The sequence below is a fragment of the Budorcas taxicolor genome, chromosome 25 (genome assembly GCF_023091745.1).
Source record: "Budorcas taxicolor isolate Tak-1 chromosome 25, Takin1.1, whole genome shotgun sequence".
Lineage (NCBI taxonomy): Eukaryota > Metazoa > Chordata > Mammalia > Artiodactyla > Bovidae > Budorcas > Budorcas taxicolor.
Genome location: NC_068934.1, coordinates 6923985 through 8077417, shown reverse-complemented (window position 1 = coordinate 8077417; position 1153433 = coordinate 6923985). Strand labels below are relative to the sequence as shown.

General features: G+C 40.3%; 3 protein-coding genes and 1 non-coding gene across 4 annotated transcripts; 1 reads left to right on the top strand and 3 right to left on the bottom strand.

Moving 5' to 3' along the window:
• Positions 1-43478: 43478 nt before the first annotated feature.
• Positions 43479-43552, bottom strand: TRNAE-UUC (transfer RNA glutamic acid (anticodon UUC)). Its single transcript has one exon. It is a non-coding gene; the product is annotated as a tRNA-Glu (tRNA).
• Positions 43553-72031: 28479 nt separating this feature from the next.
• CTSC (cathepsin C) lies at positions 72032-114026 on the bottom strand. The gene is made up of 7 exons (XM_052661941.1): positions 113798-114026; positions 111583-111728; positions 92264-92430; positions 86978-87133; positions 81487-81602; positions 75119-75250; positions 72032-73121 (listed from the first exon to the last, which is right to left on the bottom strand). Exons 1-7 carry the CDS (start codon positions 113967-113969, stop codon positions 72619-72621), a joined length of 1392 nt encoding a protein of 463 aa, XP_052517901.1. The 5' UTR covers positions 113970-114026; the 3' UTR covers positions 72032-72618.
• Positions 114027-287000: 172974 nt separating this feature from the next.
• GRM5 (glutamate metabotropic receptor 5) lies at positions 287001-903792 on the bottom strand. Its single transcript, XM_052662217.1, has 9 exons — positions 903132-903792; positions 671122-671371; positions 467191-467426; positions 398038-398284; positions 393538-393706; positions 386205-386331; positions 357668-358607; positions 304976-305071; positions 287001-287835 (listed from the first exon to the last, which is right to left on the bottom strand). The coding sequence occupies exons 1-9, from the start codon at positions 903790-903792 to the stop codon at positions 287001-287003; spliced, it is 3561 nt and encodes a 1186-aa protein (XP_052518177.1).
• A 138693-nt stretch (positions 903793-1042485) lies between these two features.
• On the top strand, positions 1042486-1150631 carry TYR (tyrosinase). Its single transcript, XM_052662388.1, has 5 exons — positions 1042486-1043304; positions 1052875-1053091; positions 1086484-1086631; positions 1136193-1136374; positions 1150405-1150631. The coding sequence occupies exons 1-5, from the start codon at positions 1042486-1042488 to the stop codon at positions 1150629-1150631; spliced, it is 1593 nt and encodes a 530-aa protein (XP_052518348.1).
• The last annotated feature ends 2802 nt before the right edge of the window (positions 1150632-1153433 follow it).

The window sequence follows — 1153433 nt, the reverse complement described above, 5'->3', positions numbered from 1 at the left end:
GTCAGAATAAAAAAAAAAAACAACTACGCAGTATCTAGGAAGGAAAGAAAGCACATATCTCATAAGTGATAGATACTTAAAGGGCATATAATCTGTGCTGTTTGTGCTGATGACTATTTGTTGGAATTTCAGTTTAACCTTAGAGGATGGAAATTTAGCCATTAGCGTGTTTAACTGGAAAAGACAGGTAGAAAATTAGGATGTTGGAAAAGAAGGAAAGAAAACAGAAAATGAGAAAGAGAAGAAGGGAAGGTGAAAGAAAGTAGAGGGAAGGTGAGAGAGAAGAAAGAAAGAGGAAAGAGAAAAAATTTACTATGCCCCACTCTGTGCCAAGCGCTCTAACACTGTATCATTTAGCTATTAATCTAACCTTGAAATAATGGTATTATCCACACGTTTACAGCAAAGAAATTAAAGCACAGATAGGATAGCTTAATTTCACAATTAACACAATTTGTAAGTAATTAAGTTGGAGGTTAAACTCAACAGTATCTAATTTCAACACCTTATTTTCCCCCTATAATATCACAGCACCATTCTAGAAGCTGCCTAAATGCTCTATGAGCTTTTCTCCTTTCTGATCTGTGGAAGTTGCTCAGTCTAGCTTTTTTTCCTAGCACAGTGCAGAGTCTGATACACAGTGGACATTCAGTAAATGTTTGTTGACTGAATTGATGAATGAATGAATGATTCCCCAAAGCAGAAAAAGGAGATGGGAAAATGAGTTTCTCTACTTAATAAGGAAGCAAAGGGAGGCAGACATCAGTGAACTTCTCTGCTGACAAAGGAGACAAAAGGAAGCAGAAACCACGAAGTGAGAACTGTGCTCAGTTTTATTTTGGCCTTGAGAAGTAAGATTGTTTGAATTTAGTTTAAGACCTGAGTTCAGATTGGGTATTACCAAGAAGTGTGGCTAAGACTCAACTGATCTCTCAGCCGGGAAAAGCAAACAAACAAAAACCTGGAGTCGAGTTTGAACCAGTGACTAAGCTGTGGGTTTTCTTCTGCTCTTGAGAAATTCAAAGATGTGGTCGTAGATTCTGAGAACTTGAGACGCCGTATGGACTTCCAGGTGGCTCAGGGGTAAAGAATCCACCTGGCAAGCAGGAGATGCAGGTTCAATTCCTGAGTTGGGAATTGAGGTCGGGGTTGCTATTTCCTTCTCCTGGAAATGGCAGCTCACTCAAGTATTCTTGCCTGGGGAATTCCATGGACAGGGGAGCCTGATGGGCTATAGTCCCTGGGGTCACAAACGGGTCAGACATGACTTAGCAAGTAAACCACCACCAGTGGAGCATCACACATCGCATTTCTACTATGAGATTAACACTCAGATAAACATGAATTCCAAGTGTTCTTCAAACCTGGAATTAGCCAGCCTCCAAACTCTTGTGTTATGTATTTTGAAGCCTCATCCCATGGACCAAGATGAATCTCCCAGGATGAAAGCCTGATACATTAGGTGCTTCAATGGGAACCCAAACATTAGACATTCTGACTGCTTTACACAAATAGATAACAGGGAGGCATCACAGGGTGTTTGGTTTGTTAGTTGATGTTAATGGAAAATTCTTCTGGCAACTCAACTGTATTAATTACAATACGTGGCATAGCAAGTCGTAGAAAACCCCACTAAAACTCTTCAGCAATAAAAAGAATGTTAGCTAACATCATTGAAAAATCCAGTGCTATTAATACAATGAACTTGATTGAGTAGCTCAACGATGTCAAGAAGGATTTCACTTTTCTGATCCTACTCTACCTTCCACCGTTTTGGTTTACGTGCAGAAACTGGTTAGCTGCTCACCAAAGTTTTTAGCTTTTTCTCCTGATGAGGAGGCAAGTGGACTGTATGATTTCCTAGCCTTCCTTACAATTACGTTTGGTCATGTGACTGTGTTGCAGCCAAGAAGAAGTGGCATAAATCTAACAGCTTGTGGAAGGAGAAAGCGTGCAGAAGCGTGCGCGCGCTGCACATGCCCGTGAGCCGATATTAAAGATATCTTCTCCTAAGCAACCTAAATGTCCACTGACAGAGGAGCCGATTAAGAAGATATGATACATATATACAATGGAACACCACTCAGCCGTTAAAAGAGAATGGAATAAGGCCATTTGCAGCAACATGGATGGACCGAGAGAGTGTCATACCGAGTAAAGTGAGTCAGAGGAGGAGAAATATCACAGGACATCCCTTATACGGGGCATCTAAAAAGAAATGATACAGATAAACTCACAAAACAGAGACTCACAGACTCAAAGAATGATTTCATGGTTTCCAGAGGGAAAATGGGGGGAAGGAATAGTTAGGGAGTTTGGGACAGACATGTATACACTGCTGTATTTAAAACAGATAACCAACAAGGACCTATTGTACAGCCCATGGAACTCTGATCAATGTTATGTGCCAGCCTGGATGGGAGGGGAGTTTGGGAGAGACTAGATACGTGTGTATGTATAGCTGCGTTTCCCTTCGATGTTCATCTCAAACTACCACAACATTGCTAATCAGCTCTACCCCAATACAAAATAAAGTTTAAAGTTTGAAAAAAAAAATAAAATAAATAAAGATATCTTGACCACACATGCCTCAGACACAGGCTCCAAAATTTCATGATCAGAAAAGAAGTATGAAATCTATGTACCCCCTGAGAAAGGACTGCTCCTCAGGACAGAATTTCAGCTGTCACCATACCATAAAAGAGAATAGCATTGAAACATGTATATTAACATATGTGAACTGGATCGCCAGTCCAGGTTCGATGCATGAGACAGGGCACTCAGGGCTGGTTCACTGGGATGACCCTGAGGGATAGGATGGGGAGGGAGGTGGGAGGGGGGTTCGGGTTGGGGAACACATGTACATCCACGGCTGATTCATGTCAATGCATGGCAAAAACCACTACAATATTGTAAAGTAATTAGCCTCCAATTAAAATAAAAAAAAAAAAGATCAGGGAGGATAATTAACAAGGAAGCACCTCCCAGAGGGAGGAGCCAGGGCCTGCAGAAAGTAAAAGATGAACATGTTCTTTTCAGAAACTAGAATAAAAGTCTAATCAAAGGACCTGCCCTATTTGTTAGGGGAGAGGGGCCTCCCCGTGCCTGCTGGCAGAGCATTTATCAATGCTATGGGCTACAGTAGAATCCAACTCTTTTCCTTTGTCTGAACAGATCTGCTCCAATACTTTATGCTGGGTGGGCATGGGAGGCAAATAATTTATTTTTTGTTTGTTTGTTTCATATGCTGCAAGATAATTAGACGTGCTATTCAGACTCAGTGGAGAAGAGCAAGCATCACTTGAAGATCGTAATACCTGGATGACTGTCTTCTTTGACACAGAATAAGTGTCTTCTATTGCATGGAAGGAAGGATAAAATAGGCATTTGGTGTCCATAAAAATGCAACGTGGCAGAAACTGGCTAGACATTCACCAAAACCCATTTCCTTTTTTCTGTTTGACTATAAAGTCCCATTAGCCTTTCTGTTAGATGTGGCCACGTGATCCATGTCTGGCCAGGGAGACGTCACAGATGTGAGCAACCCCCCTTCAGACCTGACTCATAAAAATTACCCACATGTGACCCTTTGTGCATTTTCTCTTTCTGCGGCTTGACGGAAAAGAGCACAGAGATCCTGCAAGCTTTGTGTTGAGATCCGGGGAGCCAGGAGCTGTAAGGAGCTGGGGCACTCCCACTTCTAACTGAGATAGAGTTAAGAGACTGGGTTTACCCTCCTTCCCGAAGCAGTCAATGAACAGGACGAGATATTTGAAACAGTGGTTTTCAAGGCATTGGTCATAGACTTTAGGCAGTGAAGAACAATGGTCATTGAGAAGCTAAGCAAGATCAGCCCCATCCTTCCAACCCTGCAGAGAGAGGTGCTGGGGCACGGCTCAGGGAGTGAGACCTCAGGCAGGGCCCAGCACACTGTCTGGAGGAGGAGTCAGAGACGGGACTCTGGGGGTACCTAGGCAGCTAGAGTTCACAGGATAAAGCATCATAAAGGATAGAGGGGCACAGAGCGAGAGCCCTAGGGAAGTATGCAGAGGGTACCCCTTGAATGTTCAGCACAGTACTGATCAGCAACTGTGAGGAAACTACTTGAGACTGGAAAAAGAATGTTCTAGAAGGAACACTACCTGGAACTCACACAGGGCTGAAATTAGTGTCTCTTCTCGCCAGCTAAGGCTTCCCTGGTGCCTCAGAGGTTAAAGAATCTGCCCGCAATGTGGGAGACCTGGACTCAATCCCTGGGCAGGGAAGATCTCCTGGAGAGGAAAACAGCAACCCACTCCAGTACTCCTGCCTGGAAAACTCCATTGGAGGGCTCAGTCCACGGGGCTGCAAAGAGTCAGACACAGCTGAGTGACTAACACACACTCACCAGCTAGGCTGAAAACCCTCATAATTCATAGGAGTATTAAGTAGTTTTCAAAAGAGTCTTGTCTCAGCAGTTGGTCTAAATTAGCCTGAAACTAAAGGCTCTCTCATTGTTCCTAACAAATATTAAAAGTAAAACCTTAAAGAATAAAACTGTTTCTACCTAACATAAGACCACCCCAGAACAAAGCTCAACAATGTTTATGTGCGTGCATGCTCAGTCATGTCTGACTCTTTGCGACCCCATGGACTTTAGCTCATCAGGCACCTCTGTCCTTGGAATTTTCCAGGCAAGAATACTGTGTGGGTTGCCATGCCCTCCTCCAGGGGATCTTTGTGACCCAGGGATTGAACCCGCCTCTCTTGCGTCTCCTGCATTGACAGGTGGATTCTTTACCACCTGGGAAGCCTCAACAATGTTTATAGGGACACAAAAATCTTGGGTGCTGGCAATTTTTGATTGGATGTCAGCAATAAAAAACTTAAACGATGTAAGTTAGGAACAAACCTGTACTGTATTTGAGCCATTTCTGTGTCTTTGTATGTTATACCTCATATAGCTTCCTATTGGGCCTGGTTACAAGATCTCATGATCCTACGACAGCAACCTGCATTAACTAAGGCTATCGCTTTCTTATTCATGTCCAATGAGACCGAGTGTCTTTTTCAGTAGCTTCCACAGAGAATTTTATTTCCCAAATCCTCTATTAACGTATCACATTAGTCTAAGTTGATTCATGGTACAATATCTAAGTGAATGATGGTTGATGCCACCATAGACAACTGTGCATGTTACACCTTGAACAGGGGCACTCAACCAACAAAAAAAATGCGGGTGGAAACCAGCTTGTGCTCTGTTCACTAGACCATGCAATCTGGTGCTGGCCTGCATTCATCTAGAGAAGGGGGCACCTTTCTCTCATTCGCACAAAGCTACCACATAGCCTTGTGTAGACCCTGATCTTGGCAATCAAGCAGAGAGACTCTAGTAGGAAAAGGGAAGAAAGCTGCATGCTAGCTAGGGATCGGGGGAACCAGAACATGAGACACGGTTTTTCGTATTTGCTGTATTTGCTATCATTTGCTATATTTCATTATACCTTTTCAAATATCCTAAATGAAAGGAATCTCACTTCTCTGAAATCTTATACAGTTTAATCTTGTAAAACTCTCTTGGAATGTTCAAGACTTTTTACCTTTAACTATAGCTAACTGCACACATGTGGGGCTTCCCAGGTGACTCAGTGGGTAAAGAACCCACCTGCAATGCAGGAGATGTGAGTTTGATCCCTGGGTTTGAAAGATCCCCTGGAGGAGGGCATGGCAACCCACACAGTATTCTTGCCTGGAGAATCCCTGGACAAAGGAAAGCCCATAGGGTCACAGAGTTGGACACAGCTGAAGCGACTGAGCACGCACGCATGCACACATATACCAAGCCATGGATAGAATATAGAGAGAGCCAAGGATGGAGGACTCTGTGTCACACCTCTTGTAGGACCAAAGGACACAAGGAATTCTTTTGGCCAACACAGGAAAAGCTGGTATAAGGAAAAACAGTGTGAGCAAGTGTTATATTTTGAGTGGAAAATACTTTGGTGGCTAATGCTACTATGCCATCTTTCCTTTTCTCGAGACAAGAAATGAAAGTGATTTCTTCAGCATACAGTGTGTTGTACCCAACAATGACCAAGACTGAGAAAGTGCCTTGACGGATGCAGTACCCAAGCAGGTTTCATAGACACAGCAGTGACGTTTCATTAAATCTGGGAGACCAAACACAGAATAAAATAGACCATCTAGCAGCTGTCCCAACATTTTTTGGCACGAAGGACTGTGCTACCGTGGAAGACAATTTTTCCATGGATGCAGTGAGGGTGGAGGATGTTTTCGGCATGATTCAAGTGCATTACATTTATGATGCACTTTATTTCTGTTGTTACTATATCAGCTCCACCTCAGATCATCAGACCTTAGATCCTGGGGGTTGGGGACCCCTGAAGAGAACCAAATTAAAAATTAATTCTGTTCCCTGGTTTGTTTTTGGATGTATAATCAGTTTGGTGCTGTGACAGCTGAAAGTTGTCATAGCCTCATGTTAACAGGTCATGTTGAACTCACACTGTTCTGTGCCTGAACAGTCAGTTCAAGTTGCAAGCAAATGCATTGGGCAGATCATTTGTGTCAGCTTACCAACTTATACAAGTTCACTGGCAGTATGTATAGTCGTAAATAAAAAATGAAGAAATGTTTAAAGTGGTCCTTAAAATGTTCCAGTGTTGTACTCCATAATGCAACATTACTTTAATTGGGCCACTAAAATCATGTTTTGGTGGTTACAAAAATGTTCTATTAAAAATTAAATTAAAATGATAGGAATAACAATCAAAAAATAATCTGAGAAGTTCAAAAGAACAAAATCAAGTGCACAGAAAGTAAAACAGACAGACAACCAACAAGGACCTACTGTATAGAGCAGCACACTATACTCACTATTCTATAATAACCTATAATATGAAAATGAATAGACATATAAAACGGAATCATGCGCTGTACATGTGAAACTAACATGACATTGTAAACCAACTATACTTCAAGAAAAAGTAAATAGAAAAAAACACAGAAAGTAAAACAGCAAATGAGCAAGTGCATATGTGTACGATTAAATTCAATCTTGGCCTTTAAATTTAAAAGATGACATCACCTATCCCATTCAGTCAATATCTTAATTTTAATAAAATGTTATATTTATATATGCTCTGTTGTTCAACCTTGCACCATTCTTTGCAATCCTATGGACTGTAGTTTGACAAGCGCCTCTGTCCATGGGATTCTCCCGGCAAGAGTACTAGAGCAGCCTGCCATTTCCTCCTCCAGGGGATCTTCCCGACCCAGGGATCGAACCTACATCTCTTGTGTCTCTTGCATTGCAGGTGGATTCTTTACCACTGAGCCACCTGGGAAGCCCACATGCATATAACTAATCTATAAATGTGTTTTGCTACTTTAGTTCTAAAAGAGCTAGTGAATTTAAACCTGTTCTTAAGCATATTTTATTAATGCTATAATAAAAATAAGTTAAGACAATGCTAGAAATCCATGAAAATATTTTCCTATTAAGGGAGGTTTATACTTTACTCAACCCACTCCAGTATTCTTGCCTGGAGAATTGCATGGACAGAGGAGCCTGGTGGGCTACAGTCCATGGGGTCACAAAGAATCGGACAGGACTGAAGCAACTTAGCATGTACAACACATTTCTCACTCAAGTTTGAAAAGTAATCTTACATAGAATTTTTCCTTAAGTAAACATGTAGCTAGGGGGCTTGCTTTACATTTCTGAAATTCTCAAGCCTGCTGGGAAAAGTACCAGAAGAAATGGAATCCAGGAGAAAGAGGTAGAAGAGAATTATGAAATGGAAATATGCCACCCAGAAATTCCTTACCCCTCAGACAATAAGAAACCCTCTGTAAATGGAGACATGAGACGGCAACCCACTCCAGTGTTCTTGCCTGGAGAATCCCAGGGACGGGGGAGCCTGGTGGGCTGCCGTCTATGGGGTCGCACACGGACACGACTGACGCGACTTAGCAGCAGCAGCAGCAGCAGAGGCGTCATTATGACTTTCATTCTATCCTAGACTTTAGGTGCTTTAAGGAAATTTTCTATGTGATTCTTCACTACCTTGTATTCTATTCTATTTCAAACGTGTGTTAATTTAAGTAAATTCCAAAATTAGTCAAAATTAAGGAAGTGGCAGATTAGTCCATAAACCAAACATATTTCAACTTAACAAAGTTTCTTAATTGTGTTCCAAGAGCAGTTACAATGCTAGGTGTCATGAAAATGAAATAATAAATCCTACCGAATAATCACTAATGGAAATAGACATAAATAAATGGTAAAATAGCATGAAAATTTTAAATACACATGTATACATATATATGGATTCCCTGGTGGCTCCGATAGTAAAGGATCACCTGCAATGCAGGAGACCTGGAGAAAGGCACAGCCAAGCAGTCCACCCTAAAGGAGATCAGCCCTGGTGTTCACGGGAAGGACTGATGCTGAAGCTGAAACTCCAGTACTTTGGCCACCTCATGTGAAGAGTTGACTCATTGGAGAAGACCCTGATGCTGGGAGGGATTGGGGGCAGGAGGAGAAGGGGACGACCGAGGATGAGACGGCTGGATGGCATCGCCGATTCCATGGACATGAGTTTGGGTAAACTCCGGGAGTTGGTGATGGACAGGGAGGCCTGGCGTGCTGTGATTCATGCGGTCGCAGAGAGTCGGACACGACTGAGCGGCTGAACTGAACTGGACTGAACCACTCCAGTATTCTTGCCTGGAGAATCCCATGGACACAGGAGCCTGGTGAGCTACAGTCCATAGGGTAACAGAGTCAGACCTGACTGACTAACACTTTCACATACATGTATTTGTTTGAGATACACACACACACACACACACACATATACATATATATCAGGGGACAGACAGCTCAGCTTCAGAATGGTAGCAAGAGCGTGTGAGAACAACAGGAACTAGGTTAGAATTTCAGGGAAAGGAGTGCCCTGGGAAAGTAAGCTGATGATCTCCATTCATTTTCCTGTTAAGGACCTCTGCGCGTTGTGACAGCAAGCTGAGGCCTGGGGTTAGCCCAAACCTATGGCCTCTGCCGAGGAAAGAGACATCAGGAAGCTTGCAGCAATCATGCAGGGCTGGTGTAAAACAAACTGGGAACTTGAGGGACTTCCGAGCCTACAGGGATCTTGCCCTCCGTTTCCAGTGTGCTGAAGAACTGCCCACAGCACCAATTCTCTGACACCAGCTGGGTGCCCTACTGCTTGCTTGCGAAGTCACTTCAGTCGTGTCTGACTCTTTGCGACGCTATGGACTGCAGCCTGCCAAGCCCCTCTGTCCATGGGATTCTCCAGGCAAGAATGCTGGAGTGGGTTGCCGCGCTCTTCTCCACGGAGTCCTACAGTTCAGCTCAGTCCTGACACTATCTACTGGGAGATAGCACCAGATTCCACAGGTTAAGGACTCAGTCCCCAACCACCTTAATATCAAACAAATGACCTGATGAAAAAAAAGAGTCGGAGGGCCTGGACAGACATTTCCAAAGAAGACATGCAGATAGTCATCAGGCAGATGGAAAAATGCTAAACACTGTTAATCATCAGGGACATGCAAATCAAAGCCACAGTTCGTTATCATCGGACCCCTATCAGAATGGCTATTATCAAAAAGACAAGAAACAACAAGCGCTGATGAGGATGTAGAGAAAAGGGAACACTCATACACTGTTGTTTGGGATGTAAACTGGTACAGTCGCTGTGGAAAACAGTATGGCATTTCCTCAAAAGAGCTAAAAACAGAACTACCTTATGATCCAGGAGTTCCACTTCTGGGTATTTACCTGAAGAAAATGAAACGTTAATTTAAAAAGACGCATATAGCCCTATTCACCGCAGCACTATTTACAATAACCAAGGTGGAACAACCTAAGTGTCTCTCCATAGATGCATGGGTAAAGAAGATGTGGTGTATACACATAGAATAGAACATTACTCAACCATCAAAAAGAATGGCACCTTGCCATTTGCAGCAACATGAGCGGACCTGGAGGGTACTGTGCTAGGTGAACTAAGTCAGAAAGGGGGAAACTAATAGAGTGCGATCGCACGTACACGTGGAATCTAAAACCAATACAAACACACAAAACAAAATAGGAACAGACTCCTAGAGAACAAACTAACGGTTTCCAGAGGGAGCGGGGCTGGGGAGTTGGAGGAAATAGGTGAAGGGGCTTAAGAGGTACAAACTTATACCTGTAAAATAAGTAAGCCACAGGGATACATATACACACACACATATATATATAATTGACTACGTAGGGAATACAGTCAATAATATTGTCAGAATTTTGTATGGTGACAGATGGCAACTGGTTTTACCGAGGTGATCATTTCATAAGGTTTAAAAATATTGAAACACTATTCTATACACTGGAAACTAATATAATATGGTATGTTAATTATAAACCAATTAAAAATGGGAAACAGGTTTATTAATAAATAGGGTTGGAAAAAATCTGAAGATGATGCCCAATGCACTAAGGTCTAATTCTTCCTCTTTCTTTCCCAGTCAGAATGCAAATGAGTGAGCCATGGCTTTTAGACAATCCACTCTGATTTATTTCTTAAAAGCAAATCATTCTTTGGATATTTTGCTTATTGTTAAGCCAATAATATGTTAAACCGATAATTTTCTCAGTATTGTCTCAGGTTAGAGAAACAACGCAGTATATGTCAACACTCACTCCCCTAAAATTTCAAAGGAATTCAAACTACCTATGCAGGTCTTGCAATCAATGTGACTGAAAAGCCACAACCTCCTGAGATGAGGTTGAAGGATGAGAGAAATATCGAAGGAAAACAGTTGAGAATGTTATAATATTTTTTCCTCACCACTTGCTCTTATATAAGGGAAAAGATGTTCTCTTTATTTCAGGCAGGTTGTGAAAGGTTTCAGGAAACCACTTATAGGGATTTCCCTGGTCGTCCAGTGGTTAGGAATCCTCCTTGCAATTCAGGGGATGCAGGTTCCATCCCTGGCTGAGGAACTAAAATCTCACACGCCACAGAGCCATGACTGCTGAGCCCGCAGCCCACAAACAGAGAGTCCAGGTACCGTGGTTATCCCACGTGATGCAGGGAATCGCCGTGATTAAGACCTGAGGCAGTCAAAGAAATAATTTAAAAGACAAAACACCACTTATACAGTTTGGTCTGCGTCCCTTTTGGCTTGCCCTGTGGCTCAGCTGGTAAAGAGCCCACCTGCAACGCGGGAGACCTGGGTTCGATCCCTGGATAAGGAAGATCCTCTGGAGAAGGGAAAGGCTACCCACTCCGGTATTCTTGGGCTTCCCTGGCGGCTCAGCTGGTAAAGAATCCACCTGCAGTGCAGGAGACCTGGGTTCGATCCTGAGTTGGGAAGATCCCCTGGAGGAGGGAAAGGTTACCCACTCCAGTATTCTGGCCTGGAGAACTCCATGGACTGTATAGTCCACGGGGTTGCAAAGAGTCAGACAGGACTGAGCGACTTTCACTTTCACTCTCATGCATCCCTTTGAATAGCAGCAAGACCCTACGCTCCCTGTCCTTCTTGTTCTCTGCCTGCCTTTCGTCTGTGGGAAAACATTAATCAAAGAATAAGTTGAATCAGAGAAGTGAGAACCTTCAGAAAAGAAAACAGTCAAAGGAGACCAAATAATACTAGTTTAGTCATTAAGTCAAGTCAAGAACCTCTAGGTCCTTCTCAAAGGCTATAGATGCTATTCTGAACCATATCCTGTGAGCTTTCTTGTAGATACTGGAACCTCCATTAGGCCAAAAAGCTAACTACAGGATGATCAGGCTGTAGCCATGACATACGCTGTCACAATGCTGAGAAATGGCCTCAAGAAAAGGAAACAAACTGATCTTGAGCCTGAAGATTAACTGTATCTAACCAAGATAATGCTGATCAGACAACTGCATGACCAGTTTCAGGATGACGGCCAGAGCTGACTGGGCTGTTTCTGCACGGAGCCCCCTCCCTCAGACTGTAAAAGCTCTTGCCCACTGACTGTCAGGGAAGGGGGTCAGCTTTTGGACAGGAGTCCACCCTTCCCCAGGATGCCAGCATCCAAAGTAAAGCCAACTTTCCTTTCCACCAGTTTCGCCTCATTCTTGAGCAGCAAGCAGCCAGACCCCACTTTCTGTTACACCTTGGAGTTTGCAAAGAAATGCCTGAGAAATCTAAAATGAATAGGCTGGGACTATTGTCCTAGTCTCAGAATGAAATGTGCTATCTACAGTGGGAAGAAGCTTAGTGTCCACTGATGTCAGAAGATTTGTCAAGAAGCCAAGAAAGATTGTATAATAGGGAGCCAGTCTGAAGGATTCTTTTAAAAAAAATAAACTGTCCAAGAGTCAGTCTCGTTATGAACATGTTTATTAGATGCATAAACATAAGGGTAAGGATGAGACTTCACTGCTGGTCCAGAGTTTAAGAATCTGCCCGCCAGTGCAGGGCACACAGGTTCTATCCCCGGTCCAGGAAGATTCCATATGCCAGGGAGCAACCAAGTCTGTGCACCACAGCTACTAAGCCCAAGCATCCTAGTACCCGTGCTCTGCAACGAGAGCAGCCACCACAGTGGGAACCCCGCACACCGGCTGATGCAACTAGAGAAGACCCATGTGCAGCCACGAAGGCCCAGTGCAGCCAAAAGTCAATAAATAAAGGTAAAAGCAAAACAAAGAAGAGAGAGGGATCATTGAGACAGCCAAGATGAAGATGTTGCCAACATCAAGGGTGAGGAAATCAAACGTCCTCAACTGGGAAATCTCCAAGGAGCTCATGAATGTACTACATGAAGGGGAAAAAGATTATTATCATCTACCATACCCAGAGAGCACTAGCTCCAGACTATGAGCATACAGGTAAAACCTGATATGCCCTGAGTGTATCCTCTGGGTTCCCTCCCGGTGCCGATCCTCATCTCAGGAATCACCGCTAGTGAAGAGAAGCCCATCGTGTTTCCTGCCCCATACCTGGCTTCTCACCATGATAGAGATGCAGGATTGAAAGAGGAATACTTTAGTTTCAAATGGATTTCAGAGTCAGTCTGGACATTTCAATTACTAGACTGAGATTGTTCTTAGAACTCAAGTGATGCTTTATTATCTGGTAGTGACTGGAATAGTCAAGACATGATCTAGTTTTCAGGTGGAGCAGGTAAGAGATAGCTTCATATAAGTCTTGTGGATCAATACCAGTCAAGGGGAGACTGTTGATGGGTCACAGACAAGCTAGAGGCTGATCAGTTCCATTTCCTCTTCCAGGGAACACAAGGAAAGTAACCCCCAGCTTCTGGTGTGGAGTTGAGGTCATGTGACTGGGATCTGGCCAATAAAAATGTGAATGGAGATATACTATTAAGTCACTGTTGCTATTTACTCCCTAAGTGTATTTGTCGCTCTGTTGTGCCCGCTTCTTTTGTGACCCCGTGCACTGTAGCCCACCAGGCTCCTCTGTCCATGGGATTTCCCAGGCAAGAATACTGGAGTGGGTAGCCATTCCCTTCTCCAGGGGATCTTCCTGACCCAGGGATCAAACCTGGGTCTCCTGCATTGCAGGCAGACTCCTTACCATCTGAACCACCTGGTTTAGTTGCTAAGTGGTGTCCAGCTCTTTGCAACCCCATGGACTGCAGGGTGCTAGCTTCCTTGTCCTTCACTACCTCATGGAGTTTGCTCAAAGGCAGGTCCATTGAGTCAGTGACACTATCTACTCATCATCCTTTGTCAGCCCCTCTCCTCTTGCCCTCAATCTTTCCCAGCATCAGGGTCTTTTCTAATGAGTCAGCTCTTCGCATCAGGTGGCCAAAGTATTGGAGCTTCAGCTTCAGTCCTTCCAGCGAATATTCAGTGTTGATTTCCTTTAGGACTGATTAGTTTGATCACCGTGCAGTCCAAGGGACTCTCAAGAGTCTTCTCCAGCACCACAGTTGAAAAGCACTGATTTTTCAGTGCTCATTCAGCCTTCTTATGGTCCAGCTCTCACATCCGTACGTGACTATATAGCTTTGACTATAGGGATCTTTGTCTGCAACGTGCTGTCTCTGCTTTCTACTACACTGTCTAGGTTGGTCGTAGCTTTCCTTCCAAGGAGCAGGCGTCTTTGTACTTCATGGCTGCCATTACTTTGCATATGTGCTCAGTTCTTCAGTTGTGTCTGATTCTTTGCGACCCCATGGACTGTAGCCTGCCAGTGTCCTCTGTCCATGGGATTCTCCAGGCAAGAATACTGGAGTGGGTGGTCACGCCCTCCTGTAGAAGATCTTCCCCACCCAGAGGGTGAGCCCATGTCTCCTGCATCTACTGCATTGCAGGTGGGTTCTTTACCCACCGAGCCACCTGGGAGGCCCCTGCAGTCACCGTCCACAGTGACTATTATGTAACCCCAGCTGCAAACCACTCCAGTGACTGATTCCCAGTCTAACACACTCATGACTGTGTGCCATGCGGGGAAGCATGCTGCGTGATGGGAAACCAGTTTCCCTGAGTCACTGCTTGGAAGCCAGCACTTCCTCAAGATCTCCAGCAGGTCACCTGACCCTAGGCAGATGGCAACATGAGTAAAAAATAAACCTTTTTTTTTTCAAATCCACTGTGATTTGAGTTTGCTTTCCCCAGCAGCTAGAATTAATTACCCTGATGAATACACAGCACAACTATCTTTCCACAAAATTTTGATAATGTCAACAATTACATGCAATGTATTCACAACAGATCGTGATTAATCAGTGAACGGTAACAGTAAGGAGAGCATGATATTTCCTTGGAGAACCAAGTATCCAATAGTCTCTTCCGCTAAAGCCAGATGCGACTCACAAAATCTGCCCTTTGGTGGACAAGGCTAGGACTATGGCATCAGGCTGTCGTGTGGAGAGAGGAGTGTGTGCGTGCTGAGTCTGTTCAGTTGAGTCTGACTCTGCAACCCCCTGAACTGTAGCCTGCCAGGGCCCTCTGTCCGTGCGATTCTCCAGGCAAGAATACTGGAGCTGGTAATCACGCCCCCCTCCAGGGGGTCTGCCCGACCCAGGGATTGAGCCCAGGTCTCTTCTGTCTCCTGCACTGCCAGGTGGGTTCTTCACCACCAGCCAACCGGGAAGCCCCAGAGACAGGAGTAGTGTGTACCAATTCCTGAGGTCCGCAGGAATAGGTAAGACCACCTGAGAATGTTAAACTCTAATGCCAAAGCTTAGTTATGCTTCGAAAGAACTTACAGAGCAGCTGGGTGAGGATATTGATTCCAAAGTGAGGGGAACGGTCCTTCTCAAAGGAGAGCAGGGTGCTTGCCTGGATAGCCCTACTGCAGCAGGAACAGAAGTGCAGGGAAAGGGGCACGGCTCACGGCGCTGGCAGCTTTTGGTGGCCACGGAGCAACCAGAGCCGGAAGGACCACGGGAAGGATGTCGCAGCTTCCAAGGGCAGCGGGAGGGAAACCGAGGCTTCGGGGACACAGGAAAGAAGGGGGAGCTTCCAAGGACAGCGATCAAGAGGCGGCAACGAAAGTAACAGATTCCAAAACAAAGGCCAGAGGCGGCGTTTTAATTAAGCATTTGCACAGTTATTTGAAGTAGAGGATTTATTTGGCAAAAACAGAACTATGTTCCGCAACATGTAACTGAACATCATTTTTCATCCAAAGTTAAAAGCACACTGTATTTCCTTCCTGACCACTTGCCCAGTCCCCATCTCTTGGAGACAGATAAGCTTCATCTAAATTATTTCATTGGATTGATGACTGTCATTTATAACTTTGTTGCTACTTCTGTCTTGGGTATTCCTTTGGAAAAGCTGTATGGATTCATGACATATTCTAATGTATTGTCTATAGATTATAAGATAAAGTCAAGCATGTATCTGCTGATACTTTTTAAGTTGACCTGTTTTTATACTTAGAAATGTCTCTTAATAGGAGGCTTCCCTGGTGGCTGAGATGGTAAAGAATCTGCCTGCAATGAAGGAGATCCCTATTCGATCCCTGGGTAGGGAAGACCCTCTGGAGAAAGAAATGGCAACCCACTCTGGTATTCTTGCCTGGGAAATTGCATGGACAGAGGAGCCTGGCAGGTTACAGTCCATGGGGTCCCAGAGTCAGATATAACTGAGGGTCTATCACTCATGCTCAATCATAAAACAAGATTAACTCCTGGTTTCTCAGTGGGAAGAAGAAAGTACTAATTGAGAAGAATTTGGTTAAGCACAAATTTGAGCTGGGCCTGGAGAGGTGAGTAAGATCTGATGACACAAAGAAGATTGGTGTATTCTTGGAAAGAAGTGCCCAAAAATGACTGCAGACACAGGAGCAGTGTGTTGCTAGGATGGAAAATGGACTAGTCATTTAACCAGATAGATTCTTCTTTTGGACCATGGATATTCAGAGTAAAAAAGATGAAAAGGTATATAGGAGAATTTTTAATAATGGATTAATAAGATAGCATAACTATTAGATGATTCCCAGGAAAGTGTATTGAGAACTTGCTATGTGTCAGTTACTGTATTAGGTTGCTCATATTTCATCTAATTCTTATAATCCAGTGAGATATGAACTTTTATTAGTTCCATTTTATCGATGAGAAAACAGAGGCAGAGGAAAACAATGTAATTTGAACTCAAGTCATAAGCATAGTAAATATAACATCCAGTATTCAGACAGAAGTAGGCTGACTCATAAATATTCTTAACCACTATACTGTATTTTAAAAATGAGAGAAAATATTAGAGGCAGCGAGTAGTGAAAGAAATAACTTTGAAATCATAAAAACTGTGGCCCGAATCTTTTCTCTGTTATATGAAATCTTGGGCACCTATGCAGAGTTCCAAAGAACAGCAAGCAGAGATAAGAAAGCCTTCCTCAGCAATCAATGCAAAGAAATAGAGGAAAACAATAGAATGGGAAAGACTAGAGATCTCTTCAAGAAAATTAGATACCAAAGGAATATTTCATGCAAAGATGGGCACAATAAAGGACAGAAATGATATGGGCCTAACAAAAGCAGAAGATATTAAGAAGAGGTGGCAAGAATACACAGAAGTACTATACAAAAAAGATTTTCATGACCCAGATGATCACAATGGTGTGATCACTCACCTAGAGCCAGACATCCTGGAATGTGAAGTCAAGTGGCCATTAGGAAGCATCACTATGAACAAAGCTAGTGGAGGCGATCGAATTCCAGTTGATCTATTTCAAATCCTAAGAGATAATGCTGTGAAAGTACTGCATTCAATATGCCAGCAAATTTGGAAAACTCAGCAGTGGCCACAGGACTGGAAAAGGTCAGTTTTCATCCAATTCCAAAGAAAGGCAATGCCAAAGAATGCTCAAACTACTGCACAATTGCACTCATCTCACACGCCAGTAAAGTAATGCTCAAAATTCTCCAAGCCAGGCTTCAGCAATACATGAACTGTGAACTTCCAGATGTTCAAGCTGGATTTAGAAAAGGCAGAGGAACCAGAGATCAAATTGCCAACATCAGCTGGATCATCGAAAAAGCAAGAGAGTTCCAGAAAAATATCTACTTCCGTTTTATTGACTATACCAAAGCCTTTGACTGTGTGGACCACAAGAAACTGTGGAAAATTCTGAAAGAGATGGAAATACCACACCACCTGACCTGCCTCTTAAGAAACCTATGTGCAGGTCAGGAAGCAATAGTTAGAACTGGACATGGAACAACAGACTGGTTCCAAATAGGAAAAGGAGTACATCAAGGCTGTATATTGTCACCATGCTTATTTAACTTATATGCAGAGTACATCATGAGAAATGCTGGGCTGGATGAAGCACAAGATGGAATCAAGAATGCTGGGAGAAATATCAATAACCTCAGATATGCATATGACACCACCCTTATGGCAGAAAGTGAAGAGGAACTAAAGAGCCTCTTGATGAAAGTGAAAGAGGAGAGTGAAAAAGTTGGCTTATAGCTCAACATTCAGAAAACGAAGATCATGGTGTCTGGTCCTATCACTTCATGGCAAATAGATGGGGAAACAGCAGCAGACTTTGTTTTTTGGGGCTCCAAAATCACTGCAGAAGGTGATTGCAGCCATGAAATTAAAAGACGCTTACTCCTTGGAAGGAAAGTTATGCCATACCTGTTGCTGCTAAGTCGCTTCAGTCGTGTCCGACTCAGTGAGACCCCATAGACAGCAGCCTACCAGGCTCCCCCGTCCCTGGGATTCTCCAGGCAAGAACACTGGAGTGGGTTGCCATTTCCTTCTCCAGTGCATGAAAGTGAAAAGTGAAAGTGAAGTCGCTCAGTCATGTCCAACTGCAGAGCACCAGGCTCCTCCATCCATGGGATTTTCCAGGCAAGAGTACTGCAGTGGGGTGCCAGTGCCTTCTTCGATGACATACCTAGACAGCATATCAAAAAGCAGAGACATTACTTTGCCAACAAAGGTCCATCTAGTCAAGGCTATCGTTTTTCCAGTAGTCATGTATGGATGTGAGAGATGGACTATAAAGAAAGCTGAGTGCCAAAGAATCGATGCATTTGAACTGTGGTGTTGGAGAAAACTCTTGAGAGTCCCTTGGACAGCAAGGAGATCCAACCAGTCCATCCTAAAGGAAATCAGTCCCGGGTGTTCATTGGAAGGACTGATGTTGAAGCTGAACTCCAATACTTTGGCCACCTGATGTGAAGAACTGACTCATTTGAAAAGATCCTGATGCTGGGAAAGATTGAAGGCAGGAGGAGAAGGGGATGACAGAGGATGAGATGGCTGGATGGTATCACCAACTCAATGAACATGAGTTTGAGTAAACTCCGGGAGTTGGTGATGGACAGGAAGGCCTGGTGTGCTGCAGTCCATGGGGTCGCAAAGAGTCAGACACAACTGAGCGACTGGACTGAACTGAACTGGGCACATAAAACGTTCTGAATCTAAGTATTTTTTAATCAAGATAATATCATCTACCTTTATTTTTTAATTAAAGAGATCTCCTGTATACAGGGTAACATGCACAGTACACAGAGCACAGTTAGGTGGTTCAGTACACAGTAGCTCTTATAATAATGCAACGTCGTATGGGGTAGAAAGAAGACCATGTAATTTAAATTCCAGATACTTCTTAGTTTGCACTTGGAGAACAGAGATAGGCATGCCTAGAAATCGCCCAACAGATATTTGGTATTTAAAGTCAGTTTAATAAATAACAAGGCCCTAGCACACAGCGCAGGGAACTATATTCAATATCCTGCGATAAACCATAATGGGAAAGAGTATGAGAAATAATATATTTGTGTGTGAGGGAATCACTGCTGTAAAGCAGAAATTAACACAATATTTAAACCAACTACACTTCAGTAGAGCTTTAAAAAATTAAAAAAAAAATGTCAATACAATCTGAATCTGATTTTGGGGTACTAGTAGGGCATTCAAAGGGCACTGCCTGATTACATTTACAGAAAAAACGATTGGAGCTCGGGATAAAGGTGAGTGTTGAAACAACAGCCACCTATATAATGTGCTAACTGAGTTTTTAACAGCAGATGAGCTTTGTGAGAAAGAGGTGTAAAGTGAGAACACTAGAAGCTGTTAGGTTGTGAGAGATGAAATGAATCTAGGAAAGAACGATTAGAGAAACAGTAATGTGTTTTGTTACACTTAAGTAAAAAAAGTGTTTGAACTTCCTAAAGAGAAATGGGACAATCTAACGAGGATTGTCTCTTATTTGGAATACCAAGTGTCAATATAAAAAGATTGCTGAAAATGAAATATTTGTCACATACAATCCACAATGTGAGTTCACAGGTGGGTAATGCTTTTTAATGGTATTTTTAAATAAAAAGTTGCCTTTCTCTTTCCTTGAAAATAACTGGTAAATTAGAAATGTGGTTATTCATTTCTACTTGTTGTCATGCAAATGCTTTAAATAGCTTCTTGTGTCTCTATTGGACTTTTTTTCAGAATAGCAAAATGAAAAATAATTCTTTTCATGAAGAATTTAGCTTCCCAGGTGGCACAGTGGTAAAGAATCCACTTGCCAATTCAGGAGACACAGGTTCGAACCCTGGATCACAAAGATCCCCTGGAGAAGGCAACCCGCTGCAGAATTCTTGCCTGGGAAATCCCATAAACAGAGCAGGCTGGCAGGTGTCATTCCCCGGGGTCACAGAGTCAAACATGGTTTAGTGACTAAACAACAACCTACTCAAAAGGCAGGAAGAGATTCCTTTACTGCAAACTCAGTGGCCACAAGAACCTAACTCATTCAAGATGGAAGAACTAATTCAGCTCCTAGCTATTTATTTATAAGACTTTCCAAATTGTTATTTATGAAATAAGTTAAGGTTTTATCCAATGATTAATACACCACAGGGATAAACTGATCCTTGGCGTTTGGAGCAAATCTTCCTTCTCTTTGAAGACTATCACAGATTTTTAAGAGTTTGTTACCAAGGGAAAACAGTAGAGGGAAAGGATATGCATGCATATTAAGTTGCTTTAGTTGTGTCCGACTCTTTGCAGCCCTGTGGACTGCAGCTTGCCAGGCTCCTCTGTTCATGGGACTCTCCAGGCAAGCCTACTGGAGTGTGTTGTCAAGCCCTCCTCCAGGGGATCTTCCTGACCCAGGAACTGAACTCATATCTCATTACGTTTCCTGCAGTGGCAGGTAGGTTCTTTACCACTAGCACCACCTGGGAAGCCCAGCCCACAGTACAGGTTTTCTTAAATCCTAGCTGTCTTCAGTTCAGTTCAATTCGGTTCAGTTGCTCAGTCATGTCCAACTCTTTGCGACCCCATGAATCATAGCACGCCACCCCCCACCCGTCCATCACCAACTCCCAGAGGTCACTCAAACTCATGTCCATCGAGTCAGTGATGGCATCCAGCCATCTCATCCTCTGTCGTCCCCTTCTCCTCCTGCCCCCAATCCCTCCCAGCATCAGAATCTTTTCCAATGAGTCAACGCTTCGCATGAGGTGGACAACGTATTGGGGTTTCAGCTTCCACATCAGTCCTTCCAATGAACACCCAGGACTGATCTCCTTTAGGATGGACTGGTTGGATCTCCTTGCAGTCCAAGGGACTCTCAAGAGTCTTCTCTGACACCACAATTCAAAAGCATCAATTCTTCGGCGCTCAGCTGTCTTCACTTACTGTTAATTCTTGGGAGAAAAGCTTAGAGAAATCTCTCTCTGTCATGTTTTGTATTATCATTCATATAGTTTTTCACAATGTATACCACCAAGAAGCTATCAATCATTGGATGAGAGATTCAGACTCTAGTTCATTAAAAAAAATAAATAAATAAAAGACTCCTTAGGAGACTCAGCCATGTTTTAATAACAATGAAATAAGAATAGAACTTACTGAATTCTAATGATGTATCGGTTACTGAACTAAATGGTTTATCACACACCTCAAGTTTGTAGGCATCATGGTGTAAAGAAAAGAGCTCAGGTTTTAGGGTTCGGGTCAGGTAAGTCTGAGTTCAAAACTGACTTTTGACTCAAGTATCTGCATGCGTCGAGCAAGTTGCATAAACTCTATGAGTCTCAGTCCCTTATCTCTAAGAAAAGTACCAAGAATATCTGACAGGTGTTATATGTGTAAAATCTCTTCTAGAGCACTTGACACACAGTATGTGTTCAATAAATTTGCAAGCCTAACCACAGACACACAAAATTTATCCCCGCTTTGAATAACACTGTCCTAATATTCCTCACCACGAGGGCTTAGTTTCACAGAGGACAGACTATAAATGACTTTTAGTACACTGAAACTTAGATTTGGGTGCACGGCAGTGTTGACTCCAAAGACGGAAACTGCTGTTAATACTGTGCCTTGGTCACAGTTGGAAACCTGAGTCGGGAGACCTGCTGCTCGCCTTTGGGCCCTCAGGGCAGCTACACAGGCATGAATTCATCTGTTCTCCCCGCCCTCGCCGTCTTCGTCACCCCCCAGCAGCTGCACTTTGAAGATCACTATCTACATTCTCTTCCTTAGCTCCTCTGATGCTCGAGACACTCATAAGACATATCACAACCCTTCCTGCCAGAGATGAACAAAGCCTTGAAATCAACGAGTTTTTTCACAAAACTTTTTGGAAAACCATCCTCTGATAAGCAGTTAATAGGTTGTCTCCTGCCTGGGGCTTCCATGAAATTAGGAATAACATTTCATGGGCATTTTCTAATGTTTTTGTCTTTGATCTAGATCTGAGTATGTTTAGAACCTCTCAATAGTGTTTCAAAGTGTTCTGTGTATAGGCAGGCCTTGTACATCATTCATGAGCTATGTAGTTTCAATTGTTTTTCTAATCACTTTTTTGCTTTATATACCTAAAGGGCAAATTGATATTTGTAGGCCAAATTTACTAAATTCACTTGCTAATTCTTATACATGGTCTGGAGATCCTTTTGGATTTTCCACATCTATGATCACGTTATCCACAAATAATGACAGTATTTCTTCCTTTGCAGTTCTCACACCATTTGTCCTGACTGGATCTCCAGGACATCGTTAAACAGAAGAGATGAGAGTGGGCATCTTGACCTTGTTCCTGAGCTCATGGTGCAAACTTCAAAGATTTTACCTTTAATTGTGAAGTATACAGTAAAGGTTTGATAGGCGTTCTTTAGCATATTAAAGAAGTTTCTTTCAGTTCTAACATGCTAAGAGTTTATAACATGAATGAGTGAGGAGAGGTATCAATGCTTTTCTCTGAAACTATTGAGATTATCATACGATTTTCTCCTTTATGTTCTAACTATAGTGAGTATTTCTTGAATATTGAAACAATCTAAAACAAATGTACCTTAATCTCACTTGATTCAGTTACCAGCTAATACAGTTTAGGGTTTTTGAATCTACGTTCATGAGAGATATTAACCTGACATATTTCTTTCTTATAATGTTTGCATCAGATTTTGTTAACAAGATATACTGGCAATGTAAAATTGAAAGTATTCCTTCTTTTTTTATTCTCATAAAGTTTAGCAGAAGTTGGTGTTATTTTTTTGTTGAATGTTGGGAATAATTTACCACTGCAGGTAAGGAAAAAACAGTTAGAGCTGGACATGGAACAACAGACTGGTTCCAAATAGGAAAAGGAGTCCATCAAGGCTGTATATTGTCACCCTGCTTATTTAACTTCTATGCAGAGTACATCATGAGAAACACTGGGTTGGAAGAAGAATAAGCTGGAATCAAGATTGCTGGGAGAAATATCAATAACCTCAGATATGCAGATGACACCACCCTTATGGTAGAAAGTGAAGAGGAACTAAAGAGCCTCTTCATGAAAGTGAAAGAGGAGAATGGAAAAGTTGGCTTAAAGCTCAACATTCAGAAAACGAAGATCATGACATCTGGTCCCATCACTTCATGGGAAATAGATGGGGAAACAGTGGAAAGTGTCAGACTTTATTTTGGGGGGCTCCAAAATCACTGCAGATGGTGACTGCAGCCATGAAATTAAAGGACACTTACTCCTTGGAAGGAAAGTTATGACCAATCTAGATAGTATATTCAAAAGCAGAGACATTACTTTGCTGACTAAGGTCCGTCTAGTCAAGGCTATGGTTTTTCCAGTGGTCACGTATGGATGTGAGAGTTGGACTGTGAAGAAAGCTGAGTGCAGAAGAATTGATGCTTTTGAACTGTGGTGTTGGAGAAGACTCCTGAGAGTCCCTTGGACTGCAAGGAGATCCAACCAGTCCATTCTAAAGGAGATCAGTCCTGGGTGTTCATTGGAAGGACTGATGCTAAAGCTGAAACTCCGATACTTTGGCCACCTCCTGTGAAGAGTTGACTCATTGGAAAAGACTCTGATGCTGGGAGGGATTGGGGGCAGGAGGAGAAGGGGACGACAGAGGATGAGATAGCTGGATGCCATCACTGATTTGATGGACATGAGTTTGGGTGAACTCCGGGAGTTGGTGATGGACAGGGAGGCCTGGCGTGCTGCGATTCATGGGATCACAAAGAGTCGGACACGACTGAGTGACTGAACTGAACTGAGCTGAACTGAAACATTATCTGTGCCTGGAGTTTCCTTTGTGGGAACGTTTTTATTTTTACACACGTTTCTTTACTAGTATAGGACTATTCAATTTTTATAATATATCTTGTGTATGTTACAATAAATTGAATTTTAAAGTAACTTACTCATTTCATCAAAATTTCACTATTTTTTAGCAAACAACTTCCATTATTTTTATCATCTTGATTTCTCTCATAGCGATTAAAGATATCAGCAATCTTGTTCCTGATGTTTGTGCTCACATTTAATCTTCATAACAGTGCTACGTAATGAGTATTATTATTTCTCACCTTTACAAGAGAGTAGGAGTAAAGGGATCCTGAAGACCTAAGATGCTGTCAGTGTTTAATTAGCTGGAAAGCACGGAGCTAGGACTCAAAGCAAGATCTGTAGCCTCAAAAGCCCATACCCTTTACAAACACATCATACTCCCTTCAAACGTACACAGGAGTCATGGTTATACCGATTTCAGTCCTTGTAGAAAAAGAAAAGGCACATAAGGGCAGGGCTTTTGGTGAAGCAAATGAGACAGGAACAAGATAAATTTACTTTCCTCCGTCTTCGAACACTCATACGTTTGACATCAGTGCTGTGAATCACTTTCCACCTAACATGTGCAGTTACATGCTCTTCCATTTCTCTGAAGAGCTCCTCCCATCCTGTTAGAAAACGCTGAATTATCCTTTAAGCACCAGCCTCTATTCTGTGAAGGATTTTTTCCTACTCTATTCTCCTACTATATTCTGTGTTTGCTTCAGTGAAGGATTCCTTAAGTCTCCCAATAAAGTACATGACTCTGTTATAGTACAAGTGTAGTTACTGGGAAAAAAAAACCCTTTATTATAGATCTTATATTTATATATAATATCATGAATATGTTTATAAACATCTGCCTCTCCTCCTGACTTACCAGTCTCTTGAGGGTAATAGCAACCGTATCTCCTGGATCTTTCTATGTCCCTTGGTCAACAAAGGAGGTGCATGGTGGAAACATTTGCATCATTTTATAGGACTAAGTATTTTGACATGCTTTTCTTACCTCCCCTATGAACTTTTCTCTCAAGGATTCTACCACAGTAGAACTTTGCTTGGAATGCACTAACTGTGGTCTCTATGCATGAAATCTCTCCAAAGTAAGAATACGTTACTCCCATCATTTGAAGCTGCAGTTCTGATACTGATGTGCGTGCTGTGTAGTAAGTCACTTCAGTCGTGCCTGACTTTGCGATCCTGTAGGGCGTAGCCCGCCAGGCTCCTCTGTCCATGGGGTTCTCCAGGCAAGAATACGGGAGTGGGTCGTCACACCCTCTTCCAGGGGATCTTCCTGACCCGGGGATCGAACCCTCATCTCTTATGTCTCCTGTATTGGCAGGTGGGTTCCTTATCACTAGTGCCACCCGGGAAGCATGGGTACAGAAACTGGATCACATTTTATGTAAACACATTTTAGGTCTTTACATTTAATTAATTAATGTGTAAACACAGACATTCACAGACTCAATAGATGCCTGAGCTGTGCTGTGCTTAGCCGTGTCCGACTCTTTGCCACCCCATGGACTGTTGCCCACCAGGCTCCTCTGTCCTGGAGTTCTCCAGGCAAGAACACTGGAGGGGGTTGCTAAGGCCTCGTCCAGGGGATCTTCACAACCCAGGGATAGAACCCAGGTCGCCTGCATTGAGGGCAGAGTCTTTCTCAAAGTAAGTATTTTCCTTCTCCCCTTCTTCCTACCACTCCTCCCCATTCTCCCCTGTTTTACTAATTACGAACCTACTGAGTGATGGGCAACCCAGAGCTATCTGAAGCACCTCACCAAAGGCCCAAGAAAATCGGATAGAACTTAGAACTGCAATATGGGGCAATGCCACTAGGTGGAGCCCTATAAAACACACGGTCATCTCGGTTCAGTTCAGTCGCTCAGTCATGTCCGGCTCTTTGTGACCCCGTGGACTGCAGCACGCCAGGCCTCCCTGTCCATCACCAACTCCCGGAGTGGGTCTCTCAGGCCCTTATTAATCACTTTATCGCGTGCTCATGCAGGAAAAGACCAAAGAAAGTGACAAGCCAACCCGTTCATTTTCACAGAGGAGGCATCTGGGGGCCAATCAGGAAAAGAACTAAACTAGGTCACACATTCACATTAGTGAAACCAGGCAGAGCCCTGTGAGGCCCTGCCAGATACAGAGCCCATTCCACGTACCCTGGCTCGTCTGTAGAAAAGCCGGAGCCTCCAGACCTCCCCTGAATCACAAAAGAGGAGGTTCAAGCAGTTAATAATCAGGACAACACAGTCACAGAATCTTCAGTTCCTAGCTGAGGGACATAGATAACAGTGTCTGAGGCACATCCCTGAGTTGCTTTGCAGATACTACAGCCACCACCAAAGGGAGAAAGCTAACTGCATGGTGACCAGACTGTAACCATGACATCAGTGTCTCCATCTTGAGCAGTACTGAGTCGACGGCTTGTACAATCCCAGGAACTGGCCTGAAGGAAAAGGGAACAAACAGACCCTCGAGTTGAAGGCTGTGTGTGCGAACTAAGTAGCTTCAGTTGTGTCCGACTCTTTGTGACCCCATGGACTGCCGCCCACCAAGCTCCTCTGTCCAGGGGATTCTCCAGGCAACAATACTGGAGTGGGTTGCCATGCACTCCTCCAGGGGATCTTCCTTACCCAGGGATCAAACCAGCACCTCCCGAGTCTCCTGCATTGGCGGGCAGGTTCTTTACCACTAGCACCACGTAGGGACACACAGAGTTTCCAGATGACTATTGGAGCTGACTGCTGTTCTGCCCATGGCCCCTGCCTGCACAGCCCTGAGACTTCCTGGCTTTTGCCTATGAAACCCTTTTCCCTCGAACTGGTAAGAGGGAGCTACTCTGGAGGACAGTAGTCTACCATTATCCCAGGTTGCCAGCTCGTGCATAATGCATCTTACTTTTTCCATCAACCCTTGTCTCTCAAATGCTGACTTCTGAGCGATGAGCTGGGTTCTGACTCTGGCTGGTAACAGTAGTAGAAACCCCAAGTCAGCACCCAAAGTCTGCATTGTTGTGGGTCTTTGAGTTTGCCACAGTGATCGTCTTGTCACGAGAGTTATAAATGGAAAAGATGTTGCCGTTGTCCAGTCGCTAAGTCGGGTCTGGCTCTTTGTGACCCTGTGGACTGCATCACGCCAGGCTTCCCTGTTCTTCACCACCTCCTGGAGTTTGATCAAACTCATGTCCGTAGAATCAGTGATGCCACCCTACTATCTTATCCTCTCAATCTTTCCCAGCATCAAAGTATTTTCCAATGGGTCAGCTGTTCCCATCAGGTGGCCAAAGTATTGGAGCTTCAGCTTCAGCATCAGTCCTTCCAATGAGTATTCAGGGGTGATTTCCTTTAGGATTGACTCAAGGCTTGACTCAAGTCTTCTCCAGCACCACAGTTCAAAAGCATCAATTTTTCAGTGATCAGCCTTCTTCACGGTCCAACTCTCACATCCGTACATGCCTACTGGAAAAACCAAAGCTTTGACTAGATGGATCTTTGTTGGCAAAGTGATGTCTCTGCATTTTACAGCTTAAATAAAAACATGATACACACAATCAATCTCCTCAGTGGCAAAGCAGAACAGTATTGGCATAACATTAATTAGCTTGTGTTCTGCAGTCATATTCTTTTAGCCAGAGGACGTGGGCTTCACGGTCAGTGCCTGCAACAGTGTGCATTAGAGTGAAGGTATCTAGGCTTCTCTCCACTGGATAATCAAAGGGACCTTATTTCAGCTTTCTGCTTCAGCTATGGAAAGGGATTTGGGCTGTGTGTGAAAAAGACTGTAGCTCTTCCACTGACAAACTGTGTGATCTCAGAGAAAAGTTTCCTGCTTTCTGCTTCCATGGGGGAAGATGGCACAGACTGCTTTGCCTAATGGGCACAATCAGAAGAAGAAGGTATGGGGATTTGGGATAAGAAGATTACAGGACAAAACTGATCATCATGGGTTGTCACCAGTAGCTTCTCTGCCCTTCCAATCCTGTCAGCTCCCTTTGCCCATGGCTGTCCTCATTCTATCACGCCTCTGTCCGAGAAAAGAACGTAACAGATAAGCCACAATTAGGCACCGCGATCTGAGGAATGGGAATAACACGGCAGACAGGGTTGATTGTGACATTAGGGGAAAATGTGATTCAAGCCTCTAGCAAAATCTATGGCATACACAGAAGTGTTTAAAAAAAAAACACACAAAAAACAGTTGCTCTTTCTACATTGCCTCATTCCTCTCAGACGTGCTACATTTAAAGAAAACCTAAAGCGAGACTATCTTTTTATGTCTATAACAGAAGAGATCCGTCTTCTGACAGAGAGCTTTTGTGTAAGTTAAATATTTGTGCATAGCGTGTAATAGCTACTCTAATTAGAGATGCTCCATACCTCCACACATAAGGATTAATTAGACACTAGCATCTTCATTTTTAAAATTTGTAAATTGCAAGTAAAAAGTAAATTAGAAACTTCCTATAACATTCACAGAGGATAATATGCAAAGCAGGTTGGTGCTCTCACACTTTGTGTCATTCCATATTACAAAGAACATTTAGGAAACATTTTTATAATCTAGTAAAATTAAAATGTAAATCTAGTAGTCTAGTAAAACTGAAATAACAAAGCACTTAACTTATTCCAGGCCCTGTTTCAATTGTGATATATAAGGATTATTTTACCCATCCATTCCAAGTAAAATTGTTAGTTAGGCAGAATTACCCCAATATTTCAAAAGAAAATGCCAAGACAACAACAAAAATAAATTGTGTCGCCGGTAAATGTCAGAGTTGGAATTTGATATTTCGTCTGTTTGGCTCCCGGACCTGTGCTCCTAACTACTATTTACTTAGGCTCATTATTTGTTTCCTTGGACTCAAAGCTGAGAAAATTAACTATGGAAGAAGCTACTTGCATATAAAGGTTTATTTATAACAGCGATCAGTTAAAAGCAAGTGCATTAACTAGACTGGAGAATGGTTAATGTAGAAGGAGCTAAAAATCTTGAAGAAGCCAACTACTTCTCTTTCTACTCTAGATAAGTCTGAGGCCCCTTTGTCTTCTCTCCATTTCCATTCTCAGAGTCTAGGGCTCTGACACCACACACACGCACACACGCACACACGCACATATACACACAGAGAGAAATATTCCCACACTTCCTACGTTGTAAAATCAGCTCTCCTCCTCTTGGATCCCCTCTTGCTATGATATCTATCCTGGCAGTGAACCATCTCTCCCCGACCCCTCCCCTCCTTGACTTCTATACTTCTTTCCTCATACATTATACTCCAGTACTTTGAAAGCACATGCATTTCCCCAAACACACCAGAACGTTCAGTAATTCAGTGCCTCCCCGCAAGCCTCACCTCTAAAATCCCTTTCTTCTTCCTCATCCCAAACTACATATTCTTCAGGTGACCTCTCCCCATTAAGGCCCTCTCTACATCACACTCCCCCTCCCTACTAGTGAGAACCGGCCCCATAGGGCTAAAAAAAAAAGGAAAAAACCCAACCTAGTACTGAACACAAATTCTTGGGCTAGTCTTCTAGGAGAGCAGGTAAAGAACCAACTTGCCGAAATACGCTCTGCTTCTAACACAGTAAAACTGGCTGGAAACAGACGGAGGAAAACGTGCTGCGCTGTGCTTAGGCACTCTGTCGTGTCCGACTCTTTGCAAGCCCATGGACTGTAGCCCAGCAGGCTCCTATGTCCATGGAATTCTCTGGGCAAGAACACTGGAGTGGGTTGCCATGCTCTCCTCCAGGTGGAGCCAATATAGCTGGTGAAAATTTGGGCAGAATAAACCTGCTTGTCCAGTGGGTGACCTGCTGAAACTGAGACAGGATGGGACCTGGAGCCCGGGATGCTTTGCTGCACTGCCCACACCTGGACAAAGGTCTCCTCAAGTAACAAATACAAACTATAAGGGACTAAAGATAACTATCTGTATGGGCAGCTGGGGCAAATTACAGACAAGATACAAAAAAGACCAAAAAGCCCAACTCCCACTCCTGAACATCTGGGAGCAAAAGCAGGGTACCGACTGAGCCCCTGTACCACCACCACCTAGTTCAGTTCAGTTCAGTCGCTCAGTCGTGTCCAACTCTTTGCGACCCCATGAACTGCAGCAGGCCAGGCCTCCCCGTCCATCACCAACTCCTGGACTTCACCCAAACTCATGTCCATGGAGTCCGTGATGCCATCCAGCCATCTCATCCTCTGTCGTCCCCTTCTCCTCCTGACCCCAATCCCTCCCAGCATCAGAGTCTTTTCCAATGAGTCAACTCTTCACATCAGGTGGCCAAAGTATTGGAGTTTCAGCTTCAGCATCAGTCCTTCCAATGAACACCCAGGACTGATCTCCTTTAGGATGGGCTGGTTGGATCTCCTTGCAGTCCAAGGGACTCTCAAGAGTCTTCTCCAACACCACAGTTCAAAAGCATCAATTCTTCGGTGCTCAGCTTTCTTCACAGTCCAACTCTCACCTCCATACATGACCACCACCACCTAAGACGAGGGCAAGTCACCTTGGACATCCTTCCGGCCCACCCCCTGGACACACCCCTCCCCTAACCCCACGTAAGTCTTGGGGTCCATACAGGATGGAAAATAATTTCCAGACACAGAGTATTTCAGAACAGAGGGAGTTCATCAAGAGAAAGAGCAGAGATAATGCGGGCCCTGCAAACATAGTGGGCTGACCTCCCGACAGGCCAGGGAAAGCTGACCCCTTTGGTGGGTTGGTAGCCCAGAGTCAGACACGACTGAGCGACTTCACTTCCACTTCTCACTTTCATGCATTGCAGAAGGAAATGGCAGCCCGCTCCCGTGTTCTTGCCTGGAGAACCCCAGGGACAGGGGAGCCTGGTGGGCTGCCGTCTATGGGGTCACACAGAGTCGGACACGACTGAAGCGACTTAGCAGCAGCAGCAGCAGCAGCCACTTTTTATAGCCTCAAGACAAGGAAAATTCCTTCTAGCAAGGCAGCATCAGGTGATTGATTAGGATGCTATACAGTGGCTATTTCACCCAGTATGGAGTCGGGCAGTGGCCAGTTTAGGTCAGGGCAGGGCTCGTGGCAACAGTTGCTCTGCGGCTCTGTCAGTTCTGGAGGTTTTTGTCCGGAACCTGGGTACAGGGCTCCAACCCATCTGTGACCTTGGTACAAGACTCCACACTTGTGACCTTGATAGAGGGGTCCACAAAGGAACCAGCTATCTGTCCACCCCTTAAAGAGTGAGCGGGCAAGCAAGGGAACATGTTTGTTCTTGCTCCACCACTGAAGCAGAGGCCTCAACAAAGCCTTGCCTGAATTTCTTATCTGGCCTCTGATCAATTTCTATTGATTATGGAGGGAGGCCAAGAATCCTGGTTGGTAACAATAACACAGCCCAACTTTCTGCCTCATGCTTCATACCAACACACTTGGAATTTGCACAGGAAGACACAGGAAGTCTGGTTGGACCTGTGCATGAGATCTTAGCACTTGTGGAAAACAGTATGGAGGTTCCTTAAAAAGCTAAAAATAGAGCTGCCATAGGGTCCCACAACCCCACTCCTGGGCATGTACCCAGAGAAAAACATGGTCTGAAAGGATACAGGCATCCCAATATTCATTGCAGCACTATTTACAACAGCAAAACAGGGAAGCAAGTTAAATGTGCATGGACAGACGAATGAGTGAAAAACAACGTGGTACACAAATACAATGGAATACTACTCAGCCATTAAAAAAGAATGAAATAATGCCATTTTCAGCAACATGGATGGACCTAGGGATCACCATATTGAGTGCAGTAAGTCAGAGAAAGAAAAATATTCTATGATATCACTTACATGTAGAATCTTTTTAAAAATAATACAAATGAACTTATGTACAAAATAGAAACAGACTCACAGACTTAGAGAACAGAGATAAGGGGGGAAGGGACAGTTATGGAGCCTAGGATGGATATGTGCACGCTTTTATGTTTAAAATGGATAACCAACAAGGACTTACTGTATAGCTCAGCAAACTCTACTCAGTATTGTGTAACAACCTAAATGAGAAAATAATTTGAAAAACGATAGATACATGTGTATTTATAACTGAATCGCTTTACTGTTTACTGAAACTAATGCAACACTGTTAATGAACACTACTTCAATATAAAACAAAAAGTTACACAACAATAACAACAAGAAAAACTTCTCACTTCCTTAACCTTTATGACCACCACGCCCTCCCTTTTTCTTCACAGCCCTAGAACCCAATCCTTAAATACTCACCTTATCTTGCCATCTGGGAGACAGATTTGGGAGTTCTTGCTTCCTGTCTCCTTGCTTGACCCCCATGTAATAAAACCTTTTTCTCCCTACAAAAGACAGATGTCTCCAGTTGTGGGGTGCGGTGGGGTGGGGGCGGGGGAAGCAACCAAACTCTGCTCAGTTGGGTAACACTAGTTGCATGTTCCATTTATAAGATACTCTCAGAATCCCAGAGTAAAACCCATTTTATAGCAGTTATTTGTTTACATACCCATCTCTTCCTCTGGACTGTGAGCTTCTTAAAAGCAGAGACGCTTGTTTGACTTTATGACTTTCTATCCCAGCAGACAAAACAGATGTTCAATATTAGTAGCCATGATGTTAATGACAGCGATGACGATGGATGGATGAACGGATGGAGAACTGAAAGGGCATGCAGCGACAATAGGTAAGACGTTTGAAATGTCAGCAACCGGAAATCTACTCTGGAGCCCGGCATGGCACGTGTGCAAACCCTCGGTCCTGTTCTCCCTGGCCGTGGATCCATCTGTATCCGGCTGCTCCGATGGGGTCTGCGGCCGGCCACACTGAGGGACCGGAAGACCAGAGGCTGCTCAGGGCACAAGAAAGCCACCCAGTGTCCGAAACCAGCAATCTTTGATTCTGCTTCTCCGAAGAACCCTGCCTTAAATTCTTAAGCAAGATTTTGTCTTAAATTAGCCTGTGATCTTGGGCAAGTCTGTAATTTTCCCGAGAAAATTCTGTGTCGTTATCTACAAGGCTGGCCTGTATTTATTTCCAAGTGATGTGGTTAAGAAGCTGCTGGAGCCCGACGCCGGGCCGGTCCTGCCTTAACTGGAAACACAGGAGGCGGGAGCCGGCGAGGAGGGCGGCCGCGGAGGGACGCAGAGCCCGGCCCGGGATGCGGCGATGGGGGCTCCTCAGCGACAGGCCCTGCCCTCTCCTGCACCCCTCCTGCAGGCCCTGTGGCCCTGGGCTGCCCCACGCGAGCTGACAGTGGGTCCCGCTGCCACCATCACCTAGGCGTCTATCGAGAAAGAAGGCTGCTTCCAGGAGCACGGGGAATCCACCAAGACCCGTAGGCGCCGGACATCCTAAGAGTGAGGGCTCCTCGCTGGATGGAAGGAGCGCCTGGGGCCCCGCCAGACCCCGTCTGCTCTCAACAACTTCTCCATCGAAGAACGTCCCTAATGAGGACCGGGAGACTGCGCCCAACTTCTGTGCCATAGCCGCCTGCCACGCACCGCAGGCACCGCGTGGACCTGCCACGCGGACACTGCGTGGGAAGGTGAGTCTGGGCCTCCGCGGGGCCGCCCTCTGAGGGTTGCCAGGCGCGGAGCGAGAAGGGGCGCAGACGGACACATTCTTCTGGTCTTAGCCCTTCTCCAAGCCGAGAAGGGCAGGACTCCAGGGCCCCTGGATCCAGCTCTGTGTGAGCAGACCCGAGGAGGCAGGACGCGTGGGAACCCTGGGCGGAGCCTGTCCACAGCGTGGAGGGGCGGGGCCTCTGCTGGACTGGAACTCTGCAGAGGGTCCGCGCGCTCCTTCCTTGATGGGCATCGTCATTGATCTGGTGGCCCAGTCACCAAAGCAGAATCAGGTTCTTTTTAAAAGATCAATTTAGTAATCATAAGAGATGATACAGATTCGCCCAGTTCCAAAAATTAAACAGTCCAAGTTGGTGTCTGGCGAAAGCTTCGCTCTTCTGCTCCGGCACCAAGTTAAGTGAGGTTGTTAAGCGCTTTCTTCACGCATGGACAAGCTCATTCAGAACCTTTTGGGCTCTACTCTCCTTGTTTTTCCTTTTTTACAGAAAAGGTGGCATTGTATGCAAACTGTTCTGAATTTGCTATTTTCACTTATCTAGGGGAATCTTTCTGCTTCAATATATAGAGAACTGTGCAGCATATTATTAAATAGCTATACATACATGTCACCAACTTAGAGTTAGCAGTTCTTTATTAATGGTGACGGGTAGGGAGTTGTTTCTGAACAATGCCGCAATGTGCCTCTCTCATTTCACATATGTGCAGTAAGATGAATTCTTAGAGGTAATTTCTGAGTCACACAGAATATGCACTCGTCATTTTGAGAAACGTTTCTATTAGGCCATGTCCAAGAGCATTCTCGGGCTTCCCAGGTAGCTCAGTGGTAAAGAATCCACCTACCTATGCAGGACATGGAGGAAATGCAGCTTTGATCCCTGGGTTGGGAAAATACCCTGGAGGAGGCCATGGCAACCCTCTCCTGTATTCTTGCCTGGAAAATTCCATGGGGTCTGTCTGGCAAGCTACAGTCCATGAGGTCGCAAAGAACTGGACACAACTGAATGGCTGAGCACGCGTGCACAAGAGCATTCTTACAGCCTTGTTTTCAAATGTTGGATTTTTTTTTTGATCTGTGGAAAGTGGCACCGCAGGGAAGTTTCAGCTGACTTTCTCTTTCTTTGGGTGAATTTGAATGTCCTTTCACGTATTTACAGGCCGTGTCAGTTTCTGTACTGTCTGTTCATATCCTTTGTCTATGTTTCTATTGGATAGTTGGTCTTTTCCTTTTTAATTGCATGCTGCATGCTAAGTCACTTTCGTCATCTCCGACTCTTTGCGACCCTATGGACTGTAGCCCTCTGTCCATGGGGTTCTCTAGGCAAGAATACTGGAGTGGGTTACCACTTCCTCCTCCAGGGACAGAACCTGCGTCTCTTACATCTCCTGCGCTGGCAGGCAGGTTCTTTACCACTAGCGCCACCTGGAAAGACTTTATTTTTGAATGCTCTTTATGTATTAGGGAGCTTAACCCTTAGTAATAAGTGGTGAATATTTTTTCCCCACTTTGTCCTTTTGGACCTGACTTTGAGATATACTCCTTTAGCTTGTCTATGAGATGAGGATTCAGTTCACCCTCTGGAGAACCAGAATACAGTGTCATCCAGGAGAACTTTCTGTCATGATAGTAATGTTTAATACATGTAATGTCCAAGAAGGTTGCCACTAGTCACATGTGGCTGTGGAGCATTTGAAATATGACTAGAACAACTGAGACATGGAATTTTTATTTAATTAATTTATATTTAAATAGCCACTTACGGCTAATGGCCGCCCTTTTGAACAGTGCATTTCTAGAATGTATACAAAACAATATCACAAAATGTGTTGCCACAGTCTGTACTGTAATTTTTGTTACATACCTTCCCAGAGTTAAAAATACATTTGCCCACCCAAAGAGAACAGAATTACCATCTCAAGTCACCTAGGTGTGACTCAGCTGAAAACTGGGGTCAAAACACAGACTGCCAGTGAAAGCAAATTGAGATCGTAGGCTGGCTCAGTGGTCAAAATCCCCATGCCGATGCAGGAGACATGGGTTCAATCCCTGGGTCGGGAAGATATCCATGGAGGAGGACATGGCAACCCTCTCCTGTATTCTTGCCTAGAAAATTCCTTGGACAGGGGAGCCTGGCGGGGTTCAGTCCATGGAGCTGTGAAGAGCTGGACATGACTGAGGGACTGAGCATGCACCCCAGGTACACAGGGCCTGAGTTTAGGCTGAGTTTTGAAGGATGGGTAGGAATTGAGCACAGAGATAGGAAGGAGAGAAGAGGCCCCTATATGAGACAGCTTATTTTCCAGGGACCACAGAGGATTCTGCATCACCAGAAAATCAAAGGGCCAGGAGTCTTAGAAGTGCAAGCCTTGAAGCTGGAGAGCTCAGCCAAGGCCTGGACTCCAGATGGAGACCTCCACAGGGTCTGGCAGGCCAGAGTCAACCCGTGTTTGTCACAGGATTGCTAAAAGCTTCAAGGGGGTGATAAACAGGAAATCCTTAATGCAGCGATACTTGGCACACAGTTTGCAAGCCTGAAAAAGGAGCAGCGGGGAGCAGGCCAAGCTTTTTAATAGGCCAGAGACTTGCTCAGGTTTCCATTATAGTAAGATACCATGCCCTTCAGCCTGGAGAAGAGTTCCTTTCCTGAGACCTGGGAGGCTGGGGGAAGGGCTGAAGTCCCTACTGTCTTTTTTCCTTAGCAACTCTTGCTGCCACTGGAGAGAAATCTGCTGGGTCTGATCTGAGATCAAGCCTCAGATTTCTGACCTTAACTCAAGGGGAGATGTGAATAGCAAGCCAGCAAGAGGCAGGGGAACACCGCTGTCTAGAGCTCGGTCCTCCCGCTGTCCTCTCGGCCTTGCTCCTGAGGCACCAGGCTGCTCTTGGGGTGCTGGACAGTGGGGATGGGGCAGAGGACAGACAGGGGTCACACTGGCGATGAGTCCTGGCCTGAAGACTGCAGTGGCCTCCCACTGGGCTCCCAGTGGCCACTTGTGTCTCCCCCAGAGGGTATTATTGTTGATCCCCAAGGGATACGTAAGAGTCCCTTGGCTAGCAAGATGAAACTAGTCCATCCTAAAAGAAATCAACCCTGAAGATTCATTGGAAGGATTGATGCTGAAGCTGAAGCTCCAATACTTTGACCACCTAATGCGAAGAGCTGACCCACTGGAAGACTCTGATGCTGGGAAAGACTGAGGTCAGGAGGAGAAAGGGGTGACAGAGGATGAGATGGTTGGATGGCATCACCGACTCAAGGAACATGAGTTTGAGCAAACTCCAGGAGTTGGTGATGGGCAGGGAAGCCTGGCGTGCTGCAGTCCATGTGGTTGCAAAGAGTCAGACATGACTTGGCAACGGAACAACAAGAGCAAAGAGATGTGACCCCTCAGTGGGTCCTTTGTTGGAAGTCGTAAATCAAACAAAACCGGGCTTCGTATGGCAGAGCAGAAATGTCATCATTGAACTAGGATTGGAGAAGCGAGAGCTGTGCTCTAAAAACACCTTATTCCCAAAGGGAGGGGAGAAAGGGAATTTTAAAGGTGTAGGAGGCAGGGCTCAAGCAAAAGGGCAGAGATTTTCAGGGGCAGCCTGGGGCAGCTGGGGCATGCACAATCTTCCAGGCTTCTTTGCACACAGCACGGATTGTGCCTAACAGAATACAAAAACCACCTTGAGGGGAGATCCTAGCATGGTAGTCACCAAAAGTAACTTGCAGACACCTCCAGGCCTTACTTGTGCAGGCAGTTCTGTGATCACTGCATGTCTCTTTAAGAACAGCTGCAAAACATATCTGTCAAATCCCAGGTGGTTTCGAAACAAGCACAGAGGTACATCAAGGCAAAGATCCTTTAGGGGAAAAAGGTTGATGCAGATGACAACATCTTCACTGATATTCTTCTTAAGAAAAAAAAAAAACCAACTTCTATTTTGTAGGGTAACCAACAATGTTGTGATAGTTTCAGGTGAATAGCAAAAGGACTCAGCTATACATATACATGTATCCATTCTCCCCCAAACCCCCCTCCCATCCAGGCTGCCACATAACAATGAGCAGAGTTCCCTGTGCTACACAGTAGGTCCTTGTTGGTTATCCATTTTAAACATAGCATACACTGATATTCTTTAAAACAAACAAGCCAAAAATATATTACATAGGAACACACACAGAGCCAAAAGGGACAGAAACATTACATGGTTAACTGTAGTCATTTCTAAATAGTAAAAATGGATATTTTTTACTTTCCATATTTCTATCACTTCAAAAATGTTCTTTGATGATAGTCTGTTTAATTTCACAATAGGAAAATAAATGTTTTTTTTAAAATAAGGAAAAATGGGGGAGAGAGAGGAAGCAAGTAAGTAGAAAAAGACAGATATAGCAGCATTGCCCACATTTCAGAATGCTAAGTAAATTATCCATCAGTTTACTGAGCTTGCCTTTTTTCTTGTGTAATAAAAGTCACCCATATGTCTCCCATGTATAGCCGAACTCAGTTAATTACGGCATTGTTTGTGGTTGCTTCTGGGCAGGGTCAATATGGGTAATTAGATCTTTTACAGTCTTTAGAAAGTTACTCTCATTCCTCGTGAAAACATCAATGTCAGATGCAAAAGTGCATTAAGAAGGAAACACGGTGAGTAACGTGGATGAATAACGTGATCCCAAGGTCAGTGGAGTGAATAACTGAGGCACTTAGAAAGATAGCTCAGTCACAGTGTATCATCCCTGAATAACCAGGAGCAATAACTTTTCCAGAATTATTTAGAAAAAAGTCTCAATTCTGAGGTCTAACAAAGCCAGGTGCAGTAAAGAATCACACACTCTTGGAGCTAGATGGACCCTTGTTATTGTTGTTGTTGTTTAATTGCTAAGTCATGTCCGAGGCTCTTGCAATCCCATGGACTGAGCCCATCAGACTCCTCTATCCAAGGGATTTCCCAGGCAAGAATACTGGGTTGGCATTTCCTTCTCCAGGGCATCTTCCCAACCCAGAGATCAAACCCTCATCTTCTGCATTGCAGGCAGATTGTTTATCATTGAGCCACCACAGAAACCCAGATGGACCTTTAGGAGTTGTCAGACTTTGCTCTAGCACTGAAAGCTTTCGTTAAGTCAACTCTTAAATAAAAGCTCAATACCTTTGGGTAGTATGCAGAAAAAGCAGGAGTTAGAAAACAAACCTGGGCTTGAATTCCAGTTCCATCATTGGGCCAAGTAACTTGACCTGAACATCTGCTTGCTTGTGAATAAAATAAGGATGATTAATACTGACTTCAAAGGTTGGTTGTGAGAACAAATGAAATCACAGCCTCGATATGGCAGGTGGTATTAGCAAGGGGGGAGGGGGTGTAGTTTGTTAGTCCTCTTAAAACCAAATACTATGGAAAGGAATTTGCCCCTTGGAAATTAAAATTGGGGCTGACATATGCAAAATCACTGAACAAGTCTGAATAATTTACAGTCCAGCAGAACTGTTCCTGTCTGATTGAATTTATTAACATTTAAAGGAAGAATGTGAAGCTCAGAAGGAGGTGTTGAGTATGTTAGAGGCATTCCACTTGTAAACATTTTTCAGAGAAGTTTTGCATTTAGCCAATAATTCCCTGTTTGGAAAAGACCATGATGCTGGGAAAGATTAAGGGCAAGAGGAAAAGAGGGTGGAAGAGGATGAAGATGGTTGGATGGCATCATGGACTCAATGGACATGAGCTTGAGCAAACTCTGGGAGATAGTGAAGGACAGGGAAGCCTGGCGGGCTGCAGTTCATCAGACTGCGAAGAGTCAGACACGAGTTAGCCACTGAACAACGCCCAGCAACTCTGTGTCCTACACATAAGGAGATCCCCAGTGTGGAAAGGTTGGAGGGGTTTTCTGCCAAGGAGTGTGAGATTCTTGTTTCCGCAGGCACTGTCCCCCTTACTTGCAGACATGGTGTCAGGGTGTCTGAGACTAATGCCTTTAGACCTGGGGTGCCTCGGGCTCCCTTTATCCTGATTCCATGCCTTTCATGCAACCTCTGCTGCTTATTTGGAATCTCATGTGGGTCAGCCTCTGGCAACAGTATGCAGTGGTCACTTGGAGGTTGAGTATTCCAGTCCCTGTGGCCATTATTTCTAACGGTAAATTCATGAGTTGGTATTTAAGTTTTATCTATCCATTCTATGAACGTACTAGATATGACCCTGCCCAAGAGATGAATCTGCTCTTTTTGCTGATAAGATCACCAAGGTCTTAGATTGGGGGAAATTCACCAAGGCAGTAAGTGTCCTCTAATGAGGGAGACCTTAGAGCCTCCGTGACAGCCTCCTTTGATGGGACAACCCAACATCACTGTGTGGCCACATTAAATATTCTTTAGTTTTATTAATAGTTTCCGTATTAGTCACTCCTGAAGTGTTCATTACCTCCCTTTTCTATCCCAAGGAGTTGTCTGTGGTTGGATACTCCCTGAAGTAGTCTCTGAGACAAATACTTGTGTGCAAATAATGTATTTGGGAGGTGGTCCTGGGAAACCCCAATAGCAAAGTAGAGGCAGGAGACAGGAAATGGAAGAAAGCCAGTAAGGTTTATGATAATAAGCAGATCAATGTTGAGGCCAGCTGGGACTCACCCAATCCCAGTGGGAACTCAGGGAGACAGTGGAGGGCGTGGCACAAGGTTACTCACCTCCTGGTTCCCGGGGGCACTGGAGAGGTGACTTTATCCTGGAGCGCAGGAGAGGTGACTTTATCCTCCCATTCCCCTCTCTCTTTGCTTGATGTTGTTTCCTGGTGCATCAGCCCATGGCATGGTTGTTAGGGGCTGGAACCTAGAGAGTGCTTTCAAGAGGGAATCACAAAGGTTTCCAGTAGAACTGTGTAGGCATGTGCTAGCAAAGGGGAGTGCCCAGCAGAGTAGGGGGATGGATGGGGCAACCAGTGGCATCTGCTACCGGAGGTAGGCCATGGAAGAGTAAAGCACAACTGGTAACTCCCACCTGCTCATACTGACTAGTAGTAGCAGCGTGCGTGCTCAGGCATGTCTCAGACTTTGGGACTATAGCCCACCAGGCCTGTCTGTCCCTGGGATTTTTCCAGGCAATAATACTGGAGTGGATTGCCTTTTCCTTCTCCAGGGGATCTTCCCGACCCAGGAACAGAACCCACATCTCCTGCATTAGCAGGCATTACCACTAAGCCCCCAGGGAAGCACAATAATGACTAGACATCATTCTAAGTGATAATCCAGTTCACTCGGAGCGGTAAAAGCCACGCAAGACTCTTCTCTGTTGATTAGGATCTGGCTCCCCAAAGGACACCGGGAGGAAGGAAGGGAGAGCAAATCTGCTACTGATTTCCATTTCTCTGCATTCCCTGTGATTTGCTTCTTTGCACCTAATGATGAAAAGCTATTCTATCTGCATCAAGGTCTCCAGAAGCTGCATTTGGGGCACATTATACATGAGGAATGATCCTTATGCAGCGAGTACAAAAATTAGCTGCAGAATTATCCCTAAGTCCTTACCAGGTACTCTATTAGCAGTACCTAATTGAAAGGAAAACATGCTTTGCTGCACTCAAAGGCTAAAAGTGAAATACGGCAGAATTTAAACCAGCAAATATAAGTGCAGCACCTAACTGTAACAAACAAACAAAACAAAACAAAGGCTGGAAAAATCAAAGACTGAGGAAGGGCTGCCTCAAGCACGTCTCACCTAAAGTGATGAGTGAAATGACGACTGTAGCAAGTTACTCCCGCAAGCGATGCTAAATCACCACGCTACAGCCTCGCCTTCCATTAACATTCCGTTTCCGTGTCGGCAGAAATCAAAGCACGGGGGTCGGCCAGCTGACCCCAGTGTCATTCAGGCAAGTTGATGGGTTTAGCACACATGTCAAACTTTTCAGTATTCAAAGGGCAAGTAACATCGCGTTTGTTTAATTGTGTCTGTTTTATTTAAGATCCGCTAAAGACTTCCCCACCTACCCCAAGTCATAAGAAACTCAATACCAGTTATTTGGAGGACTGTAGGTGTGGGTCCCTTTCTCTCTTCTCGTGCGTGATACAGAACACCTGCAGAGCAGGAGGGAGGGAGGCAGGGCTCACGGAGATCTGAAATCTGACTGATTTATACACAGTTGAGCTCATTTTGATTTATCTACAGTGCAGTGAGTGATACTTCTGTTGGTTCTAAGATCATTTGAAGATTCTCATTGGAGGCTTGTCTGATTCTCTGAGATAATATATATGTATATATATATCAGCAATATTTAACATTTGTCTAGTACAATGTCTACCAGACGTCACAGTCTTGAGCCGGGAAAAGTGAGATCGTTGAAGACCTGTCTCTGCTGTGCTTGTCCCAGATGGTAGCAGAGTGTCCTTGTCCAGCTCTGGGCCCCGGAGGGCAGCTCTCTGGGGACTCCAGGACCTCAAAGCTAAACCGAGCTCTGATGCTTCTTCACACGGTGGTCTCAGGTCACGATGCCCAGCCCTGCTTTCCCTCTAGCCCTTTCTCCCAGATCCCACTGGCTATGGGTTTCCCACCCAGCCCCACTCTCAGACTCAAAGCCAAAAGTGCTCTTCACTCACCTGTTTTGGACAAGATAACCCAAAGGCATCATTAAGACTCCTTAGCCTCTTCCTTGGTTATTTCTACCTTCTCTCTCTCTTTTTTTTTTGGCCTGTAAATATGCATATGTATAAACGTAGACTCAGGACGAGAGGAGAAGTAGAGAAAGTGACTTGGTGATTAGGCGGTTGGAAGGGTCACACATTTCCAAAGTTACTCACCACAACTAAAAAGCACAGCAGGTTTCAAAGGCATCTGAATTATTAAAAAGCAACAGAAATAAAATTTCCAGCTTAGGATTCCACCAGAAAATTTCACAAGTTATTTCTGTGTATGCATAGGGGCTTCTGAGAAAATTGTCCTTGCCTTGATCTCCTTGGCTGCCACACTCATTTCACAGGCGTCTGATTTCCGTCAGTCTTGAAGTCCCAGACTGCCCCTCCAACCCTGATTCTCATCAGCAAAGATTACTTTAGTCAGACTCTACCATTCATGTGATACTTAAAGACATAAAGAATTCACAGGGATTTTTCTTTTAGATGTCACAGCTTTGAAGTGTATATTGTATTCCCCCAAATCCTCTCATTTTGATTTATATACAGTTGAGCTCATTTTGATTTATCTACAGTGCAGTGAGTGATACTTCTGTTGGTTCTAAGATCATTTGAAGATTCTCATTGGAGGCTTTTCTGGTTCTCTGAGATAATATATATGTATATATATGTCAGCAATATTTAACATTTGTCTAGTACAATTATTTTCAAATCTCAGGGAAGAATTGCTAGAGGAGTTTGTTAAAAGTATAGATCACAACCTAAGATTCTAATTCAGCAGGTCTGGTATGGGGCTCAGGAATCTATATTTGTAAAAATGACTTTCAGATGCAGAGAGTTATAAAAAGATATACTTCCTGTAAAACACTTATTTGATACCATCTATGTGTCAGACAATTTGCTAAAAGCTTTACCAGCCTTATTTTATCAAACCATTACATCAATGCTGTGACAAAATATATTACTAGCCTCATTTTATAGATGAGTAAACAGGGGCTGAAAAAGAGAAATTGAAACTCAAGATTATTAAACAAGTGTGGGTTAGATCAGAGATTCAAATTAAATCCTACATCTACATGGTTGCAAAACCCAAACTCTTTCAATTATATTATATTATAAAGTAAATTCTAGTGTTAAAAGGATATTTCAATTATAGCAAAAATGGCAGCTCCCTACTAATCTAATACGTTTTTTTTTTTTTTGGAGGGGGGAGCATGCTCTACAGTTTGGGACCTTTTAGTTCCCCAACCAGGGATCGAACCTAGGCCCATGGCAGTGAAAGTACCAAGTCCTAACCACTAGACCACCAGGGGATTCCTCCTACTAATACTTCTTAAGTTAAAAATTAATCTGTTCTTTAGCCATAATTTATGAATTAATCAAGTAAGGTTGCATGCATGCATGCTAAGTCACTCCAGTTGCGTCTGACTCTTTTTGACCCCATGGACTGTAGCCTGCCAGGCTCCTCTGTCCATGGGATTCTCCAGGCAAGAATACTGGAGTGGCTTGCTATTCCCTCCCTCAGAGGATCTTCCCAACCCAGAGACTGAACCTGCATCTCTTATGTCTCCTACATTGGCAGGCAGATTCTTTACCACTAGCGCCGCCTGGAAAGCCCCACATAAGGTTAGGCCGTGGTAACAAACAACCCCTGGAGAGCAGTGACTTAATGCCGATTCCTTTTCACTTACAATCCACGCTCATCTTGAGTTGTGCTGGCGGCTCTTTTCCATGTTGCCTTTACACAGGGGCACAAGGTGGCAGAGCCAGGAACATCTGGAATGTCACTGCTCCCTGTGGCAGGAGGGGGCAGTAAGGCAGAAAGGAGCCGTCTCTTCTGCTTCCATTCCATGAGCCCAAGCAAGCGGCATGGCCATGCTCAACATTCGGTGGATAGGAAAGTCTGTTCTGCTTTGTGTTCAGAAGGCAGAGAGCTGGAAACACGTGTAAACAGCACAAAGCATCACAGATGGACTGGAAACTGCCAGCCTTGGAGAAAGAAGATTTGAGTTCAAACTGTGACTTCTTGATTTCCTCACACTATGACTTTAACCAAGTGAGTAGATTTCAGTTCTTCATTTCCTAAACAGGTAGAATAATACTTACACCCTAGGGTGATTGTGAGAATCAAAACTAAATATGTACATTCAAACAATTTCGTGCCTGAACCGTAATAAACAATGCTGTCACTAAAACAACTGAGCTATCGGGGCTTCCCTTGTGGCTAAGCTGGTAAGAATCCACCTGTAATGCAGGAGACCTGGGTTTGATCCCTGGATTGGGAAGATCCCCTGGAGAAGGGAAAAGCTACCCACTCCAGTATTCTGGCCTGGAGAATTCCATGGACTGTATAGTCCTTGAGGTCGCAAAGAGTCGGACACGACTGAGCAACTTTCACTCACTCACTCACTAAAACTAGTTGAATTAGAAACGATCACTTTTCTGCCTACAGTTACATATCCACATACCAATGATGTTTCTGATTCACAGAGTTGTTACTATATTTGCACGTTTAAATTCAGAGATGGTGTCTAATGAAACTTGGGAAATCATTGCACAGGGCGAATTGAAGCCAGTTACCTTGGGGTAGGAGAAGTTGGACTGGGTAAGAAGAAGGCTGACTTGTGAGGCAGGAATTATGGAGTGTCTTCCCAGCAGCTGGGGAGTTGAGACGGTCCTTCAAGGGCATTCTGGATCTTGGCAAGGGAGCCAGGCCTGACTTTGGCCCAGGTGGTGCCCTTACAGGGAAGTTTCTGGAGAGGGACTCAAGTAAAAGCCCTCACCAGGGGATGCTCACGGCAGCTGGGGAAACTAGAGAACTCAGGGCTTCAGAGCTGAATCGAGGGCCCTGCCAGGGGATCAACCTTTAAACGTTAGCCTAGAAATGGAACAGGCTATAAAACCAAAGACCCCCAACTATGACTTATTATTTCTCATTAAATTGTGCTTTCAATGGAATAGTGAGTTAGGTGAGGTTTTTAATGTTTAATATTCTAATATATAAACAATGAACTTTGTAGAAAAATATGTCATCAGTATAGAACCTGAATCACTTTTCTCTTGCCTTTCTGTTGTCCTCATCCAGGAATCATTGGCCTCCCAGGGACCATCCCGCCTAACATCAGAATGTCAGAAAGGAGCTTATTCTCATGACAGTCACCTCAAAAACAGTTCATAGAAGCCAAACATTCTTATTTGGTCTATTTCTACTTTGGCTGAAGTATTTTCCAAATTTGTACTTCTAGACTGAATATCAGATTTCCCCCCAAGCTTCTTAGAGATGAAGCATAGACATAAGATAAGTATGATAAACCTTTCGGAGCATGGACATGGCTGGATGACTTGAAAAGGTGACAGGTCGGGGAGTAGACGTAATAATTCTTTCTCAAATAAAACAGCATGTATACTAAGGGTTACAAAACTGCACGTCTTAAAAATTAAATAATATTCTTTAAATAAGATGTAAAGGAGTGTTTAAATCTATGCTAGAGCATTCAAACCACATAGATATAAAAGTTCATCCTGCCACGCCTTTAAGGGGACATCACTGGAAAAGCTTGAGAAGCCGACTCTAAACCTTTACTCTTTTCCCGTTATTGGCTGATCATGTTTTCAAATTTCACAGTATTTATCCTGAAGAGACATGTCGCCAGCAATTCTTCCTTGTAAATAGAACAAATAAAGGAGGCTTGTTATTTCTGTAGAGCGCTAAAGGTAAATGACAACATACCATATCCTTCAAAGGGGCTTTGTGTTAGCAAACTCAGCGATACTCCAGAGAGACAGGACAAACTCTCCATCTCAAAGTGTCCTCCAAAATAGGATCACTGTGGAATGTAACTGAGAATAAGATATGAAATAGTATTTGTCAAGCATTTTCCACAAGCTAAAAATCTTTTCACAGAAGTTATCCCCTGTCATCTAATTTTCAAGAACTATTTCTTACCCTGATCTGATGAATGAAGAAACTAAGGCTTAGAGAAGTTAAGAAAATGGGAAAGAGGTTAAACTCAACTTTTCTTGTCTTCAAAGCAACTTTGCTTGTCTTCAGCTCATGAGTCCCTGTAAGCAAGCTGTTGGCAAAATGTTAAATTCTTTTGACTAACACAGGAGAGGTAGGGAAAGTTGTCTGGGCTCTGGGACTAGACAGATGTTTAGATCCTGGTTCTACTGTGTACTAAGTCTAATACATTTGGAAAGGGCTTAATATTTTTGAACGTCAGATTTTTTATCTAGAAAATGCAAAATAGCAGTGTTGAGTTGTTAGGATTAGAGTGATATATAAGGGCACAGCAGAAAGCAAATCAGTAATAGTAATTTTGTTATATATTGTATTTGAGATACATAAAACCATCTTCTAGGAGATTCCGCATGTAGTTTTATATAATTCCTTGGGTGATGAATTCAGTGAGTGTGTCTAAATGAATGTGCTACTCCTCCTTAGAAAGAAATCTACTGGAGCCTTGGCAGTCACTCGGGGACCCTGGGCAGGGAGGGAGACATTCCGACTGAGAGACCCCACGTCTGTGTAATTCAGCCTGGCCTGAAATGCCTGTGCTTCTCTCAAGCAGCTGGTGAAAAACAGTTCATCACGTATCCTCCTTTATTTTTCCTGAAGAAGACTCGGTAATAATAGTCCCAGTATGATGTTGCTGTTTCTCTCTCTCTTTTTTCAAATCTTCCTTTCTCACCTGACCCATTTTTGCGTAGGATATTTTCCCGGCCAACTGAGCCAGTTCTAATTAAAGCTGATAATTCTGGGGTGCCTCCCACATGCTCCCTGATGAGCATGATATAAATGGACACAAGAAACAGACCACCTAATACTGATAGAGTCTACAGCTGCATCTGCCAATTAGGGCCAGTAAAGGCTCCGGGGGCAAGAGTTCCCACGGGACACTGTTTAATTAAAGCCTTTGTATGCCCTACTCAGAAGGGTGAAAAATACTCCACTTAAAATGTACTGAAAACAAACATAGCCTTAGAATGCTGAACATTCCATAACAGTCTCTCCTGGGCTCCAAGAAGGAAACTTTTAAGTCAAAGTAATATTTTATCTTGATAATGCATATCATGCTGTTGTTTTAGTTAAACTAGCTAATTTATTCCATTTCCCAATGTACATGTTTACATAGAAGTAGGTCCAGCCAATAAGCTCTAAGAGGGGAATGGGTTCAGAGACAAGCCAGGAGGGATTGGGGCAGGGGTCAATGGGCCTGTGGGCACACTGAACATCTTGTACATCACCCTGTGGATGATAAGCCGACCTTGACCAACAGTATACATGTTTCCTCTCCATAGCAGGCTGAGCTGTTTACTGTGGAGTTTTAGTCATCTATTGTAGGTCAAGGAATAAGATGCATTGTGCTAGGAGGACACAGGAAGTGTGAAATTGGAGATTAGGAAAGACAGGAAATGTGGCTTTCAGTCCTGACTTTGGCTTGAATGTAGAAAATTATTTTTGAAATCTTAGTTGCTTTATCTTGAGAATTGGAAGTATGGCTATTTGGGGAGGACTTTAACTTACTTGATTTTAAGACTTCCTTGTTTCAATTTCTCAATTTTTAAGTAATCAAAATACAAAACCTTATATTAACAATAAATTGGTAAATTGTGCTGCCACAATATATTCTAAGGTTTTTATCAAGCTGCTTTCAATTCACTATGAAGAATTTAGATTATCAATGAAATGTAGATATAGGGAATGAATAAATAGAAAGTGTTGCCTATCAGAACCCTATACTAGGGGAAAAATGTTTTTTGCAGCATAGGTAGAAATTTCCCACCTATACAGCTGTCCCTACCTCATGATTCCATTCTATATTTGGCTAAAAACAACACATACCACAGTGTCTTGATGCTAAGACCTTATTCCTTCTCCACATTTTAATGTTTCTGAAATCAAGACATATGTCAAAATCTAATCCAAAAGGGCTAAGCCTAAATTGTAAACTAGCTGTCATTATCTACAGGCCTTCCTAGGTGGCGCTAGTGGTAAAGAATCCACCTGCCAAGGCAGGAGAGAAGAGACGCAGGTTTGATCCCTGGGTCTGGAAAATCTCCAGGAGCAGGAAATGGCAACTCACTCCAGTATTCTTGCCTGGAAAATCCCACAGACAGAAGAGCCTGGCGGGTCATATTCCAAGGAGTGGCAAAGAGTCAGACACGAGCGAGTGACTGAGCACATTATTTTTAGGTGCACAAAGTGACGGGAGAAAACTTCTCATCTGACGCTCATTTACGTTTAGGTACTTGCACTATACCGTGGACTACATTTCAGCTTTTAAATTTGGAACCCAGTTGCGTGTGTGTAGTCAGTCGTGTCCATCTCTTTGCAGCCCCATGAACTGGAGCCCACCAGACTCCGCTGTCCATGGAATCTTCCAGGCAAGAAGGCTAGAATGGGTTGCCATTTCCTCCCCCGGGGATCTTCCTGACCCAAGAGTTGAACCCACGTCTCTTGCATCCCCTGCGCTGGCAGGAGGATTGTTTATCACTGGTGCCACCTGGGAAGCTCTGCCAGTTAGATAAGGGGACAAACAAATCTCCTCTGCAGAAAAATTCTAAATAATTTATCTACATACTTCACCCCGAAAAAGTGAAACGTGACTCCCAACTCTTACGTGTGGGTCTGGTGTGTTTACTTCTCTCTGAAGAGTGAAGTGTGAGAAGTGATGAACAGAAGACCAGAGAGCTGTCAACCACAACCTCGGCAGGGAGGCTGCAGTTAACAGCGATCAGGCATGTTGACTGTGGGTCCTCTGTATAATGTCATGAAAATTGCAATTTACCCTTGGGATCTTCCTCCCCCCAAACCCATAACCCCAGTTTAGCCAGGAAAATATATCAAATAAATCCCAGCTGAGGGACGTTCTATGAAATACCTACCTATATTCATCAAAATGGTCAAGGTCATCAAAACTAGGGGAGGCTGAGAAACTGTGAGAGCCAGTGAGGGCCGAAGGAGACGCGATCACTTCATGTAATGATATCCTAGATGGGACCCTGGGGTAGGAAAAGACATTGGATAAAAATGAAGGGACTTTGACTAAGGAATTAAAGTACGAACTTTAGTTAATAGTAATGATCAATATTGATAAATGTACCATACCAACAAAAGATGATAATAACAGGGGAGACTGGCTGTGGGGGTAGATGAAAATTCTCTGTATTATCTTCATGAGTTTTCTATAAATCTGTAACTATTCTAAAGGGAAAAAAGGTCCATTTTAAAAGCAAAGTGCATCAAGGGAATTATTGTATTTTTGAAGTCTTTTGTTATCCCAAGAGATATTTCCTAAAATGTATTTCTACTTATTACATGTACACTTAATGTTGAAATGTTAGAGTCATGTTTTTTAAAGTATTCTTTTCAACTTCAGGATCTCTATTAACTGCCATCTGTAACAGGTGAAAAATTAGTACAATTATATATTATTCCTTCTTCCTTTCTTCCAACACAGTTTTTAATGTTTATATTATTACACAAAATATATTGGGAATTCCCTGGTGGTCCACTGGTTCAGACTACAACTTTCACTGCCAAGGGCCCAGGTTTACTCCCTGGTTGGGGAGCCAAGATCCACAAGCTGCTCGGGACAGCCAAACAAATAAATAAATTATATACTAAAGTGAAATATTTTATGTTTATAATATATAAATTCTGTCCATAACAACAGCCTCTACAGATGTTTAACTATACTTCTGTATTTAAATAATTCAATGCGAGCACTTTTATACTATTTTTTTCGTTGCTGATATTTTTATTTTAAATAATCTGTACATATTCTAGATCTCATCTTCAAGTTGTTTTTTTGTTTGTTTTACAATAATAACTGATAGGTTTCATATTTTCTGAGATCTGGGATGCTTGAAAATATCTCTGGGTAGTGTTATGTGTCAAGAAATTATAGCTAGGGATGAAATTGTTGTGTTGCACTTTTTATCAATGCTTTTATCTATATATTTTTAATGCAAACCATATATATATGTGTTGCATTAAAAAACAAGCTTACATTATTTTCTTAACTGTCTCTGTTAGCCTATTTGTATCTACGTAGCTAAATAACCTCACCTTTTGCAGTATCATAGAGTTTAAGGCTAAGATTTTTTACATTTAGAATTCAAAAATCCTATTGAATCAATTTATTTGGAGTTTTATATATATATGCAAAGAAAAGAAAGCTAGAATAAGGGAAGAGATAAAATAAAATAGGTGATATGAGGGGAAATGGAAAACTCAAAAGAGTATGACTTTGCTTTAAGCCACCAACAATTATCCAAGTGACTAGTATTCAGTTTAGAATATGACTGTCCATATGGAAGTCTAGAAATTAACTCTTTTCCTGACATAAAATTTGAGAACACTTCACATGGGGCCAAGCAGAACAAATGTTTCAAATGGAAACTGGTGGATGAATACCGAGAGCACATTTACAGTTACAATGCCCGTTATCCCTGCCAACCTGGAGAACAGTCTCAGTGCCCTGGGACCCTGGCTTGTTCTAGCATTATTGTGATTCTTCCTGAGACCTTATCAATTCTGCCTATTCATCCCAGCATTTATCTCATCACTAGTATGTGGCCCACCTATTAGGCATATGAATTAGTCATGGAGCACAATATTCCAGGGACATAGATATTAAAACTCACGTCTAGAGTTGGAGGCTGCAAGTCCACTTCGAGTAAGTTTTTAGTATTATCGACAGAAATTTTTTCAGTAGCAGCTGCTGTGTGTGTAAATATCAAGTGACCAGGCCTCTATCATCCATTGAATTAAGTGGTGAAAGATGAATAGGATCTCGTGAGGTTCAGAGTAGGCTGTCCCTTTAAGTGTCCTTTGGTATACAGAGCTGACATCTGTCTCTGTTACAAAGCGAATTCCTTGTTCAAAGACCATCCATCACACCAACTCTGAGACTTTAATCCTCTGAATTCTCCCATACAGTAAGTTAGGACTTCGTCCTTTACACAAAAAACATCACTTTAGACAAAGTTGGAATGTGCTGTGAGGACACAGAGTAAATTAAGAGAAACTTTAGTGCTGCTGTGTCTCGAGGAGATATTGGAGCCAGGATTAACAAACTGGATGGCCTGTAATCTCAGCTCCTGTTAACAGATATTCTCATTCTTGTTTTCACTCTCTCTCTCTCTCTAGCTTAACGTCCTGTGTTTACATCATCAAGTTCATATGAAGGAATTACTTGCTGTATAGAATTGGATTAATATATGATGGAGAAGGATGATAATGAATATGAATCTGCTTTTTAGTCTGAAAATCAGGATAATATCTCTCCATAGGATTGTTATGAATACTGGACAAAATTACATGTGGAGAAATCCAGAAAAGTCCCTGAGACATACTAAATTGTAAATAAAAGTCAGATAAGGATCCAAGCATCTTTGGCAGCCATGTTTTTGCAGCCAAAGATTCTTCACAGCCAAAGATAGAGAAGCTGTATACAGTCAGCAAAAATAAGACTGGGCTCAGACTGGGGCTCAGATCATGAAATCCTTATTTCCAAATTCAGACTTAACTTGAAGAAAGTAGGGAAAATCACTAGACCATTCAGGTGTGACCGAAATCAAATCCCTTACAATTATACAGTAGAAGTGACAAACAGATTCAAGGGATTAGATCTGATAGAGTTCCTGAAGAACTATGTTTGTGACATTGTAAAGGAGGCAGTGATCAAGACCATCCCCAAGAAAAAAACATGCAAAAAGACAAAATGGTTGTCTGAGGAGACATTAAAAATAGCTAAGAAAAAGAAGAGAACTTAAAGGCAAAGGAGAAAAGGAAAGATGTACTTACTTGAATACAGAGTTCCAAAGACTAGCAAGAACAGATAAGAAAGCATTCCTCAGCTATTAATGCAAAGAAATAGAGGAAAACAACAGAATGGGAAAGACTAGAGATCTCTTCAAGAAAATTAGAGATACCAAGGGAACATTTCATGCAAAGATGGGCACAATAAAGGACAGAAATGGTATGGACCTAACAGTCAGTTCAGTTCAGTTGCTCAGTCATGTCCGACTCTTTGCGACCCCATGAATCGCCGCACGCCAGGCCTCCCTGTTCATCACCAACTCCCAGAGTTCACTCAGATTCACATCCATCAAGTCCGTGATGCCATCCAGCCATCTCATCCTCGGTCACCCCCTTCTCCTCCTGCCCCCAGTCCCTCCCAGCATCAGAGTCTTTTCCAATGAGTCAACTCTTCTCATGAGGTGTGCAAAGTACTGGAGTTTCAGCTTTAGCATCATTCCTTCCAAAGAAATCTCAGGGTTGATCTCCTTCAGAATGGACTGATTGGATCTCCTTGCAGTCCATGGGACTCTCAAGAGTCTTCTCCAACACCAATCAATTCTTTGGTGCTCAGCCTTCTTCACAGTCCAACTCTCACATCTACACATGACCACTGGAAAAACCATAGCCTTGACTAGACGGACCTTAATCGGCAAAGTAATATCTCTGCTTTTGAATATGCTATCTAGGTTGGTCATAACTTTTCTTCCAAGGAGTAAGCGTCTTTTAATTTCATGGCTGCAGTCACCATCTACAGTGATTTTGGAGCCCCCCAAAATAAAGTCTGACACTGTTTCTACTGTTTCCCCATCTATTTCCCATGAAGTGATGGGACCAGATGCCATGATCTTCGTTTTCTGAATCTTGAGCTTTAAGCCAACTTTTTCTCTCTCCTCTTTCACTTTCATCAAGAGGCTCTTTAGCTCCTCTTTACTTTCTGCCATAAGGGTGCTGTCATCTACATATCTGAGGTTATTGATATTTCTCCCGGCAATCTTGATTCCAGCTTGTGTTTCTTCCAGTCCAGCGTTTCTCATGATGTACTCTGCATAGAAGTTAAATAAGTAAGGTGACAATATACAGCCTTGACGTACTCCTTTTCCTATTTGTAACCAGTCTGTTGTTCTATGTCCAGTTCTAACTGTTGCTTCCTGACCTGCGTGCAGATTTCTCAAGAGGCAGGTTAGGTGGTCTGGTATTCCCATCTCTTTCAGAATTTTCCACAGTTTCTTGTGATCCACACAGTCAAAGGCTTTGGCATAGTCAATAAAGCAGAAATAGATATTTTTCTGGAACTCTCTTGCTTTTTCCATGATCCAGTGGATGTTGGCAATTTGATCTCTGGTTCCTCTGCCTTTTCTAAAACCAGCTTGAACATCAGGAAGTTCATGATTCATGTATTGCTGAAGCCTGGCTTGGAGAATTTTGAGCATTACTTTACTAGCATGTGAGATGAGTGCAATTGTGCGGTAGTTTGAGCATTCTTTGGCATTGCCTTTCTTTGGAATTGGAATGAAAACTGACCTTTTCCAGTCCTGTGGCCACTGCTGAGTTTTCCAAATTTGCTGGCGTATTGAGTGCAGCACTTTGACAGCATCATCTTTCAGGATTTGAAATAGCTCAACTGGAATTCCATCACCTCCAGTAGCTTTGTTTGTAGTGATGCTTTCTAAGGCCCACTTGACTTCACATTCCAAGATATCTGGCTCTAGATTAGTGATCCAGAAGATATTAAGAAGTGGCAAGAATACACAGAAGAACTGTACAAAAAAGATCCTCACGACCCAGATAATCACAATGGTGTGATCGCTCACCTAGAACCAGACATCCTGGAATGAGAAGTCAAGTGGGCCTTAGGAAGCATCACTATGAACAAAGCTAGGGGAGGTGATGGAATTCCAGTTGAGCTATTTCAAATCCTTACAAATGATACTGTTAAAGTGCTGCACTCAATATGCCAGTAAATTTGGGAAACTCAGCAGTAGCCACAGGACTGGAAAAGGTCAGTTTTCATTCCCATCCCAGAAAAGGGCAATGCCAAAGAAAGTTCAAACTACTGCACAATTGCACTTATCTCACAAGCTAGCAAAGTAGTGCTCAAAATTCTTCAAGACATGCTTCAACAGTATGTGAACTGTGAATTTCCAGATGTTCAAGCTGGACTTAGAAAAGACAGAGGAACCAGGGATCAAATTGCCAACATCTGCTGGATCATTGAAAAAGCAAGAGAGTTCCAGAAAAATATCTATTTCTGTTTTATTGACTATGCCAAAGCCTTTGACTCTGTGGGCCACAACAAACTCTGGAAAAGTCTGAAAGAGCTGGGAATACCAGACCACCTGACCTGCCTCTTGAGAAACCTATATGCAGGTCAGGAGCAACAGTTAGAACTGGACATGGAACAACAGATTGGTTCTAAATAGGAAAAGGAGTACATCAAGGCTGTATATTGTCACCCTGCTTATTTAACTCATATGCAGAGTACATCATGCAAAATGCCAGGCTGGATGAGCCACAAGCTGGAATCAAGATTGCTTACTAAATATCAATAACCTCAGATATGCAGATGACACCACCCTTATGGCAGAAATCGAAGAGGAACTAAAGAGCCTCTTCATGAAAGTGAAAGAGGAGAGCGAAAAAGCTGGCTTAAAGCTCAACATTCAGAAAACTAAGATCTTGGCATCCGGTCCCATCACTTCATGGCAAATACATGGGGAAACAATGGAAACAATGACAGACTTTATTTTCTTGGGCTCCAAAATCACTGCAGATGGTGATTGCAGCCATGAAATTAAAAGAGGCTTGCTCCTTGGAAGAAAAACTATGACCAACATAGACAGCATACTAAAAAGCAGAGACATTACTTTGCTGACAAAGTCTGTTCAGTCAAAGCTGTGGTTTTTCCAGTAGTCATATATGGATGTGAGAGTTGGACTATAAAGAAAGCTGAGTGCCAAAGAATCGATGCATTTGAACTGTGGTGTTGGACAAGACTCTTGAGAGTCCCTTGGACAGCAAGGAGATCCAACCAGTCCATCCTAAAGGAAATCAGACCTGAATATTCACTGGAAGCTGAAACTCCAATACTTTGGCCAACTGATGTGAAGAACTGATTCATTGTAAAAGATTCTGATGTTGGGAAAGATTGAAAGCAGGAGGAGAAAGGGATGACAGAGGATGAGATGGTTGGATGGCATCACAGACTCGATGGACATGATTTGAGTAGACTCCCGGAGTTAGTGTTGTATAGGGAAGCCTGGCGTGCTGCAGTCCATGGGGTCACAAAGCGTCAGACATGACTGAGCGACTGAACTGAACTGAAGGATCCAACCACCAACTACCCTGTATCCAGGGTCAATGTTAAAGTCAGATACCATTCATTAAACATTTATTGTGTGCCAGGCACTTTTTGAACAGATTTAGGTAAATCAGCTTCTTTAATACTCTTGACATATGTATGAGATGGATGCTATGTTTACACTCATTTTCCAGATGAGGAAACTGAAATACAAACAGATGAGCAAGCATGTAGAATCTAGAATTGAAGCTAGCCAGTCTGACTTGAGGGTTTGTGGTTTTAACCTCGGTTGCACTGACTCTTGCTTGAATTTTAACCCAAGGAGAGTGGTAATCTTGTGAAGGTTTTAACCAATGCAGGTTTGGAAACAACTCAAGACATATTTGGTTTTTATAAGAATCATTCAGATGATAAAATAGAAAAATAGTTCATGACACAAAGGTTAGCTTAGTATTGCTAGTAAAGAATAAACTTTACTGTGAAAAAAAAAAAAAAAAAGGAAATAGATGTGGCTCAAAATAACCCAGGTGAATATATAACAGACCTGAAATCATTTGATGATTTTAGAGTTTAGACCAATGTCAACCTACATGCTGATTTTTCAAAAAGCCTAGTTCTCTCTCTTTTTTCTCTTGTGAGGCAAAATCTAGCTTAATGGTAAGGCTGAGAACTTCTGAGTTGCAGATGGCATGCCAAGCCTTGGGATAAAACAGCTTCAGATGCATGAAGAGATCATTCAGGTATCCAGCATTTCCAGGATCAGATTGCGAGAGAGCGCTAGCAGGAAGCATCAGGACTGATTTAAATATCTCCAAACCACAGGCGTGTAAAGGAAATATCCACATGCTGCAAATTCTACACCCGAACAATTATAACTGGAGGAATGCCTCATCGACTCAAAATGTTTCATCCTCCTCTCAGGCACAGCCCCAGTTTCCGTTTGTAAGTTGATGATAAAAACTTCCAATTTCTCTCGGCAATTGGCCTTTACTTCTCAATTTCTCTTCTCTCTGTCTGTCACACACACGTGTGCACCCCCACATATACATTAAAGTATGTATACATTGTTGTTTAGTTGGTAAGTCATGTCCAACTCTTTGCAACTCCATGAACTGTAGCCCACCTGGCTCCTCTGTCCACGGATTTCCCAAGCAAGAATACTGGAGTGGGCTGCCATTTCCTTCTCCAGGGGATCTTCCTGACCCGGGGATCGGATGTGCAGTTCCTGCATTGGCAGGTGGAGTCTTTACCACTGAGCCCCCTGGGAACTTGTACATGTACACATGTATATATATCTAAATACACATACATGCATAGTTTAGTGATTAATTTTCCTTTGATACCCCACGTAAGTCTGCTCAGAATCTACCTCAATAAGTGGTAGATTCAGAACAACAAGAAATCATATCCTTTTTGTTTCTAGTAACCCAGGTATGTTTCATAATATTTAGGCTGCTTTTATAGGACATGAAGGCATTGTTGTTCTGGTCACAAGAAAAAGAAGTGCGTCTTCTCCCTCCTTGGCAATAAGCCTATATTTTAGAGGGGGCTGTGATCATATCGCTTCCCCTGACTACTTCCAGATGTTATTATGTAGAACATTAACATAATCTCTAGATGTCCTCCAAATATATCGCAAACCTTCACACTTCAGAATGTCTGTGTAGTTATCAGAGCTCAACATGAGGTTACATGGCAATTATTCCCCACAGAGCCACTGCCAAGACCCAGAAATAAAGCATGACTAAGGCACTTTAGTGAGGCAAGGTGGAAAGGTTTATTAGCTACGGCAAAAGAAATATGGAGATACTAGTGTATTTGCTCTTTGTTAGATTTTTAGTCATGTTTGGAACAAGTCATCCCAGAGTATCTTTGATTATCATAAAGACATAAAGAATCAATATTGCCGGGAGAAATATCAATAACGTCAGATATGCAGATGACACCACCCTTATGGCAGAAATTGAAAAGGAGCTAAAAAGCCTCTTGATGAAAGTGAAAGAGGAGAGTGAAAAAGTTGGCTTAAAGCTCAACATTCAGAAAATGAAGATCATGGCGTTCGGTCCCATCACTTCATGGGAAATAGATGGAGAAACAGTGGAAACAGTGTCAGACTTTATTTTGGGGGGCTCCAAAATCACTGCAGATGGTGATTGCAGCCATGAAATTAAAAGACACTTACTCCTTGGAAAAAAAGTTATGACCAACCTAGATAGTATATTCAAAAGCAGAGACATTACTTTGCCGACTAAGGTCCGTCTAGTCAAGGCTATGGTTTTCCAGTAGTCATGTATGGATGTGAGAGTTGGACTGTGAAGAAAGCTGAGTGCCGAAGAATTGACGCTTTTGAACTGTGGTGTTGGAGAAGACTCTTGAGAGTCCCATGGACTGCAAGGAGATCCAACCAGTCCATTCTGAAGGAGATCAGCCCTGGGAATTCTTTGGAAGGAATGACGCTAAAGCTGAAGCTCCAGTACTTTGCACACCTCATGAGAAGAGTTGACTCATTGGAAAAGACTCTGATGCTGGGAGGGATTGAGGGCAGGAGGAGAAGGGGACGACTGAGGATGAGATGGCTGGATGGCATCACTGACTGGATGGATGTGAGTCTGAGTGAACTCCGGGAGACGGTGATGAACAGGGAGGCCTGGCGTGCTGCGATTCATGGGGTTGCAAAGAGTCGGACACGACTGAGCAACTGAACTGAACTGACTGTAGAAGGTCTTCTTCTTTGCTCTTATTTACTGATGTCCAGTGAGTAGCTCAGCTGGTAAAGAATCCACCTGCAATTCAGGGGACCCCAGTTAGACTGCTGGGTCAGGAAGGTCCCCTGGAGAAGGGATAGGTTACCCACTCCAGTATTTTGGGGCTGCCCTGGTGGGTTGACTGGTAAAGAATCCACCTGCAATGCGGGAGACCTGGGTCCAATGTCTGGGTAGGGAAGATTCCCCTGGAGAAGGGAAAGGCTACCCACTCCAGTATTCCACCCTGGAGAATTCCATGAATTCCAGAATATATAGTCCATGGGGTCACAAAGAGTTGGACACGACTGAGTGACTTTCACTTTCAGCAAAACAAAAGAATTCTGTTTTCCCTTCATATTCAAGGACATGATATAACAGCATGATTTTTTAAAGTTTAGTTCACTTTTTTCTCTCCAAAACCATATTTGGATTTAAGCACAGATGAACTTAAACAATAATTTGAAGATTTATAATTAGCAGGTAGGACTATTCATATTATAAAACTAGCAAATATTCTTTGAACATCAATTTTGCACCAACAATTGTGTTAAATATAGAAAATGTATCATCTGAGTCCGACGTTTTCTTAGAATGTAGAAGGTTGGGGAGAATGTGTGTGAAGCAAGGTGGAGAGGTTTATTACCCACAACAAAGAAACTTGTGAGCTCTCAGTAAATCCATGAGAGAAACAGCAGGGGTGTGAGGGGGTGGATATGGAGATCTTTGTGCACAGCATTTAAAGATTAATCAAAATTCCATCTACTTCCTTCCTTAAAATGAAAGAAAACAATTTTGACTGCACTGTATGTTCATTGAGGTGCCCAGGCTCCCTGATGCGGTGCGTGGGCTTAGTTGCCAAAATTTAGACCATGTTTCAACTCGCCCTGGGGCTTCCCTGATGACTCAGTGGTAAAGAATCCGTCTGCCAATGCAGGAGACATGGGTTTGATCCCTGGGTTGGGAAGTTCCCCTGGAGAAGGAAGTGGCAACACACTGTGATATTCCTGCCTGGGAAATCCCCTGGACAGAGGAGCTGGGCCAACGATAGTCCCTGATGTCGCAAAGAACTGGACACTACTCAGCAACCAACGAACTATAACAACCCCTAGGGAAAATGGAGTTGACATGAAAATCAAGGAATACTACCCCCAGACTACTCCTCCCCCAGTGAATATTCCGCCCCTTCATTTCTGTGCCCCTCATAAGTGCTTGCCAAAGCAACCCAGGGCGGTAGATGGTCGCTTGTCTCCCTGCGCTCGCTCTCCAAGAGCATTGCTGCTGCTGCTGCTGCTAAGTCACTTCAGTCGCGTCGGACTCTGTGCGACCCCATAGACGGCAGCCCACCAGGCTCCACCGTCCCTGGGATTCTCCAGGCAAGAACACTGGAGTGGGTTGCCATGTCCTTCTCCAATGCATGAAAGTGAAAAGTGAAAGTGAAGTCGCTCAGTCGTGTCTGACCCTCAGCGACCCCATGGACTGCAGCCTACCAGGCTCCTCCGTCCATGGGATTTTCCAGGCAAGAGTACTGGAGTGGGGTGCCATTGCCTTCTCCGCTCCAAGAGCATTATCCTTGTTTAAATAAACTTTCACTTTACTTTCTTAACCTTTCTGCTTCCCTCTGAATTCTTTCACAGCGAAGAAAGAACCTTAGATTTACTGGCAACAGCTAGATCATATCGTCATGTTTCATTGAAATTTATATATTGGACTGTTGTTTCCTTTTATTCCACACCAAGCCACCTCAGAGGCCCTTGATTATTGGACAAGCATTGGTTTATAAGGCTGCCCTTTTGACTCCTCCCTCATCAACTCCTGCTCTCCCTTCTTTACAAAAAATGATATACAGTGATAGGGAACAATATGCACAAGACTGAAACAACACAGAATTTAAATTATCTGATTAATTGAAAGACAGTGAATTAGAGCTATTGGTTTTTGATATAGAAGAGACAGGCTATGTTCCTGTCTCATAACAAAGACCCCATTTGGAAGTCCCAAAGATTAAATGATATGTGGATATGGGTTAGAGGATGGTGAATTACAGGGAATCCTGGCAAAATGAATTTTCTAGGAAAAAAGAACATAGCTGATCCTAATTTATGGGCCAGGACACACTCATTTATGGGCATGTTTGTAGACAACTAAGCCTATACCTGTTTTATAGTACTAGATCCATCATGGGTAGGATAATTACCTTCACAAATAGTGTAAAAGTACCAATGGTAAGGAAAGCATAAATAATTCTCCAAGTCATTATTTGGCTAAGAGGGGTGTATAATTTTAGTCAGGTACCATTAAAGGAAGAATTAGTATCTTAGTGCCTGAAACATTGCATTTCAGAAAATATACATTGACAAGAATGGGGCAAAATAGAGAACAGGCTCATGTCTAAAGTGGGCTCAAGTATTGGTTCTTACAAGTACTGTGAGCCAGCTTTTGGTGTCACAGAACCTGTTATTATGCCTATAAAATAGATTGCTAAAACCTGTCTTTTTTTTAACTTTTTATTTTTACTTTATTTTACTTTATAATACTGTATTGGTTTTGCCATACATTGACATGAATCCACCACGGGTGTACATGCGATCCCAAACATGAACCCCCCTCCCACCTGCCTCCCCACAACATCCCTCCGGGTCATCCCCATGCACCAGCCCCAAGCACGCTGTATCCTGTCTTCTCTCTCTGGGAGGTTATTTTGCTTTGCCTGGTGGCTCTGGTGGTAAAGAATTTGCCTGCATTGCAGGAGACCTGGGGTCGATCCCTGGGTTGGGAAGATCCCCTGGGGGAGGAAGAGGCTGCCTATTCCAGTATTCTGGCCTGGAGAACCCCATGAACAGAAGAGCCTAGCGTACAGTGCACAGGGTCACAAAGAGCTGGACACAACTAAACCGACTTAGCACACACGCATATGAACAGTGCACTTCCATTCAAAAAGCAGTTATTCTACTATTATAACTCCTTGGACAGGCACAGTGACTCATATCAGGTTAACATAATGATTCATTTTTGACATGTAAATGGTCATTAAGCGTTTTAAATCCTTTTTTAACACAGGAGATTTGAAGATCAGCTTTTGAGGCCAGAGTTTTGGGCAGAGACCAAGATAATTCAGCTGCCAGCTGCAAAGTACTACAGCCAAGTGCCAGAAACACTATTCATTTTTGCATGGGAAAATATTTCTGCCAAACCAAGTCTTCAGGGTTTTTATAGTTCTTTCTCATATGTCCCAATGAAAATGTTATTTTTCCTATCTCGTTTTTGAATGGGGCTGTCAGGATAACAAGTGTCAACTGTTTTCCAGGCCTGGCAAATTGATCCAGCTAAACTGAATTTAAGGAGGATGAGTATTTTAGGGAATCTCGTGAGTTATGTCTCAAGGATAATGATGACACATTAAAATAAGCACAGGTGTTTGGCCTCCAGTTTATAGTTGGCTTATCAGGTCTGCTTCTGATAGACAACTTCATAGACAGCTCTCAGACAAACATTCCAGAACTGGTATCAGCACCTTCTGGGGACAACAATTAGGAAAATATTTATCAACCAATCATGTTATAACTCCTGGAGAAGGAAATGGCAACCCGCTCTAGTGTTATTTCCTGGAGAATCCCAGGGACAGAGGAGCCTGGTGGGCTGCCATCTATGGGGCTGCACAGAGTTGGACACGACTGAGGCAACTTAGCAGCAGCAGCAGCATGTTATCAGGAAGTGCCATTTTCACTTTCAGCCCATGGGGCCAGAGTAGAACAAGAGGGAGATTAAAAAGCAGACAACAACATTGCTGAATTCCAAGCAACTATAATAGAATACGGTCTGGGGAGGAATTAGAGTTTGACCTGTTATGTGCAGGTCCTTGCCTTTGACCACACAGGAACATTTTCGTGTCCTCATACTATCATCCTGTGGGCTGGCAGAGACTCTGAGAGATGAATCATTCGGAGAGTTAGGGCTGAGTTTCTGAGAACTGTCATGAAAGTTTTAATAGACAAAAATGCCTGAAAGTTATATGACTGGACTTTGTCATCTGATAGAAAATACCTTCAAGGAATTCAGGCTTTTAAAAAAGTTATGTTTTAAAGAAAAATTGATGGCAGTTACCACGGGTAGACACAACTGTTTTTACTTTACATCTGTGGTATTTGAGACACCACACCAAACCACTAGAATTCTATTTAGGAGTTTCAAATAGAAAGCTATTTCCCTCATAATATCTGTCCCTCAAATACTGTGTATCCCTGCCAGCCAAGAAGATTTTGCTGAGTTTAAATTTCTGTAGCCTGCATTATGAAAACCACAGGTTTACTGAATGTGCATTTTTATACTATGAGGCTGTCTACCTTGAAATATGCCTGAACTGGGAAGCCATTAAAGATTTTAAACAGAGGTGTGACATTGTCAACATTGCTGTGGGGAGGGCAAGGCTGGAAGTAGAAAGGTAAACTAGGAGGACACAGCAGTGACCCAAGTTACAGATCACGAAGGTTTAAGGCAGGTGTGCAGAGAGACAGATTTAACAGGCATTTAGAAATCAGAATTGGTAGGAGGTCACACCCAGAGCCTGGTGGGCTACAGTCCACAGGGTTGCAAAGAGTCAGACACAACTGAGCCTGTACAACTAGCTGAACGTCGTGGGTGAGGAAGAGGAATGAACCAATGAAATTCCTAGGTTTCTGACTTTGGAAACTGGGTGGATGAAGGAGCCAACCAGTAACCAGAAGAGTGAAAGTGAGCTTGCTTTGGGGATGGGAAAAGATGATATATTCAGATTTTTGCATTTTTCACTGGCTAATGGGGTTTGTACATCTAGGTACAAGTTGGAAAGGAGATATCTGGTTTAAAGCTATCGTAGGCATCATTACGAGAGAGCCAGTGATCTCTATCTCCTGGTAGTCAGGCTTTCTGAAATACCCTCTCCTTGAGGAATTTGCTTCTGACCAATAGAATATGGAACCACTGAGAAGGTTACTTCTTCCATGATTAGATTACGAAGATGGTGAATCCTACCTTGCTGGTACACTCCCTCTCTTGCTATCATAACTTGCACACTTAGATACGCTCACATTAGTGAAGCCCATATGGCAAGGCACTAAAGATGGCCACTGGTCAAAAGATGGCAAGGATCTAACGCCTTTCATCCAAGAACCTGCAAGGAACTGAATACTGCCTACAGTCTCTGATCTTTCAGATGAGACGGCAGACCATACGCTGACACCTTGATTGCAGCCTTGTGAGAGACCATGAGGCACAGAATCCAGTGAGACTGCACCCACATTCCAGACCCACCGCAAATGTAAGGTAATAAACCTGTGTTGGTTTAAACCACTAAGTCTTTGGGTAGTGTGTTATGCCACAGTAGATAACTAATACATGAGCTCTGGAGATGGAGGCTAAATTGGGGTTCTGCCAGCACATAAATAATATATACTGACTGTAAAAAAGCTCAACTTGAGATAAGACATAGTGATGGGGAGAAGAGGACTGTACCGAAGCTGGAGGGATAGTAAAATTAAGGACTGGGTAGAAGACTGCTGCTGCTGCTGCTGCTAAGTTGCTTTAGTTGTGTCTGACTCTTGCGACCCCATAGATGGCAGCCCACCAGGCTCCCCCGTCCCTGGGATTCTCTAGGCAAGAACACTGGAGTGGGTTGCCATTTCCTTCTCCAATGCACGAAAGTGAAAAGTCAAAGTGAAGTCGCTCAGTCGTGTCCGACTCTTCGCGACCCCATGGACTGCAGCCTACCAGTCTCCTCCGTCCATGGGATTTTCCAGGCAAGAGTACTAGAGTGGGGTGCCATTGCCTTCTCCGGGGTAGAAGACTAGGAGCCTGAAAAGAAAACTGCAAAGAAATAGTTAGAGATCTGAAAGTTGAAAGGTGCAAAGTTAGGGAAGTGAAGTGAAGTCGCTCAGTCGTGTCCGACTCTTTGCAACCCCGTGAACTGTAGCCCACCAGGCTCCTCCATCCATGGGATTCTCCAGGCAAGAATACTGGAGTAGGGTGCCATTGCCTTTTCCAGGGGATCTTCCTGGCCCAGGGATCAAACCCAGGTCTCCCGCATTGCAGGCAGATGCTTTAAATGCTGAGATAAATACTGAAAACTGCTTTTAGTAACACAAGGTGTTTTTTTGCTTACCTTAATAAGAAAAATTTCAAAGAAGTGACCTGGTAGAAGGCAGATGTCATTAGATTAAGGAGAAAACACATAACAAGAAGGTAAAAAAAGTTTCTTTGAAGAAGCTTAGGTGTTGAGAGAAGGAAAAAATAATGTGATATATTTTGTAGGGTGAAAAATTGTTGGCTTTTTTATGAGGCAAAAAAGACTTGAGCATATTTATGTGATGAGGGCTTCTGGGCCACCATGCAAATTTTGATTACATTTTCTGTTATTTATAACATAGCTGTTATAATAAAACCAATAAAGGAAACAACTTTAGCCACTCATAATCCTTCTGCCCTTTTGAAGGTGCTTATATGCCCACTTGCATTTTATGTAACAAAACACAGTATCATTTTTTCTACATATTATAACGTAGACATTTCTTACGGTTGTTACATTGGTGGCATAGTTATTTTTAATACTGTATAATATACTGTTAAGCCTGTGTACTATAAGTGATCTATTTCCTAACTCCTGGAGCTCTAGGTTGTTTCCAAATTCTTACAACTATAAATAATGCTGTGATTAATTCTGCAAAGCTGCTCCAAAACAAAAACAGAGAGGCTTCCCCTAAGAGATGTTTTTTTGGACGCTTGCCAAAGCCAGCACTCTTCATGCAAAAGGGCTCTGAGCTGAATTCAATAAAAATTTATGCAAAAATCGCAGGAACCATTTTTTCTTCTCTTTTTATTATCTCCAACTTCAAAAGCCCAACAGCTAGGCAGCTCAAACATATAGAAAGAGTCCTGGACTGGCTTTAAACTTGCACAGGGCACACAAATGTGTTCTGTGAACCCATCCTGCGGTGATAATCTTTTCTACCAACATTCCAAGGTACACGGAATACAGCAGAGAAGACCTCACTCATGTTTCATCTTTAATTAATCGATTTTACATTGGAAAGACGTTGCTACTCTTAATTCCTTCCTTGCCATATGACTCCAAGTAATAGAATCCACTCTCCCTTGGAGGGCTAGATGCACTGCCAGAAAATGTCTTTCATTTGAGCCTAGAGCTATTGTTGCAAATCTGCTAAACATTAGGTTTGCCAAATCCTTCCGGAGACTAGCTATCACCTTTCTGCTGAGACACGTGTTGAAAGGAGAAGCTTTCCCTGCTTGTGCAGTGGTCAGCTGAAATGCAACGTGTCTAAGACAGAGCGTGTCATCCCTTTCCCACCGTTCCTCTCCTGACTTAATGTCTCTCTCTGAGATCACCCTTCTTTTTTTCATCCTGCTTTAAGTCGCTGAAGGCATATATTTTTAATCTCTCGGGATTTAAGCAAGTATAAAAGTTATCTCCAGACCAGGACCTGAAAAATCAACACACCACAAGGAAAAACACAGGAAAGACATCTTGAGGGAGGAAGTATAGAGTAGTTAAGCTCTGTGGTTCTATCACGTAGAGACCTGGGTTCAAACAGCAACTAAATGCTCTTTGTAAGCAAAAATACTACAACCTTTCTTGTCCTTATCTTGCTCAAAGGTCTGGTGGGTTGAAATGGTGTGTTCATCTTCTATGGCAGAATTTTCTTGCACACAGTTCAGTTCAGTCACTCAGTTGTGTCTGACTGTTTGTGACCCCATGAACTGCAGCACACCAGGCCTCCCTGTCCATCATCAACTCCCAGAGTTTACCCAAACTCATGTCCACTGAATCAGTGATGCCATCCAACCATCTTATCCTCTACTATCCCCTTCTCTTCCTGCCCTCAGTCTTTCCCAGCATCAGGGTCTTGCACACAAAGACCTCCAATTAGCATTCAATGTTCTCACTTGCTCCCCTCTTCCTTTTTTAGAATAAGGATTCATCCAATCTCTTCTCCATCAGTCAAGTTCCCATTGGAACTTATGGTTTCAGTGGGTTCCTATCAGGTGGGAGGTCCTGCAGAACGGGCTCAGCCTGTTGTCCCAGAACTGAGGGGAAAAGCCCTTCTCTTGTCTCATGACGTCAGTTAGCCTTCACTCCCTGGGCCTCGTCTTTTACTACTCCTCTTGATTCTTCGAAGTTTAGCTCAAGTTCTGAAAGCTTCTGGGATAACATTAGCACTCAGAGTTCTCTCCATCCTCCAGAGTCAGTAACATTCATTTGGTGGCAGGGAAGAAAGCGTAAAGGAGTTGGCATGTTGTAGCTCGGACTTTCTCAGCCTGGGCGCTGCTGACATCTGGGGCTGGATCTTTCTTCACTGGAGACTGTCCGCTAGTGTGACAACCCAAGTGTCTACAAATGTTGCCAGATGTCCCTTGAGGAACAAAAATCACTTCTGGTTGAGATCCAGTGTTGGAGTGGGGAGATCCCCATGTATCAGGTATGGACTTACATTCACAACCTAGAAGTTGAGAGCTTTCTTTTATTCAGTGGGAATTTTTAGGACTTCGAGCCCAAGAGGCTGCATCATGAACAACTGTGAGAGAACTGCTCCAGTGAGGCAAGGGGAGGGACCGGCTTCTATAGCAGCTTTGCAACAAAGGGCAGTAGTCAGTACATCAAAAGATTATTGTTAGAGAAAAGCCAAACCACCCACGTTAAGGAATTTAGCACTTTTCTGTTTATGGGAGGGTTCAATTTCTGGGCCCACTGAAATTATCCCTTTGATATGTACCTCAGCTATCTGCTGCTGCTAAGTCGCTTCAGTTGTGTCTGACTGTGCGACCCCATAGATGGCAGCCCACCAGGCTCCCCTGTCCCTGGGATTCTCCGGGCAAGAACACTGGAGTGGGTTGCCATTTCCTTCTCCAATGCATGAAAGTGAAAAGTGAAAGTGAAGTCGCTCAGTAGTGTCCGACCCTCAGCGACCCCATGGACTGCAGCCTTCCAGGCTCCTCCATCCATGGGATTTTCCAGGCAAGAGTACTGAAGAGGGGTGCCATTGCCTTCACCTCAGCTATCTAGGGCCAGTAATTTTGTGTCCTGAGTTTCCTTGGGGCTCACCCTAGAGAGTGGCTGCTGTATGATGGCTAATAGAGGGCAGGTGTTCTTTCCTTCCTGCGTTCCCTCTGGGCTCACCAGCTCATCGCCGCTGGTGGCTGCAATTGCTGATGACTGTGATGTCCTTTGTTTACTGACATGGCAGGAAATATTCCATTTCTCATAGCTAATGTGCTGGACTCTGTACAGACTTTATTCACAGCCACATCCTATTGTTCCACCTTAAACTTCTTTGGGCTTCAGTTTGCTCACTTATTCTTATTTTGTACCGCATCTTTTCCTTTGTAAAGCACCTGAAACCTTAAAACTTTTTTTTTTTTACACACACAGGTAGTGTGTAAATACTCACAGCTTCTTTGAAACCTCACCACAACCCTTAAATGTAGATATTGGCATCACCTTTTGTTTATTTTTATTTATTTCTTTATTTAGGCCATACCCCATGGCTTATGAGATCTTAGTTCCCCAAGCAGGGATGGAACCTAGGCCACGGCAGTGAAAGTTCCAAGTCCTAACTACTGGACCGCCAGGAAATTTCCCGGCATCACCTTTTAACAAGTGAACGCTAAAGACTATAGATCTCTGTTCAGTCATTGGACTAAGGTCTAAATAACAATCACTGGAGGAGCACAGGCTGTCTGATTCCAGAGTACATGGTATTTTCAGGGCACAGTGCTATTTTGCTTTCTCTTCTTAGACCTGTTCTTACTGCTCTGCTGAATTTCAGTCTGCAGAACAGGGATTGTGTCTACTATCTCTCGGGAATACTGTGCATATGGGGGCATAAGAATAGTTATCTAGAGGGAAAACAGCTTTTCTCTTAACTGTCCAGGAACCCCTTAAACGAGAGAATGGGGGGTAGAAAAATCTGATACTAAAAGCATTCATTTTCTATCATTTACCTTATACTTCACTTGAAACTATTCAATACTTTTGAAGTTGCAAGAAATACCTTACAGGAAAAAAAAATCATCTCAATGATTACTTTAATGCACAGCCTTAGCTTCCTGGCATTTCCTTCATTTCCTCAGGGGAAGGTTATTTCTCCAACTTCTTTCTTTCCAACTGATTGCTAGGATTTCAATCTCTTTAGACCTTTTGCGTTAGAGGAAGAAACACATCTGCTTTTTTCCCCCTCAACTTGGGGAGTTCGGAGTTCATCACAGTCTTTCTTTGTTTAACTACCTATAGAATTTGAATTTCAAAAAGCAAATTGCCTTTTAGGCTAGAAAGTTCAAAATCAAAACATATCAGCTTCACATCATCAAAACTGGAAAACGAGAAGTTTAATTCCTTACTTCTGCTTTCTCTTCATGTAGGAAAAAGGATCTTGATAAATGATCTTCTGAAAGGAAAACGAAGACACCAACGAAGACGTGACTTGCACCTTCTGTCGGAGGGCTGTTTTACCTCCTGCAACTTTGGTTTGCTGTCATCAAGAGGACATTGTGCAGAGCAACCATAACGCAGGCTGAGGATTCAATTATTTCACAGTCTAGGCGATTTCAGGCAAATCCACTTTTAATCAGAACTAATTTCAATGAGGTCAGTATTTTACAGCTGATGAAACTAAGGCCCAATTGCTAGCTAACCCATGACCAACGTACAAATTCAAGTCCATGCACTTGCCATCGAGCTGAGGAATTTACGTCATAAGCTCGCCTGTTTTGGTCAGGAAGTTTCTACTTAACTGTAGTCCAAAAATAAATCTTTATTACAGTTAATAAATATAAATATTAACATCAGTGTATTTAGAGGAAAACTGTTAAGATTAAACCTCCCAAGCCACCACGCATGGATTAGAGCTTAGAGAACTTGCTACCAAGGGTTCAGAATAGGATTTCTGAGAACTGGAAAGGATCTTAGAAATGATTTTACAGAACAAGGTCAGCTTGTCTCATAACATTTATATCTCTTTCTCCATTTTTCTTAATTGGGAGGCAGCAGGTAGAGTAGGAAGTTTGTCACACATTGGGGTCTAAATTTATCTCTATTAGCTAGGCATGTCCAGCTCACTAAATCCATTTTTATGTTAATGACAGAGGTGGAATAGATGACCTACCAGCTCTATTTTTATGTGAATCTGTTGCTTATTCTAATAGGAAAATCCTGATTAGAAAAATCGAATTGTTACAACCTAAGCTTAACCTTTAGACTTTCTTGCTTCAAAGTTGCTTGCTCTCAGCTGGGGCCTGATTTTCATCTCTGCTGTAGCCATCTAAACCTGATCACCTGTCACACTTTTTTCCACAAAGGCAGCAGGCAAGGCAATGACGTGGTGGGGAATGTAAAACCTCTGTTCCAGAAAACCAAAATCGTCTCCCTAATTCACAAAGTTTTTGAAGATTCTTCTCTGTGGGTTACTCTGTGCCACGTTCCTGTTTGTTCTTTACTCCCTTTAAAAAAACATCTCCAAAACCCTTCCTCTACCCTCTCAGTAGAGTGGAGCTTGTTTAACAGAAATACATCTCTGTTGCTTCCCCAAAGCAAAAGATTATTTTACAATCTGAGTTTGGGGAAAAGATGACTTGAATGGTAACTAATAATTACATATCCTTACTGCGTTCCAAGCACTTTCCATTCATGAAGGCATTTAACCCCCGAAGCTCTGAAAAGCAGATACAAATATCCTTTACTATCCAAATCTAGTCAGTTCCTGAGACCAGGTTAGAAATCAGAGTTCAGTAAGTCTGAAAGGTCAGGGAAGCTTCATTATCTGAATTGATCTTCATTTACCTGCTTGGGATGGGGTAAGGCCTGACCTTAGATAAAGCAAATAATGTCATTCAAAAGTGCAAACCCATTTGGTTCCTTTATTGTAACAGCAAGGGTTTAGGAAGCATTCACACAGGGATAGATATTTATCCCATTATCCCCGTTTTACAGATGAGGGAACGGACGCACAGGCAGGCTGAGTAAGCTGCCCTAGGTTTCCCAGCTCGTGTGGCAGAGCCAGCAATCCCTTCTAGGCACTAAAGCACCAGGGTCAGGATCCAGTTTGTGCTAGACTGCCCAGCTAAAGCTATTGTTTTCTTTGTGGCCAGTGGTATCATCAATGCACATTACCACTGGAGCTTTTCTGGGAGTGTTTTGAGGGAGGCTTACCAGAATTCCCAAACTCATTTTTTTTTTCCCTTAGAGCTCACTTTCTCAACAGACTTTGATGATATGTTCTGTTAGCACCAATATAAAAAAGTTTTAGATAATGCAACTAGCTACTTTTTGTAGTTTAATAGTTTAATGACATGGCTTGAGAAACCATGATGTTCCCTTCAGTCAAAATCTTGAATTAATTCCACCACTGCACGTGAAATGGTGATCTTTCTCTTGTAGAGTCACAGGAAAAGCAGATGTCTCACAGCAGAAAAATGCAAGTTGGAGGGCAGAGTAATTGGAGCTGTCTGGGAGATCTGCTTGCAATCTTGAAAACTTAGGGCCTCTTCAAACCATTGTTCGTCCTCAACTAACCATGCTTGTGAGACCAGAACATGGCTGTATTTAGTCCTTTAATATTCCCTCAAGTATTTAATGAATGACACGGGCAACAATTTTCCTTCAGAGCTCAGCCAGGGCCCTCACGAGATTATGCAAAAGTTTGGACGTGCTCTCCCTTGGGTCAGCTGACTGACGTCCAAATAAAAACCAAAGGATGGGCTCATGTTTACAAGGTTAAAGAAAATCTTAGGTATTAAGCTGATAGATGTGAATTTTAGTGGAAAATGAATTCCTGCTTCATTGTGAAGTCTATTTACACATTCATGTAGCAACAAGGCTAGGCATAAAGTAGAATTATAACTATATTAAATCAGTAACAAAGAAAATATACCTCCTTGGAGGTCTTCCAGATACTAAGGGCTCTGGTTACACCTGCCACTCAGAGTGTCTACCTCTTTGTCATCATGTGGTAAAAAGGTCAAAGGTATGTGGCCATGTGCCAGGAGCCACCCTTTAAACACAAGGCAAACTCCTGGAATATGCTTCAGTTTAACAACAAAAATGTCACTGTAGTGAATTGCAATGCAAGAAGGACATGAGGTTTAAGACAAAGCTCTGAGACTTAACATGTCAATGTGAAATCTCCAAGTATGCACCTTGTATCTTGGTGATTTGGACCCTCTGGTAGAAAGCGCAGAGATTCAGTGTCTAAGGCACTCAAGGAGAGCCAGACATAGAAAATCTAGGTTCTAATCAAGACTCATCATTTGACCTTGGATGAGTCACTTGCCCACTGAGTGAGCCTTAGTTTCTTTTTCTGATTAAGAGTGAAATGGCATGATCTCTAGGATTCCTGTCAGTTCTAGAAGGCTTGTGGTTCTTATTTATGGTTTAGAGCTTTGACTAATTTGCTTAATTTTGCCTAATCTATCATTTCTACTGAATCATATCTGTTTACTCAGTGTAGAGGTTTCACATCTCTGAAATATCCCTTGGAGATCCCAAAGACCTGAGCAAATTTAAACTGGTCATATTCCACTTATTAGGCTATTACTGCTCAGCCAATGAAGGCTAACCAATACCTTCAAGGGCAAGATACACTGTAAAACGTTTTAACCAATATCCAGACTCACCAAAACTTGAGTTTCTTTTCTCTATAATCCCTGGCTCCTCAAATACCCAGGAGATAACTTTTCAGGGTTCATGCATGCATGCTCATTCACTAAGTCACGTCTGACTCTTTGCAACCCCATGGACTGTAGCCCGCCAGGCTCCTCTGTCCATAGCATTCTCCAGGCAGTGATACTGGAATGAGTCGCCATTTCCTCCTCCAGGGGAATCTTCCTGATCCAGGCCTAGAAATTGCATCTCCTAAGTCTCCTGCGTTGCATGTAGATTTTTTACCACTGAGCCGCCAGGAAACAGTTCACTAGACTTTAATTGCATATACCCTCTATTGTAAATATTCATAATTTTGTTGTTTTTAGTTGAAATGCCCTGAAATCAGTTTTCTTTTTCAAGTATTTACATACATGAAACAAATATAACAGGAGTCAAGAGTAAATATTCTCTTAAGCACATACATAACCATAGTACATATTACTTGAGTATTTATAATTTTTTAAAATTTAATAACCATTGTCATATTGTCTCATGATTTATACAATTTAAAAATAAGCCTATGTGGTCACATCGATTTTTTAAAAATACAGCATGTGCTTGAATCACAAAATGATTAGCAAAATCCATTACTTCATCATTCACCATCCTCCATAAAAACCACATTGAACAGAGTACTGAGGAAAAAGCAGACTGCTTTTCAGTGGGAAAGCATATTAAAATTAAAATCAAGGGCACTTTTAATTGGAAAGGCACAAATCTTCACAGGAAGCTATCTATAATCTTTTGAAACTGCAGCAGGAATACTGTACACGTCTCCAGTCCGCGAATAAGGCATCTTCCCTTCCTGGCTGACGGTGGTCAGCATGAAACCCTGCGAGTTACACCCTACAATTTAGGAATCGGGGTGGCCGCCAGCGCTATGCTTTCAATCGCACACTCGTCGGTGCCTCTGCGGATGCGGAAGTAACCGTCCTCACCCCAGTTCGTGCCCCAGCTGTTTTTAACAATCCAGTAATCCAGTCCCGAGGCCGCGTCCGAGCCGTAGCCCACCAGCAGCACAGCGTGATTGGTCAGCTCGAAGGGGTTGAAAGGGTCTCGCAGCCCCGTGTGGTGGTAGACGCCCTGGCGGTAGTGCAGGAAGTCGTCGTAGACTTCAAACGCAACGGCCATGGGCCCCTGGTGGACCAGCTCGAGCTTCATCAGGGCTTCATTGCAGCCCCCGTAGAAACCGCCCACGTAGTGGTACTCGGAAGAATAGTACCGGAAGCAGCCCTCCTTCAGTCTGCACGGCGAATCCATGCCTGTGTAGGGGAAGCAGTCCTCTTCCACCAGCCCGAAGTCCTGGGCATACTTCCCTGCGATGAGGTAAGGGAAGCCACCTTCACAGCCTGCGGGTGAAGAGCACACAGGGTTACCACCGTCTGTTAGAAAGGGCTACAGGAGAAACTGTCCCATTTCACGTTTTCTTTTCTACTCCATTAATGTGTTTTTAAAGATTTATTGGGTATTTGGCTGTGACGGGTCTTGGTTACTGTGTGCAGGCTTTCTGCAGTTGTGGCAGCGGGGGCTCCTCTCCAGCTGTGGCGTGGGGGCTTATCGCAGTGGCCTCTCTGCGTGTGGACCTCCGCAGCTGTGGATCCTGGTCTCAGCTGTCCTGTGGCACGTGGGATCTTCCCGGACCAGGGATAGAACTCGTGTCCCCTGCATTGGCAGGTGGATTCTTTGTCACCGAGCCACCAAGGAGGCCCACTAACTATTCTTATGTCACCCCTGAAGGTTGCTCTTGGCTTAAATACTGCTTCATTCACCCTTCCATCAGCCATCTAGCTAACTATCCTCTCATCCCCATCTATCATACATTTATTTGGCCCCTGAAGTGGAAGGTAGCTTCATGGTTAAGTGGGAGGCTCTGAAGCCTATATAGATTCAAATCCAAAACTATGTTAAGAATTTAATTTCTCTGTACCTCTGTTTACTTATCTGTAAAATACAGATAGGAATAGCACCTTCCTTGTAGGATTAAGTCACATAAAAGTAATAAAAGCTTGCAATTATTGTCACTACTAAACAGGCAGACACTTCCTCAAGGAAGTCTTCTCTGACCATCTCCTGCAGAAAAGTCTGAATCAGGTCCCCATATCCTTCCTTCCCTCCAGTCCTGGCCCCAGTATATCTCAGAGACACTGCAGGTTCAGTTCCAGACCACCACAATAAAGCAAATATCACAATGAAGAAAGTCACACAAATGCTTTGTTTTCCCAGGGAATATAAAAGTTAGGTTGACAGTTTACTGTAGTCTATTAAGTGTTCATGTTTTCCAGAAGAAGCAGTACACACACCATAATTTTAAAATGCTCTATTGCAAAAAAACAAAACCCACTAACCATCACCAAAGCATTCAGTGAGTCATAATCATTTTGCTGGGGGGACGGTTGGAAGTATTTTAAGAATTACCAAAATGTGACAAAGAGACATGAAGTGAGCAAACACTGCTGGGGAAACGGCGCCGACAGCCTGGCTCAACGCAGGTCACCACAAACCTTCAATTTGTAAAAACACACCGTGTCTGAGAAGAGCAAGACAACAAGCTATGCCGGTATACACATCCATAACCCTGTACTTTTCCTTCATTGTTCTCATGCTTATTGAATTTCTATTTTCCTTGCTTCACTGTAAGCTTCATGAGGTTACTCTCGTGATATTTTAGAGTCTTCAGGGCCCAGAAGTCACAATGTGGGTGTTTAATATTAAAGTATCTCAGGAAGAATAAAAGGCTCACTGACAAATAACTATACACCAGCAGTTGCACTGGTGAACTGAGAAACTTCCAAGTAGCCAAATCTGGGGACGGCAGCAGCAAACTTCAAAATGAGCCGATTTCTCCCTGAATCCACTGGCTTTCTACACACCTTATATATGCCCTGTTCTGAAAGCCTACGTACAAAACTTTGACATCCTTCTAGAGAGAAACTAGTGTTCATACGCTTTCAATAAGAATTAGGTTTCAGAGTGAGACCTTATTTGAAACTGAAACTCATAGTTAGAAGCTGGGAGGTCTTCAAAATCCTATAGAACAGCTTCATGTCTGTCCCTTGTCTATATGTAGCATAAGAGCTGTGCCCTCAGGGTTCTGACCACTGTTGCGTAATGTATGTAAGAGGCTCCAGAGAGCCCGTCCTTACGCAGAGTATAGTGACTACAGACACTGTGCTGGATGCCACAGCGAGTTCCATGGGAAACCACTAAGTAGCGAGTGACGGGGCCAGAACTTGCACCCAGGTTTTCTGAGAGCAGACACTGTGCTCTTTCTACCCCCCATCCTGATGGTTTTGCCAACAATGGCAAACTACACACAGCTCAACAGTGCCTGAAACACAACACTTACCTTGAGCATACTGACTGCAAGACACAACCTCCTGAGGACTCAAGATTGGGGTCTGAGTATTGTTGGTTAGTATGCGGATTCTTGCTTCCATCATCCCCATAGAAGCAAATGAGTAGCAGCTTCCGCAAGACCCTGGTGATGGAAAAGGAAGACATATAACCTCAGAGAGTCTGACGCCCTCAAGAAAAGCCAAAGAAAACCTGAGTGGATGACATACATTAATATAGCTATATTGAGTGTTGCTGCTTTTGTTCCTAAGAATTAACACAATAAAGGAGACTCAATCAACGAACGCTATTGACCTTACAGGCAAATATTAAGATTTCAGCTTTTTCACCAAAAGGCAAACATTACTAAATGGGACTTTCCTTGAGAATGCTTTGGGAGGGAAAAAACCTCCTAACTTCTGCAAAGCACTTGACAGTATTCTTAATAATGAAGAAATGATGTATTGATACATCTGCAACATTCTGAGTCAAGCTGAAAGAAAATTAGGGAGGAATACATATGAACTGAGCTTCTAAATATCTCCAGAGAGGTATTTTCTAAAGCAACTTGTTGGGTGGAATTAACTCAAAGAATGGCTCAAGTATAGGTGTATTATTATAGAGAGTTGGATTCAACCAGGGAAAATATAACAAAAAGAGTAATTATTATATAATGACCAATATGGTATTTAAGGTATTCAATAAGGAAGTAAAGATATTAAAGCAGATGGAGGTAGTGAAATTGAAAATAAATTGAAAAGTAGTTGGATGGAAGTAGGGGAGAAGGGAAAAGAAAACAGCTTAATTTAATACCTGAATGCTCCGGCAAAGACAAAATAAATTTACTTATGAAGCATATGCTAGGAATATAGTTGCTACTTCAAAAGAAGAAAAAAAATACTGTATTATGAGGTAATTTATATAAAGATATTTTTTAATCTGGTTCTTCAATATGAGTAGAAGAAATTTATACACAGAATAAAATATGGCATGTAATAAAACTAGATTTCCACTTATTACAATTCCAGAGGGAAATGAACATAATTTTAATATCTTTATTATAACATAGCCTCTTTTACCTCTGCCACTGATGTAAATTCTACCTGGAGATATACTTGTATCAAACCCCCCAAAAGTGAAAGCTAGTCACTCAGTAGACCCAGGGATTGAACCCAGGTATCCTGCATCCAAGATCTGCTGCAGCCAAGACACTGGAAATTAAATGAAGTTGATATATTATTCAATTTACTAATAACTTAAAAAACCCCCAAAAACTAACAAAACTCATTCTACATAAAGAGAACGCTGCCTTTGTTCTCTTTAATAAATGTGAATTTAGTAATTTAGTGACTGCCTTCCTCAGAAAAATATTCATAACATTATATTTTAAAAGTATGAGGGGCATCATTTTTCTCTTCTCCAAGTAAATGTTCATTCATGTCTTTCCCTGAGAACAAAGGAATACCAGGATATTCTAAGCTCAGTCTCCGGCGTGCTATGAAAGAAAGTCAAAGTCTTAGTCGCTCAGTTGTGTCTGACTCTTTGTGGCCCCGTGGACGGTAACCCGCCAGGCTCCTCTGTCCATGGAATTCTCCAGGCAAGAATACTGGAGGGGGTAACCATACCTTCTCCAGGGGAGCTTCCCAACCCAGGGATTGAACCCAGGTCTCCCGCACTGCAGGCAGATTCTTTACCATCTGAGCCACCAGGGAACATTCTAAACTCTACTTGAATTACTTAATACTATTTTCCTTAAACTAAACTGAATTTCCTGGAGTGTTTACAGAAATCTGTCTTCTTCACCTTGATGCAGTGAAGGAACTCAGTGCATCTCTGTAGAAAGAAGTCAGATTATGAACAAGCAGACACATATTTATAGCCAGGAAAAAGTTGTTTCAATGGAAACAGTCAGTCTTTACTTTTAGTCTATTAGTGCCCCGTCACCCTTTAACTGCTACCATTTCTGACGGCTCCCAAAATTCTCCCCATAAACATCTCAGATTTATCCATACTGCTTTTGCTAAATTGTGACAATTAGAAGAGAGACATTTGGAAGGGGGCCTTGGAATTCATCCAGTGTACAATCTACTCACTTGATGATGCATACACTGAGACTCAGAAAGAGGCAATGGCCTGGCCAGTCACCAAACTAAAGGACGGCAGATGCCAGCGCCCAGCTGCCTCCTAACAGGAGAAGGCAATGGCACCCCACTCCAGTGCTCTTGCCTGGAAAATCCCATGGACGGAGGAGCCTGGTAGGCTGCAGTCCACGGGGTCGCACAGAGTTGGGCACGACTGAAGCGACTTAGCAGCTGCCTCCTAAGGAATACCGTTTTCTTCCATTTACAGATCCATATCGACTTTAAAGAATTCTCAGATTTCCTTTCCCCATCTTCCAGTCACTCGGCAGACCAAAACTAACTTGTCCATTTTGTTTTGGAAGTCATCTAAATAATACTGCCCTTAGGACTCCTCTTTCACATGATAGAAAGTCAGAGAACTAGACGAGTGCCAATAAATGGCAAAGCCAATGTTCCTGTCATGAGACATCAGTAATATCACAAGAGAGTCTAGAAACAATCCCAATTTGGCCATTTAGCAGTCTTGGCCCATGGCAGTCACAGAAATAACTCTGTTGGCTTTAAGTATTAAACCTTCATTATCAGGCCATCCAGCACTGTGTGAGGGACAGGCTACAAGTCCATTCCAGGACTCAGAATGTGCTATTACCAGAGAAATTACAACGAGGAGGGAAGGAAATAATCTTCCTCAAGCCTGTGATGTTCCCAAGGTCAGCTGCTGAAGTAATTAACATCTCTTCAAAAGTCAAGGCCAGAGTCTAGATTCCAAAAGGACCATTTTCTTTTAAGAAGATAACAGGGCAACAAAGAATAGGAGGACTTTCCTGGTGGATCCCTGGTTAAGAATCAGCTCCCCAATGCAGGAGGTAAGAGTTCAATTCTTGGGCTAGGACGATACCCTGGAGGAGGAAATGGCAATGCACTCCAGTATTCTTGCCTGGGAAATCCCATGGACAGAGGAGCCAGGTGGGCTACAGTCCATGGGGTCGCAAAAGAGTCAGACAAGACTTAGCAACTAAACAACAACAATAAAAAGAAAAGAATAAGAGGGGGAGTTGGCCCAGACAGAGTTCTGCGGTAATCAAGTTTCCATAATCTCAAATAGATAATGTGACTGCCACATGGCTTAACTGCATGTTAACGCTCAGCCTTCACCTTCTAACAGCGGTGAACACACTGAACGGGTAGTAAGGAGCCAGGATTCTTTTTTGCCCTTCCCACTCACCCCATCAGTCAGCTATGTGACTGGGCAATTCACTTGACCTTTCTGACATTTCTTGTCATCTTGGATGTAAAAGGAATAGGGTGGAACAGTTTAACATCCCTGCCTTCCAGCTTTAGTATAAACAATAGTTGGAAGAAGACTAAAATGAACTAGATTTTTAAAGTTAGGAAACCACTCTGCATTTCCTAATTAATGTGACCTGAAAGATACTCCCCTTCTCTCTTGAAGACACAATAATAAAGACAGCACAACTGGGAGATGAACAAGGAAAGTCCTTCTCTTCCAATTTCCTAGCTCTCTTCCCTCTCACATGCAAAGTAAACCTTAGTTATAAGGCTGGTGCTTACAGGGTAAAAGTTTATCCCCCTACCCAGGACTTTTTTTTTTTTTTTTCATTACTCTTAATTTGCTCTCTGAATAGAGAAAAGTTGTAAATTCCCTGAACTGTGGGTAATTTTGAATTCTATAGGACACTGGTGTATTTAAGTTAGTGGAAACTTCCAAGTAGCCCAGTTAGTAGGAAGAGAAAATAATTTTTTTCATAACCTAAAGTACAGAACACCACGAAGAAGTCAGAAGAGGAACCACTGAGTACACTATTTTCTCAGATATCTGAGAAGATACCACAGATAAGGGATCAATTTAAAAGCAATGAATCACTCAAAGCCCTCTGTTTTTAAACTGCCCATGTCTATACAAACCATATTTATAATACGCAAAGAATATGGAATATTACAGACAACAATAGCTTTAACTGAGCTACAAGAGAGACACTGTCAAAAAATCTGTGGTTAGAAAGTCTGATTTCCTTCGAATTATTATCTCAGCACTAGTCAATCAAACCTTTTTGGGAAGTGAGCTGAATGAAATTTTTCCTCCAACTTTCTCGTTTTTTTTTTTTTTGGGCGGGCACACGTTTATTGCGGCCGAGCCGGGTCCAACTTTCTCTTAATGAATTTTTTAAACGCCCTACTTACAGAAGTTATATTGTATCTTAATGTTTTGTTTTTAAGTCTTGCTAAGCTGTAGTCTCTACAAAGGACTGTATCATATTAGTCTTCATATCCTCAGCCTTTAAACAAAAATTCCTGACACATTAGATACCCTATAAATACAAAACAGTGGGAAAAACCATGTGCTAAGCCCTCAACAGTCAATGCGTAGTATCTACTTAATCCTCTCCAGTAAGGACAGGAAACCTATTTGATGACAGAATAAATCTTAATCATCAAATCTTTTTAACTGACTTTCCATTCATTTCTCAATTACCTTTAACTTTCTCTCATTTCCAATCCCTCATTTTCAAAGAAGCTGTCCCCTTTCCAAGAAGGACCCACACTTTCTCTGGAGCCAAAGAGCCCAAGAATAACTGGCACAAAGACAAAGAGATGAGACCTCCAGTGCCAGATAAAGGACAGGAACCCTGCTGCTGCAGGACTTGCCCAAAGCCCCATACATTCAGAACACTCTCCAAGGATGCAGTGGGGATGAACTGAAGGGGTGGTGGTGAATACTAAGAACCGGGAGAGGCTGATCACTGAATTTTTAGGAAAGGGGAAGGGAAGTTTATCTTTGGGTGTTATTAATGTATAATCCTTTCAGGAGACACCAATCAGAATGTTTCCAGACAGCAAATACTACACCCACTTTATAGTAACAAATCAGTCTTGCATACAGCTGTCTTCAAAATGAGCTTAGAAGTAATAAACCTGAGCATTGTATAAATGATTCTCCAATCACTGTTGGCTAAAATTTAGGCTAAGATAATTTGCTCTCAAGTGCTATTAGAGGCGTTATTAAATCTACTCATACTGTATCTAATTTTCAGAAACAACTGAAAAAATGCAATTATAGTGATAATGCTGGTAAACACTCCACCGGGAAGCTGAGTTAATACTTCCCACTGTATGTCATATCCTGATGTAAAGTTAATTGAAAGATCCTTACACAATTCAAAAAATCTACTTCATCAGCAAAAAAAAATTAAGGATTCATTTTCTGGGCTCCTATAATTAGACTAATGATGGGGGAGGGGTGGGGGGAGAGTGGGTAGACACTTAAAGGATTCCAGAATAAAGAAGATACGGTGTGTGCATACACACACACACACACACACACACACACACACACACACACACACGCAGTGGAGTATTGCTCAGCCATAAGAAAATGAAATAATGCAATGTGTAGCAACATGGATGAACCTAGAGATTATCTTACTAAGTAAGTCAGCCCTCCAGGCTCCTCTTTCATCGGGACTCTCCAGGCATGCACACTGAAGTGGGCTGCCATGCCCTCCTCCAGGGGATCTTCCCAAACCAGGGACTGAACCCAGGTCTCCCGCACTGCAGGCGTTCTTTACAGACTGAGCCACCAGGGAGGCTCAGGAATACTGAGGAGGTAGCCTATACCTTCTCCAGGGATCTTCCCAACCCAAGAATCAAACCAGGGTCTCCTATACTGCAGGTGGATTCTTTACCAGCTGAGCTACAGGGGAAGCCCAAGGGAATCACAGAGAAAGACAAATAACATATGATATCACTTATTCGTATCACATATTCACATTAAACTATAATGGAAAAGAATCTGAAACAGTATATAAAAGCTGAATCACTTTGTTGTACACCTGAAACTAATACAACATTCTAAGTCAACTATATTTCAGTTAAAAAAATGAAAGATTCCAACAAACCACCTGCAGAAGGAAGACAAGAAAGACTAATTTTAGCTGCAATTCTTTGTTGCAATACAAGTCTCCGTAACTTGGAGCGCAAATGAGTTTGGCTTATATACTACTCTAATGAATTTCACTAGCTATCTGGAACACACACTGAGGAGGACACTGAAGAAATGCTGAGCTCAGCTGGAGAGATCACGTATTACCAGTGTCTGTCAAGGATACAAAAAGAAGAAGTGCGTATTCATTAGCTATAGATTTTCTATTTCTTTACTAAAGTAGATCATACCAGTTTCATCTCTGTATCCCCAGAATGTGAGAGCCTGGTACATAGTAAATGTTCAATAAATATTTCAGAATGATTTAATACAAAAGAAAAAAATCAGACATTTTTTTACCTTGGTTTCGAACAGGAGTAACAAAATTGATACCGTGAACATTTCTCCAATCCCAGGATTTTGGCAAATGCAAAATCTTTTTCTGTATTTCAGCAGTTATAGGTGCAGGTTTGGGCCTAGGATGGAAATAGACACTTGACATCAATACATAGTCTTTCCTTTGAGGATGATTTCCTAACCTTTAATCCCATAATTTCAACTACCTGGCTGGCTAGGATATAGATTCAGATCCAAAGAACCCTTGTCCATCAGTGTTTTAATGTGTCTATAATACAAAATATGTCTATTATACAATGTGTCATTATACAACTAAGTTAGGTAGATTGCCCTTTTTTTTTTTCAATTTATTTATTTGGCTATGACTGGTCTTAGCTGTGGCATGTGGGATCTTTAGTTGCAACATGTAGGGTCTAGTTCCTTGACTAGGGATTGAACCCAGGCCTCCTGCATTGAGATCACAGTGTCTCAGCCACTGGCTACTGGAGAAGTCTTAAAATTACCCATCTATTTTTCAGGATCTAGTAATTTTCCCCTATGAAATAATATTGGTTTTATATATTCCCATTGCTAGTTTTAGTATGCCTAAATAACAGCATTCTCTTTTCATATATTTTGACCCAAAAACGTAGATATGGGAAATTGAAGATGACCTACAAAGGTTTTAGAGAAAACAGAGGAATTACTGATGTTTGACTCTATGGAGGGTGGTGATGGTAGTCACAAAAGAAGTGAAAGGCAGAGAAATAGAGGATGTAAGTAGAAGAAGGCAAACTAGGTCAATAAACAGATAAGAGTAAGACATAAAGACACCTACAGTGGCTTCACACTTCCTAGCTGTATGACACTCGTCAAAGAACTTAACATCATAAAACTATGTCACCTCCTGTTATGATGCGCATAGTCATAGCTACCTCTAAGCACTGTTATGATAATTCAATGCAATAATGACTAATGTGCTTAAAACATTACCTAGTCTTGGATGTCTTTAATAACCTATTAAGCTATTATGGTGATTACCAAGACCATCAACATCCATGTCTTTAAGACTATATATGCTGCTGATACATTTAAGTAACTATCTTACATGTGAACAAAACACTCAATTGAAGTGTTAACTTCCTTCTTCCTACATCCTATAGGCAAGAGTGTTTATCCGTCAGTGCACACACAGACAGAATAAAAGCAACGTGATAAATGAAGCTCAATGGTATGAAAATGAAGTGAGTGAAAGAGGAAGCTGGGTGGCAGAGAAGTGAGAATTACAAACATCATAGGCACCTTATACATTATTGGCTCTTCATCATTTGGGTCCAGATTCTTAAGAATTTGGAGAAAGCTCTGGGCTCACTCAGAGAGATGTCCATAAATGGTACATTTTCCTACAATTTGAGCAGGTTCAGTTTCAGAGATTCAGGTTAAGAATCTCTGAGTTTCTATTATGTCACTTTCAGCAGATCTAACGTATATACAAAAATGCTGCTGAAAACCAGGCAGCTAGACCACAATGTCTGGCTTCAACATCTCCCACTTCTATCTCATCTTAAACCTTCTAAGGAGACTTATTAGCCTTAAAAACAGGGCTTCATAAATCTATCTCTTCTCTAAAACCAAGGTGGTTGGGTGGAAAGAGAAAAATTCAAGTACAGGAGTTCTTCAGAAACATGGCATCAGATACATGGCAATGCAGTTGTGTCTCAGGCTCAAATCTTTCAGACAGGAGCCCTGGTCTCCCTAAGGTTCCAACACTGATCGCATCTCCACTGGGGGCTCCTGTGGATTGCTACTGGACAGCTCTCAACTTTCCGTCTCACACAGACACAGGATGGCTCTTTCACTTTAGCAAATCTGAGAAGGGATACAATACGCTGCCTTTCTGAATTTGGACTAAACAGAACATCTCGTAGACTAGTCACTCCTTAGAATATACTATGAGAAACATTATACAAAAAAAATTTTTTTGAGACAGGGGTATAATTATGAGAGAATGCTATCAGTCAGACAGGAAGAAAACTCCATACAGTCTCAGAGTAGAAAAATGCCAGATTATGATCATTAGTCTGCAGAAGAAAACCTTAGCAATGAATCTTATTGTTGTTCATTTGCCAAGTTGTGTCCTACTCTTTATGACGCCATGGACTGCAGTACGTCAGGCTCCTCTGTCCTCCACTATCTCCTGGAGTTTGCTCAAATTCATATCCACTGAGCTCAGTTCAGTTCAGTCGCTCAGTTGTGTCCGACTCTTTGCGACCCCATGAATTACAGCACGTCAGGCCTCCCTGTCCATCACCAACTCCTGGAGTTCACCCAAACTCATGTCCATAGAGTTGGTGATGCCATCCAGCCATTTCATCCTCTGTCGTCCCCTTCTCCTCCTGCCTCCAATCCCTCCCAGCATCAGAGTCTTTTCCAATGAGTCAACTCTTCGCATGAGGTGGCCAAAGTTTTGGAGTTTCAGCTTCAGTATCAGTCCTTCCAATGAACACCCAGGACTGATCTCCTTTAGAATGGACTGGGTGGATCTCCCTGCAGTCCAAGGGACTCTCAAGAGTCTTCTCCAACACCACAGTTCAAAAGCATCAATTCTTCGGCACTCAGCTTTCTTCACAGTCCAACTCTCACATCCACACATGACCAATGGAAAAACCATAGCCTTGACTAGACAGACCTTTGTTGGCAAAGTAATGTCTCTGCTTTTCAATATGCTATCTAGGTTGGTCATAACTTTCCTTCCAAGGAGTAAGCGTCTTTTAATTTCATAGCTGCAATCACCATCTGCAGTGATTTTGGGGCCCAGAAAAATAAAGTCTGACACTGTTTCCACTGTTTCCCTATCTATTTCTCATGAAGTGATGGGACCAGGTGCCATGATCTTAGTTTCCTGAATGTTGAGCTTTAAGCCAACTTTTTCACTCTCCTCTTTCACTTTCATCAAGAGGCTTTTTAGTTCCTCTTCACTTTCTGCTGTAAGGGTGGTGTCATCTGCATATCTGAGGTCCACTGAGTAGGTGATGGTATATAACCATCTCATCCTCTGACACCTCCTTCTCCTCCTGCCCTCAATCTTTCCCAGCATCAGGGTCTTTTCCAGTGAGCTGGCTCTTTGCATCAGGTGGCCAAAGTATTGGAGCTTTAGTTTCACCGACAGTCTTTCCAATGAATATTTAGGGTTGATTTCTTTTAGGACTGACTGGCTTGATCTCCTTACAGTCCAAGGGACTCTCAAGAGTCTTCCCTAGCACCATGATTCAAAAGCACCAATTCTTTGGCATTTGGCCTTCTTTATCATCCAACTCTCACATCTGTATATGATTACTGGAAAAACCATAGCTTTGACTAGACGGACCTCTGTTGGCCAAGTGATATCTCTGCTTTTCAATTCACTGTCTAGATTTGTCATAACTTTCCTTCCAAGGAGCAAGCATCTTTTAATTTCATGGCTGCAGTCACCATCCTCAGTGATTCTGGAGCCCAAGAAAATTAACTCCGTCACTGCTTCCACTTGTTTCCCTTCTATTTGTCATGAAATGGTAGGACCATATGACATGATCTTAGTTTTTTAAATGTTGAGTTTTAAGCCAGCTTTTTCACTCTCCTCTTTCAAGTTCATCAAGAGGCTCTCTAGTTCCTCTTCACTTTCCGCCATTAGAATGGTATCATCTGTGCATCTGAATTGTCGATATTTCTCCCCGCGATCTTGATTCCAGCTTGTGATTCATCCAGTCCGGCATTCGGCCAGCAATGTATTTTAGTTAACCATTAACCTATCAGTGGTCTGTTTAAACAATAAAACTTGACCAAAGGACTCTATAGCTATTAAGAAAATAATCATTATATTCTCTGAATATTAGACAATGCTTCGATATACTAAAAGAAAATAACCTATCTACACAATGTACTGAGTCCCATTAGCTTTTCCAATTGGTTTCCTACCCTTCAGTTACATCAATTTCTCCTGCAGCAAGGTACGGCATTACAAGAGTGTCATTGGTCCTTTAATAAATGTTAAGGGATTACATATGCTAAACTCAGCTATAGTTTTCAGGGAGTAAAAGAAATCTACCAAACTCCTGACTATATAAATTCAAAGAATGATATAATTTCCCATCAGATGCATATCATGGGGTATGTAAACTAACATGGGAAATGCCACTTCTGGCTGACGGCAGGAGAAGTATATTGATAAATATGTAACTTTTTTTTTTTTGCTGGACATCAAAACTGAAAGAATTTTGAGATTTTTACAGGTGGCAAATTTGATGGTTTTTATAGGCAGGTTCAGGGGTATGTGAGGCAAAGAGAATTTCATGAATGGTGGTAGAAGAAAGTTTTCAGTAATTGTTTGTCATACTGTTTGAAAGCAGGTCAGTTCAGTTTAGTTCAGTTCAGTCGCTCAGTCGTGTCTGACTCTTTGTGACCCCATGAATCGCAGCACGCCAGGCCTCCCTGTCCATCACCATCTCCCGGAGTTCACTCAGACTCACATCCATTGAGTCAGTGATGCCATCCAGCCATCTCATCCTCGGTCATCCCCTTCTCCTCCTGCTCCCAATCCCTCCCAGCATCAGAGTCTTTTCCAATGAGTCAACTCTTCTCATGAGGTGGCCAACGTACTGGAGCTTCAGCTTCAGCATCATTCCTTCCAAAGAAATCCCAGGGCTGATCTCCTTCAGAATGGACTGGTTGGATCTCCTTGCAGTCCAAGGGACTCTCAAGAGTCTTCTCCAACACCACAGTTCAAAACCATCAATTCTTCAGCGCTCAGCCTTCTTCACAGTCCAACTCTCGCATCCATACATGACCACTGGGAAAACCATAGCCTTGACTAGACAGACCTTTGTTGGCAAAGTAATGTCTCTGCTTTTCAATATGCTATCTAGGTTGGTCATAACTTTTCTTCCAAGGAGTAAGCATCTTTTTATAGGCAGGTTCAGGGGTATGTGAGGCAAAGAGAGTTTCATGAATGGTGGTAGATGAAAATTTTCAGTAATTTTTTGTCATACTGTTTGAAAGCAGGTCAAGGTGATAAACAGAGTTATGGTCAAATTTAGATGGTTTTGATTACCAGGCTAAATTTATTCCTTAGACAACTGGTAGTAACCTGATCACAGCTGAATATAGGAAGATGTAACTGGCAGTATTTTATAGAATGGCTAAGAATGGGGACAGGGAGGGAAAGAGATCAAAAGGACAGAAGACAGGAAGCTGATTCATCATACAGGTGAGAGACGATAAAGCCCTCAAGCCAAAGTGGAGAAATGGAAAGAGAGCAAAGGAAGGAGCAGATGCTGAGAAAGCAAAGCCCATTAAACAGGACCTGGAGAACATCAGAATATGTATGAATAAGAGAGGGGCACGGTCAGAGAAAAGATAATATAAACATCTAAGCTGGGATAACCAATAAAATAGTGAGCAACCCAGGCAGGGCTGGTTAGAAGGGAAGATATCAACCAACACATATCTTTATCCGTGATAAAGAGATGTGCTTTATTACCTTGGAATTCTCCGGCTGTGGCCACCACCTCTCCTGATCATCTCTTTTAGGGTAAGAGTCTCATATTCCACATATGGGGCTGCAGTCCAAGACTTCTGAATGGCATTGATAGCTTTCACAAAGTCGTGGTTATATCTGTAGAGCCTATTAGAATACCTGCCAACAAAAGTTAAGATGGCTTCAGATACACTCTTTACTGATGCAAACAGATCTCATTAAAATAGGCACTCAGACCCTGGGCCTGAGTGTAAAGCGATATTATCCTTCAGGAAGGCAACTGGGTATATCCATCTCTCTCTCTCTCTATCTCTACATTTATATCCACAGCCTAGAACTGGAATGCCTCCTGTGAAAATAAAATTTAAGTGAACTAAGATAACTGTATAAGGATGTTCAGTGAAACACTTTTATACTAGTAATAGATTATAAACATAAATTCTAAAACAAAGAATGGATTAAATAAATAATGGCACTTCATTTGCTATACAGTTTATTCAGTAAACATGTCTGGAAGATTATTTAGTGATATGGGAGAATGTTCACACTATATTAGACAAGAAAGCAGACTATCAAAGAAGTTGACACAGCACGAATCAATTTTTTGTGAAAGTGTACATTTATATTGATACTATAAAGTACATACAACCAAGGTTCTCTCTGAGCAGTAACATCGAATCACACCTCTATTAATACAATTTCTACAATGTACCTTTTAAACTTGACAATGGTAAAAAAAAAAAGGTGGCGGAGACAGAGAAACTGTCTTCAATGTGTATATGTGACACAGTGGGAAAGAACCTGCCTGCTAATGCGGGAGGCAAAAGAAACTCAGGTCTGGTCCCCGGGTCGGGAAAAGCCCCTGGAGGAGGAAATGGCAACCCACTCTAGTATTCTTGCCTGGAAAATTCCATGGACAGAAGAGCCTGGTGGGACACAGTTCATGGGGCTGCCAAGAGTTGGACACAGCTGAGCACACAAACTTGACCTTTTAAACTTTGCCATAATAAAAAAGGGGGTGGGTGAAGTGCAGCGAAACTGTTGTCAGTGGACATATGGCAAGGCAAGTATCACAACCACATGATGAAAGTTGTTCCGTATGGACAAGGTTTATATCCTTGTCACTCAGATTTGGTTCTTGAGCCAGCATCAGCAGAAGCACCTGGAAGCTTGCTAGAAAGGCAGACTCTAAATGTCATTCCAGGCCACCTGAATCAGAATCGACATTTTAACAGGATTCCCAGATGATTCACAGCAACATTAAATACTGAGAGGCACTGGTTTAACTGATGCTAAATGCTTGGACAGAGATGCAAACAAATCTAATATACAAAGAGCATGTTTACAAAGACAAAAGACTGAGGGAGTTGATGATTCATTTAACTCAGACACATATTACACCTATGTGCCAGGTGCCAGGAATTACAGAATTCACCATGTTATTTCTACTAAAAAAAGGTTCTATGACTTAAGTATGACTTGCTATCCATATAGTATATGGATAACTTCATATACTATACATACATGTAAGTTATACATATAGTAAATAAGTTATACTATATGTTATATTATGTAAGTTATTACATATTATATAACTTATTAGATAAGTTATATTTACTCTAAGTTATTCATATAGTGAGTGTATAACTTCCATTAACATTCAGTTATACTAAGCAAGATATACCTAACCTGAGTAACTTTAGGCATACTGTGAACTTTTCTTTCTCTTTTAATTCAGATGTTCAGAGAGAGAGTATTGAGATATAGCCAAACAACCTGGAAGCACTGGCAATAATAACAGAAATGTGCAACCACATTGATAATGTTTTAATGTTTTTATCAAAGTACTTTCCCACTTTTTTCAAAGTGTGAAACCAGAGAGGTACATTTATTAAACATAAAACTCTCTGTATTCTATTTCTGACAAACTAGCAAACAACAAAAACAGTTACAGTTGTTTCTTCTTAAGACACAGGTTCAGTTCAGTTCAGTTCAGTTGCTCAGTCATGTCCAACTCTTTGCAACCCCATGGACTGCAGCACACCAGGCCTCCCTGTCCATCACCAACTCCCAGAGCTTACTCAAACTCAATGCCATCGAGTCAGTGATGCCATCCAACCATCTCATCCTCTGCCATCCCCTTCTCCTCCTGCCTTCAATCCTTCCCAGCATCAGGGTCTTTACCAATGAGTCAGCTCTTCGCATTAGTTGTCCAAAGTGTTGGAGTTTCAGCTTCAGCATCAATCCTTCCAATGAATATTCAGGACTAATTTCCTTTAGGATGGAGTGGCTGGATCTCCTTGCAGCCCAAGGGACTCTCAAGAATCTTCTCCAACACCAAAGCAAACACGTTTTTAAATTGTAAATATCTATCTTGAGATCTGATCATTAAGAGCTGAAAGAGACCTTGACGGTAACTTAGTCCTAAATGTTTATTTTCCAAGTGAGGCAACATAGATTCTGAGCACTCTGCTTATAGCTTCTTTACTAAATGAGGCAATGCTTGAAATATCAGAAAAGTACATAATACACAGTGAGCAGCTTCACAGGAAATGTGTCACTCAAGGGTCAAACCAAGCAAAGCAACTTAAAATCTATGTTCAAAATAGAGGGGATGAATTGGTCTAAATCTCGGGGGGGTGCCTTCCCAGATAAGAGCAATCTGTCCTCTTTGAACTCACGTCCCCCTTTTCTGCTACAGAGCCCTTCACTGCCTGTGTGGCCTGGCTTTGGGTGATCTGCTCATACACACTTCCAGGGGATTTCACAGTCAAATAAAATAGAAAATCTGCTACCAATAATATTTATCTTTTCCTTCCCAACTAATAAAGTCTGAAATCTCTTGTGTGGTTCACAGTGACTTACACTGGACCTGACTTAAGAAAAATATTAACTGTCTGTTACAAGCTAAATTCATGTGTTCATGTCCTAACCTTCAGTATATCAGAATGTGACTATATTGAGAGACATGGCCTTTAAAGGGGACATCAAGGTCAAATGTGGTCACACGGATGGGCTCTACTCCAGTATGACTGGTATGTGTGTGTGTGTTTGCTCAGTCATGTCAGACTCTTTGTGACCCTATGGACTAAAGGCTGCCAGGCTCCTCCGTCCCTGGGATTTCCCAGGCAAGAATACTGGAGCAGGTTGCCATTTCCTTCTCCAAGGGATTTTCCCGACCCAGCATCAAACCCAAGTCTCTTTCATCTCCTGCATTAGCACGTGGATTCTTTACCACTGAGCCACCTGGGAAGCTCACATGACTGGCATACTTATAAGAAATGGAGATTAGAACACAGACAGGCTGACTGTGTAGGGACAACTGTTGGCAGCCATCTGCAAGCCAGGGACAGAGTCCTCAGAAGAAATCAAACCTGCTGACGTGATGACCTTGGACTTACCGCCTCCAGAACTAGGAGAAAACAAATCTCTGTTGCTTAACCCAGTCTGTGTAATCTGTTATGTTAGCCTCAGCAAAAACATCACATAAATACTAAGAACTTGAAACTCGGTTATTTATTGCCGTAAGATTTATGTTAGATTAGTATCACCTATATTTGATGCAAAATAAACATGTATCTGCAAGGATTCTGCAACATCTTATTGTGCTGTGCTAAGTCATTTCAGTCTTGTCCAAATCTTTGTGATCCCAAGGACTGTAGTCCGCCAGGCTCCTCTGTCCACGGGATTTTCCAGGAAAGAATACTGGAGTGGGTTGCCATTCCATGCTCCAAGGGATCTTCCTGACCCAGGTATCAAACCCATGTCCCTTATGTCTCCCACATTGACAGGTGGGTTCTTTACCACTAGGGCCATCTGAGAAGCCTGCAACATCTTATTACATGGCAATAATAAAATGATTTTTCTGTATTAGGATTAGTTCAGTCACTCAGTCATGTCCGACTCTTTGTGACTCCACGGACTGCAGCATGCCAGGCTTCCCTGTCCATCACCAACTCCCGGAGTTTACTCAAACTCATCTCCATCAAGTCAGTGATGCCATCCAACCATCTCATCTTGTTGTCCCCTTCTCCTACTGCCCTCAATCTTTCCCAGCATCAGGATCTTTTCCAATGAGCCAGTTCTTTGCATCAGGTGGCCAAAGTATTGGGGTTTCAGCTTCAACATCAGTCCCTCCAATGAATACCCAGGACTGATCTCCTTTAGGATGGACTGGTTGGATCTCCTTGCAGTCCAAGGGACTCTCAAGAGTCTTCTCCAACACCACAGTTCAAAAGCATCAATTCTTCAGCACTCAGCTTTCTTTACAGTTCAACTCTCACATCCATACATGACCACTGGAAAAACCACAGCCTTGACCAGACAGACCTTTGTTGGCAAAGTAATGTCTCTGCTTTTGAATATGCTGTCTAGGTTGGTCATAACTTTCCTTCCAAGCAGTAAGCGTCTCTTAATTTCATGGCTGCAGTCACCATCTGCATTGATTTTGAAGCCCCAAAAATAAAGTCTGTCACTGTTGCCATTGTTTCTCATCTATTTGCCATGAAGTGATAGGACCGGATGCCATGATCTTAGTTTTCTGAATGTTAAGTTTTAAGCCAACTTTTTCACTCTCCTCTTTCACTTTCATCAAGAGACTCTTTAGTTCTTCACTTTCTGCCGTAAGGGTGGTGTCATCTGCATATCTGAGGTTATTGATATTTCTCCTGGCAATCTTGATTTTAGGTTGTGCTTCATCCAGCCCAGCATTTTGCATGATATACTCTGCTGCTGCTGCTGCTGCTAAGTCACTTCAGTCGTGTCCGACTCTGTGCGACCCCATAGATGGCAGCCCACCAGGCTCCACCGTGCCTGGGATTCTCCAGGCAAGAACACTGGAGTGGGCTGCCATTTCCTTCTCCAATGCATGAAAGGGAAAAGTGAAAGTAAAGTCGCTCGGTCGTGTCCGACTCTTAGCAACCCCATGGACGGCACATAAGTTAAATAAGCAGGGTGACAATATACAACCTTGACATACTCCTTTCCTGATTTGGAATCTGTCTGTTGTTCCATTTGCCTGTATAAGTCACTCAATTCTGTGGTCCTTTATATAAATATTCTTTAAAGCCCTCATTGGTCCATTACTTTAGAAGTATTTTGTAAAAATACTTTCTTCTCTCAGTTAAATCACTCAATGTATTTTTCCAGTAAAGTCGTACATAACATGGCTTATGTTTCTAAGTCAAATAAAGTTAATATAATCAAATTAAATTTTCCAAGGATTAATATAGACACATCCTTATAAACACCATACAGAACTAAATGGATCTTTGATTGATGACAACTCACGTTTCCTCGAGACCCGCAAGGTGTGCTGTGTTCACATTCACGTTCTCCGAGGTATTTCCTGTCTTCCTTCCAGTGAAACAGGCCCAGTTCCGGCCCAGCACGTCATGGACCCAGCCAGTCATGGTCTCATGGCAGTAACTGGTTACCTTGCCACCCTCTTCTTTATACTGCAACCAAGCAAGAGAAGGAAAAGCCTCATGAACCTGTTCTCTCTCAGGTCTGTTTCCTGGTCTCTCATTCACAGTAACGATGCCTCTTTTTCGTTTCACCTGAGGGACCAGCCTCAGTCAGGCAAAACAAAATCTGAGAGGTTTCAGTCTGAGAACTATTCTAAAAGAGGAAGAGAAAGAAACATTTTTAGGATTAGCATCACTGACCACCGAGCAAAATTTACACAACCAACACTGCAACAGAATGAAAGGCAGGTGAAGAAAACAATATTTTTAAAGCAGCTGCTTTCTAAGGCACTTTACCAAAGTCACCTCATTTAATCATCACGGCAAGCCTCTGAGGAGACTGACCAGTGAGTAAGTGAGGCTCACCTCAGACAGCAAGCAGTGCCTACGGTAACAGAGCTGCGAAGGGGCAGAAACAACACAATCCTGCTCACTTCCTCAGACTGGTCCACTCAGAGAAGAGGTACTCCAGCAAAATACAAAAACCTTCCAAAGAATTCAAATTTTTTCTTCTGTCAACCTTCCAACTTAGCAAATTCTAATCATGAATGGGGAGTTAAAATATCCTAATTATTAAATATTCTCTCCACTTTATTTCACTAGCACAGCCTGTTGTTTTATATCAGTATTGACAATGAAAAATAACTACAGCTGGTCCTTGAACAGAGCAGGGGCACTGATACACCACGGGCAAAAATCCACATATAATTTTTCAATCATCCATCTGTATCCTGGGTGCTGCATTCAAGGAACCAACCAACCCTGGCTCACGTAGTACTGTAGTATGTATTTATTTTTTAAAAACTTGAATACAGTGGACTTGTGCAGTTCAAACCTATGCCATTCCAGGGTCAACTATATGAAGTGATAGATCAATAACTCACATACTTTGGCTCCAGAGCCCTAAAAAAACCCTCATATTTTAATATATCCTTATGGAGGAAGGATATATAATCCTGAATGAAAGTAGAGAGCATAGGAGGAGGAAAGAAAAAAAAATGCATGGTAAACTTTTTTAAGAAGGGACTTGAATACAGACAGTTTCAGGCACTGACTTCATAGAACAGAAGCACAAAAGCAGTGAAGGGCAACATAAAGATATGAGCACAGGCAGCTGTGTTTCACCGCTTTTCTTTACAAAGGCACACAGTAGGGTGGTTTCAGCCCACGGGATGTAGTCTGTGGACTCTTAAATCTAGCATAATGGATACTACTTCACCTGTGCTAGGTGGCCTGAGTAAGGGGCAAACAGTAAATACATTAACGTTTGCAGGTTATAAGGCTTCTGTCATTATCACTCTGCCCTGCCTTTGCAGTGTGAGAGGTACACCAGAAATACATAAAGGAATGAACCACAGTCTGTTCCAGTTAAACTTCATTTACAAAAACAGACCCATGGTTTGCAAACCCCAAGTTTAAAGTAATGTATAAGCTGAACTACACCTAAAGGTAAAACTACCTTACTGCATCCGAGTCTCTGAATTTTAGGCTTAGAGTTAAAAGGGCTTCCTTGGTGGCTCAGTAGTAAGGAATCTGTCTGCCAATGCAGGAGACATGGGTTTGATCCCTGGTATGGGAAGAAGAAAATGGCAACCCACTCCAGTATTCTTGCCTGGAAAATCCCATGGACAGAGAGACCTGGTGGGCTACAGTCTATGGGATTGTAAAGTCAGACACGACTTAGTGATTGTGTAACAACATGGAGTTAAAAATGCATGGTCTTAGAATCCAAATGAGCTCGGTCTGGATCCTGGGATTCACCACCCAGTAGGCTGCACTGGGTGAGTGACTGCAGGCTACTCACGTGTACATTTTGCTCTGTCTTGGTGCTTCATGATACTGTGAAGCTTGCATCCCTACCCCGAGCTGAGAATATCTCCACAAGCATAGGTTTGACTCACCATTCCTCATGTCCCTGCTAAAGCCCCAACTTAGGACAAAGGAACACTGAAATAAAGGTCTAGGATATGACTGGGCTGCAACACTGGAGGGTATGTCACATGAAAAAGTTAATAAAAGTTCATATTTATTATGCTGAACTACCTGAAGCTATTTTCACTGATCAAAACCATCTAACGTTGGTAACCTCATATGATGTGGACAGGCCAGGCAGGGTTAGGCCACTGCTCCCCCCCACCAATGCTGTAGAATTCAAAAAGACATGTACCCCAATGTTCATTGCAACACCATTCAGAACATCCAGGACATGGAAGCAACCGAGATGTCCATCAACAGATGAATAAAGACGTGGTACATATATACAAAGGAGTATTACTCAGCCATAAAAAGGAACATACCTGAGTCAGTTCTAGTGAGGTGGATGAACTTAGAGCTTGTTATACGAAGTGAAGTTAGAAAAAGAACAAATACCATACATCAATGCATATGTATGGAAACTAGAAAAATAATACCAGTGAACCTATTTGCAGGGAAGGAAATGGAGACACAGACATAGAGAACAGACTTGCGGATCCATCGGGGAGGGAGAGGGTGGAATGAATTGAGAAAGTAGCACTGACATATATATATCCCTCATATCTAAAACAGTTGATGGGAAGTTGCTATGTAACACAGGGAGCCCAGCCTGGCACTCTGTGAGGACCCACAGGGGTTGGATGGGTGAGAGGAAGGAGCCTCATGTGGGAGAGCTTGTGTGCTAAGTCGCTTCGGTCGTGTCTGACTCTGTGCTATCACATGGACTCTAGCCCACCCGGCTCCTCTGTTCATGGGATTCTCCAGGCAAGAACACTGCAATGGGTTGCCATGCCCTCCTCCAGGGGATCTTCCACACAGGGACTGAACCCATGTCTCTTACAGGTCCTGCATTGGCAGGCAGGTTCTTTAGCACTAGCGCCAGCTAGGAAGCCCCATGTGGGGAGGGGTTTTATATATAAAATTATGATGATTTGCATTATTGTAGAGTCCTGTACAGCAGACTTCCCTGGTGGCTCAGACGGAAAAGCTTCTGGCTACAATGTGGGAGACCTGGGTTCAATCCCTGGGTCAGGAAGATCTCCTGGAGAAGGAAATGGCAACCCACTCCAGTACTCTTGCCTGGAAAATCCCATGGACGGAGGAGCCGGGTGGGCTGCAGTCCATGGGGTCGCGAAGAGTCGTTCACAACTGAGCTCACTCACTCACTCACTCACAGTAGAAACCAATAACATTGTAAAGCAATTTTCCTCCAATTAAACAAAAAAGTAATCTAACAAGGCTTTAAGAGTTTTTCAGAGCTACCTTGTCGAAAGTGTCAGATACACATAAATGAAAAAAAAAAAGCTAAACACAGGAGGATGTTCATCACAGAGGAAGAAGCTGGAGAAGGCTGCCTGCTTTTATAAACAGTGTTGCTGGAACTCAGCCAGGGCCACTGGTTTATAGTATCTTGACTCTGACTGCTTTGGTGCAACAGCAGCAGGAATGAGGTGCTGCAACAGAGACTATAAGACTCATAAAGCCTAAAACATTTACTATCTACCCTGCAAGAAAATGTGCTGACCTCTCTGTTTAGAACAATTTAAAAAAAAAGAGAGAGAGAACCTGGGAATTCCCTGGCGGTTCAGTGGGTAGGACTCCACACGCTCACCACCGGGGGCCCACGTTTGAGTCCTGCTGCAGTCCATGGGGTTGCAAAGAGTCGGACACGACTGAGTGACTGAACAAGAACAGGGAAATAAAATCCTACAACCTCGCAGGGTGTCCAAGGAAAAAACAAACAAAACAACCCAAGAGCTATTAACAGGAAAAAAATTACAAGATGGTACTTAAGTGGAATGTAAATATGTAAAATTTTTTATTAATATGAAACATGGTTTTCAAAAAGTAAAAGGTGAAAACAGCCTTTGGATGGACTTTTCTTGGTTGTTTATAAAAAAAAATAGTTATATAAAAAGTTATATAAAACCTTTTTAACTTTATAAAGTTATATATTTATAAAAAGATAGATTTTGTAAAGCTCATCACTTTAAAAAAATGCTATTTCCTAAGAATGAGAAACATGCCAACAAAGTCTTAAAAAAGAACATCTATGAGGGATGGTCCAAATGTTGCTAGAATAACTTTGTTCTGTCTGGGACTATGGTTAAGTTTCTTGAAAAAAAAAGAAAAAAAAACATTATTTATATATCCTATTGGACTGTAAGGAGATCAAAGCAATCAATCATAAAGGAAATCAACCCTGAATATTCATTGCAAGGACTGATGCTGAAGCTCCAATATTTTGGCCACCTAATGCGAAGAGTCGACTCACTGGAAAAGACCCTGATGCAGGGAAAGACTGAAGGCAAAAGGAGGAGAGGGATCTCCAACTCAACGGACATGAATCTGAACAAAATCCAGGAGATAGTGGAGGACAGGAAAGCCTGGCGTGCCATAGTCCATGCGATCACAAAGAGACAAAAATGACTCAGCGACTGAACAATAAGCCCTTTCACTTATATATCAAATACTTATCGGTCACATAATCCAGGCATTATGCTAAGTGCGAGCCATGCACACACTGTGTATTGATGTAGCACCCGACCTTAAGACAACGGGAACTCCGTGAACTATGCAAACATGTAATTCATGGGATTATTTATCTGAACCAAAACCATGTGGTTCAGCAAGTTAACCATGCTTGGAAAAGCCTGGGAAATTTCCCCAGAAATTTAGATCACAGATGAAATGACTTTCCCAACATACCAAAAGTTCAAGGCTTGCACGTTAGAAGAAATGGGCCCCATGTATTTCGTCAGTGTGGCTTTGTTTGCCTAGCAGGCACAGCTAGTCATAGTTATAAACATGATCGCTAATACGAAATGAATTTCCGTTTGAGGGAAAGGCTGACTTGTTACTTTGACTGGAGAAGAAGAAAAAAATCCTTAAAACATGACCAGCTGTGCTAAAGATCCTTACCGTTCATATTGATCAATGACTCTATACCCTTCATCATCAATATTACGGAACTACAGGATCCTAACATCTACCGATCACATCATACTTTATATACATTTTACAGATTACTCATAAATCTTAGAGGTTCAACAGAACATAAAGGTATAGACTTGGGGGACAGAAAGGAGACCTAAAAGAGGTGGCTGAACTAGAACTGAGAACCAAGGACTCTAAAACCAAGTGCTCTTCTCAAATACCACGCACCATTTCTTTATACACTCTGTCTTCTCACGGAGTGCCAGAGAAATAAACATACAAGTCACTGGCCAAAAACCCTGAGAGGAGATACCTAGAAACCACATAGGAAAGGCTTAAGCAATCTGCAAAAGGTTTTCATCTATATTATGTGAGTTTCAAAATGATTCTTTGGGATACTGTTCTCATGGGGAGAAAAAAAAAGGAGACTTTGCAAAGTTAAATAGAGAAGATATAATTCAAGTATGAGTTCAAATATTGTAAGAATCATTGCTTTATTCATTATTTCCTTTAAAAAAAAAAGGTGGAAATTAACTGGCCTTCATGAGTCAGATTCAAATTGTTGCCCTACACATCTTAAGGGTCACCTAAACTCTCCATCCAAGGAGAGACCCACATGGCTAAAGGTCATCTAATTTCACCTAATTTTAAAATTTTTGTTTCACTTAAACATTTGTTTCATCTGATTTCATCTAAGATCCACACATCTAAAGGTCATCTAATTTCACTTAAATTTTTGTCTAAGATTTTTGATTCGGGGCAGAGGTAGAGGACATGGCCTGCAGGCGTGACTCCTGGATGGCATCCAGTTCTGCCTCTTATAGGCTGTGTGATCCTGAGCAAGTTACTTACCCTCTTTGTACTCTCAGTGTCTTCATCTGCAAAATCAGGATGCTATAACAGACTCAGCCTCACAAGCTGTATTTTATAAATACTAACCCGTTTAATTTCACAGTAGCCTGTAGGGTTATTCTTTTCACATAAGCATTGTTCTCACAGTGAACAGGATTTTTTGCTTATTTGGTAACTAGGACACTAGCAGTAGAAAGCAATTATTTACTGGATGAGTAGTAAATAAATGAATAACAGAAAGAACAACAAATGCCAAATTCTACTTAAACAGTAACATGAGAAACTCGGAAAAGTTTATAATTAAAGCGTGATACTTTTATAATTAAAAAGGGTTCCCAGAGACCCAAGTTCTGACTCCTAGTATGACTTCAAGAATGTCAATTTTTCCTCTCCAAACCTGTTTCCTTACCTGTAAACTTAGGCTGACCTGAAAGTTCCAAAATATCCCCGCAAGTTTCCTAACTGCACAGTCTTTCCATCTATGGTTTTCTTATTATTCACAAAGTAGGTAAATAATTCAGACTCCCTACTTATACAGAGCGTCTATACATTCTCTGAACGTGCTTGTTAGTTGCTCAGTTGTGTCTGACTCTCTGCAACCCCATGAACTGCAGCCCACCAGGCTCCTCTGTCCATGGGATTCTCCAGGCAGGAATACTGGAGTGGGCAGCCACTCCCTTCTCCAGGGCATATCCCTGACCCAGGGATCAAACCCAGGTCACCTGCATCGCAGGCAGATTCTTTACCATCTGAGCCACCAAGGAAACCCCATCCAAACATTCTAAGTGATCCAAAATAATCCTAAAAACTATAACTGTTTTCACTCAAGCAAATTACTAAGAGAGGCTATATCCATTTATGTACCATTTTTTATACATTAATTTGATGGAATTATTTTCCATTAAAATTTTAATTTTATATTATTCTGTAGTTTTCCCAATCTAAAATAATACAGTCTTCTTTTAGAACCTGAAATTACGTTATGAAGGGGAGGAGAGGACTATAATACCACTATGCAGGACAGCTGTAATGTAGTAGAAAAGAAAGATTTAACCCACCCCAGAAGCCAAGTGCTTAGTACCTTGAGAGGACCATGCACTGTACCCCCATTATTTTCTTGATTTGAATAGTTTCAGTATTGCTGTCATTTTTTCTGCTACTGTAAAATACATCTTATGTGATTTCTGAAAATATTACCAAGTAGGAAATTGAAGTTTTGGCCACACTATCCAGCTTGAAATGTAGTCAAAATTTTTTCTAACCATTTTCATTTATTTTATTTATATAAACAGTCTCTGAATACTGACTTGCACAAATGAGATAATTTAAGTTTCTATTCATTGATGCCAATTCCTATTGCAACAAATAGATAATCACACAAAATTTGAAGAAATTACAAATCCTAGCACTTAAGTTTAGAAAACTACTAGCATTCAGTAACTATTCATTTGCTTCTTCAAAATTATCATTGAGTTGCCATTCTGAAAGCTGCCCTGCTTCACTTTCCTATTCATTTTATCAACTATTCAATTCCATCCAATTACCTAGCAATATTAACCAATTGAAAAAGAAAAGGTTGGGATATTTTAGAACTTATTTATCCTGGCTCTCATTCTCAACTGCTTTTTGACACTAAGTGTGAGAAAATCACTTACACCTTTTGTTCCACTGTTTTCCTGATTACATTGGCAAATATTTGAATACTTCCTTTCTGTAATGCACTGGCTATGAGAAAAAATGCTCTTTAGTAAAAAGGACTTTGCCCTTTAAATTCCCGTTCTTCCACTTATCATTTATGTAACATTGGACAAATCACAACTAAGGAGCCTCAATTTTGCCAGCTGGTAACAGGTATGATATCTACTTCATTGGATTCCTATCAAGGATAAAGATGACACTGACGTTAAGAGTTTAAAAACTTCTAAAATACTAAACAAGTAACAATATAAACACTACCATCTGTTACCATGGGGGATACGAAGCTGTTAAGACTTTATTCATGTCATCAAAGAACCTATACTCTCAAACCCAACTCTCAGCTGAGCAGCGGATAAAAGTTTTATTTTGTCAACCAGTGGTTTCCCAAAATGAGAAGATAATCACTAAAATATTAGAAAGAACATTTTATAATTTATATTTGTTTGTAATACAGAAATAAAACTGAAAACCAACTTCCACTATTAGTTCATATACAAAGTAACACTGATATGCCCACGCACTTCCAGTGTCAGAGGCTCACCTGTTAATAGCAGCGTGCTGCCTGTAAGATGGCTGGAACACGGCATATTCCTGCTCATGTGTGCATGCTTAGATTCACGCACATCTGATGTAATTTAACTCAAGTGGCTTACATCTGATGTAATTTAACTCAATGAACAAGTGGCTTCAAATTACAAAATGAACAAGTGGCTTCAAATAACACTTACAACGAAAACAGGATTTGCAAATACTAATGATGTAACTGGGCTTCCCTCAAAGCTCAGTTGGTAAAGAATCTACCTGCAATGCAGGAGACCTGGGTTCGATCCCTGAGTCGGGAAGATCCCCTGGAGAAGGAAATGGCAACCCACCACAGTATTCTTGCCTGGAAAATTCCATGGACAGAGGTGCCTGGCAGGCTCTAGTCCATGGGGTCACAAAAAAAGTCAGACACATCTTAGTGACTAAACAACAACACATACTGTGGAATACATAAGAAAAAAACTCTGGACATGTAGGTCTAATCCATCAAGCACCATTTTGGTAAAGAATACTTTGTGTGACATTAAATGATTTGATGATACACCGCACAAGTAGATTTCCTTCCAGCAATACGTAAGAACAGTGTTTACGCCATGCTCTGCCCTTTGTGTTCCGTGTCTGTCTCCACAAGTGCAGACTGTTTGCACACGCTGTCAGTCTGCGGTGTGAATAAAGCCTTTAGAACAAGGCACATCTTCCTAAACAGGTATTTCGCCAACCGTCCAGGACGGTCACATCTTTCATCAACAAACCTATGTCATTCCAAGGATTCCTTCTAGTTTTCTGCCCACTATTTCAGCTTGACCATTTGTTTTAAAAGTTGAGTTTTAATCAGTTGTGAAACTGATAAGAAATTGTGGCAGTGGTTGCAACCAAATAATTTCTAGCATTTTACTTAAGGAATTGGCAGTTGTGAAAACGGAGGGTCACAGATTTCCAGAGCTGAGACGATGTCCCCTTTAAAGCAAAATGCAGGTTCCAGAACTAGTTAAGAAAACAGCAAATTGATCCTCAGCAAGATAACCAAAGTCCCTTGGCTCATTCCTCACTTACTTGCTTGTAAACTCTTAAGATGTAGGGTTGAAAGAAATTTCAGAATTCATTGACTCTAGTACTGATGCTGAAGCTGAAGTTCCAATACTCTGGCCACCTGATGCTAAGAGGCAACCCACTGGAAAAGACCCTGATGCTGGGAAAGACTGAGAGCAGGAGGAGAATGGGGCAGCAGAAGATGAGATGGTTGGATTCTATCACCGACTCGATGGACCTGAGTTTGAGCAAACTCCGGGAAATAGTGAATGATGAGGAAGCCTGGTGTGCTGCCGTTCATGAAGTCGTGAGTAGTCGGAAACAACTGAGTGACTGGACATCAATAACAACATTCAGCTAGTGCTTCTCAAGGGGTGGGGCACAGATAACCCACGGCATCCCAAGCAAATATGGGTCTTTGGTTATCTAGGCTTTGGGGAACCACTGTAGACACCAATAAAGCTCAGTGTCTCCTGACAGCTGATTTGCGTGCATGCTCAGTCACTCAGCTGTGTCCGACTCTCTGCGATCCCATGTACTAGAGCCCACCAGGCTCCCCCGTCCCTGGGATTCTCCGGGCAAGAACACTGGAGTGGGTTGCCATTTCCTTCTCCAACGCATGAAAGTGAAAAGTGAAAGGGAAGTCGCTCAGTCATGTCTGACTCTTAGCAACCCCATGGACTGCAGCCCACCAGGTTCCTCCATCCATGGGATTTCCAGGCAAGAGTACTGGAGTGGGGTGCCAGTGCCTTCTCCGTTAGCCTCTATAGTCTCACACAAAAATTTAAAAATGACAGATAAGCAGAATAAAATTTTAAAAGTCTCATCCCTTTTCTACAAAGTCATTCAACAAATACGGCTTGAAGGTCCACCACAGCCTCTAAAGGACACAAAGGCAAAAATACTGTCAGAAACACAATGAAACAGGAAAACAACACAATGGTGTATTATTCAATCTTCTTTCTTTTACAAATATTTATTGAAGGTCTGTTATTTATCACATAGTGTGCTATACATAGGAAATAAAAAGGTCGGGAATACAGAGTTGATCACTGCCCTCAAGGAGTTTAAAAATCAGAGGGAAGGACACACAGGCAATTACAACAGAGAATGCTAAGCAGTAATCTCTTATGGGTGCTTCTAACACAGATACCTGCAATTTTGTACCCAAGTCTTCTATAATCAAAACAAACATTAAATGCAAAGTTACTCAAAGAAACCACTTTGGGAAAAAACTACTTTGGTAGGGGTGATTTTAAGTGCCTCGCTAAATATATACACACTTGTTGCTTTGTCAGTATTTACATCCAGTTTGAAAATACACAACTCTTACAGAACACTGGAGGCATGGAACATGATAAATTTTTTAGAACAGAACACCAAAAATATAAGCATAGCACCATTCCTGATTTGTGCTTCTAGGACCCTACAGAATTAAGTTTTTGAAAGCTGGTGTTACTTCTGAAGTCTCTGAAAAGATTAGAGACATGTGGATAATCTTCCGAAGTTCCCAGAGAAAGTTCTACATGCATTAAAATCTGAAGATAAGACAGGCTTTCAGTCTGGAGGAAGAAGACAGGCTCAAGTCATTCCTTTTACAGCAGAGTACTACCAGGTCAGAAATCCCTGCCAGGTACACCTGGAACCAACAGAATGGCGTCCTTCCCAGTGATGGAGAGAGCTGGGGAACCGCACAGATGCGGCACCGAGAACCTGAGTGACACAGAATCAGCAGGATGGAAGGAAGTATCCAGGCAGCAGCTGGATGTACTGTTCCTTAGTGTTTATAAGAGGCCACCTTTCCAGAACAGCAGACCAGTGCCTCTCAAACGACATAAGTATCTGAACCAATAAAGTAATGATGACAGCCTACCAGCAGAGAAAGATTTCTCCACTCAAGGACTAATTCAAGGGATGCAGAAAAGTCCTCCTAGGAAATATGAATTGGGTGGAGCCCCACGTTTCTGGTTTGCCAAAGCTGATGTTTAATCAGCTCTAAACAACTGAGGAGGAAACTAGTCCATTGTGTAGCAGGAAACAACTAAAAGGCAGCAATGGCTTTGAACAATAACTTAATTAAGAGAAGTAAGCTTGACAAGGGTACTTAATTCGAAGCTTATAAAACTCTCCTTCAATTTGGAGAACTATAAAAGGAAGGAGAAAGTAAATTTTTGTCTTGAATAAAGGGACCCAGGCTTAGGAAAGAAAATGAGTAGCCTCATTTGGTAAGGAAATCTCAGCTTCAGGCCAGTTCTTCTCCTAAAATTTTAACAAGAGCAATTCAGTGCATTGAACTAACATTTGGGATTCACCAGAAAATCTACCCAAATGTGACCTGAAGTACCAATATTTTTTTCTGAAACAAACTTGGCAAATAGCCCGTATCATTTTACAATTAGAAGCTGTGTGGGACTTCCCTGGTGGTCTGGTGATGAAGACTCCACACTTCAGTACAGGGAATGTGGGTTTGATTCCCAGTTGAGAAACTAAGATGCCACATGCATGGCCAAAGAAATTTTAAAAAAGAACAAAATTAAAAAAAACAAACAAACAGAAGCTGTGTGAGCTTAAGCACTATATGAGAGTAATTCTCCCTATCTGAAAACTGAAGCTAGTAATATCTACTTCACAGGACATTTATTTGTAAGGTAAAGCATGTTAAGCTCTTAGCACAAGACTGGCATCTAAGGAAAAAAATATAGGGCCCCCCCTCCTCTCCACCCCAAATGTATCTCTAGACAGGGGCACTGCAGATCTATGATCTGCAAAAAGAGACCCTTCAGCAGTTCAGCTTATCTCAGAAAGCTCCCTCCCCCAAGCATGTCTTCCCTGGGACCATCTTCCCTCCCATAATGCATCTGTGCATCTCAAGATATTCTGAAGCTTGATTTTCTTCTTATAACACGTGTTGGGGTTCCTCAAGGTCATTAGAGAAAGAGAAGGCCCAGGGGAAGACCATTTTAACTGTGAGTAAAATCTGCACAAAATACAACAAATAATTCAAGTCCTAAGCAGTTTGAAAAAAAAAAAAAAAACCACTTCAACAGAAGAACATTCAAAAGAGAAAAAAATACAACAACAAAAAACCCTGGTGTTGCATATGATTCTTCTCATTCAAAGGCTGAAGGATAAAGCCACCTAAGAATTGCAGAACTTTTTCCTTTTTCCTGCTTGGTCTTTGGTTGCTCACATTCCAAAAGGGCGGTGGCTGCTTTCCAAGGAAACGTTCGGAGGGCAGCTGCCTCGGAGGTAGGTACCAGGACTGCTCTGCGTGTTACGTGCCCTCAGAGACTCCAGAGGGACTGTGGCTGCTAGAGGCCTCTGCGAGCTGTTAGAGGGAGGCAGGTCCACTGGCGGGCGCTGTTCTGCCTCTTAGCCCCAAAGTCTGTTTTTGGCTGTGGTTTTAAAAGAGCCGCTCAACAGACGCTCTATTTAATAACTAAAAGACAATGAAAACTAGAGTTACAAGCCAACAAGGATCACACTGTCTCTTAAAAAATGCTTAAACATATTCATTTATTTACATGGAAAAAAAAAATACCAGTACTGAGTATTTTAAATGCTGGTGTTTTTTTTTTAATGTTATTTAAGACATTCACAAAAAAGCCACTGTTCTCAAAAGCTGAATGCTTAAGCAACATGTACTGTGCGTGCAGCCAACATGCTCAAGAAGCACATGCAGATGCATTTCAAATTAAATGCTACCAAATAAGCCTGACACAGCTTTTAAACATAGATAAGAAGCCTAATCTAGCAACCTAGACATAATAGCATGTATATCTTACAAATTCCAGACGTAAGCTTAATGCAAGCGAGTGAAGTAGCTCAGTCGTGTCCGACCCTTTGCGACCCCATGGACTGTAGCCTACCAGGCTCCTCCGTCCATGGGATCTTCCAGGCAAGAGTACTGAAGTGGGTTGCCACTGCCTTCTCCAGGGGATCTTCCCACCCCAGGGATCGAACCCTGGTCTCCCGCATTGTAGGCAGACGCTTTACCGTCTGAGCCACCAGGGAAGTCAGGCTTAATGCTACTTTGATCAATATTCCCAGGTACAAGGCTACTTATCCCATTTACAAAGGACCTATCTTTTCTACTGGTAAAAGCATCTCCCCAGTTAGGAAAAGAACGAGAGCTTTAAGACAGAATTTTATAAACTGCATTCTGAGAATACCTTATTTTTTCTGAGGAAAACGTGGTAAACTTTGAAAAGTTTTTCTATTGTAGCTCCCTCCTCAGCTACAGCATAATAAAGATTCTGAGCAGTTCTGAAAGGAAGCTAATTTCACACAGTCTGCACGTACTCAACTACCAGAAATAAATTCGGAAGAGCGAGCCTATGGGTTCCAGCTCTAATTTTCACTTTGATCTCTTATTAGTGGCTGCCTGGAACCTTCAGAGCTTTACAAAATGAAGTGACACAACTTAGGAACAATTTTTTCCTGGCAGATGTGTGGCCCACTGCTGGCCCATTAACCAGCTTGAAAAACGATGACACAGGATAAGGCTATGGTACTTTCAACACTTGCCCCAGTTCCCTTTTTCATATCTCATTTCCTTACTTAGGAGCTACGTAAAAGAGGAAGGGAAAGGGGAAAGACTGCTGTATAAAACGCAAGGGAGGGCAAGTCCCCATCAGCTCTTCTCTCTCACCGCCTACTTTTCCATCAAAATTTTACCTACCGAAATTTATGGATCCAGGGAGAGCAGTGATTTAAACATCTATTCTGAAAGTATGAGGAGAACGTACACAGTAAAAAAAAAAGATCCTTTTCTCCGTAGCCAATAGTCTGTTCTGAGAAGGAACCAGTTTAAAAAGACACAGGTGGTGTCTCATAGGGATGAGTGACAGGTATGTTAATTTGTCATTAGGAAGAGCCACCTTTTCTACTGGGAAGACACATCTAAAATGCCATGGTCTCACACAGGTCCCTCTTGAGTCATTTTCGGAAAAGAATGAGGAATCTCAGGCAGCACAGCTACTTCAAGGACGTGAACTGAATTTGGGCCATCCTCTCCTTCACTGAGTCTTTACCTTTTCGGTTTCATGTCCACTTACGAGCATCACGCTTGAGAAAGCTTGCGTGTAAACAGAGCATACTAAAGGGAAAAAACTGCAGGCAGGTAAGAAGCGGCAAATAAGCAGGCTCAAGCAAGAAATCTGTAAGAAAACCATGATCTATCTATTCTCCAACTCCCCCTCCCTGATGAAGAAATGAACATTAACTTACATAACCCACCACGGAGGAGGGAAGCTTGCATTTAATAAGAAAGTTAGAAGTATTTCAATGGAGCTCACCCAGTTTGTTCCTCAGATGTGGAATATCATACATCCCCACAGTTCCCAGTTGCATGAAAAACTGACTGATAAGATCAGTGACATCCTATGAAAGGTTTACAATGGAAAACTCAGTCATTAAGTTGAGATAAAGCATCATCATGAAAGAAAACAAATGGCTAGGCGTCTTCTGATTCTTTTCCTCAATCGAAACACTTTTAAAAGTAAACATCAAGTTATGTAATAGAAAGACAAACACCTCATTTTGGTGTATTCAATCTATATTAAAGCAGGTAACTCTATCCCAATAATACTCTGAAAGTTGAATTGTTACATCTTAAAAATAAACCCAGAAGTCAGAATGGAAAAGACCACAATGAGACTCCCAAATCCTTTGCTGTAGAAAACACATGATTTCTGGCTGTTGTGACAAGCCTGAAACTTACAAGTCACTAGCACACAAAATGGGCAAATAAATCCTCTGGTATGGATTTCTTTGTTTTGAGTACCAAGCTGCTTTAGAAATACTCACGGTAGAGTTTTTAGCTTACAGTTCTACTAAGACTAGTAGGTCCCAAACAAAAATTCAATTAAAAATCAGTGAACTTTGTTAAACCATCACCAAATAAGTTTTTCAGCCATTATGAATCTAGCTTCTCTTCCATGTACTTTCTTCAGCCCTTGAGTAGTTTAATCTTCAAAATATAAACTGAGTTCATTCTCTACTACTTCCTTTTACAGTCTCAGAAAGTAAAAGGGGAAACAGCAAAAGGTGAGAAAGCCTATTCAACTGAAGGGTATCCTTTGGAGCAGAGTCTGTTTCATACCACTTCCTTCCTTGGCAATCAGGTAGAGGCCAGTGGAAAGCAGCATTACACATGCTCATGGTAAAAAAATGAACAAGGTACACAAAAGCATAAAGAAGAAAAAATAACCACTCACCTACCCATCACAAAGTCAGTCATAATTAAACACCCTCTATATTGTTGTTACATTGTGTGTTTTCATAAAAGAAGGTGGTTGTTTTTCATCTGTAAGTACTTTTCATTTGCAGGTGTGTTGGACTTACAACCAAATGGCAATGCTATTAAAAGCGGATAGTCTTAGAAACTGGTCTGTGGCCAGCACATTATTTTAAGGGAAAACTGAATTCAAATGTCTGTAGGAAAGTTTTCATTTCATAGGCCATAAATCAAATTACTCCCTACTGCTTTACATAAAGTTGTTTCAGATGCTTAGGTATCTGCCTGGGTGAGCCCTAAATTCATTTGAGTTTATAACCCCCAACCCCGAGTGTTCTGATAACTGAATCTATGGTGAAAGTTAAGTGGGAAAAAGTGTCTTTCAAAAATATAAACCTAGTGCTTCCTTCTTGACTCACACAGTGAGTAAACTTTCAGCGTCAAGATTTCCGTCTTGAGAAGGAAATCTGTCTAGTTTGAGATCATCCTACTCCACTGCCAATTTCTTAAGCAGTTAAAACCAAGGGAAAAAGGCCTAAAAAGAACAAATCATGAAAAATTCTGCTTATTCTCCCGATGAGGCCTGAATAAGGGTAACTTAATACAGCACGTTCCTGGCAATAAAAGCGGTACCACATGGCTCCAAAGTTGGAATGTAGGGAGAATGGTGTGGAAGCTGTCTGTTCTGAACTGCAGGCTGAGCTTGGGGATGAGGAGTAGACACCTAACAGGATACCTTGCCCGCATCGGCTGCTCAACAAACTCGAGCAGGAACAACCCTAAGAAACAATTTCATGAAAGCCTATCTGAAACAGAGCAAGAGCAAACAAGTGGCAGAGTCTGTTATCAGTCAGAGGAGAGACCTGAAATCCAGCTGATTCGCAGACTGACAACGGAGGCTATGAATGACAAACGTTCGTCAAATGTTTCTGCAATAGCAGTTAGCTTATACATGATAGCTGAATAATAAAATACTGCTTATATTTTGATAATTATTTTTAAAAAAAATAATTTTCATTTAAAAGTTACTTCTAAAATCGGTAGGAAAAAAAAAAAAATCTCACATGCCTCTGCGTAAATAGGTGCACTTTGTTGGGTCACACACCCAGCATGATTTCCCCAGCACCACTGCACAAAATTCCGTAAGGCTTCGGATAAAGCCTTCCAGCAAGACTTCTATGTTAAAAAGTGTTCCCCCAAAAGTATTTGTCCTATTATGTAAAGTCAACTCCATTTTATCATTTTTCCTAAATTTGTTAAGCTTTGCTGCTCTCCATTACTTTTCTAGTTGGAGTTGCTAAGAGAACATGCCATTTTATCACTCTGGAAAGCATGTTTCTCTGAACTACCCGATTATGTTGAGAGAAATTTTAAAACCATATATCTTGTTCTGCTCTGCTTACTGAAATTATGACACTTATCACATGACCTAACCACAGACTAGAGTGTCTGATTTTTCAGCAGGAAAAGGAAACACAGTCCTGATAATGGTTCTGGTCAAATGGACACTTTAAAAAACATACGGAAATCAGTAGCAGGAGATCACTCTTGTTATTTTTATTCCTAATGAGAGAATGCCATTCAGAAGCACATGATCAGGTAGGGTTCTACCCTACAACAGACTATACAACCATTTATGGTTGAGAACACTTATAACCTTATTTGGCTTTAAAAAGCCTGTATTTACCTGAAAATAATGTTCTGAGGCTACAGAAAAGTGTGAAATCTGCTTATACCTTTGATTTAAAGAGAAATAGAGTTGACCCTTGAACAAACGAACAACACAGGGTTTGGGGCACCAATCCTGCAAGTAGCTGAAAATCCACCAATAATTAACAGTCAGCCCTCCACAATCAGGGTTCCACATCTAAGGTATCAGCCAACCTTGGATTCTCATCTGCAGATTCAACTCACCTCTGATCGTGCAGTGCTGCAGTATTTACTATAAAAAAAAAATATCTCAGTGTAAGTGGACCCATGAAGCTCAAACCTGTTATTGTTCAAGGGTCAGTATGGCTGGTAGACATCCCCTCTGTCCCCACCACCTCCAGACTGCTACTCAAGCTGAGAGCAGACAAACCGACAGGAAAATATTAATGGAGGGAAATGGCCCTTGCCTATTTCTGATTACATCTCAGGTCATTGACAGTGTTATCAGAGGCTCCACCGCCCGTTTCTCCAAGTCTACCAAAGTGAAGAATGAAAAGTCTTCCAAGCTAAATGGGTAAAACTATTTATTCATCTATTTATATACTACACCCTATCTTGTACTTAAATAATTCAGGCAACCTATTTCTCAATTGAATTCTACTTCACTTGCATGTTTTAAACAAGTATCAATTACCTGTTTTGTATCCACAGAAGAAAAAGGGAGAAAAGGGGAAAGGAGGGGCAAGAGGGTACATGGTAAGAATTGATTCGAATCTCTCTTTCATTGAGCATCAAGTCCACAGGCACTGACTCCCAACCTAAAAGCAAAGAACTTTCAAAGGACTGTAACAGAGTACCTGTAAGAGGTCTACAGAGCCCTAGGCCTAAGATCAAGAATTATATTCAGATGGAATCACATTACACACTACCACTTTAAAAGCTCATACAGATACTCTTCACAATTTTTAAAAATACATAGTATCTATAGGGTGATAGTATCTAGGGGTGATAATAAAAAATATTTAATAAATGGTCAAGCATGGGCTTCAACTAATAAAGCAGACCGCTGGCCTGCCAGTGGCCAGCACAGATGGACTGGTTCCCACCAGCTGAAAAGCAGACAGCCAATCCAGGTGAGAGGAGACAATTTTTCCTGTCTCTCTTTTCTTTTTTCATATTAAGAAGGGGTCCTCATAGTTAAAAACAAAAAAAAAAACTATTGGGCATTATGATTCTAAGAAATCTGACTCAGATTACATCACAACCCACATGAGGAATCACAATAAATTCAGAAACTCGTCTTTTGCTGGTTCTTAGTCTTTCCTCATCTTTAACAGACTCATTCCCTCATGTTCCCACAAAATCCTGTAATTGGTTAACTCTTATCATTTAATTGGTTAACTCTTACCATATGTTTTAAAGGCTACTGATACTATCCCTTGAAAGATTCTCTATTTTATAACCTTTATTTATAATAAGAAATAGCTAGTCTCCGGCTTGTGGGTTCAACTTAAACCATTTAATATTCTGCAAACAGGAAGGATATCTGGGATGGATTGCAGTTTGTGCCCAACTGTTTTTACCCTAGAGTGTGTCTGCAATTAGCAGCAGTGTGTAAGACCACTGGAATGGACATCAGTTCTTCCCCGGTGAGAGAAGAAAACCAGCTGGGCTGGTGGGGCTACCTTTTACTTTAGCCCAAGGGGTAACCCCAAGGCTCTCCATCTCTTTGTCTGAGCTTAGTCAAATAAGTTATTCACATTAATATATTTAGTACATGACATTATTTCAATGAGTCATTCAGGTCAGTTTCTCAGAGCTAACAAACAATGATGAGAGACAGTATAATAACCTCAAGAAAAGTTTATAAAATTCCTGTCTTTCCTATGGATTCACTATGAAGCCAACTAAAGCAACAATTAGAAATAAAGGTGTATTAATAAAGAAAATAGATTATTTAGTCATACTTACCAAAATGTAAATTTAAATACAGATGGTTTGCACACATGCAAATATAGATTCGGTGTGTTTTTTTTTTTAAACCAAAGTCATAATCTTAAATAAAGTGGCAAAATTACATCATCTAATTTCTCTTGGAAAAACTGGTACAATTCTGGTTATCTTCCTAATCTAAAGTTAAAATACTGAGGGTCTCCTCATTAGAAGACTCTTCAGATATCAAATCATTAGAAATAATGAATGCATATTCCAACAAAACGTACCTTAAAAAAGGCGAACCACTTGTAGTCATTCAACACAATCTCAAAGCCTTGATTGTAAATGATGGTGAAATGGCCGGAATTGCCTAAGTCATCATATGCTGTATCCAACTTCTTGAGGTGCACTACTACTTTTTTTTCTGGTGGTCCTAAAGAAAAGAAAATACACAACAAAGGAAAGTTATTTGGACTTCGATGGGAGGTAGTCTCATCTATAAGTTCCGTTATTTTTAAGCAGTTTTCCTTTCCTGCTGCTGAATACCAGAGGATCTGGCTTATGAAGATATCAGAGTGTGTTGTGGCCTCTTTCTGAATAATCCCAGAGGGGTCTCAGGCAAGCCTGTAAAGTGAGGGTTCAAAAGATATATTAAGTAACCCATCAGGTAGAGACCCCCACTACCTTCCCAGATGATCCAAACACTGAAAAAATTTTTCCCTGAAGAAAAGGAGAAATAGGGAATGTTGAAAATGACAGACAGAAATGGGGAGAAGACAAAATGGTAGTCAAAAAGTGGAAATATAAAAACATAAAAAACATCTGCTATCAGTCAAAGAAGAAATGGGGTATCTTTCTCCTAAATGGCTACAAAGCTCAGAATCTCAGAATCTCAATCCTTCCAGTCTTCAGCACACTCAAGGTTTTTATCCTACAAAGCTAATTTATACTGATAGGAACTAAACTTTTAACCTTCAGAAAATAGGGACTCAGATTTGTTTTTAAAGATTAGATTAAGGTCAAAGTATGGTATATGGGCAGAGGCTGCCTGAAAAGGATTCTGCGTGTCTACTCTGGAAGTTTCCACACTGTGCACAAATTTTCCATGTTTCCTATTAACGCTCTGAAATAGGAGATTCCAAGGGCTTCTCAGGTGGCACCAGTGGTAAAAGCCGAGGCAGGAGACACAAGAGAACCGGGTTTGATCCCTGGTGGGGAAGATCCCCTGGAATACGAATGGCAACCCAATCCAGTATTCTTGCCTGGAAAATTCCAAGGACAGAGGAGTCTGACGGGCCACAGTCCATGGGGGCTGCAAAGAGCTGGACAGGACTGAGTGACTGGGCGCACACAGGAGATTCCACGCGACAGAACAATGCAAACCCTGATCTCCCTTCTGCTTTGGACCTCCAAGTTCAACTTTTAAAAGAGAAAAAGATTATAATGCCCCATATTATGAAGTGCCACATCGTCACTTGGAGTTGGACAGCTGAGTAAGTCTGCTCAGTGACAAATGAACTAGCAATCTTTGTTCTGTTAACAAGGAAATTGTGGCCAGGAGCTCTGCTCATTCTGCAGAAGCCAGTGTGGTAAGGGCCTGTACTGAACTAGAGGGCCTCTCCTGACCCAAGACTGTGTTTTTCCTCTCCTTGACTAAATTGTGTCCTCAGGATAGCAGTGTTATCTGAGAGCATAGGAAATGTTCTAGTGTGCTCAAATGTTGTCCAGAGGCTCAGTCGTGTCTGACTCTTTGTGACCCCATGGACTGCAGCAAGCCAGGCTTCCCTGTCCTTCACCAACTCCCTGAGTTTGCTCAGATACTAGATACTGAGAGCCTTCCGTGACCTACACATTGTGCTTGGCTCCCTGCATTTCAAATTACTGGCTAAAGAGCTATTAAAAAAAACAGTTATACACTACCTGCCCTGCAGTACATGAACCCATCCTCCAATACATGAAACTGTGGAGGGGAACCATACCAGAAGCTTTCTCAGACTAACAGCATCAACACAAGTCCAAATCAAAACCGCTGGGCATAAAGGCTCTTTCACAATCAAACAAAAGGAGAAAAAGTTAGCAGCTATATTCTCAAGAGTCTTTAAGCTCATTTTTCACTGGCACAACGAAATACCGAGCATTGGATCGGGAGATAAGATTTGCTCGGTCTCAACTCTCTTCCAAACAAACAAACAAACAAACAAAAAACAAGAAGAAACAAAACTCAAGGGAGAAAAAAAAGTTATTGCAGAAAGTGTTGAGGGCCCAGGAAACAATCAAGACCACGTGAAGTTAGAAGCGCTCAGCCTCTCCACTCTGACATCGCCGCCCTGGAGCGGGAGGGGGCGCCCGGAGGGACCCCAAGTCCAGCCACGACATCCCGGCCACCCGCCAACGGGAGCAGGGGCGGGGGGTTCGCTGCGGGGACAAGGGCACAGGGGTCGAAGGGCAGGAGCCCCGGGCAGACCCGGGGAGGAAGCGCGTGCCCGGGCGCCAGCGGCTTACCCATCACCGAGCAGTTGACATCGCGCTGGGAGCCGCTGGGGCCCACCTGGAAGACCCAGGTGCCCAGCAGGTCGGGGTAGGTGCAGTTGGCAGGCGTGTCCCCGCGCACGGAGCCAGCGCCACAGACGAGCAGCAGGAGCGCGGCGAGCCACGAGCCGAGCCGGGGACCCATGCCGGCAGAGCCGGGAGGAAGCGCGGGCGGGCGAGAGCCGCGGCGCGCCGGGCGGGACTGCAGCCTCCGCGGCCGCGCGCGCCCTAAAGTCGGCGGAGGGGCCGGAAACGCGGCCCGGCGGGGGTGCGGGCTCGGGCGGGGCTCGGGGTCGCGCAGGGAGTCGCTCCGCCCCTCGGGGGGGGGGGGGCTCGGGGCGCGCAGGGAGTCGCTCCGCCCCTCGGGGGGGGGGGGCTCGGGGCGCGCAGGGAGTCGCTCCGCCCCTCGGGGGGGGGGGGCTCGGGGCGCGCAGGGAGTCGCTCCGCCCCTCGGGGGGGGGCGGGGCTCGGGGTCGCGCAGGGAGTCGCTCCGCCCCTCGGGGGGGGGGGGCTCGGGGCGCGCGGGTCACCCGGGGGCGCCGGCTCTGGCTTCGGTCGCCCGAGGACAGCTCTCCACGGGCGGGAGAGCCACCGCCCCTCGAGGGGCGCCCCGGACGCGCTCCTTCGCTCCTGGAGGGGTAACGGAGGGAGGGAGACTGAGAATAAAAAAGAAAAAAAAGGGGGGCGGCGTACAGAGTCAGGCTGGCGGGCGAGGGGAGACCGAAGGTCGGAGAGAAGCGGGAGCCGGGTGCGGAGGCGGCGGTGAGGGGCTGGCGGCATGCAGGCTGGAAAAAGGTCCGCAGCGCGCGGTCTGACTAGGGCAGCTTTCCTTACTTGCTCGTCGTCCCCACTTAGTCCTCACTCAGTGAACTTTTTCCCCTCAGAACTACTTTACAGGCGACCACCAGCACACTCCCACCCACCCCCCAGCTGTTTGAAAACTGCTCTTCCTTCCTTTTCCGAAAACTTTCTCTGCCTTTTTTTTTTTTTTTGCTTGATTTTGTCGGTTTCCTGTTCATGTTCTTGGCCTGTTGTCTACAGGAGAATTCAGTTGTAGTGCAAACTTGCAGTTTTTGTGTATTAGTGTTTTGTTTTTTGCCCTCCTGCTAATTTTATAGGATTTAGTTGCGCGCCCGCGCGCCCGCAAACGCGTACAGGCACTGAGGCTCTTGTTTTACAACTGAAAAGCTGCAGGCCCAGAGAGAGGAAGTAACTTGCCCTGGATGAGGAAGGTAGCTGGTGGGAGATAGTCGATCTGGTGATCAGGTTTCAGAGTGCCAGTCTGATCGCTGGTAATTATTAAGTAGTACGATTTCCAGATGCTTCCTTGTGCAGTTTAATTATCACCCTTTTCTGTGAGAGCCGCTGTCTTTCCTGTCTGTTGGAAGTTGGGGCTCCTTTCCTGCACAGAGTGTTCTAGGCGTCAGGCTTCGAGCATCATCAAGAACATGTGATGAAGACAGACTTTCCTGTGTTCCTGCTAGGGCACGTTCATTTTGCCCTCATTACACTGGTTTCAAATAAATATTTGTATGCCCACCTTTTCCACCTGATTGAAGGAAGCAAGTCCAGATTATTCACCTTTGTCTCCCTAGATAATGGCTTGAAAAAACTAAGGAAGTGCCCTGAGGTGTTAAAATAAATTCACTTAATAACCTTATCTTGATTTCTAGGCCTGAAAGCCTATTTCAATTAGGCAGAAGGCGTTGCCCCCGAAAGCTCAGAAATGAAAATGCTCTCTAATATAGTCACAAACTGCACAGGCATGGGTGGAGCTAACACCCTTCTAGGTTTTATTGCCCTTTACTGAGGATGAAGAGCTGATGGCATGAATTAAACTAGCCCATTTACTGTTCAGAGATAACATGCTGACAGAGAAATGTAGCATTCCTAATCTCTGAGAAAATGTGCCATTGTTTGTTGAAATACTAAAACTTATGTTAGATCATCAATTATGAATTGAATAATCAAGTTGAAAATTTCTTTGATCATGTAATCAAAGTAGCATAAACAATTGTGAAAAAAGTTGAAAACACATCTCTAGTCAATGAATAAATAGGAAAGAATCTCGAAGACTTCTTAACCTAATGGATTTGTTTTGCTATTTGGAAATGGAGATCCAGAGATAATAATAACAGTCGCATTGCCAGTTACTAAGATTTAAGAATAAACCTCAGGTACTTTGACTTTCAATTTAGTTTATTTCCACTAATCTAATAATTCTCAAACTAGTCCTCTCTCCGTTAGCAGGGAGAAAAACTAGTGATTCTCAAATTGATCAGATGCAAAGTTTTATTTTTATAACATATTTTATAGAGAAAATATTTTCTATTTTATATTTTGGTAATTTGAAATGAAATTCATATATAAGCTTACTTGAAAAGTAACGATAATACAAAAGACAAAAAGATATTTTAAAAAATTAAAATGAAAACAGGAAAAAAATCTCTGATATGACCGCAGAAAGTAAGGGGAAAAGGTGTAAATATTGAGGAAAAGATTTTAGATAACATTTAATAGAAACACCTGTATTTCATTACCTAAAATACTCATGTATTAATGTACTGGAGAATAGAATGAGATATTCAGATACTTGCATTTTATGTCTCTATGTAGAACTGTAAAATTGACGGGTACCTTTTTTCTAAGAATAGAAATTATTTCAATGAGTTGATAACTCAAATACCCCTTAGTCTAGTGGATGTATTTTACTATTGAGAAATGATCCAAAGATGACAGTATCTTGAATGAATGGCACAGTTGCCTTATCAGATGTCATGCTGGAAAACTCTTGGTCAAATTCCCAGCAAAGTCCTATTGACTTATCTAAAAGTTGCATTCCTGAAAATTTAGTATATTTCAAATGATATGAAGTAAAAGTCAATTTATGTGCAAACCACAGTTTGGTACTAGGCTCAGATCATTTTAACTAAGTTTATAAAGAAGTGGCATTGCTTATTAGACCTCCCTGGTGACTCAGATGGTAAAGAATCCACCTGTAATGCAGGAAACGGGTTGGATCCCTGGGTTGGGACGATCCCCTGGAGGAAGGCATGACAATCTGCTCCGGTATTCTGGCCTGGAGAATCCCATGGACAGAGGAGCTTGGCAGGCTACAGTCCATGGGGTTGCAGAGAGCGGGACGTGGCTGAGCGACTAGGCACAGCACAGCATTACTTGGCAGTAATTCTCTAACAGCTGGATGAAAATGACCAGGTGCATATGCATCTCTTTGGAATTTGCTAGAAATGTAGATTCTTGACTCCCAGCCTTAGCTACTGAATCAGTTCCCCACTATCTTATGTTTTAACCCTTTCAAAGGATCCTCGGATAGCTGCAGCTTGAGAATCACGTAGATTCTCAGAGATGGCTTAGAGGTGAACAAGAACTTGTATCACACTGCCTAAGTTTGAAGCATGGTTCTGCTGTTCACCAACTTTTAATATTTTGATCTTGAGGAAGTTATCTGACTTCTTTTTGTGCCTTAGTTTTCTCATCTATAACTTGTGCGTAATTAGTGTAGACCTATGACTACGTCATCTAGCTTTGAGAAGACTGAATGAGTTAATACAGATCCTGCAGATAACTGACTACATCGATTACTGTGTATATTACTACTAGAAAACCATCTTTATTAGACAGTAGACTCCAAATCCTGTTTCTCTGCTATAATCCTAGCACCCTCAATAATTCTGGCACACAGTACTCACATATTTTTTGAATGAATGAATAGTATCATGGACATAAATATAGCTATATTTCATGTATTTGGCAAAGAGCATCTTGATTCCTGTATTCCTTGAGAATAAGTTTGAAAGTCACTGTTCAGGAATGCATATTGAAACAAGGAAGGATCAAAAAAATAGAGAAAAAATTTGACATTCAATGTAGAATACCATTTGGCATCCTACATATCTGGCATTGGTAGTCAGAGTAGCAACCATAATAAATTCATTTATTCACCACTTTAGTGTGTTTCTCACTGAGTCATGTCTGATTCATTGAGACCCCATGGACTGTAGCCTGCCAGGCTCCTCTGTATCCATGGGATTTTCCAGGCAAGAATACTGGAGTGGGTTGCCATTTCCTTCTCCAGGGGATCTTCCCAGTCCAGGAATCGAACCGGGTCTCCGCCATTGCAGGCAGGTTGTTTACTCTCTGAGTCACCAGGGAAGCCCATTTAGGACTTTACATTTTATCAAGGTAATTCACATATCTCATCTCATTTAATTATTACACAATTGTGTGAGCAAGATATTATATGATTTCAGTTTCACTAGAGACAGAACTGAGGTTCAGATAATTTACTAGGGTGTAAAGCCTGGGAACTTCCAGATGTTCAAGCTGGTTTTAGAAAAGGCAGAGGAACCAGAGATCAAATTGCCAACATCCACTGGATCATTGAAAAAGCAATGGAGTTCCAGAAAACATCTATTTCTGCTTTATTGACTATGCCAAAGCCTTTGACTGTGTGGATCACAAGAAACTGTGGAAAATACTGAAAGAGATGGAAATACCACACCACCTGACCTGCCTCTTGAGAAACCTGTATGCAGGTCAGGAAGCAGCAGTTAGAACTGGACATGGAACAACAGACTGGTTCCAAATAGGAAAAGGAGTACATCAAGGCTGTATATTGTCACCCTGCTTTTTTAACTTACATGCAGAGTACATCATGAGAAATGCTGGACTGGAAGAAGCACAAGCTGGAATCAAGATTGCCAAGAGAAATATCAATCACCTCAGATATGCAGATGACATCACTCTTATGGCAGAAAGTGAAGAGGAACTCCAAAGCCTCTTGATGAAAGTGAAAGAGGAGAGCGGAAAAGTTGGCTTAAAGCTCAACATTCAGAAAACGAAGATCATGGCATCTGGTCCCATCGCTTCATGGCAATCAGATGGGGAAACAGTAGAAACAGTGTCAGACTTTTTGGCAGGGGACTCCAAAATCACTGTAGATGGTGGTTGCAGCCATGAAATTAAAAGACGCTTACTCCTTGGAAGGAAAGTTATGACCAACCTAGATAGCATATTCAAAAGCAGAGACATTGCCAACAAAGGTCCCTCTAGTCAAGGCTATGGTTTTTCCAGGGGTCATGTATGGATGTGAGAGTTGGACTGTGAAGAAAGTTGAGCGCTGAAGAATTGATGCTTTTGAACTGTGGTGTTGGAGAAGACTCTTGAGAGTCCCTTGGACTGCAAGGAGATCCAACCAGTCCATTCTAAAAAGATCAGCCCTGGGTGTTCTTTGGAAGGACTGATGCTGAAGCTGAAACTCCAATACTTTGGCCACCTGATGTGAAGAGTTGACTTATTGGAAAAGACCCTGATGCTGGGAGGGATTGGGGGCAGGAGGACAAAGGGATGACAGAGGATGAGATGGCTGGTGCATCACCGACTCAATGGATGTGAGTCTGAGTGAACTCTGGGAGTTGGTGATGGACAGGGAGGCCTGGTATGCTGCAGTTTATGGGGTTGCAAAGCGTCAGACACGACTGAGTGACTGAACTGAACTGAACTGAATGCCTGCGAAAGAGAACTTAGAAAGGGAAGAGGAATAGGAAGGGAAAGTCTCAGACTCCAGTGTAGTTCTGACCTCTGTAAGAATGAAGGAGGATCCATCTGAGAGAAAGAGACTCGGGAATACCACTCTGGATGGTTACAGCCAGTCCAACAGGGAACTCTTGTGCGATGACACCCATGCAGGAGCTTGTCTCGGGAAAAATGCCCAGGCCAATGATCAATTCATGGTGCACTTAGCCATTGTCCTGGACTGGAAAACTGAGGTGGCTCCTGAAGTCACTGCAACCGGAGTCTGTCAGCAAACTGCACGCCTGTGACACATTCTCTCCTGAAGAGAAGGAGGAGTAAAGTACCACCTTGGTGGCTACAGTGGGCCACTTCTATTTAAAATAAGAGGCTGAGCCACAAGAGCAAAAAGGGAGCTGAATTATTTGTTCAGGTCTTGTGATGCTCCAAGTGCCATCCTCTGCTCTTCTCCTTCTGATCTCCTAGGCAGATGTCAAAACTCTCTCTTCTGTGAGCTTATGTTCTGTGCTCACAGTTCACGATCATCATTTGATTGAATGCCTTTTTCACTAGAGTCCATGCTCTGTATGGACTCTGTGGACTATTATTTTGTATCTCAAGATTTTTGTCAGTTAGCCCACTCATTCATCCTCTCCATAAAATTAATGAAAGAAAGGAAGGGAGGAAAGTAAGCAAGAAGAAAGGCAGAAGATTTTACACCTTTACAGAAGGCAGGAGTAGCTTTCTGTGCATGAAAACTCAATTGATGAGAGCTTATCTGGGAAAGATCACAGGGTTGCTTAATAATGCTGCCTAGGCTGGTTGATTGCACTCTGCCAATATTTCACAGATTTTTTGTTCTTGGCATCCTTTTACATTCTTAAAGATTATGAGGACTCCAAAGAGCTTTATATGGATTATATCTGGCAGTGTTTACTCCATTAGGATAAAAGTAAAAAAAAAAAAAAAAATAACAATTGACTTACTCATTTAATAATAATAAAACGAAAGTGGCACTTTAAAATATAGCATAAAAAAAATTAGAACATTGTTTTACAGTTTTGCAAACTCTAATGCCTGGCTTAATTGATGAATGCTATATTTTCCATTCCTGTACTCCATTCATTATGATACGTTGTTTCGGTTGCAGTATGTGAAGATATACAGACTTAATACTTGAAAAAGGAATAACCTGTCAGCCCATGAAGGAGTCTCATGAATCCCCTGGCTCCTTGGACCACGTTCTGAGAACTTCTTCACCAGAATAATTTTACATTCTGAGATTCTCTCACTGTCAACTATTGAAAGTGTGTGCCCTTGCTCATGAGGTGAATAGGGATAAGGAGAGATGTGGTTATGTGACCACGGACACAATTCCAACCATGGAAAAAATCCACTCGAGCACATTCCAGTGTCATTTTCCAGGAGTAGGAATATTGTAGGTTTACTTAGTTAAGATATAGAAATAGAAGGAAGTTATCTTGAATTTGATGTCATGTGAGCTGGTGAGGATAGAAAAATAACAATTATGTTTTCTATTTGAATAGCTCATCATTATTTGCACAGTACATTCACATATTGTGTCAATATGATAGTAATCTCCCAGATAGTATTACTCCCATTTTACAGATAAGAAAAATGGGGCTTAGAAAGGATAAGTGACTTTTCTGTGGTCAAACTGCCAGTGAGTATAGATCTGATAACCAACAAAAAGCCTCCATTTATAAGTTAGAATGTTAGAATGAAAATAAGCACGTGAGGCTTTGTCTGCTTTGATGAGAGTCAGATACAAAATAAAGAGAAGGAAAAGTTCTACTGTAGATGCATGCTGATGCAGCTGTGAAACTAAGAATTGCTGAGCTGGTCTCTACTGTTGATCCTGTTCTCAGTTCACTATTTCCTTATGTTAAATAAGCCATGTTTTTGAAATGAGAATTTTGAGAAGCTTTACTCGTTACTGATACACCAGGATTATCCTATAGGTCAGGGATCCACAGTCCGCAGGCCACAGACCAGTACACACAGCAGGAAGTGAATGGCAGATGAACAAGCTGCACTTCCTCTGTGTTTACAACCGCTCCCCATAGCTCACATAAGCACCTGAGCTCAAGAAAACCAGCTCAGGGCTCCCACTGGTTCTGTGCTGTGGTGAGCTGTATAATTATTTCATCATCCATCACAATGTAATAATAATAGAAATAAAGTGCACAATAAGTGTAATGTGCTTGAATCATCCTGAAACCACCCCCAACACCAGCACATACATCACACCACCACCCCCACCCCCAAATGGAAAGATTGTCTTCCACGAAACCCACCCCTGGGGATGGCTGCTATAGGTCACACAGAGGGAGAGCAACCCAATAAACAGGGAATGTCTCCACTTTCCTCCTATTCCACCAACACCACTCTGGGCCAATAGGCTATCATTTCTTCCTGGTCGATCAAATTTACCTTCTAGTTTCATCCACTATTTCTTGAACTTATGAAAGCCAGGAACTTAAGTGTCATCCTTGACTCATTTTTCCCCCCAGGTCCCCCACCCAAGCTGATCTCCCAATTTATCATACTAAGTTTGTTTTACTTGCACCATTATTTTTTATTGACATGTAAACCATATCAAGGTACTCCCAATGTTGACAAGAGGAATATTTCACAATAGGTTACTTTTGTCATCTTCGAATAAAATTCTATAAGATCCTGTACAGTATGCCCACTTATTCCTTCATCCCCCTAATTGTGTCAGAAAACTCTGCCTTCTGTTAATCCTCAAACCTTCTAAACTTTCTGTCTCCATTACCCTTGTGCTTTATCGTCCTCTCTGCCTGAAATAATTTACTCAGCTTTTCCCACGACCTGTCATTCTCACTGAATGAAATTCTCACTGATAAATATTTTATCTCCGCAGGAAGGTATCCTCTAATCATGCTATCTGAAGTGGCCTCCTCTAGCTCTTCGTTTTATTGCTGTTTCTACCTAACAATGATAAATGCCTACACTTATTGCACTTTCTTGTTTATTGTGTATCTGCCCCAGTGGAACAGAAGCTCCATGAGGTTTGGGCCTTGTCTGTCTTGTTCACCATCGTGTCACCAGGACATAATAAATGCTTAATAAATATTTACTAAATGTTGATTGAAACCACTTACTCTACAACTTATCAGGTTTATGATGTCAGCTTATTTTCAGCTTATTATGGTGAAAGTCGCTCAGTTGTGTCTGACTCTCTGTATAGTCCATGGAATTCTCCAGGCCAGAATACTGGAGTGGGTAGCCGTTCCCTTCTCCAGGGGATCTTCCCAACCCAGGGATTGAACCCAGGTCTCCCACATTACAGGGGATTCTTTACCAGTTGAGCTATCAGGGAAGCCCTTTCAACGTATTGAAATGAAGTATTTTAAACAACCCCATATCATTACCAGAGTTAGTAATGTGATTCTTGGGAAATGAACGCAGTTTCTCAACTTGGAGTAGACTTGACCTTTAGATCAGTCTCAAATTTTCATGGGGCAAATGTCATGTCACTCGATAAATGTTTATATTTCGCACCTCATGCTGTTCACTTTCAGAGATAGACAGCTTGTAAGGGCCCAACTTTGCAGCCCCAGCAATATCTGAAATTTTAAGTTTATATACCTGCGTGGATTAGCTTCGAAGTTGTAGACGCTGACCTAGAACTATTTCATATGCTATCAGCAAGTCAGGGTGTAAGCACACGTAGGACAAGAGGGCCATGCCTTGCTGTTCAGTTGCTCAGGCGCGTCCAACCTCTGCGACCCCATGGACTGCAGCACGCCAGGCCTCCCTGTCCATCACTATCTCCCTAAGTTTGTTCAAACTCACGTTTGTTGAGTCAGTGATGCCATCCAGCCATCTCATCCTCTGTCGCCCTCCTTCTCCTCTTGGCACTTTATTTCCAAAGTTTTGCAGTTCAGTTTGACTCCCCTTCTTTCTCTAGGTTATTGCTGAAAGGGAAACATGAAGTCAAGGTAAATTCTAAAATAGCAAGCTGTAGAGAGTCTTGGCATGAACACAGCCAAACCAGCACAGGGTGGCTGACTTAAAGGTCAAGACTATCAGTTTATTCACGTTGAGAAAGTGCTACCAAGAATTACATTACTTACCCAGGTAATGATTCGGGAATGTTTAAAATATTTCATTTTGATAAATTGAAAATAGGCTAACATTATTATTACTTTTTATTTATTTAATTGACAAGATCAAACTGATTTATGCATTTCTCTCATTTTTTAAACTAATAGTACTTCTTAGAATTTAAAAATAGTTAAATATTTAAATAAATAACTTTAGTTCAGATTCAGTTAATGTAACAACTTGAGCCAAAAAGCTCTCAAATTTATCATCATTTTCATTTGTTCCTATTCCTTCTTTTTTTTTAAATCCCTTCTTCTTAATCATATTTGTGTTTCTATTACATGAAATAGTAAAACTCAATAAATTACATTAAATATATTTTGCCATTTGCTACAGATTTTTCCCCTTTCCATCTATACTCTGCCAAGAAAGGCAACTTTTGTTCCCTCCCTGGTGTGAACACTTTCAAACTGTCTACTAAAATTACCCAGTCACTTACAAATATGCATAAGAAGCAGGGCACATATGTTCAACGGTACAGATTCTAGATACAGAATGCCATGATTTGAATCTTAATATCACTTCTTACTATGTTCAGAAAAGGTGTTTATATTCTCTGACTTGGTTTCCTTGTTAGCAAAACTTAATAATAGGCCCTACGTCATAGGGATGCAGTAAGCTCTGACTGAGTTAATATGTGAAATGCTTAGAACAATGCTGTCAAATAGTTTTCATTCTTTCTTTCATTCTCATCAACCTCATTCCATTCCTAATGAAATCCTTTCATTCTTAAATATACATTAGAGAGATATCTTCACAACAAGAAATTGAATTCATTTTAAGGAAAATAGCTGCATGGTACTTTCCAGGTGGCACAATGCTAAAGAATCTGCCAACCAGTATAGGAAACGCAAAAGATGTGATTTGATCCCTGGGTCAGTAAGATCCCCTAGAGAAGAAAATGGCAACCCCCTGCAGTGTTCTTGCCTGGAAAATTTCATGTACATAGGAGGTTGGCAGGCTACAGTTCATGGGATTGTTAAGAGTCTGACATGACCCACTGCGTGCATGAGTGCACGCGCGCACACACACACAAACACACACACACTGCTAAACATGGTCCACAGATTCAAAATGGCCTCACATGTGCTAAAAACCCATGGTACCAAACCTAGATTTCATACCTAACTTAACTGCAGTTTTGACCTTCAGTTCAGTTCAGTTCAGTCACTCAGTCGTGTCCGACTTTTTGTGACCCCATGAATCGCAGCACGCCAGGCCTCCCTGTCCATCACCAACTCCCGGAGTTCACCAAACTCATGTCCATCGAGTCGGTGATGCCATCCAGCCATCTCATCCTCTGTCGTCCCTTTCTCCTCCTGCCCCCAATCCCTCCCAGCATCAGGGTCTTTTCCAGTGAGTCAACACTTTGCATGAGGTGGCCAAAATACTGGAGCTTCAGTTTTAGCATCAGTCCTTCCAAGGAACATTCAGGACTGATTTCCTTTAGGATGGACTGGTAGATCTCCTTGCAGTCCATGGGACTCTCAAGAGCCTGCTCCAACACCACAGTTCAAAAGCATCAATTCTTCGGCACTCAGCTTTCTTCACAGTCCAACTCTCACATCCATACATGACCACTGGAAAAACCATAGCCTTGACTAGACGGACCTTTGTTGGCAAAGTAATGTCTCTGCTTTTGAATATGCTATCTAGGTTGGTCATAACTTTCCTTCCAAGGAGTAATCGTCTTTTAATTTCATAGCTGTAATCACCATCTGCAGTGATTTTGGAGCCCAAAAAAATGAAGTCTGACACTGTTTCCCCATCTAATTGCCATGAAGTAATGGGACCAGATGCCATGATCTTCATTTTCTGAATGTTGAGCTTTAAGCCAACTTTTTCACTCTCCTCTTTCACTTTCATCAAGAGGCTTTTTAGTTCCTCTTCACTTTGTTCCATAAGAGTGGTGTCATCTGCATGTCTGAGGTTATTGATATTTCTCCCGGCAATCTTGATTCCAGCTTGTGCTTCTTCCAGCCCAGCGTTTCTCATGATGTACCCTGCATGTAAGTTAAAAAAGCAGGGTGACAATATACAGCCTTGATGTACTCCTTTTCCTATTTGGAACCAGTCTGTTGTTCCATGTCCAGTTCTAACTGTTGCTTCCTGACCTGCATACAGGTTTCTCAAGAGGCAGGTCAGGTGGTCTGGTATTCCCATCTCTTTCAGAATTTTCCACAGTTTATTGTGATCCCCATAGTCAAAGGCTTTGGCATAGTCAATAAAGCAGAAATAGATGTTTTTCTGAAACTCTCTTACTTTTTCCATGATCCAGCAGATGTTGACCTTACTCCCAAATGAAACCTTAATCAACCAGTTTGGAACTTTCTGGTTAGAACCAACGAGGTATTCTGGGCCTTCTCCAGTCTACTACTCAGAGGAAGAAGAGGCAACCTTTTATATATTTATATATTATTTATTGCTGATGACTTATTTTTGGGGGGATGCAAGAAGATCCAACCAGTCCATTCTGAAGGAGATCAACCCTGGGATTTCTTTGGAAGGAATGATGCTAAAGCTGAAACTCCAGTACTTGGGCCACCTCATGCGAAGAGCTGACTCATTGGAAAAGACTTTGATGCTGGGAGGGATTGGGGGCAGGAGAAGAAGGGGACGACAGAGGATGAGATGGCTGAATGGCATCACTGACTCGATGGATGCGAGTCTGAGTGAACTCTGGGAGATAGTGATGGACAGGGAGGCCTGGCGTGCTGCGATTCATAGGGTCGCAAAGAGTCAGACACGACTGAGAGACTGAACTGAACTGAACTGAAAATCACTGCAGATAGTGACTGCAGCCATGAAATTAAAAGATACTTGTTCCTCGGAAGAAAAGCTATGACCAACCTAGACAGCATATTAAAAAGAAGAGACATTACTTTGACAAGAAAGGTCCATCTAGTCAAAGCTATGGTTTTTCAAGTAGTCTTGTATGGATGTGAGAGTTGGACTATAAAGAAGGCTGAGTGCCAAATAATTGATGCTTTTGAACTGTGGTGTTGGAGAAGATTCTTGAGAGTCCCTTGGACTGCAAGGAGATCCAACCAGTCCATCCTAAAGGAAATCAGTGGTGAATGTTCCTTGGCAGGACTGATGTTGAAACTGAAGCTCAAATACTTTGGCCACCTGATGCGAAGAATTGACTCACTGGAAAACACCCTGATGCTGGGAAAGTTTGAAGGCAGGAGGAGAAGGGGACAACAGAGGTTGAGATGGTTGAATGACATCACAGACTTGATGAACATGAGTTTGAGCAAGCTCTGGGAGTTGGTGATGGACAGGGAAGCCTGGTGTACTGAAGTCCATGAGGTTGCAAAGAGTCAGACACAATGGAGTGGCTGAACCGAACTGAACTGAACTCCTTGCCCCACACCCCCTCTTTTCTATAAAAGCCTTCCATTTTGTGGCACTAATCAGAGCTCTCTTCTGTTTATTAGATTCATGGGCTTCCCTGGTGGCTCAGAGGGGAGAGAATCTGCTTGCATTGTGGAAGACTTGGGTTCAGTCCCTGGGTTGGGAAGATCCCCTCGAGGAGGGCACAGCAACCCACTCCAATATTCTTGCCTGGAGAATCCCATTGACAGAGGAGCCTGGCGGGCTACAGTCCATGGGGTCACAAAGAGTTAGACATGACCGAGTGACTAAGCACACACACACACATCCTTGAATAACACCGATCGTGTCTTCAAATTTAATCAATTGAATTTTGTTTTTAACCAATACTTCAGTTCAGTTCAGTGGCTCAGTCATGTCAAACTCTTCATGACCCCATGGACTGCAGCGCAGCAAACTTCCCTGCCCATCATCAATTTCTGAAGCTTGCTCAAACTCATGTCTGTCTAGTTGGTGATGCTAGTGGAAGTGATGTAATTTCAGTTGAGCTATTTCAAATCATAAAAGATGATACTGTTAAAGTGCTACACTCAATATGCCAGCAAATTTGGAAAACTCAGCAGTGGCCACAGGACTGGAAAATGTGTTTTTATTCCAGTCCCAAAGAAAGGCAATGCCAAAGAATGTTCAATACTTAAGGCATTGAATACTAAGGTATGTAGCAAATCTATTTAACTATTGTTAAATGGTCATTTGTGTTGTTTCTAGGTATTTAGCATTATTTTTTGCGAGTGCAAACAATATCACAATAAGAAATTTTGAATATACATCCTTTCTGTAGCTCCTTTTATTTCCATAGGAAAGTGACAACCATATCCTTTCCTTAGAAATTATCTTTCCTGAGTTGTTTTAAATACTTTAAGTTGTTGTAAATTTCAATATTTTAAGTTTTCCAAATTGAAATATTTTAAATTATTGCCATTTAATTTTAAATTTGTATTTTGGAAGCACCTAAGGTCTGCTTTTGTATATGGTATCATATTTTTATTTAAGGCAATGATGATAGTGCTGTTTATAAAATAAACCTTATTTTCCCTCCAAATTAAACACCAAATATGAATATATTCAGTTCACTAAATACTAGAATATTTTGTTTTGTTTCACTGATTGATTTGAAAGCAAGGTTGCTTCTTAGTCTTCTTTTTCATGTTTTTCTCAGCTCCCACTCTGTATAAATATTATGATTGCTTTATTTGTTTTAAAATGTTTTATCACTTTCAAAATTGTATGCTTTTGCTACCCTCTCTACTATTTTTTTGATTCAATGGAGCATTCAGTGAAATTAAATTTGGGATATTACTTTCAAGTAACCAATTTTGGTGTTTTTTTTTTTTAATTTTTTAACCAATTTCATCTTTTATTTGGAATAATTTTTTGTTTCTACTTTATTGGGTTTGTTTTGCTTTTCTTTTCTTAATTTGTTAATATGAGAACTTAGCACCTTACTCTTAGTTTTTTCCTTTAATAATAAAGATGTATTAGGCTCAGGTTTTTTTTTAAGTAAGTTTTAACTGTATTCCACAAGTTATCACATGACATACGTGTTTTTCTTTGTAATTTAAAAAGTTTATAACTAAGGTTTAATATCTAGTTGATTCCATTTCTTATTTCAACTAGTTATATTTAATTTCTTTTCTTTTTTTAAAAATTAGATTATATTCTAAGAATGTAGCATATATAATATTAGCATTTAAAATTTAAGCAATCATTTTTCTGGTTAAATTTATGGCTTAATTTTATGAGATAAACATTAAAAATGTGTTTTCTCTACTCGAACTTTGCTATACACTCAAAGTGATTCCATCTCTTAGGATCATGCTTAATTTTCTATTACATCTTTCAATTAGAAAAGATTGAAGTATCTCAAGGTAACTTCATTCTAATACATTTCTTAGTTATCTCATCATTTGTTCTTAATATTTTAATTTCTTCCTTCTTTAGTACATTTCCACGTAACCATGTTATGCATACTTTGGAAAACATAGGCTTTTTGCCTATTCATAGATCTCCCACAATAACCCTCTCCTCCAGAAATTCTACCTGAACCTACAATTTCAAAAGTAGTTCTAAGACTTGCCTCTCCTGGGTGTTGACTTGTTCCAAGACCTAGCTAAGGTTGGGTTTAGAGGGAAAGAATGATTGAATTGCAAATTCACACTGCTATTAGGTGCTTTAGGTTTTTCATTTCTAATACTTTTTTTTCTTCCTGATTTTTGTGAGTTTAACAGGTCTTCTCAACAATGTAGAATACAGAATGCTGACAAGAGTATTAGTAGTAAACTGAGAAGAACAGAGAAATTGAATTAAAAGTGAGAAAATGGAGAGAGGCACGGTGCACAGGTAAATAATTGCTTTTTACGGTAACAGTGACCAGTCACTCAGTGTCTTCCGTGTGTAGACACTGCATACACGTGCTCACTGTCTAGTCCCTGCGGCTGCACTGGAAGGTCAGAATTACTCACCTTAGTTTAGAAGTGAACAAGTGTTTAGATCAGAGAGATTAAGGACCATGCCAAGTGTCATACAACTTGAGTGACTGAGCTAGAGAATTTGGCTGATTCCCAAAGTGTGTCTGAGTTCCAGTGCTCCCTTCTTTCCCTTGTACCACACTCCCTTACTTGTAGGCAGACTTAAGGAGATATTCTGCATAAATAGTTGTCCATAAATAAAAAGCACAATACTTCTTTAGCCACAAAACTGTATTTATTTAGTACATATTTATTCAACATGGTATAGTGTTGTAACCACTAAGAGGAAGTGATGGTAGAGTAGGTGTTTCTGGAAGAAAGTAAAGACAACTGGAGGCTTCCCTGGCCACTCAGCAGTAAAGAATCTACCTCCTTGCAGGAGATGAGGGCTCAGTCCTGGGTCAAGAAGATCCCCTGGAGAAGGAAAAGGCAACCCACTCCAGTATTCTTGCCTGGGAAATTCCAAGGAGAGAGGAGCCCAGTGCATGGAGTCCATGGGGTCAAAAAATAGTCAGACACAACCTTGCAACTAAACAACAACAGCAAAAACGGAGACATTTATTTCAAGTACCTGTGGGATATCAGAATGAAGGTATCTAATGATAAGCTGGCTATATTGCTGTAGGACTCAAGGAAGGGGCCATTCAGTCATTCAGGTCATACAGATACTTATCGGGCATCTCCTCTACTCAGGTATAGACAGGCAGTGAGAATACCTGCAGGGTATTCAGACTACTTTAGGTGTTAACTGAATGCAGTTTTTATTAATTCTCACCAAATAAGTAAGAGTTGACATAGCAGTAGAGATCACCCAAAGCAAGCCCATAGAACACAGAGGAAGTAGAGGGAAAAGGCTGAAGACAGCCTGACAATTACCAAAGTGTAAGGGCTAAGCTAAAGAACAGGAGTTCACGAAGGGAAAATTAAGAGAATCAGAAGGAGGACCAGGAAAGTTAATGATATGTTGAAAACTAGGAAGAGGAAATATTGAGCCTAAAATCTAATGAACAAGTCTTTGCTTCAACCATCACTAAGTCAGGACCAATTCTAGCTTCTGCTTCTAGAACCACGTACCAAATTGGTGTTCTAGTTCTTTGGTTCAGGGCAAAGATCCCTGTTCTTTTTGAAACTGATTCAGAAAGCTGGAGCTGATAGTCCTGAAATCCTCTAGACAACTGACAGCTGCCTGAAACTGCAGCAGAGCCATTCCTGATGGGCAGGACTACAAGCCCTGACTCATATTCTGTGTCACAAGATGGATGGATGGTGTCAGTGACTCGATGGACATGGGTTTGAGCAAGCTCTAGGAGATGGTAAAGGACATGGAAGCCTGGCGTGCTGCAATCCATGGGGTTGCAAAGAGTTGGACATGAATGAGCGACTGAATAACAACAAGATAGAGACTGAATAGTATCTCGAACCTGTCCTGTTTCATTATACCTTTTTACTACAATGTGGCCATGCTTACAGTTGCTTTAAAAAATAAAATTTTCATATCAAGCCATCATTTGTGTATCTTTATAAAAGTATGCAGACACATTACCATAATTTGAACTTTCATAATTCTAGTCACTTAGAACCTGAATAAATAGGAATAAACAGGAATTACTGTGCCTTGTTGAATTTCTTTATTAATTTTTCTTTGGAAAACTTCACCTGTAGGCAACAGACTTGTTGCAGAGTTGCAAGAGCTAATGAAGAAAGATCATCTGCACATGATTCACATGACATGTCTCAAAGTCAAAAGGAAAGTGTATTTTCATTTCCCGTACAATGCTAAGTTCAACATTCTGGCTCCCTAGAAGACCGGGAAAACAGTTCTTCACTCTACAGTTATAATTCCTGATTTGGTTCAACTGAATCCATTTATTGGGAAATGATTAAATCAGAGACATTATGATATATCTCTACAGAGACAGTAATGTATTTAAAGAATCTCTATGATATCTCTAATTGAGATCTCAATTTCCCTGAGATATGTTATTTTTAATGATAAAAATATTCAAATATTTCTTGAAGCATTGATTGAACTTTTTCTAAAATCTCTGCCAGAAGCCAGGAAAGCTGGGTTGTGATAATGTCTTTGCCACTAACTCACATGGTGATGTTGAGGAGATCAATTCAAACTATGCCTGTGATTTTTCCTTGAACCTTCACTGGATTGTTATAAAATTTGAAAAAGATTAATTAATTCAAGAAATATGTATAAAGTAATTACTGTATGTCAAGATCTGTTTTAGCACCAAGGATTCAGTGAAGAACATGCCCAATGAGATTGCTGCTTTCCTGGGCTTAAATTCAAGCCAAGAATAAAATTATTTAACAGTTACATGTGCATAAATAACACAAAGGAAAGTATTAGAGGTAAGGGTATTGTGTGTTAGTTTGGGAGTCGGAAAAGAATTCTTTGAGAAGATAACATGTAAGCCGAGATCTGCAGGGTGAGAATTGTACATGTCAGCACCATTCTATGTAGATGGAAAAACATATAGAAAGGCTGGAAGTATCTGAGGATGTATGAAAAGTTCAGAAGACCTATCATGATGAGTAATGGGGAAGAAGTGAAAGGTAGTTATGAAAACACATTGTGATGTGGCTAGTGGGAACATAAATTGGTTTCAACATTTTGGAAAGTATTTTGGTAACGTGAAATAAAAATCTCAAAAAGTAGTTCTAGTCTTTGATTCAACAATTTGATATCTGGATGTCTATTCTGCTAAAAATCATATGAAATACAGAAAAAAAATTTTAAGAACAAAGATTTTACAGTGCATGTGTAACAGGAAAATAAATGACTACACAGAGATGAGCAAAAATATAGCATGTGAAAATCAAGAAATACTTACAGCTAATGAAAGTCTGTTTATGAAGAGTTTGTAATAATATTAAACATTATATTATAAACTATTTTATATACTTAGAGAAAGAAACAGGCGCCGTGCAGGCATGGGTCCATGTGAACAATGCTCACACCATGGTCTGGATCACAAGTGAGGAATTCGCAGATGAGGATATCCTGATCTCTGCAGGAGTTACTAGCAAATTAGTCTCGCCTCTCATCTGCAGAGAGATACTATCTTTGCTGTTTGGATTGTCTCCAGGAAGAAGAGGGAACATCTTGTGTTTACTATCCTGGTCACCAAACAAATCGGTTCTTCGACTGGCATGGTGTGTGCACGCTCAGTCATGTCCGGCTGTTTGCAATCCCACGGACGGTAGCCCACCAGGCTCTTCTGTCCATGGAATTTTCCAGGCAAGAATATTGGAATGGGTTGCCAGTTACCATTTTTTCCTCCAGCGGATCTTTCCAACCCAGGGTTCTAACCCATGTCTCTTGCATCTCCTGTACTGGCAGGCAGATTCTTTACCACTTTTGCCACCTGGGAAGCCCCCTTTCAACCTCTAGAGAGACACCATTTCTAGCTTCCAAGGCCTTCTGCTAAGAGAACAATCTTGGAAAGATAATCTCTCACAAGATGTGTAGAAATGCCATGGAGAATTGGCTCCTTAAATCCCTTATTAACATTTTTATCATTTTAACTGATGATAATTCTTAATGTTATTTTAGCCAGAATTATTATAACAAGCATATAATATTCATAGCTATGTGAAAAAGAGAAAGTTGGCTACATATGACCCAGGTTTCCCTCCCCAGAAGTGTTAGCCAATCTAGGAAAGTTTTTGCCACTAATTAGCTGTAACTCTTCTCTGGGCTCCAGTTTCTATTAAATGACAGTTCAAGACTTGTTGGCTGTCTAATCTCTATTCTACTTTAAATTCTGTCTTTTTGTTATTCCATATGCGGAGGAGGGGGACACGTATAACTTAGTGAGTACAAACAGACTTAAATCACTTTATTTGAAGGAATTTGTCCAGTTGTAATCTCAAAAGTATACAGTTAAGTTAATCCAATCAAAGATCTAGTACATCTTCTGTGTGCAGAAACATAAATATAAAGAATTATATAGATGTAAGATCAAATTCAAGTAGTTTTCAATGCACATATTAATTCCACAGGCTATTTCTATAGCAAAAACACAGCTGTGATTTTAGAGATAGATAATAACAAGATGTGACAAAGACTACTGTAAACTTAAACATACAAGGAGAAGCAAGGAAACTAGAAAGTTGAAAAATATGCTGCTTATTAGTTTCTCCATTCACACCCAAGTATGACTTTCTCAATTTGTAAGGTGTTATATAAAGAATTTTGTCTCCCTGTTCTGTTGTGGAAAGAACACTAGCATCAGAAGACAGTTTTGGCATCCACTTGTATTATCTTGGGAAATTTCTCTGAGGTTTAGATATTCTTAATATAAAACAAAAACAGGCTTTACCATAAAGAGCTGCTATTAGGATCACATGTGTTGATATAGGTGAAAGTGCTCTGTAAACTGTAACATCTACAATAGGAATGTAAAGGCTCATTTCTATTTAATTGGGTGGTGATGGTGATAATACACAGAATTATCTGATAAGGGATCTGTGGTGGGGAGAGAGGGTGACTGACTGAAGGAGTGCACCTTGTGCAGAGGGGAAAAAATAGGCAAAGAGGTATGAAAGTTTCTATTTTGTTTGTAAAAAGTTTCAATGTGACAAGAAAACAGAGCTTAGCTTCTTGGTGGCAGTTTCACTACTAGTTTATCACTGATGTCTGAAAGTTCACTTTTATTTCACTTGTATGATTGATTCCAAGACATTCCTGTTATACCAACTATGCTTAACCATTCCTTTTTCTGTAAAACTGCTTTGTAACGTACCTGCTTCCACCAACAGTTTCATTGTGTGCATGCTTGCTCAGTCATGTCCGACTTTTTGGGACCCTGTCAACTGTAGCCCACCAGGCTCCTCTGTACATGGGATTTTCCGGGCAGGAATACTGGAGTGGGTTGCTATTTCCTTCTCCAACTCAGAGACTGGATCTTCCCAACTCAGAGACTGAACTCATGCCCCCTTCATTGGCAGGAGGATTCTTACCACTGAGTCACCTGGAAAGCCCCACAGTATTCATTTAATTCATCTATTTGTCTGTGTTTTTGAGCATGCTCCTAGCGGTGGGCCTCGGGTGGAGCAGGGGCTGTAGCTAGAACTATACAGGCTTGGATTCGCTTTAATGAAGGGTTGTTGGACTGAATTGTCCCCAGTTAACATGCAAGCCCTTTGGAGCATTACGACAAAATGTGCCTAAATCATGATCTCTCCACTAATAAAACTGAAAAACCACTTCTAATTTCACTGTTGACTAAGATCCTGTTTCCTACACAACCCCTTCGTGATACTAGAAAAAGGGGTGGATTCAGAGTTGAGTAAAGCTCAGAGAGAGCATCACAGCAGGGGAGCCCTCAAGTGCCAGAGGTCTCCTGGGAGCTAGACTGAGGAAAGGGGAAATGGAGCAATAGAGACAACACTGAACTTCCTCATATTTCTTCCAAGAATTGGCCCTCCCTGCCTTCAGCAAACTCATGTTCGCAAAAAAGAACTGTACTTCCACAATTTTCAGACATGGATCATATGAAGTTATTTTGTAGGATGTAAGGAACAAAACCATCAACATGCGTGTAAAAGGGTAATATGTCTCATATTTGTGCGCATGGCTCTTTTTCATAGATACGTATTAAAGTAGATCCTGTTGGATTAAGAAGATACAATTTTATGTAAGGCAATCCATCGTTAAAATGTGTGTTCTTTAGGAACTACCTTTAAAGGTAGAGCCATTAAGAAAGTAGTGAAATGGAGATAGTGACATTTTAAAAATTATTTAAAGTGAAGATTTTATATTTGAAAACATGGAAGGGACTACCGAATACCATCTTTGAGAAGCAGCTTTTGGTATTCTCTGCCCAAGTGTCAGGAAAACGAGATTTCAGACCAAACTTAATCATTGAATACTATCCAGCTGGTGATCTTGGACAAGTCACTCAGCCTCAATGGGTCTGCCTTGACTGATCTGTTTTGTGTTAGTCAGATATGTCTTAAGGATAATCGGGAGATTGGACAAGGAAATGGAGACCCACGCCAGTATTCTTGTCTGGAGAATCCTATGGATAGAGGAGCCTGGGGGCTATACAATCTATGGGGTCGCAGAGAGTCGGACATGACTGAGCAACTAAATGATAACAATAGCAATCAGGAGAGTATTTTGTAATCATGAAAGCTCCTGAATTAGATTTAGGAATGATAGTTCCCTGTGTAAAGACTTATCAAAATTCTAGTCATTTGGAATTTGGTTACTCGAATGTCAGCACAAATAGGATAGTACCTGCTAATTCTGATATTTTGCTTTAATTTTTAACAGATGCAACCCTCATAAAAACATGAAATAAGAATAGCAATGTACAGGTGACCACCTTGCAGACAGCCCCCAGCTTATAAATCATGGTAAACATTCAACCCAGGTCAATGTCTAATCCCCATACTCTCTCGTTGTATCACATGCCTTATGGACCCAAACTTTTATGGTATAAAAATAAAAGTAAACTTTCCTATCCTCCAAAACCCCCAAAATCAAACATTGTCTAACATTATTGTGAGCTTCTGTTTCCCTCTGTGTATTATCCCTTGAGAAATTGTAACAGTTTAAGAAACATTTCTATTATTTAAAAAGTATCTCTCTCATAGAGAAAACTTCAAAATCAGTCTGACAGAGCTCCCCAGACTACAAGATCTCTCACTTTAGGGTGCGTTAGAGTCATTTTTAACTACCTTTGTTTCGAAATGAGAGCAACTACCACCCTAATGGGGGTTTTCCAGGTGGCTTACTGATAAATAATCCGCCTGCCAGTGCAGGAGATGAAGGAGACATGAGTTTGTCAGGAAGGTCCCCTGGAGGAGGAAATAGCAACCTACTCTAGTATTCTTGCCTGGGAAATTCCATGGACAGAGGAACCTGGCAGGCTACAGTCCATGAGGCTGCAAAGAGTTGGACATGACTTAGCAGCTGAAGCAAGCGCCACCACCCTAGTAGACGCTGTGGCCTGCAGGGCTGCACTGTGGCCCTGAGAGGTGCTGAGCAGCCTTGGAAGGGTTGTAATTATCCACAGGAAGAGTAAGCTGACCCTGCGGTGGCTTTAAGAAACGAGGAAATGGTTTCTATAGATGCTGACGAAGCTCTCACATGTCCACTTGGAATACATATGCCACCCAAACCCAGGATGAATTTCCCTTTATTTTTCTCTTTTGCTTCATCTTTTCTTGTACAAACAAAGGGTTTGAAAGAAAGAAGTAGGACATTTTTATATGGGAGAAGATTTTAAATTTTTTGTCTCACTTTCTTATTTCTAAAAGTAGAAGATTGGACTAGGTTTATTCTTTTAGTTTTGGTATGCCGAAATCAGAGTTTTACATTTAGAAACTTATTTTAGTTAGCAGCTTATAAAACATTAATAATTTTTAGGAATAGGCAGAAATAGGCTTATTTCTTCCAAATATAGAAAGGACCAAGCATTTATTGTGTATTTATGACAAATTAATACACCCACATACATCAATACTGTTTTAATAGTAGTCAACTTCTTGAATGCAAACCAGCATCTCTGGAATGAAGTGAGGGAAACAGGAAGGTTTAACCCAAAGAAAACGTAACCAAAAAAGAGAAAAGCAATGCATGAAGTGTTTTCTATTAACTTCGCTGCTGCTGCTAAGTCGCTTCAGTCATGTCCGACTCTGTGCGACCCCAGAGACGGCAGCCCACCAGGCTCCCCCATCCCTGAGATTCTCCAGGTAAGAACACTGGAGTGGGTTGCCATTTCCTTCTCCAATGCATGAAAGGGAAAAGGGAAAGTGAAGTTGCTCAGTCATATCGGACTCCTAGTGACCCCATGGATTGTAGCCTACCAGGCTCCTCCGTCCATGGGCATTTCCAGGCAAGAGTACTGGAGTGGGGTGCCATTGCCTTCTCCGGATTAACTTTGCTAGATATTGTTGGGACCTAACAAACGCCATGATAGGCTTCAGGGACTAAGGTAGGACTCATGGGAAAAGCTGAGTCATTGCCCAATGAGGTCATCCCTGCGGATGCCAGGCCTTGTCTAATCAGCATACTCCCCATAACCTGGTTTGAGTTTATCAGGATGGAAAAGACATCCCCCTGCAGCCAATAGCCAATTAGTAAATACCAGGAAACCCCTGAAACCAATAAAGATTAGACAATTAGTAAATACTAGGAAACTCCTGCAGCCAATCAGCCCTTGCCAACTCTCTGTTCTAAAACCTATAAATACTGCTGTAAATCTGGGCTCGGGGCTCCTTGCTCCACTCCACTGCGTTGGATGTGGCGGGAGCCCTAGCTCGAGCTAGAAATAAAACCCCTTCATGCATTTGCATTGCTGTGGACGTCTTATTCTCTCAGTTTTGGGGACTCAGACTCTGGGCATAACAGATATCAATAAAAAATAACTAGATAAAATAATTATAGTTTAGGAACTATTTTTACCATCATTATGTTTGTTAATAACCCAGGCATGCTCACCAGCTTTGCACCTTGTCTCCTCATTCTGCCAAGGTTTTCAAAATTTATCAGTCTATATATTTAGCTCTGCCATTCACCCACCTGCCTGATGCCCCTACCTCTACTGAGGAAAAGGAAAAGGGGGAAAGAAGAATTCTAGTTGTCCCTCTCCCCAGCTTTTGGGAATTAAGTCACAACTGTTTTTTCTTACAGTGTCCCTATTAACTAGCAATCACCTATGAGTAGATGAACTAACACCTCTTCAACCTGAAGAGGGGAAGAAGTATCTGAAACATTGATAGGAGCTTCCCTCCCCAGTCGAAAACTGAGGGCTCAGTCAAACTCTTAACCTTCTGCTTTGGGGGCTTAGATACTTGTTTTCAAGCACAAAGGATTTTCTTTGCTTCTAGGGAGGGAATAAGAGCAAAGCTAGCTCTTGCTGAAATTGCCAAATTGAATCTTTTCTGCTTCCCTTCGGACTTTTCTTTACTCCCCAGCTGTAAATGATTTATTTCTCCTGGGAAAAAGACTTACATTTAGCACGACTCTTTAGTGATTTCATTTCAATCTTCCTTTTGAACAGATACACATTCTTCATTAATAATGAAAGAAAATTCAATAGAGAAATGAATCAGAAATATGAGTTAGCAGTTTAAGTGAAATAAAAATATTTAATTTTTTTCCAATTAATTCAAAATGTATATTAAAGAGTGATATTAATTTTTGCCTGTTACAGTGATAAAAATGTAATAAATAGACTAGTAATATCCACTTTAGCCGAGGATGTGGGAAAATAGGTACCTTGCCACATTACTGATGAGCACAATAATGGAAATAGCCTTTCTGAAGAGCAATTGATGATATTGATAAAGAGTTTAAGCACATGTAGTCCTTTGACTCTGCAGTTCCATGGGCTATGGGTTCATTAGAGCATTGCTTACAATAGTGAAGTGATGAGCAATGAAAGAGAGGTAAAGCAAATTAAGGAAAATGCATACTGTGACATTTTTGAAGGTGTTCAAACAGAATAAGGTAGAGGCTTACATTATAGACATGGAAAGGTGGACAGAATGCATGATATGGAAACAAATTACCAGGTAAAGGAATATGAGTAATTTCATGTTTGTATATACAAGAAAGAAACTGAGATAATCAGAACACTCTTCTGATTGCCTTGTGGTGCAGGGGTAGGGGAAGCAGCGGGGCACGTGCACTGCAGTCTTCCAAATGAGCACTTACCCTAATACTCTGCGAGGCAGTGGTGTATATCACCCCAATTTTCATGTTGTAAACTCAAAGAAAATGCTTAAAGCAAAATTTCAACCTTAATACATGTAAGGTAATGTGAACATTTTCTCTATTTATTCCCCGCACATATATTATTTGAATACTTTATCTATGCCATGAATTTTGCCAAACAACTATAATATACATGCAAATACACATTGCACACAGACACACATCTCTGCTCTCATAGAGCTAACAGGCTGTGTGCATGCATGCTTTTCTTTACTTTCTTAGAACGCATACCTGCTATTATTCTTCCTATTTTATTACCTAATTTAGTAATTATTATTTTGAATATTCCATCAAAGAGAAGTTCCAAAATGGACATAATTATTGCCCTATAGATGCGCATTTAGCATTAAGTGGCCTAACACAGGGGTCCCTAGAAGGAAAACAGTTACATTAACACCTTCCCTTCCTCTACCTCTAGTAACCAACTACCTTATATACCACTTTCATTCTGACAATAGCAATATAGTGTTAGTGTCCTGATTTTACCAATGAGAAGTTCAGAGAAATTTTGTAAGGAGAATATGATTCACTGCCACGTTAAAGGAAAAAAAAAGCTCCTTCCAAATTGCCTATTTCAGTTCAGGAGCTTGATTAATGGTTTCACAATCATTATGTTTAATCCATGAAAAGCTCCAACTGGATACATATCTCAGATTTGTATCTAAGGGAATTCGAAGAAAATAAAGTCTTAGTTCACATCAGGGACTAACTTACCAGGCTGTTAGCAAGAGTATCAAGCAACACTAGTGAGTAATCCCTCTCACCGTGAGAACAGACTCATCCCCACCCAAGCACAGGTGTCAGGTGAGGAGGAATTCTCCGTTTCAAGTCTGCCTTCCTTGTTGTTACCAGAACGGACACCCTCAGCTAGTGCTCCTTAGGTGGAATTAACTTATTCTTCCTCCTTCATATGTCCTCAAATTCTCCTTGACATTTTGGTGGAAACCAGAAGAATGAAAAGAACACAGGACCGGACTCCCCTGGTGGTACAGTGAATGAGAATCTGCCCGCCAAAGCAGGTAAACGGGATGGATCCCTGGTCTGGGAAGATTCCACCTGCAGGGGAGCAACTACGCCTGCAAGCCACAAGGGCTGAGCCTGAACACTGCAACTGCTGCAGCCCACGTGCCTAGAGTCTGTGCTCCTCAGAGAGAGAAGCACCGCAAGGAGAAGCCGTGCACTGCGATGAGGAGGCCCCACTCGCCGCAACTACAGAGCCACGAGCAACAAGAAGGCTCAGCGCAACCGTGAATAAATCAGTGGATTTTTTTTTTTTCTTCAAGTGCAGGACCGGGCACTGCCGATGTACTTGATGTGAGGGGAGCAAAGGCATGGAGAGGCTGAGAATAAACTTAGCTTTAACACTTCAGGCTGGGAAGATCACCCCTAAACAGAAGCTTCCTTTTCTTACAGAAAGCACCACACCTTCTGCCTCTGAAGGACTCCTAACTGAAGGAGGTTTCCCCCTCTCCAGAGGTCATAGCCTGGAATGCATGGTCTTTCCCCTTCTCTTCTGCAGAACCCACGGGGTTTTTTTTCAGTCTACCGAAGAGGGTTCAAAGCTGCTTCCCCACACCTTCTGGAATCTTGGAGTCGAAACTCTGCATATTCACTTATTAAAGGACAGACTTGTCATGCATTTCAGTTGTGCCTAAGGATATTAGTATTAAGTTATGCCAACCTACATTACTCCTCCAGAGGCAGGAGAGTAGTGGTTATGGGCATAGAACTTCAAGTTAAAAGGTTTTCCTTACAATCACCAGTCTGCTCCTGATTAGATTTTGGCAATTAAATTTTGGCTAGCTCTGAGCCACCTTTATATATATACAGTTCATGGGGTTCTCAGCAAGAATACTGGAGTGGTTTGCCATTCCCTCCTCCAGTTGGCTGGTTGGATGGCATCACCAATCAATAGGCATGAACTTCAGCAAATTCCCAGAGACGGTGAGGGACAGAGAGGCCTGGCATCCATGGGGTTGCAAAAAGTCGAACACAACTTGGCAACTGAACAACAGCAACAACAACAAGCTAGCTTTTATATAATGATAAAACTATTCTATTATTCATAAAATTGTGAATATTAAGTGTGGCTGGCCAGCATAGGAAGCTCTCATCGTCATCATCATCACCATCATTATTAAAACTGAAGGAACTTTTTGGCCAACCCATAGAAGGTTCTGTTGCTCCTTGACATCCTGGATGACAGTGCCCCTGTTGAGTACCAGTCAGGACCCATCAGCACAGGCCTCTGTTTCTTGCACACTGACTAAGATAAGATTTCAAGAAAGGCTTTTCTATTTTCTGTGACTCAAAGTTTCAACCTTCTCACTCTGTACTTTCAAGCTTTCCCAAAACTTTAATTGTTGTCCTTAGTCTAATCTGGCTCAAGAGTGATTTATGTGAAATTCTTTGAAAATTATAAAGTGCTGTAGAAATGTTGACATTGTTATTGCTTCTGTCTTCTGCTTAGCTGTTAGTAACTCTTATCACAAAATTCTGATTATTATACCTAAAACACTGGGACTTCCCTGGATGTCCAGTGGTTAAGACTCTATGCTTCCAACTTAGTGGGTGTGGGTTCAATACCTGGTTGGGGAAGTAAGATTCCCACATGCTGTGCGACCAAAAGGAAAACTACAAAAATCCCCCAAAGTAAAACTAATGCATCAAAAATCTTACTCACATTTTGATCTTTTCTGTACTTCTACATCTACAGAAAAGTTACACATTTACTTATATTCTGAAGGAGAAGATTTTACAACATCATTTTTTTTTGTAGGATACTTTTCCAGATATTTGAGGACTTATATAATTTCTTGGTCTTTCAAGTCAATAAAACCTCTGTAGTTATAGAAAACTGGGAATAAAGTTAAGTTATTTAAGATGTATTTAATTCTTTAAGAAAAACAGTTTAGTTAGTTTCTATTCATAATCATAAGTCTATTAATCAATTCTTGATTTAAGATCTTATAGAAAATTACTTTGATGAATATATATATATATTTTACAAATTGTGAAGCAAAACGCTTTTATGGGATAAATGTCAAAATAATATTATTTGAATCACTCTTGCTCTGATATACTGTCATTCAATAACTATCTTGTATATTAATGATAAAAGACAAACAATCCTATAGAAAAATGGAGAATGACTGTGAACAACCATTTACTAAAAGAAATATAATCAATAACAATTTTTAAATGGTTACAACTTGAATTAAAGCATAAAACTTAAGATGAGGCCTTATTAAATTTATTTTATTGCCCAAAATATAAAAGATTTATAATGTCCAGTGTTAGCTGTTTTGAGCAGCACTATCCGGTAGAACTTTGATGAGGAACAGATATCTTAGTTATTTTTCTGAATATGGGAAGATGCAGGAAATTAGGCTCATAAAAATTTCCCCTGAAAACATCCAGCTGTCAGAGAGCCAAATCTTTCAGTTTTTCAGAGCACAGAGGTCTCATCTCGATTTGCTCTGTATCTCCTTCAGGTTGTAGTGTCAGTGACGGCAGTGGCTGGTGGCTTGGTCCTTATAGAACTGACGGTGTCAGCCTCGTTATAATTCTCTCCCTTTCAGTCTTCATTTTGACCCCGAGTTGGCAGGCGTTTCATGGTCAGTTTGTCCCTAGGAATGCTCATTCCTAGATCAAGAGACAATTTCATTAATACGTTACTCAGTTTACTTCTATTGGATGAGGCCCTGTTACAGGAACTAAAAGCCTCTGGATCACCAGTCTCACTGGTCCAGAAAGTGACTCCATCTTATTCTTTTTTCCATTATCTTAGAGTTGCCACTGCTGCTAAGTCGCTTCAGTCGTGTCCAACTCTGTGCAACCCCATAGACGGCAGCCCACCGCTCCCCCGTCCCTGGGATTCTCCAGGCAAGAACACTGGAGTGGGTTGCCATTTCCTTCTCCAGTGCATGAAAGTGAAAAGTGAATGAAGTCGCTCAGTTGTGTCCGACCCTTAGCGACCCTCTTAGAGTTACACTATTACAATTATTGATCTTATAGAACTGTATTTGTTCAGTCATTTAAAGTATCCAACCATCATTAATTTTTTCTGAGGCTCAGGCACACATTTGGCAATGTGGGCAACAATAATCTTATAAAATAGGCAGAATAGCATTGAAACATACACAGGACCATATGTAAGGTAGACGACCAGGGCAAGTTTGATGTGTGAAGCAGGGCACCCAAAGCCGGTGCTCTGGGACAACCTAGAGGGGTAGGATGTGGAGGGCTCAGGGTGGGGGGGGTGGGGGGCGGGGTTTCAGGATGGGAGGGGACATATGTATGTCTATAGCCGATTCAGGCTGATGTATGGCAAAAACCATCACAACACTGTAAAGTAATTGTTTTCCAATTAAAATAAATTAGTTAATTTAAAAAGTAAAATAAAAGAATACAAGTAATATACCTAGCAACAAGAGACCACATGTGAGTATTTAAACTAAGAACTTTCATTAGACACAGCCTGGATCTTCTCGAGTTGTCTGACCAGTCTGTTCGACCCCGACTGCTGTCTTCAAGAGAAATGATCTGTTGGCATCGTACATAAAGTTTACCAAGGATATCTGCACGTACCAGATGAGTGAAGGGTCACTGTGACTACTTATAGGATTGAGAAAGAAGTGTTACCTTTTAAGGAGTTACGTGGATGGTGTCAGAAGAGGAAAAACTGATCTTTATGCTTGAGCAAGTACATCTGCCATTGAGGAGGCCTGATTAATGCTTTATGCAGATGGACAACGCACACTAGTGGGGAGGGAGGAGTTTCAGACAGGCAGAGAAAATTTCATGTTTAATTTTTTCTTATCTTACCTTAAAATATGAATTTTTATTTCATCAAGAAGAAACTCAAAGAAGTATATCCTGTTTTAGAGTCAAACTGTTCTAGCAGGAGCATAACTCCTGTTCTCATTGGTGGTGAAATTCCTGGCCTTTCCTCAGTATTCTTGGACCCCAATCCTCCTTTCCAAACATACTGATAAATATTTTCTTTCAAATATGCCTCAGCCTCTGAGCCATGCTATTACTCATATTCTTCCCTATGTTCAGAATGTCCTGCTCTCTCTCTTCAGGTTCAAACCCTACCCATCCTTCACAAGCCAGTTCACTTTCTGAGGTTCTTCCTTACCCAGCTCCACTGGCAGCAATGACCAGATTTCTTCTTCTCCATCGTTTCTGCGAATTTCTTCCTCGCCATCACTTCCTTTATCTGTACCTGCTATATATAAATATATTTAATTTCTACATCTCTCTCAAATAAAGTCTAATATAAAACCTTGTACAAGGTCAAGATTTTGTATATTTTTCTTGACTAAAATAACTTTTAATGTGACTTTTACTGAGTCATGCTTGAGACTGATGAAATAATTAGGATGGGGCCTCAGAGGTCCATAGAGTCCCAAAGCGAAACTCTTTAGTAAAACTTTAGCTTAGTCAGAGGTTGGATGTACTTTTATTATGTATATCATGTTTGTTTGCAATCTCTCCTAGCAAGGAATTGTGAAGAAATAAATAGACTTCCTATAACCACTCTTGGAGATTAAGAGAATAAACCTTATAGCCTAGTACGTCAGTACTTCCCCACCACTGTATGTACATACATACATCATAACAAAGACCATTATTTTTAAATTAAAATTTTAAAGACCATTATTTTTTAAATTAAAATCCTAAAATTAACTTTTTAGTTTTTCCCCACTTGGTGTGTTCAGAAGTCTGTTTTGTTGAAGCTGTAACTCTGTTCTCTCCATGTACCAGCTTTACATAATTTTAAGGGATAAATTAAATTTGGCTCTGAGGTCCATGGAGGCATGGGTTATGAAACCTGCCTATTTTTTTCTGTATCTGCCTGAAAAGTCTTGAGTTGATTCAATCATGGTCTTCTCCTTAAAGCGTCAGTACCTTCCCTCTGACGCAAAACTTTATTTTTTAAAAACTTAATTTTTCTTTTGACAAATTGAAGTGCTTACATAATTTCTGATTTCAAAGCTGTGGAGATAAATTATGTAATTCAGGGGCCTGGATAGTTAATTATGATCCTGTCCAGTAAATACATGATGCTTTCTAAGTCTGGTGTCTGCAGAAGTCCTGTTGCTATGCATAGCAAGGAAAACTAATCTGTGGTCACAGAATGAACTGCTAAATTTGGCTGGCCACCTTGTGAATGTATTTAATCACCAGACTGCCAAATAGGAAAACCATTGATCTTAGATCAGTAGTTTCACTTTCATGAGTGAGGAATGAAGAATATTTGAAGTTAGGAAGAGCCTTCCTCCCCAACTTTATTTCTCACTGATAGCAAAGTGCCAAGATATTTCCACCTCTCTTTGAGTAAAGAATGAAAAGAGTATGCTTGAGTCAAGCACGAGTGAAGTGTTAATAGTTCCATTGAATTTGTGAAACAGCCACTACTTAAGAAGTCCAGCTGATGAATGTGATTCCTTAGGGATTCAGTCAGCAGAGTCGTGGGAGTGCCTCAGAAAACAAAACAAAGCAATCGTTTCATCTACAACAGGGAGGATACTTCATATAATCATGAGAACAGGAAATGTGTTGGCCTGAGGTCCACATTATATCAATTGGTTTAGAGTGCCATCTAAACTGATTCTGCACCAGTCAGCTTTTCGCTCTCCTGCCTCCAAGTTCTGTCTCTTTCTCTGCAGGATTAGTCACGTTGACTTTTCCGGTTCTGCAGTTTTTTCTTGAACCAGAACCAGGAATTTCTTACTGACAGATAAGAGAGAGATAATTTCACTGTGATGTTGTCCTTTTTTTTTTTTCTTAATTTCTAAGAATTTCATACATGTTGTCAAATGTGACTGAAATGTGGGGTTTGCTCATGTTTTACTGGTGGTGTTTGTTCAGAGGTGGGAGCATGGAGGAAGAAGGGCCTGGAATCCATAGCACACTGAAAGATCTATTCATTTACTCGTTGTTTAGTTGCTAAGTCACGTCCAACTCTTGTGATCCCATGGACTGTAGCCAAGGTTCCTCTGTCCATGGGATTTTCCAGGACAGAAGACTGGAGTGGGTTGCCGCTTCTTTCTCCAGGGAATCATCCCAACCCAGGAATCAAACCCAAGTCTCCTGAGCAAGAGGCAGCTCCTGCATTGCAGGCAGAGTCTTTACCACTGAGCCACAGGGGAAGGCCAGTTCATTTGTCTGACTTCTCCCTAATCTGTACTCTTCCCCCAGAGCGGGATATATATTCCCACTTGCCGCTGTATTCCCCGTGTCTTTCTTAGTGTCTGGTGTACCAGTGAATGTTACTAGAAGAAATAAACTGTACAGAAGAGGAAGACAAGTGATAGACTTTGAGATGTTTTGCAGAACATAAAATACCTAAAAGGGTCATGAATCCCCCCTATTGTTTTCTTAAGAGTGGACATTTGGAGTGAACCTGGGAGTGATCTTCTCAGTGTTAACCATAGCAGCAGAGTCCAGAGTCAGGACCAACAAGAATTTGTTCATGAATAAAGATTTGTTTCAAGGGTCTAATGCTTTTTAAAACTATCATCAAGGCTTATATAGCAGCTACATCTGCGAATGTGAATGAAGAGGAAGCCAGCGTGAGAATGTGATTTTTATCCCTCGTTTCAAGTAGACAGATTAGATGGTGCTTTTCTAGTACAGCAGGCTCATTTGTTCTGTGTAGCTTTCTCCAACCTTCTCCCCAGTTGGGAAGAAATAACTCCTCGGTGTTAGGATGGCAACCTCACACACCTCTTAGCATCGCTACTCTTAAAACATATTTCACTTGCAATAAATCAAGATCCTTGCTGGAAAGGGAAATGGAAAGGAAACTAAGGGTTGATTGACTCATTGTTCCATCAGATACAATACTCAATTTTTAAAATATTCTGTGCCTCATTTTTTAATAGCTTTATTTTATTTATGTATTTGTTTTCGGCCGTGCTGGGTCATCGCCGCCGCACAGGCTCTTCTCTAGTTGTGGAGGTGGGGGGGGAGGGGTCCTCTCTAGTTGCAGTGCGTGGGCCTCTCGTTGCGGGGGCTGCTCTTGTTATGGAGCGTGGGCTCTGGGGTGCGCAGACTTCAGTGGTGGCAGCCTGTGGGCTCAGTAGTTGTGACTCTCAAGCTCTAGAGCACAGGCTCACTAGTTCTGGCACATGGCCATACGTTGCTCTGCGGCATGTGGGATCATTCTAGACGAGGGGATCAAACCTGTGTCTCCTGCATTGGCAGGCAGATTCTTTACCACTGAGCCACCAGGGAAGCCCTGTACTATGTTTTAATCACTTAATTGTATAGGTACTATTTGCCTATTTTTCAGATGAAAAGCTAAACAGAGATGAACAGAACCCAACCAGGAGTCAATGGTGTTTCCAAGATCCCTAAACTTTATTGACAGCAGTACCTATTTTTTCTTCATAGTTCATGTATCTCAGGAAACTTAACGTGGGGTGCCCTTCTTGTTACTCACTGACACTCAACAACCCTTTCCCACCTGTTTTTTCCCCCAAACACAAGCTCTCAAATGTCAATTAATAAATGTGAAAGGGATGATGAATTTAGAAAAATTTACAATAGGAGTGACAATTTCAGATAAGTCATCAAATGATGTGAAAACTAGTGGACAAGCATTTCCATTTCTCCTTAGGATGTAGGAAGTGGCAAGCAAATGTCAGTGCTGCCTTAACAATAAGAAAAAGTTAGGTGATTTACAAAATCATAAATTATTTTGAAACTGTTAGGTAGTTAGAATAGGAAAAAGGAGTCCAAAATGGCCGTGGCTAAAACACAAAGAAGGGGAAAACCCACAAAAATAGAACAAAGGAAGGTCCAAGGACTGAAGTGAGGACCTCAGGTAAAAGAAACAGCCCTCCTGGCTAGCCCAGTTTACATAGGGCAGGCTCGGGGGGAGGAGAAAAAACATAAAAAGAGGAGCCAAAATTGAGCTGGAAGCTTCTCTTTTCTTTGCATCTTTTGGGTTGACCTTCCCTCATGCCTCGAGGATATATTTTTCTTTGTTTTCTAAATAAAACTGAGCTGTAACGCGGAGCTGTAACACTGGCCTATCCAGGGAAATTACACAGGGCCGTAACAATGGTCTGGCCATTGCTTCAAATTTTTGTTGTAACAAGACAGAACTGAGGAAATTACAAACTCCCCCGAGAGTTAAGACTTCAAGGCAAAGCAACTGAATTTCAATGAATGGCATACACCTCTGAGAAGAGATGAGACTAAGGAATTATTTTATCTTTGACAGAACAGTAGAGGACAGTTTTGCTCTCATCAAAGCAGTTGAAGAGGAAATCAGCTACCAAATGCTGAAAATCAGTGTGCAGGATAGCTTATCAGTTTAAAATGACTGTAAGAACCTGGCCTGTGGAACGGAACTTGTGTGTTAGCATGAACTCCCCTTGTGTCCAGACCAGAAGTGTTCCTGTGTAAGACCGGGTGCAGGGCTGAAGATAGCACAGAGACTCCCCCTCAGTGAAACTAGCGTGCAGGTGATTGGTTAGTGTCACTGGGACAAAGTTGCAAATTACCTCTCACTTGGCTGGACTGTTAAGCCAACTGGAAGAGGGGTAGTGCCCTCTCTGACATGTAGGGCCCAGAGAAAGGTCCTCTATTTATGTGAAACTGATGATGTGAAAACTATTCCCAAGGAAAAATAGGGAACTCTCCCAGTCCTGGGACCTGGCGGGGGCAGGGGGCGGGGGGGGGGGGGTGGAGTGCGGGGAGGGAAATCCTCCTCTCCTGGGCTAAGCGTAACATTAAAAGACTTCTGTCTTTGGGAAAGGTGAAAGAAAAGCTCCTGGACCCTGGCTGCTGGACTGACACAGCAGAGTTCAGTTACTACTGGGAGATGGTTAGGAAACTCTTTCCCGCCCAAGACCTGACCCTGAGAGGAAAAACAAAACAAAACATCTTGGAAAGGAGCAGGAATGCAGAAAAATTATGACTCCAAGGCCAGACATATAGGGCCTGCCTAAGACGGAGGCATGAATTTTATTTATGATAATTAACTGTAGTAATGACATTCCATGTTATGATTCTTTTCTAATCACTTAATTCACATGATGTCCATATTGCCAAGTTGAAAGCCTTGATTGTGATTTTCAGAATCCATTAGACATGCAGAAGTTACATTCAGCCTCTGTAATCACACTGACCCACCCTCAATCATCTTATTTACATTCCACTCTACCCTACATGTGGAGAAGGAAATGACAACCCACTCCAGTATTCTTGCCTGGAGAATCCTATGGACAGAGGAGCCTGGAGAGCTACAGTCCATGGGGTCACAAGAGTCGGACATCACTGAGTGACTAAATCACCACCTACACTATATGGACTTCCTCCTGGTGGCTCAGTGGTAAAGAATCCTCCTGCAATGCAGGAGACGATCCCTAGGTTGGGAAGATCCCCTGGAAGAGGGCATGGCAACCCACTCCAGTATTCTTGCCTTGAGAATCCCATGGACAGAGGAGCCTGGTGGGCTACAGCTCGTAGAGTTGCAAAGAATTAGACATGACTGAAGTGACTTAGCACGCATGCTTGCCCTACACTATGTAACACAAGTTCTAATAAGCCTTCTAGACATCAAACATCACATCTTCCGCGAAGAAGTCTTTCCTAGCACTCTAGGCTGAATTAATTTTTCCATCTATTCTAGAAAATGAGACTGTTTATCACAGTTCATGAAAATGTCATTAATTTTGCAAAGCTAAGGCTAATCCCAAGCCTGTACATTTATAAGCTTTAGTATTCAAATACTACCCCACCACGAATACACTTACCTGACTCTTGTAAAATTCTCATCCCCGTTGAACTCATTTGAAACCACACATAAGCTAAGAAATAAAGACGAGATATATTTATCTTAGTGTTTTCACTTTGATTTCTTTGGGATCATACAGTAAGCTGGGCATCCTTTTGTGTCTGGTTTTTGCTCTTCTAGACAAACTGAAATTACTTTGTCCAAATAAATAATGCTGTCAACTTATAAAATAAGAGTATATATATTTTTATACTGGTTGGACATTGATAGCCCTGGCCAGAAAACTGCCTACTGCAGCATGACAACAAGACATATGGAAACAAAAAGTCTAATAACAGACCGCTTGGAACAAATAGACTTGGAACAAAAGCAAAGGTTTTTGGCTCAGAGTTCTGGGTATTTTACTTAGACCAATGTTTCACAAACTCTGTCTGTGTTTCTCAAGCTGATAATAAGTTTCCCCTGAAATGAATAATTTCCTCGTGAAATACATTGGGGAAATGATGCACAGTGTGATTTACAACGCAAATGGAGTACTTAAAGTTTTTGAGAAGTCCTACGGAAAAGAAGTCTATTATACTTAAACACCTATTTAGATATCTCTCAGAACACTAACATTTTCAGATCAGTCTGGGAGATTTTTACTTTGACTATTATCACAACTCTTTCAAGGCACGTTTTCCTTTTGTTACTCAATATTGTGTCTGTTTGATTGCATAGTACTGAATCCACTGTAGCTAATGCAAAGAGAAAGAAATTTACTAATCTGTGTTAAATGACCTAGAAAAATCTGGGGATAAATAACGCAACAGAGTTCAGGCTGAACCTTTATCAATGACCCCCAAAGCTTCAGCATAGAACTGTATTTCAAGACTTCCCTGGTTGTCCAGTGATTAGGGCTCTGTGCTTCCACTGAAGAGGGTGAGGGTTCAGTCCCTGGTTAGGGAACTAAAACCCCACACACCACCAAGGTGCCTCCAAAACATTAAGAAAAAAAAAAAAAAGAACCATAAATCTACAGGTGCTGCTCTTTCCATTGTAGTCAGGAATCTTCCTGTTAAATCAAGATGATACTGCTGGAGTCAGATCTATAAACTCTCCATTCTGCTGTAAGTCACGTCAGCAGAACATATCCATCACACCTGGCCCTTCTCTCTATGTTATTGCGTGTGTGTGTGTGTTCAATTGCTCAGTCAGGTCCGACTCTTTGTGACCCTATGGACTGTAGCCTACCAGGCTCCTCTGTTCATGGGGTTTTCCAGGCAAGAATACTGGAGTGGATTGCCACTTCCTGCTCCAGGGGATCTTCCAGACTCGGAGATTGAACCTGTGTCTCTTGCATCTCCTGCACTGGCAGGCAGATTCTTTTCCACTGAACCATCAGGGAAGCCCCTTCATTATATTAACCCAGTTTAAATTCAGGTTTCAAGCTTGTGCATCTGGTTTGTAAAACATGCGCATATGCAGAATCTTAGTGTCAAGGGAATATGGAAAAAGTGATTTTTCAGTTTTCCAGCCTCAACAATACTAGAAAGTGATTGAAGTAGATATGGAGATCGTCAATCCACAGTATCCTACACACCATTGCTATTTCCTCCCAGCACACGTGACATTGCAAAGTAATGAGATTTCTGATGATGCTATGAGATGAAATAATAATTTTAAAAATTTAAGAGTTAATTTTATAAAGGAAGGAACTACTATTATTACCAGTCTCTAGTTCCTTGGTTGTCTGCCACATTTCTCTGCTGAAAATTATACCCTTGTCCTTTGTACGTAATTTACCATGCAGGAGAACTGTGTGTCTATGTAAATATTATATTTTTCCTCAAACTGTACCTGCTAGCTTTAGGATCTAGTGATACACTTTGCCCAAATCAATTATTATTATGATGCTTGACAAGTTGTACTTTTTAATTCCATCATTCCTTATATATTTGTTTGGTGGCTTTCTACTGTAAGGAAGAACTTTCATTGTCCCTTTATATATTTACCTATTTTATTTATATCAGGGAAGACTCATAGATTCTTTATTCAAGTGTTATAATCCTTTGCTATCATTGTTTCGATGTTTCAGTTTTTCCTGATTTGGCCAGGAGGAACCACTTAAAGCTGACCCCTGTGCCCTTGTGACGTGACCGATCATTATTTGGTGGCTCAGTGGTAAAGCATCCATAGTCACTGCATGAGACACAGGAGATGTGGGTTCGATCCCTGGGTTAGGAAAATCCTTTGGAGGAGAAAATAGCAACCCCCTCCAATATTCTTGCCTGGGAAATCCCATGGGCAGAGAAGCCTGGTGGACTAGTCCATGGGGTTGCAAAGAGTTGACCTGACTTCATGACAGAGCGTGTGCGTGCGCGCACGCACACACACACACACACACACACATGATTTTTTAGCAACCTTACTTTCTGTTACCACTAGATGTTTTAGGAACATCTTTTCTCTTCGTTTGTCTGATTCTACAGCTAGTTATTTCTCCCTTGAGCACTTGTTCCTCCATTTAGTGAAGTATGGTGTTTGGAGACCAAGATGTAGGCTATTGTTTTTAATCTTAAAAATAATACCTACAAACTAGCAGATGACATGAAAACAAATTGATATTACATTATTCCTGGAGCATAACAGGTCCTCAATAGAAATCTATTGAATGAATAGAAAACAATTTTTAAAGTAGATTTTAATAAGTAATTTGAGTTTGACAATTTCATCCATTATTCCTGCTCTCCTTAAGTCATTTTGCAGCTGTTGATGGGACGTTTAATTCTCCTGAATTTTATACCTAGATCTATCACTCATCTATTCAAATACACTATATTCTGTATTTAATCTAAACCTCTTGTTCTGATGATGAGGCCTGAGACTCTAGGTCATATGTAAGCATCCATGCATCTATTTCCTCTGATAATCATGTTCCAGTGAAAATTTGCCAACAACCAAGGATGTGTTTCTCTCTCTCTCTCTCATATACTGTACCAATGCTTGAAAACTTACCTACCCTACCAAACAAATGTTACTCATTCATGAAGCGTTCCCTGATTTCCCCTCGCTTCAAGTGATTTATACTTTTTTCACATTCATCGAATCCTGATTGATTTATCTGAATTGTCTCATCTTTCACAATCATTTTATCGCAGAAGCATACTAAGTAGATTTGTCTGGGGCAGCATGTGGCAACCCACTCCAGTATTCTTGCCTGGAGAATCCCATGGACACAGGAGCCTTTGGGCTATGGTCCATAGTGTCACAGAGAGTCGGACAATTCATTAAATTAGTGTCCTTGTGATGTAAAAAGATACACACACACACACACACACACACAAATATACACACATTTATATAAATACACATCAGTATGAAAACATCACTGTACTTCACCTGCTTAGTGATATAAAAATAGCCATAACTATAATGTTTGCCATGATTTAGGTAGCACATAGTTTTCTAAGCATCATTGTACCCAAAATACTAGATTTGCTTTAGAAAGAATGCATTTGTAAAAAAGGATGAAGGATGAAGCCTGTTAAACTATGTACAAAATATTATGAAAAGTTATGTATTACTAGATACAATATTAAATGAGATTGGCCAATTCAAGTAATTTTTGTTAGAAGAATGATTGTGTCTCTAAAAGAACCCTTGACTGTTTCCAGAATTTGTCTTGATTATAGTAAAGGTGAAATATAATGATTAAAATAAGGCAAATACTGTAATACAATGCTTTATCATCATTTTAAAGCCAAAAAAAGCCTTTTAAAGGAACACTGACTAGAGGCCAAATACAGAGAATATATTTATAGCTCCATTCTTCCCAGGTTGAACTGGAAGTGCAGAAAATTTCCTTAGGAGGATCCCCTTCCACTTCCTTTGTATTTATACACAGACACATGCACACACATTCCCCTGAAGCTCAAGCAAACTGCAGTGCCCCGTCTGAGACAGATTGAAAACATCTGTGCACTAGAAGGACTCATCAACAGGGCATCGGGGACCTGGATAAATAACAGTCTTTTTACCAGGACATTCATGATCTTAATTTTTAAAAGTTCTCCAAGTGATTCTAATATTTAGCTAGACTTAGGATCACTGGCCTCTTGTTGAAAGTGAAAGAGGAGTGTGAAAAAATTGGCTTAAAGCTCAACATGCAGAAAACAAAGATCATGACATCTGGCCCTATCACTTCATGGCAAATAGATGGCGAAACAGTGGAAACAGTGGCAGATATTTTGGGCTCCAAAATCACTGCAGATGGTGACTGCAGCCATGAAATAAAAAGACGCTTACTCCTTGGAAGAAAAGTTATGACCAACCTAGACAGCATATTAAAAAGCAGAGACATTACTTTGCCAACAAAGGTCCATCTAGTCAAGGCTGTGGTTTTTCCAGTGGTCATATATGGATGTGAGAGTTGGACTGTGAAGAAAGCTGAGTGCTGAAGAATTGATGCTTTTGAACTGTGGTGTTGGAGAAGACTCTTGAGAGTCCCTTGGACTGCAAGAAGATCCAACTAGTCCATCCTAAAGGAAATCACTCCTGATTGGAAGGACTGAGTGATGTTGAAGCTGAAGCTCCAATACTTTGGCCAACTGACGCGAAGAGCTGACTCATTTGAAAAGACCCTGATTCTGGGAAAGATTGAGGGCAGGAGGAGAAGGGGACGACAGAGGATGAGATGGTTGGATGGTATCATCGACTCAATGGACATGAGTTTGAGCAAACTCCAGGAGTTGGTGATGGACAGGGAGGCCTGGTGTGCTGCAATTCATGGGGTCGCAAAGAGTTGGACTTGACTGAGCGACTGAACTGAACTGAACTGAGGATCACTGGATACATAACCTTAAGGTCTCCTTAAATTGTATGGCTCTATTATTTTTTTCCCCAAATCTTTCATTTTTCTTTTTTCTTCCTCTTTAGCTTCTTTCTTACTCTTCTCCCCACTTTACTTCTTTTCTCTGTTCTTCTCTTTCCTTTTTGTTCCTTTGACTTCCTGAATAATTGAGGCCAGAAATCATGAAGTGGAGCCAGTATTAGGAAGACGGCCACTATGGCACAAAGTGGGGAGGCAGAACTTGGGGTCGGGGTGGGGGCAAGGAGGGCATCTTTATGGGGGCATGCTACAGTGATGATACCAGAACCGAAGAGTTGGGGGACATGGCCCCGCACAGGGTGCTGAAGCCAGAGCAGGGTGAAGAGGGCATCTGCATGCTGGGGACTGGAACCAACAGTTCTCAGGTCAACCTGGGAACCCAGCCTCCTGCACACCCTTCCTTGACAAGTAGGTGCCTAACTGCTGTCACTGTGCAACACAGCACAAGGTGTGTGGTCCACATGGAATGAGGGCTCCTTGGAGAAATAGCTGTTTCCAGGTCTGAGGACAGGAAAGTACAAATGATGCTGGGATGAATACCCTGTTCTGATAGAAAGAAGGAAGCAGTCAAGGAGTGATGGAGACACGCCAAAATGATGCAGAAGCCAGCTAAAATGCACTCCCACCGGCCAAATGTGGGGCAGTGTGGGCGCCAGAATAAAAAAGAACAGTCATGGATGAAATCCCATTGAATGAAATAGGAAACTATGAGTATAGTGTGACCCTGATAGTTATGGGGTTTTTTTCCTCTTTTTTGTGGTCCACATGCCTGACTAAAGCTTTTATTTATGAGATATCTTTTCCAAGAGGTGTTCCCTTCAATGGGTACAATAAATGTTAATTGAATGTGAAAGATTTCCTTTTAGTGCATATTGTTTTATTTTACTGTTTTGTAAAATATAGGATTGCTAATGCTTTGCCAGTGGTCATGTATGGATGTGAAAGTTGGACTGTGAAGAAAGCTGAGCGCTGAAGAATTGATGCTTTTGAACTGTGGTGTTGGAGAAGACTCTTGAGAGTCTCTTGGACTGCAAGGAGATCCAACCAGTCCATTCTGAAGGAGATCAGCCCTGGGATTTCTTTGGAGGGAATTATGCTAAAGCTGAAGCTCCAGTACTTTGGCTACCTCATGTGAAGAGTTGACTCATTGGAAAAGACCCTGATGCTGGGAGGGATTGGGGGCAGGAGGAGAAGGGGACGGCAGAAGATGAGATGGCTGGATGGCATCATGGACTCAATGGACATGAGTCTGAGTGAATTCCGGGAGCTGGTGATGGACAGGGAGGCCTGGCGTGCTGTGATTGATGGGGTCACAAAGAGTCGGACACGACTGAGCAACTGAACTGAACTGTATGCTTTGCCGAGTTCTTTCCATGTGTTTTATTTCTTCTTAAAAGCTTCTACTGTATTTAGATATTTCATGATATGAACATTCGTTCCTTCAGTTTTGGTCAGTTTAATGCTGATTTTCTGATCCACAATTATTTTCTTCCTATGTAAAATCGGAATCATCAGTATGCCTTATCTGTAAACCATTTGTCTTGGGAAACAGGTATTGTTGAGTTGGAGGGCATTAAGTCAAGTGCGGTCAAAGCAGAGGCATATATGCATCAACACAGCCCTCTTTTCTCAGGTCATCCCCTTCACTGAGGACCTGTGGCTTGGATTACCATCTAGGAACTTGACAAATGACCTAAACCCATAAACAAAGTTTGTGTGTCTCTATTTCACTGGTATTCCTGCCATTACTTTGATATCTCATGAGGTGCTACTCAAGGACAACTATCACTGTGTTCTTTCTCAAAACTGAGTGAATCATACTGGGCTAGCAGAGAAGATTGAAGATTCCTAACAAATAACACTGAGGCTTCCCAGGTGATGCCAATAGTAAAGAATCCACCTGCCAATGCAGGAGAGGCTGGTCCCATCCCTGGGTTGCAACTATCCCCTGGAAAAGGAAATGGCAACCCATTCCAGTATTCTTACCTTGAAAATCCCATGGACAGAGGAGCCTGGTGAGCTACAGTCCATGATGTCGCAAAGAGTTGTATATGACTGAGCGACCAAGCACACAGCACAACAAATGACGTTTCCCACGTCAGACTTGTTACTTAACTATTCTCAAAGATGTCTACTCTTCAGGGTGGGCTGTAACTCCCATCGCACTTTCTGGCTTTCTCTGTATCCTTAGTGGAACCTGGTTTTCTAGGACCACCCACTCAGAGCTCAACTGGTGGGAATAGTAATGGCATTTAATAGAATACTGGTGGTAATGCAATTCAATCCTGATAAATTAGTCAAAGAAATTTCTGGAATGTCTATTATAAATAAGGCACTCTGGTGGATTATAAAGATGAAAAAGACATGATCACTTTTTCTAAACACAACTGAATGCCTTATCACTTTTTGCATCCCCTATCCTTAACCCAGTAACTAGCAAGGTGCTCAATAAATGTCTTTTTTTTAATTAATTAAACGAAAAGCACACTGAAAAATAGCAAGAAGCAGAGCTCTTTTATAAATGTGCTCCTCAAGAAATGAGGCAAAATTTTTTATAATTCTTTTAAATAAAAGGCAACAAAAATGTCAAAATATAAAAACAAGTCAAATAATTTTTTTCATTTAAATGCCTCATTGAGAACATACTTATCAGTATTTAAATATCATGTACATTGCTTACAGTTCTCTGCTGAAGGTAGGTTTATTTTGCACCCTTGAGCCATCTAGACACTTGAATGGGCATATCTCCTTTGGAAATGGAAGCAGAAATTAAATTTGCCCCAAAGTCAAAGTCCACAGGAAAGACTATAGGATGCTCAAAATTAAGTACACTTGATTTTCTGCAGCCACGAGTCCCACCTCTACCCGTTCAACCAACAGAACCAACAGATGTGGTTGGTTAAATCCAGGTGGTCGAACCAACAGATAATGAGGGCCGAGTGTACTAAGGACTTGAGAATCCAGATTTTGATATCCACAGGGAGGATGTGAGAATGTCCTGAAACTAATTCCCCACGGATACCAATGGACAACCATAATTGGATCACTTTTAATCCCTTCTCCTGAAGGCTGAGTTATGAATTATGGACAGAGGTTGATGACATTGTACAGGAGACCGGGATCAAGACCATCCCCATGGAAAAGAAATGCAAAAAAAAAAGCAAAGTGGCTGTCTGAGGAGGCCTTACAAATAGCTGTGAAAGGAAGAGAAATGAAAAGCAAAGGAGAAAAGGAAAGATACAAGCATCTGAATGCAGAGTTCCAAAGAATAGCAAGGAGAGATAAGAAAGCCTTCTTCAGTGATCAATGCAAAGAAATAGAGGCAAACAACAGAATGGGAAAGACTAGAGATCTCTTCAAGAAAATCAGATATACCAAGGGAACATTTCATGCAAGGATGGGCTCGATAAAGGACAGAAATGGTATGGATCTAACAGAAGCAGAAGATATTAAGAAGAGGTGGCAAGAATACACAGAAGAACTGTACAAAAAAGATCTTCATGACCAAGATAATCACGATGGTGAGATCACTCACCTAGAGCCAGACATCCTGGAACGTGAAGTCAAGAGGGCCTTAGAAAGCATCACTAGGAACAAAGCTAGTGGAGGTGATGGAATTCCAGTTGAGCTGTTTCAAATCCTGAAAGATAATGCTGTGAGACTGCTGCACTCAATGTGTCAGCAAATTTGGAAAACTCAGCAGTGGCCACAGGACTGGAAAAGGTCAGTTTTCATTCCAATCCCAAAGAAAGGCAATCCCAAAGAATGCTCAAACTACCACACAATTGCACTCATTTCACACGCTAGTAAAGTAATGCTCAAAATTCTCCAAGCCAGGCTTCAGCAATACGTGAACCGTGAACTTCCAGATGTTCAAGCTGGTTTTAGAAAAGGCAGAGGAACCAGAGATTAAATTGCCAACATCCGCTGGATCATGGAAAAAGCAAGAGTGTTCCATAAAAACATCTATTTCTGCTTTATTGACTATGCCAAAGACTCTGACTGTGTGGATCACAATAAACTGGAAAATTCTGAAAGAGATGGGAATACCAGACCACCTGACCTGCCTCTTGAGAAATCTATATGCAGGTCAGGAAGCAGCAGTTAGAACTGGACATGGAACAACAGACTGGTTCCAAATAGGAAAAGGAGTACATCAAGGCTGTATTGTCACCCTGCTTATTTAACTTATATGGAGAGTACATCATGAGAAATGCTGGGCTGGAAGAAGCACAAGCTGGAATCAAGATTGCTGGGAGAAATATCAATAACCTCAGATGTGTAGATGACACCACCCTTATGGCAGAAAGTGAAGAGGAACTCAAAAGCCTCTTGATGAAAGTGAAAGAGGAGAGTGAAAAAGTTGGCTTAAAGCTCAACATTCAGAAAACAAAGATCATGGCATCTGGCCCCATCACTTCATGGGAAATAGATGGGGAAACAGTGGAAACAGTGTCAGACTTTATTTTGGGGGGCTCCAAAATCACTGCAGATGTCGACTGCAGCCACGAAGTTAAAAGACACTTACTCCTTGGAAGGAAAGTTATGACAAACCTAGATAGCATATTCTAAAGCAGAGACATTACTTTGCCGATTAAGGTCCGTCTAGTCAAGGCTATGGTTTTTCCAGTGGTCATGTATGGATGTGAGAGTTGGACTGTGAAGAAAGCTGAGCGCTGAAGAATTGATGCTTTTGAACTGTGGTGTTGGAGAAGACTCTTGAGAGTCCCTTGGACTGCAAGGAGAACCAACCAGTCCATTCTGGAGATCAGCCCTGGGACTTCTTTGGAAGGAATGATGCTCAAGCTGAAACTCCAGTACTTTGTCCAACTCATGCGAAGAGTTGACTCATTGGAAAAGACTCTGATGCTGGCAGGGATTGGGGCAGGAGGAGAAGGGGATGACAGAGGATCAGATGGCAGGATGGCATCACTGACTCAACAGACGTGAGTCTGAGTGAACTCCAGGAGTTGGTGATGGACAGGGAGGCCTGGTATGCTGAGATTCATGGGGTCACAAAGAGTCGGACATGACTGAGCGACTGAACTGAAATGAACTGAAAGTCTCAGTGCCAAATAATTGATGCTGTTGAATTGCGGTGCTAGAGAAAACTCTTGAGAATCCCTTGACAGGAAACCAGTCAATCCTAAAGGAGATCAACCCTGAATATTCATAGGAAAGACTGATGCTGAAGCTGAAGTTCTAGTACTTTGGCCACCTGATGCAATGAGCCGACTCATTGAAAAAGACCCTGATTCTGGGCAAGATTGAAGGCAGGAGAAGGGGACAACAGAGGATGAGATGGTTGGATGGCATCACTGACTCAACAGACATGAGTTTGAGCAAACTCTAGGAGATGGTGATGGACAGGAAGGCCTGGCTGCTGCAGTCCATGGGGTGGCTGAGTAGGACACAACTGAGTGACTGAACAAGAGAGGCAGAAAGATAGATGTTCAAACTCTGTTCATTTGGAATGGTGTCTATATTCTCTGAAGGAATCATTCAAAAGCAACTAAGGACGGTTTTTAGACAAGAAGAATTTCCCTCAGAATTTGTGAAATGTCTCTATCCCTGTCTCTCTCTCTATCTTGTTTCCTGTAGAGTGTCTAAGATGGGGAGTCTTCAAGCCCATAAACTGGAAGGTGTTCATCATGTTCTCTCTGTCGTAGACCTTTGGTTGCTTCCTTTGGCCATTTCCTGAGAAAGGCACAGCTCTCTCAACTATTTTCCAGGACAAGAGAATAATTTAATTCCCTGATTCTCCCTGAATTCCTCTAAACAGATGTTCAAACTTGTAGTACTAGAATAACAAGTTTACAACAATCATATGTATCTTCACAAGACTGTTCAGTTTCCTATAAAGCATGAATCAACTTTTACAGTGGTGGGTACAGTATTCATGGTTTCTCAAGGAATTGCAGTCACCTGACCAGATGCTTACTCCTTGGAAGAAAAGTTATGGCCAACCTAGATAGCATATTCTAAAGCAGAGACATTACTTTGCCGACTGAGGTCCGTCTAGTCAAGGCTATGATTTTTCCTGTGGTCATGTATGGATGTGAGAGTTGGACTGTGAAGAAGGCTGAGCGCCGAAGAATTGATGCTTTTGAACTGTGGTGCTGGAGAAGACTCTTGAGAGTCCCTTGGACTGCAAGGAGATCCAACCAGCCATTCTGAAGGAGATCAGCCCTGGGATTTGTTTGGAAGGAATGATGCTAAAGCTGAAACTCCAGTACTTTGGCCACCTCACGCGAAGAGTTGACTCATTGGAAAAGACTCTGATGCTGGGAGGGATTGGGGGCAGGAGGAGAAGGGGATGACAGAGGATGAGATGGCTGGATGGCATCACTGACTCGATGGACGTGAGTCTGAGTGAACTCCGGGAGATAGTGATAGACAGGGAGGCCTGGCGTGCTGCGATTCATGGGGTCGCAAAGAGTCGGACATGACTGAGAGACTGAACTGAACTGAACTGACATTAATCAAATGCACTGGGAAGAGAGATACAGCGAAACAGTTAGCAAGATACATACATATACACACTTGTGTGCATGTGTGCTAAGTTGCTTCAGTCGTGTCCGACTCTTTGCGACCCCATGAACTATAGCCCACCAGGCTCCTCTGTCCATGGGATTCTCCAGGCAAGAATACTGGAGTGAATTGCCGTGCCCTCCTCCAGGGGATCTTCCTGACCCAGAGATCGAACCTGCCTCTCTTACGTCTCCTGCATTGCAGGCAGGTTCTTTACCGCTAGCGCCCCTGGGAAGCCCTGTACACATGTACCTAAATGTAAATATATATATAAATATATATATATATATATATATACAGAAATGGAGTGGGATCAAGAGTGAGAGAAGGAGAAACTCAAGAATCCATGTGTTCTACTCTATGAGAGAGCAAGGGGAATGTTGGCTCCTTCATATAGTCTCTTTCCACTTGCCCAGGATGATCATCTTATTGAACCGGAATGATTTCAAGATTTAAGAATTTTCTTGCTTAGATACGGCATGGTCACTAATGTAAGCCAATTATTAGGCTGAATATATAAACTTTTCATTTTTGCAGGTCAAAACTGTCAAATTTTAGCAATTTTCTATTGTTCCACTGTTTAGATCACGTCCTACTCATTCTGCTGGTGAAGGAGGGATTTCCCTACCCTATGTAATACGAGATAACCAAACACAGGACACCCAAGTCTGGACAAATAAGATTGACAGCTGTTTATTAGTCACATGCTCTCACGGCAGAGGGAGAAGGACATTACTGGCCCTGTAGGGCCACAAGGATCGCACTTGGGAGGAGAGTGAATAAGAAGGGGTGGTGGGAGGCAGGCTTTAGAGGATGAAGACAGGTACCCTCGGTTCCTGTAGGAGAGTGTAACTGACTAGGTTGAAAAATTTCCCAGATTGCAGGAAGCAGAGCAGCAAGGTCGAGGTAGCGTGCAGCTGGTCCAGCTGCCAGGGGAACCAGCTGGGTGAGGAGAGTTTCCTGATCGGCAGGAGGCATATCGGGTAAGCGAGGAACTGCTAGACCCTGGGGACCCCCCGAGCCACGTCAAGGCAGCGAATGAAATTGTCAGTATTATAATACTCAACCGCACTTCAACAGGCGTTCAACTGACAGATAAAAGGGTGCTCTATTCCACTGGTGTAGAACATTTTGTTCTGTTGTATTCATACCTCTGACAAAGAATGTTCTCAGTGATAATTTTTCAATCTGATTTTCTGATTATGTGCTGAGACAGTTGCTGCTTGTTGTGGGCCCAGTATTGGTCCTTCCCTTCTTCAGTACCAGCACAGCCTCAGTTTTATTCAGGATGACCATGTCCTCAGAAAATTTGGTGTCACAATCTCCATTTCATTGCTGGTAGCCTGGCCAAGAAGATATTGTTAGGGGCTACTGGGAGGATCTTTCCAGAAAGCAGTATTTCCTTAATATAATGTAGCATGCTTACCTAGCCTATCTCTTTGGTTCTTGGCATCTTCCTTTGTTTCTTTCCTTGCACCTAGGCATGAAGGTGCAATACCTGGAAATGAAGAATCATGACTGTGAGAAAGATGTAACGCATACGTACCTGTGAAAATTTTCAGGAGTCAGCATAATTTGAATCTTGATGTCCACTCACAGCTAGGTGAAAACATTATGTAAACTTTACGAGTCTGTTTCCTCTCCAGGTGCTTTTCAAGGTCCCTGTGAAAATTTTATCAATACCGTAAAACACTGGTACATTTATTTAAAAATATTTATTGTTTCAACCCCTTAGATTGTAAAAGTATGAAAAGCAAATTGAACGTGGGAATGCCCCCTAAAGAGTTTCTAGGGAGGGGAGTCAGTACCTTAGAAGAAGAGCATTGTCCTGGGTTATAAATTATTATGAAATAGAAGGTATGACAGGCAGTATATTATTCTTGGAGACAGAAGAGGCAGTTAATAAAGTTTTGTTACTTTTCTTCATCATTAAGTTTTTCAAAATAGTGATTTATACTTCACTTCACTCTTTGCCCCTCCCCTAGTCTCTTTCCAGTCTATTCGAATCTGTCTTTCCATTTTCTACCCTGTCACTGCAATGAAAACAGCACTATTATACTCGCCAGTAACTTCATGTCTCTTTAATGAATGTGCATTTTTTGGCACCTGGTTTTAATTATCTTTTTGACATCATCTGACCCTATTAAATTCCCCCTCTTTCTTGAAGGACCCCCTTCTCTTCTGTGACACCCCCCGCCCCCTCCTCTATTTTTCCTCCTGACCTCCCTGTCAGCCTGCCAGCTCATCCTTGTTTACTTTCTATCATATGTTGAAATTCCTCAGAGCCAGACCTGAAATCTCTTTCTCTTATCTTTCTATATTCTTGATGATATGATTCATCCCTCGGGGTCAATAATAGTTATGTGTCAGTAATTCCAAATTTTTATCTAAAGCCAAGATTTCTTCTTCAAGTTGCAGACTCCTGACAAATCCCTACTACCACATGACAAATTATAGCTAAAACCTGACTTGCTTTTAACTTCCCAGTATGGGAACCCTCTTTTCTTACTTGAGAAAATTAAGAGAGATAGCCCTTGTCCTGCAATAAAAGTTTGAAGTTCCAAATCCTTGTTTTTCCATATTTCCTGGTGATGAGCAAATGGGGACATGTCATAGGATCCATCAATCTGATGTATCCGTCACAGACTTTGAATGGAGAGCTGGTGACGTAAGGAATGAAAATTTGTGAGACATTTTCTCTGGCCGCGGTGTCAAGGGGAAAAATTATCTAGAAGCTATGGTGGAGCTGGTGACAGGGCTCAGTGCTCAGATTTCATAAGGTCAGGGGCGCACTCTACGGTGGCTATGGCTGGGTTCTCATGGACCAGTTCTGTGGCATAGTTTTGGCCATTGTTCCTGAATCTGTATTCACGGGCCTGGCTCGGTACCAGAGCGGTGATTCTGTGAGCTACTAGATAACATTTTTTTGCTTGTAAACTGTTTACTGAAACATAACACTCATACAGACAAGTGACCAAATTCTAAGTGTGTAGGCTTAAATGAAATGACTACAAACTAAAAAATAATGAGTATGTAATCGACACCCCCGGAAGCATCCTTTATGCCTACTTCCTTTCACAGCCTCTCTGACAAATAACCATGACTTGTGAAACCACAGATTTGAACTCTATATAATAGTTTCATATAATGTATGTCCTTGGCATCTGACTTCTTTCATGTAACATTATATACTTGGGATTCGCCCACATTTTTGCAGGTGGTTGTCGATTCATTCAGTCTTACTGGTTTATATTTACCATCAGGTGAGAATACACAGTTTATTAATCCATTTTCCTGTATACATCCGAGTAGTTACCAGAGAGGGACTATGTCCACCATTATTTACAACAGTATTGTATTGAACGTGCCCGTTTTTATCTTTCGGTGAAAATAGGTATGCAATTCAATTGGATACATATTTATGAGTGGAATTTCTGAGTCATAGGGTTTTTGAATGTTCAGTTAGACATTTCCAAACAGTTTTTTAAAGTGATTATTACAATTCACTCTTTTGTTAAAGTGTATAAGCACCCCAGTTCCTGTGTACTGTTATCAACATTTTAAATCAACATTTACGTTTTAGCCACTTTGGTGACTAGGTAGTTTTGTTGAGTGAACTTATTTCAGATTTCCTTTATAAGCAATTGTCTTTGTTCCGACTGCTATAACAAAAACACCATATACCGGGTGGGTGGCTTAAATGAAAATCATTTATGTCTCATAGTTCTGGAGGTTAAGTCTAAGATTATGGTTTTTGCAGATCTAGTGTTTGGAGAGGGCTCACTTCCTGGCTTATAGACAGCTACTTTCTCCCTCTGTCCTCACATGGTTGAGAGAGAGGGAGCAAGGTCTCTGTGTCTTTATGAGAATGCTAATGTCATAATAAAGGCTCCACCCTAATGACCCAGTCGCCTCCCAAAGGCCACATCTCCAAATACCAGCATGTTGAGGATTGGAGTTTCAATAAACGAATTTGGAGGGGAGATATAAACATTCAGTTTTTAGCAACAATGAAATTGAGCGTCTCTTCAAGTGTATATTTTCCATTTGGATAACCTATGATTGTTTCTCTCTTGAGAGCTCTGCCCTTCCCATTAATTCGTAGGTTTTCTTGTATATTCTGCATATATTGCTTTGGTAACATATGTATGTAACTATTTGTAGGTTTTTTTATGCTTTCTGGATAAGATTCCTTTGAGATATATAATATCTTGTCTCAATATGTGGGTTGCTTTTATCTTTTCATTCTCTTACTGATGTCTTTTTATTAAAAAATTTTTTAAAGAATTTTCAAGTTATTCTGTATGTTCAGTGCTTTTTTGTCCTAATTAAGAAACAATTGAGTTCATGTAGATGTTTTTCCATATTTTCTTCCAAAGATTTTTTTCACCAGCAAGTTATTTTCTATATAAACGAGACAAAGTTTGCTTACTTTGCTTGCAACTAAGAATCCTGATATTTATAATTACTAGATGTCCCAAGGTACCCCAGATCCATAAAAAATAAAGCAAAATTTGTTCTACCTTCAAAAATAGGTCATTCCCTCTGTTATCTGTAAAAACATGTCAAACCAGCTGTGCAAGCCAGAAATCTAGAAATTATCCTTGATAGCTCTATCTTTCTCAGTTACAATATTTAATCTGTCACCCTATTAACTATCTATTGCAGTGTAACAAGTTAGTAGTTTAAAACAACAATAACCTATGTTATCTCACAATTTCTGTCATTCAGTAATTCAGATGTAGCTTGGCTGGGCAATTCTGGCTTGGGAATTCTCTTAAGGACATAGTCAGATGTCAGCTGAGACTGCACTGATCTGAAAGCTTGACTGGGGCAGAAAAATCTACTTTGAAATGGGTTCATTCACATGGTTTGCAAGTTGGTCCTAGCAGTTGATGTGAAGCCCCATCCTTCTCCATGTAGACTTCAAAGGGCTGCTCGAGTGTACTCATTACATGGTTGCTAGCTTTCCCCAGAAAGAGTGATCTAAGACACCAAGGCAGAAGTCACAATGCCTTTCACGATCAAACCTCAGTAGTCATACATCGTCACTTTTGTAACATTCTATTGGTCATGCTGGCCAATCTGACTCAATATGGAAGTAACTTATAGAAGAGCGTGACTATCAGGAGGTGAGGTTCATTGGGAATCATTTCGGAGGTGACTCCAAAATCATTAAATCTTCTCTAGCTTCATTTGTTGTTATTAAAATGAAAATACAGAAAGCCTTATTGAATATTCTGATTATAAATGTTACATATTCTGAGGGTAAAGCATTCAAACAATACAAAAACATTTAAAGAAGTAATTACAAGTCATTGGAAATTTCATCTTCTATAGGTTATGGCCAATTTTTTAGATATCTCTTTATGCAAACCCTCTCAGTTTGACCTTCATAATATACCCAGGTTCATAGTACACACCTGTCTTGTTTGCACTCAACATGTTATAGGCATATGTCCAGTTAATAAATATAAATTTCTTTATAGTAACATAGATTTATAGTACTATTTTTAATCACTTCCTAGTAATCTACTGTAAGAATCACCAAATTTAACACTATAGGTAGTCCTTTAAGTAGTTTCCGGATTACTTTCTGTTTCATACAGTACTGTAGTAGGCAATATTATGCATAGGTCAAGTCTTCTCTATTTTTGGTGAGAAATATCTCTCAGCTCTGCCACCACTGTGGTCCAAGAGATGGTCATTTTTCTCTTGTTTAATATACAGAGCCTCTCTGGACCCCCTCATCTACCGTCATCTCACCAGCAACCAGAGTGATTTTTTTTCAAAAAATAAATCTGAACTTTTTAGTCTTCAGTAGTTTTAGGAAGATGTCTAAAACCTCTCTGAAGGATGTATGGAGTCTTTCATGATCCGGCTCTTCCTCTATTTGCTGCGCCATTTCCTCACTGGTCCCTTTCACTTTCTCAGTGCCCAGACACAGTCAGCTTGAGAGCTTCCTCCCTGAATACTGTAATTTCTACTCCCATTTCCTATTTGACTAACTCTTAATCATTCCTAAATACCCAATTTAAGTGCTATTTTCTGAAAGCTCTTCTTTCCACCTAAGTTCCCAAACTAAATTAAGCCTTACTCTTAGTCTCTCTTATAGGATATGATACCTTTCTACCATATTTTTTATTTTGGTCAACCACTCTTTGGGTATTTAGGCAACTATTTACTTACTATCTCTTCTACCGAAGTACTATAAGAATAGGAATCATATTTCTTTGACCTCCCTTAAAGAAATGCCTAACTTAGTAGAGTAAGTCAATGCATACTTTTGAATAGTTTTGAACGAGTGGATGCAATGGATGAGAGTGACTTAGTATCTAAAAGGCCAAATGAGCAGGTTGGGAGATTTAGCTGGCCATATCATTTCCCAAAATGACTGGTTCCTGAATGTCTTCTATGAAATTGTCTGTGTCTGGTGAGTGGTGGAGGGGCTGGAGGATTGCACTCTGGTCAACAGGCACAATTTGTAAAGCAGCTCTCAGCAGGTTTCACTCAGTGTGAGCTTAATATGTCACCGTTGTTATTGAAGGAACATGCATATAGAAGAGTGGGCACTCTGCAGACACATTTTGCCCTAAATGTGTTACTGCTTATTATCATACTCTACTTTAGCTCGATTATATAAACATTTCTGATACTCTTGCACTTTGTTTAACTACAAAAGTCCCTAGCATTGGCAGGAGATCTCTCAGTCTGAAAAGTCTGTTTCCTCCAATCTTTATTTAATCAGAAGCAACCTAGATTCCATGTTAGTTGAATGCTCTATGGAATAAAATGGCAATGAAAGAAGTATTTTCAACTAGGGCCATAACTTGAACTCTTTAAAATAAAATGCTTCAAGGCTTCAAAAAATGAGGGCATGAAATATTTTTAGTTGTCATTATTCTTTATTTGAGGCTCAGTTTTTAATTCCATGGGCTAAACTTGATAACTTTTAGTTTCTTAGAAATACAAAAGGAACAGCAATTTCACAGCTATACATCAACTTCCTGAAAAGCAAATTTGGAAACAAGATCTATACAAAGATGAACATTACATACAATGCAAGGGTTTGCTATATTTATTTTTTTCAGTTTGAAAAAAAAAAAACATCTATGTAGTTGAAATATACAACCTGTGTTACAGACCACTTGTTTTGCTGTGGACCCTCAATTTCTGAACCTTTTGTCAAGCTTCTCTCCTGTTTACAGGCATGATTTGTCTCATGCTGAAGATTCTCTCTATTTGCTGAAACCAGATGTGCATGGAGCTTTCATGCAGTATTTAGGAAACAGGAGTAGTTGCAGAATTTTATTTGCCTCCATCAAGCAATTTTTTGGTGGAAAACAACAAACAAGTTTAATTCCTCCCAAGAGGGAATCATTCTGCCTCACTTCCTGGGATGGAAAGCAATAAAATAGCAGTTATAAGCCGGGCTCTTAATGGCAACTGGAAAATACAAAATTTTAACTTCAATTTTATTCTACTTTCTAAGAATAACCCTTTGTGATTTGTGTAACATTATAGGGTTTTTATAATATTTCCATGTTTACTGAAATATACTTTGTGCTTGCTTATACTTTCTTGTTTAAGAATTTTTGTGTGTTTCTTATACTTAACACGTTAGCTTAAGTCTTTTCATCATTTCCTTCTGGGATGAAGTTCCCAGAACTTTTTTGATGAAAACACATTTATTGGATCTGTGCCATGAATACTTGTGCTCAGTACATTTAAGAATTCACACACACACGTGCGCACACACACACACATACACACAAGAAAAACATGTGCTCATGATCCAGAATCCAGTACAAAGCAAGGACAAGTACCTAGACACCAATAACGCAAGAGAAATGTGGTACCATGTGAAAGGATTGATAATCTAAAAATGCCAAAAAAAAGTCCTGGGCAGAAAAACTATCTATCATTTAGGATATTTGAGTATTTATTATACACTATATACTTTGAACTTTTATATACTAGGTTTGAATAGTTGACCATTTTTTATGTAAAACAACTCATTTTGTATTTTTATTCATTTGCCAATGAATGAAAAAAGATCCTTAAAGTTCTTGAGTTCACAAACCCAGAATAAAATAAAGGGACGATTTAGAATCAAAAAGTGTGTCTCCAGCCCAGGTATTTGTTTATGGAAAAGCTTCCTAGAGGGTGTCCTTTGAACTAAACTGAGCCTTGAAGGAAGAGTGAATAGACTTTTGAAAAGGCAAAGAAAACAGCCGAGGAAGCCAACTACCAGGGCACAGGTGTGGACTGGATCTCTGCAGAGGGAGTGAACTCAAGCCCAAAAGTGAGCTCTTGGCACAGAGCTGAGAGCTGATGGAGGACATGAACGCTAATGTACAACTGAGAATGAGGCCAGGAATAAGATAAACGGGGAGACTGGGCATTAAGTGAGAAGGAAGTTAAGAAGGTGGAGGCATGAATCAGCTTTTAGGAGAAATGAGAGATTAAGATGTAAAAATACATCATGTCACTATATGGACTGAGCTTAAAAAATTCCCATGTCTATTTTTATCTTATACTGAAAAGCGTTCTGGTACCTCACTTCTGCCTTGTGTGTCAGAGACTTAAAATGGTCACCAGTAGCTTTATTATCCTCATCTCCAGGACATACAATTTCTTTGTTCATTTCCCCTGGCAGTTAGGTAAGACCAGTGATAAAGTTCTGGCCAGTGAAGTTCGAGTGGAAGGGATAAGCGGTAAGTACATCCAAGCCTAGCTCATCAAAGCCCCCCATGTCTAATCCTAGCATTTTCACTGCATCACTGGATGACTAAAGAGAACTGAAAGACCTGCATGAGAGGCAAGGTGAAGGATCTGGGTGCCCAAGAGACTTTATGGAGCAGAGACCATCCACGGACCTATACTTCCACATCAAGCGAGAAACAAGTTCTGTTTTGAGGTAAGTCACTGGAATTTGGGGACTATTTCTTTCAGCAGTTATTCTACCCATACCCCTTGCTGAATAATCTGCAGTAATCATTATCACTGACTTGGACTCTGTCCACTGCTATTCCCAAGAGACTGAACAGTGTGGGAAATATTGTTTCAATCCCATTGAATACTGCCTCAGCAGGACTCACAGTATTGCCATGGAACTCTGCATTCTACTGGCTACAAACTGTTCTCATCCCTTTCATGGCCTAATTTAAAGACTCATCTTTCTCCTTAGGATCTTCCTGCTCCTACTTCCAGCAAGGGAATTGGCTGTTTGGTTTTTAGTTAAGTGCTTATTCAAGAATCATGACCATCTTTGGTTTTTTTCTTATTAAATAATTCTTTAGGTGCTAGAGATATAAGATCATTATAGATATAATATATAAAATGGCTACAATTTTAAAAGACTGACTATACCAAAAGTTGAACAAGATGTGGAGAAACCAAATCTCTTGTGTACTCTAGATGGGAATGCAAAATGGTACAATCACTTTATAAAATTGTTTGGTAATTTTAAAAAAATTTCATCTATCATATAATCCAGTCAATCTACTCCTGGGTAGTTATTCAAAGATCAGAGAGGAAGTCCCCAATAGTACATGGCCAAGAAGAGGTCTTCCACTGAGGATTTTCTGTGGTTTGTGGTTGGAGCGACATGTAAACACTTTTCTCTGTTTTTCCCTCGAAACCTTCAGTAAGGTCTGTGTACTTCACTGGGTATTGTGTGTCAGTTGCTTTTTTTATGAAAAGACTGCTGATGATTTGGTTACAATAGCAACATCTGTTGACCCTTTAACTTTGTTCAGGTATTCTACTGTGCGCAGTCACATATATTATCAATATCAAATCACAGTCATTTTGAACAGTAATTATTATTACCCTTTTATAGATTAAAAAACATATGCCCCATACTAAACCCCAAATGAAACAGATAGCAACAGAAAACTCGCTAAGAATAACATACTGGAAGGTCCCAATGTTTGCCCTCCACATTCTGATTAAAGATAGAGCTGGGACTTCCCTGGTGCTCCAGTGGCTAAGACTGCTCTCTGTCCACGCATGGGGCCTGAATTCAATCTCTGGTCAGGGAGCTGGATTCCACATGTCACAACTGAAGGTTCACTTGCCTCAACTAAAGGTCGTGCAGGCTGCAAGTGGGACCTGGTGCAGCGGGTAAATGAATAAAATAAGTAAGAGGTAAAACAAATACATAAAATAAATGTAAAGATAAAGCTGCTTATGGCCTTTCTTGGCAGTCCAGTGGTTAAGACTCCACGCTGTCGATACAGGGGGCATGGATTCAGCGTGTGTCTGGGGAACTAAAATCTCATGTGGAACTAAAATCTCGAGTCGTGTGGCAACAAACAAACAAACCAACGGAGCAACAACAGTAACAAAGCGGTAAGCTTGCTTATCTTACCTCTACTTGGAATTTTGATCATATTTTTATTTCTATTTTTGACCAGTCTCCAGTTAAGTATTAGTGAGAACCCATTGTGTGCTGGGCTTGAGATTAAAAAGAAAAAAAAAAGGGAGGGGGGCAGAATAAGAAGTGGTCCCTACATTCAGTGTTTGAAAGAAGATGGAGACTTACAAGATATTTCCTAGTTGTCTACAGTGAAAGCCAAGACAGAGTCCAAAGAAACCCAGAGGCAGGGTCTTGATGGTGTGAGAGATGCGAGTCTTTTCAGAGTAAGTGACCCTTAGCTGAGTCTTAAAGAGAGGCAGATGCGGAAGAAAGGTAGGGTAAAGGGGCACCAGGCCAATTCTGGGGGAGGGACTAGATGATACTAAGGCATTACAATGAGGAATCCCAGAATCATCAGACAACAGCAGACAGTCCTGAATGGCTACAGCCTGCTGCAGGTCAATGCCTGGGGCCCTGGGATGAGCCTGGGGAGCAACAACGGGCGGGGCAATCTGCAGCGCAAGCTCCTGAGAAACTACTCTCATGCCTGGCAACCAACTGAAACCCAAATTGGACTCAATCTCCTGGACTCTAGCCACAGGGGTTTTCCAACCATTCTTTTTTCTCCCTCTTAGATATATAGCATGGAATTCAGGACTCTGATTTTCATGTCTTTTCTAATATGCTGATACTCATTTTAAATGAGAGAACAAATGATTTAATGGGGCAGGACTTCTTATGTGGACAAAGATTGGTAAAATAACCTGATTTCATCCACAATTTTGCAGGTTCTTTAATGTGACCTGGTCACCTTCTCCAGGGATGAGCAGGCCTTAGAGGCCCTCGAGGACCATCTCATACTAAAAATACTTAACTACTGAACTGACAAATTAAATGGCAACTTATTCATTTGTAACACAGGGATGACTCTCCATTATCCAGAATACCAGATCTGGACGTGCTGAGTAAGGAGAATACCATTTAGTGAAGAACTATTCCATGTGATAGTGGGCACTTCCTTGTATTATTTCAATCACTTGTCAGCATAACTCTGTGATACAGTTCTTATTTTGTTCCAGTTTTATATATGAGAAACTTGAGTGAGAAACATTAAAAGATCTACGTTGATCCCACAGCCTATAAGTTTTGGAGCTAAGATTCAAGTGCTTTGATTTCTACCCCATGCAATGAGCTGAATGCACCCACACTGGCTAAAAAAAAAAACAGATAATTATTTAATTAACATAATTATAATTTATTGGATATTTTCTGCTTGCATGCGTGCTTGCTAAGTCTCTTCAGTTGTGTCCAACTCTTTGTGACCCTTTGGACTGTAGCCCACCCGTCTCCTCTGTCCATGGGATTCTCCACGCAGGAATACTGGAGAAGGTTGCTATTACCTTGAATACTTTGACATGCATTATCTTATGTAACCTTAACAACTCTATTAAAAGAGTTTTTGAGAAACTCTCTTCAGTGGAAATGAGAAACTATTTCCACTGAACAATGAGGAAACAGTTTGCTCAAAAAGTTTAATAAACTTTTTTAACCTGGTTAATTGATGGGGCAGATATTCAAACCAGGTCTCTCTGCCCACAAAGTACTTTTTACTGCCAGGCAATGTTAAGACTATTTGATGAATAAGAGTCAGAATGGAAAGAATCTGTTAGTTGACAGACTATTTCATCACGGGTGTGTTAGAGGATAGAAAATCACTGAAGTTCTCCTAGGAGGGACTGATCATGTACCTTCATGCCGTGATGCAACATACATTGACTATCTAATACTATTATTTTTCATTCTTGCTAATCATTCTTATTAGTCACAAAAACACGTCACTGTCTTTTTTCAGGACAGAGAGTATGCATTATAATTTTCAGTCTATACCGTCTCACCTTTATCTGAGGATAAATTTTAGGAATTGAAAAAGAAATGAAATGCCTCAAACCTGAGGAAAAGCATGATTACTTTATGATGACATACTTGAGCAATCTTTCTTTACTAAATTGGCGGTATATCTGATTAACTTCCTGGTCAGTGAAATTAGAATTTCGCCTGCAAAATGGATGTACATATGCTAGTTTTACAGACTTAAACCCTTTAAGAAATCTTGGGACTAGATCACTAAATTTTAACAGATAATTCCTTCTAGCATCTCAACTTACACACTTATTGAGACTGTTTTTGTGTTGGTTTGTTTCTCTTTGTGGAAGTAAGATTTGAATGGGCTTTCCCTGAAGTTGTACCCTTGTGGCAAGTTTGAAGTAAACCTTGACCTTTGCTCAAAACCAAGCATCTGAGAACTTTCCTTTAACATACCTTTGTTTCTTGAACCTGGACTCCTTGGGAAAGGGTTTGTTTCTTTCCACTGCAGCCCAGTCCCTTGGTAGGAGGTTGGGTATAAAAGAACATGCTTTCTAAATGTCAGTTGAATAAATGAATATTTGAATAAATTCACCAACTATGAACTTTGTTTCATTTTTACATTGCTTACTTTTTTTAAAAAAATAGTCAGTTGAGTTTTCTCATCCATTCATTTTTATTCCTTTGGGTCATCTTTGCCAGATCTTTCTGGTGTGCCCTAGCCTGTCTGGCTTGGTATCTCCTGGACCATCTGGGAGGACCCTGTGCTTCCCCCTGAGCCACCCCTCCCCCAAATCAGTTCACATCGTCTTTGAGGATGGAGTTTCCAAACCACCTTCTACTATGCATGGTTCCCCCTCCTAAACTTGAACAGGATGTTGAAAATTTAGGCAACGTAGAGAATATTTAAAACAAAAGAGAAGTAACGGAAGATTGAGGAAAGGTCACTACAGTTAGCAAGAAAAGTGTGACTCACTAAAAAAAGGAAAAAAAGCCACATTTAAGTGACAAAAAGCAAACCAGAAAAATCAGGAGATTTTTGATTTTTCAAAATCAAACAATACCAGAGCTACAAGTGATGAGAGTGGGAAAGTTAATCAGAAAAGACTGTGAGATGAAGAAATTTGCACGACTCTTGGAGGGAGGTCTATGCCTGGCTTTCCCCGGGCTAACTGACTTCTCTATGCATATGACCCTCATTTTCAAAATAAAGATATTAGACCAAATGATATATAAGATCCTTTCCAATTTTAACATTTTATAGAGGGCTGGAATTTTCTAGCAGATTAAATGGAATTCTTCTTTTTTGGTTGAGCTGGGTCTTTCGTTGCTATACACAGGTTTTCTCTCGCCGTGGAGAGCAGGAGCTCCTGTCTAGCTGTGCTGCGTGGCCTTACTGTGGTGGCTTCTCTTGCCGCAGAGCGCAGGCTCTAGGCACGTCGGCTCCAGCAGCTGCAGCATGTCACCTCAGTAGCTGTGAAACACGGGCTCAGTTGCTCCGCCCTTCCCGCACCACACCCGCCATGTGGAACCTTCCCTGGCCAGGGACTGAACTTGTGTCCCCCGCATTGGCAGGCAGATTCTTATCCACTGAGCCACCAGGGAAGTCCTACATGGATCCTTGTTTCAAGTCCCATATGTATATTTCGTCTCACATAATTTGATTGCTATTTGTATTTTCTTCCTTATTTTATCCACATTTGTTGAGTGGCTGCTGGTATTTGACCAGTGTTTTAGGCAGTGGGCAAACAAGATGGGGAAGACATTATCACTGCCATCTACCACCTCACAGGCTGGGTGGTCACAGATTTGTAAACAGCAACAAGGCAGTAGGAGCAGAAGCGAGGGCTGGGGAAGGGAGGCAGGGATGGAGATGAAATGGAAAGCACAAGGCCGAGAGAGAGCATTTCATAATTTCCTGAGACACAAATGAGGCCACCACTTTCACAAAATACAGTAAAAGACGGTTTTGATTTTTACTTTTGCTCCTTCATTTTATGAGGATGGATAGTGCCTGCTGTATGACCGTGGCTACTTAGAAGGTTAGTGAGGGATTCGCTAGACTTTCCACACTGCCTGTGAAGGAGATGGTTGATTTTTGTTTTATTGATGTGGCCACTACCAAGCCTATATGTTTGTGTTAACTGCACAGCTGGCTGCTTGGAGATATCAAAGGTTGCTCAGTGATTCCTCATGGAGCTTGATGGCGACATTCAAATTCAAATTGCAGGTGGCAGTCTTAAGAATAGAAGAGCCTAGCACTGACTGGGGCCCTGCAAGTGGGCATCAGTGTGTGAAGCAGATGGGCACATGGCAATAGCTAGTGGTGTGGTTAGCAATTAACCAGAAAGCACAAGCTTCACCCCAACACTGTGACTTCTGATCTCCAGTGCCTGGCACACTGTTGTATTTAACTAAGGAAGCTATTTTTGTTGTTATTTGTTCTTATCCCCCCTTGTCATGGCATTTGGTCCCATCACTTCATGGCAAATAGATGGGGAAACAGTGGAAACAATGGCTGACTTTATTTTTCTGGGCTCCAAAATCACTGGAGATGATGATTGCAGCCGTTAAATTAAAAGACGTTTACTCGTTGGAAGGAAAGTTATGACCCACCTAGACAGCATATTGAAAAGCAGAGACATTACTTTGCCAACAAAGGTCCATCTAGTCAAGGCTATGGTTTTTCCAGTGGTCATGTATGGATGTGAGAGTTGGACTGTGAAGAAAGCTGAGCGCCGAAGAATTGATGCTTTTGAACTGTGGTGTTGGAGAAGACTCTTGAGAGTCCCTTGGACTGCAAGGAGATCCAACCAGTTCATCCCAAAGGAGACCAGTCCTGGGTACTCATTGGAAGGACCGATGTTGAAGCTGAAACTCCAATACTTTGGCTACCTGATGAGAAGAGCTGACTCATTTGAAAAGACGCTGATGCTGGGAAAGATTAAAGGTGGGAGCAGAAGGGGACGACAGAGGATGAGATGGCTGGATGGCATCACTGACTCAATGGACAAGAGTTTGAGTGAACTCCAGGAGTTGGTGATGGACAGGGAGGCCTGGCGTGCTGCGATTCATGAGGTCGCAAAGAGTCGGACACGACTGAGCGACTGAACTGAAGTGAACTGTTGGACAAAAGTATTTAAGTTGGTCAAATGTTAAATATTATTAGGATGATTATTAGAAACAATACTGGATTTAGAGCTGAATATAGTATGAAATGTGGAAGGACATGGCAACCCACTCCAGTACTCTTGACTGGAAAATCCTATGGATGGAGGAGCCTGGTGGGCTACAGTCCATGGGGTCTCGAAGAGTCAGACATAACTGAGCTACTTCACTTTCGCTTTTCACTCTCATGCATTGGAGACAGAAATGGCAACCCACTCCAGTGCCTGGAGAATCCCAGGGACGGAGGAGCCTGGTGGGATGCCGTCTATGAGGTCGCACAGAGTCGGACACGACTGAAGCGACTTAGCAGCAGCAGCAGCAGCAGCATAGTATGAAATGATTGGATGCCATCACTAATTCAATGGACATGAACTTGAGCACGCTCCAGGAGATAGTGAAAGACAGGAAAGCCTGGCGTGCGCAGTCCATGGGGTCACCAAGAGTCAGACCCAACTTAATGACTGAACAACAGTAACAACAATATGTAATTAGCTGAAGGGGATTTTCAACATTTTTTAATTAAAATAGTACATATAGAATACAGAAATACATTAAAAATTAATATAGAAAAATACACATAAAAGCACCAACCTTAAGAAACACATCATCAGCATCGAAGAGTGAGGAGCTAAGAGCTCCTCTCTAAAGATTATTTGTAGTACCAGTTGGTAGCATCTGCCCTCTAAAGTCATCTAAATTGTAGATATGAATTATCTTACTCACCTTCTCCATCAGACTGTGACAAACATTAGCCAGGGAGTGGTCTTTTTCGCCTTGCATTCGTGTTCCGATGGCTCCTCGTAGGTTTCTGTAGGAGTTTGTTGAGCTGTGAGTCAACCGAAAGACCCCAGAGCCCCAAACATCTGTCTAATGGGGAGTCCCAGAAAAATCCCGTTTCCAGGTCACGTCTGAGTTTCTGAGTTTATTTCTCAAGTTGAGCTCTTTAGGTGTACTTAGAGCTCTCAGGAAAGAGGCCTTTTCTAAATTTAGTCTCTCTGGTTGAACATTAAAATATTGGAGAGAAGAGTGACGGTAGCAAAAGGGGTTAATTAGCATTTTGTGTACATTAGATAACACAGCTGCTTCCAATTCAATGGCCAACATCAGAGGTTCTCTAGAAATATGTTCCATGGAAATTCCCATTTATGCTTGCTTAAGTGGGTGTAGAGAGTTAGGTAAGCAAATTGCATCACTGGAGATAAAATAGAGACAAGCACCAACAAAGAATTTAACTCAAGTGCTTTCTCGTTGGCCAAATAGTTGTGGGAAAAATCAGGGCAGATGAGTTTTCTGGCAAGTAGCCCCTTTATTCAGTTCCCTGTCTTTCTTTCACTGGATTATAGCACAGATCTTGGCACATGGCCATTTCTTTTGCAGACCATCGTGTTTGGCATAGATATACCTCTGATCATTTCAAACTACCCTTCTGCCAGTGCCGTGTTGAAATGCTACTGAGCACCCACTGGAAGAGATCAGACTGTTTTATAAGATGGGGGTCCAGCAAGCCATGAAGAAAGGGTGCACTATTCAGTCTAGAAACATCTGTAGGACTTACCAGATGTTTTAATTAGAAGAGACTCACAGGCTGAGTGAACAACAGAAAGAGGTAAAGGATTGGATGACTCATCTCTGAGGAGATGAGAACATGAATGCTCATGGATTTTCCCTTTTTAAAAACACTGTGGTTCGATTAGGTGTTTGAAATCAACTCCTTCATGCCCTGTATATTTTTAAACCCTGCCCGCCACCCCCCACACCCCCCGCCTTGCCGACACACACACACACACACACACACACACACACACACACTCTTTTTTTCTTTTGTAGGGGGAGGAGATTCGTGAGTCCTACTCAAGGATCACTGTCTTTGCCTAGCAGGTTTCTGGTACCTGGATTGGAAGAATGAGAGCAAGGCCATACCTCTATGTAGGCTGATGCCATGGTGGTATAATTTCAAGGCCACCAGGAAAGCCTTCACTGACATTTCTTTCTCCATGAAGTTCGTAATCTCCCCATGAAGGATTCCATCTTTCTTCAAAATCAATCAGCATCTCAAACTTGGTTTTAAAATGCACATCCTGGTAAAAGGATTTTTATTAAAAGATAAAATTCTGTCTGAATCTCTCAGGGCCTGAGAAAAAGCTGTAGTGACATGTATCATTGATTCCTGAGCATGCAGCCCATCAGAGTCACCCCTGATCCCAGATTTTGAAATTCTAGCAGCAAGCAGAAAAAGAAAGGCTTTGGAGGTAGATGTGTGCATGTGTGCTAAGTCGCTTCAGTCGTGTCTGACTCTTTGCAGCCCTATGGATTGTAACCCAGCAGATTTCTCTGTCGATGGGATTCTCCAGGCAAGAATACTGGAGTGGGTTGCCACTTACTTCTCCAGGGGATCTTCCCGACCCAGGGATCGAACTGGCGTCTCTTATGTATTGTGCATTGGCAGGCAGGTTCTTTACTACTAGGGCCACTACTGGGGAGCCCAGTATTGGGGATAGTCACATGATTTACTCTTCCCAATGAAATCTGAACGAAAGTGGCATGTGCGGACTTCTGAGCAGAAATTTTAAGAGCCATGCTCTATTTGCCCCATCTTTTCTCCTGTCAAAGTAATTGAAGATTAAACCCCTATCAGCCTGGGTCCCTGAGGGAATAGTATGAGCAGTGGTGACCTGAACGGAAATGTACAAAGAAGAGTAGAATAAGTCAGCAGTTAAGACATAGAGATTCAGAAGTCAGTTGTTACTGCAGCGTAATCTACACTACTGCAATAGAATGCAACCACATTATAGATTCTCAATCTTATCTTCTCAGACTGAAAAGCTAGTTTCTAAAGATAGTCTTCAAGTCAATGCAAACACATGCCATAAGTTCATTAGAAAATCTTATACTCTTGGCTAGTGGAATCCTGGCTTGAATCATTTACTTTTAAAATCAGAATCAGTATTACCAATCATGTACTGAACAGTAAATTAGAGACTCTTAAAGGATAAAATATGCTATCTAACAGTCTTATTTCAGAAAGGAGAAACTTCAGATTTTCCCAAAGATAAGAAATTTATCTGGGAACATCCAGGTGGTTTTCTCTTAAATTTTAACCTGTAATATTTTTCTAGGTCTTTGTACTTTGTAACCTACTCCATTCATTTATTCATTCAATTTTTTAGGTTAAAATTTAACAAGTGAATATTTGCTGGTTAGTCTTAATGATTTTTATTAACAATGGGTGCTGCTTCGAAGTGTGTTAGTTTGCTAGGGCTGCCGTAACAAAATACCACAGGCTGCATGACTTAAACAGAAACCCACTCTCTCGTAGTTTTGGGGGCTGAAAGTCCTCACGCTGTCAGCAGCGCTGGCCTCTTCTGCAGCCCCGCTCCCTGGTGTGCAGATGGCCGTGTTCGTGTGTGTTCTCACATGGTCTTTCCCCTGTGCACACACTTCCCTGGTGTCTCTTTGTGTCTCCACGTTTTCTTATGAGGACGTCAGTCAGATTGGATTATGACTCACCCTCAGAGCCTCTTTTTACCGTGTTGTTGTTGGTTGCTAAGTCGTGTCTGGATTATGGGTTACATGTTTGCACGCACACGTAAAGGTGAATGCAATGCTGAGCTATAGTTTGAGGATTATTTTCATCAACAACTCCGTAAATATAAGTGCTGTGTGTGTGTGCGTGTATGCACGTGCACAGTTGTCTGATTCTTTGTGACCCCATGGACTGTAGCCACCTGGCCCCTCTGTCCATCGGATTCTCCAGGCAAGAATACTGGAGTGGGCTGCCATGCCCTCCTCCAGGGGATTTTCCCAGACTGGGGATCAAACCCACATCTCCTGCACTGTAGGCAAATTCTTTACCACTGAGCCACCTACCTTAATCAATTCTTTAAAAGTCCTGTCCCCAAATATAGTCACACTTTGAGGTGCTTGGGGTAACAGCTTGAACAGATCATTTGGGAGGCGGGACATAGTTCAGCTGATAATACAAAGATATGACAAATTGAAAGCATTTTACATTAAAACAAAATAAAAGAAACCATGATTAGAATCCCATCATGGTCTTCAGCAGCAGTGGTGCTCACAGAGTATGAGGTTGGTAGAGTTTGGCATAAAATATCTACTGCTGCTAAGTCACTTCAGTCGTGTCTGACTCTGTGTGACCCCATAGACGGCAGCCCACCAGGCTCCCCCGCCCCTGGGATTCTCAAGGCAAGAACACTGGAGTGGGTTGCCATTTCCTTCTCCAGTGCATGAAAGTGAAAAGTGAAAGTGAAGTCGCTCAGTCGTGTCCGACTCTAGCTACCCCATGGACTGCAGCCTACCAGGCTCCTCCATCCATGGGACTTTCCAGGCAAGAGTACTGAAGTGGGGTGCCATAGACTTTCTTATTATTTGTCCATCTTACCGAAGAGCTTTAATCCCAGTGCCTAGGCTATATGCAGCTGGGTACAGCTGAGAGCTGAGATCCTTGGGCTAGTTCAGTTCAGTGCAGTCACTCAGTCCTGTCTGACTCTTTGCGACCCCACGGACTGCAGCACGCCAGGCCTCCACGTCCATCACCGATTCCTGGAGCTTGCTCAAACTGATGTCCATCGCGTCAGTGATGCCATCCAACCATCTCATCCTCTGTTGTCCCCTTCTGCTCCTGCCCTGTGCTAAGCCATGCACAAGCTATTCATCTGACCACACCTCTGAAGGGAGCTTCTCCCAGTTGCTAAATCAAAGCCATTGTGTAGAATAATCTCACTCCCACGAATGACAGTCATAATAGGTTCTTTGCTCCCTCTTCTTCCTGCTCCTCCCTTTCGTTTTCTTCCATAAAACTCCTGTGAGTACACTGCCAGGGTCCGTTTCCTATGCCGGGAACTGAATTTTGGTAAACCAAAACCCTGCCCTCGTCATGTCTAGGAGAGCAGACAGACAAGTAATTGCATGATTGTATCAGCCCTGGGATTTCTTTGGAAGGAATGATGCCAAAGCTGAAACTCCGGTGCCTTGGCCACCTCACGCGAAGAGTTGACTCATTGGAAAAGACTCTGATGCTGGGAGGGACTGGGGACAGGAGGGGAAGGGGACGACAGAGGATGAGATGGCTGGATGGCATCACAGACTTGATGGACATGAGTTTGAGTGAACTCCGGGAGTTGGTGATGGAGAGGGAGGCCTGGCGTGCTTTGATTCATGGGGTCGCAGAGAGTTGGACACGACTGAGCGACTGAAATGAACTGAACTGAACTGAATATAACATAGTATGTATGATGCTGTCGACTCTGTAAAAGCATGGGAGAGGATTTTCTAAGTCACATTTGGGGTGGGGGAAGAATCTTATCTACAACTTTTGCTTTTCCAAGGGTATTCCACCATTCTATCCCAGGGGGGAGATGGAGCATGTAGTATGAGGCACAACTGCAAAGCCTGGAACTAATGTTCTAACTAATGAACTGGGAAATATGCTGCAAAACAAGATTGCCTCTTTAAAGTCACCCCCCTGAGAGGCTTTGCACTAATTCCAAAAATGCTGCCTTTCATTAAAGCATCTTGGAGTTTATATTCAGTCAGACTGTGAACTCGCCTAGAGCAGAACAAGGAACATATGATGCGTGATTAAGGTTTATAGAACAAGTAAATTAATCCAGAGACATGGGCACATTTGAAACACCTTGACTGGTGGAGAACACTTGTTCCTGGGTGTTTTGGGTGTCTAGAGATTTAAGACCAGAGAAGGCAATGGCAACCCACTCCAATACTCTTGCCTGGAAAATCCCATGGATGGAGGAGCCTGGTAGGCTGCAGTCCATGGGGTCGTGAAGAGTCGGACACGACTGAGCGATTTCACTTTCACTTCTCACTTTCATGCATTGGAGAAGGAACTGGCAACCCACTCCAGTGTTCTTGCCCAGAGAATCCCAAGTCTGGGGGAGTCTGGTGGGCTGCTGTCCATGGGTTCGCACAGAATCGGACACGACTGAAGTGACTTAGCAGCAGCAGCAGCAGCAGCAGCAGCAGCAGCAGCAGCAGCAGAGATTTAAGACAACCACGTGCAACAAAATCATGATCTATGTTTGGAGTTCCTGGTGAAGCATGGATGAGCAGTAACAGAACTGGATTTATTGCAGACCAGCTCCAAAGAAAACCAGAACGAAAGTAAGAAGAAAAAAGCTTTGATGGATAGTAATGTCATCCTCAGATGTGAAGAGTGCTGGGTGTAATGTAGGGGGAGAGTGCTATATAAAACCGTGAGGACTGTCTCAGAAAAGCTGATTGTATTAGAAGCGCAATTTATCTTGGGAACAAAAGCACCATCCCTGGGTTACTCAGACCCTGTAGGCTCTTGAATAAGCAAAAGTAATCTAGAGCTGAATTTGGGGAGTGGGACTTGATTTTACTACACTATTCTCCAAAGGATGTGGAGTTCTTAGGAGCAAGCCAGGAGGCTGGCCTGGAAGGAGAAGTGAGCGGGAAAGGGGAGGGGATGCCACCAAGACAAAGAGCAGATGACACCCCTGTGTCCTGTGGCCAAAGGACAAAGGTGTCCTTGTTCAAATGGGTCATGGTTTCACACAGGGCTTGTGTTCCTTGCGCCTTACACTGTTGTTACATGTATGAGAATGATACCAGCGTGATTTTGTTGGTGATGTTTATTAGTTCAGTTGCTCAGCCATGTCCGACTCTTTGTAACCCCATGGACTGCAGCACTCTAGGCTTCCCCCTGTCCATCATCAACTCCCGGAGCCTACTCAAATTCACGTCCATCGAGTTGGTGATGCCATCCAACCATCTCATCCTCTGTCATCCCCTTCTCCTTGTGCCTTCAATCTTTCCCAGCATCAGGGTCTTTTCCAATGAATCAGTTCTTCGCATCAGGTGGCCAAAGTATTAGAATCTCAGCTTTCAGCATCAGTCCTTCCAGTGAATATTTAGGACTGATTTCCTTTAGGATGAACTGGTTGTATCTCCTTGCAGTCCAAGGGGCTCTCAAGAGTCTTCTCCAACACCACAGTTCAAAAGCATCAGTTCTTCAGTGCTCAGGTTTCTTTACAGTCCAACTCTCACATCCGTACATGACTACTGAGAAAACCATAGTTTTGACTAGATGGAGCTTTGTCTGCAAAATAGTAATGTCTCTGCTTTTTAATATGCTCTCTAGGTTGGTCATAGCTTTTCTTCCAAGAAGCAAATGTCTTTTAATTTCATGGCTACGGTCACCATCTGCAGTGATTTGGGGGCCCAAAAGGTCAAGGAAAAGATTTTATTAAGTTCAAGGAAAAGATTTTATTAAGGTCAAGGAAAAGATTTGAAGTCCTTTACCTGAGTCAAAGTGTAAATTGGAGGCATTATGCGAGGAAAATGAAATAATCCTTCAACAGAGCTGATTTGTGGGAGCAGGAGCTCAGAGCTAGACATGACATCGAACACCCCAGTCTGCCAGGGATTCACGGAACTCTTAGAAACAACTCTGATTGCAGCAGTGGAGTTCTGAATAATCTTAGTTCAAGGCATAGCATTACCCCGGTTGACTTATGGATATTACGTAAACTATAACACTAGATGGGCTTTTTTTTTTTTTTTAAGAATACTTGATTTGAACAAACAGAAATACTTTTTTCTCTTTTTAATCCTGTTTATTTCGTACAATTTGTTTCTGAGGATGTGTGGTATAATTCGATCCTGGTAGAGGATGTGATGTCACTTGCAGAAAACATGGGACAAGCTCGACATGAAATCTGAGCACCCTGGTTTTGATCATAGAAAGGTGATCTCAAAGTGCTTTTCCCCCAGAAACTTCCTCTTCTTCTTTCTTCCTTTTGCTTTATTAAGAAAATTTCCCACCCAGCTACTACCATCATTGCAAAGTTGATCACAGCGTCTGCTGATTGTTCTGATCCCATTGTGTTCTCTAGAAATGTCCATTTTAGCACATATAAAATTTTAGACAGTTTACATCATTACATGCCCATTTCTATCCCTTTAGATAATGAGCTACTTGAGAGCAAAGCATATGTCTTATTTATACCTGTTTACTCTGAATCTATTGTTCATATCAAACATTCAGTAAATGTCTGTTGTATAAAAGGATGAATTAGTGATTAAACATATATAGTCATAATAAGTAAATAAATGATATGAGTATCTATGCTCATAGAATTTATAATCTAGACACAGGAAATTTTACCTAACAAAGTCAAGTGAGGGATCAAATCAAACTGAAATCTTTCAATTGTCAAAAGGAGTTTTGGTGGAGCTCTTTTCTAGAGATTGCTTCAGGTTGCTTATTTTAACTATAATTAATTTCCATGTCTTGTTCTTAACATTTCTGTAAGCCATCACCATCACTATTAACTCCCACCCCTCCACACACACACAAAAAACCAAAAGACAAAAAAACTTTTCTCTGAGAAACAAAAGAGGAAATAAGTAAAGTCAGTATGCATGTCTTGAATTTTTAGGGTGAAAGAGTAACTTGGAAGCACTTTCTCTTGCATTCAGCTGAACCATTTTTCCATCTATATGTGAAAGTTGCTCAGTCGTGTCTGACTGTTTGTGACCCCATGTACTCTACAGTCCATGGAATTCTCCAGGCCAGAATACTGGAGTGGGTAGCCTTTCCCTTCTCCAGGGGATCTTCCCAACCCAGGGATCAAATCCAGGTCTTCCGACATTGCAGGTGGGTTCTTTACCAGCTGAGCCACAAGGGAAGCCCAAGAATACTGGAGTGGGTAGCCTATCCCTTCTCCAGCAGATCTTCCCCACTCAGGAGTCGAACCAGGGTCTCCTGCATTGCAGGCGGATTCTTTACCAATTGAGCTATAAGGGAATGACCCACTACCTAATTACAACCTTGAAATGTGGTTAGGAACGGAACAAAATCCAAAGAATCAATTACATTCCCAATCAGAGTTACTGGCAACTTGTTTAGCAGTTTGTGAGAATAAAAAGGAAGTTGCTAAAACAGAAAATGCAGTCAGTCTGTTGATCATGTGAGGGGACCATAAACTTTCTTATTGCTAGTCTCACAGAGGCTCTGTATCACTCAGAGACAAGGGACCTCCATAAAGAGGTCGAAGGTGATAACAGGAGTCCACGTGTAAATCTGAACCCTGGAGATGGATCGTTGGGAGAAAACTAGAAGCAACAACTTGCCCTGTTCCCGGCTTCTTCTGAGACCTGTTTTGAAAGCTGGCCAGCAGGAGTCAGCTATTGTTGCTTTGCGGTCGACCAGAACACAGTCAATTACTGGAGCAAAAATGGTACCTATGGGAGGGAGATTAGCTCTCTTTTGTGGGCCCTGGATTGTTGCTACACACAGAGGACCCTGACAAAAGGAAACTAGCTAGATTCAGCTGCTTTAAAAAAAAAAAAAAGGAGAATGCTTGATTTGAACAAGCAGCTCTGTAGCCCCCCCTTAAATCCTTGTGCTTATTTTGTACAGTTGGTTTCCAAGGATCTGTGGTAAAAATTTGATCCCGGTGAGGGAAGTGATGTCATGTGAGCTGAAAAAGACTTATATTAAGACATCATTTTAAGACTGAAAAAGAAATGGAGGCAGGAAGAAGGAGAGGACGTGGCTTAGTGGTGAGGAGAGAAGAGGATGTGTTAGGGGAGGGGCATGTGACATGTGAGATCCCAGGAGACAGGAGATCTGCTTGGGGAGGGAAGGGAAGGCTGTTTGTGTAGCGAGCAGGGCCGGGAAACCACTGTGGGGAAGGGGGCAATTACCACTCTGGGCAGAGGACTGCTGCAGCCAGGAAACCTGAGCTGAGAGCCACAGAGGCGCTGGTTTCATTGTTGGTTTTAATAGCTGGTGCACGGCTGTGCCCATCTAAGGATGCTGTGAGTAACATCCTGTTTCTGACAAGTTCGGAATTATTATTATTAATTTTTATTTTTAGTTGGAGGATACTTGCTTTACAATGTTGCGTTGGTTTCTGCCATACAACAATGTGATACATGTATGTGAGCATACATATGTCTTCTTCCTCTTGAGCTTCCCTCCCACCTCCCCCCACCCTCCAACCCCTCTAGGCTGTCACTGAGCAGCGGGCCAGGTTCCCTGTGTAGCAGCTTCCCACTAGCTGTTTTACACATGCCACTGCCTGTATTTCAGGGCTACTCGGTCAGTTCGTCCCACCCTCTCCTTCCCCAGTTGTGTCCACAAGCCCTTTCTCTGGGTCTGCAGGCACCTCTATTCCTGCCCTGCAGACTGATTCATCTGCAGCGCTTGTGTAGAGCCCATGCCTGTGCGTAACTCAGGGCCAAGGCCTTGACAGTGTTGAAGTCCTCTGGGCGATTTTACTGAGCTGCGCGATAGCGGAAGCACCGACTCCGCCTTGTAAACCCCCCGACAGTGTTTCTCTGCCTCTTCAGCTCTAGTGACAGTTTGCGGGGTAGTCACCTGCTGCTGCATCTGCCTTCCCAGACAGTGGCTTTCTATTTTAAGGTGCTTAGGAATTTCAAGGATATCTTGCAAAAGAATTTTTAAAAGACAGATTTTGACTTTGTGAATCTGGAGTGGGACCCCCAATGTCAACATTCTAGGAGGGTCCCCTTCTGAACACACAGAGGAGCAAGGGCTTACCCTCCACCTACCCTTGGCCTTGTTCTTGGTTCAATTTTGGTGTCGTTTTTCAGAGTCCAGGCTGTAAGCTCAGACCACATCGGCTTCTATTTTGTATTTGCTATTGAGTGTGGACACATTTATTAACCTTATTACCTAGTTTCTTCACTTCTGGCAAGAGAAATCAACACTAGGGCAGTGGTCCCCAACACTTTAGGGACCAGGGACCAGTTTTGTGCAGAACAGTTTTTCCACAGACTTAAGGAGGGGATGGTTTTGGAATGATTCAAACTCGTCATATTTGCTGTGCACTCTATTTCTGTTATTCTTACATCAGCTCCACCTCAGCTCTCCAGCATTAGATCCCAGAGGCTGGGGAGCCGTGCACTAGGGAATGCCTTAGCGATCCAGGGGTTAGGACTCTGCCCTCTTAACTGCCGAGGCAGTTAAGGTTCAATCCTTGGTCTGGGAACTAAGATGCCACAAGCCGTGTTATATGGCTAGAAAGGAAAAAAGAGAGAGAGAGAGAAATAAACAATAAAGCAAGCCAGCAGCTAGCTTTCGTTCTGATTTCTGTGGTATAAATATATCCACTATGGCCAATTTCAAGCTAGCAATATGGCATCACTGAACAAGGAGCTGGGAATAAATGTGCCCCTCCATAAACAATGCTTCCACCACAGAGATACAATCAATGAAAGTAACCTCAAGAGGAAAGGTAAGAGAGAACAGGTAAACGATAAATAGGAATGATGAGTCTCATTATTTATTACCTCTAAAAATAAAATTTATTTGATTATATACTTTCATTTTTTTTATAATATGTATGGTTAGCCTCCAGATTACAAAATGCCTGAACATTTAATGACAGGCCCTTGTTAGCTGATACAGGCTGGCTCCAGCACGTGACTGCCTTGGGAAACAGATGCAGTCGCTGCTCTCGTGAAGCGTATAGTCCAGAAGTGAACGGGCGTGCTTCCTATGAGGACACGAAGGCAAAGGCGTGGCCACTGGGGTAGGCAGAAATTTGACCCCCATAACCTTCACTGTCTGGTTGTTATGACAATGAACATGTTATGACACATGGTAATGGGACTTTGTAGATCTCACTGGTTTTATAAAGTAGATGATCAGGAATTCCCTGGTGGTCAAGTGGTTAGGACTTTACACTTTTCCTGTCAGGGGCTCAGGTTCAATCCCTGGTTGGGGGGCTAAGATCGTGCAAGTCATGGTGAGGCCAGACAAAATTAAAAAAAATTTTTTTAATTAGATGACCTTTAGACAGAGAGGCTATCCTTGGTTATCCAAATGTGTGTAATGCAATCACATGAACCCTTAAAACTGAAGAGGGAGGCAGAAGCAGAAACCACAGAGGTTCAAAGCACGGGAAAGATCTGGCGCACTGTTGTTTGCTCGAGGAGGGAGGGAATCATGTCACAGGGAAATGGCAACCACTGTCTTCTAACCACCAGAAACCGAATTCTGTCAATAACCAGTAAGTCTGAAAGAGGAACCTCCCTCAGCTGCCAGTGAGAACCCAGTCCTGGCCAATACTTTGATTTTAACCCAGTGAGACCTTAAGAAGAGAACCAAGCCAGCCATTCCAGACATCTGACCTAGAGAAAGAGTGAGGCTTGTGTAAGACTGCTACATGTGTGATAATTTGTTACACATCAGTACAAAAGTAATAGTCAGTAAAGAAAGGCTCAAAGTAATAGTTACTAAAGAAGAGCAGGGCAGGAAGAATATGCCAGCGCTTTCAGGGATTGAGAGGTGTTTGGAATGTACAAGGGAGCTGCCCTGGCGGTTCAGTCTGTAAAGAATTCGCCTGCAGTGCAGGAGACGGGTTCCCGGCCTGGGTCTGGAAGATCCCCTGGAGAAGGAAATAGAATGTATGAGGAGAAGAGAGAAGAGAGGGAAAGATGAGATGAGGTGAGTCTGATCGTGAAGAGCCTTTTAAGCCGGGGGAATATTGTCCAAGAGCAAAGGGAACCGGTGAACTGTTTAACAGAGCTTGTGTTTATGGAGCATGAGGAACGTGGCACAGACTGGGAGCAGGCATTCAGGACCCGGCTTCGGCGGTCAGGGAAGCCGTCGAGGAGGAAGGAGAGTAGCTTGAGCGCGCCGAACCCGAGACGCTGACCAACATCTGCTGGTTCTTTCTTTCTGCTCCCCGCTCCTCAGTCACTCACAGCGCCAGCTACGTGCAGGGCCCCACGCCAGGGGGCAGGGACACCCACTGCTCCGAGCTCCCAGACCTCAGCAGGCCCTTGGTTATTGCTCTTGCTTTTCCAGAAGTCATGTGGAGTAAGATAAATATAGTTAATGGATTCCCACAACTGGTTCTGCCACTTATTAAGCACACAAGCCGGGGCAAATCACTTAACCTTTCTGAGTTTCCCTTTCCTGATTTGTAAATAACTATTATAGCTACTTCAGAAGGCTATTGCAAGAATCAAAGACAAAGTATATAAAAACTTTAAACCTCATGAAAGCCCTGTTCAGATGATCCACTTTCCTCTGTCTCTCTACCCTCCATGTGCTCTAGTTCTTCTATTCTTTTCTTTTTCTCTCTCTCCTTTCATTGTTTTCTCTATTAAATTAGTTCAGCAAATATTTCTCGTGAGCCTGCGCTATTCATCTAAATGTCTGCCCATGCTTGCTTTACACACACACATTCCCATCATGGAGCTTACTCTATGAACACTTAAGGACATAGAACAAAGCTCATAACGTAGTTTTAAGTGGAAAATAAAAGTGATTACAAAATATGTTTGATTGACAAGCAGGCATTTTGGTGAATATGTGTGTGCTGTGTGAAAGGGAGCAAGAGAGAAAAAGTACAAATATATTTGTCGAGCCAAAGATTGGAACCTCAAAACATTAGCAGAGTACCTCTAGGTGCTTTCATTTGGCTTCGTTTTCCCATTTTCTTGTATTTTCCTGTATTTTTCAAATTTTCTGCCAGAAATACATTTTATAAATAGTAAAGCAGCCCAACATGTTTTAAGAGAAATATACGCTGTCAAATGTTATGAATAAGTTATACATAGGATGTTATGGGAATGGATGTTTCTGAATTAAATGTGACTGGGTAGAATCTCTGTGCTTAGCTTTGAAGGATAAAAAGCTCTTTAGGAAAGACCTTAGTGAATGGCATTTGGGAGAAGGACCCATGGTGTGCAGACCCTGGAGTGGTCAGGAAACAATGTTCTGTGGGCAGCCCCTGTCACCTGAAGTGTGTCCTGGGCTGCACTAGGAGATGGGAATTAGAAGCCACGCTATGAATCTTAGCTTTTATCCTCTAAGTACAGAGGCATTTAAGCAGAGGATGCGTATAGTCAGGCCTTCATTCCTATAGGTTACAGTGGTGGCAGTGTGAAATGCATAATAAAGAGGTTAGAAGCAGACAGGAAGCACGGAAATTTGCCAGGACGCTAGTGTCCAAGTAAAAGACAGTGAAGGTCTGGACCAGAACCATGTGGTGAGAATGGAGAGAAATATTTTAGGGATGATTGAGAATTGTTTAAGGCTTATGTCCCATTCTGCCTATGTTATACTATATTGTTAAGTTAGCAACATTATAACTTATTTAAGAAGGTACACTTAGGTGCCTATATAATATGCCTGCATAATTTTCCAGCTGGAACAAAAGTATCAAAGGGCATGGGAAGGCTAAGACCCAAAGACCTTGGAAGATTTCATAATTTGGCGTGGGTCTCACTTCTGCAAGCCCAGAGCAGTCAGTCAGAGTTAGAAAATGCTTCCCTCTGGTCCGAAACTAAGTTACGGGGAGATGGGAAACAGCAGACGGCCTGAGAGACTCTGGAGGAGGACCCACCAACGTTAACAGCAGACAAGACCTGATGAGCAACTGTGGTCTTGTGGGCAGTCAGAGAGCAGGCTGTGCAGTGATGTGACCTGGAAAGAGAGAGGAGGGTTTTGTGTGTGTGTGTGTGTGTGTGTGTGTGTGTGTGTGTGTGTTTGGCTTTTTCTGAGTCATGTTTAGTCTTTATAACAGAGACTTTCCAACTGGCATAAAGACAGTCAAGAGTTAAGAGAGACAGCAAAGCGCCTAAGTACATCATGACAGCAGGGTGCCAACACAAGTTTGCTGGCAGTGAGCAGCAGCTTGGCTGTCCATGCTAAGGAGAGACATGGGCACAGGGAGGAATAAATTCCCGAGCTCTTCTTTGGCCCATGTTTTTACTTTGTTGACTTAAAAAATAATCACCACCTAAAAACTGAGAGTTATGTTTTATTTGGTAGGAATTTTTAGGACTTCGAGGCCAACAGACAGCATCTCAAGTAATCCTGAGAGAATTGCTCCGAGGAAGGGCAGGCGGGAAGTAAGGGGTCAGGTCATATAGAAGAAGTGAAGTGAAGTCGCTCAGTCGTGTCTGACTCTTTGTGCCCCCATGGACTGTAGCCTAACAGGATCCTCGGTCCATGCGATTTTCCAGGCAAGAGTACTGGAGTGGGTTGCCATTTCCTTCTCCAGGGGATCTTCCCAACCCAGGGATCGAACCCGGGTCTCCCGTATTGTAGGCAAATGCTTTACCGTCTGAGCCAGAAGTTTGTAACAAAGGGCTGGTGGCCTGAACACCAAGAGATTGTTGTGAATTAAAGAAACCTAGATATCTCAAGTTAAGGAGTTTAGCACTTTTTTATGTGTGAGAAGATGCAGGAGTCTGCTCCCTGAAACCATTGCTTTCATCATCTCAGCTGGGTTGAGTATCCAGTGATTTTTCACATCCTGAGTTCTTCAGGACGCCCCACAGGGAGTGGCTGCAGCCTTACAGCTGCCAAATCTATGCAGGTATTCTTCTCCTTCCTGAGCGCCCTGGAGGGCGGGAAGCCCTGATGACTGTGACCTCCTTGCTTATTGATCTGATAAGAAAGACTTCATTTCTCAGTCTCATCCAAGTTCTGCTTTATGTTTGTACCAAGTGAGTAAATGCTTTCCTAATGAAATTTTGAGGCTTTTTCTTAAACCCCTCTTTCTAATCATATTCATGGGAAGTGTCTAAAATCCTCCAAGTAAGGCACAAATCTTCGTTCATGAACAAAGTGAATATTGATATTGAAATCCAAGATAAGTTTTAGGTGCTCTCAGCCTTCTGGCTGGATGTAGGCAGGCACAAGAGAAGCCTTAATAAAAGGACTCAGGAACACAAGGAGGCTTTATGATAGAGGGCAAAGAGTTGGGTTTGGAGGTCTGGAGCCCTGACGTCAGCCCACAGAGGGTCACAGCATCTTTCTCTGAAGGGCTCTCTGAGCTCAGCTGCTTGGGGAAGTCAAGCCTCTGGTCAGATCAGAGGGGTTGAACAAACTCAGGTAGTCTCTAAGGGTCTTTTCATTTGTATATTTAGATTCCATGGACCAGGAGGACTTAAAATAACAATTATTTGCAGCTTTGCAGAAAATTAGAGAAACCTGTAAGAGTGAGCTTTCTATAACAGGATAACAGAGGATTTAAACTGAACCAGCACAGAAAGCCAGAGGTAGAACTCAGAGGAATACTTTTTTCCAGTGAGGTTTGTTCTGATTTTCAAAGGGCTGTGTCCTCCTCTAGCCCTATATTAAAGTATACTTGGTGTTTGGGAGGGCGCTGTCTTTGTGTGTTGATTTCTTTTAATGATGGTGAAAATTCTTTCATGGGCAAAAAAGGCCCAGAGCAGAGGAAATATAGTGAGGTGGCAGTGGGTGGTGGGGGTGGGGTGGCAGCTGTCCTCAGATTGGATACCAGGAAACAACCTGTCACATGACCTCCAAGAACCTGAAGGCTTGAGGAATCACTTTTCTGAGAAGGCTTGCCTAGCAAACACCTCAGCCACAGCTTCCTCTAGCCAGTAAGTCCTAAAGCTCAGGGTTAGCAGGGCAAGAGCACCTACCTTGATCTCTCCAGCCCTGGAGTCCCGCCCTCCAAAATGGCTCAGAGAAGCCAGCAATTTCCTTTTCTGGCTTTCTTTTCCTTTTTCTTATTGCATTCTACTTCACAGGCAAAAGAATTATCTCCTATGAAATAGAATGAAGCTTACTTTATAGTTTTAATTCTGGTTAGGCCCACAAGGACATACAATAACATTTCTCTTGCCTTTTCTTTTTTTAAAGTATTTGTTTGGGCTGCACTTCTATGAGCCAGGTCTTGTTCTGGGAGGGGCTGAAATTGCCTGAGGGAGGCTGTGTGGGTGGAGTAAGAAAATCTGAGTGGGATTTCAGCGTTGATGAGCAGGTAAAAATTCTGTGTGTGTGTGTCTGTCTGTCGGTCTGTCTAACCCTTAGAAAAAGTTAATTATCATATTTCCAAGTACTCAGAGCAGAATGGATGATACACTGAACAATTTTGACGTTGCGTTTTGATCCTCTGTTTGAAATTCCCCCAGAACAACGGCTCTAGGTCTGGTTTCTACATTGCCCCTGAGGGTCCCCTTTTGGGAAATGCTAAGGGCTGGACAGACTTGAGATCCTCAGATTACTTCTACTCCCCCACCTCCCTACATTATCATTTCCCTACCATATTATACAGTGAAAGAATGCCATCTAACTTTTTGAGAAAGACAGCTAGCTGGCAAAATATACCTCTTTCCTTCTCTGCATTAGAGGCAGATTCTGAGACCCTTCTCTATGTCAAAATGATACCTATATTTCAAAGCACAGACAGCATACATTGTGAAGCCTCTAATTCTTCCAAACCCAAAACTAAATGAAACAAACTATATGTATATATACGGCTTCCATCGTGGCTCAGTGGAAAAGAATCTGCCTGTCAATTCAGGAGACAGGGTTTGATCCCTGGGTTGGGTTGGGAAAATCCCCTGGAGAAGGAAATGGCAACCCACTCCAGTATTCTTACCTGGGAAATCCCATGGACAGAAGAGCCTGGCAGGCTACAGTCCAAAGGGCGTAAAAGAATTGGACATGACTTAGCAACTAAATAAAAACAACAACAACTATATATATATATATAAGGTTTCCCTCTCTTAAACTTCCAAGTGCATTTAAGGGTACATAGTTGTGTTTTGTTAATCTATGATGAGAATTTAGTTTATGTCAGGTGCTAGGTTAAGCGTTTTACATGTATTAACATTGTAGGTAAATGCAACTTTTGACTCCATCTCATATCTGAGCAAAGAGATCATGTAACTTGCCCATGACCACTGGGAAACAGTAGAGTCATTTATTTCCTGTGTTGATAGAGATAGTACTCCATCTTTTGTTAAGATTTTATTATGTTTTACCTACCTTTTGCTTACAAGAATAATTGACATTTGTAAGGGGCTTAACATTTTACCATTCATCAGTTCATTAATGTCAAAAATACTTTTGTGATGTTGTTATTACTATTTTCCCCACATTTCACAGGAAGTATGTGGAAGAAATAGTATTCGACCAGCTGATATTTCACCCTACCTCCGGCCACTGAACTCCCTTGCCTGGCCTCCTGCAAGGTCAGCTTGGTGTTTTCATTGCCTTTGTAGGGCTAGAACTTTTACTTCACCACAGCTACCAAAAGATCTAAATTATGGTACCAGGGCAGGGGCACGGCCCATACTGGCCCAGGGTTAATCTGAGAGCTACACAAAGGAGAGAGGGCTCAGATCTTTCTCATGTTGTCCAGGTGGTCATCTGTATCTGCAAGTTTCCCATCCACAGATTTGGAGAGCTGTCTTCACGGTACTATGCTATTTTATATAAGGGCCTTAAGAGTCCATGGATTTTGGTATCAGTAGAGGTCCTGGAACCAGTCCCTCCCAGGGATAATGAAGGGTGAGCTCCAATAGAATGTAGAGTTTCCCTTTATATTGGAGAATTATAGGATATAAGGGGCCAGGTCAATATGACCAGTGGCTTTGTATGACCAGATCAATATACCCAGTGGCTTTTATCAGCTGAAGTCTTCATATTGGTTTATAGAATGGGTCCTGCTCTTCTCTGAGAATAGAATGAAGATTCAGGTCCATTTGGCCAGCACATACTAAGAAAAACTAAATTGGGTTAAAGAGTCCCTTAACTGAATCCCTGCATAAAGGGCATGCTACAGTTCATTAATGAGAAAATGATGAGAACTTACTATACACCAAAATACATGTGCATATTAGAGCTTTAGAAGTACAACTGACCAAGAATTTTTCCACACCTTTGGGATTTTGTCAGTCTAAATAAAGAAGTAAACTGGAACAAGCTCCAATGACCAGAAATTGAGTTTATTTGGAAATAGCAGATGAATTGCAATTCAGAAAACATGTGCTAATTATGATTGGACTTTTCTGCAGAATATCTAGCCAGGAGACCTGAATCTGCTTGCAATAAAGAAGAGAACGTTAAAAAAAACACCAAAACAGAGGACATGTGCTGTAGCAAGTTACAGGTAAGTCCATGGGGATCTGCGAAGGCTGAATTTATGGGGGAGAGTGGGAAGAGGGAGAAGTCCAGCGAGAGTCCATGCAGGAAGTTCACAAGTTTGAGGATGGGAGAGATTCCTAGCAAATATTCATTGGTCCGGAGGTAAGTCTTTGTTTTTAGTATAGCAGGCATGTACAGAAATCAGTCTCACTTCTTAAATTCCATTCTTCTGAGGGCACACGTATAAGATTTTCCGTTTCGTATCATCTGGTTTTGTTTTGAATTGCAGTTCCCTCATGATTTCATAATCATAGGAGAGAAACATGCAAAAAGGCAGCTACTGTGCAATGTGATGCTCACTCACGTTGCAGAAGCAGGGGTCTGTGCAGTCAGAAGAGGCTCGTTTATACTGTAGGGAGCTGGATAAGGAAGAAGGTGGTGATGGAGGGGAGAAATATGATGGAAGGAGTGAGATTCAGGGGAGATACTCCTGGTGAAAGGAAGAATGTGCACGAAAGAAAGAAAGAAAGTAGGACACAGCCAGGCTGGAGAGGCAGTGGGTGGCAGTTTGGCGTTCTTGAAATGCACTGGTATACAGCAGGTCTGTGCAGCCCACCAGGCTCCTCCTTCCATGGGATTCTCCAGGCAAGAATACTGGAGTGGGTTGCCATGCCTTCCTCCAGGGGATCTTCTCAACCCAGGGATGGAACCTGCGTCTCTTACATCTCCTGCACTGGCAGGCGGGTTCTTTACCACTAGTGACACCTCTGAGATTCATTCTCCTTCCTGAAAATAGAGCAACTGCTGGTCTTTGAGGGTTATACTGTTTCTCAATGTACTCACCTAACAACATGTTAAAAATTATTTATGTTCAAAGGGCCTACCTAGTGCCTCGCTTAAGGAATAAATCAGTGGAGAAGAGTGTTCTGGTTACTATGCTGTGTAAGAAACTGTTCTAAAGGTAGTGGCTTAAAAGGACAATTGTTTTGTTTCTGTGGGTCAGGAGCTCATACTAGAGTGTTGAGGAAGCCTCTCACACATCCATGTCCAAAGGCTATCTCCTGTTGCGTACAGAATCTGTCTTTGGTGGACCACTTGGTCTGTAGTGTGCAGGGGGCAAGCCAGGGCACTTAAGACTCTTCTGGGAGGCAGGCTCCTCCTCCAGTCTCCTTGGTCCAGCTGATTCAGCTGGGCCTCCAGTGACCTTCCAGTTGCAGAACTCCTGCTTGGCACCAGGAGGCATGCCTGGGTCTCTACTCTCCCTCCAAACAAGGCCTTATAAATGGACTTCTGTGAGTGGACTGACCTCCTGAGGCCACAGTGGCCCCTCTTGACCACCTTTCTATCCTGTTTGTTCTCACCTCTTTCCTTCAGCTCAGAACTAAGCATGAGTTGAGATGCCATGGTGCTTTCACAGAAACTGTAGTCGAGGTCCTTGTTAGATTCCTGATAGTTCTCAAACATCTCAGGTTTTTTTTTTTTTTTCCCTTTCTTCTATCTCAGCATAATTTGAAGAAGCTTATCAAGCTTGTCAAGTCAAAGCTATGGTTTTTCCAGTAGTCATGTACAGATGTCAGAATTGGACCATAAAGAAGCCTGAGTGCTAAAGAATCGATGCTTTTGAACTGTGATGTTAGAAAAGACTCTTGAGAGTCCCTCGGACAGCAAGGAGATCAAACCAGTCCATCCTAAAGGAAATCAACCCTGAATATTCATTGGAAGGACTGATGCTGAAGCTGAAGCTCCAGCACTTTGGCCACCTGATGCAAAAAGCTGACTTATTGGAAAAGACCCTGATGCTGGGAAAGATTGAGGGCACGGGGAGAAGTGGATGAGATGGTTGGATGGGATCATCAACTCAATGGATATGAGTTTGAGGAAACTGCAGGAGATAGTGAAGGACAGGGAAGCCTGGCTTGCTGCAGTCCATGATTTAATTGGTCATGACTGAGCAACTGAACAACAACAAAAATCAAAGGTAAGACTAGAACTATTTCTTATGGGTTTCTTTTATAGTTTTCACTTTAAAATGATTTACTTTTTTTTTTTTTTTGAATATGCAATTCATTCACAAAGATCAGAATTCTAAGATGAAAGTAGCTAAGTACCAAGAATCCCTCCCACGTTGTCACATTCCTCATAAATCTCAAAATCATCACTGAGTTTTAACTGTCAAGTTCCTAGCCGAGTACAGTTAGCACAGGAGATGGATTTACTGTGCTACGTGTCAGGAACCCTCCCTTGCTCGGGCCCTGTCTTAGCCTGTTCAGGCTGCTGTGACAAACTACCGTCGACGGGGTGCCTTATAAACAGTAGAAATTCCTGCTAGCTCTGGATGCTAAACAGCCTGAACCAAGGTGCCAGCAGGTCTGATGTCTGCTAAAGCCCGCTTCCTGGTTCACAGTTATCTTTTCACTGTGTTCCTACCTGCGGCAGGGGGAAGGAAACTCTCTGGGGTCTCCTTTATAATGTTACAGATCCCATTCATGCAGGCTCCCCCCTGACGACCCAATGATCTTCCAAAGGCGCCACATCCTAACACCATTATACTGGAAGCTAGAATTTAACATGTGAACTTGGGGAGACATAAACATTCAGTCTAGAGCAGGCCACTTCCAAGTCATCTTCTAGGAACATTATTTTTTTTTCTTCGGTAATGAATTTTATTTTTAAATTTTAATTTATTTTTTATTATTTATTTGACTGCCTCAGTTCCTCGTTGCATCATGCAGGATCTTTCATTGTGGTGTGTGGACTCTCTAGTCGTGGCACGTGGACTCAGTGGTTGCGACACACAGGCTTAGTTCCTCTGAGGTATGTGGGACCTTACTTCCCCTACCTGGGATTGAACCCAAGTCTCCTGCATTGCAAGGCAGATTCCTAACCACTGAACCACTAGGGAAGTTCTCTAGGTACACTATTAACATGTTGCTATGCCTTGCTAAACTCACAGTCCTAATACATTTTAACCACATGAGTTGCTTATTGCCTTTTTAAGCTCCAGAACCTACAGGACCAGAGTTATTTGCTATATAAAAGTGCTCCATATAAGGCACCAGTAATAGGACATACGTATGGAGGAAAACAAGCAGACAGAGACAGTCTATTAATAGGAATATTATGCTATTTTTCTAGGTTTTGTGACAGCTGTAGTATCTGTCATTATTTCTGCGTTTGTCATTTTCCCCATTTCTGTTGCCATTTTCTAAACATTTGGTTACACAATTTTAACTTGTTAATGTATGCCCTGTTTTCTTAGGAACCCCACAGTAGGGGAACTTTTGGTCCCACGCAACTTTGAGCCTCTCCGGGTAAACAGCCCAGCAGGTGTCTCAGTACTCTGATTTACTTGCAGTTTGCCCGTCTGTCCAGCGTAAGTGACCCAAACAGCAGAAGGACGGGCCTTGTTTCTCAGTGTATGGGCTTGGCAATTTCTTGGCCCTTGTCCAAGTCACCAGATACAATCTCCATCATTACCATTAACAGCAACCGGTTAAAATGCAACTATTACAAATCAGAATCTACGCCAGCGCCTGAGTTGATGAGTTGAGAGGAGAGGAGGACAGAAAGGAGAAATCTAAAGGCAAGGTGCGGTGGGGGTGGGAGACAGCTTCTCCTTTTCTGCCCTTTCTCCAAAAACTTCCCTAGTTTTATTTACCATATGCTCAGCCGTGTGTTCTCACACTCTCCTTTACCTTCAGAGCTGACTGTTAGACACGCACAAGAGAAGAACATGAAGGCCTCCAGATAAAGTAGACGCTGACGCAACAGAGTCCCAGTCCCTTGGTTTCTTTGACAGGGCTTTACCAGGCTGGATGGAAGAAGGAAAGACCTCCAGGAAAGCGCGTGGCTCAAGTGGAGTTATAAACCAGCTCTGCACTCTTCCGAGGATTTATATTCAACTGAAGATGCGTCCAATGCAGGACGTTATGGCTTTCTGCTTTCTTTTTGCTTACATGGAGAAATAACAGTTAATATAGTCAACTATCCCAAGGCAGAAGAGAATTATTAAAAAAGAATACTTTGCAACATTATTGATTTCTCAAGTCACTGTCAGATATTTTAAGATTTGGATTTAATAAAACATAATATGATTTCTTTTATGGGATTTTTATGTTTTCCCAGTCTTTATCACCCTTGTGTGTTTCTTAGTTGAAAATGAGAGTATCTACCAAGTATCAGCTGAACAAATCCTGATCTAAGTTATAAAAACTTTTATGGCCACACTGTCATTTTCCTCCACTTACCTCTTTCTGTAAGCAGATTTGTGGGGCAGGGGTCGTCCCTGGAGAAAGAGCACCAGGCACGGCTTTCTTAACATAAGAGAAGCCATTTTTGGCCCAAGCCCTTTATGATCTCAGCCTGGCCATAATGCTCGATCTTGAACAGGTCTCAGTGATAAACAGTCTTAAGGGAACAAAAAAAAAAAGCATAAATAACAGACTGTTAACAGGCTAGAGAAATAACAAGAGCAAAAATATTAGATCTGTCGCAAAGATCTCAGTTCTCTTTTGATGGTAAAGACCAGCCTAAAGCACAGTCTTGAGCCATTTTGCAGAAGCTAAATGCCAACAACTAGATAAACTGGAATCCGAAGCAGAGCGGCATTGACCTTTTCTGACCCTCTTGACTTCAATCAACTGAAGCTTGGACTCTGCCTCTCATCCAGGCCCCTTCATGAATATGCATGTACCAATAGCTTAAACTTCCCCACTTTGCTGTTCAGAGAAAACACTGCTTTGGGAAAGATCCCTAGTGTTCGCCTCACTTGCAGTGAGTAACACGACCTTCTGTAATTTGGCTTTTCTGTCTTTTGGCAATACCACCAAAAGGCAAACCCAATGTTCAGGTGACAATTTTACATCATTGAGCCTTCTTTATATTTATTCATATTTTTCTATATACACAGCATTTAATATATATACCCAGTATAATGTGATACAGGGTGTAAGAGGAAAGACTGGAGTAGCGAGGATTCCTAAGTTGGTTTGGGGAGTGGGTAAAGAAAATTTGGTCTTCCCTGATAGCACAGATGGTGAAGAATCCGCCTGAATTCAGGAGACCTGGGTTCAGTCCCTGGGATGGGAAGATCCCCTGGAGAAGGGAATGGTAACCCACTCCAGCATTCTTGCCTGGAGAATTCCACGGACAGAGGAGCCTGGTGGGCTACAGTCCACGGGGTTGCAAAGAGATGGCTACAACTAAGCGATTAACACATACACACAAAGAAAACTTGGAGAGTCGTCTGAGCTGGACAGTAATGCTCTTTAAAGAAGAACCATGTCTGTTCCCCGCTCGCTACCTAGCACATGGGAGCTCCTCTGCTATCACAAAAGGATGCGGAAATGGAAAAAGAAATTGTTCTGGGTAGAAATAACAGACGTTGTTGTTATTATGTCTCTAAGTCATGTCTGATTCTTTTGCAACCCTGTGGACTTATAGACTGAGAAGCTCCCCTGTCCATGGGGTTCTCCAGGCAAGAATACTGGAGTGGGTATCCATTTACTTCTTCAGGACATCTTTTTGACTCAGGGATGGAGCCTGCCTTTCCTACATTGGCAGGAGGTTCCTTTACCACTGAAAGAAACCTCAGGGGAGCCCTGAAATTATTAACAGACATCCTCAAAGGAGGAGGAATGACAGAGATTAACATTTACTTTTTATGAAGGCCCTAAAATGTGCTAAAAATGCCCAGATTAAAGATAAATCTGAGGAGGGGTGATTAGTTGTATGTCCACACCTGGCAGCTCCACAGTTTTCAGTTATACTCAAAAAGAGGTCATTTACTTGGAAAGAAGCAGATATTTGGCAACATAATTGGGCTACAGCTGAAGCCCTCAAACCTCTAAACTCAATCTGTATGAGGAAATAAATTCCCTTTGTTACTTAAGCCAGTTTCTGTTATTTGCAACTGAAGGCAGCTGAGCTTTATGTCAGGTAAGATAAAGGTTAAAAGCGCAAAAAAGTGACAGGGTCTCCCTGTTCAGCTCTAATGTGGTCTAAAGAATAGTAGCATCACCTTGGAACTTGTTAGAAAAGCAAATTCTTGGGCCCCATCCCAGACCTGCTAAATCCGAACCACTGCAGCCCTGATTGGCGCCTGACTTGCGTTCCCAACAAGCCGCAGGTGTTGCTGATGCCCTTGGAAGGCAGACCGCCTTTGAGCAGCTCCTCTGAAATACTCCCCTGAGTGGACGATGAGGCGAAGACTTCAGAGCTTTGAGAGATGAATACTAAGTTTTTCTCCTTACCAGAGGTAAGCTCTAACTGAACGAATTCAAGCCGATTTCTTTCCAAAAGAGGAGGTGAAGCAGCTGGGAGAGTATTTCTTCTTTGTATCAGCACATCAGTGATAAAGAAAAGTGTATCCTGCTGTTGCTGACAGCAGGCTCTGGCTGCTCCCAGCTCTAAAATCAATAAAGGGGCAGATGCCTGTCCAAAGGCAGTGTTCCTCCTCCCAACAAGCAGCGGGCAGGAGCTTTTAAATGGGATTTTAGGGTGTATATGTGGAGGGAGGGGGCTACATGCAGAAAAAGCACATTCAGCTCTGAGAGTGACTTGAAATTGCTCAAGCGGTGGTCTGACCAGCATCATCTTGGTTGTTTTTAGTACAGTTAATCTTCAAGTCCAGGGCGGGTTTGTTTCCATTTCTTTGAGGCCTATTCTCAGAATTGCTGCAGCTTACATTATGGTCTGGTCATCGTGTAGTTAATTTCTTCCACTGGGTGAGGGTTTCAATATCTACAAAACAGCTCAGAAATATGGCTCAGAATATTATCTATGATCCTGGAAGGGGTATTGAAAGCCCTTGACTTCTCTTAATGACCAAACTGTTATTATTTTTTTCTTGATTGCTTTCCTTGGCTTCTGCATGTTCTCACTTCTTGGAGTAAACTTATTCTTTGGCTCATGTTTTTCTACAGACAAAAGGCAGACTGATGACATGGTGGGGGAAGAACCACAGGGTCTGGCTCCATTTCACTGTAGGTTCCTTGGCTATTTGCAGATAAATAGGTCTCTAAAGATTTTAAATTAGGAGAACAGTTGCTGCTGCTGCTAAGTCGCTTCAGTCGTGTCCGACTCTGTGTGACCCCAAAGACAGCAGCCAACCAGGCTCCACCATCCCTGAGATTCTCCAGGCAAGAACACTGGAGTGGGTTGCCATTTCCTTCTCCAATGCATGAAAGTGAAAAGTGAAAGTGAAGTTGCTCAGTCGTGTCCGACTCTTAGCGACCCCACGGACTGTAGCCTACCAGGCTCCTCCGGCCCATGGGATTTCTCAGGCAAGAGTAGTGCTTGGGGTGCCATTGCCTTCTCCCAGGAGAACAGTTAGTGGACAGATTCTGCAGAGTTCACAGAGAGAGGAATCAGGGCAGCTTGTAGCATCAGCAGCGTGTGACTGCTGAGTGCTGCCGCTGGATGAAGCCCTTACAACTGTCTTGTGCTCTTGTGTGCCTTCACAAAAGCGCATAAGTGTCATTCCAATAGAGGAGACAGATTGGCCTAGTTTTGGGCCCCCTGGTCACTGTGTGTCCAGGAGAGAAGGGAACTCATGAATTGCAGATTCACTAAAAATCACATAAACGGAGCAGGTGAGATACTGTTCTTCCAGAGGAAGACTTGCCAAACTACAGAAACACAAATGTCCATGATAATGTTTCTAATACAGAAAAGTAAAGAAAAAGAAGTACGTGTGGAATTAAAGATTCTATCAGAAAGCCAAAAGCTGAGTTAGAGCGTAGTTAAAAAAATGCCGCCTGCCACATCAATAAACAAAGGATGTGCAGGCCATCAAGACATCAGTCACTGCGGCCAGCCCCCCACTGTGCAGCCCAGGGGATTCGGGAGGAAGGAGCCAGGATACTGGCCCCAGAAAGCTAGGGTGCAAATCAAAGAAATGATTTCAAGGAGCCCAGACTCTTGCATCTTCCCGTATACAGAAAAGTACTAAGTTCATTAATTTGAGATGTCTGGTTTTCTTTAATTAGCAGCCATCTTTGATGTTCAACTACTGGACATTTTTGTTTGTTTGAACTCCTGTGTATCCTAGCTGCTCCCTTACCTCAAAGCCATCTGAGAGGCTGTCTTCTGGGCTTCCATCCTCGGTGAGTCCCTTGAGTAAAACATAATTAGGTTGTGAATTTTTTTTCAGTTGATGTAAGAACAAAAGTTGAGAAGCTATAATACTGATCTAATGGGATATATATACTTAATCACAAACATTTTTAAAGAGCATATGATAGTTATTGTGTGTTCATGGCAGGTGTGAGGCTTGTTTTATGCAGCAGAGTTTCTCAGTATCAGTACAACTTATATTTATTCTCTGTGCATTGTCAAGTATTTAGCAGCTTCCTGGCCTCCACATATCAGGTGCTGGTAGCACTCCCAGCTCCATTCGTAACAATTACAAGTGTCTCCAGACATGGCCAATGTACCCTGGGTCCAAATTGCACTTGGTTTGGTACCACTGACTTAGAGATTTCAGATCTTTTGGAAAAGACATGATCCAGTAAGTATGATTTTCAAGCACTGTTGGGAAAAGAAAAGCTTGACATTGATCACAGGAGGCACGGAAAAGTTGGCATGGCTGTTAGTGACTTTCTACTGATTCATTTAGATGCAGGTGAATGTAAATATCCTCATAATTTAGGAGATGTGTTGTTTTTCCAAATCATGTATCCTATAGGGAGGAATAACTTTAGCAAGATGGCTAACCATTTCTCACTCTTGCTGACTCATCTCAGGATTAAAGACATTTGAAAACAGGATTCTTTCTGAAATGTTGGGTAGGAAGTCAAAGGAAGGAAAGGGGCTATGGATGCTACGTGGTATTTTCAACATATTTTTCTATCCATAAGATTTTAGAAGACAAAAACTGTCTTAAAGTCAAACATTTGGCTTCACAGATGGTATTGGCAATCATTGGAATTTCTGGACAATAGCTTAAGATGTTGGAATAATGGGCTCTTGGATAATGCAGCCTGTCTCAGGAAAGGAGGAACATTTTTTTTTTTTTTTTTTGATCTGGAATAGTACTTCTCAAAGGGTAAAATTCAGTCCAGTTCAGTTCAGTCGCTCAGTCGTGTCCGACTCTTTGCGACCCCATAAACTGCAGCATGCCAGGCCTCCCTGTCCATCACCAACTCCTAGAGTTCACTCAAACTCTTGTCCATCGAGTCGGTGATGCCATCCAGCCATCTCATCCTCTGTCGTCCCCTTCTCCTCCTGCCCCCAATCCCTCCCAGCATCAGGGTCTTTTCCAATGAGTCAACTCTTCGCATGAGGTGGCCAAAGTACTGGAGTTTCAGCTTTCAGCATCAGTCCTTCCAAAGAAATCCCAGGGCTGATCTCCTTCAGAATGGACTGGTTGGATCTCCTTGCAGTCCAAGGGACTCTCAAGAGTCTTCTCCAACACCACAGTTCAAAAGCATCAATTCTTCGGCGCTCAGCCTTCTTCACAGTCCAACTTTCACATCTATACATGATCACTGAAAAAACCATAGCCTTGACTAGACGGACCTCTCAAAGGGTAGTCTGCATCAAAATTATTGCCTAGAATACCAATTCATGGGCCCTACTGTAAATCTGTGGATTCCATTGTGAAAGGGGGATTGGATATCATTGAATCTGCAACTCTAAATTCATCCTGCAGGTGCTGGTTATGTACTGTGGGCTTTGAGAATTCATGGCCTATTAGATAGTTTATCTGTCAATTAAATAGCGCCAAACCAGGGAGTCAGTGAGTGAAAACACATTGAGATAAAGTGAAGAAAGGAAAAAATATCAAGTATCTCTCAATTCTTAAAAAAAAAAAAGGTAAACAAAATAAGACCATGTATATGTGTATATTAAATTATGAAATTAAGATTATTACCTCAGCTAGTAAATACTAACCTTATAAGGATTATTGAGACTTGCTGAGTTAAAGCTCAAGATTGGAATATGGTGATTTAAGTGCGAGTCTAATTTTTTTTAAATGCTTCTTTTAACCTGGGATTTGGAGTTCTGTATATCAAGAGTGTCTACAATGTGGAAATCTGCACATTAGACTTTAGAGTGTGTTTGCATGATGATGGAAGGAGAGAGACAAAGGTGGCGTCACAGTGGGTGCCCACTATGAGGAACCAGCTACAGAAAAGAACACCGCAGCCCAACCAGGAAACACACGGAGCCACACGCAACATTTGTCAACACGCTCCTTGGGCTCAGAGAAGAGTTTCTGACAAATTCTTTACTGTCTTTTAGATAATTTCATCTGGAGAAGAAGGTAAAGTGTCTCAGGGAACTGATATTTGGGTCCTCACCATGAAGGGAAAGGAAAGAGATTGGCCTCGGGGTAGAAGCTGTCGTGTTTGCTAGCTGATCTCATAGCCAGAGAAAGACAGACTGAGCGCAGTCTGAAGTTTGCTTCAAGAAGCAAATTTCAAGAAGTTCAGGGAGAAAAACTGTCATGACACAGCAACTGAAACATCTGGAAGGGAAGTCTGTTAGAAAGATTGCAAAGTTTTGAAAAAGAAAAGCAGTTCGCTTGTACACTTGCAAGTAGCCCCAGTGAAGAACAACAGGACATGATTGAAAAAATCAGGGGCATTGTATACAGTGCTGAAGTGACCAGATTTTTTTTTTTTTAAGGAGCACGTGTGTGGCAGAAGAATTTATCAAACTATTAATTTGTTCACTTATTTTTCCACTTCCCATTTCATAAAAAAGATCAGGATAATTCATTTCCTCATGAATAATTTTTCTAAATTGGTCTCATGTTCCATGGTCTCGTGTCCAACTAATTACAACCCTCTAGGAAGTTCCCCTGACCACAGAGAGAATAGTAAAGAATATCTATATATTTAAATATGAGATAGGTTTCATGTCTTTAAGTTATCCAAAAATCCCTAACATTTTTTCATGTAATACTTTGTTTGTTTTTAATTAATTTATGTTTTTATTGAAGCATAATTGCTTTACAGAATTTTGTTGCTTTCTGTCAAACTGCAACATGATTCAGCCGCAGGTATACATATATTCCCTCCCTTTTGAACCTCCCTGCCATCTCCCTCCCTACCCCACCCCTCTAGGTTGATACAGAGCCCCTGTTTGAGTTTCCTGAGCCGTACAGCAAATTCCCCTTGGCTGTCCATTTTACATACGGTAATGCAGATTTCCATGTTACTCTTTCCATGTATCTCACCCACTCCTCCCCTCTCCCAAATGCAGTACTTTTTTTTTTTTTTTGGCCTCAAGAAGATTTGGGATACAATCATAAATTTTAAAAAATGAAATGAAAGGAAAAAAGCAATGTCTTTTCTTTTATCCTGCCCATCTATCTTGGGCAAAATAATCCAGGCTTTTTTCATGTTTTAGGCCTTTGTTAATATGTGCTGATAATAATTCCTCATTTATATCTAAATTATAATCATGAAGTAATTCACATAGACTGCTCTAAAGAGAACACTATGGGCTTCTTATTTCTAATCATTTTCTAATGAAAATGATTTCATTTCTCAGTAGAATATTAATGACAAAGATAATAGTAACAATGATAATAACAAATTCTTATGGAATGGTCTAGTCAAAGCTATGGTTTTTCCAGTAGTATGTATGGATGTGAGAATTGGACTATAAGGAAAGCTGAGTGCTGAAGAATTGATGTTTTTGAGCTGTGGTGTTGGAGAAGAATCTTGAGAGTCCCTTGGACTGCAAGGATATCCAACATGTCCGTCCTAAAGGAAATCAGTCCTGAATATTCATTGGAAGGACCGATGTTGAAGCTGAAACTCCAGTACTTTGGCCACCTGATGCAAAGAACTGACTCATTTGAAAAGGCCCTGATCCTGGGAAAGATTGAAGGTGAGAGGAGAAGGGGAAGACAGAGGATGAGATGGCTGGATGGTATCACCGACTAGATGGCCAAGAGTTTGGGTGAACTCTGGGAGTTGGTGATGGACAGGGAGGCCTGGCGTGCTGCAGTCCATGGGTCACAAAGGATTGGACCCGACTGAGCGACTGAACTGAACTGAATGGAATGGTCACTGTGTGTCAGACACTATTTTAAGCAATTTGTGTATATAAATTTATTTAATACTCACAAAAATCCTCTGCATTAGGCACTACTCAACTCCCAAATGAACAAACTATGGTTGCCAGGTCAAATTTTAATCTTGCACGGAAGTCGATGCTAAATGCATTTAGAAGAAATAAATTTGTATTTAAAAAGAACCATACTTCTAAGACACGTTCAGAAACTCAAGTGACCAAATGACCAAAGCCACAGAGGGACTTTTAACAGGAACTCCAATACAATTTCATATGTCCCAATGTTTTTATATTGCAAAATACAAGTCTAAATTGATCAGTTCTTGCCACTTTTCATAGGCTATTGCCACATGACAACATCAATTACTGTAAAGCTATGTCAAAAAGCACTGACTTTGGTTACCTTGAAATATGGCACTTAGCCCTGATGATATTTCCTTGGGGCTGTTCCAGTGCAAAAGTAAACGCAGTTTTTGGATTTTTGTTTGTTTTCGATTGTGCCATGCAGCATGTGAGATCTTTCCCAGAACAAGGATGAACGTGTGCCTCCTGCAGTGAAAGTATGGAGTCTTAACCACTGGCTCACCAGGTAATTCCCTGGATTTTTTTTTTTTTTCTTTTTTCAGTTTGATTCACTGGTGCTTAAATTATGTAGATTTAAAAAAAAATTCTTTGATGATGCTAATTTCAAAGACAGTACCCATGCCTGATGACTGAAACAGTCTTTTCTAATGTGGACTAATCATTTCTTGTTTGGTCACTGAGTCGTGTCTTGACTCTTTGTGACCCCACGGACTGTAACCCACCAGGCTCCTCCCACAGGATTTCCCAGGCAAGACTACTGGAGTGGGTTGCTATTTCTTTCTCCAAGGGGTCTTCCCGACCCAGGGATCAAACCCACGTCTTCTGCATTGGCAGGTGGATTATTTACTACTGAGTTCCCTGGGAAGCCAGACTAATAATAAGAGCTAATTATTGAGTGACTACTCGGCAACACACAACTGTGCCAGATATCTTATATACGTTGTCTCATTTCTTCCCTAAACTGCCTCACAAATTAGTCTTTATACTACTCCTTTCACAGATGAGGAAAATTAGTTGTGAAGAAGTTTTGTAACTGATCCAAATTGATATGTTTTCTGAGTGACTAAGCCGGGATTCAAAGACTCTGAAATTAGGGAGTTTCCCATACTACCAAACCTCTCTGATAAGAAAACAATTTGCATTTGGTTTTTAAATATTTCATTTTTGAATTTTGCTGAAAATGTTTTCCTCTGAGGAATATGGACTTTTATATATGTAAGAAAGGAATTTACAGAACTGTATCAGAGGCTGTTTGTGAGAATCTCCAAGGAAATTTGCTTCATTTGATGAAAATTTCAACTTTGTCATAAAGCTTCCAAAGAGAAACTAGTTAGTGAGGGACATATTTTTCTATCTCACAGGATAGATATTTAAATGTTTTATCAATTGATTTTTCCAGTCAGATTGCCTAAGTTCATTTACTAGTTGTGTGACACTGGAGAACTTCCTTACGTTCTCTGTCTCAGATTTCTCATCTGTTAAATGGGAACATTAACTGTACTGACTTTGTAGGTATTTGTTAAAATAAAGTTAGGAAATACGTGCAAAATCCACCATAATGCCCTGGCACACAGTAGATAACTATACTGACTTAAGTGTTTGTTAAAATAAAGTTAGGGAATACATGCAAAATCCATCGCAATGCCCTGGCACACAATAGATGGCCAAATAGACCTTTGCTAGCTGTTGTGTCTTTTGGCATGTAGCATCTTAGTTCCCAGACCAGGGATCAATCCCATGTCCCCTGCATTGGAAGGTGATTCTTAACCACTGGACCACTAGGGAAGTCCTGCTCACTGTTACTTTATCGTAAAATTTCATAATGGAGTCTACATAAACACAGAAAGCGTGAAAATCGAATAAAGTTGGGACTTTGATAGTTGTCGTCACCCATCTGATTCTTCTGTCCTATGGCGGACGGCATTGGCTGCCCATGCCCATCTAGCAACTGTTTTCCTCTCCTTTTTGCTGCCCATACCCATCTAGCAACTGTTTTCCTCTCCTTTTTGCTTTGAAAGCAGTGTCTGCCTCTCATGATAGATACTTGACATTGTGGATGTCATGTTCAGCCACTCATGCATGTAGAGTGTGGGCATATCACCATTCCTGATGAATGGGACCTGAAAATAAGTCTTCTTGGAGACCTAAAGCCAAGTTTTCCTCCTGGGAAAGAAAACATTTTTTTTCTTTTTCCTGAAAAAAAAAAAAAAATTAGCACTCTAGGAGAAATTGTCCTTTTTTGGATGTGGCAGAATGTAGTGCCTGGAACTGTAGCGGTTGTTTTGTGATTACGTGGAGGGATTGGCAAAAAGAATAAGGTTGAGGATGGCAGAGCTTCAACAACATGTATTAGTTTCCTAGTTATGAGCTGCTACAACTAAGTACTGTAAACTGTGGGACTTAAAACAACAGAAACTCAAAGCATAAAAGAATGAATTTGAGTTTCTGTTGTTTTAAGTCCCACAGTTTATGGTACTTAGTTGTGGCAGCTCACAACTAGGAAATTAGTGCACGTCGTTGCAGCTCTGCCATCTTCAACCTTATTCTTTTCTCGAATCCCCGCATGACGGTGTGTAAGCTGGTGGGAAGTGGCTGGTAGCACAGGGACCCATCTGGCACTCCGTGATGATCTAGAGGTGTGGAGTGAGGGGATATGTGTGTAATTATGGCCGATTCGTGTTGTATGGCAGAAACCAACACAACGTTCTAAAAGTAAAACCATAGACAGAAACTGATTGCCCCACAATTCTAGAGGTTAGTAGTCTAAAATCAGGTATCAGCAGGGCCATGCTGTCTCTGAAAACTGTACAGGGATCTTTCCTTGCCTGCTCCTAACTTCTGGTGATTTCTTGGCAACCTTTGGCTTTCCTTGCCTTTTAAATACATTAGGCCTCTGTCTTGATGGGTGTTTGTCTACAACATGTGTTTTCTCTATGTTTGTTTATAAAATTTTCCCTCCGTGAATGTCCGTTTCTATATCCTAATTTCCTTTTTTTTTTAATAAGGACTCTAGTCATCTTGTGTTGGAGCCCACTTACTTAATCTTGACTCCCTCTGTTAAGACCCTATTTCCAAATGAAGTCACATTCTTAGGCACTGGGGGTTACGTCTTCAGCATATCATTTTGCGAGGATCCAGTTTAACCCACAACAGAGTGGACAGACATGGTCCCTGTTAATGTCAGCGGGTCACAGCACTAACCCTAGTACCGCCTCCTCTCGTGACTTTCTCTCTTGGGTGAGACATTTTGTTACCATATGGTTTAAGCCACTTTTAGATAGGCAATCTGCTACTTTCAGCTGGAATTACCTTCCCCAATCCATGTACCTTAGTTTTAAAATTTTTATTACAGCACGAAAACGTATTATACAGAATAATGGAAGATTTATGTTGTGAGCCCAGATCTATCTGGCTCCAAAGCTAAAACATTTAATCATTCTTCTATAGTGCCTAATTCATTCATTCAAACATGACTGCATCCATCCTTTATTATTCCAACTTAGTACAGTAACTTTTATCTCAGTAGAAACCTAATGGAAATGCAGAACTGAATTTATTTAAAATGAATCCTTCCTAGTGAAATGTTCTCCTCATCCCAGAAAGATAATAGAGCAATGAAACAACTCTCAACCTAAGATTGATATTCACGTCTTTCAAGGTGCTTTCTCTTCCCAAATCCATCTTTCTAGATATGTGGCCTCACATCCCAAGGGAAATATTATTGTCATATAAGCAGTACTAGATCCAACTCCAGCTCCCTTTACCATTTAATCAGCCTCACCCAAAGCAGGCTAAGTCACCGTTCTCTGGAGGCAGCTTAAAACCTTTTCTTCATGTCAATATGGTGCCAGAGACAAGTTGGAATCTACCCATATCTGTAGAATTTTGATCTGAAGTCTTTTAGCTTCCTCTTCTTTTCCTCTACGTGGGTCTCCCTCTTATGGGTAGAGGAAAGAACATTTTTGGCATAGCTTTTAAATCAGAAGAAGACATTCCCTGAGGTTCTGAATTCAGAGAAATAAAAACATTTAATATAGAATTCTATTTTAGTTCTCTGGGTTCAATCAGTGAGAAAGAAGAGTGCCTTTCATGAGTCCTGGTCTCTCTCTCTTACATTTTGCATATTGAATAAGACATATCCTCACTAGAAACTTACACTCTAGTGTGGACACAACCACTCTAACGAGTCATTATAGTACGTGATAAGTGATATCTTAGGTAATATGCAAGGTCCTAACAAGACACAGAGAAGGAACAATTAGTCAGAGCCTGTAGGAAGGTACACTCAGCTTTTGAAATCTCTGCCATGTCTTAAAGGTTGAGAAATAGTTTGTTAGACAGAAGAAAGAAAAGGAAAAAAGGAAAAGCCAAGTCTGCTCCAGAGCGGGGCGAGTGTGAACAGAGCCGTGTGAGAGACAGTGTTCATTCTTCAGCACCCTCTTCCCCTGAGGGAGGAGAGCATGGTTGAAGGTCAGCAGGAGTTTGAGGCTGGACAGGGCCGTGGGGGGCATCCCCTGCCTCACTCTCCTCTGTGCCAGGGCAGACAGACGGCGCTGTGAATGGAGAGCCCTGCCCTCGCCTCGCCCAGTGTCTTTGCCCCACTGCCGTCTCTTCTGCTGCAGAGCTTTTGAACTGGGGCTCAGGCTGTTCCCCCTCAACCCTTCAAATTCGACTCAAGGCATTTTTTCTGGTTTCTGTACACCTCCCTTTGTACGTGACTCCTGTTCTCTCTCCCAGGAACATTCCTGAGCATCCTTCAGGTAAGCACAATTCACAGTCCTTGCAGGCTTCCTCCTCAGCCCTGCTGGTGGCCCTTCCTGGAGGCCATATCACAGACGCTTTGTGCAACAAGCTAAGGAGTCTGGATTTTACTTTGAGGCCAAGGGTGAACATTTTATAATCTGTGAACAAAGGAGTGACATGAGCAGATTTGTGTTTTGGGAACTCTCTCTCTGGTTATGTAATAGGGAAGAACAAGCCTGATGCCATACTGGATCTATCCTTTTAGCGCTAACCCCTGTGCTCTGTTGCTTGTGCTAAGAATGACTAAAAGAATGTTGCCTATAGCCTGAAATGTGTATGCTAGTCCGTTCTCCGGCTCTGACTTTTAAAGGTATAACACTTCTCCATTCATACAGAGATGAACAGTTGCAGGACAGAAACAAGAGAGAAAAAGAAAGAGAAGTTGCTTCAGTCGTGTCTGACTCTTCTCTGTCCATGGGATCCTCCAGGCAAGAATACTGGACTGGGCTGCCGACTTTTGTCTTGTTGGAGGTTTTCAGTAGCGTTGTGACCACAGCCCTGGTGGATAGGTATGAGAAGAAAGGATTCCTGCACGAAGACATTTACAACAAGCGGCCACTCTCTCCTCCCCTTTAATTACTTACAAAAGGAGCCTGAATTCTAACTCAGGTAGGGCGGTTCTTCGGAACGCTAGTCCCCCATCTTCTTGGTCTGCTGGCTTTCCCAATAAAGTCACTTGCCCCAGCAACCTCATCTCTCAGTGTCTTGGCCTGTCACGCTGGGAGTAGTCTGAACTTGTACTCATAAGATAGCAGCTGCAGTGGAGAAGCAAATTGGAAGATAGTAAGAATGGAAGCAGGAAAGTTCATGGGCAAGTCTGAGATGGTTGAGACCACGAATGGTGACGGGGAGCTGATCCAAGGAGACAGGGAGGTGATTCTAGAGTCAATCAGTAGGCTCAGTGTCTTGTTACCACCAGCCACAGTAATGGACTTAGGCCAGGTTTCTCTTTTATTTCTTAAAAGGAACTCCCAATTCCTACACAGCTAGCCTTTGTTTTATCCCTTAAATTCCTCTCCCCAATTAAAATAAGCAAGCAATTATTAATCCACAGAAATAAACTTTTAGGGCTGACTTTGCCATCATGTAAGGCAGCTCTCGCATCGATGACCGAACAGAGGTCACATTTTGTGAGGCCACATGAAGAGCTGTTCCGCTGCCCTCTGTCCGCTCTTCACGCCGTTACACAAGGGCTGTGGTTGTTCTTTCCACTCCTTATTTTCACTTAAATAAATTCTCAAACAGAAGCACACGCTGCTTCCACAATCCGCACTCTTTCTCCATGGGGTGGGTAGGGTTGCGGAGATGTGGAGAGGGGGACAGGAGATCCATCCACGAGCAGCGATGGGCCTGCGTGCCCACTGAGCCCCATCCTAAGTCACCGGGCTGCACAACCCTCTCCTGAGTTGTTCGGTTCTGCACTATAATCCTGCTTCCATTCCAGTGGTTATGCCTCCCCTTGGAAAGCTCACACTTCTGTCTGTTTGGGGATGGCATTAAAAGGAATGTCACCCCAGTGCTGCCTTTGCGGCTCTCCATCAGCATCTCCCATTAAGTACAGCCAAGTGGGCACCTGATGGCCTGTGCGAAAGAGGCAGTTTCCCAATTATAAGGAATTCTAATGGTTTAACAGCCCCAAACCCTGTCAAACACGTCTACTGAAGGAAGATGCTGCTTTTCAGCTTGTTACAGAACATGATTCCCTTGGTATAATAGCTCTCTGTACTTCAGTGTTAATCTTTAAAAGCCTGCCTGCTCTTCTCATATCACTAGCAGCTGTTGTTAAATTAAATTTCTAAGGAAAATAAACAATTCATCTTTGGGGGATTCAGGCCTAAAGAGTTTTGCAAATGTCAAATTACCTTTTCTGGGTTCACTCCAGGAAGGCTTCACTTCTTTTTATTCATTCTCTATAACTAATTCCAGGGTATGAAGATGTTTCAAAGTTTTAGGATGAATCTATGTTGTCTACATTCCATTGTCCTTGATGTACTTTAGCATTTCTGTAATCTCTCCCATAGAGAAAAAAAATCCCCAGCCTTATTTTTTTTTCTTCCTGTGGGCTTTCTCCTTTGTACAAAATGAAATGGACCTTCAAAAGGGTCTCAGTAAATAGTATTTCTCTTTCACAGCTGAATACATTTGCAGCCTTTTTAAAAAAGCAAACATTGTCAGCTATAGCGCATTCTTGGGCTTTATGATCTGGAAGGGACTTTCAAGTTTCCATTGTCTGACATTTTGCAAACCAAATCATCCTGCAGACTCAGTGGTCACCATCCACCAGATACAGTAAAGAATGTGTGTCAGGAAGAAGGGAATCTGAACCTTATACGCCCACAGCAATGAATGGTGAGAAAATAGTCACTCGGGTAAACAGCCTGCTGTATTGGTCAGTGAATCAGCAGAATGGAAAACAGACCTAATTTGCAGAGAGTAAAATGGGATAAAGAGAGAGGAAAGACTTGCTCAAGGTCACACAGCTGTCATTGGCTGCCTGAAGATGCAACCTTGAGACTATTGGTTATGCTCTTTGTATTTTACATCATAGCTGCTACTTGGTCCATTATTTAGATCAAATGAGACTTTGTCAGTTAAAAAAGACTGAAGTGCCTTTCTTTTCTTAAACACTAAACAAACATCTATGAGTGTCTGAGAGGTCTAAGTTTGAATCCTTACTTCTCCACTATGTAACTCAGGGTAATATGCTATAATAGCTTTCTAAGCTTCAACGGTAATATACTAACAGTACATACGTACCATACTAGGTTTACATAAATATTAAATGATACGTGCACGCACACGTTTTTGTTGAAGCCTGACACTGTTGCAGGAAGAGGGACCCCTTGCAGGGCTCTTGAGTGAGTTTTTGCCTAACACTCAGAAATGAATTATTTGAGGAGACACACGCGATGGCAAAGCAAGAGGCTTTACTGGGAAGGGGCGCCCGGGTGGAGAGCAGCAGGGTGCGAGAACCCAGGAGGACTGCTCTGCCGCGTGACTGCCTGGTTCATGCTCCCAGACTGTCTCTGGCCAATCATTCTGTCTCAGGGTCCTTCCAGGTGGCTCAGATGTCACTCGGCCAAGATGGATTGCAGGGAGGGTTCTGGGAGGTGGCAGGGTGCCTGGTGCCCCCTTTTGACTTTTCTTGAACTCTTCCGGTTGGTGGTGGCTTGTTAGTCCCATGTTCCTTACCAGGCCATCCTGCCGGAAAGTGACTCAGGCAAACAGTGACTGTGGCGCCTGCGTCGTGGGCTGTCTCAGTCAGTGTTTCCTCTAACAACTCCGTGCTCGACAAAAGTTGTCACTATTATTACAATGTGTAATTTGCCTGTGAACGTGCACAGCACATAGACACCAAAAGCCTGTGAGTCTTTTCCTCATTTTATCTGTCTTATAAGTTGGAAGACTTCCATTGCTTCCTTTTCATTCTTAGGATCGTCAACAAATACTCCCCTTTCTACTCTTGCCTTGGGACTGCCAAAAAAGCAATTTTATTCCCTTGAGAGTCCTCTGGTAATGAGAAGTCCCCACCGTTTCCTACCCATTGACCGTGACATTTTCCTAGAATGTAATCAGACATCACCACTCTGACAAAACAATGCCAGATGCCCACACCATCTTCTAATAATACGATCAATTGTCTTTATAATCACATTTCTGGCTTAAATAGGAACAGAATATTTACAGGGCTTGGCAGGCAAACTTTTTCCAGTTTATCATCTTGAGCTCATCTGTCACCAAGTCTTGTTGATCAAGCCTTGAGCTCCGTCCCTTCAGAGCCCTTGCTAGAGTGTTGTTTCAGCCCCTGTTCCCTTTATCTCCAGTGGTTCCCCCTGGAAGTCAGGCCTTCTTCACCCTGGTTCCAGAGTGGCCTTCATGAAGCACAGTGGTGATCTCATGATTTCCTACTTCAAACTCTTCAGAATGCATAGGATGGATCGTCTTATTGTCTACACTGCATGATTCACTGAAGGGTAAATCAGTACCTTGTATGAAGACAAACCCCTTACATCTATAAGCCAGCCCACGGCCACCTCTGCAAACAGCCTCGACTCCTTTCCCCTTTTCTGACCACTCCCTTCCTGTCTATTCCCCCGTGCCTCTGCTCTGTTACCGATTGCATGTTCTCTGTTTGAAATGCTCTTTCACAGCTCTGTTTACACCTGCTCCCCTCTCCGCCACTGTTGTCTTCTTTCACTCTTCACATTTTAAAATCATCACTGTCGTAGGCAGAGTATTGGCCCTTCAAAGTTGTTCATCTATTAATCCTCGAAACCTACTGTCATGGGCATACCCTGGAAATATGGTAGAATTTTGCTCCAGACCACTGCAATAAAGTGAATGTCTCAATAACCTGAGTCATACAAATTTTTGGTTTCCCCATGCATCTAAAAGTTATGCTCACACTATACAGCAGTCTGTTAAATGTGTTACAGCGTTATGTCTAATAAAAACATACCTGATTTAAAGATCCTTTATTGTGGAACTTCCCTGGTGGCTCAGTGGTAAAGAATCCTTCTGCCAGTGCAGGAGACACAGTTTCAGTCCTTGGTCCAAGAAGATCCCACGTGCCAAGGAGCAACTAAGCCTGATATGATAACTATTGAGCCTGTGCTCTGGAGTCAGGACCCACAAGTACAGAAGCCCGTGTGCCCCAGAAACCGTGCTCTGCAACAAGAGAAACCCCTGCAGTGAGAAGCCTGCACACCGCGACGAGAGAGCTGCCCCTGCCCGCCACAACCAGGGACAAGTCTGCACAGCAGCGAAGACTCAGCATAACCAAAAATAAATAAACAAAATTCAAAAGCATGACTTATTGCTAGAAAACGCTAACCATCATCTGAGAAATGCAGGGTTACCACAGGTGCTTTTTCATTTTGTAAAAACACAGTATCTGTGGAGCACAATAATCTAAAGTGCAATAATATGAAGTTTGCCTGTATGTGTGATGGTTAATTTTCTGTGTCAACTGGGCCGGGTACTTGGTCAAGTGTTATTTTATATATTGTAAAGTAATTTTTACAAGAGATTGACATTTGAATCAGTAGGTTTTGATTATCCTCTATAATGTGAGTAGACTTTAATAAAAAAAAAAACTAACCTCCACTAATGAATAAAGAAAAATATTTGTAAATATGTGTATATATGTATGTACATATATATCACAGATAATACACAGATTTGCATATTTATTTACATGTATATATGTGTGTCTGTGTATGTATATTTGTATATAGATAGATAGATAACTTCCCAAATGGTGCTAATGGTAAAGGGCTCATCTGACATTGCAGAAGACATAAGAGACACAAGTTCGATTCCTGGGTTGGGAAGATCCCCTGGAGGAGGGCATGGCAACCCATTCCAATATTCTGACTTGTTGAATCCCAGAGAGGAGCCTGGTGGGCTACGGGCCATAGGGTTGCAAACAGTTGAACACGGCTGAAGCAACTTAGCACAACGTACATATAATTGGTTCTTTCTGCCTCTTTGGAGAACCCTGAATGATATACTATGTGACATGAGCTGACAAAGCGAAAGGAGCTTGGTGATTAAGTTAGGAATCTTGTGATGGAAAGATTACCCTGGATCATCCAGAATATCCAGCATAGTCAAGGGGGAGGCGGGAGCAGCGGGGGTAAAGAGAAGGTGGAGGTGCCACCTGACTGACTTTAGACATGGAGGAAGGGGTAACAACCCACGGGACTCACGAGGCTCCTAGAAGCCGTGAAAGAAAAAGAGACAGATTCTCCCCGAGAGCCTCCAGGGGAATTCAGCCCTGCCGACACCATGGTTTTAAGAAAATTAAATCTATTTTAGATTTATGACATTCAAAACGATAAGATAAATTTGTGTTAAGCCACTGTTTGTGGCATTTTGTTATAGAAGCAATAAGACGCTAATACATATTTTGGTACCTGGAAGTGGGGCGCTGCTGGGTAAACGCCTAGAATATGGAACTAGTTTTAGAACTGGGCAGTAGGCAGAGGATGAAAGAATTCTTAGGCACACGATAGAAGAAGACTAGATTGCCTTGAACAGACTGTTAGCTTAAAAGTGGGCATTAACCACTCTTCTCGTGAGGATTCACGAGAAAGTGAAAATCATGATAAAGAAAGCCTGTATTGTCTTAGTGGACATATAAATCATTACAAACAGACTGCTGGTGGAAATAAGAGCATTAAAGATATTGCTGATAAAGGATCAAAACAAAATGAGAATCATGTTATTGGAAACTGGAGGAAAGGAGAGCCTTGCTATACAGTGGCAGAAACTGAGCTGCGTTGTACCTACAGCTCTGTGGAAAGCAGAACGTGTGAGCAGTGAAGCTGAATATTTACCCAGATACCTTTCTAAGCAGACGATTGATGGCGTAACTTGGTCCCTTCCTGCTGCTTAGCAAAATAAAAAAATAGATTGAGGGAAGAACTTTGAAGCAAAAAGGAACTGTGACTTCATGATTTTGGAACGTTCTCAACCTATCCAGATGGCAAAGGATGCAATAATTGGAAGATTCGCTGTTAGGAATCTGTGCCCTGGACAGAAAGCTAAGAATATAGTTCAAGAGCTTTTTGTGAGTGGCTTATAAATATTTTTTTTTTAGAAAGTCAGTGTGCTTAGTCATACAGAAGGCTCTTCGAAGACATTGGTCACGTGATTCCCTTCAGCAATCTAAATAGAAGCCAGAAATAGAGACGAGGTTACACGAGAAAGACCTGTGGAAGCACTTCTTGTTTAACGGAGTGAACTCTTGAAACATACATGGTCTCCCCCCAAATTCTTGACAATGTTATATCATCAGAAACACAGCATGGAATGAAAAAAAGTATAAAGACAAAATGAAGGAAGACTTTTAGATTCACAAAATTCTATAAGAGAAAACAGGTAAATAAATTGGAATTTGCTGAGAGTAAAAATTTAAAGGTTTGCACCAAAAATATACAGCTAATTGTGTGAGGTGAAAAAATATACATAATTTTCAAATTTTAAAATGTGTCCAAGGAGGAATTAAAAAAGAGAATGTAGACACCTTTGAAACAGTTATTAGTGTTTTGGAAGAAAAAGGAGAAATGACCAAACATAAAATATAAGGAAATGGTGGCAATGGGAAAAAGGACTTAGAAGAAAAACCCAGAGGCTTTAACTTGCCCACAATGGGACTTTTAGAAGGTAAAGTGAAAGTCACTCCGTCGTGTCCAACTCTGCGACCCCATGGACTGCCTGCCAGTCCTCTCCGTCCACGGAATTTTCAGGCGAGAATACTGGAATGGGTAGCCTTTCCTTTCTCCAGGGGATCTTCCCAACCCAGGGACTGAACCCAGGTCTCCCACATTGCAAGTGACTTCTTTACCAGCTGAGCCACCAGGGAAGCCCAAGAATACTGGAGTGGGTAGCCTGTTCCTTCTCCAGGGGATCTTCCTGACCCAGGGATCCAACTGGGGTCTCCTGTACTGCAGGTGGATTCTTTACCAGCTGAGCTACCAGGGAAGCCCTTTAGAAGGTAAAGGAGCTGAAATAAGAGAGGAAATGGTAAAATGATAGAAGAAAACCTCATTGAATTTAAGAACATTTAAATCATCTTATTTAAAGTCCTCCTCATATTCCAGGCAAGATTGGTAGGACAAAGGTATGCACACACAAATATCCTGGTAAAACACCTACATTCTGAAGGTAAAGATTTTTTTTTAATATTAAAAGAAAGATTAAAGTTAATTTTTTGAGGGGCCTGGGGAAGATTTTTTTAATTTTTTAAAAAATTATTTTAATTGGAAGCTAATTACTCTACAATATTGTGGTGGTTTTTGCAATACATTGACGTGAATCAGCCATGGACGTACGTGTGTCCCCCATCCTGAAGCCCCCTCCCACCTCCCTCCTTATCCTATCCCTCTGGGTTGTCCCAGTGTACCAGCTTTGAATGCCCTGTCTCATGCATCGAACCTGGACTGGTGATCTATTTCATATACGGTAATATACATGTTTCAGTGCTATTCTCTCAAATCATCCCCCCTTGCCTTCTCCCACAGAGTCCAAAAGTCTGTCCTTTACTTCTGTGTCTCTTTTGCTGTCTTGCATATAGGGTCATTGTTACCATCTTTCTAAATTCCATATATATGCATCAATATACTGTATTGGTGGGTTTTTTTTTTCTGACTTACTTCACTCTGTATAATAGGCTCTAGTTTCATCCACCTCATTAGAACTGGCTCAAATGCATTCTTTTTAATATTCCATTGTGTACATGTACCACAGCTTTCTTATCCATTCGTCTGCCAATGCACATCTAACTTGTTCCATGTCCTAGCTATTATAAACAGTGCTGCGACGAACCTTGGGGTACACGTGTCTCTTTCATTTCTGGCTTTCTCGGTGTGTATACCCAGCAGTGGGATTGCTGGGTCATAAGGCAGTTCTAGTTCCAGTTTTTTAAGGAATCTCCACACTGTTCTCCATAGTGGCTGTACTAGTTTGCGTTCCCACCAACAGTGTAAGAGGGTTCCTTTTTCTGCACACCCCCTCCAGCATTTATTGCTTGTAGACTTTTTGATAGCAGCCATTCTGACTGGCGTGAAATGGTACCTCATTGTGGTTTTGATTTGCATTTCTCTGATAATGAGTGATGTTGAGCATCTTTTCATGTGTTTGTTAGCCATCTGTATGTCTTCTTTGGAGAAATGTCTTTGGCCCATTTTTTGACTTGGTCATTTATTTTTCTGGTATTGGCCGCATGAGCTGCTTGTATATTTTGGAGATTAATTCTTTGTCAGTTGTTTCATTTGCTATTATTTCCTCCCATTCTGAAGGCTGCCTTTTCACCTTGTTTATCGTTTCCTTTGTTGTGCAGAATCTTCTAAGTTAATTAGGTCCCACTTGTTTATTTTTGCTTTTTTTCCCATTACTCTGGGAAGTGGGTCATAGAGGATCTTTGTGTAATTTATGTCAGAGAGTGTTTTGCCTGTATTTTCCTCTAGGAAACCATAGTTTCCTATAGTTTCTGATCTTACACAAAATGTTAAATTTTTCTGCAGAAGAACAAGTTACTTATAAAAAAATTAGAGTGTTATCAGATATTACATATGAAACAGAACTAGAAGATGAGGAATATCATCTACAGATGATAGAGGAAAGAACTACTACACTAGACTGTTATAACCAATCAGTAGATCATTTATCTGTCAGGAAAAATGAAATTAATTTTATAGATATTGAAATATTTAGAGAATATATCTATTTGATAAAAAATACTCCTGCAAGGATTCTAACAAGCCAAGAAATAAAACAAGCCAGAGAATCAATCTTTATTTTATTTTAGGTTTGTTTTTTCTTTTTTGGCCACACTCTGTGACATGTGGGATCTTAGTTCCTCCACTAGGGATTGAACCCACGCCTTCTGCACCGGGAGCACTGAGCCTTACCTACTGGACCTCCAGGGAACTCCCAAACCAGAAAATCAAGATGGGAGAAAGTGAAGTGGTTAGAAACGACTCAATCTCTCTCTTATTCTTAACCTCTATGCATGGGTCTGTAAATGGATAGTGATAGTCCATAAATGTAGAATCAAAATTCTAAACAGGGACTCTTTATTATAGTTATACTGCAAGCAAGGGAAAATTTGATAACTGTCTTTGTTTAAAATCTCTAATTTATCTAAAGGTGTTCAGGAAGTAGGTGACAGGAGAGAAATCTTGAAACTTTCTAAATTTCTTATCCTGGAGTAAGCCATTAGCTAGGGAAGCAAAATACACTAAAATATTTATCTTAACACAGTGTGAAATAAAGCAAGTAAAACAGGGAATTATAGATATGGAAAAGAGTTGATATCATATAATATTAAGTGTATAGACTTATAGATAGATATATAGATTTGAGGTTGAGGAAACGGAAAGTACACACAGTGGTTTGGAAAAACACAAATCTTTCATAATAAAAGGGAGAAATATTGAGTAAATATTTAACAAAACCAAAATAAACTTTTTAATGAATAAAAAGGAAAACTTACGTAGTCGATGCAAAGTAAAATGTGGAGAATAAAACCAGGCATATCGTTTGCTACAGCAAATGTGAGATGCCTCTTCCCTCTTTGAAATGCAGAGCAATGGGGAAAAGACATCTTTTTCAATAAATGCTTTAGACAATTGAATATTTGTAGGTAAATAAATAAAAGTGGATGCTTCCCACACATGAAACAAAAGCATTTACCTCAGAGAGTTTGTAGACCTAAATAAAAATGGAAAAAACTATAATGCTTTAGAAGATTACATGAGAAGATATCACCACCTAGTATTATGGAAAACTTGCTTAAGTAAAACAAAAAGGAAAAAAAGCTATATGATGAAAGATTGTTTTTGTAAGGAAAGTGAAATGAGACAAAAGATATGTGCAATATATATACCTGGCAAAAGGCTTGTCTGAGAATACTTTAGAATATCTGTAAAAACGATAAGACAGGAAACTCAACAGAATATTAAGCATAAGACTTGAGCTGTTATTTCCTTCTATAAGTAGGAAATGTGAATGGTCACTAAACATTAAAAAAAAAACCCACGATGGTATCAGTACTCAGAAAGAAAAATTTAACAATACCACTACAGCAGAATGGTAACCAAAAATAGAAGAGTTTAAGAATACTAAATGTTATCAAGGATATCAACCAAAAGTTACTCTTAGTCACCACTGGCGGTTTTGCAAATTGACTCAGTTACTCAAGAAAATGGGCATGTGTGCCCCAGCCTGTTCACAATGGCCAAAACTAGAAAAAAACAAAGGCCATCAACAGGAGAATGGATAAGTTGCAATATATTCATAAAAGAGAATTCTACACAGTTATGAAAATAGATGACCGACGTTCAAGAAAATGAATGAATCTTACAAATATGCTGCTGGGGAAGAAAAGGAGCAACGTGTGAAATAATGCACATAGCATAAGTCAAAACTAGGTTTGCTGTTTCCAGCTTAAGAGTGGTAACAGTGCCCTGCCTGGGATACTACATTATCCCTTGCAATTTTAGTATACCTTAATTCCACATTTGCAAATAGTCTCCTGTAAATACTTCTCAAAATGTATAATTTATGTATACCATCTCTGCTATATTCCTCTCTGATTCAACTCTTGAAATTATGGTGTATTTAGTTTTGAAATACTATTGTTGCTGACTGTATTTTCCAAAATCAGCCACAAAAATCTTCCCATCGTACATCCTCTTCCTACAATGATGTTCCTTCCATAGGCAGGTGAGGTTTGTGGTCTCTCCTTTTAAACTGCCTGGGCTTGAGACAGCTGAGTGATGCTATGCAATCTCTGAAGTTAGGTCAGAAAAGGTGACATATGAGTGCATGTTAAGTCGCTTTAGTCATGTCCAATTCTTTGCAATCCTATGGACTGTAGCATGCCAGGCTCTTCTGTCCAGGGGATTCTCCAGGCAAGAATACTGGAGTGGGTTGCTATGCCTTCCTCCAGGGGATCTTCCCCACCCAGGGATCGAACCTGCATCTCTTACCTCTGCTGCACTAGCAGGCAGGTTCTCTACCACTAGCGCCACCTGCAAAGGTGATGCAACTTCCTCCTTATTCTCTTGGGACTTTCCCTCCTGGAACCCAGTCACTCTGCATGCTAAAGCCTAATCAGCCATACACAGTGGTCATTTTAGGTGTTTGTATGTAAGTATAGGTAAGGCCGTGGTCTTCCCAGTGGTCATGTATGGCTGTGAGAGCTGGACCGTAAAGAAGGCAGAGCACCGAAGAATCGATGCCTTCGAACTGTGGTGCTGGAGAAGATTCCTGGAAGTCCCTTGGACAGCAAGGAGATCAAACCAGTCAATCTTAAGGTAAATCAACCCTGAATACTCATTGGAGGGACTGATGCCGGAGCTCAAACTCCAGTATTTTGGTCATCTGATGCAAACGTGTGACTCATTGGAAAAGACCCTGATGCTGGGAAAAATTAAGGGCAGAAGGAGAAGAGGACAACAGAGGATGAGATGACTGGATGGCATCACCGATGCAATGGACATGAACTTGGGCAAACTTCGGGAGATGGTGAGGGACAGGGAGGCCTAGTGTGCTGCAGTCCAGGGGGTCGCAAAGAGTCAGACACGACTGGGTGATGGAACAACAACTACAAGGTAGGCATGAGGTCCCAGCTGATAAGCAGCAAAATCCACCGCCCACGTGTAAACAGTCATTCAGGTGACTCCAGATGTCACTTGTGGAGTCAATCCTAGTCACTGAGCCTTACTATCCTATGCCGCAGACATGTAGAGTAGAAACAACCTATTCCGACAGTAACATTTCTGAACCCTGACTCACAGCATTAAGGACTATAATGAGATGATAGTTGTTTTACATCACTAGGGTTGGGGTTGTTACACAGCAAAAGAGTAACTAGAAGATATTTGGGTACCGGAAGTTGTATACTGCTATCACAAAAGCCTAAACTAATGATCATTAACTTTGGAATTATGCAGTGAGTGAGGGTCAGTTCAGTTCAGTGGCTCAGTCGTGTCCAACTCTTTGTGACCCCATGAATCGCAGCACACCAGGCCTCCCTGTCCATCACCAACTCCTGCAGTTCACTCAGACTCACGTCCATCAAGTCATTGATGCCATCCAGCCATCTCATCCTCTGTCGTCCCCTTCTTCTCCTGCCCCTAATCCCTCCCAGCATCAGAGTCTTTTCCAATGAGTCAGCTCTTTGCATGAGGTGGCCAAAGTACTGGAATTTTAGTTTTAGCATCATTCCTTCCAAAGAAATCCCAGGGCTGATCTCCTTCAGAATGGACTGGTTGGATCTCCTTGCAGTCCAAGGGACTCTCAAGAGTCTTCTCCAACACCACAGTTCAAAAGCATCAATTCTTCGGCACCCAGCTTTCTTCACAGGTCCACCTCGGTCCACCTCGCTCAGTCGTGTCTGACTCTTTGCGACCCCATGGGCTGTAGCCCACCAGGCTCCTCTGTCCATGGGATTTTCCAGGCAGTAGTCCTGGAGTGGATTGCCATTTCCTTCTCCAGGGGATCTTCCCAACCCAGGGATCGAACCTGGGTCCCCCGCATTGTAAACAGATGCTTTACCGTCTGAGCCACCAGGAATATTCTTCACAGAGGGCCTCAAAAAAGAGTAATCAGTGAAGTCAACAGTTTTGAGAAGAGCCATCAGTGAAGGCTTGAAGGAAAGTGAGTAACATTTGTTGATCGTGGGAGGAAAGGGGACCCTTGCTACTTAGCATAGAGAGTTTGGCAACACTGTCACATGCAGCAATGTGGAAAATAAGACACATATCTGATAAACTCTGTGATGTAGTCATGGGGCTTTCCAGAAAGACGAAAGTGTCACCTGACTTTCTCTCACTGCCATAATAAATGTGGAAGGAGACTGATGAGCTAAAGGGGTGGAAAAAAGTTACATGTGAAGGATCCAGGGCTTGCTGGATTCAGAAATGTGACTGCATCTCATTCCCACCTTCTCCAGATGTTGAAAAATTCTGAATTTATGAAATGAGCGCCAGTTAAAGATCAAAATTAGGATATGGCTGTGAGATCCTTTGTTAAGACACCAGAAACAGGCAAGGGAAAGTTTCATAGGAGCTTTCAGACCGACAGAAGTGTCTGAAAGAAGGTGCTTTGGAGATCATCTGTAAGAGGGCTAGTAGGCTCACTGTGGTTAAGAATTTTCCCCAAGTGCTTGCTTTTTTCACTGCTTTATTATGTGAAACTGATTTATATTCCTTAAAAGAAATTTTCCTCATTGATGACTGTATGTATTCTTTATCTGAAACTGTAAATTTTAAACAGAACATGTGTGCCACCCTGAGAGAAACAGTAAACGCTTAGCACTTTCAGTCATTTTTTAACTTTAAAAATTGGTTTTAAATTAATTTTCATTGAGTATGATTGTTTTTACAAAGAGGTGCTGATTTCTTGCTGTACAACAAAGTGAATCAGCTGTATGTATACATATATCCACTCTGTTTTGGATTTCCTTCCCATTCAGGTCACTGCAGAGCAGTGAGCAGAGGTCCTTTTGCTGCACATGAGGTTCTCCTTAGTTATCTATTTATAGATAGTAATGCGTGTATTGGAGAAGGAAATGGCAACCCACTCCAGTACTCTTGCCTGGAAAATCCCATGGATGGAGGAGCCTGGTGGGCTGCTGTCCATGGGGTCACACAGAGTCAGACAAGACTGACGCAACTTACCAGCAGCAGCAGCAGTGTATGCATTGCAGAAGGGAATGGCACCCCGCTCCAGTGTTCTTGCCTGGAGAATCCCAGGGACGGGGGAGCCTGGTGGGCTGCCGTCTATGGGGTCGCACAGAGTCGGACATGACTGAAGCGACTTAGCGGCAGCAGCAGTGTATGTATGCCAGTCCCAAGCCCCCAGTTCATCCCACCCTCCTTTCCCCTTTGGTGACTGTAAGGACCTAGAGATTGTCACACAGAGGGAAGCAAGTCAGGAAGAGAAGGGCAAGCATCATATAGCATTTCTTATAGACACAGGTTCACTTTTCACGAAACCAAAAATTATGCTAAGTGAAAAAGGTGAAACTCAAAAGAATAAATACTGTCTGATTGCATTTATATGAAATCTTATAATTGGAAAAACTAGTGATAGAAAACAAATCAGTAACTGCCTGCACTGGAAGTTGCCTAACACTTTCAATTATTAATGATAAAGTTTTTGAGTGGGCATGTGCATCCAGCCTTTATATTACTAGCATCAAGAAGTCGCTGATACTCTTGGTTAAAATAATAATTTAGTTTTTCTTACCCAACATACCAATTAATTTGTTTTTACTTTTTTTTAAAACTAACTTTCACAAAAATATTCCAGGCTTTTCTAAATTTTGCACAATATCAGAAAAATGTCTAGACCACAGTTCATTGTTAATGTCATTTTTTTCTCCTATACCTTTGGAGGATTCATCTAAACTCAGAAGTATTAGTCATAGCATAACTCAAGGATAGTGATGAATTGGTACTTCACTTAAAGCACAAAGCGTTTCATAAACGATCTTTGGAGGAGCCTTGCAACTAATCATGATTTCGGCTGACTGGAAGGCAGTGAGAGTATTTCACACACACCACCATGATAGGAGTTCAATCCTCAAGCATCCTAAGACAATCAGCATAAACCAATGAAATCAGTGTTTATCATTAATTAAGCTTGCTGTGTACCATAAATATTATTACATTAGTTACCAAGTGGTATGAAGAAATTTCCATTAAAAAAACAAGAATGGCCATTTCAATACTGAAATGGTAAAATAAAGTTTTGAGAACTTAAAAACCAAGATCATATAAAGGTGGAGGCAAGTAGACTTAGGTGGCTGTTTTAAGAGTCCAAGCAAATAAGACAGGAAATTTATTCTGTGAGATGATAAGAAGTGTTACAGTGAAAAACAGGAAGTGGGACTGATGGGAGACATTGAGTTTGGAGTTTCCGTCTCATATGGGAAGGGATAGTCAGCAGCAGTCTTTCTTTTGTAATAATTCATGTGTGTGTATGTGTGCATGCATGTGCCCACACTTGGTCATGTCCGACTCTTTGTGACACCATGGGCTGTAGCCCACCAGGCTCCTCTGTCCATGGAATTGTGATAATTTAGAGAGCTGTAAACTCACAATGTACACACTTTCCTACTTCTGTTCATTATACTTCAAAAGTTTCATCTGTTTGTTTTAGAAATGTACTTAAAACATAGAATTCATAACTTTGAAGTTTTTTTATGGTTTATGTTGATCGTGTGAACTGGAAAGGACATCTGAAATGATCTATCTAGCTTTATTATTTGTGACAGAAGAATGGGGTTATTAAAAACTTTGAAAACCTTTCTGCAGATGGTACAGTATAACACTAGAGAGAGATGGGAGTTTCAGCCAAGATTCTGAAAGTTTCCAGATGTTTTAGTTGGCTCTGTCTCCAGACAAAAGTATCTCTTGATCTTGCAATAATTAAGAAAATCATTTCAATCATCTTTTTCAATAAATGTTATACTTACTCCTACTCAACATACAAACATCAAGGAGGACTTAATAATATGAGGAGCTAGAAACTGGAAATTGGAAGAATATAAGCCAAATTGGCCAGTTCTCCGGTTCTAGCTGGTGAAGTGGTTTGGAAATGTTAGCCCTCGGATATTCAATTTGCTGAAAATTGTGAAATGGAAGTCATTAAAAATTTGAAGAATAAATTTTAGGCTAAATTTGGCTTTTCTAAATGGTACTTTAACAAATATGCTATTTTTTCTTTTCACCAAGATCATTTGACAAAAAGAGACATATCAGTAATAAGCCTCATAGATTAATTCAATAAACAGTTAAAGTGACTGAATGTATAAATCAAAGCAAAGAATCCATGAAAGAGAAGTGAAACTCTAGAAATGAAGGAAGATAACATAGCACTTGAAACAAAACAAAGTAACAATTCCTAGGGGATTAGATTGCATAACAAGTTATAGGAAAATATGCTTAGAATATGACAAATAAGAAGTTTTGTATTTCTTATAATTTATTGAGTTCTGAAAGTTGGCCCAATGATATCTGTAAACCTCTGAGTAGTAAACCATAATTTAATTAAATTAGAGCAGCAAATTAAATATGATATTCTAATAAATAATCTTCATCACTTAACATAATCTAACAAGTGATTTTATTGACTTAGTCAAAAGTAGAGAGATTGAACACATTAAAATCTAAAGTAGTATTAAAGGTAGTAAGAAAATTTTTGAAAAAGAGGAAACCATATATAAAAATAATATGTGGAACTCTTTGGCCAAAAACTCCCAAACTTTCAAATCTAGAAGAAATAGATAATTAATCTACAAAATATGTTACAAAAATGACCACGCCCTCCATATGTCATTTAAATCAGCTTCCAAGAAGAGATGTAACAAAGATATATCATTTTAATAGACAGTAGGACTAGATGGTTTTATAGCTAAGATCTAATTTTAAAATATACATAATGCTAATGGTCAATAGTTGTGGATCATTGAAAAAGAAGGGTAATACCCCAATTCATTTTAAGGCAGGCATATTGGTTCAGTTCAATTCAGTCACTCAGTCGTGTCTGACTCTTTGTGAGCCCATGGACTGCAGCACTCCAGGCTTCTCTGTCCATCGCCAACTCCTGGAGCTTGCTCAAACTCATATCCATTGAGTTGATGATGCCATCCAATCATCTCATCCTCTGTCATCCCTTTCTCCTCCTACCTTCAATCTTTCCCAGCATCAGGGTCTTTTCCAATGAATTAGTTCTTTGCATCCGTTGGCCAAAGTATTGGAGTTTCAGCTTCAGCATTAATCCTTCCAGTGAATATTCAGGACTACTTTCCTTTAGGATGGACTGGTTGGATCTCCTTGCAGTCCAAGGGACTCTCAAGAGTCTTCTCCAGCACCACAGTTCAAAAGCATCAATTCTTAGGTACTCAGCTTTCTTTATAGTCCAACTCTCACATCCATACATGACTACTGGAAAAACCATAGCTCTGACTAGATGGATCTTTGTTGGCAAAGTAATGTCTCTGCTTTTGAATATGCTGTCTAGGTTGGCCATATCACTTAGGGATCCTTTTAACTGCACATATTAGAAAACTCTACTACAGTGGATAAAAACAAATGCAATGTCAGCCTTGAAACAAGCATATCCATGGCAGGAGGGTTGCTGACCTTGGTTCCATAGGTTAGAAAGTTCAAACCAACAATTCTCCCGTTCCACAGCTTTTCCCTCAAGATGGCTCCTGCACTTCCAGCCCCCAAGGGTTAGAGTGTGATGATGATGTAAAGGGGCAGGAATGCGTCTCAGCTAGACTTCTGCGTGTGTCTCCTGGACCAGTGTGATGCCACTGCTCCTCCACAAGGAGTGGGGAATTGAGGTAGGCAGTTTTATAGCTTCCAGAGTAGAAATACGTGGTAAATTAAAATTAGATGAGTCGGTCTCTTGTCATTGTTATTTCAAGCATAAATAGAGAAATCGCTTGAGACTTTAGGGCGAAGTAGCTTTTGACAGAAGAGAATTCTGTTGGGGAAAATTGCACATTTTTCAAGGAAACAAAGCCAAATTATGTAGAATAATCTAATGTCAAATTGAGAGATCTTTGGAAAAATTTGGTTCCTGACTGTAGTATGTTCATAAAAATCTGCCACAGAGTTCAGTTCAGTTTAGTCGCTCAGTCGTGTCCGACTCATTGCGGGCCTATGGACTGTAGCACACCAGGCCTCCCTGTCTATCACCAACTCTCAGGGTTTACCTAAACTTATGTCCATTGAGTCGGTGATGCCATCCAACCATCTCAGCCTCTGTCGTCCCCTTTTCCTCCTGCCCGCAATCTTTCCCAGCAACAGGGTCTTTTCAAATGACTCAGCTCTTTGCATCAGGTGGCCAAAGCATTGGAGTTTCAGCTTCAGCACCAGTCCTTCCAATGAATATTCAGGACTGATTTCCTTTAGGATGTTCAGATATCTTAATTAAAACTGAGAATTGGGCTGGGAGTTACTGTGGGCTGAAGTGCACAGATGTGTGGAGGCTACCAAGCCTGACACCCCTCCAGAGCTTGCTGTGCCCTGCCGCCAGCTCTCTCTCAATTCATATGTGGTTTTTGCCAAGTCTCTGCTCTAGAATACATCCAGTCTCTTCATTTTGATGATGGTTTCAAACCAGACAGGATGTGAGCAGTTGAAGCCCCCAAGCATTGCTTCTTCTATAGCTCTAATTTAGATCCCAATGGAAGAAGAGCTGATGATGAAACTGAAGTAGAGTTTACTGATTATGTACATCGATGCCAGATTCAAATGGATATGGATTGGAACCCCTCCCCAGTGAACTGTTAACAGTGTGGTCTTGGTAAAACATTTAACCTCCCTTAATCTTAGATACCACCCCTGCAAAATATCTCCTACACAGAGCAATACAAGTATTCAATATATTGGTTGGCACATAGTAACTGGTTAATACATTTTAGCTATAAATATTATGGCTAGATGATGCTTATGAACAAGCAAGTATCTTGTTAGGGATTTTCTCACAGCATAGTTTAAAACCATTCAGTCATTTATTCAGGATCTTCTGTTGTTCTAGAAACTCTGGGACTCACCAAATGTGGACCTAACAGTTTATCACAAGTATTGATTTAAATAATACACACAGTGACCCTAAGACAATTTTCTTTCTACGTAAAAAGAAGCTGAAAATCAGATTGGCTAAGTTCCTCACCCCAAACTAAAAGATCAAAGGTAGGATTACGCTTCTCTATTCTATGTACACTACTTTTTCTCGAGAAGTTTCCAAAGGTGTTTGTACATCAGAATTCCCTGGGAAACTTTTTCTTTAAACATATATATATATATATAAATCAGGTTGTTTATTTTTGGCTGTACTGGGTCATCGTTGCTGTGCTTAGGCTTTCTCTCGTTGTGTTTGGGGGGCGCTCCTTGCAGGGGCTCCTCTCGTTGCAGAGTACAAGTGCTCGGTGCAGGGCCCAGGCTCAGTAATTGTGGTGTCCAGGCTTAGTTGCCCCATGGCATATGGGATCTTCCAGGACCAGGGATCTAACCCATGTCCCCTGTATTGTCTGTTCCAGGTATCTGACCCCAGGCTGATTCTTAACCAGTAAACCACCAGGAAAGTTCCAGGAAGCCTTCAGAACACAAAGTAGAGATGCCTGAGGCCCACTTACAAAGTTCTCTGGTTCAGTGACTTTAGCAGCTACCGCAATACCTTGACTGTCCAGGAGCCTGCTCACTAGTCACATGCAGCACATACTTACATTTGAATTAAAATCAAATAAACTTTAAATTCAGTTCCTCGGTCACACTGGCTCCATTTGAAGCGCTCAACAGCTACAGACAACCAGTAGTTGCTGTGTTGTGCCACCCAGATTGTAGAATATTCCCGTCACCACCAAAGGTTCTACTGGGCGCAGCGCTGCTTTTCTGTCTCATCCTTCTCTCAGGAATAGTTTGCCTAACTACGTACAGAGGAAGAATTTTTGCTACCAAAAATTTAAGCAGGGTGTGCAGAAGCACTATGAGTTAGTCCTCGAGAACCTGGAGGTAAGATGTTCCTCTGAGAAGAAACCTGTAGAAACAAAGTCATTTCACAGAAATGAAAGGTCTCGTGGCAGCAGCTCCCTAGCCATTGGACGTAAAATAAGATGCTTGATTATAATAACATACTAATAATGGGCTTTTAGAATGGCATTAGATCACTCACTCAAGATTGCTGCTGCTGCTGCAAAGTTGCTTCAGTTGTGTCGACTCTGTGCAACCCCATAGACAGCAGCCCACCAGGCTCCCCCGTCCCTGGGATTCTCCAGGCAAGAACACTGGAGTGGGTTGCCATTTCCTTTCCCAATGCATGAAAGTGAAAAGCGAAAGTGAAGTCACTCAGTCATGTCCGACTCTTAGCAACCCCATGGACTGCAGCCTACCAGGCTCCTCCGTCCATGGGATTTTCCAGGCAAGAGTACTGGAGTGGGGTGCCATTGCCTTTTCCACACTCAAGATTAGGAAAGGAGAATCACAGAGGTACGCTTTGGACCATGACCATCTAAGTACCACCCAAGGTACTTTACCAAGACCTTCTTTATTGTGATACTCCTACAGTAGCTTAGAGTATAATGTCATACAGTTATAGATTTATACTTCACATTCTATGTAATTTCTCATATTTTAATTCCATATGTTAAAATGATCAATATCTGACATCATTAATATCAGTCTTCTTGTGAAAGTCTGCCAAAAGAGAAAATATGATGGAAGTTCTACTTCAAGTATTTAATTCTCGTTGATCATCATGTCTTGTTATAAATTAGAACATTGGAACTCTGTTCTTTTTCCCGTTTTATTCGCTTCTGCACATGAGTCTGCCCCTGGGAAATGGATCCATTTCCCCTCTGCTGAGCTTGCAATGCTGAGGTCAGACCTTGAGGCACAGCAAGTGAAACACACCAAAGTGATGGTGAGACTCTAAGGGGGTTTCCTGGCACCCAGGCCCACCCTCTTTGCCGAGAAACCAATGGCCTGCCCAACCTGGCCTCTTGTGTGTTAGCAAAACTGATCGGCCGACTGTGAAATAATTTCTTCTGCAATAGCTCACTGATTTCCATCACAGAATCACAAAGATATTTTAGTGCAATTTGATATAAGGAAATTTGAAGTTTGGAGAAATATAAAGATTTGACCCAAGTCATGAAATTATTTGGATAATTTCGTAAGCATAAGCAAGCACCCAGTTTTTCTAATCCTAGCTAAGTTCTTTTTCCATTATTTCCTTCTCATTCTGTCAGGACTGAACAACAACCTACAGCCCTGTCAAACCAGACTTCTGTAGCCTTCGAAATCTGTTCTGAAAATTAACTTTTAATTGATTTATCAAGCTCATTCAATCATCACAGGGCAGTGTGGTTTATTATTTCTCTGACGTCAGTGCAGTAGAATTCTCTGATGTGTCTGTGGTTTGAGTGTGTTGGAGCTCATTAAGCAGAGAATTTGTCATTGTCTTATGGCATCCAGTCAGAAAAACCATCATTCGGAAATTACACTACAGGCTAGTCAAACGTCATAAACACAGGATCATTCATGTTTTCTTAGAGTAACAGATCATTTTAAGTCGTGGGTTAAATGGATCCTTGTTATCCAGGACCAGTGTTAAAATTACATTTCTGCCACACACATATTAGATATCTCTAATATATATTTACTGATGGATGCATGCACTCTATCTCCTTATACATAGAATTTTCTACCGATCACATCCCAAGCTGAAAATCACGCCCAATGATATATGAGACTCATGACTCCAAAATCTACACCTCTCCTTGGATTCCTGAGTCCCATATTCTGTTTCAAGTTTCCAGCTGCATATTTCATGCGAATATCCTTTCTATATCTTAAAATCCAGGTAGCATGAATCAGACATGTTTCATGGTGTTCCTCTATAAACCTGCTTTCCTTGCTCCTAGCTCTCATTGTAGCATCTTTTCTGTAACCCGAGTAGAAATGTCAGAGTTGTCTTTACTTTCCTGTTATAATGACATCAAAGCTGTCCCCTAAATGCCCCACCAACTTTATCTCCGAAATGTCTCTTTCATTCGTCACACCTTTATACTGCTTTTCCAAACACATATAGTGCTTGCTATACACAAATATTAACACATTTAACCCTCAAGAGACCCCAAGGAAGATAGTTGATAGTCTTATCCTTAATTTGCAAATGAAGAAATTGAAGCTGGGCTTAAGTAACTCCCTGGGGTCACACAGCTATCAGACACAGGACTGTGTGTGTGTGTATACTCAGTCATTTCTGACTCTTTGAGGCCCAGGAGAAGATTCAAATCCCCTATACCTGATTTATGTTGATGTATTTCAGAAAGCAACACAATATTGTGAGGCAATTATCCTTCCATTGAAAATAAATAATTTAAAAAAAAAATCCAAATCCAGGCCGCCTGGTCCTAGAAGCCTTGCTGCTAAGGACTGGCTGCCCTGTGGGGCAGCTCTGTTGCCTGCTCATCCCAGTGCTGCTCATCCCCCCAGGTCTGCAGTCTCCAAACTGGTCTTCCTGCATCTAGCAACTCCCCTGTTCTGAACCACTCAGGAAAGGTGAGAGGATGAGGACAAGGGAAATTCTTCTGACATTATTTTATCTTCCTCTCACTTAAAATCTTTAAACACTTTTGTCATCTATGCCAATTTCCTTCATAGGATGAGCCCAGCCTCCTTCTTGCCACTTTCTCCTAGGTAGCTTGCCAGTTTTGCCAGTGTGCTCCGTCCTGCCTCTGTGCCCACATTAGCGCTGGTGCCTGCTTTTTGGATGCCTTGATCCACATCCTGCCAGCTTGCTTGGTCCTATGAGGTCTCCAAAGTCATGGTATCTTTGAAAGCTTTCCTTGGGAATCTCTTGATTCCCAAATGAAGTTACCTCCCCACCTTCTCTCTTTGTCTCTCTGTCTCTGTGTGTCTACCTCATTCTGGGAGGTGAACAAAGATAGGGAACATAAATCTGGAAAGAAACATTTGAGGTGTGATGTCCAGAAGTTTGGAATATCAGCCTTAGGGATGTCACCTACTTCAAATTCCTTATTTTATGGGTACAAACTTTTAAAAGATATTCGAGAAAGGGACTTATTCTGAGTTGATAGAAACTACTGACTCTGATTCTAGCATATTTAGTCACTACTGTTAATAAGCCTCATCCGACTGAACTGAACTGAACTGATACATATAATGAAATGCTAAGCAGACATTTCATTATTGCAAAATTCAGACTTAAAGAAAGTAGGGAAAAGTACTAGACCATTCAGGTGTGACCTAAATCAAATCCCTTACAATCATACAGTGGAAGTGACAAATAGATTCAAGGGATTGTATCTGATAGACAGGGTGCCTGAAGAACTATGGATGGAGGTTCCTGACATTGTGCAGGAGGCAGGGATCAAGACCACCCCCCAGAAAAAGAAATGCAAAAAGGCAAAATGGCTGTCTGCGGAGGCCTTACAAATAGCTGAGAAAAGAAGAGAAGTGAAAGGCAAAGGAGAAAAGGAAAGATATACACATTTGAATGCAGAGTTCCAAAGAATAGCAAGAAGAGATAAGAAAGCCTTCCTCAGTGATCAGCACAAACAAATAGAGGACAACAATAGAATGGGAAAGACTAGAGATCTCATCAAGAAAATTAGAGGTATTAAGGGAACATTTCATGCAATGATGAACACAATAAAGGGCAGAAATGGTATGGACCTAGGAGAAGCAGAAGATATTAAGAGGTGGCAAGAATACACAGAACTGTACAAAAAAGGCCTGCACAAGCCAGATAACCACGATGGTGTGATCACTCACCTGGAGCCAGACATCCTGGAATGCAAAGTCAAGTGGGCCTTAGGAAGCATCACCACGAACAAAGCTAGTGGAGATGATGGAATTCAAGTTGAGTTATTTCAAATCTTGAAAGATGATGCTGTTAAAGTGCTACATTCAATATGAAAGCAAACTTAAAAAAACTCAGCAGTGACCGTAGGACTGGAAAAGTTTAGTTTTCATTCTAATCCCCAAAAAAGGCAATGCTAAAGAATGTTCAGACTATCACATAATTGCACTCATCTCACACGTTAGCAAAGTAATGCCCCAAATTCTCCAAGCCAGGCTTCAACAGTATGTGAATTATGAACTTCCAGATGTTCAAGCTGGATTTAGAAAAGGCAGAGGAACCAGAGGTCAAATTGCCAACATCCACTGGATCATCAAAAAAGCAAGAGACTTCCTGAAAAACATCTACTTCTGCTTTATTGATTACACCAAAGCCTTTGATGGTATAGATCACAACAAACTGGAAAATTCTTCAGGATATGGGAATACCAGACCACCTGACCTACCTCCTGAGAAATCCGTATGCAGGTCAAGAAGGAACAATTGGAACTGGACATGGAACAACAGACTGGTTCCAAATCAGGAAAAGGCTGTATATTGTCACCCTGCTTATTTAACTTATATGCAGATTACATCATGTGAAATACTGGGTTGGATGAAGCAGAAGCTGGAATCAGGATTGCTGGGAGAAATATCAATAACTACAGATATGCAGATGACGCCACCCTTACGGCAGAAAGCGAAGAGGAACTAAAGAGCCTCTTGATGAAAGTGAAAGAGGACAGTGAAAATGTTGGCTTAAAGCTCAACATTCAGAAAACCAAGGTCATGTTATCTGGTCCTATCACTTCATGGCAAAAAATGGGGAAACAATGGAAACAGTGAGAGACTTTATTTTTTGGGGACTCCCAAATCACTGCAGATGGTGACTGCAGCCATGAAATTAAAAGATGATTGCTCCTTGGAAGAAAAATTATGACCAAATTAGGCATCATATTAAAAAGCAGAGACATTACTTTGCCAACGAAGGTCCATCTAGTCAAAGCTATGATTTTTCAAGTAGTCATGTATGGATGTGAGAGTTGGACTATAAAGAAAGTTGAGCACCTAAGCATTGATGCTTTTGAACAGTGGTGTTGGAGAAGACTCTTGAGAGTCCCCTGGACGGCAAGGAGATCCAACCAGTCAATTGTAAAAGAAATCAGTCCTGAATATTCATTGGAAGGACTCATGCTGAAGTTGAAGCTCCAATAATTTGGCCACCTGATGCAAAGACCTGACTCACTGGAAAAGACCCTGATGCTGGGAAAGACTGAAGGCAGGAGGTGAAAGGGATGACAGAGGATGAGATGGTTGGATGGCATCACCAACTTGATGGACATGAGTTTGAGCAAACTCTGGGAGTTGGTGATGGACAGGGAGGCCTGTCGTGCTGTAGTCCATGGGCTCACAAAGATTCAGACACGACTGAGTGACTGAACTGTACTACACTGGAGCAGACCTTTAGCATGATAATAAAAACTTGAAAAGATATCCATGGAAACTTGCAAAGAAGATGAATAAAATGTACATTACATGTGTATGATTCCATTTATATAGGATCATGAAATTAAAAGACACTTACTCCTAGGAAGAAAAGTTATAACCAATCTAGAAAGTATATTCAAAAGCAGAGACATTACTTTGCCGACTAAGGTCCATCTAGTCAAGGCTATGGTTTTTCCTGTGGTCATGTATGGATGTGAGAGTTGGACTGTGAAGAAGGCTGAGTGCCGAAGAATTGATGCTTTTGAACTGTGGTGTTGGAGAAGACTCTTGAGAGTCCCTTGGACTGCAAGGAGATCCAACCAGTCCATTCTGAAGGAGATCAGCCCTGGGATTTCTTTGGAAGGAATGATGCTAAAGCTGAAGCTCCAGTACTTTGGCCACCTCATGTGAAGAGTTGACTCATTGGGAAAAACTCTGATGCTGGGAGGGACTGGGGGCAGGAGGAGAAGGGGACGACAGAGGATGAGATGGCTGGATGGCATCACAGACTCGATGGACATGAGTCTGAGTGAACTGTGGGAGTTGGTGGTGGACAGGGAGGCCTGGCGTGCTGCGATTCATGGGGTCGCAGAGTCGGACATGACTGAGCGACTGAACTGAACTGATGTATATACATGTACGTGTGTGTGTGTTCATGTGTGTGAGTACATGCATAAAAGGGCAGAGAAGGTACATGTGTACAGAGGACTCGTCATCAAAATTGCTAATGATGTTTTATGTTTAGGTTATTTTTTGTATATAATCTTGATATCCCTTAAAATAATTGTGTCAAGAATGCATTATTGCTTGTGATCAGTAAAACCACAAAAAGGCTGAATTGATATTTACAATGTAAAAGGAAATTGCTTCCTGTAAAGTTTGCTTAGAGATACAACAAAGATTTTACCAGAGAATCCCTATCGTTTTATTTCCTTCTTAACGTTTCCACTTTATGGTATTTTTAAGAGAAACTGTATAGCCAGGTAGTATAGGTGGAACTGAGTAGTTTCTCTGCTCTTTTAAATTTAACCTAAGATAATGAAGTTGCTTTAGTGGCTTTTTTGTTGTTATTGTTCTGTCACTAAACTGTGCGTGAGAGTCTTTTGCAACTTATGGACTGTAGCCCTCCAGGCTCCTCTGTCCATGGAATTTCCCAGGCAAGGATACAGGAGTGAATTGCCATTCCCTTCTCCAGGGGATCTTCCCAATCCAGAGACTGAACCCACTTCTCTTTCATTGGTAGGCGGGCTCTTTACTAAGAGAATCTGGTTAGTAGCTTTATTCACAGTGGAAAAAGAGTGCTGTTTCTAATAAAACATCTTTTATTAGCAAAGCTATGGTTTTTCCAGTGGTCATGTATGATGTGAGAGTTGAACTATAGAGAAAGCTGAGCACTGAAGAACTGATGCTTTTGAACTGTGGTGCTGGAGAAGACTGTGAGAGTTCCTTGGACTGCAAGGAGATCCAATCAGTCCATCCTAAAGGAAATCAGTCCTGGGTGTTCATTGGAAGGACTGATGCTAAAGCTGAAACTCCAATACTTTGACCACCTCATGCGAACAGCTGACTCATTTGAAAAGACCCTGATGCTGGGAGGGATTGGGGGCAGGAGGAGAAGGGGATGACAGAGGATGAGATGGTTGGATGGCATTACCGACTCAGTGGACATGAGTTTGGGTGAACTCTGGGAGTTGGTGATGGACAGGGGGAAGCCTGGTGTGCTGCAGTCCATGGGGTTGCAAAGAGTCAGACACGACTGAGTGACTGAATTGAACTGAACTGAACTGATTCTAGGACCATATCAGCCAAGAGGGTTGAAAATCTCCTCCATGTTTCATTTAAATAGCTGTGTGATGTTTTTACAAGTAATTTTAAAATGCTCACAAAATAGGTACTAATGGACTGAAGGGTCACATTTAAATTAGGCCCTTTTAAAGGCTACTCTCTACTAAGGGCGATCTTCCTGAAACCTTGCAGAGCACACTGTAACTTTGAACAGCATTCTCAGTTGCCTCACTAACCATATTTCACTGCTTATCATTACAGGGAAATGAAGATTCTACTCAAACAAAATGTTTTAACATTTTAAGAGCAACAGATATTTTTTTTTCCCGTAAGCCCATCCTTTGACGGTTTGTCCTGGTTTCTCCAGGGAGTACACACTTCTGCCTAGCCCCAACATCTCTCCCACCCACTGTGCACAGCTCACACCAGTCACAACTCCATGCAATTTTAATTTGGGCAACATCTGTTATTTCACATTGCTGTAGCAGTGCCAGGCAGTGCAGAGAGCATGGGCCTTGGAGCCGAAGAGACCTGGAACTGGGCTTTGGTCCTACCCACTGCCAAGTAGCCTTGGCTAAGATGTTTAACTTCTTCTGAGCCTCAATGTCTTCATGTGAAAGTGGGAGGAATGCTAAACCCTGCTTGTTGTGAGAATTTGGTGAATCAGTGAATGTGTCTATAAAGTTCTTAGCAGTGACTGGCATACTGTAGATACTCTATAATGTATATCTATAAAAAATTGAATTAAGATCACTCTGGAATTTCCCTTGATGGTTCAATGGTTGAGAATCTGCCTGCCAATTCTGGGGAATGGGTTTGATCTGTGGTCCAGGAGGATTCTGCATGCTGCAGGACAACTGATAGCTTACGGTGAACAGTGTGGGATTCATGGTCTCCAAAGAAGATGATTTAGCTTCAGGACCAGGGACTGGGCTTGATCACTCAACAGCTTTTGTGTACCAGACTTTTGTTAAAGTAAGAAAGGAACTGAGAAAGCTTCTGACATAGACATCAGAGGGGGACGGAGAGCATCCCCCTCGCTGGTGTTAGCAAGGGAGTTATACACTTTCTTAATTAGTCATTCAGTTCAGTTCAGTTTAGTTCAGCCACTCAGTCATGTCCGACTCTGCGACCCCATGAATCACAGCACACCAGGCCTCCCTGTCCATCACCAGCTCCTGGAGTTCACTCAGATTCATGTCCATCGAGTCCGTGATGCCATCCAACCATCTCATCCTCAGTCGTCCCCTTCTCCTCCTGCCCCCAATCCCTCCCAGCATCAGAGTCTTTTCCAATGAGTCAACACTTCGCATGAGGTGGCCAAAGTACTGGAGTTTCAGCTTCCGCATCATTTCTTCCAAGGAAATCCCAGGGCTGATCTCCTTCAGAATGGACTGGTTGGATCTCCTTGCAGTCCAAGGGACTCTCAAGAGTCTTCTCCAACACCACAGTTCAAAAGCATCAATTCTTTGGTGCTCAGCCTTCTTCACAGTCCAACTCTCACATCCATTCATGACCACTGGAAAAACCATAGCCTTGACTAGAAGGACCTTAGTCAGCAAAGTAATGTCTCTGCTTTTCAGTATGCTATCTAGGTTGGTCATAACTTTCCTTCCAAGGAGCAAAAGTGTTTGAATGAAAAGTACTCATACTTTTGAAAAGTATGAGTTTGAATACATGGACATGTGTTTGAGTAAGCTCCGGGAGTTGGTGAAGGACAGGGAGGCCTGGCGGGCTGCAGTCTGTGGGGTCGCAAAGTCGGACACGACTGAGTGACTGAACTGAACCAAACTGAATCCTTAGAGCAGAGTTTAAACTGAGTAGTTCGTTGTGTAATCATCAGTTCCATGCTTAAAGAAAAATAAAATGTTTTAGGTGACTAAGACTAAGGAATATAGAGAAACAAAAGGCGTTTGTCCCCCTCCTCCTTGAGAATTCCAGACCCCTGTCTCCTCTTCGTTAGCCCCAGACCCCCGCTCTCCTCCTCGCGGACCCCGGACTTCCTATCAACCTGCCTAGGAATTGCCTCTCTCACAGCTAAGCCCGTGACTACTGAGCCTGCGCTGCAGAGCCCGAGCTTTGTGACAGGAGAAGGCGCCACCGGAGAAGCCTGTGCACCGCACCTAGACAGCAGCCCCACTCACCGTAACTGGAGAAAGTCCCTGCACAGCAACGAAGACCTATATAGCCAAAAATAAATAGTAAAAGAAGAAAAATATTAAAAAAAAAAAAACCCCTCTGGCTTCTCCCCTAGTGATGCCATAGTGTTTCTCTGTAGTCTTTTCTATAGTAAAATGAATCATTCGGGTTTTTAAAGCATTTTATTTTACAAAGAACTTCTGCATGCATAATGTTACTACCAAAAGTCTATGTGGTATATATGTAAAATACCCCCATTTAACAGATAATAGTATTGAGGCTGGAAATGTTAAGCCTTAGGTAGGAAGTTTTGTTGTTTTTCCGTTGCTCAGTCGTGTCTGACTCTCTGCGACCTCATGGACTGCAGCACGCCAGGCTTCCCTGTCCTTCACTGTCTCCTGGAGCTTTGCTCAAACTCCTGTCCACAGAGTCAATGATGCTGTCCAACCAACTCATTCTCTGTTGCCCCCTTCTCCTCCTACCCTCAGTCTTTCCCAGTATCAAGATAGGAAGAGGGGAGGTTAGTAATAAACCTCAAGTGTTCAGAAATGAAGACACATTTTCTTCATAGCACATTCATACTGCTTCCCTGCTCTAACTGGTAATTTACAGTAATGGTCACAAGTCTGGAGTGAGGTTGGCCATACAAACACAACTACCTACTTATATATTTGAAATATATATAAACTTGAGTCTCTACTGTATGTCAAGCATACTACTTGGAATTTGCACAAATATCATAACTTGTAATCTGGGTTGCAACTCTGTGAAATAGGAATCATCTCCACTTTACAGATAAGGTCAATTGACTTGCCCATGGGCACACCATCACTAAATGTTAGTTGGATGCAAAAGTATTTGAAAAATATTGGGCCAAATGGTCCAGAAGTCCTAAGAAGCTCTGAACTTTAAGCTTCTTTTCCCTTAAGACAATATTCATGTGAGATTCTTGTAAACTTTTTCCAACTTCAATGTTTTATTCACATGAAAAAATTAGAAATATAGTAATGTACTATAGAAAACTGATCAAGAAATTAATTTGGGTTAATTAAATTAATTAGTTAAAAACTGGCTCAAAACAATATTACAAAAACCAAGATCATGGTATCTGGTCCGAAAAGTGGAAGCAGTGGCAGATTTAAATTTCTTGGTCTCCAAAATCACTGTGGATGGTGACTGCAACCATGGGATTAAAACATGCTTGCTCCTTGGAAAGAAAGCTTTGACAAACCTAGATAGCATATTAAATGTGGAGACATCACTTTGCTGACAAAGGTCCCTATTGTCAAAGTTAAGATTTTTCCAACAATCACGGAGAGATGTGAGAGTTGGACTGTAAAGAAGGCTGAGCACCAAAAAACTGATGCTTTCAAATTGTGGTGCTCTAGACTCCTGAGAGTCCCTTGGGCTGCAAGGAGCTCAAACCAGTCAATTCTAAAGGAAGTCAACCCTGAACATTTTCTGGAAGAACTGATGCTGAAGCTGAAGCTCCAATACTTGGCTCATCTACTGCAAAAAGCCAACTCATCGGAAAAGACCTTGATGCTGGGGAAGACGGAAGGCAAAAGGAGAAGAGGGCAGCAGAGGATGAAATGATTAAATGGCGTCGCTTACTCAATGGACCTCAGTTTGAGCAAACTCCAGGAGGCAGTGAAGGACAGGGAAGCCTGGTGCGCTGCAGTCCATGGCGTTGCAGTCAGACATGACTCAGCGACTGAACAACACCAAATGGAATTATTAAGGTAATTTCTTATCAAGGATTTCCTGGTACTTGCATAATTCTCATTTAAATGTTTGTTCTCATTAATGCAGAACCAAAGTGCTCTAGAAGTGAAAGTCACTCACTCGTTGTGTGACTCTTTGTGACCCCATGTGTCCATGGGATTCTCCAGGCCAGAATACTGGCGTGGATAGCCTTTCCCTTCTCCAGGGGATCTTCCCAACCCAGGTCTTCCACATTGTAGGCAATTCTTTACCAGCTGAGCCACAAGAGAAGCCCAGGAACACTGGAGTGGGTAGCCTATCCCTTCCCCAGGGGGTCTTCCCGACCCAGGAATCAAATGGGGGCCTCCTGTCTTGCAGGCGGATTCTTTACCAACTGAGATATGAGGGAAGCAAAGTGCTCTGAGTATCATAACAATGAGGGCAAAAGAGAAAGATCATAATAGTGGGATGAAACAGGTGCTATTTCTCCAGTACAGAGGAAGCTTCTGATTAATGGTCTTTGAGCAAGTAAATGAATGTTTAAAAGTATGATTTCATTAATCAATTTCTAACTACTGTATAATCCACTAATTGAAAATATGTGTTTGTGTATACAGTGAAATAGTATTCAGCCTTAAGGGGCAACATGGATAAACCTGGAGGACATTATGCTAAGTGAAATAAGTCAGACACAGAAAAATAAATATGGCATGATCTCATCTATATGTGGAATCTAAAAGAGTTGAACTCTTAAAAGCAGAAAGTAGAATGGTGGCTGGCAGGGCTTGAGGTGGGGGGTGGAGAGAAGTCAGGAGATATTGATCAAAGGGCACAGAGGTTCTGTTTGAATATACATTGTGGAGATCTGATGTCCAGCATGATGCTATAGCTAATACTGTATCGTATACCTGAAATTTGTTGAGAGATTTGATCTTAAGTGTTTTCACCACACACACACACACACACACACACACACAGAAAAATGTCCCCCACACACAAAATCATCTTTGTGAGGTGGTGGACATGTTAATTAGCTTGACTGTGGTAATCATTTCACAATGTTTTATATACATCAAAACACCACATTTTATACCTTAAATATATGAAATTCTTCTGTGTCGAGTATACCTTAATAAAGCTGGGCCAGGAAAAAGTGTAATTTAAAAATTAGAAAATCTAATTATATGTTAAATATTGCACATTTGATATATGGGATTCTTCTGACCTTTGTAAGTAAAGTATTTTCATCATTTCTGAGAGCATAAAACTAAGTGAGAGTGCTAAACAACAATAAGAATAACCTGCGTATGTTCCAACCGCATGAATGAATGTCACAGACACAGTGTTAACTGATAGAAGGCAGACACAAATAGTGTTCACTGTTATCATCCAGCTTACACAAGTCACGGAAAGAGAGATCTAAAACCTGAGAAGCTGAGTGTTCCTCTTTCGGGAAGGCAGAGACTAAAAGGAAGCATGAGGGGGGCTTTGAGGTTGTTGGTTACATGTCTGTGTGTTCAGCCTGCACTTCTGATATGTACTTTTTCATGTATTTACTGTAAATACATAAACATATAAATACGTAAAATAAAAAATAGAACTTCTAGAGACCCATGTTCTTGAAACCACAGAGCTGACACTCATTGGCTATTAATTTTTTCAAATATGCTCAGATGAGTTTTAGTCTAGGCCCTCCCTTGGGTAAGCCTTTGAAACAGCACAACCCTGGGAATCGAGTAAGGATGGACTCATCTGAGTGTCTGGGGATACTGATTAAAAAAAAGAGAGAGAGGAATCTGAGCATAAAGCTGCCTTCTGCAGAAGCTCTGTGTTCAAGGAGATGGTAATGGGGAAGGGAATTCAGTGATGAGGAGGAAAGCAAGGATGCAATCAATGACTTCCAGCAGAGCCAGGTTAGGAAGCAGATTCAGCTGATTCCAGGCACAGGCCAGTAAATGTCAGGAAATAGCATCAAGGAGATTGAAGGTTCAAGCTTTGGACAAATTGGTTTTGATTCTTAGCTGCTACATGAGGAAAAACTACCCTAGCTCGATAAGCTTCATCCACCTCTTTTCTAAAACGGGAATATTAGCACAGTGGTGTTGGTGATATTACATGAGATAATTATGTTGCTGGTGAGTTTAAGGTTCTTGCTTCATTGTGAAAGGATTCTGACATGAAGTGATAGGTTAAAAGCAGATTTATTTAGAGAGAAACGCACTCCATAGACGAGAGTGTGGGCCATCTCAGAAGGTGAGAGAGAGACCCCTGAAGTATGGCGTGGTTAGTTTTTATGGGCTGGGTAATTTCATAGGTTAATAAGTGGGAGCATTATTCTAATTATTTGAGGGGATGGGGCGGGAATTTCCAGGAATTGGGCCACCACTCACTTTTTGACTATTTACGGTTAGCCTCAGAACTGTCAATGGCAACCCATTCCAGTACTCTTGCCTGGAAAATCCCTTGGACAGAGGAGCCTGGTAGGTTATGGTCCATGGGGTTGCAAAGAGTCAGACACGACTGAGGGACTTCACTTTCCTTTTAGAACTGTCATGGCCCTAGTGGTGTGTCATTTAGCATGCTAATGTATTACAATGAGCATATAATAAGGCCCAAGGTCTACTGGAAGTCAAATCTCCCACCGTTTTGGACCTAGTTGGTTCTAACCAGTTTTTATGTCCTATGGTTATATTGGGCTTCTCAGGTGGTGCAAGTGGTAAAGAACCCACCTGCCAATGCAGGAGACTTAAGAGGTACTGGGTAGACCCCTGGATCAGGAAGATCCCCTGGAGGAGGGCATGGAAACCCACTCCAGTAGTTTTGCCTGGAGAATCCCCTGGACAGAGGAGCCCAGCTGGCTACAGCCCATAGGGTCGCACAGAGTTGGACACGACTGAAATGACTTAGCATGTATACCCGCAGGGCTGTACCATTCTTGAAAGGTTGTGCCCTGCCCTCTCCTGTTTTAATTATACAAAATATACAGCATTGTGTCTGGCAGGTGATAAATGGCAATTCTCCCCCTTTCCTGTTCACACTTCCAATTTTAAAATAAAGATTGCATGTTTATATTTGGAATCAAGAGACAAGTGTTTTCCAGGCAGCAGGAAGAACATGAACAAATACAGAAAGATGGTAAGACACAGACAGCCTGTGGACAGAATACAGATGAGGAATAAAGATTGTGGGGTTGGGCTGTGGAGAGTCTCAAGTAGTAAAGTTCATACTTTGCGTTTCAGTGAGCTTTGTAAGGTGTTAGCAAAGTTGCAGCTAATGGATACGCTCAAAATGGAATAACGTTGGAAAACCCCTGATGATGGAGAGACCACTGTGACTAGAATTACTTACTTCATTCTAAGAATGAGGTGGAATAAGAGGGAGGACTTACTGTAAAGTGAAACATAATCACTCCCTAAACTCCATAAAGGTCTTTACAGACTCAAGATCCCACTTGAGATATGTCTTCCAAAAATTTGACATCAACAGGATTGAATTTCTGCTCTTTCAACAAGATTTATTTGGTGCCAGTCACAGCCTGTCATGTTTCCTGGTTCTGTTAAAATTATTCTGTTCAAAAAGTAAAATTCTACTGACAGTGAACTCCGGGGGAATGCCTACACTCAGCCCTGGTTGTCCCCAGACCCTGCCTCTGGGATAGGCTCTCTGGGAAGACACTCAACTTGCTTTCTGGTGGAAAGCAGGGTTTTTACAATAGAGATTGGAAGGAACATGGCGTTGCAATCTTCTCTTTTGGCCAAAGAAAGAGGCTTAAAAATCGGAAACATTTGGGAGCAAGAAAGGTAGTATTTTGGCAGTGAGACTTCACTTTCATTTTTCACTTTCATGCATTGGAGAAGGAAATGGCAACCCACTCTAGTGTGTCTTGCCTGGAGAATCCCAGGGACAGGGGAGCCTGGTGGGCTGCTGTCTATGGGGTCGCACAGAGTTGGACACGACTGAAGCGACTTAGCAAGCTCAGATGGTAAAGAATCTGCCTGGAATGCAGGAGACTTGGGGTTGATCCCTGGGTGGAGACGATCCCCTGGAGGAGGGCATGGCAACCCCACTCCAGTATTCTTGCCTAGAGAATGCCTGCAGACAGAAGAGCCTGGCGGGCTACAGTCCACGGGGTCACAATGAATCTGACATGACTGAGCAACTAAGCACACACACACAATACACTTTTAATTTTTATTTTTTCTAGTAAGTAAGACACTTTTGATTTAATCTTTTCTAGTTAGCAGAAAAGAACTTTTCTGCTCTAGTCTGGATATATGTCCTTGATGCTGTACTCTTGAAGCATATGTATTCTTGAAGCACGCCTTGCCCTGTGGGTGAGCAGCAAACAAACGTTCCCTTTGGGGTGGAGTAAAATGAGGCTGGCACACATCCTAGGTAACTGGGCATTGTTCCCCACCCCCTCACCTGCTCTGCCAGAGCCTTTAGCTCAGTGTGACGGCCTCTGCTGAGAGGAGCCTGGAATCCTTCTGCCAGTGAAAGGACCGTGTGTCCCAGAGGAAACAGTCAGCTGTTACACGCCTCGCAGAGACACTTCAACTCGGGGCAGCCTTCCTCTTAACAAGGACTTCTAAGTGCCGTCTTGTCATTTCCCAAACACATGAAGAAGCCTGACATTGGGCCTGTTTCTTTTCTCTGCATCCACTGGAAATCCTGTACCAAATATGAGACAGGAAAAAAATAGAAAGGACCAAGAAAAGGAATGCCCTGACCCATGCCATTAGTGGAGGTGTAACTGGGGCTTTAAGGGCTTACTACTTTCTGTTAGCAACACATCACATTTAGAAGGACGCCCAAACACACTCTTCCGTCCAATTCCTCAGTCTCTGACCAGTCACCACCTCCAGTCACGGCAGGAAGCGCTCAGAAGCATCACGGGTTACCCTCTCCTGTCTTCCTTTAGAACATTATCCGTGTTGGTCTTTTCCTTTCTGCCTGTGCCAGCAGCCTGGACCAGGTCTCAGTAATTCATGCCTAGTCTGTGGCCATATTCTTCTGGCTGACTTCTCCTGGCCATACGTCTCAGCTCAATTCATAGTCTTTAATTGCCAATTTCATCATTGACATTTCTTGATTTAAGTGCCTCTGATAATTTTCTCTTTCCTACAAGTCTGTGGCTTAGCTTTTAAGTTCTCTGTGACACCAACCCTTGTCTCAATTTTGCATCTTCTTTTTTCTAGCACCTCTCTCCTATGCGGGCAGATTCTCCACCCATCCACTGATACAGAATAGATAGCACACCCCTTTATATCTGCATTTCCCAGCACAGGATTTGCCACATAAGAGACGTCCAGTTAATAATAACCGATTGCATAAATGAATCTGTGAGTCACAGCAACCTCCCCTTTCCCACCGTTTCCTTCATGGAATGGCCTTGTCGTATCCCATTCCAAACACAGCAATCCTTCCCGGTCTAGAGCAGGTCAGACTCCCGTGGGGAAACCTCTCCTTCCACTCTGGTCATTTGACTTCATTTTCTCCGAGTTTTTATGCTATCTGCTGTCTTCACTGTATCATGATGTGTTTTATTAGTCAACCAGTTTCTCCTTTAATTCTGTTTTATGATACTCCGATCATTCAAAACAAAGCTCAAATTTTGTGCAGAAAAATAATTTGCCTGGGGCTACTTTGCCACCTTCACATAAATGCACAATTATTCATGGTTAGGGAATGCTATTGAATAGTGTATTGTATCTACCCAGCCACAACCTTTTCTACTAGAATATGTTTGCCCACAGTTTTGGCTGAGCAAACACTTAAATATCCTCTTGGCAAACAGCTGTCTAGGTCAGGGTTTACACCTGTATCAAAGTTTGACCCTTCAATCTGCTGCAAAAAGATAAGCTGTAGTTGAAATTTGGTTTATCCTGGACCTAGAGATTGTCATACTGAAGTAAGTAAGTCACACAGAGAAGGAGAAATATCATATGACATCCCTTATATGTGGAACTTAAAAAGAAATGATACAAATGACCGTACAAAACAGAAAGAGACTCACAGACTTAGAGAACGAACTTATGGTTGCCAGGCAGAAGGAATAGTTAGGGAGTCTGGGATGGACATGTACATACTGCTATGTTTAAAATGGATGAAAAACAAGATCTTACTGTATAGCACAGGGAACTCTGCTCAAAATTATGTGGCAGCCTAGATGAGAGGGGAGTTTGGGAAGAATGGATACATGCATATGTATGGCTGGGTCCCTTTTGCTGTTCACCTGAAATTATCACAATGTTATTAGTTGGCTATGTTGTTGTTAAGTCGCCCAGTCATGTCGGACTCTTTGCGACCCCCTGGACTGCAGCATGCCAGGCCTCCCTGTCCCTCACCATCTCCTAAAGTCTACCCAAGTTCATGTCCATTGCATTGGTGATGCCATCCAGCCATCTCGTCCTCTGATGCCCTCTTCTCCTTCTGTCCTCAATCTTTCCAGCATCAGGGACTTTTCCAATGAGTCGTCTGTTTGCGTCAGGTGACCAAAATACCGGAGCTTGAGCTTTGTGGGCTTTGGCGAGCTCTGGAGCTTGAGCTCAGCATCAGTCCTTTCAAGAGTATTCACGGTTGATTTCCCTGAAGATTGACTGGTTTGATCTTCTTGTTGTCCAGGGACTTTCAGGAGAAAGTCCTGATTGACCTGATGACTGCATACAATTTACCTTGATTTATGGACATTCCAGGTTCCTATGCAATACTGTTTTTTGCAGCATCAGATTTTACTTTCATCACCAGACATGTCCACAACTGATCATCACTTCCGCTTTGGGCCAGCCACTTCATTCTTTCTGGGGCTGTTAGGAGTTCTCCTCTGTTCTTCCCCAGTAGCATATCGGACGCCTTCTGACAACTCTGGGGGATGCATCTTTCGGTATATGTTTTTGTCCTTTTATACAGTGCATGAGGTTCTCATGGCAAGTATACTGGGGTGATTTGCCATTCCCGCCTCCAGTGGATCATGTTTTGTCAGAACTCTGCACTATGTCCCGTCCATCTTGGGTGGCCCTGCACAGCATGGCTCAGAGCTTTATTGAGTTACACGAGCCTCTTCACCATGACAAGGCAGTGATTGTCAAGGGAACTGGCTATACCCCAACGAGTTCAGTTGCTCAGTCATGTCCAACTCTTTGCAGCCCCACGGACTGCAGCACACCAGGCCATCACCAACTCCCAGAGTTTACCCAAACCCACGTCCATTGATGCCATCCAGCCGCCTCATCCTCTGTCGTCCCCTTCTCCTCCCACCTTCAATCTTTCCCAGCATCAGGGTCTTTTCAAATGAGTCAGCTCTTTGCATCACGTGACAAAGTATTGGCGTTCCAGCATCAACATCAGTCCTTCCAATGCATATGCAGGACTGATTTCTGTTAGGATGGATGGGTTGGATCGTCTTGCAGTCCAAGGGACTCTCAGTACAAAATAAAAAATTAAAGATTTTGTTTTTAAAAATTCAGCTCATCCTTATTGATGACGTTTATTGCTTGACTTTCAGGCCTCTCCTTATCTCCTGGCCTCATCTCAGTTCTGCGCCTTCTTCCTTGCCCAGCACCTCCCTCCTGTGTGCGCAGCTTCTCCATCCCTCCTTTCCCGGAGGATGTATGGAGCACCTTCCCAGGTCTGCACACCCGAGCACAAGATCTGCCACATAAAGAGAGGCTCAGTTAATACCTGTTGCATAAATGAATCTATGGATCAAAGACACCCCCCATGTCCCACCCTTTCCTACATGGAATTAGTTAAATGCAGAAAAGAAAGAGGCAGATTCTGCCTATGATCACATCAGTGGCAGGCCTTCTGGTCGACACTTGCCTTTTTCTCAGAGCTCCAGCCCAGCGTCCAGGTGCCCAGCAGTGCCAGGGGGCCTCTCTGCCAGTCTTTGAGCCCCACTGTATCCTAACAATACCCTCGCCTTTTTCTCTTCATTTGGTAGCTCTCCTGTAAATAAAAGCACTTGCTAACTCTTTCTTGAGAAAGCATGTTCCTTTGGGAAATGATGGAGATCCCCTCCCCTCCCCTCCCTGGCTCCCTGCCATGGTCTTTTGGCTCTCTGCTCCTTGACTCAGTCAGTCTTGCCATTTTTCTCACGCTCTCCTTTCCTTCGGTCATGGGACTTTACCCTGGAACGAGAACTGAGTGAGACTGAGGTCCCAAAGCAGCAATAAATCACGTAAATTTTATGAGCCATGACACTGAGTGAAACCAAAATTTCTGAGAGAGGCATCAAAATATTTATCACAAATGCCAAACACAGTGCTTCCCAAAAGACTCCCATGAAATAATTTGAGCCAAAATTGAAATCTTTTTTTTTCCTGAAACTACCAAAATAGGACACCAGAGTACGAAAAACTTGTATAAACAAAGATCCAAATGCTCAGTTATATTTCATTGTTTGATCCTCTGACCATAACACTGTTTTCTTGTACTCAGATTCAGTGGTTGAGAGTAATGACAGTCTCTTACGTCTGAGTCATGCTTTATTGATTTCTAAGTGTTTTCATATCCATGTTAGGACTTGTTGAGAACGTGGCCTCAAAAGCTGTATTCCATTGTTTACAGCTGTATACTTGATCAAGTTTTTCTTCTCTGCTTCTCAATTTCTCCATTTTTGGGATGGAAATAAATCATCCCCCATCTCATAGGGTTAATAAGGAGTGACGTCAATAATACGTAAAAGGCTTAAAATAGTGCTTACGTGTGATAAGAACTTAACTCGCCTTACCCTAGGAGGAGGAGAAGTTGTTCTGTTTGGTCCATTACAATCAACCTGTGCATTGGGCTGGGCAAGGATATTTATGGAGACTTTAATTTTGAGGAAATCAAGACCCAGAGAGAACAAACCACTTGTTTAATGACATTTGTATAAAGCAGATCTAAAATCAGGTCTTTTAAATTTCAAGTCCAGGGATATTTGATGATAGAAAATTTTGGAACTCTCTTTACAATTTACAGTGATTGTTAAGGGATAAAATGCCTCTTACATACAGAGATGGTCCCTCAAGCCCTCCCAGACCCCAGTGACTAAACCACAATTGGTTGTCTACTCATAGTTCAATTAGAATTCTCTTTTTTTTTAATTTATTTTTTAAGATTTTTTTTTTTTTGATGTGGACTATTTTTGAAAGTCTGTATTGAATTTGTTGTTTCTGCTCTGTTTTGCTTTTTTGGCCACAAGGCATGTGGGATCTTTGCTCTCCTAATCACAGATCAAACTCATACCCCTGCATTGGAAGGCAATGTCTTAACCACTGGACCAACAGGGAAGTCCCCAGTCAGAATTCTTTTGCCAGGCATTTGGTGTCTAGAAAGAGAGTAAGAGTGAAAATGAGAATAAAATTAAGAGAGAAAGAGCCAGAGACCCTAGAACTCGGTCATATAAACTTGAGAATCAAGGATAGACAGGTTCCTGCAGTATCCCCATACTTCACCAGGTGGCTATAGAAGATGTTGATGGCGAAAGTTGCTCAGTCGTGTCCGACTCTGCAACCCCATGGACTATACAGTCCATGGAATTCTCCAGGCCAGAATATTGGAGTGGGTGGCCTTTCCTTTCTCCAGGGGATCTTCCCCACCCAGGGATCAAACCCAGGTCTCCCACATTGCAGACGGATTCTTTACCAGCTGAGCCCCCAGGGAAGCCCATAAAAGATGAAGACCACTTTTTTTTTTTTTTTTTTGCCATTCGTTTCCCTTCCCAATTTTCAGCCCTTCCTGAGAGCTGGCTGTATTCCTTCTGCAAAGGTGAGGATTCTGTGAGACAAGAGTTAGCTGTGGCAAAGAAATGCTGATTAGAGCATTGGTCTAATCAACTTTGGTCTAGGTTGCTTGAATTCAAATCTTACCTCTACCACTTACTGGCCATGTGACTTTGGTTAAAAGCTTTGGTGTCACTTTCCTCTTCTGTAAAATGGGGATGAAAATAGTCCCCAGCTCATCAATACTATTACGGATAGGAAATGAGATAACTAGTGCCTGGCCCTATTCTGTTCAGTCCAGTTCAGTCACTCTGTCATGTCCAACTCTTTGCGACCCCATGAACCACAGCACGCCAGGCCTCCCTGTCCATCTCAACTCCCGGAGTCCACCCAAACCCATGTGCATCGAGTCGGTGATGCCATCCAACCATCTCATCCTCTGTCGTCCTCTTCTCCTCCCACCGTCAATCTTTCCCAGCATCAGGGTCTTTTCCAATGAGTTAGCTCTTCGCATGAGGTGGCCAAAGTACTGGAGCTTCAGCTTCAACATCAGTCCTTCCAATGAACACCCAGGACTGATCTCCTTTAGGATAGACTGATTGGATCTCCTTGCAGTCCAAGGGACTCTCAAGAGTCTTCTCCAACACCACAGTTCAAAAGCATCAATTCTTTGGCACTCAGCTTTCTTCACAGTCCAACTCTCACATTCATACATGACCACTGGAAAAACCATAGTCTTGACTAGATGGACCTTTGTTGGCAAAGTAATGTCTCTGCTTTTTAATATGCTGTCTAGGTTGGTCATAACTTTTCTTCCAAGGAGTAAGCATCTTTTAATTTCATGGCTGCAATTGCCATTTGCAGTGATTTTGGAGCCCAGAAAAATAAAGTCAGCCACTGTTTCCACTGTTTCGCATCTATTTGCCATGAAGTGATGGGACTGGATGCCATGATCTTAGTTTTCTGAATGGAACCAGAAATCAAATTGCCAACATCTGCTGGATCATCAGAAAAGCAAGAGAGTTCCAGAAAAACATCTATTTCTGCTTTATTGACTATGCCAAAGCCTTTGACTGTGTGGATCACAATAAACTGTGGAAAATTCTGAGAGAGATGGGAATACCAGACCACCTGACCTGCCTCTTGAGAAACCTGTATTCAGGTCAGGAAACAACAGTTATAACTGGAGATGGAACAACAGACTGGTTGCAAATAGGAAAAGGAGTACGTCAAGGCTGTATATTGTCACCCTGCTTATTTTTTTAACTTATATGCCTGGCACTATAGATGCTCAATAACTGTTAGCTGTTACTCTGCTTATAATAAACTCCCCTTGGGAGCTTCTGCTAGGTCAAAATGGCCAGCAACTAAAGTGGTTTAGGACATCACCATTTCTCCAAACAATCTACCTTGAATATTAGAGTCATCTGCCTTCCCTTTTTCTTTCATTTTCCAAATCCAATCAGTTCCTCAGTCCTACTGATTCTAGCATTGTTTAAGTGGTTTAGGACATCATCATCTTCCAAACAATCCAATTTGAATATCAGAGCCCTCTCCCTTCTCTTCTTCTTTGACCTTCCGAATCTAATCAGTTACTGAGTCCTACTGTTTCTAGCACTGTGATGCTTGGCTACTGCCCTCCATACTCCCGCATTTCATCACAAGGCTTGTTAGATCGCAGACATATCTGTCTTTCACGCTGCTTCTGGGGCCGGTAACTAGGCACAGAGCAGCACTGTAGAATGGGGCTGACCTTCCGAGTAATAAGTGATAGTTGTAAGTAGGGAATATGCTGTCCTGTTCCCCACAGTCTCTACATAGAGAATAGTATCCAAGCCTACTAATCTAGAACCTGAAACCCTTCATGGTCTGCCCCCTACACAGCATTCAGTTCTCATTTTCCAGTGTGTGCTTGACATCACGTATACTCTACCTTCTGGAGACTGATTTATTCACTTTCCTTAAAGTCATGTAGCTCTTCCATATCTTGATAACTTGTTCCCTCTGGAATCTTTTCTGTCTGGGATAATCCTATTTATTCCTTAAGTCAGAATCACAAACTTTATGTTCCAAGAAGCCTTTCAGTATGTCCCAGGCTGACTGATGATGCTTCTGCTGTGCACCCACCTCTCATGCACCCTCACCATGTCCGTTCCTAATTCTCTTGGTACAAGGGTTACTTCCATATATCTCTCCCACTGCTAAGCTATACCGTAAGCTTAATGAGGCAACTAAACCATCTCCTAGAAGCCTTTCCTGAGCACCCCCCCTTCTAGTTTTTCTACCCTCATCCACTGTCCCACAGTACCCTGTGCATACTTATAGCACAGACTTTTTGTGTGTGCCGGACAACATCTGTTCACATGTTCACTTCTCTAAACTGTAAGCTCCCTGAGGGCAAGGAATATTTTTTTCACCTTTGTAAACCTATGCATGGCACATACTTACTTCTGTTTGCTGATTTAACTAAACTTGAGGGGAGAGATTGATGCTTTTGAACTATGGTGTTGAAGAGGACTCTTGAGAGGCCCTTGGACTACAAGGAGATCCAACCAGTCCATCCTAAAAGAAATCAGTCCTGAATACTCATTGGAAGGACTGACGCTGAAGGTGAAGCTCCAATACTTTGGCCACCTGATGCGAAGAGCTGACTCATTTGAAAAGACCCTGATGCTGGGAACGATTGAAGGCTGGAGGAAAAGGGGACGACAGAGGATGAGATGGCTGAATGGCATCACCGACTTGATGCACATGGGTTTGGGTGGACTCCGGGAGTTGGTGATGGACAGGGAGGCCTAGCATGCTGTAGTCCATGGGGCTGCAAAGAGTCTGACATGACTGAGTGATTGAATTGAACTGAGGGGAGAGAGCCTCTCTAGACCAACTTGGCTGCTCCTTATTCAGCTACAATGACCATTTGTAGAGTCCTTAGAGCAGCAGGTCCCAAAGTCTCCCAGTAAGCAGGATCAGTGTCCCCTGATAAAGGACTCAGAAGAGGTGTAAATTCTCAAGCCTCCCTCCAGACTGATTGAAACAGAAGTTCTGGTGATGAGGCTCAGCAATTAAAGTTTTAACAAGTCCTCTGGGTGATTCTGATGCCCGCTGAAGTGTGAGAGCTGCTGCTATCATCTTTACAACAACTGCTACAAACATTAATTCCAGACCTGAGTTTGCCTGAGTCTAGCCCCCATATCAGTTTAAACTAACTTACCCGGGAGGGCAGGGTACAGAAAGCAAGTGTCAGGGGATGTTTTGATCCAAGTAGTGTTTTCCAGAAGGTAACTTATATCATCCTCAATCCTAAGAGGGGGCAGTCAAAGTAGAATCCCCAAGGACACTTTTGGTCAAAGGCTAGAAAAATCAAATATTGAATTAAAAAGAATTAGATGGATGCAAAATCAGAAGACTCAGAAGCAAGCATAGGGGGAAAAGGTGGGAGTGAGTAAAGCCAATTATCTAGAACCTACATAACTCACAGGAAAAATGCCTCTTAACATGACCCTGGTTAATCGCAATTGGCTGCGGATAGATCCAGCATTAGGTATGCAATCTTTGTAAACTTATGATGATTTTCCCTTATCCTTTATAGACAAGCAAACTGAGGTTCAGAGTGAACACTAGAGTAAGTACCAAAATGACTGAGACAGGTGCTCAGCAGACCTGCAGGCCAAGCCTCACTATGAGACCTAGGCTATTTCCATTCTGCCCTGTAGCTTCATTTGCCAATAAACAAATACAGACGCAAACGGAATGACCTGCAGAAAAAGCAGCATCCTGATCATTAGAGAGAGCTGCTGCCTCAGAAGACTCCTCTGTGGGCAGTCTGCATTACGTCCTTCGGCATCGGGTCGCTTACCTATCATCCCACTGTTTTCTTTTTCTTTCTTTCTTTTTTTTTTTTAATGCATTTGTGGCCTCATTTTCTTGACTTGCTACAAGCTAAGAGTAATGCTACCCATCTGAATGTCAGATGTCGTAAAAATTCTTTCAGTTAGGAAGTGGCCTTTATTGCAGATAACATTAACATAATCACTCAACAAATATTTATTGTGTGGTAACTCTGCAGCTTCCCAGGTGGTGCTAGTGGTAAAGAACTCCCCGCCAGTGCAGAGATGCAAGAGACATGGGTTCGATCCCTGGGTCAGGAAGATCCCCTGGAGGAGGGAATGGCAACCCACTCCTATATTCTTGCCTGGAGAATCCCTTGGACAGAGCAGCCTGAAGCGCCTTAGCACAAATGAATTAACGCACAGCTATGTGGTAGAGTCTAAAATTACAGTGATAAGTTGATAGGCACACACAACAAACAAATTTCGATGGTGTTGAAGAATGAAAGTTAAGAGGATGGTAGCGGTCATGTAGTTACTTTTTTACTCCATTCTACCCTAAACGCTTTGTCTTGAGGCAATAATGGAAATAAGTATAATCCCATCTCCATACCACTTAAGGTTTGAGGAGCCCAATATGAGAACAATTCAAACCCACCAGCTCTAAGGGAAGTCATCTACGGGCTCTGGGGAAGGGCTGTCTGCTATAAAGAGGGCACTCCAGGAAGACACATTCCCTTTCTTCTTCCGGGCACTGGTGTATCTAGATGGCACACGTGGCACTGCTGAAGTCATCTTACTATTAATACTTACCCAGGAAGAAAATTCTCAGGGAGGAAGACGGCACCTCAGAGAAGCTCACAGTCCTCTGGATGTCTTGTTGGGTCAGATCGTGCATTTCCTTCTGGTGTAAGCCATGTGGAACTGACACTTGCCAGTATTTGCCTTTGGCAGTATCCTAATGGACCAAGGGATAGAGAGCTATGGCAGGGGTGGTGGTGATGGTTTATGCTTGGTCATGTCTGACTGTTGTGACCCCATGGACTATAGTCTGCCAGGTTCCTCTGTTCTTGGGATTCTCCAGGCAAGAGTACTAGAGTGGGTTGCCATTTCCTTAGTGAGGCTATTATATGCAAAGATGTTTAAGGATATCATTGGCCTGATTTGCATTATACAGCTAGTCCTCAAGCCTTGACTGGTCTGGGAATGGGATTATAGTCATTGCGACTGTTGCCTTGAAACCAAGCACGTAGGGTAAAATGAGGTTGAGCTCATATCAACAAAAAGCCAGTCATGAGAGGTAAAAAGTGAGGAAGGCTGAGACCTACGTTGATATTTCTCATATGCTAAATTTGGTAATACCTAAACTGTGGTGTTGGAGAAGACTCTTGAGAGTCCCTTGGGCTGCAAGGAAATCTAACCAGTCCATCCGAAAGGAGATCAGTCCTGGGTGTTCATTGGAAGGACTGATGTTGAAGCTGAAACTCCAGTACTTTGGCCACCTGATGCGAAGAGCTGACTCATTGGAAAAGACCCTGATGCTGGAAAAGATGGAAGGCATGAGGAGAAGGGGATGACAAAGGATGAGATGGTTGGATGGCATCACTGACTCAATGGACATGAGTTTGGGTAGACTCTGGGAGTTGGTGATGGACAGAGAGGCCTGGCATGCTGTGGTTCATGGGGTTGCAAAGAGTCGGACATGACTGAGCAACTGAACTCAACTGAAACTGACCATCAGTGCTCGTTTAGGCAACACATATACTAAACTGACAATCATTTGGAGAGAATAAAACAGTGCCTAATGCTTGCGTTTCTTTCGCTGGCTTCTATTTGCTCAATGGTAGGCTGTAAAACTTTCAGACGTTAGAAGGGTAGACTTCATCTCTCAGATAATATGCCTTTTATTATTTGTTTAGTCAATTGGAATAAAATTGTTCTACAGTGTTGTGTTCATTTCTGCAGTACAGCGAAGTGAACCAGCCATATATGTATACATATATCCCTTCTCTTGGAGCCCCCTTCTAGGTGCTCATAGAGCACCAAGTTGAGCTCCCTGTGCTCTGCTGCACCTTCCAACTCTGTCTGTTTCACACATGGTAGTGTGTATATGTCAGTCCCAACCTCCAATTCGTCTCCCTACCCGTGTCCATGACATGTTGCTGAAAGGCTCCAAACTGAGATTTGATATTTTTTAAACCCTGAACCAAATTACAAAAAGAAGCTGCAAAGAGATGAGCACTGGACAGTTGAAACCATGTTATTTTCTACTGGATAAAAAGACAAGGCTTTGTGTGTATTATCATCTTCAGGTCAAATGTTAGTTCTCTAGAAAGAAACCATAACTCAGACATGTTGAACAAAGCAGTGATTTGAAGTGAAAATGCTTCCCACAAGGCATTAAATATGTCATGTTTGAATGATTGTCCCTGTCCATTCTCAAAAGTATGGGTTTCATTCCATTACTTAAGGTCAGCTGACAGTTGGCAAACTGTCCTTGTTACATCTTAGAGAGAAACTGTTTTCTTTATCTACCCTTTATATTGTGTCATGTAAATATTGTTCCTGAAATTTCCACTTTCACCCAGTCCTAGGAGGAAGGTGGCATTATTATTTCCATTTTGTAGTTGATGAAACTGAGTATTAGGGAGATAAAGTAACTGACCCAAGAGTCCAGTTTCAGTAACCAACACACGATACTATTGAGTTGGCCAAAACATTCTGTGGGTTTTTCTGTCTGTAAAATATTATGGAAAAACCCAAACAAACTTTTTGGCCAAGCCTGAACTAAGTGAAGGGCTTGCCTGGTGGCTCAGTGGTAAAGAATCTGCCTGCCAATGCCGGAGACGTGGGTTCAGTCCGGATTGGGAAGAATCCCTGGAGAAGGAAATGACAACCTGCTCAAATATTCTTGCCGGGAAATCCCACAGACAGAGGAGCCTGGTAGGCTACAGGCCATGGTGTCACAAAAGAGTCTGGCATGACTTAGCAACTAAACAACATCAACAATACTAAGTGGAAGAGCAGGGATTAGAATGTAGATGTGTGTGACTCCAAAGTATGTCTCACAGAGGTCCATCTTTGATATCTATAGTCTACTTACATCTACTATTCCGGTTCCATACTTAGAGGCCACATAATTAATACCTAAATTGGGATGCTTTTGAGGGTGAAAGTGGATGCAGTCAAAGATTATGCTGAGTCAACAGGCATAAATTGGGACTGTCCTGAGGAAAATCAGGCTATGTCATCCTAGTTATGTGTCTACTGGAGGCAGGAGCGTAGACTCAGGAATGAAACAATCTCAGGATTCAATTCATTTTTAAAACCTTGATTTCCTCATGTCTAAACTGATTATAATCAAATCCTTAAATGAGATGTTTGTAGATCACCCAGCATCATGAAAGGGCTTCCCTGGTGGCTCAGTGGTAAAGAATGCCCCTGCCAGTGCAGAAGGTGCATTTTCCATCCTTGGGTCGGGAAGATCCCCTGGAGAAGGAAATGGCAGCCCACTGCAGTATTCGAGCCTGGGAAATCCCATGGACAGAGGAGCCTGGCGGGCTACACTCTATGGGGTCACAGGGAGTCAGACCTGAGTTGTTGATTAAACAACAACAGCAGCAGCATAAAAACCCAGCATTACAACTAGTGCTCAAGGAAGCTAAGACCTTTTCTACTTTCCTCCTTTCCCATCATGTATTTTTTCCCTCACTCATACATTTGCATAGGTATCCATATCACTATTTACATACCCTGAGGATGTGAGGTACAAAATCAGATTTGCCACTCACAGCACAGGCAGGAAACTTGATTGGCACGCAGTATATATTTTATGATTTGATTACTGGGGAAATAGATGGCATGTAAAGTTTGACAATAACTATTTTTGAAAAATGATTTATTTCTAGCCTTTCTTGTATACAAATAGGTTCCTTTCTATTTCTTTTTCTATACATTTCTAGTCATTCATATGGGTCACGCCTCTACTTTGTTACCTCAGTAGTGTCAATGGTGTTCCATCAATTTCATCACAGTGCCATGTCAGTAAAATAATAAAATAAAAGTGAAAGTGAAAGTGAAAGTGAAGTCGCTCAGTCGTGTCCGACCCTTTGCGACCCATGGACTGTAGCCCACCAAGCTCCTCCATCCATGGGATTCTCCAGGCAAGAATATTGGAGTGGGTTGCCATTTCCTGCTCCAGGGAATCTTCCCAACCCAGGGATCGAACCTAGGTCTCCCACATTGTAGGCAGACGCTTTAACCTCTGCACCACCAGGGAAGCCCCCAATAAAATAAAAGGAGAATAATAAAGGAGAATAATATTCAGCGATCCTTGCTGCTGCTGCTGCTTAGCTGCTTCAGTCATGTCTGACTCTTTGTAACCCTATGGGCTGTAGCCCACCAGGCTCCTCTGTCCACGAATTCTCCAGGCAAGAATACGGTACTAGGTAGCCATTCCCTTCCCCTCCGGACCTTCCCAATGCAGGAATCGAACCCAGGTCTCCTGCATTGCAGGCAGATTTTTTACCATTGTGCCACCAGGGAAGCCTCCAGCGATCCTTTAACCACCTCAAATGTTCCTTCACATTGACTTCCAATAGACTGCATCAAAATCACCTGGATTTGATAACAAATATGGGTTTTTTGAGTTCCATCCCTAGAGATTCTGGTTCCATATTTTTTTGAGTTAATACATGTAGACTTGTCTTCTTTTTTCTTTCTCTTTCTTTATTTCTCTTTTTCTTAAGCCCACCAGCTAATTCTGACAGATGCAAGTTGCTTTTTCAGAACCTTCTTATAGCTCGTCTAAATCAGCGATCCCAGTAACTCATCAACAAAGAATTACACTTCATGCATATGGTGGGCACAAGGTACAGAGAGAGGATAAAGCTGAGAATAAGACAAATGCTGATTTCACAGCAATTAAGGACAGGGGTTTCTTTAAACACCTTAATTTCTAGAGAGCACTAATGCTAGGGATAGAAATGCTAGTTGTAGGATAGACTGTTGCGATTCATAAGGGATGAATTCAGAGGTTTTCACAAATTTCCAAAGCCTTGAAGAGAGAACTGCAAAGCCACAAGGAGGAAGGCTCATTCATTAGCTAAACAACAGAGACCTTCAAGTGTGTCAGGGAATAGTTGACATCAAGAGTCAAATCTGTGGATAAAGTTTCCATTACACTCACAACAAAACAAAAGGGTTTGTCATTGGCTCATTTCTCTAGTATCTGCGCTCTGTGTCCCATGCAACCTCGTTTGAGGCCTGAGTATCTCTACAGTTGCAATGTCCCCATTAGTTGGTGTAATGAATTGATTACCATTTGTATCACTGTACTAGATGATCCTTGAGGGTGACAGCTGACAAGCCTGCTGTTCACCATCAGATACCCAGGGTCCACCTTCATACCTCACACATAGTAGACCCCCAAAACCATTTGCTGAATGATGAGTGAATGAATCCGTGAGACTCTTGCCCTAGCCATCATCCTAAAACATTTACTTTATCGAGGATTTCAGAGCACTTCCATTAGCTCCCTTGGGAAACTTCATGCTTCTTACGATAAATCTAGCATTACCAAATCATTTCTGGAAATCTACAGAGCCTGCTGTGCATTTCATTAGATAAATACCTTCAGTGAAAGCAAATATTTATAATTTAAGAGGGGTTTTTATTTAAAGGAAGAGTCAAAGGTCATGGCTGATAAAATATTTGAAAAAATAAAAATATTTACATAGACAGTTTGGTCTCAATTCTTGGGTAAATAGTCAGTCATTGCCAAAATTCTTGCTTAGAGATGCTGTGCATTTTATTTCCCCATCCTCAGTGGGACTTGTTTAATTATCTTTTGCCTAACATTAAGATTTATCATTTAAATACGTTTGCTTAATGTGTTAGAAATGATTATTTATCATTGTAATGTATAATTCTTTCATTTCTCATAAAACTCAGATTTTTCATATTTGTCATTTGTATTTCTTTTAATTTTTTAAAATAATCAAATATGTTGATTTTTTCCCTCTTTGTGATCTTTTCCTTGCTTCTAAGCTAAGAAAATCCTGTTTTTAATCTCAAGCTTAAATAACCATTTTTTTCTTTTTTAAAACTTCAACTACTTAATTAATTACATTTACATTTAAGACTTCAATTGTACTTAAATATAACATGGTGTTTGGTGTTTCATAATTCTCTAGTTTCAGTTTTCACTTGCTGTATTTTTTTTAAACTTTATTTTAATTTACAATACTGTATTGGTTCTGCCATACATCAACATGAATCCGCCACGGATGTACACGTGTTCCCCATCCTGAAGCCCCTTCCCACCTCCCTCCCCATACCATCTCTCTGGGTCATCCCAGTGCACCAGCCCCAAGCATCCTGTATCCTGCATCAGGTATATGTTTGTGTTGTGTGGGCATTTCTTCTTTATTTAACCTTGTAATATGAAGCTGCTGCTTGGGAAAAAGAGCCTTTCTGTTTCATTTTTCATGTCTATTCTGTGGCAGGAGAGCTATTTATTTCTATTATCCTTTATCCTGTTTGCAATGGGTCTGAAGATTCTAATACTGCTTCCACAGCGGGAGAGTGACTTTGAAAGGAAAGCCAAGGACAAGAACACGTTTGGCTTGTTTGAATCTCATGTCTGAATGTTCATCAGAAATGAAGAGATCACTTTCTCCCGTGGAGCTGCCTGACTTGGAGAAAAGATTGGCTGAGGACTGGCAAGTGCTCCCTGCCAAACTGTAGGAAATATTTTGGTTTTGGTTTACAGAGATGACAAAAAAAAAAAGATAATTTAATCACCTAATTTTTAGATTCAGAGAAACCCAAGCTTAAAGAACAAACATGATACTATATCTGGTAATACTTAACACACTGCCTGGCATATAAAAAGCATCAGTGGATAGCTAGTTTGCTTTTCCTATACCAAATGTAAAAGCAAAATTTTCTTTTTTGGAGAGCCTATAGCATATATTCAAGAACATTGGTCTTAGAATCATATTGCCAGGTGAATAATTTCTGCTTAATACTCCCTAGCTGTGTAATATCAGATAAATTATATAACCTCTCTGTACTTGGGTTCCTAAATCTAAAATGAGAATCCAGTTCTGTACCACTTAGGATTATATTTGACAACATAAAAATAAAATCCAAAATTATGTTGGTTTATTTCTTTCCTTTGTAAAAGAATTACAGAGGGAGACCATCCAGAGAATGTATAGTGTCTTCTAGAATCCCAGGGACGGGGGAGCCTGGCGGGCTGCCGTCTATGGGGTCACACAGAGTCGGACACGACTGAAGTGACTTAGCAGCAGCAGCGGCAGCATCAGGAACTCAGGTTATTTCTGCGTTGCCTCCTTGGCAAGTGGCTTCCATCCTTAAAGTCCTTTTAGAGTCCAAGACAGGGGCTAGAGTTCCAGTCATTTTATATACACTCTAAGTATCAAGAACCTAACATCAAAGTGGGGCTCTTTTTCTAGGTACAAAGGAGAGAACAGTTAAGGTGTGGAAATCTGGCAGTATCTGCCAAGTAATAACTCTTTTGCAGGGTTAGTGGGATAATTGAACAGGATAATGTATGTAAGTTGCCAAGCACAATACCTGGGACTAGGAGTTGAGCATACAAGTGGTCCTTGTGAGTGACCAAGTATTACAGAGCAAACTGGCCAAATTCAAGACCTGTATCTAAGTTTCCAGATCTTCCCTATTGATCATTTCTCATGCATTAATTATATACTATGGGTAAAAGGTGTTAGGGTACCTAGGGGTTTCCACCAGCTACTAATATATGGGTTTTGAATGAGGTGAAGCCCTCCCAGGTCCTCTCAGAGCCTGGAGATTTTCAGGTGCAGAAGCCTGATTTTGTTAACATAATGATAACAGATGTGTCTCTTAAAACAGACTCATAGCAAACAAGCCCTCATAAGCTAATGTATAGTCACTGTGTGCTCAGTTGCTCAGTCATGTCCGACTCTTTGCTGCCCCATGGACTGTAGCCTGCTAGGCTTCTCTGTCCATTGGATTTTGCAGGCAGGAATACTGGAGTAGATTGCCACTTTCTACTCCAGAGGATTTTCCCAACCCAGGGATTGAACCTGCGTCTCTTGCATCTCCTGCCTTGGCAGGTGGATTCTTTACCATTAGCACCCCCTGGGAAGCCTATAGTTACTAGGATGTCAATTTATTACTGTGTCCTGAGAAATATAACTTTCAAAGGAAAGAATATTGTAATATTTGGCCCACATATTCATTCCCTGTGGTGACCTAAGCCCAAACCAAAACTTTTCCCCACCTCTAAGACATATCTAAATAAATTAATTAATTTAAAAAATGAGATGAGCTTCAGTTGGAAAATTACATCATCTTCCTAGATCACTTCTCTCTTGGGCCATGCTGGCATTTATAGTCCTCTCTTTTCCTCCTTAAAAAATCTAGTAAAATTCACCCCTAAATTAGTTACTGCCAAACTTTGCTGATCATTTGATGCTGAATTTTATACCTAGGTCCTGGCTCAGGCCCTTAATCTTAATCTTAATTTTTACTTAATCTGAATTTCTAGGGGCCTCTAGAGAGGTAGCTCAGGCGTCCAGGTATTCAAAATGTACCCCAGGTGATCCTGCGGGATGACTCTCCCTGACCTGCTTTGAGGAACTGCTGGCCTGGTCTACAGAGTCAGTGCACTGAGATGAGACTGGAGAAGGCAGGGCTGGGGTGAGGGCTTGGTGGGGAGGGAGGGACAACAAATCCCTCTCGGAAAAGGTATTTCACCCTGCAGGCAAGTGTGGTCTTCTCTCATCACACTTTGGAGGGGGGGGAGATAGGTAAGAAGTAGATTTATTGAGAGAGAAACACACTTCACACTCTGTGGGCCATTTTAGAAGTCTCATCACCCTTGAATCACCACTATGAAATTCTGAAGGAGCTTTTCCCTACTTGCCTTGAGAACTAATGTTACAATGAGCCAATGTTACTAATTTTGTCTTCGAGGAAGAAACAATCTATCAGTATTTAGCAGACTTAGTAGTTTTAGAAGAGGAAATCTGAGAAGCAGAAATTAGGGGGGAGGGGGCAAGGGAAGGAATAACCACTCTTGACTGGATAGGTTAGGCAAGGAGCCAGGAAGGCAGTGTTATACAAGGTCAGCCATGGCTGGGGGCGGGCGGGATTTTGATGGGTGACAAATGAAAAACAGAGGTACTTAGACACAGAGGCCTGACACTCTAGCGTGGTCTCCTTGGAGCTTAGACCAGAGGTCAGCTCTGCTCTCTCCCTTGACTGGATTGTAAGGTGATTTCCCTGAGCTTCGGAGGCATTCCATGTGGGTGCACGATGTCGCCTGTGTTGAAAGGTTGGTTTCTAGAACTTTGAGAGCCTGGTCTAAAGCCACATCTTGTGATCTAACACAGAAATAATAACAGATAGGTCCCCTGGTCTGTAGCCTGCCAAGCTCCTCTGTCCATGGAATTCTCCAGGCAAGAATACGGGAGTGGGTGGCCATTCTCTTCTCCAGGGGATCTTTCCTAACCTAGGGATTGAACCTGGGTCTCCTGCATTACAGACAGATTCTTTACCGTGTGAGCCACCAGGGAGGCCCAACAGATAGGAAAGTGGCTTGAAGTCTGTCCAAACTCCGTGGGAGGTTAAAGTTGGAAGTGAACGGTTTCATTGCCTCTTAGTTGGTCTTCAGAGACTGCAAATTGTTTTGACATATATGTTGTGATTTATTAAAAGGACAGCCTTAAAGGAATAAAAAGACTATGAAGGCTATTGTATGTATTTTAGCTTCTATTTTCAGTAAAATCAGAAGTCCCAGAAGGTTTTGAGTAGAAGAGTGTCATACTTATTTTGAAAGAAATTGTTTTGGCTATCGTGCTGAAAAAATTGGGGAGGAGCTGGGTGGGAAAGAAGGTGGGAGAGAGGCAAAGGTGAAAGCAGAGATGCATTGAAGGCTCTTCCTAAAACTCTGACAAGAGACGGCGAGCTTTGGAGCAGGCGGAAGTAGGTTGGTTTCCCTGGTGGCTCAGATGGTGAAGAATCCGCCTGCAGTGCTGGAGACCTGGGTTCCATCCCTGGGTCAGGAAGATCCCCTGGAGAAGGGAATGGCAACCCACTCCTGTACTCTTGCCTGGAGAATATCATGGACAGAGGAGCCTGGTGGGCCACAGTGTACAGGGTCACCAAGAGTCAGGCACGACTGAGTGACTGACCCATACACGTACAGAATGGTGTGGAGTGTTTTGATTCTGTATGTATTTTAAATGTAGATCAAATGACTGCTATGAATGCATGAAAAAGGGAGGAAGGAAAAAAGAGAAGAGTCAAGGGTGCAGTTTCTTCTGAACAGTTGGAAGAATGGAGTAGATAGCAGATTGAGCCGAAACATTTTAGCATTTTAATGCCTGCTGTAACAGCTAGGAGAGCGAAAAAGTTGGCTTAAAGCTCAACATTCAGAAAACGAAGATCATGGCATCCCGTCCCATCACTTCATGGGAAATAGATGGGGAAACAGTAGAAACAGTGTCAGACTTTATTTTGGGGGACTCCAAAATCACTGCAGATGGTGACTGCAGCCAAGAAATCAAAAGACGCTTACTCCTTGGAAGAAAAGTTTTGACCAACCTAAATAGTATATTCAAAAGCAGAGACATTACTTTGCCGACTAAGGTCCGTCCAGTCAAGGCTATGGTTTTTCCAGTGGTCATGTATGGATGTGAGAGTTGGACTGTGAAGAAGGCTGAGCGCCGAAGAATTGATGCTTTTGAACTGTGGTGTTGGAGAAGACTCTTGAGTCCCTTGGACTGCAAGGAGATCCAACCAGTCCATTCTGAAGGAGATCAACCCTGGGATTTCTCTGGAAGGAATGATGCTAAAGCTGAAGCTCCAGTACTTTGGCTACCTCATGCGATGAGTTGACTCATTGGAAAAGACTCTGATGCTGGGAGCGATTGGGGGCAGGAGGAGAAGGGGACGACAGAGGATGAGATGGCTGGATTGCATCACGGACTCAATGGACGTGAGTCTGAGTGAACTCCGGGAGTTGGTGATGGACAGGGAGGCCTGGTGTGCTGCGATTCATGGGGTCGCAAGGAGTCGGACACGACTGAGTGACTGAACTGAACTGAACTGATAACAGCTAATGGCTAATCATTTTATAATTCTTTATAATGACAAGGGCATTTGTATATATTATTACATTATTTTCTCATCCAAGCAACCTTGAGATAGGCTTGGCATCATTATTATCCCCATTTTACAGAAAATGAAACCATAGTTCAGGGAAATTAAATTACTTGGCCTAAGATCTCACAGCTAGTTGGTGATGAGACTCGAATTTTTGTCCAGATCTGTTGGACCCAAATCCAGGTCACAGTCTGTCTGTTTGCCTTTCAATTTGCTGTTTATTCAGTGTTTACTCAAACTAAAAGTACTTCTGTTTCCATATTGTTTTCTCTTACTCCAACTTATGGAACCAGGGCACTGACAGCTAATGCCATTCTGGGGAGATGCAGACACAAGGGGAAAGGTGAGGGGGAGGAATGCTTAACTGCATGACCTTGCTTCTCGAAGAAATTGATGCGCTTAGCCATGCACACTTGTGACCTGGAGGTGCAACTTCTTTTGCAGATTGCCAAGATACAGCAAGAGATCAGTTAAAGGAGGAGGCATTGGGATGTCACGGAGGTAGCCCTGACATCCAGAACTGAAGTTAGAAGACCTAGTTCAAGTTTGAGCATTTTAGCTGTCTGATCATGTTGCTTTCAAAAAGCTGATACAGAACTAATTTAGAATGGGATTTTATTTTATTAAAATTAATAACAGTAACTAACAACTCATGACTGACATTGATCACAAATGTTATTTTGCTTTCGCCTCCACTAATCCTGCAAAGGAGGATGTCTTACTGATGAGAATTCTGAGACTGTTAGTAAATAGTAAACAGAACTGAGGACACGTTAAGTCCATTGCTCTTTGCAGAAAACTTGCCATACTTAGTCTTCTGAAAACCTTGGGCCAACTTTCCACTTTATTGCTTTCATCCTCAAGAATTTTGGCTACAATTCATGAACTCTTGATCTATTGAACATTCTCAAATCAAAATGTTAGCGAAAAACTTGCTAAGCCTTATCTTTTCCCTCTTCTTCGTCTCTTGCCGTCCTGCATCCAGACGCAGTTTTTTGCTTCAGCCGGGACCCGACAGCGGGCAAGGTGTGCTGGTGCTGAGCTGTTTGCCTGGCTCAAACAGGTGCACGCTTCTCAGCACTCTGAATGTCTCTCTGGATGCTCGGCGTGTCCTCCCTGAACAGCAGTGTTGGCAAAACTGACTTAAAAAATTAATCACAGTGGTCCTGGGAGCCCAACATGGGGTATAATGCATAATCTTGAAAGAGGACCATTTCCCCCACTCCCAGATGCCATTCCATGCAGCTTGTCTGTCTGTTGGAAGAACAAATTTTTAGCATATTGTCTACAGACGGATGATGTTAGCAGTGGCTACAATCCCTTGGCCAGGAGTTCTGAGCTAGAAGTGTGTCGGCCTCATCTCTGGAGAACGCTAAAGGAAACACTGCTGTATACCATCTCTCACCCCTTTGATGCTAGTTAGTGACCTCATGAGCATATCATATTCTCTAGTTAAGAAAAGTGAGAGAAGTGAGAAGTCATCTGGGACCATCCTAAATTACTCTCTCTAGGAAAGAACTGGATGGAAGAAAGATTTTCAAGTCTGATCCCAATATCCTAAAATCGTTTGAATCAGAGTGCCTTTATGACCTTGGCCCACCAGCTGCTCTGTTCAGCTTCTCCAGGATCCCATCCATTTGTGACTTTCAAGCCACCTGTCACCATGGTAAACAGGAGAGAGGCTGCAGCGAGGGGGCAAATTAGATGTGAATGTCTCTGTCATTGGAAGCTGATGCAATTACATGTTGAGTAAGTGGAAGATCCGAACCAAAAAGAATCAGCATGCTGGAGCAGGAAGCCTCTGGAAAGGGAGCTAGGAAACAGGTTCCAGTTTATTTCACCAGGGCTTTTGTGTGGATTAAACGCCACTGCATATGTTCCATGTCCAGTTACAGTCACCGAGCAGATGCTCAATCTTTCCCTTTCCTGGTCCTTGTTCATGAATTACTTGTGGCATTGAGCATATCAGCAACACTGTGCAACGACATCTCCAGGGGAAGAATTGCTAACAACGGAAAAAGCACACATTCGGACCCTATGTTGGGTGTTGAACACAGATGCTCTCATTTCATCCTCAGAATGCTTATGTTTAGGCATTAGCAACACGAGGGACAAAGGAGATATCCAAGGTTCTGAGAATTTTAAAAATTTGTCCAAGGTCATGCAAAATTTGAATTGACAAGAGTTGGACTCCAATTGATATTGTGGGCTCCAATATCAAGGTCAACGAGAGAAGTGGAAATAACGCTTCTCAAATTTTTCCTCGTGGAAGAAGAACATGAACACATGAAGTCGCTTTACATTTTCTGGTTTTTCTTTAAAATCTGTATGGACTTATTTGCATTCTACCCCACCATGTGTGTGCGATTGTTTTATTGTAAAATGAATATGTTATAGTTGTGTTTAATTTCTGCCTCTGTGTATCCCCTTTTTGTGTGAGTTCCTAGACAATGTGCACACCCAGAGATGGGTTAATAATAAACTTTACAGGTGGTCTCTATGGTCCCCGTCTGATTTTAATGATTTAGAGCTTTAGCTAATTTCACCGGTTACCAGGCAGTTAGCATTGTAGAGGTGAACAGTTGTCAGTGGTACTTGGAAATGTAATGCCATCTTAATGCAAGGACAGTTGTTTCAAGAGCTGTTCATGGGGCAGTCTACCTCAGCTTTTCTAAGGGGCCAGCTCTTAGGACTGATGACTACCTTCTCCTGAGTCTGTGTGTCTCCTGTAGTCAACCATCAGACAGTTCTAGGCAGCCCAGATGAGATGTGCGGACAGCTCTGATTAGGGGGAACGTGGCATCGCCCAGCTCCGAAAGACCACAGTGCCTTTCGGGTGACCCTTTCGCATAGCTGCAGGTCTTACCATTCAGGAAACCCTTTTCCCTCTTACCCTTCAGTCCTAGGAGTTATGGCCACTTCCCACTGTTACTTCTCCCTATGAATTCCCAGTTAGTTCCCTAGCCCTGCTCGTACCTTGATAAATATTTCCTTTGGTAACATCTTTTCAATTCCCTTTTGCATCACTCACCTGTTACTTGCTGTAATCCTCACTTATTTGCTTTCCTGAGCTTTACCCCTGTGGTCCAGTACCATCTGAATGTATTGACGGTCACTTCACAGTAGTCTCAACTCCCAAACAGAACTCATCAGAAACCTGCCCCTCTTGATGCATTGCCTGAATCAACAGAGATGCTAGTTTATATTAGGTACCACCCCAGACACCAAGATATCACCCATTTCTCTCCATCTCACATCACCCTGACCATCACTAATTTATATCAACTGTCCCTCCTAAGGTTTCCCAAATTTACCACTACTTTACCATCTTTACAGTTCTGTTCTCATTATTTGTCAACATTGCCTTCTAACGGATCCATCTGCCTCCAACTCTCCTTCCCTATTTATTTTCCATTGTTTTCATCTTCTCAGAGTCATACATTACAAAGACAAAAACTGTCTCTACCAAGTACTCTATAAAACCTTTAATGGCTTATTATCACCTAAAGATAAAGTCTAAACTTCTTAACAAAGCATGTAAGTTTGTTTTTCTTCCTTCCTTTAAAAAGAAAAATATTTCTTTGGCTGTATTGTGTCAGTTGTGGTGGGAGGGACCTTGGTTTCATCACTCAGGCTCCTGTGTTGCAGCGGGTGGTTTCTCTGCTTGTGGCTCGTGAACTCAGGAGCTGCGGCCCTCAGGCCTAGTTGCCCTGTGCCATGTGGGGTCCTAGTTCCCTGACCAGGGATCGCACCCACATCCCTTGCATTGCAAGGTGGATACTTAACCACAGGACCACCAAGGAGATCCCCTTCCTTCCTTCCTTTTTCTTCCTTTTCTTTTCTCTTTTTTTAAACTTCTTAACATTTTTCCTGGTACTTCCTCATAAGCACTCTGTATTGAGTGCTACAAAGTCTTCCCATGTTTATCATAGATGGTTGAACTTCACCCTCATGCATTTGTACATCTGTTGCCTTTGCCAAGGGGAATCTCTGCACGGTAGTCCTTCAAGTCCTGCCTCCAGCATAACCCTCTCTAGGCAACCTGCCCAGATAACCACAACCCCCATAACTTGTTTGGGAGCATCTCAAGGGTTCCATTGGCCTCTGTTCCTCAGGTGATGTCATGTGCCAGGGCAAGGTGCTCTGTTCTGCTGGAGGAAATACCATCACTTTCATAGTGATACGTAATCTCGCAACACCCCTTAGAATTAAAAAAAGTCATAAGTTTTAGGTGTGTGCGTGCCAAGTGGCTTCAGTCATGTCCGACTCTTTGTGACTCTGTGCACTTTAGCCCGCCAGGCCCTTCTGTCCGTGGGATTCTCCAGGCAAGAATGCTGTAGTGGATTGTCAACCCAGGGATCGAACTCACATCTCTGACCGAATTGTTTCTCAACTCAGTTAAGGGCCGCTCCATCCTGGCCCCAAACCCTGGAGCTATTCTGTACTCTTCTTTCTTTAAGGTCCAGCAGCCATCCATCAGCAAAGCTTGATGAGTCCACTTTATAAATACACACAAAGTATGACCGCTTCTCATGACCCCCATTGCCATGGTCTCAAAGTCATTATTATTTTGTCTGTTTATTGCAATAGTTTCTTACTAGCCTCCCTGTTTCTAACTTTACTTCCTAACAATTTATTCCAGGGCTTCCAGATTGCTTCTCTTAAAATAAACCAGATGTTTCTCTTTTACTCAAAATCTCCAGTATAAAAGCCAACTTCCTTATACCGACTTCCAGAACTTTAATGAGTTGACACTGGGCTTACTGAGATCAGCTCTGACTGCCCTACTTAGGGCTCAGTACCTTTCAGCCACACTAGACTTGTTGCAGTTCCTAACTTTTCCAAACTTAGTCCTTCCTCATGCTCTTTGCTTTAATTATTTTCTCTGCTTGCCATATTCTGTCCCCAGATATATTCATGGTTTGCTTCTCTATTTTGTTCAAATCTTTGCTCAGACATCATCTAAAAGTAAAATCTTTCCTGAAAAACATATTTTAAATTACTCCCCTTTCCAGAATTTATGTCTCCTTTACCTACTTTATATTTCTCCACAGCACTTATCATTGCATAATGTATACTAAACTTTCCTTTTTCATTTTTGTTTTTTTGTCTTTTCTACCAACACTCATATTCACACGTATAATAAAAAGTAAAGTCCATATAAACATAATTTTAGTTTTGTTCATTGCTGGACTCCCTCAAATCTAGAAAATTGCCCTGGCACGTACATAGCAGACACCCAGGAAGTATTTGTTATTTGAATAAATAATATACAAAGGTAAATTTCAATTTTTTTCTATTTATCAGAAAGCTTCTTGAAAATTACTCTAAATTACATTCAGAAGCAAAAATCATATTTTGGTGACAAAAGAAGGCTTGGGATCATTTCTTATGTAGTTTAGATATTGAATATAATTTAAAGGTAGGCTGAAATGACACTGGAGCTTCCCAGGTGGCTCAGTGGTAAAGAATCTGCCTGCAATGTAGGAGATGTGGGTTAGATCCCTGGGTTGAGAAGATCTCCTGGAGAAGAAAGTGGCAACCCTTTCTAGTATTCTTGCCTGGAGAATCCCATAGATAGAGGAGCCTGGTGGTCTATGGTCCATGGGGTCGCAAAGCGTTGACACTACACAGTATGGCAAAAACACCTTGCTTTCATGAGCTAATGTTACAAAATATATCTGGAGTTTAAAAAAGCCAAATTGCATAAGTGAAAGAGGAGAGTGGAAAATTTGGCTTACAGCTCGACATTCAGAAAACAAAGATCATGGCATTCGGTCCCATCAGTTCATGGAAAATAGATGGAGAAACAGTGGAAACAGTGGCAGACTTTGTTTTTTTGGGCTCCAAAATCACTGCAGCCATGAAATTAAAAGACACTTACTCCTTGGAAGGAAAGTTATGACCAACCTAGACAGCATATTAAAAAGCAGAGACATTACTTTGCCGACAAAGGTCTGTCTAGTTAAGGCTATGGTTTTTCCAGTAGTCATGTATGGACGTAAGAGTTGGATTATAAAGAAAGCTGAGCGCCGAAGAATTGATGCTTTTGTACTGTGGTGTTGGAGAAGACTCTTGAGAGTCCCCTGGACTGCAAGGAGATCCAGCCAGTCCATTCTAAAGGAAATCAGGCCTGAATGTTCATTGGAGGGACTGATGCTGAAGCTGAAACTTCAATACTTTGGCCACATGATGTGAAGAGCTGACTCATTTGAAAAGACCCTGATGCTGGGAAAGATTGACAGCAGGAGGAGAAGGGGATGACAGAGGATGAGATGGCTGGATGGCATCACTGACTCAAAGGACATGAGTTTGGGTAAACTCTGGGAGTTGGTGATGGACAGGGAGCCCTGGCGTGCTGCAGCCCATGGGGTCGCCAAGAGTCGGACACAACTGAGCGACTGAACTGAACTGAACTGATAATGTTCATGATTGGTTTCTAAATTAAGCCAGATATGTTTAAACCAATGTTAAGTTGAAAAATAATCAAAAGCAACTCAGTGCCTAATAGTGTTTAGTAGCCTATATGAAGGTATACTGAAGCCACACGAGTCTCATCCTTAGCTGTGAGCCCTCCCTAGCCTTTCTCAGTGTTCATGCCATTCTTGTGAGCTGCCAACACTAGAGTAAGGTTTTCTCCCAAAATGAGTATGGCTCTTCGCACCCTCTGGACTCGCCCTACATCCCAACATGGGAGAATTGTGAAACTCTTCACCAGAAGGTCGCCTCCCTGGTCCTTCCTGCCTTTGTAGGTGTCCCTCTTGATGTCTGTTACTCTGGCTTTGATTCCGGTTCATGAGATGTTCTGTAAGGCCCCAGGAGACCTACTCTGTTTCCTGCCCAGCCCGTTTTAGTTAGACTGTGTCATGGTGGGGCTGCCAGTGCCTGAATTCTGTGGCTCTCTGCCTGGCCTACCTTTGGGTGAAATCCAGGTAGTAGTGCCCTCTGCGTTGGTTGTTTCCTGTGAAAAAGCTTCAGTTATGCATGATGAATAAATTCTAGAGATCTGCTATACACAAATGTTGCCTACAGTTAACAATACTGTGATGAACACTTAAAACACTTTTAAGAGCGTAGGTTTCATGGTAAGTGTTATCACCACAATAAAAAAAAAAAGAGAGAGACAGAGGAATTAAAATGGATGTTTATACTGGCATAAAGGCTGTAGAGTAACTGAAAATCTTGGCTGTTGACCTAACACAGCTATTGCAGCTTATAGAAAAAAGAAGAGCTATAAAACGAGGCTTAAGTGATTGGAGGAGGCTTCAGAACTGAAGCAGGTGCTTGCCAAAGTTATACACAATGTATTTTGTATATTTCTAAATCCTTTCTTTTTCTTTTTTTCTCCCCAGTTTTAAATATGTCATGCCTTTGTTATATTCTCTGCATTTTTATTATCGAGTATTATTAATTTATTTTTTCTTAATTACTAACCATAGGCGGTTTACTAATTTACTCTTCCATTTCATCAAATTTGATTGTAAATATCAATATCAATTTCTTTCTTGAATTTATTATAGTTCTGGTATTTGCTACAGCAAACAGTTGTGTACACACGTGATCACAGGTGATTAGGATCCTTCTGAGTTCTGAATGGTTGAATTTAGTTGTGTTAGAAAAAGATGCATATATGTTCAGGAATAAAAGTAGAATAACCAGTTTTACAAAGATGAATGATTACTCAGTAGACTCAATGGACATGAGTTTGAGTAGACTCTGGGAGTTGGTGATGGGCAGGGAGGCCTGGTGTGCTGCAGTCCATGGGGTCGCAAGAGCCGGACATGACTAAGCAACTGAACTGAACTGAATAATTAGATGTATGTTAGGTTTTATATAGTATTCTGTGAGATCTAAAATCTAGCACTGCCATTACCACGATGACTAGTACTACTACTGGAGCATTGAAGGAACATACTCTGAATGCCCAACACTGCATACTTCATGTACCTTATCTCATTGAATCCTCCCGAGGAGCTCTAGCTATTAAACTAATGCTATTTCCCTGAACACTCTGTGCACTTAATTGTGTCTGTGGGTAGGCTGTTTCTTGTGCCTGACTGTCTTCCTTGCTTGTATCTGTCTGGTCAGAACCTAGGGACCCTTTAAAATTCTATTTGGAAATCTCTTAGGGAAGTCTTCCGAGATACTGCTTTCACCTACATTCTTCCCCTTTGCTTCCTTTTCATCAAACACACTTTACTGTATTTTTGACAATTAAAAAATCATTATTTATATCTTTAAGTTTTCCTACTACTTTAGAATATCTTATGCTCATGAATAACCCATGACAAGAAAATGCTTGCTCGAAGTCATATAGCTCATCTAGTTATTTTTCCTTTTGCCCTTTCATATCATTACGTTGACTATTTTATTTTTATTCTATTTTGTATGATTTCATTTATTCACCTAATTTCGGTTGTGCTGGGTCTTCATTGCTGCACGCTCTTCTCTAGCTGCAGCGAACAGGAGGAACTCTCCAGTGGCGGTGCACAGGTTGCTCCTGGTGAGGGCGCCTCTTGCTGCAGAGCATGCGCTCTGGGGCGCTCAGGCTTCAGTATGAAGTTGCTGCACGTGGGCTCCGTCGGAGAAGGCAGTGGCACGCCACTCCAGTACTCTTGCCTGGAAAATCCCCTGGACGGTGGAGCCTGGTAGGCTGCAGTCCATGAGGTCGCTAAGAGTCGGGCACGACTGAGCGACTTCACTTTCACTTTTCACTTTCATGCATTGGAGAAGGAAATGGCAGCCAACTCCAGTGTTCTTGCCTGGAGAATCCCAGGAATGGGGAGCCTGGTAAGAGGCCGTCTATGGGGTCGCACAGAGTCAGACACGACTGAAGTGACTTAGCAGCAGCAGCAGCAGCAGCAGCAGCAGCAGCACACTGGCTCCGTAGCTGGGGCTCCCTGGCTCTAGGGCACAGGCTCAGTAGCTGTGGCGCACAAGCACGTGGGAACTTCCCAATCAAGGACTGAACCCATGTGTCCTGCATTGGCAAGCAGATTCTTTACCACTGTGCCACCAGGAAAGCTTTAATAATTTTCTTAATGTTAATACTTTATCTTTTGATTATTTTAGGTTCTATAGGTTAATGACTCTGCTGATAGTAGATTTCTTTCTTTCTTCTAAGTATTAATATCTGCTTCTGCTGCTTCATTGCTTCAGGTGTGTCCGACTCTGTGTGACCCCACGGACTGCAGCCCGTCAGGCTCCACTGTCCACAGGCTTCTCCAGGCAAGAGTACTAGAGGGGTTGCCATTTCCTCCTCCAGGGGATCTTAACCCAGGGATCGAACCCAGGTCTCCTGCATTGCAGGCAGATTCTTAACTGCTGAGCCACCAGGGGAGCCCAGTAATATCTACTTTCTTTTTCTTGACTTAGAGTTTTATCTAGAACATCGAATACCATATTAAATAGTAGTGATGTAGAATGGGTCTGTGTTCTAGTTTGCCAGAACAGTGCAGGTATAAATGGTTGTCCCAAGAAAGGCCACTGTCTCAGTACAACGAATGCTTGCACTTTATTTAATTTTCAGAAAATGTGCTGAGAAAAACTGAAAAATTTCATGCTCAGTTTAGAATTGTGGATATATGGAATATATCTTTCATTCCTGATTTAATAGCAGTTCTTCTGATATTTTCCTGTTTATGTTTGCCATAGGTTTTTTTTTTTTTTTTTTGCAGAGTAGTAATTACTGGGGGTAAAGGATATGTCTTGAATTTCTTTTTTTTATTTTTTTATTTTTTATTTTTTTAATTTTAAAATCTTTAATTCTTACATGCATTCCCAAACAATAGAAATTTTTCATCTTACAAAAATTTCCTTTTATTTTTTGTTGTTGTTTTATTGTAATCAGAAATTGTTTACTTGATCAAATGTTTCTATCTTATCTACTAGATAATTACATTTTAATGTAGCAAGCTATGGTAATTGATTTCCTAATATTGAGCAACATTTAAAATCGTAGTGTAAACTGTGCTTAGTCATGAAGTATTATTAGTTTATTAAATTTCAAAATTTGATGTATGAATAGTTTATATGGGATTCTAAAGCTGATGTTTATGGGAATAGTTTATAACTTTCTTTATGTCCTTGCTTGTCTGATTTGTGTGCCAAAGTTATAAAAGCCTCATAAAATGAGCTATAGATATTTCCATGTATATCCATTTTCTATATCATGATAAAACTAAAATATTTAAAGTGTATTACACTTAGAGATAAATATTTTTAAATTCCTTTTCATGATATTCTATCATTATTGGTTTATCTGCATTTTCTACTTGTTTTTGTTTCAGTTTGATAATTTATATTTTCCTAAAATATTATTTCATCTACATTTTCAAATTTATTCATTGAAAACAAAGTTTTACCTAGTGTTTTCTTTTGCATATCTTCTCTTTGTTTAGCTATGTCTCTTTTCTCACAATAGTAATTGTGGTTTCTTTTTTACTTGATTGATTAAGCTTGACAGATGTTTGTCACTGTGTTGGTCTTTACAAGTTAAAAGACTTTGGTTTTAATGATCACTTAAAATTTTTTGTTAGATGTTTGTTTTCTTGTATTAATTTCAATTTATTCAATGTTTTTTATATTTTATTTTTTATCGATTATTGTTCAACTTCTTCAACTGAATGTCTAGTTAATTTATTTTTAGTTAATTTTTTTAATGAATACATTTAGAGTAAAATATTTTCTTTACAGTACTGTGTGCAGGGTTTTCAATAACTTCATTTCTATGTAAGATATACTTTTAGTTAAGTTTTCCTCTTTAACCAAAACTGCTCTTGGAAGAGAGACCCCAAGTTTTTTTTGGGGGGGTATCATTTTTTAAAAAAAAATCAAAATTTTATGACTTTTAGTCAGTAAATGTAGTCTATATGATTTTTGCTTTTTGGAATGTATTAAGATCTTTTTTGTGGTCAAATTCAAGCTTAATGTTTATGAATGTTTCATGAAACATTCATGAAAACAATGTCTATTCTCTGTTTAATAGGTATAAAGCTCTAAATAAATTTGATTATTCATTGTTTTGTTACTTGATTCCTTTAAATTTTATTTTTTTGACTTCTTGATGTATTTGTGTTTTAGGTATACTAAAGAGGTTCTTTGTGACTGTGGAATTTGTATGTGTGTGTGTATGTTTCTATTAATCTTTACTTTGTATGTTTTTAAGGCATATTTTAAAGCACATATTGGTTCATGCTTATTCTATACTCTGAGTATATGTTGTTTACCAATTTAAAATTGGCCATTTTAATAAATTCTAACTTGTGTTACTTCTTGCCAGACATCAATATCCCTATACCTACTTTCGTTTATTTTGCACTCACCTTTCTCAGTGTTTTGCATCTACCAGAGCCAGGTTAACTGATGGTGTTGCTTTAGCAAATAGCATCACTGAGTAACACAGCTGTATTATTCTTTCTTAGGGCCTCTCAGTTTCCTTTAATTTATTCAGACTTTAAATCTATATATTAGCCTAGTCATTCTTGCATTTTTCTCATATTCCTGACCACCACTTTATCAGTTAGAAATGGTTGTATCTCAGCCTTCTCTTATTTCTTAAAATTAAATTTGGGGGGTTTTGTTACTATGCAAAGTATAAGAAAGTATTCTTGCTCTCATCCTGACTGAATAGAACGAGTCAGGATAGTCCCCTGATTTTTTCGCTGATTGTCGTGGATTACTTGAGTGGGTATTTGCAACCCCAGAATAAGCCCTTTTCTCTCTGTATGCATGTAGAGGGTTTCATGCCTCCTTGAAGAGCGGGGTGATTGTAGTAGGACTAGTGATATGACTTGAGCTCTTTGGAGAGGAAAAGTGCATGACAGACAGTACCCCAGCATACAGGGAAGTGAGAGGTGGAAATCATGGCTTTGAACATGCTGGAGTAGGATCACATCAGTGTGGTACGTGTGTTAGATGTGGCCATGTAATTTTGATTACTTAGGTAAATTGGAAAGCATGTGATAAGAGTTTCCAAAATAAATTCTGGATAATACTCCCATAGCCTTTTACTGCTCTTGGAATATGGTTCACGGGCTAGTTAACACCTACTACTGCTACTATTTCATGTATAGCTTCATCTGAGGCTGGCAGAGTTAAGGAAACCATCCAATATGTTGATTGAAAAAGAAAAAGAAAATCTTCTGTTTGACTGCTGGGAGTAAGTTAAAGTGCTGGTAGAGCTCTGAGAAATCAGAAGACAGGAGGAAAGTGGATAATAAAATGAAGAAAGGCATTTCATGATTCAGTAGAATGGCTCTGAAAGTAATGACAGACTCTATGTTTTCTGCTCTGAAATCCTTAAGAGAGCATCATGGAAATTGCAATTAATTTTTAAGATTGAAAGAAAAAGTTGTTTACAAATTGTAAATTTTATATCATAGCATTTTTGAAATTCATTCTATGAAGTTCTACTCTGAGGAGATTACTCATAAAAAAATAAAAGTAAAAATACTTCCAAGGTTAAATGCGTATTAGCATATTTAAAGAAGAGTGGCAAATTCGGAGGTAAAAGCAGCCATTAAACTTGGAATTATTATGATTTACAAACATTTAAAACTCTAAAACCTAGTACCACTTAGCAAGTCAGAAAAGCCAATTTATATATTAAATTATAATTTTCATGGACATATAATTCATAAATTTATTATATAACATCTATCCTGTTACAGAAGCATGCTAGTTACGTAAGGCTTCGCTTTATGTCAATGAGACAAAATACAAGTTATATATAAATAAACCAAATGTGTCTGGTCTATATACCATATATTTGTATAAATATTCATACAAAAAGACTGACATGTCATGACGAAAATAAGTGTGTTTGGTCTGGAGTTAAAGCTAATTTAAAATATTTATTCTTGTGGAGGTTCAGCTAAATTTTCCTGTAATACTTTTTGTTTAGGTGTCTAAACATGGCCAGGAAACCTAAGTCTAAAGTTCTCTTCTTAAAACTTATCTATTGAAATTATTCTTAAAAAATAATGTAGTAACTGATTTCATATTTCAAAATACTTTGAGAAAAAAATGAAGTTACTGTAGTTTTAAGGGGACAATTTCATTAATATAATCTTATTTGCCTACCTATCTGGGGCTTCCCTAGTGGCTCAGCAGTAAAGAATCCGCCTGCAGCGGAGGAGCAGTGGGAGACACCAGTTCGAACCCTCGATCAGGAAAATTCCCTGGAGGAGGGCATGGCAACTCACTTTAGTATTCTTGCCTGGAGAATCCCATGGACAGAAGAGCCTGGCAGGCTGAGGTCCATAGAATCACAATGAGCTGGGCATGAATGAAGTGACTTAGCATGCACCTACCTATCTAGCTAGCTACCATAAAAAAGTAAATGTTTGAGAACTGTTAATTTTTACAAACTGATCATTTACATTCTATACCCCAAAACTGGCTAGCATTCAGCATAGACTATAACAGAAGAAAAATGTTCTTTCTGTGGTCCTTAAGATCAATTTACTAAGTCATCCTAGATGGACAGTTCCAACCTCCATAGGCTTTCCCCCACAATGATATATGCCTTATGTTGGACAAGAATTTGTTGCCACTCCACAAGTAATATTGGACTTAATATATCTAAGTTGCCTGCTGGATATTGACTGTATAAAAAACACTATATTTCCATTGATAGCTATCACCTATTAAGCATTTACCACATACCAGGAATGCTAGAAATGAAATAAATCTCACAGGTTATTTTTACTCATGTCTGCATTTAAATAAAAATGAACTGAGTTATAGAGATGTCAAGGGTATTCATCTAAGATCGTATGGGACAGGGCAATAGAGAGTGACTTTTAATCCTATTTAATGCTGTTTCTACTGCGTCATCTGGTTTTATCTGACCTCCTGTGATTCTAGGGAGTCTTACAAAACTCTCTTGATCTTTAGGAGATAATTTTCTGTATGTAGTCCAAGTATTTCATATTAACCTTAAGTTCACATAAACATATGCCCATTTGGATTACTTAGAAGAGACTGAATTAGAGAGTCTGACCGAAAAAGGTTTTCTTTTGTAAGTTCAGACATAGTTTGTATCAATTTATACATGTATAAGAATAAGTGTGTATATACATATTAAATGTGTACAAATAATACAGGGGAGTAGAAAGCAGATATATTTTAAAAATTTACATTGTCTTTCTTTTCCATACATCATTCGTCTAGTCTGCATTATGCTTTTAGGTTTTAGCTAATTTGTGTTCAGGGAGTGTAAATTTGCTTAAGAATCTATCAAAGTAAAAAGTGGTTTAATAAGTAATTTTTTCCAGAAAAATTATATAGATATGCCCATACATACACACATAAGCATACACATACAAAACTATATAGATAGATTCAAAAGTAAAATATCTATGATGATGTGTGTAAGTCTGCATACATACGCAGACACATATATGTATGTATACACACACATAATCTACATTATTTTTGTGATGTTACTTCTATCAACACAGATAACTGTGGAACTACACCTATAATTTGTATTGGTATTTTCAGAGACACACAAGACTTTTATTCCCTACATGCTTCTTTGTTTTAATATAAGTATTTATTTATGTCTTGAAAGGTATTTGCAGGTGCCTTTGGGGACAGCATCTCTGGTTGTTTTGTGCTTAGTTTACATTTACGTTTTAATCTATTGTCCACAGGCTGCTTTGTAAATCCCATAACTCAAATGTGCAGATTGTTCAGAATTTAAGGTGAATTAATAGTATGGCTCTTTGGGTCACAGAAAACACTATTAAGACAACAATCTAAACATTTAAGGGGAAGAATCTTAAAGTCATATCATAGTTTCTTTTTTAATATTTTTCAAAAAGTAACTGACTTCACAAATACCAGCTCTAACATGATTTAGACAACTGAGAAACAGGCAAGTATATTTTAAAGTACTAAAATAAAACACATTTATACAAGTACAAAGCAAAACAATGCTGATAGAAATGTTAAACTTTATGAAAAAATCATTTGCAATTCACATCAAAATAATTTAACATTCTCTATCATTTTAATAGCACAAGCTGCAACAACAGAAAAAAATAAAAGAAAAACATACACACACACCATCTTAAAACCAAATCAGTTAAAGTGCAGAAAAAAGTAAGTACAAGCACTTGTAGCCCACACAAATCTTTTAGGATTGGCACCATCTCTCTAAAACATCTATATTCTATATAGATTTCTAATTACAACACCACCAGCAGCTGCCATTGAATTCTAGAAATACACACAATATACATAGTATATTTGTTCACATTGGGAAGATCAGTGAAATTCAGCCAACTAGTTTATACATGCCTCATTCTTCAACAGATAGTAGAGCATCTCTCAGGCTTCAGGCCCTCTTTAAAGTGAATTCCAAATTATCTTTATGGTTTTCACTGATCTGTATATTTTTCACAGTATAAAATTGTAAATGGTAACTATAGAGATTCTGACAGCTTGAGGGTTATTAATAAGCTGTGGCTAAATGTGAACTCAGGTAATAACCTTTGAAGTCTCCGAAACACGTACATTTTGCTGGGAGACTGGAACAGGAATTTTTTTTTTTTTTTAAGAGTTTTATTCCTGGTTTGGAAGTCACAGAATTGCACAGAATTATACAATTCATTGACAGTCAGAAATAGTTCCTAGTCTTTCTGATCACATGCTGGTAACAGCAGAAACTTGGGAAAGACTGTTACTAACAAGGATTAGCACATTCAGGGGTCTGCTTTTTTCTCTTTGCTTCAGTCAAATCTCACATGGTTCTCCTTTCCACACTCCCTTTCTGTTCCCCAACCCCTAACCCAGAGAGGTGGTTCTGTTCTTCGCGGTGCAGACACAGTCTTCTCAGGCGGTCCCCACCGCTTCCCACAATAGAGAATGGGTGGACTGCTCAGATAGTCTGTACAACTTGACCGAACCAGGTCTTCTCTTTTTAATCCTGGGACCAAACTGTCCTTTAGGGTCGGTTTTCTGAAATTCAGCATTTCATTGTACTTTCCCCTTCCCTTGAGTCATGCTGGTCCCACCTTAATTATCACTGGGCACCAGGAACAGATTGTTTTCTAGGAAATTCAGTGAAAATAGGTATTCAAATGAATTGCGAAGTTCATATCCTAGCCCTAGAATGAATATTCAGTTCTCTTTTGTACTGTAGATTTAACTTGGAACCTGGTATTAGAATTGGCAAAGAGACAGAGTTAGTATCATTCCAAAAGAAAAGATCCCAAGAATGCATTACCAATAATATTATATATTATACAATGTACTGAATGAAGTGGCAAAGGGTTATATAAATACACAGAAAAATACCTCTTGTTCTCCTCTAATTAGATAAATTATTTTTCTTATGTTGACTATTAATTCACATAGAATTATATGATGGCAATTTATTCACATTAAATTTTAATTTCTAATGAATTTTCTCATGTGGTAGTATACTTTTAAAGGAAATATGTTACTAAAAAAATAGAAAAGGAATTTAATCATGGAGAAAGTTTTAAAAATGTTTTCCTGTTGTCAACACAGTGAAACTTGTATTTGAGAATACAGTGGAAACCAACATAACGGTTCTTTGAAACAAATTTAAAAACTTAGAGCATACTTAGGAAGGTTTCCATGCCTAAGAAATCAAGACAGGAACCCCCAGGTGAATGCCACCCTTTTGATGAGAATCCAGGGATATTAGTATTTACTTCAGAATATTTGTATTTGTTTTTCAAGTAGAGGCAGACATTTGCTTTCAATGAAACCACAAAACTTAGCTAGATTGACTGTTTCAAGAGCCTCATAATATTTGGGATCAAGGGGCTCCAACGATGCTATTTTCAAATTTGTACGGGAGGTTTGATTTTTAAAAAATTACTATTTTAGTAAAATAATGTTAGCTTTTAATGTTTTATATTGGGAGATTTAATATAATTTAATATGAGAATAATTATCAGGAAAGGTAAAACAGTGTATTATGTTTCAAAGTAGAGAATGATAAATTATGGTAATAGATATATTTTCATTTCTCAATCCCGTCTTTTAAGTAGATGTGAAATAAAAAATACCAAATAAGGATATTGAGCAAAAGGAAAAAGGTTTTTATTTATTTTTCTCTCTGCTAAAAATATACTTCTGCCTTACAGCAAATCCTTCTCATAAGGCTACCTTTAGTATAAGGCTGGGTCAACTGGACGTTAAATTTATAGGATACCTCCTCCTTTTATTACTATCCTTATTTAAAAATCAAAAACATTTGGCACCTGAGGATAGCTGTAATGGGAGGAAGAAAGAGATGACAGTGGATGCAGGTCTTGAGCTGAATTCTATCTATAGGAGCCTATCAAAGCACAGATATGTCTATTATAACTTTAAATCTCTTTTCTGCAGTTTTTAAAAAGTGACAGTATGAAGTGCACAAAATTATATTCATAATTATTTTAAAAAGGAAAATATTAGTAATTGCTTTGCCTCTTTTTGGAATGGCTAAGAAAGATTGTGTGGTTTGTATCTGTTAAGGTTCCTCTGTTTTAGTTTTCTGTATTGCTTTGAAAAATCTACATGTGTCATAGTTCATAGCTGCCCTGTTTAAGCAGCCAAGAAAAGTTAAAATCACTGCTCACTGGCATAGCTAAATCTATGCTAAGCCAACTTGACAGTTTAAAGTCTCCAGTGTATTAAGATAGTGTTAATTTTTTGAACAGTCCCTCCAATCACGACAGTGTCTTCATTGGGTCTACAGACCATTCTTCCAGTGGTGGGACTTGAAAAGAACAGAGGAGCTCTTTGTGCATCAGGTTCTCAAAAGAAAGGAATGAAGAAGCCCAAATGCATATTTTAAATATTTTAGCTGGCAATGCATTCATAATGAGTGGCCACATTTCATGAAAGAGATAGCCAAGCTGGAGCTCAAGAATTATTATTATTAGAAAGAGAATTTCCAGCTACACAACGGCACCCCAGTGAGGGAATTACAAAACAGTATTCCAGAAAATATTTTTTGCTACTCCAGTATTGATTGGCAACATGGTGAAATAGTCAAGAAATCTTCCACTGGTTTTCTTGGTTAATGGAGGTGAACTGAAATAACTAGGTGGAATCCAGGATGCAGGCTTTTGGAAGAGGAGGTCACAACCAAATTGGAAAGTGTCTGGTAAAAGCCCTACATACATCAGCAAGGCCCTCATCACACAGTTGCCTGTTGCCCATGGGACACACTCATATCAACGCCTCAGCAAATACTGGGCCCATGTCTGCTTTCCAACGTCTTTAAAGGAAAAAAGGAAAAAAAAAAAAAAGAGGAAAAGAAAGGTTGATGTTTTGGTCCCAGACTTTGAGTTTGTTAGAAAATGTACATTCATGTTTGGTGAATCAAAGAATCTTCTGGGAAAAGAATTAAAGTAAACAAACAAAAAACATTTTTTTTTACAGTTGCTTATTAAGTATGCCTTTCAACCCTCCGTTTTGCTGTTTCACACTCCTTGCTTCCCTAGAGCAAAGCACTTGGGATGTAACTGGTTCAACAAACTCCTCGTGAGCCCTCAAAAGTAGAAGCGGTGTTTCTTAAAGCCCATGTTTTCTAAGGCCACTAGAAGAAAATCTGCCGAAAGATGTGTGGTTGGTGTCTTCGTCGGTGGATGGTAGATAGCACTGTTGATCTCGTTTCCACTGCGGGTGTACGCGATGTCTTCCACCTCGGGGTCTTAAGCAGGCGCCCAGGCCTGTCCTTGCTGTCTGTGGGGACACCGGAGGGTCTCGGCTTCTTGGGGCGGGGGGGGGGGACCCCGGCGTGGTTTCCAAGGACATTCACAAGGACGAGGAGCTCTGGGTGTAATCTCTGATGATAAGCGCGTCGTACTTGGGAGACGATGGGATACACAGGGCTGACTCGGACACCGGCGAGTTGGGGGTGGTGCTCCCCGAGTCCACCGAGTCCCTGAAGGGGGACGGCGGCGTGAGCGCCACCAGCTCCTCCAGGTCCGCCTTGCCGCCCGCAGCCTCGGGCCCGGCCGCCGCCGCCGAGGGGGAAGGCTCCCGGGCGGCGCCCTCCGCCGGCGAGGCCGCGCCGCCGGGGCCCTCGGCGGCGGGCGGCGGGGGGATCTCGGCGAACGTGGTCATCACGGCGGCGGGCAGCTGCATCTCCGTGGGGATCAGGTAGGCCGAGCAGAGCGCCGCGCCCGCGCCGGGCGTCCCCGGGGAGGCCAGCATCATGGAGTTGAGCTCGCTGATGTTGGCCGTAAAGCGGGTCACCACGCTGCTGATCTGCTCCAGCAGCGAGCCCTGCGACGAGCTGCTGCGCGCGGCGGGCTCCGAGCGCAGCGAGCGCGCGTCCTCGTCGTCGGGGAGGCCGCCCGCTTGTCGGCTCAGCGTGCTGATGGGCGACGGCGCGCGCGGCACTGCGCGGCGCTCCTCGGCCTCGGCCGCGGCGGGGCGCGCCTTGGGGCCGGCGTCCGGCGGCTCGGGCCCGCCGCCGCCCGCGCCCCCCGCGCCGCGGCCCTCCGTGCTCTTGGGGAAGGGCTTGATGACGGCCGTCTGGTTGGGGTTCTCCTTCTTGTTGATGTGCACCGACAGCCTCTGCCACAGGTGCTGCCCGCGGCTGCTCTTCTCGTTCTGCGCCCAAGTCACCGACTTGCCGTTGGAGCTGCGGAGAGAAGGTAGACGAGAGGTGACTGCGCGCTCCTCCGTGCTGGTGGGGGGGGGGCTGGGGGGCTGGAGGGCTCGGACTGGGGACAGCAGGCATCCAAGGACACCAGGGGAGGAGATCTGGGAGCGGGCTTTTTGCTGCCTTTGAGTTCAAGGCAGCTCTCTTGTCTCTGGCCTTCCGTTCATCATAACCGCGAAAGGATGTCTAAGGGGATACTAGGAAGCTTAAAGGGGTTGTTCATGGGAGCCCTGGAGGAGGAAAAGGCAACCCACTCCAGTGTTCCTGCCCCGGAAATCCCATGGACCGAGGAGCCTGGCGGGCTGCAGACCACCGGCTCGGAAAAACCATCCAAGAAGACTTAGCGACTAAACAATAATGTCAGTTCCCCCACCCAGGAGTGCGGCAGTTGGTGAAGTTGCAAACCTAGAAGCAAGGGCTTGCGGTATTGTGGTTGTATGTAGATATGCTCAGTACACAGCACGCACGAGCTTCCTAACGTTGGGAGCCTCTGACAGGAAACGTTAGAACTAGGAGCACCCCTTAACCTGATCATCAGAGGGGACCGTAGTGGTAGGAGTCGGGGGTCACCAGGAAGGAGATAGTGGTTCCAATTCAGTTTTTATTCTGCAGGCCAGTGGTTGGTGCATTTAACTAGGGTTTACTGTAAGAACTCCTGACTTGGAATACGATTTTACTTAGTCTGACTTGTGGGGTGGAAAATACAAATTCAGTGAACACATACACTGATTTATAATTAGAACTTTTTTACCTCCTAGAAACTTTCCTCACACATTTATTTTTAGGCCTAAAAGTGAATAACAATTCTGCCAGGGAGCATTGCAGTATTATTGCCCTTGGCACCTGGCATACTACGTTCAAGTTAGGGTCTTGATGAGTAGTGCCTGATTGACATGGTTTCTTAGAGCCTTTCTCCTGCCTTTCTTTCCCAAGTAGTCCTTTCTGGTCTCCCCTTTGGAAACTGAAATCTGCTCTGGTGAAGAAAGCCTCTAATGAGTTGATGCTTCAGACTTATAGACAGCGGCCTGTACCCTTCTTCCCTCTAAAAAAATGAGACAGCTGCCTCTCAGAACACAGACTATCAAGACGTTCACCTATGTTCAGTGGATGTGGCCTGACCTTCAGGGAGGTGATATGGAGAGATCCTGGCGTGATTTACCCCCAGGAAGGAATGTGAGAGCTCTGTAACTAGGGCTCTGTTATGTCCAGACAGTTCTGTTCTAGGTGCTGTGGACCAAGAGAAAGCCCTCGGTAGTCTCTAGACAAAGCCTTTAGCCACCCAATTTGATTATCTCAGCTGGTAGCTATTAAACTTAATAGCATATAGGACTCACCTGTGGCACTTGTCATATACCCGGGACCCCAGAGACTCTGATTGTCTGGATTGGGTCCCATGGGTCCATGTATTTGACAAGCACTCTGCTTCCCTAAAGTGATTGTGCAGTCGGTGTTTCGCAGACTAAGAAACTCTAACAAGAAGGTATCCTTTTTCTCTGGGTTCCCGTTGTTCCCTTGACCTCCTGGCTGGCAGACTGGCCGGCCTTTGCCAGGCAAGGGACCGAATTCTATTTGGAGCCCACCTGCTTTGGGACTGCCTACTGCAACTTTGATAGCCTGTTTTGCTTGAGACATCCACTCCCTTGATAACAGACCACTGTTTTTACAGCCCCTATGACAAGCATACTTCTTGCCTCTTTGCCACACTGCTTCCCATGTCTTCATCTGTCCCTTTCCACTGTGTGGCCTTCCTATTTTTGCTCTTTCCACTGAAATCCCAGTCCATTTAATCTACCCTGTATTTTGCCACTTGGTGTCCTTCAAAATTCTGGAATATGAGATATCCCCGCCCCAACCCTTCCTCAATGGACATTATTTCCAGCTATTGAGGTTTTATGCATCCCCAGTAACAGAAGGGACCCTGCTAACCTATAAACTTTCTAGGGAGTTTCAGGTTTGTTGGTTTTTTTTTTTTTTTTTTTTTTTTTACATTTTTGCATTAACCTGACCTGCTACCCTTTATGTCTTCAGTGCATCACTTTTCCCAAGTGTCCACTAACTTCTGGAACATGGCACAGGAGAAACAGGCCAAATGACGTATGGGATTTGATTGGGAACACGGTTGCCAGCAACCCCGTCTCACCCCCGTTTCTCTCCTGCTGGCAGGATAAGAAAGAGATGAGTCTTTCGGGTAGCTGAGGCCACTTTTGCTACAGGCTAGAAGCTAGAAGTGTAACTGGATTCACTCTACCAAGCTTTACCCTAGGGAAGCTCTCGCCCCCAGCACACAGAGGTTTTGATGGAACATAACCCTAACAGTGACAGTCATCAGAATCCCAGGTAGCCGGGCTCCAAGCCAGGAGAGCGGGTTGAAAAACCTTTGGGTGAATGTGTGAGAAGGAAACGGTCCCAACGAGTGTCGGGAAAGAGCAAATTAGCCAAGATGGGATGGTCAAGCTCTCTCGCCCCACCCTCTCACTACATTTTGTAAATAATGGTTATATAACAGCTGAGCTCACTTAGGGCACTGTGCATGCGCCTCCGGAGGCACTCGCTTGCCCACAGGCTGCTTTTGTTGTGTAGGAATATAGAAAGTGAAAGTGAAGTCATGTCTGACTCTTTGTGACCCCATGGACTGTAGCCCACCAGGCTCCTCTGTCCATGGGATTTTCCAGGCAAGAATTCTCGAGTGGGTTGCCATTTCCTTCTCCAGGGGATCTTCCTGACCCAGGGATCGAACCCAGGTCTCCCGCATTGTAGGCAGACTCTTTACCGTCTGAGCCACCAGGGAAGCCCCAAGGTATATATAAGCTCCACCTTAAAAAGCCCTTGGGGTGGTGTTAGGGCTGTGCTATGGCTACGTTAGGCTGGTGAGGCTGCGGGAAGGGCTGTGTCCACTGGGTCAACCAGGAGAGAATAGAGCATGCCTGTCGCTGCTACAGCCGCGGTGCCGGGCCCCAGAGAATAAACATATATGCAGTTCCTAGGGCTCCTCGCGTTTTCTTCCAGCCTCATAGCTTGCGCCTTGCTCACCACAGGTTCAGTGAACAGTGCAAACAGTGTGATCAGCGAGATGGTTGGCATGGCCGGCAGGATCGGCCAGACACCAGGCCACCTGCACAAGGGACTGCCGCCTTTCCTGGCCACATCTTTGCTCACAGTGAAGGAGCCTGTGGTCACACAGGAGAGAGCACACCAGGCGATCTAAATAACTGGAAATGGACACAGGAGACACCGGAGACATGGAGTCCCTACCTGAACACTTCATTGCCTTTCTTGGGTCATGGGGTATTTTTTTTTTCTCCAAAGCACATGGGAATTAAGAGAAAACTGACCTTAAGACATTAGTCAGGTTACTAGTAGAATGTGAAGATAGGGACCTATTCTGTCTTGTTCATTGGCACACAGCAAGATCTTAATAAAGGTTTGATGGAAGATTAGGATTTTTAAGCCAGCAGGGCCATTGTGTGGTGTCCTGGAAAGTACAGTGGACAAAGGATTCTAAAATCAGGGTTCTGATTCTGGATCTGCCATTCTGAATGCTTACAAAATAATAATCTCCTTTAAGTCTCAATAAAAAAGCAGGTGGTATAGACTTCATTTGGTGAAGACGGTTCTGAGGATTAAAGGAAACAACGAAAGTAAGAAGGTATCTAAGGAGTTATTTTTTGCATTCTATGTGAATGCTAAGTTTCAAGAAACAAAAATAATTTCTACAGTTGGCCCTCTGTATCTGCAGTTTCCCGTCCGTGGCTTCAACCCAGAGAGTCAGGTCTGCTGTTGGTTGAATCTGTGGATGCGAGACCTGAGGCTGAGTGCCGACTGCTTTCGTTTTACTGTGCCGTTTATGTCAGGAGTCTGAGTAGCTGAGCCCTTGGTATCCATTGGGACTCCTAGAATCAGTGACCGGGGATGTGGGGGGCCAATATTCCTGTGCTGTCTTGAACTCTGCTTGAGGAAGGGAGAATTCAGTGCAGAGTGTTTATGGTAATGCCGTAACATATTTCTGGTTGTTCCTCCTTAACCTGACCGACTTTTCTCACCCTAGCTGTCTCCTTGGGTGATTACCTCTACTCCACTAGATTCTACGTTATTCTGCTTCTTCCTGCTCTTTCATTTGCACTCCCTCCTCTGCCTTTTTCTTCCTTTGTGCCTAAATAGTTCCTTTTTTTTTTTTTTTTTGAACTTTACCTTAATTGCTTCTTCTTGAAGGAAGTTTTCCTGATGCCATCCCTGACCGGGTTAGATTCCTAGAGTCCCTGTCTTAGGCACTGAGTAACTCTGTGGTATATCCATCTCATCTGAGGGATGGAGTATTTTGAAGACAGAGACAGAGGGTTCCTTGTTTCCTGTTCTATGCATATTACCCAGTGCATTGTTGTTCTGTTGCTAAGTTGTTTCAACTCTTTGCAACCCCATGGACTGTAGCCCACCAGACTCCTCTGTCCATGAAATTCTCCAGGCAAGAATACTACAGTGGGTTACCATTTTCTTCTCCAGCGTATCTTCCTGACCCAGGGATTAAACCCATGTCTCCTGCTTAGCAGGCAGATTCTTTACCATGGAGCCTCTGGGCACACTCCATTGCCTGCTCAGTAATATTTTTTGGCTCATAATTGCGTGGATAAATCCTTTCTATTCTTAAAAAGTCATACATTCATAATTATTTCTGTTAGAATTAAGTTTTAAAAATTTAATATTAATGAGATTTTATTTCTTTTGTCATATGGATTCATCTTTTTATATAACTCACTGTAATTAGTACTCAGTATGTACAGAGAAAAGATTATTTCATAAATGAAGTAAAAAACACAGATCTGGATACTATCATGAAATACACAAAGGAAGTGTTGATTTCTTTTTTGTCATTCTTGTATCTGAGAGAAACTTCTCAGCTGTCCCTGGGATTCTTCAGGCAAGAACACTGGAATGGGTTGCCATTTCCTTCTCCAATGCATGAAAGTGAAAAGTGAAAGTGGACTATATCCTTTGAAAATCCAAAAATTCTTGTTATGAAAAAACTATCATTACTAACCTCTCTTGTTTGTGATTTTGAATTCAGGGGTAGCCAAGAGAGAGGTATAGTAAGGTTAAACTTACTTTATATAAAAAAGAACTTCTTAATATAAAAATGTATTTAAAAACTACAAAAACCTTATATCATCATTAGCAAATATGTCTGTAGAGTTACATTAGACAATTTTAGATCAATAAAATAATTTCATTAATTAATATTATAAGCAGAAAGTTTGCAATTGCAGTTCCATTTTTTGAGCATTTTCTTAAACTTTAAAAAATCAGTATTTTGCTTTCAATAGTTTTGAATTACAAAGTATGGAAATACAGTTTTTTTTTAAAAATAATGAGGAATCTGATATTGTTTATATTCAGACATTCTAAATTAGATGGAATAATTTCTTTCTGAGCTTTGCCTAAAACCTGACATCTTGATTTTGACAGTTATACTGAGAAACGCACCATAATATATAAGAAAATGGCAGAATCATCTATATAAATTTACCCAGTTACGGTGTAAATGGATGTAAATAGCTGGCTTGCTGTCAAGAACAATTTAAATGGCCAGGATGATGTATGCATTAGAGATGCACGTATAGGGAAAAACACTTCAGTAAATGGAAATGAAGTCAAGGACTAAATTACCTGATAGAGACATAATAATCAAAGCAATAACATCTATTTTCATAGTGCTTTATAAAGCACTTTTAGAAACACTGACTGTCAGAAGTTGATAGGATCAGTCTTTATCTTTCTTCCAAAAATAAGAAAATCAAGGCTCAGTGAGATTAGGTGATTTACTCAAGGTTACACAGAAAGTGGTAAAGTGTGGACTAATATGTCATGATTTTTCAATTCCATTTTCCATGACAGTACATTGCCAGATTTGCTTTCTGAAGTGAACTTTCCTTATTCCATGGAAGAGCGGCCTCAGATGTTATCTGGTGATGATATATGTTTTTAAGGAGATAAACTATTGATTTATATTCTCTTTTATTTACCCCATATCTCTTTACTTTTCACATATTTTGCAATTTCAAGAAAACACCCTGCATATCTCTTTGGTTGCTGACTCAAATAGCACAGGTTGATTGAGCCCCTGTATTGGTCAAGGATAATGATGAAGGAGTTTGAAGCTTGCAATCATATAAGTTAATATTATCAGCCTTTTTTTTTCATGCTGTGATTCAACAAAAGACAGTTGTCCTCTGTATGCATACATACATGCTAAGTCACTTCAGTCGTGTCCGACTCTGTGCGACCCTATGGCCTATAGCCCGCCAGGCTCCTCTGTCCACGAGATTCTCCAGGCAAGAATACTGGAGTGGGTAGCCATGCCCTCCTCCAGGTGTCCTCTCTATAGTATGCTTATTTTCTCTCTGACTTATTTTGAAATACCAGTAAATGAGAGGGGTGTAATGTCAGGGATAGTCTTAAATCTGTGCTGTTTTGAAATTTTTGGTATTTCAATTAATATTGGTAATAAGATCTTTGTGATGCATTTGCCAATGATTTTGATTCACCTGAGCTTTTTATATTGTGGCTGAGAGTTCTTGATATGAGACTTCGCTAAAAGAGGATATAACTGAATTCAAGAGAGGGCACACTTATGGAAGAAGGCTAGCACTGTGAGTTACAGGATTCTGATGGAGGCTGTTTTCCTTTTCCTAGGACCTGGAAATGAGGAAGCAGACGGACAGAAGGAAGGATGCTTAGCATGAGCTGAGCGAGGGATGGGGGAGCATGGGGACAAGCGGTCAGTTTACTGAGCTACTAGAAGGTACAAATCACAAGGGGTTCAAAACCTCACAAAGGAAGGAACCATTTCCCGTGGGAGGGGATTGGCCAGGGAATGCTGCCTGCATACATGAGGCAGACTGCATCGAGGTTTTGAATAATTAGTAGCTTATGGCAAGATTCAAAGAGAGAATGCCAGGAACTGCTCTCCAGGAAGGTTAGCAGTGACGGAAATCCAGGAATCCACAAAGACCTTTCCAGGAGATAGCCAGTAGTCCAGTTTGACTGTGTGAGGATAGAGTTAAGAAGTTAAGGAATCAGAAGGCAGTGTTTAGACCTTTTTGTCTGCTGTAAAAAGTCTTCTTGGCCATCCCAGACCTACAAGAATCTTCTTTCTTCTACTTTCTTTTGCTCTTTTAATAACTCAGTAGTAATCAGCCTTGGGCTTATTATTAATAGCATCTGGGATAGATGGGTGATCTGATACATTAGACCAGAGAGGTGCTCTCTTTGTTAGTGTGTGCATGCCCAGTCTCTTCAGCTGTGTCCAATCTCTGAGAAAATGATATGCTGGGAAAGGAGGAAAGTACAAAAGGTCTTAGCTTCTTTGGGCGCTAGTTATAACGCTGGGTTTTTATGCTGCTGCTGCTGCTGCTGCTTTGTCAACAACTCATGTCTGGCTCTCTGTGACCCCGTGAACTGTAGCCCGCCAGGCTCCTCTGTCCATGGGGTTCTCCTGGCAAGAACATTGGAGTGGGTTGCTATTTCCTCCTTCAGGGGGTCTTCCAGACCCAGGGGTTGATTCTGACTCTCCTGCATTACCAGTGAGCCACCTGGGAAGCCCCTCATTATTAGATGCCCATGTAATCTATAGGATTGATCAATCAGTAAATGATTATATAAAGAAATGCACATGGCTTTTCTGTGTTAAACTTCAAGTGTAAGCATTCCCTTCTGTTCTTTAATATTTTATGCATTTGATCTTCTTTTTTGAGCTCAACTAAAACAGTTGAACACAGGAAGCCTGCATGCTGTAATCTTCTTTAACCTTCACCAAAGCTTCATTGATTGACCGTACTCTGGTCCCTAGTCCTGGTCCTACTTCAGGAAAGTATTCAAGCCTATTTAGTATTTAACTTAGTTAGTCCTTCAGGCAATGAGAAGAAGATTGACATAAACAATAGTGGTACCCAGGGTAGATTTAAGAGCTTGTTTTAAGAGGGTAGGATACAGTTTGAAGATGCTAACAGGTATGGCCAAAATGAGGATGGGAAGGAATATGGATGTGAAAACTACTGTGAAAAAAAAAAAAAGACATTTGTCCTTGTACGTTGAGTTTTTGTTGTGGTGTTAGAGGAATTCAGAGAAAAGGTTGCTCACAGGGGAAGAAGCTCAAAGAAGGATTTGCAAATAAAGTGGAGCTTACCGAGGCCTGAAAGCCTAGGGACTGTTGAAATAACATGCATAAACAAAATCCAATTAATACCTATGCGTCATGCATATATGGCGAAGAAAATAATTCCATGTACTTAATCCTGAGCAGCCCTTCCAAGAACCCCATGGTGGGCTTTTGCCTCTCTTTTAAAGTAGCTGGTACAAGAGCAGTGGCGGCATGCTTCTAACACGGTTCTCTCGGAGGACATCTCTTAGTAAGCATTTAGTCCCTAATAAAACCCTGGTGGGAGGAGAAGCTTTCAGCCCTATTTTAACTGTCTTTGGTCGAATAGCAGCAGGAGGCCTTTTCAGTACATCCCAGGTCCACTCAGGTAGGTTATTGAAGCGCCTGAAGGTCTAGTATTGTTGCTGCTTTAAAAAAAGACTTTTTAAAAATTACTTTTTATTGAAGTATTAATAGTGATTTGCAATATTTTATGAGTGTCAGGTGAATACCAAAGTGATTCAAAATTTTTATAGATTATATTTCATTTAAAGTCACCATAAAATAACGGCTATTTTTTCCTGTACAATATAGCCTTATAGCTTATTTATTTTATACATAGTAATTTATAGTATTGTTGTGACTTAACTGAAAAATTTTATAAAGAGGAAGCATCCAATGAAGGACAGGCAGGAGTGTGTGCCAAGTAGAGGCAGTTTGTTGAATCATCACAGAGTTTTCTTTCTCAAGTTAAGCTGTTTCTTTCGATCCACAATTCAGTAACCTGGACTCGAAACTCTTCTTCATACAGATATGGGTTCTAGGCTTAGCTGCGGTGCTTTGGCTCAGATGAGAAGTTTTTTCCAAAATAGGAAGTGATTTTTTTCTCCTAGCAATCACTATAATGCCCAGATTGCAACTGAGGAGAGACCAAAAGACGACACAGCTGTTTTGTGCCTCTGCTGCCCAGTGTAGCCAGGAAGACTTTGCGGAAGAATCCAGCTTGATTTAAGCCTTGAATAAAACATGGGATTGGGATTGGTGGCAAAGGAGAGTCCTGGAATGATAATAGCTCCCGTTTGAATAGAACTTTCTACTTCACAAGGCATTTATCCCTATATTGTTATATTTGACCTTCTCAATAGCAGTTTGACATGCACTTAGCAACATAGCATTTTTCGTGATAGGTCTGTTCCTGCACTAAACGTGGAACCCTCCTGGGCAGCAACTGCACGCATCTCCTGTGCTTAGTGTGGTACCTGGTACAGAGTAGGGGGCTGGGAGTGTCAAGAAAAAGTGAAAGTGAAGTTGTTCAATCGTGTCCGACTCTTTGCGACCCCATGGACTGTAACCTACCAGGCTCCTTCTTCCATGGGATTCTTGAAGCAAGAATACTGGAGTGGGTTGCCATTTCCTTCTCCCTTTCACTTCAAGATGAAGTCAATTCTTTCACTGTGAATGCTTGGTATAGACAGGTATTACTAACTTGTGTTATAGATGGAAAAACTGAGGTTTATGGAACTTAACTATATTGTCTAACTCAAAAGGGAGACCAGGGCCTCAAATAGGACCCTAAATGAAGATCACAGCCACCACGCAATATTGGCTCTGCGAAGGGCCAAGATGCACGCTGCACTGAGGGGCTGACAAGAATACCTTTGTGGAACAGAAAGGGCAAGAGCAGTGCCAAAGTCTGTGTCTGTAAGATGGCCTGCTGATAAATTCCAAAGCTCTGTGTCGACATTCACCTGAACATGGCGGAGATGACTCCTGAGGGACCGCAGGATAAGAGGACTTCCTTGGAATTTTACAGCAGTTGCTGAAAACTAATTTCTTCCTCTCTTTTTTTTTTTTTTTTTTGGCCACTCATTGTGGCATGTAAGATCTTAATTCCCTGACCAGGGATCAAACCCATACTGCTTGTAGTGGAAGCACAGAGCTCTTTACTAGTGGACTGCCAGGAAAGTCCCCAGAATGGTTTCCATTTAGACAAAAGATTCCTTTTGACCTTAGTTGAAGCACTTCAACTAATGCATGTAGCTTAAATCTGATGTTTGAAGAGTACTTGTAGTTTGTGGCTTGAATCCCACTTGGACGTCTACCACTGACCTGCTTATTGTTAACACCTATAAAAGAGCTCCTCATTTAAGAAGGCAATTTTTTGGATTATTTTTTCTTATTGCATAAAATGGACACATGCGACAGATGGGAGGCACTCAGTTCCAGTTCCGTTCCCCTTGGGATGCTTCACACGCTTCATGATATATCTCTGCAATCTTTCCTTCTTCTCTCCCTTCCTTCCTTCCTTGTATTATCATAAGGACACTTAAAATGAGACCTACCCTCTTAAATTTTTTAGTGGACAACATAGTAGTATCACATCATACCTGTTAGGATAACTATTAAACAACAACAACAACAAAACATTTACAAAGGATAATAAATGTTGGTAAGGATGTGGAGAAATTGGAATCCTTGCACAGTGTTGGTGGGAATGCAAAACAGTATGAAAGTTCCTTAGAGAATTGAAAACACACTGCCACCTGATCCAGCAATCCTACTTCTGGGTTCAGTTCAGTTCAGTTCAGTCACTCAGTCGTGTCCGACTCTTTGAAACCCCATGAACCACAGCACGCCAGGCCTCCCTGTCCATCACCAACTCCCGGAGTTTACCCAAACTCATGTCCATCGCGTTGGTGATGCCATCCAGCCATCTCATCCTCTCTCGTCCCCTTCTCCTCCTGCCTTCAATGCCTCCCAGCATCAGGGTCTTTTCCAATGAGTCAACTCTTCGCATGAGGTGGCCAAAATATTGTAGTTTCAGCTTTAGCATCAGTCCTTCCAATGAACACCCAGGACTGATCACCTTCAGAATGGACTGGTTGGATCTCCTTGTAGTCCAAGGGACTCTCAAGAGTCTTCTCCAACACCACAGTTCAAAAGCATCAATTCTTCAGTGCTCAGCTTTCTTCACAGTCCAACTCTCACATCCCTACATGACCACTGGAAAAACCATAGCCTTGACTAGATGGACCTTTGTTGGCAAAGTAATGTCTCTGCTTTTGAATATGCTATCTAGGTTGGTCATAAGTTTTCTTCCAAGGAGTAAGCGTCTTTTAATTTCATGGCTGCAGTCACCATCTGCAGTGATTTTGGAGCCCCCCCAAATAAAGTCTGACACTGTTTCCACTGTTTCCCCATCTATTTCCCATGAAGTGATGGAACCAGATGCCATGATCTTCGTTTTCTGAATGTTGAGCTTTAAGCCAACTTTTTCACTCTCCTCTTTCACTTTCATCAAGAGGCTTTTTAGTTCCTCTTCACTTTCTGCCATAAGGGAGGTGCCATCTGCATATCTGAGGTTATTGATATTTCTCTTGGCAATCTTTTATTAAAAAAAATTGGAATTAGGATCTCAAAGAGGTATTAGTACCTCCACGTTCACGGAAGCATTATTCACAGTAGCCTAACAACCTGAATGTCCATTGATAGATAAATGGATAAAGAGAATGTGTCCTTTGTAAAGAGTCGTTTTTCCAAAGAAGACATACAAATAGGCAGCAGGTACATGAACAGGTGCTTATGCCTTATGAATCATCAGGGAAATGCAAATCAAAACCACAATCACATCATGACTGTTGGAATGGACGCTATCAAGAAAGAGAAGAAATGACAAGTCTCGCCAAGGATGGGGAAAAAAGGGAACCCTTGTACACTTCGGTGGGAATATGAATGGATGCAGCCCCTGTGGAAAACAGTTTGGAGGTTCCTCAAAAAATTTAAAAAATCACGCTACCATGTGAATCCAGCAATTCCACTACTGGATATTAATCCCAAAGAAATGAAATCAATGTCTTGGAAAGATTTCTGTACCCCTATGTTCGTTGCAGTAGTATTTACAATGGCCCAAACATGGGAGCAATGTAAGAGTCCATGGGCTTCCCAGGTGGTGGTAGAGGTAGAGAACCCACCTGCGAAAGCAGGAGGTGTAAGAGATGTGGGTTCAGTCCCTGGTTTAGGAAGATGCCCTGGAGGAGGAAATGGCAACCACCCCAGTATTCTTGCCTGGAGAATCCCAAGGACAGAGGAGGCTGGTGGGCTACAGTCCATGGAGTTGCAGAGTCAGACACGACTGAAGTGACTTAGCACTAGCATTGAGAGTCCGTTGGTGGACAAATGGGTAAAGAAAATGTGGTTAAAAAATATTATTCAGCTTATTCTATTTAGAAATAGAAGGAAATCCTGCCATTTGTGACAACGTGGATGAAACTCGAGGGCATTGGATTCAGTGAAATAAGCTAGAGAAAGACAAAAAAGTGTTATGATCTCATATGTCCCACAGAAAGGAAAAAATATCTTGCTTCTAATATTCTTGTGAGAACCTGATGTAGCACATTTGTGAAGGGACTACCAGTGTCTGATGCATGGCAATTATTATTAGTTTTGTTTTAGAACATCTCTGAGTATGTTAGAAGGTTAACTGAAGTTGATTTTGGGGAGGAATGGAGACAAGATACTGCAGCCATCCTCACCTGCTGCTCAGCGACCAGCTGCCCGGTGCTCTGCTGAAAAGCTGGACTCTCTCTCTCCTGTGGACTCCAGAGTTTTGTCGTTGTATAGTGTCCTTCTTGTCTTTCTTTATGGCCTTTGTTGTAAGCTCTGTTTTGTCTGATATGAGTCCTGGGACCCCTGCTTCTTTGTCATTTCCGTTTGTGTGAAATGTTTTCTCTAACCCCTCCTTTAGTCTGTTTGTGTGCTTGGCCCTAAAATGGGTCTCCTGTAGGCTTTTCTTTTTTAAACAATCTGCCACTGTATGTCTTTTGATTGGAGCATTTTATGGACTCTGAATTTTGTATAGCTGTGTGTCTAGCCATTTCTGAACATTTATTGTTATTTAGTTTCTGTTGCTTTTAATTCTGTTTGCACTGGCATAGATTACTGTATATGATATTAAACGAGGAGTTAATCTGATAAATAATTATCCTATGGAGAAAGAGTTCCACATTGCTTTGCAGTGATCTGTTTTTCTCTTTTCCTCAATGGACAGTGGGTTTTCAGAGGCATTAGTCTCGGTCATCCTTTCACCTTGGGTCTTGTCAGTGCTTGGCTCATAGTAGATGCTTAATAATGAGCATTACATGGAGGAAGAAGTCATTGAATCAGTGAAAGGCAAAAGAATCCTAGTACAGATATCATGTTTGGGGGTTACTTTCAAATCTGAGTTCCTTATTCACTTAATAATGACTCTTACGACATCACTGTTACTGGATTCTCCAAGGAATTATTAAATATTTATACCCACTAAAATCAGATGCTGCATCTACTAGGTGAAAATCCCTAATCAACTGATTGGGGATTGATCTTTCTTTCACATAATTGGTGTCATGACATAGCAACAGTAAAAATCACCCCTTACCACCCTCCTTCCCTCAAGCACTGAATGGGGGTTTAGATCTATTTCATTTGTTGAAGGAGGGCCGTTTCTCAGAGACTGGGAGACTCAGAGTGGCTGTGCCTCTCCATCACGGAGTCTAACGTGAGCACATCAGAATGCAGGCTTAAGAAGCACAGAGGTGGAATCCCGCTGCTGAGACGGGCAGTGACGACATTGATCGCTGAGGTTCTAGCCATTCCTGGGGGTGAATCATTTCTGTATGAACTCCCACGTTCCAGGGTTCAGAGAGTTCCCGTTTCTTAGAGCATCTCCCTGCTCAGGACTCTCTCTCACTCCTCCTGCAATCAGGAAGACTACTCTGAAACAGACTGTCCCCCGTGAAAGTGTGAACAAATGGGAAATTACGGTACAGTCAGACGGAGAAAGAAAGTTCACCCAAAGGGAAAACAGTGACATAGTGTTTCGGGAAGTTAGACTGTTATGGATGCCTGCAGTGTTCCGAGTCCTTTCCGAGTGTGGGAGTGGGTAGGAGGAGGAGGGAGGGGGAGGCGGTGTCCCCAGGCCCTGCCAGCGCTGCTGATGAGGTCACGCTGTTCTGCTGGGCCATGACTGCATGCCTTGTACAGCTGCTCCTCCTCTCCTGCTAAGCAGTGTGGCTCACAAGGCCCTCCCCAGGCGTAAATTCATAGGATCAAGTCCACTCTGTAGTTTCATCATAGAAACCGTAGGCAGTGAGATGCAGGCTGACATTCCTGGTTTTCTGTGCTGGTTTGATCTTCCCTCAGCCCCTCCCTGGGACTGGTTGGACTTGATGATGGCCACAGAACCACCCCCGATGTTTGCAGAGTAAATATGATGCATGCCTGTGACTCTGGGAAGCAACTGAGGGACGGAGTGGGCGTGGATAAGAAAGAGGGCCTTATCAGCGGATACGAAAAGTACCTACAAAGTCTCATGTAGGTATTGGGTTTCCAGCCCTTCCGTTCCATTTCTGAGCAAGCAACTTGAGATTAACTACTCTAACCCCTTATTTAGAAATAGTTTACACTGCAGTGGTCTCCCCTCTGATATCTTAATATCTTTCTCTTAATATTCACGTTAAGCTTATTTCTTCTGGATAAGTATATTTGTGTGTGTATTGATATGAACAACTATAAGGACTCCTCCCATATACTTTCTCTCTTTGTCAGTTTTTACTTGATGCTAAAGAAATGAGAAGAAAAAGTAGGAAGGGAAGGTCATTTGTTTCTTCTTAAGTGTTCTTATCTGTGGGCTAAGGTGTTTGCACCAACAGAACTTCTTTGGGGCAGCGTACACTGTTCCCCTCTGCTTGCCAGGACATATCAGTGTAATAAGCCTCGCCATTACCTTGGCTGTATACAAACAAATGCTAAATGATGTCTTCCTATTGTAGGGAAACAGACCATTCCAGTGTAGACACACTGCGTGGCTACCTTTGTAGATCTGGACTTGAACCAAGGAAGCTGGCATCCCCTTACTCACGCTCTGTCTTCACCTCACCTGTTTTCAATCAAGGCAGCCTTGAACAAATCTACTCGCTAGGCTGATCAGACTTGAGAGTTCGAGGCGCTGACCAAACACTCACGAGAATACGGCATGCCAGAATTGAAATCTGTTTGCCATGAATAGCTCCACGTCATCTCCTTCACAAATGGATTATTTCAAAACACAGGTTTATGGACTGACTAAATCCGAATGACCTTGGAAACTTGTTACACTACAGATTCCTAGGTTTTGCCTCAGTATATATATGTGTGTGTGTGTGTATATATATATACACATATACATGTATATGTATGGACTCAGCCATACATATACATGTATCCACTCGCCCCCAAACTCCCCTCCCATCCAGGCTGCCACATGACATGGAGCAGAGTTCCATGTGCTATAAACACTGGATCTGTGTTATCCATTTTTGCCTTAGTATATTTGATAGGCAATCAGGTTTGCTAGGTTTGGGAAATCCAGTCTGAGAGAGTGCTTCAAATCAGAAGTCACTTTGGACAGAGCCCCTGTTCTCATCTGGTGCAGTCTTTTCACCTTGTCCTGCCAGCCTTGACACTGTTTGAATGGTTTTCAAGTACAGGAACTATGCCACTCTTTCACATCTGAATGGAAGGACCCTAGGAACCCCAGTAGCAGTCTATTGAGTGACCCCCAGAAAATGATCCATTGGTGGTTGTCTTCCAGATACACTGGGACCTAAAGATGGCTGTATAAAGGGGCATAAGGCCATCAGATATACCCGTGTGCACACGTACGTGCCTACACGTACTCATGCTCTCGCTGTCTTGAGTCTGGGAGCAGTGGATGAAGTCAGTCAAGCTCTTGACCAGGCTGCGAGGAACAATGGCTCAGGCTATACACCACACAGGTCAGGACACCATTTTCACAGACTGCAATGTGACTGGCCTTCCAAAAGTTGTACAGTGTCCTTGTAGAAACTTAGGCATTATTTTGGAAACCAAAAGAAACCCACTGCTGTGGAATCGAACAGTGTTGGGGTGTGAAAGTTCGGCGGGACTGGCTTCTCTCCTTGCCCTGCAGCAGGATCGCAGCCCCTGCTCTCAGCACATGCACACACGTGTGTGCACACTACACTCTACATGCCCCCTTTCCTTTAACCCAGGCTGATTTGCAAGAGCTTCCCTTCCACACCTGTGTATGACAGATGGACTGGGAAATGCCACAGCAAATTAGAGGTGGGGAGTTTGTTCATGGTGATCGGTTTCCCAACTCGGCCCCTCAAGCCCCCTGGAGCCATTTAATGCCAGCCTCGACAGTCTTTTATCTCCAGAGCCCTCTTCTTTGAAACCCAGTCCCATGCAATAAAGCACGATTATTTCATGCAACACAGCTCAGTCGATGCTCATAGTTCCAAGTATCCCCGTTTCCTGGACACAGCTCAACTGGGAAGGCCTGGTGGGAAGGAACATGCACAGCACAGCGACATGGGGTGTCCACCACCAAACACAGAGGAGGAAGGGGGCTGCAAAGCTACAGTAGCTAGAGGAGGGCTAGCTTTCCTGGTGTCAGTTCACAAAAAGCCTCCGGCCTCTGTGGTTCACTTGTTTGACCTGGCATTTGCCCTTGGCTGTGAGATGACTTTTCATTCAATGTAAGTCAGATTAATTCCCAAGCTTGTGAAATCAAGGCTTAATCTTTCCCTCCACGGCAGTCCTTGCCTCAAAACCAGTCCTAGGCTTTTGCCGTTTAATTTTTGTCAAGTGACTGGATAGTTCTGAGTTTCCTCCCACTTTGCAAACTCCACAGAAGCGTTTGACCAGTAAGTTAAGATCCACAGGGACACTGACTGTGAGCTAAGCCTTCAGACATGCAAAGCGCACAGCCCTGGAAAACAGCAGCATCTGGGACAGGAGGCTCCCATCACTTCTCTTGAGGATGGTGTGGGTTTTACAAATCAAACACACAAAGAAATCCAGCGGTGGCCCAGGTTGGACACACTGCCTGGGAGGCAGGGTTGAGTGAGGACCTGGACCAGGGAGCCACCTGTGCCTACAGCTTGCAGACACTTAGTTCACACCAGCTCAGGCCACTCACGTTTTGCTTACCTGCTCATGGTTGCTCTCCCACCATTCCCCATACTCCCTTTGGGGGTGAAACACTCTATTTCCGACTTGTGCTGGGCCAGTCTCCTGTCTTTGTACCTGGTGAGCATGAACAAGGGCAGGAGCAAACAGAAAGATGTGATTGTGGGATTCACTGGCCAGGCTGAGGGAGAGCAGGGCTCTCGAGGGCGGCCCCGCGGCTGAACGGGGCCCCTGCTTTCATTGCGGTGGCTGACTGGTGACGCTGGAGATAGTTGTGATGGTATGTGGATCATACTGCGTGACAATTTTGTTACTTCTTTGTGGTTCTTTGAACCACATGTGGTCTACCCTTTTAAATTGCCTGTTGATCATATTTAATAATCTATGGTAAAAGGAGCATAATTCATAGCATCTAAGGAAAAGATGAATGTTGGTAAACTAGAATTTATTTAATGTTTACCATGTGTTAGCCGTGATGCTGGCATTTGACCTAAATGCAGTCCTGGCAGCAACTCGTGGCAGAGCCTCTGTTATTATTATATCCATTTTACCAAAGCAGAAACCTGAGATTATAAGGATTGAGCAGACTGATCCAGGATTTGAACACAGGAAGCTAAATTCAGAACCTGCACTTTTAGCTGTTATAATGTGTTGCCTCCTAGTTTAAAAAGTCATCCGTATCATTAATGAACCTTCACTGAGTAGTGCTATGTCTGTCTGTTATATTGGAAACTGGTGGTGCTAAAAGAGAAAAGAGATGTTCCTTTGATGTAGGAGGTTTATATAACCGTTAAACTGACGTGTAACACTCAGCACTGAGCTGCCTGCATTGTGGAGGGTGCCTCAAACAGCTTTTACCTCAGAGCTGGCAATTCAGCACTCCTGGAAGATATTAGAAGTTTCAACTAAAATATGTGATTTCCAACATGTGCCAGCTACGTGGTGCATCAAGATGAGCCCTTGTATTTGTATGCCAGTTTTCAGAGCCTACATGCTTTCACGGAAATCATCTCCTTTTTATTCATCAGTTTAAGCCTGTGGGGGTATTTAAAGAGCCACTGTGATCCCCATTAAAACAGACTTACTTGACTAACTTGACCGGAATCGCAAGTCTACCTAGTAGAGCGGACTCGTCCGTAGAGCTTGTAAGGGTCCAAGACTCTTAAGATTTATTGTGATTATTATGCTTTCCCTCCTAAATCAGGAGCCTGATCTGGCGCCATGTCATCCATGTTCCTGACATTCAGCAGGTAGTGATAGACTGTCTTTCAGAAGACTTGTTTGCCCTCGATATAGTCACTTTTTAGGAAAGTTTCTTTTCCTTCTGTTTCAATATTAATATTAAATAAAACAAAAAGCAATAAAATTATAATCGCTATTTGTCCTAGGATAAAGGCCTCCTTCATGACTTTGTTTTCTTCTAAGATGTTAAAAGTCTTTAGCATCTGAGTGAAAGTGAAATGGCTTTTTAAGTGAAGCAAAATGGACTACTGTCTTCGGCAGATGTTAGCTGAGCATCTGTTAAATTCTAGACATTGGGCTTTGTCCTGGGGATAGAGAGATAATATCCCACAGGCGTTGCCTCATAGAGCTCGCCGTCTCTTGGGAGAAGGAAGGCGAGAAGGCAGTATGCACTCAGTAACTTTAGGTCTAGGCCATAAAGAAGAGAGGAAAAGAGCTTAAAGACCAGATTGAGCAGCCTTTACTGCACCAAAGAAAACACCTCTGAAGAGGATCCCTTGTGAAGTACCAGTCATCACATTGCAGTAGAAAACATGTTGTATTTATTTGTGAATTGAGTTATACTGCCAGGACATGGCTTTAGAGATTAAGAGAATGTTAATAGAATAATAGAATTATTCATGGTTCCTTACAAAGTGGTCCTTGAAGTATTTTTTAATATCTTCTGTTAGGCTAATTTCCAGTTAATTTAAATGTTTTAATAGATAATTCAGGACATCTGCACTTCCTGTTCAGAAACTTCTGTCTCTGTTTGTCTGTCTCGCTTATGTACACACACACAGACACACGCACGCACGCTGCCAAGTGCCCCTGCTTATGAAACAGATCCTAAACATTCTATTCTCTCATAACCCATTCTCTTTTGGTAAAAAATTTTATAAATAATATAAAAATACAAGTCCCAAATTAATTCTAGTAAAGCAAGAGATACATTAGACTTATTTGGAACTTCCAAATAGTTCTTGTTTTCAGAGTGAGGTGCATTTACAGACTGTCACTTACAGACTGGGAAGCTCATCTTTGCTATCAGATGGGACCCTCCCTCTTCCTGTCTATAACTGTAATTACAGCTGAAGTATGTTTACCAGATGCCTAAATAGACCACATTTTCATTCATTCACTTATGCATTATTCCATTCAACAATAATGTACAGTTTAAAGTAGCTAATAATGCTTTTATAGTCTCTGCTGCAGCTGCATAATTCTGTTTGGGCTTATTTAAAAAATAAAAAACATCAACTAAAAATAGTTGAAGCTCTTCAGAATGTATAATTAATGAAATGTCAGTGAAATTTATTTCTCTTATGTAATGAGTTCGTATATATTTTAGGTACCTACTAAAAGCTAGGTACACACACATATCCACATGTATCCACACACGTGCACATACTTGTGAGGACTGTTTTAAGTGCTTTACAAATATTGACTCACTTTTCAAATAAAGTGCTTTGTAATTATTTTCAAGGTCACAATAAAAATAATAACTATATATATCTGTAAATACCTTAATCACTTTGTTATACACAAGAGACTGACACGTTGTAAATCAACTATACTTCCATTTTAGAAAGTCCTAATGTGCTGCAATTCATTGGGTCGCAAAGAGTCGGACACGACTGAGCGACTGAACTGAACTGAACTGAGAAAAGAAATAACGATAACAGAATACTGAGTGTGCCAAGTTCTTTTTCCTGTATTATCCTCAGTTCTTAAAACTACCCTGAAGCGTGGGTGCTATTATCATCCTAAAGAGGCAGGCACTGAGGGTGGACATAAGTAAACCCAGGCTCACATGGTTTATGTGTGGGGAACTCAGGTTGAGAATTTGTGCCTCTGATCCTAAGTTCATCTTATTTCCATTCAACTTCCATGTAAGTAACAATGTCAATAATTTTAGAAACAAGACTATGACTTATTATGGACTGTGAAGAAAGCTGAGCGCTGAAGAACTGATGCTTTCGAACTGTGGTGTTGCAGAAGACTCTTAAGAGTCCCTTGGGCTGCAAGGAGATCCAACCAGTCCATCCTAAAGGAGATCAGTCCTGGGTGTTCATTGGAAGGACTGATGCTGAAGCTGAAACTCCAATACTTTGGCCACCTCATGCGAAGAGTTGACTCACTGGAAAAGACTCTGATGCTGGGAGGGATTGGGGACAGGAGGAGAAGGGGATGACAGAGGATGAGATGGCTGGATGGCATCACGGACTCGATGGACTTGAGTCTGAGTGAGCTCCGGGAGTTGGTGATGGACAGGGAGGCCTGGCGTTCTGCGATTCATGGGGTCGCAAAGAGTCAAACACGACTGAGCGACTGAACTGAACTGAACTGATGACTTACTAACTTTAAATCGTGTTCCCTTGTTTGGGTTTAATTTACAGCATTCCTATTTACTGAATACTCTATGTGCAAGGTACTGTGATAAGGAGCATGTGGGTAACTCATTGGTATGTCCACAATCTGGAGTGGGATGATGAACTGTAAACAGATAATTTTTAAAGAAAGTAAGAAGTTTTATTGTAGAAACATTCAAGAAGGACTCTTAACCCATACTAGGAGGGCTGGGAAAACTTCAGCAAGATATCCTATGGTACATCGTCAAAGATGAGAAGGAATACAGTATGAAGAGACAGGTAAGCAGGCAGAAAATAAAAATCAAGCACAAACACATGAGAGTCTTAGCAGCATGGTGTGGCTGGGGAAACAGTGCTCCCCCCCATCCCCCGCCAACTGCGATGGTGGTTTAACTGCCAAGACCTGTCCAGTTCTTTGTGACCCTCTGGACTGAAGCCCGCCAGGCTCCTCTGTCCATGGGATTTCCCAAGCAAGAATCCTGGAGTGGATTGCCATCTCCTTCTCTGGGGATGTTCCCAACCCAGGGATCGAACCTGCGCTGGCAGGCAGATTCTTTACCACTGAGCCAGTCAAGTGTAAAATAAGGCAAAGTAAAATGCAAGGTGTGGATGGAGCAGGATATAAAATGTAGCTTATGGATGAATTTGTACTGTAATGTTGTGAGATTCCTCTGTGAGATCTTAAGGCTAAGGAAAAAAAACATGGAGTTGACATTTAGATAAAATACTGTGGACTTGAGATAGACTTGAGATAGACTCATTCTACCGCAATAGTCATGTGAGAGATGATGAGATAATTCCTTGGGGTAGTGATGGTATGGAGAAAGAGTAGATAACAGCTTCAAGAACATATGGGAAGTAAAATTAGTAGGGTTATTGATGAATTTGGGCTTCCCTTGTGGCTCAGCTGGTAAAGAAATCACCTGCAATGCGGGAGACCTGTGTTCAATCCCTGGGTTGGGAATTTCCCTTAGAGAAGGGACAGGCTACCCACTCCAGTATTCTGGCCTGGAGAATTCCATGGACTGTATGGTCCAAGGGGGCACAAAGAGTTGGACACGACTGAGTGACTTTCACTTTCACTTTTCATTGATAAAGAGAGAAGTGTAGAATGCTACCTCAGTTACTGCCTTGCGTGGTGCACTTAACTAAGTTAAGAAAATATAGGAGAGGGTATATATTTGGAGGAAGAAATAAAAAGCTTCATTGTGGAATATGGGGCTGGTGGAACATATGATTAGATACATTTAGTAGGCACGTGGATTTAAGAATCCAGAAGTTAGGGGATTCTTACATAGTTGGGAGCCATCAGCATACAGATGATTGTAAATACCATGAGGATGGTTGAAAGTACCCACAGAAAGCAGATAAACTATGGGATGGTCGAGGGAAGGGAATTACATACTCAGTCTACCTGTTCAAAAACTTCTGTTAACACTGTTTATGTAAGCATTCCTGATAAACACTTTTTGAGTACCTGCTATATGTTAGATGCTGAATTCAGGTTTCTTCAATCTGCTATTTTTTTTTTTCTTAATACTCTTTAGACTTGTAGATCTGTGCTCAGTATAGCTTTGACACTGGTTTCTATGCCATCTCTGGTATGAATAACTGTCATAGTTTTTAAATATTTAAGAATGAATTGTTCTGAAATTAGCTTTAGTTACCTTCTGTAAAGATTTTTTATTTTTGTTCCTTTTGTTTCTCCTTTGTTCAGAAAGCTCTAGTTCCTCTTAGTTCTACAAGAGACCATGTTTATCTGGTGATAAAATTAAAAAATAAAATAATAAAATTTAAAAATACAGGGGCAGTCACTCAGGAATGGATAATAAATGTAATTTGCCCAAAATGATTTGAATAAAAATTCCTTTTCTTTATTTCCTTTTCCCTATTTCTATCAGTGTCTACTAGACATTGGAAATTTTTAGAAATCTACTAGACATATTGAAATTTCTGTACAAGGCTATGTGGTTCAAAATGGGTAAATGAATGCAGAATGAGATCAAAGATTAGAATAAAATGAATATATTCAAGCAAAAGTGTGTATATTTGGTGAAATAGCAGATATTGTGGAGATGATACCTAAAGCTAGGAGGAAAAGAGAGTTTGATATTAGAAATAACTATTACCTATGTGAGGGAGATTCAGGTAATACATTTATCAAAAGTAGAGTGACTAAAATGATGATTCTAATTCACTAGAAGTTAATCATTACAACTGAGAAATGAGCCTATGATGATAGTTTGCCCTTTGTTGTTGTTTTGTTGCTCAAAAGTCATGCCTGACTCTTTGTGACCCTCCAGGCTCCCCTGTCCTTGGAATTCTCCAGGCAGGAATACTGGAGTGGGTTGCCACTTCCTTCTCCAGGGGATCTTCCTGACCCAGGGATTGAACCTGTGTCTCCTGCATTGGCAGACGGATTCTTTACCACTGAGTCACATGGGAAGCCCTAGTTTGCCCTTTATATAGCCATTAAAGTAACTCAAAATGGTAGCAGAGCTTGGAGTAGACAGAAATTCTTTACCCAGAAGTTGGCAGTAGATGGTACTTTTAAACAAAGTTGAAGGATAGACGGATAACTAGATGTCAGAAGCCTCAAAGAAGGCGGTTTTTCACTTTTGCATTTCTACACGACGTGTGGAATGTGTCTGGAGGCAGTATGGAGTTGCTAACTCCCAGCTGTGTGCGTTGAGGAACGTGTGATGCTGAAGGATAAGTAACCTTCTGTGAAAGGCCTATAGGGGGAGGCATGTCAGATCCACCTTCATCTTCAGTTTCTTCACCAAACACACCATTTATTGTATTTTCTTTAACTCTCAAACCACACTAGGTATCATTCAGTTTAGTGAAATCCACAGGGACATAGTTTATCTGATGTGTAGAAACCACGGTACACGTATTTTACTTTATTCTATCATCCTTTAAAATATCTAAAGGAATCCAATGTAGTCTATCTTAGAAGTCAGTGAAAGGATCCAAGCTATTAATAATTCATTTATTTGATGTATATTTTCCACCCACCCACTGGAACTCTTTTCCTGATGATATTGTGTAGTGGAAATGTTTTTTGAGTCCTCTTCATTAACACTTAGCGGTTCTCCTGGGTTTCCTTACCCTACTGCTCTCCACCCAGGTGCCCTTTCCCAATAAAATCTCTTGCTTTGTCAGCACATGTGTCTCCTCGGACAGTTCATTTCCGAGTGTTAGACAAGAGCCCAGTTTCGGGCCCTGGAAGGGGTCTGCCTTCCTGCAGCAAATGGCGATTCTGGCGGGGACTCTTCTTTGCTGAGACTGACATCCTGACCACTTGGGGTACTCAGGGGCCAGCTTGCCTGCCACTGGACCAGACCCAGTGGCCGCAACTGGGACCCTTTTGTCCCTGGTCTCCTCCTGACGCGGACAACTGGCCGGAGTGCCCCGACCGGTAAGGAACAAGAGACTTTATTGACCTCTCTCCTCTTCTCTCTCTCTTTCCTCTCCTTAACCCTTCCTATCCTTCCCTGTTTTTCTAGTCCCCCGGTCCTGGACACAGGAATCTGGTCGAAGGGCCCTCAGCCTGAGCTGAGGATTGGAGACTGATCACCTCCTCTTGGCAGAGAACTCGAATTCTGGTTCTGGTCTGGTCTGATTTCTGGTAGGGCCGAGTTCCAGTCCTCCCTTCTCTGGAGGCCCAGGGAAAAGTCCCATAACGCCTGGGTATCTGTAGGTGGCAGGAAACGTCTGTAAGGCCACCCCTTTCGCCCCCCTCTCCCGCCTCCTCCCCCTTCTTCTTTCAACCTGGCTTCCTTTCCTCCCTTGAAATCTTTGATGTTAGTACTTGGATCTGAAGTTCTGTGTCTCTATAGGAGGTTTTCTGAGAGACTGTATTCTTGTATTTAAGGGCTTCCCTGGTGGCGCAGAGGTTAAAGCGTCTGCCTGCAATGTGGGAGACCTGGGTTCTATCCCTGGGTTGGGAAGATCCCCTGGAGAAGGAAGTGGCTACCCACTCCAGTATTGTTGCCTGGAGAATCCCATAGACGGAGGAGCTTGGTGGGCTATCGTCCACGGGTCGCAAAGAGTTGGAGACGACTGAGTGACTTCACTTTCACTTTCATTGACACTAACACCTTTTAATTACATTAGCATTTTCTACTGGAAAGTATTTGTTCCATGAAAACATCTGGCATCCCTTAATTAAGTTGTTGTTCACTTGCTCAGTGGTATCTGACTCTTGGTGACCACACGGACAGCAGCACACCAGGCTTCCCTGTGCTTCACCATCTCCCAGAGATTGCTCAAACTCATGTCCATTGAGTCAGTGATGCCATCCAACCACCTCATCCCCTGTCGCCCCCTTCTCCTCCTGCCCTCAGTCTTCCTCAGCATCAGGGTCTTTTCCAATGAGTCGGCTCTTTGCATCAGGTGGCCAAAGTATTGGGGTTCAGCATCAGTCCTTCCAGTGACTATTCAGGACTGATTTCCTTTAGGATGGACTGGTTTGATCTCCTTGCAGTCCAAGGGACTTTCAAGAACCTTCTCCAGCACCACAATTCGAAAGCATCCATTTTTTAGTGCTCAGGCTTCCTTATGGTCAACTCTCACATCCATACAAGACTACCGGAAAAACCATAACTTTGACTATATGGACATTTGTCGGAGAAGTGATGGCTCTGCTTTTCAATACACTGTCTAGGATTTCTATAGCTTTGCTTCCAAGGAGCGTCTTTTAATTTCATGGCTGCAGTCACTCTCTGCAGTGATTTTGGAGCCCAGGAAAGTGAAGTCTCACACTGTTTCCGTTGTTTCCCCCATCTATTTGCCATGAAACGATGGGACCAGATGCCATGATATTAGTTTTCTGAATGTTGAGTTTTAAGCCAGCTTTGTCACTGTCCTCTTTCACTTTCATCAAGAGGCTCTTTAATTCCTTTTTTCACCTTCTGCCATTAGGATGGTTTCATTTGTATATCTGAGGTTATTGATAGTCCTTCCAGCAGTCTTGATTCCAGCTTGTGCTTCATCCAGCCTGGCATTTCTCATGATGTACTCTGCATAGAAGTTACATAAGCAGGGTGACAATATACAGCCTTAATGTACTCCTTTCCCAATTTTGATCCAGCCCATTGTTTCATGTTATGTTCTAATTGTTGCTTCTTGACCTTCATACAGGTTTCTTGGGAGACAGATAAGGTGTTCAGGTATTCCTATCTCTTGAAGAATTTTCTGCAGTTTGTTGTGATCCACACAGTCAAAGGCTTTAGCGTAGTCAATGAAGCAGAAGTAGATGTTTTTCTGGAATTCTCTTGCTTTTTTGATGATCCAGTGGATGTTGGCAATTGGATCTCTGGTTCCTCTGCCTTTTCTAAATTCAGTTTGTACATCTGGAATTTTCCAGTTCACACACTGTTGATGCCTAGCTTGGAGGATTTTGAGCATGACCTTGCTAGCATGTGAAATGAACCAATTGTATGGTAGTCTGAACATTCTTTGGCCTTATCTTTCTTTGGGAGTGGAATGAAAACTGACCTTTTCTAGTCCTGTGGCCAACTGCTGAGTTTTCCAAATTTGCTGGCATATTGAGTATAGCACTTTAATAGCATCATCTTTTAGAATTTGAAATAACTCAGCTGGGGAATTCCATCTCATCCACTAGCTTTGTTAATAATAATGCTTCCTAAGGCCCTGACTTCATATTCCAGGATATCTGGCTCTAGATGAGTGATTACACCATCATGATTATCTGGGTTGTGAAGATCTTTTTTTGTATAGTTCTTCTGTGTATTGTTGCCACCTCTTCTTAACATCTTCTGCTTCTGTCAGGTCCAGACCATTTCTGTCCTTTATTGTGCCCATCTTGCATGAAATGTTCCCTTGGTGTCTCTGATTTTCTTGAAGAGATCTCTAGTCTTTTCCTACTGTTTTTCTCTATTTCTTTGCGTTGATCACTTAGGAAGGCTTTCTTATCTCTCCCTGCTATTCTCTGGAACTCTGCATTCAGTTGGGTATATCTGTTCCTTTTTCCTTTGCCTTTAGCTTCTCTTCTTTCTCAGCTCTTTGTAAGGCCTCCTCAGACAGCCATTTTGCCTTGTTGCATTTCTTTATTCGGGGGATGCTTTTGATCACTGCCTCCTGTACAATGTTATGAACGTCCATCCATAGTTCTTTAGGCACTCTTATCTATCAGATCTAATCCCTTGAATCTATTTGTCACTTCCTCTGGATAAGCAGATGATATTTGATTTAGGTCATACCTGAATTGCCTGAAACTCCAATACTTTGGCCACCTCATGGGAAGAATTGACTCATTGGAAAAGACTCTGATGCTGGGAGGGATTGGGGGCAGGAGGAAAAGGGGACGACAGAGGATGAGATGGCTGGATGGCATCACTGACTCGATGGACGTGAGTCTGAGTGAACTCCGGGAGTCGGTGATGGACAGGGAGGCCTGGCGTGCTGCAATTCATGGGGTCGCAAAGAGTCAGACACGACTGAATGACTGAACCGAGCTGAACTGAATTGCCTAGTGGTTTACTCTACTTTCTTCAACTTAAATCTGAATTTTGCAATAAATAGATGATTATTTGAGCCACAGTCAGCTCAGCTCTAGGCCTTAATGTTGAGTGGTTTGCTTTGGAAACGAACCAAGATCATTCTGTTGTTTTTGTGATTGCACCCAAGTACTGCATTTCAGACTCTTGTTGACTGTGAGGCTATTCTGTTTCTTCTAAGGGCTTGCCCACAGTATTAGATATAATGGCCATCTGAATTAAATTTCCCCATTCCCATCCATTTTATTTCACTGATTTCTAAAATGTCCATGTTCACTCTTGCTATCTCCTATTCGACCAGTTGCATTTAACCACTTCCTTAATAATAGTTTCCAAATGTCTTTAATCCAAAGAAAAGACTTAAAGCTTATTTTCCTGTCTTATACACACACACCTGAAAAACAGGATGTGCATGTTTTAGGGATAAACTGTTTAACCATCTGTTGGTCTGTTTATGTATAAGATTGCTTTTTGAAGCACATACCTTATTTTAAATGATGCACAAACTGAAGACATTAATAAAGTTAAAAAGTCAGTGAAAGGATCATGGAAAATATTGGAAATTTCATGTACGTTTTCTGTGTAAATTCAATATGAAATGGACATCAGTGGAGCAGGAGAGGAGCACTGTACAGTTAGTGTGTAGGAGGGTGTTCTTTAAGGAAATCTCTCATTTAAATGATCATAAATGCATCCCATTTATAACGTAAATTTAAATCTTATTTTTATTCATCTATTTTCTCTTATTCAGGATAGACATATATATGAGCTGTGCAAAATGATATGAGAGAAAAGAGTCTTTTTGGCCAATAAAGTACAGAAAAGATAAGAATTATTGAAGTAGTTATAGAACAAATCACTTCGAATGTCAGAAAACCCAAGAAATGATTTTCACGCCAAAATTGCTGTCAAGAAGGCATAGTTTTGAGGCTAAGATTAAGTATAAACCTGGAAAACTGGAGAATTAAAAAAAAATGATCAGAGCGAGTAAACCTTGTGAATGGGTATGCGGATGAATGAATGAATAAAATGGAAAGGCAACTTGAGGGGCTGTCAGATCTCCAAGGGCTGTGCTGATGCTGTTCGTTTTGCTTGGTTTTTTTTTTTTTTTTTTTTTTTCCAGTAAATGGAAACTGCAGCAATTTTGTAGACTTATGTTAAGAGACCAAGGAAGAGAGGACAAATGAAAGATGTTTGGGAAAAGAGAATAACTAATATAGTGTTTTGAGATAATTACAGAAAAAAAGGAGGAAAGAACACACTGTTTTCACTTATAATTCATCATTAACCAGTTTGCGTATACCACAGGCTTCGTTTTCAAAACATACCCAGAATCTGGCCATTTTTAACCACCTCCTCTATTTACTACTCTAGTCCAAGCCACCATCACTTTTATTACGAAAATTACAATAGCTTCCCAAACTGGCCCCGCTTCTGTCCTTACTAACCCCTCCTCTTACTCAACCCAAGCCCAACCCAATCTCTACACAGCAACCAGCATAATCCTTTCAAAACAAAATTATTTTTATATTACTTCTCTGTTGAAAGCTCTCAACTTGTTACCCATCTCCCCGAGTAAAATCTAAATTTATTACAATGGTTTACAAAGTTCTATACAGTCTTCTCCATCCCCTGTTATTTCTCTGCTCCCATAACTTACTTTTTCCTCCCTTCTTGCTCACTTTCTTCTCCTTGAAGACCCTGGGCATCCTCCCACCGAAGGGCCTTTGCTATGGCCATTTCCTCAGCTTTCAGGGCTTTTCTCGCAAATATCCTGAGAGAGGATCTCTCTTAAATCTTTTCTCAAATGTTACTGTTTCAATATAGCCTGCCATGACTACTCAGTTTAAAAATGCAACTGTGACCTTGCTCTTCCCGCTCTTCCTACCATTTCCTGCTTTTCTCTTATCCAGCATAATTTATATTTTTACTTATTTGTTTTATTTACTGTCTGTTTTTCCCAGCAGACTCTTCAAAAGCATGTGAACTCTGTGAAGTCATGAATCTTAGACTGTTTTCTTCACTGCCATCCTCCAAGCACTGGGACATTGCTGAGCTTATTCCAGGTGATTATGTTTGTTCAATGAATGCATGCGTACATGAATGAATGAATGAATGAAGGGAGAATCATGTTAAGGGAAAATGTTCAGCTGGGGAGGAGGGAAAAGTAGCAAGTTCATAAGAAATGACATTAGGTCTCTCAGAGTTGGAGTGATAATAGGAGTAGAGTGGTTGAAATTGGAGGTTTGTGAAAGTATGGGTGGAAAAGTGAAAGAGAACCTTGGGCAGGAAGCTTATGGAGTAAGCAAGGATGTAGGGAGAATGATTGTCAGGTGAAACACAGAAGATTGTGTAACAGATCCTCATTTTAAAAAATATTTTCGTCTCTCTTTCACATAATCCCATTCTTCACACCAAGCTGTTCCATTCTTGCATTCGGGTTAGACTGAGATGATAATGGTAACCGACGTTACTTGTCATTGTCAGCCAGTGATCATGAGAAGGGGATATTCTGGAGATTTCTAATGATTTTTTTAGTCTTATCAATAAGACACTGGAAAACATGGCCCCTTTTGCTGGGGACGGTTGTTTGGATGTTATATCTGACAATGTTACAATATGCTGTAAGGTGAGAGAAGTGAAGCCAACTTTCCAAAAAATGGCAGCATGGAAGATTAAATGAATGTAGGTCCTAGACAGTGTCTCTGAGCCACTGAATTAGCCTCTTGAACCTCAGAGCTTTCTTTAGGTGAGGTTAGTTTCCTTATGATGTAAGTGTGAATTATATTTTAGATACTCTGATGCCAGCACCCTCCTGCCGCTTACCTTGTTTCCTTACTTTTTCTACCAAGGCTCAGTTCAAAATTTCTAAGGTTGTTTACGACATTTGTTTATGTTAAGGTATTTATTAAGGAGTCTGTTTATATGTATTTATGAAAATCCTAAAGAAGCAAGTTACTACCAAATACTTTAGTCTTACCTAATCATTTGTTCAGTTCCGTTCAGTCACTCAATCATGTCCAGCTCTTTGCGACTCCATGAATTGCAGTACGCCAGGCTTCCCTGTCCATCACCAACTCCCAAAGTTTACTCAAACTCATGTTCATCGAGTCAGTGATGCCACCCAGCCATCTCATCCTCTGTCGTCCCCTTCTCCTCCTACCCCCAGTCCCTCCCAGCATCAGGGTCTTTTCCAATGAGTCAACTCTTCGCATGAGGTGGCCAAAGTACTGGAGTTTTAGCATTAGCATCCGTCCTTCCAGTGAACACCCAGGACTGATCTCCTTTAGGATGGACTGGTTGGACCTCCTTGCAGTCCAAGGGACTCTCAAGAGTCTTCTCCAACACCACAGTTCAAAAGCATCAATTCTTTGGTGCTCAGCTTTCTTCACAGTCCAACTCTCACATCCGTACATGACCACTGGAAAAACCATAGCCTTGACTAGACGGATCTTTGTTGGCAAAGTAATGTCTCTGCTTTGTAATAGTCTTTTAAATATTGTTCCTTTTTATACATATTATTGTATATAAAAAGTATGAAAGTCTTCATAGAGTTATATTTGTATAGAAAATGAAAGCGGGAGATAGACTGAGTAAAAAGATGTATTGTGATCTCAATAATCCAGATTCGGAAAATGCCTAAACAGTTGGCCCTTGTAACCATGGTACAAACACCACTGTTCACTTATCAGAAGCTATGCTAATTACAGTTATGACCAGTACAATATCGTGATTTATAAGATTTCAGATCACCAAAATGTGTGTTTCATATATATTTGGTCTTCCTCCACTATTCCTGGCTCACAGCTCTAAAACCTCTTGGAATTTCCTAAGTACTGAGAGGGATAATTGTGTCTTCTGTGATGTTAATGAGGTGACTTTTGAAACTCAGCTAAGGATGGGGCTTGGTTGCCAGTGGATCCAACCATGTGATTAGAGGGTTAGAACTTCCAATCCCACCCTTTTGACCTCCAGGGAGGGAAAAGGGCCAGAGATTGATTTTGATTGCCAGTGGTTAGTGATTTAATCCATCAGGCCTATGTGATGAAGCCTCCATAAAAATCCAAAGGATGGGTGTGCAAACTTTGGTGTCTCGTAGAGATGATGGGAGAACACAGAGCCTGGAGAGGGAATGGAATCTCTGTGTCTCTGACCGCATACCTTGCTCTTTGCATCTCTTCTGTCTGGCTGTTCTGAGTTCTGTCCTTGTACAGTAAATTAGTGATCTAGTAAGTACAGTGTTTCTCTGAGTCCTGTGAGGCACTCGAGCAAATTTATCCAGGCGAGGAGGAGGTCATGTGGACCTCTGGTTTACAGCCAGTCAGAGAGAAACACAGATAACAGCTTGGACTTGGGACTGGCCCTTACATCCATGACTGGAGGTCATGGGCACCTCCAGTCTGTCATTGGTTGGTGATAGCTGTGAGGGGGAGGGCAGACTTGTGGGACTGAACCCTTAGCCTGTGGGACCTGATGTTATCTTCAGGTAGGTAGGGTTAGAATTGAGTTGAACTGTCAGACATCCAGTTGGTGTTCAAAGAATTGCTTGTTTGTGTGGGGGACCACCCCATAATTGGAACTGAGTCCAGAAACCCAAAATAACCAGTCACTAACTATGTATTCTGCAAGGAGATCCAACCAGTCCATTCTGAAGGAGATCAACCCTGGGATTTCTTCGGAGGGAATGATGCTAAAGCTGAAACTCCAGTAGTTTGGCAACCTCACGCGAAGAGTTGACTCATTGGAAAAGACTCTGATGTTGGGAGGGATTGGGGCTAGGAGAAGAAGGGGACAACAGAGGATGAGATGGCTGGATGGCATCACGGACTCGATGGATGTGAGTCTGAGTGAACTCCGGGAGTTGGTGATGGACAGGGAGGCCTGGCGTGCTGTGATTCATGGGGTCACAAAGAGTCGGACATGACTGAGCGACTGAACTGAACTATGTATTCATTGTTGAGTTCTCAAACTGTTCTAACTAGTGGAACTACACAAGTCCAAGAACTTACAAATACTTAGATAAAGTTTTTGGTCACATATGTTTGCAGAATTGGCATTGGCTGGCAGGTATTTTTCAAATATTTCCCCCAGTGACCTTTCAAGTCACTAGACTAGGAAAGTATCAGCAAACCCAAAATGAAGAAAACGAAGCTTCGTGTTTCTGTGTGCTTATCCCTTACTTGGGCAGTTACACATTTATGTAAAAGAGGGCTTGGCTTTACTCAGTGATGATTTTGGAATTCTTTTCCAAGTGTGAAAGTTGCTCAGTCATGTCCAGCTCTTCACGACCCCATGGAATAGTCCATGAGTTCTCCAGGCCAGAATACTGGAGCAGGTAGCCGTTCCCTTCTCTAGGAGATCTTCCCAACCCAGGGATCGAACCCAGGTTTCCGGAATTACAGGTGTATTCTTTACCAGCTGAGCCACCAGAGAAGCCCTTTTCCAGGTGCCGTCTTATTTGAGCCTGATTATACTAAGTTTAGGAGCCAGTTTTATTTCTCAGTTCTTTCACTTTGCCCCCCTGGCTTTGGACAGGATGTTTCTGCCTTCAGTTTTCAGTTTTAACTTTGGTCCAGTCGTGTTCCCCACTCCTCCTGTCTACAACCTTTATAACAACTCTGGGCACGTTCAACCCTCTTCCTATGTGGTCTCCTCAACCACCAGGCCAGACCTCAGCTTTTAGACTCCAGGCAAAGTTTGGATCAATCCTACAGATATACGCTAGGAGAGCTCTGTAGTGAACACCCGGAAACACAGTTTCTACTTCTATTTTATTTTGTAAGAATTTATTTATTTTAAAATTTTTATTGGAGTGTAGTTGCTTTATAATGTCATGTTACATTCTGCCGTACAGCATAGTGAATCAGCTATACATATCCATATATCCCCTCTTTTTTAGACTTTCTCACAGTTTTTAATTTTAAAATGAATGAGGCAGAGTGTAAAACTGCATTTTATTTTTCAAATTTATTGCCGTGTTACCTTTAGGATCATCCTGATTTTGGATCCTGACAGTGATAAAGTAAGGAGAGAAACTATGATATACATTTGAGTAGCATTTAAAATATTGCAGAAAGCTTCTCCTCTATCATCTAATTCTCTCAATAAACTAAAGTCATTATTATCCTCCTCCTTCAGATAAGGAATCTATGGCTCAGAAAGCTTCTCCAGTCTGGCCATGGCCCCATAAGTGGTAAGTCACAGAAATGGGGCTAGAAACCAGATGTCTCACCTCCAAATCTCATGCTCCTTATTAACACCTCACTTTCTTCATTTTATGCTGGGAAAAATGCCCTTATCTAAATAATTTGATAACCCATGTGAGGGACTGAAAAGGTCACACATGAGAGCAACAGTGTGTATTCAGTAGAGGGAGGTTTTGAGCACAATATAAACTTATTTTTCCAAAGGTCAGATTTGACTCCATAGTGGCCAGGCAGCATAAATCACCCTCCAGGGCCCCCGCCATCCCTCTGACAGGAGTTTGCAGACCCAGGACCTCGCAGAAGTCTTAAACCTGTGACAGAGGTTTCTCTGAGAAGAGTATCAGTGTCGCTGCAGGGGACGTTGTGTGACTGCAGAGACAGACAGGGGTGAGTGGGGAATACTGGAGAGAGCTGAAGCAAAAGCCTGAGCCATCCTTTCAGATTGCATTGATCAAAGGAGAATTTTAGACGTGAGTGGATGAGAGTTCTTATGAGTGAATCCCCTTTCACTCATAAGAGTGGCTTATGAGCCAAACCTGGCTCATTATCACCAAGTAGTACTGCAGAGTAATTCGCTACTTCACTCTCATCCCTCTGCCCTCTGTGAGCCGCTACAGAAGTAAATACTTTGGAGTACTTTACTACGTGTTCCGGCAGGTCTTGTGGTCTCCATCTGCAGAAAAGCAGCGTTTGCCCAGACTTGAAATGTCAGCTTGATCCATTCAGAGATTTCAGATCAAAAACAAAAATTGAGCATGATTAATAGACCCAGAGAAGAATGTCAGAATTGAATATGCGTTGCGAAAGTGCTTGAGAAGCTGCCAGGGGGCATATGGCTCAATCCTCTATTAAATAAAAGGAAGTAGAAGTTGACAGGTGGGGAAGCAATGCAGATAAGCACTTAAAATGAAAAGAATCGGCCATCTTGACCCAGTAATTCTATTTAGGGGAATTCATTCTAAAGAAATAACTCAACAGAAGCTCGAAGGCTTCTTTCAAAGACTTCTCTCTTCAGTGATATAGAAAATGGCAAAAACAATATGAAAGAAGAAGAAATAAACCACCGGAGAACAGTTTAATAAATTACAGCAATATTATGGAAATGTGTTAAATTTTGTATTGGGTAAAGCCTTTCATTGAACTTCCAGAGAGCTCCCAAAGGATGTATTTTAATCCCGCTTATGATGAGAACTTGTTTTCAGATATGAATCATCTTAAGTCACTGCCTTTCCATTGTGTACTTTCCTTCAAAGTTGCTACTTGTTTCGCAATCGGTAGAAACTCAGGAACACACAGATTTTAAAACTAATTCTAACGTGCTTTACAGGCTTACGCAACATCCTCAAGAGGGAGGACTTTGCAAGGAGGAGCAAAATGTTGACCAGAGGGAGGATCTCCTTAGGAGAACAGGGTCAGCCAGAAGAAACTCGCAGGAGCGTTAATTTAATATTGCTGGCTGCGATCTTCAGGGTGGGCTTCCCAGGTGGTGTTACTGGTAAAGAACCCACCTGCCAATGCAGGAGACATAAGAGACACAGGTTTAATCCCTGGGCCAGGAAGATCCCCTGCAGTAGGAAATGGCATCCCATGCCAGTACTCTTGCCTGGAAAATTCCATGGACAGAGGAGCCTAGTGGGCTACAGTTCACGGGGTCACAGAGAGCTGGACATGACTGAGTGACTGAGCACATCTTCGGGTTGAGGAATTTTTAGACTAAATTATTTATTCTTTCTAAAGACAGATGAGTAACTTTCAAGGAGGAATTTTTTTCTAACACTTTTGTGCATGGAAATTGGAAAAGCTTTGGAGTCAGACCAAGCTGGGTCATAATGACAGTGAGAGCCAATATTTACTGAGCGCTTGGAATAGGTCAGACGCAGTCTATACCCAGATTTTTACTGATTTAACCATTGCAGCAGCCCTTTGAGTTAGATACGCCTGTTACCCTTATTTTGCAAATGAGGAAGAACTAGAACACAGGGAGATTAAGGAGCTTGCCCAGGGTTACTAGACTGGTTAACCACGATGCATATTATCACTTAAATGCTGGTTATAGACACCAACTGGGTCATTTGTTGAGCTAGTCTGTCTTTTCACTTTAAGTGGCTTAAGGTGCTCAGGTAACTGTGCTGTGCTTCAAACCCTTTCACATTTTTCCTGATCTCCTGGCCTGAGCCACTGCCTTGTACTTTTTTGACCATTACTACCCTAAAAGAGGGGCTTCCCAGGTAGCACTAGTGGTAAAGAACCTGCCTGCCAATGCAGGAGATATAAGAGTCTCAGGTTCAATCCCTGGGTTGGAAAGATACCCTGGAGGAGGGTATGGCAACCCACTCCAGTATTCTGCTTGGAAAATCCCATGGACAGAGGACCCTGGTGAGCTACTGTCCATAGGATGGCAAAGAGTTGGGCATGACTGAAGCAACTTAGCATACACACGTGAACCCTAGAAGGTTGGAAGCCTGATCCCTTTTCAGCACTGATCTCAGTTGCAGTTTACCCTTAGCAACTTGGTTTTCTCCATCTGGGGTCTGTAGGAGCCCACACCTCAGGGTATCTCTGTGGAAGCAGATTGCTCTAAAGCTGATGAAGGATCAAGGCCCCTCACATACAGCATTCCCTTGCAAGGCCCTGTTCCTACTCGTGTATTCACATTTTTCAAACTTTTCCTTAAATAGAGTTCTGCCTCCCCCCAACCCCTACCCTCTGCCCCCAGAACTGCATGAACTAAGTCTCACAAATGCAGTGGAAGTAAAAAATAGATTCAAGGGATTAGATCTGACAGAGTCCATCATGTGAAATGCCAGGCTGGATGAAGCACAAGCTGGAATCAAGACTGCTGGGAGAAATATCAATAACCTCAGATATGCAGATGACACCACCCTTATGGCCCAAAGTAAAGAGGAACTAAAGCGTTTCTTGATGAAAGTGAAAGAGGAGAGTGAAAAAGTTGGCTTAAAACGCAACATTCAGAAAAGTAAGATCATGGCATCTGGTCCCATCACTTCATGGCAAATAGGTGGGGAAACAATGGAAACAGTGAGAGACTTTATTTTGGGGGGGGGCGCTCCAAAATCAATGCAGATGGTGACTGCAGCCATGAAATTAAAAGACGCTTTCTCCTTGGAAGAAAAGTTATGACCATTCTAGACAGCATATTAAAAAGCAGAGACATTACTGACAAAGGTCTGTCTAGTCAGAACTATGGGTTTTCCAGTAGTCATATATGGATGTGAGAGTTGTACTGTAAAGAAAGCTGAGTGCCATAGAATTGATGCTTTTGAACTGTGGTGTTGGAAAAGACTCTTGAGAGTCCCTTGGACTGCAGGGAGATCCAGCCAGTCAGTCCCAAAGGAAATCAGTCCTGAATGTTCATTGGAAGGATTTGATGCTGAAGCGAAAATTCCAATACTTTGGCCACCTGATGCGAAGATCTGACTCATTTGAAAAGGCCCTGATGCTGGGAAAGATTGAAAGCAGGAGGAGAAGGAGACAATAGAGGATGAGCTGGTTGGACGGCATCATCAACTTGATGGACATGAGTTTGAACAAGTTCCAGGAGTTGGTCATGGACAAGGAGGCCTGGCGTGCTGCAGTCCATGGGGGCACAAAGAGTCGGACACGACTGAGCAACTGAACTGATATGTATTCCTGTAGCTGATTTACTTTGCTATACAGTACAAATGAATACATTTTAACTAAAAAACAAACTCCTCCCTCTCACCCCTAAAAGACTTGCTGATGCTTTCTGAGTTATAATTTCTGTATTTGTAAAATGGAAATGTTGGAGATCAGGTGAAATTCTTGTAAAATTCTTGATCTTAGTAGATGCATATTAATGTTACTCTATCTGTCATTCTAGTAACTTCTGTGTCCAGGCAGGTTTTCCCCAGACAAGTCTGATATAGAATACTTTGTCTTGTTTTCTCCACATGTTCTCCCAATACTTATGAAACCATTGACCCTTCTGCTGGGTATGACGTGTATCATCTCCACTAAATCTTATGGTTTAACAAATCTTTGATTTGGTCCTGGTCCATGTGCTCCTGCACGCTCTAAGTTAGGCAGCTATGATTTAGGCTTGATTTGAAAATGATCTTGAGATGGATGAAGGTCTCTTTATTGTATCTCAGCCTATCACCCCTGTTAATCTTTGTTAGAACCTATTCTCCTCCTTCACACCCTCACTTCAAGTTATAGGTATTAGTTTGCTTATTAGTCTATGATCAGTGTTTCTCATTAGTCTGTAAACTTCATGGAACCAAAGGCACATCTGTTCTTTTCACAGACACCTGGCATAAAGCCAGGCATATAGGAGCAACTCCACAAATGCTTTTTTGCATGCAGGTAGCCGTGAAGATGGAAAAGGCAAGAACATGTGTCAGAGGTGAGGCCCTGCGATTTATCCAAGCGTGGCTCCATCTGCACGGGCTCTCGCCTTCTGTTGTGCACAGACGTTCACTGGTTCTTCGTATCTCAGCAGAGTTCTTCTGTTTATCACCCCCTTTCTTCCTTCACCTTGGTTGTTCCCCCCACATCCGCACATAAAATATCCTTTCTTCTCTTCCTCTGGCTTCTATGGAGGAACACATACAGTGTTTCCAAATATTGCAAAAAAAAAAAAAAAAATCTTAGGTCTCGTTTCACTCAGGTTTAAAGATTAGTTGGTTTTTGACAAGACCAAGATGAAGTAGTGGTGGTCAGGGGAGGCTGGGGAGTTCCCAGCCGCTGTAGGAATGTGGGCATGAGGATGGAAGAGGCACGCTTACCGTACAGTTACGGCGGCAGAGTGCGGACAGCGCCTGCAGAAAGGGAGGCGGTCTCTCTGCAAGTCCTCGGCCGGCTGAGGGCGCTCTTTCGTGAGCTTCCAGAGAACCATCTCTGCTCCGTGTCACCGCGCAAGATGCTAATCACAGGCCTATGGCCAGGGACTGCATGCCCACTTCCATTCTTCCCCCCGTTGTTTAATAGTATCATTTTAATAAAGCGAATTATGTTTCTTCTGGGTTTAGGATAATGTCTTATGGTTTATTACAATCACATGTAATTACAACAGAAGTATTTACTAATTTTGCCCTTTCTAAGCAGGTTCCTCATTGTCCATTGCCTAATATCACAAAAACTCTGATTGAGGTTGTTCTAATTTCATAATGGTAGATAAAGAAACATTACATAAAAACAGCACGATAAGGCCTTATCTGTAGAGTTTAGTCTCTTGTGTTTCTTAAGGACTTATGTACCAGATACTGAACTAGGAGTTGCATGGTGATCTAGAAATTCAGACAGAATGTAATAAAATAATTTATGCTATTATACAGCATCATTATACTACATTTATAACATACACATACTGCACATATATGCATACAAATACACATATCTCTATATAATCATATACAAATACACACGGATAGACAGATGTACAATATTTCTCCAAATTTTTCTAAATGCACTGGGCTTGTTTGCTTGAGATAGGCTATGAATGTATGTATGTACATGTGAGCGTCTGTGCTCAGTCATGTCCGATGCTTTGTGACCCCAAGGACTGGCAATTGAATGTACTGGCTTTGGGGTGAATCAGCATGGGTTGAGTTCCTAGCAATACCACTTACTTGCTATATGATTTTGCTTGACTTATATAGCTTTTCTTAAATTTCATCTTTGAATAATGAGCGCAGTGTTTCTTAACTCACAACATTGATGTTTTACATTGGATTTTAGCATTTATTTTCACAAAGACACTATAAAGTTGGTACTGTTGTCATCTGCAGTTTATAGATAAAGAAACTGAGTCACAAAGTAGTTAAATGACTTGCTCAGAGGTCAGAGGGGGCAAAGTCAGACACATATCTGGGCTGTTGAACTGTAATGCTTGTACTCTAGGGCATTAGATTAAAGAAAAATAACTGAAATTGCCAAAGGGATGACTACAAGAGAAAATAAACTCAATTAAAAGAATCAAGAAGAAGCCAAAGAATAAGAGGAAACATATGTGCCAGGCACTGTTAGGAGTTTTTAGACATTGTCTCAAACATCCTTACAACCCTGGGGTGGGTTGGTGATGACCTTTTAAAAAAGAGAACTACAGTTCACAACTACAGCTGATGAAAGCTGATACTGGAATTCAATCTAGGTCCTTCTGATTATAAATGATATACTGAGACATGTCTTGTGCATCTAGGTACATAGCATGGCTCTGTAGCTGGCATTAGGAAAATACGCTTCACAGGCTCTGAGCTCAAGGAGCTTAGCGTCTAATGGGGATGACAGACACGGGTGCTACAAGCAAGGAAACAACATTCACGGTGAAGGTAACAACACCCATCGTGTGGGTGGCTAGGATGGGAAAGATCCTAGAACTCAAATGGAAAGTGTCACGGCGGACCTTGAACTTCACCTGGACCGAGAGGCTGAAGCTTGGCACATCATGCACAATCACTGTGTGTTGACTGCCTAAGTGATCAGGAGAGCTAAGAGAAAAGACATAGCTCTTTTCCAGTTACCTTCCCCTCACACAGGACCTATTAGCTTTCCCCTTCCTCTCTAGAGAGAGGGCAGGAGGGGGTGGTCCTGCAGGGGCATGCTCGCTGCCTTGCCAGTTAATGCCAGGTCAGGGGCCACGTCTGTATCAGTGCCCTCAACAGTGGCTGGAGCCTGGCAGGGCTGCATGAAGAAATGTGCTGGATGAATGAATAAATGAAACACACACACACACACACACACACACACACACACACACACACACACACACACACACACACACACACACACACACACACACACACAGAGATGGATTCTTTCAGGGAAGACCTACAGAGATCAGAGAGGGGAAAAAGATCACAACCAGGATCCATACCATCATGTTATCCTTTCTTTGAGGTCTCTTCCTTGCCCTCTCTTCTCGAATTATTTCCTGTTCTGTGCCCCTGCAGTCCTCCTGCAAAGACTTAAACCTCCTCCAACCTCTGCTGACATTGTTGGCTTACATCCGTGGCTCTACTGAGAGGAGAGGCATTATCTAGAGGGAGGAAGCTGTCGTGTTCACCTTTATATCTCTAGTGCCTAAAATACCATCTAGCTCAGCAGACAACATGATGAATAATACATCCTCAGCAAATAGTGCCTATTTATTATTGCTGTTTGGGTGATAAACAGCACTGAGTGGAGAACGTTACATTCCTGTGATTGACTTCTGCCCAAGTCTCCTCCTGCTAACTTGTTTTTGTTGCCTGATATACAACTTACATTTTTCCACCTCTTGTATTACCGACTCCCTTTAATTCACTTCATTTTAATTTTGATTCCATGCTCCATAAAAGTGTGTATTGCTCCCTTGTGTCTCCTTCAGTGGAAGTGCCCACAAGCATCCCCTTTTAGGCCTTTCTGCCCCCTTCTGCAGGACTCTGCTGCCCTCTAGGGGGCCTTGCTCACCACATACGTCTCCAGACCCCATTTGCTCTGCGATTGACCATCCAGTCCTTGGTTGGGATTGCTGCCCTCATGGCAGGGCTGCCAGACCCCGAGGCTCCTTTACCTGCTTCTGCAGTCCCCAGTTTATAAACCTGTGGCTGTACAGTGTAATGGGCTTAGGAATATGAGCCTGGGGCATAAGCAAGCAAGGAAGCTGTCAAAAATTGAATCCCATCCCAAGAGGAGCTTTTGAGGTGGCAGCCACTGGGTCCCCTTGCTCTTGGTACCAACAGGATCCTCAGCGATGAGTATCCCACCTGTATCTTGAAGAAGTGAAGTGAAGTCACTTATTCGTGTCCCACTCTTTGTGACACCATGAACTGTAGTCTGTAGGCTCTTCTGTCCATGGCATTTTCCAGGCAAGAATACTGGAGTAGGTTGCCATTTCCTTCTCCAGGGGATCTTCCCAACCCATGCATCGAACCCAGGTCTCCTGCATCGCAGGCAGACTCCTTACTGGCTGAGCCACGAGGAAAGTATCTTGATAGTCTGCATATTATGTCAAAGTTTATTCTCTGGAATCCAGTATCTAGCTAATGAGAGTGTTCTACCTGGTAAGTGAATAATGATTTCCATCTTTGCTTGGGCCTCTGTGATATAAAGAACTTCCTCAAAGAATTGGGGCCTCAGTAGTTTTTCTGGTTAAACCAAACCAACATCTGGTTGCCATATCCAATGGTAATGACTCGTAACTCCATCTAATTTGACTTCTCTGTATCACTGGAACGATTGATCACTCTCGGATCATTCTTCCTACTTTTGTGTTATCAATTGTGTCTAGGTCCCAGATGTACGTAATACTAATATTCAGGAATTTTTTGTCTACTTATCAGACTTTCCTTTACCTAGTCTGGGCTCTTTATCTACAGGACCCTGCCCTTTGCTTTTCCAAACTGTACTTCAGACACCACACTGTCTAGTTTTGCAGGCCAGTTTTTCCAGCAGCTTCTTGGATGTGTTCACTTAGATGTCTCTTAGGATTCTCAAATTTAACAGTTCCAAAATGAAGCTCATTTTCCTTCCACCTTTCTCTCCTTGATCTTACCATTCTTGCTTCCAAATTTATGCTCATTTAGTCTGATTATCATCCAATGCAAATGATTCCCCAACCCTTTTATTTAAGTATCCATCCTGGACTTTTCTGACATAGTATTAATATTGACAAAACTTCAAGCTTCATTTTATCCTTTAAGATTTTCCTCTCCAAGTCCGAATTATATAGGTCCCAATCCCCCGATTTTGATACAAGTAAAAAGCCTAGGACTCATCTTTTTCTCTTTCCTTCACATACGCATAACGATGATTAAGTCCTATTGTTATACTTTCTATTTGAAACCATCATAATCTCTAAGCCTAGCCCATCACAATGGACATCTAGCTGAGTTCTCACTTCTCTTCTTTCCACTCTGCATTCTGTTCTATCTATAGAAACTAGAAGGATCACTTTAACATATCAATCTCATCATGTAACTTCTCAAACCTGCCAAAGCATCCCATTATACACAGGACAAAGTACAAAATCTGTATCTCATGCCGTCTGATCTCCACGTGCCGGTCCACCTGCTCCTCTGACCATCATCGGCCCTTCTTAAGCTACTCCACCCACAGTGGATCTTGCTTGTCCCCCCAAATGATAATCTCGCTCCTGCCTCAAAATCTTCTCACTTGCGGTTCCCTCCACCTCCCCAATCTTTATGTGTCCTGTTTTCCTACTTCATTTTGCTCTCTATTCAACTTAGTCAGAGACGCTATTCATGATTCCATAATGAAAAATGTCTAAAATCATTCTCTATCCAGCACGCTTTAGTTCTTCACTTTTCTTCATTATTTTTAGTAGCAGTTATACGATGGTGATTGCAGCCATGAAATTAAAAGACGCTTACTCCTTGGAAGGAAAGTTATGACCAATCTAGATAGCATATTCAAAAGCAGAGATATTACTTTGCCAACAAAGATCTGTCTGGTCAAGGCTATGGTTTTTCCTGTGGTCATGTATGGATGTGAGAGTTGGACTGTGAAGAGAGCTGAGTGCTGAAGAATTGATGCTTTTGAATTGTGGTGCTGGAGGGTGCTGAAGAAGACTCTTGCGAGTGCCTTGGACTGCAAGGAGATCCAACCAGTCCATCCTAAAGGAGATCAGTCCTGGGTGTTCATTGGAAGGACTGATGCTGAGGCTGAAACTCCAATACTTTGGCCACCTCATGCGAAGAGTTGACTCATTGGAAAAGACCCTGATAATGGGAGGGATTTGGGGCAGGAGGAAAAGGTGATGACAGAGGATGAGATGGCTGGATGGCATCACTGACTCGATGGAAATGAGTTTGGGTGAACTCCAGGAGTTGGTGATGGACAGGGAGGCCTGGTGTGCTGCGATTCATGGGGTTGCAAAGAGTCAGACACGACTGAGCGACTGAACTGATACCTATATAGAATTGTTTTATTTGTTTATTTTTTATTGTTGTTCTCTCTGACTGCAATTGAAGTTCTGTGAGGGTGGAGATTTTGTTTTACCACTTTATCCTCAAAGAGAAGACAGTTCCTGGTACACAGCACCTTCTCAGTGAATCATTGCTGGATGTAGTGGTGAGCAAGTCAGGGTATTGAAATGTATGCCAAGTTCTCTGTCACATAACTTTTGGTTTATCTTCAATGGGGACTATATATATATATATATATGCAATATATATCTGATGTATTATGTATTAGTATAATACTTTTATTGCAGTAGTTGAATGCTATAGTTTTTATACAAACATCTTTCTAAAAGGAAGAAAATTTTACTTAAACAAACTATAACCAAACTGCATTTTATTCCTTTTAGAAAAATGTTTGTTAAAAGCTATAGCATTCAAAACTAATAATTTTTTCTATGTATTATGAAGAATTCATAAAAATTGAAGGTATGGAAGAAATTTAAAATTTTTACTACATAGATAAGATATCATACACATTATAATAGCTTAAATGATCTCTACCGTGTATATCCATCTAAATGAATGGTGAAGTCATTAATAACGGGGTATATGTGTTTAGAACTTTTATAGACTAGATGGTGAATAATGGCTTTATAAATGGCATAAGCTGGATCAGTAAATATGTGTGAGGGTGAATTAATTCCATGGTCAGTAAATAATGTATAGAAGCAGCGATGTAAAAAAAGTGTTTGGGGTCCATAGGTGAGGCAACTTGATTTATGCAGAAGATTAAAGCTCAGGAGGAGCATGAAGGAAGGTTGGAAAGGTAAGAAGATAACCTGAAGATGTTCTGAAGAGCCTTGAATTGTCCCTGGTATATTTTTCAACGTATAGGAACTGAGGAAACATTGACAGTTTTTGAGAAGGTCAAATGTATTGGATTTATCACCACTGCAGTAATTCAGATGTACAGAGATAAAGTAATGGATTTGTGTAGCAGTTATGGAAATACAAATGAAGATACAAAATGTTTGAAAAAACATTTTAAATAACATGTAATATCTTACCAGCATCTAATCTCTAATTAAATGTTTCACTTGAGGACAAAGACAAGTTAAGATTGAAAGGCTAAGATTTTGATGATGGGAAGTAGCACTTGTTACATTTAACAGAAACACAGAAAAAAGAAATCATTAAAGAACTTATTTGATATAAAAGAGTGAATTTCAGTATGTGTTGAGAGGAAGTGAGTTGAAGTGAGATGAAGTGAGTTTCGGTATATGTTGGGTATGAAGATGGAATTATCCAGCTGCCATCTGGCTACTCACTACTTGACCTCAAGAAAGAACCCTTGAGATCTGAAGGTAGGGTGATAGCTGAATTCTCTGAAGAAAACACAGGGACAAAGGAGCCAGGGGCCATGGATTAACCTTAGTGACACAGAGAGCTGGGATACAGGAAGTGGCCCCAAACAGCCCTGACCTCTGAACCTTGGTGTCTGCTGTTATCTCTTGTTGGAACTTCTTTCCCCACCTAAGCATCTCAGACACTCCTACTTATCTTTCTTCTCAGTGTTACCTGCTTCCTGAGTCTCTTTAGCATGTTACTGAGGGTTGAAAGTCTATAACTGATTCTCCCTTTGCAGACCCACAGGAATGTTTTCCAGCTTTGAGTAATGGAGGATATAATAAGGCATTATATATATATATATGTATAAAATAATATATATAATGGGAGGAATGCCAGACAAATTGTGGAGGGAAGGGGGAACCAAACGACTCAGGAAAGGTAGAGAACTTATTTTCGCCAAGAAGTTAGAGAAAAGGCCATTCCATCTTTACCAAGGGAATAGATTTAAGGGACGAGAAGGAATTGTTAACTCACAGGTGTATGCCTGAGACATACTCTTTTTCTGGTATGTTCTACAAGAGCGATGACTTGCATGCCCAGATATATATGATGTAGTTAAGCCACACAGGGCTAATGCAAATAAAAGGAACATTTCTGGATACAGAATTTTGACAAAAATGCTATTTATCCCACCACCCAATAATTTATATCAGTTAATCAAAAACAGTTTAATCAAATTCAAGTAGTAACAAATGAGACTACTAACATCAGATGCAAATTAAAATCCACTGTAATCACAGCATTCAAAAATATCAATTCATTATACAAAGGGAGTGTTTCAGATGCGATTCATCAAAATCATCCAGACATAGTCTTTTGTAGCTCCACAGATATACTTCAATTATTGCAGAGCCAAGCCATTTAATTAATCATTTCAAAGCATTTCTCTTCCCCCGAATTAAACACCTGAAACATGTTGTTCATAACACTATAACCCACCAGATCTAAATCTTCTTAGCATTTGCTTTCTACATGCCCAGTGAAAGACAGAAGTACATTTAACTAGTATATTAGACAATGGTAGAGCGAGACTTAAAAACTTGACTTATTCTTTTGGAAAATGAACTACCATTGAGTGTTTATTCACTATTAGGGAAGGAACTAGGTCTTCACCAGAGACTACGGAAGTGAATTTTTGCTGCCTATTCCTCACATTTTTACTGGTGAATCTGTTTAAAAAGGCATTGTGTTAGTTACTGGTGATAGAGACACAGAAGTCAGTGCCTACAAGAAACTTAGTCTAGCAGGGAGAAGGACACACAAACGACACTATAATACAACGAGAAGAGTTCCGTATGAGGCGATCCAGAAAGTCCAGGGGAAATACAGCTTTTAAGGAGGTGTGACATTTGGGTGAGAATCTGGAGGGTGAGAAAGTGTTTTCTAGGTAAAAGGAAGAGAGGTGACTGCAGAACTTAGTAGAGGCAGAAAGAATAGAATATACACAGCAGGAGTATGCCAAACAAAGGAATGACTGAAGTGTGGAGTATTGGGGAATTATGTGCAGTCTGGCCTTGCTAGGATATGCAGTATGTGTTGGGAGGAGCAATGTTGGGGTGGGGGAAATTTTGGGGGAATTGGTGGAACAGATTGGAGACTGGGCCTCAGGTTGAGAAGGTCAAGTCTTCAAGGGCCAGGTCTTAAAGGGTTTTGTGAGCCATGGGCAAGAGTTTTTGATGTTTATATTTTAAGACATGCATACCTGCCAATTTAAAGGCTGAGTGATGTGATCAAATGTGTACTTTAGGACAACACACTGTTGAGACAGTGTGTTGCATGCATGCTCAGTCACTAATTGTCTGACTCTCTGCAACCGCATGGACTGTAGCCTGCCAGGCTCCTCTGTTTGTGGGATTCTCCAGGCAAGAATACCAGAGTGGGTTGCCATTTCTTCCTCCAGAGAGTCTTCCCAACCCAGGCATCGAACCTGTGTCTCCTGCATTGGCAGGCTGATTCTTTACCACTGAGCCACCCGGGAAGATTGTTGGGACGGGTGTACATCGATCATAGAGATTTAGGACATTTTGTCAGCGGTTCAGACAGTAGTTGATGGAGTCCGGATCTACAGCAGTATCATTAAGCATGCAAAAGATGAAGTAAAACAAGTAGAAAAAAATGGTTGAGGGATGAGTCAAGAATGACACTGGGCTGGGCAACTAGGTTGAAGGTATAGGTTTTATGTAGAGTGGAGGTATAAGAGGAAGAAGAACCTTCGATAATAACTCCTTTTCTTTTCTGAGAAGTCTTCATTTTTTTCAATGTCAAGTTTTTTTTTTTTTAATATACAAAATAATCCCAAACTTCCCAATGGGGCAATAAGAATTAAGTATTAAACCTAGTAGCTAGAAGCTCCAGTACTGGCCACCTAATGTGAAGAGCTGATTCACTGAAAAAGCCCCTGATGCTGGGAGAGATTGAGGGCAGGGGGAGAAGGGGGCGACAGAGGATGAGATGGTTGGATGGCATCACCGACTCAGTGGACATGAGTTTGAGTAAACTCCAGGAAGTAGTGAAGGACAGGAAAGCTTGGTGTGCTAGAGTCCATGGGGTTGCAAAGAGTTGGACATTACTTAATGACTGAACAACAAGTTGAACCTAGCACCTTGTCTCAAGTTGCAGAAACAATAGTGAAAAGAGCCATTTTTAAGGCAGTGATAATTGCACCTAGTTTCTGACAAGTTCTTTCATTTAGCACTTTCACAAGTAATGATGAAATCATTATTTAATTTCTTGGTCAAAATAATACTTTCCTCTGATTACCTGTCTTACGTGTTGTAATTATTCAGGATGTCGAATACATTTAACTCTAAAAATTTGACTGAAATATTTGCATCAAGTAGGTGCTAGAGAAATCTCTGGTGAATTTCAACTATTTCTAGCCATTTGTAAAAGAAACCTTCACCATCTCAAACGTTTTTAAGTGGACAACTTTAGGAATAGTCTTCATTTGAAGAGTGGGAAAACAAAGAAATCATAAAAGTAAATCATTTATTTTTATATTTATAAATATATTATTTATAATATATAATTTTATATATTATAAATATGTTTTTATATTTACAAATGAATCGTAACTAAGAAAAATGAAACCACGTACTTAATCTGAATCTGCCTTTAGAAGATATATCCCTTTCCTTGTAGCAATGTCGTTCAAGTCAGCCCTGTCTGCCTTATGCAGACATTTCCGCCAAGACTCTGAAATGTCCTTCTCTTGGGTGTTTGCTTTAATGACCAAACCAGATTGGCTCTGGGCCTTAACTGGATTAACTAGAGTGCTCTGGACCAGGGGTCCCCAGCCCCGGGGCCACAGGCTGGGACCTGTGGGTGGTCTGTTAGGAGCCAGGCCACACAGCAGGAGGTGAGCCAGGGAACCTTGCTGGTGTTTGCGGCCACCCCGACCTGTGTTTATGGCATCACCTCCTGAGCGCCACCTGCTGTCAGAGCGGCGGCAGCTTTGGATTCTCATAGCAGCTCAGACCCTCCTGTAAACCAGGCATGTGAGGGGGCTAGGTTGAGTGCTCCTTGTGAGAACCATCCTGAAACCATTTCCCTACCCCCGTCTGTGGGAAAATTGCCTTCCTCAGAACTGGTCACTGGTGCCAGAAAGGTTGAGGACTGGTGCTCTTGTCAGGGGCTTTAAGACTTCCAGAAAGAGGGTGGGTGGGAGAGAGGCTCAACAGGGAGAGAATACGTATATATATATTATACATATAATATATATATGGGACTGATTTGCATTGTTGTACAGCAGAAACTAACACACTGTAAAGCAATTATCCTCCAGCTAAAAAATAAATTAAAAAAAATCAAATTACGGTGATGGTGACACATTCTCAAATGTCTTTCTCGATCCTGACCTTTCATCTGCTCCTACTAACTCTTGACTGCCCTTTCAAATACAGTCTTCACATTTATAATTGCCACTGGCGAAGGCCATGGACTGCGTGCATTAGAATTCAAGGTTCCGATCCCTTCCAGATACCTGTCCCTGGGCGGTGGGCTTTCCGGCTCTGTCTCTCAGTTCACTCATTGATAAAATGAGGCTGCTCACGTTTGCCTCCTCCACGGGGCTGTCTCAAGGAGTCGATGAATGTTTGCGAGGAACTGATAATAGTGCCTGCCATGTGCTAAGTGTTCATAAAAGTAGGCTGTTGTCATCAGCGTCATCACGGTGATTAGCCCTTTTTCACATCCTACACAGCACCTTCTGTTCTCTAGGTTCTGCCTGTTTAAGCCTGGGGCTGGAGTGCCTCCGGGCTTGATTTAACGTCGCGCAGCAGTGACTGCCAGGCCCCGCCCTCAGCGTCCTTTCTCACCCCCTCCCAGCCCATCCGCATCCCCATCTCACTTGCCCTGGGCCCCAGACATGAAGTGCGGCATACAGAATCTGACTCATCGATTTTCACTCAAGTTGAAGGCTGCGACCTGTCTCTTCACTGTTCTTTGTTCCTCTCCAGAAACAGTGGGACTAAGCATGTGACACAGCAGACTGGCTTCTCAGGCTTTAGAGAAAGCCTTGCATTTTGGGGTGTGTTAGGGCTGGAGTTCTTAAGTGCAGCAACTGCGTTCAAACCCTGAGGTAGCCAAGTGGGCAAGTGTCTTCCTCTCTCTAAGCCTCATCATCATAGTGGGCATACTGACTCTCCTGAACAGGGTTGCTGTAAGGAACATACTGGATGAAATAAATTGCACTCATGGGCAGTTGGTGCATCCTCAGTAAACGGAAGCTCTTGATGGTAGTCAGTTTGATTCCTGAAGACTCAACACGGGTAACATGACCTATTGGATTTGAAAGCCATCTCTGGTGGAAAAGTGAGCGGCAGGAGAATATTTAGGCAAGGCTCCTCTGTGATGTGTGAGAATAATAGGCATGTTATAAAAATCTGGCATTCATGTGCTAGGAAATAATGTTGATTTTCCCCCAGCTTTTATATGTTATATTATTTTTGTGGGTATAGAAATATGATAGCAGCGATGACGAGGAAACGAGCACGTTAGTATGAGGAATCTCCTTCAGTTGGTACAGCCAGTGGTCAGAACATCTGCTGTTAGCAGTGCTTCCACAAGAGTTAGTGTCTGGCTCTGCGCATCAGGCTCTTTGTACGAGCCTATGGTGGCGGTTCCTTTTCCCTGGTATACAAGGTGAGAACTCCTACAGCAGAAACACGCTGTCCCTTCTTAGATGCCCAGATGCCCTCCTGGCACCCAGTGCAGGCGAAGGACCTGGTCCGCTGACTGCGGGGGGTAGGGATGAAGGTTGCAGGGCGAGAAAGAAGGAGAGAAGGTGGCTCTCTGTAAGCAGCTGACACCCAGAGTCTGGTCCTTCACCAGCATCTCTCAGGACGGTTAGAGACGCCCTGGAGTTTAGAGGCTGTCTGCTAGCTCGCGCTCTGTCTGGCACGGTTCTCCCCGGAGAAGCAGTCACAAAGCAGTGTCTGCACAGTGAATACAATTAAACGGAAGCCTCTGGAAATGTCCAAGGGGAAATTAGATAACCTGTGCCTTGATGCAGGGATCTGGAGTTTGAAGGTGAAAGAGACAGGCCAGACGCCCGAAGTCCGTGTCCGCTCGGCTCCCGTTTGGCACATTAGCATTCTGCCCAGGTGTCTTTGCAAGCTCTCCACTGAAGTCAGTGTGCTCAGTTTTTCTCAAGTATCACCAGATATTACAAACATCCTTTAGATTAAAACAAATCCTGGAGTTAGACTCCAGTTGTGAGTGGAGGTTGGAATTGATTTTTCCTTAGATTTTTATTAGTGAACTATCGAAAGGGAAAAGCGCTTGCTGATCCGCTTGCAGGCTGAAACGCTTGGTTCTCCATGTGCTGCCCTGGCAGCCGCCAGCTGTGTGCCCAGAGGAGCAGAGCCTGCTTCGCCTGGGCCCAGCCTTCCAGTGAGGGGCTGCACACTTGGCTGTGTCCGGTGGCGGGAGAGTCCCTGCGAGATGTGTCCGCGGTCACTCTGGACTCAGGTCCCCCCTCATTTCCCTCAGATGCCCCCGCAATGTCACCATGTGCCTGTCTGGGTCGGAGTACACTGTCCGTGGTGCCAGGCTCACCCCAGTGAGTCAAGTGGGCCCTGCTCCCCTTAGCTGCTGACCAGGACTCCACTGGGATCTGGAGTACCGTGGATAGGACATAACCTCGGGAGAGGCTGAGATGGAAGGGTAGCACAGTGGGCCCCGTGGATACTCGGAGGAGCAAAGTCAGGGCTCAGTAGGGCTTGATTTCCATTTATTTCCTCTGAGACCACAATAACAATTTACCGAGTTTCTGCTAGGGATGATGAGAAACCTGGGGATTGAATAATTCAACCTAGGGATGAATAAGAAAATGGTCTTGTCTCGGTGATCTCTAGTTGTGTGTGTGTGTGTGTGTGTGTGTGTGCGCGTGTGTGTGTGCGTGTGTGTGTGTGCGTGTGTGTGTGTGTGCGTGCGTGTGTGTGTGTCTCATACTGAACCCGAATAAAACCTTGGAGAATGTCATGGAGGGAACCACACAGGAGTTCTGTGTAAAGATGAAAACCTCTTCTCGTCTGGTTGAATCCGGGTATCTTTTTGGGGGTGTTTGTGCCCCCGATCTTACAGAAGCTGTGTGTTTTCTCTTGCTTCTATAATGAATGACCACAAACTTAATGACGTACATTTATTATCTTACAGTTCTATAGATCAGGAGTCCAAAATGGCTTCCATTAAGTTAAAATCATGAGGACCTCATTCCTCCTGAGGATGATCCTCTCGAGGACAATCCATTTCCTTGCCTTTCCAGCTTCTGGAGGCTGCCTTGCCCTCTAGGCCCTTCCTCCATCCTCTAAGTCAGCATCTTCGGCTCTCTCTGACTCTGATATCCCTGCCTTCCTCTTGTAAGCCTGTGTACTCAGTCATGTCCGACCCTTCACAGCCCTGTGGACTGTAGCCCGCCAGGCTCCTCTGACCATGGGATTCTCCAGGCAAGAGTACTGGAGTGGGTTGCCATACCCTCCTCCAGGGGATCTTCCTGACCCAGAGATCAAACCAGCATCTCTTGTGCCTCCTGCATTGGTAGGGAGGTGCTTTACCACCAGTTCCAATAAGGACCCTTGTGATTGCACTGGGCCCACTTGGATAATCCAGGATAATCTCGTCTCAAGATCCTGAACATAGCTGCATCCTCAAAGTCCATTTGCCATGGGAGACAGCATACTGACAGGTTCCAGGAAACGGGGCGTTACCATGTTTGGGAATCATCATTCTGCTCGTCACAGCGGGCATCCACGCTGATACTGTAGCACTCCGTGTCTCCCTTGTTCTACCTGTGCCATCTGAGCCTGAAGAAAGTGTCTTTGCTTGTCGGCTTTCACTCCTGTTGCTCTGGCAGTGTTATGTGGTGACTACACCCTGGGATTCTGGCCAGTGTGTGCCCCGAGGTCTGTTCACACTCCCGCTAGCTAACCACAGCCCCCAGCTGGCACTGAGGCACTCGCGTATCTAGACCTGCGTGCAGAGGAGCAGCTCCTGATGCTGGACACTGGCACTGGGGGGCACGTGGGGAGGCCCCACCGTCAGAAGCGGGCAGACGGAGGAGGAGCACATTAGGGTCGTTTCTGAGACTGCTGTGGCCTTCACCACGTATGTGGAGAGCAGAGCGTATGCTGAAGACTCCAGCCAACAGCCAGCCTCTTAGAGTTTCATGAGTCCACAGAGCAAAAGTCCTAACGGGGGGCAGACAGGAAAGGGGGGCAGTTACCCACTTGATATATCCTCTTCAGGACTTACCACTGATGCTGTTGTAGAAAAAACATGGTCTTTAGATTCAGAGGACCCTGGGTTTGAATACCATCCGTTTCCCTCCACAGCTGTGCCGTCTTGGACAAAACAACCTCTTTGCCTTTGAGTTCTCTCACTTTTAAAGCACAGAATAATAATATAATACTATCTACTTCATGTGGTCGCTGTGAGCTTAGCACATGGAAGTCAGTGGTTCTCAGGGCATGAGGCCTGGGTCGGCAGCATGTTAATTGATATTGACCACTATTATCTCTCAACAGTGGTTGAGACTTGCTTAACAGACGTCTTGCTTAACAGACGTGGATTGTACCTTCCCTTATCTTCCGCGGGAGCTTCGTTGGGTTTACCATGCTTTGTTTTCAGTCATTGTCTGTTTTTTGGAAGAGGAAGGTCAGTGCCCCATCTGTTTGTTTCCCAACTCAAGGTCTCTCTTTTTCTCTCCAGTTTAAACAGCCACGTGAATAACAGATCGGAGGAAACAGAGTGATTAGTTTGCATTTTGGGCTCTGCCATTTTAACTCAGCAGAGAGCCCTCTGGCAGCTCCCACCACCTGGGGTATCTGTTGTGTGCCCCAGAGCCAGCCAGGCGGCTCCCTTGTGCCCATCAGGGAGGTGGCAACTCTTCCTTCCACTACTTTTTCTTTTCTGGTTAAACATAAGTGAACATGTGAGCATGCGCTTGCCTCACCAAACAGAGCTTCGTATTATGTTATGTATAAAGTTCACCACAGGGGTTTGTCATCTCGTTTCTATACATTGGGTGAAGTGGAACTGCATGTTCTAGGCCAAGTTAAAAGTCAGTTTTGTTTTTTTCATGAAGAAGTATAAATGCCTTACCAAAACCACAAGGAGAAAGACAAAAACGGCTAACTCCTACAAGTCACCTTGAAACTCTGAGGAAGACCTGACTTCTAAAAAAGTAGTTTAATGGAAATTTATTAATGCACCACTTCAGAATATGATGGAAATTTGGGGGGGCAGGAGCCCCCAGGATATAGCAGTGATTGACCAGTAACTCAGGGCAGATTTGGGCCTCCTAGGTGGTGCTAGTGGTAAAGAACTGGCCTGCCAGTGCAGGGGACCTAAGAGACCTAGGTTCAGTCTGCGGGTTGGGATGATTCCCTGGAGAAGGAAATGGCAACCCACTTCAGTATCTCGCCTGGAGAATCCCATGGACAGAGGAGCCTGGTGGGCTACAGTCCATGGGGTCGCAAAGAGCTGGACACGACTGAAGCGACGGAGCATACACATACAAGCCAGATTTACATGGTCAAGCATTTCTATTTCAGTAACTTTCCCAAAGAGTGATGTTATGGAGCCTCCTCATATGTGTTCCCAGAGCTGTGTATGGGGTCGACAGGAGCTGAGAGGGCCCCATGATGAGGCTTCTCATCTCATGAACCTGGACACGCTCCATATCATGCTCTCAATGGCCTGTGAGCCTAACGCAGAGAGTGGTGTGTGTTATTGTCCTCACCAGCCAGAGGCTCCGGCTAAGACCCCAGCTCAGACAAGGCAGAGCCGCCAGGACTGGAATCCATGTCCTTGCTGACCAAGCTCACTTCCCTACGCCACACTGCTTCTGCCAAGTTGGAATGTAAGTGGCACCAAAGGCTACCTCGTTGCATGACATTACCTCAACTGATCTGTCTCTGTATCAAAAAAGGTCACCTTTGGGGTCATTTCCCTGGGTGTAAAATCAGAATCAAAATATGAATATTGTATGTGACAAATATGTTCACAGTGCCCTTATTTATGAACAACAACAATAACATGGGATACATGGTTGAGAAAATGAATGTTTAATTCATATTAGAATGAAAAAGAAATGAAAATCTATAGACTTGGGTTTGAATCCAAAACTTACTACTTATTAAATATGCACTAAATTAAAGTAGCGCCATCTGTACACATCTCAGTTTACTGTGTTTTCTTACCCGTGGATGGGGATAATGCTTTCTATTATATAATATTGTATGGATGTGAGAGTTGGACTGTGAAGAAGGCTGAGCACCGAAGAATTGATACTTTTGAACTGTGGTGTTGGAGAAGACTCTTGAGAGTCCCTTGGACTGCAAGGAGATCCAACCAGTCCATTCTGAAGGAGATCAGCCCTGGGATTTCTTTGGAAGGAATGATGCTAAAGCTGAAACTCCAGTAGTTTGGCAACCTCATGTGAAGCGTTGACTCATTGGAAAAGACTCTGATGCTGGGAGGGATTGGGGGCAGGAGGAGAAGGGGACGACAGAGGATGAGATGGCTGGATGGCATCACTGACTCGATGGACATGAGTCTGAGTGAACTTTGGGAGTTGGTGGTGGACAGGGAGGCCTGGCGTGCTGCACTCCATGGGGTCGCAAAGAGTCAGACATGACTGAGTAACTGAACTGAAGTGAAGACCCAATGAGAAAATGTATGTCAAAGTGCCTGGCACAGTGTCTGTAGCAAAGTAGTTGCACAAGAAGTGTTTGCTACATAAAGGATGAAGCAGGAAATCAGTCCTGAATATTCATTGGAAGGACTGATACTGAAGCTGAAACTCCAATACTTTGGCCACCTGATGCCAAGAACTGACTCATTGGAAAAGACCCCAATGCTAGGAAAGACTGAAGGCAGGGGGCGAAGGGGACGACAGAGGATGAGATGATTGGATGGCATCACTGGCTCAATGGACATGAGTTTGAGTAAGCTCTGGGAGTTGGTGATGAACGGGAAAGCCTGGCGTGCTGCAGTCCTTGGAGTCACAGAGTCAGCCACGACTGAGCGACTGAACTGAACTGAGATCACTAGTAATCAGTATTGTAGAAGCACAGATGAATCTGTCTATTATCTAGCAGGGAGAAAGGGTGGGGAGGCGTCAAGCTGATGTTGGAAGGTGGCTGCGAGTGTGAGGAAATGAGACATCTAAGGTGGGTGTTAGGTACTTCCCTGGTGGCACAGTGGTTAAGAATCCACCTACCAGTGCAGGGGACACGGGTTCAATCCCTGGTCCGGAAAGATCCCACATGCTGTGGGGTAACTAAGCCTGGCACCCCAACTACTGAGCCTGCACCCTAAAGCCCATGGTCCACAAGAAGAGAACTCGCCAGAGTGAAAAGACTGCACCGCAGCTAGAGCGTGGCCCCCAATTGTGGCAACAAAGACCCAGTGCAACCAAAAATAAAACAGGTCAATAAATAAAATTATAAAAAGAAATGAAGTGGGTGTTAAACAAAGAGGTTGTTGGAAGGAAATTGAGAGAGCAGGGAGGTGGTTGGCAGAGAATTCCTCCGGCTACACTTCTTCCCCGTCAGCCTCTCCAGCCCACTTCCTGTAAAGCGTTGGCCCACGTTTCACACCCTCCGAGTCCCTGCACGCACCGCTCGGCTCAAACCTCTGGGCTCTCATTCACACTCTTGCCCAGAACAGTGTGCCCGTTGGTTTTCACCTGACTTGTCTCATCTTCCATCTGTTGGGATTCAACCCAGGTATCACCCTTCTAGGAAGCCTTCCTGAGACCTTCAGATTGGCCAGAGTGCTCTTAGTGACCTCTGCTTCTGTGTGTATTCTTTCCTTTATTACTTCATGAAAGTGAAAGTGAAGTCATGCTCGACTCTTTGTGACCCCATGGACTGTAGCCCACCAGGCTCCTCTGGTCCATGGGATTTTCCAGGGAAGAATACTGGAGTGGGTAGCCATTTCCTTCTCCAGGGGATCTTTCCAACCCAGAGATCGAACCCCCGGTCTCCCGCTTCGCAGACAGATGCTGTTCCATCTGAGTCACCAGGGAGGCCTCTTATTCATATACTATAAAAATTAATGATTTGTGTGTGGGTTGGTCTTCCTCACTACTCTGTGAGCTGCTCCTAAGGTCAGAGTTTACGTCTTATTTATCTTTATACTCCTAGCTAGAACTCAGCAATGTGCCTGGTATTAAGGGATTACTTTAAAAACACTGGTTGGAATTAAACTGAACTGGACCAAGGTGGGAAACATCAGGATTCCTTGCCTGTTTCATGAATCTTATATGAGATTGTGTGCATGCCTGCTCAGTCGTGGCTGACTCTTTGTGACCCCAGGGCCTGTAGCCCTCCAGGCTCCTCTGTCCGTGGGATTTCCCAGGCAAGAATTCTGGAGTGGGTTTCTATCCCCTTCTCCAGGGGATCTTCCTAACCCAGGGACTGAACCCACATCTCCTGTGTCTCCTGAATTGGCAGGTGGATGCTTTACACTGAGCCACCTGGGAAGCTGTTCTATGCGATTAGACAGAGCGAAAGGAGGAGGAGGGGGAGAAAGGAGGAGAGGAAGAAGAATTATTATTATACATGAAAGTAGTATAAATCCTCATAATTCCTAGTTATAATAAAATGATATTACTAATAAGCATAATAAGTAGTAAAAATGGGTCAGCCAGATTTTTTCCCCTCACAAGCAGAATCTATACAGAAATTTTAACATCACCACTCATCGAGAAGATTTCAGGCAGCCCTTAAAGTTCAGATTTTATCTCACAGGCCTCTGTGTACATTATTCATATGCAGCATAAAAGTAAGTCATGTCAGGCTCAGCTGAAGGTATGACCACATCCAGAAAATACAGTACAGAAAAGAACCAGGGAGCAGTTCTCAGGGAAGCTCCTTGGAGGAGAGTCCTTTTCCACGCCCATGTGGTCTTGTTTTTCCTAAGTTCAGGCCACAGTGTATAAGAGCTGGAATGAGGAATATCTGTTTAGTAGTTAACACGCATGGGCTCTGGAACTAGCCTGCCTTTCTCCTACTTAGTCTGTATGGATGCGAGCAGATAAATTCACCGCTGCTTGCCTCAGTTTCCTCATCTGTACAATAAAGGTTAGAAGAGTTAATACTTGTAAGGGGTTCAGAGCAGTACCTGGTCCATAGCAAGTGCTCAGTAAATGCAGTTATCCACTATCTTTAGTCCTTTTTTCATTGTCAAATGCCAGTGTAGCTCAGACATCATTTTTTGTTATCTGTCCATCCATCCAGCCATTCGTCCATTCATTTAACAAGTATATTTGAGCACTGACTATGTGTCTGGTACTGTGCTGGGCATCAACTACACGGAAAAAGAGTAAAACATGGCTCCTGGCATTGTGTGTATGTGTTTGTGGCTCCTGTGCTTAGTAAATTCATGGTGTTGTGTATATGTGTGTACATGTGCACACGTGCATGTGGGGAGGGGGGTCACAGTTAAGCAGGTAATAACAACAAAGATGATAAATTCTGTGTAGGGAGAAGCTCGTGGACTGTGAAGAGAGAGGCCTAATGCCCCTGTAATGTCCCAGATGGTCAGGACAGAATTTCCAGTAGAAATGATGTTAAAAATGGGTCTGAGTTGGCCAAGTGAGAGCTGAAGGTGAGTGGGCCAGGTATATTTAATACCAATGGAGCCACCTTGATAGAGGCCTGAAAGCTGGAAACTTGTGAGCAGGTTGGTATGGAAAGTCAAGCAGGGAGGGACGAGATGCAAGGCTGGTCAGGGCAGGAGTTGTCATATTACCAGGGGCCTTCCCTGGTAGGACGGGAGAGCTCTTCTCTGTCCTGTCTTAGCCAGTAAAGAAGTCCTGAGGATATCTAAGTAGACATTGAAATATTTAAATAATTTTTATCATTTGAATTGGTTCCTTTGAAAAGTTTTGCTAATTCTTAACATGTACAGTTTACTGCTTCTACATTTGGGCCCCTCTATTCCCCTGCAGACTCTTAATAAGTATCCTGGATCCCTTTACTAAACTTCAGTCTATTCAGTTCAGTTGCTCAGCCATGTCTGACTCTTTGCGACCCTATGGACTGCAGCACGCCAGGCCTCCCTGTCCATCACCAGCTACGGGAGTTTGCTCAAACTCACGTCCACTGAGTTGGTGATTCCATCTAACCATCTCATCCTGTTTTCCCTTTCTCTGAGCCTTTAATATTCTCCTGCATCAGGGTCTTTTGCAATGAGTTGGCTGTTCGTGTGAGGTGGCCAAAGTTTTACAGTTTCAGCTTCAGCATCAGTTCTTCCAATGAATATTCAGGAAATATTGATTTCCTTTAGGATTTGACTGGTTTGATCTCCTTGAAGTCACAGGGATTTCCAGAAGTCTTGTCCAGCACTGCAGTTAGAAAGCATCAATTCTTTGGCACTCAGCTTTCTTTATAGTCCACTCTCACATCCATACTTGACTACTGGAAAAACCATAGTTTTGACTAGACAGATCTTTGTCGGGAAAGTGATATATGCTTTCTAATATGCTATCTAGGTTTGTCATAGCTTTTCTTTTAATTTCATGGCTGCAGTCATCATCCACAGTGATTCTGAAGCCAAAGAAAATAAAGTCTGCCATTGTTACCCTTTTTTCCCCTTCTATTTTCATCAAGTGATGGGACAGGATGTCATGGTCTTAGTTTTTTGAATGTTGAATTTTAAGCCAGCTTTTTCACTCTCCTCACCCTCATCAAGAATCTCTTTTGTTCCTCTTTGCTTTCTGCCATTAGGGTAGTATCATCTGCATTTCTGAGGTTATTGCTATTTCTCCTGGCAATCTTGATTCCAGCTTGGGATTCATCTAGCCTGGCATTTCACATGATGTACCTGCATAGAAGTTAAATAGGCAGGGTGACAATATATAGCCTTGAAGTCCTCCTTTCCCAATTTTGAACCTGTCCATTGTTCCATGTCTGGTTCTAACTGTTGTTTCTTGACCTATATACAGGTTTCTCAGGAGGCAGATAAGGTGGTCTGGTATTCCCATCTCTTGAAGAATTTTCCACAGTTTGTTGTGATCCACACAGTCAAAGGCTTTAATGTAGTCAATGAAGCAGAAGTAGATATTATTCTGGAATTCCCTTGCTTTTTATATGATCCAGCGGATGTTGGCAATTTGATCTCTTGTTCCTCTGCCTTTTCTAAAATCCAGCTCATACATCAGAAAGTTCTTGGTTCACATACAATTGAAGCCTAGCTTGAAGGATTTTGAGTATTACCTTTCTAGCATGTGATATGAGTGCAATTGTGCAGTAGTCTTAACATTCTTTGGCATTGCCCTTCTTTGGAATTGGAATGAAAACTGCCCTTTTCCAGTCCTGTGGCCACTGCTGAGTTTTCCATATTTGCTGACATATTGAGTGCAACACTTTAACAGCATCATTTTTTAGGATTTAAAATAGCTCAGCTGGAATTCCATCACTTCGACTAGCTTTGTTTTTAGTAATGCTTCCTAAGGCTCACTTGGCTTCACACTCCAGGATATTGACTCTAGGTGAGTGACCACACCATTGTGGTTATCCATGTCATTAAGACCTTTCTTTTTTTTCTTAAAAAGAATACGTTTTTCTGTTTATTCTTTCCACCTCTTCTTAATCTCTTCTGCTTCTGTTAGGTTCTTGGTCTTTCTGTCCTTTATTATCCCCATCTTTGCATGAAATAGTTCCTTGGCATCTCCAATTTTCTTGAAGAAATCTCTGGTCTTTCCCATTTTATTGTTTTCCTCTTATTTATTTGTATTGTTCCCCTAAGAAGGCTTTCTTAACTCTCCTTGCTATTCTTTGGAACTCTGCATTCAGTTGGATATATTTTCCCCTTTCTTCTTTGCCTTTTGCATCTCTTTTTTTTTTTTTTCAGCTGTTTGTAAGGTCTCCTCTGACAACCATTTTGCCTTCTCGCATTTCTTTTTCTTTTAAATGATTCTGGTAACCACCTCCTGTACAATGTTATAGATCTCCATCCTTAGTTCTTCAGGCACTTTGTCTATCAGATCTAATCCCTTGCAACTATTTGTTACTTCCACTATATAATCATAGCAGATTTGATTTATATCATACATGAATGCCTTTCCCTATTTTCTTCAATTTAAGTCTGAATTTTGCAGTACAGAGTTCATGATCTGAGCAACAGTCAACTCCAGGTCTTGTTTTTGCTGACTCTATAGAGCTTCTCAGTCTTCGGCTGCAGAGAATATAATCAATCTGATTTTGGTGTTGTCTGTCTCATGATGTCCATGTGTAGAGTCTTCTCTTGTGTTGTTGAAAGAGGCTGTTTTCTAGGACCAGTGCATTCTCTTGGCAAAATTCTGTTAGTCTTTACCTGCTTCATTTTGTACTCCAAGGCAAAACTTGCCAGCTACTCCACATATCTATTGACTTCCTACTTTCGCATTCCAGTCCCCTAAGATGGAAAGGACATCTCTTTTGGTGTTAGTTCTAGAAGGCCTTGTAGGTCTTCATAGAACTGTTCAATTTAGCTTCTTCAGCATTAGTGGTTGGGGCATAGACTTGGATTACTGTGATGTTGAATAATTTGCCTTGGAAATGCACCAATTTCATCTGTCATTTTTGAGATCGCTCCCAATTACTGCATTTCAGGCTCTTCTGTTGACTATGAGAGCTACACCATTTCTTCTAAGGGATTCTTGCCCACAGTAGTAGATATAATAGTCACCTGAATTACATTTGCCCAGGGCTCCCAGGTGACACTAGTGGTAAAGAATCTCCCTACCAGTGCAGGAGACATAAGAGAGGTGGGTTTGACCCCTGAGTTGGGAAGATCCCCGGGAGGAGGAAATAGCAACTCATTCAAATATCTTTGCCTGGGAAATACCATGAACAGAAAATCCTGGTGGTCTACAGTCCATGGGGTCACAAAGAGTCCACCTGAGCAACTTAGTACACACACATGTACCTCTTAAAAATATATATGTGTGTGTTCCTTTTCAGATTCTTTTCTGTTGTTGGTTATTACAAAATATTGAGTAGAGTTCCCTGTGCTATACAGGAGCTACTTGTTGGTTATCTGTCTTATATAGTGAAAGTGAAAGTGAAAGTGAAAGTGAAGGCGCTCAGTCATGTCCGACTCTTTGTGACCCCATGGACTGTAGCCCACTAGGCTCCTCCATCCATGGGATTCTCCAGGCAAGAGTACTGGAGTGGGCTGCTGTTTCATATAATGTATATATGTTAATCCAGATACTTTTAATATCTCATTAGCTATGTTGTGAAACTATTGTGTACATACACAAAATAACCCTCAGATCCCCAGGACCTAGCACAGTGCCTGGCAATCCTCAGTTCTCAGTAATTGCTTGTGAATAAATAATAAATGAAGAAGGCATGAGGAATGCATGCTAAATGTTCTGAGTCCAGATGAGGGAAAGTCTAAGAGGTAGTTTAATCTCATAGAGTTTCATTGAGGAACCTGGGCCTTGGAAGATAAAAAAGATCTGGAGAGAGAGAAGGAAGAGGCAGACAATTCTAGAGAGGGACAATTAGCATGCAAATCACTTTATCAAGACAAATCACTACTTAATGAAATCTAAGCAATTGGAAATCTTCAAAGCTCTAATAGTTGGATATATTGGAATTCACACAAGAGAGCCAATTTTCCGGGCAGATTGTAATTCGGGCGATGAATGTGAAAGGGCTTAGACAGTTGCTTTAGAAACTAGCCTAAAGTGGGCCTTCACGACAATGTTAATTAGACCAAAGTTAATTAGTTAATTAAAACAAAAGTGGCAAATGATAGTTTCTAAAATTAAGGTGGAGACAATGCTAAATGTCTCTGCCACCTGACTAGAATCCCTGGGGGAGGGTTTTACCTTCTGAGAAAATTTATCATCCAGGGCTCTAGGCCTCTGTCATTCATTTAGCCACAAAAGGCCCGCTGCTTCTCACAACCTCAGCCCCATGACCCTGGCATTTCTGACTGTTGAAGGGCTAGAACTTTAGACTCATCAAATTCAACGCTTTATTTAGGTCAGAACTGGCTTTGTGTTCATTTGTCAATTTGCAGCTGAAGTGAAGGCCCTAAACAGAAGCATGGCGTTATCTTCCTGACAGTGATTTGACACTCACCATGTCATGCTGGAAAATTAGGGTCTAGAACCAAAATGTTAATCACAGGGACCTCTATACATTGACAGCACAAATAATACATTTCTATATATATATATAAAATCTGTAGTGACTCATTCTCTTTTAAATAAAAATCTCCCCTTGCTATTTCAGTGAACTGAATGACTGACTCCAGGCACTTTCGTTTTTTGTGCTCTAGGATGAGCCTATTTAACTTCTCAGGAAACTTTTCGATCTGTTAGAATTAGGCTCTGTGCTTCCCTTTGGTGCTCAGAGAACAAAAGTGAGTCTCTCCATGATCAGAGGTGGAATTGGCTCTTTCTAGCCTCCTTCTCACTGAAGACAGGAACTATTCTTCAGGCCCCCTGAACTGTTTCTTCTTTTTTGGCTATGGTGATGGTTTCCAAAGAGAACTCTGCCTGTAGTATCAACTCTCCAGAATGTTAGGAGAGTTACTTGAAAAAATAGTGTTATGTTCAGCGAGCTTGGGAAGAGTTGGAAAAGAATTCACAAATGAATGATTGGTGTACACACTGCAAGGCTTCTCAGTGTTTATCGCCAGTAATAGAGTTTTTTCAAGCTTATTTGACCAAATAACTTTTTTTTTTCCCAAGGAACGGTTTGTGACACTAGCTTACCAAAGAATACATTGTGGGAAATGCTCTGCTCCAAAGCCAAAGAGCTAAGGCCTGAGTAAAAAGCTGCTCCATAACTTACTAGTCATGAGACTATGGGCAAGTGTTCTACCCACTCTGGACCTCAAACCCTTCATTTGAAAAATGGGAATAATTATTGCCATAATTAATTAAACATTTTGTGTTGTTGTTGCTCAATCACTCAGTTGTGTCTGACTCTTTGCTACCCCATAGATTGCAGCACGCCAGACTTCCCCGTCTTTCACCGTCTCCTGGAGTTTGCTCACACTCATGTCCATTGAGTCAATGATTCAACCATCTCATCCTCTTTTGCCCCCTTTTCTTCCTGCCTTCAAATCTTTCCCAGCATCAGGGTCTTTTCCAGTGAGTCAGCTCTTTGCATCAGGTGGCCAAAGTATTCTGTGACCGCTAGACAATTCTATTAGTATTACTCTCTTTCTGTGTGTGTGTGTGTGTGTGTGTGTGTGCATGCTAAGTCACTTCTGACTTTTGTGACCCCATGGATATAGCTTGCCAGGCTCCTCTGTCAATGGGATTTCCCAGGCAAAAATACTGGAGTGCATTGCCATTTTCTTCTGCAAGGGGTCTTCCTGACCCAGGGATTGAACCCACATCTCCTGCATTGGCAGGAGGACTCTTTACTACTGAGCCACCTGGGAAGCCCATGAGTATTACTACTGCTAAACTGGTTAAGTGCTGCTGCTCTCCATGGCAAGGAACGGTTTGTGACACTAGCTTACCAGAGAATACATTGTGGGAAACGCTCTGCTCCAAAGCCAAAGAGCTAAGGCTCTTTGCGTATCCAACAAGCACCTGACACCTCCTCCCTCCCTTTCAGTTTCCATAATAGAAGATGTGAAAACTAAACGAAACACATGCTTTCTTACACTGTCTTGCATCTAGGGGTACCTATTATATGAGACAGTCTGGGCCAGTAACACCTAAAGGCAATTCTTAGTGGACTCTTACAAGAATACTGCTTTCCCTCGTAAGGGGGTGCCATGCATGGAGCTCTTGCACATACATCAGTAAGAGGCCTGAGGAAGTTGGCTCTGGCATAGGTGAGCGCTGGAGGAATGCTAGGAACAGTCTATGCATACTTTTAGTAACACGTAGAAATGAAAAGCAAACAAGTCATATAAGTCTCTGAAAAGCAAGTTTACTTGCAGCTGAACACTCTTCTAAAAGATTTATCTACCATCTATTGAGTGCTTTCCTTGTGTTCCTAGGAAGCATTTAATATGTATGAATTCGGCCACTCCTCACAGCACTGTAATACCATTTCACAGGAGAGGAAGCAGACTCAAGTACCTTGTTCAAATTCACACAGAGGATGGACTAACCTTTGGAAATGTAGTCACTATAACCTCAGAAGTTATTAATGTTTCTCATTTTAAATTAGGCAGCCAGTGTCCTCTTTTAAAACAGAGCCCTCACCCTCTGCCATGAGATGTGGAAGAGACATATATAAGCCTTTTCAGAGAGAGGGCCCGCACCCAGTGCAGCTTTACAGCAGCCAGTGTGGGTTTATGGCAGCCAGTGCAGATTTACGGCAGCCAGTGTGGGTTTACGGCAGCTTGCCTCTTCACACATTGCATGGAGGGGAGCAGAGCCAGGCAGGCATGGTAGCTTCTCCCCAGAGACTGACATCCACAGACTTAGGTTACACCGTTAAGCTCACTTTAGATCCCAGTAGTGGGCCCATTGGCATATTACAGGATGCAAACCTGAGAAGCGCAACTAATGAAGGTAATTCAGACTAAAATGTGAAAATATTTGGAGCACCCAAGTCCACTTGTTTGCCTTTAAATAAGCCCCAGTGTGACAGGTAAAGTGATATACAGTGGTCTCTAGAAAACTATAAAAGGAGACAGAAATCCATACACAAGCAGTTATGTCTACAGTGTTCTGAACTTCTTGATTTTGGACCACAGAGAAGGAATACTTCGTTCGAGGGCTCATGGGAGGTATAGAGGAATTTTTGTTGTTTTGTTGCTAAGTCGTGTCCAACTCTTTATGACGCCATGGACTGCAGCCCACCAGTCTCCTCTGTCCATGGGATTTCCCAGGCAAGAATACTGGAGTGGGTAGCCATTCCCTTCTCCAGGGGATTTTCCCGACCCAGGGATGGTACCCATGTCCCTGCATTAGCAGGTGGATGCTTTACCACTGAGCCACTAGGGAAGTGCTATAAGAAGAATTTTAATTTGGATCTAATTTATTTTTTAGAATTATAGCTTCAAAACGGGGAGCTGCTGTGGAATATATGTGATGCAAAGGTATGCTAGCTTTCTCTGGCCTTTCGTCTTCTTTATGTCAAAAGCAGGTTCCAGCCCGAATATCTTGGTTAATAGCAGAAAGAAGTTTCTATATAATCAGAGTGTAGCCTATCTCCGCTATAATCACATAGACCAGAATTTGCCAAGACTGCATACAGAAAGGCCAACAGTAGCCAAAGTTCCCTCTGTAACTTCTTTGATTTTCTAATACCCAGATGTACTAACTGCAAAATCTAATCATTAATAACTACATGACCCCATAGGGGAAAAAAGTTAAAATACTGCCCCAAATCTTGAGAATTCCTATTTTGTATGGACTTCCTAGGTGGCGCCATGGTAAAGAACCTGTCTGCCAATGCAGGAGAAGAAAGAGATGTAGGTTTGATCCTTGGGTGGGGCAGATCCCCTAGAGGAGGGCAAGGCAACCCACTCCAGTATTCTTGCGTGCAAAATCCCACAGACAGAGGAGCCTGGCAGGCTACAATCCATGGGGCCGCAAGAGTCAGATACGACTGAAGCAATTTAGCATGCATGCATGCATTAGCATTATCAGTGGATTTTGTTGCTTATGTTGCCATTAGAAATGAGATAGTTGAAAACAGTAATTTAATGTTACTAGAGGAATGTTAGAATTATAGCAAAACATGAGATCTGTGGATGGGATTAATGATCCCAGTCTTGAGCAGAAACTGATGACCCCAGGAGTGAGTGCAGACAGTATCTTTAATACAGATCACTGCAAGCTTGAGCTTATGAAAGAACCACTAGGGGGCAGTAGTGTGCACACTTGAAGACAAGCCAAAAAAAACTACCACATTACTACCTTCTCCAATCCATTCATTCACCAGACATACCAACGAATGATTCCTGAGTGTCATCTATGTGTCAGGCACCCTTCTCTGTACTTCTAGGCACTAGAGGCACAGTGATGGACAAGGCAGACAAGGCCTCCAGCCCCACGCTTACCCTGCAAAGGCTGTGCTCTTTAGTCAGGCATACAGCTGGACAAGGTGAAAACACAGATCCTCGAGCCGGCCCAGGCTATATAATCAATATATCTATAGGTCTGTCCTGCCTTTTATGATGCTCTCTTTGTTATTAAGATCGTCCTTCTTGCATACCCGACATAGACACTTTCAGGTGTGGAAAAAGATGGACAGTTGTTAAGTTAGTACACACCAGTAAAGTAGTGCTCAAAATTCTCCAAGCCAGGCTTCAACAGTATGTGAACCAAGAACTTCCAAAAGCTGGATTTAGAAAAGGCAGAGTAACCAGAGATCAAATTGCCAACATCCGTTGGATCATAGAAAAAGCAAGAGAATTCCAGAAAAACATCTATTTCTGCTCTATTGATTATGCCAAAGCCTTTGACTGTGTAGATCACAACAAACTGGAAAATTCTTCAAGGGATGGAAAAACCAGACCACCTTACCTGCCTCCTGAGAAATCTTTATGCAGGTCAAGAAGCAACAGTTATAACCAGACATGGATCAACAGACTGGTTCCAAATTGGGAAAGGAGTACGTCAGGGCTGTATATTGTCATGCTGCTTATTTAACTTATATGCAAAATACATCATGTGAAACGCTGGGCTGGATGAAGCACAAGCTGGAATAAAGATTGCTGGGAGAAATATCAATAACCTCAGATACGCAGATGACACCACCCTTATGGCAGAAAGCAAAGAAGTCAAGAGCCTCTGGATGAAAGTGAAAGAGGAGAGTGAAGAGCTGGCTTAAAACTCAACATTCAAGAAACTAAGATCATGGCATCCGGTCCCATCATTTCATGGCAAATAGATGGGGAAACAATGGAAACAGTGAGGGACTTTATTCTGGGGGGCTCCAAAATCGCTGCAGATGGTGATTGCAGCCATGAAATTAAAAAACTCTTGCTCCTTGGAAGAAAAGCTGTAACCAACCTAGACAGTATATTAAAAAGCAAAGACATTACTTTGCCAACAAAGGTCCGTCTAGTCAAAGCTATGGTTTTTCCAGTAGTCATGTATGGATGTGAGAGTTGGGCTATAAAGAAAGCTGAGCACTGAAGAATTGAATGCTTTTGAACTGTGGTGTTGGAGAAGACTCTTGAGAGGCCCTTGGACTGCAAGGAGATCCAACCAGTCCATCCTAAAAGAAATCAGTCCCGAATATTCATTGGAAGGATTGATGCTGAATCTGAAACTCTAATACTTTGGCCACCTGATGGGAAGACTGACTCATTGGAAAAGACTCTGATGCTGGAAAAGGTTGAAGGTGGGAGGAGAAGGGGATGACAGAGGATGAGATGGTTGGATGACATCACCAACTTGATGGACATGCGTTTGAGTAAGCTCTGGGAGTTGGTGAGGGACAGGGAAGCCTGGCGTGCTGCAGTCCATGGGGTTGCAAAGAGTCAGACAGGACTGAGCAGCGACTGAATTGAATAATAGAAAACTCTTCAGTAGTACTTGCTGTTGTCGTTTAGTCACCAAGTCGTGTCCGACTCTTCGTGACCCCATGGACTGTAGCCCACCAGGCTCCTCTGTCCCTGGTACATACTGTGTGGCAAGCACTTATGTATATTTACTCCTTTAGTCTTATAACCACTATATGTAATATGTGTTTCATTCATCAGAGGAGGAATCGAGGTATAGAGAGGTCACGTGACTTGCCTATGGTTGGTCATACAGCTGGTGAGTGATGCTGCTGCTGTTCAATTCCATGCTGCCCAGCTCTGCACTCCGCTACCTCCACTAACATGTCTACTGTTTGCCTGGCCTTTGCACACACTATTTCTTTCACTTTTGACGATCCTGTGAGGTAGGCGATTGGATCTCAATATGGCAGAGGAAGAAACTAAGGCTCAGAGAGAAGAAATGGCAGTGCTAGTGTTCAAACTCAGGACAAGCTGGCTTCAGGGTTGGTGCTCTTCACCATTGCTGCATCCTCTCCCTAAGCAGCCTACCCTGGTGAGTTTTGGGATACTTAGGTACAGACTCACAACATTCCCTCTAGCAACCCATTTCTTTTATCTGTCAGGATGCCCTGGAAGATTATATTTAAAGAGAGAGTTTAAAGAAAGGCTGATAAAATGAAAGGTTGGAAAAATAAATTTTCTTAGACAAAATAAAAGGCTGATCATGCAGAGTTGCAGAAAAAGAATGTTTGAGAGTGGAGTCAGGAAGGTAGACAGAAAGTATGCCTGCAGTTAGATATATGGAAGGTCTTCTGTATAGACCATGGCATTTCCAGGATTTATTGAAGAAGTAGAAGAGGTTATTTTTTACCAAGGCTTACAAGTTAGTTGAATACCTTTCACAGTATACATGGAAAGAGATGAGAGGCATACAGGAATCAGAAGGAATTGAAAGAGGCAGGGAGGCAAGGTAACAATGCAAATGAGTTGGGCCGTGTGGATAAACGCTAAGCATTTTGTGAAATCTGTTTTAGTCCTCAGCAGACACAGTACCTTTACCATCACCCGTCATTCAGGCTTTGATGAATTAGGGCTGACTGGAAAGTGGGACTTTTCATGCTGGCTGAATGATGGGGTAAGAGAATTGTTCAAGGATTCGTGTTTAGCTATTTATCTTCCGTTTGAAAAGTATTTCTCTCCCACTTGTCTATCCAGATTTTCGGAAAATTCTCAAATCTCTGTAAGAGTTAGCGGATGGTATTCTGACTGGTTCTTTTGAGATGCATTCTTAAATGTTATTCCCAGTAACAGTCTATGTAGCCTTTTTGACACCTCCAAAATGGTTCTCAGGCCACTAAGATGATCTCATTGCCTTTTGAAGCGCTTTAGCCCCTCATATGGGGGGGAAGGGTCGGGGGGCGGCCTTGGGTGTTGGCTTCAGATTCTTTTCTGATGGCGGTTGCCTAAAAACTGTTCGCTGGGACACTGACCTTGGTGGGTGGGGTGGGATAGCAGGGAGCGTGGGGAACTGGCTGCTTGTTAAGGCTGATTATAGGCAAAACCACTCTGTTGTTCTGCCCCTTTCAGCTCCTTAGACATGTCCCAGGAGTTCATGTTGCCCCTTAAGAATGAAAAGACCAATTCTACATTCTTGCATTTCTGTGGCACAGGGTTTGTCTGGGCTCGAGAAAGAGTCAGAGCCGTGTGAGTGCAGACGGGTAAGGCTGTTGGTGCTCTGCTCTCTGCGCTCCTTTCTGCTCCATTCTACTGAGTCAGAGTTTGGTCCACAGTGGGTCTCTGTCCCCCTCAGGACCCAGACACCTTGCCTTGCCTTAGTGACTTAGCTGTGCCCTCCCAGTCCTTCTGACCTCACTTCTCTTTGCCCCAAGTCTTTTTTTTTTTTTTTTTTCCTTTATCTCAACTTCTAAGTTTCTAGGCTTAGGCTGAGTCACTAGGTCCCATATCCACTTATAGGTATATATCCAATTCTTTCCACGAAAACCATTCAAGGCCGATGTCCAAAACCCTTAGCCAGCACCCCGCCTCCCCTAGTTTTAGTTCCTCAGCTGTTTTCCACGTAAAAGCCCCGGGAAACAAAGGCCACTGCTTCGGCCACAGGGGTCAGGCACGCCCGCGCCCCCGCTACATCCCCCACACGCCCAACAAGCTTTACCTTAGGGTTTCCCCAGAGGAGCCCCTCCTCTTCCACAGGTTGACCAGGCTGCTGGACCTGCTGGCGGCCGAGGAGGACTTGCCGTCGCCCACGTGCATGCGCACCACGGTGGATGTGGTGAAGGCGCTGCGCACGTTCCTCTCGGGTTTGGCCAGGATGATGTACACCTTGGGCACGAACATGCAGCCGAGCGCCACCGTGGCGCTGAGGCTGACGGAGAAGCACATGGTGATGATCTTGTAGTTGCTGCCGAAGTAGATGGGCACAAAGGCCAGCCAAATGATGCAGGTGGTGTACATCGTGAAGGCGATGTACTTGGCCTCGTTAAAGTTCGCCGGAACGTTTCTGGTCTTGAAGGCGTAGAAGGTGCAGCTCAGGATCAGCAGTCCGTTGTACCCCAGAGGGGTGACGACCCCCAGGTTGGTCGTGTTGCAGATCAGGTAGACCTCTCGAATGCTCGGGTAGTCATGCATTATATCCGGAGGCTCCATGATAAACAGGGCGACGATGATGCCCAGCTGAATGCATATGAGGATGAACGCGATCACCAGCTGGGCACAGGCACTCATGAATCGGGGCTTTTTGGTACAGATCTTCTTCTTGCTCCCAGCCAGGATCCGGGCAATGCGATTGGTCTTGGTGACCAGAGCCGAGTAGCTCATGGCTGGGGAGAGACCAATGCCTATTCTTTGCAGGTAGCAGTAAATCTGTCTGGGCTTCGCAATGAGGCAGAAGGTGCACAAGTAGCCCAGGCAGATGCCAGCAAGGATAATGTAGCAGAGCTCCCTGCTGGAGGACTTGACTACTGGCGTATCTCGGTAGATGATGAAGATCGCGGTGACAAACAGGGTGGCCAGCAGGCCAAGGCAGGCAAACACCACGGCTGCGATGGGCTCGGGGTCACCCCAGCGGAGATACTGCACTGGGATCAAGTCACAACCTGCAGAGACACAGACACACACTGAAGAAGAGGGAAGAAATGTGGATGTGGGTCACCTGTGCTAAGGTACAGGCAGATGCTTGTGACTCTCTCAGTTGGTCTCCAGTCGACCCTTTGAACTTCAGTATCCCATACTAGTCCTTTCCGCAGATATTCAGTCATCAAATATTTATCTTTAGATTATGAAATGTATACTCTGTGATAGGAGCTGTTCTGGGTTCTGAAAACAAAATGATAAAGAATGTATTCCTTGCCCTTAAACAAACAAACGTGGTGGGGAAGGGGGGGCACTTTTAAAGACTCACAGGTGGGATAAGGGCCATGTTGACACACAGCAAGGATCTTGACTCCATCTGCGGGTAATGAAGCCTCCTTCCACAGGAATGAGCAAATGCAAGCACTGAGGTTTAGCTTCGTTTGTGGGTTTGGTTGGTTTGGCAAATAAATCAATTGTACAGAAAGAGCTTTGGGGCATGGGAGGAGATCACATACAGTAATGTGGCCCAAGATAAGCCTGGGATGTAGGCAGGAGGGGATCTTGCCAGGCAAAGAGTCTTAGATTGATGGGAAGTCATTGGAGGGATCTATGCAGAGTAGAGGAATGAGGTGGTCAGATTTGTGTGTGTGTGTTTTAAACATTCTTTGGATTTCTCTGTGGATTTTGGATGAGATAAAGGTGTAGAGAGATTTGAGAACTATTTGAAATGATACAGACTGTTTACATGGATGAGATGGTATGTGAAAGGTAAAGGCATCCAGGATGACCAACATTGGATCCATCTATGCTGTCTTTGACTCTACCACAAAACACACAGCGATGTGGCAACATTTGGGTTATGTGCCTTCTTTTAAAATGTCTTTAGGACAGTGATTCTCAAGCTTGACTACACACTGTAATCACTTAGGTATTTTTTAAGAATACCGTGGCTTAGGTTTTACGCCAGAGTTTCTGATTTCACTGGCCTGGGCATCAGGATTTTTAAAAGGCACTCCAAGGGCTTCTAAGTATGCAGCCAGAGTTGAGAACCATTGCTCTAGAAGGCTCATTCCTGTCAATTAGATTTTTAAAACAGAATTGAGATATCTTTATTGAGTGAGCAGGAGAGGAGTTGGTTTTCCCTGATGGCTCAGTGGTGAAGAATCTGCCTGCAGTTCAGGAGACCGGGGTTTGATCCCTGGTTTGGGAAGATCCCCTGGAGGAGAGCATGGCAACCCACTCCAATATTCTTGCCTGGAGAATCCCATGGACAGAGGAGCCTGCTGGGCTATAGTCCATGGGGTTGCAGAAAGTCGGAGATGACTGAAGTGGCTAAGCAGCAGCAAGAGAGGAGTTAAGTCATCTGGAGCATTAGACAATTCAGCAATGTAGCAGAGATTACTAATGGCCTGCAGATATCCATGCTCCCCTTCTCCCTCAGCAACGTATCTCCAGTTTCATTTGAGGGGATAAAGGATACAACTAAAATGCCGCATTTGCCAGCAGCCTTTGCAGTCAGATGTGCCATATGACTAGGTTTTAGCCAGAAAGATGTAAGTAGAGAACTCCTTAAAGGAAAGTGGCTCATATTGGAAAGTACCTTTTGTGCCTTTCCCTGCTTTCTCCTTCTGTTGACTGGACTATACACGTGATGGCTGGAGCTCCAGTGGTTATCTTAGACTCTGAGGTAACATTAAAGTCGGAAAACATGTTTTGGGATTTGGAAGAGAAAAATACAGGGAGTCCGAGTCCCTGTTAACCATGGAACCACTGACTAGCTGTGGATGACGTATGTCATATTTATCTTGTGTAAACTACTTTTATTTCCCTGATATATGCAGCCAATGGAGAAGGACATGGCAACCCAGTCCAGTAATCTTGCCTGGGAAATCCCAAGGCCAGAGGAGCCTGGTGGGCTACAGTCCATGCGGTCATAAAAGAGTCAGACACGACTAAGTGACTGAACAACAGCAGTGCAGCCAGACCAGATCCTAACTGATACAGGTGTGACTTCCTACATCTCATGGTCAAGGTGTTGTGGTAAGTGACTGAATGTCAATGGTTAATTGGAGCTAAGGGAAGCAGCAAAAACAGTATGTGATGATGGTATAGGGGAGCAGAATTTGCTACCCCAAAATATGTCTCTTTGACATATTAAGTATTTTAAACTGGTTATTTTCTAAGGAACAGCAGACAAAGGAAAAAACTCTGAAAACCAAATAGGAGGAGTTGCCTTTTTGTCAGAAATGTTTGCATTTATCAGGGAAATCTCTCTTTGTAAGGGGAACTCCCTCACTGTATAGAAGAGGAGGATGACCAGTATCACTAGAAATTCTGATTGGTGGAGAAGGCAAAGACTTAAACCTGCATAATGACCTTTGTTCCCCTTACTGCTGTGCTTTTTCTCGCCTTGCTGACTGTCACCACCCTTAACATCTTTTGTCTTTAACTGACGATGGTATTTAAGGTAAGGACTTTGGCATGTTGGTGAGTTCCTCATTTTTCCTGAGTCTCTCCCCTGTTGACAGGTTATTAAGCTCTTCGATTTCTCTTCTTGTTGTCTTGTGTCAATTTAATTCTTAGACTAGCCAGAAGAACCTAGAAGGGCAGAGGGAAATTTCTTTCTCCCTGATAGTGACAAAGAAGTGTGTGGTTCTTTCAAGATATGTTTAAGGGCAGCTCTGTTGTAAAAAGGAATGGAAACATTCTTTTTCCTTTCCCTTATTTCTGACTTGCCAGTCTCTTTCTTCAAGATCTTAGGTTTCAAATAGTGCTATTAGTTTATAATAAGATTGATTATGGGCTTAATAGGATTTGTGAGTTAGCTTAGGATCCCCAGCACACTTTACAAAATTGTTTCTGTGGGAAAATATATGCTTATTTAAAACACCTGTGCTTTTAACTTTAAAAAGTGTGTATGTGGATAGCCCAGAGCAAATACGACAGTTTATATAGTGTATAGAATTATAAATAAATGCATATCTCATTGCTGATGAATGTGTGTTAGTCGCTCAGTTGTGTCTGACTCTTTGTTACCCCATGGACTGTAGCCTGTCAGGCTCTTCTGTCTGTGGAATTCTCCAGGCAAGAATATTGGAATGGGCCATTCCCTTCTCCAGGGGATCTTCCGACCCAGAGATTGAACCTGGGTCTCCTGAATTGAAAGCAGATTCTTTACCACCTGAGCCACCAGGGATGCCTGCTAATGACTATACCTGTGTCCATAGTTTAGGCAACCATGTTCACATATGCTGTTTGTATGTAGGAATTCAGCTTCTGAGACTTTAGTATACCATAGGGTTAAGGTTCATATTTCCAAATTTGTTCCTCATAGAGACTATTTTACAACAAAAAAATAGCGACCAATCATTTCTATCATTATTCTTCCATAGCAGTTTATAATAGTGATATGACAGTGAAAGTTATTATGTTCTGTAGTTAATTCTCTAGGAGTCTATTTACCCTACTAGGTTCTGAGCTATTAAACGACTATAGTAATGTACTTATAGAGGAAAGATATTATGTGGTGCATGAAGCAGGAAGCCCTTCATTAGCTAAAGAGAATCACTATATCTATATTTATATAGATATTTACATATATATATATATATATTTCCCTGATGGCTCAGTGGTAGACTCCACCTGCCAAGGAGGGAGATGCAGGTTCAGTCCCTGGTTTGGGAAGATCTCCAGCAGTGCACTCCAATATTCTTGCCTCAGAAACCCCGTGGACCCAGGACCTAGTGGGCTATAGTCCATGGACTTGCAAAGAGCTGGATGTGACTTAGCGATAAAACAACAAGGAGGGCTTTCCCTAGACACTTCTTTTTGTTAGCCCATACTGTTTTGCTGAATCTTAACTGTTTTTGTATAAATGTAATTAGCACACTAATTACTAAGTGCTTTCTATATGATAAGACTCACCACTATTTTTGTGTCAAATATATTCTTGAACTTTTCATGTGCAACCTATTAACATCATGTGTGAACCTAAAGAAAGCTCCACTAGATATGTGTTGGAAGAAATGTGTATAAGGGATGCCTCTTATATGGTGACTATTTTTGCAAACTTGTCAGAATTTATACACTCAAATGAGTGTTTTTTTTTTTCATTTGACATGAACCACTCCAAAGACTTTATGTTGAGTTTAATGATGCTGCCATTGCACAAAATACTTTTGAAGCTATTCTTTTGGAATAGCAAATTGGATTCTGATTAGAGTGTTATAATCACTGAATCTTATAATTGGATAAGATCTTAGAGTTTCCAAAAATGAATGTGCATCACAGTCACTGGGAGAGTCTAGAAAAATACAACTCAAGAGTCTAAACTCAAGAGATTTTGAATCAGTACATAAGGGGTGGGACAAAGGATTTTTTGTTTAATAAGAGGGCTCAATAATGGATGTGAGAGTTGGATCATAAAGAAGGCTGAGCACTGAAGAATTGATGCTTTCGGATTGTGGTGTTGGAGAAGACTCTTGAGAGTCCCTTGGACTGCAAGGAGATCCAACCAGTCAGTCCTAAAGGAGATCAACCCTGAATATTCACTGGAAGGAGTGATGCTGAACCTGAAGCTCCAATACTTTGGCCATCTGATGTGAAGAGCTGACTCATTGGGAAAGATCCTCATGCTAGGAAAGATTGAGGGCAGAAGAAGGGGGCAACAGAGAATGAGATGGTTGGATCGCAACACCAACTCAATGGACATGAAACTGAGCAAACTCTGGGAGAGAGTGAAGGACAGGGAAGCCTGGCGTGCTGCAGCCCATGGCGTCACAAAGAATGAGGCACAACTGAGCGACTGAACAACAACAACAAAGTTCAATGACTGTACAACCGGCCCTGGGTTGGCAGCCCAGCCGTAGAGGTCATCAAGCTGACTTCTCACCCGGTATGTGAATGTCTTATATGACAAATCCGTAACCCTACCTAAGGCTTCCCATGAACTGTAGTGTCTCAAGGACAGGACTAGTAGGAGCGGGAAGATAGATTGGAAATTCAGGAGGTCTGGATGGCAGGTGGAGACTAGAGGAGAAGTAAATGGTTAGAAAGCTATCACAATAGGACTGTCAAGGGGTGATAGGGCGAGAACTAAAAGCCACTGTCCTGAGAACATTCAGCTGGTAAAGATATTTCAGGGCTAGTACTGAAATAAATGATGAGGTAGATAGAGAGCAGAGTCAGGATAGAGGCTTCCAACCAAGCCAATGGCAGTGCTATTAACTGAGAAGAGGGCTGTTGGAAGAAAAGGACCACCGTTTATAGGAATGACATCTAGTCCCAGTTTGGACATGTTGTATTTGAAATGTTTATGACCAGTGGAGCAGACAGAAGCAGAAGCTTAGGAGAGATCTCAGGGTGGAAGGTATAGCTTTAGGCATCACCTGTGAGTAGAAATTAGAGACATGGAAATGAATGAAATCAACAAGGAAACTCATGGATATAGATTTAGAATTCTGAGGAGCCTACACGTCTGCTGTGACACTGACCTCAAGGAATGGCAGCGGAAGATGACACGCCAGGGAAGACATAAGCTAGATCAGCGAGAAGGAAGGAAGGATGTCAGAGGCCAAAGGAAAGTGGTTCCCTGGATGACCCACCACACCCCTCCTCTAAAAACAGTTTAATTTTTTTTTTCTTTTTCCTTCTTAAATCCTTACCCAAAGAGCTTGCACAGCTGTTTGAGCTTCAGTTTCCCAGGTCTCTTTCCCAGTGGCACGCTGCTCTCATATGTACCTGTTTGTTGAAGCTTGGGCTCAGTTGCTTCAGTTGTGCCCAACTCTGCACCCCATGGACTGCAGCCCGCCAGGCTCCTCTGTCCATGGGATTCTCCAGGCAAGAAAACTGGAGTGGGTTGCCATTTCCTCCTCCAGGGGATCCTCCCGACCCAGGGATTGAAACTTCGTCTCTTAGGTCTCCTGCATTGGCAGGTGGGTTCTTTATCTCTAGCGCCACTTGGGAAGCCCCCTGCTTTCCCTACGATTACAGCTAATTCCTTTGAGCAAGGGGTGGTATCCTTCCATTGCTGTATTCCTGTCATGGGACATGTTCTATCCAATCTCAGAATCTTGAGATACTGTTAACATTATTATGTTTAGATTTTCATTGATTACTGTCCCCACTTTGCATTGGTTTACAAACATCTGAACGCCCTGTTATTCTTCCTAAATCTCTTCCTTATATGCTTCTGTGAATTACTGGGCCTTTTCTCCATTAATGGTTTTCTTTCTTTTTTATTTTAATCCCTGTTTCATTCTTAGTATAATGGTAAATTACTGGCAGTACTCAGTGTACTGGTAAGTCACGACTAGAAGGGTATGTAGAAGTTAACAAAGAATGTATGGAATGTGTACTTTATATTTTATTATAAATTTAATCAGTTTAGCATATGCTTTCATATTTTAGATTAAAGAATCTTGATCATATCAGTGAAGTTCCCTCCTAACAAGCATATTAGAGTTTCTCAGGAGATGCACAAGTATTTCCTTTCTGAAAACCACAGGAGGCATAAATTACAAAATCAAGGCCTGTTTTCTGATGACATTTATTTAGAAAGGTCTCCATTTCTCACTTTCCCCCCTGCCCCCACTTTCATGCCTGATCTGTATTCTGTGATTCTCTAGTTTAATCCATCCTTTCGTAGCATACAGTGACATATATTGGAGATAACAAGAGTTTTTTCTTGACCATTACAGTTTATTACAAGATACTGAATATAGTTCCTTGTGCTGTACACAGCACCTTGTGTATCTGTTTCATGTATAGTAGTTTGTATCTGCTAACCCCTAAATCCTAGTTTATCCCTCCCCACCCCCTTTCCCCTTCGGTAACTATAAGTTTGTTTTCTATGTCAATGGGTCTGTTTGTGTTTTGAAAATAAGTGCATTTGTATCATTATTTTTAAGATTCCAAATATAAGTGATATCATATGATGTTTGCTTTTCTCTGACATACTTCACTTAGCATGATAATCTCTGGGTCCATCCCTGTTGCAGCAAGTGGCATTATTTTATTTTTATGGCTGAATAATATTCCACGATACATATGTACGTATATATGCCCATATATATGTGTGCATCTGTGTCATGTCTGCTTTTATCCACGCACCTGTCAGTGGACGTTTAGGTCACTCCCGTGTCTTGGCTGTTGTGTATAGTGCTGCTGTGAACATGGCTTCATGCATCTTTTTGAATTAGTGTTTTCCCCAGATAGATACTGAGGCATGGGATTATAGGGATCATTTGGTAACTCTATTTTTGGTTTTATAAGGAACCTCCATACTGTTCTCCATAGTGGCTGTACCAGTTTACATTCCCACCAACAATGTAGGAGAGTTCCCTTTTCTCTTTACCTTCTCCAGCAGAAAATACAAGTTTTTTTTTTTTTTTTTTAAAGGGATAGTGAGGTGCCAACACTGTGTTATGCACATTATCCTGTGATTCCCCTTGTGTGCTGCCCATACATCTGATGAGAGATGGATGGCTCACTGATTTCCTGGACACCTAAAAACAATATGACTGCTTAGCAGTAATTGCTACTCACGCTTGCTGTTTGGGTATCAGTCTTACAGGGTTAACATTCCTGTAGTTCATAGTTCCTAGACTGTTGGGGTTTCAAACCCTCTTCCAAGTCTGTTCAGGCAGAATGAACGAGGAGTCAAAGACCCTAGAACACGTGCCTGATGGTCTGTACGTTGACTTGGCAGGGACTCCTTACTGAGCTCCACACTTCCTGTATGATTTTGGGGGAAAGGAAGATGCTACTGAGAATATCTGAGAGTCAGATTGTGTGTCCTTTGCTGTCAGGGCATTTCAGGTATACAAAGCTCATGTGGGGCTCTTATGGGACTCTCCTTTGGCACATGAACAACAGACGTGCCCAGAGTGGGAGGGGCTGCCTGGAACCAACACCGTCACGCATGCTCTCAGTTGGTTCCACCAACAGACCACGGGTCTGCCTTTGCTTCCTTCTTTACGTGTCTGGATTTGGGTCTCTCGGGTGCTGGCTTGAGATCACAGCATGATGCAGACTCAGAATTCTTTCTGCCTTGTTCATAACCCTGATCATTTAATATCTTCTCATCACTTGGCCTAAGCTGAAGTTTTTCTGCTTACATATTTGAGAAGAATTGGAAGTGGTGTGTGTGACTGTGTTATATTTATTGTTGTTTAGTTGCTAAGTTGTGTCCAGGTCTTTGCAACCCCATGGACTGGAGCCTGCCAGGCTCCTCTGTCCATGGGTGTGTCCAGGCCAGAATACTGGAGAAGGTTGTCATTTCCTTCTCCAGGGGATCTTCTTGACCCAAGGATCAAACCCATGTCTCCTGCATTGGCAGACAGAGTCTTTACCACTGAGCCACCTGGGAAGCCCATGTTCTATTTAGATATCATATTTTTCTTTGTATTACTGTAAATACAGTTTGTTTTGTGTGCATATATATGCATGTGTGAGGGGGCGTGAGAGAGAGGCCATATTGTTTAGGTCTATCTGCAGGGACGGGGGAGCCTGGTGGGCTGCCATCTATGGGGTCGCACAGAGTCGCACACGACTGAAGTGACTTAGCAGCAGCAGCAGCTCCTCTACTTTACTCTAAGCACCCTGATGTCAGAGATGACTTTGCCTCTTGTGCTCACAAATGGAACCCTGTACTGAGCACAGTGCTTCACTCATATGGTTAGCATAGAATTTACAAATTAATATACAGTGCCTACTCCAGTGGTCATGTATGGATGTGAGAGCTGGACGGTGAAGAAAGCTGAGCGCCGAAGAATTGATGCTTTTGAACTGTGGTGTTGGAGAAGACTCTTGAGAGTCCCTTGGACTGCAAGGAGGTCCAACCAGTCCATTCTGAAGGAGATCAGCCCTGGGTGTTCTTTGGAGGGAATGATGCTGAAGCTGAAACTTCAATACTTTGGCCACCTCATGCGAAGAGTTGACTCACTGGAAAAGACTGTGATGCTGGGAGGGATCGGGGGCAGGAGGAAGAGGGGACGACAGAGGATGAGATGGCTGGATGGCATCACGGACTCGATGGATGTGAGTCTGAGTGAACTCCGGGAGCTGGTGGTGGACAGGGAGGCCTGGCGTGCTGCGGTTCATGGGGTCGCAGAGAGTCGGACACGACTGAGCGACTGAACTGACTGACTGAACTGACACACTGACTATATAATCAAAGTATGTAATTATCATCGTAGTATGTAGATAAGTCATTTTCAGCTAACCTTTTTGTTGCCTTTAGGACGTTCCAAGTTACAGAACTGTTATGTATTGTTGTAGAAAGAAATTTAAATTTGCTGTTTTACACTTGAATCTTAGAGTCAGGATTCTAAACCAGAGAAATTCTAAACTAAGGATTCTAAACTAAGGATTCTAAACTAAGTAAACACCTAAGAGGCTTCCTTCTGCCTAGTGGTGTGACGTGTCTCACATTAGAAATGTTCCTGATACTGACTTGGCAGTGATCAATATTTGTGCTTGGCTGATTAATTCTGAGTAATTCATTGGATCTGGGAATTATGAGTAGAAGAAAGAGGGTGGCAGTCACAGAAGTCATTCTTTAACAAGTATCATTTACTGTAAAGTTCAGATACACTGTTCCCCAAAAGGCTGTTGTTAATTGCAACATTTTTTACTCTAGGCCAGAGCAAAAGCCCCCAGGTCCTCTTCAGGAAAAGCATATTCGAGAGTTGGTTGATTTCCCCTTTCCCTTAGCATGAAACAAAGCATACCATGAACACTCCTTCAAATAAAAATTTAGTCTCTATTCAAAATGTTAGGTTTTATGGGCAGTCATTCAATGGGAAGCCACTTTATTCTTGTTTATGCCAGCATTAAAAAAAGGAGAAACCAACATTTATTGAATGCCTACTAAATGTTAGGTGTTATCCTAGATATTTTAGGTAATTTTCATAATAAACAAGTCAGGTAAGCATCATTAACTCTATTTTACAGAGAGACAAAATGAGGTTTAATCTGGCTTGGTGCTGAGATTAAAACCCTGTGAAAGTTTTTATTGCTTGATTAACTGATTGACTTAGCTATTCCCTTCTCCAGGGGAATCTTCCAACCCAGGGATCAAACCCAAGTCTCCTGCACTGCAGGCAGATTCTTTACCATCTGAGCCACCAGAGAAGCTTATGTTACATCAGGGGAGCCAGACTGATCAAAGTGTTCCTTTCAAAGGGCCCCTGAGGTTAATTAGTAGGAAGGAGAATCATGAATTGTCAGCAGTGTCTGCCATGGGTTAATGGTGACATAGATATTTGATGTTTGTTAGTAGTAGAGTTAGTCACTCAGTCATGTTTAACTCTTTGCAACCCCATGGTCTGCAGCCCCTCAGGCTCCTCTGTCCATGGGATTCTTCAGGCAAGAATACTGGAGTGGGTTGCCATTCCCTTCTCCAAGGGGTCTTCCAGACCCAGGGATGGAGCCCAGGTCTCCTGCATTGCAGGTAATTTCTTTACCATCTGAGACATTGATATTTGTTATCCTGATATAAATGCATGCTCCCATCTGAGAAATCTCATTGGTTCAGAGTCTCCAGCAAGGTTCTCATCCTGGCTTATATGTTGTCCCGAGCGTTGCTAGCTAGACACAGATTAGTAAATTAGTCCTTTTGTGTCCCTAAAGTTTTCTAGCGTGGACGTTTTTTTCTGAATGTGCGCCCAGTACCCATAGCACATGGGGACGAGAACTGTTGTTAGGACATGGCTAACACAGGGGACTCCCAGCTACCCATTTGTCACTGGATCCAGCCTATTTCATGCCCTTCAAGGTTTAGGACGTATTTTTTGTTTTAGATTCCCTTAAATAAAATTCCCTCAGAGAAATGGCAACTCAGGGCTATAGTTTTTATTATTTTTTGCTGGTTTATTTTATAGGGGAATTTGAAATTGTATGCAAAGATTTATTTCACAGTTAATAAAGAATGATGTGATAGTTCTGCAGAGTGCTGAGACGGGGGGATTATCACAGATGCACGTTGGTAGGGAACAGCTTTGCAAATATGACTTCTGATCATACTGCAGATGTATAAGAGAGGGAACACACAGCATATGAACTTAAGTAATAATAAAATGTGCTGGCTGGGATGCTTGGCTCCAACTTTGCCTTTCCTGTCTCCCTCACTAGCTGACTCATTACTCTTTCATTTTCCAGCTCTTCTTTGAGCATGGCTTTTCTGATTCCTGGAGCGACAGGTTCCTCCGTGTGGTCAAACAGCTCCTCCTGCCTGTCATGTCTCTTGCACACTTTCTTCGCACGTGATAGCACAACTATGATGCTCATAGTGCGCTTGTCAGTCCGTTCCATGCAGTAGGTGGAGAGACTGAGCAGCAGGAGACTGCGTTTTGCTCTGCTGTGCCAGGCACGGTAGCCAGCGCACAGCAGGCCGTTAAACAGGTTGAACAAATGAATGATTCTGCCAAAGGCAGGGAGACCAGCTGAGGACTCCCGACACACACACTTCACTTCCGGCTCGCGCTGCACATACTTCCTGTGGTTATGGGGGTCTTCCTCCGCTCATCTGCGTCTCCGTTTTTTTATACAACAAATGGAAATAACACAAACCTCCCTTTCCTAATGAAGATTTTAATATAGGAAACCCTTGTAGAAAAGTCTGCATATGAGAAATTTAAGACTGATTGCCTGAAAAGCCCAGTGAAGCAATTACTCAGGACTGAGAAAATAAAACACTTGAGACTGTTTTTGTATTTTACTGGAATAAAACATTGAAGTCATCAATGTTAAACCAAGAGATAATGAATGGAATTTTACAGACATGATTTGAGCTATAATGAGTGTTTTACAATTAATTTCTATTTATTTCTGTTAATTTTCTGGCCTGCCAGACTCTCTTTTCAGGCTCCCTTTCCTCTGCTTTCAGTCAGTCTTTTTTTTTTTTTTTTTTTAACTTTTTACAAATAATCTGCATAGATAGTAAAAAGCCTTTTCCTCCTGTGATTTTTCTTCTATCCAAATGTTCAAAGGGTTTCAGATTTTGTGACTCAGAATTCTTGCTGCCACTCTCTAGGTTTGACTGTATTTCCACTGTATTTCCACCATTCTCTAGGTACTCCTATATTTCCATGTCTTGATTTTTTTAATTTTTTTTTTCCTTTGAGATATACCAGACTGTTCTAGGGCTTGGGTTTACATTACCTTTCCTAAGATTGGCTGCAAAAATTCAGTGCATACCCTGCCATGGATTTTTACTTCATGATTCTCCTCCTCAGAATGCCAGTTTCTGAATTTTAAGTATTATCATATTATAAGGATTCCTCAGGTGTATATTATAAGGATTCCTCAGGTAAGCTACTGGTATATATTTAAGTAACAACAATGCTCATGTTTATTATAAAATGAAAATATGAGAAACAAAGCCCCCATGTGAAAGTGCACTGAATATTGTTCACTGAGCAAATCTAGTGTGTTACACTCCCCTCTTGGTTCAGTTCACATTATTGAATGCCTGTTCTGCCCAAGGTCCTGACTCTCCACTGTGTTTATACAAAGGCAATTGTTTATTCCTTTAAAATAGTGTGCTGGTCCGGTGCTCAGGCTCTGTGCTCTGCTGGGCACCACCCTGAGCACTGTACACTAATTTCTTCTTTACGATCCACAACCTTCTGTGAAGTGGGCCCCGTTGTTTCAAGCATTTTCAATCAAGGAAACCGAGGTAGTAGGATTATAATTGAGGAGCATTTGAAAAGGAACCAGAGGAGGAGAAGAGAAAAGAGGGGAGAGAAAAAGAGGAAATGTAGAGGAAACAGCCAAAATTACAAGTCACATATACAGAGGAAGCCCTCTACGGCACAGTGATAGAATGTCATGAGAGAATTATAATATTTCTGGGAATTACTACTGAGAGTTCAGGTGGGAAATCAGTAAAAGCTTTAGGAGGGAAGATAATAATGCCTTCCTGCCTACATCTCAAGGATTAAAGTGAGGACCATATAAAATAACACGTGACTTGAACAGTGGTGTAATAATTATCAAGTGTGAAAAAGGGAGGAAAGAGATGTATATACATAAAACAATACTGAGTCAACATCTGCTAAATTGCCTGTGTGTTTTATTGGATTGTGCTAAGTTTTTCTGGGGAAAAGCCAGGCCTGTTTTATCTTTCTAGCCGGTTTATAAATACAGAACCCAAGTAAATGGTATTGTATTGTCTTAAGTTGCTTGTAAGTACAAGGCAGCACATACGATCTCTGAATTTTTCACTCAAAGTGATTTTCTAAGAGGTGGCAAGATAGGAGACATTTATCTACTTCATATTACTCATGTAACACACCAGTGCTTTATGAAGCATTTTCCAAGTGGGTTAGATAATGTAGCGGTAGGCACTGTGTTATAATGTTTTATGTTCCCGGGGGTGGGGGAGGGAACATGAGAATTTATTTCGGGTAAGCTATATTTATCAAAAGCTGAAATCAATGAAACCACAGTATTTCCTTCAGTCTGGTTATATCAGAGTGGTTTTTGACCATGATGACATTGTTTTTAGCCAGACCACAAATTTATCATTGTGAAGAGCAATTCTTCATTGCTCAGTTTCTGGCAAGATGCAAAGTGGTTTATGTTCTCTTTGAGGACCTGTTTTGAGAAGGTCCATTGAGAGAGGGCATTTTAGCATTTATTTGTCCTGATGAAGGAAATGGTATTTACATTTATAAGGATACCATCTTTTTGACTGATCTGGTGGGATACATAAATTTATAAGTTACTGAGAAATGAGAATAGTAAGGAGCCATTTTATAATTTATCAATATACGAGCCCTGGCACCTCACTGAAAAAATGTTCTTTTCAGTAGTGACTGAAACAACTTCATCAAATTCATTTATTTGAAAAAGACCACTGCACAAAATTTTTCACAGCATTTTAGAGATTCCTTTAGAGAAAATCCAGCAACTAATGGCCATTTGTGTTGTTGCCTGTAGCTTCTGATTATGAAGGATAAAAACATGAGTTTTCAAGGAAGACTTTCACACTAAGGCTTTAGCCTTACTCCTGCTACTTACTGTGTGATCACAAGTATGGATATTTTACATTTTCAACTCAGTTTTCTGTAAAATGGAGACAGTGATTCCAACTTTTCTGGATAAGACCTTTCAGTATAAGGAGGATTGGGGACAGAACATGAAGTTCCTATTATAGTGGATGACAGGCACGCAATACATGGGGATTTGTTGCCTTTCTTCTATTCTGTAATTCATTTCTTAGCAAACATTTATTGAGTGTCTGCTGTGTTCTAGAAGGACTTTCCTGGTGGCTCAGACGGTAAAGCATCTGTCTACAGTGTGGGAGACTTGGGTTCGATCCCTGGGTTGGGAAGATCCCCTGGAGAAGGAAATGGCAATCCACTCCAGTACTATTGCCTGGAAAATACCATGGACAGAGGAGCCTGGTGTAGGCTACAGTCCATGGGGTCGCCAAGAGTCGGATACGACTGAGTGACTTCACTTTCTTCTTTCTTTCTTTCTTTGTGTTCTAGAAGCCTGTTTTTCCCAAGGGGACAAAACATGCAACCCCCACCCCCACTCTTTAGCTTGTATTCTAATTGGGGAGACTGACAATATGTGATCAGCAAAAATAAATGAACACATTAGCAACAGAATAGAATAAAAGGTTATGTGTGAAGTGGGGAAAATAAGAGGTGGAAGAGGCTAAAGAGGGACAACTGGTAGTCCTAAGCAAGTTGGTCAAGGTAGACATGTGAGCAAGGACTTGTAACAGCAGTATGGGTGTCTAGGGTGGAGCATTCTAGGTAGAGACCCTGGGATAAGAGCTTCCAGATATTTAACAGAAGAACAAAAGGACCAGTGTATCGGGGGACAGAGAGAGATTAAGTGAAAGGGAAAGTAGTCCAGATTCATAACAAAGGGCCAGGTCTTATAGAACATAAGTGTGACTTTGAATGAGGGAGAACTAGTGTGTATTCTTGGACCATGGACTAACATGATCTGGCTTACTTTTTAAAAAGGTATCTTTGCCTAGGTTATTGAGAAAGCGGCTTTAGGTCAGGGCAAGGGTAGAATCAGGATGATTAGTTAGGAGGTTATTTCACTAATAAAGGTGATTAATCATGATTACTGGGGCCTGGATCTATTTCTCTCAGGGGAGGTAGTGAGACGTGGTGGACTTCTATATTTGAAGGAAGAGCCAATGGAACTTCCTGACCAGTTGACCAAAGGATAAGAGAAAATTCAAAAGAAGATTCCAAAGTTACTGGCCTGAGCTATTGGAAGAATGAATTTGCCATCCCATGAAATACAGAATGCTAAGGATAGAGCAGCCTTGGGGAATCAGAAGGTAAAGACCTGGATTTCAGTTTTGGAAACGTAAAATGAAATATCTATGGCACATTCACATAAATATGTCAAGTAGGCAGTTGAATATTCAACTCTGGAGGTTTATGAGAAGTCTGGGCTATATATTTAAATTCAGAAATTTGCAGTGTTTAACCGAGAATGAGACTGAGTCAGGTCACCAGTGAAGCAAATGTAGATAGAAGAGGATGAAGACTGAACCCTGGGACACCCTAAAAGTCTATCCTTAGTTCTATTTCCACCACACAGTTAGATGTACATGTAAAACTACTGAAACCAGTAGCCACCAGATCTCCCCGAGAAGGCTCTTTTTTTTTGTCATCGAGGAAAACAGAAAAAGCGAATGATTCCAGTATTATCTACTGAAACCAGAAAAACTTTTGTTCAGAGAGAGTGATTAAAAAAATAGATAGCAGGGGAAAAAATAATCTAGTTTCAAGCATAAGAGGAATCAAAGCATCCGCCTTGGGAATAGACTTCAGTCTAGAATGGAAGACAAAAATAGGCACATGTATGAAAATATGTTAATTTTAGTGTTCACATCATATGTTTTTAACATGCTTTGGCAAACTGGAAACAACCAACATTAACACAAAATAATAAATGTGGTCTATGTGTCCAGTTGTTCATGTACAGGCAGCGATCAATGAAATAGCAGCAAAATATATTAATTAAAGAAAAACCAGTAGAGACTGGGTACAGTAGCTGAGTCTATCAGCACTCCAGAACCTAAAAGAGATGAATAGGAAACAAGAAGAAATGAGAAATAGAAAGATGGCATACGCTGTTCAGATTTGTTATAGCTCATGACTATGATATCTTTTTGGAGCTTCCAAATTACATTAACCTTTTGTGATCCATTCATTTGGAATCAGAATTCATTTGGAATCTTATTACATTATCTAAGAAGACAATCTAAGTATGGTTAAGAGAGAAGTTTGTAATAGTTCAACAAATTCAAATTCATTGATTATCCTGTGCTATTTGCTGGGCCAGACAATCATTGACTTAGAGGATATTACTTTAAAATGTGAAAGACATTCGATAGAGGTTGGAACTTTTCCCAGATTTTCTCATTTATTTTTAAATCAGTCTATCTCTATATTCATTTTTCGTCACTATGTTTTTAAATTTAATTCTGTTCAGTTCAGTCGCTCAGTCGTGACCGACTCTTTGTGACCCCATGAATCGCAGCATGCCAGGCCTCCCTGTCCATCACCAACTCCCGGAGTTCACTCAGACTCACGTCCATCGAGTTGGTGATGCAATTAAGTGATGTACTCTTGCCTGGAAAATCCCATGGACAGGGGAGCCTGGTGGGCTGCAGTCCATGGGGTCGCAAAGAGTCGGACACGACTGAGCGACTTCACTTTCACTTTTCACTTTCATGCATTGGAGAGGGAAATGGCAACCCACTCCAGTATTCTTTCCTGGAGAAACCCAGGGACGGCGGAGCCTGGTGAGCTGCCATCTATGGTATTGCACAGAGTCGGACACAACTGACGGGACTTAGCAGCAGCAGTGGTAAATAATCCATCTGCCAGTGCAGGAGAGGCAAGAGAGGCAGGTTCAGTCCCTGGGTTGGGAAGATCCCCTGGAGGAGGAAAGGGCAACCCACTCCAGCATTCTTGCCTGTAAAATTCCATGGACAGAGAAGCATGGCAGGCTACAGACCACATGGGCACAAAGAGTTGGACCCAACGTAGTGACTAAACAACAATCATTCACATAATTGAACTGTTAATAGGTACCAAACTATTTGTGTGCTATTTAATCTCTCCAGTAATTCTGTGAACTAATTACTACTGTTTCCTACATTTTTTTAGGTAAGAGGAAGCTGAAGCTCAGGGAAAGGAAATTTACATTTTCTTTAAGTCACACAGTGAGTCATTGATGGTGTGTGGATTTCAACAGGGATGTGTCTGACTCTAAGCCTTTTGATTTAAACCACTGTTATTGGAAGATAATAAAGATAAATTGTTCAAGACATGTTTCACACGCAGTTAGAAATCTCAGCTATATTTTTTTACACTATGTGTGTCATAAATTTTGCCTTTCTTAGATAGCACTGGTGAGTCTATAACAAATGTAAGGGAAATCTATTAATAGAAAGTGCTTAGGGATCCAGGAACTCTATTGTTAAAGCATTGTTTTTTTTTTTACAACTGGTCACCATTATGCTGTCTGATATTTAGAAAAGGATATTTTCCATAAGTAGGCTTTGATAGGAAACTAAATGTGAAATAATGATTCACTTGCTTCGAAATAGCTTGGTTATATTCGAAAAAAATATCTATGAATACACATTCCTTAGAAATATTCCTTAGAGTTTTGCTTTCTCCTTAAAAATTCTTCTCCCTTTTACCTGGTTAACTTCTCATTTAGACATGAACTTTGATTTGGACATGAAATTTGATTCCATTCCATGACCTGGTTAATTTTTCTTCTCCCCAATGTAATCAGCACTTACTCTCATGAAAGCAGTTTTTTTTTCTTCCATCTTCCTTCCTTCCCTTAGTTGTTCTGTTCATTCATTCATTCTTTCCTTTACCCCTTCTCTCTCTCATTATTAGACAAACATTAGATTAGTTTCCATATATGCATGGCATACTTAATGTATTCAAATTGCTCTTTATTTGTGTGTGTGTCTGCCCAGACCCTGGAATACTCAAGGGTAGGAATTGTGACTCCATGATCACTGTGTGTCCAGTGTCCAGTGCTTTGTTTGAGCCACACTGGAGCTATTTGCTAATGAGTGTTTCTGTCCTTTGTGCTACCAATGCAAATTTCATTATTGTATGTATTATATGTTGTACTCTTAGTGCAGTTATTTAAGTCAACCTTCTTCTACTGTGGACATCTGATGCATAGAAATGGAAGGTCAGATATTTTACATATTTATTTTAATCAAAAGAACCTGGCACAATGTTGAAAATAGTGTAGAAAGTTGATTAACAGAAAGAACTTTTGCTGAATGAATGAGTGATAGGATAGGCAGCTTGTATTACCTAACTTAGAAGCCAAGAAATTAGAGGTCGCGTTATGAAAAACTATTCCATTTAAAATACTAACAGGAACTATTTATTACCACTGTAATTATAAAAAATAAACATATTTCTTATCTAAACTTGTAACAAATTTCCTCTAAAGAACCGGAAACACATAATAAATGGAAAGAGTTTTTTTTTTTTTTTTTAACCCTTTTCTCATCCAAACTGAATTGTAATAATCAAATAGGCAGCACTTTTTACAAACATTTCAAATGAAAAGTATCAGAGCAACCTGGAGATAATTAACATGTAACCAGTTTGAAAGCTGAATTTCTTTCTCTTTCCATAATTTCCTGAAAATACGGGGCTCCCAAATGTAATTGTGAAGAGAGATATGTGGTGTAGCATAAAATGGTGGAATCATAGTGCCTGGGCTTGATTTTCCACTAGCTTTGTGACCTTGAGCAATTTATAGAATCTTCCTGGGTCTTAATTAATTCGGTTGTAAAATAATAATATGTACCTCATAGGATTCAAAAGGATAATGCTTAAGATAGTGCTTAAGCATTAAGCACATATTAAAATAATATATGTACCACATAGGATTAAAAAGGATGATGCTTTAAAAATATTGGTGATGAAAAACAATTCTTCCCACGTTTTTATTTACTCATTAAAAGGTTAAAAAAAAAGTTCCAAGAAAAGTAGGGCAAACCGAGCAACAGAGATGAAGGCCACGTCTGTAAGAAAAGAGTAACTCAGACGCCAGAGCTCTAGGACCTGTCGGTAGTTCTGCCTCTTGGAGCTCATCCCCCTCCACCCCGCCAGGGTTCCCACTAACTCCCTTTTGTTTGACTCTGTTCTCTTTTTTCCCCCTGAAGTGAAGATACAAAGGTTCCAAAGCAATTAGGTAACTTAGGGAACCACAGGACTTCCTAAAGAATGTTCCTACTGACATTAAAATGTAGATGGGCACTGCCCTCCTTCCATTTTACAACTTTGCACTCTAAGTTATATTTCTTTCTGAGTGAAAAGCAGGAAGTCATTCTTTCTGTCATAAAGCTTCCCACCAACTTACTTCTTGAAAGTCATGTTGTTGTTGTTGCTTTATGCTTTTTTCTTTTACTTGGGTTTGTTGGAAGGCTGCCAGAGTTGGCATACCCACCTGAAAGTGTTTCTCTGGCTTTGGCTTTGGCCTGGGCAGCTCATGATCTGCTACTTATAACCTATCCTAAATTCTTTGAAAGAAAACAAAGATGCTTTCTAGTACAATATTTGCATGTATTGGTGGGGAGTTGTGTTCAGTGAAAAAGTTGTCTTGGCAGAAAACTGAAGGGAATTTTCTGAGTGCCTAGCTCAATTGTTGCCTTCCACTATTTCTTCCTCCTTCCTCTTTCAAACCAGACCTCACTGAAGTTACATTCTTGTCTCAGGGCAACAGTGACCTCCTCCTATTGACTGTAATTTCTGATATCTTCATTGCCCTTTATTCCCACTGCATTGTCACAGTCCAAACCACCAACAGATCCACGCTGTGACTTACAACATTTCATTCCCATGGTTTTCTCTCCCCCTCCTTTCAAAGTCCCCAAATGGAGTCTTTATTTTAAAATTTTATCTTTTAATATTCAATTATTTAAATAGCTCAAATAGTATAAAGTATTTTAAACAAATTTTAAACACACAGGGAAGTGTAGAACAAACATAAACATCTGGATTCAACAGATATTGATATTTTGTAATTTGTTTCAAATTACATACACATACAACTTACAGATATAATTTAAAACTCTCTTATAAATCCTACCAGACTCCCTCCCATCTGTTTCCAGATGAAACCACTATTCCAAAATCAATATCCTTTCTACTCATGTTTTAAACAATACTAGCACTTTACATTGACTAGATGAATGATATTTATAAAGTAGTCCACCATGATTGCAGGTTTCTCTGGTGGTTCAGTGGTAAAGAGTCTGCCTACCAACGCAGGAGACTTGGGTTCGACCCCTGGGTCAGAAGATCCCCTGGAGAAGGAAATGGCAACCCACTCCGGTATTCTTATGTGGGAAATCCCATGGACTGAGGAGCCTGGTGGGCTACAATCCACAGGGTTGCAAAAGAGTCAGACAAGGCTTAGCGACTAAACAACAACAGTAACAACTATCCTGATTGCACTTCCCTTTCTTATTCAATTTTTGGATACTCCTGGAAATAATACTTGCTCTGTTTAAAACTATTCTCTCTGCTCAAATGTAGACATAAGGTCAGAGAGTTTTATGTTTTGGTCAGAGAAATGTTGACATTTTCAGTACTTAGAACATTGCCTGGGATAAAGGAATTGCTAGTTATATAACTGTTGAATGAATGACTACATGACTGAATGAATATATATGTAATGAGTCTTAATTTCCTGTAGAATAAACTGTAAAATAGTTGCCATGCCTTATGAAGTCCTGCAAGAGCTGGCCCTTGCTTGGCTTACCTGTCTCATTCCCCCAGACTCTCAGTTCCTCCTCCATTTTTTGTATTCTAGGCCCCAGACACTCTTCTCTTTCATTTGAATTTGGCCAACTTCCATCTTTAATTCTTACATGGATAAGCAGTTCATTGAGGAGGCAACTCTAAACCTCATCCAGGTAGCTTCCAATGATACAGGTCCTACACCATTCTAGTCTTACCTGTTGGCACGCAGCATCTTATCACTTGTCAGTGTTTAGGATGATAATCACTATGAGGGCAGCGATCCTGTTTATCCTCTTCACTGCCAACATGGATACCCGAAGATTGTTACACAAACTACTTGCTGTCCTTAATGAAAGTGACTTGAATTAGGAATATTGTCTATGTTCTGCCCTCATTCTCCACTTAAAATCTTCTTTCTTTTCTTTCTCGTTTTCTTGCCAGGTTTCTGTTCTTTCTCTAATTCTTGGTTCCTGGTTACTTTCAGTTTATGATGGCTATTAAAAATGTTGCTGGCCTGATATTGGGGCTTCCTCAGTGGCACTAGTGGTAAAGAATCCGCCTGGACCGAGAGATGTGGGTTCGATCCCTGGGTCAGGAAGATCCTGTAGAGTAGTGAATGGCAACCCACTCAAGCATTTTTACCTGAAAAATTCCGTGGACAGAAAGGCCTGGCTGGGGCTACAGTCCATGGGCTTGCAAAGAGTCAGACATGACTGATGGTGCATGCACACACACACATTTATTTTGATGGAGTTATTATGGCACCCCACTCCAGTACTCTTGCCTGGAAAATCCCATGGATGGAGGAGCCTGGTAGGCTTCAGTCCATGGGATCGCGAAGAGTCGGACACGACTGAGTGACTTCACTTTCACGCATTGGAGAAGGAAATGGCAACACACTCCAGTGTTCTTGCCTGGAGAATCCCAGGGACGGGGGAGCCTGGTGGGCTGCCGTTTGTGGGGTCGCACAGAGTCGGACATGACTGAAGTGACTTAGGAGGAGGAGGAGGATTGATAAAATACATTCTCATAATACAATATTATATGCATCTGTATGTGTGTGTGCAGACAAGTAACCCACAATCTTACCTCTAATAACCATTTTTTCTTAACAATAGGTAACGTTCATTTCAAACATCTTTCTGTGAATATATACAAGGAAATGGCTAAACATAATGTAGACGTTAATGTCAGTTGACTGCCTCTCCTAGTTGTTTTTGCAGTTATTTAATTTTAAGATCTCTAACTGTGCTAACAATCTTACAGAGTTGTATCGGAATTAAACAAGTTTCCTGGCACTCAGGAAACATGTGTGTGTTTGTTAGTTGCCATTATCACAATGAGGGCACTGACCCAGAGTGACCTATAGGCTGAAATGGGGCAACTGTGAGCCAAGTAGGTAGAAGATAGACCCAAGCATCTCTGTAACAAGCTTTGGAATAGCTGAAGCCATCGGAGCAGTCTTCTGGCTTAGCTAGCAGAGCCAGGTGCCAAGTGACTTTAAATCAGAGTCAACGAGATAGCTGCAAACAGCTGTAAGCTCTTTGGAAAAGTGCTTTAGATCTTAACTAAAAGTTAAACTTCATGTACTGTCAGTGTGGAGACCTTTTCAGGTTTAGCACTTATTCTCGTTTCTCCCCTCCCACTTTCTCCCCCCATCCCTGCATATACACACATGCTCACACATATGCATGGAGCAAGAGGAAGGTCATTTCATTCTTCTGCTTGAAAAACTTCCCTGGCCCCACACAGTCTATAGGATAAGGTCCACACTCCTTAGTTAAAGCTGTCTTCAGAGGATGGCCCTAATACTTCCATCTTCTTTTTTTTTTTTAACATTCCCCATCATTTATTGCAGATTGACACACACTGAGGGCCTCCTCTGTGTCAGGCATGGTGTTAGGTGCTAGGGATGCAAAGATGAGTGAGATACAGTTATGTCCTTGAGAAACTAAATGATTCAGCAGTGGGGTGGGGTGGGGCGGGGGAGATAAGGATATAGGACCTTAAAATCCAGTTTGAAAATGTAAAGAGGGAAGCAGAATTTGCTTTAGAAATACAGAATAGGGGACTTATCAGTTTCTAAGTATAGCGAAAGTATCAGAGAGAAGGTGACATCTAGGCAGAGGTGAGCAGGAATTATTCAATAAGGCAGGGAAGGTAACACACTTATGGACATGGAGGAATAAAATAGTGTTGTGTGTAGATGAGAGTTATAAGCAGCCCTTGATACTAGAATGTAAAATTAGAATCATAGAGTGGTGGTGAATGGAATTAGAAAGATCATAGGAGGGTGAGGGAACTCTGTATGCCAGGTTGAAAAACTTGGATATAGCCCATAGAGTTTTGAAAACACTGGTAAGTGTTGAGCAATTAAATAAAATGGACAGATCTGTATTTTGGATACATTATCTACTAGCGAGATGAAAAAAACAGAGGCACGCAGCACAAATTTGGGAGTAGAGAAATAAACTGGGAGATTACTGCAATAGTCAAATGTGAGATGATAACTTAGCCAAGGGAAAAGTTTTACAGATAAATGGAGAGGAGGGATGAAAACATTTAGCAGTGCCAATAGGAGAACTTGCTGAGTGACTGGATATGGGCGGCCAGGGAGAGGGGGGGTTTGTACGGCTCACTGTTTCTTTGGAGAAATGAGCAGAACGGTGCCGTTCAGAGCCTCAGTGCTGCATGCTCTTTCCAATGTGACCTTCTTCACTTCATGAGTTTTCAAGTTTATTTATTTGTTTTCTTTTGTGGCCACACCATGCAGCATGTAGGATCTTAGTTCCCTGAATTAAGGGGGAATTGGACAGGAATTGAACCTGTGCCCCCGGCAGTTGAAGCCTGATCTCAGCCACCGGAGTACCAGGGAGGTCCTCTTCTTCACTGTTTTAAAAGTCAACTTAAAGACTATGCCTCAAGACTAAACCTTTTAAAATTTCTCCAGGGTTAGGTGTGCCCTTCTCCATTTTTCCGTAATACTTTGCTCATTCCTTCCATATAGCACTTGGTCGTGAACATGCAAATGTAATTTTTTTGTCCTATGTTTTGTAAAACTATCACAATGGACATGGTCTACTTTTTCATTCAACAGAAAAGAATTTTATTATTACTATTTGGACTATAAACTGGACATGGAACAACAGACTGGTTCCAAATAGGAAAAGGAGTACGTCAAGGCTGTATATTGTCACCCTGCTTATTTAACTTCTATGCAGAGTACATCATGAGAAATGCTGGGCTGGAAGAAACACAAGCTGGAGTCAAGATTGCCGGGAGAAATAGCAATAACCTCATATGCAGATGACACCACCCTTATGGCAGAAAGTCAAGAGGAGCTAAAAAGCCTCTTGATGAAAGTGAAAGAGGAGAGTGAAAAAGTTGGCTTAAAGCTCAACATTCAGAAAACGAAGATCATGGCATCCGATCCCATCACTTCATGGGAAATAGATGGGGAAACAGTGGAAACAGTGTCAGACTTTATTTTTTGAGGCTCCAAAATCACTGCAGATGGTGACTGCAGCCATGAAATTAAAAGACACTCCTTGGAAGCAAAGTTATGACCAACCTAGATAGCATATTCAAAAGCAGAGAGATTACTTTGCCGACTAAGGTCCGTCTAGTCAAGGCTATGGATTTTCCTGTGGTCATGTATGGATGTGAGAGTTGGACTGTGAAGAAGGCTGAGCACCGAAGAATTGATGCTTTTGAACTGTGGTGTTGGAGAAGACTCTTGAGAGTCCCTTGGACTGCAAGGAGATCCAACCAGTCCATTCTGAAGGAGATCAGCCCTGGGATTTCTTTGAAAGGAATGATGCTAAAGCTGAAACTTCCGTACTTTGGCCACCTCAAGCGAAGAGTTGACTCATTGGAAAAGACTTTGATGTTGGGAGGGACTGGGGACACGAGGAGAAGGGGACGGCAGAAGATGAGATGGCTGGATGGCATCACTGACTTGATGGACGTGAGTCTGAGTGAACTCCGTGTGTTGGTGATGGACAGGGAGGCCTGGTGTGCTGCGATTCATGGGGTCGCAAAGAGTCGGACACGACTGAGCGACTGAACTGAACTGAATGTGCTGGGGAAACTGGGGTTAAAAATCACATAATTCTTATATAATTTACCATCTTGTTGGGAGAGAGATAAGACTCTTTCCCTCTCCCAGGAGAAGTGGTTATTGTTTAGATGTTTTTCTCCCACTAGATTATTAAGTTTCTTGGAAGCTTAGACTAATTTTATATTTCCAGTTTTTCTATTTTCTATTACATTTTCTGGCACACACTAAGGCCCTAATTTGTTAAATTAATTCATACTTGATAATCTCAAAGACATCTCCAGCTGATCTTGTCTAAAACCAAACTACTGATCTTTATCAAAAAAAAGCATTTATTTCTCCAGTCATCATGGCAGAAAATTGGGCAGCCTTGCTTAATATCCATTGCAACCAATCATCTGTATGTCCTGTTGATTCTACTTCGAAGTGCATCTGAAATCTTCCAATGCACTGTTCAGCCCAAGACACCAAGAACTTTTGGTGCCTGCAGTGGCAACCAGCGGTAACCACCCCATCTATCTCCCTGGTTCCACTTTCCATTCATCTCCAAATTATTCTCTCCCACAGAAAACAGAATAATATTTTAGAAATATGCATCCAATCATATTTTCTTCTTCTGCTATACTCCCTGCAAAGGTTTCTCATTGCACTTAGTATTAAACACGCAAATCCTGAACCTGTTCTATAAGGCTGTATGTGAACTAGCCCCTGCTATCTTTATGATCTCTTATAAAATCATTTTCTCATTGGCATATCCACAGATAGACCTTTTCTCTTAGCCAGGAATGCCCTTCTCATCATTTTTTGATAGCTATGTCTGTATTTATCACTTAGGTCTCTACTAATTTTCGCTTCTTTAGAGAGATCTTTTATGATCACAAATTTAAATTATGTCTCCCCTACTATATTCATTTTCTAAAAACGCTTATTCTTTTGCTTCATAGTTCTGAACACAATTTGTATGTGGGACAGGGGGAGGGAGGAAGAGGGAGAGAGTCCTATCTCTCTCTCAACAAGATGGTAAATTACATAGAACCATGTCTATTTTTTAACCCTAGTTTTATCCAGCACATTATTCTAGTGCAAATAGTAATAATAAAATACTTTTCTATTGAATGAATGAAAAAGAAGACCGTGTTTCATTGTGATAGTTTTACAAACATAGGACAAAAGTTTACACCAGTATATTCATATTCAAGGTGCTTAGCCATGTAGATAGTTGAATCTGGGAAATAGTTGTTCAATTTGATGATAATCCATATTGAAATTAGAAGTTATGAATAGAAAAAGTAAAGAAATAGTATAAAGGAAAAGATCACCAATACCAATTTTTATTTCCCTCACAAGAGAACCAATTATATTTTGTTTCTTTCTTACATTTTTACTGTGTGTGTGTGTGTGCGCGCCATTTCATCTGTTTAGCTAAATTTAATAAAAACTTTGTGTTCAGCCCTGACTTGGCTCTGGGGACCCTGGGATTTATGAGTATCAGAAAGCTCATCATCTGTGGTGAAAATAGGACTCAAATGCTGTCACAAGGTACTTAGGTGTTTTATTAAATCAGAATTTAAAATTTTTTTTTAGAAAAGAAAAATTTTTTGCATAAATACCACTCACTGAAAACAAAGTCTTAACATGAGCTGGTCTCAGAGGGCCCAAAATCGCAGGATTTCTGGAACCAGGCTTTTGCAATAAGCTAACACAGCTACCATGGATAATCTCTTGTCCTGTGAGGGATCGAGTCTAACACCAATGCTGTTATAATCTAGCCTCTAGGAGTTTGTGTTAAATCCATCTTAATTGTAAAATGACTAGATGGCCTGACCTACCAGGTGGGCCCTCTGCCTGGAATGTCTTTTTCTCTTATTTTCCTGGAAAACTTATTTTCACAGGTCCCCTCTAATACTTTCTGTTCACAGATCTGTACCCTTTACTTTATGGTAATCACACTTTTACTTTTGGCCTCTCTCATTAACTTCTTGACAAGAGAGTGGCATATCTTTATTTTTATATATTTCAGTGGTAGGCAAATAGGTGCATAAAATGCATTTACTAAAGGTTTGTTGAATAAATTGGAAGGGAAGATGGAAGGTATCATTCTGTTTTCATATTGTAAAGATTAGAAACAGCTATATAATACCATTTTGAGAAGACAATGATAATCATTTCCTAACATTTTTGGAGGAAAAAACTCCTAAACCAAAACATCACGAAAACAGCAACAAAAAAACAACCCTCCCAAAGTACCCCCCAGACCAGGGAGAGATGAGTCTTACCCTGTGTTGACATTATTTGAAAACTTATTAGTTAGGGGTGTCTGGTTTAGGTTAAGGATAAGCACTAAGAGAAACAAAGAGTTTTAGACCAAATTCTATCTAATTCTGTGCTATCCTTTTGTCCTTAGACGTGTCATGACATATTTTAGTCTCTTCCTGGCCAATGTTTCTCTCTCTATGCCTCGAATCACAGTTAACTGGGGTCCTTCCTAGCAACTTCTGGCAGTATCCTGAAGATGGGCTGAAAATGCCCAGTAGACAGCATAAGGATTCTGGTCCAGTTTAGCGGTGAAGGCAGGAATGTAGGCTGATTTCTCTCTGAGATAGAAGATTTTCATGATGAGCCCAGGTGTTGGGAAGCCTTCTGTTCCTAAGGGAACTCTTTGTTGCATAAACAGTTCCACTAAGATGAGGACTGCTTGGAGATGTAACCCCCTCCCACATCTGTGTCCTTTCGGAGTTTTGAGGGAGGTGCCTATGCTGACATTGTGATGCACGTACCTGTGAGGTCATCAGTGGGCCAGGACCCCAGCTGGCACGCCTTGCAGGTGTACTCATCAAAGACGTACTCGTTCTCCTTACAAGGTGTGCAGGTCCAACAGCAGCTCACCTCTCCCTTCCGGATCACCTATGGCAAACATCGACATTTTTGATTATTTTTTTTCTCACATAGATAAACATACAGCAATCTTGTATTCAAATACGCTGCTTTACAAGGCAGAAAGGGGCTTTCACATAAATTATTTCAAATGTTTATGGTTAGGCAGTATGAATATGGACATTCTCCTTTTATAATTAAAGAAACAGGCTGAGTTTAAGCAACCAGTCCAACATCATAAAACTGGTTGGAGACAGGGTCAAGAATGAAATTAAGTGTAAATCTCTGGATAATTAGCTTTAGCTACCTGTATTAATGAAGTGACTTATTTGTGCTCACAAGTAAATATGTTTACATTTCCACATGTGTATATGTAACTGAATTTCCCCCAGAGTTTGTGCCTTTCTTTGCTTCAAATTACAAATTTTTGCTTTCTGGATTCCCCTTGGCTTCCCGCCACTAGTTGAATTGTTAGGAAAAAAAAGCCCCTCATGGTATGTCTATGAAAGTTTTAAAACATCTATCTATATTGATAAAGCAATTAAGAATTTGTTTTGAATTCAGAGGCAGAAGATGCTTTTTCTGGAGATCACTTCTTAGACTGTTTCTACTAAAAATCTGGCTCAACAATTCATCCCATTCCTTCCTATTTTAGTAGTTTTGATTTGCTTGGGATGAAGAAGGATAAGGTCACTGAGACTATTATATTCCTCTTCATCTGTTTGATTTTTTTTAAGGCAATGGAAAATAATTGAAATAATTTAACAGCTGAAAGAGTCCCAGATGTTATTCTTTAGAAATGGGTCTCTCTCTCTCTTTTTTTTTTCCCCACCAACTGGTACATGAATAACCTCTGTGGAATAGAGACAGCATTCATTAAACATTCCTATAAATAATTAAATCTGTGATTAAAAACTAGACACAGAAGTGATTACACTTCAGATTCCTTGTCTGAAATGCTGACTCTGTTAACGACCTTTGATAATAATGTCTGGATTTCTGTAGCCAAACACAGTTGTAAGCTGGCATGCCTTTCTCCTATTCTGTACTGTCCCTCGTGCTGACTTTTGGCACTCCAACAATACAAGTAGGAAATTATGACAAAAGGACTTGAAATATCCCTTCCCTAAAATAACCAGATAAATGAGGCAAAATTGCTAATCAGACCTGCTTCATCTATCTAAAGCTTCCTTCATAAGAATATTGACTGTTTACAGGTAACTTAGTGCATGCCATATGGTGTCATCTCATTGAAACTTTAGAATAGCTCTGTATAAGGTAGCTAGTTTTATTTTATTCATTTTTTGGGGGGTGGGGAAGAAGGCTAAAGCTCAGAGAGTTTGCACGACACATGGGTAAATGAGAGATCAAATAATGCCTGTTGGACTTTGAGGTCATGCTCATAAACATTGAACCTTATTGGTTTATATCAAGATAGGGTTCATGATATTTTGAAGTAGGTGGAGGAAAGAGAATCAAGGAGTACCAAAGTTCCAGTCTTACTTATGGTGTTGTTCAGTCGCTCATTTGTGTCCAACTCTTTGTGACCCCACAGAGCATTAGCTCACCAGGCTCCTCTGTCCATGCGATTCTCCAGACAAGAATACAGGGCTGTCATTGCCTCCTGCAGGGGATTTTTCCAACCCAGATTTTGAACCCAGGTCTCTTGCATTGGCAGGCACCTTCTTTACCACTGAGCCACCAGGGAAGCCATCTTACTTAGAGCCACTAAATAATTGTGTAGCCTGGAGCAGTCTTCCAGCCGATTCTCTTTCTTCCAACCAAGACTAATGCTTTTGAAATAAAACCTGCGTTTAGAGTCCCCTGAGGATTAAATCTGTGGAGAAGGGAATGGCAACCCACTCCGGTATTCTTGCCTAGAAAATTCAGTGACAGAGAAGCTTGATGGTCTGTAGTCCACAAGGAGTCAAACACAGCTGAGTGAATCGAGAATCATGAAGATTTGTAAACTGCGTGTGTGTTAGTTGCTCAGTTGCATCTGACTCTTGCGACCCCATGGACTGTAACCTGCTAGGCTCCTCTATCCATGGACTTCTCCAGGCCAGAATTCTGGAGTAGGGAGCCATTCCCTTCCCCAGGGGATCTTCCTGACTCAGGAATGAAACCCAGGTCTCCTGCATTGCAGGCAGATTCTTTACCATCTGAGACACCAAGGAAGCCCGTGTATACTGTACAATACTTTAAAATATTAACTACTTTATTAGTGATATACATATGAATACCCACATAGAGAAATGGATTTCATTTTCAGGGTGTTTTCAACTACACTTGGTAAAAAACTGTCATTGGGACAGTTGCTAGATTTTGTAATGCAAGGAGGCACATTTCAAATGCTGAAGGATTCTTTCTTAGCAGCCTGGCAAACAAAAGCACTTGCATTTTTCCTCTTAGAAATATGTTGACTTTCTGTGATTCAACTTGATTGGCTTTATAAATTTCAGTTTTTTACCAGAAAAGCTCATGACTTTTCCAAGATTAATTCCAACTCTTATGATCTTTTTTGAATTGATAGGGACAACATAATGTCTTCTGATCATTAAAACCTGATTTGTTTTCCTTTTTTCACTTGTTATATATGTTCTGTTTTACATTCATTTTGAATACAAGAGGTGCTGACAATTCTTCTTTGGACTAATTTCCAATCTTTTTGAACAACCTGCAAGTAGTATGCTTGTCCTTATGAATAAAAATTTGCTGACATATTGACCCTTTGCCAGACTAAGTGTCCTTTCATGGACCCTAAATTAACAAATCTGATCAATGCTTTGAGGTGTTGATATCATTAGGGAAGCTGTTCAGTGACCATTTTAAGCCATATCAAGAAAGTTGAGTCAGTTATATATTTCAGTTGAGTCACTCAGCGATGTCTGACTCTTTGTGATCCCGTGAACCACAGCATGCCAGGCCTCCCTGTCCATCACCAACTCCCAGAATCCACCCAAACCCATGTCCATTGAGTTGGTGATGCCATCCAACCATCTCATCCTCAGTTGTCCCCTTCTCCTCCTGCCCTCAATATTTCCCAGCATCAGGGTCTCTTCAAATGAGTCAGCTATTCGCATCAGGTGGCCAAAGTATTGGAGTTTCAGCTGCAACATCAGTCCTTCCAATGAACATCCAGGACTGATCTCCTTTAAGATGGACTGGTTGGATCTCCTTGCAGTTCAAGGGACTCTCAAGAGTCTTCCCTAACATCACAGTTCAAAAGCATCAATTCTTCGGCACTCAGCTTTCTTTATAGTCCAACTCTCACATCCATACACGACCACTGTAAAAACCATAGCCTTGACTAGACGGACCTTTGTTGACAAAGTAATGTCTCTGCTTTTGAATGTGCTATCTAGGTTGGTCATAACTTTCCTTCCAAAGGGTAAACATCTTTTAATTTCATGGCTGCAATCACCATCTGCAGTGATTTTAGAGCCTCAAAAAATAAAGTCTGACACTGTTTCCACTGTTTCCCCATCTATTTGCCATGAAGTGATGGGACCAGATGCCATGATCTTCGTTTTCTGAATGTTGAGCTTTAAGCCAACTTTTTCACTCTCCTCTTTCACTTTCATCAAGAGGCTTTTTAGTTCCTCTTCACTTTCTGCCATAAGGGTGGTGTCATCTGCATATCTGAGGTTATTGATATTTCTCCCAGCAATCTTGATTCCAGCTTGTGCTTCTTCCAGCCCAGCGGTTCTCATAATGTACTCTGCATAGGAGTTAAATAAGCAGGGTGACAATATACAGCCTTGACGTACTCCTTTTCCTATTTGGAACCAGTCTGTTGTTCCATGTCTAGTTCTTACTGTTGCTTCCTGACCTGCATATAGCTTTCTCAAGAGGCAGGTCAGGTGGTCTGGTATTCCCATCTCTTTCAGAAGTTTCCACAGTTTATTGTGATCCATACAGTCAAAGGCTTTGGCATGGTCAATAAAGCATAAATAGATGTTTTTCTGGAATTCTCTTGCTTCTTTGATGATCCAGCAGATGTTGGCAATTTGATCTCTGGTTCCTCTGCCTTTTCTAAATCCATCTTGAACATCTGGAAGTTCACGGTTCATGTATTGCTAAAGCCTGGCTTGGAGAATTTTGAGCATTACTTTACTAGTGTGTCGCAGAAGGTGATGGCATCCCACTCCAGTACTCTTGCCTGGAAAATCCCATGGACGGAAAAGCCTGGTAGGCTACAGTCCATGGGGTTGCAAAGAGTTGGACACGACTGAGCGACCTCACTTTCCTTTTCATTTTCATGTATTGGAGAAGGAAATGGCAACCCACTCCAGTGTTCTTGCCTGGAGAATCCCAGGGACGGCGGAGCCTGGTGGGCTGTCATCTATGGGGTCGCACAGAGTCGGACACGACTGAAGCAACTTAGCAGCAGTAGCAGTAGCAGTTACTAGCGTGTGAAGTCACTCAGTCGTGTCTGACTCTTTGCGACCCCATGGACTGTAGCCCACCAGGCTCCCCCGTCCATGGGATTCTCCAGGCAAGAATACTGGAGTGGGTTGCCATTTCCTTCTCGAGAGGATCTTCCTGACCCAGGGATTGAACTCAAGTCTCTCACATTGCAGGCAGACACGTTAACCTCTGAGCCACCAGTGAGATGAGTGCAATTGTGTGGTAGTCTAAACATTCTTTGGCATTGCCTTTCTTTGGGATTGGAAGGAAAACTGACTTTTTCCAGTCCTGTGGCCACTGCTGAGTTTTCCAAACTTGCTGGCATATTGAGTGCAGCACTTTCACAGCATCATCTTTCAGGATTTGAAATAGCTCAACTGGAATCCCATCACCTCCCCTAGCTTTGTTCGCACTGATGCTTTCTAAGGCCCACTTGACTTCCTGTTCCAGGATGTCTATCTCTAGGTGAGTGATCACACCATCATGATTATCTGGGTCATGGAGATTTTTTTTGTACAGTTCTTCTGTGTATTGTTGCCACCTCTTCTTAATATCTTCTGCTTCTGTTAGGTCCATACCATTTCTGTCCTTTATTGAGCCCATCTTTGCATGAAATGTTCCCTTGGTATCTCTAATTTTCTTGAAGAGATCTCTAGTCTTTCCCATTCTATTTTTTCCCTCTATTTCCTTGAACTGATCACTGAGGAAGGCTTTCTTATCTCTCCTTGCTATTCTCTGTAACTCTGCATTCAAATGGGTATACCTTTCCTTTTCTCCTTTGCTTTTCACTTCCAGTCTTTTCACAGCTATTTCTAAGGGCTCCTCAGATAGCCATTTTACTTCTTTGCAGTTCTTTTTCTTGGGGATGGTGTTGATTCCTGCCTCCTCTACAATGTCACAGACCTCGATTATATATTTAATGGAGTGAAAATGAGATCTCATTAGGAAAATAGAATTTGGGATTAAAAAAGACTATATAAACATTACAAAAAATTAACTAGTATTGAAAATATGGTAACAGGGAGTTAAGTTCTTCCACTGGGTAAGTTATTCCCAGGAGAAAGGGGTAGAAAAGCATATATAAAGAAATCTCTTGAAACAGTCATTCAACATTTTGAAGTTACAGGTTCAAACTGTATTGCTGTGAAGGATCAAAACAGACCACTTCCATGTGGTAATTTATACAAGCTAATCTTTATATGGGAAGGGCTGGAAATTATGGACAGTTGATATTTTAAGTGAGTCTAAAAAGAGTTTCACATGAAGAGTTTAATTGCAAGATGATTGGCCAAGATGCAGATGGTCACTGAATATTAGGAGCTGACCACCTTTTTCTACAGAAGACCAGATAGTAAATATTTTTGCCTTATGGTTGATATCCAGGGCTGATCAAGGCTACCTCCATAATGTTTCTTTCAAATACCTCCCCACCCACTTTCCACTCTCACTGTTTCTTCCATAATTCAGGGCCCTTGTCATCACTGTTGCAGTGTCCTTTTAACTTGTCTCTTCTTTCTTTATTCATTTCTCATAACTCTTCTCATGAATCTTCACTACTCAGACAGTAAAGAATCTGCCTGCAATTCAGCAGATCCCTGGGTCCAGAAGATCCCCTGGATCTCCATAATTCTTGCCTGGAGAATCCCATGGACAGAGGAGCCTGGTGGGCCACAGTCCACAGGTTCACAAACAGTTGGACATGACTGAGTGACTAACATTTTCACCTTCATATGTCAGCATCTTGAACAAAATTTTTTCAGACTCCTGGTTAAAAATAAGTTCAACCTGTTTAGTATGGTATCCAAAACTCTCCACAAATGTGGCTTCAATCTATCATTGCAGCTTTCTCTTTCACAGTAACCATTTAGAGCACTGCACCCTAGCTTAATTCACTGTTATTCCAGAACAATCTGACCACTTCTGTACTTTTCCGGTTGTTCTTCCCTCTATACAATGATGACTTCCCTGCATCCCTCTCCGATATCATATCCACTTTTCATGGTTCAATGTCTGGCATTTTATTGAGAAGACATTTGTTCCTTTCTTCTGTAGGAACTTATTTGCTGCTGCTGCTGAGTTGCTTCAGTCATGTCCGACTCTGTGCGACCCCATAGATGACAGCCCATCAGGCTCCCCCGTCCCTGGGATTCTCCAGGCAAGAACACTGGAGCGGGTTGCCATTTCCTTCTCCAATGCATGAAAGTGAAAAGCGAAAGTGAAGTCACTCAGTCATGTCCCACTCTTAGCGACCCCATGGACTGCAGCCCACCAGGCTCCTCCGTCCATGGGATTCTCCAGCCAAGAGAACTGGAGTGGGGTGAGGAACTTATTTAACCTCCCTTTTATTTTCTTTCTTTTAATGAAGTCATCACATTTTATATAACATTACTTCTCTGTGCCCACATGGTTGTTCCTCATCGAGACTATTAATCTTGTTAGAGTAAATGTGTCTTACTTATTTTTGCCCCACTAATGTAAACTATTACATTAGAGGAGCTTGATAAATATTTGTTGTTAATTAGAAATTGATGTGAATTCCAGCTGTGAACTCTTTATTCCCTGGAAGCATGTCTTCTAAAGGCTTACATGAGTAGACAGGGTGTAAGCGTGACTCACCAGTTGGTTCAGTCAGTCCAACCACTAAGACTGTTCTGGGTTTTACTAAGTATTGAAAGGACTTAATAAGAAAAGAATTAAATGTTTTTGACATTAGAAGCTTACTGTGGAAAAGGCAAAACAAATGTCTCAACTTGTTAAAAACATTCAGTGATAGTGAATACATCAGAACTTACAACAAAAATGAAAGAGACACAGGCTCTGTTTTACCTTTATCTGGCCTTTTTCACATGGTTCACTGCACACAGATCTGATGATGTGGCTTTTCTTGGCCCATACTTCATCATCATCCATTTTTAATTCTCCATTGTCCCAGCTTCCAACATTGATATAATCAAAATAATCTTTTCCCATTTCTTTGAAGTTCATTATTTCATACCTTAGAAACAAGAATATAATAATTATTCAGCTAAAATATAAATATTCAGCTATGGAAAAGCAACAGATTTCTGTCCTCCAAAATGTACCTATTGTCATATTAGTGACAGTGGAATTTTCAGTGACAGTACACTTAGAATAACAAAAAGCTTGTCTGTTTCACTTTCTCTTCAGAGACCTTTTTTTTTAAACTTTGAAGCTTACACCTGAAATAGAAAATAATCCCATGTGAGAAGGTGACTTGACCTCAGCATGACGAAAGACTGTTTTGGAATAACTTCAAGAAGTTTAAGGAAGTACTTCTTTAGGCTTCTTAAAAAGACAGCAAGGTTTTCATCTCCTCTGAAATAAAATGACAATTTCCTTTGTTAACTAAGTGAGGTAAATCTTTAATCTTAGCTTCAGCTTTAGAGAATGTGGAGGTAATTTGGATAGGACCTGATCCTTTCTTATTTTATCCTTTATCAATGGCTAAACTCATTGTATAAAGACACTTTAAGAAATGATGTTTAAAATAGTTCTGAAAACTGAAAGCTTCTAAAGTACCCTATGCAATGTAGAAATGCTGGAAGGTACTAGTACCTTGTGAATTCTCAGCCTTTATCATCTATTGTTCTTAGGCCATGTTGTCTGTTTTATATACTCTGACTTACAAATACCCACAATATAATGTTTATATTTTTGCTTTAAATAGTGAGTTGTACTTAATCTGACGTTGATTCTCCATGTCTCCTCTGCTCAGGCATCAACGTGTGTGTGTGTGTGTGTGTGTGTGTGTGCGCGTGCGTGCGTGCGTGTGTGTGCGCGTGTGTGCATGTGTGCATGCGTGTGTCTGACTCTTTTCGACACCATGGATTGTAGCCCACCAGGCTCCTCTGTCCATGGGATTCTTCAGGCAAGAATACTGGAGCGGGTTGCCATTTCCTCCTCCAGGGGGTCTTCCCGACTGAAGGACTGAACCCGAGTCTCCTGCCTGCGTCTCTTGCACTGGCAGGCAGATTCCTTACCTCTTGAGCCACCTGGGAAGCCCTGGGCAGTCACAGGGCCTCTTAAACCTTATTTGTCAGTGGACTCCCTATTTATCAGTTGAGGTCAGAAAACTTTTGCTATAAAGGGACAGATAGTAAATATTTCAGGCTTTGTGAGATGGCTTCAGCTAAAACTACACAACACTGTTAGAGCAGTGTGAAAGAGCCACAGACAGTATCTAAACAAATGAGTCTTTTTGTTGTTATTTAGTTGCTAAGTTGTGTCCGATTGTTTGTGACCCCATTAGGCTCCTGTCTCCATGGAATTTTCCAGGCAGGAATACTGGTGTGGGTTGCCCTTTCCTACTCTGGGGGATCTTCCCAACCCCGGGATCAAACCTGCATCCTCTGCACCAGCAGGCAGGTTCTTTACCACTGAGTCACCAGGAAAGTCCGAAATAAATTAAACTGTGTTCCAGTAAAACCTTGTTTACAAGAACAGCAGACCTGATTTGGCCTGTGGAGCACAGTTTGCCAACCTGTAATCTATCCCGTTGGTGGTAAATAGTAAAGGTCCATATTTCTTGTCTGTAATTCTAAAATCCTTAGAGCTCTTAAAAACCATAAGTTTTTCCATAATGCACTTGACAGCAAATCATGAGCCATTCTGAACTTATCTAGTGACGGAACTTGACCCACAGTGTCACGAGACTATACGTCATTTATCACACTTAACTGTGAATATGCATATGTTTTGCGGTAGAAATATTAATGCATTGTTTAAAGAGTGCTGCTCCACAGTATGCTGGAGGCATTATATGACTGTATACTTTTGTAAACCAAAAATTCAGAATTCTGTAACACACTTGCCCAAGGGTTTCACTGAAGAACTATGTACCGATAATAGTCTAGTTCTGTGAGACTTAAAAACAGTGATTGAATTTGAGTCTCTAACAATCTGTAGTTATGTGTGCCAGACTAAGTTGTCACCTCTCCTAGCTTCCCCTGTTTAGGATCTTCCTCTTGTGACCCCAGCATTTTAGGAGAACCCCGAATCACCCTAGTCTCCTCTGGTTTATGGCCCAGGTTGAAATGCCTTTGATTCAGCTGCAGTTTTTACTCCAGAGAAATAACAGTGCAGTACCTACAAATACATTTCCAGGAGAATAGGGGCTTTTTGATTTTGATGCTGTAATTGGCAGGCTACTGTATCAGGTTAGGAGTTAAAGTCCAGAAGACTGACTTAGAATCTTGACTATCGTGTATTAGGCTGTATCTTTGGGCAAGTCATTTTTTTGTAAGTCTCAGTTTGAGCCTTCAGCTAGAAAAGAGTATGATAATATTACTTACCTCATAGGATTAAAATGTAGAGGATTTAGTGTGTGTTTGCCTCAGAACACACACTCAGTAATTATAAGTTGTAATTATCTTGTAACTTTCACTGGATTCATTGGAAAAAACAGAAAATTTGCAAACCACTTTTTGTGAGTTTGGCTTGTATGCTCAGGGGCCGATTCTGATCATTTATTAGTAGATTACTGTAATATCCAACCTTAGTAATGACTGAGAAGTCTTTAAACAACTGTGAATTCCCAGAAATTGTTTGCAAAATTTTATGGAAATCGTCCATGAGAGAATACTTATAAATCTCATCTGAGTCTTAAAGAGATTCCTGTTCTGCAAATGGTTAAGGGTCAGTGTCCTAAACATCCCCCATTCCAGCATATTTGGGAGATTGTGAATGAGACAGTGATGTTCAGATCTGTTAAACTTTCCCACTAGAATAGAGCTGAGCCATCTGAGCTATTTCTTCATTGTCTGGTTTCTGGAACTGACTTAGGTACATGTCATGAAAACTATTTGAATGGATGGAGCTGCAGTCAACAAAGGCTATGAACGAATCCCAAGCTGACCTCAGTGCTCCGGGGATGCACACAGGCATAATAAATCCATGGGACGATGTCAGAGCCTAGCCTTGACCTGAGCCTGAAGCTTGAGCTCATTCATTGACCTGCCCTAAGAAGTTCTGGAGAAGGAGATGGCAACCCATTCCAGTATTCTCGCCTGGGAAGTCCCATGGACAGAAGAGCCTGGCAGGCTACAGTCCGTGGGGTCACAAATGACATGACTTAACAACTAAACAGCAAACACCAAGATGCCTTACAATGAATGTGAAGTTCTCTTTGGCCCTGAGAAAATGCTTACATTTCTGCCAAGTAGAAAGCAATATATAAAAGTCTTATCTTGGCCAACAGCTTGCATGGAGCAGTACTCATCAACTCGCTAGAACAGAGAAAGTATCCAGCTTTCTTCTTGGCTGCCTGACTTGGAACTGCTGTCACGTAGAAGTTCAGCTTGTGAGATAGTAACAGCTGCATCAGGGAGAAACTCCAGCTCGCATCAGGCATATGAAACAAGCTAGACCAAGACGGCTGGTACCATGTGTGGGCACATGGCGTGTGAGTCATGGAGGGACTCACGGGACCTTCTCTTGGCAGGATCAGCTGCAAACAGTGTAAACACAGCCTCTCCAGGCATACCTGTCAAGCAAAAGCTGTGGCTGGAAAAATAGCAGGGGTTTTACTGTGGCCAACCCAAGGACCCTGACTGTCCTAATGCAGGGCAGATTGAAGACTCAGCCCTGCTATAAGTCAGAATGTCACTTCAGTGACATTATCCCTCATGGATTAAAAGTCTCCTGTGAAGAGTCACTTAAGAATTTAGAATCTTAGATAGATGTGAAAGATGGTAAGTTCTAGGTACTTAATGACTTCCCTGGAGGCTGGCCTATAATTATGACTGAATTCGTATTTCTCAGGCTCCTCTCTAAGTGAAAGGTAAAATTTTAGAGAAAAAGGCCATTTAGTCCTCAAGATGGGAGAAAGTGTTCCAGTGGAGGATTCTAAAATAAAATATGACTTGTAACTTGCTGTACCTACAACAAACAATAGAATAACACCTCAGTCCTGTTTCTGGATTACCAGAAATGGAATTCTTCCTGTTTCAGAATAATTCTGTGACCCAAGAAGAGATCAGAATACATGGAATAAGAGGGCAGGTATGTACAGAGAAACCATGAACTGGCTTTTCATTATCCAACTATACTGTGAGGCTCCTGCCTCTAAGTGTGGGTCTCAAAAGTGTGGTGATGGTTCCAAGAGCATGTTTTAGACATCGGCATTCATGCTTTTTCCTGGCCACAGGAACTGGGGCTTCCTCTCTCTGTCTTTACTCACTTTATGATATCAGAACTAAGCAAACATGTCCAGAAGCATAGATAACCACAAAGGAGAGAAACAGGCTCCACAGGATCAAGAGACAGAGTGATCAGGCTCTGATGTCTAGAGAAGAATTGTAACAATACCTTCCTGGAGAGTCTCCGTTCTCATCAAATAGGATCATGTCTCCAGAAACCCCAGTAAAATTGGTTTTCATCAGAGAGTCCAAAAGTTTCCGTCCATCAATTGGCTTCATGGCGTCACAGAGGCCCGCATAGCCTGGACAGAGGGACATCTGCATGTTGTGGAGGCCATAGGCCATGGAATAGATTGCGTTGATCACAAATCCCATTTTGGAGTCTTGCACATGATGTGTTCTCAGAGTCAGAGAACCTGTGGGAAAACAAATTAGGGATTAAATTTGAGATTTAATCCTACTATAGCTCTTTATGGATTCTGAATAATTTGACAATGCATTAGAACAATTTATAACAATTACAACCAGAGGAAATACCAAGAACAGGTGCCAAAATAGTATTCCTAATAATATTAGTATTCCTAATTGTCTTCTATGTTCATGTTTTTCCCCATAAAGACCTGAGTCCCCTCCAGTACTGAGATTCACTTCCTCTATTACCAAATTCTGGGGATGGATGGAGTATAGCACTCCATCAAATTCCACAAAATTTATCTTAAATCTACCAAGTACTTAGCTGTGATAATATACTTCCTTGGTTTAGATATCGTCAACAAATTTCCAGTTTCTCCAATTAATCTTCAACAAATCTCTAATTAAGTCTTAGCTGAGCAAAGTAGATACCCTATTGCCTTGCCTCAACTTACCTAGTTGGATTAATCACCTACTACTTCCAACCTCAGAGTATATGTGCTCCATAAATTGACCTATTTGGAAATTCTGAAATACAATATTTAAGCCCCATTAATTCATCCATTAATTAAATATTTACTAGAGTCTGAGTATACATAAAGCTCTGTGTATGGTGATCTAAGGAAAATATAAAAATGAATTGGAGATGGATTCTGCACTGAAGAGGAGACTTGTTCAGTAATAGAGATAAATTATGTAACACTGAAAGGCAGAAGGTGATAAATCTATAACAGATGTGGAGTTAAAATCTACTGAGGTCCAAAGAGGGGGAAATCCCTTTCAGTGAAGGGCCCTTGGGAACATTTCATTAAAGAACTAACATTTGGGATGAATTACTGGTTAAACAAATATGAAATGAATGCCTGTTAGTTCTGACTGCTCAGAACTTGCTGAAAGTGGGGAATATAATATAGAATAAAATAGACATGATTATTGTTTTTGTTTACTTAGAGTCTAGAGGGCAGATAAGCATCTTAGCAGGACTGAATAGGGAGGAGCGCTAGACCAAAAAACTCACTGATGCTGAGCATTGTGGCTGAGTATCTGATGGATGAAGAGTGGAGGACACCGTGTTTGAAGGTTCACAGATGAGATCAAACACACTATGTTTGGGAACCTTTAAAAAGGTTGGAATGTTTGGAATGTAGGGTAGGAGGTAGGAGAATGAGGAGAAATGAAATAGTAGATGAAAGCAGGATTGCTTAAGGCAGGTTAAGAGCCCTAGGATCTTTTGTTGTGTTTAAAATAGGAAGAAACATGATCAGATTTCTAATTTAGAAAGATCAATCTGACTACATTGGAGAAACATTTTAAGGGGTACAGGCGTGGAGTCATACCCATTAAGTGGTAATGCAGTGTTTCCAGCGACAGGTGAAAATGCCTCTGCTGAGGGTAGAGGTCATGATTATGGACAGAAGTATCTAGGAGATGGAGTCTACTACCAGGCCGGGTGATTGAGGAATGGAGAGGAGTGAAACATGTGGGAAGAACATGGGTATAACATAAAAGTAACGGATGAGGTAAAGATAGAACATTCCATATGGGGAGAAGTTTTTATTTAAGAGACATATATAGGAACTCTCCAAAGATGACATGGCTTTTTATGACTTTCAAACGGTACTGGCATAGAGGCTCCTAGGGAAGCCAGCATGGTTCATCCTGACATAAGTGTAAGATGGTTAATCTTGTTTCCATCTCAGGACAAGACACTGGCCCTAGGCTACTTTCCAACCAAATCTTACAATTTCCTTTTCTACACAGACTCTATTCACACTTTGACATTTGGCCTCATACCACTGGAAATGCCATTGTTCTAGGTGCTAAGTCAATACTTGGAAGTCACTTTTGACTTTTTTTCTTTCCTTCATTCACTGTCTACTTTTATTTGGTCTATCTTCAAAATATATCCAGAATTAGATTATTTGATGCAAATCTACTTTTGTCAGGTTCAAGATATATATCCTGTCTGGATTACAGCAATAGTCTTTTAATTAGATTCTTTCTACTTTAAACTATTCTATACCCACTCCAGCAAATTTTTAATGCAATAACTATAAAAATATTCTTAAAATAAGAGTCAGATTATGATACTCCTCTGATCAGACTTTCTAGTGGCTCCATTATTACTGAAAGAAAAAGCCAATGTCCAAGCCATGACTTTCAAAGACAAACAGGATTTTGGCTCATGGTGTTCCACACCTTATCCTTCTGACTCCTAATACTCTTTATTTAAATTATTCCTCCCTGAATATTCAGCAAGGAAAGGCAACTAATTATATACAATTAAGATGTTAAAAGACAAATGTTAAAATAATCTGTACCTGTTAATACAATATGGAGTTGAGGGATACACAAAATTTAAAAATGTAAAATATGACATCAAAACCCTAAAATGGTGGGAGCTGGTGGTGGTAAAAGTATAAGCTTATTAGAATGCATTTGAACTTATGAGATCACTAACTTAAAATAGTCATCTATAAATATAGATTGTTATATAGGAACCTCATGGTACACAAACCAAAAACCTATCTAATAGATACACACCAAAAAGAGAAAGGATTCTGAACATAACACGGCAGTTATAAAATCAGAAGAAAGGAAAAAGGAACAAAAAGAACTATAGAACAACCCGCAAACAATTAACCAAGAGGCAGTGAGCTAATTGCTGTTGTGGTTTAGTTGCTAAGTTGTATCCGACTCTTTTGTGACCCTATGGACTGTAGCCCACCTGGCTCATCTGTCTGTGGGATTTACCAGGCAGGAATACTGGAAGGGGTTGCCATTTCCTTCTCCGGGGTATCTTCCTGACCCAGGGATCAAACCCATGTCTCTGCGTTGGCAGGCGGATTCTTTACCACTGAGCCACCAAGGAGACCCAATAAGTGAATACTTATCAATAATTCTTTAAATGTAAAGGGACTTTAGTCCATATATGTTCCAATCAAAATACATAGAATGAGTAGATAGGAATACAAGACCCATGTATACATTGTCTATAAGATACTCACTTCAGATCTACAGACACATAGAGTGAAAGTGAGGGGATGGAAAAAGATAATCCATGCAAATGGAAATGAAAAGAAACTGAGGTAGCAATACTTGAATCAGACAAAATGGACTTTAAAACATAGACTGTAACAATAGACAAAGAAGGACATTACTTAATGGTAAAGGGATCAATCCAAGATGAAGATATAACTGCTGTAAATATATATGTACTCAAAATAGAAGCATCACAATATATAAAGCAAATAACTGAGAAACATAAAAGGAGAAATTGACAGTAATTCAATAGTAGGAGAATGCTTTAAGACTTCACTTAAATCAATGGACAGATTATCTGGACACACAGTCAGTAATTATTGCCCTTAGATGATATATTAGACCAGATGGATTTAATAGCTACACTTGGAACATTCCATCCAAAAGCAACATTCTTTTCAAGTGCACAGGGAACATTACTTAGGATAGAACACATACTAGGTCAGAAAGCAAGCCTTAATAAATTTAATAGTTATTAGATAAATAAAATTCTGACCATAACAGTATGAGACCAGAAATTGACTACAAGAAAAAACTACAAAAAATACAAACAGCTGGAGTCTAAAGAACATGAAAATAAACAACCATCAATGAATAAGTCAAAGAGGAAATTACACTTAGAAATAAGTGAAAAATGGAAAAACAATGATTCAACTCTAAGGAACACAGCAAAAGCAGTTCTAAGAGGAAAGTTGATGGTAACAGAGGCCTGCAGCAGGAAACAAGAAAAGGCCAAGTTAACAACCTAAATTTACACCTAAAGTAACTAGAGGAAAAGGTCAAACAAAACCCAGAATTAGTAGAAGATCTATAAGATCAGAATGAAAATAAATTAGAGACTAAGAAAAATAGGAAAGGTTAATGAAATTAAGAGGTTTTTAAAAAATAAAATTGATAAAACTGTATCCAGATTAATTAAGGGAAAAAAAGAGAAGTGGCCTAAATAAATAAAATATGAATGAGTATAAGTTACAATTAACACCACAGAAATAGAAATGATCACAGGAGATTACTACAAATAATTATATGGCAATAAAATGGATAAACTAGAAGAAATGGATAAATTTCTAGAAATGAACAATCTCCTACAGCTCAATAAAGATGAAAGAGAAAATATGAACAGACCAATCACTGGTAATGAAACTGAATCAGTCACTAAATAAAAATCTCTTAAGCAACAAAAGTCTAGGACAAAATGGCTTCACATGTGAATTCTATAAATCATTTAAAAGAAGAGTTAAAACCTAGCCTTCTCAAACTATTTCAAAAAATTTAAGAGACAGGAACACTTCTGAACTAATTCTTTGAGGCTAGTTTCATCCTGATACCAAAGCTAAAGACACAACATACACAGAAAAGAACATTACAGACCAATATCACTAGTAAACATAGATGCAAAAATCCTCAATAAAATACTAGAATGTAGAATTCAAAAGTACATTAAATCAATTGTATATCAAGATCAAGTGGGATTTATCCTAGGGATGCAAGGATGTTTCAGTATTCACAAAACAATCAATGTGACAACACCACATTAACAAATTGAAGCAATATGATTTTCTCTATAGATGCAAAAAAAAAACTTTCGACAAAATTCAACATCCATTAAAAGTGGTGTAGAGGAAATGTACCTCAACATAAGGGTCCTATTGGATAAACCCATAGTCAACCTCCACTGACCATTTTATCTACTACCGTGGGCAAGAATCCCTTAGAAGAAATGGAGTAGCCCTCATAGTCAACAAAAGAGCCCAAAACGCAGTACTTGGATGCAATCTCAAATATGACAGAAGGATCTCTGTTCATTTCCAAGGAAAACCATTCAATATCACAGTAATCCAAGTCTTTCCCTCAACCAGCAGTGCTGAAGAAGCTGAAGTTGAATGCTTCTATGAAGACCGACAAGACCTTCTAGAATTAACACCCCAAAAGATGTCTTTTTCATTATAGGGGACTGGAATGCAAAAGTAGGAAGTCAAGAGATACCTGAAATAAAAGGCAAATTTGGCCTTGGGAGTACAAAATGAGGCAGGACAAAGGCTAACAAGAGTTTTGCCAAGAGAATGCACTGGTCATAGCAAACACCCTCTTCCAACAACACAAGAGAAGACTCTACACGTGGACATCACCAGATGGTCAACACTGAAATCAGACTGATTATATCCTTTGCAGCCCAAGATGGAGAAGGTCTATACAGTTGGCAAAAAACAAGACTGGGAGCTGACTGTGGCTCAGATCACGAACTCCTTATTGCCAAATTCAGGCTTAAACTGAAGAAAGTAGGGGAAAACACTAGACCATTCAGGTATGATCTAAATCAAATCCCTTACAGTTATACAGTGGAAGTGACAAATAGATTCAAGGGATTAGATCTGATAGACAAAGTGCCTGAAGAACTATGGACGAAGGTTCGTGACATTGTAGAGGAGGCAGTGATAGAGACCATCCCCAAGAAAAAGGAATGCAGAAAGGCGATGTCTGAGGAGGCCTTAAAAATAGCTGAGAAAAAAAGAGAAGTGAAAGGCAAAGGAGAAAAGGAAAGATATACCCATTTGAATTCAGAATTCCAAAGAATAGCATGGAGAGACAAGAAAGCCTTACTCAGACATCAGTGTAAAGAAATAGAGGAAAACAAGAGAATGGGAAAGACTAGAGATCTCTTCAAGAAAACTAGAGATACCAAGGGAACATTTCATGCAAAGATGGGCTCGATAAAGGACAGAAATGGTCTGGACCTAACAGAAGCAGAAGATATAAAGAAGAGGTGGCAAGAATACACAGAAGAACTGTACAAAAAAGATCTTCATGACCCAGATAATCATGATGGTGTGATCACTCACCTAGAGCCAGGCATCCTGGAATGTGTTTTGGGCCTTAGAAAGCATCACTAAGAACAAATCTAGTGGAGGTGATGGAATTCCAGTCAAGCTATTTCAAATCCTAAAAGATGATGCTGTGAAAGTGCTGCACTCAATATGCCAGCAAATTTGAAAAACTCAGCAGAGGCCACAGGACTGGAAAAGGTCAGTTTTCCTTCCAATCCCAAAGAAAGGCAATGCCAAAGAATCCTCAAACTATTGCACAATTGCACTCCTCTCACACGCTGGTAAAGTAATGCTCAAAATTCTCCAAGCCAGGATTCAGCAGTACATGAACCGTGAACTTCCAGATGTTCAAGCTGGTTTTAGGAAAGGCAGAGGAACCAGAGATCAAATTGCCAACATCAGTTAGATCATCGAAAAACCAAGAGAGTTCCAAAAAAAAATCTACTTCTGCTTTATCGACTATGCCAAAGCCTTTGAGTGTGTGCATCACAACAAACTGTAGAAAATTCTTCAAGAGATGGGAATACCAGACCTATCACCTTACCTGCCTCCTGAGAAATCTGTATGCATGTCAAAAAGCAACAGTTAGAACTGGACATGGAACAACAGACTGCTTCCAAATCAGGAAAGGAGTACGTAAAGGCTGTATATTGTCACCCTGCTTATTTAACTTAAATACAAAATACATCAGGCGAAATGCTGGGCTGGATGAAGCACAAGCTGGAATCAAGATTGCTTGGAGAAATATCAATAACCTCAGATATGCAGATGACACCACCCTTATGGCAGAAAGCAAAGAAGAGCTCAAAAGCCTCTTGATGAAAGTGAAAGAGGAGAGTGAAAAAGTTGGCTTAAAGCTCAACATTCAAAAAACTAAGATCATGGCATCTGGTCCTATCACTTCTTGGTAAATAGATGGGGAAACAATGGAGACAATCACAGACTTTTGGCAGGGGTGGAGGGGGGCTCCAAAATCACTGCAGATGGTCACTGCAGCCACAAAATTAAAAGACATTTGCTCCTTAGAAGAAAAGCTATGGTCAACCTAGACAGCATATTAAAAAGCAGAGAGATTACTTTGCCAGCAAAGGTACATCTAGTCAAAGCTATGGTTTTTCCAGTAGTCATATGGATGTGACAGTTGGACTATAAAGAAAGCTGAGTGGCGAAGACTTAATGCTTTTGACCTGTGGTGTTGAAGACTCTTGAGAGTCCCTTGGACTGCAAGGAGATCAAACCAGTCCATCCTAAAGGAAATCAGTCCTGGATATTCATTGGAAAGACTGATGCTGAAGCTGAAACTCCAATACTTTGGCCACCTGATTCGAAGAACTGACTCATTGGAAAAGACCCTGATGCTAGTAAAGATTGAAGGAGGGAGGAGAAGGGGACGAGAGAGGATGAGATGGTTGGATGGCATCACTGACTCGATGGACATGAGTTTGTGTAAGCTCTGGGAGTTGGTGATGGACTTAGAAGCCTGGTGTGCTGCAGTCCATGGGGTTGCAAAGAGTTGGGCACGACTGAGCAACTGAACTGATAGTCAACCTCATACTCATCAGTGAAAGACAGAGAGTATTTTGTCTAAGATCCGGAAAAAACAAGGATGCCCACTCTTTCTACCTTTATTCAACATCATATTGGAAATCATAGCTGTTAACAGTCAGATAAGAAAAAGAAAAGTAAAGCCAAAGAGGAAAGTGAATGTGAAAGTCACTCAGTCGTGTCCTACTCTTTGCGACCCCATGGACTATATGGTCTGTGGCATTCTCCAAGTCAGAATACTGGATTGGGTAGCCTTTCCCTTCTCCAGGGGATCTTCCCAACCCAGGGACTGAACCGTCTCCCTCACTGCAGGTGGATTCTTTACCAGCTGAGTCACAAAGTGGGAAAGAAGAAGTAAAACTGTCACTGTTTGCAGATGACATGATACTATATATAGAAAGCCCTAAAGACTCCATCAAAGAAACTATTAGAAGTATTAAAAGTATTCATTAAATTTGAAGGATACAAGTTTTCTGAAATCTGTTGTGTTTCTATATACTAGCAACAAATGACTAGAAATAGAAATTAAGAAAACAATCCCATTTATAATCACATTGGAAAGAATAAAACAGGAGGAGTAAATCTAACCAGAATAGTAAATATTTGTACTCAGATAACTGTAAGGTATTGATGAAACAAATTGAAGATGAAACAGAGAAATGGAAAGATCCACCTTCCTCATGAATTGGAAGAGTTATCATTGTTAAAATGACCATACTCCTGAAGGCAATGTACAGCTTCAATGTAATCTCTATCAAAGTTCCAAGGGTATTTTTTACAACTGGAAAAAATAATCCTGAAGTTTCTATGGAACCATAGAAGATCCCAAATAGCTAAGGCAATCTCAAGAAAGAACAAAGCTGGAAGAACTCCCTGAGTTCAAATAATAATACAAAGCTACAGCAATCAAAACAGTATGGTACTGGCACAAAAACAGACACATGGATCAATGGTACAGAATAGAGAGCTCAGAAATAAACCTACTCTTATATCGGCAATTAATAATCTACAAAAGCAGAGTCAAGGATATAAAAAAAATATTTTCTTCAATAAATGGTGTTGGGAAAACTGGACAGCTACTTTCAAAAATTTTAACTGGATCACTTTTGTACCCCACATGCAAACATAAACTAAAAATGGATGAAAGACTTAAATATTAGACCTAAAATATAAAACCCCTAGAAAACACAAGCAGTATACTCTTTGATAGCCTTAGCAACACTTTTTGTATCTGTTGCCTCAGACAAGAGAAGCAAAAGCAAAACTAAAGAAATGGTACTATATCAAACTAAAAAGCTCTTGTGTAGAAAAGAAAAACAGTAACAAAATGAAAAGGCAGTCCATTGAATGGGGGAAGATATTCGTGAGCAATGTATCTGATGAGAAGCTAATATCCAAAATATATAAAGAATTGGTGTAACTCAAAATCAGGGAAACAATCAAATTGGAAAGTGGTCTGAGAACCTCAATGGACATTCTTCCAAAGAATACATGTGGAGTTCCAACAGACGCCTGAAAAAATAATCAACGTCACTAATCATCAGGGAAATGCAAATACAAACCACAATGAGTTTCTACCTCATGCCTGTCAGAATGACTGGCATCAAGGAGTATGAACTGGTGGCAAGGCTATGGAGAAAGGGAGCTCTTGAGAATTGGTGGGGTCATAAACTGGTGCAGTCACTATGGAAAAACAGTGTGGAGGGCCCTCAAAAAAATAAGTCATGCTTTCAGCAGGTTCATGTCTGGGTGTTCAGTCAAAGAAAACAAAACACTAACATGAAAAGATATATGCACCCCACTGTTCATTACAGCATTGCTTACAATAACCAAGATGTGGAAGCAAGCCAAATTCCATAAGTAGATAAATGGGTAGAGAAGATGTGGCGCGCGCGCGCGCACACACACACACACACACACACACACGCACACCCACAGAATGGAATATTATGCAGCCATGAAAAAGAAAGTTTGCCATTTGTGACAACATAGTTGGATGTAGAGGGCATCACGCTAAGTGAAATAAGTTAGAAAGACAAATGCCAAATGATCTCACTTACATGTGGTATCTAAAACACAAATAAGCAAAACAGAACAAAAATAGGCTCATACGGGTGGATGCCCAAGGGCAGGGTGGAGGTGGGGTGTTGGGTGGAATAGGTGGAGGAGATTAAGAGGTATAAACCTCTAGTTCTAAAACAGATCATGAGGATATAATATACAGTATGAGGGATGTGGTCAAAAATATTGTATTAACTTTGTATGAGAGTAGATGGTCACTGGACTTATTGTGGTGACCATTTTGCAATAAATGATTTACATAAATGTTGAATCACTATGTGGTACACCTGAAACTAGCATCGTATTGTGTATCAACTCTATTTTAATAGAAATAATTAAATCACTCAATCAGTCAATCCTCTGCAGTTGCACCATCCTCCTCCCTGATCCTCAAGCATTCCAGGCATGCTCATGCCTCTGGGCCCTTGAATTGGGTTGGCCAAAAAGTTCATTTGGATTATTAGTGTTTTGGGAAAACCTGGACAAACGTTTTGGTCAACCCAATACTGGCTGTTCCTTCTACGTGGGGAATATCTGCCTCAGAGATGTGCAGAGCTATTCCCTCCCCAATTCAGGTCTTTCCTCATATCATCTCCTCTGTGAGATTTCTCTGATACCCTGTCTAAATCTCATCTCTGTTCCACTAAATCTCATCTCTGTTCCACTCCCCTCTGCCCCCGCCCCCCACACACTCACTCACTCCCTCCCTCCCTCCCTCCCTATCTCCTTTCTCAACATTATTTTTCTCCTCACCACTTCTTAGAACAGTTCCCAGAACAATTCCTGGCACATAGTAGGCCCTTGATAAATATTTGTTTAATGAATTAACCAACTTGGACTATCCCTTCTGTTTTCTTTTCCTCAACCCTACTAACACTAATCAATGTTTCAAGACTCCAAGAGCACTTTTTCCTAAAGCCACCACGGTTTCAGGTACTAAAATTAATCTTGCTCTTCTGATCTCCCTATCATTTTCTCTATACAAGCATGCTTTGTTTTATTCCTCTTTGTGGATATCATGTTTTTCATAAGTTGAAAGATTGTCACAACCCTGTGTTGAGCAAGTCTATGGACACTATTTTTCCCAACAGTATTTGCTCACTTCATGTCTCTGTGTCACATTTGGTAATTCTAATTTCACACTTTTTCATTATTATCATACTTGTTATGGTGATCACTGAAGATGTTGATTGCAGCCATGAAATTAAAAGATGCTTACTCCTTGGAAGGAAAGTTATGACCAACCTAGACAGCATATTAAAAAGCAGAGACATTACTTTGTCAACAAAGGTCTGTCTAGTCAAGGCTATGGTTTTTCCAGTAGTCATGTATGGATGTGAGAGTTGGACTGTGAAGAAAGCTGAGCACTGAAGAATTGATGCTTTTGAACTATGGTATTGGAGAAGACTCTTGAGAGTCCCTTAGACTGCAAGGAGATCTAACCAGTCCATCCTGAAGGAAATCAGTCCTGAATATTCATTGGAAGGACTGATGTTGAAGCTGAAACTCCAATATTTTGGCCACCTGTTGCGAAGAGCTGACTCATTTGAAAAGATCCTGATTGGGACAGATTGAAGGCGGGAGGAGGAGGGGAGGACAGAGAATAAGATGTTTGGATGGCATCACCGATGCAATGGACATGAGTTTGGGTAAACTCCGGGAGTTGGTGATGGACAGGGAGGCCTGGCATGCTGTGGTTCATGGGATCACAAAGAGTCAGACACGACTGAGCGACTGAACTGAACTGAACTGATGGTGATCTGTGATCAGTGTTCTTTGCTGCTACTGCTATGACTTACTGAAAGAACAGATGATGGTTACTATGTTTTAGCAGCACAGGATTTTTGAATGAAGGTATGTACACCTTTTTTTCAGACATAATGCTATTGTACCATGTATGTATGGACTGTAGGCAACAGTACAGTATCTAAACATAATTGTTATATACACTTGGAAACCTACAAGCTTGTGAGACTTGCTTTACTGTAGCATTCACTTTATTGTGATAGTCTGGAACTGAATTTGCAGCGTCTGCTTGGCCACCCTATACCTTTGTCAGGTACCCTTCCCACTATGTATTAGAAATGTGGGCATACTTAGGGGGAGGAGGATTTGAAACATCCAGTTCCCAAGTTAGTCCAGCTCCCTTCCTCCATGTAACTCCCTAAATGGAGGTAGTTCCTCACCTGACTGATTCTCTTTCCAGGTAGTCTTTGAGGCCATGCTTAAGTGTTTCATATTGAGCCTAAGCCAGGTACTACAACTCAGCCTCCTAACCCACTATCAGGGTTTAGCAGTAGGTGCTTTTGTGGCTAGTGAAAGATGGTAGGTAGGTACTTTGATTCTCATTCTTTTGTTTTGAGCAGAAGAAAGGGATCTAGGTTTAAATTCCTGCTTGATGTCTTCGTAGCTCTGTGACTTGGAGAAGTTACTTGGATTCTCTTAAAATTCAGCTTAACCATCTGTTAAATATGCTGACCTTTATCTTGAAAAGGGGACGTGAGAATGAAATGTTACGTTGCACACAGCCTGGCACAAGGTCGATGCTTCATCAAGATTAACTGTGCCAAGATGTAAATCACAATAATGTGTAGCCACTGTGTTTTGTGGTTAAGACTCTGGAGAATAAAAGCAAGCCAAAGGTCTCTCCTGATGTGATGCCCAGGAGAGCTCTCCAGCAGTCATCTTTCAGGTTCCCTTCCTGATTTTTCTTTGTGCCTCCTGGACAACAGACAGCAATTGGCACAAAGGCCAGTTGGAGCCTTATTCATTTGTAAATCAAAAGTGCTCGGGGCCCGGTTACTGTACTGTTTGTTGAATTGAATGGAGGCAAGTATGAAAATTTGCATTTGTATGATACTTTAAAAAATAATTTTGGCATTCAATAGCCAGGTGCATCAATACTGTTTCTATCCTTTAGAGATAAAGAAGCAAAGGTGCAGACAGGTCAAGTAGGTTTCCCAGGGTCACAAAGATAATAATAATTGGAAGTTGACAAGGATTTCTAATGCCAAGATCAGTGTCCTTTTTGATATACTCAATTGCTTTGCATTGGAAATATGCGCTCCCTGAACAGTATTATTGTATCACCTTTTAAAAATATTCTGATTAAGATATAAAGTTAGGGAAGACAAACTGATAACAAGACCAGGTCTTTCCTGGAAAGGGCTGTGTTTCTGTTCCCTCAAATAATGCCCACTAGTGCTGCCCAAGACCTGGGCCCGGAATCTGCAGAAGAAGCTGACCGAGAGCAAGAAGTTGAAACCCAAGGGACAGTGTTCATGCGCAGCCTGCCAAGTCCTTTGGTTTTGTTAGGCATCTGGGGACATCTGACTTCTTTGGGCAACATTAGGGTCTTGTAGATGTCCTGGTGACTATCTTCCCATGCCACCCAAACATTCCAAATGATGACAAATTCAAAAAAAGAAAAAAAAGGAAAAAATATGCCAGAAGAAAACCAGTGGAAGTGTAACCTTTGTAATTTCTCCTTCAGTCCTTTTGATGCATGTGGTTTCCCACCTCCCTTCCCTGATTTTGTCTCTAGTTATCTATTTTTATGAAGTATAGTTAATTTACAATATTATATTAGTTTCAGATGTGAAGACTCAGTATTTGTGTGTGTGTGTTTTAAAGAAAGATATCTTAATCTGTTTCACCATTCAGGATGCAACAGGGGGTCAATTCAGTGCAATTCAAGTTTGAATTATCCTTACACCATTTCATCTTCTTTCTAGTCTTATCCCTCCATTATAAGAAGCAGCCATAGGTGGGCTATGAACTTCAGGTTGCTAAGAAAGCTCTGTTGAAATGTGAGCTAACAAATAAGTGCTTTAAAAACATTTAAATATCATAAGACTCAGGGAGCTAGGAGCTATTTCCACTATACATGAAGAAACTAAGGAAATCAAGATGACTGACAGTAGCTGACAATCTTGCCTTTCTTTCGATGTAGGGGGGCGTCTGGTACCCATATTTAAAAGCAGTTTATGCAGTAGACTCAATATTTGTAGCTGCTAAGTCACTTCAGTCGTGTCCGACTCTGTGCGACCCCATAGACAGCAGGCCACCAGGCTCCGCCGTCCCTGGGATTCTCCAGGCAAGAACACTGGAGTGGGTTGCCATTTCCTTCTCCAATGCATGAAAGTGAAAAGTGGAAGTGAAGTCGCTCAGTCACGTCTGACTGTTCGCGACCCCATGGACTGCAGCCCACCAGGCTCCTCCATCCATGGGATTTTCCAGGCAAGAGTACTGGAGTGGGGTGGCATTGCCTTCTCCGATATTTGTAGCTATTGGGGAGATATTGGCTTCTGAGGGGATTCTTATGCCTCTTATCGCTTTAGGCTTAGATCTCTGTCTATCTCCACCCCTCCCTAATGCCACATATCTGAAGGGGGTGAATCTGCGTGATGTTGTCTTACTTCGTGTTAGAGGGTGCCGGCCAGCTACTGAGAGCGGCAGAGTAAACGGACGAGAGTACAGCTTCCGGGACAAGGCAGCAGGTTAGTGTTACGGCTCTGCTACTTGCTACTCATGGCTGTGTGACTATGGCCAAAGTCATTCGCCTCTCTGTGCCTGAAAAAAATGAGCTTAATAATAGTTTCTAAGTAATAGATTTATATAAGGAATAAATGAACTTATAAAGCATTTGATAAATTGATCAATATTACTTGGTTCTTGATTGATGTTACCCAAGTTCTGTTACTAATGATTGTTTCTTTCTTTCTATTCAAAATATAAACATCTGGAAGAAGTATGTTGCTACGAGGAGACAGTAGCTATTGAGTAAAGAATAGAACAAAGGCTGAAACAGTGAGGAAGGGGAAGAGAAGCAGGATTTGAGGTATGGCAGCTAAGCAGGGCTGTAGGGTATAGGTTTGGGGATTTTTTTGTTTTAATCAGAGAAAGATCATAATCTCATTTTCATGTAAAAATTTTTTTCATTGAGGATGGACGATAGAACGAGAGTGGAAAAAACTAGGAGATAATGAAATAGGATGCTAAGAGGTGATGGTGGCTTAATCCAGGGTAGGATTCTATGGAGAAGGCAATGGCACCCCACTCCAGTACTCTTGCCTGGAAAATCCTATGGACGGAGGAGCCTGGTGGGCTCCAGTCCATGGGGTCGCTAAGAGTAGGATACGACCGAGTGACTTCACTTTCACGCATTGGAGAAGGACATGGCAACCCACTCCACTGTTCTTGCCTGGAGAATCCCAGGGATGGGGGAGCCTGGTGGGCTGCCATCTATGGGGTCGCACAGAGTCGGACACGACTGAAGTGACTTAGCACTTAGGAGGATTCTAATTATATACTGAAAGTAGGGAGAATAGGATATATCAGTGGACTGGATGTGAGTTGCAAAGGAAAAAGAAGAATCAGGAGTTAGTCCAGGTTTTCCTTTTCAAGCAATGGATTAGAATGACATTGAATGTGAGAAATAGGTTGGTGGGGATGTAGGATCAAAAGTGCTGTTTAACCTGTTAAACCGGAGAAGGCAACGGCACCCCACTCCAGCACTCTTGCCTGGAAAATCCCATGGACAGAGGAGCCTGGTAGGCTGCAGTCCACGGGGTCGCTAGGAGTCGGACACGACTGAAGCGACTTAGCAGCAGCAGCAGCAGCAACCTGTTAAACAGCGAGGTCAATGTCCAAAGGGACTGAGCGGACAAGGGGTATTGGTGGCTTAGATTAGAGTGATAGTGGTTGAGATGATAAGAAGTGTTCAGATTCAGGACATATTTGGAAAATAGAACTGACATGAGTAATTGGATCTATCTCAGACACCAGACTTCTTTTTTTTAAAAAATTTTTTCTTTTTAAATTGAATTTATTTTATTATTATTATTTATTACTTTACAGTATTGTATTGGTTTTGCCATACATCAACATGAATCCGCCATGGATGTACACGTGTTCCCCATCCTGAACCTCCCTCCCACCTCCCTGCCCGTACCATCCCTCTGGGTCATCCCAGTGCACCAGCCCCAAGCATCCTGTATCCTGCATTGAACCTGGACTGGCGATTCTTTTCGGACAGGAAACATAGAAAGGGTGTATAAACTCAAACCCAAAACAATAAAGTAAATGGCAACAGGATCATACTTATCAATAATTACCTTAAACGTAAATAGGTTGAATGCCCCAACCAAAAGACAAAGGCTGGCTGAATGGATACAAAAACAAGAGAATGGCAGACTTCTTTTTGAGTTCCTGATCACTCCTTTAAAACAAGCAGAAATGCTAGATTAATTTTACTGGCTGTATAGTGTTCTCTTGTATGGATATATTTTTATTAGTTTCAGAATGTCTTAAAAATTCCTTGCTTGGGTTACTACAACAGCCTCCTAACTAACATCACTGCCTCTAATCTTGCCCTGCTCATATCTGTGTATTTCTAATGTAGATTTATAGTGAGTGGTCTTTCTTAAGCACAAAAGTGATTTTGTTAGTCTTCTCTTGGAACCGTTCAGTTGATAAACAAATTATACCCTAAATACTTTGTCCTGACCTTCAAGACCTTTCCTCTCCTGCCCTTTATTCGCCTCTCTGCTCTGATCCATCATACACTGTGCATCAGCTATTTGGAACTTCTTACATCTGGATAACAGACTCTTCTCTTCTGTATCTGGGCCTCTGCGAGTCTCACTCCATACATCTGGAACATACTTTCTGGTAGATTTTCTACTTATTAATTTGTGTGTGTCTAGGAGTCACCTCCACTTAGAAGTTGTTTAGGGCCCTCCTCCAGTTCAGAATTAAGGTTTTCCTCTGTTCCCCTCTAGCCCTGGTGCTCACTAAATATCTGATAAACATCAGTTCATCATACACTAAACGTCTTATGCATTGGAGAAGGAAATGGCAACCCAGTCCAGTGTTCTTGCCTGGAGAATCCAGGGGCGGGGGAGCCTGGTGGGCTGCCGTCTGTGGGGTTGCACAGAGTCGGACACGACTGAAGAAACTTAGCAGCAAACATCCTATATCAAAATTTCCTGCTTACATATCTGCCTCTAATATAGACTTAAGGTCCTGCTTCGTCCTCTTGTAGCACTGGTGATGACCTGTGGCTGGCTTCTAGTACGCTGCGGGCTCCCTGAGGACAAGGGTCCTATGCCTTTCACAGAGGTAGCCCTTGTGCTTAACGTAGCATCTGACACATTGTCACTATTAAAATACGTTAGGAATATGAATGAGGTCTGATGCTTGACCAGATGTCTCAATGGAAGTCAAATACCAGGTCTGGTTTTCAGATTGGCAAGTCAGTTTATTAGAGTAATCATTGCTTTGCAGAATGGCACCAAACAAAACTAAATATCAATGTCAACTTACAACAAAATCTGCCAGGTAAGCCATACAATCCCAGTAAGCAATCTGTGCTTTCACCATCTAATAACATTTCATGGGGAAAATTCTGGTCTAATCAAGGTGGAGTAAGCACTGTCCACCATGTTTTTCCCGTGGAGTGCAGTTGAAAATCCTGAATGGAATGACTGGAGCAGCTTTTTGAGCATTCTGAAAAGTAAACGGTAACGAGTGGATTGGGGAAAAAAACAATTGAGAATGCTACTGAGTCATGCATGAGATTTTTTGATCTTTTCCTTCAGAGTCTCCAGAGCTAGAGTCAAGTAAATAAAGTGAAAGTGTTAGTTGCTCACTCATGTCCGACTGTTTGTGACCCCGTGGACTGTAGCCAGCCAGTCTTCTTTGTCCATGGAATTCTCCAGGCAAGAATCCTGGAGCAGGTTGCCAGTTCCTTCTCCAGAGTATCTTCCTGACCCAGGGACTGAACCCAGGTCTCCTGCATTGCAGGCAGATTCTTTACTGTCTGAGCCAGCAGACAGCCCCAAACGGGTACCAGACAAAAAGAGCTCTACGAGAGGTCCTCCTTTGTGGTCTGTGGAAAGGGGTACCCTACAAGTCAAGGAGAGTGGGAGAAATTCCATTTTCGTTTTTTGTTTGTTTTCCTGTGTAAGTCCTGGAGCAGCCCTGCAGAGATGGTGATAGCGAAGGCTACGGTGGCAGGGCAGGCACCTATGATTCAGGAAGGAAACCCTTCCCCATGACCTGAGGAATTGTCCCCAAAAGGATGGGGAAACTCCCTGTTGCTTTTTTCCATTCTTGGGCCTCTCCCCACTTGGCTCCCATGGCAGTCTAGCTGGGGAACAGGATGTGTGAGGCAGAAGTAGAAACTAAAGCCTTTGACTTTTGCCCAGAGGTCCAAGAATGGGATGGAAGAGGTTGGGAGCTGGGAAGTTTCAGGGAGACCGGGAACAGGGCAGATCTCAAGAAAACGATCGCATGAAATTGAATATGAACTCCTGGGCTCCCTGCTGAGTTGCGCAGGGATGGATTTGACCCTGGTCAGCACACCAGAGTTCAGAGGAGGGAACAACAGGATAGAATTCTGCCTGAATCCCAGACTCGCCCAATGAAGCACACCTTCAGTAAACTCTGATCGAACTACAGAGGCTCTGAAAACTGTGCTGACAGTGGGACCACAGCCACAGAAGGCAGGTATGAACTTACAGCCTAAAGCAAACCAGGCTGATTTCTGATTTTTTAAAAAAATCAGTTTTCTCTGTAAGATAACATTATATCTGAAATATCCTGAACCATGAAATGACACTTGGCGTAAAGGTACCATCTGTGATCACTGGGGGTGCTGTAAAAGTCTGTATTCCGAAACGCTCTACTTTGGTCGGCATAGCCTTTCTTTAGCTGTCTTAATAGAAACTTAGAATTATATTCCACTGTTTTTTATCTTGCTGCTTAGGCCCTAAAGAGAAATTGTGGCTTCTTAAGTAATTTATTTGTTGACTCACTCAGAGATTAAGTTATTGATTAAACAGATATTTATTAAGCCCTTACTATAGGTCAGATATTATGCTGCAGGGGTTCCAAACCCCTGGGTCAGGGACCAGTACTGGCCAGTGGCCTGTTAGGAACCAGGCCACACAGCAGAAGGTGAGTGACAGGCAGGCGAGCAAAATTTCACCTGTGTTTACAGCTGCTTCCCATTGTTCTCTGTTCACCCGAAGATGAAGCCATCTAGTTGTAGGAAGCTCAGGGCTCCCACTGATCCTGCGTTATGATGAGTTGTATAATTATTTCATCATATATTGCAATGTAATAATAATAAAATAAAGTACACAATAAATGTAATGCACTTGAACCATCTCGAAACCACCCCCACCACCTGTCTGTGAAAAAATTGTCTCCCATGAAACTGGTCCCTGGATCCAAAAAGGTTGGGGACCACTGTTTTTCTGGATGCTACCGATTCCAGCATGAGTGACATAGTATCTCCTCAGAAACACTCAGCCTGTGAGAGACTGGCTCAGGGATAGAAGTGTGTGGTGGGCCCAAGGAGTTTCACCTTATCAGGCAAGGTTTAAAGTCAATTCTAAAGAAATCAACCCTGAATATTCATTGGAAGGACTAATGCTAAAGCTCCAATACTTTGGCCACCTGATGCAAAGAGCCGACTCTGTGATGCTGGGAAAAACTGAGGGCCGGAGGAGAAGGGGACAACAGAGGATGAGATGGTTGGATGGCATCACCGACTCAATGGACATGAGTTTGAGCAAACTCTGGGAGATAGTGGAGAATGGGGAAGCCTGGCGTGCTGCAGTCCATGGGGTCACAGAGTGGGACACGACTGGGTGACTGAACAACAACACAAAGCCCTGAGTGCTCATTTTATCCAGGCTTCTTTTCTTATCCGCTAAGTGGTAGTGAAGAGAGGGCATGTTAATTAGTTGGCATGTTAACACACAAAACAACCGGACTTCATTCAGCCATATTTGCTTTGCTCAAGGATGAGTTTGTAGAGTCTCCTGAAGGGCAGGCCCAAGGTCAGCATGAGGATCTGTGCAACCCCGAGCTTGCCAGCTGCTCCTCCAGGCTGGGTCTGTCATCAGCGTCTGGAGAGAGGAAGTGGAAGCGGGGTAGCATGGCTGTTCCCTCTTTGTTTCTTTCTTCAGAGCTGGGTTCTCTGATTTAGAACACTTCACATTCCATCCTAATTTTACTATTGTTTAATCAAATCAGAAGGCTCCAAAGGGATAAGCAGCAACTGAAATCCTTTAATCTGTGATCACAGTTTAATTTTACAGCACTCAAAGCCTGTTCTTTAATTCATCTGGGGAACCGGAACTTTGAAGTTGCTGTTAAACAAAGGGAAATCAGACTCTTAATGCAGAATCAGAGAAGGTCTGAGATCCAAGGGACATTGACTAGAGAGCCTCTAGTTCCAAAGCTGCAGGAAGCAAGCCCTTGGGCTGAATCTGGCCTTTAGTTATGTTTCCTTGGGCCTACGTGCTATTGTGTGGAAATTTCGCATAAAAATCAGGCTTTGTACACTCTCTGGGAAAATCAGAAGTTATCACAATACTGGTATCAGATTCTGACATGGCAAATGCTGACCTGTTTCTATCTCTTACATTGTCTCTTTGACCCTATACTCACTGGAGATGGGCACCTCATAATCTGGTCCAGCAAACTCACTGGAGGAAAATAAGGCCAAGAGAGGGAAAAGTACATCCCTAAAGTCATACCTGTGGTTAGTGACAGCTGGCCCCAGACCTTTTGTGTCCAACCTCTTGGACTGAAGCTGTTTTCATATGGGAGGCTAAGGAGATCATGATTTGACACTCTTTTCAGCAAATTAATTATGACCAGAGAGTAACAAAACCAGCAACAATTTATTTTTAAAAAATCCCAAAGTTGTTCTTTGTGTTAGCCCTTATACTAGATACTGAAATACTTTGGGATCATCTTCATTATTTCCTTTCTACTCACCAGTAGGGGAAAGATAGTAAAGGGAAGGAGGATATAAGGAAAGGGATTCAAGGGGGAAAAAAGTGAAAGTGTTAGTTGCTCAGTCGGGTCCAGACTCTTTGTGACCCCATGGACTGTAGCCTGCCAGGCTCCTCTGTTCATGGAATTCTCCAGGCAAGAATGCTGGAGTGGTTGCCATTTCCTTCTCCAGGGGATCTTCCTGACCCAGGGATCAAATTTGGGTCTCCAGCATTGCAGGCAGATTATCATCTGAGCCACCAGGGATTCAAGGGAAGGAGACCATAAATCTACAAGAGTCCATTGGATAACATATTGTAACATTGCAGTGAAACAAATTCTCCCCGCTCTCATTTATTTTCTACTCATTCCTTACGCATCTGGCAAATGGATTCCATTTATACTCAGTGGATGAGACAATAATTTGTTTCCTGCCGTGACAGAAGGGCAGAGCATCCCCCTAGCCAGAATTAATCTTTTGCCATTACACGCTCCCACAGAAATGTGTTCATACCTCTATTACGACACAAAATGCTTTCTGCCATGCATTAGGATTATCTATGTGCTTGTCTGTGCCCACCACAGAGTATGAGCATCCTGAAGACTTAAAACGGTCTTGTTTAGGCTGTATCCTCCACAGTTCCTAACACAGTGGCATCGCATGAACAATCCATTTTTTCACTTAACATTTACTAAGCACTTCTTTGGCGCAAAAGCCTCTATAAACATACCACGGGATTCAGGGATTGATTCAGAATAGACTTAGATTCGTTCAGAGCTTCAAGCAGATTGGGCCCACACTGATTCTGGATATATTGCGTTGCTTGTACCTAGAACAATGGGCATAACAATGGCTGGTTATGTGAATGATGAGCTTCCATCATTCACTGGTGGCGCAGTAGTAAAGAAACTGCCTGCTAGTGCAGCAGACATAAGAGGCATTGGTTCAGTCCCTGGGCCAGGGAGATCCCCTGGAGGACGACATGGGAACCCATTCCAGTAGTCTTGCCTGGAGGATCCCATGGACAGAGGAGCCTAGCAAGCTATAGTCCATGGGGTTGCAAAGAGTGGGACACAACTCAAGTGACTTAGCACGCGTATAAATGATGAATGAATATGAACAGACTTACTGTATAGTGATTCAGACAGAGAAATGAATGTTATAATGAAGATGCAGGTAGGTTCTTGGGAGTGTAGGTTCAGTCAGTTCAGTTCAGTTGCTCAGCTGTGTCTGACTCTTTGCGACCCCATGAATCTTAACACGCCAGGCTTCCCTGTCATCACCAACTCGTGGAGTCTACCCAGACTCATGTGCATCGAGTGTGATGCCATCCAGCCATCTCATCCTCTGTCGTCCCCTTCTCCTCCTGCCCCCAATCCCTCCCAGCATCAGGGTCTTTTCCAATGAGTCAACTCTTCTCATGAGGTGGCCAAAGTACTGGAGTTTCAGCTTCAGCATCAGTCCTTCCAGTGAATACCCAGGACTAAAGGATGGACTTGGTTGGATCTCCTTGCAGTCCAGGGGACTCTCAGGAGTCTTCTCCAACACCACAGTTCAAAAGCATCAATTCTTCGGCGCTCAGCCTTCTTCACAGTCCAACTCTCACATCCATACATGACCACTGGAAAAAACATAGCCTTGACTAGACAGACCTTTGTTGGCAAAGTAATGTCTCTGCTTTTTAATATGCTATCTAGGTTAAGATTAGTAAAATAAAGAACTGGTTAGGACCAGTTAGGTAATGTAGGGCTTGAACAGGGACTAGTGATGTCAAGCTGGGAGGCACAACCTACAAAAGGGTTGAAAGAAATTGATGACATCATATAAATCATTCAGACTTTATTCTTAACACTTTATGTGCCTCTTCTGGGTCAGGAAGCATGGCAACACTGGAAACCCAGAGCTGTAGCCACAAATCTAGAGAGACACTGGTTTGTAATATCTGTAGCTACTTGAATTTAAACTGTGCCTGAAATACAGGCAGTTGACCCCTAAATGCTCATATTGAAATGCAAATGAAGGCAGCATCTGCAGAGAGAAGACCTGTCTCCAGGGAGCTACAGAAACTCAACAGAGATTGTATACTTCTATGTGCAAAACACCAAATTTTAAATTTAAATGATTCACCATGAAATTCAGGTTGGCAGCCCTTTGATCATGGATATGTTATTTCAGATAGTGTATCCCTTTTATTCACATTACAGATTTTTGAGGAACTTCCATATGGTGTGTAAATGAAGGAAGAATTTCACAGGGATATGAAAGCTGGCGGTTATAATATTATTTAAAAGACTATGTTGCAAAAAGCCCTAGCATTCCATTCTCCTTACTATACTAAGACCAAATTTCTAGGCCAATCCTTTCCTACTTGGCTGTATATCCTACTTGGTCCATCTTCATTACCACTATTCTTTTTCATTTTAATTGTGTTTCATAATATTTCCTGAAGACTTGACTTTCCCATTTCTATTTGATGAGCTTCCTATCATATTTTAAAACATGGTTTAACAATCACTTTAGTGTGCAGCTTTGCTAGAGTTATTCAGGTAGAATTCTTTTTCCAGGGCTTGCTCATTTGGAAAATAAAGAAAATAATACCTTCTTGTAGAGTTGTGACAATTAAAGACAATATATGTACAAGTCAAGACCCCGTAAGGGTACTTGCTGTTGTATATCTGCTGCTGATAAGTCACTTCAGTCGTGTCTGACTCTGTGTGACCCCATAGACGGCAGCCCACCAGGCTCCGCTGTCCCTGGGATTCTCCAGGCAAGAACACTGGAGTGGGTTGTTGTATATCTAGTACAATTTAATACAAGACGTCACTGGATTAGTGTAAGGTATTTGTAAAATCAGCATTCCCACCTTTGAAAATTTCAGAATTACTATATTTTTTATTCACAAAATGTTCCAGAGTTTATGCTTCTGAAAATAAGTGATGCTAACAATTTAAGTTCCATTAAGACTTTTACTTCTAATTAAAAATAACAAGCATGCTAAATGAAAATCCCATCTCATATAATAAGCACTAGAAGTGAAGTAGAAAATAAAAAAAAAAAACTACACTGCAGTGTAGAAACCTGTAAATGCAGAGTTCACAAATTGTACACATGGAAGATTAATCATCATGTCTAATACAAGAGACTTGATTAGGGTAGAAGGATTTGTATAAAATGATAGACATTGGATCATTTTTATAAAAATGTTTTTATGAAGCACCTTCTTTTGACTGTGCTACTTATAAGTGGCTACGACGCCAACTTGTACCAGCTCCTTTATTATAGAGGTTACTTTAAAATGACAATAATGTCACTTTCAACAGTGACAATGATTATTTTCTATAGATGACTTAATTTTGAAAAGTTCAAAGGCAGTCATTAAAGGAGAAGAGATGGGAGAAGAAAGTATCCCCCACATGCTAGATGCTGTGTGCTTGACATTCATTACCTTATTCAGCCCTTACAGCAAACATAAAAGCTCGATAAGCATTGTCCTCTGCCTTGGTTTAGGTGAGAAAATTTGGACTCAGAGAGTTAAAGTAAAATGCCCAGTAACATAAAACTAAAACTTAAAGTAGGATTTCAAACTCAGTATCTTCCCTTTTTATAAATGTAACAAGCTTAATTTTGTGACTGTCATTTTCCTTCACTGGAAAACAAGAATAAGCATCCCTACTAACTTCTGAGGACAGCACTTGAGCAAATAAATGAGAGGTTATATGTAAAAGATTCTGATTAATAGTAATGGGTATATTTATTGAGAAATGACTATTATTCTAATTTAGCCATTTCAAAAGCCCTCTAAGTAGTTACTACCATTAGTCTCACTTAATTTTTTTAACAAGGAAACTGAGTTTTGCAGACATTCCACTTTTTCTAAGAACTCACAGATCAAAAGGGCTTCCCTGGTGGCTCAGATGGTAAAGAATCCGCCTGCAATGCAGGAGACCAGGTTCGATCCCCTGGGTTGGGAAGATCCCCTGGAGAAAGGAATGGCTAATCACTCCAGTATTCTTGCCTGGAGAATTCCGTGGACAGAGGAGACTGGTAGGCTACAGTCCACGGAGTCACAAAGAGTCAGACACGACTGAGCAAATAACACTACTACAGGCTGCTGCTACTGCCGCTGCTAAGTCGCTTCAGTCGTGTCCGACTCTGTGCGACCCCATAGACGGCAGCCCACCAAGCTCCTCTGTCCCTGAGATTCTGCAGGCAAGAATACTGGAGTGGGTTGCCATTTCCTTCTCCACAGGTTGAAAACACATCAAATTACTTGTATCTTGACTGAGCATTTTTCAAACACTGCAGCACTGTATTAACATAGAGAATCACTGAGGGGTTATAAGAAATCATTCTTTGAAATACTAACTTTTTTATCTCCTGGACTTAGTCCCAACTTAACTCTATGCCATCATGTCACCAGACATGCCATCAGAATGCTAGACAGACACCACACAGCCCAGGTCCTTTCCCATGGATTGGTATCTAATACAACGTATTGAAGTCAAAGCCTAATAACATGGGAAGCACTAGACTAAATCTCCTTGAGACTGCTCAATGAGAGACTGATTTTTCTTGCTTTCCATCATTCTGCAACTCCATGTTGGATTCAGTGGTGTCCCAATATTAACAACTGGACAACCACTTGCTAATTACTGTATTTGAGTTCCAATTCAACTATTCATTTTTATAATAATTACAATTTTGTTTCTATCCAGTGTCCCATGGGTTTGTTTTGCATTTACTGAAGGAAACACAATATAATTAAAAGAATGTAATTAAAATAACATAGATTCAGATTTTAGCTCTTTATTTGTCAGTTATATGCCCTTTTCTGGGCAAGCCAGGAAACCTCTTTGAGTTTGCTCTTCTGTAAAATAACAACAATACTATATGAGGATCAAGAGAGGGCCAGCGAATCAAAGAGGAAGCAATGAACCATTTTGCAATTCTAATAAATTAGTGTTATTATTTTCTAATCTATAGATCTGAGAATAAGATCTCCAAAGAAATATTTGGCCTGTCTCATTCTGGTCTGATTACTATCTACAATGAAGCAGTTCAGAGCTGAGACATTGTACTTTGAAAAGAATTTCTGACTTTTTAAGTCTAATTTTTGCTCAAGTCTTAAGCAAAATTTAAGTTTCTTCAGTCTAATTATTGCTGGAGGTTAAGGTGGAACCTGTCTTTGGGTATGTTAACTGTGGCTCATCCATAGATGTCTGTCCAGTGTCTAAAATATTCTTTATTTCTTAGTCTCCAGGATTGATCCATTTTTTAAAAGGTGGAGTGGAAAACCATGGAGTTAAAGCATTAAATATTTACAAAGATATTCCAACTATATACAATCTTTTATCCAAAGAAGCCATTAAAAATATTATCATATATAAGAAGTAATAAAGATAAGAAACTGCTTAAATACACAGTTTATGGTATCACTATGAAAATGCATTCATTTCATTACAGCTTAGACTTCAATCCTTCTGTTCCATGGGATCATCAGCTCAGCGCTGGGTTCAGACCACATGCTAGGGGAGAACTATGAAGGGGAGGGGACACCTGTCTCTTGACAGGTGTTTTATTAAATATGTAATATTGTTGTTGTTCAGTAGCTAAATTGTGTCTGACTCTTTGTGACCCCATGGACTACAGCATGCCAGGCTTCCCTGTCCTTCACCATCTCCTAGAGTTTGCTCAAACTCAGGTCCATCGAGTTGGTAATGCCATCCAGCCATCTCATCCTCTATTGTCCCCTTCTCCTCCTGACCTCAGTATTTACCTGCATCAAGGTCTTTTCCAATGAGTCAGCTCTTCGCATCAGGTGGCCAAAGTATTGGAGCTTCAGCATCAGTCCTTCCAATGAATATTCAGGATTTATTCCCTTTAGAATTGACTGGTTTGATCTCCCTGCAGTCCAAAGGACTCTTAAGAGTCTTCTCCAGCACAATTCAAAACCATCCATTCTTCGACATTCAGCCTTCTTTATGGTCCAAATTTCATATCCATACACGACTACTGGAAAAACCATATCTTTGACTAGACAGACCTTTGTCAGTAAAATGATGTCTCTGCTTTTTAATATGCTGTCTAGGGCTCCAAACTCACTGCAGATGGTGACTGCAGCCATGAAATTAAAATTAAAGCTTTTCTTCTCTTTAGAAGAAAAGCTGTCACCAACCTAGACAGCATATTAAAAACCAGAGACATTATTTTGCTGACAAAGGTCTGTCTAGTCAGAGCTATGGTTTCTTAGTAGTCATGTATGGATATGAGAGTTGGACCATAAAGAAAGCTGAACACCAAAGAATTGATGCTTTTGAACTGTGGTGCTGGAGAAGACTCTTGAGAGTCCTTTGGACTGCAAGGAGATCAAACCAGTCAATCCTAAAGGAAATCAGTCCTGAATATTCATTGGAAGGACTGATGCTGAAGCTGAAACTCTGATACTTTGACCACCTGATGCGAAGAATTGACTCATTGGAAAAGACTGTGATTCTGGGAAAGACTGAAGGCAGGAGGAGAAGGGGATGACAGGATGAGATGGTTGGATGGCATCACCGACTCAATGGACATGAGCTTGAACAAACTCCAGGAGTTGGTGATGGACAGGGAGGCCTGGCGTGCTGCAGCCCATGGGGTCTCAAAGAGTCAGACATAACTGTACAACTAAACTGAACAGAAGTTTGTCATAGCTTTTATTTCAAGGAGCAAGTGTCTTTAATTTCATGGCTGCAGTAGTCACTGTCCACAGTGATTTTGGAGCCCAAGAAAATAAAATCTGTCACTGTTTCCACTTCCTTCCCTTCTATTTGCCAAGTAGGGATGAGACTGGATGTCATGATCTTAGTTTTGTGAATGTTGAGTTTAGGCCAGCTTTTTCACTCTCCTCTTTCACCCTCATCAAGAGGTTCTTTCAGTCCTCTTTGCTTTCTGCCATTGGAGTGATATATTCTGCATTCCTGAAGTGGTTGATATTTCTCCTGGCAGTCTTAATCCCAGCTTGTGATTCATTCAGCCTGGCATTTTGCATGATATAATAGACATTTCTTTATTCATTCAACAAGTATTGAGCACCAACTATATACTCCAGCTGTTCAAGCTGAGTTTTCAGTAGGTACTTGTTAAGCACCTGGTGTATTTAATAATTTATAAAATTGCCTCGTGGCAGCCAAGAAGTCAGCTCCATGTGTGTGCACATGCTTTAGCTTATTTGGAGTTACACAGCCGGAAGTTTGAGGTTGCTTTGCTACTTACTAGCTGTGTAATCTTAGGCAAGTCAGTTAACATTACTAAGTATTTTTTCTTCCATTTTTTTCCATAAAAGAATGCTAAAGGTAGTTATAAGATTGTTGAGAGCTTAAAATAAGACAGAGCCTAGGAAGCAAATAACTGCTTATTAAATGTTAATTATGATAATGATGATGGTAATGAAGCCACTTATATCATTTCCAATTACAGAATTAAGCGATAGTAAACTTCACTATTTGGTTGCCTAGAATCCAAATCCCTTCCTAATACTGATGAATTCCTCATTGTACTTAGATTCTAGAAGGCTATATATTCCTTTCATTAGGGAAGCTGAAGTAGCTGTTTCCTCCTGCATTCTCCATGCCCTGGTTGCCAGGTAACAGGAATGTAACCCAGGCTCAAGGAATTGGAAGCTTTTTCCCAGGAATCTGGAGAAAGTGAAGTAAATCAAAGCATGGCCGCTATTTATTCAAAATAAAGTGAGTGGATGGGGTCCAAGTGCAGATATACTCTGGCCAAACTGCTGAAAGCTGAGCTTCCTGTTTCATGGCCTTTGGGAACTGGTCCAAGTTTACCAACTTAGTCCTCCAGCTACCAGTAGATCCTGGGAGGCCACAATATTCTTCCAAATAATAGTATTTATTTATATTTATATGTATTTATTTTACTTAAGAGAGCCAAGCTAAAATTGGTTTCCAGTGATTATAACCCAAATCCCGACATGAGTCAGATTCTTGTTTGGAAAAGCAACCTGTCAGCTGGACAACTAATGGACTAATTATTTGAATTCTAATTCTACTGTTAATTTTTTGTAATAATTACTGGTTTTACTCTATCTAGTATTTCATGGGTATTTATATGGGTGTCTACAGTCCAAGAGAGGCAAATTATTTAATTTTATATTGAAGTAGAACCATGGACCAAAAGATTTCTGGAACTGAATTATTTGACAAAGAGAATGCAGGTATCAAATTTAACTCACAATTCCTCATCTGGGATAGCAGATGCCTTGTACCCTGGAAGCTGACTTCATGATCGAGAACATTCTCCATTTACCTGTGACTATTTGAACCAACTAATTCAGTTTAGAAAGAATCAGCAGATGACTTTTCTTCTCTCTCATCACTAATTGAGGTTTAATTAAACATTGCCTGAGAACATAAAAGGAAACCCTGGTCCATGCCTACTTCTTCACCTCCTCCAAGGAAACTAAGAGACATGGAAGGAAGAAAAAATAACATCAGATAAAGTGGGATCAGAGGCTTAAAATTTCAGGCATCAAGGGAACTCCCACAAAACAAAATTTGCCGTGTGCTTTTGAGGCAGTCAGTTCAAATACCAATTTTGTTGTCCCAAATCTCCCACATGATATCCGATTACCCTTAGTTATCCAGAATTTTAAAGAAACATCCACTTTGAAGGAGTTTACTAAATGCCAAATAAAGTGTTTTAGAACCATTAAATACCCTTGAATAAGGTTTTTATATTTTGCTAGAATTTCCCAGATGCAACATACACCAATTCAAGCAGAATCTGGAAAACATTTTGACCTGGAACATTTGTGGAAGCAAGGGTTTGCACATGGTTCATAAATGCACAAACCTCTTGTGTTTCTACTGTACCCAGTAGAGATTTGTGACTTACACTTGTTTGAGTTGCATTTTTCAAACATTGTAAATTTTGGCGGAATTCTTAGAATCACATTCTTTTTTCTATTGTTCTTGGAATCACATTCTTGTATTTATTCTGAAATGCTGGGATTCGTAAGAAGCTCTGTGAAATTTCTAGAGAAAAATACTGTGCAGAAGAAAAATGCTACTAGTGATATGATTTTTTGAATTTTACTAAATGCTGGAGACTGTGTGCTATGGACTGACTTGTGTCCCCTCAAAATTCACACATTGCGGTCCTAACTGCCAGAGTGTTGACAGGACCTTGGAGGGGGCTATTTGGGATGGGGCCTGTGAGATCCGAGGGTGGGGCCCTCATCATGGGATTAGAGTCCTTATGAGTGAGCAGAGACACCAGAGAGGAGGTGGCTGTCTGCAAGCCAGGAAGAGGTCCCTCACCACAGCCCAACCTACTGGCACCATGATCTTGGTTGGGCTTAAATATTCCAGGCAACAGTATTTTGTTTTGGTAGTCTGAACTGAGACACTGTTAAATGCTTCATGGGTACCAGTCTATGTTCTTCTCATAAGACCACTATCAAGTAGGCATTTAATATCATCTGAAACTTACAAGAGAAGAAAGTGTGGAAAGAGCATTTCAGTAACTTGTCCAGTGTTGTTGTTTCATCATGAAGTCATGTCCGACTCTATTGCAACCCCATGGACTGTAGACCCACCAGACTCCTCGGTCCATGGGATTTTCCAGGCAGGAGTACTGGAGCAGGTTGCCAGTATTTCAGGACTTTCAGTCTTCAGGGGATCTTCTTGATCCAGGGATCAAACCCAAGTCTCTTGCATCTCCTGCACAGGCAGGTGGATTCTTTCCCAGCGCTCTTCCGGGAAGCCCTTTGTCCAGGGTAATAAAGCTACTAAGCAGAGAAGTCGGGATATAAATGACTTTGGCATTTGACAGGCTAGTCCAATGCCAACAATTGCCTCTCTATAACGATGTCTTAACTTTCCATTTGTGCAAATTCACCACTCAAGAATCAGTCACATTTGTCATATACAATTTATTTGTCACAATCTGTAAATTTACCTCATAGTTCTTTGTGAAACATTTTTAGGTCTCTAGTGGTCCCTGATCTTCCTGCAGATACTGTCTGAAACACAGATGTTAAGGACAGTTTTCATTTGCCTCGAAGTTCTTCATGCCTCCAGGTTTCTAGTCTTCTACTGACTGCCAGTCATTTTGCTCCAGGGCTCTCCATTAGCACGGCATGTCACTGCGGTACCGGTCCCACTTCTCTCATTCGTCTGCAGACGTCTACCTGCGTAACTTCAAACTTGAAATATTTTGTGCGAAACTCATCTTCTTTACCCACCCTGTCCCCCTTTTCTCTTTTCCCTACTAACAAAATTTTCTCGAGAACCTACGGTTGAAATCTTGAAGTCACCTTTGACACTCCCTCTCCCCTCAGCCCTGCGGAAGATCACCAAGGTCACACCACTCCTGTGTCATTCGACAGCACATGCCGTTACACCCTCAGATTCCCAGTAGCTTCGTGCAATAAAAGTTCATTTCTTGCTCACATCCAGTACTGACCTCTGTTTCATCCAATGAACTTCAAATGATACTGTCAGATTAACGTTTTTAAGTGTGATTTTTGTCATATAATTTTCTTGCTCAAATGTTTTTGTCAATTACTTAAGATGTAGAAGAAAACTCCCCCTGTCATGGCCTAGCATACTTGATCCTTAAGACATCTTTTCCCACTTTCACGGCCCAGCCTTATCTGTTGTTCCATATGACACTTCCACTCTGGTTGAAACAAGTTTACCTTCCATTATCTGAACCGGCCTTGTATTTTTTTTCAGCTCCATTCTTCCAATTTTTTAGTCTTCCAAGCTTGGAACACCCTGCCTCAAACTCTCCCTCTTGCAGCCCAACCAAACTTCAGGACTCACGTGCTAACCATATCGTGAAGTCCTAACGTTCCCAGATGCAAGTGCTTTCTACCTTTGCTAATGCCTAGAGCGCTTCGGGACCACTTCACTTAGTTTCTACTTAACCTGTGTAGCTTTATCGTTTTTTAGTGAATTAATTGTTGGCCGTGCTGGGCTTTCTCTGGTTGCTGTGAACGGGGTCGCCCTCCCGTTGCGGTGTGCGGGCTTCTCACTGCGGTGACTTCTCTTATTGCGGAGCACCGGCTCTAGAGTGCCAGCTTCAGTGGTCGCGCTGCTTGCACTTAGCTGCCCTGCGGCGTGTGCAGTCTTCCTGCATCAGGGATTGAACCCATGTCCCCTGCACGGGAAGGTAGACTCTCCACCAGGACCACCAGGGAAGTCCTGTATAACCTTATTTTAAAGGTATCTCCAGATAAATTATAAGATCCCTGGAAAGAAGAAAGAGATCAATTGCTAGCTAATCTTTGCATCCTCTCTTAACAACTCTTGAATGAACTCATGAGCATGCTAAAGGATGTTCAAAATATGGTAACTGGGTAAAGAAGCTATAGCAGACGTTTAATCAATGCCCTGAACTTGGATTAATACTTTGTTTCTTGGAAAAGAATATGTGGAAAAATCACGTGGCACTTCAGTCATATTTAATATCTGCTCTGACAGTTATGAAGCTTTGAATTAATCAGTAAATATTTTGGAAGCAACAGCTTGGTGGGAGTCACCATGGAAACGGATGCATCCTCTAATTTCTGTAGTCACTTCGGAATGGCGGAGCGTTTGCACATCTTGATGAAAGCCTGGAAGCTGCTGCCCCTCAGGAGTTGTGGGAAGGTATTAATGTGTTAAGTCAGAGTAGTAAATTTACCTTCTGTGACAACCCTCAGATTTCTGCCAGCTTCATACAAGTTTATTTCTTTCTTGCTCACATAACAGTCTGCTGTAGACGGTGAAGCATTCTATCACAGGACTTGTGGGTTGGAATCCTGTCATGATTGTCCCTAAGCCAGTAGAAGCCCCCCTTGGTAATGGACTCTTCTACTCCAGCACGGTTTCTCTTTGCTTGGGCTACTGTGGCCTGATGCCTCCTCTCCACTCTCCCATATCACATCCAAGCTGTCCCTTCCAAGTCTCCTTGGATACCCTGATCCGTGCTGATTTCTCCTACCCATAGACTTCCATGAGTCTTGCGGACGGAGTCACACATCCCTGTAGTGCTTTAAACCTGAGAGGCCTTGAGGCAGAGTGTGGACTCTGGAGTCAGACTGAGTTCAATATGTGTGGTGCAACTTATCTTAGAAAAACTAGTGAACCTGCCCAAGCTTTAGTTTCCTATTGAACAAAATAGTTATACTACTACTACTATTCTCCAGGCAAGTATACTGGAGTGGTTTGCTAGGCCTTCCTCCAGGGCATTTTCCCTGGTTTTCCAGGGAAGGAGGGTTGCCAGGAGGGCCTGGCAAACCGCTCTGCTATTCTTGCCTGGAGAATCCCATGGACAGGGTCTGATGGGCTGCAGTCCACGGGGTTGCAAAGAGTCAGACATGACTGAAGCGACTTAGCACGCACTGTCCAGTAGAGCTACATGAAGAACCAACGATACAGCTGTACTTGAACCTCCTTTCCCAGTGCCTGGCCTAGAGAAGAACTCAGCAAATGGAGGTTCCCTGTATCTGACTTGCGCTAATTACAAATACGCCTTGCTTCCACTGCTATTGTGTGGATCCAAGGCATCATATCTCATCCTGATAGCTCAGTAGTCTTCTAATTATCTCTGTGCTTTATGCCCATGCCTACTATCTATTCATTTTTTGTTTAAACTTTTTATTGTGTATTGGGGTATTGCCAGTTAACAATGTTGTGACAGTTTCAGATGAACAACAAAGGAGCTTAGCCATACATAGACATATACTCGTTCTCCCCTAAACTCCCCTCCTGAAGCTCCAGGACTTTGGCCACCTCATGCGAAGAGTTGACTCACTGGAAAAGACTCTGATGCTGGGAGGGATTCGGGGCAGGAGGAGAAGGGGAGGACAGAGGATGAGATGGATGGATGGCATCACTGACTCGATGGACATGAGTTTGAGTGGACTCTGGGAGTTGGTGATGGACAGGGAGGCCTGGCGTGCTGCAGTTCATGGGGTCGCAAAGAGTCGGACATGACCGAGCGACTGAACTGAACTGAAATAAACTCCCCTCCCATCCAGGCTGCCACGTGACATTGAGCGGAGTTCCATGTGCTGTACGTGTACCATCAATTCTTCCACTAAAATGATCTTTAAAAAAAAAAAGTCAGTGCAAGTACTTCCTTTGCCCAACCTCTAAAGGTTTCACGTTTCATTTGAATAAAAGCCAAGGTCAGTGCAGTACCAGTCGATCCTGCAGGATCTCCCCTCTGTGACCTCTTTGCCATCATCTGCTAGGTTCCCTGAACTTTGCACCAGCTACACCGGCCTTCCAACTGCTTCCTCAAATGTGGCAGCCTGTGCCCTCCTCCGGACTTTGCACCTGTGGTTTCCCCTTCCTGGGATCGTCTTCTTCCGTGTCCACCTGTTTCCCCCATGTTCCTCCCTCATCTCCTCCTGGGATTTACCAAGTCGCGTCCTCAGTAAGATGGCCCCTGACCACCCGATTTAGTTGTGCTCTCTCTCACGTTCTAAATCCTGATTCCCTAGTTTATCTTCCTCTTAGCAGTCATCATCATCTAACAGAGTATAACTTACTTAACTATTTTTTCCTGCCTTCCCCTAACAGGGACGTTAAGCTCCATTCAGGAAGATGTTAATATTTTTGTCTGTTTTGTTTCCTGCTATAGCTCCAGAACCTAAAAATAAATGAGGGGCACATACTAGGCAGTCAGTAAGTATTTGCTAAAGAGATAAACAAGTTGCTAGTTTTAATAGTACATCTTTTTATTCATTTATATGGATACCCTGAAGTCAAGTACCAGAGCATGTGTTTCCCCTGGATTCTACCCCAGCATGTTGTCAGGATGCAACCACAATTTCCTAATTCACATCATCTTTTAATGGTCAAGTTCTTTCACATCATTTTCTCAGTGACCATATCTTTGATAGAAGCTCGCTTGTCACCTCCACGCCCATCACAGCTGTAGGGGACAGTAGCTTCTTTATTTAGTAGCCATATGGCCTGGGTGCCAGTTCTTGACAATTTTTAAAGGTTGCGACACTGGCAGTTACTGAAATGTCAAAACTCCAGGCCAGGCATGTGGGCTGTGGCAACAGTTATCCCACACAGTTGCTATGGTGATGTGGATAAACTCATATATAGCATCTGACACTGAGCCATAAGATTACAATAGAGATTTGCTTTCTGTAGTGTCTCCAGGGAATGGCACTTATTATAAGGCAGGTATACCAGACTAAAACACCTACATTAATATGAAGACTAGGGCCACCACCAGGCAGAGGAACCCATCTGTTTTTTTATATTGTATTCTAATAATATGCAGGCTTCCCAGGTGGCAATAATGGGAAAGAGGCCACCTTCCAATGCAGGAGATAGAAGAGGTGCGGGTTGAATCCCTGGGTTGGAAGGATCCCGTGGAGGCGGGCACAGCAACCCACTGCAGTATTCTTGCCTGGAGAATCCCCATGGACAGAGGAGCCTGGCGGGCTACAGTCCACAGGATCACAAAGAGTCAGACATGCTGAAGCAACTGAGCACGCACACAATCATCACCTGTAGCCATGAGATTATTAGAAAATATATTTAACCATACCACCTGGTATATTTCTTCTTCACAATAATGTAAGCATAAGAACTTTTCGAAGCACAATCTGTTGTGATAATTTATAAGCATAAGTACAATAGAACATTTCTAGAGTTCCTTTTATTAGATCTTGTTTTATCTTTATAATGACTCTGAAATATAAGCATTATTTACATTGTATCATTAAAGAAGGCAAGGCTAAGTGACTGGTCCAAGGTTACAGAGCAGGTGATGGTGGACCTGAATTTAACACAGCTCCTCACTCAGTAGACTTCTGTCCATCACTCAGCACAGCCTCCTGAGTCAACTCCATGAGGGAATGCTCCACTGGGCAGCCCCAAAGGGATGAGCTTAGCAAAGAAAAGCAAGAGGGAAAAAATCCTTCTATAAAATCAATTTCTATTTGGCTCTGGGCATCAAAATCACAAGAGATACAAGAGATAGACAGCTTGGTTATTTGCAAAACTTCTCTGAAGCCTGAGACAAAGTCTGGGAAAAAATGATACATTTTTATATAAATATATTTTATACCTATCCTAATGTGATATATTAATATAATTTGTATAAGATAGATTGTTATATAATTTTTATGTAGCACTTCCCAGGTGGCTCAGTGGTATCCTTTATTGAAAAGAATAGTGTTGCATGATGGGGAAGGAAAATAAACATCTAATTTATGCTGGTGCATGCATAATGGCACATCCTCTATTCTTCCATCACCTAGAAATCATAATTCCAGTATCCTCCTCTCTGAATAGGGGCTTCCCAGGTGGTCATTGATAAAGAATCTGCCTGCCAATGCAGGAGACCACAGGTTCAATCCCTGGGTTGGGAAGATCCCCTGGAGAAGGAAATGGCAAGCTACTCCAGTATTCTTGCCTGGGAAATCCCATGGACAGAGGAGCCTGGTGGGCTATAGTCCATGGGGTTGTAAAAGAGTCAGATACAACTTAGTGACTAAACAACAATATCAGTATGTACTTAAACACCTCTAAAGAGCTTTATTAAGATAAAATTGAAAAAAAAGATAAAACTGACATACAGTGTACTGCACATATTGAAATTGAGCAATTTGGTAAACATAAATTTTCATTTATGTTTTCTTTTGTGAAATCATTTCAACAAACAAGATAGTGAATATATTCATCACCTCCAAGTGTTTCCTCATGGACTTTCTTAATGCCTCCCATCCCCTGATGGGATCTGATGTAACTACTAATCTGTGTTCTGTCCCTGGAGATTACTTTGTATTTTTCTAAAGTTTCATAGAAATTGAATCATGCAGTGTTTATCCTCCTTTTCCTGGTTTCTTTCATTCAGCATAATTATTTTGAGATTTGCTACACAGGTTGATCAATCGTGTATTGCTTTCTGTTGATGAGTTTCCAATGAACAAATGGCTATCCAGATTTTCCAGTGCCATTTGTTGAAAAGCCTATCTTTGCATATGGCGGGTGTGTGCTCAATCATGTCCAACTCTTTTCAACCCCATGGACTGTAGTTCACCAGGCCCCTCTGTCCATGGAATTTTCCAGAAATAGAAAAAGAAATACTGGAGTGTGTTGGCACTTTCTTTTCCAGGGGATCTTCCTGACCCAGGGATTGAACCATCATTCCTTGCATGTCCTCCATTGCCAGGCGGATTCTTTACCACTTGCACCACCTGGGAAGCCTAATATTTGAATATTGAGTTCTTTTGACTATTCTAGATCCTTTGAATTTCCATAAAATATATTTAATCAGTTTTTCAATTTATGTTTCAAAAAGATTGCTAGGATTTTGATTAGAATTCTTCACATCCATAGGTCAATTTTGGGAGAATTGACATCTTAACGTTATGAAGTCTCATGATATGTGCACACAGTGTATCTTAAACAACAAAAAATTTGTTTAAGTCATCTTTAATTTTCTGAGCAATGATTTGTAGCTTTTATCATAAAGAGTTGCATATCTATTGCTAGATATACCCTATAGTATTTCAAAGTTTTAATATTATTTTAAGCGGTACTAATTTTTAATTTTACTTTCTGTTCACTATTACTGTAGAGAAATAGAGTAGATTTTTGTATGTTAATCTTGCAGACTTAATACACTCCCTAGAACTTTTTGTAGATACCACTGGATTTTTTTAGGCAAGAATTCATGTAATTTGTTAATAAAAACAGTTTTATTGTCTCAAATCTGGGTGCATTTAATTTCCTTTTTTGATGTATATTTCACTGACTAGACCCTCTTGTAGTAAGAGCTTATCTTTTTGCCTAATCATAGGGGGATATATTATTAGCTTGAGAGATTTATATCTAATTCTAATTTGCTGAGAATTTTATCAGAAATAAATATTAGGTTTCAACACATTTAACAGTTTTGTAGGTTTTGTGGCTCAGCTGGTAAAGAGTCTGCCTGCAATGTAGGAGACCTGGATTCGATCCCTGGGTTGGGACGATCCCCTGGAGAAGGGAAAGGCTACCCTCTCCGGTATTCTGGCCTGGAGAACTCCATGGACTGTAGCGCCCATGGGGTCGCAAAGAGTCGGACACAACTGAACGACTTTCACTCATAAAATTACTTTGATGAATCTTTGACTATTTAATCAGTCTTACATGTGGGGCTAAATCATACCTGTTCATGACATAATATACTTTTTACCTTTGTTGGATATGATTTGCTAAAATTTTGTTTGGAATATTTATACCAATGCTTATGAAGTATATTGGTTTGTAGTTTTCTTGTGATCATCTTGGTCTGATTTTTGTACAAGGCAATGCCACCTTCATTGATTGAACTGGGAAGTATTCTTGCCTCTTTAACTTTCTGGTAGAGTTTATATAGAATTTATATCAGTTCTTCCTTAAATATTTGGTGGCATTTCACCAGTTAAACCATAAAGCTTAGAGGGATTTGTGTGTGTGTGTGTGTGTGTGTGTGTGTGTGTGTGTGTGTGTGTGTGAGAGAGAGAGAGAGAGAGATAAAGTTTTTAACTACTACTACTTTATCATACTACTACTATGATAAAGTTTTAACTAAATTAAATTTAAACAATTTCTTTAAGAGCTAAAGACTATAAATTTAAACAATTTCTTTAAGAGCTAAAGATACAGGACTATTTAGGCTGTGTGTTCTTCTTTGAAGTCCTGTAGTTTTTGAATTTCAAGGAACTTCTCCATTTTATTTAAATTAACATTTATTAATGTTTTAGAACATATTTCCTTATTTTCCTTTTCACATCTGTAGACGCTGTAGTGATGTTACCACTCATTCCTGACAGTGGTAATTTGTGTTTTCTGTCTCTTCACGATCAGTCTATGTCTTCAGTTTTATTGATCTTTTCAAAGAACCAAGCTTTTGGTTCATTGATTTGCTCTATTGTGTTTCTGTTTTATATTTCATCGACTTTTCACTTTTCATTTCATCTGTTACTTCATTTCTTCCATTTAATTTGGGTTTAATTTTCTCTTCTTTTCCAAATTTCTTTTTTTTTTTCTTAAGCTGGACCTGTGGTCACTGAGTTGAGGTATTTTTCTTCTCTAATATATCCTGTTCATGCTATATGTGCTGTGTATACTTAATCACTCAGTCGTGTCCGACTCTTATGCAACCCCATGGACTGTAGCCCACCAGGCTCCTCTGTCCATGGGATTTTCCAGGCAAGAATATTGGAGTGGTTGCCATTTCTTTCTCCAGGGGATCCCCCCAACCCAGGACTTGAACTGTCATCCCTTGCATCTCCTGCATTGGCAGGTGGATTCTTTACCTCTCGGACCACCTGGGAAGCCATTAATGCTATATATTTTCTCTTAAGTATTGTTTCTGTCCCATGAATTATAAATTTTTCCATTCTGACTGCTGGGGACAGACACTGTTCTTGTCCCATATGGGTGCCAGGAGCCCTGATCTCTCTGTTCCTTCAGGGTGGTTCTTTCTTGGGTCTCAAGTGTTATCCTCACATGCACATAATGATCAGTACTCAGCTGAATACTCAAAAGGGAGCCTACACAGATTCTGAGTTCTCTTTACATGGCCCTCTTGCCTCTTTGTTCTGTGCTCTATGAACTCTAGCCTTCATGGTCTCTCTCAACTCACAATTCCATCTTCTCAACTCAGAGGGCTCACCTCATTTATTTCCCATCTCTTAAGAATAAACTGTCCTCCACCTCTTGATGTCCAATATCTTGAAAACTCTTATTTTTAGTGGTTTGTCTTATTTGTTGTTATTATTTCAAGCACGAAAATAAATCCAGTGTCAATTATTTTGTTTTTGTTGGAAGCAGGCATTTTCTTCCCACACACCATCCTCTTCAATCCTCTCTCGAGTCCTGTGAGTTAGGTGTGGTTTTTAATAATCATCTCCCCACGTGAGAAACTGAGACTCGGGGAGATATAGTATCAGCTACTGGTTAAGTTTTCTTTATAGATCTTTGGAATCTAAATCCAGTGCCTCAAATGACTGATTGAGCAAACTGGTTGGTCCACGCCCAAGGTAAGAGAAACCCAAGTAAGATGGTAGGTGTTGCAAGAGGGTGTCAGAGGGCAGACACACTGAAACCATACTCACAGAAAACTAGTCAATCTAATCACACTAGGACCACAGCCTTGAATAACTCAATGAAACTAAGCCATGACCATGGGGCAACCCAAGACAGGTGGGTCATGGTGGAGAGTCTGACAGAATGTGGTCCACTGGAGAAGGGAATGGCAAACCACTTCAGTATTCCTACCTTGAGAACCCCATGAACAGTAGAAAAGGCAAAATGATAGGATACTGAAAGAAGAACTCCCCAGGTCAGTAGGTGCCCTGCATGCTACTGGAGATCAGTGGAGAAATAACTCCAGAAAGAATGAAGGGATGGAGCCAAAGCAAAACCATTACCCAGCTGAGGATGTGACTGGTGATAGAAGCAAAGTCCAATGCTGTAAAGAGCAATATTGCATAGGAACCTGGAATGTCAGGTCCATGAATCAAGGCAAATTGGAAGTGGTCAAACAGGAGATGGCAAGAGTGAACGTCAACATTCTAGGAATCAGCAAACTAAAATGGACTAGAATGGGTGAATTTACCTCAGATGGCCATTATATCTACTACTGTGGGCAGGAATCCCTCAGAAGAAATGGAGTAGCCATCATGGTCAACAAGAGAGTCTGAAATGCAGTACTTGGATGCAATCTCAAAAATGACAGAATGATCTCTGTTCGTCTCCAAGGCAAACCATTCAATATCATGGTAATCCAAGTCCATACCCCAACCAGTAATGCTGAAGAAGTTGAAGTTGAACAGTTCTATGAAGGCCTACAAGACCTTTTAGAACTAACACCTAAAAAAGATGTCCTTTTCATTATAGGGGACTGGAATGCAAAAGTAGGAAGTCAAGAAACATCTGGAGTAACAGGCAAATTTAGCCTTGGAATGCAGAATGAAGCAGGGCAAAGACTAATAGAGTTTTGCCAAGAGAATGCACTGGTCATAGCAAACACCCTCTTCCTACAACACAAGAGAAGACTCTACACATGGACATCACCAGATGGTCAACACTGAAATCAGATTGATTATATTCTTTGCAGCCAAAGATGGAGAAGCTCTATACAGTCAACAAAAACAAGATCAGGAGCTGACTGTGGCTCAGATCATGAACTCCTTATTGCCAAATTCAGACTTAAATTGAAGAAAGTGGGGAAAACCACTAGATCATTCAGGTATGACCTAAATCAAATCCCTTATGATTATACAGTGGAAGTGAAAAATAGATTTAAGGGCCTAGATCTGATAGATAGAGTGCCTGATGAACTATGGAATGAGGTTCGTGACATTGTACAGGAGACTGGGATCAAGACCATTCCCATGGAAAAGAAATGCAAAAAAGCAAAATGGCTGTCTGGGGAGGCCTTACAAATAGCTGTGAAAAGAAGAGAAGTGAAAAGCAAAGGGGGAAAGGAAAAATATAAGCATCTGAAGGCAGAATTCCAAAGAATAGCAGGAAGAGATAAGAAAGCCATCTTCAGCGATCAATGTAAAGAAATAGAGGAAAAGAACAGAATGGGAAAGACTAGAGATCTCTTCAAGAAAACTAGAGATACCAAGGGAACATTTCATGCAAAGATGGGCTCGATAAAGGACAGAAATGGTCTGGACCTAACAGAAGCAGAAGATATAAAGAAGAGGTGGCAAGAATACACAGAAGAACTGTACCAAAAAGATCTTCAGATAATCACAATGGTGTGATCACTCATCTAGAGCCAGACATCCTGGAACGTGAAGTCAAGTGGGCCTTAGAAAGCATCACTATGAACAAAGCTAGTGGAGGTGATGGCATTCCAGTGGAGCTATTTCCAATCCAGAAGGATGATGCTGTGACAATGCTGCACTCAATATGCCAGCAAATTTGGAAAACTCAGCAGTGGCCACAGGGCTGGAAAAGGTCAGTTTTCCTTCCAATCCCAAAGAAAGGCAATGCCAAAGAATGCTCAAACTACCGCACAATTGCACTCATCCCACATGCTAGTAAAGTAATGCTCAAAATTCTCCAAGCCAGGCTTTAGCAATACGTGAACCGTGAACTTCCTGATGTTCAAGCTGGTTTTAGAAAAGGCAGAGGAACCAGAGATCAAATTGCCAACATCCACTGGATCATGGAAAAAGCAAGAGAGTTCCAGAAAAACATCCATTTCTGCTTTATTGACTATGCCAAAGCCTTTGACTGTGTGGATCACAAGAAACTGTGGAAAATTCTTCAAGAGATGGGAATACCAGGCCACTTGACCTGCCTCTTGAGAAATCTGTATGCAGGTCAGGAAGCAACAGTTAGAACTGGACATGGAACAACAGACTGGTTCCAAATAGGAAAAGGAGTATGTCAAGGCTGTATATTGTCACCTTGCCTATTTAACCTCTATGCAGAGTACATCATGAGAAATGCTGGACTGGAGGAAACACAAGCTGGAATCAAGACTGCTGGGAGAAATATAAAGAACCTCAGATAGGCAGATGACACCACCCTTATGGCAGAAAGTGAAGAGGAGCTAAAAAGCCTCTTGATGAAAGTGAAAGAGTAGAGTGAAAAAGTTGGCTTAAAGCTCAACAGTCAGAAAACGAAGATCATGGCATCTGGTCCCATCACTTCATGGCAAATAGATGGGGAAACAGTGGAAACAGTGTCAGACTTTATTTTTTTGGGCTCCAAAATCACTGCAGATGGTGACTGCAGCCATGAAATTAAAAGACGCTTACTCCTTGGAAGAAAAGTTATGACCAACCTAGATAGCATATTCAAAAGCAGAGACATTACTTTGCTGACTAAGGTCCATCTAGTCAAGGCTGTGTTTTTTCCAGTAGTCATGTATGGATGTGAGAGTTGGACTGTGAAGAAGGCTGTGCGCCAAAGAATTGATGCTTTTGAAGTGTGGTGTTGGAGAAGACTTGAGAGTCCCTTGGACTGCAAGGAGATCCAACCAGTCCATTCTGAAGGAGATCAACCCTGGGATATCTTTGGAAGGAATGATGCTAAAGCTGAAACTCCAGTACTGTGGCCACCTCATGCGAAGAGTTGACTCATTGAAAAAGACTCTGATACTGGGAGGGATTGGGGGCCAGAGGAGAAGGGGATGACAGAGGATGAGATGGCTGGATGGCATTACTGACTCGATGGACATGAATCTGAGTGAACTCTGGAAGTTGGTGATGGACAGGGAGGCCTGGCGTGCTGTGATTCATGGGGTTGCAAAGAGTCAGACACAACTGAGTGACTGAACTGAACTGAATACATCCAGGATGTCAGTCCCAGAGTATTAAGAAATTTTAAGATTTTGCAGTTTTCTAATGCAAGGCCTTTCTTCAAAGGATCTCTTGGAGTACTTTTGATGGTGGGTACTCATCATGGAAAATTACATGCACTAACACTTGGATGGATAATTACTCTCATTTCTTAAACTCTGGAATTGAAATTAAAAAAAAAATGTGACAGCTAATGTGTCTTAAAACTTTGATGTGTTAGTATCTGAGGTCTTGATCTGGCTCTATGTTCCATTTCCTTAAAGTAGACTCCAAGACAGAAATTTTTATTTACCCTGGCAATAAGAAGCAGTGTAAAAGTGTAAAAAATCCAAGAAGTATATTCAGCCAAAACTGTCATGTCAAATTTTAATTAACTTAAATCTTTGGCTAACAGAAAGACAAACATGGACTTCTGTTCAGCACTGACCCTGATTCTGGGAAAGACTGAGTACAGGAGGAAGAGGTGGTGACAGATGATGAGATGGTTAGATAGCATTACTGAATCAATGGACGGAGTTTGAGCAAAGTCCAGGAGACGGTGAAAGTCAGGCAAGCCTGGCGTATGCAGTCCATGGGATCACAAAGAGTTGGACACAACTTAGCAATGGAACAACAGCAACAACAACAATAACAACACTAGCATAACGTGATGACATTTCTTCATCAATGTATGGTTATTAATACTGTTCTTGTGTAGTCTTTCCTGAAGTGAGTTCATACATAATAAAACAAAAAGGAAGTGCTGAATTAAAGAAAGATAATTTTCTTTTTGTTTCTACAAAATGTGACCTTTTTCAATGTGTTGGTGTACTTTATGATGAGAAATCCCTAATTCAGGGGTAGCTGTGACACTTAGTTTATTTTGTTTGGCCCTCGTGATAGTGTTCCTTCAGTCCAGCTACGCTTACCAGACAGGTCTTTCCTCTCAACACACTGTTTTGGCTTTTCCAGTCACGCTTTCAGACTGAGCTGCTGAAGTGTTTTGAGCAATGGCTAAACCATTAATAAGCTTTTTTTTAAAGCAAACAAAGTGGTAGGAAAAAAATCTGAGGCATAAGGAAGTGTCCTGTAACTAACCACCTCAAATCCTCATGAGATATTTTTATCACATAAAATGTGGACAGCTCCAGCTGGAAATGTACTGTAACAGAAAGGGAAAAGAAATTCTGCCACATTAGTGGAACCAGCCTTTTTAAATAAAGAAAATTGTTAATGCCAAAAAATTCCATGTACTTCATACATTTTATTTGTACTTTTAGTATTTTTTCTTACAGATAACACATAGTAACCAGAAATTACTGACTTCAGTCACTTAACAGTTAATTTATAATTTGTTAACTGCAGCAGCTTGTGCATTAAAAATAAGGCACATGTATATATAAACACATACATGTTTGTCCAAGGAGATTATAATTCAGTATACTGACAGTGCTCAACCATATAAGAATTCTAGACCCAGCCAACAAGTCAGCGGTGACCTCTGGGACCTGCAGCCCACAGACTGGGAAGCACTGTTTTAGGTCCTCTGGCCATTATAACCCCACCTAGGTCTGAGGGAAATAAAGTCATGTTTATTTGGCAGTATTTTTCATATATTTTGCCTTGTATGTGGCAAGTATACTAGGAATATCTGTGCTAGGAATTTGGAAAGCAGAGATAAATAAGACACTGTTTTCTCCAGAAATCTATAGTTTAATGGAGAAAAAGGAACATGTTTATATGCTGGTGTAACAATATGAGATTTCCATTTGTATGTTGGTATAATTCAGTGGAAAAAATTACATTGCTGCAGTTGCATTATCCCCTGTGGGGAGGGCATCATTTTTTTCCTCTGGAGTAAATGGCCTTCTGTGTGACAGAGTAACTTATTTATTTTGGTGTGTAGAAATACTGAGAAGAAAGGAAGTGAGGATTACAGAGAAAGCAAGGGAGAAGAATCAATCATCATGGTGGCAGAAATCTGGTTGGAGGCACAGAAGTGTGCAGGGGAAAGTGATGTGAAAAAAAAAAAAAACGTGGACTGGAAGAAATGTTAGACTGGATAGAGTGGTCATAGGACTTTTATCTGGATAGAGGTTAAGGTGAACTCTTACGACAACATTAACACAGAAAAGTGTAAAAATCATAACCATGCATTAGTTTTTCTCAAAACACACACATCCTGGCTCAAGAAATAGAGCATTATTAGAACCCCAGAAATGCCCTAAGGGCCAAAGTACATTTTTTTATTGTTCTCAACCTATTTATCTCATCCTCCTTTTGTTGCTAGTAGTTTGGCACACACACAGATGCCTGTGTGAGTGGTTGTGCTGTGCTAAGTCGCTTCAGTCCTGTCCGACTCTTTGGGACTCCATGGACTGTAGCCCGCCAGGCCCCTCTGTCCATGGGATTCTCCAGCAAGAATGCTGGAGTGGGCTGCCAGGGATTAAACTCATGTCTCCTGCATTGGCAGGGGGTTCTTTACCACTTGAACCATCTGGGAAGCCCGTGTGAGTGGTTACTTGGTGGCATAAAGCTAAGGAAGTGGAGAATCCATGTTCAGTATCTGGATTGTACATGACAAGAAGAAGACAAACACGCACAGGAAGTGAAATGTGAGGGAAATAGTTTGAGAATGGACAACTAGAGTTATTAGAAACCAGGAGAATGTGAGCTCAGTGGAACTGACCCATAACTCAAGGTAGGCTTGTCACTGAGCGAGACAGCATGTGCAGAAGCACGAGGACTTAAGTGGGTGTGCCGCTTTAAAATGCAAGAGCACTATCAGTGAAGAGGCTGGGGCATAGATTTCATGCGTTTAAGGAATTAAAGAGGAGGCATGAAAAATGTAAATGATGAATCTGAAGAGTTTTGACTGGAGCAGAGGAGTTGGGATTCCTTTTTGTAGCCACTGCAGAACCAAAGATCTTTAAAAATGGAAGTAACGTGATAAAACCTGTTCTTTACATGGACAGCTTAAGGACTAGTTTTCAGCATAAAAGGCAGGAGGAAAAAGCTAGTATCAATCTAGAGGAGTGGAATGGGGTGGGAGGTGGGAGGGAGGTTCAAAATGGAGGGGATATATTTATACCTGTGGCTGATTCATGTTGCTGTATGGCAGAAACCAACACAACATTGTAAAGCAATTATTCTCCAATTAAAAAGAAATAAATTTAGTTTTTTAAAAAAAGACAGAAGATTCAATAGGAAGATTATTCTAATTCCTGAGGTGAGAGATGATGAAAATCTAAACCACAGCAACAGTATAAAGATTTGAGTTCAGGCAGCAATGTAAAGGAGGGAACAGATATGGAAGGTGTTCAGACAGAAGAATTCGTAGTATTCGGTCACCATTTGGTGGTGAAGGTGACAGAGGGAAATACAGGAGGATCCCTTAGTCCCACATCTTGGGAGACAGAGTGGATGAGTGCATCATCTACTTAAATTGGAGAGGCGGCGAGAAGGAACTCAAACTGTGGGGCTGTGGTTGGCAAAGTTATAATGAGATTAGTTTTGGACACATAAGTTTGAGGTGCTCTCTGGATATGGAGGTGAGAATGCTTGTGTGTTAATGTCATAAAGAACACCACTGGAAGTTACCGGAGGTGACAGGGAGAAATCATAGCAAGGAGACAGTAAATGAATGTGAGTGGCTGACAGAGAATAACTGTAAAGGAAATAGTCCTTAAATTGGTCCCAAAATAGAACAGCGTACTGAAAAAAAAAAAAAAAAAAGAACAGCATACCGTTACCAGAAAACAGTTTTAATTCTCTATAGCTTTTCTAACTGGTTACTTAAGTGAACAATTAGGAGAATTAAATTATATTCTTAATGCTTTTAACGTATTAGTATTCATTTAATTTATAATTTAACTCACATAATTATGCATTTCAAGTAAAGTTTACTGAAATCAGGCGCACTGTTATCAGTAGATAAAGCTGCAGTCTAACAATACCACATAGTTTAAGTTTCTGAATGCTTAAAAATAAAACAAAGTTGACAAAAGTATAAGCATTATAGACATTATTAAGTTACAGGTTTTAATTAGACATCAAAATTGGGATGGGGTGGTAGCAATTAATAAAAAGTAGAGGAGGAACTTGTGGTATTAGGTAGAAGGGAGAAGAAAGCAAATGAACATTCTTTTACTGTTATGCAGTACAATACAGCTACTGTGCAGTAATTTAAAAGGTCAAAAAATGCAAAAACCAAAAAAAATTAGAGGCAATGAAGATGTATAGATGCAACAAAGTTAAGATGAACTAACAGAGAGGAAACCTGTACAAGTGGAGAGGAGTCACCAGTTGCTTTACTGTCTGAGTGTACTAAGTCGCTTCAGTTGTGTCCTACTTTTTGCCCCACAAGGCTTCTCTGTGGGATTTTTCCAGGCAAGAATACTGGAGTGGGTTGCCATTTCCTCCTCCAGGGGCTCTTCCCAACCCAGGGATCCAACACACGTCTCCTAAGTCTCCTGCATTGGCAGGTGGGTTCTGTACCACTAGCTCCACCCCGGAAGCCTCTTTACTGTTGGAGGGTATCTGCAGATTCTGAACTCAGGCTGATGATCCAGCTTGGTTTAAATGAAGCGTCATTAGTTTCCTAAGTTTTCCATACAAAGTGCCACAAAATAGGTAGCTTAAAGCAACAGAAATTTATTCTCTCCCAGTTCTAGATGCTAGAAGTTTGAAATCACAGTGGGAGCAGGGCCTTACTCCTCTGAGACTCTGTGTGACTCTTCCTTGCCTCTCCTGGCTTCTGGTTGCTGCTGCTACTGCTGCTAAGTTGCTTCAGTCGTGTCCGACGCTGTGCGACCCCATAGTCGGCAGCCCACCAGGCTTCCCTGTCCCTGGGATTCTCCAGGCAAGAACACTAGAGTGGGTTGCCATTTCCTTCTCCAATGCATGAAAGTGAAAAGTGAAAGTGAAGTCGCTCAGTCATGTCCGACTCTTGGCGACCCCATGGACTGCAGCTCACCAGGCTTCCCCTGTCCCTGGGATTCTCCAGGCAAGAGCACTGGAGTGGGTACCATCACCTTCTCCAATGCATGAAAGTGCAAAGTGAAAGGGAAGCTGCTCAGTCGTGCCCGACTCTTGGCGACCCCATGGACTCAGCCCACCAGGCCCCTCCGCCCATGGATTCTCCAGGCAAGAGCACTGGAGTGGGCGCCATCGCCTTCTGTTAATCCTTGGCATTGCTGGCCTTTCGGCTGCATCACTCAAGCTCCTGCTGTGTCTTCCCATCCTGCTTTCCCTCTGTATCTCTCATTTCTGTGTCCCTTCTCTCTCTCTCCCTCAATAAATAAGGATTTATTTATTGGCTGCATGTGGGCTTTCTTTGGCTGTGGCGAGTGGGGGCTACTCTCAAGTTTCCGTGTAGGACTTCTCATTGCAGTGGCTTCTCTCGTTGGGAGCATGGGCTCTAGGAGGAGCAAGCTTCAGTAGTTGCGGTGTGCTGGCTCAGCAGTTTGTCTCCCAGGCTCTAGGGCGCATGCTCAGAAGTTGTGGCACATGAGTTTAGTTTCCCCATGGCATGTAAGATCTTAGTTCCCAGACCAGGGATTGAACCACTAACCCCTGCACTGGCAGGCAGATTCCTAACCACTGGACTACCAGGGAAGGCCCTGTCCCTTCTCTTCTTTTTGTCATATTGAATTACAAGCCCATCCTCCTTCAGTCTGACCTCATTTTAACTAATTACACCTACAGTAACGCTATTTCTAGTGAAGTCACATTCTGAGGTTCTGTAAAGGATATGAATTGGGGTTGGGAGAGGGGGTGGTGTAATTGCACCTAGTATATAACACTGCTGGAAGAAAGAAACTCAAAAAATGTTTGGAAATTGAAATGATCTGATGTGTGAATTTGTAAACTCCAGGAGACCTAAATGCATGATAGTCATTTGACCTCATGCTTCACTTGCTGATTCTGGAAGCTGCATGAGAGGCTCATGACTTTGAAAGCAAAGACTGAAATCTTACACTGTTTTGTGATATTTGGAAGAAAAGCACCACTTGAGGAATGAAAACTGCTCAAACTTCCGTTAGGTTTTTACTCATGCTCTATTTAGAAACATTATGGTATAGGAGGTTAGAGGACAAAACTCAAAAATATAAAAATCTAAGGCATCCAGGTTAGGGGAAATGTTAGCTAGTTGTTGTTGCTTAGTTGCCAAGTTGTGTCTGACTCTTCTGACCCCTTGGACTGTAGCCCACCAGGCTCCTCTGTCCAAGGGATTCTTCAGGCAAGAATACTGGAGTGGGTTGCCATGCCCTCCTCCAGGGGGTCTTCCTGACCCAAGGACTGAACCTGTCTCCTGCATTGGCAGGCAGACTCTTTACCACTGAGCCACCAGGGAGGCCCTCATGCTAGCCAGACTCTCAATTAAAATTCCATGCCAACTGTCCTGTAAAGACGTTCTTACTCAGAAGCTGATTGCTTCTGTCTTCTGCTGCAACCTAGTCTGTCTCAGTTACTTTGAATCTGGAAAAGGCAAACCAACCCTGGGGGGAAAGTAAGATCCAGTCCATATGGCTACCTTATGTTCAATATCTGGCGTTAAAAAAAAATGCTGTGATGTGTCAAGAAGCATAAAAGGTGACCAGTAACTGAGAAAAATAAGTCAATAGAAGTAGACTGACAGCAGATCTTGGATGTTACAGTTGGAAGAAAAGGACCTTAAAGTATCTATAATCAATATGTTGAAGCAAATTGAGTAAAGGATTGAAAAATGAATGAGGAGAACTTCAACAGAAAATTTGAAATTATAGAAAGAATTAAGTAGGCATTCTTGGATTGTAAAATGCCATATCTGAAGTTAAGAAATTTTATGATGGTTAACAGCAGACTGGACACAGGAGAAGACATGATCAGTGAAATCAAAGAAAGAAAAGCAGAAAAAAGTCAAACTGAAACACAGAGAGAAAGAAAGAGAGCTCAAAGAAAATGTCACATGTGAGACATGGTCAAATGATCTAATGCAGGTGTAACTGGGTACTGTAAGGAGCAGAGAGAGAAATGTGGCAGAAGCAATGTTTCAGGGAATAATATCTGGTGAATTTTCAAACCAGATGCAAGTCTTTAATCCACAGGTTTAAGAAGTTCTAGAAACCCTAAAAATGAAATACATAATGGAAATCACAACTACTTTCATTACAGTCAACCAAAACATTTTCAAAAAGCCGTCTTAAAACCCTAGAGAAAAAGACAGATTTGCATTAGTGGAACAAGACAAAGAATGACAGCTAATTTCTCAATGAAATCATGAACTTAAGGGAAAAAAGGAAAGCTGTTTTTAAAGGAAAAAGAAAATTGAGAAAAATGTAAATGAGAAAACCTCCCAATATAGAGTGCTATACTCAGTAAATATATCCTTCAAAAATAATAAATTTTGAAATGTATAGAAATATCAAATAACAAACATAAAATCAAATAGATCATATCTGTGGCTACCAAAGGGAAGGGGGAAGGAGAGTGGGGAGGAGAGGGGGGAGGAGAGGGGTATGGATGATGGCAGTCAAAAGGAAGAGGGGAAGAGGGTGGGATGATTTGGGAGAATGGCATTGAAACATGTATACTATCACGTAAGAAACAAATCACCAGTCTATGTTCGATACAGGATACAGGATGCTTGGGGCTGGTGCACGGGGATGATCCAGAGAGATGATATGGAGTGGGAGGTGGGAGGGGGGTTCAGGATTGGGAACTCATGTACACCTGCGGTGGATTCATGTCAATGTATGGCAAAACCAATACAGTATTGTAAAGCAAAAGAAAGTAAAAAAAATAAATAAAGTATTTCCTCTATTAGAAAAAAAAAAAGGTACAAACTTACAGTTACAGGATCAATAAATACTAGGGATGTAATGTACAATATGATAAAAATAATTATTAATAACACTGCTGTACATTGTAAAGGAAACCTGTTGAGAGAGTAAATCCTAAGAATTCTCATCACAAAGAGAAAAACATTTTTTTTTTCTATAAAGTGTCTACATGAGATGACAGATGTTCACCAAACTATTGTGGTAACCATTTCATAGGGCTTCCCTGGTGGCTCAGATGGTAAATAATCTGCCTTCAATGCAGGAAACTAGGGTTCAGTCGCTGGGTTGGGATGATCCCCTGGAGAAGAAATGGCTACCCACTCCAGTATTCTTGCCTGGAGAATCCCATGGACAGAGCAGTTCATGGGGTTGCAGTGTCAAGACACAACTGAGTGACTAACACTTCCACTTTTCATGATGTATATAAGTCAAATCATTATGTCATACACCTTAAATTTATGCAGCACTGTATGTGAATTATATCTCTATAAAACTTGAAAAAATAAAGGGAAAATAAAGATATTCTGAGGAAGAAATACGATAAATTTGTTGACAGTAGCCTACATTATAAAAAACACTAAAGGAAAATCTTCAGCCTGAAAGAATCAGAAATGAAAGCAAAGACATACCAGAAGGAATGAGGAAAAAGCATGAGTAAATCTGACTGTTGACCGTTCAGAGCAACAATCATGACAAAGCAAACAAATCATAACAAAGTAGTATATATAATACAGATAAAATAAATTATATGGCACGAACCAAAAAAACAGTGAAAGCAGATAAACAGGTATAAATATTTGTTAAGATTCTCAAATGTAAACAAGAGCCAACTTAACATAGTTTGTATTAAGGATTCATTTATATTTATTGAAAACTCAAAGTGAAATGTACTGAGATTAAATAAAAACGCTCATAGAGGTGACAAAGTAGGATAATAAAAAGTACTGATTAATCCAAAAGAAAGTGGCAAATAGGAAAAAAAGAATTAAAAAATTAAAGAAAAATTGCACAAATAGAAAAAAATAGCAAAATAAGTAGCAAATGAGAGAAATAGGAAATAGTAATAAGCTACACTCCAACTGGGTGATTTTCATGGTATGTATATCTAACCAAAGACTTGTATCCATAGGATAGAAGAACTTTTAAAATATATATTAAGAAGTAATCAATTCAAAGAAATATGCAAAAGACTAGAGAAGATACTTTACAAAAGAGGATACCTATATTTCCAATAAGCATTTGAAATGGAACTTAGCTTCCTAATGCATAATGGAAATGCCAATCAAAATCACAATATAATAATCCAACACTAACAATGTTTAAAGTGAAAAAAGATAATACCAACTATTGTGAAGGGTGCACAGAAACTTGATTTCTTACACATTTCAGTGGAAGTTTAGTTCAGTTAGTCTAGAAAACTGCTTGGTAATATCTAAGAAAGCTAAACATGTGCTTAGCTTATGACCTAGCAATTTACAGGTATACAGTACATTTAACAGGAATTAGGATATGTGTTTGCCAGATGGTATGTATAGAAGTGTTCATAAAAGCTTTATTTATAATACTTAAAACTGTGAATAATCCAAGTTTCCATCTATAGAGGAACTGATAGATAAATTCTGCTCTATCCATACAAAGGATCACTACACAATAATAACAAAGAATAAACTACTGATACAGGTAACAACAGGGATGAACCCTACAACATTATTTTAAGGGGGAAAGGCCAGACACAAAAAGTAAAAAACATTTGATTCCATTTATATGATGTATGCCGGGAGCCAGCGTGAGAAATCCCACCCATGACAAGGTCATGCGGAGAGGCCTGATGGGCAAGGCGAGTCAGGCCTCAGGTTTTCCCCCTGGTATTTCCTGAGCATATACCCCAAAAATAAGAATCTGCCTGCCCTATTGTATTGTACTTTTCCACTCTTCTGACACACTCTGGAAAAAGTTAATTCAGGGCTTCAGTCTCCTGCAAAAGAAGGTCTCGGCTTAAAACTCCCTCTGATAACTCTCTAGCTTGCCTAATAGGTTCCCCTGGACTTTTTACAGCTTGTGAATTGCTTACAGCCCCCAACCGCAAGATGCACAAAGCTTAAAACATCTTAAAAATACAGAGCCTTTTCTAAACAGCTAAAAATCATATTGGTGACAGGATTTCACTGTTGACTTAATGATTGCTGCCAGGCCTCCATATTCTTTATCTTTTAGGTACCTGGGAGGATATTAATCAATGTAATCGGGATATGGAAAAAGGTATATAGTAGTTTTGACGTTATGTAACACTAGACTTTTGAGTTAATTACTTTTCTTTTGCTATAAATCACTGTACTCCTTTTAGTTTTTATAAATTGCTATATCTTTGCTATATAAGAATGTAACTTTATTTAGTGTTTTCTGAGAGTGGCACCAGACTTTGAGAAGATCAACACAAATAAGTCTTCTGGTTAACAAACCCTTATCAGAAAAAAGGGTGTAAAATGTTAATTGGCCTTTTTGGCCTGAAGATGATGTAAATCACCTAAGACTTGTGTATACAACTAGGTATGCAGAGAGAAAAACCCGGTTTTGATAAGAGTCTGGGCTGCTAACGCTGCATAATTTTGTATTACCCATTGATCTCCATGTACAATCAAAAAGGTATAAAAGGCCTTTCTAGACAGTAGAGGCTTGGCCAGTCACTGGAAGGACTGGTTTCCCCCGTGTCTCCTCTTTACTCTGTTTTCTGGCTGAATTCCCATCTGGAACGTGGAGGCTTGCCATGTCTACTTACTTGCCCCGGCTTCTAAGATCCACGAGAGAGGGAGCCCAAGGTGGGGCACCCCCCGCTATTCAAGAGGACACTGGTGGCCTAACGTAGATGGTGCAAGCTCCTTGTCTGGAACTTTATTGGCTTTCCACGTAAACCAAGTTATTCAGCCTCTTTCTCCACTAAAATTTCCTACTATACTGTTTCTTCTTAATCTCTTTATATCTCTAATTAAATAAATAAGTTTTTTCCTTGCCTACTCCATCCCCCCTTCGAATCACCCTGGATCCACTGGGGCTGGACCCTGGCAGATGTACAAGGGTAGGTGAAACTGATGGGCATTAAAAAATGTTATATTGGAGGAGAACAAGAAGGCAGAGGAGTAGGTGGGCGTGGAGTACATCTCTCCACGGATACATCAGGAACACACCTTCAGACACAGAAGTGCGTGCAGAACACCCGCTGAGAGTGGACAGGAGGACCTGACCAGTGGAAAAGAATATATAGAACATGCAAAACTCAGTAGGACGAAAGAACTAGGGGGAGAAACAGGAGTGTTAGTAAGATTGGACCTGCTGTTGGTGGGTGGGGGAACTGAAGCAGGCATCCGATCCCCACATCGGGGCAATTGTCTGAGTCAGAGGAGAAACCTTTAAGGCTGAGAGTGAAACAGCTGAGCTGTGGCGGCCTAAATGGAAAGAGAATCAATCAGACTGGCTTGCTGCAGCCATACATACCCTGAACAGGGATGCAGATCCCCCAGAGGGCGCAGCAGCTGGGAGCTGGAGTTCAGGGATTGCCAGAGAAACCCCAGGGTGAGAGCTGTTGTTGACTGCAGAGAGAAGGACTGAGAGGATGTGAAGGAGGAGATTGTGGTGCGAAATGCCTGTGGAGGAAAGCCAGGCAGCCATGGAAGCAAGGCGATACTGCTGAGTCATGCGTAGGGGGTAGAGCCATCACCATAGCCTCTCTCTTCCCACATGCCAGCATTGGCAGCTTAACAATAGACAGGCTGGCCCATCAAGCGCCTGACCTGCCAATGTACAGAATAGGACCCAAGCCAGGGATGCCCTCTATGTGCCTGATGCACCAAACAAGAGAAGGACCCCAGGCAAGGGAGCCCTCTAAGTGCCTGAATGGGCACAGCTACAGGGAAAGACTGGCCAAAGAGGCCTTCTGATCACCAGCTACAAGAGGTTGAAAAAAGACTCTGATTGGGCCATCACTCCTGCAGTGGAGGAAGTCCGTGTCCCTGCACACTTGGTGCCACAAGGGTTTCCGTGACCCAAGCAGCCGCGCCACCTTCATGCTCAACCCTCACTGGGGCAGACCTGCCACAGGCAAAAAAAAAAGCATCTATGCACGCAGGGTCACTTCAGTCATGTCCAACTCTTGGCAACCCTTTGGCCTGCCAGGCTTCTCTGACAGGGGCTTTCTCCAGTCAATAATACTGGAGCGTAACTGGCCAATACTGGTTGCCATTCCATTCTAGAGCACTATATTTCCTACTACCCTAGCCGCCAACCCCCCTGAGTACCTGGTGCTGCCAGAACCCCTCCAACCCAAGCAGCTGCAGAACCTCCACACCTGGTGCTCACTGGGGCAGACCCAAGTCCTCCAGGACAGCCTCAGGAGGAAACCCCAGTGGATGACCCACATGCAGAGGTGGAAGTAAAACCACAATTGAAACCCAGGGTCAGTGTGGCTAAAGAAGAAGACTCAAAACCTTCCCCAAGCTGTACAAGCTGCAGATTAAATCCACGTGATCAACTAAGCAGACTCTGTGCCTATGGAATATATAAAAGGACATTGAAAACTCCCACAAAAGAAAACACACTACTTCTGATAGCTATGGACACTGGAGGCAAGAACACACAGGAGTAGGACCAGATTAGAATCTGAGCCGCCCCCACAGCAGGTCCAGAGACCAGCACAGTGTTGTAGGGCATCACAGGGAGGTGAGGTAGACTGTGACTCCCAGTGAGGGAAAGGACTCTGACAGCAGTCACTCAAGAGAAACATCTGTTATTCTTATGTTTTGACTTGTTCTGTAGATTCTTTTGGATGTTTTTTACTTCTTTATTTTTCCTCTTTTTCCCTCCCACCTCCGTTGTAGTTGTCAATTTTATTGGCACAGCAAACTCTAATTGAGCTCTTGAATTATTTTTTTTTCACTCAGTCACATTTTTTATTGTTGTTATAAACCTCTGTCTCTACTTTGGCCTTTCTCAGTTCAGTGGAGTTTTCCCTTTTTCTTTCTTCTTCCTCTCATTTTTTTAAATTTTAATTTTTAAGCCTATTATTATTTTTCCACGTTTGTTCCTTTGTTTACTTTTCCTACTGTTCTTTTCCCCTCGTGCTTAACCTTTAATGCACGTAAATCTTCCCCTACCTCTCTTTTCTTTGCGTATCTATTCTGTCTTTCCTTTCCTCTCCACATATTTGTTAGTTTTGTGTTCATTGCTTTATTCCCCACTTGGAATCTTGCTTTAGTTTTGTTTTCTAGTTTGTGCATTAGTTAGTTTTGTCCTTAACTGGTAGATATAATTTTTGGTTTCCTTTGTTCACTGGGTAAATCTATTGTACTTTATTTTTGTTGAACTATTTTGATTTTATTTATGAGTGTATATGTATATATTCCATTATTTTAATTACTATTTGCCTGATTTGTAACTGCCATTTGTCTGGGGTTCATCTTTGGTTTCTCATTTTTGGATATCTGACTTAATCTCACTTAAAGCCATAACAAACCACTTGTGGAATCTTCATTTATGACCAGAGAGCAAGCCAGGAGCCTTTGGAGTGGGAACACTGACTCCAAGACCCCAGATTATCAGAGAACTAACCCTAGGGAGTATCAGATAGTGAGAACTCACACAAAGGAAACCACTTGAATACAAGACCCAGCATCACCCAACCACCATTAACACCATGCAGGATGCCTCGTCTAAACAAGAAACAAAACAAAAATACAAACCCAGTCATCAGCAGACAGGACCACCTCACTCAGCCTTGCCCATCAACAAAAATGCAGCACAAATTTTTACCCTATATGAAGCTTATACAAACCAATGGACCAAACATAGGAGGGAAGAAACCAAGGGGAAGAAAGAACTCAACCTTGAAGCCTGGGAAAAGGAGACCTCAAACACAATAATTAAAAAAAAAAAAGAAAAGGCAGAGAAATAATACACAAATGAATAAACAAACTAGAAACACAGAAGTCCAAATAAATGAAGAAGAAATTACCTGAAAAAGAATTCAGAAAAGTCATAGTAAAGATGATCAAAAACCTTGAAAACAGAATGGAGAAAATACAAGAATCAATTAACAAAGACTTAGAAGAATTAAATAATAAACACACAGAGACAAACAACACAATTACTGAAATAATTAAAAATACTCTAGAAGGAATCAGTAGCAGAATATTTGAAGCAGAAGAATGAATCAGTGAGCTGGAAGATAAAATTGTGGAAATAACTTCTGAAGAGCAGAATAAAGTAAAAAGAATGAAAAGAACTGAGGATAGTCTCAGAGACCTCTGGGATAATATCAAACACACCAACATTAGAATTATAGAGGTCCCAGAAGAAGAAGAGAAAAAGGGTATGAAAAAATTTTTGAAGAGATTATAGCTGAAAATTTCCCCAACATGGAAAAGGAAACAGTCAATCAAGTTCAAGAGGCACAAAGAGTTCCATGTAGGATAAATCCTAGGAGAAACATGGCAAGACACATACTTATCAAACTAATGGAGACTAAACACAAAGAAAAAGACATTAAACGCAGAAAGGGAAAGGCAACAAGTAATATACAAGGGAAACCCCACATGTTTAACAGCTGATCTTTCAGCAGAGGCTGCAGGTCAAAAGGGAATGGTAGGATATAAAGTACTGAAAGGGAAAAACCTACAACCAAGATTACTGTACCCAGCAAGGATCTCATTCAAAATTGATGGAGAAATCAAAAGCTTTTCAGACAAGCAAATGTTAAGATAATTCAGTACCAAGAGAAGATAAGGATCTACAGAATCAAATCCCAAACAATTAAGAAAATGGCAATAGGAACATATATATCAATAATAACTTTAAATGTAAATGGATCAAATGCTCCAACCAAATTACACAGACTGGCTGAATGGACAGAAAAACAAGACCCATATATATGCTGTCTACAACAAACCCACTTCAGACCTAAAGACACATATAGACTGAAAGTGAGAAGATGGAAAAGTATATTCCATGCAAATGGGAAGCAAAAGAAAGTTGGAGTAGCAATCCTCATATCAGACAAAACAGACCTTATAAGAAAGAATATTACAAGGAAGGACACTCCATAATGATCAGGGGATCAATCCAACAGGAAGACAGCACAACTGTGAATATCCCTGCACTCAACATAGGAGCACCTCAATACATAAGACCAACACTGCTGCTGCTGCTGCTGCTGCTAAGTCGCTTCAGTCGTGTCTGACTCTGTGCGACCCCACAGACAGCAGCCCGCCAGGCTCCCCCGTCCCTGGGATTCTGCAGGCAAGAACACTGGAGTGGTTGCCATTTCCTTCTCCAATGCATGAAAGTGAAAAGTGAAAGTGAAGTCACTCAGTCGTGTCCAACTCTTGGCGACCCCATGGACTGCAGCCTACCAGGCTCCTCCGTCCATGGATTTTCCAGGCAAGAGTACTGGAGTGGGGTGCCATTGCCTTAACAGACATAAAAGGAGAAATTGACAGTAACACAGTCATAATAGGAGACTCTAACACCCCACTCACACCAATGGACAGGTCATCAAAACAGAAAATTAATACAGAAACACAAGTCTTAAATGATACGTTAGATGAGGTGGATCTCATTGATATCTTCAGGACATTCATCTAAATGCAAAAGAATACGCCTTTCTCTCAAGTGCACATGGAACATTCTCCAGGATAGACCACATCTTGGGTCACAAATCAAACCTCAGTAAATTTAAGAAAATTGAAATCGTATCAAGTGTCTTTTCTGATCACACCACTATGAGACTAGATATCAATTACAAGAAAAGAACTGTAAAAAACACAGAACACATGGAGATGAAACAATATATTTCTATGTAACACACACACAAAACAAACAATATGTTTCTAAATAACAGGTTACTGAAGAAATCAAAAGGGAAATAAAAAAAATTTTCTAGAAACAAATGACAGTGAAAACGCGACAACTCAAAACCTATGGGATGTAGCAAAAGCAGTTCTAAGAGGGAAGTTATAGCAATACAATCCTACCTCAAGGAACAAGAAAAACATCAAATAGACAACCTAACTTTACACCTAAAACAACTGGAGAAAGAACAAAAGACTCCACAATATTATCAGAAGGAAAGAAATCATAAATATCAGAGCAGAAATAAATGAAAAAGAAATGAAAGAAACAATAGTAAAGATAAATAATACTAAAAGCTGGTTCTTTGAGAAGATAAACAAATTTGAGAAACCTTTAGCCAGACTCATCAAGAAAAGAGAGAGAAGAATCAAATCAACAAAATTAGAAATGAAAAAGGAGAGGTTACAACAGACAATGCCAAAATACAAAGGATTTAAGAGACTATTTTGAACAAACTTATAGCAATAAAATGGATAACCTGGAAGAAATGGAAAGATCCTTAGAAAAGTTCCATCTTCCAAGACTAAACCAGGGAGAAAAAGAAAGTGTGAACAACCCAGTTACAAGCACTGAAATTGAAGCACTGATCAAAAATCTCCCAAAAAACAAAAGCCCAGGACCAGATGGCTTCACAGTAGAATACTATTGATAACTAAAGAAGAGCTAATGCCTATCCTTCTAAAACTCTTTCAAAAAATTGCAGAGGAAGGAACACTTCCAAACTCATTCTATAAGGCCACCATCACCCTGATACCAAAATCAGACAAAGACAACACAAAAAAAGAAAACCACAGGCCTATACCACTGATCAACATAGATGCAAAACTCAACAAAATTTTAGCAAAAATAATTCAGCAACACATCAAAAAGCTCATATACCATGATCAAATTTGGTTTATTCCAGGGATGCAAGGATTCTTCAGTATATACAAATCAATCAATGTGATACACCATATTAACAAATTGAAACATAAAAACCAAATATTAATCTCAATAGATGCAGAAAAAGCCCTTGACAAAATTCAGCACCCATTTATGATTAAAACTCTTCACAAATGTGCATATAAAGAACCTACCTCAACATAGTAAAGGCCATATATGATAAGTCTACAGAAAACATTATTCTCAGTGGTGAAAGACTGACAGCATTCCCCCCAACATCAGGAACAAAACAAGGGTGTCCATTTTCACGACTACTATTCAACATAGTTTGGAATTCCTGCCTACTGCAATCAGAGCAGAAAAAGAAATAAAAGGAGCCCATATCAGAAAAGAAGAAATAAAGCTCTCACTATTTTCAGATAATATGATACTGTACATAGAAAACCCTAAAGATGCTATCAGAAAATTACTAGAACTAATCAATGAATTTAGCAAAGTTGCAGGATACAAAATCAATACACAGAAATCTCTTGCATTTCTATATACTAACAATGAAAAATCAGAAAGAGAAATTAAGGAATCAGTCCCATTCACCATTGCAACAAAACTAATTAATATAGGAATAAACTTAGGAATAAACTTACCTAAGGAGACAAAAGAACTGTACACAGAAAATTATGACACTGATGAAAGAAATCAAAGATAACATAAACAGATGGAGAGATATGCCATGTTCCTGGGTAGGAAGAATCAATATTGTGAAAGTGACTATACTAACAAATGTAATCTATAGATTCAATGCAATCCCTATCAAATTACCAATGGCATTTTTCACAGAAGTAGAACAAAAAATTTCACAATTCATATGGAAACCCCAAAGTACCTGAGTAGCCAAAGCAATTTTGAGAAAGAAGAATGGAGCTGGAGGAATCAACCTTCCTGACTTCACGTTATACTACAAAGCTACAGTCATCAAGACAGTGTGATTCTGGCACAAACCCAGAAATATAGACCAATGGAACAAGATAGAGAGCCCAGAAATAAACCCATGCACCTATGCATACCTTATTTTTGACAAAGGAGGCAAGAACATACAATGAGGTAAAGACAGCCTCTTCAATAAATGGTGCTGGGAAAACTGAACAGCTATATGTAAAAGAATGAAATTAGAACACTTCCTAATACTGTACACAAAGATAAACTCAAAATGGATTAAAGACCTAAATGTAAGACCAGAAACTATAAACCTCTTAAAGGAAAACATAGGCAGAATACTCGATGACATAAAGCAAACCAAGACCCACTTTCTAGAGTAACAGAAATAAAAACAAAAGTAAACAAGTGAGACCTGATTAAACTTAAAGGCTTTTGCACAGCAACAGAAACTATAAGCAAGGTGTAAAGACAACCCTCAGAATGGGAGAAAATAATAGCAAATGAAACAACTGACAACGGATTAATTTTCAACATATACAAGCAGCTCATACAACTCAATGCCAGAAAAATAAACAACCCAATAAAAAAGTGGAAAAAAGACCTAAACAGACATTTCTCCAAAAAAGACATACAGATGGCTAACAAACACATGAAAAGATGCTGAACACCACTCATTATTAGAGAAATGCAAATCAAAACTACAATGAGGTATCACCTTGCACCAGTAAGAATGGCCATCATCAAAAAGTCTACAAACAATAAATGCTGGAGATGGTGAGGAGAAAAGGGAATGCTCTTGCACTGTTGGTGGGAATGTAAATGGATACAGCCACTATGGATGACGGTATGGAGATTCCTTAAAAAACTAGGAATAAAACCACCATATGACCCAGCAATCCCACTCCTAGGCATATACCCTGAGGAAACCAAAATTGAAAAAGACACGTGCATCCCATTGTTCATTACAGCACTGTTTACAGTAGCTAGAGCATGGAAGCAACCTAGATGTTCATCAACAGTTGAATGGATAAAGAAGTTGTGGTACATATACACAACGGAATGTTATTCAGCCATAAAATGGAATACATTTGAGTCAGTTCTAGTGATGTGGATGAACCTACAGCCTATTTTACAGAGTGAATTAAGTCAGGAAGAGAAAGATAAATATCATTTACGAATGCATATATACGGAATCTAGAAAAATGGTACAGAAGAATTTATTTGCAGGGCAGCAATGGGAAATAGACATAGAGAATAGACTTATGGACATGGGGAAAGGGGAGGAGAGGGTGAGATATATGGAAAGAGTAACATGGAAACTTACATTACCATGAGTAAAGTAGATAGCCAACGGGAATTTGCTGCATGTCTCAGGAAATCAAACAAGGGCTCTGAATCAACCTAGGGGAGTGGGATCGGGAGGGAGATGGGAGGGGATATATGTATACCTACGGCTGATTCATGTTGAGGTTTGACAGGAAACAAAATTCTGTAAAGCAATTATCCTTCAATTAAACAATTTTAAAATTTTATATTAATGGAGCGTGTTATTGATTGGGATTGGGTATGAGAGAACTTTCTGATATTATTTCTTTACAGAGAAATATGGTAAAACATAAAACATAAATTCACTTGAGTTGTGTATTTTATGGAATTACTATTAACTAATCTATGACATGCACCACACATATATAAATGAAAATGCCTCAATAATGTGTGTGTGTGGGGGTGTGGTGTCCTTAAATAATAATTTGAAAATGTTATTTCTTTTTTTTTTTTTGGATAAAAAATAACATCCTCATTCTGGAATGTTTGGAAAATACAGAAAGATAAAAGGAAGAACATTTGTATTTTTACAGTTAATAATGAGAGTAAACTTTTCTCAATAATGAGTGAATTTTTCTTATGTTTATTAATAATTTCTAATTGTTCTGTGAAGCATTTGCTAATATATCCATTGTACATTTGTTCTGTTTTTTATTTTTATGTTTTAAAGTTGGATGGGTTTTTCTTGTAAGAAGTAAACATTTAGACTGACATATTGGCCTTTTTCCCCTTTTTATTATGTTTTTAACACATGGAATTTAAATTTTTTTATTTAATTAAAACCACCAGTGGTTTTACAAATATTGATATGAATTTAATGTATAGTATGTGAATTACTGATGATATTCCAAGTGATTTGAGGCTATACATTAAAACGTTTTGTATTTATTTTGACACGCTTTCAAATATATAAATATATGTGCATGTGTATAATTATAATACATTTTAATTTCATAGAGATTATTGCCTAGGATGAGGTTAAAGAAGAAATGTTTTTAAAAGCTGCTAAGAAAAAATTAAAAAATGAAAGCTGGTAAATTAAAAAAAAAAAAAAACCCCACCATGCAGAAGGAAAGGGCAACCCACTCCAGTATTCTTGCCTGGGAAATTCTATGGACAGAGGAGCCTGGTGGGTTACAGACCATGGGGTCACAAAAGGGTTGAACACTAACTTAGTGACTAAATAATAGTAATATGAAAAAAAAAAAACCATGAAATATTCTCAGTCTCATATGCTGTATCATTATTTTTCTGAGTAAAACCTTCCTAATCTGTATGCAGGTCAAGAAGCAACAAACAGTTAGATCTGGACATGGAACAACAGACTGGTTCCAAATCAGGAAAGGAGTACGTCAAGGCTATATATTGTCACCCTGCTTATTTAACTTATATGCAGAGTACATCATGTGAAATGCAGGGCTGGATGAAGCACAAGCTGGAATCAAGAGTGCCGGGAGAAATACCAATAACCTCAGACATGCAGATGATGCCATCCTTATGGCAGAAAGCAAAGAAGAGCTCAAGAGCCTCTTGATGAAAGTGAAAGAGGAGAGTGAAAAAGTTGGCTTAAAGCTCAACATTTAGAAAACGAAGATCATGGCATCTGGTCCCATCACTTCATGGCAAATAGAAGGGGAAACAGTGGAAACAGTAACAAACTTTATTTTCTTGGGCTCCCAAATCACTGCAGATGGTGATTGCAGCCATGAAATTAAAAGACGCTTGCTCCTTGGAAGAAAAGCTATGACCAACCTAGACAGCATATTAAAAAGTAGAGACTACTTTGCCGACAAAGGTCCATCTAGTCAAAGCTGTGGTTTTTCCAGTAGTCATTTATGGATGTGAAAGTCAAACTATTAAGAAAGCTGAGCACTGAAGAATTGAATGCTTTTGAAATGTGGTGTTGGAGAAGACTCTTGAGAGTCCCTTGGACTGCAAGGAGATCCAACCAGTCCATCCAGAAGGAAATCAGTCCTGAATATTCATTGGAAAGATGATGCTGAAGCTGAAACTCCAATACTTTGGCCCCCTGATGTGAAGAACCAACTCACTGGAAAAGACCCTGATGCTGGGAAAGACTGAAGGCAGGAGGAGAAGGGGACGACAGAGGATGAGATGGTTGGATGGCATCACCGACGCAATGGGCATGAGTTTGAGTCAGCTCTGAGAGTTGTTGATGGACAGGGAAGCCTGGCATGCTGCAGTCCATGGGGTCGTGGGGAGTCGGACACGACTGAGCGACTGATCTGAATTGCATCCCTCTACAGTGATTTCTTTTTTCTCCATAGTTTTCTTTTTCACACTTAAGTATTTTGCTCATCTGGGTGTGTATGTATATACGTATACAAGTGTGTGTGTATATACATTGTGGTATGAGGCTACCCCAACATTTTTTCTCTATAGTTAGCCAGTTGTACCAATATCTGATTTCATAGGCGTTATTGATGCTTTTGAACTGTGGTGTTGGAGAAGACTCTTGAGAGTCCCTTGGACTGCAAGGAGATCCAACCAGTCCATTCTGAAGGAGATCAGCCCTGGGATTTCTTTGGAAGGAATGATGCTGAAGCTGAAGCTCCAGTACTTTGGCCACCTCATGCGAAGAGTTGACTCATTGGAAAAGACTCTGATCCTGGGAGGGATTGGGGGCAGGAGGAGAAGGGGACGACAGAGGATGAGATGGCTGGATGGCATCACGGACTCGATGGACATGAGTCTGAGTGATCTCTGGGAGATGGTGATGGACAGGGAGGCCTGGCGTGCTGCGGTTCATGGGGTCGCAGAGTCGGATACAACTGAGCGACTGAACTGAACTGACTGATGGCTATTTAGTGGAAGTCTTCCAGGCACTGGCATTCTGATGGCTGCCTTTCTCAAATATTGTTGTTACATGAGTTTTCTATTGTTTTACTTTTGTTATTGATACAGTCATCAATACTTTAGTGGGAAACCAGAAGAGGCTATACAAAAGACTGCTATCCAGGTGTTACTATAAATCGTTAAAGAAAAATAAACTGCACTTAGAAAATTGTACTAAGGTAATGTTAGTGGTTTTGCCAAGAACATTGTGCTGTTAATATTAGTCACATTGGTTTTGCATCCAGATTAAAAACAAATCACTTAGCTGTAATCTATTGGGAATTAATTCTTAGGAGTTGATCTCTAAGATGGCTCTGCTACTTATTCAGTGTTAAGTGTTTTCTGCTAAGTGTTAAACTTTTTGGTTACTCAGAGCTTTTCCTTTAGCTCATTCTATATAAGGCTACTGCTAATTTTAGACTCAGATTCATATACTTCTCCTAGCTCTTATACTTTGCCTTTCAAGAAGTTTCTAAAAACAAACAAACAAACAAACAAAAATGGCAGTTATTCAGCTATGAGTATTTCCACTCTTTGTATCAAGTCATTTTGCTTATTGACGTATCTATTAGATTTGGGTACTACAGAGAGTGAATAAGGTGAAGATTTCTTGCCTGTCATGAATTGTAAACTCCAACTTACCTCTCCAACTCAAAAATGGTTGTCTTATACACACTGCTTGATGAAAGTATATTTAGGAAAACACTACTCACATTCAGTAGTGTTACATAATAAACTACCTGGGGTCTTTTTCAAAATGTAGATTGGGATACTGAAAGGACATTTGAGTAAATAAGGAAATATGGTCAAAAGTAGAGATTACTGAATATTGAGGTATCTATTACTGTATTCCATAGTTATATACAAATAATATTTATTTTTTTATTTTTTGTATTTTCTACCTATATGTTAACTATTATAGAAGGCAAATTTGATTGTGATTTCTAAAACGAAAATAGTCTCTCTCTTTAGTGTAGTATGAACTTCCCTTGTGGCTCAGCTGGTAAAGAATCCACCTGCAATGTGGGAGACCTGGGTTCGATCCCTGAGTTGAGAAGATCTCCTGACCAAGGGAAAGACTACCCACTCCAGCATTCTACTATACAGTATTCTGTATAGTCCATGGGATCACAAAGAGTCAGACATGACTGAGCGACTTTCACTTAGTGTAGCACATAAGCTAAACTTCAGACAAACCTGAGTGTGAGTGTCAGTTCTGGTGTTTTCCTGAGCAAGTTGTTTTGTCTCTCTAATTCTTGGTTTTGCTATCTTTAATGATAATGACAGTTCTTCTCTCATTGAGAAGAATAACGGAGGTATTACATATCCGTGTTCATCTTTATGTACACGGATGACACCTGTTGACAGATAAGATTCCAGGGGGGTGGGACTAAAAGAATGCTTTTCCATAGAGTGAGGGACAGCCCCAGAGCAGAGAAATCACATCAGAGTGTTCATGGGAAAGGCAGAGCAGCAGCAACAATTTCAAATGGAGAATTTTATAGAATAATTTCCATAGAAATAATGTTTCCATGGAAATCAAAGAGTTTTTCAAGACTGTATGTCAAAAAGCCTCCAATCGAAAAAAAAAAAAAAAAGTAAGAGAAACAAAGAATTATTTCCAGGAGAGGACATTTCAGACAAAAAGGAGTTGGAGAGGAAGAACCCTAGTACAAAAGAGGGCAAAGACCAACTGGAAAAGTTTACTTAGGCACACTGGTTAGGGGCTGTCACTAAGTCCTAACTGAAGAGGAACCAGAAATGAGATTGGATCTGCAGCTGACCCTCCAAAATGCCTCCAATGTAGCTACATAGAGTTATCTGTACACAATCATAGGATCAGTGCATAGAGGCTATATGCTCCCCAAATCTCAAGGGAAGAAAGAAGTCTGTGTCCTTCAGAAACTGGATGGACTTTTTGATGATGGCCATTCTGACTGTTGCGAGATGATGCCTTGTTGTGGTTTTGATTTGCATTTCTCTGATAATGAGTGATGTTGAGCATCTTTTCATGTGCTTATTAGCCACCCCGATGTCTTCTTTGGAGAAATGTCTGTTTAGGTCTGCTGCCTAGTCTTTGACTGGATTATTTTTCTGGTATTGAGCTTCATGCACTGCTTGTATATTTTGGAAACGAGTTCTTTGTCGGTTGTTTCATTTGCTATTATTTTCTCCCATTCTGAGGGTTTTCTTTTTACCTTGTTTTTAGTTTCCTTCATAAGCTTTCCTTGCAAAAGCTTTTAAGTTTAATTAGGTCACAGTTGTTTATTTTTGTTTTTATTTCCATTACTCTAGGGTCATAGAGAATCTTGCTGTGGTTTATGTCAAAGAGTGTTCTGCCTATGTTTTCCTCTAAGAGTTTTATAGTTTCTAGTCTTACATTTAGTTGTTTCTTTAATCCACTTTGAATTTATTTTTGTGTATGGTGTTAGGAAGTGTTCTAATTTTATTATTTTACAGGTAGCTGCCCTCTTTTCGCAGCACCACTTTTTGCATTTAGGTTGGTTCTAATGTGGTGGGCAAACCTAGAGCCTATTATACAAAGTGAAGTCAGAAAGAAAAAGACACATATTGTATTTTAACACATTTATGTGGAGTCTAGAAAGATGGTAGTGATGAACCTATCTACAGGGCAGCAGTGGAGATGCAGACATGGAGAACACACTTTTGGACCCAGTTGGGGGAAAGAAGGTGGGATGATTTCCGAGAGCATCATTGACACATATCTATGGCCATATGTCAAGTAGCCAGCCGGTGGGCCTTTGGGCTTCCCTGGTGGCTCAGATGGTAAAGAGTCTGCCTGCAATATGGCAGACCTGGGTTTGATCCCTGGGTGGGGAAGAGTCCCCAGAGAAGGGAATGGCAACCCACTCCAGTATTCTTGCCTGGAGAACTCCATGGAAAGAGAAGCCTGGTGGACTACAGTCCATGGAGTCACAAAGAGTCAGACATGACTGAGCTACTCATGCACGCAGTGAGAATTTGCTGTATGACACAGACCCCAAAGCCAGTGCTCTGTGACAGCCTAGAGGGAGGGGTGGGATGAGGTGGGAGACAGGAGGGAGCTTAGGAGGGAGCTTAGGACGAAGGCAATGTATGTATACCCATGGTGGATTCATGTTGATGTATGGTGGAAATCATCACAATATTGTAAAGTAATTATCCTCCAATTAAAAGTAAAATAAAATTTAAAAAAATTAAATTGAAAAAAGAAACTGGATAGAACTGTGAAAAATAAAAACTTGGATATAAAATTGTGAAACAGAAGTCACAACTTTATATTCACACACTTTTTTTTTCATGAAAATAAAACATAAAAACAAAGGAAATGAATAAGCATTTGAAGACTCTGGACAAGAGTTAGCAGTATTTAAAGTAGGAGAGAAGCAAATGTAGTTTCACAGCAGGCTTCTGTGGTTTCTGGATTTCAATGGGCAGTACATCCCACCCCAGCATTCCTCTCCACCACTGCTAGATTAGGAACTTACATGAGGCTGCCACGTTCTCGTTTTCCCAAATACTGACATTTAAGTCATCACAGACCAGCACTTACTACTTCATTCATTTCACAAAAGAAGGGACTGATAGAAAAAACGTAGTATGGATGTGAACTCGGGAGAGGCATTACAAAGAAGTCCCTACATTGTTCCTGTTTTCCTCATTTCGGTGCTGGTGACAGCTTCTCTGTAGACTAGAATTAGTTCCTGCACTAGGATTTCCACCTCAACCTCCTTGTTCCAGTGCACTCTTCTGTTCCAGCATCATGATAAAGGCATTACACCACCAACTAAAACATTTCACTCCTTTGCAAACACATATGAGGTGCTTGTTACACAATGCGGGATAAATCAGTCTTAGCAAACCCTTTATTGGTTTTAACAAATCTTAACCTTTGCATTTTGACTTACAGATCAATATTGACCCTATCTGGTTATTACGAGTCCAGATTCCCTTTGGATTTGCTACAAATAAAACTGACCAAACCTTTTGTTTAAAATTCCTATTACGTCACGCACAACACTGAAGTGCAGCTTTTATTGGCATTATGACCTCCCTAACTAGACAATAAATCCCTTGAGGGCAGGATCTAGTTTTCCTCATCTTGTTACCCTTACAACTAAAGGATTAGTTGTGAATCTTTATAAATAGTTTGAATGGCTCTGCTTAGTTTATGTCTCCTGGAACATCATAATTATACATAGCAAATCCTTGCTACTGTTTTATAGTTTATTGATGAAAGTGGGAATTGGCTCCGTCCTTCAACATTCACTCATTCATTTTTCAGACGTACATGAAATCCTTGCTATGTGCCTTCTACTGTGCTAATTGCCAAAGATAATCAAAATAACCAGAATGTATTTCTTGCCTTCAAAGATGTCAAGAAGAGTTCCTTTCTGGAGCTCACATTAGCTTTGTAGCACACTGCCAATATCCTGAATGATAGAAACAGTTTGAAATCTTAATAGAGTGAACATTTACTCTCTTATGTGTTCTTATCCCTCTAAGCAGCAGTACCCACTCTATATAAGAGCCCTCCTTTCTAACAGATGACAGCCGCTATCCTCATAACACAGTTTACTTAAGATGGAGCCTGAGCCTTACCCACTTTAAATGAAAGAATAAATCTGCTTACTATTGCAAGTCTTGTTGTATTTGCTGTTCTCCTGTGCAAACCCTTCCAGCCGGCACTGAAAGCGATGCTGCCAGAATTCTTGAAACCAAGGGTTTCGGAGGTTTGTTTCTGGCCGGAGCTTCAGATAATAATCATCAAACCACTTGACGTCGGGAGACTGGAGCTTGATTGTGATTCCACCAACAGCTTCTCGCTGATAGCCATCTGTCACATCATACCTGTCCGCCCAGCCATCACTGTGGGGAAACAAAAACCCCTCAGCTCAGAACAGGTCTCGTCTGAGAAAACGACGCCGTTTGCTATTGTTTTGAAAACATTCATCAGTAAATGGCACTCAGGCCACACTACGGTCTTACATTATACTACGTGATTATTGAGATAGCAGCTTGGTAGAATAAAAAATGCAAAATACAATGGAAACTTTGTGTCTAAGAATGCTAGAAGGTACTGGTCTCACTTACCTTGAGAATAACCTTATGCTTTTGGCAGAATTTCACTGGTTGTAAAATAGAGTATAAGCATGAAAGCTGTATATCACCATTCACACTATTTACTGAATGTTTAATAGCTAGGTTAAATTAATTTTAAGTATATTTCTTTTCCTTTACTTAATAATAAATCATGATAAGGATCATAAAGTAAAACTGAAAAATATTTCTAAAATATACCTAATGTTAATTTAACCATCATATGATATTCATTTTTTCCCTACATTTTACATGTAATGATGTGTGAGTGTGTGTATGTGATCACTTGTGTCTGACTCTGCGACCCCATGGACTGTAGCCCACTAGGCTCCTCTATCCATGGGATTTTCCAGGCAAGAATACTGGGGAGGGTTGCCATTTCCTACTTGAGGGGATTTTCCTGAGTGGTTAAACAAGAGAAACTTTCTGATTATGGTCATTCTATTAAACATTGATTCATCAGAGCCCAAACTGAAGTCCTTATAGTCCATATCCTCTTTCCTATCCCATGGTACTTCTCTAATAAGGATACATGTAAAATACACATATGAAATCATGTTTTACATTATCAGTATCAGTTGAGTCACTCAGTCATGTCTGACTCTTTGTGACCCTATGGACTGAAGCAAGCCAGGCTTCCCTGTCCATCACCAACTCCTGGAATCTACTCAAACTCATGTCCATCACGTTGGTGGTGCCATCCAACCATCTCATCCTCTGTCATCCCCTTCTCCCACCTTCAATCTTTCCCAGCATCAGGGTCTTTTCCAATGAGTCAGTTCTTCACATCAGGTTGCCAATGTATTGGAGTTTCAGCTTCAGCATCAGTCCTTCCAATGAACACCCAGGACTGATTTCCTTATCATGGACTGGTTGGATCTCCTTGCAGTCCAAGGGACTCTCAGGAGTCTTCTCCAACACCACAGTTCAAAAGCATCGATTCTTTGGCACTCAACTTTCTTTATAGTCCAACTCTCACATCCATACATGACTACTGGAAAAACCACAGCATTGACTAGATGGATCTTTGTTGGTAAAGTAATGTCTCTGCGTTTTAATATGCTGTCTAGGTTGCTCATAGCTTTTCTTCCAAGGAGCAAGCATCTCTTTACGCTAGAGTCATTGAAAGAACTTCTTAACAATAGGCCATCAACGATGGTGACAGGAATCATACTCCTGAACATCAATATCATTCTATGTACTGATCACTCAAAGTAACCTAGGAATTTCAAAACAAGAGTTTGAAATTGGAGTTTCTAGTATAATAGTGTAACAGAATAAGGAAGAGTATTCTAAGCTTATTTGGAAAATACATGAGATAAAACTTTGAAAATAAAAGACATGAAAATGTGTTTCTGTGAAATCTGGACACACCTTGGGGCATTCAGGAAAAAAGTGTCTGACTTCTCCCATCCTTCCTGTCATTTGAGATATGCACAGCTTATGATGTGTATCTGCTTGGACCCAGCGGTACTAACCGTCCTTTAAAGAGGCACACGTGCCCTTTCAAGAGAAGTAAATAAAGTCAAGGGAAATTTAGCAATGAAAAAAGGATAACAACAGAGAAGGAAGAGATGACATGGAGAGAGTTGAGGGGAAGAGGGGAATGGAGCTTCCTGAACGCAAGGCAGGAAAGGGTCTGGAGATAAGCTGGGTGAGGGGGAGTAGGTACTGCGAAAAGTTGAGTGAAAGGGTTTACATTAACAATCATTATTTATTTCACCAATATTCAGGTATTTCTATTTATTGGAATGTTCATTCCTTTTTATCTTCCTCCTAATGCATTTTTGTTTTTTATACTTTTTATTTTGGTAAGCAGAGGGCAGGCTCCAATATTTTGGATATAAAATCTGTGTATTATGTAAGGTTTTATGTAAGTAATATATAGTAATAAGTTGGAATAAGTAAAAAAAAAAAAAAAAAAGCTTTTTTCAGTGTGTTCTGCTATACTAACTCTGACTTAAAAATTGATAATAAGAGTTGTTCCAAAGGTCATAGATTACTCATTAAGATATCATAGGGGCTTAGGATAACTTAAGATTTTTCCGAAGGCATCAGTGGGTGAATGAGAAGTAAGAAAAATAAACAAACAGAAAAAAATAAGCAATTTCTTCCTCTGAAGTCTTCCTTGACAAGAAAAGATTTTATTAAAAATGATCTGTGTTGAAATTTCAAAAACTTCCGTGGCAGATCAGGGAAAAAAATGTAATGGAATATGTTTTGTCCCCATGTTGAATGTGGTTACTTCACACATTGTCTTCCCTCAAGTTTCTCATTTTCAGCTGCAGAGATTTTATTTAAAGCTGACAAGTTGAAATGAAGTGGGCTTGTTTGCTTCATTTTCTCGCTCTGTTTTGGAGGGTTTATTATATCACTGATAGGAGAGTGTGGGTCTCACTGGCACTCGAGGAGATGCATGGGCGTGTTGCAAATGGGACAGGAAGCCCTGTTTGTCAGGCGGCGGGCGTTCTCCAAGAAGGGGAAATTTAAATTGCTCCTTTTGTTAGTGTTAGCTTGCTTTTATGTAATGCTGTGATTATGAGTATTACATAAGAAATGTTAAGATTATAATGGGTCCAATTTACCCTTCACAATTCATTCACTGAATTTAATGGGGATTGTAAAAAGCCTGTCTTGATAAACTTTTCTGGAGGTAATGTTTTCATTAAAAAGTCAGGACCAGTTTGTTAATTTACTCCTCTCTCATCATGTTCTTCAGCTTTTTTCTTTTTTTTCAGGAATTAATTTCTACATTTAATTTAGCAAAAGATGATCTTTTTTTCAGTAGTATATAAGTAAGGTGATTTTTAAAACAGGTTTGTTCTAGGGATTTCCATTCAACAGCAAAATAAAAACTGTAACATAATTTGTGTGTAAACAGAAAATTCCAGTACCTGTGGACAGAAAAGGGTTATTGTGTTTAAGCTTAGCGGGGAATATTTGCCATGTAAGTCTCAAGAAAGTTCAATCCATATTGGCTAAGTTAGATGGTGCTCTATTGACTTTAGCTTATTAAATATTAACATTTTCATAAAAATGTGCTTTTAAGGTTTGCTTTAAGATGATATGGTTTCTCTTAGTAAGGAATAATAAATCTGAAAACGAATAGCCAAGAGAAACTTGAGCTTACCTTTCTACTATCTAATGCTTTCCATTGCATTGTTAGAGTGGACTCTTAGGATTCTGGCACTACTGTAATGCTTTTGGGTGACGTGTGTGTGTGTGTGTGTGTGTGTGTGTGTGTGTGCTGTCAGTCATGACTGCCTCTTTGTGACCCCATGGACTGTAGCCTACCAGGCTACTCTGTTTATGGGATTGTCAAGAATACTGGAGTGGGTTGCCATTTCCTCTTCCAGAGGCTCTTCCTAACCCAGGGATGGAACCTGTGTCTCTTGCATCTCCTGCACTGGCAGGCAAATTTTTTTTACCACTGCGCAACTTGGGTGACATAAATTTTACCAAGTTAGATAAAAAAGTAGGGGGAGATAAGGAGAAAAACTGAAAATGTACCACATTTAAAGCAGTTTTATAGATTTAGTATCTATTCTTTCTTCCTTTCTTTCTTTCTGTCTGTCTGTCCATCCATCCATCTGTCCAGTTTCTCTCTCTTCTAATTGGTGGGCATTTTAACCATCTCCTTATAATCCATTTCATTACTTTCTTTCCAATTCTTTGATATATAGTCATTCTTCATTATTTGCAGATTCTGAATTTACAAATGCATGGGTTTCCTAAAATTTATTTGCAGCCCCCATTTCAATACTCAGACCACTTTTATGGTCACTCTCAGACATGCTCAGGGCGGCAAAAAATTCGAGTCTCCTGATGTGCATGTTCACAGCGGAAGCTGGACCAGGTGAACCTCTGCTTTCTTGCTTCAGTTTTGCTACTATAAAGACATTTTCTTCATTGTCTATTAAGGGCCAGGTCTTTGTATTTTGTGTTTTTAGCATTAAAACATGCACATTACCATATATAAAACAGATAGCCAGTGGGAGTTTGATGTATGATGCAGGGCACCCAAAGCCAGTGTTCTGGGACAACCTGGAGAGATGGAGTGGGGCGGGGGCTGAGAGGGGTGTTCAGGAAATAGCGGACACACGTGTGCTAGAGCTGATGCATGCTGATGTCTGGCAAAACCCGCCACAGTACTGTAATTATCCTCCAATTAAACTGAATTTTAAAAATGGTTTTGCTGTTTAAAATACCCCCAAGTATATAATATATAATACCGATGTGTTATCGAGAGTTCCTAATGGCAAGAAATCTGTGAAATGCTTTACGTACAAAGTCAGATGCATTCAGGCATGAGTACAGGGCTGTTTTTCTATGAATTGAATATGAATTCATCAACTATATATGGATGGCATCACTGACTCGATGATAGACGTGAGTTTGAGTGAACTCTGGAAGATGGTGATGGACAGGGAGGCCTGGCGTGCTGCGATACATGGGGTCGCAAAGAGTCGGACATGACTGAGCGACTGAACTGAACTGAATTGACATATATATATATATATATATATATGCATATATAAAGCGTTTTAGATTGGATTATCTATAAAACAAGGTTATATATTGACTCAGTTCACTTCAGTCACTCAATCGTGTCTGAGTCTTTGCAACCCCATGGACTGCAGCATGCCAGGCTTCCCTGTCCATGACAAACTCCCAGAGTTTACTCAAACTCATGTCCATCAAATTGGTGATGCCAGCCAACCATCTCATCCTCTGTCATCCCCTTTTCCTCCTGCCTTCAATCTTTCCCAGCATCAGGGTCTTTTCCAATGAGTTGGTTCTTCGCATCAGGTGGCAAAAGTATTATGGAGCTTCAGCTTCAGCATCAGTCCTTCTAATGAATATTTAGGACTGGTTTCCTTTAGGATTGACTGGTTGGATCTCTTTGCCGTCCAAGGGACTCTCAAGAGTCTTCTTCAACCCCACAGTTCAAAAGCATCAATTCTTCAGTGCTCAGCTTTCTTTACAGTCCAACTCTCACATCCATAAATGACTACTAGCAAAGCCATAGCTTTGACTAGAAGGACCTTTGTCGACAAAGTAATGTCTCTGCTTTTTAATATGCTGTCTAGAATGGTCAGAGCTTTTCTTCCAGGGAGCAAGCGTCTTTTAATTTCATGGCTGCAGTCACCATCTGCAGTGATTTTGGAGTCCAAGAAAGTAAAGTCTGTCATTATTTCCATTGTTTCCCCATCTATTTGCCACGAAGTGATGGGGCTGGATGCCATGATCTTCATTTTTTGTGTTGAGTTTTATTTTATTTTTTTTGTCATTAAAAACCTTTTCATTGAAGTATAGTTGATTTACAATATTGCATTAATTTCTGCTGTATAGCAAAGTGATTCAGTTTTACTTAAATATATATATATATACTTTTTTTTTCATAAGAGGGTTTTCCTTATTTATTTCTATCTTCTATAAGCATATTAAACCTGGAGGCCTTGAACTTGGATTTTCCACAGAGAAGATAATCTTTCCAATGTAGAGACACAGTAAGCTCTCCTAAACATCATACTTTTTAAGGCCCACAGGAGTCAAATAACCATTATTTTTTTCATTGTGCTATAGAATAGCAATATTCTCACCATGACATTTGAATCTTTAAAAGAAGCTTGAATTCATCTCAATATAAATTGAGTGATTACATTCCTTTCCTGAGGTCTGTGCACTGAGGAATGTGGGAATCAACCCCAATGCCACTGGATTTTTTTTTTTTTTTTTTACTTTATTTTACTTTACAACACTGTAATGGTTTTGCCATACATCAACATGAATCCGCCACGGGTGTACACGTGTTCCCAATCCTGAATCCCCCTCAAATCAGCTTTTTCACTCTCCCCTTTCACTTTCGGTCTTTAGTCCTCTTTGCTTTCTGCCAAGAAGGTGGCGTCATTTGCATTTCTGAAGTTACTGATATTTCTCCCACAATCTTGATTCCAGCTTGCGCTTCATCTAGTGCAGCATTTCTCATGATGTACTCTGCATATAAGTTAAATAAGCAGGGTGACAATATGCAGCCTGATGTACTCCTTTCCCAGTTTGGAACCAGTCCATTGTTTCATGTCTGGTTCTAACTGTTGCTTCTTGACCTGCATACAGATTTCTCAAGAGGCAGGTCAGGTGGTCTGGTATTCCCATCTCTGTAACAATTTTCCACAGTTTGTTGTGATCCACAGAGTCAAAGGTTTTAGCATAGCCAATGAAGTGGAAGCAGACATTTTTCTGGAATTCTCTTGGCTTTTCTATGATCCAACAAATGTTGCCAATTTAATCTCTGGTTTCTCTGCCTTTTCTAAATCCAACTTGAACATCTGGAAGTTCTCGGTTCATGTACTGTTGAAGCCTAGCTTAGAGAATTTAGAGCATTACTTTGCTAGTGTGTGAGATGAGTGCAATTGTGCAGTACTTTGAACATTCTTTGGCATTGCCTTTCTTGGGGATTGGAATGAAAACTGACATTTTCCAGTCATGTGGCCACTTCTGAGTTTTCCAAATTTACTAGCATATTGAGTGCATCACTTTCACAGCATCGTTCTTTAGGATCTGAAATAGCTCAACTGGAATTCCATCACCACCCCTAGCTTTGTTCATAGTGATGCTTCCTAAGGCCCACTTCGCATTCCAGGATGTCTGGCTCTAGGTTAGTGTTCACACCATTGTGGTTATCTGAGTCATCATGATCTTTTTTTTTTTTTTTTTTAGTTCTTCTATGTATTCTTGCCACCTCTTCTTAATATCTTCTGCTTCTGCTAGTTCCATACGTTTTTGTCCTTTTTTGTGCCCATCTTTGCATGAAATGTTCCCCTGGCATCTCTAATTTTCTTAAAGGGATCTCTAGTCTTTCCCATTCCATTGTTTTTCTCTATTTCTGTGCATTAATCATTAGGAAGGCATTCCTGTCTGTCCTTGCTATTCTTTGGAACTCAGCATTCAGATGGTATATCTTTCCTTTTCTCTTCCATAAGCTCCTTATCCTTCATAGGGCAGACAAAATGAAAAGCACAATCACAGAAAACTAATCAAACTGATCACATGTACCACAGCCTTGTCTAACTCAATGAAACTGTGAGCCATGTCATATAGGGCCATCCAAGATGGACCGGTTATGGTGGAGAGTTCTGACAAAACATGGTCCACTGGAGAAGAGAATGGCAAATCACTTCATTATTCTTGCCTTGAGAACCCCATGAACAGTATGAAAAGATAGGACACTGAAAGATGAACTCCCCAGGTCAGTAGGGGCCCAATATGTTACTGGAGAAGAGTGGAGAGTAACTCCAGAAAAAATGAAGAGACAAAGCCAAAGCAAAAACCACACCCAGCTGCGGATGTAACTGGTGATGGAAGTAAAGTCTGATGCTGTAAAGAATAATATTGCATAGGAAACTGGAATGTTAGGTCCGTGAATCAAGGTAAATTGGAAGTGGTCAAACAGGAGATGGAAAGAGTGAACATTGACATTTTAGGAATCAGTGAACCAAAATGGACTGGAATGGGTGAATTTAATTTAGATGATCATTATATCTACTACTGTGTGCAGGAATCCCTCAGAAGAAATGGAGTAGCCATCATAGTCAACAAAAGAGTCCAAAATGGAGTACTTGGGTGCAGTCTCAAAAACAACAGAATGATCCCTTTTGGTTTCCAAGGCAAACCATTCAATATCACAGTAATCCAAGTTTATGCCCCCGCCAGTAAAGCTGAAGAAGCTGAACAGTTCTATGCAGGCCTCCAAGACCTTCTAGAACTAACACCGCCAAAAGATGTCCTTTTCATCATAGGGGACTGGAATGCAAAAGTAGGAAGTCAAGAAACACCTGGAGTAGCAGGAAAATTTGGCCTTGGAGTACAAAATGAAGCAGGGCATAAGGTTAACAGAGTTTTGCTAAGAGAATGCAATGGTCATAGCAAACACTCTCTTCCAACAATACAAGAGACGATTCTACACATGGACATCACCAGATGGCCAACACCGAAATCAGATTGATTATATTCTTTGCAGCCACAGATGGAGAAGCTTTATACAGTCAGCAAAAACAAGACCAGGAGCTGACTATGGCTCAGATCATGAACTCCTTATTGCCAAATTCAGACTTAAATTGAAGAAAGTAGGGAAAACCACTAGACTATTCGGGTATGACCTAAATCAAATCCCTTATGATTATACAGTGGGAGTGATGAATAGATTCAAGGGATTAGATCTGATAGAGTGCCTGAAGAACTGTGGATGGAGGTTCATGACATTGTACAGGAGGCAGTGTTCAAGACCATCCCCAAGAAAAAGAAATGCAAAAAGGCAAAATGGCTGTCTGAGGAGGCCTTACAAATAGCTGTGAAAAGGAGAAGTGAGAGGCAAAGGAGAAAAGCAAAGATACACCCATCTGAATGCAGAGTTCTGAAGAATAGCAAGGAGAGATAGAAAAGCCTCTCCTGGTAGAAGAGCTTGTAGATGAGTGTTAGAGAATCAAGTTAGGAAATAATGCGTCAGTGGTTAAGGAAACTAATGGAGTTGTATTAGCAGTGGGAAGGAAGAGGTTATTTGTAAGGAATTCTCAGAAATCCAAGGACTAGTTATGTGGAGAATAGTGGGTAGAGGAAGATGTTTATGGCTTATGGGAAACATTAATGATACTATAAGTGACACTGTCACTCCATATCCTAGGTTAAAATATAGAAAAATAGGTTTGAGTTTGAAAAATGAATACAAGCAGGGGGTCTGCAATGATCCAATTCCCTTTTATATGCTTTCCAGCACTTTGTTTCTCCTGGATTTCTGTTCTCTGCATATAAAATTAATGAGTGTAAAAAAAGCACAGGTTAAAAATCTTCTTTGCTGTGGTACAGTGCCATTTTAATCCACCTTCTACCATTGTATTTAGCATTTTGTATGCTGAGAAATAGCTGTTTGCTCAAAAAATGATAAAACTAATGAAAATCATAGGACTCTAAAGAACTGATGCTCTATACAATTATATCCTTATAAACATTTTAACTTTAGAATTATTTTAATTATTTTTATATTAACTAATAGATATTTAAAGCAGGCCAATGATCATGGCTATAATATAATTACTGCAGGGTTTACAATCAGTAGATTTAATTGCAAAATATAATTCTGGAATGTGGAATCCCTTAAGGATCCATGGTAATAAAATATTGGAAAATTATGAAAGGTTTACTAATTATTGAATGTTAAACAGAGTTGCTCAATAATTTAAAAATTTGTCTCTCGTATCAAAATATAAATCTGTTAAATGCAGACAATATGTTCTTTCTTTTCTTTCCTCATTTCGTATTAATATATCTTTTTTTAAAAACTACTGGACCACAAGGGAAGTCCCCTGGTTTCTCTTTGTTTAATCGGTTAGTTACTTTATTTCTGTTTTTGCCTGTCTGGGTATTTGTTGCTGCGCACAGCTTTCTCTAGATGCGCCGAACGGGGCCTACCTTCTAGTTGCGGCTTGCAGGCTCTAGACTGTGTGCTGGGGAGCTATGGCCGACAGGCTTAGCTACCCCACGGCATGTGGAATATTCCCAGACCAGGGATCAGACCCACTGCCCTGCACTGGCAGCTGGATTCTTAACTGCTGGACCACCAGAGAGGATCCTCAATATATATTTTAAGTTATTGCTATGGGAAACAAAAAATTGTGTAACACAGAAGGTTGAGTTAAGTGATCCTCCAGTAACAGTCTCCATGTACTTTTCATTCCAATTAATCTAATAAGCATTTGAATGCATATTATGCATATTCTGTACATTCAAATTGCACAGATACTGTGGTAGCTTCCAGTACATGCCCTCAAGGAGCCGGTAGTCCATTAGACACAGCCTGCTTGAATGGGCAATGCTGACTTCTAGCCCGCTGGAAGCTTCCTCATTTATCCTTCAGACTGAACATCCTCTTCTCTTTTTACTCAATCTTCCTATTAACAGTACAGTTCATTAGGTTCCCAGTCACTGAATCGTCACTTACTGAAAATCGCGTTCCAGTCCTGCCCTCCTGAGATTTTCTCTCCCATCACCTCAGTTAGTATTCTGGGTGTTCCCAAAGTCTTAGTTCTTACATCTATTGTCTCTTGATGTATTTACATGGAAGGCTAATCGCATACTATGGGTAAGGATTGCATTAGCTGAACTCTCCAATGGCAACATGATTATTTAGTATAACTCTGCAGAGTTCTTGGGGAGACATCTGCAGTGGGCAAACAACATAAAGAAATCATCTCAAAGTGTCAGAAGGAGCAATACCAGACCAAACATGTAGGCATCAGAATGACTATTCCGAGAAGCTGTGCTGTGCCTAGTCGCTCAGTCGTGTCCGACTCTTTGCGACCCCATGGACGTTAGCCCGCCAGACTCCTCTGTCCTTGGGATTCTCCAGGCAAGAATACTGGAGTGGATTGCCATGCCCTCCTCCAGGGGATCCCTCCAACCCAGGGATCGAACCCTGGTCTTCTGCATTGCAGGCGGATTCTTTAACATCTAAGCCCAAGAATACTGGTGTGGGTAGCCTATCCCTTCTCCAGGGGATCTTCCTGACCCAGGAGTCGAACCGGGGTCTCCTACATTGCAGGTGGGTTCTTTATCAGCCGAGCTATCGGGGAAGCCCATTCTGAGAAGTTAGTAGTCATTAAATTTGTGTCAGGTGTGCATGTATGTATTAGGGAGCTGGGGGTAGTGTTGTGGGTATGCCAGGCACATACAGTTATTCTTGACCACTGAACTCTTTAGTCCCACTTAGCATGATGATTGGAGAAGGCAGTGGCACCCCACTCCAATACTCCTGCCTGGAAAATCCCATGGACGGAGGAGCCTGGTAGGCTGCAGTCCATGGCGTCTCTAAGACTTGGCCACGACTGAGCAACTTCAGTTTCACTTTTCACTTTCATGCATTGGAGATGGAAATGGAAACCCACTCCAGTGTTCCTGCCTGGAGAATCCCAGGGACGGGGGAGCCTGGTGGGCTGCCGTCTATGGGGTCACACAGAGTTGGACACGACTGAAGCGACTTAGCAGCAGCAGCGTGATAATATTGGTACTGCGGAGGCTGTCACACACATACTGTGTACTGGAGACACTGCACTTGGTTCTTATTCCTCCAGTACATCAGACTTTCCCACCTCCAAGCCTGTGAGTATGCCGGTCCCTCTGCATGGAGAGTCAACCCTTCAACCCCTCCCATTTTTCCTGATTTGATTAAGTCCAATTCATCTATCAAGCAGACAGACTGAACTTGAATGCAGCTTATTCAAACCTTTCTCAAGCTCCCGTTGGTTTAATAGTTCCTCTCTGCTTACAAAATCCTGTGACGTTTATTTCTTATTCATTGAACAAGTATTGGGTAACTAATAACTTAGATATGTGGGAATGGAGAGGTCAACCAGAAGACAAGATTTCTGCTCTCGTAGAGGTAACATGTTGATGCTTTTCGTTTTGCTTCTGTCATCATATTAAAATTTGGTACCTTTATTTATATTTTCTCTAAATTGACTATAAATTTCATGTTTTGGACATCTTATCCTTATGTTTATTATAATGCCTTGAACATGCTAAATACTTAACGTATGTTTAACATAACATCAGAAAATTACACTTTAAAAAGCAAATTTCATACAGAGTGAAGTAAGTCAGAAAGAAAAACACCAATACAGTATACTAACGCATATATATGGAATTTAGAAAGATGGTAACGATAACCCTGTATGAGAGACAGCAAAAGAGACACAGATGTATAGAACAGTCTTTTGGACTCGGTGGGAGAGGAAGAGGGTGGGACGATTTGGGGGAAAGGCACTGAAACATGTATAATATTGTATAAGAAACAAATCACCAGTCCAGGTTCGATACAGGATGCTTGGGGCTGGTGCACTGGAATGACCTGGAGGGATGGTATGGGGAGGGAGGAGGGATGGGGGTTCAGGATGGGGAACACATGTACACCCGTGGCGGATTCATGTTGATGTGTGGCAAAACCAATACAATATTGTAAAGTAATTAGCCTCCAATTTAAATAAATAAATTTAAATTAAAAAAATAAAAAGCAAATTTCAGTGTATAGAGCATTCTTTGCAGATAACTGCCTGTATTCATTTGTAACTGAGAAAACAACACTGTTGGATGTGCCTTATAAAATGACTCTGAAGGGCTGAATTCATGCCCCCTCCAAACTGGTCTTCTCCTCTACCTGATGCTATTAAGGTTAATGAGTACATTCATTAGGCTGCATCTCAGCATTTTTTTTTTTTCAAAATCTTTTCACAGCCCACATAATTATTATGGAAACTGCTGTTCTACTCACGTGTAATCATCATATTGCCAAATCTCTTACCAACAGCATTTTAACAGATATTTGGGGACTTTTTTTTTTTTCTAATACTATGAGTCTACTGAGTGGTTGTCTGTCTTTACATAATATTCTTTGCTTTCCTCCCCTGGGGGAGTAAGAGATTAGGATCCCTAAAAAATAATAAAAACAAAGAAAGATACGGAGCTTTTAAATGAAAGTTCTTATGAATGTACACCAGTTAACACTAATGAACTAATTCCAAAATGAACTGCAATGTAGACTTCTTGAGAAAATGGTTAGGTTATTGACTGAAAATCACCTTATCTCCAGGGCTTGTCAATCTTAGTTTTGTCCCATTTCCAAAGATAAGTAGATGGAAATTGGAGGAGCTATATCGGAACATTCAAAAGAACGAAGAAATGTCAGGACTTGTGGACTTGTGTAAGTCAAGTGATTTCCATTATATTTGTGTTAGTCCCTCAGATGTGTCCCACTCTTTGCAACCCCGTGGACTGTAGCCCACCAGGCTCCTCTGTCCATGGGATTTTCCAGGCAAGAATACTAGAGTGGGTAGCCATTGCTTTCTCCAAAGGATCTTCCTGACCCAGGGATCAAACCTGGGTCTCCTGCACTGCCAGCAGAGTTTTTACCAGCTGAGCCACCAGGGAAGCCCAAATTTCATTATACTACTTTCCTAATTCTCTGCAGGCCTTAGAGGTAATAATTAGCTCTAGTTTTTTCCACTGAGGACATTGAAAGTGAAAGCGAAGTCACTCGGTTGGTGTCCGACTCTTTGCGACCCCGTGGACTGTAGCCCACCAGGCTCCTCTGTCCATGGGATTTTCCAGGCAAGAGTACTGGAGTGGGGTGCCATTTCCTTCTCCAGGGGATCGTCCTGACCCAAGGATCAAACCCAGGTCTCCTGCATTGCAGGCAGATGCTTTACCCTCTGAGCCAGACTGAGGCTCTGAGGAATTAAATAACCCACTAAAAATCCTACAAATCTTTTTTACTCCAACACTCTAGCATTTTCCATACTACCTAGAGCCTCCAAAGTGATGACACACAGTGACAGTAGCTCTGAGAAATGTTAAGGGGATCATATTTAAGAGGCACATGACGGAGGACAGGAAGCAGAGTGCAGAGCCAGGGATACATGAGTAAGATTCTCACGCCGGTGCAGTCACACCTTCTACTTCTTCAGTCAAAGCTAATCTAGATTGGTGCTGCTGGGACGAGATACTTAAAATATAATTAAGATCCCAAGGGGGTCTCCCAGGCAGTGCTCCTGGTAAAGATCCCACTTGCCAGTGCAGGATATGGGTTCAATCCCTGGGTTAGGAAGATCCCCTGGAGAAGGAAATGGCAACCCACTCCAGTATTCTTGCCTGGAGAATCCCATGGACAGAGGAGCCTGGTAGGCTACATGCCATAGGGTCACAAAGAGTCAGGCACGACTAAGGTGACTTAGCATGCAGACAAGATCCCAAGAAAAGTAGCCTTGAAAAAGGGAGGTAAGTCTTAGTAGGTCTCACATAATCAGGAAAGTCCCTGAAAAGTGAATGTCTTTTCCGACAAAAGAGATTGAAACATGAGTAGGATCTGGCAGGAGAAAGAGTTCGAGAGGGACTTCCCTCGTAGCTCAGCTGGTAAAGAATCTGCCTGCAGTGCAGGAGACCCCAGTTGGAGTCCTGGGTTGGGAAGATGCCCTGGAGAGGGGACAGGCTACTCACTCCACTATACTGGCTTGGAGAATTCTCATGAACAGAGGAGATTGATGGGCTACAGTCCATGGGGTTGCAAAGAGTCAGACAGGACTGACTGACTAAGCACAGCACCCAGCTGCAGGAGACACTCCAGTCCTGGTTCTGGAGATGGAGGGAGCTGCCCAGTAAGGAGCGCAGGTGGCCGTGAGGACCTCCGTGTGCCCCTGGGTCATGCCAGCAAAGAGTAAGCTCAAGCTGCATCTCAAAGGAACTGAATTCCACCAAAATTTGAATGAGCTTGGTAGCACATTCTTCCGCAAAGCCTCCAGAAAGGAATGCACCTCGGTTTCAGCCTGTTTTCCCCTGATTGGAGAACCCAATTATGCTCTACATAGACTCCTGATCTCCAGAAAGTTCAATAGAATATTGAAAAATTGTTTTACGTAGCTGAACATGCGGTAATTTGTCACCCAGCAATAGACAGTTATTACTCACTCTCCGCCTCTTTTCCATGTTTCCTCACTTGCAAGGCTTTGCTGTTGTTGTTCAGTCAGTAAGTCCTGCCCAACTCTCTGTGACCCCATGGGCTGCAGCATGCCAGGTTCCTCTGTCCTTCATCATCTCCTGAAGCTTGCTCAAATTCATGCCCACTGAGTGCGTGATGCCATCCAACCATCTCATCCTCTGCCGCCCTTCTCCTCCTGCCTTCAGTCTTTCCCAGCATCAGGGTCTTTACCAATGAGTTGGCTCTTTGAATCAGGTGGCCACAGTATTGGAGCTTCAAATGAGTCCTTCCAAAGAACATTCAGGGTTTATCTCCTTTAGGATTGACTGGGTTGATCTCCTTGGAAGGCTAAGGCATGTTAACATCATAAGTGATATAATGTGACCTAATTCTGGGTTTGATCAGAGCAGACCAACTTCCAGAGACTTAGGGATCACAGAAAATGATGGAAGGTATTACATACAGAATCCTTGGAACATCCATCCTGCCTCCATTTAGGATTTAAATTGAGGTAGGTATTTCCCCCTCTGGTTAAAAATTTTATCCCTCCATGGATGCTTCTTTACCGTACACATCCTTCACAGAGAAGCTGAGAAAAATCATTGTAAATAGATTGAGAATTACATAATCTATTGTTTCTCTTGTCATATTACAGCCATTTGGAGAATTGCAGAAATTGCAGCAACTGTGTAAAATGTGCAATATAGTGAGCGAAATGATTCAGTTAAATAGAGAAAGCATGTTATGAATAAGCTATTGTATCCATCACTTTACATAACCGTTTTTTCCTGAAAGCTTCCTTGCTTAGGGTAACTTCCAGTTTTCAGTCTTCAAACCCCTTCCCACTGAATTGAGCTAATTTCTTCTGTTACTCTGTTAACTGAGCACGGTGTTCAGCTGGATAGTCAATTATTGGACATCTATTCAATTCCAAGCAGTAAGGCAGACTTTATGATGATGTTGGTGATTATAATTCCCAGTGTCCAATTTGATTTCTTCCCCTTACCCCTTATAACAGGTCACAAAGGAGTTCATAATTTCAGATCTAACATGTTTTTCTCTTCCTTTCTTCAACTTCCTCCAGTATTTGATACTGTTTTTTCATTTAGCTGAATCTTGTGACCAACACCGTACATGCCAATTTTCTTGCAGAGTACTGCATAGGAGGGATAAAGAAAAGAAAAACTGGCATTCCCTACCCACCCTTGAACACTAGATTTGGGCCAACAAATACTTAGAGTGATAACAACTGTGACCTTGTGAGGTAAATATTTTTACATCTTCACATTTCACTTCAGGCAACTTCAGCTTGAAAAGTAGGCGGTAACCCTGAGTTAAAGAGGACTCAGTAAGTTCAGCCTACCTAAATCTAGAAAACATAATACGGAACCAGTACAACCCATCATTGTGGTCTTTGATCCTAATCTGCATCCAGACTTTTCTGATTTTGTCCATGAAAATGTACAGGGGGAAGTATTTTAATTTGTTACACACGCTCACGTGCACCTTGGAATTCATTTCTTTTTTCCTTTCTGAGACTTTAAATAAAGAATTACCTAAATCACCGCACTCAACTTCTGATAAATTGCCCATCTTTGTAGTGTTAAAATACACTGGCAGAGTTATTAAGAAAGGGCTATTAGCAGGTGCTCAGGAGACTGATATCTGTACATAAACAGAATGAACTCTCTTCGGTTCCCATTTTACCTGGAGCCAACATGTTCTTCACTGACCAATTATCTCCATGACAAGCACTGAAACCAAGTCCACTATTAACTTCTCACACCCATCAGATCTGGTTTACAAGTGAACATAAGCTGTAGAAGACCAGTAAATGATCCAAGATTGTTCAGGGTGAAGGTTTAGAAGTAGTCATTATGTAAGAATCCAGGTGAAAGTCACAGCCTGAAAGTCTGGAAAATTTAGATGCCACACGCCCAATAATTAATCCAAATAGACTGAAATGGTAAATCACATATTAGAAACTGGACTACTTCCATTTCTAGATGTGATAGATTAGACAAACCTTTGTCTGAAGACAACTACAAAGGCTGGGTAAACTTAAATGTATATAAACTATCAGAAAGCTACTTAGACAGCTAGAACTCAAGTGACCAAAATCCTGGGGAGAAAAAAAAGAAAATGATGTACTGAGGTAAGACATTCCCTTGAGGTATGTGACACGTTTACTGAAAGACAAGGATGGCAGGTGAAGAAGCTGATCAAAAGCAGTAGGCGAGGCTCCAGAAATTGTTCTCTCATAACTGAAACTTGGTGCCCATGGAGTAGTAACTGCCCATTTTTTCCTTTCCACCGCACCTGGCCAGTACCATCTTACTTTCTACTTCTATGAACTTGACTGTTTAAGATACTTCATATTAATGAAATGGGGCTTCCCAGCTGGCGCTAGTGGTTAAGAACCCACCTGCCAGTGCAGGAGACATTAGAGATACAGGTTCAGTCCCTCCATTGGGAAGATCCCCTGGAGGAGGGCATGGCAACCCACTCCAGCATTCTCGCCTGGAGAATCCCATGGACAGTGGAGCTTGGTGGGCTACAGTCCAGAGTGTCCCAAAGATCTGGACATGACTGAAGCAACTTAGCACGTACGTAAATGAAGTCATGTGACATTTATCTCTGTGATTGGTTTATTTCACTCAGGATAATGTTTTCAAAGTTCATGTTGTCACATATGGCAATAAGGTGCAACTATCATTGAACAGAGTTTGGCATTTCCTGAAACAATTAAAATATATTAACATATGATTCAGCAATCCCATTTGTGGGTATTTATCCAAAATAATTAAAATCAGGATCTCAGTGAGATATATGCACTGGTGTGTTTTAAGCCACAATATGAAAATAACATCCATTAATGTTTATCAGTAGATGAATGGATAAAGAAAATGGAGAAAGGAAATTTGAAGTTTAATATTTTAAAATCAACCAGTTTAATTTACCATGTTAACAAAATAATGGAGGAAAATGTCTGACAAATTCAACATCATTCTGATAAAAAGTCCTCAGTAAGCTAGCTAAAAAAGACAACTCCCTAAATCTGTGCATGAGTTTTTACAGTAAATATAATACAAAAAATTGTTTAAAGATTTCTTCCTGATATGTAGAACAAATAAAGGATATCTTCTCCTACTTTTCTTTAATATTTTATTGAATCTTGTAGGCAATTAAGTAAGGAAATAAAAGGAATAAATTGTTATTATTCAAGGTGATTGTTTACATAGAAAATCTGAAATTGTATGGATATGCTATTACAGTTCAGTTTGGTTCAGTCGCTCAGTCGTGTCCGACTCTTTGCAACCCCATGAATCGCAGCACGCCAGGCCTCCCTGTCCATCAGCAACTCCCGGAGTTCACTCAGCATATCGGGCACCTACTGACCTGGGGAGTTCCTCTTTTAGTCACCTATCACTTTGCCTTTTCATACTGTTCATGGGGTTCTCAAGGCAAGAATACTGAAGTGGTTTGCCATCCCCTTCTCCAGTGGACCACATTGTGTCAGACCTCTCCACCATGCCCACCTGTCTTGGGTGGCCCCACAGGGCATGGCTTAGTTTCATTGAGTTAGACAAGGCTGTGGTCCTCATGTGATTAGATTGGCTAGTTTTCTGTGATTATGGTTTCAGTATTTCAATAAGTAGTAAATGAATTTAGAAAGTTTGGTGAACATTAGTATAGCCTACATAAATCAGCTAATTTCTATATATCTGGAACATACAATAGAAAACTATTTTAAAAATACTACTTAAAAGCCACCACATAGTTAGAAAAAAAATCTAAGGAAGATAAATAATATTTCTCCATGCATGTAAGAGCAATTATGGAAGACTTAAATTAATAAAGGAAATGCTACATTCATAAATTAGAGGAGTCAATAAAGTAAAGTTCATTTTCCTGAAATTGATCTATAGATTCAACATTATCTTAATCAAAATTCCAGCAGATTTTTTTTTGGGGGGTGGTGAGAGGAAGCATTGGAGGAGACATGTGGAGGATATTATAAACAAATTCTAAAATTTTTGTGGAATTTTAAAGGACCAAAGTATAGTCAAGATAATACTGATAAAGAACAAAGTTGGGGAAATAAACTATTAGGTAGTAAGACATGATAAATATACACAATTTGTATATTTTCAATGATATACAATTTGTAGGGATAAATAGACTAATGGAACAGAATTCACAGGTACTTAGAGAATTGATTTTTGACAAAGGCAACACTGCAAAGAAGTAGGAAAAACATTCTATTAAATAAATGATTCTGGGTAAATTTATATTTGGGCTTCCCTGGTGGCTCAGTTCAGTTCAGTCGCTCAGTCGTGCCCGACTCTTTGCGACCCCATGAATCGCAGCATGCCAGGCCTCCCTGTCCATCACCAACTCCTGGAGTTTACCCAAACTCATGTCCATCAAGTCGGTGATGCCATCCATCATCTCATCCTGTCTTCCCCTTCTCCTCCTGCCCCCAATCGCTCCCAGCATCAGGGTCTTTTCCAATGAAAAGCCCTTTGCATCAGGTTGCCAAGTATTGGAGTTTCAGCTTCAGCATCAGTCCTTTCAATGAACACCCAGGACTGATCTCCTTTAGAATGGACTGGTTGGATCCCCTTGCAGTCCAAGGGACTCTCAAGAGTCTTCTCCAACACCACACTTAAAAAGCATCAATTCTTTGGCGCTCAGCTTTCTTCACAGTCCAACTCTTACATCCATACATGACCACGGGAAAAACCATAGCCTTGACTAGATGAACCTTTGTTGGCAAAGTAATGTCTCTGCTTTTGAATATGCTATCTAGGTTGGTCATAACTTTCCTTCCAAGGAGTAAGCGTTTTTTAATTTCATGGCTGCAATCACCATCTGCAGTGATTTTGGAGCCCCCAAAATTAAAGTCTGACACTGTTTTCACTGTTTCTCCATCTATTTTCCATGAAGTGATGGGACCAGATGCCATGATCTTCGTTTTCTAAATGTTGAGCTTTAAGCCAACTTTTTCACTCTCCTCTTTCACTTTCATCAAGAGGCTTTTTAGTTCTTCTTCACTTTCTGCCATAAGGGTGGTGTCACTGCATATCTGAGGTTATTGATATTTCTCCCAGCAATCTGTGGAAAATTCTAAAAGAGATGGGAATACCAGACCATCTGACCTGCCTCTGGAGAAACCTATATGCAGGTCAGGAAGCAACAGTTAGAACTGGACATGGAACAACAGACTGGTTCCAAATAGGAAAAGGAGTACGTCAAGGCTGTATATTGTCACCCTGCTTATTTAACTTACATGCAGAGTACATCATGAGAAATGCTGGGCTGGAAGCGCGAGCTGGAATCAAGATTGTCGGGAGAAATATCAGTAACCCTGTTGGCTCAGGAGGTAACAAATCTGCCTGCAACGTGGGAGACTAGGGTTCAATACCTGGGTTTTGAAGGTCTCCTGGAGAAGTAAATGGCAACCCACTCCAGTATTCTTGCCTGGAGAATTCCATGGACAGAGGAGCCTGGAAGTCTACAGTCCATGGGGTCACAAAGAGTTGGACGTGACTGAGCGACTAACACTTTCGCTTTCAAATTTATATTTGGGGGAAATACATTGATAAGAAAGGTGTCTCTAGCACATCACATAAAAGATTAATCATAAAGTCAAGACTGTTAAATGTATTTACAATCAGATTGATAACTTATTTTCATCAAGTAAGTTACAGTGTTAACAGTTAAAATATGTGTTCCTTTTGATGAGTATGTTCTAGGTTTCCCACTTTTATGGATTTCTTGTTTCATTCCATTGCTGCATGTCTATTGTCTTGAATTCATTAAGACTTTTTATGGCCTAACATATGACCTATCCTAGAGAATATTCCGTGTACACGAGGAAAATGTATAATATGCTGGTGCTAGAAGGAATGTTGTAGATGTGGCTGTTAGGACCCTTTGATCTATAGTGTTGTTCAGATCTTTTCCTTATTGATTTCTCTATCTAGATGATCTATCCATTGTTAAGAGTCAGGTATTAATGTCCCCAACTACTAATGTTTTGATGTTTACTTTTCCTTTGAGTTCTGTTAGTATTTGTTTTATGTATTTAGGTGCATAATACATGACAGGTTCATAAATATTTAAAATTGTTATTTCTTCTGAGATTGAGCCTTTAATTATTTTATATGGAAATTGTTTGTCCTTTTTGATCATTTTTAAGTTAGAATCTATTTTGTCTGATTTAAGTACAGCTACCCCTGCTCTCTTTTGGTTACCATTGCTTAAAATAGCTTTTCTATTCCTTCACCCTCAGTTTATACATGCCTTTAAAGCAAAAGTGAGTCCTTTATAGGCAGCATATATCCTTGGATTTTGTATTTTCTATTCATTCAACCATTCTATGTCTTTTTATTGGATGATAAGCCTCTTCAGTCGTATCCGACTCTTTGTGACCCTAATGGGCTGTAGCCTGCCAGGCTCCTGTGTGTCCATGGGATTCTCTCGGCAAGAATACTGGAGTGGGTTGCCATGCCCTCCTCTAGGGAATCTTCCCAACCCAGAGAGAAAACCACCATCTCTTATGTCTCCTGCATTGGCAGGCAGGTTCTTAAGACTAGCACCACCTAGGAAGTCCTTTTTGTTGGATAATTTAAGCCATTTTTAAAAAATAGTAACTGATCCGTAAGGATTTAATACTGTGGTTTTGTTGTTTCCTGACTGTTTTGTTTACTTTGTTCCTTGCTTCCTCTCTTGCTATCTTCCAGTGTGGTTTGGTCAACTGTTGTAGTCATATTCTTTGACCCTTTTACCAGACTTTTTTGTGTATCCACTACTGATTTTTCCTTTGTGGTTACCATGAGGGCTTCCTAGGTGGCTCAGTGGTAAGGAATCTGCCTGCCAGTGCAGAAGACACAGGTTCGATCCTTGGGAAGGGAAGATTCCCTGGAGAAGGGCATGGAAACCCACTCCAGTATTCTTGCCTGGAAAACCCCGTGGACAGAGGAGCCTGGTGGGCTACAGTTCATGGGGTCGCAAAGAGAGTCGGACGTGACGGAGCACGAACGCACAATACTATGAGACTTACATAAAATATGTTACATTTATCACATCCTATTTTAAGCTGATAACTTTACCTTCAATAGCAAACAGAAATTTTAGACCTTTAATTCTCCCCTCGTACATTTTAGGTTCAGTTCAGTTCAGTCTCTCAGTCGTGTCCGATTCTTTGCGATTTTAGGTTACCGATGTTATCATTTCCATATTTTTATATTATGCATCCAACTTCAGATCACTGTAGTTATGGTTATTTTAATGTTGGTTTAAAGCTTTTAACCTAGAGTTGTAAGTGAACTACGCACCATCATTACAGTATTAGAGAATCTGACTTTGACCATGCACCTACCATTACCAGGGAATTTTTCACATTCATATGTTTTTACAATGTTAATTAACATCCTTTTACTTAAAGAACACCGATTAGCATTTCTTATAAGGCAAGCCTAGTGGTGATGAACTTCTTTAGATTTTATTTGTTTTGGAAAGTCTTTCTCTCTCCATTTCTGAAAGACAGCTTTGCTTCGTATTGTACTCTTGGTGGGCGGTTTCCACCTCTGGTCCGAGGTCTCTAGCTGTGCTCCCTGGCAGGGCAGGGCCACTGCTTGGATTTCTAGACTGCACGGGGCTGTGGGCTTGACTCGGTAATTTCCCCCGGTCATGTAGAATCTCAGGCTGTGATTCCCAACCATACGGTACCACTGACTCAACTCTGTAGGCAGGGCTTCATATTTGTTTCCCTGCATGAGTGTGGCTTTAAGGCCAGCATAACTCACTGTGACTCAAGCCAGGCTGAACTGCCCACTGGGCTCCCTGAGCAAACAGGGCGCCCGGCTCAGCTCTGCAGATGGATAGAGTCTCTGGGTGGACTCTCCACAGGGGCCCAAGGGCAAGGAGCAATGTGTCCTGCAGAGATCTGAGCCCTAGTCGCTTCCCTACCATCTTTCTCGGTTTCTGTTTGATCCTTGGTGTCAAGTTGCACAGATTTCCTGGTGAGCTCTGTGAGGCAGGACCCAAGTGTCCCTGCTGGGAAGTGTCCTGCCACACTAAGGGAGAAGGACACCCACCCTGGCTCCTTCTTTCCCACTGGAGAAGCTGTAGGCTCCAAGAGGCCCTCTCACCGTGGTTCTTCCCCTGCTTGTCTGGGGAGGAGGTGACGCAGTCAGAGTGTGACTGCTCCTCTTAACCTTCCGTTGGGGTCCTTCACAGTCTCTGTACTTGGAAGACGGGGAAGGCTTTAGCCTCATTCCTAGGCTCTAAGAATTTCACACTGCTGCCTTACCTATGGACAGTTGCTAACTGGGCTTCTTGGAGCACAACAGAAATAGAGAACTGCCTGAGTCTCCATCCTGAGCTGACACTCCGGCCAGCAGTTTCGTTTCTATAGAAATTTTACATGAACATGATACAATTCAGTTTACAGTTTTGATAGATGGTTCTTCTCTACAAATAAATTTAAAGAAAGGCAGGTAAACTTATTAGGAAGTCTCTGCAATAACTTAAGTGAGGACTGATGAGGGTTTGAAAAAAAGAAGTGATTACAGGCTGAAAAGTAACGACTATGATTTTGTCCAGTTAGATGCCCAGGAGTGGGCTTGCTGGGTCATATTGTAGTTCTATTTTTAGTTTATTAATGAACCTCCATACTGTTCTCCATAGTGTTTCTATCAATTTACATTCTCACCTACATTGCAAGAGGGTTTGCTTTTCTTCATACTCTCTGCAGCATTTACTGTTTGTAGATTCTTTGATGATGGCCATGCTGTCTGGTGTGAGGTGATACTCATGATAGTTTTGACTTGTATTTCTCTAATAATTCATGATGTTGAGCATTTTTTCATGTTCTTGTTGCCCATCTGTGTGTCTTCTCTGGAGAAATGTCTATTTAGGTCTTCTGCCCATTTTTTGATTGGGTTCTTTTTTGTTATTGAACTGCATGAAGTATTTGTATATTTTTGAGATTAATCCCTTGTCAGTTGCTTCATTTGCAAATATTTTCCCCCATTCTAAGGGTTATCTTTTCATCTTGTTTATGGATTCCTTTGCTGTGCAAAAGCTTTCAAGTTAAATTAGGTCCCAGATTTTGTCTGTTTGTTTTTTTCCACTACTCTGGGAGGTAGGTCACAAAGGATCTTGCTGTGATTTATGTCCAAGAGGGTTCTGCCTATGTTTTCCTCTAAGAGTTTTATAATATCTTTCTTACATTTAGGTCTCTAGTCCATTTTAAGTTTATTTTTGTGCATGATATTATGGAGTATTGTAATTTCATTCTTTTTCATGTAGCTGTCCAGTTTTACCAGCACTGTTTATTGAAGAGACTATCTTTTCTCCATTGTATATTCTTACCCCCTTTGTCATAGATTAGGTGACCTTAGGTCCATGGGTTTATCTCTGGGCTTTCAATCCTTTTCCATTGACCTGTATTTCTGTTTTTTATGCAAGTCTCATACAGTGTTGAGCATTTCAATTCACCCCCATAGTTCATTGCAGCACTATTTACAACTGCCAGGCATGGGAGCAATCTAAGTATCCATCAACAGAAGAATGGATAAAGAAGACGTGGTATGTATTAATATATACAATGATATTACTCAGCCACAGAAGGGAATGAAATGGCAATTTGCAGAGATGTGGATGGACCTATCATACAGAGTGAAGTGAGTCAGAAAGAGAAAAACAAATATTGTATAATATCACTTATATGTGAAATCTAGAAAAATGATACAGATGAACTTATTTGCAAAGCAGGCATAGAAACACAGAAGTATAGAATGGATGTTAGGATACTGGAGTGGGTGAGAGGGGTGGGATGAGATGGAAGAATGAGACCGACATATGTACATGGCTGTGTATAAAATACATGATGAATAAGAACATACAGGACAGCACCAGGAACTCTCCTCAGCACTTGGTGGTGACCTAAATGGGAAGGAAATCCAGAAAAGAGTGGACATATGCATGCATATAGCTGATTCACTTTGCTGTGCAGCAGAAACTAATACAACATTGTAAAGTAACTCTACTTCAATAATTCTTTTTTTTAAAGCCGGACATTGAGGTCCTGATGCTCCCTCTCCAGTCATGAGAACAAGGGAATGAGACTGAGACAGGAAGAGACCAAGCAGGTTTATGTATAACCACAGAGAGAGAACGTCACATAAGTCTTAAGATCAGTTGAAGTAAATCTGATAGACGTTGAAGACTACGTACTTTTGAATACATTTAGTTCAGTGCTTCAGAAATTCTAAGTAAGAACACAACAACACAAGAGAAGACTCTACACATGGACATCACCAAATGGTCAACACCGAAATCAGACTGATTATATTCTTTGCAGCCAAAGATGGAGAAGCTGTATACAGTCAACAAAAACAAGACCGGGAGCTGACTGTGGCTCAGATCATGAACTCCTTATTGCCAAATTCAGACTTATATTGAAGAAAGTAGGGAAAACCACTAGACGACTCAGGTATGACCTAAATCAAATCCCTTATGATTATACAGTGGAAGTGAGAAACAGATTTAAGGGACTAGATCTGATAGATAGAGTGCCTGATGCACTATGGACGGAGGTTCATGACATTGTACAGGAGACAGGGATCAAGACCATCCCCGTGGAAAAGAAATTCAAAAAAGCAAAATGGCTGTCTCGGGAGGCCTTACAAATAGCTGTGAAAGAAGAGAAGTGAAAAGCAAAGGAGAAAAGGAAAGATACAAGCATTCTGAATGCAGAATTCCAAAAATAGGAAGAAGAGATAAGAAAGCCTTCCTCAGCGATCAATGCAAAGAAATAGAGGAAAACAATAGAATGGGAAAGACTAGAGATCTCTTCAAGAAAATTAGAGATACCAAGGGAACATTTCATGCAAAGATGGGCTTGATAACAGAAATGGTATGGACCTAACAGAAAAAAAAAGATATTAAGTACACGTGGCAAGAATACACAGAAGAACTGTACAAAAAATGTCTTCACAATCAAGATAATCAGGATTGTGTGATCACTCACCTAGAGCCAGACATTCTGGAATGTGGAGTCAAGTGGGCCTTAGAAAGCATCACTACGAAAAAAGCTAGGGGAGGTGATGGAATTCCAGTTGAGCTATTTCAAATCCTGGACGATGATGGTGTGAAAGTGCTACCCTCAATATGCCAGCAAATTTGGAAAACTCAGCAGTGGCCACAGGACTGGAAAATCTCAGGTTTCATTCCAATTCCAAAGAAAGGCAATGCCAAAGAATGCTCAAACTACCACACAATTGCACTCATCTCACATGCTAGTAAAGTAATGCTCAAAATTCTCCAAGCCAGGCTTCAGCAATACATGAATCGAGAACTTTCTGATGTTCAAGCTGGTTGTAGAAAAGGCAGAGGAACCAGAGATCAAATTGCCAACATCTGCTGGATCATGGAAAAAACAAAAGAGTTCCAGAAAAATATCTATTTCTGCTTTATTGACTATGCCAAAGCCTTTGACTATATGGATCATAATGAACTGTGGAAAATTCTGAAAGAGATGGGAATACCAGACCACCTGACCTGTCTCTTGAGAAACCTATATGCAGGTCAGGAAGCAACAGTTAGAACTGGACATGGAACAACAGACTGGTTCCAAATAGGAAAAGGAGTACGTCAAGGCTGTATATTGTCACCCTGCTTATTTAATTTATATTCAGAATACATCATGAGAAACACTGGGCTGGAAGAAGCACAACCTGGAATCAAGATTGCTGGGAGAAATATCAGTAACCTCAGATATTCAGATGACACCACCCTTATGGCAAAAAGTGAAGAGGAACTAAAAAGGCTCTTGATGAAAGTGAAAGAGGAAAAAGTTGGCTTAAAGCTCAACATTCAGAAAACTAAGATCATGGCATCTGGTCCCATCACTTCATGGGAAATAGATGGAGAAACAGTGGAAACAATGTCAGACTTTATTTTGGGGCCTCCAAAATCACTGCAGATGGTGATTGCAGCCATGAAATTAAAAGACACTTACTTACTCCTTGAAAGGAAAGTTATGACTAACCTAGATAGCATATTCAAAAGCAGAGACATTACTTTGCCAACAAAGGTCCATCTAGTCAAGGCTATGGTTTTTCCAGTAGTCATGTATGGATGTGAGAGTTGGACTGTGAAGAAGGCTGAGTGCCGAAGAATTGATGCTTTTGAACTGTGGTGTTGGAGAAGACTCTTGAGAGTCCCTTGGACTGCAAGGAGATCCAACCAGTCCATTCTAAAGGGGATCAGTCCTGGGTGTTCTTTAGAGGGAGTGATGCTGAAGCTGTGTACTTTGGCCACCTCATGCGAAGAGTTGACTCATTGGAAAAGACTCTGATGCTGGGAGGGATTGGGGGCAGGAGGAAAGGGGGACAACAGAGGATGAGATGGCTGAATAGCATCACCGACTGGATGGATGTAAGTTTGAGTGAACTCCGGGAGTTGGTGATGGACAGGGAGGCCTGCAATTCATGGACAGGTGCTGCAATTCATGGGGCTGCAAAGAGTCGGACATGACTGAGCGACTGAACTGAACTGAAGTAAGAACAAAATAATTAAAAAAATCAAACATATTTCTAGCTCCCCATGCACAACAGAGCCAGCAAGAGCCAGGAACTGGTGTTGTAAATGCTAAAAGGTCAGAACAAGTTCAATACATTTTTAAAAACTTTGGTAAGATATAACATATAAACAAATAAATGTTGGAATGGAATAAATGTTGGTAAAAATATATTTTAAAAAGGGAAAGTAATGGACTAAAGTAAGAATTACTATTTTAGAGGTTCAAAGAGACAGTGTTGTTGTTTAATATTCTTTGGAGTATAAGGCAGGAAAAGGAGTCTAGAATGACCAGATCTTCTTACTTGAGTGATCAGTACCATTTACTAGTGAGAAATGTGTGTTAGGGTAGTTCAGTTTAGATATGTTGAAGTTGAATAATTTGTGAGACATTCAAGTGGATTATGTCAAGATTACAGTTACACATATAATCTGAAACTTAAAGAGAAATCTGGTCTGAGATATTTCATTTACATGTCAACAAATTGATGCTTGGTAGAACTAATAGAAGAAATGTGATCACCCAGTGAGAGTGTTCTGCATGATACGAGTAAAGTCATAAGTGTAGAAGTCCAGATAATACAAATATTTAAGGAATATGTGGAAAAGAAGTCACTGTTTTAGGAACTTGATAAAGGAAAGGTGCAGAGGGAAGAGAATGCTTATGGAGAGTAGTGAGGGGGAGTGCAGTGCTACCACAAAGCCAAGGAAGGCAAGAGCCTTACAAGGAGCAAGGCAGCTGGCGATGTCAGGTCTAGCAGAGGACACAGAATTTAAAATTGTTTTTATTTTTTATTTTTATTTTTTGTTGTAAAGAGTTTGACTATATTTTTTATTTAACTGTAACAGTATCTAAGCCCCACCCCATTTTTTCCCCTTTTGCCCCACACCTGAAAAAACCAATAAGAAAGCCAAAGAATCTGGCAACACGATTGGGGAGTTTTGGTGGAGAGGTAAAGACAGAAGCCAGATTTTACTGGAGGAGGCATTGGAAGAAGTGAGAAAGAAGACAGAGCTGATGCGGATAATGACAGAATAGAGCTCTATGTTTTTATCTAGTAAGGCTACACAGTTTAGAAACAGGGGTGCAGAGGTGAATTACAGGACAGATTTTGCTATATGATCAGGTTTGTGAGAGATCTGATGATCTGGCTGAGAAATTGATCTGGCTCAGAATCTGGTTTGAATAATTACCTGTGGCGTCAGATCCTTAAGGTCTGACTTGCCTGGAAAGAGCTGAGCTATTGGGGGAAAATGGAGAAATTGTGAAACAAGGGCATTCTCTGAGAGCAAGGGCATATGAATAGGCAGTGAAAATAAGGGACAGTAAAAGCAGAATCAAGAGTCAATAAAAGGGTGCTTATTCAGAGAGTTGTTTAATCGCTAAGTTGTGTTTGACTCTTTTTGTGACCCCATGGATTGTAGCCTGCCAGGCTCCTCTGTCCGTGGGGTTTTCCAGGCAAGAATACTGGAGAGGAATTTTCTCTGGTAATTTCCTTCTCCAGGGGATCTTCCTGAGCCAGGGATCAAACCCCTGTCTCCTACATGGGCAGATGGATTCTTTATCACTGAGCCACCTGGAAGCTCCTATTCAGAGAGTAGGATACTGGAATTATGATTTTTAGGTGATGGGAGAATTGAAGACGTGCCATCATGCAGGTGGCAGCATGAATTGGACCCTTATTTCCTTACCCATCATGCAAGACTATTCTTTTCAATAAAATTTCACTTCAACAAATTCTCTTAAGCACCTATACATTATGTTAGATTAACAGAAATTTTACTTGAACAGGCATCAGTAGGCAAGATTTTAATAATAAGGAAATAATTTTGTTTGTTATTATTCTTACTTGTTCACTTGCTGAGTTGTTTTAACCCAACCTGATCCTCATTTGACGGACAGAATATTTTTATCTAATCTCGTACATGACCTGCTGGTCTTCTCTGCTAACCAGAAAAGTATTGATGGTATCTGTCTAGCAGAGCACTTGGGATTTTGCAAAACAATCACATACAAGCACACACATCAATACACACACTAACACATGCAGACACACTTACGTGCTTGCACACACACACCTGGATGTCACATACACCTTCACAAGGAAACAAAACCTGATATTTTCACCTCATTTGAGCTATTATTCCTCATAGGATACTTTTGAAAGGGGGAAACAGAAAATTGTTTGTTCCAAAGAGCTGGGACAACATGATGAGCTGCAGTTGTGAAATTACTGGCAATGAGGAGTACAAGATTTTAGTCACAATTCAATACAGAAGGGTCAACAACAACAACCATGTAATCAACATTGTGAATTGAGGCAGTTTACCCATTTTGCTCTGGACCTGTGGCTCTTATTAAAGTCGCCCTAGAGAAGCCTGGCAACTTAAAAGTAATTTATTTCTGAGAAATAGACTCATTTCTTCCTCATCTTACCAAATTCATTTATTACAGATGTCTTTTAGGTTAATGAAATCATTTTTCTAGTTTGCTATTGCCCCTAAATGGTTTAAATGTACTGGCTGTGCATGCCTGAATATCCAGTTAGAGCAGAAGTCATGTTTCAGAGGTAGAAAGGAAGGGAAAAAAGCATTCAGGGAAATGTATTTTATGTTTAGTAGAAAATACGAATCAGACAATAAGAACAGAGAAGAGGTGGACAGGGCCAAACGGTTGATAGTTTAATATCTGTAATTTCAGGCCAGGAAATACCACACTATTAAGACAAGGAGTATAATTGTCGAGCATCTATGTGGGACTGTGTCGCAGCATTTGTAAAAAGCCGATGTGAGGTCAGAACCGTGTAGAGAGAAGCCCTGGGAAGACTCAGAGAAGTATGGAGGAAGCGTGTCATTCATATGGTGCATCTGAGAAATATCAGAGTGTAATGGGGACTCATTCTGCACTACGTTGGGATGGGGAAGGGGTGCTGAGGGTCACTGACCTCTGCTGCACTTTAGACAGCTGACCGCTGTCTCCTTGAATACCTCTTTTCCCGTGCTAACATACTCTTCGTGACCCGCTTCTCACTCCCCCCTGCCTTCTTCATCCTCTGCGTAAGCCTCTCTGCTTACACCTACACCTTACGTATTAGTGCTCACTGGGGTTTTATCTTTTTAAAATTGAGATATAATTGACATTAGTTTCAGGTGTGCAACATAATGGCTCGATATTTGTATACACTGTGAAATGATCACAATAAGTCTGGTTATGTCCATCACCACACACAGTTACAGAATTTAGTGTGTGTGATGGAAACTTTCGAGATCTATTCTCTTAGCAACTTTCAAATATGCAAAACAGTACTATAACTATTGTCAAAATGCTATACATTATGCATTATACCCCCATGACTGTACCATTTGACTCCCTTCACCCATTTCACCCACCCAACCCACCCCCACCTCTGGTGACCACCAGTCTGTTCTTTGTATCTGTGATTTTCTTTTTAGATTCCACATTTAAGTGAGATCATATAGTATATATCTTTCTCTGTTTGAACTATTTCACTTAGCCTAATGCCTTCACGGTTCATCCATGTTGATGAAAACAGCAAATCTCATTCTTTTTTATAGTTTAATAATATTCCATTGTGTGTGTGTGTGTATATGCATATATGTCTATGCCACAATTTCTTTTGTCTTTGCTATTTTTTGCCTGTGCTTTTTTGTCATAACTATTTATTTTTGGTTCTGTTGGGTCTTTGTGGCCACATGGACTTTTCTCTAGTTGTGGCAAGCGGGGCCTTCTGTCAGGGGCTTCTCATTGCAGCGGCTTCTCTCGCAGAACACAGGCTCCGGGTTGTGCCGGCTTCAGTAGCTGCAGCACACGGGCCCAGCAGTGGCGGCTCCTGGGTTTTAGAGCACTGGCTCAATACTTGTGGTCCAGGAGCTTAGTGGCTCGGCTGCATGTAGGAATCTTCCCGGATCAGGGCTTGAACCTGTGTCTCCTGCATTGGTGGGTAGATTATTTACCACTGAGCCACCAGGGGAAGCATTTTCTCTACTTTTATATAGTCTCTCACTTACATTTCATGCTGTAACTTCAACTTCTATTTTTTTCTAATTACTTCTAAATCTCTTGAGTCCAACTTTGTTATTCTTCCCACTCTAAATCAGAGGATTTCACACCTATGAGATAGCTGACCCCAAGCTTCCCCCATTACAGCTTGACCCAAACTACAATCCTCATCATTTCCCCCTACAGAAAGTGGTTGCCTTTTCCGCGGTGTGTCTCTAGATGGGTTCTACCATTATTCCTTCAGTTGTTTAAACCAGAGCCTTAGGGTGTGGGTAGTGTCACTCTTCCTTACCAAGGATCTTCTCCTTCCAGAGACAGTCATGGTGACTCCATGCCCTCCCTATCTTGAGAATCTATTCCTTTCCTATGGTCATCCCAGAGATGAGTTTATTTAGGAATCCATCCTCTCTCACGTGGAATAGGTGCTGCATATCTTCCTTTGCTGTTATCAGTGAGATTTCTAAAACACAAACTTAGTAATACTACACCTCCATATAAACATTCTCTTTGGCTGCCTCTGCCGTTAAATAAAGTGCAGCCTCCTTGACAATCACCAACCACATAAGATCTTTCATTATATTGTCCTTCCTTAGTCTCTCATCGTTCTCCTGTTCTGTTTATATCCCTTGATTAAGTTCTCAGAGAGCATCATGGTTTCTTACTAATTCTCCCAACAGCTAGTTTTAATAATCATTCCTGGTTGCTTAGTAACATTCTTCTTTCTTCATTTTATTAACTTCTACCTGTTTTTCTAACCTTGTTTCAGAGCTTTCTCTTCTAAGCATTTTGTGACTCATCCAGGTCTTCCCTGATGGCTCAGACGGGAAAGCATCTGTCTACAATGCAGGAGACCCAGCTTCGATCCCTGGGTCGGGAAGATCCCCTGGAGAAGGAAATGGCAATCCTCTCCAGTACGATCGCCTGGAGAATCCCATGGACAGAGGAGCCTGGCAGGCTACAGTCCACGGGGTCGCAAAGAGTCGAACACGACTGAGAGACTTCACTTTCACTTTCACCTGTTTTTCTAACCTCGTTTCAGAGCCTTCTCTTCTAAGCATTTTTTGACTCATCCAGTCTGAAAGAAATATGCATTTTGTACCTTAAACTCTCAGTGTTTAATTCCGATTTAGCATGCCTTGCATTGCGTTGCTTTTCTTCAAGAAATGGTGAAATTCTGAAGATGGTGTTTTAGTTCCGTAAGTCTAGCACATAACCCATTGCTTGTCACTAAAACGGGGACTCCACAGTATTGGATAACAGGAAGGAGTATGGCAGTTGTTAGAGAAGAAGGACATTGTTGTGAGACAGAAAAGAGAGAATGCTAGCAATTTAAATGGATAATGATTTTGGAAAATAGATTGAGGTTTAAGACCTCTGGGGGATTAAGAGAGGAAATAATATTTTCTGTCTTCAAGAAAATGAGTCTTCTTGGTTGATACACTTTTGGTTCACAAACTAATTTAGAACAACCTAAGACTATCTGTTGTGCTTCCCTGGTGACTCAGATGGTAAAGAATCTGCCTACAGCGCAGGAGCCTCAGGGCTGATCCCTGGGTCATGAAGATCCCCTGGAGAAGGGAATGGCAACCACTCCAGTATTCTTGCCAGGAGAATTCCATGGACAGAGGAACCTGATGGGCTACAGTCCATGAGACTGCCAAGAATTGGACATGACTGAGCAATTAACACATACAAGGCTGTCTGTAAGCAAATGACAACTGTTATGATACACATTAAAAGAGAAGTTGTAGCAATAGGGAATATTTACAGGAATAAGGATAGGTGAGGCAGGCTCTAAAGAAAAGAAAGGACTTGAACTGAGTCTTGACATATCCATAGGTTTTGTATAGGCTGAGAAAAATTTTTTTTCAGACAAAGGGCCCATCAGGTACAAGGAAGGAGAATTTTATGGCATGTGTGAGTAATGATAAGAATTCCATTTAAACTATTGCATTTATGAGGATCCAGATTCTGTCCAAAGATTCTGTCCCACAATTATAACTATTTTCCTGATGGTTCTATCTAGTTGTGTCCCATCCTCATCTGAAACTCTAGCCTGAAACTCATCTTCTTTCTTCCCTAGTCAGTTTCTCTGTCTTGACTTTTGAGTCACCCAGACATCAGAGCGGGGACCCATTCTCACACATCCCTGACAAAGTCAAGTAATAGTTTGGGTGCATAACAGGCATTCTATAAATGCTTGTTGAATCAACAAAAGAATTGGGAGTCTAGTGTGACCATGTGAAGGTTAAACACAGGGATGACGGATTGAGTTTGGAAATGCAGAAGAACAGCTGGTCATAACTGAGGGTCTGGACATCCGCATATGCAAGAGAATCAAACAGTGTTTGGAGAGAGAAACATCAGGTTCTGGGAACTGCTGCTCTGTGTTCAAGAACTCTTGGATAAAAGCCCTGAGGTTAATTATAATGAAGAACTTGGCAACTGGGCTCATTAGGAAAGTTAAAGTATTTTATCCTTTAGGGAATTTACCAGCATTCCATAAAACTTAATTTAATGTCTTGAATTTTATCATAACAGTCTCATAAAATTCAGTCTATCTACTTCAGTGTTTTATTTCCCTAATTGATTGGTTTTATAACCATGATTGACTGAAGTTCCACTTTAATCCCCTCCAGAAGAATTGAGTGAGCTGTAAAATTCTCCAAAGGACATTATTAATTCATTCTTCAATGATTATATGTAAACTTAACAAATCTTTATTAGGCACTTACTACATATCGACGCTATCATTTGAGTTACAATGACAAATAACACATTCTTTATCCTGCTTCATTCCCACGCCACCCACACTTAAGTTCCTTGGGGACAGGTATTATATATTTTTTATATTTATATCCTAGTATTTGACAAATAGTAAACAATGAATCAATATATATTGAATTAACAGATGACAAATTAAGCATTATAAATGCCATGATTTATATATGCACAGGATGTGATAAGAAGTATAAGAATAATGACTTTTTTATTACTTATTTTTACTTATTACCTAGAATAGTATATTTCAGACAGCAGATTTTCAATTTAATTGGTTTTTTTTAGAGGAGTAAGTGAATGAGACACAGTAAAATCCTCAACTCAAATACTCCATTACTGTCAAGCTGCTAGATAATAAATGTGATTAAAGTGGAAATTCATTAATTTAGTCAACACCTATCTTTTTTTTTTTTTTCTTAGAACCTACTGTGAGCTAGGCAAAGCACTTAATGTGTGTGGTCAAATGGTGACCAAGACATGGTCATTTTTGTTGAAAGAACTCAGTGGTTATTCATCTGAAATTATATAAAAGCAATGTGTATTTGAGAAATGAAAATAATCTCTTCTCATTACCAAATTGCTTTAAAACATATTTGAAATCTGTGGAAATGCAGTTAGAATAATTGAGATAACAAGTTGCTATATAAATTAATAATTTAAAACAATTTTTTTGGTGGACGACCCATAGTTACATTTTTATTTATATTAATGTCCAATAAAGTTAATTTTACTATATGCATTTATGTGACTAGAGGCATGTGTGCATACACACACACACATACACACACACACTGTCCTCTCTTTTTAGTTGTATGCTTGCAGCATTATCCAAAAGCCCTAACTTATAATGGGCAGTGTTTTCCTGTCAATATCACTCCTGTACTCCCCTGTGGTAAACACAACTCCAAGACTATGTGCCTATTGGTTTCCCTTGTTGCCACAGTTATTGACTGAGGTAACCTAAGTTAATATTCCAGTGGTCATGTATGGATGTGAGAGTTGGACTGTGAAGAAGGCTGAGCACCGAAGAACTGATGCTTTTAAACTGTGGTGTTGGAGAAGATTCTTGAGAGTCCCTTGGATTGCAAGGAGATCCAACCAGTCCATTCTGAAGATCAGCCCTGGGATTTCTTTGGAAGGAATGATGCTGAAGCTGAAACTCCAGTACTTTGGCCACCTCATGTGAAGAGTTGACTCATTGGAAAAGACTCTGATGCTGGGAGGGATTGGAGGCAGGAGGAGAAAGGGATGACAGAGGATGAGATGGCTGGATGGCATCACTGACTCAATGGACATGAGTCTGAGTGAACTCCGGGAGTTGGTGATGGACAGGGAGGCCTGGCGTGCTGCGATTCATGGGGTCGCAAAGAGTCGGACACGACTGAACGACTGAACTGAACTGAACTGGTTAATATAATTAGACTTTATATCTCTCCTTTGCTGGGAGCTGTGGGATGCACACATTCTCTTTGTCCATATGGACAGTGTCACATGAGATTGTACAGCTGCTCAATGTTATTCTTCCACCGTGACAGAGAAATGAGCCGGAGCGTAGAACTAAAATATGAAGGGTCCCTAAGAAAGAGAGTCAGAGTCCTACTCACACCATACCAAATCCTGACCACCTTGGACTTCTCAGTTACACAAAATAGTCAGTTCTCTTTAATGCTGAAGTCAGTCTATGTTGAATTATGTGCCATTTGTATCAAAAACAAAAATAGTAAATGCTACAAGTAGGCGTAAAATTGAAACATGGCTGTTAATTCTTCACTGATCATAAGACTGTGTCTTTGTGCTTGATTTGCTATGTTAAATGTTTAATTGGAAGAAAGAGAATTTAATTTTACTGAACAGTAAAAATTGGCAAGTTTTTAGATTAGTGGTGCATATTATCACGTTAGATGAATGTTATTACTGCTTCCGGATAATCAGCTACTGACAATTATGCTGTATATGTTTCAAACTATTGGAATTAACATATAGTATCGATAATGAACTTGTGATCTGTACTAAATAAAAAGCACAACACACAGAAGATTGTGACTTAGGATTACAGACATGATAGTTTTTAATAGGTCTAGCAGCCCTTCCTGAACCTCGCCTTGCTTGTCCATGATCACAATCACACCATCCAAATTGCTGCTGCTTTAGTCTGCTGACCATCAGCACTCATTTTCCAGCTTTTAATACATTTCAGCAATTGGCAAGTTCTTTGCTCTCTATAATTTTCTCCTTTATCTATAAATTCCTTCATGCAACACATTTATTAAACAGCTCCAAAATGCTATGCAATGAACTTACATACGAAACACCCAATATAACAGAAAAGATATATTTGAGGCCATAACAGTGAATACAAACGTTAACATCAAGATCACATAATAATTTTAAATTACAAATTGATTGCAAGAAGGGAAAGAAGTACAATGAAGAAATATGAGAAGCTGACTTGACCCTGTCTCGGGAAAAGGAAGACTTCCATGAAGCCAGTGTTTACTCTGAGCTCAAAAGATGAGTGATAATTGACCAAGTAATGAAATATGCCAGTAATAATTAACCAGGTAAAGCCATATCCTAGGAAGAAGTATCCTATTTGAAGTCATTATTTGAAGTCCTTAAGATAGGAAGGAACATGACTCATTCACAGAAATGAAGGCTGGCCATGGCAGAGGCAAAGAATGGCACACGGTGTCATCCTAGGTCCCTCACAGGCCAGTTTAAAGAGTTTAGTCCTTGTCCTAAAGACAATGAAAAGCCTTGCTCTTTGCAATGATGCAGTCAGATTTGCATGTTAGATTTGCATCACTCTACATACTAGTCAAACTATGAAAAAACATTAGTGATGAGAGGTAAGAGTAGAAGATGAAGCTGCAAATGAGCATGCAGTAAGAGAAGGCACCGCAGCGTGGATGATGGTAGTGGACATGGAGATAAAGAGAAGAGCGAAGGAATTTGAGAGAATGAAGAATGGGATCATAGGATTTTCAGACTCATCGGCTGTAAGAGGAGAAACAGAGGATTCTATGATTTTCAGATCTCGGGCTTAAACAACTGGAGGGCTATTTGTAGCATTCATCAAGAAAAGGTTCACAGAAAATAATCAGTTTGGGCGAGAAGATTATAAATTCTATTTTAAATATGATGACTTTCTAATATAAAAGTGGAGATGTTAGAGATGCTAGTTTGGGGTTCCAGAGATTGTGCATTGGAGACATGAATCTGAGACTGAGGAGTCTAGACTTTAAGGTTATTAAAAAATAAAATACAGATTAACTATGTAAGGACATGTATGTATGCATTTATACTAATTATTCTGTCTATCTGCTTGCCTGTCTTTGTCTATCTGATGTCTGTTGCCTTATGTTATTGAGAAGTCCACTCACAGAGTTAGCTTCATATTATCACTATAAATTGGAACTCAAATTACTTTATTAACTCCTTTAATTTAGAAGTTGGAAGGGAAGCTGGATTAAATTGGCTTGAAATCTATGTGGACGGAGAATAAATTGAAGAACAAGTGACATTATGCTGATGAACATGTCTATTGATGCCACTTAACTTCACCATACTTGATTTGCACTAATTAAATTCAGTAAAACAGAAGCTTGACCACAGATCCATTTTAAGTAAGGTAATTTTTTACTTCTGAGTTCCTAAACTTGGAACTCACTCCCTCACCTCTATATTTCATGGCACTCTCCTTACTCTTCAGTTTTCCCTTGACCATTTAATAAGAAATAAACCCCCAAAAGGCCTGATAATTGCTACAGTTTCAATGGTTAAACTAATACTTTACTTAAACAGGCTTCCCTGACTCCTCCTGCAATGCAGGACACCTGGGTTTGATCCCTGGGTTGAGAAGATCCCCTGGAGAAGGGCATGGCAACCCACTCCAGTATCCTTGCCTGGAGAATCCCATGGGCAGAGGAGCCTGGCGGGCTACAGTCCATGGTGTCACTAAGAGTGGGATATAACTGCGTGACTAACACTTTCACCTACTTACACAGACCTAGCCTGTTCCCTTTCTTCTGGCTTCTCCAGATGCTCTGTGGATATTCTTTCTATGAACAGTCATTTCAGTGCCCTTCTTAGCATTAAGTAAAAAATTCACACCTTCTTGATCTTTCATCGTGTTTACATTTCACTTCTATCATATCACCCTTACCATTTTCCTTCTTGAGCCTTCCTGAGAAGCATGAGGAAAGAAGTGTACAAGGAAGTGAAGGCGGAATGATGACATGGGTTCCACTCCATCTAGAGGACTTCATGATATAAATGTCCCACTTGACTCTCAGGAGGTCCTCGAAGAGGCTACTTCTTTACATGTAAGGTTTTTTCCTAATCTAGAGTTAGACTGAGAGATCCCTTGAATGAAGAGGCCTATATCACTTATCAAAAAGGAAGAGAGTATGTTGGAACAAATTTGGAAATCAGAAATCTATCATGGTGTCCAATACTGTGTGATAAAGGTAGTTGAGAATTACAGATGCGATTACAACAGGAATTTTGCAAGATTCTGTAGCTTCTGTAAGATGTCATCATGGCTAATTCTAAGCCTCATATTCAGTGTCCTTCAGTGTCTCTACATCTTAGACCCCCCTCTTCAAGACACTTGAGTGGGCTTGCTCTCAGAATCCTTGTCAGCATTTGTTTTTCTCTTTGCAGTCCCTTCTTTCCTAAGATCTTCAAATTTGCAGAGGTCTCAACATCATAAAAAGTACAGCTCTTAATTTGCTCCATCCCTGCCAGTTATGACATATTATAACTTTTTATTCACTTTCAAATATCTATTATGAAAGACACTACTTTTTAAAGTCATCTTCAACTCTTCTTCCAAAAATTGTTTTGTAAAGTAAATAAATGTTGACTTTTTTCTTTGCAGTTTTTGTCCTTTTTCCCTTGTACTTCTCTGGAGTCCTTTCTTCTTGAAACTCCCTTCTTCTCTTTAGTTTTGTGATCCAGAGCTATTTAACTAAGAACCACTTTTCCTGACTCCTCTTCTTCCCTTTCATTTGTCCCCTGTATTTCCTCTCTTGTTCACAAACTAGAGGTTGAGTACCTCTCTCTTTGTTAATCATGTCAAATGTTCTTTCTCTTGAGAAATATTACTGTTCTCATGAAAACTGCTTGTGCTACTCACTGAATTATCCAAATTATAGCCACCAAGTGCTTATCAAATATTTATCTATGAAAAATCTAGTGTTCACTAGATTACCAATATTGTGGGTACAATTTTCAACTGATGGTTACTGTATGATTTATAGCCAATAAACTGACTTAAACCAGGAGTCAGGGCCCCAGATGGGTAAGTTATATCCCCATATGTCAGTACATGTCTACAGGGCTACTGGAAAATTAGCAAAAGAGGCAGAACCTGAAAGATGCAAGGAGTATCTTACAACTTTCTTGTAAATATAATGTAAAAATTTAGCAAAAATCTATTCTGGGAGAATAATTATTTTAATAAAAATACTGAGCTTACAATTAAAATCAGTAAAAGTAAACATCAGGTCCGGTGTTATATATAATCATATGCTACAATAATATATATGACTGTGGACTACCTTCTGTTTAGCTCCATGGAAGCTACCCCCATAATATCTGTTAGTTATTCAAAAACTAAAAAAAGATTGTGTATGCCATCTTTCTTTTGTATTTAGGGCTTCCCTGGTGTGGCTCAGACAGTAAAGAATCTGCCTGCCATGTAGGAGACCTAGGTTTGATCCCTGGGTTGGGAAGATCCCCTGGAGAAGGGAATGGCTGCCCACTCCAGTATTGCTGTCTGGAGAATTTTATGGACAGAGGAGCCTGATAGGCTACCATCCATGGGGATGCAAAGAGTTATTTGTCCTTTAAGGACACATTCTGGTATTAATTACTTCCTGACACTTTATACAATCCTCCCTTTTGTCTCAATAATGAACTGTTTTTTTCATACACCTGCTTGTGATGTTTTGTTTGTATGCCTACTAATGCACTTATTTCTCATTCGAGTTGGACAGAACACAGTCCAATGTTTACTTGTGTATACTCAGTAATTTGTGATCTTCGTGAGTTAAAGGAGCCTTTCTTCCTCCATCTTTCCTACTTTTCCTCCTTCCTCCCTTTCTCTCTCCTTTCATTCTTTGTTCATATTTTCCCCATTTCTGGCTCATTCTAGCTGCTCAATAGCTTCAGTTCAGTTCAGTCGCTCAGTCGTGTCTGACTCTTTGCGACCCCATGAATCGCAGCACGCCAGGCCTCCCTGTCCATTACCAACTCCCAGGGTTCACTCAAACTTACGTCCATCGAGTCGGTGATGCCATCCAGCCATCTCATCCTCTATTGTCCCCTTTTCCTCCTGCCCTCAATCCCTCCCAGCATCAGAGTCTTTTCCAATGAGTCAACTCTTCGCATGAGGTGACCAAAGTACTGCAGTTTCAGCTTTAGCATCAGTCCTTCCAAAGAACACCCAGGATTGATTTCCTTTAGAATGGACTGGTTGGATCTCATTACAGTCCAAGGGACTCTCAAGAGTCTTCTCCAACACCACAGTTCAAAACCATCAATTCTTCGGCACTCAGCTTTCTTCACAGTCCAACTCTCACGTCCATACATGACCACTGGAAAAACCACAGCCTTGACTAGATAGCTTACTTGTGTTTAAATTGGGCAGTCTTATTCATCCACTGACACGTTAGGCAACCATTTTGTATCGACATTTTCAATGATGTCAATTTCATAACTAACTTAGTTAATTTCTCAGTTCTGAAACAAAAGCAAAACACTTCCCTCCCAACTCATGTAAACATTACTTTATTCATAAAGTTTTAATCCTATGTTCAAGGTTCCTTTCCTCCCAGCAGTTTCTGACAATGAGTCACAGCTGCAGTGCCACCACAGGCAGGTCTCAGGGGGTCATTGTCACCGCAAGGCAGTGCATTAACTTCACACTGTGGTTTATTAATGGTATTGTCAATACCCCCATGAGGTATGGGTGTTTGTGAATCCCTGACATTTCCTGATTACTTGGCTTGCATTCTGTTCCTTTACCAAGAATTCCTTCCCGCAAAGTTGTCAACAGGAAAAACAGTGCCTAATGGCATGTCATGTAGCTATGCACACAATCATCTTCTACTACCTTAGCATTTTATACTGTACCTGTTAATTTTATTTATTTATTTTTCTTCTGCTGGATGAAAACATGTTAATGATTTTCTAGTTATAATGTAGTAAGTTATGCATGGAATTATCAGAATGAGTCTGTCAGCTGACACTGTCCTCGAACTCATTGATACCCGTTCAAAATATCTTTAAGAAGTTTTATTATTTGCAAATTAGTTTCCTATATGTTAATTTATAATTGGTAGTGTAAAAAGAAGAGTTTGTTCTTTCAGGCAAGATTCAATAACTACGTTGGATGAATGAAAACTGATTACATAGGACAAAATCATTCAACAGCTAAAAAATATCTAATGAGACCTCTTACATACAAAGCATTGGCTTAGGCACTGGCAAATCAGGCGAGAAAAGAAGTAACAGGGGTGACTTCTCTTATGGAGTGCCTTTCAGAGGGACTGGCAGAAAAAAAAATTCAGACACACACAGATATACGTATAATAACTTTAGACAGCAATGCTTGCTGTAATAAAAAAGTCGAGTGCAATGGATTAAATAATATGGTGGAAGGAACTGTGGTACTTCCACTAGAGTGATCAGGAAAGAGTTGATGGTATTTGAACTCAGACCTGAATAATGAGAAGGAGGGAGTCACAGGGAAGTCTGGGAAAAGAATATTTTGGGCAGAGAAAATTCAAGGGCTTGAAATAAGCATTTTGTTCTGAGAACAGAACGAAGAACAATGTAACCGAAGCATAATGAAAAAGGGATAGTGGGTTAGAGAGTCCTTTGAAGATTCAGAGAGGGATCCAATCACATTGAACTTGGGGGCCATTTTGTTCTAAATGTGATGTGAAACCTTGTGGCTGTTTTAACCAGAGGAATTACATGACTGATTTACGTTTAAAGATGATTCCAGCTATTCTGTGGAGAATGTATTACAGGGAATCAAGAGTGGAATTAGAGAGCTCAGTTGGGAAGTTAATATCGTAGTCCAGGTAAGAGATGATGATGGCTTGGGACAGTGAGGTACAAATGTTGGTAATACCAGTTACTGCAGACACACACACATGCACACACACACATGCTTGTATATATATTTGAAGCTTAAACACAGTGTAACTTGCTGTTGGACTGAATAGGAGGAGTTATAAATAGGAGTGAAGGGTGAGCCCAGAGTTTTTGACTTGAAGAATGCCTAGTAGAAACAGAATTAAAGTGGAGATGTCTGGGGGCAGAGCAAGGTTTAGAGGCACAGATCAAGTTACCTATATTAATATGCAAAATATAAAATGTCTGTTAGACATTCATGATGAGAAAACAGTTCAACAGATGAATCTGGAGCTCAAAGGGAGAGCTCCAGGCTGGAGACAGTAAACTTGAGAATCAGCAATATATGGCCTTCAGAACCACAGGGAAAGTGCGACTATGACACAAGGAGCGCAGGTCAGCCGCACTCTTCTTTGCACGAAGCCTTCCTCCCGCTCTTCCTTCCTTCCACCCTCCCAGACGCCCATACCCTCACGTTTGCTCAGCTGGAAGTGGTCCTTCTCCAAGCTCCCTTCAGTTCCTCCCTTCCCCATGTCATGGCACTCTCACGGCACGGACGAGATTTTGCTTTCAATTAATGGCAGCCCACCTCAGTATTCTCACCTGGAAAATTCCATGGGTGGGGGAGCCTGTCCATGGACTGGGGTCACAACCAGTCAGACACGACTGAAGGACTAACACTTCATGGCTGTTTTATCTTTATCTCCTTTATGAGACCCTCAGTCAGGAGTCCCACATGGAAGTTTCTGATTTTCTGTTCAGTTTGCCTGGAAATGGTACTTCCTTTCTCCAGCCCTGCTTTGCCGAGCATTTTGATCTAGCCTACATTTATTCTTCGGGCAGGGCCCTTCCTTCCCCAAACTTTCCCTAACCTTCCAATCTAAATGAGTCTCTGGCACAACTCCAGACTCAAGGCTTCCCACAAAAGGAAAGCCAGATCAGATATCCATCACTAAAAAAAATATGCATTTCACACCTGTCTACACATGACGGTGGGAAATGATTTATATCAGAACACACTGTGCATCTAAATGTATTTCTATGTAGTTTCACTAAGAAAAATGGGGATTTTTGATTTAATATGTGTATCCGTATGGTGTTTTATATTTAGAAGAGTCCCTTCACAAACATTATTTAATTAATTTATTAAACTTCTCATACCAGTTAACTATTAAGTTCAGTTCAGTTTCTCAGTCATGTCCAACTCTTTGCAACACCATGGACTGCAGCACACCAGGCCTCCCTGTCCATCACCAATTCCTGGAGCTTGCTCAAACTCATGTCCATCGAGTCGGTGATGCCATCCAACCATCTCATCCTCTGTCCATTCCCTTCTCCTCCCAACTTCAATCTTTCCCAGCATCAGGGTCTTTTCCAGTGAGTCAGTTTTCTGCATCAGGTGGCAAAAGTATTGGAGTTTCAGCTTCAGCATCAGTCCTTCCAGTGAATATTCAGGCCTGATTTCCTTTAGGATGGACTGGTTGGATCTCCTTGCAGTCCAAGGGACTCTCAAGAGTCTTCTCCAACACCACAGTTCAAAAGCATCAATTCTTCCATGCTCAGCTCTTTTCATAGTCCAACTCTCATATCCATAAATGATGACTGGAAAACCATAGCTTTGATTAGATGGACCTTAGTCGACTAAGTAATGTCTCTGCTTTTTAATATGCGGTCTAGGTTTGTCATAGCTTTTCTTCCAAGGAGCAAGCGTCTTTTAATTTCATGGCTGCAGTCACCATCTGTAGTGATTTTGGAGGCCCCCAAAATGAAGTCTCTCAGTTTCCATTGTTTCCCTGTCTATTTGCCATGAAGTGATGGGACCAGACGCCATGATCTTAGTTTTCTGAAGGTTGAGTTTTAAGCCAACTTTTTCACTCTCCTCTTTCACTTTCATCAAGGCACTCTTTAGTTCCTCTTCACTTTCTCCTATAAGGGTGATGTCATCTGCATATCTGAGGTTATTGATATTTCTCCTGGCAATCTTGGTTCCAGGTTGCGCTTCATCCAGCCTGGCATTTCACATGATGTACTTTGCATATAAGTTAAATAAGCAAGGTGACAATATACAGCCTTGACATGCTCCTTTCCATCTCTGGTTCTAATTGTTGCTTCTTGACCGGCATACAGATTTCTCAGAAGGCAGGTAAGATGGTCTAGTAGTCCCATCTCTTGAAGAATTTTCCACAGTTTGGTGATTTACACAGTCAAAGGCTTTGGCAGAGTCAATAAAGCAGAAGTAGATGTTTTTCTGGAACTCTTTTGCTTTTTCTATGATCAATTGGATGTTGGCAATTGGATCTCTGGTTCCTCTGACTTTTCTAAATCCAGCTTGAACATCTAGAAGTTCATAGTTTACATACTTTTTTTAATTTAAATTTTTATTTTTACTTTATTTTACTTTACAATTCTGTATTGGTTTTGCCATATATTGACACAAATCCACCTTTGAAACTTGCTTTGGAGAATTTTGAGCATTACGTTGTTAACATGTGAGATGAGTGAAACTGTGGTAATTTAAACATTCTTTGGCATTCCCCTTCTTTGGGACTGGGATGAAAACTGACCTTTTCCAGTCCTGTGGCCACTGCTGAGTTTTTCAAATTTGCTGGCATATTGAGTCCAGCACTTTTATAGCATCATCTTTTAGGATCTGAAATAGCTCATCTGGCATTCCATCACTTCCACTAGCTTTGTTCATAGTGATGGTTCCTAAGGCCCAGTTGACTTTGCATTCCAGGATGTCTGGCTCTAGGTGAGTGATCACACCATCGTGGTTATCTGGGTCATGAAGATCTTTCTTGTATAGCTCTTCTGTGTACTGTTGCCACCTCTTCTTAATATCTTCTGCTTCTCTTGGGTCCCTACCATTTCTGTCCTTCATTGTGCCCATCTTTGCATGAAATGTTCCCTTGGCATCTCTAATTTTCCTGAAGAGATCTCTAGTCTTTCCCATTCTATTGTTTTCCTCTGTTTCTTTGCACTGATCACTGAGGAAGGCTTTCTTATCTCTCCTTGCTATTTTTTGGAATGCTGCACTCAAATGGGTATATCTTTCCTTTTCTCCTTTGCCTTTAGCTTCTCTTCTTTTCTCAGTTATTTGTAAGGCCTCCCCAGACAATCATTTTGCCTTTTTGCATTTCTTTTTCTTGGGGATTGTTTTGATTACTGCCTCCTATACAATTAATTGTTAGTATGGTTATACCATGGGGCTTCCCTGGTGGCTCAGTGGTAAGCAGTCCACCTGCAATGACATAGGTTCGATCCCTGAGTCTGAAAGGTTCCCTGAAGAAGGAACCAGCAAACCTCTCCGGTATTCTTGCTTGGGAAATCCCATGGACATAGTAGCCTGTTGGGCTGCTGTCCACGAGGTTGCAAAAGAGTTGGGTATGACTTAGCAACTAAAACAACGATTATACTATGTATGAGAAAAGTAAACATTAGGAGACTTTAAAATTTTTATCTAACTTATAAGATAGTAGCAGTACTGAAAGCCAGATCGAGAACTCTCCTATGATTGCAATTTTTCTTCCACCCTAACAACTTGTTCAGAAGTCTCAAATTTTCACGTTAGCTTTGATTTAATTTTTAATCTTCCTTCCTTTCACAGTGTATATTTACATTTACACCCTAACAGGTGTTTGCATATACATACTCAAGAGAAGAGCTCCCCACCTGGCCTGGAGAATTGCAGGGACTGTATAGTCCATGGGGTCGCAAAGAGTCAAACACAACTGAATGACTTTCATTTTCACTCATTACATTAAGTGGTCAAACAGGCTAGACCATCTAGAAAAGTCATGGATGAGAAGCGAGAAGGGCAGTATGACCTATAAAGTAAACCTCTGTAAAGATCTACCTGAGGTACTGCACTCAAATATGAAAGAGTTAAATTCTGGGAATAAGATCGTGCAAGCCAAATCACTTCAGTCGTGTCCACCTCTTTGCAACCCCAGGACCTGTAGCCCTCCAGGCTCCTCTGTCCATGGGATTCTCCAGGCAAGAATACTGGAATGGGTTGCCATGCTCTCCTCCAGGGGATCTTCCCAACCTAAGAACTGAACTCGGATCTTTTGTCTGCTGCATTGAAAGGCGTGTTCTTTACCACTAATGCCACATGGGATTAAGATCACTGGGTATTTAAATAAATGTCCTAAAGGTACTACATAGTGGGTAAAATAAAGTTTACATCTTAACACCTCATTGTTACATAATCTCTTTCAAGTTTCTTTCATTGCATTTAATTTTAAATCATTGTATTCCCAGTAGGTATAATTAAGGTACAAGTAGATGGTGACTGCAGCCATGAAATTAAAAGACACTTACTCCTTGGAAGGAAAGTTATGACCAACCTAGACAGCATATTGAAAAGAAGAGACATTACTTTGCCAACAAAGGTCCGTCTAGTCAAGGCTATGGTTTTTCCAGTGGTCATGTATGGATGTGAGAGTTGGACTGTGAAGAAAGCTGAGCGCCGAAGAATTGATGCTTTTGAACTGTGGTGTTGGAGAAGACTCTTGAGAGTCCCTTGGACTGCAAGGAGATCCAACCAGTCCATTCTGAAGGAGATCAGCCCTGGGTGTTCTTTGGAAGGACTGATGCTTAAGCTGAAACTGCAGTACTTTGGCCACCTCATGCGAAGAGTTGACTCATTGGAAAAGACCCTGATGCTGGGAGGGATTAGGGGCAGGAGGAAAAGGGGACGACAGAGGATGAGATGGCTGGATGGCATCACCGACTCGATGGATGTAAGTTTGAGTGAACTCCGAGAGTTGGTGATGGACAGGGAGGCCTGGCGTGCTGCGATTCATGGGGTCGCAAAGTGTCGGACATGACTGAGTGACCGAACTGAACTGAACTGAACTGTGACAACAAACAAGTTATCTTCTGAGGCTTAGGTTATAGGAGACCTAGAAAACAACCAGAATTATACTCTCCACATTCAGTGCAAGTCTTAAGAGCATTCTTAAAATATTGATCAAGAGTGGGGTGTCTTAGATTTTAACAAATTTTATTTTATTTGAAATTAAATATTGCCTAGTGAAAGCCAGTTTTTAAGGCACATAGAAATACCCAGTTGGAAAATTTTTCAGTTATTCTGAGATAATTTTTTGTCATTAGATAAATTCTAAAGGGAAAAAATTTACCCAGATATTTTATTCACTAGTCCCAAGGTCATCATAAAGGGACATGATCTCTGTAATTTATCTGTTCACCAAGTAAGGGAATTATATTAATTATAAATGTCAATGTATGGCAAAACCAATATCGTATTGTAAAGTAAAAGAAATTAAAAAAAAGAAAAAAACAACAAATATTCATAGATGCACAGTAGAAAAAGGATTGGCTTTGAATCAGAGCTGAGTTTGATTTGATCTGCCCCCTCAACTTATTAGAAGATTAGCTTTTGAGTAGTTAACTTCCATGTAACTCACTTTCATAATCTGCAAAATGAGACAAAACCACTTCTACATAGTTATTGTTATAATTAATGTTAAAATACAAAATGAACCATACAAAACAAGACACTATAGGAAAGGATCATTCTGTAGATAAGATTAACATTCACAATATAAGGCTCACAATATCTAGTATTTTACCTGGCCCCTAATAAGCCCTTGATAAATATTTGTTGAAGAAGGCAAACTGGTTGTCTAAGGAGGCCTTAAAAATGCCTAAGAAAAGAAGAGAAGCAAAAGGCAAGGTAGAAATGGAAAGATAATACCCAACGGAATGCAGAGTTTCAGAGAAGAGCAAGAAGGCATAAGAAAGCCTTGAGTGAAAAATGCAAAGAAATAGAAGAAAACAATAGAATGGGAAAGACTAGAGATCTCTTCAGGAAAATTCGAGATACCAAAGGAACATTTCATGCAAGGATGGGCATGATACAGGAGGGATGATAAAGGACAGAAACAGTAAGGACCTAACAAAGGTAGAAGAGATTAAGAAGAGGTGGCAAGAATTCACAAAAGAACTATAAAAATCTAAAATCTTTATAATCTATAAAAAAGATTTTGATGAAAGGGATAACCTTGATGGTGTGGTCACTCACCTAGAGCCAGACGTCCTGGAGTGTGAAGTCAAGTGGGTCTTAGGAAGCATTACTGCAAACAAAGCTAGTGGAGGTGATGGAATTCCAGCTGAGCTATTTTAATCCTAAAACATGATGCTTTTAAAGTGCTTCATTCAATATGCCAGCAAATTTGCAAAACTCAGCAGTGGCCACAGGATTGGAAAAGGTCAATTTTCATTCCAATCCCAAAGAAGGGCAATGCTAAAGAATGTTCAAACTGTTAGACAGTTGTGCTCATTGCGCATGCTATGAAGGTCATGTTCAAAGTCCTTCAAGCTAGGCTTCAGCAGTATTTGAACCAAAAACTTCCAGATATACAGTTAGTTCAGTTTCTCAGTCGTGTCTGACTCTTTGTGACCCCATGAACCACAGCACGCCAGGCCTCCCTGTCAATCACCAACTCCTGGAGTTCACTCAAACTCATGTCCATTGAGTAGGTGATGCCATCCAACCATCTCATCCTCTGTCATCATCTTCTCCTCCTGCCCTCAATCTTTCCCAGCATCAGGGTCCTTTCAAATGAGTCAGCTCTTCACATCAGGTGGCCAAAGGATTGGAGTTTCAACTTCAACATCAGTCCTTCCAATGAACACCCAGGACTGATCTCCTTTAGGATGGACTGGCTGGATCTCCTTGCAGTCCAAGGGACTCTCAAGAGTCTTCTCCAACACCACAGTTCAAAAGCATCAATTCTTCGGCATTCAGCTTTCTTTATAGACCAACTCTCACATCCATACATGACCACTGGAAAAACCATAGCCTTGACTAGACGGACCTTTGTTGACAAAGTAATGTCTCTGCTTTTTAATATGTGTAAACTGGGTTTAGAAAAGGCAGAGGAACCAGAGATAAAATTGCCAACCTCCATTGGATCACAGAGAAAGCAAGTGAATTACAGAAAAATATTTACTTTTGTTTCAATGACTACATGAAAGCCTTTGAATGTGTTGATCACAACAAACCATGGAAAATTCTTAAAAGAGATGGGTCAGACCACTTTACCCTCCTCGTGAGAAATCTGTATGTGGATGAAGAAGCAACAGTTAGAACCTTACATGGAACAATGAACTGGTTCAAAATTGGGAAAGGAGAATGACAAGGTTATATATGGTCATTCTGTTTATTTAACTTCTATGCAGAATACATCATGAAAAGTCTGGATGAATCCCACCAATCTGGATGAATGCTAAGCTGGAATCAAGATTGCTGGGATAAATACCAACAACTTCAGATATGCAGATAATACCATTCTAATGGTAGAAAACAAAGAGAACTAAAGAGCCTCTTGATGAGGGTGAAAGAGGAGAGTGAAAAAGCTGGCTTAAAACTCAACATTAAAAAAACTAATGGCATCTGGTCCCATTGGTTCAGTTCCGTCAATTCAGTTAATCATTCATGTCTGACTCATTGCCAGCCCATGGACTGCAGCATGCCAGGCCTCCGTTTCCATCACCAACTCCTGGAGCTTTCTCAAGCTCATGTCCATAGAGATGGTGATGCCATCCAACCGTCTCATCCCCTTTTCCTCTCACCTTCAATCAATCCCAGTATCTGAGTCTTTTCCAATGAGTCAGTTCTTCACATCAGGTGGCCAAAATATTGGAGTTTCAACTTTAGCATCAGTCCTTCCAATGAATATTCAGGGCTGATCTCCTTCAGAATGGACTGGTTGGATCACTTTGCAGTCCAAGGGACTCTCAAGTGTCTTCTCCAGCACCACAGTTCCAAAGCAGCAATTCTGGCTCAGCCTTCTTCACAGTCCAACTCTCACATCCATACATGGAAAAACCAGAGCTTTGGCTAGATGACCTTTGCTGGCAAAGTAATGTCTCTGCTTTTTAAAGTGATATCTAGGTTGGTCATAACTTTTCTTCCAAGGAGAGCAATTTTATTTTATGGCTGCAGTCACCATCTGCAGTGATTTGGGAGCCCCCCAAAATAAAGTCCCTCACTGTTTCCATTGTTTCCCCATCTATGTACCATGAAGTGATGGGACCAAATGCCATGATCTCAGTTTTCTGAATGTTGAATTTTAAACTAACAAACTCTCCTCTTTCACTTTCATCAAGAGACGTTTTAGTTCTTCTTCCCTTTCTGCCATAAGTGTTGTGTCATCTGCATATCTGAGATGATTTATATTTCTCCTGGCCATCTTGATTCTAGCTTGTACTTCATCCAGTCCAGCGTTTCTCATGATGTACTCTGCTTTTAAATTAAATAAGCAGGGTGACAATATACAGCCTTGACATATTCCTTTCTTGATCTGGAACCAGTGTGTTGTTCCATGTCCATTTCTAATGGTTGCTTCTTGACCTGCATACAGGTTTCTCAGGAGGCAGGTCAGGTGGTCTGGTATTCTCATCTCTTTCAGAATTTTCCAGTTTGTTGTGATCTACACAGTCAAAGGCTTTGGCATAGTCAATAAAGCAGAAGTAGATGTTTTTCTGGAACTCTCTTGCTTTCTCCATGATCCAACGGATGTTGGCAATTTGATCTCTGGTCCCATCACTTCATGGCAAATAGAAGGGGAAAGCAGTGACAGATTTTATTTTCCTAGACTGCATAATCACCGTGGACTGTGACTGCAGCCATGAAATTAAAAGACAATTGCTCCTTGGAAGGAAAGCTATGAGAAACCTAGACAGCATATTAAAAAGTAGAGACATTGCTTTGCCAACAAAAGTCTGTATAGTCTAAGCTATAGTTTTTCCAGTAGTCATTTATGGATGTGAGATTTGGACTGTAAAGGAAGCTGAGCACGTAGAATTGATGCTTTCCAACTGTGCTGTTGGAGAAGGCTCTTGAAAGTCCTGGACTGCAAGGAGATCAATCCAGTCAATGCTAAAGGAAGTCAATCCTGAATATTCACTGGAAGGACTGATGCTGAAGCTCCAGTACTTTGGCCACCTAATGCCAAGAGCTGACTCATTGGAAAAGACACTGACTCAGGGACTGAACAACAACAACAACAACAAATATTTGTAGAATGAGTGAATACTAGAAACTGCTAACTGCCATACTGAAAAGACAACCCAGTGTTTCAACAGCTCTTCACATGAACGAAACATCCATCCCATTTCATTCAACAAATATGTGTATCAAATGCCTGGTCTGTCTTAGGCACTGTGTGGCTATAGTAGATATGTGTGACTTTCAAACAAGTTAGTAAAAGAGATCCCTGAATAGGCAATTTCCATACACTGTGAAGAATTCAGTAAGCATAAGAATAATATGAACTTCTAGGAAGCTCCCAACTCGTTTTGAGGAATTTGTTAGGTCTTTTCCAAGAATGAATGAGGTGGATGAGCCTGTACAAAAATAGCATAAGAACTGGGGTGATGAAAGCATATGATAGGTGGAGGGAACATGTAAACACTAGAAAAAACCTGCTCATTATGGGCCTGTAGAGCTACAGTGAGGAAATTATACACCGTTAAAACACTTGCTCATTTCTGTCAGTTTGTGTCCCTCTCTGGATCCCTCAACCCCTATTGCTCTCACTTCCATCCAGACTGACCTTTAGCAGATCACCAGCTCTGTCTGTCTTCTACCTGCTCAGCTTTGAGGTTGTGCCAGTTCCTGCAAGGAGGTCAATCCAGTCAATCCTAAATGAAATCAACTCTGAATATTCATTGAAAAGGCTGGTGCTGAAGCTCCAATACTTTGGCTACCTGATGAAAAGAGCCGACTCACTGAAAAAGACCCCGATGCTGGGAAAGACTGAGGGCAGGAGAAAGGGATGACAGAGGATGAGTATCAACTCAATGGATATGAGTTTGCGCAAATTCCAGGAGATGGTGAAGGACAGTGAAGCCTGGTGTGCTGCAGTCCCTGGGGTCACAAAGAGTCAGACATGACCTAGCAACTGAATAACAACAAGGACTATTCCTGCTGTTGTCTGACATCAATTCCTGACCCTTCTCTGGCTCCCTTCCTATACACTGCTCTTGGCGTGAAGACAACGGTTTGCCTGTGCAGGCTGGTGATACATTTGATCTTTAGACACCATCCCAGCCTAAGCTGTGGGGGTAAAAATGGTCCTGATGCCCTTAACCTTGGAGCCTTTTTGGTTTTTTATTAATTGAGGAGATATGTTTGAAGTTCCTTTTTTATGCCAGACACCGTCATAGATACTGGGGCATCAGAACAACCTGTCCTTCAGGAGCTCATTATCCAGCTAGGTAAATGACATGAGAACAAATGAATAGCACAGCAAGAGAGGCACTGATGAAAACCTGCACAAAGGTCTAATAAACAGAGACAAGGCTTATCAAGCAGTCAGTTTACTAATGCAAATAAATGAGAGGGCAGTTGAGCATCTATGCCACAAATGCCTGCATCAGGCATCATGGTGTTGTTTTTTGTTTATTTATAGCTAAATCAATCCTTTTATATTGCAGAATCAGTTTTGGCATGTAAGCAGCTTTCTTGACTCTGAATTTCAGATAAATCATTCAGAATATTTGGTTCTAACTTAATAACTCACATTTTATTTTTTGAACAGAACTCAATGTGTTGATATTTGGGGGGGGGGGTAGGGGTGGGTGGCAGAGAAGAGAAACTCCATTCTTGTGGGAATGCGTATGATAAAGCTTGAACAAAAAAGTGACATAAATCCATTCGTTAAATGGATTCATTTAAAAATGGACATAAATCCATTCCTTAAAATAAGATATTGTATGCAATTTGCCAATGACATTTTAGTTCACATTGATTTATCTTTGTTAAAAAAATGACTTCTGGCATGAATTAAAATTTATTTAAAAGAAATAGTTCCTAATTCACATGACTTGTCACCATTTGCACTGGTAGATGAGTAACTAAAGTCCTATTTTGTGTTTGATGCCACATGAGGTGCTGGTGGAAATGAAATGGATGGCAGGGCCCTGTCTGAAGGAGCTGTCAGCCTAGTCACAGAGATTCAGGTTGTTCTGGTGTGGTGTGGCAAAGGGCTCCTCTAAGTCAGGATGGGGCCGGCAGGGAGAGGAGCTGTGGAAGGTTTCCTGGGCCAGAGGAGTAACCTGAATTGAGCTTTGGAAGCAAATTCTACTGTTACTGAACCCCCATTCAATGTAGACCTCATATTTTTATTCACCTCTTTGTTCAGTGGTTTGGGGTAGCGTTATCGGTGGAACTGGCATATGTGGAATTTGGAAGTGAATCAGTTTGTAACCAGGGTATGGACACGTTCACCTGCTCTGATGGGTGAAGGTTGTTGGAACACAAAGAGGACTCTGCGCCTTTGGTTCTTCTTTAGATAAGGTGCCACTAATTCTTAAAAAGAAGGCTACAAGCACAGTGCAGTTCTGCGGATGGCTGAGGTGATGGGATGGAACCAGGAGAGGATATTCTATCTCCAGTGAAGCTGGAAAGGGGCCTGGTCAAATCCTCCTTCTCCTCTAAGCACAGTTTTTCTTTTCTCTATTACCAGAGAAAGGATCACATTTAATATTAATGTATTTGGACTACTGTCCTTATTCTTGTAGTCATTTTCCTACCTTCCTGAGAATAATGTATAGATGTGTTATAATTCTGGTGTTTGGTATTTCAAAAGAATAATGGTCTTTGCTCAGCCATGTAGAAAGGGAGACCCAAGAGTGACCTGCTTATTATGCTTTTAATCATAAGTAAGAAGCATCATCTGTGCAGTCAAAGCAGTTAGAAATAGGGTCGCACGTAGAATAGATCCCACTTACATCCATCTGCAAATCACTGCTCTCTCTATGTAGGGGGCTATGTTATACTTCCTGACCATACTCCTCAGCTACTCGCTACCATGTCTGCCCACCACAATTTGGATATTTCACAGACACAGCAGTCTCAACATCTGCACTTACAACTTATTGCCCCAAACTTCCTTGTCATCTTATGTTTCATAATATTGTTGATAGATGCTACCACCCACTAAGGTCCTTAAGCCAGAACTTGAGGAGTTCCCGCCTTCTCTATTATCTCTCCCGTGACCTTTCCTATTAACTCCTAATAAAATAAGCACTGAGTCAGAGCCAAGGCCTGTCATTCCATCATAAATGTCTCTCAGACAAGTCTCCTCATCCTATTGATTCTGATTAGACAAGAATACTTCAAGCCTATAATCTAATTCCATGGCTCCACAATCAAACTTTTATGATGTAATCGATGACATCATCCTCCTGCTTAAGGCAGCTTCCTGTGAGCTACAGCACAAAGTCCAAAACTACTTACTTAATACGTTCTGTGCTGCTCTTCCTAGCCTGGTCCCAGCTCTTCGTTCTCATCTGCTCCCCCTCTTCCCAGGGGGAAACACCACTCTGGAAACACTGGAAGCTCTGCACCATGTTTCCTTATCTCTGATTTCTCCCTTAAAAGCCCTCAATGTTAGCTCAGACCTGATCTCCTTTAGGAAATTTTCCTGGACCCCAGGCTGGCTAGAGACCCTCTTTCATCTTCCCTTAGCACCTCTCTCTCTTAGCCAGTGTGTTCCAGTACTTCCTTTTCTCATCTGTCCTTTCCTATGGGCTCCTCAAGGGCACGAGTGATGATTTGTTTGTATCTGTCTTTAGCTCCTCCTGGACTTCCCAGGTGGTGCGAGTGGTAAAGAATCCGCCTGCCAATGCAGGAAATGTAAGAGATGCAGGTTCGACCCCTGGGTCGGGAAGATACCCTGGAGAGGGGCATGCAACTCATTCCAGTATTCTTAACTGGAGAAACCCATGGAGAGAGGATCCTGACGTGCTGTAGTCCATGGGGTCGCACAGAGTTAGACACGACTGAAGTGACTTTGCACAGGTGCATGTTGGGTTTTGCACAGTACAGGTGCTCAATAAGGGCTCTTTGTGTTAAGGCATAGATGCATGAGTGGATGAATGAATGAGTAAGTGAAAGAACTGGATTATGATTAGCTGTAGAATGAACTCTAAGTAAAAAATAATGCTGAATACATAGAATCCAACCTTCACACAAACTCCTTATGACATCCTAAAGACTCCATTACTGATGTTCCCTGTGACTGCTAATGAGTCACTTAATCTCTCATCTGTAAAGCTTAATTAGTGCTTCAGCAATAAGTGCAAGCCCATAAAATGCTAGGTGTTCAATTCATTGCTTCGGTAACACCATCATGCTCATAGTCATTTGGAATAAAACTATTAGATGGGCAACTATACTCCATTTTCAATTAAAAATGCTAGATTCCCTCTTCCCTGAAATAGATTTAATGGCAGCTGTCTCCCAGCTGTTCCTGAAGATGTCTCAGCTTCAAACATGGGAATATTACTACATCAGAGATGCAAAGGCCTTTAATTCCACAGCAAGCTTCCATGATGCCTCCAACGGGGGGCAGGTGCAGAATAAGTAATCAGAGTGAATGAAGGGGGGCAAACAGACAGTTCTCCTAATGGAAACAGTCAAGGGGCTGGTAGAAAGCCAGCAATTTTACGGTTTCTCTACTGGACCTGAATCATTGCACTGATGATTCCTCTCCAATGCAGGGGAAAGAAAATGGAGTGTGTACTTCCTACAGTTTTTAACCAACTAGGGAATTAAGGAAAGTGTACATTAAAAAAGAAACGTTTAAAGCTACATATAGAGATGACATGGCATTAAAGCATTCAGTTCAAATGAATCCAACAAGCCTGTTTTCGAGGTTCTGCTGTCTATATTCAGTGCTGTGGGAGGACCACTGATGAATGGATGAGAAATAGCTCCAAGCTCTGCAGTTTCACATAAGTAGAGGTAGAATGTGTCACTAACATAAATGAACCTGTTTCAATGGCTATATGGAAATACAAAGTATTGTAGGAAAAGCAAAGAGCAAAGTGATTTCTGACTTGAGATACAGGAAAAGCTTTGCAGAGAGTGTAGAATCTAGTGGTCTGGGCAGGCTTCCAAGATGAAGCCTTCATCCCTACCTCATTCTGAAAAAAAAAAAAAAACAACCCAAAAAACTGAAAAATGAAGATGAACGTGTATGGCAAAGGATCGCCATAATGACTGAAGACACTGAGCTGGGAGACAAGTCTGATGGAGAGCTGTTACGCCTCCATGGGGAACAGACTGCCAGGTGAGATTTGGGAACTCATGACAGCTCTCACCCTAAAAAGACGGATCACTCCCTGCAGAAGAAAGGTGAAGACGAGCTGATCCTTGTTATTCCTCCAAAACTTCCCAATCAGAGAAGTCACTCTACATCCTCAGAGAGAAGCCCAGAACCACACTCACTAAGCTCCCTCTGAGGAAGGAACCTAGAGCCAGACCTCCTGGAATGTGAAGTCAAGTGGGCCTTAGGAAGCATCACTATGAACAAAGCTAGTGGAGGTGATGGGATTCCAGTTGAGCTATTTCAAATCCTAAACGATGATGCTGTGAAAGTGCTGCAGAGGCATCACTTTGCTGACAAAGGTCCGCATAATCAAAGCTATGGTTTTCTGGTAGTCATGTACAGAGTTAAGAGTTGGACCATAAAGAAGGCTGAGTGCCGGAGAATTGATACTTTCAAACGGTGGTACCGGAGAAGACTCTTGAGAGCCCCTTGGAGGCTCTCAAGGAGATGAAACCAGTCAATTCTAAAGGCAATCAACCCTGAATATTCATTGGAAGGACTGGTACTGAAGCTCCTATACTTTGGCCACCTGATACGAAGAGCCAACTCTCACTGGAAAAGACCCTGATGCTGGCAAAGACTGAAGGCAGGAGAAGGGGGTGACAGAGGATGAGGTGGTTGGATGGCATCAGTTGACTCAATGGACATGAGTTTGAGCAAACTCAGAGGAATAGTGAAGGACAGGGAAGCCTGGTGTGCTGCAGTACATGGGGTCACAGAGTTGGGCATGATTTAGTGAATAAACAATTGCTGATTCATGTTGATGTATGGCAGAAACCAACATAATATTGTAAAGCAATTATCCTCCAATTAAAAATAAATACATTTAAAAAAATAAGAAAGAAGAAAAAAAAAGAAAGAAAAGGCTCTCTGGAGAAGGTGATACTGTATCTCCTTGTATGTGACTTTCCCTTTAAAATAGCTTTCCTTCCAAGCCTGCCAGCTGCAACTGAAGCACTTATTTTTTCCCCATTATTTCCGGATTGGCACAGGAGCTGATTTAGCACATAATTGGTGTCTCATGTGTATACAGTAGGTAGTGTATACCACTGCTATATATAGTATGTTTATAAAATGCTCATCATGGAGTCAGATTCTAAATCAGCAATTCTCTCTTTCACATGCAGCTGCATCCAAATGACTCTCCCTGGAGAAGGAAATATTGTATTTTCCTTCCAAGGCCACACAAAGACAGGGACATGAAGAGGAGCTGAGAGAAGGCAGTTTTTCTCAGGGAGAGCTGCCTTTTCCTGACAGTATGCTAGAGCAACCCTTGTGTTTGGTTCTGTCATGAAGGATTGACGTAGATTTTGTATGGATTCCCAGAGGGAGGAGCATTTATGTTTTGTGATTCCCTGTGAGAATTAGAATAACACTTTGCAAGTGCCCACTCAATTGTTGTTATTGTTGGTTAGTCACTAAGTTACGTCTGACTCTTGTGACCCCTTGGGCTGTAGCCGGCCCTCCAGGCTCCTCTGTCCACGAGATTTTCCAGGCAAGAATACTGGAGGGGATTGCCGTTTCCTCCTCCAGGGGATCTTCCCGACCCAGAGATCAAACCTGGATCTCCTGCAATGAATCCAGGCAGATTCTTTATCACTGATCCACCAAGGAGGAGTTGAGCCCACACACTCAAAATTCACTTGTTAATCAAGTAAAATGTAATAAATGGGTAACTGTAGCAGCTGTGCAAAGCCGTGTTCCCTATCTTTCAATTTTGGATGGTACAGTGTATAACTGACACAATGGAGCACACATAAAGATTTAGTATTTTTGACCTTATATCCAAGAAAGAAAGAAAGTGAAGTCGGTCAGTCGTGTCTGACTGTGATCCCATAGAATGTAGTCTACCAGGCTTCTCTGTCTATGGGATTTTCCAGGCAAGAGTACTGGAGTGGGTTGCCATTTCCTTCTCCAGGGGACCTTCCTGACCCAGGGATCAAACCCAGCTCTCCTGCATTGCAGGCAGCCGCTTTACTCTCTGAGCCACAAGGGAAGCCCGCCTTACATTCATGGGCTGCATAAATGTCATGTGCATTTCACTTTACATGGCTGAAGCTGATCCAGAGAATACATGCGAAATTGTGAGCTGATAGGAAAGTGCTTTTGTCTGAACAGAGGTTTCATAACTTTCATCAATTTCTTATAGAATCCACAATTCAAAAATTGAGGACCATGTTCAAAACCAAAGCTCTAAATTCATAGAATTCAACTCATCAAATATTTGCTGCAAGTCAACTCATCAAATAATCACATTTTGCCTGGAAATGTTTATATGTGTATATCTTGGCACTACTTCCATTCAGTTATAATAACCAAAAACCTAGAAGGTCATTGTAGACTTTATCTCTCCCAGATGTAATCTAGCGTCAAGTGCCGTCAAGTCTACTGCTTACATACTTTTCCAATCCATTCACTTTTCTCCAGTTCGACCAAGTCTCACCTACGCTCTCATCATGTCTCATCTGAACAGCTGCAATAGCCCCATCACTCTGTCATCATCCAGGCTTGTCCTCTGCCTAGCCAGTCTCCACAGGGAAGTTAGGGGACCTTTTAAAGATGCAAACCTGATTACATCCTTCCTCGATGAGGATGACTTTGTTAAGTTCTCTCAAGTTAAAGACCAGAATCCTGAACATGACCCTGTATGGTCTGGCCTTTGCAGTCCCTCTCTGCTAAACACTCCAGCCTGAATAACCTTCTTTCATCCTCTGTATGTGCTATGTCCCCGTCTGCCACGTCTGTCCTCGTCTGTCTGTCTGTCCTCGTCTCCGCACGTATTCTCCCCTCTGCCTTGAATACTCCTTTCTATTTTCTTTATCCAGTCACCTCTATTAACACTCCACTTCTCCACGCAGTAGACATGTAGCAAAATCTTCCGTGTCCTCCATGGCTAGGTCAGCTCCACTCTATGCACCTTCATGGGACCCACCTTTCTCTATTTCAGAGCATTTATCACAATTAGAGGGTCTTCCCTGGTGGCTCAGACAGTAAATTATAAGTTTTTATTTATTTTGTGGTTATTTAATAAATGTGAATCCTTCCAGTTAGCCTCTAGGCTGCTTGAAAGCAAGTACTCTTCTTTTAAAAACTTATTTGGCTATGCTGGGTCTTAACTGCAGCTTGCAGGATCTAGTTCGCTGACCGGGGGTCAAACTCAGGCCCCCTGCATTGGGAGTACAGAGTGTTAGCCCCTGGACCACCAGGGAAGTCTCCAGCAAGTGCTCTTTATTGTTGAGTTTCCGTGGCTTGTCATTCTGCCTAGTACAGAGGAGGCCTCCGTAAGTTTTTACTGAGTGACTGAATGGATGGTCTCTTCTTTTGAACTCTAAAGTTTCTAGAAGTAGAAATTATCACTGTGTAGTAGGTTGAACAAATTGAAGGATTTCTAACCCATCTGCACTAAGCTCACGTGGCCCTCTTCATTTACTTTCTTAGCTATGTGGTCTTGGGTCCCTTTGAGCCTCTCTGTTCTGCAAGTAGTTACAACCAATGAATAGGAACTCCTGTTATTTCAAGTTTACAGATGCAGAAAACTGAGGCTTAGTAACAGAAGACAGGCCATTCCTTGTATGTGTTAGTATCCTAATGTTACAAATAAAAGAGCTGGATTAGTTACTCTCTAAGGATCATTCTTGACTATGATGTCTAAAAGCTTTGGGGATGAAAGTTTTTGCAGCTTGAGATAGTCTATTATCAACATTCAGGAGGGCACCTGGGAGAGAGAGACTTAAACCTGTAGATAGAAACAGAAGTTCTGAATCTGACTTTTTACTGAAGCTTCTTCTTTTCAAGTATATAAATAAAAAAACTCATTGTGAAATCAGACTCCAGGCAAGATTCAGAGTTACCAAACTTCCCTCATTTCCTTGGATTTATCTCTGTCAATATTATCTTTTAACATATGTATAGTGGTTGCAGTGAGGTGCCATGAAGGTCTCTCTCCAGGACCAAGGCATTCATTCTCTCCGCTGCTGGGAGTGTTGACTGCCGATGACTCACAACTGAGCCCTTTGCCAGCAGGTAGGTTGGTGGGTAGTCATTAAGTCGTGTCTGACTCTTCTGTGACCCCATGGACTGTAGCCCGCCAGGCTCCTCTGTCCATGGAATTTTCCAGGCAAGAATACTGGAGTGGGTTGCCATTTCCTACTCCAGGGGATCTTCCTGATTAAGGGATTGAACTCGTGTCTCCTGCATTAGCAAGTAGATTCTTTACCGCTGGGGCCCTAGGGAAGCCCCCTCCAGGCAGCTGCCTCAGCCTAAGGGGCTCGGGAAGTGCCTCACCCAGCACCCAGCATCCGTGGGCATTGCCGCCTTCCAGTGACTGGGGGATGTGGAGGTACCAAGGCAGACCCTGTTATTCTAAATGCAGACGATTCTGGTGAGTGAAGTAGCATTCTAGTGCAAGATGAGCAAGTGGTACGTTTTGGATCAGGCACGAGCAAGGCCAGCAAGCACTTGTGTGCTGGACGTGTAGGTGGTCCAGGCTCCATGTCACCCACTATAATAATAAATCAGTAATTCTCCTGAAGCTAATACCTATGGCTGCATGGAGAATCTCTCCTGGCCCAATAACAGAAGAGAAAAACCTGAGCTTGATTAATGGATAGCTAGTGAGTGGGTCAAAGGCAAAATTGGGCTATTGCTACACCACAGATCTTCTCAGGGTAGCCCTGAAAAATAGTGGTGTGAGAAAATCCTCCTGGCGGGCTGAAGTTTGGTGGATATCCATGTATGTGCAAAGGAAAGGGGCCTAAAGCAGAATATGACTGGATTATTGGACAGTGTTGAATGGCTGGGTAATCAGCAACAAAGAGGTCTGTGGAAAAGACTCGTGTATGGACCTGTGGGAGTGGCCACAGTGTGAAGACCTGTGTGTTGCATGTTACAGCTCATCACGGAGCATCCCCTGCAGAGGAGGCACCGAATGACCGCATGATGCCAACCGTTCTCTGTCCCTGGCACGCCTCTGCTGACACAGACGGCCACAGAGAGAGGGGCTACTTATCACGCCTGTGGCTCACAGCATGGGCTCTCGCCCACCAAGAATGGTCCCGTTCCTGAGTGTCTCAGGCTTAACCTGTAAGCAACAGAGACCGTGTCCAAGTCCCCAGGATGGCAGTATCACTCCACGAGGCCCACAAGACACGGGGTGGCATGTCATCTGTGTTGTCCTTCTTCCATCTTGAAATGAGCAATCTTCTCTGATATCAGTGCATAATCCGTTTATGGATTTACCTTTCCTGCCCACAGGATCTCTGCTGACCTCACCAAATGATGATTTCACAAAACTGTCTGATCCACCAGCACAGGGTCCTGCATAATTCTGCACCAGAACAAGGGGCTCGCTGAGCAGCCAGAGAGGTATGGGACTCACACACATCCACTGGACTCACGGGCCCCATCACGTACCGCCCCTCCCAGACTCCTCCCACCTGACAGAGTAATGGGGGGCGGCATCTTGAAGGTACAACTGAGGTATTAGCTTAGGTACACTGAGCCACCAGGAAGCTTGAAATGAGGTCTTCGGGGCTGCTTAATCTGCTTAATCCCAATGGGCTGGTGTCCTTATAAGAAGAGATTAGGACACAGAGTGACACTGGAGTGTGCAAGCACAGAGGGACAGCCACATGCAGAAGCAACAGTGGGCAGCCATCTACCAGCCAGGGCCTGAGGCCGGGGAAGAAACCGACCCTGTAGCACCCTGCTCTTGGGATTCCGGCCTCCAGAGTGACCCTTCCTTTGTTTAAATGGGCCATTCTGTGGTCTTTCGTTATGGCTACTCTAGCAAATGAATATATACAGGGATGTTTTCAATGAGAGGACTGCAGCTCCTATTTGATTTAATCAGCAAATATTTTCTCAAGTTGGGTCAATTTAAAATGGAGAATTCAGCCTAAAATCTTGCTGTATATAAACTCTAAATCATTAGCACATATCTGTATCCAGGAGAAAGATCTGAGTCCCCCACTGATCACCATTCCTTGCCACATGTTGTAACCTCTCATGGAACAATCAAGGCCCCTAAAGCAATATTTAAAGAAAGAAAGAAGCTTCTTTTCAGTCATGATATTTCCTACTTATCTGATTATACTCTAAGTAAGAATGGCAATCTCTTTATAAGAAACGTATCACTTTGTATACAGGATTGGACGCCTGACGAATGGGATAGGAACACCTGTATATGACAAACCTAGACAGAGTATTATAAAGCAGAGACATCACTTTGCTGACAAACGTCCATCTAGTCAAAGCTATGGTTTTTCCAGTAGTTGTGTGGATGTAAGAGTTGGACCATAAAGAAGGCTGAGCACCGAAGAATTGATGCTTGTGAACTGTGGTGTTGAAGACTCTTGAGAGTCCCTTGGACAGTAGGGAGATCACACCAGTCAGTCCTACAAGAAATCAACCTTGAATATTCATTGGAAGGAAGGACTGATGCTAAAGCTGAAATTCAATACTTTGGTCATCTAATGCCAAGAGCCGACTCACTGGAAAAGACCCTGATGCTGGGAAAGATTGAGGGCAGGAAAAAAAGGGGGCTACACAGGTTGAGATGGTTGGGTGGCATCATTGACTCAATGGACATGAGTTTGAGCAAACTCTGGGAGATAGTGAAGGACTGGGAAGCCTGGCATGCTGCAGTCCAGGGTTGCAAAGAGTTGGGCATGACTGAACAACAATACCTTAAAATGCCTGATTCCCAGTTTTGATCACAATGGGACCACAGGCAGGCCTATAGGGCAGGGTCTGGAGGCCAGGAAGTCCAAGATTAAGGTGCCAGCAGATTCCCTCTGGTGAGGGGCTATTTCCTGGTTTACAAACAACTGTTTTCTCATGCCCTTACATGGCTTTTCCTTAGTGCAGGCACAGAGAGAAAGGGGAGAGGGAGGGAAGGGAGAATGCTTCTGTCTCTCTCTTTTTATAAGGGCACTAATCCCATGATGGCTTCCCTTGTGGCTCAGCTGGTAAAGAATCCGCCTGCAATGTGGGAGACCTGGGTTCGATCCCTCATTGGGGAAGATCCCCTGGAGAAGGGAAAGGCTACCCACTGCAGTATTCTGGCCTGGAGAATTCCATGGACTGTATAGTCCATGGGGTCGCAAAGAGTCAGACACAACTGAGTGACTTTCACTAGTCCATGATGAGGAATCTATTAATACCTTCATGCTGTAATCTAATTTGAATTACCTTCCAAAGGCCCCACCTCCAAATACTATTATATTAGGGCCTCAACATGTCAATACGGTTTGGAGGGGGTGTGGGACAGGGCACACAAGCACTGAGTCCATAGAAATATCCACTGTAAGGAATCTGTTGATAAAGCAGTTAAGGACTTGGCCTCAGGTCACATGAGATGCAACAGGGCCTGATTTTAAATCTAGAACTTATTCTCTACTGAGGCCCCACTTTTACACATGGAACATCAGTAAATGTCCTCCCTAAACAGTGCATCAGACCCAGGACAGGGACCATCACTGAGTCCTCTCCTACAGAAAGCTGCTTCTGGCAGAAAGAAAGGCTGGGAAATCAGAGAAACTGAACATTTTGAAAATTATTTTCTCTTAGTTTACTTGCAAACTTTACTAGTTTACTTGCAAAGTGCTGCCCTCCATGCTGGGGATGCAAGAGTGAGGAAGACGGACACAACCCCTTGCTTTCACAGGACATTCTTTCTTATTTCGAGTCTTTTCTGTTCTCTCCTAACTACTTTTTCTCTGCCTCCCAGAGGAAGATACTGGTATGCATAGCTTAGTAAACCCTGTCCAGCCTAGGTCACTGGAATGCATATGTGGTCTCATTTCCTTTTGTTTGCATAAATCTCTTCCTCTCAGTTTTCTTATTTTAAATTTTTCTTTTCATGTCTTATGTATTCTCCCAGTTTCTAGTATTGGCATACATTTATTACAAAATATGATTTTATATTCAGTGTCCAAGAAGTTCTAATCTAGTTATAAATTCATGTGTGTGTGTGCGTGCACTCGTGTGCTTAGTCATGTCCAACTCTGTGATCCCACAGATGGTAGGCCGCCAGGCTCCTCTGTCTATGGGATTCTCCAGGCAAGGATACTGGAGTGGGGATCTTCCTGACCCAGGGATCAAACCCACATCTCCCGTTCTCTTCCATTGGGGGTGAATTTGCATTGGCATTATTCTTTACGACTAGCACCACCTGGGAAGCCCTATGAATTCCTTAGAAACAGTATTTACATATTATAGGCAAGACTGGCAATATGAGTGCCACCCACATTCTGAAAGAAGATGGGGACTCACCTTCCCCATGTGTTCAGAGGAAGAGGCTGGATGAGATCAGTGGTTGCTCTCTGCCGAGGCTGCCCATTTAGGTCACCCGGAGAGCTTTGAAGACACATCAGAGCTTGAGTCGCACTTCCAGAGCCCCTTCCTTAATTGCTCAAGTGTGGGACCTGGGGATTGGTATTGTGTGGGATGTTAATAGTAGTCAGTCAGACTACTGGCTGAAGGTTCTTTGCAGTTTTAAGATCGAGTCACCCTTCAGTGAAACCTTTATAAAAATAGATGCTAAAGTATTACTTTGCATCAAAGTATTACTGGCTCAAACTTCATCTCTACACCCCTAATTTAGTTAAGAAGCTTTCGTGGTAAGGATCTGCCTCCACTGTAGTGAAGGTTTTGACATGGAGTTAGGTGATGCTGCCTAAATGTTTCCTAAAAGGACAGGGGTATTCTCCTCCTCCTTCCTGCCACTTGTAATCTACTGTGATAGAACTTTTCCTTCTGCCCCCTGCTAATCTCAACTCCAGTCCATCTTCAACAAAGGAAAGACTGCCAAGAAAGACTAATCTTTACAAATCCAGTCTGATCACATCACTCCTCTGTATGTCACTCCCTTCAATAACTGCTGCTTTCCTCAGGATCAAGTGCAACTCCTTGGGTATGTCACACGAGAAGCTGCTCTCCTCTCCCAGCTTATATTCACATGCAGACACTCTACGTGTTTCAGTCTTATTAAACCAGTAACAACCAGTCTTTTATAGCACTTACTGTATATCTAGAGGTTTTTATATGAATTAAATTATTAAAGACTGACAACAACCCTAGATACCATTGATCTCCATTTTATCTATGAAGAAACCAAGACTCAAGAGGTTCAATAACTTGCTTGAATTTCACAGACCTGGGATTCAAAATCCGACACTCTGATTCCGGATTCTGCGCTTCTTGACCACTATGTGTTATCTCTCTCAATCTTATCAAACTTCAGTTGGTGTTTCTGTTTTGAAAGTTCATCTTTCAACAGATCCTCAGATACTGATTAAAACTTTCGAAACTTTAATATGCAGCTAATGTGTTTTCTCTTTTAGAAACAGTCTCTGAGCCCTCACATTTTCATGCTGCCTTTCGTATCTCTTCTCTACTCTCCAGGCACCATGTCTCAGCATCTCCATCCTGGCATTTGTTGTACTATATTATAATATTTTATGTATCCATTGCTGTCACTCGTCACAGGTGAGAGTAAAGTCCTGGACAGTGGTGTTTCTGGAGACAGAGTAGCAATGCCATTTATCATCCAACCCAGGACATTTTTGAGGGTGAAAGGGGGCAATGTTAACAGTTGTCCAGGGATTAATGGGTATAAACCTGGATGTATAATTTCCTTATTTTAAAAACTGATTCCTACAGTGATTTCCCCCAGGTCTTAATAGCAAATTCTTAGGCAGAATAGAGAAACTGATCCACCTTCAAGTAAATCCTTTTATTTTGCAAGAAAGCTTATACAAATTCTCCAAGGTACACATGCTTTTAATTCTACAACATCTAAACTTTTTCCCATAGCTAAATTTAAATCAAAAGTTAGTAGCTGTGTGTAGAATTGGTATCTCATTAATGGGCATGGTATTTATTTAGTGGTCACAAATCATTGGTGTTAAAATCTCATGAAACTGGGGATCTTACAGTAGGAGAAATGCTGACTGACCTGGTATACAGATTGCGGTGTTTGAGGATGAATGAAGTTGAACCTTCTCTGTCTTTCTCTTATTCCCACTAGATGAGGTCCAAAGAACACGTCTGCATCTCTCTGTGTTGCTCCTTTCTGAGTCCCTCAAGGGGGGGGATAGTCGGACTGATCCTAGCTCGGTCAGTCACAGGATGATCACTGGTGCTTGAATGTCTGATGGTGACTCCTAGCGTAGCTGTGTAATCTTGGGGAAATTAATCTGGCTGAGTTTCCTCATTTATAAAATATTAGTCGTACCTACCACATATAGTTATTATGTTAATATCTCAAAATACTCAAATCAGTGGGGCTTCCCAGGTGGCGCTAGTGGTAAAGAACCTGCCTTTCAATGCAGAAGACTTAACAGACTCAGATTCAGTCCCTGGGTGAGGAAAATCCCCTGGAGAAAGGCATGGCAACCCGCTGAAATATTCTTGCCTGAAAAATTCCATGGACATAGGAGTCTGGCAGGCTATGGTTCATAGGGACACAGAGTTGGACACGACTGAAGTGACTTAGCCTGCACATGTACTCAGATCAATGCCTGCCATTTGGTATGTTATATATAAGTATGTGGTAGATAAAAGAGCATTTTCATTGTGAACATAAAAACCCATGCACATGAGGGTACTAGTTGGCTAAGCCAACCAGCCTGTGCATTGCCAACTATTCTACTTCATGCATATATAACACGTACCCATATATTTCCCTCTGAGTCTGGCTGAGAATGCTGGCTATTACTTCAAATTTCTGTACTATGGGGCCTCCAGTAGGTGATGCAATCATGAGGCTCTGATGAAGTTTAGCTGAGGAATAAGGAGGATATTTAGGTCGCAAACTCTAGCAGTACCTCAGTGGTGCTATGGATCGTGACCCAATTAATAAATCACAGTATTGCTCTTTATGCCTAAGTTCTCCAGGAGTCTTTGGAAAGGAAGAACATTTGTTAGTAGGGGATTCGAACATTCTTTGTGCCTTCAAACAACCGCCATGTATCTTTGAAACTGTACTCCTTTACTGAGTTGATAAGAGGAGGCTGAAGAGCATTAAGTTATGGTGTGTGTGTGTCTGTGTGTCTAGTCACTCAGTCATGTCTGACTCTTTGCAACTCCTTGGACAGTAGCCTACAAGGCTCCTCTGTCCATGGAATTTTTCAGGCAAGAATACAGGAGTGAGTTGAAATTTCCTTCTTCATGGGGTCTTCCCAACCCAGGGATCCAACCTGTGTCTCCTGCGTCTCCTGTGTCTTTTGCCTTGCAGGCAGTTTCTTTACCCACTGAGCCATGGGGGACGTCTACCAATGCCAAGGAACTAGCCTAACTGGGCACAACTGCCTGCCCACATGTGAAGCAAAGTGAGAGTATCTATTTTATATGTTCTAAAAGGACTTATTAAGAAAATGAAATGCAAAAAAGGCAAAATGGCTGTCTGAGGAGGCCTTAGATATAGCTCAGGAAAGAAGAGAAGCGAAAGGCAAAGGAGAAAAGGAGAGATATACCCATCTGAATGGAGAGTTCCAAAGAAGAGAAAAGAGAGGTAAGAAAGCCTTCCTCAGTGAACATGCAAAGAAACAGAGGAAAAGAATACAATGGGAGACTAGAGAGCTCTCCAAGAAAATTAAAGATTGCAAGGGAATATTTCATGCAAAGATGGGCACCATAAAGGACAGAAATGACATGGACTTAACAAAAGCAGAAGATATTAAAAAGAGGTGGCAAGAATACGCAGAGAACTATACAAAAAAGATCTCAATGACCCAGATAACCATGATGGTGTGATCACTCACCTAGAGCCAGACATCTTGGAGTGTGATGTCAAGCGGGTCTTAGGAAGCATCACTACGAACAAAGCTAGTGGAGGTGATTGAATTCCAGGTGAGCTATTTCAAATCCTAAAAGAAGATGCTGTGAAAGTGCTGCACTCAACATGCCAGCAAATTTGGGAAACTCAGCAGTGCCACAGGACTGGAAAAGGTCAGTTTTCATTCCAATCCCAAAGAAGGGGGATGCCAAACAATGCTCAAACTACCGCACAATTGCACTCATTTCACACGCTAACAAAGTAATGGTTAAAATTCTCCAAGAGAGGCTTCAATAGCACATGAACCAAGAACTCCCACATGTTCAAGCTGGATTTAGAAAGGCAGAGAAACCAGAGATTCAATTGCCAACATCCACTGGATCATAGAAAAAGCAAGAGAATTCCAGAAAAACATCTTCTCTTTCATTGACAATGCTAAAACTTTTGACTGTGTGGGTCACAGCAAACTGTGGAAAATTCTTCAAGAGATGGGAATACCAGAACACCTTACCTGCCTCCAGCAAAACGTGTATGCAGGTCAAGAAGCAACAGTTAGAACCAGACATGGAACAATGGACTAGTTCCAAATTGGGAAAGGAGCATGTCAGGGCTGTATATTGTCACTCTGCTTATTTAACTTCTATGCAAAGTACATCATATGAAATGCTGGGCTGGATGAAGCACAAGCTGAAATCAAGAGTGCCTGGAGAAATATCAATAACCTCAGATATGCAGATGATACCACCCTAATGGTAGAAAGCAAAGAAGAACTAAAGAGCCTCTTGATGAAAGTGAAAGAGGAGAGTGAAATAGCTGGCTTAAAACTCAACATTCAAAAAACTAAGATTGTGGTATCTGGTCCCATCACTTCATGGCAAATAGAAGGGGAAACAGTGCAAACAGTGGCAGATTTTATTTCCTTGGGCTCCAAAAGCACTGCAGATTGTGACTGCAGCCATGAAATAGCAGATGCTTGTTTCTTTGAAGAAAATCTGTGACAAACCTAGACCACATATTAAAAAGCAGAGATATTACCTTGCAGACAAAGGCCCGTCTAGACAAAACTATTGTTTTTCCAGTAGTCATGTATGGATGTGAGATTTAAATCATAAAGAAGGCTGAGTATCGAAGAGTTGATGCTTTTGAACTGTGGTGTTGGAGAAGACTCTTGAGAGTCCCTTGGACAGGAAGAAGATCAAACCAGTCAATCCTAAAGGAAATCAGTCCTGAATATTCATTGGAAGGACTGATGCTGAAACTGAAGCTCCAATACTTTGGCCACCCGATGTGAAGAGCCAACTCATTAGAAAAGACCCCGATGCTGGGAAAGATTGAAGGCAGGAGGAGAAGGAGATGACAGAGAAGAAGATGGTTGGATGGCACCACTGACTCAATGAACATGAGTTTGAACAATCTCCAGGAGATGGTGAAGGACAGGGAAGCCTGGCTTGCTGCAGTCCATGGGGTTGCAAAGAGTTGGACACAACTGAACAACAACAAAAGGATTGAACAAGAAATGGAGTAGAATGAGATTCAGACCTGTTTAATGATTTCTTTTGTATCAGTCTCTTGTAGACAGCTCACATTTTGGGAACCACTGGATGGTGGAAGGAGACAAAGAAATGATATAAAGGCTAATGACTTTGAATGTGAGCATTGGATTTCAAATGTGTCTCTGCTACTTAACACCTTATCTTTCAATCTGTTTTCCTTTTCCAAGCATCTTTTCATCTGGTGATGGACAGGGAGGCCTGGCGTGCTGCGATTCATGGGGTCACAAAGAGTCGGACACAACTGAGCGACTGAACTGAACTGAACTTTCATCTGTAAATTTTTAAACCACTTCTCCACCATAAAGATTAGTGACCATCACACTAGACTATGTATGTGAAAGATCCTCCCACACATAGTCTTGAACATTGAGGATCCTCAGGACTGAGGAAATGGCTTATTCTATCTAGAGTTTTATAAAAACTTTTATGGGAAAATTGACTTTAACCCCCAAATTTTATGATAAATACAAGCTTTCTTAGCTCTATTTTGTATCACATCTGGACACGTTAGAAATATCACCTGCTTAACTACCCATAAAATCTCATATGCTTATTAAAGAACAAACAGTTACCAAGATCCCAAAATTAGCCAGATATAATGCTAGGAAGTAATTTATGCAAAGGAATGATAGAATAGTTACCCTCAAAAGGTCTAATGGGAGAGGCAAGAAAATTGATAAAATATTTTAACAATTCTAGTTTCCACAATATTTTTTTTAACGTTTTTGTGGATTGTGACTTTCAATTATACCTTGTACATGACAAACATGGTAAGTACTGTTTTGGAAAGAATTCTAGAGTACTCTGGGAAGGGTAGGCAAGATTAGACATCAGAGAAAGCTTCCCAAAGGAGAAAATACTTAGTTATATGGAAGGATAAGTGAGTGGACTAAGGAAGGAGAGTGGCGAGGAAGAGAGTGGCATGTGCAAAGACACAGTCAGATTATTAATTATGTTCAGGACCCTGCCAAGCATTGTATATATCAGTAGCATGAGAGGGAATGAAGAACTAATTGACCATGAGGCAATGGTTAGTTCTAGGTCAGGTCATATACAGTAAGATTAACTGATCTGGATTTTATCTGAGGAGCAATAAGGCATCTTTCAAACAGGGTCTCACAAGCTTGGATTTGCCATATTGATAGATTTTCAGGACTGCTGGCATAAAGAAAGTAGGCAATGACCTAAGGACCAGAATGAGGAAAGGCGTTCTTGGAAACGGAATTTAAATCCAGGTGTCTGTAGTGAGGCAACCAAAGAAGGGCTCTGGAAAAGAAGCTAGCTAAACGTCATCCTGACTGGTCAGAGCAGAAGCCTGCATGTGCAGGTTGATTTGCCTCACCAACCCTACATCGACAGAGGCTATATTTCCATGACCATTTCTAGGCAAGTGTGTGCTCCTGGCACCATCACCACGTGCCCTGGGGACAAATTTAAATGGTCTTTGAATGTGTGAATGCCCCATTATATTTGAGTGTCTGAAAATCTCTCTCCGCAAACCGGAACTGTACAAAAGGCATCTGCTCTCAATAGGGAACAACTGTGCACTGGAGTTGGCAGGACGACGTTGGAAAGAAAGCAAGGAACAGCTCTGCTGCCTACCAAGCTTCTTGCTAAAGGCCACTTCCGTTCTCTCTCCCCCACCAACCAGAGGGAGAGCGCTGTGTACTCGCATTCATCAATCTCAAAGTTCACATTAAACTGCCCCAGGAGTTGAATTACCTTAGCTACTGTTTCTCAGAAATGTGGCACTCTGCAATCAAGAGGTTTCAAATGAGATTCCCTGAAGACAGTCATTGTTCCTTCATCTGTTCAAAAATAAAGCACTTGCAAAGTTACAACTGTGTTCACCACAGAAAGTGTTGCTTGGTTTCATAAAAATGGTGGGTGGGAAGAACATACTGGCAAAAAAAAAAAAAAAGAAAGAAAGAAAATACAAGGTCTGGAAAAGAATAGTTTTCAGTACATCCCTAAGAAAAGTTTATTGAAACCCGTTTATTTTTTGGATCTGAGAGAAACTTTTGCTGAGCAGGTGAGTAGGATGGGCTTGCTTAAGAGCCCAAGGCAGGACATGAATTCCCAGCAACTTGGGCTTATTATGGCTCTGTCATATAATATTTGTAGCATTCTAGACTCGTCACTTAAAATCCTCAGAACTCATTTTCTTCACTCTTGCAGAATAAGTGTGGATGAAAATATAGGATGTTATAAATCACTTTGTAAAATATAATGAGCTATGACTCTAAAGGATCAAAATTATTTGCTAAATCCTTGAAGAAAGCAGTCTTTCTTGATCCCTAGTCCATTAATTAATTAAAAATCATCACTGAAATTATACGTGCTGGATGGAGACGAGATGGCAGAGTAGAAGGTCATAAGCCTCACCCACCGCTTACAAAAACACTAAAACCACAACTAATTCCAGAACAGCCATTAACAACAACAAAAATGCTGGAATCTACCAAAAAAGTCCTATATCCGAAGACAAAGAAGAAGCCACAACAGGCCAGTAGGAGGGGCACAATCACAGTAAAATCAAATCCCATGCAAGCTACAAACTGGAGAACAATTATACCATAGAAGTTCTCCCATAAGATTGAAAGTTTCGAACCCCACCATCAGGCTCCCCAGCCTGGGGGTCTGGCACTAGGAGGAGGCTCGCCCAGACAGTCTGGTTTTGAAGGGTAGGGCGTCTGACTCCAAGAACCCCAGAGGACTGGGGGAAAGAGAAACCCCACATTTGGAGATCACACACAGGGTCTTGTGCATACCAGGACCCTGGGTAAAAAGCAGTTCTCTCATGACAGGCTAGGCCTGCTAGCATTAGGGGGTCTCCTGTGGAGGCAGGGTGTAGCAGTGGCTCCCTGCAGGGACTAAGTCACTGGCAGCAGTAGTTCTGGGAAGAACTTATTGGTGTGGAGGCTGCCACTTTCTCACCAAGACCTGGCACCACCCAACAGCCTGTAGACTCCGATGCTGGTATGCCTCAGACCAAACAACCAACAGGGAAGAAACACAGCCCTACCTGTCAGCAGACAGATGACTTAAAGTTTTCCTGACCACCCAGCTGCCTGGTAAACGCAGCTCTTGACATGGCCCTGCCCACCTGAGGGACAACACCCAGCTCCCCCCACCAGTTGGCAGGAACCAGCCACTTCCACCAGGAAGCCTGCACAAGAATCTAGATCAGCCTCATCCACCTGGGGGCAGATAGCAGAAGAAAGAACGTAACCATGCAGCCTACAGAACAGAAACCACAATCACAGAAAATCAGACAAAATGAGACTGCAAAGGGGTGCGTCCTAGATGAGGAAACAAGATAAAACCCCAGAAGAACAGCTAAGTGAAGTTGAGGTATGCAATCTACATGAAAAATACATCAGAGTAATGACAATAAAGATGATCCAGTATCTCAGAAAAAGAAAGGAGGCAGAGATCAAGACGACACAATAAACGTTTAACAAAGACCTAAATGAACCAAAACACAGAGATGAATACAATACTGGCAAAGAAAAATACACTGGAAAGAATCGATACTAGAATAACAAGCAGAAGAACAGTAAGTGATATGGAAGACAGAATGATGGAAATCACGGCCATGGAATAGAATAAAGAAAAAAGAACGAGAAGACTTGAGGACCCAGAGACCTCTGCGACAACATGAAACACACCGACATTCACATTATAGGGGTTTCACAGAAGAAGAGAGAAAGGACCTGAGAAAATATGTTTGAGGAGATAGTAGCTGAAAACTTCTCTAACATGGGAAAAGAAAGTCATCTAAGCCCAGGAAGCACAGAGTCCCATGCAGGATGAACCCTGCTGAGACAAAGAGTAATCAGATTCACAAAAATTAAAGACAAAGAAAATAAGGGAAAAGCAGCAAATTACCTATGGGGAATTCTCACAAGGTTATCGAGTGAATTCTTTGCAGAAATTCTCCAGATCAGAAGGGAGTGTCACGATGTATTTAAAGTGACGAAAGAAGCTACAACCAAGAATACTCTACCCAGCAAGGCACTCCTTCAGATTCAACAGATCAAAAGCACAAACAAGCAAAAGCTAAGAGAATCCAGCACCACCAGACCAACTTTGCAACAAATGCTAAAGGAACTTCTTTAGGCAGAAGAGGAAAGGCCACAACTAGGCTTCCCTGGTGGCTCAGACTGTACAGAATCTGCTTGCAAGGCAGGAAGCTCAGGTTTGATCCCTGGATCAGGAAGATACCCTGGAGAGGAAAATGGTAACACACTCCAGTATTATTGCCTGGAGAATCCCATGGACAGAGGATCCTAGAAGCTACAGTCCATGGGGTTGCAAAAGAATTGGACACGGCTGAGCGATTATCACTTTCACAGAAACAAGCAAATTACAAAATCGAAAAGCTCACCAGGAAAGGCAGACATACACTAAAGGTAGAAAATCATCCACACACAAATGATATCAAAACCAGCAACTGTGAGAAGAGGAGAGATAAATGCAGGATATTGGAAATGCATTTGAAATTAACTCATTATTGACCAGGGGATTTTTTTGCAGAAACGAATTCCTGTGGCCAGCAGTTTTTCTTTTGGCAGGCCAAGAATAATTCTTTTATTTCACAAACACTTTGTGAGTTATCACATTCAATAGGTACACCTCACACACTTATAAAGGCTTCTAATTTCCATGAAACATTGCCTTCAACCCACTCTTCTGCAGAAGCACAGGAACATTCTCCAGCACTGTGAGTTTCATTCTCACTTTCCATATCAGAATCAATCACTAAGAATTTTTATCTTTACGTTGGTCTAATATTCACATTGTCTGAATCAGAACTATATTCTGAAGAACTGTCCTCTTCTGAGACACTAGTATATATGCTACGTGGACAGTGGAAGAAAGTATCATAAAATTCACCAAAAAAGTCTTCACTCAAAATTTCATAATGTGTCACTTTTGAAAATTTTACATTTATAATATACACAAGGTGGGAACAAAAGTCTAACAGAGCAAAATGTGAATGATAACGACAATCACAAGTTGCATAATTAGCCCTTGATCAGTTTTAAACCATAACAACTTAGCACAGTGATGGTGATGTTAACAGTGTCACTCTTCAAAAATGTATTGATATATCTCTAGTCAAAAATGTTAAGGTAACAAAAGACATGAGCAAGTGGGAAGAGTCCTGAGGAACTGTGCTTAGAGGAACATGGATATTTAGAAGCAGGTGAAGTAAATGAGAAGAAGACTGGCAAAGAGGTTGGAGAAGAAATAGGTCTTGGAGTTTTAAAAGTCAAGGAAGGAGAGAATTTCAAAGACAAAAGAACTGGTCAGAGGGAAGGCAGTAGCTTTAGAAATTGGATTTTTTTTAATGTATTTAAATGCTTCTCTGAGAGAAACTGGGAGACACAGATTTGATCCCCGGGTTGGCAAGATCTCCTGGAGGAGGAAATGGAGAAAATGGCTCTAGTATTCTTGCTTGGGAAATCCTATGGACAGGGGAACTTAGCGGGCTACAGTCCATGGGGTCACAAAGAGTCAGACATGACTGAAGCTACTGAGCATGAGCAACAAAAGTCATATTCATGTGTCTTTTATTAATATAACTCTGGTCAATAATGTGTTAAAAGACCAGCCACTTAAAACAATCCTGTTTATATAGAAACTGTTTTATAAAAACCTCATGGTAAAAAAATATCTACAGTAGATACACAGAAAAGAAAAAGAAATCCAAACACAACACTAAAATTAGTCAGCAAATAACAAGAGTAGAAAACCAAAGAGGAAGGGAAGAAAACAGACCTACCAAAACAAATCCAGAGCAATTAACAATAAGGCAACAAGCACATACATATTGATAATTACCTCAAATGTAAACAGATTAAATGCCCCAGACCAAAGAGACAAAAGACAGACTGCTGAATGGATACAAAAACAAGACCAATATAAATACTGTCGACAAGAGATCCACTTCAGGTCTAGGGACACATACAGAATGAAAATGAGAGAATGGAAAAAGTTATTCCATGCAAATGGAAATCAAAAGAAAGCTAGAATAGCAGTACTCATATAAGAAAAAAATAGATTTTAAAACAAAGACTGTTACAGGAGACAAAGAAAGATACTATATAATAATCAAGGGATCAAACCAAGAAGATACAGCAATTGTGAATATATATGCACTGGTGCTTAGTGGTAAAGAATCCACTAACAGGTGCATCTTGGTAGGAGATGCAGGTTCAATCCCTGGGGGTCAGGAAGATCCCCTGGAGCAGGGAATGGCAACCCACTCCAGTATTCTTGCCTGGAGAATCTCATGGGCAGAGGAGCCTGGCAGGCTACAGTCCATAGGGTCGCATAGAGTCGGACACGACTGAAGCAACTTAGCACGCAATATAGGAGCACCTTAATGTATAAGGCAAATATTAACAATCATAAAAGGAGAAATCAACAGTAACACAATAATAGGAGGGTACTTTATCACCCCACTTTCATCAGTGGAGAGATCATCCAGATAGAAAATCAACAAGGAACACAGCCATAAATGACATATTAGATGACAAGAACTTAAGTGGTATTTACAGAGCATTGCATTCCAAGCAAGATGGTGGAGTAGAAGGATGTGCACTCCTCTTCTCCTACATAAACACCAAAATCACAACTAACTGCTGAACAACCATTGGCATGAGAATGTTGGATCCCACCGTAAAAAAGATACCCTGCATCCAATGGCAAGGGAAAAGCCCCAACAAGACACTCAGTCAGTCAGTCAGTTCAGTCTCTCAGTCGTGTCTGACTCTTTGTGACCCCATGAATCGCAGCACGCCAGGCCTCCCTGCCCATCACCAACTCCTGGAGTTCACTCAGACTCACATCCATCGAGTCAGTGATGCCATCCAGCCATCTCATCCTCTGTCGTCCCCTTCTCCTCCTGCCCCCAATCCCTCCCAGCGTCAAGAGTCTTTTCCAATGAGTCAACTCTTTGCATGAGGTGGCCAAAGTACTGGAGTTTCAGCTTTAGCATCATTCCTTCCAAAGAAATCCCAGGGTTGATCTCCTTCAGAATGGACTGGTTGGATCTCCTTGCAGTCCAAGGGACTCTCAAGAGTCTTCTCCAACACCACAGTTCAAAAGCATCAATTCTTTGGTGCTCAGCTTTCTTCACAGTCCAACTCTCACATCCATACATGACCACAGGAAAAACCATAGCCTTGACTAGACAGTAGCAAGGGCTAAAAAGGGCATGTTTAAAATCAAATCTCAGATCCACCAGGGATGCTCAGAGGGTGCAAACAAAACCTTGTATGTACCAGGACTGAGGGAAAAGAGCAGTGACCCTCACAATAGACTGAGCTAGACACGCATTTGAGTGTTTGAATGTCTCCTGTGGAGGCACAGGTCAGCAGTGACCTGCTGTGGGGACAGGGGCTCTGGCTGCAGCAGACCTGGGTGGCCTGGCAGGTGGCATCAGTCCTCTTGGAGGAGGTCACCATTAGCCCACTATAGAGCTGCTGAGCAGACGACCCATAAACTGGAGAACAATTATACCAAAGAAGTTCTCACACTGTTGGAAAAGTTCTACGGCCCACAACAGATTTCCCAATCTAGGGATCTGGCAAAAGGATGGAGCACCACCAGGGAAACAGACTCTTGGAGGCCACAACAAAACCTTGTGCTGCACCAGGACCCAGGAGGAAGGAGCAGTGACTTCAAGAGACTGAGCCAGGCTTGCCTGTGAGTGTCTGGGAGTCTCCAGCAGTGGTGTGGGTCGATAGTGGCCTGCTGCAGGGTCAGGGGCACTGACTACAATGGTCCTGGGAATTCAGGCTAAACTACAGGGAGGGGTCACAGCCCCACCCATCAGCAGAAAATTAAATTCCATTTCAAAGCAACAGAATAAACATTGTTCTCATGAGCTCATGAAAAATTCTCCAGGATTGGTCACATGCTTGGCCACAATGCAAACCTGAGTAAATTTACGAAAATTGAAATCATAGGAAGCATCTTTTCCAACCATAATGCTTTAGAAATCAGCTGCAGAAAAAGAAACTGTAAAAGACACAAAAATGTGGAGGCTAAACAATAAGCTGCTAAGTTGCTTCAGTCGTGTCCGACTCTGTGCCACCCCATAGACGGCAGCCCACCAGGCTCTGCCATCCCTGGGATTCTCCAAGCAAGAACACTGGAGTGGGTTGCCATTTCCTTCTCCAATGCACGAAAGTGAAAAGTGAAAGTGAAGTCACTGAGTCCGACTCTCAGCAACCCCATGGACTGCAGCCTACCAGGCTCCTAGCTACTAAATAATCAATGGATCACTGAAGAAATAAAAGAGGAATCAAAAAATATCCAAAGACAAAGGAAAATGAAAGCACAACAATCCAAAAGCTATGGGATACAGCAAAAGCAGCTCTAGGAAGGAAGTTTATACTGGTACAATTTTACCTCAAGAAACAAGAAAAATCTCAGACAACCAAACTTTACACCTCTACAACTAGAGAAAGAAGAACAAAATCCAAACTTACTAGAAGGAAAGAAAATACAAAAATCAGAGCAGAAACAAACGAAATAGAGACAAAAACAAAACAAAACAAAACAAAGATCAATGACACTAAAAGTGGGTTCTTTACAAAATTGGTAAAACTTTAGGGAAACTCATCAGAAAAAAAGAGAGATGACTCAAATTAGTAAAATTAGAAATGTCAGTCAAATAACTGACTGACACCACAGAAATACAAAAGATCATAAGAGACTACTACCAGCAACTATATGCCAATAAAATGGACAACCTAGAAGACATGGATAAATGCTTAGAAAAATACAACCTTCCCAGACTGAACCAGAAAGAAATAGAAACATGAAGAAACAATCACTAAGTACTGAAAGTGAAACTATGATTAAAAATATTCCAACAACAACAGAAATCTTCCAAATCAAACAAAAGTCCAGGCCCAGATGGCTTCACAGGAATTCCATCAAATAGCTGGATAAGAGTTAACACCCATCCTGCAGAAACTGTTCCAAAAAATTGCAGAAGGAACACTCCTAATTTCCTTCTATGAGGCCAGGATACTAAAACCAATCAAAGAGCACACACACAGACATTATAAGCCAGTGTCACTGATGAACACAGACACAAAAATTGTCAAAAAATGCTATCAAACTAAGTCCAACAGTACATTAAAATGATCACATACCATGATCACTGAGCTTTATCCCAGGGATGGAAGGATATTTCAATATCCACAACTCAGTCACTGGGATACACCACATTAACACATTGAACAATAAAAACCATATGATCATCTCAAATGCAGAAAAATCTTTTGACAAAATTCAGCACCCATTGATGATAAAAACTCTCCAGAAAGAGGGCATAGAGGGAGCATACCTCAACATAATAAAAGACATATGTGACAAACCTACAGCTAGCATCATTTCATTGGGGAAAGCTGACAGCATTTCCTCTAAGATCAGAAGAAGCTCGGGATGCTCACTCCTTCCACTTTAACTCAGCTAGTTCTGGAAGTCCTAGTCATGGCAATCAGAGAAGTAAAAGGAATTCAAATTGGAAAAGAAGAAGTAAAACTGTCACTGTTTGCAAATGACATGATGCTATACACAGAAAATCTTAAATATGCTACAAGAAAACTACTAGAGCTCATCAATGAATTCAGTAAAGTTTCAGGATACAAAATGAATACGCAGAAATCTGTTGCATTTCTACATATCAACAGCTAAAGATCACAAAGAGAAATTAAACAACCCAGTTTACCACTGCATAAACAAAGAATACTCCGAAAACTCTAAGATGCTGATGAAAGAAATTGAAGATGACAGAAACAGATAGAAAGATATACCATGTTCTTGGATTGGAATAATCAATACTATTAACATAAATATACTGCCCAAGGCAATCTATAGATTCAGAGCACTCCCTGTCAGATTACCAATACCATCTTTCACAGAACCAAAACTTTTTTTTTTAAATTGTATCAGTTCAGTTCAGTTGCTCAGTCGTGTCTGACTCTTTGCAACCCCATGAATCACAGCACACCAGGCCTCCCAGTTCATCACCAACTCTCGGAGTTCACTCAGACTCACGTCCATCAAGTCAGTGATGCCATCTAGCCATCTCATCCTCTGTCGTCCCCTTCTCCTCCTGCCCCCAATCCCTCTCAGCATCAGAGTCTTTTCCAATGAGTCAGCTCTTTGCATGAGGTGGCCAAAGTACTGGAGTTTCAGCTTTAGCATCATTCCTTCCAAAGTACACCCAGGGCTGATCTCCTTCAGAATGGACTGGTTGGATCTCCTTGCAGTCCAAGGGACTCTCAAGAGTCTTCTTCAACACCACAGTTCAAAAGCATCAATTCTTTGGCGCTCAGCCTTCTTCACAGTTCAACTCACATCCATACATGACCACTGCAAAAACCATAGCCTTGACTAGACAGACCTTGGTTGGCAAAGTAATGTTTCTGCTTTTCAATGTGCGCCTTTTAATTTCATGGCTGCAGTCACCATCTGGAGTGATTTTGGAGCCTCAAAAAATAAAGTCTGACACTGTTTCCACTGTTTCCCCATCTATTTCCCATGATGGAGACACAAAAAAATGGAATAGTCAGAGCAATCTTGAGAATGAAACATGGAGCTGGAGGAATCAGACCCCCTGACTTCAGACTGTACTACAAAGCTATAGTTATATCAAAAGAATATGGTATTGGCACAAAAACAGAAATATAGATTAACAGAACAGGATATAAAGCCCATAAATAAACCCATGCACCTATGGTGAGTTAATCTATGATAAAGGAGGCATGACTCAGCAATCGAGGCAAGATAGCCTCTTTAATAAATGGTGCTGGGCTAACTGGACAGATACATGTAAATGTAATTAGAACATTCTTTAACATCATACACAAAATAAACTTAAAATGGATTAAAGACCTAAATGTAAGTTTGGATATTATAAAACTCTTAGAGGAAAACATAGGGAGAACACTCTTTGACGTAAACTGCAATGATATATTTTTCATTGTCCCCTAGAATAATGGAAATAAAAATAAACAAAACCTAATTAAAATAAAGTTTTTCACAGTAAAGGAAATCATAAACAAAGCAAAAAAATACAGCCCACAGAATAGGATAAAATATTTGCAAACAATGTGACCAATAAGGAGTTAAACTCCAAAATTTACAAACAGCACATGAAGCTCAATATAAAAAACACAAACATTCCAATCAAAAAATGGGCCGAAGACCTAAATGGACATTTCTGCAAAGAAGATATCCAGATGGTCAAGAGGCACATAAAACATGCTCAACATCACTAATTATTAGAGAAATGCAAATCAAAACTACAATGATTTATCACCTCACAACAGTCAGAATGGCCATCCTCAAAAGTTTTGAAAACAAAACAATGGTGGAGAGGGTGTGAGAAAAGACAGCCTTCCTACCTTGTTGGTCATAGTAGATTGGTACAGCCACTATGGAGAAGAGTATGGAGGTTCCTAAAAAACTAAAAACGGAGCTACCATGTGATCTGAAATCCCACTCCTGCACATATACCCAGAGTAAGAGATGTTTCAAAAGGATACGTGCACCCCAGTGTTCATTGCAGTGCTGTTTATAATAGCCAAGACATGGAAGCAACCTGAATGTCCCTCAGTAGATGAGTGGATAAAGAAGACATGGTACATGTGTACAGTGAAATATTACTCAGTTATTAAAAGGAATGAAATAAAGCTGTTTGCAGCAATATGGATGGACCTAGAGATTGCCATACTGAGTGAAGGTAGTCAGAGAAAGACAAATATCATATGATATTGCTTATATGCAGAATCTAAAAACTGATACAAATGAACTTATTTACAAAACAGAAATAGACTCACAGCCTGAGCGAATGAAATTATGGTTGCCAGGAGAGAAAGGTTGGGGGGTGAGGGATAGACTGGGCACTTGGAATTGACAGGTACACACTGCTTTATTCAAAATGGATAACCAGGAAGGAGCTAGTATATAACACAGGGAACTCTGCCCAGGATTCTGTAATACCAAAGGGAAAAGAACTTGAAAAACATAGATACACGTATATGTATAACTGAATCACTTTGCTGTACACGTAAAACTAACACAACATTGTTAATCAACTGTGTTCTAATATAGAATAAAATATTCTTAAAGATGTAACACTTCTTTATCACAATTTATATGAAGCACATAAATATGTGGCAGGTAGATTTGTATAATTAGGTATATGTGTATGTTGCAGGGAAAGAGAGGGGGAAGTATTAAAAAGGTGATATTCCAGGTAGGGGGAACAGGGTATGGGATGTCCCTGCAAAAAACAAAAAACAAACAAAAAAACCCAGGGAAGTTTGAAGATATGAAAAGGACTGTATCACAGAAGCACTGAAAATTGAGATAGGAAAAAATTACACTATTTAGGGTGAGTTGGGGGTCAGAGATGTTGACATTTTTGTACCTTATAAACCCAGTGTATTCGTCTGCATCTCAGGAGGGACCAGATGGCACACTTAGATTAGGATAATTAGGAAAATTTGAGCAAAATTAATAAAGGGGCTGTTCATGAAGATGTGGGCAGGGTGTGCTGAAATCATTAGTGGTACCGCATTACCGGATTCTAGTAACAGTGGGGCCCAGTTACCAACCCTAAAGCAAAGGAGCAAGAGGAGAGAGTTGTGACTTCACAGAGACACAGGGATAAACAGGCCTGAGCAAAGATGGCCAAGGCAGGCGATGCTGGGAAAGGATGCAGCCAGTAAACCCACTGAAAAGACATCCGCCAGGGGCATAAACAACCTGAAATCTTTCTCCGTTCCATCAACTTTTGGCTAGTGCCTTGCACTGGCTCTGCAGCCAGAGGCAAGAGAGCCCAGGACGCAGTCATGTGCGTCAGCTCTCAGGGCAACAGGTGGAGCCGAGAAGAGGCAGCTATGTATCTGGAGTGATGAATGGAAGGGGTGTTTCCTACAGAGGAATGTGTCATTAACAGCAATGGAAGCTTCTGGGCTTAGAAGTTCGGTTCAGTCATTCAGCCACGTCTTGACTCTTTGCGACCCCGTGGATTGCAGCACACCAGGCTTCCCTGTCCATCACCAACTCCCGGAGCTTGCTCAGACTCATGTCCATCGATTCCAGTGATGCCTTTCAATCATCTCATCCTCTGACACTTCTTCTCCTCCTGACTTCAATCTTTCTGAGCATCAAGGGTCATTTCCAGTGAGTTAGTTCTTTGTATCAGGTGGCCAAAGCATTGGAGTTTCAACATCAGTCCTTCTATTGAATATTCAGGACTGATTTCCTTTAGGATGGACTGGTTGGATCTCCTTGCAGTCCAAGGGACTCTCAAGAGTCTTCTCCAACACCACAGTTCAAAAGCAGCAATTCTTTGGCGCTCAGCTTTCTTTATAGTCCAACTTCCACATCCATACATGACTCCTGGAAAAACCATAGCTTTGACTATGTGAACCTTTGTCGGTAATGTCTCTGCTTTTTAATGTGCTGTCTAGGTTTGTCATAACTTTTCTTCCAAGGAGCAAGCATCTTTTAATTTCATGGCTGCAGTCACCAGCTGCAGTGATTTTGGAGCCCAAGAAAATAAAGTGTCACTGTTTACATTGTTTCTCCATCTGTTTCCCATGAAGTGATGGGACCGGATGCCATGATCTTAGTTTTCTGAATGTTGAATTTTAAGCCAACTTTTTTCCCTCTCCTCTCCTGGGCTGAGAAACCTTTGCCTTAGAGCTCCCAAGGGTCCTCATTTTGGTGTGCACTCCTGCACTACAGAGGGGGATTATGATTGCCTGTGTCAAAACCTGGACCTACCACCTGTTAGATCATGGGCAAATCACTTAATCTCTCAGTTTCCTCGTGTGTGTGTGTGTGTGTGTGTGTGTGTGTGTGCATGTGCATATGAGTATGCACTCAGTCATGTTTGACTCTTTGGGGTCACTTTGCGACCCCATGGACTGTAGCCCACCAGGCTCCTCTGTCCATGGAATTTCCCAAGCAAGAATACTGGAGTGGGTTGCCATTTCCTACTCCAGGGGATCTTCCCAACCCAGGGATTGAACCCGCATCTTGTGCATCTCTTACATGAGCCGGCTGTTTCCTTACTGCTGACCACCTGGGAAGCGCCCTTCCCCATCTATAAGATGGTACTAATAATAGTAATTTTTATTAGAACTATTGAAAGGATTAAATAAATTTAATACATGTAAAGCATGTAGAGCAATATCTGGCAAATAATAGGCATTAAAAAATGCTTACTCTCCTGATTCATATTATTGACATTTCAAAGAATAAAGAATTGAAGTTTAGAGACTTTTTCAAAAATTGCACCACTAGTCGGTGACAGAACCAGGGAGTAGAGATTCCACTGTAACACAGCAACTCTAAAAGTGACCGTCTAGACTTTTGCTTGTCACCCTCCCTCCCCAAAAGACTGTAAATTCCTGAGGGCAAGGATTATTTTGCATTTTAAATCCCATCACAGTACATAATTTTTGCTCAATAAATGTCTGATGAATGAGTATATAAAGCACTGTGACAGAAGGTAGAGAAGTAATTACTGGAGGAGAGAGGAGAGGCTCGCTTGCAAACCTAAAGTCCTTTCCTCTTGTCCTATATAAATAATGCTATTAAAAAAAAAACAAAATGTAACTTGGCTTCTTCAAGAAGGTATTGAGCTTTAGTCATAAATTATAAACAACTGACATATTGTATGCCTGCTCTGAAGTCCACTGCTTTGGTTGAAATATTTGAGTCACCATTTCCGAAGTCTTTCCCCTCCCCCATCCCACGTATCAATAGGAAGTAGAGATGCTCTGTGATTGTAGGAACCCACCAAAGCCAGTGTTCTCTGCAGTCCAGGACTTCTGGTATTGTTTGGTGGCGGAATAATGCATTATTCAGTGCATCATTTAATGAGACATTGTCTTTTTAAAAATTTATTACAGTTGGAAGATAATTACAATATTGTGATGGTTTTCAATGAGACATTTTCAGTGGTCTCACTGGAGTTTTATTCATTTCATCTGGCCTTGAGGGTGGGGACAACCTGGAGCTTCCCTGGGGAAATGAAGCCTTTAAGAGTAGAACCTTAGAGTTGTGATTGAAAGTCTTACTTGTTTGGGAGTAACATAGGCATCTTAAATGATAATAGAGATCACTTAGTGATCTGAAGTCTTAGAATGCTCTTAGAAGGAATCCTATTCATAGTTTGATGTCAATAAATCCATAAGGAATAACAGACTAGGAGTCAGAAGACTTCTGTCATATCATTGATTGTTGGACAGGGAAATTTCACTAAATTATAAAATGAAAATAATGCCTTGCTACCATCTTAGTGATGGCATTAGAATCAGATGCAGTTTTACCTGTGAACATGCTGTGAATGATAAAAAAAAAAAAACAAGGCAAAACCCCAAAGTTGTTACCTTTCTTTTTGTGAAAACTTTACAATTATATAGTGATTTCCGTTACGTTTCAGAAAGCACAGTGCTACACTGTACCTCTAATTCACTCTGAACATTTACTCAACATAGCAAATATTTACTGAGCATGTATTAAGAGCCACTTGCTGTTAGCCAGGTGGGTTCTAAATAAATATTAACAAATGTCCTCTTTCCCAAGGGAATTCATGGTTTATTACAGTCTAGTGCAGCAATTAAGAGTAAGAGCTTTGGGTGAGTAACTTGATCCTTTCTCTGCAAGCTTCCATTTTTGTTGTGTTATATCCCATGTCATGAGATAATAATTGTATTTATCCTTTAAGTTTGCTGTGAAGATGAAAGAGGTTGATAATTATGAAGCTTGAGCAGTGTCTGTCACATTAGTGTTCAAGTAATGATGGGGGGGGCAGGAGGAGAAGGGGACGGCAGAGGATGAGATGGCTGGATGGCATCACCGACTCGATGCACATGAGTTTGGGTGGACTCCAGGAGTTGGTGATGGACAGGGAGGCCTGGCGTGCTGCGATTCATGGGGCTGCAAAGAGTCGGACACGACTGAGCGACTAAACCGAACTGAATGATGGCTTTTAAATTTTTTATTAGGAAAGGCACATAGAGACACAGATCTCACCATGACATGTGCTACACAGAGAAAAAACAGAGGTGGTGTGATCATCTAGAGCAGTGGTCCCCATCGGGCCATGGGCTGATACCAGTCTGTGTATTGCCTGTTAGGAACCAGGCTGAGTAGCAGGATGTGAGCCACAGGAGAGCAAAGTTTCACCTGCATTTATAGCTGCTCCCACCACTTGCATTACCATGCCTCCCACCCCTGCAGTCTTTGGAAAAACTGTCTTCCATGAAACTGATCCCTAGTGCCATAAAGGTTGGGGACCACTGATCTAGAGAATCTTTGTATGTACGTACTCAGTTGCATCTGACTCTCTGTGACCCCATGAATCGTAGCCCTCCAGGCTTCTCTGTCCACGGGATTTTTCAGGCGAGAACACTGGAGCGGGTTGCCATTTCATCCTCCGGGGGGCCTTCCCAATCCAGGGATTGAAGCCGTGTTTCCTATGTCTCCTGCACTGCATGTGCGTTCTTTGCCACTGAGCCACTGGAGAAATCCAATAGAAGGTCTTCTGCCCAGCTTCTTTTTCTGTCCTAGGGTACACACCCATTTTGCTCAGTACTAACAATTACAGTGTCAGAGCCATGGATATGAGGTTGTGTACGTTCCATGGAAGGAAGAAGAGTAGTCCTTTTCTCCAGTAGGAAGGATGCAGCTTTGCCTCAGCAGGCATGTGCAGCTTGGCTCAGGTACTTGGGACCATCTTTAGAGACTTTGATTGATCCAGGGGACTAAATGTTTAAAACACTACAGGATGGCAAAACCAATACAGTATTGTAAAGTAAAATAAAGTTAAAAAAAAAAAAAAACTACAGGAGACAAACACTTCCTTTTATTTCTATAAATCCTCCAAGTTGCTGAGTCTCTATAAAACTTTTAAAAAGTTACCCTTTTCCTTTCAGTTGAAAGCAGTGCATTTTTAAAGACAATACAGGAACAAGATTGACACTGTGATTTATGAATCTTTAGGGTAATAATTAACTTATCAAAGATTTTTTCTTTTTTTAGATTTCAAATAGGTAGATATTTTTGTGCAAAGAACATGGATTTTAGCTTTTTCTTTCAGTCATAGTTCCTAATTTGATATAGATCTAAGGGTTTTGTTTTATAGCTTCAATTAACTTGTGAAAGAGTAGCACAGAGAATCAACTTTGGAGAAATTTAGCAGGTGGAGGAGCCATCATGGGCTGCAGGGAACTGTGGAAGATTTTCTAAAAGATGTAGGTCATGAACTGGGCTTTGAGGGACAATTAGAACAGTGGTGGGTAGCAGGAAAGACATTGGAAGATTTCTCAAAGAGCAGGAAAGCCATGCCTAATGTTAGGCATGCATGGAGATGCTGGGGTGGGACTGTCAGCTAGCAAGTCAGCTTTGCAATGTGACATCAACATCACTGACTATAGAGGCACTATATTCATTCAGGGTGAAAATGGAGGGAAATTTTATTGATGCAGACACTCTGGGAAACAGTGATGAAAAACTAGAGCATGTCTTATGTCTCTGGATAAGGCCATAGAGCACTGAGGAGCCAGACAGTTTTATAAATCACTGTGGTGCCTTCGAGATGTAGTCGCAGCCTGATCATCACCTAGATGGTCATCAGTTTCCCTCTGCTGCTTGCAAGTGTCACTGTGTAAATTTCCTTGTGAACTGGAGTTTGATGAGCAAGAGAATGAAAATGGATGCATGTTTCCTGTTGCTGTATACTGAATGCATCTATGTGTAGGTGCCTTGAGAACTCTGTGAACATGTGACTGCCTGCTTGCTCTTCCCCTGGGACCAGTCAAGTTGAAAAATTCCCAAAGTGTCTGTAAATTCCACTAGTTCTGCATGGAAAGTGAAAGTCACTCAGTCATGTCTGACTCTTTGTGACCCCATGGCCTATACATTCCACTGAATTCTCTAGGCGAGAATACTTGAGTGAGTAGACTTTCCCTTCTCCAGGGGATCTTCCCAACCCAGGGATCGAACCCAGGTCTCCCACATTGCAGGCAGATTCTTTACCAGCTGAGCCACAAGGGAAGAAAGAGCCTTAATACAGATCAAGGGACTTTTTTTGGGAGGGGATGTTAGCGTCTGCCTGATTTGTCTTCAAAATTCGAAGTTTTTTGGCAAAGGGACATTAGGGAGAATTATTTTCTCAATGACATTTTTGGGTTGTCCTATATGATCAGAAGAAAATCAAAGGCAGGAAAGAGAATTAACATTTATGAAATGTTTATGAGTATATGAGTCCTTTATGTACATTTCACCCTCATATTAATCCTCTGCAATAGGCATAATTATGCCTTATAGAATAAAAGCATCATGAGGGTGGTGATTATTGTCTGTTTTGTTCCCCAAGTGCTTAAAATAGCACCTTACATAATAGATGCTGAAAAAAATACCTGTCAGATAAAAATGAATTGAGTTGAATCTTGTCTTTGAAGAAATAGTGTAAAGAATGGTTAAATGCATTTCCCAGGACTTCAGAGCTACCATGGGCTAAGTGTGGGTGCAAAGAGGAAGATTTGGATGTAGGTTTATCTGACCACGTGACACATGATTTTTCAACTGTGTCATAATTTCTCTCCATGATAACATTTTACATGGAAGAAAAAATATATATGATTCTCAGTAAGATAAATGTTACTAATTGAGAATTAGATCTAGGAAGCAGTCAGAGCTGCTAATCCTTCTTGGATTATTGTACATTTGAATCTTTTCCGGATCCAGAATGCAGAGATTTTACATGAATATTTGTAAGATACCTTAAATCTTTTTTGAAACAAGGATGAGTGAGCACAATACACAAATAAGTAATTCCAAGGATATACTGTGGTTTCATACTCATTTTAACAGGTATTTATTAAGTGCCAAGTATGGATTTCTGTACTGGATATGTGCTATTAGGGATCAGAGACATAATGGAGGAAGGATACAATTCCTGCCTGAATTAGCTCATAGCTTTATTTTAGGTGGGAAGATGAGAGCAAATCAGTGTTTTCTAAACCTGGTTGTATATAAGAATAACCCACGGAGCATATTAAACATACAGAATGCAGCTGTCTGAGACTGGGCCTGAGAATTTCTGTTTTGATCATAGCCCTAGGTCATAATGATTCACAGCCAAATTTAGCAAGCACTGAATTAGATGCACATTAAAATATCTTGCCAGCTTTATAAGTTTATGATTTTCTATCATTCTAAAATTTTCTTACAAAAATAGTGATACAAAGATGCATGTTTCTGCCAGCAGAGCATTGCTCTAAGAAGGAACACTAGGGGGAAAGAAAGATGAGAGTTGTTGGTGTAAGGAGGACAGTTTGGCTTGGAAAGTCAAGGGGGGCTTGGGCAAGTGCCAGCTCTGATCCTGAGTGGCTTAGGCCAGAGGTTGATTCCCTAGACTGTTCAGGACTGGGCTAACTTGGAGTGACTTTGACTTTATGAAGACTAAGCCAACCATTTGCTTGTATTTCTGCTTCTCACTTAGAAAAGTAGTCAACCATCATGTAGGTCTGTGTCTTACTAGCCAAACTACGTAATGCAACAGCTTCCTTTCTCTAGAGAAAAAGCACGCAGTCCAAAAACAAGCTTCTGTTCCATAAACTAAGCCACTTCAATAGGAATCAGTTCTCTCTATCACGGAAAGCCTATATAGCCAACGTCTATTGAGTATTTTTACATACTAATGAGAAACACATGTTAATCTTTGTGCATATTAAGATTACTTTATAGATACTGAAACATTAAGAAAGAGATGTTAGTGTTTTATTCTATATACTTATTAGATTTGTTGATACTGTTAACGATAGTAGTTAACTTATATTTATTGAACGTTTACTGACTCCAGTCACTATGCTTTAAAACTGCTTTCCACAATTTATCTAATCTTCCTAAGAAACCTATGAACAAGATCCCTTTGTGATCTCATTTTAATGATGAGGAAATGGAGGTTTATAAAGACTGAGTTCCCTGAGATAGCCGGTGGGCAGGTTCACAGCAAGGACTCAAGTGCCCTTGTATTTGACTCCGCAGCCCATGTTTTTAAGCTCCAACCTAAATTATTTCCAAGTAAATAAATTAGATCTTCCCATACAACAGAGTATTATTCTTTAGTCATTGTGTTTTTGAACAATATTTAAAGATGTGGGGAATGTCTATGGTACAATAGTAAGTTCATATGATGTACACTAAAAAACGTACACATCTAGGAAAATGTGTATCTGAGAAATATATAAAAATGTTAGCATTTTTTGTCTGTGCGGGCAAACTACAGATGTATTTGCATTCTGCCCAATACTTTGGTGTTTTTCCATAATTTCTATAATAACTGTTTATAGTCAGAAGGATAATGATATGTTACCAATTAAAATAAAACCTATTAATGTATTAGAAAGACTATAAGGAAATTTATCAAAATATTGAGAAGAAGCCTGAGCCTGCTAGTACTTCCCTTGGGCACAGTTTGCCTCTCTATCTTCCTGTTTTGCACTTAACTTTTTTTTTTTTCTCTATCTCTACATATTTCACTGCATTGCAATTATTTATTCATGACCATTTCTCCTACTCTTACATGAGGGAGAGCACAAGGCCTAATTCACTTTTTACTCCAAAGACTTAACTCATAGTGTACATTCCATAATGACTGAACAGACACAGGGCTCCTTTCCCAGATAACTCACAGACTCTGGAAAAGACCTCACCCAGAAGGTGACATTAAACTAAATCCTTATCTGCTTCCAGTTGTTATTCCAAGGCCCATCCACAGCAAAGCATGCCTGACCATCCTGTTGGAATGGCATCATTCCCTCCCTCCCTCGTCCGTCACACTGGTCTCCCTTGAACACACCTCCCTCCCTTGTCCAACACTGTCTTTCCCTTCCGTGTTATGTTTTTCTCCTTAGTATTTATCACCACCTAACATGGTATGGTTGCTGTTGTTTAGTCACTAAGTCATAGCAACTCTTTAGCAACCCCATGGACTGTAACCTACCAGCATCCTCTGTCCGTGGGATTTCCCAGGCAAGAATAGGGGAGTGGGTTACCATGCCTTCTCCAGGGGATCTTCCCAACCCAGGGACTGAACCCAAGTCTCCTGCATTGGCAGGCAGGTTCTTTACCATTGAATCACCTGGGAAGCTCGCTAACGCGGTATACACATGACTAACTCATCCCTTTGGTGCGTGTCTCTCTTCACGAGGATCTCAACCAAATGAAGACTGAGATATGTGTCGGTTTTGTCCGCTGCTTTATCCCCAGAGCCTAAAACAGGCCCTGGTGTACAGGAGATATCCAGCTGATATTTGTAGAATAAATGAATGCCATGTACAAACTTATGGCGAGAAGCACAGGAGAAGGGAAGAGCAGCATGGCTCTGCTATACAAAATTGAAGACGTTTTCTTGAATATTATCTTGACAACCAAGGAGTGAACTCAAGATAATACTCTGAGACAGTTATGAGCGGGAGTCTTTCAGACTGACTGCTGAGTGCAGAGGTCATCAGAACCTTAGTTGTCCCTCGCAGACAATTAAATGAAGGGAAGGGTGAGCATCTTTTCATTAAATCACTGATACATGTTGATGTTTGGTAGAAACCAACACAATAGTGAAAAGCAATTATCCTTCAAGTAAAAATTCATATGGCAAAACCAATACAATATTGTAAAGTAATTAACCTCCAATTAAAATAAATAAATTTATATTAAAAAGAAATATACTTGACATTTAAAAAAATAGTAATTAATTAGAAAAATGCAGATGACCTAAGAGACCACACCCAGCCTCTCATAAAAGGTACTTGCAGGAATATCTGCAAGATAACCTGCCGTTCACCTTAAAAAAGCTGCTTAGATCCTGCCTCTCTCACAATCAGATGGTTGAAGAAGGCTTTAAAATCGTACCCCACAAATCAAAGCCAGTGTGTTAGCTTGACATATACTTCATGCAGATGTTACCAGATACCCATGCTAGACAGGGTACAATCTCCACAAAGCCCTTTCAGAGCACGTGGCTTCCTCCTTGCAGTTCCCCCAGATAAATGGGATGAGAAGCCGACAGACTTAACTAGCTGAGTACCTAGGCAACCGCCTGGGAGCAACAAAAGACACATTTGTTTTAGACCATTCGCTCCTTTCGGCAATATGAAGCTAATGTGACCTAAGAAAAGCTGAGAAGAACGTTGGGGAGCATTTCTGTTCAACTTCTCTGAATGTTATGTGCCCTATCTTAAGACCATTCTATGGACTTAGACTCACGCGGTTTCTGTAGGACAATCACTTCTAGGAGAGAGAGGGAGTGTGTGTATGCGTGCACGCGTGTGTGCATGCCTGTGTGTGTGGTGGGGTGTTTTCCATCTTGAGCTTAAAATCATTCTTGGCTCAACGCCAGTCCCTATGGAGAGCAACAAATGTTCAGTAATGTCTCAAAAACCTCAGGTGTTTTTTTCCATAAGGTAAAACAAATATATAGTGGTTAATATAGGTTAGCCATGATGTAGCATTTTAGTATATGGGTTCAAATCCTGGCATTGCCATTTTACCTCCAGTGTGACCTGAAGTATGTAATTTAACCTTTTTGAAACTTTTTCTGCTTAGCTATAAATTCGATAATAAAATAAATTCAGTGTAGGATTGTTGGAAGGTTAAATGAGAGAATACACGTTAGATGTTTAGCATCATGCCTGTAACACAGAAGCATACTCAGTAATGGTCCGCTATAATGGTATTTCTGTCATGGAAAGAACAACTAACTCCTTCTTTCTAGAAATTGAGCCTTATTTTGTTGTGAACATGGGGTTGAGAAAGGTCCGTAGACCTTTCTAGTCACTATAGCATCTGTTCATTACAGCCACCTCACCAACATTTGGGAATCTGAACATAAGAATGCATTGTTTCATATTTTCTTGTTAAATTATGATAATTTAACATAGGTGTGGCACTATCTTTCATTATATTGCATTAATCATGTATATTTATACTTTTAAGATAAGTATCAGCAATTATTCCAAACAAGAATAAACCTCCCCAGAATCATACTGTTACAAACGCACATGTACAGTTTTATCATGGTCCATCTCAGCAACTGACAGTTAATTACTGACACCCAGCTATTGACAGTTTGTTGGAAATGAATGCAGAGCATATATGAAGTCTCTCTTTGTAATGAAAAATGTATGCTTCCGAGGTTAATGTAGATGAGAATGTCCTATTGTACCAAGATTATCAAATATATGAAAAGAAATTGACAAAGGAAAAAACAGCTCTTGTTCTTCACAATAGCATATGCAAATTTGAAAGACTGCTCACTTTTATGAAGACACACCTCATTGCTTTCTAATTTCTTCCCAGAAAAACAGCCTGGGAATGTAAGGTGTGACGGCATGACTAGTGATATCTAATTATCACAAGCTGAACACATGGCCCGTCACTGAGTATTGGGTCAATTCTCATTTATAAATCAATTAGCAAAGCAATGAGAAGAAAGCATCAAATAACTGAATATTCTCTGGGTCCACATTTAGTCAAGAGTATATGGCATGGCTGAGAATCCCTAACAGTTAGCACCTGTGCATTTAGCTTGTAAACATATTTGACACTGTGTTTGTACCTTTCTCTGGTTTTGGCCTTTTTTTCCTGGGGGTGGGGGCAGGGTGTGGAATTGCAGAATGATATTAATAAGCTGCTCCTGTAAAACTGTGTGATAATTTGAGTTGGTGCTACCACCGAGGGCTCTGACGACCTGATGTAACATCTCCCTCTAATATTTATAGCTTCCTGGGGAATCTGCTGGGCTTTTTGACACTGCTCCATCCTGCTCCAGAGCTCTTGCTGTGACCCTCTCTTAGACACATCTCTATACATTGAGCAGAAAGAAAAGCCAGAAGTCAAGGAATCACTTCATGGTAGCTTTCATATGTTTCAGAGACTGTAACATGCAGAACTCTAGGTACAATTGCTTCTTACTACCTAAATCTCTCACGTTTGTCCAGGAGATACTGGCACAGTAAATCTCTCCACCCTGAGACAAGGGCGAGCCCTGGGCAAAAAGCCAGAAATTTCCCATTGTTTGCCATATGACAGAATTCTCTGTTTAGTTTGGGCTTTCTAGCAATTCGTGGCGATGCCATGATTTATTTATATTTTTAAATTAATAGACTTTATTTTTTAGAGCAGTTTCAGATTTATGGAGAAATTTATCAGACAGTATGAATTTCCCATATATCCTCTCTTTGCACCCCCAGTTTCCCTTATTATTAATGTACTGTATTAGCGTAGTGTACTTCATACAACTCTTAAGCCAGCGCTGATATATTGTTATTGGCTAAAGTCCACTGATGTTTACATTAGACTTCACTGTATTGTACACTCTGTGCATTTTGATAAGTGTATAATGACGTGTCCACTATTATAGTATCTTACAGGACAGTTTATCACCCTAAACATCCTCCGAAGTCTATTCACGTCTCTGCTCCTTCACTCCATCTTCACCTATGGAAAGCATCTGCGTTCTTCAGGTCTGCACCAAACCTGCCTTTTCCCAGGACACCTTCCCTGGCACTCTGTTCACAATAGGCTCTAAAGCTACCAGCTTCTTAATACTCCATAGTCTCTCTTCATGCTGTGTCTCATGATTATTATCTCATGGTAATCGATTTGAATTTATCCCACTCTCTAGACAGATTGTCTCATGAGGGTCAGATTTTCTATGTATTTTACTCACTGCTTTATTCTCAGAGCCCATCACAAAGATTTCGCATTTTAGGAAATCAATAAGTACTTATTGAGTAAATGAATAGATAACAAACATATAAATATTATACTTCCAGATAGTAACCATAAATTAAAAACAAAATCTTTATCAGTGCACTGCTCCAAACAGAAACATATATTATCCAGAAAGACTGATCCCTTTTAAATGACTCCAGAAAGTTGATATCAGTCACACATAGCTGCATATACACACTACTATGTATAAAATAACAACACAGACCTACTGTATGGCACAGGGAGCTATAGTCAATATCTTGTAATCAAATATAATTGCAAAGAATATGTAAGGAACACATACACATATATATACATATGTTATATCTGAATCACTTGGCTGCATACCTGAAACTAAGGCAACATTGTAAATAAATTATGCTAAGTCACTTCAGTCGTGTCCGACTCTGTGCGACCCCAGAGACGGCAGCCCACCAGGCTCCCCCATCCCTGGGGTTCTCCAGGCAAGAACACTGGAGTGGGTTGCCATTTCCTTCTCCAAGGCATGAAAGTGAAGAGTGAAGGTGAAGTCGCTCAGTCGTGTCAGACTCTCAGCGACCGCATGGACTGCAGCCTACCAGGCTCCTCCATCTATAGGATTTTCCAGGCAAGAGTACTGGAGTAGGGTGCCATTGCCTTTTGCCAATCAACTATACTTCAATATAAATTATGTGTGAATGTATGTGTTTATACGTTTGTGTGTATGAATTTGCTGACTTCCCCAACAGCTGACAACATGTATATCTTCTAGACTATAGACAGAGTGATATGTCCCTTTATGCCCCAGCTTCCGTCTAGGCTGACCTAGGACTACTGAATCAAGGCTCCCGTTGCTAGACACATCCAGAAATGAGACCAAAAGTAAGATTTATCCAGGTTCTCTCAGACTGCATCCTAATTCTTCCTTCAGTGATGACACAGTCAATATTCATCCATTTCCATTTTGAAATGTCCCTGTCAACCACCAAATTTGAGCACTCCTGAGCTCCACCACACCCTGCGCATGCCGCCGTCACAGCACTTACAAAGTGGTATTAAAATTGTTTGCTGAAATGTATGTCTCTCACGTTTGATTGCAAGCTCACTGAGGGCATGACCCTGTTCCATTAGCCTCTAAATTCCAAGTGTCTATTCCATGGACATAGCAATCCATATTTTTCAAATGAATGAACCAGGAATGTACAATGACCATATGTACAATAAGTAGAGTAGTGTTATACATATATTAAAAGCCAGAAATCCACTGGGAAAGATTGAGGGCAGGGGGATAAGGGGGTGACAGAGGATGAGATGGTTTGATGGCATCATCAACTCAATGGACATGAGTTTGCACAAACTCCGGGAGATGGTGAAGGGCAGGGAAGCCTTGCATGCTGCAGTCCATGGCATCACAAAGAGTTGGACACAACTTAGTGACTGAACAACAACAATAAAGAAATCCACACTATTTTTAAAATACCATATCATGTCCAACACTGGCTCTGGGGAAGAACTGACATTTATTTGAATGTCTACTATGTACCATGCTGGGTTCTGTCAATATTACCTTGTTTCATCTTTATAATAGCCTGTCAAAGTAGACACAATCACCTTATTTTTCAGAAGAAGAAACATGAATTCAGAGGATGGGGTTATACATTTAAGAAACATCTGACGCTAACGTTGCCTTTCCTGCACTGAAAGACTATTATTTGAAGAGAAAAATATTCATAATGGGAGAATCCATGGAGAAGGAAGATAAAGGGATCTCTGATTAAGAGTCAAAAGTAACCCTCCCCATGCAAAACTTCATTGATCTCAGAACACAAAGTCTCACTCCATCCCCCTGATGGTCCCTGACAAGGCTCTCTGTATCTAAGCAAAGAGGACTCATGCCACCCTACAAACCCTGGAAGGCCTGTCCTGGCAGGATTTTCCTAGGACTGCATGACATTAGAAATGCCTTAACCTAGGATTCCTGTCAAATAATCCTTCCAAAGTTGTGATTAGTTAAGGGCATTTTTTCCCTGAATTTCTTGAACATTTTAATTTTAGTACAATTTATTGATCTTGCCAAATAGATTTCATTGGCCAATAAAACTATTTAGCAATAATATATATAATGTATGTGTGCTAAGATGCTCAGTCATGTCTGACTCTTTGCCATCACATAGACTGTAGCCTGCCAGGCTCCTCTGTCCATGGGATTTCCCAGACAAGAATACTGGAGTGGGTTACCATTCCCTTCTCGAGGGGATCTTCCCGACCCAGGGATGGAACCCATGTGTTTTATGTCTCCAGCATCAGCAGGCGGGCAGGCAGGTGGTACTAGCAGGGAAGCAGGTACACCAGGGAAGTCCAATATATATAATAGCAGATGAAAAAATTTTAATTTCTATAGGATCAAGCAGTACTTTGTATTACATTGTGTCATTTCTCTGGGTGTTTATACATTATTTTCCTCCTTATATTGTAAGCTCTTTGAAAGCAGATACCGCATTCTGCTTAGCTGTGTATCCTCAGCATCTAGAAGAGTATCTTAAATATAACAGGTGTAAATAAAAGTCTGTTATTGAATAATGAAAAGGTATATATTAGCCTTCCATCTGTTCCTGAAGGTTCTGGAAAGCTTCATCAAAGTAACACACTTTGAGGTGAATAATTTTTCCCATTATACACACACACACATTTGTGTATGTGTGTGTGTAAACTGAGATTTAGTTCATTGGGAGGGCTGGAACCCACATTTTCTGACTCTCAGTCCTCTCTGTTTGCAGTTTAAGCATCTTGGGGGTGGCTAGTGGGTGTCATATATGATATACCTTGAAAGTGAAAGTGAAGTTGCTCAGTCACTTCCCACTCTTTGTGACCCCATGGACTGTAGCCTACCAGGCTCCTCCAGCCATGGGATTTTCCAGGCAAGAATACTGGAGTGGGTTGCCATTTCCTTCTCCAGGGGATCTTCCCAACCCGGGGATTGAACCCTGGTCTCCTGCATTGCAGGCAGACACTTTACCCTTTGAGCCACCAGGGATATACCTTGAGAGCCCAGCAAATTCTATGAGATTTTTCTCTTTTCAGAGAAAATGAGAAATGCTGCCATCTATATATACATGGTACTCTTAGACACAATAACAAGTGAAAATTAAAAAGCTGGAAATAGCCAAGTTTTTGTAGACAGATATTAAGATTTCTGGGAGTTGACCCCACAGGACTGCAGATGTTTTTACTGCTTGTCTGTGTTACATAACAGCAGAGGAGCGTCTCAGGAACTAGAATAAATGTTATTATTGCAAATGTTTATGGTTCTGAGAAGCTCAGGGGAATTAATACACTTTACAGAAGGCAACTGGCTTCTCTAAGAACAAAATGCAGTAAGGAAAGAAAAGTGCAGAAAATAAGAGTGCCGCTAACCAATCCTACCGACCCCTACCTTAGAGGTTTCCTCACATGCTAAATCAGGCGTCTCCTGATGGCCGTGCGCTCTGCATTTCTAAGACACTGGGTGAATAATGTTTAGCAAAGTGTAGTGTGAAGACCACTGAGAATATACAAGATGATTTTTATGTACTTACTGATGAATACTTTTGTTTCAACAATCATTCATTTTTTTATGGTTACCTTGTGTTTATTGGATGGCATCACTGACTCAATGGACATGAGTCTGAGTAAACTCTGGGAGTTGGATATGGACAGGGAGGCCTGGCATGCTGCAGTTCATGGGGTCACAAAGAGCTGGACACAGCTGAGCGACTGACCTGAACTGTGTTTATTAAAATGACTGCATTCTTCCATTTATAGAAGTAAAGCAACTTCTCCTTCTAAAATCCTTATTTCAGTGTAAAAGTGGTTTGATTCAGAAACAGCAAAGAAATTATTTCTGATAAATGAAATCATTGTGACTGATATTTTAGGAAACACTAGATTACGAATAAGTTGACCAAAGTAGTCTTATCTTTCAACTTCTTTTGCAAAATAAAAGGCCCTCTCAGTTGTGTTTCCTCAACTAGCAAACCTGATTTAAATTTGAGACTATTTGAATCACTTCTTTTAGTGGCATAAAGACTAGAAACCTAAAACAAAAGTTTTGTGAGTTATTACTCTAAAAAACCCACAATGCTTGGTAGAGTAGGTGCTAAATAAGAGCAGCCAATTATGTATTTCTAAAGAGCCCATGTCTGATGGTTTATACAGAAAATTGAAAACAGATTCCATAGTTGTAATTGATAGTATGTGGGAACCAGACGGCTGTGCTGTGTGACCAGGGAGAGACATCATAGATGGAGTTTAGGTTCACTAAATTAAAAGATAACAACATGGGCTTCCCAGGTAGCCTAGTGGTAAAGAATCTGCCTGCCAGCGCAGGAGACCCATGAGACACGGGTTCAACCCCTGGGTCGGGGAGATCGCCTGGAGGAGGGCATGGCAACCCACTGCAGTATTCTTGATGGGAAAATCCCATGGATCCTGGCAGGCTACAGTCCACAGGGTTGCAAAGTGTCAGACATGACTTAGTAACTGAGCACACACACACAAGATAACACTATATGAAAATACATCCCATAATCTCCTAGTCTATTATTGAGATTCTGCATTTAATGTGCTCATTCAAAATAAACCTGTTTTAAATTATCACTGCTTTTATGAGTTATACACTCTAATGAAATCATCATTATGTAACTCTAAGAAATACATTAAATTTAGTGCTAGGTTTTTTAAACATTGATATTCACCACAGTCTCACCCCTGTCTCATGGGCTTTCGCTTCATTCTCCCCAAAATAACTGTTACTTTAACAGTGAAATGAAATCTCTCAGCTTCCCTGGCGCTCTATGGTCAGTAAACAGCCTGAAAATGTAGATTTGCTGGCATTCCATTGTGCTGGAAAATGAAATAAAAGCAAGTTCTCAGGACATACACTTTCCATGCCCATTAGCTTGTTCAATTTTGCATGAGTAAAACTTTCATTGTGTCCCATGTCACTTCTCACCTGCTTCTGTCCACGCCGGTCAGCTTTGTTTCCACACAGCAGTCTCGTTCCCCAGACCCTGCACCAAGGAGAATCTGGGAGGAGGTTGGGTTTTCCTTCCCTTTAACAGGTAAACAGGGTCTAAAATGTGTCTACTGTCCCCACACCCAGTATTCGGTGTATGAAGACAGCCCAGGGGAGCCACTGAGCTGCACCTTCACACCTGCATGCCCACCCATCTGTGTGTGCTTCTGTCTTTCCCCTAGCGTACAACTGGAATACAAGTCATCACTTTTTCACCCTATTCTTAAATCTGCCGAGTCATGGTGTCCAGATGTCAGACTGGGCAGGTGACACAGCCTGGGGTAATGCCATTCTCCATCCTTCTGACACACGACACCCGCAGACTTGGGCGCTGCCTCACAGTCCAGAAGAGGGTGCACTTGCAAAATTGTTTGATCACCAAGTTCAAAACAGACAATTGTTAATTACTTTTATGCCTAAAGTAACCATAAAGGCTAGTTTTCCTGTGGTATTTCCTTTTATGCCTGTTTTCCCAGAGTAATAGTGCATTTGAGGTGCACTCAGAGTTGTACTGATTTAGACATCCCTTGTGGTCACTCTATTTATGTCCTTACCAAAACCTGTTCATCTCTCTTAGCCTGGGAACTCAACACTATAGTTTCTAAAGATCCTTCCAGTTTTAATATCCTACAAGAAATAAGGCCCACCTTAAGTATGCATAAAAATGAAAAATTTTAGAAACCAAAATCAAAACTTTCCTGAAATCTACCATTCTGAGTAATATTATGAAATTTTCTTAAATTTTAGACTCATAGACTAACTTCTCCAGGGATTTTGTGTTTTCATGTGCAAACTGATCTTATATGTACCCAAGCTTACATAGGTGAAGAAAGATAAGTTCTGATGGCACTGGGAGGCTTATTTTTTTTTTCCTGTCTCTTCCTTGGCATCCATTGGCAAGCAACTAGCTGTATGAGTCTGAGTCAGTTCAAAGACAGAACAGGCTGATTCCCTGCAGCTTCACTCTGGAGGCCCCTTTCCAACAAGGCCATTTCCTCAACGAAGATACCTGTTACTACATAGTGGAGTTGGTGTTCCCTACCTTCCTTTCTAGCTTTCTTATAAATATGTAAGTGTGAAGAAAGCAGGGTCCCACTTTGCTAGCATTTTCTGTGGTGCCTTCCATTTGACCCACTCAGGCATGTTTCTCTGCAGGTTGTTAATGGATGGAGAAACTATAAATTGTCTAATTCTTTTTCATAAAATCCCCTTGCATGGCAACAATATAATACAACCATGACAAGATTAGAATAGGCATTTCATAGTGTCAGTAGCCATTCCATCAGGGATACAAAAGCATTTATCATCAGTATACCAAGGATGAGGTATCCCGGATTAGCAAGAGTCCCGCACAGCTCCTGGCCCCTGTCCCAGGGCTCCCATGTTAAGGCTGTGCAGCCTTGTTGTGTAGCCTCCAAATCTGTCTCTTCATCTAGGAAGTATTAATAGATGCAATAGGATAGATCAAACTAAATTCTGAGCTATTAAGCTACTTAAATAAATAAATTGGTTGTGAATTCAAGGATTTTAAGAAGATACCACTAGAGAAAGCGATCATTTGAATCACAGATATTATGTCTAGATAGGAGCCTGCATCTTGAAGTTCAAGTTTTGAAAAAAATTTAATGTCTACTAAGAGAACAGTCAGTGCCCATAAAGTGTTGCTTCCTATGTTCAGAAACAGATTTCAATATGGATGGCTCCTTCGAAGAGTGCAGGTATTAGCATTCACATCTAGGTCTCAGCCTTTTCACAGGCAGAGTTAAAAGTTGATTAGATCTACATGTCCAACCTCTAGAACTAAGTTGAAGTCAGGAATGGTATCTTTCTCAGGAAGCCCCCGTGTCTTATACCCAGAAGGTATTCAACACTTAAATGTTGATGAAAATTAATGAAACTTAGAGACATGTACGCGAGAGCCTGGTGGGCTGCAGTCTACGGGGTCGCTAAGAGTCTGACACGACTGAGCGACTTCTCTTTTCACTTTCATGCATTGGAGAAGGAAGTGGCAACCCACTCCAGTGTTCTTGCCTGGAGAATCCCAGGGACAGGGGAGCCTGGTGGGCTGCCGTCTATGGGGTTGCACAGAGTTGGACACGACTGAAGCGACTTAGCAGCAGCAGCAGCAGACATGTAACATATACTAAACCTCCCTTATATGTTAAGTTCTTTCACATCTTTTTTTTTTTTTTTCATGAAAAAGCTGAACCTTGGATATTTCACAATGGCTGTATGTGCTAGAGCAAGAATTACTGTTTGTAAATTGCGCGTGTAGTTATGTGCCCTCCACACCGATATGCCAATACTGAGGCGCATCCTACGAGCATGTCAGCAACAGGAGAGCTGTATGGGAGACTTGTACAGACTGTCATATGGCATTTTATTCCAGGTCCATGGAAAATAAGATGTGGATGGGGCATCTTGTCATGACTTTAGTCTAACTTTTATCATCAAGCGATACTACAGTATCATCATTGTTTCGTTGCTAAGTTGTATCTGACTCTTTGTGACCCCATGGTCTGTAGCCTGCCAGGCTCTTCTGTCCATGGGATTTTCCAGGCAAGAATACTGGAGTGGGTCACCATTTCTTTTTCCAGGGAATCTTCCTGACCCAGGGATTGAACCCACATCTTCTGCATTAACAAGCGGATTCTTTACCACCAAGCCACCTGGGAAGCCCTTTAGATAGGCCCGATTTAACTTTTATCTCAAAGGACTATTATGGAGATTAAAATCACTCATCAAAAATCTATTACTAAATTGATATTAATAATTATTGTCAAATGATACCTGGGTATGTTCTTCTCATAGAACTTACTACACTAAAAATGAAAGTTTTTGCCCATTTTCCCCTGTAGGCTATAACCTTCTTGAGGGCAAAGATGGTTTTACTCATCTTAGTACCCAAGAGACAGCAATGATGCTTTTGATTCATGGTATGCAATTAAACATGTTTTGGAAGAAAGGTTAAACAAAATGTAGGGACCTTAGGTTACTTTAGTATCTTTTGTATGAATTTGCTGCATATCTTTGGAAGATTTCCTTCTCTGGATTTCAGAACAAATGTATTCATTATTTTAATAATTTTCATCAAACTGAACAATATTAATTATCAGTAATGAAAATTCAATTACAAAAGTGCCATATATATTTTTTGATCAGTGGTAAACCAAATTTACTTTTAGGAACTAGAACATACATCACTTTAGAAGTGGATGTTTCTAAATACTTGCTATTTTTTATTTAGAAAAAAACTATTTATATGTAAATGGGTATTTGTCCTAGGATTGCGTATATATATGTTTTTTTAATAAAATTTTATTTATTTTAATTGGAGGCTAATTACTTTACAATATTGTATTGGTTTTGCCATACATCAACATGAATCTGCCACGGGTGTACACGCGTTCCCCATCCTGAACCCGCCTACCACCTCCCTCCCCATACCATCCGTCTGGGTCATCCCGGTGCACCAGCCTCGAGCATCCTGTATCATGCATCGAAGCTGGACTGGCGATTTGTTTCACATACGATATTATACATGTTTCAACTAGCATTGCTTATAACAGTAAAAATAACCTGTATCTCCAGGGGTAATAGAATGGTCAGGGTAAATATGTTTAGCGACATGATGTAATGTTTTGCAGTCATTGAAATCAATGCAAAAGAAAATTACATAATACACAGAAAAGTATTAAAAATGTTAAAAAAGTAGAATGCCAAATTCATAACTACAATATTTTTGAAATATACATATTAAAATGAATAAACTAGAATGAAGTTGGAAAGTGAAAATAGATTTTAAAAATTCAGTTATTCAGAGAGTAGTTTAGAAGCAAAACACTGAGCTGTTACAAACATTTGAAATCTCAAGGCATTTTAAAAATGTTTAAACTCATGTTTCTGTATTTTTACAGTGTTATCATTTTATTATTTGTATTTTAACATAGTTGTAAAATTTCTTCTGAATACAAAACATAAGAATAGAGCATAAAAAGATTTATTATATAATGAATAGCTGGTAACCTAAGTATTATGTTCCAACATTTGTGCAATAAATGGGTATTTAGAAAATGTTATAGAAAAATCAACAGTCAAAACCTCAGTAAAATGGTGTCCTCGGGTTCCTGAATTGCATTTGACATGCTTCCTTTCCTAAATTTGCATTATAATAAGACAATACTATTTTATTATTTATTATTTTATTTTATATTATTTTCATCTACTTCCAAGCCTTTACTTAAAACTGCCCTATCTATTGTTTGGGATAGCTGAGTAGCAAATGTGTTAGTGATTGATAGACTACTCTCTTCATTTCCACCATCTGCCTCTGTAAATGTGAAGAGGTCTGAGTTTACAGTTTTTGATTGGTCAAATGGAACATGAACAATTGTTTCACAGTTAAAGAACACAACATTGTAAATCAAATATATTTCAATAAAAATGTTTTAATGCAAAATAAGTAATAGTCAGTGGTTTACACCATGATCTTCACTTCCACCTCAGAACACAGTCACCCATGTCCCTCTGTACTTAATGATCTTGACATCATTTGTCCAAAATCCTTCCATGGCTCCTTGTTGATAACTGGAAGAAATTAAGACATTTCGTCACTGTATTCAAGACCCTTTTCAATGAAACTCTAATACCTATGTCCCCTTATCTCCTATGAAGCCCCATGCCCCACACTGAACCTCCCAGTGAAACTGCCGCCTCTTGGCTCTTTGGTGATGCCATTGCTGCACCCAGACTTCACTCTTCCTCTAAGTTTGCATGTTTTGATTCCAGATGTCAATCAAAGTGCAGCTCAAACGCTGTCTTGTTCATGAAGTATTTTTATTGCCATTAAAAGAAAGTTCTCAATTTCTAACCTTTACATAAAATTAAAGTTAAATATTTCATAGTATTTAGCACTTGGGCACCCCACTCCGATACTCTTGCCTGGAGAATCCCATGGGCGGAGGAGCCTGGTGGGCTGTAGTCCATGGGGTCGCAAAGAGTTGGACACGACTGAGCAACTTCACTTTCACTTTTCACTTTCATGCATTGGAGAAGGAAACGGTAACCCACTCCAGTGTTCTTGCCTGGAGAATCCCAGGGACGGGGGAGCCTGGTGGGCTGCCGTCTATGGGGGTCACATAGAGTCGGACACAACTGAAGTGACTTAGCAGCAGCAGCAGCACTTTTTACATTGTTATTTTAATATCTTTTACTAGACTATTAGTTCCTGGAGTATAAACCCCAATGCTTGCTTTATGTAACCATCACTGAATTGGAACTAGTACCTTTCTTGGCATATGGCAAATAAGTTCAAATTTATAAAAATCCCACTAGTAGTACAAATGGTTCTCATGCAGCCGTCAACCAGATTCCCCAAGTATAACAGGTAACATAAGCAAGTATAATTTTCAAGACCAGGGAACTGACTTCAATTCTAAACTGACAAGTAGTCTACTGAGTTTTTTCAATGTTTTTAAATTTCGCCACTAAAGACCTTTCTGTGGACAAGGATCCAGTCTTAGAATCATATACAGCATTTAATTGATATGCCACCCAACTTTCCTTTATGCCAGATCTTCAATCTTTTATTTTTTTCAGTCTTTTATTTTTGATGTCTGTCTCTTTTGAAGAACACTGGCCAGTCATTTTGTAGAATATTGCTCAATCTGGGTTGGCCTGCATCTCTTCCTGATTAAATTTAGATTGCGTGTTTTTGGTAAAAATGCCACAGAGGTTATTTTGAGCCCTCTGAGGGGACTTTATCAAGAGGCATATGATATTGATACGTCTCATTATTAATGGTGTTCATTTTGATCACTTGGTTGAGATGATTTTTGTCTAGTCTCTCCAATATCAAGTTATTATTTCCTCCTGGGTAATAGCTAAGTATATTGTAGAGAGATACTTTCAGAATATGAAAATATCCTATTTCTCATAACACACAAGTTTTAGCATCTACTGACGATACATGCCTAAAACAATATTACTATGATGTTTATCAGATGGTGATTTTTTTTTTCTATTTTCAACACTTTCAACACCACTAATTCAAATTCTACCATCAGGAATATCTTTCCATCTCACCCCTCATTTACTCATATTTAATCATTTAATTCTATTATTCTCTCATGAATATTGCCCATTTAATATTTTTGTAGAATTAAATATATGTTGGAACAGCACACACACAGACACACACACACACACACACATATATATATTAGAAAATATATGGTTAGGATTCAGAGGGGTACTGTTCTTAATGTTCCTATATTTCAACTCATTCATCTTCAAAGTAATCCCAAGAGGTAGGTAGTGTATCACCTTCACTTTAAAGATGAGGAAATTGAGACACGGAGAACTTATATATCTTGCCCAAGTCATTCAGAGTTAGGATTAGAACCTCAGCAGACTGGCTCCAGAGCCCATGGTTTAAACCAAAATAAATACATTTCCCCCAATAAGGCTTGGTGAGAATCAGAGGAGTGTTCTTTTTCTCTCTCTTGTCATTCACGTGTCTATAGCCACCATCAGTGAGTACAAAAGTCCTGCTGGGATCTCAGACTCATGGGACCAAGAGAGAGAATTTGCTCACAAGGATGAGGGACTTGGAAGTTAGAAGAGAAAATCTAGCTGTCCAGGCAGGTCCTAGCAAGGATGGGAAAGCAACAGAGACCCAGCAGAGAGTGGTCTCATAGTGTCCCAAACATTGTCTATTGGTAGCATCTTCCTTAGCCATGCTCGCTGCCGTAACTGGTCAGCAGTGTGCACCTGGGTCCTGGGAGAATGGCCACCCCTCCGGCAGCTACTGAGTCAGACCTAGAGGACAGACCAACAGTTGGGAAACTAGGCAACAGCCACTTACACTTAAGAGGAGTTCCGTGGTAAGCAATTAAAGAATATTTATGATGAAAAGAATTAATATCCAAATCTAGAATAAGGCTAGTCCAAACCAGGTGAGATCAGTGGTCTGGGATATCAGGCAAGCAGTCAGGCACACTGGAGAGTAGAGAATGAAAGCAGGATTTCAGTCCCTCACTTGGGCCGGCCCAGGAATAGAAAAGGAACATTGCAACTTGGAGACCTCACAGCCTTCAAGGCACCTGTTTCTGGTAGGTGCCACAGCAGTTTCATAGCCAGGGCTCAGCTTGTGGTGATTGGACTTCACACTGAACTTCTTTTGGTAGGGCTGAGACTGCTGACGTGCTGATTGCCTCTTCCAGGAAAATGTCTCAAGAACTGGACATAGTTGAACCTATTGATGGGGCTGTCTCATTCATTTATTCTTACATTCACGCATTCAGTCCATGTCAAGTGCTTACAGATCCACGAATAAATGCAGGAAATAGACCATGATCAAGACTTGATCTGTATCCTCAGAAAACTGATATTCTAGCGACGGGTGCTCCAGGAATAAACATGGAGTATACACAGGAGGGAACAGAGGCTCAAACCTGTGGTGGTGTGTCTGGGTAGGAGGGTTAACAGAAGATTTCACAAAGGAAACAGATTCAGCTCTGATGATAATCAAGGCAGAGAGGCTGAGACAAGCACCCACAGAAGCACATACTTGTTATAAATGCAAAGACATTAAAACAATATGAAGTGCCCAAGATGACAACCTCAGTAAAGGAATATCATCAACCCACCCCCACCACCTCTGAGGAGCACATTCAGCTCTGCGAAATGGAAGGAAGGTTAGGCTATGACAGAGGTATTTATAGAATAAAGCATGGCACCAAATGACGTTTGCGTAACCCCTTTCCTAATCACAGGGATCAGAGCTGCGAAAGATCTAGGCAGTCATGGAGTTCCATCTCTGATCATTTCTAATTCTAGACAAGGTAGTATAATAATTATTTACATTTGCATAATACTTTATAAAGCACTTTCATAACCATTTATCTCATCTGATCTTCACAACAATTTTGTGAGATAAGCGGAAACAATCTTATTAAAATCCTCCTTTTCCAGAAGAGGAAATTAAAGGAGCTAGAAAATTCAATGGCTATAGGAGGAAAAATTAGGAAGTAGAGCCAAGGCGGCATCAAGGTTTCTAATGTCTCATCCAGTATCTTCTCCATAAAATCAGCTCCTCCAATCTGCCAGTTAATCAAGGGGCAGCTCATACTTTGAAATGGAGGGTCTGATGTTCTGTTTAGCAACTCCCCATCTATCTACCATCTCCCCTTGATGGAGGGTGATGAGAAGGGGAGTAATAGCATCATATAGAGAAAGTCTTTCAAAGGGTGAGCCGTCTGGAACACCTATCTGAGCTTCTCTTCAAGAATTTATGGAATACGTGTATTATCCTGACTGCATCCTGGACTTTGAGACTCTGGGCGGGTGACGATTGGATTTTTCAACAAGCTCATATGGGGATTTTGATGCACACTGAAATTTGAGAACTGCTTCTACAGAGATTTAGAAGATCTGTCCTCAGAAATCTTCCCCACCCATCAGAATAGATGGCAGGAGAAAGGTGGGGAGGAGGCACTCAGCTTCTATCGCAGGGGCCTTGGCTCCTTCACAAATTCTATCGAGCCTTTTGTTTTGTCTCTTAAAAAAGAAAACTGAGGGCTTCCCTGGTAGTCCAGTGGTGAAGAATTTGCCTTGTTATGCAGGGGACACGGGTTCGATCCCTGGCCCGGGAAGACCCCACGTACCTCAGAGCAGCTACGCACACAGGCCACAACTACTGAGCTCGTGCGCTGCAGCTACTGACGCCCGCGTCCTCTAGCGCCTGTGCTTGGCAACAAGATTAGCCACTTCGACGAGAAGCCGGCGCACTGCAACTAGAGAGCCGGCCCCGCTTGCTGCAACTAGAGAAAGCCCACACGTAGCAACAAAGACCAGCACAGCGAAATAAAAAATACATGAAAATCTTTAAAAATTGCAAAGTAACTGGCATGCAACACTGTGTAAGTTTAAGGTGTACAACACTTTAATTTGATGCATTTATATATGGTGATATGATTACCGTCATCACATTAGCTAACACCTCCATCAAGTCACATAATTATGTTTCCTAGTGAGAACGTTTAATGAAGGACATAACTCATTATCGTCACCGATAATCACAGTGCTCTGCATTAGGGATTGTATTTTTCTTCTGACTCTAAGTCTGTACCCTTTGACCATCATCTCCCCAATTTCCTCATCCCCCAGCCCCCAGTAACCACCGTTCTACTCTATTTCTAAAGGTTCAGCTTTTTTTGATTCCAGTAAGTGCCAGCATATAATATTTGTCTTTCTGACTGATCTCACTTAGCATAGTGCCCTCAAGGTTCATCCATGTTGTTGCAAATGGCAGGATTTCCTTCTTTTTCATGGCTGAATAATATTTCATCATATATCTATATATACCACACGTTTTTCATCCATTCACCTGTTAACCAACACTTAGGTTGCTCCCGAAGCTTGGCTATTGTGAGTAAAGCTGCATAAGCCTGGGGATGCAGATATCATTCTGGTCCTCTGTTCTTAACTCCTGAAGAGACATATGAAAACAGGGTGCTTGCTATGCAACACTGTTTTAAGAAAGGTCTTCCAGGCTCTCCTTCTAATAAGACTGCCACCCATTAAACCCTACTTTTACATAAACTCCATATTTGCTCCTGCATGGGCTATGACATCAGACCCAAAGTTTGCAGGGAAAAGGGTGAGGAACCATCTCAGCTTCCCCACAAGACTCTGATAGTAAGGAAAGATGCAAAGCTCTGACGAAACCCCCAAAAGAAAACAGTCACCCAAGCCTCCACTGTTTGACTCAGAATCTGCGTAACACAACAGATTTCACAATTTAAAAAATAAGTTTTTAGTAGCACACACAAAAGATTCTGGGGGAGAAAAGAGTAGTGGGCCGATGATAATTTGATAACCTGAGTTTGTTAGGTATTACCCCACTTTAGCTTTCAACTATGAGACATGCACTTTATCTCCCGTGGAAAACGGTTTGCTACACAACTGCTAGATGCTCTCATTGGTAATGCCAAAGCCTGGGTCATCCCCAGAATTTTGACCCGCAATGGTGACCTCTTCGAGTACATTGTCGTTTTCATTTTGCAGGCTCCCCCAGTCTGGGCAGGCTTGCAGGTGACAGTGAAAGAGAGATGATTACAAAGCCTCGGTAAGGCTGTGGGCCATTCTGCCAAGATGCAAATTATCAGTGAACACAACAGCCTGTCTGGAAGAGGCGCAAGGCAAGGAAAATCACATTGCATCATATCAGAAACCTAACAACAACTTTCCACAACTAATCACTAACCAAAAATGGCAGATTGTAGCCCCAGATGCAGCAGAGACTTCTAATTAGTTCCAGATGATTGACCACACACACTGATTTGAGCATACATGCTGGAAGGAACTGCTATTAATTGCCAGTGGTAATGGAGCTTATATTGACTAGTTGGGCAAATATCAAAAGCAAAATTCAAGGTGCTTCAAGGAAAGATTGAAATGATACTGAAGACTGGTGAACAAGACAGCTGCTTGCAGATCTGTCAAATGAACATTAATATGAGAGTAAATTCTCTTCAATATCGTAATTACAAAAGGATAATAAGCACGTACCCTCCATTTACAAAGGTCTGAATTTATAAATCTAGGACCAGAGTTAGATAAATTTCCACCTCAGTCTAGCAGAAAGCCAAATGAGAGCAATTTGATTTACATTAAATATTCCCAACTGAATAATATTAATGAAAGGCCAGAGGGGGGGAAAAAGGCAGGACAAGAAAAAATGATACTGAGACTTAATAGCAATGCATTACAAACAGACAGAGAGACATTAACAGCCAGACATTCTGTGCAGCAAACCATTATTTATGACAAGGTCACCTTGGCTATAAGTAGATATTCAGCAACCATTGAGTTATAGGCCAGTGGAGACCTGAAAAATTACAAAATCCATTCCCTTCATTTTCCAGCTTCTACAACTGGAGCCCAGGAATAAGGAATGGAAGAGATAGGAAGAAACTAACAATTATTAAGTATCTATCATGGAAAAGTGCAGATCTCTATGCTTTTTCCAGACCCCACCCATTCAATCCCCATATAAGCCTTGATAGGCATGCGTCACTACCCCAGGGCACAAAAGAGGACACCAAGGCTTCAAAGAAGTGGTGGAGCTCCTCCTGGCACTCCACGCTGCCCTGCAGGATGCAATCACATCCGGCCCATTTGGTGAACCAGTGCCAGTGCTTGGCCTGAACTTTGGCATCAGGAGTGCGTTCATTCTTCACCCAGGAATCAGCCCATAAAAATTCTATCAGAGACACTTTCTAGAATTTCAAAAATAGCGTTTGGGAAAATCTTAAAAGTGTGAGCATCTGACAGCCATTGGGTTTTAGGACAAGGCTGTTGTTCAGTTGCTAAGTCATGTCTGACTCCCTGAGACCCCATGGACTGCAGCACACCAAGCTTCCTCATCCTTCACCATCTCCCGGAGTTTACTCCAACTCACATCCATTGGATTGGTGATACCATCCAACCATCTCATCCTCTGTTACCCTCCTCTCCTCCCTTCAATCTTTCCCAACATCAAGGTCTTTTCCGGTGAGTCAGCTCTTCACACCAAGTGGCCCAAGTATTGGAGCTTCAGCATCAGTCCTTCCAATGAATATTCAGGGTTGATTTCCTTTAGGATGGACTGGTTGGATCTCCTTGCAGTCCACGGGACTCTCAAGAGTCTTCTCCAGTACCACAGTTCAAAAGCATCAATTCTTCAGTGCTCAGCCTTCTTTATGGTCCATCTCTCACATCCGTACATGACTACTGGAAAAACTATAGCTTTGACTAGACAGACCTTTGTCAGCAAAGCGATATCTCTGCTTTTTAATGTGCTGTCTAGGTTTGTCATAGCTTTTCTTCCAAGGAGCAAGCATCTTTTCATTTCATGACTCCATTCAAAATATCTAGGGATTTTGGAGCCCAAGAAAATAAAATCTGCTACTGTTTTCATTGTCTCCCCATCTATTTGGCATGCAGTGGTGGGACCAGAGGCCATGATCTTAGTTTTTAGGACAGGGTAACTTCTTACTACTTGAGAATAGTCTCATGTCTATGGGCAAATTTAGAATAAGCAAGCCCAATAGAGTACCTTGATTAATAATGCTGGCTCCCACTGACTGAACACCAACTATACGCTTGGCTCTATAACAGCAATTTACTTTTACTAATACCTGATAATATCAGTAGTATTAGGCCTTTTTGCTGATGAAAAAAAAAAATTCAATGTATCACAGAGTGTTTAAGTGATTTGCACAAGGTCACATGGTCAAGAAGTGGGAAAGCCAGGTTTTATATCCTGGTTTATAGGCCCCAAGGCCCTGATTTTGCTTCTCTAACCACTCAGATCTCTTGAAATTCCCTGAATCTCCACTGAATTCCTATAGCATTCTCAGTCTGAATAATTCAATTGGATCTTGACCATACTATGTATCTTTTTATATAAACCTTTCCAAGGTTTTTCTCTGTGGCAGCCCTGTGTTCCCAAGAAGATGGCAAACTCAGATACCTCTTTATATTCCCAACACATAGGATGGTACCTCACATACTTCTGACATAGCCCATATTAGGAGTGATGTGCTCAGTTGTTCAGTCAAACTCTTTGCAACCCCATGGACTGTAGCCTGCCAGGCTCCTCTGTCAATGGGATTTCCCAGGCAAGAATACTCGAATAGGTTGCCATTTCCTACTCCAGAGGCTCTTCCTGACCCAGGGATTGAACCTACATCTCCTGCATTGGCAGTGATACCAGTGGCAAAGGATTGCTATAGTCAAGCTCTGGGCAGAGTTCCCAGCATCTACCCTCAACCCTGGGTTTTTTATTTAGCTGATTTCCTCCCATGCTGAGAACTGTCCAAAGCATTCAAGAGGAAATCACTCTTAACAAGTCTAGAGGAAGTGGTTGATGGGTAAACCATAGTGTCTGATAATATCCAGTTGACCCAGGACCTGCCTTTGCCTATAAACACCCCAACCTTTGTGGGAAAGATGGCAACAGGAGCCAAGTGACTTCAACTGACTGACTCTCCCAAATGACCCTGTTTTAAAAAGACTTGTAACCTTTGTTTATTTCCTTTCCTCTCCTTTCTCATAAGCATATCACATTTCTCTCAACCTCTTTTTTCCTTTGCAGATACTCCACAACCCAGAATCCAGTCTAGAGGAAAAGCCAGCGACAATGAGCTCTGGTCCCCGGGGAAGGCAACAGAACTTAAGAAAACACTTCAAAATGGAGAAGCAGCAGAGAGATCTTCCTCTGCTAATGAGACCAAAATGGAAAACTGTAAGTAGATAAGCACCCAATGGCACCAAATCAGTGGTCTAAGAGCAAGGAACAATAACAGTTAGGAACAGATTTAAATTCAGAATAAAATCAAGTTCATTTTGAGAAACAAGCTTGAAGAGAAACTTCCTTGAATTAAGTGATTTGAAAGATTATATTCTCTTTACTTTGGTTTTCCACTAGGATTAGAAGCAGAATATTTGAAGGAAATGATAATTTTCATAAATTTTCCTTTTCCTCTTTAGTCTTGCATACAAAAATTTTGTATAATTTGACCTTGAAATATTCAAATATCCTAAAAGTAATTGTATTTTTCTAGCCTTGATCAAAATGGGTATTCTTAGTTCTAATATTTGATATGCTTAATGGGTTTTAATATATGTTAAATAAGACTTCAAGTTACCTAGGTGAATTGAAATCTGTTGAACAGACACCTACTGTTTGAGATAAAATTACCCAACTCCACCACCAGTAAGCATAAAATATTGAAATAAGATGACTTTTCTTTTTAACTTTTTACTTGTAGAAAGTTTCAGACATATTCCAAGAGAGACAGGATCACATAATGAATCCCCATTTATCTACCACTGGCTTCATAACTCTTCAGAATTTTGCCAATCATCTTGTCCCACCTAAACTATCTCTCATGTTCTAGTATTTCAAAGTGAATCCTTGACATCAAGGCATTTTACCTGCAAACACATTAGTATTTCTTTCTAAAAGATATTTTAAAAATCTGTATTTCACAATATCATAATCATACCTAATAAAGTATTAATAATCATATGTTAATATTCTTTAATACTTATTTGATATTCAAAAGTTGGTAAAACCAGTTTTCATTGTGAAATGTAGCTGGGACACCTCTGGTATGGTAACGTGAGAAATTATCGTTAATGTGGCCAGGAATAGCCAGACCCTGACTGAGAAGCTTCTTTAGTTGCTTCCATTTGGGACAGAAAATAGCTTTCTGACTGTGTTTCCACCTTGCTTTATTCTCTGTTTTCTGAATCAATGTGTTCCTAAGTTCTAGTTAACCACTGAGATTTGGCTTCCTCGTTTCTGCCACACACTCCTGTATGAACGCTTGTTCTAGACTGCTTCCTTGGATCTAGCATTTCAGGTAACCTTGGATCCTGTTTTCTCTGGGGACAAATGATCGAATGCTCAGTCTCTGGCATTAGCTTAGGGTAAACAAATTTTGGTTTCTCCCTTTACTACCTACGTGACTTTGGGAAATTTTTTTAGCCTCTCTGTGTCTTAGTTCCTTCATCTGTAAAATGAAAATAATAATACTATTTATCTCAAAGAGTTGTTTGAGAATAGGAAATAACCCATTGCTGAGAGCCTGGTATACTAATCACTCAATAAATGTTGACCATTATGGCCTCGTTTGCTTCCAGCCTTTGCTGTGAATTTGATAATCTTCAGATTCCATCCACTCTTCTTTGGGCTCTTCAGTAAGTTCCAACAGACACCTGCCTTTTCTCTAATTCTCAAAAAACTCTTTGAGATAAGTGTTTTTATTATATGTATTTTAAAATCAGTTTTTAAAATTCCAGATTTCTTATTATAGCCAAAGAGAGTTTCTGTTATGGCTAAAATTACCATTTTATATACATTCACATATCAATACTAATTTCAAGCAGAAAGATATATTTAGCATGTCAGCATTTGAGAATGAAGAATGATTGCTGCTGTTGCCATAATAAAATTTTTTAAGTGATAATTAAGTCAAGAAACCTAGCCAGAAAAATGCCAACTTTGCTAATCATATCTGTTGAACCTATATTTTCCCTGGAATTTCCAGGTACAGAGATTATCTGATTTATTTTTTTAAATGCTATATATTTTTTGAAATTTAGAATTTTTTATAGTAAATGTACAATCAGTATAATGCTGTGATTCCATAAGCAAAATACCCTCTTTAATATTTTTAATGAGAAAATCCCATTTGTATTCACTTTCTATTTCTCATTGAAACCACAGGCCCCTAAACTGGTTTCCCATTTCTTGACAATGAACAAGTAAGACATCAAACCTCTTTCCAAGAGAATAGGTACATTGTAGAATACAACATCAAACATTTCCCATACATATGTCCAAGAAGTCTTAGGGAAGTAACTGAAATGAAACAGTAAAATTCGTAGTAGGCAGCAGATCTTAGAGTGGAGTTAATAGCATTGAATGCAACTAGAAAAGAAAAACTCTTTAAAATCAATAGTCTAAACTTTTACCTTCAGATACCAAAGAAAGACAAGAATTTAAAGAAAGCAGAAAAGACGTCATAAAACTTTTGCATATTTCAGTGAAATTGAAAGCAAGACTCACTAGAGAAAACAAATGAAACCAAAAAGCTGATTCTTAGAAAAGACTATAAAAATTATAAACAAGTATTCAAGCTAACCAATAAAAGATAAAGACACATCTTACTAACATCAGGAATGAAACAGGGATGATAACTGCTGATACCACAGATATTAAAAGGTAATAAAGGAATATTATGAACAGCTGTGTGCCCACAAATCTGATACCAAAGGGAACAGAACCAATTCCTTGAAAGATACAAACAACCAAAATTCATGGAAGTTTATAGAAGGAGATGTATTTCTGACTAGGTTTATGACTACCTAGGAAATTGAATCAATAATAATCTTCCCCCTAGAAAAGAAGTTACCCAGCCAGTTGATTTTCATGTATGCAAGGCTGCTATAATTCATCACATAAATAGGCTAAGGAAGAAAAATCATGTAATCACATTAATTGATGCATAAAAAAACTTATAATAGTTGTTATGAAGTATAGGTGTTATGTTTTCTTGATTAATTGACCCTTTTGTTATTGCAATTTTGTTATTTACTTGTTTTTATTTATAAATTTGTTTTATTTATAAATTTATTTGTTATGCAATTTTGTTATTGTTAAATTTGTTATTTAAGAATAAAGAAAAACTTTATTACTACAGACCCTTCTCTGTCTCTTGTGATAGCTTTTCACTTAAAGTCTATTATATCTGATGTAAGTATAGCCAACTCTGCTCACTTTTGCTTACCATTTACATAGAATATTTTTGGGTCCCTTTGATTTTAGTTTCTATATGAAAGATCATGAACCAGATAACTAGAATGGTGTGACCACTCACCTAAGGCCAGACATGCCGGAATGCAAAGTGAAGTGGGCCTTAGGAAGCATCACTACTAACAAACCTAGTGGAGGCAATGGAATTCCAGTTGAGCTATTCCAAATCCTGAAAGATGATGCTGTGAAAGTGCTGCACTCAATATGCCAGCAAATTTGGAAAACTCAGCAGTGGCCACAGGACTGGAAAAGGTCAGTTTTCATTCCAATCCCAAAGAAAGGCAATGCCAAAGAATGCTCAAACTACTGCATAATTGCACTCCTCTCACATGCTAGCAAACTAATGCTCAAAATTTTCCAAGTCAGGCTTCAATAGTAGATGAACAGTGAACTTCCAGATGTTCAAGCTGGTTTTAGAAAAGGCAGAGGAACCAGAGTTCCAATTGCCAACATCTGCTGGATCATTGAAACACCAAGAGGGTTCCAGATAAACATCTACTTCTGCTTTATTGACCATCACTTCATGCCAAATAGATAGAGAAACAATGGAAACAGTGACAGACTTTATTTGGGGGGCTGCAAAATCACTGCTGATGGTGACTGCAGCCATGAAATTAAAAAGATGCTTGCTCCTTGGAAGAAAAGCTATGACCAATCTAGACAGCATATTAAAAAAGCAGAGATATTACTTTGCCAACAAAGGTCCATCTAGTCAAAACTATGGTTTTTCTAGTAGTCATGTATGGATGTGATAGTTGAACTATAAAGAAAGCTAAGCGCCAAAGAATTGATTCTTTTGAGCTGTGGTGTTGGAGAAGACTCTTGAGAGTCCCTTGGACTGCAAGGAGAGCCAACCTGTCTATCCTAAAGGAAATTAGTCCTGAACATTCACTGGAAGGACTGATGCTAAAGCTGAAATTCCAATACTTTGGCCACCTGATGTGAAGAACTGACTCATTGAACAGACCCTGATGTTGGGAAAGATTGAAGGCAGGAGGAGAAGGGGACAACAGAGGATGAGATGGCTGGATGGCATCGCCGACTTGATTGACATGAGTCTGAGCAAGCTCCTGGAGCTGGTGATGGATAGGGAAGCCTGGCGTGCTGCAGTCCATGGGTTCACAAAGAATCGGACACGACTGAGCTACTGAACTGAACTGAATAAGGCCAAAGGAATGACACAGAAGTATTGTGATATAGTCAGTGACGTTGTTTTCTGTGGGGGTATGACAAGTATGACGATAGTGATATAGAAGTATTCCTCAACTGAAGAATAAAGTAAATGGATAGCAGGTCATGGAAGCCAGATTTCTTACTATTGGGCTGAGATTATATAGATCAGCAAGGTGATTACCATTCTCCATGAAAAGTAACAAGGGCTGCTTGGAAACATGGCTGATTCTCAGTGCAGAAAATATTTAAGATGAGCCTGGAGCATCATATAGTATCATCATAAAGTAAAGAATTGCTGACAGATACACACATAGACACCAATTGATGGGGATATATCAAAGGGGCAGTTTCAGTTGGCTTCCAACTGAAAGGACTCCCAATGGACAAAGCAAGACAATCTGAAATTTTGAAAAAGTATTATTAGATTATAATCTAAAGTATAGAATAAACAGCCACAAGTTTTTAATGATACAGTATAAGTTAATAATTGAATAATAAGTACCAACAAATCTCCTCTACAGAATAATTCCAAATAAATTACGTTAGGTATTCCATCATAAAGGTGGGGGAGCAAAACTCTACAATCTTAAAGTAAGAGTATGCACAGAGACTTTTTTTCCCCAAAGAGTAAAGTGTGGAAGGCGGGGAGGGGACAGTAGCTTTACAGTAGGGAAACCTGATAAACACTCCTTCAGCCAAGTGACCAAGGTCCAGATCAAGAGTCATAAATTGAATCATGTTGACAGTTTGCATCCTCCTGTGATGTGATTAAAATGGCACCTTGCCTTTTTGGTCTACTTTCCAAAAATCTATAGCCCCAGTTAACTATGAGAAAAATATCAGCCAAATCTTAACTTGGGAATATTTTACAAAAGACCTGATCAGTACTCATTGAAATTCTCAAAGTCATCAAAAACAAGGAAAGTTTTGAGAAACCATCACAGCCATGCAGAGCCTAAGAAGACATGATGACTAAATGTAATGTGGTATCCTGGATGGAATCTGTGAACGGTAAAAGGACATTAGGCAAAAACCAAGGAAATCTTAATATCTGGACTTTACTTAATAATGATGTATCTATGTTTCAGTTAAACGAATATACCATATTAATTTAAAATTAATGTATTATTTAAAGATGTTCAGAGGGGAAATTGTGTATTTAGATGGTAATAAGGAATTTTACCATTAACTCATTTTTTTCTATAAATATAAAAATTCTGAAACATAGTCTATTCATAAGGAAATCTATTGAAAAAAATTCCTCGCTTTTAGCTAATGGGTGAAAATTCTAAATAGTTTTTGTGTTAACATGGAAATCAGAGATTGTGTAGGCTTGGTTATGGATTTGTTTTATTACTTGGTGATTGATAGTTTGTGTCACTAAAGCTGAACAGAATTTTATCACATGAAAGGAGTAACAAGAATGTGCTTCCAGCAAAGAATGTATTCTTGACAGAAATTGATAAGGGTTACAGTTCTGGGGCATCTAATGATTTAAATCGTTTACAATATATGTATTAGTAGAATCTGGCAGTGTGTTAATTTAAATATAATCATTTTATAATGTATTCAGTTCTAAAAAGAATAACAGAGGGACATTTGTCACTTAGCCTCAGAATGGATTCCTGGACAAATACGACCATATTGCCACTCAGCAGTTGCTAAGCAATTTAAATGCCCTTTTCTCATTTTTAACTCAGTGAAGTCAGAATTTCATCCCTTGCACCGTGGTAAACCCAGGTGCTCATGAAAAATAATATTCAGTAATAATAATTTTTAAAAATGGCTACATATGTAGTTACTATCACAGAATGAGAGATGTTTAGTGATAATCTAGCCCTGAGCTGTTCAGAATGGTAGCCACCAGGCATATGACATGTCACGGGTGGTCTGAATTAAGATGTGCTGAAAGTGTAAAACACACTCATGACTTGGGAGACTTAGTACCAAAAAAGAGAAAGCAAAATAACTTGATAATTTTTATGCTGACTACATGTTGAAATGAAAATATTTTAGGAATATTAAATATAGTATTAAAATGTTCCCTTTCACTTTTATAATGTTTTCCTTAGACAGTGTAAAATTATACATGTGGTTTTGCTGGACATCTTGTTTTTTGTATAAGGGAAGAGACTATGACCCACAGAACCTAAGTATGACCAATTCAAGGTCCTGTTCTTAGTCAACTGGATATTTTTAAACAGAGATGTTTCTCTGTTAAAATGGGGAAAGGATTTGTTTCAAATCATGTGTCACTTAGGATATTTTCACTTAGCTTTCATGAAGTTTAAATATATTTTATATAACACATTCACTGCTCTCTGTTGAGGCAAGATCGTGCCTGCTGCTCTTCTGGGTTAAATAAAGTGAGCTACCATTTATTGAAGGCCTACTCTATCTAAACCAGGGCTGTGTTTTGTATAATAAATAACTTGCAGACCTTATGGAGTTTAATTCTCGCCAGAATCCTTGATGGGTGAAGAACGTAATGCTCAGAGAGCCACGGAAGGAACCATCCTAGTCAGAAAGTGGTGGAAAGGGTATTCAAATGGAGGTGTTCAATTTCAAGTTGTGTTCCATCTACTGTTTGTAACTGCAACCTAGACACAAGGAGAAGTGTCTGTCTAAGATGCTGGAGCTGAAATGAGCCCTACAAGGATACTTCAGCCTTTCACAGATATTTGGGAGTAGAAGACAAGTTGAGATTCCTTCAACCTCATCTGGCTGAACCTAGCCATGGTGGCATTTGCTCTGAAGAAAATGAGTGTACCGTGTTTTGTTCTCTGGTGTTTTAAATTTGTCAGAGTGTGCTGGGGATAAGGGTTCACACTGCCACACGGGCTAAGGAAACAGCTTTGAGTTAGACTGGTGTTCAACTCTCCTGCTATTTAGAAAACCCCCCATTATCTGAAGGTTTCAATAATAGCATTTTGTTCTGTGCTCTTTCAGAAGAAACAGGAAATGACATCAGAGCTTTCAAATTTCAGAATTAAAGAAATTAATATCCTCACACACCCACCTTCTTGCCCACCCACACATATAGCTCTGGAAAAGGTTCTTCACCCTTGAAACTGTTCCTCCTCCTAACTTGTACATTGCAGTTACAAACTTTCTTTATTTGGTGTTTAGTCAGCAAAAGGCAAAAGCCACATCTCATTTGCCACAACTCATCTTCCACAGCTTCGCATCAACCCTCTTCACGCTACAGGTCAACGCTGTCCAGAAGTACCACCTCCACGCCGCCTCTTTTCCTCTCCTCCCTCTCCTTGGGCATCAGGACCGCCCTGGCCATGGCCCTCATCACCTCTTTCGAGGCTAGTGTTACGGTGCTTCTGCCTCTTGCTCTCATTTCTAGTCACCCCGGGGTTTTCATTTCCTAGAAAATGAGCTGCTGCTCCGTATGCCTGGAATGTCCTCCCTACTCCTCCTTTCTCTACCAAAGTCTCACCCTTTCTCCAGGTTTCAATTTTTCTGCAGAATTCTTTCCTGTAGAAATAAGGGAGAAAGTCTTATTTGAATACACTCTCATGGCATCCTGTGTGTTTTCTTCATAGCATTTATAACAATTAATGGTGCAGTTATATTTTAGCACTCATCTTGCTTGCTGGAATGTTCTTAAATATCATGCTAGGCTGATTCTCCACTATAGTATGCGGCTTTTTCTAATAAAGGGCTACCTCTACTATTTCCATCTTTGAAAATTTCTAAAACACTAGTAAAAGTACTACAATGAAGTGAAGTCGCTCAGTCGTATCCGACTCTCTGTGACCCCGTGGACTGTAGCCTACCAGGCTCCTCTGTCCATGGGATTTTCCAGGCAATAGTCCTGGAGTGGATTGCCATTTCCTTCCCCAGGGGATCTTCCTGACCCAGGGATCAAAGTGTTTTAGAATTCTTAAACTACCGCTACAGATGGCTGTTAGCATGGTCTAGACTAATTATGACTTTAGAATCATTTTCTTAGTCTATCTGGATAGCATTGACCAAACTACTTTTCAGTCATATCATACTGGGAAGTTGTCTTTTGTGTTTCGGTTTGCTTATCTGGAACATGGGGACCCAAATGGCACTGAATCTATTTTAGAGTGAATTCAGGTAATATATTCAGGTACATACATAATGTCCATCAGAGCTATCCAATATCCAATCTGTCTGAATTTTCAGGATATCTGTATATTTAGGAGGTATAAATATACCCCAGATCAGTTCTTAGAGACACAGAAAACCTGGCAAGCTCTCAAAAATAAACTGCCATTACTGCTGGGAGCAAATCTCAAGAGTGAGAAACATTGACATCATTCTTTGAGCTATTCACACATCTCATTTCTGCAGTCATTAAAACCTGGAGCTTTTTGTTTTTCACTAGGAAATCTTAAAACTTCTTGAAACATCACTTTAGGCTGATCCTGTTATTTCCAAGGAGTTGTGTATGGCATGAAAATCTGAAAAAACAAATTAATGGGATAGTAGAGAAGCAATCAAGCTATTGTGTTCTGTATTTCTAAGCCTTTTGTGCAAGGCTTATTTGAAGAGTATGTTGAGGGTAGGGGTAGTTAAGAAAGGAAGCATGAGGGGAAGAAAAGATTCAACATTTTTAAGACCTGTCTCTCTGATTATCAACACTATTTGCATCTGATGCCAAAGAATCCGCAAATGGGTTCTGAACATTGGCAGCAGAAAACTGGAAACTCTACATAAACAGAGATGAATGTCACGATACATATGAGTCCTTACTGTGCAGGCACGGCTTCCCAAGTGGTGCAGTGGTAAAGGATCCTCCTGCCAATGGCAAAGACACAAGAGATGCGGGTTTGATCCCTGGGTTGGGAAGATCTGGAGTAGTAAATGGCAATCTGTATGTCCAGTATTCGTGCCTGGGAAATCCCATGGACAGAGGAGCCTGCGGGGCTACAGGCAATGGGGTCACAAAGAAGTGGACACAACTGAGCACCCAGCACTGTATAGGCTCACAGTTCATCTGTTCACAGATACATGCAGAACTCAAACCGCTCTATTCGCACTTCTACACTCCTATAGTATGCTGCATGTCCAGTTAAGTGAAGTAAAGGTATATATCCCTTGGAATTTCCAAGCAGGTTGGATTTTCCTGGCTGTGATTCCAGCCATCGTAACTACACTGATTCTCACAGATGGTCCCCTGGTTGCAACTGAGCATGTTCTGCTGCCCAGTGACTTTCAGAAGGGCCCCCGGATTCCTGCTAAGTGTGAACATAGAAAGGAGCCTTCAAGGTGCTGAGCATGCCACAACCCAGGCATGGCATTCTGCCTCACAGGGGAACCAGCATCCTGGGCCTCATCGTCTCTTCGCTCATTGCCACCTGTTGAAACTGACAGGTCAACAGAGCTGAGATCCCAAGCTGTATGGAGGAATTAGGGACGCTCCTCGCTGCCAACGACATTGCTCCAAGACAGCAGAAGCCTGAGAATCACATTGACACGGTACTGGATTTACAGACATCATTTCTAAGTCTTTTTCATATGCTATCTCTCTCGGATAAAAATTTTGCTTTTATGCCCTGACAAAATATCATGATCCACAAAATTATAATTTTATTTGCTTAGATGTTTTACATATTTTCTCCTTATATCACATGATATTTATTAAATGCATTACTAGGTCTAATTTTCCCCCCAAACTAAGACGAAACTGGTATTTTTAATAAGAAAACATCAATAATTCTTGCAGTACATGTGTGTTCAGTTGTGTATGACTTTTTGCAACATGATGGACTGTAGCCTATCAGGCTCCTCTGTCCACAAGATTCTCCAGGCAAGAATACTGGAGTGGAGTGCCATTTCCTCCTCCATCCAGGGGATGTTCCTGAACCGGGAATCAAAGCCACATCTACTGTGTCTCTTGCACTGACAGAGAGATTCTTTACCACTGAACTATTTGGGAAGCCCAATACTTGCAGTAATAGTGGTATCAGTGGTAGCAGCAGTAATAGCAATGTAATAGTAATGATACATATTTTGTATCATTCCCTGTGATTTTTAAATGTATTGGCTCATTTAAGATTGTTTTTATGATAAATGTGGCTGTACCTCACTATGCTCTGGGTACTGGAAAATGTTAGGTTTCCCTATGTTATGGGGGAGAAATTGTCTTTATTAGCATAATGCCCAAATAATTAAAATGTCAACTCAGATGATTCAAGACTGACCAATTTTGGTTCCAACAGCTTCCAAGAAAACATCAGTGGTGATACCGGCAGCACATACTCATGGACCACTCACTTAGTAGGCCAGGCCAAGTGCTGAGCCTTTGACAGACCTTGTTGGTTTTTATCTTTGAAACAAATTTATTAGTTAAAAATTAATATTGTTTTTATTTTGCAGATGACAGTTGAGGTTTGAAGATATTTGCTTGGGATCACCATGCTTGACTATGGCAGAGCAGAGACTGAAACTAAAGTCTTTCTGACTCCAAAGACTGGCACCAAATCATGATGCTGACTCGCACACAAATTATTTTCTAAACATTATGTTTGTTTGCACACTTGCCACATTACTGTGAGGGCATCTTTACATATAGTTAAGATATGGATGCTGTCTGTTAGATTTAAGTTTAACCATCCTTTTATAATAATTTGGAGCTATCTTCAAATTAAACTCAGTGTAATAGACTTAGTTCAAATGATTTGCTCATTAGAATCATCCTTGAGTCTTTAGGATCCTGTAAACAGTGGGGCTTCCCAAATGGCACTAGTGGCAAAGAACCCACTTGCCACTGCAGGAGATGTAAGAGATTAAGATGTTGGTTTGATCCCTGAGTCAGAAAGATCCCCAGGAGGAGGGCATGGCAACCCACTCCAGTATTCTTGCCTGGAGAGTCTCACGGACAGAGGAACCTGGTGGGCTACAGTCCATAAGGGCACAGAGTTGGACACGATTGAAGTGACTTAGCACACACGCGTGCACACACACACATTCACACACAACCCAGCATTAAATATTGGGTCACTTCCTCATTGTCCATATACATTATGACTGAGCTTGTATTATATAACAGTATTCTGTTACCCAAGATGATGTCTGCGTGTCAGTGCAAGTTGACTATTTAAAATTCTCCAGGCTCTAGAACACCATAATAAGAAGGAAATAAGAATGCATGTAGGTAGGTGGGTCTCAGCAGAAATCAGAGTAGAAACAAAGATGAAGGAAGTGATGAAGCAGGATAATAGTTTAAGCAGTGTGTCTATCCCAAAATTAGGTCTGAAGTGAAAGTGAAAGTCTCACAGTCCTGTCCGACTCTTTGCGACCCCATGGACTGTAGCCTGCCAGGCTCCTTTGTCCATGAAATCCTCCAGGCCAGAATACTAGAGTGGGTTGCCATGCCCTCCTTCAGGGGATCTTCCCCTGAAGGACCCAGGGACTGAACCCAGGTCTCCCGCATTCCATGCAGATTCTTTACCAGCTGAGCCACCAGGGAAGCCTACCCAGAATTAGGTCTACTACACAATAACCATGACTTTCCAGAAACCTGACTTCTAATTTTTTTTTCCTTTTCCTCTCTCTGAGTAAGGAGGGCAACTCTACCCATGTTCATCTTGAATACTAGAACACACTTATGACTGAGGCAGCAGCAGCTGATGTATTATGACAGAATCGAAGGAGCACTTCTAGGTCGTATATTTTCATTTGCACTTAGAATGTATCTTAACCTTTGTTCTCTTATCTCTAAAATGCATAAAAACGCCCATTTTACAGGGTTTGGGGAGGATTAGATGGGCTAGTGCTTGCAAAACACCTTACACACTGGGCACATAGGAAACACTATGTGAATCCTTTAACATTCTATCTATTCATCCCATAAATCTGGTAGCGGTGAAGCCTTCCATACACAAAGGAAAAAATAATTCCCCATAATCAGTGAAGTGCTGTGCCAGCCTCATGCCAGTTTACAGAAGCCCGTTTTGGTGCACATTTTTTCTCAAATTCTCATAATGTTACAAACTGAGTTCCCTCCGCGTTTTTCTCCCAGAAATCCATTCGTTGTACATTCACCAGTACAACACACAGTTTACCTTCCACGTTGTTCTGTCTAGGAAATCATATAGCAGCAGGCAGGGTGGGAAGCAACAACTAGGAAGCGAGTAAGCAGACATCCTGTTTGGGTTCACAACAATCTCATGCTCTGCTTAGGTGTCAAAGATAATGCCGTGTCACTGAATCATATGCCAATCCATTAGACAGGATGCACAGGCACTCAGCGTAAGTCTGCTCATTCAGAACCCCCCTGGGAGCACAGGTCTGCTCTCCTCTCTCATGCCCACTGGAGGGCTCTTTCCACTAAGCCCACTCTTAGGTGCCAGATTTTGTGAATGCAAATCACCTTTAATTATGACAGCGATTCTGTGCCACAGAGATTACCCTCCACTAAACGCAGAGGAGGAAAATTGAGTTCAGAGAGACTGAGGGAATAACCCAATGCCACAGAACTTGCCTGGCTAGAACACAGGTTGTCAGACTCCAGAGCTGGCACTTTTAATCACTATTTTACCCTCTCACATTCTGCTGAATCCCAACTCTGTCGACATAGGTAGATGTTATTCATCATACAAGCGAAGATAACAGAGGCATTAGGAGATGAGAGTTTTTTAAAAAAATGATCCCGTAAATGCAGAATGTCATTTGTCCTTTCAGAATTATCCAAAATACAAGTCCATAAACCCGATTAGCAGATAAACGGCTGTCCATCTTGGGGAATGTTAATCTCCGGTCACATGCTGCAAATATTTAACTGTTATCTCCATCACATAATCCCTTATGGCAATTTTATCTTCAAACATTTTTACAGCTCCCTCTGTGACACATAATTTACAGGAAAAGACCCAGCCTAAGCTAACACGTTGAAACCATTCTCAAGAGATCTCCAGACATAAAATTCTATACTCAATTTATCACACAGTGGTAACTAATACACTGAAAAAGCAGAACATTTTGATTACCGGCATTAAGCAGTGCTCTTAAAAGATTCCAAATGCATTCTGCAGAGGGTTGTCAGTGGAGGTGGAGTGTATGGGCTTATCATTCTATCTCAACTAAAATGATTCCATGGTTAGCATGTGGTTACTTAGTAACCTTAAAATTGCAATTATGTTCCCTTATAATTAACAACCTTCAAATAAATAGTTTTGTGCACAAATTACACACTTCACCAGAATTTTATTCTTTCTGTATTGGGTAGCTATTTCACTCAATTGCTAAATGTAGAGAGCATGATCTTCTCAACGTTTCTCTACATTCTGAAGAAGAAAGGTTAGGTTATGCTAAAGCTCAATGTGGAGATCAACAGAGTGAAGGGAAACAGACTAAACTTAAAAAAATGAATTGAGAAGGATGGAACGAAGATTTACACTATAGTATTCCCTGTGGCTTCAAAACACCTACACTTTAAGAGAAAGAGTTAAGCACTTAAGGCAGCTGGACAATTGTGTCTAAGAATATTGTATGTGTAGTTATGTTATGAAAAACACAGTTTTACAAACGATATATAATCCTCATACACATGACATTATGCAGTCAAGGCATTCAGCTGCTTGACCTAATTAGTCACTTTTACTAATGATATTTGCAAATAATACATATCTAGGAAAGGCTTGCTATAACTGATGAAGTAAAGCCTCAAGTCGTGTTTTTTGTTGTTGTTTTTTTTTGTCTTATCTATTTGGCTGTACCAGGTCATAGGTGAGGCATGTGGGATCTAGTTCCCTGGGAGCCCCCTGCTTTGGAAGTTTGGAGTCTTAGCCACTGGACCACCAGAAAAGTCCCGAAGCTTCAATTTTTTATTGACAATTGTAGTGGTAAAGAAATTAACAAGAAAAGAGTATCTGTATTTTTGTCTTTTTTTTTGTTTTTTTGAACATGGCTTGTCAAGATATTGATAGTGACTGTGAACCATTTGACTGAAGGCAGGGTGAAAGGTAACTACTGGAAAGAAAAGTGAATATGGTGCTTTTATTGGCAGCACCCTGGTGCTCTTCTCAGGTTCAGTAATAATACAGTATCATCTGATCCTATATTGATATGTTAGATGAGATGCCCGATCACGTAGTTTGAAAATCTGCTAGTTCAGAAGCATCAGGAGCAAGCACTCGTTTCCTAATCTCCACTCATGCCTGTCTGTCCAAGAGACATCAAGTATTTGCCATACACTACACCAGGTTTTGAATATACAGACATGAACGTGACTTGGTCTCTAGTACCAAGAAGCTCATGGCCAGAAGGAGATTATAAACACATGGCATAATGAAATGAGAGTATGTTTAAGATATAGTGGCGGCATGAGGAGGTCACACTTGGGGTGTGATTGGAAGGATGGGTAGGAGCTTGACAGATAAATGAACATCATCTCAGCTACTATTTCCTCCAAGAACTCTCTGCTGCCTCTGGCCTCCCTGCACCATCCAGAATGATTTGAGATGATACCCCTGGGCTCCTAGAATGATTAATGTATTGTGCTGCCATGATTTGTTATAATTAGGTACCACCACAAAATTCTCTTGGGGCCTCCTATGTTTTTAAAAGTAAAAGCCCAAGTGCTCACAGTTCTTTCATTATTCAGTCCGTCCACTAGCTTGAGATTTCTGTACTTTCCCCTTTCAGCTCCTCAGATCATCCATGCCATGTCAGCCATCCTGGGTTTCTTGCTGCTACTGACCTTCGAGGAGCATCTTCACTTCTGGGCCCCTCTTTTTGTGCCCTTAGCCTAGACAGCTCTCCCTACAGGTACCAGCATGACTCCCCCCACCCATCCTTTAAGTCTCCTCAAATATCACCCTCTCAGGAGTCATTCCTGACTGCCTTGTTAAAAATACCGCCTTCATGTGCAGTCTCCAAATGTCCTTTTCCTGCTTGGTTTTACTTGTATCACATACTTTGCTTTTTGTGTTTATCATCTATCTCCCCTCCCTACTGTTAGTTGGAGCAGTGAAAAGGACTTTTATGGGTGAGCAAATCAAATTTTTATCCAATAATTCTGTTTACCATAAATTGGAATGTGATTTCCATGAAGTCAGAGATTTTTTGTTTTGCTCATTGCTGGGTCCCCATGGGCCACGAAGAGTTTCAGACACATGGGGCACACTCTACAAATATTTTTAGGATAAATTAAAATGAAATTCATGTACTTATTTATTGAAAATACATATTAAGCCCTTACAATATTTCACATGCCCATTAGACATGACCTTTAGATGGAAGAGACTGACAATATGCAGGCAAATATACAAAAATATACATTGGAATTGATACAATAAAGGAAATAAAGATTTATTTACATAAAAATATAGTGCATGTGTGTGTTTTGATTGGGGAAGTAATCATTGTTGGAGGAGATGATATTTAAGCTGAGATCTGCTGTCTAAGACGGAACATAGAGCTGGTGAGCAGGGATCAGTAGCAATCAGAATAAGGGATGAGACAAATATAAATGTCCAGGGAGCAAAGGGCTGGAAAAAAATTTTAAATGTCTGGACAGCTGAAAAGACAAGGGTGGATGACAGAAGGGTGAGTGAGGCTATTGGTGGAGGCCACATCAGGCAGGGCTTTAGGAGACATGATAATTCACTGGGATTTTTCAAAAGGTGTCAAATGGTTTCAGTTAAGATGGTATGATCTCTTAGTAGTTTTAAAATAAGTCTTCTGGATTCTTTGCGGTGAGTTAATGGGACTGCTGCAAGGATGGAGCTAGAAGGCTCCTACAGTAGTTCAGGCGGATCCAACTGTTTGGGTTCGAAGGAGAGCAGAAACAATGGTGGGAAGCTAAGTATATTTAAGACCTACTCTGATGATAAATTAACAGGTGTTGCTGGTGCACGGAATTTGGGAGTCCAAGAAAAGAGATGACCTTCCATTTTCTGGCCTTGGTCATAAAATAATATTATTTAGTAAAATGGGGACTCTGACCTGATTAGCAGGAGAGAAATGGAAATCTAGTTGTTTTGTTTGTTTGTTGATTTGTTTTGACAGTTAAAGTTTGAAAGGCCTGTGTAATGTCCAAGTGGAGATGTCAAGTAGATGGGTGGATAGGTAGGTTCCAGCTATGCCTGTCTTCACCATTAAGCTGTGAATTTTTCAAGGGAAGACAGTTTACGTTATTCATCTCTGTGGCAAAGTGGGTGTTTTGTATGTTGCTGCAAAAACTGTTCTTTTTATATCCTGCTCTTAGCAGCTCAGGCTACTGAATATTAGGTCTGAAAGAACCAATTTCATTATAAATATGAATCAACAATCAAAGCTCTCCAGACATGAGAACGAAGATGAAAATAGCACAGCAGCACTACTGACCTATGATGAAAAGAAAGTATAAAAAAATCCTTAAAATAATACTTAGTATCTTTAGAAAGATTCAATAAAATATTCATTTATAAATAATATTAGTAATAATAAATATACACTCCAAAGACATCATTAAATAAGAAGGAGCCTTAGAAATTAAAAATGTTATTACCTAAATTGTTTGTTTTTAAATTAATTTATTTTTTAATTGAAGGATAATTGCTTTACAGAATTTTGTTTTTGTCAAACCTCAACATGAATCAGCCATATTCATGTTCAAAACCCTTCCCTTTTGAACCTCCTTCCCCATCCCACCCTTCTAGGTTGATACAGAGCCCTGGTTTCAGTTTCCTGAGCCATACAGAAAATTCCCGGTGGCTATCTATTTTACATACGGTAATGTAAGTTTCCATGTTACTCTTTCCATACGTCTCACCCTCCCCTCCCCTCTCCCCAGGTCCATTAGTCTCTATGTCTGTTTCTCCACTGCTGCCCAGTAAATAAATTCTTAGTACCATTTTTCTAGATTCCGTATATATGCATTAGAATATGGTATTTATCTTTCTCTTTCTGACTTACTTCACTCTGTATAATAGGCTCTAGGTTCATCCACCTCACTAGAACTGACTCAAATGTGTTCCGTTTTATGGCTGAAAAATATTCCATTGTGTATATGTACCTCAACTTCTTTATCCATTCATTTGTTGATGGACATCTAGGTTGCTTCCATGTTCTAGCTACTGTAAATATTCCTGCAATGAACAATAAGATACATGTGTCTTTTTCAATTTTGTTTTCCTCAGGGTATATGCTTAGGAGTGGGACTGCTGAGTCATATGCTGGTTTTATTCCTAGTTTTCTAAGGAATCTCCATACCATCTTCCATAGTGGCTGTTATCAATTTACATTCCCACCAACAGTGCAAGAGCGTTCCCTTTTCTCCACACCCTCTCCAGCGTTTATTGTTTGTAGACTTTTTGATGATGGCCATTCTGACTGGTGTGAGGTGGTATCTCATTCTAGTTTTGATTTGCATTTGTCTAATAATTAGCAATGTTGAGCATCTTTTCATGTGTTTATTTGCCATCAGTATGTCTTCTTTGGAGAAATGTCTGTTTAGGTCTTTTCCCCACTTTTTGATTGGGTTGCTTCTGGTACTGAGTTGTATGAGCTGCTTGTATATTTTGGAAATTAATCTGATGTCAGTTGTTTCATTTGCTATTATTTTCTCCCATTCTGAGGATTGTCTTTTCACCTTGCTTATAGTTTCCTTTGCTGTGCTAAAGCTTTTAAGTTTAATCAGGTCCCACTTGCTTTCTTTTTTTCTTATTTCCCTTACTTTAGGAGGGGGGGTCATAGAGGATCTTGCTTTGATTTATATCATTGAGTGTTCTGCCTAAGTTTTCCTCTAAGAATTTTATAGTTTCTGGTCTTAGATTTAGGTCTTTAATCCATTTTGAGTTTATCTCTGTGTATGGTGTTAGGAAGTGTTCTAATTTCATTCTTTTATGTATAGCTGTCCAGTTTTCCCAGCACCATTTATTGCAGAGGCTCTTTTTGCCTCTTTGTATGTTCTTGCCTCCTTTGTCAAAAATAAGGTAACAATAGGTGCATGGGTTTAATTCTGGGTTTTCTGTCTTGACCCATTGGTCTACATTTTTGTTTTGTGACAGTACCATACTGTCTTGATGACTGTAGTTTAATAGTATAATCTGAAGTCAGGAAGGTTGATTCCTCCAGTTCTATTCTTCTTTCTCAAGACTGCTTTAGCTATTCAGGGCTCTTGTGTTTCCATATGAATTGTGAACTATTTTGTTCTAGTTCTGTGAAAAATGCCAATAATAATTTGATAGGGATTGAACTGAATTTGTAGATTGTGTTTGGTAGTATAGCCATTTTACAATATTGATTATTCCTACCCAGGAACATATAATATCTCTCCATCTCTTTATGTCATCTTTGATTTCCTTCCTTAGTGTCTTATAATTTTCTGTGTACAATTCTTTTGTCTCCTTAGGTAAGTTTTTTTCCTAAACATTTAATTCTTTTTATTTCCATGGTGAATGGGATTGATTCCTTCATTTCTCTGATTTTTCATTGGTAGTATATAGAAATGCAAGTGATTTCTGTGTATTGATTTTGTATCCTGCAACTTTGCCTAATTCACTGATTAGCTCTAGTAATTTTCTGATACTATCTTTAGGGTTTTCTATGTACATTGTCATATCATCTGCAAACAGTGAGAGCTTTACTTCTTCTTTTCCTATCTGGATTCTTTTTATTTCTTTTTCTTCTCTGATTGCTGTAGCTAGGACTTCCAGAACTATGTTGAATAATAGTGGTGAAAGTGGACACCCTTGTCTTGTTCCTGATCTTAGGGGGGAAGATTTCAGTTTTTCACCATTGAGAATAATGTTTGCTGTAGGCTTATCATTTATGGCCTTTACTATGGTGAGATCGGAGAAGGCAATGGCACCCCACTCCAGCACTCTTGCCTGGAAAATCCCATGGACGGAGAAGCCTGGTACGCTGCAGTCTATGCTAAAGGTCGGACATGACTGAGCAAATTCACTTTCACTTTTCACTTTCAAGCATTGGAGAAGGAAATGGAAACCCACTCCAGTGTTCTTGCCTGGAGAACCCCAGGGATGTGGGAGCCTGGTGGGCTGCTGTCTATGGGGTCACACAGAGTTGGACACAACTGAAGTGACTTAGCATGCTGAGATAGATTCCTTCTATGCCCGTTTGTTGAGGAGTTTTAATCATAAATGGCTGCTGAATTTTGTCAGAGTTTGTCTGCATCTATTGAGATGATCATATGGTTTTTATCTTTCAGTTTGTTAATATGGTGTATCACGTTGATTGATTTGCATATTTTGAAGAATCCTTGCATCCCTAGATTAATCAAACTTGATCGTGGTATGAGCTTTTTGATGTATTGCTGAATTCTGTTTGCTAAAATTTTGCTGAGGAGTTTCAGTGATACTGGCCTGTAGTTTTCTTTTTTTGTGTTGTCTTTGTCTGGTGTTGGTATCAAGATGATGGGGGCCTCGTAGAATGAGTTTGGAAGTGTTCTTTCCTCTACAATTTTTTGAAAGTGTTTTAGAAGGATAGGCAGTAGCCCTTCTCTGGATGTTTGATAGAATTCTCCTGTGAGGCCATCTAGTCCTGGGCTTTTGTTTTTTGGGATAATTTTGATCACGGCTTCAATTTCAGTGCTTGTAATTGGGTTGTTCATAATTTCTATTTCCTCCTGGTTAAGTCTTGGAAGGTCGAACTTTTCTAAGAATCTGTCCATTTCTTCCAGGCTATCCATTTTATTGCCATATAGTTGCTCATAATAGTCTCTTATAATCCTTTGTATTTCTGCATTGTCTGTTATAACCTCTTCTTTTTCATTCTGAGTTTTGTTGATTTGATTTTTCTCTCTTTTTTTCTCGATGAGTCTGGCTAAAGGTTTGTCAATTTCTTTTATCTTCTGAAAGAACCAGCTTTTATTTTTGTTAATCTTTACTACTGCTTGTTTCATTTATTTTTCATTTATTTCTCCTCAGATCATTATGATTTCTTTACTTCTACTGCTTTTTTTTAAATTCTTCTTTATCCAGTAGTTTTAGGTGTAAAGTTAGGTTGTCTGCTCGACGTCTTCCTTGTTTCTTGAGGTAGGTTGTATTGCTATCAGCTTCCCTTTTAGAACTGCTTTTGCTGCTTCCCATAGGTTTTGAGTTGTCATGTTTTAATTGTCTGTTGTTTCTAGAAATTTTTTTAATTTCCCTCTTGATTTCTTCCGTACGCTGTTGGATACTTAGAAACATATTGTTAATCTCCATGTCCTTGTCTTTTTTTACAGTTTTTTCTTGTAATTGATATCTAGTTTCATAGTGTTGTGGTTGCAGAAGATGACTGATACAATTTCAATGTTCTTAAATTTACTGAGGTTTGATTTGTGGGCCAAGATGTGGTCTATTCTGGAGAATGTTCCATATGCACTTGAGAAGGTGTATTCTTCTGCATTTGGATGGGATGTCCTGAAGATATCAATGAGATCCATCTCATCTAATGTATCATTTAAGACTTGTGTTTCCTTATTAATTTTCTGTTTTGATGACCTGTCCATTGCTGCGAGTGGGGTGTTAGAGTCTCCTACTATTATTGCGTTACTGCCAATTTCTCCTTTTATGTCTGTTAGTGTTTGTCTTATGTATTGAGGTGCTCCTGTGTTGGGTGCAGAGATATTTACAATTGTGCTGTCTTCCTCTTGGATTGATCTCTTGGTCATTATGCAGTCCTTCCTTATCTCTTGTAATATTCTTTATTATAAGGTCTATTTTGTCTAATATGAGGATTGCTACTCCAGCTTTCTTTTGCTAACCATTTGCATGGAATATATTTTTTCATCTTCTCACTTTCAGTCTATATGTGTCTTTAGGTCTGAAGCGGGTTTCTTGTAGACAGCATATGTATGGGTCTTGTTTTTGTAATATTCAGGCAGTCTGTGCCTTTTGGTTGGAGCATTTAATCCATTTACATTTAAAGTAATTATTGATATATATGTTCCTATTGCCATTTTCTTAATTGTTTGGGGTTGATTTTGTAGATGGTTTTTCTTCTCTTGTATTTCTTGACTATATAAGTCCCTCTAACATTGGTTGTAAAGCTGGTTTGGTGGTACTGAATTCTCTTAACTTTTGCTTGTCTGAAAAGCTTTTGATTTCTCCATCAATTTTGAATGAGATCCTTTCCGGGTACAGTGGTCTTGGTTGTAGATTTTTCCCTTTCAGTACTTCAAATATATCCTGCCATTCCCTTCTGGCCTGCAGAGTTTCTGCTGAAAGATCAGCTATTAAGCATATGGGGTTTCCCTTGTATGTCACTTGTTACTTTTCCCTTGTTGCTTTTAATATTCTTTCTTTGTGTTTAGTCTTTGTTAGTTTGATTACTATGTGTCTTGGCATGCTTCTCCTTGGGTTTATCCTGTATGGGACTTTGCACCTCTTGAACTTGATTGACTATTTCCTATTCCATGTTGGGGAAATTTTCAACTATAATCTTTTTAAAAAATTTTCTTATACCCTTTCTTTTTCTCCTCTTCTTCTGGGACCCCTATAATTTGAATGTTGGTACATTTTATATTGTCCCAGAGGTCTCTGAAACTATCCTCAGTTCTTTTAATTCTTTTTACTTTATTCTGCTCTTCAGAAGTTATTTCCATAATTTTATCTTCCAGCTCACTGATTCGTTCTTCTGCTTCAGATATTCTGCAATTGATTCCTTCTGGCACGATTGTGTTGTTTGTCTCTGTGTGTTTATTCTTTAATTTTTCTAGGTCTTTGTTAACTGATTCTTGCATTTTATTCATTCTGTTTTCAAGGTTTTTGATCATCTTAACTATCATTATTCTGAATTCTTTTCTGGGTAGTTTGCCTATTTCCTCATTTATTTGGACTTCTGTGTTTCTAGTTTGTTCCTTCATTTGTGTAGTATTTCTCTGTCTTTTCACTTTTTTAAAAAACATATTGTGTTTGAGGTCTCCTTTTCCCACACCTCAAGATTGAATTCTTTCTTCCTTTTGGTTTCTGCCCTCTTAAGGCTAGTCCAGTTGTTTTTGTAAGCTTGTATAGGGTGAGATTTGTGTTGAGTTTTGTTCATTTGTTTGTTTTTCCTCTGATGGGCAAGGCTGAGTGAGGTGGTAATCCTGTCTGCTGATGATTGGGTTTGTATCTTTTGTTTGTTTGTTGTCTGGATGAGTCATCCTGCAGGGTGCTACTGGTGGTTGGTTGGTGATCTTGTATTTAAGTGGTTTCCTTTGTGTGAGTTCTCACTATCTGATAATCCCTAGGTTAGTTCTCTGGTAGTCTAGGGTCTTGGAGTCAGTGCTCCCACTCCAATGGCTCAGGGCTTGATCTCTGAAAAGTTCCACTCTGTGGTTTAAATTCTGTTCTTGGGCCTTCTCAGGAGTCTTTCTATCTCTTAGCTCTAGCTTCTCTTTGTGTTGTTTCCACTTACGGTAGGTCCTCCAGTTAGGCAGACAGAAGGCTGTAACAGCACTAGACCCATGTTCCATCCTCTCAACAAATCCAGCTATTTTATTAGTCTTATCTTAGTTTGAACTTTTTGCATTTAGGAATGTCCAGTAATATGAGAAGTCCCACTTCCCCTAGCTTTGCAGAACTCCTTGTACATCCAAGCCCTTAGTGTGTTTCTGCAATTGCTGATCTTCCTTCATTTTAACCCTGCAATACCAGTGGTTAGATCACTGAATTCAGGCTCTCTCAGATGTAAAAGAGATTAATTACAGCATGCTGCTCCAGCCATGGCACCAACCCTTTTTCTACACTGCTGCCTTCCCAGGTTTCTGCCTAAAATTTTTATTTAATGGACAGCCTGGGAAAAATTTTGAGAAAGTCTTCCAGAACACAACAAGAAAAAAAGATGCAAAATAAAGTAAAATATTGTGCTAAGAGACATAAAGGTATAGTGCATGAGATTCAAAGTCCATCTAATAAAATATCCCCAAAATGAGTATAAAATTTGCCAATGAGGAAATAAACAAGAAATAAAGAAACTTCATCTTGATACATGCAGGACAAGCACTCAATAAAATCCAACAATTCTTAATGATTTTTAAATTATTAATGAAAACTTTTTTTAACACAATAAAGGATATCTATATAAAAATTAAAAAAGAAACATCTCCTTACTCTTCTTTACTCCTTAGACCAGAAAAAAATTTAAAAATATTTTTCTTTGTTTTGTAAAGTAACCCTGATGGGCCTTTGGTAATGCTAAATAAACCTGATGATAAATTTTTAGAAGAAACAAAGCAGATCAAACATAGGAGTATAATTGTATGCGTGAGAATTTGAAGAATTTTGGATGAGAGGATCTAAGACTGAACAAAAAAGAATAAGAATAAAGGAGAGAGAGACCAGGGACAACGGGAGATGGTAAAGTATATTTAAAATGCTGGGGGGGTGGTGGTGGAAAGGACATTTATCAATAAAGAAGTCATATTTAGCTAATAATTCTATCACCAAAAATACTGAAATGACAATTTTATATTGTGTTCCATGGGAGCTGTGTTTCACAGGACATCTTTTCTAATAGTGAACAAGAGAGACATGGTTGAAATTGGCTGTAAAAGTAGTGAGAGTAAATTAAAAATACGTTTACATTATTTGAGATCTCAGAAGATGTGTCTGCGATAGGAACAGGTTTAATTTCCAGTTCTGTTTAAAGAAACTGTGTAGTTTTCAAATTCAGTCAGTTGCTAGGGAAACTGGAAAGGGGGCTATTAAACTGTAAATGGAAAGCTATATGATTGCAAAATACAAGTGGAGATGTAAGCAGCTAGACGTAACTTTTTAGAATCAATAAAATGCATAATAGTCTAAAGGAATGAAGAAAGCTCCTATACAATCAAGATACACTAGCTTATAATGTTATGTAAATTTCATACACACAATCATTTATTTTGACTTCTGTCTGACTGAGAAGTTTCTCCGTCTCCTCCATCGCTTTTCCATGCTTCTTTGATGTTTTTGTCAACATCACTCGCACAGCAGCCTTCACATGTTCCTTGATCCTGTCCTTGTTCTTTAGAATCATGCTGATAGTTGAATGATTCATGTTGTAAGAATGAGCTCCACTCTCAATTATTTTCACTTTTGTTTCCATTGTTATTGTTTGACACTTAGCAGTACGAGCTGCATCACCACAGCTTTTATGCTTGCTTCCAGACATCCTGGGCTGGAAATAAAGATACTGTACTACTGTATATCATAATGTACCATAAAGGACACAAAAGCACACCTACTTGTAGAGGACGCACACTCGTGACGATGCACACTAGACACATGAACAAACTTACATGACTGGACATGTGAGTGCACGTTCGTATCTCTGAAAGTTGGCAACGTGACGGTTTGTATGTAGGGGACTCACTGTATATAGACACACACACCATATCTTTACTCTTTCATCCTTCAGTGGGCACTTAGGTTGTTTCCTTATCTTGCTTATTGTAAAGAATGAATGTAGAGGCACATACATCCTTTTGCATTAGTGTTTTTGTATTCTTCAGATAAAAACCTAGTAATGGAGTAGCTGCATCATCTGGTTGTTCCATTCTTAATTTTTCGAGGAACACCTATACTGTTTTCCATAGTGGCTGTGCCAATTTACATTCCTACCTACAGTGTAAAGGGTTTACCCTCTTCTCCACATCCTTTATAATACTGGATATTTGTCATCTTTCTGATAATAGCCATCTAACAGGCGTGAAGTAACATCTCTTTGTGTTTTTGACTATTTCCCTAATAGTCAGTGGTATTGAACATTTTTTCGTGTGCTTGTTGGCAATCTGCCTTTTCTGGAAAAGCGTCTATCCTGATCGTCTGCCCATTTTTTTGATTAAGTTGTTTGTGGAGTTATTTATGTGTTTTGGGTATCAATGTCTTATAAGATACATGGTTTGCAGATATCTCCTCCCATTGATTATGTTGTTTTTTCATACTATTGATAGTTTCCTTTGCTGTGCAAGAGCTTTTTAGTTTGCTGTATATGAAAATTGATATTCTGATGGAGATTCTATGGTACCTTTACCATAAACTATTAGTATTTTTTGTGGGCATCCATCTTCTTATTGGCCTCTTGGGGGAGGGTGATTAACTTAGAAGAAAAGCCAGGATCTTTTTGGATTAACAGTACTACTGGAGGAAAGATCATTGAATTAGAACCATGCTACAAACCAGGCCCAGATGTGAAATTAGTAAAGTTAGTTATCCTCTCTTATCTTCAAATACAACATCTGGATAATAATGAATACAGGACAAAGAACTGCCAAAATTCCTTCTAGCTATAATAATCTATGATTGACAGCTGAATGTCAACCTAAAAAGTAAAGAAGTAATTATAGTATCTAAAAAGTAAAGAAGAAATTATAGTATCCTTAATAAGAAGGAAACTGTGGGTAGTAAGATAAACTGTCAGAATTTAGAGGCAAAGTTCAATTTAAGTAGCACAATAGTCAAAAAATATCTGTAATTAAAAATTTAAGAATGAGTTATTTAGGAAAAGCTTATCTGTCAGTTAAGCTATCTGCCAAATATAATACTTTTCATTTTGTGTCATAAACTGAAACACCAAGTTTACTATATTTAGCCACTTAAAAAGATTTTTTAAATGAACAAGGTAATTTATAAACATTTCTAAAATATTGTCATAAGTTCTATCTTTTGGGGTGATAGAAAACTCTTAACTACCTCCTTCTGTACAAAATCAAAAACACAAGGGAAATTTTCAAAGTCTTCAAACCATATATTTGTGATGTTCCCTAGTCTACAGAATAGCTATTAGACAAAATTAAAAGTTCACCAGATCCAGAGATCTTTATTCCACTTTTCCCTGTAGTAAGTTCTATGCTGGAGTGATGTCAAAGTACTTACTGCTTCCCAAATAAACAATGCTTTTTTTTTTTTTTTTAATTCCCTCATGGTTTTGCATATACAATTGCTCTGGCCTATAATTTCTTTCTTTGTATTTCTACCCAAACTGTACATATTCTTCAAAGTTTAGTTGTTATCACATACCAAATAAAGTCTTCCTTGAGGCTATTAAAAATCACTCACCAATCAACTGAAATCATTAAACCAATTCATCTCACAATTATTTCTGACCATTTAGTATGTGCCAGGTAACTTCTATGTGTTCTTGCAGACCTGCTATGTGCATTTTTCACCATATTTTATTTTCCCGTCATCACATTCAGTTCAGTTCAGTCGCTCAGTTATGTCCAACTCTTTGCAACCCCATGACTGCAGCACACCAGGCCTTCCTGTCCATCACCAACTCCCAGAGCCTGTTCAAACTCATGTCCATCGAGTCAGTGATAAAATCCAACCATCTCATCCTCTGTCATCCCCTTCTCCTCCCAACTTCAATCTTTCCCAGCATCAGGGTCTTTTCCAATGAGTCAGTTCTTCGCATCAGGTGACCAAACTACTGGAGTTTCAGCTTCAGCATCAGTCCTTCCAATGAATATTCAGGACGGATTTCCTTTAGCATTGATTGGTTGAATCTCCTTGCAGTCCAAGGGACTCTCAAGCATCTTCTCCAATACCACAGTTCAAAGGCATCAGTTCTTCAGTGCTCAGCTTTCTTTATTTATAGTCCAACTCTCACATCCACACATGACTACTGGAAAAATCATAATTTGACTAGATGGACCTTTGTTGGCAAAGTAATGTCTCTGCTTTTTAATGTGCTGTCTAGGTTGGTCATAACTTTTCTTCCAAGGAGCAAGCATCTTTTAATTTCATGGCTGCAGTCACCATCTTCAGTGATTTTGGAACCCAAGAAAATAAAGTCTCTGTTTCCATTGTTTCCCCATCTATTTGCATGAAGTGATGGGACTGGACGCCATGATCATAGTTTTTTGAATGTTGAGTTTTAAGCCAGCTTTTTCACTCTACTCTTTCACTTTTATCAAGAGACTCTTTAGTTTTCTCTTCACTTTCTGCTATAAGGGTGGTATCATCTGCATATCTGAGGCTATTGATACTTCTCCCAGCAGTCTTGATTCCAGCTTGTGCTTCATCCAGCACCCATATACCCATTAGTTCACTCATAATATATGATTCATATTATTTGCACACATGTGACAAATAGCACACTCTACTGTACTTACCAATTTATGTGACTGTTTTCCCCATTAAACTCCAAATTTGTTGAGTTTAGATTCTGTCTTACACATTTTTATTGAATAAGCAAATAAACAAGAAACCTATATGTGAAATATATATATATATATATATATATATATATATATATATATATTTTTTTTTTTTTTTTACCACATCCTGTGGCATGCAGAATTTCCCCGACCAGAGATCAAATGTGAGGCCTCTGCAGTGGAAGCTCAGAGTCTTAACCATTGGACCACCGGGGAAGTCCACATGAAATAATTTTAAATATTATTATTCTGTAACAGCCACAATGATCAGCAATATTTGCTCCACTAAAAACCTTATCCTATGAGATTTCTAACTTCAGATGAAGCATGAAACTTTCTCTTTTAAAATATTTTTAAAAACCAATGGGAGATAAGGTATAATAAGTCATTTTCAAAACATATATATGGGGTTAAATGTCTATGACATGGAAACAGATTTTAAGATATAATGAAAAGACAGGATACCTAAGATGGAATAGACAGTAAAATCATAAAGTAAAAATGAAAAATAAAGATAAAGGGAAAGGTCATTTTAGGTAACAGAGGTAATGATACAGATGTAGGGAATAATCTGATATTCTCTGAAAAAGTGAAGTTGGAGTATGTGACAGCAAGAGCAAACAGTGGGTTAGAGAGGATGGCAAGGGCTAGACTGTGCAGACCTCTAAATGCCGTGATAGATAATTTGAACTTTGGCAATGGGGGAGCCTCTGGAAATTGAGCAGCAGAATTAAATTTTAGAAAGATCACTCTGGCAGCAATAAAGAAGATGAATTGCAAGGGTGGTGGATGGAATGCAGGAAGACCAAATTCGAAACAACAACAATGGCCAGAGGTGATGAGGGTCTGAAAGCAGCAGGAGTGTAAAAGCAGAAGAATGAACATATAGGAATGAATTAGACATTAGGGTTAAGGTTTTTTTAAAAAGTTTCTATAATGACTCTCATTTTTCAAGACCAAAACTTCCAAAGAAGGCAGGTGGAGCTTTAGATGTTAATAACTTTGCTTTACTCTAGCTGAATTTGAGGTCCCTGAGAAAAATGAATTTAAAAATTGCATGTGGGTGAAGATCTAAAAGAGAATTGTGGGTTGAAAACACAGATGTGGGAAAACATAATAAGATGCTTCATAAGAGCAACTTTGTCTTATTTTCTCTGTATTCTTAATTTAAAATCTAAAGCCTAGAACTTTCAACAAATGCTAAGCTGCTTTCATTAATGTTGAGCTAATACCATCACCGACCTCCAAGTTCTCTTGATTAGCTAGGTAATAGATGCAAATCTGTTACAAAGTAGGAGCTCTAGAAATGGCTATAATCATAGATAATTTGGAAAGCTGAGTTTTTTCCTATTATCTCAGTTTATGAAATATCAATATAATAAATGGCCATCATCACAATATACACTGAATTATATAGGGGAATAATACTAATAAAGAAGAGCTAAATTATTTTAAATTTAAATTTAAATCCGGACAAGGAAATAGCAACCCACTTCAGTGTTCTTGCCTGCAAAATCCCATGGACGGAAGAGCCTGGTGGGCTATAGTCCATGGGGTCACAAAAGAGTTGGACATGAATTAGTGAGTAAACAACAAACTATTTTCAGGCCTTATATCAATTTCAGGCTTTATATAAACCCTTATATGTAATTTCCCTGGTGGCTCAGACAGTAAAGCATCTGCCTACAATGCGTGAGACCTGGGTTGGGAAGATCTCCTGGAGAAGGCAATGGCAACCCACTCCAGTATTCCTGCCTGGAAAATCCCATGGACGGAAGAGCCTGGTGGGGTTGCAAAGAGTCGGACATGACTGAGCAACTTCACTTTCTTTTCTTTATATCAATCATTTAAAAGCTTACAATTTAGGGGACTTGACTGGTGGTCCAGTGGCTAAGAATCTACCTGCCAAGGCAGGAGACACAGGCTTGATCCCTGGTGGAGGAAGATTCCACATACTAGGGGCCAGCTAAGCCCATGTGCCACAATTAGTGAGCCTGCAAGCCTTACCGCCTGTCCTCTGCAACAAGAGAAGCCACCACAATGAGAAGTCTGTGCAGCGCAACTACAGAAAGCCTGTGTGCAGCAATGAAGATCCAGCACCGCCAAAGATAAACTAGTAATAAGAAAAAGAAAACAAACTTAATTGCTTGTAGACTTTTGGATCGCAGCCATTCTGACTGGCGTGAAATGGTACGTCATTGGCAGTCCAGGTTCAATGCATGATACTGGATGTTTGGGGCTGGTGCACTGGGATGACCCAGAGGGATGGTACAGGGAGGGAGGAGGGAGGGGTTGTTCAGGATGGGGAACACGTGTATACCTGTGGCGGATTCATGTTGATGTATGGCAAAACCAATACAATATTGTAAAGTAATTAACCTCCAATTAAAATAAATAAATTTATATTAAAAAAAGAAAACAAACTTTAAAAAGCTGACAATTTTGTGGGATGGTCAGAAATGGAATTGACACTAATTCACGTTTAGTCAATGGATAGAAATTTGTATTCCTTCAATTAATCTCTGTTTACTTTGTGATCTTGTAAACTCATTTGTTTTTCTCTGGGCTTTTCTGTCAGTTATTTCCTATTAAATTTCTTGTAATAACCCATTTTAGCTTGGCTGGAAGGACAGTAAAGTGGATTAGAAGGCATCAATCAGGATACTACCTGATCATTTGCAAACCAGGCAGAAGGACATCTGTGGAAATCAAAGGAAGTTGGGAGAGTAAGTTGGGTAGAATGGAGAATCCCAGCAGGAAGCTGACATTTAAGGCTGCTTCATCTCAGCACCTATTTCATTACCAAAAACCTGATTTTTTTTCTTATCCTTGTGGAGGCATTAGAGGGTTGAGTCCTGCAATCAAACCAATAGCACTATTTACTTAGTGGGAGACTATTAAATCTCACAGATATTTATGTACTAGAAATAGTCTATCTCATGCTTAGATATGTCTGCATGTATGAATCTTACCTGGGCACAATCAGTCATGGGATATTGATACAATTGTTTCATTATTCTAATTTGAGCTATTTATGGGCCAGAATTACCATAATTGGTGCCACGTCTCAAAGAATAAAAGAAATGAAGAAATGTGGAGGTCAGGGAAACTATTCTTTTTATGACTTGCCATTAACATACTGTATTCAAAAAAAGGCAAAACATGCCTACGTCAGAACTTCTATAATTTCTGGTACTGAGCAGATGAGAGTGACATTGAATGGGGAATTTTTAGATATCAGACTGATAAAGCTCCAACTCACAGCATCTCTATTGTAAGAAGGAAATTTGAAAGTCAAGAAGTTCTATCAACAATTCAATCACTACTTAGCTGGTAACTAATATTTAGCCTGTCCTACCTGATATATTCTGATACTTTAGAAAAGGTAAGAAACTTCTAAGACATGGTTTTGATCATAAACTACTGCCATCTAATAGTATTTTCTTGAAACACAGTTTTTTAGTGGGCTCATAGGGAATCATACCACCTTGCATGAGAACTTAAAAAAAATTATCATAAACTTAAGAATATATGCGCTCAGCCGCATCCAACTCTCTGCGGCCCCATGGACAGCAGCCTACCAGGCTCTTCTGTCCATGGAATTTTCCAGGCAAGAATACTGGAGTGGGGTGCCACTTCCTACTTTGGGGGATTGTCTTGACCCATGGATTGAACCCCAGTCTCTTTCATCTCCTGCTTTGGCAGGCAGATTCTTCACCACTAGCGCCACCTAGGAAACCTCTAAGAATATATGGATGAATTTTTTTTAAATCCTTAAAAACTTTAAAGTGTCAATCATGGTATGGAGATAAACATTAGCATGTATTTCTGAGTAAGGCCTAGAATCTCTATTTTATTATACAGTCATGGTCTAATATTTCAGGACCAGAGTTTAGACAAAACTACGAGGAGGGTCACCCATGTTCACTCACTTTAGAAGAGAGATGCATTCAGTCAGCGAGGCTAATAAGAAGGAACCGAATTCATCAGGAACAGGTGGAGAAAGGACAGAGAAGGAAGAATAACTAACCTTGGAATTTTCACTGTGTCTGGAGCATGTCTCTTTTTATGTGTTCAGATCTGTCCTAGCCTCCTTTAGGGAACAAGCATCTCTCTCAGATTGATGTAACAACCTCCCACACGGCTTTTCTGCCTCTCATATTACTCAGTCTTTCTCTTTTCTATATTCAGTCTATTCTTTGCACTGAAATTAAAACCACCTTTCTAATAAAGCTATTTTATCCCCTTCTGTAAAACTTCTGTTGATACTTTTTTATTTTCTCATTTTAAGTCAAAAGTGTTTACCATGGCTTAAAATTCCTGGGCAGATCTGGGATAGTGTGGTGAGTCTGGGGCACCAGGTTGGGGCCAGATCAAAGACTTTTGGATGAATGATATTTTGAGAGGAATATTCTGCTAGAACTTTAGAAGATGAACCAAGGTGAAGATCCTCTGAGCTGAAATTAGCAGTGAAAAATGGATTTCAATGAGATGTTAAGAACCTGAAGCAAAGGGAAGCAGTGGGGATGGATGTGAGAAGCATCAGGGAGGTAAACTCAGTCAGACTTGAAAACAAAACATATGGATATTCCGGGAGATTCAAGCCTGAACATTGAAGAAGATGATGGTGCTATGAAGAGAGAGTATTAAGGTGAGGAGTCACATCCTGTCACTGTAGGGTCATTATGCCTTGTCTATTTACACAAATAAATGGGCCAAAAATTACATTCTTATCCTCGTGGACCTGCTGTCTGCAGGGGCTACATGAAGAGTCCACATTCTTTCTCTGTAAGTCCCGAGCCCCGTTGGTAAGACAGCTAGGACCACCGTGGACGTAAAGCCCCAGAGAACTCAGATAGGGCCTGATTACCACCTGCAACGTGCACGACCTGAGAAATCACTTCGGTTATGTGGCTCTAGTGATGAAAACAATGACCAGAGGCCAAACTGCCATGAGTAGAATTAATAAAAATTTCAGATCAGAATAACCAAGAGCATTTTAATACTCAGAGCTGGAGCATGTGGAAAGAGGATAGGGTCCCCTCACCCCCCGTTAGAGGAATATGAGAAGGAAAGGGATGGGGAACCCCAACTGTAGAATGTCACAAGAGAGGTAGCAGCAGGTTGGAGCTGAAGGGGCCTTTACTTCACAAGAGAAGACATCATCCCAGAGAAGAACTGACTCGGCCAGGGTTATACGGCTGCTGACTATAGCAAATCCAATGAGATGCACACCCCCACGCCCTCCATACGACATAACAGTGGGTGCTCAAGTTCAAGCAGCAGTGTTGTGCCCACAGAGAACACAGGGGGGAGGCTCGAGTCGAACAGTGCAGCTGGAAAAGAAGGGGAAGTAACTTGACCATGAACACAGATAGTCTATTAAGATGGAATATGTCATGCGTGTGCTTAGTCACTCAGTCATGTCGACTCTTTGCAACCCCATGGACTGTAGCCCACCCCGCGAGTCTGCCCATGGGGTTTCCCAGGCAAGAATACTGGAGTGGGTTGCCATTTTCTACTCCAGGGATCTTCCTAACCCAGGGATTAAACCCATGTCTCTTGCATCTCCTGAATTGGCAGGTGAGTTCTTCACTGCTGCACCACCTGGGACTCCCCAGAATGTATAATAGAGAAAAGTAAATAATGTTTTCCATGATATTACTATCAAGAAATCTGTGAAGTCATTAGAAATAACTAATTACTGGTAATAATAACAATGATAATAATGATAGTATCTATAGTATTATACACTTACTTTGTGCAAGGCACTCTGATATGTTCTTAGCCTGGATATTATTCTATCTTTACAGCAATCTTATCAGTTACATACTATTGTTGCTCCTTGTTTTACAAATGAGTAAACAAGGGCTTCTTTACACTATGAAAATGAAAAGAATGAAAGTAAAGCCACTCAGTCATGTCAGCCTCTTTGTGACCCCATGGACTGTAGCCTACCAGGCTCCTCCGTCCATGGGGTGTTCCAAGCAAGAATACTGGAGTGGATTGTCATTTCCTTCTGCAGGAGATCTTCTGGACCCAGGGATTGAACCCAGGTCTCCCACATTGTAGGCAGACATTTTATTGTCTGAACCACCAGGGAAGTCCAAAAAAGAGATTATGTGACTTGCTCAAAATCATTTCTCTAGTAAGTGCATGAACTGAGACTCAGAACTCATTGCATGTTTTAGCTACTTTGCGATACTGCCAGTGTGCTTACTGTGGTGGGTCTCTTAGCCTGAGAAAAAATATTTCATACTCTCACATGTCCCTACTACAGAGAAGGGCCCTAGAGAGCCATTTCAAAAGCTTTCTTGGTAAAAAAACAAAAACAATTAGCTAGTCTTCAGAATTGTTACTTATTTAAATGAAATGTATTAGTAATTTAAAATGGACTACAATGAATTACTCAGAGAAAATGGGTTCAACTAATTGGTCCAGAAAATCATCTCAAGGATATAATTAAATTGCCTAGTGTACTATTACTGCTAACATAAACACTGTTACTGATCTTCAGGACTGCTTGCATTTCCAGCATAATTAAAAATAAGTGGTGGGAAAGACAAGATCCATGAGCAAAATGTGGTTCAAGGAATCAGTCCTGTGGTTAGCTAATGAAAGCAAAGCAAGGTCATTATTTGAATTCTTTCCAGCAGTTGGGTTTCCTGCTATATATTTTAGTTCTTAGGAATTATCCATTTAAAATAATCATCAAACTCTAAGGATTTTTTTCTTATGAGGGTTACCATTTTTTTGAAGACCATACTTCTGAGTCCTAGGATGTTGTTGGAATCAAAGTTGTTAAATAAACATATTTCAATAAAGAAATTTGAATTTTTAAAATAAATATTTTCTTCCAAATTTTATGGAATACACAATTTAAAATATGTATATGACACTTACCATATTCATTAGTGAATTTAAGCTGCTTCACGCTAATGATAAAGAATTGAATCAGAAAATTTTATATGGCTTCAATTCAATATTGTCACTTCTATAGAAATGTATGGTGATTAAAAAACAAAAGAAGTCAGGTAACTAATAGTAAGGAATGCAATTATTTTTTTAAGCACCCAGATGTTTTTCATGACTGATTTCCATTGTGCATAAGAGCTCACTAAAGAGAGATCAATTGTGTTGGCCATGGGTCCTCCATTATACATGCCTGATTCTCTGTGTCTCTGCGTATGCTCAGTCATGTCTGACGCTGCACAACCGCGTGGACTGTATCTCATCAGGCTCCTGTGTCCACGGGACTCTCCAGGCAAGAATACTGGAGTGAGTTGCCATTTCCTACTCCAGGGGCTCTTCCTGACACAGGGATTGAACCCGAGTCTCCTGGGTCTCTTGCACTGGCCAGCAGATTCTTTGCCACTAGTGCCACCTGGGAAGCATCTGCCTGATTCATAGCTTCATAGCCTAAAAAAATTGAACTTGGTAGATGGAAAACAGTATCCTTGAGCTTTTAGTTACGGTCATACAAGTTTCTCCTTTATCACACATTATCTCCTGTGAGGGCCCATGAAACATGGAAAAGATGCAGAGTATAACAGGTGCCTGCATCGCTTTTCCTGGTGACTTAGGTAGAAAGAGAGCATACCCATACATTCAGGAAAGGGGCATATTTTTTTTTATGACACTCTTAGAATCTTGATTACTTCTTGGTACAGAGTAGGCAACCAAAAAATGTTTTCTATTGAATTAATGAATGCCAAATTAATTCCTGTGGCATGAACATCATTTCTGCAAAATTTAGGTGTTCAACGTGAGAAGAGGGAGGTTTTCATTATCAAGTCAGTTTTTAAAAAAATCAAAGATCTAATTCCTGAGAAATCCCAAATATAACAAGTGTGTCTTAAGTGATCTAAGCAGTCCGGAGGGTCTAACTATCGAATTCTTTTAAGATTTGTTTGAGACCATATCCAAAGCACTGTGATCCACCAAATCTAAAACTTAATAAATCAAGGGACACTAATTTCACAACATTGATAAGAGACTCTCCCTTTTGGTTTTTAAAGTAGGTTTTGCATGTTCTTGATTCTCCTGCTTGCTACAATGCAGGAGCCTAGTATGGTATAAGACATTTGAGCCACATGTCAAGATACCTATAATCCTATCTTGATTTTAAAAGTATAATTTATAGTATATACTTAAATGAATAGTTTCATGAATTGCCATTGTTAACATAAACATACAAGCATGCTCTCTTTCTTGCCTTGCCCATGGCCTTACTTATCTTTTAACTGGTGATATGACTAAAGTATAGAAAATAATAAACCTAAAATATCATGGTATATGATAAACTACCATGCTGTTCTTTCCCTCTACGCACTTTATAATATGGGGTTGGCCAAAAAGTGCATTAGCGTTTTTTCATAACTTTTTATCCTGTGCTTCTCTCACTCACTGAAATCCCATTTCCTTTCTTGCCTGCTCTTTCCTCTCTCACTTAGCCAATCACAAACTCATATTCAGGCCTTACATCCCAGGTCCATATCAATTTCTGATGGAACTTTTTTTCTGCCACTTAAATCCTCTCTTTCCACTAAATTAGTGTCAGGTAGCCTTCAACTCTGCTCTCAATCTTATCATTGACTATGACAACATCATTTAATTAACTTTTCTTCCTTCCGTTCTCATCAACTTTCTGAAAAATCATTTGAGGTAGGTACTATGTCTTACTATCTTCCATCCACTCATTCCAAAGACTTTTACTGAACATTTATTATGTACAAGGTGCTGTATATGAAGCTAGAAATCCTTGACCTTAAATTTAGTATGTTACACAGAATGTAGTTCTATGGAGTGAATGAGTAGGAATCTGTAGCAAATCAAGAACACTTTAAAATGCAGCTCACTTTAAAGAAAAACTTAAATGGAAAGTTAGTCATTATCGGCTGACCGTCCAGGTAGGAAGGAAAACAGCACTCTTCATCTCACATCATTAAATCCATTCTCTGTTCAACAAAAGTGAACTTTTTATCTTTAAATGTCACACCTTTCCTACAGTTTTAGTAACACTGGTACAAAAATAAATGAGGAAGTAAATATGCAAGTTTTTAAAAGCATACAGTGTTGTAAAGTATTAACATGGTCCCATCATTTCATGGCAAATAGATGGGGAAAAAGGGAAACAGTGACAGACTTTATTTTCTTGGGCTCCAAAATCACTGCTGATGGTGACTGCAGCCATGAAATTAAAAGACACTTACTCCTTGGAAGAGAAGCTATGACCAAACTAGACAGCATACTAAAAAGCAGAGACATCATTTTGCCAACAAAGGTCCATATAGTCAAAGCTATAATTTTTCCAGTAGTGGCTCAGACAGTAAAGCGTCCACCTACAATGCTGGAGAACTGGGTTCGATCCCTGGGTTGGGAAGATCCCCTGGAGAAGAAAATGGCAACCCACTCCAGTATTCTTGCCTGGAAAATCCCATGGACAGAGAAGCCTGGTAGGCTACAGTTCCACAGGGTCACAAAGAGTCAGACACGACTGAGCAACTTCACTTTCAACTTCACTTTCACAGGTATGGATGTGAGAGTTGGACTATAAAGAAAGCTGAGTGCTGAAGAACTAATGCTTTTGTATTGTGGTATTGGAGAAGACACTTAAGAGTCCCTTGGATAGTGAGTAGATAAAAACCAGTCAATCCTAAAGGAAATCACTCCTGAATATTCATTGCAAGGACTGGTGCTGAAGATGAGGCTCCAATACTTTGGCTACCTGATGCGAAGAGACGACTCACTGGAAAAGACCCTGATGCTGAGAAAGACTGAGGGCAGGAGGAGAAGGGGCAACAGAGGATGAGACAGTTGGATGGCATCATCAATTCAATGGATGTGAATTTGGGCAAAATCCAGGAGATAGTGAAGGACAGGGAAACCTGGTGTGCTGCAATCCATGGGATCTCAAAGAGTTGGACATGACTGAGAAACAGAACAGCAATTGTTTTATAGATAGGGCTGTTTACAAAAGAGCTGGGATTTAAAATCCTGGCTTTTCAGTCAAAGTTGTGATTCAGTGCTCTTTCTTAATCTTATAAACTATGAAAAAATACAATGTGGAACCTATCCTGTATGAAAAACTCAAGAAGACTCAAGTGGAATAAAAGGTGAAATCTTGACACTTGTTCTAAGATAGCTCTGCATGTATAGTAAATGAGAAAGATATAATGTTAAAAAAAAAAGGAGGCTTTATTTTTCCCTAAAATTAATTGCTGTTCAGTATCCAGTGTAAACAAAGATGTGGAAACAGACTTAAATGTCCTTTTTTAGGGCAAATTGGTAATGCTCATATGAGTTCTAAAAAGTAAGTAGTCTTTAGTTCAGTACACTGTTAGAAACTGGTCTTCAAACTGTCTGCATCTTTTCATATGAGAATATTCATTACATTTATGTTTATAATTTGATGAAACCTAAATTTTCATATTGACTTTCTAAATTCTTTATGAAGATTTAAAGTGAACATTTAAAACTAACCATTTACCATGGAAATTCTTCAGCAGTAATTAGGAACTACAGAGCAGTGTATTTTAGTGTGATCTCATTTTCATAAAAGTTCATGTGAATGTATATTCCAAGAGAATTACATATATTACATATATGATAAACAATGATATTCATACATATGTACATGGGAAATTCTTAAGTATAAATTTGAAATTATTCATTCTATTTCTTTTTTGTTTTTGTTTTCTTTTTGGCCACGTAGGATCTTAGTACCCTGACCAGGGTTTGAACCCCTGTCTCTGGCAGTTGAAGCACAGAGTCTTAACCGCTGGATTGCCAGGGAAGTCCCTAGTCCTATTTTTTTTTTTTTTTTTTTTGAGGGAGTGATGTTGTTATGGATATGGATAAACAGAAAGTGAAATAAATAATTAGAAGCGCATACCATAAAGACATTCCAAACATAAAATACGACACTCAGCACCTTTAATGGAAAACAGATGTGGTTTCAGTCTCAGTTTGCATATGGACATGTATGGCCACCTGCCCTGGGTTTCTCAGGAACCATGTTGGCTCTCTTGTTTACCTATAATCGCAGTAGTTTTAGGATAATAGAAGTCAAAAGAGCTCTCAACCCACATTTTCTTATCCTTTACCTACAGAAACGAGAGTGGCAAGAATAGTTTAGAAAGTGCCCAGCTCAAACCAAATCCTGGATAATGCAGAGAAGTCCCTATCAGTAACCCCAACTGAAAACGTCTGGGCTTTGGTCCCAGACCTCCTGGCAAACAACACACTCTGTGGGTCGAGAGACAATGGGAATCAGAGCCAGCCTCCCAGTGAAAGGAGACACTGACATCATGAATGAGTTCCTACTTGAAAAAATCCTAAGAAGCAATTTCTGAAAACAGTCCTACAGAGAGTTTATGCACAACTGTGAGAAAAGTAAAATAGATAAAATAAAATAAAACCTTGGGGGCAGGAATGGAACTTACCTATCATTTAGCTTAATCCTTTCATTTCACAGATGAAGAAATTGAGTCCCCAAAGAGGAAAAAGTTGCCACAGTCACTCTGTAAATTAGTTCTTCAAAATCAAATCTCCTAATCCCCAAATTAGTACAGTTCTGATCTAAGAGGACTCCTAAACTAAAGCACTGCTGGTTCTGTGGGTCATGGAATTATCTGGACAAAAGGAGATTATATCACATCAAATCATTTTCACATCATCCCAGGCAGAGTTATACAATATTTTGTGGTTATAATGTCCTCTTTTAAAAAACTTTTGTTACATTACTTGCAAAACATAATCACCTATTTATTTAACTGTCATTGAAAAGTAGGTGTTCTTGAGAATAAGGATCATATTTTATTCACCTTGAATCCCCAGTACCAATAACACTGTCCAGAATATAGCAGGTACTTGGTAAATAGTTCATAAATGAACGAATGCTTTTTCCTGATTATAACTAGTGATGAGAGGACTGCTCAATGGATTAACCAAGGGATATCATGATATGATGAAGTAGACTCTCATCGTTAGGAGCCTTGGATTTAAGTCTCATCTGTACCACTCCCTGAAAGTAAGAATTTAGGCAAGACTCTTAAGTACCCTGAGCAACATATTCCTCACCTATTAACTTGAAAAAATGATACCTGCTAGCCATCTGATGTGAAGAGCCAACTCACTGGAAAAGACCCTGATGCTGGAAAATATTGAGGGCATGAGAAGAAGTGGGTGACAGAGGATGAGATGGTTGGATGGTATCACCAACGCAATGGACATGAATTTGAGCAAACTCTGGGAGATACTGAAGAACAGGGGATCCTGGTGCACTGCAGTCCATAGGGTCACAAAGATTTGGACATGACTTAGTGACTGAACAATTCTACTTCCCAGTTTAGCCATGAGAATCAAATGTGAAACATCTGAAATTAAAAATGCTGTGCTGTGCTGTGCTTAGGTGCTCAGTCAGGTCCAACTCTTTGCAAGCCCAGGGACTGTAGCCTACCAGGTTCCTCTGTCCATGGGGATTCTCCAGGCAAGAATACTGAAGTGGGTTGCTATGCTCTCCTCTAGGGGATCTTCCCAACCCAGGATCAAACCCAGGTCTCCCATATTGCAGGCGGATTCTTTACCATCTGAATCAACAGGGAAGGCTGTAATTAAAAATACTTTTATTAAGAGCAAACTGTTACATGAATGGAAGGGATGTGTGTATTGGCAGAGGGCTTTTTACCATGGTCTGGCTTTTAAAGGACATGTCATTCAGATATGATATCCACTGTATATAAAATTCAATATTTAAGACTGCTTCTACTGGTATATGACATATGTCTCTAGTTTGCTCTGTTGTTCAACGTTTATGACATTGTATAAGAGGCAGTGATCAAGATGATCCCCAAGAAGAAAGAAAAAGAAATGAAATCCCCAAGAAAAAGAAAGGCAAAAAGGCAAAATGGTTGAGTGAGGAGGACTTACAAATAGCTGAGAAAAGAAGAGAATTGAAAAGCAAAGGAGAAAAGGAAAGATATACCCATTTGAATGCAGAATTCCAAAGAATAGCAAGGAGAGATAAGAAAGCCTGCTTCCGTGATCAATGCAAAGAAATAGAGGAAAATAATAGAATGGGAAAGACTAGAGATCTCTTCAAGAAAATTACAGATACCAAGGGAACATTTCATGCAAAGATAGGTACACTAAAGGACAGAAATGGTATGGACCTAACAGAAGCAGAAAAGATTAAGAAGGGGTGGCAAGAATACACAAAAGAACTGTACAAAAAAGATCTTCATGACCTGGATAATCACGATGGTGTGGTCACTGATCTAGAGCCAGACATCCTGGAATGTGAAGTCAAGTGGGCCTTAGGAAGCATCACTATGAACAAAGCTAGTGGAGGTGATGGAATTCCAATTGAGCTAAAAGATGATGCTGTGAAAGTGCTGCACTCAATAGGTCAGCAAATTTGGAAAACTCAGCAGTGGGCACAGGAATGGAAAATGTCAGTTTTCATTCCAGTCCCAAAGAAAGGCAATGCCAAAGAATGTTTAAAGTGCTGCACAACTGCACTAATCTCATATGCTAGCAAAGTAATGCTCAAAATTCCCGAAGCCAGGCTTCAGTAGTAGATGAACAGTGAACTTCCAGATGTTCAAGCTGGATTTAAAAAAGGCAGAGGAACCAGAGATCAAATTACCAACATTTGTTGGATCTTCGAACAAGCAAGAGAAGACATCTACTTCTGCTTTATTAACTATGTCAAAGCCTTTGACTGTGTGGATCACAACAAACTGGAAAATTCAAAAGAAATGAGAATACCACCACCTGACCTGCCTCCTGAGAAAACTGTATGCAAGTCAAGAAGGATCAGTTAGAACCAGACATGGAACAACAGACTGGTTCCAAATCGGGAAAGGAGTGCGTCAAGTCTGTATATTGTCACCCTGCTTATTTACCTTATATGCAGAGTACATCATGCAAAATACCTGGCTGGATGAAGGACAAGCTGGAATCAAGACTGCTGAGAGAAATATCAATAACCTCAGATATGCAGATGACACCACCTTTATGGCAGAAAGCGAAGAAGAATTAAAAAGCCTCTTGATGAATGTGAAAGAAGAGAGTAAAAAAGTTGACTTAAAAATCAACATTCAGAAAACCAAGATCATGACATCTGGTCCCATCACTTCATGGCAAATAGATGGGGAAACAATGGAAACAGTGAGAGATTTTATTTTTGGGGCTCCAAAATCACTGCAGATGGTAACTGCAGCCATGAAATTAAAAGATGCTTGCTCCTTGGAAGAAAAACTATGACCAACCTAGACAGCATATTGAAAAGCAGAGACATTACTTTGCCAACAAAGGTCCATCTAGTCAAGGCTATGATTTTTCCAATAGTCATGTATGGATGTGAGAGTTCGACTATAAAGAAAACTGAGCACCAAAGAGTTGATGCTTTTGAACTGTGGTGTTGGAGAAGACTCTTGAGAGTCCCTTGGACTGCAAGGAGATCCAACCAGTCTATCCTAAAGGAAATCAGTCCTGAATATTCACTGAGAGGACTGATGCTAAAGCTGAAACTCCAGTACTTTGGCCACCTGATGGGAAGAACTGACTCATCAGAAAAGACCCTGATGCTGGAAAAGACTGAAGTTGGGAGGAGAAGGGGATGACAGAGGATGAGATGGTTGGATGGTATCACCAACTCAATGGACATGAGTTTCAATAAGCTCCAGGATTTGGTGATTGACCGAGAAGTCTGGCGTTCTACAGTCCATGGGATTGCAAAGAGTTGGACACGACTGAGCAACTGAACTGTACTGATGCTCTGCTGAGGAATCCAAAGGTACTCGTTATATAGTCCTGGGAGAATGGCAGTTCAAGGCGTATCTGTCAACTCTGACATTTGAGAGTGATACATCCACAGATTTTGGGGTTTCCCAGAAACTTGAAAGATTTTAAATTCTATTTGCTTCTTAAAACACATAATATTTGCAAGTGGAGGATAAGAAAGGATGTTGTTATGCAGATAGCTGGCATCTGGCAAAAGGACATTTTCCTCTATAACTTTGGATTGAGGACTCCTACTTGTATATCAACACAGCAGTAAACTACTCCATATTGCAGACTGCTGGGTCCCCTTTTTCAAAGAGGACATGGTAAATTGAAGAACTTCACCATCGCACGGTAAAGACAGAGGCCAATGTAGTTCATAGCAAAGAAATCCGTTGTAAATAATATTCATCCAAGTCCTATTGGAAGTAAAATTGGGGCTCTCTAAGTATACCAACCAACCTAAATTCTGTGAATTCATCTCTAAAGCCTCATTACTGCTACTGCTAAGTCACTTCAGTCGTGTCTGACTCTATGTGACCCCATAGACGGCAGCCCACCTGGCTCCCTCGTCCCTGGGATTCTCCAGGCAAGAACACTGGAGTGGGTTGCCATTTCCTTCTCCAGTGTATGAAAGTCAAAAGTGAAAGTGAAGTCGCTCAGTTGTGTCTGACCCTTAGCGGCCCCATGGACTGCAGCCCACCAGGCTCCTCTGTCCATGGGATTTTCCAGGCAAGAGTACTGGAGTGGGGGTGCCATTGCCTTCTCCAAAGCCTCATTAGTTATTTCTTATATACCAAAGGTGGATAGCAAGCAGATAATGAGGGAAAGAGTAAGGTGTAGGCCAAAGACCCGTATATCAAAAATAGGAAACTTAGATTTCTTTCACACAGAGAGTAAGTGTAGTGAAATAAAAGTCACACTGGCTATGGAGACAGAGCTTCCTAGCTCTGGACTTAAATTCAAGTCTTGCCACTTACTAGATATATGTGTATGTGTGCTAAATCACTTCAGTTGAGTCTGACTCTTTGCGACCCTACAAACTGTAGCTGCCAGGCTCCTCAGTCCATGGGATTCTCTAGCCAAGAATACTGGAGTGGGTTGCTCTTCTCCAGGGGCTCTACCCAACCCAGGGATCAAACTCGTGTTCCTTAAGCCTCCTGCATTGGCAGGCGGGTTCTTTACCACTATTACCACCTGAGAAGCCCACTAGATATACAGTCCACTCAGGTTATAAAATTCAACTAGATATACAGTTCAGCTGGATTTTATAACCTGCACGAGGAGAAAAGCTCACATGGGCTATGCCGAGAGGAGCCCAAGATTTTGGTATCCAAGCAGAGGCTAAATCTTGCCCTCGTTGCTGTCATGTGCATGGTGCGGTAAGGTCCAGGAATATTCTCAGGCTGCAGAAAACCCCTTCTCTTTGTTGGCTAAGCAGGGACAATTGTGAAGAAAGGAAAAGTGGAGGATGACTGGGGATAAGTCTTCTAAGCTTCAGGGAGACGAATTCTCTCCTTTTCCTTGGTTTCCTTGAATTTTTTTTTTTTTTCAACTTTTGCATGAGAGTGATGAGATTGTGGACCAAGACTTAAGAATACAGAGATAGCAAAAGGACTGAGAACAACATTTCTTCTGCATTTAGTCTAGGTTTTAAGGCTCTATGACATCCAGCTCAGCTCATTAAAAAATAGACATTCCAAACTGAAGCTGATGCTGAAAGCTCAATTGCAATAAATCCAGTTTTCTGTTTTTTGGTTTTTTTTTTTGTCCAGTGTCTTCCCTGTAAATGCATGCAGTGGAGGCCTAATGGGGACCATTGCAACCGTTGGTAGGTGGCTTATTAAGAAGCTGGAGCCTGAAGCTCTCTTTTTATTTCACAAGCTTTTGAATGTATCAGCTCATAAGTGCTGGCATTTTTCTCTATACTGATAGAAAATAGAAAATTTTGCTGCTGTTTAATACACTCAGTGTTAGTTTCCAGAAAAATTGGGCAGGTTAACCACCTGCACAGCTTGATTCATGCAAAAGAGAGACTTCAAGGGAAATCGAATATTATTGATCTATCAATCTTTACACTTCCAGTAAAAGATATTTTTATTAAAACAACAACAACAACTCTAAAACTCCAGAGAGGAAAGCCTAGGTAGGCTTCTTCACTTGGCATTTCCTTTCTCTCTGTTCTCAGGAATCAACACATAATAAATGCTCAATAAATTTTATTACGGGCTTCTATCATGGCTCAGTGGTAAAGAATCTGCCTGCCAATGCAGGAGATGCAAGTTCGATCCCTGTGTCAGGAAGATCCCCTGCAGAAGGAAATGGCAACCCACTCCACATTCTTGCCTGGGAAATCCCATGGACAGAGGAGCCTGATGGGCTACAGTCCACGGGGTCACAAAAGAATCAGACATGACTTAATGACTAATCAATCAAAAGCAACAACAAAATGCTTATCGCATGAGGGAATCCATCTCTCTACCTTGTTTTGTTCTAGTTAAGGAATCTCTGAAGCATTGGGAGTAGTCTCTCCTATTTGCTTTCCTGCATTATTGCCACTGCCATTTAAAATTTCTGATCAGAGTTTTTATCCTGTCATTAGTTTTGATTTGCTAGTTCTTCCCCATGTCTCTAGAGCTGAAGTCCTTCAGAGGCAGCTATTAAGTACTGCCAAGAGCACTGGAAAGAAAAATAACAATTTAAATCCCAGGTCTGTCATTCACTAGCTGTACGGCCTTGAACGATGTACTTAATCCCTCTGGACCTCAGTTTCCTCGTCTGTGCAATATAGAGAATGAACTTTGATGGTGGTTCTTAACCAAGAAGGCACAAAGAAATCACCTGTGGGACTCTGTTAACAGGCACATGTCCAGGTACTTCCACAGGGATTCTGAATCTGTAGGTTTAAGGAGAGGGCATTTCTAAGATGATCTACAAAGTTCTTTCAAAACTAAGTTTGAAGTCCTAGAATTTTCAAATTTTTCAATCGTGTGTTCAACAAGACTACTATAAATAACTGTATCTCTAAGATGATCCACAAACTTCTTTCAAACGTAAGTTTGAAGTCCCAGGATTTCCAGAATTCTCAATAATGTATTCAACCAGAATTTATAAAACAGGAATAGTGTTCTCTGTATTATTCTAAATTTTCTGGAGGGAATGCATTGGCTGTTTCAACATTAATCTAACCATTAATTTTAATTATCCTATTAATCATTAACTTTAATGGTCAATTTAATTATTAACAGATGAGTTCTAATTTATTTGGTCTCTGCCTCTAGCTAATTAAGCTCTGGAGCCAAGGAGGCAATATGCAAAGTACACTCTCATTTCAGTTGGCTTCCACTGTGAACACTAACTAGCTCCTGGGAATCGACGGATGACGGAGAGACTGCAGCTCTGTGGTTAGTACTACTACGGTTACTTTAGATGGAGTTGAATATACGCCTACTTATGATGTGGGTCAAACCCATCCACTCTGGTACCCTCTGTTACCTTCAACACGCCTGTCCTGAGTTTTCCCAAGGAAATAAAGTGTCGCAGGCTACCTGTCTGGTGTCCTATGACACTCGACCCAAATTCTTAGACCTGTATCGATTTAATATTTTATGGTCCTAATATATCAACTGCTCTGCAGGGCCATTAATGGCTAGTTCTGTTCCCTGTCCTTTTCCTACCCTAAACTGTATCCTAGGGGGCTTCCCCAATAACTCAGCAGGTAAAGAATCCACCCTCAATGCAGGAGACACAGGAAACATGGGTTCGATCCCTGGGTCAGGAAGATCCCCTGGAAAAGGCGGTGGCAACCCACTCCAGTATTCTTGCCTGAAAAATGCCATGGACACAGGAGCCTGGCTACAAAGAGTTGGGCATGTCTGAGTGACTAAGCACGCATGCACGTACCCTGAGTGTAAATCTTAAAGGAACTTCAACACATCAAGACTTGCTTCAAATATTACTTCAGTGAAGTCTTCCCTGGCTTGGCTTAGCAAACCAAAGTTCTGTTTCCTCTGAGCCACCTCTGCATTTTATATATTGTAGTAATTACCTGCTGACATTGATGTGTCCCTTGACTGTAAGTCTCTCAGCGTTAAAGACATTGCCTTTTTATCTCTGTATCTGTCTGGGCTTCCCTCGTGGCTCAGACAGTAAAGAATCTGCCCGCCAATGCAGGAGACACAGGAGGTTTGGGTTCCATCCCCGGGTGGGGAAGATCCCCTGGAGGAGAGCATGGCAACCCACGCCAGTATTCTTGCCCGGAGAATCCCACGGACAGAGGAGCCTGGCGGGCTATAGTCCCTGGAGGCACAAAGAGTCGGCTACAAGCAAGCAACACTTTCACTTTCATGTCCCTGCATTGCCAACATAATTTCAGAACAGAGTCAGCATTCAAAAATTGCCAGCTGAACAAATGAATGAATGGATAAAATGAGACTTGCCGACCGCTTATAGGAACTTTTCTAAAATTCCAGGCACCCTTTAAAAATCCCCTCACAATGGAGCATATTGGTAAATCTGTACTCCACATTTTCTGAGAGAAAGAAATTATATCATCAAATGACTGGATTGTTTAGGTAAAGACACAGCATCCATTCATTCATGCCTTTTTTTTGTTCAGGCCAACTGCATCTGCACTCCCATTCAAGACAGGCACTGTTAGATGCAGAGATGAGTCGGAAGTAAATTCTCCTTTCAAGTAATTTATGGTCTAGTGGGAAGAGTACAACACATAAATGAATAACGGTAATACAAAGTTGTAATTCAGGTACAGAGGACGTCTTACAATGATTTGGAGAAAGCGATTAACAAAGGAATTAAAGGAAAAGTGAACTTGGATCCTGAAATATGTAGTATTTGAATAAGCAGAGAATCGGCAAGGTTATTCCAAGCTGAGAGAATACATTTACAAAAGCAAGGAGGGAAGTAAAACATGTATGGGGTTCATACACATTTCCAGTGGTGGAGAAAGGTCTGAAAAGGTGTAGTTTAGAGGCAGATCGTGCATAGCTCTGAGGGTGTGCAACTGGGTTTGAATTCTTTCTTCCTGCATCAGTGGGAAGCCACTGGACTTCTCATCAAGAGAAATGACATTATCAGAAAGAGAAAAATCTATCACATAAGACAAACCTAAATTCAATGATCAGATCTGCCATTTTTTAGAGTCATCTGCACAAGCGAGTTACCTAAGCACTCAGAGCCAGCTCGTAACTTGCTCTGTTAGTTACCGTAAGCATTAAAGCAGTGATCCCAGGATAGGGGACACATGTACACCCACGGATGATTTATGTCAATATATCGCAAAAAACACTATAATATTGTAAAGTAATTAGCCTCCAATTAAAATTAATTAATTAATTTAAAAAAGAAGTGATCCCTTTAAAGAACAGAACACTGTGCTTAGCTTCTAATATTCACTCAATAAAATCTTGTCAGTGTATTTTATTTTAGAAAGATTGTCCTGTTTACAGTGAGCATGATATTTTGAAATAAGAAGAGACAGGAAAAGGAGACTGTTAGAGGACTTTTGCTCAAACAGGAGCCAATTAAGGCTAGGCTAGTGCTCTAGGGGGGCAAGATAAGGACACAGGTACCCCCAGTACTTAGTACCTGGGAAGACGATTATGGCACTTTCTGCTATTGTTATGTGAAACACTTCCCTGCTCTGCCAAGGGCTAATGTGACATTTACCATCAATCATACCCACGACCAGAGAATACCACCACTCTGGTGAGCTCTCAGTGCCAGGCTCCTGAGCCAGGACTGATTGATGCCTGACACCTTTTTGAGAAACCTGCAAACTGCAGGCAGTTATTGGCCATCAGGCTGTTAAGCAACTGTGTTGCTGAGAGAGAGATCTGATATGTAAATTCTAGGTAGTGCGTCCCAAAATAGAGTAAGCAGAAAGTTTCTTTTAATTTTTAAGAATTCAAAGGTTAGGAAATGCATATACTTGCGCTAAGAAGTTAAAAGCCATGTCTCACTTGCCATGCGGAGAAGGCAATGGCACCCCACTCCAGTACTCTTGCCTGGAAAATCCCATGGATGGAGGAGCCTGGTGGGCTGCAGTCCATGGGGTCGCTGAAGGTCGGACATGACAGAGTGATTTCCCTTTCACTTTTCACTTTCATGCATTGGAGAAGGAAATGGCAACCCACTGCAGTGTTCTTGCCTGGAGAATCCCAGGGATGGGGGAGCCTGGTGGGCTGCCGTCTATGGGGCCACACAGAGTTGGACACGACTGAAGCGACTTAGCAGCAGCAGCAGCACTTGCCCTGCAGTTCTTGCAACAGGTTAGAACATTTATTTCTCAGTATTTGTTATCATTTATTGAGTGCTGATATTAATTCAAAAAAGGCATATTGGACATTTTGTATCATATATTTTGGTGAAATATTCAATTATAAATTTATAGCTTTGGGTTATTTATTCTATAATATGCATATCATTGCCTAATATATATTATTTATTTATATTGGTTGTTACAATATATATACTATATACTGTCATTTATATTGCATATATATATATATATATATATATATATAGTGGCTCAGTTGGTAAAAAATCTGCCTGTGATGCAGGAGACCCAGGTTTGATCCCTGGGTAGGGAAAATCCACTGGAAAAGGAAATGGCAACCCACACCAGTATTCTTGCCTGGAGAATTCTATGGACACAGGAGCTGGGCAGGCTACAGTTCATGGGGTTGCAAAGAGCTGGACACGACTGAGTGACTAATTTTCACATTTTTTATATATAAATATGGAATGCACTTGGACATATATATTAAAGCCCTGTTATCTCATATCTGATATTTGAATTTTCTACTGGAAAATAAATTTTGGAATGATATCATTTTCTAATTTCTAATTATAACACTAAAAATTAGCAACATATGAGAAACTCTGGTCATTAGACACTGTATATGTTCTCTGAGATATAGCTATATATCTCAATCCTTTACAGGCATATAATTTTAAATGTGCTACATAAAGTGAGTATTTACTATGGGCAAACAGCTTTTTGAAGAACATACAGGCACACAAAGAACTGAATGGAAAACATACTAAAATTATATGCTGTGTTTGCAGTATTTTAATTTTTCCACTTTAAAAGGGAGAGAAAAATAGAATGGCATGAATTTTTAAAGTCCAATAGCTGGAATTGTGAAAAATAGCTTTTATAAAGTAAAAAGTAAGTTTTCCTACACTTTATTCAGAGGTGACTGACTTCTGAAAACACATTTCAACACAATGACTGTGGAAAATGACACTCCTAGATGTCAGCATGATATGCTGGAATCTAAAATATGACTTCAGGAATACTACTAATAGTAATGGTATCAAAATTAAGTATTTTAAAATTTCCTTTTCTTAATCTCTCAGTCTTCCTGGATGAACCACTGGCTTAGCAGAAATCACCGAATTTTGTTCTAGCCCTGTTCACGAATACTAATCAAGTTCCTTGATATATGATCCTCGAACATGAATTCATTCTACTAGCCAGGACACAGTTTTATTTTTCACATTTCACAAAGATTTATGAGAAATAGTTCTGTGGAATTTATTGGCATCCGTGTTTTACTAATTAACGTTCTTGTGTATCCATGGAGGAGAATAGACACAGACTTACAATATACTTCCTTTATCTCTGAATAGCCTGTTTGTTCCTGTGTAAAGACTGTTAATTAGTTTAACCCCAAACTCCCTGAAAACACTGTTTTTAAAATTCTCAAGTCACTGAAAAGAAACTCTCAAATTAAGAACATTATTTCATATATTTCTTATAACTGGGGAACTACATGTAAATAGCCTCATCATGAAGGTGGTGGAATATCCAACAGAAAAAAAGAAGGTGATGAGTATATGCATTTTCTTCACGTCGGACTCTCTCACTGTGGGGCACATTACAAAAAGTCTTTATAACCAGCTGACTCAAGTTTAAGTTCCCAGTTCCCCATGTGTTGGCTCTGTGATCTTAAGCAAGCTAATTAGGGTGATGGCAGAGGAGGATAGAGGTTACAAGTTTCATTTCATCATTTGTTTACTTTTATCTGTCAGGGGGTTTGTTTTATGTAGTTCATCCCATGTATATTTGAAACCACTCATCAAAGCACTGTGCTTATCTCTCAGTCATGTCCGACTCTTTGCAACCCCCAGGGACCACAGCCCGCCAGGCTCCTCAGTCCACGGCATTTGTCAGGCAACAATACTGGAGAGGGTTACCATGCCCTCCTCCAGGGGCTCTTCCCAACCCAGGGAATGAACCCAGGTCTCCCTCATCGTAGGCAGATTCTTTACCGTCTGAGCCACCAGGCAAGTGCAAAAATACTAGAGTGGGTAGCCTATCCTTTTTCCAGAGGATCTTCCTGACCCAGGAATTGAACTGGGGTCTTGCGCACTGCAGACCGATTTTTTTACCAGCTGAGCTACCAGGAAAGTCCAGTGTTTCTCTAAACCCTAAGATTTAGTGCCTCCCATGAATATTTATTGCTCTAAATATTATAGAAAATATCACTCACAAAAAGTAAACAAATGTTATTTTCTGCTTAAAATAGTCTTCTCCCAATCATAAGGGTAAACTGAACATACAATTTCTAAAAGGAGCTTTCCAAGGAAAAAGAGTACAGTGATTGAGTGGGAATGGGGAAAATAAATAAGCTTATGTCAGCAACTAATTTTATAGCACAAACTCCCTAAGACAGAACTGATCATCATCAAAGTAGGTGTTATTAACATTGTTTAAACTAGAAAATTGAAACCAGGAGATAATAAACAAGTTAATGAGTGGTAAAGATAGTGACCACACACCTGGACAACTCTGAGGAACCAGTAAGGTAATATGCGTCCCTTGAAAACAGCGCCAACATTGCTGACACGTAAGGTACCGCATCAGATAAGCTCCCTGAGTCAGGACTGATTGAGACCAGGTATCACGCAGTTAATATGTCAAAAACTTCGGGGGCTATACAATTGCCAGATTTAGCAAATAAGAATATAGGGGCTTCAATCTGAATGTCATTAAAATGACAATTTTTTAAAAGTGTATCTGGCGTTTTGTTGTTCTTCGGTTGCTGAGTCATGTCTGACTCATTGTGACCCCATGGACGGCAGCACGCCAGGCCTCCCTGTCCCTCACTATCTCATAGAGTTTCCCCAAATTCATGCCCATTTAATCGGTGATACTATCCAACCATTTCATTTTCTACCGCCCTCCTCTCTCTTTGCCCTCAATCTTTCCCAGCATCAGGGTCTTTCTCAATAAGTCAGCTCTTCGCATCAGGTGGCCAAAGTATCGGAGCTTCAGCTTGAGCATTAGTCCTTCCAATGAATATTCAGGACAGATCTTCATTAGGATTGACTGGTTTGATCTATCTCCTTGCTGTCCAAGAGACTGTCAAGAGTTCTCCAGCAGCACATAGTTGATACTAAACAAATGTTTCTTTTTTTAAAATTTAATCTGACATTCAAATTAAAGTGAGTATCATATTTTATCCACCAGCCCTACTCAGGGCACTTCACCTACAAGAAATCAAGGCCAACAAGAACTTAGCTAGTGAGGACAGAAACCACTGGAGGAGCTTATATGATTTCTATGTTTGGGTTAGACCTCTGATATGATGACCATCAATCATAGAAAAGAGGCTCTAAATATGAAGAAGATTCCAGAGCAAAACAGATAAAACCACGTGGATAAAACTGCAGTTTAGATCAGCATGTTTGAATTAATGGACAAGTACTGTGTGTGCTGGTCTCAATGGGATCCAGGAAAGTCAGTAATTATGAGGTGAGGGTAGTTGAGAAAGGCTTTGGGCAGAATCCTGAATGATGAGTAGGATTTAGGAATCTGAAGAGATATAAAGCAGGATCAGGCTCTCCCTGAAGAAACTGAAGGTTATTGAAGGTAGTTGAAGATTAGCAAAAATCAATATATGAGACTGAGTATTAAACATCAATGCCGTACTAATACCTCAGTAGCTCTGTAGGAAGAAACAGCTGAGAGGAAATGCCCATAAATAATATACAAGCTAGAGTGGGGCTTTTGGAAAACAGGGATTGAATCAGGAAAGAAGATTCAAAAGGGGGCTGTTAGAGTAAGCGTACTGCAGAAGGCATCACTGACAAAATGAATCTTCCTCATTTCTCCAACAGAGACTGAACAGGAAGAAAAGAAACAGCTTTACTGACAGCTGATATGCGTGTCAGCACTTTTACATGTTGTCGTACTGAAGTTCCTAAAGCATACTTGGTGTGACCAGGATTGCTGTATATGAGTTTTTCCTAATCCATTGTCACCAAGCAGCCAACCATGTTCAAGAAGGAAGCCTATACTGACAGATGCTCTCCTTGTCCTTGAAGAGTTTATAAAATTATCCCAGTATTTAAGAGAATCAGAACTAGAGTCTGAAAACCTGACTCTGCAACTAACATATGAACAGTTTTTTTCCCTATAAAATGTAATAAAATTACTTTAAGAAAGATCATGAAGATTAAATTAGATATGGTTTGAGTAAAAATTACCTGAGCTCTAATATTCTGGGTTTTCCCCTTTGAAAAAGCCATTGATGTAGAAATGACTTTACTGTTCTTCTCAAACTATTATTTTCTGAGCAATTAGGACAATTTAAAAGTTAGAACACCTAGAAGGCCAAAAATTCAATTATCCAAACGTGTCTCCAGCAGGACAAAGATTAAGCTCATGTCTTAAGGATAAATAATGAAAGATTTTCTCCAAAAAATATTCCAAATGAGTTTTAGTTGATTTTATGACAGACTATAGAAAGAGGTTAAATAGAGTAAAAGGCTTAAAATGAAATCTAGAAATAAAGAAATAAGGACATTGATAAACTGAATAATGAATCATAAATTCATGTTGATGTATGGCAAAACCAAAACAATATTGTAAAGTAATTAACCTCCAATTAAAATAAATAAATTTATATTAAAATAATAACAATAAAATAAAAGCTAAAAAAAGAAAACAAGATCTTTTATGAAACCTGCAGTATTTTCTAGTACTCAGTTTTTGTTCAGGCACTAAGTTGTGTCCAACTCTTTGTGACCCCATGAACTGCAGCACACCAGGCTTCCCTGACCTTCACTATCTCCCAGAGTTTGCTCAAACTCCTGCCCATCGAGTCAGTAATGCCATCCAACCATCTCATCCTCTGTTGCCCTTTCTCCTCCTGCCCTCAATCTTTCCCAGCATCAGGGTTTTTTCACCTCTTTGCATCAGATGTCCAGAATAGGAGCTTCAGCTCCAGCATCAGTCCTTTCAATGAATATTCAAGATTAGTTTCCTCCAGGATTGTCTGGTTTGAACTCCTTGTGGTCCAAGGACTCTTAAGAGTCTTCTCCAAGACCACAGTTCAAAAGCATCAGTTCTTTGGCACTCAGCCTTCTTTATGGCCCAACTATCACATTCATACATGACTACTGGAAAAACCATAGCTTTGCCTATACAGACCTTTGTCAGCAAAGTGATGTTTCTGCTTTTTAATGCACTGACTAGGTTTGTCATAGCTTTTCTTCCAAGAAGCAACTTTCTTTTAATTTTGTGGCTTAAGTCACCATCCACAGTGATTTTGGAGCTCAAGAAAATGAAATTTGACAATGTTTCTACTTTTTCTCCGTCTATTTACCATGAAGTGATGGGACTGGATGCCAAGATCTTCATTTTCTGAATGTTGAGTTTTAAGCCAGTTTTCTCCCTCTCCTCTCTCACCTTCATCAAGAGGCTCTTTTGTTGCTCTTCATTACATGTAGAAAATTCTGACTTCTGGTCCTTCCAAACATAGAGGGAAGATAGGATTCCTGGAGGGCTCTCTGAGAGATGCAGAAGAAAATAGTTTTGTCTGACATCAGCTATGACGAAGTTCTGAAGATCAAATGGGCCTACTCTGCCTTGAAAAGTGAAAGTAGAATGGATTTTTCAGAATAGAGAGATTTACATCTCTAACGAAATACAGGCTTGAGAAGTTGGGGGAGTAACAATACAAAATGTGTGTGTGTGTGTGTGTGTGTGTGTGTGTGTGTGTGTGTATTGCTTCTCGGCCTTTTGGCTGAGATCGCAGATGGTAAAGCGTCTGTCTACGATGTGGGAGACTCGGGTTCAATCCCTGGGTTGGGAAGATTCCTTGGAGAAGGAAATGGCAATCCACTCCAGTACTATTGCCTGGAAAATCCCATGGACAGAGGAGCCTGGTAGGCTACAGTCCATGGGGTCGCAAAGAGTCGGACATGACTGAGCGAGTTCACGTTCATGTTCACGTGTATGTGTTAGCAGATCAGTTGTGTTTGACGCTGTGTGCCTCCATGGACTGTAGCCCACCAGGCTCCTCTGTCCATGGACTTCTCCAGGCAAGAATACTGGGGTGAGTAGCCATTCACTTCTGCACTGATCGTCCCGACCCAGGTATCGAACTTGGGTCTCCTGCATTGCAGGCGTACTCTTTACCATCTAAGCCACCAGGAAAGCCCACAAAATATATTTACTTTCATATTATTGAGTGAGTTATCTTAAATAAAACATACCACAGGCACGATAAATGGTGATTTCCTTCCTCCTCCAAGCAAATCTGTCCTTCAAGGCCCAATGTCTGTGCCCTTCCAGGGGTACAAGAGGCAAACAAACAACAACAAAAAGCCAGTATCCAGTAATACAAATTTACAACATTTTCAGAGATACTGGTTAGGAAAGACATGATTCATTTCTGAAGAAAGTCTTTTTTCCAGAGTTTAGAGGGAGAATTAGGTTAGTTATATAAGACTCAACATTAAATGTGCACACTCTAAGCCACTTTTAGGAAATATCTAGGTGATACAGCTATGTGGTAATAAGAGGAAGGTTAAGTTAATTTCCTTTGCTTCAGAAGTTACATGTTTTGTAAGCCTGAAGAGTGCAATATTATAATGTTAACCTACATACAATCTTAACCATTTTCTGCCAAAAGAAACACTATATTTCAATAGTATTTCCATAAATATCCAAAAGAAATTGTCCCAATATTCATACATACTGCAGTTGGCTCAGCAGGAAGACACATTTCAGTGATGAGGCTTTGAAGTGTCCCCACAAACTTGAGATAATTACATGTGATACATCAACTACCAAAGGCACATTGGTGAGAGCTGCTCAATTATGTATGAATAAGAATCTTAGAATTTTTGAATGCTCTCGTTGAAGAGGATCATTCCTTTTTTTTTTTAGTATTAAGTTTTTTATTTTTTTAATTTTAAAATCTTTAATTCTTACATGTGTTCCCAAACATGAACCCCCCTCCCACCTCCCTCCCCATAACATCTCTGTGGGTCATCCCCATGCACCAGCCCCAAGCATGCTGTATCCTGCGTCAGACATAGACTAGCGATTCAATTCTTACATGATAGTATACATGATAGAATGCCATTCTCCCATATCATCCCACCCTCTCCCTCTCCCTCTGAGTCCAAAAGTCCGTTATACACAGCTGCGTCTTTTTTGAAGAGGATCATTCCTAATGCATTCCTTGGACAGATAAAACAACTGCTACCTGGAGATTGTTTGTTTAGGGTTGTCCTGTAAGTGGAAGAGATGGTCCTGAACCATCTCTTGACTTACATTCTTGAGCCACTAGGGAAGCCCCATTCTTTCCAGCGATAAACTATTATTGATAATACAAATACATATGATGTTTGTCTCTACTTTGAAGTTACTTATAAGAAGATGAAACAAAAAACCTTACTAAACCCTTTCAATAATAAAAGCCAAAATTACATTCTCCTTCAAACATAGGCTTTAACCCAGAAAGCTTTGAATTCTAGGAAGTAAAATATTCCTTTTGAAGTTAGAATAGAAAAATATACACCCAGTTTTTCATAGGGAGAAATGGAAACACTAATGTTTTAAATATTTTGGACATATTTTCACATCTAGAGATGACTTGAATCCAGGGTTTCTGAATTTCAGTCTCTGCATTTTATAGTCATCATTTATATCCTTACTTACCTAAATACTGGAAAAGTCCTACTTTCCTGTCCTACCTCTTTATTATCCTTATCCCTAATTTAATATATTTATATTAAACATTTTGTTTTAACCACACTGTAAGATTTTATGCCTATCTCACTTTAATACGTCATTTTTTTTTTCTGATTCAAAACACTGCACTAGCATTCTCAGTTCAGTTGACTTCACTGGCTCAGTCATGTCTGACTTCTTGTGATCCCATGGACTGCAGGATGCCAGGGCTCCCTGTCCATCACTAACTCCCGGAACTTACACAAGCTCATATCCATTGAATCAGTGATGCCATCCAACCATCTCGTCCTCTGTCGTCCCCTTCTCCTCTTGCCTTCAATCTTTCCCAGCATCAAGGTCTTTTCCAATGAGTCAGTTCTTTGCATCAGGTGGGCAGAGTAGTGGATTTTCAGCTTCAGTATCAGTCCTTTCGATGAATATTCAGGACTGATTTCCTTTAGGATGGACTGGTTGGATCTCCTTGCAGTCCAAGGGACTCTCAAGAGTCTTCTTCAACACCACAGTTCAAAAGCATCAATTCTTCAGCACTCAGCTTTCTTTACAGTCCAACTCTCACATCCATACATGACCACTGGAAAAACCATATCTTTGACTAGATGAACCTTTGTCAGCAAAGTAATGTCTCTGCTTTTTAATATGCTGTCTAGGTTGGTCATAGCTTTTCTTCCAAGGAGCAGGTGTCTTTTAATTTCATGGCTGCAATCACCATCTGCAGTGATATGGAGCCCCCCAAAAATAAAGTCAGCCACTGTTTCCACTGTTTCCCCATCTATTTGCCATGAAGTGATAGGACCGGATGCCATGATCCTAGTTTTCTGAATGTTGAGTTTTAAGCCAACTTTTTCACTCTCCTCTTTTACTTTCATCAAGAGGCTCTTTAGTTCTTTGCTTTCTGCCATAAGGGTGGTGTCATCTGCTTGTCTGAGGTTATTGATATTTCTCCCGGCAATCTTGATTCCAGCTTGTCCTTCATTCAGCCCAGCATTTTGCATGATGTATTCTGCATACAAGGTAAATTAGCAAGGTGACAACATACAACCTTGATGTACTCCTTTCCCTATTTGGAACCAGTCTGTTGTTCCATGTCCAGTTCTAACTGATCCTTCTTGACTTGCATACAGATTTCTCAGGAGATGGGTCAGGTGGTCTTGTATTCCCATCTCTTGAAGAATTTTCCACAGTTTGTTGTGATCCACACAGTCAAAGGCTTTGGCAGAGTCAATAATGCAAAAGTAGATGTTTTTCTCAAACTCTCTTGCTTTTTCAATGATCCAGTGGATCTTGGTAATTTGATCTCTGGTTCCTCTGCTTTTTTTAAATCCAGCTTGAACAATCGGGAGTTCATAGTTCATGTACTATCGAATCCTATCTTGGAGAATTTTGACCATTACTTTGATAGCATGTGAGATGAGTGCAGTTGTGCGGTAGTTTGAACATTCTTTGGCATTGCCTTTGTTTGGGATTGGAATGAAAGCTGACCTTTTCCAGTCCTGTGACCATTGCTGAGTTTTCCAAATTTGCTGGCATATTGAGTGTAGCACTTTCACAGCATCATCTTTTAGGATTTGAAATAGCTCAACTGAAATTCCATCACCTCCACTAGCTTTGTTCATGTGATGCTTCTTCCTAAGTCCCACTTGACTTCTCATTCCAGGTTATCTGGCTCTAGATTAGTGATCACACCATCATGGTTATCTGTGTCATAAAGATCTTTTTTTTATAGTTCTTCTGTGTATTCTTGCCACCTCTTTTTAATATCTTCTGCTTCTGTTAGGTCCATAACATTTCTCTCCTTTATTAAGCCCATCTTTGCATGAAATGTTCCCTTGTATCTCTAATTTTCTTGATGAGATCTCTAATCTTTCCCATTCTGTTGTTTTTCTCTATTTCTTTGCATTGATCACCGAAGAAGGCTTTCTTATCTCTTCTTGCTATTCTTTGGAACTCTGCATTCAAATGGGTATATCTTTCCTTTTCTCCTTTGCCTTTAGCTTTTCTTTTCTCAGCTATTTGTAAGGCCTCCTCAGACAGCCATTTTACCTTTTCACATTTCTTCTTCTTGGGGATGGTCATGATCATTGCATGTGTAATGTCACGAACTTCTGCCCATAGTTCTTCAAGCACTCTGTCTATCAAATCTAATCCCTTGAATCTATTTTTCACTTCTGGTATATAGCCCCGCCTAACAAATTTATAAACCAAGACCAGTAAGGATCAAGCTTCTTTCAATTACCTAAAGTTTATCCACAAATAATAATGAATACCACAAAGAAAAAAAATACCTATGGAGGACAAATAGAAAAACAGGCAGCCAGCACAAAGATAAAATTTACCTTACCTATATCCCAATAAAAAGAGTTACCAGGCACGCATGATAGTAGGAAAATGCAATCCATATGGAAATAAAAAGATTAATCAATAAAATCAGACCTAGAATTGAAAAAGTATTATACTATATCAAAGTGTCAACTGGACACGTGGACATAATAATCCTAAACATCTAAACACCAAATAACAGGACTTCAAAATACATGAAGTGAAAATCGATGGAACTGAAGAAAAGACACAGAAGAATTTATAACTACAGTCAAGTCAAAACTTCAAAACCCCTTTCTCAATAACTGAAAGAGTAAGTTGGCTGAAAAATACTAAAGGTAGAGAAGACTTAAACTGAGTTAACCAACATGAACTAGTTGAAACTTATAGAACATTCTACCAAGAAATAGAATTAATAGAATGACCTTATTTCAAAGTACGGATGGAACATTTACAAAAACAGACGATATACTTGGCCATAAAACAAACCTGGAGCGGGGAAGGCAACATAGGGATGGGCAAGTGGGAGGTATAAACTATTAGGTATGAGATGGACTGCAAGGATTACACAACATGGGGAATCTAGCCAATATTCTGTAATAACTATAAATGGAGTGCAGCATTTAAAATTGTATAAAAATTTTAAAACTCAACAAATTAATTTTAAATAATTTAAGCCACGCATAGTATAAGTGAAGTCACTCAGTCATGTTTGACTCTTTGCAACCCCATGGACTGTAGCCTACCAGGCTACTCCATGGAATTTTCCAGCCAAGAGTACTGGAGTGGATTGCCATTTCCTTCTCCAGGGGATCTTCCCAACCCAGGGATTGAACCTGGGTGTTCCTCATTGCAGGCAGACCCTTTACTGTCTGAGCCACCAGGGAAGTATACTTTTGACCAAACCTCAATTAATTTAGAAATCAATATAGAAAGATATTGGGAAAATTCTTCTTTATTTGAAAACCAAGTAACACACTTAAAATAATGCATCAAAGAAGAAATACTAGAAATTAGAAAATATTTTGAAATAAATAAAAATAAGCATACAGCATGAGAAATTTGTGGATATCAGTAGAGAACTATTACATAAGGGGAAATCTAGGGCATTACATGCCTGTATTAGAAAAGAGGTCACACTCTAAGACCTTATCTTCCATCTTAAGAAATTAGAAAAACAAATGAAACTAAAAGTAAACAGGAAAAAGTAATAAGAAAGCAGAAATCAATAAAAGGGAAAGCAGAAAAATGCCTGAGAAAATCAGTGAAACAAAACCTTTTTATTAGAGATCAATAAAAGTGATAAATCTTTGACCAGACTGATCAAGTAAAACAAGAGCAAGAAAAGACACAAACTACCAATTTGAGTTATAAGAAGTTACATCATTATGGATTCTATAGACATTAAAAGGTAATAAAGAAGCATTATTAATAACTCTATTCTAATGATGTTGACAAAATACATGAGATGGAAAATTTCTTTCATATCTCATTCAAGAAGAAATAGATTAACTCAAGCAGATGTAGTGATTTAAAAATGCATTTGTAATTTAAGACTTTTTCAGTAAACAAACAAACAAAAAAAACAGCTCATTGCTTCACTGCTGGAGCTTATTACAGTAAGTTGAGATTAGTTTAACATACAAAAATCAACTCATTTAATAGTATATATTAACACATTGAAAAAATATGATTATTTGAATAGACACAATAAAGGTATTTGACAGAATCTAGCATCCATTCCTGATAAGTTATCTCAGTAAACTAGGAACAGAGGGGATCTTATTCAACCTGATAAAGGGCATTTACAAGAAAATTAAAGCCAATATCATATTTATTAGTGAAAGACTGAATGTTTTCCTCCTAAGATGAGGAAGAAGAAAAGGAGGCCTTCTGTCCATATACCTACTCAGCATTCTAGTAGAGGTTCTAGCCAATAAAATAAGAAAAGAAATTAAGGGCATGTAGATTGAATTAAAGATATGCTCATTTGTATGTTTTAAAATGTCCAGTAAATTGCATGTCAATTATACTTCAGTAAAGCCATTAACAAATATTACCAGAAAACATATACATGTGTGTATACAAAATAAAGTAATGCCTATGAAATAAAAGAACAAACTAAAGAACCAAATTATCAAGACAAAATTTGTCTCTGTAATGCTCTGCAGCTGTGGTTCACATAGATTGGTCCTAAGGATTGGAAGTGTATAGTAGGAAAACAGATGGGAATGTTCCACAAATAATTTTGAATATATTTGTTTAGTTCTGCCACTGAAGTGTAGTCAGTGTACAAAATGTCCTCTTGATTTAAGAAAGTTTAATATTATTAAGTATATTAAGTAATTTTTCTCCCTTTTTTACCCATGTTTTTTCTTGCTAGATGGTCTTAAACTTGTGACCTACCCAGCTTTCAGCTGTACTTAAAAATAATTCCCAAACCCTGAAGAATTAATAGGTGTCATTATATCAACTCGAAAGTATGAATATTTTACCATATTAAAAATTTTACATTGGATTCTAATTACATTATTGATGTTATCATAGTAAGCATCCATGAGCACAATGGAACAAGTGGGTCACTGACATTTCCACTATTTAAACAGATAAAAAGCTCAATTCCTCTTCATTTTGTAAAGGGAGATCACTTCTGAAACATAAGCATACAGCCTACAACAGGGGTCCCCAACCTCTGGGCCACGGACCGTTACCTCATGTCAGATCAGCAGCAGCACCTGAGTAGAAATAAAGTGTATAATAAATGTAACGCACTTAACCATCCCCAAACCACCCCCCCCCAACCTAGTTCACGAGGAAAACTGGTCCCTGGTACCAGAAAGATTGGGGACCGCTGGTCTAAGGATCTGTGATAGTCTTATCTTGATAATGCCTTGGAAGAAAAATAGAATCCTGCACATCTACACTGGAAGAGCATATTTAGTTTACCTGCCATCATTCAGTTCAGTTCAGTCGCTCAGTTGTGTCCGACTCTTTGCAACCCCATGAATCACAGCACACCAGGCCTCCCTGTCCATCACCATCTCCCGGAGTTCACTCAGACTCATGTCCATCGAGTCAGTGATGCCATCCAGCAATCTCATCCTCGGTAGTCCCCTTCTCCTCCTGCCCCCAATCCCTCCCAGCATCAGAGTCTTTTCCAGTGAGTCAACTCTTCACATGAGGTGGCCAAAGTACTGGAGCTTCAGCTTCAGCATTATTCCTTCCAAAGAAATCCCAGGGTTACCTCCTTCAGAATGGACTGGTTGGATCTCCTTGCAGTCCAAGGGACTCTCAAGAGTCTTCTCCAACACCACAGTTCAAAAGCATCAATTCTTCGGCGCTCAGCTTTCTTCACAGTCCAACTCTCACATCCATACATGACTACTGGAAAAACCATAGCCTTGATTAGACGGACCTTAGTCAGCAAAGTAATGTCTCTGCTTTTGAATATGCTATCTAGGTTGGTCATAACTTTTCTTCCAAGGAGGAAGCGTCTTTTAATTTCATGGCTGCAGTCACCATCTGCAGTGATTTTGGAGCCCCCAAAAATAAAGTCTGACACTGTTTCTACTGTTTCCCCATCTATTTCCCATGAAGTGATGGGACCGGATGCCATGATCTTCGTTTTCTGAATGTTGAGCTTTAAGCCAACTTCTTCGCTCTCCTCTTTCACTTTCATCAAGAGGCTTTTTAGCTCCTCTTCACTTTCTGCCATAAGGGTGTTGTCATCTGCATATCTGAGGTTATTGATATTTCTCCCGGCAATCTTGATTCCAGCTTGTGTTTCTTCCAGTCCAGCGTTTCTCATGATGTACTCTGCATAGAAGTTAAATAAGCAGGGTGACAATATACAGCCTTGACACACTCCTTTTCCTATTTGGAACCAGTCTGTTGTTCCATGTCCAGTTCTAACTGTTGCTTCCTGACCTGCATACAGATTTCTCAAGAGGCAGGTTAGGTGGTCTGGTATTCCATCTCTTTCAGAATTATCCACAGTTTCTTGTGATCCACACAGTCAATCAGCAATAAGTTGTATTTAAGATACTGACGGGGGGAAAAAATTGGCCTTTGACATTCTATAAATGCCTCTACTCTGTTCAGAAGTATGGGGTACCTATATTTTGAAAGTATGTTCATGAATGATGAATGTATCTTTCAAATGTGATTAAGTCATGCTTTTTGTGCTAAGAGGATTAGACATGAATGTATGGCCACTTTGATATTCATACAATTTTCTCATTGCTGCTAAACATTCATTACATAGGAATTATTGTTTCATGAATTGTAACAGAATGAAATATCCAATCTATATGTAGGCAGTAGGTGTTATTCAAGCCTAAGTTGTTCTACATCAAGTTCTCAAATTTCTCTCCTCAAAGTAGCTACAATCAATCAATTCATTTGAAGAACAAAGCTAATAATCATATCTCTCTAGATCATGGTTTCCTATACAAATATTCAATAAAAGCAGCAAACTATATACCAAAAGTATTAAACCAATAAAGATTTCAACTCTATAAAGTAGGAAAGGAAATAAGGACAAAGCATTAATTATATTGACAAAAAATTCTTACAGTTGTGCATAGAACTTCAAGGCCACTGAATCCATTAATTGAACCTAATTGCTAGAGTCTATATTCACCTCTACTAAATTTCATCTGTCTAAGCTCAACTTCTCAGTCAGGAAGGTTTTCTCCCTCAGATGTGGATTTTGTCATTAGCCCCATTAGTTGAAACTTGCAGCTGTGTGTGAAGGACAAATTTGATAAGCAACACGTCCGTGACTTCATACAAATCACTAATACAAATGTTTCCAAAGAAAGAAAGGCAGTCTATGTAGACAGAAAAGAACATAGATCTTGGAATCAAAATAACTAGGTTTGAGGCTTGATGCCATAATTTCTGAGCTTGTGGCCTTGGATAAAATGTATAACATTGTGAGTCATAGCCTTTTTCTCTGAAATAGAGATAATGTGAAAAAAATATGAAAATACCTCATTAACTGCAAATAACTATATAAGTGTACAGATGGTGTCCATATCATACAGTAGGTATATCACTGAAGACATCTCTTATATTGAAAATAATCTATAAACATTATTTAAAAACTGAATTCATCTCAGTTCATATTTATCAACTCATCCAAATCCATATTTTTATATCATTATTAATAATATTTGTACAGATATTTACCAGATATCTTGCTAAATTCAGTATGTCAATTGCCCTTTTTTGAAAGAAGGATTGAAATAATGTATGTTGTTAATGGCAAAATCATTAAAAATGTAAGAAAAAAATGATTACTTTTGTTCAAGTCATTCTTTGTGATTATATGTGAATCCTGTGCATCATGTAATTCCTTTACATAGGTCCAAAGCCAAATTTTTGAAAATTAGCCAAAATAAACATAAAAGCAGAATTAAAGTTCCTATAATTTCCATTCTTCTCAACCATCTTCCTTTCAAAAATGAGGCATTCACTTGTCCTTTGACTCATTTGCAGGGAAAGAAGTTTGGAGTCTGAAAAACTATGATTTAAACCTGACTCTGACAGTTTATTATCCATGCAAGTAGCCTGGCTTTTCTGAGAATTGGCTTCTTCATCCATAGAAATGCATAGCATTTAAAATTTCATTGTTCTGTATGAAAATTAAATAAATGTGCATTCAGTTGTATTTAATATCTGAGCCACACCAAATGCTACCCACCTTACATTCCCTCCTTCTCCCTCTCTCTCCTCTGAAAGAAATGAGATATTTCTGGGTATCTCATTTGGAGGCATGGTTCCCTAAATATATATTCTAACTAGGAAATACAGTGAACACTAAGGGAATGACTTCTCTAAAATTTGCATAAGCCAACAAAAGCACCAAAATTGGTATTGTCAACAGCCTTCTTCCTTGGGGCCCCAGACAATTTAGCCTCATACAAGAAAGGCAAAATTCTCTTTGTTCAGACATGTAGGATCTCATTTGAGAAATATATACAGAGGGTACTGCCTGCAGACACGCATCACTGAAGTCAGGAAGTTTGTCAGCAAAGGTAATGATCCAACGGCCTCAGCTGAGTTCCCAAAAGGTCTCTACATCAGTGCTAAAATGGCCATAAATAACAAGATAATTAAGCATCTGTCCTGAAAATCCATTTGAAAAGTGCTGTTCTAAGCTTCTGAGAATAAGTCATCAAAAGGAGAGAAGTGAAAGCACAGAGTTTGGGCTCCTTAAATTTCCTGTCTTCCTGTTTCCTATTTTAAAAGATGCTCTTAAGTCTTTTCAACCGATTGCATCGTCGGGAATTTTCCTGAGGAGACAGAAAGAAAGGGAAGAATAAAGCAAGGGGCGACCAGGCACAGGGCTGAACTGGTAACCGCCTGAGCAGGTAGGCCTCCGTTCCAGGATCAGCCCCAGACCGGAAGAAGCTCAGTTTCACTGCTACCTCCCTTAATGCTGCACAGCTATGATCCATAGTTTCTCTGCTCTCCCCTTTTTACCACTATACCTCAGGCCCTTAGCAGATCCTGAATTACTACAGTGGCCTTCCCGCTGATTATCCCCCTCTGTGGAGTCTGGCTCCCCTTCTGATTCCCTTCCATTTCACTGATGGAATGATCCTTAACATACCAAAACTGCTCCTGTATTTCCCCTGCTTAAAATGTCCCACAAGTCCACTGCCTTCAGGATGATGTTTAACCTGCGGGGGAAAAAAGAACTCTAATTTTCAACTTAGTATATGTTTCCAGAATCTTTTGCAGCCACAGGGAAATTTGGACTTGAAAAGGCAGGCCCTTAAAAACTGGTCTTATTAAGGAGAGGGAGCTTCCCAGGTGGGTCAGTAGTAAAGAATACACCTACCTGTGCAGGAGATGTGGGTCTGATCCCTGGTCTGGCAAGATTCCCTGGAGAAGGAAATGGGAGCCCACTCCAGTATTCTTGCCTGGAAAACCCCATGGCCAGAGAAGCCTGGCAGACTACAGTCTATGGGATTGCAAAGAGTCGGATATGACTTCGCAACTGAACAACAGCAACAAAACAGTGTCCTCAGTAAAACAAACAAACAAACAAAAAAACAGTAAGGGAAGCAAAAATGAGCAACAGAGACCCCTGTCTCAAGAGAAATAGTGGGCTTGATGTGATTTAAGACTCTTAGGGTGACTTTAAAGGATAGAGAAACTACATGAACTAAGACGAATGGTGAGAAAGTTCCAGGACATGAAGGACATTCAGATATGATTCTGAGGAAGGAGACAGAGAGGGAGAGTCTCCATGAAATGACCATAGCATTCCCCCACATACTTCACTTCTTTCCCACCAGGAAATCACTTGTCCTTCGTGGCTATGACTCATGATAAGTCTATAAGAAATACTTGGCCATCAAAAGATGAATGGATAAAGAAGATGTGTTATATTTACATACACAATGGAGTTTTACTCAGCCATAAAAAATGAAATAATGTCATCTGCAGCAACACGGATGGACCTGGAGATTATCATACTAAGTGAAGTGAGCCAGATGGAGGAAAACAAATATCACATGATACTGTTTATATGGAGAATCTTTTTTTTGTTGTTGTTGTTTTAAAAAGCACATTTAATATTATAGCATTGCATAATGTAACAATATTTTTTATTTTTTATTTTTTTATTTTTATTTTTTTTAATTTTAAAATCTTTAATTCTTACATGTGGAGAATCTTTTTAAAAAGATATACATGAACTTATTTATAAATCAGAAGTAGAATCACAGATATAGAAAACAAACTTATGGTTACCAAATGGGAAGGAGGAGGGGAGAGAGAGAAATTAGGAGGATGGGATTAATATATATATACTATATAAAATAGATAACCAATAAAGATTTACTGTATAGCAGAGGGAAATATACTCAATATTTTGTAATACCCTAAAAGGGAAAAGATTCTGAAAAGAGAATATTTATATATATTCACTGTGCTGTACACCTGAAACTAACACGGCACTGAAAATCAACTTTACTTCAGTTTAAAAAAGAAATACTTGGTGAAGAATGAGTTACTAATAGATTTCCCCTTATTTAATACACAAATTTTATTATGAAGCAGCTTATACCTAATGCTTTATAGAGAAGCTTACCTTCTTGATGCCTCTTCTCATGGGAAACAATTTCAGTGGAAGTTGTTACTCAAGTATCTTTCGATAATTCCTCTCAGACTGTTTTTGGATCAAGTATTTAAGTGACTTCATATAACATATATTCTTTGATTACCTACTAAATGCCAGCCACTGAAAATGCATGGTAAACCACGCAGACCTAATACATGCCCCATGAGATTTATGTCTTGCTTGGAAGGAGGATTACAAAAATAGGTAATTTCAGCAAGGATGATTCATGATTTGATAGGGAAGCATAGTTTGATAGGTGGTCCTAGCCATGATACTAGGTTTAGTGGAGATAATCTTGTGAATAAACCTCAAGATAAAAATGCCAATTAATATATAATTACACATTATACAAATGCAATGATTGAAAATGACAGGATCTTATAGTAATAAGATCATGCAACAAGGATGGAGTTATTTTAGGTAATAAGGTAAAAATTCATTGATGGAGTGACATCTGTACTGACATGTGATGGATGCGTAGGAGCTAGCCGAGATGAAAACTATGAGAACATTCAGATTTAAAGAATAGCACATGCCAGCATTCTGAGGCTTGTTATATTTTAAGAACTCAAGCAATTATAGCTCAGCTAGTACATGGTTAACAAGCGAGGCAGCAGACTGAAGCGACTCAGCAGCAGCAGCAGCAGCAGCAGACAGAGCTGGAGTAGAATTACCCTCTTAACAATATCGACTCTTCCAACTCCTGAATGTCGCATATCCTCTCATTTCTTTATTTTTAAATGTTTCTCAGTGATTCCTAATTTCTATTTCTTTAGATTTTCCTTTCCTCCCCCACTTTCCTGCACTCTTTCATCTCCCTTTGGAAACGATATATCTTCTCATTTTCTTTCCCCACTTACTTTCCCCAGAAATTTGACAAAAACATATCTCGATATCAGAAGAGATGGGAAGGATCTCCACCCATTGTGCTATTCAGAGGGCATTTCAATCCTGAAATTCATGTTCTTTAGTTCTGGGAAATTTTCTTGAAATATAGATTTAACGATAGAAAGAAAGAAAGAAAGTGAAGTCGCTCAGTTGTGTCTAACTCTTTGTGACCTCATGGACTCCTCCAGGGGGAGGAGAACCCACCAGGCTCCTCCATCCATGGAATTTTCTAAGCAAGGATACTGGAGTGGGTTGCCATTTCCTTCTCCAGGGGATCTTCCTGACCCAGGGATAGAACCCGGGCCTGCCACATTGCAGGCCAATGCTTTACTGGTAATTCCTTTGTCTATTCTTTCTCAAATTTTTCTTATTTAAATGTTGGGGCATTCAGGATCAGTCATATAGTTTTCTTGTATCTTCTTGCCTATATCATCATTCCTTTTGCCTTTTTGTTTTACATCTTCATATATTTCCTCAATTTGTTTATTCATACATTTTTATTTCTATTATTGCATATGCTTTTTTGCTTCTGAGTCTCTTATTCTATTCCTTTGTGCAGTATTTTATTTTCAAGGATGCAATATTTTACCATGTCTTTGAAGATACTATGGTTCTTTATCTGAACTTGTCATCTCCCTGAAGAGTCCCTATTTCCTCTAAACGACCCTTTATGTTGACTGGGTCTGTGCTCTGTCTTCCTTGTTAGAGGCTTTTCTCAGATGTTCAGAAGTGTACAATGGTCTTTTCATATTTAACAGTGGGATTTCAAAAATAAAAACGGTTGGAGACTGTGTCTGAGGCTGTGCAGAAAGACTGCAGATAATATTTGGGGTTTTAAAACAACTGAATTCTAATTGACATACAATACTATTTTAGTCTCAGATGTGCAACATAGTGATAGAATACTTATTCAAAACATCAGGAACTAGAGGGCTAGATTATCTGAGGGGTCTTTTCATCTCTTTGAACCTCTATACGCCTTGTCCTTCCCTGCACCAATCCATCTGTTGTTTGGTCACTAAGTCATGTCCAACTCTTTGCAACCCCATGAACTGCAGCATCCCAGGTTTCCATGTCCTTCACTATCTCCCAGAATTTGTGAAGGTCAAACTCATGTCCTTTTAGTCAGAGATGGCTTATTTTGTTGGTGTAGTCATTAGTCACATCCAATTCTTTTGTGACCCCATGGACTGTAGCCCGCCGGGCTCCTCTGTCCATGGGATTTCCCAAGCAAGAATAGTGAAGTGGGTTGCCATTTCCTTATCCTGGGGATCTTCCTGGCCCAGGGATCAAACTCACCTCTCCTGCATTGCAGGTGGATTCTTTACCACTAAGTCACCTGGGAAGTCCAATGGTTTATTTAGAAAGCTCTAAATCATTAACCAGCTTCAGCATGTATGTTTGGTTGGGTATACATGTGCATATGTTAAACTGAATATCCTTAATTACCCTTATCCTTAAGGAATCATATATTTTTATTGTGTCTTATTTTCAGTTATAGATCTTACATGCATAACCATATGTGTAAAAATTATATATGTTTTAATTTTTGATATATAAATACTTGGATTAATAAGTTCATGTGAAAACCACCACTTCTGACTATAAATGCAGTCAGAAATTTTGTACCCTACACAATTCTTACTGCCTTAGTCTGAAGTGTTTGTTTTTCCTTATATTTTCATCTGTGACTTTTTATTTTTATTACCTCTCTGTTAGTTATTCAATTCACCTTCAGGATATTTGCATACTTTCAACTAACAGGATAAAGATCAATGAAGCTGGATTTTTAATCCTTTGTTTGAGTTAAGGTATGTTTTTTTCTTAATTATTGCTGAGTTTCTTCTTTCTTGACTTACTTTATTTGTACCAGTGATAACAAGGTAAATATCACCCAAATAAGGCTGAGACGTTTTTGTTAAGTATGTTATCAGTCGTCTTTAGTTTTTCCATCCAGAGATATTAGCACTAGCCCAACCAGTTCAAGAATACTAGAAGCAGTCTTATTTGCTTTATTTACTACTCTGTCATAATTATATCAATTCAGAAATGAGTTATGTCTTAAATCAGCAAATCAACCTTTCCTGCATTAAAGTCAAATCCGTCCTTGTCAACATGCATATCCTGTCCGTTAGATCACGAGCTTGACGACCATGCTGCGTGAAACCAGCAACCCGCTCGGCAAGGATCCCTCTTCTCGCTCTGGGCCCATGACTTCTTTCAAGAGGAAGGACTGGATATCACTTGACACAGAGCCATGGGCATCTCTCACAGTGCCTCAATGGTCCTTATAAAATGAGGCTGACAACATAACTCATAAGCAGGGGGCAATAAATGTGAGCCATCTGAAAAAGCTGCTTTGTGTTTTAAATAAGAATAAATCACTCAAAATGTGAATGTAGAAAGACAAGCTGGACTGGAATGATGACAGCTTTTGGAATTAAGATTAATTAGGGCAAGTGTAGCCAACAGAAAGATTATTATGATTTTAATACATCTGAGTGCTGTAGAATTTGATGCATTTGAACTGTGGTGCTGGAGAAGACTCTTGAGAGTCCTTTGGACAGCAAGGAGATCAAACCAGTCAATCCTAAAGGAAATCAACCCTGAATATTCATTGGAAGGACTGATGCTGAAGCTTCAATACTTTGGCCACCTGATGAAAACAGCTGACTCATTAGAAAAGACCCTGATGCTGGGAAAAATTGAAGGCAAAAGAAGGGGGTGACAGAGGATGAGATGGTTGGATGGCATCACCAACTCAATGGACATGAACTTGGGCAAACTCCAGGAGATGGTGAGGGAAGGGAAGGCTGGCATGCTGCAGTCCATGGGCTCGCAAAGAGTTGGATACTTGGCGACTGAACAGCAACAACAAATATATATCTGAAGGAACACGGAAAGAAATTAAGGCAGCTTGGGTTTTAGTGTGAATGACACTACATGCTTTTTTTGGTATTTTCATCCATCCTAATGTTATTTCACCTTTAACACTGTATGACTGAAACACTATTAAAAATGCTAACCATAGTCTGCATTTTACTTTAGAACACAAATATGTTATATTTTGTAGATAGTTACTGGATTATATTTAAGAAGTAGCAATTACGTTCATGTAAAATAAAAGAACAAGTCACACAGAAGTTGCCAAGCTGGATCTCAACTCATCACTACTCCCTCCGGAATAATATCTTTAGTAGTATATGCACATCAGTGTCAGCCTTGAATGGTGGTTCACAAACACCATTGTGGTTACAAATTATTTTAGAGCCAAAAGAACACTGGCAATTCAATTTTCTATTTGGAAAGCTTTCAGCAAATTACCATTAATTATCATCACTTAATATAAAAATGAATATTTTACTTCTAAAAAATTTAAAAAAAATTACTCACTGTACTTATTATACTTTGTTTCTGCACAGCAGAAAAATCAACATATTGAAAAGGCATCACATGGAATGGGAGAAAATATCTGGACGTCATCTCTCTGGTAAGGGGTTAATGTCGAACAGGTATTTCTCCAAAGAAACATACAAATGGACAACAGTTATAAGAAAAGGTGCCCAGCATCACTAATCATTAAGAAAATCACATCAAAATCAAAATTAGATATTACCACATGCCTGTTAGAATGGCTATTATCAAAAAACAAAGGATAATAAATATTGGCAAGGATGTGGAGGAATTGGAACCCTATATATTGTTGATAGGAATGTAAATTGATGCAACCACAAGGGAAAACAGTATGGAGGTTTCTCTAAGAGACAAAAACAGAAGCACCATATAACTCAGCAACCCCACTTCTGAGTATATACCCAAGCTTACTGAAATCAGGATCTAGAATAGGTATCTGTGCCCTCATGTTCACTGAAGCGTTATTCACAATAATTAAGATATGAATGAATGAATGAAAGTTGCTCAGTCATGTCTGACTCTTTGCAAATCCATGGACTATAGCTGCCAGGCTCCTCTGACCATGGAATAATCCAGGCCAGAATACTGGAGTGGGTAGCTGTTCCCTTTCTCCAGGGAATCTTCCCAACCCAGAGACTGAACCTGGGTCTCCTGCATTGGAGGTGGACTCTTTACCATCTGAGCCACCAGGGAAGCCCAATCAAGATATGGAAAACCTCAAATTTAATTTGATGCAATATTATTCAGTCTTAAAAAAGGAAATTCTGCCATTTATGACAACATAGATGAACCTAGACACCTTTATGTGAAGCGAAATAGCCAATCACTGAAGGACAAATGTTGCGTAATTCCATTCAAAGTCGTAAAAAGAGAGAGTAAAATGCTGGTTGCCACGGCCTAGGAGGTGGAGAAATGTTGTTTTTTGTTTTTTTTAATGGATATAAAATTTTAGTTATGCAAGAGGAACAGGTCTAGACATTTGCTGTAGAGCACAGTATATACTGTTAACAATATAATATTGTGTACTTTAAAATATGTTAAAATGGTAGTTTTCTTACCAAATCACACACTCACATAAGAACACAAGGAAATTTTTGCAGATGATAGATGTTTAGTACTTTGGTTGTGGTGATGGTATCACAGGTTAGGTATATGTCCAAACTCATTAAGAAGGACTAATGTTGAGGCTGAAACTCCAATACTCTGGCCACCTGATGTGAAGAGCTGACTCATTTGAAAAGACCCTGATGCTGGGAAGGATTGAAGGCCGGAGGAGAAGGGGATGACAGAGGATGAGATGGTTGGATGGCATCACTGACTCAATGGACATGAGTTTGAGTAAGCTCCGGGAGTTGGTGATGGACAGGGAGGCCTGGCGTGTTGCAATCCACAGGGTCGCAAAGAGTAGGACATGACTGAGTGACTGAACTGAACTAATAAAGATACACATATTGAATGTGTGCAATTTTTCATATATCCCTAGATTAAGCTAAAAGTCATAGAATTAAATAATTAGTTCTTATGTTTTACTTAAACCTTAAGCTGCAGAAGGACAGGATTATATTGGTCATTTTTGCTATATTATATTTCGTGTATAGTGGTGGGGAAGATCCCCTGCGGGAGCAAATGGCAACCTGCTCCAGTATTCTAGCCTGGAAAACTCCAAGGACAGGGGAGCCTGGAGGGCTATAGCCTCTGGGGTTGCAAAGAGTTGGACACAATTAAGATATACACTCACACCTGTAATGTATTACCAAATAAATACTTGAAGAAATAAATGAAAATATCTTTTTTTAAAAAAATAATGGCAGCCAATAACTAGACACATTTGCATGTATACGTACAGATAATTGTCTCTTTATGTATTTATTTATCCATTTATTTCTTTAATTTCATTATGGACCTTTTAAATTTTCATTAAAGCTTTCTAAGGGCCTATAAGCCTGTATTTGGTAGCCACTGGCCTAGTGTTTATTTGGATGGCTGATGTCCAATTTGTCCATCTGGACATATTTTTACTGATGACTAGCATGCATTTACCGAATAAGGAGGATTAAATGGAATAATGCATATAAAAGCATTTGTAATCTGTAGAGCAGCACAGAAATATAAGGTATTAGCCATTGCTGTGGTTATGATATTGCCTCAAAATGCACAGCAGTAAAGTCTAAGCTAAAAAAAAAATCCTCCTGTGTACTTAGAAATCAAGATTATGTAGCATTTTTAGAAATGAAATTTTCCCTCAGGAGTTTCCACCACTGTCTTGTTTCAATTGTTTTGCCACATAATCTAGCCTACTATAGAAACTGTAAAAATATAAAAATGGAATTGTCAAGCTATAACCATCTCTTGAGATTATCACAGTAAATATAGATACATCTTTAAAAGTTTTGGGGCATATCATGTAAACTAAGATTCCGTTACAGGGAACGAAACGCTTTTCTGTAATGAATTAAAAAAATATAATGCTCTTCTTCTCAGGCTAAATGATTTGTAGAATCATCAAATGTCTTTTTTTAAAAATTATTTGTTTGGAATATAAAAATTCTTAATACTAAAAACGCAGTGTCAGTTGCTCAGTTGCACCTGACTCTTTAGCGACCCAGTGGACTGTAGCCTGCTAGTCTCCTATGTCCATGGGATTTTCCAGGCAAGAATACAGGAATGGGTAGTCATTCCCTTCTCCTGGGGACCTTCCCGACCCGGGGATTGAACCCAGGTCTGCTGCATCATAGGCAGATTCTTTACCATCAGAGCCACTAGGGAAGACCGAAAACACAGAAACAGCAAATTCCACATTTTATGCAGATAACCTAGTGTCCTATCAGCAACATTATTCATCCCACATTAATTCAGCCACTCTTTCCTAGGCCACCTCTTGGGCCATGACCTGAACACTGCTTCATACCAGCACTGTTACATTTTCGTACCCTAATCTGCATAGACTCACACAATTCATCTCCACACACATCCTCATATTGCATGGAGATCTCTAGAACTCTTAATTTTTTACTTTCTCTTAAATATATTAGCCCCGTCTTCCTAGCTAAGGCTTGTTTAGCGACAAAGGAAGAATCAGATGGTCAAAGAGAGTTTGGCTGAGATGAAGATGGTGGAAACAAGAGAACTAGCTGAACTTTTTTGAGATCATAAAACTACACACTTGTCTGGGGACGTGAAACTCGCTTCTTCTCCAAGCTTCACTATCTCTGATCCCAGCTCATTCAGGATTTTAGCTTGGAAAAAAAAAAAATTTTTTTTTAATCTTGCTTGCCAACATAGGGGTTAAAGGATTTCCAGCTACTTAATATAATTTTATTAAGTGCTTGTTATATACCAAGTATTTTTCCAGGGACAGAGGAGAGAGCAATAAACAGATAAAAATTCCTGGAGTTTATCTTCTAGCATAGACTACAGTGACAATTAATTGAGTGAATAAGAGAATTACATAGTACATGAGAAGGTAATGTGTATTGCTGACAAATATAAAGTGGGTAGGGAGTGAGAAGTGTGTGTGGGAGTGCATGCTTCACATTTAAAAGTAGAGTTTCAGGAAGTTTCACTGAGAAGGTGATGTGTGAGTGAAGACTTCATGATAAAGAATCCAGTGAGGAGGTATCTGCAGAAGACTGCTTCAGGCTATGGAAATAGTAAATGCAGTGGCCCTGAGGTGGAAATGGGACTATGATTTTTTGAGAGGCCATTGTGGCTGGACTGTAGTGAGAGAGGTGAGGGGCAATAGGACACAGGTGGGAGGGGAAGTAATATATGTGGGAGTCCAGCAAAATATTGTAAAGGTTGGCTTTTACTTTAAATGAAATGGCAGGTCAGGTTAATGGATTTCTGAAGCAGGAGCAGGGATAAACATGCGTATTTAGGTTGCCACCTTAAGCCAGAATCAAATTAATTTTTAAAAGAATTCCTGGTGATAGAGCAAATTACAAACACACCACTGAAGCCTTTAACTTCATATCCAATTTTATATATTCTTGTTTGAGTTGTGTGTGTGTGTGTGTGTGTGTATTTGGATCTGAAGATATGAACACCCAGCATGACTAAAACAACAATGTAAGAAGAAAAAACATAAGCAAATATGCTAAGGACAAAAATAGAATATTTCATTCTAAACAGTAAAATAATGAACTAATCTCATTAAAATCAAGTACAGAGAGGGATACTTATTATCACTATAATTATAAAACAATTAGAGATTTTAGCCATTGTCATAAATTCAGGAAATGGCATAATTTGTATAAGTAAAGAAGAGGAAGTGACTCAGCTAATTTGCCTTGATAAAATTATTGCATATCTACAAAATCCAAAACTTCTGGAAAAAGCTATAAATACTTAAAAAGGAACTTGAATTATAAAAACATTAAGTTGCTGTTCTCTATACTAGCAATAACTAGCTGGAAATTTTAAAATATGCTAAGAAAAACTACAAAGCACAATAATAATTAAAAAAATACACAATCTTTATAAAACAATCTATCTTTATGGAAAGATGCAAATATGTGAATAAAACATTTCTAATTTTTGGATTGAACATTTAATATCATTAAATTTCAATTTTCTAAAATTAGTTCTCAGATAACTAATTTTACAATTAGAAAACAATATTGTCTTTATAGACAAAAATATTTTAATAAAATACTAAAATTATGGATATAAGAATAATTAGGGTGATATACCTTACCAGTTATTAAGCTATTCTAGAGAGACAGTGTAATCAAAACAGTATGCTTCTTGCATTAGAAAAAAGCAATAAAACAATGGCATCAAAAAAAAAAAGACTCTATATACTGGCATAAAATTACATAAAAATATGTAATTTTTAAAAATTTCAAATTTAATATATGAAATATTGTTATTTCAATGTGAAAGGACTATTTATTTAATAAATCATCCACTCCAGTATTCTTGTCGGAAAAAGTCTATGGACAGAGGAGCCCAGTGGGCGACAGCCCACGGGGTCGCAAAGAGTTGAACATGACCAAGTATGCATGCCTGCACGATGCTTGATGCTGGCACGTCTATCTTACAGAAAATAATGTTGGCTTTCCCCTTTATGAATTTAATTTAAAAACTTCTGGTTGGATTAGATGAATAAAGGTAAAAAACAAACAATACTCTCCTGGTTTCAGAGATCAAGGAAAGAATTCCAGAAGCTATAAAAGAACCATATTTAATTATGGATACAAAAACAAATTACAAAATTTAACATGATCAGAGTCAAAATCCCCCTAAATTGGAGGGAGATATGTATGTCAATGATTAAAGACCAAGAAGAAATGTGAGAAGGAAACAGCCAAGTTATTCATGTTGGTTACAGGGTAGGGCTGGGGTGGAAGAGCAGAAGGGAGTGAGGCAGGGTGAGAAGGACAATGTAAGGGAAAAAGAAGAAATACTGGAAAAACAGGGAGATAAGTATTAGTGTAGTGTCTACTTACTACTACACGTAAAGATCAATGGGCACATTTGAAAGCCTCAAATTTGAAAAAGTAAATGAAATAAAAACAGATATTTGACTTTGAGACTGGATTTCAGAACATATTCAGAAAGGGGGAATTTTTAATCCATGTCATCAGTCCATGATAGCAAATGAAAAGAGTAAAACATAACTATACTAGAAAGACTAACATTTATACCCAAACAGTCCATTCCTTGTTAAATTTATTTTAGATAAAGTTAAATAATTCAAAACTGAATGGGTACTCAAAGGAGGTATTTCCAGTGCACTCTATGTTCCAACTGCTTTGTTCTTGGTCTTCTCTCCACCGGTATTTTTTTTGTTTGTTTTTTTAATTGGAGTTATGATTGCTTTGCAACGTTGTGTTAGTTTCTGCTAGACAGTGAGGTGAATAAGCAATATCCTGACTCAACCAACAGTTCTAGAATTTTCTGATCCCATGACCTAGCAGCCGCCATTAAACCTCAAGGAGAACTGAAAAGGAAGTGGAATGTATGTAGAAATCATGAGTGCTGCTGAATAAATATCCAAACCTAAGTCCTAATAAGCTGTGTAAGTGAGGAAAGCCAGATTCAAAAAAAAAAAAAAAAAAGAAGAAGAAGAAGAAAAGAAAAGAAAAGAAACCCTTTAGATCAGGGGTCAATGAATTTTTTTGCAAAGGGCCAGACAGTAAATATTTTAAGCTTTATAACACATACAGTCTCTGTTGCAATTACTCAACTGTATTCTTGTAGCTCCAAAAGAGTCATGCTGCTGCTGCTGCTGCTAAGTCACGTCAGTTGTGTCCGACTCTGTGTGACCCCATAGATGGCAGCCCACCAGGCTCCCCTGTCCCTGGGATTCTCCAGGCAAGAACACTGGAGTGGGTTGCCATTTCCTTCTCCAAAACAGTCATAGACATTGTATAAATGAGTGTGGCAGTTTTTCAATAAAACTTTATTTACAAAAATAGGAGGAGAGCTGGATTTAGCCTATAGCCCTTAGTTTGCCAGCCACTGGTTTGGAATGATTTATCACTGTGTCCTCCAATTAATAGAAACGTGTACACAAGATGATCACTCTATCAAAACATTTTAGTCTTCTGGAAAACATTGGAAGAACAAATGAATTTCTACCTGGTTTCACCACAGAATAACATTTTATTTATGTTTGCCTTTATCTCTGTACAGATGCTTGATCATTCTTATAAACAACTTTAAATTTTTCTCTTTCCTGAAAGCTAAACTTTACTACACTGTTTTCCTAATAAGTTGTGCATGGAAAAATAGTCATGCAGATTGAACAGCCCATCTCAGTTCAGTTCAGTCGCTCAGTCATATCCGACTCTTTTCGACCCCACGAACTGCAGCACACCAGGCCTCCCTGTCCATCACCAACTCCTGGAGTTCACTCAAACTCATGTCCATCAAGTCAGTGATACCATCCAACCATCTCATCCTCTGGCATCCCCTTCTCCTCCTGCCCTCAATCTTTCCCAGCATCAGGGTCTTTTCAAATGAGTCAGCTTTTCACATCAGGTGGCCAAAGTATTGGAGTTTCAGCTTCAGCATCAGTCCTTCCTATGAAAACTGAGGACTGATCTCATTTAGGATGGACTGTTTGGATCTCCTTGCAGTCCAAGGGAACAGCCCATCTAATCATTGAATTTTTCTCATTTATAGAAGTTTGGATTGCTCCAGGCTTTATTTATCTTACTTAAAAAAAGAAATCTTTCTTTTAGAATCATCTTTAATTGCTATTATTTTTTTTATTAAAGATGGAGAAAAATATTTTATTCCATATGGATCAAATATATACCGACATTAAGGATTATCAAAGATCTAGATAGCTTAGCACAGTGATTAAGCAAACAGTGCCCTTTCTGCCACTTCCTGCCTTGTGATTTTGAGAAAATTCATTGTCTCTCTGTGTGGCAGTTTCTTCAGCAATAAACTGATGTTAATAACAATAACTTTTAAATTGGAATGTTATGAAAAATCAATAAACACATGAAAACCAACCGCTTAGAACAGTGTTTGCTACACAAAGAACACCCCATAAAGAGCTACTATTACCATCCAATTATTTAAAAAATTCATCTAAACAAAATTTTGGAAGAGTAATCAGCCTTAAAGCTACCAGACCCCTTTGGGATGTAGATGCCGCCAAAGCACAAGCCCAAGTACTCGAAGAGCTTTGAAGACATTGGTTAGTTTCATCTGTCACAGAAGAATTCTTCTCTGTGGAATAATAAAAAGACCTTCTGTTCACCTTCTTGTCAGATCGATAGCACCTTACAAAACAATTGGTTTCATTTAAATTTCAGATGGTGACATTGATGAGACAAGGGATGTCTCTGAGCATCATAGTCTTCATCTGAAAGCAAAGTTAATATTATTATCTATCTGCTTCAGAAGGAGAATAAGTCTCATTCTTTACACTTCAAAAAGGAATATTTCAGAGGACTTTCCCACTGGGCAGGGGTTAAAAAAAATATGAAATGAAGACACACAGATTTTCTCCTCTATTACCCTCTCTTCTGCTCGAGAGAATGACTGACATCTGTTTGGTGAGACTGGGCCAAGTGTTGACCACTCAAATTCTTCTTTTTCGAAGCAAACTATCCCTCTGAATGTGAGTGTTTCCCTATTGTCACCCTTAAGGCCATTTGGACTGTGAAGAAGGCTGAGCGCCGAAGAATTGATGCTTTTGAACTGTGGTGTTGGAGAAGACGCTTGAGAGTCCCTTGGACTGCAAGGAGATACAACCAGTCCATTCTGAAGGAGATCAGCCCTGGGTGTTCTTTGGAAGGAATGATGCTAAAGCCGAAGCTCCAGTACTTTGGCCACCTCATGCGAAGAGTTGACTCTTTGGAAAAGACTCTGATGCTGGGAGGGATTGGGGGCAGAAGAGGGGACGACAGAGGATGAGATGGCTGGATGGCATCACCGACTGGATGGACGTGAGTTTGAGTGAACTCTGGGAGTTGGTGATGGACAGGGAGGCCTGGCGTGCTGCGATTCATGGGGTCACAGAGAGTTGGACACGACTGAGCGACTGAACTGAACTGAACTGAAGGCCGTTTCTAAAGGAGGGACGTTCTGCATTGTCCAGCCGTGCCAGGCCTCAGAGCGGCGTTTTGTTGTCGTTCAGTCATGTCCGACTCTCTGCGACCCCGTGGACGGCAGCTCACCAGGCTTCCCTGTCCTTCACTACTTAGGAGGGAGGTCTATTCAGTCACAGACCTAAGACTTGGTCTCTAGTTAGCTAAGATACACTCATCTCCACGACTTGTTCCTCTTGGTTTTTAATTTGAGATCAAGGCTGTGTTCAATCAACTTTTAAAACCCTAACAGAGAGAATCATTACAATACTTGATGTGACCACACATGTACAAATGTTAAATTTGTGGTTATTCTAAGAATATGTCTTCATTACAGTATAACCAATCTTCTTCTATTATTTATAACAAATGGAGTAAGAAAATAAAATGATAATATATAAAACCACCTATCAAAAGTACTGTTTTCCTTTTTCTCCAGTCTCCAGTGACAGCTCCTCAGATCACTGATACAAAACCCTCCTAACAAACACACACACACACACTCTCTCTCCCCCCCCGGCCCTTCTTGCCTCTGAATTTACAAAGGAAAGAGGGGTTACTAAATGAGTTTCCTATTTTCAAACTTTTAAACATTGCCTACCTTTGCCTCTGACATAAATTCTTTCTGTCCCAAATCTGGAGCTGACCTTCTCAGCTTCCTCCCCCCACCTACACTGTAAATGTCACTCATTTCCACATTTCTAGGGACTTGATACTATAAACTGTCCCCCCATTTATTACATCCTCCTATGACCTGGATCCTAAAGTTAAACAACTCACTAAGAAAATCTCTGTGACAGGCCTCTGTATGCAATATACAAACTGCAAGAGTCATAGAAGAAACATGTGAAAAAATAGCTAAAGTATAAAGTTTGGTATTGTTCCAAATGCCATTAAATTAGAAGAGGGAAAATATCTGCTACACATGTCAATAATAGACTTTCTTTAATTTATAAAGAACTTTTATATAAACCAATAAGAAAGAAATAAACAAAAGAATGGACTCAGTGCATGATTAGGTACCTTGCAAAAGAATATAAATATATATTACCTATTGACTAAAATATGAAAAGATGTACAATCTCATTCACAATTAACGAATTAGGAATTAAAACATGATGATGCTAAATTTCACATATAACATTAGTAAACACCAAAACATTTAATAATACCCTGTGTTGCTACAGATGTGAAAATAAGTGCTTTTACTTGTATAGCTTGTTTACTGCTTAAAATACTTTTCATGATCATAAGCTACAGTTTTGGAGAAAAAGTAAAATATTATGTTAAAAACTTCTCTCTTGAGTTCATTTTCTCTCAATATATAGTTCTATCATTCTTCATTCCCTAGTTTCACTTACCAAAGCAGCGGCTTGTATGCTCTGGGTTCACTTTCTCACCTCCTACTCACTTCTTAGCTACTTCATTCTGACTGTTTTTATTTCTCCATTCACTCAACACTTACTAAACCCTCAATTACTTCCACTTACGAAAAAAGTCCTCTCAAAATTATTTGCACTTGTCTCCTAGAATCATTTGACACTGGTGGCCTCTGCTTTAAACCTGCTCTTCCACAGGTCACAGCACCATCTGGGTTTTCCTTCCCAAACTGTGAATTTGCTTTTTCTCTATCTCCTTTGTTGAGTTCATCTTTCTTCCGATCATTCAATGTTGAAGTCCCTCCAAGACAATTTCTTAGACTTTCTGTCTTCATTCTACATATCCACATCTTCCATTAATAAAGCTAAATTATTCAGATGCATTGCTTATTTTTATTTATAGCCTATATATCTCATTTGGGGTTTCCCAGGTGGTACTAGTGGTAAAGAAACTGCCTCCCAATGTAGGAGATGCAAGATACATGTGGTTTCAAGTCCTGGATCAGGAAGATCCCCTGGAGTATGAAATGGCACACCATTCTAGTATTCTTGCATGGAGAATTCTATTTGCATAAGAGCCCAGCTGGCTACAGGCCATGGGGCCGCAAACAGTCAGAAATGACTGAGTGACTGAGTACACATATTTCTCTTTTGAGCTCCAGATTTACAAATTGTTTCACTTTCTTGGCTATTTCCATGTTTGAAATGCACATTTAGGTCAACTTATCCAAACTGAACTCATGATCTGCTCTCCACCTCATACCTGGTTCTGATCCAATTGTCTTCAATAAAGGTACCATCAGCTATCTTGTTATACGCTTAATAATCTAGAAATCAGCAAGTAAAGAACTAAAAAGCCTCTTGGTAAAAGTTAAAGAGGAGAGTGCAAAAGCTGGCTTAAAACTCAACATTCAGACAACTAAGATCATGGCATCTGGTCCCATCACTTCATGGCAAATAGATAGGGAAACAGTGGAAACAGTGACAGACTTTATTTTCTTGGGCTCCAAAATCACTGCAGATGATGACTGTAGCCATGAAATTAAAAGACACTGGCTCCTTGGAAGAAAAGCTATGACCAACCTAGACAGTATATTAAAAAGCAGAGATATTACTTTGCCAACAAAGGTCCGTCTAGTCAAAGCTATGGTTTTCCCACTAGTCATGTATGGATGTGAGAGTTGGACTATAAAGGAAGCTGAGTGCCAAAGAATTGATGCTTTTGAACTGTGGTGTTGGAGAAGACTCTTGAGAGTCCTTAGACCTCAAGGAGATCCAACAAGTCAATTCTAAAAGGAAATCAGTCCTGAATATTCATTGGAAGGACTGGTGCTGAAACTGAAACTCTAATACTTCGGCCACCTGATGCAAAAAATTAACTCATTTGAAAAGACCTCGATTCAGGGAAAGATTGAGGGTAGGAGGAGAAGGGGATGACAGAGGATGAGATGGTTGGATGGCATCACCGACTTGATGAACATGAGTTTGAGCAAGCTCCAGAAGTTGGTGATGGACAGGGAAGCCTGGCGTGCTGCAGTCCATGGGGTCGCAAAGAGTCGGACATGACTGAGCAACTGAACTAAATCTAGAAAACACCCTTGACATCTCCCTACACTCCTTATTATCCAACACATCAGCAGCTCCTACATATTTTTTTGACTTCGTTGAGTTGTGCATGATATACAAAAAGTTGCACATATTGGATGTACACATCTTGGTGAGCTTGAACACAGACATATAGTCCTGATACTATTTTCACAAACAAGGTGATGTGCACATTTTAATTAGTAAGGAGGGCGTGGTCTATTGCCTTTTCAACCATCCGCACTGCCATAGTCCTCAGTAGTGTGATTTTCATTAGAGATACTGTTCCTCTATATGCATCTGACTTCGTCTAATTCATAAGCCATATCCTGGGATTATCTTTTGGAAAATAACACCTATCATATTCTCACACCCCTAAAAAAAGTCTTCTCCAATGATGGAATAAATATCAAAATACTACAAGGCTGAAAATACTGTCTCCTAGGTTGCTCTCCAAATTTCTTCACACATATTCAGTGCTCAACCCATATGGTTCAGAGAGTTTTTCATATGATCTGAGGCTCATGCATGTAAACAACGGGCTGTTTATAGACCAAACATAATGTAATTTGTCTGGTCTTTCCAACTTAAATGAAGATAAGGAGTAAAACAACTCCAGGCAAAGCAGGACATAGTTTGGCTAACTTTACTTGCATTACAAATTCATCACAAAATTTACAACAAGTTTTAAGGCATTTAAATTTATTATGTTTATTTAATTTTTGGAGGATAATCTAAAACAACAAAAATGAAGCTGAATCAAAATTAGACTGAATCTATCATGTGCTGTGTGTTTAGTCACTCAGTTGTGACTCTTTGTGGCCCCACGGACTATAAACCCCCAGGCTCCTCTGTCCATGGGATTCTCCAGGTAAGAATACGGAACTGGGTTGCCATGCCCTTCTCCAGGGGACCTTTCCAACCCAGGGATCAAACCCAGGTCTCCAGCATTGCAAGTGGATTCTTTACTCTCTGAGCCACCTATAACCAGGGGAGTTATCATAAATATACAAACACTTCTGTTGCTAAAAGACTTCTCTCTTTGTGATACTTAGAACAGCCACTAGGATAAACTAGTGTGACCTTGTCCAGTTATATAACAATAGTGAGTAATCAATTGTCCATCAATAGATGAATGTTTAAAGAAGGTGTGGCATATATATATACATACACATACCAGAGAAGGCACTGGTGACCCACTCCAGTACTCTTGCCTGGAAAATCCCATGGATGGAGGAGCCTGGTAGGCTGCAGTCCATGGGGTCCCTAAGAGTCGGACATGACTGAGTGACTTCACTTTCACTTTTCACTTTCATGCATTGGAGAAGGAAATGGCAACCCACTCCAGTGTTCTTGCCTGGAGAATCCCAGGGATGGGGGAGCCTGGAGGGCTGCCATGTCTGTGGTTGCACAGAGTCGGACACGACTGAAGCAACGTAACAGCAGCAGCAGCATATATATATACACACACACACACACACAAAATGGAATATTATACATAAAAATAATGAAATAATGCCATTTGCAGCAACATAGATGGATCTAGAGATTATTTAAGCAAAGTAAGTTGGAAAAAGAAAGAGAAATACCGTATGATATCACACATATGCTGAATATAAAATATATTAAATAAAATATATTTAAATAAAATAAAATATGACACATTAACTATAAAATGGGGATATTAACAAAAGAATGATGGTTTTTAACTGTGGTGCTGGAGAAGACTCTTTAGAGTCCCTTCGACTGCAAGGAGATCAAACCACTCAATCCTAAAGGAAATCAACCTGGAATAGTCATTGGAAACACTGATGCTGAAACTGAAGCACCAATACTTTGGCCACGTGGTGCAAAGAGCTGACTCATTAGAAAAGACCCTGATGCTGGGGAAGATTAAAGGCAAGAGGAGAAGGGGACGACAGACAGAGAATGAGATGGTTGGATGGCATCACCAACTCAATAGACATGAGTTTGAGCAAGCTCTGGGAGTTGGTGACGGACAGAGAAGGAAACCTGGCGTGCTGCAGTCTCTGGGGTCACAAAGAGTGGGACACGAATGAGGGACTGAACAACAACAAATTACCAAACTTAAAGGCATCTAAAACTTGAAACATCCAACGTTGCTTAGAACATTCAGTTTCTGCTCCCCGCTCTTTCCTCTCCTGCTGACCTCCTTCTCCTTCCCACTCTCTTTCCCTTTCTCTTTATCTTCTAATACAGAACAGAAACTCAATGAAAGCAACTTTTTTTATCTAATAAAAGACAGACAAAAGATGTACAGAGATAGTTTACTAAGAAGTATATATTTGTACTTTAGCATAAGAAAACAAAGTTTAACCTTCTGCAGAAAAAAATAAATTCAAATTATATTACATTGATATACCATTTGTCCAATAACAGATTTACAAATGAAAAGCTTGACACATATCCTGTCAGACAAGTTGAGGGGAAATAGCTACTTTCCATACATCACTGAAGGGAAAATAAAATTTTTCAAAAGGAATTTGACACTATCTATCAAAAGTACATATGCATTTATCTTTTGATCTAGCCAATCCCACTTCCGAGAATCTACCATGAAGATTCATCACTGTAAATATGAAACAGCACATGCCCATGATTGTACATTACAACATGTGCGTGTGTGCATGCTTGCTCAGTTGCTCAGTTGTGTCTGACTCTTTGTTTCCAGTCCCACAAAGTGCAGCCCACCAGGCTCCTCTGTCAGTGGGATTTTCCAGGCAAGAATACTGGAGTGGGTTGCCATTTCCTCTTCCAGGGAATCTTTCCGACCCAGGGATAGATCCCATGTTTCCTGCACTGACAGGCAGATTCTTTATCACTGAGCCACCTGGGAAGTCCTATATATTACAATCTACTTTATAATAATAAAAGACTGGAAACAACCGAAATATCCATGGAAAGGGGGAGTGGCTGAGTCAACTGTGATACATTCTGTGGTAAAGTGTTAGTCAAGCCCTTTTCCCTTCTGCATGAGTGTTTTAGTTTCCTAACTATTGAACACTGTGCTCCTGGCAACTTGGTAAAAGTAGAATATCAGCTATATCCCAGCATTATCACCTCTGATGAAAATAACCTCTGACTGGTACATTGCATCTGGATTGAGAGGAATTGTAAATAAATTATAAATATTTCTCAAAAAATAACTTTTTTCACACTACAATTAAATTACACTAATGGCCCAATGGAAATCGGGTATACTTATTTACGTATATAATGAATACTCTGCTGAGATACAAGTATAAAGACTAATGTCTACTTCTGCATAATAGCTACTATCATAGTTTTACTAGAACAATAGTGTGTAATTCTATCCACAAAGATGTTTATTAAAGTGAGCTCTTATCCTTTTTATCTCGAAAAACATTGATGCAGCATGACCTTCTATGAGAAACACTGATAAACATCTTATACAACAACAAAAGAATAAACAACCCAATCAAAAAATGGGCAGAGGACCCTCAGTAGACAATTCTCCAAAGGATACATACAGATGGCCAACAGATACAGGAAAAGATGCTCACCATCTTAAATTATTAGAGAATTCAAGTCAAAACTATAGTGAGATATCACCTCACATTGGTCAGAATGGTCACCATAAAAAGTTTACAGGTAGCAAATACTGGAGAGAGTGTAGAGAAAAGTGAACCCTCCTGCACTGTTGGTGGGAACATAGTTGGTGCAGCAATTATGGAAAGCTGTATGGAGGTTCCTCAGAAAATTGAAAATAGTTGCCATATGATCCAGCAATCCAACTCCTGGGTATATACCCGGATAAAGCCATAATTCATAAAGATGCATGCACCCCTATGTCCACAGCAGTGCTATTCACAACAGCCAAGACATGGAAACAACCTGTCAGTCAACAGATGAATGCTTTAAGAAGATGTGGTGTATATACACATACACACACATATACACAATGGAGTATTTCCCGCACGTAAAAAAGAATGTGATGATGCCATCGGCAGCAACACAGATGAAGCTAGAGATTATCACACTGAATGAGGTTAGGTAGAAAAAGGAAGACAAACACCATATGATATCGCATATATGTTGGATCAAAAATATGACACCAATAAACCCAACTGTGAAACAGACTCACAGACACAGAGAACCGATACCTGATTACCAAGAGGCAGGAGAAGAGCGGAAGGAAGGAAATGGAAGCCCACTCCAGCACTCTTGCTTGGAAAATCCCATGGAGGGAGGAGCCTGATAGGCTACAGTCCATGGGGTCGCAAAGAGTCGGACACGACTGAGCAACTTCACTCACTCACTCACTCACTCACTGGGATTAGCAGATGCAAACTAGTACACAGAGGATGAATAAATGACTGTATTCAAATCCTGAGATAAACCAAAGTGGGAAAAAATATAGGGAAAGTATATATATATAACTGAATAATTTTGCTGTACAGCAGAAATTAACACAACATTGTAAATCAACTATACTTCAATTAAAAAAAAAAAAAAGCTAAAAGCAGTAGCCTGAAATCAATAACCTCTGGGGGAAGAAAACACTGGTAATAATTCCAATGAGTCTTGAAATTTAAGTACATTTCCTCTTGTGTCCTGGTAACAATCAAATTCTTAATTCAATTAGCTAAATAGTTTTAATCATAGACAAGGTTAAACAATCTTTAAACTATTAATTTGTTGAAAATTGGTCCTTGTTTCCAAGTTAACATTTAGGTTTTACAAGTTGAAAATAATATATCTCAATATTTTCCCAAGTCAAGCTCTAAACCACTGTATCCATTCTAGAAAAATAAGCCCCTTTGTTCAGATTACTGATCTCATCCTGCTGTCAAGGCTAAGGTGTTTAGCAAGACTATTTCCGGGACCCAGACAGGACATTTTTCTTGGCAATGAGACAATAGATTGCCCAGAGCTCAAATGAGAAGACCCAGTGGCCAGGTCCATATCACTCTAACGTTCTACAGATGAGCAGCACAGATGGTGAGATATATTGATTGATGAGGTTGTCTTCAAGGCAGCATTATCTTAGACCTGCCTAACATTTTAGTTGAATGACCTATTAAACATGCCTGTCCCAAGGCAGCTGGATAGATTTTTAAGTAACTATAGTGGTTAAATGTGGAGTCCTGTAGGAAGCTCTGAATATAGTCTTTTCTCTTAATTTTGATTTCTTGTATCTAAGATCCATTTAAGTTTGCTCTGGGGGTAAGGGAAGGAAGGAGCATACAGAGAGATCAGGGAAATATATGCAAACAAAATTGCCTTAAAATACTAGGAGTTACAGGGTTAGCTGAATGGGAGTTTTTAGGAGGGAGCATTAATATAAAAATGCTAACTTCAACTGGAATCATCTAGGGTCTTTTCTTTTTTTTCTACACCAAGGCTCTATGAAGAACCAGGAATCTGCTATCAATTTTTAACTTTCCCCCTTTTCTATTCTATAGGTGACAGTAGAAACCAGTACAAGACTTTGAGTCAAGGTAATTGGGTTCCTGTGGGACTTCCTGACCATGTCATTCAAACACTTGGGTTATCCGTTTCCTCATTTATAAAATGAGAGTGAATAGATGATCTAAATTCTCTTTGCTGTTTGTTGTTGGAAGTAGTAGGACACAGTGCTAACTGCTCAGACTCTAGAGTTACACAGGCATTTGGGATTCTGCCTTCAAGGCATACGTCTATATAATAAATTATTATTACTGTAACTCAGTATTTACTGAGTCTTAAAAGTCCTTGACTATAGAATGGAGATGATAATGCAAGTCATCATGCAAGTCGTTCTTAGATTTTTTTTCACAGCACTTATTAACTTTTATCTAACTCATCATCTTCAAGGTCCACAAGGGTAGTGATTATTGTCTATTTTGTTCACTAATACAGCCCAAACATTTTTAGAGATACTATGTCTTAGTGGCTTCAACATGTCCAACTCCTTGCAACACCGTGGACTGTAGCCCTCCAGGCTCCTCTGTCCAAGGGATTCTCCAGGCAAGAATAGGGGAATAGGTTGCCATTTTCTTCTCCAGGGGATCTTCCAGACCCAGAGATCAAACCCGGGTCTTCTGTAATGCAGGCAGATTCTTTACCATCTGAACTATAGGGAAGTCTCTAGCAACTTAATATTTGTCAAATTAATAATTAAATGAAACAATGCATTTAAATGGTTACTGAAGAAACTGGCACACAGCAGTTGATAAATGATCCTACAAATAGTCCTGATAAATGGTCCAGACCCAAAGTGCCTTTTCACTATGAAGAAATAGGAATAAAAAAATTAGGGGTTTCCAAGGGAAGATGAAGGGGCCTAAGGACCGGACTGTGGTTTCCAGATATTTGAAAGAGAATAGCATATTACTTTCAAAAAGAAAAATATGATCCAAGATGTAGAAACTACAGAGAGATACTTTTAAAATTCAGAGAAAGGAAGATTTTTCTAATAGAATCGCTCAAAGATGAACTGGTGCTCAAGTAAATGTTGTATTATTATTAGCTAATCAATGAGAGAACTAAGAAATCTAGTTAAGGCTATGAATTTATTATTTCATGAATGAAACGATTTGAAAAGAACTTATCAACAGCACATACAGAATAAATTTTAAAATATACAAAATATTGAATTTTGGCCTTGTGATACTATTGGCAAAAAAGTGTAGATGGAAAATGGCAAATATAGTACTTACCAACCTATTTTCTTGGGTACATGTGATCAAAATACATTTGTTTGTTGATATAACATATGGCTGATAAGCAAGTGCTTTGGATTTGTCTTATGTATGCTGGCAAAGCAGCAGACAGGAGCTGCAGAATCCATTGTCTATCTCACTCCCCATAAAGAAAAACAGGACTGTTTAAAGCCAGCTTCTTTCTTGTTCTTTGCATCCCACTGGTAACACTATACTTTGGAACATCAGAATATTGGCAGTGAGGAGGTTCCTGGATTGTGTGAAACTAGCTGATGCATCACTCTTTCCAACAAGGGATGATTTTAAACAAAACGTATGACACCGATGAGAATGGAATCTCACTCATATCATTTTTATGAAGGATGGTTGGCCTCATATAAAACAGTCCCATCAATCTACTGCCATCAGCTCAGACAGGAGAGAATTAGGTACATAAACTGGCTGTCATAAAATGTAGCCAAGCAGGAGCTAAGTCTCATCACAGAAGGTCAGTCAAGCATTCGGAAAATAAAGGAAGCATGTTTTCTTTAATGAGCCATCCAAAGCTAATAACAAGTTAGCTGGCTTTTAATTTGGACAGTGACACTAAGAAAGATGGAGTGGTTCTGAAGGTTGTCTCTCTTCTTTAAATCGGCTACCTATCGAGAAAAGATGTGATAACATCATGACTTTTTAAAGGCATGAGACGGTGAACCATGTTCACCTTTTCAAACTATGGTGTTGACTTGGATCGTGATGGCTAACTTTATGTGACATCTTGATTGGGCCATAGGGTGCTGAAACATTTGGCCAAACATTATTCTGTCTACAAGGATATTTCTGGATGAGATGAACACTTGTATGGGTAGACTGAGTAATGAAGCTTCTTCTCTAAGGTGGGTGGGCCTCATCCAATCAATGGAAAACCTGAAAAAGGTTGAGTCAGAGGGAACTCCTCCTTCAAGACTGCTTGAGTTGGGATATTAGTCTTTTCTGGACTTCAGACTGAAACTGAAGCATTGGATTTTCCTGAGTATCACACCTGCCAGTTTTTGGACCAGAGCAGTGACTTTGATTCTCCTGGGTATCTCTTTTCATAGATAAACACTGCCGTTGCTGCTTCTTTGCAGAACACTAACTAATATACTGACTCAACAAGATCAGGAGGAAATGAGATGAGTTGTGCCAATCAAGTATATCAGCCAGATAATTAAAGTCAAATTAATCTTTTAGAAACTCATCTGGTAACAATGTGAGTGATCAGGCAATGTGATAACACTTTTGAAATAAAATAATGAGCCAAATTACCAATGCCTTAAAATTAGTACTAAAAGCAATTCCCTCCGTTCTAGCCCCAAGTTCTAAAATGCTACGTTTTAAAAGAAGCTTACACAGCCATTCTTAGAATCAATTTCAGAAGAGACTGCATAAAGGTTGACATGTGTTTACTTATCAAGGGGGATTATGTAAGTTATTTTAAAAGCCTTCTCATTTCCTACAATTCTTTTCTGAGGACTTAAGGATTCCTCATTTTCATGTTGATTTCTGCTGTCATCAGTCATCAGCCCATGGCCTATCTACTTATTTTCTGTGATTATTTCCAGGCTCTGGTGTTTATGATTTTTAAGCTCTACTTGCACTACAACAGATTAAGCTTCCAAAGCAAAAGAGATACCCTTAGAAGCTGCCAAATCCCTGACATTATTACCTGCAAGTAAACTGTCTCCTTGGCACTTACCTGCCCAGAAGCAGGAACTCTCCGGCCAGCCCCAGGCGCCGCATAGCCATCAGCAGCCCTCTCACCGTCATGCCCTCGCAGAAGCAGGCTACCACCCGCGCCTTGGGCAAGTGACTCGTGAGCTTCTTGAGCAGTTTATCGAAGCTCTGCTCCCCCGCATTGCTATAGATTTTGTAAGAATGAGCGATGCAGATCCCTTCCTTGGCTGACATATCTTTGAAAGCTTCCATCCCACTTTCTCCATAGTTGCCTGTAGGGAAACAGAGAAGGAGAAGGGAGAGTGTTGGAGTCACCGGGTAGCGCTGGAATGCGGTGGGGCCGGGAGTGTGCAGGTCCCCTGGGAGTGCTGGATTTGGCACTTGAAGAGAAGAAGGAGATTTTGCTCTTTCACTGATCTGCTTATTTGGACAATATACAATCAAACTACAGTAGGCATATACACATTGATCTGTTAAAACTTTTCCACCGAGAGAATATCACAAACAGTACTAGCAATCTGGCTCCTCCTTTGATTCCAAAAAGCTTATACTCTAGTGTGAGATGATAGAAAATATTTACCTGCTGTTTTTTCATTCTGTCTCAACTTTCGCACCTCTGTTTCTCATTAGAGGATCCTCTCACCCCACTGATGCAGATTTTTGTGTTTAAAGCCATAATATACAGATGCGAAACATATTCTTTATGTAGAATAGATGTACAACTATCTTACTATTATATTTTACAGACTATTATCCATATATTTTATTCCTAATCATGATGGTTTGTGGTTTTATTGCAAGTGAAAATTCCAGATCCTTGATTGAGATTTTAGCCTTATCACAGATAAAAGTATAAGCACATTTAAAATATTTGAAGTTTTGTATACCATTGGAAAGTTACTGATTTGGGGGGAATAATTCCAAAGTATTTAGCAAAGTTCTGGGGTTAAGGACTGATGGCGATCTTTTAAAATTATGGAACATGGGGATCAAGATTGATGACCACTTATCAGCCAGGAGGTGTATGAAGATATATGTGACCTCATTTAACTTTCAGAATAATATATTTAGACATATATTATGACCTCCTTCCACAGATAAGAAAACAGATGAGGCTGTTAGGTTTACAGTTGCCCGGAGTTACTATCCCCAGGGGGTGGAAAGCTGCATTCTATTCATGGATCTGTCTAAGACTGAAGATTCTACCCCCTCCACTCTTCCACCACTGACTTTTAGGAGACTCAGAAGTCCAATTATATCTGCATTTCTCTTTCCAATTTAAAGGTCATGATGCTTCAATTTTAGATATTTTTGGAGCCTTTTGAGGCCCTCTAAATCATGACAGGTTCATTTTTTGAGCTTTCAAAAGATAAGGTGGGGAAGGGCGATTAATTTGAAAAATACAGGAGACAATTACAAGACAACTGAGTTGTGGGACCAAGCTGTGGGATGGAAATAGCCTATCAGTCAGGAGATGTAATTTCACCAGGAGGGGTTGATCTCAAAGGAATAAATGAGTATGAGGCATTCAACTGCACATATTTCACGATAAGATGATAAAAGAGATAATAACTGTGCCCTGTAACATTTTGATGTATGGAAAGTTGGTTCATACATTTCAGCTCAATGCTCCTTACATCAACTCTGTGATAAAGATACAATTGTCTTCCTTTTGCAGCTGATGCAACTGGAGCTTGCAATTAGCAGGTAGATGGCAGAGTCTGGGTTTGAACATCTGTCTTCTCCCTCCTAGCCCTATGTGTGCTCCATCATAGCATGTAAGCACACAGCAAATAAGAGCCTCAGATGTTGAGGGTGGGTTTTTGTGAAGTTTCATCCTTGTGAACAAACTGTAAAGGGCAAAGCAGAACTAGACCCCTGATAGCAGCTTGATCCCCAGCCAACAAACATCTGCATGTCTCCTTCTTCAGAATTAAAGCAAGAAGCCTCTATTATGATGGCAGGTAGGCAATTTAGTTATTTTTCAATTAACAAAGTTTAAAGGGCTCTTCCTGAAATATGTGCCAAGGGAGCTACATTATTAGTCTTACACTAACCTGAGTAATCTATTTTTCTCTGATCATTTTTAGCCAACTCTACTTTTCAATTGACTGTCTTGCACTTGACGGTTATATTAATGCTGGGACATTTGCAAAAAATAATTTGATGTTAGTGCATAATGATTGTGATGGCAATAATGAAAATTCTCAATATATTCATAGTTAAAAAGAAAAAATACCTTTACAAAGTAATAATCTTTAGCACGCCTTCTAACAGCCTTGTTTAAACATTGTGTGTTTATACAGTAAGTTATATAGAAACAGCTTGTAATAGAGAACTTTGTGATTAGGTCTGGGTTCTAATTTAGCTTTTATCATCTCTAAGTCTCAGTTTTATCGCCTGAAAATCACAGATAACACAGCCTAATATATGGGTTTTTGTACATCATAATTTATGAATGTTAAATATATATGGGCTGCTTTGGTGGCTCAGTGGTAAAGAACCTGCCTGCCACACAAGAGATGCTGGTTCTACCCCTGGGTTGGAAACATCCCCTTGGGAAGGAATGGCAACCCACTCTAGCATTCTTTCCTGGGAAATCCCATGGACAGAGGAGACTGGCAGGCCACAGTCCAGAGGGTTGCAAAAGAGCAGGACATGACTTAAAGACTAAAAAACAACAAAATATCTTATAGGCAGCCTGGACCTAATAACACTTCATGTGTGCTGAGTCGCTTCAGTCCTGTCTGACTCTTTCAGACCCTATGCACTGTATCCTGCCGGGCTCCTCTGTCCATGGGGAATCTCCAGGCAAGGATACCAGCGTGGGTTCCCATTTCCTCCTCCAGGGGACCTTCCCGACTCAAGGATCAAACCCTTGTCTCTTGCGGCTCCTACACTGCAGGCAAATTCTTTACCCTGAACCACCAGGGAAGCCCCAATAATTGCATACATTGAGGTTATAAAGAATACTCTAGTTTAGTTAATATGCTCTCTCTTGGAGCAGCTAAAATAAGCCATGGAGCAAATGGCATTAATCCTGAATATTAGACTAAAAAATAAGCTTCAACTAGTGAGGGAAATATGATTTTCTCAGAGCAAAGTCCAAGCAATATTCTTTAAAATTAAAATAGAAAAGAGTTGTAATGTATGTTTAACATAAAAATTCTGCAGAATACTAATTTCAAGTTCATAAAAGAAACCTACTGTAAGCTGGGAATTAAAAAAATGGGAGTATGTGCTCCAATAAAATTGGAAAGCTTTAAGTGTTTAGATTTTTCACCAGTTAATATAATGTCTATATTTTACAACTGTATATTTAAAAATAAAGGAAAAACTAAAAACTTTCATAGGCTTCTTGAAGAAAATGAAATTGATTCCAAGCAGGGTACAGAATGAGAAAAAAGGTGAGGAAGCAGAGATTTATTTTTCCAAAAAGGAAACAAAGGTGATGGAGAAAGGAAGATGTGGTGTAAAATAAGAAACTAGTCTGTGGCTTTATTTCAAGCCACTGGTTAAAGGAAGAAAGAATCCATTTGACATTCTTCTTCAAGTAGCAGACGCCCTGTGGCTGGGAATCATGAGAAGAAGATGTAATCGTAGTCCAGTTTACTTTCAGTCCACATTAGTTATAGTTGTGATGATGCAAATATCAGTTATTGATTTTTCAACTGTATAAATCCACACATACACCAAGTTCAGTTCAGTTCAGTTGCTCAGTCATGTCCAACTCTTTGTGACCCCATGAACTGCAGCACGCCAGGCCTCCATGTCCATCACCACTGCCTGAGTTCACTCAAACTCATGTCCATCGAGTCAGTGATGCCATCCAACCATCTCATCCTCTGTCGTACCCTTCTCTTCCCACCCTCAATCTTTGCCAGCATCAGGGTCTTTTCAAATGAGTCAGTTCTTCACATCAGGTGGCCAAAGTATTGGAGTTTCAGCTTCAACACTACACAAGGTAGAAAACTTATTATGTAATAGAAAATATTATATAAGCAATCTTTCCATTGAAAATTAAGGAGAAAGACTATAGGTTGAGCTGTGGACGTAGGGAGAACTGACCAATAAAGGGAAGGGTATTAAAATACTCCACTCACTATTTGGAAGTCAAGATACACAGAAAACACAAGAGAGATGATTAACAGAATTACCTGAATCTTAATAAATGAGACTAATAATACAATTATACTAAGATGGAATAATATAATGTGAATTAAGAGATGTCTTACGCTGAAGCTCCAATACTTTGGCCACCTGATGCAAAGAATGGATTCATTGGAAAATACCTTGATGCTAGGAAAGACTGAGGGCAAGAGGAGAAGCGGGTGTCAGAGGATGAGATGGTTGGATAGCATCACCGATGCAATGGACATGACTCTGAGCAATTTCCAGGAGACAGTGAAGGACAGGGAAGCCTGGCGTGCTCCCTTTCATGGGGGCGCAAAGAGTCAGACATGACTTAGTGACTGAACAACAGCAACAAGAGATGTGTATTTTCCATAAACTGAAAAGTAGGCTTTAGAAAAGCAAGCATATATTCATACTGCTTAGAAATATGAGGGTGAAAAAACAGAAAAAAAAACCCTAAAATTTTCTTTCTTACTTTAAGCCATTCTGTACAATATGATTTTGAAAAATACAAAGTACCAGTTTGATGAAAATATTTAAATAACATACTTAAAAGTTACTGAAATTGGAGAGTAGATATGGATAAATGGAATGCCAAGTGAATATTACTGAATAAAAAAATTCAGCCTGCTGATAGGATAAACTTTTCCTATAATTTCCTTGAATCAAACATAAAATAGTAAAGATTAATTATAACTTTTAGATATCCTGGCTTATTTCTGATATGAGAAACTAATATGAAATTATTACAAAACAATCTCAGTAATAAAAATAACTTGAGAATTTGGGGGAAGCTAATTTTGTAAACAGTATTATTACAGAGCAAAACTGATCCGAATAAAACATTATACCAAACAACTGCTTAGATATCATTTTGTTTTGGTTCAATGTTTCTATCTCATCAGTTAGATTTTGCTACATTGTTTTTTTTTTTTTTTGTTTTGTTTTTTACTTTATTTTACTTTACAATACTGTATTGGTTTTGCCATACATTGACATGAATCCACCACGGGTGTACATGCGATCCCAAACATTTAAAACTTTAATTCGTATGCATTTTTTTCTATTTCAACCACAGAATGAGAACCTAATGAATGAAAATGTAAAATAGGATCAAGGTTATTCTTTTTCTTATATCAAGAAAGATACCAATCCTGAAGCCACAGCAGAATGCTTAATTCACATTTATTCTAAGAGCAGATGCTCTACTTAAAATCAAATGAGTCACTTCATTTCTAGTATGCCAGAAAAACTTTACAATTGAGATGGTTTCCACAAGATGTTATACATCTAAATTAAAATAGAAAGTCCAGTTAATTTGTCTCCCTCCTGTCAAACGACCTCTACTTACTGTTGATATCTGCTTACTTTAATATTAAGCTCAAGGAATTTTTCTGCAAATTCTTCCCAACCTATGTATCCCTGCATACATTTGTCACTCAGTCTTCCAATAGAGAATTGGTTTTACTTGTCTTTGCTCCAATAAGACTATATACCTTCAGGAGATATATATTATTCTCTTTTGTATTCTTAAGTCCTTAAAGGGGCCTGGAAGATAGCTTGTACAAGCAGAATTAAAAAAAAAAAAAAAGTGAATGAATGAGCAAGTACAAAGTTATCAACATTAAGAGGAAATCTGCCAGATGAAAATATTTGTACAATTAATTATCCTTCCTGAAATCAGAATTGCAACAGTTGTGTCTAGAATGTATCACATTATTGAATGATAATATATTATTCCACTAAAAACCTGGAATGTGAAGTCAAGTGGGCCTTAGAGAGCATCACTACGAACAAAAGTAGTGGAGGTGATGGAATTCCAGTTGAGCTATTTCAAATCCTGAAAGATGATGGTGTGAAAGTGCTGCACTCAATATGCCAGCAAATTTGGAAAACTCAGCAGTGGCCACAGGACTGGAAAAGGGAAGTTTTCATTCCAATCCCAAACAAAGGCAATGCCAAAGAATGCTCAAACTACCGCACAATTGCACTCATCTCACACGCTAGTAAAGTAATGCTTAAAATTCTTCAAGCCAGGCTTCAGCAATACGTGAACCGTGAACTTCCAGATGTTCAAGCTGGTTTTAGAAAAGGCAGAAGAACCAGAGATCAAATTGCCAACATCCGCTGGATCATGGAAAAACCAAGAGAGTTCCAGAAAAACATCTATTTCTGCTTTATTGACTATGCCAAAGCCTTTGACTGTGTGGATCACAGTAAACTGTGGAAAACTTTGAAAGAGATGCGAATACCAGACCACCTGACCTGCCTCTTGAGAAATCTGTATGCAGGTCAGGAAGCAATAGTTAGAACTGGACATGGAACAACAGACTGGTTCCAAATAGGAAAAGGAGTACGTCAAGGCTGCATATTGTCACCCTGCTTATTTAACTTATATGCAGAGTACATCATGAGAAATGCTGGGCTGGAAGAAGCACAGGCTGGAATCAAGATTGCTGGGAGAAATATCAAAACCTCAGATATGCAGATGACACCACCCTTATGGCAGAAGTGAAGAGGAACTAAAAAGCCTCTTGATGAAAGTGAAAGAGGGGAGAGAAAAAGTTGGCTTAAAGCTCAACATTATGAAAACTAAGATCATGGCATCTGGTCCCATCACTTCATGGGAAATAGATGGGGAAACAGTGGAAACAGTGTCAGACTTTATTTTGGGGGGGGGGGGCTCCAAAATCACTGCAGATGGTGATTGCAGCCATGAAATTAAAAGACACTCCTTGGGAGGAAAGTTATGACCAACCTAGATAGCACATTCAAAATCAGAGACATTACTTTGCCAACAAAGGTCCGTCTAGTCAAGGCTATGGTTTTCCCTGTGGTCATGTATGGATGTGAGAGTTGGACTGTGAAGAAGGCTGAGCGCTGAAGAATTGGTGCTTTTGAACTGTGGTGTTGGAGAAGACTCTTGAGAGTCCCTTGGACTGCAAGGACATGCAACCAGTCCATTCTGAAGGAGATCAGCCCTGAGATTTCTTTGGAAGGAATGATGCTAAAGCTGAAACTCCAGTAATTTGGCCACCTCATATGAAGAGTTGACTCATTGAAAAAACTCTGATGCTGGAAAGGATTGGGGGCAGGAGGAGAAGGGGACGACAGAGGATGAGATGGCTGGATGGCATCACTGACTTGATGGACGTGAGTCTGAGTGAACTCCGGGAATTGGTGATGGACAGGGAGGCCTGGTGTGCTGCGATTCATGGGGTCACAAAGAGTCGGACACGACTGAGCGACCGAACTGAAGTGAAAAACCTGAAGGACACAACTGTACCACAGTCAAAACATCTAGATTATTTCCCAATGGCCTGGATATTCAGATAATAAGAGATTCTAATGTTTCACACTTGAATGTCATTTAAAGCTAGGTGCTTTCACTAGCACTGTTTGACCTGTACTCTTTCAGGTAGGACCTGGAAGCATTTGCCTCCATTTGTATAAAGTACACAATGAAAACAAGACTTGCTAAAGAATGACTTTAAATCTTTCTTTTAACCTAAGAGAGATTATTTATTTTAAAGTTGTGTTTAAAAGCATAGGCATGGAACAATCCTTTAGTATGCAATGCACAACCACAGATAACTACTATTTCAGGAGGCGCCAATTCACTATCAGTAAAGACTGTGCTACTGTGGCTCAAACATACTTCCTGATAGATAATAAAGTATGGTGACATTGATAAGCTATATCTGGTAAATGAGTTTTTTTTCTGGCAAAATGTCCATTGGAGGTATAATTCAAATCATAAATCTATGTGTATTAGAGAAACTGATCATAAAAATAAAAGTTAAACTAATAGAATCATACTAAAGAGCCACAAATAGTTTTCTCTGACAGTTGTTTCCTTTTTTCCATTGTACTTTTACTTCTTCCACCATAATCAGACCTTCATTATTACTTGGTAGCATAACCTGTTATCATCTCCTATCTTTCATTTTGGGGATCTTACTTCTTATTATGTTCCTTTTCATGGAACATATCCCACAACTTCCCACTTATTTAGTTTTATTCATGATGCTCTTTCTACTTGGAATATCTGTTTCCCACTTCTCTATGTTGAAATCTTACCATTTGTCTACATTGAATGCTTTCTGTTTCAACTCAACTGCCCAGGGAGTTACTTAAGATGTCGATCATATCTCCCTAGTGCCATCCAGCAAAGGCTTGTGGGACAAAACTGACCTGTTCCATCATGCTTTCCAAGGAACTCCCTAGAGGGATAGTATAACCTAGATATTCATTTGACAAATATTAGTTAATTAATTACATACAGGTATAATGCTAGGCACATGGTAGACTCTAGATATTAAAGCATTGGAGCCTATTGCTCCATTTTATAACACTGAAGTGCACAATTTTTGCTATTTGTAATTGCTAGAAAAGTTTATATTTCCTTCACTTTTTTCAGTTGGGGGGTGACTGCACCATGCAGCATGTGGGATCTCACTTCCACACGGAGGACCTTAGTTTCCAACCAGGGATGAAATATATGCATGCCCCTTGTGTTAGAAGCACAGAGTCTAATCACTGGACTGCCAGGGAAGTCCTATTCAGGGATATTTTGAACAAAAAGATAAAATTTTGGAAGAGTAAATTTATTTGTTCAAATATAATCATCAAGTGGATGCTAAAAAAAAATGTAAAAACTGGACTTCCCTGGTGAGTCCAGTGGTTAAGAATCTGACTGCCAATGCAGGGGACATGGGTTCAATCCCTGGTCAGGAAAGATCCCACATATGCTGGAACGGCGAGGCTTAGGCACCACAGCTACTGACTCCTGCAAGCTCTGGAGTAACTAGTAACTCACTGTGACTAGAGAGTAACCTCTGCTCCCCGCAACTAGAAAAAGCCCTCGAAGACCCAGTGCCGCCAAAGACAAATAATTTTATTTCAAAACATGTAAATCTAGTCTTTCAGAAAGTATTCACTTTAGGAAATGTAATTCACTTAAAAAAAAATACTGAGCTTGGACTTCCACATCAAGAGGTTTCCCCCCCTCCTTTATTTGACCCAAATTATCTTTCTTTTTTCAAAAAGGAAATTAAGATTCTCAATATAAATAATAATTTATAAATACATTCCAAGTGGTTTTTACTCCTGATTTCCTGTTGCTATTATAAACAGTATATTTTGTTGGCAACTACTGGTGAAGGAAAACGCTGCCATTTTTCATGGGAGTTACTGCCTGGCACGATACCATCCCCCAAAATATGTGTGGGCAGGATTAACCAGTGAGTGCCTAATCACCACTTCCCGGCCGTTCACGGGGCCATAAGCATTCATCAAGCGATCTTAGACAAACTGCCCATATTGAGTGGGCTGTGTCTTGGTGAAGCTTGTGGTTAATTAAATAATCGGGAGCGATAAAAGCCAGAGAGATAAACACCTCTTCTCATTCCATCCCCATCTCTTTTTGAAGTTGTTCCCCTTTTCAGAAATGTGTGTCCTTCCCCATTACAGCCACATGCACAATGGGTAGAGCAATTCCAAACTCTCTACTGACTCATTGCTCTCTGTTTACTTCCCGGCACAAGACAATACAGTTCTTCAAGGCAGATGTTTCTCTCCTCCGAACAAAACAATGCAACACGTACTCTCATCCACAAATGGTCGCAAATGCCTTTGCCATGAAAATCTTTGCTAACAGATTTCCAAGTTTGGGCCACTTATTTCAAATCTTACCCTGGAGTCTGTCTATAACATGACCCACAGAGCAGATTATTCACTGTGAGGCAGGACATTATTGTATTTCATCCAAGATGTTTTATTATTAGAAATACTAGAAGGATTTCATTCTGCAAACTCACTGGAGACGTTATACCAGGCAGGGAGTATATAAGCAACATTTGAGCAATAATCCAATAGATCATTCAGAAAAATAAAGCTAGTATAGCATAACAGTAATTTGGATTTTGAAATACACACAGAAATAGTAATTATGAAATCCTAACCAGGGATATTAGAATTTGTCAGAAAAGTATGTGCCAAGTGCGTTGCTGAGTGGTATAACGTGTTGCTGAACTTTTTGTTGTTGTTGTTGTTGGCTGCCAGGCATGGTGCTAGAAAATGAAATTTGATCTTCAGAACAAAGGTACAAGTTGACCATACAAATCCATTTTCATGACAGATGTCATGAAATCAAATAAATGAAATAAAAATATATGGGAGTTGGCTTGTGTAAAAATCACACAAGTCAATTATAGCCAGTGTGAGTGCCATCTTTGGTTCTGTAATGTGGGTTGCTGGGGGTTGGAATAAAAGATTATGATAACTAGCCCTTCCAGTAACTCTTCATACAACTGGGTTGAACTGAGATAGCCAAAACTGAAAGAGAATCAAAGTTAGAAAAAGGACCAAGTTTTAGAATTTATTTTAAATTTCTGCCAAGTAGAAATGCCAAATTGGAAATTGAATGACATTCTGGCTCAGAAAAGAGCAGTTAAAATTGGAAGTATTTGAGACCATCGGAATATGGACAGCGACAGTAATAGATGAGCGTGTAGGATGCAAAAGGAAAAGAGAGCTGCTTACACCCTAAAGAATTCCAATATTTATGCATTAACTGAAAAGACAAAGCTATCAAGGACAACGGAGAAGAAACCAAGAGAATGTATGGCTATGGGAATGAAGATAACGGCGTGTTTTACTTTCTTCTGGACATTACCAGTGTGACTACTAAAATGAGATGCATAGTGGAAAAAATCCACTGATTTTGGCAACAGTCAAAGCCATTAAGGAGTGGACTGTGAGTAAATGGGAGTCAGAGAGTGAAGACAATATATTTATACAACTTTTTTGAGAGATGCTTGGTGATGGACAGGGAGGCCTGGCGCGCTGCAATTTATGGGGTCGCAAAGAGTTGGACACGACTGAGCAACTGAACTGAACTGGCAGTGAATAAGAGCTAAGCAGTATGATGATAATAGGAAGAGAATGTGGAAGCCCAAGGAGGGATTTTATTTCTAGATATGGGTACCTTGTGTGTGTGTGCTAGGTTGTTCAGTCATGCCCGACTCTTTGCAGCTCCATGGACTGCAGACTACCAGGCTTCTCTGCCCATGGAATTTTCCAGGCAAGGATACTGGAGTGGGTTGCCATTTCCTACTCCAGGGGATCTTCCTGACCTAGGGATCAAACCCACGTCTCCTGTATCTCTTGCCTTGGCAGGCTGATTCTTTACTACTAGCGTTAGCTGGGAAGCCCACAGGGTACCTTAGGGAAAGTTATTAGACCAGAACGTGGGGCAAAGTAAGCACTCACAGTACCTGACAGTTTTAATCATCATTATCAACAACATTTACCTAGATCCTGTGGAATTAGCTGGTAAAAGGTTAATAGTATGTACCAAATACTGCACTAATCACTCCAAATTAAACTAGTAATAATAACTCTTACTTCTATTATTTAAACCAACCAATCCTATGAGGTAGCTATTATTTCCCACATTTATATTACAGAATGTTTATGAGGAAATAATTTGCCAAATAATTGATATCTAGTGAGTAGAAGAGCTCGACTTTCATCGTTCATCTGTTAAATTTCAAAGTCATGCTCCTTTCCTTTAGTACATTATTGCCCTTAAAGCACTGAGAATCACTCAATTTAGTTCAGTGGCTCTTCCAAAGGCATTCACCCACCACGAAGTGTTTCATCTGAATCCAATTCCAGATACTACCAAATAGAATCTCAGCAAACATGTTATTTAACAAACAGAGCTCTTTTGTCCCATTTCTAGAAATATTATAGACATGTATTATTTAGTACTAAATGACCCAATCCGCATCATTACAGAGAACTGATGTTTAAATATCAGAGTCTTCCTACAAAATATACAAGGCTTAACTATAGCTTTTCTATAGAAAAGGCCTGCAAAATAAGAAGAGGCTTCTGGAAATAGACACGCCATCACACTTATTATTAAATACTTAACTTGTTGCAGAGGAAGGAAGGACTTCAGCGACACAGTGGGAACAGAAAAACCTGGTTCTGCTGTTAAACGGGTACAGTATTTTAATTGTTACCTTGCTGCCGCTGCTGCTGCTGCTGCTGCTGCTGTTTTAGTCACTGTCCTGTCTTGACTCTTTTGCAACCCCACGGACTGTAGCCCACCAGGCTCCCCTGTCCATGAGGTTCTCCACACAAGAATACTGGAGTGGGTTGCCGTTTCCTTCTGCAGGGATTGAACCCAAGTTTTCTGCATTAGCAGGTGGATCTTTTCCACTAAGCCACCAGGGAAGCCCCAATTATCTTGTTAGTATAACTTAAACTGAGATTTGAAAGTGAAAACATATCAATTTACTAATCTTCTGAAAAAATAACAGTGTTTTTGCCTTTGCTCTTTTTCCTGGCTATTCTTCCCAGAAGAAAATGAAAAGTTGAGACAGAAGCTATGACCCAGATTCCCACTGTAACCCTGCAGAACTCAACTGCCTTCCGCTTTCCTTGTAAGCTGTCAACTTCCCAGCTGAAGCCTGCAGTGCATGTCTCATTAAGGGTGATTCTGTTTCCACGGAAAGGACACATCTCTATACGGAACTGCGTGTCAGTGGGTTGGGTGGGTTGGTGAGCTATTCACTGTGCCTGTTTTAGCTCACTAGTCACCTCTGATCCTCGGTTCTAACTGGATCTAATGACAACCCAGAAATTCTCCCATCGCCCGATGAAGGCAGAAAATCCTCTGCAGCGCAGCCAAATCCGTTCAAGCTTGACAGCCTTTGCTGAAAAGAAGAAACTTCTTTGACAGCAGCTCCCTGGCCTGCCACCACCGTCTCCAGCGCAGATCTGTACTGTGTGGGCTCTGTGGCTGCCAGCTCCCCTCTGAAAGCACTCAGTGACTCCCACGGTACTGAGAGGAGGAGCTCAGTTTGGAAATGTCTGTCTGTACCATCATTCATGGCAGGATTCAGAAATGAGTAGAAAGAACTGAAGTGCTGTGTAATGGCTGTGCTGCGGCTGCTTTTGTTTCTGTTGCTAAATCCTAAGCTCCATTCAGGAGGGGGTCAACCATGCTGGATTCTGGGATTATGGCCCTGGTGACTGTCATCTCAAGTTGAGATCTTTGCTGTCCAATAATGTAGCCACTGGCCACATGTGGCAAAGAAGCATTTGACAAGTAGCTAATTCACACTGAGGCACTGTCAGCATAAAACAAAATAGATTTCACAGACAGTATAAAAAAAAGAAGATGTAAAATATAATATTGATTACATGTTGAAATGATAAATTTTGGGGTGTATTCAGTTAAATAAAATGCAGTTTAGATGTTAATTTCACTTCTTTTTACCTTTTCTTAAAACCATACACATGGCTAGCATTATTATCTTTACTAGAGAGTAATGAATTATGTATATAAACAGATTTATATCCTATACATTTCAGTGTAGAATCTAAATTTTTTAGGATACTCTACGACATCCAGGAGAGTTTTTATTATCTAGCATCTAGCCTTTTTCTCCAGTCTTACTGCTTTTCTTTTCTTTATGTATACACACATATTTCAGCCATACCAAAAATATATAGGCCACCAAACACACCATGCTTTCTCCCATCTCTAATTTCACAACACTCCTTGTTATTGCAAAATTCCTCTGTTTAATTCCTGCTCATACTTCAACACTCAGCTGAAAGGGACAGAATTCTCGAGTGCTTCAATTCAAAATAAATAACCTCCACTAAAGACCCTGATGCTGGGAGAGATTGAAGGTGGGAGGAGAAGGGGACAACAGAGGATGAGATGGTTGGATGGCATCACTGATGCGATGGACATGAGTTTGAGTAGGCTCCAGGAGTTGGTGATGGACAGGGAAGCCTGGCATGCTGTAGTCCATGGAGTTGCAGAGCTGGACATGACTGAGTGACTGAACTGAACTGATGCCTCAATGGGGTCACGAAGACTAAGACATGACTGATCAACTAACACTTTCCCTTTCACTATGCCTTCATTGCTGACCCCCACTTCAATGTCACAAGATTTTTCACGTTTTATTGAAATTATGTATTTGTTTGACTTTCTAACATGCTGTGTGGATCACAATAAACTGTGGAAAATTCTGAAAGAGATGGGAATACCAGACCACCTGACCTGCCTCTTGAGAAATCTGTATGCAGGTCAGGAAGCAACAGTTAAAACTGGACATGGAACAACAGACCGGTTCCAAATCGGGAAAGGAGTACGTCAAGGCTGTATATTTTCACCCTGCTTATTTAACTTATATGCAGAGTACATCATGAGAAATGCTGGACTGGAAGAAACACAAGCTGGAATCAAGATTGCTGGGAGAAACATCAATAACCTCGATATGCAGATGACACCACCCTTATGGCAGAAAGTGAAGAGGAACTAAAAAGCCTCTTAATGAAAGTAAAAGAGGAGAAAGAAAAAGTTGGCTTAAAGCTTACGAAGATCATGGCATCCGGTCCCATCACTTCATGGGAAATAGATGGGGAAACAGTGGAAACAGTGTCAGACTTTATTTTTTTGGGCTTCAAAATCACTGCAGATGGTGATTGCAGCCATGAAATTAAAAGACGCTTACTCCTTGGAAGGAAAGTTATGACCAACCTAGATAGCATATTCAAAAGCAGAGACATTACTTTGCCGACTAAGGTCCATCTAGTCAAGGCTATGGTTTTTCCAGTGGTCATGTATGGATGTGAGAGTTGGACTGTGAAGAAGGCTGCGCACCGAAGAATTGGTGCTTTTGAACTGTGATGTTGGAGAAGACTCTTGAGAGTCCCTTGGACTGCAAGGAGATGCAACCAGTCCATTCTGAAGGAGATCAACCCTGGGATTTCTTTGGAAGGAATGATGCTAAAGCTGAAACTCCAGTACTTTGGCCACCTCATGCGAGGAGTTGACTCATTGGAAAAGACGTTGATGCTGGGAGGGATTGGGGGCAGGAGGAGAAGGGGACGACAGAGGATGGGATGGCTGGATGGCATCACTGACTCGATGAACACGAGTCTGAGTGAACTCCGGGAGTTGGTGATGGACAGGGAGGCCTGGCGTGCTGTGATTCATGGGGTCACAAAGAGTCGGACACGACTGAGCGACTGAACTGAACTGAAATAAACATGCTGTGAGCTATTCAACAAAAAGAATTACATCTTAATTACCCATTTTTCTCCAGAGCCTTGGCAGTCTTAAGTATGTGCTGAATAAATGCATTTTGGAAAATGAGTATTGAGTTTTCCACCAGCTTTATAGAGATATAATTGACATATCAGTCAGTCAGTTCAGTCAGATAACACTGTCTAAATCTTTAAGGTGTGAACATGATGATTCTATAGATGTATTTAATGCAAAATGACTACCACAATAAGGTTAGTTAACATATCTGCCGCTTCATATATTTATCAGGATTTTTTTTTTTTTGGTGAGAATATTTATCTCACCAAAGATCTAGTCTCTTAGCAACTTTCACGTGTACAATACAGTATTGATAACTGCAGTCACTACACTGCATATTATATTCTGAGAACTTCATCTGATAAGATAAAGTTTGTATCTTGACCAACATCTCCCCATTTCCCCTCCTCACCCAGCCATGGGCAACCCCCAGTTTACTCTTTGTGTCTATGGTTTTTTTTTTTTTCCCACAAATAAGTGAGATCACACAGTATTTGTGTATTTCTCTGCTTGACTTATTTCACTTAGTGTAATGCCCTCGAGGTTCATAGACTTTCCATTCATAAATTATTTGAGCATTGACTATGAATAGCTGTGCAAAGCATCTCTGGTATAATATGCATTCATTGTGATCCAAAAGGGCTACAGTTGGACTTAGATCTATGAGGAAGGGCAGCACCATTCAGTAACCCGTACTCTGGACACAGTGAGGAGATAGTGTCTGAAATCTTGTTCTTCAACATATCACCCACATGGTCTCTGCATAATATGATATGTATATGGTCCACAGAGTGGGATTTTAAATATGTGTCCTACATTGTTTTATGAAGTTGCAATGATTTTAAAGAGAATTTCACTTTTTCTTATACTTTCTTCACATTTTTCTTATACTTACTTGCTCAAATTTCAATTTTCCATTTCTCAAGATCTACTCCATTTCATATTCCATTTTCCATTTTTCAATATACATTCCATTCTGCATTTCATTTTCCATTGCTCAATATATATTTTGGGCCTTGTGGGTAATTCCTAAGCTAACTTTGCTTTGTAAAATTAAATGTTTCCAGAGTCAAAAATTCTACCTAAAGCAGAGTTACTAGAAAGGTGTCTAGTAATATTAAGAAAACTACCATCATTGAGGTGGGAAATTTTGTAACTTATATAACTACTCTTCATTTAATTATTTGTTCTACCTAATTTCTCAGACACTGAATAAAGTATTTGTTTGTCTTTTGAGATAGTCTACCCTTTATAAGATCCACTTAGTATGATAAAGATTTTATTTTTCTACTCTGTGGACTCATGTCAATTTGTTCAGTGAGTCGAACAATGGCAATAATTTTTCACCAGACACATGACATGCATTCTCCCCATATATATAAAGCCAAAGAAAATAAAACTCAGTGTATACATTTCTAAAAGAATTATAATTTTTGCTGATAATAATTGTAACCTTGTTAGGAAGAAATGTACATTTACTTGTAAATCAGATTCACTAGCTATTGTTGGTTTGTTTTTGTTGTTATTTGTTTTTTCTGTTTTTGTTTTTTTTTTAAATACTAATAGCTCAGACAATAAGGAATGTGCCTGCAATGCAGGAGACCTGGATTAAATACCTAGGTCAGGAAGATCCCCTGGAGAATGAAATGGTAACCCACTCCAGTGTTCTTGCCTGGAGAAGTCCAAGGACAGAGGAGCCTGGCGGGCTACAGTCCACGGGGTTGCAAAGAGTCAGACACGACTGAGCGACTAACACTTTCATCTGTTCTAAAGCAAGGGGAATATCTCCCAGCCTGGGTCCATAAAGGCTGTGATTTTGGCTCTCTTCTAGGGAGATTTGGCTTTTTTGTGATTTTGGCTTTCTTCTAGAAAGAAGCCCAATTTCAAGCATTCATATGTTGACTCCAGGGTTTTAAATACTTAAAAATGCCACTAAAATCCTTGCTTAATCTAGGGAAAAAGTGAAATAGCTGAAGGAAGATTGATCAGTTTACTAGTTTCTTGATCTTAGGTAGTGTCCGTTGGCCTCAGATTCAACACTTTAAGAGGAATCTCAGTCAATACCCAAGCACTTATTGAAATGAATAAAACAATAAAAACCATATGGGGCTGGGGGATGGGTAGCTACATAAGTCTTTGTTCATATAATATTAATAAGCATATAGAGGGGGTTGGTATAAGAATGTCCATATACATATAATGATAAGCATTTTATATATGTTTGCATATCTATGAAAGATATTCATATTCAAATATGATATGCACGTATGTACATATGTATACATATACATGTATATACCATAATAAAGGTTCAAAACACTGGGTGGATAAAGGTGTTAGAATTCAAAGGAAGGAAAAATTACTTCTAACTGGACACCTCAGGTGATGAGGTCTACACTATATCCCGTTTGCATCTTCTGTCTCCCTCTTCAATGATGTCTGGGTGATTTTAATTTTTATATTTGACATGGCAAATAGCTTATTTACACCCTATTTCAAAGGATTAGTTCATTCAGGTGAAGCAGATGTTATCAAGCTCTTCTCCATCTGTCCTACACAATTATGAAGAGTCCCATAGCCTTGGTCCTCCATAACACAAGGCTAAGGGAAATCAAGAGACACAGGGAAGCAGAGGAAGTCAGTCCAAGAGTGGATTATTGAGGCTGTTAGATTGTTCATTTCATGGGAACATCTTTCAAGAGGCCATTAAGGCTGTATTGAGGAGGAAGAGAGAACAGTGTGTCCTCAGTCTCTTAACTGCCAATGGTTACAGACTGTCTCCAAAGAGCATTGATTCCCATGTCCTTCCTTCTATCATTAGCTGTCTTAGCAAGGTATTAAGGTAACTCCTGGGCTTCCCTGGTGAGTCAGATGGTAAAGAATCCACAGGCAATGCAAGAGACCCAGGTTCGATCTCTGGGTCAGGAAGGTGCCCTGGAGAAGGGAACGGCAACCCACTCCAGTATCCTTTTGTCTGAAGAACCCCATGGACAGAGGATGCTGGCAGGCCAGGCCATGGGGTTGCAAAGAGTCAGACATGACTGAGTAAGTAAGCACATATACATCACACATGCACGTAACTCCTAAGTGGAGAGAGAGGAAGCAAGACATTACTGACTCATACCCATGTACAGTAATATCGAATCCATGCAAAGTTGGTCACTGCGATATTGCTGTTCAGTCAATCAACTGTGTCCGACTCTTTGTGACACCATGGACTGCACCACGCCAGGCTTCCCTGTCCTTCACCATCTTCCAGAGCTAGCTCAAGCTCATGTCCATTGAGTTGGTGATGCCAACCAGCCATCTCATTCTGAGACCTTCTTCTCCTCCTGCTTTCAATCTTTCCTAGTATCAGGGTCTTTTCCAAAGAGCCGGATCTTCACATCAAGTAGCCAAAGTATTGGAGCTTCAGCATCAGTCCTTCTAATGAATATTCATGGTTGATTTCCTTTAAGATTGACTGGTTTGATCTCCTTGCTGTTCAAGGGACTCTCAAGAGTCTTGAAATCATGAATTCTGCGACACTCGGCCTTTTTTATCGTCCAGCTCTCACATCCATGCATGACTACTGGAAAAACCATAGCTTAGACTACAGGAACATTTGTCGGCAAAGTGATGTCTCTACTTTTTAATATACTGTCTAGTTGGTCATAGATTTTCTTCCAAGGAGCAAGCGTCTTTTAATTTCATGGCTGAAGTCACCATCCACAGTGATTGTGGATCCCAAGAAAATAAAATCTGTCACTGTTTCCACTGTTTCCCCATCTATTTGCCATGAAGTGATGGGACTGGATACCATGATTTTTTTTTTTTTTTTGGATGTTGAGTTTTAAGCCAGCTTTTCCACTCTCCTCTTTCACCTTCATCAGAAGGCTTTTTAATTCCTCTCTGCTTTCTGCCATAAGGGTGGTGTCATTTGCATATCTGAGGTTATTGATACTTTTCCCAGCAATCTTAATTCCAGCTTGTGCTTCAACCAGCCTGGCATTTCACATGATGCACTCTGCATATAAGTTAAATAAGCAGGGTAACAATATACAACCTTGAAGTACTCCTTTCCCAATTTGGAACCAGTTCATTGTTCCATGTCTGGTTCTAACTGTTTCTTCTTGACCTGCATACAGGTTTTGCAGGAGGCAGGTAAGGTGTTCTGGTATTTCCGTCTCTTCAAGAATTTTCCACAGTTTGTTGTTATCTACACAGTCAAAGACGTCAGTGTAGTCAATGAAGCAGAAGTAGATGTTTTTCTGGAGCTCTCTTGTTTTTTCTATGATCCAACAGAATGTGGCATTTTGCTGTTTTGTTCCCTTTCCTTTTCCAAATCCAGCTTGAATGGAAGTATGTTGAAGCCTAGCTTGGAGAATTTTGAGCATTACTTTGCTAGCATAAGAAATAAGCACAAAGGTGTGGTAGTTTGAACATTCTTTGGCATTGCTTTTCTTTGGGATTGGAATGAAAACTGAAATTTCCCAGTCCTGTGGCCACTGCTGAGTTTTCCAAATTTGATGGCATATTGAGTGCAGCACTTTAACAGCATCATCTTTTAGGATTTGAAATAGCTCAGCTGGAATTCCATCAACTCCACTATCTTTGTTTGTAGTGATGCTTTCTAAGATGCACTTGAAGTCACACTCCAGCATGTCTGCTCTAGGTGAGTGATCACACCATTGTGGTTATCTGGGTCATGAAGATCTTTTTTGTATAGTTCTTCTGTGTATTCTCGCCACTTCTGATTCCGTTAGGTCCATGCTGTTTCTGTCCTTTACTGTGCCTATCTCTGTATGAAATGTCCCCTTAGTATCTACATTGGCTGGGAGTAAAATAAAGAACAAAGGTCTAGAAATAAGTAAAGTCAAGATCTGAAGTGGTATGTTAAATAACATCTGTACAGGCGAGGGGAAAACACTGGAGTCATTTATACTATTTGCAAATATCTCTGTTTCATAGCTTTTGTGGAGTTTCCTTGACTCCCAGAATATGAGGGACATCTGGTGGTAAATGTTTAACAACAACTTCTCTACAGGGGTGTGTGTGTGTGTGTATGAAATTATGAAATAATTGTAGCACATAATTTAGAAATAATAATAAACTACACAATCCTCTTTTTATAAAGTGCCTTCACTGAATTTTGACAAAATCTTGTGTCCGTAATCAATGTATGGTTACAATGGACTAATCAGTGTATTTCTGACATGGATGGTGACTGAAAGTTTTATGCTAAGATGTTTGATGAAAGTGAAACCAAATAAGTTGTGTATCAGATCCTTGCTCACCAATCCATGGCACAAGTAACTCCTGTGCTAAATTGGAAAACAGTTTCAAAAAGTATATTCTTTTACATTCTTATATTGTGCTATTCCCAATATGATGGATATAGACATGACACACTTAACATTTAATCTGAATTGTTAACAATTTCTTCATCACTTTCTTAAGTGTAGACAATAAAAATCAAGCCTCGAATTTTTAGCAATATTCTCACTATGACTAATTTCAAGCTACCAACATTACGTGATTGAATATGGAGCTGGAAACAGATGCACAGTAGCATACCAATATATAGTATATTGACCATATAAATACTATGGCTGTAAACAGCTTAAAGAGTATAGAAAACAATAAAATGTTGTCAAATAATTAATAATTTGTTTTTCATTACAATTTCCTGATATTTTACTTTTTTAATATAATTTATTTAATAAAATTTAATGTTTAATAATGATCATGTTCGGAGAAGGCAATGGCACCCCACTCCAGTGTTCTTGCCTGGAGAATCCCAGGGACGGGGGAGCCTGGTGGGCTGCCGTCTCTGGGGTCGCACAGAGTCGGACACGACTGAAGCGGCTTAGCAATGATCATGTTAGCAAAAGACTTGAAAATTTAACAGTTCTCTGTGCATATTTCTATGAGCTATTGCCAGCACCAACACTGTACTATGCCAATAGAATCTTCTAAGATTCTTCTCATCAGTATCTGTCATATTTTCAGTTACTCCAGGACTTTGAAAGAGCGATTCTGCTTACAGTGATTACAATAGAGACTTTCTTTGTAAGAAGATCCAATACAATAAAGGTGAAATTTTGGTGGTGGAGAGAGGAAGATTATATACCTTCTGTTTGAATATGTCAGGAAAATGTCTTCCCATAAACAGAATTTTAGTTGGGCCTTGCAGAAGGAGTGGGTTTTGACAATAAGGAGATGGTATTCCAGGTGCTTCCCTGGCTGTCTAGTGGTTAGCGCTCAGTGTTTTCCCTGATGTGGTCCTGGGTTCAATACCTGGTTGAGGAAGCTACGTGGTGCAGTCAAGAAAAAAAAGTCCAGGTTTTTCGGACTTCCTGCTGGTCCAATGGCTAAGGCACTGTGTGGGGTGCTGAGGTTTGATCCATGATCAGGGAACCAGACCCCACTTGCAACAACTCAGAGTTTGCATTCTGCAACTAAATGTTCTCCATAGCACAACTTAAGATCCCACATTCCACATCAAGGATCCAAGATCCTGTACGCCACAGTGAGGCCCAGCATGGCAAATAAATGAATAAATATTGTAAAATATATTTTAAAAAGAAAAGAAGAGGCATTCCAGAAGGAGCAAACAGAATGACACAGGCAGGCTGGGGTGGGTAAGTGTGTGGTGAAGATCTGGTTCTCCCACCGCAGAGGTTACAAGATGGGGGGACCAGAAGTCGGCTAGGATCACAACCCGGAGGCCCTAACTTCCTAGACAAAGGGGTACAAGAAAAGGGGTTTGAGAGAGCAGGTGACATTATGTGAACTGCACTTAAGAAAGAGAACACTAGCGATCATGAGACGAGAGGGTAGGGTGATGGTCAAGAGAGAAACAATAGGGTTTTATAATTACAAAACTTAGAAGTAATAAGGGACTGAATTAGGATGGGAACAATGGAAATAAAGACACGGCAGTATGCGGGGCCACTTGGTAACACAGCTCAGAAGGTGCTGACATTCACACGGAACACAAAGTCAATGATGGTCTTTGGAATATGCTTTGCGATTGTTTAAGAAAAAACACTGACATGTTATGACATCATGTGAGATTAGAAAAGAGAGAAAGCAGGAAGCTTAGTTTGGAGGTTAACGCAGCAGTCAGGTGAGAGAGGATGGTACCTTGAAAGTGGTGGCCGTGGACATTACATCCTACACAGGCTGTTCAGTTTTGGTCTTGATCCCAGAGCACTGTTTGCCCAAGTTATAGGTTGAATTGTACGTTCTTCAAGCTTATATGTTGAGATTCTAACCTCTAGTACCTCAGAATGGAGAAGGCAATGGCAACCCACTCCAGTACTCTTGCCTGGAAAATCCCATGGATGGGGACATGGTAGGCTGCAGTCCATGGGGTCGCTAAGAGTTGGACACGACTGAGCGACTTCACTTTCACTTTTCACTTTCATGCATTGGAGAAGGAAATGGAAACCCACTCCAGTGTTCTTGCCTGGAGAATCCCAGGGACGGGGGAGCCTGGTGGGCTGCCATCTATGGGGTCGCACAGAGTTGGACACAACTGAAGTGACGCAGCAGCAGCAGCAGCAGCAGCAGCAGCAGCTCAGAATGTTAATGTATATGGAGATAGGACCTTTGGAAGAGATACTTAAGGTAGCATGATGTCAAATGGCTGACCCCCAAAATTCACTATGATCAGTATTATTTTAAGAAGAGGTGATCAGGACATAGGTATACACAGAGAAAAAACTATAAGAGGACCCAGGGAGAAGATGACCATCCACAAGTCAAGGAGTAAGGCCCTAAGAAAGAACCAACACTGCTAACACACTGATCTTAGACTTTCAGTCTGCAGAGCTGCGAGGAAATAAATTTCTGTTGTTTCAGCCACCCAGTTTATGGTTCTTTGTTACTGCTGCCCAAGCAAATTAATATGGTCCTCTGCAGCTTACCAAAACTTCCAGTCACCAAAGGTACCCAAATTCTCAGGCAAGATAAAAATGAATACAGTTTTGTTGTCACAGGTATCATGATATTTGGAAAGCACACAGGCTTTTGCAATAAAGAGAGGTCTGAATTTTACATCTGCAAATAGATAGATGAGCCTAGATAATTTATTTAAATGTCTCTGAGCTTCAGTTTTCAAAATCACATCAGCTATGGTAGGACAACCACCAGCCCGATGCCTGGTACAAAATACATACTCTACAAAGGTTAGTTCCTGTCCTAGCTCTCTTAGTTTTTCTTTTCCAAAGAGGCAACCACCAAGTTGGCCTTAAAAATGTCTCTAAAGTTAGACTACGTTTAAATTTCATTTGAATTAATCAAACCTGGCTCCATCACTCATTTCAGCATTTGTGTCTGTTGGTTAGACTTTCCGAGCCTTTGTTTCCTTACCTAGAAAACTCTCATAAAGCGGTTACAAGGGTTAAATGTGATTTTTGCATGTGAAATGCTTAGAACAATGTCTGGAACATAAAAAAAGTCTCAACAAGTATAGCTTTTATTAATCATACACATATTTTTATAAGTTCTTTTTGCTCATTCTATTTGCCATCACCATCTATGACCAACTCTTAGTAGAAACTCTCTTGTTGCTTCTATTCTCAACTCTTTGGCTAACACCTACAGCTCTTAATTTATAACTCCAGGTGGATACCTGGAATATGTTCATTCAACTACTGCCAAGCATTCTTCCAAAAAACGTAAAACTAAAGCTGCTCATTAGATAGGGTAGTGTACTGAGTGTAATGCTGTTAAAAAGTAACAACGTTTTAATGTTTCTTCAAAACATGATCACTACCCCTATGACTTAGGTAGGCAACTCAAAAAGCAAATTAGAACAGACATAACTTCTGTCAACAGGGAACTTAATAGCTAACGCATCTTGACTGGTTTCACCCAGTGTTTTCATAATCACTCATGGTCCAGTTCTCTCGTCCTCATTTTGCAGCTAATGAAATCCCAGGAGAGTACCGAAGTGTTGGCTTTTTTCACGCTGTTGCACTAATGTCTGCTCTTTCCCCCACACTCTAATCCTTTAATCATACCTTTGGGATCCTACAGTGGAGTAAACCATTTGGGATTACCTAACACAGAGAAATTGCAAAGTCTCCTCTGAAGCATATGGAGGCTGCCTGTGTGGCTTATTTCCTCCTTGTCCCTCAGGATATCTATGATTCTTCCCAGGTCTGCAGGGGGCACTTCTGGCTGAGAGAAGTCCCTGATATGGGAGTCCTTTCTACTCCTGATGTTGCACTAAAAAGGCAAGTCAGCTTTAGAAAGAATTCTAGGATTCAAGACTATGTTCGGTCATGAACTTGTGGCATTGTAGGCCACCTATGGAGAAAAGGAAATGACTGTGGTCATGTTTAAGTTTAATAAGAACTCATTCTTGTTGACACCACCATGGTATCAGTCCTGCTTCCAAGAAGGGCCATGTATGGGCATAGTCCCTTTTCCTAGCAACAGACTCCCTCGTCTCTCTGTTTGAGATGATTCGAGTCTATGGTCTACTTTACATTCACAGCTGTTTAGCCCCCGGCCTCAGTAATTAGCCTAAAGAGGTGAAAAGTTACTTGAGGTTCCTTCTGGTTGTATTTTTTTTTCCTTTCAACTCAAGCTAACATAGCAAATCTCTTTATTCTCTACAGTAATGTAAGCCAAGAGTAGTCAGCAACCATGGTTTTAGACTCATGAAGAAATGAAAAGAATATCAATGTGCCAGTGAAAAAGAGAAAAATTAGGAGATGAACAGAGTAGATCTGTCAATACTGGGCCCTACTTTTATGATAGTTTCCTCTACTGCACTCCTGGCTTTCATAATTATGCAAATATATAAATAAATTCCCTTTAGTAGTTAAGGTAAAAAGGCAGAGGAACCAGAGATCAAACTGCCAACATCCGCTGGATCATGGAAAAAGCAAGAGAGTTCCAGAAAAACATCTATTTCTGCTTTATTGACTATGCCAAAGCCTTTGACTGTGTGGATCACAATGAATTGTGGAAAATTCTGAAAGAGATGGGAATACCAGACCACCTGACCTGCCTCTTGCGAAACCTGTATGCAGGTCAGGAAGCAACAGTTAGAACTGGACATGGAACAACACACTGGTTCCAAATAGGAAAAGGAGTACATCAAGGCTGCATATTTTCACCCTGCTTATTTAACTTCTATGCAGAGTACATCATGAGAAACGCTGGGCTGGAAGAAACACAAGCTGGAATCAAGATTGCTGGGAGAAATATCAATAATCTCAGATATGCAGATGACACCACCTTTATGGCAGAAAGCGAAGAGGAACTAAAAAGCCTCTTGATGAAAGTAAAAGTGGAGAGTGAACAAGTTGGCTTAAAGCTCAACATCCGGTCCCATCACTTCATGGTAAATAGATGGGGAAACAGTGTCAGACTATTTTGGGGGGCTCCAAAATCACTGCAGATGGTGACTACAGCCATGAAATTAAAAGATGCTTACTCCTTGGAAGAAAAGTTATGATCAACCTAGATAGCATATTCAAAAGTAGAGACATTACTTTGCCGACTAAGGTCCATCTAGTCAAGGCTATGGTTTTTCCTGTGGTCATGTATGGATGCGAGAGTTGGACTGTGAAGAAGGCTGAGCACCGAAGAATTGATGCTTTTGAACTGTGGTGTTGGAGAAGACTCTTGAGAGTCCCTTGGACTGCAAGGAGATCCAACCAGTCCATTCTGAAGGAGATCAGTCCTGGGATTTCTTTAGAAGGAATGATGCTAAAGCTGAAACTCCAGTACTTTGGCCACTTCATGCAAAGAGTTGACTCATTGGAAAAGACTCTGATGCTGGGAGGGATTGGGGGAAGGAGGAGAAGGGGACGACAGAGGATGAGATGGCTGGAAGGCATCATGGACTCGATGGACGTGAGTCTGAGTGAACTCCGGGAGTTGATGATGGACAGGGAGGCCTGGCGTGCTGCGATTCATGGAGTCGCAAGAGTTGGACACGACTGAGCGACTGAACTGAACTAAACCTGAATTCAATTTCTATCCATTTACAATGATAGCTTCCTGACTGGTATTCTAGTCAAAGTCAGAAACAAGAATAAGATAAAGGAATGAATGATTTCATAGAGGTGTTAGAACTTCAATTAAGCCAACGAGAAAGGACAGTAGAGAAAGTAAATAGTAGGTTTCAGAGAATTCCACATATGAAGCAGAACCTTATATGAAGTTGAGGGGAGGGATAACAGACACGAATTATACTTGTAGTTGTCATCAGGCTTTTCTGAATCACAGAGTCTATGCGAGTTAACAATGGGAGAAAGCCCTAAAATACAGAAAGGTATCAAAGCCGGGTAGAGCGCGTCAACCTAATGTAGCAGACGACAAAACCATTAATACATCAAGCAGGAAAGTTCCAGAATAAACACTGTATTAATTTTGGGGGGAAGGTGTTTGTAGCAATGATTGGAGGAAAGAACAGTGAGAGGTCACATGAGAAGTTACTGAAGGAATCGACTACAAGAGGACAAGAGCCTGAAACGGGACACAGGCTGCAGAAACGGAGAAGAATGAGGCACCTGGAAGAAGAAAGTGGTGTTTGGTATTATAAAGAGTGGTGGAAAACAGATTAGACTTCAGAGTACACAGGTAACATGAGAAATAGGAGGTACACAGAGTCTTTCCAAAATTTTTTATTAATTTTTCAGTTGGTGGAAAATTGCTTTACAGCTCTGCGTTGATTTCTGCCATACAACAACGCGAATCAGTCATCATTCCCTCCCTCGACTCCCTCTCCTCCCCTCATACCACCCCTCTATGGACTGAAAATTCTAGTACGTACATGGGGATGAAGGAAAGGAGGTAATCAACCTACATTAGGTAAATCAATGCTATCAAGAAATGCACTAGCGTATTAGGGAAGCTTTCACTCCTGTGATATTTTCATTCTTCACAGTAATATAAAATGCTATTTACTAAAAAAAGATGTAACAAAGACTAAACCAAGGGCTAAAATTTTAAACTAAATGACTTCACCTGCATTCTGCTGGCAGGTCAAGGTATAAGAAACCATGCACAAACACAATGTGATAAGATAAATTCAGTCATTCAAGAATTATAATACAGTGAAAGATAAAAAGCAGGGATAATTTAAAATCTATCCTGAGTGACTGTGAGGAGGTACCCCACGTCCAAAAGCAAAGGAGAAGCCCCAGCAAGATTGTAAGAGGGGCAAAATCACGTTTAGAACCAAACCCCATTCCTGCCAGAGACGCTCAGAGGGCTCAAACACACCTTGTGCACACCAGGACCCAGAGACCCCACGGAGCCTGAGCCAGAACTGTGCCTCAGGCTCCTGCTGAGGCACGGGTCAGCAGTGGACAGGGTGTACCAGACCTGAGTATGACGTAAGCCTCAGGAGGAGGTCGCCATTAACCCCACCAAGAGCTGCCAAAACTTACACAGGCCTGGGGAAATAGACTCTGGGAGGGCACAAATAGAACCTTGTGTGCATCAGGACCCAGGAGAAAGGAGCAGTCACCCAACAAGAGACTGACCCAGACTTGCCCGTGAGCGTCCAGGAGACTCCAGTGGAGGTGTGGGTCAGTGGAGGGCTGCTGCAGGGTCAGGAGCACTGAGTGTAGCAGTACCTGCATGGGACCTTTGGAAGGAAGTCACCATTATCTTCATTACCTCCACCATGGTTTGCTGCTGCTACTGCTGCTAAGTCGCTTCAGTCGTGTCCGACTCTGTGCAACCCCACAGACAGCAGCCCACCAGGTTCCCCCATCCCTGGGATTCTCTAGGCAAGAACACTGGAGTGGGTTGCCATTTCCTTCTCCAATGCATGAAAGTGAAAAGTCAAAGTGAAGTCGCTCAGTCCTGTCCCACTCTTAGCGACCCCATGGACTGCAGCCTACCAGGCTCCTCCATCCATGGGATTTTCCAGGCAAGAGTACTGGAGTGGGGTGCCAGTGCCTTTGGCCCCAGGTAAATAGCAGGGAGGGAACACAGCTCCACCCATCAACAGAAAATTCCATTTAAGATTTACTGAGCATGGACCCACCAATCAGAAGAAGACCAGACTTCCCCCTCAGTCTCTCCCATCAGGAAACTTCCATAAGCCTCTTAACCTTATCCACAAGAGGGCAGACAGACTGAAAACCACAATCACAGGAAACTAACCAATTTAATCACATGGACTACAGCCTTGTCTTCCCTGCTGGCTCAGATGGTAAAGTGTCTGTCTACAATGTGGGAGACCCCGGTTTGATCCCTGGGTTGGGAAGATCCACTGGAGAAGGAAATGGCAACCCACTCCAGTACTATTGCCTTGAAAATCCCATGGGCAGAGGAGCTGGGTAGGCTATAGTCCATGGGGTCACAAAGGGTCGGACACGACTGAGCGACTTCACTCACTTCAAAGACTCGTCTAACTCAATGAAACTATGAGCCATACCTTGAAGAGCCACCCAAGATGGACGGGTCATGGTGGAGAGTTCTGAAAAAATGTGGTCTACTGGAGAAGGGAATGGCAAACCACTTCAGTATTCTTGCCTTGAGAACCCCATGAACAGTATGAAAACGCAAAAAGATGGGACACTGAAAGATGAACTCCCCAAATCAACAGATGCCCAATATGCTACCAGAGATCAGTGGAGAAATAACTCCAGAAAGAATGAAGAGACAGAGCCAAAGCAAAAACAACACCCAGTGGTGGATCTGACTGGTGATGGAAGTAAAGTCTGATGCTATAAGAATAATATTGTATAAGAACCTGAAAGGTTAGGTCCATGAATCAAGGCAAATTGGAAGTGGTCAAACAGGAGATGGCAAGAGTGAACGTTGACATTCTAGGAATCAACAACCTAAAATGGACTGGACTGGGTGAATTTAACTCAGATGACCATTATATCTACTACTGTGGGCAAGAATCCTTTAGAAGAAATGGAGCAGGCATCATAATCAACAAAAGAGTCCGAAATGCAGTACTTGGATGCAATCTCAAAAACGACAGAATGGTCTCTGTTTCCACGGCAACCATTCAATATCACAGTAATCCAAGTCTATGACCCAACCAGTAATGCTAAAGAAGCTGAAGCTGAAGTTGAACGGTTCTATGAAGAACTACAAGACCTTCTAGAACTAATACCCCCCAAAATATGTCCTTTTCATTATAGGGAACTAGAATGCAAAAGTAGGAAGTTAAGAAATATGTGAAGTAACAGGCAAATTTGGCCTACGAGTACAGAATGAAGCAGGGCAAAGGCTAACAGAGTTTTGCTAAGAGAATGCACTGGTCATAGCAAACACTCTCTTCCAACAACACAAGAGAAGACTCTACACATGGACATCAGCAGATGGTCAACACCAAAATCAGACTGATTATATTCTTTGCAGCAAAGTTGGAGAAGCTCCATACAGTCAACAAAAAAAAGAACCGGGAGTTAACTGTGGCCCAGACCATGAACTCTTTACTGCCAAATTCAGCCTGAAATTGAAGAAAGTAGGGAAAACCACTAGATCATTCAGGTATTATCTAAACCAAATCCCTTACAATTCTACAACAGAAGTGACAAATAGATTCAAGGGATTAGATCAGAGAGACAGAGTGCACGAAGAACTATGGACAGAGGTTTGTGACATTGTACAGGAGGCAGTGATCAAGACCATCCCCAAGGAAAAGAAATGCAAAACGGCCAGATGGTTGTCTGAGGAGGCCTTACAAATAGCTGAGAAAGAAGAGAAGCAAAAGGCAAAGGAGAAAAGGAAAGATATACCCAATTGAATGCATATTTCCAAAGAATAGCAAGGAGAGATAAGAAAGCCTTCCTTAGTGATCAATGCAAAGAGATGGAGAAAAACAATAGAATGGAAAAGACTAGAAATCTCTTCAAGAAAATTAGAGATACCAAGGGAATATTTCATGCAAAGCTGAGCACAATAAAGGACAGAAATGGTATGGACCTAACAGAAGCAGAAGATATTAAGAAGAGGTGGCAAGAATACACAGAGGAACTATATATTAAAGATCTTCATGACCCAGATAACCACAAAGGTGTGATCACTCACCTAGAGCCACACATGCTGGAATGTGAAGTCAAGTGGGCCTTGGGAAGCATCACTACAAACAAAGCTAGTGGAGGTGATGGGATTCCAGATGAACTATTTCAAATCCTAACAGATTATGCTGTGAAAGTGCTGCACTCAATATGCCAGCAAATTTGGAAAACTCAGCAGTGGCCACAGGACTGGAAAAGGTCAGTTTTTATTCCAATCCCAAAGAAAGGCAATGCCAAAGAATGCTCAAACTACCACACAATTGCACTCACCTCACACGCTAGTAAGTAATGCTCAAAATTCTCCAAGCCAGGCTTCAACAGTATATGAACCATGAACTTCCAGATGTTGAAGCTGGATTTAGAAGAGGCAGAAGAACCAGAGATCAATTTGCCAACATCTGCTAGATCATTGAGGAAGCAAGAGAGTTGCAGAAATACATCTACTTCTGCTTTACTGACTATGGTAAAGTCTTTGACTGTGTGGATCATAACAATCTCTGGAAAATTCTTCAACAGATGGGAAACCAGACCACCTGACCTGCTTCTTGAAAAATCTGTATGCAGGTCAGGAAGCAACAGTTAGAACGGGACATGGAACAACAGACTGGTTCCAAATCTGAAAGGAGTACATCAAGGCAGTATACTGACACCTTGCTTATTTAACTTCTATGCAGAGTACATCATGAGAAATGCTGGGCTGGAAGAAGTACAAGCTGGAATCAAGTTTGCTGGGAGAAACATCAGTAACCTCAGATACACAGATGGCATGACCCTTATGGCAGAAAGCAAAGAACTAAAGAGTCTCTTGATGAAAGTGAAAGAGGAAAATGAAAAAGTTGGTTTTAAATTCAACATTCAGAAAACTAAGATCATGGCCTCTGTTCCCATTACTTCATGGCAAATAGATGGGGAAACAGTGGAAACGGTGAGAGACTTCATTTTTGGGGGGCTCTAAAATCACTGCAGATGGTGACTTCAGCCATGAAATTAAAAGACACTTGCTCCTTGGAAGAAAAGTTATGACCAACCTAGACAGCATATTAAAAAGCAGAGACATTACTTTGTCAACAGAGGTCCGCCTAGTCAAAGCTATGGTTTTTCCATTAGTCATGTTTGGATGTGAGAATTGAACTATAAAGAAAGCTGAGAGCTAAAGAACTGATGTTTTTTAACTGTGGTATTGGAGAAGACTCTTGAGAGTTCCTTGGACAGCAAGGAGATCCAACCAGTCCATCCTACAGGAAATCAGCCCTGAATATTCATGTGAATGACTGATGCTAATGCTGAAAATCCACTACTTTGGCCACCTGATGCAAAGAGGTGACTCATTTGAAAAGACCCTGATGCTAGGAATGATTGAAGGTGAGAGAAGAAGGGGATGACAGAGGATGAGATGGTTGGATGGCATCACTGACTCAATGGACAAGGGTTTGAGTAAGCTCCAGGAGTTGGTGATGGACAGGGAGGCCTGGCGTGCTGCAGTGCATAGGGTCGCAAAGAGTCGGACATGACTGAGCGACTGAACTGAACTGATACCTTATCAAAATAAGTGTTCTAAGTAGCCAACTCTTGATAATCTAAGGTATTGCTGCAAGTCTTTTCTCCTTCAAAACCTCTGTATTTTATAAAACCAGAAATCATAAAGTCCTAGAATAAAACATAAGCTGAATACTCTTGGACATTAGTCTAAGCAATTTTTTTTTTTTTTTTGTAAATGTCTCCTCACAAAAGGGAAATAAGAGAAAAAATAAACAAAGAAGACCTCATCAAACTAAGGAGCTTGTGCCTAGTTAGGAAACTATCAACAGAATAAAAAGGCTGCCTGTTGAATACGAAGACTTATTTGCAAGTGAAACATCCTACAAGGAGTTGATATCTAAATTGTACAGAGAGCTCATGCTCAGACTATTCAATCTCAAAAACTGAACGATCTGATTAAAAAATGGGCAAAGGACCAGAACAGATGTTTTTCTAAGGAAGATATATAGATAGCCAACAGATACATGGAAAGATGTTCAACATCACTCATCATCAGGGAAATGCACATAAAAACCGCAATGGAATATCATCTCACACCTGTCAGGATGGCTGCTATCAAAAAGACAAGAAATAATAAGCACTTGCTAGTCTATGGAGACATGGGTATGCTCATGTGCTATTGGTGGGATTATAAATTAGTACAACCTCTAGGGAAAACAGTGTGGAGGTTCCTCAAAAAATTAAAAATAGAATTACCAGATGATCTAGCAATTCTTATTCTGGATATTTAGCTGAAGAAAACCACCACAAAAAAATAATTCAGAAAGAGGTATGTGCCTCTATGTTTGTTGCATCATTATTTAAAATAGCCAAGACATGGAAGCATTCAAAGTGTCCATCTCTAGATGAATGGATAAAGAAGGCGGCACAAGGCATACGCAGGCACACTTGCGGAAATACTACTCAGCCATAGAAAAGAATGAAAAATTGCCTTTTGTGCCAACATGGACAGATCTAGAGGGTATTATGCTCTAGAAATAAATCAGAAGCGAAATAAATCAGAGATAGAGAAAACCATATGATGTCACTTACACATGGAATTTAGAAGCAAAATAAATGAAACAAAGCAAGGGAGAAATAGATTCATAGATACAGAGAAAAACTAATGGTTGCCAAGGGGAGGCAGTGGGATAGGTGAAGGGGATTAAGAGGTAGAAACTTCTAGTTAAAAACTAAATAAGTCATGGGGATATAATGTATAGTATAGAGAATACAGTCAGTAATATTGTACCAACTTTTTACAGTAACAGATGGTTAGTAGATGTATTGTGGTCATCAGTTCGTAATGTTGTCAACATATTATCCCCAGTGGTACTTTATATCAACTATACTTCAATTTAAATGAAATAAAAAAACCTCTATATTTTAAATGAGGGCGCTTTTAGAATACATAAAAATAATTTTATATGGTAATTGTATTCTGAGTATTAATGAAAGCAAAATAGAGCATATAAAATGTTCCATGGTAATCAAGTCTACCTTTATAGGGCAACACATGCAATTACAGTGCTTTAAAGACATTCATTAAATGACAAACTGAAGGATGAAATGATCAAAAACTAAACAGTAAGTATTGAGCATTTACATTGGGAGGCCCTGGGCACTGAGATGGGTATACAGAATGCTGAGATAGGCCATGACTTTGAGAACCCTGCTGCTGCTGCTGCTGCTGCTGCTGCTGCTGCTAAGTCACTTCAGTCGTGTCCAATCCTGTGCGACCCCATAGACGGCAGCCCACCAGGCTCGCCCATCCCTGGGATTCTCCAGGCAAGAACACTGGGAGTGGGTTGCCATTTCCTTCTCCAGTGCAGGAAAGTGAAAAGTGAAAGTGAAGTCTCTCAGTCGTGTCCGACTCTTAGTGACACCATGGACTGCAGCCCACCAGGCTCCTCCATCCATGGGATTTTCCAGGCAAGAAGCCTACATTACAGTAAAAAACAAAACAAAACAAACAAAAAAAACCCCTCACTTAAAAATAGAAATAACAATTCAATACAATATATGATAAAAGAAGCAGGCTAGAGATTTGGATACTAATTCATAAAACTTGAAGTTCAAGAAAGAAGGCACTGCAAATGAAGGGAGAGAGACACAAAGGTGAAGGGGTATAAGCTCATTTTGAGTCAATAATGTATTATCTAGTTTGGCTTAATGTGAAATAATGCCATAACACAAGAGAAGGTCATTAGACTGAAAATACAACTTCAAGGCAAATTACAGAGGATGCTGAGTATGTGTTGAGTAAATTAGCCCCAAACCAACTGGTCTGAGAATCTTCTTCCCTAATAGCCAGTTGTCACTTATATGTACATAAACCATTGAGAAGTAAAGAGATGTGTTCTGTCTACCCTACCTTTACAGGGTTTCTTACCTTGTCTCCATAGCCTCAAAGAGTCTACAGGTTGAATTCATTACATTCATGAATTTGGTTAGGCAAAAATTTTATGAAACGTACCAAAACTGTAGAATGCAGCATATCAGCATTTAGAAGAAACCTGATGGCAATAAATCCTTAAACTCGAAATGAAAAAGTCTTAAATCAATAATCAAACCTTCAACCTTAAACAAATAAGCTATGCTCTGAACTTAATAAGCTAGAAAAAGAGTGAACAAGTTAATTCCAAAGCAAACAGATGGTAGGAAATAACATACGTAAGGACAGAGACTGATAAAATCTAAAACAGAAAAACCATTGACAAAATAAATAAAACCTAAAACTGAACCACCTAGCCATACTGACCATGATTAAAATGGGGGTGAGGCAAAACACAAATAACCAAGGATGAAACATGGAGATCACTAAATACCCTACAGGTATTAAAAATATACTAACAGCTCTGAACAAAAATTTGACAACTTTGATGAAATGGAATAATTTTTTCAAAGTCACACCTATGAAAACTCTCTCAAGAAAAAAATGGGCAATTCCTATAGTTTTATTTTTGGTAAAATAGTAAGTCAATATTTAAAATTCCTCCAAATATAAAGCTCCAGGCTCAAATCGTTTTACTACTGAATTTCTCCAAACATTTAAGTTGGATATAATACCATTTCCATACAGTCTCTTTCAGAAAATAGGATAAGAAAAAGCAATTCACAATTCATTTTATAAAGCCAGAAATGTCCTAAACCAAAGTGTGAAAAGATATTACAAGAAAACTACAGACCTATATTCGTAATGAGCATAGACAAGAAAAACCCTTAATAAAATGTTAATAAATTCCATCAATACATTAAAAAAACACCACAGAGTATGACTTTCTTACTCTAGGAATGCAAGACTAGTTAAATATTCAAAAATCAAGTAATATAAACCACCAAATTAACAGAATAAAGAAGAAATATAACATGGTCCTCACATATTTGCAGAAAAACTTTAGGTAAGATTCAATATCCACTCATAATAATAAAACCTCTCAGTATATTAGAAATAGAATGAAATTTAATCAACATGATAAGGATATTTACTAAAAATGTACAGATAACACAATGTTTCCTGTAAAAGACTGAATACATTCAGTCTAAATCTAAAACAATGAAACTGTGTCCTTTCTTATCATTATGATTCAACATCATACAGGAAAGTACTAACCAGCGCAATAAGACAGGAAGGTAAAGAAAATAAATTTAGATTAGAAATCAAAAATAAAAATATCTCCTCTCACAGACATTGTTTCAACATAATAGTCTAGGCAAAATATCCTTAGGGGTCTACAAAGATACCCCCTAGATTAAAAGTCTAGCAAGATCACAAATACGGGATCATTAAGATCAATAAGAAATCATATTAAGTATTAGCAATGAATAACTAGAATGAAGTTTGAAAAACAATGACATTTACAATAGCACCCCACACAAATTAAATACTTAGATACAAATTACACCTGAGCAAAACAGTATTGGATTTGTATACTGAGAGTTCCAGAAAAACATCTATTTCTGCTTTATTGACTATGCCAAAGCCTTTGAGTGTGTGGATCACAACAAACTGGAAAATTCTTAAAGAGATGAGAAAACCAGACCACTTGACCTCCCTCCTGAGAAATCTGTATTCAGGTCAGGAAGCAACACTTAGAACTGGACATGGAACAACAGACTGGTTCCAAATTGGGAAAGGAGCATGGCAAGGCTGTATATCGTCACCCTGCTTATTTTAACTTAAATGCAGAGTACATCATGAGAAATGCTAGGCTGGATGAAGCACAAGCTGGAATCAAGATTGCCAGGAGAAATATCAATAACCTCAGATATGCAGATGACACCACCCTTATGGCAGAAAGTGAAGAGGAACTAAAGAGCCTCTTGATGAAAGTGAAAGAGGAGAGTGAAAAAGTTGGCTTAAAGTTCAACATTCAGAAAATGAAGATCATGGCATTTGGTCCCATCACTTCATAGGAAATAGATGGGGTAACAGTGGAAACAGTGTCCGACTTTATCTTTTTGGGCTCCAAAATCACTGCAGATGGTGACTGCAGCCATGAAATTAAAAGATGCTTACTCCTTGGAATAAAAGTTATGACCAACCTAGATAGCATATTGAAAAGCAGAGATATTACTTTGCCAACAAAGCTCCATCTAGTCAAGGCTATGGTTTTTCCATTAGTCGTGTATGGATGTGAGAGTTGGACTATAAAGAAAGCTGAGTGCCAAAGAATTGATGCTTTTGAACTGTGGTGTTGGAGAAGACTCCTGAGAGTCCCTTGGACTGCAGGGAGATCCATTCAGTCCATCCTAAAGGAAATCAGTCCTGAATATTCATTGGAAGGACTGATGCTGAAGCTGAAGCTTCAATACTTTGGCCACCTGATGCTAAGAACTGACTCATTGGAAAAGGCACTGATGCTGGGAATGATCGAAAGTGGGAGGAGAAGGGGATGCCAGAGAATGAGATGGTTGGATGGCATCACCGACATGATGAACATGAGTTTGAGTAAGCTCCAGGAGTTGGTGATGGACAGGGAGGCCTGGTGTGCTGCAGTCCATGGGGTCGCAGTTGGACACAACTGAGCTACTGAACAGACTAAACTCAGAAGAGTCTAGAAACAGACCCAAAGACATATGGTAAACTGATGTTTGACTTCATTGCAAGTGCAATTTAAAGGAGAAAGGACTGTATTTAACAAATGTTACTGGAATAATTAGGCATCAATATGTAAGGAAATGGACCTCTAACCAAAACTCATACTTTATGAAAAAAAAAAAAACTCAAATGGGTCATTAAACACATAACCTAAACCTGTAAATCTTCTTAAAGAAAGAAGCTAGCATCTTTGTGATTATGAGTATATAAATAATTCTTATGTGCCTTATCTGAGTGTGATTGAAAAAAATTAAAGCAACATTGATATACTGGACTTCAGCAAAATGAAATATCTTTGAACTGTGAAAAATATCCTCAGTACTTACAGAAGAGCCATCGACAGGAATAAAGTATTTGCTAATCAGAAGTCTGACAAAGGATTTGTATTTAAATATGGAGAATACTTTCAAGCCTCAACAACAGGAAAACAAATAATATCATTTTTAAAAATAGACAAAATAATTTAATTTGTAACTTACCAAAGAAGATATGTGAATAGTAAATTAGCACATGAAAAGATGTTCAACACCATTAGTCATTAGAGGAATTTAATTTAAAACAAAGAGAATTTCACACAAATATTAGAAAGGCTGAAATAAAACAAAATAACAATAAGTGCTAGCAAAAATGTGAAGCAAGAAGAATTCTCATACATTGCTGATGGGAATACAAAATGGTATAACCACTGTGAAAAGAAGTCTGTCAGTTTATTTTCAAGAAACGCACCATGTAACCCAGCAATCCTACTCTCTTTTCCAATATAATTGATAATTCATGTTCATGCAAAATTTACATAATATTTGCTCTCACCAAGTATATATAAATGCTAAATTTTGAAATAACACAAATATGCTTCAACATGTGAATGGTTGACAAACTAGGCTATGCATCTATATAGTAGAAGACCAGTCATTGATAAAATAGATCCAAGAATGAATACATGCAATGACTTGGATGGACCTCGAATACATTAAGCAAAAAAACAAATTCAAAATGCTTCACATTATATGATTCGTTTAAGACTTCCTGAGAAAGATAAAGCTGTGAGGATGGAAATCAGATCAGTGTTTGTGAGGGACAAGGGAATGGTTGGTCACAAGCCAATGAGACAAATTTTAGGGAGTGAAGAAATCTGTTTTGATTTTCGTTATGAAAGTCTATAAATTTTTCAAAATTTATAGGTTGATTTTTATCAAAATGAATACTGGATATAAATTTAGAAGACAGTATAGAATAAGGAGTATAATGTAAAATAGAAATACAAATATGAAAAGTGAGGGAATTTTTTCCCTAAATATTTAACTGAGAAGGATGTTCTAAGTATAAGCATAATAAAAAGGATAGTGAATAAAATAGACTAAATGGATGAATGTGTAAACAGTTCCTATGTTGAAAATAACATAGACTTTAATAAAGTATCTGAGAAACTATAAATATAACAAAAAGACTTGTATCCAGAATACAGAAAGGACTCTCAAAACCACCAAAGAAAACAAATCAATTTTATAATTGGCAAAGTTTTTGAATATATACACCAAAATTTTAAATCTTTAACTTAAAAATGTACATCAATTCATTAGAAAAAATGTCCATAACAGTAGAAAAATAGAAATGAAAAATGACAATTTTGTCATTTAGTCGATACTTTTGAGATGCCATGGACTCTAAACCGCCATGCTCGTCTGTCCATGGGACTTTCCCAGGTGAGAATACTGGAGTGGGTTGCCATTTCCTACTCCAGGGGATCTTCCTGAACCAGCAGGGATCAATCCGTGTCTTCTGCACTGGCAGTCTGGTTCTTTACCACTGAACCACCAGGGAAGCCCAATAACAAATTACAAAAGATAAATTGAGAGTAATGAATACATGTTTTTTTTTAAAAAAACTGCAGTTTTATTGAATGTCTAACAAATAAAAAAGTAAAGCAATACCGAGACATATCCTTTTCTTTGTAAATTGGTCAAGACTTTTCTTTAATAAATTTGAAATTATTTTTCAAGATTTTTAGTATTTTATATCTTTTTTTTTTTGTTACTAGTAACCCCATTTCAAAAATTGCTGTTAGCATTTTCTGTATTTATAGACATGTCAAGGATTTCTTTCTCATGGCTGAATAATATATTGTGTGTGTGTATCACATCTTTATCCATTTACCCACTGAAGAGCACTTAGCTTGTTTCTGTAACTTGGCTGTTGTCAGTAATTCCCAGCTGGCTCAATGGTGGGTTCAGTCCCTGGGTCAGGAAGAGCCCCTGGAGAAGGGAATGGCAACCCACTTCAGTATTCTTACCCAGAGAATTCCATGGACAGAGGAGCCTAGTGTGCTACAGTCTCAGTTCAGTTCAGTTCAGTCACTCAGTTGTGTCTGACTCTTTGCGACCCCATGAATCGCAGCACGCCAGGCCTCCCTGTCCATCACCAACTCCCGGAGTTCACTCAGACTCTCATCCATCGAGTCAGTGATGCCATCCAGCCATCTCTTCCTCTGGTGTCCCCTTCTCCTCCTGTCCCCAATCCCTCCAAGCATCAGAGTCTTTTCCAATGAGTCAACTCTTCACATGAGGTGGCCAAAGTACTGGAGTTTCAGCTTTAGCATCATTCCTTCCAAAGAAATCCTAGGGCGGATCTTCTTCAGAATGGACTGGTTGGATCTCCTTGAAGTCCAAGGGACTCTCAAGAGTCTTCTCCAACACCACAGTTCAAAAGCATCAATTCTTCAGCGCTCAGCCTTCTTCACAGTCCAACTCTCATATCCATACATGACCACTGGGAAAACCATAGCCTTGACTAGACGGACCTTTGTTGGCAAAGTGTCTCTGCTTTTCAATATGCTATCTAGGTTGGTCATAACTTTTCCTCCAAGGAGTAAGCATCTTTTAATTTCATGGCTGCAGTCACCATCTGAAGTGATTTTGGAGCTCCCCAAAATAAAGTCTATGGGGTTGCAAAGAATCAGACATGGTTGAGCACACAAGCATGCATGCACATGCAAATATTTTGTCAACAACACTGCACTAAACATAGGGCTGCAAACATCTCTTTGATATCGTGTTTTCATTTCCTTTTGGTACATGCCCATATATGAAATTGTTGGATCATATTTTAATTTTTTGAGAAAACTCCATACTGTTTTTCATTGTGGCTACATCCAATACATTCCTAGCAACAATGCACAATGGTTCCCTTTCCTCTACTTTTTTGCCAACACTTGTTGTTATCTCAAGTAGAACACACTTTGTTAAGGAATGGATCTAATCTTATTTTTTCATCCATATATATGCACACGACTTTGCAGAGTGCCTTGTATATAATGCTACTCAGTAAAATATATATGTCTGAACAGAAGCTTAAGTATTCAAAAATAAAACTTTGGTATTTTAAAAAAGTATAAATGATCATTAAAGACATCTGTATTGTCAGAGAATTGTAAGTTCTTTGAGAACAAATGTTGGGAACACTTAAAACTAAAACATTACAATGACGTAAACATGTGCATGTTAACAAAATTCAAATGACATTCTTCCAAATATTTCTTGGATAAAAAGTAAATTCTTTATATTGAAATTACATTACTTCTGTGTCAGACAATTATTCTAATATATGGTAAAAACAGGATGCTTAAAATAAACATTTCACATAAATATGGATTTACCAAAATGTTAGAAAATCTAGATGTTGGAAATGGTGAAGAATTAGCTTTTATTGGAGAAATTTGACATAATAAAATTTGAGATAGTCCCTTGGGATTAAGTATGTAAAGAGTCAGTATTTTGATAAAAAATTTATTTTGAAAAAAGATTTTAGAAAATTGGCAGATGAAAGTAATCATTATGGAAAAATTGTTTAGCTTTAGCCATCATGATTGAACTGATATTGCATCTTAGATTTCAGTAGCACTAGCTGGTTCAGTTCAGTTCAGTCACTCAGTCATGTCTTACTCTTTCTGACCCCATGGACTACAGTACACCAGGCTTGCCTGTCCATAACCAATTCCCAGAGTTTACTCAAGCTCATGTCCATTGAGTCGGCGATGTCATCCAACCATCTTATCCTCTGTTGTCCCCTTCTCCTTCTGACTTCAATGTTTCCCAGCATCAGGGACTTTTCAAATGAGTCAGTCCTTTGCATCAGGTATCGGAGTTTCAGCGTCAGCATCAGTCCTTCCAATGAATATTCATGACTGATTTCCTTTAGAATGGACTGGTTGGATGTCCTTGCAACCCAAGGGACTCTCAAGAGTCTTCTCCAACACCACAGTTCAAAAGCATCAATTCTTCAGTGCTTAGCTTTCTTTATGGTCCAACTCTTACATCCATACATGACTAATGGACTAGACAGACCTTTTTTGGCAAAGTAATGTCTCTGCGTTTTAGTATGCTGTCTAGGTTAGTCATAACTTTTCTTCCAAGGATCAAGCATCTTTTAATATCATGGCTGCAGTCACCATTTGCAGTGATTTGGGGGCCCCCCAAAATAGTCAGTCACCGTTTCCATTGTTTCCGCATCAATTTGCCATGAAGTGATGGGACCAAATACCATGATTTTAGTTTGCTGAATGTTGAGTTTTAAGCCAAGTTTTCACTCTCTTCTTTCACTTTCATCAAGAGGCTCTTTAGCTCTTCTTCACTTTCTGCCATAAGTGTGGTGTCATCTGCATATCTGCTGCTACTACTACTGCTAAGTCGCTTCAGTCGTGTCTGACTCTGCGCGACCTCCGATGGCAGCCACCAGGCTCCTCCGTCCAGGGGATTTTCCAGGCAAGAGTACTGGAGTGGGGTGCCATTGCCTTCTCCGCTGCATATCTGAGGTTATTGATATTTCTCCCAGCAATCCTGATTCCAGCTTGTGCTTCATCCAGTCCAGCATCTAATTTAAATATAATTTAAATTTATATAACTTAAATATATATACACCTTGTATTTTATTTAAATAAAATACACCCTGCATATAATTGAAATAAGCAGGGTGACAATATACAGCCTCAATGTACTCCTTGCCCGATTTGGAACCAGTCTGTTGTTCCATGTCCAGTTCTAACTTGCTTCCTGACCTGCATACAGATTTCTCAGGAGGCAGGTCAGGTGGTCTGGTATTTCCATCTCTTGAAGAATTTTCCACAGTCTGATGTGGTCCACACAATCAAAAGCTTTGGCATAGTCAATAAAGCAGAAGTAGATGTTTTTTTGAAACTCTCTTTTTTGATGATCCAACAGATGTTGGCAATTTGATCTCTGGTTCCTCTGCCTTTTCTAAATCCAAGTTGAACATCAGGAATTTCACGGTTCACATATTGTTAAAGCCTGGCTTGGAGAATTTTGAGCACTACTTTGCTAGCATGTGAGATGAGTGCAATTGTGTGGTTGTTTGAGCATTCTTTGGCATTGCCTTTCTTTGGGATTGGAATGAAAACTGACCTTTTCCAGTCCTGTGGGCCACTGTTGAGTTTTCCAACTTCGCTAGTTCAGTTAATTAGAGCATGGTTTACTGAAGCTCCCTAGTGGCTCAGATGGTAAAAGCATCTGGCTACAATGCGGAAGACTTGGGTTTGATCCCTGGGTCGGGAAGATACCCTGGAGAAGGAAATGGCACCCCACTCCAGTACTCTTGCCTGGAAAATTGCATGGACAGAGGAGCCTGGTGGGCTGCAGTCCATGGGGTCGCAAAGAGTCGGACACGACTGAGCAACTTCACTTCACTTACTGGAGCTCAGATTCTCTGTGATCTGATGCTTTTTCCTTTTAGAATGCTCAAACACTTCTTTGAGTACTGCCTTATTCCTTTGGATACACCCGTGGTTCAATGCACACATTCTGGAGTCAGACAAGCTCAGATTTTACCCTTGGCTCATCATCTACTAGCTGTAGTTACTTGCTCAAATTCCTTGAAGTGAATTGAAGTGAAGTGAAGTAGCGCAGTCGTGTCTGACTCTTTGCGACCCCATGGACTGTAGCCCACCAGGCTTCTCCATCCCTGGGATTCTCCAGGCAAGAATACTGGAGTGGGTTGCCATTTCCTTCTCCAGCTCAAATTCCTTAAACTCTCTGAATTTGTATTTCTTATCTATGAATTTGGAGTAGTCATTGTCTAAGCAATGCTTTATATGTAAAACTCCCTGTACACTGTAGACACTCTAACAAGCAGTTGGTAATATATTTTAAGATATCTTTGCTACTTTTTTTGCCTAGAGAATTCTGATTCACCCTTGAAGTCAAATTTTAACATTATCCTAATATTTCTCAATTTTAGTTCTATTTCCTTCACAAGTCTATGGATAGAGGCATACCATTTTAACCTCTACATCCCCTGAATCTAGCATAGTGCCTGACAGATGCAGTAAATATTGCTGAATTATATTTGATCATGCAGACCTCCTACACATGCTTTCTATAATAGATGTGAGAGATACATTACTTGCAGTACATGCCATTGAGCAGCAAATATTTTCACAGCAGAGGCAATTTATAACAGTTCAGAATGTTGACATTGAAGATACTTCTTTCACCTCTGTATTTGAGTTGGCACTTAAACTTATATTCTGCCTGTGAAAGGCAGAATAATGGTCCTCAAATATGTTCATGCTATAATCCTCGTATCCACGAAATGTTACCTTACCTGGGCAAAGAGACTTTGCAGGTGTGATTAAGGCTAAATACTTTGAAATGGGGGACTTATTCTGGACTATTCAGATGTCTCAGTCAAATCACATGAGTCCTTAAAAGTGGAGAACCTTTCCCATGTTTGCAAACAACCAAACAGATAACCAAAAAAAGAAAGAAATGTATGTTCAAATTGTTCTTACTGCTATCACAATGCCCAGAACAAGCTATATATCTTATCAAATGCTCAAAGATATAATAAAGATTAATGTTTTAAAAACTGTAATTTTTCCTATAGAAGGCAAATATAAAAATAAAACTTTATTCTTCAAATATTGATGAAAACTCAATATAATTAAGATTTTTTTTCTTCTGTAGCTTAATATATTAAGATACATTTCACATTGTTAAAAGAACAATACCCGTTAGGGTAGTAACTAAGAATAGAGTTTGTGATAATTTCTTCATCTATAAATTTATTTATATGCCAATTAAGCATGAATATTGCTAAATATTTGCATTTTAAAGAAAGACAGAAAATAAATTTAAATACCAAAACATAAGCATATGTATTTTGTTCTTCATGTAAGGCATAGTATTAGTACAATGTTTGGGAATCCTAAAATTGTGCATAGGCATTTTTCTACATAATTATATATTTCTTTTGTATGGTAACATGGAAGATTTTTTAAAGTCTTCATATATGATTTTAAAATTTCTTCTGTTTTGGGATATGAAACTGAGTAGGTACATTTGGCTTTATCTAATTATCAACAATAATAAAGGGGAAGAAATTCTTCCCTTTCTCAGAACAATAAATCCTATACCTATTTCAGGACATTGAACACAAGCACACCAATGATAAACATTTTCTAGACTAGTTGCCCCACAATCAACATGGGTTTAAAATTTCACTGTGTTAGACTCTGAATAGGAAAACAAAATATACAGGTAGAGTCTGGAAACATTTGAGAAGTGTTCAGTAAAACAAGGATACGAAACCAGATGTACCCTTACAAGGCAGGATGAAGTTGTCAAAATTACGGCATCAGGCAATAAGTACTTGAGTGCTGAGGCTAAGGGAGCTATGACTGCCTGGAAGGATCAGACATTATCTTGTTTTTAAGCTCTACCATCCTGCATACCAAGCAACTAAGTATGAATTTAAAAACAAAACAAAATGATAACTCCAGGGGCTAACAGCCATGTTAGCTACTTGCTCAAATTAAACAGAGATCTTCAAAGTCTCCTTAAGACAGAGCTGATTTTATGGTTGAAATCATTTTTCAAAGCCTTTAGATTTAGCCTGAACTCACAGAGTTTTCTAATACAGGAAAGCACTTTCTTTACTTTTCCACCTTGAACTCATCCTTAAAGATGTGGGTTAAAAACCATTTCCTCTGTGTAGCAGGAAACGTGGGCTTTGGAGCCAGAAAAGGATGACTGTGAGTCACTACTTACTAGCCTTATGGCTTTGCCCAGCTTTATTAGTTTCCTAGGTTGCCATAACAAAGTATCACACACTGAGTGCCTTAGTTTAACAAAAAGTTACTGTCTCACAGTAGGCTAGTAGCCCAAAACTTCGGGGCCCTGATCTGCTGAAATCCTCAATTTCAGTATGAAATCCAGGTCTATTTCGAGCTTCCAGTGCTTTGACAGCAAACTTTGGCATTTCCTTTTCTTATAAATGCATTACTCCAGTCCCCTATCTGACATGTTTGCCTTTTCACTGTCTTCCTTCTGTGCATACTTGCCTCTGTATTCAACTTTCTTCCATTTATAAGAGAATCAGTCATATTGAATTAGGGCTCACCCTAATAGCCTATGTTTAACTTGATTGCTTCTGTAAAGACTATTTCCATATGGTCACATTCTGAGACGCCTGGTGTTAGGATGTGAACATACCCTTTGGAAAGGACAAATTTGACCCAAGCATCAACTTAGCTATTTTCCTTAGCTTTAGTTTCTTTGTCTGTAAAATGGAAATAATACTGCCTATAGCATTATTGAAAAAAGTGGAAGAAATAAGCTGGAGGAAACCAACTAGCATAGCAGCTGGTGTATCACAGGTGCTCAAATGTATAGAATTTTCCTTTTTCATTTGCATTTCTCCCAGATATTTATATCTCCTAAGCATTCACACAAAGCATGATGCAATTTTATTTCCAAGTATTACATTCTATTGAAACTGCATATCTATGTGCCTAACTTGGTACTATTTTTGAGCTTAAAGACTGTCACAGTAATTTTTAGATACCTAATATAGGACTTAGTCTACTCATTAAGGATTCATTGATTAAATAGAAGGAGGAATGAACAAATAGATGGATAGATGAAACGTGCCTAGACTTTATCAAAATTATTTCCTTTCAATCTTAATTTTTCTTAGTGGGTCAGAGTTTAGGTAGTTTCAAAATAATCTTAGGAATATTCATATTTTGCACTGTTACTGCTTTCCTTATGTTTTCTCATCTCCTGTTAGTTTCCTAGTTAACTAATTGAGATCTTTAGATTTTTTCACTACTCCAGGTGCTTAGATCTTTAAAATCCTAATGGTATCCACTGCAGTTTCCTGGGAGATTCCTTTTAGAATATCTGCCCCAATAATTAATTGTTCTCTCAGGTTATTTCATCTTCAAATACATCAACACCCTGTGCAGGAGTGTATATGGGGAGAAATCTCATAAGTAATGTTCCTGGTTATAATTCAGACATCTATCACAGTTAAATGTTATCTCACGCACTCGGAGAAGGTGGAGATATGGAACCAATTTACATTTTGCAATAAAAATTATTTCTTTCCCATTTACTATATTTGGAAGAAAAATCTATTAGCTTCACTGATTATTTATGAGTAAAAGGACTGAGAACAGTATTGTAATAGAATTTTAAAACACACCCATATTCTTGAAGTAACGACAGAGGAAATGGACTGATTAATCACTAAAGACAGATTTATAATAAAGACCTGCAGTTCAAAATCCAGGCTTCATTTAGGGACATGAACAAATTATTCTTAACACTGGAATAGCCTGAAATAATCTGGTTGCATTCAAATCAGAAATTAAGGGGGAAAAATCCACCCCTTTCCTATGTAAAAGGGTATAAAGCAATCAGAGCCTTATACTTTCCAAAAAAATCCAAAGAAACACCTTAATTCCACAGCTTTTGGTCCAAATGAACAAGACCAAGAAAAGGTTTCGTCAGGCTAATTAAATTCATCTATACTTTTAGCAATATCACTGTTTCCCAGTTTCACAAAGTTTTTATTTATTTATTTATTTGCCCAGTTCACTAAACTTTGATCCGCTCACAAAGCTAATCCTCTCAACTACTATTTAATAAACCTAAGCAACTTTAAAAGGTAAATCAGGAAAAGAGCAAGTTAGATATATAGCCTGTTTCCATATTAATTCACTATTTATTTTATGGGTGTCTGTTATAAACGCAAACAACTCTGCTGGGAATTATTTACAGGCATCTAGGTGGTATAAAGAATGAAGTGGACCCAGAAAATTAGACACAGCTTTTACTTCAGACAGGTAAAACAGATAAAACATTGAATGCAAAACCACAAATCACAGTGGATTTAGAATTTTATATGCAGTGATATTCTGATAAAGGTACAAGAACCTGCTCTCTGGAAAATAAAGAGCCCTGACATATAGCATTTGCTGATTTCCATGGCATAAAATATTCCCACCATTGCCAATTTCAAGCTGTCAACATGAAGCTGCTGAACACTGCGTTGGGAAGAGAAGCACAAAGTTGGATCTTGTGAGTTGAGGTGAACAAACGGCAATGCACTGCTGCTTAGACATAAATGTGTAGAGCAAATGATTATTTTCCTAGATAGAATATTAAAGAATCTACGTGAACTTCAACTAAGACAGTAAATTCTATGCATCCAAAAGAATGGTGGTGAAAATTATAATCTTGAATATATAGATTTACACGTGCATGCATGCGTGCTCAGTCATGTCCAACTCTTTGCAACCCCATGGACTGTAGCCCGCCAGGCTCCTCTGTCCATGGGATTTCTCAGGCAAAAATATTGGAGGGGGTTGCCATTTCCTTCTTCAGGCGATCTTCCCAACCCAGGGATTGAACCCACGTCTCCTGTGTCTCCCACACTAGCAGGCGGATTCCTTACCACTGAGCCACATGGGAACAGTCATCCTTTTAACTGATGTTATTAAATAAAACACAGTAATGACATCCTCTATGGAACATATTAGGTTTTTTTCAATTATATAGAATACATACTATGTTTCTGACATCATACTATGAACAAATGGTTCAGAGACGAGCTGGGCATTGCATCTGCCCTGACATTCTAGAGAGGGCCACTGGTAAGACAAGTAGTTCCAGCAGGTCATGGAACAGGTAGTAACACGGAAGTGAGCACCAGTTCTGCTGTGCAGAGAGGGATAGTTAGCCTAGTCTGGTTCAGGATGGCTTTCTGGGGAAATGGTGCACCATTATGAAACAGATTCTTTCATTTTAGGATCATTCTAATATTGCCACGCACACCCGGCCCTCATATTTGAAGTGATCTCTGAAGACTTCCTTGAAGATGAAGCAAGTCCATGATTTTGTGAGGATGATAAACAGAAGCTGAAAATCGAATGGAAATTTAGGTCATTTATAAATCCTGAATGATCCTAAAGCCATAAGGGGTGACCGTGAGATGGACCAGGAAGTTAATGAATTCCATGTGTTGGCTTAGTCATTTTTCCCTTACCTGTTTCCTTATCAGTGAAATAAATAGTTTGGGCTGGATAATAACAAAATAACAGCTGTTTTTATTGTGTGGTTTCAATGGTGTCAAGTCCATCACATACATTAATTCTCACCACAGACCCATAAGTGGATATCTTTATTTCCCTTTTATATTCAAGAAATTTGAGATAATTGTAAGGTACATAAAATCCCCAAATTAAAAATGCATGGAAGTAGAATTCCAATCTAGTTCTTCCTGACTCAAATCTGTCAGACATCTCTTGAGGTAGTTCTTAGGGTTAATTTTTTTTGTTTGTTTTAAATTTCAGAGCCACCCTGGAATGTTCTCTTAATTGCTGTACTGGCAATATAGCAAAGCCGAGGGTAACCAAGGAGCCAGGCTGTGCTCCGTCAGGTATATGCATCTTTGTGAATAAGCTTGATGGCAGGGAATTTTGCCATCAGGTCTTCACATTAACTTTTCAGCAATATTCCCCAGTTTGCTCATTAGAAGGGAGGTCTGTCTTCTCCTTGGCCTTTGAAAAAGTGATCATCCGCTTGATTGCTCTCATCAGAGATCTTCCCATTGCTTCTGATATTTTCTTTTCATCTCTTCTGGGTTGTTTATTTTTAATTACTTAACATTTTTGAAACCTCCTTTTCTGAATGCATCTCAAACCTAGGGCTAAACAAGCCAAATGCTTCAATTTGTTCCCCCATTTTCTATGCAAACAGCCAAAATGAATTCTGCAAATGAGCCATGTTTTCCCACAACTCTGGAATTATGCAGGCTTTGTCCACTTCTGGGAGTGGTCCTATCCTTTCGCTCATTTTTTGACATAGCTTATTCTCTTTATTCTGTGTGGTTTCAATGATCCTCTGAGAGACTCACAAATGATCTTCATTTTTAACTCTGTCTTAACCCTTATCCTATTGTATTACATGCTGCTTTCTCCTTCTCTCATAAAGCTACCAGCCTCTTAAAAGCAGAGAAGCTTTTTTATTAAATAAAAACAGTTTGACTCCTGCACCTGGTAGAAGCTGAGTGATGGTGGGGAATATAGCTGGCGAATATTAGGGGGAGAGGGTGGGCACGAGAGTGCGATAGACATTTCAGGCTTGTCGGCCAGGTAAGAACAGTGGATTTCATTCTGAGTGAGATGGAGAGCCATTTCAGAGTTTGGAGAAAGAGTATGACATGAACCAACAATGCTTCCTTTGAGAATAAAATAAATAACTGGGAAGAAGGGCAGTTTCAGATAGACCACAAAGTGTCTAGTAGCCAGCTGATAGTAAAGATGCTTTAAAAGAGATGTTTAGAAAATGGTTATGAATTGATGAATGAGAGATTAACAGTAAAAGTAGACTGAACCTGTGTGAAGGAAAATTAAGACAAAGACACGGTGATCAGTATAAGACTGTGAGTGTATGTATGCATGCCTGGGTTTCATTATCAAGTTTCAAGAACCTTTGACCATTTATTTTATTTTGCTCTAGGAGCTCATACTTTAGAACATTGTATTCACCGAAAAGAATTTATAATTAATTCATCTTACCATACGTTATTCACCAAAGCCATAAGTAACCATCAATGTGAACTTCTGACTGTTGGAAGCAAACCAATGTCATCCTCTCCCAGAATCACCATTCTAGACAAGGGCATATCCAAGCAAGAGCAAATGAATCTCCAATTTTCATCAACCTGCGTTACTTTATTGCAAGCATCATATGCTATCTCTTGGGTTCTTTTAAATATTGAAAATAACTTTATACACCATTTATTTCTTTGGTGGAATCCTAGGAATCTATGAACCACAGATTTGAGACTAAACACTCATGCAAACCTGCAAATATATATATATGTGTATACATATATTTATATAAACATATATAAAGTTCTATCTTGCATAAGGCATTATATATCTTAATAAATCATATGTATATATATAGTACACTGTATTTCTAAAGCATATGTACATATCATGTATATGATGCTCCCAAAAAAGGTAACATTCACAGGTCCTGGGGGTTAGGATGTGGATATATCTTTTGGGAACCACTTCTCAACTCCCACTGAAATACACACACACACACACGCACACACACACACATATGTATAGCTTCCAAAAGATAGATAGACAGACAGACAGATGTAGACAGCCACTGGAAAATGGATTGGAAAGGAGAGCTATCAAGCTGCATTAACTGTTAAGCATCTAGAACTATTATGTTAATAATGTCACTTTTATTGGTATGTGTTTATTTGGCTTAATCACAGGTTCCACAGGCACCATGAATGTGTCATACACACATCTGCACCCAATCAGAAGATTCAGGCCTGTTGTGTTTATATACTTTTATCCATTGATCTTACAAAAACTCTGTGGGGGAGGAAGAATGTTACCATTGAAGATAAACGATTTTCAGTTGGGAGAATGATTAGAAGGTAGAAAAGAGTGGGAAAATTATGTCCGGGTATATATTCCCAAAACTGGGCAATATTTATTAATAAAATTGGCCTGACAGCAGACCATGCCAAGAAGCAGAAGGAATGCCACAAGAACCAAGAAGACAACATATTCAAGAGGTTTGGATCTCATTAGATTGGTTCTCCCGGAAGCCTGTCTTAGTGTTGTCTGTCTTTGCGTGCTGGGCTCCTTTACTGTCTCTCAAAAGCTCATTCCAAGAGGCATTTATTAGAAACCTAGTAAATGCCAGATAATAAGGTGAGCAAATGAACACAACAAAGTCCCTTGCTCTGCAGGCATGTTAAGTTGCTTCAGTTGTGTCTGATTCTTTACAACTCTAGGGACTGTAACCTGCCAGGCTCCTCTGTCCATGGGATTCTCTAGGCAAGAATACAGAGTGATTTGCCATGCCCTCTACCAGGGGATCTTCCTGACCCAGGCATTGAACCTGTGTCTTTTACGTCTCCTGCACTGGCAGGCAGGTTCTTTACCACTAGCGTCCCCTGGGAAGCTCTAGGGTAACATAAAGCCTGGAGTATGCAGGGCTGTAGCAGATGGTGGGGCCTTGGGGAGATACATGCACATTGACTGCATTCAAGAAATATAGTGTGTTATACACATACATATGATTTAATAAGATATATAATCTTCAGTTGAGTTCAGTTCAGTGCTCAGTCGTGTCCGACTCTTTGCAACCCCATGAATCGCAGCACGCCAGGCCTCCTTGTCCATCACCAACTCCCGAAGTTCAATCAAACCCATGTCTATCGAGTCAGTGATGCCATCCAGCCATCTCATCCTCTGTCGTCCCCTCTTCCTCCTGCCCCCAATCCCTCCCAGCATCAAAGTCTTTTCCAATGAGTCAACTCTTCACATGAGGTGGCCCAAAGTACTGGAGTTTCAGCTTTAGCATCATTCCTTCCAAAGAACACCCAGGACTGATCTCCTTTAGAATGGACCGGTTACATCTCCTTGAAGTAACCAAGGGACTCTCAAGAGTCTTCTCCAACACCACAGTTCAAAAGCATCAATTCTTTGGCGCTCAGCTTTCTTCACAGTCCAACTCTCACATCCATACATGACCACTGAAAAAACATAGCCTTGACTAGACAGACCTTTGTTGGCAAAGTAACGTCTCTGTTTTTGAATATGCTATCTAGGTTGGTCAAAACTTTCCTTCCAAGGAGTTAGTTAAGTCACTCAGTCATGTCCGACTCTTTGCGACCCATGGACTATAACTCACCAGGCTCCCCCGTCCATGGGATTCTCCAGGCAAGAATACTGGAGTCGGTTGCCATTTCCTTCATGGCTGCAATCACCATCTGCAGGGAATTTGGAGCCCCCCAAAATAAAGTCTGACACTGTTTCCACTGTTTCCCTATCTATTTCCCATGACCAGATGCCATGATCTTAGTTTTCTGAACGTTGAATTTTAAGTCAACTTTTTCACTCTCCTCTTTCACTTTCATCAAGAGCCTCTTTAGTTCCTCTTCACTTTCTGCCATAAGGGTGGTGTCATCTGCATATCTGAGGTTATTGATATTTCTCCTGGCAATCTTGATTCCAGCTTGTGCTTCTTCCAGACCAGCGTTTCTCATGATGTACTCTGCATATGTTAAATAAGCAGGGTGACAATATACAACCTTGACGTACTCCTTTTCCTATTTGGAACCAGTCTGTTGTTCCATGTCCAGTTCTAACTGTTGCTTCCTGATCTTAGCATACTTTAATTTTTTTCAGCATATCAAAAAGAAAAAAAGGGAAGGTAGAAACAAAGAACATTATCTAAATACTGCTAAGAAGTTTAAAAATACATTCAAAATTCTGAAGAACCCTTAAATCTACTTAATATACAAAAGAATAGAAAATGAATTATACTGGCCCTCCATGTTTGCTAAATATGAATTAATTTGAAAGCATCTCTGTAAGGCAGATAAAATAATTGATATTTATTTGCAATTAAATCAAAGATATTTAAAATTATTAGCTTGTTAATTTCAGATACTCTTTCCTCTGAAATTCAAGTTTCCAGCATTAATACTGGGCCATATTAATGAAAAAAATCAGGGCAGTGCAACAAGAGTGTCTCTCAAGTCATTTTTCTAGCAGGTAAAACATATTTCATTACTTTATTTGCTATTTCCAAAATTTGAGGATATTTATACATAAATCCAAGTGTTATCTTCAAGAAATGATCTCACTAGATATCATGCTGGGGTACAGGCAGTACTATGAAATAATGCTTTTCATTTGGGAGAAAACCTTCATAAAAACTTTTTCTGCCTGTTTTCATTTTACTTTCTAGGCAGAGGTGAACCTACATTCCTATCAAGAGCAGATGTCAGTAAGTTTTCAAGAAATAAATATATGCCAAAATACTAGAAATTACCTTGGTTAAAAATGACCACAATCAGGGTATAATGACTATAGCATCTGACTTGGAGTTGGTAAATGGGGCATAGATTTTGAGCTCTGTCACATATCAGTGATGTGACTGTGTGAAAATCACTTAATCCTACTTATATACCTTCTTCCACTGCTCAAACTGAGTGCATCATCACGGCAAAGTTAGATGGATTAAAACACACTGGGATCCACACCAGAACAGGTTAAGGTTTAGGAGGTGATCAGTGACTATTCTTCTTGAAAAGAAGCAGTAAGTAATTCCAGGTTCTTGTTACTATTTTGAACACTTAACTGCCAGTACCTTAGTCTGTCTGTTCTAGTAATTTAACAGTTACTTTGAGGAGTTCAGGGGTGATGGCTGAGAGGAGCCACCCCTCATCTGAGGCCAGTGGTGGCTGCCGGGAGGAGCCACCCTACGCTCGAGACCAGGGGCAGCGGCTGGGAGGAGCAACCCCATGTCCAAGGAGCCTTGGCTGCACGGGCACAGGAGGGCCTAGAGGAGCCATCTCACATTGAAGGTCAGGAAGGGCGGCATGAGGAGATACCCCTCATCCAAGGTAAGGAGCAGCGGCTGTGCTTTGCTGAAGGAGCCGTGAAGAGATACCCCACGCCCAAGGTAAGAGAAACCCAAGTAAGATGGTAGGTGTTGCAAGAGGGCATCAGAGGGCAGACACACTGAAACCATACTCACAGAAAACTAGTCAATCTAATCACACTAGGACCACAGCCTTGTCTAACTCAATGAAACTAAGCCATGCCAGCGGGGCAACCCAAGACGGGGGAGTCATGCTGGAGAGGTCTGACAGAACGTGGTCCACTGGAGAAGGGAATGGCAAACCACTTCAGTATTCTTGCCTTGAAAACCCCATGAACAGTATGAAAAGGCAAAATGATAGGATACTGAAAGAGGAACTCCCCAGGTCAGTAGGTGCCCAATATGCTACTGGAGATCAGTGGAGAAATAACTCCAGAAAGAATGAAGGGATGGAGCCAAAGCAAAAACAATACCCAGTTGTGGATGTGACTGGTGATAGAAGCAAGGGCTGATGCTGTAAAGAGCAATATTGCATAGGAACCTGGAATGTCAGGTCCATGAATCAAGGCAAATTGGAAGTGGTCAAACAAGAGATGGCAAGGGTGAACATCGACATTCTAGGAATCAGAGAACTACAATGGACTGGAATGGGTGAATTTAACTCAGATGACCATTATAACTACTACTGCAGGCAGGAATCCCTCAGAAGAAATGGAGTAGCCATCATAGTCAACAAGAGAGTCAGAAATGCAGTCCTTGTATGCAATCTCAAAAACGACAGAATGATCTCTGTTCGTCTCCAAGGCAAACCATTCATTATCACGGTAATCCAAGTCTATGCCCCAACCAGTAATGCTGAAGAAGCTGAAATTGAACGGTTTTATGAAGACCTACAAGACCTTTTAGAACTAACACCCCAAAAAGATGTCCTTTTCATTATAGGGGACTGGAATGCAAAAGTAGGAAGTCAGGAAACACCTGGAGTAACAGGCAAATTTGGCCTTGCAATACAGAATGAAGCAGGGCAAAGGCTAATAGAGTTTTGCCAAGAGAACGCACTGGTCATAGCAAACACCCTCTTCCAACAACACAAGAGATGACTCTACACATGGACATCACCAGACGGTCAACACCAAAATCAGATTGATTATATTCTTTGCAGCCAAAGATGGAGAAGCTCTATACAGTCAACAAAAACAAGACCAGGAGCTGACTGTGGCTCAGTTCATGAACTCCTTATTACCAAACTCAGACTCAAATTGAAGAAAGTAGGCAAAATTGCTAGACCATTCAGGTATGATCTAAATAAAATCCCTTATGATTATACAGTGGAAGTGAGAAATAGATTTAAGGGCCTACATCTGATAGATAGAGTACCTGATGAACTATGGAAGGAGGTTCATGACATTGTACAGGAGATAGGGATCAAGACCATCCCCATGGAAAAGAAATGCAAAAAAGCAAAATGGCTGTCTGTGGAAGCCTTACAAATAGCTCTGCAAAGAAGAGAAGCGAAAAGCAAAGGAGAAAAGGAAAGATATAAGCACCTGAATGCAGAGTTCCAAAGAATAGCAAGAAGAGATAAGAAGGCCTTCTTCAGCGATCAATGCAAAGAAATAGAAGAAAAGAACAGAATAGGAAAGATTAGAGCTCTCTTCAATAAAATTAGAGATACCAAGGGAACATTTCATGCAAAGATGGGCTTGATAAAGGACAGAAATGGTCTGGACCTCACAGAAGCAGAAGATATTAAGAAGGGATGGTAAGAATACACAGAAGAATTGTACAAAAAAGATCTTCCTGACCTGGATAATCACGATGGTGTGATCACTCATCTAGAGCCAGACATCCTGGAATGTGAAGTCAAGTGGGCCTTAGAAAGCATCACTACAAACAAAGCTAGTGGAGGTGATGAAATTCCAGTTGAGCTATTTCCTGAAAGATTAAGCTGTGAAAGTGCTGCACTCAATATGCCAGCCAATTTGGAAAACTCAGCAGTGGCCACAGAGAAGGCAATGGCACCCCACTCCAGTACTCTTGCCTGGAAAATCCCATGGACGGAGGAACCTGGTGGGCTGCAGTCCATGGGGTCACTAAAAGTCAGACACGACTGAGCGACTTCACTTTCACTTCTCACTTTCATGCATTGGAGAAGGAAATGGCAACCCACTCCAGTGTTCTTGCCTGCAGAATCTCAGGGACGGGGGAGCCTGGTGGGCTACCGTCTATGGGGTCGCACAGATTCGGACACGACTGAAGCAACTTAGCAGCAGCAGCAGCAGCAGTGGACACAGGACTGGGAAAGGTCACTTTTCATTCCAATCCCAAAGAAAGGCAATGCCAAAGAATGATCAAACTACCGCACAATTGCACTCATCTCACATGCTAGTAAAATAATGCTCAAAATTCTCCAAGCCAGGCTTCAGCAATACGTGAACCGTGAACTTCCTGATGTTCAAGCTGGTTTTAGAAAAGGCAGAGGAACCAGAGATCAAATTGCCAACATCCGCTGGATCATGGAAAAAGCAAGAGAGTTCCAGAAAACATCTATTTCTGCTTTATTGACTATGCCGAAGCCCTTGACTGTGTGGATCATAATAAACTGTGGAAAATTCTGAAAGAGATGGGAATACCAGGCCACCTGACCTGCCTCTTGAGAAATCTGTATGCAGGCCAGGAAGCAACAGTTAGAGCTGGACATGGAACAACAGACTAGTTCCAAATAGGAAAAGGAGTACATCAAGGCTGTATATTGTCACCCTGCTTATTTAACTTCTATGCAAGTACATCATGAGAAATACTGGACTGGAAGAAGCACAAGCTGGAATCAAGATTGCGAGAGAAATATCAATAACCTCAGATATGCATATGACACCACCTTTATGGCAGAAAGTGAAGAGGAACTAGAAAGGCTCTTGATGAAAGTGAAAGAGGAGAGTGAAAAATTTGGCTTAAAGCTCAACATTCAGAAAACAAAGATCATGGCATCTGGTCCCATCACTTCATGGGAAATAGATGGGGAAACAGTGGAAACAGTGTCAGACTTTATTTTGGGGGGCTCCAAAATCACTGCAGATGATGACTGCAGCCATGAAATTAAAAGACACTTTCTCCTTAGAAGGAATGTTATGACCAACCTAGATAGCATATTCAAAAGCAGAGACATTACTTTGCCGACTAAGGTCCGTCTAGTCAAGGCTATGGTTTTTCCTGTGGTCATGTATGGATGTGAGAGTTGGACTGTGAAGAAGGCTGAGCACCAAAGAATTGATGGTTTTGAACTGTGGTGTTGGAGAAGACTCTTGAGAGTCCCTGGGACTGCAAGGAGATCCAACCAATCCATTCTGAAGGAGATCAGCCCTGGGATTTCTTTGGAAGGAATGATGCTAAAGCTGAAACTCCAGTACTTTGGCCACCTCATGTGAAGAGTTGACTCATTGGAAAAGACTTTGATGCTGGGAGGGATTGGGGGCAGGAGGAGAAGGGGACGACAGAGGATGAGATGGCTGGATGGCAATACCGATTGGATGGATGCAAGTGTGAGTAAACTCCGGGAGTTGGTGATGGACAGGGTGGCCTGGCGTGCTGTGATTCATGGGGTTGCAAAGAGTCAGACACAACTGAGCGACTGAACTGAACTGAACTTGAGGAGTTGCGGTAGTTTGGCTAATGCATGGAGAATGCTGGATTGGAAGCAGATGTCAGAGTTCAAGTTCTAGTGGTTCCATTTTTCCAGTTATGAGGCTTTGCACAGGTTATTTCACTCTTCTGTACTATAATAAGGACTTCCCTGGTGGCTCAGATGGTAAAGCGTCTGCTTACAATCCGGGAGACCTGGGTTCGATCCCTGGGTGGGGAAGATCCCCTGGAGAAGGAAATGGCAACCCACTCCAGTACTCTTGCCTGGAAAATCCCATGGGAGGACACTGGTAGGCTACAGTCTATGGGGTCACAAAGAGTCGGATATGACTGAGCAACTTCAGTCCTCAGCTGTATAATAGGGATGTTTGTGAGAATTAAGTAACTACACTTACAGTGCCTACAGGTTTGGCTGGCCTATAGTTCTTGTTGCTTAGTCGCTAAGTCATGTCTGACTCTTTTGTGACCCCATGGACTGCTGCCTGCCACACTCCTCTGTCCATGGAATTTTCCAGGCAAGAATATGGGAGGGGGTTGCTATTTCCTTCTCCAAGGGATCTTCCTGACCCAGGGGTTGAACTTGCATCTCCTCTCGGCAGGCAGATTCTTTTATCACTGAACCACCTAGGAAATCCAGTCGTCATGGGAGAATTAAACTAAAACTGTGCTGACCACTGGGAGGTCTCAGGTGGTGGGGCAGCATTCCACAAAAGCCCCACAGGGAACTCCTCTGCCTTCTGGGCTCTGAGTCCACCCAGGGCCTGCTGCTTCTGCCACGCATGGACACTGAGACCGCTGGGAGAGAGAAGACCAAGAGAGAGAGAATGGTGGAAATAGAAACAACGCTATTTCATTACAGTAGAAGGCAGAGCGCTGGGCCACAGCTCCGGACCTGGCCTCCAGTGCTCCATTTTACCGCTAAATGTTCGCATGACTTGAAAATGTCACAAGTTCTCTGCAGCGGTTCTCATCCACCCGCATATCTGAAATCATTCTAATTACACGGAATGTTTGTAGGCTTTACCATATAGGTTTACCTGAGCTTTGGAATCTAACAGAAATGGATTAAATCCCAGTTCTGCCCTCTACTCCCTGTGTAATCTGGGAGATTCAGTTAAGTCCTCTATCCCCAGTGTCTTCATTCGGAGAGTAGTGATTATGACGTGTTCCTCACGGAATTAGTCAAGATATAAAGAAACTTGTCTAGGCACATATACATAGTTACAGAATCTGGTAGCAGAAAATTTGCCAGTCGGGTCCTCACAGCTTCCAAAGCATTTGACATGCTCTGTCTATTGTGACCGGTACCATCCTTATGTCATCCCACTACTACTAGAATCACTATTATCTGAGCTAAAAGCAAAGTAAGACACTATTGATGAAAGCGTTGCTGTTGCTAAGTCATTTCAGTTGTGTCCTACTCTGTGTGACCCCACAGATGGCAGCCCACCAGGCTCCCCTGTCCCTGGGATTCTCCAGGCAAGAACACTGGAGTGGGTTGCCATTTCCTTCTCCAACGCATGAAAGTGAAAAGTGAAGGGGAAGTCGCTCAGATGAAAGTGTATTATGTGACAATACCACACATACACACAGAATAGAATATGTCCTAAAATACTAACCATAGTTATCAACATGAGATTAAAACTTGGGGGCAATGTTTCTTATTTACACTTTTTACATATTTTGTCATCTTTCTATGAATACTCTATTTTCAGCATTTGAGCAAATGGCATGTGCAATACAAATAACTATGAACAGAGTCCCACGTGAACACTGCCCATTTTTCAGTGCTGTTCAGAGTCAAGTAAGCTTGCTGTTCCCTGCCTTCTGCCTGGTAGCTGCAACAGGACGGGTTTCACCTGAAATGCCTAAGATGGCATGATAGGGTTTGAAAGTAATAGTCATGATTCACCATCTCTCCTTACATGATGAACTAAAAAGCCAATTATTAGACTCTTTACTAGTAACATGAATAACAATGATCATTTCGGGTCTGGTCAGTAGTGACTAGGCTTCCCTGATGGCTCAGCTGGTAAAGAATCTGCCTGCAATGCAGGAGACCCTGGTTCAATTCCTGGGTCGGGAAGATCCGCTGGGAAAGGGATAGGCTACCCCCTCTAGTATTCCTGGGCTTCCCTGGTGGCTCAGTTGGTAAAGAATCTGCCTGCAATGCAAGAGACTTGGGTTTGATCCCTGGGTTGGGAGAGCCCCAGGAGAAAGGAACGGCTACCCACTCTAGTATTGTGACCTGGAGAATTCTGTGGACCATATGGAGTTGCAAAGAGTCGGACACAACTGAGTAAATTTCACTTTCACTTTTTTCACTTCAGTAGTGACTACATCCTTGCTACCCTTCCTGCCACAGTCTCATTCCTCTTTCATCTTTCACATATAAACCCCAGATCAGACAATTGTTTTCCTCTGAATTTGAAAATGATAGCCCAAAGCATAAAAGCTAAGGAGGCTAGTTCTGGGGTCTATTTTTCAAAAGTAACATGACTTAAATTCCATTTTCAGCTTATCTTACTATACTTTCTTCTATGACCATACTCTATTTTCTAGGTACATATACATAAACCTTTGGTCACCTTCTCCCTCTGACTGGTACACATTATTTTTCTCCTGTTATTTGCCTGTGAAAATCCTTTCCATATCTCAGATTAATCTAACATGCCCCCACAAAGTAGATTTTAAACTGATTTAGATGTAGGTCAGATTTCAGGACACCCAAGGCACAGGTTGCACTAGCAAAGAGTAAAGTCACCCCAAAGTATGCAGTTGTCCCTTCTCTCCATTCCTCACGAATCCTATCAGCCTACCTTTCTTTGCCTTTTCTTACTCCCTTGGTGCTCAGGAACTCGCATCACTATAAACTTGGCAGCCAGATTTGGTTTGGTATGATTTAGACTTTGATGTAGGAAGCTTAGCTTGGGAGTATTGAGAGCAATTCACATACTCCAATCCAGCTTTTTCAACAAGTTTCATTGGCAGTTATAGGCACTAGCTTAAGTAAAATTAAAGTGAAACTTTGATTTCCCATTATTCATTGTTCATTCAGGATATAATTACCTTGGAAGCCTCAAGGGGAATAGATTATTTATAAGACATGGTTCGAGCAATCCTGAGCTCTTCTGGCCAAATACAATTTAACAGAAATCTAAAACTCATCTTACAGTTAACATATTATGGAAGCTGGCATCTTGCTCTTCCTCATCTGCCTCCTCCCTCAATGTGGATGGTGTGTGAGGTACGCTGAGTCTCAAGGTCCATTCCTATTAATATTCTTTCTTTATTACCTGCCACTACCATGTGGCTGAGTGGCTAAAGTACCTTCCCATTCTTGTTTCTGACTGCATTTTCTATGATTTTTCCTTTTACTCTGAACCATACATTTCTTTAGAAAGAGAAACTTGCTCCACCCTCATCCACCCCTGGGGGCTTCCCTGTGGCTCAGATGGTAAAGCATCTGCCTACAATGTGGGAGATCCAGATTCAATCCCTGGGTCTGGAAGATCCTCTGGAGAAGGAAATAGCAACCCACTCCAGTACTCTTGCCTGGAAAATCCCATGGATGAAGGAGCCTGGTAGGGTACAGTCTATGGGGTCGCAAAGAGTCGGACACGACTGACCAACTTCACTTCACATCCACCCCAGTACACACATGGACTACACAAAAACGCTCTATTCCAACCTCCTGCTTCTTTCCTTCATGGCAATTACTGCAACTTACATTTTTCTCGTTGTGAGTCTGTTTGCTTGTTGTTTCTCAGCCTTCCCCACTGGCACATAAGCTCCAAGAGGGCAGAAGTTGAGTCCCATCTTATCACCTCTGCAACCAGAGCCTCCACGGCAATGCCTCACATAGATAAGGAGCACAATAATGATCAATACATTTTCACCTGGTGTCTGGCATCCAGAGCTGTGCAGTGGGCAGCCACAGATATTTCACTCACAGTCATTTTGCAGGCAAATAAGATTTTCCCTGGTGTTTCCTTTCTTATTGCTCTAGAGATGTTGGATACACTTCATTCTTTTCTAAACTGTGATATTTTTCATTAATTACATGTACAGTGTCGTATAGCCATCCTCACCATCTCCAAAATCCTTTGACCTAAACAGAAACTCTTGTTAAACAACAATTTCCCATTCCCCTTTCCCTGTCCTTGGTAACCACTAATCTACTTTCTGTCTCTTTCAATAGGGCTATGCTAGATTTTTCATATAAGTAGAATCACACAACATTTGACTTTTTGTGTCTAGTTTATTTCTCTTAATGTTTTCACGTTTCATCCATGTTGTAGCATGCATCAAAACTTCATTTTTATGGCTGAGTAACATTACATTGGATGCATATATTCCACATTTGTTTATCCATTCACTTGGCCATGGACACTTGAGTTGTTTACACATTTTGGTTATTGTAAGATAATGATTTTACAAATGTTGGTGTGCAAATATCTTTGAGTCCGTTTGCATTGCTTCAGCTACATACCTAAAAATGGAATATCTGGGTCATATGGAAACTCTGCATTTAACCTTTTGAGGTACCATCAAACTGTTTTCCATGGCGGTTGCACCACTGTACATTCTGGTGGGTGTAATTTCATTTGTTTTTTTCCTTTAACTGACATTGTGAGGAGGAGATGGATTAGACAAAAGCTTAATACATTTTCTCATATATATGTCTAAAATTGCCAAGCAGTTAGACAAAGAGAAATATTGCCACTTATGGCATTTGAATCAGTGGCAGTTACAAGCAGAACTATTAAAAACAGCTGAGGTATTTAAAATCTATTCTGAGCAGGAACTCAGTAGCTGAAATATCCATTCACAGGAGATACATATATATATATGTCTGTGTGCTAGGTTGCTTCAGTCATGTCCAATTCTTTGACCTCATGGACTGTAGCCCATCAGGCTTCTCTGTCCATGGAATTCTCCAGGCAAGAATACTGGAGTAGGTAGACATTCCCTCCTCCAGGGGATATTCCCAACCCAGGGATCGAACCTATATCTCTTATGTCTCCTGCATTGATAGACAGGTGGGATAGACCACCAGTGCTATCTGGGGGAGTATACACACACACACACACACACACACACACACACACACACAGCAGAACATTTTATTTCAGTTTAAAATAAAAGTTCTAAAATTCCATGCCACTTAAAATCTAAAAAATGCTTAGGAATTCCTGGTTTCTGTCCTTTTTGATGGCTAGGAAATGGAGAGGGAAAGGAGATCCAAATTTCTCACACACTCTGAAATATTAAACCTTCTACTGGTATAAATATTCACCCTAAACTAACAAGTAAGCATCTGATGTTATATTGGAAACAAAATGGTTTCTTTATAAACAAGAACATTATTTTTTTTCCCTAGCCACTTCATCCTTTTTCCATGTGACACACATACTCCCGAAGAGATGAAAAAGATTAAAATCCACAATATAGAGCCTAATAACAATAAAAGGTGACTGGCCATTTTGTGCACAGCTCAATTTCGGGTACAGGGATAACTGGGCTGAACTCTCTGGAGACTCATAAGAATAAAAAAAAAAAGATTCATTTTTAACAAGTCATTTGCCTACTCAGTACTGTAATTGCGTAGCTTGTGTAGGTGTCTGTATCTTTATTTATTTATCTATCCTGTTTCCTGCTCATTTCCTCCTGAAAGAAAAAAAAGAATGATGGCATAAGGAAGGTGAAATTAACACAAGCAAATTAGAAGGCATGTAGACACGAGTACTGAAAGGCGAAGCTTTCCCTCTCTGTTAAAACTCTCCAGACTTTTCTATCTCTATGATTGGCAGTTGGAGTAGTTCTCTGGTACCAACAAAATTTTATCCCATCCTTCTAGTCAAGGCAATGGTTTTTCCAGTGGTCATGTATGGATGTGAGAGTTGGACTGTGAAGAAGGCTGAGCACTGAAGAATTGATGCTTTTGAACCGTGGTGTTGGAGAAGACTCTTGAGAGTCCCTTGGACTGCAAGGAGATCCAACCAGTCCATTCTGAAGGAGATCAGTCCTGGGTGTTTCCTGGAAGGACTGATGCTGAAGCTGAAACTCCAGTACTTTGGCCACCTCATGTGAAGAGCTGACTCATTGGAAAAGATCCTGATGCTAGGAGGGAATGGGGGCAGGAGGAGAAGGGGATGACAGAGGATGAGCCAACTCGATGGACATGAGTTTGGGTGAACTCCGGGAGCTGGTTAATACTCCAACTCCAACAGGGAGGCCTGGCGTGCTGTGATTCATGGGGTCACAAAGAGTTGGACACGACTGAGCAACTGAACTGAACTGAAGTGTTAGTCTCTCAGTTGTGTCCGACTCTTTGTGACCCCATGGGCAGTAGCCGCCTATGGTCCTCTTTCCATGGAATTCTCCAAGCAGGAATACCAGAAGGGGGATTGCCATTCACTTCTACAGGGGATCTTCCCAAACCAGGAATGGAACCCCCATCTCTTGTATGGCAGGCACGTTCTTTCCATTTGAGCCACCAAGGAAGTCCTTACTAAGTTTAATTTAATTTAGTTTACTATATAAATAAAAACTTCATAAATACAGATCAGCTAAAATGACAGCATCAACCATTTGGGGGTGCTGATGAGCAGTAAGTTTTAAGCTATGCTGTATGTGCACAAAGTTAGGTTCAGAAAAGCATGTTTCTACATAACTTCCTAAAATAGCCAAACTGATGAGTTGCAGACTGCTCAAAATTTAAGATTGTGGAATATAGGTTAAACTTCTAATCTTCAACAGTTTGGGGTCTTTTCTATATCAAGGTAACACATTTTAAATTTACTTTAGTACAACTAAACTATAATGTTATATTGACAATTAACTGTCTTGAAATAAATCCATGTTTATTATTTTCAAAAAGGGTCTCCCTTATCTGGAGGAACTTCACTGTTCCTCATGTTTTGTGGGAATAACTGTAGGCTGGGAATCAAGCTGCTATGATTCTGAATTTGGGTCCCTAAACTAACTTTGCATGAAATGTTTCCTTGGTATCTCTAATTTTCTTGAAGAGATCTCTAGTCTTTCCCATTCTGTTCTTTTCATCTATTTCTTTGCATTGATCACTGAAGAAGGCTTTCTTATCTCTTCTTGCTATTCTTTGGAACGCTGCATTCAGATGCTTATATCTTTCCTTTTCTCCTTTGCTTTTCACTTCTCTTCTTTTCACAGCTATTTGTAAGACCTCCACAGACAGCCATTTTGCTTTTTTGCATTTCTTTTCCATGGGGATGGTCTTGATCCCTGTCTCCTCTACAATGTCACGAATGTCATTCCATAGTTCTACAGGCACTCTATCTATCAGATCTAGGCCCTTAAATCTATTTCTCACTTCCAATGTATAATCATAAGGGATTTGATTTAGGTCACACCTGAATAGTCTAGTGGTTTTGCCTACTTTCTTCAATTTAAGTCTGAATTTGGTAATAAGGAGTTCATGAACTGAGCCACAGTCAGCTCCTGGTCTTGTTTTTGTTGACTGTATAGAGCTTCTCCATCTTTGGCTGCAAAGAATATAATCAATCTGATTTTGGTGTTGACCATCTGGTGATGTCCATGTGTAGAGTCTTCTCTGGACCTAACAGAAGCAGATGATATTAAGAAGAGATGGCAAGAATACACAGAAGAACTGTACAAAGAAGATCTTCACGACCTGGATAATCACGATGGTGTGATCACTCATCTAGAGCCAGACATCCTGGAATGTGAAGTCAAGTGGGCCTTAGAAAGCATCACTACGAACAAAGCTAGTGGAGGTGATGGAATTCCAGTTGAGCTATTTCAAATCCTGAAAGATGATGCTGTGAAAGTGCTGCACTCAATACGCCAGCAAATTTGGAAATCTCAGCAGTGGCCACAAGACTGGAAAAGGTCATTTTTCATTCCAATCCCAAAGAAAGGCAACGCCAAAGAATGCTCAAACTACCGCACAATTGCACTCATCTCACATGCTAGCAAAGTAATTAATGCTCAAAATTCTCCAAGCCAGGCTTCAGCAATACGTGAACCGTGAACTTCCTGATGTTCAAGCTGGTTTTTGAAAAGGCAGAGGAACCAGAGATCAAATTGCCAACATCTGCTGGATCATGGAAAAAGCAAGAGAGTTCCAGAAAAATATCTATTTCTGCTTTATTGACTATGCCAAAGCCCTTGACTGTGTGGATCATAATAAACTGTGGAAAATTCTGAAAGAGATGGGAATACCAGACCACCTGACCTGCCTCTTGAGAAATCTGTATGCAGGTCAGGAAACAACAGTTAGAGCTGGACATGGAACAACAGACTGGTTCCAAATAGGAAAAGGAGTACATCAAGGCTGTATATTGTCACCCTGCTTATTTAACTTCTATGCAGAGTACATCATGAGAAATGCTGGACTGGAAGAAACACAAGCTGGAATCAAGATTGCGAGAGAAATATCAATAACCTCAGATATGCAGATGACACCACCTTATGGCAGAAAGTGAAGAGGAACTAAAAAGCCTCTTGATGAAAGTGAAAAAGGAGAGTGAAAAATTTGGCTTAAAGCTCAACATTCAGAAAACAAAGATCATGGCATCTGGTCCCATCACTTCATGGGAAATAGATGGGGAAACAGTGGAAAAGGTGTCTGACTTTATTTTATTGGGCTCCAAAACCACTGCAGACAGTGACTGCAGCCATGAAATTAAAAGACGCTTACTCCTTGGAAGGAAGGTTATGTCCAACTTAGATAGCATATTCAAAAGCAGAGACATTACTTTGCCGACTAACATCCATCTAGTCAAGGCTATGGTTTTTCCTGTGGCCATGTATGGATGTAAGAGTTGGACTGTGAAGAAGGCTGAGCGCCGAAGAATTGATGCTTTTGAACTGTGATGTTGGAGAAGACTCTTGAGAGTCCCTGGAACTGCAAAGAGATCCAACCGGTCCATTCTGAAGGAGATCAGCTCTAGGATTTCTTTGGAAGGAATGATGCTAAAGCTGAAACTCCAGTACTTTGGCCACCTCATGCGAAGAGTTGACTCATTGGAAAAGACTCTGATGCTGGGAGGGATTGGGGGCAGGAGGAGAAGGGGACGACAGAGGATGAGATTACTGAATGGCATCACTGACTCGATGGACGTGGGTCTGAGTGAACTCCGGGAGATGGTGATGGACAGGGAGGCCTGGCATGCTGCGATTCATGGGGTTGCAAAGAATCAGACATGACTGAGCAACTGAACTGAACTGAAACTAACTTTGGATTCAAACGCTGGCATTCACCCTCCAAGCAATTATCCTGTATTTCTGTATATTGTCTCTTTTTTGTCACAGTGTAACAATACAAACAATATAAATGAAGAGATGGAACCAAAGCGAAAACAACACCCAGTTGTGGATGTGACTGTTGGTGGAAGTAAAGTGTGATGTTGTAAAGAACAATACTGCATAAGAACCTGGAATGTTAGGTCCATGAATCAAAGCAAATTGGAAGTGGTCGAACAGAAGATGGCAAGAGTGAACACTGACATTTTAGGAAACAATGAACTAAAATGGACTGGAACGGGTGAATTTAACTCAGATGACCATTATATTTACTACTGTGGGCAAGAATCCCTTGGAAGAAATGGAGTAGCCATCATAGTCAACAAAAGTATCCAAAATGCAGTACTTGAGTGCAGTCTCAAAAACGACAGAATGATCTCTGTTTTTCTCAAAGGTAAACCATTCAATGTTATAGTAATCCAAGTCTATGCCCCCAAAACTAATGCTGAAGAAGCTGAAGTTGAACAGTTCTATGAAGATCTATAAGACCTTTTTGAACTAACACCCAAAAAAGATGTCCTTTTCATTATAGAGGACTGGAATGCAAAAGTAGGAAGTCAAGAAATACCTGGAGTAACAGGCAAATTTGGCCTTGGAGCACAGAATGAAGCAGGGCAAAGGCTAACAGAGTTTTGCCAAGAGAATGCACTGGTCATAGCAAACACCCTCTTAAAACAACACAAGAGAAGACTCTACACATGGACAAGACCAGATGGTCAACACCGAAATCAGATTGAATATATTCTTTGCAGCCAAAGATGAAGGGTTCTATACAGTCAGCACAAACAAGTCTGGGAGCTGACTGTGGCTCACATCATGAACCCCTTATTGCCAAATTCAGATTTAAATTGAAGAAAGTAGGGAAAACCACTGGACAATTCAGGTATGACCTAAATCAAATCCCTTACAATTTTACAGTGGAAGTGAGAAATAGATTCAAGGGATTAAATCTGAGAAACAGAGTGACTGAAGAACTATGGACAGCGATAGAAGACGCTGTACAGGAAGCAGTGATCAAAACCATTCCCAAGAGAAAGAAAGGTAAATGGCAAAATGGATGTCTGAGGAGGCCTTACAAACAACTGAGAAAAGAATCAAGGAAAAGGCAAAGGAGAAAAGGAAAGATAAACCCATTTGAATGCAGAGTTCCAAACAATAGCACAGAGAGATAAGAAAGCCTTCCTAAGTGATCAGTGCAAACAGAGAGAGGAAACAACAGCATGGGGAAAACTACAGATCTCTTCAAGATAATCAGAGAGACCAAGGGAACATTTCACGCAAAGATGGGCACAATAAAGGACAGAAATTGTATGGACCTAACAGAAACAGAAGATACTAAGAAAAGGTGGCAAGAATACACAAAAGAACTACATATTAAAAATCTTAATGACCCAGATAACAATGATGGTGTAATCACTCACCTAGAGCCAAACATCCTAGAATGTGAAGTCAAGTAGGCCATAGGAAAAGGCATCACTATGAACAAAGCTAGTGGAGCTGATGGAATTCCATCTGCGCTATTTCAAATTCTAAAACATGATGCTGTGAAAGTGCTGCCCTCAAAATGCCAGCAAATTTGGAAAATTCAGCAGTGGCCACAGGACTGGAAAAGGTCACTTTTCATTCCAATCCCAAAGAAATGCAATGCCAAGGAATGTTCAAACTACCACACAATTACACTCATCTCAAATGCTAGCAAAGTAATGCTCAAAATTCTCCAAGTGAGGCTTCAACAATATATGAACTGAGAACTTCCAGATGTTCAAGGTGGTTTTAGGAAAGGCAGAGGAACTAGAGATCCAATTGCCAACATCCACTGAATCATGGAATAAAACAAGAGAGTTCCAGAAAAACACCTACTTCTGCTCTGTGACTATGCCAAAGCCTTTGACTGTGTTGATCACAACAAATTGTGAAAAATTCTTAAAGAAATGGGAATACCAGACCACCTGACTTGCCTGCCAAGAAGCAACAGTGAGAACCAGACATGGAACAACAGACTGGTTCCAAAGGCAGAAGGGAGTACATCAAGGTTGTATATTGTAATTCTTTTTATGTAACTTATATGCAGAGTATAGCATATGAAATCCCAGGCTAGATGAAGCACAAGCTAGAATCAAGATTGCCTGGAGAAATATCAATAACCTGAGATATACAGATGATACCACCCTTATGGCAGAGAGCTAAAGAGACTCTTGACGAAAGTGAAAGAGGAGAGTGAAAAAGTTGGCTTTAAATTCAACATTCAGAAAACTAAGATGATGGCAGCTGGTCCCATCACTTCATGACAAATAGATGGGGAAACAGTGACAGACTTTTTGTTTTTGGGCTCCAAAATCACTGCAGATGTTGACTGCAGCCATGAAATTAAAAGACACTTGGCTTCTTGAAAGAAAACCTATGACCAACCTAGATAGCATATTAAAAAGCAGAGACATTACTTTGCCAACAAAGGTCCATTTAGTCAAAGCTATGGTTTTCCCAGTAGTCATGTATGAACGTGAGAGTTGGAGCATAAAGAAAGCTGAGCACTGAGAAATTCATGCTTTTGAACTGAAGTGTTGGAGATGACTCCTGAGAGTCCCTTGGACTGCAAAGAGATCTGACCAGTCAATCCTAAAGGAAATCAGTCCTGAATACTCATTGGAAGGACTGATGCTGAAGCTGAAACTACAATACTTTGGCCACCTGATGCAAAGAGCTGACTCCTTGGAAAAGACCCTGATGCTAGGAGGATGGAAGGCAGGAGAAGGGGCAAGAGAGGATCAGATGGTTGGATGACTTCATCGATTCAATAGACATGAGTTTGAGCAAGCTTCTGGAACTGGTGATGGACAGGGAAGCCTGGCATGCTGCAGTCCATGGGGTCACAAATAGTCAGACAGTACTGAGTGACTGAACTGAACTGAACCATCTAAATATGGTAAGTTAGAACAACTATAATAATGTGAAAGCAAATGTCTAAACTATTGGCATTGTGACTATATATAAAAAAGACCTACAAGTCCTCTACATACAAAAAGACCACTAAAAGCATACCCCATTGCTAATATCTATCTATCTATTAATCAGTTCAGTCAACTCAGTTTTGTCTGACTCTTTGCGATCCCATGAACCACAGCACGCCAGGCCTCCCTGTCCATCACCAACTCCTGGAATCTACCCAAACCCATGTCCATTGAGTTGGTGATGCCACCCAACCATCTCATCCTCTGTCATCCCCTTCTCCTCCTACCCCCAATCCTTCCCAGCATTAGGGTCTTTTCCAGTGAGTCAACTCTTCCCATCAGGTGGCCAAAGTATTGGAGTTTCAGCTTCAACATCTCCTTTAGGATGGACTGGTCGGATCTCCTTGCAGTCTAAGGGACTCTCAAGAGTCTTCTCCAACACCACAGTTCAAAAGCATCAGTTCTTCAGCACTCAGCTTTCCTTATAGTCCAACTCTCACATCCATACATGACCACTGGAAAAAGCATAGCCTTGACTAGACGGACCTTTGTTGGCAAAGTGATGTCTCTGCTTTTTAATGTGCTGTCTAGGTTGGTCATAACTTTTCTTCCAAGGAGTAAGCATCTTTTAATTTCATGGCTGCAATCACCATCTGAAGTGTTTTTGGAGCCCAGAAAAATAAAGTCAGCCACTGTTTCCGCTGTTTCTCCATCTATTTGCCATGAAGTGATACCACCCTCAGATTAGTCTTCTCTAATTAGAATAATACATCACTTCCTGATAAAATTTTCACCAAAAAATGTTAATCTATAATCCTTAGTGTTGGAAACATTCATATCGTTCAACATTTTACTTAATCCTTTCCATAACATCTCTGACAGATTGTAACTAAATTCAGCACAGACAATTCCAGCTTATAGGAAGGATCTTCTGGTGTTAAACAGATCAACTAAAAACAGAAACAAAAAACCAAGAACACCAAACAAACAAAGAATATTTGATAAAATGCTCTACCTTGGATCTGGGTTGTACCATCTTACGATACATACTAAGCTTTACCTGTTGACCCCATCATCCACATGCCAGTCCTTCAAATGTTTGATGGAGTTAACATTTCCCAGGGCTGCCTACATGGGCATACAATCTAGGAGCATGGCTTAGAATGGCAACATGCTTGATTTAATCCTCTGATGTCACTGTTCTGACAGGCTTAATGATTTTTGAACACTGATCCCACAACTTTATTTTCCAGTGGTTCTTGCAAATTATATAGCCAATTCTGTATGTTTTCTCAAATCATATATTCTGAAACTCAATAACCCCAGTTCCTATATTCACAATGACTTGCATGAAATAGCTTGTGTTTGTCTGTCCATGACCATGTAAAGTAGTGATGCCCAGAAAAAGCACAGTGTCCCAGGTATGGTCTGATCACTGAGAAAATAGAAGTATAATTCTGTTGTATGGTTCATATCCACTGGGTCTCCCTTTTTCCCTTCACTGGAGTGCAAGGCCCAGACTCTACATTTCTCTGCCCTGCTCTATGGTCTCTGCCCAAGAAGGCTGACCCCTAAAGGGGGCGGTGGTAGGTGTCCCTTTTTGCCTGGCTTTCAGTTGGGTTTGGCTAATGGGAGGCAATAGGGGAGGGGGTGTAGAAGAGAGTTTAGCATATTTTTCTCTCGTCCCTTCCCATTTCAGAGTCGCATCTCTGAGAGAAGCAATATTCCTTCCTGAGTAGACTCCCCATTGGTGGCCGTCCTTCTCCAGCTTCCTATCTCCCTGGACTCACATTACTAGTTCTCTCTCCTTGATCACAGTTCTTGTGGGTAGTATTGGCCTCCTGTTGCTGCTGGTCTCTAGCCTTAATCACACATCAGTATGGAGTCCTTTCATTAAAGTACTTTCTCTTGAACGTTATGGTGTAAGTTTTGCCAAGACCCTAAACCTTACAGCAGGATAAGACCATGCATCACTTAATGCAACAAGTTTGCATATTTTTTTTTTTTGGAAATTTCTCTGGAAGGCTGAAGTTGATTTTCTTTGATTCACCCAATAACTGATCTGTCTTCTTCCATGTTTTCAATCACTGTCTGCAGGCTGATAATACTCAAACCTCTAGCCTTAGAACAAACTGCTTCCAGAATTCATTCATTTAAACAAATGTGAAGAAACAGTTATCATATGTCAAGGATTCTTCCAAAAGCTGGGGATATAGTAATGACCAAGCACATAAAATACACTCATCCTAATGGAGCTTATATTCTTTTAAAGAGTGACAGATAATAAGCCAGAGGACTCTGAGGGGCTAAATGATATGACTGACACAATTTAGAACCATTCGGGCTGCTGTATTGAGACCAGACTGCCAAAGCCAGGGGCAGAAGCAGGAAGGACAGTTAGAAAAATCCCGGGTGAAAGGTCAGGCAGCTCAGACCGTGGTAAGGTCAGCAGGATCACTAAGGCTAATCCTAGACCTCAGCACCGCTCTTCCTGCCTCTATTGCCTTGTTTCACTGAATCCTAAGGTAGGATCCATATCCCATCTGCACGTCACTTATTCACTTCACACACGGTATGAAAAGTGAAAGTGTTTGTCGCTCAGTCGTGTCTGACTCTTTGTGACCCCGTGGACTGTAGCCCGCCAGGCTCCTCTGTCCATGGGATTCTCCAGGCAAGGACACTGGACTGGATTGCCATTCCCTTCTCCAAGGGATCGTCCTGATCCAGGGATCAACCTGGGTCTCCTACACTGCAAGCAGATTCTCTACCGTCTGAGCCACCACGGAACAAGGTATGAATAACCGCACAATGGATGAAAGGTCAGTAATGCGCACTTCAGAAGGACAGGGAAAGTAGTTTTCCTTTTTCTTAGCAATATTTATGACTTTGTCTCTTCTCAAACATAAGAAAATGAAATTATAACTAGCTGCCTAAGGGCCATGACAAAATTAAAAATAAAAGGCAAATGAAAGACCTTCTATTGAATTAGTCATTGAACATTGTCTAAAATGAAATAAAAAGAAGTTTATCATCTTTAATTGGTCTCAATGGTCAGATAAGACAAAGAAGATATTCAGATAAAGTTTCTGCAATAAGATTTATAATAACTTTTCAAAAACCAACTTTTAAGTAAAAGAGAGTGTCCATATTTTTCAGGGGATAGAATAATTGATAATCATAATACAGAGAACATTGGGTACAAATAGTACCACCTACTCTTTATAAAATAAAAAGGTTAATCTTGAATTATGTTGCAAACAAAAGAAATGTAAAAGAAGAAGGGCGGGGGAAGGAAGAGGAGGAAAAGAAATATCAATTGCTCTTCTTTGAAGCAGTTCTCCAAACTGCCTTGTAAAGCTTTTCTAAAGTAACCTCAGGTTGCGGCTTCACACATAAATCACAGAGGAATCTACTCCTTAAGGGACCTCAATCTTGAGCCCACAAAAACGTATATTTTATGACAGCTCCATGCTCTGTTCACTGTTGATCCCAAGTCAAGAATGGATTTTCACCTCTGCAAATACTATATATACAATGAATCAGAGCATCTAGCCTCTCTATTTGAAATAACTATTTAGCCCTTCTATTTCAACTACTTAATATTTAATGAACAGTTAAGTATAATGAGGTAACTATCTACATATTGAAACTATTTACCCTAAAATGGTATGAACTACTGCTTTCCTATTTCATGCAGATTTTTAGCCTTTCTTTTTGGAAGGCTAGAACCTTTAGGCATACCACGCTAATTGATTTTCAGGCTCACGATGTCTTGAACAAAGAAAGCCCTCTTTATCACTCACTGGTTTGGAAGAGCTTAGCGGAGTCCACCAGGACAGAGGATGTACCAGGAGGAAGGAAGTCAGTATTGCGGCTCAGGAAGCTCTGGCCTCTTCTTGGCCCTCCCCCAGTTCTACTAGCTCTTTGCACAAAGCCAAATACCCCAGGATTGAAAATTCAAGCCTTCAGAATTTTTGGCAGCATGAATGTATTCTAGAAGTGAGACTTCAGTGTTAGGTTGTTTTGACTATCTGGGAGAAAGCATTATTTAGAATTTCAATGTGAATGCTGACCGCCGCCACCACCCCCCACCCCCCGCCCCCTGCCAAAAAAAAAAAACTGATAAAAGGAAAAACGCCCTCAATTTGAAACCTGCCCATATCTGTCATCATTTAGAAAGATAATTAAATTTTAAAAGGCCTAAATGTTTTAAGTAGAATTTTTCTGCCACAGAAGTCAGCATTTTATCATAAATCTAGCATTTGTCAGACCACTGAACATAATTTAAATGGGCCAAACTTTGTCTCTTGGCAACCAGAATCCACAGGAATTGGTAGGCACTGTCTCTGGAGGAAGATCATGCTCCTCAATATTTATGAGCTACAGTAGTAACTCCTCCATTTTTTCTCAAACTAAAGGCTGTCGTTACTATTGAAACACCACAAAGTCAAGCCACCAATATAGTCAGGAAGGATTTTCACTCTCTCTTTTCTCTTGTTTTCTTTGCTTATTTTGCTTTTGTGTGTGCTCAATTAACTTTAGTGAAATAGGAGTGAGATTAAAATTTCTTAAAGACAATCTCCAGGATGTTATTTACAGCTCAAATGAAGCCTCTAATAAATGCATATTATATCAATTGCTTCCTTTTAAAAATAGAGGGAAAATATACTTTAAAAATATGGTCTTGCAGGCTTCAGAATGGGAGAATAGTGAATGAAGCTGACAAAGAATTAATCTCCAAAATATACAAGCAGCTCATGCAGTTCAATACCAGAAAAACGAACAGCCCAATCAAAAAGTGGGCAAAGTAACTAACCAGACATTTCTCCAAAGAAGACATACAGGTGGCTAATAAACACAGGAAAAGATGCTCAACATCATTCATTATTAGAGAAATACAGATCAAAACCACAATGAGGTATCATCTCATGCCAATCAGAATCAAATCAGTTCAGTCACTCAGTCGTGTCTGACTCTTTGCGACCCCATAGACTGCAGCACACCCAGCTTCCCTGTCCATCACCAACTCCCGAGTTTACTCAAACTCATGTCCATCACATCAGTGATACCAGCCAACCATCTCATCCTCTGTCATCCCCTTCTCCTCTCGCCTTCAATCTTTCCCGACATCAGGGTCTTTTCCAATGAGCCAGTTCTTCCCATCAGGTGGCCAAAGTACTGGAGTTTCAGATTCAGCAACAGTCCTTCCAATGAATATTCAGGACTGACTTCCTTTAGGAAGGACTGGTTGCATCTCCTTGCAGCCCAAGGGGACTCTCAAGAGTCTTCTCCAACACCACAGTTCAAAAGCATCAATTGTTTGGCCAGTCAGAATGGCCATCATTAAAAAGTCTACAAACAATGGATGCTGGAGAGGGTATGGGGAAAAGGGAACCCTCTTACACTGTTGGTGGGAATGCAAACTAGTACAGCCACTATGGAGAACAGTGTGGAGATTCCTTAAAAAATGGAGGAACAGAACTGTGATACAACCCAATAATCTCACTGCTCGGCATACACCCTAAGGAAACAAGAATTGAAAGAGACACGTGTACCCCAATGTTCACTGTAGCACTGTTTACAATAGCTAGGACATGGAAGCAACCTAGATGTCCATTGTCAGATGAATGGATAAGGAAGTTGTGGAACATACACACAATGGAACATTACTCAGTTAAAGAAAGGAATGTATTTGAGTCAGTTCTAATGAGGTGGATGAAACTGGAATCTACTATACAGAGTGAAGTAAGTCAGAAAAGAAACACAAATATGTTATATTAATGCCTATATATGGAATTCAGAAAGACAGTAATGACAATTCTACAGGTAGGGCAGCAAGAGAGACACAGATATAAAGAATAGACTTTGGACTCTGTGGGAGAAGGCAAGGGTGAGATGGTTTGAGAGAACAGCACTGAAACATGTATGTTACCATATGTAAAACAGATGACCAGTGCAAATTCGAAGCATGAAGCAGGGCACTCAAAGCTGGTGCACTGGACAACCCAGAGGGATGGGATGGGGAGGGAGGTGGGAGGGGGGTTCAGGATGGGGGACACATGTACACCCATGGCTGATTGATGTTGATGTATGGCAAAACCCATCCCAATATTATAAAGTAATTATCCTCCAATTAAATAAAATAATTTAAAAATATGGTCTTAAAACTTCCCTCCATCACTGGATTTCATCTCAGACCCATGTTCTGGAAGCCCACACTCACTCTGCCTCCCAGACTCCTTGGTTTTTGACACAAAAATGATGATGGTAATTTTGATGAGGATTACTACCTGGGCTTGTGACTGTCTTTTGACAGGTCTGTGACTTCTCTTGGGGCTACAGGCAACACTTCATATGGATGGGTGCACAGATATTTTCCTGGGCTAAGAGCCCATCAGATTCTTTTAAGGGGCCATGAGCAAAAATGATGAGACATTTTAGAGAAGGGAAAAGCATGTGAGACCAAAATTTAGCAATTCTGGATTCTCACTGTAGTAGGGTACTCACAAGTTATATAACAGTGAGGAAATCACTTCCCCTCTGGCCACAGTTACTTCATCTGAAATGAGAATAATAGGCTGTACGAGTGATTCTGCACTCTGGGCTGCAATCAATGTCAGTACCAAAAAGAGTAGTTGTGAGTGTATGAATCCATATGGGCACGAAGCTTCATTTATAAATTGACAATTGATCTCACACATACATGTTTCTAATGAACGGTGTTTGAATGGTAATTAATAACATACAGAAACACTTAAAAGCATCCCAAACATCCCTCAATTCATTATAGTTTTAGATCAACCAATACTACTGAAAAAAAAAATGACAGTTAAGTGTGGGCTATGTCAAAACATACTGAAAGGGCTAGTCCAGACAACCACTTATCAGTAAGCATTTTATGACCTGGAAAAAGTTGATCTATATTTATCGATGAGACTTCACAGTTCTGTGTGAAAAAAATAAGAGTCAAATGATAACAAATTAAATGTATTTATCATTTGCTAGTGCTATAAATGTCTTCTAATTAAATATGCATAATCTGATCAAAAGTATAAAAAAGAATAAAATTGAGTACAGATTTCCCCAGTTCATCTGGACTGAATCACTATGTAAAGAAGTGATATATGCCCTATTCTCATCCACTTCTGTTGTGCTTAAATACACCCAGGATCTTACTTTGCTTTATTACCTGAGTTTTCCTAAAAATATCACTGGGTCAGACTTATATTACAAACACATAAATTAATATATAAATAGTTGAATGAAGTTGTTAGATACAAAGAACAAACTGTCATCTCTAAACGTTACTGCTGTCCATGGGTTTATCAACCCCTCCCCACCTCAAAATGACATGCCAAAGAAAGTTTGTCTATGTTAATTTAGGAAAAGAGAAATGATGATTAAATGAGAATCTGGCACATTACACAAAGGAAAAGAAACACGGCTTGGATTATATGACCTTCAAATATGGTTTTATGTCATATTCCTACTCCTTGAAGGTAGAGAACAGAAGGAGGTAGACAGGCAGGCATAAGAACTATTTCAATTATAGATAAAATGGTGGTAGTTTTTGCTAAAAAAAAAAAAAAAAGGGTGAAGGAGTGCGGTTTCTGATTTAATTATTTCTAGCTGTGAAAATTTAGGTCAAGTACATATTAATACAAGTACAGAACAATATTTTAATGACAGAATAAAAAAATGCTATTATATAAATTACAGATGTGTAGACGTGCTATCATAATACAGAGATGCTTTTCATTGGAAATAGTCAAAGAAAAGATTGAAAATTTTTCCTGAACACAATTCAGTTAAGAAACATCAAAAACTTTAGAATATTACAGGCTATAAAAATAAGCATTATAAATAAATGGTATATCTTATTCATTCAATAAATTTTCCACAATTTATTTTATTAGTTTATTTTATGATTGATTTGCAGTGTTGTGTTAATTTCTGCTGTACAGCAAAGAAGATTCAGTTATACATATAGGTTTATTCTTTTTCACATTATTCCCCATTATGATTTATCACTGTGCTATGTGTTGTTTATCCAAACTACTTACAAAAGTTTGTATCCGCTAATCCCCAACTCCCAATCCATCCCTTCCCCAACACCTCCCTCTTGGCAAGCAGAAATCTGTTTTCTATGTTTGTGAGATTATTACTATTTTGTAGATGAGTTCATTATTCAACAAATATTTTTAAGTATGTGTTTTATCAGGCAAAGTTCTGGATATATTGCAAATGTGAATAAGATAGATTCCACTTCCAGTGTCAGTAAGGATGTAGGGAAATATGTGTCATGAACTACTAATGGGGGTGTAAACTGGCATCAGATTACTGGATGATAATTTATCAATCCTGTCAAAACATCACTATTTTTATATCTTTTGGATATAGCAATAGAATAATGATGTTTCAATGGAATATGTGTTTTGACTCAGTTCTGCTTCTAATAACTTATCCCAAAGTAATGATTTAAGATGCATGAAAGATCTGACTACAAAAAGTCATCTGGATACACATCTATAAATGATTTATGTATATCACAGTAAATTTAGAAATAAAATAAATGCTTAGAGATAGCTGTGACAGAGTCATCTGTATCATGCTGACATATTCCTACTACAGATATTAATTTACAGTGTATATACCTATAATAACTTTTCTTCCAAGGAGTAAGCGTCTTTTAATTTCATGGCTGCAGTCACCATCTGCAGTGATTTTGGAACCCCCCCAAAATAAACTCTGACACTGTTTCCACTGTTTCCCCATCTATTTCCCATGAAGTGATGGGACCAGATGCCATAATCTTTGTTTTCTGAATGTTGAGCGTTAAGCCAACTTAATCACTCTACTCTTTCACATTCATCAAGAGGCTTTTGAGTTCCTCTTCACTTTCTGCCATAAGGGTGGTGTCATCTGCATATCTGAAGTTATTGATATTTCTCCCGGCAATCTTGATTCCAGCTTGTGCTTCTTCCAGGCCAGCATTTCTCATGATGTACTCTGCATAGACGTTAAATAAGCAGGGTGACAATATACAGCCTTGACGTACTCCTTTCCCAATTTGGAACCAGTCTCTTGTTCCATGTCCAGTTCTAACTGTTGCTTCCTGACCTGCATACAGATATCTCAAGAGGCAGGTCAGGTGGTCTGGTATTCCCATCGCTTTCGGAATTTTCCACAGTTCATTGTGATCCACACAAAGGCTTTGGCATAGTCAATAAAGCAGAAATAGATGTGTTTCTGGAACTCTTTTGCTTTTTCCATGATCCAGCGGATGTTGGCAATTTGATCTCTGGTTCCTCTGCCTTTTCTAAAACCAGCTTGAACATCAGGAAGTTCACAGTTCACATATTGCTGAAGCCTGGCTTGGAGAATTCTGAGCATTAATTACTTTACTGGCATGTGAGATGAGTGCAATTGTGTGGTAGTTTGAGCATTCTTTGGCATTGCATTTCTTTGGAATTGGAATGAAAACTGACCTTTTCCAGTCCTGTGGCCACTGCTGAGTTTTCCAAATTTGCTGGCATATTGAGTGCAGCACTTTCACAGCATCATCTTTCAGGATTTGAAACAGCTCAACTGGAATTCCATCACCTCCACTAGTTTTGTTCGTAGTGATGCTCTCTAAGGCTCACTTGACTTCACATTCCAGGATGTCTGGCTCTAGATGAGTGATCACACCATTGTGATTATCTGGGTCGTGAAGATCTTTTTTGTACAGTTCTTCTGTGTATTCTTGTTTATTCTGTATATTCTTGGAAGAGAAGTTATGACCAACCTAGATAGCATATTCAAAAGCAGAGACATTACTTTGCCGACTAACGTCCATCTAGTCAAGGCTATGGTTTTCCTGTGGTCATGTATGGATGTGAGAGTTGGACTGTGAAGAAGGCTGAGCGCCAAAGAATTGATGCTTTTGAACTGTGGTGTTGGAGAAGACTCTTGAAAGTCCCTTGGACTGCAAGGAGATCCAACCAGTCCATTCTGAAGGAGATCAGCCCTAGGATTTCTTTGGAAGGAATGATGGTAAAACTGAAACTCCAGTACTTTGGCCACCTCATGCGAAGAGTTGACTCATTGGAAAAGACTCTGATGCTGGGAGGGATTGGGGGCAGGAGGAGAAGGGGACGACAGAGGATGAGATGGCTGGATGGCATCACTGACTCGATGGACATGAGTCTGAGTGAATCCTGGGAGTTGGTGATGCACAGGGAGGCCTGGCGTGCTGCAATTAATGGGGTCGCAAAGAGTCGGATACGACTGATCGACTGAACTGAACTGAAGTGATACCTATAATAAATGATATGGAAATATTCATGATAAGTGTAAGTGGTGCTTAGCATAGTTCCTTGCATACAGTGAGCATTTGATCCTACTTAGCTATTGTTACTTCTCTATTAGCAAGAAAATGTAAAATATATAAACAGCAAGAAGCAAGGTTTATATCTGTATATACAGAATGATCATAGAAAGATAAATAATCGTATAAATTACAATGTTAGGTGTTGTTATATTTAGGTCATGATATTACAGGGATGTAATAATCATTCTTTGTTCTACAAATAGCTGGTACTCTCTATTTTTCTAAGGTTCAATATATTTAAATCACATTGGCTGACCTGGATTGAAATACACTCTAGGAAAAAACTGTTTCATGGACGTTTCAGTGCCTTCTTGATTCCTTTAAAAGCTGATGTTACCAAAATGCCAGGTAGGCTCTTCTTAAAGACTTCCTAAACTGTTAAGATTTAATTCTACTTTCCTGATCCATGTATCCTTAAGTCATGTAGATGACCTTTTAATAAATCAGTTTTATTTGGAAAAACATACTCTTTGAAATTCCTTTAAGTTGTCTCAGAGGCAAGCCTTCCAAACGGGCAATTCAGAAAGGTCATTCATAGGTAATTAACATTTAAACTTTACATATTATTTCCTATCTTTAAATAAACTAGAAAAGTTGGGAGATTTTCAGAAAATATCTCAACTCTTATATTCAAATATTTTTGGCCATTCTTTTTGCTAAGCATATGCTTTGATTTGCCAGTTGAAAAGAAATGTGTCTTCTTTCCCCTCAACTAACATCTAACTAAATGTGGACTCAAGAATAAAAAATTAAATAACAGCAATGAATGCTGAAGTAAAAGTCCACAAGCTGGTGTTTTTCTATTTGTGAAATGTCTTTGCTTCCTTATCTGTGACTTTCCCATCTCACTGTTCATTGCCAAACTTCTTTTCCAACGGTTCGTACTTTCTCAAAATCCATGAACATGCTATTCTTTGGACATTTTTCTTCACTTTTAAAATTGTAAATACTTTCATTAATATTCTCATTTATCATTCCATGTCATATAGTCGATTCCTGCTCACTTGTTGAATCTTGGATCTTAAAAATCAGCCCAACACCACACAATCACCTACGTCAAATTTGACATTTTTCCTAATTCCATTCATTACTTACTCTTGAATTAGATTCAAATCACGAGAACCTAGAAATCATACATGCTTAAAAATATTATTTAATTCATTCATTTCCTTATACATAGGCTTCCTAAACTGCTCCTGGGAGATAAGAGTGAAGCAGCTTTGAAAATATTCTTCAGAGATTTAAATCACTATTTCCTTCAGTAAATGACTTGGAACACCTATTACATATGCTAGGCATTAAAGGGAATATAAAAGTGAACCAGACTTGGACCTATTAAAATAAAAATGTACCCTGAGATATAAAAAAAGGAAAGAGTTCTTCGGGTGTAGGGTAATAAGATTGATTTTTATCTTGGTGATAATTTTCTTTTTCTTCTTTCAAGAGGGGGCTTAACATAATAAAAGTCTTATTTCTTTCAGCATGACTAAAAAAAAAAAAAAGAAAAGAAAACCAAAATCCTTTACTTCATACTGCCTTGCAACTTGCTTCTTGTCTATGTTTTCCTATCTTAGTAACATCATCAAAACAACTACGAAAGGCTTTATTTTTTTATTCTTGTATTGGTCTTTGAATAAGGAAGGATTTTCAAACAGTGATCTGCTATTCTTTGATAACAGGGCTCATAATGAAGTCAAACTTTGTCAAATTTTGTCAAACTTTGTCAACTGATTTAAAAGATAACCCAAAGAAATCAATAGCTCTTATCTTCTGTATAATTAATAGCCAAATACTATCATGCATTTCAGTGGACAAGCCACATCTAATTATTAAGGTAACACACAATACGTAGATAATGCATTTGTAAAAGTTAATGTTAAATCATACTTTGACCAAATGCACAAATAAAGGATTTGGATAATTAAAGAAAAGTAACAGGAGACTTGAGTTATCATATACAACAATGAGATAGAATCATGCTAAATGCAAAATCATATCCAATGTTAAACTCATGTAGCATACTATGATTTAATTTCAGAAAAATAGCATCATCAACCACAGTAAATGAATGACTTTATTTGAATTTTATTGGCCATTAACTCATTTAAGCTTTATTTGGAAATCTGTTCCACTTATAATTGGATAGGCATTATAAACATTAGCACTTAATTCATAATGTACTGCTTTTGTATTTTAAATATTGCTAATAAAATTTTTTAAAATGTAAGTCAGTTTTCATTGCAATCCTAAAGAAAGGCAATCCCAAAGAATGTTCAAACTACTGCGCAATTGCACTCATCTCACACAACGAGTAAAGTAATGCTCAAAATTCTCCAAGCCAGGTTTCAATAGTACGTGAATTGTGAACTTCCAGATGTTCAAGCTGGTTTTAGAAAAGGCAGAGGAACCAGAGATCAAATTGCCAACATCCGCTGGATCGTGGAAAAATCAAGAGAGTTCCAGAATAACATCTATTTGTGCTTTATTGACCATGCCAAAGCCTTTGACTGTGTAAATCACCACAAATTGTGGAAAATTCTTAAAGAGATGAGAATACCAGACCACCTGACCGGCCTCTTGAAAAATCTGTATGCAGGTCAGGAAGCAACAGTTAGAACTGGACATGGAACAACAGACTGGTTCCAAATCAGGAAAGGAGTGTGTCAAGTATGTATATTGTCACCCTGCTTATTTAACTTCTATGCAGAGTACATCATGAGAAATGCTGGACTGGATGAAGCACAAACTGGAATCAAGATTGCCAGAAGAAATGTCAATAACCTCAGACATGTAGACGACACCACCATTATGGCAGAAAGTGAAGAAGAACTAAAGAGCCTCTTGATGAAAGTGAAAGAGGAGAGTGAAAGAGTTGGCTTAAAACTCAATATTCAGAAAACTAAGATCATGGCATCTTGTCCCATCACTTCATGGCAAATAGATGGGGAAACAGTGGCAGACTTTATTTTTTGGGCTCCAAAATCACTGCAGATGTTAACTGCAGCCATGAAATTAAAAGACACTTACTCTTTGGAAGAAAAGTTAAGACGAACCTAGACAGCATATTAGAAAGCAGAGCCATTACTTTGCCAACAAATGTCTGTCTAGTCAAGGTGACGGTTTTTCCAGCAGTCTCATACAGATGTGAGAGTTGGATTATAAAGAAAGCTGAATGCCAAAGAATTGATGCTTTTGAACTGTGGTGTTGGAGAAAACTCTTGAGAGTCCTTTGGACTGCAAGGTGATACAACGAGTCCATCCTAACAGAAATCAGTCCTGAATATTCATTGGAAGGACTGATGTTGAAGCCGAAATTCCAATACTTTGTTCACCTGATGTGAAGAGCTGACTCCTTGGAAAAGACCCTGAGGCTGGGAATGATTGAAGGCAAAAGGAGAAGGGGACTACAGAGCATGAGATGGTTGGATAGCATCACTGACTCAGTAGAAATGAGTTTGAGTAAACTCCGGGAGTTGGTGATGGACAGGGAAGCCTGGTGTGCTGCAGCCCATGGGGTCGCAAAGAGTCAGACACGCCTGAGCAACCGAACTGAACTTAAGTCAGTGGCAAGGTTCCACTTTTCTTCTTAATGCTTTTCCTCTTCAAGGAGCTGAAATTTAAGTATGAAAAACACTGGGCTTCAATAATAGACATCAATGTGCAAGATGCTTTGCCAGACTCTACAATTTAAAGCTCTGAGGAAGGAAAGGGGAGTGGCAAATTAACATATTTCAATTGTCAATTGTAGGCCTACGCTATGCCCAGCACAGTGCTAATTTCTACTGTAATTAACAACTTCATTGCATGCTCACATCAACAATGTACAACCACAACTATTAATATCCCCATATGACAAAAGAGAAATTTGGAGTACAGAAAGACTAAGTGACTTCACCAAGGTCCCAGCTTAGGAGATGACAGAGCTAAGATTCAGATTTTGATTTTATTTTTTACAACCCCGTATTTTATTCTTAAGAAACTGTGATGGCTGTCAGTTTTCAGATTAGATGATGCCAAAAAGAAAATAAATGCATATGATGACAGGTGTGAGTAGAAGAGTGGAGAGAGTTGATGACATATATGATAAGAAATTATATATACATTTATATATACATAAATTGTCATTCATCCAATCCATGTAATGATTCCCATTTTGCAAATAAGAAAACAAGGCTGAAAAGACTATATGGTTATAAGACTTAGAGTCGTAATTACTACACTTATCTAGATCAAAAGTGGTACTCTAGTTATTACGAGCAAGTGAAAATGATAGTTGCTCAATCCGTGTCCAACTTTGCAACCCATGGACTATAGCCTGCCAGGCTCCTCTGCCCACGGAATTCTCTAGGCAAGAATACTGGAGTGGGTTGCCATACCCCTCTCCAGGGGATCTTCCTGACCCAGGGATCGAACCTGGGTCTCCTGCGCTGCATGCAGATTCTTTATCATCTGAGCCACCAGGGAAGTATATGCTTCCAAATAAACAGGAAGGAATTCTGCCAACTGTCAATGGGGTTTAGATGTTAAGTTCACCCATTACTAAGGTGTGATGGGCAGATGACCCGCCCCAAGAGCAAAGAGTAGATGGGTCTCAAGCCTCACTCCTTCACTGGATCAATGGCAGGGAAGATGCTCTATTCAAAAACATTCAAAGACATAGAAATTTTATAGAATGAATAACCTTTACAAGTAAACTACAAGTTTCATAATTTTCATATGCTATTTTCTGCTCATTATACTTTTTCTTAAAAGTCTTTAAACTGTACTTTTCCTAAAAAGTTTTTTTTTTTTAAACATACATTCTATGATTCCTGCAAAGATATGATTAGCTGATTAGTATAGTATATTTTGGGATAGGGATAATTAAAAACAAAAATAAACTCCAACTAATCCTGATCTCTTTTGACACTATTTAGCTGACACAAAGATTACATCTATTTTAAGGTTTTGTTACATCTTCCTCCTTAAAGTGTACCCCACATTTTCTTTTTCTGATTCTTGGCAGTTGGGAGGAACTGCTGATTATTAATGGACACAAACAGAGATGGCAATGATGACCCTGTATGCAAGACAGCAAAAAAGACACAGATGTGTATAGTGGACTTTTGGACTCAGAGGGAGAGGGAGAGAGTGGGATGATTTGGGAGAATGGCATTGAAACATGTATACTATCATGTAAGAATCGAATCACCAGTCTATGTCTGATGCAGGATACAGCATGCTTGGGGCTGGTGCATGGGGATGACCCAGAGGGATGTTGCGGGGAGGGAGGTGGGAGGGGGGTTCATGTTTGGGATCGCATGTACACCCGTGGTGGATTCATGTCAACGTATGGCAAAACCAATACAGTATTTTAAAGTTAAATAAAGTAAAAATAAAAAGTTAAAAAAACAAAAGAGTGCAGGCAGCTATAGAAAGAGTTATAAGAAAGATGAAAGACCAGTGTTCAAATCCTATCTCAACTACCTAGTAGCTCTGTGACTTGATTACTTTATTTAAACTTCATAGGGTCTAATTTCCTTATCCGAATAGCCCTTCAAGTCATCCTTGCAGGGTGATTGCAGAGACTCAAAATGACATCTGTAAAGTACTTAACCAAGTGCCTGGAATTGGCAAAAAGTGAACATATAGTGACTACTGTTATTGGTCAGGAGACCATTATTTTAAGCGTAAGTCAAAACTTAACGATGAAAGCCCTTGTGGAAGGTAGTGGAGGCTTGACTATCAAGGACAGTAGCAATAAGACACATCTGAGTCACCGGCTCTTTGTCACTATTGTCTCTCACACTTTCTTCTGTTTACTATCTTGTCAAAGGAAGAAACGAAAGTAGGGAAAATATGAAAAACAATGTGAAATAAAGTGGCATTTAACAAACAACCAAGGAAAGCTGACAGATTAACTAGATAAGAAGTGTGGTAAGAACAAGTACTTTTTACAAAGGATGAAAATGTGGATTTTTGGCCTTTATGGATATTAAAACTAGAATTAAAGATCCCACATGTAATATTTTAATTTGCTAATTCTAAACCATAATTATGAATGGTATAGAAATATCATTAATCCATTTGTTCACAATTAAGAAGGCACAAGGCACCTAAAGAGTTCAATCACTTCCTTCAATCAGTTAGTTTTATTTGAACCAACTTGCCTTTTAAAATGTAAACCTACCATTGAGAGAAGGTAGCTCAGGTACAATTTATTAAACATTAGTCAGTTTGATCACTACGGTACACATAACTCTTCTAGCATTTGAAATATAGGGAGAGGGAGTTGGAAAAGTTAGAATCCAGAATACTACTAAAGAAAGAGTGGGTCCAATCTTGGTCATACTCTAATTTATAATTTATTACAGAAGATACTATATAAATGACATTGGTGTGAGTTGTTTAACATATCCATACACATACACAGACACACGCAATGTGTCACTCAAAGACAGTCTAAAGAGAAGCATGTTTATGTGGATCTGAAATCTGTAAGGAAGAAGGTAAGTACTCAGCTTAATTTGAGCATAGAGGAACCAAGCTGTCTTGACCTTCATGCATGGAGATGTCATCAAGATTTCTTGTACTAAAGATGTTACTTCTCATATAGACTTGCCTTTAAGGTGCTTAATATTAGAGAGTAAATGACATTATCATAATAGTCTCTGAGTAGAACATATGAAACATGAAAGTAATCTGAGGCTCTGATAAAGCAATATTTACATTTGCTGTTCTTTCTTTTCAATTTATTTTTAAATGGAGGATAACTGCTTTACAATGTTGTGCTGGTCTCTGCCGTATATCAATGTGATTCAGCTATAAGTACACTTATATCCTCTCCCTCGTGAGTCTCCCTCCCACACCCCCCATTCCACTCCTCTAGGTCATACACTTGCTGTTCTTTTTTTTTTTTTTCATTGTTTTCTTTGAAAAAAAATTTTTAAATATTGTATTGGTTTTGCCATACATTAACATGAATCCTCCACAGGTATACACGTGTTCCTCACCCCAAACCCCCTTCCCTCCTCCCTCCCCATACCATCCCTCTGGGTCATCTAAGTGCATCAGCCCCAAGCATCCAGTATCATGCATCGAACCTGGACTGGCGATTTCTTTCCTATATGATATTATACATGTTTCAATGCCATTCTCCCAGATCATCCCAGCCTCTCCCACAGAGTCCAAAAGACTGTTCTACACATCTGTGTCTCTTTTGCTGTCTTGCATACAGGGCTATTGTTACCATCTTTCTAAATCCCATATATATGCGTTAGTATACTGTATTGGTGTTCACGTGCTGTTCTTAACAGTCCTCTCCTTTCATCACTTACAATGACTTGGAAATCTGATAGACTGCTCATGTTTGACATGGACAGTGACAACAGGGCTTTCTTTAATTCTGATATCAATTCATATATCAAAATTCATCAGTATATAATAAGCAAACAGTAGGATAAGAAATGAACCAAATGAAAACAATTATAGTAATAGTAACGGTTCTTTTATCTAGCATTCCTATGTCGCAAACTCTAAAATAAAGGAAATACACTCAGTAACTAGAAAAATAACAGATTTCTAAACAAATTCTGAGCCACAAAATCCGTCGACTCCACGTCTCTTTCAAGAGAATGTTGAGGGCTCACTCGAACTATATGCCCCTCTTATTTTATAAGCAGACCTTAAGCAGACCCAGTCTAAGAATACTGTGGAACAGAAGCAAAAAAGTCGGAAGAGATGGTTGCTAGAGTCATACATTAAACCAATAAGCAAAGCAAATGAATATGTGGGGAAAAAAAAATAGAGAGTAATGAATAAAACTCTATGACATACAGTCAGTGTCATTAACAATAGGGACAAACAGTTGCAATGATTCAAAAAAATTATGCGTAGTGGCTGTACTAAAACAAAAATATAATTACAGACGATCATAACAATGAACTTTATGAGTAAGATTTTAGTCTTTACTCTTTTTATTCATTTTAGGAAGACAGGCAAGTTTCAAATACGTGCTTTTGTTTTCTAAAAATAGATTATTATTTAAATGGTGAAAACATATTTTTATACTTTTAATCTTTGAACATCCTTTATTTAGAAAATTGACCTAAAAGAGCCTGATCTTCAACAAGAAAAATGATCATCACTAGGCATGTATTATTATATTACAGGTCTTATACAGATGCTTTTCACAAAATTTCTGATATAATTCATATAATATTATTGTGAGAGAATTTCTATTGTTTTTTTTTTTTTAAAGAAAAAAATTATGCCTCAGAGAAGTCAAGTAATTTGTCTAATTCAGTAAGTTTGTGGTTCAGTCAGTAACGCATGTCCAACTCTTTTGCGACCCCCGTGGACTGCAGCCCGCCAGGCTCCTCTATTCGCTGGATGGCCGAGGCAAGCATACTGGAGTGGGTTACCACTTCCTTCTCCAGGGATCTTCCCAATCCAGTGAATGAACGTGCATCTCCTTCAGTGGCAGGCAGATTCTTTACTGCTGAGCCACCAGGGAAGCCCTTAATTCACTAAGTGGTAGAACGAAATCCAGTCTTTCTGACTCTCAAGTACCTCTGTACAAAACTTACTCTTTCTTATCCCACCCATTCTTAAAGAGATGGGAATACCAGACCACCTGATCTGCCTCTTGAGAAATCTGTATACACGACAAAAAGCAACAGTTACAACTGACATGGACCAACAGAATGGTGCAAAATTGGGAAAGGAGTGCGTCAAGGCTGTATATTGTTGCCCTGCTTATTTAACTTATATGCAGAGTACACATGTGAAATCCCTGGCTGGATGAAGCACAAGCTGGAATCTAGATTGCTGGGAAAAACATCAATAATCTCAGATATGCAGATGACACCACCCTTGTGGCAGAAAGTGAAGAGGAACTAAAGAGCCTCTTTTTTTTTTTTTACTTTATTTTACTTTACAATACTGTATTGGTTTTGCCATACATTGACATGAATCCACCACAGGAGTACATGCGTTCCCAAACATGAACCCCCCTTCCACCTTGCTCCCCATAACATCTCTCTGGGTCATCCCCGTGGCATCTAAAGAGCCTCTTGATGAAAGTAAAAGAGGAGAGTGAAAAGTTGGCTTAAAATTCAACATTCAAAAAACTAAGATCATGGTCCCATGACTTCATGGAAAATAGATGGGAAAACAATGGAAACAGTGACAGACTTTATTTTCTTGAGCTCCAAAATCACTGCAGATGGTGACTGCAGCCATGAAATTAAAAGATGCTTGTTCCTTGGAAGAAAAGCTATGACCAACCTAGACAGCATGTTAAAAAGCAGAGAGATTACTTTGCCGACAAAGGTCCGTCTAGTCAAAGTATGGTTTCGCCAGCAGGCATGTATGGATGTGAGAGTTGGACCATAAAGAAGGCCAAGCACCAAAGAATTAACGCTTTTGAACTGTGGTGTTAGAGAAGACTCTTGAGAGTTCCTTGGACTGCATGGAGATCAAACCAGTCAATCCTAAAGGAAATCAACCCTGAATATTCATTTGAGGGACTGATGCTGAAGCGCCAATATTTTGGCCATCTGATGGAAGGGCTGACTCATTGGAAAAGACCCTGATACTGGAAAAGATTGAAGGCGGGAAGAGAAGGGGATGACAGAGGATGAGATGGTTGGATGGCATCACCAACTCTATGGACATGACTTTGAGCAAGCTCCAGGAGATAGTGATGGACAGGGAAGCCTGGCATGCCACAGTCCATGGGGCTGCAGAGTCAGACAAGTCTGAGTGACTGAACAACAACAATTCCACCTGAAGCAAAACAGTGTGGCCATTAGAATGAGATTTATTAACCAACTTTAGCTTTGGTTATATTTTTACATGTGTGTATTGGTATCAAATATATAGTTTAAATTCATTTTAGATTTCCTAAGGTATACTGGCTTTTCATCTTAAAAACAAACCATCCCCATCCACTCACACCAACACTGATTCTAGTCCATATTCTCTTTTATCCTCATAACTGAATTTGTGCTGTGTTTGCTACACGACTGATACTTGCCTAAAAATGCTTGATTGCACTATATTATAAATTCACAATTGCTCTATTTTTCATCTCCTGCAATAATTTTCCTTGCATATTCTATATTTTTAGTTGATGACTAATTCATCCGTGGATGACTCAAGGATTCCTTTTTATTCTGGCACATCTGACATAATTTCTCTCCTCCTGAGACCACCACAACATGTATCCCAAGTCCAACAGAGTGGCATCCAATGCCACTGTTAAGGTCTGAACTGTTTACTCAATTTTATTTTGCTTTGTTCTTAATCACCCAGAACCTTGCCGCCAGGTCTACCTACTTTAAAATAATCTCTTTATATTACAGAACAACTAATTTTCACAGCAAAAAGCCAAGGTTACCCATATTAATTGTATTTTCATGAAACTCAAACCAGTAAGATGGACCAATATTATGCTATCATGGCTCATGGGTATAGATCTACAAAAAAATAGGCCAGAAACGTATCAAAGGACAACTGAAGCCAAGGACATTTGAAACTTGTAATTTGTGCATTTTATCTCCACATGCAAGCTACAAAGGAAGAAACCATGATCATTCCTCTTTGGTAATTTATACTCGGTTATTTAACAAAAAATTATTGGACACCCCCAAGTGTTAGCATTATGCTAGACCATTAAGGCCAGTCCTCAAGGAGCTCACAGTTTGGGACAAATAAACACTGAACAAACTTAACAACAATTGTAATATGTCTGTCTTTGGTGAAATAAAAAGAGCACATCTGGCATTTAGTAGGCACAGGTAAACACATGCTGAGAGACAGGAAGGAAACAAATATCTGTTGTCTTGTATTTAAACTAGTAGCTCCCCAGTTGAAAATGCTATACATATTCTAGGCAATGGACAAAAGCAGAGAAATGAGAAACAAAAGGGTGTATGCAAGAACCAGGACGTAAGTCGGGAGTGGCTTAATGGAAAGAACAAATAAGATGACATGAGGAGTCCAAATGCAGAAACAGAAGGAGCTAGATTGTAGAAGGTCTGGTATATTTTGATAGTCAAATTGACTTGGTCAAATACCATTCAATGGGGTTGAGTAATTTCTCCCAGATCTGGGTGCCCTAGTTTTAAACTTGGAACTTCTTAACACAAAACTAAATAAGCCTGTCTGGACACATCAAAACAGGCCCTATTAGTGGCTCAGGCCTTAGGTGATATACTCCAAAATTCACCAGAATAAACCAATGGCGATTTTCTTTCTTCACTGTGCTTTAGCTTCAACACGCAACATTATTTGAGTGGCCCTATTTTTTCTGATCTGACATCTCCCCATGCACTGTGACCTTGTCCCAGGTTTCCATCTTTTTGGATGAACTTTAAAGGCATTTTGACCTCCAGGGAGAGTCGGGAATTATTTTTTACTTCATTTGCTTGGGAAAAAGGAGAATTTTTTTTATTGGAATAAGGGTAGGAATAAAAAACAGTTCCCTGAGTTTATAATTTTACATAGTTGTAACTTTAGAATAATGGAAAGGATCTAATTGTTCAAAAATATAGTACATATATAAAGGAAACAATGGCTGTAAAACCTATGTGAAATGTAACACAGGGATAAAAAGAACTGGAAAACAATCTTAAAGTTTGTTTAGATGATTTAAATAGTAGTGGAGTTGGCGGTCTAATCTGAAACCTTTTTGGGAACATTGTGAGGTTAGAAATATGAGTAAACATGGATATTTTGGGAAGCAAGACTGTTAGTGTAGGAGAGAAACATAAACATCAAAAGGAGGAAGGGGAGAAAAAACCCTGTGGTGCTGAATTTCAGTGTAAACTATCAGTAAAAACACATTAATGCTTGTGCTCATGTGCATACATGTGTGTGCATGTTTGTCCCCAACTGAACCCTTGAAAGGGCCCAAAAGGTATAACACACCAAAGTAAATAAACATCCAGAACGTAGATCTTTCTTTCTTTAATCATCATGTTCTAATAATAAAACCAGAGCTTCTTGGAGAAATGGCTGATTCTACTCTGGGGCAGAAAAAGGACAATATGAGCCGGGAACATCTTGTTGTGCCAGAAAATTAGGAGATGCTCATGTCTAATGGAGAAACAACAAAAGGACAAGGACATCAATTTAAAGGAGGTCCCACCATCAAAACTGGGACAAGCTGAATGGCAAAAAGAACAATGATGATAATGGAATATACCATATTCTAATTGAAAACAGAAAGATACCACGTGTACACAGCAGCGAGTGAGAGACAGGCAGAGAGAGAGAGAGAGGAGAGGAAAAAGAGATGAGAAGGGAAGAGACTGAGGTTCTTATACAGAAAAATGCCAATTTTACAAATGTAAAAACAATGTAATGGTAATAGTGACTTTAGACAAGATCACTAAACCATAGGTCAAACTGCTGCTAGGGAACAAGATATCACTTTTCATTGTATCAATACAAAATGGGAAAACTACCTCTGCAAAGAAGGTACCTATCAATCCTCATCTTAACCAAGCAGGGGTACATCTTGTGCCTGCACCATGCTGTGAGAGACGCAACGTCATCAATAGTGTTCTTGCTTGAAATGTTTGCCATAAGTTTACTCATGAGGAAAAATAATCATGTGTACCTGGACTATGAGGTATTCGAAGGACAATGGGCCTCGAGTTTCTTTTAGTCATTCAATGATATGGAGAAATGATGTAACTGAAAGAGACTGTTGCTTGATCAAGAGAGACTGATAGAGACAGAGGGAACTGTGGTTGCCAAGGGAAGCAGGGTGGAGGAGGGCTGGATGGGGAGTTTAAAGTTTTCAGATGCAAATCAGTATATGCAGGATGGATAAACTACAAGCTCCTACTGTATAGCCCAGGGAACTATATTCAATGTCTTGTAATAAACCACAATGGAAAAGAATATTAAAAGAACATATATGTATGACTGCATCATTTTGCTGTTTGGCAGAAATTAACAAAACATTGTTAGTCAACGATACGTCGATAAAATAAAAAATATCGTAGACTGAACAGCAAAGTGATGAGAAATGATGTAAATATACGTAACTCAATGGGATATTATACATGAAAACAAAAAGGAAAAAACACACGTTTATAAAAGCAAAAATTAGAGCCATAAAGAAGAGTTCCTAGATGGGGAAATTTGTCCAGACTGTGTATTGGTGATGTTATTGAATTAAGGTTGATTTCCTTAGTTGTTTCAAGGTGCTGTTGGCTGAAGTTGCTCATTCTTGAAACATGCATGCGGAAATACTTACGGGTGAAATGTTATGACATCTATAGACATTTTCAAGTGGTTTGACAAAAGAGAAGTGCAAGGTAAGATGTTAACAGATGGTGAATTTGGTGAGAGATATATGAGTATATACGGTACCAACTTTCAACATTTTTTTAGCTAGATATATTTTTAAGTGAAAAGATAACAAGTTAAAGACACTATTTGAACATTCAGTTCATCCTGATCCCAGAGTATATGCTCATTGTCTACTTCCTTCTCAAATGCTAACAGCACTAGAGGCTGGCTGCTCCTCTCCCCGACAACCAGCTTCTTACATCCCTCAAAGATTCTCCTAGGATTGCACATTCATAAATTAAATCTGAACACATCACTAAACTATTTAAAACATTTTAAGTACTTCCGTTGCCCTACCGGACAACTTTTAAGATTAGCACAGCATACAAGAGCTTCCATTTGAAGATCTGATGACCTAGATATCTCATTTTTACTTTAAAAGGACAGTACCTAAATCCAAAAATATAACGTGATGCTGCTGAACATTGAAATTAGTTTGATGTTTTGAGTTTGACTTTTATAATATGTCATTTCCTCTTGTAATATGTCAACAAATGGGTTTCAATATCATTGTCATCCCAGGCCTCTCATGTTTTTTGTTCTAATAAATTTCAGGATCCAAAGTAGAAACCTAAGTCAAAAGTTTTAGATTAATGCATGTATCAGGTAAGTAACTCCAATTGTGCTATTCAAATGGCACCATTTCGTGAATCCTTACAACCCCCTAGGAAGCAAGGAGCAAGTGGTCTCATATGAGCACATTATGGCTGTTGTTACTAATAACTGCTATTACTTTGAGGTTTAGAAGGATTAAGTATTCTGATATGTCTTCCCATAGGAGTCATTAGTAAAGAATTCAAACTCTATGATCAACATTGTCCCTCCTCTCATACATTAGGTAATCACTTTGATTCTGTACAGCTTTAAAATTTACAGTAGTCATTTGATACAACTTAACTTTCATTTGTGAAAATTACATGATGTGAAAATTTATCTGGACAACTAGATATCAACACAAAACGGATCTGGGTCTCTCTTCTCTATATTACCTTTAGAGTTAGCAGCAATTGGATAATCTCATCCATTTCTTCCAGCACATAAATGCATGATGGTGGTGGAGACAGTTGCACAACTCTGTGAATATATCAGAATATGTGCATGCATGCTAAGTGATATTAGTCGTGTCCAACTCGGTGTGACCCCATGGACTGTAGCCTGCCAGGCTCCTCTCTCCATGGAATTCTCCAGGCAAGAATACTGGAGTGGATTGTCCTTCCCTTCTCCAGGATATCTTCCCGACCTAGGGATCGAACCCAAGTCTCTCACGTCTCTTCATTGGCAGCTGAGTTCTTTACCAGTAGCACCATCAGGGAAGCACTAAATGGATGAATGCTACTAATTCTGAGTTCTGAGTATGGTCAATTTTCTACTGTCTGTATCCATCTCAACAATAGTATGCAATATTGCTATTGTTAGGTGCGGGCTCAGTCATGTCCAATTCTTTGCAACCCCATGGACTGGAGCCCTGTTAGGATCCTCTGTCCATGGAATTTTCCAGGCAAGAATACTAGAGTGGGTTGCCATTTCCTCCTTCAGGGGATCTTCCCGTCCCAGGGATCAAACCTGCCTCTCTTTGTGTCTCCTGCACTGGCAGCCAGATTCTTTGCCACTGTGCCACAATGCTATCCCTCACTGACGTGGTAATATTTCAAAATAAACATAAAGATTATTTTCTTCCCATGCAAATGTTCTATGTTGTGTGATATTTTCATCAACAAATGATGTTTCCCCGGCCTTCCAAGTGAGAATTCTTGATGCCCTCTGCCTCTCTCTCACCCATTATGAATGTAGAGGAAAGAGCAAAATAATAGAGATTGATAGATTTGGAATGTGTCAATAAATATGCATTCAAATTCTGTTGCATCTTGAACTGAGCCCACACCCTCACTTGTTTTGGGCTTCAGATTCCTCTTTTCTAAAAGGGACATGATAAACCTTATTCAAGAAGTTGTTGTGAATAATAACTCTAAATAATCAGTGTCAAATGCTTGATACTTTGAGAGCATTGGCCAGAGGACAGATGTTCCTAAAGTTGTGTGACCTAAAGCAAGATTCATGTGAAGGTTAAACTGATCATGGCTGTGACCTCTTGAAAAGGCTTTTTTTTTTTTTTTTGAGAGGAGCACTGTTTCATCCTTACAGGTTTATCTTGTGACAAGATGAGCAAGAAGTTTGCTTTGATAGGTGCAAAAGGTGCAGGGACACAGAGGCAAAGCTGAAGCTGGAAAGATTATAAAGGAACTATAACAAACTCAGGATTTGGGATGATTGAGAACCAGTGAAGTTTTATAAGGGGAAGAAACACAATCGTTTGGTACATCTGTGTGTGTGCATGTGTGTCTTGGGTCAGAGGGAGAAAATAAATTCTTTAATCGTTCCTTTATGGTTTAAAAGAAGACAGCTGTGCGTAGCTTGTAGCTACATTTCTATTCTAACAATTTTATAATTCTTATTAGCTATTTTGACCCAATTTCTAGGCAGAAGATGTGCTGGATCATAAAGAGCTAAAAACAAAGACTGCAGTTCACAAGGATGCTTAGAATCGCTAAATTATCAGTTAACTAAATACAAACACCCAGTGGATGTGTGATGGTTTCCTTAAGTCTTCCATGTCATCTATTCTGGGTTTGTCCATGCAAGGAAAGTAATCAATTATCTGAGGCATCAAACTGTCATGAACTTTTCAAAAAACTATCATTATGATTGTTTTAGGTTAGTTATTCAACCTCGCTCCTCCACAGGGCTCTGGGAGCAGATGAGAGCAGGATGGCATTCAAACTGCTGATGGACTGCCAATCAATGAAATATTATCACCTGGAGTATTCTTAATCCAACTACTTTATTACTTCTTGTGCTTTAATAGGAGTGAGAATGTTTACCAATGGGAAAAATCTCCGCACAGGTAGACTCTCTGAAAAATCGTGCAACTCCGTCAATAAAATGCTCTTTGGCTTTAAAAATGGGTTGAACATACTGAATTTTCTACACAAAGAAATGGGAAACACATTACTGATAAGACTTTTAATAGGACAACTAAATGGGAGGTTATAACTAGAATTCTGAAAAGTGATTCCCTGTGATTGCATCACTTGTGAAGCCTCATGTATGACTTAAACACACTGCATTTATTATCCTATATCCTGCATTAATAGCTTCCCTGATGGCTCAGCGGTAGAGAATCCAGGGTTAGGCAGGAGATGCAGGTTCGATCTCCGGATCAGCACTTTCCCCTGGAGAAGGAAACGGCAATCCACTCCAGGATTCTTGCCTGGGAAGCCTCATTGGACAGAGGAGCCTGGTGGGCTATACAGCCAGTGGGGGTCACAAAGAGTCAGACATGACTTAGAGGCTAAACAACAACCCAATAACCTGCATTAATATCTTGATGTTCTTGCCTATTAAAATTGATAGAAATCTCTATTTTTGAGTATGCTTGTTCTTTCTGTTGAAAATATTTGCTGAATGAATATTGGTTAAAAAACTTTCTCAAAAAAATTGTATTTACTCACATTGCCAGTGCCTCCCATACAGAGATAAATGTAAACTCCTCATTAGGACAATGAAGTCACTCACAGGTCTTTCCTCCTGACTGAATTCCTATACGGATCAATGCATAAGCACGCCAAGGAGCTTCAGCCACGTGCAATGTGTTACTTTTACCTCTGTGCCCTTGGAATGGTGATTCCCTTTTCCTAGTACCTCTTCCACACTCTTCCCTGGGTGAACTCACCTTTCAAGTCTCTACTTTAACTTTAAAACAGCATCTTTTGTTTTCAAGTTAGCTACCCATCCTGCTGTTTTGTGTGGTTCTAGTGAACAGATACATTAATATCAACCATCAGCAATGCAGGAAAAGACTTGCTTTTTGCTGGATAGTGAGGGTGGGACACCAGGATTTATCATCTTTTTCTGAACAACCTTGTTCAGAGCTGAGGAAAGAGCAGCAAATGAACAGTCTACTATAAACCTCACTCCTATCCAAAAACTACCAGTAAGAATATCAGTAATTTGCATAAGTGTCAAGATGACCCTTGGAAATGACTATAATGTTAAGGGCTAACCTCTGGACCTAGAACCAAAAAATTAGATTATGCAGCCCCTGGCTTTCAAATGTGATCAGAAGAAACCTGGATTCCGTGCGAAAGTTCGGATGTGACTGGGAGACTGGGAGGAGGAGGCAGGCCCCAAAGGGGAAGGAGAGGAGAAAGGAGGGGGCTTTTGGCAACCTGATTCCATCTTACCCAGAGCTGTTTTATATGCTGACTTTCGGTGTAAGATTCCCTTTCTAAAATGAAAGCAAAGGAGAAAACTGCTGATTTTTCTCTAATTTTGAAAATCACTGGTATTAACATTCTGCCTTCCAGTATTAGTGGTTCAAAGCATGAGGAACTTTATCCCCCAATTAATGAATCAGGTATTGGTATTCAAAGTAGTCTGAGTCAGGGGTCAGTTTCTCTAATTAAGCTTCCAGTGTGGTTCACAAAAGCCAGATGGCTACAGTTTCAGTGCTTTGGTTAAAGATGACACAGTGCTTCCAGTTTACACTACTCTCCAATGACCAGAAACGAATTACCCATGACAGTACAAAAATGAAATCTTATTCTTTCTTTTACACATTAATGAACTTCACCTGACAAGACAGAAAGCATCATGTTTCTTGGTTAACTTAGGTATAACCTGGCTGGACACAGAATTCAAGTCTCGAAGATCTCATAAAAAGTTCCGAGAAGTTGAGTCGCTATTACATGGAGCAAATATTTTTTCAAAACTATGATTCACCCCTATATCCTTTTGCTGCTCTTGCCTGTTAAAATTGATAGAAATCTTTATTTTGAATATGTGTGTTGTTCAAATACTAATATGCTCACACACTTTTCATTATAATTATTAGGAATAGACTAATTTCCAAAAGACAGGATGAATTCAAGAAATACTTACTGGTCTCCTATTATAATATATGCAAAATAACAGATCTCGAAGAGATAAGAGTTAATCATGTAAACCATCCAAAGAGCAGAATTAAAGGGGAAATAAGATTTGAATTTAATATAATACAAAAGAGAAAGAAGAGTAATAAAAGCAAAATACAAATAAAATGAAAAGTGAGTAAAAAGAACAAGCGCTTTCAACTGGGGCAAGTGATGAGAAATGAAACCCGGCCACCTTCCCGTTTGTATACCTGGAAGGACATTACTTTTGCTCCCAAACTAAACATCAAGACCAGAATGAGTTTTCTTTGCTCCTTCATTACTGTTTGGATGATGACTGATTTCCTGGCTGTCCCTTGAAGCTATCCCTCCTAGGATGTACAAGCAATCTCAGGCTACTATAATTATGGTTTTATAATAAAAATAACATGGATCAACCAACAGACCTCAATTTAAATCTGAGTGACGTCCAGAGGGAACTCACCTTCTCTCATGCATGAGCTCACATTCTTCTAATTGTTTTCCCTTCCTGTTGCCCTCTTCTATCTTTGTACTCCTTCAGCTCTGAATTTCTTCCATCAATAAAATCATCACACTATTGTAACTGGTGGCTTACTATGTCTCTTCCATTACCATAAACATGATGAGGAAAATATTAGGTTCTAGTTAATTTTCATTACATCCCCAGTGTGTACCCCAACTTTTGAACTGTATTAGGTAATATACTTGGAGAAGGCAATGGCACCCCACTCCAGTACTCTTGCCTGGAAAATCCCATGGACAGAGGAGCCTGGAAGGCTGCAGTCCATGGGGTCGCTGAGGGTCGGACACGACTGAGCAACTTCACTTTGACTTTTCACTTTCATGCATTGGAGAAGGAAATGGCAACCCACTCCAGTGTTCTTTCCTGGAGAATCCCAGGGACGGGGGAGCCTGGTGGGCTGCCGTCTATGGGGTCGCACAGAGTCGGACACGACTGAAGCGACTTAGCAGCAGCAGCAGCAGGTAATATACTAGCTAAACATTTGTTAGATGAACAAATTTTACCAAGAAAGTATAATCGTGAAATATTATTCTAATTTAAGAAAAATTTCAAGCAACTGATCAGATCAATGGTTGAGCCTTAGGCACTGTAACATGGACAATTCATAAACTGCCAGTTAGATATTATAAGATACTAGATATATAAATAATAAGACACACACTTTTACTTCTAAGAAGCTTAAGGCTAACCTTAAGGAAACCTTTGAAATGTATTACTTTAAAAATAACTGTGGATGTGTTATAAAAGATATAAATGTGTTATATCCTTATCTATAAGGATATTCATTGCAACATTTAAAAAATAGCAATGTATATATATGTGTGTGTGTATATATATAATACATATATACCCATACAACAAAAGTATCTAACCATCAGTTATTTTAGAAACCTAAAATGATAACTATATTACTTATGATTAAATATTCTGTTTGTTATCAACAGGACTCCATTAGAATAACTACTCTTTCTCATTTACAACCGTAACTCTTCTGCAAAACTCCTGGTACCCAGTAGTAACTCACTTGAATTTATATAGTACTGTCAATTGAAAAAATAACATAAAATATTTATAAAAAGAACCTATTAAGAGAATATGTGATAAATGATGGGTGTACATAGACAGCTATGTATGTATACTGTGTAAGTCTGTGTTTGTATATAATATGCATAGATACAGACAGACAAAGGGAAACAGAGAAGGGGGAGACAAAGTATTAATGAGAGGGAAAATAGCATAATTGTCCCTGGAGAAACTTTATTTAATTATTTTAATCAGAAATACCTTCTAAATTTCCTGCAATGAATATATTAATTTTAAGAGAAAAATTAAATACAAATCTTGAAACCAGTATTAGTGTTTATAAGGTGATATGCTTTGACATGGGACAATCTTTTGTTAGAATGGCAAATAGCAGTACAAAACTAAGAAATCAGAAAAATACTAAGAAAAACTATTGGGGATTCTACCATACAGTCAAAAATACCATCCTGTCCTATTACAAGAAAATTCTTCTTTTGGCATTATTCTCTTTGATCTTCAGAGTACCTAGCTAAAAAGCTACTTTGTAGCAAACCCCGTTCTATTGTGATCATTGAAGAGAATTTTCACCTCTCAAGTCTAACTCACATTCGATTCACAGGTCTATTGTTAAGATCAAAGGAGATGCTACTTGTGAAAGAAGCTGGAAATATCTAGGTGAACAAATGCACCCATGAATAACATTCCAGCTATTTGCCCATCACTGCTGGCAAAGAGACAGGGCTGAAACCAGAAAATGAATTTCTTTACTACAGAAAATTGGTCTAGGAATTTCTGCTTCAGAATTTCTCCTCCTCAAATGGCAGACACGTTTGCACCCATGTGTGTGTGAATAAGACAGACACAGAACGAGTCTATCTCATTTTTTAAACCAGTGAATAGATTCGTATCTCTTTTCTCCTTTGCAGGTAAACTGGGTTGAATCCAAACCAGACAGGGATAATGTTAGCAGCATCAGTTCCATTTCCAGAACTGCTTCAGCTTTCAAATATTTTATTGAAGAACGATGAGGTAAGAGCTAAGATTTGAATGTAAGGAAATTATCTCTGGGCTAATTGGGGTACTGAAAAATCAGATTTTTGAGAAGCATGAGAAATTAAAGGGAAAGAGCTTTTACCTTGCTCAGAAACTTAGGTCTGCCTGGATTAAACTGCATGTCTCCGCCCCTTAGCAGGCTGATCCCTCTCTTCAGTGTGTTGGGAGGTAAAAACTGACTCATGCTGTCTTTGCTTTTCCAATCTAACAAACCTTAATTGTGGTTCATATTGGTTCTCCTGGGTCAGCACTTAAATAGAGAAGGACTGTGGTGTATGGTTGACACAGTGCGGGGGGTTTTTAGTGAAGAGAGGCCTGTGTCGTTCACTGAATAGAGGGGCCTGGGAAAGAGGCTCTGTGAGCTTCAGTACTCTCTGCACTATAAACAAGGATATCTACACTGCAGGAATGGGGAGTGGCTAAAGATATTCTGTGTGCAATTGCTAGTATACATATTAAATGCTCAATAAGTGCTGCTACGATCACTGATGACAAATTCTGACCTAGATCTATGTCAGTATGTGTATCATTCAACAGTATCATTAAACAGACCCTGTGTTACCTCATCTTCCAGACGTGGTGGGTTCATTCAGTCCGCTCAGATGTGATTGCTCTGTACAGTCTCTTCCTATCAGTGAAAACGGTCTTTCTAAAGCGCAAAGCTCTTCCTGCCACTCCCCTCATTAGAACTCACGGAACTCTCCCAACTTCCTTTGCATGCCTTTTCGATAAGGTGATCCACCTTCATGGGAGGGCCTTTCAGTTACATTTCACCAGTATCTTCAGTATAAGCTCTCAGCAAAGCCCACTGCTCTTCCACCACCACACACACACACTCACACACACGTGGAATGCACCACATTCTTTGCTTTTCCTTTGAGCTCACTCACACTATCTTCTCTTCCTGGAACACCAATCTCTGCTCCTTCTCTGAAAATCTCCTGTTCATTTTTCAAATTTCTTCACTGAAGGCTTTTCTGACCTCCTAGATTCTTTAAGGGCCTAGACAGCTCCTGGACATCTGTTGTCTTGGCAGTATCATTGGGTGTACTGGATTATAAATGCGTGTTTAACTACATGTCTCATACACAAGCCTGTAACCTGGACAAGAGCAGAGATTTTTCTCTCTCATCCGCCATTTAACTGCCAGTGGTATACAGGCTCCTTCAGGGATCACATCCTTGTTATGGCAAAGGGGCTTGAGTAACTCAATGAAGCTATGAGTCATGCCATACAGGGCCACCCAAGGTGAATGGGTCATGCTGCTGAGTTCTGAAAAATTGTGGTGCACTGGGGAATGTAATAAATGGCAACCCACTCCAGTATTATTGCCAGGAGAACCTCATGGACAAAACCCATGACCTAAACCATCCCAAAGAAAAAGAAATGCAGGAAAGCAAAGTGGTTGTCTGAGGAGACTTTGCAAATAGCTGAGGAAAGAAGAAAAGCACAAGGCAAGGGAGAAAGGGAAAGATATACCCAACTGACAGCAGAATTCCGGAGAATAACAAGGAGAGTAAACAGTGCAAAGAAATAGAGGAAAACAATAGAATGGGAAACACTAGAGATCTCTTCAAGAAAACTGGAGCTATCAAGGGAATATTTCACATTAGGTGGACAAATAAAGAATGGAAAATGATAAATACCTAACAGAAACAGAAGATATTAAGAAGAGGTGGGAAGAATACACAGAAGAACTGTATATGAAATGTCTCAGTGATCTGGATAACCACAATGGTGTGATCATTCACCTAGAGTCAGACATCCTGGAATTTGAAGTCAAATGGGCCTTAGGAAGCATTACTATGAACCAGGCTACTAAAGGTGATGGAGTTCCAGCTGAGCTATTTCAAATCCTAAAAGATAATGCTGTGAAAGTGCTGCACTCAATACGTTAGCAAATTTGGAAATCTCAGCAGTGGCCACAGGACTGGAAAAGGTCAGTTTTCATTCCAATCCCAAAGAAGGGCAATGCCAAAGAATGTTCAAACTACTGTACAATTGTGCCCATTTCACATGCTAGCAAGTTCATGCTCAAAATCCTTCAAGCTAATCTTCAGCAGTACATGATCAGAGGACTTTCAGATGTACAAGCTGGGTTTCAAAGAGGCAGAGAAACCAGAGATCAAATTGCCAACATTTGTTGGATCAGGAGGAAAGCAAGGGAGTTCCAGATAAACATCTGCTTCTGCTGAGAAATACTGAAGATAGAAGGGGAAGGGGCCGCAGAGGATGAGATAGTTAGATAGCATCACTGACTCAATGGACATGAATTTGAGCCAATTCTAGGAGACAGTGAAGCACAGGGAAGCCTGGCATGCTGCAGGCCATGGGGTCGCCAAGAGTCAGAATTGAACAACAGCAGTTTAAAACATATACTGAGGAAATGAGGAAAGGAGGCAAAGAGCATGTTGTCTGCATTGTATAGATCTAGATTGAGAAGACAGAGCAGCCTGGTTGCTACAGCCCATGAAGTCGCAAAGAGCTGGACACTAGTTAGCGACTGAACAACGGCAACAAACTGTACACAGAATGGCACGTGGCACACACTCGATGAATATCGGTTGAAAGGTTGAGCAAATACTCTAACACAGAATTTATATTCCAAAATGTGGTAAAAACTTCTATCATCAACCTCTCAGTCAACTAGCTCCTCTAAATTCCATAGTAAGTGGGAAAAGGACCACTGGGGATAGAGAGCGCTTCTGACCAGCGATTCTAGTCTGAGAAGGGACAGGGGCGCAGGGGCTACTGCCCTATCGCTGCATATGGCTAGAGGAAAAACAGACACAGGTACTTTTTCCAAAAAATAAATCAGAACACTTTCTTTTCTTTTTTTTTGGTTGTCTATTTTACTATTTTTAAATTTATTTTTCAACTGAAGGACAACTGCTTTATCCTTCAAATGAAGAATTTTGCTGTTTTCTGTCAAACCTCAAAATGAATCAGCCATAGGTATACATATGCCCCCTCCCTTTTGAACCTCCTTCCCATCCCACCCCTCTACGTTGATACAGAGCCTGTTTAAATTCCCTGAGCAATATAGCAAATTCCCCGTTGGCTATCTCTTTTACATATGGTAATGTAAGTTTCCATGTTACTCTTTCCATACATCTCACCAGAACAATTGCTCTCCAGCCTTGGGCATCTGGTTTCCATTTCTTACATGAGAGTAATAACAAAACAGAGGGACAGGTATCTACTTCTATCCATTACCCCATTACTGTTTTTATCTGTAAAACATCTCTTAATATGAATAGAGAGAAGATGGAAAGAAAATAAAATTGCAGGGGTCACTGATTTGAGTGTTAGGACTACAGATGACCTTTTTTTCCTTCTGTTTTCTAAAGTTCCTATAATCTTAAATTGTCTTTACAGGTATGGCAAAAAGTGAAAGTCACTCAGTTGTGTCCACCTCTTTGTGACCCCATGGACCATACAGTCCATGGAATTCTCCAGGCCAGAATACTGGAGTGGGTACCTTTTCCCTTTTCTAGGAGATCTTCCCAATCCAGGGATCGAACCCAGGTCTCCCACATTATGGTTATAGATAAAATGGATAGAAAGCACAGAAAACACCCAGGTTTCCAAACAGCCATTTCCCCTGTTAGAAATAGAATAAAACCCCTGGATGTTATGGATAAACTTCATTGCAGACCATTAGAGCACCTTGCACCTGGTAGAAGTCTCATGTTTACTGATTGAACGTTATGAGAAGCAAGGAAGGGTCAAGACACAAATAGCAACATAACAGTTTCCAAACTAATTTTATTCATTCACTGTGATGTATACACACACACACACACACACACACACACACATACACATCACTGCAAGTAGATTAAAAGCTCCTTGCTTAAAACCAGGCAGAGAATAAGTTCTCAAATGACAACTTAAGAATAAACTATCCTGTTTTTCAAATGGCAAAAGCCTATTGTATCATATTTTTCTTCATTAATAGAGCATCTTCAAAGAAGTACAAGAAAGTGTGTTAAGCAGAGATATAACCTGGATGTATACATTCTGATGCTCCCTTAAAGTCACATGTTCTGATCGCTCATAAGCCATTAGACTATATGAGCCTGCCCCTTTCATTTGCTTCCCTGTCCCCTTGTTAATGGCTATTATTACAGGGCTCCATGGGATGTTCTGGACCGTGAATAAATGTTGTCAGTCAGCCTCCATCAAGCAAGCATAATACTCACAGAATCCTCAGTATCCACAGCATCAGCACTGCCTAACGTGGCAATTTTATTCCAAATCTTTGCTGCTTAGTCATGTAAGTTATAGGGAAAAAAAATACAAAAAATGTCATTTTATGGAGAAAGAAAAAAGGTATGAATTCGGAGCGAGGCAGAAAATTATATAATTGAACGTTTCATGCTACTAAAGATATTTCAGCAGCGATTTGCATATGACCTTTGTAACGTGGCTTCCTGCCTAGCAAGGTTTCGAGAGTGTTTCACCTAAATGTGCGTGTCACAGAGCAGAGGCTTATGTAAACACCACTGAAAGAAACACACTCTTCATATTAACTCAGTCTTTAGGGTCACAAATGGTGTAGACAAAGTTAGTATTCAAATAACATAGTTATCAACATGCTGTTTGACTTTGTTAGGATAGGCTCACATTTCAGCCATTCTTCAGCAGTTTTATTCAACGTATGAATCTGCAGTTTAGCTAAAATGCTTTCCCTTCCCAGTTGAAGACAGAATAAAACACAATAGCCAACCTGTGTTTTCCCATTCATAGTAACTGTACCAAAAATGTTCCATATAAGAGGTAATAATGTACTAAAAAAATGCACTAAAAAGAAATCAGTGCTAGACTCAAAAGCCTGCCATCAAACCCATGAGTCCCCCCACATGATACAGTGATACCTGACACTTTAGAGTGGCATTTAATACAATGTTGAAAGGGACTTTAGCTAATATTTCTTTGTATTCTCCCTCAGGTCATTAAAGCCAGTGTTATCACTTTATCATAACGTTACACAAAGAGAAGTGATGCTCCGAGAGAAAAGATAATTGATGAGTAATTATTTAACAGCTTAGTACCCCAGGCAGGCCTAAGGTTAGAATCTAACACTACTCAACATGACTCTCTGCAGTGATGGGAATGTTCTATAAACTTGAGCTGTCTATTACCAGTGAGCACTCAAAATGTGGCTAGTCCCAACTAAAGAACCGGATTTTTTATTTATTCAGTTTTAATTAATTTAAGTTTAAACAGCCACATGTGACGCGCAGCGACTGTCTTGGATAGCACAGTGCTGTCCAATCCCTCTCTGATCAGTCCCATTATCAGCCAGTTGCTTCTGTTACCACTGTTGGGAACTCAGCTTGCTGGCAATGATGGTTCTTCACCCTCACATCCTCATAGTGTGTTTGGGGGAGAAGGCTCTGGTGATGGAGGAAGGCTGGGATGGCAAACCTGAGGGATCAAAATTTAACAGGGTAAAGAGTAAGGATCCTTGAGTCCATTATCCCTTCCAAAACTGTATGCCTTTTCCATTCATCAAGCTTCTGAAAAAGGATGTGGACACATTTTATAATGATTTATGACCTTCCACACTACACATCAAACTAGTCAACGCTAAAGGAAATCCACCCCGAATATTCATTGGAAGGACAGATGCTGAAGCTGAAGTTCCAATATTTTGGCCACCTGATGTGAAAAGCCCCTGATGCTGGGAAAGATTGAGGGCAGGAGGAGAAGGGGGTGACAGAAGATGAGATGGTTGGATGGCATCACCGACTCAATGGACCTGAGTTTGAGCCCTGGTGAAGGTCAGGGAATTCTGGCGTGCTGCAGTCCATGGGGTCGCACAGAGTCAGACATGACTTAGTGACTGAGCAACAACCACACTTTAATTGCACATTAACAACAACAGTAATAAGTCTACAAGAAAGTAATTTTATATTGCCTTCATACACATGTAAACTAAAGCTAAGCTAAGGGCCCTTGTTCAGGGATGTAACCATGACAAGTACAATATCATGAGTCTTCAAGAATAAGAAGGATGGTGAAAAGTCTTTAAAAACTAGCTCTACAAAAAGTTTTGAACAATGCAGCATATGTTTTACAGTTGTATTGGGTTGGCCTAAAAGTTCATTTGGGTTGCTGTTAAGAGCTTACCGGAAAAACCTGAACGAACTTTTTGGCCACCCCAATACACGGATCACTGCTGTGCGTAAATGATGATACTGAGAAATCTCATGCCAAGTATTCAAGTTTCATAAGAACAGTATGTATGTTTAATTACTCTATCCTGTAAGTCAGTACATTTTGTATGCCACATATATTGCCTCTTGATAACTAAAACTATATATATATTACATAATTATAAAATTTTAAAATATCTGCATTTTCTGAGCACATAAGAAATTATCTGCCACTCTTCTTCCTCTCCCCGCAACTTCATTAGTTTAAAAGCCTATCTTCTTTCTATCACATTTCTTCACATCTCACCTACTCTCTAATCACACCTTGTTCCTCTCCATGTTCCAAATTTACCCTGAACTTTTCCTGCTTTTCTGCCATTATATATGGAGTTCCCTCCCCACCTGTCATCCACCTACAAAATCTTACGTTTTTCAGCACCCAGATGCCTCCCACTAACAGAAAGTCTTTTCCTTCATCAGAATTCATCACTCCCTCCTCAGTGTTTCCTTAGCAATTCTGACCTTGACATCATGTTTTGCACAATAAATAAATGTCTGAATGCATTTGCTACTAGTTAGTAGTTGAATAGCACCTTGAGGTAAAGACTGTTTGAATGCCTGCCTATAAAACTGATTCTTACATAACACCAGTTGTAAGGAATCTTTTAAAAATCAAGATGTGAAAACAGCACTTGAGAGTCACTTGTTTTTGTCTTACTGATTCTAGACCATCAGTTTCACAAAACAGCATCAAAGGGAATTCAAAACCTCTACTCAAGCATTCTTGATACTACTCATAAGTGAGATCGTCCAAGTGCAAAGCTTAGCGTAGTAAGTTGACACAGGATCCCCTCAGTTTGTTAAACCTGTCAGAATAAATAATCACCTAACACTTTGCCTTAACAAGCCTTGCTCATAAAAACTACAGTGTTCAGAATGCGGCTCTCTTAACAGAAGTCTTATGTAAAGCAAAGAATAAAATAAATCTTAGTGACAGGTGACAGTTATCATAAAACTTATTCTAATTAAGTGAGTTTCTTGGTTGCCCAGTTACTATCCTAAAAAAAACCATTATTTAGCAGGACTTTATTCATTTCTTTCATAAACACTTTTCTTCAATTTATTCCACAAGTATTCATTAAGCATGCATTTATATGGTAGGCACTCTGCTAGGCTAGAGACTGATTATAAATATTACACTGTCCCTATTCTTAAGAACTCAAAGTCTGGTAGGGGAACAAAATCACATAATAGTTCAAAACATAACCTTAAGGATACTGACTTCCATTTATTTCCTGGCTTGATCAACTAATCATTTAATTTTGGGAAATTCCCTTTGCTCTTCTTGAACCTTCTTTACACTAAAAGAACAACCCTCATTGGGTTCTTATCTGAACTAAGTCAAAGCATATAAATACATAAAATACTTCCTCCAATGTTTGGAATTTAATAAGTGCAATTAGTAATAATAATTTTAATTCAAGGCAAAAAGTGCTGCGACCAAGAAATACGGAGTCTGCTATGCAAATGTGAAAACACAAGGACCTCATTCTGTCAGAGCTGAGTGGAAGAAGCCTTCTCAGAGGGAGTGATGTTGAGAGTTAAGACTTGAAAGATGAGTAGGAATTTTCCAGGTGACATCACTGGGAAAGAGATGGCTGTTTTCCTTTAAGGAAACATACACAGGAGACTATATTCAGAGATCTTTAAGCAGCACAGGGTAGCTGGAGCTGAAGGCACGTGGAGAAGGAACCGTGGAACGTGGCAAAGGGATCCAAGAAACACTCAGAAGCTGAGGGCTGGTAATGAATTTCCATTTTACAAGGATCGGTACGGCCACACTTCACACACTTTAGGGAGCTGATGCTTTAAATTAGAAAATAAGTTGGAAGGTCACTTCAATGATAACCAAGCCATCTATGACAAAACTTCAAATTTCGTTACAGGCTACATAGTTAGAGGTAAGGGAGAGGTGGGGAAGAGTCAAATGATGGTAACAGGAGTTGAGACATCACCATGCTAGAAGAAAGTATATTCCTTAAATGAGCTATTTTTCACCCATTTGCTATGATGAAAATGTATACACAAATGCTTGAATGGTAATTTCTAATAGTAAGTAGTATAATTCAATCACTGCTTCGGACCTAACCGTGTGTCCTCAGTCACTCAGTCATGTCTGATTCTTTGTGACCCCATGAACTGTAGCCTGCCAGGCTCCTCTGTCCATGGAATTCTCCAGGCAAGAACACTGGAGTGGGTTCATTTCCTTCTTCAGAGGATCTTTCAATCCAGGGATTGAACCCGCATCTCTTGCAGCTCCTGCTCTGGCAGGCAGACTGTTTACCACTGCGCCCCCCAGGAAGTCTCTTGGGATCTAACTGGATCATATTAAAAACGGTGGGGAGAATTTAATCCAACAAGATGTGTGCTATTCTGATCAGGTTGCTATGTATCCTGCTGCATGAGAATTTTCTCAAGTACTATATCCAAAAATGAGACATATTTCTGGGTTACCCAGAGAAGGCAATGGCAACCCACTCCGGTACTTTTGCCTGGAAAATCCCATGGACGGAGGAGCCTGGTAGGCTGCAGTCCATGGGGTCGCTAAGAGTCAGACACAACTGAGCGACTTTACTTTCACTTTTCACTTTCCTGCATCCACTCCAGTGTTCTTGCCTGGAGAATCCCAGGGACGGGGAAGCCTGGTGGGCTGCCGTCCATGGGGTTGCACAGAGTTGGGCACGACTGAAGCGACTTAGCAGCAGCAGCTGGGTTACCAGGACTTACCTACTAAAAGTAACAAAACATTAACTAAGATTACTCAAAATAAAAATAAAAAGCAATACCAACCCCATGGGGGGGAAATCTGTTAAAGCATTATCTAATCTTGTAATACTCTTCTATTTTCTGATAAGCATTTATTTAAGAATCTATTTATGAACTGAGAGAGTTTGGTGTAGCGGAAAGTGCATGATTTGGAGGTTTGAATATGTCAGTGATTACGAGGCCCTTGGGAATGTCATCTACCTTTTTGGTTCATTCATATAGAAATTGAGGATAATAATACTGACATGCTTAGAGAGTTAAGAGGCCAAAATAACCTGCAAATTTATAGTAACTGGCATAGTCTGCCTATGTACTTAGGTGCCAAGTAAATATTAGGCCTTTTCCTACTATCATCCATTATAGAGATAATATGTATTTCAGTTTCCCCAAAATTTTCCCTGTTTATCCTTGTTATCCTGGTATCCTTGGTTTAGTTATTCCTCTTGGATTTTTTTGCTTTTAAATAAAGTATTATTTTAATGATCGCATTAAACCTCAAGGAAAATATTGTAGGGGCTCTTGGGCATAGTTATGCATAAAGTAAGATATTTAATATGTTTCTGAGACCTGGCTGGTAAGAATTCTTTCCTTTGACAACGTAATTCATATCGCTAGCAGAATCTTGATTTCAAGTAGTGAGTTTGTGGTATCTTCCCCATTACATTTCCTAGCCTGTATTTCTTAATCTTACTTGCAGCTATGGGTATCCATGACTATAGCGTTTCAAATGGAATACTAGCAGAAAAGAGGTACAGAGTTTCAGTATTACCTCTTTAAGAGGAAACTGCTTGTCCTGCACTTTTTCCTTTTGCCTTCTTGCTCAAATGTGAATGGTGATCATCAGCTAGCTTCAAGCATGAGATGACAGCAACACCCTAAGAGACTGGAGGGCAGCCAGACAGATGAACCATGGCCCTCAATAATCTTCAGGGCAGAGCCCCCTGCTTGCTGCAGACTGCCTGTCCACCTCTGAACATTTTTCTCATTTGGGAAAAAAGCCAGTATTAAAGGAGTTGAGATTTTTTGTTTTAACTTTTTATTTATATTGGATGATTATTTATGTTGTGATATTTTCAGATGTATAGCAAAGTGATTCAGTTATATATATATGAATATAGATATATAGATATAAATATATATATACACTTTTTCAAATTATTTTCCCATTTAGGTTGACACACTATACTGAGCAGAGTCCCCTCTGCTGTACAGTAGGACCTCTTTGGTTATCCATTTTAAATACAGCAGTGTATACATGTCAGTCCCAAACACCCTAATTATTCCTTCCCCCTACCCTTTCTCCCTGGTAACCAGAAATTTGTTCTCTAAGCCTGGAAGTCTCTTTCTATTTTATAAATAAGTTCACTTCTATCATTTCTTTTAAGCTTCCACATATAAGTGGTATCAAATGGTATTTCTCTTTTTCTGGGATGGTTCTGACAGATCTCTATTTCGTACTTCTACCTTTGTCCATAATCTCATCTAGTAAAGTGTTCATAAAAACATGAAATTAACAGTTGAGCTATTTCAAATCCTGAAAGATGATGCTGTGAAAGTGCTGCACTCAATATGCCAGCAAATTTGGAAAACTCAGCAGTGGCCACAGGACTGGAAAAGGTCAGTTTTCATTCCAATCCTAAAGAAAGGCAATCCCAAAGAATGCTCAAACAACAACACAATTGCACTCATCTCACATGCTAGCAAAGTAATGCTTAAAATTCTCCAAGCCAGGCTTCAGCAATACACGAATGATGAGCTTCCAGATGTTCAAGCTGGTTTTAGAAAAGGCAGAGGAATCAGAGAGCAAATTGCCAACATCTGCTGGATCACGGAAAAAGCAAGAGAATTCCAGAAAACAATCTATTTATGCTTTAGTGCTATGCCAAAGCCTTTGACTGTGTGGATCACGATAAACTGTGGAAAATTCTGAAGGAGATGGGAATACCAGACCACCTGACCTGCCTCTTGAGAAACTTGTATGCAGGGCAGGAAGCAACAGTGAGAACTGGACATGGAACAAGAGACTGGTTCCAAATAGGAAAAGGAGTACGTCAAGGCTGTATATTGTCACCCTGCTTATTTAACTTATATGCAGAGTATATCATGAGAAACGCTGGACTGGAAGAAGTACAAGCTGGAATCATGATTGCCGGGAGAAATATCAATAACCTCAGATGTGCAGATGACACCACCCTTGTGGCAGAAAGTGAAGAGGAACTAAAGAGCCTCTTGATGAAAGTGAAAGAGGAGAATGAAAAAGTTGGCTTAAAGCTCAACATTCAGAAAACGAAGATCATAGCATCCAGTCCCATCACTTCATGGCAAATAGACAGGGAAACAATAGAAACAGTGACTGACTTTATTTTGGGGGGCTCCAAAATCACTGCAGATGGTGACTGAAGCCATGAATTTAAAAGACGCTTACTCCTTGGAAGGAAAGTTATGACCAACCTAGACATCATTTTAAAAAGCAGAGACATTATTTTGCCAACAAAGGTCCATCTAGTCAAGGCTATGGTTTTTCCAGTGGTCATGTACGAATGTGAGATTTGGACTATAAAGAAAGCTGAGCGCTGAAGAATGGATGCTTTTGAACTTTGGTTTTGGAGAAGACTCTTGAGAGTCCCTTGGACTGCAAGGAGATCCAACCAGTCCATCCTAAATGAGATCAGTCCTGGGTGTTCAGTGGTAGGACTGATGCTGAAGCTGAAACTCCAATACTTGGGCCACCTGATGCAAAGAGCTGACTCATTTGAAAAGACCCTGATGCTGGGAAAGATTGGGGGCAGGAGGAGGAACGGATGACAGAGGATGAGATGGTTGGATGGCATCACCAACTCACTGGACATGGGTTTGGGTGGACTCCGGGAGTTGGTGATGGACAGGGAGGCCTTTTGCGCTGCAGTTCATGGGGTCACAAAGAGTTGGACATGCCTGAGCAACTGAACTGAACGGTTTCCACCTAAACAGATGGTTAAATAGGAAGAAAGTTATTTTCTCCTCTGATGACTTTACAGACACAATATAATTAATTTTCTTTCAAGGGTAGCACACAGGAGCCGTGCTGACAACACACAGCATTTTTTGACCCGAGTAGCTAAGGACAGGTAACTGTTTCCAGTCCGAGGTGTCTGTAGCAGATATGTTTGATGCTGTCTAGTATGTGTTGTGCCATGCAGTCAGCTGCATCAAGGAAAACGGAAAATGAAAAAGTTAAGTGTATGCGGAATACGTTCAGTAAACAGAGGTCAAGCAGTGTATGAGTTGTTGTTGTTCAGTCAGTATGTCGTGTCTGACTCTTCTGTGACCCCAGGGACTGTAGCCCACCAGGCTCCTCCTCCACGGGATTCTCCAGGCAAGAGTCAATGAGTGTGAGAGCAATTTGAACTCTTACTGGAGTGGTTTGTTCTCTTGAGAATGGGATCAATCTGCAACTATGCACACACTTGATTATACTGTAATGCTTTTTTATTTCATAAATAAACTATTTCAGTAGCAATGACCTAAAAAAATTAGAGGTGCATGTTTAATTAAAAGTTACCGTTCCCATTTCTATAGAAATTGATGCACAATATAACAAACTTTTGTTTGGATGTTTACCATCCAGCGTGACAGTCATATCACTGACCAGATGAAAACTTGATAACAGAAACTTTCTAAAGAAGCCAGCATCTGCTTCCCAAGTTAGTCATTCATTTTAGAACACTATGTCCGAGACAATAATGCAACCCACATATAGACACAGAAGGTGCATGAATTTTCATTTAGATCAAATAACTGTGTTCTGCAGTAATTTTGCCCATTTTCATTTCAAGCTGTGTCGTGTAGATAAGAAAAATAAAAGCATGGTAAACAGGTTAACTGCAATAGTTTAATGACATAGTTTACAACAGAATCATTAGAAGCTTCTTAATTTTTTTCTTCTACTTCATGGAATAAACTTTTTGAAGTTCTTTCCACTGAAGGTAAAATATCTGGCAGTATGGTGAATGAGATAATAAATCAGTTTAAAAGATAAGCATTTGAAGACAAAATGGTTTGTTTCTGTAACACAAATGCAGTTCTAAATTTGATGGAGCACAGTTCCATGGAAAAAATAGTATTCTTACTATATAAGAAAAGGATCAGAAATCTACTTGCAAGTTGTGATACACACATAAATTATGAAAACATGAAAACAAGCTGCTATATTCTACCAATTCAAGTACATATCTATAGTCGTCACAAGCACAACTACATATTCAAAGAGTGACTGAACTTTGAAATATTTTTAATGTAGGTGAGAGTGAGGATAATATTTTTAAGGACTCCTACTTTAATTTTGGAAACATATTTTATAACACAAAGGATTGAAATTGAAAAGATATAGAATTTTTCAGAATCTAAAATTGTTAAAAATAATTTAAAAAATCATAGAAACAATTTGTTTGATGAATTTGTTTTACAAAATTTTTTTAAAGACCATACCTATAAGATTCAGTTCAGTTCAGTTCAGTTGCTCAGTCGTGTCTGACTCTTAGCGACCCCATGGACTGCAATACACAAGACATCCCTGTCCATCACCAACACCCGGAGTTTACTCAAATTCATGTCCATTGCATCGGTGATGCCATTCAACCATCTCATCCTCTGTTGTCCCCTTCTCCTCCCGCCTTCAATCTTTCCCAGCATCAGGGTCTTTTCCAATGAGTCAGTTCTTCGCATCAGGTGGCCAAATTATTTGAGTTTCAACTTCAGCATCAGTCCTCCCAATGAATGTTCAGGACTGATTTCCCTTAGGATGGACTGGTTAGATCTCCTTTCAGTCCAAGGGACTCTCAAGAGTCAACTTAAATATGTATGCACCTCAATATAATATAACTGAACATGTCCTTCACTTAGTAGAATTTATTCTGATGTCTACTGGGTATACTACTGAGGAACAAGAATGGCTTTTGTTTATGTGGATGATATGTTGACATTTACAAAATTAAAAATTTAAACAAAATACTTACTTATTAATTTACTTAAAATAATAAAACTACTATATGTTATAAATATTTGGCAAGACTGGCCTATTTCTATACAAAATTCTGTTAAAAGTGGCTTCTTTTTTTACATTTTTGTTTTATACAGTATCTGATTACAGAAGACAGTTGGATCTTCATATTTGCTTCTGATTCAGTCTATTGTGATACCATATCAAGAAGCCTATAGAAAACTCTATCATGTATTCATAACAAAATGAAAACCAAAAAGGTAATGATACATATATATTGATATATATGTGTGTGTGGTTTTAAGATTGCATGGACCCCATGAAAAGATTTTTGAGACTCGTCTGAAGTTTTTGGACCGTATTTTGGTAATTGTTGTTCTTCATGGAAAAGTCAACTGAAGATATCCACAACTTAAACTTTAGTACCTCGAAATTCAGTTTTGAGATGATTGTAGCAATTTTATAGAAAAATTAAAAACTGACATCATATTGAAATAAATATACTCAGAAAAATATCAGTGACTCTATTAAGGACAGATATAATGGAGACTGATAAAATTACATAAAATCATGACCACTAATAATTATTCAAGTTATATAATTTTTAATGTTTAAGTACTCGACTGAACTGAACTTAATATAAAATAGTTTTTAAAATTATCTTTAATGCATATTTGCTCTTTGCTAAGTCATTTCAGGCATGTCCAGCTCCTTGCGACCCTATGGTCTGTAACCCTCCAGGCTTCTCTGTCCATGGGATTTTCTAGTCAAGAATACTGGAGTAGGTTGCCAGTTTCTCCTCCAGGGCATCTTTCTGACCCAGGGATTAACCCACATCTCCTTTTCTCCTGCATTGCAGGCAGATTCTTTACCAGTTGAACCATTTTTAGAAATAATTTTACATTTCACATGCATTTGAAATTTTAATTTTAAAATGTTAAGTCCCCAAGAAAATACAGTCTTACAGCTATGAATTGCAATACAGATACTCATTTCATAACTGTAGCTTCTTACAGCAGTTTTGAGAAATTCTTATTTGGGGAATGGATCAAAAGTCTGAACCCCGCCCCCCAACATGCACACACAGAAACGCATAAACACACACAAGGTTTACCTCTTATTTGGGAGAGTGTTGAGGTACTACCATGGTAGTCAGCCAGAGACAGAGAGCTTTGGGTTAGCACCGTTGCCCAGCCAAGAAGAGGGAAATGTGATGAGTTCACTGTACAGCTATTCATCATAATACTGACCTCTAAGCTTAGACGAAGTGTGGCAGAATAAATCATGAAAGCCAATGAAGTCTTCTTGATGGGAAAAAAATAGAGTTGGAATTTGGAAAGATCTTTTCCTCTTATTTTATATACAACATGTTCAACCCAAAATACAGTGTTCAACAAAGGCTTTCATTAATGATATTTGAGTGAACATCTGAAGGAGGAGAGAGAGGAATCCAAGCAGACCAAGACAAAGTCCATTGTAGGCAGAGGAGACTGTCGAGGCAGACTTGTGCTTGGAGATTTTGAGGAAGACCAAGGACACTAATTTACCTTAAAGGGTGAATGAGTGTAGTAAGGCCATGAGGTCAGAGAAGTATGGAGGATCAGAATGTGTGAGTTGATTTACACTTACTATGAATGGGTTTGGGAAATGCTGAGAGACTGTAAACAGAGCAGAGATATTATCCAATAATTAACATACAACAATTTCTACGTGTTAGAGCTTCCCAGGAGGTAATAGTGGTAAAGAATCCACCTGCCAATGTGTACATATATAATATATATATAAATCATCTTGTACATCTTAAGTATGTACAACTTTTATTACAAAAGAATATTGCTACATACCAAAAGAGCTTTACAGGGTTCTTAAAACTGCTTTCTAAACTATCTGTAGACCAAGGAAGTTTTCTAGAAAGGAAGGTCCACTGATAACTGAAGTTGATTTTTGATTAATGCTTCAGGGCAACAGAACTAATTTCTAATGTAAAAGGACCACACTGTTGAGAATAAACAATGACAGAAAAAAATGTGGAAGCAGGATAAAATTTGGTAAACAATATTCAAGAATTTGGGGATAATCAGGAAACTGAGAGATAAAAATGTTTTGGTTGATTTATCCTGTATTCTTCATCGCTGCTAGAGTTCTAATAGAGTGCATTTGATAGCACAGGACAAATTGAGTAGTAATGGTATCCAGGAGATCTAGAGATCTAAAGATCTAAATCTGAGTACCCAGATCCAAAACCCAATCTAAAACCAATCTAGAACCTGGATCTAAAACCATCCTACAGGTTGTAGTTAGTATAAATGGTATGCCCAGAGTGGATGGAGGTAAAGTCACCTTTTATTTATGATTCCATTGGTGTATGGAAAACAACTATTCTAGATCCACCAAAGTAAGTGAGTCAACAGGTACAGGCATTTCTGTGATACTGAAAAAGATATTGATAAGGCTCAGATAGATTAGGCAGTATATGCTAAAGGACACATACCAAACAACTTATAAAATTTAGATTTGAATCCCTTTGGTTAGACTTCAGGGCCTAAAATTACTGTTATATTAGATCACTAACCCCTTTTTTTATAGTTGCAGGAGGCTCTGAATCTCTGGGTGAGAACTTTTTCAGGAATAACCTAAGTAAATAAATCAACATAACCTAGAAGCTTTGACCAGAGACAGGAGGTATAAAAGAACACTGAGACTAGGCAATATACCTGAATTTACTGTTTTAGAATATTGTCCTTTTTCAATATTTAGAATATTGCTCTTATTAGAATATCTGGACAAGTAAGTAAATGAATGGGTTCAATGGATAAGCACCTCACCTATTCTCAGGGATTAACGTTTTTAAGTCAAAACAATTCAGTCAAGTTGTCCTCCGAGCAATGTTACAGCATTAAAAAAAATATTTTGCTTATTTTTGAGAAAACTGGCAAGTCCAACGAGACACAGCAGCCAAGAACTGAGGTTGCCATTTGCAACTGCGCCAGGGTCAAAGTCACTGTTTGTCCTTGGGCTATTCATTCAACTATTGAGATCGCATTTTTTTTTTAAGTTAAATGAAACTCTTGCTACTTGTTCATTTTTACTGTTAGATTCTTGAGATAAGTGGCAATATAATGAGAATTATGGGCAAGATGTTATCATCTGCTCTCTGCTAATTTAATCCTCCTTCTCATTACCTCCCAACTTCCAACATAACATTCCAAGACTCGCTTGACTTTTAATGATCTTCCTCTTTTCTCAGTTCCTCATTAATTTGTCATCTGGCACTGAGTGTTCCCTTCATCTTAACGGTGGCTATCTTTTTATACGTATGTCCTATCTACTCGGTGTAACTGGGAGATCCTAGAAGGCAGAGCCAAAATTATATATACGTGTCCACATACATGCAGGCATCAGTCAAAAGCTGTGTGGGGAACAGGAGCTGACTAAGTATTTGATGACGATGATGATGATGACTGTAACAGCAATTACTGTATATGGAACATATGCTTTGCACCAATCACATTACATAGTGCCTTAGTTCCCCTTCACAAAACACTTTCAAGGGACCTATTATGATTTGATTTCAGAGAGGAGGAAGCTGAGATGCATAAATTTTAAGTAACCGAAGAATCAGAGAGAAAGTGGCAGAGATATGCTCAAAATCCAGGCTGACTTTTCTATCTCCCAAAATGAGCCAACGTGGCAGAAGGGTCAATTCAGATGAGTATTGTGAATTATTGTGCTTAGTCACTCAGTCGTGTCCAGCTCTGTGCAATGCCATAGACTGTAGTCTGCCAGGCTCTTCTGTTCATGGGGATTCTCCAGACAAGAATACTGGAGTGGGTTGCCATGCTCTCCTCCAGGAGATCTTCTCAATGCAGGGATGAAACCCAGGTCTCCTGAATTGCAGGTGGATTCTCTACTGTCTGAGCCACCAGGGAAGCTCTTAGATATGTGTGTGTGTGCATGTGTGTGCACATCTCTATATATACATATATATGTATATATACTTTGGAGAAGGCAATGGCACCCCACTCCATTACTCTTGCCTGGAAAATCCCATGGACAGAGGAGCCTGGTAGGCTGCAGTCCATGGGGTCACTGAGTCAGACATGACTGAGCGACTTCACTTTCACTTTTCCTTTCACGCATTGGAGAAGGAAATGGCAACCCACTCCAGAGTTCTTGCCTGGAGAACCCCAGGGATGGGGGAGCCTGGTGGGCTGCCGCCTATGGGGTCGCACAGAGTTGGACACGACTGAAGCGACTTAGCAGCAGCAGCAGCATGTATACGTACATACATATATATATATACAGAGATGCATATAGATGTATATATCTAGCTACATCTATGATTCATTCACCATTCACTCACCGATACACATATATAAATGAATCCATTTATCCACCAATTTAATGATTTATCCATTCACCCACTTCCCTTTCTATCCATTCATCCATTCATCTATTCATACATCTACTCACCCTATCATTCATTCATTCACTCTCATACCAACTAATCATCTAACCCATCCATTCATCTAACCATTTATGCACACACTAAATAATTCATTAGTTACTGATCAATCTTCTCATCCATCCAATTATTCCCTAACTCACTCATTAATTTCACCACTCATCTTTATATCAAAGCTCTTGAAAATCTGTTCATTTATTCAGTCACCCATTCATGTATTAAGTTACTTATTTCTAATCTATTCATTCATTCACTCACTCACATCTTCATCTAGTAATTAAAAATACATTCATGCACTACTATTATTAAACTCATTTACAGCATACCTTTGCTAGACACATAGAATACCAAAGTGAGTAAGACAGTCTCTGCTCTAATTGAAAGAATCTAGAAAAAGTACTAGGTGGCAGAGGAGAGATGCAAGGAGAGATGAGGTAGCTTAATAAAAAAATTATTCTCAAACTAGGTGACATACAAATGCAGTTTCAAAAGAAATATGAGTTGACAAGTTGGAAAACAAGGGAAACAATCATTTCAGGCAATGGGAAATACGAAGGCTAGGTAAATAGTTACATGAAATAAAATTAAATTTTCCAACCTCTTTTGGGCAGTTAAATATTGCCACTTATATAAATTTTTATCATGGAATGTGAGCAGGAGTGATGTGTGCAATATCTATATTATGTTTCAAATAGAAAGAATCATATCTTTTTCTTTGTCTTCCTTTTGGCTGGAATGCCATTGTACTATTAAACCATCTTGAATCAAGCAGATAAAAGCAATCTTCTAGAGATGGCAGAGTAATAGGAGAGGAAAATCCAGGGCCTCTGATGACTTTATGCTTTTGAACATCCCCTATCTTGGGATTTTACCTTTTATCTCATACCACATGCAATTTATTAATTCAGATTTTTAAAGGTATTTGAAACTATATTCTAAACAACTTAATTTTGGTACCATATTATGAAATGTTCTCTAACAGAATATAAAATATGTGGTATTGTCTTTGAGGTAGTTGAACAGGCTGTGAGCACACAGGTAATATATTCTGGAAGCTTGATAACTCTCAGTATGTTGTGACAAGTATTTGGTGAAATTTGTTCCAATATCTAGAAGGAAGACCACTTTCTGCAAGTCTATGCTGAAGAGGAAATGACTGGAAGTATTGAAATACTGGTATTTATTGGGCTCTGATTTAATATTTTAGTAAATACCCAAGACAGATGGATGACACTAGGCTGGAGCTAAACAGCCCAGATTGATGACTATACAGATATGCTAAGTGAGGCACTCTGTTGATGCACCTTACAATCTGATTTGATAGAAAATCTGGTAACTTGTGGCCTAAGGGGTTGGAAAGGTGAACTGATATTTTAATCTTAAACAGTCACCTTAGGAAGTTTTAAAAAAGCACCTTAGTGGAGAAAAGAATGTGGCACCAGATCTTTTTAATTAAAAAGCATGACACAGTGGAGTCACTACAGTAGTGAAAGTCAAATTAAGGGCTTTGTTTTTCCATTCAAAGCTGTTACTCCAGACGGCTCTGGCATAGCTGCACCCTTTTAAGAGAGAGTATGACAGCTAGAACTCATACAGGAAGCTCCATATTTTGCTCGAGGATGTTGAGGGCCAGATTGTGTGCGACTCCCAATCTAACAAGAAAAAGCCAGGCAAACAGCAAGTTCACAATTTCTGTTGAACTCTTCAAAGTGCTATAAGCAACGAACTGTTCCAAAAACTACAAACAGAGAGATACCTGCAGAGATAAGTGAAACATAATAATTGTCCAAAATTATTGATAGAAGACAAATCATGAATCCAGGGAGCTCAGAATAAGCAGGATAACTACCAAAAGTATCATATTTAGGCACATAATATTCAAGCTTTGGAAAACCATGGACAATTTCTTCAAGGTAGGCAAAGAACAAAGTCAAATTATATTCAGCGGAATAAGAATAAAAATTATAGACATATCTTCAGAAATCAGGCAAGCTGGAAGATGATGAAATGACATCTTCAAAGTGCTGAAAGAAAACTGAAAATTTTCTTTTAAAAAAAGTGCAGTTAACCCAAGAGGAGTCAGAAAAAGAAGAAAAATCAAGCAAAGAACAGATGGAATAGAAAACAACTATCAGATTTGTATTTCAATTCAACCATATTAATAAAGATAAGTGGGAATAGTCTAAAAACATTAGTTAAAAGATTGTCAGATTAGATAAAAATTCTAAAGCATATGACTATAAGAAGCTCACATTAAATATAAAGCTTTCTATATGGCAAAGTATATATGATAGCCCAAAATACAAGAATAAAAATGCTTATTAAAGAAAGGAGAAATAGATAAATCTGCAACTGTGGTTAGAGACTTCAATACTCTTTTCAATAATTTATAGAACAAGTACGCAAAAAATCAGGACACTCATAAAAGATCTCAAAAACACTGTAACCTACTTGACCTAATTTACACATCATTGAGTGCTCTACCCTCAAACAGGAGAATACACATTGTTCAAATACACACGTGGAGCCTTCACCAGTATAGGCCACAAACTGATAAATTCAAGAAACCTTAAATTTGCAAAAGTAAAAGTCATATAATCATACTATTGAACCCTAATAGAATCCAATTAGAAATAAACAGCAGGCAGATATCTGGGAAATGTTCAAACATTTGAAAGTAAACAGTGCACTTCTAAATCACACACTTTGACAAAGGCCAAAGAGAAAGTCTCCAGGGAAAATAATTAACTGAATGAATATGTAAATAAAATATATCACAATCTGCACGATGAAGTTAAACAAATTTTAGAGCGATCGCATTAAATGCTTACCTTATAAAATAATAAAGATCTTAGATCAGGAATCTAATGTGCAACTTGAGAATTTAGAGTATGAAGAGAGAATTAAACTCAGGATAAGCAGAAATAAGGAAATAAAGTTATAAGTAGGAATCATCAAAACTGAAAACAGACAAGCAATGAAAAAAATAAATTTAAACCAAAGCAGCATATTTGAAAAAAAAATTTTTTAATTGATAAAACTCTAGTCAACTGGTAACGAAAAAAGAGGAATGATGCATATCAGAAATAGAATAAGAAATATCACTATATACCCTCAGACATTATAAGAATAATAAGGGAAAACAACAAATTAGCACCCATAAATTTGGAAAGTTAGATGGCAGTGGCGCTGGAGTTGCCCTGCCCCTAGTCCAGCGTTGCACTCTGTGTATGTTAGGAGGTCACTGGCTCACAAAGATCCACGGCTAGACCTGCTATAATTGAGTACCATAACCTCGAGATCCTGAACTGGATGAGGTTTTGAAGTTGTCTCTCTTGGGTGTAAGATGGATAATGTAGGAGGCAGTGTGCACAAATACACGTGCGTGCCCGAGCTGCACACTGTGGCCAATAACGCCGACTGTCCTTTTATTTGCAGTGTCCTCTTCTTTCACAGAGTAAGATCCATGATTTTCAGTTGTGTGCATGGCCAAACAAAATAACTGTATTCCCCACCATCTTTTAAAGCTAGCTGTGCTCATGAAGTTAGGCCCACAGAAGTGAAAAAATGATGTGCAGAATTCAGTATCATGTTCTCTATCAGGCATAGGTCAGCTATTAAAACAGAGACCAGTCTATCTGTTTTAATCAAAACTGTCTTGTAGAATAAATTTGTTACATAATGGTAAAATATCTGGGAAGCCAGACACAAGTGATTTCCTTAAAAATCACAAACTATCCAAACTCACTAAGAGAGATACAAGATGAATAGTCATATTACTGTCAAAGATTAGTGGTAGAAGGACACCACCACAGCTCACGAGGATGAAGGGATAACAGGAAGATACCAGCAACCAGAGCTTCCTATTGACAGCTGCTTGGGAACCGAGAGAAACGGGAGAAGTGGTGGTGAGCCCTGGGTTATGGAGTCCGGGTCATCTAAAACCGGACCAAGAGGAAGAACAGCTGCAGTGGATGCCACTCAAGGCAGACAGGGAGGGGAGAGCCGCTCTGCCTGCAAGGTCATTGCCCGGCTTACGGGCAGAACAGGAAAAGTAAGACATGCATCTTACGGCATTAAATGAAAGAAAGAAAAAGAAAAGAAAGTGAAGTTGCTCAGCTGTGTCCAACTCTTTGCGACTCCATGGACTGCAGCCTACCGGGCTCCTCCATCCATGGGATTTTCCAGGCAAGAATATGCATTGCCATTTCCTTCTCCAGGGAGTCTTCCCGACCCAGGGATCGAACCCAGGTCTCCTGCATTGCAGGCAGATGCTTTACCATCTGAGTCACCAGGGAAGTCCACAGCATTAAATGAATGACCAAAAAATATACATGAAAAGGATAGCTGGTCTAGCCCTAACTTTGGGTTGGAATCTGGATGATAGGAAGTTATCTGTTGATGGTGGACAGGAGGATAGAGCCTGAACTAGTGAGAGCTTAATCAAGGCTTTTATGTAAAAATAAATAAATAAGCCCCGGTTTTTATAAGAAAAGGAAATACATATATGTCTTATTAAGTCATGCTTAATTTTGAATGCCTAATTCAATATTTAGTCTATGTTAACGTGGTGTTTTACAATCAGAACTGCATAGATGGAAAGAAGGGTTTGAGATGGAGTATAAAAGAAAAGGAGTTTAAAAGCAGACAGAGACATATTGTCTGGAATCCTATGCAATGTCCAGAATTAGTAAATCTCCAGAAAAAGAAAGTAGATTAGTGGCTTCCAGAGACCAGGAGGACTGACTGCTAATGGGTTCAAGATTTCGGTGATGGAAGTGTTCTGGCACTGGTATGTAATGATTGTACAACTTTGTGAATATATCAAAGCTCACTAAATTATACACTTAAAAATTTAAAATAAACTGAAAAACAAGTAGGCAAGAGGCCTGCAATCAAAGGGCTTATACACTATGACAATAAATATTAAATTTCTTCTATAGGGTATGACTAGCCTTTGCAGGGGTTTTTAGAGGTAGTAACAGTCCGATTAGATATTTAAACAGAAAACTCTAGCATCTATGTGGAAAGCATAAGACAATCTAAGAGGCAAGGTAGTTAATTAGCCCAAGTGGGAAAAATGAGGACCTAAATCAGGGTAGCCAATATATCCAAGGGGGAAGACAATGAACTCAAGGCCAAGCTTTATGCGGTCATAGTAAGAAGTTTGGTAACACAGAGACAAGATTGATGAAATGAGTCAATTCATTAAGGATCATGGAAGACCAGTTTCTCACTAGTGAAAATCAGATTTCTGAATATGGAAAAGAGATGATGTTGGAAAGCAATTGGAAGCATCAATGTGAAATATGACCTACTACAGTATCCGCGAAGTCACTTCAGTCATGTCCGACTCTGTGCGACCCCATAGACGGCAGCCCACCAGGCTCCCCCGTCCCTGGGATTTTCCAGGCAAGAACACTGGATTGGGTTAAACAACTATGATAAAGCCCCAGTCAAAACTAAGGTAAGATATAGAAATACATAGATACATGCAAACACACATATAACTTACAGATTTTTCTTATCTCAGTCTGTTGCAAAGGTATAGACACAATGACATTCAAGTCACAAATAGAATATAGAATGTCCAAGTATTTGTTTATAACTGCCAAGGATGAAGAGTTTCCTAAAGACATATAATTGACTCCAGGGCTGAAGCAGGAAAAATACAAGATAATCTGAGAACATCGTGTTGTGCCAAAAATACTCAACGGACATATCAAAAGGACACAGGGACCAGCGACTCCCACAAGCCAAGCCTGGGACAATTTGAACATCAAATAAATGCTGATGATGACAGGTTGTAATCTTTTGAGTTAAATAAGAACCCATCAGACTGCATTGATATAAAAACATAAATGGGAGAGCATGGAATTCTTCCATGCCAACTAAAAAATTCTAAAATGAATTATGTAATTAGAAGGTTTGAATATCATTTGACCATCATCATAGTGATAACTGATTTGGGCAAGTATCATCAGTGGATGCTAAGTCTGGTGTGTGAGATTTAGGCTGATGAAAAAGGATACTGACATGCTTTCAAAGTAACTTCTCAGAAGATACATTTTGGCTCTTTATTCATTAATAAATACCACACTGTTATTAATGAATTTCCTAGTGAGAAAATTTGACAGATCTCAGTAACCTAATGATAAATGTTAATATCATTGATGATGACACATATCAACATTGTGTGTCTTCTGGTATGAAACACTGAGCCCACCATCACTTCTGTGGTAATCTCACATGGAATATATAAGTTCTTTCATCATAACAAATATCAGACAAGCCCAAATGGCAAGGCATCCTACACAGTAACTGGATTACATGCTTTAAAAACAATAAGACCATGCAAGGTAAGAAAAGACCAAGGAACTATTTCAAATCGAAGGGCATTAAAGAGATGTGATAATGAAGAATACTTGATCCTGGATTTGCTGACACACTTTAAAAAAGATATATTTGGTATTATTATAAAAATCTGAATAGGGTCTATGGTCTAAGTAATACTACTGAATCAATGTTTACTTCTTCATTTTGATGGATATATTATGTCTATGTGATAAAATGTTCTTATAAATAGGAAACATATATTAGAGAATCACAGGCTACGGTAAACACAGAGAAGTAGGGAAGTTGCTCAGTCATGTCTGACTCTTTGAGACCCCATGAACTGTAGCCCGCCAGGCTCCTCTGTCCATGGGATTTTCCAGGGAAGAACAGTTGGAGTGGGTTGCCATTTCCTTCTCCAGGGGATCTTCCCAACCCAGAGATCGAACCCAGGTCTCCTGCATTGCAGGCAGATTCCTTACCAGCTAAGCCACGAGGGAAGTCCATGGTAAACAGAATCATGATCTAAAGAAGTCAAGGGCCTGGTACCTACAACATGTAAGTATCACCTTATAAAAGGGTTTTTTGCAGATGTGACTAAATTAATTATATTGAGATGGGGAGACTATTTTGCATTATACAGATGGCCCCTGAAATGACATTACAGACGCTCTTATAAGAGAGAGGAAAGGGGAAATCTGACAAAGAAAAGACAGTGTGAAGATAGAGGCATTTACTGGAGCAATGTGGACACAGGCCAAAGAAAGCAGACGCCAGTTGTTGGAAGAGGCAAGGAACTGATCTCGCCAGAGCCTCTGGAGGGAGCACCATTCCACTAACTTTTTGATGCTGGCACAGTAGTACTAACTTTGGACTTCTGGCCTCTAGAAATGTGAACGAATAAACTTTTGTTGTGTCAAGCTCCCAAGTATGTGGTGATTAGTTATGGGCCCACAGACAGCCACCCCACAAGGAATAAGAGGGCATCATATCTAAAACTTGTTCTCAAGCTTTTCAGAGTAGGAGAAATGCTAACAAAAAATCTAGGTTAAGAAATATATAGGAGCTCTGTATACCTTTCCAATTTTTTAAATAAATTTGAAGTTGTTTTAAAATAAAAAAACACTTTAAAAATTAGATGACTACTTTGGTATAGGTTAAGAGCTATGACTCAAGTAACATGAAAATTGAAGAAGATAAAAATTGTAGAGACATCCAGACTCCTAAATTTCTACCATTTCATCCTCAGAATCTTGACCTGTATCCTAAACTCTTTACTTCCTCTTTATAAGTTAGTTGTAATACTCACAAATATCACATTTGCCTTCAAGATCAGCAGGGACATAAAAGAAGAAAAGGGATCATCCCAGTTGAATCTATTCTTTTTATCAAAAAGCAGAACTTTTTGAGCTATCCATAGGAAAGTTCTGTTACTATCTCAATAGCTAGAACTGTATCCAGCTAAAGAGTCTGTGGATGTAAGCACTGACTTTCCCAGTTTCCTGAGTGGGTATCACAATGGGGAAAGACTGAAAAGGTCAGTTGAGTTGGCTAATAAACCATATACCTTACATGGAGTTGCTTATCTCCTCTTCCAGACTGTCAGCTCCTTGAAAGAGCTGTGGTTAAAGATCCTGCCACAATGCTTTAAATATGTGCTCATTAATTGCTTATAGAACGAATTTGTGCATGTATGAATGAATATGTGAATGAACAGATTAATGAACCTAAGACTCCAAGAATGTTAACAATGTTAACACGTGTTAACATTCCAACAGTGTTAACATGTTAATGTTAATAATGTTAACAACGTGAATAAATATCAGCTTTATTAGAACACAGTCCCCAATGCAGAATCATTTAAAAAGCATCAGTATTTTAGAATACTTGAATACCTATGCTGTCATTGGCCTTTCATCATGTAAGTTTTATATTACATCATGACAATTTGTTTATAGATTCACTTTTTGCGCCCAGTATAATGGTATAGACTAAAACTGTACTAACTTCTTGTCTGAACTGTTGAAACAGTCTTAGTTTTTACTTTCTCAATGTCTTGTCTCTTACCCCATTAAATGAGGCGAGTAATGAGGTACAAAAAGAAGAGGGGGAAATGGGCAAGGTAAATCTTGGTGAATGTTAAGTACAAGGGGGTAGTTAAAAAGGGACTCAATAAATATTCTGAAGATCCTGTCCTTGATAACTAAGTGGATGGGAATACCAAACACAGGAAAAGAGATTAATTGATAAGAAACAGATTATGTAACATTGATGAATGATGTTGAGGCATAAAGTATGATTTGCGTGTGGGACATCCTTCTGCAGATGAATAGTTAAGAATTAGACACTTGAACCTTAAACTAAGAGAAGTTAGAACATGAGATAAAAATTTGGCATTTTTCTGCATGAAAATGATAGCTGAAGCTTGTGAACAGAGAAGATCAAGAAGGCATTAATATATACATATGTACAGCTCAGTCAATTGTTGTCCACCTGAAACTATCACATTGTTAATCAGCTATACTCCAATACAAAAAAGTTAAAAATATAAAAATTAAAAAAGGAAACCATGTAAAGTGTGGGAAAAAGCTATGAATAAAACCCTGAAGATTCACAAACCCTAATGGCAGCTAGAGAATTGAAGAAAAACTATAAGGAATTATTACTCTAACAAGAGCCACCATTTACTAGTACATGCAAAGCACCATGATGCTAGGTACAGATCCTTCATATAGGCATAGATCCTCTGAAGCCAGAAAGTGTAAGTCATTTGTCCCTGTTTAGAAATAGAGTTGCGAGTCTACCAGCCATTGTTCCCTGAACAAAAGAAGGAACACTAAAACACAGAAAGGCATGAAGGCCACAACAAAAAAGAGCTTAGGAGTTCTTAACCAATCAAATGGTGTGAGGATGTTTCATAGGTTAAGGATGAAAAAGAGACCTTGGATCTGCAATTTGGAAATCACTGGTGATATTTGCCCATGAAATGTCAGCTGAAAATACATGAAGAAGGGGTTTTATAAACTCTAAAAGGAATTTAAATGATTTCAGTTTTCGAATGGGAGGAGAAGATGTAACGTATAGCCACAGAATTGATTGTGAAATACATTAGTTGGAACAATGATATATGATATACGAGAAAAATAGAGACAGGGAGAGGTTTTGTGGGAGTGGAACTAAGGAGTAAGGAGATGTCTTAGGAAGAGAAAAGGCATGTGCCAGAATTCAGTTCAGCATGTTTGTTCAAGAAAACCCTATTGAACACTAACTAAAATATCTCCAAATCAAATAAAGCCCATCATTGGAAATAAGTATGTAGGTTCTGTTGAATGTGAATTTTTCTTTCTGGGTACCTGGCTATATGAAAAATGAGGATACAGCAAAATAATATCATGGTGAAATTTACGGGGTCAGAATGTAATACAGGAAGAGAATTAGCTTATAATGTACATGTTGTCCTCACTGTGATCGGTAAGAGAAGTGAGGGTTCTGAAATGATAAGAGGTTTATATCCTAGATAAATATTTCAGTAAGAATAGCTAGCACTTTCTGAAAGTTTACCACGTGCCACACTTTGTTAAATCCCTCCTATGTCTCATTTTCTATGGCCTTCAGAGCATCCTTTGACTGATTACTCTTCTCAAGCCTATGAACAGATGAAGAAATTGATGCTGACAGGTATGTAATAACTTGCCCATGTTACACAGCTTGTAAGTAGAAGAACTTTGATTCTAACTCTGGCCTGACTGGCTCTTCATAACGTATTCTTAATTACTCAGCAATACAACCTGCTGTTTATATTGGGACCTCATCAACATCTCTCAGAAGATAATAATCCTAGATCAAAGTATGCACTTCCCTGAAGATGAGGGGAAAGAGCATAAGCAGGAAAAAGAAATGCAGGTACTATAAAGCAGAACTTGGAATTTCAGGGACATTGGAAATCATCTATTTTAAGCCCTCTTTTGAAGCAAAAGCCCCTCAGTGATATACATTCTCAGAGCATCTAACCTCAGCTTGAAGAACACCCCACTTAACAGGCAAGCAAGCCCATTTAATTTTTGGTCAGTCATCCCTCATTTTTGTTTTAATTACTCTCTGAACCACAATTTACCTCCCTTCAACTTGGCCCCAGTTTTATATCAGTTTTTAAATATTCATTATCTTTAATCAGCCAGCATCTGCACACGCTCAATGTATGTATTTTAAGTTGTAATTACCTAGGAATCAATTTATTTCCCTCTTCTTGAGGTTCAAATCAATAATCATTAGCTGGAATCATTTCACTTACAGCATCATTAAATTTACCAAATTAACTAATCAAATAGGTGGAACCAACATAACAAATAAGCAATTTCACAAGCAGTTCTGCAGTAGCTGCATCTTGAATATTCATGTAAAAATGAATGTCAGACTGTTCAGAAGGGAGCTAGGCACATTACAGTCATAGCATTACTTCATTTTTAGAATAACCAAGAGAGGATGCTATGGAAAGCCCCCATTTTATCCATGCAGAAACTATGGCTAGTGGAAGCTCAGTTCACTCCTGCATACTTGACTTCAAATCCTAATTTTTCACCCTACAGTAAGTTGGATTTAAAATAAGATCAATACTGCCATTTCAACAGATGATAAAACTGAGGTCCTGTCCAGTTGAGCAATACCATCTAGATTGCAATGCTTGTCAAACTCTAACGCCCATATGAATCACCTTGGGATAATATGAAACTGCTGTTTCTGACCCATTAGACCTGGGCTGGAGCCTCAGACTTCACATTTTTAACTAGCTAGCAGGGGACGAGATTGCTGGCCCTTGGGCCACATTTTGAGGAGGCTAATTCAATTAGAGTCTTGAGATTTAAAGTTGGTTTTGGAAGGTGGATCAGAGTGATCTCTGAGACTTTCTTAGAAATTCAAGCTCTCTGACCCACTGAATTAGAATATCTGGGCATGGGCCCTGGAAATCCATGCTTTACCAGTGCTTCAAGGAAATTCAGGTTCACACTAAAACTCTAGAAGCATTCACTTTGCACGTTGAATAGTATCAGAAAAAGGAACTTTGTTGCCTCACTCTCCTGAGCAGTCCTTTTTCCAGACTCTTCCTCCCAAAGCTGGAATTTGCTGCACTAATCAACCCACACTGGCCTACAAATGTTTCTCCCTAAAGTTGACCATGTGATGGTTTTAAAATTAGGTCAACAAGTTCTTTGATGGGCTTCCCAGGTGGCACTAGTGGTGAGAGAACCACCTGCCAGTACAGGAGACATAAGAGATGTGGGTTCCATCCCTGGGACAGGAAGATCCCCTGGAGGAGGGCGTGGAACCCACTCCAGTGTTCTTGCCTGGAGAATCCCATGGACAGAGGAGCCTGGCAGGCTACAGTCCATGGGGTTGCATGACTGAAGCGACTTAGCACATATGCACACACACCCTCTGCTTGAGTGCCGACTGGGCATCGGGGATGACTGACTCCTAACTACCAAGTAGGATGCAGCAAAAGCAATGATCTATCATTTCCGTGATTAAGATATAAAAAGGTTAAAGCGCCCAACTTGGGCACTCTGTCTCCGGGAAACTAGCTGACATGTTCTGAGGGCATTCAGGTAGCCCATGGAGAGGCTCATGTTGTCAGAAACCGGAATCTCCAGGCACCAGTCATTAAAAAACAGGAAAACACAACCAAATATCATATATTAACACATATATATGGAATCTAGAAAATGGTACCAATGAACCTATTTGCAGGGCCGGAGCAGAGATGCAGACACAGGGAACAGATGCGTGGACACGGTGGGGAAGAGGCATGAGATGAACCGGGAGGGGGGCTGACATATACATGCTTGTTGTTCAGCCACTCAGTCAAGTCCGACTGTAGCCTGCCAGGCTCCTCTGTCCACGGGATTTCCCAGGCAATAATACTGCAGTGGGCTGCCATTTACTTCCCCAGGGAATCTTCCCAACCGAGGGATCGAACCCGCGTCTCTTACATCTCCTGTATTAGTGGGCAGGTTCTTTACTGCTGAGCCACAAGGGAGGTCCCCGTATATACTGTGCGTGTGTGCTAAGTCACTTTAGTCGTGTCCTTACCATGTGTAAAACAGATATCTAGTCAGAAGCTACTGCACAGGGCAAGGACGCTCAGCTGGGGCTCCATGGTGACCTCGAAGACGGAATGGGGCTTGGGTGGGAGGGAGACTTAAGAGGGAGGGGATATATGTGTACACATAGCTGACTCACTTCATTGTACAGCAGAAACTAACAGAGTAATGTAAAGCAACTATACCCCAATTAAAAAAAAAATAGAAACAGAGCTTTCAAGAAACACGAGTGGGCCTGGGAGAGACCCTCATATGAGACACCCTTGGGCCCGAATCACGCAGCTGAGCTTCTCTCAGATTCTTGACCTAGAGAAACTCGAGAAAATATATATATTTTTTAAATTTTAAGTTGCAAAATCAGAGGAAATTCACTACAGAGCAATAGAAAACTAATACAGACAACTCAGCAGTTGGTTTTCTTTGAAGGGATCATGATAACAGATAACTCTTAAAACCTTCTGTATTTTTAGCATTTCTTGAAGAATTAATCCATAGGACTTTTCCCCTCTTGCTGCTTATAGTCTTCACTTTTTACATCAATTACCTCAAAAAATGACAATATTTTAAGAGAGATTGAAAAAGTTGTATTCTGAATCTCTTAGCCCTAAGGAATTAGTCAAATAAGCCTTTTGCCTACTACTATTATCAAAGCAAAACTTATTATGCAAAACACCCCTCAGAAGGTAACAACTCTCTGCCACACTAATTAACAGATTTATGGTGCTAAATACATAACAGGATAGATGGGCACACCACCAGGGCAATGATGAGAGTCAGCCACCTTGAGTTCCCGTTGTTTAGCAAGGAACAGTCAGAGAGGAATATGGCTGGACTGACCCATAATGGATGCTACCACTGGAAACATCATGCTCTTTTGCTCTTACGAAGTTGACAGTGAATGCTTATGTTGTCTCACTTTCTACTTTATTCTCGTCAGGTGAGCAGATTCTGCTTAAATACTTCAAGTGTCGTTACCCTACGACCTCTCAGTCCATGTTTTGTCATTTTACCTGCTCAAAGATCTCAATAGTTTACATCTAAACACAGCTTCTCTGAAGGTTCCCATCATTAGGTAAAACACACAAAAGATGCACACAGGTTGAGATAACGGTAGTGAAAGGACAGTGTCTAGGAGAGGCTTTTTGCTCTAGGCGTCCGGAAGACTGGGTAGCTGGAGCCAAGAGCGGAGGCCGGCTAAGGAACACAGGTCTGATGAAGATCACAAGTGTAAAGCTGCCAGGGGTCACATCAGAAAAAGTACTTGAGAACTGGGAGAGCTGGCTCATTCTAGCTCTAGTGGACTGACAGGCTTCAGGGTCTCATGAGGAAAGGGAGTTAGTAAACGTGCTGGAAGAAATGCTAAACAAAGCTGACCATAACTCAGTAGCTGCTTGCCTTCACTTGCCTCCTCAGCTTTTATATTGCTTGAAGGAGCTACTGTTTTGTTGGGGTTTAGTCATTAAGTCATGTCCGACTCTTTGTGACTCCATGGACTCCTCTGTCCATGGGATTTCCTAGGCAAGGACACTGGAGTGGGGTTCCATTTCCTTCTTCAGGGCTCCTTCCTGACCCAGGGATCGAACTCACGTCTCCTGCTTCTACTACACTGCAGGCGGAGTCTTTACCACTGAGCTACCAGAGAAGCCCCCTGAAGAAACTGAGGATAAAGCTAATATTAGAGAAATGCTGAAAGGTCTGATGGGTGAAGTCTGACATTCCTTAAGGCAGGGGCCTTAAGAATTCCTAATGATCACAAGATTATTAGTATTAATGATCACTGATGATTACAAGATTACTAATGACCTCTTTGAAGGACAAGTTATTGAGTCAACACTGCTGAACCCAAGGGTATCACACTCATCAAATATTATCTAGGAAGTTTCCTAAAATTTTTTGTTTTATGAGATTCAGTCATAGCCACTACTTCGGCTTTGGCTTTTCTGTTTCAAGGATAAATATGTTGTTTAATAACCTGTATATAAAATTTACAGTATTAGATTACCCTTATGCCTCAGTTGAGGTTTTGAAATGAGTTTTACCAGGATTTCAAAGTGAATATATTTTAGTTTTAAAATATAGAAGGGATTGCTGTGCAAAATTTGTATTTTAATAATTCACTGTTATCCCTCATAATCTCAAGCTGGTCAAACACTACAATTTTATTCTAGACACACTCCTAGTATGTGTATTTGTGTACACATGTGAGTATATATGTGCGGCGATTTAAATGCTGTATGTAAATATGTATAAATTTTCAGAGGGAAAGTAACAGGAAGTAAGGCCATCTCTCCAATGCTTATTTACCCTCCAACTTTTCCTATATTTTTGACAGTCATATTCTATGTGCCTGAATGTTTCCAGTAATGAAAGCTCAGGACCTCATGAGACAGTTTATTCCAATTCTCCAGACTTTCTTTCTAATCTGAAACTGAATTAACTTACTAATGTTTGCAAGTCTCTCTCGCAGCTCTGTACGTATCTTATGATACCCATTAATCAAGTCTTCTTTAAGCCAAATATCTCTAATTTCTTCAATCTTACCTAAGTGGCATGGTATTGAAACCTGTCAAGTTGCTCTTTTGTGAGACATTATCAGCTTGTTTGAGTCCTTCTTAAATAAGAGGTCCTGATCTCAAAATGAAATACAATTACACTGGCTGCTCAGGGCAAAAACCATCATCATTGTCAACATTGAACCCATGTATAAGGTGGACAGATCCTTTACAGAGTACATCCATTTTTTACCACTCTGAGGGCCTTCTGTGGTTATCACGAAATGACCACCATATTATTGATTCCTGTTTAGTTTCCAATAAATTAAAGTTTTATGATTGTTTTAGTGAGAACTTCAGGAAGTCACAGATACCTTATTCTGTTCTTATTCAAGCATAGTATGTTTTAACCTAAAATTGAAAATAAATTATTTATACTTGTAAAATTCCATCTCATTAGGGACAGTAAAATGTAACAGAAAGACCTGAGCTTTGGGGTGAAGTAGATGAAGCGGATCTGGGCCTTTGTTCCCCAGGACTGCTATGACCTGGCTGTTTGACTGAAGGTCATTTTCTTGACCCTGTCTGTGTACTTGCTAAGTCACTTCAGTCGTGTCCAACTTTTGGTGACCCTATGACCCCACCAGGCTCTTCTGTCCAAGGGATTCTCGAGGCAGGAATACTGGACTAGGTTGCTATGCCCTCCTCCAGGGGATCTTCCCAATCCAGGGATCGATGGATCCCGAGTCTCTCACGTCTCCTGCACCTACAGGCATGTTCTTTATCATTAGCACCACCTGGGAAAGAATAAGGAGGAGAAGGGGATGACAGAGGGTGAGATGGCATCACTCATGATGCCATGAGTTTGAGCAAACTCCGGGAGATGGTGAAGAACAGGGAAGCCTGGCACGCTGCAGTCCAGAGTGTTGCAAAGAGTCAGACACGATTGAGCAACTAAACAACAACGGGTCTCTCGGTGCCTGAAATCCTCCGTGGGTGAAAGGAGGAAAATGATGCATACTCTTCAGGTTACTGTGATGATTACAGGTAATGCATGAGGAGCATCTGACATGTAACTGGGGCTCAGCACATGATACTATACTTTCATTTTTATTGTTAGTATTGTGTCTAATGCGTCAGTGACAATATCTCAAAGGTTGGAATGATTTCAAGTTTCATCAGTACTCTATCTCTGCCAGTATTCAAATCAATAATGCATATGTCCAGCAGGACATGCCTGAGATTAGAGTTGATGATATAGAATTTGATAACTTCCAGGTTGCCCTAGATTGTTTAGTCTATCATAGTAAAATCTAAGACAAATGTGTGACAGCTGTTCAATAGGGAGGGACCATAATGACTGCACAAAGAAACTGAGGCACAGTAAGGAGGGCAGATAGTAATCCAGAACCCAAACTCCGAACCACCACAGAATCTACATGCAAACAAGTTACAAATCTCGTGGAACCCTCCACCTCACATTAGATGTCAGACTACTTTATCTTATTAAATTCCTTGCCAAAATCCAGATATAATGTACCTATAGATTCTCATAACTTTATATTTCTAAACTTTCCATTAAAAAAGGGTATGAGGTTTATTGAAACTTTATTATTGTTTCATTGCTGTTTCCCTTTCAGAGTTCTCAGAATGTCTTCAGTAATAAGCTCTAAATCCCTGTTGAAATGTAATTCAGTCTTATGAGTCTTATGAATCTACTATTACCTCTCTTTTCTTAAACTCTTTAAAAAAAAAAATAGGACTTGGCTACCCTGAATCTTATTTTTCAAAGACTTAGTTTCTTTATCTAATAAATTTGGATAATAACATCTAATAAATTAGGTTATTATAAGCCACTTAAAAATCCAAGGGCTGAACAACTGGTTTGGCACAAAAGGAATCAATAATAGCTGTTATTATATAAATCTTACCCACAATAGATCTGTAAGGAATGCTAAGTTTTCAACACTATATTCTTTAAGATTAGTAGCACTCTATTATCCATAGAAGCAACCCAATAATTGTTTGCTGACTCTTAATTCAGAGTAAGTCTTTATATTGCACCAGTGCAATTTAGCAGTAAATTGAAAAACATAAATTTCCCTTCATTCAGACATAAAAATGGAAGTTCCTTTAGTGAACTGCAAGTGAAGACTTCTCACTAAAGTTTTTCTACAAATACATTTAAAACATTTAGGTATTCTAATTTTTCCTCTCGGCTTAGCATATTTTTCTTGAATCATCCTGCTTAGAAGAGTAAATGTATAATTGCATTTCTAGTAAAGCAGTCACTGTTGGAGCACTCTTATTTTAATTTTCTCATAGATTGAATGAAATATTATTTCTGGGGTGCCGAGAAGGAGAGCCCAGCAAAACTGTATTTTCAAACAACAGATCCATCTGAAAATGTTAAAAATTCCCTGTGGCTCAGATGGTAAAGTATCTGCCTGCAATTCAGGAGACATGGATTTGATCTCTGGGTCAGGAAGATCCTCTGGAGAAGGGAAAGGCTACCTGCTCCAGTATCCTTGCCTGGAGAATCCCATGGACAGAGGAGCCTGGTGGGCTACAGTCCACAGGATCGCAAACAGTCAGACATGACTGAGCAACTAACACTTTCACTTTCTTTGCCAAGTGAAGGAACATTTAAAAAAAAATAAATGAGCTGGAGAAATTCATCCCAGATGCTTTCACTGTAAGACACTCTTAAATACCTGATAATTAATGATAGCTTAAGTCTTAAAAAAAACTGGCCTTTTTTTTTTCAGTAAGTTCAACCCAGAATGTATAAGTTTCAATTTCAAGGGTATTAGCTCCTTGTTATCAGATATGAAGGTCTTGACTATCTGAAATAGTGTTGGAGGTTGGTACTAGCTCTAGTAAATGACCACAGCAGGTAAGAAGGGCACTTTCTGCAGGTGCAAGATGGAGATATTAATTTAAGCTATCACACTGTGTCACCTTCAGAGTTTAAGGATAGGCCATTTGTTATGGAGAAAAATATTGAACAGGATGACATTTAATATGCATAGAATTCACTCAACTCTTAGGTTCTATATCAGCATTTGATAGGAGTGTTATTTGACTTCAAAATGCCCTGGTAATGATGGACAGAGAGAAGGCTTGCTTTCTCTTGCCCACTGACATAACTCCACTGCCAAGGCATTCAGTCTCACAGAAATCTTGCAAATAATTTTTAACTTCCTCTGACATTTATCATTTCTGCTTATAAATCCTTAGATTTATAACAATTTAGATCTGCTTTATCTATTACCATTCAGAAAATTCTGCATATTTTCATTTGTAGAAGCTCTTTTTATTTGCACATATTTGCATAAATTTATTTGCATATTATTGGGACTTCCCCATTGGCTCAGATGGTAAAGAAACCTCCTGCAATGTGGAAGACCCAGGTTTGATCCCTGGTTTGGGACTATCCCCTGGAGAAAGGAATGGCTACTCACTCCAGTATGCTTGCCTAGGGAATCCCATAGGAACCTGGTGGGCTATAGCCAATGGGGTCGCAAAGAGTCTGACAAGACTGAGCGACTTAGAAACACAGTTGCATGTTATTATTACAGTTGATATGAAAGTTTCAAATATTTTCTTTTTTGTTTGTTTTAAGTTTTTATTGGAGTATAGTTAATTCATAATGCGGTGTTAGTTTCGGGTATACAGCAAAGTGAATCAGTTAAACATATGCATTTTCCCATGTAGGCCATTACAGAGTATTGAGCAGAGTTCCCCGTGGTATACAGTAGGTCCTCATTAGTTTCTTTTACACAGAATCGTGAGTATGTCAATCCCAAGTTCACAATTTATCCCTCCCTGCCTCTTTTCCTCCTGTAACCATCACTCTGTTTTCTACATCTGTGATTCTGTTTTGTAAATAGATTCATTTCTATCCTTTTATTAGATTCCACATATAAGCACTATCATGTGGTATCTGTCTTTTCTCTTCACTCAGTATGACAATCTCTAGATACATCCATGTTATTGCAATGGCATTATTTCATTCTTTAATGGCTGAGTATAGTTCACTGTGTACATGTACCATATATGCTTTATCCATTCCTCTGGTGTTGGACGTCCACGTGTCCTGGCTATTGTAAACAGCACAGCGATGAATATCACAGTGCATTTATCTTTTTTAAAAATCATTTCTCTCTGAGCATGGTTGCTTTACAATGTTGTGTTGGTTCCCACTGAATGGCAAATTGAATCAGTTAAATGTAACACATATCGCCTCTCACTCTACTCAGTTAAGTTCCTTCATTTAGAGCAGATCAATCTTCTTCACAGTTAGTCTGCCCTAAAGGACTGATGGTGGAGAGAATGAAGAGCTAATACTTTGAGTGTCTTGTATGTGTCAGTTGCCACACGAGGCGCTGCAGAGCTGTTACATCCTGGGATTCTCTCATCCTCTATTAGGGGTATATTAGACCACCTAACCTGCCTCTTGAGAAATCTGTATGCAGGCCAGGAAGCAACAATTAGAACTGGACATGGAACAACAGACTGGTTCCAAATAGGAAAAAGAGTGCATCAAGGCTGTATATTGTCACCCTGCTTATTTAACTTCTATGCAGAGTACATCCATGAGAAACGCTGGACTGGAAGAAATACAAGCTGGAATCAAGAATGCTGGGAGAAATATCAATAACCTCAGATATGCAGATGACACCACCCTTATGGCAGAAAGTGAAGAGGAACTAAAAAGGCTCTTGATGAAAGTGAAAGTGGAGAGTGAAAAAGTTGGCTTAAAGCTCAACATTCAGAAAACGAAGATCATGGCATCCAGTCCCATCACTTCATGGGAAATAGATAGGGAAACAGTGGAAACAGTGTCAGACTTTATTTTGGGGGGCTCCAAAATCACTGCAGATGGTGACTGCAGCCATGAAATTAAAAGACTCCTCGGAAGAAAAGTTATACCAACCTAGACAGCATATTCAAAAGCAGAGACATTACTTTGCCAACTAAAGTCCGTCTGGTCAAGGCTATGGTTTTTCCAGTAGTCATGTATGGATGTGAGAGTTGGACTGTGAAGAAGGCTGAGCACCGAAGAATTGATGCTTTTGAACTGTGGTGTTGGAAAAGACTCTTTAGAGCCCCTTGGACTGCAAGGAGATCCAACCAGTCCATTCTGAAGGAGATCAACCCTGGGATTTCTTTGGAAGGACTGATGCTAAAGCTGAAACTCCAATACTTTGGCCACCTCATGCGAAGAGTTGACTCATTGGAAAAGACTTTGATGCTGGGAGAGATTGGGGGCAGGAGGAGAAGGGGACTACCGAGGATGAGATGGCTGGATGGCATCACGGACTCGATGGACGTGAGTCTGAGTGAACTCCAGGTGTTGGTGATGGACAGGGAGGCCTGGCGTGGTGCGATTCATGGGGTCGCAAAGAGTCGGACACGACTGAGCGACTGAACTGAACTGAACTGATCTCCATTTTACTGGTGAGAAAACTGAGGCACAGAATGAGTAAACAACTTGCTGAAAGCTGCCAACCCAGCGAGTGGAAGTTGATATTCAATGTGTGATTCCTAACTTCAATTTATAGGTCTTTAAAACTACAAGACCTTTACTGCTTTAAAGAAGGCGTAACCTTCATAGGGTGTCTCAAGGTCCTTCATGCACCTCCTGCCTTCTCTAAAAGAGTCCCAGTTCTAATAAAAATCCATTTTGCAAAGACCCAAAAGAAATTCATTTTCTTGCTCAGCAATGCAATTTCATCCCCGATGCAGCTAGTAACTCTTACATAATCTAAACCTAATGAAAGGTGTTCCTAAGGTGGCAGGAATCACAGGCAGGTGACAACAGGAAGCCCCTGGAGTTCTGTGATGAATGCTCCGCTAACCCTGAGAGCAAACCGACTGCTAAAGCAAGAGAAGCCGCCAATGTCACGGAGAGTCAGATATCTCACCATTGTGTTGGCACGGCACCTGGGGGATCTAACTCTTGATTCCAGCAAATAAACTGAATAATTTCTTCAGATACAGGTACCAACCATTTGCTGGAATAAGGAGCTAAACACTTATTCTTTAACTCCATTATGAATATACACATCAAACATAAATGTTCTGGGAGCCTGATATAAATTTTCAAGCCATTTCCTTACAGATATTTGAAAAAATGATAATCCTTGCTAGGATATATTTTTATTGGGTTGATCTTCATTTTTATACATGTCTGATCATTGCCAGTGATCTCTTGAGGTCCCCGTGCCATTTATACTGTCTGAGGGACTTTCCTACTGCTGCAGAAGGCCTTCAGGTTTGCTAAGAGTTGTTTTCTGGTTCATCTGCTAAACACTCTGCCCTTCTTTGTTTTCAGCTCTGATGCTTCTGTGTATTCCTGTCTGTTCTTCCCATGCACTATAGTATAGAGGAGTAATTTTACACGCCTTTTGTGGGAAAACACACTTCCTGATAGGAGTCTGGGGTGAAACTGATGGGTAACCAAGCAGACACATGGAGGTTTGTAACAAATATGAATGTATTTTCCAATCCAACATCTTACTGTGGAGCCCATATCAGCTTCAGTTCAGTTGCTCAGTCATGTCCGACTGTTTGCAACCCCATGAAGAGCACCACGCTAGGCCTCCCTGTCCTTTACCAACTCTCAGAGTCCACCCAAATCCATGTCCATTGAGTCGGTGATGCCATCCAACCATCTCATCCTCTGTCGTCCCCTTCTCCTCCCACCTTCAATCTTTCCCAGCATCAGGGTCTTTTCCAATGAGTCAGTTCTTTGCATCAGGTGGCCAAAGTATTGGAGTTTCAGCTTTAGCATCAGTCCTTCCAATGAACACCCAGGACTGATCTCCTTTAGAATGGACCAGTTGGATCTCCTTGTAGTCCAGGGGACTCTCAAGAGTCTTCTCCAACACCACAGTTCAAAAGCATCAATTCTTCGGTGCTCAGCTTTCCTTATGGTCCAACTCTCACATCCATACATGACTACTGGAAAAACCATAGCCTTGACTTGATGGACCTTTGCTGGCAAAGTAATGTCTCTGCTTTTTAATATACTGTCTAGGTTGGTCATAACTTTCCTACCAAGGAGTAAGCATCTTTTAATTTCATGGATGCAATCACCATCTGCAGTGATTTTTGGTCCATGGCAAAAAGCTCAAAAATCAAAGGCATTCTACTGTATGCCTTACAGCATAGAGAGATGCTAGTCCCGTGTAGAGGTGAGTCCTGCACACCTGTTATTCTATCCACTGACTAAAGCTTCTGTGCACATTTTGATAATTACCTCCTGCTTTATATGTTAAAAAAAAAACTAGAAAACATTGGAAACATTAATGACAAATATAATATCTCAATTGCCCACTCAATTGGAATAGTTAAGCAAGAATTTAAATTTAGGTAAATATTGTCTGGTTAACTAACTAGATCTTAATTCTATTTAGATAAGTGATGTAATTGAGAGGATTCTTACTGAATTTGTTTTCTGAGCATTGAGTGGGGCAGAAAAGTCTTGACTAAACTGGAATGGCCGCTGGATGTGGATGAAAAATGAAAATCTATAAAACACATCCCCAAAGAGTTATGTTGATAAACGTAAAGCATTCTTGCCTTTCCTAGTAGTTTCTACATCATAAAAATGATATGACCAGTAGTAGTCTAGTTAAAAATCCTGTACAATGCTCTTTCATTGTTTTGACAAATGTAAGATGCTAATATTAGGGGCAACTGGGTGAAATGTACACCAGAATTTTATGTACTATCTTTGCAAATCTTTTTGTAAATCTAAAACTATTCCCAAATAAATGAGTTTTATTTTTCTTAATCTATGAGTAGTAACTATCCCTTACCCCTATCCTTTCCTAAAAGATTAAGCTTTTTGTTTAGGAATACAAAGTAATCTGGGCTTCCCTGGTGGCTCAGAAGGTAAAGAATCTGACCACAATGTCGGAGACCTGGGTTCGATCCCTCGGTCGGGAAGATCCCTTGGAGAATGGAATGGCAACCCACTCCAGTATTCTTGCCTGGAGAATTCTATGGATAGAGGAGACTGGTGAGCTACAGTCCATGAGGTCACAAAGAGTTGGACACGACTGAGCAACTAACACACACGCACACACACACACACGCACACACACACACACACCCCCACCCACCTTGGGATCTAGCTTCTACTTTCTTTTTGGCTCCATATCGCATCAGTGGCTGCATGCTTTTCTCCTAGTCAATGTGATGCAAGTGTGGATTCTATGCCCTTCGCTTCATTAACATTTTACATATATCATCGCATTGAAAATTTATAAGAACCTTATTATTAGCTGTATTTTATAGATATATTCAGTAAAGCATTAATATGTATAAGTCTATCTGAGTTCAAATCCTAGATTTGAAACGGTCCTTCTTGAAATGGTAATGAACCAGCATATCTTAAGGTTGAATTTTAAAAATGGCATCTATTTCATACGAAACATTACTCTAGTTAATAACGATCTTTTGCCGTTTCCAGACAAAACACTGGAATACATTATCATTTGCTTTCCAAATGATGAACCAAGATAGTCATTTGTTCCAAATGATTTAGACATTTATATTCTCAAACAGTATATAGAACCAAAAACTTTCTCAAATCACTGTGCCACTATACGCACACCAGGTTATTTTAAGATTACAGAAAGAAGAATTAAGAGACGTTCTTATTTCCTAAGCGGATATGAATGTTAAATAAGATAAGGCAGGTGAAATGTTTAGAGAGAAACTGGTACCCGAAGGGCTTCCCAGATAGTGCTAGTGGTAAAGAATCTGCCTATGCAGGAGACACAAGAGACATGAGTTCGATCCCTGGGTCAGAAAGATCCCCTAAGAAGAAAATGACAACCGCTCCAGTATACTTGCCTGGAGAATTCCATGAACAGAGGAGCCTGGTGGGCTACAGTCCACGGGGCCGCGAAGAGTCAGACACAACTGAGTGACTGACATCTGGAAGGTCAAATTAAGTCTAAAAACGAGCTACATTGTACTATTGATCAGCCATGCTGGTTTCTTCTTCTCCACAGTACACTTAAAATGCAAGACACATAGAATTTTCTCTCCTAAATTTACTGTGATATACTGCCCCAAGATGTAAAACCTTGGGGAAAGCAAATAAAATAGCATTTCAAAAGTGTGGCATTGGTATTGGGGAACCAGTACTTTGGCAAATCAAATGGATTATAATTCTCTGCTTTTATCAAAACTGAAGGAGGATTTATCAGGTCAGTTGGTCATTAAATACTTCCTTATGTTCGTCATGTGGTTTTGGCAAATATTTCAGGAGTTCAAAGAATTTACTGTCATTTGAATAACAGAACTTCTCTGAGCCCATCTCTTTATTTATGTAAACAGTATTTCATAGTCCATATATTTATAAAATTAAAAAATAAGAAAAAAGTGACACATAACTCTTTTGCTAACCTAAGTCTCAATCCTAACATTAAGTAATATTTAGCCCTGGGTTTGTGAATAATAAGGGGGAAAAGCTTCACCCATCTTATAAAAAATTAACATTTCCAATAAATAACTCTTTTATATGTGTAATAATTATATTTCATAATTTATATCATATTTATAATTTTAATAACATTTTGATGAATTGAATACTAAAATATTTATGAGAATAACTCAAACCTGGATAATTTTAATCACAGGAAACACATACATAATTTGTCTGCATTTCCTGTTGTTTTTTTAGGAACATCCAATAGATTAGAAATAAAAAATATATTAAGATAAAACTAAAAATATGTTAAGACAAAATTTTGTGAAGGAAATAGAATGGAAATATAAATCCAAGAGGAACTAAGAGCAATATTAATTGTATGGACATTAATAAAAATATGTACTTGTATTTTTAAATGGCTCAATGCTGTATATTAAATCACTATATGTTTTAGATTTCACTGATTACATTTAAATCAAGGATGTTACGGGCTTTTTTTATCATTATAGATAAGTTTCCTTCTTTTTTAACTTTTTAATTTTATATTGGGGTATAGCCTATTAACAATGTAATAGTTTCAGGTGAACAGTGAAGGGACTCAGCCATATACATGTACATGTATCCATTCTCCCCAAACTCCCCTCCTATCCAGACTACCACATTATTATGGCTTATTTTAAAATGTAAATACAACATAGTAGCAATTGCATCCTTTGCAACTCTTAAAATTTATAATTAAACATTTCAGAGAACAGCATCAACATGTTCAAAAGTGCGTGTATAGATATACATAAACACATATATTGTGTGTGCGTGTAATTCTTTTAGGGTTTATGTGAGCAAGAGTTTGAAAACAAATGAGATAGCACTCAACTGGTGCAATATGGTGGTTTTAAGTAACTAGTTCTGGGGCAACTTGGAAGAGTAAAGACTCATGAGCCTACAAGGGAAGGACTCTGAAGATAGAAACTAAATCCATCTTACTTGGTGATCTATCCCTTGAAAAATGCCAAGAACACAGTAGGTACTCAATAAATCACTTTAGAATGAATGAATAATTTATTGTAGAGTTCATGTTAATCCACACTGCTTTAGGACATAGTTCTTCACCATCTTTCTCTGCTGATTTTCTTCTTCCAGAGAAGTAAAACTATAGCTAACCTACAGTTAGCTACATGGTTATCCTGCTTTTTCAATTCTTCTTTTGCAAGGCATTCATATTTACATTATTAAGGGTATGCTGTTGATGTAACTCTGCATTCAAATGGGTATATCTTTCCTTTTCTCCTTTGCCTTTCGCTTCTCTTCTTTTCTCAGTAATTTGTAAGACATCTTCAGACAACCATTTTGCCTTTTTGCATTTCTTTTTCTGGGGGATGGTCTTGATCCCTGCCTCCTGTACAATGTCATGAACCTCTGTCCATAGTTCTTCAGGCATTCTGTCTATCAGATCTAATCCCTTGAATCTACTTGTCACTTCCACTGTATAATCATAACGGATTTGATTTAGGTCATACCTGAATGGTCTACTGGTTTTCCCTGCTGCTGCTGCTGCTGCTAAGTCGCTTCAGTCGTGTCCGACTCTATGCGACCCCAGAGACAGCAGCCCATGAGGCTACCCCGTCCCTGGGATTCTCCAGGCAAGAACACTGGAGTGGGTTGCCATTTGGTTTTCCCTACTTTCTTCAATTTAAGTCTGAAAATGGTAATAAGGAGTTCATGATCTGAGCCACAGTCAGCTCCCAGTGTTGTTTTTGCTGACTGTATAGAGCTTCTCCATCTTAGGCTACAAAGAATATAATCAATCTTATTTTGGTGTTGACCATCTGGTGATGTCCATGTGTAGAGTCTTCTCTTGTGTTGTTGGAAGAGGGTGTTTGCTATGACCAATGAGTTCTCTTGGTAAAAGTATGTTAGCCTTTGACCTGCTTCATTTTGTACTCCAAGGGAAAATTTGCTTGTTACTCCAGGTGTTTCCTGACTTCCTACTTTTGCATTCCAGTCCCCTATAGTGAAAAGCACATCTTTTTTGGGTGTTAGTTCTAGAAGGTCTTGTAGGTCTTCATAGAACCGTTCAACTTCAGTTTCTTCAGCATTACTGGTCGGGGCCTAGACTTGGATTACTGTGATATTGAATGGCTTCCCTTGGAAACAAACAGAGATCATTCTGTCATTTTTTAGATTGCATCCAAGTACTGCATTTTGGACTCTTTTGTTGACTATGATGGCTACTCCATTTCTTCTAAGGGATTCTTGCCCACAGTAGTAGATACAATGGTCATCTGAGTTAAATTCACCCATTCCAGTCCATTTTAGTTTGCTGATTCTTAAAATGTGGACGTTCACTCTTTCCATCTCCTGCTCAACCACTTTCAATTTGCCTTGATTCATGGACCTGACATTTCAGGTTCCTATGCAATATTGCTCTTTACAGCATCAGACTTTACTTCCATCACCAGTCACATCCACGACTGGGTGTTGTTTTTGCTTTGGCTCTGTCTCTTCCTTCTTTCTGTAGTTTTGTCTCCACTCTTCTCCAGTAGCATATTGGGTACCTACCGACCTGGGGAGTTCATCTTTCAGTGTCCTATCTTTCTGGCTTTTCATACGGTTCATGGGGTTCTCAAGGCAAGAACAGTGAAGTGGTTTGCCATTCCCTTCTCCAGTGGACCACATTTTGTCTGAAATCTCCACCATGAACCATCTGTCTTGGGTGGCCTTACGTGGCATGGCTCATAGTTTCACTGAGTTAGACAAGGCTGAGGTCCCTGTGATCAGATAGGTTAGTTTTCTGTGATTGTGGTTTTCAGTCTGTCTGCCCTCTGATGGAGAAGGATAAGAGGCTTATGGAAGCTTCCTGATGGGAGACACTGACTGAGGGGGAAACTGGGTTTTGTTCTGATGGGCAGGGCCATGCTCAGTAAATCTTTAATCCAATTTTCTACTGATGGGTGGAGCTGTGTTCCTTCCTGTTACTTGACCTGAGGCCAAACTATGGTGGAGGTAATGAAAATAATGGTGACCTCCTTCCAAAGGTCCCAATGGCGCACGCAGTGCCCCTGACTGTGCAGCAGGCCACCGCTGACCCATGCCACCACCGGAGAGACTCCTGGACACAGGCAAGTCTGGGTGAGTCTCTTATGGGGTCACTGCTCCTTTCTCCTGGGTCCTGGTGCACACAAGGTTCTGTTTGTGCCCTCTCAGAGTCTATTTCCCAGTCCTGTGTAAGTTCTGGTGGTTTTATGATGAGGTTAATGGCGACCTCCTCCAAGAGGGCTTATGCTACACCCAGTGCATTGCTGACCCGAACCCCAGCAGGAGACACTCAGACACAGTTCTGGCTCAGTCTCTGTGGGTTGGGTGTGCATTTTGTGCCCTTCCCAGGTCCAAGCATCTCCGGCGACCAGGTGCTTGGCAAGCGCACCGTCCCAGGTGGTCTGTGCATCTTAGTCACCTCCCTGCTCCTGCTGCTCGGTTTCCCAGGTGCCCCACGGGAGCGCCGTCTCAGGTGTGCCATGTGTCTCCTCTGGGGAGCTGATCTCAGGCTGTGATCTTCCTGGCAGATGTCCAGGATCCCAGGAAGACCTGGTTAGCGGCTGGGAGCCTGCTCACAGTTTGGTGGAGGATGTCCTCTCTGGGGCTGAGATTGCAGCAGCCCCTTGCCTGCAGGCTCTGGCTGTCTCAAGCCCGCTTCTCTGCCTCTGTGCAGGGAGGGGCCGGTACACAGCCTGCTAGCTCTCCTTTGATATTCTCTCAATCCTTCCTTCTGTGAGCCAGCCAGGCTGTGCCTTAGGTTGTTAGATTGGAGTCTTTCACGGGAAGGTTCTGTCTTCTGCAGTTGCAGTTAGGCATGTATTCTGGATTTAGAAAAGGCAAAGGAACCAGAGATCATATTGCCAACATCCGCTGGATCATCGAAAAAGCAAGAGAGTTCTGATAACTTACGGTGAACGATTTTGGATTCGTGATCTCTGAAGAAGATTTAGCTTTGGGACCAGCAACCAGCCTTCATCATTCAAGAGCTTCTGTGTAGCAGAGTTTTATTAAAATAAGGAAAGGGCCAGAGAAAGCTTCTGATATAGATGTCAGAAGGGGGATGGAGAATGCCTCCCTTGCTGGTGTTAGCAAGGGAGTTATACACTTTTTAAACTGGTTATCACAATTAATCAAAAGAATGTCTCAAGCTTGTTAAATTTTATGAGACCCACTCCCACAATTTACATTTTAGGATAACAGGATTGGAACTTAACATTAGAAAGATCCTACCAGACCCACTCCCATAATATACATTCTAAAATATCAGGATTAGTCAGGTTTTCAGGAAGGAGAAACTGTCCTCAAGCAGGATACATTGTTGTTATATAATCCCCTGGTGGCTCAGAGGTTAAAGCATCTGCCTGGAATGCAGGAGACATGGGTTCGATCCCTGGGTCGAGAAGATCCCCTGGAGAATGAAAATGGCAACCCACTCCAGTACTCTTGCCTGGAGAATCCCATGGAGGGAGGAGCCTGGTAGGCTACAGTCCATGGGGTCACAAAGAGTTGGACACGACTGAGTGACTTCATTTTCACTTTCTTACAGAGTTTAAACTGAGTGGTTTGTTCTTTCCTCCTCCTTGAGAACCCCAACCCCTCTCTCCTCCTCAGGGACCCTGGACTTCTAGTCAACCTGCTTAGGAATTGATTTTCTCAGTTACAGAAAAACATCTACTTTTGCTTTGTTGGCTATGCCAAAGCCTTTGTGTTGATCACAACAAACTGTGGAAAATTCTAAAAGAGATGGGAATACCAGACCACATGACATGCCTCCTGAGAAATCTGTATGCAGCTCAAGAAGCAACAGTTAGAACCAGACATGGGAAAACAAACTGGTTCCAAATCGAGAAAGGAGTATGTCAAGGCTGTATAGTGTCACCCTGCCTATTTAACTTCTATGCAGAGTACATCATGCAAAATGTCGGGCTGGATGAAGCACAAGCTGGAATCAAGACTGCCGGGAGAAATATCAATAACCTCAGATATGCAGATGACACCACTCTTATGGCAGAAAGTGAAGAGGAACTAAAGAGCCTCTTGATGAAAACAAAAGAGGAGAGTGAAAAAGTTGAGCTTAAAGCTCAACATTCGGAAAACGAAGATCATGGCATCTGGTCCCATCACTTCATGGCAAACAGACAGGGAAACAATGGAAATAGTGACAGACTATTTTCTTGGGCTCCAAATCACTGCAGATGGTGACTGCAGCCATCATATTAAAAAACGCTTGCTCCTTGGAAGAAAAGTTACGACCAACCTAGATAGCATATTAAAAAGCAGAGACACTACTTTGTCAACAAATGTCCGTCTAGTCAAGGCTATGGTTTTTCCAGTAGTCATGTATGGATGTGAGAGTTGGACTGTGAAGAAAGCTGAGCGCTGAAGAATTGATGCTTTTGAACTGTGATGTTGGAGAAGACTCTTGAGAGTCCCTTGGACTGCAGGGAAATCCAACTGGTCCATCCTAAAGGAGATCAGTCGTGAATGTTCATTGGAAAGACTGATGCTGAAGCTGAAACTCCAATCCTTTGGCCACTTGATGTGAAGAGCTGACTCATCTGAAAAGACCCTGATGCTGGGAAAGACTGAAGGCAGGAGGAGAAGGGGATGACAGAGGAGATGGTTGGATGGCATCACTGACGCGATGGACTTGAGTTTGAGCAAGCTTCAGGAGTTGGCGATGGACAGGGAAGCCCGGTGTGTTGTAGTCCATGGGGTCAGAAAGAGTCAGACACGACTGAGTGACTGAACTGACTGACTGTAAGAGTAACAGGAAAGTCTTTGCAATGTGAGCATAATAATTTTTGGATCAATCCATTACAAACTGCTCCCTGATAGTAATTTTCTGCCTACTTTAAACGGACACACGAATAAAACTATTTACTCCTTGGTTGCTTTCCCAATGGATTTTAATTAGCAACTAAAGCTTCCATGTGTAAAGCAACTATATGTATATTGTGCAACTAATTAGCAATATCTTTATTCTCTTTAAGAAAGTTACTTCTCTAAACTTAAATACAGATCATAAAACCCAGCTAAATGAAGTTCACTTTACACTTGTAAGATATATATTTTTTAATCTAAAGGGTTTAAAATCTATGTAATGCCTAGATGGTTTATTAAAAGCACCAAGAGAAAGGAAGGCTAAGATTTGAATTGCAGTATTACTGATAAAACCTAAAGACAGCCTTGAGGCACTTTTACTTGCCAGGCATGGCATCTCAAGGAAACATTCCATTTCATTTCTTTAAATATAGGAACTTGCCTGATGGTATCATGAAAAGAAAATCTTTTATTTTTATCTAAGATTTTCTGTTTAACTGCCACTTGAACAATTTGAGTCATTTTCTTTCTAATTGTATGATTATTTGTAACTTAAAATCTGGTATTCAATTTGACTCAATTCAACTTAATTATTGCGTGCTTTTGACATTATACCCCAAAGATGAAGCGCACAAAGAATCATAAATGCGACTCTCCAGGAAGAAGGTCTGCTATTCCAAATCTCAACCTCAGTTCTCTTAGCCACACATGTTTTTTTTTTAAGACGTGGTTGCAGTGTTATCACGCTTCTGGAAATTATTTTCTGACTACCCACGTGCTCACAATTTCCAAAAGTTAAGTGCCCCAAGTCACGCACACCACAGCAAGAGAAGACTCATTTCACCTGCTCATGTATCCCCAGAGTCTGGCAAATTGTAAGTATGTAATAAACAACTTTTAAATTATTTCATCTTAATAATGATTATGGGACTAGATAAAATGTTAACAGTAGGTGAACATCCAAACATAAACTGAGGCAGTTCTTTAAGACAATTAAGAAAATTAAAGCTATAACTCATTTGAACAAGGGAGCTTTGTGGATCTCAATGAAACCCCACCCCCAGGAATGCACACTTAGGACAACTTTTTAATAAACAAAGTTTTCTGATACAAAATAAATTCAAATTCGAATCTTAATCAAATTCTAATCATACTAAGAACACCAATAGAGTGTTCTCCTATTTTATATAATGCTTCAATTCAACAGTTTTCAAAAAATGGCCATGCACCCTGGCGGTCCTGAAGAATCTTTCAGAGGATTCACAATATTGAAATTATTTCCATAATATTGCTAAGGTGTTGTTTGTGTTTTTCTACTGTATGGGTACTTGCACTGATGGTACAAAAGCTGTGGTTGGTAAAACTCCTGGGGCATTAATATGAATCAAGACAGTAATATGAAACTGGCAAAGTTTGTTTTTTCACCATCACACACTTAAATAAAAAGCTGAAAGAAAATTACAGTTTTACTCACATTAACCCTGCTTTTCAATAGACATCTTTGAAATATTCTGTATGATGAGTATAACTGAGTTACTTTGCTGTACAGCAGAGATTAGCATAACATTGTAAATCAACTATACTTTAATTGAAAAAAGAAAAAATATTCTGCATAATAAAGTGACAGGTATTAATAAGTATTAATAAGGCACATTGCTGCATATCAAAGCAAGGTGGTTATCTACAGGAACAGCCCTTGTGAGACTGAATTGGGAATGAACTAGCCACCTTTTCCATGGAAGCACAACTTTCTTTGAAAGAATGACCGACATACAGATGATGGTTTTTAGATTTGGATATTTAGCTGGTATTTTATCCAAGGTTTATGAAGTAACTTTATCATTTCAAAGAAAACAGCTGACTATATATTATGCCAGTAATAAAACTTGAAATTAAAAGGAAAAAATAATTTTGGAAAACTTTTACCCACCACTATGAAGTTAATTTCTCAATACTTCAATACTATTCTAATGTGATCAATAGTGATAGGCTATTTGAATATATATATGAGCTATTTGAATATATATAACAAAATATTTGTAAACATTTGAAAATGTCCACAACTCAGTGAACAAAAATTTTCCAAGTGATGAATGGATGGAGTCACAAAAGCATGCAAGGGTAAAGATTCATTCAAAGTCCAAAACTGGCCAATGGATTTAATGTCAAAGAGCATAAAATTTTCGTTGCTAAACCTATTAGATGCTACATTGCACCTAACCTTTTAGAAGCTGCTACTTGCATCCTTTCATTGCAGAAGCAATGAGTAATAGCTACAGTTATTTGAAAGATTATAAAATATTCCTCTCTTTTCCATTTATATGCCTGCATGATGCTAGAATTTCTTCAAATACTTAGATCAAAACAATATATTAAAAAGACAGTTCTGAAGCAGTTATGAGAAATAAGATGTCTTCTCTTAAGTCAGATATTTGAAAGGTTTGCAAATATGTTAACAAGTACCACTCTTTTCAACAATTATTTTGTTCTGGAACTTAAAATTATTTTAAAATTTGTTATTGATATAACATGTAATTGTTACACTGTTGTTCTAAAATTAACTTATGAATACTTAAAACATTTTTCAGCATTAATTTTAATATGGGAAATATCAATAAATAAAAGTCATATAAAAGCTTTCTGGAGGTGTGTTATTTTTTAAGACTATAAGGAAACACGGAAATGGAAAAATGTGATAAACTGCTTTATTCATTTATCTTACTTTATTTTAGTCCCCCAGTGATATATACTGTTAAGGAAACAGATCTACAGAGCTTAAGTGAAATGATAAAAATCATACAGCTAGAAAGTAAGGAAGCAGAATTCAATCTGGAGTGTTAGAGTTAGTAAAAATCACTTGCCTTTGGTGTGAATTCATAATACAAGGCACAATAAGAAAATAAATATGGTTTTTGCTTTATCTCTTTAAAAATCTATGCATAATGATATTCATATCTACTATTTAATTACAGTAATCAAGACAAAGTGGTGTCGGTGGAAGGAGACACGCACAGATCTTTAAAATAGAATATTCAGAAATAGAACCACACAAATATGTCCAATAAATTTTTGACAGAAATGCAAAAGCAATTCAGTAGAGGAAGGATGGCCTTTTGGCAAATGATGCTAGAGTAAACAGACATTCATAAGCAGAAAAATGGACCTCAACCTAAACCATTTCCTTAAACAGAAATGAATTCAACAGATAAGAGGCCTACATGTGAAACACAAAATTATAAAAGTCTAGGGAAAAAACCAAGAGCATATGAGAAAATCTTTAATATCTAGGGCTAGGCAGAGTTCGATTAGACTTGATACCAAAAGGATCATCCATAAAATGAAAACTGATAAATAGTACAGTGGAAGCAGTGTCAGACTTTATTTTGAGGTCTCCAAAATCACTGCAGATGCTGACTGCAGCCATGAAATTCAAAGACGCTTACTCCTTGGAAGGAAATTTATGACCAACCTAGACAGCATATTAAAAAGTAGAGACACTGTTTTGCCAACAAAGGTTTGTCTAGTCAAGGCTATGGTTTTTCCAGTAGTCGTGTATGGATGTGTAAGTTAGACCATAAAGAAAGCTGAGCACCGAAGAATTGATGCTTTTGAACTGTGGTGTTGGAGAAGACTCTTGAGAGTCCCCTGGACTGCAAGGAGATCCAACTGGTCCATCCTAAAGGAGATCAGTCCTGGGTGTTCTTTGGAAGGACTGATGCTGAAGCTGAAACTCCAATACTTTGGCCACCTGATGCGAAGAGCTGACTCATTGGAAAAGACCCTGATGCTGGGAAAGATTGAAGGCAGGAGGAGAAGGGGATGACAGAGGATGAGATGGTTGGACGGCATCACCAACTCAATGGACGTGAGTTTGAGCAAGCTCCAGGAGCTGGTGATGGACAGGGAAGCCTGACGTGCTGCAATCCATGGGGTCGCAAAAAGTCAGACACGACTGAGTGATTGAACTGAACTAAAATAGTACTTCATTAAAATGAAAAGCTTTTGCTTTGCAAAAGCCCATATGAAGGAAATGAGGGGATAATCTACAGACTGAAAGAAATTTGCAAACCAAACCTGATGAAGGACTAGTATCTACAATACATATACAACTTTCAAAACTGAATGTTAAAAAATAACAATCCAATTAGAAAATGGGCAAATGTATGAACAGATAATTCACTGAAGAGCATATGCAGATGAAAAGGTTTTCAATATCAGTAATTAACAGGGAACTGGAAATTCAAACCATAATGAGTTATTACTACACAACTTTAAAGTGTGTAGTGGAAGTACTAGTTACTTAGTTGTGTCTAACTCTTTGCAATCCCATGGAACATGGGCTATAGCCCATCACGCTCCTCTGTCCATGGAATTCTCCAGGCAAGAATACAGGAATGGGTAGCCAGTTCTTTTTTCCAGGGGATCTTTCTGACTCAGATTGAACTAAGTCTCCCTCACTGCAGGCAGATTCTTCACCATCTGAGCCATCAGGGAAGCCTAAAATAAAAAATGACAACACCTCCCCTCCAAAAAATGGAATTCCCTGCTGGTTAAGAGTCTGTGATCTCATTGCTTAGGGTCCAGGTTCTATCCCTGGTAGAGGAAATAAGATCCTACAAGACCCACGGTAGAGTAAAAAAAAAAAAAAAAAAAGGCAACACCAATCATTCATTTATTCCAATAGGAATTTGAAAGTATAGTTTTGCAAGTTACCATTGGTAGAAACTGGGTAAAGAATATAGTTGCTGTTTTCTTTCTTTTTTTTAATTGTTTTTTACAACTGTATATGAGATTATATTTATCACAAAGAATTTAATTTTTAAAATCTATGAGGAAGTAATACTCTTCAAAAGTGTGGCAAGATCACAAAGAACAAGTGAATATGGAGAAACTGTTAAATAATGGTGGTACCAAAACTAGGAAACCCTTCTAAAGGCAACATAATATCCTGAATTGGATCCTTGAAGTGGAAAAAAAGGGGGGATATGTGGATAAACTGTTGAGATCCAAATAAAGACTGTCATTTCAAAGCTGACTCCTTACTTTCAACAAATGTATCAGGAGTATATAAAATGTATAATAGGGGAGACTGGGCTAAGGGGATGTGGTAATCATCCCTGCAGCTTGTTCTACAAATTTAAAATTACCCTCTGCCCCAAAAGATTTTAATAAAAACTATGGTTAAGAGTTGTCCCCTCCCCATTGTTTTTAGTCAGAGACTAAGCACTTTATCCTGGCTTACAAGGTGACTTAGCTCCTGTCACCCTTCCCTGGTGGCTCAGATGGTAAAGAGCCTGCCCACAGTGTGGGAGACCTGGGTTCAGTCCCTGGGTTGGGAAGATCCCCTGGAGGAGGGCATGGCAACCCACTCCAGTACTCTTGCCTGGAGAATCCCATGGACAGAGGAGCCTGGCAGACTACAGTCCATGGGGTCGCAAAGAGTCAGACACGACTGAGCAACTAAGCACAGCACCCTTGCAAACTCTTCTCCAGCAGTTGGCTTGCTGTCCTTAAATCTTTATTAATAAGGAATGCCTTGCAGTTCATCAAATGTGTTTTGCTGGGTCAACACTTTTATACATTATACAGACTAGTCACTCTGTCAATTGTGATCTTGTGTTCTTCCTGTTTTTTTTACACAGGATAAAACCTAGTCATCTCTTAAATACCCAGCTCAGACAAAATCTTTTTCATAAGTTATTCCTTGACCTTGTTGAAGACAGTGTGAATGGCTCTTTAGCTTCTTCAGCTTACCCAGAAAGAAATGATGCACTCTTACCTGACTAATGATTTGGTGCCACAGGTGTCCTCTCCATGAAACTGGCGAAGCAGGAGAATAGTTGTAGTACTGAGCATAATACACGCGCATGCATGCCTGGTCTCCACAGTCACGTCTGATTCTTTGCGACCCTACGGACTGCAGCCCGCCAGGCTCTTCTATCCATGGGATTCTCAAGCAAGAGTACTAGAGTGGCTTTCTGTGTCCTCCTCCAGGGCATCTTCGCAACCCAGGGATCAAACCTGTGTCTCTTAGGTCTCCTGCATGGGCAGGCGGGTTCTTTACCACTAGCGCCGCCTGGGAAGCCGAGGAGGAAGCATAGGTTTTAGATTAAAATACACCTGGACTTGAGTTTCTCCTACACATATTTTAACTCTGTAACCAGACGTATGACACTTAACTCTGAGCCTTGATGTTGTCTTCTATTAGAGAAAAAAAAAAAAAAGACTATTATTCTTACTTTAGAGATCTGCTGTGAAATTAAATGAGAGGAAATACCTCAAGCATCTGGTAAGATGCCTGCCACAAAAACTCAATTATGCTATTATTAATTTTTATTGTTACTTTTAAATTATTGTCACTATTACATATTTTAATAATGTTAAGTACTGGTCTGAAAGAAAAACTGAAAAAGCTGGCTTAAAACTCTCATTCAAAAAACTAAGATCATGGCATCTGGTCCCATCACTTCATGGCAAATAGAAGGGGAAAATGTGGGAGCAGTGAAAGATTTTATTTTCTTGGGCTCCAAAATCACTGGGAATGATGACTGCAGCCATGAAATTAAGAGACGCTTGCTCCTTGGAAGAAAAGCTATGACAAACATAGCCAGCATATTAAAAAGCAGAGACATCACTTTGCTGACAAAGCTCCATATAGTCAAAGCTATGGTTTTTCCAGCAGTCATTTACAGATGTAAGAGTTGGACCATAAAGAAGGCTGAGTGCAAAGAACTGATGCTTTTGAACTGGGGTGTTGGAGAAGACTCTTGAGAGTCCCTTGGACTGCAAGGAGATCCAACCAGTCCATCCTAAAGGAAATCAACCCTGAATATTCATTGGAAGGGCTGCTGAAGATGAAGCTCCAGTACTTTGGCCGCCTGACATGAAGAGATGACTCAATGGAAAAGACTCAGTGGGAAAGATTGCAAGCAAAGGGAGAAGGGGGTGGCAGAGGATGAAATGGTTATATAGCATGATCGATTCAGGAGACATGAATTTGAGAGTACTCCAGGAGATAGTGGAGGACAAAGGAGGCTGGTGTGCTGCAGTCCATGGAGTCCCAAAGATCAGACACAACTTAGCAATAGCAAACAACATTGCTAAGAAAATAATTTTGACATTATACATCCTCTGAAAGGGTCTTTAGGATCCCTTCAGGTGTCCATGGTCATAATATCAAAAAGGATATCATATAAAACAAGGAAACACTCTGTTGATGTTCTTGGAATGATTAGGATTCAATTAACACTAAGATTTGTATTTACTTTGCTGGCAAGGTAGTGTTCAGCTGAGAGCCACAAAGCTCCCCAGCTACAATGAGTTATGACTTAAGCTATCTTAATTATCCTGGGAAATACTTCACCAATAACTTGCTTCTTAATTATACTTAGAACCTTGACCTACTTTTTCATGTATTCCCATAACCATCGTTAATATTAATATTAAATCATTTAAAGGATATTATGTACCTATAATTTGCCAGACTATGGAAATACAGAAATGAACAAAACTAATCCTGTCTAGTTTAGGCCACCTAAACTTTGAGGATTGTAGGTCTGAGGATAAGCAAAATTTCTCAGAAGATGAGAAAATTACAATCACGATTTTTTAAATTTGGAGAGATTTGGGAGTCAGAGTGGAACAGCAGGTCTTTAAGCAGAGAGAATAGGAAATAACTGGCACCTACACAGGAAAGGACCTAAAATGGGAAAACCAAGGAATGGCTGGACAGGCAAAGGCTATGTGCAAACATGTGACTTAAAATAAGGCCAGGGAAGTACACAGTGCAAAGTATGGAAGGGTGTGAATGCTACATGTTGTAGAAGCTATTCAATGCATTAATGCTGTGGGACATAGTTGAGGCAGGAACAATTTAACCTCAAGACTGGTTTGGGCTTCCCTAATGGCTCAGAGAGTAAAGAATCTGCCTGCAATGCAGAAGACCCGGGCTTGATCCCTGGGTTGGGAAGATCCCCTGGAGAAGGAAATGGCAACCCACTCAAGTATTCCTTCCTGGGAAATCCTATGGACATAGGAGCCTGGCAGGCTATAGCCCATGGTGTCAGAGTCTGACATGACTGAGCGACTAACACTTTGATTTTTCTGGCTTGTTTAAAAACTATGATGGCTACTGAAATACCAGTGCAAACAAGGTGCAAATCATTTGACATCTTTCTAAACACAGTTCTCATTTTTAATAATATGACTGAAAAATAATTTATAAGGTGTATCAAACAGGGAAGGGTGTCCATCAAGTTCTAGATCCTGAAATTCCAAGTGATAAAACACATACAAGTGCATAGTAGTAGTAGTTTAGTTGCTGAATCGTGTCCAACTCTTGCGACCCCGTAGACTGTAGCCCACCAGGCTCCTCTGTCCATGGGATTCTCTGGGCAAGAACAGTGGAGGCTGTTGCCATTTCTTTCTCCAGGGGGCCTCCCTGACTCAGGAGTCTAACCCTGGTCTCTTGCACTGCAGGCAGATTCTTAACTGACGGAGCTACGAGGGAAGCCCACGAGTGCATAAGGAGTGATCATAAACTGAAGCCTTGGGCATGGAATAGGGAGGAATCATATAATCACCTTCTTCACCTGAATTCTTCATCCAGAGATTTTCCAGAGATTGACAGCTACCTCACACAGGATCTTTAAAACCAGAGACAAAAAAAAAGAAAAAAAGAAAAAACCTCACAGATCAGAGGGACAATTACACATATTTGTTAGAAAAAATACACACTTGTGTGAGAGCTTACAGTCTCAGATTTCTCAGGGAAATTTTAATTATCATTCAATTTATTAACTTCACAGTTCAATTCAGCATGAAAAACCCTGTGGGAGAGTTATACTACAAAATGGCACATTTTCTATGCACAAAATTTGATTACAACTGTGTCTGTCTCTGAGGTCCATGAGAAAAGCTATCTCCATTTGGAAAGACATACTCCAGCTTCAAAAACAAAAGGAAAAATGCTGACAAACTTCTCAAGGACTCCTTTGAATGCCTCTGAAGAGAAGAAATGATGGGTTTTGGTGCAGCGGGACTTCATAAACCATATAGAATAGTTCAAGTTGAAACAATACACACACTTAACACACATAAGCACATGCATACATACATGCACAAACACTACGCATGACCTGAACTGATTTCTGAACAAACGTGCACAGTAATAACGGTCCCCAAAGGCCATAAATAGATGCTCTCTGTTTACCTTTGCAATTAAAGACAAAAATAATAAGTGGAAACATCTACATTTTTAAAAACATGAATCTTTCCCCCTTATCCTTCCTCAATTGCTCTGTTTGTCTATTTCAAATTACCTGGGGAGTGTCAAGTACATAACAGAAGCTAATTCAGGACAGGGGCTCCATTGAGACACGTGGAATGTTCAAAACTAAGAACATTATCACAGGTCACACAAGAAAGTAAAGATGCTAGAAGCCAGGATAGATTCCACATGGTATCAAACCAGCAGGTACCAGGGACAGATATTAAAGCTGGGGTCTGAGTATATGGCCAGTAGTGAGATCGGGACTAACATTTATACACGACCATGTGTGAAATAGAGAGCTGGTGGGAAGCTGCTGTGTAGCACAGGGGGTCAGCTCAGTGCTCTGGGATGACCTAGAAGGGGTGGGATGGGGAGGGTAGGAGGGGGGCTCAAGAGGGAGGGGTATATGTATACTTACAGCTGATTCACTCCATTGCACAGCAAAAACTAGAACTATTAACCACATAACATTGTAAAGCAATTATACTCCAATTTAAAATATAACTCACCTAGGATCTACTAAACATTAAAAAGAAAAAAAGCTTGGGTCTAAAGCAAGATTCAGGACCAGGCTGGAAGAAACAAAATGCTATTGACATGGAAGCACAGGACAAAGGGAAGAAGAGTTAGTGTGGCATCTAAGAGAACTGTCCAGTAGAGTTTCCATGGTTTAAACATGGCATTCATGAATGTGAGGTATATGACTTAAAGCTGTCACTTGCAACTTCATTGACCAATGGAAAGAAATATATTTTAAAACATATCCATCAGGGGTCTATTTAGAACAAAAATTATGAAATACATTTATTTTTACTACATTGAATGTACTCTGATACTTCTATGTTGCTCTGTTCTATACTTTGGCAGTTTATTAAAAACATTCTGGTTTTGTTCACAAAATTGTTTCCAAACCCACTAATGGGCCTCACCTAGCATACCTACTGGCTAAAAAAATAAGAGCATATTGGATATCCAAATGTAAGAAACAAATGTGGTTTTCTAGAGGGAAAAGACGAAATAGAGTAGATAAAGGGTATATTATTTGTATTTTTTTAAGAATGTGAAATCTATAATTGGCCTTAGGAATTATCTAATTATAGCCTTAGTTTGGAGAAGGCAATGGCAACCCACTTCAGTACTCTTGCCTGGCAAATCCCATGGACGGAGGAGCCTGGTAGGCTGCAGTCCATAGGGTCACTAGGAGTCGGACATGACTGAAGCGACTTAGCAGCAGCAGCAACAGCCTTAGTTTGACAGACAAAAATAGTCACCAAATTAAGTCACTTGTCCAAGTTCTCACAGCTAATGGCAGTGAAAGTGAAAGCTGCTCAGTCGTGTCCGACTCTTTGCGACCCCATGGACTCTACAGTCCATGGAATTCTCCAGACCAGAATACTGGAGTGGGTAGCCTTTCCCTTCTCCAGGGGATCTTCCCAACCCAGGGACTGAACTCACGTCTCCTGCATTTCCAGGGGATTCTTTACCAACTGAGCTATCAAGGGAGAGCTGTATGTAAAACTCAAATTGACTGTCTTCTGGAACTCTTTACATTTGAGGTATATATGTACATTGTTTCTAAGAAGCTTTGTAGAGAAGCAAGGAAGGATGCATTGGAATTATATTTAAAAGGTCATAGAATTCCAGGTTAAAGCATGCTGAACTCAATCTTGTGGGTAATGGCAAGTCATTAAGGGTATTATCAGGGAAATTATATGGAAAATGTTTTTATATGATGCATGTGCAATTTCACATGGGTATACTGGCAGAGCAACAAGACAGAAAGACCAGTTAGGCAATTATAATATTCCAAGAACAAGCGATTAGGGACCTGGGTTACACTGACAAAAGTAGAATAGCAGAGGAAAACAAAGATGAGAGAGCATCATGAAGAAGGAACTGGCAAAACTTGCTCCATAATAAGGTACAAAGGGTGAGAGAGAGAGGTTGAATTGAATTAGATTCGATTGATATTAAGTCTTGATGGAAATAGTAAAGTGGTATCTTTGACATTAAAGTTGGAATCAGAAAAAGAAACGTGTGGTTTTTAATAAACAGATTACTGATTGAGTATTATGATGTGCAGATTCAGGGGTGATGACAGTTATCTAATGCATGCCCTTTTAACAGCTTTCTTGAGGTACAATTGATAGAAAAATGACTGCAAGATTTGATGAGCTTGCTGCTGCTGCTAAGTCGCTTCAGTCGTGTCCGACTCTGTGTGACCCCACAGACGGCAGCCCACCAGGCTCCCCCGTCCCTGGGATTCTCCAGGCAAGAACACTGGAGTGGGCTGCCATTTCCTTCTTCAATGCGTGAAAGTGAAAAGTGAAAGTGAAGTCACTCAGTCATGTCCGACTCTTCACGACCCCACAGACGGCAGCCTGCCAGGCTCCCCTGTCCCTGGGATTCTCCAGGCAAGAACACTGGAGTGGGTTGCCATCATGCAAAACCTATGATACCATTGTCTCAAAGTAATGGACATACCCAAAACTTCCCAGAGTTTTCTTGTGTCTCTTTTGTTTGTCTGTTTGGTTATTCCAATAAGAGCACTTAATATGAGTCTTGCCCTCTTGACAAAATTAAACTACACAATATTTACTACAGGAGCATGTTGTATAGCAGAACTCTAGAATTTATTCATCTTGGATAACTGAAACCTTAAACCCACTGAACAACAACTCCTCATTTCTCCCAACCCTCAGCCCCTGGAAACCACTGTTAGATTCGTTGCTTCTAGGAGTTTGACTATTTTAGATATATAAGTAGAATTATGTAGTATCTGTCGTTCTGTGCCTTAGATCATGTCCTCCAGGTTCATCCATATTTTCATAATACATGTCTTTTAAGTGAAAGCCTAGAAACAGAAGAGAAGCTGGAATGTGTTTGAACACTTAAGAGGCATCAAAATGAATAAGATCTCTTTGAAAACAAATGTTTTAGAAGAAACCCAGCACATCAACTGAAGACCAATACTTGCAAGCCGAGGTCAAAGGCAGGGCCTAAACAATCAGAAAAGAAGCTTATTATTTAATTACACTTTTTTTTTGAGCAGCTAGTATAATCAAGATATTATATTAGAAAACTAGAGTCAAAAAATAGTGAAAGATGAAGTAGAGTAGGGCTTCCCTGGAGCCTCAGTTGGTAAAGACACCACCTGCAATGCAGGAGGCCCAGGTTCCATCCCCGGGTTGGGAAGATCCCCTGGAGAAGGAAATGGCAACACACTCCAGTATCTTGCCTGGGGAATTCCATGGACAGAAGAATTGCAGTCCACGGTGTTACAAGAGTTGGACACAAGTTAGCAACTAAACCACCACCACCTTCAGATACAACAGGATAATGCTTCATAAAGGAAGTGCTTCAAGAAGGAAATTGGGATGCAAATTTTAAAGTATCCCCCACCCTTGTAAAACAATAAAAAAGTCTTCCCATAGATCTTATAAACTATTGTCTTACCAGCTGTGAGACACAACTCTCAATTCTTAATTCACCCACTTTCATCCTCCCAGTCAAATGAAATTCTTCACTCTACATATGAACTTAATGTATAAGATTACAAAGATTTATATTTTCCTAAATGATTCAACTGTCAAAATTTTCAAAACTATAAAAATTTTCAAAACCAAGTCCCAACTTTTGTTTCTGGGAAGATGGAATAGATGTACTTTTTCTTACTCACCTCACTAGGTAAAACTAAAACCTTATATATTACATAAAAAACAAGTATTAAAACATCTTAAGAGTAGAGAGAGGGAGAAAGCATGCCTATGAATACCAAGACTTAAAGAAGAACATGACATTGAGTTTCCTGAGTTTACTTTTCACCTCATGTATCCCAGATTTGGATCTAAAGAAGGTGGAAACCTAGAAATACCAGGGTGCACAGTCAAAATAGCCTTAACAAAAGCCTGCTCCCTCTAGCCACTGGATCAGAAAAGGAGCCGCCTGACAAAAAAGAAAACTTAAAAATCTACAACTCAACTTAAAAATCTACAGCAAAACTGCTCCCCTCTCCTCCATTTATGCTAGCAAAAGCTACACCAGAGACTACACCTCCAACCTTGCCAAGGAGTCAGGAGAGACCCAATTTCCTTGTCATTCATGTCATTGGCATCCTGGAAAGAAAGAAGGTGGAGCCGAGAAAGTTCTGAAATAAATAATGGCTTGAATCTTCCCAAATATGGCAAGAAACAGCCTACAGATTCAAGAAGCCCACATATCAATAAGAGATTCGTGATCTCCACTAATAGGGTACGTCACTGGAGCAAACCCTGAGCGTTACAAACCCAGTGAAATCCATTTAAATGAAACCTGTAACATAGAGATAAAACCCTTAAAACAATAAGACTGAAAGGCCTCCTTACCTAAGAGGAAAAATAATCTGATTGACAGTAGATTTCTTATTGAAAGTAAGGAGACCAGAAAGAATTCACTAAGTATTTGTCAAGGGCTGAAAGAAAAGAACTCTGAATCCAAAACAAAACAAAAAAATTATCAGAGATAGAGCAGGACATTCTATAACAATAAAGAGGGTAATTGAATCTAAATATGCGCGCAACAAACAATAAAGCTACTGATTATGCGCAGCAAAAACTGAACCGAAAGGAGCACTTGGCAAATGCACAATTTTAGGAGGAAACGTCAGCACTTCACTCTCGACCATTTTGATAGACTAACCAGACAGAAAAGCAGTAAGCATATAAAACAATACCACAGATGAACATATCAAGAATCTAATGAACATTTATAGAACATTCCGCCCAACAAGAGCAGAAAAAAACTTTTCTTTTTCAGGTGCCCTTGGAACATACATCAGGGTAGACCTTACTCTGGTCCATAAAACAAACCTCAGCATAAAGGACTTGAAATCATGCACAGTTCATTGCTTTATTATAGAGAAATCAAGCTATAATCAACAACAGAAAGGTAACAGGAAAATCTCCAAACACTAAGAAACTAAGTAACAAATTTTTAAATAATCTAAGGGCCAAAAATACGTCTCAAGAAAAATTTTAAAATACACTGAAAATAAAATAGGAAATATAACAAATCAAATTTGTGGGGCACAGTTAATGGAATTCTGAGACATGTACAGCACTTAAAAGCTTACATTAGAAAAGCAGAAGTCTCAAATAAATCATTTAAACCCCACCTTAAAAAGAAAAAGAAGTGTAAAGGAAATCCAAAGCAAGCTAAAGGAAGAAAATAATATAATAATAGCAGAAATCAATGAAATGAAAATACACACAAATCAAGAAAATCAATGCAGCAAAGAACTAGCTCTTTCAAAAAAAGATCAATAAAGTTGACAGATCTCTAAGAAGGATGGTATGAGATGATGCAGATTATCAATACCATAAATGAAATATTGGATCTCAACACAAAACCTGAAAACATCCAAAGGGTCATAATGGAATACTATGAACAACTTTATAAACATAAATTTAACAGCTTAGAGGAAATTCGAAAAACCACAACTCCCCCAATTGGAAATAGATAATTTGAATACTCTATATTTATCAAAGACATTAAAGTCATAATTTAGAATTCAAAATAAAGTCTCCAGGTTCAGAGGGTTTCATTACAGAATTCTACCAAAAATTTAAGAAAGATTTAAAATAAGGTCTACGTGATTTCTTCCAGAAAAAAGACGAGGAAGATTCCTTTCCCAGTTTAACTTAGGAATCCAGTAATCTATGACACCCAAGCTAGAGAAAGTAGTCCTCTGACACCAAAACCTTGCCAAAATAAAAAGAAAGAAAGAAAGAAAGAAGCCACTGAAGACCAATATCCCTAATGAATATACATGCAAAATATGTACACAGAATTCTAGCATATGGAATTCAGCAATATATAAAAGGAATCAAGGACCATGACCAAATGGTGTTTATTCATGGATGCAAAGCTAGTACAATATTTGAAAATCAAAATAATACACCACATGATACAATCATGCCGATCAGTACAGAAGGATCACCTGGCAAAATTCAACATAAATTAATATAAAAGAACTCTGGAATACAGAAATCCAGGGGCATTTCCTCATCTTGATAAAGACCGCCTAGGATGAGGAACACATGTACACCCGTGGCAGATTCATGTTGATGTATGGCAAAACCAGTACAATATTGCAAAGTAAAAAATAATAATAATAAGCTTAACAAAGGTAAAAGTCCCAAAAACAGGTTCAAAAAAAAAAAAAAAAAGGAAAGACAACACCTACTGTTACATGAATGGGGAAAGACTGAGTGCTTTCCTATAAGACTGGTCACAAAGCAAAATGCCCAACCTTCCCATTTTTATTCAAGACAGAGGTGTTCTAACCAATGCAATAGGTAATAAAAGTAAATAAAAGATATAAAGATTTTAAAGGAATAAATAAAATGATTCCTACTTGAAGATGACATGATTGTCTAAATACAAAATCCCAAAGACTCTCCAAACATATGCCTAAACTATTAAGTGAGTTCAGCAGAGCTACAGGATATAAGACAAACATATAAAAATCAATTGTATTTTTATATACTAGTAATAAACATGAGAATACAAAAAGGAAAAACACTATAGCAAATATAATCAGTCAAAAAATGAAGTACTTGGGTATAGATCTAACAAAACATGTACAATTTTTTGTAGAGACAGGCAAGATAACTATAAAATTTATATTGAGAAGTAAAGAAACTAGAATAGCTAAAACAATTTTGGAGAGGAAGAATAAAATCGGTCTACCTGGTTTCACGATCAGAGAACTCAGAAATGAACCCGCACAAACACAAATATGCCTTTCTCATAGATCTGTGAGAAAGGAGTAAAGTAATTCAATGGAGGAAATAGAGCTTTTTCAACAAATGATGATGGATAAGTCATCATTCATAGGCAAAAAAAAGGATGTGGGGTGGAGAAGGAGAAGAGCACCCACCTGAACTCACATCTCATACCAAAAATAATTCAAGATAGATCATGAAGTTAAAGAAAAACCTGAAACTACAAATTTGTTAAAAACTAGGAAAAATTTTTCATATCTTAGTGTTAGGCAAAAAGTGCTTAAATTTGAAATAGAAAGCATTCAAGGAAACGCTGATAAATGGGACTTCATCAAATTCAAAACTGTCCTCTGCCGAGACCCCATTAAAAGAGTTTGTTAAAAGGACAGCTATAAGAAAGCATTCGTCTACTACCATGTGAGAAACGAATCGCCAGTCTATGTTCGATGCAGGATACAGGATGCTTGGGGCTGGTGCACGGGATGATCCAGAGAGATGATATGGGGTGGGAGGTGGGAGGGGCCGGTTCAGGATTGGGAGCTCATGTGTACCCACGGCGGATTCATGTCAATGTATGGCAGAACCAATACAGTATTGTAAAGTAAAGCAAAAATAAAAATTTAAAAAAATAAATAAAAGAAAGCATTTGTAAATTATTTTTTGGAGAGGAAGAATAAAGTCAGTCTACCTGGAGAAAACGTTTGTAAACCACATAGCCAGCAAAGGAATACTATCTAGAATATATAAAGAACGATTGAAACTCAACAGTCAAATGAAATATTCCAATTAGAATATGGGTAAAAGTCCTGCTGAGATATTTTTCACCAAAGAGGCCATGCTGACGACAAGCATATAAAAAGATGTTCAACATCAACCGCCATCAGGGAAATGCTCATTAAACATTAAAACATCACTACACACTTCAGAGTGGCTTAAACTGAAAAAACTGAATAATGATGAATCAATTATTTATATGTTACTAGTGGGAACTTAAAATGGGTACAGCCACCTGGGAAATCAGTTTGGAGGTTTCTTGGGGGAAAAACAAAAGACCAAACTTTCCACCATCTTACAACCGAGCAATTGCATCTCTGGGCATTTATCCTAGAGAAATGAAAACTTATGTTGACACCAAACCTGTAGTGGAAGGTTTGTGGTAGTTTTATTAATCATGGCCAAAATCTGGAATCAGATCAGACGTCCTTCAATGGGTGAGTGGTTAAATGAACTTGATGTACCTATGCCGTGGAATACGGCCATCAGTAAAAAGGAACACTCTGCTGACACATTCAACAATCTACATAAATCTCCAGAGAATTATGCTAAGTTAAAAAAAAGAAAGCCAGTCCAAAAGGATCACATACTGCATGGTTCTATTTTTATAACAGTCTTAAAATGACAAAATTACATAAATAGGGAACAGCTTAGTGGTTGCCAGGGGTCACATGGTGGAAGTGGGAAGGCAGGTAGACGCGGATAGGGGAAAAAAAAGGCATGAGAGATTTTTGTGGTGGTGGAGCTTCACTGTATCTTGACTGTATCACCATCATTAATACTACCACTATGCCACGCTGCACAGCATGCAGGAACTTAATTCCCTAAGCACAGATCGAACCTGTGTCCCCTGCAGTGGAAGCATCAAGTCCTAACCCCTGGACTGCCACGGAATTCCCTTGACTGCATGAAAATCACTGTTCTGGTGATGTCTGCAAAACATCACCAGTGGAGGAAACTGCATAAAGACCACAGGAGATCTCCCTGTATATTAATATTTCTCACAACTGCATGGGAGTCAGTGACTATCCCCAAATTATAACAAAGCCTCTAACATCACCATCTGACTTTATTTAAAAAAAAAATCATGCAAAGGGTACAAAAAAAATCACATTAATCATAATAATATCAACTATATATATACATTTTAGGCAGATAGTCGTTATTGAAACAAAAATGCCGCCTCTATTCATTCTTCATGTTCTCACTTCAGTGCAACTATTGCTTATATTAAAACAAGAAGCACCTATATTTCCTGGAACTCGAGCTATCTTTGCCCCCAGGAGAGTTCTGGCAATGTGGTGATAACATTTTAAGACATGTGGACATAAAACAAGTGCATGGTAGGCATGTCCTCTTCTAAACTTCTTGGCTTCCATGCATTGACTTCTATTTCAAGTGTATCTATTTTTGGCTTGTTATTTTTTAAGACTGGATTTAGGTTAAGAAAAACGTAAGATGCTAAAGTAGGGACCATTAAGAATTCCAAAAGATTATATTTTATATAAAGTCATAATAAGGAACTGAAGGAGTTTATAAAAATGTGTGTTATTTGCATCAAGGAAAGAGCTGATGGATATATTTAGACAGCCGGATGTGCATTGATCTTGCCATTTAAGAACATTAGGTAAAGGCAGGCAGAAAATCCTGTCTTGAAATCCTTACTTCCTAAAAAACACTGAAAAATGCGAACCTGTGAATGCTAATAACTAGATTTGTTGCCTCTAATTCTTACATGAATCCAGGATACTTTTTCAATGAATCCTCGTAGCTGGGCTCCTTGGCAACCTCTCATTCAAGTTCATTAGCTCCTTTATTCATCAAGTATATGATGAGTGTATTCACCAAATATATTATTTGCAACAAGAGCAACCTTGTTTTGGATGTGTCCAGCATCAGTAAAATACACAGAAGCAACAGAAATTGGTGTTTAATAAAACAAGCTATTGGACATTTTTACAATCAGTAAATACAATACTATATTTTCATTTATATTTATATATGTATAAATATGTATTTTAGCATAAATCAGATCATCTCAATCTTCTGTTTGAAATACTCTCAAGGCTTCCCATCACTACCAAGGATCCTACACTTTCCCCCGCTTTTCAGAATTCTCCTCCCTAGACAGCCACAAGCCCGCACCCCCTTGAACCAAGAGTCCAAAGCCCTCTTTCCAGGGAGGCTTGCTCCGGGAACCTTATCTAACATTCGATCTGGCTGATCCCACGCTAACGTACATCAGCATTCATTTATTAATTATTGTCCATCTTCACCCACTAACATATCAGCTCCAAAAAGCAGGCTTTTTTTTTTTTTTTGCTTTTGTTCACCACTCTATTTTCAGTACTTTTTCTCATAATTAGGAACAGATCACATCCTTGAAAACAATGTGTTAAATAAATGGAAGAATTTAGGTTCTCCTGCCTCGTGTATGTCCACCATTTGCTTCGTATTTATTATGTTCCCAGCATCATACTAGCACCAGAAGCAACTATGTGCTTGACAGCCTTTGCCCTCAGGGTTCACACTATGGAAGAAGTCAGAGGGGGCTGAGGAGCAGGTACTGAAAACAGACAGGCAACTGCAGCGCTTCAGCTCAGCACGTGCCACAGTGCCAGGCTTCTCCCTCTTGTTAAATCCTGGGAAACAAAGACACACAGAGCACAACACGGCCCTCCACATCCTTACCCTTAGGGATCAAAGTGTCTACTGTGTCATGGTGTAAAGAGAGAGAAGGGGAGGAAGAAAAAACAAAAGAAGAAACAACATTTTGTGCATGAATATGAATGCAAAAACGGGATTCTTGGAGCTCGGAGGAAGGCCTGTTGAGACGGCATGGGTAGCTCTAAGAGTAACTCTTGAACTGGGCCTCAAAGGATTAATGATACATTTTTACTAGTGCTTTACAGACTGTAAAGATAGAGTGCACTGCCAAGGGAAGCTGCTGAGACACTCTCCTTGAACAATTAAACAGCCTGTTGTTGCAATGGATCAGTCAGGGCAGCCAGGCAGCACGTCTGAGTGGTGACACCATGGTGAACCTAAGTGAACGCCTCTGTCCACGCTCTCCACCCAATTAGTGCAGGGCACAGTCCACGCAGCTGACCATGGAGCCCCGGTTCCGACAGAGCAGGCTAATCTTCACGCTTATTTGCTTCATAATTTACAAAGCACATTATCATGAGTTATTTCACTAAATCTTACAATATGGGCAATAGATATTGCTGCCTCCTTTCTTAAAAGATGAGGAAGTGAGGCTTAAAATACCTACTTTTACCTACTTTCAAAGTTTATAGTGAAAGCTATGGTTTTCCCAGTAGCCATGTACGAATGTGAGCATTGGACCATAGAGGAGTTTGGGGGTCAAAGAATAGATCCTTTCAAATTGCAGTGCTAGAGAAGACTCTGGAGAGTCCCTTGGACTGCAAGGAGATCAACCAGTCCATCCTAAAGGAAATCAGTCCTGAATATTCACTGGAAGGACTGATGCTGCAGTTGAAGCTCCAATACTTTGGCCACCTGATGTGAAGAGCTGACTCACTGGAACAGACTCTGATGCTGGGAAGGATTGAAAGCAGAAGAAGGAGACGACAGAGGATGAGATGGTTGGATGGCATCAGTGACTCAATGGACATGAGTTTGAGCAAACTCCAGGAGATGGTAAAGGATAGGGAAGCCTGGTGTGCTGCAGTCCACGGGACTGCAAAGAGTCAGACACGACTTAGCAACTGAACAACAGCAACATCCAAAGTTACATAGCTAGCTGATGACAGATGCAGAACTTGTGCCCAACTTTTCTGACATCAAGTCACACAGTCATCTTTTTAAAACCTACCATTTTCATTAGCTGATTATATTTCATTAGCTGATTACATTTCATTAGGAGAGAACCCATATGCCTATAACCATAATCCTTAAGACTTTGTGCTCTGTTCATCTATTAAAACAGAAGGGAAAGAAAATCCACAGGTAGAAAACCAGAAGGTTTGATGGATGTGTTGCTGAGTGAATTAAGATTTCTCCTGATTTTCTCCACTTTCTCAGTGAAATAAGAATCAAGGACATTATTCAGCATAAAGAGAAAGAGAAACAGTACATGTTCCAGAAGAGAGAAACAGGTGTGAAATAGTAAACCAGGACGGTGGGAGAGTGAATTGACTAACCAAATGTAGTTGCAAGACTGACAGGCGGTACATTGAAACCACATAAGGTTTATGATCACAAATTAAAGTAAAACCAACCAGTATCAGTGTATGTTTAGTCCAGCCTTGTTCAGCAGTTCAGGGGCATGTGTTAAATGGGAGAAATTGGGATTAACAAAGCTGGAGTCATGTCTGGGAAGTTATGGTGGCAGGAATGATGTACAGGGGAAAATTAAGATCTGCCAATGAGTGATTTTAGAGTTGAACTCGAAATATAGGTTAAATAAAATGGAAACAAAGACTTGAGAAGGATAATGGACGTTAAAAGGTAGGTAAGGTCATGAGTTGTCGGTCCTCACAGAATCAAAGAATAATTAGAGCTGGGCATACTGAAGGAATACAACTAAAAAGACAGAAGATACCAATTGTTGTTTAGTTGCTAAGCTGTGTCCGACTCTCTGCAATCCTACGGACTAGAGCCTACCAGCCTCCTCTGTCCATGGGATTTTCCAGACAAGAATACTAGATTACCATTTCCTTCTCCAGGGGAATCTTCCTGACCCAGTGACTGAACCTGTGTATCCTTCCCTGGAAGGTGGATTCTTTACCAGTGAGCCACCAGGGAAGTCCGGGAGGTATCAGAGGTCCTAGCAAATTAGTAGGTACTAAATGCTATATGTTATGAATGAATTCGCCACAATTTTCTCCTAAAATGCCCACCAGGCTCCTCCATCCATGGGGTTCTCCAGGCAAGAATACTGGAGTTGGTTGCCATTTCCTTCTCCAGGGGATCTTCCCAACCCAGGGATCGAACCCAGTTCTCCCACATTGCAGGCAGACGCTTTACCCTCTGAGCCAGCAGGGAAGCCCTAAAATGTCAGAGGTTGGACCAAATGATCTATTATCCTTTATGCTAAATTGTAAGACAGATTTCTAAGGTAGGTTTCTCATTTCACTTAGGAAGAAAATATGTTTTGTAATATCTTGATACGTGATTTTATCAGGGGTAGATTATTAAATGCAAAGAAGCCTGAAAAAGTCTCTAATGTTGACATTTACATTCTGCAATTTAAATAAAATTGAATTTCTCACATTATTTTACATTTCTACTTCTGATTGTCTCTCTAAAGAATCTATTGCACTTGGATTGGAGGGCTATAGTTCTTATCCCCCTTAGTCAACCAAGACTGGGACTACTGGTGAGGATGGTACAAAGACACATCGTGTAAAGAAAAATTATAGGCTATGGGGATACTTAACCTGAAACCAAACGGGAAAATACAACAGCGCTAAGATACTAAAGGAAAGCTTGTATAGGACAAGGGCTTAATGTGTAAAAGCTTAGGCTCTGGAATCATTCAGACCTACATTTGAAATCCAGCTTTGAAACTTAGGCAGGTTACTTATCTCTCTAACAATCATTTTCTTCCTTTATAAAGCCTGGCCAAGGAAGCCATTTATAAGGTTGCTGAGAATTGTTGTTTGATTATGTGAACATTAAGATCCACTTCAAATCCACAATGCTTTGATACATTGGGTACAAAATTTATGTTTTGAGACTAAAGCCTATTTCCTTTCACAGAGAGATATTGTCTTTCAAACAGACCTCTGCCTGGTTCCTTGGCTCAATCAGAAAGCTGATCCTAGACAGAGAATATATGGGTTACAAGCAATTGAGAACTCAATGATTCCACCACCTCCAAAACTGAAACACACTCTGGCAGACTAGACTGCTTCTGGGATTAGGACACTAATCCTTCCATGACTGCAAGATTTCATGTGCTCAGAGCAGGGCCAACATTCAGCAAAACTTTCACATAGGTGAAACCAACCCTTTAGATTTACACTGACAAGTCAGATTCCAACAACTTGCTTTTTAAATACTTTTACTAATGTCTTATATTTTTAAATGCTTTTATAAAAGGAATAGATTCCTATCAATTGATGCCAGAGCTTGTTGAAAGCTTTCTCATCATTTCAGCACAAGTTGAATATATGTCATTGTACACCAAAAGCGGGCTCTCCGTTCCATTAGTGGAAGGAGTTAGAAAGAGCAGAAATGGCAGGGGTCAGAAAGAACCACTCATTTCTGTCAGATTTGTTTGCCATGGAGAAGACGTCATTTGTGAGACTAAGGTCAGGGAGTCAAGGTGTTACATGCCATCTAGCACTGGATAGCCAAAAAAAAAAAAAACCAAAAAAAAGAATATCAAACAAGTATAACAGGAATGGATGCATTGTAATCGAGACCAAGGATCTCTGAATTCAGAGCCATTTAAATTTGAATTCTGGAGTTGATGACCTTAGGTAAGTTACTCAGTTCCCTTATCTGCAACATGGACGTAATTGTAGCAAGTACTTCATAAAGACCTTATGAGTATTAAATACGATAATGTAGTAAGTGTCTAAGTTATGTGCTTGAGACTTAGAAAGTGGTCAATAAAGTATTATCAAGGGTAATGGCAGATGTCTGCAGTGATCATTTGGCAGAAGTGCTGTACAGATAATCTACCAGGGGTCTGAGTGCTTGATCTAGATGGTTATCATGAACATTCCTTTAATTTAAATGTTTTTGCTCACCCTATACACCTAGCATCTTGCTAGGCATTGGGGCTTTAAAAGTAAAAGCTCTACTGCCTGTCTTTAAAAACTTATAAACTACTAAAGAGAGAAATAAGGAGACAGCAGCGAAGCAAAACGTGCTATGAAATCATAAAGCACAGATATTACCAAAGACTAGGAACATGAAGCAGCAAATGGTTGGAGAAGACTTTCAGGATTTCACTGCATGGAACAGCATTGCAATGTGAGAAAACAGTAAATGAAAAGTCATACCAATGTGAGCAACCCAGCACGGCAGAATACGGAGAAACAGCAGCATGGCTGACAAAGAATATGATTCAGAATCAAGGGACCTGGTTTCCATGGCTTGACTATGCCAACATCCCTGTGGGACTAAGTAAATTTACATAACTCTTTGAAGCCTCAATTGACTGATCTGTATAATGGGCTTTATAAGATCAACTTCCTAGCATGGTTGTAAGGCTTAAATGAGATCATACATTTTACTCCAGAAATACATCTCTTTTCATACTCACCATTTGCAAACTAGCATAAGTATAAACTGATGTCCTCTTTGTTAGACTCTAGCCATTAACTCTAACTCTCCCGTGCATCCAATTGGACCCTTGCTTCTAACTAATTCCCTATCATGCAGGAAGAAGAGTCTTTCAAAATAAATATCAGAGTTACACTGTCATTGTCGTTCAGTTGCCCAGTTGTGTCTCTTTGTGGCCCCATGGACTGCAGTGTGTCAGGCTTCCCTGTCCATCACCAACTCCTGGAGCTTGCTCAAACTCATGTCCATTGAGTCGGTGATGTCATCCAACCATCTCATCCTCTGTTGTCCCCTTCTCCTCCTGCCTTCAATCTTCCCCAGCATCAGGGTCTTTACTAATAAGTCGGTTCTTCACATTAGGTGGCCAAAGTATTTAATTAAAAAACCCAAATAACTTCCTAGTGAAGTCGCTCAGTTGTGTCTGACTCTTTGTGACCCCATGGACTGTAGCCTGCCAAGCTCTTCCGTCCGTGGAATTTTCCAAGCAAGAATACTGGAGTAGGTTGCCATTTCCTTCTGCAGGGGATCTTCCTAACCCAGGGATAGCACCCAGGTCTCCTGCATTGCAGGCAGACTCCCTACTGTCAGAGCCACGAGGGAAGTCATGACGTCCTATTGCCCCTCACACCAAATTATGAATGGTAAGTTCACTGGTTCTGCATGCTTTGTTCCCTGTCATGCTGAAGCCCCTTTCATCAACTCCCTTTCCCCTTATCTATGTTCTAGCCACTCCAGCCTTCTTTGAGTTCACACGTATCTATTTCCCCTCCAGCTCTGTACTTTGCATATTACTTCTACATCGCACTCCTATACCTCCCACTCTGCCTACACAATTTCTAATCATTCTTCAGCTCTTGTATTAAATGTACCTTCCCCATCCTCTCTGATTAGTCACATGCCCCATCACAGAGTCTCCTAGGACTTGCACCCAAAAGAAATGAAACTTTTCATTTGCTTGAGTGATAACATTATCTCGCCACCCCCCGATTCCCAAGACTGCAACTCTAAGAGGGAAGGGAATGGACTTGCTGTTGCTTGACCTGTACGGCTAGTGTTGTTTGCTTGTCAGTGGATACCTCCGCTAAGTATAATGCCAAGTATACAGTAGGCATTCAGGAAGTAATTTCTGATTAGATGAATAATGAGAACTCCAAATCCAGTGATTGATCACACAGCTGGTAATGAGTCGATGGGCGGGGTTTTGTTACTATTATTGTTCTGCTGTTATTTCATGTTTAGGCTTTTTATGAATAATAAAAATGTGAGGCAATGAAGGTGGAAAAATAATGCCTGGGGAACTAGGACATGAATAGATAGATAATGGAGCATCTTGTATGCCTTGCTAAGTAATATGGGTTTTATCCAGGTGTATAAGAGGAAGCAATTAGGGGTTAAAGAAGACTGTTGTGAGTAGATCAGTGTTTAAGAACTTTCTCAGCTCAGAGTACGAAACTGCTTGGAAGGACAAAGGGAAGGCAGGGGAGTGATTTAGAAGTCTCCTACGTCATCGGAGCGAGAGTAGAAGAAGCTGCTGAACCAGGGCTGTGGATCCTAAGTTTCTCAATTCTCCAATCTACCTAGATCCACTGCTGTGGATGGCTAAAGTAGCAATCCCTAATCAGTTACGCCATTACCTACAATACTAAAGGATCTATACTTCAAATAAAACAAAGGCAGTCCCAGGACCATTCAGAAAACAGAATTCCAAGCTTTAGTATGACCAGTACATACTCGGAAAATACTGATCTTTGCTATTAAATACAGAATAAAATTATGTTTTTTTTTTGTTGTTGTTGAGTCTTGATTAAAAAGGAATCTATAGAAAAATAGTACTGTATAGAAGTACTAAGAGAAGAAGAATTCTCTTTCGGTCAAAATTTATTCTTTGATATTCTATGTTGCAAAATGGCTTACCTAGTGCTGATTAAGTAAACAAATATTTACTATTTAAGCTGTTGATTTTACTAAATTAAGAGCTAATGGTCAGCTGGATAATTATGCAAACGTTCCAAGTAAAATTAAATTTGACTATGCTAAGATTTCTATCTTAAGTTCATAAGTAACACATTTTCTCTTTGATTTCTCTCCATTATATGTGAATAAACAAGAACTATTTTCTGGTAAAACTGTTCTACTATGCAGTCTATATTCAAACATCTAAATGTTATTTCCCAAGGCTATGGCTGTATAGACATCAAGACTGCAAAAGATTTATTTCTGATAATAGCATATACTTTGAACTAAGGCTAGAGTAGACATGATAATTCATAAATGGGTAGACTTTTCAGTGGTAACTGAACTCAAAAGCATAATAGTTTTGTTGTTATTGTTTTAATTCTAAACTTAAATGCTCTAGATTCAGACAGTAAAAATTTCATTGTAACATCTGATGCTGGAGAAAATAGTTTGATCTTTTCCATTCTCTTGTATTTCCTAGTTTAAGTTTAAAGATGTCTCATTTTATTTCTGATTCAAACTCAAGACATATTTTGTTTCTCTACAATATACAGTGAGTTATGATTTGTAGCTGTTCATATATAAGTAAGGGTTTCAGTAAAAGCAATCAAGAGAAAGTACACTTAGAGGATGGAAGGAATAAATGTGCACAGGTTAAAACTGCTGTGCTTTCATTTGCTTCTGGTATTTCTTTGTTTCCCAATTAAAGACACTGGCATATTTTTTTAAGTAAATGACAAAGGATACCTCCGTACTTATCAGTAATGAACAGTCTAAACTGTCTGTAGCCCTATCATTTAAAACACTGTATAAAAGAGACTGTCAACAACTAATCTCCCTTATGCATCTTTTCTTCTTTGCAGCCCTCAATCAAAAGCAAATTACAAACAAAAGCTAAAAATTTAGAGGATAATCTCAGTATTAATAATTCATTTTATAAACTTGAAATCAAACTAATTCATCAACAGAAAGGTAAACTGACATGTTAGCCATACAAGATGAAAGACACTAAATTGTAAACCAAATAATTACTGTCTTTATTCTTAACTCTTTTCATTCCTTAATATTTGACTTTTCAAGCTGAATGAACTAATTTTAATTTTGAAAAAAATTCAAGAGTGAAGAATTAGATTATATATGGCCTCATTTTAATTACTAATTAACCTAAGCTTCCTTGAATGAGAAAGAGCAGTCCATTAAGAAAACTATAAGCTTGGAGAAATGCAAGAATTTACCCAAACTCATGTAACTTAATAGGTAACAAAACTAGGACTCAAACCACAGCCATTGTGTGTGAAGTGATGTGTGTGTTAATTAACTAAATCAAAGGAATCCTTTCACAATGTATATGTATATCAAATCGGCATGATATACACTTCAACTCTTTTACAATTTTAATTGTCAATTATACTTTCATGCATTGGAGGAAGAAATGGCAACCCATTCCAGTGTTCTTGCCTGGACAATCACAAGGATGGTGGAGCCTGGTGGGCTGCTGTCTATGGAGTCGCACAGAGTCGGACATGACTGAAGCAACTTAGCAGCAGCAACAGCAGCAGCATACTTCAACAAAGCTTGGAGAAAACATAGCCATTGTATTCATTGGTAACAATAAGACAGATATAAAATTGTAGAGACTACCAAAAGTGCAAAAGACCTAAACAAAAACCACTATCCTCTCTAAGCCGTGCAGGCTTCCCTAGTGCCTCAGTTGATAAAGAATCTGCCTGCAATGCAGGACACCCGGGGTTTGATCCCTGGGTCGGGAAGATCCCCTGGAGAAGGAAATGGCAACCCACTCAGTACTCTTGACTGTAGAATTCCATGGACAGAGGAGCCAGGCAGACTACAGACCATGGGATCACAAAGAGTTGGACACAACTGAGAGACTTCTACTTTCAAGCCATGAAAATCTGCAAACTAAAACATACACCAAGTAATTAGTTATAACTCTCTCTATATACAAACACAAGACATATCACATATGTCTGTACACTTATATGCATGTATATATTAAGGCAACAACAAATTTCTTTTTAAAACTCAAATCTCAGAATTATAAAATACAAAAATATTTTCACATCTTTAGCAACAGAAAACTTCTTAAAATATGGAATGTAACTGTATTACATTGAGGTCAGTACTGGGCAAATAGTTTAAAAATTTTTTATACCTCAAGATCACAAACCATTAGATTTTTTACAGTGAAAATAGGCTCACAGAGTACTTTCCCTTAAACTTGCAAAATGACTATGTGAAGGAACCAGAATTTGGACAGATCTGATTCCGAAGTCCAAGATTTTTCCTCAACTCCATTACCCTAGGGAGACAGCCCAGAGATACTATGAAACTCGTCCAAATCTCTCAGTAAATCCAAAGTGAGAGGAAGTACAAAATAGACATACCTGAGTCTTAAAATTCTTTACTAGAGCATTTATACTAACATTTTTCCACTAGACCCTAAAAAGCTGTTATTTGACAGAAAAATTTTTAATGCCCAAAGATCACAGAATTAAGAACTTTTGATGGACAACAGCAATCACCTAGAGTAACAGTTCTTAGCCTAAGGTCAATACAGATGTATGAGCTTTAGGGAAGTATGGAATTATTGAAACTCTACATATATATATTTCATAAGATTTGTACACCTCTGGCATGAAAATTCCATGGTATTATCAAATGGGGTTTTGACTGAAGACATTTAAGAACGAGTCATATAAAACAGCAGAGAAGGCAGTGGCAACCCACTCCAGTACTCTTGCCTGGAAAACCCCATGGATGGAGGAGCCTGGTAGGCTGCAGTCCATGGGGTCGCTGAGGGTTGGACATGACTGAGTGACTTCACTTTCACTTTTCACTTTCATGCATTGGAGAAGGAAATGGCAACCCACTCCAGTGTTCTTGCCTGGAGAACCCCAGGGACGGGGGAGCCTGGTAGGCTGCCGTCTCTGGGGTCGCACAGAGTCAGACACGACTGAAGCGACTTAGCAGCAGCATATAAAACAAACACACCTTTATGGATAAACTGGAGGCACTGGGAGCTAAAGTGACTTCTGGTGGCAGAGCAGCTGGACACTGGAGGAACAGTGCTAGAGCACAGGTCTCTTCCTTCTAATTCCAATACCCTTTCCCATATTATAGGGTCACATGTAATAACGCAGAAGATGGCACATAAATATGAGAAAATGAGAAGCCTCAGTGGTGTTACGGATTCCTACAGTGATCCTTTCTTTCTTTGTCCCTCCTTTCTTTGCTTCTCAAGAGGTTAATATCAGAATCTGTGTTCAGTTTCACATAGTTCAATGTGCAGAGAGAAACAATATCTTCTGCTTTATAAATTATGGTGCAAGGCTAACTATGGCCGTTTTCTAAGAAAACTCAATGAGTTAGAACCTGCTAACCTCAGTAAACAAAACCTCAGTGTGCTGTAATTAATATTCATGGTGCCTCTCCTTAATTTTCCTAATCTATTAGTCTTTTTCCTCATTTTAAAGCTCCTGTGATCCTTCATTACCTTTATTTCCAGTAGTTTACAGTCAGGTTTCTTTTCTTATTGTAATGTTATAGTGCAATGTTATTCTGGATGTTTGTTTTTGAGGAAAGAGGGATGAAAAAAGCAATTTTAAAAGACACATAGTCATGAAGGTCTTCAGGCTAACATAGTCACAGATTTTATAGGAATAACTTAAAGGAGAGATGACATCTCCATTATCAATTTGATGGTGTTGAGTATCACTGAATTGCAAAGAAACTGGCAGGAGGTGCTCAGTTTGTTCATGTGTAAAAATTAATCCTAAGTCATTAGTGAAAACTAAAACTTTACACACCACTTTTCAGTCATGACGGCGTCCCAATGCTGATAACTTGAACTTTGCAACACACTTTCAAAGGGTACTAGAAAGCACTAGAAAGCACTTGAAACAGCACGATTCTCCACTGCTGCTCCCACCACCAACACTGCCACCTGAGCAGCAACAGCAGGCCCAGCCTCTTACTGTCGCCCTGTCTGCTAAATGCATTGCGTACATCATTCCACGTCATATTCATGACACTGCTATCACTTAGATGCTATTACTCCTATTAATATGTACATAACAACACTGCCATTTCATAGATATTTTCATAGATGAGGAAAGTGTTAGTCACTCTGTCATGCCTGGCTCTCTGTGACCCCATGGACTGTAGCCCACCAGGCTCCTCTGGAATCCAAGGGATTCTCCAGGCAAGAAGACTGGAGGTGGTTGTCTTTCCCTGCTCCAGATAAATGAGGAAACTTGCATTTAATGAGATTAAATGATTAGTCCCTTCTCACATAACTAGTAAGGAACAGAGTCTGGATTTGATTTCAAATTACTTTGATTCCAAAGTTAGCTCTATTAATCACCAAGTTATTTTTTTCTTCCATATTCCATACATGATAGCAATAATGCACAGGTTAATGAATGTGATTTTCATATTGATTAGAAAAGACAAAAGGGAGGGAGGGAGGAAGACAGATTATCATAAATTGTAAGTAAGTAAGGCGGGACATCTAAGATCAAAGGAGAAGGAGCTGCAGATGAAACAAAGAGCAGAGTAAGAGTCGACTTTTATTGCAACAGAATTTGGGGCAAAAGAAAGCAAATATGCCTACAAATAATGGTTGCAATTTAATATATGTAGCAGTAGCAGGAATCTAATAAACTGGCTCATATACTTTAGGTCAAAGATTTCAGATCCAACCAAAGGGCCCTGGCATCAAATTACCGTAAGCAAAGTCTGGACCATTTAACCTAGCATGCTAAGAGAACTAAATTTGGTTATTCTGCTCATTGCAAATTTGGGGCCTATTTGGTATAATCAATGACAAAGGAACCTAGTGGGCTACAGTCCACGGGGTCACAAGAGTTGGACATGACTTAGTGACTAAGCCACCATAACCATGGTAACGGGAAAGCTGTAAGTGCCTTATAATTCCACCTTGAGTACGTACAGAATCCTATCTCCAGGGCTAGGCCCACCAAGAAGCAAAAGCTGCTACTGCAAAGGAGCTTCTGACAACCCACCACCTAATATTAAAACCAAAGAGTGTGTAGGAGACAAGCACTCAAAGCACACATAAAACTGACAGAACTGAAGACCCTACATAGACACAACATTAAAATTTTAAAACGCTTTCAGTGCATCAGCAAGCCAGTCAGCCCAAGCGGTCAAACAGCTAGAGAGCAATGCTCCAGAACAACTTTAAGAAATCATTCCACACTGCTTGAATAATTTCACAAATTCATTTGGTGTTCTATTATTCGTCAAAGCACTGAGAACTTGTTTGCTATTACAGATGGTGGAGAAATTCTAGTGTGCATAAAAATCAACATCCCATGAAGTCTTGGGGAAAAAAAAACGTATGTGTGCAGATGATTACCCAAAGATAGCATCAGAACATTCATTATTCATTAGCTGCATCATTACAAATGTAATATGATCCATTCTCCATATTTCAGTGAATCTAAGTCCCTATGGACCAAGTTGCTACATGTAGTTTTATTTCCCTTTTCAATTCAGATCAGATCAGTCTTTAGGATGACATGTGTGCTCGCCTTACGTGAGAGTTTTGTAAATGTGGTAAGATAAATGAAAAACATAAGAAGTAAAACAGCCACTTGTTATTTCTCTATATTTGTCAATAGCTATTATAGGAATACCAGACCACCTGACCTGCCTCTTGAGAAACCTATATGCAGGTCAGGAAGCAACAGTTCGAACTGGACATGGAACAACAAACTGGTTCCAAATAGGAAAAGGTGTACGTCAAGGCTGTATATTGTCACCCTGCTTATGTAACTTATATGCAGAGTACATCATGAGAAACGCTGGGCTGGAAGAAGCACAAGATAGAATCAAGATTTCCAGGAGAAATATCAATAACCTCAGATATGCAGATGACACCACCCTTATGGCAGAAAGTGAAGAGGAACTAAAAAGCCTCTTGATGAAAGTGAAAGAGGAGAGTGAAAAAGTTGGCTTAAAGCTCAACATTCAGAAAACGAAGATCATGGCATCTGGTCCCATCACTTCATGGGAAATAGATGGGGAAACAATGGAAACAGTGTCAGACTTTATTTTGGGGGGCTCCAAAATCACTGCAGATGGTGACTGCAGCCATGAAATTAAAAGATGCTTACTCCTTGGAAGGAAAGTTATGACCAACCTAGATAGCATATTCAAAAGCAGAGACATTACTTTGGCACCAAAGGTCCATCTAGTCAAAGCTATGGTTTTTCCAGTGGTCATGTATGCATGTGAGAGTTGGACTGTGAAGAAAGCTGAGCGCCGAAGAATTGATGCTTTTGAACTGTGGTGTTGGAGAAGACTCTTGAGAGTCCCTTGGACTGCAAGGAGATCCAACCAGTCCATTCTGAAGGAGATCAGCCCTGGGATTTCTTTGGAAGGAATGATGCTAAAGCTGAAACTCCAGTATTCTGGCCACCTCATGTGAAGAGTTGACTCATTGGAAAAGACTTTGATGCTGGGAGGGATTGGGGGCCAGAGGAGAAGGGGACGACAGAGGATGAGATGGCTGGATGGCATCACTGACTCAATGGACGTGAGTCTAGTGAACTCCGGGAATTGGTGATGGACAGGGAGGCCTGGCGTGCTGCGATTCATGGGGTCACAAAGAGTCAGACACGACTGAGAGACTGAACTGAACTGAACTGATTATAGGGAAAAATATTTAGGCTCTCCTCATCTATGTTCCTGCTGTGGCCCAAGGGGAACAAATGTCCACAAACACTTCCATCTTCTGGGGATAGTAGAAGGAAATATCTCTGTCTCTAACTTCTTTTATTTTAAAAAATAGCACCAGAGAGAGAGAGGGTAGAACCCTGCATGTGACACCTGAATAAAGCTGATTTATGGGTTCCTGCACTGGCTTTATGGGAGTCATATTTTGGTCAGGATGCTAGTGAAGAGAGTGAATAATAAAAATCAGGCAGCAAAATCCCAACTCAGTCCCCCAGTGACACAAAATATTCTGAAGTGTTTGCAAATCTTTACCTACAAGGGCAGAATTACCCACACACTACTTTCAAGCAGGACTCCTTCACCTACTGGTTGCAGCAATAGCTGTAAACTGTGAGGACTTCTCGCCATACCATGCCAGCATCTTTCTCACAATTAAGAGTTTAGCCCAATGTCATTTCTACTGACACATGGTTTTTACATACAACTAAATTTGGTGTCCTTCTTCTGTAATCCTTCAGCAATTGTAACCCTTTCAAAGAACTTATCACAACCTGCCAGATGATTATTGAAATTGTCTGAGTATGTGCTTTGAATGAGTATGTCTAGTGAGTAGAGGTGATATGACATGCTTGTAGAATTGCTCAGTCCTTTCAAAGTATAGTATATATGAAAGGTATGGACCGATTTCAATTTGTCAGGCTAAATACATTTTTATCCTAGGTCAGGAAAGACACAGAAGCCAACTTTTAGTAAAGCAGGTCTTCTACAGAGCACATTCACTAGCATAGTCACTCATAACATTCCTGACCACAACCATCTACCCACATATGAGTGCATGTATGCCTCCACTACACAAACACAAGCACTCCGACACACACCCACACACAGTGCTACAGGCATCTTTCCTTATCATCTCACAGTATTTGCTAGTAACTCAACCTCTATTTCTTAATCAAAAATTTAGCCTGCTTCAGGAAAGAAAATTGCAAAGGTCATGGACCATTTCTGTGATACAGTTTCACCACACATGGTAGAAAAAACGATTTGTACCCCTGGTCAACAATGCTGCCATATGATAAGAGCACCAGGAAGAGTTTCCTAAGCTGATATAAACCTGTCTTAGAAGCGATTGCCTACATTCATTTCTCCTGCAAAGAAACTATGGCTTCCTCTGTGCTTTAATCACTCTTGATTACTTGTGCTTAATTACACCAGGACCGGGTTCCGCCAGCTTTCTGCGAGCAGAGGATCCACCGCAGGCGCTCGCTCAGGAGACCTGTGCCCCTACGCCTTTCACCAAGGCTGACTCAGCGTGGCCAGTGCCTTGTGAAGGACTATTTCCTGTTGCTCACGTCAATCAGTCAAATCACACAAAACACAGTATAACACGATTCAGCGAGGACGTGGGAAAAAGGGAACCCGTACACTGTTGGTGGGAATGTAAACTGGTACAGCCACGGTTGAAAACAGTATGGAGGTTTCTCAAAACACTATTGTAGCACCCAGGAATTCCACTCCCAGGTATACACTGAAAAAAATAAAACACTAATTTGAAAAGATATATGAACCTCAATGTTCACAGGAGCTTTATTTAGAATTGCCAAGATGTAAAAGCAACCTAAGTGTCTACAGGCAGATGAATGGATAAAGATGTATGTGTATAGAATGCTATTAAGCCATAAAAAGAAATGAAATTTTGCAACATGGATGAACTTGGAGGGCATTATGCTATGTGAAATAAGTCAGACAGGGAAAGATAAATACAGTGTCATATAATTTATAAGTGGAATCTAAAAAATACAACAAACTAGTCAATATAACCGGAGAAGGCAATGGGACCCCACTCTAGTACTCTTGCCTGGAAAATCCCATGGATGGAGAAGCCTGGTGGGCTGCAGTCCATGGGGTCGCTGAGGGTCGGACACGACTGAGCGACTTCACTTTGACTTTTCACTTTCATGCACTGGAGAAGGAAATGGCAACCCACTCCAGTGTTCTTGCCTGGAGAATCCCAGAGACGGGGGAGCCTGGTGGGCTGCCGTCTATGGGGTCGCACAGAGTCGGACATGACTGAAGTGACTTAGCAGCAGCAGCAGTCAATATAACAAAAAAAGGAGACTCAGAGATACAGAGAACAAATGAGTAGTTACAGTGAGGGAGGGAGGCACAATACAGGGGTAGGGGAGTGGGAGAAACTGTGGGGTGCAAGATAGGCTACAACACGGGCAATATATCAAACAGCTTGTAATAACTGTAAGTGGAGTGTGTCGTTTTTGTTTAGTTACTAAGTCACGCCCAGCGCTTTCACAAACCCATGGACTGTAGCCACCAGGCCCCTCTGTCCATGGAATTTCCCAGGGAAGAATACTGGAGTGGATTCCCATTTCCTTCTCCAGGGGATCTTCCCAACCCAGGGATCAAACCTGCAGCTCCTGCATTGGCAGGCAGTTACCACTGAGACAGTGTAGCCTTTAAAATTGTAAAGAAAAAAAGATAAAGATTACTATAGACTTCTTTGAAAAGTAAAATGAAAGAATAGCAAATGAATCATAGAACGAGGTGTCAAAAGACCTGGGTTTTTCATAACATTCCATAACTTAATAATTATTTGAACTTGGACTGGCCACTCAGCTTGGCTAAACCTCAAATTCCTTATTGGTTAAATCAGCACCATTCTAAAGTTCCTTAGATTTACTTCATGAGATTGCTACACTACATAATTTTGTAAACTTTATTATATAAAAGTCAGTGCTAGCAGATTATATAATGTAAAATTTATGACAAAAGACAGAAAGTAATATACCATGCACCATTCACATTTGGAGTCTAAAATATGATAAAATTGACTTATCTCTGAAACAAAAACAGACATACAGATATAGAGAACAGATCTGTGGTCCCCAAGAGGGAGAGGTGGGAGGTGAGGGAAAGAACGGGAGTTCGGGGTTAGCAGAGGCAAACTGTTACATACAGGATGGATGAACAAGGTCTTACTGTCTAGCACAGGGAACTCCCTTCAGCATTCTGTGTTAACCCATAATGGAAAAGAATATAAAAATGTATACACGTATAACTGAGTCACTTTGCTGTACAGCAGAAATTAACACAATGTTGTAAATCAACTATACTTCAGTGAAGTTTTTTTTTTAAGAACATAGATACTTTGGAACACCAAGATAACAACACTGCTGATAAGCCTGGGAGAATCATTCAGAATGAAAAGTACAAGATAATCATATAGAGAGCTATCGCATTCCTTCTGTCTCCCTCCACTGTGACATAACTCATGACGTCACCTGAGTGCCAGCTCTGAGGGACTGGGATGTCCTTTTATCTGACTGTACTTCCTCCTGCCACTCAGTGGTCAGGACTGAAAAGAAGTCAGTGGGGGCCCACTGGCAGGATTTAGAAGGTATATTCCGTAGGTAACATTTATAGGTGGTTACTCGTGGGCAAACAGAAATTGTTTCTGAATATGAGTCTGCCCTCATGTGGATATTTCAGAGCTTAATTCTGCATCAGGCAACTGCCAGTTCATTTTTTCCCCTTGAAAATATTAAATAGAGTGTAGGCAAATACTTTTTCTGATTTTTTTTTTTGAGCAAAGATAAGCACTAACAGCCATTTCCTAAGTATAAAATATTAAGTACTTTGGAAGGTATTCATTGAACTTCCCATTAGAATAGCTTCCTGACTGGATAAAAGTTATTTGACTGAAAACAGCTTCATAAGCTCTCATGAAAACTTGGAGTGTAGCTCCACAGACTAGCTGGGAAGAACACTAGGCAGCATCTGGTGCCCTCACCTTGAGTCTACCAATACTAACAGTGAGATTTAAGGAGCATGTCATTTAATCTCACTGCCTTCATTTTCCTCTTGGAATAAAAGGCATGACATGTTTGTAACTGAGGTCATCTGAAAGTGATCTAATGAGGCTTATAATAAAAGGAGCAGACTGTTGAAATTAAACAATCAAAACTCAGTTACAAGGAAAAAGAACTAAAGGTATCAATCATCTAAGGGAAAATGACAGTATATTTTAAAATTTATTTTAGCACTGAGTTCCCTGGAAGTTTAGGTAAAAAGAAAAAAGCTTTATCTCTCTTTTTATCACCATTATTTATATGTTATATATTATATTTATATACTTATATACTTATACATAACATAAACCATGTTATATAACATATATGTTACATTTATCATATATAATACATATATTTATATGTTATATGTTTAGAAAGATAATGTTTTTCATATTTTCATAAATTTGTTTCAGTCAAAATTTTTTTCCTCCTGACTTTCCTTTATACAAAACTGTGAACAAGATTTATATTGTCTTTAAAGATACTCTTTAATTTTCCAATACTTTGAGGGTGTGGTATTTGCTGGCCAATGTGAAGTTCTTTACATACATTCTATAGTCATTTAAATAGCTCTGAAAAGTAGATACTGTCCTCTGCATTTCTAGAAAGGAAGAGACCAGCCCTTAGATTACAATCAATGACCTGGGAGAATACAAAGCCATCATCATGTGGCTATTTCCATATACCTGGGCATAATCAGTAGACACGCTTCTTTTGAGAGGCCAACTCAACAAGGAACATAAGGAGATGTGGAGCACGGATGCAGTTTCCACCTCTAGAAAGACAGGAGGGTAGAATAGTTGAACACAGTCTGGAACATCCCACCCTTAAGTGTTTCTTCCACTCAGGTTTTCACAGGCAAATGGAACTGAATAAGAGCCATCTGCAGACAAACTTCCTGATGAGGTTATAAAATGGGGGCATTTTAAATAGCTGGTAGAAAGTAAGGCTCCCTATTTTTACTACAGATATAAGCAGCAAGACTGGCATATGAATAAACACCAAGAAGTCATTCATGGTTTCATGTGGATGTCTACACAGAGGTGGATATAGGGAGAATGAACTTGATGAGCAGTCAGATCCCTTCCAACTGTAAGATTCAGCCACTACAGAATAGACTATATGTAAGAGTAGCCTGTGTTTGACTATACTGACAGTGAAGAACTCATCAGTGCATTCTGCTTCTAGCATGAGCCTCAGACCATCCATGCCAAATGACTGGACTTCTGAGCATGAACAGGGCTCCCATCCGCAAATAATGCACAATGAATAAAAGATAAGTTGACACATCTGTTAATACTATTTTCTCCCTACAAAATAAACCCTATTGAGAATGTTCTTCATGGGGTAAGCGCATTCAATAAAATTAAAGTTCAAACGAGGCCCAGGAAAATATATGAAAATTGAAAGCTGGCTTTCAGCCCAATTCCTCCTCCCATCAGCCCCCATGCTTTTATCTTCCCATGGGTAATAAAAATGCTGTTTACCATTAATCAGATAAATACCATACACCCACTGCTTGACATATATCTCTAATCCTCCCAATAACCTTGCAAGAGAAGAATGAGAATTTCCACTTACAAAGAGGAAGCTGGAATCTGACTGGCCAAAGCAAAAATGTTAGTAATTGCAGACCCAGGATTCCAGGGTGATGATCTCTGTGAGTCTAGCTTGAAACCTTTAAAATAACAAAGGACTTTCTCTCCTAAGCACTGTCAGGTGCATGGTTGTTACTTGGTATTTGTTGAGTACTTAATACTGAATTATTAAGGCCGAGAGGAGCTACCCCTTGTCCGAGGTAAGGAGCAGCGGCTGTGCTTTGCTGGAGCAGCTGTGAAGAGGGACCCTGTGTCCAAGGTAAGAGGAACCCAGGTAAGATGGTAAGCAGTGAGAGAGGGGATCAGGGAACAGATAGACTGAAACTACAGTCACGGACAACTAGCCAATCTGATCACATGGACCACAGCCTTATCTAACTCAATGAAACTAAGCCATGCCGTGCGGGGCCACCCAAGATGGACGGGTCGCGGTGGAGAGGTCTGACAGAATGTGGTCCACTGGAGAAGGGAATGGCAAACCACTTCAGTATTCTTGCCTTGAGAACCCCATGAACAGTATGAACAGACAAAAAGATAGGACACTGAAAGATGCACTCCCCAGGTCGGTAGGTGCCCAATATGCAACAGGAGATCAGTGGAGAAATAACTTCAGAAAGAATGAAAAGGGACGGAGCCAAAGCAAAAACAACACCCAGCTGTGAATGAGACTGGTGATAGAAGCAAGATTCAATGCTCTAAAGGGCAATGTTGCATAGGAACCTGGAATGTTAGGTCCATGAATCAAGGCAAATTGGAAATGGTCAAACAGGAGATGGCAAGAGTGACATTCTAGGAATCAGTGAACTAAGATGGACTGGAATGGGTGAATTTAACTCAGATGACCATTGTGTCTACTACTGTGGGCAAGAATCCCTTAGAAGAAATGGAGTAGCCATTATAGTCAACAAGAGAGTCCGAAATGCAGTACTTGGATGCAATCTCAAAAACAACAGAATGGTCTTCGTTTCCAAGGCAAACCATTCAATATCACGGTAATTCGAGTCTATGTCCCAACCAGTAATGATGAAGAAGCTGAAGTTGAATGGTTCTATGAAGACCTACAAGACCTTCTAGAACTAACACCCAAAAAAGATGTCCTTTTCATTATAGGGAACTGGAATGCAAAAGTAGGAAGTCAAGAAACACCTGGAGTAACAGGCAAATTTGGCCTTGGAATATGGAATGAAGCAGGGCAAAGGCTAATAGAGTTCTGCCAAGAGAACACACTGGTCATAGCAAACACCCTCTTCCAACAACACAAAAGACTACACATGGACATCACAAGATGGTCAACACCGAAATCAGATTGGTTATATTCTTTAAAGCCAAAGATGGAGAAGCTCTATACAGTCAGCAAAAACAAGACCAGGAGCTGACTGTGGCTCAGATCATGAACTCCTTATTGCCAAATTCAGATTGAAATTGAAGAAAGTGGAGAAAACCACTAGACCATTCAGGTATGACCTAAATCAAATCCCTCATGATTATACAGTGAAAGTGAGAAACAGATTTAAGGGCCTAGATCTGATAGATAGAGTGCCTGATGAACTATGGAATGAGGTACGTGACATTGTACAGGAGATAGGGATCACATCCCCAAGAAAAAGAAATGCAAAAAAGCAAAATGACTGTCTAAGGAGACTTTAAAAATAGCTGTGAAAAGACGGGAAGCAAAAAGCAAAGGAGAAAAGGAAAGATCTACCCGAATACAGAGTTCCAAAGAATAGCAAGGAGAGATAAGAAAGCCTTCCTCAGTGATCAATGCAAAGATATAGAGGAAAACAACAGAATGGGAAAGACTAGAGATCTCTTCAAGAAAATTAGAGATACCAAGGGAATATTTCATGCAAAGATGGGCTCAATAAAGGACAGAAATGGTAGGGACCTAAAAGAAGCAGAAGATATTAAGAAGAGGTGGCAAGAATACACAGAAGAACTGTACAAAAAAGATCTTCACAATCAAGATAATCACGATGGTGTGATCACTCACCTAGAGCTAGACCTCCTGGAATGTGAAGTCAAGTGGGCCTTAGGAAGCATCACTACGAACAAAGCTAGTGAAGGTGATGGAATTCCAGTTGACCTATTTCAAATCCTGAAAGATGATGCTATGAAAGTGCTGCACTCATATGCCAGCAAATTCGGAAAACTCAGCAGTGGCCACAGGACTGGAAAAGGTCAGTTTTCATTCCAATCCCAAAGAAAGGCAATGTGAAAGAATGCTCAGATTATCACACAATTGCACTCATCTCACACGCTATTAAAGTAATGCTCTAAATTCTGCAAGCCAGGCTTCACCAGTACGTGAACCATGAAATTCCAGATGTTCAAGCAGGTTTTAGAAAAGGCACAGGAACCAGATATCAAATTTCCAACATCTGCTGGATCATGGAAAAAGCAAGAGAGTTCCAGAAAACCGTCTATTTCTGCTTTATTGACTATGCCAAAGCCTTTGACTGTGTGGATCACAATAAACTGTGGAAAATTCTTCAAGAGATGGGAATACCAGACCACCTGACCTGCTTCTTGAGAAACCTGTATGCAGGTCAGGAAGCAGCAGTTAGAACTGGACATGAAACAACAGACTGGTTCCAAATAGGAAAAGGAGTACGTCAAGGCTGCATATTGTCACCCTGCTTATTTAACTTACATGCAGAATACATCATGAGAAACACTGGGCTGGAGGAAGCACAAGCTGGAATCAGGATTGCCGGGAGAAATATCATTAACCTCAGATATGCAGATGACACCACCCTTACGGCAGAAAGTGAAGAACTAAAGAGCTTCTTGATGAACGTGAAAGAGGAGGGTGAAAAAGTTCACTCTCAACATTCAGAAAAAAAGCTCAACATTCAGAAAACTAAGATCATGACACCTGGTCCCATCACTTCAAGGCAGATAGATGGGGAAACAGTGGAAACAGCTGCTGACTTTATTTTTCTGGGCTCCAAAATCACTGCAGATGGTGATTGCAGCAATGAAATTAAAAAACGCTTACTCCTTGGAAGGAAAGTTATGACCACCCTAGATAGCATATTAAAAGGCAGAGACATTACTTTGCCATCAAGGGTCTGTGTAGGCAAGGCTATGGTTCTTCCAGTAGTCATGTATGGATGTGAAAATTTTACTATAAAGAAAGCTGAGCACCGAAGAATTGATGCTTTTGAAATGTGGTGCTGGAGAAGATTCTTGAGAGTCCCCTAGACTACAAGGAAATCTAACCAGTCCATCCTAAAGGATATCAGTCCTGGGTGTTCATTGGAAGGACTGATGTTGAGGCTGAAACTCCGATACTTTAGCCATCTGATGTGAAGAGCTGACTCATTGGAAAAGACCCTAATGCTGGGAAAGATTGAGGGCAGGAGGAGAAGGGGATGACAGAGGATGAGATGGTTGGATGGCATCATTGACTCGATGGACATGGGTTTGTGTGGACTCCGGGAGTTTGTGATGGACAGGGAGGCCTGGCGTGCTGTGGTTCATGGGGTCACAAAGAGTCGGACACGACTGAGTGACTGAAATGAACTGCACTGAACTAATACTGAATTTCTATTGAAGAAGGAAAGGAAAAGCTTTAGAAGAAAATCTACAGAAGTTTTGGTTTCTCAGTTCCTTCAAAGAAAGGGTGTAAGTGAAACAAATTTTCAGGCAAAAGTCCAGGTCAACACATTCATCAGTAGCACACCATTTCTGCTTCTTCCTACCCCCTCTCCCTCTTCTCCCCCGACTCTGCCAGTTGTATATCCAGTGCTCGCAACATGGCAAACTCTTCTTTACCCTCAGACAAAGTTACCTAACTTCTCTACCTCAATTTCCTCAGCTATTAAAACAGGACTTAAAGCATTAATAGGCTTCACTGGTAGCTCAGATGGTAAAGAATCTGCCTGCAAAGCAGGAGATGCAAGTTCAATTCCTAGGTCTGGAAGATCCCCTGGAGAAGGAGATAGCAACACACTGCAATATTCTTGCCTGGAGAATTCCATGTCACAGGAGCCTGGAAGGCTAGAGTCCATGGAGTTGTAAAGAGTCTGACATGTCTGAAGCAATTGAGCACGCATGCAATAGCATTACTATATATCTGAAAGTTGCTGCATGGATAAAACCAGCTAGCACACTGCAGTAAATAGCACAATATATGGCTATATATATTTTTATACAATAAATGAAAATTAGTAGTGTTATCTTTGTCACGACACATTTGTTGAACGAATGTTTGAATTAATGAATGAAGCCCATAGGTAGGCCATATGGAGTAACTATAGATGGAACATCTGTGCTTAATACCCACAGGTCTCTGTGTACCATTTTCAATCCCTAGAGTGGAGCCTTGCCCTTCAGAAATGAACCACTTGCTAATGATGATGGTTTCAGTGATGTAACAACATGTGAAATGTACTGTGAGCAGGATTGTCAGTCACTGCCCTTCTCCAACAGCATCTCAGCATATGACAGTTCATGGCATCGACTGGCCTGCCCCTTAAGCTTTTCATTCATTTTAAAAACATCTAATTATTTTGACTTTGATTTGTTTAACATTTTCACCTATTCTACCACTTACTGAACATTTATCTCTAAGGTCTCCCATACACTCTGGATGGCACTAGAATATAAACATAAAAAACTACATTCCTGTCCTTAAGGAGCATTTAGTCTTGTGAAATAATTGTAACACAATGTAATATGGAATAGACAAAAGAGGCTTATAAAACCATGGTGGTAAGTGAGAGGAAGTTGTGAGATTTGGGGATTACATAAAAAGAAGGTTTCCTAAAGGAGTGACCTGAATTGTGAAGGATAAGTTAGAAAAATGATGATTTAAAACTATTTTAATTTTAGAGTTATAGAATTATTGTGAAGACTGTACAGAGATTCCTCGTATGTCCCATACCCAGTTTCTCCTATTGCTAATATCTTCAGTGATACATTACTACTAAAGTTCACACTTTATTCACATTTCCTGTTTTTTTTTGTTTTGTTTTTCTACCTAATTTCCTTTTTGTTTTCTAAGATCCCACCCAGGATACCACATTATATTTAGTTGCTATGTCTTCTTAGGTTCTGCATGACTGATTCATTCTCAGATTTTTCTTGTTCTCTTTTATTACTTTGGCATTTTTGAGGGGTACTAATCAGGTATTTTGTACATGCCCTTCAAAATTGGGCTTCTCTTATAGCTCAGTTGGTAAAGAATCTGCCTGCAATGCAGAAGACCTGAGTTTGATTCCTGGGTTGGGAAGATCCCCTGGAGAAGGGGAAGGCTAGCCACTCCAGTATTCTGGCCTGGAGAATTCCATGGACTGTATAACCCATGGGGTCACAAAGAGTCGGACACGACTGAACGACCTTTGCTTTCACTTTCAAAGTTCAGATTCTTCTACTGTTTCTCTCATGATTAGATGGGGGTTATGTGTTTTGGGCTTCCCTGGTAGCTCAGTAGTAAAGAATCTGCTTGCCAATGAGCAGGGAAGATTCCCTGGAGAAGGCAACAGTAACCCGTTCTAGTATTCTTGCCTGGGAAATCCCACAGGCAGAGAAGCCTGGTGGGCTAGCGTCCCTGGGGTCACAAATGAGTCAGATACAACTTAGCAACTGAACAACAACAGCATGTGTTTTGAGAAGACCACAGAAGAAAGTACCATTCTCATCACATCATATCAAGGGGACATATTATCAGTATGATTTATGACTTTATGGCAAACTTGGTCACCTGGCTGCAGTAGCGTGTTAGATTCCCCCACTGTAAAGTTACTCTCTTCCATCCACACTATATGGACTTTTAAGGCAGAGAAAAGTGCCATCTGAAAAACATTCCTAAATCTTCCCCAAATTTCTGAGTGGGAGAATTATATCTGATGCAGAAATCTGCAGAAATGTTTCTGCCATAAAATAGGGCGATGAGTTGCTGACCTTTGCTTCAACTATTCACATGATTTAAATGGAAGATGGTGCACTGCCTAAAAAAAGTGACACGACTCAGGAAGGCACTCTCATTGCCGTTTTCTTCACACAGACACAGAGCTCCATTTTATGGGCTGTAGCTACAGCTTCCTTAGCATGTGCCTCATAATCTTATCATGGCAAAATCTGGGCAGAGAGAGGAGTGGCACACAGCTACACAAGGTTTGTGGAAAGAGATAAGCAAACGCATTAACAGTTGTTAATTTCTTCTTTTCAAGGTGATGAATATACATTATCTTATTTAATTTATCCTACCTAATAACCTTGTGAGGGAGGCATTGCTGGCCTTATTTTCTAGCAGAGTAGTACAGGTTAGATCACACCAGATGGCAAGCAGCAGAACTCAAGTGTCTGGAGTCCCATGTTTACAGCACCAAAACATATTTTAAGCAAATATGCTTGTCAGATTTTGAGGTTTCATGGGGCTCAAATCTTCCAGAGGGAAGAACTGAACCCCCTACCATTTTTCAGGACTAAAGAGGGAGAGATTGGCCAAGCTCTAAATGAAAACCCTCTGAATTAAAGCACTCACATGTGGCCTGGAATGGGAAACGTGTTTAGACGCTCGGTCGTGGCCAACTCTTTGTAACCCCACGGACTGTAGCCCTCCTGGCTCGTCTGTCCAAGGGGATCCTCCAGGCAAGAATACTGGAGTGGGTTGCCATGCCCTCCTCCAGGGGATCTTCCCAACCCAGGGATCAAACCCAGGTCTCTTGCATTGCAGGCAGATTCTTTACCATCTGAGCCACAGGGGAGACCACTTTTAAGCAAAGACCCAACTTTAACACATATTCCATTCTTTGTATCACCACAGAAATTGTACAGTGTGCTCATTTGTAGAAAACATTCTTAAGCTAAGCCTTCATCTTTCCTGTGAGTGAAGAAAAATAAAAGCGGTTCATTAAGAATGTGAACCAGGGCAGAATTTAGGGATAGACTCTTGAATTATGAAAGACTGGTGGGTGTTAACAGAAAAAAAAAACATAACTATAATACTATCAGCAAGAGGAAAAAACCAAGCCAAAGTATGGCCAAGATGACCCTCATTCAATTAGTCTAGTGGGTAGCCTTTTTAAGGACCTCAGGCTAACTTGGCCAGCATGACCTTGACACAGAACTGCAGGCAGCAACAATTCCAGCTCCGGGCCCAGTCTAGGTTTGAAGGATTTCCAATCTGTTATACCCGAGACCTCATTCATTATATACTATCCTATGTTAAAATCACTGGAGAAGGAAATGGCAACCCGCTCCAGTACTCTTGCCTGGAGAATCCCTTGGACAGAGGAGCCTGGTGGACCACTCATGGTGGGTGGTCCATGGGGGTTGCAGAGTCAGACACGACTGAGCTACTGATACACACACACATCTTAAAATAATAAGTCTAACTCATCTTTAAGCTGTACCATGCCAAACATGGTTCTAAGGTCCTTTTATAACCATTATCTCACTTAATTCTTGAATAGCTCTACCACATAATCATGATGAATCCCATTTGACAGAAAAACTAAGGCTGAGTGAGAAGAAAGGCTTTCCAATGGTGGAAGAACTAGGACTCAAATTCAGGACATTCTTCCTAATAAGCCTATTCCCTGTCCACAGCACATGAGAGCCCCATGAAGAAGGAATTGCTTCATTTCACCACCTAAGTAGTATCTATATACTACTTATATAACCCCATTAATTTATAATCAGTGAATTTGTTACTGTACCAATATAATGCTCAATAATTTGAAGCTAAGGAGGAAAAGGTCAGAATTCAATGATTCTACTGATTGAATGGATATTTGAAGTCCCGTTCAAAAAAAAAAGAAAGAAAGAAAGAAAAGCTTTCTAAAGTTCTTCATAAGCCTTCTTCTCTCAATATCATGAACAGAAAGCAAGCTCAGAAAGGGGAAAAAATTATTGCTGCCAAGAAGGTCACCCCATTACCTGCACAGGCCTCTTTATAAACAACCTCATGGCCAAGGTTCCTGCTGTCAGTTTACTGGACTGGCAATGCATTGGCTAGCTGCTTCCTTAATCCCATCTTTCTGCTTCCTTGATTCAGTTCAAGGAAGCTTCTACAACCTAGGACTGCAGATAACCAAAACTATTGGAAGAATTGATTCTGTGCAAGGTCCTGGCAGTCCTAGGTACTTTAATGCATAGAAATGCTTAATTGCAAAGTTCCCTAACATTGTGAGTAGAGTTTCCAAGCACAGGCAATCTGTAGTGAGGACTGCAGCTCAAATTCCTGTGTGCCCTTGGAAAAAGACAGATAGAGACACTAATGGGGAAAAAGATCACATGGAGACAGATGGTGTTAGCTAGGAATACAAGCTTTGGAATTAGAAAGATTTTTAACTTGAATGCTAGGCCCTTTATCATTTAAATTCTTGAAGCTTCAGTTTCCTTACCTATGAAGGCAGTTAAAATGTGTTCCCCACAATGTTGTTCACCCTGGAAGTCATTCATCCATTCAAAAATATTTAATGAGTGGGTATTATGTACCAAATCCTCTTTTAAGCACTGGGGTTACAGCTGTGAATATACTGGGCAAAATTCCTACTCTGAAGAAGTTGGGAGAAGGGTAGACAAAAGACAAAATGACAATGAAAACCACATGACATTTTGAGATAATGATAAACGTTCCTAAGAAAATAAAACAAGAGTAGATGGGTAGAGTGTCTTGAGGCTTTGGTTAGATTAGATGTGGCCTGGAGGGGCTGGAGTGGTATGGATAAGGCTTCACGAGAGCTGTAAGTAAACACAGCCTGTATATTTCTTAGGTGCAGATGCCATATCATAATTTTCCCCAGTGTATCACATGAAGCCTGGTTTGGAGTATTATTCAACATAAACTTTAAATGAATTAGTGCCTGGCCCCCAACAGGAACTCACTTCATGAATGTTCTGTGAAAGTTGGTTTCTATGGCCTAAAGCATTCAACATACACTATTCAGGGTAACTGAAACTTCAAGCATTCTGGTATTGAGTGTGTCTGTGTGTGTGTGTGCGCATGCTCAGTCGCTCAGTCATGTCCGACTCTTTGCAATGCCATGGACCATCACCCACCAGGCTCCTCTGTCCATGGAGTTTTTCATGCAAGGAAACTGGAGTGGGTTGCCATTTCCTACTCGAGGGGATCTTCCTGACTCAGGGATCGAACCCATGTCTCCTGTGTCTCTAGCATGTATCATAGGACCTTAAATCCATAATCATTAACTATTGAATACAACCCGCTGCAAGCTAGAAGCTATGCAAGATTTTAAAAAAACACAGTAAGACAAAGTTGTGTTCCTTATTAGTCTGGCTAGGGAGTTGAAATGTTTGCCAACAGAACTGGAATAAAAGACAGTGCCTTACAAGGTCCCTTAGGACTTAGTATGGTATGAAATGGTTTTGGTATGTCAAGAGGAAGAAGAGTCCACTTGGGTTCCAGGAAAGTTGAAAGGGGAAGTGGGTTTTGAATTGTGTCTGGAAGGATTTAAAAATGAGAATGTAGGGGCAGATGCTTCTCAAGAATTATGTAAAAATGAAACCCCCAGGGACTCAATTCAGTACTTCTCAAACATTAGCCTTCATCAGAATACTTAAAACACAGATCACTGGGCCCCACCCCCAAAGTTTCTGATTCAGTAAGTCTGGGGGCCGGGGCAAGAATGTGTATTTCTGACAGGTTGCCAGGTGACCCTCATTAAAGCCCTCATGTATTTCTCCCAGTGATGTATGTTAGTCCAGGGTGATGTCACGACATCCCCGGCTCTATTAGGACGCATGAAAAAAACACATGTCAGGGATATGTGGGATCACGTGTGTGTATCTGTGTGCTGCTGCTGCTGCTGCTGCTAAGTCACTTCAGTCGTGTCCGACTCTGTGCGACCCCATAGACAGCAGCCCACCAGGCTCCACCGTCCCTGGGATTCTCCAGGCAAAAACACTGGAGTGGGGTTGCCATTTCCTTCTCCAATGCATGAAAATGAAGTCACTCAGTCGTGTCCGACTCTTTGTGACCCCATGGACTGAAGCCCACCTGGCTCCTCCCACGGGATTCTCCAGGCAAGAGTGCTGGAGTGGGTTGCCATTGCCTTCTCCGGTATTTGTGCGTGCTTTCATTAAACGTGTAGATGAAAAATATTGGAATAAAATTGGAGAATGGTCCATAATATAATACCAGGGATAAATGTTATCCCTTTGGGGACTCTTTGTTTTCCATTTTATACAACATGGACTTATCAACTCTTCTTCTACCTTTTCCTGTCACTTCCCAGACTCGTCCTACCTGCCATAAATAGAATTTGCTCTTAAACTGAGATCAGTAGTCAATGAAGTCATCAGAAATGCTCTAGTCTCAAAGTAACACAGGCTAGTTTGGAACTCCAGGCCCAGACACACCAATGGCTTTCCTGGATCTGCCTTACATGTTCCATCAGTTCCTTGATGCTCTTTTTCCCTAGAGTGGGTTCCTTAATAAATATTAAAATATTCATCTTACTCTTGAGGTTGCCCCTCTTATAAAAAAAATGTCTTTCCTCTTATACCAGTGATACTCACTGAAACATTATAGACATAAAGACTCAGGGAACTAGCCCTGCCATGCTCGAGATTCTGAGGGAGAGATATGTTGGATGGGTCCCTGCTGTATTATCACTGATTTAAAATATCCCCCAGCCTGAATCTGATTTCAGAATCTATATGTCACAAATAATTATGATATCCCACCAGTTATAGAGGCAGCTTGCATCAGCATTAAATTAGTATTTGACTTAACTCTTACAACAATAGAATTTTTTTTCAGTTGATATAGACCTTGCTAAACACAAAATACTAGCAAACATATTCACTGCAGCCACTGTATTACTTTTTGTAGCTCAAAGATCTCAAGATCTCAAAATCGAAATAACAGAAAATATTTGTACTCTACTCCAGTAAACTATGAGGCTTCCCAGGTGGCGCAGTGGTAAAGAATCCACCTGCGAATGTGGGAGATACAGGAGACACTGGTTCAGTCCCTGGATTTGGGAAGACCCCCTGAAGTAAGAAATGACAACCTGCTTCAGTATTCTCGCCTGGAAAATTCCATGGACAGAGGAGCCTAGCCGGCTACAGTCCATGGGGTCACAAAAAGTCAGACACGACTGAGCAACTACACACTCACGCAGCAACATACTATGGCCCACAATGTTGGAAAACAACATGTTCTACTTTGTTCAGCTTTCTAATTACATATTTTCAGTTGATGTTTGTATAACTGAAAAGAACAAATCAAACAGTCTGGTCTATAAGCTTGAAATTTATGAATCAAGCGTTGTAACGTAATATTGGGCTCGAGCACTCACTAATTATCTTCTACACCTTGGCCCAGTCCTGTTTTATAGCAGATTCCTTAAATAACCAGAACTGGCTGTCCTATGTATGACTATCTCAAATGGCAAGTAATCAAATCAATTCTACAAAATTATTAGGCAGGCAAGTCTTCCACCAAGAAAGATTAATTTCTCTCCTCTTGATGTCTTTCTTTAGCCAGAAATCTTTAAGACATTGGCAGGAGACAGTGAAAGTTGAAATCGAAGTATAGTGAGACTATATCTAGAAAGTCTTATTTATGTTACACAGGCTTCCATTTTCCCTCTACATCCTATGATATGAGGATGTTAGAGCACTGGGCTATGGGGAAAAAAGAACATGAACAATGCTTTTCCTTTCTGAGGGTAAACTTGTGTTTGCATTCCTGAGGGCCAGGGTAAAAACGCAGTCTATTCAAGTGATAATACTTTGTATCTGTAATTCTGGCTGAAGATAAATTGTGAGCTCAGTACCTGAGAAGGACACAAACTTATGTTTAGAAGTCAACTGAGGATGGCAATCAGAAACACGGTAGAAAGGAAAAGTGTAGGTCCAATGCTGATGAGATATCATCAACAGCAGAGATCTGAAACAGGGAATACAGACAGAAAGCATGTGGCCAATAGAATTACGCACACAAAGAGCAAAGCACCTGGACAACGACCTGGAATTGATTTACAGTCACAAGATGCAACACGCTGATGTGCAAAAGAGTCCATAATATATTGTTGTTGCTTTAAAAATTAAGCTACAAAAGAAGGTAAACATAACTGAATTTTTGTTAAAAATAGTACTTATCAAAGTATGGAGGAAAAGAGGGAAGGAGAAAAAGAAACTGATTTTGAAAAAATACAAAGAAAAGGTGGAAACTTACACAGTAAACAGTCCCTAGTAGGCACCTTCGTGAGTGGAAGTGGAGGTTCAGGATTTCACAGGTACCCTTTATACTTCTGCAGCATTTCACTTGGGAATATTAAATATAGAATGATATAATGAAAAGAGTCTTTGGAATCAGAAATCGGCAAAAATGAAGTTTGTTTCAGTCATAATGTAACCTTATAAAATTATTTGTTTTCTTTATACTTCAGTTTCCTTGGTGCCTATAAAATGACAGTCATTGAATGTGCATTACCAGTCGACAGGAAGATCAAATGAGATCACACGTATGAAATACTATACAGAATTGTCATTCAGTGTGTGAGATCTGCTATTGTTTGCCATATTCTCAGTCCTTGTTGGAAGAAAGGAAGATAAATACAGTAGATTAAGCATTCTTTTATTCTCCTCTGTGAATCAAATACAATGTAAGAAAAAAAAGATCCAAAATCTAGCATGGAAAGTCATCTGGGCCAATCAGTTGTTATGACTATGTAAATGTTGTAAACAGTCTTACAATACCTCATATACCATTGAATCCATATGTTGCAATAACTCAGGGAACAAAGTGGAAGTCTTCAAGTAAAGAACGGTCACAGTGATTGTGTATGGGACAAAAGGAAAAGGGTTTCATCATACTGTTTCAAGCAGCAGGGACAAGTTTATTGTCACTCTTCACCCTCCACTTTCTCTTTCATAACGGATGATTGCTCACTAACCACGCCCAGCAACACGTAACTGTTCTATACCATATCCGGCTACTCACTCAACATCTTAAAGTCCAGTAGCAACTGGTAACTAACTTATAGTGCTCAACAGGCTACTGAAACAAGGGAATTCAAGAACTGTTGGTTTATTAGATAAAATTAGTTTATGACAGAGTTTCAGATTTTCATACTGGTGGGAAACCAAACACCCTAAGGCTGCAATAAAGAGCAAGCCTTCACAAATCAACTGCTAAGACTAGCCCACAAAATACACTGTGACTTCTAGGTCCTAAAAGGAAAAATTTCTATGTAATTTAGCATATTTATATCCTTATTAGAATATATGGTGGTATTGAAATTCAACTTTGAATAAATGTAACTCAAGATGTATTCATTCATCATGTACTCAAAACTATGGCAAAGAATCAGTTGAACTGAAGTGGATGAACCTAGAGTTTGTTAAACAGAGTGAAGCAAGTCAGAAAGATAAAAACAAATATTATATATTAATGCATATACATGGAATCTAGAAAAATGGGACCGATGAGTCTATGTGCAGGGCAGGAATAGAGAGGCAGACATAGAGAAGAGACTTGTAGACACAGTGGGTGAAGGAGAGGGTGGGATGAATTGCCAGTGTAGCATTAAAACATACATATTACCCTGTGTAAAACAGAGAGCTAGTGAGAAGTTACATAACACAGGGAGCTCAAACCAGTGCACTGTGACAAGCTGGAGGAGAGGGATGGCGGGGGAAGGGGGTAGGCCCAAGAGGGAGGGGATGTATGTATATTTATGGATGATTCATGCTATTGTACGACAGAAACCAACACAACATTATAAAGCAATTATCCTCCAATTAAAAAAAAAAAAAGAACTATGACAAATGTTATGAAAGACATCTAAGGAATTTTTCTTCCTTTACTGAAAGAAGCTTCCATGCTCACGAATTATAATTAACATCTATTTAACACCTTACTCCAATAGAATTTATATTACTTAATTTTTAACAATTCAAATACCAAAACTAAACCTGTACTTTCAACTCAACAGGTACTTCTTAGCTTATATGTCAATGACCAAAGTATTTAGTGACATTAAATAAACATACAACATAATGTTAGTTAAAGAGAATAAGTGCCCTGATACATCTCAAATGGAGTTTTTCTGATCAGAACATTACAAAATTTATAACACAAATAAGCCTAAGAAGTTAAATAGGAAAAGGAAGCTAAAATTATTTGGTAAATGTACTATTAAAATATTTTTGGATTATTCTGTCAGTATAGTATTTTTTGAGGAATAATTCAATACAACAAGAAGCAAACAATGTAGAAAGACTCAGTGACATATAAGAATATTGTATATTAACCCATCTATAAATGGGAACATGAATACAAAATAGGTTTCCTTAATAATCAGTGCTTTTTTCCTAAGATTCTGATACCACTTGATCATAGGTAACATTCATTTTTTCATGCAAACATTTTTTTAAAAAGGTATGTTCTGTTTTATGTGAGCTATTAATTTGCCTTGTCTTAGCTTTTTTAGAGCAGATGGCTTTTATTTAGAATGTTATTTGCAAATATGCAAATTGATTTTTCAATAATAAATGTGCCAGATACATGCATGATGCTTGGGATTCCTTTTTCTGAAGATGAATCCAAGTTCTAATTTTATAAAGATTTTTTTTCAGGTACATAATATAGTAATTCAATATTTTATAGAGTATACTTCATTTAGAATAATTACAAAACAGTGACTGTATTTTCCTTGTGCTGTATAATGCATCCATTTTGCATACATATGTGTGTGGGTGTATGTATATATACATATATATATATATAAGCTTGTATCTCTCAATCCCATATTCTTGTCTTGCCTCTTCTCTTTCCCCCTCCCCACTGGTAACCACTAGTTTGTTCCCTATATTTGTGGGTCTCTGTTTTGTTATTTACAATCATTTGTTCTATTTTTTAGATTCCACATATAAGTGATAACATACAGTATTTGTCTTTCCCTATGTGACTTATTTCACTGAGTGTGGTACTCTAGGTTCATGCATGTTGTTGCAAATGGCAGAATTCCATTCCTTTTGTGGCTAAATAATATTCCTCTGTGAGTGTGTGTGTATGCACAGACCTCATCTTCTTTAGCCATTCATCTGTTGATGGACACTCACATTGCTTCCATTATCTTGGCTACTGTAAATAATGCTGCTATGGAAACATTGGGGTATATGTATTTTTTCCAGTTAGTGTTTTCCTTTTCTTTGGCTATATCCCCAGCAGTGGAATTACTAGATCTTATGGGCAGGGCTACATTTACTTTTGTGAAGAACCTCCAAATTTTTTCCACAGTGGCTGCATCAGTTTACATTTCCACTATCAATATACCAAGGGTTTCCTTTTCCCCATATCCCCACAAACATTTCTTATATATGCTCACTTTAATGATAGCTATTCTGATAGGTGTGAGGAAATATCTAGTCATGGTTTCAATTTGCATTTCTCTGATGATTAGCAACTTTTGAGTCTGCTGGCCAGATGAATGTCTTCTTTGGAAAAATGTCTATTTAGGTCTTCTGCCCAGTTTTCAAAATGAGCTGCCTGTCCATTTGATATTGAGTTGTACAAGCAGTTCATATATTTTGAATATTAATTCCTGGCTGACCATGTAATTTGCAAATATTTTCTCCAGTTCAGTAAATTGCCTTTTCGTTTTGTCAGAGATTTTTTTTTTTTTTTTTTGCTGTGCAAAAGCTTTTAACTTTAATCAGGTCCCTCCTGTTTATTTTTGCTTTTATTTCTTTTGCCATAGAAGACAGAGCCAAAATAAACATTGCTACGATTTATGTCAAAGAGTGCTTTGCTTGAGTTTTCTTCTAGGAATTTTATGGTTTCAGGTCTTACACCTAAGTCTTTAATTTATTTGGGGTTTATTTTTGCATATGGCATGAGAAAATGTTCTAATATCTTGTTTAACACATAGCTGTCCAGTTTTCCCAGCACCACTTACTGAACAGACCAACTTTACTCCATTGTAAATTTTTGCCCTTTGTCATAGATTAATTGACCACAGGTGTGTGGGTTTATTTCTAGGCTCTCTATTCTGATCTACTGTATTGATCTATGTGTCTGTTTCTGTAGCAAAGGTTATATTCATTTTGAATGGTAAGTGCTTTTTCCTTGGACATACATATTTAAAAGTAAACAATAAATTTATAGAATAAATTCCTAGTCTTCTATCATAAACACTGACATGAAAAGAACACCTGCTAATATTTAAATATTTAGTTCTTTGAGTTTTTAAGTATTGTTACCATGGGAATAATGCGTTCTTGATTATTCCAGATGCAACCCTATTAGCTTTTGCCAAAGTCACTGTGGTGCTGCACAGTGATGATGATGTATGCAAAAACTTTTTGTTTCTTAAATGCCTTGTATTTTACATCTCATAGTCAAAATTTCCTCAGAATCCCCCACAAAGTTTATTTACTGCAGATTGACAGTAAGGTGGTAAGCTGGGTATAGACAATAGTGAATGCTTGCCTAACTGAAGAGTGTGAAAAGGGGGGTAAGGAGATAAAAACCAGAACTGAAAGAGACACGTGTACCTCAGTGTTCATCGCAGCACTGTTTATAATAGCCAGGACATGGAAGCAACCTAGATGTCCATCAGCAGATGAATGGGTAAGAAAGCTGTGGTACATATACACAATGGAGTATTACTCAGCCATTAAAAAGAATACATTTGAATCAGTTCTAATGAGGTGGATGAAATTGGAGCCGATTATACAGAGTGAAGTAAACCAGAAAGAAAAACACCAATACAGTATACTAACACATATATATGGAATTTAGAAAGATGGTAATGATAACCCTGTATGCGAGACAGCAAAAGAGACACAGATGTATAGAACAGTCTTTTGGACTCTGTGGGAAATGGTGAGGGCAGGATGATATGGGAAAATGGCATTGAAACATGTAAATTATCATATGTGAAATGAATCACCAGTCCAGGTTCGATGCATGATACAGGGTGTTTGGGGCTGGTGCACTGGGATGACCCAGAGGGATGGGATGGGGAGGGAGGGGAGAGGGGGTTTCAGGATGGGAAACACATATACACCCATGGTGGATTCAAGTCAATGTATGGCAAAACCACTACAATATAGTAAAGTAAATAAATTAATTAATTTTTAAAAAGTAAGGCAGCAATAATCACATGACCATGCAGACTATTTCAGGATGCATTCTGATAAATGTATTCTTTTATTTAGTTCTTTTATTTAGTCCCTTTTTGCCTCCATTTCCTCATCTGTTAAATGGTAATGATAATTTTACCTAACTCAGAGTATCATTGTAAAGATTAATCAAAATAGAACCACAATTCCTAGAACACAATAATTACTCAGTTTTAGCTACAGTAATGAGATAACAACTACCACCATCCCAGGAGTCTTTTTCTTTACAGTGAAATATACAGTGAAATATTATACACTGCAGTGAATTTGGACAACCGTGTATACCAAAGTAACAGAGCATTTTCATCACCCCAGAAAAGCCCCCTGGGGCCAGTAGTGTATAGAAGGTAGCTTCTATTTGGACAATTCCAGACATCTCACCTAATTAGGCTCTTTAGTTCCTCTTTGCTCTAATGGCAAAAAGCAAAGAGGAACTGAAGGGCTTTTTGATGAGGCTGAAAGAGGAGAGTGAAAAAGCTGGCTTAAAACTCAACATTCAAATAACTAAGATCATGGCATGCAGTCCCATCACTTCATAGCAAATAGATGGGGAAAAGTGGAAACAGTGGCAGCTTTTATTTTCTTGGGCTCCAAAATCACTTTAAATGGTGACCTCAGCCATGAAATCAAAAGACACCTGCTCCTTGGAAGAAAAGCTATGACAAACCTAAATAGCATATTACAAAGCAGAGACATCACTTTGCTGACAAAGGTCCATATAGTCAAAGCTCTTTTTCCAGTAGCCATGTACGGATGTGAGAGTTGGACCATAAAGAAGGATAAGCACCAAATAATTGATGCTTTCAAATTGTGGTGCTGGAGAAGACACTTGAGAGTTCCTTGGACTGCAAGATCAAGCCAGTGAATCCTAAAGGAAATTAAACCTGAATGTTCATTGGAGGGACTGATGCTGAAGCTGAAGCTCCAACACATTTGGCCACCTGCTGCAAAAGACTGACTCAATGGAAAAGACCCTGATGCTGGGAAAGACTGATGGCAAGAGGAGAAGGGAGCAACAGAGGATGAGATGGTTGGATGACATCACTGACTCAATGGACATGAGTTTGACCAAACTCCAGGAGACAGTGAAGGACAAGGAAGCCTGGCGTGCTGCAGTCCATGGGGTCGCAAAGAGTCGGATATGACTTAGTGACTGAACAACAAATATCCCCCCATCTTGTTATTAGCTTAAAGTTGGCCATGATGGGAAATCAGCACGTCAGAAAGCCTTATCCTCCTGAGAGCCAGTTTACCAGCTAAATGCTGCTCATGCCCCTTCTCAGTCAATATACAGTAATCTTAAAGAACAACTCTTTTAAAATATATTAACAAAGACCTTAAGATGTGCTATATCATGTTTCCAAGATAGAGAATCTCAGATCAAGATATTCTGATTCCAAGTTTTATGCTTTCACCTCCTTTTATGCTTCATTAAGACAATAGAACACAGACACAAAATTGCAAAGTGTCATGAAGTATTACAATAATGGGGACAAACACTGCAAAGTTTACGATAGAAAATGGGAAAGAGGGGGTGGTCCTAAGATGGTGGAGGAATAGGACAGGGAGACCACTTTCTCCCTCACAAATTCATCAAAAGAACATTTCAATGCTGAGTAAATTCCACAAAACAACTGAATGCTGGCAGAGGACATCAGGCACCCAGAAAAGCAGATCATTGCCTTCAAAAACAGGTAGAAAAAAATATAAAAGATGAAAAAAAAAAGAGACAAAAGAGGTAGGGAGGGAGCTCCGTCCCATGAAGGGAGTCTTAAAAAGAGAGAAGTTTCCAAACACCGGGAAACACTCTCGCTGCCGAGTCTGTGGCGAGCCTTGGAAGCACAGAGGGCAACATAACAGGGAGGAAAAACAAATAAATAATTAAAACCCACAGATTACGAGCCCAACGGTAACTCCCCCAGTGGAGAAGCAGCACAGACATCTGCATCTGACACTAGCAAGTGGGGGCTGGACAGGGAGGCACAGGCTACTTTGCTTAGAGTAAGGATCTGCCCGAATGTCCTGAGTGTATGTAGTCAGAGTGAACTAACTTGGGCTAGCAAACCAGACTGTGGGATAGCTACCACGTGAAAAGCTCGAACATAAGACACCACCAGGACTGCAAACAGAACAAAGGATGGAACAGAATTAGCCGGCTGCAGACCATCCCCCTCCGGTGACAGGCAGCCAGAGCCTGAAGGGCCAGAAGGCGGCAATCACAGCCCCAGAGAAACATTAACTTCCAAACTGCAAGCAAACTTCTTTGCTAACTAAGACTTCTTGGGGTTCTGGACAGGCACCATCCGCCTAAGAAGGGGCACCAATTGTACACCCAGAAAACTGAGCAGCAGGGATGGGAAAGGTGATAAGTTGCAGCAACCGCTCTCGCCAAACACCCGAGCTACTCGGACCTGGGAAGGGCACAAAACGCAGGCCCAACCGAGTCTGTGCCTCTGAGGACTACCTGAGTGCCTGAGCCTGAGCAGCTTAGACCAGGGAGGTGGATGCAGCCCAGGGCCAGCCTCAGACGGTTCCCAGAGGAGCAACCTAGAGCCAGAGCTGTGTGCACCGTAAGCGGGGGCAGGCCCAGTGGGGCTGAGACACGAGCACACGCCTGTGTTATTTGTTTGCAGCATCCCTGCATCCCCACAGTGTGACTGAACAATTGAGCCTAAAAAAAAAAAGTTTCCACCACTGCCCCCCTTGTGTCAGGGCAGAAAACAGACACTGAAGAGACCAGCAAACAGAAGAAGCTAAATAGAGGGAACCGCCTTGGAAGTGACAGGTGCAATAGATTAAAACCCTGTCGTTAGTACCTATTACATAGGAAGGGGCCTACAGATCTTGAGAAATATAAGCCGGACCAAGGAACTATCCAAAAATGAACTGACCCCACACTGCCCACAAATACACCAGAGAAAGTCCAAGATATACCTTTACTATTTTTACGATCATTCTTTTTGTTTGTTTGTTTTTCTTCTTTTCTTTTTCTTCTTTTTTAACATTTTTTTAATTTTTAAACTCTCTATTTCTCCTTTAATTTTTATTTTTATAACCTACTATTACTTTAAAAAAGACTATTTTTAAAGCAAATGCCATATATATCTTTTTGTGGTTGTTGTTGTTTTTTAATAATTCTTGTGACTTTGGTTTTTTTCTTTCTTCTTCTTCTTTTTAATATTGTATTTTTGAAGATCCAACCTCTACTCTAGATTTTTAATCTTTGATTTTTGGTATTGGTTATCAATTTTGTACCTTCAAAAACCCAACTTTCAGTAACCATTTTTACTTGAGAGTGGGATTACTGGCTTGACTGCTCTTTCCTCCTTTGGACTCTCCTTTTTCTCCACCAGGTGGCCTCTGTCTCTTCCCTCCCCCTTCTCTTCTCTACCCAACTCTGTGAATCTCTGTGTGTTCCAGACAGTGGAGAACACTTAGGGAACTGGTTACTGGCTGGATCTGTCTCTCTCCTTTTCATTTCCCTCTTTTATCATCCTGGCCACCTCTGTCTCCTTCCTCCTTCTCCTCTTCTCTGTATAACTCCGTGAACACCTCTGAGTGGTCCAGACAGTGGAGTGCACATAAGGAAGTGATTACTGGCTAGCTTGCTCTCTCCTCTTTTGATCCCACCTCATCTCATTCCAGTCACCCCTAACTCGCCCCTCCCTCTTCTCTTCTCCATGTAACTCAGTGAACCTCTCTGGGTGTCCTTCAATGTGGAGAAACATTTAATCTTTAATCTAGATGTTTTATCATTGGTGCTGTATAGATGGAGAAGTCTTAAGGCTACTGTAAAAATAGAACTGAAAACCAGAAGCAGGAGGCTTAAGTCCAAATCCTGAAAACATCAGAGAACTCCTGACTCCAGGGAACATTAATCAATAGGAGCTCATCAAACACCTCCATACCTACACTGAAACCAAACACCACCCAAGGACCAAGTTCCAGAGCAAGACATACCACGCAAATTCTCCAGCAACACAGGAACACACCCCTGAGCTTCAATATACAGGCAGCTCAAAATTACTCCAAAACCATTGACATCTCATAACTCATTACTGGACACTTCATTGCACTCCAGAGAGAAGAAATACAGCTCCACCCACCAGAACTCCTACACAAGCTTCCCTAACCAAGAAAACTTGACAAGACACTGATACAACCCCACCCAAAGTGAGGAAACTCCATAATAAAGAGAACTCCACAAACTGCCAGAATACATAAAGGCCACCTCAAATGCAGCAATATAAGCAAGAAGAAGAGACAGAGGAATACACAGCAGGTAAAGGAACAGGAGAAATGCCCACCAAACCAAACAAAAGAGGAAGAGATAGGGAATCTACCTGGGAAAGAATTCCAAATAATGATAGTGAAAATGATCCAAAATCTTGAAATCAAAATGGAATCACAGATAAATATAGCCTGGAGACAAGGATTGAGAAGATGCAAGAAAGGTTTAACAAGGGCCTAGAAGAAATAAAAAAGAGTCAATATATAATGAATAATGCAATAAATGAGATCAGAAACACTCTTGAGGCAACAAATAGTAGAATAATGGAGGCAGAAGATAGGATTAGTGAAATAGAAGATAGAATGGTAGAAATAAATGAATCAGAGAGGAAAAAAGAAAAACTAATTAAAAGAAATGAGGACAATCTCAGAGACCTCCGAGACAATATGAAACACTCCAACATTCGAATTATAGGAGTCCCAGAAGAAGAAGACAAAAAGAAAGACCATGAGAAAATACTTGAGGAGATAATAGTTGAAAACTTCCCTAAAATGGGGAAGGAAATAATCACCTAAGTCCAAGAAACCGAGAGAGTCCCAAACAGGATAAACCCAAGGTGAAACACCCGAAGACACATATTAATCAAAATAACAAAGATCAAACACAAAGAACAAATATTAAAAGCAGCAAGGGAAAAACAACAAATAACACACAAGGGGATTCCCATAAGGATGACAGCCGATCTTTCAATAGAAACTCTTCAGGCCAGGAGGGAATGGCAAGACATATGTAAAGTGATGCAAGAAAATAACCTACAGCCCAGATACTGTACCCAGCAAGGATCTCATTCAAATATGAAGGAGAAATCAAAAGCTTTACAGACAAGGAAAAGCTGAGAGAATTCAGCACCACCAAACCAGCTCTCCAACAAATGCTAAAGGATATTCTCTAGACAGAAAACACAATAAGGGTGTATAAATCCGAACCCAAAACAATAAGGTAAATGGCAACGGGATCATACTTGTCAATAATTAGCTTAAACGTAAATGGGTTGAATGCCCCAACCAAATGACAAAGGCTGGCTGAATGGATACAAAAATAAGACCCCTATATATGTTGTCTCAGAGAAAGCAGTGGAACCCCACTCCAGTACTCTTGCCTGAAAAATCCCATGGACGGAGGAGCCTGGTGGGCTGCGGTCCATGGGGTCACTAAGAGTCGGACACAACTGAGCGAATTCACTTTCACTTTTCACTTTCATGCATTGGAGAAGGAAATGGCAACCTACTCCAGTGTTCTTGCCTGGAGAATCCCAGGGACGGCGGAGCCTGGTGGGCTGCCGTCTACGAGGTCGCACAGAGTTGGACACAACTGAAGCGACTTAGCAGCAGCAGCAGCAGCAGCAGCAGCAGCATGTGTTGTCTACAAGAGACCCACCTCAAAACAAGGGACACATACAGACTGAAAGTGAAGGGCTGGAAAAAGATATTCCATGAAAATAGAGATCAAAAGAAAGCAGGAGTAGCAATACTCATATCAGATAAAATAAACTTTAAAACAAAGGCTGTGAAAAGAGACAAAGAAGGCCACTACACAATGATCAAAGGATCAATCCAAGAAGAAGATATAACAATTATAAATATATATGCACCCAACATAGGAGCACGCAATATGTAAGACAAATGCTAACAAGTATGAAAGGGGAAATTAACAATAACACAATAATAGTGGGAGACTTTAATACCCCACTCACACCTATGGACAGATCAACTAAACAGAAAATTAACACAGAAATGCAAACTTTAAATGATACAATAGAACAGTTAGACCTAATTGATATCTATAGGACATTTCACCCCAAAACAATGAATTTCACCTTTTTCTCAAGTGCTCATGGAATCTTCTCCAGGATAGATCACATCCTGGGCCATAAATCTAACCTTGATAAATTCAAAAAAATTGAAATCATTCCAAGCATCTTTTCTGACCATAATGCATTAAGATTAGATCTCAATTACAGGAGAAAAACTATTAAAAATTCCAACATATGGAGGCTAAACAACACACTTCTGAATAACCAACAAATCACAGAAGAAATCAAACAAGAAATCAAAATATGCATAGAAATGAATGAAAATGATAACACAACACCCCAAAACCTGTGGGACACTATAAAAGCAGTGTTAAGGGGAAAGTTCAGAGCAATACAGGCATACCTCAAGAAACAAGAAAAAAGTCAAACAAATAACCTAACTCTACACCTAAAGCAACTAGAAAACGAAGAAATGGAGAACCCAAGAGTTAGTAGAAGGAAAGAAATCTTAAAAATTAGGGCAGAAATAAATGCAAAAGAAACAAAAGAGAGAAATCATAGCAAAAATCAACAAAGCAAAAAGCTGGTTCTTTGACAGGATAAATAAAATTGACAAACTGTTAGTCAGACTCATCAAGAAACAAAGGGAGAAAAATCAAATCAATAAAATTAGAAATGAAAATGGAGAGATCACAACAGACAACACAGAAATACAAAGGATCATAAGAGACTACTATCAGCAATTATATGCCAATAAAATAGACAACGTGGAAGAAATGAACAAATTCTTAGAAAAGTACAACTTCCCAAAACTGAACCAGGAAGAAATAGAAAATCTTAACAGACCCATCACAAGCACGGAAATTGAAACTGTAATCAGAAATCTTCCAGCAAACAAAAGCCCAGGTCCAGACGACTTCACAGCTGAATTCTACAAAAATTTATAGAAGAGCTAACACCTATCCTACTCAAACTCTTCCAGAAAATTGCAGAGGAAGGTCAACTTCCAAACTCATTCTATGAGGCCACCATCACCCTAATACCAAAACCTGACAAAGATGCCACAAAAAAAGAAAACTACAGGCCAATATCACTGATGAACATAGATGCAAAAATCCTCAACAAAACTGTAGCAATCAGAATCCAACAACACATTAAAAAGATCATACACCATGACCAAGTGAGCTTTATCCCAGGGATGCAAGGATTCTTCAATATCCGCAAATCAATCAATGTAATTCATCACATTAACAAATTGAAAAATAAAAGCCATATGATTATCTCAATAGATGCAGAGAAAGCTTTTGACAAAATTCAACATCCATTTATGATAAAAACTCTCCAGAAAGCAGGAATAGAAGGAACATACTTCATCATAATAAAAGCTATATATGACAAACCCACAGCAAACATTATCCTCAACGGTGAAAAATTGAAAGCATTTCCCCTAAAGTCAGGAAAAAGACAAGGGTGCCCACTTTCACCACTACTATTCTACATAGTTCTGGAAGTTTTGGCCACAGCAATCAGAGCAGAAAAAGAAATAAAAGAAATCCAAATTGGAAAAGAAGAAGTAAAACTCTCACTGTTTGCAGATGACATGATCCTCTACATAGAAAACCCTAAAGACTCCACCAGAAAATTTCTAGAGCTAATCAATGAATATAGTAAAGTTGCAGGATAGAAAATCAACACACAGAAATCCCTTGCATTCCTATACACTAATAATAAGAAAGTAGAAAAAGAAATTAAGGAAACAATTCCATTCACCATTGCAACAAAAAGAATAAAATACTTAGGAATATATCTACCTAAAGAAACTAAAGACCTATATATAGAAAACTATAAAACACTGGTGAAAGAAATCAAAGAGGACACTAACAGATGGAGAAATATATCATGTTCATGGATCGGAAGAATCAATATAGTGAAAAGGAGTATACTAACCAAAGCAATCTACAGATTCAATGCAATCCCTATCAAGCTACCAGCAGTATTTTTCACAGAGCTAGAACAAATAATTTCACAATTTGTATGGAAATACAAAAAACCTCGAATAGCCAAGGCAATCTTGAGAAAGAAGAATGGAACTGGAGGAATCAACCTGCCGGACTTCAGGCTCTACTACAAAGCCACAGTCATCAAGACAGTACGGTACTGGCACACAGACAGAAATATAGATCAATGGAACAAAACAGAAAATCCAGAGATACATCCACACACCTATGGACACCTTATCTTCAACAAAGGAGGCAAAAATATCCAATGGATTAAGGACAATCTCTTTAACAAATGGTGCTGGGAAAACTGGTCAACCACTTGTAAAAGAATGAAACTAGAACACTTTCTAACACCATACACAAAAATAAACTCAAAATGGATTAAAGATCTAAACATAAGACCAGAAACTATAAAACTCCTAGAGGAGAACATAGGCAAAACACTCTCCGACAAAAATCACAGCAGGATCTTCTATGATCCACCTCCCAGAATACTGGAAATAAAAGCAAAAATAAACAAATGGAATCTAATTAAAATTAAAAGCTTCTGCACAACAAAGGAAAATACAAGCAAGGTGAAAAGACAGCCTTCAGAATGGGAGAAAATAATAGCAAATGAAGCAACTGACAAACAACTAATCTCAAAAATATACAAGCAACTTATGCAGCTCAATTCCAGAAAAATAAATGACCCAATCATAAAATGGGCCAAAGAACGAAATAGACATTTCTCCAAAGAAGACATACAGATGGCTAACAAGCACATGAAAAGATGTTCGACATCACTCAATATCAGAGAAATGCAAATCAAGACCACAATGAGGTACCATTTCACACCAGTCAGAATGGCTGTGATCCAGAAGTCTACAAGCAATAAGTGCTGGAGAGGGTGTGGAGAAAAGGGAACCCTCTTCCACTGTTGGTGGGAATTCAAACTAGTACAGCCACTATGGAGAACAGTGTGGAGATTCCTTAAAAAACTGGAAATAGAACTGCCTTATGACCCAGCAATCCCACTGCTGGGCATACACACTGAGGAAACCAGAATTGAAAGAGACACGTACCCCAATGTTCATCACAGCACTGTTTATAATAGCCAGGACATGGAAGCAACCTAGATGTCCATCAGCAGACGAATGGATAAGAAAGCTGTGGTACATATACACAATGGAGTATTACTCAGCCATTAAAAAGAATACATTTGAATAAGATCTAATGAGGTGGATGAAACTGGAGCCGATTATACAGAGTGAAGTAAGCCAGAAAGAAAAACACCAATACAGTATACTAACACATATATATGGAATTTAGAAAGATGGTAATGATAACCCTGTATGCAAGACAGCAAAAGAGACACAGATGTATAGAGCAGACTTTTGGACTCTGTGGGAGAGGGAGAGGGAGAGGGTGGGATGATTTGGGAGAATCGCATTGAAACATGTATACTATCATGTAAGAAATGAATTGCCAGTCTAGGTTCGATACAGGATACAGGATGCTTGGGGTGGTGCACTGGGATGACCCAGAGAGATGATATGGGGAGGGTGGTAGGAGGGGGGTTCAGGCTTGGGAACTCATGTACACCCATGGCTGATTCATGTCAATGTATGGCAAAACCAATACAGTATTGTAAAGTAAAAATAAATAAATAAAACAGAAAAAGAAAATGGGAAAGAATGATATACATGGGCTTAAGGAGCCCATGGAGGAAGCAGGACCAAACATGGCTTCAAAGATGGATGAAACATGATTAGAAGAAGGCCATTCAGTGCAGGTGGACTTAAAAGATAGTCCCACAGTAACTCACTGAGTTGTAAATATCAAATGTGTACAGGTTGTTGTATATCAGTTATACCTCACTATGACTATTCTTAATAAAGAAGGAGTATGACAAGAGTGGCAATAAAATGTCTGTGTATGGTTAAGAATAGGACTTATGAAGGAGGATGATTCACCATAGAGATGAGGTCTCTATGGTAGGTTAATAACAACCTCACTACTGGTGCACACTTTATATTTTTAAATCTTCAGAATGTATTTTATAGTACCAAAAGTTTTAGTTGAATACAACTTTGATGGAGCCATACATTACGTGCATGCTTATTCACTCAGTCATGTTTGACTCTTTTCAACCCTTTGGATTGTAGTCCACTAGGCTCATCTGACCATGGGATTTTTCAGGCAAGAATCCTGGAATAGGTCGTCATTTCCTCCTCTAGGGGATCTTCCCAATCCAGTTATCACATCTGTGTCTTCTGTGTTTCCTATATTGTACTCAGATTCTTTACCCACTGAGTCATCAAGGAAGCCAAGGGTCATATATGGGCAGGGAGAAATGCAATGCTTTGCTTCCTAAGAAAGCTAGTATTCAGTTAAATATACTTACATTACCTCAACTTTTTATGCCAGCAATTATTTAAAAATTCACAATCTTGCTGTATTATAAACAGTCAAATACTGAGTTTTAAAAGTTGTTCATACCCTTTTAAAGTTAATACAGGAATTTAATCTTTTTTCTTACTTGTGGCATTTGTAATAGTTATTGTTATTAATTTATCTAAGAAAAACTTTCTAAATACAAAGGTAAACACCACATAAAATATGTTCATTTACACACTTTTCATAATTGTAAAAAATAAAAATAGTCTAATGGCCCTCAAATCTGTAATGTTGTAGAGAAAAGATAATAGATAACCATGGTTAATAATGTGCATAAACGATATGTAATGTTCTCTTTACAATGCTAAGTTTTAAAATGTGAAGAAAAATTGCAAAATGTAAGATTAGTTATAACTAGTTATTAAAATCATGCATAAGATAGGTAAAAAGAGAAGATACCAAAATGTTTTATTTCTGTTATATTAAGGACTTTTAAAATTATTTTTCACTTTATTCTTTTCCAAATGTTAAATGATATCTATATATTACTTTTGTATCTAGAAACAATATATGTTTTTAAATATATCATTTGTGCCTGTTTTGTTTTCACTTAGTATCATTTAAGTTGTTTTCAGCCACCAGAATGATAGGGTAAGAATGCTTCAAAATGCAAACACAGGCCAAGAATAACATTTGAATCCATTATTAGGCCAAGAAAAAAATAGTTTTAATAATTAAATTGGTAGTAATGGAAGATATTTATTGACTGCTTGCTATGAACTGCATACCATCAATGTTTTATATATTTAAAAGGCTCATTTAATTTGCACAATAAATAGTTGATATAGGTCAACCAGTATTCTTATTTTCTGTGACTCAGTTTCCACATCTATAAACTAAGATAATAACAGTACTATCTCATATGATCAATGTATTGGATGAATCCATGTATGTACAAGAACCATGTATGTACAAGAACTCAGCAAAGTGCCTGGACATCTGGCAAACACCTTGCAATGGCTCTCTATCATCATCATCAACATCATCAATCATTGAACAACTTAAGCTGAGATTTACAGAGGTTATGATGTAACTTGTTCAAATTTTGGCCTATTTAACCATAGAGTCTAAGCCCTTAGACTCAATGATAAAAGCAGTAAAAAAATAGATCTTTCAATATAAAAAGAACACAAGTGTCCTTAAAATAAACATTCTCTGAACATTAAATTTCCTTTCCAACTGGTATCCTGACACCAGGAAGTCTGCTACTTTATAGACAAGTTGTTTAAATTTCTAAACCCTGAGTTTCTCTTTCCTAAAATTGAGGTTGAAAAAAGAACACAAAATGACAGCTAAGGTTTTTTGAACTCTTACTGTTACAGTTATCGTTACTGTACTTACTGTGGTGAAAAACATTATCAATGAAGTCTTTGACTAGCATCTAATTTTCACAGTACTGTACTCAATATTTTGTAAAAGCAAAATATTTTGTAAAAGTCCAAGCATATAGATCTTGGCACACAGTAAGCGTTCATTTAATATTTAATTAAGATATCAGGCAGCTTTAGATTTTCAAAGTACATTAACTGATTATTCAATTGACCATCATAACAAAACATGAGTACAGAAAGTCTTCTGTCGTCTTGCAAATGAGAATTCATGTATTCAGAAAGGTTCGGTGAACTGCCCAAGGTCATCCCAAAGTGGGAAATCAAATATGGTCTCCGGAATAATTCCAAGATTAATGCTCTTTCCACTGATATCAAAACCAAATTCTTTGATGTGGTACCTGGATCAAAAGTCGTTTTCTATATTCAAATTCAATCACTTCAGCATTTCTGCTTTTCTTCAGGAATGGTTAAGACATTGTCCAATAATGACCACTTTAGTGTACTGTATATAAAGAGCTTGAAAGCTTATTTTTCTTCTTCATGTTTACAGATGATATTCTTTCTTTCTATTGATGGCACAAGTATTATATTCTCCTCAGTCTCTTTAAACCTTCTCAGTTCAGTTCAGTCTCTCAGTCATGTCCGATTCTTTGTGACCCCATGGACTGCAGCACGCCAGGCCTCCCTGTCCTTCACAAACTCCCGGAGTTTACTCAAACTCATGTGCATCGAGTTGATGATGCCATCCAACCATCTCATCCTCTGTCATCCCCTCCTCCTCCTGCCTTCAATCTTTCCCAGCATCAGGGCTTTTTCAAATGAGTCAGCTCTTTGCATCAGGTGGCCAAAGTATTGGAGTTTCAGCTTCAACATCAGTACTTCCAATGAATATTCAATGATTTCCTTTAGGATGGACTGGTTTGATCTCCTTGTAGTTCAAGGGACTCTTAAGAGTCTTCTCCAGCACCACAGTTCAAAAGCATCAATTCTTTGGCGCTCAGCTTTCTTTATAGTCCAACTCTTACATCCATACATGACTACTGAAAAACCAGTAACCATATACAATAAAGAAACCTTCTAACCATATACAATAATTTGCCATCTTCTGACAAAGTGAAGGTAAAACAAAAGCATATAATAGGCTTTGAGGCTAGGTTCCTGACAAATCCAAATCACTATTCCCTAAAGTCACAAAGCAGCACAGCCTCCTAAAAAAAGGCATTTTTCAAGTAAGTGAAACCAATTCAGTACAACCATTAATTCCAATGATTACTCAAAAGAACTTGATGCTTTTTAGAGAGTTTAAGACTCAGAAAAGACTCAGAGATGAGGGGGAGGTTTGAAAATTTAAAGAAAAATCCAGATACCACATAACATCAAAATTAGAGATAGGTTTGAGATAATGAATAACTCTGCTCAAAGGATGCTAAGTTTGTACCAAGAAAAATGTAGTATGATTAAAAGGGAGAACAGGTTTCTTTATTTAAGTTTTCTGAAGGTTCCCCATACCTAGGTAATTATCAGAAGTCTGAAGTTCAGAAAATAAATTATTTCAATTTTGTTAAGCCAGAGAATATCTTAATTACTAGTGATAATGTATGATAATGCATTTCACAGCTTATTGTTTGTGGTTATCTGCTATATCTGTCAGTGAGGGAGATTAAAATCTTTCCTTTTTATTAAATAAAAAAAGCATTTTGCTGGCACCTAGATAAGATCTCCTATCTTGAATGGAACAAAAACTTCATAATAGACCAGGGGCATTAAACAATATTAACAAAACCAAAACTAGGTCACCAATGGCACTTCACATGGCTGCCTTCAATTCCAGAATACTAAGCAGAAGGCAAGTATACAACCATATTGTGTTAAACAAAACGATGGGACGCACTGCTTATTTCTTTTTATTTTTTTCTTCCAACAGAGATATCCATCCCTATTCACCTTAGTCATGTAAATATCCTGCTTCTGGGATCACGTATCTCACCGGTATTATTTGGTAAGGACTGGTAAGTGTAGATTGCTTTGAGGGAAAAAAATCTTTATATTCTCTATAATTTTCTAAATTATATACAGTTAATAAAGACATCTTTCAATCAATTTGCTTAATACATTAATCTCTTGCCAGACAGGTGCACTTTATGAGTTCCTGTTTACACATACCCTATTCTTTCTATAAGTGTACATTTTATCTTAGTATGAAATCAGGGTTTGGTATATATCTGAAAAAGTCACATGCTGACAAGTGTTTCCATCTTACCTTTTCATATTGTGTATGACAGAGTCTAGCTCATAGTACATTCCCAATAAATGTTTAATGAGCAAATTCATTCATTCATTATAGCATCACATGGACCTCCAGCTCTATGAAGTATGCTTTTCTATACTATATAGTTGTATTGAAATATATTGCACTTTGTCAAAATGTATAATACATTTTATGTAAAATATTCTCTCAAATCAAAAATTTTTCCTCCTGTTTTTAATTATTTTCATAATTTTGTGCAATTCAGTAAATGAAAGTAACTAGAAATTGCAAAATAATTTGGAATTATTTCATTATCAATAACAGTTTACTGCTATTGATTGCATATTAATATAAATTTATGTAATTAATATTGCCAGCCTGATTCATCACCATATGTTTTTAATAAAAACATAAAGTTTCAATATTAATTGTAAGAAAATTAATTATTGTTTATATTTGTTATTTCCTCTGTACAAAACCAAGAATTATTAATAATTATGCTCATCTATGAAACCAATACTTTGGCCACCTCATGCGAAGAGTTGACTCATTGGCAAAGACCCTGATGCTGGGAGGGATTGAGGGCAGGAGGAGAAGGGGACGACAGAGGATGAAATGGCTGGATAGCATCACCAACTTGATGGACATGAGTTTGGGTAGACTCCAGGAGTTGGTGATGGACAGGGAGGCCTGGGGTGCTGTGATTCATAGGGTTGCAAAGAGTCAGACAAGACTGAGCAACTGAACTGAACTGAACTGAAAAGAGATGAGGAGCAACAGTTAGAACTGGACATGGAACAACAGACTGGTTACAAATAGGAAAAGGAGTACATCAAGGCTGTATATTGTCACCCTGTTTATTTAAAATATGCAGAGTACATCATGAGGAACGCTGGGCTGGAGGAAGCACAAGCTGGAATTGAGATTGCCGGGAGAAATATCAATAACCTCAGATATGCAGATGACACCACCCTTATGGCAGAAAGTGAAGAAGAACTAAAGAGCCTCTTAATGAAAGTGAAAGAGGAAAGTGAAAAAGTTGGCTTTAAGCTCAACATTCAGAAAACTAAGATCATGGTATCAGGTCCCATCACTTCATGGCAAATAGATGGGAAAACAGTGGAAACAGTGGCTGACTTTATTTTTCTGGGCTCCAAAATCACTGCAGATAGTGACTGCAGCCATGAAATTAAAAGATGCTTACTTCTTGGAAGGAAAGTTATGACCAACCTAGACAGCATATTCAAAAGCAGAGACATTACTTTGCCAACAAAGGTCCATCTAGTCAAGGCTATGGTTTTTCCAGTGGTCATGTACGGATGTGAGAGTTGGACTATAAAGAAGGCTGAGTGCCAAGGAATTGATGCTTTTGAACTGTGGTGTTGGAGAAGACTCTTGAGAGTCCCTTGGACTGCAAGGAGATCCAACCAGTCCATCCTAAAGGAAATCAGTCCAGAGTATTCATTGGAAGGACTGATGCTGAAGCTGAAACTCCAATACTTTGGCCACCTAATGTGAAGAGTGACTCATTTGAAAAGACCCTGATGCTGGGAAAGATTGAAGGCAGGAGGAGAGGGTGACGACAGAGGATGAGATGGTTGGATGGCATCACCGACTCAATGGACATGGGTTTGGGTAAAGTCCAGGACTTGATGATAGACAGGGAGGCCTGGCGTGCTATAGTTCATGGGGTTGCAAAGAGTCGGACACGACTGAGCTGAACTGATAAGGGAGGAGAGTACTAACATGGGAACTGAAAACAATCAAATTAAATATGATCATAAATAAATAGCCAGATAACTTAACTTTTTCAGTGTCTTAATTAGTTTTTCTCTTTTCTCAATTTACTACAATAAAACCTATTATGAGCTCCATTTTTAATTTAAATTTTTTTCAAATTCCATAAAATTGAAATTAAACTAACATAATATTTCAATATGTCTTACTTTTATATTTCTCCAGCTTCTTTAAAGGGTATAAAGCCATCATACAGCAATGCAAGAATACAGCTTTCCTTACTATTAATGGCCCTCTACTCTCTTCAAGGAGAATCAAAGATTGAATTCTGAACCAAAATCTGGTGAAAAGCTGATACAAAACTTCTAAAGAAAGTTACACAACCAACAAAAAAGGAAACATGATGAAAGAATTGCCAAAGATACAAATTTTTAGTTTTTAGAGTCCTTGAGAAAAGGAACATAGACACACCCTTTTTGCTCTGCTTATTTGCTATCTATTTCTCATTGTAGCTATGGCTAAGACTGACTTTCAAACAATATTAGTAATAATGTACTAATAATAGCATAAACATTTGTATTTTGATACCACTTCACAGATTATAAAAAGCAAGTAAATTTGTGATAACACATTAAATAATTGATAAATAAGTTATTACTGTCATTGTTATATCTGAGCTTTAATGATGTGTAAGACAGCATCTCTTTTGTTTATAAACTAGAATAGCTATTAAATATAATCTACTTATTATTATTAAATATTTATTATTAATTTATTTTATTTATTATTATATTATTATAACTTATATTGACTAAGGTTTATAGTATATTTACATCAGATTATAGTATATATTTATATTCTACATTTATATTATGACATAATTAATATTAACTTATATTAATATAACTTATTTATTGTTATTATTTATTATTAGATATAGTCTGTTTTATTTCCTGAAGTCCATATCCTTTCAGCTTTTATATTCTGAAGTTATATCCTTTCAGCTTTAAACTCAGGCCTATGGCATGCCTCAATGTGCTACAGCTTAGCTTTCATTAGCAAAGTTGCAGTTACTGACGAGTGAAGGTGATGGAGCAAGTCCAATTTGAAATTTATAAAGAAGTTATGGAACCATTGTGCTATTTTTTACTATAAAAGATACTCATGTTCTTTATAAAAGTGACAGTTCAGAAGTGCTTACAATACAGCATCAACTTTCCGCCTTTAATCTCATGTTTATCTATCCTGATTCCCTCCTGGCCCCCCCACCTGCACCCACACACACTGGAGACAATGGTGTAAGCAGTCTAGCAAGGACTCCTCAGACCTTGTTCATTATACTACACCACAATGCATCTCAGCTACTGGAGGAGAGGTTGTGGGATCCAGTCACAGTTGTTCCAAAGCACAAAAGAACCCTATGTCATAATACATGATTACAGACCCAACTTCCAAAAGGAAACTCAGGAAGAATCTAAAACTCACTATATTTACTGTTCACTTTCCTGGCTAATTTTCCATCTCATCCAATAATCAATTTTAACCAACCAAAGCCAAACTGAAACATTATCGATGCATTTTTCTTCATGCCCAAGATAAGGCAAGGCAAGTTCCTGGCAGGCAAATTTAGAACGCACTTATTGAGTACTTGCTTTGTGCCAAACATTAACTGCTTTATGTTTACTTTTCAAAACAGTCTTATGGGGCAGGAATTATGATCTCAGTTTAATAATGAGGAAACTAAATAACTTACTTGTCCAAAATCCCTCCAACTAGCAAGAATATTAATCAGGACTTTCATTCAAACCTGCCTGTGTTCATACTACTACTTAGAGTGATCTAAAAGGTCAAGAAATGTAAATTCTTGAGATGCCTTTGGAACACACTGGATTTAAGGTTATGACTCCACTACAGCTTGATATTTCATGGAACAACTTTTATTTCTAAAAGCACTCTCTCATGTTTTAGCTAACATTTTTTTTTTTTTTTTTTTTTAGTAATGGTATATGGCCTGATCTTCACATTCTAAAGAGACCTTAAATTTGGACCTTACTATATTATTAAATGAAATCAAACATCTAATCATTGGAAACTCAGAGAAAACTGAAAGAAGACTGTCACTGTATATGTTTAAAAGCTGTGTCTTATTACACATCTTATCTCAGGGTACATCGTGATTCTATATAACCAAGGGATCACCTTATAAACAGTATAAATGCTTCACATTGTATTTTATGTGTTTATGTGTGTGTGTATGAGGGAGTTACACATGTCAATGTGTTTTGTGTAAACTTTTAATACCAAAATTATATAATACCTTTTGACATTTATTTCTTATTATATTGGACCAAAATATTAAAAAAATAAAATGTTCATTGGGTTTCCCTGATGGCTCAGGTGGTAAAGAATCCACCTGCAACGTGGGATACCTGGGTTCGATCCCTGGGTTGGGAAGCTCCCCTGGAGACCCGCTCCAGTATGCTTGCTTGGAGCATTCCATGGACTGTATGGTCCATGGGGTCACAAAGAGTCGGGCATGACTGAGCGACTGTCACTTTCAAGTGTACTTTGGTCTCTAATAAAAACTATACTGGAAACTTGCCTGTAAAATCCTCAACTAGTGTCCTTGACATTGTCCAATATTGATGCTTATGTCATTTATCACTAACCATATATGACATTTTTATTTTGCTCAAAGTTTCTACCATTTCCCACCCTGGATACTTTGGAATTCTTGCTTGTTTCTAATAAGGCTTAAACCCACCTATCCAGGAGAGACAAATCAAATGACATTGTCACAGAAGAATAAACATCTGTATGTGAATTGCATTTCTCTAAAAGAGAAAAGCAGAATTAGTTGCTTGTAAGCTTTTTTTTTTTTTCAGTAGTAAGACATAGAAAGGAAAACACTGTAAATAGTAACCATATACACATATGGCTATATGCAACTAAAGATAAAAATTTACAAAGCAGTATTTACTCTATCATGTAATATATTGATATTTATATTCTACTCTATACTAACTGCTGGTCTCAAGCAACTAAGTTGGTTTTACAACGAATTCATGCCCATGATGTATTTTTGGGGGGAAAAAATAAACACTGACTAGATATTTTTCTCTTTTTAAAAACCCTTTCTGAATATGTAAAAAATGATGCATAAAAAGCATCACTGGGGCATGATCTCTGGTTTAAAAGTCCCCTAAGATGAACACATCTATTACATCTCTTGCCAAAATACATCCTCAATTCAACATTTGGTTAAATTGAGAAGTCTCTCTGGAGTATCTGCAAATGTGCCAAGATAACGTTTTATAACTCCTAGTTCTGATGAATTCCAAAGAAGTTTTTCATACATAAGGCTACAACATTTAACAATATGTCTTCCTGTGCTGAAAAAATTTGTACCATACGGCTTCCTCCCGTAATTGGCATCTGAAGGACGGGCTGTGGCGTCTGCAATGGAGATGAGAATAGAAACCACCAGGTACAGCCTGTACTTCTCATCAGATGCACACAAAGGTCCTCTATGAGGGCAACTTGTTGTCACATGCCTCCTTCTTAATTCATTTTCTTTTTACTATAATTAAATCCTTCCATGGGAACAAGGAAAGGTGCTACTTTCGAAGCCAGATACAAAGACACAGGAAATATGCTCACAGGATTTTCTCAAAAGGGGATGAACAGTGTCTTGTTTCCTATGAAGGGAAGAGACTCATAGATGTGTATTCTACTTTTCCTTGAAGCCACATCTATCCCAATATGCAGGGAGGGAGACTGGGCTTAATTAAAAAGAGTTGTGTGTTAAGTCACTCAGTTGTGTCTGACTCTGCAACACCATGGACAGTAGCTCACCAGATTCCTCTGTCCATGGAATCCTCCAGGCAAGTATACTGGAGTGGGTAGCCTTTCCCTTCTCTAGGGGATCTTCCCAACCCAGGGATCAAACCCAGACTGGCTGCACTGCAGGCAGATTCTTTATTATCTGACATACCAAAGAGTTGGCCTTGGGTCCAAATCCTTGCCCTGTCACTAAGTAGTTGGAGTATTATGGGAAAAATCAATTTCTCTTTCCATACCTATTCTCTAATCTAAAAACACAAAACAAAACAAAAATGGTAATTTTATCAGACTATGTGATGGGATAAATGAATCAACTAGAAAATTAATGATACAATATAGTATAAATGACCAGGCTTTAACTCATAGAATAACAGAATCTCAATTAAACAACATTTGGTTGTCAAGAAAGGGAGTTGTCAAAAAGGACAAATAATCCAACTTCCTCATCACTCAACTGAGGTTTATGTTCATTTTTCCAGAGCCCATCCATGAAGTTATTTATTCCAGTCTTGTACACAGGACTTAACAAGAACTCACCCACTACCTCTTAGAGACATAATTCTTTCATTGAATGTGAAAACAAAATTTTGGACAGGAATCTTGAGTTGTGAGACTCAATTCTGTTAATGATCATGTAAAATAAGGCCAAATTATTTGTCCTTACTGTTTGTTTCCTCAAATGTAAGATAAGGGGTTATTAAATGCTTGTCTAAGATGCTTAGACATTGTATAACATTGCATAAAGTTAAACATTGTATAAAGTCAACAGTAGTGTTTCTGTCTGAATTAATATCATGACTATCTGAGATTGATCTCAAATCTCAACACTATACAACTCCTGAAAGAAGCAAAATGAAACCCCCTTAAAAAGTACACAGTAGGGCCCATGCTGTTTCTCATCTTTCCAAACTAAATTGTCTTCATAGAGGCACAGTTAGTGTCACCAAGTCCAAGCTTACCCTGCTTGCCATGTGATAGCCCAACAAATCCGAGGGACAAGACGTTGCAGCAAGGAGCATGACTTTATTCGGAAAGCCGGATGACCAAGAAGACGGCAGACTAACTTCTCAAAATAACCACTTGTTGGGGCCTCGATGCCAGGTTCATTATGGATCAGAAATGGTGGGGGTGAGGAAACAAAGTAGAAAGATCTTTTCTTGTGTGTATTTCCTCGAATGGCAAGCCTCGGGCAGGCAGATGTGCTAGTTTCACTTCCTCACCACCATTTCACAGGCACTATGAAATAGAGTATCCCCTGCCACATCAATGAACAGGGAAGCCACAGCTGTCCGTGCTTCTGGCCCCACAAAGTGAAGGTCTGAGCCACGTCAGCGAGTGGCAGATGAGGGCCTCCTTTCTCACACAAGGAACTTAAGAAAGTCACAGTCCTTCACAGGTGGTCAGTGAGCTAAACAAACATACTTCAGTTTAAGGGTCAGGGAGGGGGCAGGACTCCCTGAGGCAGGGCATCATGTATGCTGCAAGAACAAAAGCAGCAAAACACAAGCATTAAAGTCACAGAAACAGATGGAATGTGGAGTCAAAATTAACCCTTCCCAGTTCCAGCAGTAGAAAAGATGTGATGGGAAATGATTGTTTCCACTTCCCAGAAGTTGCTAAGCACAGACTATATGAATCACATTGAAGGTCTTTCAACCAAAGCTTGATTGTTGTCGAATTTTTAACTAATTGTTGGAAGAACCATATCATCACCTGAAAGTTAGCCTGCAGACAATGCTTTAAGGATGTCACATTACCAGTACAACTTACTGGCACACTGTCTCCCCTAGAGCATCATTCAGATGTTTCCTTTTGTTTTGTTTGGCTAAAACAAATTAGCATTCCTTTATCATTAGGTGGAAGTAACTAATTCAAGAACCAGCATAAACAAAAAGCGGAGTTGGGTGTGAACAGGATTTTACAATTAATCAAGGGAGGCATTTTTGTCACCTCATTTTTATACAGAGGCAAAACTGTGAAAAATCACAAGTGCTTGCTATTTGTCCACATGCTATATGTTCATTAATAGTGTGCTGGATACTATTTTAACGCAAATACATTCATTCACCAAGTAGTCTTTGAGCATCTATTATATGCTAGGCACTCTGACAGGGGCTGCTAATGTACAGTAGAGTTTCAACTAAAGTCAGCAAAACCGGGAAGTGTGAAAATGCTGTAAGTCAACCATAGAGTACAATATGCATGCTTTGTGCATAAAAGCCAATTGATAATTACTTTTCTCAATGAAACTGAGCTATATCAAAGGGAAGCATATAATAATGGAATATATGCATGTGTCTGATTATTTAAAGCATTTGTACTTTAAGGAAACTATCAAATCTCTAGCTTTGAACCAGATGTATGGGTGAGGCATTTAAATATTCTTTCTTGCCCATGGCATTTATTCCATTGAAAGCTCAAGAATATTAATGCATATTAATATATGTATTTTGATTTTGATTTTGAAGTTTAAACATTGTAATAGTATCCTATTCGGCAGTAAGGTTCAAGTTTAAAGTCACTGGAATGAAAATACTTATCCTGGAAAACATCTTGAAGGCATCTATTATTGTACAATAAGTTAACTTATATACAGAGTACATCATGCGAAATACCAGGCTGGATGACTCACAAACTGAAATTAAGATTGCTGGGAGAAATATCAATAACCTCAGATAAGCAGATGACACCACCCTAATAGCAGAAAGTGAAGAGGAACTAAAGAGCCTCTTGACAAAGGTGAAAGAGGAGAGTGAAACACCTGGCTTAAAACTCAACACTCAAAAAACCAAGATCATGACATCTGGTCCCATCACTTCATGGCAAATAGATGGGGGGAAAGTGGAAACAGTGACAGACTTTATTTTCTTGGGCTCCAAAAATCACTGTGGATGGTGACTGCAGCTACAAAAACTAAAAGAAGCTTGGTCCTTGAAAGAAAAGTTATGACAAACCTGGACAGCACATTGAAAAGCAGAAATATCACTTTGTCAACAAAAGTTTGTATAGTCAAAGCTATGGTTTTTCCAGCAGTCATTTACAGATGTGAGAGTTGGACTATAAAGAAAGGTAAGCAGAAAAATCGATGCTTTCAAACTGTGGTGTTGGAGAAGACTCTTGAAATTCCCTTCGACTGCAAGGAGATCCAACCAGTCAATCCTAAAGGAAATCAACCCTGAATATTCGTTGGAAGGACTGATGCTAAAGCTTCTATACTTTGGCCACCTGATGCAAAGAGCCGACTCATTTGAAAAGACTCTGATGCTAGGAAAGACTGAGGGCAAGAGGAGAAGGGGACAACAGAGGAAAAGATGATTAGATAGCATCACCAGTCAATGGACATGAATTTGAGCAAGGTTCAGAAGATAGTGAAGGACAGGGAAGCCTGGCGTGCTACAGTTCATAGGGTTTCAAAGAGCTGGACATGATTCAGCGACTGAACAACAAATAAAGAATTTGTGGTTAGGTAGGTAATGTTTCGGAGAAGGCAATGGCAACCCACTCCAGTACTCTTGCCTGGAAAATCCCATGGACGGAGGAGCCTGGTGGGCTGCCGTCTATGGGGTCGCACAGAGTCGGACACGACTGAAGTGACTTAACAGCAACGGCAGCAGGTAATGTTTATAGTTTTGGTTAGGATCTACTAGGTGATTGAAATTGACTGTGGGTCAGGAGAGCAATTGTGTTAGTATTGACTGAGTGCTCTCACAAAGCTGAGGTCAAGTGATCTAAGGTGGCTTCATCTGGACAACTGAGCAGCTCTCATCCTTTACATGCTGAAGACAGGGTTCTAAGACAGACAGACCAGGAAGAAAGGACTCATTTCCACCAAGTTCTTTTGACCAAAGCAAATGAGAGTGGAAGGGAACTTCAAGTCGCAAAGCAAAGAAGTCATTAGTGGAAGTCATCAGAGCCAAAGCAATTGACCTGCCGCACTTCCACATAGGCAAGCCCCCTCACTCTGTCAATGGACACATGACCAAGGTTTCCAAATGTATGGTAGCAAAGGGCCCTTTAAACTTTCTTAGAGCAGAGACAGTGGCCATTAGACTGACTTCTTTACCAGGAATACAATTTTCTTCCTCTTAGTCACTGCACATTCCTTTCCTCCACACAGCTGAAGCGCCAGAGTGGTCTGTCTTTAAAAATATTTTTTTTTCATGCATTTAATCTCTTTGCCTTCAAGGCCTAGTCAGTATTTCTGCATCATATAACAAGCCATAGTAAATACACAGTCCCGTAATGTACAAATGGAGAAGGAAATGTCAACCCACTCCAGTAGGCTTGCCTGGAGAATCCCACGGACAGGGGAGCCTGATGGGTTATGGCCCATGGGGTTGCAGAGGCGGACACGACTGAAGCAACTTAGCACAACCTACAAAAACCATAAATCAATGAAATGCAAGTGTAGGAGATTAACCTTGAAGCTGAAATCCAAGTCTCCTTGTGCTCTCCTCCGAAATTCAGCAATACCACATGCATTCTCCAAGGAAGATCTTGAGACAGCCACCAAGAGGACCGAGTGACAAAGTACTGCCACATTTAAGAATAAAGTGAACAGGCAACATGGGGGGACAAAAGATGTTTTCGAAAATAAGACATCTGTTTACAGACCTCAATGTCTTGTGTATAAAAGCATTTGGAAATTTCCATACTCTACAAGAAGGAGGAGTATCTACTGAGTGAAAGAAGATAATTATTCGGACATGGGAATAAGTTTGAGATACTGGGGTAGGGTGACCTACTGCTAGAGAGAACTGCCCTAAACCAGCCAAAAAAAAGGCTCAAGTAAGACCTGGCATTGTCATTTCATGAAAATCCCCCAGGGGCTTCCTGAAGGGCCAGGCAACAGAAAGCCAGGCATCCCTTTGAGGACTTCCAGGGTACCCAACAGAGTTGTATTTTGTTATACTCAAGCACTTTTCTGACCCTGGAGGTAAGTTTTACTTCATAAAACTTCCTACCATACTGCCCCTATGCTAATACATTTTTTTATACAGAACCCCATGTAACTTCACTAGCCACTTACTTGCTGAGGAGCCAAGCAATATAAATACCTCTTGATTAACCACATAAAATAACAAACCAAAGAACATTTCTTCCGATCTTTAATGTTTGTATCCCAGTGGTATATTCCAAATATTTTGTCCAAATTTGTCAACAAAATTTACATCGGCCTATTTTTGAAAAAATAATTAAATTTGCCTAAATTTGGCAATCAAACTTTTATTCCCTTTTTTGCCCACAAAGAGAATATTTTCTGTTAATTATTAAGTTGCAATAGGTAGCCTATGCTTTAACACACAACTTCAAATGTTTGCATATAGATATTACATAAGAAAAGAAGGTCTTCCCTTCCACTCTATTCCTTAACTCCTTAGAATCCCTCATCAGAAGAACTGTTATCAGTTCTGCTCTTCTCTTGAGAACAAGTCTATGAAAGTTCAATCAAATGGCTTTTATAAACTCGATTTTATACAAATAACACACCATTTACATACAAGTATGCTGTGGTTTTTTCATTTAAAACGATTGTGGAGATCATTATGATCTCATTATCTATAAAGTGCTTCATTTAATAGCCATGTAATAATATATTATGTAGACATATTATAATTTATTATATCATTCACTACCGGTGTACACTTAGGTTAAAAAAAAAAAAGTTAAATTAGTAAGAATCAATGATGACTAGTTTCTGTTTGAATACAATCTTGGATTAGTACCTCTTACAGACCGACCAACTCTTCCGAAGCTAGACGGAAGATACTGTCTCATCTTATATTTTCTCATGTCCTTTATTGAAAACCCACGCCTTCTTAATTTTCACCAATTGTCGGTATTCATCCAGTTAAAATTTCACTATCAAATTAATTTTCTTCTCTAAGATTTCCACCCTGGCCTCTATCACCATGGAGCAGGATATGATTTTTTCCTACTTCAATTCACTTTAGAAACATTTGTAACTCTGGTCATCTTGAATTATGGTTATGCAAGTATTAGCACATGTTCCACCTCCTTTGCTAGACTGCATGCCCACTGAGGGCGGTAATGCATGAAACATACTGCCATCCTTCACAGAGTATTAGTATGTTATTTGCATATTGGGACTTAATAAATATGTGCTGCATAAATATATCCTCTGGGTGTATTTCTATTGGATTCTACTAAATTCTAACAGGGTACTGAGTTAGAAATTTGTAGCTATAAGCCCCCCTTCTGCCTTTGAAGTTGCTATCATGTATTTACTGGATGAATTATTTAAATTATTGAAACATTTGTATTTTAAAATAGAAACAAAAAATCTGGATTATCTGTATCACTGCTTGTTGTGATAATCAAATGAATTAGTGTTTTTGTAAGAAAAATCTCAGCATTATGGAAAAAAGTTTCAAAGATCTCCTAGTCCAATCACCTATCCATTGTGCAAAACTTCTATACATTAACATCTCTGTAAGTAATCCATAAAGTTATGTATGCAAATTTCCAGAGGCATAGAAGTCTTAATCCACTGTAGAAACTTATCATTTTATGTTTGTGTGACTTGAATATTATTGAGTGGCCACACAGTGCAATCCATATTATGCCTCTTGAAAAGGAATGAAAGGTTTGCTAAATCTAACTGGTGATTGGCTCCCAACCTAAGAAGTAGTCTTATTCTGGCCATTTCATTAATTTCCTAATAACTTAATCTCACATTTTACAAGACAAGAGTGTTTGGAACATACCGACAGTGTTATTGCAGAATTTTAAAATGTAACAAAGCATTGTGCATCTTCTTTGGTATACCACAGCGTTTAGCATAGGCAGCATGCTTTCTTAGAAAGAGTGTTGCATAAGGAGCAAACCTCACAATTTGGGTGTCTTAACCTCTGTAGGTCCAGTCAAACCTATCGTTCAAACAGTCTTGGCTGAGAATTAATAAATCATACAAAAGAACTTTAAAAGCACTATCAACAATAAATAAGGCTAATATTATCTGGTATAAGACCTCAGTCATATTCTCCTCCCTCACAATGCTTTCAGCATAAAGCAGCAATAAATTCCAAAGCCAACTAACATTAAATTATTAAAACCTACACTTCCAGAGAACGTCTCGTACAAGGATAGAACTAACTCATACACATCTCCATTTCAGATTTAACCAGACACACTACTGAAAGATAGCTGTTAGAGTAAACTGTTTGGTCATTTCCTCTTACAACATACCTGGGCCAGATTTGGCTGCCTTGAGGCCTGATGTGTACTTAAGGGTACCTCCCTCTAACACAGAGCCTCTCAGAGGGCACTCAGAGCAACTGCTGAAAATGTCAGGAGTTCAGTGAAGATCTAGAACTTAAAAGTCCCTAGCATCATTATAGAAGCCGTACAAATAATGTAATAGTAAGCCAAAACAAACAAACGAAAAGTATGCATTTTGCCAACTGATGGCCGGGTATCCAGTCGCCTTAGCTTAGATCTGTATTGCTCTAGACATCTGCTATCCTGTCCCTTCTTACACCAGTATAACTGAGACACTCAAAGAATCTCAGTTGATTAGGACCGTTTCAGCCCTCTGAACCTTTCGATGTTGACTGGAGGGCACGAGACACACTCGGCGTGACACACTCACCTTCGGTGTGCACCGCCGACACGTAGGTCCAGTTGTACCTCTTCACAATGTCCACCATGGCGCGTGCCTGCTGGGCGTCGGAAGGCACGACCCTCATGAAGTACTTGAACAGAGTTTTGTCGCTCAGATCCATGCTTGTGGCCGAGTAGGCGATTTGAGGTATGTTGAAAAGCTGGAGCAGGTTCTGGACCTGAATGGCCACCGAACTGGAGCCAGGCCCGATGACCCCCACGATGGGCTTCTTGGAGCGGAAGGACGACGAAGAGCCGTCCACGCAGCGCACCAGGCCTTCCTCTTCCTCCGAAGAAATGAGCGAGTCCCTTATGAACTCGATGCTCTGCTCCAGGGCCACGGCCGAGTGCCAGCAGGAGTCCCGGATCTCGCAGCCCAGGGTGATGTTGGGCAGGAGCGTGGGGTCCGAGTTGATCCTCTCCAGGGTGTGCAGCATGGCCTCCACCCGCTGGATGCCGTACTGCTCCCGCACCGCCCCGCACTTGCGCTCGTGAACCTTGTCCACCGTGGGCTGGTGGTGGACCGAAAACAGAGCCCCGATGATGATGTCGCCCGGCATGTGCGCCACCACCCTCCGCTCGCTGGACTGTGCGCTCCCACGGACATTTTCTTTCAAAAGCAGGACTGACAGGATCAACAGAAGGACCATTTTAGGGAAGGAGTTCAAGCTAATAAAGACAGCATGGTGGGGAAAATTTAGGAGGGTTCTCACAGATGGAATGCAACGATATCCGATGGTGAGTGGCAACCCAAAAAGTCAGCCAGTACTTTAGATGCGCTCGCTAAAGGACCGTCATGTCTCCAGGGACCACGTGGTTAGACGCATCCATGATCATGATCTTCAACACCTGGAAAAGTAAACAGAAAGGGGATTTAACAACAGAAGTATAGCCAGTTTGGGAACTTCTGTTTATGGTAGCAGAGAAAGAGAGTGCTTATGGTGTAACTTGAAAAAAAGAATCCCAAAAGCTTTTTCTTGTCTCCTTTGTGATTTTGTGATTCAATAAAAGCAGCTTGCTAAGCATCTTGATCCTACTTTGCTTAGGTTATTTTTTGTTTGTTTGTTTGCATGGAATAAGTTGCTCAGTTGTGCTCAACTCTCTGTGACTCCATGGACTGTAGCCTGCCAGGCTCTTGTGTCCATGGAATTCTCCAAGCAAGAATACTGGAGTGGGTTGCCATTTCCTTCTCCAGGGGATCTGCCTGACCCAAGTATCAAACCTGGGTCACCTGCATTACAAGCAAGTTCTTTACCATTTGAGCCACCAGAGAAGCCCTATATGGAGTACACAAAACCAAAAATTATGTGCGGGAGGTCAACCTGTATTATCACACAGAGATGAGGGAAAGTGTCCTAAAATAAGAAGTATGTCATGAACAAAAATCTCCAAAAAAAAAAAAAATCCCCAAATGTTAAATACTGGTGATATCCAATAAAAATGATGGGGTTTTTTGCTTGTTTTAGAAATGTTCTTTGTTTCCTTCCAAATTTCCAGCATTGAACATGTATTGAGTATGCAATTTAAAAAAAAGTTACTTCAAAAAAAGCCTACATCCTCCCTTTCAAATGCAATATAAAGCAAGTTGAATAATCTTCCCAACAAGTAAGTATTAAGTTTAGTTTCCATATAATACAGAAAATAACAAATGAGGCCAGATTGATATTGCACATTAAATAAACTGTAGGATAGAAGAGGTGTGGAAGATTTATAAAGTAAAGCAACCCCAAGTACATAGGCATAGTGAAATGGGTACTAATTTTTGCAGAAAATAATATTCAAATTCCAGTTCTGCTACTAAGAGCTGTTACTAAATTGTTTTAACCTCTCAGCACCAGAATTTCGTCATCTGAAAAATGGGGATAACATGAGCTAGGCTGCCCTTATAGGAATTAATATAAGATACCAGCTATGCAAATGTTTTGTATATTGAAAAGGGCTATATACATTCAAGAGATGATTTTTTTCTGTTATTAAATTTCCAAGGGCATTTGGTGGCTAGGTGATGAGGACAGAAAATTCTCTGGCAATCCACTCAGTTCTCCAGAGTCTGCAAAGTAATTACAAAGTCCTGTAATAAAATTGACAGTAATCAGTCCTTTACTCCTGATTCAGGAAAAATTTCCACATCATGAAGACTCAAAGGGCTGGAAGGAAGAGTACATAGAACAACACGTCCACGTAGAAACTGAAGACAGCTATGAATACAGTCATCTAATTCAGTTTAAACTTCTGGGAAGAGGAAAAAATTGTCCCAGGTTGCCTACAGCAAATTCTAGCATGATTTGTAAAAAAAGAACGGACAGATTGGTGATTTGGTTTATTTAAAGGGTTGTTTAAGAGACTTATTTTGTAAAATATCTACTTTTCCAGCCAAGGATCTCAAATTGTTTTAAAGTGACTAACTCCCTAATCATCACCTTTCAAAGACAGGTGATGTTGCTTCAGGAATTTATGTAATTATGATGCTTCTTCAAGAATACTAATGGTTTTCAAAACTCATCAGATCTGCAAAAATTCTAGTCCAGACACAAAATGAATATAACCTGAATCACATTTCTAATCACTCCCACCTTCATTTTCACCATTTCCTTCCACTGGCTCCTATGGCAACAGAGAAAGGCTTCCTCTATATATTGCCAAACACACACACACACACACACACACACACACACACACACACACACCCCTGTCATCAAAATAGCTAGATGTTCCAGAACTAGATTTTTAGCAATATTTAAGGGGAAAATCAGCTTTGGTATGGAAGTGGGCACTGTAAGCAAGGGGGTAAGGAAGCAAAGACATTTTGTCATTGGGAAATTATCTGAATATTCTCAAGCTTTCCCTTCACTATACTTAGCAAAGACTTGGGGACCAATGCTTATTCTCATGATCATGTGAATTCTACTGCAGACAGAAAAAAATCTGAAGTAAAAGCGATCACAATCTCTCATTAAATCCAGAATGTTGGTGAGCAAATCTAGTGAGGAAACAGGGCTCATTTTTATTATGTAAGAACATCAAAGTGAAGTGAGGCTAGAAGCAGCGCATTAAACTAATGAATTTAAAATACCAGTCTCATGTACTTAGTTACTTCCAGCAAGCCCCATGTACTGAGAATATATATGTATGTGTGTATGTGTGTGTATATATATATAATGTAAAATTTTCTCATGATAGGCTAAATTATTTAACTCATTCAATGAATATCTATTAACTATGGAGTGGGAGAGACTAATGTAACAAAGAAGTGCAGTTAAGTACACTGATTATTACCCTTATTATCTTTCATCAAGCACTCATCATACACCAGGCATTTATTCATTAACTCATTGAACATATATTTATGTCCCATGCTATGACTCTTTCCTGGGAATCAAATATTCAAGAGAGAACAGGGTATACATGCTTACCACACTCGTGGAGATTACAGGTGAGTACACTAAAACCTGACTTTAGCTGGAACCTGATGGATGCAAACAATCAAATGAAGAATGAAACTAAGTCAGTCATGTGAAAAGTGTGGCTAGAACATAAAGCATGAGTGCAACTGTGGTACAAAATGAGACTGGAAAGATAAGAAAGGGCCAGACCATGTAGAGTCTGGTAGGCCCTTGAAAGGAACTTGGATCGTAAGTGCGACAGAAAGCCATTGAGGAGGTATAAACAAATGACTGGCACAATAAAGCCTTAGAAAAGACTGCCGGAGCTAGCTGCTCATTGTTCTGGATAGTGGACTTGATAAGGAGACTCAGTACTCTAGGTAAGAGATGATAATGACTTGGCTGTGACTGGTGACAATGGATATGGAGAGAAGTGGACACAATCAGCTATCTTAAGCAAGTAGAATCAACTGGACTTGCTGATGGATTGGATCTGGGTAAGGTAGATGGGAATTAGGGTCTACTTCTGGGTTTTGAGTCTATAAAACTGGCATATTTGGGATACTATTGAGATAGGATCGGCTGGAAGAGAAACAGATGAAAGCAAAGGAAAACAATGATTTTTCTTTTGAACGTGTTAATTTTGAGATGCTTTGGAAGCACCCAAGTATAGCTGTCGAAGAAGAAAGATATATAAGGCTGGAGCGAGAGAAGCATTTTAGGTTACAGATGTAAATTGAGGGTCACCAATATATAAATCTTTTGGAACGAGTAATATTACCTGAAGAGCAAGTATGCAAGTGAAAGTGAAGTCGCTCAGTCATATCCTACTTTTTGCGACCCCATGGACGGAGATAGCCTACCAGGCTCCTCCGTCCATGGGGTTTTCCAGGTACAAGTACTGCAGCGGGTTGCCATTTTCTTCTCCAGGGGATCTTCGCAACCCAGGGATCGAACCCCGGTCTCCCGCATTATAAGCAGACGCTTTCCCGTCTGAGCCACCAGGGAAGACCAAGTATAAACAAAGAAAAAGTGTGGCTGGAAAGTAAGTCCCACAGAGAGGCAGGGTTGTGGTAAAGCAGGCAGCTCAGGAAGTAAGCAGAAAAAGTGAGAACATATGACGTCAGAAAAGACAAGCGAGTTTCCTGAGCACTTTATAAGGGCAGACACTAGAAGGCTCTCTTTCTCGCATTCCCACAGATTATATGCTATGTGCACTGTATATCCAGGTCTGTATGTGGGTATGCCTTTGTATGTGTTGTGTGTATATCAAAAATCCTTATTACAACCCAGAGATGTAGGTATTATTTTATTATCTCTATTTTCCTAATGACATAATGGGTTTTGGTAACTTAAAAACAAGCCAATCACTTAAAGAGCGGTGGAGCTAGAATTCATGTCCACACCTAGTAACTCTATAATATACTCGCTGTATCATCCCTGCTCACATTACGGACCCTTCTTTCAAAAGAGGTTATTTTCAAAATCCATGAGAAATGAGAGAGGCCACTCAACATAGTTTGAACTTCCAGGGGACATAGGCTCTAACAAGAGTTTGCTTAAAAACTAGAGAGTGATGCATCAGCACATAGAAGGTACAGAAGTGTATGACTATCTCGCACAAATGTATTTTTATTGTCCTGGCATCGACTACTAGATTGTGACCTGCCAGATGATAAATCAATGATTGCCCCATCATCTGCCTTGAATACACACGGGGACTGTATGTTACTGACACTAGCTATCAACCTCAGATACCTGGAAAGTATTGGGTTGGCAAAACGTTTGTTCAGGTTCTTCTGTTACATCTTATGGAAAAATCCAAACAAACTTTTTGGCCCATGAAATATCCTTTGAAATAAATTATGACTTAGAAATTTGACAGAACTGTGCTATGACTCAGTATATTATATAGTTAGGCAACAAGTCATCCCATGTGCTTCCAAACTACAAGAAATTAATAGAGCATAAATTCCAAATAGATCAGTAGAATATATCCTAACTCTGACAGCATCACTCATTTGTCAAGTACGTCTTTATTAAGTAACTATTCTGTAATAACCACTCTTTTAGTTGCGGAGGATTCAATCGTAGACAAAGAAGACACAAATTCACACCCTCACTGGATCCTGTAACCCAAGGTGTTTTGTCAAACAAGGTAGGGATGTAAAATAGTGTCTGCTACACAGTAATGAAGATTACAGAGAAACAGTAATGCAGGGAAAGAAGGCAGAAAGGGTCAAGAGATATGAAAAAGAAAATTTTTTAATGCAGCCAAAGAAGTTTAAACTGCAAAATTTGTGAAAGAGAATGAGTCATGCAAATATCGAGGGAACAAAAATTCCAGGTTAAAAAAAGTAAAGGCAAAGTCCCTGAGGCAGGTTTTACTTAGTGTGCTGAGAGACAGCAAGAAGGCCAGCGTGACTGAAGTGAAGTAAAACTGGGGAGAGAGGCAGAAGGGATGTCTGAGAGCCAGCGTGACGGCCAAAGCCTTTTTGGACTTTAAAAGACGTTGGCTTTAAATCTGTGTGAGAGTGACTTTCTGGAAGCATTTTAAGCAGAGGAGGGACAGACAATGACCAACTGTTCAAGGAGTTTTTGACAGAGGAGGGACACAGATGACCAACTCTTCAACAAGAATATGCGCACAGAGGCAGGACCAAGGAAGCACTAGGGAAACTGCTGCAGTAACTCAGGTGGGAGAGAGGACAGTGGCTTGGCTTAGGGAGCTGGTAGTACAGGTGGTTGAGAACCGATAGGATTCTGAATCTATCTCGACCATAGAGTGGAAGTGTTTGCTCTCAGATCTGACTGGGGCTACAAAGGAAAGAAAAGAATCAATGAGGACACTAAGGATTCAGGTTGATCAAACAAAAGATGGTGTCATGTTGACAGAAAACTGTAGAAGAACAGATTTGGGTGGAGATAACCAGAATTCAGTTTTTTAATACATCAATTTGAAATGCATGTGACTCTTTGTGACCCCGTGGACTGTAGCCCACCAGGTTCCTCTGTCCATGAGATTCTCCAGGCAAGAATGCTGGAGTGGGTTGCCAATTCCTCCTCCAAAGGATCTTATCTACCTAGGGATCAAGCCCACATCTTTTCATCTACCTGAACAGGCAGGCAGGTTCTTTACCATCAGCACCACCTTAATACTTGGTATAAATTCAAAAAGAGATATTTAATAAGCATCTGATATTGAAATTCTACAGAGAGGTCTTCATAGGAGATATAAATGGAAGGGGCATTGGTATGACTTTTTTTTTTTTTGGACACCATGAAAATGGATGAAATTACCTAGGACTTAGAGAAAGGAAACTATTTCTGAGACTAAGCCCCCAAGGCATTCCAATGTTTAAACTCCAGAAGACCCAGACACAAGGAGAAACCAGTAAAAGAAACTGAAAAAAAAAAAAAAAAAGAATAGAAAGTTATCTTGTAAAGTGTATGTGTGGAGGGTAGGGAGGGAAGATGAAATGTGAACTACACACGTATTAAGAAAAATTAAAAAACAGATATGGCTGTGTTTTTGCAAGAAATATGAGTGTGGGTGTATGCACACGTGGTCTGGAAACGTTGCTGTTCAGTCGCTAAGTTGTGTCCAATTCTTTGCGACCCCATGAACTGCAGCATGCCAAGCTTCCCTGACCTTTACTATCTCCCAGAGTTTGCCCAAACTCATGCCCATTGAGTCAGGGATACGATCCAACCATCTTGTTCTCTATGGGCCCCTTCTCCTCCTATCTCCAATCTTTCCCATTATCAGGGTCTTTTCCAATGAGTCAGCTCCTCACATCATGTGGTCAAAGTATTGTAGCTTCAGCATCAGTCCTTCCACTCAATACTCAGGGTTGATTTCCTTTAGTATTGACTGGTTTGATCTCCCTGCAGTTTGAACTGATATAATGGGATGTCCACTGGGTGGTGGGAATATGCATAATTTTTAATTTCTTCTTTGCTTTTTACCTGCGTTTTGTAATTTTCTGAATTTCTGCTATCAAGACTACTCATTATTTGCAGTATTTTTAAGTGTTGGACTGAGCGATCTACTTTCCAAATTTCTGTCCCAGTCTGCCTTGTGCCCTGGTCTCTCCTAAAACTGCCCCCCAGTTGGGTGTCTGCTGAAAGTGAAAGTCACTCAGTTGTTTCCGACTCTGTGATCCCATGGACTACGCAGTCCATGGAATTCTCCAGGCCAGAATACTAGAGTGGGTAGCCTGTCCCTTCTCCAGAGGATCTTCCCAATTCAAGAATTGAACCAGGGTCTCCTGCATTGCAGGTGGATTCTTTACCAGCTGAGCTATGAGGGAAGCCCAGGGTGTCTGCTATTCAAGTTAAAGTTTTTTTCTCTTCTGGGTGTATATCCCTTTGCCCCAGTGGTTCTGTTCACACTGGTACTTAGCCCTGTTATGCTCTTGTTTCATGGCCTTTAAGGCAGAGTTTTTTAAGAGCATCGGCTTGAAGTCAAGCAAACCCAGGTTTGAATCCTGGCACTGGCGTGGGCTGGTTGTGCGCCCTTGATCACTTAGTCTCTCTGAGCCTAACTGGAATGAGAACAGTACCTACCTCAAAGAGTTTTAATGAGGATAGAATGAAGTAATATTTTTAAATAGTCTCTTTATAAAATCTCCCCAGTTCCCTCACCTTGCAGGATATACTCTATTCTCTCCATTCGAGAGGCATTTTCATCCATACTTTTTCATATGATTTATTAAGCTGCTAATAGTATAGCTATTTATGGGCTTGAATCACAATAAACTGTGGAAAACTCTGAAAGAGATGGGAATACCAGACCACCTGACCTGCCTCATGAGAAATCTATATGCAGGTCAGGAAGCAACAGTTAGAACTGGACATGGAACAACAGACTGGTTACAAATAGGGAAAGGAGTCTGTCAAGGCTGTACATTGTCACCCTGCTTATTTAACTTATATGCAGAGTACATCATGAGAAATGCTGGGCTGGAAGAAACACAAGCTGGAATCAAGATTGCCAGGAGAGATATCAATAACCTCAGATATACAGATGACACCACCCTTATGGCAGAAAGTGAAGAGGAACTAAAAAGCCTCTTGATGAAGTGAAAGAGGAGAGTGAAAAAGTTGGCTTAAAGCTCAACATTCAGAAAACTAAGATCATGGCATCTGGTCCCATAACTTCATGGGAAATAGTTGGGGAAACAGCAGAAACAGCGTCAGACTTTATTTTGGGGGGCTCCAAAATCACTGCAGATGGTGATTGCAGCCATGAAATTTAAAGGTGTTTACTCCTTGGAAGGAAAGTTATGACCAACCTAGATAGCATATTCAAAAGCAGAGACATTACTTTGCCAACAAAGGTCCATCTAGTGAAGGCTATGGTTTTTCCAGTGGTCATGTATGGATGTGAGAGTTGGACTGTAAAGAAAGCTGAGCGCCAAAGAATTGATGCTTTTGAACTTTGGTGTTGGAGAAGACTCTTGAGAGTCCCTTCGACTGCAAGGAGATCCAACCAGTCCATCCTAAAGGAGATCAGTCCTGGGTGTTCATTGGAAGGACTGATGTTGAAGCTGAAACTCCAATACTTTGGCCACCTGATGAGAAGAGCTGACTCATTGGAAAAGACCCTGATTCTGGGAGGGACTGGGGGCAAGAGGAGAAGGGGACAACAGAGGAAGAGATGGTTGGATGGCATCACCAACTCAATGGACATGAGTTTGAATAAACTCCAGGAGTTAGTGATGGATGGGGAGGCCTGGCTTGCTGCAATTCATGGAGTCGCAAAGAATCGGACATGACTGAGTGACTGAACTGAACTAGTGGCTCAGATGGGAAAGAATCTGCCTGCAATGTAGGAGACCCAGGTTCGATCCCTGGGTTGGGAAGATCCCCTAGAGAATGGAATGGCTACCTACTCCTGCATTCTTGCCTGGAGAATCCCATGGACAGAGGAGCCTGGTGGGCTACAGTCCAAGGGGTCACAAAGAGTTGGACACAACTGAGTGACTAAACCACAACACTATCACTATTTATATACAAGTTTTGTCTTCAGACAGACTTCCAACCCTTTAAAGAGTAAATTTGTGCCATACACAACACCTGATACAATCCTTACACAAAATGTATATTCAGTAAATTTTGCTGAACGAACGAATAAAGGGAACTGCCTCCACCAGGTGCTTTGGTCAGCTACTTGACTGAGATTTAAACCCGTGCCCCCATCCCACTATGGAAAATTATAAAACAGATCATGAAAATCCTCTTGTCAAATAGGTCCAGGCAACAGAGAACATCAAAAAGAGAAGTATAGACTAACTGAAGTAGGAGGGAGAAACCTCTTGTGCTCCACGTGGCTTCTCAATATATGAAGAAAAACGGCAACACCGAACTAGGAAGAGTCTTATATAGTTTAATTGAGACTCATGAAGAATAATGCTTTTTAGCAGAACTAGGACTCAGTTCAGCTGCTCAGTTGTGTCCAACTCTTTGCGACCCCATGCACTGCAGTGCACCAGGCCTACCTATCCATCACCAACTCCCAGAGCTTACTCAAACTCATGTCCATTGACTGGGACTAGAATCCAGCAAAATATCATCTCAAAACTGATATTTAATCACATCCTGAAACTTGGTTCTGCTTTTCTATAATTCTCTAAGCATATAATCTTTAACACACAGACTTTTTTTATTTAAATGGAATTTAATAATTAGTATGAAATCTACAATGCAATATATTTTATTCTTCTCTATATAATGTATTATAAATATCTTTTGAGATTAGTTCATTTTGAAGATGGGGATAATGATAAGATTATAATTCACAACAGCTTACTATGTTCTAGGCACTGTGCTTAGCATTTCATATGAAATGTCATTTAACTATCATTAAAAAAACTGCAAGATAGATCATTTTATGCATATTTTCACTTGACATATCTAGGACTCAGAGAGAGGAAGGTTTGGCTATGATTCCAAGGCAAGTGAATAACAGAGTTGAGATTCACACTTCGAACTATTTCTTTCAAACAGCTGCATCATATTCAATTATATGAATGTATAGAAATTTAATTATTCCCTATTTTTGAATATTTAGATTCCTCATAGATTTTACTACTATCATAAACAGTGTTGCACTTTAATTACTTTTCAGTGTATTTCTGTAGGACAAATGCATGATGTTGCTGGCATAAATCTTTTCATGTTTTACAGTCTATGAACTTAGACTGTAAAGGCGGCAGTAACTTCATTCTCAGTCCTTTCTCCTTAAGCTTATTAATTCTTTGTACCACACAGTGTTCTTTCCATAAGAACCTGCTCTCTCTTGCTTCTATACAAGTTCATGAGTGAGGCCCTTTCTCCCTAGCTATTGCATCAGGAGGTCCACTCATTCATTTAGCAAGGATCTTATAGGGAAAAAAAGGATAGTAAAATCGTATTATTTTATTTTCAGCATATAGAGCCTTTTCCCTTTTAATCCCATTTTAAACAAAACAAAATTACCACTCAGAAGGTCTGATTATTGCCATTTCATATATCAGAACAGAATCCCCAAGACAACAAATTATTGCTTTAAATTATAACTCTGATGTGGCAGGGTTAGCTATATATTTTTAAATTCATATATATGTGAATATATATTCTATATATATTTTCTTGCTATAGACAATGGGAAGAAATTCATTATCACAGTAATTTTAAAAGTTTTCAAAATATTATAGACCTGTGATCTAATAATATGCAGTACTTTATAATTCAATCAAAAGTAGTAAATGATAAGAGTTTACATAAATACTATAACTTACATGATATTTTGGTTCTGGGTTCTATTTTCAGAAGCACTGCTGCTACTGCTGCTAAGTCACTTCAGTCATGTCTGACTTTGTGTGACCCCAGAGATGGCAGCCCGCTAGGCTCCCCCGTCCCTGGGATTCTCCAGGCAAGAACACTGGAGTGAGTTGCCATTTCCTTCTCCAACGCATGAAAGTGAAAAGTGAAAGTGAAGTCACGTCCGACTCTTAGCGACCTCATGGACTACAGCTTACCAGGTTCCTCTGTCCATGGGATTTTCCAGGCAACAGTACTGGAGTGGGGTGCCATTGCCTTCTCCTCAGAAGCACTAGACTGCTTTATTCAATATTCTAGGTTCATACCATAATAAAATCAATCACTACCCCATTATAGAAAATAGACATATATTTAACATGCATCAAAGTACTGTGCCTCAGGGAACCATACGGCATCATATTGTATCCTAAGTGAAGATGGAGAAGAAACTATTGGTGGATAGAATTTAGCATAAATGGCAACTTACATAGTAATCAGATTCACAGTAGCATTGTCTTATTCTCAACAATTTTCTCAGATGCTGACCATCTTTCTGGCACAGATGTCTCTTATATAACTTAATCCCCACACAAGCAAATCACACAGCTCAAGACATCAGCACTAAAATGATTCCTTCTGCCTGAGCAACAGCCTTCTCACAGATAGGGGTGTCAATGCTGCATATGTCATGGATGCCTCGGATACATTTTCCTGAAAACAAGTGCATCCCATAGATAAGAGACACTCGGGTATAACGATACCGAGAGCATCGTAGTCTGGGGAAAGCTCCATTGTCGTAACTATCTCAAGCACACATCTGTGACCTTGTAAATAGGAAAGTCCAGCAGCCCCTCCATCTATCCCAGGACGAAAAATATGCCATATTTAAACTGAAATCCCCGTAAAGCAAAAAGGGGCCATAAAATAACACTGTGCAAAAGTGAAGTCTGTAATTTTACGCATTAATTAAAAGATGCTGGCAGTAGAATAAAGCTCACTAAATCATCTTAAATCATTACACAACTGGTTTAGTAGTCCATGAAGACCTAAAACAGCCTTTTACAGCAAAGCAATAAAAATGATGTGATCGACGGTTAACTAGTCTCAATTTAATTATCAAGCAGGGATTCTAAACTTCTTCCCATTTTGCAGCCTTCAGCTGCTTTCTTGTTATTTACGGCACACCTCGAAAGACTGTAAAGCATTACTGTGCATATTATATTACCTAGCATCAGGTGCTTGAAAATGTGGTTTTGCGTTTCTAACTCAATCTCTAGTTACTTATTAATAGCTAATATTTATTGAGTGCCTACTTTGTGCTAAATAATATATAAGCATAATTTAATGTAAGTCTCACAATGACTTTGTGGGGTAGGTATGATTACTACCTACATTAAATCTGTCTTGAAATTGAGGTTTAGAGGTGAAGAGTCTTGCCAGAGGTCTCACACATATAGTGAATGGCAGAGTCAGGACATAAATTCAATTCTCTCTGGCTCCCAAGCCCACACTCAACATAATCAGATGCTACTGCTTCCCATCTGACCAAATGGGATGGTTAGTTAAACCTTACGCGTTGGCTACAAAACATTTTGGAAATTCACCTTTCCACCAAAGTCTTATGTAATGTGAATCAGCTACATTCAGAAGCCATACAAACAAACCTAATAAATATAGCTAACTCTGTTTCATAGAATCATTTAGATTGGGGTTTCTTGACCTTACACCTGTTGCCATTGTGGACTAGGTAATTTTGGAGATTTGGGCAGGCCGCCATCCTATGCATTGCAGGATGTTTAGAGCATCCCTGTGATCTGCAGATACCAACAGCACACACCTCCTCATCCTTGTGATGAATAAAAATGTCTCTAGACGCTGTCAAATGTTCCTTGCAGGTCAAAGCCATTCCCAATAGAAAACTGCTGATTCACTTGAAACTCATCCTGTCAAGGTCTACATAATCATCAAAAACAGAAGACAAGTAAGAGCCATTGGGATGCGTCGCTCCTGCAAAGCCTTTTCCTGAAATGTTCTAATAATGCTAAGGAGAGCAGTTTGGAATAGACTTGCCTTTCTCCCTGTTTACACTGTAACTTGTTTCTGGCTGCATTTCTTGTTTTGAAGCTTGGAATGTCAATTTGAAAAATACACAGTAAACTGTCAAAGATGATATTGGTGGTGGTGGTTTAGTCACTCAGTCATATCCAATTCTTACGACCCCATGGACTGTAGCCCCCCAGGCTCCTCTGTCCGTGGGATTCTCCAGGCAAGAGTACAGGAGTGGGTTGCCATTTTCTTCTCCAGGGGATCTTCCTGATCCAGGGATCGATCCCATGTATCCTGCACTGGCAGGTGGATTCTTTACCACTGAGTCACCAGAGAAGCCTACTTGTGTAATTAATTCGCCATAATCACTCGGTGAGGCTCATAGTGTTACAACCTATTCCTCATTTCAAAATTGAGGAAGAGAGGCAGAGCAATGCTAAGTGACTTGCCCAAGGTCACATAGCTAATAGGCCACAAGGCTGGGGTTCAAACTCAAGCAATCTTGTGCACGGGTCTGTACTCCCAATTGTATCACAAGTCACTGGAAACCACAATGAAATCATTCCATGGTGTTTAGCCACATCACAGATTAAAGTTACCTAATGGCTCAGCAGTACAGAATCTACCTGCCAATGCAGGAGACCCAAGTTCGATCCCTGGGTCAGGAGGATCCCTGGAGAAGGAAATGGCAGTCCACTCCAGTATTCTTGCCTGGGAAATCCCATGGACAGAGGAGCCTGGGGGGCTACAGTCCAAGGGGTCTCAGAGTCGGACACGACTTAGCAACTAAACAACAAAAACAATATAATGGGAAAAGGATAAGTCTGAGTTCCAAACAAATCAGATTTATGTGTATAAGTGTGTGTGTGTGTGTGTGGGTGTGGGTGTGTGGAAAGAGAGTTATGTATGCAGTTATGTGTATAAAATTATATATACATATAATTTTATTTTTTCCACTTCTCTGCTACATGACAATGGAAGGGAAAAAACCCTCAGTTTTAACGACAGAAAAACCACTGGCTTGTATGATTGTTATATGTTTTAACTAACATATTTAATACTTGGCATGGTGCCTATGCTCAATAAATGATAGTTATAAGAGCAGAGATAAGCCTGCATCAAGACCTTTGGTTGGTTTCCCTTCCGACTAAAGGTACACACAATTCAAATGAGATTAGAGCTGGTAAAATCTAAATATTTTTCCTTCTGTTTGAGAATTTAAAGGAAATGAAAGTAAGCTTATGACATAATGTTTTTTAGAACTGTTATAGAACTACATTTTAACCAACTGAGAGAAAGAAATATCAAGAAAATATTTTCTTAGTTTCAAATAGTTAAAATGTAGAATCAAAATTTAAATTTTCTCACGTTATACAAGCATGCCATATGCTTAAAATATGTCTTCTGGTGCTCCTGTATTCTTATATTCTCCAAACTCTACTCAATGAAAATAACTAAATGATACTTTGGGACTAGTGTTAACATTTCTGTGAATATTAAAAGTGACCCATATTTCTCAATTGTAAGAAGGTTTCTGCTTTGTATTAATACATGTTCAATCTACCCAAACTCCAAACTGATCACTTTCAGCATATATCATCATATATCACAAAACAGCCTTCACTGTTTTATGAAGTTAGTTTAAACTATCTACTAAAATAACACAGCAAAAAGTATAAGGAGGAATAAGTGTGTCTCTTCATCGCATAAGGACAGAAATCCTGGGGAAAAAAAATGGTACACAAATAAGTGCAACATTTTTCACAATTAACTGTATCTCACATTTTTCTACTTTCATTGGCATTTAATTTAGTTTTTCTCTATAAAATGCTCTGAAAATCCCATAAGAAACAATATTAGACAACTCATAAAACCTTCAACATGTTTTGAAGAAATGTAAAAAAAATTAGAATTAGTAAAATCCTTTAGTCATGAAAGGAAACATGTTTAATGAGATAAATCATTGAATAAGTAATATAACAATGTCAACAAGCAGAGTAAAATCTGAAAATATTATGTAGTTACTTCAATATTCTCAAAGTTTGCTTATTTTGTACTGGTTGGACATATCAAAAAATCCACCTATGAGTGAATTTTTCAGTTTTCAACTTGACATTTGCCATTATGTCCATAAAAAATGTGTACCATGATGTGATGGCAAAGGCTCGTCTACCTATGACAGGAAAGTGAAGAACTGGGCAAGTACTTGAATATTCAAATACCATCCCTCTCCTCCAAACAATCTCAATATGCCCTTTAATACATGAACATTAAAGAGTTCGGTTTCTTTTTGAGTGTAACCTACAGCCAAAACATTACCTTGGGATAGCAACAGTCTCGGGAGTGCAATGAAACTACCTAAATAATAAATTTGGAGTTTATATGATCAGGGACAGCTTTTCTCTTAAAGTAGCAGTCAAGCAGTTATGTAAGAAATACTACATTCTATTCACATTCTTCAGAAACAAACCAGAAAACCCCCAAACCTTGTAGGATCTGTCCGGAGTGCTGAAAAGGCTTCCGCTGGAGAAGGCTGGAGTCTGGGAGACCAAGTAACCTGATGAGCTCACCAAGCAGGATTTTCAAGTCCCAACCAAAGGTCCTTTTAAACAGAAACTGACGTCCATAAAGGACAAAAACAGTCACAACTAATTTTTAAATGGACATAAGAGAGAAGTTGAAGGAGATGCCCTGTGCTCCATGAGAGGAGTGAGGCACACGGAGCACCCCTAACAAGAGGCGGCATGCCTGAACACTCGCAACTCAGAGGAATGTCTAGAATGTTGCATGGCCAAGAGGATTCTGCAGAAAACCTAAGCTGAGCTCCCCGCGGGGGCAGGGTGGGGGGCCGCATAGAGCCCACGACAACGATTTCTCGGCTGCCTCGAAAGGCCAGCAGACGAGCTCTAGCTCAGCCTCACGGGACTCACAACAACGGAACATGCAGGGAATCAAGACGGTGGCAGGAAGCCACTGCCTTCCGACTGGCCTGTCAGTTACTCGGCGGAGAGTAAACTGTGGGAGAGTCTATCTGCCTGCTCACTCGAGAGCTTTCGATTCAGCTTAGGCAGCACCGAGATGGTGCCTGAGTGAACACAAGCACTTGTTACCCGCCCCTCAATTTCCCTTCCCCGCAGCACCTGCTCCGGAGGGAGACCTAGCACCAGCACCTGAGCCCTCCAGGTGGGCTCCCCCCTTCCCTCTGTGAGGTCCCAGGTGCAGGCGAGGCTCTGGTCACCTGGCTAGCTCGTCGGCCTGCCCCGGGTTCTTTCCCAAGTGTCTGTAGCCTGGGCAATGCCGCTTGGGGTAACTAGCGGGCTTTGTGTCCGAAGGGCAAGCTACATCCAGGGGAGAGCAAAGAGCCGGAGGGCCGGGACCGGGTGCGGAGAGAGTGCTTTCAGCACCACCCGCTGTCCTCCGTGCTCCCGCAGCAGGAGCCGCGGTCACCGCCGCCAAGCGATGCACTGGGAAGCGGTTCTCCCCCCTCTTCCCCTCTGCCTTCGCATCTCTGAATTCTGAGCCCTCGGGTGGGTCGGCGGAGCCCAGTTCGAATTCTAAACGCCCGCCCCTGGCCTTGGGGCGCGGGACCTCGCCCCCGAAGGCATGCAGAATTCCTCGCCAGCCCCGGCCATTCCCTCCTTTCCCCCGTTGCTCTCGCCCTGTCTCGCCAACAGGTTTAACCGAAGCCAGCCGCGAATAGAGCGGGCTTCGACCTCGAGGTTCTAGCCACCCCCGCCGCTCCACCCGCGGCCCCCTCCCCCAAACCCAACAGGGAGCGCCCCGCAAGCTTACAGCTCCTGCGTCCTCGGCGGGCCCGGGGACCCTCTAGGCACGCAGACACTTGGCAACTTACCCCCTGCTGGCGGCGCAGCAGGCAGGGAGTCGCGGTCTAGCCAGCCCCCCAGAAAGTTGGGCCGCGCGGATCAGCGGGGCATAGTCGGCCTCTCCGGTTCCGGGCTCCCCCAGCCCCAAGATGATCTTAAGCTCATCTCCTGCGCTCAGTGCGCGCAGAACAGCAGAGCTGAGGGCGGCGTGTGCAGCAATTCTCCCTGCTACTGAGAAAGGGGGGAAGGGGGGAAAAGCGCGGAGGAGGGAGGGGTGGTAGTTTGTATTTATAGAGAAGAGAGTTCTCAGCGCAACTTTTTGGTGCCACCAAGTGGCACAGTGAGTTCCTTTAGGAACACAGACTTCGGATCGAATCTGGATGGGTAAACCAGCTCCACAGCCAGATGCTCCCGGGGTCGGGGGATTGGGGCACACCCCTAGGACTTGAGTTTCCCCATGTGCACTTTCTCATCTCAATGCCTGCGATTCAGATCCTTACATTCTAAGGATGAGCTGGTGTTGAGGGGGAACAGGCACCTGTGCCCTCTGCACACAAGTGGCAGAGGTGTCAAGGACACTAGGCAGGTGCCAGTAGCCTCCTAGGAGTCTAGGAACCCTTCTCTCTGCTAACCCTCTGTCCAGATTACAGTATTCTCAAACATCACTCTCAAACCGTCCTGCCATCACCTGAGTGCCCAACCTTTAAAGTAGATTGCCATTCATTTTCCTTGCACTAGAATCAATTCCAGAGTATTTCCCAACCCTCATTCAAAGAACATCACAGCTTGCTACCCAACTTTCTTCTTTAACTGCTACCTTTAAAAAAGCATGGAACTTTAGACTCTGTGGATCTGAACCTCTCCAAATCACATTCAGAACTCCAGATTCTCTTGGCTATAGCGACATGTCTGATTGTCCTTCTCAGCCATTTCTACAGACGTCTCTGTATGCATTGCACTGACAGCATAGCCAAGAGCTTGCAAATGTCTTTGATACTTTACCCTGAAGCTCCCTTGATCCAGATTTTCTGGGTGCTCTTCCTTGTGTGCAGATCCTCAAACCCATTTGATCCTAGGCAGACACTGCTGCAGCATGGGACCTTAGTGACCCAATACACAGAAGAGCCTCTACGTTTCTACATATTCAAGGTCACACATTTTCCTAGACACCAGCCCAGAGACTATTAACCCAGGGTGATATCAAAGAAACACAGTGATGGCAAACCTGACTCCCAGCTCCTGCTCCTTCTGGCTCTGTACACAGCCCATTCAGTCATGTTTAGCTCTCTTCTCTTTCCTCTCTCTCCATCACCCTCTTTCTGACCCCATCCTTTGCAAAGTCCCATAAAGGAACCTGGAGTAAGGATGTTTTCCTAACCCCAGAGGGAGTACATAAACTTGAGCTTAAAGGTCCAGAGTTGCAGGTGTACCCCCTTAAAATGGCCCCTCTTCTAGAAAATTGCTTCTTCTCGGAAATGTAGTCATGGAATTGTCATTTTAGAAATGGAACACTGGCATTTACACCCAGCGAGATTCCTCTTTTGCTCTTCTTCAGGGTGAAGCACCAGCAAACGCTCTTATGAGCTCCCCCAGCAACACCTAATGGCTTCAAAAATAGAGACTCCCCTCCTTTGCCAAATGTGCCCCTCTGTGCACATGTATCGGTATGCGTGAAGAGACAGACAGAGAGATGTCCAAACCCTCCCTTTGGCTCAGACCTTTTTTTTTTTTTTTCTCCTCTGATTTTTTTTTTAGTTCATTTTCTATGGAAACAAGCCCACTTAAATCCCTCACTTATGCAAATACGAGCAAAGCGATCTTCATAAAGCTCTCATTGGAGAGACGCCGCGGTAGCCTGGGCTCCGGACTCGAGATTCCTGTCTGATTCACCCAGCACACGTCCTTGGAGGGTGACTTTTCCAAACTTGCAGGACCTCGCAGCGTCCCTGGCTCCCCCGGCTCTCCGCCTGCCCACCGCCCGCCCTCTCGGGTGCATCGCCCCGGCTCCCGCCCCGTGCCGGGCGGCCCTCCATCCCTGCACTGGGGGAGGGGCCCCGGGTGGCTCCCACCGCCACCGCCACCGCGACCCCCTAGCCCAAAGAAGGAGAAATGCGCTGCGCTTACCGGGTGCGCGCCCGGAGCCCGGCGTCCCCCGGCCAGCCGCTCCTGGCCGGCAACCCGCGCTCGCCGAGCGGCCTAGGCTGCGGCTGGGGCGCTAGCGGCGGCGGCGGCAGGCGGCGCAGCGGCCTGGGCGCTCGCGCTCTCGGGCCCGCGCCGGGAGCACGTGCCGCGCTCGGGCAGACGCGGCTGGAAGCGCAGCGCCCGCCGGCCCGGCTCCTGCGGCGCGCGGCGGGGCCGGGGGAGCGAGCGGGCGCGCACAGGCCGGGCCACCGGGGTCTTGGAGCCTCGTAGGCTTGGGGTTCGATCCAGGGTCGCCTCGGGCTCCCTCTGCGGCGCCTCGGCTTCCCTCCGGTAGCCGCGGGAGGAACAGAGCGGTGCGGGGAGGCGTGGGTGGCTCGTCACTCAGAGAGAGGCTGGGGGAGCAGGTAGATCATAAGCTTCTCCCTGACGATGGCACTTAAACCTCCGACTGGGGTTGGCAGAAGGGGTGTCACGGCGGGAGGGTGCAGAGGACCGGGAATTCAGGGAACTCCAAGAGGATTCAGAGGTGTGAATGATTAGAAAGAATGGACTCCTTAATAGCATTACTTAATAATGCCATTTTGCATTTGCCTGCACTTCTTGCAAAGGATTGTTTCTACGTCCATTAAAATTTCTTTCTCTGTAGCAGTTAAGTATCTTTTACTTCCTTAAATGACTAGACTGTCTTTTCCGCCACTACCCCTGTAACTGACCAATACTGTAAAAAAAGAAAAAAATGTTGAGGTCATCTTTAAATTCCCAAATCAGACTTCATTTCTGCCTCTGTAAAAAAAAAAAGAAATTAGGGTAAATTAATTGTGCGGCTTAAAGAAGACATTACAGCAGTATGATTTTTGTGCCCCCTTATGTTTCCCTAGCCCTGTGCTTGCAGCAGTTGGGTGAAGGGTTAAAAGATGAGGAGCCTGAAGTCAGGCAGTTGGTGATAAGGTAAACACTACTAATGTAGGTTTCGCACAAGACTCTTGAAAGCAAGGCAAGTTGTTCTTTGATAGCTTTCCTTCCTGATTCGACAAGAGAAAAAGATATGTATCTCACACCCTGTGGGTCTTTACAATGGCATCTTTCTTCTCCCCATTTTTCCTGTGTACTGATGGTGGCATTCTTTGTTCTTGAGATTCTTTGATTGCAATCTGCAAAGCAAGCTTTAGTACTTTGTAGAGAGGCCAGCAAAGCTCTGGTGGACCTTCCTGAATAAGAAAGATAAGGTGGAATAGATGAGAGAATACAAAAATAGTGAGGAAAATAAAGGGAAACTAATGACTAGATGATTCCGGAAATGTGATTAAGTCTGATGAAGAAAATGATTTGCAAGCCCAGTTGACTGAGGCATTGGTGATGAAGACATGGTCATAGATTTGACCCTTGTGTGAGGCACCTAGCTTTGAATGAGCATGGAACACAAGTTCCCTGTCGTTTTTCATCATGGGAAACTAGCTTAAAGCACCCAAGTGGGCTGAACCTATGTGAGAAGGGGTTCTCACGGTGGCTACCCAGTCACTTAGATTCTTCAATTTCCTGCATATCTTTCCTGCATATCTGTCTCCCAGGGTTATGGAGAGGATGGGACACAATAGGACATCTCAAATCATGTCAGAAATGATAAAGCACTCCATAGATGCATCATATAGTTTATCAAGACATAGCCACTTCCATGCTGTAAAAGCTAGAACTAAAGGACATTCCTCATGTTGAGCAACAGTGATACTTTCAGCTGAGAAAGGAAAACAGTATTACATAATCTTAAATTGCTCAGTGACATTTTACAATACAGCTTTAACCTCGTAATTATAAAGTGATGAATTAGGTAAAAATTAAAAGGAGTGTAGTTTTAAGTCCCCAAAGCAAATTCAGATGGTAAATTGTCCAAGGGCGAGACTTTTACCTTAGGATTAGCTACTAATGGGGCTTCTCGGGTGGCACTAGCGGTAAAGAACCCTCCTGCCAATGCAGGAAACATAGTGAGATTTGGGTTCGATCCCTGGGTCTGGAAGATCCCCTGGAGGAGGGCATGGCAACCCACTCCAGTATTCTTTCCTAGAGAACCCCATGGGCAGAGGCATTTGTCCGGCTGCAGCCCACAGTCACAAAGAGTCAAACACAACTGAAGTGATGTAGCATCCATGCACGAGCTATTATGGAATTCTACATATAAAAATATGCAGAACAGTAAAAAAGAATGAAAAAGCTACTTATTAAGTTTAAAACTCGAAATTTCCCTTTGTTCTTTTCTTTCTTTCGCACATGACAATGTCAGGAAATCCTCTTGGCTCTACCTTCAAAATCTATCCAGAATCCTACCACTTCTAATCACCTTCCCAGATACCATGTTGATTCGAGCCACCAGCATCTTTTATTTGCCTACAGCAGTAGCATCCAAAGTGGTCTTTCAGCTTCTTCACTTTTTCACTACAATCTAATATTCAACATGGCAGCCAGAGTTTTCTTTTTAAGAAGTTAGCTTAACTCAAAATCCTCCAGTAATTTTCCATTTGAAACAGAGTCAGATGGAATCTCTAGAGTCTGTTCCCACTTCATTACCTTTCTGATTTCGTTTCCTAGTCTTCATCCTCTTTCCTCATTCTACCCCAGCCACCAGGGCTTTTCTGCTGTTTCTTAAAACAAGCCTGGTATGCTCCAACACTGATGACCTTCGCAGTAGCTCTTTCTTCCTCATGAAATGCTCTTTTTCAAGTAATCATCGGGCCCACTCTTCTCCTTCAAATCTTTGCAAAAATCTTACCTCTGGCCTTGCTGTATCTCACCGTTCACTGAACCCAGGGTAGGCAAGGCGTGAGCCAAGAGCCTGGAAGAAAACTCAGGGAGCCGTAGGAACTCCAGACCTAGTCTCTCTGGGCCAGCACAAAAGCCAGAGCAGCAGACACGACTCCGTCACCAAGGGCGGTTCAGGAGGACCTTATATGTGTTTACAGAACAAAACTAGCCAGTGGCCAAGCGCGTACCTCGTGCCGCGTATCGCAGTACTAGACGTGATCTCGGTTGTTAACATAATCTTTATTCACAGAACGTGGGGGGAGGGCCGAGAGGATGAGGGGCGAGAGAGCCTGACCGCACCATCTTGGCTAATTTGCTCTTTTCCTGCACCTCCTTAATGAAGCCTTCCCAGACTAGCAAGTTTAATACTGTAACCTATTCTCCTTTACAGCCTCAGTACTCTTGGTCCCCTCTACCTAAAACTGTTTCCCCCCGTATCTCTTTATCCTGTGCCATGTACCGTATAAGGTACCCATTTGCTGTGATTACTGTTTATTGTGTGTGTCTGCCCTTCCCTTCCATAAGAATGTGGGCTCCTCAAGGAAGGAATCTCTGTTTGTTTGATGTATTCAGATTCTTAGGAAAGAATTCTAGAACCTAAAAGCCACTCAACAAATTTGTCTGAATGTTTAAATGAATATTTATGAAAATAGAGGTATACACGGTACGTGCTTTCACTCATTTTCTCAGCTAACGTCACTGACAATAAATTAAGTTTGTAAGAGATATGCAAGATTACTGACTGGACCTTTTTCCAACCTGGGCACTCTTACCCAACTTTTGCATTCTGCTTTTGCATCGGTGCTTCATAGACTTTACCTGCTCACGTTCTAGACTCCAAAGGAGTTATTGCAATTCTAAAGGTTTTCCAACTATATGTTTCACTGAACCCACCAGTTAACAGATTATAAGTGGCTTTATAAAATAATTTAAGGGAATTTTATTTTCATTCATTTAATAAAAACTTGCCAAGGCCTTTTCTTTTTGTCAGTTACTATATGAGGGACTGCAATAAGAATGACAAGTAAAGACTCGTTTAGCTTTAAAAAGCCTATAGCTATTAGGTATGTATATATGAGTGTTTATATGTTTATTGATTTATTCATCCCATTGATTAGGTATTTTTTAAATTACTATGTGCAAATCATAGCTAGATACTGGGGTTCAATGATGAATGAAGTAGAATTAGTCCATGTCCTCATGGAGCTTACAGTCAACTAAGAAACACACAAACTTAACTAATTTGTCTCACAACTTGTGGATTGGAGGCGAAGAAGAATTGGACAAGGTAAGCTGTAAAGTATAGCATGACATGAGGAGGGACCTTGGTGTCTTGTTTGTATAGAACATTAAAAAATAAATTCTCTCTGAGGCATTAACAACAGGTAAAGATCCATTCCAATCAGCTATGCAGAAAATGTCCTCTGTGTGCTTGTGTCTGTGTGTTGGTGGTGGGGAGGTATGGTTTACCCAGGAGAAGGAAGAAAGGAAGGGGTTTTACAGGCATAGGGAACAACAACTGTAACCTCTGAAGTAATAGAATACTTGCTATAGTTTGAAAACCAAAAAGGCATTGATGTCAGTGAAGTAGAGCTTGGACAATCTTTCAGCATATCTCAGTTTGCTTAATTGCAAAATAGAATTTTGTTATTTTATCTCATTTTATTCAATGCATTTAATCTGCCAAATTTCTAAATGTGAGTGAGATATAAAAGTCACTAGAAATATAAAATGAAAGTCATGTAGAAAGAGGAGCTGAAAAACACCCAAGTGGCTTTTTATTAATGTAGTACCAGTGGTTTATGTAAAATGCTTAGTGATGAGTTCACTAGCAAAACAAAGAGAAAAGGGAAAATGTTTTAACTAATAAGTATTTAAGAATATAAATTGTATATTTCTTATAATTAGTATAAGATTTCTTTATAATTTCTTAGATTTCTTATTAATTTCTTATAATTACTAAAAGAAAAGTAGCCTGTTCTTCAAAAAAAGTTTTGTTGTTCTTGCTATTTCTGAAGGCTATTATTATGACATAGACCCTTATTTAAATGACCCTTAAAACTTCAATGCTTTCAATGAAAAATGAAACTTTTTTCATTTTACATTGTTGTATATAAAATTTCAATCTAAGTTCTAGGCATAACTTGGAAATTTAACTCAAAGAAGTTGTTACCTATGAGTCGTGTCACTTATGTCTTTATTATTCTCCAAGCAGGACAAATGGAGAAGATTACCTTGGGAATTTTTTAATTTGTCTTGATACTGGATAAAAACACAATAATAAAAGAGCTTTTTCCCTCAGTACGTGGGGAACTACAAGTTCTTCAGTCAGATTCTTATCTTCACTGCACAGTCATTGGCTGGCCCTACTTAAACTGTCTTTACTATAAGCAATGCGCTTCTGTGATAGCCCGGAATGAATACCCAGATCCACTTATATTTGAGTCCCAATCCAAATGGTTTATCTGGCTCTTACTTGACAAGGGAACTCAGATAAGCTATTGAATTTCAGAACCTGATTTCCTTATCTGGAAATGGGGAAAATGGGAAAGATAATTTAGAAACTAATTCTCTTGGTTATATATAAAGTCACTTTATAAACTAAGCATTATTATAGTGATCTCAGGCAAATCATGGTTGTTTTTTTCTCACATTCTCTCACAATCTGGCTCTATTGTTCCAGTACAATACTGTGTGGAGGTAAGAATTTTGATAATACTGTTGATTATTAGGATCATAATAAATAACAAAAGAAAATCCCTCCTAATTTTGTCTTCAAATTGGTCAGAGATGTCTTATTTTCCTTCTCTAAAACACAAATAATAGTGAGGTTACTATAGATAAGCAATAAGGGGTGTGAAGCAATTGTACAGTCCCTGAAATGTGGTAAATGAATGATATTTGGTGATGATAGTGATAGGAATAAGGACTAGTTTATTTTAATTTTCAGTTATTTACATCTATACATAGAATGGACAAGGTGCTAGACATGTAGCTTGGAACTGGATGTCTACTCTTTGAGACACTTGGGAATTTGAAAAACATCTTCCAATCAACTAGAGTTCGTCTCTTGGTTAATGCATTTAAATTGGATAAAGTCTTATGGTATTCTCAGTTAATACTTTTGGCAAAGGCAGTTATTTTTTTTCGTCTACTATCAAAGATTAAACTTTATGGCAGCAGCATTCTGTTTTGCATTTAAATGACCAAGTAAAGTTATACAGAGGATTTTTTTTTCTTCAAAACAGAGCCTTGGAATCATTGCTTAATAGAATTCCTGGAAACTTTGCATTGTATGCATAAGAGACAATTATGCTCTCAATGGTATACATACAGCTGTTGCAACTATTATAATGTGTTTAATTATAAGAAGTCTTAACCACCTGAAACTCCACATTGTATCTAATTCATTGCAGTAATTTAGGACCTGTCTATTGTTTTCAATGTTTCATTTTCTTAGAAGTAGCTTATTGAGCTAAATGATTTAAAGTTATGTAGTAATTAGAACAGTGCCAGAAACTTGGAGACTGATGAACTGATACCTTCTCTTATGGTACTAAACATTTGTTGTTGGTTTTTTTTTTTTTTTTTTTTTTCCATTTCTTTAAGATTTAGCAGGGATGTTGAGCTGCTCTAGATAAATGCAGACATATGGATCCATCAAGAACTCTGATAGACTGAGTGCCCATGTGCTAGTTGAAGTAATATAAAGCATTTAATTCTGTTCCTTACTTTCTTTATCTGTAAAATGGAGAAAATCTAGTTCCATAAGTTTATTGTGTAGATTAAACAAGTTATACTTGTAAAAGACAGAGCTTGGTACGTGGTAAGCATTTGAAACCTTGTTAGTTACAATTACTATAGATGAGATGCTGTGTACCACCTGAGTAAGAGCACTCTCTCTGAAGCCAGCTTGCATGGATTTGATGCCTGGTGTGCTGCTTAGCAGGTGTGCGTGCATGTGCATGCTTAGTCATGTCTTACTCTGCAACCCCATGGACTGTAGCTCACCAGGCTCCTCTGTGATAGAATTCTCCAGGCAAGACTACTGGAGCAGGTTGCCATTTCCTACTCCAGGGGATCTTCTCAACCCAGGGATAGAACCTGCATCTCTTGTATCTCCTGCATTGGCAGGCAGATTCTTTACCACAGAGACACCAGAGAAGCCCGAATTAATGAATACATTCTATGAATATATTTTATTGATCAATTCAGGTTCCCATAAACTAGATTCCATAGCAAGCTAGAATGAGTTCAGATCTGTGGACTTTCTAGTTTTGGGGTCCTGAACTTTGGATATGAATTAGAAGCATCTATAGCTTAAAAAAAAATCACTGCCTTGTTATCAGGGAATTTGATTTTTAGAGAGCTTCACAGGTGATTCTAACATGCAGCCAATATTCAGAACAACTGCCAGTCCATTTAAACCCTCTGTATTTCTTTTTAACTAACAACATAAACTATATCAAATAAGAGTATGCTGCTGCTGCTGCTGCTGCTGCTGCTAAGTCGCTTCAGTCGTGTCCGACTCTGTGCGACCCCATAGACGGCAGCCCACCAGGCTCCCCCATCTCTGGGATTCTCCAGGCAAGAACACTGGAGTGGGTTGCCATTTCCTTCTCCAATGCATGAAAGTGAAAAGTGAAAGCGAAGCTGCTCAGTCATGTCCGACTCTTAGTGACCCCATGGACTGCAGCCTACTAAGCTCCTCCCGTGGGATTTTCCAGGCGAGAGTACTGGAGTGGGTTGCCATTGCCTTCTCCCAAATAAGAGTATAGGTACCATGTTATTAGGCAAAGCATAATTTGACCACAAGAAAATAAAATAACTTTTATGAGATCAGTATCCTTTTAGCATCTTCTGAGTACAGGAATCTTTTAAAATGAACTCCCACCTTTCACATTTATAAACACTTTAAAGGTGCATTTTAAGTCAAAAGGACACATATCATCTCCAGACATTCTTCATATCAATTGTTGGAAGTAGATGGTAAACTACTTTAAGTTTGTAGCAGTAAAGTAGTTTGTGACGTAGTTTGCCCTATCTCTCAAGTTTGAAATAGCAACTCCAAAAAGTAAAATAACATCCAGAAACCCAAAACATGTCACTTCCAGTATCTCAGGCCGCCTGTTTTTCCTGTCAACATCCCTACATTTTGACACATAACTTGTATAAATTTTAAATATTAACATACTATATTCACATAACTGGGAATAAAATATTTTTTATCAACTTTACTAAATAAGTATCATTTTATTTCTAGTAAAGTGAAATAAAATCATATTAGCAATTCATTTTATGAAAATATATTCAGGAATAATGGTTCAAAATATTGCAAGAGCTTTGATTAAATGTCCTAAGTGAAAGTAAAGAAATGAAGAAAAAATATTTCTGTAATTCGGAAACTTTGAAAGAAAGTGGCTGGCATTTCATTTTCAATTCCTTAAAATTATATGTGTGTGTGTTTGTGTGCATGTATGTGTGTATTCTGATGGATCTGTAGAGTTCTTAAGCAAATATTAATTGAGCAGCTGTTACATATCAGCCCTTGCACTAAGGTTACAAAGTGTAATAACCTCACATTCTGGAAGTCTAGTTACCTTTATATTGTACATGAATATGAATTGTATTTTAATTGTTTTACTTGAAATTGTTTTCTAAACAATTTACTATATTTATAAATGTATTTATATAGTTAAATATATTTATATGTTATGTTTTATATTCATGTGTTATATATATATGTTATATATACTTATTTAAGTTATATATATGTTATTATATTTAAATAAGTTATTATATAAATGTATTTTTATAAATTATGAATACATTTATAAATATGATTGATTACTTTTACTACATATCATTCTACTTAAATCATATATAATTATATAAGGAGATCCTGGGGAAAAATTCATCATTTTTAACAATTATGATTGTTAAAATATTCTGATCTAGCTAGAATATTCGCTCAGTCGGAATATTTGAGTGATATGTTTTCCAAGTATTGCTTTCATTTGAGATTTTAATATATTGTACTGTTTTCTACAGTTCTTGGCAATACTCTGTAATTCTTGGTGGTGCTGGATCTTCATTGCTGCACGCAGGTTTCCTCTAGTTGGGGGAGCAGGGGCTACTCTCCCTTCCTCCCTGTGCACAGGTTTCTCCTCACAGTGTTTCCCTTGTTGCGGAGCGCAGGCCCTAGGCACACAGGCTTTGGTGGTTGCGGCACGCAGGCTCCGTAGTAGTGGTTCACGGGCTCTCGAGTGCAGGCTCAGCAGTTGTGGCTCACGGGCTTAGCTGCCGCACGGCATGTGGAAGCCTCCCGGACTAGGGACTGAAGCGGAGTCCCCTGCCCTGGCAGGCGGACTTTCACCCACTGGGCCACCAGGGAAGTCCTGTTAGTAATATCCCAGGCGTAGAGAAGCCAAGGGCGTCTTCTCCTGTCTCCTCTCGTCACACGTGCCACTACAAATTGTTCATCAAAAAATGAAGAAGAAACAGGAAGAGGAGGAGGGGAAAGAGCAGGAAAAAGAATGAAAGAAAAGGAAAGGAAAAGGAAAATTTGAGATAAAGAGAAATAAAAGAAGAGAGGAAGGGCGGGGGTCAGGAGAACTAAAAGAGAAAGAAAATAGCTCAGGGTAGAATTTGACAAAAAAAAAAAAAAAAAATTCAGATCCCAAGACTGTAATCTAAAATAAATCACCCAGCTTATGAAGACGTTATCCTCAGATGAGGGTTAAAATCTATGTCAGCGTTCCAAAATTAAGACTCAGAGTCTCAGCTCAAGACCTCTCTTCTGATTTCTTGATGTTCCAGAGACTCACGTCTGGTTTCCATGGTGACCACTTTCATGAGTCTTTTAAACAATAAGAAAAATCTATCTTATCATTTATTATCAGAATCTTAGGAAGATTTTTTCTTGCCTTCCTGGCGTCCCAAGGAAGGTTGTCTTTGACTTAAATGCCCTTAACTTAGGTAATAAATTATCATCTCAATAAAAAAGTGTGAGAAAGAGAAGTAAAGAGGTATGGAGCTCGACAAGTTAGTATCTTAGATAAATACATGATAGCTAGATGGAGTAAAATAGCCTTGTGTTTATTTCTCTGATGAAATGTACATAAGCTTAGATTTCCTTTTTCCATGGAAACATAGGAACTATAACCAGTAAACAGTCAGTGAGGAAACAGAACTGTTTTGAGGAAATAAGCTGTGCTTTAGGGGGGTAAAGTTAATAACCAATAACCAACTTTTTAGATTTTTTTTAAATTTAAAACATTCTGAAGATGGCTCTCCTACATCAAATAATACTCAAAATACAATTAGGAAAGTTTCTAGATACCTTGGCATTCTCTCCTATAAACATGTCCTATCTAAACTTAAGCCCTTAATTTTCTTGGATCCACAATTGTTGGATCCAGTTCTTTTTTATTTGATAATTCTATATATTTTATTATAAAGAATCAATTACCAACTGAAAGCAGGTAAACAATACATTGAATCTAGATATGAGTAATAGGAAAAACTAAAGACTTCTCTTGTGTAACCTTGATATCTCTACCTCACTCACATTACTTGACTACTTTGCTACCCTGAGGTACTTAGCAGATCTCCTATTTTGTTCCCAAAGTTCCACACATTTTTATAATCACAGAATTCCACGATATAGGTATTAACTGCTTATTGTTTGGATCTTCCGATGCTATTTCTAAGAACATATTGCCAATTTTATTTCTATGAATGCTCATTTTCTTCTCACTGTTATGTCACCATCTTTGTTTAGGATTTTGCTTAGGTTGGGACTGGCACATTTTAGCATCTAAACAAATCTTTACTGAATGAATGCATGCACTGTTTTCCTTTTCTTTGATAAAGCACAAATTCATGAAAAAACTGAAATTAATACCTATTAAGACTATGGTTAAGAAAACCAGATCTTATAAAATCTATAGATATATGACATAAAATTTGGTCACAGTGCTCTTTCAGGGAATGGACTTATAACCAACATGTGATACATTTTGAATTGTTTAACAGACCTATAACATTAGGGTTTCTACAGTTTACTTTTTCTGAAATAAGCCCAGTACTGCAGTTTACTTTATGCTGCAGTAAGTCCAGATCTGAAAGCCTACCCATCTACACGTAAAGACTTATTCCCATGTTTTATACGTGTGTGTATGTCCCTTAACGGGGCTTCCCAGGTGGCTTAGTAGTAAAAAATCTGCCTACCCCTGCAGGAGACACAGGAGACATGGGTTTGATCTCTGGGTTGGAAATATTCCCTAAAGAAGGGAATAGCAACCCACTTTAGTATTTTTACCTGGGAAATCCCATGAACAGAGGAGTCTGTCGAGCTACAGTGACATGGGCTGCAAAAAAGTTGGACATGACTGAAAAACTGAGCATGCATACATAACCCATAATACAGTATTTGATGAAAGGACTGACATAATTTTTAAACTTTCCACTGCTACTGATTATATCATGTCCTTTATCATTAAATAATATTTAAAAACAGAATTACAGGATCTTCAGGTTTTAAGACATTTTTAGAGTTTCCAGAAAAAAAAAAACAAACAGAGAAAGCGGAGCTAAATTTCAATTTCAGATTAATGAGTCATTTTTCTAATCTAAGTATGTCCCGAATACTTCATGGTACATACTTACACTATATTTTTTTTTCTGAAATTTAAGTTTAACTGGGTGTCCTATATTTTTACCTAATAAAGCTGGCAATTTTTATCTGTATATTCAAACCACCTTTTGTTCTGGGAACCTCACAGTCTAGAAGGCAACATAAGGAGAAAACAGTGACAACACGGTGAGATGAGAGCCGGGAGAGAGCGAAGTAAAGCTGCCACCCGTGGGCAGACTACAGACACGCTGAAAGCATTCAGGAGAAACAAATTTAAGATCTTGTGATGTCAGAAAGCTGTGGTCACATGTAATTACTTATGCTAAAATTTAAATACATAAAGCTGGAAAGCAAAAGCAGTATCACAGGGGAGGGTCATAACAAAATCCTTTCAGGAATTTTGAAATGACCCTTTCTCTTTCTTAAGGTGCCTCACAGACCTGCAGTTCATTATATCAAAGTTGATATCAAAGAGGCATCATCAAAGAGCAGCACCCAGACTAATACAACATAGCCATTGATAAGCTTTTCAAAATGCATGTAAGCATCAGTTGTGAAGCCTGTGGCACTTTCTATGAAAATTTGGAAATAATTCTGATGAAAGGTCTTTTAATAATATCTGAGTCCTAGAGAACAGCAACCAGACTTTCCTCCTTTCAGTGTTCCTAAAGCACACTGCCTTACATTGAACAATCAAAAAAATATTTTTAAGATAAATGAATGAATGCCTCCTAAAGTTATTCTGTATATTCTCTCTGCTTTGTCTATTTCTTGGTCCCTTTTTCACATTAACTGGGATTCTCAGCCAGGAAGCAAACTCACAGACACTATGGAAAATGGACGTATTGTAGAATTTTCCTCTAGAATCTGTCTACAGTCACCAAAGAGGGTAGGAAAGTTGCACTGGGTGTGAGTGTGCTTCTGCACAGAGGTGCTGAAGTGCCTGATGATCCTTGAAGTCAGGTAGACAGAGGCAGCTAGTTCCAGTTGATCAGCTGGGGCTCCAAGAGAAGGAAATATCTTGTATGCCTCCAGTGGAAATTTAGGTTAAGCTCATACAGTTTTCATTTTAAGACAGGTGTGCTGGGTTTCATTAAAGTCAACCCTATGAAGATACTTCAATGTGGATACCATATGGCTAATACGACATAAAGGTAGAGGGAAAGAATGTCATTCAGGGGTATTAAATGCAGATTTATTCCAGGAAGAATTAAGAGTCCCCTAAAGAATCAGATGATTAAGGAACATACTCATATAAAATGCAAAATAAAACTTTAAGTATCTGCTAACACAGTACAAAAAGTCCTACATAGTTATTTATCCCCATGATGTCTGTCTCAATATTTATTTTAAGTAGCAAGTATAAAATATAAAATCATTTTATACCACAAGGCTACAGCAATCAAAACAATGTGGTATTGGTACAAAAACAGACATATAGATCAAAGGAACAGAAGAGAAAGCCCAGAGACAAAAGCACACACCTGCAGTCAAATGGTCTTCAACAAAGGAGGCAAGAATATACAATAGAGAAAAGATAGTCTCTTCAGCAAGTGGTGGGGGAAAAGCTGGACAGCTGCACGTAGGTCAATGAATTTAGAACACTCCCTCACACCATATACAAAAATCAACTCAAAATGGCTTGAAGACTTAGATGTAAGACACACCACCGTAAAACTGCTAGAAGACAACATGGGCAAAACACTCTCTGACATAAACTGTAGCAATATTTTCTTAAGTCAGTCTCTCAAGAAGAAAGAAAAGAAAAGCTAAACAAATGGAACCTAATCAAACTTACAAGCTTCTGTACAGCAAAGGAAACCATGGAAAAAAAACAAAAAGACAACCTATGAACTGGGAGAAAATATTTGCAATGTGACTGATAGGGCTTAATTTCCAAAATACGCAAACAGCTCATACAACTCAATATCAACAACAACAAATAAAAACATTTAAAAAATGAGCAGAAGACTTAAACAGACATTTCTTGAAAGAAGAGATACAGATGGCCGACAGGCACATGAAAAGATACTGAACATCATTAATTACTAGAGAAACACAAATCAAACTGCATGAGGTGCCACCTCACATGGGTCAGAATGGCCATCATCAAAAAGTTTGCAAATAATAAATTATGGAGAGGGTGTGGAGTGTGGAGCTAAGGGAACCCCCCTACACTGTTGGTAGGAATATAAATTGTTGCATCCACTATGGAGAACAGTATGGAGCTTCCTTAAAAAAAAACAAAAATAGAGTTACCATATGATCCAGCCATCCTACTCCTGGGCATACATCTGGAAAAGATGAAAACTGTAAATTGAAAAGATACATGTAACCCAATGTTCATAGCAGCACTGTTTATCATGGAAACAACCAAAATGCCCATCAACAGACAATTATTTTAAGAAGATGTGGAATATATATATACAATGGAATATGATTCATAAAAGAATGAAATGTTGCTGTTTGTAGCAACATAGATGGACCTAAAGAATACCATACTAAGTGAAGTGAGTCAAAGACAAATATTATATGATATCATTTCTATGTGGATCTGAAAAATAGTACAAATTAATTTATAAAGTAGAAACTCACAGACACAGAAGGCAAATTTCTGGTTATCAAATGGAAGGGCAGGGGAGGGATTAATTAGGAGATTGGGGCTAACAGATGCACACTGCTGCTGCTGCTGCTGCTACTAAGTCACTTCAGTCGTGTCCAACTCTGTGCGACCCCATAGACAGCAGCCTACCAGGCTCCTCTGTCCCTGGGATTCTCCAGGCAAGAGTACTGGAGTGGGTTGCCATTGCCTTCTCCAAGATGCACACTACCATATATAAAATAGATGAGAAAACCAAGGCCTATTTACTGTATAGCACAAGTTGGAATCAAGATTGCCGGGAGAAATATCAATAACCTCAGATATGCAGATGACACCACCCTTATGGCAGAAAGTGAAGAGGAACTAAAGAGCCTCTTGATGGAAGTGAAAACGGAGAGTGAAAGGGTTGGCTTAAAGCTCAGCATTCAGAAAACTAAGATCACGGCATCTGGTCCCATCGCTTCATGGGAAATAGATAAGGAAACAGTGGAAACTGTGTCAGACTTTATTTATTTATTTATTTTGCCTCCAAAATCACTGCAGATGTTGCCTGCAGCCATGAAATTAAAAGACACTTACTCCTTGGAAGGAAAGTTATGACCAACCTAGATAGCATATTCAAAAGCAGAGACGTTACTTTGCCAACAAAGGTCCATCTCGTCAAGGCTATGGTTTTTCCAGTGGTCATGTATGGATGTGAGAGTTGGACTATAAAGAAAGCTGAGTGCCAAAGAATTTATGCTTTTGAACTGTGGTGTTGGAGAAGACTCTTGAGGACTTGGACTGCAAGGGGATCCAACCACTCCATCCTAAAGGAGATCAGTCCTGGGTGTTCATTGGAAGGACTGATGTTGAATCTAAAGCTCCAATACTTTGGCCACCTGATGCAAAGAGCTGACTCATTTGAAAGGACTCTGATGCTGGGAAAAATTGAAGGTGGGAGGAGAAGGGGATGACAGAGGATGAGATGATTGGATGGAACTACCAAGTCAATGGATGTGAGTTTGAGTAAACTCCGGGAGTTGGTGATGGACAGGGAGACCTGGCATGCTGCAGTCCTTGGGGTCACAAAGAGTCAGACACGACTGAGCGACTGAACTGAACTGAACTGATATAGCACATGGAACTATATTCAATATGCTGTAATAATCTATAATGTAAACAACTAGAAAAGTATACATACATAAATGTATATATAAATATTTATGTGTGTGTATATATATATATATTTACTATATACCTGAAACTAGGACAATATTGTAAATCAACTATACTTCAATAAATAAAATATAAAATTTACTTTCTTTTGATTTTTTGTGAAATGGGGATATTTCATTGTATTTTCTTTGTGTACTTTGTTTTAAACTAATTGGTTTTGGAAAATTAACTTTCAGCTTAGTACATTATCTTATCCTTTGTAAGTACCTTTTTAGACAGCATTAGAGTTTAACGTGCTCAGTCGTGCCCGCCAGGCTCCTCTGTCTATGGGATTTTCTGGGCAAGAATACTGCAGTAGGTTACCATCTCCTCTTCCAGGGGATATTCCCAACCCAGGGATAGAACCCTTGTGAGTACCTTTATTTGACTTTAAAAATTTCTGAAAAGTGTAGTTTTTATAGTAAACAATCATACGAAGTACAAAGAATAAGAATTTTATATCCTTCTTAATGTGTATGGCTTTTTCCATTCTTTGTCCAATTGCACTGTTCAGGACTCACAAACGATGCTACATAATAGTGGCAGTAAAGTGAAGTCGCTCAGTTGCATCCAACTCTTTGTGACCCCATGGTCTGTAGCCCACCAGGCTCCTCCGTCCATGGGATTTTTCAGGCAAGAATACTGGAGTGGGTTGCCATTTCCTTCTCCAGGGGATCTTCCAAACCCAGGGATCAAACCCGGGTCTCTCACATTGCGGGCAGATGCTTTACCGTCTGAGCCACCTGGTTTTAGTAAGAATATTCTTTTCTAATACACACGACACAACTCTATCTATTGCTACTTTGTGAGAAACAGATGCTTAACTCTGATCCTTTTTGTAGCATTTTTGGAGATTTGTCACTTATCAAATAATCTTGATAAAATTATGAATAGATTACCCAATAATAAAATATTCTTTCATTCTGCACTGTTTCATTTGATGATAGTTTATCATGCTTTAATTATCTAATTAGATTCCATTTACTAATTGTTTATTTAAAATTTTTGCATCAATACTATATTGTATTTGAGCAAACACTTTAAACTATTATCAACTGTAGAATCACTTTTTGTATTGTGATAAATAACATAAAATGCATTATTTTAACCACTCTAAAGTTAATTGGCATTAAGTGTTAGGTAAGCATTTTAATCCCGCAACTCATAATTTTGATGTAATCCTCAAAGTTATCTATTGCTAATTTAAAAAATAATTATGTGGAGGCTTTTCTTCTTCCTTTTATGTTTCCTTCTGTTCTTCTTAACTTTGTTCTTTCATTAAAACAATCTCATGAACCATTCCTAAGTTCTCATATTTGTACATTGAAATAACTGGGAGGGTGGAAAAGAATGTCACAAATATAGCATGTGTCCTTCACCTTGTATTTCATCCCTCTTCATATCTCTTTCATGTTTATTTTCTTATTTGAATCTCAAAACAGTCCCTATACAGGTAGGATGCCTGTTGTAAACACTGGTTCATTTTTGTCAATGTGATATAATGGTTACAATGCATATGGTCATATTTGGACAATGTGCAATTAAAATGAAACTTAACTGTTTAAAATTTTTTTAAAAAACTGAATTCATCTACTTAACTTGAAGACAAGCACAGCAGAGCCAAAAAAGTGTAGTGCTAACATGGACATTGCTATGTTCTCCTTTATATTCACTAGAAAAAGGACTAAACATGTAATCACACGTAGTCTTTGGTTGAAAGCTCTTTGGAAAGAATAAGATATTTAGAATCCTTACATTATGTTCCTGCATAGTATTCTAGTTTTCATCCCTGACTTTTTAAATTAAAACCTGTTTTTAAGTTAAAAACTATCTGATGCCCTACAGAGGTTTATAAAAAAAAATGTAAATGAAAGCAAATAATTTAAATCACATTTAGCAATTTGGTCATTAATACTGAAGCCAAGTAAAATAATTTCTGACTCACTTCTATTCACCCTTCAGGTCTCAGCTTAAAGAATTACTTCAACAGGGAAACCGTTCAGAACTCTTCCGGCCAGGTCAGGCACCCCTATTATATACTTTGTACACTCTATTCATTACTTTAAAAACCCTTTTTACAAAGAAGCTAAATAAGCTTTTGTTTTGTTATCTATTTATGTGTGTTTCTCCTGCTAGAGTAAACTCCATGAGGACAAATAGTGTGACTCCAGCTAATACATTGTGATATATATTATTATATAGTTGCATTATTAGTTGTATATATTATTAGTACATAATCATTATTCTAGATCTAGTACAGAAATTAAATAAGTGAAGTATCCACAGTCCATAAGCTCCCAGCCCAAGGCAGTGGGACAAGACAAGACAAGTTACATAGATACAGCTTTCACTGTGCAGTCTTCACAATCAGGGATGTAGAAGACATTCCTGTGAAGTAGATTTGAAGTCACTCAATAAGCATTTATTACACATATTCTGAACAACACTACCATCTCGGTTCTGTGAGAAAGGCAGAAGCATTCAAATGGTACAGAGATAAAGTGAATCTTAGAGAAATGGTGTAGAGAGCCAGTGAATACATCAGAGCGACATGCTGTTTTTCAAAAAATACTTTTACCTTCTGAAGGAGCGGCAAAATGTGACTTGGAAAGGACAGGGTGATAATGGGATGTGTATAAGGGAAGAAGTAACAAATTCTTTGAAGCAGAAGGAAAAAAATATCACTTGGCTGGCTCAGTTTCCCTAGTAGGAAAAAATGAGAAATGGAATTAGTCAGCTTTGCTCCTTCAACAATGCATGTGATTTTTAACAAGAATGGAAAAAGAGCTCTAGAGAATTTAAATAAAAACAGAAAAAACCTGATCTTATTATATTTCCATGACATATATCACATACAACACAAACACACCTAAACTGCCTTCAAGTCTGGGGAATGAGCATGTTATAGAATCTTCAAGGGTTCCTTTGCTTCTCAGAACCATAAATGATTATAAAAGTTTGCAGGCTTCATCTAGCTTTACCAGGAGCAATCAACTACAACTATAGGCGTAGTTCCTAGAAGCAAGGTTGTTTTTTTTTTTTTTTTTTAATAATCTAAAAGGTAACCCTGAGGAGCAGTGGTAGGCACCACAGATGACAAGGGATGAGTAATAAGGGCTAATTAGCCTCATGCTTTAAAATCTAATAGGTGATTCTTTGTAGTGTTTTCCACAAGTATGCTTGTTACGCTAGCTAAAACAGAAAACAGACCTTTAAACAGCTCAAACCCCAGTAACTAAGAAAGTGTCCATAAAATTAAACACACAAATATATGATACAAAACTACTATATACATGACTCCATGCTGACCAGTCAGTTTGTGAGTTAGAGAGAGATAGTGTTAGCAGAGACATTACTTTGCCAAGATAAGTCTGTGTAGTCAAAGCTATAGTCTCCAGTTCAGTTCAGTTCAGTCGCTCAGTCGTGTCTGACTCTTTGCGACCCCATGAATTGCAGCACACCAGGGCTCCCTGTCCATCACCAACTACTGGAGTTCACCCAAACCTCCGTCCTTTGAGTTGGTGATGCCATCCAGCCATCTCATCCTCTGTCGTCCCCTTTTCCTCCTGCCCCCAATCCCTCCCAGCATCAGAGTCTTTTCCAATGAGTCAACTCTTTGCATGAGGTGGCCCATGTACTGGAGTTTCAGCTTTAGCGTCATTCCTTCCAATGAACACCCAGGACTGATCTCCTTTAGAATGGAATGGTTGGATCTCCTTGCAATCCATGGGACTCTCAAGAGTCTTCTCCAACATCACAGTTCAAAAGCATCAATTCTTCGGTGCTCAGCTGTCTTCACAGTCCAACTCTCACATCCATACGTGACCACTGGAAAAACCATAGCCTTGAGTAGATGGACCTTTGTTGGCAAAGTAATGCTTCTGCTTTTGAATATGCTCTCTAGGTTGATAATAACTTTCCTTCCAAGGAGTAAGCGTCTTTTAATTTCATGGTATGTACAGATGTGAGAATTGTACCATAAAGAAGGCTAAGCACTGAAGAATTAATGCTTTTGAACTGTGGTGCTGAAGAAGGCTCTTGAGAGTCCCTTGGGCTGCAAGGTGATCAAATCAGTTAATCCTAAAGGAAATCAACCTTGAATATTCATTGGAAGGACTGATGCTGAAGTTCCAATGCTTTGGCCACCTGATGCGAAGAACTGACTCACTGGAAAAGACCCTGATGCAGGGAAAGACTGAAGGCGGGAGAAGGGGATGCCAGAAGACAAGACGGCTAGATGGCATCACCGACTCAATGGAGAGCAGTTTAAGCAAACTCCAGGAGATGGTGAAGGACAGGGAAGCCTGGTGGTCTGGAGTCCATGGGGTCACAAAGAATCAGACACAACTGAGTGACTGAACAACAACAGCAAACGTTGGCATAGAGTGGAAAATTAAAAAGAAAAAGACAACAACAACAACGACAAAAACCTCCTGCCTTCTAGACGCTACTAATCTAAGGTGCAGGAAAACCTTTCCTATATCTCAAGAATTCCTATCTCACAGTGACTTTTGCAAAACCAAGGAATTATCATTGAGAATAGTAACAAGGGAGAAAGTGTAAGCTCCCTAAACACTGAGAAAAATTTTGTTTCATTGTGCTATGTAGAAATGTTACAGTGTTAGTGTCATGTCTTACTAGCATCATAATTTATACCCTATGAGATCTGAACTATAAGATTTCCTATCTAACAATGTCACTGTTCTGAAAATGACCAAGCATCCATAGGCAAGTTAACAGATAAGTCCTTAAACTTCAAAAAGACTTGTTGGTTGCTTATGTTAGCTGTGACAGCAAGACATTTGGGGATTGATTTCTTTTCTGCTGGAAATGATGTCTTTTCTGCTACACATTAATTTAGGACCCAAATTACTTTCTAATTGTGCCACTTACTTTCAATATATAATCTCCAAATATCTATGAGGTCGAAAGGGGGAAGGTGAGGGTTTTGTGATCAGATCTGAACGTGTTCTCAATTCTACCTTCACTTCGCTCACCAAAACTAAGTCAAATGGACTGGCTTAATTATAAGGGAATTTGGAGTTTCCTCCTTCATACCCAGGAGGAAAACGAAATGAGTGGTTGAGCGTCTCGCAGGGAATCTCTATCTAGCCCACAAGAAAAGAGAAGGATCTGAGTGTGCATGCATGCTTGGTCACTGTTGTGTCCGACTCTTTTCGACTCCATCGACTGTAGCCCGCCAGGCTCCTCTGTCCACGGGATTTCCCAGGCAAAGATACTGGAGTGTGTTACCATTTCCTTCTCCAGGGGATTTTCCCCACCCAGGGACTGAACCTGCATCTCCTGCGTTCTCAGGCAAGTTCTTTACCACTGAGCCACTAGGGAAGCCCACAGGATCTGAGAGGCAATAACAAAACATAGAAACAAGGTACACAGCTGACATTCTTTCCTTTGTCTGTGATTTTTTTTTTTTTTAATGCTGTCTTGATCCCATTTTGAGGCCCCGATGACAGGCCAGTCAGTTTCCTTTCAATGGACCATTAAGTTCACACTCCAAGCCAGCTCCCATCAGGTTCTCACGCTCTGGGCCACTGTCTGTTGCTATTGCTTAGTCTCTAAGTCCTGTTTGATTCTTTGTGACCCCATGGACTGCAGCCCACCAGGCTCCTCTGTCTGTGGGATTTCTCAGGCAAGAATTCTGGAGTGGGTTGCATTTCCTTCTCCAGAGGATGTTCCTGACCCAGGGACTGAACCCGCGTCCCCTGCACTGCAGATGGACTCTTAACTACTGCGCCACCGGGGAAGCCCTGGGTCACTGTGTACCTGCCCTAATTGTCCCAAGACCAGATATCAGACAACCAGGGCGCCTATGACTGAAAGTCAGCTGAAATTATTCAAAGTAGCTAATCCTCAACTTGCTTACCCATGGAAACCACAGCAAAGACACCAAGCCCAGCTCCCCGCTCTCCTGCCTCATGACGGACCCAGGGGCTTCCCCTGAGTGGCACTAGGTGTCACGCTGCGTTCCCCTCAGGGGACTGTGAGTGACGGAATTATAAACCACATTCTGGTTTCCCTCTCTTGATCGGTGGCTGACCACACTATACCTCGCCCACAGTAATGTGGTTAAAACACTGTTAAAAGGATATATAAATGTTTGACCCATTTTCAACAAAAGCATATTCCGTTTCAGAGCCTAGTCAGCTGACACCTCTCAGAGCATCATATTGTCAATATTGAGCTAATAGTCTGGATCCAAACTGACAAAGGAAACAAAAACATTCTCATCTGTTAGTCAAGGGAGAGGGCTGGAAACACTGAACCAGGTGAACATCTCCATCCAAGCCAGCCCATAAATGAAACCAATGCAATGTCATCAGCCTACAGGAGGACTGCACTCAACTCTGGAAAAGAGAGGAAAATGTTTTTAACTGATGAGAACATTTATGTTTTGTTTGTTTGAAAAATACACCAAGAAGACTTCCCTGACATTTGTTGTAAGCTATTCCCTCTAAAATGTGTGAGTATAAGTGTGTCAAAATAAGAAAATCTACGACAGAGAATGAGGTGGTTGGATGGCATCACCGACTCGATGGACATGAGTTTCAGCAAGCTCCAGAAGTTGGTGATAAACAGGGAAGCCTGGCGTGCTGCAGTCTATGAGGTCGCGAAGAGTCAGACACGACTGAGTGAGTGAACTGAATACAAATTAAATGAAATAAAAGTTTTGCAGTTTATAAAACTAGCTAAAGGTTGGGTGCCAGTTCATTGAATGGGTTCATTTGTGTCTTATTTCAATGCACTCTTTTCTGAGGTTTATTTTTGAAGTGACTTAACATGAGGGAATAAAAAGGGACAGGATGTGTTTCTATCCCAGAGTTTGCCATTAACCTATTCTGTAGCAATTGTGTTTCTAAGCCATCTGTATGAACCCAGGGAGGTTTCAGGTTTGATATAATAACACTATGAATTACTGTGAAATATACTTATTATTGTGTAATTAACCTAGTTCTAAAGAATGTTCTGTGGTGGGAAAGTACTACCAAAATAATTTATAATTTTGATTTGTGTCCTACTTGTAGCCTGGAGTATTAGGTAGTGTGTACTGACTCATTACTCTACTAGATAAGCCGTACATGATTTGTCTAGGACCATTTTGTTAAATATTATTTAGCTAGTTCTAATTTACGAAAATGCCCTATCAACTTTCCTAGAAAAAGGACAAAAGAAAGGACCTGTAGGTTAGTGTGCAGCTGGACATCAAGGAGCTGACCTGAGATTGAATTCTAGAAACTAGACTTAAATAGATCTTGCAAGCTTGATCTGATCACTTAAAGTCTCTGAGCATCTCTTTCATGCCTTTAAAGTATTAACAGTGATATGTTTATTCTCTAGGAGTGTCAGAGTTTAAAGAGTTAATGCATATAAAATATTTCTTTTAAAGCCTTCTAGATAGGAGGTCTAAATAGTTGGAAGAACTGGGATGAAATTCATCCAGACTCCAAATCTTTATATCTTAATGTCAATTTAAGTCAAAAAGGACAGATTTGTCTTGCCAGTCTTGTCAATGCCTAGAGCCAAATATATCATACCATCTCAGATACAATGCAGGCCATGTTTCTGGATACTTTTAATGCTTGAGTGCTTGCCTAAGTTTTTCGCTTGGAAACAATTGTTTTTAGTTTAACAAGATAAAAAATGACAATGTCTACATTTACTGAGCGTATGCGTCTAGTCCCATGAAGAACCTTTTGTTTTAATCTTCAAAACAATCCCATAGATATGCATTAGTAAGTTCTCCCTCTCTCCCCAACTCCTTGTCCCTCTCTCTGCTTTCTTCTGTTCTTCCTTCTGTCTTTACACCCTACCCCACCAGTATCTGCCATGTAGTGTTTACACCGAAAAGGACACCCGGCCCTTGTGCATGTGTTAGAACTTGAACAGAGTTCAGCTGCTTAATTTAATAATCCATGTCTGCTAAAGCATTTGGTTGTCGATTGTTCCTTTAAAAAGTGAACACATTCGGATAGTAAATAGTAAATTTTCCCATTTAAGACACTTTTGGAGGAAAACTATGTATTTTCCGTGAAACTGTTGCCTAGGAAACAGTGATTTCATCTTATTTTTGGCATAGAACTGTAGGTGTCTAAAAGCTCTGAATCAGTCTGCACACAGCACGAACGCTGATATTTATGAAGCCAGCAAGACAATAAGGGCATTTCTACCTTGAGGTCTCCAAAGAAGAAATTTTGTCTAAGAATTTTCTGAGTGATCAGCTGGATGAGAACATCCCTTCAAGTTACCAGGAGAAGGTAAGAAGGACTGAAGTAGCTATTTCTTTAAAGAAGATATAAAAATTGCCATAAAATATATTAAAGGTACCACGAGGAGCTGGGGTGAAGGCAGTCACAGAGGCATCACCAGAGTCGGGATTCAGTCTGTTGTTCCAACTGAGTGCTGGACCCCCGGTAGGCTGAAAGACATTAAACACATTTTTTAATGCTCAACATTACTAATCATCAGAGAAAAGCAAATCAAAACCATAATGAAATATCACCCAATGCCAGTTTGGTTAGCCACTACAAAAAAAAAAAAAAAACCAACAGCATAAAATAACAAATGCTGGTAAAGATGTGGAGAAATCAGAACCCTTGTGCACTATTGATGGGAGTGTAAAATGGTGCAGATGGTCTAGAAACCATTATATAAAGTACTTTAAAAATTAAAAATAACCATATAATTCAGTAATCCCACTTCTGGGCATCCAGAAGAATAAAAATACAGCGAATTCTCAAAGAGATATTTGCATATCCGTGTCTGTTGCAGCATTATTTAAAATAGCCAAGACATGGAAATATCCTAAGCGTCTATAAATTGATGAATGAATAAAGAAAACATGATGTAATAAATATATATATATATACACAGACACACATATATATGAACACACACATACACAATGGAATACTATTCAGCTTTCAAAAAGGAAATCCTGTCATACCACACGCAGATGAACCTTAAGGACATTATGGTGAGTTACATAATCCCATGGCTAAAAGACAAAAATTTCATGATTCCATTATATGAGATACCTAAATTAGTCAGCAATCAATGCAAAGAAATGGAGGAAAACAACAGAATGGGAAAGACTAGAGATCTCTTCAAGAAAATTAGAGATACCAAGGGAACATTTCATGCAAAGATGGGCTCAATAAAGGACAGAAATGGTATGGACCTAACAGAAGCAGAAGATATTAAGAAGAGGTGGCAAGAATACACAGAAGAACTATACAAAAAAGATCTTGATGACCCACATAATCACAATGATGTGATCACTCACCTAGAGCCAGACATCCTGGAATGTGAAGTCAAGTGGGCCTTAGAAAGTATCACTATGAACAAAGCTAGTGGAGGTGATGGAAATCCAGTTGAGCTATTCCAAATTCTGAAAGATGATGCTGTGAAAGTGCTGCACTCAATATGCCAGCAAGTTTGGAAAACTCAGCAGTGGCCACAGGACTGGAAAAGGTCACTTTTCATTCCAATCCCAAAGAAAGGCAATTCCAAAGAATGCTCAAACTACCGCACAATTGCACTCATCTCACATGCTGGCAAAGTAATGCTCAAAATTCTCCAAGCCAGGCTTCAGCAATACATGAACCATGAACTTCCAGATGTTCAAGCTGGTTTTAGAAAAGGCAGAGGAATCAGAGAGAAAAATTTCCAACATCTGCTGCATCATGGAAAAAGCAAGAGAGTTCCAGAAGAACATCTATTTCTGCTATAGTGACTATGCCAAAGCCTTTGACCGTGTGGATCACAATAAACCGTGGAAAACTCTGAAAGAGATAGGAATACCAGAGCACCTGACCTGCCTCTTGGGAAACCTATATGCAGGTCAGGAAGCAGCAGTTAGAACTGGACATGGAACAACAGACTGGTTCCAAATAGGAAAAGGAGTACGTCAAGGCTGTGTATTGTCACCCTGCTTCTTTTACTTCTACGCAGAGTACATCATGAGAAACACTGGCTGGAAGAAGCACAAGCTGGAATCAAGATTGACGGGAGAAATATCAGTAACCTCAGATATGCAGATGACACGACCCTTATGGCAGAAAATGAAGAGGAACTAAAAAGCCTCTTGATGAAAGTGAAAGTGGAGAGTGAAAAAGTTGGCTTAAAGCTCAACATTCAGAAAACGAAGATAATGGCATCTGGTCCTATCACTTCATGGGAAATAGATGGGAAAACAGTGGAAACAGTGGCAGGGTTTATTTTGGGGGGCTCCAAAAATCACTGCAGATGGTGATTGCAGCCATGAAATTAAAAGACGCTTACTCCTTGGAAGAGAAATTATGACCAACCTAGATAGCATATTCAAAAGCAGAGACATTACTTTGCCAACAAAGGTCCATTTAGTCAAGGCTATGATTTTTCCAGTGGTCATGTACGGATGTGAGAGTTGGACTGTGAAGAAAGCTGAGCACTGAAAAACTGATGCTTTTGAACTGTGGTGTTGAAGAAGACTCTTTAGAGTCCCTTGGACTGCAAGGAGATCCAACCAATCCATTCTAAAGATCAGTCCTGGGTGTTCATTGGAAGGAATGATGCTAAAGCTAAAACTCCAGTACTTTGGCCACCTCATGAGAAGAGTTGACTCATTGGAAATGACTCAGATGCTGGGAGGGATTGGGGGCAGGAGGAAAAGGGGATGACAGAGGATGAGATGGCTAGATTGCATCACTGACTCGATGGACATGAGTTTGAGTGAACTCCGGGAGTTGGTGGTGGACAGGAAGGCCTGGCGTGCTGTGATTCATGGGGTCGCAAAGAGTCAGACACGACTGAGCGACTGAACTGAACTGAAATTAGTCACACTCAGAAACAGAAAATAGAAAGGTGGTTGCCAGTGATGGGAGAAGGGGAATAATTGCAGAATGGTGCCAGGGCATCTTCTGGGGTGGTGGTTAGATTCTATATCTTGATTGTAGCAGGGTTTACACAACTGCATGTGTGCTTGTGTGCTAAGTCGCTTCAACCTTCTCCTACTCTGTGTGACCCCATGGACTGTGTATAGCCTGCCAGGCTCCTATGTGCATGGCATTCTCCAGTTGAGGATACTGGAGTGGGTTGCCATGCCCTTCTCCAGGGGATCTTCCTGACCCAGGGATCAAACCTGCATCTCTTGCATCTCCTGCATTGGCAGGTGAGTGCTTTTCCACTAGCACCACCTGGGAAGCCTACACAACTATATAGAGTTGGCCAAACTATATAAGTGCTGCAAGAGGATCACTGTGAATACCAGATAAATCCAACAGCAGCAAAAGGACCATAGCTGGTGAATTCAAGAATTCTTTTATCCAAGTCAAAGGTCACCTCTTTCCTATCAATGTGACCACAGGGTCTTATATCATGTGTGGTTCTAATGTTTCTCACCTGTAAAATGATGGTCGTAATATTTTCCTCTGTGTAAAGCTCTTTTGTAACAGTACCTGACATCAGCAAGTATTTTTTTTTTTTCAAATTTCCCTTTTCTTCCTTTCATGCCAGTATTTTTCAAAGTATGACTTTCGGACTCCTAGCATCAAAATCACCATTGAGTATTAAAATGCAACTCTTGAGAATAAGATCGCAGAAAGCACATTTTAGCAAGGGCTAAAATCAAGCTTGCAGTGATGCTCTGATACACTCAGGCCCCATTGATCCCCAGTCTCTACCACCATTTTATTCCATAAGCAAAATTCCCACTTGAATGATCTTCCTCAATGTCTACTGCCGCCGCTGCTGCTAAGTCGCTTCAGTCGTGTCCGACTCTGTGCAACCCCCTAGAAGGCAGTCCAAAAGGCTCCCCCATCCCTGGGATTCTCCAGGCAAGAACACTGGAGTGGGCTGCCATTTCCTTCTCCAATGCATGAAAGTGAAAAGTGAAAGTGAAGTCGCTCAGTCGTGTCCAACTCTTAGCGACCCAGGACTGCAGCCCACCAGGCTCCTCCATCCATGGGATTTTCCAGGCAAGGGTACTGGAGTGGGGTGCCATTGCCTTCTCCGCCTCAATCTCTAAGAATGATTTTAATCTTGAATCATGAGACTCGCTTTTATGTTTTTTTGTTTGTTTGTTTGTTTCCATTTAAATGTCATGAATGGACTTCCTGCATTAGACTATCTTGGGGGTGCTTGTTTAAAATCTGGATGTTTGAACCACAATCCAATCCCTCTGAATTATAATTTCTAGGGTTGGGATTCAGGAATCTATATTTTAAGAAGCCTTCTGGGTAATTCTTACAAACTTTGAGAATGATAGCCAAACCCGCCAATCACAATAACTGAAAGTGAGACTAATCTTGGGCCTAATTTTGATAATTCAGTTCATATCTACAGTCCTTACCTGGTTCTCACTTCTAAGCAGCAGGAATGAAGGATTTCATTGCATTTGTAATGGAAGATTCTGGTCCCAACCTATAATCTAGTGATCAGATTCTGATTCCTAGTGGTATTTCTTTATTCTGAAAGTGTTTATGGAGCAAATAATAGGTGTTGGACCCCAATCTAAGTGTTACAGATAGAACAGTGACACACACACAAAAGGCCATGATCTCCAATTTTTCTAGCAGCATATACAGACAATTAATAAAATTAAGCTATTAAATTTAATCTGTTAGATAACTAAATGTTATAAAGAAAAATTAAACATGAAAAGAAATAGAAATGGGAAGATTATCATTTTAAATCAAATCACCAGGAAAGGTATCATGGAAGATGCTTCCTAACATGATCTAATGGAAAATAATCGTTTTGTTACTCATGTACTGTCTAGCCTCTTGAGGGGAGCATGCCGGTAACGGAATGGGCCACTACGCGACTGCTTGTCTGAGCCCACCACCTGAAGTCTCTCACCATCGTCTTCAGATGTCAAATTCTCGGGTTGGGCTTGTTTTCCTAAATCCTGGAGCTGGATCTGGCTATGAAGTCCTGCCCTATGTCATTTCCCCCAATTTGGCCCTTACCAACCACACCTAGAGATGACACATTGGCCCGGATTTAAGGGCTAGTTGCAGTGATAGACGCTCACCAGAAGAGGGTAGCAGAGGGTTGCAGAGTAAACGCGGCTGCGGGCGTAGGTCTTCCCCCAGGGAGATCAGTTCAAACACAGCATTAAGGTAGTCCAAGAGGTGAGTCCACTGGGGAAAGGGTTGGCCTCAGCAACAGCTTTTATAAGAGCTGGGGCTAGGATGGAATTGACATGCCCTGGAAGGAAGGGAGAGTGTAGCATATTGAAGTGACAATTTGAGAGCCCTTTTCTAATAAACTCTCTTGTTGTTTAGTTGCTAAGTCATGTCTGACTCTTTTGTGATCCCATGGACTAGAGCCCGACAGGCTCCTCTGTCCATGGGATTTCCCAGTCAAGGACACTGTCGTCAGTTGCCATTGCTTCTCGAGGGGATCTTCCTTACTCAGGGATTGAACCCTGTCTCCTGCACTGCAAATGGATCCTTCACCACTGAGCCACCTGAGAAGCCCCACGAAGCTCCCTTACCTATTAACAAGCAGCCCATTTCTTGCTAAATAACATGACAAGTGTCTATGCCTACGGTGGCCCCTCTTTACTCTATCCCTGTGAAATTCCACCCCGTTAGCAACACGATGGCTTCTGAGTGTTCTGAGAGACCTTAAGACCCAAACCTTTTATTTTTCCTTCTCTGGTAAACATTTGTTCATCTTTAGCCCCCAGCTTAAGCTGAGCCTGTACAGAATTAAAACTTGAGTCTCAGAGCCTCCCCTAATTTGAGAACTACATGAAGGCAGGAACAAGATCACCGTGTGGAATTTTTCTCTGCAATCCCAGCAACGAACCCAGTGCCTGGTACCTTATAGATACTCATTGCTATTTATTGTAAGACTTCATATTATCGCAAAAGCAGTTAACCCAGATGGTAATTTTTAAAGTTCGTCTTCCTAAAAAGGGGCAGTGGTGTGACAAATTTCGTTTCTATCTTATGCTCAGCAGAAACCAGACATAACTCTTCCTTTGTCAGCAGCGCCAAGAAGGAAGCCTCTCAGCTACTTATCTCTTAAGGCAGCAAGCTGACAGTGACACCGGATGAATGAAGCTAAACTGCATTAAAGGAAAGCAGAATGGCCTTAAGATGATCATCCCCCGACCCATGGTCCAAACAAGGCCTAAGGTCTGTACTCTCTACTGTGCTTGTCATGGACAGGATCCTGCTGCCTGTCAGCTACAGCTCATTTACCATTCTGTCTCCCTCAAGCAGAGCTAACAGAATTCTGAGCAAGAAGAAAGATAATATTCTTGACTCCCAGAGCCAAATATATGAGAAAGGAGTACAAACAGAATTAATTGAGTCTATTCTTTTCATGCTGTTAAAAAAAAAGAAAGAAACTAATTCAAAGCTTTGTTTCTCTTAATTTTTATAACAGATCTGTAGAAAAGTATTATTATTTTCTTCTTTTTCAGGAAAAATGACAAACCTAGATGTGTATTAAAAAGCAGAGACATCACTTTACAGACAAAGATCTGTACAGTCAAAGCCATGGTTTTTCCAGTAGTCATGTATGGATGTGAAAGTTGGACCATAAAGAAGGCTGAGCACCGAAGAATAGATGCTTTGAACTGTGGTGTTGGAGAAGACTCTTGAGAGTCCCTTGGACAGCAAGGAGGTCAAACCAGTCAATCCTAGAGGAAATCAACCCTGGATATTCATTGGTAAGACTGATGTTGAAGCTGAAGCTCCAGTACTTTGGCCACCTGATGAGAAGAGCCGACTCACTGGGAAAGATCCTGATGTTGGGAAAGATCCTGATGCTGGGAAAGATTTAGGGCAGGAGGAGAAGGGGACGACAGAAGAGGAGAAGGGGACGACAGAAGAGGAGAAGGGGACGACAGAAGAGGAGATGGTTGGATGGCATCACCAACTCAATGGACATGAATCTGAGCAAACTCAGGGAGATAGCAGAGGACAGAGGTGCCTTGCATGCTGTAGTCCATGGGGTCACAAAGAGTCATACAGGACTTAGCAACTGAACAACAACAACAACGTTTTTAAGAGTCAGTGAAGTAAAAGTCAGGTCAAAAGATTCATTTAAGGTCACTTAACAGGTCTATTAATGTTAGGGTCCATGTTTTGTTTATTGTGCCATGTTTCAATTCAGTTTTGCCCATGTATTATATTCTAAATTTTGCAAAATATATCAATACTGATTTTCTAATTTACTCATCACAAGCACCGTATTGGACAGATAAAATATTAGTTATCTTTACAGACAGATGAGGATATTAAGGCCAGAATGACAGTATATACACTTTGCAAATAAATCCTATCTTCCTTAAAAAAATGGCCTGCCCTTGTAAAGTAGGTCAGGCTGTTCAACTTAAAACTAAGATCAAACAGGCGGTCAAGACAAAATGTGTCCTTTCAGTCTTAGATGGATTCTTAAGAGCAACTCAAGTTGCCCATTCATTAGGTAATTAAAAACATACAGAACTACATTTCCTTTACTCAAAATGCTGAAAAGACATAAAAAACAAACAAAATAATCATGTGTGTGGCGAGGATGGGGAGGTAACTGGTGGTGACATAAATACTCTCAGATGGGAAAGTGAGAAAGAGAAACTGAGGGCTGAGGCAGTCCAGTTGTTTGGCAGAGTACATTAATGGATGTTTAGTGATATGATTATACAAACCCGAGATATAGAGCAGAGTGTGGCAGTAGGGTCTAGTAAGAACTAAATTTTTACAGAAGAAAATCAGGAGGATGTGCTTTGCTTTGTTTGAATTGACACTGAATAGCAACAAAGAGAAAATCCTGAAATTCACACAGAGAACAGTATTGAACAGAAATGAAGGCCAAGATGAAATATGACTGTGAGAACTGACCTGCTTCAGGATTTCAGAAATACTGGAGAGGAAATATGGTATGCAACAGGGTGACTCAAGCTGATCCAACCCAGGTATTGAGAAGAAAGGAGAGTCTGATGTCTAGATTATACCTGTAACCCGTGGGTGACTTTCAGTGCATTTTTCCATACATGGTTTTATCCAATTCTCACAACTCTATTCAGTGAATATAATGATCATTAGCATTTTACAAATGAACAGTGAGGCTTGGAGATACTACTTAATTTTTCTCAAAATCCCATGGGAAATAGAATCAGTATAGGATCAGATAGGTCACCTGAAGTTTTTAAGGTGTCTCTGACCTTAAAAACTGTTCTACTCCATAATTTCAAGAACTTGCAAATATAACTGTAGTTAGAGCAGAAACTTTTTATCTCTAAATTATTCACTAATTTAGATTCAACCCTGTCACATAGCGCTAACATGACTTCCAAGAAATATGCTAATAGAGCCATTAGTTAGGATGCTTCCTTATTATCACCATTTAAAACATAATCAAAATGAGCTATTCTAATGAAACTCTCACACAGTTTGCAAACTTCTCTTCATTATGCCCAGGAAGTAAATGTATATTTCAAAGAAAATCTTAGGTTCCTATTTAACTTTTAGAAATTTTAACCTTCAAGGATAATTAGTATGATATAATCATTTAACAAAAACTCCAAGGAGTCTTGCATTTATATCATGAGAGCAGCCTCAAATATGTAAAGGAATAGTGATGCTTTTGTGAAAGAAAAAGCGATAGTCGTGTCTCTTTGTGACCCCATGGACTGTAGCCTACCAGGCCACTCCATCCATGAAATTATCCAAGCAAGAATAGTGGAGCGGGTAGCGATTCCCTTCTACAGGGCATCTTCTTGACTTAGGGATTGAACCTGGGTCTCTTGCCCTGCAGGCGGATTCTTTACTATATACCTAAAGGTACTTTGGAAATGTTCAATTCAAACTGGCCTTTAAGCTGGGCTCTGACTGGTTGGCAGGTAGGATTGGGGATAAGAGAAACAGATCAAAAATAAGAATAGTTGGGATATGGACCAGGAGGAATTTATAGTGATACTTCAAATTAGGAGCCTAGTTGCTTACATATTACATACTTGGGGAATTTTTCAAGAAAATCCATTAGGAAATGATAATATGATTCTATGAAAACATAAATAACTACAAGTTGATGATGATTTCTATTGCCAGGAACTATGGAAGAAAATTTTCATATGTTATTGTATCTATTACTCATGACAGCTTGATAAAGTCTTCATTATTTATTTCCATTCTGCCAATGAGGAAACTCAGATTCTGACATGGGCACAGAGATAATGTGAAGGGGAAGGAAGGGCCTGCAGTCTGAATCCAGGAGGCAGCGGTCCTCTTTTACTCCCAACCTGGAATCTAGTGAGACTTTGTACGATAGTATTGCTTTCTAGAACAAAGGGGCCTACTTTCACCTACCAACATCATCATGCTATGTAGTGTCTCCCATATCGTAATCATTCTAGAAGGGCTTTGCTGGATGGTTAATAGATCAGCCAGCAGTGTTTGGGGATACAAATAAAATTTATTAACTAGTGACTTAAAATACATGAATTATGACTCTCCTATAACAAGCACCTTACAATAAGATGCTGATGTCGGGGACTTTGCTGCTGGCTCAGTAGGAAAGAATACACCTGGCAGTGTAGAAGACGCGGGTTCGATCCCTGGGTTGGGAGGATTCCATACACTGCAGAGGAGCTAAGCCTGTGAGCCACAGCTTCTGAACCTGTGCTCGAGAGCCCAGGAGCCATGAGGACTGAAGCCCACGTGCCTGGGGCCCTGGTCCATGACAAGAGAAGCCACCACAGTGAGGAGCAGATGCCCTGCAGTTAGAGAGCTGCCCTGCTCTCCGCAGCCAGAGGAAAGCCCATGGGGCAACCAAGGCCCAGCACAGTCAGAAATAAATACATAAAACAAAGATGCTGATGGCATGATCCAAAGGCCCAATGAAAACAGTGTCAACATTTCTACCGCTGTATCATGCTCTTGACCTTTTCTCATCATCACATGGAGATTGCTCCAACTTCAGGCATCATATCAGCATCCATCACAGCAGTATGAAGGAGAAAAGGGACAAGCTCATCTTTGTGGCTCTCCAGGTAGCTACAAAACTAATAATATTAATATTAATAGCTATAATAAGAGCAGTAATAATTATTTCAGTGCGTTGTAACTGCACATATGCTAGGTTGTATAATTTTTTTCTATAGATTGCCTTACATAATCTTTCTGACTTCTAGGTGCAGTTATATTTATCCTCATTTCACATGCAATAAAGTTGAGACCCAGAAAGGTAAGTTCATATGTTCAAGGTCATATAATTAGCAAGAAAGAAAAGCACAATTTCAGATCTGTTCTCTCTGGCTCTCACTATGATGCTCTCAATCCTTTGTTGTGCTGTTTCTTAGAATCATTGAATGAGTGACAGAACATACTGGTGTGTGACTATACTTCAAAACCTCTTTCGAATCCATATTCTCCATCATGCCCTTTAAGATCCACCATTCTTTCAACATTCCTGTTCCCTCTTTTCAATTTCTGTTGTTTCATCTCTTATGGTGTCTTATCCATCATTCTATGAGTCATTTGTTACATTTCCTTATTTTTGTATTCTGTTGTAGGAAGTTAATGGGCAGGGTCCATGCCCACTCTTAAGCTCAAGCATGTACTAGGTGTTTAAACATGTCCCTAGGTCAACGGAAAACTCTCTCACTAACCCTGTGGCCTGCTGTTTTATAAAGGGTGCTGGAATCTGCGGTTTAGTTTGACCGAGTCCAATTGCTTGGCATCTCTTTTACCATTGCTAGATGTGCCAGTCTTGAAACATACTTTATGATCTCTGGGAATATAAGCTGGATATAGCTGTTTTATGCGCTTCCCAGGTGGTGCAGCGGTAAAGAATCTGCCTGCCGATGCAGGAGACACAAGAGACTCAGGTTTGATCCCTGGGTTGGGAAGATCCCCTTGGAGAAGGAAACAGCAACCCATTCCAGTATTTGAACCTGGAAAATTCCATGAACAGAGGAGCCTGATAGGCTATAGTCCATGGGGTTGCAAAGAGTCGGACATGACTGTGTGTGCACACACATAGGGTTTTATAACTATCATATTCAACTAGTCCAGTCATTCATCTCCAGAGTAGAACACGCAGCTTTTTTTCCTACAAAAATTAAAATTCACTTCTTTATTAAATCAAGGTATTTGTCTTGGTGATATGTTAGATATTTCTATTTTAAAGTAAAAATACATTTAGGAACACTAAATAAAATTGTCACTTCTTAATTGCATATTACATCTCTTTATTCTAGAACTTAAGTTCATTTTTTATTTTGTATTTCCTATTCAACAGGTCTCCTGAGAGTGATTTCTCATCTTTTCATTCTTTCCTTAAGCCAGGGAATATTTGTTAATAACACCTATTCCATGTATGGCACTCTAAGAAGCACTGGAAATAAAGAGATATTGTAGTGTTATAGACATCAGGAAGAATTATATTCAAGGTGCATTAACAGGCAAAAGAATGAGCCAATTTTCTTTAAAGCATTATGGAAGGCATTACAGAAAAGGAGATATTTGAGGAGGGATGAGAAGGAGTTTGTTAGCTGGACAAGAAGACAATAGGACAAAGGGAAAATCCGATACAAGTATATAAAAAAATACGACACACTGGGGAAATATAAGTCATTCTATGTGGGTGAAGTATGGGCTGTAACACAAGAGTGATGGAAACAGAGTTGACTTACCAAGTGGGCAATAAATCGCAGTACATCTCACTTACTCTGTTAAGGTTCCTGCAATCCTATCAGGAATAACTGAGTACAAACCATACAGAAAAGCCATGTTTCGCTGCTACTATTTCTCAGTGGTTATAATGGAACCCACCATCTTCTGCTTTATTTTCTATCTGGTGAAATAATAAGACAGCTTGATGCTCAGATCAGCTGTCCTGCACATCATTGTTTTGCATAAGTGGTGTATTATTTATCTTTGTCTAATAAAGTACTCCCAAGTTATCCACCTAAATCAACATTTTTTTACCTGAAGTTTCTGAGAAGCACAGATCCTGGAGCAGGTTAAGTGAATATGTTTGATCCATGGTGTGTCATGAGATTCAGTCAAGCTATCAGGTAGGACTGCAATCATGTAGAGGCTTGGCATGGACTAGAGAATCTCATTCAAATATCGATTCCATAGCGTTGCTCATAACATCATAGGTGGTTTCCCATAGTGGAAACAGAGAAAGAGAGAGAGAGGAAGGAAGAGAGAGAATACATAGTCAATTTTTCTGACCTACAGTGTCCAAAGTTTCACAGTCCCTCTTCTGTATTCTATTGTACACACAGAGTATCCACAATATAAAGTAGGTATGGAATAAACAAGGACATGGGTACTAGGAGGTAGGGATCAGTAAAGGCTATGTTATTAATATGTTTCTGTCTGGATCCAGTGATTCATATCACTCCTATATCAAAACACACAAACACATTCAAGGCCCCTCAAAGCTTCATTCCATTATAGTGTCTGCTTGAAGTACATATCTGGTCATCTAACTAAAGTCCAGTTGTCAATAAGGATCCTCAGATATAATTTCATGTTGAAATCCTGAAGTTTAGTTCCTTTCCATTTGAAGTCATAAATTGATGAAACTAGTTATCTGCCCTCATACAGCCAACACAAACATACAGGATTGTCTACGTATGCTGCTGCTGCTGAGTCGCTTCAGTCGTGTCCGACTCTGTGCGACCCCACAGACGGCAGCCCACCAGGCTCCCTCGTCCCTGGGATTCTCCAGGCAAGAACGCTGCAGTGGGTTGCCATTTCCTTCTCCAATGCAGGAAAGGGAAAAGTGAAAGTGAAGTCGCTCAGTCATGTCCGACTCTTCACAACCCCATGGACTGCAGCTTACCAGGCTCCTCCATCCATGGGATTTTCCAGGCAAGAGTACTGGAGTGGGTTCTACCTATACCTTATATCCTTTTTCAAAAAGGAAGACATGAGTGGCACATAGGAGTCATGGTTCCTGGAAGCTCCCAGATGCTGCTGAGAAAATATTGAAAGATTTTTTTTTTTATTATTAGTATAAATCAGTCAGTCCTGCTCCTCTTCAGGAGTTATATTCCATGGCTTTTGCGTTTGCCTTCCAGGCTCTTGGTTACACCAAATCACTCTTCCTTTTCCATGAGAAACAGTGCGTATTAACCAGGTAAGCTGTCTTATCAGCCTATTTCCTCCTAGTGGAGTCTAAGAATACGAAGGGTGTTTCACTTTGTCCTCTTTCTGTCCCTTTTGCTCCAAGCTGACATTGTTTCTACTGATATAATTCTCTTAAAAACTTTTTGGGTCCCCTGTGAATCTTCTTGGAGTTCATTAGACAAAATCGACAGTAACAAATACCTTTGTAATAAGCCTTTCTCTTCGGTGGGTCTCTGTCCAATGCTGGGTGATGCTGATGTACAGCACCCTTAATTATCCCAGAAACCCTATCTCTCTGGAGAGTCTTCTGCCTCCAGATATACATGGAGACATCACCTTCAATCTATCTGAAATCTTATCAAAATATTTTTCAGTTACAGTATTTGTTACATCTTTATTTTTCTTGGAAGTAGCCTGGATTGCTTAATATCTTTTAAAGGTTTTCTTTCATGTGGACCAGTTTTAAAGTCTTTATTGAATTTTTTTATGTTTTATGTTTTGGTTTATTGGCTGCCAGGCATGTGGGATCTCAGCTTCTTGACCAAAGATGGAACCTGTACCCCCTACATTGGAAGGTGAAGTCCTAAGCAATGGACCCCGAGGGAAATCCCAAGGAATGTTTAATTTTTTAATTAAGAAATAACTTCTTAATTTTAACATCCATTGCTATCTTCAGAGGCTTAATAATCTTAAAACAATCAAATCATAGCCTTTTCACATATAACAGTTTTTGCTTTTGTTTACCACTTTTCTTTTTCATTTACTATGAGCAACAAGGAGGAAAACATCTTGTCCAAGAATCTCCCTACTGGGTCATTTAGTTCAATAAGCATGTTTCCTACTTTTCACATTCAGTTCAGTTCAGTTCAGTCACTCAGTCATGTCCAGCTCTTTGCGACCCCATGGACTGCAGCACGCCAGGCTTCCCTGTCTATCACCAACTCCTGGAGCTTACTCAAACCCATGTCCATTGAGTCGGTGATACCATCCAGCCATCTCATCCTCTGTCGTCCCCTTCTCCTCCTGCCTTCAATCTTTCCCAGCATCAGGGTCTTTTCTAATGCATCAGTTCTTCACATCAGGTGGCCAAATATTGGAGTTTCAGCTTCATCATCAGTCCTTTCAATATTCAGGACATTACTGTAGATGAAAATTTTGCTAAATTTTTTAGCTACCACATAACTAGGATCTTCCTTCCTGTTTTTCAGTATTATCCTCATGCCCCTTTATCCCATCATAGGAAGCCTTCTCAAAATCCATGATGTCTGGCAGACAGTGTCCTCACTAAAACTCTTCATATCATTCCAGCTTCTAACATTTCCTGGTTCCAAAGCCACTACCAATTTTTTAGATATTTATTACAGCACTCCCACATCCAAATACCAACATCAATATTAGTTGTCCAGTCTGTATTAAAAAATTACTCCAAAACTTGGCAATTTAAAACATTAAACATTAAATATCTAGCACAATTTCTGGAGATCAGGACTCCAGGAGCAGGCTACCTGGGTGGTTCTAGTTTAGGAGCACTTGTGAGGTTTCAATCAAATTTTTGCTGAAGTTGCAGTCATCTGGAAACCTCACTGGGGCAGAAGGCTTCACTTCCAAGTCACTCATATAGCTGCTGGCAGGAGGTCCCTGGGACAGGGACCTCTCCATATGACTTCTCAAACAGTTGTAGGTGACTTCTCTCCAGAGTGAATAATTTGAGAAAGAGAGAGTGAGCAAGAAAGCAGGAAACTTCAGTGGCTTTTTTGATCTATGGTCTTCAGAGTCAGAAGCTGTCATTTCTTTATTTCTGTTGTATTCCATTTGGCATGCAGACCGTACCTGATATATTGCCGGAGGCAGGTAAGCAAGGTTTTCAGGATCCGGAGGAGGATCCTTGGGGCCCATCTTAGGGACTGGCTATTACATAGTCTTGTCTTCCCCGGTAGCTCAGTGGTAAAGAAGCTGCGTGCCGGTGCAGAAGGTGTAGTAGACACGAGTTCCATCCCTGGGTTGGGAAGATCCCTTGGAGTAGGAAAAGGTAACCTGCTCTAGTATTCTTGCCTGGGAAATCCCATGGAGGAGCCTGGAGGGCTACAGTTCACGGGGTCCCAAAGAGTCAGACACACCTGAGCACACATACATGCACACATATACTACATAGTCACAAAGCTCTCTATGTGAAAGCAGCCCATTTACTTGTGACGTATAGAGTGTAGATAAGCAATTAGTCACTTTCATCCTGTTTAATCTCTGTGCAGCATGGGGAGAAGGGTGGAAGCTGTGAGTCTAATCCAGCAAAGCACAGTGGGAAGTATGTCTTACTGCTATACTTTTAAGAAAATGCTTGTAAGCAGGTGAATTGTCTTCTAGTCATTCCTTCTAAAAATACTGTTACCCCATTGACTAAAGTGCAAACTCAAACTAGCCTCATTTATTCTTGAGTAAGCAGAAAGAATAAAGGACAGAAAGTAACATTTGGTAACCCCTTGATGGGTAGGGACATTATACCTTATCTATATCATGGTCAATCTAATTCAATCATCACAAAACCCCAGTCAGGTAATGATAATACCCATTATTTCACACTTGCAGCTGCAATTTTGGAGGCAGGTACCAGAACAAGGAAAGCTGCCCGGAGTGGAAGAAACTACATAGAGAGGCAAAAAATCCCTTGGCAGAGGGCTTCCTCCGAATCTTTGGCTGAGTGCAGAACTGTGCATGAGAGTGAGACACTACTCACGGCCAAGGCAAGGACCGTCAAACAGGGGCACATGGAAGACTCTGGCTAGAAACAATTTTCCTTCCCACCAGCCAGAGTGGAAAACATTATGTGTTATGACGCATCAGGTCGAGGACTCAGGTTATTAATGTTACCTAAATATTATGGGAAAACTTTACCTTGCTCTAGACCAACTTCACAAAGCTAAAAAGCAAGCCTCAGAGGTTGAAACTGATCTTAAGAAAATAAACTGCACCACAGATTAAAAACTCAGGAATATTTAAAGAATCTATTATCCAGTACTCAACAAGGTAAAATCCACCATATCTGCCATTTAATAAAAAAATTAGCAAGTATACAAGAAGCAGGAAAATATAGCCTCTAATAAGAAGGAAAATTGAACAATGGAAATGAAAAAGGCGCATATAATAGCACAAGTAAATAAGGACGTAACAGAGAGTATATCTCATATGTTCAAGAAAGTAGGCAAAACCATGACCATGTTAAGGAGAGACATTAAAAATAGAAATATGCAAAACTGAATTTCTAGAGATAAAAAAATATGTATCATCTGAAGTGAAAACTGTATTACATTATATTTGGGTAAGAGAAGAGTACACACTTGGGGTGGGGCAGAATATTAGTGAATTAAGGCACAGAAAAGAAACAATCCAAAATTTAACCAAAAGGAGAGGCCAAGTGCTTTGGCCTTCTCACTTTATTTACTTACAGGACTAAAGTAGTTAAAGGAAGATAAAGATGCATAATATGAACGCTAAAAGAACCACTGAATATTCAAATAAATAGGTAAAACTAGTAAGTTAGCAAAGAAGATAAAATGGAATAATGACTAAAAATATTCAGTTAATCCAAAATAAAGAAATTAAGGGAAAATGTGATAACCACAAAGAGGATCAATTGAAACAGAAAACAAGACAGGAGATTTAATCCAAACCATATCAATAATTATGTTGAATGTAAATTATGTAAACAAGAAGTCAAAAAGTATAAAAGGCATATTGAAGTTTATAAAAAGATCCAGCTATATGTTGACTAAAAGAAACTCACTTTAATTGTAAGAATATACTTCAGACAAAAGGATGAAAAAAGACATGTCAGGTTAACATGATCAAAAGGAAGGTAGAATGGCAAATTTAATATCAGAAAATGTGTATTTCAGAGTAAAGATTATAACCATGAATAAAATAGTCATTTTATAATGATAAAGGAGTTAAATCATCAAGAAGACATAGCAATTTTAAATGCTTCTGCACTGAATAATAAAACTTCAAAACACATGAAGCATAGACTTATAAAATAAAGAAGTCCACAAATTTGGTTGAGGATGTCTCAATATTTTAGAGAACAAGGAGACAGAAAGTCAGTAGAGATACAGATTCTCGCTTCATCATTATCAACTAACATGACCTGTTTGACATTTACATAACCTCCCATCCAAAAATATCAGAATACATATATTTGATAAGTGCACATGAAATATTACTAAGCTAGACTGTTTTCTGGTTCATAAAACAAGTCTTATAAATATGTGTTTGATCACAATTAAATTTCAATAAAAATCAATAGTGGAAAGATATCTAGAAAATCACCAAATATTTGGAAACTAAATGTCACACTTGAAAACAGTTCAAAGAAGACATCAAAATAGAAAACATTTTAAACTGAATGGAAGTGAAAACGTGACATATTAAAATTTGTGGATGCACCTAATGCAATAATCAGAGTAAAATTAGAGCATAAAAGCCTATGTTAGATAAGAAAGAAGGTCTCAGATAACGACTTCAGCTTTTCACTTTAAGACACTTGGAAAGGTTGAGCAAATCAAATCCAAGATAAACAGAGGAAAGGGAATAGAAAATAATTGATTGTACCATTTATGTTTCTGTCAGCAGTGTCTTAGAGTTCCAGTTGCTCACCTACACTTGGCATGTTCATCTCTAAAGTTGTAAGCATTACAGCAGCTCTGTAGTGCTGACTCATTGTGGTTTAAATTTGCATTTTCCTTACAATTGATATTAAGGATCTTGTTTTGGATTTTTTTTATTGGAAGGTAATTACTTATAATATTGTGTTGCTCTCTGCCATATATCAACACGGTTCAGCCACAAGTTTACGCACGTCCCCTCCTTCCTGAACCTCCCTGCTCATCCCCTCCACCTCTCTAGGTGGTCACAGGGCACTAGGTTGAACTTCCTGTGTCACACAGCAAATTCCTGCTTCCTATCTATTTTACATACGGTAATTTACATGTTTCCATGCTATTCTCTCAGTTTGTCCCACCCTCTCCTTCCGCCACTGTGTCCAAAAGTCTGTTCTCTATGTCTGCGTCTCCACTGCTACCCTGCCAATAGGTTCATCAGGACCATTCTCCTATTTTCCATCTTTCATGAAGTGTCTATTAGACTCTTTTGCCTATTTGAAAATTGGTTTGTTTATTATTGAGTTGAAATGTTGTTTATATATTCTATGTATATATTTCTTTTGTCAAATCAATGTTTTGCAAATATTTTCTCCCAGCCATAGCTTAATTTTTTTCATTTATTAATGAGTCTTCTAAAGAGTAAAACTTCTCAATTTTGATAAAGTTGAATTCATCCTTTGATATCTCATTTCCTTTTGTACTATTAAAATATCTGAATTCAAGACCTTCTATGTTTTCTTCTAGATATTAGTTTTTAGCTCTTAAATTTCAGGTCTGTAATCCATTTTGAGTTAATTTTTACACGTGGTAAAAAGATTTATTCTTCTAGTACTAGTTTGGTCTGATTTTGCTCTAATACTGCTTAACTCATTTAGACATTTTTGTCTGTAGGGTAAAGGATTGGTCATAGTTTATACTTTTTTTTTCAAATGGTTCACCAATTGCTCCAACATTTATTGAAAAGCTTATCTGTGACAGATTTGAGATGCCACCTTTATCATTCCACATTATTCAGGATCTACTTTTCCTTTTGTTATATTTCACAGTCCTCTCTATTCTTGTTCCAATACTGCACATTCTGTCAGTTTACATTAACACATGATTTTATGCTTCATATATGAAAAAATTGACCTTTTTTCCCCTGACCTATGAAAATGTCTTTACTGAGTTTGCTGCTATAAAATTAAATCCAAAATTTAACATTTCATTTGTTCCCTTTCCTTTCTTTTCCAAGTGAGTCACTGAAATACTAAAAAAAAAAGAAAAAAGGCAATCCAATTATTTCACTACTTTACAGTAAAACCACTTAACACAGAAGGAATTCTTTTCTCAGGTGAGGTGGTCCTGTTACCATTTAAGTGTCTCCTGGATACTGTTCTCTTCTCACCATCATTGCGTAGCTCTCAGTGGTTCATCTTTTATCCAGCAAGGATTTCTAGCACATGAAATTCAGGGCTAGTGGTTTGATTCTGAAATGAAATTTGGAGTGGTGACCTCATCAATTTTCTCTTTTGAGTTGTACAAATGTAAAGGGTCTGAAAATCTGGACACATAACTCAAAATGACTTTTTTTCACTTATTCTTTGATAGGTGATGCAACTACTTCTTCAGTTGTTAGCAAGCAAAAAGGGAGTAACCAGTTTAGCAAGACATTAAGCAACAGAGAAAATCTAGATGTACATTCCCTTCTGCATTCTTGGTTGGCTTCATAAGTGCCATGGAAGACACAGAGATTGTTTAGATAAGGTGTTAAGTATTTTTTATTTTGCTATTCAGTGTCTAAGAACCCACACATTAATTCAATGTCAGGAAAAATATTTGTTCTTTCCAAGACTAGATGCATTATATATAAACAGATTACTTCACAAGCTATATCAGAAGTTTTTGGAGGGGTGGGGAGCAGGGAGTATGGCGTATAAAACAACAAACCAAATAGACAAATGCATAATCATATGCTATTTGGAAACAGGAAAGTACTTCCTTATTTAACAATAATCACTGAGGGGAGTAGAATGGTAGCAGATTAAGGACAGATACCTTTCAAGAGAAAATTAAAGAGACCATGAAAGGTAAAATTAAGCAAATTGATTATTCAGATAAGACAAAAGTCAAACATACCTAAAAGACGACATCACTGTGTAAGAAAAATTTTCTCATAAAACAAACTTGCTTTAGGTTTTGAATACACTGGCAAAGAATTAGTCAAAATATTAAATGATAAGTATATTAAATTTCTTGTCTCTGCTCCCCACATAGCAGAGGACAGATTTTTCAGACTGTTGTATACTGTATGAAGATTATTAAAAGCACATGAACTCAAATGAGTGATTATGTAGACTTGCTACTTTAGGACTAGATATGTCACTTGATAATTAAAGTGTCAATGAAATCGAGATTTCGAAGTCTTATGTGATGAAATTATTACCTGAGAGTTGTTGATTTTCCATGTAAATGATGTCTCAAAAATGACGTGTGCAATTGCCACATATGACCACACTCATGCTTACACTCTCAGTATGCTGGATGACTTCAGGATTAAACCTTTAAAACAGAGAAGATGAACACTTTAAGAAATGTTACATTACCCTGTCAAAAACAGGGGGAAAAAACTCCAAGATTCTAGCATCACATATCTTTTTCCCTATCCCCTTTACTTGGGAAAGCTCATACACTTAATATTATGTCTATCCTATCTTCCAAAGAGATATATTTAGCCTTCACATTTTTGTGAAATATCAACACCAACTTTTAGTTGTGTGATGGATAGCTTCACTTGTGTACAGAGAAAGGCCATCAGATTTCACTAAGGCAACTTCCAGTTTCTGATCTAGTATGTAAGGAGCTTGGAAATGGTCACTTCATTGTAACAACATATAAAAAGCTGAACAAACTGAAAACCTATAACTCCTTTTATATCCATAAGAAAAGTGAGGTCATAGGGAAAACTGCTGTCCCCAAACCTGGAGAGACAGACAATCACAACTTACCAGAGCAGAAACCTAAGAGCAGGGACCTCTGAGGGAACAAGCACTGGGGTAGGAAAACCTACTGTCATTGGTGAATTATCGGAGTCTCAGTGTGAGAGAGTTTGAGGGTTGAAAACTCCAGGAGCCCCAGCCATGGAGAAGGGGGGGCGGTCTACTCTTTTATAAACTCAGGAGCTCAACCAGGTTTTCACAGTAAACATGGGAGAGAAATCCCCTACCCCTTTCTGTAGAGGAAGGGGAACAAGTGCCAATCTAAACACTCTGTTTTTCTTAACACATTCTGCCCTCAGTTCAGTTCAGTCACTCAGTCATGTCTGACTCTTTGCGACCCCATGAATTGCAGCACGCCAGGCCTCCCTGTCCATCACCAGCCCCCAGAGTTTACCCAAACTCATGTCCTTTGAATCGGTGATGCCATCCAACCATCTCATCCTCTGTCATCCCCTTCTCCCCTAATAGAACCTATTTAACTAGAGACTAATGTGCTGGGGTTTTCCCCAGAGCCGAGCCTAACAGACCTGGAAAAAAAGAAATACCCAACTCCAGAAGTTCTAGCTTCCACAAGAAGGACATTAGATTCTTCCACGTGGGAGATAGGAAATATCCACTTCCAACCCACTTTGGCAATCTTTTCCCACCTGAGAGCAGGGAGAACTCAGAAGTGCTTGTGAAATCAACACTCCAGAGGCACAGACTCATTAAAAGATCAAGATCTGGTCATAGGACCCTAGACTGTTTCCCATCCCCTGACACCTCATCACCACGGTGTGGCTGTTGTTCAGTCACTGAGTCATGTCTGATTCTTTGTGACCCCATGGACTGAAGCACGCCAAGCTCCTCTGTCCTTCACTACCTACCAGAGTTTGCTCAAATTCATGTCCATTCTGTCTATCACCACATTACTACAGGCCTATTTACAGAAGTTCTCTAACCCAATACATTGCGTCCAGGTAACCAGAAAAAAATATAAAACATACAAAAGGATGGAAAATACAGTTTTAATTTTAAGAGACCAAGTAAGCAACACAACCAGATTCTGATAGAGCTGGTATGTTAGAATGATCAGACTGTGAAAATTCAAAACAACTATGATAAATATAAACTCCAATATGATTATGAACTCTAATAAAGTAGACAGTGTACAAGAAGAGATGGGGTTTGTAAAATAGATAGCTAATGGGAAATTGCTATATTTCACAGGGAACTCAACCTGGTCCTCTATGATAACCTAGGGGGGTGGGGTGGAGTGGGAAGTGGGAGGTAGATTTCAGAGGGAGAGAACACATGTGTCCTTAGGGCTGATTCATGCTTTTGTAAGGCAGAAAGCAACATGACACTGTGAAGCAGTGATCCTCCAATTAAAAACAAATTTAAAAGAAAAGTGAGATGGGGTAATGTAAGCAGAGAGATGGAAATTTGAAGTAACAATTAAAAAGACATGCTAGAGATGGAAACAAACTAAAGAATGTCTTTAATGGGCTTACTAACACAGTGGACCCCTCAAGAAAGAATCTCTGAGCCTAAGGACATCTAAACAGAAATCACCCAAACTGAAAAGCAAAGAGAAAAGAAGACTGAAAAAAGAAAGAAACCCAGAATAACCAGAAATGTGGGACAATTATAAAAGATGCAACAGGGACTTTCTTGGTGGTCCAGTGGTTAAGACTCTATGCTCCCAATGCAGGGGACCCAGGTTCAACCCCCGGTCAGGGGACTATATCCCACATCCCACAGTTAAGATCCAGCTCAGCCAAATAAATAAAGGTGCAACATACTTGTAATGGGGAATATCAGAAGGAGAAGAAAGCTAAAAAGGAATATTAAAAATATTTGAGGCAATAATGACTGAGAATTTCCCCAATCTAATGTCAGACATCAAATCACAGATCCAGTAACTCAGAGAACATCAAATAGGATGAATGCCAAAACAAAACAAAACAAAAACTCTACAGTCATATATAAATTGAAGAAAAATCACAGATGGAAAGAAGTCCCTAAAGAAGCCAGAAAAAAGGCAATTACATCGAACTTCTCCTCAGAAACTAGGCAAGCAAGAAGAAAATAGAGTGAATAAAGTGTTGAGGGACAAAAATGACTAATTTAGAACTCTTTACCCTGCAAATGATCCTTGAAAAACACTCTTGTTTCGTTCAGCAGGATGAGTAAGGCAGAGAACAGTGAGAGACAATGCTAGTGAGGTGAATAAAATGCAGACTAAAGGCTGTTAGGTGAGTCAGGTGAAAAATTAATCAAGCCTATAGTCAATAGTAACAGCCAGTATTTATTGAATGTTTACCATTTTCTGAACACTGTGGTATTTTTAACGTACTTAATTGACTATGCTAAAGCCTTTGACTGTGTGGATCACAACAAACTGTGGAAAATTCAGAAAGAGACGGGAATACCAGATCACGTTACCTTACCTGCCTCCTGAGAAACCTGTATGCAAATCAAGAAGCAAGTTAGAACCAGACATGAAACAATGGACTGTTTCCAAATCAGGAAAGGAGTATGTCAAGGCTGTATATTGTCACCTTGCTTAGTTAACTCATATACAGAGTACATCACGCAAAATACTAGGTTGGATGAAACACGAGCTTCCAGGAGAAATAGCAATAACCTCAGATATGCAGATGACTTAAAACTCAACATTCAAAACACTGTGATCATGGTATCCAGCCCCATCCTTCATGGCAAATAACTGGGGAAAACGATGGACAGAGTTTATTTTCTTGGGCTCCAAAATCACTGCAGATGGGAACTGCAGCCATGAGATTAAAAGATACTTGCTCCTTGGAAGTAAGGCTATGACAAACTGACATAGCATATTAAAAAGCAGAGAGATTACTTTGCCACCAAAGGTCTGTACAGTCAGAGCTATGGTTTTTCCAGTAGTCATGTATGGATGTGAGAGTTGGACCATAAAGAAAGCTGAGTGCCGAAAAATTGAAGCTTTTGAACTGTGGTGTTGGAGAAGACTCTTGAGAGTCCCTCAGACAGCAAGGAGATGAAACTAATCAATCCTAAAGGAAATCAACCCTCAATATTGATTGGAAGGACTGATGCTGAAGCTGAAGCTCCAATACTTTGGCCACCTGATGCAAAGAACTGACCCACTGAAAAAGACCCTGAGTGAAGGCAGAAGAAGAGGGTGACAGTGGATGAGATGGTTGGATGGTATCACCGACTCAACAGACATGAGTTTGAGCAAACTCTGGGAGTTGGTGACAGACAGGGAAGCCTGGCGTGCTGCAGTCCATGGGGTCACAAAGAGTTGGACATGACTGAACTGAACCGAATTGAATCTTACTTAAATCCTCACAACAACCCAAGTAAGAAAATTGGGATAGAGAGAAATTAAACAATTTTTAAACTACAATGCTATATCATAATGGGGAGTCATTGAAAGTTTTTAAGCAAGAAAATGATGCTTCTGTGTAAATATTATTTGTCTTCTATTACTGACTGCTTACTAGGTTCAAGCTAAAATGGACCTTGGAGACCACTTAGCTCAACTATTTTAATTTACACAGTAAGGAACTGAAACTCAGAGAGGACCATCAAGCTCATCAGGCTATAGAGATTTGGTGGTAGGGTACAATTAGAATCTAGAACTCCAGACTCATTCTACACTTTCATGTTGTATTCCTTTTGCTAACAGTTTCTTCCTAGGTTTTTCAGTCAGTTCAGTTCAGTTCAGTCACTCTATCATGTCTGACTCTTTGCAAATGAATCACAGCATGCCAGGCCTCCCTGTCCATCACCAACTCCCAAAGTTCACTCAAACTCATGTCCATCGAGTCGGTGATGTCATCCAGCCATCTCATCCTCTGTCATCCCCTTCTCCTCCTGCCCCCAATCCTTCCCAGCATCAGTCTTTTCCAATAGGTCAACTCTTCACCTGGGTTTTTATTATTATTTTTAATTTTTTTTTTTACTTAAAAAATTTTTTTTACTTTGTTTTACTTTACAATACTGTATTGGTTTTGCCATACATCAACATGAATCCACCACAGGTGTACATGTGTTCCCAATCCTGAAACCCCTCCCACCTCCCTCCCCATACCATCTCTCTGAGTCATCCCAGTGCACCAGCCCCAAACATCCTGTATCCAGCCTAGACTGACAATTCGTTTCTTACATGATAGTATACATGTTTCAATGCCATTCTCCCAAATCATCCCACCCTCTCCCTCTGCCACAGAGTCCAAAAGTCTGTTCTATACATCTGTGTCTCTTTTGCTGTCTTACATACAGGGTTATCATTGCCATCTTTCTAAATTCCATATATATGTGTTAATATACTATATTGGTGTTTTTCTTTCTGGCTTACTTCACTCTGTATAATCGGCTCCAATTTCATCCACCTCATTAGAAGTGATTCAAATGTATTCTTTTTAATGGCTGAGTAACACTCCATTGTGTATATGTACCACAGCTTTCTTATCCATTCATGTGCTGATGGACATCTAGGTTGCTTCCACGTCCTGGCTATTATAAACAGTGCTGTGATGAACATTGGGGTATGCATGTCTCTTTCAATTCTGGTTTCCTCGGTGTGTATGCCCAGCAGTGGGATTGCTGGGTCATAAGGCGGTTCTATTTCCAGTTTTTTAAGGAATCTCCACACTGTTCTCCATAGTGGCTGTACTAGTTTGCATTCCCACCAACAGTGTAAGAGGGTTCCCTTTTCTCCACACCCTCTCCAGCATTTATTGCTTGTAGACTTTTGGATCACAGCCATTCTGACTGGTATGAAATGGTACCTCATTGTGGTCTTGATTTGCATTTCTCTGATAATGAGTGATGTTGAGCATCTTTTCATGTGTTTGTTAGCCATCTGTATGTCTTCTTTGGAGAAATGTCTATTTCGTTCTTTGGCCCATTTTATGATTGGGTCATTTATTTTTCTGGAATTGAGCTGCATGAGTTGCTTATATATTTTTGAGATTAGTTGTTTGTCAGTTGCTTCATTTGCTATTATTTTCTCCCATTCTGAAGACTGTCTTTTCACCTTAAGAAATCAAAATATGCATAGAAATGAATGAAAATGAAAACACAACAACCCAAAACCTGTGGGACACTATAAAAGGAGTGCTAAGGGGAAAGTTAATAGCAATACAGGCATACCTCAAGAAACAAGAAAAAAGTCAAATAAATAACCTAACTGTACACCTAAAGCAACTAGAAAAGGAAGAAATGGAGAACCCCAGGGTTAGTAGAAGGAAAGAAATCTTAAAAATTAGGGCAGAAATAAATGCAAAAGAAACAAAAGAGAGAAACCATAGCAAAAATCAACAAAGCCAAAAGCTGGTTCTTTGAAAGGATAAATAAAATTGACAAACCATTAGCCAGACTCATCAAGAAACAAAGGGAGAAAAATCAAATCAATAAAATTAGAAATGAAAATGGAGAGATCACAACAGACAACACAGAAATACAAAGGATCATAAGAGACTACTATCAGCAATTATATGCCAATAAAATAGACAACGTGGAAGAAATGGACAAATTCTTAGAAAAGTACAACTTTCCAAAACTGAACCAGGAAGAAATAGAAAATCTTAACAGACCCATCACAAGCATGGAAATTGAAACTGTAATCAGAAATCTTCCAGCAAACAAAAGCCCAGGTCCAGACGGCTTCACAGCTGATTTCTACCAAAAATTTCGAGAAGAGCTAACACCTATCCTACTCAAACTCTTCCAGAAAATTGCAGAGGAAGGGAAACTTCCAAACTCATTCTATGAAGCCACCATCACCCTAATACCAAAACCTGATAAAGATGCCACAAAAAAAGAAAACTACAGACCAATATCACTGATGAACATAGATGCAAAAATCCTTAACAAAATTCTAGCAATCAGAATCCAACAACACATTAAAAAGATCATCCACCATGACCAAGTGGGCTTTATCCCAGGGATGCAAGGATTCTTCAATATCTGCAAATCACCTGGGTCTTTAAAAATCATCAATTCAAGCCAGTAGCAATCAGTGTAATTCTAACCCTAATGACATCACCTTCTGCCCTTCTTTATCCACATTTATCATATCTGACATCCAGTGTGAGACAGAAAAGAAGTAGACATTGGTTTTTCATTATGTGGAATTAGAATAGTTGACATTCTTTAATGCTCATTTAGCCATTTCAAACAAAATTGCTTTTATCCTATTAGAGCTTTTAGGCTAAACTCTTGATAATCACCTCATTAAATTTCACTCTTCCAACAAGCCCCTTGCAAATTGTTGAGAAGTCATCTCTGAGATGACATTGGGAAAAGATTGAGGGCTTATGATCTCAATCCACTACTTATAAGTCAAGTGATCTTGGACCAATTACATATTTTGATGAATTAGTGACAAATTAATACCAACCTTGCCAAACTGTTTTGAGGATTAATCTCCTCTCATGATAAATAGGCATATTTTTTATGTTCAACAAACATTTTCAAGGAATCTGTTAATTTTTTGTTGTTCATTAACTTGTTGAAAGAGAAGTGATAGTATAAGTAGATACTGAGAAAGTTTAAGGCCTTGATTTATTTTACTACTAATAATTAACATATATCTGGGTGACTGGTAATATAAAATTTTTAAAATTATATTTAAGTGAGAGAATTTGCCATTTTAAAAATCGATTTCCTTCCAAAAGCTATTATTTATGCAGAATATAACTTTAGAGTAATTAAGATAAAATGATTCAAAATATAGAAATAGCACAAAAAGATTATTTCATATTTTTAAATGTCACATTGTCTAACAGATCCAGCCAAGAATTCAAAGAGTATTTGAGAAGTGAAGATTCAGTAGGGAAAAGTAAAGATTCAGTAAGGAAAAGAGTGCAGAAATAAGTTTGCTAAATTAGACACAAAACCCATGATTATCTTATTTCCTAGGTGAATGTATATTTGACTTACTATTTACTGTTGATTAGGGCACTTTTCTGGAGAAGGAAATGACAATGTACTGCATTTCCTTGGCAAGTATTCTACTTTCCCAGGCAAGATACTTGCCTGGGAAATCCCATGGACAGAGGAGCCTGGAGGGCTGTAGTACAAAGGGTCGCAAAGAGTTGGACACGACTGGGCAACTAAGCACACAGGCATCTGTTCATAGATTCTGTAAAATACTGTAAAGTAGAGTTGCAAACTATTTAAACCTTCAGAAATTTCCTAAATTGAAAATATTTTAGTCCGTGTAAATATAAAATAACTGTTGCCCAATAGAAAAGATAGCCCCAAAATTATAGTATTATTTACATGTAGGATATCAGCCAGTTTTTTTTTAATCTAATTTAGCAAATGCATTTACACATTTATCTTCTAGCTTAATAAATAAATGTGTTCCACAAATTTTCTTTGTTTTTTGGGGGTAGGAATGTTAAGAATAAGTGTCAGTTCAATGAATTTTCAAAAATTGAACTCGCCCAGTGTAACTCATGGGGTTGCGAACAGTCGGACACGACTGAGCGACTGAACTGAACTGAACTGAATGTAACCAGCACTCAAATCAGGATGCAGACTGTGGCGATCATCAGAGAAGCCTCTACAAACTCAGTTTATACACAAAACGATAGCCACCACTTGACTTCTAATCATGATTATTTTTGCATTATACATAAAATGAATATATATGTACACATATAAAGTACAAGTTTTATGTATGCAAAGCTTCTCTATATCACATATATCATATATCATTATTTTACATATATATAGTCACAAAGGATGTGCTCTTTCCTATCTGACTGCTTCAATTCAACGTTAAATTTGTGAAATTCACCCAAGTTATGTCTTTCCTCATTGCTCTAAGGGAATCCATTGTATGAATCTTTTTAATTGAGGTATAATTGACATATAACATATAAACATTAGTTTTATATGTACAACATAATGATTCAATATTTGTATACATTGTGAAATGATCACTATATTAATGTATCCATCACCATACATAGTTACAGTTCTTTTCTTGCGATGAGAACTTTCAAGAACTATTCTCTTAGCAACATTCAAATATGCTGCTGCTGCTGCTGCTGCTAAGTCGTTTCAGTCGTGTCCGACTCTGTGCAACCCCATAGACGGCAGCCCACCAGGCTCCCCTGTCCCTGGGATTCTCCAGGCAAGAACACTGGAGTGGGTTGCCATTTCCCTCTCCAATGCATGAAAGTGAAAAGTGAAAGTGAAGTCACTCAGTCCTGCCGGACTCTTAGCGACCCTGTGGACTGCAGCCTACCAGGCTCCTCCGTCCGTGGGAGTTTCCAGGCGAGAGTACTGGAGTGGGCTGCCATCACCTTCTCTGTCAAATATGCAGTAGAGTATTATTAAATATAGTTGCCTTGCTACTGGTTATATTGTTATGACTTAGTTTTCTACAACTGGAAGTTTGTTCCTTTTGATCTCCCTCACCCATTTCAACCACCCTGCACCCTTTACTTCTGGCAACAACCAATCTATTCTTTGTGTCTATTTGATGCAAAGAGCAAATGTATTTTGAACCAGATTTACCACTCTATTGGCTCCCTCAAAGAATTAAATTTTTGAAATGTGTTTGACACATATTTGTGTAAGAATTACTAATTTTTGACTTAAAAACATTTATTTTGACAGAGTGGGCCTTTCTGATGTCACTGTTGCTATAGGAATAATTTCTTAAATTTTCCCTTCTAGCTAAGATCACAAAAGGGAAAATCACTCTAACTAAAAAAAGTGGACTAAGTCATTACTGGTAAGTTGTGGTTTAACTGATAACATCTATTTCATATCACTGATAAATGGGTTAAAAAATATATACATAGAGGCAAGGAGCCTCAGAGAGAAAAATGTAAGCTAGAGTTTATACTCAATCCCTCTCCTTCCTTAGGCTCAGTTTTATTAAAATTTCTCTGGTCTCATGGCATGAAATCAACCAGGTTGGGAATGCTGGGTGAAAGGAAATCAAGGTCATCCAAGGGCTACTCACTCGGAATTGTCCAGGCAAGTGAATCAGGCTCACTTCCAAGACTGAGTGTTTATGGGAGAATAGGATGTCACAAAGAAAAAAAAATCTATGGACAAGGCTGAAAACCTTCCACTCCCACCCCTGACATCCCAAATACTTTGGTCCAGAGGGAGTACTCTGGGAATAGGCACTCAGCATACCAGGTCAAATAAAAACCAGTAATTCTGGAGACCACAAGGTGGACTGATTCTGGCTGTTCTCCAACTAAGAGTCACTACAGACTGTGAAGGGATCTACATCCTCCTGGGTTATTCAAGCACTGTCAGCCTGACAGCCCCAGCTGTCCATATGGCCACAACTGCCAAGCGTAATACTTTGTCGAAACCATTTCTTTCCCATCTTATAGCTTTAGAAACTTCCGTCTGACCAGTGAAGGAGCCACTGGAGTAGTGGGTGACTGAGAACATCCTTACTATCTGGAGTCTCCCTAAAACAGTGACATCAGGTGTCAGCGAAAGAACAAAGGCAGCAGGGGAAAAAAAAAACACTGCTACACTGATCAAAACCTTTAAGTTTCTTGCACTGAATACTTTCCAACAGACTGGCTCCCAGGACTGAATAAATTGTGGGATTATTAAACAATGTAACTCAAGGGAGGAAGCTACACTAAAAGAGATCATGTATTTTCTACTAACATAGGAAAGGTAAAAGCAAAATGAATTACTGAAGAGATGTGATCTTTATGTATCTTTAAATAAAGTTTTAAATATGGACCTATTCTAGTTATGGGTTGACCCATAACCCTCAGAAAGTCTTATGTTGAAGACCTAACCCCTAATAATTTGGAGATAGGATTTTACAGAGATGATGAAGTTAGGTCATTTGGTTGAAGCTTAATCCAATATAACTGGTGTTATAAATAGGAAATATTGGGGCATAAACATGTATATAGAGAGAATTCCACATGAATATGAAGGCCACCTACAAGCCAAAGCATCTAATACTCTTACTTCTCTGGTTATAAACCAGCCACTCTATTGCAAGCACAAAGGTGAACATATGCCAAGGCTTGCCAATTATATTATCCTCTGAACCTAGCCATTCTGATTCATCTGGTCATGGAATATTTTCAAAGATAAATGCTTCCATTGCTTCCTAAGAAATCTTTCTTCCACCTATTTTATTAATTTATTTTAAAATGTTTCTTTATTTGCAACAAAAATTACAAGTTTCCATCAATAGGTTCTTTTAAAGATTTTTCTCCCAAGTTAATACTCTTAATGGCTAAATTTAGATTATAAATCTTAGATTTTTTTTGAAGTGGATCATTTGGCCTTATAGAATTGGAAATTTGGATGACTTACCTATAATTGCACAGTTAGGAGAGGAATCAGAATTAGAATCTAGGTCTCATAATTGATAAAATAACAAATTAATGAGTTTTGGAACTGAAAGGAGCAGTGAAACTCACCTATTCTAATTCCCAATGTAACACTTGAATGCTTTTGATAAAATCCCTAACATATATCAAATTAATGTTTCATGATTATAGTTATTGGGAATTGTCTTTCATAATTATTGAGAATAATAAATCATATTTAATTCTCTGTATATTAAATAACTCAAGATTCAAAAAACTAAGATCATGGCATCCAGTCCCAACACTTCATGGTAAATAGATGGGGAAACAATGGAAACAGTGACAGACTTTATTTTCTTGGGCTCCAAAATCACTGCAGATGGTGACTGCAGCCATGAAATTAAAAGACGCTTGCTCCTGGGAAGAAAAGGTAGGATAAACCTAGACAGTGTATTAAAAAGCAGAGACATTACTTTGCCAACAAAGGACTATCTATTCAAAGCTATGGTTTTTTCAGTAGTCATGTATGGATGTGACAGTTGGACCATAAGGAAGGCCGAATGCCAAAAAAATGATGCTTTCGAACTGTGGTTTTGGAGAAAACTCTTGCAAGTCACATGGACAGCAAGGAGATCAAACCAGCCCACCCTAAAGGAAATCAACCCTGAACATTCATTGGAAGGACTGATGCTGAAACTGAAGCTCCAATACTTTGGCCACCTGATGCAAAGAGCCAACTTATTAGAAAAGACCATGATACTGGGAAAGACTGAAGGCAGGAGGAGAAGGGGACAACAGAGGATGAGATGGTTCCATGACATCACTGACTCAATGGACAGGAGTTTGAGCAATCTCTGAGAGATGGTGATGGACAGAGAAGCCTGGCGTGCTGCGGTCCATGGGGTCACAAGAGTTGGACACGACTGAGCAACTGGACAACTACAGCAAATGCTAAATAAGGGAATAGTAATGTTACTTGATGTCAAACATATGGTATCATAGTTTATAAAGTAATGGCTCTGATTAGTTATCAGTTCAGTTCAGTCGCTCAGTCGTGTCCGACTCTTTGACACCCCATGAATCGAGCACACCAGGCCTCCCATTCCATCACCATCTCCCGGAGTTCACCCAGACTCATGTCCATCGAGTCCGTGATGCCATCCAGCCATCTCTTCCTCTGTCATCCCCTTCTCCTTCTGCCCCTAATCCCTCCCAGCATCAGAGGCTTTTCTAATGAGTCAACTCTTGGCATGAGGTGGCCAAAGGACTGGAGCTTCAGCTTTAGCATCATTCCTTCCAAAGAAATCCCAGGGTTGATCTACTTCAGAATGGACTGGTTGGATCTCCTTGCACTCCAAGGGACTCTCAAGAGTCTTATTCAACACCACAGTTCAAAAGCATCAATCCTTCGGTGCTCAGCCTTCTTCACAGTCCAACTCTCACATCCATAGATGACCACAGGAAAAACCATAGCCTTGACTAGATGGACCTTAGTCGGCAAAGTAATGTCTCTGCTTTTGAATATACTATCTAGGTTGGTCATAACTTTTCTTCCAAGGAGTAAGTGTCTTTTAATTTCATGGCTGCAGTCACCATCTGCAGTGATTTTGGAGCCCCCAAAAATAAAGTCTGACACTGTTTCTACTGTTTCCCCATCTATTTGCCATGAAGTGATGGGACCAGATGCCATGATCTTCGTTTTCAGAATGTTGAGTTTTAAGCCAACTTTTTCACTCTCCTCTTTCACTTTCATCAAGAGGCTTTTGAGTTCCTCTTCACTTTCTGCCATAAGGGTGGTGTCATCTGCATATCTGAGGTTATTGATATTTCTCCCAGCAATCTTGATTCCAGCTTGTGTTTCTTCCAGTCCAGCATTTCTCATGATGTACTCTGCATAGAAGTTAAATAAGCAGGGTGACAATATACAGCCTTGACGTACTCCTTTTCCTATTTGGAACCAGTCTGTTGTTCCATGTCCAGTTCTAACTGCTGCTTCCTGACTTGCATACAGATTTCTCAAGAGGCAGGTCAGGTGGTCTGGTATTCCCATCTCTTTCAGAATTTTCCACAGTTTCTTGTGATCCACACAGTCAAAGGCTTTGGCATAGTCAATAAAGCAGAAATAGATGTTTTTCTGGAACTCTCTTGCTTTTTTCATGATCCAGCAGATGTTGGCAATTTGATCTCTAGTTCCTCTGCCTTTTCTAAAACCAGCTTGAACATCAGGGAATTCACGGTTCACGTATTGCTGAAGTCTGGTCTGGAGAATTTTGAGCATTACTTTACTAGCATGTGGGATGAGTGCAATTGTGCAGTAGTTTGAGCATTCTTTGGCATTGCCTTTCTTTGGGATTGGAATGAAAACTGACCTTTTCCAGTCCTGTGGTCACTGCTGAGTTTTCCAAATCTGTTGGCATATTGAGTGCAGCATTTTCACAGCATTGTCTATCAGGATTTGAAAGAGCTCAACTGGAATTCCATCACCTCCACTAGCTTTGTTCGTAGTGATGCTTTCTAAGGCCCACTTGACTTCACATTCCAAGATGTCTGGCTCTAGATTAGTGATCACATCATCATGATTATCCGTGTCGTGAAGATCTCTTTTGTACAGTTCTTCCGTGTATTCTTGTCACCTCTACTTAATATCTTCTGCTTCTGTTAGGTCCAGACCATTTCTGTCCTTTATCAAGCCCATCTTTGCATGAAATGTTCCCTTGGTGTCTCTAATTTTCTTGAAGAGATCTCTAGTCTTTCCCATTCTGTTGTTTTCCTCTATTTCTTTGCATTGATCACTGAAGAAGGCTTTCTTATCTCTTCTTGTTATTCTTTGGAACTCTGCATTCAGATGCTTATATCTTTCCTTTTCTCCTCTGCTTTTCATTTCTCTTCTTTTCACAGGTATTTGTAAGGCCTCCCCAGACAGCCATTTTGCTTTTTTGCATTTCTTTTCCATGGGGATGGTCTTGATCCCTGTCTCCTGTACAATGTCACGAACCTCATTCCATAGTTCATCAGGCACTCTATCTATCAGATGTAGGCCCTTAAATCTATTTCTCACTTCCACTGTATAATCATAAGGGATTTGATTTAGGTCATACCTGAATGGTCAAGCAGTTTTCCCTACTTTCTTCAATTTGAGTCTGAATTTGGCAATAAGGAGTTCATGATCTGAGTCACAGTCAGCTCCTGGTCTTGTTTTTGTTGACTGTATAGAGCTTCTCCATCTTTGGCTGGAAAGAATACAATCAATCTGATTTCGGCGTTGACCATCTGGTGATGTCCATGTGTAGAGTCTTCTCTTGTGTTGTTGGAAGAGGCTGTTTGCTGTGACCAGTGCATTTTCTTGGCAAAACTCTATTAGTCTTTGCCCTGCTTCATTCCAAATTTGCCTGTTACTCCAGGTGTTTCTTAACTTCCTACTTTTGCATTCCAGTCCCCTATAATGAAAAGGACATCTTTATTGGGTGTTAGTTCTAAAAGATATTGTAGGTCTTCATAAAACCGTTCAAGTTCAGTTTCTTCAGCGTTACTGGTTGGGGCATAGACTTGGATAACTGTGACACTGAATGGTTTGCCTTGGAGACAGACAGAGATCATTCTGTCATTTTTAGGTTGCATCCAAGTATTGCATTTTGGACTCTTTTGTTGACCGTGATGGCTACTCCATTTCTTCTGAGGGATTCCTGCCCGCAGTAGTAGATATAATGGTCATCTGAGTTAAATTCACCCATTCCAGTCCATTTTAGTTCGCTGATTCCTAGAATGTCGACGTTCACCCTTGCCATCTCTTGTTTGACCACTTCCAATTTGCCTTGATTCATGGACCTGACATTCCAGGGGCCTATGTAATATTGCTCTTTACAGCATCTGACCTTGCTTCTATCACCAGTCACATCCACAGCTGGGTATTGTTTTTGCTTTGGCTCCATCCCTTCATTCTTTCTGGAGTTATTTCTCCACAGATCTCCAGTAGCATATTGGGCACCTAATGATCTGGGGAGTTCCTCTTTTGGTATCCTATCATTTTGCCTTTTCATACTGTTCATGGGGTTCTCAAGGCAAGAATACTGAAGTGGTTTGCCATTCCCCTCTCCAGTGGACCACATTCTGTCAGACCTCTCCATCATGACCACCCGTCTTGGTTTGCCCCACAGGCATGGCTTGGTTTCATTGAGTTAGACAAGGCTGTGGTCCTAGTGTGATTAGATTGACTGGTTTTCTGTGAGTATGGTTTCAGTGTGTCTGCCCTCTGATGCTCTCTTGCCACATCTACCATCTTACTTGGGTTTCTCTTACCTTGGACAAGGGGTATCTCCTTACCGCCACGGTTCCTGACCTCGGACGCGGGGTGTCTCCTCTCGGCCGCTGCACCTGACCTCGGACACACGGGGTGTCTCCTCCCAGCTGCTGCCCCTGACCTCGGACGTGGGGTACCTCCTCCCGGCCGTCACTGATCTCAGATGCAGGGTAGCTCCTCTCAGCCACTGCCCCTGACGTCAGATGCAGGGTAGCTCCTCTCGATCTTTCCTGCGCCGTTGCAGCCTGGCACTCTAGGCCACTGCCCCTGACCTCCGATGCAGGGTAGCTCCTCTCAGCTGTGCTTAAGTGTGCCGGCTCGCAGCCGCCTACGCTCACTTAAGTGCACCAGCTCGCAGCCACCTGCGCTGACATTCAGAATCTCCAAAGCTGTGCCATCTTCTTGATTAATCATCAAGCTCCTCATGGAGAAATAATTTTAATATCAGTAATGATGATAATAATAATACATAATAATTTTATAAGATAGTTTAGAAATATATATATATATATATATATATATATATATATATATATGCCATATATCTTGTTTGAGATATACAAAGTTGTATTTCTTTGGTCTGGAGAAATTTTTTAAAAAAATTAATCCTGACTCTTGCATCAAATAAAACAATGTGGTTGGCATAAAATAATCCTGTAGAGCCATTATTTCTTTAGTGCAAGTCTAGAATATCTATTTCCATGTAGCAGAGGATAAACCATATCTAGGGCTGAAGCCTCACACCTGACAGAATGCTTTTCAATGATCGCAAACTGAAGTTAGCACTCTGGAATTCTGTCAACGAGCAAGTCCTCTTGTGCATCACTAGAACTGTGGAAGAAACAGTTTTGGATCCCACTGTAGTAGATCATTCTTCCTAAGGCAGAATTCAATAAATTATATATAAGATGAAAAAGGCAATACTACTTGGAATAATTTATAAATCATATTATCTTGACTCTTCTGCTTCTACTTTCTTTCCATCCTGGATAAGATAGAACTCTTCAAAAGAATCCATGATTAAAAGAACTATATTTATTTATTACACACTTTTTGTGTACCAAGTATCATTCTAAGCATGAACAGTGTATGTTTATGTCAGAGACTACTGATTCTACCTAGTAACCACTCTCTTCCTCCTTTAAGGTAACAGATTATTTAACACTTGCCTAGATACATGCAACCCCAAATGGGGACTTCAAGTTTTAATTAATAGGGTATTTATTGAAAACATGCTACAATTTTCAGGTTTACTTTTAAAGGGAAGATGTCTTTTTATTGGCTCAAACTCTAATCTATTTATGATCCATCTGGAAATAAATATAGAATGGTGGAACAAAGGATGAAAGGATCCTGGGTCTTTGACCATTTCAAAATGTAATGTCACCATATCAGCCTGGAATTTTAAGTGAGGAAGAAATACATTTCTGTCATATTAAGATTTCAAAACATTCTTTCTTTCTCATATTCAGCCTTACAAACACCCTATGAACCAGTATAATCTAGCTTGCTTCTATGGAATTATAGACCCTTTCTACAGAAAAGTGTATATCCATGTGAATTTTGCTCAGATTTTAGGTATTCTTAGATAAGCTGAAGTCTGTCCATCTGCACTTGGATCTCAGGTTATGGATTATTGGGATAATGAGTGAATTTCCTTTTAACCAAATATTTCCTGAAAAAAAAATAATCCTGACTACCCTTAGCTTTCAAGACTGGATAGTTGATACTGAAAGAAGTAGGTCATTAAAACAAACTGTTTTCAAATAAATTAATTAAATTGCTTTGTTAGTGATGGTGCCAAAAATAGTTTGTGGAGGGCTTTAGTACTCGCACTTAAGTAATCTCCAGAAACACCCAAATCACAACACCAAAAACTAATTTATAAAGACAATGGATATTTCCTCAACTTTATGTAAAACTGAGAAACATCATTTTTAGAAAGTGTACGTACCCTTTTTGTATATTTGCATATATATTTTGGCCACCTGATGCAAAGCACTGACTCATTTGAAAAGACCCTGATGTTGGGGAACATTGAAGGCAGGAGGAGAAGGGGACAACAGAGGATGAGATGATTGGATGGCATCACCAACTCAGTGGACATGAGTTTGGGTAAACTCCAGGAGTTGGTGATGGACAGGGAAGCCTAGCGTGCTGCAGTTCATGGGGTCGCAAAGAGTCAGACGTGACTGAGCGACAGAAATGAACTGAATACAATATTTATACAAATAATATCTGTAAATAAAAACTGTGTGCATTCCATGTACATGCAGATTTAAGACCACCTTGATGCACGCTTCCACTGTATTGCTGCTCCAAAAACCAAGCTGTGTGGGAATTTTGAGGTGCTGCTAGGGATAGCCTGGTAAAATTTATCAAAGCAAAGACAAGTTGGCAGGAGTAATATGAATTCTTGGCATAGTGGAAGTCTAAATTCTATTTCCCTTCCTTTTCTGTCTGTTTTCTTAGTGCAGAATACAGAGAAAGTAACAGTTCTCTGAGGGCAGTGGGGCAGAAAAGTGAACTAAACCCTTCCCTATCAGGCCAGACAACTCAGGATGGGTGGACAGAGCCTGTGGCCAAGTCAGAGAATACCTGACTGCTTCAAAGATAAGTGGCTCTGGCCCTTTGATGTTCAGCAAGAGCTTCCAGCTCTGAAATTCTATAATTCTTTCGTAAAACCAAAGGTTAAAGTCAAACCAATCAAAAAGATTCCAATCAAAGACTCAGAGTAAGATGAGAACTAAAAAGTGAAAATGCATGAGAATAACAAACTTTTAAAATACTCAGTACTATTTTTTTTTAATTTTTATTTATTTATTTATTTATTTATTAAATTTTAAAATCTTTAATTCTTACATGTGTTCCCAAATATGAACCCCCCTCCCACCGCCCTCCCCATAACATCTCTGTGGGTCAGTACTATTTTTTTAAGTGCTCTTACGATGATGGTTGATTTAAGGCATACTTTAGATTACATATGTTTCATAATAAATCATCCTATAATAAGATGAGATGTCAATAGTATGTGTAGAAAAATATATTATCTATATACAATTCCTGAAAATAAAAATGTGTATATATATTGGAGAAGGCAATGGCACCCCACTCCAGTACTCTGGCCTGAAAAATCCCATGGATGGAGGAGCCTGGTGGGCCACAGTCCATGGGGTCACTAAGAGTCAGACACAACTGGGCATCTTCACTTTCACTTTTCACTTTCATGCATTGGAGAAGGAAATGGCAGCCCACTCCAGTGTTCTTGCCTGGAGAATCCCAGGGATGGGGCAGCCTGGTGGGCTGCCATCTTATGAGGCCGCACAGAGTTGGGCACGACTGAAGCGACTTAGCAGCATTAGCAGCAGCATATATATATATACACTTAGACACATATAAACACTGCACATACACATACAGATATATACTCTATCAATTATGTTTGAGTTGAAAACTATGCACAAAGACTCTAAATAGCATATGACTTATATTGTAAACCACTTCCTAAACTATAATCTGATTATATATATCAGTCAGTTCAGTCACTCAGTCGTGTCCGACTCTTTGCGACCCCATGAATCGCAGCACGCCAGGCCTCCCTATCCATCACCAACTCCCGGAGTTCACTCAGACTCACGTCCATCGAGTCCATGATGCCATCCAGCCATCTCATCCTCTGTCATCCCCTTCTCCTCCTGCCCCCAATCCCTCCCAGCATCAGAGTCTTTTCCAATAAGTCAACTCTTCTCATGAGGTGGCCAAAGTACTGGAGTTTCAGCTTTAGCATCATTCCTTCCAAAGAAATCCAAAGAAATTCCTTCCAAAGGTTGATCTCCTTCAGAATGGATTGGTTGGATTTCCTTGCAGTCCAAGGGACTCTCAAGAGTCTTCTCCAACACCACAGTTCAAAAGCATCAATTCTTCAGCACTCAGCCTTCTTCACAGTCCAACTCTCACATCCATACATGACCACAGGAAAAACCATAGCCTTGACTAGATGGACCTTAGTCTCTGCTTTTGAATATACTATCTAGGTTGGTCATAACTTTTCTTCCAAGGAGTAAGCATCTTTTAATTTCATGGCTGCAGTCACCATCTGCAGTGATTTTGGAGCCCAAAAAAATCAAGTCTGACACTGTTTCCACTGTTTCCCCATCTATTTCCCATGAAGTGATGGGATCAGATGCCATGATCTTCGTTTTCTGAATGTTGAGCTTTAAGCCAACTTTTTCACTCTCCTCTTTTGCTTTCATCAAGAGGCTTATTAGTTCCTCTTCACTTTCTGCCAGAAGGGTGGTGTCATCTGTATATCTGAGGTTATTGATATTTCTCCCAGCAATCTTGATTCCAGCTTGTGTTTCTTCCAGTCCAGCGTCTCTCATGATGTACTCTGTATATAAGTTAAATAAGCAGGGTGACAATATACAGCCTTGACGTACTCTTTTTCCTATTTGGAACCAGTCTGTTGTTCCATGTCCAGTTCTAACTGTTGCTTCCTGACCTGCATACAGATTTCTCAAGAGGCAGGTCAGGTGGCCTGGTATTCCCATCTCATATATACATGCACACACACATTATAAAATCTCTTGAAATTTAGAGATACTGCTGTCAGTAATTACTAATAATTCAAACTCTTAGCATTATCTATTTAAGGTCCTTGAACACATTCTCAACTCAAACCTGGTTGGTTATATGTGCATGTGTGCATTTGGTAAGGAGCAGTGGCTGTGCTTTGCTGGAGCAGCCGTGAAGAGATACCCCATGTCCAGGGTAAGAGAAACCCAAGTAAAATGGTAGGTGTTGCAAGAGGGCACCAGAGGGCAGACACACTGAAACCATACTCACAGAAAACTAGCCAGTCTGATCACATGGACCACAGCCTTGTCTAACTCAGTGAAACTAACTCAAGCCATGTGGGGCTTCCCAAAACGGAAGGCTCGCGGTGGAGAGGTCAGACAGAATGTGGTCCACTGGAGAAGGGAATGGCAAATCACTTCAGTATTCTTGCCTTGTGAGCCCCATGAACAGTATGAAAAGGCAAAATGATAGGATACTGAAAGGAACTCCCCAGGTCAGTAGGTGCCCAATATGCTACTGGAGATCAGTGGAGAAATAACTCCAGAAAGAATGAAGGGATGGAGCCAAAGCAAGAACAATACCCAGTTGTGGATGTAACTGGTGATAGAAGCAAGGTCCGATGTGGTAAAAAGCAATATTGTGTAGAAACCTGGAATGTCAGGTCCATGAATCAAGGCAAATTGGAAGTGGTCAAACAAGAGATGGCAAGGGTGAACGTTGACATTCTAGGAATCAGCGAACTAAAATGGACTGGAATGGGTGAATTGAACTCAGATGACCATTATATCTACTACTGCGGGCAGGTATCCCTTAGAAGAAACGGAGTAGCCATCATGGTCAACAAAAGAGTCTAAAATGCAGTACTCGATGCGATCTCATAAATGACAGAATGATCTCTGTTCATTTCCAAGCAAACCATTCAGTATCAAGGTGATCCAAGCCTATGCCCCAACCATTAACACTAAAGAAGCTGAAATTTAACAGTTCTATGAAGACCTACAAGACCTTTTAGAACTAACACCCCCAAAATATGTCCTTTTCATTATAGGGGACTGGAATGCAAAAGTAGGAAGTCAAGAAACACCTGCAGTAACAGGTAGATTTGGCCTTGGAATATGGAATGAAGCAGGGTAAAGGCTAATAGAGTTTTGCTAAGAGAACTTACTGGTAATAGCAAACAGCCTCTTCCAACAACACAAGAGAAGACTCTACACATGGACATCACCAGATGGTCAACACCAAAATCAGATTGATTATATTCTTTGCAGCCAAATATGGAGAAGCTCTATACAGTTAGCAAAAACGAGACTGGGAGCTGACTGTGGCTCAGATCATGAACACCTTATTGCCAAATTCAGACTTAAATTGAAGAAAGGAGGGAAAACGACTAGACCATTCAGGTATGACCTAAATCAATTCCCTTATGATTATACAGTGGAAGTGAGAAATAAATAAGGGACTAGATCTGATAGACAGAGTGCCTGATGAACTATGGATGGAGGTTCGTGACACTGTACAGGAGACAGGGATCAAGACCATCCCCATGGAAAAGAATTGAAAAAAGCAAAATGGCTGTCTGAGGAGGGCTTACAAATAGCTATGATAAGAAGAGAAGTGAAAGCAAAGGAGAAAAGGAAAAATATTCCCATTTGAATACAGAGTTCCAAAGAATAGCGAGGAGAGATAAGAAAGCATTCCTTGGCCATCAATGCAAAGAAATAGAGGAAAACAACAGAATGGGAAGGACTAGAGATCTCTTCAAGAAAATCAGAGATACCAGGGGAATATTTCATGCAAAGATGGGCTTGATAAAGGACAGAAATGGTATGGACCTAACAGAAGCAGAAGATATAAAGAAGAGGTGGCAAGAATACACAGAAGAACTGTACAAAAAAGATCTTCACGACCAAGATAATCACGATGGTGTGATCACTCACCTCGAGCCAGACATTCTGGAATGTGAAGTCAAGTGGGCCTTAGAAAGCATCACTAAGAACAAAGCTAGTGGAGGTTATGGAATTCCAGTGGAGCTATTTCAAATCCTGAAAGATGATGCTGTGAAAGTGCTGCACTCAATATGCCAGCAAATTCGGAAAAGTCAACAGTGGCCACAGGACTGGAAAAGGTCAGTTTTCATTCCAATCCCAAAAAAAGGCAATTCCAAAGAATGCTCAAACTACTGCACAATAACACTTATCTCACACACTGGTAAAGCAGTGCTCAAAATTCTCCAAGCCAGGCTTCAGCAATACATGAATCGAGAACTTCCAGATGTTCAAGCTGGTTTTTGAAAAGGCAGAGGAACCAGAGATCAAATTGCCAACATCTGCTGGATCATCGAAAAAACAAGAGACTTCCAGAAAAACATCTATTTCTGCTTTATTGACTATGCCAAACCTTTGACTGTGTGGATCACAATAAACTGTGGAAAATTCTGAAAGAGATGGGCATACCATACCACCTGATCTGCCTCTTGAAAAACCTATATGTAGGTCAGGAAGCAACAGTTAGAACTGGATATGGAATAACAGAATGATTCCAAATAGGAAAAGGAGTACATCAAGGCTGTATATTGTCACCCTGCTTATTTAACTTCTACGCAGAGTACATCGTGAGAAATGCTGAGCTGGAAGAAGCATAAGCTAGAATCAAGACTGCTGGGAGAAATATCAATGACCCCAGATATGCAGATGACATCACCCTTATGGCAGAAAGTGAAGAGGAACTCAAAAGCCTCTTGATGAAAGTGAAAGAGGAGAGTGAAAAAGTTGGCTTAAAGCTCAACATTCAGAAAACGAAGATCATGGCATCTGGTCCCATCACTTCATGGGAAATAGATGGGGAAACAGTGGAAACAGTGTCAGACTTCATTTTTGGGGGCTCCAAAATCACTGCAGATGGTGATTGCAGCCATAAAATTAAAAGATACTTACTCCTTAGAAGGAAAGTTATGACCAACCTAGATAGCATATTCAAAAGCAGAGACATTACTTTGCCAACAAAGATCCTTCTAGTCAAGTCTATGGTTTTTCCAGTAGTCATGGATGTGAGAGTTGGACTGTGAAGAAATCTGAGTGCTGAAGAATTGATGCTTTTGAACTGTGGTGTTGGAGAAGACTCTTGAGAGTCCCTTGGACTGCAAGGAGATGCAACCAGTCCATTTTAAAGGAGATCAGTCCTGGGTGTTCACTGGAAGGACTGATGCTGAGGCTGAAACTCCAATAATTTGGCCACCTCGTGCAGAGGGTTGACTCATTGGAAAAGTCTCTGATTCTGAAAGGGATTGGGGGCAGGAGGAGAAGGGGATGACAGAGAATGAGATGGCTGGATGTCAATACCAACTCGATGCATGAGTTTGGGTGAACTCTGGAAGTTTATGATGGACAAGGAGGCCTGGCGTGCTGCAATTCATGGGGTTGCAAAGAGTCGGACACGACTGAGAGTCTGAACTGAACTGACTGATGTGTGTGTAAAGGAAATGAACCCTGAGTATTCACTGGAAACACCAATGCTGAAGCTCCAATACTTTGGCAGCCTGATGTGAAGAGCTACCTCATTAGGAAAGCCCCTGCTGCTGGTAAAGATTGAGAGCAGGAGAAGAAGGGAATTAGAGGATGATATGGTTGGATAGCATCATCAACTCAGTGCACATGAGTTTCAGCAAACTCCAGGAGATAGTGAAGAACAGGAGACCTGGTGTGCACGGTCCATGGGGTCACAGAGAGTAGGACACTACTTAGTGACTAAACAACAACACTGTATGTATATGATAATTTCTTTTCAGGTATTACATATTACATAATTATATATCTTTTGTTGCGAGGAAAATGACTCAAAGACAAAACGCACAAGACACACAAGAGACAGACAATACACACTCCGGCCGGAGGAACAGAACTGCACAAACAATTTGCAGTTTATTATTATAAAGCCCCCTAGGCAGAATTCCAGACTGCATGAATAAGCCTTTTCAGTACAGCACAGGTGCATACATGTTATCGTACAGCAAGGGGAGTGAAATCCCTGTCTACTGCAGAGTCTGTCCAGGGCCCTTTTTTTCCTTCTTATCACAAGAAGGGAATGCTCCCTCGTTTGCAAGGGACCATTAAACTCAAGGCTGTGTTCAGACTCCTTGGCAGAACGCCTCGTTTGCAAGCACGTTCAGCCCGGGCAGAGAGACCCATTTGCAGGCACATCTCCGCTACCCTATTGTGGCTGTATTAACCCTTCACCTTTAGTATAAATTTACTTATATAATATTTTATAGAGTTAAATCGCAACAAAAATTAAGGAAAATGTCACAACATGGTTATACAAAATTGACTAATTAATCAAAGTTAGAAAGTTAGAACAAAAGAAGAGGCCAAAGCAAGACAAATATATGAATTTAGACAGTATTGTCAGATGAAGGTATTCTGAAAAGGGGACCTTGAACAGAGAACAGAATGAAAAAATTGATTAAGTTGAGTAGCTATCTAGGACACAAGCATTTCAGAGAGAGAGAACAAGAGCTGTCTTCAGTCCTCCTTTTATCCAACTTTCAAGTAATAGAGGAATGATAGAAATAATAAACATAGAGGCAGTCTAAATGAAAACCAAAGAACACATTTATTAACAGAGAAGTTCAGTCAGTTCAATTCAGTTGCTCAGTCGTGTCCAATTCTTATGACCCCATAGACTGCAGCACACCAGGCTTCCTTTTCTGTCACCAACTCCTGGAGCTTGCTCAAACTCATCTCCATTGAGTTGGTGATGCCATCCAATCAAATCATCCTCTGTTATCCCCTTTTCCTCCCACCTTCAATCTTTCTTAGCATCAGGGTCTTTTCCAAAGAGTCTGTTCCTTGCATCAGGTGGCCAAAGTATTGGAGTTTCAGCTGCAGCATCAGTCCTTCCAATGAATATTCAGGACTGATTTCCTTTAGGATTGGCTGGTTGGATCTCCTTGCAGTCCAAGGGACTCTCAAGAGTCTTCTCCAACACCACAGTTCAAAAGCATCAATTCTTAAGTGCTCAGCTTTCTTTTTGGTACAACTCTCACATCCATACATGACTACTGGAAAAACCATAGCTCTGACTGTACAGACATTTGTCAGCAAAGTAAAAACTCTGCTTTTTAATATGCTGTCTAGGTTTGTCGTAACTTTTTTCCCAAGGAACAAGTGTCTTTTAATCTCATGGCTGCAGTCACCATTTGCAGTGATTTTGGAGCCCAAGAAAATAAAGTGTGTCAGTGTTTCCATTGTTTCCTCATCTATTTGCCATGAAGTGATGGGACTGGAGCCCATGGTCTGTTTTTGAATGTTGAGTTTTGAGCCAGCATTTTCACTCTCCTCTTGCACTTTCATCAAGAGGCTCTTTAGTTCCTCTTCACTTTCTGCCATAAGGGTGGTGTCATCTTCCTATCTGAGGTTATTGATATTTCTTCCAGCAATCTTGATTCCCAGCAGAGATGTTATTTATTCTCAGATGTTCAGTTATTCTCAAATGTAGGATTTCTGGAATACTGGGTCAGAGTGTATGGATTTAAATTGGTATTATAATGGGCCAGCTCACTACCTCCTGGAAACTAAACCTTGGGGCACAGTGATGAGAATCAGATTTGTAGCACAAGCTTTATCCATTTTGTGTGACATTTGCTCTTGTGTCAAATTGCCTGCAAAAACAGAAAGTGAAAGAATGGCTGGCCAAATTCTACAGGACAAATATTAAAATCAGGAGATGGATCTGTCCTTGTCTGATTGAGTGGAAACAGTGTGTGTTTGAGAAGAAATGGGAATACAGTTCAGTTCAGTTGCTCAGTCGTGTCCGACTCTTTGCAACCTCATGAGTCAAGTGCCCACCAAATAACAGACCATTGCTTACATGGGAAGTGAATTTGAATGCAGAGCACCAACTTATAGAGGAGAATATAGCTTATTGAAGGAAAAATTCTCACCAGTCCAATTACATTTTCTTATTGATACTGGTAAGAATGAGTGTGAAGGAAAGGAGGTGGGGTTATAAGACAGAAATTTTCCTACAGCACTTCTCCAATGAGGCTGAAGTAGAATATCATAGAAAGAAAGAAGGTTTCCCTTCACATTCTTCAGATTTTGTTTTTTTATCCAGATAGTCAATAATGATATCTGTGGTCAACCAGTAGTATTTGTAAGCCATCAAGAAAAAAGACCAGTGATAAATCACGCTTGGTCTGCACTCACCTTCCTCACATTGTTCCCTAATCTCTGCTCTCCTAGAACAAGTCGCCTGTGGTTCAGTGTTTATATATTCAGAAGAATCTAAAATGGATGAAAAAATTTTATATTAATTACATTTTATTCCAATCTAATTTCGATCTTAAGTTTTCCTTGTCATGTAGTCAAGTGGGTCTCACAGGACATGTTAGACAGTGAGTGCTGTGAGCGAACATATTTGAAATAATACAGTTGTTGCCATATAAAAAATTCATGTTTGAAGATTATTAATTCTCTCCTCTTAGTAAGAAAACTTAAATCCAAAAAATGAAATCACCCACACTTTCTGGCTTAAAGAAATTCAAATCAGAAATTTCCAACAACTTGATATCTTAATACATTCAGTCTCAATTCAAAGAATTTCTCTCAAATGATATCTGGGTTCTTCAGCATAGCTGTAACTCATCCAGCATCTTCCGAATTATATTAATCCTACTCTATGTCTCTTGTAAGTTCCACTTTTCAAAAGACTTGAGAAAAGGCAATAGGATTCAAAGAATATCACATAATCAGCTCTACAACTAGACATGCATTTTCTCTCTGAAACACTGCAAAAACAATATAGCACTTTAAAAAATTATACTGAGCAAAATTTTGCTTCTAGCAACTAAGACTAAGAACAGTTTAGACTGTCATTACAAAAACAAACAAACAAACAAACAAAGATATATAAGTGATATTTGGGGAGTTGCAAATTTGAAAGGAAAACCATTTGAGGAATCTTAAATGCTCTTGTACTCTAACTTAAAAATGTTGCAACAGTGTCATATTTAGACACCAGACATCTTACTGAATCGACCCTATGGTGTCTTCCTCCATCAAGTCCAAATGTGTTCCAGCATCAGTATCTTAGTTTTGCTAGTCTTATCTAAGGAGGTCTTATTTAAATGGAACATGGTTTCCTTTATAATAGTTACCTTCTGAAAACCCAACTTTGCTTATTTATTATGCAATTTCAAAGAATCAGGGTCAATTTAGCCACCATAGAGCAACTGCCACCCTCTTTCCCAGAACTCCCTATGACCAATACGCCAACATGCTGGAGATCAAGTGGGGTTGGGGGTGGGGTTCTCCACAAGTTCTATCAGGAAAATTAAAACAAGACTCAAGAAAATCAGACCAAGTGAAAACCTTTTAATCAGTCAAGCAACGTCTCTGATAGCTCCAGAGAACTAGCCTCTCAAAAGTATACTAAAGAAACTGGCTTAGGTATAAGTCAAATTGGGTCTTTTTATAATCTACCCGTATTAATAGCCTAGAACACCCACCTATGTTATGGGCTTCCCAGGTGGCTCAGTGGTAAAGAATCTGCCTGCCAATGCAGGAGATGCAAGAGATGCTGATTTGATCTCTGGGTTGGGAAGATCTCCTGGAGAAGGAAATGGCAACCCACTCCAGTGTTCTTGCCTGAAAAATTCCATGGACAGATGAACCTGGCCAGCTACCATCCAGTGGGGTTGCAGAGTCAGACACGACTGTGCAGGTACATACACATACAAGCGCACGCACACACACACAAATGCACACACACATAACTAAGGCAAGGAGTTCACTTTACCAGCTTCAGATAATTCAGGCCTTTCACAATTAAGAGTCAGGGAAACGAGGGAGGAAGACATAGAGACAGAGAATACACAAAAACAGGCAAGGAGAAATAGGAGGCAATGAGAATCACACACACACACAAAGATGAAGAGAGACAGAGACTAAGGCTACTCCTTCAGAAGGCAGTTTTAAGACTCTGACCCTAGACTGTTACCACATGGAGTAAAATTATTCCACGGAGCTTCCTTCTTGTCTGTGAGACAAGCAGTGCAAAGGAAAGCAAAGGGTCCTTCCTAAGGGTCTTTCCTAATATGTAGGCAAAGGATTCCTAACAGCTAGTAGAACAGTGTTGCTCATTATGAGCCAGAGTCTCACATAGTAGGTAAACTACTCTTTCTCTTCTGAGCGGGACAAGTAGGGCCATTCACAGATGATGGAAGCTGCCATCTCAGCGTGATGTCAGAGGACACGTGATCTATGGGAGTGCCCTCCTCTAACAGCCCAGACTGGAATGAGGGGAAGGAAAAAAGATATTTCCTACTTTGGGGGAACTTCTGACCTAAACCGCCTGCCCACTTGTGCCATGAATGATAATAAGTGCTTGTTTGAGCAAGCGCTTATCGCAACAGTAAGTTGCGATAAGAAACACTGTGCTGCTGTGGATAACTAACATGGAGAATTCAGGAGGGGCCACAAGCAAGGAGGGGCCACCAGCCCATAATATGCCTTGCCAACCTCTCAGAAATAGTCATGCTGGAATCCATCTTGGCTGGGAGATGCACATACCACTAGGAAGGACTCTGAGTCAGACCGGAAATGGGGACAAGGAAGATGGAGACAGAGACAACCTGGAAAACTAACCTCATTGCCATAAAACCCGACCGTGAGTCACATGGCAAAGATGTTCTCCTGGGTTCCCTTAGGCTGCTATACTCTGCTAGAGTGCCCCCTCCCAATAAAGTCCTTTGCTTTGTCAGTACATGTGTCTCCTCAGAAAATTTCTTTTCTGAGTGTTAGACAAGAGCTCACTCTTGGGCCCTGAAATGGGTCCGCCTTCTGGCAACACGGCAATATCCACCATGTATTATAATTCCATGTGGATCACTGCCATGAGTGGTATGAGTCTGAAGCCATGAGCAGAAAGAAATGACTGGTCCATATTAGTGTTGCAGATTTTTGTTTTTGTTTTTTATTTTGCAGAGGAGATACAATCTGACATTTGACATTGCAAAGATGCTTTGAAAGTTACGTGAGATTTTTATTAGACTGTCAAGTTGAAAAAGGCATTCCAAGTCACAGGCGCAAAAGCTTAGCAATGTAGAGTATATGTCATTTGGCAAATAGTAAAAATTCAGTCAGAAAAGGCTCAAGTTACTGGAATTGGCTCAGTGGTAAAGAATCCATCTGCCAATGCAGGAACCGTGGGAGACATAGGTTCAATACACATGGGTCAGGAAGATCCCTTGGAATAGGAAAGGGCAACCCACTCCAGTATTCTTGCCTGGAAAGTCCCACAGACAGAGGGGACTAGGTGGTTACAGTCCATGGAGTTGCAAAGAGTTAGACATGAGTTAGCGAATGAGCATGTGCACATTGGAATTGACAGAGAAGTGGAGAGGCAGAGAGAGTGTGTGGGTGTATGGGTGTGTATGAATATGTGCGAAAAAGGCAACTTATTCACTTACTATGGCACTTTTTTAAATGTCACACTAAGGATCTAGATTTTTATCTTTAGCAAATGGAAACCAATAAAGTATCTTTAAGTAGCAGAATGACACAATCTGATTAGTGATTTAGGAAAAAAAATATCTCTGGTAGACATTTGGAAGTTAAGGATGGATGGCTAAAGATGATGTGATCACAGCGTAACTGTGATCAGGCCCAGGTAATCCCATTGGTATTGTTGTTGTAATGTTCCCCATCAGCTGTAAACTTTTGTGATCTTTTCATAGGGCAAAACCTCTCTGAGAAATCTGAGCCTCTATAGCTTTTGGAAATGCTCTGAGGACTCAAAATTCTAGATATGGTGCTAGCAGGGATCACTGATTTACATAATGGATCAAAACAAAGACAAGAAAGATATGGATCAATGCTAACAAGACTCAGAGATCTGCAGTGAGAATAACTCCCAACTGACGGACTTAACCTCCTCTATTCTTTGGGACTAATGACCAACTAGCTATATGATAGCTCTAAACTTGGGGTAATACCACATCCCTGAGAGTGACTGGCAATTTATTGGGATATTTTAAATTACCAAAATCACTAGGGCATGCTGCTGACTGTTAGTGAACATGTTAATGCAAGCACATGTGCCCTATGCACAGTGAGGCCAAACAATCCGAAACACAGGAGGTTGGAGCAGAGAAAGGATCATGCAAGTTGATGAGGTGGCACATGTCTCTAAAATCCTCAAGTTCCCTGAAGGGTTTCAGCAAAGCATTTTCAAATGCCAGGTAAGGGAGAGGGTATGAGACGGTATGTGGTCAGATCATGCTGTTGTTGTTCAGTCTCTCAGTCCTGTCCAGCTCTTTGTGACCCCATGAACTGCAGCACGCCAGGCTTCCTTGTCCTTCACTAGCTCCCGGAGTTTGCTCAAACTCATGTCCGTCGAGTTGGTGACGCCATCCAAACATCTCATCCTCTGTCATCCCCTTCTCCTCCTGCTCTCAGCCTTCTCCAGCATAAAGGTCTTTTCCAATGAGTTGGTTCTTCATATCAGGTGGCCAAGGTATTGGAGCTTCAGCTTCAACATCAGTCCTTTTAATGACTATTCAGGGTTGATTTCCTTTAGGATGGACTGATTTGACCTCCTTGCAGTCCATGAGACTCTTAAGAGTCATCTCCAAAACCACAATTCAAAAGCATCAATTCTTCACCACTCAGCCTTCTTTAGGGCCAACTCTTAGAACCGTACATTGCTGCTGCTGCTAAGTTGCTTCAGTTGTGTCCAACTCTGTGTGACCCCACTGATGGCAGCCCACCAGGCTCCGCCATTCCTGCGATTCTCCAGGTAAGAACACTGGAGTGGGTTGCCATTTCCTTCTCCATACATTACTAATGGGAAAACCATAGCTTTGACTATATGGGTCTTTGTCCTTATAGAACATGCACAGTTCTCCTAGTGATGATGAGGGAACAGGGTGGTGTCATAGGGGTTAACTTTATCAGTCCTTAGGCTCCAGGAGGCCTGCGGCTATGTGTTCAGGGTCATCAAGTAGTTAACACTTCCATTTGGTGAGGAGGGGGGGTCTTCATATCTGCCAAACAATTCAGGAAATGTGGATCGAATCCTATTATCTACGTACTTCAGAGAGGAGCTAAAGCAGAGGATGTGGGGGGAAACAGGGATCAGGGAGGCAAAATCTCCTGAAATATGTCGGACAGGCCTTTAATAATAACTGCCATTATAACTATACCACCAAAAGTACAGTAGTTCTCCATCAGAAGCATTGCTATACCAATATTTGCTAAAGTGTCTTGCGCTCCAAAATCAAACTGCAGCCATGAAATTAAAAGATGCTTGTTCCTTGGAAGAAAAGCTATGATAAACCTAGACAGTGTACTAAAAAAGCAGAGACATCACTTTGCCAACAAAGATTCCTATAGTCAAAGCTATGGTGTTTCCATTAGTCATGTATGGATGTGAAAGTTGGACCATAAAGAAGGCTGAGTGCCAAAGAATTGATACTTTCTAACTGTGGTATTGGAGATGACTCTTGAGAATCCTGGGACAGCAAAGGGATCAAACCTGTCAATCCTAAAGGAAATCAACCCTGAATATTCATTGAAAGGACTGATGCTGAAGCTGAAGCTCCAAAACTTTGACCCCCTGATACGAAGAACTGACTCAGGAAAAAAGACTCTGATGCTGGGAAAGATTGAAGGCAGGAGAAGGGGACGACAGAGGATGAAATGATTGGATGGCATCACTAACTCAATGGACATATATTTGAGCAAACTTCGGGAGATAGTGAAGGATACGGAAGCCTGGCATGCTGCAGTTCATGGGGTCGCAAATAGTCGTGAACGACTTAGCGATTAAACAACAACAATGAAGTGTCTTTTTTGGAATATTTTGGTCTGAGGAAACTATGAAAAACAATGCAAAAAACAAAATAATAGTGTTCTGTAATAAGTGAGTTTGTTTAGTTCTAAACAACATATCATTTCTTAAAGAGGCATTTCATATATTTGGATATTAAGAATAATAAACAGTTCTGTTTAATTTCGTATAATTCAATTTCAAATATATTTCTCTGTAACATCCCCTGACCACTTTCAGAAATTGCTTCAGAAATACAGAATCACAGACCATAGTCCAGATTTTGCATGCTGCACTAGCTCTGAGGGTAGCTGAAACCAAGCAGGACCCTGTGGGGCCTCCTACAAATTCTATCCACGTCCCTGTTTCTTATTTGTAGGATAAACTGGCATGGTGGTAAAGAATCTGCCTATCAATTCAGGAGATTCAGGAGCCACAGGTACAATCTCTGGGTCAGGAAAATCCCCTTGAGTAGGAAATGGCAACCCACTCCAGTATTCTTCCCTGGAAAAATCCATGGATAGTGGAGTCTGGTGGGCTACAATCCATGAGATTGCAAAGAGCTGGACAGGACTGAGTGACTTAGCATGCACACACAGCCTTGACTCAGCCTCCTAGACCTTCCCTGAGTTCCAAAGGGCAGATTCAAACAGCTGCTAATCAAGAAAGTGAGGGAATGAAGACACAAAAGAGGAGCAGTCAAGAAACAATAGTGTCACAATGGTGCAAAGTCCGGGTTCCTTCTGACAAAATATGCATACGAAACATTGTGAGTTCTTCTGCTGAACTAAGGCCCCCACCCAGGTGGAGGAGGGTAACTTCAAGCTGAGCACAAGATTTCTGGAGCAGTCCTCTTACCCCACCACGAATCATCTGAAGAAAATTATGCACTCTGAAGTCCTCATCCCAAATTTTGCCTCTAAAAACTTCTCTCCCCAAACTATTGGGAGTTTGAGCCACTCATTCTCTTTGCTTGCTACTGCTAAGTCACTTCAGTCGTGTCTGACTCTGTGTGACCCCATAGACGGCAGCCCACCAGGCTCCCCCATCCCTGGGATTCTCCAGGCAAGAATACTGGAGTGGGTTGCCATTTCCTTCTCCAATGCATGAAAGTGAAAAGTGAAAGTGAATTCGCTCAGTCGTGTCTGACTCTTCGCGATCCCATGGACTGCGGCCTCCCAGGCTCCTCCGTCCATGGGATTTTCCAGGCAAGAGTACTGGAGTGGGGTGCCATTGCCTTTTAATAAACCTTTATTTGCTCTAAATTCCAGCATTTGATTTGTTTGGCCTCATTGGGGATTGGACAAAGGAACTTGCATTTGGTAACATTACTACTGGTGAAAGAATCACTTTAATTCACAAAGGGTACTGTTGATTCTCAACCTTGTCTGTGATTAGAATCAATTGGGAGTCTTAAAATAGCTGTGTGTGTGTGTGTGTGTGTGTGTGTGTGTGTGAACACATGCACACTCCCCACCTCTGAAGATTCTGGTGAGGCTTATGTATCAACAGTAAGAAAACAAACTTCCTAGGTGATTTTAATATCCAGCCAGATGGACATCCATTTTCTAAAATGATTACTGCTTCTTATTTAACGAGTAACCCACTTATAATATCATGACAAATACCAATGGGATTTACTCATTTTTTTTTGCGTGTGTTTATTTATTTAGAAGCGGTCTGAGTTTGAATAAGTATAACTGATCAGCATTTTAGACAAAAAAAAAAAATTGAAATCTGTATTATAATCATGAGCCAGGAAGTAGGTGGGCCCCTCAGTAAAGCAACTGGAGATTCATTCCCTACAGACCAAAATCTAAGACAAGAATAGCAGGACAATTAAGAGAGAAGCCTGGGCCCTGTGCAGACCACATATTTCTTGTTCTAAAAGTCAGGAGACCTCCCTGACCACACATGTGCAGAAAAGGCTCCTTGGAGGTCAAAGAGGAAGGTATGTTAATGGATTTTCTCTACCTATATGCTTTTTTGGTAAAATCCTTCTTGGCTAAGAGATGTGTGTGCACACATGGGCAGTCCTGAGGTACACTAAATGTAGACTGTGAACCAGGCAAATCAAAATGACTCACCAAAGGAAACCTGGAACAAATACCCCACAAAAGTAATTGAAACTGCCACGAGGGCATGACTCAGTGACTCTCTCTCCCTGAATCTGCCCGAGTGTCTATCCACATGCACTGTACTTTTTCCTCTTCAGTTCAGTTCAGTCGCTCAGTCGTGTCCAACTCTTTGTGACCCCATGAATTGCAGCACGCCAGGTCTCCCTGTCATCACCAGCTCCTGGAGTTCACTCAGACTCACATCCATCGAGTCGGTGATGCCATCCAGCCATCTCATCCTCTGTCCTCCCCTTTTCCTCCTGCCCCCAATGCCTCCCAGCATCAGAGTCTTTTCCAATGAGTCAACACTTCGCATGAGGTGGCCAAAGTACTGGAGTTTCAGCTTTAGCATCATTCCTTCCAAAGAACACCCAGGACTGATCTTTAGAATGGACTGGTTGCATCTCCTTGCAGTCCAAGGGACTCTCAGAGTCTTCTCCAACACCACAGCTTAAAAGCATCAGTTTTTTGGCACTCAGTTAGTTGTCTTCACAGTCCAACCCTCACATCCATACATGAATAAATACTTTACTTGTGTACTACCTTTTGTGTTTGTGAGAATTCTTTTCTGCAAAGTCAAAGAGCCAGGGCCCTTGACACTGACCACTGGTCTAGTGTCTAAGATCTAGTGTTCTCACTGCCGAGATCCAATCTCAATCTCCGGATTGGAACCCAACCTCCACTCCAACTGATTTCAGGCTGAGACCACCCAAGATTAATTATATTTTCTGACCTATTTTCAGATCTCAGAGCAACCTCAGGCTTGTATCTGTGAATTTTCTTTTTTTTTCCCCCACTGGAGAAATGACAAAATAAGCAGGCACTGATTTATCACATTATGATAATAATTGAAAGAGAAATAAACCTTACATTTGTTTGCTGGAGCATACTGTTAAGAGCCACTGCCAAAACTCTACAAGTAAAAACAGACAGGTTTAGGCATATTTTTAGGGAGAATACTCTAGCAAAGTGTCGGCTAGAGAAACAGATGCAGGATCAGAAAGTAAAGGTGTGGAGAAGAGTTGGGTGATGGTTTCACATGTCCAGACAAGAAATGATGACTTTTTAAAGAGGAAGCAGTGCACTCAGGATGAAGGAAATGAGTCAAGGAGTAGTATTTCTGAGGTAGCATCTTGATTAGATGTTGTAAGAGAGGAAAAGTAGCCTTCCCTTCCAGTTCTTGGATAAGACAATTTCTACCCCCACTCCCCATAATACAAAGATTAACAGGAAAAAAGAAAAAGAGCAGCGGTTTAATAACATGAATACCTCCTGTATGCATGAGAGATACCCAGGAAAACTAAGTAACTGAAATGGCCCAGTTCAGTTCTGTTCAGTTCAGTCACTCAGTCATGTCTGACTCTGTGACTCCATGGACTGCAGCACGCCAGGCTTCCCAGTCCATCACAACTCCTTGAGTTTACTCAAACTCATGTCCATTGAGTCAGTGATGCCATTCAGCCATCTCATCCTCTGTCATCCCCTTCTCCTCCTGCCTTCAATCTTTCCCAGCATCAGGGTCTTTTCCAACGAGTCAGTTCTTCGCATCAGGTGGCCAAATTCTCTCCCATCAGGAAGTTTCCATAAGCTTCTTATCTTTCTCCATCAGAGGGAGACAAACTGAAAACCACAATCACAGAAAACTAACCAATCTGATCACATGGACCACAGTCTTCTCTAACTCAGTGAAACTATGAGCCATGCCATGTAGGGCCACCTAAGACAGATGGGTCATGGTGGAGAGTTCTGATAAAACGTGGTCCACTGCAGAAGGGAATGGCAAACCACTTCAGTATTCTTGCCTTGAGAACCCCATGAACAGTATGAAATGGCCCAAGTCACCACCTTAAACACAATCTCCAGTTAAATACAAAAAAAGGATTTTGAGGGGTCAGGAAGAGTGAGTTATGGAGGGCTGTCAGGAAAATCCAATTAACAAGGGTATGGTTGCTAATGTAGGTTTAATACCTTCCCTTTGCCATCACCATTGATAAGAGTTTCTAGATAATTTGTCACCCTCCTCCCTCCAGAGACAGTCGTCCTTAAGATGGAGATTTCCCTTATAATATGTGTCTTTTACAAAAGGATAACTTTTACTTGGTTTTCAGAGCTTTTCTGTATCTGCTATTTCAAAAAATAATAATAATAACCAGCTTAAGACAATCTTTATGCACAGAGGCATATTTTGGGGGTGGCAAGTTCTGCTCCCCTTCATGGCTTATTGGTCTAAATAGAAAGATAAAAAAAAAATTCTACAAGTAGCTGCTAGATTTTTCTGCTTAGGAAGTTAAAATACAAGAGACAATTTAGGAGTTATAGATTTGGAAATACTTTTAAAAAGAATATTTAAAACTATTCAAGTTAAGATAGGGCTTCCCTGGTGGCTCAGAGGTTAATGTGTCTGCCTCCAATGCAGGAGATCTGGGTTCAATCCCTGGGTCAGGAAGATCCCCTGGAGAAGGAAATGGCAACCCACTCCAGTATTCTTGCCTGGAGAATCCCATGGACGGAGAAGTCTGGTAGCCTACAGTCCACAGGGTCACGAGAGTCGGACGTGACTGAGCGACTTCACCTTCCTTCAAGTTAAGATATCCTCCCAGGGAAAGAAAATAAGTATATTAAAGAAAGAGATTGAGAATAGAACCTTGAGAAATCTATTCATAAGTGACAATAATAGGAAGAAAAGCAAGTGAAGGAGCAGGTAGAATGATCAGGGAAGGAAGAAACTATGGATAACCAAAGTGGGGAGATTTTCAGTAGGGAGGAGGAAGATAACAGCATCAGTGTGCAGAGAGATGTCAAAGAATAACTAAAGGCAACTCACTGCTGCAGCTCTAGGGATCTGCCACTGACCTGTGAAAGAGATATTTAGTACCTTGAAGGAAACTGTCGTCAGATTAGAAGATGAAGGGAAGTAGGCAGTGAAATGAAGGCAGGGAAAAGCCATCCTGAGAGAGTCAAGAGAAAGTTTTTCTTTGAAACTCATCAAGCTAGGAAAAAAGATTTGATTTGATGAGTTCAGGGCAGAAATCAAAGTCTGTCACAGCATACAATATGGGCATGGGGCAGGACTTGAGAAGAGGTACAAAAGAGCAAAAGTGCATGGTGCAAGAGAAACGAAAGGATGGGATGGGACTTCCTTGGTGGTCCAGTGGTTAAGAATCTGGCAAGGAACTAAGATCCTTCATGTCCTACATGTTGTGGAGCAACTAAGCTCTCTTGCCATAACTACTGAGCCCACAACTAGAGAGTCTCTGCACCACAGGAAAGATCCCATGTGACACAACAATCTTGCATGCCACAACCAAGACCCAACAGAACCAAATAAACATTGAAAAAAGAAAAAAAAAGAATAAATAAAATAATGGAAAGAAGGGTACAAATGCTTCTTCCTCTGAAAAAGGGATAAATTTTCTACCTAAGGTAAAAGATCAGGTCCTCTCCCAAGAAGTGTGTGTGTATGTGTGTTTAAAGTTTGGAGTATTTGTAGGAAAGATAAAAAGGTGCACTCAAGGTCCAGTTGAAGTTAAATAAATTTAATTTGTATTTGACTAGAGAGTCACAGAACTGTGATTTTTTTCCCTAGTGATGTCACTCTGGGAATCTAGGAGAAAACATTATTAATGAAACTTACTGGATTTTGAGTAGAAAAAGATAGGGAGGAAGTGTAAGGTATAGTTCGGGCCGAGGAAGAAAGAGGAAATATGACCTCAACAGAAGTAGGTTACCTTTATTCAGGCAAGGAGGGGCAACAGTTGGCCTAATGACCAGGCTGAGCGCAGAGAGGGATCAGGGAGGCTCCATATTTGTAGGGAGGCTTGCGGAAGCGATAAGGGAAACGTTAATCAGGAGGGATGTTTTGGGTATTTTTTAGTTGAGATGGCATTTGTAGTTGGGCAGGGGGTGATATATCTTCTGGGCAGGTGTAGGGGGTGGAAGGTTTCTGGACAGGGGGTGATAAGTCCCAGATAGATGGAACCAGCCTGGAGCATCAGGGCGGGACCTAAAGTTCTATTTTGTTTTCTCCGAAGTTGGATGATTCAGCAAGGGCCTTTGAGACTGTTGTTTTCTTTTCTAGGCCCAATAGACTCCTTCAGAAATTACTTAGGAGATTAATAAGAATGCTTTCTCTATGTATTAGAAGATATGAAAAAAATCACATCAGTGCTTTCAGCACTCCGCCTTCTTCATGATCACAAATCAGATGGCAAGAAATAATCATAACCATTTGATTGGAATTGGATCATTAGTTCAGTAACCATTCTAAAATTGGTGTGAGTGTGAAAGTTCTCACCTCAAGGGAAAAATAATCCCTGTCATCAACTTGCTTTAAAAGTGATTTTGACACCTCCTCAAATACAGTAATTATTCAAGGTGATTTATTATCTGTCATAACAGATTCAGGCTCAAACTCTGGATACACCTTACTCAATGTCAATCTGATCTGTAGAAGATAAGTAGGGCTCTTGAGGTTTCATGGTCAGGGAGGGAGAAAATCAGGAAGGGGGGAGTTAACTGTAAATATTGCAAAATTTATTTCTCATTGCTCCAGTGCCTACTGCTATAGCATGCTTGAATAGAAGTTCAGAAAGCAGTATGACTAAGAGCATCACAGTAAATGAGGGAAAAAAACATACACAGGGTCCTCTCTGACAGATTTGGGGCACATCAGTCTTTAAACTCTCAGAGATTTCATTCTGAAATCTTTAGAAGCTTCCATTCCAATGCTTACTTCTTTCACCTGATGAGGCTTTACTAAAAATAAGATGAAGAATTAAAGTTGATTCTAAGAATATTGATGCCTATAGTGACCCTAGAGGGGTTACAGAAATAATCACCTGTTTTTCCCACTAACTAGGAACCAAGAGTGCTCTGTTACAAGTATCCACTCCATCGGTTCCCTTTTTTAGTAGATATAGCCCTTTTGAGGGGAAGGGGACATTCTAAAATGGGAAAATAATCTAGAAAGAAATGAAACTCATTTGCCTGGCAGATCTTAGGGATTTTTCCTGATATGTGGCCTTGCTTAATTAGGCTAAGCCTATTTGAGAAAGAGGGGATTTTACAAGGGCTTCCCTGGTGGCTCAGGTGGTAAAGAATCTGTCTGCAATCCAGGAGATTCAAGTACAAAGATTTTGTATGTTAAAATAGCTAAAGAATACCACCAGAATCCCCCTCTCCAATTCCTTCATTGTCTCATTATTATAGAAATCCATATAATGCAAAGGATTAAGAGCAAAGATTTGCAATCTTAACTTTTCCAATGGTCTCCCCTCATCTTTCCAAGACTTACTCCAGCTCAGTTCAATTCAGTTGCTCAGTCATTTTCGACTCTTTATAACCCCATGGACTGCAGCATGTCAGGCCTCCCTGTCCATTACCAATGCCCAGAGTTTACTCAGACTCATGCCCATTGAGTCAGTGATGCCATCCAACCATCTCATCCTCTGTCGTCCCCTTCTCCTCCTGCCTTCAATCTTTCCCAGCATCAGGGTCTTTTCCAATGAGTCAGTTCGTCAGATCAGGTGGCCAAAGTATTGGAGTTTCAGCTTCAACATCAGTCCTTCCAATGAACACTCAGGACTGATCTCGTGTTTCTATAATATTCTTTAAAATGTATTTGGAAAACATGGAGAAAACACAAAAAGTGAAAATATATTATGATCACAACATGTAAATTTTAGTTCTATAGAAACATTAAGAATTTCCAATACTTTATAGCCAGCTGCAATCACAATTAACAAGCCAAAGTGTTAGTAAGAACATAGGGAGAAGGTTAACACTGATTCAAATTTAGAAATGTATTCCAAATGCTAGCTATATTAGAGTTCAGTCCCCTTATTACTAATGAAACTAATAAGTTGTAAGCACTTGAGCTTATATCACCTTTTCTCAGATTTCAGCTACTTTATCTGAAAAATGAAAAACTATTCCTCCACAGGGTTATTTTGAAAATCTTATGAAATAATGCTTATGAGAGAAATATTAAAGTGTACATGTATGATAAAAGCAAGAGATTTATATTAATATTGTTTAGATGAACAGTGATGGCTTAGAATGAATAAGATCGCATATTCTCAGCCAGAATTTAGCCTAGAACTTGTTATTCTTATTCTGTAACATTTAACCCATGAACTCCACTATCATATTTATATAACAAGGATGCAAAGATTCCTAAAAAAATATAAGTATATCAACACAGTAACATATAAATAGTAAAATACATTAAGTGGAATTTATCCCAGAAATATGAGGTTTAATCAGTACAGCAAGTGAAGGAGATAAAAACACAGATTGGAAAAGAAGGCATAAAAGCTGTTGCTTTTTCCACAAATGATATGATTGAATATACAGAAAATCTCAAAGAGGCACCAAGATATTTGTTGAATATTTATATAGTAGCAATAACTATTTGAAAAAAATGAAATTAGATAAATAGCACCAGTTACAATTGTATCAAAATGCATAAATACTCATGGATAAATCCAACAGAATATGTGCAATGATGTGCAAAATTTGTATGCCCCAAAATGCAAAATATTGTTGAGCTTAATCAAATCTGGCTTCATATTAGCATATTCTGGGGATGTTAAAACTTTAATCTTAACTTCAAAATTAAAGTTTCCTGACTTCTGCCTGGTTCTCTTGAATGAATGGAGCCTGGGAATCCTCATTTTGCCAGAGTTTGCAGGTGATTCTCCTGCAGTCAGGTCTGTATTCAGATACTGCATTCAGGTACATTTCTGAACTAAGGTGAAGTTATTTTTTCTACTAGATTGAAAGAGGCTTTTACTTCCTCTTTCTTCTCATGAAGTACCTCTTCAATATGCTTCTTATTCTCCAAAGCATCTAGCAGATACCTTTATCCAATAAGTAAATATTGATTTGAACAGAATGTTTTCACAGTAAGCACCAGTGAAAGGGTAGGAACTAAGAGAGTATTTGGAAGATCTTGGTTTTCAATAGTGCTATATTTTTTTATCATGCTAAAATTATACTCTGGATTGAATCCGAGTCTCACGAACTTGTTGGGAGTGGCAATGTGAAAGCTACTGTGCATAGAGTCAGATTGTGACCAGACCAGCCTCTGATGGTGAGTAGAGGGGTGTCTGGGAATAGGTAAAATACTGCATGCATAGCAGTCTCACCGAGTTAATCATCATTAATGGTTTGAGGGAAGAATAAACGGGAGTGGGAGAAAAGTCTCACAGTGGAAAGGGCTCTGAAGGGGCCTCGTAAGAAAACACACATGGGAAACCTGCTTTTGGTTTATAGATATGGTAGACAGACAATTTTCAAAGGCTTAATATCTTGAATTCTTTCAAGTTTGTCACAACAGGTAGGGATGAAGGGTTTAAAGGGCATTAAAAAAAGGTCAAGAAAACTTGACTCTATTCCTTTTTCTGCTCCTATTTGACTGTAATTTTGACTATTTTATTACATCTCTTTCCCCCTTATTTTCCTGCTCTAGAGAATGAATGGAATTATTAACACATCATCTTTAAGTTCCTTTATTTCCACCACCCCCCCCCCCCCCACACACACACACACACAAACCTATGCTTCAAAAAATTGGTACATGAAACTGAGATTCAGGTGAATAAGAAATGTGTCACTAAGTTTTAGAAAATGGACACCAAACTCTTAAGGAATTCTTTTAACTTCAATAAGCATAAACATTTCTGAGAGGGAGAGAGAGAAACAGAGCGAATACACAGAAAGACAAAGGGCACAGAGGGGTGAAGGGAGAAAGGGAGAGAGAGGACAGAGCCCAAGAGAGAAAGATGCCTAGTGAGACAAAATTCAACTCTGGATCGTGTGCCAAAAATGATCTACCGTAATACTGATGGCATCATAGTAGCGATTATCTGTACTGTGGCACCAAGAAAGACATCAGTTCAGTTCAGTCGCTCAGTCGTTTCCAACTCTTTGCGACCCCATGAATCGCAGCACACCAGGCCTCCTTGTCCATAACCAACTCCTGGAGTTCACTCAGACTCAGGTTCATCGAGTCGGTGATGCCATCCAGCCATCTCATCCTCTGTCATCCCCTTCTCCTGCCCCCAATCCCTCCCAGCATCAAAGTCTTTTCCAATGAGTCAACTCTTTGCATGAGGTGGCTAAAGTACTGGAGTTTCAGCTTTAGCATTACTCTTTCCAAAGAAATCCCAGGGTTGATCTCCTTCAGAATGGACTGGTTGGATCTCCTTGAAGTCCAAGGGACTCTCAACACAGTTCAAAAGCATCAATTCTTCGGTGCTCAGCCTTCTTCTCAGTCCAACTCTCACATCCATACATAACCACAGAAAAAACCATAGCCTTGACTAGACGGACCTTAGTCAGCAAAGTAATGTCTCTGCTTTTCAATATGTTATCTAGGTTGGTCATAACTTTTCTTCCAAGGAGTAAGCGTCTTTTAATTTCATGGCTGCAATCACCATCTGCAGTGATTTTGGGGCCCAAAAAATAAAGTCTGATACTGTTTCCACTGTTTCCCCATTTATTTCCCATGAAGTGATGGGACCACATGCCATGATCTTCATTTTTCTGAATGTTGAGCTTTAAGCCAACTTTTTCACTCTCCTCTTTCACTTTCATCAAGAGGCTTTTGAGTTCCTCTTCACTTTCTGCCATAAGGGTGGTGTCATCTGCATATCTGGGGTCATTGATATTTCTCCTGGCAATCTTGATTCCAGCTTGTGTTTCTTCCAGTCCAGCGTTTCTCATGATGTACTCTGCATATAAGTTAAATAAGCAGGGTGACAATATACAGCCTTGACATACTCCTTTTCCTATTTGTAACAAGTCTGTTGTTCCATGTCCAGTTCTAACTGCTGCTTCCTGACCTGCATACAGATTTCTCAAGAGGCAGGTCAGGTGGTCTGGTATTGCCATCTCTTTCAGAATTTTCCACAGTTTATTGTGATCCACACAGTCAAAGGCTTTGGCATAGTCAATAAAGCAGAAATAGATGTTTTTCTGGAACTCTCTTGCTTTTTCCATGATCCAGCGGATGCTGGCAATTTGATCTCTGGTTCCCCTGCCTTTTCTAAAACCAGCTTGAACATCAGGAAGTCCACGGTTCACGTATTGCTGAAGCCTGACTTTGAGAATTTTGAGCATTACTTTACTAGCATGTGAGATGAGTGCAATTGTGTGGTAGTCTGAGCATTCTTTGGCATTGCCTTTCTTTGGGATTGGAATGAAAACTGACCTTTTCCAGTCCTGTGGTCACTGCTGAGTTTTCCAAATTTGCTGGCATATTGAGTGCAGTACTTTCACAGCATCATCATTCAGGATTTGAAATAGCTCCACTGGAATTCCGTCACCTCCACTAGCATTCCATCACCTCCACTAGCTTTGTTCGTAGAGAAGGCCCAGTTGACTTCACATTCCAGGATGTCTGGCTCTAGATGAGTGATCACACAATCGTGATTATCTGGGTCGTGAAGATCTTTTTTGCACAGTTCTGTGTATTCTTGCCACCTGTTCTTAATATCTTCTGCTTCTGTTAGGTCCATAAGGTAAACTTTGAAAAGCTTGAAAATTGAAGCAGACAATTGAACAAGAAGGGGGAATTTGTTGTTGTTCACATTGCACTGACTGATGTATTTATTCTCTTTTCTGTGTCTCTTTTAGTTTGCATATTGGGACCTGTATTTTGGTGTCAAAGAGATCCCAAAGAAAGAGGCAGACCACTCCAGACAGGTAGGAGTCTTTTAATAAGCAAGGAAACTTACATATGAAGCTTGCCTTGGTGAGTCTGAGATGAGTACATTTCCATACCTACCTGACAGTTTCTCATATACATACGTAAGTTTATACAGAGGCCTTATTGTGAATAATTAATCACATCTACCATCCAGAAGGTCTCAGAAACACAGTGTTGTCTCAGAGCCATGTCCTTGCAAATGGCTCCTATAGTGGGCATGGTGGGCAGATGTGCATCCCAAGGACAGGGGAGGGCTGAGGACCCTCTGATTGCCTGGGGCGGGCTCAAGGGCCAGTCTCCGGTGTAGTCCTCTCCATGACCTTCTCCAGGGCCCTCACAGTGGCTCTCCCGATCTCGGGGGGAGGATTGGTGTTCAGCAAGTTCAAACAGAGAGACTTCTTCCTTTCTTCTATCATATCAAATGTTGCTGTCTTTTAGCGCTGCTTGTTTCTCTCCTTTAACCTTTATTTTTTCAGTTTTTCCTGATATTTCTCTTCAATCTGGTAAATTTCTGAATGACAAAATAATTCTGAGTCAAACCCAGTTGCGTAGCCTTCAGTTTTCTCAGAAAGCCTATGATCTTAGAGCCTTGGAAGAAGATTTTAGACGGAGACTGAGAGAATATGCCTTGTGGACAATGCAATTCAAGTTAATAGGAATAGGTGATGATTGCGGTCCTAATTTGTTTTAGACCCCTCATCCTCGCTGTCTCAGAACACAGGTATAGAAGCATGGATGTGGGTTATTCCTTTTAATGACTGGGTAACATTCCACTGTAAATGTGCACTGCATTTTGTTTACCCATTCATTCATTCATTCATTCATTCATAGACACTCGGTATGTTTCCACTTTTTTTTGGCTGTTTTGAATAATGCTGCCATAAACATTCAAATACACATTTTTATGCGAACATATGTTTTAATTTCTCTTGCATATAAACCTAGGATTAAAATTGCTGGGTCATATGGTAATTCCATGCTTAGTGAAACATTATGCAAAGTGGAAGCAGCCAGTAACAAAGACTACATACTATATGATTTCACTCATTTGAAAGTACAAAATAAAGAAATCTATAGGAAGAAAAGTTATGACCAACCTAGATAGCATATTCAAAAGCAGAGTCATTACTTTGCCAACAAAGGTCCGTCTAGTCAAGGCTATGGTTTTTCCAGTGGTCATGTATGGATGTGAGAGTTGGACTGTGAAGAAAGCTGAGTGCTGAAGAATTGATGCTTTTGAACTGTGGTGTTGGAGAAGACTCTTGAGAGTCCCTTGGACTGCAAGGAGGTCCAACCAGTCCATTCTGAAGGAGATCAGCCCTGGGATTTCTTTGGAAGGAATGATGCTAAAGCTGAAACTCCAGTACTTTGGCCACCTCATGCAAAGGGTTGACTTATTGGAAAAGTCTCTGATGCTGGGAGGGATTGGGGGCAGGAGGAAAAGGGGAGGACAGAGGATGAGATGGCTGGATGGCATCACTGACTCGATGGATGTGAGTCTGAGTGAACTCTGGGAGTTGGTGATGGACAGGGAGGCCTGGTGTGCTGCGGTTCATGGAGTTGCAAAGAGTCAGACATGTCTGAGTGACTGAACTGAACTGAACTGATAGAAAGTATAGTAATGATGGCAGAAGGCTGAAATTAGAGGGGAGAACATAGGGGATAAAGGCTAAAGAGTGTGGGGTTTCTTGCTGAAGTGATGAAAATGTTCTAAAACTGACTGTGCTGATGGCTACACATGTCTTTGAATATATTAAAAATCAATACCCATGTAAACTAGATAGCTAGTGAGAACCTGCTGTATAACATAGAAAGCTCAGCTCAGGGCTCTGTGATGACCTAAAGGGGTTGGATGGGGTTGGGGTGGGAGGGACGCCCAAGAGGGAGGGGAATCCATGCATAGATATGATTGATTCACTTCATTGTACAGCAGAAATTAACACAATATTGAAAAGCAATTATATTCCAATTAAAAAAGGAAACAGCAATGATAAAAGAAGCTAAATACAAACAGCAACAACAACCAAAAACCCAAAACCAACACATTGTACACTTTAAGTGAATTGCATGGTATATGGATTATATCTCAATGAAGACATTAAAAATTAATTGGAAAAAATGTTTTCATCAAACTAAAAAAAAATTATCTGGGAGCCTTTTGTTCTACTCTGAACCCTCTATTGGTGTTTGACTCTGGTTATGTCTTCCAAGAAGCCTCCCTGACTGCCTAGGTTGGTGTGTATGATGCTACCGTTGTGTTGACTGTTATCATAGCTCTTTCCACTTGCACTGAATTTCATGGTTTCATGGCTGTCTTCACATTAGATTGTTCTCCCACTGGGAGATGAAGTCATACCATATTAATGATTATTTCCCTAGGAAAATCCCATGGATGGAGGAGCCTGGTAGGCTGCAGTCCATGGGGTCACTAAGAGTCGGACACGACTGAGTGACTTCACTTTTCACTTTCATGCATTGGAGAAGGAAATGGCAACCCACTCCAGTGTTCTTGCCTGGAGTATCCCAGGTGGGATTCCCTGGTAGGCCTCTGTCTGTGGGGTTGCACAGAGTCAGACATGACTGAAGCGATTTAGCAGCAGCAGCAGCAGGATCAAACACAGAGTTCAGGACATAGTGATTAAAAAATAAGCAGTTTCTATGGATGAATACTTCAAATCATTTTTTCTCACTGGAGAGTCAGTTTTAGTTCAGAAGCTAAATGTTTAACTTAGCATGTTTAATATGGAACTGCCTATTCAATTAAATGACGACTTCGACTTCTTTAAAGTGGTGCTGAACTAGCACACTCCATATACAGCTTCTTAAACTTACATCGAAGTACTTTTAGGGATGTAGACAAAGACATATATGCATGCCATCATTTAATGAACATGGCCAGCTTAAACCTTAAGAATTTCCCTAATTATAGAACTGATACAACTGGGCAAGATAAACCAATTCACAAACAAATATCATTGTGTCCTATTCCTGAATCATCTCTTGAAGGACAATCCTACACATCTGAAGAAGTTAGGGAGGTAATTTCTGTCTCACTCCTATCGATTTAAAATTCTTCCATTTAGAACCCCAGGTTTTTGTCAGAGGACAATGAGCAACTATCTCTTGTTAAATGCTATGTCTGATATGCGAGATTATCATTCTTCTCCTCATGCCCCCAGACATGAAAATACCCATAAAGATTTAACAATTCTAAGGAAACCTTAAAGAAATGGTTGGCACTTACCCTGTTATCCAAATATAACTGGGACAATTTGTGGACAGTCTTAGAGACATGGTATGCCATCAAAAAGAACTAAACATTGATGTCACACTCTCAAAAAATTATGTATATTTAGTGAAGTATTTTAAAGAGGCAACAAAAGGAAAACTACATTTCAAGACTTCATAATAATCTTCTTTATCAAAAATTTCCTGAAGACCTTTTAGCAGGTACTCAATGACATTTCTTCTTTTCCTGTCTATAAAATCTTCACAAAATTCTGATCTTTTCTATGAAGATGAAAAGAATCTTATAGGAATCCAAATAGATAAAATAAGTTATCTGTAAAGAAATAAAAAGGAGGTTAGCCTCATACTTCTCTGTAAAAGCTAATGTCTGAAGTTCAGGTATATTCATCTTTATATTCTGATGGAGAAATCTGACATTAGGTGCTTCTGGAGGACAAAATAAAATCTTGTATCAGTTAGTTTAGGGTCACAGTTACTGTCACCTCTTTGCTTTTGTCTCTTTCACATGAAAGCTTTCTTTGGGTATTGTGTGATCTTTGCTCACACTTCAAGTTGAATTAAAAAAAAAAAAAGCTAATTAGAAAACATGAGCCACCGGGAGGAGGGGCTTGTACCTTGTAAGATTAATCACAGGGAGTCAAGTAGCTCTCAGAAAGCTTTTCAGAAACACTGAGTTCTTAGGGCTGGTAATGTTTTTCAAATAATATTGCCAATCTCTTCTCTAGAATTAGAAAAAAAAGTACTGTTCAAAATCTGCAACCCAAGGAGAGGATGAAGATTGAAGTTTGAGGGCTCCTTTTCAAAAACTGGATGGGCTTTTCCCTATTTCTTCTGTTTTTAACACAATACTCCACCCTCAATTGTGCACTTCCTGCCCTTCTCAGAGAAGAAATCTTCTGACTTCTGCTGGCAAGACAGTGGAGGGCAGAGGAGACAGTTTCTCACAATTGGGGTTAAAGATCTTAGAATTCAACTGCATCTTCAAAAGACTTTCAAATAATCAAGTTGTTTCCAGGTTACCCTCCAAACCCCCTTCCAGGCCTGCTCTGTGCTGTCAATTGCTGAGCCCTTTGGAATTTCTATGTGTTTCCCTGAAAGCTCAGCTGGTAAAGAATCTGCCTGCAATGCAGGAGACCTGGGTCTAATCCCTGGGTTGGGAAGATTCCCCTGGAGAAGGGAACAGCTACCCACTCCAGTATTCTGGCCTGGTGAATTCCATGGACTGTATAGTCCATGGGGTCACAAAGAGTCAGACAGGGAGTGACTTTCACTTTCACTTTGGAATTTCTACAGTCCATATTCTGTAGCTTTGTTGATCTCCTTTCTTCTGGCTCAGGTTCAATTTCATAGGCATTTGTGTTCAACCTTTATGTCTCTCCCTTCTGTGATGTGTCAGTGTTTCTCCTTTGAGTCATGTCCCTGTGAATTTATTCATGTAAGAATCCCTTTTATCATGTATTTGTGTTAATGTTAGCAGTAAGTGAAATTAAGTATGCTTTAATGAAACCTAGTTGGAGAAGGCAATGGTGACCCACTCCAGTACTCCTGCCTGGAAAATCCCATGGACAGAGGAGCCTGGTAGGCTGCAGTCCATAGGGTGGCTAAGAGTCAGACATGACTGGGTGACTTCACTCTGACTTTTCACTTTGCTGCTTTGGAGAAGGAAATGGCAACCCACTCCAGTGTTCTTGCCTGGAGAATTCCAGGGACGGAGGAGCCTGGTGGGCTGCCATCTGTGGGGTCGCACAGAGTCGGTCACGACTGAAGCAACTTAGCAGCAGCAACAGTAATAAATTTATAGTTTGAAATTATCTTCTAATACTAAGTCCTAGTTTGTCATAACATGTTTTTTTATTACTTTGCTAATTTTCTCTGCTAAAATTGAACTTTTTTCATGATTTCCATAAATGCTAGTCCCCTACTGTCTTCCTGTCTCATATTATCTTGGTTTAGTTTTGAAATAACCTGAACTAGACTCATAAAATAAGTTACAACATCGTTTCCCATTTTTATTATTTATAATATAATATAAGGGATATGTGTTCCTGGATGTTTTAATTAAACAATTATAAGACCAACGGGAAAAGTTGCTTTACTGAAAATACATAGATATATTATTACTGACTAAATTTATTTAATGGCTTTAGAGTATATTTATATTTTCTATTTCTTATCAAGTCAGTTTTGTCTATTGTATTTTCCCTTAGATGTATACACTCCATTTTGATCATAAACATTTAAACTTAAGAATTTTGATTATAAATGCTTATATAATTTTTAAGATCTTGTTTAATTCTCTCTGGATTTATAGTTATGCTTTCTTTTCAATTTAATAGAGTTAACTTATGATTTCACTGGAGTTTCCTATCGATCTTAGAAATTTAACTACTTTACTAGTTCTCAAGAAAAATATATTTTTATTGTTTCATTGTCTTAAAAATCACTAATTTAATTGTATTTATTTTGTTCTACTTTCTTTGGTTCTTTTTTTTTCCCTTTAATTTCTTCAACTGAACACTTAAATCATTAATTCTCAGTGGGACCTGTATTGAAATATATGCATTTTGAACTATAAGTTTCTGTCTAAGAAACATTTTTTCCTGCATCCTCTAGGTTTTGTTACATATAACTTGTGTGTTGACTCCTAAATATATGTTAGTATCTTTTTAAATTTCTTCTATAATTTGCACATTTATAAATATATGTTTCGTAGCTTTGCCTTTTTGATATCTAATTACTTTATTGTAATATGGTCAGAAAAGTCATCTCTGTGATTTTATTTACTTAGTATTTTTGATATTTAATTTTTGGCCTGGTTGATGGTCAATTATTGAAATATTTAATATTTTACTAAAATGATGAACTTTGGGGTAATAGTTTCTGAAAGATCTCTGCTATGATTTTAAACATTTCAATATCAATGTTCAATTTGGTCAGTGTTCACTCTATAAATTTGGGGAAATATAAAAGTACAGAGAATTTGTGTATTACTGATGCAAAACTATAAAATATTTTAAATTATACAATAAAATCAATACAATTAAATGTTTGTTATACACAGAAGATACTATTAAATGTAAATTAATAATCTTGAATTCATATGTAAGAAATTATTCCTTTTATTGTCAACAACAACTTTCTTTATCCTTAATGAATCTTTTATCTATTTTATCTGATAAAGCTACCACAGATTTTGGTTAATAATTTCCTAGTTTTCTTCTTTTCTTTGTATTTCAGCCTTTTGGTAACTTTACTTTTGGGATTTGGGTTTGAGCAATAAACAGGTGTATTCAAATTGAGACCATTTTTACTTTTCTGGTAAATAAATTGATCCTGGCATCTTTAAGAAATGACTATTTATCCTTTATAAAGCTTTTAGTTTAAAGTCTGTACTGTTTGTTAATTAATCTTAGAGTTCTACCTCATTTTTATATCACTCAAATTATTTAATATTGCGATTGATTTTATGGTCAGTGTATTTATAACTTGGAAACCATTGCATCTTTCTCAGTTTTTCCCTTCAAGTGACATCCGTTCATTTGTTTACTCATTCTTTCCCTGAAAAGCTGTGATGGCAAATATTCTTAGAATTTCCCCCAAAATGGCTTTTTTTTTTTTTCTTATAGTAAATTAAACTCTGAAATTCTATGTTGTGAGACTATTTTCTCTTAGTACTTTGCATATATCTTTTTATTATTTTCTGTACTTTATAATTGTCTCAGTATTCCTTTATTAAAAGTAATGTGTTTTTTTATAAAATTCTTTTTCAGAATTTATGTTTTTCTTTGATTTTCTTTTACTTTACTGTAACATTTTTAGAAGTCTGTTTTATTTATTCAGTTTTCAGTTCGATGTGCTTCTTTAAGCTGAGGACTCATGTTCTAGAGTTCTGTAAAATTTCAGTCATTTGTAATTATTAGTCATCTTTGCAATTTCCATGTGCTGGTAAGTGTGATGTTCTGTCCAACCTCTCCTCCATAAGGGGCAGCCTTTTCCCATTGCCAACTCTGTGCAAGGTTTTTCAGTTCATTGCTCCTCTTTTATAGGTCAGATACCAAATTTCATGTCCTACTTAGGTGTTGAAACCTTACCTCCTACCATTAACTCCATATCTATATTATTAATCAAGTATTTCCCTTTCTGCGTTCTCTCCATCCATCTTTCCTTCCTCTTTGCCTTTCTTTCTGAGGGAGAGCAAAATGCACTACCCCTAATTATGCCACTTTGCCACATTGACTATTTTGAATTAAAGTTACTTAAGAAATAGCCAGTGCAAGAAGGATATTCTAACCTTCCCTTATCCTTTGAAAGCATGAAATAAGTCTCCCATGTGAAGGTATTCTCCCTACACCTTATCACCAGACAGGAAATTCAAGGACAAGAACACTGTACAAAAGAACTTTATTACTTCATTAATTTGCTACTCCAAGCCCCAATCCCTTTGTCAACTCTTCACAAATAATTGATTCTTTGTCTAAAATGCATGAAAGCTGCCTGCTTGGGTCACTTCTCTGAGGCTCATATTTTTATGACCTTCTGTATTTACAACAGTAAACTTGTTTTTCTCCTGTTAATCTGCCTCAGATCAGTTATTAGACCAGCCTAAGAAACTAAACTTCTTGGAAAAGACCTTGATGCTGGGAAAGATTGAAGGCAGGAGGAAAAGGGGAAGACAGAGGATGAGATGGTTGGATGGCATCACTGACTCGATGGACATGAGCTTGAGCAAACTCCAGGAGTTGGCGATGGACAGGGGAGCCTGGCGTGCTGCAGTCCATGGGGTCACAAAGAGTCAGACACGACTCAGAGACTGAACGGAACTGAACTGAAAAAACTAGAAAAGAAGATGGGAAATGTTTTCCTACCCTACATTTCTTTCTTCCCTGCCACCCTCCTTCCCTTCCATTCTTCCTTTTTCCTTCCTCCCTCTTTCCACCTTCTTTTTTTCTTTTCTTTTCTTTGTTTTTTTTTGACTTCAACCTTGTAAGGTTTCCCTGGTGGCTCAGACAGTAAAGAATCTGCCTGCAATGCAGGAGACCCAGGTTCAATCCCTGAGTCAAGAAGATCCCCTGGAGAAGAGAATGGCAACTTACTCCAGTATTCTTGCCTGGAAATCCCATGGGCAGACAAGCCTGGCAGGCTAAGTCCATGGGGTTGCAAAGAGTCGGACACGCATGAGGAACTAACACTCATGTAATATATTTTTCAGTATCTTTTTTCAAAATTTAAATTCCTTTTAAAGCACCTGAGTGTCTGCATCAGTATTTTACTTCATGTTTCTATAAATATATATGTGTATAAGCTGGAAGAAAATGAAATTAATAATCACATGTATCCCTAGGAGTTTAATAACAAAAGGCTTATGTCTGACATAGTCTCTTATTTCTTCACCTGATATACTGGAAATCGTGTGACTTTCACTAGGGAGATAAGTCTATTAGGCCAGCTCTTGGCTAGAAATATTCTAAGCCACTAAATAGCACCGTAGACAAGGTAACTGAGTTTGAAGTAGGGCCTAGGCTGTCAGATCAAAGGGAAATTGCCTTTTCTTCAGTTGTTCTGACACAGTCCTGATGTCCCTCGCTCGGCCTTTGTCGACTGTGCCCTTTGGGCTTTGCATTTAACCATTATTCCTCAATGAAGTGAAACTGCGTCACATAGTTGGCATGAAAGTTGGTCTGAAAGCTGTCAGCGCTCTGCATGTTCCTAGTTGATAATAAACTGTCTTCTCTACAGGGTGAAAGGAAGCAGGTTGGTTTTACAGTCAAGCCAGTGGGAAGACACACTTGAAGTGAAGTGTAGGTGAAAGTTCCTGATTTTATGGAAAGCTTGCCGATTTTCCTGGAGTTTCTCTTTCCTCAGAACTGGTTCATAACATGAACTGAGTGTGAGGCATTTGCCTCATTTCCAGCTTATTCCAGGCTAAGTTAAAGCCAAAAAAGTTGAGGCTGCATCAGAATTGCTTGCCTGTGGCATGAAGCATGCTTTCTATTTCATTCCTTTGATCATATGATGTAAATATGCCTTTGTGTACAGTAGTGATTTTCATATGATTCTATCAAAGGGATTTAAAAATATCAGATCCTTGAGGAGTAAAGTGATCAGAAAGACTGAGGGATTCTACGCCTGGGAATTTAGTTACAGCTATGAAATATGCAAAGGATCAGAGAAAAGTTTCTTGATATCTTAGATTGTCTGATTCTCTAGCTTATAAAACAGGAATAGGGTGATGTATAGTCTTAGCAGTATAAAAATATATTTGTCATCAAGCTCAGTTATTAATAAATTCAGTTAATGTGAGATTAAAGAGAAGTTGATAATTTAAAATTTTATATAATTCTTTCATGTTCATTGCCTAACAATCTTTTAGAATTGCTTAATTAAAGGAACAAACTGAATGTACATGGTTTCTACATTTTAAAACAACACCTGTCTTTTAAAAAGTCAAACAATGGCATGTCCTCCAGAAAAGAAGTGTATAGAATACATGAGGAAAAGTTATGGAACATTTTAGGGTTGAGGGATTGAAGTCTTCTGTTTTAAAAACACTGCCTAATTTAGTTCTCACAGTAATCCTGTGAACTGATCTTATTACGCTTATTTTACCATAAACAAATAAGCCAGGACTCTAAATGAGGCAAATATTGTATGAGACAAAACTTTGGTTCTGTGTGATGGACTTGTTTCAAAGCCTATTTTTGTTTATATTTTGGATTTTGATATACATCATGATTGACTCTACATAATAGGCTACATCATTAGCCACTGGATAAAAGGGAAATGTTTGACAAAAATAATAGAGTTTATATCTAAGTGGTGTGGGCACCAAGCTATAATAAATGTGCTATTTTAGAACTTTGGAACCAGAAGTCTCATTAATCTCCTCATAGACCTAGCATTATTGATTCATTTTTTCACATATGTAATATTTTAATGGGATTAGGTCTGTCAGCCACATTAACAGCACAAATTATTATACTCTGGGAAGTAGTAAAAATTATAAATTTTATCATGGTGAAACTTCTAGAAAATGATGGTCTCATCCTTGAGAGTGATGAACAGGGAATGGTAAAAGAGTTGGGTTTCAGTAATGAGGAAGCAAGTTGTGTCACTGGTCATGATGATAACCTTTTTATATATCTCCTTTGCTCTTATTTTCATTGAAAATAATCCTATGCATTTGTCCAGATGAACTCCAATATCTATATGCCATGAAGTAATGGTATCCAGTTTTTTTCTTTAATTTATTGGGGTATAGTTGCTCCACAATATTGTGTTAGCTTCCACTGAACAACAAAATGAATGAGCCACACACCTACATATCTCCCCTCCCTCCTTTAGCCCCCTCCCACCCACCCCCATCCTACCCTTCTAGGTCACCAAAGAGCACCAAGCTGGGCTCCCTGAGCTCTACAGCTGGTTCCCACTGGCTATCTATTTAAAACATGGTACTGTATATATGTCGATCCTAAACTACTAATTCGCCCCACCCTCAACCATGTCCAGGCATCCATTTTCACTTTTGCATCTCTATTCCTGCTCTGCAAATAGGTTCATCTGTACCGTTTTTCCACATATGTTAAAGCATCCAGTCTTTAACTCACCTAAAATGCCCTAAATACTAAATTCTATCAGTTTTTCACACTGCTTGAATAGAAGTTATATTTTTGTTTCTGCTTTGTCTGTTCCAACCATAATCAATTAATTGCATCTGTGGTCTCTGAATTTTGCTGCTCCCTCAACCTACACCGCACTTTCTTCCCTTCATCTGTTCACTTAAACCAGTGTTCCTTCAAAGTTAAGTTCAGGCATCATCTTTCCCCAGGAAGTTGTTCCTGACAATCTTGTCTCTGCAGGCCTTTTCACAGGATAGTATGGGTTATGTGTCTCTACCGTGTTCCCATATTTCCCTGCACATAAATCCCAACACATAGACTTGGTGAAAAGGACAGAGACAGTGTATTAAGCCCTGGATTTGTCAGTTATTAGTTGCATATTCTCAGATAAGTCATCTATAATTTCTGAACCTCATTTTTTTGTCTGCAGAATTAGAATAACCACTTCATTCAGGTTTGTTGTAAAGATGCATAACACTATGTGAAAATCACAGAACTGGTATTTCTGCTGAATATTATTCCTTTGGTCTCCCAGGCCCATTTTTTTTTGCCTTCTCCACCCTGTTCTGGGCCCCAAGTAATACATAACCAACTTATAAGATCTGGATTAGTGGGCTCCTTGCTCCTCTAGCTTAAGCTTGGCTTCATCCATAGAGGTGCACAGACAGAAAAATCAGAAAGCAGAAAGCAAGTGGAGTCAGGGGTCAGTGTGTTTAATCTTCCAATCCTTCTTTGCCATGTAGCAAGGGGTTGCCTGCATCCTTCTACAAGGCCACAGCTCCTGCCAGCTGGCTCAGTCAACACAGTAAACTTCTCTGTCTTCCAGTAATTGTTCCCTCCCCTTGCCCTTCATGCCCAGGGTACAGCATTATCCCATGTTCCTTTCCTTTAACCCTGTTGCCAAAATTGTAAATAGTTCCTTTATTAAACTCTCCTCAAAAAGTCAACTTGAGTGTGTCAGCTGTTTCCTGCAAGTGCCCTGACAGATACCACATTCACTATTATTAACAATATGCACTTAACAAACTGTTCCATAATTGTCTCTTTATTTCTCTGAATTCCCTTGCCAAACTGTGAACTACTTTAGAGCAGGGACCATGGCTCATTAGTCACTGTTATCTTCCATTGTCACATACATTGCTGGGCAAAATACAAGCCTTAATAAATGTATGTTGGTTGATTAAATGAAAAAATAAGTCACTGCCCTTTATTCTTCTGAGTACAAGCGTCACAGTGACTAATATAAATAAATATTTGCTGCAATTAATGTAAGTTTGCCCAGAAATAAGAGCATAATATGATTAAAAGGAATATTTCTGGGCAAATTGATCTTGGGAACAGTCAAAAGGCTATCAGGTTAAGTGTCATAAAAAACTTAGCTTAAAAGGATAGTCAGGACTCACTGAATGCTATAGAGAGGGTACAATATTTGAGATTAGGTGAATATGTTCATAAACCCATACTTAATTTTAGTAATTTATGCAGCTATTTGGAGAAAAGTGAAGTGGGAAAGAAAAAATTCTGTAGGTTATTTAGGTAACATTTTTTCAACTGTCATCTTGCATAGAATATTATTCTGCTGCATCCATTTGGAAATATATCACCTCAAGCATAATCACTAGGTTAATTTTTTTCTATTCACCATAAAAGATATGCTAATGATGTTAACTTAGCTTGCTAAGACCTCTGTTGGGAATTACATTTTTTATTTATTGAACGGATCACAGGATCCTCAGGAACAAGAGGAGCTGCTCAGGAAAAGACAATTGATTTAAAATGGCCAATCAGAAATTGTGAGCTGTAATGAGTGCTCAGATTTTGGATGAAACAGTGTAAACTTTAAGAGACAAGAAATCGAGTTTTTGTTATCTAAAGCTATATATTAAAAAAAAGAAGAAGAAGATGAAGAAAGCAGCGGCACATTAGCAACCTTTGGAAGCAGATAAGACAGGCTGCCACCACTGCCCTAGCCAGCCAGTCATGTGCAGCCCAGGCCAGTGGACTTCCTTCCCTGAGGCCCCTGGGCTGCCCACATGGCCCAGAGAACCGCCCCCGCACCCCCCTCCCCCGCCCCCCCCCCGCAATGCCCAGGTCTATCTGCGGTTCCCCTCGCTGGCTGTCCCAGTCCTCATAGGCAGCAGGCAGCCATGCATTGGGTCCCCCAGTTTGTGGTGCCAAAGAGCAGGCAGGTTTCCTAGTCAGAGGTGTCTATCATTAATGTGAGGCAGTATAAATTGACAAGCAGATCTTAAAATTCATACAGCAAGGCAAAGGACTCATAATAGCCAAAAGAATCCTCGGGGGGGGGGGGGGGGGGTGGTGGGAAAGTTGAAGCAAACATTCCTCCTGATTTCAAAACTGACTACAAAACTACAATAATCAAGGGATTTACCCTAAATAGGCACCTCGACAAATATTGGAATCCCCAGGGAATCTGACATTGAAGAGCAAAGAGATTTGATTACAGAACTTCCACAGGAAGCTCTGGGGGAAACAGAGAAACCTGGGAGGCAAAACAAAACCTTGTGTGCACCAGGACCCAGGGGGAATGAGCAGTGACCCCACAAGAGACTGAGCCAGATTTGCATGTGAGGGTTTGGGGCGGGGGTGGGGGGATCTTCTGCAGAGGTGTGGGTCTACAGTGGCCTGAGGTGGGGTCAGAGGCATTGGTAGCAGCAGTCCTGGGAGGCATGATGTGTTGGCATGAGTTCTCTTGAAGGAGGTCACCGTTTACCTTACCATAGAGCCTACAGCCATACAATGAGACTGCAGACTCCAGGACTGGGCTGCATTAGGCCAAACAACTAACAGAGAGGGAGCACAGCATCACCCACTAGCAGAAAATTGGATTAACGATTTATTGAGCATGACTCTGCCCACCAGAGCAGGACTCAGTTTTCCCCACAGCTAGTCCCTCCCATCAAGGCACAAGTCTCTTAGCCTCATCCAACAGAGGGCAGACAGAAGAAGAAAGAAAAAACTACAATCCCTGGCCTCCAGAATGAAAACCACAATCATAGAAAATGAACCAAAATTATCACATAGATCACAGCCTGGTGTAACTCAGTGAAGCTATGAGCCATACATACATTAACATGCAAGACTGATGGATTATGGTAGAGAATTCGGACAAAATGTGGTCCACTGGAGAAGGGAATGGCAAACCACTTATTCAATATTCTTAGCTTGAGAACCCCATGAAAAGTAGGAAAAGGTAAAAAGGTATGACAGCATCCCCTCAACAGGTCAGTAAGTGTCCAATAGACTATTGAGGATGAGCGAAAATATAGCTCCAGGAAGAATGAAGAGGCTGAGCCAAAGCAGAAACAACATCCAGCTGTGGACGCATCTGTTGGGGAAAGTAAAGTCCAATGCAGTATTACATAGGAACCTGGAATGTTAGGTCCATGAATCAAGGTAAACTGGATGTGGTCAAACGGGAGATGACAAGAGTGAATATTGACATTTTAGGAATCAGTAAACTAAAATGGATGGAAATGGGCAAATTTAATTCAGATCACTATTATATCTACTACTGTGGGCAAGAATCCCTTAGAAGAAATGCAGTGGTGTTTATATTCAACAAAAGAATCCAAAATGTAGTACTTGGGTGCAATCTCAAAAATGACAGAATGATCTCAGTTCACTTCCAAAGCAAAACATTCAACATCACAGTGATCCAAGTCTATGTCCCAATTACTAATGCTGAAGAAGATGAAGTTGAACGGTTCTTCTATGAAGACCTACAAGATCTTCTAGAACTAACGCCAAAAAAAAAAAAAAAAAAAAAACCCAAAACCCAGATGGGCTTTTCATTATAGGGGATTGGAATACAAAAGTAGGAAGTCAGGAGATACCTGGAATAACAAGCAAGTTAGGCCTTGGAGTACAAAATGAAACAGGTCAAAGGCTAACAGAGTATTGTCAAGAGAACACATTGGTCATAGCAAACACCCTCTAGCAACATACAAGAGATGACTCTATGCATAGATATCACCAGATGGTTAATACTAAAATCAGACTGATTATATTTTTTGCAGGTGAAGATGGAGCTCTATTCAATTTAATTGCTCAGTCATGTCTGATTCTTTGTGACCCTATGGACTGCAGTATACCAGGCTTCCCTGTCCATCACCAACTCCCAGCTCCTGCTCAAACTCAAGTCTATTGAATCAGTGATGCTATCCAACCATCTCATCCTCTGTTGTCTCCTTCTTCTTCTGCCAGAGCTCTATACAGTCAGCAAAGACAAGATCTGGAACTGACTGTGGCTCAGATCATGAACTCCTTGTTGCCAAATTCAGACTTAAATTGGACAAAGTAGGGAAAACCACTAGGCCATTCAGGTATGACCTAAATCAAATCCCCTATGATTACACAGTAGAAAGGGCAAATAGATTCAAGGGATTAGAACTGATAAACAGAATGCTGCAAGAACTATAGACAGAGGTTTATAACATTGTAGAGGAGGTGGTGACCAAAACCATTCCAAATAAAAAGATAAGCAAGAAGAAAAAATGGTTGTCTGAGAAGGCCTAAAAATAGCTGGAAAAAAAGAAAAGAAGCAAAAAGCAAAGGAGAAAGGGAAAAGATATTCCCAACTGAATGTAGAGATTAAAAGAATAGCAAGAAGAGACAAGAAAGCCTTCTTAAGTGAACAGTGCAAAGAAATAGAGGAAAACAATAGAATGGGAAAGACTAGAGATCTCTTCAAGAAAACGAGATACCAAGGAATATTTTATGCAAACATGGACACAATAAAGGACAGAAACTGCAAAAACCCAACAGAAGCAGAAGAGATTGAGAACAGGTGTAAAGAATACACAGAAGAGCTATACAAATAAAGATCTTAATGACCTAGATATAACCATAATGGTGTGACCACTCACCTAGAGTCAGATATCCTGGAGTATGAAGTCTAGTGGACCATAGGAAGCAATATTATGAACAAAACTAGTGGAGGTGATGGAATTCCAATTGAGCTATTTCAAATCCTGAAAGATGATGCTGTGAAAGTACTGCCCTCAATATACCAGAAAATTTGGGAAATTTAGCAGTAGCCACAGGACTGGAAAAGGTCAGTTTTCATCCTAATCTCAAAGTAGGGCAATGCCAAAGAATGTTCAAACTACTGCACAGTTGCACCCATTTCATATGCTAGCATGGTAATGCTCAAAATCCTTCAAGCTATGCTTGAACTTATGCTAGTACTATGCTAGTACATGAACCAAGAACTTCCAGATGTACAAGCTGGATTTAGAAAAGGTATAAGGAGGAACCAGAGATTAAATTGTCAAATCCGTTGGATCACAGTAAAAGCAAGGGAATTCCAGAAAAATATCTACTTCTGCTTCATTGATTATGCTAAAGCCTTTGTCTCTGTGGATCCCAACAAACTATGGAAGATTCTTAAAGAGATGGGAATTCCAGACCACTTGACCTGCCTTCTGAGAAATCTGTATGCAGGTCAAGAAGCAACAGTTAAAACCAGACCTGGAAAAACAGACTGGTTCAAAATTCAGAAAGGAGTACATAAAGGCTGTATATTGTCACTCTGCTTATTTAATTTATATGAAGAGTACACTATGCGAAATTTTGGGCTGGATGAAGCTCAAGCTGGAATCAAGATTGCTGGGAGAAATATTCTCAGATATGCAGATAATACCACCCTAATAGCAGAAAGTAAAGAGTACCTAAAGAGCCTCCTGATGAAGGTGAAGAGGAGAGTGAAAAACTGGCCTAAAACTCAGCACTGAAAAAAACTAAATCATGGCATCTTGTCCCATCACTTCACGGCAAATAGATGGAGAAAAAATAGAAACAGTAGACAATTTCATTTTCTTGGGCTCCATAATCTCTGCAGATGGTGACTGCGGCCATAAAATTAAAAGACACTTGCTCCTTATGAGAAAGGCTATGAAAAACCTAACAAGCATATTAAAAAGCAAATTTTGTTGGCATCACTTTGTTGACAAGGGTCCATATAGTCAAAGCTATGGCTTTTTCAGTAGTCACACATGGATGTGAGAGTTAAGTCACACAGTCAGTAAAGAAAACTGACCACTGAAGAATTGATACCTTTGAACTTTGGTGCTGCAAAAGACGCGTGAGAGTCCCTTGGACAGCCAGGAGATCAAACCACTCAATCCTAAAGGAAACCAACTCTGAAGAACAGATGCTAAAGCTGAAACTTCAATACTTTGGCCACCTGATGTGAAGATTTGTCCCCTTGGAAAATACCCTGATGCTGGGAAAGATTGAGGGCAGGAGGAGAAGGGGTCGACAGAGGATGAGATGGTTGGATGGCATCACTAACTCAAAGGACACGAGTTTAAGCAAACTCTGGGAGATAGTGAAGGACAGGGAAGCGTGGTGTGCTGCAGTCCATGGCATTGCCAAGAGTCTTACATGACTAGCAACTGAACAACAACAAAGGCAGGCACTATGACTTTTAACTGAAGAAGTTTAAAATCAGAGAGTTTAGGTGCTTTGCCCAAAGTCACACAGAACATGGTGACACCAAAGTTAATTTGAACTATTCTGAATCCCATTGCTTTCTACCTTATCATGATCACTCTTCTAATCCAGTGCTGAATGAGATGAGTGCAATGACAAAGGTGATCCCATGGTTCAGTGAGAAAATAGAGGAAAGTCCCACAACACATCCTTGAAGGAGGTTTGTATGTTAGCAAAGTCTTCCTTAATATCTGAGCTTACCCTTTCATTGTAACAAGACAGTGAAAGTGAAACAAAAAAGGAAGGATTTTTATTGGGGAAGGAGCCTGTGCTAAGTTCAGAATACTGAGGAAGCATGATTTCTCAGTATAATGACAAAAGTTTAGTATCTTAGAAAATAAGGATTTAATTGCAGAGAAAGGGCAAGTGAGGTTGCTGGGAAGAGAAAAAGGGGCCAATTTATAAGAATGGTATTTAATTATATCTAATAAAATGGCTATTTCCTAGCTCTTTACACTGAAAAGATATAGAACTAATGAGAACCCTGTACCAATGAACACTATCCATACCCAATTTTTGGTCTTTAATAACAACAGTTTCAACATTTATTGAGTACTTAATAGGTGTCAGATCTTCTGTTGAGTGTTTAACATGTATTATACCATTTAAGACTCAAGAGAGCCCTATTTGGTATGGCTGAATACACTGACGCTGCAACAAATGATATTACTGAACAAGATGTAACTATATGCTTATTCCCCCCTTCCTTTTATCTTGCCATGGGGCCTATGAATTGGTAATTCATAGACCTTAGATTAAAAAAAAAAAAAAGTCTGACTTCAGGGCATCAAATCCAGGGGCAGCTGAAGCCTGTGACTTATACAGCTTTGCATTTCTTCAGTATTTAGTACAGGGTCAGAGGCATGGTAGATGCTCAATATTTACTGAATAAATTTAATCAGTTTAAACTTAGAATGTATAGGGTTAGTGGTTACAATTTTTCCCTTTCAGTTCTTCACTAGCATAGACCTAACACAGTCATAAAAATCAATGTCTAACATATCATAATGTAGTTTGGCTAATGGCCACTAATAAACTGAATATTGAGCAAAGATGCATCAATTTTTACATCTAAAGGAAACACATCAAATACATAAAACTCCAGAAGTCTTCATGAGAGTTAAAACAAAAATATAGGTTCTGTTTAGAGATTGTTAAGGCATCAAATCATTATTCTGAAAATCAGTAAATCAGGGGTAAGAATTGAACATTTCCCCACCTTTCTTGTACTGAACATATTTCAGAGTAGCCAAATAGTTGGCGAGGAAAAGTTATTTTTTAACAAAAGAATCACACTTAATAAATACTAGTGGAGACATAGAACTACAAAATTAGCTATTCTTGTAATCTTTAGTTGAAATTCTGGATGTAAGAAACAATTAGTGAATGATGAAGCCATGAGGTAAAAGTTTGTTAGTTCAGTTCAGTCCCTCAGCCATGTCTGACTCTGCAACCCCATGGACTGCAGTACGCCAGGCTTCCCTGTCCATCACCAACTCCTGGAGTTTACTCAAACTTATGTCCACCGAGTTGGTGATGCCTTCCAACCATCTTATCCTCTGTCATCCCCTTCTCCTCCTGCCTTCAATCTTTCCCAGCATCAGGGTCTTTTCAAATGAGTCAGCTTTCGCATCAAGTGGCCAAAGTATTGGAGTTTCAGCTTCAGCATCAGTCCTTCCAATGAATATTCAGCACTGACTTCCTTTAGGATGGACTGGTTGAATCTCCTTGCAGTCCAAGGGACACTCAAGGGTCTTTTCCAACACCACAGTTCAAAAGCACCCATTCTTCGGTGCTCAGCTTTCTTTATAGTCCAACTCTCATGCCTATACATGACTACTAGAAAAACCATAGCTTTGACTAGATGGATCTTCATTGGCAAAGAAATGTCTCTGCTTTTAAAAACTATATAATAGAGAAGACCATCTGACGTCACCTCAAACCACTGCTGCTGCTACTAAGTCACTTCAGTTGTGTCCGACTCTGTGCTACTCCACAGATGGCAGCCCACCAGGCTCCCCCATCCCTGAGATTCTCCAGGCAAGAATACTGGAGTGGGTTGCCATTTCCTTCTCCAATGCATGAAAGTGAAAAGTGAAAGTGAAGTGAAGTCACTCAGTCATGTCCAACTCTTACCGACCCCATGGACTGCAGCCCACTAGGCTCCTCCATCCATGGGATTTTCCAGGCAAGAGTACTGGAGTGGGGTGCCATTGCATTCTCCACGGATCAATTTAAAAACTAACAGGGCAGATAGCAGAGAAGATGGTGGAAGAATAGGACGGGGAGACCACTTTCCCCCCCACAAATTCATCAAAAGAACATTGAACACTGAGTAAATTCCACAAAACCACTTCTGAATGCTGGCAGAGGACATGAGGCACCCAGAAAAGCAGCCCATTGTCTTCGAAAGGAGGTAGGAAAAAATATAAAAGATGAAAAGAGAGACAAAGAGGTAGGGACAGAGCTCCATTCCGGGAAGGGAATCTTAAAACAGAGAGAAGTTTCCAAACACCAGGAAACACTGTCACTGCTGAGTCTGTGGTGAGCCTTGGAACCACAGAGGGCAACATAACCAGGAGGAAAAATAAATAAATAATTAAAACCCACAGATTACGTGGCCAATGGTAACTCCCAGTGGAGAAGCAGTGCAGACGCCTGCATCTGCCACTAGCAAGAAGGGGCTGGGCAGGGAGGTGCGGGATGCATTGCTTAGAGTAAGGACCAGGCCTGAATGCCCCAAAGGCAATCAGAGGGAACTAACTTGGGATAGCAAACCAGACTGTGGGATAGCTACCACGTGAAAAGCCCTAACCTAAGACACCACCAGGCCCGCTCACAGAACAAAGAACTGAGCAGAGCTAGCCGGCTGCAGACTGTCCCATCCCGCCCCTCCAGTGACAGGCAGGCGAGGGCAGCCAGAGCCGGAAGGGGTCAGTTGCGGCCCCAGAGAGGCATCATCTACCAAACTGCAAGCAGGCTTTGTTGCTAACCAAGATTTCTTGGGATTCTGGACGGTCAACATCAGCCTGAGAAGGTGCACCAGTTATACACCCAGAAAACCAAGCAGCAGGGGCGGGAGAGGCAATAAGTCGCAGCGACCTCACTCACCAAATACCTCGTCACCTGAGCTGCTCAGTCTGCGCCTCTGAGGACCACCTGAGTACCTGAACCTGAGCGGCTTGGACCTGGGAAGTGCATACAACCCAGAGCTGGCCTCAGACAGTCCCCGGCAGAGCAACCTAGAGCCTAAGCAGGGTAGACAGGGAGAGCACACACGCGGTGAGAGAGGGCAAACCCAGTGTGGCTGAGACACTGCAAGCACGCGCCAGTGTTTGTTTGCAGTGTCCCTCCCTCCCCACAGCTTGACTGAACAAGTGAGCCTAAAAAAGTGTCCACCCCCATCCCCTTGTGCCAGGGTGGAAATTAGACACTGAAGAGACCAGCAAACAGAAGAATCTAAAACAGAGGGAACCTCCTTGGAAGTGACAGGTACAATAGATTAAAACCCTGTAGTTAGTACCAACTACATAGGAAGGGGCCTATAGATCTTGAGAAATATAAGCCAGATCAAGGAACTATCCAAAAATGAACTGACCCCACACTGCCTACAACAACAGCAGAGAAAGTCCTAGATATATTTTTACTATTTTTACTATCATTCTTTAATTTTTTTTAATTTTTAAGTCCTCTATTACTCCTTTAATTTTCATTTTTATAACTTACTATTACTTTGAAAAAAAAGAGACACCCTATTTTTTAAAGGAAACTTCATATATATATATTTTATAATTTTTGTGCCATTGTTTTTTTTTTTCTTAAAATCCAACCTCTACTCTAGATTTTTAATCTTTGCTTTTTGGTATTTGTTATCAATTTTGTACCTCTAAGAGCCCAATCTTCAGTACCCATTTTTACTTGGGAGCAAGATTACTTCTTGACTGCTCTCTCCCCCTTTGGACTCTCCTTTTTCTCCACGAGGTCACCTCTATCCTCCCTCCCTCTTCTCTTCTCTACCCAACTCTGTGAATCTCTTTGTGTGTTCTGGAAGGTGGAGAAGACAGGGAACTGATTACTGACTGGATCTGCCTCTCTCCTTTAGATTCCGCCCTTTATCCTCCTGGCCACCTCTGTCTCCTTCCTCTGTCTTTTCTTCTCCATGTAACTCTGTGAACCTCTCTGGGTGTCCCTCACTGTGGAGAAACTTTTCATCTTTAACCTAGATGCTTCATCATCAGTGCTGTATAGATGCAGAAGTCTTGAGGCTACTGTAAAAATAAGATTGAAAACCAGAAGCAGGAGGCTTAAGTCCAAATCCTGAGAACACCAGAGAACTCGTGACTCCAGGGAACATTAATCGACAGGAGCTCATCAAATGCCTCCATACCTACACTGAAACTAAGCACCACCCAAGAGCCAACTAGTCCCAGAGAAAGACATACCATGCAAATTCTCCAGCAACACAGGAACACAGCCCTGAGCTTCAATATACAGGCTGCCCAAAGTCACTCCAAACCCACTGAATCTCATAATTCATTACTGGACACTTCATTGCACTCCAGAGAGAAGAAATCCAGCTCCACCCACCAGAACACCAACACAAGCTTCCCTAACCAGGAAACCTTGACATGCCACCCATACAACCCCCACCCACAATGAGGAAACTCTACAATAAAGAGAACTCCACAAACTGCCAGAATACAGAAAGGCCACCCCAAACACAGCAATATAAACAAGATGAAGAGACAGAGAAATACCCAGCAGGTAAAGGAACAGGATACATGCCCACCAAACCAAACCAAAGAGGAAGAGATAGGGAATCTACCTGATAAAGAATTCTGAATAATGATAGTGAAAATGATCCAAACTCTTGAAAACAAAATAGAATCACAGATAAATAGCCTGGAGACAATGATTGAGAAGAGGAAAGAAAGGTTTAACAAGGACCTAGAAGTAATAAAAAAGAGTCAGTATATAATGAATAATGCAATAAATGCCATCAAAAACACTCTGGAGGCAACAGTAGAATACAGGATGCCTGGGTCTGGTGCACTGGGATGACCCAGAGGGATGGTATGCGGAGGGTTCAGGATGGGGAACACGTGTACACCCGTGGCAGATTCATGTTGATGTATGGCAAAACCAATACAATATTGTAAAGTAATTAGCCTCCAATAAAAATAAGTAAATTTATATTGAAAAAAAATAAAATATTTTGATCAGGGATTTAAAAATATGCTGGAATTTTAAAATAAAACTCTACATTAAAAAAGTCTAATGTTCCTGTTCAATGATATCACAAGTGTAGTTAATGAATATTGATAACAAATTCAAAAAAAAAAAAAACCCTAACAGTGCAAAAATAAGACAACAGCTTCCTCTGATGTCTTTAAATAAACAGTACACAGAAACACATATGAAGTCATTCTAAACAAAATAAATGCAAAATTGCATTTAACAAACACATGAAAAGATGCTCAACATCACTCATTATCAGACAAATGCAAACCAAGACCACCATGAGATACCATTTCACACCAGTCAGAATGGCTGCAATCCAAAAGTCTACAAGCAATAAATGCTGGAGAGGATGTGGAGAAAAGGGAACCCTCTTACACTGTTGGTGGGAATGCAAACTAGTACAGCCACTATGGAGAACAGTGTGGCGATTCCTTAAAAAAATTGCAAATAGAGCTGCCTCATGACCCAGCAATCCCACTGCTGGGCATACACACTGAGGAAACCAGAATAGAAAGAGACACATGTACCCCAATGTTCATTGCAGCACTGTTTATAATAGCCAGGACATGGAAACAACCTAGATGTCCATCAGCAGATGAATGGATAAGAAAGCTGTGGTACGTATACACAATGGAGTATTACTCAGCCATTAAAAAGAATACAGTTGAATCAGTCCTAATGAGATGGCTGAAACTTGAGCCGATTATACAGAGTGAAGTAAGTCAGAAAGAAAAACACCAATACAGTATACTGACACATATATACGGAATTTAGAATGATGGTAATGATGACCCTGTATGCGATACAGCAAAAGAGACACAGATGTATAGAACGGACTTTTGGACTCTGAGGGAGAGGGAGAGGGTGGGATGATTTGGGAGAATGGCATTGAAACATGTATATTATCATGTAAGAAACGAAGTGCCAGTCTATGTTCGATACAGGATACAGGATGCTTGGGGCTGGTGCAAGGGGATGCTCCAGAGAGATGATATGGGGTGGGAGGTGGGAGGAGGATTCAGGATTGGGAGCTTGTATACACCTGTGGTGGATTCATGTCAATGTATGGCAAAACCAATACAGTATTGTAGAGTAAAATAAAGTAAAAATAAAATTAAAAGAAAAGAATAAGATTAATAAAGAGTTAAAATGCATATGTAAAATATGTGTATATATATATATATATATATATATATATATATATATATATCCTGTTAAATGCAGTAGCTATCATGGTCAACAAAAGAGTCCAAAATGCAGTACTTGGATGCAATCTCAAAAACGACAGAATGATCTCTGTTCATCTCCAAGGCAAACCATTCAGTATCAGAGTTATCCAAGTCTATGCTCCAACCAGTAACGCTGAAGAAACTGAACTTGAACGGTTTTATGAAGACCTACAAGATCTTTTAGAACTAATACCCAAAAAAGATGTTCTTTTCATTATAGGGGACTGGAATGCAAAAGTAGGAAGTTAAGAAACACCTGAAGTAACAGGAAAATTTGGCTTTGGAATGCGGAATGAAGCAGGGCAAAGACTAATAGAGTTTTGCCAAGAAAATGCACTGGTCATAGCAAACACCCTCTGCCAACAACACAAGAGAAGACTCTACACATGGACATCACCAGATGGTCAACACAGAAATCAGATTGATTATATTCTTTGCAGCCAAAGATGCAGAAGCTCTATACAGTCAGCAAAAACAAGACCAGGAGCTGACTGTGGCTCAGATCATGAACTCCTTATTGCCAAATTCAGACTCAAATTGAAGAAAACAGGGAAAACCGCTCGACCATTTAGGTATGACCTAAATCAAATCCCTTATGATTATACAGTGGAAGTGAGAGATAGATTTAAGGGCCTAGATCTGATAGATAGAGTGCCTGATGAACTATGGACAGAGGTTCGTTACACTGTACAGGAGACAGGGATCAAGACCATCCCCATGGAAAAGAAATGCAAAAAAGCAAAATGGCCGTCTGGGGAGGCCTTACAAATAGCTGTGAAAAGAAGAGAGGTGGAAAGCAAAGTAGAAAAGGAAAGATATAAGCATTTGAATGCAGAGTTCCAAAGAATAGCAAGAAGAGATAAGAAAGCCTTCTTCAGCAATCAATGCAAAGAAATAGAGGAAAACAACAGAATGGGAAAGACTAGAGATCTCTTCAAGAAAATTAGAGATACCAAGGGAACACTTCATGTAAAGAAGGGCTTGATAAAGGACAGAAATGGTATGGACCTAACAGAAGCAGAAGATATTAAGAAGAGGTGGCAAGAATACACGGAAGAACTGTACAAAAAAGATCTTCACGACCCAGATAATCATGATGATGTGATCACTAATCTAGAGCCAGACATCTTGGAATGTGAAGTCAAATGGGCCTTAGAAAGCATTACTACTAGTGGAGGTGATGGAATTCCAGTTGAGCTCTTTAAAATCCTGGTAGATGATGCTGTGAAAGTGCTGCACTCAATATGCCAGCAGATTTGGAAAACTCAGCAGTGGCCACAGGACTGGAAAAGGTCAGTTTTCATTCCAATTTCAAAGAAAGGCAATGCAAAAGAATGCTCAAAAACCACACAACTGCACTCATCTCACATGCTAGTAAAGTAATGCTCAAAATTCTCCAAGCCAGACTTCAGCAATATGTGAACTGTGAACTCCCTGATGTTCAAGATGGTTTTAGAAAAGGCAGAGGAACCAGAGATCAAATTGCCAACATCCGCTGGATCATGGAAAAAGCAAGAGAGTTCCAGAAAAACATCTATTTCTGCTTTATGGACTATGCCAAAGCCTTTGACTGTGTGGATCACAATAAACTGTGGAAAACTCTGAAAGAGATGGGAATACCAGGCCACCTGATCTGCCTCTTGAGAAATCTGTATGCAGGTCAGGAAGCAACAGTTAGAACTGGACATGGAACAGCAGACTGGTTCCAAATAGGAAAAGGAGTACATCAAGGCTGTATATTGTCACTCTGCTTATTTAACTTATATGCAGAGTACATCATGAGAAACACTGGATGGGAAGAAACACAAGCTGGAATTAAGATTGCTGGGAGAAATATGAATGACCTCAGATATGCAGGTGACACCACCCTTATGGCAGAAAATGAAGAGGAGCTAAAAAGCCTCTTGATGAAAGTGAAAGAGGAGAGTGAAAAAGTTGGCTTAAAGCTCAACATTCAGAAAACGAAGATCATGGCATGTGGTCCCATCACTTCATGGGAAATAGTTGGGGAAACAGTAGACAGTGTCAGGCTTTATTTTGGGGGGCTCCAAAATCACTGCAGATGGTGACTGCAGCCATGAAATTAAAAGACGCTTACCCCTTGGAAGAAAAGTTATGACCAACCTATATAGTATATTCAAAAGCAGAGACATTACTTTGCCAACTAAGGTCCACCTAGTCAAGGCTATGGTTTTTCCAGTAGTCATGTATGGATGTGAGAGTTGGACTGTGAAGAAGGCTGAGTGCCGAAGAATGATGCTTTTGAACTGTGGTGTTGGAGAAGACTCTTGAGAGTCCCTTGGACTGCAAGGAGATCCAACCAGTCCATTCTGAAGGAGATCAACCCTGGGATTTCTTTGGAAGGAATGATGCTAAAGCTGAAACTCCAGTACTTTGGCCATCTCATGTGAAGAGTTGACTCACTGGAAATGACTCTGATGCTGGGAGAGATTGGGGGCAGGAGGAGAAGGGGACGACCCAGGATGAGATGGCTGGATGGCATCACGGACTCAATGGACGTGAGTCTGAGTGAACTCTGGGAGTTGGTGATGGACAGGGAGGTCTGGCGTGCTGTGATTCATTGGGTCACAAAGAGTCGGACACGACTGAGCGACTGAACTGAACTGAACTGAATTATAGGAAATACGAGATTATAAGTGAGTATTCATGAAGTATATTGTCACCCTGCTTATTTAACTTATGTGCAGAGAACATCATGAGAAACGCTGGACTGGAAGAAGTACAAGCTGGAATGAAGATTGCCGGGAGAAATATCAATAATCTCAGATATGCAGATGACACCACCCTTATGGCAGAAAGTGAAGAGAAACTAAAAAGCCTCTTTCTTGATGAAAGTGAAAGAGGAGAGTGAAAAAGTTGGCTTAAAGTTCAACATTCAAAAAACAAAAACGAAGATCATGGCATCTGGTCCCATCACTGCATGGGAAATAGATGGGGAAACAGTGGAAACAGTGTCAGACTTTATTTTGGGGGGCTCCAAAATTACTGCAGATGGTGATTGCAGCCATGAAATTAAAAGATGCTTACTTCTTGGAAGGAAAGTTATGACCAACCTAGACAGCATATTCAAAAGCAGAGACATTACTTTGCCAACAAAGGTCTGTCCAGTCAAGGCAATGGTTTTTCCAGTGGTCATGTATGAATGTGAGAGTTGGACTATGAAAAAAGCTGAGTGCCGAAGAATTTATGCTTTTGAACTGTGGTGTTGGAGAAGACTCTTGACAGTCCCTTGGATTGCTAATCAGTCCATCCTAAAGGAGATCATTCCTGGGTGTTCATTGGAAGGACTGATACTGAGGCTTAAACTCCAATACTTTGGCCACCTCATGCGAAGAGTTGTCTCATTGGAAAAGATCCTGATGCTGGGAGGAATTGGGAGCAAGAGGAGAAGGGGACGACATAGGATGAGATGGCTGGATGGCATCACCAACACGATGGACATGAATTTGGGTGAACTCAGGGACTTCGTGATGGACAGGGAGGCCTGGCATGCTGCGATTCATGGGGTTGCAAAGAGTCGGGCACGACTGAGAGACAGAACTGAACTGATTCATGAAGTGATAGGAAATATGGGATAAAGAAACATTAAATGCAGCCACAGGATAAAATTAGGCAACCTCAAAATGTGGAGAATTCTATAGAAGAGAATCAAGTTTCTTCCTTAAGTATTTTATTTGGAAGAAAAAAAGAAGAGAAACATGATTAAAAAGAAAGCCTAAGATATATGTCAACCAAAAGCAATGTATAGGCCTTATTTGGATCTTGGGGAAAAAACACTTTTAATACAATTTAATTAAATTGAGCATAAACTTAAAATCAAATGATATTAAAGAGTTATTGTTCTCTCTTTTTGTCTGAGATGTTGTACTACTTCTCTGTTTGTATTTTCAAGTCCTTAATTGTGAACTATCTTCACTGAGATATTACAGGCAATATATGCTATCTGAGAGTTGTTTTAAAACACTAAAGAATTTTTTGTTTTTTTTTTTTGTGGGTAGGACTGAAGAAACAGTACCTAGAGAAAGATGATGGTTGAAGAAGCTTGATGATGGGGACACACTAATTCATTATATTATTTTTCCTAACTTGAGTGTATTTAACTATTTGCATCAGTTCAGTTCAGTTCAGTTCAGTTCAGTCGCTCAGTCGTGTCCAACTCTTTGCAACTCCATGGACTGCAGCACATCAGGCCTCCCTGTCCATCACCAACACCTGGAGTTTACTCAAGCTCATGTCCATTGAGTCGGTGATGCCTTCCAACCATCTCATCCTTCGTCGTCCCCTTCTCCTCCTGCCTTCAATCTTTCCCAACGTCGGGATCTTTTCAAATGAGTCAGTTCTTCACATCAGGTGGCCAAAGTATTGGAGCTTCAGCTTCAGCATCAGTCCTTCCAATGAACACCCAGGACTGATCTCCTTTAGGATGGGCTCCTTGCAGTCCAAGGGACTCTCAAGAGTCTTCTCCAGCACCACAGTTCAAAAGCATCAATTCTTTGGCGCTCAGCTTTCTTTATGGTTCAGCTCTCACATCCATACATGACTACTGGAAAAACCATAGCCTTTTCTAGACAGACCTTTGTTGGCAAAATAATGTCTCTGCTTTTTAATCTGCATAGTTATATTTATTTTAAAAATGGTAACTACTCAAACTGAACTAATTATGTTACTTATATTCAATAAATGTTAGCTATTGTTAAAATTTAGAGGAGGGGTCTAAAAATGCTGGAGAAGAAGGTTCAAGTCATCATCAAATAAAGAAGCAAAGGCAAGTGGTCAGAGTGAAGGAATAATCAGTTGGCTAGGTCACAACTTGTGAGTAGCTGAATTACCAATGCAAACAGCAGAAAAGAGAGGACAGTTGTTTGTGGTTAGACTAAACTTCAACACTCAAATTCAGTATGTCTAAAATTGAAACCGTTTTCAATTACCACAAACATTTTACCCTCTACAAACCAGAAACCTAGAAGTCAACTCCAGATCCTCTTTCTCTTCTCTTCTCGTGCCTCTTGAATTCATCACTTGTGTGTGTCTTAAATTCCTTCACTTCTCTTTATCACAGGGATCATCACTCTGGTCCAAGCCACATAATTTATTGCCTGGGTTACTCCAATAAACTCTTAAGAATTATTTCTACATTTACTCTTGCTTCCACCCTACATCTGTTTTCACGTCAGCAGCTTGAGTTTTATGTTTAAATGTTTTAAACGTGCACATGATTACATCAAAACTCTGCTTCAAATCCTTCAAGTCCTATGACCCCATCCACACATACCTTCTATACACATCTCTTTGGGGGTTATAGCCACTTTAACTGCCTAGGATCCTTGAACATGCCATGCCGTTTCCAAGTTGGAACTTCTGCATATTGTGTTTCCTCGGTCTAGAAAGCTTACACTCCTATTATTCTCTTCACCAAACAGACTTCTACTAATCTTTCAGATGTCTCTTGGAATATGCTGTGCTGTGCTGTTCTTGGTCTCTCAGTCATGTCCAACTCTTTGTGACCCTATGGACTGCAGCCCTCCAGGCTCCTCCGTTCTTGGGATTCTTTAGGCAAGAATGATGGAGTAGGTTGCCATTCCCTTCCCCAATAAATATTATTAAAATTACTAAAATCAAGACATTATTTTAATACGCTATATGTTTCATGAGGGTAGAAACCTCTCATATGAGAAACCAAACCTTTCATTGTGCTTCCCATAGTATCCCTTCCTCATAGTATGCCTGATAATTGATGCTCCATAAATAATTGCAGACTATTTACAGAGGCCCTAATTCTGACTAATATAGTCTCACATTAGCTAAGGTGTTAACTCATACAATAATCTCCCAGGGTAAGGCAGAACACTTTCAAAGTCTGTAAACTGGAGACACTTAGTAAATGTATATCTAGAGCTCAAGGAGGAACCAATCTAGATGGGGTTTGACAAAACTTTTGCACTTTTTAAAAATTGAAATATAATTGATTTATGATGTTGTGTTAGTTTCAGGCACATAGCAAAGTGATTCAGATATATATATATATATATATATATATATATATATATATAATTTTCAGATTCTTTTCCCTTATAAGTTAAATATTATTTTCTCTGTACTATACAGCAGATCCTTGTTATCTATTTCTTGTATAGTAACGTGTATATGTTAATCCTGAGCTCCTAATTTATCTCTCCACCTCTTTTCCCCTTTGGTAATCATCTCTTTGTTTTCCATGTCTGTGAGTTTATTTCTGTTTTTTTAATGTAAGCTCACTTGTATCATTTTTTAATTTTTAGATTCTACATATAAATGAGATCAAGTTATATTTGTCTTTCTCTGTCTGACTTAGTATGACAATCTCTAGGTCCATGCATGTTGCTGCAAAAGGCATTATTTCATTCTCTTTTATCACTGAGTAATAGTCCATTGTATATATGAAGCACCTCCTCTTTATCCATTTATCTGTTGATCGATTTTTATATTGCTCCCATGTCTTGGCTATAGTAAATTGGGCTGCAATGAACACAGGGGTGCATGCATCTTTTAGAATTATGATTTTCTGTTAATATATGCCCAGGAGTGGACTTGCTAAATCATACAGTAGCTCTATTTTCAGTTTTTAAAGCAACCTACACGCTGTTCTCCATAGTGACTGTACCAACAGACATTTCTCCAAAGAATTTTGTAATAGCAATAAGACTGTTTTACAAATAGGCCAGAGGAGATAATGTCCTATATTTGAGACTAATAAAAGAAGTCTACCAATTTAAGGTTATCAGTTTTGCAAATGAAATTAAAAGGACAAAGTACATCAGGAATTCCTCTAAGCATGCTCTGAAGAGTATGAAAAAGAGACTTGGGAGAACAGACACAAAAGCCCAGGGATGTGATGGAGGCTTTCTCAGTTATTCACTGGGAAGCCTGATGTGGGGGCTGGGGGTGGGGATATAAAGCAAAATTTCTAATTAAATTGAACATGAGAAGTTAAGTTCTGTCTGTAAGTAGATGGAACAGAATTATAAAAGGCCACATATGCTTATAAGTAACATAGAAGCAAGACTTCCAGGGACAAGAAGCCTTGTGTTAGTCTCTCTATGGCTCTGAAAGCAAGAAGAAAAAAGATTAAGCCTCCTTGTGGAGATCATGTGATGACTTTCTGATCCAGCCAGAGGCAGCATTTCCATGGAAACTTCTCTTCTCTTCCTCTCATGCACACACTGCTTCCTTTCACCTAAAACGGCTACTTGAGTCTCAAAAGAGTTGTAGGGCGGCCTTGATATTTTTTCTAAATAGCAAGACAAACTCAAGCAGAATGGGAAGAGAACAGAAAGGCTGACATTCCAGCATCACATGTAGTGATGACCTTCTCTGCATCCCTGCTGCTTTTTAAGTTTTCACCTTCTTGCCTTGTTCTGCAAGTTCAAGGGGCCACTAGCTTTAAGTATGGAACAGGATAAGGTGAAAAAAAGCCTCACAGGGACAACTTTGACTTGACTCTCTTATCTTCTAGCTCTTCAACTCACTTTAGTTCAAACCACTTAGTTTTTAAGCCCCTCCATGGATTGGGTCCCTGGTGCCTCAGATGGTAAAGACCACCACCTGCAATGCAGGAGACCTGGGTTCGATCCCTGGGTTGGGAAGATCCCCTGCAGGAGGGCATAGCAACCCACTCCAGTATTCTTGCTTGGAGAATCCCCATGGACAGAGGAGCCTGGCGGTCTACAGTCCCTGGGGTCACAAAGAGTCAGACACGACTGAGGAACTAAGCACAGCACATGGATTGGGCCCAGGTTTAATCCCTTACGGTGTGGGTGCATACATGAAGCTCATGCTCCTACTCAGCAGATGAAAAACACAGCTCTCATCTCTCTACAGTTTCCCCTGCCTGAAGTATTGTCTCCATTCTCATTTGTCTTTCCAACTTATGCCTATGCTTTAAAGCTTGACTCAGAGGATACGTCTATTGAAAAACTCATGCATTATTATTTCAAACTATTCAATCATTTCTATATCCTCAATTCTCAAAGATGTCTCTCCATTAATAGTCTGATGTTCTGATTTTCTATACTACTCATTTAAAAACTAGTGTAGTGGTAAAATGATATTTCTATCCATTCATTTCAGTTTATCTAGCTCACTATACACACAGAGACAAAAAAGTCTTGAAAGAATTTGCATGATCAATAAAAATTTGTTGAATAAATGTATCAGACCTTATTCACTCACTCACTACAATGAGAACTCCTTTGCAAGACCAAATTGCAAACAAAACTTCAAATGAATTACTGATTTCTAGAACTTATGGGTGAAACAAGGTGGTGAAAGCATAAAATGAGAAAAGTACAAACTATTATATATATAATACTATATATAAATAAGCAGAAATACATATTGTGTAGCACAGGTAATATAACCAATATTTTATAATAACTTTAGTATAACACTAAAATATTGAATCACTATGTTGTATACCTGAAACTAATAAAATATTGACAACCACCTACACTTCAATAAAAAAGTTTCCTTTCTAATGTGTGCTGTGTTTTCAATTGCCCAGTCATGTCTGTCTCTTTGTGACCCCATGGACTATAGCCCACCAGCTCCTCTGTCCATGGGATTTTCCAGGCAAAAATACTGGAATGGGTTGCCATTTCCTCCTCCAGAGGATTTTCCCAAGCCAAGGGTTGAACCTATGTCTCTTGATTCTCCTGCATTGGCAGACAGATTCTTTACCACTGAGCCACCTGGGAAGATTTCTTTCAAATATTCACCAGACAACGTTTCCAAAGTAAAGCTGGCGACCCAGCTATCAAAGTGATCTATCCTTAGCAATATTCAGAAAATGAGCAATTAGACAGCAAGCAGCTGCTGGCATCAAGATAATCTGGAAGAGCATCAGAAAAAGTTTTAATCTTCTGATACTTTGTATAAAATAAATAAGCTTCAGATATAAGAAATAATCTCCAGGCTGTGAAAAACGTCTCTTCCTGAAAAGCCAAATCCTACCAACGCCTTGGCCTATTTATTATTTATGGTCTTTGAGAAACAAACCATCTCACGTCCAAAATCTCTAACACTACCTGACTTATCTTAATAAACAGGCTCTATTCCTGACATGACTTCTTATTTTCAAATTGAAATATCACTAGTTATATAGTAAATTAACTGAGTTTATGTAGATCAGATGGTATTATTAGTATTATTCTAACCATGAGACTTAAACTGTTAATGGTGAATAGTGTTTCTCACTTTAACATAGGCCTATCCCACTAATGGGATCTATGCCAACTCCAGAGAAAAGTTAGTCATGTGGTTTTCAGAAGATGAAAGCTTAGATAAAGGCTGAGAGGGTTTAATGCTGGAGGTGGGAGTGGTATTATATAGATCTTAGCCAAAACATGTGATAGTCACTGAGTGGGGAGCTGGAAAGGGAAGAGTGTGGCTCCATTAACCAGCTCAGGCAGACCGTGTGAGGACCGGAGGAAAAATGCTCCTGGCTGCCCTGTACTGCCTGCTATGGAGTTTCCGGACCTCTGCGGGCCACTTCCCTCGAGCCTGTGCCTCCTCCAAGAGCCTGATGGAGAAGGAGTGCTGCCCGCCCTGGGCGGGCGATGGGAGCCCCTGTGGCCGGCTCTCGGGCAGGGGCTCCTGCCAGGACGTCATTCTGTCCATGGCACCACTCGGGCCTCAGTTCCCCTTCACGGGGGTGGACGACCGCGAGTCTTGGCCCTCCATCTTTTATAACAGAACTTGCCAGTGCTTTGGCAACTTCATGGGATTCAATTGCGGAAGTTGTAAGTTTGGATTTCGGGGACCCCGCTGCACAGAAAGGCGACTTTTGGTGAGAAGAAACATCTTTGATTTGAGTGTCCCAGAGAAGAACAAATTTCTTGCCTATCTCACTTTGGCAAAACATACCACCAGCCCAGACTACGTCATCCCCACGGGCACCTATGGCCAAATGAATCATGGAACAACTCCCCTGTTTAATGACGTCAGTGTTTATGACCTCTTTGTCTGGATGCATTATTATGTGTCAAGGGACACGCTGCTTGGGGACTCTGAAGTCTGGAGAGACATTGATTTCGCTCATGAAGCCCCAGGTTTCCTGCCTTGGCATAGACTCTTTTTGCTGCTGTGGGAACAGGAAATCCAGAAGCTGACCGGGGATGAGAACTTCACGATTCCATACTGGGACTGGAGAGATGCAGAAAACTGTGAGGTTTGCACAGATGAGTACATGGGAGGTCGCAACCCTGCAAACCCTAATCTACTCAGCCCAGCATCCTTCTTCTCCTCTTGGCAGGTAAGGTGTGCAGTACATACAATATCAAAGCTTAAAAGAACCTTAGCCATCACTTCTGGCAGGTCTTCAGAAACCTCCTTTCCCATCTGTTCTTCTCCTGCCAAGCCTAGAAAATGTCCCCTGTCAAGAGCTCTCAACATACTTTGTAATTTTCCTTTATAGCACACTTCACAATTGCAGTTCCATAGAGATTTGTGTGGTTCTTTGTCCAATATCCTGTATTTGGGTCCTAAAATCTAATGAATAAAAAGTACTTGGTTCATCACTGTATCTCCTAGCACATAATACAATGCCAGGAAAATTGTAAGAGCTCATGAAGTATTTGTTGAATCAATGGACAAATGAGTATTTAGATGATTAAGTAAAAAAAAATGATTTAGGTCAATATTTCTGAAATTTTATTCCCAATAAAATTCAGTGTATAAATTGAAAATACAAATATCTGGCCATATCCCAGGAATCCTATTGATAAGAATATTCAAAGGAGGGTCCTCGGGAGACATTATTTAGTAAATGTCTGTAGTGATTATTACCATTAGGAATTTAGGGGAATATTACTTAGATTAAATCTTCTTTTAAAAAAATATGAATACTCAGGCTTAAACAGGTAAATAATGAAAATAGCTAATATTCATTGATCGATTAGCAAGTGTGAGGCCCTGTTCTGAGTGGTTTTGTGCATTAATTCATTTAATAATCTTACTAACCTTCCCCATGTTAAAGATTAAAAAAAAAAAAAACACTGAGGTTTAGAGATATTACATAACTTGTATAGGATACCAAAGCTAGTAAGTAGTAGAGACAAAATTTGTTCTCAGGCAGCCTGGTTGTGCAACCACTCTATAATATTTCCAAGGACCTATCTGCAATGATATCTTTAGCCAAAGGATCTGACCCATCCTGACTCACTTTTAAATAGGATGCAGAAGAAACGAGCATTTTCCCTAAACATGTGTAAACTTTTGAGGTATAGGATAAGAGATCACTATTTTGAAATTTAATTTCTATTTTTCCTATTCTGATTTTTTCACTTTGGATTAGGGGCAAAAGGTAGTCAAAGAAATATGCTTTTAATTATTTATTATTTTAAAACTATAAGGTAGAAGGAATACTTGTCTGCCTGTGTTCCAACCATTTCTAACACAGCACTTTTGACTAGTTGTACTTTATGGAAATAAGCTCAATATTTAAATAAGATGGGAAGAATCTTGCCTTCTCACCAGGAACTCTGCAATTTTGATATGTGAATTGCTTCCCAAACACTCCCCTCCCCCACCCCCCACCCCTAAACCCCACACCTTCCAAATGAACCTATTGAAACACACTGAAAATGGCCACTGTAATATCTGGTGTCACTAATGTCAGCTGTTTACCAAGAGCAAGGAGTGTATTTGTGCAGGAAAGGCTGGAAAAATGTGCTTCAAAAAAATCTATTTCAATAAGCCTTCAGACCTCCTACCTTAATCTATATAGTGCAAAACTCATCTAACTCTCACATCCTCTGTTACTGCTTAAAATACTGTTAAGCTTGAACATGGGATTTTTCAGTTAGTTATAATGCTTTCCTTAACTGTACAGCTAGCTTTTCTTGAGCTAGAAAAACCGGTGGATTATCTAAATTACCAAAACTTTACAACATCCACACTGAAGCTTCATAGACAAATACTAATTGATATTTAATTACATGTGTGTGTGTGTGTGTGTGTGTGTGTGTGTGCTCTGTTGTGCACAACTCTTTGTGACCCCATGGACTGTAGCTTGCCAGCATCCTCTGTCCATGAAATTTTTGAGGCAAAAATACTGGCGTGGGTTGTCATTTCCTCCTTCAAGAGATCATCCTGACCTAGGGATTGAACCCATGTCTCCTGCATCTCCTGTACTGGCTGGCAGATTCTTTACCACTGAGCCATCTGGGAAGCCACTTAATTACATGAGAAGTAGCAAATTATGTTAACTTTTTCGATTCATTTATTGATTATTGAGTGGAATTTTTCTCTTTTTTCTTTATGATTGTATTCAACTTTACTTCTAAATAATTTTATTTGTGTCTAGTATGTAAACACTGGGTTAAAATAGTTGCAGCATTAGATTTAACATCATTCTATGATTAAACCACTGTGGAGTAACTGGTGTTAAAAATAAAATTAGGAAATACAGGGGACAAAGACCACTGAAGAGAAGTCAGCAAACAATAATTTAAGTAAGGAAGGTGAAATGAGTGAACATTTATGTCCACCTGCTGTGAGCAGTGTTGCTATGTGTGGTTACAGGCAAACTCAGTTCTAGCTGGCTATTTCCATTCCTTTGCACATTTCTGGTTAAAGTCCTTTAAAAATGAAGATCAGTTATTTATATCGATTTAATGCAATTAAATCAATGCAACTGACCTAACTCCGAGAGATGGGGAAGGACAGGGAAGCCTGCATGCTACAGCCCATGGGGTCGCAAAGAGTGCGACATGACTCTGCAACTGAACAACAGCAACAACGCAGCGGTTCTCAGTATCTTCTAAATCACTCACTTAAGATCTTAAAACTTTTTATGTGCTCCACCATCTACCTTCTGCCAGAAAATCATATTCAGGAGGTCCACTGTGAAGTTCAAGCATCTGTATTTTTAAAACCTTCTACTGTAATTCTAATGCAGAGCCAGCCCTAAGAATGACTGATTTAATTAATATGGAAATTGTTTTGGTATCTCTTTCACTTTACAAACTTAGGTTCTATAATAAACATATCACTAATTTAAACGCTTTTGCCTGAATTGAACACGCAAATAAAAAACTAGACTGTGTGAGATGGTGAGACTAAATAGCTTCCACACTTGGTGAATTCATTAATATTTTCCTAAGTAGTTATACTCAGACCCTTTGGTTAAAAAAAAAAAAAAAAGAAAGCCTTCTTCTTTTTCTTGATTTCAAATATCTTTGAAATATCTTTGAAATATCTTTCAAATATCACACACAAAAAATGGAGTTTTCAGAAATTCATAGAATTTATTAACTCTTAGCTGAGAGACTGCCATTAGTCTGTAGTGTTGTATCTACATTTTGTAAAACATAGTAAGGCCCCCAAAGGTACAATAATTTGCCTAAGGTGACACAGCTGAGGACAAAAAAAACCAGTGCTTCTGACTCCAGTGCTATTTCAAGTCAACCATGCAGTTTCCTATTTATAAAGGGCCATTTAGGCTGAGAAAGGATCAAACGAGCCACTAATTATGGATGTAAATTCTAACTTGTAGTCACTTTAACTCTCAAAGTCACTTGCACAGACAACTGCAGCAGATATTCTGAAGTAGTCCTTTTCATTCACGTTATAGTGAAAATATTCCATTAGGTGTTTATTCACAGCTCTTATTCAAGTAGAATTGACCTTCCCTCTTGTGTACTATCATTACACTTTGTACAGATTTTATAACATAGTACCTATAATTCTTCAGGTTTTCAGACCTGTCTTTATCTAATAGACTGCCAGCTGTTCCAATGTAGAAACCATTTATAATTTATCTTTATATCCACAGAACCCAGGAACATAATATATACATAGAATGGGCTTTATCAGTATATGCTAAATTGAACAAAATTGAAAACCATAGAAACATTAGCTCCAGTGCTAACACATATAAAACTAAACTCTGTATAGACATAGCTAGATTTCTAGAACGTTAAACAATAACCATAACCTTAACTACTGGATAACCAAGGCCAAGAAAACAATGATGCCAAAAATAAGCAGCAATTTATAACCTAGAATAAAACATTCTTGGTAGCTTTCTCTAGGTGTGTGTATGTGTTTGTGTGTGTGCAAAAAAAGAAAGCACACATAGAGAAGATCAAGCATGTTATAACCCAATCTGAGTTTTAAGTGAGACTAATAATATTTACTGACAAGGTTTATTATTAAATAAAGTAACACATTAAAAAGCATTACTTAATTACTAAATGTTACCTTTTATAGAAAGCTTATTTTCAGTATTCATATCTCCTTTGTATATTTGTTCATTTACTTATTTATTTTTTTGGTTTGTTTAAAAACATGCTTTTAAACTAGAAGCATGTTTAAAGTGCTCCTGAATTAAAGCAGTTCACAGATTTTGGAGGTTGTTTGGGGCGGGGGGAGCGAACTATGCTCAACACAATTAGATCCAATGTTATGCAAGCAGCAGATGAGCTAGCTGTAAGAAGAAAAGGTATTTCAAGAATAGCTGTTATGATGGATCAAAATAAAGAGAAAAAATCATTTGCAAGATGATGGACATGAGTGAAGTATGGCCAGGGAATTCACTCATCAGGTGAAAAGCACATCACATGGAAGCAAACAGGAGGAAGAAAAAAGTTACAATTCAGCAGAGAGTCATGGGTTTTAGGTAACCATGGCAACAGCTAGGTGAAATAACAGCTTCTCTTTTTTCTTCATGAAAAAGATTCTGTGGAATGTCATATGTTTTACATTCTTTTAGATAAACCTCTAATGCCATAATAGAATTTTTGCTCCTAAAGCTTTTAATAACTGGGCTTTTTTTTCCTGCAATTTCTTTAAAGTTAAGAGAACACTAAGCTCACCTTCTCCATTAATACATCCATTTCTTCTTTTTCTTTTTCATTTGACTTGGGACACTTGATTTTTCTCTACATTATATAAGTCACCTTTGTTGAAACAGAAAACAAAACAAATTCCTCATCAGAAGACTTTTGTCACCAGATTCTACCTCTGCCAATTATCTGATGATATTGGACAAGTTATTTGTAATCTTTGACCTTTGGATTCTTTTCTCAACAGAAAAAAATGGGGTGCAATTAAGATATATGTGTGCTTTCTGTACTAATGAAAATACTAAGCTGAATGGAAAGCAAATTAATGAAGTGGAAAGGGATAGTCTTTTGAGCCATAAAAACATGACTTTTGTAACTCACTTAGCTACAAGATCCTGGAGAAGTTACTTAATTATGTGAGAACTTTTCCCCCTGAAAATTAGAATAATATATTTTAAAGCATTATTCTGAAGGGATTCAATGAAAACTGTTAATGTAAAATGGCTAGTTTAGTATCTGACATATTCTTTGAATTTTAAGTATGGAATTATTATCACAATATATCCTCATATGATATATTGACAATAGCTATTATAATAATGATTATTCATCCTGTGTAATAAAGTCAGGGTTAACAATTTGGTGGCCTGCCCAATAGTCTTGTATGCAATAATATAATAGCTGTCATTATTAAACACTCTCTACTTGGCATTATATACTAAGTGCTTTACATAGGTAAAATTATTTGATCCTTCATAAAAAGTTGTTATAGTCCCCATTTACAGATGAAAAACCTTGATAGTAGGAGATTATGTAATTTGCTCAGTTTGGAAACCATGTCTAATTGCAATCTCCACGATGACAGCTAGTGCTAATGCTTTCTCCTACCCTGCCTCCCCTTCTATATCAAATATAAGAACAATGATTTATTGAGATTTATTTCAAATTATTTCTGGAACTGGGGTAGATTTACTCATTGTTACTAATACATTTAGCCATCTGAACATTTAATCACTTGGCAGTTGTGATTTAAGCAAAATAGTTTCATTCAAACCTCTAATTTAACTGAGTCTACTGCAGGAGTCTTCTAGGCAGTAGGATTTTTTAGATCTTTTAAAAATATCTGGATATGATTTATTTTTCAAACAGGAATGAAAATGCTTCCATCTATATACATGCTGCGATGGGTAGTTAATTAACACTATAAAGGGATCCAATATATTACATTTAATGCAAAAATTGTTGTTCCATCCCTAAGTTGTATCTGACTATTTGCTACGCCATGGACTCCATACATCAGGCTTCCCTGTCCTTCAGTATCCCCCAAAGCAAAGTAATGTTTCTGCTTTTCAATATGCTGTCTAGGTTTGTCAGAGCTTTTCTTCCAAGGAGCAAGTGTCTTTTAACATCATGGCTGCAGTCACCATCTGCAGTGATTTTAGAGCCCAAGAAAATAAAGTCTGTCACTGTCTCCACTGTTTTGCTGTGAAGTGATGGGACTGGATGCCATGATCTTAGTTTTCTGAATATTGACTTTTAAGTAAGTTTCACTCTCTTCTTTCACCTTTATCAAGAAGCTCTTTAGTTCACTTTCTGCCATAAGGGTGGTATCATTTGTATATCTGAGGTTATTGATTTTTCACATGATATACTCTGATATAAGTTAAATAAGCAAGATGACAATATACAGCCTTGATGTACTCCTTTCCCAATTTTGAAGTAGTCTGTTATATATATTTAATGCATATTTAAATATAAATAATGTGTTTAAGTATATTTTAAAAATAAACACATGTAAATATGATATATATTAACATTATATTTATTATTTCATATTACAGTTGAAGAAATTGAGACTTAGCAAGCCTAAATAATATATTCATCGACACATTGCTAGTAAGTCGCTGAACCAGAATTGAAGCCCACACCAATGTGAATCTGGAACCTAATTTTTTTTCTAACACACAACCCTTGAATTAATAAGTGATATCTTTGTGACTGGAAATTAAAAGCTTCTCCAAGTGTCTGTTGTGTAACATAGCAGCACCCATTCCTGGGGAGCAAGGCTCATTCCGTTCTATTTGATGGTGGTTTTACTTGATGGTATTTGTGGTAAAGAACCTGCCTGCCAGTGCAGGAGACATAAGATGTAGGTGTGATCCCTAGGTCAGAAAGATTCCCTGGGGGAGGGCATGGCAACCCACTCCAATATTCTTGCCTGGAGAATGGACAGAGGAGCCTGGTGGGCTATAGTCCATGACATTGCAGAGTTGGACATGACTGAAGCGACTGAGCACAACATAACTTGATTTTATGTTCTTATAGATTGCCAACTCACTGGAGTAGGACACTGATAGGATTGCCTTGATTACTCTTAACAGTGATATAAACAGCTAAGCAAGAAGACTCACTTTAAAAATATTGTTCCATGTACCTTGCCTGTTGCCATAAATTAATCATGATACAGGGCTTTAGATCCTACCAGCCTTTTACACTCTTCCACACTCAGTTTCCTTATCATTAAAATAGGAATAAAATGATATCAACCTACAAGGTCATTTGTGAATTTTAGAAAGTATACACAAAGATGCCTTTCCTGTTGAGAGTGAGGACTCAATATATGTTTAACACAAATGATACATTTTTGAAAATATCTTTTAGGGCCAATGTTGGTACCAATAACAGAACTAGGAAAAAATGGTGTTCAACACATGTTGGTAGTTGAAGAGTCACTGATTCTTCCATTGATTTTTTTTAATTATTCCATCAAATATTTATAGAGTCTCTATTCTAGATTCTGGGGATGAACAAAAATGAAAAAAAAAAGAAAGTTATCTTCATGGAGATATTACTTTTTTCAAAAAAGGAGGTGCTACTGACTATCAAGGGAGATTAAAATGAGTCAAGTTTGAGTTTGACAAACAACCCTATTATCTACTCAGTGGGCACAGGCCACTTATGCATTAAGCGCTGTTGTGAATAGTCACAAATGGCAAGGTGAGCTCTCCTGTATTTTATGCTTCAATTTAAGTTTGTTATCTTGCTACCTGTTTAATTGCCCTCATGGAACTTAAGGCATCGATAATTTTCAGTTGAGGAATTAACTTACATACCACTGAGAAAAAAAAAATCTGCTAATTAAATTATAATGTGATATTTTTAATTACTTAGCATTTTTATTTTGTATTTATTGAAAGAACTCCTTTTAACTTGTCAAATATTTTGATCACAGTTTATTCTTCTGCCAGCATGTAAGTGAGGTAACTCAGCTGGTAAAGAATCCACCTGTAATGCAGGAGACCTCGGTTCAATTCCTAGGTCAGGAAGATCCCTTGGAGAAGGGATAGGCTGCTCACTCCAGTATTTTTGGGCTTCCCTGGTGGCTCAGACAGTAAAGAATCCTGTAATGTTGGAGACCTGGGTTCAATCCCTGGGTTGGGAAGATAGATACCCTGGAGAAAGGAATAGCTACCCACCCCAGTACTCTGGCCTGGAGAATTCCACAGACAGAGGAGCCTGGCAGGCTACAGCCCATGGGGTCACAAAGAGTCAGAGATGACTGAGTGACTTTCACATATAAATGAAATTGTAAGCAAAATAATTTGGCGAAGGATCTCTAACTTCTTCAGATTTTAGAGTCAGACAATTCTGAATTACTTTTTAAGTCACAGTTGACTTAAAAAAATTTTTTTTTTCTCAAAATATTGGTTTAACCTTGAAGACTAAGTAGAATATCAGATAAACGGTAAGGAATGGATGTGCTTAGGCAGAAACGAAGGCATGGATGGAGAAGCACAGGTGATGCACAGAGACGAGTAGCCAGTCCGACTTCCTCAGTTGGATCACAGAATTTGTAAACAATTAGAGATTCAAGATGTATTCTGGAGGTAGAATTGACAAGTTTGGCTGATGATTTCAATGTGAAAAATAAAGGGGAACAAAATACAGATGATAACAGTCTTTGGTTATAAAATGAAGATTTATGGACTTCTGGTTTAAGTTTCAGGATAGTTGATGTGACTGGAAGTATAGGGAGAGGAATACAATTTTTTAACCTTGTTTTAATTTCAAGTTTTTTTTTTTTTCATTTTTTAACTTCTTTTTAAATTTAATTTTTATAGTAAAGTGGCTCGGTGGTAAAGAACACACTTGCCAGTGCAGGAGACACAGGTTTAATCCCTGGGTCAGGAAGATCCCCTGGAGAAGGAAATGACAACCCACTCCAGTATCCTTTGGTGGGAAATCCCATGGACAGAGGAGCCTGGCGGGCTAAAGTCCATGGGGTCAAAGATTCAAACACAGCTTAGCAACTCAACAATAATAACATAGTTGATTTACAATGCTGTGCTAGTTTCAGGTGTACCCCTAAGTGATTCAGTTATACGTGCATATATATCTTATTTCAGATTTTTCCCCTTATTAGCTATTAGAAAGGAACAATTTTTTTTTAAATACTACATTTTAAATGCTTGTGAGATAACACTGAAATATGAAGTCAGAGATGGATATACAGGGTTAGAGCTCAGAAGAGAGCTTTTGAACTTGAGATGGGAATCAGAAAGTTCTTATCATGCAGTGGCATGTAAGCCATGAAACTGGTTCTTATAGCCAAGGAGGCAGATAGAGAAAAAATTAAAAGAAGAGGGTACAGACCTGAACTCTGGGCCATGGCTAGCTTCACAGGCATATGCCCAGTGAAGTTACACAGTGGATGTTCCGCAAATGTTTGCCAAATTAATTTTCCTAACAAATATCTGACAACAATTATATGAAGTAATTATTATTATTTGTTCAATGAGATCTATGGAATTTATTTTCTTAAGTGGTAGATGTGAGACTAGAACTGTGGTCTGAACTGTAACTTTCATGGGTTACAGTTACTCTGCAAGCATCAGAAAGCTGCTTCCTTCAACAATTTAAGACATGAATCTCCTGATGATTAGACATCCAAATATCCAACATCCAAATAAGGAATCCCAACCTCTCTACCTTCCCCCTTTTACAACACTCATTTAACACAAAGGCGTTCTATGCAGATCGTCTGCAGCAGACTGGAGGAGTACAACAGTCGCCAGGCTTTATGCAACGGGACGTCTGAGGGACCATTACTGCGCAATCCTGGAAACCACGACAAAGCCAGGACCCCGAGGCTCCCCTCCTCGGCTGATGTGGAGTTTTGCCTGAGTTTGACCCAGTATGAATCAGGTTCCATGGATAAAGCTGCCAACTTCAGCTTTAGAAATACCCTGGAAGGTAAAAGCTTTATCTTTTTTTTTTCACTCATTTAAATTTTCTGTTTTTCTGAGTTTATGTTTATAAACTCTTATCCAAAAGCCTGGGCCCAGAAGTGTTTGAGAATATGATAATATAAATATAACCAATCACTCTAGCAGAATGTGGGTGGCACACATATTCCAAAACATGAATAAATCTTCAGCAAACTGTATGACTATACCTACTGTGGCAGTAAACAGGAACAATAGGCAGCCTACTGGAGAATAAAGTCCGGTTTCACCACTAAAATATATGGATGCCAAACGAAACAACACATTGTTAGAATTTTTGTATTTTGGAATCATAGATAGAGGACTGTGGACCTTTCACATTTTTCTAACTTTTAGTATTTTTATCTAGTTTAAAATATTCTGAACACAAGCTGCTTTGAGACAAGTCCATGTTCTTAACTATAATAAGGATAAAATCCAGAGGTCAGGTTAAGGTCCCATCCTGTTATCCCTCAAGTTTTCTGTGCTTTATTGGAGATCCCCTCTCACAGCCTCTTCTAAGGCCTACTTACTTCTCCTGCAAAGCTCTCAACCTTGGTTGCACCTTCCCTTAAGTACCTGTTCATCCTTCTCGGCTCGGCGCCATCTCAGTCTTGAGAACGCATCTCTGCCACCTCAATTTTCACTGTGGAAACAAACCTACAAACAAAGGAAAACAGGAACATTCACTCAAGTTACAGATTTAATTTTAGTTCCAGGAAGTTACAGGCTGCCAATTCGTGGTAAGGCAGATACTCAAAATTTACCACTGGATATTTTACCTCTTTGGCACCTTGTCATGGAGATGAAACTTTCTCTTTTCCTATTTCCTCCTTAACCTCCTTAACTTTATGCTTGATTCTCGTCATTGTGGTTTCTGCTGTGTCCTCTAACTTCTGTTGCTGAGCTATGCAGAATAGTTTCATTGCCTCTTTCATTTTCCTGTATTCTTTTAATCCCGAACACCTTAGAGCCTTGCTTTTTCCCAGAAGAATTTAAATAAGGAGAGTATCACCCTAAAGAGAACATGGTGCAGTTATTAAAATAAAAATTTTGTTTATTTTCCTTAAATAGTGTTAGTAATTAATGTTTTCCAGTAAATCACCATGTGCAAGGCACCATGCCAAAGATTCTGTGTAGCACTGTCTCAATTCTTACAACCATCCTCCGAGGAAGTAGCATTGTTATTTCCAATTTAAAGAGAGGAAACAAGATTAGAGATATTAAGTACTTTGGCTACCATCCATTTGATAAGTGGCAGAGCTAAATATGTTCCTAGATTTGCCAAGTGCCAAAATCCAAGAGTCCTTTCTATTGCACTCTGATGACCCTGAGTGAGTTGAACATTTCTTGAAGGCTGAATATCAAGCTGGTCCTACAATAATATGAGAAAGCAGTGTATGGTGCACAAGAGTCTGAACCTACAAGCTAAGAGAAAGGAACACAGACAAGTTGGCAGTCACCGCATGGGAGGACTGGGCACACTGTTGGATTTTGTAGGGGTTAATAGCTAGATTCCAGATGTTGACTTAAAGACATTACAAAGTAGGGCTTGATTCTCAAGGGAATTATAGTCCATTACAGGTTCAGTCAGTTCAGTTGCTAAGCTGTGTTTGACTCTCTGCGACCTCCTGGACTGCAGCACGCCAGGCCTCCCTATCCATCACCAATATCTGGAGTTTACTTTTGAGTCAGTGATGGTGATAAATCCAGACATCTCATTCTCTGTCGTCCCCTTCTCCTCCTGCCTTCAATCTTTCCCAGCATCAGGGTCTTTTCCAGCTTGATTCCAGCTTGATTCCAGCTTGTGGTTCATCCAGCCCAGCGTTTCTTATGATGTACTCTGCATATAAGTAAAATAAGCAAGGTGACAACATACAGCCTTGATGTACTGCTTTCCCTATTTGGACCAGTGAACTAAAATGGACTGGAATGGGTGATTTTAACTCAGATGACCATTATATCTACTACTTTGGGAAAGAATTCCTTAGAAGAAATGGAGTAGTCATCATAGTCAACAAAAGATTCTGAAATGCAGTTCAGTTCAATTCAGTTCAGTTCAGTCACTCAGTCGTGTCTGACTGTTTGAGACCCCATGAACTGCAGCACGCGAGGCCTCCCTGTCCATCACCAACTCCCAGATCCTACACAAACTCATGTCTATTGAGTGGGTGATGCCATCCAACCATCTCATCATCTGTCATCCCCTTGTTCTCCTGCCCTCAATCTTTCCCAGCATCAGGGTCTTTTCCAATGAGTCAACTCTTTGTGTGAGGTGGCCAAAGTATTGGAGTTTCAGCTTCAACATCAAACCTTCCAATGAACACTCAGGACTGATCTCCTTTAGGATGGACTGGTTGGATCTCCTTGCAGCCTAAGGGACTCTCAAGAGCCTACTCAACATCACACTTCAAAAGCATCAATTCAGCTTTCTTTATAGTCCAACACTCACATCCATACCTGACTACTAGAAAAACCATAGGCTTGACTAGATGGACATTTGTTGGTAAAGTATGTCTCTGCTTTTTAATATGCTGTCTAGGTTGGTCATAACTTTCCTTCCAAGGAGTAAGCGTCTTTTAATTTCATGGATACAGTCACCATCTGCAGTGATTTTGGAGCCCCCCAAAATAAAGTCAGTCACTGTTTCCACTGTTTCCCCATATATTTGCTAAGAAGTGATGGGACCAAATGCCATGATCTTAGCTTTCTGAATGTTGAGCTTTAAGCCAACTTTTTCACTCTCCTCTTTCACTTTCATCAAGGCTCTTTAGTTCTTCTTCACTTTCTGCCATAAGGGTGGTGTTATCTGTATATCTGAGGTTTTTGATATTTCTCCTGGCAATCTTGATTTCAGCTTGTGCTTCATCTAGTCCAGTGTTTCTCACAATATACTCTGCATAGAAGTTAAATAAGCGGGGTGACAATATACAGCTTTGATGTGCTCCTTTTCTTATTTGGAACCAGTCTTTTTTTCCATGTCCAGTCTGAAATGCAGTACTTGAATGCAATCTCAAAAACGACAGAATGATCTCTGTTCATTTCCAAGGCAAACCATCCAAATCAATGCCCCGACCAGTAATGCTGAAAAAGCTGAAGTTGAATGGTTCTATGAAGACCTACAAGACCTTCTAGAACTAACACCCAAAAAAGACGTCCTTTTCACTATAGGGGACTGGCTTGCAAAAGTAGGAAGTCAAGAAACACCTGGAGTAACAGGCAAATTTGGCCTTGGAGTACAGAATGAAGCAGGGCAAAGGCTAACAGAGTTTTGCTAAGAGAACACACTGGTCGTAGCAAACACCCTCTTCCAACAACACAAGAGAAGACTCTACACATGGACATCACCGGATGGTCAATACCAAAATCAGATTGATTATATTCTTTGCAGCCAAAGATGGAGAAGCTCTATACAGTCAACAAAAACAAGACCGGGAACTGACTGTGGCACAGACCATGAACTCCTTATTGCCAAATTCAGACTGAAATTGAAGAAAGTCAGGAAAACCACTAGACCATTCAGGTATGACCTAAATCAAATCCCTTATGATTATACAGTGGAAGTGAGAAATAGATTCAAGGGATTAGATCTGATAGACAGAGTGCCTGATGAACTATGGACAGAGGTTTGTGACATTATACAGGAGGCAGAGATCAAGACCTTTACAGGTTATTCAGACGTATTTTCTAACAGTGAGAAAGCATGAACTTTGTTATTTGGGAAATTAGGCTTATCTTAAAAATAACGTAAGGATCCTCATTTCTTTGGATCTCAAGGCAAAAAAGAAAAGTGGCTTGAGTCATGTCAACAGAGCCAGTGGCTTTCAAATAAGTTTCTAATGTGCAGAATCAGTAGAGGACATCAGGCTTATTGTAAATAATTTGTTAATACTAATGTTACGTTTGTAAATTATTTTCTCCTATAAAGCATTCTTATGTACACACAATCTAGTATTCTTTCTTGAGGAGAGAAAGGACATTATACAACATAAAATTAATAAGTATTCAATGTGTGTTTGATGATGAAAACACAAATATTATCTAAAACTCTTCCAATTGCACCTAACCCAACACTTAGTTTGTCTATACCAATTTTATGAAGCTTATTTACTGGTAGCAAGATGTCAGAAAACATTGATCTCAGCCACCAGCAAAAGCTTTTCCTTACAAGGGACACATTTATTTATTCTTATCTTTAAACTTTTACTAAGAAATAATGTTAAGCTTAAACAGAAAAATTAGAACAATAAAATCTGTAAAAAACCACACATATGCTTTCTATTCAGATTCACTTACTGTTTACATTTTAAGTTTTCTTTCTCTCATTCACACATATACTTTCTACTCATATTTGCTTACTGTTTACATTTTATCTTTTTTTTTTCCTTTCTTATTCTGAACCATCTGAGGATAAATTGCATAGATACATTGCAAGGGTAAAAAATACTTTACCCTTGGATATTTCACTGTATCATTCTCTTATATAAGCACAGAACAGTTAACAACTTCAGTAAATTCTATATAGGTATAATGCTTTAATCTGCTGTTTATATTGTAATATTTTTAATTCAGTAATAATATCCTTTATATCATTTTTTCTTCTCTGTAACAGGCTTTAGTCTAGGGTCAGGTGACATTTAGTTGTTCTGTCTCTTTGAGTTTCTTTTAATCTAAAATATTTTCACAACCTTTTCTTAAAGGAGATTCACAACTTTTAGAGAATATAGTCTTCCAATTTTAAATAAAACGTTCCTACTTTTAGTGGGTGGGCCTCCCAGATGACTCAGTGGTAAAACACCTACCTGCCAGTGCAGGAGACTCTGGAGATGTGGGTTCAGTCCCTGGATCGGGAAGATCCTTTGGAGTAGGAAGTGGCAACCAGTCCAGTATTCTTGCCTGGAAAACTCCACGGACAGAGGAACCCTGGTGGTTGTAGTCCATGGAGTTGCAAAGAGTTGGATATGACCGAGCATGCACATAACACATTTTAAATAGAATTTTTAACAGAATGGATCCAGGTAGTGTATTCTTAGCCAGAATTTTATAGAAGTGGTTTTGTGTCTTTCTAAGAGAGTATGACAGCTGAAGGTACATGGTGAACATCTGTCTCACTTAGGAGATATTAATTTGATCACCTGCTCTAGGTGTGGCCCAGATTCCCCACTGCACAATAACCATTCCAGATTTCACCCCTGAGCATACCTTTAAGCTTATTTTTGTGACTCTGTGTCTCTGTTTCATGACCTATCATTTTTAGCTTTTTTTTTTCTGGTGCAAAAAAAATATTCTAGATTCATCTTGTGCCTACACTGCCCAAAGTCTGGAATCAGCCATATCTCCAAGAAACATTGTTTCCTTTCAGTGGGGAAGGACAAAGACAAAGATCAAGATCGAGAGAATAGTTTGCTCACTGGAGAGACCGAGTTCATCTCAAAACCGGGATAGGATCTAAGGATGAGAGGTGTCTTGGACTTCAGAGAGTGCCCAAGTGGGTACAGCTGCCAGGAAGACAAGACTGGAGAAGCAGGAGCACAAGCAAACACTGCTGTCTGCTCCCTCAGTTAATGCAGGTGGAGCTGAACTGTGGGTTTTGATTGAACTTCACAATTATTGCTGCCTTTTCTTTTTTCATTTGGGTCTTGTTACAGGTATGTAATGTACTCCCCATAAAACAGATTCCCACAGTCAGTCCTGGGATGGAGGAGCTGCAGCTTTCCTCTTGGATTTAAATGCTAAAGTAAAGACTGAAGATGTGCGATTTATGAATTGCATGAAAGATACCCAGAAAGCAGAGAAAAATTAGCATGCATTATGAAAGGTAGTCTTCTGATTAGGTGGTCCCTGTGGAGTATGGGCTATGGATTCAAAGAAGAATCTTCTCCTGTGCAAACCTCTGATACCCATGGTGTGTTGCATTGCACACTTTATAATAATGTTAATGCAAAATTCATACTGGAGTGTATATTGGAGGATGAGTATGAGTTGGCAGTTTAGCAAAGTAGTTAAAGGCAATCTAGGTGACTGGGATTTGATTTAAATTCTACCACTTCCTACATCTGTTACCTTTAGTAAGCTATTTAACTTCTTAGGGCTTTAATGTCATCATCTGGAAAATGTAGATAAGAATAATAACTTACAGCATTCATATAAGGATTTAATAATATAATTCATGTAAGGAACATATAAGATTTCTTCAATAAATGGCAGCTATTATGTTAAACTGGAATTAGTTTTTGACAACTTGGTTATCAGTCATTAATTTTTCTGACAATTAGCTTAGAAGCAAAGTATAGACTGAATCCTGAGAAAACAGATTATGATGTGTGAAGCATAGAGAAAAACAGAGAGGAGCAAGGATAGAAAAGAAAATTTCTTGAGATAGACTCAGGGAAGGAGCATTTCTGGAGATAAAAGCTATTCCTTTTCAGGGTGAATTCCCAGAATCAAGGAGAAAAGAGCAAAAGCGGCTTCTGTTACCTAAAATAGAAGAAGGTACAGGAACAAGGAACTACTCTAAATGAATGGTATGTTTCAGCCGCAAGCACATTGCAACATAGAACCATGGGACTTACAGTTTGAAGACTCTTCTCAATGTATTTGTTTCATCATCTCGCACTTTGCTGACATGTCCACTCTAATGGTATGTCTATGTGGCCATTTAAGGATACAGATCAACCTGTCTCATTAGGGAAAAAAAGGAAGTTCTTTATGTTAAGATGAAATCTAATTGCATTCAGCTTAAAGAGTCCTTCATGAACCTGGTGCTATGGGAAATTATGAAAGTTCAAAGACATACAAAGATGACTCTTACACACTTTCTGACCTTGAGAAGCTCACTGTCTAGTGAGAAAACATCACACAAATCCACAAGGAAAACGCAATATGATGGTCAATATAAAATGAGATAGGAACCCAGAGCTAAACCAGAACTATCTCCCAAGCTGGTGCAACTGGAACTGAAAGTTGAAATAACAGTAATTTCTCACCAAGAGAAGAAAGGAAGGAAAAGCATTTCTATTAGAGGAAACAACTTATGCAGTGAAATAGAAGTACGAAAACATAAGTGTAGATAAAACAAAAGGAGAAAGTATATATGGCTAGAATAGTGTTTATAGTGAAAGTGAAATTATCTCAGTCATGTCCAGCTATTTGCAAAACCATGGACTATATAGTCCATGGAATTCTCCAGGCCAGAATACTGGAGTGGGTAGCCTTTCCCTTCTCCAGAAGATCTTCCCAATCCAGGGACTGAAGCCAGATTGCCCATGTTGCAGGTGGATTCTTTACAAGCTGAGCATAACAGAAGCTCAAGGATACTGGAGTGGGTAGCTTATCCCTTCTCCAGCGGATCGTCCTGAACCAGGAATCAAACTGGGGTCTCCTGCATTGCGGATGGATTCTTTATCAACTGAGCTATGAGGGAAGCCCGTGTTTATAGTGAGAAATAGCAAAGGCGGATATAGAAAAAGAAGGCGGATCATAGAAAAAGCTAGGGAATTCCAAAAAAATCTACTTCTGCTTCATTGATTACGCTAAAGCCCTTGATTGGATCACAAAATCTATGGAATCTTCTTAATGAGATGGAATACCAGACCACATTACCTGTCTCCTGAGAAACCTGTATGCAGGACAAGAAGCAACAGTTAGAACTGGACATAGAATATGGGACTGGTTCAATATTAGGAAAGGAGTACATCAAGGCTGTATATTGTCACCCTGCTTATTTATATGCAGAGAATATCGTGCAAAATGCTGGTCTGAGTGAAGCACAGTTGGACTCAAGATTGCTAGAAGAAATATCAACAACCTCAGATATGCAGAGGACACCATTAAACTGGCAAAAAGTGATGAGAACTAAAGAGCCTCTAGATGAATGTGAAAGAGAGTGAAAAAGCTGGCTTAAAACTCAGCATTCATAAAACTAAGATCATGGCATCCAGTCCTATCACTTCATGGCAAATTGATGGGGAAGATATGGAAACAGTGTCAGATTCATTTTCTTGGGCTCCAAAATCACTGCAGATGGTGACTGCAGCCATGAAATTAAAAGATGCTTGCTCCTTGGAAGAAAAGCTATGACAAACCTAGAAAGTGAAAGTGAAGTCGCTCAGTCGTGTCTGACCCTTTGCAACCCCATGGACTGTAGCCTACCAGGCTTCTCCGTCCATGGGATTCTCCAGGCAAGAATACTGGAGTGGGTTGCCATTTCCTTCTCCAGGGGATCTTCCTGACCCAGGGATCGAACCCGGGTCTCCCGCATTGGAGGCAGATGCTTTAACCTCTGAGCCACCAGGGAAGCCCTGACAAACTTAGAGAGTGTATTAAAAAGCAGAGATATCACTTTCCTGGCAAAGGCCCATATAGTCAAAGCTATGGTTTTTCCAGTAGTCATGAATGGATGTGAGATTTGGACCATAAAGAAGGCTGAGCACTGAAAAACGGATGCTTTTGAACTGTGGTGTTGGAGAAGACTCTTGAGAGTCCCTTGGACAGCCAGGAGATCAAAACAGTCAATCTTAAAGGAAATCAACCTTGAATATTCATTGGAAGGACTAATGTTGAAGTTGAAGCTCCAATACTCTGGCCACCTAATGCGAAGAGTTGACTCATTCGAAAAAACCCTGATGCTGGGAAAGACTGAGGGCAAGAGGAGAAAGGGGTGACAGAGGATGAAATGCTTGAATGGCATCACTAACTCAATGGACATGAGTTTGAGCAAACTCAGGGATAGTGAAGGACAGAGAAGCCTGACGTGCTGCATTCCATGGGGTAGCAAAGCATTGGATATGACTTAACAACTGAGCAAAAACAACAATAGAAGGTGTAGAATATACTAATCAATAAGCTGTGGGAGGATAATGAATGGTGAGGACTTTGTCCAAGGTAAGATGAAGGAGATGAAGATGAGTTGGTTGGAGTATGGAAACTCTTGTAGACTCTAGAATACAGAGTATCATAAACACTTGGTGACTATTTTAGGAGGCAGAAAGGTAAGCATCAGATTGAGAATTATGAAACTTCTGCCATTGACTTCTAATAATTGGTACTTGTTTTGTCCTCTTAAGCTGTGCAACACTAAAACATCTAGTTTATGTAGCAGCTCTTCTTAAAAAATCCCTTCTATTATGATTCTCTGGAATCTTTGTTTTTTCAGGCAGTCTATCCACCCTTTCTATTTTATTGTGACTACCTGGAAAGTATCTTACCTTTTCATTTGCCAGAATTTTTTGAGGAGCAGTCTGGTGGTAGTTTAGTTGTTCAGTCATGTCCAACTCTTGTGACCCCAGGGACTGTAGCCCACCAGACTCCTCTGTCCATGGGATTTCCCAAGCGAGAATACTGGAGTGGGTTGCCATTTCCTTCTCCAGAGGATCTTCCTGAGCCAGGGATCGAACCTGAGTCTCCTGTGTTGCAAGCGGCCTCCTGCATTCCAGGTGGATTCTTTACCACTGAGCCGCCAGGGAAGCCAGTCTAGGAAATGGCAAGTCAGTTCTGGGTTTTCATGAAAGATAATGGGAATTTTGAAATTTTGAATAAAGTCGTGAGGTAACAGTGTTCATACCAGAAGAGAAAGGTCAGTGACAGGTCACAATGACGTCTCAAAGGATGTTCTAGTTTCCAGTCTCCCTGCCTGAGAAATGGACTTTCTTAGTATATCCAGAAATGGTCACACAAACTCAAAATATAAATTAAACAGAACTACTGTGTAAACCAGAATGCCAAGGAGATTGGTTAAGCGTGATGAGCCATTCTAGTGATGGCAAGGCTCAAGCTCTTCCTTACCCATCTTCTTTACCAGTACTGCTGCTGCTGCTGCTAAGTCACTTCAGTCGTGTCCGACTCTGTGTGACCCCATAGACGGCAGCCCACCAGGCTCCCCCGTCCCTGGGATTCTCCAGGCAAGAACACTGGAGTGGGTTGCCATTTCCTTCTCCAATGCAGGAAAGTGAAAAGTGAAAGTGAAGTCGTTCAGTTGTGTCTGACTCTTAGTGACCCCATGGACTGCAGCCTACCAGGCTCCTCCGTCCATGGGATTTTCCAGGGAAGAGTACTGGAGTGGGGTGCCATCAAAATCAAAAAAACAAGTAGGTTGGTATAGATTGGTGTACTCTGACTTAGAATGAGGTGGAAGGTTTTGAGAAAGAGTTCATGCAGACCAGGAAAATTTTTCTTTGCCTGAATTACTTAACCCCAGAATTATCACCTTGCCAACCTTGTTGATATTCTGAACAGGCAACGATCCTGATCATAATAATAACAATAAAACCCAACTTTGTTGATATTCTGATCATGCAGTGATCCTGATCATAATAATAATAAAATCTGCTTTGTGCCAGACTTCTCATTTCCCACATGTTATATCACTTAATCCTTGCAATACTATTGCAATATTTAATATTCACAAATTAAGCTGAAGCACCATCTTCAGTGAAGTAATTATTCCAATGAGTTTAGGAGACATCCTGTCTCCTTCTAGTTGAATGAGCTGATTCAACTAATTTGACCCAAAGAATATTCTTTTTTCTCTTTACTTCAAACTCTCAGTGCAAATAGGATCCTTTCTATTATATGTAAGAAATTTAAATAAGTATCCTGGATATTATTGTCTGAGTGAGTTTGCTTTGAATTGGGATTCTTTTTATTAGGAGGTAATGTTACCTTTTTAAAAAGACTGAAATAATATGGAGTGCTACATTAGAGAAAGTACTGTTACTTCAGTTGTGTCCAACTCTTTGCGACCCCATGGACTGCAGCCTGCCAGGCACTTCTGTTCATGGGATACTCCAGGCAAGAATACTGGAGTGAGTTGCCATTTCTTTCTCCAGGGGATCTCCCCGACCCAGGGATCGAATACAGTCTCTTACTGTTTCCTGCATTGGTAGGTGAGTTCTTTACCACTAGAGCCATCTGGGAAGTTCAGAGGAAAAATATCTCATATTGGGACAGGGCCATTTAAAAGGGATTGAAATACTAATTTTGAAGGCATGTAGCAATATACTTGAGCATCAATTCTAACATTATGAGCGTCTTCTCCCTCATTTAAAACTGTATTTAATAATTACATATCGAGGCTATTGTGAGGATGTACACATCCATACCTCCAACTATATGCAAGACATGTTTCCTTTCCCCCCAACACCTGTCTTCTTTGCAGTCTCATTAGTCATCCCAACTTCCCTTATAAGTAAGCATAGGTTACTAGTTTAATGATATGTATTTACTAATAATAGTTTCCATTTAGATTTTTTACCTTTTGAAGGTAAAAAATGGCAAATAGCCATTTTCCACAGGATAATATTTTTTTCCAATAAATATTTCAACTTAAGGGCCTAGATCTTTAAGGAGAAAGTTGACAATGTATCTTTTCTAAGTGTAGTCAGGCATTTGGTCTGTGGAGATTTCACTTCCTTGGGACAAATCTTGGGGAAAATGCCACCACTCATTAGCAATAAAAACACTGCAAAGAAAAATTAGAATTCTATTTTATGCATTTGTTCACTTAAAAATTATGAGTTGGGAGATTTGAGGAACCAAATACAGTTTGGCTATGCCTCATGTATTTGTACGACTGCTTTATAATCTTCTACAATGATTGATCTAAAATCCTGTATTTTGGTTTCAATATCTACTTACATCTACATACATCTTATAATGTATGGAGAACTCCAAAAAGCTTTTTTTTTTAATGTGGGTTAGGTTGATAGCTACTTGCCATTTTTAAAACTAAAACATAAGATTTGAAAATATTTATAAAACAATATTAGTCATTCCATGCTAGTATAAATAACATAATTGCAATATATTTTCAAAGAAGTAGTGAGTGGCATGACACTGATTTATATATTTGCCAAAAAAAAAAAAAGAAGAGACATCTGGATTCTATGTCTGCTTCCACACTCAACATATTATGACAAGATGTTTAATTGAAGACCTTGAAGAAAATCCATCTTCACACATATAAAACTGGAATAGGAACAGTGTTTTAAAAATATTTTTTGATAATTCTGGATCTTCTTTATCTTTCTGTACCAAAACTTAACTAGTATAATTTCTTAAATGTTCAGTTGTACTGTTAAAGCTGAAAGCAGATCAATAAGCTTTTTGTATTTGTTACATTAAAATTTGTTGATCTATCTTACATTATGAATGATTTTTATCATAATTAGTTTGTAATATCACATATGGATCATTTGCAAAATACAGGTTCACTGCAATATGTAGATCTTTCAAATGCTGACATTTCTCATTGTACAATACTACATGTCAAATTTATTAACATCACCAACAATCTCATGAGGAATGTCTTTAAATACTGAAAATCTGGCAAAATTATAGTTATGGAATAAAACATTCCAAAATTCTAATTTTTGCTTGAAAGCTAAAATTTTCTCATTGGCAAAAAATATTATCAGTTGTATTAAGTAACATACTTACTTTGAATAAATTGTCTACCAAACTGCCTAATTCTGAATAATCATAGTTAATTTCTCAATTGTGCCTTCAGGTAAAAATGGCATTCCTTGGAAAGTACTGTATATGGTTACTTCAGTTTTCAGCACAAGCACAAGTGCTTTTTCTCTAGGTGACCACCATATTTCAAAATGCAGCAGAAATATTACATATGTAAAATATTACATGTGTATCCCATTCTGGCTTCCTTAAGTTGGCAGAGCAGAACTTAGAGCTCTGATACACTTCTAATCCTGCATCTGTTTCATGGTCCAGCACTAATCACTCTACTCTACGTGGGAATCCTAGAAGAAATTCTTTTGTGAAAACATTGGACATTTTAGATGCCCAAAAATATAGAAGAATCATAGTCAACACACTAATAAAAGTATACATTTCCACTTCTGAGAAAGTAGATTAGATATACTTTTCCCTGTTCCTCTTTGTTCTCTGACATGAGTCTCAGCGATATATTTCTGAATGTGTCTCCTCAGATAAAGGAAACAAAAGCAGAAATACAAAATGAGACTATCTCAAGCTAAAAATCTTCCTCACAGTTAAAAAAAGTAAAATGAAGTGACAGTCTACTGAATGGAAGGAGATACTTGCAAATCATATATTTGATAAGGGGTGAATATCCCAATTATACAAAATTCATACAACTCAGGAGAAGGAAATGGCAACCCACTCCAGTATTCTTGCCTAGAGAATCCCGTGGACAGAGGAGCCTGGTGGGCCATTGTCCATAGGGTCGCACAAAGTTGGACACGACTGAAGTGACTTAGCATGCATGCATGCATTGGAGAAGGAAATGGCAACCTACTCCAGGGTTCTTGCCTGGAGAATCCCAGGGACAGAGGCACCTTCTTGGCTGCCGTCTATGGGGTCGCACAGAGTTGGACACACTGAAGCGACTTAGCAGCAGCAGCATACAACTCAACAAAAGCAAAAAGAAAACAAAAAACACAGAACCTAGTTTAAAAATGTACCGAGGAGTTGGATACACATTTTTGCAAAGATGGTCAAGAGGCAGATGAAAAGATGTTCAACATCAGTAATTATTAGGGAAATGCAAATCAAAACCACAATGAGATATCATCTCATATCTGTTAGAATGGCTTTTATCAAAAAGGTAAGAAATAAAAAGTACTGGACATGGGTTCAGTTGCAGGTTAGGGAACTGAGATGCTGCAAATACTGTGACTTGGCCAAAAAAGAGTGTTGAAGATGGGGAGAAAAAAAGTACCCTCTACAACTGCTGGTGGGAATGCAAGTTTGTACAGCTGCTGTGGAAAACAATATGAAGATTCCTCAAAACAATTAAGAATAGAATTACTATATGAACCAGCTATTCCACTTCTGCATACTTATCTGAAGAATAAGAAAACATCAATTTGAAAAAATATATCCCCTGAATCTGCCTTCTATGCAGGAGACCCGGGTTCATTCGCTGGGTTGGGAAGATCCCCTGGAGAATGAAATGGCAACCCACTCCAGTATTCAGGCCTGGAGAATTCTATGGACAGGGGAGCCTGACAGGCTACAGTCTATGGGGTTGCAGAGTCGGATGCGACTGAGCAACTAACACTACTTATGTTCATATATTCATTGCAGCATTATTTATAAGATATGAAAACAACCTAAATGTCCATCAGTGGATGAGAAGTAAAGATGAGATAAACACACACACACACACACAATGGTATATAACTCACCCTTAAAAATTAGAAAATTTTGCCATTTACAAAAACATGGATGAACCTTGAGGGTATTAGGGTACATGAAATCAGTCAGACAAAGACAGATATTCTATTATTTTACTAAAAAAAAATAAACAAAAACCAAATAAATAAACAAAAGGAAAATAAATAGATACAGTGAACAGAATAGTGGTTACCAGAAGGGAAGGGGTTGAGAGAGAGCAGAAAGGGTAAATGGAGTCAGTTGTATGATGACAGATGGATATTGTGTACAGAAGTTGAATATAATGTTGAACACATGAAACATATAACATCACAAACCAATGTTACTGCAAAAAATTTTTTTAAATAAACTTTTGACTTTTAAATTTCAAGAAACTTACTTAGGAAAATCTGGTCTTTTAAAATATCACAGCTACAAATGCCAAGGGTTAACTCTAGTCTCCATCTTTTTAGAGCCAATCAATTTCATGCCAGAGACTATGAATAATTATCCTTTCAAAAGTGAAATTTAAGAGGGTGAAAGTGATTATTTATTTACTTAGGTCAATTTCAGCAGAAATTTATATCACAGCTTTAGCCAGATCCAAGGGAATACATGTGAAATAGGAGGTTATCTTTTATGCTGAGTGTGTGGTGAGATACCACTTTCCTCAAGATAAAAGCTATTCAATTGTTTAAAAAAATTCATTAAGGTTACTACATTGTACAACTCTAGGGGCAATATACAAATTTTATTGTATTGTGCTAGGGAATGAAATTATCATAAAATACAACATAAATGGTACTCCCTAGGGTTTCGTATTTTTATTGTCCTATAAATTTATTCTGTCTCAAAATTAAAACTCAAAAAGAAAACAACAGCTAACATTTATTGAGAGGTTACTACTAAATAAGGTATTTTAGTATACAATTTATCTGTCTGGTATCAGCCTTGATTTCTATTTATTATCCCCATTTCATAGATTTAAAAAAAAGCATGCTGGAAGCCATCTGCTTGCAGCACATAAATCATAAGAGCTGAAATCCAAACGTAGATCATAAAACCTTGAATACAAATGCTGAATTCTGAGCTCATAATCTCATTGGGAAATGCTTAGATTATTATAAAGATACGCAGATCCTTGAAAAATAACTGTTACTCACCTCAAGTCCCTGTGCCCAGTGCATAGTGAGGCCAAATGATACCAAAACATCAGAGTTTGGAGGAGAAAGAGGTTTATTGCAGAAGAGGGGTGGTTCACCCCTCTTCTCCAATAAAAAAACAACCCCCAAACTCCCAGAAGCCTTTCAGCAAAGTCCTTTTAAAGGCTAGGTGACCGAGGGGTGTGGTTAATTGTTCCATACTTCTTGTTCTTGCAGCTGACCATGTGGGTCAGGTCACGATGTTCCTGTAAACCTCCAAAACAACAAATGCTATTATCTGTTCCGCAAAATTTTATCTAAAAGTATGAAGTGAAGTGAAGTTGCTCAGTCGTGTCTGACTCTTTGCGACCCCACGGACTGTAGCCTACCAGGCTCCTCCCTCCCTGAGATTCTCCAGGCAGGAATACTGGAGTGGGGTGCCATTTCCTTCTCCAGGAGATCTTCCCAACCCAGGGAAGATAAAATTTAATACTCTAAAAGTATAGTATATTTTTAGAGCATTAAGTTTTAATACTTTCAAAATTATATATACTTTCACAGTATAATTTTAGTATTATACTCTAAAAGTATAATACTCTTAAAGTTTAACAATCAGAGAAGGGGCTCACGGAGCCTCCCTCAGATGTCAGAACAGGCTCCTTTCGCACCTGCGGGGCAGCTGGTGTGAGGCCAGGCAGGAGGTCACCTTCGCCATCGACAGTCCTCACAGTAGCCCACAGGCCGCCACTCCCGCGTGGATGCTCGCCGGCTGTCACTGAGGGCGCCGCTGTTTCGAAGTTTTTACAAGCCAAAGGGCCCCTGCCCTGCCCGGTGTCAGCGCTGGCAGGCAACTGGGCCAGGTTCCACAGACCACCCTGGGAGACTGCTGCCGTGGGGACCACCGTGACCCCGACCGTGGGTGGAGGGGACGGCTGACGACCAGTCTCGCGATAACAGTCGCACACTGACAGCTGCTCCTGTTACTCGCAGTCTTGAGCTCAAGACTTGAGACCTTGTGCAAGTCAATGAAGTTCACAGAGCACACCTTTTTCGTTTATAAAATGGAGAGAATATTTCTGTATTATCTCTGAATGTCCATGTCTCAAATAAGATGATTGCTATTTAGTCAGTAAGTTGTATCCAATTCTTTTGTGACCCCATGGACTGTTGATTGCCAGGCTCTTCTGTCCATGGAATTTCCCAGGCAAGAATACTGGAGTGGGTCGCCATTTCTTCCTCCAGTCAAATACGATAATGTTTGTTAAATGTTAAATATTACAATGAAGAAAGTACTGTTTAGGATTGATTCAAAGTTTTAGAATTGTTACCTTTGGTCATTAATTTTAACCTTATCTGTATTTTTCTTTTCCATACTAGAATAAATTCAGAATCTTGTGACAGTGACTTCACAGTAGGTGACTTGAAAATAAAAGCTTTGAAAGCTTGTGAACTTGAAATTATAACTTTGGTGTTTAAAAAGGTAGAAAAGAATACATTAATAAAAAGGATCAGTTGTAATAAATACCTGAAGCATGGTAATTAATCAAGATGAGAAGCCCCACTTGTATATACACCAACAGCAACTGTGATTTTAAGCATCCTTTCTGAGATTCCTTCCATATGCCATGAGTTTCATAGGACAGTGCTGAGTCCATTTCTCCTCTGGTAAAACACTGTAAGAAAATAATGATGTGGCTCTGAGAAAGTGGTAGTTTATCTCGCTCTGGTGAAACAATGCTGAGGTAGGCGATCTAGAACTGGTAGTGCAATGCTATGGTCCTCGATGCTCAACTTCCACCTCTAGAAGGCATTCCGATGCCTTCACTCTAATCAGTAGGAAGCACACAAAACCGGGAAAGGAGCACGCAAAGTGGGGGAAGGAGCACATGCCCATTCCTCTTTAAAGACCTACGCTGGAAGAGTTGTCTATCAATTCTGTTTTATCCCCATGGTCACACAGACATGGCCACACTTAGCTCTAAGTATAGTCATTATGTGGAAAATAAAGGAATTAGTATTGGTAAAAAAAGAAAGTAGCAGCTTCTGTCACAGTGCCTTTTCCTAGTATTCATTGAAGTGCATAAAATTAAAATCATATGCCTTTACCACAGTATTATGTCTGGGTTTTGTTTAAAACAAAACTAATTCTCTACAGGTAAATGAAGTGTCAAAATATTCTTTTACGCCAGACTTTTCAAGCTATTAAACTTATGACCATTTGTTTTACAAAAGGAAATTAGAATGTATAAGAGAAACATGCTAGGATATTATAGACTGAATGTTTGTGTTCTCTCCAAATTCTTGTGTTGAAACCTTATCTCCTCCCCAGTGTGATGGTATTAGAAGTTGGACCTTTGGGGTTTAATTGGGATTAGATGAGGTCATGTGGGTGGAGCCCTCATGAATAGGATTAGTGCCATTGTAAGTGACACAATTTGCTTCCCTTCTCTGCTGTCTACCGTGTGAGGGTATACCAGAATGTAGCAGTTTGCAATCTGAAAGTGCTATCATCAAAACTTGATCATGCCAGCACCTTAATCTCAGACTTTCAGCCTCCAGAACTCTGAGAAATAAATTTATGTTGTTTATAACAGTCAGTCTATTGTGCTTTGTTATGGTAGTCCAAACTGACAAGTCGTAGAAGCTGTAACAAACAAACCCAGTGGCCTAACCTAATAAAATTGGTTGATTTCTTGCTCGTGCCAAGTCCAGTGTGGATGTTAATGATTGGTGAGCAGTCTTTCGCAGGACCATTTTAATAGCTTCTCTAAACCCCATCTCCCTGATGATCTTCTGCATCTTCTGGGAGATAAGGGAAGAGCGTATTTGGAGGATCCTAGAAGAGGAATATATGGGCCAAACCTGGAAGTGATCTACCTGCCTACTGCCCACAATCTACTGTCCACAATTCATTGACAAGGCCACAACTGAGTGTGAGTTTGGTTGTGAGTAGGAGTTTGAGGAAATGGATTTAGTGAACATATTAACAGATGTGTGTTAGGTCTTTCTGTTTGAGCCTTTTCAATTTTTTACACTTTAGGATCTAGTAATTGCTTGGGATTTTAGTTTTGGTCTAGGATGCCTCACCAACCTAGATAGTATATTCAAAAGCAGAGACATTACTTTGCCGACTAAGGTCCACCTACTCAAGGCTATGGTTTTTCCTGTGGTGTCATGTATGGATGTGAGAGTTGGACTGTGAAGAAGGCTGAGCGCCGAAGAATTGATGCATTTCAACTGTGGTGTTGGAGAAGACTCTTGAAGGTCCCTTGGACTGCAAGGAGATCCAACCAGTCCATTCTGAAGGAGATCAACCCTGGGATTTCTTTGGAAGGAATGATGCTAAAGCTGAAGCTCCAGTACTTTGGCCACCTCATGAGAAGAGTTGACTCATTGGAAAAGACTCTGATGCTGGGAGAGATTGGGGGCAGGAGGAGAAGGGGATGACCCAGGTTGAGATGGCTGGATGGCATCATGGACTCGATGGACGTGCGTCTGAGTGAACTCCGGGAGATGGTGATGGACAGGGAGGCCTGGCGTGCTGCGATTCATGGGGTCACAAAGAGTTGGACACGACTGAGCGACTGAACTGAACTGAACTGAAGGATGCCTCCCTTATGTTGAAACCTCAACTCTTGACTGAGAAAAAGTAAATTATTTTCTCTCACATGCCATTATTTACTTTTCTCCATTTTCTATAAAATTTTCCCACTTAAGCTCATTTTCCAACAAGTATAAAAAGGCCATGAAATTCTGTTTTCCTTAGCCATTCCATGTCCTTTTTTCCTATGGAACTTCCCAAAATATATTCCATTATTTATAGGTGAATAATTATTTATATTAATATGGTTTGTTTGAGAAAAGAATTGCCTATCCTCTCCTAACATCTATTATCATACACACGCTGAGCAACACCGTACTTATTTTTCAGACAAGCTCAGGGTCTTCTCTATATGTAATTAATGATTCCATCAGGAGAATATTGATAGGATCGCCTATTAAATAAAAGCATAAGAGCCATTTCAGAGCCAAGATCCATTTTACTCAATCATAAACCTTGGAATACTAAAGGCGTGTTCCAGAAATTACAGCTTAACTGATTTTATAATTATGCTGTTGTACTTGAAAATTGTTTGTAAAAATAAATCAAGAACTTAAATTTAAAATAAGGTCAAATAAAATTATGCTATCAACTGGAGTTACATGGTTTTAGAAAGAAAAATAAATATTCCATATTTATTCAACAAACTTTTATAAAGTATCCACTCTGTGCAGGCACTTTGCTATACACTAGAAATTATTGCTGTTTAGTTGCTCAGTTGTGTCTGACTCTGCGACCTCATGGACTGCAGGATGCAAGGCTTCCCTGTCTTTCACCATCTCCTGGAGCTTGCTCAAACTCATGTCCATTGAGTTAATGATGCCATCCAACAATCTCATCCTCTGCTGCCCCTTCTCCTGCCTTAAATCTTTCCAAGCATCAGGATCTTTTCTGATGAGTTTCTTCAGGTGGCCAAAGTCTTGGGACTTCATCTTCAGCATCAGTCCTTCCAATGAATGTTCATGGTTGATTTCCTTTAGGATGGGCTGGTTTGATCTCCTTGCAGTCCAAGGGACTCTCAAGAGTCTTCTCTAATACCATAGTTCAAAAGCATCATTTCTTCGGTGCTCAGCCTTCTTTATGGTCCATCTCTCACATCCATACATGATTACTGGAAAAACCACAGCTTTGATATCATCCATCAGAAGGTGAAGGTGAAGGTGAAGGTGAAGTCGCTCAGTCATGTCCGACTCTTTGCGACCCCGTGGACTATAGCCTACCAGGCTCCTCCGTCCATGGGATTCTCCAGGCAAGAATACTGGAGTGGGTTGCCATTTCCTTCTCCAGGGGATCTTCCCAACCCAGGGGATCTTCCCGACCCAGGGGATCTTCCCGACCCAGGGATTGAACCCAGGTCTCCTGCATTGGAGGCAGACGCTTTAACCTCTGAGCCACCAGGGAAGAGTCGCCATCCATCAGAGGGCAAATGGAATGAAAACCACTAGCACAGAAAACTAATCAAACTGATCACAGGGATCACAGCCTTGTCTAACTCAATGAAACTATGGCCCATGTAGGGCCACTGAAAACAGATGGGTTATGATGGAGAGTTCTAACAAAACACGGTACACTGGAGAAGGGAATGGCAAACAACTTCAGCAGTCTTGCCTTGAGAACCTCATGAACAGTATGAAAAGGCAAAAAGATATGACACTAGGGATAACTAGCGAATATGATGCAGATGTTTCTGTCTTGGAATTTACAGTGTAAAAACTGAGCCGTGAATAACTAACTGTAATCTAAAGAAAATAAATGACTAAAAGGGGGGAATTATGAGTGTTATTATATAGAGGGGACCTAAACAAGCGTTTATTGTCAGAGAAACTCTGAGGATCTGATATCCTCAAAGATGAGCTGGAATGTCAGGTAAGGTCCAAAGAAAAAAAAAGGGAAAAAACACAAATTTTTTCAGTCTGCTAAAAAATAGTCTTGCAAATTCCTGGAGTCCCTTGTAATTAAAAACCACTGCTGACATCAATGTACCCCTACATTTTCAGTTCCTAACAGCCTTTCACATCCATTATCTTAATTACCCCTTTCAAATGACTAATACTGTATTCATTATTACACTCGTAGATGAAGGACTGAGATTCAGAGAATTTAACTTGACAAGGTTACACAGCTAATAGGTAGTAAAGTTAGACCATCACCAGGGTAGGTCATATCCCCATGTCTTCCAAATAGAGTTTTATAGGAAACATAAAGTTGTGGTTAACAGATTTATTGTTGTTGTTTAGTCACTAAGTTGTATCCAACACTTAGAGGACCAAGCTCCTCTGTCCATGGGATTTCCCAGGCAAGAATACTGGAGTGGGTTGCCATTTCTTGCATTGGCAGGCAAATTCTTTACCACTCAACCACCGGGGAAGCCTGGTTAACAGATTGCTGCTGCTAAGTCGCTTCAGTCGTGTCCGACTCTGTGTGCCCCCATAGACGGCAGCCCACCAGGCTCCCCTGTCCCTGGGATTCTCCAGGCAAGAACACTGGAGTGCGCTGCCATTTCCTTCTCCAGTGGTTAACAGATTACCTGAGTTAAAATTCTGATACTATTACTTACTAAAAAGTTGACCTTTGGTCATTGTCTTAACTTGCATTCCTTCATTTACAAAATAAGGAAAATCACAATACCTACCTCATACATCGTTGTAAAATTTACATGATCTTTACAGGTATCTGTAAATGGTTATCTATTAATGGAAAAATTTCATTAAGTGATAAAATCACTGCTTAGTCTATTTTTTAACTCCATTTAAAAAGTAAATTCTAAACAATGGAATAGACCAATATTTGAGACCTCCAGTGGACAAAAAATGTTTCAAAAACATTATATATTATATATTTCAGAAACATTATATATAAGATCTAAGCTGAGCTGATATCCAACTTGGAGCAAAATGATAGTACTTTCTACTTAGAAAGATTCATAAAAGCCATCTTTGAGATGGAGTTATATCTCTAGAAACTTTAAAAAAATGAAATACCAAAAATTTAAATAAAGACAGAGTCAGTATTACTGATTTTTCTTTTCACCTTGCACTCTGATATGGCTTTGCATGGTATTGATGCTGTTTGACAGCCCTCTATAATAAGAACTAGGATCCTGCATGGCTAAAAAGAAAAGCAGAAAGGAAAAGAGCAAATGCCTAGGAAGCTGATGGATGGTGTGGGGTGATGGAAGAGGAATTGACAACAGCAGCAAGTGACAATGAATACCAAGGGAAAAGGAGGAAAAATATAGTCTACAAACGTTTGACATTCAGTAAGGGAATTGCATTTGACAGAGCCAAACACTGGATAAACATCTGACCTTGTAGATTGGTGGCATTACCAAATAATTTCAAACTTCTCTGTGTTTTGTGACAAGAATATGATTGATTCAACTGACTAGATGCCTTTGAAGTTCTATGATACAAAGCTTTTAAGGTACTCATCGAAAAGAGAGTGGGAATATCCATAATATCAAGGGCCTTCTCTATGCTGAAAGAGTATTTCATAGAAAACTGGGCTGTATACGATGCCCTGTGTTTTTTGGTTTGTTTTTTAAGATTTTTTTTTAACATGGGACATTTCTAAAGTCGGTATTGAATGTGTTACAATATTGCTTCTGTTTTCTGTTTTGGTTTTTTGGCTGCAAGGCATGTGGTATCTTAGCTCCCTGACCAGGGGTCAAACACATAACACCTGCATTGGAAGGTGAAGACCAAAGCAACTGGACCCCCAGGGAAGTCCTTGATGCTTTGTGTTGTTTTTTTTTTTTCCAACTTTTTTCATAAACAATTAAGGGAATTCCTTTAGAAGAATTAAGCGTATTATTTTAACTAGAAAAAAAGATCTGTTGTCATCTTAATGTATTTATGCTGCTGCTGCTGCTGCTGCTGCTAAGTCGCTTCAGTCGTGTCCAACTCTGTGCGACCCCATAGATGGCAGCAATGTATTTATATTTCAATAGAATTAATAAATCTACACCAAGTAAGGAAGTATAATAGAATGATTGAGAGCAGAAATCTGATAGATAACTAGCCCAAATTCTGGCTTCACCACTTACCAGTGGAATGACCTTGGATAAACCAGTGAACCTTTCTAAGCATTAGTTTCACCACCTGAAAGTTGCTTCAATTGTATCCTCTTTACAGAGTTACTGTGAGGATTGTTTCATAAGTATGTAATAAAACAGTCTACTACACAGTAGTTGAGAGCATAGTAAAAGCAGTAATCTCTGTTGCCAAGTGGTAATTAAGTCATAACAAATATATGAATATTTCCATTTATAATTAAACTATGAAGATGAGGCTTTGTAATTTGTTAGCCTAGGGAAGACTCTATTTTAAATTGAAGGTTGATGAATGCAAGTGCACCTATGAAACAATTCAAACATTTTCAAGTGATTTTAATCAAAGCATCTTAAAAATAATTACCCTTAATATAAATAGAATCTTTACTAATTATTCTTCCCTGTGGCTAACTTTGTGTGCTAAGTTGCTTCAGTCATATCTGACTCTTCTGCAGCCTCACGGGCTGTAGCCCACCAGGCTCTTCTGTCCATGGGATTCTCCAGGCAAGAATCCTGGAGTGGGTTGCCATTTCCTTCTCCGGGGTATTTTCCAACCTAGAAATTGAACCCATGTCTCGTCTCTTAACGTCTCCTGCATTGGCAGGTGGGTTCTTTACCACTAGCGCCACCTAACTATATTTGATGTTAATTTTTTTTTCATCTGTGCGTATGTATCTCTTACACATTCATAGCAATAACTCTTGTATACAAGTTGATAGATACGAAAGAGAAGAAAAACAGAATGATATAAGGGGAAGACATGGGATTTGAAATGAGATGATTGATACAATTTTGGAATTAGCTATTCAGAAGACATGCGACTTTTAATGTGTCATCTAGATTTTCAATCTCATTAAATTTATTTGTAAAATAAGCAAATGCTTATTTTACTGAGCTTTACTCTACCTCGTTTATGTGAGGAACATACAAGGGTGTGTTAATTCATATCTGCTTTGAAAATTGACAATATTTTTCCCCAATCCTTTACTCAATGAGACCCAGTTGGTACTTTGAAAGAAACTATCATGGGACTATTTACATTATGGAAATTGACAGACAGTATAAGTCTATATATTCTCCACTACCACCCTCATTTTTCCTCTGAGATCAGGTTAATATTTTTCTAGTACATTACTGGGAATGTCAAGTGAAAAAAATATGCTTTATGAACTCTAACATGTTATGCAAATATGTTATAATATTCATTACAGAAAATTATAAATAGAATGACAATCTGTGACTTGCATATGAAAGTATCATTAAATGATCTTATCTAATTAAAAAGCAAAGACATAAATGAACTTGTAGGATACATTTAAATGATTTAATGGACTTCTGTATGATAGAAATGCCCTATCAAATCAAGCTGATGAAGGAATATTATATATAGAAATTTTGCAGTGTGACTAACCATCCTTGTTTGCCCAAGACTGTGGGGTTTTCCAGAATTAAAATGAGCTATATAATTTCCAGAATATATCACAAAATAAAAACATGAAGCAGTTCATTCCAAAATTATTAAAAATTTCAAGATAGCAACAGCAAAGCATTAAAACAGATATGGATAGGTTTGGGTGAGGAACACTCAGTTGCATGCCTATAAATCTGGCTCTACATAGGACCCAGGACTTTCAGTGCTAAAATCAGAATAGACTGTGAGAAACAGAGACTAAGATGGTTGGGACTCTACCTTTGCTTCAAAAATAGTTAGCATTAACATTAATGTATATCAAAGACTTATCACACCTAAGGAAGTATACCACTTGTAGGAGGTACTGCCAATTCAGTTATAAGTAAGAACAAGGAAGAGAAGGCAGCTTGAATAACACTTTGCCTATAAGACGTTTGCTTGATTCAGTCTGTGCCATTTAGTGAGTTTTCCTGAATACACAAGACTAAGAATATGGAATGCCATTTAAAATTTTACCTTAAAACAACCTTCAGACAAATTATAAATGAAGAATGAACCATTATGATTAATGTGTAAGAAAATTTTATAGATATGTTTATAAACTGGAGATAAGATCTAAGAAATGTTGAAAAAAATCACTGGATAATGTAAATCACATGTCTACTGTGTAAATATGTATATAAACAAAAGGATTCCATGTCGTTTTCTTTGCATACACACACAAGTGTATATATACACACATGAACATTGGTGTTACCAAGAGGAGAAATCAGTCTGATATTTAAAATAAACAATTTCAAGTGATAATACGGGAAATAATTCTACTTTCTTTAGTGAGCGCATGGAGATGACTATAATTTTGACTGGTTTCACCATTGTCTTCGGGCAAGTAATGAAAATTAGAGCAGCAGTTCTCTAGTGCAGACTTTAGTGTGCCTTAGAACCACGGGAAAGACTTTTTAACACAAATGGTGAATCCCAGTGACTTTCTGATTCACAGTTTTTGGTAGGGTTTGAGTGTTTGCATTTCTAAGAAATTTACATAATTTGTGGATCATTTGTGACCTTTTATGCTGTGTGTGCTGTGTCTCTCAGTCATGTCCAACTCTCTGAGACCCCATGGACTGTATCTAGCCCTCCAGGCTCCTCTGTCCATGGGGATTCTCCAGGCAAGAATACTGGAGTGGGTTGCCATGCCCTCCTCCAGGGGATCTTCCCAATGCATGGATCAAACCCAGGCCTCCCCACTGCAGGCAGATTCTTTGCCGATTGAGCCGCCAGGGAAGCCCAAGAATACTGGAGTGGGTAGCCTATCCCTTCTCCAGAGGAACTTTCTGACCCAGGAATCAAACCAGTGTCTCCTGCATTGCAGACGGATTCTGCACCATCTGAACCTTTTAACTGCCATCTAATAATTACATGGTAAATAGTCACCCACAACCGTGTTTGCTTCATTGCTTTGTTCCCCATAGTTGAAGAGACTTCCTGAGTCAAATTAAAAATATTTTCTAATAAACATAAATACTAATTAATTATATCTATGACTGTAGAGCTAGCACTTTGTGTAAGAAACCTTGAAGTTGGAATGAAAGTTAATGCTTCATTGTAACTAGGGACTTGCATAGATCCAAGGATCCTTTTTGATCTACAGTATTATATTTCTGCTGCAAGTCATCTAAATTATAAACTTTTGAAAAGTACTCAACCATGAAATACAACCTCGTAAAATCATTGTGTGTAACCTGTGAGGCTATGTACTTCATAGTTCCAGAAGAAAGCTGCACCAGGAGAGTGAATTGGAATATAGCTGGGGGGAGGGGGGTTGCTGTCAACTGTCCCTTCTCTTTGATCTTAATATGCGTCAATGTACATTTTTCTATCTTCTGTTTGGTTTTTTCCTCCAGTTATATCCCTGAAACTCTATGAAATGTTAAAATAGGCTAAAGAAGCACTTAAAATTAAATAAATTCAGTGTACTCTGTTCTAAAAATTTAACCATGTATTTTTTCACATTTTAGACTCCGACAGGCATAATAAAATGTAACATTTATAGCCCAGCTTCCTAGAAAGGAGTATACTGAATTAGGCAATACATGTGACAATGCCTACCTAGTGCCTGCGTTGTAGCAGTTGCTCAATTTTTTAAAACATCATTTTCATGGGTACACATTGGAGCAGTTATCAATATGAAAGTATTTCAAGGTTGAAGTTCATGATGTGGAATTTTAAAGACAGAAGCATTTTTAGACTGTCACAATATAGGAGGAAAATATTTTAGGTGAAGAAAATAATATATTCAGAGGTAAAGTTTTTAAAGTGTGAGTTCAAGTGTAGAGGTTAGAGAGCAATTTTGCCTAAATCATTGAATTTCAACCCTGTTTGCACATTAGAACCACCTGGGGTGTTTTAAAACTCCAAGTGCCTGAGCCCCACTCTGTACCAATTAAATCTGAACTTCCAGGGCTCAGAGATCGGCATCAATATTAAAAAACAAGCGAACAAACACAAAAACTCTCCAGAGTGCTATTGGGGAAGAAACGAAAGAGAAAGCTAGATGGAGTGACAAGCTGAAATTTCCTATTGTTATCATCAGCCTGAAACTGTGTTTATTAATTTCCCATAGGAATGTAGCACGCAGAGTTGAAGGCATAACAGAGTAATTTGGGCAACTGTCACTGCCCTTCACAAAAAACTTTGAGCCATTTTGGCATTTGTGACTGCTAACAAGGTCCCTGCTGGCTTATTAGACTTTCCATCGTGAGGAACCCTTGGACGAGAGAGAGGCAATAATGCACTCTGCACCTTGCTGATGATAGTCAACGGATGAAAATAGCAAGTCACTAAATTCATCTCATAGTGCATAATAAAAGGTTTTCAAGGTGTGTCAGCAAGTCAGTATGAACTCTACCCCAGTTTAGTGTGTAGAAAAGAGCATGGGATTTGAAATCAGTCAGAGCCATAGTCAGTTCCTTGATTGCCTCGGTTTCTAGCTTGAATTTAAGTGTGTTTTTTAACTTCTGTTACGTCTTCCCATCTGGAATACTTGGGACAGTGATAATAGTCACCCCTGGGATTCAAATGAGATCATGTACATGAAAGACATTTGAAAAGTTTGATCTATAGACTAGAATCCCTCTTGGCCTCGCTCTTCCAAAAGGGAATAAAATCTTGGCAAGAGAAACTACTGATGGTGTTTTCTATTTTTTCAAGGTGATTCACCAGGCAAAAAATGAATTGTGTGAAGAAGTAAAATAGAAAATAATTTATTCACATTTTATGTTATTTACATCTATGACATTCTCTTTATTTGGTCACTTAAGTAGGAGCATAGAGCTCTTTAAAGGTCCCTTGTAGATTTTATGGAGAGAAATGTTATTTTTCCTCTTCCTGATCTTTACAGGATGGTATCAGTGAAGAATTGAGAAGTATTTTTTAAGACTTTTTAAAAAATTGATGTATAGTTACCATATAATATTATATAAATTACGGGTGTACAACATACTGATTCACAATTTTCAAAGGTTACCTTTCATTTATAGTTATTATAAAGTATTGGCTATATTCCCTGTCTTGTACAATATATCCTTGTAGCTTATTTACACCTAATGGTTCATACTTATTCATCTATCCCTATACCGGCCCTGCCCCCTTCTCTCCTCACTGATAGTTTTTAAATTCTTTTCCATGTATGTGAGTCTGCTCCTTTTTTGTTGTACTCACTAGTTTGGTGTATTTTTTAGATTCCACATATAAGTGATATTATACAGCATTTGGCTTTCTCTATCTGACTTATTTCACTTAGCGTAATGCTCTCCAAGTCCATCCATGTTGCTGCAAATGGCACATATTCTCTCATTTTTGGGGCTGGAATACTATTCCATCTGTGTGTATACAAACACACACATATATACATTGTACGTATCTGCATATATATATATACATACATATATATATGTTGAGAAATATTTTATATTTTCTTTTAAATACAAAGATGTGCAAGGTTCTGTTTCTGACTATGGAAAATCAAAGCCACATCTTTAGTCTCTGTTTCTGAGGACTTTCCAGTCCTATTTTAAGAGATTAGATACACATAGTCCATTTAAAATTGTTAATATAATCAGACTGTCTGTATTAACAATTTGGTATTTATCACAAAGAGGTTGGGTGTTTGTCCAACCTATACCTTTGAACTATTTCTGAGCACATAACAATATATTCTGACAAACACCACGTGCTTCTCATTCAAATACCCTTCATAAGAACACTGGAGACATTCCTAGATGCATCATCTGGCAAGTTAGCAAAAAAAAAAAAAATGAGTAAAGAAACTCTAGCCTAGCTGAAAACATGCTTAGAATAGCAATCTAGTTTTCAGGATCACCCTGACACATCTATTGTTGGCTGAGGGCAAGCAGTCAGGCTTTCGTAGAAAAATCGAGTTTAGGAGGGGTTTCCCAAGTGGTGCTAGTGGTAAAGAATCTTCAGCCAATGCAGGAGGTGTAAGAGACATGGGTCTCATCCCTGGGTCAGGAAGATCCCCTGGAGAAGGAAATGGCAACCCACTCCAGTACTCTTGCCTGGTAAACCCCAGGGACAGAGGAGCCTGACGGGCTACAGTTCATGGGGTCGAGTCAAGAAGTGTCTGGTGCTGGTATGGATCCTTAAGGTGGAAATTTGTGGCAAAAGCAGTTTTTCTGCAGTTGGAGTGGCCCATATTCTTGGTTAGCAGCTCTCTGGATAGGCACCGATTTATCAGATGCAGCAAACTTATAGAAATGATAGGTACTATTCAGGAAGCATTTGTCTTGTGCTAGATTCTATATTAATTGTATCACACTTGCTATAATAGTGAGAGAAACTGTTTGATAAATAGACAAATAGATGGGGAGACAATGGAAACAGTGAGAGACTTTCGTGTTTGGGCTCCAAAATCACTGCAGATGGTGAGTGCAGCCATGAAATTAAAAAACGCTTGCTCCTTGGAAGAAAAGCTATGACCAACCCAGACAGCATATTCAAAAGTAGAGACATTACTTTGCCGACAAAGGTCGATCTAGTCAAAGCTATGGCTTTTCCAGTAGTCATGTATAGATGTCAGAGTTGGAATATAAAGAAAGATGAGCACAGACCAACTGATGCTTTTGAACTGTGGTAAAGGAGAAGACTCCTGAGAGTCCCTTGGACTGCAAGGAGATCCAACCAGTCCATCCTAAAAGAAATCAGTCCTGAATATTCATTGGAAGGACTGATACTAAAGCTGAAACTCCAATACTTTGGCCACCTGATGCGAAGAACTGACTCACTGGAAAAGACCTTGATGCTGGGAAAGACTAAAGGCGTGAGAAGAAGGGGACGACAGAGGATGAGATGGTTGGATGGCATCACCGACTCAATGGACATGAATTTGAGTAAACTCCAGGTGTTGGTGATGGCCAGGGAGGCCTGGTGTGCTGCAGTCCATGGGGTCGCAAAGAGTCAGACAGGACTTACTGGCTGAACTGACTGACTAAGGGTATGAGATGAGTATTAATTATTCCCTCTTTTACCAATGAAGAAAACAAGGCTCACAAAACATAACTTGAGACAAGTAATACTTTCAGAAAGAAACGTAGAATTAAAACTCAGTTAGCTCTTCTCTAAAAGTCTTTTCTCTACAAACAGTATCTTCAAATTGCTAAAAAAAACACCACTACAGGTTCACTGAGACACTTTAAAGGGTACCTGGCACAGAGAGTTTTAAGAAAATTTATTTCCAGATCTTTTTCCCAAATATACTTTACTAAAATGAATCTGAGTGAGAAATCTCCTGAGATTCTTCTTTACCACCTACCCTTGCATAACCTCCCTTCAACTTTTCAGAAGAAAGGCGTACCTCTAGCCTATATCCATACTTATCACCCAGAAGGGGTAAAATCATACGAGGTACTAAACCAGCAAAGAACTCAGAATATTGGTGCCAGCGTTGCTGGAATAAATGGCTCTAACAAAAAGTAGAGAGTATCTTGAAAGTTAAGTGCTTTATAAATAAAAGCATGTATAGCTACTTTCATCAAAGAATTTTTGTTTGAGTTGTCACTGATGGATTAGATTATTTTGATGCTGAATCAGCTATGTCATTTTTGACATATACTAGAAAAAGACTAAGTAATTAAGTGAAACTCCTATAAAAATCTTTTTATTACCAACTAGTTTCTTATGAGAATAAAGTTTTCAGGACTAATGATTTTTTTTTTAATTTAGAATTGAAAATATGCTGAGCCTTATTCTTTCTAGCAATGACTATTGCAGCGTATTGTAGATATCTGCAATAATTTTTAACTAATGGATGTTAGTCACTCAGTTGTGTCTGACTCTTTAGAACCCCATGGACTGCACCCTACCAAGCTCCTCTGTCCATGGGATTCTCCAGACAAGAATACTGGAGTGGGTAGCCATCCCTTTTCCAGAGGATCTTCCTAACCCAGGGATCGAGCCTGGTCTCCTGCATTGTGGGCAGATTCTGTACTGTCTGAGCCACCAGGGAAGCCCTTTTAAATAACAATCTTTCATAAATATTGTTACTAAATGAATTTTCAATAAAATTTTACTTTTAATAACTTATTTTATAAAATATTTAGTCTTACATCATTCTAATAAAATACGTATTACTAAAATTTTTAATGACAATCTAGATTATATTGTCACATGAAGTTTTTAAAAGGTAATTTTAACTTTTATACCTAGTTTTGTTTCAAAAAAGTATGATAGGCTGATGAATTTTTAAAAAATATTTCAAGCATAATATATAACATTTTGGCACACTCCTGTGGGAAAACAGAACAAGAACATGAGATCTAGTGAAAAAAAGGAAATCCTATAAAATTTCAGACTATAATGGAAGAGTTTGTTTAGGTACTTTTGATATGGATGATGGCAAATATCAAATCATTACACTGGAAACATTTTTTATAAAGCAATTAAAAATTTTTATTTTAAAATTTATACTATTTGCAATATCTACCCCTGAATATTTTTCTCTAAAACTATTTGCAGTTATAATTAAAGCAATTTAGAAACTACTTAAAATATGTGAGAGCATACATAAAAGATGGTTTTAAAGCTTTCATTTTGTTCTACTCAAAAGCTTAAAGACCATTGCTCTACAGAATTTCCGCCCATGATATATGACTTATTACTAATAGGAAAAGCAATAAACCAAAGCATTTAAGAGCTTAAATTCTGGAATAAAACAGGTTTGTGGTCCCAACCTTAGCTTCTGTTATTTGCTTTTTAATCTTAGACAGTTTGCCTAATCTCTCTAAACTGCTTTATCCAAATGTACATAACAGAGATTATGAAGATATCTAATTTGCAGAATCATTCTGAAGGTTACATGAAAATAATCATGTTAAGCTTTCAGAAAAATCCCTGCACATATTAAGAACCGTGTATATACAATCTTGGGCTTCTCAGGTGGCGCTCGTGGTAAAGAATCCGCCTGCCAATGCAGGACAAGCAAGAAATGTGGATTCGATCCCTGGATCAGGAAGATTCCCTGGAGAAGAAACGGCAATGCACTCCAGTACTCTTTCCTGGAAAAGCCCATGGACAGAGGAGCCTGGTGGGCTACAGTCCATGGGTCGCAAAGAGTCAGACATGACTGAGCAACTGAGCACACACACATACACAATCACAAAAGTTGTCATACACAAGTGATGTCAGAGGGGAGAGAGAAGTGTGTGGTCTTGGGCTAAGCTTCCGGAGGTAGCTGGGCTTGATATTGTCTTGAGAATGAGTGTAAAACTCAAAAGGAGGAGACAAAAACATCAGCTGAGGAGGCAGAGATACTGTCAGCCTCACGCAAAGCATTGAATTCAAAAGTCAAGAGCTACACTTTAAAAATGGGGCTGACAACAAAATAATCCCAATTGTTTGAAAGGAAACTAGTTCCCCTCTGCCTCCTATTGTCTGCACTGTTTCTATCCTACCTTTTAAAATAAAATTATAACCTCGCAGTTTCTGTTTTCCTGATAATGCTAAATTTTGAAATTCAATATGTCCTTGGCATTTTCCTTTAGCTTGATTCCGATTTACAGTTTAACTCTGTTCCTCCCACTTGGTTTGATTTTAAATCTGAGTTCTACTTTTCTTTTGTGTTTTCCCTGAATGGACACTGAAATGATATCATACTTCACCTATTCCCTGGTAATGTATGGGAGAGAACACAGAATATCAAGAGCTCAGATGTTGCCGTCTAACTGATATGGGTTAAAATAGTGACTCTGCTACTACCTGTGCAAGCTTGGAAAACTCAGGACTTTTCTGAGCTTCATTTTTCTCTTCTTTCCAGTGGGGATAATTTCTAATCAGTAGAGCTGCTGCAAAGACTGAAGGACTTATGTCACAGAAAGCATTTAGCTCAATTAACATACAGGAAAAAATAACTCTTATCATAATTATTATTCCTGGTGCAGTGAATAGAGCCATTTAATGGAGTCCTAATTAACTTTGAAATATTTTGCAAAATGAAACACATTACCTGAAGTCCTCCAGACTGTCAAAGATGAATTGTAATGTCAGTGGTCACAAGTTTTAATTTTTCTCTGGAATCAGAAATAAAAATTAAAAGTAACCACCAGAACTGGAAAGCAAGAGGACACATAACAGCTGGAAACAGCTGTTTTTAAGTCGTGGTACAGAATGAAGTGAGAGTGGCTATGCTGATTATTGCAAAAAGGTCTTATTACTTTTTAGGATCTAAAGGAGGAATAGTAGGCAGAAGCAACAGGATGGAACACAGACTGGCTTAGCCAATTCCATCTGGCCAATCAGTCCATTGCGACCAGATTAACACCATTCAACTCTACAGAGATTTATTAAATGCTCACTGGGTATCTAGAATATGAACAATCCCAATACAGAATGCATTTTATGATTCACTTCGTTGTTTTGAATCAAGCAATTATTTTTCAAGTGCAATTGTAAACCAAATAAGAAACTCACTTAGATTTTCAATCATTAAAACAAACTACTTTTTTTTTTCCAATTTTCTTTTTGCCACCAGGATTTGCTAGTCCGCTTACTGGGATAGCAGATGCCTCTCAGAGCAGTATGCACAATGCCTTGCACATCTACATGAACGGAACAATGTCCCAGGTACCAGGATCTGCCAATGATCCCATCTTTCTTCTTCATCATGCGTTTGTTGACAGGTTGGTTGACACTTCATAAATGACATGCTTATTGGTTTTAAATGTAGTGTATGTCAAGAAGATGTACAAAAAGCCAACAGGTCCATAAAAAGACACTCAGCATCACTAGTCATTAGAGAAATGCAAAATTAAAACCAAAATGAAACAGTACTTCTTGCTTGTTAGAATGGCCACCAACAAAAAGACGAGAGATAGATGTTGGCCTGGATGTGGAGAAAGGGGAATCCTTGTGCAGTGTTGGTGAAATTTGTAAACTGATATAGCCATTATGGAAAATGCTATGGAGGATCCTCAAAAAATTAAAAATACAACTGGCATATGATCCAACAGTCCCAATTCTGGGAATGTATCCAAAGAAAACAAAATACTTAACTCGAAAAGGGCACTCCTACCTTCATAGCAGCATTATAAGGGTCCATCAATGGATGAGTAGTTGAAGAAGCTGTCACTATCTCCACCTCCCTCATGTTCCCAAGAACATGGATATGATATCAAAAAAGTGAGTGGAAGATTATTAAGCAGATTTTATTGCTTTCTTGGCAACTTTAATATTATAAGAATTAAGTAATATCCCATATCAAGTTTTATTCAGAGATCAGTTTTCAAGAAAGTATGTAAGTACCAAAATTATGATAGCAAATAACATCAAAACCACCAGCCTAGCCATCAAGGCAGAAGGAAGAGTGCTGGGGAAATATCCTACCACAATGGATTAAACTCTGCTGCTGTTGTTCAGTCACTCAGTCTTGTGTGGCTCTTTGCGACCCGATGGGCTGCAGCACGCCAGGCTTCCTTGTCCTTCACTGTCTCCAGTAGTTTACTCAAACTCATGTCCATTGAGTCAGTGATGCCTCCCACCATCTCATCCTGTTTATTGAGTCATTTTTATGTCATATTATCTTTGTGAATTTGGGGCATATTTTTGATCTTTGGTGCCATCCCATGAACTTTAAAGAAACCTAAATTTCCTAGATCTCTTGATGCCCCAGGCAAGAAACATGCAAACTATGGCTTTTAGGCCATATCTGTCCCTTACCTTACTTGTAAATAAGATGCAATTGGAACACAACCACAATTGTTCATCCACATATTGTCTATGGCTGTTTTCATGCTAAAATGGCAGAGTTGAAACAAGACCATATGGCCCACAAAGTAGAAAACATCTAGTTTCTGGTCCTTTACAAAAAACACTTCTTGACTCCTGCCAACCACCAAATTCCATATTTATAAGCCAGGTGAGAGAAAATGGTTGATCTTTATCTAGCCCTCCTTGATCTATATAGAAAATGCTACAATTTAATTCAAAATTTGGAGGCATTTTTAATGGAGGTAAAGCTGTTATGAAGATATACAACGTTTAGAAGCCTCTCCCACCTTTGAAAACTAAAATTTTCTTCTTTCTTAGAATTATTTGTTAATGCTATCTTATGGCTGCTCAGCTGTGTCCAACTGTTTGTGACCCCATGGACTGCAGTATGCCAGGCTTCCCTGTCCTTCCCCATCTCCTACAATTTGCTCAAACTCATGTCCATTGAGTCAGTGATGTCATCCAATCATCTCCTCTGAAAAGCATCTTTATGAAGAAAGAGACCTGTGAATTGCTGCAACATCTGAGCCATCCTCTTAGTTCTCAGTGTACAGAGATGCATTTTCCAATCAGATGGTTTATTTACTACTGTTCAGTTATTTACAAACATATTTGTTGAATACCTACTGTGTGCTGAGTACATTTGCCTGAATGTTCCACACTCATTACTGCTGCTATGCATTGCTTTTACCAGTCTCCAAATTTGGAATGTATTTTCCATGACTAATCTAATTTCTAACAATCTTCAAGACTGTTTCCAATCTGTAGCTCTTCCATGATGAATGACCAGACCATGACTGTCTAAAACCATTTCTCCCATCCAAAGGCATTTTGGAGCCAGCCCCAAATCACTAGCAAGGTTGAATTGTGTACATATTTTCACAATTTTGCATTTGGTGATCTCAAGCGTAGCTAGAATCCAGTATTGGTAGGAGTATTTACATCAGGAAACTGGCAAATGCTACAAATCAAGGCTTTCACTCTGAGAGAGCTGGTTGTTAAAATAATGGCCAGCATAATCCTGCTCCTATCTGTTAACTCACATCACTTTCTCTACTTTTTTGAACACATCATTTATATCATTCTTATTGATTGTGTGCTTTTCTTATTGATTGTGCTTTGTCTCTACCACTAATCTCTGAGCTACTATGGCAGGACCCACGTCTTGAATTATATCTGTTCCCCCCCCCCACAACATTTTATCTACTTTGTAATTAGAAGATCTATAATAAATTTGCATAAAATAAATAAATAATTGAAAAAAATCTTAGCAAATTACTTTCATCAGAGCTACAAAGGAAACTATAGAGAAGTCATTTTAGCTAAAAAAAATTTTTGTAAGTCTGGTAAATCGCAAATCATTCAAAGCTATAAACTTGCTTCAAGATTTAGCATGTTTCTAGACCATTAGACCTTGTTCTTGGCATTGGCTAAACAGAATAATGAGATAAGGTCACTGGCTTAGCAAAGCTTAGTCTAGTAAGAAATACAAATAAGTAAACAACTGTAGTATATTATAATTCATGCGATCATTACAGCCATTCTTGGAAAACTGCATAAAAAGGATGAAACATGAATGGAACTCTGAAGAGCAGCAGGCCTACAAGACAAGAAGGATATTCAGAATTGGAAAAATAACTCTTACCTCATGGAAACCAGGCACAAGCTAGAAACATGAACTGAAGAAGACAATGGAAGCTTAGGGTCCAAAACAAGGACATGTGCCTCAAGGCACATGTGTCAAGAAAGTGAGAAGATTCCAGTAACAAATTAGCTTACCACCAAAATGTACCATTGTTGGGCAAATAAAGACATCAGTTCAGTTCAGTTCAGTTGCTCAGTAGTGTCCGACTCTTTGCGACCCCATGGACTGCAGCACACCAGGCCTCCTTGTCCATCACTAACTCCCGCAGCTTACTCAAACTCATGTCCATTGAGTCAGTGGTGCCATCCAACCATCTCATCCTCTGTCATCCCCTTCTCCTCCACCTTCAGTCTTTCCAAGCATCAGGGTCTTTTCCAGTGAGTCAGTTCTTCAGATTAGGTGGCCAAAGTATTGGAGTTTCAGCTTCAATATCAGTCCTTCCAATGAATATTCAGGACTGACTTCCCTTATGATGGACTGGTTGGATCTCCTTGCAGTCCAAGGGACTGTCAAGACATAGAGTAATTCCAATTCTTTCAACCACTTTAAGTTAAAAAAAGAGAGAGAGAGAGAGAGAAAAGAAAAGAAAATCAGAGAATGAGACTCCTGTAGTGGTCCAGTGTTTAAGAATCCACCTGCCAATGTAGTTGACACATCCCCAGTCAGAGAAGATCCCACATGCTACAGGGCAGTTAAGCCAGTGAGCCACAACTGGTGAGCCCTTGAGCAATAACTACTGAAGCCCTTGCACGCTAGAGCCTGTGCTCCCCTGCAATGAGAAGTCTATGCACAGCAATGAGAGCATCATCCCTTCTTGCTGCAACTAGAGAAAGTCCACAAGAAGCAACAAAGATCCAGCTCAGCCAAAAAATTTAAAAGTAATGAATATTTTTTTCTAAAAAAATAAGAGAATGGATCTAATACAGTAATTCTGAAGGATAATATGCATTTAGTTTTTACTATGTGCTAGGCACTGTTCTCAGGTGGCTCCGTCAAAAAGAATCTGGCTGCCTATGCATGAGACTTGGGAGACGCAGGTTTGATTGCTGGATCAGGAAGATCCCCTAGAGGAGGAAATGGCAACCCACTCCAGTATTCTTGCCTGGAAAATTCCATAGACAGAAGGGCCTGGTGGGCTACAGTCCATGGAATTGCAGAAGAATTGTACACGACTTCCGACTGAGCATGCTCGCATGCAGGCTCTATTCTAAACTCTTTACAAGTTTTATTTCACTTAATCCACAACAAGTCTGCAATGTTCTATTATTATCTTTACTTTATATTTTAAAAAAGAAAGTTGGAGAAGTTCTGTAGTTGTCCCAAGATATATAGCTAATAAGAGAGCAGAACTGAGAATTAAACAATGCAGTCTTACTAAAGAGCCATGTTCTTAACCACACTGGAGAATTCTTGGAAAGTCCAAAGATGAGTTTTCCTTTTGACTACTCTTAAGTTCAGTTCAGTTCAGTCGCTCATTCATGTCCGACTCTGCGACACCATGGACTACAGCAGGCCAGGACTCCTGTCCATCACCAACTCCTGGAGTTTATTCAAATTCATGTCCATCGAGTTGGGGATGCCATCCAACCATCTCATCCTCTGTCGTCCCCTTCTCTTCCTGCCTTCAATCTTTCCCAGCACTGGGGTCTTTTGCAATGAGTCAATTCTTCACATCATGTGGCCAAAGTATTGGAGTTTCATCTTAAACATCAGTCTTTCCAATGAATATTCAGGACTGATTTCCTTTGGGATGGACTGGTTGGATCTCCTTGCAGTCGAAGGGGCTCTCAAAAGTCTTCTCCAACACCACAATTCAAAACCATCAATTCTTCAGCACTCAGCTTTCTTTATAGTCCAACTCTCACATCCATACATGACTACTGGAAAAACCAGAGCCTTGACTAGATTTGACTTGACTGGACTACTCTTAGATTGAGGGTAAATAATTTTCCTTAAAAATGCATTCATTCATCAAGCATTTTAAGTTTTTACTATATTCTAGATACTATGCCAGCAACTGTGCCTATTATCTATTGGTATGAATAAAAAGGCCTGACCTCCAGATGCGTTGATGTTGTTTAGCAGTCAAGTTGTTCAAACTCCTTTCAACCCCATGGACTGCAGCATGCCAGGCTTTCTTGTCCTTCACTATCTCCCGGAGTTTACTCAAACTCATATCCATTGAGTCAGTGATGCTATCCAACTATCTCATCCTCTGTCGCCCCCTTCTCCTGCTGCTCTCAATCATTCCCATCATCAGATCTTTTCCAATGAGTTGGCTCTTTGCATCAGGTGGCCAAAATACTGGAGCTTCAACTTCAGCATAAGTCCTTTCAATGAATACTCAGCATTGGTTTTTTTAAGATTGACTGGTTTGATCTCCTTGCCGTCCAAGAGACTCTCAAGACTATTCTCCTGTAACACAGTTTGAAAGCATCAGTTCTTTGGCTCTCAACCTTCTTTATAATCCTTCAAAAAGACAAGAGACAAAAATACATAGCAATATAACATTGTCACCTGCATCTCCTGCATTGCAAGCAAATTCTTTATGGCTGAACTGCCCGGAAAGCCCATGAAAAAAATGTGAGAGTTATGTGAATCCAGAGAAGGAAGAACTTAACTTTGTCCTGAAAATTAAATGCTTTCTAAAGAAGACTATGCTTCAGTTCAGTTCAGTTCAGTTCAGTCGCTCAGTCGTGTCCGACTCTTTGCAACCCCATGAATCGCAGCACACCAGGCCTCCCTGTATATCACCAACTCCCGGAGTTCACTCAGACTCAGGTCCATCGAGTCGGTGATGCCATCCAGCCATCTCATCCTCTGTTATCCCCTTCTCCTCCTGCCCCCAATCCCTCCCAGCATCAGAGTCTTTTCCAATGAGTCAACTCTTCTCATGAGGTGGCCAAAGTACTGGAGTTTCAGCTTCAGCATCATTCCCTCCAAAGAAATCCCAGGACTGATCTCATTCAGAATGGGCTGGTTGGATCTCCTTGCAGTCCAAGGGACTCTCAAGAGTCTTCTCCAACTCCACAGTTCAAAAGCATCAATTCTTCAGTGCTCAGCTTTCTTCACAGTCCACCTCTCACATCCATACATGACCACAGGAAAAACCACAGCCTTGACTAGACGGACCTTTGTTGGCAAAGTAATGTCTCTGCTTTTGAATATGCTATCTAGGTTGGTCATAACTTTCCTTCCAAGGAGTAAGCATCTTTTAATTTCATTGCTGCAGTCACCATCTGCAGTGGTTTTGAAGCCCAGAAAATAAAGTCTGACACTGTTTCCACTGTTTCCCCATCTATTTCCCAAATGGGACTGGATGCCGTGATCTTCGTTTTCTGAATGTTGAGCTTTAAGCCAACTTTTTCGCTCTCCTCTTTCACTTTCACCAAGAGGCTTTTTAGCTCCTCTTCACTTTCTGCTGTAAGGGTGGTGTTATCTGCATATCTGAGGTTATTGATATTTCTCCCGGCAACCTTGATTCCAGCTTGTGTTTCTTCCAGTCCAGCGTTTCTCGTGATGTACTCTGCATATAAGTTAAATAAGCAGGGTGACAATATACAGCCTTGACATACTCCTTTTCCTATTTGGAACCAGTCTGTTGTTCCATGTCCAGTTCTAACTGTTGCCTGGAATGTCAGGTCCATGAATCAAGGCAAATTGGAAGTGGTCAAACAGGAGATGGCAAGAGTGAACGTCGACATTGTAGGAATCAGCAAACTATAATGGACTGGAATGGGTGAATTTAACTCAGATGACCATTATATCTACTACTGCAGGCAGGAATCCCTCAGAAGAAATGGAGTAGCTGTCACGGTCAATGAAAGAGTCCAAAATGCAGTACTTGGATGCAATCTCAAAAACGACAGAATGATCTCATTTCCAAGGCAAACCATTCAATATCACAGTAATCCAAGTCTAAGCCCCAAACAGTAATGCTGAAGAAGCTGAAGTTGAATGGTTCTATGAAAACTTACAAGACCTTTTAGAACTAACGCCCCAAAAGATATCTTTTTGATTATAGGCGACTGGAATGCAAAAGTAGGAAGTCAAGAAACACCTGGAGTAACAGGCAAATTTGGCCTTGGAATACAGAATGAAGCCGGGCAAAGGCTAATAGAGTTTTGCCAAGAAAATGCACTGGTCATAGCAAACTCCCTCTTCCAACAACACAATAGAAGACTCTATACATGGACATGACCAGATGGTCAACACCGAAATCAGACTATGCTTAGATTGATTCTTAATGATGAGGAGAAATTACAGACATGACAGGAAGGTAAGGAAGTGTATGTCATACTAAGGAAACAAAATAGATAAATTGTAAGATAGAGGAAAGCAAACTGAGGTATTTGGCCAGGCTGGCTGGAGAATAGTTTTCCATGAGTGAAAATAGAGAAAGCTAGGGTCAAATTTGGGGAAACTGGCATGTTCTTGATTTCTTTGAAGGACTTCCTTTAAAATTCTATTAAAATATGTTATTTTTTCCTTAATTTTAAATTAAGTCACACATACAACCTGAGGAATAAGCAAATTGAGGAAAATTGCCTAAAGTCTATACTACCATCTAAGTAGAAAAATAAATTTTAATGTTTAGAAAATTTTTAAAAGTAGAGAAAGAAACAAATTAACAAAATAATAGAAGTTTCACATTACCATTTTCCTTTGGTATTTCCAGAAAGAAAAATATTTGTTTTATATGCACAAAGTTGTCTTGATTCTGTACTTTTCCTTCTATTTAATATTCTGTATCAGGTATATTTCTATATCAGTACATACAGATCTATCTCTTTCCTTTTAAAGGCTTCATAGAATTTCATTGTAAGCCACAGATTGGAAGAAAACGTTTGTAAAACACATATGGTAAAAACAGTTATCTAAAATGCACAAAGAATTCTTAAAACTCAACAATAAGAAAATGGTCCCAAGTAAAAAATGGGTCAAAGTCTTAGCAGACTACAATGGCATACAAACACATAAAAAGTGTTCCATGTTATATGTCATTGGAGAAATGTAAATTATAACACAGAGGTACTACTATACACTTATAAGAACTGGGAGCATCTGACAATACCAAATGCTGGTGAGGATATGGAGCTGTGAGAACTCTCAGTCATTGCTGGTGGAAATGCAAGATTATGCAAGCCACTTTGGAAGACGGTCTGGCAGCTTCTCATAAACTAAAAATACTCTTACCATAGGATCGAATAAACATGCTTCTTGGTATTTACATGAAGGGGTTGAAAACGTATGTGTACATAAAATCCTGAACATAGATATGTATAGCAACTTCCAACTTCCAAACTTGGAGGCAAACAGAATGTCTTTCAATAGGTGAATGGATAAATAAATGCAGACAACAATATATTATTCAGTGCTAAAAAGAAATGAGCTATCAAGGCATGAAAAGACATAAAGAAACGTAAATGCATATTACTAAGCAAAAGAAGCCAACCTGAAAAGGCTGTGTATTGTATGATTTCAACTATAGAACATTCTCAAAAAAGCAATACAGTGGAGATTATGAAATGATCAGTTGTTGTCAGGGTTAAGAGCAGCAGGAATGAGCACAAGTAGAACACAGAGGATTTGTAGGGCAGTAAAATTTGTATGATAGCATAATGATGGTTACATCATTATACGTTTGTCCAAACCCATAGAACGTACGAGGCCAAGAGTGAACCCTAAGGTAACCTATGGACTTTGCTTGCCTGTGGCATGACTTTGTAGGTTCATCAGTTATAGCAAATGCACCACTCTGGTGGAGGATGTTGATGAGGGGGAGGTTATGTGTGTGTGGTGGAGGTAAGGGTATCTGGAAATCACTGTCTTCCTTTAATTTTGTTGTAAGGCTAAAACTTCTCTTTCAAAAAAAGTCTTTAAAAAGAAGTAAGTATGGTTGTAGCCAACTTAGCACTTTGAATAACTGAAATTATGGCTGGTCACAATATACTGTTGTTGCCTAATATCAAGCAATACACTGTCAAGACTCTGATAATCAGAAATGTGACATGGACAGTGAGACATGGATGAATCTCTGGGAAACTGTCATAAAGCCCAGAAGTTTGAAAAAGTTAATGGCAATGACTTATACCAATTTAACCTAGGTAGCCTGAGCCGGAGAAGGAAATAGCAACCCACTCCAGTATTCTTGCCTAGAGAATCCTGTGGACAGAGGAGACTGGTGGGCTGCTGTCCATAAGGTCGCATAGAGTCGGTCATGACTGAAGCAACTTAGCATGCATGCATGCATTGGAGAAGGAAATGGCAGCCCACTCCAGTGTTCTTGCCTGGAGAATCTCAGGGATGGAGGAGCCTGGTGGGCTACCGTCTATGGGGTCACACAGAGTCGGACATGACTGAAGCAACTTAGCAGCAGCAGCAGCCTGAATAGCTTCTTATTTGAGAATGTTTCTCATGCAATTCATCAAACGTAACTAATAAATGAACCTAAATATTTCTAGCATCTCTCTTCTTGTACGGTGAAGCAACAAAACTTTGTTATTTTCTGAGAACCCTCTAAGAAATCACAAAGGTAATTTAAAAGATATTCTATGAGATTTATTTCACAGTTTCTATACGGAGCATCTGATTTGAGCAAGGCAAAAATCGAAAGAGGAATTGTGGGCATGAATAAGTAGGATTATGAATGGCTGAGAAATAATATTTCATTATAGTTTTAATCAAAGTGTCAATAAAACATTTAAAAAATGTAAAAAGATGGTAACAGGATTGTAAAGAATCTTCATTCTTTTGTAAGTGAGGAACAAGAAACATTTGCTTTTTTTCTCTCTTAAACAATCAAGATTATAGTAAAGGCTACATAAATCTCGGGAAATTCTTCTAGTTAGATACAAAATATCTGCTATCTAGAAAGGTTTTTTTTTTTTAATGCTTTATATTGTAGGCAAAGGTTGTAAGCAGTAAGCCAGTGAGTAAATAAGTAAATAAGTCTGTCAATAAGTAAGCCAAGTCAAAATTGAGACCATTTTAAGGTTTTTAAAAATTTTATAACTTATTTTTCAAACTTAGGTATTATAAATAAAATTCATTTTCCAAAATTTATCCTTCATTAACTTCTTCATATCCTGGAACACAATGGCACTTTAAGACAGATTCTAGGGACTCCACAAGGTCAGCACTAATTTCATTATGATATTAAGATGTCCTGGCTGATTCATGTCAGTGTATGGCAAAAACCACTACAATATTGTAAAGTAATTAGCCTCCAATTAAAATAAATAAATAAAATTTTTAAAAGATGTTATTATCATGCAGTGTTAATCTAGTCACTGTTTAAGTGATTTAATCAAATATTTTTTAAAAAATAGAATTTCATTGTATTGGTTGCAACATTCTTTAGTAATAAAATTCAATCCCAGGGTCAGGAAGATCCCCTGGAGAAGGAAAAGACAACCCACTCCAGTACTCTTGCCTGGGAATTCCTGGGAAATCTTCTGGAGAGAGAATCCTGGTGGGCTGTAGCCCATGAGGTTGCAAATGTGTCAGATGCGACTTAGTGACTAACACAACAACAATCACTTATTAACAGGCATTTTGATTGTTTCTTTTTTCTATCTTTTTTTTGGTAAAATAATATACATATATTATTTAATATAGTATTTATTTATAAAAATTTAAATCATGTATATATGATTTTGGACATTTGTGAGTATAGCTAAAGAATAGATTTTTCATATTGGAATTGAAAGTTGAGAAGTTAAATATATTTAAAATTTGCCAATATTTTCAAATTGCCATTCAAAACTGGTTGTGCTAGCTATTTACACATTTCCACAAATAAAGTGTGTTGGCCAACCTATACTCTCACTTGCACTAGCTATTCTCAAAGTTAATATTCTTTTGACTCAAGTGGGAAAATATTTATCTGTATTTTCTATTTCCTGTGTGCGTCTATTTACATTCTTTGCTATGTTATATTAGGTTAACTTGTCATTTTATTGTTGAATTGTACAGGCTCCTCATAATTTCTTAGCTGGTCTTTTTTGTCATTAACCTTACGAATATTTTCTGCAGTTGTTAATTGTCATTTAAATATTAATGGCATGTTTCTTGGTATTCAGAAGTTAATATATGACCTTTTATATAATTTTTATATTCAATGTTTATAGCTTCAGAGTCTTTACCTCTTTGTTCTTCAGTATGCTTGTCAAAAGAAGGGACTGATCTCAAACTCCTTGGTTCTTTCTTGACTTCACAGTCCTCTGGATAATGTGCTTTTGATGAGATGACAGTAGAATGCATTAGGACAATTACAGGGCTTTAGCGGCTTTCTTAGTGACATTGTAATCATGCTTTTAGTTATGATTAATAGGTAACTGGCAAATAGATAAGTCCAGTTTATAGTATAAATTATTTTTCTCTGCTATAAAGATTAAGGTCTGACAAGGGACTCTACGCTGTTCTCAGATCTCCAAAGAAGAAAGGATTAAAGAGTGATTCCCTTGAAAAAGTGAATAGTTTGGAATGTTGTTTATTCTTTTTCTCTAAGAAGATCAGATTTTGGGTATGCTAAAGACAGAGACATTTGAAACTTTAAAGCAACCTAAGACTACAACACCCATCAAGCCAAGCTGATGTTTTTAGCTATGGAATCTGGAATGTTTATGCCCATAAATTCCTCCGGAAGGAAGATGAACATTGATGCCTGAGGGTACTCTATGGATAACTATCAGAGAAACACAGAGAGAGCTTTAGAAATACTTCCTTTCCCTTAATACCTCATTGCTTAGGAGGGCTCAAGTGGACATAAACAAGCACATCTCTGCATGCATGCATGCATTCAGCTGTTAATTCAACAAACAATAAGTCCTCTCTCTGCTTTGTGTGTGATATAATATATTAATATATGATATTATTATTACATATATATAATATATTAAGAATACTGGAGTGGGTTGCATTTCCTTCTCCAGGGGATCTTCCCAACCCAGGGATTGAACCTGTGTCTCTTGCAATAGCAGGTGATTCTTTACCACTGAGCCACCAGGGAAGCCCATACTACACACACACACGCAGACACATGCACACACACATATATAGTACAGAAGTCTGCAACCACATTAGCTTTTGCCCAAAATAGAATAACTTATCCTTAACTTTGCAAAGGTTTCCAATGTAGACTCCAAATTATTCAAACATCCCTTGGACATACCCTGTGGCATATCATGTAATATGTTTTGATGATATTCCACACATCTAAGATGTCATTTTATATGTCATATGTCTCATATATATATATATTCATACAAATACATATATATTCATACATATATATATAATATATATATATAAACACATACATATTCTTTATGCATTCATCTTAAACCCTCCTCTGATGTGGGTAGGTCTCATCTTTGCTGAGCAGGCAGCAGGCACTGACTCAGGAAGTAAGTGCGGCAAAGTTGGAGAAGGCAGGAAGGGACGCCCAACCTCTAGAATCTCATAGCATAGTTCCTAGACTCTAAGCGTGGATGAGAAGTCCTCTAGCAGAAGGACCACGAGACCTGGGAGCAGAAGGCCTGTGAGCGCGTCCTGGCTCTGCTTTGAGATACAAGTGCAACCCTGGGAAGGTGGCTGAACCTCTCCCCACCTCTGTTTCCTCACTCACAGTGTGGTAATATTATTCCTTTTCTCATAGGAAGGTGACATTACAGTTTATAATGCATTATACAAGAACTAAGGCTTCCCTTGTGGCTCGGCGGTGAAGAATCTGCCTGCAGTGCAAGAGACACAGGAGACTCGGGTTCAGTCCCTGGGTCGGGAAGATCCCCTGAAGGGAGGGCATAGCAACTCACTCCAGTATTCTTTCCTGGAGGATCCCATGGGCAGAGAAGCCTAGTGGGCTACAGTCCATGGGGTCGCAGAGAGTCAGACACAACTGAAGCAACTGAGCACACACATATGACGACTAGTTCTCGTAAAGAGAGTAGAGTATAAAGCGCTTTTATGAAGCATATGTACTACTTTTGTTCTTTACTCTATTTTCAAGGGCTCTCTAGGATCAGCAACACTTCCTCAGTTCTCCTGTAGTCTGTCTCTTGAGGGCAAGGGAATCCCAGCTAGGTACTAACCTGAAACAAAACATTCCAGGGATGCCAAGCCTGCCTCACTCCCCAGCTACAGATTAACCATATCTTTTGGAGTGACTTCTTGGCTGTGATTGCTGATGAGGCTTCCTTTCCATTCTATTCCTCAAGCCCCTCCTGGGTCATCTTGCTAAGAAGGCTGCCCCGACCCACATGCCTCCAAACCAAATGCCTTGCCGACATGGCAGCTCAGAAATAGTCCAAGCAGAAGGCAGGTTCCTGGAGCTTCAGGAATGAACAGCTGATTGCCTTCCTGCTGGTGATTGCAAGGCTGAAGCTTGCTTAGAAAGACAGAAATCCCAGGGTTAGGGAAGGAGGTGAACTCAGAAACCAGAGGAGTGTCTGAAATTCTGCTCGAGGAATCAGATCAGATGGTAGAGGAGGACCTCCCTGTTTCTTGGTTTCTTTTCATACTTTTGGTTTCTACCAGCTTTAAAGATGCTCCCTGGACTTAAATCCCTATAACAAATAGTAGTTATACCATTCTGGTCATGCTTATCCATACTTCCACAACTGATTTTCTTGTTGCAGTTATCATTGGATTTAACTCTGATATCAGTTGCTTTGACTAGACATATCATAGGTTTGTCTGTATCTCCCACTCAATTTTGAACTCCTTTAAGGCCACATCTGGGCTTCCCCAGTGGCTCAGTGGTAAAGAATCCACCTGCAATGCTGGAGACATGGGTTCAATTCCTGGTTCAGGAAGATTCCCTGGAGGAGGGCATGGTAGCGGATTTCAGTATTCTTGCCTGGAGAATTCCATGGACAGAGGAGCCTGGTGGGCTACAATCCATGGGATTGCAAAGAGTTGGACATGACTGAAGTGACTGAGCATGCACACACATGGTTACAACTATGCACTGATCATCTGTAGCATCTCAACGCACACCAAACACCTAACAAAGACTCTTAGCACATAGGAGACATTCATGAAATACTTATTAAAGCATTGTTGTACTTGATTAATTGATGAAGAGGCCATGTGCTACAACTAAATCTGTAAAGAATGGCCCTCCTACGATGTGGGGAATCTCCCAACTCTTTGTAGGATTAGTATGTCTTAGCAGTAGGGAAATTAAATTGCTGAAGTTAAAATCATGATAACTTAAAATGCCAAATGAAAGACAAAGAATCATGAGTTGTGACTATTATTGCTGAACTTTTAAATCTGAAAGAGAGTGTTAAGAAATTGAGGCCCAGAGAGTGTAACTTACCCAAGGACATACTTTTTTGCAAAGTAAAGGGAAGAGTGTTTCAAGGTCTTGTGGGGCAGGGTAAGAATGGAATATCTAACATGACAGGGGAGATTTAACCAAAGAAGGCAGAAGTAGTGTGACTATAAGAAGGTACTCACCATAATCATATAGATATCCAAAGCTTAGGACTGCAAAATTTATCAAAAGGTCAGAAATCAGGAGACTCGGAGGCAGTAAATCATGTGATTAAGGTCACAGATTTTAGCATCAGGCATGTGACATTTTGAATCCCCAGGCTGCTACATCTAGCTACGTCATCTCTGGCAAGCTATTTATTCTCCTCTAAGTCTTACTTTCCCCAGCCATTAAATTCTGCTAATATTGGTAGCAATCTGAAGTTGTAGCTTTAATAGTTATTATTATATTTTTTAGAAATGCATATTCAAGTTGCTGGCACACAATTACAAAATAGACAAGGTCTTTGACATTAAGATGCTTACATTCTAATTTTCTCACAATTTTGGAGGCTAGAAGTTTGAGATCACTGTACTGGCAGGTTTAGTTTCTGTCTCCTTGGCTTGTATATGGCTGTCTTCTCTCAATATTTCCACAGGGTCTTCTCTCTGTACATGTCCATGTCCTAATTTCCTCTTCTTATATGGGCACAAGTCAGATTGGCTATAAGACCACTCTAATGGCCTCATCTTAACTTAATTACTTCTTCAAAGACCCTATCTCTATATAGTTACATTCTATGATTCTGCCAAAGAATGCCCAAACTACTGCACAATTGCACTCATCTCACATCCTTGCAAAGGAATACTCAAAATTCTCCAAGCCAAGCTTCAACAGAACCTGAATCGTGAATTTCCAGATGTCCAAGCTGGATTTAGGAAGTAGAGATCAAATTGCCAACATCTGTTGGATCATAGAAAAAGCAAGAGAGTTCCAGAAAAACATCTACTTCTGCTTTATTGACTATGCCAAAGCCTTTAACTGTGTAGATCACAACAAACTGGAAAATTCATAAAGAGATGGGAACACCAGACCACCTGACCTGCCTCCTGAGAAATCTGCATGCAGATCAAGAAGCAAGAGTTAGAACTGGACATGGAACAACAGATTGGTTCCAAATAGGAAAGGATTACATCATGTATATTGTCACCATGCTTATTTAGCTTATATGTAGAGTACATCATGAGAAACACTGGGCAGGATGAAGCACAAGCTGGAATCAAGATTGCCAGGAGAAATATCAATAACCTCAGATAGGCAGATGATGCCACTGTTATGACAGAAAGCAAAGAAGAACTAAAGAGCCTCTGGATGAAAGTGAAAGAAGAGAGTGAGAAAGTTGGCTTAAAACTCAACATTCAGAAAACTGAGATCATGGCATCTGGTTCCATCACTTCATGGCAAATAGGTGAGGAAACAATGGAAACAGTGAGAGACTAATTTTGGGGGCTCCAAAATCACTGCAGGTGGTGAGTTCAGCCACGAAATTAAAAGACACTTACTCCTTGGAAGAAAAGTTATGACCAATCTAGATAGCATATTCAAAAGCAGAGACATTGCTTTACAAACAAAGGTACGTCTAGTCAAAGCTATGGTTTTTCCAGTAGTCAGATATGGATGTAAGAGTTGGACTGTGAAGAAAGCTGAGTGCTGAAGAATTGATTCTTTTGAACTGTGGTGTTGGAGAAGACTCTTGAGAGTCCCTTGGACTGAAAGGAGATCAAACCAGTCCATCCTAAAGGAGATCACTCCTGTATATTCCTTGTAAGGATTGATGCTGAAGCTGAAACTCCAATACTTTGACCACCTGATGTGAAGAAATGACACATTTGAAAAGACCCTGATCCTGGGAAAGACTGAAGGCAGGGGGAGAAGGGGACAACAGAGGATGAGATGGCTGGATGGCATTAGCGACTTGATGGACATGAGTTTGAGCAACCTCTCGGAGTTGGTGATGGACAGGGAAGCTGGGCGTGCTGCAGTCCATGGGGTTGCAAAGAGTCGGACACGACTGAGCGACTGAACTGAACTGAACTGAAGGTTCTGTAGATGAAAACTTTAACATATGAATTTGGGTTAAGGGAGCATAATTTTAATCATAAGAAGTGTTGAGGCGAGTCTAAAAGTCTAACTGTAGTAGAATGAAAACAGAAAAGGAATTGAAAATGTCAAATTAGGTCAAAGTTTTTTAAATGTGGTAACAAACTAAAAAAGAAAGGACAACAAATTTTTTGAGGAGAAGAATTAAGAAAAAGATCTTTTTGGAATGGCTTTTCTTTCCTTTAACAAACAGTAAGAGATACATGCCTGAATTTATAATTTAAGTGAAATATTGCTAAGGAAAAAAAGGGGGAAAAAAGCATTGAAATGAAGCACATTGAAATGCTTTAAAAAATAAAGAAAAAAGATAGATGGTTTCAATTCTAAAAGATAGTCATCTAGAGGAGATTATCCCATATTTTTCCCAAAGAAAAAATTAATCAAAGAATGATAACTAATGTGCAAACTATCTGTAAGAAATGCTATATTCAGAACTTCATTTGTCAAATTATTCATAAAATCTCTTTTTACCATACGCATTTGTTTTATTAAGGTGATTTAGATGATATGAAGATTTCTGGAAATATAAAAAAAAGTTTTTGCATGTAGGATTGGCAACGCTGAGAACAGAGAAAACCAAGGATGTATGACACAAATGTTATTTCCATCCTGAAGTCAACAAGGCCCAAGATAACTATTGTCAAGCACAAGATGTCACAATAGTCTAGAAATAGCAGTGAGGATGAGAATCTGTTGGAATCTCAGGAAAGACATGTTCCTAGACTCACAATGTCAAAAATGGCAGTAATGAAAAGAGTTTTCTATAGCTGTATCCTTAAACAGAGGAGTTTATCTGGAGAAAGAGAAATCTTTACCAAAAGAAAAATCGTTTCAAAAAAAAGTCTCATTTCCTCAAAAACGGAAGCAGCAAAGTCCCTTTTATTTTAGGGGGGAAGAGAAATCAGAACAAGTTTCCAGATTTGTGTTGTGTGGGTGTGCTAATATCAGTTATAGCATGGAGTCTGGTGGCAGAATTCTTAGCTCTCTCCCACAGGCAGTTAATTTTTGTCTGATGACAGGAGTGGAGGTGAAATCCTTCAGCAGGGGGAAGGTCATCGAGAAGATGTGACTATTGTGGTCTTCTTTAGAGCTGAAACCAGGCAATCAGAGGCTCCTAATCTACTTGCCCATATTAGGAATGGACAGTCTGCCTACCATTCATTGACAGTGGGAGCTATGCCCAAGACCTAGGCTTGATATGGTTAGTTAGTTCAGTCACTTAGTCTGTCCAACTCTTTGCGACCCCATGGACTGCAGCACACCAGGCCTCCCTGTCCATCGCCAACTCCCAGAGTTTACACAAACTCATGTCCATTGAGTCGGTGATGCCATCTAACCATCATCCTCAGGCAGCCTCTTCTCCTCCTGCCTTCAGTCTTTTCCAGCATCAGGGTCTTTTCAAAGGAGTCAGTTCTTCACATCAGGTGGCCAAAGTATTGGAGTTTTAGCTTCAGCATCAGTCTTTCCAATGTATATTCAGGACTGATTTCCTTTAGGATGGACTGGTTGGATCTTCATGCAGTCCAAGGGACTCTCAAGAGTCTTCTCAAACACCACAGTTCAAAATCATCAATTCTTCAGTGCTCAGCTTTCTTTCTCATCCATCTCTCACATCCATACATGACTACTGGAAAAACCATAGCTTTCACTAGATGGACCTTTGTTGGTAAAGCAATGTCTCTACTTTTTAATATGCTGTCTAGGTTGATCATAGCTATTCTTCCAAGGAGCAAACGTCTTTTAATTTCATGGCTATACTCACCACCTGCAGTAATTTTGGAGCCCCCCAAAATAAAGTCTTTCACTATTTCCATTGTTTCCCCATCTATTTGCCATGAAATGATGGGATTGGAAGCTGTGATTGATCTTAGTTTTCTGAAAATTGAATTTTAAGCCAACTTTTTCACTCTCCTCTTTCATAAAGAGGCTCTTTAGTTCTTCTTTGCTTTCTGCCATAAGGGTGGTGTCATCTGCATATCTGAGATTATTGATATTTCTCCTGGCAATCTTGATTCCAGTCTATATTTCATCCAGTCTGGCAATTCTCATGATGTACTCTGCATATAAGTTAAATAAGCAGGGTGACAATCTATAGTCTTCATGTACTCCTTTCCCTATTTGGAACCAGTCTGTTGTTCCATGTCCAGTTGCTTCTTGGCCTGCATACAGATTCCTCAAGAGACAGGTCAGGTGGTCAGGTATTCTCATTTCTTTAAGAATTTTCCAGTTTGTTGTGATCCACACAGTCAAAGGCTTTGGCATAGTCAATAAAGCAGAAGTAGATGTTTTTCTGGAACTCTCTTGCTTTTTTGAAGATCCAGCAGATGTTGGCAATTTGATCTCTGGTTCCTCTGCCTTTTCTAAATCCAGCTTGAACATCTGGAAGTTCATGATACACATACTGTTGAAGCCCAGCTTGGAGAATCTTGAGCATTACTTTGCTAGTGTGTGAGATGAGTGCAATTGTGCAGCAGTTTGAACATTCTTTGGCATTGCCTTTCTTTGGGATTGGAATGAAAACCTACCTTTTCCAGTCCTGTGGCCACTGTTGACTTTTCCAGATTTCTTGGCATCTTGAGTACAGCACTTTCACAGCATCATCTTTTAGGATTCAAAATAGCTCAACTGAATTCCATCATCTCCACTACCTTTGTTCATAGTGATGATTCCTAAGGACCACTTGACTTCGGTTTCCAAGATGTCTGGCTTTAGGTGAGTGATCACACCATCGTGGTTATCTGGGTCATGAAGATCTTTGTTATAGTTCTTCTGTGTATTCTTGCCACCTCTTCTTAATATCTTCTGCTTCTGTTAGGTCCATACCCTTTCTGTCCTTTATTGTGCTCATCTTCGAGTGATATATTCCCTTGGTATCTCTAATTTTCTTGAAAAGATCTCTAGTCTTTCTCATTGTATTGCTTTCCTTTATTTTCTTGCATTAATCAGTGAAGAAGACTTTCTTATCTCTCCTTGCTATTCTTTGGAACTCTGCATTCAAATGGGTTTATCTTTCCTTTTCTCCTTTGCCTTTTGTTTCTCTTCTTTTCTCAGCTATTTGTAATGCTCATTTGAATGCTGAGCAACTTCCACAAAACAACTTCTGAACACTGGCAGAGAACACCAGGCATCCAGAAAGGCAGCCCATTCTCTTCAAAATATAGAAGACAAAATATAGAAGACAAAAAGAAAGACCAAAGAGTTAGGGACAGAGACATGTCATGGGGAGGGAGTCGTGAAGGAGGAGAAGTTTCCACACAGTAGGAAACCCTCTCACAGGTGAGTCTGTGGGGAGTTTTGGAACCTCAGAGGGCAACATAACCAGGAGAGAAAAAAAGAAAAAACCTACAGAATATAGACCTAACCATAACTGCAGAAAGGCAGTTCCGATTCCCGAGAAAGGCAACCTAACAACCTAGTGCACAGCCTGGCCTGCTCACAGAACAAAGAATTGAGCACATACAAAGGAGAGCTAGCAGGCTTTTCATTACCTCCACCATAGTTTGGCCTCAGATCCAAGCCACAGGGAGGAAACACAGCCCCACCCTTCAACAGAAAATTGGCTTAAAGATTTACTGAGCATGGTCCCACCCATCAGTACAAGACCCAGTTTCCCCCTCAGTCTCTCCAATCAGGAAGCTTCCATTAGCCTCTTATCCTTTTCCATCAGAGGGCAGACAAAATGAAAACCACAATCACAGAAAACTAACCAACCTGATCACACGGACCACAGCCTTGTCTAACTCAATGAAACTATGAACCATGCCATATAGGGCCATCCAAGATGGATGGATCATGGCAGAGAGTTCTGAGAAAAAGTGGTCCACTGGAGAAGGGAATGGCAAACCACTTTAGTATTCTTACCTTGAGAAAACCCCATGAACAGTATGAAAAGGGAAAAAGGTATGTCACGGAATGATGAACTCCCCAGGTCGGTAAGTGTCCAATATGCTAGTGGAGAAGAATGGAGAAATAACACTAGAAAGAATGAAGAGACTCCGTTGTGGATGTGACTGATGATGGAAGTAATGTCTGATGTTGTAAAGAGTAATATTGCATAGGAACCTGGAATGTTAGCTCCATGAATCAAGGCAAATTGGAAGTGGTCAAACAGGAGATGGCAAGAGTGAACACTGACATTGTAGGAATCAGTGAACTAAAATGGACTGGAATGGGTGAATTTAACTCAGATGACCATTATATCTACTACTGTGGGCAGGAATCCCTTAGAAGAAATGGAGTAGCCACTATAATCAAAAAAGAGTCTGAAATGCAGTACTTGGATGCAGTCTCAAAAACAACAGAATGATCTCTGTTCGTTTCCAAGGCAAACTATTCAATATCACAGTAATCCAAGTCTGTGCCCCAACCAGTAATACTGAAGAAGCTGAAGTTGAATGGTTCTATGAAGACCTACAAGACCTTCTAGAACTAACACCCCAAAAAGATGTCCTTTTCATCATAGGAGACTGGAATGCAAAAGTAGGAAGTCAAGAAACACCTGGAGTAACAGGCAAATTTGGCCTTGGAATACGGAATGAAGCAGGGCAAAGGCTTAGAGTTTTGCCAAGAGGACACAATAGTCATAGCAAACACCCTCTTCCAACAACACAAGAGAAGACTCTACACATGGACATCACCAGACTGTCAGTACCAAAATCAGACTGATTATAGTCTTTGCAGCCAAAGATGGAGAAGCTCTATACAGTCAGCAAAAACAAGACCAGGGGCTGACTGTGGCTCAGATCATGAACTTCTTATTGCCAAATTCAGACTTAAATTGAAGAATGTAGGCAAAACCACTATATCATTCAGGTATGACCTAAATCAAGTCCTTTACAATTATACAGTGGAAGTGAGAAATAGATTCCAGGGATTAGATCTGATAGACAGAATGCCTAATGAGCTATGGAGGTTCATGACATTGTACAGGAGGCAGTGATCAAGACCAACCCCAAGAAAAAGATTGCAAAAAGGCTTGAGATAGTGAGGTGCTATTGAGAACATCTGAAAAACATATGTGACAGAATTCAGTTGTCCAGTTACACTACCATATATGAAATAGATAACCAATAAGGACCAACTGTATAGCTCAGGGAGCTCTACTGAATACTCTGTAATAATCTATATGGGAAAAGAATCTAGAAGTGAATATATATATATATATATATATATAGTATTTCACTATCTTTCTATGTGTTTATATATGTATGTGTATACATATACATAGACACACATACATATACACACATGGGATTCCCTTGTGTCTCAGCTGGTAAAGAATCTGCCTCCAATGCTAGAGACCTGGGTTCGATCCCTGAGTTGGGAAGAACCCCTGAAGAAGGAAAAGGTTACTCACTCCAGTATTCTGGCCTGGAGAATTTCATGGACTCTATAGTCCATGGGGTTGCAAAGAGTTGGACACAACTGAGCGACTTCCCATACAGTATGTACAGTGGTTGGAAATATTGTATTTTTTGATCTTCCCTTGTAGCTCAGTCGGTAAAGAATCTGCCTGCAATGCAGGAGACCCAGGTTCGATTCCTGGGTCAGAAAGATCTCCTGGAGAAGGAAATGGCAACCCACTCCAGTATTCTTGCCTGGAGAATCCCATGGACAGAGGAGCCTGATAGGCTACAGTCTGTGAGGTCGCAAGAGTTGGACGCGACTTAGAGACTAAACTATTACTATATATATAGTATATAACTGATATAACTGATTTATTTTGCTATACACCTGAAACTAACGCTACATTGTAAATTAACTATATACCAATAAAAATAATTTTTTTAATGCCTCTCTGTAAACTTTTAAGATTCTGGTGGGAAATGCAGAGATGTACTCATCTTGCAGCTGCCCAAGATAAGACCGCATGCATGTGTGCTAAGCTGCTTCAGTCTTGTCTGACTCTTTGCTACCCTCTGGACTGTAGCCTGCCAGGAGGCTCTGTCCATAGGATTCTCCAGATAAGAATACTGGTGTGGGTTGCTATACCCTCTTCCAGGGGATCTTCCTGACTCAGGGATCAAACCGAGTCTCCTGAGGTCTTGCATTGCAGGCAGATTCTTTAATGCTAAGCCACCTGGAAGCCCCCAAGACCAGCCTCTGCGATGTAGATCCCTTGAGTATTAAACCCTCCACCTACCAGTCAGAAGTGGTCTGCCTCTTGCTTCTGGCTGTCCCAGCCCTCTGCTATGGGGGTGAGTTTCAGATTACAAGGGGGAAAGTTCCCAAGGTGGTTTGTAAACCAGCATCTTCCATTTCCCAGTAGCTTTCTTCATATGAAAGAAAGATCTGGGGTCTGAGCACAGTCAGTTACACCTTCACCCCTGAGCACAGTGGGCCCTCCAGGTGCACCTCCTTCATCTTCAGAACACAGGCAGGCTTCCCAGTCTTTCCGTAGGTGTCCAGGAGAGTCCTGGAGAAAAGGACTGGCAAGCGGTTGTGTATTCCTCTGCCTGGGATTCCCAGGACTCCTAAACTGTTCCACAGCCCACATGTAGCTTAATCAATTTGTTAAAATTTCAGTGGTTTCCCTCTTGCCCAGGTTAATGACTTTTATTCTGCCAAGGGTGAAACAGTTCACATATCCTGTCTCCTCTCAGCATTTTTTATCACCCGCCGTAATCAGTTTGCTGGTTTCATTGTGACTCTAGCTCTTGGATGAGACAAACCTATGTTTTGTTTTGTTTTGTTTTTTTATGATTTTTTCTTATTGTTAAATTAGGAGCTACAACCTCTTGCAACATTTTACCTCTTAAGCAGAAACAGAACTGATTACTGACAAGTATTAATTTTGTCTTCTCAGTTACAAGTAAAGGCAATACTAGTGTCAGTGGTGAGTGTAAATATGGAAGCAATCAATCAAAGACCATGGGACATAGAATAGGGAGTGAGGAATCCTGAGAGATCAATGAATAGCTAAGACATAAAAGTGTGTTCAGAGGCAGAGACAGAATTGATGTCAGAGGAACTGCTGAAGCAGAGTGGTGTAAACTCAGGAAGCAAAGTTCATGAGTAAGTACCAAAGCTCAGAAACAAAAACAACAAGAAAAAAAAAAAGAGTTAAGTGCTGCAGTAGCCCCATTTTCCATCCAAAATATTTCTCGTGGTGCACTGTTATTATGATGGGATTGACATGAGAGAGCTGTGTTCCCCAGCTCTGTCAGTCTTGTGGGCACATGCAAAATTAGAACAAAGATGGAAAGTGGAAATATCACTGAATAGTGTTATTTTATTTGCATTCTGATCTTTGGCATCATATGACTGCCACATACAGCTCAGATGGTAAAGCGTCTGCCTACAATGTGGGAGACCTGGGTTCGATCCCTGGGTCGGGGAGATCCTTTGGAGAAGGAAATGGCAACCCACTCCAGTACTCTTGCCTGGAAAATCCCATGGCAGGCTAGAGTCTGTGGGGTTGCAAAGAGTCGGACACGACTGAGCGACTTCACCTTACCTTAACTTTACCTTATATCATTGTAGTCTAATATAAGTAAGAAGGCTAATGATCTAGGTCTGCAAATGTGACTTTTGAGCACTGGAAATTTCACTAGTGCAACTCAAGATGTGATTTTTAATTTTAATTCAAAAACGGATGTGTGCATTTGTTATTAAAAAAAAACTTGTATGCTTGGAACAGTTTGAGTATGTGAATATACTTTTTCACCTGTAAAATATATGAAATCTGGAATACATCTTAAATATTTGTGGTACTGTCCTATGCCTTATATCTTCAAAATATGCTCTATGATTACTGACTGGGTTTTTCTTAACTTTGTATGAAAAAAAAAATTAACCCATGATCAATTAGCCAATAAGAACTTAATTTTCTGTAGTTTATAATGAAAAATGATAAGGATTTGTGTGTGTGTTTCATATCAGATTGAGTGAAGTGAAAGTGAAGTCACTCAGTCGTGTCCGACCCTTAGCGACCCCGTAGACTGCAGCCTACCAGGCTCCTCCGTCCATGGGATTTTCCAGGCAAGAGTACTGGAGTGGGGTGCCATTGCCTTCTCCATTCATATCAGATTAGAGAATTAAAAAGTGAACAAAGAAATTGCAAGAATAGATCCAGGGAAAGGAAGTAGAGGAAGCAGTACCCCTTCCAAGGCTGAGGGGAGGTATGGGGATGGTGAGAGAAAAGTGGCATTTGGAGGAAGTGGGCTACAGTCTATGGGGTCGCAAAAGGGCCGGACACAGCTTGGTGACTAAACAACAACAAAACACAGAAACGGACTCAGACTTCTGACAGAAGGTATTGTTCAGCTAGGATAGGTACTTCGTGGTGTTTAGACATTGGAAGAGGGGCCTCATAGAGCAGGAATTCAAATGTTTCATTGGGGGCTCTAGTCAGCTGGTCTTCAGCATTTTACAGAACTAGATATCAGACTTTGGTGGGGGGTTCTAGCCCAACAATGTTGAAACTTCTTAGAGGGAATGGTGATGATGACTCGGAGTTTAGATAAAAAAGCTGGAGGCTGGACTCTACTTCCCTTCTCTTTAAAAAAAAAATTTAAAAAAAATTTATTGGATTATAGTTGTTTTACAATGTTGGGTTAGTTTCTGCTGTACAGCAAAGTGAATCAGCTATGCCATATATATATGCCCCCTCTTTTTTGGATTTCCTTCCCATTTAAGTCACTAGAGAGCATTGAGTAGAATTCCCTGTTCTATATGGCAGGTTCTCATTAGTGATCTATTTTGTACATAGTATCATTAGCGTTTATGTATGTCAATCCCAGTGTCTCAATGCATCCTACCCCTCCTTTCCACCTCATCCATACGTTTGTTCTCTATATTCTGCTGCCCTTCTGAGGGTAATGAGCAGTTGCTGAAATAAACAAGGATGAGCAAGTCCCTTTTTTTCTTCCATTCTACTGGCAGTGTCTGTCAAGGATCCAGTTGGCCAAGGAGGTGTGCAGATTACGCAGTCCCATTCCCAGTAGAAGCAGAATAAGGTATCTTTGGGACTGAGAAACAGTAGCTAATAACAAGCGGAGCCCATCCATTGGCTATTTAATATCGAACTTTTATTCCTAGAGAACCTGAATTTTAAGTTGTTTTACCTTTCTCTGGTTACAATAGTCTTCCACTAATTCATTAGTATTTAATGTAGAAACACTACAAACACCCCAGAGAATTCCCTGAATATCTTACATAGTGCTTCCTGCACTGCTGTGTGGAAGAAACTCAAATATACCTTAATAATCAGGATCATTTAACATAGAATCATTAACGAATATAGTAATCCTCTTTCATATGCATACACTCAGTATCACGAGGCATCGAAAATATTTTTCAATTAAATTTCCAATTCAATGCAATATTTCTATGTACCCATGTGGAAGCAGTTCTTCTATTTCAGAAAATTAATACCTAGAAACCAGACAATTTAAAAGTTATAGTGATGGGAAAAACATTTGTAAGTGTGTTATAAGAATTTATTGTGAAAGGAACCATTCCATTTCCATTCTTATTTCTAGTGCCTGTACAGAATATACACAGGAGAATTTCAAAGCATATACTGTCTTTCAACAGTATATAATTTCAGATCTTCCCTTGTAGCTCAGTTGGTAAAGAAGCTGCCTGCAATGACAGAGACCTGGGTTCAATTCCTAGATTGGGAAGATCTGCTGGAGAAGGAAATGGCAACCCACTCCAGTACTCTTGCCTGGAGAGTCCCATGGACAGAGGAGCCTGGCAGGTACAGTCCAGGGATCGCAAGAGTCAGACATGACTTAGTGATTAAACCACCACCACTGTCTTTCAAAGCATTTACTGTCTTTATAAAACAGAGGGCCTCAGCTCGTTAGGATGCGATTCCTCACTGGCACCTAACTGAATCTTCGGTGGCCAATTCATCATTTTATCAGGCTGGTTGTTTTTAGATGGGAATACATGGTAAAACTAGTGAGCTCCATAGGAAATAGCTGCATTGCATTGGTTTTGCTGTGCGATGTATTCTGTAGTCAGAAGTAATGTTGAGTGGGAGAATGCAGCAAAAAAGGAACATTTCATGGGTCTATGGGTGGTGGTAGTTGCAGAAGAAGTACAGAGAAAGTACAGTTCAGTTCAGTTCAGTTCAATTCAGTCGCTCAGTCATGTCTGACTCTTTGCGACCCCATGAATTGCAGCACGCCAGGCCTCCCTGTCCATCACCAGCTCCCAGAGTTCACTCAACTCACATCCATCGAGTCAGTGATGCCATCCAGCCATCTCATCCTCTGTTGTCCCCTTCTCCTCTTGCCCCCAATCCCTCCCAGCATCAGAGTCTTTTCCAATGAGTCAACTCTTCCCATGAGGTGGCCAAAGTACTGGAATTTCAGCTTTAGCATCATTCCTTCCAAAGAACACCCAGGACTGATCTCCTTTAGAATGGACTGGTTGGATCTCTTTGCAGTCCAAGGGACTCTCAAGAGTCTTCTCCAACACCACTGTTCAAAAGCATCAGTTATACACAAATTTTCATCTGTGCTGGTGAAAGCAGTTGTGGTATACTTTGTGATGATAGGAATCCAATATAATTAACATATCAGGAAGTAAGTTATGCTCTGCTTGCAAGGGTTGTTACTTGATCAGAACCTTGTAATAGATCTCTGCTATTAGCAGATTTGGCACTCAGTGGTGGTAGCTAGGTCAGCCTTCCTGAGAAGGAAAACTGTATGAGCTATATGGTTGAACCCATTTCCTGGCCTCCATCTCTGCCACTATGCCTGCTCTGCACATGAATGTATTCAGCAAACAGTGTTGCAACTTGACAAAGAGGATGGATGACCTCAACAGAATATATCGATTTGTCCACCTTAGTATTGATAGTGGTAAGGTATATTTGGGTCTGTAAAGCAATAGTATAATAACTATCACAGGATCTGAATATAAAATACTTTTCCATAGCATCTAACCCCCTCAATAAAAATTCCCTCAGAGACTCCTCCCTTGAGAATTATTTCTGTGGAGAAAAGGAAATAAAGTATTCTTCAAAGTGTCTTTCACTTCCTCTTAGACTGACACACCCCGAAGATTTCATGTCATGATGAATCATGAAGCTTCTCCCTATTTGCATGCAGGCATCTAACTTCAGAGAATGGTAGTACGCAACCTCTGTGGAGAGAATGAAAAGTAGATGCCTTAACTCAGGGCACCAAGAGTTGAAGGCAAAGTGTGTGCTCCAGCTCCTTAAGATATCCCCGCGTAGAATTGTCGCAAATGTACCCCGCTCCATGGAGCCTTTGTGCAAACTGGAATCTCTTCCTTGAAATGCTCCACCAGCTTCTTGGTCTTCATTTATCACCTGGTCTTCTAGCAGCCTTTTGATCTTCAGCTCAAACCCTGTTACTTTCTATTTCCTTTCTTTCAATAGAAGCTGATCACTTCCTCCTTTTTACTGCCTTTTACTTGTCTCTTTGCACTGACGTCTGTGGGGTCACACAGAGTTGGACACGACTGAAGTGACTTAGCAGCAGCAGCATCCTAGTGTACATTAAAATAGCATATTCATATATCTGTCTTCCTCTCCAGACTGTGTGGCTTTTAAGTACAGGAAATATATTTTTAAGATTTTTATGTGCAAGAATCATAGTAGCCACTCAGAAATATTTGCTGCATTTTCAGGAGGTATTTGAATTTGGGAATTAACAAATACTAACTCTTAATTGCAGAAGGAGAATGTGCGGAATATTCTATTCTATTCTAGGCAGGGGATGGACAGATATTGTATTAGCTGCAGTTGAAAGGGACAGTCTGTTTAGAAAAGAAAATTGCTTATTCAAGTAGATTCAATTTGGGGCAAGACACCCAATTGTCATGGAAAGTTTTGTTTAGATAGGTGGAGACTCAATTCTAGAAGAACTTCACAAATAAGTTAATAAGATAGTAACCAGATCAAGGAAACATGGCAGAAAAGTAGCAGAGTTATTGGAATAGATATATCAACAGACAGTCAGGGTTAGTCTATGGTAGGACTTAAAGTTCTATTGTAGTGACGTCCCAGGTCTTCCTGGGCTTCCCTGGTGGCCCAGGGTAAAGAATCCACCTGGCCATGCAGGAGACACAGGAGTCAGGAAGATCCCCCAGTGAAGGAAATGGCAACCTACACCAGTATTCTTGCCTGGGAAATCCCGTGGACAAGGAGCCCAGTGGGCTACAGTCGATGCTGTTGCAAAGAGTTGGACACAACTTAGCAACTGAACCACAACAACAACAATAACCAGTTCTTCCTACTGAGATCAAGATCAGTCCTCAAAACTGGGAAAACCCTGAACTCAGGGCAGAAATTAGCAAGATATGCATGAAAGGGGCCTGTTGGGGCTGGAAAAATTGGTCAGCGTTTATTTACTTTGCAACAACCTTCATAATGATTACTTTGTAGGCAATAAAAATAGTCCATTTTTTCTCAAATCCATGCAATATCTACCTGTGTTTTGCTTTTGTTTATCGATTTATTCACTCTTCCAATCATAATTTCATGAGATTTTCCCCCAAATACTGTCTGTGATGCACATCATCAAAGGTACCAAAAGAGGTGACCCTTAAATCCTCATTTCTCTAGTCTAATATCTAAATAGAAAATCTTCTCACTTTTCACACTGAATAAGCAGCATCCCCAGGTAATTTTTCTATTTTTCCATTTTACACATTTTACTTTGGCCAGATGTTGGCAAATAGGTGATGGAAATTTTTCCTTATTTTCTTTAAAACAGGTTACTTTATCCACCAGACTTCTAGCAAAAAAATCTATTTTCTTCTTATTCTTGCTTGATTTGATACAGACAGCTAATATGAAAATGCAATTTTTCTTCTTCATTGCCTTCAAGATATAAAGTGTCATGATTCTTCAAGTTATAATAGTAAAATAAACAAAGACAAAAAACACAACTATTTTTCATCTGTGTTCAGGGAGAGACCATCTGAGAAGATTTTTGCCTTTCACCACAGTAATCAGTATGCATCCCACTGTCACAATGCCACTCTTTCAAAATGAATCAAAAGACATAAAAATAAATATTGTGGAAGCAATTAGAGCAATCTCTTGGGATTTTGTTTTTACCAAAACACAATTACACATTTTAAATTTTATGAGAACTGTGAATGGCTTATTTTTTTTTAATCAATTAGTCAGTAGCTTTGCAGCTCCACTCAGCTTGAGATACCTAATGTTCTGTTCAGTGTCTGTCTCATTCATTTTATAAATCAAACCTAACAAAATAGGTTATTTACTATAAAAGTGGTTCTCAATCCTTGCTGCTTAAATCCCTGGGATACTTTTACTTAAAATACCCAGATACAGACCCCAGACATAGAACTTCTTAGTTAATAAATATGGAAGCTTGAGCATCAGCATTGTAATGCTCTCAGAACCATTATGTTCATGCTCCTGAAGAATAGGTTAGAATTAGCACCGGTCACATTACCACAGATTTGGCAAAAGTTAATTTTACGAACACAGATATCCACGAACAGACAGCATTCTATTAACCTCTTGTCTGTGCACCTAGACTTCTTTCTTTCAAGCTTGTTGTTTAGTCCCTCAGTCTTGTCCGCTTCTTTTCCAACCCCATGGTCCACCAGTGTCTTCTGTTCATGGGATTCTCCAGGCAAGAATTCTGGAGTGGGTAGCCATCTCCTTCTCCAGGGGATCTTCTTGATCCGAGGATCAAACCCAAGTCTCCTGCATTGCAGGTGGATTCTTTACTGCTGAGCCACAGGAGAAACTCTTCATATTGGAAATCAAATTCTTCCTTGTTGTGAAGGATATTTGGCTAGGATGCTAATATCTTGCCTGACTCTTCTCAGCCTCTTTTTCAAGAAAGTTGACACTATTTAAACCTCTACCACAGATTTAAACCGCTATTTAAATCTGCTTGCAACTATAAGCTTAGTACTCATCTGCCCCTGACCCATGGAAATTAAATTTGGTCCTGCACAAAGAAAAATTTGTAAATAGTACCAAATATGACTTTACTTAAGTATCTAATGTAGCTAAGTTTGTGGGGGAGATATCATTCATATGAAGAACTGGAAGAAATAGGAGGGCCCAGGAATGACTTTTCAATACCCGTGAATTTGGGTAAGTCAAAGTCAAACCAGAGTCCATCATATGCCTTTGAAAGCTTCTGTTTGGATCCCTGAATTCCCCGTTTATGGTTTACATACCAAAAGCCGGGGCAGTGTTGAAATTTCATTTACTTGTGACTATATTCTTTTGTTCCAAGCTGAAATTCAATTTGCCAAATGTATTCGTTGACCTAACATCAGTAAGTAATAACAGAAACATTTGGAACTTTTTATATGCCACTATTGTTGTACTGAATTTCTTCTAATGCTAATTAAAAACTATTCTCATTATTTAATCCTATTATTCTCTTTAGTTAGGAGATCATGAGTGAACTCCATTAATTGATTTTGGGATGTTAAACCAACCTTGAATTCCTAGGATAAATCCCACTTGGTTACTCTGTATAATTCTTTTTATGAATTTGGTTTGGTAGTATGTTGTTGAGTATTTAAAAATTATATTCATAGTAAATGAAAAGACAAATAGTGTATCCCATACTCAAGGAAGAAGAAACAGTCTATGGAAACTGTGATGATGGGAATCTAGACGGTTGACTTTCTAGGAATATACTTCAATAAATTATTTTAAATATGTGCAGGGAGCTAAGGGATGCCATATATAAAGAATTAAAGGAAAATATAAGAATGGCAACTTACCAAGCAGAGTATATTAATAAAAGATAAATCTTATTAAGAGGAAATTTTAAAGTTGAAAAATGATAGGTACACAATATATACAAATGTAGTTTGGGACATACCTGCGTAAAGATGAGAAAGGGTTCCGCAGGAGCACTCCAGGTTGGGGGACAGATCACTGACCTTTGTAAGAAATATATTCATCAGTTTTTCTCAAGTTGAATAGAGTGGAGGAGTAGGAAAGGAAAGATTAGGACATATTCATAGATGCAGATTTCAGCTGCAGAGAAAGAAAGTGACTAGATGGGTATATAACTACTATTTTAAAGAAAACCACACAGAAAATAATCTCTTCTTCAATCGTTGACCTGTGTTTTCCTGGGCTCTTTCCTTTCAGCAGTCAGAATCATTAGTTGTGATTAAGATGTCAGGTTCTCAGCTCCAGATGAATTTGCTTTCTAAAGGATGTTTTACACTGTCTTCTTTGTTCATTATGCTAGTCTTGAAAACATTGTATATTTTTTCATCTAAATGGCTAATGATACTAGTATTATTACTTTATAAATTATTTATGCATTTGTGTTGCATATGTTTCTATAATTGTACAACATCATAAATACTCTTAGGCGTGCATGGAATATTTGCTGTTCATTGAAATGCAGTACTTGAGCTCAGAATGATTTTTTTCCCTCTGCCAGATGACATCCTTGGTGTTCAAACATTTGTGATCTTCTTTGCTCCCTTATCTCATTTACACACATTACCTTTGATTTTTCTTACATTTTTAGTAGAGGCTGTAAGATACTTAACTACCTAGAAGTATGCGTTGGTTTCTTGCCTCTAATCTCTCCAAGCAAAAAATCCTCTAATTCCCTCCAACTAAAAAAAGTATGACACTTTCATATAAATCCTTTTATGCATAAGTTTTTCTCATGTCATTCACCCTCTCAAATGGTAACAGAGACTCATTACATATGGAGAAGTGCAAATGCCTTAAGCTGACAATCATAGATTTTTGTCCTGTCGGCTCACTTTCCTCATTACTCCCTTTTAAAATCCATATGTACCAAATTAACCTATTCAGTTTTCTCATTATATGTTCTGGAAAAGAGATGGAGACCAGGAAATATGCAGGCCAGGTATGGATATTGATAAATTGACAAATATCCTATTAGTGAGCCAAGATGAAAAATGAGGATCTTAGTAATTTCTATTAACATGGACTCTTAAACCCAGCAAGGGAAATAAAATTGATTTTATAGTCTTTGTTTAACTGTGAAGGCACATATCTCTAGGTTGTGATGTAGGCTATTAGGTGAAGGAATAATTCCATAACTTCTCTGAATTCCTATCAAACCAATATCAATTTCATGAGAGGCTGAAATTGTACAAGCTGTGTCTGAAGGGCACTGTGCTAAAATGGTAGCAATATCCTTTTGTCTGGAGGAAGGAGTTCTCTTTCCAAATGAAGGAGTACTCCATCTATACAGGTAATACAGTTGGATGGACTTTCCACCGTGACCGTCAGAATGAGGTGAATCCTACCATAATCAGTAAAGCCGTTAACATCATACTGAAAGTGATGCTTATATAAGCATGCGTTTGTGCTAGGTCACTTCAGTCGTGTCCGACTCTTCACGGCCCCAAGGACTGTAGCCCGCCAGGCTCCTCTGTCCGTGGGATCCTCCAGGCAGGAATACTGGAGTGGGCTGTCATCTCTTCCTCCAGGGGATCTTCCCGACAGAGGAATCGAATCCACAGCTCATACATCTCCTGCATTGGAAGGTGGGTTCTTTACCACTAGCGCCACCTGGGAAGCCCCTATGACAGAGGTAATGGTCTTAAAAACATAATTCACAGGGAAAGTTGGAAACCATAGAGTATTGTCTGGTGTCCATGAATGGGATGTTAGGTGGATGAAACTGTGTACTAATTATGCCCACCTTGAACACATTGTAATTACCACGAAGAATGACTTAAGTATCGGTACCTAAAAAGGCTTTTCACATCATATACAGGTCCTAGAGCCTTGACTAAAGGAAAGATACAAAAAATATGTGTAAATGGTATAAATCCTTCCTAAATATTGCTGATGGGAAGGACTCTGCCTTTTGTAGCCTTTTATCTTCCACACTACCGTGTATACTGCCCGACTTGCCTGCATGTGGAGATGCTCAATAAACCCCCATTTAGTGAATAAATATTCACTAAATATCTGAAGAAGGAAATGGCTACCCACTCCAGTATTCTTGCCTGGGAAATCTCATGGACAGAGGAGCCTGGTGGGCTGCAGTTCATGGGTCGCAAGAGATGGACACAACTTAAATACTAAACCACCACCACCGTTCACTGACTATGTACAATATATTCTCCATATCCCTCTGGGATAGTTATTTATCCAACATTTATTGAGTGCCAACTGTGTACAGATGCTATTCTAAGTTCTATGATTATAGCAGTGAACAGATTGAGCTTTTATTTCTAATACTCAGTCATGGAAAATCTCTGAGACTCAAAATCTCTTTTCCAACATTCTTTTTCTTCTCCTGACTAAATTGGAAAATGTGCAAGTCACGCAGGTCTACTGTGTGTGTGTGTGTGTGTGTGTGTGTGTGTGTGTTTGCAAAACACACAACTGGAAGCATTTATGGGAAGCGCTGAGTGCAGCAAACCTGAGTTGGAGTCCTGCTGCTACATTTATTAACTAAATAAACTGAGGAAAGTTATTTAAACTCCTGCTTTTTGTTTGTTTGTTTGTTTTTCTGTATTTTAATGTGAATACCACCATGAGGCCATACTTCGCTAAGGCTAAGAGCTGGTACTGAGATCAGACTGCCTAGATTTGAATCCTGCCACTCCTGCATTTGAATCCTGCCAAATCCTGGATTTGAATCCAAGCTATGTGACCTTGGGCCATTGTCTGAACCATTCTGTGGTTCAGTTTTCTTGTGTGCAAAATAGGGATAACAACAAAACATTCCTTCTGGAAGTATTTTGGGGATTAATTGAGTTCTGATATAGGAGTACCTAGAATGGTACCTGATATATAGTGAGTGTTATATGAGCTAAAGTCTCACTACTGCTACTGTTACTAATACCTCTCTTGTAGTCTTGGTGGAGAAATAATATGATGATATATGTCAAAATCCCAAGCCTAGTAATAGATACATGACTACCTAATAAATGGGAATCATTACTGAATTGATTAGTTGTTTACAAGCATCACTCTGATGATAAATAGTAGAAAGTGAAGGAAAAGTTTAAGAGAAGATAATTTTTTTTATGAAAGAGAGGCATTGTAACTACCTGTAGAAAACTAATAATTGTCTGCATATGTGTCACTATTGGCCCACTCTCACAATGTGCGATCTTCAATAGACAGAAGTAATAGATGTTGATTTATTGTTATTTAATCATATCCACTGTAATTGCATTTACAAAATTGAAGTTCAGTCATGTTCACTCCTTATCAAATGTACTTAGATGGCAAATTAACTCTGAGGATGGAGTTAAAACTACTTCCCCATCCCTACAACCTTCCATCGCCTTGGTGGACAGATGATTTTTTAGTCTGACTCTTCTCACCTTTCTTGTCTCACTTCCTGTTGATCCTACACAACTCTATATTCCATTCTGACACACCAAGCCACTTTCATTTTTCAGTAGCATGAGTGCCCAGGCTCCCTGTTGGTTTGTGCAATGCCTTCCCCATAACCTATCCATCCAGTTTAAATATCATCCCTACTGTGAAACTGTCCTTGACTCCAGCAGTTAGCTGCTTCTTCTGTAATCCCATAGGTTTTATACACATGCCCCCTCCAAAGTGTCATTTACATTGCTTTGAAATTTTATTTATCTTTTTATCATGGTATGGAGTGAGATCCATGAGAATCGGAACACTTCTTTTCCATCCTTGGAACTTAACATGTAGTGGGTTCAAAATACACTGTTTAATGAATTACAAAATGGGCATCATAGTGAAAGGAAAAAGGTAAGGTTTATTAGCACATCTTCCCAGGTAAGAGCACAGAGACTCTGAAGGTCAATCAGTAGTGTCTACTGAGCCACATGAATAGCCTTCCTCTCACTTACACTGAGCATCAGCTGAGAGGGCTGGCCCTTTAGGATACCTTTTTCACAAATTCACTCTGACTAGCTCTGGTCTATGAGTGCAGCTTGGCTCATTTGATTTCAACTTTTGTCTAATGCAGTGTCTGTCAATTCTGGGTGCATGTTATCATCACTTGGGAAGCACTATGGGTTGCTTTTTTTCATGTTTTTAAAAATCTTTATTTATTTTTAACTGAAGGACAATTGCTTTACAATATTGCTTTGGTTTCTGCCATGCATCAGCATGAATTAGCTATAGGTGTACATATGTCCCCTCCCTCTTAAAGCTCCCTCCCACTTCCCACCCTTTCCCATCCCTCTAGGTTGTTACAGAGCCTTGGTTTTAGTTCCTTGAGTCATGCAGCAAATTCCCATTGGCTGTCTATTTTACATATGGTAGTGTACATGGTTCTTAGTAGTATACCTTGCCACTTAATGATACCAGTAAGTATTTATGGGAAAAGAAAAAACAGTAACTTCTGAAATTGCCTTTTTCTCCCCTTAGACTTTTAGTTTGCTGGGTTTTTTTTTTTTTCCAGTTTGCTATCATTGCTATTTTGGTTTGTACCCTAAGTTCCTTCAAGTTTTATCATTAGCTTAAATGATTTTAATCTGGTTTTCACTCAGTATCCATATCCCAAAGACTTCTTTGCCCTTTCCTCAACTAAGCTAAGAAATTGTGGAGTAGAGTATACATTTGGAATTATAGTCAACTGAGGTTGAATTTCTTAGCAGGCTTTCCATTTGCAGCTACTCATTCCTAACAATTTATGCTCTTAAAGTGTCCGTTTCTTTTAAAAAGCATTGCTTTTCAGTAAAAATTTCCAAATACTCCTTAAATGAGTTCTAGAATATCATTAGCCAGCAACATGAAGAAGAGGAATTATTGGGACACTGTTATTTCAAATCTGAAGAAAGGCTCCAAGTTTTTCCAGTGGTCTCAGCAGAAGAGGAAGGAGGTGGTAGGAGAAGGGGACAACAGAGGATGAGATGGTTGGATGGCATCGCTGACATGATGGACCTGAGTTTGAGATGGTGATGGACAGGGAGGCCGGGTATGGGGTCACAAAGTTTTGGATGTGACTAAGCAACTGGAAAACAACAACAACAACAATGCTTATTACATGCCAGACACTTTGCTAACTGGTGTGGGTCAGAGAGTAACTCCACTTTTAGAGATAACCAACTTAAAATAAATCATCAGCATCTCTTGGCTTTCTCCTTCTCTCAGTTCTAATAGTTAACCACTAAGTAAATGATTCTTTAATATTTAGTTCATACTCTTTCCGAATTTGATAAAATGTGGGCTCTCTCCCCAAAATACTACAAAATTCTCAAATTTTACATATTTTTGATCTACATGAATCTAGCCCTCTTGTTAATGAGAAGGCACTGTGATGGACATTTGGTCTGCAGTGACCAATAAGACAAAGTAATTACTCTTCCTGGATCCCCCATATACTATTGGAGAATTACACATAATCAAATAATTACAATCTAGCATGACATATGTAATGATCAAAGAAGGGAAACAGTAAATCTGGTTGGTGTTTTTATGCCCTAAGCCTTAAAGAAGCAAAAGATACAGTGGCAAATAAAAGTTTAAGGAAATCATAAGAAAAGGGGTTTCCCTGGTGGCTTCATGGTGAAGAATCTACTTGCAATGCAGGAGTCATGGGTTCAATCCTTGTGTTTGGAAGATCCCCTGGAGAAGAAAATGGCAACCCACTCCAGTATTCTTGTCTGGGAAATCCCATGGACAGAAACATCTTGGTGGGCTGCAGTTCTTGGGACTGAGAAAGTGTTGGACATGACTTAGCAACTAAACAGCAACAACAAAGGAAGAAGAACTCTAAAACAGACTCAAAACTCAAGAACACACCAAGAAAATGGCCATGTGGACACAGTAGGGGAAGGGGAGGGATGAACTGGGAGATTAGCACTGACGGGTATTCACTACCGTGTGTAAAATAAACGGCTAGTGGGAACCTGCTGTATTGCACAAGGTGCTCATTTCAGTGCTTTGTGATGAGCTGGGGGGTAGAAAGGAATGGGGCAGGAGGGAGGCCTAAGAGGGAGGGATGTATGTATACATAGAGTTGGTTCAGTTTGTTCCACAGCAGAAACTAACACAACATGGTAAAGCAATTATGCTCCAATAAGAAACTTAAAAACAAAGTAGCTATAATTTTAATAAAAGTAACAGCATTCTGTATTCTATTATATATATTATTCTAAGTAATTTTACATGTATTTATTCACTAAATACTTGGAAGAAACCCTTCACATAACGTGCTGTTGTGTATTAATCCATTATGGCTACCATGACATAGTACCGTAGACTTGGTGGCTTAAACAACAGAAATTTATTTTCTTGCAATCCTGGAGACTAGAAATTTCAAGATCAAGGTATGGGCAAAACTGGTGACTTTTGAGACCTCACTTCATGATTTCTTCTTGACTCTCTTTTCGCTGTGTCTTCACAGGCTCTTCCTTCTGTTGTACCTGTCTATATCCAAATTTCTCCTCCTTATAAGGGTACCAGACATAATGGATTATAACCAACCCCAAGGATCTCATATTCACTTAATTAGCTCTTTAAAGACCCCATCTCTAAATATAACCATGTTCTGAAAACCAACACATGAATTTGGGGGAGGCACAATTCAACCCATATTGTAGCTGTCATTTTACTCGGAAGGAAACTGAACCACACAGAGGTGAAGTAGTTTGCCCAAGTTTGCACAGCTTCTGAGTATCACAACCAAAATCTGAATCTGATCAATCCAGTTTCAGCATCTGTGAAGTTAAATTCTATAATTAATTCACTCTCTGTTCATATAATTTATTTAAAATAAGAAATAAAATTCACTGACGTATTTGTTTTTTAAGCTAACTCCATCCTTCTTGTGATACACCAAAATTCCCAAGGAATAGAAATATAAAACCTCCATTCTAAGGGAATTGAAATTGGCTTCTTATATTAAACTGCAGAAATGATGCCTTCTGATGGGTGTAAGAATAACAGCAACAATTACCCGCTGTTGGGTACTTACTGTGTGTTGGCCCTGTTCTGGGTGCACTGTACACCTAATTTCAGTTATATCTCATTGCCGGGGTCCAGCCCCGGTGGATCCAGGGAATTCGAAGGTGGGGATGGTGTCGGTGTCCTTAGAAATAACTTATTTAATTACAGATAGAGAGGGATTAGAAAATTAGCAGAGAAAAAGAGGCTGAATAACTTGGTTCACATGGAATACCAATCACCACCTACGTAGGCCACAGGCATCTTCCTGTTCTCCCGAAGGAGAGGAGGCACTGAGGCCCCCCCGGTCCGATCTTAGAAGCCCAGGCAAAATTAATAGGCTTGGTGGGTACCCATGCACCAGATGGGAGTTCGGCCAGAAAATAGTAGGAGAGAAAAGGAGGCTGAATAACTTGGTTTACCTGGGATACCAATAAAATTCCAAGACAAGGAATTTGCACCATCTACGTTGGGCCACCGGTGCCACTTGAATATCGGAAGGTGCCCCTCCTTGGGCTCCTTCTTGCATGGGCTTGAAAACCGGGGCAAGTAAGTGGACGTGGCGAGGACCCACGCTCCAGATGCGAATTCAGCCAGAAAAACGGGGAGCAGAAAAGAATGACATGAGGGAATCAGTCTTTCTGGAAACTGATCCAAATTCTTTATTTTGGGGTTTGCTTATATACCTTTTGTTACACATAGGGATGAATACAGAGTCACGCGGGAGTCAGCAGTCCTGACCTTTATCAAAATCAGGTGCTTCACATAAAAAGGTCTTAGGGATTTTACATCATCTTCTGGCCATGAGACCTGCTGACATTTTATGATCCTTTCTTTTGATAACCAAAAAACTTATTTCTTCCAAGGGTGTTTTTTCTTAAACCAGGCACCACCCTCCAAATAAAGTTACATTCCTATAGGGTGAGGGTGTAGTGAGTTACAATCAAGAAAGGAATTTATTTAACCCAAGGTTAACATGATTAATCTTAAAGGTTAATACTTATTTCTCCTATATGCTTAAAGGTTAATACTTGTTTCTCCTACATGCTAGTTATATTCATTATAAGGGCAGGGAACATGGAGATTTAGCAGCAAACATTAACCCAACAAATGAAAACCCTTTCACCAATGTTCCCCTTAAGATCTATTTAGTCTTAAGATAGTGATAAAGTTACATTTTTACATAGCAAGGACACAGTGATTTATAACAAAGTACAGTGATCTATTACAAAAGAGAAAATTCATTAACTCAAAAAGTCTAGTATTGCTAACCTTAAAAACTACTATATTTCCTTTTCTATATTCCAAATACATTGATTAATATATTCCCAGGTGCCTAAGGATATGGAGGCCTGGTGGCAATCATTGACTCAACAATGAGAAAAGCCCTATGCTAATTAAGACTTTCAAAATACTCCAAAACTCTCTGTGCTGTTTATGGTTGAGAGGTAGTAAACAATCATGTGGCAGGAGTATGGATAATCCTGTCACACAAGCTAGTCTGTCAGCAGAGAGGTTTGGCCTGAGACATCCTTGTCACACCCAGGGCAGGGAATTAGCAGCAATTATTGGCACAACAAATGAAAAACCCTTCACCAATATAATTCCTAACCAACCCACTATACTAATAATTTCCAACTCCCCAAAAGAATTTGCCTTTAGTAAGTCTAAAACATCTCGTGCCTCTCAGATTGGGAGGCTGTAAACAATCACATGTGGCCAGACAAACCTATACAGGCGGGCTAGATAACCTTCAGAGGAGTCCGTAAGCTGAAACACTCTTGTCACGCCCAGGAATTTTTATTGCCTTGGAGCTGCACGTTTACTCCTTCTCCGGGAGAAACGGTTATGGGGGAGAGCCCCCCGTAAAGTCAGAGATGTAGGTGAGAGCATAAAACAGACTCTGGTTTTGGGGTAGATGCTCGGGAACAGGGGGTTTCCTGAGGCTTGATCACGCCTTTGCGTATGCCAAGCCTCCTTCCTCATGACCTTTGCCATGGGTGGAGTTCCTCACTCTGGCCCCTGGCATCTCATGACATTTTGAAGTTTATTATCCACATTTTACAGATGAGTAAACTGAGGCTAACAAAGATTATCCTCTCTCCTCTCATAAAACCAATGCCAAAAATCTGATTCAAGGTCTCAAGAAATTTTATGGTTTTGGCTTCTTTTGGGGCCCCCAAATCCCAGCGTCAAAATTAGGACTTTTTATTGAAACTTTGGGCTTCCCAGATGGCGCTAGTAGTAAAGAACCCACCTGCCAATGCAGGAGACATAAGAGGTGAGGGTTCAATCCCTGGGTCGGGAAGGTCCCCTGAAGGAGGACATGCAACCCACTCCAGTATTCTGGCCTGAAGAATCCCACGGACAGAGGAGCCTGGTGGGCTACAGTCCATGGAGTCTCCACCAGTCCGACATGACTGAGCGATGTAGCACGCACTCAGGCATTGAACCTTTGCTTATAAACGGTTGGAGCTGGATTTCTGCCCTTTTGTCCGCACATCCTGCAGGGCTCCCCTGTGTTCACAGCATGTGCTGCACCTCTTCCCTTAGCTCCTCTTTCTCCCACGTGGCTGCAGTGAGCGTCAGCTTCTAGATAAGACTCAGCACTTCCAGAGTCATTTCACGGCTGCTCACTGGCCTCCCTCAGGGGGAACTCTAAGTTGGTCCTCAAGGACAGGTCAACGCACAGACCCAGAATCTGTGCCAAGGCCATTCTCTTTGGCCCCCTTCTCTGTCGCCGCTTTGTGGCCTACTAAGCCAGTGTTGGTCTATGAGTTCTCATGGCCTTTGGGAGGAAGTAAAAAGGGTCTTAGTTCCACCAAGAAAAATCACAAGTCTTTAGACTATCGATGTTAATATTTCACAACTCTTCTCTGCACTGTTGAGACACTTTGTAATAAAATGTTCATTTCTCAGGTAAAGTAAAATGACAAAGGATACCTAGTTCTAATTTCTGTGCACAGCTCTAAAGTGCTTAGTGGGTGCTAAGTCACTTCAATCGTATCTGACTCTATGCAATGCTATGGACCGTAGCCTTCCAGCCTCCTCTGTCCGTGGGATTCTCCAGGCAAGAACACTGGCGTTGTTGCCATGCTCCTTTCAAGGGCATCTTCCCAACCCAGGGACCGAACCCACATCTCAAGTTCCTGCATTGGCAGATGGGTTCTTTACCACTAGCACCACCTGAAGCAAAGCATTAATGTTCTGTCCATCTTTCTGCTTTAAATAGTAATCACTAACATTTCGCTTGTTAGTGGAAGACTGTTTAACTTGGAATAGAACACCTGGGCTCCGGCCACAGCTCTGCAAGTTGAGTATAATTGTAAAACTAACATAAATCTGACATGAAACACTGGATTCTCTGCCACAGTCTTGTTGGGTCAGCATTGGCAGAGTTTCAACCCTTTGAGTCAATGTTCTCTTCCGTAAAATGGGATCAGTATAACAGTTACCGCCTTGATTTGTTGAGGCTTAAGTCAATAAGCAACGTACACCGAGAGGTTGTATTAATAGAAATGGCTTTATTAAGAACTCATTCTCCTGGGTGAGATTATAAACTCAGGAGGGCAGCAACAATGATCATGTAAATATTGAACACCTACTATGTGTTAGGCACAGAGAAAAGGAAGATTAAAAAGATGAGGTTTTGTAGCTAGAGATAGCACTGATATTTTCCAGCATACTTTTGCTTGCTCTGAAAACAATGTCTCTAGGTTTGTTCCTCACACAGGGAAAGAAAATAGGGTGACTATAGACTATAGTTGATGACTATAGACTGTTTTCTATTTTCAGAGATAACTTCTGAAGTGGAGTCTTTAACTCATATTCTAGCATCTATTTTTCTGTACGTTTCCAGTCCTGTTGCCAAACCCTGCCTGCCCCCAAATGCAAGGCTTAGTCAGTGACAGAAGTAATTCAGGATCCACTCGCGGAGAATAAGGAAGAGAAAACCAAGTCCCCAGCAGAGGTGACTGGAGTGTCAGAGGAAGAAGCGGCCCAGGTATATCAGCCCAAAGACCTGGGTTTTTATCTGCCTCCAGGGCCTTACCGAATTTGTCCAGTTTCCTTTTATCTGCTTCTGTTTTGATTGTGAGTCCCCTTTAACCAGAAAATGTGGAGTCTTCTGTGATGCCTCACTCCTGATCTGTACCACTTGGAAAGCTACATATCATTTTTTTAATATAGATACATTTTCTTGCTGATTTCCGCATCCCTTGTTCCCTGCACATCAGTTCTGACTATCCTCCAGTTCTTTCTTCACAGTGCAATCTTTTTATAAATTTTATACTTTTTATAAAATTATCTATTCATGTTATCTCTCCTCACTGCAGAGACAGACAGTGACTTCCTGTTCTTCTTAGGAGAAATTGAAAATATTTCTTACATGTCCTCAACTGCCCTTCTTGATTTTGCCCCCAATTCCTCTCTAGCTTCATCTCAAACTGTTCTCTCCATAGATATGTTGGTCTTTTACATATTCTGGCTGGACAGATATTTTTATTCCCAAAGTTACAAATCAGTGGAGAAGGGTAGCATAAGGAAGAGATGTTAATATCATGATTTTTGAAGATTCTGTGTGCTGTGCTTAAAGATTCTTTTGAGATATTTCAATGAGGGTGCCAGTTGGGCAGCTGGAAATTTGGGCTGAGATTTCAGACCAAGATTTACTCTGTAAATATAAATTGAGAAGTCATCAGCTATAGGAAATAAGTGAAGCTATGGGAGGAGTGAGACAGGTAAGAGAATGTAGCATCCCATTGAAGGTTCTTGCAAATTCTGTTCTCTTTTTCAGAAACATTCACATATCACTTCTCTAAACAGTCATTCTTTAACACCATCAGAGACTTTCCCAAAGGAGGCAGAATCAATCAGACCTCTTCACTAAATTGTATTACCATCTTGCTTTTGTATTTGCCAGTCTGTAATTAAAGATACATTTCTGAAATTACTGGTTAGTGTCCATCTCCACCACTAGATCTAAGTTCTACAAGGACACAGAACTACATCAATACCTGACAAAGAACCAGTTTATAGATGTATATATGTATTCAACTGTTTATGAAATGGTTGAATAAGTCAATGAAAAAGAATTCTATTGTATTTATACAATTTTGTTGTACCAGTGAATGTACTAAAGCAAATCAGTTCCCTAATATCCAATCACATTAGGTTTCTTTGTTGTTCTATTTTTGAAAAGGAAATGTAAGAATAATTTTCTCTTGACATACGTGAGTTTGCATATATCTCACATCCAGTTGCCCCTATTCTTAATTTACATTAGTATGGAAGTTTTGTCACAATTCATGAAACAATTTCAATACATTATTATTAACTACAGTCTATTAAGATTACTTGAGTGAGTGAGTGAAGTCGCTCAGTCGTGTCCGACTCTTTGTGACCCCATAGACTGTAGCCTTCCAGGCTCCTCTGTCCATGGGATTTTCCAGGCAATAGTACTGGAGTGGGTTGCCATTTCCTTCTCCAGGGGATCTTCCTAACCCAAGGCTTGAACCCTGGTCTCCCACATTGTAGGCAGATGCTTTACTGTCTGAGTCACCATTAAGATTACTTAGTTGTTATCTAATATCTCTTTGTGTTTCAAGATCCCATCCAGGATCTCATATTACATTTAGTGATCATGTCTCCTCCCTCCTTCTTGACTGTGGCTATTTTTGGAGCTTTGCTTGTTTTTGATGACATTGACAGTTTTGAGGAGTACTACTCAGGTGTTTTACAGAATGCCCCTCAACTGGAATTTTGTAGACTGGAGTTACTTGAGGAGGAAGAGGACCGAGGAGAAAGCACTCTTCTCTCCCCATCATATCAAGGGCACACACTATCAACATGGCTGACCATGGGCAGTGTTAGCTTTGGTCACTTGGCAGATACCATATTCACCAGTTTTCTCAAACCTAAGGACATCCCTGGTGGCTCTGATGGTAAAGAATCTGCGACCTGAGTTTGATCCCTGGGTCGGGAAAATCCCTCCAGTATTCTGGCCTGGAGAATTCCATGGACTGAGAAGCCTGGCGGGCTGTAGTCCATAGGGTTGGCAAAGAGTTGGACATGACTGAGTGACTAACACTTTCACTTTCAAACTCCTCAGTGGTTCCACTGCCCTTCCATACTGTACTTTTTGGGGGAAAGTTACTACAGACAGCCCACATATAAGGAGTGGGAGCTGTGCATTGCTCCTTTATGTACTCAAAGTGTCTACATAATTATTTGGAATTCTTCCACATGGTAGATGTATGTAGGTAGGCATATCAGTTTGCATTCATCTGTATTTATTTTATACTTTTGCTTATAATCATTTATGCTATGGCTCAAATTGATACTATTCCACAGAGACTATTATTTTACACTTTTGCTTATAATCAAACATTTATTCTATGACTCGAAGTGATACTATTCCTCAGAAACTATTTGTCTCACAGATCTTTTAGTTATAATTCACTCTTATCATACTAGAACTCTGTTGGTATCATGGTAAAGTACAGGAGAGGGAAAGTGTTCTATAGTATTCTGATTAAATTTCAATCTTTTAGTTGGCCAGTGTCTTGGGTCTGTGACTGTCATGAGTGTGTCTGCAGTGGTATAGCTTCTTGATTTTTCCGCCTCTGATCTCCCTTTTTAGTTGTCATATTCCCAATCTGTTTCCTTGAAGCCCTGACCCATGTGGCATTGAATGAGACCAGAAGGCTGAAAGAGGCTGGACTGAGAGGAGTTCCCTTCCTCCTACTGGAATAATACTCTGGTGGTTATTTCCTCTGGATTGAAGGGCTTTGGTGTGGAGAAGACCTCTGGGCATATTTCACAATGGATACTCTCTCCCTCCCCCAACACAGCCAGGAGAGGATCTTTCTCAGATCTTTATTGTGAAAATCGGACAGAGTTCCTGGAGGTAAAAGCCAGGGAATGCATGGGAATACCCCTAAGACTATGGGTTCCAGGAGTGTCTCTCATGACTAGCTGTCCATCTCATCACTAGCTTCTCTCATCACGTCTCCAGGCATTTATCAAAGTGTTTGGGTTTATGGATCCAGCTTCTCCTCCTGAAAAGGGAATAGCAGTTGAGTTCCTCTGCTTGCACTTATCTCTGCAGTTTGGGGAGAAGTAGTGTGCTCTGTGACCTCGGTTCTCTCATGAGTCCAATAAAAGTTATTGATTTTCCACTTATCTAGCTTTGTCTTATTATAAGAATGGAAGTGACCTGACATCCGTGCTATTTTTATACATAAAACACATTCCTCCTTGTTTTTGTCTGTGATCAGCTTAACCTTTTCCTAAACCCTCTCTTGTGCATTTCACTGTTGCTCAGGCTTCTAGAAAACCATCTAGATGCAGGTTAAATAAATCTTTGGTAAGAAGATAATTTGCTTCCCAAAATGTCAGTGTGCTTATCCAAGTTAAACATTAGTATTCTGATGTGAGCCATTCTAGACATAGTTTGATGAAATTAACTGAAGATGAGAACTACCGATGAAGAATTTAAACAGGATTAATACTTTTCATTGTAAAAGGTGAATAAGGTGGGTGAGCACATTAATGGTTTCATCCATTATATCTCTTGGTGCTAAGAATTGATGTCCTTGTCCTATTTAGGTAAAGAATTTTTATTTCTTGGCAGAAATAAGATTATATATAAACTGAACTATAAGAGTAATTTTTCTCAATTGACAAAAGGCACAATGTCTGCCTGAAGCTCTTATCTAATAGCTCATTGTATATTGGACTGTTTCTAAATCAGCCAAAGTTTAATAGGGATGGGGAGAGATTAATTATCAAAGGGCCTCCTTCTCATTAAAAAGTAGATTTACCATGTGATAACTGCTAAATATTGTTTAAACATGCTTACATATAACTTCAACATTTAGTACTAACAAAAAGTCTTATAAAATAGTGTCTATGTTATAATTCTTTTTGTTAAAATATGTATATAGTGTTAAATTTGCATATTTAAAAAACTAACAGAAATATTGAGCAAGTATGTGTGTTTTTTTAAATTTTCTCGTTTTTGCATGTTTCTATTTTCTGAATTTTGTGTAATGAACAAGTAATGCTTTCATGAAAAGAAGAAAACCATAGACATCAAAATAAGAAGAATCATTCATAAAATACATACATTCATAAAATACATACATTCATAAAATACTTGAAAAGAATTTGGGATTATTTGTCAAGCCAGTTCCTAATTTCTTCAGCTGAGGAAATGGAGGTACACACCAAAAAAAAAACAAAACACAATCCTCTTGAATACTGTTTCCCCATTTCTGCTTAAAGTATAATAACCATTTTAAAAGAGCTAGTCCAAATATGCACAGCTTTGGCATTTCTATGATAGCATGTCTCACATCTCTCACCAGCTAACGTTCTTCCAGTATAACATGAATCATGAAGAAGAGAAAGACGCTATGGGGGAGGACAGCTTCTCCTCACCGTCTGTCCAACGCTTAGCCATACATCTCAGTTTTTGCTGCTCAGTCGCTAAGCTGTGTTCAACTCTGAGACCCCGCGGACTGCAGCACATCAGGCTCTCCAGTCCTTCACCATCTCCCAAAGTTTGTTCACATTCACGTCCATTGAGTCAGTGATGCAATCTAACTATTTCATCCTCTGCTGCCCCCTTCTCAGATTTCAGTCTTTACCAGGATCTGTTCCAGTATCTTACTTATGCTATTTTAATTAACCCTTTAATCTTTTCAATTAATTAATCTTTATTGACATAGAGTTGACTTACAATGTTTCAGGTGTACAGCAAATTGATTAGTTTATATTGTACATATGTATGTACATACATTGTTGTTATTTAGTCACTGAGTCATGTCCAACTCTTCTGCAATCCCATGGACTGTAGCCCACCAGGATCCTCTGTCCGTGGGATTTCCCAGGCAAGAATGCTGGTGTGGGTTGCCATTTCCTTTTCCTAGTGACCTTCCTGACCCAGGGATTGAACCTGCATCTCCTGAATTGGCAGATTCTTTACCATTGAGCCACCAGGGATGCCCATGTGTATATATAGTTTTCAGATAATTTTCCATTATGGGTTATTACAAGACACTGAATACAGTTCCTGTTAGAGGTTATTATAAGACATTGAATACAGTGGGTCCTTGTTTATCTATTTTATGTATAGTAGTGAATATGTGTTAATCCCAAATCCCTGTTTTACTGTTCTACTCCCTTCCCCTTTAGCAACCATAAGTTTTTCCTATGTCTGTGAGTCTATTTCTGTTTTATAAATAAGTTCATTTGTATCCTATTTTAGATTCATTTATATTATATTCCCTTATATTACATATCATATTATATTATATTATAATTACATATTATATTACATATAAGGGAATATAATATATTTGTCTTTATCTACCTATTTAATTCACTTAGCATGGTAATTTCTAGGTCCATCCATGTTACTGAAAATGGCATTATATCATTCTTTTTTTATGGGCTGAGCAATATTCCATTGTGTGTGTATATATACATATACATATATATATATATAAATATATATCACATCTTCTTTATCCATTCATCTGTCAATAGACATTTAGGTTGCTTAATTAATCCTTGCAATACCTTCATGACTTAAATATTACTCTCATTATTCAGATGAATAAAAGGAAAATTAAACAGGTTAAAACATTTTAGAGTCTTAAAGTTGTCTTAACATTAAGACAACTTTGTCAAAACCCACAGAACTTGAGCTTTACATAGGTTCATATTTCTTCAAAACTTAACATAAGTAAATACTCAGAAAATGTATTTAATAACCGAGGTATTTATCAGCAGCTTACTGATCCTTCAATTAATTCACAATGAAAACAACTTTGACCACAACTAGCATTTGAAGTCCGGATTTTTTGAACAAATAGAATTCTTTTTCATCACCAAAAAGCAATCATCACTGCTGCCATCTGGCTTCCTTGTTCTCGTCTTTATTGTACTTCTAAAAAAATTTTTTTTTAAACGTCTCTGTTTGCTTGAAACATCACTCTCTTTTTTAGACACCAGCTTCTTGCACAAAACTTTTGCCTCTGAGCTCAAATTCTAGAGCTAAATAACAATAGCTTATCTATTTAGCACTTTCCTAAAAACTACCACACTGGATAATTTGTTTGGAAACAGATGGGATAGATATTATTACTTTCATTTGAAGGATGTGAAGGCTAAGCCTTCAAGAGTTTCTGTGATTTGCTTATGAGCTTATACAATGTATACAGCTCTTAAATCACAAATGTAGGACCCTAGGGGAGTTTTCTGACCCCAGGTCTAGTGTTCTTCCCTCTATGTTATGTGGTTTGATCATACAGAGGCATTCTCTTTGTCACCCTTTTAATTATCCACTACTTAGTTTCACTTCCATCCTTACTGGACAGTTTTGATCGCTTAGTTTTTAGCTTTTGTTCCTGTCAGGGTTTTTAATTGCTTGCAACAGAAACTCACTCTGGCTGAATTAAACAGGGAACAAATTTGCTGAAAGAATAATGGATAATTCAGGAGATCGTGGAGATGCAGGTTGAGAAACAGGTAAGAACAAGCGAGGAGGACAGCAGCCAAATCATCTACCAAAGCTGTGCTCTCGAACACAGGGTACCTCTGGGCAGTGCTTACCTTTACTGATACCTCTGATCTCATGTTTATAAACAGGATATTGTTAGCACCACTTCCCTTGCCCACTGCTAGAATGCTTCTCCATTGTCTTTGCTTCTTTGTGTCAGTATCTCCTGTTTCAAAGTCTTGAATGGATAGGATATGTCTGATTGACTGAGTATTGATCATGTGGTCATACTCTAGCTTTCTGGGAAGTTGGGAAATGCTAAGTGCTAAGTATGTTTAACTTCTGTCATGGAAGGTGAGCTCTTTCTCTCAACAAGACTCATGAAGTAGTTGTGCATGCATGCTAAGTCACTTCAGTTGTGTCCAACTCTTGGTGACCACATGGACTGTGGCCCACCAGGCTCCTCTGTCCATGAGTTGCAAGAATATTGGAGTAGGTTGCCATGCCCTTCTCCAGGGGACCTTCCCAACCCAGGGACTGATGCAGTGCAGGCAGATTCTTTACTGCCGAACCAACAGGGGCAGCCCTCATTAAACATATACTTCTCTAAATATAACAAGGAGGTTGAAATAAAGTCTCCAACCATGACCAAAAAATAGCCAACTTCTAATACTGATTCCAATTTAGTTTTGCATGTTCTTTCTTTGGGTGAACTTTCTTTGAGATAAGAGACATATATTATTTATGACTATGTCTCGGTTGTCACTCAGCCAATAATTACACTTGCTCTGTGGCATTCTGAAGGGTTTTAACTTGTCATTTAACTTTCACTTAACATCTAAGAAATTCCTTTTCCAAAATTATCCTCTAATATTTCTCTCAAATGAGTGGATTTCATCAGGGCCTGACAGCATGAACGGTGGCTTTACAAAATCTTTTCAAAGCATGGAAACTATGTTTGGTATATTTCCATGGTGTTAGATTTTAAGATATGCCTTGTTATTTTACTTTAAGAACTCCAGATATTTCTTCAACAACAATATGTTTCTGATTCTGAATAATCCTTTCCTCTGCAGTATTTTTGAACAGTGGCTTCGAAAGTATCATCCTCTTCAAGATGTTTATCCAGAAGCTAATGCACCCATTGGGCACAACCGGGAATCCTACATGGTTCCTTTCATCCCTCTCTACAGAAACGGTGATTTCTTTATTTCATCCAAAGATCTAGGCTATGACTATAGCTACCTACAAGATTCAGGTAAAGCTCAGTTTCTTTCATATGAATTGCTCAGTCTGAAGTGACCAATCTTTTTTGAGAGTGTGCAAAACCTTATGACTTTAAAGTGTTGAAGTAAGCCAGAAAGAAAAACACCAATTCAGTATACTAACACATATATATGGAATTTAGAAAGATGGCAATGACGACCCTGTATGCAAGACAGGAAAAAAGACACAGATGTGTATAACGGACTTTTGGACTCAGAGGGAGAGGGAGAGGGTGGGATGATTTGGGAGAATGGCATTCTATCATGTATACTATCATGTAAGAATTGAATCGCCAGTCTATGTCTGACGCAGGATACAGCATGCTTGGGGCTGGTGCATGGGGATGACCCAGAGAGATGTTATGGAGAGGGAGGTGGGAAGGGGGTTCATGTTTGGGAACGCATGTAATAATTAAAGATTTTAAAATTAAAAAAATAAAAAACTAAAAAAAAAAAAAAAGAATATCCCCTGGAGAGGGAAATTTCAACCCACTCCGCAATTCTTGTGTGGGGATTCCCGCCCCCCCCCCCAAAATAAAATAAAGTGTTATCCTCCAATGCTTTAACTTGGAAAGTGCATTATAATCCTTAGTTCATCACTGATTTATTATTACATGGCCCAAGCTGCAAGAATCTTTACGCTCTTATCCATTGTGCTTAATATAAGGCATTCTGTGTGTGGCAACCTGGGAAGAGCACAAGAATTAAAATCAGAAAACAATGAGTGTGAGACCTGATGCTTTAAACAGACTTTGGTGTGACCTTGGGAATTCTGACTTCCATTCCCTGAATTTCAGCTTCTTAACCTAAGATATTGGGAATATAATACTGCAAAGAGGTATTGTGATAATTAAGGGCATTAAGAACCTAGTGCAGTCTGCACAAGAAAAATATCTACCAGTTTTAGAATCGTCTTTGGGAACTTCCTGCTAGGGTTATCAAGAAAACTTGTGAACATTTTGATATTAAATCCTATTAATAATAATAATGCTAATAGATATAATAATAATAATAATTGCTATGACTATGATTAAGGTAGTGCTATAAAAGCCTAGGATTGGAACTATACCTAGGCTTTAAATAATCTTCCTTAGTTTAAGTATGTGTATATTTTCTTGATAAATGAGGAACAGATAGCAATGTTCCCCCACAATCTGAGAGTCTACCCCATACTCTACATGCATTGTTAGTCAGAATATATTAGGTCTTATTATCCCTAGAATGAGGTGAGGACATTGATGCTTAAACAATCTCAGTGACTTTCCCAGTATCAAATACCAGCATACGTAAGAGCCAGATTTCCATTCTACAGGGTCCTCTCCACTTAACAGAAGATGGTCAAAAGCAATAAAACAACACAGAGCTTGTGGATAAGAGGTATTCAACAAGCACTGATGTTTCATTATATTCATGGATAATTCAAGAAAAAGTGAGTAAATGATTAAAATTAAATGAACAGATAAATGACATTTATCAACTTCCTACCTTTTGTTACACCTTAGTGACACATACATTAATGACATACCTCTAGCCTCAAGGAGCTCTAAATTCGGTGTACAAGTCAGACCATTGGCAAAGAAACCATGAAACATCAGGCTGTGTTAAGTGCAGTAAAGGAGTCGTAAACATAATACTACAAGAGCACAGAGGAGAAAACAATGACTTCAGAATAGTTAGACTAGAGAAACAAGATTAGGCCGTGAAGGGAGAGCGGGCAGGTAGCAGATGGAAAAGAGTAGGGAATATTCTAAACTAAAAGAATAACAAAATAGAGGTATGAAGTGTACTATGCATTTCTGGAATGCTGAATTGTCCAATTGGAGAAGCAAGAGCAATGGAAACTTACACAGATGAGAAAAACTGAGTCACTTCATAATAGCCAACACATATGAATCTTTTTAGGTGTCATGAACTCTTCTAGAGGTGCTGTATGCATTATTTGCTTTAACCTTCATAACTATCCTTATGAAGATACTATTATTTCTTTTTCCAGATCATAGATGAGAAAATAGAGGCGTAAAGCATATGAATAACTTGTCCCAGGCCATATAGCTAGTATGTGGCATAGCAGAACCACATTTTAAGGTCAACAGGAGAATCTGTATTTTATCAATATTCTCTTGCCCTTTGGGGAGCCATTAGTTGGACAGATATGGGTTTGATTGACCTGTTCTGTTTTATCTGAAGATCACAGCCAATGGAAGGGGAACTAAAATGGCTGGTGGAGGAGATCAGTTCTTTGAAAACCTTAAGATCACTATGAACAGGGTAAAGATGTGATAAGGGTAGAGAAGTGATAAGGGGGGTAAATTCCTGTGAGTCAAAAAGAAGGGTCATCTCCAGTGACATGTTTTCCCTTCCTTCTAGAAACACCCATAGTGTGTAAAGAAAGGAACATGTTGATAACAATTTTTCAAAGATTCACCATCAGGATGTTATGATTTCCATTTCCAGAACATAATAGACTCTTTCATGGGCTCATGCTTTTGATCACACTATTCTCTCTAGCTAAATTCTGATCCGCTTCATCTATTTGTCAAACTTTCAAATATGAACTAATTATATATACATATATACACAGTCATGTTTAATCACTCCTTTGTTAGAACTGCATGCTAGTTTTTCTACATGTGATTTGTTCCCCTCTCCACCTTGGCTGTTGTAAAAGGAAATGGCAGCCCACTCCAGTATGCTTGCCTGGAAAATCCCATGGACAGAAGAGCCTGTTGGGCCACAGTCCCTAGGATTGCAAAGAGTCAGACAGAATTGAGCGACGTCACTTCCTTTCTTTCTACCTTGGTTGTAAGCCCTACAAAATCAGAATTGATATCTTGCAAGCTTCTCTAGTCTAAATACCAAAGAATATCTGGTATAGGGTAAAATCAATGAATTAAATTGAACACAAGTGATATTTATCATGAAGAATAAATGCATGTAAGTATGCCTTACATGAAATTACACACAAATAAAGTATACTTAACCCACTTCAGTATTCTTGCCTGGAAATCCCATGGACACAAGAGCCTGGTGGGCTACAGTTAATGGGGTCACAGAGATGGACACGACTGAAGGCCTAACACTTTCTTATGTATAGTACAATACATATAAATAAAGCTTGCTAAAAAAAAAATCACACCTCTTAATATTCAGCTCATTTGTAGATATTTTTAATGTATTTCAAGCCTTCTATTGCACTAGGTATGTTTTAGGTGATTTTATTGGTTTATTTATTCTTTTTACATACATATGTTTAGTAACTGTCTTGTACAAGGCATTCTTTGAGACACTACAGATACGGTGGCAAACAACATAGTCTCTTCCTAATGAAAGAAAAAGACCTTAAACCACTATTTACCTAATGACTCATTTATTTAGAGATGTGCCTATCTCTAGGAGTCAATAAAGTGACATTTCAGAGAATATTCATGACAGGAGGAATTCATTAGTTAAAAAGGGAGTCTTGATTATGAATTTGGGCCATATTGCTAGGATAACAGATTCATTAATGAATTTTAAACAAATCACGATCGAATTTGAGTTTTCATAAGATTATGTTTGCTGCAGCTTGTAGGAAGTTTTATGGCAGTTGCAAAGCACATTCAGGGAGGCTGATGAAAATGCTATTATGAGTATCCAGGGGAGAGCTGAAGGAAATTTGAATTGCAGCAGCGGTGATAGGAGGCGAGTTAGAAAGGACAAAAGAATTTGAAGTTATTTTGAAAGCAAAATTTATGGAACTTGGAAAATGATTTATGTAATAGGTGAGAAAGAAGGAAATATTAGAGATGACTTTAAGCTTTCTGGCCTATGATAAATGGTGATTGACTTCATTAAGGCAGTAACAATAGGAGCAGGGCCAGACATGGAGAGAATCTCAAGGTGGTATCAGTTACATAGTGAAATGGGGTGAATGGCACACCAGAGTAAAGATGTCTCTGAGGTAGCTAGATGGCCTTGAACCTCAGAAGAGGTTGTGGCCTGCAGATACTGATGTGGGAGACATCAGCATATAAACTTCCAGTCTTTACAATCCTTTACAATCACAATGTGGTAGTGACTTTCATGTTCCACCTCATTGTATGCATGCATGTGTTCATGCTCAGCTATGTTCAACTCTTTGCAACCCCGTGGACTGCAGCCCACCAGGCTCCACCTCATTGTTCCTTCCCTAATGTCCAAATGGGTACTTTTTACCAAAAAGGAAACAAAAAGTATTGGAGAAGAAAAGGGAAAAGAGTATCACTTTAAGGGATTAATAGTATTTATTATTTATTGTTAGATTTTTTTAAAATAACATTGATTTTAAATGTTTTATGTATTTAGAGCATTTTCATCAGCTGTGAATTTGCACAAGTTTTAGAGAAGTTTTGCTCTAAAATAAACAACAATAGTTGCCTACTTTCCATTTTATGAATTATTCTATTACTCCTATAGTACTTTCAAGGAGTTTAAATTTTATCTCTAGTCATTGCTAAACTTAAACCATCTTACTAAAAATGTCTTAAAAATTTTCAATATAATTTAGTTAAGGCAGTTCATTATTGATCATTTAGGCAGTCTTGTTTATAATTACTCAAGTGTTTTCCATAGAAGGCTGCTGATGACTTCTTGCTTTATTCAAACATTTTCTCTTATAATTGAATTTAGCGATGTTTTTAAAAATTGAGTAGCAGGTCATTTTGTCACATGCATAACTGGTTAAAAGATGAAACCAAATGTACTCCTGCTTTCTATTTGGTGCTACTTTGCTAAGAGCGTCCTTCTTCTAATATATTCCAAAAGACTTGACATTTGATTTTAACAATGAGAGGAGGATGCACGTGTCACTTTCGATTCTGGTTTCCTCGGTATGTATGCCCAGCAGTGGGATTGCTGGGTTATATGGCAGTTCTATTTCCAGTTTTTTTAAGGAATCTCCACACTGTTCTCTGTAGTGGCTGGACTACTTTGCAGTGCCACCAACAGTGTTAAGAGGGTTCCCTTTTCTACACACCCTCTCCACCATTTATTGTTTGTAGACTTTTTGATAGCAGCCATTCTGACTGGCATGAGATGGTACCTTATTGTGGTTTTGATTTGCATTTCTCTGATAATGGGAGATGTTGAGCATCTTTTCGTGTGTTTGTTAGTCATCTGTATGTCTTCTTTGGAGAAGTATCTGTTTAGTTCTTTGGCCCGTTTTTTGATTGGGGAGTTTATTTTTCTGGTATTGAGCTGCATGAGCTGCTTGTATATTTTAGAGATTAACTCTTCATCAGTTGCCTTGTTTGCTATTATATTCTCCCATTCTGAAGGCTGTTTTTACACCTTGCTTATAGTTTCCTTTGTTGTACAAAAGCTTTTAAGTTTAATTAGGTCTCATTTGTTTATTTTGGCTTTTATTTCCATTACTCTGAGAAATGGGTCATAGAGGATCTTGCTGTGATTTATGTCAGAGAGTGTTTTGCCTATGATTTATAAGAGTTTTACAGTTTCTGGTCTAGGAGTTTTATAGTTTCTGGTCTTACATTTAGATCTTTAACCCATTTTAAATTTATTTTTGTGTATGGTGTTAAAAGTGTTCTAGCTCCATTCTTTTACAGGTGGTTGTCCAGTTTCCCCAGCACCACTTTTTAAAGAGATTGTCTTTTCTCCATTGTATATTTTTGCTTCTTTTGTCAAAAATAAGGTGTCCATAGGTGCATGAATTTATCTCTGGGATTTCTATTTTGTTCCATTGATGTATATTTCTGTCTTTGTGCCAGTACCATACTGTCTTGATGACTGTCAGTCAATCAGTTCAATCGCTCAGTTGTGCCTGACTCTGTGACCCCATGAATCGCAGCACACCAGGCCTCCCTATCTATCACCAACTCCCGGAGTTCCTCCAAACTCATGTGCATCGAGTCGGTGATGCCATCCAGCCATCTCATCCTATGTCGTCCCCTTCTCTTCCTGCCCCCAATCCCTCCCAGCATCAGGGTCTTTTCCAATGAATCAACTTTTCGCATGAGGTGGCCAAAGTATTGGAGTTTCAGCTTCAGCATCAGTCCTTCCTATGAACACCCAGGACTGATCTCCTTTAGGATGGACTAGTTGGATCTCCTTGCGGAGAGAGTCCCTTGGACTCTCAAGAGTCTTCTCCAGCACCACAGTTCAAAAGCATCAATTCTTTGGCACTCAACTTTCTTCACAGTCCGACTCTCACATCCATACTTGATGACTGTAGCTTTGTGATATAGTCTGAAGTCAGGCAGGTTGATTCCTCCAGTTCCATTTTTCTTTCTCAAGATGCTTTTGCTATTTGAGGTTTTTTTGTATTTCCATACAAATTGTGAAATTATTTGTTCTAGTTCTGTGAAAAATACCATTGGTACCTTGATAGAGATTGCATTGAATCTATAGATTGCTTTGGGTAGTATACTCATTTTCACTATATTGATTCTTCTGATCCATGTACATGGAATATTTCTCCATCTGTTTGTGTCATCTTCGATTTCTTTCATCAGTGTTTTATAGTTTTCTATACATAGGTCTTTTTTTTTTTTTTTTTAGGTAGATTTATGATCTCCTGGAGAAGGAAATGGCAACCCACTCCAGTACTCTTGCCTGGAAAATCCCATGGATGGAGAAACCTGGTAGGCTACAGTCCATGGGGGTCACAAAGAGTGGGACATGACTGAGCAACTTCACTGTCACTTTTTATTCCTAAGGATTTTATTCATTTCATCACAATGGTGAATGGGATTGTTTTATTGCACTGTTTGCAATAGCTAGGACATGGACAAACCTAGATGTCCATTGGCAGATGAATGGATAAGAAAGCTGTGGTACATATACACAATGGAATATTACTCAGCTATTAAAAAGAACACATTTGAATCAGTGCTAATAAGGTGGATGAAACTTGAGCCTATTATACAGAGTGAAGTAAGTCAGAAAGAAAAACACTAATACAATATATAAATGCATATATATGGAATTTAGAAAGATGGTACTGATGACCCAATACGTGAGACAGCAATAGAGACACATTTTTTCTTTGGACTCTGTGGGAGAAGGCCAAAGTAGGATGACTTGAGAGAATAGCATTGAAACATATATATTACCATATGTGAAACAGATAATCAGTCCAAGTTCAATGCATGAAACAGGGCACTCAAAACCAGTGTACTGGGAAAACCCTGAGGGATGGGATGGGGAGGGAGGTGGGAGGGGGGTTCAGGATGGGGAACATATATACACCCATGGCTGATGCATATCAATGTATGAAAAAACCACCACAATATTGTAAAGTAATTAACCTCCAATTAAAATGAATAAATTATTTTTAAAAATGAGAGGAGGAGGCATGCACAGTAATTGGAATATTTCATTCTGCACACAGGATTTGATGAGGGCTCTGTTGTTCATGGATTTGTTCACTTACATTTGCCTATGTGTATGCAAGGGTGTATCCTGTTCCTTCTGCCAGGGATGGCTTGCTATCAGCATCCTACATTCAAGTCCTAATTCATTTTTCTACTAAGAGGGATAGTCTCCTGGGATGCTTCTCTGACTCCCCAGACAGATAGAGGAGGTCTTTTCCCTATGATCCCATTATATCTTTTACATACTTTCATTAGAAGAGCATTGTTCTTAAAACAAATTGTTTACTTGTCAGTCTCCTCTTCCAGTTGTTGTTTCCTTCAGGCTAGGGGCTCTGATCCTTTCACATGTGTGAACAACCATGTGGCATATATTGTGTCTCAGTAAATGAATAAATAAATGAAAAGAAGAAGAATGAAAGATAAGTAAAAGATACACTACTTGCTATCAAGAGTCTGTGATCAAGTTTGAAAAGTAAGACACATATATAACCAACTATAACACATAGATAATTGTGCCAAGTGTCACTAAGGAGCATAGAAGGAAACAATCTGGGAATCCAGAAGAGAAAATTGAACAAAATCAGTGACCAAAACAAGTTTGAAAAAGATAAACTTTTCTTGCAAGCTGATTCATTTGAAATATTGATGGAACTACTTTGGAATAAGAATTCAGTTCAGTTCAGTTCAGTCACTCAGTCGTGTCTGACTCTTTGTGACCCAATGAACTGCAGCATGGCAGGCTTCCCTGTCCATCTCCAACTCCTGGAGTTTACCCAAACTCATGTCCATTGAGTCATTGATGCCATCCAACAATCTCATCCTCTGTCGTCCCCTTCTCCTCCTGCCCTCAGTCTTTCCCAGCATCAGGGTCTTTTCAGATGAGTCAGCTTTTCACATCAGGTGGCCAAAGTATTGGAGTTTCGGCTTCAACATCAGTCCTTCCAGTGAACACCCAGGACTGATCTCCTTTAGGATGGATAGGTTGGATCTACTTGCAGACCAAGGGACCCTCAAGAGTCTTCTCCAACACCACAGTTCAAATGCATCAATTCTTTGGCACTCAGCTTTCTTTATAGTCCAACTCTCACATCCATATATGACTACTGGAAAAATCATAGCCTTGACTATGGACCTTTGCTGACAAAGTAATGCTTCTGCTCTCTAGGTTGGTCATAATTTTTCTTTCAAGGAGTAAGTGTCTTTTAATATCATGGCTGCAATCACCATCTGCAGTGATTTTGGAGCCCAAAAAATAAAGTCAGTCACTGTCTCCACTGCTTCCCCACCTATTTGCCATGAAGTGACGGGACTGGAGGCCATGATCTTAGTTTTCTGAGTATTGAGTTTTAAGCTAACTTTTTCACTCTCCTCTTTCACTTTCATCAAGATGCTCTTTAGTTCTTCTTCACTTTCTGCCATAAGGGTGGTGTCATTTGCATATCTGAGGTTATTGATATTTCTCCCAGCAATCTTGATTCCAGCCTGTGCTTCATCCAGCCCAGCGATTCTCATGATGTATTCTGCATATAAATTAAATAAGCATAATGACAGTATACAGCCTTGACGTACTCCTTTTCCTATTTGGAACCAGTCTGATTTTCCATGCCCAGTTTTAACTGTTGCTTCCTGACCTGCATACAGGTTTCTCAAGAGGCAAGTCAGGTGGCCTGGTATTCCCATCTCTTTCAGAATTTTACACAGTTTATTATGATTCACACAGTCAAGGGCTTTGGCATAGTCAATAAAGCAGAAAGAGATGTTTTTCTGGAACTCTCTTGCTTTTTCGATGATCCAGCAGATGTTGGCAATTTGATCTCTGGTTCCTCTGCCTTTTCTAAAACCAGCTTTAATATCTGGAAATTCACGAATTTTTGAAGCCTACCTGGCCTGGAGACCTTTGAGCATTACTTTACTAGCATATGAGATGAGTGCAATTGTGTGGTAGTTTGAGCATTCTTTGGCATTGCCTTTCTTTGGATTTGGAATGAAAACTGACCTTTTCCAGTCCTGTGGGCACTGCTGAGTTTTCCACATTTGCTGGCATATTGAGTGCAGCACTTTCACAGCATCATCTTTTAGGATTTGAAAGAGCTCAACTGGGATTCCCTCACCTCCACTTGCTTTGTTCATAGTGATGCTTCTTAAGGCCCACTTGACTTCACATTGCAGGATGTCTGGCTCTAGGTGAGTGAGCACACCAACGTGATTATCTGGGTCATGAAGATCTTAAGATCTTTTTTGTATAGTTCTTCTGTGTATTCTTTTCACCTCTTCTTTATATCTTCTGCTTCTGTTAGGTCCATACCATTTCTGTCCTTTATTGAGCCCATCTTTGCATGAAATATTCCCTTGGTATCCCTAATTTTCTTGAAGAAATCTCTAGTCTTTCCCATTCTATTGTTTTTCTCTGTTTCTTTGCATTAATCCCTGAGGAAGGCTTTCTTAGCTCTCCTTGCTATTCTCTGTAACTCCGCTTTCAATGGATATAACTTTCCTTTTCTCCTTTGCTTTTCACTTCTCTTCTGTTCACAGCTATTTGTAAGGCTTCTTCCAACAGCCATTTTGCTTTCTTGAATTTCTTTTTCTTGGGGATTGTCTTGATCCCTGTCTCCTGTACAATGTCACAAACCTCCATCCATAATTCAGCAGGCACTCTGTCTATCAGATCTAGTTCCTTAAACCTATTTCTCACTTCCAGTGTATAATCATAAGGGATTTGTTTTAGGTCATACCTGAATGGTCTAGTGGTTTTCCCCACTTTCTTCAATTTAAGTCTGAATTTGGCAATAAGATGTTCATGAGTCACAGTCAGAAGTCTTGTTTTTGCTGACTGACAGAGCTTCTCCATCTTTGCTGCAAAGAATACAATCAATCTGATTTCGGTGTTGGCCATCTGGTGATGTTCCTGTTTAGAGTCGTCTGTTGTGTTGTTGGAAGAGGGTATTTGCTATGACCAGTGTGTTCTCTTGGCAAAACTCTATTAGCCTTTGCCTGCTTCATTATGTACTCCAAGGCCAAATTTGCCTGTTACTTAAGGCATTTCTTGACTTCCTACTTTTGCATTCCAGTCCTCTATAATGAAAAGGACATCTTTTTTGTGTATTAATTCTAGAAGGTCTTGTAGGTCTTCATAGAACCGTTCAACTTCAGCTTCTTCAGTGTTACTGGTTGGGGCATAGGCTTGAATTAACATGATATTGAATGGCTTGCCTTGGAAACAAACAGAGATCACTCTGTCGTTTTTGAGATTGCATGCAAGTACTGCATTTCGGACTCTTTTGTTGACTATGACTCCATGTCTTCCAAGGGATTCCTGCTCACAGTAGTAGATATAATGGTAATCTGAGTTAAATTCACCCATTCCAGTCCATTTTAGTTCGCTGATTCCTAGAATGTTGGAGTTCACTCTTGCCATCTCTTGTTTGACAACTTCCAATTTGCCTTGATTCATGGACCTGACATTCCAGGTTCCTATGCAATATTGCTCTTTACAGCATCGGACCTTGCTTCTCTCACCAGTCACATCCACAGCTGGGTGTTCTTGCTTTGGCTGCATCCCTTCATTCTTTCTCGAGTTATTCCTCTACTGACCTCCAGTAGCATATGGGGCACCTGCTGACCTGGGGAGTTCATCTTTCAGTGTCCCAACTTTTTGCCTTTTCATCACCACAGTCACAGAATACTAGCCAATCTGATCACATGGACCACAGCCTTGTATAACTCAGTGAAACAAAGCCATGTCATGCAGGGCCACCCAAGATGGCCAGGTCATGGTGGAGAGGTCTGACAGAATGTGGTCCACAGGAGAAGGGAATGGCAAACCACTTCAGTATTCTTGCCTTGAGAACCCCATGAACAGTATAGAATAAGAATAATAAATAAGAGGTATAAATTACTTTTGCTGTGAAAGGCATCATACCTAAGTTTACATATACATTAAAGAGTTTAAATATTACAGGCAAATTTTCTAAGTTGCAGATTAGGAATTCATTAAATTAGGATAATGATTCCTAACTACCTCATGCATTTCTTGTATAGATAAATGGGCATGTGAATATGCTTTGGAAATGACAGAGCACCAAACATATAGAAAACAATATGATTATTCTATAGAGAATATGTAACCAGAAAAATGAAATTTTAAGTAGGTAAAAATAATAGAAAACGTTTTATATTAAGAAATAATTCAAAGGAGCACTATTGAGGCTGAAAAACAAATAACTGAGAAGGAAAAGTCAAAAGTTTAGATTGAAGTCATTAAGAAATACAGGTTGTTTCAAAGAAGATAGTCCACTGGTGACAGTAAAATTTAAAACTGCTTGAAATGAACCAAAGTAGAGAAATAATAAAATAAGCTGGAAAGCAGAAGGACAAATAAAGAAATAGTATTTGAAAATTTTGAAAGCATTTGAGCTGAGCAGCAAGCAATAAAGAAAATCATAATTATTATGTAACCTCTATGTATCTGCCTTTTGTCACAGTCAAAATGCATGATATATTGAAGTGATTAATAGCAATGCAAGCTAAGCATTTGTAGTCTCATTTTCAATATGATTTTAAATGTATTAAAACTAACTTTTATGCTTGATGAAAATATTTTTCACATTTTAAAATTTATTTTAGTTCTGTTAGCTTTTGGTTTAAATTAATATTAATCCAAAGTTATAAATTTTGTTATTATTATTTATTTTATAATGTTAATTCTTTGCAGCTTATTGCCCCTTCATGATGAAGAGAAACAGTAATTAGCTATATTTTTCAAATTATGCTTAATGGAGCCTAAGAATGTTAGAAGTATCTTAGTGAAAGCTGGCAAAAGGCAGTGGGAAGGACAGGAACTCAGAAAGTAACAGGGGAAACAGACAGGGTCTGAGCTCTGTAGTCCCACTTAAGTCAGGGAAATGCCACTTTTTTCTCCTTTGAATGAAGATTGAAATATAATATAAAATTAATTTTTAACAAATTCTCTTGTTTTAATTGTTCTGAGTTCTTGACTTTATGGTGAACACTGAGAATCTCATTTTACATTCACAACAGGTTGCTACCCATTCTTTCCTAGTTATTTTGTAAAAAAAAAAAAAATACTCATTTTCTTTTTATTTGGTTGATGTAATTTTTTTATGATAATGTAGCTTTCATATAACTGTAATTTCAGAGTATCTTAAGGTACTTACTCCATCTTTTATTATTGCAGGAATCTAATTAACCTTTAAAAATAATTAGGACTTTTTGAAGTGCAAATGTCAGAAACTCCATAGAAACAAGATTACATAAAAAGATAATTTATTGGTTTACAAAACCCAAGGAAGGAATAAACACTAGAAATGTAAAAAAGACAAAAATGTAGCTGAGACTGAGGAACAGTAGGAACCAGGAAACAAGCAGTCTAAAGATTTATCTTCTCTCTCTTTCCCTTTCTCATTTTCCCCTCCCCACCCCTTCTCTAGCACTAAGACTATTACCGGCTCCTGAGTCACTGGACTCAATTCTGCACAATGAATTCTGAGTAATGGCCAATTCTGATTGGCCCATCTTGAGTCAGAGATTCACTCAGAGCTAATCAATTGTAGCCATCAAAACAGGTTATAAAAAAAGCTGTTACAGTTCCCACATCAGTGGAAAGGTAAGGTTGGGGAGCAGATATAGGCTCAAATATCCATGGCCTAGATAAGTTAGTTTATTTATTGCTCAAATAGCAGTCTTGGTATATAGTCAAATACATGCTCCATAATTTCAGGGACCAGAGCTGCTGCTTTCTTGTAGTTCTATAAGACCTAGGGTGTACCCTTGATCGCATGACCTGTACTGGCTCACCAACATGCTATTTGCATTAGTTGGAAGGAGAACAGGGAAAAAGAGAAGGCATTCTTTTTCTTTTTAAGGGAACAACCCCAAAATTACATGCATTACTTTTGTTTAAGACTTGAGTCACATAAAGTCATACTTTTTTGCAAGGTCAGCCCAAGATATACTCTCTTCTTTCCTTTGTATCACAAAATGGACATTTTAGAGTGTCTTGTAAATAGTGATGTTTCCTTTAAAATCAAGCAAATATATATATATATATATATATATATATATATATATATAATAAATCATTAACTCCAAGAGGAAAATGATGTGAGAAAGAAAATGTAATCATAATGTAATCATAGAATACTATTAGGTTCAATTGTGAATCAAATTTAAATACTATAAATAATGAAAGTCCTAGATGTGGATTTGGCCCCAAATCATGATGTTATTATATTGAAAAGATGGAGAAAAGGGAAGTTGTGAGAGAGCTAAAATGATTGCTTATGCATGACAAACTCCAGAGATAAACTTGAGAAATTAAGAGATAGTAGTATTTGCCTATTATTTAGAAATAAGGAGTCAAATAACAATAAATAGCTAGAGGAGTTAGAGTAGCTGGCAGGGAGCAGTCACTATACAATTTACAGATCAGATACTATCTATGAAGTTTGAAACATCCAAACAAGGTAGTATTGTTTTCCTATTTTCCTGTTGAAGACACTGAAGCCTTGGGGTATTAGGTGTAACTTTCCCAAGCTCTTATAGCTAGTAAGTAGCAGAGCTGGCATTCAGACTTAAGCCTCTGACTCCAAAGTATGGAGCAAGTATGATGGTGATGATGATGATAGTAAAAACATTGGGATGTTTTTCTATTTCAGAACCGGACATTTTTCAAGATTACATTAAGCCCTACTTAGAACAAGCACGTCGAATCTGGCCGTGGCTCACTGGGGCAGCTGTGGTTGGGTCTGTCCTTACTGCTGTGCTGGGAGGACTTACTAGCCTGTTATGTCGTCGAAAGAGAAACCAGCTTCCAGAAGAAAAGCAGCCCCTGCTCATGGAAAAAGAGGATTACCACAATGTGTTGTATCAGAGCCATTTATGAAAGGTTTAGGCAATAGAGTTGGGGCAAAAAACCTGACCTCACTATAACTTAAATGATGTTGAAGTCCCCAGGGGATGTCCCAGCGGAAATCCCTGGTGTGTGTCTCTGAAGCCCCTTATCAGAACTGTTATCAATACAAAATGTAGCCCTCCTCCTACTCAGGTAGAAGCCACCTGTGCTTGCTTTGCTGGAGTTTGATCATTCCCTGAAGAGTTCTTCTCAAGCTCAGATTTCCATGGAAAGGATGCCATTTGATAATAAGTAACTGCTAGTTGTATCTGAATGAAAGTGCTCTTGTAAAATATGGGAACTATTGTGATTCTTTTCCTCTTGATTGTGGAATGACTTGTCTCTTTTATTATCACCTTTCTTTGATTTTAATAAAATAGCAACAAATTTACACTAACTGACTCCTTTGAGCTTGATAAATACAGTCCAATTATCTTAAGAAAGCATAACATTCCCCTTATATCTTACATTCTTGCTCCAAAATATGTTATGGACTTCAAGTAGAAAATAGTCTTCAGACCTTTCCTGCCATAATTTTGACTGTACATTTGAGGGTCACTGACATCAAGGACCTTCTCCTGCAAAGAATCAAGCTAAGTACCTGTCTCAAGATGTCATCACTAAATAAAGATAATCATCTTATTATAGCACTTTAAAAATATCTTCTGAAAAGGACTTTATTTTATTAGAGAATGTTTAAAATGCTGTGAAACATTTTTTAGTAGAAAACAATTACATGAATATTAGCCTGTCTGTAGTTTTAGTAAAATAACTTATTTCTGTTTTTCCTGGCAATTAAGACCCTAAATTAAGATGTCCAGATAATCTTGCTTCTTGAATTTTTGGTCCAGTTGAATTTCTAAAAATAATCCAATTGATATTCTATTCCTTCTATTGATATGTACAGCATAAAAGACTAGTGGGTGGAAGTTATCGGGGACCCATTTGGGTATAATAAAAGGAAAAACTGTTCAATATTCAGAGTTTTCCAAAACCAAAATGGACATTTTTGGAAAATAATAAGTGTTTGCCACTAGAGTTCTTCACATAGAGGTTGGATGACAAATTTGACTTGAATTCTAGAAATAGAATTTAAGTATTGAGTCTACAGTCATACTTATTGACACTGGCTCAGGCCTTATAACAACTCCTCATTCAGAAATGAGGCCACACATGCTCTAGGAAAAGACCCTCTGACTCTGCCACAGTATTTCAGTGTGTTTCACCAAGTTTCTTCTTCCACCGTCTCATCCAGACTCAACAACTCTGTGCTTGACTTCCTAGTCTCTTTTCGTTCCCTTATGTCTAGTTTGCATTTAGTTGCCCAGCATTTTTAGGTATGTATCTCCATTTGACTGCTTGACTTATACTTCCAGCCTTATCCCTAAACACTGCCTTTTCACTCTCTCTCTCTTGAGATGGCCATGCTTTTAAAACAGAATTATCCAATCCAAGCTCCAGAAATCCACCTCAGCCTGACACCTAACCCTCTACATCTCTGGAATGGTATTTAAGAGAGGACCCATTGACCTGGATGGTACCTTTCAATTAAAATATCCTACAATTCCTATAAGGCATGCCATGTAGTGTTAGACTGTTTATGAATGCTCTTAGAAATTCAGAGAAAAGTAAAAATCATCTTGCTATATATATTGGTCAAATGATTTTGGCTAATTTTCATCCAGAACAAATGTACAATTATTGAAGTAATGCCATCAGTTCTCAGAGATTCAATTCAGTTCAGTCGCTCAGTCGTGTCCGACTCTTTGTGACCCCATGAATCGCAGCACGCCAGGCCTCTCTGTCCATCACCAACTCCCGGAGTTCACTCAGACTCATATCCATCGAGTCGGTGATGCCATCCAGCCATCTCATCCTCTGTTGTCCACTTCTCCTTCTGCCCCCAATTCTACCCAGCATCAGGGTCTTTTCCAGTGAGTCAACTCTTCACATCAGGTGGCCAAAGTATTGGAGTTTCAGCTACAACATCAGTCCTTCCAATGAACACCCAGATCCGGTCTCCTTTAGAATGGACTGGTTGGATCTCCTTGCAGTCCAAGGGACTCTCAAGAGTCTTCTGCAAAACGACAGTTCAAAAGCATCAATTCTTCGGTGCTCAGCTTTCTTCACAGTCCAACTCTCATATCCATATATGACCACAGGAAAAACCATAGCCTTGACTAGACGGACCTTTGTTGGCAAAGTAATGTCTCTTCTTTTCAACATGCTGTCTAGGTTGGTCATAACTTTTCTTCCAAGGAGTAAGCGTCTTTTAATTTCATGGCTGCAGTCACCATCTGCAGTGATTTTGGAGCCCCCAAAATAAAGTCTGACACTGTTTCCACTGTTTCCCCATCAATTTCCCATGAAGTGATGGGACCAGATGCCATGATCTTCATTTTCTGAATGTTGAGCTTTAAGCCAACTTTTTCACTCTCTGCTTTCACTTTCATCAAGAGGCTTTTTAGTTCCTCTTCACTTTCTGCCATGAGGGTGGTGTCATCTGCATATCTGAGGCTATTGATATTTCTCCCTGCAATCTTGATTCCAGCTTGTGTTTCTTCCAGCCCAGCGTTTCTCATGATGTACTCTGCATATAAGTTAAATAAGCATAATGACAGTATACAGCCTTGACGTACTCCTTTTCCTATTTGGAACCAGTCTGTTGTTCCATGTCCAGTTCTAACTGTTGCTTCCTGACCTGCAGACAGATTTCTCAAGAGGCAGGTCAGGTGGTCTGGTATTCCCATCTCTTTCAGAATTTTCCACAGTTTATTGTGATCCACACAGTCA

What these genes read in the sequence shown, in the direction of transcription:
- GRM5 (XM_052662217.1), bottom strand. Translation starts at nt 903,792, where the DNA reads ATGGTCCTTCTGTTGATCCTGTCAGTCCTGCTTTTGAAAGAAAATGTC. An exon ending in AACGGAGACTCTCCAGGAAG is followed by an intron (nt 393,707 to 398,037) that starts GTATTGTTACAA and finishes CTTGTTTCTAAG; the next exon opens with GTATGAAATAATGAACTTCA. An exon ending in GTGAAAAAGGCCAGATAAAG is followed by an intron (nt 386,332 to 393,537) that starts GTAAAACAGAGC and finishes TGTTTGCCATAG; the next exon opens with GTGATCCGGAAGGGAGAGGT.
- CTSC (XM_052661941.1), bottom strand. Translation starts at nt 113,969, where the DNA reads ATGGGTCCCCGGCTCGGCTCGTGGCTCGCCGCGCTCCTGCTGCTCGTC. An exon ending in AGTGGTTCGCCTTTTTTAAG is followed by an intron (nt 92,431 to 111,582) that starts GTACGTTTTGTT and finishes GCTTGGTTGCAG; the next exon opens with TATAAAGAAGAGGGTGGCAA. An exon ending in CTTGCGGGTCTCGAGGAAAC is followed by an intron (nt 87,134 to 92,263) that starts GTGAGTTGTCAT and finishes TTTTGTTGGCAG; the next exon opens with GTATTCTAATAGGCTCTACA.
- TYR (XM_052662388.1), top strand. Translation starts at nt 1,042,486, where the DNA reads ATGCTCCTGGCTGCCCTGTACTGCCTGCTATGGAGTTTCCGGACCTCT. An exon ending in CATCATGCGTTTGTTGACAG is followed by an intron (nt 1,086,632 to 1,136,192) that starts GTTGGTTGACAC and finishes TTTCCTCTGCAG; the next exon opens with TATTTTTGAACAGTGGCTTC. An exon ending in TAGCTACCTACAAGATTCAG is followed by an intron (nt 1,136,375 to 1,150,404) that starts GTAAAGCTCAGT and finishes TTTCTATTTCAG; the next exon opens with AACCGGACATTTTTCAAGAT.